Source organism: Microcaecilia unicolor, chromosome 9 (assembly GCF_901765095.1).
Source record: "Microcaecilia unicolor chromosome 9, aMicUni1.1, whole genome shotgun sequence".
Classification (NCBI taxonomy): Eukaryota; Metazoa; Chordata; class Amphibia; order Gymnophiona; family Siphonopidae; genus Microcaecilia; species Microcaecilia unicolor.
The window spans coordinates 93,673,945-94,750,142 of NC_044039.1; the positions used below are offsets into that span (position 1 = coordinate 93,673,945).

A 1,076,198-nucleotide genomic window follows, 5' to 3' on the forward strand; every position below is an offset into this window, starting at 1 on the left:
GAGAGAGCCCAGCAAAAGCCAGAGGCCAGCCACTGGCAGGAGCCGCCTGCTGCTGGAACTACTGAGTTTATTTTGGTAAACAAAAAGGTGAGGTGGCAGTGGCCATGCCGGGAGGTGAGTACGGCACACACTGCATGCATCTCTATCAGTGCTGCTGCATCATCTCCTGAATCTGGTCTTCACTGCACCCCTCTCCCAATGCAGTCTCAATCTAATGTACTGATGCCATACTCATACTATAAGACTTCAAACCCTGTGGTAGCCAAAGATTAAGCACCTAAGCACTTTGCCAACTGCCTAGCTACCTGGATGCAAGGCAGAATGAGGAGAGCAGTGAAGACCAGGTGATGTGGCAAAACTGCTATAGATCAGTGTAGTGTGCACTGTGTTCACCTCCTCCCCACCACACTTACACTTTAAAAAATCTGTCATATGCCCCAAAGGAAGGGGAAAAGGCAGGGAGTGTTTTATCAAGTGGAATGTATTAACTGTCTTTATGATGAAAGCATTCCCTAATCCAGTACCCTCTCTGCAGACCCATCTTGGAGACCCAGGCTTCCTCTGTTGCACCCCCACCCTTCCCAGCAGACCCATCCTGGACATCTCTTCAGGCTCCCCTCCACTGTATCCCCCACTCTCCATGCAGATTCACCTTGGACACCTCCCCTTTCCTGCACCCCTGACAACCTCCCTGCAGATCCACCTCAGACTCTGTGCCTTCAAACACTTTATTGGGTGTATCTTCAAGGAGGTGGACATTTCCAAATGCATTCTTTTCATCTATTGAAAAATACCTTGTTCTTCAAACATGCAGCTCTTTCCCTATCTATTTCCCCCCTTTCAGCTTTGAGCTTGGGTAGAAGGACACAGACAGTAGTAAACCACACTCCCCCAAATGCTGACAAGGGCCACCTCAGAAATCTCCAGGGGCCCCCACTAGCCCCTGGACCTTGCATTAAAGAACACTACACTATAAAGTTACTTCCACTTTAAAAATTATTTCAGAAAAACTAGGCACTGATATTTCCATCTGCTATTTGGGATGCACAATTTTTCAAGATTAAACTGCACACATATACATGAATTTTCACAAGTGTAAAACCCTTCCCAATTCCACTCTCAGGAATCTCTCCTCAAATAGCAACTCAGTGTACAGGTATCATAGACTGTACACATGGAAGCTTATCTGCATAATGGGCAGGAAACTTTTATAACAGGCCACTTCCTGCAGCTAAAGCAATGTTTTACCTACACAAATAGATATATGTTACCCTCTCTACGGTCTGAGCCTGAAGGGAGTGTTTGAAGCGTAATGGAAGAAAGTATTTCAGAGAGGTGGGGTAGATACATGCAATATCTTTACCAAGGAGCAACAATCAACAGAATCAAGATAGCACAGGATAAGCACTGAGAAACCTTCATGGGAAATGAGGGTAGGTTTTGAAGTCTGCCAAACCAGATAGGTTTTACAGTTGTGGAGCTTTACTTAAAAAAAAAAATGACCTATCCCTTTTCTCTCGGGGGCAATGTCTGCAAATGGGTTAATTTTGTGTCTCAAAAATCAAAAAAATACTGAAGAGCAAAAACAAAATGAAACCAGTACTGCTCTTCACAGGTTTCAATTATCCTCTGAAGCAAAACACAGCGGAAAACGACTCCAATTCAGAGAAAACAGCAGTGGGTTTTTTTCTCTGAATTGGAGTTGTTTATTGCTGCAGTTTGTTTAAGAGGATAATTGAAACCTGTGATATAAGAGCCATCCAAGGGGGAAGACCATCAATGTAGGCGCCCCTGGCTATTGAGATTTCCTTTCTTAAATACATTCTTTATAGATAATCTTTAGGATTACTGTTATGTTCTAGGGCAAACTAAGTAGTATTGGTTTTATTTTTGTGTCTACCATGACAGCAACGAACTGTGTATGGAAAGTACTGTGGCTTTGCATATGTAGAAATAAGGTTCAGCAAACAAGTTGTAGGGCAATACCTTTTACTGGACTCTGCTGTTCTCATTGACTTGATGAAACATAGCTCTCAAATGTTAGCGACAGATATACTGAGTTAGTCTAATACAAAGATATCAACTACGGCCTGTTTTCATGACTCATTTCTGCCTATGGAAAAATCTTTACTGAAAACAGCCCCTTTACCTGATTTCATAGTCTGCTTCTATTTTTCTCATGCTAGAGTATTGCAATAAATGATTTCCTAATGAAACCCACCCTGAAAGGTGGGTTTTGATGAGAGTAAGGAGAAAGAGAAAATCTGGTTGAAGTACTTTAAAAAAAAAATACAAGCAGGTTTATTCTTTCTAAGATAAACTGTCAGTCTATTTGCTGTAGCAGAGCTGCCTAGGAAGTGCTGAACTTGTTATATTTGTACAGGAGGAGAATGGGTTCCACAGCTTCCTACATGCAAATAGGAGCAAGCAGACAGGTTGATGGGAGTATTTCCACACACTTTTGAGGGGGATTAATTCACTGAAATAAATAACACTTGAGGGGCAGACTATGAATACACACCGTATGGAAAGCGCTAAATCAGAATAAAGTAAATAAAAACCTGCTCCCCATGAGGTTAGGGAAGAGGCAAATTGGTAGCATGATGAGAATTCACTAGTACAGTTTAGACTCTGGAAAGGTTTGACTCATGCTAAATCATCTGTATGGTTTTGGCTAGGAACAAAGGTTGCTCTCTAGTGGGGAACCCATGGAACTGATGCTTATAGAGTTTTGATAAAAACTGGTAAATCTGAATCCTAGCAAGGAAAATACCTTTAGAGGCTTCTCTGAAGGCATGAAAAGCGGAAATCCTTCGGAGCTAGATTCAAGGCTAGAAAGTCTTTCAGAGCAGCTCAGGGTAGAAGAAGGAACAGCCCTTGGGAGCAGACACAGCAAAAGAAAAGAGCCTGTGAAGGCTTAGAGCTGTAAAAGCAGAGGTAGCCCTCTATTGGGATTCCTGGGACTGGTGGTTGCAGAACCCTGTTGAGGCTGGTACTCTAAGCCCTAGCAGTGAGAAATCCCAGAGGCTTCTCTTGAAGAGAAGACCAGCGAGGGTGAAGGCCTCCAGGGTGCAAAATCCCAGAGGCTTCTCTTGAAGAGAAGACCAGCAAGGGTGAAGGCCTCCAGGATGCAATCAACACTAGGGGCCCATTGAGGATGAAAGCCCCTGGGGTGCAATCAGCACAAGGGGCCTGATAAAGGTAAAGGCCTCCAGGGTGCAATCAGCATCAGGGACTCGACAAGGGTGAAGGTCCTCGGAGTGCAATCGGCACTTTGGGCCCAGAGAGGGATGACGGCAAATCCTCAGAACACTGGGAGGTTCCAGGAAGCAACAGCCAGGCCAGGCACAACAGGCCTAGGAGTGCAGACCAGCAGCCACCCACCCATGAAGCCTTCAGCAAGAGGGGTGAGACCTGAGGGTGGACTTGCAAGAAAGGAAAGGAGGGACCTACGCCATACCTATACACTGACTTGACTAAGCAGCAGGCAAGCGCTCACAGCTACTACCTTGGCAAGCAAGACTGACAGGGTCTGAGAAGTGTGTGAAGGAGTGTCACTGATTCTGAATACCTACCTGAGTCAAAGGCTAACCGTTAATACTAGAATGTTTTTGGTTTAGGAGGTTAAGTGCCAAGACTATTTGTGTTTGTATATGTTAGTTGTATATATATATATATATATATATATATATATATATATATATATATATGTGTGTGTGTGTGTGTGTGTGTAAATAGTTAAATAAAACCTGTTTAATTAGCCAGCCCTGTTCGCAGCAATTCTTTTCTCTTTTTTGGATTTTTCCTAGAAGGGGAGAAGAGGGTAATCCCACCTGCTAACGCTTTTCTACCCTAGATGGAGGCACCGAGCACCACAGTGAATAAGGAACCAACAGAGACTGGGAGGCTCCAGCCAGGTCATACCCCGATTCCAGGTGCACCCAGTAAAGGGGCGTTACATATATAAAGGTACCTAAAGCAATAAGAAACTTGCATTACAAATAAAGTAATCTCTGCCATAGAAGCCAGCTCTGAACAAACTCCTTGAGGGAGAGGTTTTTTTGGGAGGGGGGGGGGTGTTTTACCACCCCCAATAATTTTGAAAAATTGTCTCCTCTGGCCTCTACATGACTACAGAAAAACAGTTTGAAGACTGGGTGTAGAATAAAAATGAGACTCACGGAGCAACAATAGAAAACAGGAAAAGTGTTACATTGTATTCCTGACATATGAACTCCCCTACTGGAAGTCAATTTCTAAAAATAACACGACAGCAGAAGACCATGTTTGCTTTCTTTGGCGTAGACCCAGTCTTCACTGAGAATACCTCAGAACTGTTGGTTGTTCTACTCACTAACACAAACCTACTAGAATTTGTATAATCGTTTTTTCTTCTTCTGTAGTGTTCAGCGTTTCACCATAAATTCCATGGTTTATGATGTCACAAAGTATGCCCAGTCACTCTTCTCTCGTCCATACTGAAACAAACGCAAAGAACAGAGTTCAGGAATTAATGCTAAAAGGGTGAGAGCAGTATTAAAAAAACAAATATAAAGGCTTCTGTGAACTTCTTGAACAGCAAAATTGAAAAATCACTGGAGATATTTTGTATACTGCTGTTTCTTCATGTTGCAAACAAAATATCCAAGTCAATTTGGTAGCTGTGCCTCATAATCATTATTATTGAGCATGACTTTTGCACACCTCTGAATTTTATAAAATGCAGTCTCTTTAGTTTCAGAATTCTGGCTGCAAGGGAAAAAAAGTGACAAAGATATTTTAAATTTAATTTTTAACATTTATTATTGGTAGTTTCACTTGGTAATCTGTAACCCAGGAGCAGCTCAAATAAACTGTTGCCTGAGACAAAGTATAAGTTGAACCACTACTGCCCCCCTCCCCCCACCTTAGGGCCCTGTTTACTAAGATGCATTAGCATTTTTAACATGCCTACGATTAACACGCGCGCTAAACATGTAGGCACCTATGGGGATACTGTAGGCGCATACACAGTTAATGCACATACATAGTTAATGCGCATTAAAAATGCTAACACGCCTATAACGCAGCTTAGTAAACAGGGCTCTTAGTATTTTAATGCGCCTACAATTAGCGCATGCATTAACCGTGTAGGCGCCTATAGGGATATTGTAGGTGCATACATGGTTAACGCGCATTAAAGATGCTAAGGCGCCTATAATGTGGCTTAGTAAACAGGGCTTTCAGTTCCCAAAATGGGACGATGTCTCGGATCTCTAATAAATGGGCAGGATCCCTTCACTGAAAACATAGGTCAGCTGGCTGTTCCAAGAAAAGAGTAATATATTCCCAGCCTATATAATTTTTTTAAAAAAGCCTTTTGCAAAGCTGTTTAAATGCAGCAAAAGTGGTAGCAGTTTAATTATGTAGCCTTTGATCTAATACAAAATATACCAACTCTTGACACTGCACATTGGACCACTATGGTATTAACAGTAAATATACAGTATATTCTGCAAAAACAAAAGAGATGCAAGGTGCACACACACCAAGGAGCAAAAGAAAAACGTGAGAAGCACAACCAAGTTTAGAATACCAAAAATAAAAATTTTAGCAAATTTTATTCAGGTGTTATAAACTAGGTTGTGGATCTTTCTTCTTTTTTTCTGAATATACATTCTGCATTCAAACGTATCTCTTCCTCAGCAATAGGTGTGGAAAAGAACTAGGCCATTTCCCATAGAACTCAAGACATCAAAAAATCTGTTTCTGTGCAAGGAGCAAGATGGCGATTTGAGCTGACATGGACTTGCGAGCTCTCGACTCGTGGATCCTCTGCTGCTCAGCTAGTGCTCAACTAATATAGGGAAGTGGAAGGGGAAGTCTTGTACCTTTCCTGCCAGGGTCAGACCTTCAATTTTGGGGGCAATGGACCACTGAAGTCTTTTTGATGGCCAGGTCTAGAAGATGTGCTCCTGAGGTGGTGCACAGCGACGACAGCCTTGCACAAAGCGAGAGCGATCTGTTCACATTTTTCCTGGAGCAGTTCAAGAATTCCCGTATATCAGGGGGTGAGAGATCCGTGGTGGAGCTCAGACCTCTGTGCAAGTGGGAAACTCTGTTACACTCGATCTGACTGGTATGCCTTCCCACCCCCCACCCCCATCCTCCGGTTAAATGATCTCTTCCTCTTACTGCACCTGCTAGTTTTTCAGGTGCTGGGGAAGGAGTGTTGGAAGAAACTGCTATGATGGCTCATAGCATTTCAGAGATTACCCCAGTGAGTCAAGAAGGTGTGTTTCATGATCTTGGATAATGATGGACTCTCAGGCAACCTTGGAAGATGTATGGAATACCCTAGTGAGAGTGGAATAGAATATGTCGTCTCAATCAGATAAAGTTGTTGAGTCTTCTAATTTGCTCCACCATCAGGTTAATGTCCATAAAGAGGCTTTGGGGAAGCATGGAACATGACTTAGCCGTGAGGACCAGCAATCAGCTGAGCTTAGGGCACATGGAGGGGCATAATTGAACGGGAACGACCATCTCTAAGGGCACCCATCTCTAAGGACGTCCCGGGGAAGGGGCGGGGAAACCGCTGTTATCGAAACAAGATGGGTGTCCATCTTTCATTTCGATAATATGGTCAGAGACGCCCAAATCTCAACATTTAGGTCGACCTTAGAGATGGGCGTCCTTAGAGATGGTTGTCCCCGGTTTTCGACAATAATAGAAACCCAGGATGCCCATCTCAAAAATGACCAAATCCAAGGCATTTGGTCGTGGGAGAAGCCAGCATTCGTAGTGCACTGGTCAGGCACCCTAGGGGGCACTGAGGTGGACTTCACAAATTGCTCCCTGGTGCATAGCTCCCTTACCTTCGGTGCTGAGCCTCCCAAACCCCACTCCCCACAACTGTACACCACTACCATAGCCCTAAGTGGTGAAGGGGAGCACCTACATGTGGGTATAGTGGGTTTCTGGTGGGTTTTTTAAGGGCTCACATTTACCAGCACAAGTGTAACAGGTAGGGGGGGATGGGCCTGGGTCTGCCTGCCTGAAGTGCACTGCACCGACTAAACTGCTCCAGGGACCTGCATACTGCTGTCATGGAGCTGGGTATGACATTTGAGGCTGGCATAAAAAAAAATTTAAACTTTTATTTTAGGGTGGGAGGGGGTTGGTGACCACTGGGGGAGTAAGGGGGAGGTCATCCCCGATTTCCTCCGGTGGTCATCTGGTCAGTTTGGGCACATTTTTGAGGCTTGGTCGTGAAAAAAACTTGACCAAGTTGACTAAATGCTCATCAGGAACGCCCTTCTTTTTTCCATTATCGGCCGAGGACGCCCATCTCTTAAGCACGCCCCAGTCCCGCCTTCGCTACGGTGCCGACACGCCCCCGTGAACTTTGGTCGTCCCCGCAACGGACTGTAGTTCAGGATGCCCAAAATCGGCTTTTGATTATGCCAATTTGGGCGACCCTGAGAGAAGGACGCCCATCTCCCGATTTGTGTCGGAAGATGGGCGCCCTTCTCTTTTGAAAATGCCCCTGTTAGGTGTCCTTTTACTAAGCAGCAGTAGGGCTAATGCACAGGTAGTACACGCCAAATTGGCACTACCGTCAGCGTAGTGCGGGTAATTCTGAAGTTGGTGTGTGCTGTTTCCCTTGGAAGAAAACATTTTTCTACTTTCTACGGTGGGGGGCGTTCCCGGCGGTAATCAGCAGCGTGGTCACATTGGCGTGTGCTGCATGATTACCGCACGAGTAGCGCATGAGCTAGGTGAATGGGTGGCAGTAAGGGCTCAGGTAGTAAATAGTCATGTGCTACTTTTAATTTTACTGCACAGCCATTTACTGCCCCCATAAAAATGAAGTCTTTTTTCCCAGCTGCAGTAAAAAAAATGGCCCAGCTCTTGCCAAAAACACATGCCCACACTACTGCAGCCCACTTTTTACTGCAGCTTAACAAAAGGACCCCATTGTTTTGTCCTTATATAGGAATTGGAAGCTATAAGCTATAAAATCGAAATGTTGTAAAATAATAGCCACCTGTTTAATTTGTGGCTGTTAAACTTTCCCAAATCTCCTTTAATGCCAGCTATTGAAATGGTAGAGGTTTCATTTGAAGTCCTTTAAGTTCCTAAAGATCCTCTAGGAATCAACCTATTATATTAACTCCAGAGGTCAATTAGATAATGAAGGCTAAGCTGCTGAGTTATATTTGGAAACCTCAGACCAGACTAATTTGGGTGACTTTAACGATTGCCTTTTTCCTGGATCTGGACAAGATCTGGTTACTGATACTGTATTTTTGGTACAAAACTTCAAAACTTTCATAGGTCAAGTGTTACTTTTTCCTTATTCTGCTAGGGCTACACAGGTGAAGAATAAATCCTTTTTGGTCAAACATTCCCAGGTGTGGCCTCTTGGTGCAACTTTTTTCTTACAGTTTCTCTGTGGATGCCATGCATTTGAAGGTAGCAATTATATTTTCTTTGACCAAGAATAGTTACACATTAGTCAGTGTTAGAACAGTTCCAGTAACTGTGTCTATACCAGTCCTTTCAAATTGTTAGATGCTCACCTGTTCATTTTCTTCAAAAATTGCTCACTTTTTCCTATAATTTTCCTCTTTCCCTCCTTGAGGGTCTCCTATCCATTGGGTTTACCTTCTTTTTTTCCCTCTCCCTCCCCACTTGTAGGAGATATATTAAGTTTGCTGTTACTTTACCTTGTAATTGGAAGGGTTTTTTTAACACATTTTATTAATTTAATTATTCAAATAACAAATCATGCAACACAATTTGTATTGAAAAGTTGAATAAAGTGGTGTGGTAGCCATGTTAGTCAACTTTTAAAAGTAATAAATAGAAATAAATCAAAACATAGAAAAAAATAAGATACCTTTTTTTTTGACTAATTTAATACATTTTTGATTAGCTTTCGTAGGTAACCTTTCTCCTTCAGATCGGAAATAAGCAAATATTCACAAATATCAGAATATATACTGCCAAAGCAGTTGGAGCGATTTTCGCTGGCACTGTCTATATAATGCTATTGAAAATCAGTAGCCAGCAGGTTTGTATGTTTGCCATCCTCCAGGGAAGTTATCAATGTGGACTACCATTAAATGGCGTTATTTTAACATTAACTCATGTTGTTTTAGCACAGGGCTTTTTTATGCAGTGAGACCTAGTTATTAATAACTGGGGTTAATAGTCAAATAACCCTTTAAAATTTTATATTAATATGAAACTGGACTGAACCATTACTTTATGGTTTCTCTTCCCTACATGGCAACCTGGGCGTTTTGTAACATTACCTCCTGTTCTGGGTCTGGGTGGATTTTATGCTCATCTGTTTCTTTGTCACTGTGTGTGGCAGAAAGAACTATTTCTATAAACCAGTTTCTTGAGGTATCATCTCTTTATCATGATGTATCTTTATTAGATCAACACTATATCTTTTTGTTTCTGTTCAATGGAGTATGTAAAAATCAATATTATATTCATCTAGAAATCCATACCTTATCTGAACTAGGCAGTGGCGTGCCAAGGGGGTGCGGTGGGAGGAGTCCGCCCCGGGTGCACGCCGCTGGGGGGGTGCTGCGCGCCTGTCTGCTCTGCTCGTTCCGTGCTCCCTCTGCCCCGGAACAGGTTACTTCCTGTTCCGGGGCAGAGGGAGCATGGAACGAGCGAAGCCGACAGGCGTGCGGCACCCCCCCCCCCCCCCCCCCAGCAGGTAAAAATGCACCCGGGGGGGGGGGTGTCCTTTCGCCGGGGGTGGGGGGTTGCGCTGCACCCGGGGGGAGGGCGCATCGGCGATCCACCCTGGGTGTCAGCCACCCTAGGAACACCACTGGAACTAGGAAGTTTGGATAAGCAGAGTCAAACTGAAACAGGTTCAGATCAGATCAGTGCAAGTTATTTGCAGCACAAGTTCATTCTCTAAACACAACACATTGTCTTCACAGAGAATGATATTTGCTTTTCAGTGACTATAAACCACATATGCTGACATTTGAGAAAGGTTTTGACAAAAGATTCTGCATATATAAAATGTAAATCAGATTTAGGCTTGCATTTATGCTCATTAGTATAGCTATTTATGAATCACTTACCACCATTATTGATGTTAGATTAATAAACCTGTAGATAGCAATTGCTGAATAAGTGATTTATCAGTTATCATGCACCAAAATGTTAGCAACAGAGCCTTACCTGGATATCACTTAGCTGCTTCAAAATCTGACTTGTTAATTTAGGTCCATTTTCCATAGTTGGTATATGCAAATTCTTTATAATATTATAAAGAGAAAAAAATACAAGCACATTATTAAGGGAAGGCTGAATACAAATGCCTTAAAAACACTAAGAAATCAGTTTTCAAAGGGAACTAGCTGGCTAAGTAAAGCCTTTGAAAATCTTTCAATCCAAGAGGCTAAATTTAGTCTACTACATCTCAATAAGTGGCTAAATATAACCTCTTTAAAATCTGGGCTGACCTGAAAGTGGCCATCCCTAGATTTGGACGTCCATAGACATAGACGTTTCTGACTTTCGGTGATTTTCGAAACCAAAGCCGTCCATGTCAAAAACGGCCAAATGCAAGCCATTTGGTCGTGGGAGGAGCCAGCATTCGTAGTGCACTGGTCCCCCTCACATGCCAGGATACCAACCGGGCACCCTAGGGGGCACTGCAGTGGACTAACCGATGCACTAACTGAACGGAAAAATCCCTTCCCTTACCGATCCCTTAGCGATTCATAAAGGAACGGGCATGCATGAAGGAAATCGCATGCAAATGAGCTGCTCACTGTTAGCTCATTTGCATACGATTTCCTTCCTAAGGAGGGGAAGCCAGTGCAGAGCAGCCAAGCATTAAGCGTGGCTGCTCTGCGCATGCCAAAAACGGCTTCATACATGCAGCCAAGCTGCGTGTATAATAGCTGTCTACAACCTTAAATAAATTGCCATCTACAACCTTAGAAAAATACAAGTCCAGGTGAAAACGTCCAAGTGCTCATCAGGGACGTCTTTTTTTTTTAGAGTATGGGTGAAGGACGTCCTTCGCTATGCCTCCGTTCCTGCAATGGCAGTTGAGGATGTCCTTCGCTATGCCTTCATCCCTGCAACGGCAGTTGAGGAAGTCCAAAATATGATGTTTCTGTGGGAAGGATGTCCATGCCTGGATGCTTTTATGAGAAGGACGTCTATGCCTGCTATACCTCTGACATCCTCTTTATTTATTTGGATTTTGGATCACAAGTAGCAGCAGTGGAATTTGAACCGGCCACCTCTGGATTGCAAGACCAGTGCTCTAACTACTAGGCCACTCCTCTCCTTTGAAATTTGGCTGGCCCTGTGGGGGGGGGGGGGGGGGAGGCAGCTCAGGACATCCAAAATGTTTGAAAGAAGAACGCCCACACCTTCGCTATGCCTCCGCTGACACACACATACCTCCCCCTCCCAGGGACCTGCATACTGCTGAGATGGACCTGAGTATGACATTTCAGGCTGGCAAAAAAAGTTTTTAAAGTTGTTTTTTTCAGGGTGGGAGGGGGTTAGTCACCACTGGGGGAGTCAGGGGAGGTCATCCCCAATTCCCTCCGGTGGTCATCTGGTCAGTTCGCACACCTTTTTGAGGCTTGGTCATGAAACAAAATTGACCAAGTCGACCAAATGCTCGTCAGGGATGCCCTTCTTTTTTCCATTATCGGCCAAGGACGCCCATCTCTTAAGCACGCCCTCATCCCACCTTCGGTACCCTGCCAACACGCCCCCGGGAACTTTGGTCATCTCCGTGACAGAAAGCAGTTGAGGACGCCCAAAATCGTCTTTCGATTATGCCGATTTGGACGACCCTGAGAGAAGGATGCCCACCTCCCGATTTGTGTCGGAAGATGGGCGCCCTTCTCTTTCCAAAATGCCCCTGATTGTCATATGCTTCTATTGGCCAGGCTGCACTGGTTACATGTTGAAGTTTGTGCTTATTTTAAAGTTTGGTATTAGGTTTTTTGCTCTTTGCATAGTGAAGCACTGCAATATCTGTCTCAGAAATTGATTACTTATATGACAAATCACTCCCTTCAGTTGTGTCAGAAAGTGATTTTGGTGGTCCCAACCATGTACTGCATTAAGAACACATGTTAGGGTGCATGTTTTTTCAGTTATTTTGGAATAATAATAATAATAGCAGAACTTATTACCTGCTCAAGCCTTCCATTTCAGAGTGGTTAACAAAGCAGGATACTGGTTATTACCAGGAAGTATAATGAAACTTAAATACAAAGAATATTTCCATAAATCTTAATTAAACAATTGTATTACACATGATTTAAAACATACTTCCTAAATTAATATGTTTTGATATTTTGGCAGAATTCCGTATAAGAACCAGAAGGTCTAATTATAATTGAAATGTCTTTTTCTAATCTCGCAGCTTGAAAAGCCAGCAAATACTCAAAGATTTGCAGCCTTTTAATATCTTTAGGAGATGGAAAAGAAAAAAATTTTTTATACCCTTTCCTAAAATTTCTTGGTGCTTATCACCAATGTAAAATTATAACAAAAATATGAAGTAACTAGATCATATAAAACCTTATAAAGAAAGCATAACAACTTGAATAAAATTCTTGCACCATCCAGCAGCCAGTGCAACTTAATATAATACTGAGATAGCCTAAATTAAACAAAGTGCCCTGTTTTGAATAGTTTGAAGACTTTTGAGTAATTGTTTTGAACATCCCAAATATACAACATTACAATAGTCCAATTGACTCAAAATAATTCATTGCCTCTGGAGCTCAGTTTGATGTCTTATTATGGCCACTTCCGTACAGCTCTTAAGACCTAGTGGTATTCATGATAATCTGTTATATTAAATGTATATTATTTTATTATTTATTTTATTTTTGTTACGTTTGTACCCCGCACATTCCCACTCATGGCAGGCTCAATACGGCTTACATGGGGCAATGGAGGGTTAACCAGTTTATTTTCGAAAGTGATAGCCGACCATCTTCCGACACAAATCGGGAGATGGCCGGCCATCTCCTAAAACCGGCCAAATCAGTATAATCGAAAGCTGATTTTTGGACACACTCGCCAACATTCCGTCATGGAGGCGGCTAAACTTCAAGGGGGCGTGTCGGCAGGGTAGTGAAGGTGGGATGTGGGCATGCTTACGAGATGGCCGGCTTCAGCTGATAATGGAAAAAAGAAAACCGGCGATGACGAGCATTTGGCCGGTTTTACTTGGTCTATTTATTTTCACGACCAAGTCTCAAAAAGATGCCCAAACTGACCAGATGACCACCGGAAGGAATTGGGGATGACCTCCCCATACTCCTCCAGTGGTCACCAACCCCCTCCCACCCAAAAAAAAACTTTAAAACATTTCCTTCCTATGAGGGGAAGCCAGTCGGCCAGCTCGTAAAAAAAAAAAAGGATCTTGCTGATCAGTTATGTTATGACTTACTTGTTCTGGAGTGCTGTATTTTGTGATACTGTTTTGAGAAATGTTCAAGAAAGATTTCATACAAATTAAAAAAGTCCCTACCGTTCATTTTCCTTTGATGGCCGTCCCTGACATGCACTTCCCTTAATAGCCGTCTTTCTCTCCGAAAGTGCACTTCTCTTAATGGCCGGCTTTCTCCCCAAACAGGGAAATCAAAACAGTTTTTGCTCACAGTTTTTTTTAATAGTAACAGTGGGATTTGAACCAGCCACCTCTGCATTACAAGAGCCATGATGTAACCACTTGGCCACAGCTCCACTTACTTGGCTATCCCTCCCTTTTGATTATACCCCTTCAAGTCTCTCGCTGTCTGTGAGTGGCTGAGAGAGACCTGGAGGGGTATAATCAAAAGGGAGGGACACCCAAGTAAGTAGAGCTGTGGCCAAGTGGTTACATCACTGGTCTTGTAATGCAGAGGTGGCTGGTTCAAATCCCACTGTTACTACAAAAAAAGCAGTGTGCAAAAACTTTTGATTTCCCTGTTCAGGGAGAAAGACGGCCATTAAGAGAAGTGCACTTTCGGAGAGAAAGATGGCCATCAAGAGAAAGACGGCTATTAAGGGAAGTGCACGTCAGGGACTTTTTTCATTTGTATGAAGTCTTTCTTGAACATTTCTCAAAACAGTATCACAAAATACAGCACTCCTGAACAAGTAAGTCATAACATAACTGATCAGCAAGATCTAAACATCCAGAAGTACCAGTGCACTACGAATGCTGGCCCCTCCCACGGCCAAATGCCTTGGATTTGGCCGGGTTTGAGATGGCCGGTTCCAGTTTCCATTATCGCTGAAAAACAAAGTCAGCCATCTCAAACCCGGTGATCTGTGGCATTTGGCCGGCCCCAACCGTATTATCGAAACAAAAGTTGGCCGGCCATCTTTTTCGATAATACCGTTCCGGGCAGCTGTTGTGGCACCGCCAAAATAGATCGCCGGTGATCAATTTCACCAGCACCAGTTGATTATGCCCCTCATTGTGACTTGCCCAGAGTCACAAGGAGCTGCCTGTGCCTGAAGTGGGGGAATCAAACTCAGTTCCTCAGGACCAAAGTCCACCACCCTAACCACTAGGCCACTCCTCCACTCATGACAATTTTGTTACTCTGAACGTGTATATCTCTACAGGGTGAGGGGTGAGGCAAAAAAAAGTAACCCCCTACAGTTATTTGCTGTTATCTCAGCAACCGCTTAGAATTTCAAAGTTAAATTTTAAAGCTTTATTTGTCGTGCCTATTTACATTTCTGTGCCAAGTGGAATGAGATTATCTTTAAACACGGCGAAGTTACAAATCTTTTTGAGTGACCACCCAGCGATTTTCGCACATTCAAAAATGTTATTTTCCACCATTGTTTTTTCAGGCAGGCTGAAACCAATGATAGATAACCCCACTGAGGTTTGTTGAAAAGTCTATGACTTCTCTTGCGGTAGTTGAGGCTTCTGTTTGTTTAAATTGTAAAATAGTCCTTAGCCAAGTGTCTTCTTTAACAGTTCTTTGAGCAAAGTTAAATTAGCTAAGTAGAGTGATTACTAATTTGCTCTCCAAAATATATTATTTCTGCTTCAACGTGCACTGTAAAATTACCATTACTTGGAAAAAATGGAGTACCAGCTTACTGTTAATGATGTCAAAGTGATATAGACTTTTGTCTGGGGAGCAATGTTGGAGGCTTATCACAAGCTCCGCCCAAAACCACAAACAATTGCCGAACACAAGGAAGCACTGCAGATGATTTGGAATAGCATGCCACAGGGACCGAGCGACAAGGTTGTTCAGAACTTCCCAAAGTGACTAAAGGCCTGTATTAAAGCTGGTGATAGACACTTTAAGCACTCAGAGTGACTGTGCAATTCTGACAGATTATTAATTGCATAGTTTGAATGATGTTATTTTACTGTGTTTTAGCTCAAACATTTTTAATGTGTAAAAATTGCTAGGTAGTAACACTAAAATGTCAGTAACATCAACCTAGCTTAAGATAATTAAGAGGGGCATTTTCGATATGACGTCTAAATCCGATTCCAGTAGTGAAAATGGCCATTTTCAAACCAAAAAAATGTCCAACTTTTTGTTTCAAAAATGGCCATTTCCTAGATGAGTTTGTGCTCAGTGCATCTATCTTTTAGGACCATTTTTAAAAAAGAAAAATGGAAAAACACACAAAAATAAGCCATTTGAGGTGTATGGGGGGCCACACAGACATTCCAACAAAGCAATGGGGCAACCTAGAGGGCACTACGGTGGACTTCATAAAAGGTCCCAGGTACACATTTCACCATTATCCCCTTATATTGTATGGTGAGCCCTCCAAAACCTACCAAAAACCTACTGTACATCACTACAATAGCCCTTATGGCTGCAGGTGTCACCTATATGTAGGTACAGTAGGTTTTTGGTGAGTTTTGGAGGGCTCACAGGTTCCATCACAAGTGTAACAATTAGAGTGGGATATGGGCCTTCGTCCCATTCTCTACAGTGCACTGCACCGACCACTAGGCTACTCCAGGAACCTGCTTGCTGCTCTAACAGGACTGTCTATAACATCTGAAGGCCGGTATGTATTGTTCCTTTGACATCTTTGAGGGGTGGGGGGGGGGGGGCAGTGACCACTGGGGGAATTAGAGGGGTCATGGCTTAATCCCTCCAGTGGTCATATGTGTCATTTAGGGCACCTTTTATGACTTAGTCATGATTAAAACACGTCTAGATCAAACCATCTAACTTTTAGCCCTGGATGATTTTGCTTTGTTCCATTATGGCAGAAAAACGTCCAAGTTTTGGGAATGCCCAAATCATGCTCACAAGATGCCCCCTTGTGATTTGCATGCACTGCAAAGAAAAATGTCTCAATCTGAGTTTTGAAAATCGCGATTTGGACTTTTGCTTTTGTTAAAAATTAGCCCCTAAATGTTGTTTAATAGTAACATGTAAGCATGATGACTAAATTAGTATGTAAACTTTCTCGTTGAAATTCAAAGCATTTGCTGAGAAAACAGCAAAGAACTCTAGGGGGTTGTTTTTTTTTTTTTACTCACCCTGTACATATATATGTAACTTATATTATGACATAGGTTAATAATATGTTAGTGCTGACAGTTCTTTGGAACTTTTGAGATAGCTGGAATTTAATTTGTACACCACTTGCAGGCGATATATAAGAACATTTAATAAATGAATACTAAGCCGCGGTAAAAAGTGGCCTGTGGTAGTATGAGTGCGTCTTTTGGGCACGTGCTGGGCCATTTTTTTACCGCGTCTAGAAAAAAAAGATCCTTTTTTTAAGGGGCCAAAAAATGGATGTGCGTTAAAACTGAAACCTGCATGCATTCATTTTTGGCCTGAGATCTTACCTCCGCCCACTGACCTAGCAATAAGGTCTCACGTGCTACCCGCACGGTAAGCGTACAGTGCACCCCAACTGCTGTTAACCGCCAGGTAGGCAGCCCACAGGATCTAGTGCGCACCAAATTCGGAATTACCTCCTGGCTCATGCACTAGCTGAATGGTAGTGCCAATTTGGCACACACTGTACGTGAGTAGGCTCTTAAGCAGCTTAGTAAAAGGGCCCCTAAATTTTAGAAAGCCACTATTTACATGTATAAACGCTGCAGCACAAATACTATAACGAGAAGCATATTGTAGGATGGTCAGAAAAGTATGTGTGTATTTCCAATTTTACAGTGGCAACCCAGATACAGTTTGAAAAATATGGATGTTGAAATTTATATCTGCTCCAAGGCAGGCGTACATATCAGCTAACTGCTCATTTGGACCTGGGGATTTGCATCAGTGATTGAGTGGCAATTATACTTACCTCTCTAGTGTTTCAACCTCCCTGAAAATTTCACTTTAAGAGTTATTTCACTTGACTGCTTAATTGACTGATATTGGATGTTCAGGTTTTAAATGTTGACATTTAGACATGTAGGTTGCAAAATTTAGGTTTTTATGTAGGTTGCATTTCTACTTATCATGGGATGATTTTTGTACTGTTTTACATCATCTTGTGTTGTCTTCACTTTATTATTATCACTCCTTGTTTCGGGGGCTCCCTGTCACTTCTACAAATGAACTTCAAAGAATATCAAATGCTGTGGGCTGTCTCCTGATAGGCGCAAAGTTAAAACAACATATTACACCTATTCTACTTGAATTGCATTGGTTACCAATTTTTGCAAGAGTAAAATCTAAGGTACTTTTGTTTAAACTCATTAAATTAGCTTCATCTTTGCTATTAATAATCCCCTTTAAATAATATTGTCCAGGTAGAGTGCTGCAATCTCAAGGGCATAGATTACTAAATATTTATAGATAGTTCATACTTTGTGTTTATTTCTATATTTTGCTTATTACTCCTCAGAAGTCTTAACTTAGATGTATGATGAGTGGTAGAAGGAAATGCTGTGTATCAAACAATCTTCAAAGTTTCCTTGTACCACTCATCATACATCTAAATTAAGACACCTAAGGCAGGCATTCTACGCCGAAACACGATCCCATGTCAAATCTGCAAGGTATATTTATTAGAATAAACACTGTGTGGGAAGAACTCTTGAGTCCCTCATGTTTTTTGGAAGTGCCATTCTTTTACCCTTCTCCACGAGACTGTTCCTGAACAATGTAAGGACCACAGTGGAATCAGCTTACTTCTGATCTTAGACATTGTCAGATGTTTTGGGTTTGTGTAAGAGTCATGGTTATTTAAAAATACTTTTGTCTGATTGACATAAACAATAAACAATACCTTAGTGGACAGAATGTGATGCTAGAGGATTTGTTGTATGTATGTTTGTAAGAGCAGACTGTTAAAATTGTTTGTCCTTATTTGCTGGTGTTTTATTGTCAATAGCTTAGACCTTTTGCTATTTGCGGAATACAAATATTTTAATAAATGAAAAGGATAAAATCTGAGCTCCCCTTGCTCATTATTTATATTTGAACCACAGAGGCTGCCACAGAAGAAAACTATTTAATAAGCAAAGAGAAGCATAAGAAATAAAAATATATAATGCAGTCATCTACTTCTACTATGTTATGTTATGTTACTATAAATATATTCCCTTACCTCATCCATATAGAGTATTTTAGAAACCGGGCAAACAATACAGGCGGTTCCAGAACCAAACATCTCCTTCACTCGCTTTTCTTTCAAGCCAGCAAGCAGATCACTCATGGTGAGATAACGTTCTGACACTTTAAACTCCCCCTGCCCAGACACAAACAAACAGAGAAACATGACAATAAGTTTCCTTAAAGTTGGCTAAAGTTGGTTAAAAAATGAGTGATGGTATACACATCAGTCCCTAGTGTTCTTATATTTTAACTACTTTGAATAATTTTCTCTCAGCAAATTTGAAAAACTTGTGAGTTATTCCTATTCTATATTTTTGTTAATTTCTATGTTAAATAACTCTGGCCCCAGTACAAATTTTTCATTTATTATTTATGTAAAAAATCCTATGCGTCGCCTACAACTAAGCAGCTCACAATAAAATCATAAATAACAAGATTGTCATACATCAATCCAAAAACTAAAAAATCATCCCCATGCTTTCTCAAAGAGTTGTGTCTATGGGGTGTTTCAATAATCATTTCCCTCTTCCAGGAAAATTGGAGGCACATTTTCAAAGCACTAGATTAAAAAGTTATGTGGAGGGGCATAATCGAAAGGGGCGCCCAAGTTTTCCTGAGGACGTCCTCGCAGGACGTCCCTGCAAAGGGGCGGGGAAACCTGTACTATCGAAACAAGATGGGTGTCCATCTTTTGTTTCGATAATACGGTTGGGGACGCCCAAATCTTGAAATTTAGGTCGTCCCTAGAGATGGTCGTCCCTAGACTTGGTCGTTTCTGATTTTCGGCGATAAAGGAAACTGAGGACACCCATCTCAGAAACGACCAAATCGAAGGCATTTGGTCATGGGAGGAGCCAGCATTTATAGTGTACTGGTCCCCCTGACATGCCAGGACACCAAACGGGCACCCTAGGGGGCACTACAGTGGACTTCACAAATTGTTCCCAGGTGCATAGTTCCCTCTTGTGTGCTGAGCCCCCCCCCCCCCCCCCCCACAAAACCCACTTCTCACAACTGTACACCACTACCATAGCCCTTATGGGTGAAGTGGGGCACCTAGATGTGGGTACAGTGGGTTTCAGGTGGGTTTTGAAGGACTCACATTTACTACCACAAATGTAACAGGTGTGGGGGGGATGGGCCTGGGTCCACCTGCCTGAACTGCACTGCACCCACTAAAACTGCTCCAGGTACCTGCATACTGCTGTCATGGAGCTGGGTTTGATATTTGAGGCTGGCATAGAGGCTGACAAAAAATATTTAAAACACATTTTTTTTTGAGGGTGGGAGGGGGTTAGTTGCCACTGGGGGAGTAAGGGGAGGTCATCTGGTCAGTTCGGACACCTTTTTGTGGCTTGGTCGTAAGCAAAAAAGGACCAGGTAAAGTCGTCCAAGTGTTCGTCAGGGACGCCCTTTTTTTTCCATTATGGGTAGAGGACGCCCATGTATTAGGCACACCCAAGTCCCGCCTTCGCTACACCTCTGACAAGCCCCCGGGAACTTTGGTCGTCCCTGCAACGGAAAGCAATTGGGAACGCCCAAAATCGGCTTTCGATTATACCGATTTGGGCGACCCTGTGAGAAGGACACCCATCTTCCGATTTGTATCGAAAGATGGGCGTCCTTCTCTTTCGAAAATAAGCCTGATAGTAACCTATGGAACTTTGTAAGTCTAAGTGCTTTGAAAATGAGCCCCTGTGTTATTTAATCCTACTACCCATTCTCTGTCCACAAAAGAATGCTTATCTGCTATTCCACAACTTTTTAATTTCCTGAGGAGTTTCTCATAAATAGGCTCATTTAATTCATGATGGCCTTGATTCACCCAGATAGACTCCTGAATATATTTTCTCCTGGAAATTCTTCAAAGCAAATAAAATGCACATACGTATTTAGATGAACATGTATGAATGAGCATATTTCTGAGTGGGGTATGCCCCAAGTATCATTTTCCAGACTATCTTTGGTTTGTGTCAAATATCTGGCTGCTATCTCCTCTTGTGACAGTTGGTATTTGGCACAGCTTGAATATTTCTCACTATTCAGCCTCCAAAAGCCATAAAGATATCAGATAAATCAAGCCCATTCTATTTACTTTGGCAAGAAAAGAATCAGTGCACAAGAAAGGTCAATTACAGGGCATTATTAAGACACAGAGAATGGCTTTATCTTCCTCTTGTTTCATATGACTTACGTAATTATTACCAAATAAGTCAAATGCTTACCCACTTACGAGCCAGATCTAAGATACTCTGCCTTGTTATCCCAGGGAGGATTAGACCATCCAGTGGAGGAGTGGTCAGTTCCTCTTCTGCAAAACATAAACCAGGTTATAGCAAAAGTGGAGCAGAAACTTGTGATTTTAATACAACTATTGAAATCCCATGCTACTGTGACAAAATCATACCTGAAAGAAGAACTAAAATAATGTTAAATACTATTGGCCTGATATTCAGCTGGTGGCGTTCAGCATTTTCCTGACTGCTGCCGGCGTTATATCCAGAAATTCAATGCCAGGCCATGTGCAAGCTTCGGCATTCAATTTTCAGGTTTACGGAGCCGGTGAAACCATAGCCGGTTATATTCTGCACTTAACCAGCTATGGTGAACTGCATAAGGATAGGACTGACATTTATGTAGTCCTATTTATGCAGTTACCTTGGCCAGTTAAGAGCCGAATATCAGCTCTTAACTAGCCAATTTCTGACTGTGCCCCAAAACAACACCCAAATAACCAGTTTTGAGATGGGTGCCAGCCAGACATTTTCAGCGGCACTAACCAGTTAAGTGCTGCTGAATATGACCAGTTAGCCCCGAACAAGCAATATAACCAGCCAGAAGCTGTTTCAACCCCTAATTTGGCAAACTACAGGAATGAATGATTAAAATAATATATTGCAGGACTTCCAGTGACACCATCTGGATGATGGCAGTGTTCACCAGAAGCTCCGTTCAGGCCCTCTGTTTTCAAGGTGCTATTTTTGCCTGTATGAGCTGCCTCACCACTTGAGTGCTAGAGAAATCTACCTTCATATGAAGTCTTACCAGTGGATGAGGCCATTTTGTAGTGCTCAGAGACCGCACGGGTACTGACTCTGCCAGACAGTGCTCTGCTCACCAAGCGTGATTTGCAGCAAATGTTGCAGGAACTCAAAACTGTGCTGTAAGCCGATTCTGCAACCCGTATGGGAGACCTAAAGGCTCTGATTCAGGACCTTCGTGACAGCCTAGAAGAGTAGAGGAAGTGGAGCAGCATGTGGAAGAACACGCTAAGTGATTACAAACTTCGCAGGTGACAACCTCCATGGAGCAAATATCCATTTTGTAGGATAAAATAGAAGATTTAGAGAACAGGGCTTGCAAGACCAGTTCTGCTTCTCTGACCTCCTGAAACCAAAGGGTGAAGAGGACTGCTGCACTTTAGTGAAGGCTATTAGCTTCCAAATATTGATGGGTGCATCGCATTTTCTGAACCTCTCTCTCTCTCCAAAGCTACAGAAATTAAGGTAGACAGAGCACACTCTGTGCTGGGCACCCCTAAAAATAATAAACCTCATGGAGCGGATGTTAGCCTTTATCAAGACCTCTCTGGTTCCACCCTCCAAAAGTGTCGGGAATTTCGCCCTGTCAGCCAGATTTTGCAACAAGATTAGATATCGTGGATTTTCCATTTGGCTTCGCCTACTCTGTCTAGGGGAGAGAGTATAGGGTGCATACTGTACAGGAAGCATAAGATTGTTTATGCAAACTAAGGCTCTGCAAAGAGGTGGACGTCCCCTCCGTGGGCTATAACCTTTTGCCCGGCCACTCCTAGTTGGTGGCAGAAGTGTTCCCGCAATAACTGTTTGAAGAGCCAGTCCTTGAACTGACCAGGCACTCCACGGTCCTCTCAGTAATTATCCTAGGTTCTGTATTACTATGTTTCTAAATTGTTCTTTTTACTTGCTGAATTAAAAAGAGATTCCTCTGCGTAAATGGTACTATATAAAGAGGAAGCCTGAAATATTTACTTTATCTTGTTATGAATATGGGGGATGTAGGCAGTGGTGTGCTGAAGCCGGCTCGCACCGGCTCGCAAGAGCCGCTTGTTAAATTTTGACAGCTCTTGCGAGCCGGTTGTTGTTGGGGGCGAGCCGGCTCCATTGTGGGAGGTAAGCATGGCAGGAGGGCGCCATCACAGGCCATGCTTACCTCCCCTGCCGCTCCGAAGCATGTCCAAAGATGTCCTTCGCTCCCACCCTCCCCTCCTGCTCCCCTCCGTCTTTTTTTAATTACCTCCATCGAAGCGCACGCCATTTAAAGCCCTGCTGCGTGCTGGCCATCTCCAGGCTTCCCCTGCTTGATTCGGATGATGTTCGTGCCTTAGTCCCACCTTCGCGAAAAAAGGAATTGACGTCAGAATGAAGGTGAATCAAGCAGGGGAAGCCTGGAGACGGCCAGCACGCAGCAGGACTTTAAATGGCGCGTGCTTCGACGGAGGTAATTAAAAAAAGACTGAGGGGAGCGAGAGGGGAGGGTGGGAGCGAAGGACATCTTTGGACATGCTTTGGAGCGGCAGGGGAGGGAGGAGAATCGCTGGGTGGGTAGAGGGGGGCAGGGGAGAGACTTGCTGGGCATGGGTGGGTAGAGGGGGGCAGGGGAGAGACTTGCTGGGCATGGGTGCATAGAGGGGGGCAGAGGAGAGACCTGCTGGGCATGGGTGGGTAGAGGGGGGCAGGAGAGAGGCTTGCTGGGCATGGGTGGGTAGAGGGGGGCAGGGGAGAGACTTGCTGAGCATGGGTGGGTAGAGGGGGGCAGGGGAGAGACTTGCTGGGCATGGGTGCGTAGAGGGGGGCAGGTAGACCTGCTGGGCATGGGTGGGTAGAGGGGGGCAGGGGAGACTTGCTGGGCATGGGTGCATAGAGGGGGGCAGGGGAGAGACTTGCTGAGCATGGGTGGGTAGAGGGGGGCAGGGGAGAGAAGAGAATTGCTGGGTATGGATGGATAGAGAGAGGCAGGGGAGAGAGGAGAGTTTCAGGACATGGATGGAGGGGAGAGCAAGAGAAATTCTGGACATGGATGGAGGGGAGGGAAGGGAGAGAGAAGAAATGCTGGACATGGAGGGAAGATAGAGGAAGGAGATTAGATGAGGGAAAAGGAAGTGAGGAGAGAAACTGCACATGGATGGAGAAAATAGGCAGAAGTTGGATCCACTGTACAGTCAAGTCTGCAGAGGACCAGAAATGAAGAAGAAAGGAGGAAAGAAAAGAAATAAATGGAAAGGAAGCCCTGGAAACGGAGTCAAGGGAACAGATAGAGAGCAGCAGGATCAGATATTGGACCAGCATGATCAGAGAAACAAAGTCACCAGACAACAAAGGTAGAAAAATTTTTTTTTATTTTCATTATAGTGTTTGGAATATGTCCACTTTGAGAATCAGGTGCTGAACATTAAAAGTTTATATTTATTTACTTATTTATGGCATTTTATCCCATATTAAACATGAATTAGGTTGGAACCTGGAATAATTACATTTTTTTTTCCTGGAGAGAGTAATGTGTTGGCCGCCCCCCCCCCCCTCCCCCGGGGTATAGCCAGCTCTGCAATTGTTTTTGGGGGGGGGCGCAGTGGTGGACGGGGGGGGGGCGCAGAGGTGGATGGGGGGGCACCGAGGTGGATGGGGGGGGCGCCGAGATGGACCGGGGGGGTGCCGAGGTGGACCATGGAGAGAGCCTGTTGTTAAAAATTTACCAGCACACCACTGGATGTAGGGGATGGGGGAAGGGGAGGGAGAAGGCAGGAGAAAGGTGACTATGGGACAGGTGTATGGAATAAGTGCATGTGCTGTTCGCTGTGTGCTTTATATGATGTCTGTATTGTGAAGAGCTCTCTCCTCTTATTTCATTTTGAACTATGTTGACTTAAGAGCTTTGGTTCTACTCCCATTTTCCTCATGATGACACTGAATATTGTGACCTGGAATGTTGGCATTAATTCCCCAATTAAGAGGAAGAAGATTTTGCCAAATGTATGCCACCAGGAAGCGGGAGTGGCACTACTGCAGGAGGCTCATCTGTCTGTTTTGAAGCATCAAAAGTTGAAGAGGGAGTGGGTGGGTCAGTGTTTTTCTTCCATTGCTCTGATCACCTGTAGGGAGGGAATTCTGATTAATAAGGCAATTCCCTTTTAAGAACATCATTGTTATTGTGAAGACTAGGGAAGATGGGTGATTTTACATTGTTCCTTATATGGGACAGAGGACGCGAGAGTGGGAAGCGGAAGACTCAGCAGACAATGGGATCGGCAATGAAACAATGCTTTATTGTGAACAAAAGTCCTGGAGCTGAGTAAAGCACTCTTTCATCAAAGACTTCACATGGCCATGTTTCGGCCAGTGCCTGCCTCAGGAGTTTTACAATAACATGAAAATTTGATAGCTACCAAAAAAAGCAAACAAGAGGTCTTTTTAAAAAAAACCTTTGATGAAGACCTTTCATAAACGCAAGTTAGAAACCAAAAAGCTAATATAATACTCTTTTCTGCAACAGTACAGCACTGCTAAAAGTAAAAATTGCATACAAATAACTCACTGCGATGCACTCCTCACAGGTCCAAAACGGACCGGTTCACTATGCACAGGCTTCCACCTTGATTAAGACTTTTCAAACAGGTTTTGAAGAATCAGATTTTGATGATGCTTGGTCTCTCCTAGCAGTGACTAAAGGACTTTTGCAACATCATTATGCTGCCCTGTTAATACCTCAAGGCCTCCATCCTCTCTATGAGGTGGTAGCTCCCTAGATCACTGATTTTGGTTACCAGGACATTAACAAATTCTTGCAGAGCTTAGTGGAAAGCATTCAGCTTCAAGAACTCCACTACAAGTTCCTCTTGCAAATATATATCCACCCATCCTGAGCTCAGAAAATGGGATTTCCCACAGATGGATCCTGCGTGAAATGTGATCATACACCAGAGGCTTCCTATAAGCACTGTATTTGGGATTGCACATCCATTCACCACTTTTGGCAGGTGATTTCTATTTGGGAAAGTTGTAGCAGTGTTCTTGGCAGGCCACGCCCCAGATCTGTTTACTGGATAAGTGACCATGATCTGAGAAGGGATCAGAGTGTCGGGTTTTTTTCTAAATTCATCATTAGTCACCAAGCGCTGCATCCTAATTCAGTGAAATCATTCTGAAGCCCCAGCATTGGCCCAGTGGAGCAGTCACATGCACGAGCTATTAAGGATGGAGAGACTTTCTTTAGACACACGTAGTCACTTGTTTAAGCGGAGATTTCTTAAACTTTGGACTCCTTTTTTGAACACTCTTACTGTGTGGGTTCATTCAGTGGTGCTGAATAATTTGGAAGTTTAAGTTTCAGATGAGTTCCAAGGGGCCTGTTTTAGTCCAGTTCATCTATCTAACCTGTCCTAGTTGTGAGGGGAGGGGGGACATGGTTTATTAGAATGAGAGCCTGTTCATGTTTTTTTTTTTTTTTTTATAGTTTGCCATTCACAAATCCAAGAAATCATTCTTGTTCAAATAGTGTAAATTAAAGAAAATTAAACAAGACAAGTGAAAACATTCTAACCCTCATACTAAAATCCACTCAAGTCCTCATTAAGGGATTCAAAGATTAACAATAGATGGAAGACAAAAAGGAAAAAATTATATAAACAAGAATTTGCAGTTAACTAGGAGCTGATATTATATATTACTCCACAGCTCTTTTTGAAGATACAAAGGTTGTTAAATGTGTTGGCTCCGTAAACACATACTTAACTGAATTATATTTCACTACACATTTGCAAGGGAAACGAAGAAAAAAGGTTCCCCGAAGTTGCAAAACCTGTGGTCTCCATTATAAGAAATTGCTGTCTTTTCCGTTGAGTTTCTTTGGAAACATCCGGGTATAAGGAAATTTTAAACCCTAAAAAGGGTTTTTCTTTTTTCTGAAAGAACAGCCGAAAGAGCCATTGCTTATAAGGAAGCAATGCCATGGAGGCTAACAAAGTAGCTGTCATGGCTTGTTCAGACTCCGAGGTCTCCAAAAAAGCTGAAAGGTCCAAATTGTTTGATTGTAGTTGCTGATTTGATTTTTTCTCTTTCATTGGAATATAGTAGACTTGTGTGAATGGAGGCATATGTTCATCTGAAATCTCCAGTATTTCTTTTAAGTATCTTTTTAACATGTCTATAGGTTTTATCATAGGAATTTTGGGGAAATTCACAAATCTGAGGTTAAATCTTTTCATATAGTTATCATAGATTTCAGTTTTGTTTCTCAGATTTTATGTATCTTTAATAATCATTGCCTGAACAGACTGAGAATTCTCCAACGTTTTTTCAAAAACTTCCTACTTATTGCCCAAAGTTTTTATTTCTGATTCACATTTTACCATTCTCACTTCAAGCTTTTCAACTTTAGTATTAATATCTTTACATTGCTGCAAAAAGTTTTCCCCAGTTTTGAAACCAGGTCCCATAATGAATCAAGGGTTACCTCTCGTGGGTTTGCTAATAATTCCTGGGGGACCTCCAAAATCTGCTCCGGAGCTTCTGCACGGCTTGCATCTTGCTGTTCCACAACCTCATTACCGACTCCTGAGGCTCTCCTTCCTGAGGAGTCTAACAACCCCTCCTCCTCCCTCGTGTTTCGCTGTTGAGGAACTTCGCTAGCCGCTGATAGCACACCACCTGGGACCTGCTCAGAGACGCCTGCAAGGGGGGAGCTTGACCACAGCGGTTGCGGAGGTGGAGGTCTTCGGTTGGGACTTAGACTTGTTTCAAGCCCGGGAGAAGTGCTTCCTTCCATCATCGCCACTTCCCCTATGGTCCTTCGCTCAACCGTCTGTTCAGTTCCTTGGGTCCTCAGATAACGGTCAATAGGACCTGAAGGTAAGGAGGGGGTTCACGGGGAAGTTCGGGCTGTCGATTTCCCCCTTCATTTAGGCATAATTATAGAACGTGGACGAGAGGTTCCCTCAGCGTTAACTGCAAGCGGCCATCTTGGAACCAGAGCCTGTTCATGTTTAATTACCTCAGACAGAGGTATTTTTTAGAATGTACTTGCATTTCCCTGCAGCTTTCTTTGGTTGAAAACTTTATTAAAGATATTTTCAAATAATATATTGTACAAATCATGTTTATAGCATCAGTCAACCAGACACTGAAACTAGTTCTGTACCTGTTACATGTATGTGAAAAGTTCTCTCCTGCGTATACATGACATCACATCAGAAAAATGAGCAAAAAACATAGCATGACAGAGCTTCAAGAATAGCAATTGTCAGCACAAATATTTTTCAGAAATATTTTCATTTGCATATGCAACATCTGCTGAAAATCAAAGAAAAAATGTATACTGTTGAATAAATGCTGCACACTGCCTTCAGTGAATTGCTTCCAAAAGGTAATAAATAAATCTTAGCTAGAAAATAAATAAATAAATAAATAAATAAATAAATAATCAGAGTACACTCATGAAAAAGGCTGCTTGATTACTGCATAAGTGTCCCCTAGTCTTTGTGCTTTTTGAAAGAGTAAAAAAAAATTGATTTATGTTTACCCATTCTACAATTCTGACTTGGACAGTCCTTTAAAAATGCCCCTCCACATGTCTTTATAAAATAAGCTAAAAATAGATATCTTCCTACCCTAATAATCTTGGGCCCTGTTATAAAATTAACTCCATGCTGTCTAGATTGTGAGCCCATTAGGAACATTACAAAGTACCTGTAACAGAAATTGTAAACCATGTGGAGGGGCATAATCGAAAGGGACACCCAAGTTTTGCTGAGGACGTCCTCGCAAAACGTCCCTGCAAAGGGGCGGGGAAACCCATATTATCAAAACAAGATGGGCATCCATCTTTCGTTTGGATAATACGGTCGGGGACGCCCAAATCTTGACATTTAGGTCGTCCTTAGAGATGGTCGTCCCTAGACTTGTTCATTTCTGATTTTCGGCGATGGGAAACCAAGAATGCCCATCACAGAAACGACCAAATCCAAGCCCTTTGGTCATGGGAGGAGCCAGCATTTATAGTGCACTAGTTCCCCTCACAAGCCAGGACACCAACCGGGCACCCTAGGGGGCACTGCAGTGGACTTCATAAATTGCTCCCAGATACATAGCTCCCTTACCTTGTGTGCTGAGCCCCCCAACACCCCCCCCCCAAACCAACTACACACAACTGTACACCACTACCATAGCCCTTAGGGATGAAGGGGGCACCTAGATGTGGGTACAGTGGGTTTCTGGTGGGTTTTGGAGGGCTCACATTTACTAGCACAAGTGTAACAGGTGGGGGGGATGGACCTGGGTCCGCCTGCCTGAACTGCACTGCACCCACTAAAACTGCTCCAGGTACCTGCATACTGCTGTCATGGAGCTGGGTATGACATTTGAGGCTGGCATAGAGGCTGGCAAAAAAAATTTAACTTTTTTTTAGGGTGGGAGGGGGTTGGTGGCCACTGGGGGAGTAAGGGGAGGTCATCCCCATCATCTGGTCAGTGTGGACACCTTTTTGAGGCTTGGTTGTGAAATAAATGGACCAAGTGAAAAAAATGCTCGTCAGGGACACCCTTCTTTTTTCCATTATCGGCTGAGGACGTCCATCTCTTAAGCAAGCCCTAGTCCCACCTTCGCTTCGCCTCCAACATGCCCCCAGGAACTTTGGTCGTCCTTGTGACGGACTGCAGTTGGGGATGCCCAAAATCGGCTTTCCGTTATGCCGATTTGGGCGACCCTGAGAGAAGGATGCCCATCTCCCGATTTGTGTCAAAAGATGGGTGTCCTTCTCTGGCTGGTTCAGTTTATAGCAGCCAAAGTTAGGATTGCTACTTAGGTGGTCCAGTTTGGCTGCTAAACTTAGCTGGCGAAGCACTGAATATTCATGGCTAGCCAGTTAGCTGCTGTGCGCTAAGTGCTAATACTCAGCTCATAGCTGATTAAATGATATTTAACTGCCATGAGCTGTTCCTGGATGGTTGGTTAAATAGCCCTGAATATCAGGAAGGGTGATATATGTTATGACTTGGCATAACTGTTGGAGCATAATTTTAGGGGCACCAATGTCAACTCATGCTTGTATTCTGTAATGGAATCTTGGCAAGCAGATGTCATTATAGAATCACGACTTGCCTCCGGCGATCGGGAGATTTCAGCTTCCCCCGGTCTGGATACTACTCTGAGCCCTGCCACGCGCACTCCACCTCCTCAGCCGATTGGAGCTAGCTCCTTCCTACTGGAACCGACAGGGTCGCCCCAAGTGGGAATTAAGGACTCAGAAGAACGTCGGTTGGAGACTGTTTACAACAATGGAAGGAGTGGAGGGCAGTTTGCCCGAAGAATCGCCACGGATTGAGAGGAGAGGAGCTGAGGGGCAAGGTGGGATTTTTGGACAGTCTTCTGCAAGGTATGAATTCCTAAAGAGTTGGTAGTTAAACCAAAGGAGGCAACACTCGACGCATTGTGGGACTTAGTGTCCACCTTGGGACAAACATTTATTAAACAGATCAATGTTATTGCACCGAGAGTAAATTCATTGGAAACTGGCTTACAAGAAAAATAGGAAGAAGTTAAGGTTTTGGATGACAAAATAGATAAGATGGATCAAAGAATTGTAAAACTGGAAACATTACAACCAACGATGGTAAAAGACTTGATGAATCTCAAGCAGAGAATGGAAGTGTTTGATAATTATACAAAAAGCCATAACCTGAGATTTGTTAATTTTCCTAGAGTACCAAATATAGTTCCTCTTGAGATGTTAAAACGTTATTTACATGAAGTTTTGAATATACTGGATCAGAATCTGCCACTATTTTCTCAAGTTTATTATATTCCAGGGAAGGACTTGAATCCAGTAACTGAACAACCTATAGATGTTTCTCTTTTGCTTGAATCTTCCGACACGGAATTGGCAACAACCGCCACTTTAGTGGTGACAGTTGCACTATTGCCTGACAAAAATTAGATCTTCCGTTTGTTTTTCCGAAATAAAGATAAACCTTTTTTAGGTTTTAATATACTGCTTTTTCCTGATGCCTCTAAGGAGACTAGACAACGGAGGAAACAATTCTTGCTCCTTAAGCCTGAAGTGTTGCACCTGGGGGGTACCTTTTTTTTAAGATACCCCTGCAAGTGCATAGTAAGGCTTTGAGGGGAAGAAATATGTATTTACAGAACCTGCCCATGTCTCAGCGCTTGTAAACTCAGCGAAAATGGAAAAGCGTTAAAGGACTAGATGTTAAATCCACCTAACAGAGAATGCTTTATCCTGAGTCTTCTTTTCCTTTTTTTTTCTCCCTGAGTTTCCAAATTCTTGGATCTCAATTTATGGACTTGAGTGTCATTTTTCCTGTGTTTTGATATTATTAGTATATGTAATTTCTTAGTTAACTGATGCTTTTCAACACAAGATGTTTCTTGTATAAATATGTCTAAATGAATAAAGAAAAAAAAAAAAAAAGAATCACGACTAAGCACACAGCATTGGGACACATAAATCTTGGTGCCAATTTATAGAATTGAAGGTATACTTTGAAAATGTACTTCTTCAAAACTTTGAGAATTGGAGAAAAACCATAGGTAAAAAGTACTCACAGCTTTTGCAGCAATGAAGGTGGTTAGGGGTATGGAGGGGGAAGTTTGTACCAGGGGCGTAGCCAGACAACAGATTTTGGGTGGGCCTAGGTAAGAAGTGGGTGGGCACCAAATGTTCTCCCCCCACCACCACCTCCAAAAACATATATCTCAGCTGGCAGGAAAATGCTTCTTTCCACCTTGGCAGTCTGCAGCAGGCATGCGCTGAAAACTGAGTATGCGCAGGTGCCAGTATTGTGGAGAGTAGAGTTTTGTTACTATCAGGGGAAAGTCTTCAGCTGACAGAGCTTGGGATCTCCACCAGCTACCGCTAAACATGTACTACTGTTGGGTGGGCCTGAGCCCTAAGTGGTTTGTACATCTTGGAGTTTGGCTGTGTTGGTGGATGGGGGGGGGGGGCGTTGGGGGAAGCGGAGAGGGGATTTAACATAAACCTTATATAAAGTGAGGTTAGACTATACTGATTGCTATGTTATAAGTACCCTGTGTTTCTTAGATCTGTGTGGTCATAAGAGATATGTTTGCTGATTCCTAGCATTGTAATATTCATGCTACTCTTGTTTCAATAAAAGACCTTGTGAAATTAAAAAAAAAAAAAAGATTACTCCTAAGCATACATTATGCCATCATAGGAATCTATAACTCTCCATTATGCCATAAATGAAAAGTAAAGCACTCTGCATTATACTCACAGCTATGATCCAGATTTAGCTACATTACAGGCTATAGTCAGTAGCAAATTTAAAACAAAGCAAATGGCTAGCAACAGCGATCAGATATCGCAGAATGGAGAGAGACTGGATAACTGGCCTGCCCAGCTGTTTTGAACATGGCCATGAGGGCTCATACCCTAATCCTGAGTCCCCACATAGGGTTGCAGGGAGGATGGGATAGAAGGAGGGGTGTGCATGCTAGGGAAAGCACAAGAGCAGGTGTGGGCAGAAGGCATAGGATGAGGGTCAGGATTAAATCCAAACCATTGCCTGGCCAGCATTGAACTGGAATGAGGAAAGATAAGGGGCAGGGCCCATGGAACAGAGCATGCACAGCCATTAGGAGACCATATCTTTGTGCCAGATTCTCCCACTAGCTGCAACGCATGGTTGTTCGCAGCTGGCTGCATTGTTTTGGGGTTGTTCAAAAATTGTACATGTTGTAGCAAAGAGGGTGGTGGCCCAAGCCAATTGGTAGGAAGAAGAACAGGGGGTGGAGTGAAAATCCACCAAGGATGCTGTTTGGTGTTATATTGATAACAGCATTGGTTGAAGATATCTGGAGCCCCAAGGGGTTTGTGTGGGGGTTCTGATAATGGGTGAAGGTCTATTTCAAGCAGCAGAGATCCAGATGAAGAAAAGTGTAACTACACTGTTAAAGCTATGGTGGCGGATATAAGATGTTATGACGGTTTGTTGTGGAGAGGAGGTAGCAAGCAGGGCAGGAGAATAAACCTTCTCCTTGCCTCTTTATTTAGACACAAATGAAGTAACAAACAATGGAAACAAGAATATTTTATGCCAGATGGAGCAGGAGCCTCCACAACCGCGTCTTAACCTGACACCATTTTCTTGAATAGCCCTTTAAAAAGACAGTGGGTCTAAACTGAAGCCTTCTGACTTTGCATTACTGCAGCCAGCATCATGCAATATGCCAACCCACAAAAATGCGAAAATTAAAAAAACCTGCTGTGGAATCCAGTAACCACAGATTAGTAAATTAGCACATAAATGTACTATTTCACTGTGAATCAAAACAGAGGTCTAAGTGTTAAGCAACTTACCCAAGGTCACAAGGGGACTAATTTAATAAAGTCATTTTTGCACACATATGACACATTTAAAATGGCACTTATAAAATTATACTCTAAAATAAATCAGAGCTCAAGAGGGAAGCTATTTCCAAAAGTCAACAACCCCTTTTATTGCAGATACTGTCTAAGTACATTCAATATGGAACTAGAAACAGTCTCACAACTTAACAAACAATGCAGTTTATCAAAAACGGAGGAAATTTATTTCCGATCTGACGAAGAAGGGCAACCTTCGAAAGCTAATCAAGAAATGTATTAAGTTATGTCCAATAAAAAAGGTATCATCTTATTTTCTTTTCCATGTTTTATTTTGTTTGATTTCTATTGATAGCTCCATATTGAATGTACTTAGAATGTGCACACTCACATGCAATTCTGGAGTAGGTACATTTGCAAATGGAGTTTGGGCACAGCATAGGAGAGTCACTATTTACATGCGGCATTTCTAAAATATGAACATTCACACATATTATAAGTGTGTATATTTACATGAGTTTCTGAGGTAATCTAAACGTGCATGGCTTCATTATAGCTGCGATTTCTGCAGGTTTTCAGGGGCAATTTTATAAGGATAAGTGAAGGCTCATTTTACATATAGCACTGAGATGGGAATTCAGATGTTCAGAGTGGAATGAGCTCAGTTCCAGCAATGTTTTACAAAAGGCTCTGCCAAACACAGAGCTTTCTGTAAAATACATGTAACTCATGCAAGACTGCAAGTGTATTTGCTGGCACACAAATATACATGTGAGAAAAAAATGCAGCATAAACCTATTTGCATGTGTACAAGTGCCTAATGTAAGTGCTACCAATTATGTACCAAGGCCCACAATTTTCATTTTGCTTCATTTTTGAGGCAGGAATAAACAATGGGGGGGGGGGGGGGGTTTAAAAAATTAATCGCTTAGTCGCTTGTGTAAAGCCCGGGCCAAAATGAGCACTTTCTAAAAATGTGTGTGTGCCTTTGAGCTGATGTAAAACCCAACACGGAAATTTGTTTCCATTAAAGTGAATTCCCTTTGTTACCTAAAGCATTCACATGTAGATCTGTGTATCATCTAAGACATGCCCAACCATACCCCCAAATCATTTACACGTGTATGCAAGCTACATGAGTAAGCCATTTACGTGTGGTAATGCTTCTGAAATAAACTCCCAGAACATCTATGTGGCTTTATAATATAGAGGCCTGCTTGACCTTCCCATCTAAGCAACCGGTTACAAAATTACTCTCAAGAAGTGTCAGTGGGATGTGAGCCCCATCCTGGTTCTACCCCTGCTGCACTAAGCACTACTTCTCCATTCCACAAGTCTGCTCCTTAATGGGCACTTAAAATGGTGCTAAAACCTTTAGGAGCATAATTACTAAACTGTGGTAACATTTTACAGATATTAACATACAGTCGCTGTAAAACCACTTCTGTATTGACATTAGGGGCAAACTCAGCATCTTGTCATACATTTAACACAGAGAAAAGTTCCTTACTGTACATTAATCCCCTAATTCTATAAAAGTCGCCAAAAACTATGCACACAATTTAATTGACTATTGAGCTAATTGGCTTTTTAACAAGCAATTATTGGCACTAATTATGTTAAGGCAGGGCACCTAACTCCCATAGAGTGTATCTCAAAATTGGGCATAACTATGAGAAGGGGCAGGGGCATTCTGAAAATCTGCACTCATAGTTATATTATAGAATATTGGGTAAGTGCACCTAACTTGGGCACCAGCATTTACACAGGTTTCACCAGGTGTCATCCTGAGTTAGGCACAAGATCCACACTTAAGCACTATTCTATAAAGGGTGCACGTCCTTTACAGAACAGCGGTTAGAACTGATTTTTTCCTGATGCTTAATTTTGAACACCTTTTCTAGAATCTGGTCCTAACTACGTTGCAGATAACATGATGCAGATAGCTACACCTATTGAGGTGGTACTAACTGTATTACATGATAAAAGAATTTTCAGCTCCAGCAGTATCTTTTTCATTTCTTGTCTCCATTGTCAGATGCGTCCCAACATAGGTACCAGGTATCTCATCTGTTTGGGCTCAGATCACAATCAAGCCAAAAGCATGCACTGCAGAAGAATATCTCCAGAAGGTCAAAAGTACTGCCTCAAGTGTATTTGTAACTGTTATAAGGCAAAAACTATCAATTATAATGTTCTATTACGTATTGTGTAGTCATTGCAAGTAGTATACCATGCCATACTTTGTATTGTTGCTTGAATATTTTTACTGCTGTAATTGTCTATTGCTCATGTTTGATCTATTCTTACTGTACATCGCCTTGAGTGAATTCCTTCAAAAAGGCGGTAAATAAATCCTAATAATAATAATGATCTGCCACATTAACAGGCTATAACACACAGTATCTTTCTCTATGTTAACTTTAATGTGGTTCCTACCCATTCTCCATCCATCCTATTGTTCGTTAGCTGTTAACACTGAAATTACCATGTGTTAACTTCTAAGATATCACATTGTTAGCACAGCGCCCACTTTAACAGCACACATTAATTGCTGCATTAACAGTTAACTCAGTCTACTAAACAGTGAGCACTCAGAGGTTGCCTCAAATGCCATTTATACAAGTAAATGGCCACCTAGCAAGGAGAATTGACTGCAAAAATAGAGGGGGGTTTATAGGGGGAGGTAATAATGCAATTATGAATTTTTAATTCTATGCCTGTTATTTTAAGGTAAACATGCCTGCAGAAAGGGTCACTCTAAATTTCTACATGTGCTTTTTACTTAGACAGTTTTCAAGGCAAGTATATACTCATACTTTATCTTTAAATACTGTTGCAAGTTCCATGGACTTCACAACTTTGCAATTTGCTTTAAAAAGTACCCACCAAATATTTTAGCATGTGTTAAACCAAATGACATAAAATCATCAACAGTGAACTATTTGTCTCCTGAGACCTACACATCCTGACAATTCCAATTTTTTTCCTGCGTCCAGTGAAACTAGGCAGCTAGCCACTCCGGGGAAAAATTTTCACCCCATTCCCGCCCTCCCTCCACAGTAAAGATATCTTTGAATATTGGCCTTTTATTTACATAAAAGAAAGTTTGTGAAGTGCTGTGTACACAATAAGTACTAAACAATGAATGCATTTGAGTTTACAACCTCTGGAACAATTTTTCACAAACGCCACCACGTTGACTTCCTAAAAGCTGCCAGCACAGCTCCTACTGCTTCTATGGCTTCATTGAACATGTACTGTCTAATTCTTTGTGCACTGGCTCCTTACACATCTGCTGACTGTGAGCTTGAGTCATATGGCGCATGTACTCTTGTATTAATCTCACAATAAAGAAAACCATATTTAGTAGCACAGAAACAGCAGCAGTTGGGCATGATACCAGCAGGCAAAGGGTTAGACAGCAGCAGTTGGTGAAGCCCTAACAGTAAAAGGAGAAGTAGGAACATGGCGGAAGCACAGTAAAGGAACGGTGACAACTGTAACGGGGAAAGCCCAATATACTTTCCTCTCCATTCACTCTTCCTGATGTACTCCCCACTCTTTCTCTAATGCATTCGCCTATCCCAACCCCCTGGCTGAAAGGAGAAGAGTAGCACAGCAGTGGGAATGGAGAATGTTCAATGGATGGCCAAGAGCAAGAAGGGTCTGGGACTAATGAGTATTATCGGGGGAGGGACTGGGGTGTGAGTGGCACATCATAAGAGGTTGGGATAGATGAATGATTGTGTTGGAGGAGGGAGGTTGGTGAGTACATTGGAAAGAAACTAGGGCAATCGGGGAGTCCAGAGGGATAACAGTGGGTGAGTGCATTGGAAAGGAACTTGAAAACTGGAAAAAGAAACCCCTGCTTTGGAAAGAACAAGCCAGCTTTCAATTTAGAAAATAATAGCTGAGATTAAATACTAGACGTTGTTTTACCTCCATTTTCATTCACCCAATATAAGAAAAGATTCATGGTTCCAACTTCAGTGATTTGATGATCATCACCATTCAGCCACAAAACTTGTTGACACCCTGCATCTACAGCTTCATATTGTGCAAAAATTGATGGGCCATAATTCCTTTCAGAAATGAAAAAAAGAAAATGTTTACTGTCATTGCTGTACCATGCTGCTAGATTAATCAGCTCTCCCCCTCTCTCTCTACACGATCAAGGGACCATCACACTAACAGTTACTCTTATCACTTTGCCAATAAGATCAACCTTTTCTTTACTAAGACCACATTATGAGCAAGTAAAAAGACATTTAGGTGAAAATGAACATTTCATCTATACTTACACATGGAAATTATAGCAGCAGTTACTATTTTTTTTTACAGAACATCATATGGTGATCTTTAATGGAGACTGTAGAGCACCTCAGACAAAGCTGTGTATCTGCTGATGACTTTTAAAATTCCTTTGGAAGTTCTTAAATATTATAGTTATGTTATATAGGTTCTCATGAAGCCTTACAAATATGGCTTTTTGTGAATGCAATTCGAACTTATTATGGTTATGGTAACTGTAATTGTAATAATGCTATGTTATGTAAACCCTTTTAAATTGCAATAATTGTTATATTTATTGTAAATCACTTTGAAACTATTTTGTACTAAATATCAAGTACAGTAAAGTTTCAATTATCTGATCTAAGCGGGATTGACCCGTTGAAAGATAAATGAATTGTTGGATAATACGGAAAACAATGGCAATCTCTCAAACAATGAAGAAACAAAAGGCAGTAAAAGTAGGGTTCCACCTCACAGTGGTGGTAAAAGTAGAGTCCAGGTTCAGAAAACGAAAAGAGAAGTCAAAGCAGAAACAAGAGCGGTAAAAGTAGGGTCCCGGCTCACAACAGTGGTAAAAGTAGGGTCCCAGGTTCAGAAAACAGAAAGAGAAGCTGTGTGATATCACCAGGGGTTGGTTAGATATGCCAGATGGTCGGATCAGTGAAGGTTGGATAATCGAGATCGTACTGTAAATAAATTAAATCATGAAACTAGAGGACAAAAACAATAATTTGATGTGAACAGAACCACAAGATTCAGAGCTTCATCTTATCAGTGTGACTTCTGTTGCTTATTTTATTATGAATCATCAGATTCTATAACAAGAATAAGCAACTCCAATCCTCAAGAGCCACATACAAGCGTGGGGTCAAAATTCAAAGCGAGTCATGGGTTTGCTGGCAGATGAACACATACCCCCTAACTCTATACACTTGTCTGCACAATTTTATGCTTACCACACAAAGCTGTGTATGCAAGTTACAGAACAGTGTCAGTTATATGTGTAACTTAATTTAATAATTAACCAATTGGCTATAATTGGTGCTGATTGGCACTAATTAATAGCTACACCTTTAACTGCTCTTAGTCAAGATTCTAGAAATTAAGCACACAAAATCCATACAGTGCAACTGTACAGGGGGCATGAACCTAGGAAGCAAAGGCTAACCAAAAACTTTTTTTCAGTTTGGGCCAAAATCAAGACTACTACTACAAGACTGCCACAGAAACTGTCTGAAAGCTTTCAGATGAAACCAAAACTGCAGCCGAAATTCATCACCTGGTTTCGGGTGAAGCCGAAACCAAAACCAAAATTAAAAACTCAAGTTTGGTTGTATGATTGTTGCTTTTTAACATATTTATAAATGATCTAGAGATAGGAGTAACTAGTGAGGTAATTAAATTTTCTAACAACACAAACCAGCTTATAATCGAAAAAGAAAAATGCCTATATTTCGACCCAAATCGGGAGATGGGCGTTTTTCTTGCAAAGGCGCCCAAAATCGGTATAAGCGAAAGCCGATTTGGGCGTTTCCAACTGCACTCCGTCGCGGAAACGAATAAAGTTGATGGGGGCGTGTCAGAGGCGTGGTGGAAGCGGGACTGGGGCGTGGTTATCAGCTGAGGAGAGATGGGCGTCTTTAGCTGATAATCAAAAAAAAAAGGTGTTTTGACCACGATTTTGGATCACTTTTTTTGGACCTTTTTTTCTCACGAACAAGTCCCAATAAAGTGCCCCAACTGCCCAGATGACCACTGGAGGGAATCGGGGATCACCTCCCCGCATAGGCGGTCGGTGGCCCAACTGTTTGGGGAGGCTAAAGGGGGCGGGGTTAGGGGTGGAGCTATGGGTGGAGCTTAAATCCATAATTGTCTGATAACACACAGAAAAAATAAATAAATAAAAATAAGTCACAATACCTTTTATTAAATATAGATATTAGATATGTATCATATGTCAAAGAATAAAGTGGTTGCTCAAAGCATATACTAACCACAATCGCTCAACTGCAAAACACTATGCACAACTTTGTGCAAAAACACACTCAGAACCTTACTGTACCATAAATATTACACTGGGCAGAACCTAATACATCAATATACCACCCATAAGGAAAATGCAGACCGTCAACAACATGAAACAAGGGATCATAATATCACAATTCTCATGCAGAGCCACAAAACATCCTAATTCATGTATAATGTGAGATAAAATGCCATACATAAGTAAATAAATATAAACTTTTAATGTTGAGCACCTGATTCTCAAAGTGGACATACTCCAAACACTATAATGAAAATAAAATGATTTTTTTCTACCTTTGTTGTCTGGTGACTGTTTTTCTGATCATGCTGGCCCAGTATCTGATTTCTGTCTGGCTCTAAAGCAAAAGTCACCAGAAGGGTGGTCCATTCCGTTATAACTTCTAAAGAGCTTTCCAGGAATTCAGTCAGATTTAATTCAGGTTGAGGATGCACAGATGTAAATCTCGAAAATCCCATTATATATTGGGCTTTGACTATGGGCGGGAAACTCTCAGCCGGAATTCCCAATATTTCACAAAAATATTTTTCAACATTTCCAATGCAGGAATCAGCGGTGATTTAGGAAAATGTAAAAATCTCAGATTATACCTTCTTCCACGATTATCTAAATATTCAAGCTTACAAACTTGAATATCTCTCTCCCTGATGAATTTTGAGGCACAGCTCTGTAATTGTTTAATTTTGCCTTCTAATGAGTCAGTTTTATTTACTTGAAAATCAATTTTTCCAGACAGAGTTTGATAAGGTTGTTCTATCTCCAAGACCTCTCCCCTAAAGGAGTTAGATACCTGAAGAAGGGAAGACTTCAAACCTTGAATTGCGTCCCACAAGGACTCCATGGTCACCACAGCTGGTTTCTTCAATCCTCCATTACCACAAGAAACAGCTCCCTGGTTAAGAGAGGATGAGGACTGAATAGCCTGCATATCCTCCAGTGATGAAGTCCAAGGGGACAAGGTAGTGACGGGTCCTCCTCTTACAGCAGGGGAAACCAACTCCACTTCGGGCGCTTCACCATGCTGCATCTCCGTTGTCACGAATCTGCTGTGCTGGAGGGAGGACTAAGTGAAACTCCCTCTATGCTGCAGTCCACCAGAGAAACTGCAGAACCAATTGAAGCGGGTGCCGGCTCTCCCAGCGTTTGAATGCTGAATCTCTCTAGAGTGGTCTGACAGGAGGTAGGGTTTTCTCCAGGGCTCAAGGAGGAAAAAGCCCTGGTTTTCTTTTTTCTTTTCCCCATGTCTAGCACAGGGAAAGACTCCAAAAAGTCTGGCACAATCGCGGAGATTCAGGAGCTCAGAAAATGCCTATCTGCTCCAAACGCCATCTTGGATCCCTATTCTTTCCCAAAATACTAGGACTAGGGGTCACGCAATGAAGCTACAAAGTAGTAAATTTAAAATGAATCGGAGAAAATATTTCTTCACTCAACGTGTAATTAAACTCTGAAATTCGTTGCCAAAGAATGTAGTGAAAACAGTTATCTTAGCGGGGTTTAAAAAGGGTTTGGATAGTTTCCTAAAAGAAAAGTCCATAAGCCATTATTAAAATGGACTTGGGAGAAATCCAGTGCTTATTTCTAGGATAAGCAGCATAAAACATATTATACTGTTTTGGGATCTTGCTAGGTACTTGTGACCTGGATTGGCCACTGTTAGAAACAGGATGCTGGGCTTGGTGGACCTTCAGTCTGTCCCAATATGGCAATACTTATGTGCTTAATGTGAACCAGTGAAGGCTGCTGGGGATTGCCAGAGCTTTGCAGTCTGCTTCCCTCTGCTAAAACCGCAGTATCCATGCCAGAATATAATAATTTAAATAATGAAACACTGTATTTTACCTCCAAGTAAAATAGCCGCCACACACATGGACTGCAGTTAATGAAAACTGAAAATAAAAGTCAGAGTGCTTTTATAGAGGCTGACTTTGCACCCCACCAGGGGCATAGCTAGGTGGGGCCACGGGGGCATGGGTCCCCGCAGATTTAGCCCTGGCCCCTCCTGCTTTCAACCCCTGTGCCGCCGACCCTCCCCTTCCACATTCGACCCCCCCCCCCCCCCCCCCCGCTGCCACCAACCCTCCCCTGCCGCCAGCCGAAGTCTTCTTCAGCGCTGGTCTCCAGCGCATTGATGATCTGGAACGTGCAGGACGTCAGGAGGACTCACAGAAACAGAATCCAGATCAGCGAACGCGCTGGACACAGAGACCGGCGCTGAAGGTGACCGGCTGGCAGGTGTTTGGGACCCCTGCCAGCAAAGGTACCTGACGGTGGCGGGGGAGGATTGGCGGCAGTAGGAGGGGGGGTTGAAAGGCACGGGGGAGGGTCGTCGTCGCCAGGGGGGGGGGCTAAAATGTGCCCCCTTCACCCGAAGTCTGGCTATGCCCCTGCACCACACTCAGAGTGACAGTTGATGTCATAACTCCAAAGAGAGGCTAACTGAGGACATTATCATCCCGAATTTATAGATTTAAACTCCTGCTAAAATGTTGTATCAAAAGCCTTTATTTGGAGCACTATTTAACATATAAACTATTATGGAAGATCATAACTGCTTGTTTGCAATCATAGTACAAAAAAAAAATACAAATAGTAGCCTCCCCCCCCCCCCCCCCCCCGGACTACCTTACAATCCCTGGTGGTTTTAAAATGTAGTTAGGGCAGGAGTAATGCCCCAGTCATGGCCGTCTTTATCGGAGCAGAGCTGGAATGGAAAGGAATAACTGGGGATTGCTCCTGCCCCAATTATAACCCTAGACCACAAGTTGGGGGAAGGTGCTCGTGGGGAGCAACTCCTGTTTGGAGGAAAGGAAGGGAGACAAACAGGACAAAGCACAAATTATCTGCTTCCACTGAAAACACATGCTCATTTCTGGCCAAAACCAAAAATATGGCTGAAAATTAAAATAATCCCAATATTGACTGGATAAATGCTACATTAGGAAACACTAGGGAGGTAAAATTCTTAGATGTGATGAATAGCTGCTTCTTGGAGCAACTGGTCCAACAACCGACAACAGGGGGAGCTATTTTTGATCTAGTCCTCAGTGGAATGCAGGGCATGTTACGAGAAGTAACAGAGTTGGATCTGCTGGGAACAGTGATTATAACGATCAAATCTGAGCTGATATCTGGATTGAAGTCACTAAAGAAATCTATTGTAGCAGCATTTAATTTTTTAAAGGGCAACTATGACAAAATGAGGAAATGGTTAAAAAGAAGCTAAAAAGCTCAGCCAACAAAGGTTGAGACTTTAAATCAGGTGTAGATGTTCATTAAAAATACCATTATGGAAACCCAGACCAGATGTATTCCACGTATTAACAAAGGTGGAAAGAAGGGCAAATGACAGCCAGCATGGTTAAAAGGTGAAGTGGAAAAGAGCCTCCTTCAAAAATGAAAAAAGGTTACAGCTGAAGAAAATAAGAAGTAACATAAGCGCGGTCAAGCTATATACAAAGCACTGATCATGAAGGATAAAAGAGAATATGAAGAAAAACTAGCCACAGAGACAATAACTCACAGTAACACCTTTTGCAGATACATCAGAAGCAGAAAACCTGTGAGGGAATTTTTGGAACCATTAGATCATGAAGAAGCAAAAGGGGCACTCATGGAGAAAAAGACCATAGAGGAAAGATTCAATTAATCTTTATAGAAGAAGATGTAATAGATCTACCTGTACCAGAAATGGTATAGGTAGATCTATTACATTCAATGAGTCTTTATGGAAGAAGATGTAACAGATCTACCTCAAGGGCAATGATGCGGAGGAACAAAGAAATCTCAGAGAACCTGGAAAATGTACTGAGCTAAAAAGACAAGTTAAAGAGTGATAAATCTCCTGAACCTGATGGTATACACCCAAAATATACTGAGCTAAATATACAAGTTAAAGAGTGATAAATCTCCTGGACCGGATGGTATACACCCCAGGGTACTGAAAGGGAAGGGAAGTGACGAGGTGAGCCTGCCTGCTGCTTTTACTGCCGGTTTGCCGCAACTTCGGGTAAATTAAAGATTTCAAAGCAGGGAGCACGGGTGCACGAATGGAAGGGAGCGGGCAGGTGAGCCGGACCTCACAAAAAAGGTGCCAGTATGCCGAACCAGCGTGTACCGGCACAAAAAAAAGTACTGCATATTTATAAATGATCTGGAAAACGGAGCCAGAAGTGAGGTGATTAAATTCACAGATGACACAAAACTAAGTTGTAAAAATGCTTGCGGATTGTGAAAAATTGCAGGAAGACCTTAGGAAACTTGAAGACTGATCATCCAAATGGCAGATGAAATTTAATATGGACAAATGCAAAGTGATGTATATTGGAAAGAATAATCCAAATCATAGTTACCTGATGCTGGGGTACACTTAGGAGTCAGCACTCAAGAAAAAGATCTAGGTGTCATTCTATAGAATACGCTGAATCTTCTGCCCATTGTGCAGCCACAATCAAAAAAAGCCAACAGGATGCTAAGAATTATTAGGAAAGGGATGCAAAATAAGACGAAAAATATTATAGTGCTTCTGTATCGCTCCATGGTGCGACCTCACTTTGAGTATTGCATTCAATTCTGGTTACCATATCTTAAAAAAGATATAGCAGAATTAGAAAAGGTTCAAAGAAGGGCAACCAAAATGATAAAGAGAATGGAATCCTACCATATGAGGAAAGGCTAAAGAGGTTAGGGCTCTTCAGCTTTGAAAAAAGACAACTGAGGGGGGATATGATTCAGATCTAAAAAATCCTGAGTGATGTAGAACAGGTAAAAGTGAATTGATTTTTCACTGTTTCAAAAAGTACAAAGACTAGGGGATACACAATGAACTTACATGGAAATACTTTTAAAACAAATAAGTGGAAATATTATTTCACACAAAGAATAGTTAAGCTCTGGAACTCGCTGCCAGAAGATAAGCTCTTCCGAGCAGGGACCGTCCTTAATTGTTAATTTGTACAGCGCTGCGTAACCCTAGTAGCGCTCTAGAAATGTTAAGTAGTAGTAGTAGTAGTAGTGGTAATGTGGTTAACGTATCTGGGTTTAATAAATGGTTTGGACAAGTTCCTGGATGAATAGTTCATAATCCACTATTGAGACAGACATGGGGGAAGCCACTGCTTGCCCTGGGTTTGGCAGCATGGAATGTTGCTTCTATTTGGGTTTCTGCCAGGTACTTGTGACCTGGATTGGCCACTGCTGGAAGCAGGATACTAGTCTACATAGACCATTGGTCTGACCCAGTATGACAATTCTTATGTTATGTTCTTATATTGTGGGGACTGTATTCTTTTATTTGTTTGTTAACTGCTACAAATTCTTTTGGAGAGCAAGCGGTATACAAAACAATCATAGAATAGACTCTGGCTCCAGAGGCAGAGCTCAAAAGAATGTCTGAAAGACAAGGCCATCACATAGGTCAGCAACTTGGAAAACACTCTGTTTTGGGTAATTCCCCAAATAACTTAAATGTGCAGAACAGTGTTTTATATGCTCAATTGTAAACACCTTAAAGTAGGCATTAGGATAACATAGCACCTAATTTTTAAATGACATATGCTGCGTGTTCCAAGGAACAGAGAATGAGCGGAGTGGGGGTGTGGTTGACACTTATCCACAAGTACTGATACCTGCTGGCACATACACACACAAAGTTCCTCCTCCTTCAAGCAAATGTAAGTTTGTGTGGCAGTTTTATGCAGGGTCAACCCCACCACCAAGCGGATTAAGTGTCTGCTTAGGGTTGCACAAATTTGGGGGCAGAACTGCCATGGCAGTCAACAGTAACCCTTACACAAAATGAGAGCAGCTGGCACAAGGCTTTGAGCAGAAGCAAGTGTTTAAGGCCTGCTGCACCAGGCAAGGGGCAGAGTACCAACAGGCCTTGAGCATGTACCTCTGCTTAAGGCCCTAGGTTGGACACTCTCACTTTGCTTACAGGCTTTAATTATGCAGTGCAGTGGCATGCTTGATAATTAGGATGTTAGGGAAGGGGAGACGCTATACCCTGAGGGTGGGGGGAGTAGGTAAAGGAAGGAAAGATGCTGGTTATCTAAAGTGGAGTTAGGCAGTGGAAGAAGATATGCTGGACTACAGAGGGGTTTGGAAGAGGAGATGCTAGACGTTCAGTGGGCTAGGGAAGGGGAGAGGTTGAACAAAGAGGGGAAATGCAGGACAGAAGGGGAGATGCTAAACATCTTGGAGAAGGCATATGGAAGGGAAGGGGAAATGCTGGACACAAAGGGGGTAGGGAAGAGAAGGGAAGGGAGAGGAAGGTAAGATGATGGACATGGTGGGCGGAAATGGCCTTTAGCTGCCTTGGGGGAGTGCACTACTGAAGGGTCATCTAAAACATTGGGCTGACCTTGGGTTTTGGCAGTTTATTAAATAGGTATAATATGTGCACATGTATGCCTTCAAATCTAGGCAGCTCATTATAAAATTATTCTCTGAGTTAGCAAATCTGCATTAGGAACTCAATGCATGAGACTGTCCGCCTTCCCTTTAACATACGGGCATGTAACAAAGGCAGGAAAAAAGTATCACTTACGCTCCCATTTTGAAGTCACCAGTTCCTCCTCTCCATGCTCTTACAAATTTTGGATTAGCCCAAAGTGAGACTGGATTAAAGGTGCCACTTGAAAAATAAGGGCCCACAGGGCTTAAAATTACATAAAGTAAGGCTTTGGATGGCTTCTTTACTCCAAGAGATGGCTGTATACAAAGCAAAAACAAAAGCAATGTTATTAGTTTACTAGTAATTAACCTCGAGCTTTTAAACACAGATGGGAAGAGCAATTTCCAAAAGATACTTACCAAGGTAAATGGGCAATTTAAAATTTGGCTACTCTGTGGGCTTGTAAAAGTACGCATGTACTTTTACCTGCACTAGCAAAAAAAAAAAACATTTCCTGGGCAGAGTGGAGGTTAGGTAGAGATTTCCCAAATCAAGGGGTCCTTTTACTAAGGAGCACTAATGAATTTAGCGCACACTAATGCTTAGTGTACACAAAATGCCACAAACCTGCTTAAGCGGGTTTTTAGGTGTCATATACTGAATCTATCCCTATATGTGGAAGGCAGTCTGGCTGTGCAGTAAACAGGCTTCAGTATATTTTGGTTTAAGAAATATAGAGTTCTTTTTAAAAAAATTTGATTTTTGTTATATTTGTACCCCACGCTTTCCCACTCATGGCAGGCTCAATGCGGCTTACATATTGTATACAGGTACTTATTTGTACCTGGGGCAATGGAGGGTTAAGTGTCTTGCCCAGAGTCACAAGGAGCTGCCTGTGCCTGAATTGGGAATTGAACTCAGTTCCTCAGGACCAAAGTCCACCACCCTAACCACTAGGCCACTCCTCCAAATTCCATACTTGGTCCGGCTGTTCTATGAAGGCTCAGTGTTCAGCATGCTATCACAATGCTATTATAGGATTGACACTCAGCACACAACACTGGCATGCCTAACTGGAGGCACCCTGTTATAGAATTGCCTCCATTAAGTACAAAATCTCAGCAGTAAAGTAGGGAGTGCTCCAGGCATTTTTTGGAAGACAGTTAAGCCACTTATTTTAAGTTTATTTAAAATATACAAAACGTATAGCCCACTTCTTTTTGTTACACAGCAGATAATTAACACACTAAATTATACTCACCCAACCCCTCATCTTATTTAACAGTCCATATCCAATCCCCTCATCCCCTTACCTTAAAAATTAGTCTTATGTAGGTTAATGATCACTACCATGTGTGAATGGCGCACAAAGCAGTTAACTACACAATTATCATGGTAAATATAAATTTGTATCTGTGTAACCAGGAACATGCAAGCCCCTGAGTGCAATAACGCAGAAGATGGTCCCTAAGTTGGGCACTAACCAATCCCCAAACATCCCATTATCAAATCTCTTCATCTCCTAACCTGCCTCCCAAATCTCCATCCTTCAGAACCCTCCTGGCATTCAAAGTTCCAACCCCTGCCTCCCAAATCTCCCCCTATGGATTACTGGTGGGGGCAGTTGGCAGCAATGAGCCCCAGTCACTCCTGCTCCATTGATCAACAGACTCAAAATGATGCTGCTCAATCCCTAATAGTAGTCTGGTGGTACTATCACTAGGAGTTAAGCTACCAACATCCTTATTTTGCAGCTTGACCTTAGTGACACCATTTTGAACCCAGTGACCAATGGGACCAGAGTGACTGTGGATGGCTTCTATCTTCTCTACCACTTCCCCACTAGTGACAAGGGAAACCTCCAGTAAGTATAAGGGAGGTTCTGGAGAGTGAAGGGATGGAATTTTAATTGCAGAGGGGATTCTTAGGGGGATACAAGTTCTGAGTGCTGGGGAGGTGTTGGGGTGGAAGGTCCAAGTGCAGCTACCAGTTCCTTTAAAGAGGTTCCCTGGAAGCATCAGATCACATGTTAGTGGCCTGATGGTCCTGAGGAGGAAACATAAGGCCAGCTAAAACCTGGCGTCATTTTCCCACAAAGAACACAATTTGTGAAGTTCAACCCAGGCTGGATTATGCTATTTTAATAATAATGGGGAGCATCTCATTAATATTTAGTTCATGCTGTGGTAAACTAACATGCATTCAAGGCAAATAATGATACAATTTAAATGGCAAAAACTGTGCATTATTCCCTTAACTACCCCTCTTAAAACTTTTCACATTTCTATTTTTTCTATTTCAGACAAATATATTTTTATACATTTTCAACTGTAGTGAAAAAGCATATAAAAGGCATTTGGGTCTTTGGGAGATATGATTAATATGTAATATCCACTAGCCATTGTCAAGATATGTGATACTAGCATTTAGCTACATTGACATGTATTGTGTATATATATGAATGCCCTGGTTCTGGTGGTCTAAATAATGGATGTATGTTGATCATGTTCGTTTTGAGAAGATTTATATTTCTGGTGATTTTTCTATTAAATAATATGTGTAATTTAACCATCAGATGGACAGTAGTTCAGCATAACAAAAATAGCTTGATTTGTAACCTTTTCACACAACAGACAAATGATTGATTGATTTAACCACTTTCCGCTCTTAACTATGACTCTGCATACTAATCAATGCTTCACCCCCCCCCCCCCCCCTCTCTCTCGGGCGTGACATGGGTGGTATTACGTGATGAAGATTTATTGCTGATAACGGAGAGCAAAAAAATGTCCTGGGGACAGAAGGAAAAATGCCAGAATTAGACCTGCTCTAAAAGCATCTAGGGTAAAGTTAAACCTGTCTTTAGATCCATCTGTCATTTTGCCAATTTGAGAGTGGAAAGGTGAAAGTGGTCAGTTGTAAGAAAAAGTAGAGAGCTGCTGAGTGTTTTATTACCTTTGTGTGTTTACCCCAGTCTGAACCTTCAGATTTTCTGCCTTGTCTCCTCTGTGTCTCACCTCCTCAACTCCTTGCCCACACCTGCTAGCCACCCCCATCCCCCCATCTACATCTATCCTTTTATCTGTATCCTGCTCGCTTCCCTCACCAAATCCTCACTGTTCCCAAATCTCTACACCTCCCACTCTACATCCCTACCTGCTTGTCCTCTATCTCTGTCCACTCCCAGTTTGTCACTGTGCTCTGCGCTGCGGCTGGTGGTGTAAGACCAAGTGCTTAGTGCTACAGCTATGTATTTCTGGATTGTTTGTTGGTGGTGAGAAAGTGAATGTTTTGGGCAGCTGGTGTGTGTCTCATGACTGTGTGCAGAAGGTGGAGGTGTGCATGATAGTGTTTCTGGAGTCAGCGGGTTGCACCTGTTATAGTGGAACACCTGCACAGCAATTATGGATGCAGTGACTGCTTTGGTGGCTCACGCCTTGCTGGAGGTGGATGAGCATTTGGAGGGGAGGCCCAGGAGGAGATATCCCTATCATGTGAGCAATCAGCATGTTACATTTGTTAGCCCTACTTAGAATTCCATGATTCTTTTTTACTCAAAAATCAAAAATACTGAAGAGCAAAAATATAATATGAAACCGATACTGCTTAATTTGCCCTCAACATTAACCGAGGAAATTACCTATAAATCACTTATTAAAGAAAGGAAACCTCAACTGCCAGGGACGCCTACAAAGAAGGTCTTCCCTTAAGCGGCTTTTATCACGGGTTTCATCAATCCTCTGAAACAAGCCACAATAGAAAACAACTCCAACTAGAAGAAAAAAAAACTACTGTAGCCAAAAAACAGGAGAATTTTAACAAAAAACACACTAGGATAATATTCCACAAGATTAATGTCATATCAAAATGCTGAAAAAATACAAATGCTACATGTGCACAGAAGAAAATACTACTTTGCTTATCCACCCGGGTGGTCACTGTAACGCATGAATTTCTGCAAAAGTATCCATCCAGGTTAACACCAAAAGTAGATCAACTGTAGCACAGTCAGCCCACAATAAGTATGTGCTAACACTTAATGCAGTTTAATAAAAAGGGCCCCTATATGTCCTTACGTCCTTTACAAATTAGCCTCTGCAAAAGCTCCCGCACAAAGCCAGGGCCGCCAAGGGGGGAGAGGCATAATTCCCTGGGCCTCCAAGAGGGACCCGGTGCTGGGGTCTCTTTCTCTCTCCTGCTCCTGATGGGAGTCGGGTGATCGTGTCCCAACAGGAGCAGGAAAGAGAAAACTCCGGGGCCAGGCCACCCTTGGAAGCTGGGGAGGACCTAGAGGAAAAGACACAACAGGCTGCTTTTCACAGTCTGCCGCTTTACCTTCCTCTGTGGCTGCTTTTCCCCTCAGGCTGCACATGTGCGACCTGAGAGAAAAAGCAGCCGCAGGGGAAGGCCACACAGCAGAAGGAAGAAGAACAGCACTAGAGGGACAAACTCTTCTGCTGGCGGGGCTTTGGGATCTCCGCCAGCCAAGGTACTTAGGGCGGGCAGCAGCAGCGATCGGGCAGGGTGGGGCAGCGGTGGCAACGATGATCCTGGGGGGGGCCACCATGATGATGATCCTTGGGGGGGGCACCAGTGACCTTGCCTCGGCTCAGTCTCTCAGTAGCCCTGCACAAAGCTATATCTGCTCCAAAACAGGAGTAATTTGACCACCTAAGTTTGTGAGGATGCATGCGTATCTCAAGTTCACCCAACTCTGCCCAGAGAATACCTACTTATATACCATGTAACAGTACACACTATGAATCTGTAGCACATACTTTTATATGTATATATTCCCATGCAATTATATAAGCATTGATCTCTGTGTGTAAAATTATCACCTTAATAATGAAGGGTGATGAAAAACTGGAACAAAGTCTACAAATAGCATGATGCAAGACAAAAGGTTCACTCACCTCCATCCCAATGAAAGTGGGGCGGATATACAGACTGGCAGATGTAGAATAAGGCACCCACTCCTTCTCCAGTTCCACCAGCTTATGAATACATAGTAGAAATTCCTCTTTGTCGAAAGCCTTAAGAAAAAGGAAAAACGAGCAAAATTACAAAATTCTGAGAATGCTCTATCAGAGGAGGTAGAAGTGATTCTTTCAATTCCAATGGCTTTCAAATCATCCAGAACTTCCAAGTTGTGCTGTTTTGTTTTTTAATATTCTTCAAAGTTCACACTTGCGTGTACATGTTCATTAATATAGTTTGATAGCCGAGAAATGTTAGCATGTATGTTAACCAGTGGTGTGCTGGTAAATTTTTAACAGGCTCTCTCCCTGGTCCACCTCTGCGCCCCCCCCCCCCCCCCCCCTCAAATTGTAGAGCTGGCTATACCCAGGGAGAGAGCTGGGGGGGGGGGGTTCATGCATTACTCTCTACGGGAATTTTTTTTAATGCTCCCAGGTTCCAATCTAATTCATGTTTAATGTGGGATAAAATGACATAAATAAGTAAATAAATAGATAGATAGAAACTCTGAACGTTGAGAACCTGATTCCCATAACATGATGTCTGATTTAGAAGTCCATTACCAGGAGAAAAAGAAATCTCTGCACCAGTAACAGGGTTAAATCGCATAAATAAGTAACTAAATAAATAAATAGATAGATAGAAACTCTGAATGTTGAGCACCTGATCCTTATAATATGACATCTGTTTTAATGGCCCTTTACCAGAAGAAAAAAGATCTCTGCACAAATATAATACATGCTAGGGTGTCCCTATAACCAGCCCCTCTAAATGATATTACTATACTTCCTCTGACCTCTGTGTACATCTGTATGCTGCAAAAGCTGCCATGCTTAAAAATATAAGCCAGATTGAATTGAAATGCTACCAACAATAAAGAACGACAACATGGATGCAGCACCCGATTCTTATAACATAATATCTGTTTTAGTGGCCCTTTACCAAGAGAAAAAAATCTCTACACAAATATAACACATGCAAGAGGGTGTCCCTATAACCAGCCCCTCCAAATGATACACTGAGTACGATTTATAAGAAACTACTACTACCTCTATGTACATCCGTATGCTGCACAAGCTGGCATGTTTGAAAATATAAGTGAGATTAAATTAAAATGCTACCAACAATAAAGAACGACAATGTAGATGCAGCAGCTCATAAGCTTGTTTGATTTTGTTTTGGTTTTAACGGCGAAGACTGCTGCGCGGGAAAGGGAAACAGACTAACCTAAATAGCTTCAACTTTTTTTTTTACTTCATGCTGTCTCTGTCCTCATCCAAACCCAGCATCATCTCCCTCTCGCTCCTCTGCAAGTCCTACCTCTCTCAGCTTCCATTCCCTCTCTGGCCATTCTTCAAACCTTACTCTTCCAGCAGTTCTAATGGTAACACGCTGCTTGGTCAACCTGGAGCCTTGTCTCTGTCAAGTACTGCCCCACTGATGCAACTTCCTGCTTAAGCGTGGATGGGATCTGGCAGAGAAAAGGCTCCAGGTTGGTCAGGCAGTGGTGAAGGGAGGATGATGAACCTAAGGGATGACATGATGAGGTAGGAAGCTGAGATATGCTGGGGGTTCATGGGCGGGTGGGGGCTGGGGGAGGAGGGAGAGAGGAGGAGAAAAAAAACCCCAGATGTTTGTGTGCTCGCTGTCTGACTCCATCAACAATCGGCTCACAAAAATCAGTAAAATTGAACAACCGGCTCATGCGAGCCAGTGCGAGCCAGCTCCAGCACACCACTGATGTTAACCCTATTTAGCTTGCACTCAAAATAACATCAAGGCCATCTTCCCAAATCAGCGTTTGTAGCCGATTTGTGCATGCAACTTAATTGCTTAATAAGCCAATTAGTGCTAATAGTTGACTTTTTAACAAGCAATTATTGGTGCTAATTGAAATCAATTAGGTAAAATTTAGGTGCGTACATCCTATGTCCCAGAAAAAGAGATGCGGCGATGGGAGGGTCATGGGCAGTTCCGGGCACAGCATGAGCATGGATTCATTACATGTACAATTGGGGCAATGCTCCTAAATTTAGGTACCGGCATTTGTACCATGTTTTCATTGGTGCAAATGGACACACCTAGATTTAGGCACAAATTCTGCGCATAAGTGGTATTCTATAAACCATGCCTAACTTAAAGCGTGGCTTATAGAATAGCACTTTTTTCAGCACCGATTTTTTTAGGCGCCATATATAGAATTCACCCTCTTATGTACATTAAACCAGATAAAGAAGACATCAGCACACACCTATACATAAATAAGGGCCAAATGTGTTTAGCATTCTTCCAACTCAAGCAAACTTTCACGGTACATCTGGCCTTTTCTCTGGATAATTCTGAGGATAAAACTTAACTGGGTTGCATAAAACTATTTAAACTAGAATAGAATAAGACTTTTATTCTGCATCATGTTTGTTTGTACAGCAAGTCATAATCTCCATTAGTAGACACTCAGGGCCCGATGCACAAAAGTCCCCGGAAAGAACCATTCACTATTTCCACCACAGTAAAATTTATTGTGGTGGAAATAGCAAGTGATTCTCAAAACAAATTGCATGCAAATGAGCTGCATGGACTTCTGTGGATACCGTGGATGTGCGCCACAATATAGATGCTGCAGCTTTTCTTTGTTCCACAACTTCCTCACAATACTGTTACATGCAGGACACGTACACAAACACACACATGCAAACACAGCAGACTGCTCCTTCGTGAAGCTATAGTCATGCCATGGCTGCTCCAGACCTCCCGTAAAACATTTTTGGTAAAGGTAAGCGGGCCTTTCTGTGCATCGCTCAGAAATGGCTGTGCATCCCTCAGAATGCACATTTACATCTTAATTAGCTCATTGTAATATCTTAGCATATGATTAACGCTGGCTGCTACGGTGAAAGGAAAAGGGCTTACAGAACCCCTTTGTGTATTACTTGCTGTGTATGCTAAACTAGCTACAACTGGTCAAAATCACAAGTTGCTACCCCAGTAAGTTTGTGCATTGAGGCCCTAGCAACAAATGCACAGGCAAATTAATTATAATACCAACATATAAATCCAGCGTTGGACGTTTTGAAAACGTCCAGAAATCAAGTAGTGAAAATGACTATTTTCAAACCAGAAAAATGTCTACCTTTTTTCTTTAAACATGGCCATTTTTCTAGACGGTGTTGTGCTTAGTGCATCTATCTTTTTGGACCATTTTCAAAACAAAAATATCCAAGTGAAAAACACAAAAAATCAAGCCATTGGGAGGTAGGAGATGCCAGCTTTTCTAGTAGACTGGCCATACAGGCATCCCAACAGAGAAGTGGGGCACCCTAGGGGAACCAATGGACTTCACATAAAAGGTCCCAGGTACACATCTCACCATTATCTCCTTTTATTTTATGGTAAGCCCTTCAAAACCCATGAAAAACCTACTGTACCCAACTATACACCACTACAATAGCCCTTATGGCTGCAGGAGTCACCTATATGTGGGTACAGTAGATTTTGGGGGGGCTGAAACTTTCCATCACGTGTAATAGTTAGAGTGGATTATAGCCTCGGTCACCTTCTCTACAGTGCACTGCACCGACCACTAGGCTATTCCAGGGACCTACTTGCTGCTCTAATCAGACTAGCCATAACATCTGAAGCTGTCATAGAGGCTGGTATGTACTGTTTCATTTACATCTTTGCGAGGTGGGAAGGGGGCAGTGACCACTGAAGGAGTAAGGGGGTGTCATTCCTTTATTCCCTCCAGTGGTCATCTGGTCGGGCACTTTTTTGTGATTTATTCATTTTTGTTTTGTTCTATTATGGCAGAAAAACGTGCAAGTGTTAGGAATGCCCAGATCCCACCCTTAACGCCCCCTTCTGATTTGAAAACACCTTTGATGGACTTCACAGAAAAATGTCTAAAAATTGGTTTTGAAAACACCAAATTGAACTTTTTGTGACAAAAAAAGTCAAAATGCTGATTTATGCAACGTTTTGGACATTTTTCTCTTTTGAAAATGAGCCCCTTAGTTGCCTATGTAACTTTGTAAGTCTATGCACTTTGAATAAGCCTCCAGACCTCATAAAATGAATAACTTAAAACATCAAGACAAGAGCATAAAATCAAATCAACAACATAAAACATGAAGTCAATGAGGTACAAAGGAGGTGAAAGACTGAGCTTAATTATCTGGTGGTGGCAGCAGTGCTATGGTACATGTGGCAGGAGGTGTGTAGAAACAGAAGATAATGGAGTACCCCTAAACCACACGCTTGCAAAGCTATATGTCCAACAATAGTGCACACATTAGAGGTATAACTAGAAGGGCTTCAGGGAGCCTTCAAGAGACTAGGATCCTAGAAGGCCCTTCCTGATGGTTTTTCAATAAAATTCTACCAGGCTTTTCAAGAACCACTTGCAACCAGCCCATCTGAGTTTTATCAGGAATTATTAAAATCTGGAGAAGTCATAGGATCCTTTGTTGAAGTTTCCATAATGGTGCTAGAACAACCTAGGACAGATCCCAATATATGCACTTGATCGGTATAGATGCAAAAATCTTGCTAAGGTGTTAGCACGTTGGCTACAAAACTTTTTTTTAGGTAAATTAATCCATAAGGACCAGACTGGTTTTATGGCAGGTAGGAATCCTACAAATCAGCCATGAACTTAAAAGCGCTTTGGGAGTGGCCAAGGGAGTGTCTGCTTTAAGAGCAAAATAAGTCTGAGATTGAAGGTGCTTTTAAGTTCATGGCTGATTAAAAGTTGGTAAAGAAGATTGAATTCAGTTTGCTGTATGAATAATTGGCAAAAGGAAGTTATTGGATATCAGTACGCTACTTCAGCCTTCCCAATATTTTACCCACTACAGAATCAGCAATTAGAGATACTTGGGAGCAAGGAAAGACAGTGGTTTGTTTGGCCCCTCCAAACAAAAATGTGTTCTGCTGCTTCTGAACACGAGGAACCCAACAAGGCTGTCTCTGGTCACCCTTACAGTTCAATCTGGCATTGCAAACCATTGGCCATTGCTATTAGGACAGATAACGAATCAGAGGGTTTCTCTGGGTTTTATAGAACAGAAACTGTCTCCATATGCAGATGACATTTTAATAACTACTATTAATTCCATCCCAATACTATTGGAGGACTTGACCATTTTTTCTATAAAATAGTAGGGACATACCAGGAACTTACAGATCAGTAAGCCTGAAGTCACTGCCAGGCAAAAGAATAAAATTATGGAACACATAAATAAACATGGTTTAATGGGACAGAGCCAGCATGGATTCAGCCAAGGGATGTCTTGCCTCACCAATTTGCTTCGTATCTTTGAAGGCGTGAATAAACATGTCGATAAAGTTGAGCTGGTTGATGTAGTGTAACTAGATTTTAAGAATTCTTTTAACAAAGTTCCTCATGAGAGACTCCTGAGAAAATTAAAGACCCATAGGATAGGTGGCAATGTTCTGTTGTGGATTAGGAATTGGTTATTGGACAGAAAACAGAGGGTAGGGTTAAATGGCCGTTTCTCTCAATGGAGAAGGGTGAAAAGTGGAGTGTCCCAGAGATCTGTACTGGGATTGGGACCATGCTATTTAACATGTATGAATGATCTAGAAATCGGAACAAGTGAGGTGATTAAATTTGCAGATGACACAAAACTATTCAAGGTTGTAAAAACACATACAGACTGTGAAAAATTGCAGGAAGACCTTAGGATATTGGAAGACTGGGCGACCAAATGGCAGATGAAATTTAATGTGGACAAATGCAAAGTGATGCACATTGGGAATGTCAGGTTCTCAGGTTCAGAGCCCGCGGGGAGCAAACGTGAGCCCTTGGGCTGCTGACGAGGAGCGACAGCAGCAGGCAAAACCCACCAACCAACACTGGGCTAGCACATCGGCACAGGCAAGGACTGCAGGTGCCGTCCAGCGAGCCGGAACACACGGACTGGAACCCCCTGGACTGGAGGACACCGGACTGGTCCACATTGGACTGGAACACACCGGGCTGGGACACACTGGACCGGAATACACTGGACTGGAGTACACCAAACTGGTCCGCACTGCTTCACCTGCACTTAGCCACTGTCCCCCAGGAGTTGAGCCCCTGGGTTCAAATGGCTGGCAGGACTTACCGGATACAGGACAACACAGGGGCTGGGATACTAGAACAAGCTTGACAGTACCAGGACCAGGAATGAGACTAGGACTGAGGGACCACCTCAGACCCTGGAATACCACGCAAGCTTGCACAAACCAGGAACACAGGGCCAAGACAAGACGTAAGTGCTCCCAAGCACCAAAAGGAAAGGCAGGGAAACCCAGCAACTCAGAAGTGTTCCTAAGCCAGGGCCATGCCTAGGGTCTCTGGCGCCCCCCTGCAGACCATCAGTTGCCCTCCCCCCTGTGAAAATGATTTTGCCGGGCCAGCAACTTTTGTTTCTTTGTCTTGTACTTTATGATACTTTTGTTAACTTCATTGCATGCTATGATTTTTGGTTTTGCAACTCCGATTCTTTGGGAGAAGAGCAGGAGATTAAAAAAAAAAAGTTCAAACAGTAATAATCAGAACAGAAAAGGTTTTTGATGCCTCTGACAGGCCAGCTGAGTTCTGTAAAGTCTTGCACGTCAGTCCCCCGCCCCCCCTTTTCTCCCCCTAATTGTTTGCAAATTATTGCAGGCTCACGGTGGCCAAGGGGTCAGAGCAGAGGCAGAGTCTCTCTGAGATCACACAACGCTCCGGTCTCGGCGCCGAAATAAACAGAATCTCCTGAAAGGTCATTTCGTAAGACTCTCTCACTCCAACTGCCAACAGAAACTCCGATCATTTCTCAGCTAGTGAACAAATTTTCTTTTAAATTTACCTCCGTGGCAGCGCAGCGTCAGTGAAGGAGGCGGTGCTCCCAGTCCCGACGTCTCTAGCCTTCCCTTCGCTCAGTGTCCCGCCTTCTTCTGACGTCATATGCCGCCTCCTTCATTGATGCTGCGCTGCCACAGAGGTAAATTTAAAAGGAAAAAAAAGGAAATGGATCTTGGTGGGGAGAAGAGGGCGGGCAGTTGGGACATGGGAGCAGGAGGGCGAGGTAAGCATGGTGCGGTGGTGCCCCCCAGAGGACGGCGCCCCCCTGCGGTGCTTACCCCGCTTACCGTGTTGGCACGGCCCTGTCCTAAGCAGTCCACTAACAGAAGTACTCCTAAGCACTAAACTAACAGGGGTGCTCCTAGGCACCAAACTAACAAAAGCATTCCTAAGCACCAAACTAACAGAAGTGCTCCTAAGTACTATACTAACAGAAGTACTCCTAAGCACTAAACTAACAGGGGTGTTCCTAAGCACCAAGCTACAGCTGTGCTCCACAGCACTAAACTAACAAAGGGGAAGCAGGTGAGCCACAAGGAGAAAGTAGGGAAGCTAAACACATAAACTAACAAAGATGCTCCTAAGCACCAAGCTACAGCAGTGCTCCACAGCACTAAACTAACAACAATGCTCCTAAGCACCAAGCTACAGCAGTGCTCCACAGCACTAAACTAACAAAAGTGCTCCTAAGCACTCCACTAACAGCAATGCTCCTAAGCACTAAATTAATCAGGAGTGCTCCTAAGCACTCCACTAACAGAAGTGCTTCTAACAGCACCAAAACCAGAAGTACTTCTAACAGTACCAAAAGGGAAAGCAGGGGAGCCACAAGGAAAAAGCAGGGAAGCTAAACACATAAGTCAAAAGTGCACACTGCATCAACACTAACCTGGACCTAAAGCAAAACGTTGCAAAGGCAAAAGCAGCAAGTTCCCAGGTGGCTAATAAGCTCCTCACAGCTGAGCTCAGCTGCAGCAATCACAAGGCAACTACGGGTGAGGCTAGCTGCCAAACTTCCACCCAAGACTGGAAGGCTAAAATATCTGGACCGGAATAAAAAGAGTCTGGAAAGTCTATGGCAGCCACCGTTTCTGGCCACCAGAGGGCGAGAGGAGCATAACCCAAGGGAAAAAAAAGTCAAATAATCCAAATCATAAGATCCATCTTGGGGGTCAGCACCCAAGAAAAAGAGGTGTCAGTGTAGAAAATACGCTGAAATCTTCTGCCCATTGTGTGGCGGCAGCCAAAAAGCAAACTGGATACCGGCAACTATTAAGAAAGGGATGGTAAATAAGACCTGGATTACTATAATGCCTCTGTATCACTCCATGGTGCAACCTCACCTTGAATATTGTGTTTAGCTCTAGTCGCCATATCTCAAAAAAGATATAGCAGAATTAGAAAAAGTTCAAAGAATTGTAGCCAAACTGACAAAGGGAAAAGAACTCCTCTCATATGAGGAAAGAAAGGCTACAGAGGTTAGGGCTCTTCAGCTTGGAAAAGAGACAGCTGAGGGGACATATGCTTGAGGTCTACAAAGTACTAAGTAGTGTAGAAAATAGAAGTGAATCAATTTTTCACTCTTTCAAAAAGTACAAAGACTAGGGGGACACTCAATGAAGTTACATGGAAATACTTTTAAAACAATAAGTGGAAATATTTTTCACTCAAATAGTTAAGCTCTGGAACTAGTTGCCAGAGAATGTGGTAACAGCGGTTAGCATACCTGGGTTTAAAAAAGGTTTGGACAAATTCCTGGAGGAAAAGTCCATAGTCTGCTATTGAGACAGATATGGGAAAGTCACTGCCTGTCCTGGAATTGGTAGCATGGAATGTTAATATTATTTGGGTTTCTGCCAAGTACTTGTGACCTGCATTGGCCACTATTGGAAACAGGATACTGGGTAGATGGACCATTGGTATGAACCAGTATGGCTATTCTTATATTCTTACATTATCTGGCTATAAAGTGAACTGGAACAAAATGGAGGTATTGTCACTCAGGACCAAGGTATTCGGTTTTATTTTTATGCAGAAGACATCTTACAGGCTCCAGATGTTGCCCTCCTCCAGCACTGTTTGAATTTGATTGCAACTTGGCTTCAGAGTCATTTTCTGAATTGCACCAAGTCAACTGCATGTTGGCTAACAGGCAGTCCAGAACACCCCTCTTTGAATCTTCATTTATTTGACTCAAATATAACACCAATTACTTCATTTAGATGTCTAAGTGTGATTATTGATTCTGAGTTATCTTTTGCCCAACATATGTCAAGTGTGGTTAAGGCGAGTTTTTTTGACATTAAGACAATTGCCTGCTGCTCATTATTATTTCTCTTTTGATACTTTACATGTGTTGCTCCATGCTTTATTATAAGATAATTATTGTAATGTTATTTATGCAGTATTCCCAAATTAGAGGCTCAAATGCCTACAGAAATTACAAAATTCCGCTGCATGTTTTTTTGTTTCGTGGGAGCCCCTTTGATTGGGTGAGCGCTTTGCTAGCCTGTTTATATTAGTTGCCGATAATATATTGCTATCAATTTAAAATTTTTGTTAACTTATTGTGCTTGGCTATTTCTCCTCGCTTGTTATCCTTTATCAGCCTTCACATACATTACGTCTTCTGCATGAAAATCGTATTGTACTTCCCTCTCCAGCTCTTGCATGGCTGGATACTACCAGATACAGTCCCTTCTTTTTTTGGCTCCATTGTTAAAGAACTGGTTACCAAAGAATTTTTGTGCTGAAGAATCCTTGTTTAGATTCAAGGCATTACTGAAGGCCCATTATTTTCAGCTGGCATTTGTACATAAGTACATAAGTAATGCCACACTGGGGAAAGACCAAGGGTCCATCGAGCCCAGCATCCTGTCCATGACAGCGGCCAATCCAGGCCAAGGGCACCTGGCGAGCTTCCCAAACGTACAAACATTCTATACATGTTATTCCTGGAATTGCGGATTTTTCCCAAGTCCATTTAGTAGTGGTTTATGGACTTGTCCTTTAGGAAACCGTCTAACCCCTTTTTAAACTCTGCCAAGCTAACCGCCTTCACCACGTTCTCCGGCAACGAATTCCTGAGTTTAATTATGCGTTAGGTGAAGAAACATTTTCTCCAATTTGTTTTAAATTTACTACACTGTAGTTTCATTGCATGCCCCATAGTCCTAGTATTTTTGGAAAGCGTGAACAGACGCTTCACATCCACCTGTTCCACTCCACTCATTATTTTATATACCTCTATCATGCCTCCCCTCAGCTGTCTCTTCTCCAAGCTGAAAAGCCCTAGCCTCCTTAGTCTTTCTTCATAGGGAAGTCGTCCCATCCCTGCTATTATTTTAGTTGCCCTTCGCTACACCTTTTCCAATTCTACTATATCTTTCTTGAGATGCGGCGACCAGAATTGAACACAATATTCAAGGTGCGGTCGAACCATGGAGCAAAACAACGGCATTATAACATACTCACACCTGTCTTCCGTACCTTTCCTAATAATACCCAACATTCTATTCGCTTTCCTAGCCGCAGCAGCACACTGAGCAGAAGGTTTCAGTGTATTAACGACGACAACACCCAGATCCCTTTCTTGGTCCGTAACTCCTAACGTGGAACCTTGCATGCATCACCTTGCACTTGCTCACATTAAACGTCATCTGCCATTTAGCCGCCCAGTCTCCCAGTCTCGTAAGGTCCTTCTGTAATTTTTCACAATCCTGTCGCGAGTTCACGACTTTGAATAACTTGGTGCCATCAGCAAATTTAATTACATCGCTAGTTACTCCCATCTCTAAATCATTTATAAATATATTAAAAAGCAGCGGTCCTAACACAGACCCCTGAGGAACCCCACTAACTACCCTTCTCCATTGTGAATACTGCCCATTTAACCCCACTCTCTGTTTCCTATCCTTCAACCAGTTTTTAATCCACAATAGGACTTTTCCTCCTATCCCATGACCCTCCAATTTCCTCTGTAGCCTTTCATGAGGTACCTTGTCAAACGCCTTTTGAAAATCCAGATACACAATATCAACCGGCTCCCCTTTGTCCACATATTTGTTTACTCCTTCAAAGAATTGAAGTAAATTGGTCAGGCAAGATTTCCCCACACAAAAGCCGTGCTGACTCGGTCTCAGTAATCCATGTCCTCGGATGTGCTCTGTAATTTTGTTTTTAATAATAGCCTCTACCATTTTCCCCAGCACCGACGTCAGACTCACCAGTCTATAATTTCCCGGATCTCCCCTGGAACCTTTTTTTAAAAATGGGCGTTACATTGGCCAATGATCCATCTAGCCCTGTATCCTGTTTCCAACAGTGGCCAAGCCAGGTCACATGTACCTGGCAGAAACCCAAATTGTGGCAACATTCCATGCTACCAATCCCAGGGCAAGCAGTTGTTTCCCCATGCCTGTATGGCTTGTATGGTCTGAGTCCCGCATATAGCAATCCAGTTTAGGATGGGCTGGAGAGAGCTTTGACGGAAATTCCAATAATTTGGAACGTGAGGACAGTGCCGGGCAGACATTTACGGTCTTTGTTCCACAAATGACAAGATGGATTTGGATAGGTTGGAGCAGGCTTTGACAGCAACTCCAGTAGTTGGAACATAAGGACAGAGCCGGGCAGACTTCTATGATCTATGTCTCAGAAACACTAAAGAAAGACCATGATCAAGTCTATATCACATTCACTGTTGATTTAAATCTGTTGGGCAGACTGGATGGACCATTCAGGTCTTCATCTGCCATCACTTACTATGTTACTATGAGGGGCATTTTTGAAAGGGACGTCCAAGTTGCGATTTGGACGTCCTTGCAAAACGGCGAAACAAGATGGACGTCCATTTTTCATTTTGAAACTACCATCAGAGATGTCCAAAGCCTTAAATTTGGCCATCCCTAGATTTGGACATCCCTGGACATGGACGTTTCTGACTTTCGGCGATTTTCAAAACCAAAGACGTCCATGTCAAAACCGGCCAAATGCAAGCCATTTGGTCATGGGAGGAGCCGGCATTTGTAATGCACTGGTCCCCCTGACATGCCAGGACACCAACCGGGCACCCTAGGGGGCACTGCAGTGGACTTCATAAAATGCTCCCAGGTACTTAGCTCCCTTACCTTGTGTACTGAGCCCCCCAACTCCCCCCCCCCAAAACCCACTACCCACAACTGTACACCACTACCATAGTCCTTATGGGTGAAGGGGGGCACCTAGATGTGGGTGCAGTGGGTTTGTGGTGGGTTTTGGAGAGCTCGCTGTTTCCTACACAAACTTAACAGGTGTGGGGGGGGGGGGGTTCGGTCCGCCTGTCTGAAGTGCACTGCACCCACTAAAACTGCTCCAGGGACCTGCATGTGCTGTCATGGACCTGAGTATGACATCTGAGGCTGTCATAGAGGCTGGCACGACATATTTTTAAAGATGTTTTTGAGGATGGGAGGGGGTTAGTGACCACTGGGGGATTAACGGGAGGTCATCCCCGATTCCTTCCGGTGGTCATCTGGTCATTTCAGGCAACATTTTGTGCCTTAGTCATAATAAAAACACATCTGGGTGAAAATGTCCAAGTGTTCATCAGGGACGTCCTTGTTTTTTTCGATTATGGGTCAAGGACGTCCAATTGTTAGGCACGCCCAAGTCCCGCCTTCGCTATGCCTCTGATACGCCCCCTTGAACTTTGGCTGTCCTTGCAACGGACTGCAGTTGGAGACGTCCAAAATCGGGTTTCGATTATATCGATTTGGACGTCCCTGGGAGAAGCACATCCATCTTCCGATTTATGTCGAAAGATGGATGTCCTTCTCTTTCGAAAATGAGCCCATATGTTAACTAGTAGGCAGTCTGTCTGTGATCGCACAGCATCACTGCTGTGATCAGTCATCAAAAACTTTCTTAAGCAAAAAGGTTTTGAGTGCTGCCCTGAATTTCAGAAAAGACGTTCAGTTCACAAGTCCAACGGTATAGAGTTCCAGAGAAGGAGCGCTACACAAAAGAATGCACATTCATGAATAGAGTCAAGATTAGCAGTGTGAACAGGAGGGACATAGAGTTGTCAGTCATGTAATGAATGGAGGACTCTTGGGGGGAGTGTGTTGAATGATAAGTAATGCCAGATAAGAGGGCGATCCTGTGTAGTGTGCTTTATGGGCAATGGTGAGAATTTTATACTTGGCGTGAAATTGGAGGGTAACAAATGCTGTTGCTTCAGAAGTGAGGTGACATGATCATGCCTTTGAGTGAAACATAAGGTTCTCACTGCCATATTCTGAAGTTGATGGAGAAAATTAATGGAAAGCTGTCACGCTCACCACCATGCCCAGACCCCGCTCGGCTCACCTCGTGGCTCTCGGGTGGGCCGGTCCGCCACTGGTCAAGCTGAGGTCAGGAATGTCAAGTCCACACCAGGAAGGGGCTCCACCAGGCAGTCAACACTGCACTACACAAGTGGGCTTGCAGACAGCTGATGCACCAGATGACGCCATGGCTGGCATCTTGAAGACCAGCGTCCCTCCATCCAAGAGATGCCTTCGTTTCTCTCATCTGTGAAGAAACTCCTGTCAGGCCCAGCCCAGCTTTTGCCATGCTAGCTCAGCATCAGCCAAGCCTGCTTACCTTCAGCTACGCCAGCCCACCTTCTGCCAAGCCTGCTCAGCTTCAGCTAAGCCAGCCCAGCATTATCCAAGCCAGCTCAACTTTAGCTAAGCCAGTCCAGCTTCTGTCAAGCAAGCTCAGCATCAGCCAAGCCTGCTCAGCTCCAGCCACACCAGCTCAGCTCCAGCCAAGCCAACTCAGCTCCAGCTAAGCCAGCTCAGCTCCAGCCACACATCAGTCAAGCTTGCCCAGCTTCAGCCAAACTGCCCAGTTTTGGCCATGACAGCTCCACCTCCAGCCTTCCCAGATTGCCTCCAGTGGGTTGGTGACTCATTTGCCGCCATCTGGGACCTGGCCCATGGTCCAAGGTCTCACCACCAAGTTAGTAACAGAAGCCTGGTGTAGATAGTGTTACAATAATCAAACCGAGGGGGAATCAGTCCATAAAGTAAAGTCTTATGAAAAGCTACATCCAGAGAGTCACGAACCCAGCGACACTGTCTTAGTGCCCAGAAACATTTCTTTACCTTTGAAGATATCTGACTGACAGACCAGGAGAGGCTCTTAGCCATTTATATCACTTGTGCAGGACTATCTGGGTATATTCAGCAGCACTTAACCATACAGTGCCATTGAATATACCCCCTAACCACTTATGACAAAACCGGCCACTTTGTAGGTAGTCCAGGGGTAGAGTTAGGGCAAAGCAGAAACTTAGCTGGTTAGTAACCACATAAAGTTAGGACAGCAAAACAGCTGCCCTAACTTTATGTGGCAAGTTAACTGGATACAACTCTGAATATTGACTGGTGCCAGTTAACTTCTGGGTTGGCAGATATTCAGTGCTGAGGGCTGTGCATGCCCTGGCATTGAATATCCAGGGTTAAGCCAGACCATGGCTAGAAGTAGCTTGTAAGCCAGTCACAACCATGGGCTGAATACTGGGTCCTATGTTTTCAGGTCATGCAGGCTAAATATAGTTTATAGTACTATTATTACAGTGATATGAAAAAGTCCCCCCCCTCACACACCCTTAGTTTCTCCTATTATTGAATACTAGTAAAAAAAGGCCCGTTTCTGACACAAATGAAACGGGCGCTAGCAAGGTTTTCCTCGGAGTGTGTATGTTTGAGAGAGTGTATATGAGAGTGACTGTGTGTGAGAGAGAGAATGAATGTGCGAGTGTGTGTGTGTGAGAGAGAGAGAGAGTGAGTCTGGGTGCGAGTGTGTCTGTGAGAGAGAAAGTGTGTGTGAGAGAATGAGAATGTGTGCAAGTGCGTATGTGAGACACAGAGTGTGTTTCACACAGATACAGTGTGTGCGAGAGAGAGAGAGTGTGTGTGTGAGACACAGACTCTCTGTGAGACTGAGTGTATGAGACCAAGAGAGTGTGTGAGTGACCACGTGACACATAGAGAGTCAATGTGATACAGTGTGAGACATAGAGTGTGTGAGAGACAGTGTGTGACTGTGAGAGAGTGTGTGTGAGAGAGAGAGAGTGTGTGTGTGACAGAGATACCTCCCCCCCTCTCTGGTGTCAGGCCCCCCCCCTCTCTCTCTGGTGTCTGAGCGTTACTGTGCAAGACGCTGAGCTCTGGCTGTGCTTCAAGGAACTGACCAATCCTATTTAATAGAATGCACCTCCAACATTCTGAAGCCGAAAAACCTCGTGTGGTTGGTCACTTCTGCTTGTGACGAACCCGGAAGTATGTGATGTCAATTCAGGAGATGGATACAGAGAGCAGGAATGCCTCAGCCATGCAGTCAGCTTCAGAATGTTGGAGGTGCGTTTTATTATATAGGATACATCTCACTGAATAGATTCTGAGCTTTAAACTTAGGTACAAAACTTTGATTGTGAGCCCACTAGGGACAAATTATCTGCATATAATATATGTAAACCACTTTGGTTGTACCCACAGAAAGGTGGTATATCAAATTCATGACCCCTTTTAAATAAAATGAAATATTAGACAAAGGAAACCTGAGTAAACACATAACAATCTGTATAGTAATAAAAGCTGTTTTTGCCCCCCACCTCCCTACTCCCCTCTATTGACTGAATCTCTGTACTTACAGTACTATATTCTAAAGTGAAGTTACACAAAATGAAAAGACCTGATGTAATGAGCTCTCTCCACTTCCATCTATACCTCAGGGTTGTATACTTAACATTTTGTTTACATTTTCCCATTATGCACAGTTCCTTTCCCAAGGCAATCTGATGCAGTACTCCCTCATGCTTCTCAGCACACTCTAGTACTTCACACAACACTGAACACTCAGGACCACCTCTCAACCTCGCCGTGCCTTCTCCATAGGCACATAATTTTTTCCATTTATCCCATATCACAAGCATTTCACAGTTCCTGTTTATAAACTTCCCTCTCTTTTTCCCCCACGAGATGCAGGATATGAATGTCATCTATGGTTTCTCCTTCCTGCAGCTTATCCAAGGACATCTTCAAAAAAGATATAACAGAGGCCATGTCCACTGGCTATAATTAAGCTCTTACTTGTCGTGTTAAAAATTCCGAGAGTTTGGAAAAAATCCAGGTGGTGCATTAAGTCTGGTGCAGAGAGACTCAGACAGTGCTTGCCTACTGCATCTTCTATTGCTGACAGGTATCAGGTCTCAGCTTGTTGGTGCCAGGGAAAGTACTGTGAGTGCTCCAGCATGATTGTGGAGTTGTTTGGCTATAAGCTTTTGACATTTATTTGAATGTTACTACTTTTGTCCTAAATACAGAGAGGGCCGCTTCAAGGCATTGCATTTAGTCCCTCTTAATATTGATTCTTTTATTTTCCTGGAACAACCTCTGCCCACAGTAGTTGTGGATCACAGGGCCTCTTGGACTGATTTGATCTGATTTATTAATTTATATATTGCTTTACACAACTAATGAAGCATACTTATCAATGTGGGCTACTGTTATAACATGTTATTTTATCATTAACTTGTGCCATTTTACCACAGGACCCATTTTATGCAACGAGGCCTACTTACTAATAACTGGGGTTAACAGTATAACAACACATCCTAACAGTAGCCTATGATGATAACTTCCCCATAAAGCTGTTCAGTATATAATAACTAGTAGAACAATGCCTTTATCCTCCAAATCAGTGAATACAGGGTTCCTGCAATGTAGATGGAGGTCAATCTCTCTTCTTCCCTTCCTTCGCTGGACATTGGGGCTGATATAGGGGCCCTTTTACAAAGCAGCAGTAAGCCCAACGCGGGCTTACCATGCGCTAATCTGGAGCTACCACCGGCCCAACACAGGCACCAGCGGTAGTTCCAGTCCCCAGTGTCTGCCATTTCCCACACTAGGGAAAATAGGTCCCTATTTTTTAGAGCAGCAGTTAGCTGGTGGTAACCACAAAAATGTCCAAATCAGTATTTTTGAAACCTATTTTTCAGACATTTTTCTATGCTGTTCTTCTGCAGTGCATCCAAATCTCAAAGGGGTGTGTTAGGGGCGTGTTAAGGGTGGGATGTGAGTGTTCCAGGACTAAAACTAAGACGTTTTGAGCTAGACCTGTTTTTATAACGAATAAGGCACAAAAAGGTGCCCTAAATGATCAGATGACCACAGGAGGTGGACCCCCCAATACCCCCCGGTAGTCACTGACCCCCTCCCACCACCCAAAGATGTGAATAAAAATATGACTTACCAGCCTCTATGACAGCCTCAGATGTGAAAGTCAGGTCTATTAGAGAAGAACGCAGGTCCCTGAAGTAATGTAGTGGTTGATGCAGTACATAGTGGGGGACCCAGGTCCCTATCTCCTTCTACCTGTCACACTTGTGGTGGAAACTTTGACCCCTCCCTAAGTCACCAAAACCCTACTGTACCGACATATAGGTGCCCTCTTCACCCAAATGGGCTACTGTAGTGGTATACAGTGGGGGGCAGAGGGTTTTGGAGGGCTCAGGGGACAAGATAAGGGATCAAAGGTGAGATGTGTTACCTGGGAGCATTTTATGAAATGCACAGGGTGCCCCATTGCTCTTCTGGGATGTCTGCAGGACCAGTCTACTAAAAGTGCTGGCTCCTCCTACATCCCAATAACATGAATCTCTACGTTTTGCACGTAGCATTTTTTTTTTTTTTTTTGAAAATGGACCAAAAAACAAAATGTCCAAAGCAGAAAACCTTGTTCAAAACAGCATTTTCATTAAAAAAAAAAAAGATGTTTTTCTTTTTCGAAAATGACCTTCTTTCCTATTTGGATTTTGGACGATTTAGCAAAACTTCCAAAGTCGGACTTAGACATCATAAAGAAAATGCCCCTCCACATCAACTGGCTCAACTTTATCCACAGGTTTATTAACACCTTTAAAAACATCTGATAGATTGATAAGGTCAAACTTCCCTTTGCTAAATCCACATTGACTGTACCCCATTAAGCCATGTATATCCATGTGGCTAGTAATTTATTTATTTTAGAATAGCTTCTATTATTTAGTCTGGCATCAACTTCAGGCTCATCGGTCTATAGTTTCCGTCTAAAAATGAATATCATATTTATCATTCTCAGGTACTCTGATTTTAATAAAAGTTCATAGATTGCTAGTAATGGGTCATATTTGAGATCTATAAGGGAGTGGATAGCATCTGAGCCTGGTGATTTGCTACTCTTTAGTTTGTCAGCTGGTTTCATTAAATCTTCTGGTTTCACATTGATTTGCTTAAGTTTCTCTTCAACAAAGACCTAAGCCTAGTATTTATTGAAATCATTTATGAATTTTAATAAATTGATGTTATTTGTAAAGCACCTGCACTCCGCCCTGTTTACAAGCTGCTTGCAAGTATTTCCCTCATTCTTCCCACCCAGTCACCCTTTTACCTTAATATCAACTGTCCCTGCCCTATCCTCACATGCTTCAGTCAAATTCCCTTCATACCCATACATAACCCTGTTGCTCTCCATCCACTCACAAGCCCCATTCTACTACTACTACTACTACTACTACTACTACTACTACTACCAGGGGTGTAGCCAAACTTCGACAGGAGGGGGGGGGGCAGACCCAAGATGGGGGGGCACATTTTGGCCTGCCCATTACCACTTCTGTCCCCCACCACCGCTATCACCGCTCCCCCCCCCCCCCCCCCCCCCCACTGGTACTGCGAATGTACCTTGGCTGGCAGGGATCGTCAACCCCCTCCAGCTAAAGCATTTCTCCCACGCTGGTCTCACATTGCCTGTCAGCTGTTCTGTTTTCAGTCACTGTGCACGCTTGTTTTAATGGGGTAATAGAGGGTTAAGTGACTTGCACAAGGTCACAAGGAGCTGCAGTGGGAATCGAACCCAGGTTGCATTAACCATTAGGCTACTCCTCCACTCATTCTAGCACATTCTTGAAATAAATGGACACCCATAAATGAAAAGATAAACAGTTAATAACTGGCACTTATCCTTTCATTCAACAAGTGAAAAAAGGACAATGGGAAGGAAATATCAGAATCCAAGAGTGACAAAGGGAAGCACAATCAGTAATTAATGACAATTTGTCCACCAGTTCTCCTCTCCTGACTTAGAAAAAGACCACTTCTTTTCCTAAATCCAAAGCTCCAGTTCCCACATCATTCAAAAGCGCACAGCAGTATGAAACAAACTTAAATATGTTGCAAGAAGGGAAGAGAACTATTTTGTATTGCATAACATAAATATTTGTGAAATGCAAAGTAGGAATGATAACATTTTAAACATTTACTAAGTATACCTCAATGCAGGTTACTTAACACATTATACCACTATATACATTGCTCGTTAATGCATACTCAACAGTAATGTTCACATATTAATCCAAACAATACACAAGATATTGGCACATCATTACTTAAACATTGCCCTATTAACACACAAGATAAAAAAAAACACACTGATATTTTAAGGACCATTACTGACACTGTTGCAATCACCAATTGGCTTCTAAAGTCAATCTCACTAGTGTTGACAGAACTGTGCGATAGAATTGTTACCATATTTACTGCTGATTTCTTGTTTACTTAAGGAGGTGGGTGATGATTTTAGGAGGTGTGTGCCTGTGATGAGTTCAAACTGTCCTGGAACATATTGTTGTGTTACTTATTTACTTATACTGTGATACTGATTATCTCACACATTTAACTTGAACTATTTAAAACAAAAATATTTCACCTTATTTTCTACCATGTTTATGTGATAACATTTATTTGCTTTAAGGGTTTTAATTTTATTAATGATTATACAGGAACACTTTCTAGAAGTAAACGAAAGGTCTACATTACTTTGCATTTATGGCAGCTGGAAGAAGGATTTTTAGTCAAGAGAATTACTTTAAAATTATTGGTTTAAATCACTGATTCTGGCCCCGTGCCCTACAGTCACACCAGATTTTCAGAGGGAGTGTGCAGTAAAGTGATGCTGAAAATCCAGGGACAACCTGCTCAGTGTGATTAAAGTAGGCAGGAGCCTCTCCTGAACATGTAAACCAAACTGAATATCGATCCCTTAGGCACTCAACCCTAGTAAATTTTCAGAGAGGCCAAATTAGAAGCACAACTCTCAGGAGCATAAATTTTCTGAATATTAGGCCCATGAAGGGCAATTCTATAACTCAGTCCGGTCCTTCGATGTCTGCATCGACATCGGTACCGGGGTCGGCGACAGCATCGACATCGAGGGAGGCATCGACATCAGGAGCAGAGGTAATGGCTGCTGAGAGACCAAGTTGTGCTGGGAGCAGTGAGGCATCAAGTAGGTCTCCACCTGTCTCGAGGCCTCCTGCTATGCAGGCTCCCCGGGACCGACTCGTCGGATCCGACCCTGAGGAGATGTAAGGATTCCACGTCGTCCTCGTTAGTACCGAGGAGTCTTGATGATGGACATCGAGCGAAGGCGAAGAAGCACTGTCACCGATCTCCTTCTACACATGGTGCCGGGAGCTCCAGGGCGTTGAGGGATTCCGTACCCGAAACGTGTTGGCGCCGAGAGGACTGCTTCTCTATGCAGGAGGTGCCGATGTGGCGGTCTCCTAGCAGCCCAGTACCTGCTCCTGAACCTGGGCAGATTCTGCCACCGGCTGTTCCACCGACCCCGCAGCCTTCTCCGATGGCGGCTCTCGACGAGTGCATCCAGGCCCTGCTTCCAGAGCTTCTGGAAGGACTGCTGCGTTGGTCTGCTTCAGTGTCGGGAGTGCTTGCACCTTCCGTACCATCTGCTGCAGCAGGATCTGGCCCGTCACCTGTGAAGAGGTCCCGGTTAAGCTGCACCGGTGTTGGCTGCCACCCAGGTTGACTCCCCTTAAACGTCTGTGGAGGATGCTTCACTGCAGTCCCTGCGGTCGTTGGCCTCTTGACATCGCCATCGAGGACGTCAATCCTCGGTGTCGAGGCAGGCTCAGTCTCTGAGTTTCCTGAGAGAGGTATTTACCCGATACTGAGGAGGAGCGTTTGGGGGAGTCTGAGGGAGATCTCAGATACTTTTCTTCTGATGAGTCATATAGGATTCCCTCTGAACCTTCCTCTCCACCTGAAAGGTGGCTATCTCCTCCGGAGAGTCTGTCCTTTAGTTGTTTTGTTCAGGAAATGGCTTCGGCTATTCCATTCCCTGTGGAGGTTGAGGATGAGCCCAGGGCTGAGATGCTCGAGGTCCTGGACTATCCTTCTCCACCTAAGGAGGCTGTGACGGCTCCTCTACATAAGGTACTGAAGGGAAGTCCTTATGTGAAACTGGTTGTTCCCTCTGTCTAGCCCCGTGATCCCGAAGAAAACTGATTCCCAGTATCAGATCCACTGTGAACCTGGATTGATGAGGTCTCAGTTACCCCACAATTCCATGTGGTGGACTCCACCCTCAAAGAGCCAAGAGTACTAGAGACTATGCCTCGGCGCCCCAGGATTCTTTTGGGAGGAAGATGGATTCCCAGCATCGGATCCACGGTGAATCTGGATTAATGAGGTCTTAGTTACCCCACAATTCCATCCTCAGTTACCCCACAATTCCATGGTGGTGGACTTCGCCCTCAAAAGAACCAAGAGTACTAGAGACTATGCCTCGGCGCCCCAGGATTCTTTTGGGAGGAAGACGTGTCAGGCCGTTTTGCTCGCCGCCCGAATCCAGTCTTACCAGAATTTTCAATCTATTTGATTCAAGCCTCTCATTAATATACAATGCTACCCCTCCAACAATTCGATCCACCCTATCACTACAATATAATTTGTACCCCGGTATGACAGTTAACCACTGCTTATCCTTCTTCCACCAGGTCTCAGAGATACCTATTATATCTAATTTTTCATTTAGTGCAATATATCCTAACTCTCCCAGTGTGGGCTAGTGTGGGCAGACATATACGGTCTGTGCTGGGGCTGGTGGTTGGGAGGGGGGACTAGTGTTGGGCAGACTTATACGGTCTGTGCCGGGGCTGGTGGTTGGGCGGCGGGGATAGTGCTGGGCAGACTTATACGGTCTGTGCCAGAGCCGGTGGTGGGTGGCAGGGATAGTGCTGGGCAGACTTATACGGTCTGTGCCAGAGCTGGTGGTGGGAGGCGGGGTTGGTGGTTGGGAGGCGGGGATAGGGCTGGCCAGACTTATACAGTCTGTGCACTGAAGAGGACAGTACAAATAAAAAAAGTAGCACATATGAATTTATCTTCTTGGGCAGACTGGATGGACCATGCAGGTCTTTTTCTGCCGTCATCTACTATGTTACTATGTGGTTATGCGTACCTTGCACATTTACATGGTGCCTTAGTTTACCGCCTTTTTGGTTCACTTTTGCTGACACACTTTCTGTCTCCCTTCAGGCCTGCTCTGACCCACTTTCTGAAGATATGTAGAGAGGGGTTAGGAGCCTGCTGTTGTTATCTGTGCCTTACTAGATCATGGCCAGCTATAACAGTCTGCCTTGCTATCCAGTATGTAATAAAGCTAAGCACTGTATTTAATTCTCCTGAGTGTCTGACTGAGTCAATTGCTCATATCGGAGGAGATACAAAAGAACTGTGAGCCGGTGCCCAGCGGCTTACATCATCTTTTCATTTACATGCATTCTTCGTGCCCAAGTGTTGGCACCTTTTTATAGCATTACTCTCTTAGAAAGGAATTCTGTAGCTGGGTGCCCAGTAGGATCCTATTCTATAAAGGAATGTAGGCATCTAATTTTATTTATAGAATACTAGATTAACAGGGTAGATACTTGTGTATGTGCTTAGATGCAAGCACTTATGCCAACCACAGAGCTTGAGTAAGAGTGTGCATTTGTGTTTCAGAGATACTCATGTTAACCTATAGTATTCTACGAGCTGCTTGCATAATTCTGCAATCTGCCTACACTCCTCCCTCCAGACCCTGCCTGTGTGTAAAACACGTGCTATTGAAGATACACGTGTAGTTCCAGAATAACACTTAGGCAGAATACTGGCATATATGCACATATGGGTGCACATACTTGTATTCTAAAGATTTACATATGCTTCCCTGGCCTTAGACAAATACAGAAGGATGTCTGGCTGAGTGCTTGAAGAATGAGTGTTGGCTACAGGGTGTTTGAGTGTGACTGAGTATGGAGAATAACACTAACAAAAGGTAACAAGGAATATGCAAGTGTTACTCACTTGTCTGTGTACAATATACAGCGGTTATGTTTTTATACCTTCTTTATCTCATAGGAAGGGTACATCAGAACTTTTAGCTGACCAGTTTACTTGTAATTTGTTAGTTTGAATACACTTACATTTTTTCTAAGTCATTTTACAGATGTGAAGGGGTAAATAGGAGACACGCTCATATACCGCCCATGCTCCGCCCACAAATATTCTCCCCTTGCAGTTACGTGCTAGAGAACTTCCACGTTCTCTTACAGAATAGCACTTAGCACGCTTGTGTGCATGTGTCAATTAAGGCACCGTGTAAATGTGGAAGGTGCGCAAAACCACATGCACCTAGTTATAAAATTGCCCTTCACGGGCCTAATATTCAGAAGATTTATGCTCCTAAATTGGACAGCTGTGCTGGTCCTGGTGCAATGTATGTACCTGTTTTACTGTTTGTACACTTTGCAAGCCTTGTTACCACATAAACATAATTGCGGGGAGAAAAAAACCCATTTATGAGCCTAAGTACATAAGAACAGCCATACTAGGTCAGACCAATGGTCCATCTAGCCCAGTAACTGCTGGGTTCATGCTGCTGATTGTTTCCATGTGTGTGTTTGTAAAATGACTGCTCCCACTGTGCACTGCCACCAAATATGTTGCAGAGTCTTTTGTAAAATGGCATCAGAACTGAGCAACCTCGATGTCTCAATCCCAATCCCACATTCTCTGTAAAATGGGCCTTTACATATCCTAAATTAGTGGTTCAACTGTTTCAGATTTTAAAAATCCTAAGAAGTCAGTGATACTAAAGACTAGACAAGTGCTTTGGAATATCGACTTCTTGTTTAACTTTATACCACATATCAGCCTCTGTTCACTTGGGGCCTCTTTCACCAAGCTGCGACAAAGGGGGGCCTGCGCTGGCATTGGCACATGTTTTTGACAAGCGCCGAGACCCCCTTTTACTGCAGCAGGTAAAAGGTAGGTCTTTCTTTTTTTCAGGAAATAACCATTAAGCAAATGAAGCACTTGCCATACAGCCGTTTCGGGGAGAGCCCTTACTGTCACCCATAGAGGTGGCAGTAAGGGACTCCCACGCTTACCTGGTGGTAACTGGGCAGCCCGCAGCACTGCCTGATTACCACCGGGCACAACCCGGCGCTACTAAAATAAATTTTTTTTGTAGCACCGGATATGACGCGTGCTGGAGGTGGGAACTACCGCTGGGCTGCTGCAGTAGCTCAGCAGTACTTCCTTTTTAGCGAGTGGTAAGCTTGCTTTGGGCTTACCACCATTTTGTAAAAGGGCCCTTGATAATTCAATGAAACACAATTTGACCAGGGCTGCCTAAACCTTTGCTCACACACCTCTATGTGAGTGCATCAGGATTACTAGATCTCCTCAATTTATTTGCCACTTTAGACACAACTGTGATATTTTATTGTATAGATTTGAAAGTTGGTGTCATCGGAGTGACTTTAAACTGGTTTTGTTCCTGTTTTGCAGAAAGATCTTACAGGGAAGACCTAGGGAGTAAGTAGCATGGAAGCTTGCTACTTTTTGGGATTCTGCCAGGTACTCGTGATATGGCTAGGCCAATGTTCAAAGAAGGATGCTGGGCTAGATGGACCTTTGGTCTGACCCAAAATGGCAATTCTTACACAGAGGAACAGAATCAACAAACGGTAGCTCATGGACTATCTCAAGTCTCCTTGTTGTGATGTTAAGCCATATATTTACACCAATGGCATCTTGTTCCATTTAAGCAGGATTACTGTCTGCCCTTGTAAGAGCTGAATGATGGTTGTCAGATCTTAAAATCTTGGCTAGCTTCAAATAGGTAGCTGCTTAATATAGATAAAAACAGAAAATTTGTAGGTGGCTTGTAACTGTGCACGCTGATCTTTCAAAGTAGATCATTCAGGGACATGTGATTTCAGACCTGGGCTCATGTTGATTTTTTTTTTTTTACCTTAGATATATAGGTTTCTGTTTTCTGTAGGAAGACTTTGGTAAAACTGAAGCTAGTATGCTAGTAAATGGCCTTCCTGAAACCCCAAGACTTTCAAACCACCATACATGTAGTGGTCAACATTCCATTAGACTATTATAATTCAATTTATCTAAGACTTCCAAAGAAACCATGGGTAGGCTTCAGAGAATCCAAAATCTAGCAGCAAAAATGGTTACTAGACGTGTAAGATGAGAGACGGTTTCTCTGCTTCTAGTCTCACTGCCTTCGTTGCTGATAGAGAAATTTATTAGATTTAAAGTTTTGCATTTAGTTTTCTGTTTCATGTCATTGGACCAATATAGCTTGGGGATAAAATGAGAAAGTATAGCTGTACAAGAGCCTTACACTCCAGTCAGGCATTTGGTTTTCTGGAGCCCAGGAGTTCCATCTGATTAGAAATAAGGCTAAGGGGTCGATATTCAAAGCGATTTAACCGTCCAGAAACAGATCCTGGCTGGTTAAATCGTCTGTTCGGGGCTAATCATTAATGTTCAGCAGCACTTAACTGTTACTGCCACTGAAAATAATCATTTAGCGCACTTTCAGCACTTCACAAGCCAAGTTGACCGCACAAATAGGAACACATAAAAGTCAGTCCTATCTATATGTGGTAGTGCATAACTGGTTAAGTACTGAATATCACACTTTACCTGCTATGCATTAGCTGGCATCACCAACCCAGAATTTCAATGATGGTGCCCAGACAGGGCCCAACACTGAATTTCCGAATTTAACGCTGGCGGTGGTCAGCAAGACACTGATTGCTGCAGGCTAGATATTGGGCCTAGAGTCTTTTTCTGGGGTATTCCCAGTCTTGCAGAATGATCCTCCTATGGAACTAATGTCCTAATCTGCACATCTTTATTTTTATTACAGACCTGGCTGTTTGATTGCTTTGTTCACAGTGGAAGTGATGGCATTTTGGAGTTAGTAAGGGTGATAGATACTCAATTTATTTTTTTTGCAGTATTTTCAAGTACTACATTGTATAGTTGCTTTTTCATTTTGTATAACTGATTTATGTTGTTTGTTATGATCAATGACTATAATCTGCCTTGTATGGTCTTGTGGAATAGAAGTGTTTCTAATTCGTTTAATCTTTGCAGCTCATACAGTGCTGCACCTTTGATGACATTTGGACATAATGGAGTCAACACAGGCTGCACATACTGCAGCAGGATATGTTTATCCACTTCTACCCTAGCTGAGACAATACTTGACCATCTCTCTGACCTCATATACAACTTTCTTTAAATTAGTCACCTTACTTTCTAACTCTTCTTACTCTCTTATCTATACGTTCCATCTTTGCTTATACCCTTCACTGTCAAAAACGTTCTATTATGTATTGTGTTAACATTGTAAGTAGTATACTATGCTATACTTTGTATTATTTGAATATTTATACTGCTGTAATTGTCGATTGCTCGTGTTTGATCTATTCTTACTGTACACCACTTTGAGTGAATTCCTTCAAAAAGGTGGTAAATAAATAAATAAATAAATAATGTTCCAGCCCCAAGCTCTTGTAGTAGATGTCATGGAAGTCCATGATGGATATTTTACATCCACATTTGCACCACTTGGACCCACAGTGGGGATGTCTTTCAGAACAGCTGGCTGGAGAATGAACTCATTTTTTTTTTTTTTTAAATGAGGGCAGGAAGGAAACCTTTTTTTTTTATAAGGAGAAGAAAGTGGCCTATTGGGATAATGCACTTTACAAAGAAACAAAGAAAGATAAACAAAAGAATTAACAGGAGTCAGGATGCAAACATCATTGTGCAGTAGCATGGACAAAAATTTAAAAAAAAAACTGCTAGGCTCAACAAGACAGTGGCTACATGGAAAGTCCTGCAGAGACTTGGAAAATTTTTCTCAAGTCTTCTGAATTAGAAGAGTACTTCCGCACTGTTGAATGATATCACTCACAAGCATGACTGATTCTCATCCTGCTTGCCAGTAGAGGAATCGACTTTAAGAATGCTTATCTTAAGGTAAACATGCTTATCTTATAGTAAACATGCTATCAACATACAGGCAAAGTCGCTCTTTTTGTACTGCGCAACATCCTGTCCATGTTGAGTCTTGGTCGAAACAAACGGATTTTACCATCCACTCCCCGATAAGCCTTCAGTCCTTCAAATAACTACAAAATAAAACAAACAAGAAAAATACTAGAAATTAGTTCTATGATGATGCGCCACATGTCAGTTACAAGTGTAGAATCAGCTTAGCAGAGCCCCTACAGAATCATCCTGGAGTGCTTCCAGCAAAGTTTTGCTTTAAATTTATCTAATGAGTTAACATTTGTGTCTGCCTTAGAACAAGGATTCCCAATCTGTTGGTTGTATAGACTCCTTCTCAACCTCCAAAATGTTTAGGGACATCCAATTCATCCCCAAATCTGTCCCCATTAGCCTCTCTCTCTCTTCCCCCCCCCCCCCCCCAGTCAGTCCCCATCAGTGTCTCTCTCCTACAACTTCACCCAATAGTGTCTGTTCCCCCTCCTCAATAACCAAACCGCCCTCTCTCTCTCTCTCTCTCTTTCTGTCCGACTCTCTATCTCTCTCTTCCCTTGTCTCTCAGCCTGGCTTCACTAATTTTTCTCTCTATGCTCTACCTGGTTCTACCACTCTCTTCCCTTTCCTTATGCTCTCTTCCTCAACTCCACCACTCTATTTCTGCCCTCCTCTACCAAATCAACCTCTCTTTTCTCTTTCTCGAGCCATCCCCACCTTCCCCCCTCTCTCTCTCTCAATCTCTCTCTCTTTCCCCTCACCTATTACTCCTGCAGTGCTCTTTTGGACTTCCATGTTGCTGCCAGCCCACTGCTAGTGCAGTTCCTGCCATTTCTATTTTGCAACAATACCGCCAGTGCTGCTCTCATCCCTACAGGCCCTGCTTCGGCAGGAAGTTGCAGCCTCATGCAGAGACCATTTTTCCTTGTCCTACATTCCAGAATTTGTGAGGACAAGGGTCAATGGATCACAGAGTGGGAACTACTGCTTTAGAGGACAGCTGGTTGAAGAGTAGAATTTGCTGCTTTTTACCTCCAAGAGTCTTCTTAGAGAATCATAAGATACAGTTTTTACTTATTTTATTGAACAAGATATATATATATATATATATATATATATATATATATATATATATATATATATATATATATATATATATATATAATTTATTTATTTTTTAAATAAGAAAAATGAATGATCCTAAACAATGCACAATATAACCAACTTCACATCTTAACAAAGAACTGTTGTCTGGGTGATTTCTGCTTCTTCACTTCATCAGTGCAACAGATGGCATAAGCAAAAGTGGTTGCACTAAGTCGAAACTTGGCTTATGCAGATAACCAGTTTTCCACAGAAACATGAAACTGTGGTGACCAAGTTTGTGGGTACTCTAAGGTGGCTGTCGTCTTGATGTAATCTCTCATGATGGTGATTTTCATTAAGTCTCTTGGTGGCAGCTGTTTGGATGGAGAGACCTTAGGGATGGCCTTAGCATCAATAGCCTAAAGGTATGGCCAAGGCCAGATTAGAACAGGGGGTGGGCGACCATGATCCTTGAGGGCCACAACCCTGTCAGGTTTTCAAGATTTCCACAATGAATATGCATGAAATCTATCTGCATAAAAGAAGCAGTACTTATAAATAAATCTAATGCATATTCATTGTGGAAATCTTGATTTTATTTCACTGCATGGAATCAAAGTTTTTATTTTCTTATCAACTTCCCAAATAAAAGTCTTCAAATCTATGCATACAGTGGGATAAAATCAACTGTGAATCAGACTTCCAGAACCAATTTAAACTGCTCAAAACACAGCAGCCAGGCTTATATTCGGAAAAACAAGATTCGAAAGCACTAAACCCCTACGAGAAAAACTGCACTGGCTCCAAATCAAAGAATGTACTGCATTCAAAATCTGCACCCTGGTTTATAAAATCATCTACGGCAATGCCCCGGGATACATGACAGACCTCACAGACCTACCAGCCAGAAACACAACAAGATCAACATGAGCATACCTAAATCTCCACCACCCAAGCTGCAAAGTACTAAAATACAAATCAACCTATGCATCCAGCTTCTCCTACATAAGCACACAACTATGGAACGCACTACCATACACCGTGAAAACAACATATGACCACCTAAACTTCCGGAAACTCCTAAAAAACTGACCTGTTCAAAAAGGCATACCCCAACAATCCAACTTAAATGCTTTAACCCTGCAACACAATGAAATAAAAGCTCGTACTGGACATAACTCTTCCTTCTTATGATTCCCAATGTGTCTGTCACACATGAACTTTACTCTACCATAACCTCACCCTGTATTTGTTCATACCGGTACTGGCGATCGCCTCTATGGTACTATGTAAGCCACATTGAGCCTGCAAATAGGTGGGAAAATGTGGGATACAAATGCAACAAATAAATAAATACATTTACAAAAAGGTGCTCCAATTCAGGGATTAAGCTCTCAACTGGAAGTTGCCCTCTTAATCCCCAGGTGGTTGTTGTTCACCACTTCCCCCTACCCCCCGCCCCACTCCCGAATGTGAAAATACCAGGGGATACCAGGATCTATGACAGCTTCAGGAACTATGGACATTCATATTGTAAAATGGCCACAGAGACATACATGAGGATGAAGGAAAAGCCTAATAGTTAGAGCAGTGGGCTAAGAGCCTGGCAACCCTAGTTCAAATCCCACTGCAGCTTCTTGTAATATTTTTTTTATTTAATTGTGAGCCCTCCAGGGACAGAAAACTACCTACTGTACCAGAATGTTTTGAAACCCACAAGCCTGAAGGTTATTGAAGTGGTGTGCGTTCAAGGTACAGTAGGTGTTTTTTGTCCCTGGAGGGCTCACAATTTTAAAAAATCACAAGTTGCACCGTGATTTGAATTGGGGTTCCCCTGGATCTCAGCCTACTGCTCTAACCATAAGAAGCAACATAAGCAGAAAGCCTATGAGGAAATCCATGGGACTGAGAGATTGAATTAATTCTTTGCTTCAGTCTTTACGGAAGAAGACATAAGAGATCTACCTGTACCGGAAATGGTTTTCAAGGGTGACAATGTGGAGGAACTGACAGAAATCTCGGTGAACCTGGAAGATGTTCTGAGCCAAATTGACAAGTTAAACAGTGATAAATCACCTGGACTGGATGGCATACACCACAGGGTACTGAACAAACTCAAACATGAATTGCTAATCTGTTGTTAAAATCATCCGTAGTACCTGAAGATTAGAGGGTGGCCAATGTAATGCCAATTTTTAAAAAGGGCTCCAGGGGTGATCCGGGAAATTACAGACTGATAAGCCTGACTTCAGCGCTGGGGAAAATAGTGGAAACTATTATAAAGAATTAAATTACAGAACACATAGACAAACATGGTTTATTTGGTCAGAGTATGGGTTCAGCCAAGGGAAGTCTTGTCTCAATTTGCTTCATTTTTTGGAAGGCATAAATAAACATGTGAATAAAGGTGAGACAGTTGATGTAGCGTATCTAGATTTTCAAAAAGCTTTTGACAAAGTTCCTCATGAGAGACTCCTGAGAACATTAAAAATTCATGGGATAGCAGTCAATGTCCTTCTGTCAATTAGGAACTGGTAATTAGACAGAAAACAGAGGGTAGGGTTAAATGGCCATTTTCTCAATGGAGGATGTATAGTGGACTGCTGCAGGGATCTGTACTGGAACCGGTGCTATTTAACATATTTAGAAATGATCTGGAAAACGGAACGAGTGAGGTGATTAAATTTGCAGATGATACAAAACTATTCAAAGTCGTCAAAACACACATGGATTTTTAAAAATTGCAGGAAGACCTTGGGAAACTGGAATACTGGGCATTCAATGGCCTATACCTATTCAGTTCAAGAATAAGACCAATCAATCCAGGTGCTACAAATAATTACAACAAACTGATAATGTAAACTAAACATTAGATAAACTCACCTTGCAGAATAAGAAAGCTTTTAAATGTTTTCTAAATTGAAGATGAGTACAAGATCTCAGAAACAACAGAAGCTGGTTCTATATCTTAGCTAACCAATATTAATAGACAATGTAAGATGTTTGATTGATTTAAAATGTTTATACATTGGAAATCTCAGTTGAACAAGAATATGAGTATTATATCTGGAAGAAGACCTGTGTAGCAAGGATACTAACGTCAGCACGTAATCAGGTATTTCCCCAGTGAGAATTTTAAAGTTTCCAACTTTATTTAGAATTTCCTATCCCGCCCTCTAGGAAAACCGTCAGGGCAGCTTACAATATAACAATGTTAAAACAGAGAGAGAAACAAAAACGGACAGAAGACAGGGATAGGAGGGAGGAACTACAACATTACAATAGAAAAGGAGTGAGTAAAACAGAAGGGAAATACCTAATTTAAACTGAATTCTCTCAGCAACTGGTAACCAATGTAGTTTGGGGTAATAAGATTAAAGTGACTCGAATCAAGATAATCCAAAAATAAGTCTAACAGCAGAGTTTTGTACCAACTATAAACAATGAATGAGTGATTTAGAATAGCTAATGTAAGACTGCAATAATCCAGTCTAGGAAAAATTAAAGACTGGGCAAATGCTAAGTGATGCACATTGGGAAGAATTACCTGAATCATAGTTATCTGATGCTAGGTTCCTCTTTAGGAGTCAGCACTCAAGAAAAAGATCTAGATGTCACGTCACTGTAGATAGTACACTGAAATCTTCTGCCCAGTGTGCAGCGGTGGCCAAAAAAGCAAACAGGATGCTTGGAATTATTAGGAAAGGGATGCAAAATAAGTCCAAGAATATTATAATGCCTCTGTATCATTCAACGCAATGCTATACCAGCCCCCTGCTGAATAAAAGCCACATAACACCGAACAGATGCAGTTGTACACTTCTCCATTCCATATCCCTCCTCCCAAACCCTTCCTCATCACCATACCACCCCCCCATAACATCTCAAAAACTAAGTAGCCCTAAGATCACATTCCTCACATCAAGTAACCACGCAAACCTGATCACATCCCTCATATTAATTAACTCCTCAATCATATCGCTCACATCAAGTAACCCTCCAATCACATCCTTGACAATTAGCCCTGCCCCCAAACACATGACGTTAATTAGACTAATAAACAGAACAAAAATTTTTGCTCATTAGTTCTTGAGAACTAGGACAAAAAAAATACTTTTTTCATAATGAAAATTGCATAAGTATAAACAATTGACCCAAATAAAAGAACTATAATTAATCATTTCCATTAACAAAAATGTCTTAAAGTGGAACAAAAATTATAAGTGATGTAGACAATGCTTTCCATCCCTCCTACCTGTGCTGGCACATTCTTAGCGGTAGTTGCAGAGATCCCAAGACCTGCCAGCTGAAGATGTTGGAAACACTGCTCTTCAGCTCTGCAGTTTGCTGTATCTCCTTGTGTCTCCAGGCAACCATGAATGTTCAGTTTTCAGCGCATGTACAAAAACCCTAATCCCGACCTCTGCCGACACCCATACCTGCTTGGTTCTTGCATACATGCTGAAAACTGAACATGCGGTTGCCAGAGTCAGCAATCTTAGGGAGATACAGCAGACCACAGACAATGAAGAGCAGTGCTTTCAGTGTCATCCTCAGCTGGCAGGGCCTGCACCGCTGTTGAGTGTGTACCGTACCTCAACCCTGAGTGTGTGGGCCACAGCTCACTCAGGCCCACCTATGGCTACGTCACTGCAAGCAGCTGAACTGAAGAGCTAAAGAAGAAGATTCTCGGCCCATCAGGGCCCACATATGGCACTGGCTAAGCCACCCACTACAATCTGTGGAGCTGAAGGACAATGTTTTTTTTCTGTACCATTTGGATATGTAATTGCTGGCGTGGCTTAAGAAAAGCCCCGGCCCACCCGGGCCCACACATGGAGACACCAGTCATACCACCCACTGCAATCTGCCTAGCTGAAGTACCCAGATCACAACAGGCAAGTTCTTTCCAAATATGCAGAAAAGCCAGCCAAGAAGACAACCTGTCAATAATTATTTAAGAAACCTGCCAAACATACTGTAAACTCCAAATCGGCTATAACTATAACCAGGTTTCTGGCAACAAAGTCTGTGTGGTTTGTTGTGCATTTACTGGAAAATCCGTTTTTAAAATGCTCAGCTAAAGAGCAGCAGTTTCAGTGCCATTGGGAGTCTGTCCAAGTTATTTGCTAGATGTAGGAGGGAAAGTGGCATGTGGGAAATTTTTCGAATACTGCAAAAATACAAAGAAAAGCAGGAGCCTAATCAGGCTTACAAGTGACAGCAAGTGTGAAATTGAATGTAACGTGCTCATAGCGGGAAAAAATCCATCCAATCCTATAAAACATATAGAGCATTTTCATAAAACAAGCTGAAATCTTACAATCGCAAAAGTCAGCAAGGAAAAAATCTTATGCTGGACAATTCAATGACCAGTGACCAAAAGAATCCAGTAAGCCAGGATCCTACCATTTCCAAATCAATGAATCTCAAAGTACGGTCTCTCTCATATAGGCAGTAATTTGACCAGTATCATGTACACATGAAATCAGTTTTGGATATGATTATTGCTACCAGCAGTCCAATGATGACTGATTCACCTTGTAATGGTATCAGTTTATTACTGAAATATGTAGCATGTTTGCTGGATTATATATACACCAATATATTTGTGTATCTTTTGAAGATATATGTTTGTGGAGCTTTTGGAGAATAGTTTCATTTCAAGCCTCTCTCTCTCCATTCCTTTTTAACTACACACACTTAACAAACACAAAAGAGCTTCCTCTGCCCTCCCACCTAACAAAAGATGGACTAAGGTGGACACCTGAATAAAACAAAGGACTCAGAGGAAGCATAAACAGGACATTTGCTTGTCAAAGGTATACCTGCCCCTCCCATCAGCTTCCAGACATGTGCAGAAAGGAAGGACTTGTAATGTGTATCTGCCCCAGAGACTGAACAGGACATCAAAAGACATTTGCCAGCAAAATCCAGACTGTAAGTCTCGTGATATCATACCAGGACTCAGGGGTCGTGTGCAGACATGAGACTACATTAACCATAATGCCTTGCAAAATATCCAAGACATGCACACACCATGCTTCTCTGCTAACATTATAAAAGGCCTGGAAACAGCCCCGCTCGCTCTCTTGGGACCTGCCTCCTCTTGGGACCTGCCTCCTCTTGGAACCTGCCTCTCTTGGGACCTGCCTCCTCTGGAACCCTGCCTCTCTTGGAAACTGCTGCTCTCTTTGGGGTCCGCTGATGCCTTGCTCCTAAAACATGTGCTTACCTAATGCTGTTCATACTGTGTAACAAGGACTTGTAAGTAACATAACTTTTGATCTAGACCTGCTACTTTGTTCTATTTTTATGCACAGATTACCTGTAAAGATTCCTCTTAAAACCTACCTCTCGTGTGCAATTGTATATTAAATCAATCTTTTTGAAGCTAAAAATATGGTCTCTTTGTGTTCTGAATATATATATACTTAATATATTTAATTTATTGCAATTATCACCTTTGGTGATTGGTGGAGAAATTAATATCCTAAAACTTATAAATACAGCGCTTGCTCTTAAATTATAAACAGTAGCGAGTTGCTCTCGAGCTATTTTCCCCCAAAATAAATCATTTCTTCCAACATATTAATTGCTGGAGAAGTGGGTAGAATTTCTTGTAACAACCTGAATTCAGAAAGATGCTTAAAACCTTGAATCCCAAATTCAAACCTTGTGGCAGTGCCAAAGCCCTGAAAATGATGCAAAAAAAGCAGAGCATCCTTAGCAGAGAAACTGAAGGAAATGAACACTAGGAGCAGAAATGTCACAATGGGGTGAATTCTATATATGGTGCTGAAAACAATCGGCGCCGAAAACAGCAATATTCTATAAGCCTCGTTTAAAGTTAAGCACAGTTTATAGAATAGAACTTACACTTGAGAATCGCACCTAACTTCAAGCACAGCCATTTGCACCAACTGAAACGTGGTGCATATCCCCCGTATTCTATAAAAACTTGTGTAAAATGTTAGGAACACCCCGGTTCTGCCCATGACCCTCCCATTTCCACTCCCCTTTTTTTACTAGCATGTAACATTTAGACGTGTGCATAAATTCCAATTAAATCTAATTAGTGCCAATAACTGCTTGTTAAAAAGCCAATTCTTGGTGCTAATTAACTTATTAAATTAAACTGCGTGTGCAAATTGGGCATGTGCCATGATGGATGACACCCCGGGTGTCAGCTCCCCTAGGAACACCACTTGGTATATCAGCTTGCTTCTTTGACCCAGGAACCTTAAGACTTATACATCCAATCCTCAACCTTAACAAATTACATCATCCACATACCGGGATGCAATAGCACAATGCCTAGACAAAAAGTCTGATAGAGTGGGATACCAAGCCTAACAAAGTAATGTTAACTGTTACTGATAATGGCACAAATATAGTCAAAGTAATTTGTGTACTTTGAAACAGCTATAATGAGAAAACAAACCATAGTAATGTGGAAAATGGTAGATCACCCATTGCTACTTCAGATAGCGATGAATCAGATGAAGATGAAGAACATAACGTTGATCCTGATATCGGTGACTCAGATGAAAATTCATAAGAGAATGGGGATGATTCGAAATCGACTTTAGAATTTAATATTCTTCGTAACACGATGTATCCATGAATGCCTTGTATGATATCCTGATAAAGGCACACAAGATAGTTAATAACTTCAGAAAATGTTCTATGGCTACAGAGAGACTCCGTAATAAGCAGGGCTTTTTTTGAGGGGGTACTTGGTGGTACTGAGTACAAGCACTTTTTCTACTGTCTGCTAAAATTGACCCATGGAGCCCAAGTTTTAATGAAAGAGCTCAGGTTCTACACACCAATTCTGTCTTGTCATAGATTCTGTGACTGGTTGCAGGGGGCCTGGCTATTGTGGGGTGGGTCCCTTAGTGATCACTCCACCCCTGAAGGGTGGCCTAGCATTTGAGTACCAACACCTTTTTTTGCTAGAAAAAAAATGCACTGGTAATAAGTGTGATAAAGGAATTGTGAATGACTATCCTTCTCAGTGGAACAGCACCTATGACATGTCAAGATGCCTTCTTCAGCTGAAAGGAGATATTACTGAGGTTCTTGGATTGAATATTGATTAAATGCTACAGTCTGAGTGGACAAAGGTGGAGGAACTTTGCAGTTTGTTGCAATCATTTGCTGAACATACAGACACATTGCAAAGCGATTCATGCTCCCTGTCTTATATTATTCTTTCTATACTCAATTTGTATTGTCACGTAGATAAGCCAAATGTATCAACAACTGATTTTCCTCAATTTTGACACCCAGCAGTGCCTTCACTGACAATAACAATACTTTCAGAGGCCCTTTGACAAAGGCGCACCAAAAAGTAGCCTGCGGTAGTGTGGGGGGCTTGTATTGGACACGCGCTGGACCATTTCTCCACCACATCTGGAAAAAAGAGGGTTTCTTTTGGTCTGGGAAATGGATGTGTTGCAAAATGAAAACCAGAGCGCGTCTATTTACGGCCTAAGCCCTTAATGCCACTCATTGACTTAGCAGTAAGGGCTCATGCATTACACGCATGGTAACTGTCCAGCACGTGCCAACTGCCGATTACCGCCAGGAGTGCCCCATGGTAGGAAATAGAAAATAATTTTCTACCGCGGGTTTTCGGCACACGCCAAACTCAGAATTACCGCCAGGAACACATGCTAGCCTGGCGGTAATGCCAATTTGATGCATGTTGCACACACATAGGCCCTTACATGCCTTTGTAAAAAGGCTCTTCAGTCATCTTCCAGTTGCTGCATGCCTTCTCGATCCTTCAGTTATTCTGCTACTTCCAGAAATGAGTTCTCTACCTGCAGTTGTCAATTCATAACTGATTGGGCAGCACATGAAAAAATCTTGAATAAAGCCTTCATAGAAACTGAGCCATCTGTTGCAGGACAGAGTTCAAATATCAACACCCCCAGCAGAATTCTGGTAGGCCTGGAAAAAACTTACATTGCTGAGAAGCTGAAAGTGACAGAAGTAAGACATCCTGCTAAGTTCAAGAAACTGATGAAGTGCAAATAAACAAATACATTGAGGAAGTTAAACTTCTACAAATACGCAGAATGTATTTCAGTTCTGACAGGAGAGAAGTGCAGTCTATGACATTACTTCCTCTGGCTCTAGATATTCTGTCAGCATCAGCATCACAAGACTATGTAGAAAGGATCTTTTCTCTGTGTGGAATAATGAATGCTGGACAAAGAACTTGACTTGAAAGTAGCTTGGAAGTGAGAGTATTTCTAAAACTAAATGTTAAACTCGAACAGATATTCTTTTCTCTGTTTGTGCTATTGGTTAACGTGAAGGACTGCATGTATAGGTTTTAAGATTTCTGGAAATGAGAGTATTTCTAAAACTAAATGCTTAACTCAAACAGTTATAGTAGACGTTGTTTGTGCTATTGGTTTGATTTACACTGAAAAAATGCATTAGGTTATGTGCATGTGATATTCTGAGGGTTGTTCTTGATATTCTAGAAATTGTGTGTTTTGCTCACAATTAAAAAAAAAACAAGAACTGAAATTATTTGTCATGAGTTTGTGAACTGAATAAGAACTAGGGAAGATGACTAAATAAAAACTAAAATTAACATTGTTGGCAGAACTAGAATAAAATAAGAATTAAAATTACATATTTTGTACATTCATAAAAACTAGAAATAAATTATTTTTCCAAACTAAAATATCCCCACATGAAACTTCCCCAATTCCATTCCTGACCACAGGAACCACCCTCCCCTGGTCCCATTCCAATAAAAGGACAGCCCCAGATCCCTTATCCAACTACAAGCTCCACCCCTCACATACTCCCCCCCCCCCCCCCCACCCCTTCCCCTGGACTCACTCAGGGCTTCAGGGGTCCCAGGCAGCACCAATCATCCTCTGGTAAGCCCAGACACTACAAAGTGATTTTCAAATACAAACATCCTCTTAAAATGAAGGATAGAGTATGTACTGATTGTTCTTTGAATTTGTGTGTCTGTCAGGTCCTATTGTTTTGCTTGGACTACAACTGCTTTTTGCTGCACCCAAGAAGCTGCTGCCCTAGGCAGCTGCTTAGTTTTGCCTAACGTTTGAGACAGCCCTGGACCCAGGATGTTCCTCTTGCATTGTATGTTAATGTTTGATCCTTTATCCATTGTTTTGTGTATTGCTACACAATTACCACCCAAAATCTATAAACTTGGACGTCCAACTTTACACTTACCATGCACTGACCTTAGTTGCTGTTCTAGAAGCTGTGCACTCATTTCTGTTGCAGGCAGCTTCTAGGAGGGCATGGCCATGGGAGAGGCATGGGCAAGTCAGGGGCATGCCTATGAGTTACATATGCAGGTTGTAGAATACTAGGGATTACATATCTGTTAACTGCTAGACACAACACTTGCACCAGCCTTTGGCATGGCATAAGAGCTCCTGCGTAAAGTTAGGCATGAAACTGTACCCTTAACACTAGTACTCTATAACAGCAGTATTTTGTAAACCACTGAGAACTTAATTGTGAATTAATGGTATATAAACATTTTTAAATATCCAGATAAAATAAGTTTCAACTGTGATGTTATGGAGCATGGTTAAACCTAGCTTGACAATGAATTATTCATTAATATCTTTCAGCTTAAATGAATTATTTATTAATATCTTTCAGTTTATGACCATTTTAACCTCTATGACATATCATAATGCTTTATTAGCCTCTAATATTTAATAAATGGAAATCACCAGATTTCCAAGCAGCTGCTATGCTTACTTCTACAGCATAATGGAGAGCCGAAGCTGCTGGGTGTAGCGAGAGGTTCTGAAGAGGCTTGATCTGTGGCTTTTCCCATCCATTTTCTGTAGACCATTCTATTGTCAGCATGTGGTCAGTGAAGATAGTTCCAAACACCAGGTTGTTGGGGTCAGGTTTTTCCTTCAAAGTGGTCGCTAAGTTAACAGTTAAATCTGCAGCCTGGAATAAAACAGAGTAGAAGTATGGTTTCAGGTTAAGAGAAAACCACGTATGATTTTTACAAATAGGATGTAGGATTTGAATTTGCAATTCCAAATAAAGGACCATCACACAGCCACAGGAGGAACTGAAGTGGATAATCAACAGTACCAAGCAATTTGTAGTTCATTGTTCATCTTTATTTGATGTATCACCCTCGCCCATGAAATTGATTCATCTAGGCAGTTGACAATAAAACTAAATAAAAGGAGAATAGGGTACGAAAGACACAGGGAGGCTGTATAAGGAGGCCTAGGTTACCAAGTTAAATTAATTAATAATATATAAGAACTAAAATTATGCCTAAGACACAAAAACATGGGAACGGGAAACCATAAATAAACACAAGACATGCCGTTTATAAGGGAGTAGGAAATTATAAAGAAAGAGAGGGGTAACAAGAATAATAAACCGGATGCATAATTGTCAAGTTTTAAAAGGGATGCAGCAGGAAACTGGTAACCAGTGTTTGGTCAACAGCTGTGTAATCCTATCAAATTTCTTGGTGTTATGAAGTAGTTTGACTGATGTATTTTGTAGCATCCTATTCCTGGGAGAATTCAAATGACAAATTTGGCAATCAAAATGGCACACGGCAAGATTCAGTATGTTTTATTTGTCCATATTACTCAGTGTAGCAGGAACTTCTGACGTGTCTCCTCTCGGTTTATAAAGAGCAACATTCTGGTTTCTCTTCCACTATGTTGAAACCAGCTTGCCATGTGATGTAATGGAAACAAATCAAAGTGTCTCAATGTCACTTATATCAAAGCTTTATTTAAATGTATAAATTCTAAGATTTTAAACAAATATTATGGGGTCTTTTTACTAAGTTGCGCTAACAGATATAGTGCATGGCAATGATTAGCATATGCTAAATGATAAGACGTCCATAGGAATATAATTGGTGTCTTATCATTTAGCGCACACTAATCATTAGCGTAAACTAAATCCATTAGGACACCTTAGTAAAAGGACCCCTATATTTTAATTTTATTCTTTATTTTTTTTTATTTAATTTTATAATTTTTTTACTTTCTTTTTATTTTTGTGAGGGAAAGCATCAGATGTTGAAGAACTTTTTATCTTTGGCTATTAGGCCTTTCACGGGACGTCCCATCACAACCTACACACTCTTTCTACCCAGCACTTGCTTTCCAACACATTTATAAATAAATTCACTGATGACTGATATCTCCAATCCTATATACTACAATCTAATAAATAACGTGACAAAAAACCCCGCAATTTTCTAAAAGAAGCAGCACTTAGCTTTATCGTTGAACAGCTGTCAAATTTGATTTCTTCCCAATGCTCACATAAATGCACCCTAAAGGAAAGCTTCCTACGGGTTAGCCCAACAATAACTTCCACCATCCATTTCTGGCATCAAAGGGGTCAGCAAAAATGATGCCTAACTGAACAAGAAGGGATGAAAACAAATTTGACAGTTATTCAATGATAAAGCTAGGTGCTACTTCTTTTAGGAGATCACTTTTTGTTTTTTGTCAGTTGGTTATTAGATTCTAGTATATAGGATTAGAGATATCAAAGTCATCAGTGATTTAAATGTGTGTGGAAGCAAGTGATAGGTAGAAAGAGTTTGTAGGCTGAAGGCTTGTGATGGGATGTCCCATGAGAGGCCTAATAACCAAAGATAGAAAGCACTTCAACATCTGATGCTTTCTTTCACAAAATTTTTTTAAAAAGTAAAAAAAAAATTATATATATATATATATATATAATTAAAAATAAAGAATAAAATAAAATACATTTGTTAAAATTCTTAGAATTTATAAATTTAAATGAAGCTTTGATATAAGTGACATTGAGACACTTTGATTTGTTTTGGTTTAAGCAGTCTTCTTGGTTTGAGGTTATTATGCGAGACTGATTTTATTTACATGTTTCTCTGCTGTTGGTATGTGATGAAGCAGTCACTGGGCAGGAAGAGCCCCCCTCTCCAAAATGGAGGCAACTATTAAACAAAAAAAGCCTTGTATGCAGGAGCACATATCTTCCTTCCACCAATGAGCTCAGGGAAGTAGGAGAGGCTATTACTGCCTAAAGCTGGAACTCAGCACAACCTAGGTGCTGTATCAAATGTGACCTACTCAGCCATTTCAACAAAGATAGCAGTTCACCCACAAGCCAGCTAGACTTGATCCATCTTATGCTAAGCGACAACAGAGTTGCTGGTGGTACCAAGGGAAAAGTTGACCATCTAACCCAACTTGTGAAAAGAGGAAATCTGATTTAGGACTTGAGAAGGCCCTGCTATCCAAGTACATCCTTAATCTACACCTATGAGGATTCAGTCTTGTGGTGAAAAGGGATCTGTTTTCTAAGTGTATCCTACAACTCCCACTCAAGAAGTATTGCTTTAATTATTTTTGTCTACTATTTTACTTACTTACACTCCTGGAGAAGAAAGCAAGTAAATCCCCTATTATATCTACACTTTCTATCCCTCAATACTTAGAGAGAAACTAAAGAAATTCTGGTATTTTAGGGGTCCTTTTACAAAGGCATGCTGAAAAATGGGTTGCGGTAGTGTAGGCATGGGTTTTGGGAACACACCAATCCATTTTTTCGTGTGCCTGTAAAAAGGCCTTTTTTTTGCTAAAAATGGACATGCGGCAAAATCAAAATTGCCGCGCTTCCATTTTGAGTGTGAGATCTTAATGCCAGCCATTGGCTTAGCGATAAAAAATCCGGGCGGTGATGACCTACGCGTGTCAAATGCCACTTGGCGCATGTCCATTACACACATCCGAAAATAAAAAACATTTTTCAGATGCGCGTATTGGACGCACGCCAAAAATGAAATTACCGCAAGAGCCATATGGTGGGTGGTAACTCCATTTTGGCATGCATTGGGCACATGTAGACACTTACGTGGTTTAGTAAAAAGGGCCCCTAAGTGTCCAGAGCACTGCTGTACTGAAGATGTCTAAACTACTACCCCAAGTCTCTGAAGGTAAGGTGCAACTTCTTCAGAGAAAGTTGCAGCATTGTGGATAAGGAGAAGGAAGGTAATCAACTAGGGACCAGAACACAAAGCAGAATAAAGAAGAAGAGTGTCAAGCCCAAGGAATTTTGACTTACAGCTTATACCTTTATTTTTGTATTACATTTGCATTCTTTGAAGGACTGTAAATATATATTTTGGAAGATCACCTAACAAAGGTGTTTTATTTAAAATACCCTCTTCTGCTCTTTTTGTTGTTTGTCTCCAGTTTAGGCCTTGAGCTCTGTCTCCCTCTATCAACAGGACCCTCTTGTTAGTGCACTGGTTTGCTGTTTTTTTCCTATTGACTCCTTGTTTAAAGCACCACTTACTCTATGAATCTGTTTTGTATAGAACCTCCAGAGCTATGCTCACCCAGTATTGAGAGGCTGGCTATTATCAACATAATCACTGGGCCCAATATTCAATATTCAAAAAAAGCCGAGCTCCTATATTTATGCTCCTAAATTTGTGCCCTATTTTCAGCCAAAATTTAGGAGCACAAGTTTTCAGTTGAAAATTTATTTTATTTATTTATTACATTTGTGTTATGTTCATTACGTGCTTTAGTTTTCTTGTGTAGCCAAGATCAGGCATTTAAGTTGGATCGGAAGGATATGCCTTTTTAAACAGGGTGGGTTTTAGTATTTTCCGGAAGTTTAGGTGGTCGTACGTCGTTTTCAAGGCTTTTGGTAGCGCGTTCCACAATTATGTGCTTATGTAGGAAAAGATGGATGCATAGGTAGATTTGTATTTAAGTCCCTTACAGCTTGGGTAGTGTAGATTTAGATATGTTCGTGTTAAATCGGATGTGTTTCTGGTTGGTAAGTCGATTAAGTCTGTCATGTATACAGGTGCTTCACCGTAGATAATTTTGTGAACCATGGTGCAGATTTTGAAGGCAATGCGTTCTTTGATTGGGAGCCAGTGTAGTTTTTTGCGGAGGGGTTTTGCACTTTCAAATCGCGTTTTTCCAAATATAAGCCTAGCTGCCATGTTTTGAGCGGTCTGAAGTTTCTTTAAGGTTTGTTTTTTGCATCCTGCATAGATTCCATTGCAGTAATCTAGGTGGCTTATTACCATTGATTGTATCAGGTTGTGAAATGTTTCCCTCGGGAAGAATTGTTTCACGCGTTTGAGTTTCCACATTGAGTTACGGTCCATTATAACACTGAGGATTTTCAGGCTGTCTGAGGTAGGGAGGGTGTAATCTGGGGTGTCGATACTTGTGGGGTTGTCCGTGCTATGTTGGGATGAGAGGATAAGACAATGTGTTTTTCTTTATTGAGTTTTAGTTGAAATGCATTTGCCCATGAGTCCATGATGTTCAAGCTTAGCTTGATTTCGTTGGTGATTTCTGTCAGTTTGGTTTTGTAAGGAATGTATATTGTGACATCGTCTGTGTAAATGAAAGGGTTAAGGCCTTAGTTGGATAAGGACTTGGCTAGTGGGGTCATCATTAAGTTGAAGAGGGTTGGTGATAGCGGTGATCCTTGTGGTACTCCACAGTCTACTTTCCAGGGTGATGATATGTAGTTTGATTTTACTTGATAAGTTCTTGTGGTTAGGAAACCCTTGATCCAGCTGAGTATGTTTCCACTGATCCCAAACTTGTCTAGTAGTCTTATTAATATATTGTGATTTACCATGTCGAATGCGCTCGACATGTCAAATTGGAGGAGGAGGATGTTTTTGCCTATTGCAATTTCTTGTTTGAATTTGGCTAGGAGAGTGAGTAGTACTGTTTCGGTGCTATGGAGGGGGCGAAATCCTGACTGTGATTCGTGTAATATTGAGAATTTGCTTATATAATCTGTAAGCTGTTTGGTTACCATGCTTTCCATCAGTTTGACTACCAACGGGATAGATGCTACTGGTCGGTAGTTAGTAATTTCATTTGGTTTTTTTCTTGGTATCTTTTAGTATCGGGGTGAGTAGGATATTGCCAATTTACTTGGGGAAGAGACCTTGTTGGAGCATGTAATTTAGGTGGGATGTGAGGTCTGCTATGAAGCGATCAGGGGCGGATGTCAGTAGGTAGCTGGGACAGGTATCTAGTTTGCAATGAGAGTTGAAAAACTTGCTGATCGCCTGGGTGACTGTTTCGACAGTCAGGAGGGCAAAGTTTGACCAGGTTCAGTCAGCCGGGTATTCACCAGAAGTTGGGTCCAACTCATTAAATAAATTAAGGATGTTTTTGATGTTAGTGTTGTCTTGAGGTAATCAGTCCCTATTTTGGTTTTATAGTATGATCTTTTAGTCCATCTTATTGCGTATTTGTATTTTCTTTGTATTTGTTTCCAAGCATTGTGTATATGATCATCGTTTGTTTTTCTACATGCTCGTTCGAGTTTCCTGTATTGTGTTTTAAATTTTTTTCAGTTCTTCGCTGAACCATGGTATCGAGTTGTGCTTGTGCGAGGATCTTGTTCGTAAGGGTGCTATTTCATCGAATATTCTTTTGCATCTTTTGTCCCAATCTATGAGGTAGTGTATAGAGTCCGTTTGTGCTGACTATTCATTATTGTACATCAGTTGCCAAAATGTTTTCGTGTCTACTTGATCTCTTGTGCTGTAGGATGTGTGTTCTTGTATTCGTTGTAGACCTTTCTTCCGCCAGTGTAGGGATAAGTTTAGTTTGTAGTGATCGGTCCGGGGTGTTTCTGTCCATTTAATATCTGTTATTGTTAGGTTCTGGTCTGCTGAAAGTTTGTGTGAGATGAGATCGAGTGTGTGCCCTTTGACGTGGGTCGCTTGCATTTGTGGTCAGTTGATCACAAAAGTGGAGGAATTCCTTACGTTCTCGTACGCTAATAGAGTTTGTGTCTTCTAAGTGAAGGTTGATGTCTCCTAATACTAGTATATTGGAGTTGGTTACACATGTGTTTGAAATGAAGTCCATTAAGCTTAACTGGCCTTCGTTCCAATTAACTGGGGGTCTGTAAAACAAGACACAATTCAAACGGTCACGTAGGGTCTTGTTGTGGATTCTGATTGAGGCAATTTCAAGTTGAGGTGTTATGGACTCGGCAGTGGTTTCGGTGGTGAAGTGGGATTGATAGATTAGAGCTATGCCACCACCTCTCTTTTCCTTTCTGGTCCAGTGCGTGATTTTATATCCTGGTGGGCACAGGTCTAGAATTATGGGGTCCTTTTGGTCATGGATCCAGGTTTCAGTGATGAAGAGTAGGTCGAGGTTTTCTGACATGATCCAGTCTGTTAGTATTTCTGTTTTATTTACAGCGGATCTGGCGTTGATGTAGCCCACTTGGATTGTTTGGAATGGGTCTTCTGTGTTTGATGTTGTGTGGACTTTTATTAGTTGTTGTGTCTTTGTTAAGGTGAGTTTGTTAGGACCCTTCTTTCCTTTCTGTTGTGATTGTCTGCATGTTGGTGTTCTTTGTTTGTTTAAGATGTTGTCAGTTTGATGAGGTGTAGTGTATCTAATCAATCTTTGATGATTGTGTAGTATTGGTATAATGTTGCTTTCTGATAATGGGGTGGTTAATGTTAAGTGGATCGATGTTAAGGAGTAGACTGTTAGGAGTAGTTTTAAGGTATTCATATTGGTTTCTACTCACTGTAAGCTACTAATAAGACCATGTTCTGGTGACTGGGTGCGTGATAAGTCTTAGGATGAATATTAAGATGAACTTGGGAAAGTTCACTGCTTATTCCTGGGATAATCAGCATAAAATCTGTTTTACTCCCTTGAGATGTAGCCAGGAATTCGTGACCTTGGATTGGCCACCTGGATTGATATCTACCCAGAAAGTTCTCCTGTATGCATCCTGATCAGCAACCTGATCAACTCAAGCATGGTCATTTGGCTCACTTTCGTCCACAATTTGATTCATCCTGCACCAATCTGCCTTTTCACAAAACTTTACCCCTCTGGTTTTAGTCAGATACTGTGCAGGAGGCTTTAGCTTTAAGGCACGCTTCTTCTGCCGAGAAAGCCCCCGTCTCCCTCACATGCTATCCAGTCCTACCCTGGTTCTCTGCTGTCGGGTCTCCCCTGACTCCTCAGCTGCGAAGTCCCAGTCTCCTGGAGTCCCACTTCGGCAATCAGTAGACACTCGCAGTCTCCCCACTCTCCGCTGAGACTACCTCACCAAACAGGCACAGGCAAACCGCTCGCAGTTCCTCTCCCACCCGTGGACGTGGGCACTTATAACTTACACCTGCTATTCATTTGCCTAGATTTATGAAACTATTGCTGAAAATCAGTGCTAAACTCCTAACTTTTTACACTGTCTTAAATCTAAGTAAAAATGTATGCACTCAACCCTAGTAAATTTTTAAAGATGCTAATTTATATGTATATCTTTCAGAAGCATTAATCTTTTGAATATCGGGCCCATTGTATACAAAGTTATGCACTCAGCCCTAGCAAATGTTTAAATTTTAAAGAAGTCAATTAAGCATAATTATCAAAGTTAGAAGCATAATCTTTTGAATATTGGACCCGCTATCTTTGAGTAATAATTAAAGATGCAATACAGAAAAAAAATTATTGCTCAAAGACAGAGAGGGCCTGAATTTCAGCCAGAATGGCCATATTTATGTTCATCCAACCAATCATTCAATGGCAATTATAACCGCAGGACTTTTGAAACCTAACAGTCTCTCAGTGATATTCCCACAGAAAAATAATTGTATGATTTAAATCTGCAAACATCAGCGATAACACTCGCAGCTTAAAGTTCTAGTAGCCAGCGAGTGTTACCACTGAGGTTTGAAAATTTAAATCATACAGAGGGTCTTTTATGTAGGCTCGCTGGCGTTTTTAGCGCTCATTAAAAATAGGCGTGCGCTAAACGCTAAAGACGCCCATAGGAATACATTGGCATCTTTAGCGTTTAGCGCACACCTATTTTTAACACACACTAAAAACGCCAGCACCTATGTAAAAGACCCCCACAATTATTTTTCCATGGGAAAATCACTGAAAGATTGCTTAAAGATAAGCATCAGCTGTATTATACTTTTAAGCAGAATTGTTGAATTTGGTACTTTAGAAGCCCTAGCCACACTTTACACATGGAAATGCAGCCATTTACACATATAAATTGAAATCCCAGATCTCAAAAGTGGGAGCCATTGTAATCAATTCAAAACAAGCTCAACACTTATTCATCGGTCTTATATAATCATTTCTTCAACATGTTTTTAATAATTTTTTATTTTTGTGGGTTTTACTTTAATTTAAAATTAAAGCTTTACTAAGGTGCACTGAAAAATGGCCTGCGGTAGTGTAGGCGTGTGTTTGAGGTGCACACAGAATCATTTTTCAGCACACCTGTAAAAAAGGCCTTTTTTAAATTTTTGCCAAAAATGGATGTGTGGCAAAATTAAAATTGTCACACGCGCATTTTGAGTCTAAGACCTTACTGCCAGCCATTGACCTAGTGGTAAAGTCTCACGCAGTAACCGAGTGGTAATGACCTACGTGCGTCAAATGGCACTTGGTGCACGTCCGATGCCCCTAGCAGAAAATAACAATTTTTTTGGCCGTGTGTATCTCACACATGCCAAAAATGAAATTACAGCAAGAGCCATGTGGTAGCCATGCAGTAACTCCATTTTGACGCACATTGGGCGCGCATAGACGCTTATGCGACTTAGTAAAAGGGCCCCTTAACTTGTACAGAGGGACCCACAACCAACATGAGTCATGTTTCGCCGACAGTCATGTTTTGCCTTTCCTGTGCAGAATTCTGTGCAGTCTGCTTTTGCAGTGCAGAGCGGCACAGTCACTTTCCAGCTGCCTCTGTTCCTCCCTGCACACTCACTGCTCCAAAGCAGCAAGAGGAGCTGCACAGCCACAGGTTGGACTGCTTGCTCCTCTGCCACCTTAGTCCCCAGTGGGTCCTTTAAGCTGCATGGCTGAACGGAGGCCCGAGAGGCTCAAAGGAACAGTCAGGCCCAGGATGTTAGAGAAGCAGGAAGCAGCCTGATGTATGGCTCTGCAGGTCCTCCTCTTGCTAAGCTGGAGTGGTGAGTGCGCAGGGAGAGAGGAAAGGAGGTGGAGGGGTGTCTGGAAAATATGAACATGGAGTAGGGGGAGTTGGAAAAAAGATGGATGGTGTGGGGGGGGGGGCTAGAAAAAGGTGGATGCGAGGTGTGTGTATGCCATGGGAATGAGGTGGAGGTAAGCATGAAGGTGCATGGGAAACTGTGGTGGTGGTGGAGGTGGGAGGTATTTCATGGCTGCAGAAGATGGCAGCCCTTATAATGGGGAAATTCTGAACAAAAAAATTACAAATAAGGTGTGCAAAAGTTTGCATCTTTTTTCACAGAATCCCCCCTCCCCAGGAGTAATCTATATAGGGCAGGGGGGGTAGAAATGTCTATAAAGTATTGTAATGCATATATGAATTCTACTGTAGTAACTGAATGTGTAATTCATCACTGTTTTAAATGCATTATGATAACATTTATCTGTACAACTACCAGTACTGTACTTTTATCCCACAATGTACAACACATGCTTCTTCAAAATTCAGAGCACTGAAGCAAAAAAAAAAATTCTTGGGGATGTAAGATGATTTTTCTTTTAAGGTCAGCATTAACAGCTTACTGTGAATGAGTTGGCAGTCACGTGGTTTCTGTCATTCTCTTCACAAGCAGCTCCATTTGTGTATTCAGTTTTAGAGCCCTGTGGGAGAAAACATGAGGGATACTTGGTTATACAGGATGCTGATTTTTAGTACCTGCTTAAGAAATATGTTTCATAGAAACAAATATATTATTTATTATTATTGTTTATTTAGATTTTGCTCACACCTTTTTCAGTAGTAGCTCAAGGTGAGTTGCATTCAGGTACACAAGTTATTTCTCTGTCCCAGGAGGGCTCACAATCTAAGTCTGTACCTAAGACAATGGAGGGTTAAGTGACTTCCCAAGATCACAAGGAGCAGCAGTGGGATTTGAACCACAAGACCAGTGCGCTAACCACTAGGCCACTCCTCCACTCCATAGAGTTACAAATGATATATGGTTAGAAAATTATAGCAGATAAAGGCCATACAGCCCACCCAGTCTGCCCACCCATACCATCTACTATCTCTTCCTATCCCTAAGAAATCTTATGCACTTGCCCCATGCTTTCATGAATTCAGATACAGCATCTGTTTGTGTAAGACCTAGTAACTCCTTATAAAATATGGCAAGTTTTGGAAATAGAATTGAAGGTGGCTCATCTCTACAGGAAGTGATCTACATAATATTTTAGAAGTAATCGAAATGATTTGTAGTAGTAGTAGTAGTAAAGTCAATAAAGCAAGTTGGAGCAAAGGACTTGTGTGGAAGAAAGAATCAGCATGTTGCATGTTGTTAGCCTGCTCTCAGGAGAGAGGAGGTGGGGTGGACTGACTATTGGGGCAATAGGGCACTGCCCAAGGGCCAACACCAGTAGGGGGTCCACTCTCCCCTAGCTTCAATCTAATTTCATCACTTTTGATAGGTGGGTAGGGCTCGCCTGGGGTCCAGATCTCTGTCAGTTCACCCCTGAGGGGAGAGGAGATTATTTTCTACTCCAGAACATGACATTTCAACTTGTTTCGTGATATAAGCAAAGTTGGTGTTATTTTATTGAGTAAACATTTGTATCCAGGCAGATAAGAGGAGAATCAGTCCAAGGAGTTACTCAGTTGCAGGTATTTCAAGGAGCCTGTGAAAGCAGCAAAGATCCCACAGTTGCTCATAAAGAGGTCTTGGAGTTTAACAGAAAACTTTAGGGGGTTTTGTAAGTGACTCTGAATTCTGGTACTTTTGATTGAGAAAGAATAGACTTTTATCAACCATTGCCACTTTTACAAGAGCAAACTTTTCTATTATTGGAACTACTTGAGTGCAGACTTTTGTATTAGGCTGCGCGTTTGGTCATGCTAGTCTCTAAACATCTTACAAAATATTACAGGAATTAGAGAAAAAAGTCTTTTATTCTTACTCGCCCAATAGCACAGAATCAGATATCAGTTGCAAGTTGTAACAAACTTACAAAATCTCTAACATCAATACCTCTGGTAATTATAAGTATTCACACTAATTATATAAAGAAGAGAAAAAGGAGGAAGGAAAGTTTATTCCTCATACAAAGGTCACAGAACAGAGAGAAAGAAGAGAAATAAAGGAAGGAAGGAAGAAAGAATGAATGAAAGAACAATTCTAAGCTATAAAGAATTAGTTTCTATGACGGGGGGAGAGCACCCCCTTCAGGAAAAAATAGGCCATGGGACAGATCTGAAACTCTCTTTCCAAGCATGGCTAGTTTTTCAGAGTTTCTTTGTCTGCAGCATGGTTTTATAGGCTATGGTGAGCATCCACCTAACCGCTACCCTGGACCAATCACAAGTGCTGCATATGTGCTGGAGACTTGTAATTGAGTCTTTCATATGTGCTGGAGGCTTGCAGTTGGTGTACTTGCCATACCTCTTCTCAGTAAATTAAATTTGTAACAAGTTATACCAGGTAGCTGAGTTGCCCTAGCAATGGGAGGCACCATCAGAGTTTGTGACTGATAGTAAAGAAAGATGGGGGATGGGAAATAGTGCAGCATACCTGAAGTAGTACATTATAGCTAAAACTTATAGATAAGACACTTATTTGAGTTCCTGTGCTATTGATCTCACTGGGGCAAGGAGCAGGTTTCTCCCTCCATCTGAAGCTCCTCCCAGGACTACACCAAGACAACTGCAGTGCCTAAAGGTGTGCAAGCCACCTCTAAGGGAAGATCCTGAAAAAGGAGTACACTTAGAAAAACATTCTAGAAAATGAAATAAAATATGCTCCAATGCCTCAAGGACACATGCACTTTTATAGTATCCAAATTGTGACACAAACAAGGTAATTAGGGATTATGCTTATATACATAAAACTGTGATTATTCAATCAGAACAGCTAAGCAAAATATGGATTGTTCCTTTACAAACATACAGGGCAATTTTTATATCTTCCCACTTTTGGTAAAAAGTTGCCATTTTACCCACGGAAATGGGTTCCTTGAAAACTGCCTATTCTCAGTTTGGGTAAAACTATGTGCCCTGTTTCACAATATGAATAATTTTCTCACATTGTTTAGAGGCAAGGGCAAGTCATGGGATGAAACAGCATACAAAGTTTTGCATTTTCAAAATTACACATGTGTTCCTTCAGCAAAGTACACAGAAAAAGCAGCTACAATTGTCTACAAGTATTTTTCCCTGAGGTAATTTTCAAAGGTTCCCATGCATAGGAGCCAACTTTTCAAAATGACTGGGAAACTACCCCTCCCCTGGACACACTCATGTAATTTGCTCAATGGTGGGCAGAGCCAGCTCCTATGGCCCCATGCTATCAACTCTTGAGGCCAATGTAAAAATGTGCAGAGAATTTTCAGCAAAAGTAGCAATTTTCCACTCATATGCTTTCTATCAGGACACATATGTAACTAAGCCTGGTTAAAAAAAAAAAAAAACTTTACACACAGAAGTTTCCAATGGACTACTTAGTAAAAAAAACAACTACTACATGTCAATGAGGTATAATTGCCTTAAAGGCATTTTGGGGGAGAATTGTATAAATGGCACTCAGAATTTGGCACTGCAAAAAATCATCTCTAACTGTGATTCTAAAAAGGGTGTGCACCCACTACAGAATCATGCTTATCGCCAATTCCCATGCCTGACTTTTGATGCTAGACTTACATCTGTTAAAACCTAGTATAAATGCTAATGCTATTGAAAACCAGAAGGCAGTCAGATTGAAAAACAGTCAAACCTCAAAAAAAAATCTAAAATTACAGTTTCATTATAGTCATCATATAGCTGGATGGGAGAAAAAGACCTGAGAAGACTCCAGTGGAGGAGTAGCCTAGTGGTTAGTGCAGCAGATTTTGATCCTGGGGAACTGGATTTGATTCCCACTACAGCTCCTTGTGACTCTGGGCAAGTCACTTAACCCTCCATTGCCCCAAGTACAAAATAAGTACCTGTATATATGTAAACCACTTTGAATGTAGTTGCAAAATACCACAGAAAGGCAGTATATCAAGTCCCATTTCCCTTTCCCTGTAAAGAGATTAACACTGAAATGTCTCAGTTTATTTCACTGGTCATTTAAAAAAAAAAAAGCTCCCAGAGCCATTTTTGTGTAATCTTTCATGTGCATCTAATACCTGCACACATATTATGTTCACTTTGTGTTTCTACTAATGTGCTTTTAAACTTTCATTCCAATTCCAAACTTCTAATTCCAGTTCCAAACTTTTCTGAATATTCAAATATGTAAACAGTGCTGGCTACAAAGACTGTTTCCAATTCAAAACTTTTCTAATTATATAATCGATACATATCAACATTCTGATAAGTCTGGAAAAAAAAGGCATCTCACCCGTGTTAAAACAAAGTAAAATCGAGTACCCCGTTCAGGTGATGTTCTCCCCCAACTCGCATCACCTTCTACTAGATGGCAAAGAAGGGACATATGACAGACTTGGGAGTGTCAGATTCAAGGTACTGGGTGCTCTGACAGGCTGAAAAATGGTGGCAGAGCTAGCGTTCAGCAGGGGGGCAAGTTAACCTAACACTGAGGAGGCATCCCAACAGGTAATGCAAATGCATGACAATTTAAAACAATGGGCTATAGAAATTAAAGCTGAGTTGGGATCATTGAAGTCCAAAGCCAAGATGTGGGTGGAGATCCTCCGGACAAAGATTTGTGTTTTAGGCAGGTGAATTAGTGAGACAGAAGGCCAGCTGGAGAAGCATGAAGAGACAATGGGGGAGCTACATAAGACTACAAAAGAAACCCTATGTGCTCAGTGTAAATTGTGAGAGGAAGCGAATGACATCAGTTTCAGGGGGATCTCAGAAAACAAAGAAAACTGCTGTGAAGTTAATTCATGGGGCAAAGTTTGACAGAGTTACTCCTTCCCTACATAGGGTTCACAGCACCTGTAATGTCTCCACTCTTCTTCAGGTCAGGTTACCCTCAACTCTTGGCTTTTGGCTAACATTCTCTTTAAGGGAACATGGCAGACTTCCAGCGGCTGCATACCCTTCAAATCTGGCTATGCAGACTGCTGCACCTTACAGACCTGGCAGGAGTGCAGGAAGCCTATTCAGACTGCTGCTGACCTCTATGTACTGTTTGTGCCAAAATGGTAAGCATTTTCATAGATCACTTGCCAGCACAGCCTGAGTGCTGATTATAATATCCTTGGGCAGTCATATCCTAGTACTCCTAGGTAGGACTTAAATGTGCTTCCCGATAGTTTAGTTTTGCTTATGCTCTATCCCATATTTTAGGAACAGCACCACCAATCTGTAAAGCATGACAGAAACTGCCCTGACTGTATTAATCAGAGTACTATTAAACATAAAAGCTGAAAATTTCTTATTGAAAGATGCAAAATTTTAAAGATTCTGGTGCAGATTTTCCCCAGGAGTGCAGTAACAGTGCACCGAAGCTGAGCTTCTGGTTTTCGGTGATTTGACTTTAGAAATCCCTGGGGTCTGAATTGTAGGCAGTGCTATCTTCTCACAGCTGGTAAAGCTTGTGATAAACAGTTGTGTTCATGGTTGTTGCTACAAACAAACAGTGTTGTGCTAGTTACTAGTTACTTCTCAGCTTAAAATAATCAGTTACAGTAATTAAATTACTCATTTAGGAAAGTAACTGATTACCGATTACAGTTTTCTGCTTAAAGTACAGAAGTACATAAGTATTGCCATCCTGGGCCAGACCAAAGGTTCATCAAGCCCAGCATCCTGTTTCCAGGTCACAAGTACCTGGCAAGATCCTAAAACAGTACAATACATTTTATGTTGCTTATTCTAGAAATAAGCAGTGAATTTTTCCTAAGTCCATTTTAATAATTGTCTATGGACTTTTCCTTTAGGAAGCCATACAAACATATTTTACATCCCGCTAAGATAACAGCTTTTACTACATTCTCTAGCAACGAATTCCAGAGTTTAATTACATGTTGTGTGAAGAAATGGTTTCTCTGATTCATTTTACATTTCTAGCTTCATTGCATGCCCCCTAGTCCTAGTATTTTTGGAAAGAGTAAACAAGCGATTCATGTCTATCCATTCCACTCATTATTTTATTGACCTCTTATCATATTTCCCCTCAGCCATCTTTTCTCCAATCTGAAGAGCCCTAGCCACTTTAGCCTTTCCTCATAGGGAAGCTGTCCCATCCCCTTTATCGTTTTTGTTATCCTTCTCTGTACCTTTTCTAATTCCACTATATCTTTTTTGAGATGCGGTGACCAGAATTGAACACAATATTCAAGCTGTGGTCGCACCATGGAGCAATACAAAGGTATTATAACATCTTCATTTTTATTTTCCATTCCTTTCTAATAATGCCTAACATTCTATTTGCTTTCTTAGCCGCCACTGCACAGTGAGCAGAGGGTTTCAACTTATCATCAACAATGACGCCTAGATCCCTTTTCCAGTCGGTGAATCCTAATGTAGAATCTTGCATTACATAACTATAATTCGGGTTCCTCTTTCCCACATGCATCACTTTGTACTTGTTCACATTAAACCTCATCTGTCATTTAGATGCCCAGTCTCGTAATGTCCTCTTGCAATTTTTCACAATCCTCTTTCGATTTAACAACTTTGAATAACTTTGTGTTGTCAGCAAATTTAAGTACCTCACTAGTTATTCTCATCTCTAGATCATTTAAAAATGTTAAAAAGCAGCGGTCCCTGCCGATGCTCAGAACTGCTGCAGTAAGCCAACAGTGCAGAAACCATCCCACCAGAACAGTGCTGAAACCTAGCTCACCAATGCTCAAAGGAAATGATATTCAAATTATATGCACGCTATAAAAGTGAAAGCAAGGGAAGGATGTGCTTGGCACATGTGAGGAAGAGTTTTACAGTAAGCTCAGCTCCTGTGTGCATGCGCCTTGCGAACCCAAAAATGAAGCACACATTAAATATATACACATTGGAATCTGTTTTCTGTTCTTTTAAATATAAGCATTTTTTTTTTAACTTGGAACGCTTATATTTAAATGCAGTAAACAGGCACTAATGTGTGCTTTTACTTTTGGGTTGGCTCTGACTCACACACATTCCTCTCACTACCAGCACTTAGGGGCTTGCATGGACTTCCTTCTGCTCCAAATTATATAAAGACCAGCAGATTTTAAAGAAAGAATCAGGAGAAATCCTCTTTTCAAACTCTCTAATGCATGATCTAAGCTGGCATTACTTTTTTTCTGCAGTAAGATGGCTTTGTTTTGTGCACTGTTCCCTAATTTTTTTTTCTGTGGCCTTTATCTTATCTCATTTTTTACAGCAACTTACTTTTGTGATCTACAGTCCCCAACTCCTTTAGCAGTATATCGCAGTCACCTATATTGGGTTATACACACTACATAGTGGCTTGGTGTGAATATCTGTACCATTCACCATTACGTTTTGGGTTCATTTTCAAAAGAAAAAAATGTCCAATTGGCTGTCTGCCCTATGATGTCAGCTGGGAGAGGGTGGAGAAACAAGCAGACAGCCAATCCGCTTGTGGAAAGCCCTTATGATGTCAGCTGGGGGGGGGGGGGCTTTTAGCAAGGAGAAGATTCCCAAGCAAAATAATCAGGGGCAACAAGTAAGCTGCAGGAGGAATGTGGAACCAGCATCAGAGCAATTTGCTATTGAAAAAAAACAAAATCTCATCCTTGCTGAACCCTCCCTTCCCCCACCGGCTTGTTTCTCCACCACTCTAAGCTGTGCTCTGCTCTTGGACAAGTTTTTCTATTGAAAAATGCAAACAGAGTGATTCTCACAGAAGTCCCCTCACACAACTGCTCCGGACCGCATGGAAAATTTTGCACGTTAATGATAGGCACTCTTTTCTGAGCATTGCTCAGAATGCTCATTTTAATACTAATCATCTCGTTGTAATACATTTGCATAGGATTATCATTGCCTGCTACCACGATTGGAAAGATGAACGCAGAACCCCTTTGCGCATTACTCTTTATAACATACACTAAACTGGGTAGAACCAGTCAAAATTGAACACTCCTTGCATAGTAAGCTTTGTGCATTGTCCCCTCAGTCTCTAGTTTCTGCTTTCCTCTGTCTTCTCTTAAATCTCCAGGGCCTCAAGTCCATCTGATACTTCTTTCCCCCATATCTTCCTCACTTGCTCTCCTAAACCCATCTCAGACATTGATCGTTACCTTTCGGTTTGCTTCTGTTTAATTATTTTCTCTCGCTATCCACTAAGATTTCACTCCTCCTCCTTATCATCTGTTCCTCAATCGCACTATTTTTACTACATCTACCTACAGCTTTTCATTTCTTTCCCTCATCCTAGCCACCATTCCCCATATTTCTAATTTCACTCTTCCCCTCCCCCCATGTCTAGCATCTCTCTTTCTTTCCAGTCCCTTCCATGTAGCAATTTCCCTCTCTTGCTCTCTTTTCCTCTGTCCAGTGTTTCCCCCCACTCACCCTATCCCCTGTGCCCAGAATTTCTCTCCTCTCCTCCCCATCCCTTCCCTGCTTTCAGCAACTCCCTCCCTTTCTCTCTCTATTCCTTCCCTTTGTTCAGGATCTCTCCCCCCCCCCCCCCCAAGCCCAGCATCTCTCTCTCTCTCCTCCCTGTGTCCAGCATCTCCCTCTTTTCTGTCCAGCATCTCCCCCTTTTTCTCTCCCCTTCTCTCCTTATCTCATCCCTTTATCCAGCATCTGCCTTCCATCATCCCTTTTGTCTCTGAATTCCCACTTCCGGTATCTGCACTCTCTTTCCCTATCCTTTCCCATGTCCAGCATCTCTAGTCCATTCTTATGCCCTCATGTCCAGCATTTCCCCTCTATCTCTCTGTTTCTTTCCATGGCTAGTATCTCTGCTCTCTCTCCCTATATATCCCCCTGTCTCCACATGCTCTCTTATGTCCAAAATCTCTCCTCTGTTTCTCTATGTGCTTCTGTCACCTTTGCCCCTGTGTTCAACATCTTCCTATGCCCCCCTGTCCAGCATCTCCATTCCATCTTCATTTGCCTCCCTTCCATCTCCCTAAATCCTCCTATGCTCAGAATTTCCCCTCTATCTCCCAGTTCTCATCTCTCTTTCCTAATGTTTTTAAATAGTCCAATAAAAAGGTATCACATACAGCTTGATTGCTGACCCTTATTTCTACACATTCAAGTGGATTAACATGACAATTACCATTCTCTGCTCTAAACAGGAAGATAAACAAGAAACTAACAAATTATACAGCTGGGGGAGGGGGAACCGAAGAAGGAAAAGACCTTATGAATTAGAAAAAAAGGCTTAAATAGATGTTCCTACTTAAGGAAGAAAAATGCATCTGTCTGTATGCCAGAAGGAATGCAATTAAAGAAAGGAAAGCTACTCCAAAAAATTCTTTACAGGTACAAAAAGGAAAAAAAGAAAGAATGGGACTCAACCAGGTGAGGATTCAATGTGGGGAGGGGCGGAATCCTTTGAAAAGCGGGAGAGAACTTTATACAGAAGAGATCAAAGAAAAAGGTTAAAGAAGTAAAATGGCTCTTCTTTAGAAGGAGGGAGCGAGAGAGAGAGAACAAGGCGTGGAGGAACATCATTCTTCTACCAGAAAATAGGGGGACTGCTTCCCCAAATTAACATTAAAGGGGAAAAAAAAGGTAAACTCGGTCAGAAACAGAATGTTATGGGCAGCAGGATACAGAATTCTCCTGAGACAAACGCTAATGCAGCAAAGCAAAGTAGAACCATAAATAAATATTTAAATTATGAGGAGGCGGGAGGTAACAGGCCAGCAGAAAACAACCCCCCACCCCCCCTCCCCGGCCAATAAACCTTTGTCTCCATCGAATAACCGCAAGGGAGCAGGGGCAGGAAATCGCCCCAAAATATTACAGGGAAATTGCCACTTCCACAAGCATGCCAGGTAGAGCTGTACCCCTTCACCATCCATCACGACTCCGACCTGAAAAGCTGCAATATCTCCATGGCTTTGATCAGTTGCTTTAATGATCTCCTTTAGTGGCGTCTTTTATTACGATCAACGGAAGTCACAAGCCTCCCGAGAGACGCCTAACATCGAATCCGGGAAGAAGAGGGAAACCATTGTACCTTACAATGGAAGGCTGCTCCTGGATCTGCCTTCTGGCTTGCCATGATGAAAGCGTAGGTACTGTTTCTGCTTCAGATCCACACGAGATTGCTGGTTGTTAGTGGCTGGGGCAGGCTGCAAAAATGGTAGCCACAAGGTTACACAACAAAAACACGTCCGTCATGGAATCTGTCACAATAATTTTCCGTCTTTAGACTGCATTGTGTTGGAAATATCCACGTGTTTCTCCTCCTCTGTCACTTATAACAGGAGAGGCGGGTGTTCTTTTAACCTAGCAACTGCACGTGTCCATTTCTATACAGAATTAAAAGAATAAGCTGCGACATAAATATATATTACACCAATATAGTACTATTTTTTTTTTATTGTGAATATTTTAAACATATAAACTGGGACTTAATAGAGTAGGGCAGTGCTATTCTTAAGTGTATGACCAGACCAGCTAAATTTAAATAGAAGTGTCATTCGGAAACAAATTATACATTTCAAGTCCAGTCCAGCCCCACTACGCACTGTATATTATGATATAGACAGTTTGCAAGCGTTATAATAAAATATTACTTTTACACGTTTACTTTCATATTAGGGAATGGGAACAGCAAAACGTCTCAACTGGCTACTAATTACTTCACTAAAATGCTGGAAGAAAGATCCTAAGTGAACTCAAGAAAAATATCGATCCACAGAAACAACGATATTATCTGGTAAAAAGAACGCAGTCAAATTAATAAAAACTATTATTAATGCATCATTAAAAAAAAAAAAAGCACTGGATGACTGCTGATGGGGGGGGAGGGGAGGGGAGGAGGAGGCTGCAATATCAGAAGATGCATTTCATGCAGAAGGAAAATGCAGCATTAAGGAGTTGCAGGAAATGGGTTTGCACCAGAGAACAGCCAGCCTTGCTGACTCTGTCTCCAAAATTGCTGCCCTCAAGCATGACAGAACCAGCACTGATGGGCAGATGATCAGAAGCAAATGCAGGCGCTAGGGGCTGTTAGCGCCATACTAGCGCCTGCGTTTGCTACTGCCCCATGATCAGCGCCCCCGAGCAAGTGAAACAACAAGCTTGCAGGCTCTGAACGCATTTAGCATGCAAATGCATGCAAAACAGGGTTGTTAGCGCAAGTAGCATGCAAATACATGCTAAACCTATTCATTCCCAATGATCAGTGACCAGTGCGCCAAAGATGCACTGGGCAGGGCTGGACGCTGCCCTTATGGTCTGAAGCTCCACCCAGTGCATCTCAGGATGCACTGGGCAGGGCTGGGCGCTGCCATTTTGCAGGCAGCGCCGATGGAAGAGGAGGGAGGCCACCACAGACAGTTCAAATGTGGGCAATCAACTTTGGTTACTCACAAGGAATATGCATCAGAAACTCATGTAAATTGGTTCCTAGACTCATTCAGTCTTAAGCAATCACAAAAAAAAAAAAGCAGTTCATCACCAGCTTCCAGACTCCCTAAAGCTACCCTCCATCTCTCATGTGTCTTTATTGTAACCCATCTTGTCTGATGCTTTTGGCAGGCAAAGGGTTCTTCAGATCCCATTCTGGTGGATGGGAAGCCAGAATTTGAGGTGACGGAGATTTTGAGGTTCAGAGTATTCCACCAGAATGCAATACCTAGTGCACTGGAAAAATTTCAGTCTGAAAACAAGGTTCTGGATTGGTTCATATCAAATGTAAGACTAGAAGCCTTATTTTTTTTCCTTTTGTTTTAAAATAATATCAACATAAACACACGCTCAAACCTAAAAGCTACTTATAAATTAGTGGTCGTCAGATTCATCATCACACATGAGAAAACCCTCCTTTATGTCAATATGCTGTTTTTAAAAGGCATAATAAATGTACTCACTGTTTCTCCATATTATTAAACAATCCAAAAATAGAGCAACAAAAAAAAAAATCTTATCGTTCTCCAAGGCAGTGCTATGTTTTGCAGTTTCTGCTTACTCAGAGATTATCAAATTAGTTGCTCTCTTCATAAATAATTTAAAATGACAGAATCAAAGTTAATGCAATTACACATCACAGTTTATTGTGATTTCTGAAAACTTTTAATGTCAAGTCAAACAAAACAAGAATAGGCCTCTACGTCGAAACAACAGGGGAACAAAAGAGGAGTAGAAGATGACACGAATGACAATCAGCCTCGGAGACGTTATCAAATACTTTATTGAGAAAGCACCAGTAGAAACTGACCTGACAGGGGCCGTGTTTCGGTGGACACAGCCACCTGCATCAGGGGTCAGAAATTTGAAGTGTGTAAGTGGAAAGAATGGACAAATAATTGATGCACAATCCACTGGGTGTCAAAACAATCAAGGCAAAAACCTTTGTCAAAATAGATGGAGCAGTTGCCATCAGCAGTTGACAAACAAACGAGTGAGATAAAAAAGATATATCAGAATTAAAAAAGATTCAAAGAAGGGTGACCAAAATGATTAAGGGGATAGACGTCCTCTCATATGAGGAAAGGCTTAAGAGGTTAGGATTCTGATGGGGGATATGATAGAGGTCTCCAAAATACTGAGTGGTACAAAACAGGTAAAAATATACAATCAATTTTTTACTCTTTCAAAAAATATAAAGACTAAAGGACATTCAAAGAAGTTACATATTACTACCTTTAAAAAGAACAAGAGGAAATATATATTTTTTTAATACAACGAATAGTTAAGCTCCAGAACTCATTGCTAGAGGATATAGTATCAGCGGACAGTGTATCTGGGTTTTAAAAAAGTTTGGACAAATTCCTGCAGGAAAAAAGTCCATAATCTGCTGTTGAGACAGACAGGGAAAGCCACTGCGTGTCCCTGGGATCAGTAGCAGGAATCTTTCTACTATTTAGGATTGTCAGGTATTTGTGAGCTGAATTGGCCACTGCTGGAAGCAGGATACTGGGCTAGATGGACCATTGGTCTGGCCCAGTATGGAAATGCCTTTTATACTTTGCATTGTTATTTATTTATTTATTTATTTATAGCATTTATACCCCGCTCGATAGCAGGTTCAGTGCAGCTTACAATGTATGCATACAAAATATAGCAGAGATAACACAATGTATGGGTACAATAGTATCCTAGAGGTAACATAATGAATGGGTACAAAGTAGGACATGGATAACACAATTGTATAGAGAAGGGTAAGAGGGAGAGATGTGAGGGGAAGGAATGAGTTATGGTAGTGTTAGTGGTGTGGATTAGTTGGGTCATTTGGGTAGGCTTGTTTGAAGAGGTATGTTTTCAGCAGCTTTCGGAATGGTAGATGTTCGTTGGTTGTTCGGATGTATCTTGGTATGGCATTCCAGATTTGGCTGCCTATTACGAAGAAGTTGGATGCGTAGTAAATTTTGTATTTGAGACCTTTGCAGTTAGGAAGGTGAAGATTGAGATATGTATGAGAAGATTTGGACCCGTTCCTGGCTGGCAGGTCGATTAGATTGTTCAAGTAACTTGGACATTCTCCGTAAAGGATCTTGTGGATCAGTATGTGGACTTTGAAGTTTATTCAGTGGAGTTTTTCATGGTTTGTTCAACTGACGTATATCTGTAATTTGTACTAATGGATCCATTTAATAAAACAAATTTCATATTTAAAAATTAGCCTCAAAAAATGTGCAACAACTGTGTGTACATTCACTTACTTACATACACACCTGCTTGGAAGTTGGTATAAATGTATATTCAAATGCATGTGTGTACTTCATGACTGCACCTGTGCTCTATCCAAATTCCTTCCTCATACATGCCTAGCCTCAGATTCTATAAAAGTAGGTGTGAACATTCTTCATGACTGCTTAACAGTATCTGCATGTAGCCACTGATGTAATTTTGTGAATGCCCTTTTCCTTGGGTAAAACAGAATTTATATGCAGAAAAAAGTTTATAAAATGGCATTTTGGTAGCCTTCCTCTAGACCAACTCCATACTGTTTATATATTCCTGAATGTGCAGTCTCCAGAATTGTACACAGTACTGTAAATGAGGTCTCACCAGAGACATACACCAGCATTATCATCTCCTTGTTCCTCTTGGTCATTCATCTCCCTATAGACCCAAACACCATTCTAGCTTTTGCTGGTGTCTTTTCTGTTTGGCCACCTTAAGATTATCACATATAATCACTCCCAAGTGCTGCTCCTCTTTCATGCGCAGAAGTACTTCACCCCTATAATGTACTGCTCCTTTGGGTTTTTGTTGCTCAAATGCATGACCCTCCATTTTTTAGCATTAAATCTTAGCTGCCAAATTCTGGCACATTCTTCAAGCTTTGCTAGGTGCCTCCTCATGTTATCCACACCATCAAGGGGTGTCTACCCTATTGCAGATTTTGGTATCATTAGCAAATAGGCAAATCTTACCAGACAGCTGTTCCACAATATTGCTTTCAGAAATGTTAAAAACAATTGGACCAAAAACTGATCCTTCCACAGAAGTCTTGCAAGGTCACTGCTTGAACTCTCGGCAGCCATTTTGAATCAGCGCCGAGAGCAGGAGAGGTCCACAGCCACACTGGGCAGGAATTATGGGGTTCATTCCTGCCCTGAAGACACCACTAGACCACCAGGGCACTACAATAAGGTACTGGAGGGGAGGGGAATGGAGGGGTAGTGAATGGAGTCATGTGGATGGAGGGAAGCTGGAAAATTGGGGAGGGGATATACATGGGGGAGAAGAGGGAATCTGGCTTTCTTTTGAGGGAATCTGGCTTTCTTTTTGGGGGGTCAAAGTAACAGGGGGCGAGGTCATGTGTGAAAGGGAACAGGTCATGGTATGAAAGGAGCAGGGCAGAAGTACAACAGGGGGCATGTCTCCTCTTTTTCCTTACGGCAAATATGGTAACCCTACCTGGACCTCTCTAACCTCAATCTGGCCCTATCATTTATACTTTCTGGTTCCAACTCCATCCTTCCCAGCTCACTTCCTCCCACGGCAGGACTAGTGTTCTTAAGGTGGCTCAGGCAATCTGAGGGACTATTTTTAAGGGTGAGGGGCAGTGTTCTATAAATCTCCTCACAATGGGATATGTGTTGTCTCAGAAAGTTTGCACCAGGCCCACTTTCTTTTTTATTACTATTGTAACAGAAAAATAAAGGCAAGATGTTTTTCTTTTGATCTATAAATATACTATTGTAAGTAAAAAAAGGTAGTTGGTGCTGATTTCGGCTCTGTATTATTCAAACAACTTCTGAATTTGACTCCTGCAACACCAGTTCCATTAAGACTTGTTTGGAATTCATTTTGAGGCAAATGTACCAAGTAGACTGTGTGTGTCTTGCAGCACTAAGAAAACAGTAATATCAGCAGCAATAGGATTAAGCAGTGTTGCACACCCATTGAAAAAATGATCGGTGCTATACATCTAAAGCTAGCCCAGTTCAGTGAATTTGAGCTCACTGGTTTGCTTCACCACCTTTTGCAATTAATCAGCAAGGCATTTTACAAAATGAATAAAAGAGTAAACACATACACCAATAGCCGATCGGAGTTAAAAAGAAATAACCTGGTGATGCAGAAAACACACAAGCGGTGCCACTGTGATAATGAAGAGAGAGAGAAATTACAACAGAAAGGGGGCTCAAACAGCAGAGAATTTACAAGCTGCAGCCTCCCATGACCCTGTGGCCTGACCTCCCCTGGACATTTATCTCATCATACATGTTAGCTATTCAACATATCCAGATTGTCCACAAGCCTGGGAAACAAGCCAGATCTTAAGGCTACTTTTGAACTTGGCATGCTTTCCAACATTAAGCTCAAATGATAAGAGCGTTCCACAAGGAAAGGGTTAGGAAGCTGAAGGAAATATGCCAAGTCATCAAGGATCCTTCAATAGGCACAGAATGGGAAAAGAGCTCTAGTGAATCAGAATCCTTGATGTTAATGTTCCAATATTTAATTCAAAATTTTCAATAAATGAATATTTATTTAGTTAGAGAATTCTTTAATATACATGAGTTAGGCAGTTAGTATGCAGTAACAGCCAACACGCAAACCTGGTATACGCTTTTGCAGTATTTTAGCAATTACTATGTGCAAAACTGTGCATTAATAGCATTTTTTTGCTAAAGGGTGTAACTAGTAGGGATGTGCGGGGTTATGAGTATAGAGAGATTGCAACACTTACCACATGGTTAGCTCTGAACCAGCTACCTGCTCCTAAATAGGAGGCAGCAAGTGGTTCCACATTAACTGCTACCTCAATACCACACGCTAAAGGAATTTTAACAAGGTACCCGTATTGAAAAATGCAAGGAATGTCCCCAATAGTTACTGCATTAGTTTTGTGGTTACAGAAAACCCATTGTAGCTCAAATAGGCACTGTCCCCCTGATATCCAAAGCTATTTAACCAGCCAGGAACAGTTCCTGGCTGATTAACTAGGGTTTAAGGGGCTGATAGTCAGGCTGTGGGAGGCAGCCCTGCTAACTCCTGCGGTTGACGGTGAGCCTGGATATTCAATTCCGGCCCATTTCTGGTGACCAGCATTCAATATCTGGTTTATTTTGGGCTGCTATAAACTTAGCCACTGAGTCCATATTCTGTGCTGGCTGGCTAAGTTCATAGCAGCCCAATTTGGCCGCGAAACTTAGCTGGCCAGCATCTGAATATTTGCGGCTAGCTGGCTATATCATGCAATTTAGCCAGTTAGCTGTTATGCACTGCCTGCAAATATTCAGAAGAAAATAGCTGACTATCCCCCACTGAATATTCGTAGCTAGTCAGTTAAGTGCTACTTAACTGGCCAGCAACCCATTCCTGGCCGGTTAAATAACACTATCAGAGGGTTAAGCACCTAACTGCAGATATTCAGCAGGAGATAACCGGTTATCTCCCGCTGAATATCCCAGTTAGTGGCTAGCCATTACACAGCTATATCATGTGACAAAGCCAGTTAGATACGGATATTCAGCGCCGAATCGGCTATGTTGAGTGGTCAAAATAGGCCGCTTAAATAGCAGGCCTATCCTTAACCACTAAAAAGTTAACCGGTCAGCGCTGAATATCGGCATACCCAGTTAACTTTATAGCAGGCAAAATAAATCCGGATATTCAATGCCGGTCGCTGGACACAGTGCGGCACTGAATATCCGGGTTTAACGCCGGCGACGGACAGCAAACACGCTGCCCACCCCAGCTGAATATCAGGCCCTGTGTATTTACAGAACCAACAGAACATCCATGATGCACTAGCACAGAGATTCCTGGTTATGATGACATAAGGGAAAAGCAAAAGATTAACGTGTTCATAGCACAGCAGCAGGCATGGCATTAGACAGACTAAACAGGCCTTGAGGTCCTTATCTGCCTTTATTTTCTCTGTTTCTGTGTTATTATATTGGCATTTTTTTCCCAAAGCAAATTAATAGTCTTAAGGTTTTATCAATCCTGTTACGTATTTTTTCCTCAAAAGATCATAGCTTTATAGTGAAAAGAATCTGAGACAACTTTTCTTTTAAAAAGTTAGTCAGTGTTATTATCATTTCATTTTGTTTTATACAAGTGTTTGCTTTTATCAGCTGATGATTAGCTAACTTGAAAAAGTTTACATAATAAAATTGAGTTTTGATTAAAAAAAAACATAAACAGCCTTGCCTGATATCCTTGAAAAATTGCATTGAACAGTATCAACTGGTAGATTGCAATAAACTGGTCAATCATGGAGCTTCTGACAGTCACTCTCAATCCATTTTGAGTCACAGGAGTGGTTGCTCTGTCATAATCCACTCACATGACCTTTCCTCTTCCAGAGCACCATCACAGGGCATGACTGAAAATGGCTAAATTAACTTATTCCACAAGCACAGCTGCTGTGAAATTCAGGAATGCACATGGCTGGAGTTGTTCCCAGAGCTGCTGGCAAAGGAACCAGTGCTCATCTGTGCTGTAGGAGGACCCCATCCTTCCCCTGGCAAAGCAGCACCTCCTAGCACCACCACTCTCCCAATGGAGTGTGCTGAGCTGTGTCAGAGGACCCCAACCCCACTGAAAGGAACAGTGCTTAGCCATACCACAGCCAATGGAAGGAGAGAGAATTTGCATAAAGATGGGGAGGAGGCAGACAGAGAGAGAGAGAGATAAGGGAATGCTGAGAGGCACTGCTGGTTATGTGAAAAAGGAATTAGAGAATGTTAAATAGATGCAAAGGCCTGTCATGTCCAGCCCCTTCTGACAGGAAGTTTGCATCGGAAGGGTGGGACATAGCAGTGCATGCTGTGCACTCAGTTTTTAAGATCTGCAGAGTTGCAGCACTGGAAAAGGGGAGAAGGGGAAAAGGCCTAAGCAACTCTGACAAGGCTAAGCTAAGGGAATTGGTGGGACAGTTGCTGCATATACATAGGTGGTTGGTGATCCAGCTGTTTGGGAAACTTAAGGTGGGGAGGGATTGGGTGTGGCACAGCAATAAAGGGAAAGTGGAGTTACTTTTGAGCACAGTAAAGAAGGACCCGTTTCACTGTGTCTCTGGTGCAGATGCACCAGCAGCCTTCCACCTGTTTGAATCTCTTCATAAAGGTGGTTAATAAATCCCAATAAATAAATAGTACCTCTGTTACTGATGATATTATGTATACTGGATACTCTCCAGGGAATTATGTGTCAAAATGACACAATATATTTAATGGAATAGTATTTGCAGAATTGTGGAAAAAATTTGGCCTGTCTCCAGAGGAAACATCTCCGCACATTTTTTTTTTTTTTAAATACCACTGCTAGTTCCAGGAACCAGCAGCAGTAGTGAAGGTGGTAGCGGAAGACAGGAGAGAAAGGTTGTGGTTGGGGCTGGAGATGCCTTTTATACCAAGCATCTAAGTGGATGCAGCAGGGGTACAAATACGGAAGGCAAGTGGAGATGCTGAACTATGGTGGGGGTAGGGAAGAACTGAAGCTGAACACGAGGGAGAATGGCCTTGAGCTGCTCCTGAGGGGTGCAGGGGGTACAGAGCTGAAGGTTCATCTAGGTACCCTTGAGCCAACCATGCCAGACAGTCCTTCAAAACTAGATTAAGGAGCACTGCTTTGGACCAGTGCTTCTTAACCCTCTCCTGGAGACACACCGAGCCAGTTTGTATTACCACAGTGAATATGCATGACACAGATTTGCATACAATGGGTCTCCAGGAAAGAGCCTAATGCTTTCTCTGGCCCATAAGTCAGAATGCCGAATCCTGCCTCTTGGGTATCAGAAGACCTCAGTGATGAAAGAAATGCTGCCCTGCTAATTGACAGAGGACCCACAAGAGTCCAGAGCAGTGTTTCACAAGCTAGTCTTGGAATATTTTCTAGTCAGTATGATTTTCAGGATATCCTCAATGAGTACACATGAGCAAGATATGCATACAATGGAGGCAGTTCATGCAAATTTGTACCTCGTATATTCATTGTGGATACCCTGAAAACCAAACAAACACATTGAGAACCACTGGGCTAGGCAACGCTCCACGACCAGTTTGTAAACAATGACCCCAACTTCTGGAGGCACACCTAGCTGTTCAGCTTTTCGGGATTACCCAAATAATATGCATAAAATGAATCTACATACATCTGGCAGGGCCAACCCAACCATTAGGCATGATTCAGCAGTCACCTAGGGCAACAGCTTGTTTGGGGAGGGGAGGGGGAAAAGCAGGTGTAATCAAACCAAAACAATGGGTTCTGACAACCAGACAAAGTAAAAGAAAAGAGGGGTACTTTTATCAGTAGGAAAGGCTGGTGTGGGAACGATCATGATTGCTGGGAGGCCTAAGGGGCCTGAATTGGTGGAGCACAAGGCTGAAGGTTATTCTAAGACACCTACCCTTGCACTAGCCCTGTCAACTGGTCTCCAGTATACGAAGATTTATCTCAGGCATATCCATTACAGTAATCCTGAAAACCTGACAAGGATAGGTCTCATAACCAGTTACACAGCAGACCTTTAATTTGGGAGGGGGCCTGAGCCTAAAGTGGGAGGGGCACAAAAGTTTACCCCATCCTCCTGCTCTCTGTTCTTGCCCTGTTTTCTGTGCTCCTACCCTGAGCTCCAATTACCTGAGCTGGGGGGAGGGCAGCCTGGCAATATGTTGACACTTTCCATGGTGCGCTGCTGCACTGGGCCCTTCCCCCACCACATATGCCCGGTTTTCACAAACACTAAGCATGTGCGGAGGGAGAGGCCATGGAAAATGCCACAACTGCCAGGCCACTGGCGGAGTACCTATTCCACTAGGCTTGGGAACCCCTACGAACCAGAGTAGCAGACAGTGCCACAATTTTGGGGTGGCCTGAACCCAAAGTGGGGGGAGGGGCCCAGACTCCCCCTGTGGCTACACCACTGTAATCAGAACACAGACCTGGCTGATTGAAAAGAGTCTGCCAACCATTTCCCTCTTCAATTGTTGTCGTCTAACAAATTCACCGTCTCTGTGTTTTCAAGTGCATACTGGTATGGTACCTGCTGTATACTCCAGTCTTATTTTCTGTTTGCTCTTTGTCCCAACTCTTCAAGTGCATGTGCTCTGTGGTGTTTGTTTCCTTCTGTGCTGTGGGCATGGTCCCATTGTTTGCAATAGAAAAGCATGTGTAGTGTGTCATTGTGTTTATTTCCATCTTTCCTAGCTACATTTTCTATCTTCCCTATTTTGAACAGTCTGTCCTTATTTTTAACTATCTATCTTACCAGACATTTTTGTTAGCCCCCTCCATTCTGAGCTTTATTCCCAACTTCTCTTTTGCCCTGACTCAGAAGAGCATGCCCCCAGCTTCTGCAAAACGCTGGTATCTTGCATGTCGTGTATACCATCTGCATGTATTCATGCATTCATTGGAGTAAAGAACATGCCTCCTACTGGAGATTTAATTAGTTGCAATACGTTCTTTGCCACCTTGCAGCTACTGATTTCAGTATTGCCTGGGAGAAAGCTTAAGGGCTCTGTTTACTAAGTTGCGCTAGCGTTTTTAGCGCATGCACAAAATTAGCACGTGCTGTGTAGGCACCCATAGGAATATTGTGGACACCTACGCAGTTAGCGAGCGCTAATGGTTAGCCCGTGCTAAAAGCACTAACGCGCCTCTAGCGCAGCTTAGTCAGCAGGGCCCTGAGTGTCTTTTTTGATGTTTTGCCTCCAAACAGGTAGAACGCTACCTTCTTACCCTCTCGATAAGTAATACACCACCAATAACAAACAAAAGGTTACTTTTATGACAGCAGATATTAGTGAAAATGCAGAATTTGGTTGCCACTTGTAAAAAGGAGACCGAGTCCCCTGTCAGTGAAAAAGACATAAAATATCTCCATAAATAGAATTAATTTAAAACATACATATACACGGAATTCAAAGTAAATACACCCTCACCCATCCCAAATGCGTCAGTGGCTATGAATTCAACATACACTTGATCTTTGGGAGGAAGGATGTTCAAAGAACAATGACAAAAGTCTCCTTCGCCCTATTTTGAACACAAGCTTAATAAATGCTATGCCAAAGAAACCATGTAAGTGGAGAAAAATGAGTTTTCAACACAAAGAATCCCAAATTATAGTTCTTCCCCCACCAGTAAGTCCTGGAAGATGAGCAGATTGACTATGAGATAAAGTACCACCATGGTCACCCAACTACAACATAAGTAAAGAGGCAGCCACCAGACACATTTCTAAATTGTTTTAAATCTGCAACAGGTGAAAATGGACAGTAAGTAAAAAGTCCGGAAATTACTAGAATCTTCATATACAGAGTGCCTAGGATGTTACCTATATCAAAACCCATACGTTTGGAGACCTCACTACTATTAAATATTTATATGGCACTACAAAGTATATTCAGCACTGTATACGTTCATAGAACAGAAAGTCCCAGCTCAGTGCAACTTACATTCTAGTTGATAGATAGACAGTAAGGAGCAGTCATTGTTACCAATGTTTACAGACTGTGATTATGTATGTACATCTGTAACCTGTTCTGGGCATTATCAGTAGAGCGGGTTAAATATAGGAACAACTAACTAAATAAATAAATAATCTTCTGTGTTGCCCCTCCCCACCCCAGTTTACTACATTATCAATAAGAGGAAGCTGAGGCCTCCAAATAATGTCCCCATCTCACCTCTGACACAAGAATCAGCTCAAAGTCATAGCAAGAGAAATCCCAATGCCATTCTGCTCGGTCTCTCCTCAAGTCAACCTTAAAAACAGTACTGACTTTCCCCCTCCAACCTCCCCATGTGACCAGACCTATCCCCCCCCCCCCCCCCCCATCCAGTGTGACCATGTCTCTCTTTCCCTATATACCATCCTATCTCCTCAGCATCCCTTTTTGTTCCCTCCTAACACCTTGTAGCCCTCTCTCCAGCCTTTCCTTCTGTCCTGCATGACTAGGTCCCCCTCTCTTCCTCTACTTGCTATGTCACCCCCCCTTTTTTTTGCTTTCCATCTATTCAGCACCCCCCCCCCCCCCATTGGAGCTGACTCTGTGGGTGCTTGAGCACCCCCAATATTGAGAAAATTCCTTGTATGTGTCCAGGGAGGGGTCATTTCCATTGGGCTTAGCACCCCCAATAATTTTGAAAAGTTGACTCCTATGCCCCCCCCCCTGTCTACCAGACATTCTCACCCTATTCTGCTCAGCATCCCTCTCTACCTTCAACTCCCATTGTCTAGCAGGCCACAAATCCCATGCAGTCTAATGTAACCAAAACCATCTCATCTCCAGCCAGTACTAGCTTCCTGGCAGCCAGATCAGGCAGCATTTCCTCTAGCAGCCAGTGCTCTAGGAGTCATTTTCTTCCATTCATTAGCTGTACTTTGTGACACACCTCTCCTCTGAACTTGCAGCAACAAGCAGGCAACTGTTTCCAAACATCTGGAGGGCAAAACAACCTACACCAGGCATGCAGAACACCACAAACACACTGCAAGGAGGCAGTAAGAGCTTGTCTCTCTTTCTCTCTCCTTTTGGTGGGTCTGCTCACTCCAACTGAGAATATTGAAGTGCTACAAGCAACCTCTCAGGCCAGGTGTCTACCTGGTCTAGTGGAAAATCCAGTTCTGATTGCTATTACATAAATTAATCTGAATAGTTAGAAAAATACACAGGCACTTTTCAGGAATTGTCTCCAGTTCAATAGCAGGTACTGAAAACAAAAAGCAGCCACCTGCCGTTAGCTTTATAAAACACCACTTAAGTGTCATTCTTGGTACCATCTACAGCAGCATCCACTCCCGTAAATCATCTTGTGCACCAAAATTAATACCATTCTTCACGTTAATCACAGAATACCAAATTTAAGAGTCTGAGGAATGAAGGTAGGAGGCAACAGTGTATCTCCAAGAAGCTTGAAAGATCAGCACTGTTTCCACATTGTTTAGATCCAAACCTCTGCCACAAAGTCAGTAAACTGATCTGGCTGCGAGTGTGACGTGTGTATTCTTTGTCCTGAAGGAACTGAGAAGGAAGCAATTGAGCTGTGCTTAAACTACAGTGTTTAAAAAGCAAAAGTTTAACTACGTAGGTGGCTAGGAAATCAACTGCTGTTTCCGTTTCCCAGAGCACCGCTAGTCTCTGAATTATTATACTTATTTTTCCATATTTCCTACATAAAATGCTTTTGCATGCATAATAAGACACTTTCCACTAGGCTGTATTTTTGTGCTGAAAGTTGTCCATGCTGGTTACACGCCGCCGCCGAGTACCCTTTAAAAACAAACTCTCATTCTGCAAATTGTATTTTAATAATGGAAGTGACCACATAAGCACCAACACGCAGCAACCAGTTGCATGCCTTCCTTTTTCCTGTACTTGTAGTTAACTAGAAGGGCTTCTTCCTCTGCAGTCAGTTGAAAAAAAAGCCCAAAATAAAACCAGATGAGGGCTACAAACTGCCAAACCGCAGGGCTAAGGTAGGTCAATAAAAAAAATCAGACACAAAGTGCAAAGCAACACAGAAACAGCTTTCCGTTTTGGGAGACTCAATCAGCCACTTTTCCCATATGGTTCATTAAGGCACACGTACAAGTCAGAAACGTTTTGAATAATTACCTTCATAACTGCAACAAAAACCTATATCCCGTTTCACTGCTGAATCTCTCGAACTGAAGTTCAGCAGTTAAGAGCTTTGAGCTGATATCTTCTGATTTATCCAGGCAATGGTACACGCTTGAGAACTTAATGCAGAGCCAAAAAATTCAGAGCCCAACTAGTTGTGGACACGTTGCAGCCTCCTTCGAGTTTCTGTATGTGCGTCTTCCTCATATAGGATTATGTACCGCCTCTGCTAATCTGATTGCATCAGGAGGGGGTTGTACTTCCGAAATACCAGTTTTATAACACGAAGCAGAGAGAAGAAAAAGAAGAGCTCACGGGTTATCCAAATACTAAAAGCAACTGATGTTTTGAAAGCAAAGCTTGCATTTCTATTTATCTATTTGGAAATAAAACAGGATCAGGAAGCAATTACAATTTAAAGGCACTCCTACACTTCCCCATACAAATAAAACCCTCGAGTGAGCAGCTGGTATGCCAAATGTTGGCACGAGTGTTTTCATAGTTTAGGCTTGAGCGTTCTTCAAGGCTATAAATAGTGATTCAAGTGCAGCATCAACTTCATCTCTGCTCTGCAGGGTGCCACATTAAGCCTGGGTGAGCATGAGTCCTGGAGTCTGGTACCTGATTCTGGTTGGCTCATTCTCTGTCAAGTCACTTTCACAGATCGGACGGAATGAGAAGGATGGGAAAGGAGCAGCAGCCATCAAGCTGGAGTACGATGGAGTTTCTAGGACTGGAGAATATATATGGGGTGACTGCATATATTATTCGGGGTTTGGGGATGGAGAAGTGTGTAGGATCATGTATATGGCTGGGGGCTCTGGGATGGAGGAGAGTATATATGGGTCGGTTTCTATGCACGGTCAGGGGTTTTAGGACTGGGGAGACGTGTTTGGTGGGATCCGTGTATGGTTGGGGAACTCTACGGCTGAAGGATATGTGTAGGAAAGGGTTAATAGTTATGGATTATCCCCCTTGTGCATGCAATTTAATAGAATAATAAGACAATTAGTGCAAGGAATTTTTGGCACTAATTAGATTTAATTGGGACCTACTTGCTTAAAGTTAGGCATGAGATACGCGCCTAAAATTTAGGTGCAGTCCAAAAAAGGGGGCACAGAAATGGGAGGGTCATGGGCATTTTGGGGCAGAATGGGGGCATGATTTTGAGTTATGCATGTAATTACAGAATATGGGTGTTCTGCATGTAAATTTAGGTGTGGGCATTTGCACTATGTTTCCTTTGGTACAAATGGCTGTTCCTAAATTTACATGTGACCTCTCCTCTTAAGCGACCTCTCCACTTAAACGTTTATTCTATAAACTGTGCCAAACTTTAGTCACAGCTTTAAGAATAAATGCTTAAGCAGAGATGCTGCACGTAAATTTAGGCGAGGCGATTTGCATCAACAAAAACATAGTGCAAATGCCCGCACTGACTTCCTCTCTCCTGTGGCGCACATTGAATGCCATGGCCCTCTCTGCATTGGCTCTGGAGGTGTCGGAGGTTAAGGAGGTCAGGCAGAGAAAGGAGAATCATGGGGGGAAGTGTAAGAACTCAGCAGTAGAGTGCTCAATGTGCACGGTTCCCTCGGGGAGGAGGTCGGCTTTGCCATCAGAAGCTGGTGTGGCTGGAGGAGTTCATTTGATCCTGTGGCACTACCTAGTTCCAGTTTCCTTGATGTCACCATTGCGGGTGTGTCCCCCCCCCCCCCACCCGTGGGGGTGGATGTTAGTAGTGCTGCCCTGCCGGCCAGGACTGCTGTAGATGAAAGATCAGATACATGGAGCTGCATGTTCCATTAGAGTTTCCCTGAGCAGAGTGCAGGGGATTGGGATGCACTCCCTGCAAGGCTTTAGGGATGGTTGCCAGAAGATCCTTGGAGTCTTGGGTGGGGGCGTGCTTGACGGAAGTAGAGAGTGGGATTCCCCTCACAGCCAGACACTGTCTGATCTCCAGGGCACAGCTTTGGTGGGTACAAGGGGTGAAGGATATCCTAGTGTAGATTGCCTGAGGCATCTGGTCTGGTTACTGCTGGTCTCTCTTTGGTCTCTTTACAGGGTCAGCAATCTGAGGACACAGCTGTGGATGTAGAGAATTCAAGACCATCTACGAGTACGGCTCAGTGGCGTAGCCAAGGGTGGGCCCGGGTGGGCTCAGACCCACCCAGTAGCTGCACACCTATGATGTGGCTGGCAGGGATCCCCAAGCCCCACCAGCCAAGAACTCCCAACAACTGCCCCTCCTGCATACCTTGTAAATAGCAGATCTTCACCTACAGCAAGCAGCGACTGATACGTACTGTTCGCACCAACCCCACTGCCTTCCCTCTGATGTATTCCCGCCTATGCGGAAACAGGAAGTTGCATCAGAAGGAAGGCTGTGGGACCAACATGAGCTGTGTGTATTAGTTGCTGCTCGCTGCCGGTGAAAATCTGCTACTTAAAAGGTATGCGGGAAGGGGGGGGGATGTTTGAGAGACCATATGGCATGCAGGCGAGAGAGGGAGAGACAAAATCACTTGTGGGACAGGGTAGAGTTCTTCTGCCCACCCATCTTTGGCCCAGGCCCACCCAAAATTGGGTGTCTGGCTACACCCCTGGTATGGCTTCCAATGCACCTGCACTAGCGGCCTTAGTAGGCCCATTGCCAGCCTATATGAGAAGCCATGTGGCTGTGGCTGACCCATGACAGCAGAAGACTCCAGCACCACTTTCTACAGAGTCTCAGATGGCAGCAGTTAATAAGGATACTGCTTCTTCGGGAGCAGGAACAACTTGTGGTGGCACGCTGGTAATGATGTTATTATGGATCACAAGAATGTGGGAACGTTGAGAAAGATGAAAAACAGGAAGAGCAGGCACCATAGGGTTTCTTTCTCTTCCTCTTCCTGTTCATCCACTCCTTCTGTTGATGGGTCTTCTGCTCCCAAGACGGCTCAGGAGAAAGAGTTGGGAGGGGATAGTGAGGCACCTGCAGTAGCGGCTCTCTCGGAAAAGATACCATGCACGCTGCATAGAAAGGTCAGGAAGCGGACCTGCATTGATATTTTTAAGCTCATGGAGAATAGAATTAAGCCAAAGGACAAGAAGAAGTTGAAGCAAGAGGGTGCTGCAGATGAGTCTAAGAAGGTTCCTAGGAATATATTAAATTGGTTTGTTCATTCTTATGATTGGTCAGTCTATGGGGTACTAAGGCACCCCAACCAGTATGGGCTGTTATTAGCTTATGCTGATACGATTTTGGATGCCTTCCAGCGCTTCAGGGGTTAGGCCTGGCTGAATTATGATGAAGCCTTCCGGGACAAAATGGTGGAAAATCTCCATATGTCTTGGAACACACAGGGCATTAACCTTTGGTTGACCCATATGGCTCCTAGGCCTACTTTGAAAGCAGCGAGCATGACCGGAAAAGGGGGAACATCGGGGAAGGGAGCCAGGTGGCCCTTTCACATTGCTCCCACTACAAGTGGAGGGTCAGACGTTTGCTGGAGGTTTAATAAATCCTCACGTCCCTTTCCAGACTGCAGATTCCAGCTCACCTGCCCTCAGTGTGGCCAACACCATTCAATAGTTGTGCCCCAAGAAGGTGCCAAGTGGCACAGTGCCATTGGGAAATAAGGCAGCATTTGATAGAGCCTCTACTCCTGTGAGGCTTAAGAACATGAAAACTTGGTAGTCTTTGTATTTGGATACTGAGGTGACTGTGCAACTGAAAAAGAGTTTTCAGGAGGGCTTTATCATTCCTTATTAGGGCGAAGTCCAGACGACAGGTTGTATTAATTCACCTTCCACCAAGAAATTCAGGGATGCAGTCCATAGGAAGTTACATTAGGAGGTCAATTTGGGGAGGATAGCGGGACATTTTCAGCATCGTCCTTTTTCAGCATTTGTATTGTCTTCTTTGGCAGTGATACCCAAGAAAGAGCCAGGTAAATTTTGCTTAATTCATAACCTATTTTATCCTCCTGGAACATTAGTTAATGATGGCATTACAAAAGAACTTTGCACGGTACAGTACACTTACTTTGATTGTGAGCTGCGCCTGGTGCTTAGGTACAGTAGGGATGCACTCATAGCCAAAGTAGATACAGAATCAGTTTTTCATTTACTGCCTGTACATCCAAACAGCTTTTGGTTACTCAGTTTGAAGAGGGGTTTTAGTTTGTTAAGTGTTTGCCTATGGGTTGTGCCATATCATGTCCTTATTTTGAGTTGTTCAGCACCTTTCTTCATTGGGTAATGACTCAGTAGTTGAACAATGATTCTTTTGTGCATTATTTGGATGACTTCCTCTTCATTGGTCCACTGGAGAGTAGTGCATGTAGCAACCTTTTGGACACCTTCATGGATGTTGCTCAGTTATTTGGCGTTCCATTGGCGGCAGAAAAGATGAGGGCCTGACTTTAGTGCTGACATTTTTGGGTATTGAAATAGATTCTGTGGACATGGTGATGAGGCTGCCCAAGGAGAAGGTGGTTTAGCTTGTGGATGTGGTCACTCAAGTGTTGCAAGCCAAAAATAAATCTACCTTGAGTTCCATCCTGTCTTTAATAGGTAGTTTAAACTTTATTTGCAGAGTAATAGTCATGGGTAGAGTCTTTTCTAGGTGGTTGTAGATCCTGATGGCCAGAGTGCAGCAATCTCATCATTTTCTTAGGTTGTCTGTGAGTGTGTGATCAGATATCCATATGTGGTTGAGCTTCCCACAGGTCTTTAACAGGACGTTGCCAATACAGGGGAAGGAAACATCTAATGTTGATCTTGAGCTGGGGGGTAGGCTTTGGAATCTATTATCAGGGTTCATGTTGCATGGCGGTGTGGCCTGAGGATTGGGTTCACAATGGTCTTATGAAAAATATCACATTCCGTGAGCTTTTTCCTTTTTTGGTATCCTGCAAAATGCGGTTTACAGATTGAGGGACAGAGATGTTTTATTTTGATGTGACTAGGGGGTAGTGGAAATGGTCAATAAGCAAGCAGCTAGATGCCTATGGGTGAACGCTCTGGTACGGATGTTGGTGTAGTGCTGTTTACAACTGAACAGTTTTCTGTGTGCTAGCCATGTGCCTGATGTTGTTAATTAAATAGTTGATTCTCTGTCTCGCTTTCAATTCAACCGGTTCCAGTCCTTCTCACCTGACACAGAGACAGACAGGATGTCCATGCCAAATCACCTATGGGAGTTGGGCCAGATGCAGTCTGGTTGATGCTAAGAAGTTCAGTAATGCCTGCTACATGGACAGTTTACATGGCTGAGTTTTCGAAAGTGAGGGCTTTCCTGCAGTGCATGGGTTTGAACCAGCGACCTGTACCTGATGACAGGGTGGCCGAGTTCATCGTGTATGCAAAGGCCTTTGGGTACTCGAAAAGAGTTGTTTTATACACCAGTTGGCTGGCTTTATGTTTTTCTGTCAAGCTTTCCGGTGGGGAGGCCTGGCTGTGGCTGTCACAGTTGTGGCCGTGCCTTTATGTTCAGACCTACTGTTTCTCTGTATCTAGCTCTGTGATCTCTCCAGTCTGCCTTTTTTCGTGTTGTTGTTCTTCCTGTTAGCCAAGCCTCGCTTTGGTCTCTCTGCTTCTGCTTCATTTCCTACTTGTGACATCAACAGCCTACTCCTTTATAAGGACCCAGGGAGCTTTCCTGTGTTGCCTTTGCAACAGGTCTATTTTCCTTTTTCTTATTGTACTGTTGTTTGATTCTGAGGGAACTGGTCTTCTTGTTATGCTGTGTCTTTGGGCACAGCCCTGAACCCTCTTTTGTTTCTCTGTGTGTGTTGTTCTGCTTTAAACCTGTATGGATTACTAGCCTGTTAACTTTCTTCCAAGCTGTTCTGTTTTTATGTGTGGTTCTGGTTTCAACCTACATAGATTCCTTCCTTGTTATCTAGGCTCTCCAGCATAAGCCTGTTCTGTTTCCTTGTGTGGTTTCCCTTGTTAACTTTCACTGTTCTGAGAGCTGGTTGTTGCCAGCCCAGCTGTTTTCCCTGATTACCTTGCTCTTGTGCAGCTGGGTGTACTCTGTCTCTGCCTGCCTTTTCTTTCCTGGCTAAGTTCTGGTAAGAACATTGTTTGTTTTTCCATTTGTTTGCTTTAAACCTTTGACTGCAGTGTAAGCCCTACTTCTTGCTGATTTGTGTTTTAGAAGCAGCCTTTCCCTTTAGCCTGCTTTAAATCTTTGTCTGCTGTGTCTGTCTCCTGATTCTTGTGAGCTTTGCTCCTTATCTGATTTGTGTCTGTAAAAGCAGCTTTCCCTGTTTGCTTACTTTTCTCTTTGTCTCTAGTGTCTGTTATTTGACTCTGTGGCACAACCTTGTGTATTCCTATAAGCATCTTCCCTTTACCCTTGTGTGTTGTGTGGCCAGCCTTGTGTATTCTTGTGAGTGGATTCCCCTGACCCTTGAGTGCTGAGTGGCACAGCCTTGTGTATTTCTATAGGTGACTTCCCTTTATCCTTGAGTGCTATATGGTACAGCCTAGAGTGTTCCTATGAGTGGCTTCCATTTTCCCTTGAGTGTTGTGTGGCACAGCCTAGTGTATTCCTATGAGTGGCTTCCCCTTTCCCTGAATGCTGTATGGTACAGCCTAGAGTGTATTCCTATAGTTGGCTTCCCTTTTCCCTTGAGTGCTGTGTAGCACAGCCTAGTGTATTCCTACGAGTGGCTTCCCTTTTCCCTGAGTGCTGTATGGCACAGCCTAGAGTGTATTCCTATAGTGGATCCCATTTTCCCTTGACTGCTGTGTGGCATAGCCTAGTGTAGTCCTGTGAGTGGCTTCCCTTTTCCCTGAGTGCTGTATGGTACAGCCTAGAGTGCATTGCTATAGTTGGCTTCCCTTTTCCCTTGAGTGCTGTGTAGCACAGCCTAGTGTATTCCTACGAGTGGCTTCCCTTTTCCTTGAGTGCTGTATGGCACAGCCTAGAGTGTATTCCTATAGTGGATCCCATTTTCCCTTGACTGCTGTGTGGCATAGCCTAGTGTAGTCCTGTGAGTGGCTTCCCTTTTCCCTGAGTGCTGTATGGTACAGCCTAGAGTGTATTCCTATAGTGGATCCCCTTTTCCCTTGAGTGCTGTGTGGCACAGCCTAGTATATTCCTATGAGTGGCTTCCCTTTTTCCCTGAGTGCTGTATGGTTCAATCTAGAGTGTATTCCTTTAGTTGGCTCCCCTTTACCCTTGAGTGCTGCGTGGCCAGCCTTGTGTATTCCTTTGAGTGGTTTCCCTTTTCCCTGAGTGCTGTATGGTACAGCCTAGAGTGTATTCCTATAGTTGGTTCCCCTTTACCCTTGAGTGCTGCGTGGCCAGCCTTGTGTATTCCTATGAGTGGCTTCCCATATCCTTGAGTTCTGTATGGCATTGCCATGAGTGTTCTTTGTGTGGCCTTGTCTTGAGAGTTCCCTGTGTGATTTCTCTTTGAGTCCTCTCTGTGAGGTTTCTGTTTTGAGTTTGAGTGGGTTGCTCTTCCTGTTAGCTGTGACTACTAGTGCAGCCTTGAGCGGTCTCTCTGTGTGGCACGAGTAGGCCGTTCTTCCATTTAGCTGTGTCTACTAGCATAGTCCTATGCGTCCTCTCTCTTTGAGTGGGTGGTTCTTCTGTTTTCTGTGACTACTAGCTCAGCCTTGAGCTGTCTTTCTGTGTGGCATGAGTGGACAGCTCTTCCGTTTAGCTGGGACTACTAGCTCAGCCTTGAGCTACCTCTCGGTGTGATTTCTGTTTGACTTGGTTAGGATTATAGCTGTGGATCTAGCTGACCTGAGTGTCCTCTCTGTTTGGTTCTGTTTGTGCTTGAGTGGGTGGTTCTTCTGTTTAGCTGGGACTACTAGCCCAGCCCTGAGCTACCTCTCTGTGAGATATCTGTTTGACCTGGTTAGGACTGCCTTCCCTTGTGGTTTTCTTATCTTTTACTTGTGGTTTCTACCATGTGAGTCTAAGTGGGGTTGTCTTTTCCCCTTCAGTTTCTTTGTGCCTGTGTGTGTAGGGTCTTTTGACCCCTTGTTTGTGGCTCTGTTTAGTGCAGTTTGTGTGCGCTGCTTGATTAGTACTTGCTCAAGAGATTTCATTCTGTTTCTTTCCCCTTCCCTCTGGTAAGATTTGGTTCCAGTTCGGCCGTGAGGCCCGTAAGCTTGGACTCTGTACGATTGGGTTCTGAATTGGCCGTGAGGCCCACATGAGTGGTCTATCTACATTTTCTGGTGGTGCCTGTTGCTTTTCTTGAGTGTGTTGTCTATTTGCCATCTCTGGTATCCTGTTTCTATTCAGTGCCTGGTTCGCCTCTGCTCTGCGTCTCCCCAGAGGACTTATCTGCTGCAGCCCAAGGGCTCACCATCCCAGGTTCCGTGACAATGGCTTTTCTAGTACACAAGATGTGGGTTGGGAGAGGCAAGTGCCGATCCTTCCAGACCATAGATACCCAATCACTCATGCGAGATTAAGGCTCCTTATGTGTGCTGTCCCAGATGTGGTTTATTCAGAGTATGAGGCTTTACTATTTAGGGACACCTTCTTATTAGCCTTCTTCGGGGCTTTGAGGATTGGCGAGCTTGTCGCTGGGTCTAAGGAAGCTGCAGATAATGGTGGGCTGCTCTTAGAACAGGTGCGTGTGGGAGTGAGGTGTTACAGTTGCACATTTCCCAATCCAAGACAGATCAAAGTGGTTGAGGACATTTTCTATTGCTGAGAAGGACAGAGGGATTTACTTGTCTGGTGTGGCAAGGTGCTGCATATTTTTGAGTATGAACGAACCTTGGCCTTTGCTGCTGATCCATGTAGATGGCTCAGTTTTGACCCAATATCAGTTTACTGCAGTGATGCACAAAGTGCTGGCATCCATAGAGGAGGACCCATTTCAGTTTGCGACACGTTGCTTTCATACTAGTCCAGCCACAAGCACCTCTGCAGCAGGATTAGGGGACTACACGATAAAGCATCTGGGGATGTGGTTGACATCAGCTTTCAAGGGATACATTCTCCTTATGGATCACTCCTGCAGGCTGCTGCGCTGATTATTCAGAATATGCTTTAGGCATACTGCAGCCTTAGGATAGGCTATTCTGGGATGGAAAGGAGAGAGTGTATGGATTGGGAAGAGTGTTGGTGGAGAGGTTGGTGCTCAGGTGGTGTGGGAGGTTCAGATGATTGAAAGGCAGTTGGAAATAGGATCATGGTTGTGATGATGAGGCTTCCGCTCCCACTCTCCAGTAGGCCTCACTGGCCTGTGGCCTCTGAACAGGACTCCAAACAGTCTCTTCCCAGCATCCCGAGCAATCCAACCTCAAGCTCCTGGGCCCCTTTCTCACTCAGGGTGAGCTGGTTCTCAGTATGCAAATTGTATGCAGATTAGTATGTTATCCTTTAACGCTCAGGGTGACCTGGTTCTCCAGAGGCAAAAATTAAACAGGTCTTACCAACAGCATATTCAGGCAATTCTTTATTCCAGCCCCTGGGCACAGTTCTTCTAGCTTAAATACTTTATACTTTCACATATCTTCACACTGAGCCTCCCCACACAGATGGGCTCAGCACTAATCTCAATACTTTGGGGACTTCTAGTCCCAGGCTTTGCAGCCTGCTTCTCAGTACTGGGACACACAGCCCTACTTCTTCTTTGGACACCCAGTCCTTCCTTCCTTGGACACCCAGTCCTTTCTTTGAACACACAGTTCCTCTAAGTACTGAGGCTACACAGTCCAACACTAATGCTTTAGGGACTTCTTACCCCAGCCTGTTTTTCTTCCTTGAGCACACAGTCCACCACAAGTCCCTAGGGTTTAGCCAGTTCTTTCCAGGGGGATTCTCTTTCTTCAGCTACCAGCTCTCTTCCTTTCCTTTCACATCTCAGGTGGGGTATAAAGTGGTTAATTAGCTCCACAGGACCCAGCCCATAACCTCCTACACCTGTGGACCTCTCAGGGCTCTCCCCGGTCCTAGTGACCTCCATCTATTCTCCTAGCGCCCTCTAGTGGCCTACCCCGGACGACATTTTTAAGGGAACAGCGCCATCTAGTGGCCTGCCCCGGCTAGGACAGCCTCTTATTTATCACATGGTGCATGTGTTTACATTTCACTCCTACTCTTTTCACAGAGTCTGCTCCTCCTGCATGGTTGGATGGCCAGTCTCAGCTGGATCTTTATCTTCTATTCTGTATCTCTACCTGGTCAGTGTACTCTCTTGACTTGTTCCTTTCTTCCAGATGCAGCTGAATGTGTTTGTCTGGTATCATAGGCGCCCCGTATAAGAGGCTTGGGGAGGCTAAGTCCCCCCAGCCCAATAGTAGACTTCCCTTGGCTGCTGCTGCCCTCACAAATGCAGCGCTTTTGCCAGGCAGGCAGCTCTCCCTCCTTCTTTCCCGCTCTAGGCTCCCCGACCGGCACAGCCCCCCCCCCCCCCCCCCCCCCGCATTTTAACCTTTTACTTTCTGTTGCAGCGACGCCGACATCAATGAAGAAAAAGGCACAACAGGCTCGTCTCCGGCTCCAGCTTCTCCCTTCACACAGTGTCCCGCCCTCGCGATGATGCATTTTCTGTTTCCGCGAGGGCGGGACACTGTGTGAAGGGAGAAGCTGGAGCCGGAGACGAACCTGTTGTGCCTTTTTCTTCATTGACGTCGGCGTCGCTGCAACAGAAAGTAAAAGGTTAGCAAGCGGGGGGGGGGGGGGGGGGGGACAGAGAGGAGATTCTCAATCTTTTCTATATGTGCCACAGAGATAGCAGGTAAAGTTAATAATGCCTGTAAAGCTGACCGAAGTGAACATAAAGGGAGCATACATATCTACGTGAAAAGATAGCTAATTTCTTGGAATGGAATGGGTTATAAGAACTTAAAAGGTAAAGTTGAACATGTAAAAAATACCCAGTATTTCACTTGCAACCAATGGAAATCCATAAGAGTAGGAGTTATATGTTCATCTCTCCTACTCCTTATATTACTTATTTCACTTCATTCTGGGCTAATTACAATGGCTTCAGAAATGAGTTGGGTAAGCCAATAGTATCAGGTTGCAATAGTCAGCGTGTGGTAAAACAAGTGACTGCACTACCATCCTAAAATCTGAAGGATCCAAGTAATAACTATTTCCTTAGTAAATTAAACTTAAAAAGCACAGCTTGGAGAATCTTGCTCCCTTACAGTCTAAAAGACAAGTTGGAGCTCATTGTGAACACTATCCACCCTAAAAGAGTGTTTTGTGGCTCTACATGAGAATTGTGATATTATGATCCCTTGTTTCATATTGTTTACGGTCTGCATTTTCCATATGGGTGGTATATTGGTGTATTAGGGTCTGCCCAGTGTAATATTTATGGTACAGTAAGATTCTGAGTGTGTTTTTGCCCAAAGTTGTGCATAGTGTTTTGCAGTTGAGTAATTGTGGTTAGTATATGCTTTGAGCAACCACTTTATTCTTTGACAATTGATACATATCTAATATCTAAATGTAATACAAGGTATTAATTGTGACTATTTTATTTTTACTTATTTTTTTCTGTGTGTTGTCAGACAATTATGGAGGTAAGCTCCGCCCCTGGCCCCACCATTAACCCCGCCCCCTTTAGCCTCCCCAAACAGTTGGGCCACCGACCGCCTATGTCTGGTATGGATTATTGGTCACTCATTTATACACTGGGCGAGCCACAGAGCTGTTTGTCGCCCAGGTGGACTTCACTTAGGTATGATGCATCTGGGAGCAGGATATCCTGGTTGAGGGTGCGGGGCATGTTCTAGTTTCAGCTGCTCCCACTGCTGTACAATCTGCACTCCAGACCTAGATACCGAAGGTTGTTGATTGTTCACTTGGGTGGCAATGATGTAGACACATGCACAGAAAAATTACTTATTGACACCATGAAAGATAACCCGAGACTGGTATTGCCCTGACCATGCACAGGGCCGGTCCAACCCAGTAAGCGAGGAAAGCATGGCAGGAGGGCGCCGACCTCTGGAGGGCGCCGCCACGCCATGTTGACCCTCGCCGCTTACCTCAGCTCCTGGACCCCGACATCAGCCCTGCCTTTGGTTTCCTGCTCCGGTACCCGCGCCGCCCTAGGGCATTTAAATGTTATATTTAAATTTACCTCCGACGTCGCAGCAGCTGCGCAGCATCAGTGAAAGCGCTGCTGCCCGACGTCTCTAGCTTTCCCTTCACTCGTTCGTTCCCTTCTCAGTGTCCCACCCTCGCAAGGAAGTGAAGTCAGAAGAAGGCGGGACACTGAGGGAACGAGCAAAGGGAAGGCTGGGAGACGTCAGCAGCAGCGCTTTCACTGACGCTGCGCAGCTGCTGCGACGTCGGAGGTAAATTTAAACACAAGATTTAAACCAGATAAGAGGGCGGGCAGGTGAACATGGGAGTGGGAAGGCAGGGGAGAGAGGAGCATTGATCGATGGACATGGATGGGAGGGCAGGGCCCAGGGAGACAGGAGAAATTGCTGGACATGGAGGGGAGGGGAGGGAGGAGAATTGCTGGATATGGATGGATGGAGGAGGGAAGGGGAGAGAGGAGCATCGATGGACAAAGATGGACATGGATTGGAGGGCAGGGCCCAGGGAGACAGGAGAAATTGCTAGACATGGAGGGGAGGGAGGAGAATTGCTGGATATGGATGGATGGAGTCGGGAAGGGGAGAGAGGAGCATTGATGGACAAGGATGGACATGGATGGGAGGGCAGGGCCCAGGGAGAGATGAGAAATTGCTGGACATGGAAGGGAGGGCAGGGGAGAAAGAAGAATTGCTGGATATGGATGGATGGATGGAGGGGGGCAGCCGGGGAGAGAATTGCTGGATATGGATGGATAGATGGATGGAGGGCAGGGGAGTTGCTGGACATGGGTGGATGGAGGGGAGGGCAGGGAGAGAATTGTTGGACATAGATGGAGGGGAGGGAAGGGAAGACAGGTGTAATATTTTCAATGATGCCATGGCTAGTAAAAGGGGTGTGACTACTGTAGGGGTGGAGCCATAGTGAGCCCGCCCCTGGAAGGGTAGGGGTGCTGACTAATAGGCTGCAGGAGGGCGCCAGAAACCCTAGGACCGGCCCTGACCATGCATGTGGTTTGGTCAGACAGAATCCCTAGGACTCAGTGCCTTCCCAATCAAACATGGATGCAGGCCTTGTTCAAGATTAGCAGGCAGATAGGGCTGTGGTTGGTGGCCAGGGGGTACCTGCTTCAGCATGATTGGGTGGATACTGCCTGTTTGGGTTTTTTTTTTTTTTTTTGAGAGATAGGGTACATCTCTCTGATATTGGTTTTGATCTGTTTCTTAATGATTTTCAAGCATTCATTAACCATTTATTTATACATTTGCGTCTTAGGCTGCAGCTTTGCTTGGTAAACCTGGGGGGGGGGGGGGGGGAGGTAGTTAGGTTCTCAAACTGGCCCTGTGGTGGACACCCAAGCTATAGGACTATAGCTCACTGGGTGATGAGCTATAAATTTAAGCCTCTAACATCTGGATGGCAGGAAGATCAGGTGACCCAGATAAAAGGGGCATGGTCGGAGGTTCATGCCTTATCCTGAGGCCTTAGCTGTCATGGTGAGGCGGTGAAGAAAAAGAAACTTTATTTGATTTCTTTATAGTAGCTCAGGTGAAGACTTTTATGTTATTGTTATTGATTATCATTGTTATCTCAAGTAGAGGAGTTTGGTAGCCGTGTTAGTCCACTCTTAAGGTTATCAATAGAAATCAAACAAAATAAAACATGGAAAAGAAAATAAGATGATACCTTTTTTATTGGACATAACTTAATACATTTCTTGATTAGCTTTCGAAGGTTTCCGATCTGACGAAGAAGGGCAACCTTCGAAAGCTAATCAATAAATGTATTAAGTTATGTCCAATAAAAAAGGTATCATCTTATTTTCTTTTCCATGTTTTATTTTGTTTGATTTCTATTGATAACATTGTTATCTCTAAATAAACAAAGCTGTGGGCTAATTACTTCCAGTTGGTGTCATGGTTAATTTGTTGTAATGTTATTTCTTAGGAAGTTAAGAATTGTGGTAGCATGATAAGATGGATGGGGAGGGGGCATGAAGCATGTGGGTGGGGAGTGGGGGGGGGGGGAAGAGGGGGAATTGGGGGGGGGGCACAGAGGGAGAACAGTTCCAGATCAAAAAGTTAACCAAGACACTGTACAGAACATAGAGCTGAAGGAACTATGAAGAGCTAAAAACTTCAAGTACTGTCAGTTCATTTTTTCTAGCGAAAAAGGTGCTGGTACTCAAATGCCAAGCCACCCTTCAGGAGTGGGGTGATCACTGAGGGACCCACCCCACAATAGCCATGCCCCCTGCAACCAGTCACAGAATCTATGACAAAGCAAAATTGTTGTGCAAAGCCCTTCCCCTTATTCCGGAGCTTTTTGACCGTCTGCAGGGAGCGTCTATATTTACCAAGCTGAATCTCTGAGGCGCCTACAATCTGGTCCAAATCTGCCATGGGGACAAATTGAAGACTGCTTTTAATACTCATGAAGGACATTTTGAATATCTAGTTATGCCGTTCGGCAGTGGTGTGCTGGTAAATTTTTAACAACAGGCTCTCTCCCTGGTCCACCTCGGCGCCCCCCCCCCCGACCACCTTGGCGCACCCCCCCCATCCACCTCTGCGCCCCCCCCCCCGTCCACCACTGCGCCCCCCCCACAAAAAAAATTGCAGAGCTGGCTATACCTGGGGGGGGGGGGGGGGGCGGCCAACACATTACTCTCTCCAGGAAAAAAAAATTAAATGATCCCAGGTTCCAATCTAATTCATGTTTAATATGGGATAAAATGCCATAAATAAGTAAATAAACATAAACTTTTAATGTTCAGCACTGATTCTCAAAGTGGACATATTCCAAACACTATAATGAAAATAAAATTATTTTTTTTTCTACCTTTGTTGTCTGGTGACTTTGTTTCTCTGATCATGCTGGTCCAGTATCTGATTCTGCTGCTCTCTATCTGTTTCCTTGACTCCGTTTCCAGGGCTTCCTTTCCATTTATTTCTTTTCTTTCCTCCTTTCTTCTTCATTTCTGGTCCTCCGCATACTTGACTGTACAGTGGATCCAGCTTCTGCCTATTTTCTCCATCCATGTACAGTTTCTCTTCTCACTTCCTTTTCCCTCATCTAATCTCCTTCCTCTATCTTCCCTCCATGTCCAGCATTTCTTCTCTCTACCTTCCCTCCCCTCCATCCATGTCCAGAATTTCTCTTGCTCTCCCCTCCATCAATGTCCTGAAACTCTCCTCTCTCCCCTGCCCCTCTCTATCCATCCATACCCAGCAATTCTCTTCTCTCCCCTGCCCCCTCTGCCCATCCATGCCCAGCAATTCTCTCCCCTGCCCCCCTCTGCCCATCCATGCCCAGCAATTCTCTCCCCTGTCCCCCTCTACCCATCCATGCCCAGCAATTCTCTCCCCTGCCTCCCTCTGCCCATCCATGCCCAGCAGTTCTCTCCCCTGTCCCCCTCTACCCATCCATGCCCAGCAATTCTCTCCCCTGCCTCCCTCTGCCCATCCATGCCCAGCAATTCTCTCCCCTGCCCATCCATGCCCAGCAGTTCTCTCCCCTGCCTCTCTCTGCCCATCCATGCCCAGCAATTCTCTCCCTTGCCTCCCTCTGCCCATCCATGTCCAGCAATTCTCTCCCCTGCTCCTCTCTGCCCATCCATGTCCAGCAATTCTCTCCCCTGCCCCCTCTGCCCATCCATGTCCAGCAATTCTCTCCCCTGCCTCCCTCTGCCCATCCATGCCCAGCAATTCTCTCCCCTGCCCATCCATGCCCAGCAATTCTCTCCCCTGCCCCCCTCTGCCCATCCATGCCCAGCAGTTCTCCTCCCTCCCCTGCCCTCCCGCTCCCATCCAGGTCTAGCGATGTCCTTTGCCCCCCACCCTCCCCAGCAATTCTCTCCCTCCCGCTCCCATCCATGTGTAGCGATGTCCTTCGCCCCCCCATCCTCCCCTGCCGCTCCCATCTGTCAGTTTCAATTACCTGCTTCGAAGCGCCGCATTATCTAAGGCCTGCCTGCTGCCCGTCTCCAGCTGCCTTCCCTGCTTGCTTCTCAGGAGTTCGGTTCGCGCCCTTAGTCCCGCTGCGGGAAAAGGAAATGACGTCAGAATGACGTCAGAAGGCGGGACTAAGGGCGCGAACCGAACTCCTGAGAAGCAAGCAGGGAAGGCAGCTGGAGACAGGCAGCAGGGCTTTAAATAAGGCGGCGCTTCGAGGCAGGTAATTGAAACTGATGGATGGGAGCGGCAGGGGAGGATGGGGGGCAAAGGACATCACTAGACATGGATGGGAGTGGGAGGGGAGGTAAGCATGGCGCCCTCCTGCCATGCTTATCTTGTGCAATGGAGCCAGCTCGCCCCGTACAACAACCGGCTCGCAAGAGCTGTCAAAATTTAACAAGCGGCTCTTGCGAGCCGGCTCCAGCACACCACTGCCGTTCGGCCTCTGGAATGCTCCAGCGGTTTTTCAGGAATTCATAAACGTCATTTTTCAAGATCTTCTGTACTCCTCAGTAATAGTTTACCTGGATGATATTCAGTTTTTTTCTGCTTCTGTTCAGGATCACCCTCGTCATGTACGCACGGTTCTCCAGCGCCTCTGGGACTACTGTCTCTTCACCAAACTAGAGAAGTGCTCATTTCATCAACGGTCTATTCCATTTTGGGGATATATTGTCTCTTCTGAGGGCTTCCAAATGGACCCCACCAAACTCAGAGCTATACAGGATTGGCCCATGCCCCAGGGTCTCCGGGTCTTGCAACGTTTTTGGGGGTTTGCTAACTACTATCGACAATTCATCCACCAATACTCCCTCATCACTGCCTCTCTTACCGCACTGACCAGGAAGAGTGCTGATGTGAAGAACTGGACACCGGAGGCCCAAGAGGCCTTTGCCACCTTAAAGCAAGCCTTTCTGTCTGCCCCTGTTCTTTGGAGTCTGGATATCAAAAGACCATTCATCTTAGAAGTGGATGCATCTTCTCTGGGGTCTGGGGCCATTCTGTCTCAAACCTCAGACTCTGACAGCGTCACCCCTGTTTCTTTTTTTCCAAAACATTTTCTTCAGCAGAGCATAACTATACTATTGGGGACTGGGAATTGTTAGCCCTTAAATTGGCTCTCCAAGAATGGTGATATCTCCTGGAAGGGGCTTTACATCCCATCACAGTGATCACCGACCACAAGAATCTTCTATACCTCCAGGATGCTAAGAGACTAAACCCGCGATAGACACGTTGGTCTCTTTTCTTTGTCTGCTTTAACTTCCGCCTGGTATTCCGACCTGCTGAAAAGAATATTCAGGCTGATGACCTATCCAGAGCTTTCAACCCTTCTGAAGAACCCAAAGAGTGTTACCCCATGCTCAATCCTGCCTGCATTGCCTCCACGACCTTGGTCTCGCCCAAATCCACGAGAACTTCCATGCCACCTCAATCCAGGAAGAAGGTCCTCAAATGGGGACACTCCTCCACTTTTGCTGGTCACCCTGGTTTCCGTAAGACTTTTCATTTAATATCTCAGTATTATTGGTGGCTCGCATGGCTCAAGATATCTTACATTTTGTTTCTACTTGTCCCACTTGTGCCCGGATCAAGTTCCTTCCTGGTAAGCCATGGGGACTCCTGTAGCCTTTACCAGTTCCACAACTCCCATAGCAGGAAATATCAATGGATTTTGTCCCCATGAAGGCCCTTCCTGCTGCTGCCACCTTTGCCACGGCCTTTATCCAACACATTTTCCGCTTACATGGTCTCCCTCTGCAGATCATTAGTGATCGGGGCTCTCAATTCACTTCAAGGTTCTGGAGAGCCCTGTGCTCTACCTTTAAGATTACCACTCACTTCTAGTCTGCCTACCACCCACAGACCAATGGCCTCATGGAACGAGTCAATCAAACTCTCAAGGCCTTCCTTCGGATGTACTCAAATAGTCAACAGGATGACTGGTCCGCATTGCTCCCCTGGGCAGAATTCGCCTATAACAACAGGTTTCATACTGCCTCTCATACCTTGCCATTTTTTACAGTGTATGGACGGCATCCTCATCTGCCGCTTCCAATCCCTCAGACACAAGCCTCGCCCCTGCTCCACCGGACTCTCACTGACATTCAGGCTATCTGGTCCAAGGTCCAGCAACATCTCCAGTGAGCCTCAGCTAAGTACAAGCTCTTTGCGGATAGGAAAAGACGAACCTGGACAGAAGGTCTGGCTCAGCACCAAATATTTGAGGCTTCGCCTACCCTCTTTCAAATTCGCTCCCTGATTTATAGGGCCATTTCCAGTACAATCTCGGGTGGGTGGTCACTTATCGTCTCCAGTTACCAGCTAACCTCAAGGTTCACAACGCCTTCCATGTAGCCCTGCTTAAACAATTTTTAACTTCCAGATGGCATCCGGAACCCAAGAAGATCATTGTTCCTGATTCCGAGCCTGACCCTGAATTTGAGGTAGAGGAGATTCTAGACTCCAAGCATCAGAGAGGATGACTATTTTATCTGCTATCCTGGAAACATTTTGGCCCAGAGGACAATTCCTGGAAGCCCGCTGCTAACGTCCACGCTGCTAAACTGATTCATGATTTCCATTACCACTACCCACTAAAACCTGGACCTAGGCAGAGGGGGGTCCTTAAGGAGGGGGTACTGTCATGTCCCCTACCTCAATGCAAGCGGCGTCTTCGGGCTGCGCGGGGTCCCATCGACACACACACTTGACTGGCACTGCCTGAGCCATGTGTGTGTAGTCCTTCTCTGGTTTTGTTCAGAGAGCAGTGATTGCAGGCTTCTTAATTGCATTGCTTCCATGCACCTGTTTCTGCTCTCTCTCTCTCTCTCTCTCTGCCTGGCTTCCAGGATCCTTGATTGCTTTGCTTCCACCCATCTGGGTCTGCTCTCCCTCTGCCTGGCTTCCCTTGCTTCTCTCCTATTGGTCTTCCGGTTGCTCCTTCCCCTGCTCTTGTCCTATGGCTGTGCCCCTTCTCCCTGCTGGTCCCTGCTGATGTCAGACGCCAGCACTTTATCAGCTAAGCTCTCCCTGGACTCAATGCTTCGGCTTCTACTTTGATAGGCGTTACTTGCTCAGTAGTGTGCTTATCCTCTACTTTGTTCTTCGTTGCTGACTTTGCCTGTACCTGGATTACTCTTGTGCCTGCTGCCTGCCTACTGACTCTGCCTGTACCTGGATTACTCTCGTGTCTGCTGCCTGCCTACTGACTCTGCCTGTACCTGGATTACTCTCTTGACCTACTGCCTGCCTACTGACTCTGCCTGCACCTGGATCACTCTCTTGCCTGCTGCCTGTCTGGCTGTCATGTTCATCACCCCACTTCCTGCTCCATCTCGTAAGCCTGCAGGCTGCCCGCACCTAGGGGCTCAACCTCTGGGGAACAGCGGTCAGTGCAGGTGAAACCCGGGGTTGTCCGGCCGCCAAGCAGAACCTGGTCCGAGTACCGGGCTCAGCAGCACTCTACTTGGTACAAGAACTCACAAGTCTGACACTTAGGAAGACCTGCATAAACAATATTACAATAATCAAAGTCGGGAACCTACAAAAGCATGGAACAAAGTATGTAGGGCATCAAAATCTAGGATGCCTTTAACCTTTGAAAGGCGAAAAATCTCTTCTTCACTACTGAGGAAATATGGGCAGAGAAGTTGAGGTTAGAATCTAGGATTACTCAATGATATTTGAATTGTGAAACCGGTTCGATCGGTGTACCAGATAAAGTATTTATTTATTTATTTATTTATTTAGTTACTACATTTATATCCCACCTTTATCCAGGGTGGGTAACAATATCCACATACATAGTCTTGAACAAATAACAATCGACAAATATATTAGCAGCATCCATGTACATAGTCTTGAAAATATAACAGTCGCTAGGTATATTAAGCTAAAACGAGGTCATTAACCTGGTCTTAGCATACAACAAACAAACAAAGGCAAAGAGAGAGAAAAGAAAAAGGCTTTGACAAACAGATGCGTTTTTAGCAGCCACTTGAATTCCAAGCCTGCACTTACTATCTAAGCAATTGCATAAAGTTAAGCAAAACAGCTGCCCTAACTTGTGCTGAGTTAATCGGGCACCAGTCTGAATTGCCCCCACGGGGGACCGCACGAGGCAGCAGACGGCGCTCGGGGAGCCGGTGTGGGTCCGCGAACGGCACCGCTGTCACCCTCGGAGCAGGGAGAGGCATCCGAACCTCTCCCCACAGGGGACCGCACGAGGCTCGTGGAACAGCGACCGCACGCCCGACTCTGCCTCCTCACCCACCCGTCCACCCAGAGCAGGGAGAGATGATCGAGCCTCTCCCATGCAGGACCGCACGGGCTGTGTGGAAGCGGTCATGTGCCCGGCTCTGCCTCCTCGCCCACCCGCCCGCCGGTTCCTCAGACGACAGCAGGAAAGGGGAGAACTGTCCGGTGGAGCTGACCCAGGAGCATGGGAGTTATGGAGGCATGAGGGAACTGCCAAGGCCGCTGAGGGCTCAGTCGACAGCACTGGGACCAGAGTGCAGCAGCAGCGACAAGAAGAGAAGGGGCAATGCGGCGGAGGACCCGGAGACAGGCTCCGAGGGGCTCAGAGCAAAGCAGTAGCGGCAGCCTGAGGCTGCTGCCCCCCTCTGGTGTCTACCTCTAATATAGACACAGCTCCCAGGGTTGCGGAGTCTCAGCGCCCTGGGCAACGTGTCCAATCACCAGACCGTGGATAAAGTGCCTATTATATTTCAAGATATTGAGACTTTACAACTGACAAGGCTTGAAAGGCCTGACAGTAAAAACCAAAGTAAAAACTGAATAATTGCTAGTGAACTGAAGACACCTTCAGCAGGATGGGCATGCCTGAGAAGGAGCCTTTTGCACTGCATTTGATCAACCGGAGAAGGCAGGCTTGTGAGGAGAGCAGATTGGGGCAACACGGTCTTAATAGAAACCACAAGAAATATATACCATAATCAATACCCTCAAACTGCTCCTAATAATCTACTCCCTAACACTGATCCACTTAACACTAACCACCCTACTTTCAGAAAACAACATCATACCCATACTAAACAATTGTCTTGTCTGAAGAGAAGGTGAGCCCTTAGGTCCCGCAAGGCCCCGAAGGACCTCAGAGGACAGCCGTGCAACCCCAAGCCTTCACCCGCGGCGACCGCCGTTCACCAAGGGTTGAGCCCCCAGCTGCAGGCGGTCAACGGGACTTCCGGAACCGCGGGGTTGACGAACTGACCCAATACTGGAACCAGGAGCCAGGAGGGCAGGAGAAACACCGGCGACAGGTCAGGGCAGGCAGCTCACAGCGTAGTCAAAACAGGCAATAGGTCAGGGCAGGCAGCTCACAGCGTAGTCGAAAACAGGCAATAGGTCAGGGCAGGCAGCTAGCAGAGAAGTCCAAAACAATGCAAAGGTCAAGACCAGGAGAGCAAGGAAAACAGACTGAGAACTGGAACACACAGAGACAAGCCTCGGGAAACAGAACCTGAAGCAATGTTCTATTCCGGACCTGCTCCTAAAATACAGTCCGTAATCAACCACCCAGCCCCAGCTGACATGGCCGGCCAATCAGAACCTGGTAACTGACAGAATCCTTCTGATTGGCTGTGTCCGAGCTCCCAGGCGGGACTACATCGCCGGCCTCCCAATCTAACTCCTCTGAGGCGGAGCTTCGGGTACCCGCGCCCGAAAGTGAAGGAGACGCCGGCCATCGCATCTCGGCACCATTCTCCTTAATGGCGCGAGGATGGCCATCATAGCCGGCGATCGAGAGCCCGGCAGCCGCAATCGCCGGCCTACGGCCTCGGCCCCGGAATGGGCGGCTATCGCCGTGGCCTCAAGATGGCCGGCCTTCGCCGCGGTGGGCACTGGCTCCCGCTTCCAGCGGAGGAGCAGCCGGAGGGAGCGACGGATGTGACAGTTCACTTCATTCCCCTGCCAGGGCTTCCATCAGCAGCACAGTTAGCCCAGCAGTTCATCCAGCACATTTTCCGGCTCCATGGGCTGCCAGTCAGGATCATCAGTGACCGAGGAGCCCAGTTCACTTCCCGATTCTGGAGAGCCCTGTGTTCCGCCCTGGGGGTTGTTACCCATTTCTCCTCTGCCTACCATCCTCAGACCAACGGGATGGTTGAGAAGATTAACCAGACGTTGAAGGGGTTCTTGCGGGCTTTCGTCAACGGGCGGCAAGATAACTGGGCATCCCTTCTCCCGTGGGCCGAGTTCGCCTATAACCACAGTGAACACTCCGCTTCTGGGCAATCTCCATTCTTCATGGTATATGGACAGCATCCGCGGCTGCCTCCGCCCATTCCCTCTGACTCCTCTACGCCCATGGTTACTCAAACTCTTGCTGACCTGCGGGAAGTCTGGAACATGGCCCGAGAGCAACTTCAGAAAGCAGCCGCCAGGTATAAGTCATTTGCAGACCGGCACCGGCGCCCCGCCCCGGTTTTGCAGCCGGGGCAAAAGGTATGGCTGAGTACCAAATACCTGAGGCTCCGGGTGCCCTCTTGGAGGCTGGGGCCACGGTACATCGGGCCCTTTGTGATCCAGTCTCGGATCGGAGCAGTGACATACCGCCTGCGGCTACCTAGAACTCTACGGATCCATAACGCCTTCCATGTCTCTCTATTGAAGGTCTTTCGGGGGTCTAAGTGGCACCCTCAGAGTAAGGAGTCAGTTGTTCCAGAGGCTGACCCCGATCGCGAGTACGAGGTCGAAGAAATCATAGACTCCAAGAGGCGCCGGGGAAAGCTGCTGTACCTGATTGTCAGCTGGGGCTGGGTGGTTGATTACGGACTATATTTTAGGAGCAGGTCTGGAATAGAACATTGCTTCAGGTTCTGTTTCCCAAGGCTTGTCTCCGTGTGTTCCAGTTCTCAGTCTGTTTTCCTTGCTCTCCTGGTCTTGACCTTTGCATTGTTTTGGACTTCTCTGCTAGCTGCCTGCCCTGACCTATTGCCTGTTTTCGACTACGCTGTGAGCTGCCTGCCCTGACTTATTGCCTGTTTCGACTATGCTGTGAGCTGCCTGCCCTGACCTGTCGCTGGTGTTTCTCCTGCCCTCCTGGCTCCTGGTTCCAGTATTGGGTCAGTTCGTCAACCCCGCGGGAAACAGATCATGAAGCAATGTTCTATTCCAGACCTGCTCCTAAAATACAGTCCGTAATCAACCACCCAGCCCCAGCTGACATGGCCGGCCAATCAGAACCTGGTAACTGACAGAATCCTTCTGATTGGCTGTGTCCGAGCTCCCAGGCGGGACTACATCGCCGGCCTCCCAATCTAACTCCTCTGAGGCGGAGCTTCGGGTACCCGCGCCCGAAAGTGAAGGAGACGCCGGCCATCGCATCTCGGCACCATTCTCCTTAATGGCGCGAGGACGGCCATCATAGCCGGCGATCGAGAGCCCAGAAGCCGCAATCGCCGGCCTACGGCCTCGGCCCCGGAATGGGCGGCTATCGCCGCGGCCTCAAGATGGCCGGCCTTCGCCGCAGTGGGCACCGGCTCCCGCTTCCAGCAGAGGAGCAGCCGGAGGGAGCGACGGACGTGACAACAATCATCATAGATTGATCAAATACACCACACCTCACCAAACTGTTAACAACCTAAACAAAGGAAGGACACTTACTTGCAAACAACCACAACACAAGGGAAAGAAGGGCCCAAACAAACTCACCTCAACAAAGAAACAACAACTAACAAAAGTCCACTTAACACCAAATACAGAAGACCCATTCCAAACAATCCAAGTGGGCTACGTCAACGCCAGATCCGCTGTAAATAAAACAGCAATACTAATAGACTGGATCATGTCAGAAAACCTCGACCTACTCTTCTCACTGAAACTTGGATCCATGACCAAAAGGACCCTATAATCCTAGACTTGTGCCCTCCAGGATACAAAATCACACACTGGACCAGAAAAGAGAGGCGGAGGCATAGCACTAATCTATCTGTCCCACTTTACCACTGAAACCACTGCCGAGTCCATAACACCTCAACTTGAAATTGCCTCAATCAGAATCCACAACAAAACCCTATGCAATCATGTGAATTGTGTCTTGTTTTACAGACCTCCAGGTAATTGGAACGAAGGTCAGACCAACTTCATGGACTTAATTTCAAACACTTGTGTAACCAACTCCAATATACCAGTATTAGGAGACATTAACCTCCACCTAGAAGACCCAAACTCTACCAACGCATGAGAATGCAAGGAATTCCTCCACTCATGGGATCTTAAATGTTCACACAAGCAAGCAACCCATGTCAAAGGGCACACACTTGACCTCATCTCACACAATCTGTCCACAGACCAGAACCTAATAATAACAGAAATTAAATGGACAGAAACACCTTGGACCGACCACTACAAACTAAACCTATCCCTAAAATGGCAGAAAAACGGTTCACACCATATACAAGAACACACAACCTACAGCACAAGAGGCAAAGTAGACTCAGAAACATTCTGGCAACAGATATACAAAAACGAATGGATAGCACAAACGGACTCTATAAACCACCTCTCAGAATGGGATAAAAGATGCAGAAACATGCTGGACAAAATAGCACCCTTATGAAGAAGAACCTCATGTAGGCATAACTCGGTACCGTGGTTCAACGAAGAACTGAAAAAAATAAAAACACAATCCAGGAAACTCAAACGAGCTTGGAAAAAAATAAAAGACGAACACACACTCAACGCATGGAAACAAATACAAAGAAAATACAAATACGCAATAAGACAGACCAAAAGGTCATACTATAAAACTAAAATAGTGCCAAATTACAAAGACACGAAGAAATTATACAAACTCGTGAACAAACTACTAGACATCACCTTGGTCACCACAACCAATACAGACACCCCATCTGCAGACAACCTTGCTAAATACTTCAATGAAAAACATTGCAAATCTATGTAACTATCACACTAGTGAGGAAAAGTGAGCCCTTGGGCCACTGCCGAGGAGCGGCAGCAGCAGGCAAATCACCCAATCAGGAGGCAAGGCAGACCACAGAGAGACGGGCACAGGCCGGACTGGAGCAGTTGGACTGGAACAGAAGCACTAAGCAGAAGCAGGAGAATAGTCCATGAATGAAACAGAGTCTTGGGCAGACAGCAGACAGTAGAATAAACCAGGAAACAAGCAGAGTCTTGGGCAGGCAGCAGACCGTAGAATACACCAGGAAACCAGCAGGGTCAAAGACAGGCAAAGCAAGCTTTCAGGGCAGGAACTGCAACAGACCAACAAGGACAAGAACACAACTGAAGACCTCTGTTGCCAAGGCAAAACCTGAAAGTTCCCAGGTGCTTAATAAAGGCAACATAAAAGGGAGTTCACAAGGTAAGGGTGCTGCTAAGTTCCAAAAATCCCAAGACAGTCTGGAAGGCTGGAAGATCCGGACCGGACCGACATGGCTTCTGGAACAAGGGAAACAGCAAGCAGACAGTCCCTTGCAGCCACCAGGTCTAACCACCAGGTGGCAAGATGCATGAGAGCATGAAACATCGACACAATCGTGACAGTAACACGCTACCTCAGGACAACACCGATATTGAAAATTTCATCACTGACTTGGACCCAACCCCTGGTGAATACCCAGTGGACCGAACCTGGTCAAACTTCGCTCTCCTCACCGTGGAAACAGTCACCCAGGCGATTAATAGGTTCTCCAACTCTCACTGTAAATTGGATACCTGCCCCAGCTACCTAATAAAATCCACCCCTCACTACTTCATAGCAGACCTTACATCCCACTTAAACTACATGCTTCAACAAGGTCTTTTCCCTACGGAAAATGGCAACATCCTACTCACCCCAATACCAAAAGATCCCAAGAAAAAATCAAACAAAATCACTAACTACCGCCCTGTAGCATCAATCCCACTGGTGGTTTTGATGCTTTTGACTCGTAACCACTTGCCTCCACCTACCCTCCTCTCCTCCTTCCTGTACACATTAATTGATTTGATTTGCTTACTTTATTTTTTGTCTATTAGATTGTAAGCTCTTTGAGCAGGGACTGCTTTCTTCTATGTTTGTGCAGCGCTGCGTATGCCTTGTAGTGCTATAGAAATGCTAAATAGTAGTAGTAGTAGTGGTTAAACTGATGGAAAGCATGGTAACCAAACAACTTACTGATTATATAAACAATTTCACAATATTACATGAATCACAATCAGGATTTCGCCCCCTCCATAGCACTTAAACAGTACTAATTACCCTCCTAGCCAAATTCAAGCAGGAAATAGCAACAGGCAAAAGCATACTTCTCCTCCAATTTGACATGTCCAGTGCGTTCGACATGGTAAACCATAAAATACTACTAAGACTCCTAGATTACTTCGTGATTGGCGGACATATACTTAGTTGGATCAAGGGTTTCCTAACCACTAGAACATATCAAGTGAAATCAAGCTCAAACATATCACCACCGTGGAAAGCAGAATGCGGAGTACTTCAAAGATCACCACTATCAACCAAGGCCTTAACCCTTTCATCTATGCAGACGGTGTCACAGTATACATTCCTTACAAACGTGATCTGACAGAAATCACCAATGAAATCAAACTCGAATATCATGGACTCATGGGCAAACACATTTCAACTAAAACTCAACACAGAAAAAACACATTGTCTCATCCTCTTATCCCAATACAATATGAACAAACCCACAAACATAAACACCCCAGATTATACCCTCCCTATCTCAGACTGCCTGAAAATTCTCAGTGTTACAATCGACCGCAACCTCACACTAGAGAACCAAGTGAAATGTACAACAAAGAAAATGTTCCACTCAATGTGGAAACTCAAACGCGTGAAACCATTCTTCCCGAGGGAAACATTTCTCAACTTGATACAATCAATGGTACTAAGCCATGTAGACTACTGTAACGGAATTTATGCGGGATGCAAAGAACAAATTATAAAGAAACTTCATACCTCTCAAAACGCGACAGCCAGGCTTATATTTGGAAAAACGCGATTCGAAAGCGCCAAACCCCTCCGAGAAAAACTGCACTGGCTCCCAATCAAAGAACGTATTGCTTTCAAAATCTGCACCCTGGTTCATAAAATTATCTACGGCGAAACCCCGCGATACATGACAGACCTCATAAACCTACCAACCAGAAACACAACAGAATGAACATGAACATACCTAAATCTCCACTACCCAAGCTGCAAAGGACTCAAATACAAATCAACCTATGCATCCAGCTTTTCCTACATAAGCACACAACTATGGAACGCATTACCAAAAACCGTGAAAACAACTTATGATCACCTAAACTTCCAGAAATCATTAAAAACTAACCTGTTCAAAAAGGCATACCCTACTGACCTAACTTAAATGCCTGTACCCTGCAACAAAATGAAACCAAAGCTCGTAATGGACATATAATAACTCTTCCTCTCTACGATTCCCTAATATGTCTGTACACATGAACCTTATTCTACCACAACATTACTGTATTTGTTCATACTGGAATTGGCCTTTATGGTACTATGTAAGCCACATTGAGCCTGCAAATAGGTGGGAAAATGTGGGATACAAATGTAACAAACAAATAAATAAATAAATAAATAAATGTCTTCACACGATCTCAGGTATCCAGGTAGAGCATTCCACAAGAATGAATAGAGAAGGCTTGCAGTCTTGTCTCTACGTAATGATACAATTTAGCGGAAGGTAAACAGAGCTGATGGGACGTCTCAGATCTTAGTGCTCGTTTTGGCTTGTATGAGTGTAGGGTATTTCAAAATTAGGCTGGAGCATTCCCAAATATATGTTGATGAGTCAGAACAGGGGTCTTGAATTGATTTCTGTATGTCACAGGGAGCCAGCGTAATTTTTTTAAAGTTGGAGTAATGTGTTCGGATCTTGAGATTCCAGTGATTAGTCATGCAGCTACGTTTTGGATGACCTGCAGAGCTTGGGTATGGGATGATGATATCCCAGAAATAGGGAGTTGCAATAATCAACCTTTGTCAATGGAGAAGGGTAGATAGTGGTGTTCCCCAGGGGTCTGTGCTGAGACTGTTGCTTTTTAACATATTTATAAATGTTCTAGAGATGGGAATAACTAGTGAGGTAATTAAATTTGCTGATGACACAAAGTTATTCAAATTTGTTAAACTGGAAGAGGATTGTGAAAAATTACAAGAGGCCCTTACAACACTGGGAGACTACCATCTAAATGGCAGATGATGTTTAATGTGAGCAAGTGCAAAGTGATGCATGTGGGAAAGAGGAACCCAAATTATAGCTAAGCAATGCAAGGTTCCACATTAGGAGTCACCAACCAGGAAAGGGATCTAGGCATCGTTGTTGATGATATGTTGAAACCCTCTGCTCAGTGGGCGGCAGTGGCTAAAAAAGCAAATAGAATCTTAGGTATTATTAGCAAAAGGAATGGAAAACAAAAATGAGGATGTTAAAATGCCTCTGTATCGCTCCATGGTGCGACTGCACCTCAAATATTGTGTTCAATTCTGGTCACCGCATCTCAAAAAAGACATAGTAGAATTAGAAAAAGTACAGAGAAGGGCGACCAAAATGATAAAGGGGATGGGAAGACTTCTCTATGCGGAAAGGCTAAAGCGGCTAGTGCTCTTCAGCTTGGAGAAAAGATATGATAGCAGTGGCGTAGCCAGACAGCCAATTTTGGATGGGCCTGAGCCCAAAGTGGGTGGGCACAATATTTTCTCTGCCCTGCTGCAAAATATAAATACATTAGCTAATAAGGATCCTCAAGCTCTATCAGCTAAAGACTTTCTGTCAAGGTGGCCAGAACTCCCTTTTACCAAACTTGGCAGGCAGCAGCAACTTCAGTAAGCCACTGATGCCAGCACCCTATGCGTGCTTAGCTGTCGGTGACTCAAGCATGCTGTCACCGACTGCAGAGCTTGGTAGAAGGAAGTTCTGGCTGTCTTTGGAGGAAGTCCTCAGCTGGGGAGGCTTGGGATCCCTACCAGCTATACAGCAAGGGTCAGAACTGGTGTTAGACATGCTAGGGCCCCCTCCCTGATCCCCTCTCCTCCCTGCCTGCCCTCCGATTTCCCAACCTGCTTTTACTGTCACACCAACAGACCCTCACCAAATTCAGAACAAGGGATCACGTATCAGAAATAAAAATATTTAGACAAAAATTGAACTCGGAACCCCAAAAAGTTAAACTTAGCATGTACTTCAACACTGGAGAAATAAAAACAGAAATGCATTTCCTTTCTCCTGAATACGATACAAACACATTTGCTATGTAGATTTCCCAAAGCCAACATATTCCATTTAAAACATTCAAAATACATTGCTTTTTTCTACCTTTGTGGACTGGACATTGTATTTTTCCATCATGTTGGTTGCAGTTTCTTTTCTGCTTTCCTGCCTGTCGTTTTCTAATTCTCTTTCGAGCGGCTGCTGTCCATTTGTCTTCTTTTACCTTCACTACACCTGCTTCTGACATATTGACTTCTTATTTTTAGCTCTTTCCTCTCTTTTTTCTTCTTTCTGCCTTGCTGTCAACTCAAATTTCACCCTCTCACTGTTCTCTTCCTTTTTAGTTTACAGCTACCTATCAGATTTTCATCTTTTTCTCTCACCCACTAGCTTTTCCATTTCCCCATCTCACTCCTTCCTCAGCCCTCCATTCCCTTTCATTACCATATTTCTATCCTCTGTAATCACTATCTTTTTCTTTATTTCCTTGCCACCCTCTTCCTCTCCCTCCTGGCCTCTCCCACATGGTTCTGCCATCTTCCTTCCCTCCACCCTTCTAGCCCAGCATCTGCTCCCTCTTTCTCCCCACCCCACTCTTGCAGCCTTACATCTCTCTGCCCCTTCTCTCTTCCCTCCTGCCCTCTCCCTCATGTTCCAACATTTCTCCCTCTCTCTTCCCTCACTCCCACTGTCCGGCACCTCTCTATCACCCTTCTGCTCCTGAATCCAACATCTCCTCCTTTCTCCCCTCTCCAGCTCCTGTGTTTCTCTCTCCCTCTCATTCACCGTTAGGTCCAATATATCTCCCTCTCTCCCACTTTCTACCATTTCTCCCTCTCTTGTGCCATGGGTCCAACACTTCTCTTCCCCCTCCCCCCATGTAGCATTTTCTCTCTTCCTCCCTTCCACTGCCATGCCCAACATTTCTGCCTCTCCCCCTCCCTTGTGCCCCATCCAACATCTCTCGCTTCCCCCTACATCTCTTCCTGCCCTCCACCATCATGTCCAATTTTTCACCATCTATCTTCTCCTCCTCACCACCCCCTGTCCAAGTCCAACATTTCTCCTTCCCCACTACCCCCCTATGTCCAACATTTCTCCCTCTCTTGTCCCTCTCCCCTCCCAATGCAAGATTTTTTCCTTTCTTACCCCTCTCTACCCTATGTCCCACAATTCTCTCTCTCTCTCTCTTGCCCCTCTCCACCTCATGCCCCCCCCCCATGCAGCATCTATCTTCAATTTCAACCGCAGCGGAGGGAGCAGGCTGAGGTCCGATCCTGCTTCTGCCTCCCTCTCTCCCACAGCACTTCTCAGATGCTGCCTACCTACCGCCGCCACGATCCTGCATCTACTTCCCGTCTCAGCAGCAGCGGAGCAGCGGTAGCGATTCATGCTGCCTCCTGCTTCATTCTAACCCGGAAGCGTCTCCTCTGCCGCGTCCTGCCCCAGCAGAAACAGGAAGTTGTAATAATGGGGGCGGGACACGGCAGAGGAGACGCTTCCGGGTTAGAACAAAGCAGGAGGCAGCATGAATTGCTACCGCTGCTCCGCTGCTGCAGTGCTGAGACGGGAGGAAGATGCTAGATCGTGGCAGCGGTAGGTAGGCAGCGTCTGAGAAGCGCTGTGGGAGAGAGGGAGGCAGAGGCGGGATCGGACCTCAGCCTGCTCCCTCTGCTGCGGTTGAAATTGAAGTTCTCCACTGCTGGGTGGGCCTGAACCCAAACTGGGTGGGCCTAGGCCCACCCAGGCCCACCCGTGGCTACGCCCCTGTATGATAGAGGACTATAAAAGTAATGAATGGAGTGGAACAGGTAGATGTGAATCGATTGTTTACTCTTTCCAAAAATATTAGGACTAGAGTGCACACATTGAAGCTACAAAATAGTAAATTTAAAATGAATCGGAGAAAAAATTTCTTCACTTGTGTAATTAAACTCTGGAACTCGTTGCCAGAGAATATAGCAAAAGCAGTTAGCTTAGCGGGGTTCAAAAAAAGGTTTGGATGGTTTCCTAAAGGAAAAGTCCAAATACCATTATTAAAATAGAACCCTTGGGGAAAATCCACTGCTTATTTCTAGGATAAGCAGCATAAAATATATTGTACTTTTTCGGTGTCTTGCTAGGTACTTGTGACCTGGATTGGCCACTGTTGGAAATAGGATGCTGGACTTGATAGACCTTTGGTCTGTCCCAGTATGGCAATACTTAAGTACTTAGTATTATGCTCTGTACAATCGTCCAGAAATCATATGGTTTTACCATATCTTTCAGCTTGCTCAACACGTGCAATTGAAAGAAGGAGGCAGAAATCACATGGTCTATATGTTTTTGAATTGTTAGATTGGTATCTAGAAGACACCTAAACTATAGATAAAGGGATTTACAGTCAGTTTTTCATCCTGATATTCAAACATTGCTGGTAGGGATGAGTCCAGAATTTTACCTATATACATTATTTCCGTCTTTTCAACATTTAATGACATTTTGGCCTGTCCCATCCACTCAATAATTTGGCAAACACATTCTTTAGTTTTATGGATACAATATGTCAGCGTTTCCCAAACTGTGCACTGAGGCACCCCAGTGCACCACAGCAAACTCACAGGGTGCTGTGTGGCAGATGGGAGGATCACAGCTAAGCACTGGGACATCACTTAATTTCAACATTCAACAAAGTTAAGTTCCAGGAAACCTACATACATCAAGCCTGGGGCAAGCTACTGATCATAGCTCAGCTGTGATTGGTCATGGAGCCTGTCTGGCTTCTAAAAGGGTGATCCTGATTGGGAAGCAAGGAGTGAGGCTCTTTGTTTCCAAATCAGGATCACCCTTTTAGGAGCCAGACAGGCTCCGTGACCAATCTCAGTTGAGCTGTCATATGTGGCAGGAAAATAGTGGTCTTCTGTCGGTGAGAGAGATTTTGTACGCAGCTAGCAGAGAGAAAGAGATAAGTACATAAGTACATAAGTAATGCCATACTGGGAAAAGACCAAGGGTCCATCGAGCCCAGCATCTTGTCCACGACAGCGGCCAATCCAGGCCAAGGGCACCTGGCAAGCTTCCCAAACGTACAAACATTCTATACATGTTATTCCTGGGAATTAATCATGACCCTGTAAGAACAGCAAGTTAAAAAATTACAAAACCAAGGGGAAGCTTCTGGGTTAGCAACAGGCACCATGTGGGAATTGCTGTTGCTGCCGTGGACCCGTTCAAGCAGAGGAAGAATTGTGGGTGAGGTGGGGGAGGGAGGAAAGGAGAGATGCTGCAGGAGGAATGATGGGCGTAAGTGTTGGACATGAGTTGGATGGGGAGAAAGGGGTGAAATCTTGTATATGGGGGTCTAGGGGAGGGGGAGATACGCATCTACCTTTCCCTATATCAGCGCACGATTGTGGAATGGTTTACCCAAATCAGTTAAAACTACTTCTGAACAACCGGCTTTCAGAATATCACTGAAGACCACCTTATTTAGAAAAGCTTAAGCTACAGTCCCGCATTGCATTAGTGACTCCTGAACTGTTACTGTTATGCATTGACATGTATTGAATTCTTCTGCACCTTTCTCTTTTCTTAGTTCTGTCATTACTCACCAACTACTTCACCCTTAATGTATCTGATTGTTTGTTACTAGATTGATGTAAGCCTTTTTACACTGATGTAAGCCTTTTTAAACTAATGTAAGACACATTGAGCCTGCCCATGGGTGGGAAAGTGTGGGATATAAATACTATAAATAAATACTGCATGGAAAGGGGAAAGGGGCCAGAGAGGAAGAAATGTTGGACACAGGGATGGAGGGAAGGGAGAGATGGTGCATGGGGGAGAGAGGGAGAAATATTAGACATGATGTGTAGTGGGGGGAGATAGAGACCTGTGTGACCGGGTGGAGGGGTGAGTGGAGACCTGTGTTGCCAGGGGGGTGCTGCAAAAAAATTATTGGACACTAAGGGTGTCATGAACTGAAAAAGTTTGGGAACCACTGCGATATGTGTAAATCTTGGAAAATATCTCATAGGGATGCCATAAGTTAGACAGTACTGCCAAGAGTGCTGAACCTTGTGGTACACCATGTGTGATTGGAAAGCTAGTGGAAACGGTGCCTAGTAATTTAACATGGAACCTTCTTCTCTGTAAGTATGAGAGAAACCAGGGTAGGACTTGCCCACCGATACCAAAGTCTGACAGCTTGCTGAGCAGGAGTTGATGGTCAATAGTGTCAAATGCTGATGCAATATCAAGTGTGATAATGCAGAAATTGGTATTCTGGTCCATTCCAATCCTTAATTCATCCAGCACTGATAGCAGCAAAAGTTCCACACTATGGTACAGTCTAAAGCCATATTGAAAGTCATTTAACACAATTTTCTCAATAATTTTGCTAGGAACGGTATAACTGAAATTGGTCTGTAGTTATTCATTATACTTCCATCAAGTGATGACTTTTTTAGTAATGGTTTAACAGGATCTTTTGCACAGGTAGTGATATTCATCCCTGTAGGGTTGTTGTTTTTTTTTGTTAAAGTAAGACATGGAAAGAAAGATTGAAAGCTGATGATGGTGCAACAGTGGCCTTACAGTTAGAGCAGTGCTCTCTGAGCTCAGCATCTTGGCTTTGATTCCCAGTGCAGGGACCTTCACCAAGTTTCCTCACCCACTATTGCCTCAGGTAGGGGAACCTAAACTCTGAGGCCACCATGGACAGAGAAAGTACCTGTTACCACATTGTGAGTGTTCTCTGCCTTGAACATGGTGGCTCTGTGCCTGATACCAGAATGAGGGCAAAGGAAGTTAACATGTCATCTCAGGTGAGTGCGCACCTCAGCATGAACTATTTGGATTTTTGCCAGGTACTTGTGACCTGGATTGGTCAATGCTAGAAGCAGGATACTGGGCTAGATGGACCATTGGTCTGAACCAGTATAGCTATTCTTATGTAATTAATATTGTTCAGTGTGGGGTTTAATGAAATCTCAGGTAACTTGCCAGTGAAGGGTATTTAGTTGGGGTAATATCAAATTAGAAGACTGAAGGGCAGCAATCTTGTCCACATAAAGGTAAGGAAGGCTGATAGCTACAACTAGAGCAGTATCAATGATAAAGCATGTATGGATATGAAACTGGGAGATATCCTTAAGACTCATGTAGACAGACAGGGCAACCAGGCCTGAGTGGACTAAATGGTTCTTGTGTATATGCTGACATATACTGTATTACTAAATTATTTTTAAATTCTTGGAGTATTCAGTAAATAATATACCTGTCTGTATTTTTCATACAGCTTCAGAGAATGCAATAGAATATCAGTTGAACACTTACAGTGGAGGCAACAAAGTAACCTTTCTCTATGGCAATTTTCCTACAGAGAATTCCATGCTAAATTTTGCAGTTCAATTTTGTCTTTGCTATTACATGAAGAACCTTCAGGATAAGCAGCATTCTTTATTCTTAGGGTGCGAGAGAAGGGGTAGTAGTCATTGTGGCCAAGTTGGAGCTACAATTTATCTGTACAAGTTCCAGAGATCTTACTATATACCATTAATTATTCTTACGGTAATGTTAATTATTGTTTCAATATCTGTAAGTACAATTAGGTTTCAGAACGTGCTCCCCATGACGTTTCAATGTTGTATAGTCTGGATTAAAGACCCTGTCCCTGGCTCCTTTTTCATCCAATTTCGGGTAAGCGAGTACACAAAGGTAATAGTGTGGGAGGAGCTGTCTTTGCCACTTTTATAGCACGCGCTGAGGCGCACGCGCTCTATTCTTCCGGAAGTGACTGTTTCCTGCTTTGACCGCAGATTGCAGAGGTTGGTTTCTTCTTTACGCTGGTTGCTTAAAGTTACCGCCCTTGCGGCTCTTTTCGCTGCTGGTGACTTCTCTAACGTCCTTTGTTACTGTGTTCTTTGTCTCTCTCTGTTTTCTCTGCGAAGTCCTTTCCGACTCATCCTTTGCCTTTAAAAAAAAATCGTTATTGCCTGTTTTATTCCTTCCTTCCTTCTTTCTACTCCTCTTCCGTCTTTCATTATAGGTGGCAGCTGTGCCGGTGCTGTGGGCTCTTGAGCACCTCCAATCCTGCACGAACTTCTTCGCAGTGTCTAGGGAGGGGGTTACTCGGGTTGTATTTAGCAGGCCCAATGGCTTGAAAAACGTGACCGTTATGCATTCTTTAGCTTGCCCTTATTTTTCGTTCGCCCTTGAACCTCTTTTACTGTTGCTACATTCCTAAAATTTCCTGGTTTCTGGCCATGCTCGCTCATACAGACACACAGGGTGGTTACCCCACAGGACAGGTTTTTCAGGGGTTGTATTAATCTGGAAGGATCTGAATGTTGTTACTTTGTAAATTAAACAACATAAAATGTTTATTTGTTTTGTTAATTCGTTGTAATTGTTTAACTCCTATGTTTTAAAAGTTCAGTCACAGGGAAGCCCAGGGCTGGCCATTCCAGAGAATAAGAATGAGACTGAAGGTCCCAAGTGAGGTTTTTCTTGTAGTGCATTCAGGGTATACATTTGGAAAAATCTGTTTCTGTATTCCATTTGCAAATATCCCCTGCATTTCTCTTCTCTTCTACCACCTCTGCAGTGTAGCATCTCCACCTTCAGTCTTCACCCCCCCCCCCCAATCTAGTATCACCTTTCCCTTCTTCCATCACCATAGTCTCTTCACTCCCTTCAGTCCTCCTCCTTGCCCAGTATTTTTCCTCTCCCTGCAGTCCCAATCTCTCCTCGTAGCCCAGCATCTTCCTGACCTCCCTGGTGATCTAGGTAGGTGAAAGATGATTTCTTCCTGCCCTCCTTCCCCCACCCCATAGTCCCTGTATTTTTAACATAGGTGCCAATGCCAGCTTTGTGGGTGCATGAGCACCCTCAGTATTGAACAAAGTTTCTTGTGATCAGGGCGCAAGCATTTGTCTAGTACTCCCAATCATTTTGAAAAGTTGGCTGCTATGATTTTCAGTGGCAGAACATCTTCCTTCTCCCCTCTTCTCAGATTGCTGCTTCAGTTCAGCATTTTCCTGTCCCCCTGTTTTCCATATAATAGTTCAACATTTCCCCATGTTCCATCCCCAGTAGGCTTCCAGTATTGCTATTGGTGGTACCCAGAACTCTAACAAGGGAGGTTAAAATAGAATGAAGCATTGAATCTTTCAGTCAAGTCATGCTGGAGGCCTATTGTGCCCCCCACCCACTCTGATGGCAGACTACTTATTATGGAGTTGGCAGGGACATGGCAGGTCTACAGCATGACCTAGGATGAAAGGTCCTGCACTTTCTTTTCCATCTTTGCTCCTTTGCTGCTGCTGAAATGCTTGCATGTGAACTAGAGAACAGGGTCAGACATGTGCGACTTGGTATGTCAGCAGCGATATTAAGTGTGCGGAACTATTTTCAATCTCCAAATTCTGAGGATGCCAAGTCAATCTTTATGCAGTCACCTGATTAATGGAATTTTTGCTGAATGCTTAGCCCTTCTTTCTAGTCTCCACCTCCATTTTTGTTGCTTTAGTGATGGGGGCTGGCAACCCTATTAGCCCCATTGGTCTCCAGCTTAGTTTCTTTGGCTAATGGTGATTTCGCTGTGTTCTGTTTTTCTTCTGTTAAGTTACCTGAATGTCTGGAGCCTGTGCCACTATTAGTCACTGGTCTGCCAGTTCTTTGCTTGGTACTTGGTACACGTGGTACTTGGAGAAGCAGTAGAGGCTTTCAACCTGGCTGTCCTAGCTGGCTCTTTGAATGGCAGGTCCTAGGGAGCCCCATAGTTTTCCATCCCTGCTCTGGTGGCTGTCCTCCAACAGTAGCACTTGAGTATTGCCATCCCCAGTGTTTTGGTGGTGGTCCTTTATTTTTCCTTTTGGCAGGGCTTGTGGAGACCTGCAAACGCCACTGGCCTTGGTGCTGTCTTCCTACTCAGCTCTGTGTGAGAGGAGAGCCCACTATCGGCTTGTGATCTTCAGTTGTGAGTCTCGTGTATAATACATGAGACTTGGTATGTGTATTCCTTTATTTTTTAATTACATATTGTAAACCACTTTATGTGGCATATCAAATTGAAACCTTCTTTTCCTCCTTTTGGCTTTCCTATTTCTACACCCTTTTCCAATTTTTTTAATTCTTTCCTCTGCTATATAATTGGTGGTATTCAGCTCAAATAAGCCCTCCTCTGTTCTTACTCACTATTCTCAAAATTATTTTAACTTTTGAGAAGACAAAGTTAAAATAGAATAGATATCTCTATCTACGTTCTCCAAAAAATGTTAAAATCATGTGTTAGTGGTTGTAGTTGAAAACACTAGAATGCATGACTGTAACTATTTGCAGTGTAACATTATGGTGCAAGTAGCACACTTTAGATTTTAACCAGTATGCAACCAGAGACTAACAAATCTGTCTCTTCTCTTTAGATTAGTCTAGCTACTTGAAAAGGTAGCAACAATGGCTTCTGAAAATGGAGCCGTTATCAAACGTCATAACCCAGTGGACAGTATCTGCCGAAAAATCAAGACTATACAGATGAGGGACCAGGAATCCAATCCTACCTTACAGATTCCAAAATTTCAATCTAGAAGTTATGATAGCCCACAGACAAGCATTAAGAAGAATTTAGAAGTGGCATTAAAGAACAGGACTGTTAAAGTTTCAGAAAAGAGTTCAGCAACACTTTTCAGTCCTGACAGTGTCTCTTCTCAACATGCACAATACTTATCTCCCAGCTTAAAGTGGAATGCTGATCCTCATTTGATACACAGTCCATCAGTGACTTTAAATAAAGGAAGAGCTGGAAATCAGTGGCCTTTATGTCACGCTCAGAGCTGCTCCACACCACTTGGAAGGAGAAAAGGCCTGCATTCTACTTTCCCACAGACTTTGGTCTCCAGTGTTGAGTTTAAAAACCTTATCTGTGAGGATCATAATAAATCGGCAAGTCACAATTCTGGTTCCTATGTACTGGATCAGAAATTTGAACAGGATGCTCTCCCATCACCTGTTGAAAGAAGATTGTCCCTAAACAGAAAGGGAAGAGGTAATGCCCTGCTACTCTAATAGATATGCTTGGTTAAGATGGTACTGCTCAAATTTTTGACACCATTTTAATGACTTAAATTCATATGACTTCCCATAATACATAGCAGGTCTTCACATAAGAACATGAGTAGCCATACTGGGTCAGACCAATGGTTCATCTAGCCCAGTATCCTGTTTTCCAGACGGTGGCCAAGCCAGGTCACAGGTACCTTCTCACAAGTTCACTCCTTCTCCCCAAACTTGTCTAAATGTGGAAAGCTATAGCAGTGGCAACAGTCAGCACTGACCTGTGAGTGTACAGTCAGACCCCAGTACTCTGTATGAATCTCCAATCTAATAGGATGCCTACCCAGGAGGGGCCAGGGCCTGTTAATGTTCACTAGTTCACAGGCCTTTTGCTGACTGCCAGTACTGAGGAAAAGTCACAGTGGAAGCTCAAAGATAGGGATTGTGATATTGGGTTATAAATAATTTGAGTTTTTGATCAGTTTGGGAACCACTGGCTAATAATGAAAATTTGAGCAATGATTTGAAGATGGTCTCTGGGTCAGAGCAACCAACATAGCAGGATTCAAGAGGATCAGATGAGTTCTGGAGGAAAAGTCCATAAAGGGTTTAGCCAGGTAGACTTGCTTAGCTCTCTGTTTTAAAAGTTCAGTCACAAGGAAGCCAAGGGAGGTCCATTCCAGAGAATGAGATGTACTGTTCCAATAAATGAGACTCAAGGTCATGGAGTGAGGTTTTTATTGTAGTGCATTCAGGGTATACATTTGGAAAGATCTGTTTGTGTATTCTTTTGCAAGTATCTCCACCATTTCTTCTGCTGCCATTGTTCATTTGTGGAAATGGCCTATGGGAAATCTACTTTTTGGGATCTGCTGAGTACGTGAGACTTCACTGGCTGCTGTTGGAGATAGACAAAAGTCCATCAAGCTCAGTGCCCTGAGTCAGCGTGGCTTCATATATTAACCCTTTAGATGAAATTGGGAACCTATATAATATAGAGGATGTTAATGCTGTGCCACTTGGTGTTGCTGTAGGGAACTGAGTGGGGCCATCTCTATGCATGACATGGTCCAGTAATGCCATCTCCATGGCTGACTGTTGTCAAAGTAGTAGGATTAAAGTTGTTAAACACTCATCCTTCTCTGAATATTTTTCTCTTATCTCCTAGCCCTGTTTTACATAGTTTCTATTTTGATTAATGGCACAAAACTAAATTTAAAATAGTTGTGTAACATTCTACAACATAATAAAAAGCCTAAGATGGCTTATCAAAATATGTTTTGTGGTGCAAGAGTCAGCAATCTCCCGAACCTAAGTTTGGTTGCCCTATTCTAAAGGGTTAAATATTAACAGGTTGAAAGACTTTTTATCCTCCATTGTTCCACTGTTGTGGGTATAGTATGGTTAGTTTAGTCTCCTCCATGCTAAAAACAATGTACAGTAGATAGATCTGTAGTTCTATTTCATTGTTTTGAGCAAAGCCTCTATCTTTTGTGCAAGAAAAGATTATACTGTTTGGTGATTAGTTTCATGGTATATTGGGTACCTGTGAAATGAAAATCATGAGTCAGAGGCAAGTGTTGAGAATCTACAGGGAAACCAATAAAAGAAAGGACATAGGCTGATATTCAATGCTGGACCATTTCCGGTGACAGGCATTGAATAACCGGTTTACTTTTGGCCAGTTTGATTTTGACTGGTGAAGTCAATATTCAGCACTGGCCAGTTAAAGTCAAACCAACCAGTTAAGCGGTGATGTGCTGAAAATCAGAATATAGCTGGTAATATCAGCTGATATAACTGGATATCCGCTAGCCGCTAACCAGCAATATTCAGCATGTCCTTTCTGAATATCAGCGTATAGTTGGCTATGTGACATGTAACTGGCCAGGGGCCAATCCTGGCCAGTTAAATGTCTTTGAATATCGGGAGGATAGTGCTTTTCCGTGTATCTTGAGTATCTGCTGCATACCTTCATGATACTTTATTGCAGTATTGCTTGAGACTTCATAGTTTTGCATAGTTTTCTTCAATGATATTTAGTTTTTGTAACAAAACTGATTCCATAATCCATGAAGAAGCACACACTTGATATATTTTTTTTTTCAAGTTCTACATGGCAGGGAATATCCTGTGCTCTTTAAGTAGGCTAGCGCTCCATCCTTGTAATGTTTTTCTGGCCCCATGCCTTAACATTATCCAATCTAATTACTGTCTGCCTTTTTGTTATGCTGATGGCAGAGAATGTAGTAAAGGCAGTTAGCTTAGCGGTGTTTAAAAAAGGTTTGGACGGCTTCCTAAAGGAAAAGTCCATAGACCATTATTAAAATGGGCTTGGGGAAAATCCACTGCTTATTTCTGGGATAAGCAGCATAAAATGTGTTGTACTTTTTTTGGGATCTTGCCAGGTATTTGTGACCTGTATTGGCCACTTGGCCACTGTTGGAAACAGAATGCTGGGCTTGATGGGCCTTTGGTCTGTTCCAGTATGGCACTACTTATGTGCAATACTGTTCTGGTAGGTTGTAATTGGGGGTTGTGGCACTGGGAAGGAAATGGTTTGATTTACTGATTGATATCGCTTGCAGAACAATGTTATGCACACATTCCCCCTCCCCCCCCCCCCCCCCCCCCCCCCCCCGATTATTCAAAACTATTTAACCAGCCAAGAATGGCTACTGGCCAGTTAAATAGCATTTCAGTGCCTAACCACAGATATGTTCCATTTATGCTACCATGAATGTATGCACCTTAATGCAATACTATTTGTACTTCTGTTACCCGAAAACGGCAACCGCCATTACGGCAAGTGTAAGCCACATTGAGCCTGCAAATTGGTGGGAAAATGTGGGATACAGATGCTACAAATAATCCGTTACCTCCTGCTGAATATTTTATCTCCTGCTTAATATCCTGGTTAGCAGCTATATTGTGCGACATGGCCAGTTAGGCACATATATATTATTATTATTATTATTATTATTTATTGCATTTGTACCCCACATTATCCCATCTTTTTGCAGGCTCAATGTGGCTTACAGAGTGTTATAATGATAGTCATTACATGATCTTAAATACAGTCGATAATAGGCTGAAGGTAGATGAGGATTTAGATGGAAAGGTGTTAGGTAAGGTCGAGTGAGAAGTGTTTTTTGAAGCACTTGGGTGGTATAAGGAGTAATTTGTTTCGTTAAGGATGTCTTTTGTAGGCCTTGTTGAAGAGATGTGTCTTCAAAGATTTGCGAAAGCTGGTTAAGTTGTCCATGGTTTTTAGGGCCATGGGTAGTGCGTTCCATATCTGTGTGCTCTTGTACGCAAAGGTAGTCGTAAATGTCTTTTTGTATTTAATTCCTTTACAGCTGGGGAAGTTCAAATGGAGGAATTTGCGGGCTGATCTTTTGGCGTTTCTGGGCGGTAGGTCCACTAAGTTTAACATGTAGAGTGGGGCATCTGCATGAATGATTTTGTGTACGGTCGTGCAGATCTTGAACTCAATTTGTTCCTTGAGTGGGAGCCAGTGCAGTTTCTCTCTTAGGGGCTTCGCATTTTCGTATTTAGTTTTTCCAAAAATGAGTCGGGCTGCGGTGTTCTGGGCTGTTTGGAGTTTTTTTAATGGTCTGTTCTTTACAGCCTGCGTACAGGGCGTTGCAGTAGTCCAAATGACTTATCACTAGTGACTGTGCTAGGGTGCGGAAGATGTTTCTTGGGAAAAAAGGTTTTATTCTTAGTTTCCACATAGAGTAGAACATTTTTTTTCGTTGTATTCTTCACGTGGGTATCAAGTGTGAGGTTTCGATCAATAGTGACTCCAAGAATTTTCAGGTTTTCTGAAATGGGAAGTGTGCAGTATGGTGTGGTTATGGTGGGGTAGTTGTCTAGTTCTCACTTCCCAATATAATACAAACATCGAGCTTTTTTCTGCATTAAGTTTTAACTGGAATGAATCCGCCCAGGAGAGCATGATTTGGAGGCTCTGGTTGATCTCGTTGGTTATTTCATTTAAGTCACTTTTGAATGGGATGTGGATTGTGACATCATCAGCATATATGTAGGGGTTAAGGTTTTGATTGGCTAGGAGTTTGGCTAGTGGTATCATCATTAGTTTGAAAATAGTTGGTGAAAGGGGGGTTCCTTGAGGGACTCCACATTCCGGTATCCAAGGTGGTGATCTATCGGTGTTCGTTGTTACTTGGTAGGATCTGGTGGTGAGGAATCCTTCGAACTATTTAAGAACTGGGCCTCCGATTCCGAAGTATTCTAATAGGTGTAGTAATATTCCATGGTCCACCATGTCGAAGGCACTAGACATGTCGAATTGTAGTATGAGTGTGTTTTTGCCGGTTGCAATTGTTTTCTTGAATGAATTCATAGCAGACACTAGTACAGTTTCAGTGCTATGATTTGATCGAAATCCTGATCGAGACTCATGTAGAATTGAGTGTTTGGTCAGGTATTCCGTGAGTTGTTTCATCACACTGCCTTCCATCAGTTTTGTTATGAGCGGGATTGAGGCAACTGGTCGGTAGTTGGTTAGGTCCATTGTGCTTTTCTTGGCATCTTTTGGCATTGGAGTGAGTAGGATATTTCCTTTTTCCGAGGGGAAGAGACCATTTAGGAGTCTGTGGTTTACTTGGTTCGTGAGGTCTTTTTTGAATTTTTTGGGTGCGGCTCTTATTAGGCTGGTAGGGCAAATGTCAAGTTTGCATTGAGATTTGGCATATTTTCTAAGCCAGTGTATGAGTTCCTCTACTGAAATCAGGTCAAAATTGGTCCACGATCAATCGGCTGGGTATTCTTCCGATTTTGGGCCTAAGCATTCAAGGATGCTTGTGTACTCCATGGTATTGCTTGGTATCATGCGTCGGAGCTTTATGATTTTTTTCATTGAAATAGTTCGCTAGGTTGGTTGCTGATGGGGTGTCTATGCTATTCAATGTGACCTGTGTGGTATTTAGGAGATTGTTTAGAAGTGAAGAGAGTTTGTGCGTGTCCTTGTAATTTGGTCCTATTATAGTTTTGTAGTACATTCTTTTGGTTTGTCTGATTTTGTATTTTCTTTGTAGTTGTTTCCATTCTTTGAGTGTTTGTGTTTTTTTTTTGTTTTGTTTTGTTTTTTTGCTCCATGCTCTCTCTATTCTTCTGACCTGTGTTTTTAGTTCTTTCAGTTCTTCGTTAAACCATGGGATTGAGCTTATCCTGTGTGAGGTTCTGGTTTGGAGCGGTGCTATCTTGTCTAGAACTGTCCTGCATCTGTTGTCCCATTCTTGTAAAAAATGGGGTGAGTCTGTAGTTGTCCATTCGTCGGTGTATATTTGTTGCCAAAATGTTAGAGGGTCTATTTTACCTCTTGTAGTATAGGTTTTTTTTTTTTCTTGCTTTTGTTGTCTCTTGTTTTCCAGAGGAGGGAAGTGTTTGCCTTGTAGTGGTCCGACCATAGTGTGACTGTCCATTTTGTGTCTTTGATTGTGAGGTTCGCTTCTGATGAAAATTTGTGAGTTATGATGTCTAGTGTGTGTCCTTTCTTGTGGGTGGGTTGCATGTTGGGCCAGTGGATTTCCCATAGTTGGAGGTATACAGCTTCAAACCGGCGATGTTGAGTGGTTAAAATAGGCCACTTAAATAGCAGGCCATCTCTGACCACTAAAATGTTAACCGGTTAGTGCTAAACATCAGCATACCCATTAACCTTTTAGCGGCCAAAATAAACACAGATATTCAATGCCGGTAGCTGGAAACCGCCTGACATTGAATATCCAGATTTAATGCTGATGGCAGGCAACAAATGCGCTGCTAGCTGCTGGCTGCGCTGCTGGCTGGCTATCAGGCCCTATGTTTACTGACTTCCATATTGGAATGGGGTCCTGTGAAATCTTCATGGGTTCTCTGTTTTGCAATTTTCATTTCAGCACTTAAACCAAAGAGGTAATGAAACACCTCGCCTGTTAGCAAAGATGGGTTGAGGAGGTGGATAGGTAGGGAAAATGGAACAAGATGACTGAGAAGTTAAATGAGGGTCAGAGCTCTGCTTGCCCCCTACACACACTGTTTCCACTCCAGAGAAGGTAGGTAACTAATGATTAGTGTTTCTACTTTGAAAATAACTTGCCTAATTCACACACACATTCTTTAACCAGTGATATTTCTGGGTTCTTGCAGGGATGAGATGTGTGTTCGAAAATAAAACTGAGATGACAGAAGTGAGCTTGATCTGTGAGGAAGACTTGCTGAACAGCATTTTTCATGCATGTGACATCCAACGTAGGGGTATGTCTCTAATCAATTGTTTGTGTGCATTTTTCTAACTTTAACAACTTAACACTGATGAAACGGGCGCTAGCCAGGTTTTCCTTGTAGTGTGTATGTTTGAGAGAGTGTGTGTGTGAGAGTGACTGTGCGATTGTGTGTCAGAGAGATTGAGACTGGGTGCTTGTGCATCTGTGAATGAGTGAGTATGTGTGTTTCAGAATGACTGTGTGAGAGTGCGTATGTTGGACACAGTGTGTGTGAGAGAGTGTTCACACGGATACAGTGTGTGTGACAGAGAGAGAGAGTGTGGTTCCCCCCCATCTCCCTGCCCCCTCTCCCTTTCCCCCTTCCACCCCTGTCTGAGTTCCAGAAACCCCTCCCACTTCTTTCCATCTGAGTTTGTGGACACTGCCACCTCTTCCCATCTGTCCTCTCCCTTTGCCAGTCCGCCTCTCCCCCCGTTTGTGTGGAAGGCTGCGTTTTGATTTTGTGTGTGTGGGGGGGTGGGGGTTGAAGTGGTATGCGACTTGTTTGAGGTGCTGGAGATGTCGGGACTGTGGGTAGTTTTTTCTTGGAGGGCGTTTTGTAAGGATGCTGCTCATACCGGGAGCTGGAGCATGGGCCTTAAAATTGTAATCTCCTTCCAGCGATGTTCGTCGTCTTTGTGCTGTTCGGAAAGTGACCGCTTGTGCTGCTCATTCTTCTCCCTTGTCCCCATGCAGTTTTTCGTGATCTGTTTCGCGAAGCGTTTGACGTCAGGTTGCGTTGCGTAGCAGCGGTTTGGCGATTCGTTGACTGTTAGTGCTCCGCCCTCGACGTCATCACGTTTGATGCGAGGGCCGCGCAAACACTCATGGGCAAACTTCGATCTACACCACCACGGATTTAGAACGTTGGGACTTTTGTAGGCTTCATTAGAACGTTGGAGGTGTGTTTTATATAGAGAGAGAGTCTGTTGTTGGGCAGGTTAGCCCAGTTAGGTTTGAAGGGTCAAGTTTTTAATTAGTTTGCATCCTTTCTTACCGAGTGTAAGTGCTTTGTGCAGAAGACAGGTGCCCAATTTTCTATGTACCCTAGTGTGTGTGGGGTTCGTCAGGAGTCTTCGTTATCCCCAGTACTCTTTCAATTTAGTTTTGGCCCCTTTAGTATGACAGAATCAGGAGTTTTCAGAAGGGATATGTTTGTATGCTGATGATATTTTAGCGGTGGGCTACTCTTCGCCATATAATGTGGACCTTTTTTCCTTGAATAATTGTTTAAAGACTGGCTGGTTGCAGCAGCATAAATTGATCCTGAATGTGGAAAAGACTGGAGCGTGCTGGCTTATGGGGCACCTTTCAAGACCAGATGTTTTGCCAAAGTATTTGGAGGGAAAAGTTCAGCTGTGTGAGGACTTCCATTATTTGGGAGTCATTTTGTACTCAGAATTGCACTTTGTGGCAGGTGTCTCAGGTTCTTCATTCAGGTTTTGGCACTTTGCAGATGTTGTGGACAGTGAAGCCTTACTTTGATCAGGCATCCAAAATGTTTTTTGCATGCCCCAGATTATGTCAATGTGGTTTATGTGGGAATGGCACATTACCTCTTAAACAGGTTAAGGACTTTACAAAATGCAGCCATTAGGTTGTTGGGGGATCATGTTACCCCTTTGTATGTTCGTTTTCATTGGCTTCCAGTGGAATATAGGCCCTTAAAATCTTGTACCAGAGCATTCCTGAATATTTAGTATCTACAGTCTGTCCTTATGTTCCTGGCCGGTCATTATAGTCAACCTTGGTACAGTTATTGACTTCGCCAGAAGCAGGTCGGGTTCACCTGCAGGTGACTCGACGGTGCTTTTTTTTTTTTTTTTAGTTTAACAGTCTCCATTTTTATGGAACAGGCTTCCTCAGGATCTGAGGGAGGAGGTGTATTTTAAGCAAAAATTGAAGTCCTGTTTTTTCCAGAAAGCATTTTGGGGGATAGTTAGCTGACCAGGGTGGCTATCATCTCAGATCTGCAGGAATGTGATGTGTTTGTGGGATTGTTCTTGGAAGAATGTTTAGGTCTTTCCTATTTTTTTTGGCATTCCTTTGTGATTTTTATGGACATTTTATTGTGAACCACTCTGACTATTTTAGAGGGTGGTATATCAAAGGAATGAAACTGTTAAACTATTCAATAAATGTTTGTTGTAGTGTGGAAATATGATTGGTCTTTTGCCATTCTTGTTTTCTGGTGCCCATAGGAGCCAGCTTTTTAAAAATGATTGTAGGTGCTATGTATAAAACATTGCCCCTCACTAGATCCATTGAAGGAGTTTGCTCAATATTGGGGATGCTCAAGCACCCACCCTATGGTAGCACCAGAAGTTGAGGTTGGTCACGTGGTTTTAAGCCTCAAGAGAAACCATGAGATCAATCCAAACTTTGGCACCGTGCAGCTCAAGAGTATTATTAGATGAGTCAGCAGAGAAGCCTGCAGTAAAAATTGGTTTCACTGAGCTGCTGTGGGCTAGAAAAGGGACTTGGCAAGCCAGGTTCTGGCCCTTGTATGTTGGTCAAGACTCATGTGTGATGTTAAGGTAGACGGTTAAATCTGACTAGGCGTTTGGGGGAATTAATAGGAACTTGAGTGCAGAGTCATTTTATCTCTCTGGGTGTCTTAAGAGTACTGTCTGGAGATCACATATAATAGATGTTGACAGGGTAAAGGTTATTCAGTGGAGAGCTACCACAGTGGTAACTAGCTTGTACTATGAACTCTGTGTAGACTGAAAGAGCTAAAGATGTCCTGTCTAGAAAGGAAAGGTAGCATTCAATATTTGTATATTTGGTAGGGTTAGCTTTTTTTTTTTTGTTTTGTTTTGTTCCATAGACTGAGGCACAAAGGGTCAGGATACAAGACTAATGAAGCTTGGATGGAATGCAAATGAATACTTAGAGGATGTTGGACACCTAAAACAGAGTATGGGTGAGGGGTAATTGAATAGTGGCAGAATTCAGCCATTTATGTGCTAGACAACGGGTTTGTAGTGACAAGAGAAATGAGTAAGATCTCTGGTACAGTAGGCAGGAGTAAAAGGACAGACAGATGGATGAAATGCAGATGTTTCTTGTTTCTAGTGCTTTTATCATCATTTGTGATTTTCATGCTTCTTAATGTTTGTATTGCTGAGCTGTGTATGGGATCTGACCTTGACCATTCTGGGTATCAGTACTGCTACAAGTGGGGTGTGTGTCTGAGAATAAGATGTGTTGGAAAAATGGAGATAATAGCTAGCGTACCCTGACTTAGTAATAGTAATCATTATTGTAGTGGGGTATATAAAACAAACCTGTTAGTATGAAATGTGACTAAGGTGACTTTTTTTTAAAAAGAAACAATGCAACTGAATGGAAAAGATTTGCTTAAGCCAATATTGGTTTTTCTCTAAGGCAATTCCCAGTGGGAAAACTTGCTGGCCATATTTTAAGAACCACTTGCTTATAACAATATTGCTTAAAACTTGTTATAAAGGTTTTTTTCTAGATAGGTTTGACTTCAGTAAGCCTGTGAAAATGGTTTCCAGAGGATGCTTCCTAACTATTTGGGATCAGATTTGTTTTAAGCCAATATGGGTTTTTTTCTAAGGCAATTCCCAGTAGGTAAAAACTTCTAAGATGTGAGAATTGCAGTAAATTGTGTATTCAAGTACGAGACTGATAGCTTATCCACAAGAACGCTAGTCAAAAGTGCAATTGCCATTTTATTTGTACATTTGTGTAAGGATGTGGTGAGCTGCCTAACTAAATATTCTTTTTATTAGGTAAAGTGTCTGTTTCAAAGGTAATGGATTATTTGCGATATACCACTAGCCGTGGAACCGAAGATAGTGGCCTTGATGAGCTGTGCAATATGCTGGATCCTGAAAAAAAGGATATCTCGATGGATCTGGACACCTACCATGCTATCATGAAAGAATGGATAGAAGACTGCAGAAATAAAGGGTAACAAATTCCTTTGTTTTTAATGACTTACTAATATTCAGAACACATAAATGAAGGAAAATACATTCTATAAATTGAATTTGCTTCCTCAGACACTTCGCTGGAAAGCTGCACAGCAGCAATTCGAATTACATAAAATATAAGCACCATGCTGGGTCATATCAATAACAGAAGCTTACAAATAAGGCTAGCCAAAAAGTGTTGTTTAGTTTTACTTTTTACAGTGCATTAAAAATGGGACCAAAGATGGAGAGCCATAAACTACCCAAATCTCTGATCTGTGTGTAATTAAGTGATAATGATTATTGGAGTTAACAAGCATTTAATTGGCAGTAATTATGTGTGGATCTGCCATATTCTATAACATGCGCACCTAAATTTCATAGCATGCAACTCCAAAAAGGGCATGGCCATAGACATTCCCACAAATTAGGCATGATGTTATACCAGTATTTGCATGCCTAACTACAATTGGTTGGATGCCAGCATTTATACCAGCTTTTGAGAGGTGAAAGCCTTAATTCAGGATTCCTTTGGTACTGAATTGGAAGTTTGAGGACTATATATTAAGATGTGTTGCCTGTGATTGGTATGTTTTGCTGAAAGAGCATATGTCAATAAGTACTTGTTTTCTCATGTTTTGGTTATAAACTGCCTATAATGTTTGTTAGTGCGGTATGGAAACTAAAATAAATGCTCACACCCAAGTTAGGCGCAAAATGTGCACTAAGCTTAGCGTGGATCATCCCAGTGCCTAACTTTGGGCAGCATTTATTGAATCTAAGTCCAAAGTTCATAGCCTAAAATTTAAGGGGTATTTTTTTTTCAGTGTTCGAGGTTTTATCTCCCCAAAATAGAGGAATCAAACTGATAATTACAGAAAGAAATAGAAATACCTTAGATGTTGATCTTGGTGGTGATATATAACTTTAAGAAAAGGGATTAATAAAAATGCTTAACTAAGCCATTATCTCACTTCTAATTAACCCATTTATAAATATACAAAAAACAAAGCATAGTGACTGCACTCTTTTTTTTTGTTTGTTTGTTTTTGTTTTTGTTTTTTGTTCCTGACTTACCAAAAATGCTTCCAAATGGGCAGGATCCAGAAACACACAATCCTTACCCTTAAACTTAAATCAATTCCTAGGATACTTTAAGAAGAAACTCATTCCCAAAGTTAATGCACTAGTTCTGAGTTATAAGAGAAGCCTGATCTATAGGAGGAACATTAAGGAACACACAAACTCTTTGACCAGAGAATAACTGTGCTCATGTAATGAAAAAAATTTTTGAAATATTGTTCCTATCAGATGATAAAGCAAAAGTAATAATAATAAGACTTTATTTCTAACCTGCTGTATCTGAGTCATTCTAAGTGGGGAACAAAATTATATACACAGTAAAATAAGGCAGACACAAATTGGGAAACTGAGCATAAGGACTGGCAAGTTAGATCAAAGCATTGAGGCAGGCCAGAAATTTGACAAGATGCTTACTCTGCCATAAATCATGAAGTATTGCTTCATTAGAAGCAAGAAGCATCTGAGGGAATTTGAGGACAAGGCCATAGCAGATGAACTAAATCTTTCCTTCAGCTTTTACTAAGATATCCACATGCTTATAAATTAGGTGACCATGTAGTATCCTTATGTGACAGTCTCCAGGAAAAGGTGACTAAAGTAGTGGATCCAAAATGTTAAGTGGCCAATTTTTTTCATGCCATAGGTCCATAAGTAGTCTGAAAGTGTTACACGTTTGAACTCCTGTAATTTCATATTTTTTTCACATAAAAAGATGGGGTTTGGACTGTTGTATTACAAATTGTTTGCTCTAATACAGTGATTTTCAACCTTTATCATCTTGCGGCACACAAGGCACAAAAATTGATAGAGGATGGAACTCCTCTCGTATGAGGAAAGGGTAAAGAGGTTAGGGCTCTTCAACTTTGAAAAGATATGATTGAGGTTACAAAATCCTGAGTGGTGTAGAATGAGTAGAAGTAAATTGATTTTTGTTACTTGTTCCAAAAGTATTGAGACTAGGGGACACTCGAAGTTGCATAAGTTGAAATATTTTTTCATTCAACAAATAGTTAAGCTCTCGAACTCTTTGTGGGAGGATGTGGTAACAGTAGTTAGTGTATCTGTTTTTTAAAAAAAGGTTTAGACAAATTCCTGGAGGAAAAGCCCATAGCCCTGCTATTGAGACAGACATGGGAAGCAACTGCTTGCCCTGGGATTTGTAGTATGGAATGTTGCCATGATTTGGGTTTCTGCCAGGTACTTGTGACCTGGCTTGGCCACTTTTCGGAAAACAAGATACTGGGCTAGATGGACCATTGGTCTGACACAGTATGGCTACTCTTATGTTCTTAAATCATTTTTACTGCCTTTGTAGACTGGTGATTCTATTATCTCAGTCATCTTGTTCCCAGTCTTTGGTTCTGCTTTCCTCTCTCTGTACTCTTAACTGTTTCCAGGGCCTCCTTTCCAGTTGATATTTTTCTCACCTCCTGCCCTGATCTTCGATGTTCGGCTTTCTTCAGTTTCTCTGTCTCCCCTCTTCCCTTCCCCATATGTGCAACATTTCACTCATTTTCTCGGTGGTATTCTCCTCTCCTCCCCAACCCCATTTCCCTCCTGTGAGTCCAATCTCTTCCTTCCTTCCTCCTCCCAACCTTCAGACCTCTCTGCCACATTTCTACAAAGTTTGCAGTTGCTGGTAGCTATTAGAACAGGCCTTCCTCTGTCCATTTGGAGCTTTCCCTCTGCGGCATCCCTCTCATACATCAAAAGGAAGAACTCCAGGGCTGGCCTGTTCAAATAGCTGCTAGCAACTGCAGAGTTAGTAGAATTGTGGCAGAGAGGAGAGTGACCTGAGGGGTGGGAGGAGGAAGATAGTGACATGTGACACCTATGACCTGGAGAGGATTCTCGCAGCACACCTGGGGAGCAGCCACACCACACCAGTTGAAAACTCTTTTCTAACAGAAATCATTAAAACACTTTTTGTTTCTGGTGACTTTAGTCACCTTTTTGTCTGCAAAAAAAAATAGCAGCAGCCTTGTGTATTCTTTGAACTAATACATTTCAGCTTAATGAAATATTTAATGAATCATATCTGCTATACATTGCACTGTGCCAAGTTTTGAATATATTGTATATCTCAGAATATCTTTAATGTTCAACATATCATTAGTGCCTTGTAATTCTTTACTGTTATACATTTCTTTTCACATTCTGCTGTTTGTCCCAAAGACCACAGGGAAAAAAGACTTGATCATCCTACTCTGAGGTTTGGCTTGAATGTACCCTTAAGACGGCATTCAGCTACTCTGGGCCACACCTGTTGAATACACTGCCACCTTGTCATGTGCAGACATGTTACCTGACATATACATTGTATACAAGCCTCTGAGCATGCTTATTGTATCCATTAAGGCTAGTAGGATGAAGTTTAAATAAAAATGGCGTTAAGCAGGTCTTGGTGAACTGATTTCTTTGATTGAGGAAGGTGATATTTCCAACCCAGTGGAAATTGAAAATATGTAGGGTAATGGTATTTACGCCATCCTTGAAGGTTGTAAGCTTAGCGTTTTCAGGATGTCCCACAAATGAATATGTATGAGATTTGCATGCCTAATACTGTCTCGGCAATATTTATTACCTCTTCTAATTAATTGACTGGGTTCACAATCTAAATAACTGGTAACTCTGTAAATCACTCTTACAAACATCCACTTTAAACACACTATCAACAATATACTAATCTTTACTGATTACAGAAATACCATTACAAATTTCTACTGCTAAATGCTTGTAAGTGCTGCACCTTAGAATTTCCCACCATCACTTATTCCTTTAACACAGCATCCCTTTTACTGTTGCTCACAGCCCGACATCATATGGCTACTTAGTAAATGGAATGGTTTCTCAACACTTAAATGTCTTTTAAATTATTTAACTTGTTTAAACTGCTCTCGGATGTCTTCTGAGTTGAATTCCATGCACTCAGTTTGTTCTGTTCAAACAATCCGAGTTGCATAAAATCTTCCATCCAAACCAAGATGGCATCCAGTTGGAGAATCCAAAGCAAACACTGTTCACTTGCTCCTCGGTTTCCTTTTTAAAAGGACATGTGTGTCTGAGCTTTGGCCAGGGTTTTACCCTGCTGCGATCCTCTACCAGCATCTGCTGAGTTGCAGCATGAGAAAGGAAGTTGTGACAAAACTTGGATGAGGCTTAGGCAGGCATATATTCATTACGGATATACTGAAAAGCTGAGCCATTGGCAGCCCTTAGTGGGTGTGGATAGTAAGGGGTCAAATGGTGTGGGATTAAATTCGGCATTGTGAAGCCACATTGGACTCATTTTCAAACAATTGAGTTGTGGTTGCAGAGAATAAGCTGTCTCTAAGGCCCAGTACATTTCTATAGAAGCAACAGCATAGAAACTTTGCTACAGTGAAACGTAGCAAAGGCAGTTTTGAAAGAGGCATTTCTTACTCCTTTCCCTCTGTTACACACTACTATGTTCATATGCATGCACGATGGGTGGAAACAATTCAGAAGCTATGCTCTGCATGTTTTCCCCCACGTGTTTTTATATATGTTCGTGTATATGTACAGATACAAAAACTAGTAAAGGAACAATACAATCTTCAGTTATATATATATAAGTGCAACTAAAAATCCTTTGAGCACAGCATAATCCTGAAAACTAAATAGACAAGTAAAATACCCACCTATTCTAAACACTAACAGAGCGTACCACCCAATTAGCAATAACTCAGTTGTCCATAACTGATAAACTCCACCATAGATAGAACAACTAGGAAGAAGCACCGTTCGTTCATGCAAAAGTAGATCCAGCAAGTGAAGAAATCAAACTGGTGTCTTTAACAAGTGCTCACATTCCATATACTAACAATAATCCAGTGTATATTGTACCAATGTCTTGGAAAATGCCATAATCTCAAAGGACCAAGGGCTAGCCGCCACAAAAAATGTATAAAAATTCAGAGTCCACACTCTGCACAGTCTTTTGTTGTCATCAGGAGTGAGACTCTCTGAAAATAAACATACCCAAGTAAAAAAACATGTAAAGGTAACCAGCCCTCCAAAAGAACATACTAAAGAATATAAATCCTATAACAAGCATCACAAAATCAGAAAACAGCTACTCACAAATAATTTGGCAGCACTAGAGCAGATACCCCACACTCCTACCAAAGTGGAGCATCATCAGCAAGACGAAAATGCATGCTTACGCAATATAGCACCCCCCCCCCCCCCCCACAAACACACACAACAAAAACATTATATAACACCATCTGCACCTTATTCCTGAAACCCAAAAACTATCAAAAATGCCTGAAAAATATCTCGTAGTATATCAACAGCTTGATCAGACTCTCAATTCAAACCAAAAGGGTATTCAGTGTTTCACTGAAAAACAAACACTGTTCTTTATTCTTCAAAACTAGCAGAAGAAAGGAGGTGTTGATGCCCCTCTGCAGGTTGTTGGTGAGGCTCCACTTGGAATATTGTGTTCAGTTTTAGAGGCTGTATCTTGCTAAAGATGTAAAAAGACTGGAAGTGGTGCAAAGAAAAGCTACAAAAATGGTATGGAATTTGTGTTGCAAACTGTACGAGGAGACTTGTCAACCTGAACATGTATACCTTGGAGGAAAGGAGAAACAGTGGTGACTTGATAACAGATGTTCAAATATATGAAAGGTATTAATCTGCAAACTTTTTCCAGAGATGGGAAGGCGGTAGAACTAGAGGACATAAATTGAGGTTGAAGGGGGGCAGACTCAGGCGTAATGTCGGTAAGTATTGTTTCACGGAGAGGGTGGTGGATACATGGAAAGCCCTCCTGCGGGAGGTGGTGGAGATGAAAGCAGTAATGGAATTCAAACATGCATGGGATGAACACAAAGGAAATCTGTTTAGAAGGAATGGATTCACAGAATCTTAGCAGAGATTTGAGTGTTGACGCTGGTAATTGGGAAGCAAAACCAGTGCTGGCCAGACTTCTACAGAAAGTTCCCTGATTGTGATTGAATAGATATACATGGGCTGAAGTGTAAATTTTAAGGGGCTTAGACATTAGCTTTATAACGTTTTAGTACAAGAACAGTGATGTCCAGACTTCTACGGTCTGTGCCCTGAAAACGGCAAGGACAAATCAAACTAGAATATACATATAAAGTATTGCGTTCCATGTAAAATGAGTTTGTCTTGTTGGGCAGACTGGATAGACTGTACAGGTCTTTATCTGCTGCCATTTATTTTGTTACTATATCAACTGTAGAGCAATAAAGTAGTTGGGATAAAAACATTAACAGTAGTTGCATTCATTGTAGTTGTGGTATTTTTACTTTTTTACTCAAAGTATTAGGCAATAACCTTTTTACTTAAGTAAACTTTAATGTATTCACTGTACTTTTTATTTTTACTTGAGTATTAAAATATACATTTATTTTTACTTAAGTACTTTGAACAACACTGCTACTGACCAAGTAAAGTGGTAGGTCACCTCACCTCTGACAAGCCTCCCTTATCTGTGTTATTTTGTTTGTACATCTGGTTCCTATCCACACTGAGGTAAATCCCCAGTTACTTAAGATCCCTTTCCACCCATCTTAGAGGGAAGTCTGTTTTAGTGAGTGATGCACAAGGTTTCATGACTGCTAGTGCCTATGACTTATAAGTTAATGCCAAAGACCTGAAAGAGCCAAATTGTTGTATCATGTCAATAAGGTAGACTTGCTCTCTAACATTATGTATAAAAGGCATGTCTGCAAACATGCTAATTTTACATTCCTAGCCACCGACCTTAAGACCTGACTGGTCCGGCGAGGATCTAATTTTCAATACTGAGGGGCTCTAAGGATAAGATCATAGAGAGAAAGATGCAGTTTTGCTCTCTGCTCTTTATCAGCAGCTGGGCTGTGGGTGCCCAATATAATGTAAATATCCATTCCTGAAATGGACCAGTAATCCCATACTGCTTTATCACCCAAAAAGGATATTCTGTGTCTAATCTAGGCTGACCTGGATATCATCTGCTCATGTCTTACCAAAAGGCTTTGGACCAGGTGTGGGGCCACCCTTCTGAACATCTTTTTTTAACACTGTAGTTATTTTCACAATGTGATTAAGAAGTGATATTGGTGGCATTGCTCTCTAAGGAGAGGAATACCTATCTGTAGATTTTTCACACATGGCCGCCAGTGTGGTTTCTATATGGTGCCCATAAGATTTTGTAAAACTCTATACCTATCCCATCAGACCATGGAGATTTGGCTAGCTTGAGGTTCCCTAAGTTTTGCTGGATCTCCTTCACTGTAATGGGGGTGTTTAAGGATTGGAACTGGTCTTCTGTAACCTGAGGAAGCTGGATATCCTGAAAAAAAATCTCTATCCAATATGTCATAGGGGCTTTTATTATAAAGCTGTGTATAAAATTGAACAAATTGGTCCATGATGTGTCCTTTCATATAGACCTTTTGTCCCTCCCCCTTTATTTTCATGAGATGATATAGTTTCCATGTGGGGCATTCTAGATTGTCTAATAATTTCTCTGCCTTATTCCCCAGCAGTGTAGTTATACTTATTATAAACATGGATGTGAATCATGACTCTTGTTCAGAATATCTGTTTGCTTCCTGAGTTCTAAATAACAATTTCTGTCATTAGCAGTATACCCTGTTGTATATGATATCGTCTGCAGGTGCAAAGTTTGAGTGCTGCCATCTCAGTGTCCTGCTGTTTGCGCTTCTTTGTTGTGGAAGCGATGATCTTGGCCCTCAGAACAACCTTGGCAGCCTCCCAATAGGTATTATTTACCTCTCTCTTGTGTTGTCGTATATTGTGTGTTCCTTCCAAGCCTCTTCCAAATAGAGTTTAAAGGATTTGTCCAAATATAGATTAGGGTTCCTCTTCCACACCCTGTCCAAGGAATCTTTCTGCCAGTGTACACTGACAGTGACCGCTGAGTGATCTGTAAACACATCTAAAATGTCAGTCTTTGTAATGCAGCTAATAACTTTCTCTGGCATCAGGATGTAATCTATATATGAAAAACTATCATGAGCCTTGGAATGGAAGATGAAGTCCAACTTGTCAGGATTAATGGCCCTTCACATATCTGAGTTCCAGTTCCCTCATAAAGAAATAAACACCTTTTCTATCTTTGTCCCTCTTGGACTTCCTAGGTGGTTTACAATCGCTCAGACAAACCAACCTCTGGTTTAGAAAACTGCAAAGCACAGGATTTTAGTACCGTTAAAGTACTTTGCAGTTTTCTAAACCAGAGGTTAGTTTGATATTTTGATATCTACTACTACTACTATTTAACATTTCTAAAGCGCTACCAGGGTTGCGCAGCGCTGTACAATTAACAAAGAAGGACAGTTCCTGCTCAAAGGAGCTTACAATCTAAAGGACAAAAAGTGCAGTCAATCAAGATTGAGGCAGTCTAGATTTCCTGGATAGAGGTACAATGGTTAGGTGCCGAAAGCAACATTGAAGAGGTGGGCTTTGAGCAAGGATTTGAAGATGGGTAGGGAGGGAGTTTGGCGTATGGGCTCGGAGTTTATTCCAAGCATAGGGTGAGGCGAGGCAGAAAGGGCGAAGTTGGCGGTGGTGGAGAAGGGTACTGAGAGGAGGGATTTGTCCTGTGAACGGAGGTTACGGGTAGGAGCGTAAGGGGAGATGAGGGTAGAGAGGTAGTGAGGGGCTGCAGATTGAGTGCATTTGTAGGTTAGTAGGAGAAGCTTGAACTGTATGCGGTACCTGATCGGAAGCCAGTGAAGTGACTTGAGGAGAGGGGTGATATGAACATATTGGTCTAGGCGGAAGATAAGATGCACAGCAGAGTTCTGAACGGATTGAAGGGGGGATAGATGGTTAAGTGGGAGGCCAGTGAGGAGTAGGTTGCAGTAGTCAAGGCAAGAGGTAATGAGAGAGTGGATGAGAGTTCGGGTGGTGTGCTCAGAGAGGAAAGGGCGAATTTTGCTGATGTTATAGAGAAAGAAGTGACAGGTCTTGGCTGTCTGCTGGATATGGGCAGAGAAGGAGAGGGAGGAGTCGAAGATGACTCCGAGGTTGCGGGCAGATGAGACGGGGAGGATGATGGTGTTATCGTCTGAAATAGAGAGTGGAGGGAGAGGAGAAGTAGGTTTGGGTGGAAAGACAATGAGCTCGGTCTTGGCCATGTTCAGTTTCAGGTGGCTGTTGGACATCCAGGCAGCAATGTCGGATAAGCAGGCCGATACTTTGGCCTGGGTTTCCGCAGTGATGTCAGGTGTGGAGAGAGAAAGCTGGGTGTCGTCAGCATAAAGATGATATTGGAAACCATGAGATGAGATCAGTGAGCCCAGGGAAGAGGTGTAGATTGAAAAAAGAAGGGGTCCAAGGACAGATCCCTGAGGAACTCCAACAGAGAGTGGAATGGGGGTGGAGGAAGATCCATGAGAATGGACTCTGAAGGTACGGTGGGAGAGATAAGAGGAGAACCAGGAGAGGACAGAGCCTCTTGTCCTTGTATAATCGTTTAGGAACACATTTGATGTTAAAATCCCCCCCCCCCCCTCCCTGCTATAAGGGAGTATTCAGAAAGGCTAACTAGCACCTTTGAGAGAAATTTGTAAACAGAGGCATATAGATTATGTAGCAGGGATAGTTAGTTTGGAAACAAATTTTAGTTCTAGTTTTTATTCATGTGCAAAACACATGTAATTTTAATTCTTGTTTTATTCTAGTTCTGTCAGCAGTGTTAATTTTAGCTTTTATTCAGTCTTTTTGCAAAGATTTTAGGTTTTTTCTCAATTTTTTTTATTGTAAATTTGTAATTGCCAACTTACACAAAGTAAACAACCTTCCCACTCTAGCCCATGCAGGGGCAAACATAGTAACATAGTAGATGACGGCAGAAAAAGACCTGCATGGTCCATCCAGTCTGCCCAACAAGATACTCATGTGTATACCTTACCTCCCTGATGGCGAACCTATGACACGCGTGTCAGTACTGACACGCGTAGCCATTTTCGATGACACGCGGCCGCATGTGGCCGCATACAGAGAAGCAGCGGCGTTCCTTGCTGACACCCGGGCGGATCGCCGATGCGCCCCCCCAAGGTGCAGCGCGACCTCCCCCCCCCCCGGTGCATGTTTACCCGTGTGCGCTCCTATTGGCTCCCTCTGAGTCCTCCGCTCGTTCCCTCCCTGCTGCTCCCTCTGCCCCGGCTCCTGCACGGCCGTTTGACCTCACTTCCGGCCGGCGGAGCAGAGAGCAGTGGAATGCCGTGGGGGACGCATCTCTGAGGGCCCTGTGATCGCCATTACCAGCAACCACATAACCACAGCAACCATCATCCAATCTACTGTTCTGGGGTGTCGTGGATTTCTAATTGACCATCATTACTGAGATAGGTGAGGGGGAGGCTGGGAGAGGCAAGGGCATGTGCTATGGGTGCCGTTTCCCGCCATTAGAAATAGCGGCAGCCATCTTAATTTACATAAGGTGGTCAGTTAGGCTAGTTAACCCCTAATTGCCTGCAGGGCTAACAGGCTATCTATAATTCTATCTTCTGTCACTGCCCCCCTGATGGAGAACCCAAAAAATAAAAAAACAAGGTTAAGTAAAGGAAGTGGTAGTAGCAGTTGCCGACCCTTTCAAGAGACATGGACCGAGATGTATGGCATTATAGAAAAAAATGGCAGATCATTTTGCGTTCTATGTACTGAAACGGTAGTAAGCAGAACGTGGAATATAAATAGACATTTTGAAACTAATCATTCCCAGCTCCTGAAAAAAAGTGAGGATGAAAGGAAGGAATACATTTCCAGGCAGCTACACTTTTATAAGAGCCAATCTAATTCCATCCTTACATTTGTAAAAGGTTCTACAAATTTAACATCTGCAAGTTTGAGCATTGCTCACTCCATAGCTCAGCATGGAAAAGCACTCAGTGAGGGAGGATTTATTAAAGAAACTCTCCTAAGATGTGCACCAGTTCTATTTCACGATATGCAGAATAAAGATGCAATTATTAAGAGAATATCTGAGTTACCAGGAAATTTGGAGTGCCTGGATCCGATTACCAGACACTTTTAGCACCCTGAAAAATATAGCAATGGCTTTACTCACAATTTTTCCCTCTACGTACTTTTGTGAAACCTTATTCTCAGTGTTAAATAATATCAAAACCAACAAAAGAAACAGATTGAAAGATGAAGTTAGTAGCGCATGCTTGGGCTTGAAGTGTACAAAATACCAACCTTCAATTGAAGATTTAGCCAATGAAATTCAGCAACAAAAAAGTCACTAATAGGCAGATTAGTTAAAGAATTCCCCCTCCCCCTCACTTATCTTAGTTCACGGCACCCCACACAAGTTAAATAATACCAAGACCAACAAAAGAAACCGATTGACAGATGAACAAAGAAGTCACTAAGCAGGTAAGTTAAATAATTAGTTTTTGGTTTATTAAATACAGTTATATATTACAATTATACATTTTTGTTATTTAAACAATAAGTATCGTGAAATTATGGTTTTTTTTTATCGAAGTGACACACCACCCGAGTTATGCTCGGTTTTTTGGCGAATTTTGACACACCAAGCTCAAAAGATTGCCCATCACTGCCTTACCTTGATTTGTACTTGCCTTTTTCAGGGCACAGACCGTACAAGTCTGCCCAGCAGTATTTCCCACCTCCCAACCACCAGTCCCGCCTCCCATCACCGGCTCTGGCACGGACCTTATAAGTCTGCCCTCCACTACCCTCGCCTCCCAACCACCAACCTCTCTTCCCCCACCTGCTCCGCCACCCAATTTCGGCTAAGCTTCTGAGGATCCATTCCTGCTGCACAGGATTCCTTTATGCACATCCCACGCATGTTTGAATTCCGTTACCGTTTTCATCTCCACCACCTCCCGCAGGAGGGCATTCCAAGCATCCACCACCCTCTCCGTGAAGAAATACTTCCTGACATCTTTTTTGGTCAGCCCCCCCTTCAATCTCATTTCATGTCCTCTCGTTCTACCGCCTTCCCATCTCCGGAAAAGATTTTTTTGCGGATTAATACCTTTCAAGTATCTGAACGTTTGTATCATATCACCCCTGTTCCTCCTTTCCTCCAGGGTATACATGTTCAGGTCAGCAAGTGTCTGCTCATACGTCTTGGAACGCAAATCCCATACCATTCTCGTAGCTTTTCTTTGCACCGCTTCCATTTTTTTTAACATCCTTCAAGGTACGGCCTCCAAAACTGAACACAATACTCCAGGTGGGGCCTCACCAACGACTTGTACAGGGGCATCAACACTTCCTTTCTTCTGCTGATCACACCTCTCTCTATACAGCCTAGCAACCTTCTCGCTACGGCCACTGCCTTGTCACACTGTTTTCGTCGCTTTCAGATCCTTGGATACTATCACCCCAAGATCCCTCTCCCCCTCAGTACCTATCAGTCTCTCACTGCCTAACACATACGTCTCTCGTGGGTTTCTACTCCCTAAATGCATCACTTTGCATTTCTTCGCATTGAATTTTAATTGCCAAACCTTAGACCATTCTTCTAGCTTCCTCAGATCCCTTTTTATGCTTTCCACTCCCTCCCGGGTGTCCACTCTGTTGCAAATCTTAGTATCATCTGCAAATAGGCAAACTTTACCTTCTAACCCTTCGGCAATGTCACTCACAAATATATTGAACAGAATCGGCCCCAGCACCGATCCCTGAGGCACTCCGCTACTCACCTTTCCCTCCGAGTGAACTCCATTTACCACCACCATCTGTCGTCTGTCCGTCAACCAGTTCCTAATCCAGTTCACCACTTCGGGACCTATCTTCAGCCCATCTAGTTTATTTAAGAGCCTCCTGTGAGGAACTGTGTCAAAAGCTTTGCTAAAATCTAAGTAGATTACGTCTATAGCACGTCGATGATTCAATTCTCCAGTTACCCAATCAAAGAATTCAATGAGATTCGTTTGGCACGATTTCCCTCTGGTAAAACCATGTTGTCTCGGATCTTGCAGCTTGTTGGCTTCTAGGAAATTCACTATCCTTTCCTTCAGCATGGCTTCCATTACTTTTCCAATAACCGAAGTGAGGCTTACCGGCGTGTAGTTTCCAGCTTCTTCCCTATCCCCACTTTTGTAAAGAGGTTCCACCTCCGCCATTCTCCAGTCCCTCGGAACCTCTCCCGTCTCCAAGGATTTATTAAACAAATCTTTAATTACTGAATTAGTACATCATGTGCATACTTATCTATATAAACTCCTCTGCATTAATCTTATTTACAGTGGTCCTGGTAGCATTATCCTTTACCCAAATAAACTTTGCGTTATGTATTGCCCCTCCCCCAACCCCCCATCAACATCCAGCCCTTTCATATCTTGGGCATGTCCCATGATTCTTTGGGACAGTCTCCCTCCCCCCGCCCCTCCTCCTATCCCCTCCGAGCCCACATTTCTCCTCTGAATCCCCGCCGTCCTAAATGCGTGTTAAACGCTGTTGGAATCGAGCCCACCCCCCTTTGTTGCAGATGCCCTTCCCTGCGATATGCCGTAAGGTGTTCCATTTGTATTAATTGACCCAGTTTGCATTTACAATTGCCCAATGTTGGGGGGGGGGGGGGGATCTCTTCCAATGTTGTGCTATGAGGCACTTGGCTGGTGCCAGCCCACACAGCATCAGTTTGCTCTTCACCCAAGAATCCCTCGCATTATGTAAGCGCAAAATGCACACTGAGGGATTGCACAATAAAGATGTTTCAATTTGCTTTCATAACAGCCTGCCAGAAGGGGACCACTCTAGGGCAGATCCACCATATATGCAGAAATGAACCCAGTTGTGATTTACACCTCCAGCATAAATCTGATGTACCAGGGTACATCCGCTTCAGTCTCTCAGGTGTGTAATACCATCTGGTAAGGACCTTATATGCATTTTCCTGCATCAATACACATATTGAAGCTTTTTGAACCTCCCCACAAATTGTTTCCCAATCTTGATCAGAAAATTGACAGTTTAGATCTGCTTCCCACGCCCCCTGAAAGCGAAATGGTCTAGGATCCCATCCCCTAAAAAATTTATATATCACTGATATGGGTCTGGGCACCCTCCTCAACAATATCCATAGATATTTCAGACTTTCCATCTCTTGAGGGTTTTCCCCCCTCCAACCTGAGGCTCCTACAAAATGCTGAATTTGTAAGTAGGAAAAAATATCCACCCCCCCCTCCCGGGCAGGCCATACATGGAGCACAGCGTATCAAAGCTCTTCACCTCCCCCCCCTCCCCCCCCCCCCCCCCGCAGAACATCTCAAACTCAATATACCTACTTGTTCCCACCACACAAATATGGTATTTTGGCTCCCATCGCAAAGGTGCAAGTGTGGACATCCTATCAGTCTGTCCCCATCTCCTTCGCACTTCTCCCCACAACCCCATCAGATGCCTTACAAATGGATTTTGTATCCTGGACAATACCGATCCCACTCCTTCAGGAGTCCACAAGTAAGAACTCATTGGTCGGTGAGGGCAATACGATTGCTCCACCTGATTAGCTGGCTTAGTTTTCCCCCTCTCCCAATCCATAATCATCTGAAGTTGAGCAGCAAAATAGTACCATTCAATATTAGGCACCGCCCTACCTCCCAGCTCAGGAGCTCCCCACAATACCCATACTGCCAAATGGGGGTGTCTGCCCTCTCAAATAAACTGCGATAGCCCTGCAATTGTTTGTCCGTCTTGGAACCGCCACTGGCAATGATCAGTCTAGGCAACACATTCATCTTCACTACTGCCATGTGCCCCCACTAGGAAAGCCACAGTCCCTTCCATCGGGATAGCTCCCCCCGAATTTGATCTATGATCTTCCCATAGTTTTGACTATACACTCTTCCCAGGTCCCTGGGGATCTGGATCCCCAAGTACCGAATGCTGTTCTTAGCCCATTTAAAAGCGAACATTGCTCTCAATCTACTTTCCTCCATGTGGGTTAAGGAAATCCCCAACTGCTCACTTTTGTCCATATTGACCCTTAAACCAGCATATCTTTCAAACTCCCGAAGGAGCCTTAATACCATAGGTAGCGTCTGCTTGGGATCTACCACATAAAGCAGCACATCGTCCGCAAACAGAGCGATGTGATGTTCAATCCCCCCCCCCCCCCCCCCCCCAAACCATGATACCCTGAATCTCTGGATGGTGACGTATCAGTTCTGCTAAAGGTTCTATGTTCAATGCAAATATGAGGGGCGACAAGGGACATCCCTGCCTAGTTCCTCTACTAATTGGGAAAAAAGATGTATATCCCCTATTAATATTAAGGCATGCTTTTGGAGCCTCATATAGGGCTGCTAACAAAGTGCTAAATTTCTCCCCAAGGCCCATATGGTTCATCACCTCCCGCAAGAACCCCCAACTGACCCGATCAAAAGCCTTTTCTGTGTCTGTGGCCAACAAAGCTGTACTAGTCCAGGACCTTTGCGCCTCCCTTATTAAATGGAGAGTGTGCCTTATGTTATCCCCTACCTGTCTGTTTGAGATAAACCCAGGTTGGTCAATATGAATCAACTTTCCCCAAGCTCCTCCACAAAGCACTTGTAAACCCTTGCCGAGTATCCGTCTAACCCTGGTGCCTTACCATTTGAAAGCCTTATCACCCCTTTCACCTCCCCTAATCTAATAGGTTCCCCAAGCTGAGCTCTTTCAGATTCATTCAGTCGTTTTAATGGAACATGATCCAAATAGTGAGCTATATCTACAGCTGATTCGCCCTCAGGAGCACTGTATAAATTTTGGTAGTATTTTTCAAAGAGCATTTTGCGATATCTGAGTCAGCATAGTGCCATCCTCCCCTACCATCCCTCATCTTTTGAATATGAGATCTCACTCTCTTAGCCCGTAGATAACGGCCCAACATGGCACTTGATTTATTGGCAAACTCAAAATATTGTTGCTAGAGCTTAGTTCTCATAAAATCAACTTCCACCATCTGCAATTGTGCTATTTCTCCTCTCACTTTTTTAAGATCATCCCATATCTGTGGTGTAGGGTTTCGTTTATGTAGTCCTTATCTCAGCCGCCTCCACCATATGCCAGCTATTGCGATGGACCCATAATCCATCTACATGAGTATATGACTGTGCTGCATGGGAGTAAAAAGTGAATTCCACTGCACTCCATGTAACAGCCTCCAACAATCTACCACTTCCACTGCCCGCAAAAATTGTAGCAATGCTTTACAACCAGGGCTGCTATGGTGCCCCCTCACCCCCGGTGGAATGGTCTAGGCGTACATCGAGGGTGACATTAAAGTCACCACCCACCACCACCTGTCCCCCAATAAATCCATGGAGCTCCCCTAACAAAGTTTGGAAAAATTCCTTCTGCCCTGTATTCGGAGCATATAAATTGATCAGTGTAAGTTTCTTGCCCAGCAGTACTCCTCTTAGAGCCACACATCTTCCACTTGAATCCCGAAACTCCTGTTGAATTACAAACCCACAACTCTGCTTTAGCAAAATAGCCACTCCCCCCATCCGCTTAGCTCCCCCTCCCTGATGAACCACTGCTTCCCAGAAAGGCCTATGTTGTAACATATGGGCATCTCGCCGTCTTAAGTGCGTTTTATTGCAAAAATGTCACATCCCACATGTCTAATCAACTCTTTGAATACCCTACTACGCTTTCCCTGATTATTGAGGCCGTTGACATTCCAAGTTCCCACCAAAAGTGATTCTCCCATGCCCTAAGTTACTCCCAGTAGTAGACCCCAGTCCCCACCCCTTCCCTTCCCCACCCTTGTGCAACTCACTCTTCCGGAGGCTTGAACTCTCCCAAACCAATTCCCGAAATCCTCCCTCCATATAATCCTCCCCTGCTGCTTCTCCCCCCCCCCCTCCCCACATCTCCACCACTCTTACCATACAATCTTCCAGTCCTCCCAATCCGAGTTTGTGCATACATTACCCATAATCCCCATAATAGTTCCAATCCCACTAACTACACTCCCCCCAGAGTCTCGCCCCCTCCCCCCTGTCCGCTTCTAGTCCGCATAGTAGAGCTATTCTCTGGGAGCGTCTTATCTGCACAATGTCCTCAGTGAACTAAAAGATCGCCAGATAGTCCTCAATAATCGGATTTCCTCAGGATGGATGTTTATATGACTTCTTCCCGTGATCCACTACTTGCTGCCATGCTGAATCCGCTCTGGGTATCATGAAGGCCACCGGTGGCCTCCATCTGTTCAGGAATCCCAATACATCCCAATGAGGTCAATGCTGACCATGCTTCATCCGGGGTCTTCACTTTGCGTGATTTCCCTTCCACCGTTAGCAACACCGCAAATGGAAAGAGCCACCTATAATGGATCCCTTTTGATCTCATAAACTCCGCAACTTCTCGAAAAGATCTGCGTTTTTGTAATGTAATCCATACCAAGTTCTGGTTCACTCCAGTCTTACAATTTTTCCAGAGGATCTCCTTCTGCTGCCTTGTTTTAGTTAAAATCCTCTCTTTGGTGGGGTAATCTGCAAAACACACCACAATGTCTCTCGGGGCCTGCAGCTTGATGTGTTCTTTGGATGCCCAATTCCGGCTGTTGGATCTCACCCTCTGGGTACAATATATGCAAGCACAACTCGCGTATTACTGCCTCACAGTTGCAAAAGATGTCCATTTCCGGAATCCCTTTAAATCTCAGATTGCATCGCCGAGACCTACTTTCCAGGTCTTCCACCTGCCCTTTAAGCTGCTGTATTTCTGCAGTGTCCGTGGTCACAGTTTTGTAAAAGTTTCCTATATCAGTTTTAAGAGTACCAATTCCGTCTTCCACCTCGCTTATACAAGTCCTCAGTTCTCCAATTTCGGCTTTAATATCTTTAGTGTGTCTTGCACATCCTTCCGTACCCCCGCCAGATCCACTTTCAGGTCCTGGAACCAGCCCATCACATCTGACTTGGTTATCTTGCCAGTTCCCTCTGCACCTTCATTACCATGTTCTTCAGAGTCAGAGGGAATCGACGCCATCTCTTGCCCCACAGGATCCAGTTTCGATTTCTCACTCTGCTCCGCCATATGTCGGGATCTTTCCAAACTTTTTTCTTTGGCAGCATGACTCTGGGACCTCTTCCCCCACCACTCTGACCACTGCGATCTTGGCAAAGTCTCAGGAATTGCTTTAATTTCTATTAGCCCCAGCGGAGCCACTCTATTAAGCTGCCATCCTGGTCAGTGATGTCACTTCCTCCAAGGTTTTAGTTCTTATTCAGTTCACAAACTCATGATGGTTTCAGTTCTTGCATATCAAGAACAACCCTCAGATTATCATATGCACATGACTTTGTGGTTTTCGGTGTGAAGCCAAACCAGTAGCCAGTGCTTTTTTTTTTTTGTGCTGGTATGCGCCGGTATGGTGTACCGGCACCTTTTTTCCTAGGTTCACCTACCCGCCCTTAGCTCCCCAGCCCTGCTTTCCATTCCTGCCACCCGTGATGCCCCTTTTAAGCCCCCGTCGAGTTCCAGTGCCCCAGCCCCACCTGCCCACCCTTAACTTCCCGAAAGCCACCCCGCGACGTGTTTAAATCTTTCATTTTTTTTACGTGAAGTCGCAGTGCCGGCGTTAGTGAGAGGACCAGGCTCGCCTCCTCCTGCCTTCCCTTCGTTCCCTCTGTGTCCCGCCTTCCTGTCGTGTAGTTTCCTGTTTCCGCAAGGGCGGGACACTGAGAGGGAACGAAGGGAAGGCAGGAGGAGGCGAGCCTGGTCCTCTCACTAACGCCAGCACTGCGACATTACGTTAAGAAAAAAGGTTTAAACGCGTCACGGGGGGGGGGGGGGCTGTCGGGAAGCTAAGGGCAGGCAGGTAGGGCTGGGTGGCTGGAACTCGACGGGGGCTTAAAAGGGGGGGCAGGTGGAGGCCTGGGGCGAGCTACTGGACATGGAGTGGAGGATAAGGGGCAAATGAGAATCGCTGAACATGCAGGGGAGAGAGGAGAAATCGCTAGACAGATGGGACGGGAGGGCAGAGGAGACTCGCTGGACATGGAGGGGAGGGCAGGGGGAGAGAAGAGAGGAGAAACCACTGGACATAGATGACATGGAGAGCAAGGGAGAGAGGAGAATCGCTGGGCAGAGGAGAATCTGGACATGGATGGGAAGAGAGGGCAGGGGGGAGAGCAGAGTTTCTGGACATAGATGGAGGGAAGGGCAGGAGAAATGCTGGTCATGGCTGGAGTGGAGGGAAGACAGGAAGGAGATGCACATGGATTTAGGGGAGAGAGTTGAAATGCTGGACATGGAGGGGAGGGAAGAGAGAAGTGAGATGAACATGGATGGAAGGGAGGAGAGGAAAAATGCTGGATGTGATGGAGAGAAGAAGGCGATGCATATTGACAAGGTGAGGGAAAGGGAAAAGAGGAGAAAATCTGCACATGGATGATAGGCAAAAGCTGGATCCACTCTATACCTCCTCCAGTCAAGTCCGCAGAGGACCCAGCTTTTACCTATGGATGTAGGGCAAGACATGAAGGAGGAAAGTAAAGAAATAAATGGAAAGGAAGCCCTGCAAACAGAGTTAAGGAATTAGTTAAAGAGCCTCAGAATCAGAAACTGGGACCAACATGTTCAGAAAAACAGTCACCAGACAACAAAGGTAGAAAAAATAATTTTATTTTCATTTTAGTGTTTGGAAGATGTCCAATTTGAGAATTTACATCTGCTGTGTTATTTTGCACTGGGTATACCAGAGCTGTAACAGCTTATAGGAATTATTTATAATGAAAAAAAATCTCATGTTATTTTTTGCTCCTATACTGGTATAGTATTTTTAATGATACTGCTTATATGCGCTACGGCTGATATAAGGGGTGTGGCTAATGTGGGTGTGGCTACCATAGGGGGCAGAGCCATAGATGGTGGCCCTACCCATAATGACTACTGGTACCTTTTTTCCCTACAAAAAAAGCACTGCCAGTAGCACAAATGATGACCACTAATACTGTTCGAGTTTAGCAGTTAGTTTCAGAAATACTCACTGCCAGGAACCTTAAAACCTATACATGCAGTCCTTTAACAAAATAGAACATGGCTTAGTGCTTTTTCTGTGAGAAATCAAACAGCACAAGCAGAGAAGAATATCAATGTCCACTATAACTGTTCGAGTGTAACATTTAGTTTTAGAAATACTGTAATTTCTAAGCTACTTTCAAGTCTGTTTCTTTGTCCTGCAGTCATTGTTCCATACAGAGAAAAGATCTTTCTACATAGTCTTGTGATGCTGGTGCTGACAGAAGATCTAGAGCCATAGGAAGCAGTGTCATAGACTGCACTTCTGTCATGCCAAAATTGAAAAGTATACTGCGGTATTTATAGAAATCTAACTTCCACGATGTATTTGTTTGCACTTCAGTAGTTTCTTCAACTTGAGTAGCACTTTTTACTTCTGTCACTTTCAACTTCTCGGCAATGTTGAACTCTGTCCTGCAACTGATGGCTCACTTTTCTATGAAAGCCTTATTGAAGATTTTTTTTCTTGTGTTGCCCAATCAATTATGAACTGTTTGGCAGCTGCAAGTAGAGGAGTAATTTCTGGAAGTAACAGAACAGCCGCAACTGGAAGATAGTTATTGTCGGTGAAGGCACTGCTGGTGCTGGGTGTGAAACTGAAGAAAATCGGTTGTTTTTCTTGTGTAAATTTCTCCTTCACGCTGCTTGGTACATTTGACTTTTCTGTGTGACATTACAAATTGAGTAGAGAAGGGCAGGGGGAGCATGAATCTCTTTGCAGTATGTCTGTTCAGCAAATGGTTGCAGCAAAGGCAAAATTCCTTCAACTTTGTCCATTCAGTATGTAGCATGGAATCAATATTCAACCCAGAAAGAACTTCATATCTCAAGAAATCATCTTGTTGTGTCATAGGTGCTGTTCCACTGAGTAGGACAGTCATTTACATTTCCTTTAACCACAGTTATTATGGAGTCTGTCTATAGCCCCAGTAATTTTCAGAAGTTAATTATGTTGTTCACCTTCATTTTGTGCACCTTAATTATCAATTATCTTGTGCAGCTATATCAACATAGCTGTTTCAATATAGATTCTTAATGTGCCATACAAGGCATCCACGAATATGTTGGTGTATTTTCAAAGCACTTAGATTTACAAAGTTCCATATGTTACTACATAACTTTGTAAGTCTAAATGCTTTGAAAATATGCCTCATTGTGTTACTCTTTGTATTTCGAATCATCCCCATTCTCTTCTGAATTTTCATCTGATTCACTGATATCAGGATCAACATTATCTTTTTCATCTTCATTTGATTCATTGCTGTCTGAATTAGCAGTGGGTGATCTGCCATTTTCTACATTACTATAGTTTTTTTTTAATTATATCTGTTTCAAACTGCTTTAATTATATTTGCATTGTCATTGGTAACAACTTTGCCAGGCTTGATATCCAGCTCTATCAGACTTTTGTCTAGGCATTGTGCTGTTGCATCCCCAGTATGTGGATGATGTAGTTTCTTAAGGTTAAGGATTGCATGTACATGTCTTAAGGTTCCTGGGTCAAAGAAGCAAGTTGATATACCAAGAAATGAACAAGAGGCCTTTTTAGTGCCATCAAGGCATATTGTGACCTTTATTCTCCTAACAATCATTTCCTTCAGTTTCTCTGCTGATGCTATGCTTTGTTGCATCATATTCAGGACTTTGGCACTGGCACAAGGTTTGAATTTGGAATCCAAGATTTTAAGCATGTTTCTGAATTCAGGTGAATTGTCATTGGACTGCTGGTTGTAATTGTATCCAAAACTGATTTCATGTGTACACTATACTGGTCGGATTGCTGCCTATGAGAGAGACCATGCTTTGAGATTTATGAATTCAAAAATGGTAGGATTCTGGCTTACTGGATTATTTTGGTTACTGGTCATTGAATCGTCTATTTTAAGATTTTTTTTTTCTTGCTGACTCCCATGATTGTAAGATTTCAGCTTCTATTCTATGGAAATGATCTAAATCTTTTCTGAGACTGGTTGGGTTTTTTTTTTTTTTTTTACTGCTGTGAGCACATTGCATTCACTCTTGTTGTCACTTGTAAGCCTGATTAGGCACCTGCTTTTCTTCATATTTTCACAGTATTTGAAAAATTCTCACATGCCACTTTTCCCTCTTATGTCCAGCAAGTAACTTGGACAGACTCATTCAGGGCTCCTTTTACCAAGCGGCAGTAAGCTCAACGTGGGCTTACCGCTTGCTATACAGGAAGTACCGCCGGGCTACAGCAGCAGCTTGGTGGTACTTCCCACCCCTAGCGCGCCGTCATTTCCAGCGTTACAAAAATGTATTTATTTTTGTAGTACCGGTGTTTACCCGATGGTAATTAAGCAGTGCCGCTCGCTGCCCAGTTACTGCAGGGTTAATGCAGGAGCCCTTACTGCCAACTCAATGGGTGGCGGTAAGGACTCCCCCCCCCCCCCCCCCCCGAAATGGCCTCATGGCAAGTGCTTTACTTGTCGCACAGCCATTTCCTGCAGGAAGGCGAGACTTCCCTTTAACCAGCTGTTTTAAAAGGGGACCTCTGCGCTTGTGTAAAACGCGTGCTGACCCCCTTTAGGCGCAGCTTTATTCTTCCAATGGCGCTGAAATTGTTGTGCTGTGGCTGTACATTTTAGGTTTGTTTTTTTTTTTTTTTAGTACATGCACAACAAACCCACAGACTTTTTTTATTTTTGCCAGAAGTTGAGGTTATAGTTGTAGCTGATTTGGAGTTTAAAATATGTTTGGCAGGTTTCTTAAATAATTGACAGTCTTCCTGGCTGGCTTTTCTGCATACTTGGAAAGAACTTGCCTGTTATTGCAGATTTGCAGTGGGGTAGCATGACTGGCTGGGGATCTTCTTAAGCTGTGTAAGCAATACCACACCCAAATGGCACAGAGAAGCTCTTCAGCTCATCTGATTGCAGTGGCATAGCCACAGGTGGGCCTAAGTGGGCTGGGGCCCATGCCAGGGGTGTAGCCAGACTTCGGTAGGAGGGGGGGTCCAGAGCCCGAGGTGAGGGGCACATTATACCCCTCCCCTGCCATTGCCGACTCACCGCTGCCATCGCCACCACCACCATCAACAACTTTGAACCCCCCGCCAATGACCCTGCCAAGAGTCTCCCCCCCCCCCCCGCTGCCAAGCCTTCCTAGCCATCACCTACCTTTGCTGGCCCGCCAACCGAGGTCCTCTTCTTCTGGCACAAGGCTTTGTTCTGTTTCTGTGCGTCTGACCCGCCAACCGAGGTCCTCTTCTTCTGGCGCAAGGCTTTGTTCTGTTTCTGAGAGTCTGACCCACCAACTGAGGTCCTCTTCTTCTGGCGCAAGGCTTTGTTCTGTTTTTGCGAGTCTGAGTTCGTGCAGGACGTCAGACTCACAGAAACAGAACGAAGCCTTGCGCTGGAAGAAGACCTCGGCTGGCGGGGGTTGGGGTCCCCCGCTAGCAAAGGTAGCCAGGGGTGGCAGGGGAGGGTTGGGGTCGAGAGGGTCATCGGCAGGGGGGTCCATGGACAAATCTATAGGGTCCTAGGCCCCCTGTGGGCCCCACATAGCTACGCCACTGGCCCACGCACTCAGATTTGAAGTATAGTACATACTCAACAGCAGTATGGGCGCATTCTTTGTTCAGCTCAGCTGTACTAGCTAGCAGGGATCCCAGTCCCTGCCAACTGAGGATAACATTGAAAACGCTGCTCTTCACTGTTTTCAGTCTGCTGTCTCCCTGAGACCGCCTACATCAGCATCCACACATGTTCAGTTTTCAGTGCATGTGCAAACGCCAAGCAGGTACAGGTGTCAGCAGAGGTCACGGTTTTTGCTCATGTGCTGAAAACTGAACGTGTGGTTGCCAGCGTCAGTGGTCTGAGGTGGACACAGTAGACTGCAGTGTTTCCAGGAGCATCGTCAGGTGGCAGGGCTTGGGATCCTTACCAGCTACCTCTGAGTGCGCCAGCACATGTAGGAGGGATGGAAAGCACAGTCAACATCACTTAGAATTTTCGTTACACTTTAAGAAATTTTCGTTATCAAACTATTGTGGTTCTTATTCTATTTGGTTCAAATGTATTCTTAACCAAATTGTTATGAAAAAAATTGTTATTTTAAAGAACTAATCAAAAACTTGTTCTGCTTATTATTCTCGTTAAATGAAAATATTTGTTAGTGTCACCTTGCAACCTTATAGCTCGCCCACTAAGAGTGATACCTCTCCCCTGGGGTCTTGTGTCAATTTGTGAGTTGTAAATGCCACTTTATGGGATGTTATTTATTGGGATTTATTAACTGCCTTTATGAAGAGATTCACTCAAGGCGGTGTAGAACCGGTACAGTTTCTAATAAAACTTACAATTAGAATCACTACCCCTCATTGTTTGGACTTGTAAGAGGAGTAGACCACGTCCCCTACCCAGTCTCTATATAGATGTTTGTGTTCACTAGTGATCATGTGTGTTTCCTGCAGGAAAGCTATGTCAATTTTTTTTTCTCTCAAGGTAGCTCAGTAACTTTGTTTTACTGGGCAGTATAATCCCGCCACATTTAAGCATTAGGAATTTCAGCTGAGTCATAGTCTTCCCTACCCTCAGCATGCAAACCTTGCGGTATCACATTCCACTCAGCAGGTCCTCATGAGGCCTCCCAGGGTGAACCAGTCCCACCCAAACTCCCCTCCCAGCACCCCCCGTCCTGTTGGCTCAGCCGTGCAACCCCAATGCTCATAGATGAAATATAACATGCATAACCAATTTAAAAAAAACATACATTTCCTTCAAAATCAGTCACCGTCTCATACTAACCTCCTCCCTTCCAATAAATATTGCACCCTCTCCCAACCACATAAACATCTTTGTTTTCTCTAGTTGGCTCCCCCTGCCCAAGATGTATACCCAACCCATTCCCACATATATCTAGAGCATGTGACATAAGGTGGTAATGTCAAAACAAACCAGAATAGCTGACTACAGATTATGAACTATGGTAAGACACCGTATGTCTCACCTGTTAAATGGTACCTGTTTATGCCACACCGGCATATAGCCCGCAACTATAGACATGGTCAAGTTCAGGTACTAACTTTAAGAAAGTGCACATAAGGGCATATTAAAACCTGCAATTTCCTCTGCTTCAAAAGATGAGTTGGGGGGGGGGGGGGACAAAACAATAAAGCAATCTGTCAGCTCCTCTCTCCTTGTGCAGTTGATTTCATTGCCAGCTTCCCAGTCTGGCACAAAGCTTATACCCTGGTTATATAGGTCAGCACAATATGGGGCCACAGCCCTTCAGCTATTTGCAACTTGTCATCAAATCATTGAAGAGCATTATTTTAGTGCCTTTGTAGTCCAAGGCACACTTTTTCCTGTAATATAGCATGATTTTTTTAAAGCATAATTCAGAATTCTAGCAATTACGGTCCTGGGGCTCACATTCTCCTAGTGCCAGGACCTGGCATGGTACACCCTTTCAACTTTGACACACGCAGGCCAGGCCCATTGCTTCAGGTATCTACATTTCAGTAATAGAGCACAACTGTGCATCTCTAATATTTTCAGGTAGACCGATGATTGTGATGTTTCTTCGCTCTGTTCTGATTCTCCAAATGGGCGGTAAGGGTTTTGCACTGTTCCTCCAGCACTTGAATTTGCGCTGCCGTGGTGTTTGTCCTCCTGTGATTTTTCTGCCTGTCATTCCATGCATTCCTTTATTTCATCAATGTAGGCGTATTTTGGATAACTTGTCCTAAATTGCAGAGATGTTGGGTAAGCTCTTATGACTTTTTTTTTTTCTGTAGTGTGAAGGTTGGCGAGATCAATATCACTGCCATCTTAGGTGATTCCTCAGGCTGCTTGTCACAGGGAGGCCATGGAGATTTTATGGGCATAATTTAAGAAGCCCCCCCCCCCCCCCCCACTTACACTGGGAAAAATTCTTTTCCAGCCATGTCCAGGGGCCATGAGCAAAAACTCTCTGGTCTGTGATGACTCAGTGGTTGGTTTGTGGGGGTTGTTTATTAGTTTTTAGTAGGCTGGGAGCAGAGGTGATGCAGAGCTACAGCTCATTGTGCCATCCTGTGACCTGCAGGGAGGAGGAAGAGAGAAAGGGAGAGACTGGTGTTGGGAAGAAAAATCTTAACCTGTAGACCATGTGAGGTCAGAGGTTTTGTATTTTGCACCCTGGGCCAGAGCCTTACCTGATCAGTGGTTAAGCTGGCCCTGACTGCTGCATGCATTTTGGAAATTTTGTGGTCTGAGACATATTAGAAACTTTTGGTCTCAATGCAAAGCAATGTGTGAAATAGCACATCACATCTGTACAGTAAAACGTGGTGATGGTAGCATATGGTAGAGATCTTTTGCTGCACAGGGGGACAGGGAGGCTTGTAAAGATCAAGGGTTAAGCATTGCAAACCTGCTCTGCTATGGATCTAAGGCTGAGATTCACTTTTCAGCAGGTCGATGATGCTAATTAAAAGCAACAGTGGAGCAGCTCAGCAAGAAGTAAATGTCCTTGATCCAGTTAAAGCCCAGGCCATCCTGTTATGCGAAGTTGGTAGACACATACCCTGAGCAACTTACAATTGTAGCTGGAAAATATTTCCCCCATGAATTCAGGGATAGACTTATCCGGTCATGATCTGTTTTAATTTTTGAATATTAATTTTTTTGTGTTAAAAGTGTAACCCATGGTTAATTTTTTTTAATACCTTGGGGGGAGGGCTTCCTTTGGGTATAGGAGGGTGTACTATAGTGGCATTGGGGGGGTTTGCTGTGGTTTGTGAGGCAGGGTTTAAAGCTTGGGCAGGGTTAAACATTTAAGAATGGAGATGCTCAGAAGTGCTAAAAATGTGCTGTGACAGTTTGTAAAAATTTATATTTCAATCATTTTTATTGAACCATATGAAAGAAACTTGTTAGATCATGTAAATATCATTTTACATTGTGAAATCTAACAGCCCACCCTCCCCAACTTATCCTCCCCCCACTTTTATTATAAAAGAGGCAGTGCTTATTCTATCTCAGCAAAAAGTCTATTAAATATTGAGCAGTCTACTCCGTGCAGTGGGAGTTAGTGTATTCCAAAATGAGCTCCAACATTTCTGAAATTGATCTCCTGCGGAAATCTTGAATTTCCAAGCGTTCCAGTCTCAGCAGGAGGATCATGCGGGAGTGTCATTGTTGAACTGAAGGCTTTTTGTAGGTCAGCCATTCAGATAAGATGACCTGTTTTGCAATTAATGTTGCTTTCAGCACAAAAGCTGCAAACCCCGATGGGGGGGGGGGGGGGGTAATTTCAGTAAAAAAAAGGGTTGAGCTCTGAATAGGGGTCAAACCATTTGTAACTTTCCTTAGGTGCTGACCTGTCTGTACCTGAAGCAAACTCCTCCAAAGTAAAGCAAATTCTGACCTTTTAAATTCCAAACTTCTCAACTTTCTTGGCTATAGGTGAGATACCTGATATTCTCTTTAATTTAATGCTTATTGCTTAATTAATTTTGCCCTGTGAAACCTCTTATTTTCTTTCTTTCTCTTCCTGCCAAGCTCTGATAGAGAGGCTGCATTGCATTGTATTGAGGCTCTAAAGTGCATTTTACATTGTTGAAACTGGTATAATTATTGGGAATATCTGGATTTATATTACAACAAGGAAAGTTTTTTTATATTCTAGGGCAATTTTGAAAGTTAAATCATTTGAAAATTATTTGACCAGATTGTACCAATTCTGGTTCCATCCAGAGAATTGCCTTGATAACAGCATTTAGCTGACCCATTGGGACTTATAATCCCACCCACCCCAGGGTTTTCCACTCATTTATAGACAAACCAAACCTCATTAACTTTACTCAATCATACACAGGCAGTCTTACAGACTGTTAACCCCAACTAAGTACACCTGTTCATACCCATTTCAACCAATCAGAATGACTTTTATTCTCTGCAATAATTGTGGTACTTTAGTTTCAAGGCCAATCATCTGGAGACTTAAAGCTTGCCTTATCTGTCTTCAGCTATCTAGTTTTAAACAAGAGCTCAGTAAAGTAATGCAAGAATTGGATACAATTAAAGCAGCTTCTAGGACTGCACAGAAAAATAGCTTCTCACCACTCCCTCAAAGAATAAAACCACATAAGAACAGATGGTTCACAGTAGGCTCAGGCAGACTTCATCATGTGACACACAAGCATCCGCCCGCACAAGTGTTGCCACTAAAGAATTCTTTTGCTCCATTACAGTACTGTAATGCTCCTGAAAATAGAACTGAGGCAGAGGAAAAAGCAATAGAGTTGGAACAAAAAGACATGAAGGTACCCAAAGTGAAAAGACACCCCCAAATCACTAATGTTGAAACACATACCAAGAAATATAGATGGAAAGCGATGGCCACAAATGCTCGTAGTCTAAGCAATAAAGTTCATGACCTTCAAGCCCTGATGTTGGAGGCAGACTTAGATGTTGTTGCAATCACAGAGACATGGTTCAACGGTTCCCACGAATGGGATGCAAGCATACCAGGCTATAATCTATTTAGGAAGGATAGAGAGGGTCTTAAAGGTGGAGGAGTAGCTCTGTATGTGAGGAATGATATCATGGCAACTGAAATGACAGGGACCTGGGGAAAAGAAGAAGCGATATGGATCACCTTAAAAAGAGAGGATAGAACCTCTGTCCACGTGGGTGTTGTCTACAGACCCCCGACACAATTAGAGGAACTAGATAATGATCTGATCGCAGATATTCAAAAATTAGGAAAGAAAAAAGAGGTTCTGTTGATGGGAGATTTCAATTTGCTGGATGTAGATTGGAAGGTTCCGTCTGCCAAATCGGAAAGAAGTAGAGAGATCGTGGATGCTTTCCAAAGTGCTCTGCTCAGACAGATGGTGACGGAACCCACGAGGGAGGGAGCGATGCTGGATCTGGTGCTCACAAATGGGGATAGTGTGTCAAATGTCCGAGTGGGTGCACACCTGGGAAGCAGTGACCATCAAACGGTTTGGTTTGATATAACGGCTGAAGTGGAGGGCGGCCACTCTAAACTCAAAGTCCTGGATTTCAAGCGTGCTGACTTTAGTAAAATGGGGGAATACCAGAGGAAGGAGATGATGGGCTGGGAGGATGAACATGAAGTGGAAGGGCAGTGGTCTGGGCTGAAAGAAGTAATAAATAGGGCCACAGACCTTTATGTAAGGAGAGTAAATAAAAGCAAGAGAAAAAGGAAACCGATATGGTTCTCCAAGCAAGTGGCTGAGAAAATAAAGGCTAAAGAGTTAGCATTCCAGAAATATAGAAAATCTCAAGAAGAGTAACACGGGGAGGAATACCAGATGAAACTGAAAAAAGCCAAGAGAGAGGTACGTCTGGCGAAGGCGCAAGCGGAAGAACAAATGGCTAGAAATGTAAGGAGGGGCAACAAAAATTTCTTCAGGTATATTAGTGAAAGAAGAATAACTAAAAAGGGAATTGTGAGACTAAAAGATACAGCGAACCACTATGTAGATAATGATGAAGAAAAAGCCAATTTGCTAAATAGATACTTTTGTTCTGTTTTCACTGAAGAAAATCCTGGAGAAGGACCGCGAGGGAATGGCAAAAGTACACCTGAGAATGGAATGGATATAGCACCGTTCACGGACGAGAGTGTGTATCAACAACTTGGAAAGCTAAAGGTGGACAAAGCCATAGGACCGGACGGGATCCACCCCAGAATATTGAGGGAGCTCAGAGAGGTTCTGGCGGGTCCTCTTAAAGATTTGTTTAATAAATCCTTGGAGACGGGAGAGGTTCCGAGGGACTGGAGAACGGCAGAGGTGGTACCTCTTCACAAAAGTGGTGATAGGGAAGAAGCTGGAAACTACAGGCCGGTAAGCCTCACTTCGGTTATTGGAAAAGTAATGGAAGCCATGCTGAAGGAAAGGATAGTGAATTTCCTAGAAGTCAACAAGTTGCAAGATCCAAGACAACATGGTTTTACCAGAGGGAAATCGTGCCAAACGAATCTCAATGAATTCTTTGATTGGGTAACTGGAGAATTGAATCATCGACGTGCTATAGACGTAATCTACTTAGATTTTAGCAAAGCTTTTGACACAGTTCCCCACAGGAGGCTCTTAAATAAACTAGATGGGCTGGTCCCGAAGTGATGAACTGGATTAGGAACTGGTTGACGGACAGACGACAGAGGGTGGTGGTAAATGGAGTTCGCTCGGAGGAGGGAAAGGTGAGTAGCGGAGTGCCTCAGGGATCGGTGCTGGGGCCGATTCTGTTCAATATATTTGTGAGTGACATTGCCGAAGGGTTAGAAGGTAAAGTTTGCCTATTTGCGGATGATACTAAGATTTGCAACAGAGTGGACACCCGGGAGGGAGTGGAAAGCATGAAAAGGGATCTGAGGAAGCTAGAAGAATGGTCTTAAGTTTTGGCAATTAAAATTCAATGCGAAGAAATGCAAAGTGATGCATTTAGGGAGTAGAAACCCACGAGAGACTTGTGTTAGGCGGTGAGAGTCTGATAGGTATTGAGAGGGAGAGGGATCTTGGGCTGATAGTATCTGAGGATCTGAAGGCGACGAAAGTGTGACAAGGCAGTGGCTGTAGCGAGAAGGCTGTATAGAGAGAGGTGTGATCAGCAGAAGAAAGGAAGTGTTGATGCCGCTGTACAAGTCGTTGGTGAGGCCCCACCTGGAGTATTGTGTTCAGTTTTGGAGGCCGTACCTTGCGAAGGATGTTAAAAAAAAAAATGGAAGCGGTGCAAAGAAAAACTACGAGAATGGTATGGGATTTGCGTTCCAAGACGTATGAGCAAAGACTTGCCTACCTGAACATGTATACCCTGGAGGAAAGGAGGAACAGGGGTGATATGATACAGATGTTCAAATACTTGAAAGGTATTAATCTGCAAAAAAATCTTTTCCGGAGATGGGAAGGCGGTAGAACGAGAGGACATGAAATGAGATTGAAGGGGGGCAGACTCAAAAAAGATGTCGAAGTATTTTTTCACGGAGAGGGTGGTGGATGCTTGGAATGCCCTCCCGCGGGAGGTGGTGGAGATGAAAACGGTAACGGAATTCAAACATGCGTGGGATATGCATAAAGGAATTCTGTGCAGTAGGAATGGATCCTCAGAAGCTTAGCCAAAATTGGGTGGCAGAGCAGGTGGGGGAAGAGAGGTTGGTGGTTGGGAGGCGAGGATAGTGGAGGGCAGACTTATACGGTCTGTGCCAGAGCCGGTGATGGGAGGCGGGACTGGTGGTTGGGAGGCGGGAAATACTGCTGGGCAGACTTGTACGGTCTGTGCCCTGAAAAAGGCAGGTACAAATCAAGGTAAGGTATACACATATGAGTTTATCTTGTTGGGCAGACTGGATGGACCATGCAGGTCTTTTTCTGCCATCATCTACTAAGTAAACCAAACAGAAGTGCTGAGTCATAATGCCATCCCACCTGCCACATTCTGGAAACCTGCAATAAAACTGTCTTCCAAAAACATGTAATGACAGAACGCTTCCAGAACATGTGTCCCAATGTTGCACTATCTGTTCCACATTTCAAACAGGATCCTCACAGGGAGAGACCCATATGAAAGGCCCAACATACAAGCGTAATGCAAATTTATATTGAAGTTACCAATGTGCCACCGAAGATGACAATTTGCGGATATTTTAGTATATGTCTTTTAAATTGCACCACATTTAAAACATTTAAGGTAACCTGAAGGTCCTTCTGCCACATCAGAAGTAGGCCTTTATAATCCAGTTCTGGAATAGTGTCTTGAATATGCCTGTGGTGGAGTGAAAGTGGCACCTTTTGCTGTGCTTCCAGAGAAAATGCCATTGCAAGGTGCTCTTGTACGTCCTCTGCTAGCGCTTCTCACGGTAAAGTTTGCACATAATGGTTCAATTGGGCGTAACTAAACGCATTTTTCTGCTCAAGATCAAATTCCTTTTGGAGATCAAATGATTTAGGTTTCCCTTTCCAGGGTCACCACATGAAGTAAGTAAGTGATTCCGCATCTTTGCCACTGACGAAACATGGGATAAATTTGACCTGGAGCAAAGGCTGGGTTGTTAGACAGAGATGAGAGGTTTCACCCTGGAAGAAAAACGATGCAGACTGCATACCCATCTCCATATGGCTTTGGCGGTAGACATTATGGAAGATATCTTTAAAGTCTTTGGAACAAGGCCCCCCGCCATGTGTAGAAGGTTACTGAAGTGGATGGTAGGCGATAATTGGAGGTCTAAAATAGTATTGAAATAATCCTGTGTGGTTTGAAAGCAATCATTGATATGTCTCATGCCACTTGCTATGGTTATATGGCGCATGCTGATTAGTCCCAAACCTTCATACTCCATAGGAATATGCATGGTAGTGAGAGGAAGTCGTGCCCTCCTCCCTTTCCATAGAAAATTGCGAAACATTGTATTCAACTTTCTCTCATCAGACAATTTCAAAAATAACGGTAACTGTTGAAAGACATACAACCATTTAGGAACAATAATCATGTTATACAGTGCTACACGACCCAACAAGGATATGGGAAAGGCTTTCCAAGACCTGAACCTTTTCTTAGTTTCATTCAATAACCCCTGTACATTTAGTGGGTATAATTGAGATAGATCGGCAGGAATTTGTATCCCTAAATATTTAAGTGAATCATGCAACCACTTAAGGGGAAAATTTGTTCGCCAGAACCCCTGAACTTCAGGTAAGGGAGAAAGTACTTGTGACTTACCTAAATTTAATAAAAAGCCCGCATATCTCCCAAATTGCCGCAGGCATACAAGTAGATTTTTAAGTGAATTAGCGGGGTCTGTTAGCACCACCAACAAATCATCTGCGTATGCTAAGGTTTTAATTTGATGACCTGAGAGAGATACCCCCCTCACACCCTCCAACAAAGAAAGCTTCCTTAGCAATGGCTCCAGTGATATTATAAATAGCAACGGGAAGAGGGGGCACTCCTGTCTAGTACCTCTTGAAATAGAGAGTTTTTTTTCTTTAAGACCATTAATCAGCAGACAAGCTGCATCTGTGGGTTTCTTGTATATAGATGTTTGTATACACCTCCACAACTCCATCTTCCATCCTTCACATACAAAAAGATCCATCATTTACAGCCAAGTCACAAGATACCACCATATCTGCTCTGACCCAGGGGACAGAGACAGACACCTTAAAAGCCTGACTGCATCCTTCAAACAGAGAGGCTACAACCCCAAAATAATCTCCAAGAATATTGCCTCCTCCCTCAAAACACCCAGGGAGAATCTGCTACAGTACAAGGAGAAAACATCCACAGACAGAATCCCCCTTGTAGTGACATACAATCCAGAGCTGGAAAAACTGAGGAAAATCATAAGAGATCTACAACCTATACTCCAGAAGGATGAATTACTGAAAGAGATATTCCCATCCCCACCAGTACTGGCCTTCCGACAGCCACCCAACTTAAAACACAAGCTAATCAGAAGTAAACTTCCATCACAGACTGAAAAGGAACAGAAGGGCACACTTCCCTGTAATTTATCCAGTTGCAAACTATGCCAAAATATTTCACAGGACCCCACAGTCATCTGCAAAGGAAAGATATTCAACATAAAGGAATCTTTCACTTGCTCATCTTCCAATGTGGTATATATCATTCAGTGTAAAAAATGTAACGAAGGATGCTATATTGGAGAAACAGGCCAGATGCTTAAGACAAGATTCAATTTACATAGACATCACATGAACAATACTGGTGCCAGTAGGGCTCCCACCCCTGTTGGTCAGCATTTTACAGGAACAGGACACTGTACCAGTGACTTCACAGTGAGAATCCTGAAAGGTAACTTTAAAACCATACAAGAACGTAAGACCTTTGAAGTCAGAATGATTGAATATTTTAACACCCAACAGAAAGGACTTAACAAGGATCTGGGGTTCCTAGCCCATTATAAACCATAAAGCTGTATTTCTCTGTTGATCACCCCACCCCTCACCTATCCACACCCATCCTGTTAGAATATCAATGATATGCTTTGATGTCCCCATGCATACCTCCTACCCACCCCCATCCTCCCACCCTGTCAGACTGTCATAGTAATGCTTGAATGTTTTCACTTATACACTGTCAGCTAGCACATTTGCTTGTTTCCGATCTGACGAAGAAGGGCAACCTTCAAAAGCTAATCAAGAAATGTATTAAGTTATGTCCAATAAAAAAGGTATCATCTTATTTTCTTTTAGGATATCTGTTAAATCCGTTCTCTCAAACAGTCATTTTTATGCATAACATTACCACCACACAGTTTTTGGTAAAGTAACAATCTTAATTATTGTAAGTTTTCATTCTATTTTTTATGATTGGAATAAATCTTGAGTACTCATCTCGCTAGGCAATTAATCACCTTATTCTCATATTTGAAGAGTTTTTTTTTTTTTAACTTTGTATTTGTAGATATTTTTCAAAATATGACAAATCAAGTAATCACAAGAACAGCAAAAAGGCACAATAGGCGATTGTCTCTAGGTCAAGATTACTTCTTATGAGAGCTCTTTGCTAGTTATAATGGGGTGGGGGGGGCAAGGTGCAGCCACCACATCAGATACCCTCTTAGCTATAAAGGTTGTCAAGCATGCTGCATCACATTTTTCAGAGCAAATTTTTTATATAGTTATTGTGCATAACTAATGTGTTTAGACTATTGCAGTTGAGCAAATTGCTCTTACCCTGCATCATTTTGTTTGCCAGCAGTAACCTACCTTGCTTTAACTTGTCTCTCTATTTTTTTTCTGACAGTATAGAAAATTATTACCACTTGTAATAGTGCTTTTACTGTTTTTCTCAGAACTGCTTGGGAATCAGTATGGACCTGTTTAAACTGCAAGTACTCCTCCCAGTTACTAAGCTTATGCTTTTAAGTTTCAGCCGGTCTCTATTCAAAGTGATTTAAGCAAATGGGAGCGGCTCCAGCCACCAATACTCGGCGGCACTTAACTGGGCATTGTTGTTGATTATTCTATCCAGCCATTTCTAAAATGGGCAGGAGAGACATGTTCTGGAGGCAAAGTCATGGAGGAGCCAGCAGCTATGCAGGTGTTTGCAATATTCACTGCCGGTGCCCACATAGCTAAGTGATGAAATAGGGCCGCATAAATAGCAGTTCTAACTTTGGCATCTTAGTTAAGTTTGGTGTTGGTACTGAATATCAGCCGGCACCCACATAACTTTAGGGTAGAGCCCAAAGATGTGCTTCCCTCTCTCCCGAGCCTACTGTATCATCCCTGGTGGTCCAGTGGATTAGCCTGGGCAGTAGCAATCTCTACTCACTCCTGCCCCTAGTGGCTCCATTTAGAAAATGGCCACCATGAACTCTAGCAGTCGTCTCACTGTACTACCGCTAGAGGTCAGGCATCCAGGGATGATATGATAGGCGGGGGAGGGGGGACTACAGGTGTGGGGGGTTCCGGGGAGGGAAGGAAGATTGATGGTGGGATATGGAAGTAATTTCACCAGGGCCGGTCTTAGGCAGAGGTGATCGAGGCGGCCGCATAGGGCCCCGCGCCTAAGGGGGCCCCGCACGGTGCGCCTCAACTTTACCTCACTCGTGCCTCCACTCCGACCTCCACCACTGCTCGCCTCGGACGACTGTCCGCATAATCATCATCCCACTTCCGCTCCCGCCACCACCAGCGCGGCGCCCACCCCCGGCTTGGGCCTGCTGAGCCCGCCGTCAGCTCCCGAGTCCCCGGACCCCAGCGACTAACTTTGCAGCGATGCCAGCCCAGGCAGCGACGGCCCCACCCCCGACAGCGACGACAGACAGTTGCAGTGCGACGGCTCACTTCCAGGCTCCAGCTTCCCGCTCAATGTCCCGCCTTCTGATGTATTTTCTGTTTCCGGACCGCAAGGGTGGGAGTCACTGAGCGGGAAAAGCTGGAGCCTGGTCCGAGGTGGTGAGCTGAGCCATCGTCACTGCTGACGCCTACATCAAAATCAATCGGATTCCATTAAGACAGGCAGGCAGCAAGCCAGGTATGATTGATAACTTTTTTTTTTTTTTTCTAGGAAGAACCTTTTTAAATTAAAGTACTGTCTGTCTGTCTCTGTCTGTGGTGGTTTGAGAAATGTTTCAGCTGCCTGTATGTCCACCATTTTGTCAAAGGTTTTTTGCCTGTGGGACCCACCCTTGCTTCCAGTGAGCCACAGTAGTCCCCTTCTTCCCCTTTCAGTCCCTGCCCACCTTTACCCATAGATATCCTTTTAATCATCTTTTACCTCCCTTCTTCAATGCACCTTAATTTTATTAATTCTTCCTTCTGAGCCTTATTCATCCTCCTGTAAGTGGTCCCATATGCCTCATCCTTTCCCAGGGTTCACCCCAAGTCTCACCCGTACTCCACACTACACCTCAGTCACCCTCCACCCACCCAGTATCATTCATTCTCTCACTAGTGCTGCCACACATCCCCATCCATCTTCTTCCCTTAGTGCTCTCCCACTCCAGATCCTGTTATCCTTTCCCAATATTTATGTCCAAGCCTCTCATCTCCCCAGTAGCCTGTATTACAGCCTTAGAGGCATATTTTCAAAGCACTTAGCCTTCCAAAGTTCCATAGGTTTCTATGGAACTTTGGAAGGCTAAGTGCTTTGAAAATATGCCTCTTAGTCATCCTTGCTGCAGTGCTCCCTTAACTTCATTCATCCTTCCGCTCTCACTCATCCTGCCTTCAAAGTGAATAGAAAAACTAAATGCTCAGACAACAAAGGTAGAAAAAAGTATTTTATTCAGAATGTATTAATTGGAATATGTCAGCTTTTGGAAATGCACATCTGTGATATTTTGCATGTAAGTTTCAATTTTTCTAGTATTGCTGCATGCTGAGTCTGACTTCTTGAGGTAACTTTCCAGTTCAGTATTTTGCCTTCATATCTGTTGTCATGTGTTTTTCATGTGTGACCAAGGTGCAGTATCCTGCTAGCGTGTAGTATTTGCAGCCCTTTTTTTTTTTTTTTTTTCACAAGGTAGTGTATTGGTGTTTTAGAGCCTGGTGTAATTACAGTTCTGTCTTTCCACGCATAAGGTTGTAGCTCGTCCTGTCCTTGGAATTAGTGCTGTTATGGTTTGGTAAGGTTATGAGTGTGTTTTTGCATAAGTTTGTGTATAGTGTTTTGCAGTGGAGAGATTGTGTGTCCGCACCTCTGACCCGCTGGGGTTATGAGAATTGGAACTACTAATTGTAGTGGACTTGAACTGAATAATTTCGGGGGGGGGGGGGGTTCATGATAGCATTGTGCTTATTATTTCAATCAGTTTTTCTGTACAAGTTGTAGCTTCATTTGTCTTTATTTGAAATTTCATAAATAAAAATTTTTCTAAAAATTGAATAATCTTATCAATGGGGTGGAGCTGGGGCGGGGCTAGGGTAGGGGCAGGGCTAGGATGGGGCCCCACCAAATTGGTCTGCACAGGGCCCCGCACTTGCTAAGACCGGCCCTGAATTTCACAGATCCACTTAATTCAGGTACTGGCTGATATTCAGTTGGGACCCACATAAGTTTGGGCAGCCAGCAGCAGTCTTGGTAGACCTGGATAGTTGATACTGATACAGAGACACAGATCTCAATATTGAATTCCAGGCCAACTTAGCCGGAAACTATCAGTTTAAATAAAATGCTGACTGCAGCTGGCTAAATATTTGACAGGGCAGATCTTTATCCAAGTCTGTTGGCAAAGGTCTCTTCCGCATGAATTTTAATTGCCAAACCTTAGACCATTCTTCTAGCTTCTGCATATTATTTTTCATGTTTTCCAGTCTCTCCGGGGTGTCCACTCTGTTACAAATTTTGGTATCATCCGCAAACTAAATGTCTATTTCCTAATTATATTTCCACCATTCATGATGTATTGTAAGCCTGCAAAAAAGTGGGAAAATGTGGGATACAAATGCAATAAATAAATAAATGCCTAGTCTTGCATCTCAAACCTGTTTGTGGTGCAGGTTGCTGAAAAATGGAACTGAAGGAGCATGCTCCACTGCTGTGCCAAAGAATGAGCTGAGGGCTGAGATAAGGTACTGATTCTATGAGAGAGAAAGTAGGAGACAAATACTGTGGTGGGGAAGCAATGGTATAGGCAGGGGAAGATGGAATGAGGGGCAGAGAGATGGATGCTAGGGTAAGGAGAAAAGGCAGAATAAATGAATATTGGAAAAATGGATGGGTGGATGTTGTGGAAGGGGCGGAGGTATGGAGAAAAGTCAGGGGTAATACATGCTGGGGAAAGGGAAAATACAGAGAGGTAAATACTGAGGATATGGGGATGCAGGAGAGCACACTTGGAGGTACAAGCATTGGGAGATGAGAAGGCAATACTAAGATTGTCTGTCTTGTATTGGAGGTGTAAGTAGGGACTCAATGATTAGTTAAGGAGGAAGAATGGATTGTAGGGACTAACACAACAGGGTGAAAATGGGTAAGGGATATAAATGGCGCTGACTCAGTGCAGAAAGATGGGGAGGGAAGATGGTTTGAAGGACCCTGTGGGGATTGGGGAATAGTTGGTAGGCAGTTGAAAAGGACAGAGCGCTATGGAGAGGGTAAGAAAAAAAGGGGATGGGCCTTTTGAAGGTATTTGTGTGGGGGGGGGGGCCTGGATGGAGGGGGTAAGACACAAAGGAGTTAGAAGTGGAGTGGGACTGAGTGACAGGGAAGGAGCTGGGGATGAGTACAAAAGGTGGGCATAGTGGATTAAAAAGTAGGCAAAAGATGGGAAATGAAATGAGGAAAGGTTGGGAAGTAAGAGTAGGGAATAGAAAACTGGTAAGCTTTTTTTTTTTTTTTTTTTTTTAGGTGAAAGGGTAAGGAGGGAGACTGAAACCTAACTTTAGGTAGACAAAGACTAATGAGACAAATGGAGATAAAAGGCGAAAGGATCTATGTAGGGGAGAAAATGTACAGTAAGGGAAACAGAAAACGTAAATCAGATCCTAGAAAAGAACAAGAGGAAATCACCAAGAGAAAGTGGTGGTAGAGACCTGGAATAACTTGAGGAAAAGTGCATGCTCTGCTGCTCAGCGGCATGTTTTCACATGGTTGAGATGTAAGTGACTGGACAGAACAGTTAACGCTGGCAGAGTGACTGAGTGAACATGGAGGTTATCGCTAGCAATGGTGGCTGAGTATATGTATGTTTGTTTTTATATGTATTGTCTCAGTGCTAATGATTATGTATGTTCCTGTGTTGTACACCACCTAGGGCGATTGGCTAGAGAGGTTTATAAATATTTTGAATATAAGTGCATGCTTTTGAGTGTACTGGGAAATGTGGGCTGAATTGAAGGTGTGTTTGAGAGTGCAGCAAGTGTGTGGGGGGAGAGGATGGAGTTTGAGTGTAGGAGGAAGCCACCCCCTGCTCTACCCTTTTCCACCTGGTTTTTAGCAGCCAGCAGAGTCTGTCCACCTAGGACTACAATGTGTGCTCTTGACCATTTGTTTGGTAGACGTAGACCAGGTCCCTGCCTGCCTCACAGACAGATGATCAAAAACCCCACACTGTTCCGAACAGTACTGTAAAATTAGTATCTGAACAGCATAGGAAATAAAGTCCCAATGATCATAGCTAATAGCTTGCAAATTTTAGGTGTGCTATTAACTCTGTTGGGGTACTTCTGCAGGAGGATTGCGCCTGTGCATACGCTCAAGGCAGAATCCTACAGAAGTTGTTTGACAGATCCGGGCTGTCAAAAAAAAAAACAAAGGGATTGCACAGATCTGGGCTGTCACATAGTTTAAAACATTACACATGACCAAGGACTAGAACCTTGGAACTCGGACTTTGCTTACAGCTCTTCTGGATAGGTAAATTTTTCTTCACCCAACGCGTAATTAAACTCTGGGATTCGTTGCCGGAGAACGTGCTGAAGGCGGTTAGCTTGGCAGAGTTTAAAAAGGGGTTAGAGGTTTCCTAAAGGACAAGTCCATAAACCGCTACTAAATGGACTTGGGGAAAAATCCACAATTCCGGGAATAACATGTATAGAATGTTTGTACGTTTGGGAAGCTTGCCAGGTGCCCTTGGCCTGGATTGGCCACTGTCGTGGACAGGATGCTGGGCTCGTTGGACCCTTGGTCTTTTCCCAGTGTGGCATTACTTATGTACTTATGTATCTGCTTATATTATAATAGAGAGAGCCTACATGGAGAATATGTAGTTTAACACTTGTTCTGTTCATTTTTAAGCTTATATTTTAAGTAGGTAAGGAAGGAACTAGAAGGGGCCGACAGAAGAAAACAATGGGATGCAGCTAACTACAGAATGTTAGGAATTTAGAAAAAATAATAAACCATAGCTGTACCTGGCAGGAACAAGATAAGAGGGGAAAGATTGTTCTGGAACATGGGATAGATGAAGACTAGGTGAGAAATGATAGGTGAAAAGGATAGGCAGATGAGAGGGCAGAGATAAGATAAGACCTATAAAAATAAGGGAACACCTTAGATCAGTGATGGGCAACCTTTTGAGCTTGGTGTGTCAAAATTCGCCAAAAAACCGAGCATAACTCGGGTGGTGTGTCACTTCGATAAAAAAAAACCATAATTTCACGATACTTATAGTTTAAATAACAAAAATGTATAATTGTAATATATAACTGTATTTAATAAACCAAAAACTAATTATTTAACTTACCTGCTTAGTGACTTCTTTGTTCATCTGTCAATCGGTTTCTTTTGTTGGTCTTGGTATTATTTAACTTGTGTGGGGTGCCGTGAACTAAGATAAGTGAGGGGGAGGGGGAATTCTTTAACTAATCTGCCTATTAGTGACTTTTTTGTTGCTGAATTTCATTGGCTAAATCTTCAATTGAAGGTTGGTATTTTGTACACTTCAAGCCCAAGCATGCGCTACTAACTTCATCTTTCAATCTGTTTCTTTTGTTGGTTTTGATATTATTTAACACTGAGAATAAGGTTTCACAAAAGTACGTAGAGGGAAAAATTGTGAGTAAAGCCATTGCTATATTTTTCAGGGTGCTAAAAGTGTCTGGTAATCGGATCCAGGCACTCCAAATTTCCTAGTAACTCAGATATTCTCTTAATAATTGCATCTTTATTCTGCATATCGTGAAATAGAACTGGTGCACATCTTAGGAGAGTTTCTTTAATAAATCCTCCCTCACTGAGTGCTTTTCCATGCTGAGCTATGGAGTGAGCAATGCTCAAACTTGCAGATGTTAAATTTGTAGAACCTTTTACAAATGTAAGGATGGAATTAGATTGGCTCTTATAAAAGTGTAGCTGCCTGGAAATGTATTCCTTCCTTTCATCCTCACTTTTTTTCAGGAGCTGGGAATGATTAGTTTCAAAATGTCTATTTATATTCCACGTTCTGCTTACTACCGTTTCAGTACATAGAACGCAAAATGATCTGCCATTTTTTTTCTATAATGCCATACATCTCGGTCCATGTCTCTTGAAAGGGTCGGCAACTGCTACTACCACTTCCTTTACTTAACCTTGTTTTTTTATTTTTTGGGTTCTCCATCAGGGGGGCAGTGACAGAAGATAGAATTATAGATAGCCTGTTAGCCCTGCAGGCAATTAGGGGTTAACTAGCCTAACTGACCACCTTATGTAAATTAAGATGGCTGCCGCTATTTCTAATGGCGGGAAACGGCACCCATAGCACATGCCCTTGCCTCTCCCAGCCTCCCCCTCACCTATCTCAGTAATGATGGTCAATTAGAAATCCACGACACCCCAGAACAGTAGATTGGATGATGGTTGCTGTGGTTATGTGGTTGCTGGTAATGGCGATCACAGGGCCCTCAGAGATGCGTCCCCCACGGCATTCCACTGCTCTCTGCTCCGCCGGCCGGAAGTGAGGTCAAACGGCCGTGCAGGAGCCGGGGCAGAGGGAGCAGCAGGGAGGGAACGAGCGGAGGACTCGGAGGGAGCCAATAGGAGCGCACACGGGTAAACATGCACCGGGGGGGGGGGGGGGGAGGTCGCGCTGCCCCTTGGGGGGGGGCGCATCGGCGATCCGCCCGGGTGTCAGCAAGGAACGCCGCTGCTTCTCTGTATGCGGCCACATGCGGCCGCGTGTCATCGAAAATGGCTACGCGTGTCAGTACTGACACGCGTGTCATAGGTTCACCATCAGGGCCTTAGATGGTTGGGGGGGTGGAGAGTCTGGTGGATAGTTGAGGAGTCAGGTGTCTGCTAGCTAGCCCCACTTCAAATCTTTTCTTTTTTAGCAGTTGTGTACGCTCTGCTTTTTCTTTGTTTATAGACTACTGTTTGACGTAAGAAAAATAAAGAGAAATTTGCTGAATAGACAATGGTTGTATGAGAATCATTTGGTAAGCCTTCAGCCATCTTAGAGGTGGTATGGAGTGGTCAAACCTCACCAGTGAGTGTACGCTAGAACTGTGGTCCGGCGGTACAGCACCCCTGCACACAAGAGGCTGGAGGTCTGGTGGACCTTCACCCCCCTCACCCAGACACAAGGAGCTGGGGGTGCTGAGGCCCCCCTGTGCAAAAGTTTCCCTGGCGGCCCAGTGGGCACCACCCCAACTGCTCTGGTGGTCTAGTGTCCCCTAAAGCCCTGGTGGCTTAGTGTCCCTCCCCCAACCCTCTTCCCATACCTTTTTGAAGCAGGAGGAGGGAGTAGCACTCCTTCCTCCTGTGAGCGCTGCCTTCAAAATGGTGTTGCCCTGCCCATTGCATCCTGGAATGCACTGGGCGATGCTTCAGTACCATATATTCATGAGAGATTTTCATGCAGTGGAGGCAGTACATGCAGATCTCTTTCATGAATATTCATTATGAATATCCTGAAAACCTGACTGGTTGGGGTGTCTCCAGGACCAGGTTTGGAAATCACTGACCTAACCTATTAGATAACAGAGAAGTGCACAGAAGACCAAAGGCTGAGTGCATGGTTTTCTAATGTTAGGACTTTTGTGTTAAAGTCAAAAGAGTAAAAGGTTTGTTTAGTGGTCAAGGTTAGTGAGGATTTCATGTTTGTCTTTACTGTGTGAGCATACAGGACTCATGTTTTTTTCTGGTTTCCTTGAAGAGGATGAGCTAAGAGAGGTGTGCTGGACAGTTGAGAGAAATGTATAGCATGTTAATGCAAAAAACATGCCAACACATGCCTGTGTTTGTGCATGCAGAAACTCCTTTGCCGATACAATTGTTTTCAATACCAACACTACCACATAGAGTTGCAATTATTTGAACTGTCCTAAACACAAAAGAAATTGCAAACCATATAAAACACCTCCATTCATCTCTTAGTTGAAAAACAAAATTGACAGCATTTTCTTTGTACATTCTTTGCATGGTTACCAACAGAGGTGAAGGCTTTGTTTAAACTTTATCACATTATCTTTAAGGTAATTTATGATGTATTGCCATCTTGGATGTATAATTTGATCTATTTTCCATCTGTTCGTGAGACATTCTTGACGTAATAAGTTGATATGTTTCTCTAACCCCAAGGGGAAGAAATCTAAAACTTTTTGCCACTTTTGCATATCAGGCGGCATTGGATTAAGACCTTAAGGTCTTAAAGTCTACTTTCTTTTATTTTTTTTTTTGAAAATATATACTCAATTAAAGAATCAATAGATAAAATTCTGATTTCAAATTAGTTGTCCTTTGTAATTTCCTAGGTTGATTACCTAGCTTCTTTCAATGCCATCTGTTTAGAACTATGATTGTATTAGTAGAATGTAAGAAACAGTGTAATTTTTATACATCTGCACATGCCTAACGTGATACCACTATTTCTAATAAAAAGATCAAAGCAGTTTATATTGTAAAATTTGTATGTTCAGAATAGCATTGCAGCACATGCTCAGATCTATGCACATGCAACTCATGCCGATAGGTTTGTCTCTTCTGCATACCAGTTATACCTGCTGGTGCAGAACTGTGCACTTGTGTTCTGTGTGCATTTTTTGTACGCAACTTATTTGTTTTCTTACTGCATTGAGCAAAATTTGAATAACTTGAATTAGAAAGTTGTACACTGCTTTAAGGCAAGGTTATTGCATTGGTTCCTCAACTTGCTGATTTTTGTGTGTTCAGGGCTTCCTAGGAGGTAATGTTTTCCAAATGAGTTAACTTTTGCTTTCTGTGACAGGAATGAACCTCATCCCTTTCAGACTATGCTGGAGATTCTGTCTTTCAGGTCACTGCTAATAAGACATAAGAATCGCCATGCTGGGACAGACCAAGAGTCCATCGAGCCCAGCACCCTGTCTCTGACAGCAGCCAAAAGAACAAGCATTTCGTCCCGCCCTTCCCAGAAATAGTGGGTTATTCCTATGTCCTTTCAATAACATTCTATGTCCTTTTCCTCCAGGAAGCTGTCTAACCTTTTTTTAAACTCCGCTTGTCAACACCTGCATTATTCCAAATCAAGCTGTTTCATGGTGTTTGAAAGCTAATATGTAAGAGCAACAGGTTTGGATATTCTTCTTTAATGAGGTTGGTGGCACCCAATACAATGGGGATGAATCTATTTTTATACAGCATGCTGGTCTTTGATTTGCATTTGTTATTTGATTGTAGTATTGATTTGGTCACTTGGTGCAAACTATTCTATTATTAGTGCTGCTGTTGTACTTTTTCTCCTTTACTACAGTGTCTGTGGTTTTTTTTTTTTTTAATTATTTTTTTTATCAAGCTTAGTCATTGAGGTAGCAGTGCCCTAAGTAATCAGCTTTATTCTGTTAGGTTCATGATCCCATAGCCTTTCTGGCACAGTGTGCTACCCTGTTACATCTTTTTGTGTAGTTTTCTGACATATGTCACAACTGAGCAACCAGTTCAGTGCTACAAAATCTGCAGGGGTGTGTGTTCTATACTGGCTATAGAGTATCTTCATAGCCGCCTATCCTGTACTGCAGTTATCAGCCTCACATTTTAGTATAAATTCACCTCGCCTTGGAATTCAGAATCACTGTCGCCTGCTAAACAGCTTCATGGGGAGCAGCAACACAAAGCAGATGCCACTCCTATGTAGGGATGAGCAAATGGAGCCATATTCTTATGCATTGCCTTTACACTGCTGAATTAGTTGCCTCTCCTATCTTGAAAGGCTTCATTAATGCAATCAAATCTTCCCAGTTGAAGATACAGGCAATAACCTGCTTTCCTATTCTTTTGTTACTTCAGGTCATTCCATAGCTTTGTTTTGCCTCTTTCCAAATGCTTTTGGATGCTGGGGAGCCATTCTGTTTATCAGCTGTGTTCTACAGGGTTCTTGTAGAAGTTTCTCAAGGCTTCCATTTAGCTGTATCTGGTGGTGCTTTCACTATACTAATGATCTTCTCCAGTTCCCTGTAGAACTCTTCGTTCTCTTGTCCTTTACACAAAACAAGAGGACACAACACCCCTACGTATGATATAGCAAAACCAGAAAAAGTAGGGATGGATGAAAAGCCTTCCAATAACAATCCAGAGGTGAAACTTAGTGGATAGAATGTAAACTTTATTGGTAGTAACAACCATGTCTGGACTCCACGTGCATCGGTATATGGAGACTCAACACGGACCCGTGTTTTGGCGTACTGCACCTGCATCAGGAGTTGTGTGATCTTACAAGAGGCCTACTTTGCCAATAAACATCAGAGGAGATGCCAAGAAACTGCCAACTTGCAACACAGAAAAATGTGAAAGCATATGGTAAGAGCCTTACAACATAGCACTTCTATGCAAAACAGTGTTTCTCGGCATCTCTTCTGATGTTTATTGGCAAAGTAGGACACCTGATGCAGGTGTAGTTCACCGAAACATGGGTCTGTTGAGTCTCTTTACTGATGCATGTGGTGTCCAGAACAGGTAACCACTGAACTTGGGACAGATAATCTTCTTTCCCAACTTTCAACTAACTCAAATTTTGTCTTCCTCCTTGCCCCTCAAATGGGGATGCACCAATTTCTTCCCTGTTCTACTTCAATTTTGTTCACATCCCAAGATGGTAATTTCTACCATCTTTAGATGGGAGAGACGCTTATTTCAGCAGGCTTATCTTTTCTTACTGCATACCTTTAGGTATTGAGGCTGGTGTGAACACTAACCTTTGCTCTGGACTGACACTTCTGTGTTCCTATATTCTTAGTTTCTTATACTATCTCTTATCTTATCGCTTTTTGATTAAGGTGTTTCTTTCTCTGTTTTTGTATACCTCCTTGCTATTTAATAAGGAAAAGTGGTATATTAAGTTTCAATAAATCATACTGGTACACCCATGACCTTGCTCTCCGGCGGACATTTGTATTTATCTGGGGTGGGGGGGGGATTGATACTTTTTGTTTTTAAGCTGTATATTGTTGCATTCTATGTTTTATTCTATTGGCTTACCATTAAATCAATAAGATGTTTATTAAAAAAAAATAAAAGGCAAAATGATGTACCCTTAATGCCAGTTGCCAGACAGAATTTTTTAAATCGTCACTTGCACATAAAACCCTTCAGGTGAAAATGTGAAATCTGAAAATATTGGAACTTATTTCATATTTTCTGCATTAATGGCAAGTTAAGCATCTGAACATAGAAGCATTATGTGGTGGCAAATAAGGATTGTATGTCCCACCTAGTTCCAATTTAATTTGTTGTGTTTTTGGCATAAAACCCAGTTCCACTTTTGACCTTTGTAACTATGGATCTTATGCGTTTCAGGATTCTTGACTTATTGCTGTTCTGAGATCACTCATATTCCTGAAAAAGGTTTAAATTTTCTTCTTTTTTTTTTTTTTAATTTACCAAGATACAAACCTTACAATAGCTAAGACATGGTAGTCGGTCCTATACCCTTTCCCATCCTTGCTAAGATAATAAAATCAATATCCACAGTTTTTCATAAACACGTCTAATAGTTAATCTGTCTTGTTTATGAATCAAAATAAAGGTAAGTAGTTACTATTAAGGTAAAAACAGTCTTCTTTCAAGGCCCAACATAAGGATTACACATCTTCTGAACTTACCATAGCCACCCTTAATTGCCATAAGCTTACAAAAGTGTTCCATAATCCAATTATGAAATTTGATCATATTTAGGTCACTTTGCTTCCAACCCTTGGAAATATTACATTTGGTAGTTACTAAGCACATTCTTATCCAGTTTAGATAGCCTACACATCTTGGGATCCCTCTCATCCAAGCCCCCAGATATTTATTGAAATTGGTACATTTTCCCCAGAATTGTTTTTCACCTCTGCACAAGTCCATAACACATGAAACATAGACCCCATTTGCTCAAATTTTCTTCAGCAAATTTTTGAGACAAAGGATGCATTTTATTCAGCCAGTCTGTTAGTTTGAAATCTTTGAGATGTTCTCAAGTTCAGCAATACTTCCTTTCTGTAGGAGTGGGGGGGGGAAATAGTCTCTTTCCCATTCCAGGTTATGCTTTGATTTGCTTCCAGATATATTCATCAACAGGGGAGGGAAGGAATTTTGGATTTAGCTCACCTCTTTCAGTAGTAGCTCGGTGAGTAAAATTTACTTACAGGAGGTACTTTGCTATTACTGAAGTGCTTAAAACATAAATTTGTGCCTGAGGTAATGGAGGGTTCTCAGTCCACTGTCTATATTTTTTGATACTACCTCTTCATTGCTCCCATGCCTTCAGTTCCAAATTTAGAAACTTCTTCTTATGCATCTTTTCTCTCGGCAATAATAGCACTATTGCAAATAGTTATACCAATCTGACTGTTAATTTCATGGTGCATCCTTTACCTTTTGTTTCATTGGATAATATCTTAAAATAGGGTAGTTTTGCGTAAACCACAAAGGAATGAACCTCAATCCTAATCAGGGTATGTTGGAGATCTTCATCTCACATTTACTGTTGGAGTTCATAAAGTGTAATACACCAGCACAGTTCAGACCAGTTTTTTTTTTTTTTTTTGCTTTTGTTGTCTTGTTCAGATTATACTTGATCTTTCTCCACACATAGAGAATAGTGGCTGGCACCAACAATTTCTTGGTGTGTTTTTTTTTTTTTGTGTGCATTTTCTTTACTCAGATGCCTTTGAACTTATCAATGAGATTGAAGTTACAATTACAATTTCCAAAGTTTAGTTGTAATATTGGTGTGTGATTGGTGGAGCAAAGTTAGTGGTTTCTAGTGGATGATATGTTAGTTTGTTTTCCTCTGTACATGCCTTTAGACATCAGCATGTCATACCAGTGATATGCAAGTTTCCAGTTCTGTGCTATAAAATCTGGAGCACATTTTATTTTCCTGTGAACCACCATGTGAAGTCATCTGTCCTGCGCTACAATTCTCAGTCTTTCGCCCTTAAGCTCTCTTCTTATCAAGGGTTAATTTCTGGGCGAAAGACTCGTAATGAAGTTCTGACTCTTTAAAATCCAGAGTCAGTAGAAAGGTTGGCACCTTTCAGAAAGGTGAGGGGGGGGGACCCCTTTTGCCCTGCCCCTAACAAATAACAGCAGAGAGGACAACAGTGCAGTCTTCAGTGCCTGCAGGCCACATTGAGGGATGGGGGACTACAGGAGGTGGCACTCTTCAGCCCCCATTGAGTCACAGTCCTCTAATACACCTTGCTCCCCCAATATAGGATTAAAGCCAAACAGATTTCTGCATACACAGCCCCCCCCCCCCCCCCCCTCCAGCAATGGATGCAGAGCCAGGATATTTCCCTATAATTCACCATACATAAAAATCAGAAATTTCTTTGTCACCTCAGTAAGAGCAAAATGAGCTTCTCAGTACTGGCATATTGTGAAAATAATACAAAATTCTACAAAGTCATCTGGGACCTAGAGCAAATAAACCATGACAGCAGCACTAACTTCTAAGCAAGGACCCTATTTGCAAAAAGGTGGTACCTAAATATTAGTGGGCTTTACAACATCAGTACACCTGTTGGGAAAGCTGAACAATCTAAAAAACCAAATACAGAAAAGTGACCACAAACTAGAAATAAAAATATGTAGACAGAAATTTAAAATGAAATCCCAGGAAGCCATGTCCTGCATGTAGTACAACAGCAGAGAGACAGAAATAGCTGCATTTCTTCCCCACTGTTCTGTGCAAAATAGCAAATGGGGACAGCATTAGCTTAAGCAGGGCAGTTGTCCTTGGGGCCCCAAGCCTGCCAGAAGCTGAAAAAGGCACAGCCTGGTAGTGGGTCTTAGGGTCCTCTCCCAGTTTTCTGCAATGGGCTCCAACTATGTCTAACACCAGCTCTGGCAGGTGCTAAAATTTGACACATGCTAATCATTAAGAAGAAAATACAATTTTGTTCTACCTTTGGTCATTTTGTTTCTGATTGTTTTGCCCTGGTTTCTGATCTTTGCTTTCCTCTTATCCTGTCAAGGCCTCCTTTCTATTTGACATTTCTTCTCTCCATACCTATCATGCATCATCTTGGTGCCCCTATCCTTCCTTCACATACATCATTTCACTCTGCATCTTTCTCTGTCCAGCATCAGCCTTCGGTGTCCCTATATTTCCTCCTCCGTCCTGCATATGTCTCTCTTGCCTCTTCCTTCTCTGTTCCACCACCCCTAGTCCTCTCCTTTTCCACCAGTACTCTCCCTCTCCTCAAACTACCTGTATTCCTTGATGGCTGCAAATGAAAAGGAATGGGCTGTGGAGCCTCGTGCTCAGGCACTGGTTCCAACCTCTCAGTGGCCAGAAGTACACATCAGAGCTGGTGGGGACTGTCAAGTTCTGTGGGCCATTTCCTTTCATTTGAGCACTGATACTTGCGGCATCCAAGGAAAACAGGAGGTTTGAGGATAGGGGAGGGGTAACCAACTCAATGCTGATTGTGTGAGGCAAGGGCCCTTGACAGTATGACCACTGGCTGCTGCTGAGTCATCCTGCTGCTGCAGCCTGCAGCTGTGTGCCTTGTGCATTCCATCTACAACCAGGCTGGCAATACAAAAAATGGCGAGTTGGCAACTAGGCAGCCTGCAGAGAAGAGGGGAGGAATTGAGCTTAGAGCAGATTGCAATGAGGACGTAGAGCAAAGACATATAAGGATTGAATTGAAACTTGTGAACAGAAAAGCCAATCTATGCCAGGACTGAGGACAAGTTTCAACCTTAAAGGCTTCAACTCTAGCCTTCATTGGCTTTTCTGTTCACAAGTTTAAAATTTGGGCCAATTCCAACCCCTTTGTGTATCTGTTACTCCAGACTTAGATTTCTGGCAGAACAGCCAGAGCAGCATTCACCACCTGCCTCTTGGGCTGAAGAAATAAAGCATAATGGTCGTGTAAATCTGTTTTGGCTCCTCCCTCCCCCAGGGATGTCGAGCAGAATCACCTGTGGGCATGGATCATTTCTGGCCACCTAGGGTCTGGAGGAAGCAGAATGGAGCCAAGAGTATTGGAGCTGTTCATGCTAAGACAGGAGCAGCCGTATGGCCTTGATGTTTGTACAACCTTCCTGCACAATTGAGATTGTGAAGGATAGGCATCCGCACCTCTTCAGCTTTGTTCCCTATTAGACCCACTGCCTGTTTCTACTACTTTGGGTTGGTTTTATGGCCCTTTTGCTTATGCTGGCTTCAGTCTCCTCACCTCTGCTTGTAGTGGTCACACTTGGGGAGGGAAAGAATGAGTGAAAGAATTGGAGGGGACAGATCAGTGGATGAGGGACAAGGGGGTGTGAACTTAAGGTATTGAAGGGACTGTGGATTGTCTGGGGGATAGGGAAAGTAAGGGGGTTTTAAAGGTGCTATAGGGATTGGAAGAACTGAGGTGTGAGGGTCATGAGTGAGTTGATTAGAGATGGATAGGGGGAAGTGCATTGAGGAAAAAAGAGTGGGAGCATATGGTAAATAGGCCATTTTTAATTCTAGGATCTCCTCTACCCATTTGTGGAGGTGGTTCAACTACTTTGCCCATTTTCCAAGGCAGAGAAGAGTCGGTTCATTCCCGCCTTACTGGCTGAGATGGAAAAATGGTAGAGTAAAACTTCCATGGAGAGGGCATTGACAAGGGGGAAAGGAGTGATTGAAGACCACTAGGAACTGAGGTTTTAGACTTGAGGGCTCTAGGATCATTGGATAATTCATGGAATGAGGACTTTGCATTGAAGATCAGGATCGTGAGGGCAGAGACTAGATGAGCTCTCATTTTCTACCCTTCTGCTTACACCACAGATAACCCATCTCCACCTTGTATGAGTCTTCGCTCCTCCCCAGCCATTCTTTGCCTGCCAGTTCTTTGAAGATAATGAGAGCAATGAGCACTTGGATGCATGTAGTGTGATAGTTTACACCCAATCCTGGCCTTCCCCTTCCTACATCTTATTTCTACTTTTGTCTACAAACTAAGCCATGCTACTCCTTGCCCACTTCTGTATCGGGTTCTGCTCTACCTGTGGTTTCTGAAGTAATTGTATTTCATGCTGTACTTGCTTTATCAACAGACAAATTTTATCCAGTCCTAGAAGACTGGACTTTGTTATAATCATTATAATTTAGGGGACCATCAGACAGGAGAGCTGTATCACTGTATTGCTATAGATAATGATAAAAATTATGGGGACCAAGGATTAAATATTTTAAAACAAGTTTTAAAATTCTAAATCTGATACATATCCAAGAGAGCTTGTAGTAATCCTAAATTTGTCCAAGTTTTGATCAAGACACATCAGACACAATCGCCCCTAGGTACTGCTTTCATACACAGAAGCATTTCACCCCATATACAGTTGTTTTGTTTTTTTTCATATTACTTGCTGGTTATGGAGAGGGGGATGGTGGTCTTCCGTCCAGTTCACCAGACTACAATTCCAAAGCTGTAGAAAAACATTAACCAGATCATTGGCAATTTTAAAAACTGTGACACGTTTTCAGAATAGCCACTCTAGCAATTTGTTTCCATTGTTTTTAGTTAGTTTAACTCCTTTTTTTTTTTTTTTTTTTAAATCACACATGGTCTGTGGAGCTGTGTGCGTAGGGTTACCGTATGTCTGGATTTCCCCAGACACGTCCTCTTTTTGAGGGCGCCGTCGGGAGTCCGGGCGGGTTTCTGCATTTCCTGGATTTGTCCGGGTTTCTCTCTTCAGGTCATCACATGACATATCCTCCTGACTTCTCTGACCTATGAGTATGCATGCACGTGGCATGGGCCGACGCAGGCAGGCTTCAGGCAGCGTCTGTTCGTGTGCCAGCCAGCGCCTGCCTGCGATCAGCTGATGTGGTGATCCTCCTGCACGCAGGTGCAGCGATTTTTTTTACTGTTACTGCAGCCTGCCGCCTTCTCCACCTGCAGCCACCGCCATTACCCCGAGTTGATGACGAGGCTGCAGCATCTGGCCTGTGCTTGACGTGTGCCAGCGGCCAGCCAGCCTTGCCCTTATCCGCCGCTGTAACCTGAGATAAGAATAACTAGATCGATGACCTTTAAAACTCGGAGGGGAGGGACCCTGGAACTTGAAGGGAGGGGGGGCTGGAACTCGGAGGGAGGGAGGGCCTGACCACCAGGGCAGTAGTAAGGGGAGGGGGGTGACGGGGAGGGGGAGTGATGGGGCAGGGGAAATGTGACAGGGCAGAACGAGGGTGTGAAAGAGGGCGGGGCATGTGCCCTCCTTTTTGGGGGACAAAATATGGTAACCCTTTGTGTGCGTTTCCCGTTCCAATACTATGTAATGTTGTGGTCTACTAGGGATAGTACTGACAATCATACGGCCCTCTGTGAGGGTCACGTCAAGGCTCATAATGTCAGTCATGGCTGCATTGGTAGCCCACTTGAGGTCAGCTTCCATTAAGACTTGCAAGCCTGCAACGTGGTCTTCATTCCACACACAAACTTCCCACTACTGTTTGGATCAGGACACTTGACGTGACAGTTGTTTCAGACAGTTCTGCAGAATTTGACCGGTGTATAGAATCCAACTCCACCCTCCTAGGCCCTGTTTTATTCTGTTCCAGGCTGCAACTTCACTAGTATGTATATAGTTTCAGGTTGATTCAAGTTTTGGTCTGGACATTCTGAGATACAATTATCCTAGCTTTCCTATTTCGGTGAGCCTGGTAGCTAGGATTCCACATATGAGAGCAGAAAGGTCTACTTGTCCTCAGAGAAAGCAGCTGGAGTTATCTGAGGACAGCAGGCTGATTATTCTCACATACCCTCTCACCTCCCCTAGGAGTTGTATTTAATTTGGGATTTTTGCTTTTTCACCTGGCTGGAGGACCCGTGCTCCTGCATCAGGCAGGAAGGCACCAGCACATGCACAGTGGGACGCTGCTAGAAAGTTCTACACTGTAAGCTAGTCAGCGTCTGCACCAGGCTCTGTCGGGATGATGTCACCCACATGTGAGAATAGGAAGGCCTGCTGTCATAGAACACCAGCTACAGATAAGTATCTTTGCCTTTTCCCAGTCCAAGTGGATTAAAGAACAAAACCAATTTTTCAGGTAGTCTCTTGTACCAAGTAAGTACCTTTGCATTACAATTCCATCCCCCTTTTTGTAAGGAGAACTCAAAATTATACTGTTTTTAGGAAACTTTTAAAAACGTTTCTTTTTAAGAAATATTTAAGATAACAGTGCTCTGTTTGGTCTATGGGTTAGATTTGATATAATTTGACTTTGATTATATCTTGAATTTGTTTTGTTTCACAGGGTTTGCCTGTTTTCTTTCTTATCCACATCGAACCCTTACAGATAATAGTGGCATATAAGAATTTAATGCAATATAATTTGGGGCAGAATTTGCTGGAATGGTGAGATAAGGGAAGGGACTTCCACAGTGTTTTTGTTTGGGGTTCTCCCCCCCCCCCCCCCCCCCCATAAAGTTCTGGAGAATTTTTTTTGGGAGAGACTTATCGGAAGATACTGACTTGAAGTTTCTGATTCCAAAAACAGATGTTCATTTTCCTTCTGCATGACATTGGTCAGTTGCAGTTCATTTTTGTGTGGGCATATGGCCTGACATCAGTCTTGATATTTACATTATATACAGTAGAAGTCCAAAAATCAGACTACTCGGGGATTGGGTCAGTCCAGATTTTTGATTTTTCTGGATTCTCAAGCAGCCCTGCCACATCGCTCTCCCTCCCTTCCCACATGATCTGGCTTCTCCCCCTCTCCCACTCCTGGCCATGCCCACTTGCTGTCTCTAACCTGAAGTCTTTCTAGTGCCAGCAGCACTCACTTGCTGCCTCCAGCATGCAGCAGGCCTTCCCCTCTGACCTGTACTGCCCCTTTTAAATCAACTTCCTGTCGTCTGTTTCCCAGGTTGTGTCTAGTGGTCTAGTGGTTTAGTGGTAGTTGCAGCTCACTACACAAACTTGGGAGTCCTTGCTTCCCTAGCTGGATGATTGGCTGGTGAAGAGCACATTGAAGGATGGTGCTCAGGAGGCCATGCAGGGAACTATTCGGGTGCTGGCGCTACTAGGGTTAATTTTAAACGACCCCAAGTCCCATCTCCTTCCGGTCCAGCAATTGGAGTTCATTGGAGCCCCATGAGCCTTTCTCCTTGTGCTGAGAGAGGGCACACTAGTCACAATCTCCACTTGGGTTTGAACCTGCCAGCAGGTCTCAGCTTGGCAGATGTTGAGGTTACTGGGCCACATGGTGTCCACAGTGCATGTGTCACCCATGGCACATCTTCACATGAGAGCTGCCCAATGGACCCTAGCTCCCCAGTGGTTCCAGGCCTTGGGGAACCTAACTGATGTCATCTGGGTGTTGCTAGAGTTGGTTTAATCCCTCTTCTGTTGGATGTTTTGATCCAATTTGACTGTGGGACTACCCTTTCAAATTCTTCAGCCTCAGAAGGTGCTGATGATGGATACATCCAGCCTGGGGTGGGGAGCTCGTTTAGATGGGCTTCACATGCAAAGTACTTGGTCAGCTCAGGAATCAGATCTTCATACCAATCTTCTGGAGCTACATACAATCTGGAATTCTCTAAGGGCTTTCAGAGATTGGCTGGTCAACCAAATTGTGCTCATTCAAATGGACAATCAGGTTGCAATGCAATACACCAACAGACAGGGGACTACCAGATCATGCCCTCCTGTCAGAAGACCTTCCAGATATGGCTGTTCAGAATTGGATTGGGCTCAAGGCCACCTACCTGTTGGGCAAATCCAACACCCTAGCCAACAGACTGAGCAGGGTCATGCAATCGCACGAGTAGTCATTCAGTATGGGCATTGCCCATGAGATCTGAGTGTGGGGCACCCCCGCAGTGGATCTCCTTGCCACTCCTCCATACAATCACAAAGTCCCTCAGTACTGTTACAGGGTCAGGGCACATGACAGACTAGCATCAGATGCCTTCACCTTTCTCCTCCACTGGGAGTGCAGTCTTCTGTATGCGTATCCTCCCATCCTCTCATGGGAAAGACTTGATTGAAGCTCAACCAAGACTGTGGGACCATGATCCTGATCGCCCCTTATTGGCCCAGGCAGATTTGGGTTCCCTTTTCTTCTGAAATTGTCCTCTGAAAAACCCTGGAGACTGGATTGTTTTTCTGACCCTCATAATTCTGAACGAGGGATCTCTTCTGCACCACATCCTCCAGACCCTGGGATGTTGCAACCTAAGAATTTGCTTCCTTTCACCTTCCTGAGGGTGTATCTTGGTTTCCAGGAATAATTCCACTAAGAGGTGTTATTCTTCCAAATGGAGGAGGTTTGCCATCTGATGTCAGGGCAAGGCCCTAGGTTCTCTTGTCCTACACAGATCCTGCTTGAGTACCTTCTACATCTCAGTCTGGTCTTGAAACCAACTCTGTAAGGATTCACTTCAGTGCAGTTAGTGCTTATGTAGAGGGTAAGCCCATTTCTGGATAGCCTGTAGTTGTTTTTCATGAGAAGTTTGCTGTTATCAAAGCTCCCTGTCAAACCTCCATCTGTGCAATGGGACCTAAGTGTCATCACCCAGTTGATGAAAGCTCCTTTTGAGCCACTAGATTCCTGTCAATGGAAGTACTTTACCTGGAGGGTCTTGTTTTTGTTACCTGTTACTTCATCTCACAGGGTTAGTGAGCTTCAGACTGTAGTGGAGAATCCACATTACACAAAGTTTCATCTTAACAGAGTAGTTCTCTGCATGCACCTTAAAATTCCTACCTAAGATTGTGTCAGAGTTCCAACATTTTCTTAAACCTCCATTTCCATCCCGGTGAAAGCACACTGTACACTTTGGATTGCAAGTGAGCATTGGCCTTTTACTTGGAGCTGACTAGGCCCTACAGGCAGTCCACCCAGCTTTTTTTTCTTCTTCTTTCGATCCCAACATGATGAGGGTCGCCATCATGAAATGCATGATCTCTAATTGGTTGGCAGATTGCATTTCTTTCACTTACGCCCAGGCTGGTTTGACCCCTTGAGGCATGTCGAGGCTCACAATGTCAGATTCATGGTGGCGTCAGCCCACTTGAGGTAAGACTCCTTTTTATAGAGATCTGTAAGGCTGCAACATGGTCATCGGTCCACACATTCACATGTCACTATTCCCTTGAGCAAGATACCCAAAGTGATAGTCAGTTTGGACAGTCAGTTCTGGGGTCTAGAATCCATCTCCAGCCTCCTAGTCCCGTTTTTTTCTGTTCCAATTTGCACACTATATGTAGTTTCAGGTTAATCTATATTGAACTCACCGTTGCAAGTTCCAATTGACCTACTGTTTTCGGTGAGCCTGGTAGCTAGGGATTTCCATATGTGAGAAGGATATGGCCTGCTTGTTCTCGGAGAAAGAGAAGATATTTACCTTTAGCAGGTATTCTCTGAGGGCAGCAGGCCATTCATTGTTGCATTCCCTCCCACCTCCTCTTGAAGTTGTTTTAAATGCTTCTGTACTGTACTGCTGGTCTTGTGCTCTCACGGTGGATGGGAAGGCACTTGGCGCATGTGCAGTGGGACTGCTAGCACATGCTCTTAGTTTTATTCATGCTATTAAAACTCTCCGCACCGGGTGACATAACATCACCCACATGTGAGAATGAATGGTCTACTGTCCTCTGAGAATACCTGTTACAGGTAAGTATCTTTGCTATTGGACTGGATATATTTTTTACTAACTCTCAGAGGCTGAAACCTTAAGTCTAGATTATATCTAGTCTAGCTAGTCAAAAGATGTATTAAATTAGTCCAATAAAAGGTATTGCCTTATTTTCCATTTTTTAACATTTTTATTAATTTTTAATTTTGTCTGTGGAAATCTAAATATCAAAAACTGATATCTGCTATCTTTTTATTTTGCACAGTATGGGGGACATGCATCACGATTTCTCTTTTTCTGATGTTGCACTGTATGCAGAGTCTGTCTTTCTGGGGGTTGTTTAATTTTTGGTTCTCATAATTCCATTTTTAGGTTGCGATTACTTGATGAGGGTCTTTGTATTCTGTGTGTATTAAAAAGTCATTGAATATATGTATAGGATTGATCAGTACTTACCCAGCTTGTTTAGTTTTCCCAGTAGGTGTATTGATATTTTAGTGCACACTTCAGTGTTTACATTGCTACCTTTTCCTAGGTAGGCCCTTGTGTGACTCCGGAAAGTGGAAAGTAGTGCTATTGTGGTATGATAGCATTGCCTTATAGGTCTTGAGTGACTCTTGTAGGACTTTGTATTGATTCACAATATGACTGGTACTGGGTTTTGGGTTTAGCTTGCACCTTTCTCAGTAGCAGCTCAAGGTTAGATAGCATTCAGATATATTGGTACAATTTATGCACAGTACAATTTATGCACAGTACAAAAAATTAACCCATGGTGTGTTCTAAGTGAAGATAGGATTTTACAAAGAGTTATTAGAAGTTGATTTAAATATTGTTAGCTATATTTTTGTGGAGTCTGAAGTGCTGGGCAGAATTTAAAAAAAAAAAATCCTTTGCTGATAAACTTGTCTATTTAAAGAACACATGGGAGGAAGACTGGCAAGGAGAGAGCATCAGTGGTATTATCTTGGGGCTAGACCTAGGGTAGAGCTGGGGGTGGGGTTAGGGGTGGAGCTTAGACACCCCCAAACAAAAAGCCGTTCCGCTGCCCCTGCTGTAGGGCATTACTTCTCGTTTTAGCCTAGTCTATTCTCTTCAAATAATGTTTGTATACTTTGAAATAAATGTATGTGTACTATTATCCTCCAATATGCTTTCATTCTGTGATGCACTTATATCATGGCATGGGTGTGTTTGCCCATGAGCAGATACAATGCAATGTATTTTGTCTCCTAGATGTGAAAGGACAGCCAGAGAGGAAACAGTTGATGCAGAAGATTCCATGTTCAAATTGCATGAGAGTATGATAGCAGGTAAGAAGTTTTTCTTTATTAAGCAGTATTTTTGTTTTTGTTTGTCAAATTTAAAATCTAATTCATTTTGGCAGCACGGAGGGCCTCTGGCATGAATGTGACATCTGGAAGCTTGGAAGCTCTTGGAGGAGATATGTCTAAAGGGGATTTGTAAGTACATATTATGGTACCTTTTATGTTAGTGAGCCAAAGAAAAATCTGCCTTTGGGCTATAATATGTATAAATTAAAATTTCCTTCCATTTTGGTGGAGACACCTACAGTTAACCTCACTAGTGGAAAATCCTTCCTAACTCTGGAAAGTTCTGAGTTTTAGAAAATGCCACCTTCTACATCCGAATTCCATTAGGTGCCTCTATACTACCAAATTTGTTAGTCTAACTTGTTAGCATTTTATTGTCTGCAGTAAAATAGGATACACCCACTGTTGTACTCTTCATCATACATGGAATTTTATCCATAAACATTTCACGTTACACTTGGTTTCTTTCAGGACTTTGTTCTCCCATTTGACACTGTGTTCCTTAATGCACACCACCTGTCCCTCCAATTGATCAACCTTATTTTGATATAAATTATATGCTGGTATTAGTGCATCAATTATCTTTCCATCAGGCATATGAGATGTCTTTTGTCAGCATCTTCATTTAGTGCCATATGTTCTAACTCTAATCTTATTTTTAAATTTCTGGCACTTGCATGCAGACACTATAAACTGTATTTGCAACCTGTCTAGCAGTTAATAGGGGTAATTGGATCATTTGCTCTTTTTTTAATGCATCTGCACTACTTCAGCCTTTACATCATCTCTGTGGGGTATTATATAATTTGGCCCCTTTACTAGTATCTTTACCATGCATTACTGAGCAATTGTCAGCTTCTGATGTGATCTAGTTTAAAAGCTGCGCTCTCTCCTTGCCAGCAGTTGGAGTCCATCCTTTCCGTATAGGTCCCACTTCCCGTAAATGTTACCCAGTTCTAATAAATCTACAGTACTCTTCCCTGTACCATCTCATCTGTGCATTGAAACTTTGGAACTCTGCCTGCTTCTAGGGTCTGAATTTCAACTTTAACTTCTCTAGGACCTCCCTTGTGCTTCTTCTGTCTTCTGTACCCACATTTACCATGACAGGTGGCTCATCCCATGCCTGTCTGTGATAGATCCACCATCTTCAAATCAAGTTTTTAATATCCTCAAAATAAGCAACACCTTACTTTAAATGTCAGAAATGTACAACCTTAATTTGATGCTTCTCAACTCTGTCTTGGAGGCAGACCTAGACAGTTGGATTTTCAGGATTCCCACAGTGAATATGTATGACGGTTTTGCATACAAAGGTCACCTGAATTTGCATATTTTTTGTGCATATTCATTACAGCAATCCTGAAAACTCAACTGGCTAGGTGTGCCTCCAGAAGAGGGTTGAGAAGCACTGCCTTAATTGTCAAGGAGTTCACTAAAACTCTGTATTTGGCTATTGCTTTGCATGGGGTGGCTGTGGGGGTTAATGCATAAGGTGTATCTTTCATAAAACATTTTCCTAAACCTGTTAGAATCTTTTTGTTTTGTTTTTACAAAATGCCATTAGTACTGAAAGTACTGCATATCGGTGTACAATTAAAAAAAAAAAGACATGGTTAAAGCGAGAGGAATAGAATAAAGAGGGAGCAGACAAAAATAGAGAGGAAAGACGTCAAGAATTGAAGAGTAAGTAAAGCAGATATAGAGTAAAGTGGGAGGAGAGGGGCTGGGAAAGACTTAGTGGGCAGAAAGGGACAGTGGAGCCAGGAGGTTGGGGAGAGAATTAAGGGGGAGGGAGGAAGTAGGATAGAGTGGTGGTGAGGCACCCCTGAAGGCCATGATGCATTTTGAGAGAGATCATTGGAAGGTCTGTTAGAAAAAGCTAAGTTTTGTTCTTCTTAAATCCTGCAGCAAGGACTCTAAGATGTGGAAAGGCAGGGAATCCACAGGAGTAGGCCCAGGTAGGAAAAAGTGAGTCAAGGCATAAGTGATATGGGGAAGGAGGAAAAGAAGGGCAGCCTGGGAGGAGCAAAGCATAGAGCCAGGCACAAAAGGGGTCAGTGAAGCAATGTAAGGAAGGATTCAAGTGACTAATACTTTATGGACCAACATTAGAATCTTGAGTTTTATACAATGTTTTCTCTCAATTTAGGGAAACCTCAGATTTGATTACCTGTGTTGCTGACCTTCAGTTCAACAATCAAAAATTGCAGGAGCAGTACTGTAAACTCAAGATGGCTATGGAAAACATGGAGGAAGTCAACAACAGGCTAATGGAAGAAAATGAAGAGTTGCATAACCAAGCTAAAAGGTTTAGTTGAGTCTAGATTACTTTTTTTTGTATTCTGTTGAACCTTAAATCTTTCCTTCTACATTCCAGACATGATTGGAATCCTTAAGCCCAATTCCTGTGCTTTTTTTAAACTTTGTTGAGCATTTTCAGGTACACACCAAGCAATAGAACATGCTAATTTAAGATCAAATCAAGAACAATTAGTTGAACAGTCTCCAAGCAACAAGAATATATAACAGAAAAATAAGCCAGTGCTTAGCCTGATCACAGGTCTGAATGCATTCAACATGAATGTGCAGCCTCCTTGTATTCCATAAACAATGATAACTTATTTATAGTAGAATATATTTCTAGGGGGCTTCCCCTGTCACTTGGTCTTTCCATGTCATATATGGGTCCCAAATCTTATGAAACAAGGGTACATCATCTCTTCGCATCAGTTAGCTGGGACATCAAATGTAGTCAATTATTTGCTATGACCCAACTCTAGTGATGGCATGGAAACAAGACCCCACCTCCCACCAATATTATTTGCCATCTTATGAATTTCAGGCGCATACTCTTTTAAGTAAATAACATTCCATATCATCATGCTGATCAATCCATAGACTGGTGGGTTGTGTCCATCTACCAGCAATCCTTTTGCCTCCCTATATGTGGTCATGTGCTGCCGGAAACTCCTCAGTATGTCGATATCCAAGCTCCATCCGCAGGACTCTGGGGTCGAGCTGGACAAAATCGTGACCGATCTCGGCACGTCTAAGGGCAAGAGGTTACCAGAGGTCAGGGCTCGGGCCAGTGCTCGCCCCGGTATCTCCAGAGGACGGTTTCAGGAAGCCCGTCGGTACCGCCCGGGCAAGTCGGGCTCCTCTGTCCCCTCTTCCTTCAAAAGGAACTTCTCCCCCAAGCAGCATTCCTTTCGCAGAGACCGCCGTCCCGGAGGTGCGCCCTCCGGTCCTCCCCCAGGGTCTCGTACCCAATGACGGGGCCCTGGTCCATGGCCCAGTGCAGATTGGAGGACGCCTGTTCTCGTTTCTGGGCGAGTGGACCAGGGTAACTTCAGATGCTTGGGTTCTGGAAGTCATCAGAGACGGCTACAAGTTAGAGTTCTGCCGACCCTTAAGAGACGGGTTTGTACTCTCTCCCTGCAAGTCTCCGGTCAAAGCTGTGGCAGTGCAGCAGACCTTGGACAACCTGATACGCCTGGGTGCGGTCGTTCCGGTGCCAGAAAATCAGATTGGCAAGGGACGTTACTCCATTTACTTTGTGGTACCAAAGAAAGGAGATTCTGTCCGGCCTATCCTCGACCTCAAGGGGTCAATCGGGCCTTGAAAGTGCGGCACTTTCGCTTGGAGACTCTCCACTCTGTTATAGCGGCAGTGAAGGCAGGGGAGTTCTTGGCTTCCTTGGACTTCAAGGAAGCGTACCTGCATATTGCCATCTGGCCTCCTCATCAACGCTTTCTGCGTTTTGCAGTCCTGGGCCGACACTTCCAGTTCAGAGCCCTCCCTTTCGGGTTGGCTACTGCTCCGCGGACCTTCTCCAAAGTAATGGGGGTCATCGCGGCCTTCCTGCGAAAGGAAGGAGTACAAGTCCATCCTTATCTGGACGACTGGTTGATCTGAGCCCCCTCTTATGCAGAGTGCGACAAAGCTGTGGACCGGGTGATTGCTCTTTTGAGCTCCCTGGGGTGGATCATCAACTGGGAGAAGAGCCAGCTGCGCCCGACTCAGTCCCTGGAGTATCTGGGAGTTCGATTCGACACCCAAGTGGGCAGAGTGTTCCTGCCGGACAATCGGATTGTCAAACTTCAGGCTCAGGTGGACCAGTTCCTAGTAGCCTCTCCTCTTCGGGCTTGGGACTATGTGCAGCTGTTGGGCTCTATGACGGCCACGATGGAAGTAGTGCCCTGGGCCAGGGCTCATATGAGACCACTACAACACTCTCTGCTGCAGCGCTGGACTCCGGTGTCGGAGGATTATGCTGTGCGCCTTCCCTTGGACCCAGCAGTGCGCAAGGCGCTGAGCTGGTGGCTGCAGACAGACAAGTTGTCTGCAGGAATGCCTCTGGAGTGGATTGTCGTCACGACGGACGCCTCTTTGTCGGGCTGGGGAGCCCACTGCTTGGGAAGGACAGCGCAGGGGCTCTGGTCTCCTGCAGAGGCAAAGTGGTCTATCAACCTCCTGGAACTCAGAGCCATTCGGTTGGCGCTTTTGGAGTTCATCCAGGTACTGGCGTTGAAGCCAGTACGGGTCCTGTCAGACAATGCCACGGCTGTGGCCTATGTCAACCGCCAGGGAGGTACCAAGAGCGCCCCTCTAGCCAAGGAGGCCAAAAATCTATGCCAGTGGGCGGAAGCTCCCGGAGAGTGGCAGCTATCTGCTCAGGCGTTCTTGGACATCACGAAGCGCTGGGGCCAGCCGAGCCTAGATCTGATGGCGTCATTGGCCAATTGCCAAGTGCCGCGCTTTTTCAGCAGAGGACGGGACCCTCGATCCCTGGGAGTATATGCTCTTCTCCAACAGTGGTCGACACAGGAGCTTCTCTATGTGTTCCCGCCCTGGCCCATGTTGGGCAGGGTGCTAGACCGGGTGGCAAAGCATCCGGGCCAGATAATCCTGGTGGGTCCGGACTGGCCCAGACATCCCTGGTTTGCGGACTTAATCAGGCTCTCAGTGGACGATCCTCTGCGGCTGCCAGTGGAGCAGGGCCTGTTGCATCAGGGTCCCGTGGTGATGGAGGATCCCTCCCCCTTTGGTCTTACGGCCTGGCTATTGAGCGGCAGCGTCTGAGAAAGAAGGGCTTCTCAGACAAGGTCATCGCCACTATGCTGAGAGCGAGGAAGCGCTCTACTTCTACTGCTTACGCCAGGTTTTGGCGTACCTTTCCAGCGTGGTGTGAAGCAGGCTCACTTTCTCCCTTCACTGCTCCAATTTCTTCAGTGTTGGCGTTCCTGCAAGAAGGTCTGGAGAAAGGCCTGTCGCTCAGTTCCCTTAAAGTCCAGGTAGCGGCTCTGGCTTGCTTCAGGGGCCGCCTGAAGGGTGCTTCCCTGGCTTCGCAGCCAGATGTGGTGTGCTTTCTCAAGGGAGTTAATCACCTGCGCCCTCCTCTGCACTCTGGTGCCTGCGTGGAATCTCAACCTGGTGCTAAGAGCATAAGTACATAAGTACATAAGTAGTGCCATACTGGGAAAGACCAAAGGTCCATCTAGCCCAGCATCCTGTCACCGACAGTGGCCAATCCAGGTCAAGGGCACCTGGCACGCTCCCCAAACGTAAAAACATTCCAGACAAGTTATACCTAAAAATGCGGAATTTTTCCAAGTCCATTTAATAGCGGTCTATGGACTTGTCCTTTAGGAATCTATCTAACCCCTTTTTAAACTCCGTCAAGCTAACCGCCCGTACCACGTTCTCCGGCAACGAATTCCAGTCTAATTACACGTTGGGTGAAGAAAAATTTTCTCCGATTCGTTTTAAATTTACCACACTGTAGCTTCAACTCATGCCCTCTAGTCCTAGTATTTTTGGATAGCGTGAACAGTCGCTTCACATCCACCCGATCCATTCCACTCATTATTTTATACACTTCTATCATATCTCCCCTCAGCCGTCTCTTCTCCAAGCTGAAAAGCCCTAGCCTTCTCAGCCTCTCTTCATAGGAAAGTCGTCCCATCCCCACTATCATTTTCGTCGCCCTTCGCTGTACCTTTTCCAATTCTACTATATCTTTTTTGAGATACGGAGACCAGTACTGAACACAATACTCCAGGTGCGGTCGCACCATGGAGCGATACAACGGCATTATAACATCCGCACACCTGGACTCCATACCCTTCCTAATAACACCCAACATTCTATTCGCTTTCCTAGCCGCAGCAGCACACTGAGCAGAAGGTTTCAGCGTATCATCGACGACGACACCCAGATCCCTTTCTTGATCCGTAACTCCTAACGCGGAACCTTGCAAGACGTAGCTATAATTCGGGTTCCTCTTACCCACATGCATCACTTTGCACTTGTCAACATTGAACTTCATCTGCCACTTGCACGCCCATTCTCCCAGTCTCGCAAGGTCCTCCTGTAATCGTTCACATTCCTCCTGCGACTTGACGACCCTGAATAATTTTGTGTCATCGGCGAATTTAATTACCTCACTAGTTATTCCCATCTCTAGGTCATTTATAAATACATTAAAAAGCAACGGACCCAGCACAGACCCCTGCGGGACCCCACTAACTACCCTCCTCCACTGAGAATACTGGCCACGCAATCCTACTCTCTGCTTCCTATCTTTCAACCAGTTCTTAATCCATAATAATACCCTACCTCCGATTCCATGACTCTGCAATTTCTTCAGGAGTCTTTCGTGCGGCACTTTGTCAAACGCCTTCTGAAAATCCAGATATACAATATCAACCGGCTCCCCATTGTCCACATGTTTGCTTACCCCCTCAAAAAAATGCATTAGATTGGTGAGGCAAGACTTCCCTTCACTAAATCCGTGCTGACTTTGTCTCATCAGTCCATGTTTTTGTATATGCTCTGCAATTTTATTCTTAATAATAGCCTCCACCATCTTGCCCGGCACCGACGTCAGACTCACCGGTCTATAATTTCCCGGATCTCCTCTGGAACCCTTCTTAAAAATCGGAGTAACATTGGCTACCCTCCAGTCTTCCGGTACTACACTCGATTTTAGGGACAGATTGCATATTTCTAACAGTAGCTCCGCAAGTTCATTTTTTAGTTCTATTAATACTCTGGGATGAATACCATCAGGTCCCGGTGATTTACTACTCTTCAGCTTGCTGAACTGACCCATTACATCCTCCAAGGTTACAGAGAATTTGTTTAGTTTCTCCGACTCCCCCGCTTCAAATATTCTTTCCGGCACCGGTGTCCCCCCCAAATCCTCCTCGGTGAAGACCGAAGCAAAGAATTCATTTAATTTCTCCGCTACGGCTTTGTCCTCCTTGATCGCCCCTTTAACACCATTTTCGTCCAGCGGCCCAACCGACTCTTTGGCCGGTTTCCTGCTTTTAATGTATCTAAAAAAATTTTTACTATGTATTTTTGCTTCCAACGCTAATTTCTTCTCAAAGTCCTTTTTTGCCCTCCTTATCTCCGCTTTGCATTTGGCTTGGCATTCCTTATGATCTATCCTGTTACTTTCAGTTGGTTCTCTTCTCCACTTTCTGAAGGATTGTTTTTTGGCTCTAATGATTTCCTTTATCTTACTGTTTAGCCACGCCGGCTGACGTTTAGTCTTTTTTCCCTTTTTTCTAATACGTGGAATATATTTGTCCTGAACCTCCAGGATGGTGTTTTTAAACAGCATCCACGCCTGATGCAAGTTTTTTACTCTGCGAGCTGCTCCTTTCAGTCTTTTTTTTTCACCATTTTTCTCATTTTGTCGTAATCACCTTTTCTATAGTTAAACGCTAGCGTACTTGATTTCCTAGTTTCACTTCCTTCAATGCCAATATCAAAACCGATCATATTATGATCACTGTTATCAAGCGGCCCTCGTATCGTTACCCCCTGCACTAGATCATGAGCACCACTAAGGACTAAGTCTAGTATTTTTCCTTCTCTTGTCGGCTCCTGAACTAGCTGTTCCATGAAGCTGTCCTTGATTTCATCAAGAAATCCTATGTCCCTTGCGTGTACAGATGTTACATTAACCCAGTCTATATGCGGGTAATTGAAATCCCCCATTATTATTGTGTTGCCCAGTTTGTTTGCGTCCCTGATTTCCTTTAACATTTCCGCATCCGTCTGTCCGTCCTGGCCAGGCGGACGGTAGTACACTCCTATCACTATCCTTTTCCCCTTTGCACATGGAATTTCAATCCACAGTGATTCCAAGGAGTGTTTTGTTTCCTGCAGAAGCCGCCTTTTGAACCCTTGTCAAGGGCATCTCTGAAAGACCTGATGTTGAAAGCAGTCTTTTTGGTGGCTATCACTTCAGCCAGAAGAGTTTCCGAGCTCCAGGCACTCTCATGTCGAGAGCCCTTTCTGCAGTTCACTGAGGCAAGAGTGCTTATTCGCACAGTGCCTTCCTTCCTGCCCAAGATTTTCTCGCTTCCATGTGAATCAGCATCTCTGTCTCCCTTCCTTTCGTAGGGAGGACTACCCAGAGGAATACTCTGCTCTCAAATATCTGGATGTGAGACGAGTCATCATCAGATACTTGGAAGTGACCAATGATTTCCGGAAGTCGGATCATCTGTTTGTCCTGTTTGCAGGTCCTTGTAAGGGTCTGCAGGCTGCTAAGCCTACAGTGGCAAGATGGGTCAAGGAAGCCATCGCAGCGGCTTATGTGGCCGCGGGGAAGGTGCCGCCTATCCAGCTGAAGGCTCACTCCACTAGAGCTCAGGCGGCCTCGATGGCAGAGGCCGGGGTCCGTCTCCTTGGAAGAGATTTGCAAGGCGGCAACTTGGGCATCGGCCCATACCTTCTCCAGGCATTACCGCTTGACTGTGGCTGCTCGGGCGGAGGCCCGGTTTGGAGCTTCAGTGTTGCGGTCAGGGATTTCTATGTCCCGCCCTGGGTGAGTACTGCTTCGGTACATCCCACCAGTCTATGGATTGATCAGCATGATGATATGGAAGGTAAAATTATGTATCATACCTGATAATTTTCTTTCCATTAATCATAGCTGATCAATCCATAGCCCCTCCCAGATATCTGTATTGTTTATATTCTGGTTGCATTTCAGGTTCAAGTTTAGTCTTCAGTTCCTGTTCAGGAGGACTTCGTGTTCAAGTTTTTCAATGGATTCTTCAAGAGTTGAGACGAATTTGTGTTACAGTGAGCTGCTGCATTCCTCTCCCCTCCGTTTTACGGGGCTGGATTGAGACTTAAATTCTGCCGGCGCTCCCTCCCGCTTCGTGCGGCAGTAGGGCAGCTTTGTACCCCTCCCGCTTCGGCGGTGTTAGGGTCAGTCAGCTCCTCCCGCGGTTGCGGTTGCAGGATAAGCCAGATCCCCCCGCATCGGCGGGGTGGTGTCCCTCCACCGCTCCGCGGGGATGAGCTGGACGGATTCCCCTCCCCCACTTGTGTGGGGATGAGCTGGGTTAATTCCCCTCCCCCGTTTCGGCGGTGGTGAGCTGGGCAGAGTGTCCCTTTGTGGGTGTAATTCTCTAAGTGCTGAGTCCTGCGGATGGAGCTTGGATATCGACATACTGAGGAGTTTCCGGCAGCACATGACCACATATAGGGAGGCAAAAGGATTGCTCTCTATCTCCACCTGCTGGTAGATGGACACAACCCACCAGTCTATGGATTGATCAGCTATGATTAATGGAAAGAAAATTATCAGGTATGATACATAATTTTACCTTCTGTGTTTTTATCAAACATTTGTAATTTGATGCATCATAGTACTTCAGCCCAGAAATCCTGCACTTTTTGGGCCGGTCCCTAAATATGAGAAAAATCATCCCACACTACACAATTCACTACCACTTCCATATATTCGGTAAAGTTACACAAGGGTGTAACCATCTGTAAAGTAGTATAGCAGTTTTCTACAAGGTTGCTAGCTATTTGAGATCTTTAAGTGCTGGAATATCTTTTTATAGGTCTTTGTCTCCTATCTTCTTCCCAGTGCTCCTTTCCATACCTGGTGCTATGCTTATGGGTCTCCAAAGGACAACTTAGTTCTTATTGATCGATGGAATCATGATTTGAGAGTGGAGAGGATAGCTAAAGTCTCTTGCTCCAGATTAGGATTATCCCAAGTCAGGTGCATGGTGCTACTTTGAGAGTTTAGAGTGATTTACAAGGTATACTTTTCTCAAAACCAAGCTTATCGGACCTGATGTGTGATCTCTCCCCTTTAACCTAGGTGTAATGTTATGGACAACACATGGACACATTCGTTTTGGTCTTGTAGTGGGATTCCAGCCTTTTGGGTGGGGGTGGTGAGTTACATGGATTGTCCGCTTAGTCAGCCTGTAAATATCTCTGGTGGGTTGGTTGCTGGGTAATATGGATGCATTCGGATTGGGAGAGAGGGGAGCAAATCTGTGTTGAGTACTGTATAGCAGGGAAAAAAAAATGTATCTTGCAAACATGGATGTAGGACACAGCACAGGCGTTGGAGAAAGTTTTCACTCCCTTTTGCTTTTAGACACCTGAGACACAGGACTCGCCTTAAGTATCAAAAGATCTTTCTGTTCATCTGGGACCCCTACTTAGTCTGTCTTCCAGAGCACAAAACTGTATCCTGAAAAATTTTGGGGTGGGGGGCGGTTTCTATTAGGTTATCAACAGGAAGGAAAAGGTGGATACAGGAGGGAGGAGGGCTGGTGGGGGTGGAATTCACTTAGAGTTAAGAGAATCATGTTATGGTGTGGAGGGTCATAAGAGCAAATATAGTCCATGCTGCTCCTTTTCTTGAAGGAGGGATGAAAAAGTATGTTTTTGTTTTTTTGGGGGGGGAGGAGGGGGAATGGTAAAAACAAAACTGGTGAGGCTGCTTATGCATTGATCGTCTTCATAGTTGGTGATAGCATTGTTGCCATTACTTATTGAACAGAGTGTAATGTTTTGTCTTTGAATTTTGCTTATTCAACAATAAAATTGTTTAAGTAAAGGCAAGAGGAATTAATGCTGGATCTTGAGGAGATTAACCTTCAATTATGCCAAATTAAACATGTGAGCAGGATAGCAAAGCAAGTGGAATGCTAGTAAATTGGGGGGGAAAGAGTTCAGCATAATAGGTTAAATATCCAGGAACAAAGTATGAACAAAAATTAGGGATACTTTCATGGAGTACTAAGAACTATAGACCAGTCAAAAGTAGAGGTGGAATCCAACAAGTGAAGCCCAGTAGACCTAAAGTTGAAAATGCAGCACAAGCCACAGCAGCATGCACCCATCTTACTTTGCTTACTAGAATAGTATTGTAGCTCCATATTTTTTATAACAGGTGTTATCTAAATGATAGTGATGGTTGGCAAGTCATGAACATTTCTTAAAATGACAATGTGGGCAATTCATTTATTTTTTTTATGGATGGAAGCATTGCCTCATTGACAACAAGTTGTCCTTAGAGTTCTGTATATATTGCTTATTGGACAATACAGAGACTCATACTTATATTTTAAAGTACAGGAAAAGCAGTGTTGACAAGCTTTAGTATTGTGACATCAGTCATAGATTCTTTTTATATGTTTAAAAGATCATCTTTACACATTATGAAAAAAGGCAGATGGACTGTGATTGGAAATAGCTGGCCTCCATAGTGACTGCCAATATTGTCAGTGGACAAATTACCTCATTGACAATATTTTGCTTTTTAAGTATGGGTGCAAATGAGACTGTTTTAATGTGATATTGTATGAGTCTTTAGTGCTTGGAATTTTGGCTCCAGTTTTGTTATGGACAGTAATTTTATCATATATTGCTTTATTATATATAACTGATCATCTAGAGCAAGATGTATACAATTAATCTAAAAGAAGGATGTTGATAGTATTTTTAAACAAGCAGGTTTCAGTAACTGTCAATGAAAAACACGGGACCACGGCTTTAAAATGGCAGTGCTCACAGTAAAAACACTTTTTTTTTTCCAGTTTAACTTGACAGTTTTTGGTACTCATCCATGGTGCAAGAGATTTTTGTGCTTCACTTATCTGATTAAACTTACAATTAAACCTGAGGTTGTTTTTCTTTACCTAGTGCTCAACAGGCCATTGCTAGAGCAAAGTCATTGAAGGATGAACTGGAAGAAATGAAAACCAACCTGAACCTCTCTGAAGAAAAGAGTGCAAAGATTTTGGCTCAGAACAAACAACTGGTAGTCTGTCTGAAATGTTCATATTGTAAATTAGCATATTGCATAAAAAAGTAGATACACCATTTAAGTTCTGATGAAGGCAATTTTTAGACAAATGATTAAACATTAATGTTTAAATTGCATCTTCCAAGCTTTTATAATTAGCTCCACATAGTGCTCGGGCAGGCCAAAAATCTGCACATGTATTCTCCATTTTACATAAGGAATAAATCTGTTTAAAAAAAAATTCCCATAAAGTTTTGCATTGGCTTGGAGGTATGAACAAATTTTAAAAAGCTTGTTTTGGCTGTAGCTTGACATGAAGAATAAAGGGATTAACTCTCCTTTCTTAGCGCCTGCAGCAGATGAATCCAGAAACTGGTGGGTTATGTTCGTCTACCAGCAGGTGGAGATAGAGATAAACAAGACTGAAGGCAATGATACCAGATGGCCAGCCCCTGCATCAGTTAGTATATCTCTATCTCCAGCAGGTAGTGGACGGCTTCTCTCCAGCTCCTGTTTTCAAGGTCCCTGAGGGTGCTCCTGGGCCAGGTGGCCAGTTGAGCAAGGGGGTGTTTGCCAAGGGTGCCAACTTTGGAGGCATACTTGGTCGCCGGGTCCCTGCCTCACTCCACTTTTTCCTCCTCCCAGGCTGAATTTGGGTTAGGTTGCTCAGACTCCCTTCCTCCTCACAAAAAGAGAGAAAAAAAATCACAGAGAATTTTAAAAAAAGGGTGCATTCAGTGTGCAGTTTTCAGTCTGAGCTCTGCCTTGTTCCTGCTCAGCTCTCTGCTGGGAGGTCCCGCTGCTTCGGAGGTCGGTGGCTGGGGTAAGTGCTGGCTCCTGTAATCTCTCTCCCTGTGCGGTCTGACTTCAGGGAATGGCAACGGAGACTGTAAAACGTTGTTCTCAATGTGGGAAACTGCATTCTGCAGCCGGTTTGTGCAGCGCAGAGTGCGATGAGGCTAGCAGAGGGAGACGGATCTCTTGCCTCTGGCGCATTTTCCTGTGCTGAACCACATGGTGTGCACGCCATTTTCTTTCTGGCGCCGCTAAGGCAGCTTCTGTTGTGGTTTCGATTCTGGCTTCTTCCCATCTTGACAGTGAAGTAGTGGGGGGGGGGGGGGGGGGGGGGGTCTGGGGGGACTGCTGGGCCTGACAGGCTTGGGAGACTTTTGTTTTCTCCCGAGTTTGTCCTCCCTATGCACCAGGCCTATGTCCTTAAGCGGGCTGTCCTTCACGCGAGTCCGGCTCCAAAGCTTGGGGCCCCGGTGGGGATCAGGGTCTGCCTGCCTCTTCTGGGGATGATCCCACACTCAAAAGGAGGCAGATGGCCTCGCTGTCTGAGGAGGGGTCTTTGGTCCCTGTGATGGCTGCCCCGTCTCTGGTGGCTCCTTCTGAAGGGTGCTGCTCCATGAAGAGATGGATGACCCCTTTGCGGTATGGCTTTTTCACAAGGAGGAACTGCCATCTGTTATTTCTCAAGCCTTAGAGGCTGTGAATATTGTGGACCTGGAGGTCACCACGTTTTAGGCGATTAATCCTACGATGACTAGTACCTGGTGCTCGTTGAGGGTGTTCCTGGTTCATGAGGCTATTCGGGAACTCATTTCTGCACAGTGGGCAGATCCGGATGATGGCCTTAAGGTAGCCAAAGCCATGGCGTAGCTTTATTCTGTGGGTGCAGATCGAGGGGAGCAGTTCTCTCTCTCCCCAAGGTAGACGCCCTGGTGACAACAGTCACCAAGAAGACTACGCTACCTGTAGAAGGTGGAGTAGTGTTGGACATGCAGGACCGGCATCTGGAGGCTTCCCTGAAGCGCTCATTTGAGGTGGCTGCTCTGACTCTGGCTCTTCAAGCCTCCGTTTGTAGCTCTTATGCTGCTAGAGCTTGTCGTAGCTGGCTTCATTCATAAATACGTAAGTATTGGGACAGACCAAAGGTCCATCAAGCCCAGCATTCTGTTTCCAACAGTGACCAATCCAGTTCACAAGTACCTGGCAAGATCCCAAAACAGTACAGTACTGGAGATCAACCAGCAGGAAACTGATCTGTCTGGGGCTCCTGGGTTCTCTAAGATGGACGTGGGCCTCGCCTATCTGTCGGTTGCCTTATATGATTTGATCCGAGCTTCGGCCAAGCTTGAAGGCAGTGGCGGTTTCCTCTCAGTGGCTCTTGTGGCTCTGTCATTGGTTGGCAGACATGGCTTCTAAGCAGCCCCTGAGCAAATTGCTGTTTCTGGGTAAATTACTGTTTCGGGAGGACCTGGAGAAGATTGTGAAGGACTTGGGGGATTAGTCACAGCGCCTCCTTGAGGATAAACACAAGCCCGGTCTATGGCAGGGGTCTTCGAGGTCTTTGTTTTGCGAGGTGCACCAGTATCGTCCGGGATGGTCTTCGGTGCCTTTTCAGTGCTCTCATTTTCAGCAGCGCTCTTCCTTACAAAATGACAAATGGGCGTCATGAGCAGCGCCTCAACCTCCCAATGATGGGTCACAGGCCCACTCTGTGGTGGAGCAGATAGGGGGTCAGCTGACCCTTTTCTACCCGGAGTGGGTCAAGATCACTTCGGACCAGTGGGTTCTCGATGTGGTGCGGGAAGGTTACAAGCTCAAATTTGACCCTCATGTCGCAGATTATTTTCTGGAATCCCACTGTGCCATGTGCTGAAAGCGGGCGGCAGTAGTGGCCACTTTGTAAGACCTCCTATAGTTGGGGGCCATTATTCCCGTGCCCAGCTCGAGGTTCACACGGGTCGCTATTCCATCAGTTTCGTGGTTCCCAAGAAGGGGGGATGCCTTTCGGCCCATTCTCAATCTCAGAAGGATGAACCAGTTTCTGAGGGTTCGGCACTTCAGCATGGAGACCTTGTGATCCTTCATTGCGGCGGTTCAGCCTGGCGAGTTCTTGATTGCTCTCGATCTCTGGGAGGCATACTTGCATATCCCAATTTGGCAGCCTCACCAGAGATTCCTCTGGTTTGTGATCCTGGGTCGTCACTTCCAGTTTCGGGCTCTCCTCTTTGATCTGGCCACTGCTCCATGCACCTTCTCCAAAGTCATGGTGTTTGTGGCGGCTTTTCTGCATCCCTGCTTCCCTATCACGATGACTGGCTGATCTGAGTGGCTTCAGTGCAGAGAGTCATGTGGCCACTGAAAACGTTATAGCCCTCCTACAATCTTTAGGCTGGGTGATCAACAGAGCCAAGGGTTGACGTCTGTCGACTCAGACCTTGGAATATCTGGGAGTTAGCTTTGAGACAAGGCAGGGGAAGGTTTTCTTGCTGGATGGTCGGCAAATCAAGTTGATGTCGCAAGTGCGCACTCTGCTTTGGATGCCCAGTCCCTGCATCTGGGTTTATGTTGAGGATCTGGGCTCCATGGTGGCCACCCTGGAAGTGGTGCTGTGGGTGAGGGCGCACATGCGTCCCCTACAACACTCCCTGTTTATCAGATGGTCGCCGACTTCACTGGACTATCGGCAGCATCTTCCCTGGTTGGACAGTGCCAGGAGCAGCTTGGCGTGGTGGCTTCTTCCTCCCAATTTGCAGAGGCATGCCATTGGCCTCTCCACAATGGGTGGTCATAGTTATGGATGCCAGTCTCTCAGGGTGGGGGGAGTCTATTGTCTCATTCGGGTTGCACAAGGGAATTGGACTTCGCTCGAGGCAGCTTGGCCCATCAATCATTTGGAATCGAGAGCAGTGGTAAACACCTTGACGAGTCTTGTCGGACAACACTATGGCAGTGGCCTATATCAGTCTTCATGGGGACACCCACAGTTTGCCTCTGGTGACCGAGGCACTCCATCTTCTGGATTGGGCGAAGGCTCATGCTCTTTGCCTGTCGGCAGTGCATATTGCAGGGCAGAGCAACACCCAGGTGAATTTTCTCAGACTTTTCTGGACGCGGCAGAGTGGGAGTTGTCCTCGGATGTGTTCCTCCTAATTTGTCAATATTGGGAGACGTCAGAGGTAGACCTTATGGCTACGTAGGAGAATGCCAAGGTACCCATATTCTTCAGCCAAAAAGGCAGCCCGGGTTTGCAAGCTTGGATGTCCTGTGTTAGCTGTGGCCAGAGTTGGTGCTTCTCTACTGTTTCCCCCTTGGCCTCTGATAGGAAGAATCCTGCACCGAATCAGTCTTCACAGGGGACCTGTTGTGTTGGTGGTTCGGGATAGGGCCCAGCAGCCATGGTATGTGGACCTGATTCGGCTGCTCGAGGGCCTGCCATTGTGGCTGTCAGTACATAAGCATCGTCATGCTGGGACAGACCAAGGATCCCTTGAGCCCAGCACCCTGTCACTGACAGCGGCCAAAAGAACAAGCAATTTGTCCCGCCCATCCTAGAAATACTGTATTATTCCCTCGTCCATTGTCATTCTATGGCTTTTTCTTCCAGGAAGCCGTCCAACCCTTTTTTGAAGTCCGTTAAGTTAACCGCTTTAACCACCTTTTTCTGGCAGCAAATTCCAGAGTTTAACTATGGGTTGAGTGAAGAAACTTTTCCTCCGATTTGTTTTAAATTTACCACACTGCAGCTTCATCGCATGCCCTCTTGTCCTAGTATTTTTGGAAAGTGTAAACAGACGCTCCACATCGACCCGTTCCATTCCACTCATCTTATAGACCTCTATCATATCTCCCCTCAGCCGCCTTTTCTCCAAGCTGAAGAGCCCCAGTTTCAGCCTGTCCTGATAGGGAAGTCGTCCCATCCCCTGTATCATTGTCGCCCTTCTCTGCACCTTTTCCAATTCCACTATGTCTTTTTTGAGGTGCGGCGACCAGAATTGAACACAATACTCGAGGTGCGGTCGCACCGTGGAGTGATACAACGGCAGAATAATATCCTTATTTTTGTTTTCAATCCCTTTCCTAATGATACCCAACATTCTATTTGCTTTCCTAGCCACAGCAGCACATTGAGCAGAAGTTTTCAAAGTATCATCAACGACGACACTTAGATCCCTTTCTTGGTCCATGACTCCCAACACTGAACCTTGCATGACATAGTTCATAGTTTGGGTTCCTTTTTCCCACTTGCATCACTTTGCACTTGTTCACATTAAACGTCATCTGCCATTTAGATGCCCAGTCTCCCAGTCTCGTAAGGTCCTCTTGTAGTTTTTCACAATCTTCCCGCGATTTGACTACTTTGAATAACTTTGTGTCATCGGCAAATTTTACCTCACTAGTTACCCCCATCTCTAGGTCATTTATGAATGTTAAAAAGCAGAGGTCCCAGCACCAATCCCTGAGGGACCCCGCTAACTACCCTTCTCCATTGCGAATATTGACCTTTTAATCCTACTCTGTTTCCTATCTTTCAACCAGTTTCTAATCCACAGCAAGACACTATCTTAGTCTGCCGTTTTTTGTCTACCTTTAAAAAAAAAAAAGAGAGAAAAACCTGTGGCCTTCATGCTTGGAAGCACTTATGTTTGTAAAATGACTCCGGATCTCCTCCATCAGGGTCCAGTCCAGATGGAAGATCCCTCCCGCTTTGGTCTTATGGCTTGGCTCTTGAGAAGAACCGCTTGAGGAAGAAGGGTTACTCGGAAGCAGTTATAGCCACATTGCTGCAGGCTCAAAAGCGGTCTACTTCCTGGCTTATGCTCGGGTATGGAGGACCTTTTCGGAGTGGTGCGTTCAGCACGCCAGGTCTCCCTTTAAAGCATGTTGACCTTCCTGCAGGATGGACTTCAGAAAGGGTTGGCCTATAATTCTCTTCGGGTTCAGGTAACTGCGCTCGCATGTTAAAGAGGACATGTGTCTGGTGGAGAGTGCTCCTCTGGTATCGGCGGGTTTCGAACGATTTTCACTGATCAGATCAACTTTTCGTGCTCCTTTCTGCAGCGCATAAGGGTGAGGCCACCTCCAAGGCAACCATTGCTCATTGGATTAAGGAGACCATTGGGTCGGCATACATTTTACATGGGGAGACCCCACCTGTGGTGCTGCGTGCTCATTCCACATGGGTGCAGGCAACTTTGTGAGTGGAAACTTCGATTCCGCCATTGGAAGAAATTATTGGGCGGCTACTTGGGCTTCCCAGCATACGTTTTCGAAGCATTACAGGATGGGTGTGACCGCACGGGACGATGCACAATTTGGGGTGGAAATGTTGGCTTCCCACTCTACTTGGGGTATGCTTTGGTACATCCCACCAGTTCCTGGATTCATCTGCAGGCGCTAAAGAAGGTAAAATTATATCTTACCTAATAATGTTTTTTCTTTTAGCCGCAGCAGATGAATCCAGGATACCTCCCTGTTGGCCAACACCTGCTTTTTTTTTTTCTTCTGCGTGGCCTCAAGGCCTTTCTTTCCCTCTTTCTCTAGAGCAGATTCAGACAGAGAGAGGGTGCAATCTACAGACAAGAGTTCGGTAGGAATGGAGCTTCCTTTTGTTTGGATTCTGTTTTTTTGTTGTAAGGAAAGCTTCTGAGTTCTGGTTACTTCGTTGTGTTTTCCAATTATTTTCCACTTCTTGCGAATGGCATATACTAACTGATGCAGGGGCTGGCTGGCTGGTATCATTGCCTTCAGTCTTGTTAATTTCTATCTCCACCTGCTGGTAGACGAATATAACCCACCAGTTCCTGGATTCATGTGCTGTGGCTAAAGGAAAGAAAATTATCAGGTAAGACATAATTTTGTCTGTCTGCCGTTTTTGTCTACCTTTTAAAAAGAAAAGAGAGAAAAACCTATGGCCTTCTTGCTTGGAAGCACTTATGTTTGTAAAATGAGTCAATTACATGTTGAAGTTGTAGAAATTGCTGCTTCCTCATTCAATTCCCAACATTTATACACAGCATCTTTCCTTTTTGTGCATGTGTAAATCTGTAAAATAGCTCCCACTCTATGTGCTGGCAAATAAAAAAAAAAAAAGCACTCTTGCATATGTTTATACATATTTTACAAAAGGCTCTGCATTTAGCAGTGTCTCTTCTACACTGTATCTAAAATAAGTCTGTGTTTAGCATTATAGTATAAATATAGCAGTATGCATCCTTGAACAGAACATAGCTCATGAACATAAGGCACACCATACCAGGTCAGTTCAAAGATCCGGTGAGCCCAGCATACCCAGCATCTGCTGGGTACTTCTTAATGACTTGACTGTTGCTAAAGTATGCCCCCTTCATTCAACTGAAACAGCGCTTGCTAAAGTCTCCAATGACTTGTTTCTGGCCAGATCCAAAGGTCTCTATTCTATTCTCATCCTTTTCGATCTATCTGCTGCTTTTGACACTGTTGATCACAGCCTACTCCTTGATACACTGTCCTCACTTGGATTTCAGGGCTCTGTTCTTTCCTGGTTTTCTTCTTATCTCTCCCAACATACTTTTAGTGTATACTGTGGTGGATACTCTTCCACTTCTATCCCACTGTCAGTTGGTGTACCTCAGGGATCTGTCCTGGGACCTCTTCTTTTCTCCATCTATACTTCTTCACTTGGTACTCTGATCTCATCCCATGGTTTTCAGTACCATCTTTACGCTGATGACTCCCAGATCTTTCTCTCCACCCCAGAAATCTCAGTAGGAATCCAGGCCAAAGTATCAGCCTGCATGTCTGACATTGCCGCCTGGATGTCTCAGCGTCATCTGAAACTAAACATGACCAAGACTGAGCTTCTTATCTTTCCCCCTAAACCAACCTCTCCTCTTTCCCCATTCTCTATTTCTGTGGATAACGCTCTCATCCTTCCTGTCTCGTCAGCTCTTAACCTTGGGGTCATCTTCGACTCCTCCCCTCTGCACATATTCAGCAGACTGCTAAAACCTGTTTCTTTCTCTGTAGTATCACCAAAATTCTCCCTTTCCTTTCTGAGCACACTACCAGAACCCTTATCCACACTCTTATCACCTCTCACTTAGACTATTGCAACTTGCTTCTCACAGGTCTCCCACTTAGCCATCTCTCTCCTCTTCAATCTGTTCAAAATTCTGCTGCACGACTAATATTCCACTAGTGTTGCTATGCTCATCTTGGCCCTCTCCTCAAGTCACTTCACTGGCTCCAGAATAAACTTATTTCTACACTCCTTATCCGTTTCTGCATACAGTTCAAACTCCTCTTAGTGACCTATAAGTGCATTCACTCTGCAGCTCCTCAGTACCTCTCCACTCATCTCTCCCTATTCTCCTCCCCGGGAACTCCATTCACTGGGTAAATCCCTCTTATCTGCATCTTTCTCCTCCACCGCTAACTCCAGACTCCGTTCCTTTTATCTTGCTGCACCATATGCCTGGAATAGACTTCCTGAGCCAGTACGTCAAGCTCCATCTCTGGCTGTGTTCAAATCTAAGCTAAAAGCCCACCTTTTTGATGCTGCTTTTAACTCCTAACCCTTATTCACTTGTTCAGAACCCTTATTTTATCATTCTCATTTTAATATTCCCTTATCTCTTGTTTGTCGTGTTTCTGTCCTAATTAGATTGTAAGCTCTGTTGAGCAGGGACTTTCTCTTCATGTTCAAGTGTACAGCCCTGTGTATGTCTAGTAGCGCTTTAGAAATGATAATTAGTAGTAGTGATGGGTTTTTAATATTGAAGATCAAATCTGACATTCTTTAAGCCCTTTTATTTTATTGGATTTAGTTTAACTACCAAGCCTTTTTCTAGATTCTATATACCACCTTACTATATAGTGAATCATTGCCAGGGCTTACTATGGAGATTATCAGATAGCATTCAGGATGCAAACGAACCACTGTATCCACACCAGATGACGACAGTATTTAAGAGAAATGAATGCACACACCATATAAAATAAACCATAGCACCATAAAAAGGTAGTTAAAACCCAACAAGGGCATGTTTTGGCTGTTACCTACATCAGAGCAAATATACATCTCATTGAAAATCTTATTCTAAAAATAAAGAACACAAAAAGTGAGGACGAGTTGAGGAGGAAATCCACAAAAACCTTTATTAGTGATAAAATGACGACCCGACATGGCCGTGTTTCAGCATCAAAGCTTGCATCAGCGGTCAAACAAATCTTTTTAAGTTGTCACTCAATAAAAGACCAAGGGAAATGTGGCTGTAGGACTTCCTTAAAACACAAGAATTAAGCAGTCAACTGTGAAGCGCCTCAACGGCAATACACATAAATGACGTCAGTAGTAGTAATTTTGATTTTTATATAGTTTGTGGTTAAGCTGACCTTGGCAGGCTTTGTATCAATTGGAGTGGTTGATGTAAAGGTACAGGAAATTAATAGTTCATTCATTCACTTATGTTAAATTGAAGACATACTGTCTAGATATGAATTGATTTAGTTTAGTTTCTATTTTTTGAATAAAATTTTAGATAGGATGTATATTTGCATTTGATGCAGGTAGCAACTGAAAAATCCATGTTGGATTTTAGTCACTCATGATCCTTCGGTTCATGTTTTAGATGTATTTATTAAATTCAATTATCAAACATTTTGTTTTGCCTATATGTATGAGTTCTTTTGCATCCTCCTAGGTCTATGGTGTGACCACATTTGAATACTCACTTAAACCATCCTAGCTCAAAAGAGTGGAAGTACAAAAATATGTAGAAAAAAGGGCAACAAAAAAAAATAAAGGGGATGTATCCAGCTCCTTTATGAATGCTCTTCAGGTTAAAGTGAAGACAGTATGAGAAGTTTATTGAGCAGAGGCGGAACCAATAAATACAAACTTTGTCCTTTGAAATTGTACCAAGACTAGGGGACACTATAAAAACAGGTAGATTACTTGCTCTGATTTGTTTGTCTACTCAAATAAACCACTGATATGCTGGTAAAGGATGTGGGCAAGGGAGCTGATTTAAACAGTTCATTTACAGACCTTCAGGTATTTGTTGAATCAGACAGACATGGGTAAAGCAATTGCTTTATCTCTGGCAGTGAACCAGGAATAATATTACTACTTACTACTTATCATTTCTATAGCGCTACTAGATGTACGCAGTGCTGTACACTTGGACATGAAGAGACAGTCCCTGCTCGACAGAGCTTACAATCTAATTAGGACAGACAAACAGGACAAATAAGAGAAGGGAAATACTGATGTGGATCAAGAATAACTTGAGATGAAAGAAAGTCAAGGCAACGGCGGTGAACAAGCACGTTCAAGTATCTTGGATAGGAAAGGGAGGAGGGAGATGGGGCGATAGTTGGAAGGACAGGTAGGATCCAATGAAGGTTTTTTAAGGAGTGGTGTGACTACAGCATGTTTGAAGGCATCAGGAACAGTCGCAGTGGACAGTGAATGATTGAGGATATGGCAGATAAAAGGGGTGACAGTAGGAGAGATAGCGTTAAGTAGATGGGTGGGAATAGGATCAGAGGAACAGGTAGTTTTGAGGAGGAAATAAGATGTGTAGTTTCCTCTTCAGTGATTTCAGAAAAGGAGGCAGGGGTTGGAGGGTTGAGAGAATGGACTAAGGGAAGGAGAGGTGGAGGTGACCTGGTTGAGAATTCAAGTTTAATCTTGTGAACCTTGTCATGAAAGAAGTCAGCCATAGTCTGGGGGGGAAGTGAACGGGGGGTTGGAGGTGAAGGCATTTTGAGGAGAGAGTTCAGTGTGGCAAAGAGATGTCGATGGTTTGAGCCAAGAGAATGTCAACTGGATGTAATAGTCCTGTTTGGCAAGTAAAAGAGCAGACTGGAAGGAGGTCAGCAAGAATTTGAAATGTATGAAGTCAGCATGGGCACGGGATTTGAGCCAAAGGCGTTCGGCAGAGCGGGCACAGGAAAGTAGGTTGCAGATTCTAGAGGTCAGCCAAGGCTGGGGTTTGGTACATTTTACAGAATGGGGAATGGGTGGAGCGAGAGTATCCAGAGCAGAGGAGAGAATAGTATTATAGGAAGAGACAGCCTCATTGACAGATTTGGATAACATAGTGGTAGAGAATAGATTTGAAACACTGGAGGACAGAGTAGAAGGGTCAATAGCCTGAAGATTCCTAAATGTATTGGTTAAGATTGGATGGGATTGGGGAGGAGGGTGTTTTACGTGTGAAAGTTATCAGATGATGGTCAGAGAGTGGAAGAGTTGAGACACAGAAACTGGAGAGTGAGCAGTTTGAGAAGAGGATAAGCTCAAGACCGTGGCCATTCTGGTGAGTGGGGGCAGTGGAGTACAGTTGAAGATTGAAAGAGGATGTTAAAGCAAGAAATTGAGAAGCATAAGAGTCAGAGGGATCATTAGCATGAATGTTAAAATCCCCAAGAATGAGGGAAGGAGATGAAGGTTCAAGAAAGAAGGAAAGCCAGGCATCAAAGTCAGTGAGAAAGGAAGAAAGGGACTTAGGGGGTCGATAAATGACTGCTACTCGGAGAGGCAGAGGAGCAAATAGACGGATGGAGTGGACTTCGAAGGAAGAAAAACAATGAGACTGAGGTGGAAGAAGAGGTTGAAATCTACAAGAGGGCCAACTGGGTGAAGAATATGGGAGAAAAGATAACCTCCATGGCATAGGGCCGCGACTGAAGCAGAGTCTTCAGGGTAAAGCCAAGTTTCAGTTAGGGCAAGCAGATGGAGAGTATGAGAGATAAAGAGGTCATGGATGTAGGATGTAGGAAAGTTTGTTACAGATAGAGCAGGCATTCCACAGAGCGCAAGAGAAAGGCAGGGAAGAAGGGGGGAGGAGAGGAACAGAAATTAGATTGGAGATATCACGGTGTGACCTGCACAAATAGGATGAGAGCTGATGTGGAGGACCAGGATTGGGATTAATGTCCCCAGCAGGAGAAGGAGCAGGTATAATTTTTGTTTTTTTACAGTATTACTTCAAAACAGTTTATGCAAAGTGTTCAATTTGAATAATAGAAGAAAAATGTTTGTGGACTTTAAACAGAGACAAACCCCTTAATTTTTGTACACACAGGAAAAAGATAATCTTTTATATATTCACAAGATCGCATCCCTTCAAGAAGAGGTAAGTGAAACACACAAATATTTTTTCTAAATATATTTAAGATATTAGGGTGCAGGAATGAATGCACACATTTTTCCAACTCTTACTGTCTTTTTTTTATTTTTAATGTATTATTATTATTCCATAATTATGAACATCCCTCTTGATTAAGTGATAGAGAAACCTAACATAGTTACTGTTCACCTTTGCAGGCCCTACTGAGAGTCACAATCAAGTACATTTTGTTTATAACTTCAGCACTTTATTTTACTGCATTAAATTTTACAGCTGATTATATATTCCATTGTACACTGACTAAATACCAGTTTTGCTTGTAGTACAGGCAAATATATAGAGTATCTTTATTTTAATGCATTGTGCAGAACTCTAAAGGGAATCTTTGTGTTTTTCTCAGGTTTTGGAGTGTGTAGATGAGTATTTAGTGGATTTGCCTAACATTTATGTGTATATTAAACAATGGTATGCATATTCACACCCATACATAAGTGGGGTTAACCTAGGATTATAGGGCAGAGCATGCTTGGTTGTGAAGATAAATCAGAAGAAATGCAATGTAGTGGACCCAGATGGAAACAACACCTCTTGTTTCCATCTATGCCCACTACACTGCATTTCTTCTGTGGTTTGGTTTGTTCCTACTTTCCTGTGGTTCATTTGGAGTTTTTTGCCTTGTATATATAAAGCTTATCTATACTTGTCTAGTTGACAGGTCAAAAGAAAAACATTCTGACACCAAAATAGTTTATTTTACTGAGTTAACTTATTTTTATCTTGAAACCAGCTCTGTTTACCTACTAGTAATTTTTCTCTACATGCTTGTGTAGCTTTTCAGTTGATTTAGTGTAGTGGTCCCCACTATTAAGCAGGGGCCACTTTAAATCTAGAGGGACTGGTATAGGTTTGCATTGGATGGGTCTCTCAGATGTTGCAGCTGACCACAGTGAGAGGGATTTCTTCTCCAATGCCTTTTTCCCTCTGTGGGAAGTGAATTTATATTCTGTAGTTTCATCGGGATGTTGCTACCATTAAATTTGAGCTCAAGCCAACGTTTTGCTTTCTGAAAGGTATTGAAAACAGATATCTATTGAAGAATAGTTTTGGAAATTCTAAGCAGTTACATAGAAACATGTCTCTCTCTCTCGCTTTTTTTTTTTTTTTTTTTTTTTTTTTTTATGACCTTGGGATTGACATTATGAAATTAACCATAGACCTGATGTAACGCAGTAGACAGGGTCCAAAGTTTTACACCGCATTGAGTCCACATTATATCGGGTCTGTTATCTGCACTGGCACCCGCACCCCAGTTCAGTAAAAGGCTGCACGTTTCATTGATAATTCAAATGGAATTTTATTAAACAATGTATCCACGTATCAAAAGTGAATTTAGTCACAACACAGAAAACATAGGCTAAAAATTAACATTCTGCTTTAGTAAATGAGTCCAGAGTCAACTGTTTAGTTGCCTCTTGTTTCTTCCGTTTTGCAATTTCAGTAATTGATATCAAATGATGAAGAATATAAATCATGTCCACATTTTCTGATTGCAGCCATTGAACAGTATTCATGGCTGCTAAAGCCAATGTAAGTTTTGATGGTGGAGGTGGAGAGTCATGTTCACTGCTGTCCTGAGATTGGTTTTCAGTTTGTGCTTGATGAGTGAAAGCAATCACTGCAATTGTTTGGTCATTTAGATGATCATATGTAGGGCACTCATCAATATGAATCCATTTCATTGTGTCCTCAATACCACATTATGCGAACAGCTCTTGAAATAGTTTCTGCCTTATCTTCAGAGTCCTTCTGAATTCCCTGTTTCAGGCACAAACACTTCATGTAACCCACTCTCTCAGTACTTTTCAATTGTAGATGGGGTTATTACATCCCATGCCTTTCCTGCTAGATCAAAAACACTGGCAAGTTATTTTTTTCATACATTCAGTGATGGTTATTTCCTCATCACGGATCAGTTTTATTAAATTTTTTCAATAATGCATTTTGAATGTTGAAATGACAACTTGTTCCAGGGAGCTATCACATGCTTGCTTTAGCCTTTTTCATTGGAGACCCTCATCAATGTCAAAATCACTTGTAGCTTGCTGAAAGTTTTCTTTGTCATTGATCCATCCCTGTAGATGCCCATATGTTTGCACTGCTTGCATTTTTCCTGATTTTAAAAGATCTAAAGCTTTGTAGCCTTTCTTATACTGAGAGTGCTTTCTTTTTTCTGTTTTTTTAGAAATTTCCATGTTAGCTAGTGCTGCCTTGCGTCAATTTAAAGAACTAGTTCTTCAAATTGATGCAAGGCAGCACTAGCTAACATGGAAATTAAAAAAAAAAAAGAAAAGCATACTTAAGTACATAAGTATTGCCATACTGGGAGAGACCAAAGGTCCATCGAGCCCAGCATCCTGTTTCCAACAGTGGCCAATCCAGGTCAGAAATACCTGGCAAGATCCCAAAAATGTACAAACATTTTATACTGCTTATCCCAGAAATAGTGGATTTTCCCCAGTCCATTTAATAACGGTCTATGGACTTTTCCTTTAGGAAGCCGTCCTAACCTTTTTAAAACTCCGCTAAGCTAACCGCCTTTACCACATTCTCTGGCAACGAATTCCAGAGTTTAATTACACGTTGAGTGAAGAAACATTTTCTCCAATTCATTTTAAATTTACTACATTGTAGCTTCATCGCATGCCCCCTAGTCCTAGAATTTTTGGAAAGCGTGAACAGACGCTTCACATCTACCCATTCAACTCCACTCATTATTTTATAGACACCTATCATATCTCCCCTCAGCCGCCTTTTCTCCAAGCTGAAGAGCCCTAGCCGCTTTAGCCTTTTCTCATAGGGAAGTCGTCCCATCCCCTTTATCATTTTCGTTGCCCTTCTCTGCACCTTTTCTAACTCCACTATATCTTTTTTGAGATGTGGCGACCAGAATTGAACACAATATTCGAGGTGCGGTCGCACCATGGAGCAATACAAAAGAATTATAACATCCTCATTTTTGTTTTCCATTCCTTTCCTAATACCTAACATTCTATTTGCTTTCTTAGCCGCAGCAGCACACTGAGCAGAAGGTTTCAATGTATCCTCAACGACGACACCTAGATCCCTTTCTTGGTCCGGGACTCCTAATGTGGAACCTTGCATGACGTAGCTATTATTTGGGTTCCTCTTTCCCACATGCATCACTTTGCACTTGCTCACATTAAACATCATCTGCCATTTAGACTCCCAGTCTCGTAAGGTCCTTTTGTAATTTTTCACAATCCTCCCGCGATTTAATGACTTTGAAAAACTTTGTGTCATCAGCAAATTTTATTACCTCACTAGTTACGCCCATCTCTAGGTCATTTATAAATATGTTAAAAAGCAGCGGTCGCAGCACAGACCCCTGTGGAACCCCACTAACTACCCTTCTCTGTTGAGAATACTGACCATTTAACCCTACTCTTTGTTTTCTATCTTTTAACCAGTTTTTAATCCACAATAGAACACTACCTCCTATCCCATGACTCTCCAATTTCCTCTGGCGTTTTCATGAGGTACTTTGTCAAACGCCGCCTGAAAATCCAAATACACGATATCAACCGACTCACCTTTATCCACATATTTGTTCACCCCTTCAAAGAAATGTAGTAGATTGGTGAGGCAAGATTTCCCTTCACTAAATCCATGTTGACTTTGTCTCATTAATCCATGCTTTTGAATATGCTCTGTAATTTTGTTCTTAATAATAGTCTCTACCATTTTGCCCGGCACCAACGTCAGACTCACTGGTCTATAATTTCCCGGATCGCCTCTGGAACCTTTTTTAAAAATCGGCGTTACATTGGGCCACCCTCCAATCTTCCGGTACCTCGCTCGATTTTAAGGATAAATTGCATATTTCTAACAATAGCTCCACAAGCTCATTTTTCAGTTCTATCAGTACTCTGGGATGAATACCATCCGGTCCAGGAGATTTGCTACTCTTCAGTTTGTAGAACTACCCCATTAAATCCTCCAGGTTTACAGAGAATTCATTATGTTTCTCCGACTCGTCAGCTTCGAATACCATTTCTGGCACCGGTATCCCACCCAAATCTTCCTCGGTGAAGACCGAAGCAAAGAATTCATTTGGAACTTAATTAGCTTGCACCAGAAAAATATGGGTTCCAATCTCTGATGCGTTGTAACCAATCACACGTTATATCGAACCGCATTATAGCAAGTCTATGGTGTAATTTGATTTTAGAATACTTTTTTCCCGGTCCCATTGTGAATATCTATGAATTTGTGTTTTATGAAGCCTGTTGGATCTCTTTCCTTGTGATTTAATCTGTGGCTACCATTATTTTCTTGAGGGATTGCTGATTTACTTACTTCCCCACCCCCTCCCCCCAGTATATATAATTGTAATGGAAGGATGTTTTTCTTGGCATAATCAGAAGTAGGATTACTGTGATCTATACTCCAAGGAATGTTTTTCAGTAGGATACATTCTAACCAAATAGTTACCTACCTAAAGAAAAGTTAGAGAGAAATCTAACTCTGAGCGAAGATCTTTCATCAAATGACTGGAATGTAAAATAATTCTAGTGTTAAATGACTGAGGTCAAGTATGCTGTCCTCAGCGTGGGTGATAGGCAAATTTTGCCCTATCCTCTGTGACAAGTTCAGTCCTCAAGTGCTGAGCTAAATTCTAAAACATGCTTGACCTTCTGACAGGCTCTGTTGAGCACGTGTGGTATGTGTAGTTTATATAGGCCCCCCAAGTTATTTTCTATATTGTCTAGTAATTGGTTGATTTCTGTAATGAATGTGATGTGCTTAGAAGGAATCTCCTCCCTTCGAAGCAGCCTCCCTTAGTTCAGTTGAGTAGAGGAACAGTTTGGTAGTTGGAGAATTAAGTTACAAATAGGGGAAGCCAGGGTTCAAATACCAATGTTTCCATTGGTACTCTGACTTTGGACAAGTCACTTCACCCTCAATAGCCGAATAACTCAACCTGAACTTGCAATTCACCGTCATCTTAGATTTGGAAAAGGTAAGTAACTTAATCTATACAATAAGTTTTCTTTTAGCTTTTTTTTGGAACAGGGTTCTAGTATGATTTTCCAGTCTGGACTCTATTCTTACCTTGAATTACCACAGCTTGAGTGGCAATCAGCTGGGTTAACTGTTCGCTTCAGCTACCTTCCTTCCCTTCATAGTAATCTGTGGGTAGAACTCTGCTGTAACTTTAAATTCTATCTGGATGGGGTTGGCATCCTTTAATGCTCTTGCTTTTAAGTTTTCAAAGGTACAAATGCTGAAGCTTCAAGGCAGCCAAAAGTTGTAGTGAGGTCATCAGTCTAGCTTATGCCCTTCATTGGTAGTACAGATGTTAATGCTGCAGTATCCAGTCTCCTTCTGAACTGCTTCAGCTACAAACTTAGGGGCTGATGCACAAAGCTTACTGTGCTAGGAATGTCTGATTTTTGACTGGTTCTATCCAGTATAGCTTGTATGTTATTTAGCAAGTAATGCACAAAGAGGTTCTGCATTCATCTTCTGATTGAGGAAGCAGGCAATGAAAGTCCTATGCAAATGTATTACAGCAAGCTGATTAGTACTAAAATAAGCATTCTGAGCTATGCACTACCATTTCGGAGCGATGCACAGAAAGGAGCGCCTACCTTTAATGTGCAAAATGTTCTGTGAGGTCTGGAGCTGTCATGGTAAGATGAAAGGGGAGGAGGCAGGCTAGAGGGACTAGAGGAGAAGGATGAACAATGGGATGAGATTTTAAGAGAAGTATGATGCAAAGTAGGAATCAGAAAGATTAGGAGGAATAAGATTCTTAGGACCAGTGGAAGAGCACCCTGTGTCCCATGCATTGCCACATATCCTTTATGGTGTAAATCAGTGTTCGTTGAAAGGCTCTGAGGCTGTGGCATCTTCCATTGCTCCTGTGCAGTTCCTGATTCTTCCCCCAACTACAAGCTCCTCCATCTTTAAAGGCTTGCTGCTGCTACTTCTAGAAGGTTTTCTGTGTTCCTTCAAAGCTGGTTGACTTACTGAGTTTGACCCATAGTGTCCAAGCTACCATGCTGCTCTCAAGACTATGAACAATTTCAAGCCACACAGAGAACAAACTCAGGTGTTCAGTGCTAGAAGAAAATAGAGCCATTCAAGAGGAAGTACTGATGGCAGGCCTTCGGATAAAGTGAGTGGAGATTAACAAACTGAGGGCAGAATTGGCTTGGGGATAGGTTGTTGGCAGTTGACTGTGGGAGATGCTGTAGTTTGGCTAGGATGAGGTAGAGAAGAGTGTGTAGAGAGGAGCTGGGGAGTTTGGGGGAGATGAGCAGAGTGAGAATGGAGGTCTGGAGATCAAATGTTTTAGTTACGCTTAAACGTTTAGTTAAACATGTTAGAGTGCACATGAACAGCTGGGCTTGCTGCATCATTGGAGGAGTTGGGTGCGGACTGCTTTGTCCAGTGATGTTCCTGTTTCTCACATGTTTTACCAAAATGATCCCTGTGTGACAAAGGTTATCAAATGAAATGAAAAATATTTAAATCACTAATAATGCTGAATATTTTCCATATTGACAAAGCTTCATATTTTAACATAGTATTATGATAGTTTCTGTAAAGCTATCAGCTTCAGGTTCTGTGAATTTGACCAATATTAAAATTACATTAGGATGCTGTATTTGAGCTTTCAAGGCCATATAGTTGTCTCTGTATACAATCTATAGAGCTTTTAATGGGCTTGAAAGCTTATATGTGGACAAGCTTGTAAATTACAGCCTGCAAAGAATCTAATGTACATAATTATATGAAAATAGGTATTAGGATGCAGCTTTTTCTTATGTCTTATACAATTTAATGCACTTTACCAGATAGATACATTTGCTTGTTACAGCTAAATTTGAATTAGCAAATTGGCCATAAGCCAAGATGTTCTGATGAACAGTAAAAGTATTTGTAAAAAAAATAAATAAAACCTTTTTTTTTTTTTTTTTAAACAGTGTTTAGAAAGATCTTACTAAAGTGGCACCATTCAGTTACCCTGGAGTTGTAACATTTGAAACTTTAATAATAAAAGTAATATCTGCTTTAGGAAGACCCTTGGTCTTCAAGTTGCCTGGAAGTGGAGCTGGAAAGAATAGCCTCTGAAAGATTTAGTGGAAATCCATGAGGTGTAAGTGCTACCATCTAGGGGTGGGGGTGGGGGGATAAATTGTAGAAAAAGTGTCAAGGGTGTGTTAACTCAACCATTCATGTGTCTTGGAACCCCACTGACCTAGATAGTTGTGGAAGCTATCCAAAAATATAAATTTCCAGAGAAGAAACATCTGTAGATACAAAGACTATAAACAAAAATTCCTTATGTAAATCGACTTTGTCAAAAATATTTGTTGTTCAAAACTTTAATACCATGTCTGGAGATACTAGCATATATTCAAATGAGGTTGAAGACCACCAGTTAAATAGGTACATAAGCCTTTTGGAAGTATTGCCAGCAAAGGTTATTGCACCATAAGGTAGCTAACAAAAACATGCCACCACTGATGCTTAGAACAACTTTATAACATCGGTCTACCTCCTCCCCCCATATGTGAGAAATGCTGATCAAACTCAACTTAGTGTCCAAAAATACTGTGACAGTTCTCCAAAATTTGAAGAAGTAATTCAATAGTATGATCATAAATTATAAGAGTGAAACCGCTGACACTTAGCTCCTGTACAGCCTTATGGATTTTGGTTGCATGTATCTTCTGAGTAGTTGGAAGTATTGTGGCAATTGACTGAGCATGATTCAGGTTCCTGAAGCAGAGTTTGAAATGGGGAGCCTTGTCAAACCTTCGCCTTTGATCAAAGCTGCATGTGCTTTACTGGAGTTATGCATTACCAGAGTTGAGCTACATGTCAGCATTTATAGAATTTTTGTTTGTAGATTATAGTCCTGATTTCTTTTAGCTTTACCTAATGTGTGATCCCTGTCTGAAGAACAGATACTACTTTGGCGTCATTCATGCATACTCCATGCTCCCTCTTACCATATTCAAATCCAGTCTGAAGATGAAATCATTTTTAAAACTTTAGGAAGCCATGTATGACATGACTTATTTCTTGCCTACAGTCTGCTTCCTTAGACACTTTGGCCTCACTCCGTACAGTTGCCACCTTCTTTAAATTAAAGGCCTTGTCTTGTCTGTCTGTCTTGTTCCTTTAGATTGTAAAATTAAAGGCCTTGTCTTGTCTGTCTGTCTTGTTCCTTTAGATTGTAAAATTAAAGGCCTTGTCTTGTCTGTCTGTCTTGTTCCTTTAGATTGTAAAATTAAAGGCCTTGTCTTGTCTGTCTGTCTTGTTCCTTTAGATTGTAAGCTTAAAGGCCTTGTCTTGTCTGTCTGTCTTGTTCCTTTAGATTGTAAGCTTAAAGGCCTTGTCTTGTCTGTCTGTCTTGTTCCTTTAGATTGTAAGCTTAAAGGCCTTGTCTTGTCTGTCTGTCTTGTTCCTTTAGATTGTAAGCTTAAAGGCCTTGTCTTGTCTGTCTGTCTTGTTCCTTTAGATTGTAGCTTAAAGGCCTTGTCTTGTCTGTCTGTCTTGTTCCTTTAGATTGTAAGCTTAAAGGCCTTGTCTTGTCTGTCTGTCTTGTTCCTTTAGATTGTAAGCTTAAAGGCCTTGTCTTGTCTGTCTGTCTTGTTCCTTTAGATTGTAAGCTTAAAGGCCTTGTCTTGTCTGTCTGTCTTGTTCCTTTAGATTGTAAGCTTAAAGAAGCTGGTCTATTTGTGTTTGTGAAACAGTGCATAGAGCTGGTAGTTACATATCTGCTAGTATTAACATTTTTTGTGGAATTTGCCTTCAAATGCCTGTTTTTTTTATTAAAATGTTTACTTTTTTTTTATTTGATCAGACTATTAAGGGTGCCCTAGACTTAGATGGTCTTAGAGAGAAAACAGAAGAATTATTCAGAAATAATGCTGAATTACAGGTATGTCTTTTGAAGATTCATTTTGTGTGTGACTTGTAATTTTTTTTTTTGTCATGGATATGGCACATAGTACCTTAAGTAATTCTTTGCTTAGGAGTAGCTTTTTTAGACTCCTGGCTTAGTCAGAAGTAGCCTCTTATGTTAGTGCCATAAACCTTTTTTCTCTCTCTTCCCCCCCCCCCCCCCCCTTCCAAAGAACATACCATGTTTCCAGCCATTTTCTCTACTATTTAAAGTAAAGATGAGCAAGGGGTAGATGATGAGTTGCAGCAGCTGCAGGGACAACACACAATCTTACTCTTCCACCAATCTATGTTGCAAAAGGGAGAGAAGCCAGACACTAGATAATGGAGCAGCAGTGTCCCCAATCTGTTGTCTTTAGTTGTCTTCAATGTAATACACCTGGGCTTCCTCCATAATCCTGAAATGGTAGATCCTAAATGTGGCCACCAGGTGTCACTACTATATGACGGGAACACTCTTCTCTCAAGGATTGTGTATGCTGCTTCTGTAGCCGGCCTATCTTGCTTTCCTATCCAGTGCAGCTGGCATAAATTGCATCAGATTGAGAACATTGCTGCTTCATTATCTTGTGTCTGGCTTCTCTCCCATTTGCAACATAGATTGGTGGAATAGTAAGATTGGGTGTTGTCCCTGTAGCTGCTGCTCCTTATCTTCTACCCCCTGCTCAATTTTACTTTAAATAGTAGAGAAAATGGCTGGAAACATGGTATGTTCATAGCATCTTCAGGGCCCAACTTGATGTAATTGGGAAGGTAGAGATGAGAAGGGAATAAAGCTAAGAGTTTAATGAAGATGGAAGGTTGAGATATTAAAGGGATGATGAAGGAAAAAATGAGGTAAGAAGCAGATAGCGTGGATGGAAGGATAAGGAAAAAAATAGTGTCAATGGGAAAGGCATTCAGGGGAAAATTATTGGCATGAGGAGGATGGTGAAAGGTAAATAGTGAATGACACATGAAGATGGCCGCGGTAAGAAACAGACTGTGTTAGATTTAGGAGAGAGTGAAAGGAGTCCATATTTTTCAGTCACGCAGTATGGTGTGAGTTTGTGAACTATATTGCAATACAGGGAGATTGAAAAATTATACAGATAAGCAGATGGTGGCATATACCAAAATAGAGGAAGCCTAAGTGAGGAAGATAAAATTGGAGAAGGTAGAATATAGCTTGAAAAGAAAAAGATAAAGGAATAAAGATGCTACCTGAAGCCAGATAGGCAAGAAGAATGGAGTTTTGTTGTTGTTTTTATAGATGAACTATTTAAAATTGGCTTGGGTCACGGCTGGTTTTATGAAGTGGAGTTAGATGAAATTGAAAGGAATAAAGCTATATCATGACACTGAAATGAGGATGGGAGACGATGATTCTGTTGGTGGCAGTGGCTGGAATATGGGGCCTGAGGGCTTGGAGGATAGAGAGATATGAGACAAAGGGCACAATGGAAGATTACAGTTGTGTGCAACAGTTTATTCACCTCTGATCAAATTATATGTCAATCCATAAGTGCTGAGAAACTGATGTGATAACAGTTATGACATCCTGTAATTTTTAATGCAAAATTAGTGTACCAGCAGCCATGCAACCTTTTGTGGCAGATTTATTTATAACTCTTGATATACTGCATATTAGCCATGACAGAGGCAACATAGTGGTTTACAATTTAAAAAGCTCAAAGGGGAGAGGAGAAAGAGAATAGGAAAAAGATAATTGAAAAGAGAGTGAGTGGTATGGAGCTAGGCAAGGCTAGAGGGAGAGAACTTCTGAGAAAAGGTGAGTCAAGCTTTTTTGTTTTGAATGAGGGTGAGGGTTGGTTGGTTTCTAATATGAAGCAGAATATCATTCCAGAGTTTGGGGCCAATATATCTGAAAGCAGAGTTCCTTGAGGTTTTCAGGTGCAGAACTGAGGGTGGAGGGGGAGAGTAAGTTAGGTTCTGGCCAACAGAGTGGAGACAGCAGAGGGGGGTTGTAGGGAATGAAGAGGGAACTGAGGTAGGAGGGGGAAGTTGGAAGAAGGGATTTGTAAACAAGCAAGAGAAGTCTGTATTTGATAAGAGCAGTTACCAGGAAGTCAATGTTTGTATCTGAAGAGACGGGTGACATGATCAAAACGGCTGTCACTGTGTAAAATTCTAACAATGGAGGACTGAATGAGTTGAAGACATTTGAAGAGGTAGAGGGAGACCTGAGTAAAGTGAATTACAGGAATCTAGGTGGGATATAAGGGCAAGAATAAAGGGATTCAGATCTGAAGAGGAGATAAGTAGGCAGCATGTAGGTGATGAAGGGTGAAGAATGAGGAGCAAATAACTGAATCTGTAGTTGAAGGTGAGCTGTGAATTGGACAACACCTAGAATTTTGACAGTCTTTATACTGGAGGGTGTGATCGTCAATGGATTGGGGGGGGGGGTGAAGATAATGGATTCACATTTAGTAAAATTGAGAGAGAGGACAATTCACGTAACATAAGAATAGCCATACTGGGACAGACCAATGGTCCATCTAGCCCAGTATCCTGTTTCCAACAGTGGGCAAGCCAGGTCACAAGTACCTTGCAGAAACCCAAATGGTGGCAACATTCCATGCTACCAATCCTAGGGCAAGCAGTAGCTTCCCCATGTTTATCTCTATTTCAGACTATGGACTTTTCCTTCCGGATCTTGTTCAAACCTTTTTTTAAACCCAGATATGCTAACCACGGTTAATACATTATTATTTGTATAGCGCTACCAGACGCACGCAGCGCTGAACACCTGACATAATACATCCTCCAGCAAAGAGTTCCAGAGCTTAACTATTCGTTGAGTGTAAATATATTTCCTCCTATCTTTTAAATCTATTTCCATAGGAGAGGCAGTTATTAAGACATGAGATGGCTGAGGGATCAGAAGTTTAAGAAATAGAAAGTCTAAATAAAATACTGAATCTAAATGCAAAATTATACAAAATACAAACTTGATTACTTAATCAAAAAATTATTACATTTTGACAAAATTCTTTTATTTATTTATTGCATTTGTATCCCACATTTTCCCACCTATTTGCGGGTTCAGTGTGGCTTACAATACATTGTGAATGGTGGAAATATAGTTTGTTACAACTTGGTTATGGATTACATTGTGAGGAGTTATGCGAAAACAAGTCAAAGTATCGTTAAGGGAATAGAACAATGGAGAAGAACAATAGAACAGTGGAAGGAAATAACGGGAAACTGACAGGGTAGCTGAACAATAGTAGGAGAACATTCAGTATAACCTTTTTTTGTGATTAGAGGTATAAATGTGGTGGAATTACGGGGGATGGGAAATTCAGAAGGAGTGTATTGTTGTATCACTAACAGTGTGTGTGGACTTCATGTGTTTTCATCCTTGCAGTAAATCTTATCAAAGAGATGAGTTTTCAATGATTTGCGGAAGTTGGTTAGTTCGTAGATCGCTTTCAGGTTGTGTGGCAGCGCATTCCAGAATTGCGTGCTCGTATAAGAAAAGGCTGATGCGTGCAACGTTTTGTATTTTATGCCTTTGCAATTAGGGAAGTGAAGGTTGAGGAAAGTTCGGGATGATCTTTTAGCGTTTCTGGGTGGTAGGTCTATTAAGTCAGACATGTAAGCTGGGGCTTCACCGTGAATGATTTTGTGGACTAATGTGCATACTTTAAAAGTAATGCGTTCCTTGAGTGGGAGCCAGTGTAGCTTTTCTCGTAAGGGTTTGGCACTTTCGTATTTTGGTTTTCCGAAGATGAGTCTGGCTGCTGTGTTCTGGGCTGTTTGAAGTTTCCTCAGTATTTGCTCTTTACAACCTGCTTATAGTGAGTTGCAGTAATCCAGATGGCTGAGTACGAGGGATTGCACTAGGCTGCGAAAGACGGATCTTGGGAAGAATGGTCTTATTCTTTTCAGTTTCCACATGCAGTAGAACATTTTTTTGGTTGTGTTGTTTGCATGAGTTTCAAGTGTTAAGTGGCGGTCAATAGTGACTCCAAGGATTTTTAGAGTTTCTGAGATTGGAAGGTTTAGCTTTGGTGTGTTTATAGCGGTAAATTCATTTGTGTTGTACTGGGAGGTGAGTATCAGGCATTGAGTTTTTTCTGCGTTCAGTTTCAATCGAAATGAATCTGCCCAGGAGTTCATGATGTGTAGACTTTGGTTGATTTCATTGGTGATTTCTTTAATGTCTTGTTTGAAGGGGATGTATATTGTTACATCATCAGCGTATATATACGGGTTGAGGTTATGGTTTGATAGAAGTTTTGCCAAGGGGATCATCATTAGGTTGAAAATAGTTGGTGAGAGGGGTGATCCTTGCGGTACTCCACATTCAGGTGTCCATGTAGCAGACGTGGTTGAATTTGATGTGACTTGATATGAGCGCAGGGTTAGGAACCCCTTGAACCAGTTTAGGACATTTCCTCCGATTCCAAAATATTCAAGTATGCATAATAGGATTCCGTGGTCGACCATATCGAAGGCACTAGACATGTCAAATTGTAGGAGAAGTATGTTGCCGGTTGCAATCATTTGTTTAAATTTAGTCATTAGGGTAATTAATACTGTTTCTGTGCTGTGATTCGACCGGAATCCTGATTGGGCATCATGCAGTATTGAGAACTTGTTTAGATAGTTTGTAAGTTGTTTTGTTACCATCCCTTCAGTTATTTTGGTTATTAGTGGTATAGATGCTACTGGTCTGTAATTGGTTATTTCACTTGCGTTTTTCTTTGTATCTTTAGGTATTGGGGTGAGTAGAATTTTTCCTTTTTCCTTTGGGAAAAGTCCGTTTTGTAGCATGAAGTTTGTGGTTCGTTAGGTCTAGTATGAATTGTTGAGGAGCTGATTTCATGAGGTTGTTTGGACATATATCTAGTTTGCAGTGGGATTTAGCAAATCTTTTGAGTGTTTCATAGATGAGGTCTTCTGATAGTAATTCGAAATCGGTCCAGGTTCTGTCTGGGTATATTCCGTCTTCTGGGTCTAGACAGTCTAGAAGTGTGGCATATTCAATATGGCTGGCGGGTATTTTAAGTCGTAATTGTATAATTTTCTCCTTGAAGTATTTCGCAAGGTTGTCAACACCTGGTATGTCTTTGCTGTTGGTTGTAACTGGTGTGGTGTCTAACAATTTATTCACGAGGTAGAAGAGTTTGTGTGTGTCTTTGTAGTTTGGTCCTATCATTGTTTTGTAATGTAGTCTTTTAGTCTGTTTTATGGTATATTTGTATTTCCTCCGAAGTAGTTTCCAGGCATTTAGTGTTTGTTCATCTTTCTTTTTGTTCCATGCGCGTTCTAGTTTCCTGACTTGTGTGTTAAGTTTTTTCAGCTCTTCGGTGAATCATGGATTTGATTTCTTCCTATGTGATGTTCTGGTTTGGATTGGGGCGATTTTATCTAATGTTATTGTGCATATATCGTCCCATTCTTGGAGAAATTGGATGGTGTCAGCATTTGTTGACCATTCGTTCTGGTAGATCTGTTGCCAGAATATTGTGGGGTCTATTTTTCCTCTCGTGGTGTATGTTGTTCGCTCAAGTTTGTTGATTGCGTTTGTGTGTTTTTCGCCAGTAGAGGGAGACATATGCTTTATGGTGGTCTGACCATAGTGTAGGTGTCCATCTTGTGTCAGTTAGTAGGATAGTTGAGTCTGGGTCGAATTTGTGTGTAATGATGTTAAGTGTGTGTCCTTTTGTGTGTGTTGGTTGAGTGTTAGGTGCGTGTAGGTCCCAGAGTTTTAAGAATTCTTTGCATTCTCGTGTGCCTGTTGAGGTATCGTCTTCAAGGTGTAGGTTGATGTCTCCTACTATAAGGATGTTTGAGGCAGAGACACATGTGTTCGAGATGAAGCCCACCTCTTTAACATTGCTTTTGACTCGTAACCACTCGCCTCCACCTACCCTCCTCTCTTCCTTCCCGTTCACATTAATTGATTTGATTTGCTTACTTTATTTATTTTTTGTCTATTAGATTGTAAGCTCTTTGAGCAGGGACTATCTTTCTTGTATGTTTGTGCAGCGCTGCGTACGCCTTGTAGCGCTATAGAAATGCTAAATACTAGTAGTAGTAGTATGAAGTCCATGAGTTGTGTTTGAGAGTTTTGCCATTTTCCTGGTGGTCTGTAGAATAGGATTGCGTTGAGGTGTCCTAGTAGGTTTGGATGATTGATTCTTGTCGAGGCAATTTCAAATTGTGACGAGGTGGATTCACCCGTGGTTGTGATAGTGAACTCGGGCTTGTAGATTACGGCTATTCTGCCCCCTCTTGTTCCATTTCTTGTCCAGTGGGTGATTTTGTATTCTGGTGGGTATGTCTCTAGGATGGCAGGGTCTGTTGGGCTGTGGAACCAGGTTTCTGTGATGACTAGAAGGTCTAAATTCTGTGGTAATCCAGTCTAGTATATTGAAAGGTGCACACTAAAATATTCCCTCCAATCAAATATCAAAATCTGATTAGTCCATCATAAAGTGCTGTTAGAAAATATCCTTGTAATGTTAATGATACTACAGATTGTATCCTCTTGTTACTATGTAAGCCGCATTGAGCCTGCAATGAGCGGGAAAGCGCGGGTTACAAATGTAATAAATAAAATAAATAAATCTTTTTCTTCAGAAGTTCTCTCCCAGATTTGAGTATGCAGAAAACGCTTTGTTCTTCTCAATTATTCAAAATAGTAAAAACCATAGTCCACTTGCCATGGAATCAAATTTGTTTTTCCAACTCTTAACTGTTTTTTTTTGTCTTTTTTTGAGGGATCAGAAGTAACACAGAATTTGAATATCTTCTGCGTGACAGAACGGTGTACATGAATAATCATGAGAAGAGGGGCTAGGAAAATACTGAAAAGGGTAGGGGTGAGGATAGAACCCTGAGAGAGACCAGAGTGAAATGGAAGGGGAGAAGTTGAGGTGCCACTGAAAATGACCTGATAGGTGCGGTTGGTGAGAGAGCTGGAAAACCATGAAAGAACGGTGCCAGCAATAACAATAGACTGGAGGCAATGAAGTAAGAGTGGTCAACCAGATCAAAGGCAGAGGAAAGGCAAGTGAGATGACTACAAGTGGGGATAGCGATCAAGGGCAGTACAGATGCATTCATGTAGAGCGAGATAGAGGTTTTCCGGATTGTGATTAGACCTAAACCCAAATTGAAGTGGATGGAGAATGTTGCTCTGCTTGATGTGTTGGGATAATTAGGAGAGTACAAGATTTTTTGAGAATCTTAGAGCAAAAAGGAAGATTGGGCAGAAGCTGGTATCAAGGTTTACTTAAGTAGAGACTGGACAAGGACGTGCTTCCAAGGAGGGGGAAGAAAAGGCTGCTACAGCAAGCTAGCTGAATCTATTGTCCTAATCCTGGCTCTAGCCAATCCAGTTTTTAGATGAATAGCCCAGTTCCTTCTTCCTCTCCACCTCCATTTTCTGTTCCCCCATTCTTTTACCCTATCCTTAGGCTCTTCCTCTCCCCACCATACACAGTTCCACTCCCCCGTACTCAGTTCCACTCCTGCTCTTCATATAAGTACATAAGTATTGCCATTCTGGGACAGACCGAAGGTCCATCAAGCCCAGTATCCTGTTTTCAACAGTGGCCAATCCAGGTCACAAGTATCGTTTATTCATTTACTAGACTGTCACTTATTACAAGGTAAATCAGAATGGATTACAATATAAAATAACATTAAAATAATATTAAAACAGTAGAAAACACACTCTGAAATCCATTGGTGATAGGAAAGCACTACAAAAAGACAACATATATGCAGATTTCATAAAACTATAAAACTATAACTATAAAAACATTAGTAAAAACACAAAGCTAAAAGGTTTTTTTTGTTTATTTAGGTTTTCCATTATTTCTGTTTTAAATGTTTGTTTCAACTGACTCTTGAAAAAGATGTTTGGTTTTTTTTGGACTCAAGAGGCGGAAAAAAAAAATTCCTGGATAAGAAGCAGGAATCTGAACATTGGGGCTGTTTTCCAATTACGATTCCCCTGTAAATGTGTTTGATATTCAAGGAGAAGAAATATGTATTTTTTTGAACCTGAACATTTACGCTCATTCCTTGATATGAAGAAACTCCAGGGTTAAATCCAAATATAGAGTTCCGTTAACTAAGGGGAACCACTGCTTGTTTCTTTAAACTTTAATGTTTTGTAGCATCAACTTTCTTTGGTATAATACCATCTTGAATCCATCTTAATTGTGGACTATCGTAACCAGCTTAGAAGAATTTGTTTGTATAGTTTAGTTTCTTAATTTAAAGTGTTTCTTAAAACTGGTGTATCTTTTCAAAGAATTATCTTTGTATTACTTAAAATGATAAATATTAAAATGAAAAAGATATGTTTTTAAAGCTTTGCGAAAATGAGTGTAAGAATCTTCAAGCCTAAGTTCTTTAGGAAGACAATTCCAAAGAGATGGAGCTAGGAAGAAAAATGCCGGTTCGTGTTGATTCCCATCTAGCTTTGGGTAGAGAAGGAATTACAAGTCTATTATCTGTCAACGACTGAAGTGTCCGAGTTGGTGTATCCCAAAACAGCACAATACATTTTATGCTGCTTATCCCAGAAATAAGCAGTGGGTTTTCCCAAGTCCATTTTAATAATGGCTTATGGACTTTTCTTTTAGGAAGCCATCCAAACTTTTTTAAAACCCTGCTAAGCTAACTGCTTTTACCACATTCTATGGCAACGAATTCTAGGGTTTAATTACCAGAGAATGTGGTAAAAGCAGTTAGCAGGGTTTTTAAAAATGTTTGGATGGCTTCCTAAAAGAAAAGTCCCCTGAAGACTGATCCCCATCATACATTATGGTTTCTCTCATTATTCACCCTCCCCAGACTCTACCTCACTTGTCTTCTCTCACCTCATATTGATCTTCAGCTTTCTTGCTGATGTTCATTGACCAGACATTGCCATGTTAGGTAGATATTTCCTGCATCATGAGTCCCCAATTATTAAATAGCATTTTATGTGATATTGTCAACAGAAATTAGGCTGGAAACACAGTGAAATATTTAAGAAATGCTTAAAAACATTCAGTTTCAGTAGTATTTAAATGATTAAGGGCCTCATTTTTGACACAGAAAAATGTCAAAGCAGTGTTTTTGCCAAAACATCCAAATTGCTATTTTCGAAACCCATATTGAAGATGGTTTTTCTATCTGAATCATAAGCGGGGGGGGGGGGGGGTGTCGAGGGCATGTTGGGTTGGGATTTGGGCGTTCCCAAAACTTGGACACTTTTGGGAAAAAAGCAATAACGTCCAGGGCTAAAAGATGTTTTGGTATAGACCTATTTCAATCACGACTAAGTCGCAAAAAAGTGCTCCAAATGACCACTGGAGGGATTAAGACATGACTACCTCCTTCCAACTCAGTGGTCACTGACCCCCCTCCTACCCCCCAGGGATATGAAAGAAACAGTACATACCAGCCTCTGACAGATATGGTCCGTCCTATTCGAGCAGCAAGCAGGTACCTGGAGTAGCCTAGTGGTTGGTGCAGTGCACTGTAGATGAGGGAAACCAGGCCTATATGCCATTCTATTACACTTATGGAAAGTGTGAGCCATCCAAAACTCACTATAAACCTACTGTACTCACATATAGGTGACACCTGCAGGCATAAGGGCTATTGTGGACCACCACAATAGCCCTTATGCCTACAGTAGGGTTTTGGTTGGTTTACCATACAATATATGGGGCTAACAGAAGTGTACCCAGGACTTTTTATGTGAAGTCCAGTGCAGTGCCCCCTAGGGTGCTCTGCTGGGATGTGTCTAGCCAGTTTACTAATAATGTTGGTCCCCATACATCCCACTGGCTTGTTTTGTGTGATTTTTCCCTTGGAATTATTTTTTCTGAAAATGATTCTAAAAGATAGATACACTGAGCACCAAAACATTTAGCAATGGCTATTTTCAAAACAAAAAAAAATATTTTTATGGTTCAAAAATCACGATGGGGTCTTTATACTAAGGTGCACTGAAAATGGCTTGCGGTAGTGTAGGTGCAGGTTTTGGGCATTCACCATTCCATTTTTCAGTGTGCCTGTAAAAAAAAAAAAAAAAAAAAAAAGCTTTAAAATTTTTTTGCCGAAAATGGACGTGCGGCAAAATCAAAATTGCAATGCGTCCATTTTGGGTCTGCGATCTTACTGCTAGGTCAATGGCTGACAGTAAAGTCTCACGTGGTAACCGGATGGTAATGACCTATATGTGTCAAATGCCACTTGATGTGCGTCAGAAAATAAAAATTAATTTTTTGGGCTGTGCGTATTGGACGTGCAGCAAAAATAAAATTACCACAAGAGCCATGTGGTAGCCGTGCGATATCTCTGTTTTGGCACGCGTTGGGTGTGCGTAGACCCTTACATTGCTTAGTAAAAGGGCGCCCTATGTTCGCCACTTGATTTATGGACATTTTTAGCAAAACATCCAAAATCAGATTTAGACACCATATCGAAAATGCCCCTTAATTCTTTTTAAAATTATTTATGTATAACATTTTAATTACATTGAAGTATATACTTGAAGAGAAAAGTAAAATACAGACTCCAAATTTTTTCCAAATTACAAATTCAGGCAATTGTCCATCATATTTACTCAAGTCCTCAAAACCGGATTCAAAATGTTACACAATGGAATTTTAAGTTAACAGAAAATTAATTAAAGAAAATGGTAATACTGACTTCACCTGCCCGATTTTTATTTTAAATTATCAAGAGTCAGATTTATACCCCTCCAATTTACTTGTTTTTTGTAGTTAAGAAAGTTTCAGCTGGACAGGTTCAAAGAATACATACTTTATCGATTGGTATTTAACTACACATTTGCAAGGAAACCTTAAAAAAAGGTGACCCCTAATTGAAGAACACCTGGCTTCATTAAAAGAAATTGTTGCCGTCGTCTTTGTGTCTCCTTTGAAACGTCAGGAAAATTTTGAATTTTTTGTCCCAGAAATACTTTGAGGGGCATAATCGAACAGAAACGCCTATCTCCATGGGCGTTAATCTCCGAGAACGGGTCCGTGAAGGGGCGGAGTGAACCGTATGTTCCAAAAAAAAATAGACGCCCATGGTTTATTCGCCAAGGTGTGAGCTGGGCGTTTTTGCTTTTCACCGATTAATGGAAAATGAAATCGCCCAGCTCAAAAACGAATACATCCAAGGCATTTGTTCGTGGGAGGGGCCAGGATTCATAGTGCACTGGTCCCCCTCACATGCCAGGACACCAACCGGGCACCCTAGGGGGCACTTTTACAAAAACAAAAAAAAAGGTAAAAGAGCTCCCAGGTGCACAGCACCCTTCCCTTGGGTGTTGAGCCCCCCAAATCCCCCTCAAAACCCACTGCCCACAAGTCTACACCAGTACTATAGCCCTAAGCGGTGAAGGGGGGCACCTACATGTGGGTACAGGGGGTTTGGGGGGGTTGGACGACTAGTAGCATTAAGCAGCATAATTGTAACAGGTAGGGGGGGATGGGCCTGGGTCCACCTGCCTGACGTCCACTGCACCCCCTAACAACTGCTCCAGGGACCTGCATACTGCTGCTTGGGAGGAGGGTATGACATTTGAGGGTGAAAGTAAAAAGTTGTGAAACATCATTTGTTGTGGTGGGAGGGGGTTAGTGACCACTGGGGGAGTCAGGGGAGGTCATCCCCGACTCCTTCTGGGGGTCATCTGGTCATTTAGGGCACTTTTTGGGGCCTTATTCGTCAAAAAACAGGGTCCAGGAAAAGTGCCCTAAATTCTAGCTACAAACGCATCCATTATCGGCGAAGGGCGCCCATCTCTGTTCGGGTGATAACCACGCCCCAGTTCCGCCTTCACCACGCCTCCGACACTCCCCCGTCAACTTTGTCCGCATCCGCAACGGAGTGCAGTTGAAAGCGTCCAAAGTTCGGCTTTCGATTATGCCGCTTTATTTGTTTTTGTGAGAAGAACGCCCATCTCCCGATTTAGGTCGGAACTTGGGCGTTATTCTCGTTCGATTATAAGCTGGTTTCTCTTCTTAAAAAATAATTTCATTATCCAATGTTTATCTTGAGCCAAAGCTACAGTTGCTATTAATATCGATGGAGTAATCTGTTCATTATCTGATGATTCAAGTATTGCTGAGACATTCAAATTTTGATTCTTGCTCTCTTTGCTTTTTCAAAGACAAATAATACATTTGAGAAAATGGAGGAATAGCCTCTTCAGGAACCCCCCCCCCCCCCCCCCCAAAAAAAAAAAATATATTTCTTTCAGGTATTTCCTCAGCATCTCCCTCGGGGTTTTAGTACATTGTTTTGGAAAGTTCAAAAAACACAAATTAAATTATTACCGCTAGCTGAATTCTCAAGAAATTCTATTTTTCTCCTTAAGGCTGTTAAATCTTTTATCACAGTCTCTTGAGTATTTTGTAATTTTGTAATCTTCATACTCTTTTATTTTGTTGTTTTAACGTCTCTAAAATCCACTTCTCTATTTCTCTGCTTCATATCAGCAAAATCCTGAGTTAATTTTTGTATTTGAGGACATATTGCCTTCCTTAAGTCCACAATAAGTGTCCACAAATTATCCAGGGTAACTTCATTTGGTTTAACAAGTAACGTAGAAAATTGTGTAGGTTTTACCTCTGTCTCTCCCATCAGTGATGACTGTTCCAAACTTCCACCTTCTTTTTCCTTCGGCTCTCCACAATTTGCAAAAAGCTCCTTCTGGGATATCTGTTCTCCAACTGCCCAGTTCCCTCTGGTAGTTTGTAATGCCTCCTGTCTCTCTTCATCCGTACCAGTCTTGGGAAATGGAGTACAGGGTGTCAACAGTGGAGTACTACTATAGCTGAAGGTTGTGGAGGAGGGACTCTTGTGTCAGGGCTGAGCGAAAGCTCTAGCCCTAGAGACGCACCAGGATCTCCATTAATCCCAGGGTGAGTCAACGGGCTTCTCTCCGACAACTCTGGAGCCTCTTTGAAAATAGGACTGAATTTCTGCGGAAAGCGTTTGCCTCTGGGGGGTCGTGGAGGCTTAACGGCCCCTTCGGCATTTCGAAAAAAAAGGAAAAACTCAGAGAGGTACAGGCAAGTCAGGTGTCTGCCGCAGCCATCTTAAATCCCTTGTTTTCGCCCCTCTAAATTTTTAACTAAGTAGTTATGTATACTTCTGGCTACGTATGTTCCCAGTTTCTAACTTCAGCTGTATGACTATATTGCGATCTGCATTGAACCTTACAGGTAAATGTGGAATATAAATGGAGCTCTAATGTAATACAAAATTATATGTAAAATGAAATACGTTTAGAAATGACATGTAAAAATAAAACATATGCAAATATAAATCTATACATAATCAAAACACTCAATTATGCTTATAAAATGAGCCCTCTCAAATGCAGAGTAAAAGATACACAAAATATCTTCCATATCAAAAAGAAAACCACAGGTTTAGAACAAAATTTGTGTGAAAGCTGAGTAAATGAAATATTTGTATCAGTTATAACAGAAGAAAACATTACTTTTACAAAATATATAGAGTAAAAAATTTTATACCGGTAAGAGACACCCAGAAAAAAAAAGGTAAAAAGCATTTATAATTACAAGGTATTGGAGAAGCAGGGTTGTACAACTCCAACATAGTAGGGTGTCAAAATCTGTATTTTGGTTCTAAGCTAAAAAAAAAAAAAAAGGCCTTGAAAAATAAAGGATTAACTTACAAAACTATGGAAGTGTATTAATATACTAAAGATAAGTAAATGAAGCTCTTGAATTAAAATGAGTCAGCCAGTGGGGAAATGAACAAAAAACACTTGACACATGCCACATTGAACAAATAAGGCAAAAATATATACATTGTGGGAACACTAGGAAAATGTGGAAAAGTATGAAAACGTATAACTTTCACATGATTATCATGAATCACTGAAAGTGAAAATATCATAAGTGGCACACTCACTACTTATGCACAGTTATCACTAGCGAATAACTCAATGGATTCTCACATTGTGGCCATCTTTGGCTGCAGTTGAACAACCAAACAGCTATAGTAATGCTGTTAATCCTTCCCACCCCTGTCTCCAGACCAGCCTCTCACCCCTTATGCCCATTAACTATCGTTAGCTAGTCAGTACAACTTAGGTGCCATGTAAATCGAAACATGAACAGTGTACCACTATCCATATAACTGGTTCAGCCTGTAGTGACCTACTCATGGCAGTGTCACACATGAGCAGACATCACATTTTCCCTTTACTTTTAGCTTCTCCCACTCAAGCTAATAACCTCCTGGAGTTTGCTTTTAGGGTCTTTTCACCACCTCCCCAGATTACCAGCCAAACCCAATTTGGAGAGACAAAAGACCCAAGGCCACGTAATTGAGAAAGCACTCAAATTCTTTTATTAGTAACTTACCAAATACAGGTACAATTGGTAATTGCTTTGGGGAGAACAGTTGCTATACAAAAGTATGTTACCTAGATCTCCCCAGAAGTAGGAAATCATTTTTATACCTTCATTATGCCAACACATTATTCATAAGAAATACAACAATAATCACACTTATTGGCTATGATAATATTGTGGTTAGCACTTGTTGGATATATTATAATTGGTTAGTACTCAGGCTAATAATAATCCTTACCTAGAAATGCTAATAATAATGCTGGTTCTTCTAAGAATACAAAGTCACCTTCCTCTGGACTTATCTGGCTCTGCAACTGCAGAACATCTGTAACCACCATGTTGCTGCATTATGTTAATCTATCTTTCCACCTACGCATGTTCCTCATTCTGGCTTGTACCAAGGTGTCTCAACAGATCTTGTGCCTTGGTACTGTACTGAAGGTCAAGCCAGTGTCACACTAACCTTGGGCCTGTCATTTTAAAGGAGGATTTGAGCCCTTAACCAAAGTACTGTCAATGGTTCATAATACACAAGTTCAGCCCCCTTGTTCTGCCAGATGACATAATGCTTATTACCTCCCCTGCACTCCTCTCTAACCTAGTACTCAACGGTGGCTGTTGTACCACCATAAACAGATTTCAACAAATCATGTACAGTTCTTAAAAAAAAAATACATATCCTATCCTGACAAACCCTGTCTGGACAATAAAACCCAGACAATCAGAAGTTAACTCGTGGGCCAGCACCATACCAACAGAATGCCACCACAAATCGTGAAATATCTGCATTAACCCTGCGGCGAAGGCACTCCAAGCATCCTTCCAAACCAGCTTAGGTTTTATCTAGGACCATACCAATCGAACGGAAGAAAATAGGCTGCTAAGAAAACTCCTTCATTTTGTCTAATTAAATGAAAACCTTTTTACCTTATAGAAATCATCTCTCCCCCCCCTTCCGCACCCCCCAACTATGGACCAAAATTAATTGAGGAGAGAAAAAACACTTCAGCTTCAGTGATGTTGAAGGCACCTGGTTCCAGAGCATTGCATTAAGTATCGGAATTTGCTGGCTGGGGCTCTGTGGGACTCATGCAGTCCCAGCCAGTGAATTCTGATGCCCAGTGTCTCAAGGACAAGATTAAGGCCCCAATGGCACTCTGCAGCATGGGTTTGGCCCAAAATAGGAAAGAATGCCCATGTATTCATATGCACACCTCTGCAGATAAAGATCAAGGAATGAAAACTGCAAATACAGATTTAAATTGTTCCCTATATGTACTACATAACCCAAATATCCGAGGATGAATGTCTCTGCTAAAGAATAAGTCGACAAGCTGCTCTGTAATGCATTAAAAAAATTTATTCAAATTTGAAAGGAGTGCAGCAAACCGATAATAGATGAAGGGACAATCATCCTCATGCAGAGACACCCCCCCCCCCCCCCAAAACCTTCCCTGCATATAAGTGAAGTAGAGGAATAGTCTAATGAGAGCCAGAGGAGCCCAGTTCAAATCCCCCTGCTGCTGCTCCTTGTGACTTTTGGCAAGTTACTTAACCCTCCATTGCCTCATATTCAACCTTAAATTGTGAGCCCTGCAGGGACAAAACTACCTGATTGTATTCCACTTCAATAGTTTTCGGGGTTGCAGGCAGTATATAAGGAACTAAATAAATAAAGCCTGGGTCAAGCATACCAGACAAGCTTGTCCTATGACAAAGAGTGATGCAACCTAATCCAGCACTTATCCAACTAATCAGTCTTGGAGCATCTAATATACAAGTGCATCTCCCGCCACCCTAGCATCACATCAGTCAACAAAGTATTGTATTGTGTTCAGTTTTGGAGGCCGTATCTTTGCTAAAGATGTAAAAAGACTGGAAGTGGTGCAAAGAAAAGCTACAAAAACGGTATGGGATTTACGTTGCAAACTCTACGAGGAGAGACTTGCCAACCTGAACATGTATACCTTGGAGGAAAGGAGAAACGGGTGACATGATACAGATGTTCAAATATTTGAAAGGTATTCGCAAACAAACCTTTTCCGGAGAAGGGAAGGCAGTAGAACTAGAGGACATGAATTGAGGTTGAAGGGGGGGGCAGACTCAGGAGTAATGTCAGGAAGTATTTTTTCACTGAGAGGGTGGTGGATATGTGGAATGCCCTCCCGTGGGAGGTGGTGGAGATGAAAATGGTAATGGAATTCAAACATGCGTGGGATAAACACAAAGGAATCTTGTTTAGAAGGAATGGATCCACGGAATCTTAGCAGAGATTGGGTGGTGGCGACACCAGTAATTGGGAAGCAAAACCACTGCTGGGCAGACTTCTATGGTCTACACTCTGATCGTGACTGAATAGATAGGGATGGGCTTCAGTGTAAATTTTAAGAGGCTTAGACGTTAGCTTCAGAACTTTTTTAGTACAAGAAAAGTGCTGGGCAGACTTATAAGGTCTGTTCCCGGAGAATGGCAAAGGACAAATCAAACTCTGGTATACATATAAAGCAGGGACGTAGCCATGGGCAGGCCTGGACAGGCCCGGGCCCACCCAACATCCCCTTGCCCGGGGTTTAAACCTTTTTTTTACGACTGTCGAAGCGGCCGTGTCATTGAAAGCCCTGCCCATCAAGCCTTCCCTTTGTGAGTTCGTTCCCTCAGAGTCCCACCCTTGCGGAAAGAGGAAATGACGTCAGAAGGCGGGACTCTGAGGGAACGAACTCACGAAGGGAAGGCTTGATGGGCAGGGCTTTCAATGATGCAGCCGCTTCGACGGAGGTAAAAAAGATTTAAACCACGCATGGCAGGAAGAGAAAGGGGGGGATGTTTGGGAGAGAAGAGGGCGGGCAGGTGGATATGAATGGGAGGGGAGGATGGGGGCGAAGGAGAATCGCTGGACATGGATGGGAGCGGGGGGGGGTAGGGGAGAGAGGAGAATTGCTGGGTATGGATGGATGGAGGGGGCAGGGGAGAGAAGAGAATTGCTGGGTGTTGATGGAGGGCAGGGGAGAGGAGAGTTGTTGGACATGGGTGGATGGAGGGAAGGGCAGTGAGAGAGGAGAATTGGACATGGATGGTGGAGAGGGAAGGGTATGACAGGAAGGATATGCATATGGATGGAGGGGAAGGGAGAGAGAAGAAATGCTGGACATGGAAGGAGGGGAAAGAAGAGAGGAAGTGAGATGAACATGAATGGAGGGGAGAGAGGAGAAATGCTGGACATGGAGGGGGGAGAGGAAAAATGCCGGACATGGATGGAGGAGAGGGAAGGGAGAGAAGAAATGCTGGACTTGGATGGAGGGGAGGGAAGAGAGAGGAAGGAGATGAGGGAAAAGGAAGAGAGGAGAAAAACTGCTCATGGATGGAGAAAATAGGCAGAAGCTGGATCCACTAGACAGTCAAGTCTGCGGAGGACCCAGCTTTTACTTACGGATGTAGGGCAAGAAATGAAGAAGAAAAAAGGAATGGAAAGGAAGCCCTGGAAATGGAGTTAAGAGGACAGATAACAGCAGAATCAGATACTGGGCCAGCATGATCAGAAAAACAGTCACCAGTCAAAGGTAGAAAAAAATCATTTTATTTTCATTATAGTGTTTGGAATATGTCCACTTTGAGAATCAGGTGCTCAACGTTAAAAGTTTATATTTAGTTAGTTATTTATGGCATTTTATCCCACATTAAACATGAATTAGATTGGAACCTGGGATCATTTAATTTTTTTTCTGGAGAGAGTAATGCATTGCCCCCCCAGGCTTTCTCCCCGGCTATAGCCAGCTCTGCAATTTTGAGGGGAGGTGCAGAGGTGGACGGCGGGGGCTGTTGTTAAACATTTACCAGCACGCCACTGTCCAGTGCCCACCCATCCAACCTGTTGGCCCGCTCAAAAATTGCCTTCTGGCTACGCCACTGATATAAAGTATCACATAACATGTAAAAAAAAAAAAAAAAAGCCAAAGCTCCCAGTTTTCAAGGATGCCACCAGTTTGCTCACCCACAAAGCCTGGAAATCAATTGTGAATGCCATTTGAGTAAATTTGGACAAGCAAATGTCCACAAAAGCCCTCAAGAGTGCTGCTAAGCCCTTATTCATAATTAGCAATCTCACAATCTGAACACAGGGCTGTGTACTGCAGGCATAGCCACATATCAGTTTTCTCACTAAGAATGAGGTGGTAGGATTAGTGAAACCACAACTTTTCATATAAATGCAACACCTGCCAAAGACTCAGTCGCCATCCCATGAAACCAGCCTACCACTTTGGCAAACTAAATAATCTACATATTACTCTTCAAATGGAAGGTACACACCATGGCACTTGGCACACACTATTTAGCATGTGCAAAAGGGGGGCATCTAAGACAGCACCCTTACCCCCTCTGTTTACAAAGACATGCGGCAATGCTGATAGCCCATTCAAAGTGAATCAGCTGTGTCTGCATTACCGTACCGGCAGCTGCTAGCGCAGCTTTATAAACAGGGGGGTTAGGATGTTTCTTTTTTAATTATATGTTTACTTCACATTTCAATAATAGCGAGCATTTCTGATTTTACTTTTATCACTAATTGTGTTATAATGTGGGAAGAAAAGACCTCAGAAGCTCAGCCTGTGGAGTCTGTATTTCACCACTGTGGCTGGGCGAACCTCCTCATAGGATACAAGACTCTACAGGCTAAGCTTCTGAGGTCTTTTCCTCCCACATTTATAACACAATTAGTGATAAAAGTAAAATCAGAAATGCTCGCTATTATTGAAATGTGAAGTACTTATATAAGCTAGGCAGCCACATTAATTTTCAGCTATACTTTTAATTTTATGTTTAACAATTTGATTTTGTAATCAAAATTGTGGAGCCTACATGAACAGGGGGACAATATTGATAATCTGCTATAGGAACAGCAATACTTTTAATACTATTATGCCAGCAAATCTTGGTATTTAGATTGACATTTTTGTAATTCTCCAGGTAGCCATCCTATTTTTTTTCCTGGTCTCCTCTTCTGCATATCTTCTATTCCATACACCTTTTTAATTTTTCCCTTCTCCTCCCCCCATATGCATTTTGTGTGAGTATTTAACATTTTTAAGTTAACATTTGCTTCTGTAACAGGTACTCTTATTGTACCAGATTTTTTCCATAAACATTTCCCATGGAAATCACAGCAATTCGTTTTGATTGACACTACTGAATAAATTACCTTGGTTGAATTTTACAATTGTGCTTTATTTTAAACACTGAACTGCATCTGTTGTATTTTCAATATTGTGGAATGTATTTACATTGACTCACATTTCCATTAGATTGTGCTAAAGGATATGCATATCTCAGTCTTGTGGATATTTACAAGGAACACTTCGGAAAATAATTGATATAACCATTGCCCATGGAAGTCACTGCAATTCTGTTTGGCAGTTTTGAATAAAAATCACTGGTATTTTTTATGATCAAAAATGATTTTACCTTGGACTTTTGAACTTGTCAGGTTTTAATGCAAAGGTAAGTTTTTACTTTGTATTTTAAGATCTTGAGCAGAGATGGGAAAACCATATATTTTGTGAGCATGCACAATGTCCATGCGTACACTGTTTTTTGGCATACTAATATGAACAATTTACTGGTAAGAAGTTTTTTTGTGTGTGTTTTTAAATGTCTCACATCCTAGTCTTACGATTTTAACATGATTTTCACATTCATTTAGAAAATCACATATTGTGATAACAGTAGTTTCACTCTTGCACAGCATTCTTTACTGTTCCTGACAGAATGAATAAGTGCAAGGTTGAGTTTTCATACTACATGGTAACATTTGTTTATATCCATTTTAGAATGTGGGGGTCCCTGATGAATCTTTGCACCTTGTTTTGTTCTCACACAAATCACAGCCAGGTGATGCGAACAAATTCTTCACAAAATGTAGAGATGCTGCTCTTTGCAGTTGTGCAGAATTCTCCCCCCTCCCCCCCCCCCCCCAAAAAAAAAAAAACATTCATTATTGCAAGGTGGTGATTTTAGACACAAAGCTGAAACTTTTTACAATTGTTTTTCCCTTCAGATGCAGTTGCAAGAGTATGAGAACCTGTTGGCCAGCAAAGATACAGACCTTCATAAGGTAAAAGGGTTTTGTTTTTTTAGCCTTCCAAGGAAGTTTAAAAAAAAAGTCTGAATTGTGAAGGGCATCCTGTGTTTAAAAGCAAATGAAAAGTAGTGTTGACCAATTAATGGAGAAATACAGGTTTGACAAGTTCCTTAAACCTTTGGTCTGATGTTTTTCTGTTCAAATTGTGATAAACTGGAAAAGTCTCTGTTAATGCAGTACGCATGGTGATTTGGTTTGGGGGCCAATATATGTAGAAATAACTAACTAGAAGCTTTCTTCAAGGGCACACCACAGATCCTACACGGGACAGTTTGAGCATAAACAGTAAAGCTGAGAGATGAGAAAATCACATTTCTTTGGCATTGTAATGAGGTTAATTTCTTTTGGTATTTGTAAAATTAACCCATTTGGACACACTACTCCACTTTTTTTGCAAGTCTCTGTAGTACAGAGGAAGGACTCACTCCGTTAAATCAGACTACAAAATCTGATTCTGGAACCTTCTAGGGTTGTCAGTATTTTATGGAATGATCCACTATTACCTACGTTTGGAAAAATCCAATTTCTAACATCCTGTCTCGCTGCATTCACTATCAATATGTCATTCTTATAAGAGATAGGATTGCTTGTTTTTTTACACACCCAAGGGTCAGTGCCCATGAAACAGTGTACCTATAGAAATCTAATTGGGAGACTCTGATAATGTAATTAATGCAAATAGAACACAGTGGGCTAGAAGGAAGGATTGGAAGGACAGTCTGTAAGTTAGATTGGCTGCATGCTTTTGAAATATACGTCTGGGATTTTCTTCCTCCGTTTCATTTTGTATAACTTCAGGAAGGGGAAATCCATTGTGAAAATTGCACTTTTTTTCTTGTGCTAATGGTCCGTAAATTTGCTACTTGAGGGAAAATGTTCATTGTGTTTAATTTTTTTGGTTGCACAGTTTGTGATATTTCTTTTCCAGTTCCTAAATTTAGAACAAACTCATGCTTAGAAGTAAAAGAAGTCTCTGAAAATATTGCAAGTAAACCGACTTGACGTTTTTGCTACTTTTTCAGTCTTGATCCTTTATACCTAATCTGTTGTAGATGAAACTAGACAAAATGCTGTGATACAGAAGGCAGGGAGATATTGGGCAGATATATACTTTGAGAATGAAAGGGTGGTAATGTAATTGATTTGAAAGTAAAGGTTAAATGGCATATTTAATAAATGGTATATAAACATAAATTTGACTAGTACCTGAATATTTAATCCACTCTGGGGCTCATTTTCAAAGTACTTAGACTTACAAAATTCCATAGGTTACTATGGAACTTTGTAAGTCTAAGTGCTTTGAAAATATGCCTCACTGTCACCTCCATCTTAGCTATGTATTTTCTCTTTTCTGGAATTGGTGATCACCATTACAGAACAATGTAAGCCACAATGAGCCTGCAAATAGGTGGGAAAATGTGGGATATAAATGCTACAAATAAATAAATTATAGTGCTGCTCTGTGATGCAAATATATCACATTTAGCTGCCTTAGTTTATACATAGAGCTGAAGGGGGTTTCCATTTTCTTTCAAGCAAGGTAACCTTGAGCACACAACTGAGTGGTGGCACCTTTCTCAAACGCAGAGGTTGGCTTAGCTACTCAGTGTCTTTCTATTCTGTCAGATGATTGTGAAAACAAACTCTCTCCCATAATCAAGAGGTTTTTCACCTCTGCATATCTGAGCTTTTTATCATTTTTTCTTAAAAAAAAAATTTTAAATCTGAAGATGACCCAGATGAAGTCCATGTGCTGGCATTGTTAGTGTGGGAGAAAGATCCAGAACTTTACCACCCCGCTCCCAGAAGCCTAACTAAGGGACACAGTAAAAGTGCAGTAAACTTTTGCACTTAGTTCATTTACACTGCATTTACCACACAGGGCACACACTTACTCCACAGGCACAACATTATATGCGTTGGGAGAAAGTTCAGGTATGTCTTATGCTATCTTCTAAAACTTGTAATGTGGTGCCAGGCCAAAGAAAATCAGGAAGAAAGCATCTAGTAGCACCCCCAGCTCTGACCTCCCCACCCCCTCCATCAGGTCAAGTATGCATATATAATATCACATCATACCATATGCTATGAATTTATCTTGTTGGGCAGGTCTTTATCTGCCTCTGTTACTGTCTAATCTCCTTTCAAAACAATGACCTCCAGATCCAATTCCCACTTCAAAGGCCGCAACTTTTGAAAAAAGTAATCCAGCTTCCTAGGAATTACCCAAGGGCCGTCTTCATGTTGTAGTATTTCAAGATGAGGGTAGTGCCCCTTCGTTCCTGACCTGAAGCTGACCTTGAGTTCACAGTGGTGGCAAGGACACCTAGCGGTAATCTCATACTGCTACTAGGGATCATTCAATATAAGGAGCATCCTTGAGGAGGCAGTAAGTGTAGCTCACTATTGGAGATTATGATTGCATGTGGCACCGACTCATTTGCTAGCTGCCACAACCAGCCAAGCCTATGTTCATCCTCCATCATGTGTTTGACACACCTTTACCTGTATTAAGCAGCTAGCATGGGTTTTTCACATTGCTGGTTGTTTAACACTAACACATAACAGGTTTTGCTGCCAAGTTCTTGTGGCCTGGATTGGCCACTGTTGGAAGCAAGATACTGGGCTAGATGGACCATTGGTCTGACCCAGTATGGCTATTCTTATTTTATGTTCTTAGCTTGATTTGTCCTTGCCATTTTCAGGGCACAGACCATAGTCTGTCCGATACTAGCCGCCTTCTCCAACTACTGAAGCAGTCATCGAAGCCTGCTCCAGCACATCCAAGTCTCTCCTTCATGATTTTAGTAGTCTGCCTGTTACTGGCCTTGTTTTCCAGCTACTGAAGCTGAATCTGTCCAGCCATGATTAGAGCACAGACTGTAGAAGTCTGCCCAGCGCTGGCTTTGTTTCTCAATTACTAGTGTCCCCATGTAATCACCACTAAGCTTGTTTGGGTCCGTGCCTTCCATACAGGATCCTTTGTGTTTCACACATTTTTGAATTCTATTACTGTTTTCATCACCACCACCTCCTGCGGTGGTGCATTCATGCATCTACCAGGACCCTCTCTGTGAAAAATTACTTCCTGATAATGGAGTGTCCCCCCCCCATACACACACACCAGCAATCTCAATTCATGTCCTCTAATTCCACCACCTTCCCTCTTCTGGGTTTAAATCTTCAGGTCATCAAGTCTCTCCTTATATGTCTTGTGGTGCAATCCCCTTGCCATTTTCGTTGTACAGGGACATCAACACCTCCTTTCTTTTGCCGGTTATAGTCCTCTCTGTGTAGCCTAACGTTCTTCTGGCCAAGGCCACTGCTTTGTCGCATTATTTCGGCACCTCAACATCCTCAGTCATCATCACCCCAAGGTCCCTCTCCTGAGCTATGCTTATCAAACTCTCTCCTATCTGGTAACATCGTTCCATTTCTGCACCCCAAATACATCACTCTGCACTTCTTGGTGTTAAAATTGAACTGCCATACCGGTCGATTGTTACTCCGAGGATTTTCAGACTGTCTGCAATAGGAAGGGTGTGGCCTGGGATGTTAATATTTGTGGGTTTGTATGTGTTATATTGGGTTGAGATTGTGAGACAATGTGTTTTTTCTGTGTTGAGTTTTAGTTGGAATGCGTTTGCCCATGAGTCCATGATGTTCAAGCTGAGCTTGATTTTATTGGAGATTTATGCCAGGTTGTGTTTGTAGGGGATATATATTGTGACATCATCTGCATATATAAATGGGTTGAGTCCTTGACTGGCTAAGGACTTGGCTAGTGGGGTCGTCATGAGGTTGAAAAGGATTGGTGATAGTGGTGATCCTTGTGGTACTCCACAGTCTGGTTGCCAAGGTGATATGTTTGTACTATCTTTCACTATAGGTTCTAGTGGTTAGGAAGCCCTTGATCCATTTGAGTATGTTTTCGCTGATTCCAAAGTAGTCAAGGAGTCTTAGTAATATATTACGATTGACCACGTTGAATGCACGGGACATGTCAAATTGTAGTAGAAGTATGCTTTTACCTATTGCTATTTCCTGCTTGAATTTAGTTAAGAAGGTAAGTGTTTCGGTGCTGTGTAAGGGACAGAATCCTGATTGTGATTTGTGTAGTATTGTGAATTTGTCTAAGTAGTCACTAATTTGTTTGGTTACCAAGCCTTCATAAAGGCAGTTAATAAATTACAATAAATAAATATAAAATATGATTGCTCATGAGAATTAACTGACTGATTTTGATGCATGAACACCAAGATACAGTTAAACATCATTCAGTGCTCCAGAATGACAAGCGTAGAAGGGTAAATTCCCCTTCAGAGAGTGGCGCACACCACTCCACCCCCCCCCCCCCCCCCCCCCCCCCCCGTGGTCGTGCTGTGGGGATTCTGAGGGTTCTGGTAGGCTTTCGTGGTCTGAAGAGCCAGAGGAAGGTGCTGGATTGCCACTGGATCCAGATGATCCCACCGCGGCTAGGATTTTCCACCGCGAGGAGCTGCCAGTGCTTATTTCTGACGCCTTGCAGGCCCTCTCTATTGAAGATCCTGCACTTGGTGAGGCCTCCTCTGGTAATCCGAGGATGGCAAGTACTAAGAAGCCTGCTCGAGCCTTTCCTTTGCATGACTCCATCCAAGAGCTTATTTCGGCACAATGGGCTGACCCTGAGGGGCCTTTGAAAGTTGCCAGGGCAATGGGGCACTTATACCCTCTTAGTGAGGAGCACTTGGCATTCTTGGTTGTGCCTAAAGTAGATGCCCTAGTCACGGTTGTGACGAAGAAGACTACCCTCCCAGTAGAGGGAGGGGTCGCCCTGAAGGACATGCAGGACCGACGGCTGGAATCAGCAATGAAACGGTCCTTTGAAATTTCAGGCCTAACCTTACGGGCGTCGGTGTGCAGTTGTTATGCTGCTCGAGCCTGCCTCGATTGGTTGCAACAGGCAGTGGAACAGCCTGGGGATTGAGCAGAGCCCCTTGTGGAGGTGGCACCGCGGATGGAGTTGGCCTTGTCATTTTTGGCTGACGCCCTTTATGATGTCTGTGGCGGTGGCCGCTCGCCGCCTTCTATGGCTACGGCATTGGGTGGCTGACATGGCCTCTAAGCAAAGGTTGGTGAAGCTGCCCTTCCAAGGCCTTCTCCTATTTCATGAGGAGTTGGAGAAAATTGTCAAGGGCCTGGGGGATGCCAAACCCCAGCAGTTACCCGAGGATAGGCCGCGGCCTTCTTCCAATGGTCAGGCAACCGCCCTCCTCTTCCAGACCTCGCTTCCATGAAGCTAGAAGGTAACGCCCGTGGCGTTCTGCTGGGTTTACTTTGCGTGCCCGTTTTCAGCAGAGGAACTCCTTTCGCTCGGACAAAAGCTCCGCAGCAGCCGGTTCAAGGCCTGGAGTTCATGGGCGACCCTCTCAATGATGGTGCGCTGGCCCACTCCTCGATTCCTGCAGTTGGAGGATGTCTTTCCCTTTTTCTCGAGGAGTGGGTCAAGATTACCTCAGATCAGTGGGTTTTGGACCTGATCAGAGACGGCTACAGATTGGAATTAACTGCCCCGGTAAGAGACGTGTTTTTGGAGTCCCGATGCGGCACTGCCGTCAAACGGGTGGCAGTAGGGGAGACCTTGCAAGACTTGTTGCACCTGGGAGCGGTGATCCCCGTGCCTCCCGCCGAACGCGGCTAGGGTCGTTACTCCATTTATTTTGTGGTGCCGCGAGAAGGCAGGTCTTTTCATCCCATTCTTGACTTAAAGAAAGTCAACGAGTCACTCAAAGTATGGCATTTCCACATGGAAACCCTGTGATCCGTCATGGCGACGGTACAGCCAGGAGAGTTTCTCACGTCTCTGGACCTGAAAGAAGCTTACTTGCACATCCCTATTTGGCCCCCACACCAACGGTTTCTCCGGTTTGCGGTGTTGGGAAAACACTTTCAGTTTCGGGCCTTGCCTTTTGGCCTCGCCACAGCTCCCTGAACCTTTTCCAAGGTAATGGTGGTAGTAGCTGCCTTTCTCAGGCGAGAGGGTATCCGGGTTCACCCGTGCCTCGACGACTGGCTCAGAGCGGACTCTGCAGAAGAGTCGTCATGTAACAGCCAGAGTGGTCTCAGTAGTGCAATCTCTGGGCTGGGTCGTCAATATACCCAAAAGTCACCTGACCCCCTCTCAATCTCTAGAGTATTTGGGGGTTCAGTTCGACACAGCCTTGGGGTTGTTTTTTTTTACCCGAGCAAAGGAGGTGCAAGCTTCAGACCCAGGTCCGTCTGCTCCTGAGGGTGCCTCGCCCGCGAGCTTGGGAGATTGTCCAGCTCTTGGAGTCGATGACGGCCACCCTAGAAGTGGTGGTGCCTTGGGCAAGAGCGCACATGAGACCGCTGCAGTGTTTCCTGCTACAACGTTGGTCTCCCATTTCCCAGGATTATCAGTGCAGACTCAGTTGGCTCCCTGCGGCCCAACTCAGCATGGAGTGGTGGCTCTCAGACATCAAACTGCGGTGAGGAATGTCGTTAGCACTCCCCGACTGGTGCCTGGTGGTTACCGATGCCAGCCTGAAGGGCTGGGGCGCTCATTGCCAGGAGAGGCATGCCCAGGGTCTGTGGACAATCGAAGAATCGAAGTGGTCCATCAATCACTTGGAGTTAAAAACAATTTTCCAGGTGTTGCTTGCCTTTCAATCGACCTTGGAGGGATTGGCTGTCAGAGTGCTGTTGGACAATATGACGTCAGTGGCCTACATAAATTGTCAAGGTGGAACGCAGTGCAGAGCACTGCCTGTGCAGGCCGCTCAGATTTGCCACTGGGCCGAGCTGCATCTACAGTTCCTGTCAGCAGCTCATATTGCAGGTCAGAGCAACGTGCAAGCCGATTATCTAAGCAGACACCACATCGTCCCGGCGGAGTGGGAGTTGGCAGACAGTGTTCCTTCATCTTTGTGCCAAATGGGGAACACCCATAGAGGATCTGATGGTGTCAAGCTCAAATGCCAAAGTCCCGTGCTTTTACAGCAGATGGAGAGATCCTCGCTTGGCGGGGTTGGATGCCTTGGCTCAATCCTGGCCTCTGGGCCTCCTATATGTGTTCCCGCCTTGGCCCTTGATAGAGCGAGTATTCCTGTGAATTCGGCTGCACCAGGGAGTGGTGATTCTCATTGCCCCGGATTGGCCCAGGCGGCTCTGGTATGCGGACCTCCGGCAGATGCTGGTGGAGGCTTCTCTTCCTTTGCCTCTGGTACCGAACCTGTTGACGTAGGGCCCGGTTACCATGGAGGATCCCTGCCGCTTTGGCCTTACGGCATGGCTATTGAGAGGGCGCAATTGAGAGACAAGGGCTATTCTAACAAGGTCATTTTCACTCTCTTGCAGGCCTGCAATCAGTCCACTTCCGTTGCGTATGCCCGGATTTGGCGCCAGTTTGAGGCTTGGTGTGTTCCAAAGGCGATCACACCCATGCGGGCTTCTCTCTCGCCGATTCTTGACTTTTTGCAGGATGGTGTACAAAAAGGCTTGGCCTATAATTCCCTGCGGGTGCAAGTGGCAGCATTGGCATGCTTTCGAGGGAAGGTCGCTGGCCTCTCCTTAGCTGCGCATCCAGACATTGCACGGTTTCTTAGAGGGGTGCTTCGGCTTCGTCCTCCCGTGCGGACACCTTGTCCAGCTTGGAACCTGGGGCTAGTATTGAAGGCTCTGCATGGTTCGCCCTTCGAGCCGCTGTGGCGGGCTTCGGAGAAGGATAAGACTTTAAAGGCCATCACATCGACGAGATGGGTGTCTGAGCTCCAGGCGCTGTCCTGTCGAGACCCATTTCTGCAATTTTCGGAGTCTGGAGTAACTGTACATACTGTGCCTTCCTTCCTGCCTAAGGTGGTTTCAGCATTTCACCTAAACCAGCGTATTTTTCTGCTCTCCTTTACTAGGGAGGAGTTTCCAGAATCCTTTGGGCAGTTGCACCTTCTGGATGTGCACAGGGTTCTGTTGCAGTATCTGCAGATGTCAAATGCTTTCAGGACCTCTGATCATCTTTTTGTATTGTTGTCAGGTCCTCGCAGTGGGTCTCCAGCGTCTAAAGCCAATATAGCCCGTTGGCTTAAGGAAGCCATTTTTTCTGCATATCTGCTATCTGGCCGGCCTCCGCCTGACGCCTTTAAGGCACATTCCACAAGAGCGATTTCCTCCTCTTGGGCTGAAATGGGAGCACTTGTTCCCGCCTTATCTAGGGATTGCTTTGATACATCCCATTCGTAATGGATTCATCTGCTGCTGATGACAAGGATGGGAAAATTAGGTTCTTACCTTGGTAATTTTCTTTCCTTTAGTCACAGCAAATGAATCCATGATCCCTCCCTGATTGACTCTGTTTTGTGTTCAGTTTTTCCTGCAGACATGTTCCCTCATTGGGAGAAGTTGGAAAACAGTCTTCAGGATTTCTGTTCTACTACAGGAGGTTGAGTTCGTCCCTCCTTTGAGTTACTGCCCCTGTTCTGGGGTCTTCGTTCGCTCTGAGGAAAGTTCATGTTGTTCTACTTTGTGGTGTAACACTGCTTTGGAATCTTCAAATACTGAGAGGCAGATGGAGCTAGCCGTCCAGGAGGCACTATGGTTTTCAGTGTTCTCTATCTCCCCCTGCTGGTAGGTGGACACAACCCATTCGTAATGGATTCATCTGCTGTGACTAAAGGAAAGAAAATTACCAAGGTACGAACCTAATTTTCCCTTCTGGTTTATCCTACTATTAAATCTGAGATTCAAGGCTTTATTTTCCTATTCCTTTTTGTTTTTGGCAGTTCACTTATGGAATAATTTTCCTTCAGAATTACGTTTGACATGTTGCTGTTCTTTTTGTAATGCTCTGAAAACTTCTCTGTAGAGTTTAGTAAGGCTTGATATTAGTTTATCTATTGGGTATGATGTTTTGGGTTGTTGTTTTTATTTGTTTTGTAATTCCTGATGATTATATCCGTTTTCTTTTTTATTGTATCTCGCCTTGAATCTCAAATTGAGGGAGTTGGCAGGTGACAAGTCTGTTATAACACATTAGATTGTCTTCGATCCTTATACTCAACCTTCCTTTTGCATCCAGATCTTGCACTGCTAGCCATGACAGTTTGGAAATTCAGCAGTATTTAATGTTCACCTTAGGTCTCCCAGTGTCTGTCCAGAATTATTTAAAAACCCTCTGTATGCATACCTGTATATTTAAGTGGAAGAGAGTCCCTATTTGGTGTTGAACAACTAAGTCATGACACCATTTAGTGACTTCAGAATACTATACTGTACTGCCTGTCCCATCTATTGACTGGACCTTCAAATATTCTCTTACAGTACATGAGCATGCACCCAGCCTACTGTGTCCCCTTCAATAATAGTGGTCTGGCTTTACAATGTCTGATCTTTTTCTTGAAACCAAAAATAAATTGGGAAGTAGAAAACCTACAAAGAACTCCAGGAGAAAAGAATAGGGATGGACCAGTGGGCTTCAACCAAGAATCCAATGCATCCGAAAGTCAGAAATATGGATAAAAATCTAAAAATGTGTATACATGCAGAGGTCAAATACAGTGTAATAAAATTGACACAGGACCGTGTTTCGGCATAAAAATGCATGCCTCAGAAATTGTTTCTATAAGTATACAAAAAGACATGACATACGAAATGACAGTTGTGAAACACCACATAAAACTTAAAAGCATGAAAAACTCCATGTCTCATGGCTGTAAAATAGCAGTGTGTAAAAGATTCACTACAAAAAAAATCTAAAGTTACTATACAGTGTCTACATATGTGAATATGTATAAAGATATACACACACTGCACATATTTAAAAAAATCAAGGAATATAAATGTACTCTAAATTTCAATACTTACAACACAATTATAAATGATCCAATTAAGATTGAAAATATGTATTGTGTTAGGTTATCGTTTATTAGGTTTAATGTACAGCTTAAATTGCAGTATACATGACTGCAAAGTAAAAAGCAACAGGGAATGATACAGGCACAGACTGTTAAACAGGTCAATGATTAGAAAAAACCAGTACATAAATTAGTTAACAAATGTAAGATACATGTAATGTGTAAAGAATATTGAATACAATATTCTTTATTGGAGGGCAGACTTATACAGTCTATGCCAGAGCCAGTGATGGGAGGCGGGACTGGTGGTTGGGAGGCGGGAAATACTGCTGGGCAGACTTGTACGGTCTGTGCCCTGAAAAAGGCAGGTACTAATCAAGGTAAGGTATACACATATGAGTTTATCTTGTTGGGCAGACTGGATGGACCATGCAGGTCTTTTTCTGCCGTCATCTATGTTACTATGTAACATGAACCATAGTTTAAAAAAAATGCAAATTTGATCAGTGGTGAAATAGAAACAATGATTAGACAATGATACTGTATCTGCACACTTAATTTTTCATAAAAGCAAAATGAAGTACTTCATAAATTAAATGATCTTTTCTTGGTTTGTGTAAGGCTGGTTCAGGTCATCGTTATAGAAACCTCATGTGTTGTAGGACCTTAATCTTGTTAACTTTAATGAAGCTGCTTTTTGAGCATAGCAGTCTTTTCACTCCTTGTGATTCTGCGAAAGTCACTTAACCCTCCAATGCCCCACATACAAAAAAAACCACAAACTTAGATTGTGAGCCCACTAGAGACAGAGTATCTGCGTATAATGTGTACAGCGCTGCTTTTGTCTAGTAGCGCTATAAAAATGGTTAGTAGTAGTAGGAAAGAGAAGGGAAAGGGGATGGAATTTAATATACTTGCCTTTCTGTGGTTACAGTCAAAGCAGTTTACATATTATATACAGGTACTTAGATTGCAAGGAGCTGAAGTGAGATTTCAGTTGTGCTCTCTGGTTCTTAACCTACTGCTTTTTACCATTGGGCAGCTACTCCACTATTGGAAAAAGTCAAAACCTCCACATAAAAACTAAACACTAGCAAAATAACTTATATTGGTCACATACAGAATCCAAACCAGCTCTCACCTAATACAGAATAAGGCACCACAAATTAGAAATGCAAGCAGACAAAAACTGAAATGAAAACAGTAAAGTCAGTCTGCATACAGTCAAGCTATTGAGCATTGGAACCTATACCAAGCACAATGCAAAGATATAAGAAATGCCCATTTTAAAAGGTGACATTATGTTCAGTAAAAAGGGGGTGGGGTGGTAAACAAGGTATAAAATGATGAATCTCCAATTTTTTAGATGGAAGAACAAATCCATTGAAGTGGAAAATGTTTGAAATATGTTACTAACATTACAGAACTTTCTTCATGACCTGGATTCTGTAATTAAATAAGCTAAATTCAGTTTTGCTCAGTGGACATATTGCATTACATGCATTTTATTTCTAAAGTAGAAAGCTCATCTAAAGTGACAATGTGTAGTACATACAACAGTCTTTATAGGAGAAATAAAAAGATGCAAATCTAGAAACTGCATTCTACAGAAAGCAAGTGTGAGAGGGCACATCTATAACCATGTGATTATATGTAGGTGCCTATTCTATAAAGGAAAGTAGGCATTTCCTTGTCATCAAGCAGATGAAGCCATTACATATGGGTTGTGTCCATCAACCAGCAGGGGGAGATAGAGAGCACTCAACTTTTCTCAGTGCCTCATGGCCAGCTAGCTCCACTGCCTCTTCAGTATTCTCTATCTCCCCAAGCAGGGTGGCTGCAGCTTCTTTGAGCTCCATCAAAATCTGCCTGGGGGTGGCTCCTGGCTTGCCAGTTGTTAGCCAGGGTGTTAGAGGCTATAGCAGCTTCACTTTGAAGGCACATAGGTCAGCCCTTTCCCTGCCTTACCCATGCCCTCGTGGATGTGGACATATTAGCTTGCTTTTCCCTGTCCTTTCCCACTCAGTGGATGCAGGCACATTGGTTCACCTTTCCCTGCCTTTCCCACTTATCTGAGCCTCCGGAGTGTTTTTATTTACCTCTTTTGCCTCTGCTTTCCGCACAGCGTTAAAAAAAAAAACTAATTAAAGTCGCGTCAAGCTTTAGCGAAGCGATCTTGGAAAAGAGGTTTTTTTCTTGAGATTCTTCTGCAGGACCAGAGCTATGATACTCGGTCCAGTGAGGTAAGAGTGTTTTCTGACTCCTCCGGGGTGGGCCAGCGATCGGGACTTTTTTGGCGCGAACCGCCATTTTTGAATTTTACCGCTGTTTTCGGCGATGGCTGCGGAGACTGTAAAGCGCTGTTCTAAATGTGGCAAGCGCAAATCAGCAGCGGGGCTCTGTAATTCATGCTGTACAGACGGTAGAGCCAGCCCGAGCATGACGAGCGGCAATCTTTCGCGCTCTGAGCTGGCAGCGGATGCCATTTTGGATTTTCCACATGGCGCGGCCTCCGTTGCGACGGAGAGCCCTGAATCTGGGGGGGTCCTCTGAGTGAGGCTAATAATAGAGCTGATAGCCCTGGGCAGTATCCAGGCGGTCAGGGAGCGGTTTTCTCCCCTGATTTTGTTTTAATGCTGCATAGGGCATACATGCCTAAAAGAGGTCTTCCACAGGGATCTTCGGACCCTCTGCCTGCCCCCCCCCCCCCCCCCCCCCCCCGGTGGATCCTGGCCTTTTGGAGTTGGCTTTGCCTGTTTCTTATCCTCCTGATAAACGCAGAAGGGCTAATTCCCCTTCTGAGTGTGGGCCCCCCCCCCCCCCCCCCCCCCCTGTGGTCGGGCTATGAGGATTCAGGGGTCTGGCAGAATTTCTTGGGCTGAGGAGCCAGAGTCGGGTGCAGAATTGCCACAGGAGCTTGATGATCCGTCTGCGGTGAGGATTTTCCACCGCGAGGAGCTGCCAGCGCTTATTTCAGATGCCTTACAAGCCCTCTCGATTGAAGATCCTGGGAGTGGCACAGCCTCCTCGGTTAATCCAAGGATTGCTAGTACCAGAAAGCCTGCTCGAGCCTTTCCTTTGCATGACTCCATCCAAGAGCTTATTTCGGCTCAATGGGCTGACCCCGAGGGACCTTTGAAGGTTGCCAGGGCTATGGGGCAATTATACCCTCTGAGTGAGGAACATTTGGCTCGCTTTGCAATGCCTAAAGTGGATGCCCTGGTCACGGCTGTGACAAAGAGAACTACCCTCCCTGTTGAAGGAGGTGTTGCCCTGAAGGATATTCAAGACTGCAGGCTTGATTCAGCTCTGAAGCGGTCCTTTGATTTGGCAGGTCTCACTGTTCGGGCATCTGCATGCAGTTGTTATGCTGCTAGAGCCTGCCTGGCTTGCTTACAGCAGGCAGTGGAACAGCCCGGTGATGGAGCGGAGACCTTATCTGAAGTGGCTCCGCGGATGGAGTCGGCCTTGTCCTTTTTGGCTGACGCCCTTTATGATATGGTCAGAGCTTCGGCTAAGCAAATGGCTGTAGCAGTGGCGGCTCGCTGCACTCTTTGGCTACGACATTGGGCAGCGGACATGGCTTCTAAGCAAAGGTTGGTGAAGTTGCCCTTTCAAGGCCTTCTTCTGTTTGGTGAGGAGCTGGAAAACACTGTTAAAGGCCTGGGGGATTCCAAACCTCAGCGCTTGCCCGAAGATAGGCCGAAGCCTTCCTCTAAGGGTCAGGCGGTCCGCTTCTCTTACAGACCTCGCTTCCGTGAAGCTAGAAGGTACCGCCCAGGACGTGCTGCTGGGTTCACTTCGCGTGCCCGCTTTCAGCAGAGAAACTCCTTTCGCTCGGACAAACGTTCCGCAGCTGCTGGCTCAAGGCCTGGAGTTCAGGGGCGACCCTCTCAATGATGATGCACCGGCCCTCTCCTCGTTTCCTGTCATCGGAGGAAGACTTTCCCTCTTTTTCGAGGAGTGGGCCAAAATCTCCGCAGATCAGTGGGTCTTGAACCTGATCAGAGACTGATACCGAATAGAATTCGATGCCCCGGTGAGAGATGTGTTTGTGGAGTCCCGATGCGGTTTTGCTGCCAAACGGGCGGTGGTAGAGGAGACTGGGGCTGTGACCCCAGTGCCTCCCACCGAACAAGGTCTAGGCCGCTACTCCATTTACTTTGTGGTGCCACGAAAAGGTGGGTCTTTTTGCCCGATCCTGGACTTAAAAGAGCTAAACAAGTCCTTAAGAGTGCGGCATTTTCACATGGAAACCCTGCGCTCCGTCATTGCGGCGGTACAGCCAGGAGAGTTTCTCACGTCTCTGGACCTGAAAGAAGCTTACTTGCACATAGCAATTTGGCTCGCGCACCAGAAGTTTCTGCGGTTTACGTTGTTGGGAAAACATTTCCAGTTTCAGGCCTTGCCTTTTGGCCTCGCCGCAGCTCCCCGAACCTTCTCCAAGGTAATGGTGGTAGTAGCTGCCTTTCTCAGGCGAGAGGGTATCCGGGTTCACCTGTACATAGACGACTGGCTCATCAGAGCAGACTCAGAAAAAGAGAGTCATCTAGCTACAGCCAGAATGGTTTCAGTCCTTCAATCTCTGGGCTGGGTCGTCAATATGGCCAAAAGTTACCTGACCCCCTCACAATCTCTAGAATATTTGGGGGCCAGGTTCGACACAGACTCGGGCTATGTGTTTCTTCCCGAACAAAGGCGGTGCAAGCTTCAGAATAAGTTCCTTCTGCTCCTGAGGATGCCCCACCCTTGAGCTTGGGACATTGTCCAGCTGTTGGGATCGATGACGGCCACCTTTGAAGTGGTGCCATGGGCGAGAGCGCACCTGAGACTTCTACAGTATTCTCTACTTCAACGATGGTCTCCAGTATCTCAGAATTATCAGTGCAGACTTTCTTGGCTCCCTGCGGCCTGCCTCAGTATGGAGTGGTGGCTCTCGGATAGCATGTTGCGGCGGGGAATGCCGCTGGCGCTCCCCGATGGGTGTCTAGTGGTGACAGATGCCAGCCTGAAGGGCTGGGGCGCACATTGCCAGGGGAAGCATGCCCAGGGTCTGTGGATGCCCGACGAGTCTGAGTGGTCTATCAACCGCCTGGAGTTGAAAGTGGTGTTTCTGGCTCTTCTGGCCTTTCAAGTGACCCTGGAAGGATTGGCTGTCCGAGTGATGTTGGACAACACGACAGCAGTGGCCTACATAAATCGACAAGGCGGCACTCAGTGTAGAGCTCTAGCCGCGCAGGCCGAACTAATTTGCCTCTGGGCCGAGCTGCATCTACAGTCCCTGTCAGCAGCTCACATTGCAGGTCAGAGCAACGTGCAAGCCGACTATCTAAGCAGGCATCAGATTGATCCAGCGGAGTGGGAACTAGCAGACGATGTATTCCTGCAGATATGTGCCAAATGGGGCAAGCCAGTGATGGATCTTATGGCGACCAGTTCCAATGCCAAAGTCCCGTGCTTCTTCAGCAGACGGAGGGATCCTCGCGATGCCGGGTTGGATGCCTTGGCTCAACGCTGGCCCCTGGGCTTGCTGTATGTCTTCCCTCCGTGGCCCTTGATAGGGCGAGTGCTCCTGCGGATTCAGCTGCATCCAGGAGAAGAGGTGCTCATCGCCCCGGATTGGCCCAGGAGGCCTTGGTATGCGGACCTCCGACAGATGCTGTTGGAGGATCCCTTTCCATTACCTCTGGTTCCGCACCTGTTGTCACAGGGTCCGGTGGCCATGGAGGACGCCTGCCGCTTTGGTCTTTAGGCATGGCGATTGAGGGCGCGCAATTGAGAGATAAAGGCTACTCAAATAAGGTAATTTCCACTCTCCTGCAGGCCCTTAAGCGCTCCACTTCCGTGGCTTATGCCAGGATTTGGCGCCAGTTTGAAGTCTGGTGTGTTTCAAGAGCGCTTTCTCCGTTGCAGGCTCCTGTCTTGCCGATTCTGGACTTTTTGCAGGATGGTGAACACAAAGGCTTGGCCTATAATTCCCTGCGGGTGCAAGTGGCAGCATTGGCCTCCCTGCGTGGCAAGGTTGTAGGCGTGTCCTTAGCTGCTCATCCAGATGTGGCACGGTTTCTTAGAGGGGTGCTTCGGCTCCGTCCTCCCGTGCGGGCACCTTGTCCAGCTTGGAACCTGGGGTTAGTATTGAAGGCCCTTCAGGGGGCTCCCTTTGAACCGCTTCGGCGCGCTTCAGAGAAAGATTTGACACTGAAGGCCGTCTTTTTAGTGGCCATTACCTCGGCGAGACGGGTGTCAGAGCTCCCAGTGCTGTCCTGTAGAGACCCTTTTCTGCAATTCTCAGAGTCAGGGGTCACGGTTCGGACCGTGCCTTCCTTCATGCCTAAGGTGGTTTCAGCGTTTCACCTAAACCAGCCTGTTTTTCTTCCCTCCTTTGTTGAGGAGGCGTTTCCAGGTTCATTTGGGCAGTTGCACCTTTTGGATGTGCGCCGGACTCTGTTGCAGTATTTGCGAATTACATATTCTTTCAGGACCTCTGATCATCTCTTTGTGCTGTTTGCAGGTCCTCGCAGAGGGTCTTCAGCGTCTAAAGCCTCTATTGCCCATTGGCTCAAAGAAGCTATCTTTTCAGCATATCTGCTGTCTGGCCGGGCTCCGCCTGAAGCTTTTAAGGCACATTCCACAAGAGCGATTTCCTCTTCCTGGGCGGAAACTGGAGCACTATCTCTTCATGAGATTTGCAGTGCTGCAACATGGGCTTCTAAGCTCTCTTTCGCCTGACATTACAGGCTGGATGTGGCTGCCAGGAGGGATGCGCGTTTTGGAGCACAAGTGCTAGTGCGTGGTGTGGCTTGTTCCCAACCTATTTAGGGATTGCTTTTACATCCCATACATAATGGCTTCATCTGCTTGATGACAAGGAAGGGAAAATTAGGTTCTTACCTTGGTAATTTTCTTTCCTTTAGTCATAGCAGATGAAGCCATGAGCCCTCCCTGTATGATTGTCTGTATTGCAGTGATTCTGATTTTAGGTGCTGTTGTTTCCTGAAGTTATATTCCTTCCTTGGGGAGTCGGAAAACAGTCTTCAGGATTCTTGTTACAGTTATAGGAGGATGAGTTCATTCCCTCCAGTTCATGTTTTGGGAGGATGAGTTTATTCCCTCCAGGAAGATGCAAGTATTCCCTCCATTTATACAACGTGGAGGACGAGTTTATTCCCTCCAGGAGGATGAGTTCATTCCCTCCATTTTTGAGTTCATGCCCTTGTTAAGGGGCCATCGTTCGCTATGAGGAAAGTTCATGTTATTCCCATTGCGGTTTGCCATACTGCTTTGGAAGCTTCAAATACTGAAGAGGCAGTGGAGCTAGCTTAGGGTTACCATATGGCTCCAGAAAAAGGAGGACAGATTGAGCCAGCCGGGTTTTACTTCCATTGCTTTCCATTGAAAGCAATGGAAGTAAAACCCGGCTGGCTCAATTACTTCCATTGAAAGTAATGGAAGTAAAACCCGGCTGGCTCAATCCGTCCTCCTTTTTCTGGAGCCATATGGTAACCCTAAGCTAGCTGGCCATGAGGCACTGAGAAAAGTTGAGTGCTCTCTATCTCCCCCTGCTGGTTGATGGACACAACCCATACGTAATGGCTTCATCTTCTATGACTAAAGGAAAGAAAATTATCATGGTAAGAACCTAATTTTCCCATTTTTTTTTTACTAGCAGAACTGGGTATTTAATTGCATATGCCCTAAAGTGCAGGCACTTCTCCCAGCTACAAATGCTGAAGACATCGGTGTATCCATTCAAGGGGTGTGTTGTGTACATAACCTCTGACAGTCCCTCCCACCACATCTCTGCCTTCCGAGTCCCACAAAGCTCTTGCAGTTCCATCCCCACCCCTCCATTCCTTAAAATCACCCCCAGTCTGCCTGGCACTCCTAGACTGCCTGTGGCCTGCACTGGGGCTTTCTCTCTGGACCTTCCTGCCCCTTCTGAGGCAACTTCCTGTTTTTTGAAGGGTGAGATGGTTCAGAGAAAGCCCTGGTTCAGGCTGCTGGGGCTGCCTGGGCATAGACTGGAGATGATTTTAAGGTAAGGGGGGGGGGAGAGCAGCAGGAAGGAGATGCGGCGTGAGACACCCCGTGTTCAAGATTCCCAGCTACACCACTGGCTGGAGATACACACGTGACTTATAGTATTATTTAAGTTACACGCATACGAATCCTGCCTAGACTCGGCATATGTGTATGCCCAGCTGCCAAATATGTGGGGTATAAGAGATGCACTTAGGCCGATTGGCATTTATGCATGTATGTGTGCAAATGTATGTTTATGCTGTTATTCTAATCAATTACATATATATTTGGTGACTAAATGTTAGTGCCTTCATTCTAGAATTACCCCCATAATGCTGAACCTTTATCAGGGAAGGGGGGGGGGATGATCTTGCAAATAAACTAAAAACATCTGCCTTTCTAATTTAATTTCAGATAGTTGTTCCTGTTTTTCACGTAGTATATTCATTTTACTTCCTTGCTCAGCAGCAAATGGTATTAAACTTTCTTTGATTTCTCTTTTGCAGAAGCAATTACATATTGAAGAACTAAAATCTTCATTGGTAGAATACACCTCAATAACCGAGGTAAAAATTGAGCTGGGAAATATGCTGTATATTGAACATGTATTGCATGAGAAGTTACTTTTTTTTTTTTTTAATGATTCATAGACTTTGCGGACAGAAAAGGCTAAATTGACGAGCAGCATTCAACAAATGCAGCAGGAGTTAATTTCGTAAGTGCTGGTCATTTGTGAGTGTCAGTACAAGTCAATTCCAAGTATAGCTTGAATTATTCATCTTTTGTTCTCCCTCCCTTCACCTTATCCTAGTGATGATTTTAGATCTTCAGCAGCATATAAGTATAAACACAACATCATGGAACAGATGAATTGTCTGCTCAGTGAACTTGAATTTGCACAACAGTCTCCAGAGGTATGATACTGTGTTTAGATGCTAGACAGAGTTATCAAAGTTCTCATCATCTTTAATATTTGACGTTCCAAATAGTTAACCAGCAAACCGGATTCATAGTTTCTGACACCTCAGAAAATAAAGGAACTACATTAATTCATTACTCTGATAACTTTGTATGTTTTGATACTGGTATACAAAAGAGCTCATGGGAATTTAGTTGAATTTGATATGCAGCCTATATAAGCCATATCAAGGTGGTTTACAAAACAATTCAGATTTTAAATTGACACAAATCCAATCAGGAAGGTGCTGAAGAGACAGTGTCTTTGTCCTCACGACCCAAACAGGTAGAAGGTAGATTGAGGAGTTGCAGGTTGTGTGTGAGGGGGAGGGGGTCAGTGGCTCCGGAAGACTATCAGTCCTAAGTACCCACTTCATTCTACAAGGCTAATTCTGAAATTCAAATGAGAAGAACTTGGTTGTTAGATCAGTTTTAAAACTCTGATCAGGAAGGTTCCAACCTCAGATATAGGGTCATTGCATTCCAGAGAGGCAGCCAGAAACAAGGCCAAAGCCATTCTGACACCCTAGGCAAACCTTCAGCTATGCCCCCTCCCCCGCTACTAAGGGGTGGCTCTAGGCAGTCCCCTACCAGAACCCTCCCATTCCTTTCCCTACCCCCCTCTCAAAAGATGTCCACTAATCTCTCCTTCCCTACCTTCCTCCTCCCCCCCCCCCCCCCCCCTCCACAAAAAAATGAAAAAAGGTGTTCAATGTTTTTCCTTACCTTAACCCTTCACGGGTGGCACTAGCAAGCAGTCAGCATGGTTTTATGGTTTACTAGTATTTACTATACCACCTTTTAGTTTATAAACAGCTTTATTGTATCATAAAATAAGTATCAAAAAGAACACTGTAAATAGGGCAGGGTAGTGCGGAAGGAAAATAGACAATAGGAATATAGTGAAACTAAGTTGGCTTCAAAGTTTTTGTTTTGTTTTTTTTACTTTCTGCTTCTGCTGCAGGCCCTGCATTGCCAGTGTTGAGTTTTGTAGACTAGCTGACTGCCATCCCCAAATTATGCCACCCTTCGTCTCTAGTGATTGAGCAGGCAGAGTTGATGCCAGCCCAACTTTATATGACGGTTGGACCATGAGAAGATTTATCTTGTGAGGATCCGTATATGTGTAGGGGAATGAGAAGGCCTCCTAAAAATGTTGGTGCACATTGATCACACATTATTATGTTGTAACCAGAATTTTAAAACAAGAATGAAAGGTGCTCAAAAGCCAGTTCCAAAGGAGTGACATGGTCAGCTCTCCTGGCATGGTACAGAATCTAGACTTTTATTTTGAATTACCAGGACATGTCTGCTCAGTAGTCAAAGCACCTAGGAAGAGAAGTGACTGAGCAATTAAAATGGAAGTGTACACCGAGATAAAGAAATGTACACAGACACCAAAAAGATAGTCAACATAGAAAAAAAAACACATACAGATAAAGAAAAAAACACATAAGATAAAGGAGAACATAGAGTAAATACAACTTACTTGATCCATTGTCCTATAGGGACTGGACATCTGAATGATAGAACCCGTGAGACTAAAAGGTGAAAAAATTAAGGAATCTAATTTTTAATTGAGTTTGCTCAAAATTTGGTCAAGCTAAAAGTAAATATTTAATTGTGCTAGATATTTACCTGAAGCTGTTTTTGGAATATTGAACTTCTGGTTGCCATAGTATTGAAGCACTGTAAATGAAGATGTGCATGTGTTAGTGACATCTGTCATTTTGGCAATAAATTGTTAATTAAACATCTATTTATCAGTTCTATAATATTAATGTTAAATTCTCTGAGTGGTGTTGAGCTGATTGGGAAATCCTTATGATAGCTACTGTGACTAAAGTAACATCAGTCATCTTCAGTATAATACCTTGCTCTACCACCAAAGGGTTTACATTAACATTCAGGGTTATATGGGAAAAGCACCTTAAGTATCTGCAGGATAGGCTGAGAAGACATGTAGCAGGGTAATGCTCAAGACTGAGTAAGGATTTCCTCTTGAAAGTCTCAGCTATTCAGGAGGTGAAGGAAGAAAGTGGCAGTAGTAGAATGTTTTCAGTAATGGTACCAGTTTATTGGCAGATTCAAAGTGGTTTAGAAAGGTAGTTAAAACATGGTTATTCCTTGGTGTTTTAATAGCACAGCAATCTTGGCAGAAAAGAAGATATTAAATTCAGTCAGGGAGAATGTCATATACAGTTTGGGCCGTTTATCCTGTGTCAGAAAAATTCCTTAGGTCTATTAAGGGCCTCAGCAATCTTCTCCTGAAAATAGAGGTTTCTAACTGTATTTATATGGCGTTCTTATATTAATTTCAGTTTATAGGAATTGCAAGAGTCACTATCATTAGATTTCCTCCACTGCCTTTCCATTATACTATGGAGGGTTCTGAGCTTGTGAACGACAGATCACATTTATTATAAGGGCATTTTTATTAAGTGTAGCATAAGGAGATATTTCAGAGGGGAACCAGTTATCCACAGGTAATGAGGATTTTTACTGGCCAATTAAGGAATCTGACTTGAGCTTGGTATAAAATCTTTTTGTATAATTAGATATGGCTGCTCTAAGGGGCACCCAAAGGGCCCTGCCCCTTTTTGTGCCCCTTTGGCAGCATATCTGGTGGCATGCTACAAGTTCTCACTGTTTTGTAGCTAGTGTTCAAATCCCAATGTTATAGCCAGTACAGAGCTCACTGCCTGGTAGTTAAAATTATGGGCTTCAAATTATAATATGTAAAACCTTGCACAATTCATTTAGGTGAGTTAGTTGAGTCATTACTAACGGAGACCAGGAAATAGCATGCAGTTCTGTGGCACTACTGGACTCTTAGAAATGTGGATGTGGTGCTTGGCTTTGGTACTGTTGTCATTGGGTTCAGAGTTCTGTCCAGAAGAATGACCAAAGGTGAATTGTTTGCACTAAAAATGGACAGCCAGTTAATGGTTACAGTAAGATGGACATTTTTCAGTCTGAACTGATGTAGTTAAAAGGGTTACCACAAATGGTAGGGAGAGGATTACAGTTGAGCATGGGAAACTACTGGTCCATAATAGCTCAGTTTAATTGGGTTAACTGCACTCACTCATGGCTGAAACACTGGTTTAAGGGTCTACAAGCATTGTTTCAGAGGATGCATGATCTACATCAGTGTTTTTCCCAAGTCTGGTCCTGGTGTACCTCTTGTCAGTCAGGTTTTCAAGCTATCCAATTGAATATGCATGAACTTGATTTGCATACACTGCCTCCATTATATGTAAATCCTTCATGCATAGGGTTTTTTTAATGCTACATCAGCTATGCTGAGTGAAGTATATTTTGGATGAGGCAACCTAGCATTCATTGGCTCCGTGCATTTCTAATATCATGATTAGACTATAATATAACTTGTGCAGGTCTACCCAGGGGCCAAATTAAGCAGCTGCAAATGCTTCAGAATGCTTCTGTTCGGTCATTGGACAGTGTGAGAATTTCTTTTCAGTATATATATTCTGCTTAGACCTAAGTGGTTTACAGTTTCATTTTACAGGTACTGGGTCTGTCCCTAGTAGGCCCACAATCTCATTGTACTATTGTTGTACCTGGGGCAATGGAGGTTTAAGTGACTTGCCCAGGGTCACATGGAGCTTCAGAGGGAATTGAACCTGGTTCCCTAGGATCTCAACCCACTGCTGACCATCGGGCAGCAGCGGGAGTCAAACCCAGTTCCCCAAGTTCGCATCCTTCTGCACTAACCATTAGGTCACTCCTCCACTCCAGAATTACTCCTTTGTATGTATCATTGGCTTCCTGTCCACTATCGCATACAGCTTTCAAATCACTAGTTTTGGCACATAAAGCTTTTTATGCTCACACCTGTTTATTTGGCTTACTTGATCATTCTGTTTATCCCAGGAAGGAGTCTGAGATCTGGTTGCACTATGATACTCCCTTTGGATCAGAGGGCACATTTGGAGGCGGCAAGTACAGTGTTTTGGCCGATTCCCAGTTATAAAACAGACTTCCAGCTATATTGTGAGCGAGAGCCTCCTTATCAAAAATTCAAAAGGCAATTTAAAGCCCAATTTTTGTTCAAGCTTTTGAGTCTATGGGGGTTGAAATATGTTGGACCAGTATCTATCTGTATTGTAGGTACTTGATGATATTACTCTAAGATTTTTAATTGTATTTGTCTCGATTGTTGTATGAGTGGGTTTTAATCTTTCCTACTTTATTGTAGTTCTGTTACTTTTTTTTTTTTTTTTTTTTTTGTAAACCTCCACACCCTGGAAATCCTGGCAGTTTATACTTTGGTGCAATTCACTCATTTTTCCAGATGTTTATGTTTGTTGGAGAATTTTCTAAAGTCTTTGCATGGTAAAATGCTAGACAAAATTAATATGGTGCATGCTGACCTGACAGCATGAGGGGGCCGGGTTGAGGGCAAGCAGAAGAGCTCCGTCTTTCAAACCCATACAGAGACTTTGGATGCTAAGTTAGAGGAAGCTATATATAAGATCCTCAACTTAGAAAACAGAGGCAGGCATAGTTCAATTCATTTCTTGTATACCGCTAATATCCCCTTTCCAGGGTTCAGTGTGGTTTACATTCTAGGTGAGACAAGAGCAGATAGTGTAAGTGTGAGGTATAAGAAACATTACAGACCATTGGTGTGTAATACATGAGACTAAAAACGTTAAAGGCAAGGTTAATGGAAGTAGAAGTCATGATGGATTATTATGAAGCAGTTTATGGGAAGAGAAAGACTTTGTCTCTTCCTGAAGTTGAGGTAGCTGTTTTCTGTTCTGGTGGGAGTAGGTAGAAAGTTCCATATTTTGACTTCAAATACAGGGAATAGAGAGCTGAAAATCTTCTGATTTTGAATTGTCTTTTGAAATGGCACTGGTGGCATTAGTTGTTTTTAGTCTATTAGACTGGACCAGATATAGTGATGCGCTTAGCAGTTCAGAGGTGACACTGTAAGATTTGAAAAACTAAGCAAGCATCTTTGAACTTGAGTCTTTCTGCTATGGGAAGCTAATGCAGTTCAGAGGAGTCCCAAAAGTAGGCAATCAAGAGGACATAATAGTTTAAAAAATTTGTGTTCTCAGCTTTGAGGTCTGACTCTGAACATGGTGAGATTCCTTTGGGATGAACTTATAATGCATTGGGCCTACTGATCAGTGAGAGAGAGAGTGTCCACGTTGCACACTTTGTGGTAAAAAGCTTACTTTTGAAAAATCATGAGACTACACAGCTCCAATGTAGTGACTCCTTGGTGCAGGTATTCAAGACATTTGAAATCCACTGTGTAGGAAAGGAAAGCCCTAAAATCTACACTGGATATCCTTGAGAGAGAGAATTCCATACTGCTGGGTGATTCCTTTTTCACCATATTTTACACAATTTTACGCAAATAGGCTCTTCCAGGGGCGTAGCCACGGGCGGGCCCGGGTGGGCCTGGGCCCACCCAAGTTCGGGTCAGGCCCACCCAGCAGCAAAGTTCCTGAGTGGTGGCGATTCCAGTCGCAGCGATTCCCACATGCTGCCTGCCAGTGCCGGCTGCCGCTCAATCTCCTCGTGCTACTAAGCGCTAACCCGGAAGTCTCTCCTCTGCAGAAGAGACTTCCGGGTTAGCGCTTAGTAGCGAGAGGAGATTGTTGAGCGGCAGCCGGCAGGCAGCGTGTGGGAATCGCTGCGACCGGAATCGCCGTCTGGAACTTTGCTGCTGGGCGGGCCTGCAAGGAGGGTGAGATGCTGCAGCTGCACGAGGGAGGGAGGCAGATGTCACATGGGGGAGGGAAGACGGGGGGGCACAGCAGCTGCACAGGGGGAAGGGAAGATGGAAAGAAAGATGCTGCACAGGGGGGAGGGAAGATGGAAAGATGAGGCTTGGTTTGTGGGTGAGGGAGATGCAGCAAAGGGGTGGAGGGGTGAGGAAGGGAGAAGTCTTGGCTGTGTATGAGGTGGAGGGGAGGGACACAGGCTGCATACAGAGGGGATAGGTGGGGAGGGGGAGAAATGGTAGGCATAGGAGTGGAGAGGAGGGAGAAATGGTGGGTATAGTGGAGGGAGGGAGGGCGGAGCAGAGAAAATTTTGTGCCCACCCACTTTGGGCTCAGGCCCACCCAAAACTGGCTGTCTGGCTACGCCACTGAGTTACACTAGCAGAAAAGCCTGGCAATGGCTTGGATCTAATGACTTCTTACTGCCCTCTGCAGTGGTGCCAGTGGTAAGAGTCAAACTGCAACAATGGCAGCTGGTGAAATCTAATAGCAGAAAAACACACAGTGCTTTTGCCAGACCAACAGATGGCATTAAATTGAAGTCAGACTTCAGAGAAAATAATCATTTCCAACTTTACTTGAAAGATTTTACTCAAAGAAAAGACAAGCAACTACAGGAACAATTCACAATCTAAGCTCAGTGAGGAGAGAGCATGAGGTGATCTACCTGGTCAAATGTAATGAAAAGATCTGAAGAAACCACAAGGGCAACCCTCTTATTTTCAAGGAAGCTAGGAACTTTGCTATGCAGGGCCATCAGAGTGGTCTGTGCTGTAGCACAGTCTAAATCCTGACTAATGGTGTAAGACATGTATTTCTCAATTTTTGAACTTGACTGATAAATCTTTGAGCTATCTTTGAGAGGTAACAGATTAGTGATGTAGAATTGAGGAATCGTGATTTTTTTTTTGTTTTGTTTTCAGTACATGCCAGATTGCCTGCTTCCCTAGGTCAGGAATGCATCCTAAGCTCAGATTTTATTTAAAGGTGCTTGGTATACTGCCTAAAGGTGGTTTACAATACAAATATATGAAAGGTGAAAGGAAATACAGTAATACAAAGAAAATGGCTTTGAACTTCAGTTTCCTTAATCATTTAGTTAATGCATGAACATGTGGCCAAAAGTGTTTCTCTTAAATGTTATAAATGCACCAAAGATTTTGTCCTAACTAAGAAAACAAGTGAAACTTAAACTTGGAAGAGCTGGCATATGTGGTATCGCATTATACCTTATACTATGAGTTTATCTTATTGGGCAGACTGGATGGACTGTACAAGCCTTTATTCAAGGACAAGCAGACAATTATTCTCTCAGATGGGTCAACGATCTGCATCTGCCCAGGAACCGGCATTATGCATAGCAAAATGAAAAAGTTTTGCTGGAGCCTTCTGGCACGCATGCAGCACTTTTCATTCGCAAAGTGCCTTCTCGCCCGTTGCGTGACCACACTCAGTTCTTCTTTTTCCACGTGAGGCGTGGCAGTTTTGTCTGCGGCTCCTCATTTTGCCAGGGAAGAGCATTTTAGTGCCTCCGTTTTTATTATTTTTCAGTTTTTCAAAGCAAACAAAACATACTTTTATTTTCTAACTTATTTTTCTCTTGCGTCTGTTTCCTTTTCTTTTAGCTGCGGCCGTCTTTAGGCCAGCTCGTCCAGGTCTCCCCTTCTTTTTGTGCCTTTTTTTTTTTCCACCATCGTGTTGTATTTTATTATTTTTTTATTTTGCTACGGCAGCCTTCCCTTCTATGTCATCGAAGACTCCCAGCGGCTTCAAACGTTGTACTCGGTGCAACCGGACCATCTCGGGCACAGATACCCATTTGTGGTGTATCCAGTGCCTTGGACCTGACCATAGCCCAGCTCATTGTGTCCTTTGTATGAAGAAAAGGACTCAATTGGCTCGAGAAGCCCAGAGAGAGAAATGTTTTGGGGGCTCGGTCCGGTCCTTTGACGTGTGCATCGGCATCGAGATAGATGTCCGCATTGAGGAAGCATCGACGTCTGGAATGGAGGTAGGCATGGCTGCTGAGAGGCCACAAAATGCTGGGAGTAGCGAGGCATTGAGTGGGTCTCCACCTGCCTCGAGGTCTTCTACTATGCAGGCCCCTGGGGACTGTCAATCGTCGGACCGGACCCTGAGGCGATGTAGGGATTCGACGTCGCCCTCTGCACCAAGGAGTCTCGGTGAGGTGCATCGAGCGAAGGCTAAGAAGCACAGACACTGTTCTCCCTCGACACATGGTGCCAGGAGCTCCGCGGAAACAGGAAGTTACATCAGATGAGGGCGGGGACACCGGGAGGGAAGGCCTGAAGGGAGGCGATCTGCCACTACGCTTTCACACGGAGGTGAGTGCTGATCTGAATGCGGGGGCTCAGTGGCAGAGGGAGGGGGGGCTGTCGACGGAGCCGCGGGCGGGTGAGACTGGGGACTGCGGCACCGGACCCCCTTGGAGGCCCGAGCCTAGGGAATTTTGTCCCCCCTGCCCCCCTCTCGGCGGCCCTGGATCTCAGCGTCTTTCTTACCCAGCTGATGATAGTTCCTTTTGAGCCACTGAATTCCTGCCGTCTGAAGTACTTGACCTGGAAGGTCATTGTCTTGGTGGCTGTTACTTCAGCTCGTAGGGTCAGTGAATTTCAGGCCCTAGTAGTAGATGCACCTTATACTAGATTTCATTACAACAGAATAGTCCTCCGCACGTACCCTAAGTTCCTGCCAAAGGTGGTGTCTGAGTTCCACCTGAACCAGTCTATTGTCTTGCCAACATTCTTTTCCAATCCTCATGCCCACCCTGGTGAAAGCAGCTTGCACACCTTAGACTGCAAGAGAGCATTGGCCTTTTACATGAAGAGGATGAAGCCCTTCAGACAGTTCGCCCAATTGTTTTTCTTTTGATCCCAACAGTAGGGGAGTCGCCATCGGGAAAACGCACCATTTCCAATTGGCTAGCAGATTTCATTTCCTTCACTTATTCCCAAGCTAGGCTGACTCTGGAGGGCCATGTCACGGCTCATAATGTCAGAGCCATGGCTGCATTGGTGGCTCACTTAGCCTCCATTGAAGCTATTTGTAAAGCTGCAACGTGGTCTTCAGTCCAAACATTCATATCGCACTACTGCCTTGAGCAGGATACCTGATGCAACAGTCGGTTTGGGCAGTGGGTGCTGCAGAATATGTTTGGGGTATAGAATCCAACTCCACCCGCCTAGGTCCGTTTATTCTGTTCCAGGCTACACTGTCAGCTAGTTTGTATATAGTTTCAGGTTAATCTGTTTTGGGTGAGCCTGGATGCTAGGGATACCCCATCTGTGAGAATAATTCATCCTGCTTGTCCTTGGAGAAAGTGAAGATACTTGTTTCAGGTATTCTCCGAGGACAGCAGGCTGATTATTCTAGCAAAACCGCCCACCTCCCCTTTGAGTTGTTTTTTTCCTTTCTTTTATGCTTTTGGATTTAACTGAGGAGTGTGGTCGCTCGACGGTTGGGAAGGCACTTTGCGCATGCGTGGTGCGGCACTACACATACACCAGAAGGCTCCAGCAAAACCTTTTCATTTTGCTGTGCATAATGTTGGTTGCCGGGCCGATGCAGATCGTCGAGCCTGCTGTCCTCGGAGAATACCTGCTACAGGTAAGTATCGTCGCTTTATCTTCTGTTGTGTTGCTGTGTAAATGTTTCTACTGCCTTTTAAAAATGTTGTGAAAAGTCTGGTTTCTTTAGCAATGTATAGGAATTTTATATAGTCTGAATAATTGATACATTTCATACAACTATTGTATATTTTTCAGCTAATTTTTATAGCCCAGTCTCTTCTGTCTGTCCATTTAGGTCAATGGGAGTGGATGGATGTACAGTTTTGGTCACACAACCCTTGACGAAACATTAGATCGGGAGGTGCTCTTATTGATGCAGGGACCTGGACCACAACAAGTAGAAGAGTTAAAAACTTCTATCCAAATATTGGTATGATGTGGTAGATCGTAAATAAAGATCAACAAGTTTAAATCTTTTTTTTTTTTTTGTAAGGATATGAAAGCAAAGCCTTGATCTCTTATACAGAGGGGTTGGGAACTTTTCTTAAAGGCCACACACTATAGGTTTTCAGGCTATTGCTGATGGATCTGGATGAGAATATTTATATGCACACTGTTTCAGTACACAAATGTGCCTTGTGCAAATTAGGGCTATTCTGAAAACCTAACCAGTTTATGGCCCTCAAGGAATGAAATTGCTTACAAAACAGCCTGTGTCATCCATTACCAAAATGGAGGACAGCCAGCGTGAACAGCGCAGGCAGAGGAATCCTTGTGTCCTCCCTGTGGTTCCACCCTAATCCTTTTAGGGTAAAACTTCAACAGCAAGCATTACCTTTGTGTAGGGTTACCATGTTCCCTCTTTTAAGAGGACGTGCCCTCTTTTAAAAGAGGACGCGCCCTCTTTTTGTACTTCAGATATGTCCTCCAGGAGCTTTAATTTTTAGGGAAATGTTCTCTTTCTTTTTATATGGCTATGACCAACACACCTATCCATATAATGAGAGAAACCATCTGTGGCATATTAGTCAGTAGGGGTACTAAAGAGAGAGAGAGACATTGCTGATCCCCTTTCTGTTCCCTTGTTGGTTGAATCTGTCAAAGGAATTTTGTTTGTGCAGCACAACTTTAAGCATATGTCATGCAAAGACTTTCACATGTGTCTCAGAAACCAGACAATGTTGTTGAGGGATATGTGCTGTTATAAGTACTCTTGGGCTCAGACTCTGTCAAACTCAGATCCTGAGGTTTTTGAAACTAGATTGTCTACTGCTGTACTGTAAGTCGGTGTTTGATGTGTGTTCATGAACTGACGGCTAGGATTAAATATTTCTTTAACAAAGGTTGCAACCATTTTTATTCTGTCTTTCTTTTTTTTTTTTGGCCCCCGCAAATATGGTAACCCTATCTTTGTGGAATTGATGTTTTATGTTCTTTACCAGTTGTGCTGCTTTCATCCGCTTCCCCCTACAGGTGCTTTGCCTCTTATGTTCTGCAAGCCCTATCCTCCTGTAATTCTCCAGTCCTTGCTAGTTGGTAATGCTACATATTCACATCCTATCCTCTCCACCTCTGCCTCTTTGATACCGTATGACCTGTGCCCTCGCCATGACTTTCTGCCTCTTTGATACCGTATGACCTGTGCCCTCTCCATTTAACTGCTGCCCCAATGATCCTGCTTCACTCTCCTCCATCCACTCTCTATCCACTTTTGTCACACCTTCACCATACTCTGCTTGCTTACACCCTGATTTTCCGCTTCAAAGCTGTCAAGTTTCCCAGTTCCAGGAGGGAAACTTTGGCCAGTCCTTGTTTTAAACTTATAATCCAAAGCAGTGTGGTATTTGCAATGGTGTACCAAAGGTGGGGTAGTAGGGTCGGTCGGTTCACATCAGATGCCAGAAATTAGTGGGTGCAAGTGTCGTACCTTCCCCACCCCTGCTGATGCTGTGGCGTCTCTATACCAGCAGTGGCAAAACAATCTAAACCCTATCGGAGGGCCACCCTGTATATATGTGCAGACGCTGGTCCAGCCCCCTTCATCAGATCCAGCAGCTGCGTGTATACGCAGTGCAGCCCTGTGATAAGGTTTGGCTTGTTTTGCCGCTACTGGTCTAGAGAAAGAGGAGCGGTGGAAGTGTCAGAGGGGTAAGACAGAAAGAGGAGGGAGGATAGCGATGAAAGGGGCTAGGAAAGAGAAGGCATATGATAGAAGGAAGGGGTGGGAGGACAGACTGGGGAAGTGGAATAGTGCTGGGGCGAGGGAAAGAGATGGAAAACTGCAGGTAAACACAGTAACAAGCGAAATTGAAGACAAGATAGTAAGACAAATCTGGGACACAAGCAGAAAAATGAATAAATCTGAAAGGAAAGAAAAAAAAAATGATAAATGGACAGGAAATCTTAGCAAGAGTTAAGAGAAAATGAGGAAAGTAAAAATCAGAGACTGGGACCAACACAATTAGAAAAGGTAAATGGCCTTACAAAGGTAGAAACAATTTTAGTTTTAGTCTTGCATAAAGTGTGGTAGTTGTGTTGTTAAAGGTTAATAAATATAAATATAAATAGTGATATTTTATTTGACTAATTTTTAATATATTTTTGACTAGCTTTAGGAGATTGAAAAATCCTCCTTCAGGTTATGACAGGATACCATGACAGCAATATACTACCCTGACCTGAGGAGGAGGTTTTGGCCTTTGAAAGCTAACTGAAAAATATATTTACTCATATAAAATTTTCTTATTTTCTATTTTTTGTTTTATTGGTATTTGTAAGTTTGTAGTATAGTGATTGGAATGGCAGTTTTTGGAATTTACATCTGCTGTTTTTATATTTTGCACCATACAGAGAGACATGCATCACTGTTTCTCCTTCTCTGGTATTGCACTGTATGCAGTCTGGGTTCTTGGGGATTTGGTTTATTTTTTTCTCTGTGTATTTCTATTTTTTGTTTGTGCTTACTTAGTCTTATTCTATACTGGGTGAGGGTCTGCCTGTGTTCTGTGTTTGTGAAAGAGACATGGTTCTCTGTTAGCATTGATTGTACGGATTGATCTATACTAAAGGCCAACCGAGATCGGTTTTGGTTACTGTGCTGAAACTGGCCCAAAGTCACTTTTCTATCTGGTTTCGGCCAAAAAGGTATGGCCATGGTTTCAGTTTCAGTCGAAACTGTGTGTGTTTGGTGCATTCTGAAAATGTGTGTTGTCCTGTTTTTCCATCCCTCCCCTCTGAAGAGCAGTTGCCTCTCCCCCTGCCCCACCTGTAGGTGTCTTCCTTGTGTCTATCTTACAATCTCTAGCAGTCTAGGGGTGTAGTCAAGGAAGGAGTGATCCCCAGTCACTTTTGCCTATGCTGGCTCTGCTCTCAAAATGGCTGCCATGATCTCTAGTGCTGCAATAGGTTGCCGTATCTCAAAAAATATATAGCGGAATTAGAAAAGGTTCAAAGATGAGCAACCAAAATGACAAAGGGGATGGAACGTCTCTCATATGATGAAAGGCTAAAGAGGTTAGGACTCTTCAGCTTGGAGAAGAGACAGGATTTTGTGGACCTCAATTATATCTTCCCTCAGCTGAGTGATGTAGAATGGGTAAAAGTGAGTCAACTTTTCATTACTTCAAAAAGTGCAAAGACAGGGAACACTCAATGAAATTACATGGAAATACTTTTAAAAACAAACGGGAGGAAATATTTTTTAACTCAATGAATAGTTTAGCTCTGGAACTTGTTGATGGAGAATATAGTAATAGTGGTTAACGTATGTGGGTCTAAAAAAAGGTTTAGACAAATTCCTGGAGGAAAAATTCATAATCTGCTATTGAGAGAGACATGAGGAAAGCATGCTTGCCATGAGATTGGTAGCATGGAATGTTGCTACTATTTGGGTTTCAGCCAGGTACTTGTGACCTGGATTTTGCTACTGTTGGAAGCAGGATAGTGGGTTAGATGGACCGTTGGTCTGACCCAGTATAGATGCTATTATGTTCTTAGCCATTTTTAGAGTAGAGCTGATATGTAAGAGCAACTGGGGATCCCTCCTTCCCTTAATAATATACTACTAGACTACCATGGATTGTGCGGTAGTCTTTGCATTCTTTTTTTTTTTCTTTTAATGTAATGCAATTATGATTGCAATTGCAATATGGTAAATAGAGTGCTCTAAATATGTTTTTGATATAAAAGTTTAGCAGAAATTTAAATGTGGAAATTTAGGATGATGAACACCTTGGGAATTAACTTCTTTGCAGTGGTGTCTCTAGATGGAAATATTTGAGGTGGCACCAGGAGGGCAAGCTAGGTATGGGGGAGCAAGTCAAAGTGGCATTTTTGCACATCATACTTTTCTCTTCTCCCCCCCCCCCTTTTTTTTTTAATTAGCATGATAATTGATAACACCATTCAACAAATCCTTCTGTATGTGAGTGTTCTGTATTATCTATAAGATTGGTTGGACCCTGAAAGTCCAGTTCTATAATCACAAACTTCATATTCCCCAACAATGGAGTTATCCTTCTTAGAACATACCATTCAAAAAATATTCAAATTGTGATTATCATTTCATGAACAGCACACGCTCCTTCCACTGCCAGACTCTTTGTTTACAGCAGGCAAGTTTTAGTTTGTGTGGTGATTATAGGATAAGGGCACCACTAGTCCTTTGCATTTTTTGGGGGTTACAAGGGCCGCCTTTGGCAGCCCTTGCCCCAGAGCTTGCTTTCAAACAGGCCATTTTGCAAAATAACACACAACCCTGCAAAAAGACACACAAATAAAACCACTTATACAGGAAAAACTTACCAAACCATAACAGCTCTGACCCACCTATGCAAAGGAAGTGTTATAAATATTAGACTGGACCCTAGAGCTCCAGTAAATCTGCTACTGGGAAACTGGAAAAAGATGGACTGTTACACAATCCTATACAGGCACTACATTTTAGCAGAATTGTTCACCTCAGTCAGACATGCAGACAGGGACTTTACCCTCACCTGATACAAAATAGGGGACCATAAAAAACACAGACAAAAACTGAAATTGAAACCCCCAAGTAAGTCACTTTATAAGTAGTGAAAATACTTGTAAAAGAAACAGAAATGCATTTTCTCCTGTATTGCTAAATACAAAAATAGAAAAGATGTACATTTCCCAAAAGCAGACTCATATAAAAAGTAATAAATAAAAAAAATATATTTTTTTCTTTGTACTTTTCTAATTGTGTTGGTCCCAGTGTGTTCCGCTATTTGTGTCAGTTTTCTAAATTTTTTCTAGGTTTACCTTGTCATTTCTTCTCTACATCTGTGTGGTGCTGATCTATCTTTCTTTTTTTTTTTTTCATTTTTCTCTTCTCTGCCTCTATCTACCCATATGATTTTTTACCCTTCATTCTCCCTTTCTCTAACCCTCTAGTACTTAGTTGCCTTCTTTTCACCTCTCAACTCCCTCTCACCGTCTCTCCAGCAATTCCATTGCCCCCTTTTTCTCCTTCCCCAGTCTGCTAACCCTCCCTCTATCTTTCACCCACTCTCTAGTCTCCCATTTCCATCCTCTGTAGTCAACCTCTCAGCCCTCATCTACCCATCACTGCCTCTCATCAGCCTCAGCTCCATCCCTGTCTCTTCTTCCTTTGCTTATCTCCAAGCCATTCTATCTCTCTCATCTTCTATACAGCAGCACACAACAGCCTTTTTTGCTTTGGTTTAGTTGGTGTGATCTTGATCCCTCTTCTCTCTGGTTTCTCTTACCTTCTACCCCCATCTCCGTTGCCTCTTTTTGAGAACACTAACTCCATTTGTACTGTCACTCAACCCATATCTCCTTCCTCTCTCATACTCTTCCTCAACACCCCATCCTGGCCTGTGTCACACACACAGAGCCCCTGTTAAAATACAGGATGAGCAACCACAAGCTAAAACTACTAATGTAGACAAACAGTAAACTACAAATTGATATGCCAGACTCTGCATGTAGTGCAGCACCAAATAGAAAAAATGCATTTCCTCCTGTACAGTGCAGGTGTAAATTCTCGCCCCTTCCATTCATGTGCAGCTTGTCCTCCTCTCCTCGCTGTTTGTTGTGTTAGGATAAGAGGAATAATTTTTGGCCAGATGTTCTAATTGATTTTCTCCATTTGGTATCATTAGAAAAGATTTGCCCACCCATTTTTATCAGGTAGAATGACAGGAAATAGGAACTGCGAAGAAATTGAGATTTGGCATGGAATGTATTATTGATTTTCTTTACTGTAAAACACCCTTACAAATTTTTCTCATTTTCTTTTTTTCCATTTTTCTCATGTTCTCTTCTGGTTCTAGACACTTAATTCCGTTCCCAGTTTTATTCTATGCAGACTATTTTTATTTTATGAAACATTGTTTTTTGACCAGTAAAGTGTGCAGATAACTGCATTTACCTAAAGTCACAGCAATCACATGAGGTAATACAAGATTGTATTGTAGTGGTCTCATTGCAGGGGCAATTAAAGCAAGGATAGTTTGCTATTGCCCATTGGGTTTTTTTTTTTGTTGTTTTGTTTTTTGAAACAAAAAAACAAACAAACCTCAGCTTTCTTGTTGAATTGAGTTTTGCTTGCTTTTATAGCACCAGTATACGTAGCATCCGAAGCACAGACTTGGTGTTCTATTGTATTTTACAGCAAGAAGATGCCTCTGGTATCGCAGACCTTTTAGTTTCTTCCTTTCAGCAGACGGCCGAGTCAGAAATTAACCAGATTCTTGAGGTAAGCTAATTGTTCAGTCTCTAGTGCTACACAGTTGCTTTCTTTAGTTAGTATATGTGTGAAGTTCATGTATAGATTTTCTAATTGAACTGTTAGTAGTATCTGGTAAAAATATATTGCAATTGTCTTAACTCATTAATATCTCATGATTAACAGGTTTGTATGTGCTATTAACTATTGTTTTAAGAAGTTTTAAAAATGCTAACAATTTGTACGTCATAATCAGAGGGTTGCTACCCATTTTAAGGAAAAGAAAATATAAAATAGCCAGTAGGAAGCCAGTATTGCCCTTTTCTAGAACTTTAACAGAATTTACAGTCCCACTGCATCCTCTTCTGACCTATTCCACAACAGCGTTATGGCTTGGCTTAGCCAGGCCAAAGTGCTTGCCCAAAGACCTGGCTAATGTCCTTTATGTCCAGTGGGCAGAGTGCCTGCACATGTGTCTCAAGCTGCCTTCCAGGTGTGTCCAAAGTAAGTAAATAAGCATTGAGTCATCTTTGGATAAATAGCTTCCTGTGATGTGAATGCAATCTGCCTGTCACCATTTTGTATTTGTATTTATTAACAGTTAATCTGTCCTTATCCAGGGCGGAGTACAATAAAACATTCACAATTAAACACACAAATACTACATCAACAGAAATACTACAAAAGGCAGAGTCAAGCAAAGCAGTCCAACTGAGACAAGATATGAACAAAGGCAGGTCTCATGCTGCAGGTGTAAAATAGGCTAAGTGTAAAAGGTGTTTTTTTTTTTTTTTAAGCTGCCAAGCATAAAAGGTGCTCTTTGAGCTGCTGCTTAAACAACATTCCCGTGCTGATGCTGTGGTCAAACTGTCCCTGTTTGGAAGGGATGTTCTATATACTAGTTTATTGAGATCTGCAGCTTCCAAAAAAAAATTTTCAGCACCTTGGTGAACAATTTGCAAAAGAGGTCAGCTGTTCTCAAATTCGAATAGAAAGTAGCTAACCTTTAGGCCACAAAGCAAGGTTCTTACTGTGATTCAGAGCTGGATAGCCAATAAAGTTGTTGAAATGGTATAGGACCATTCTCATCCTTTTAGTACACTAATACTACATATTTCTACCCTAGAATTGTTACCCTAAACTAGAATCTGAGGGAAAGCAACATCGCTCAGGTCAGGTGAGCATAGGTCGGAGTGAGATCTCTGAAGGATATCAAAACAGTGAAGTTAGAGCACCCAATAGATTGCAACAAAGGCAAAAGTAAATCAGGGATGTTTAAGGGGAGGGCAGAGTAAAGACTGCAAATTATTCCTGCCATCTGCTAAGTAACTTGTAGATACAAGCACTCTTTCAAACATCTGTATGCAAATGCTAGAATCCTAAAAAAAAAAATAAGAAGGGAGAATTGATCTATTGTTTATAGATTTTCAAAAAGATTTTTGACCAAGTCCCTCATGAGACTCCTGAGAAAATGAAAATGTCATAGGATAGAGGCAATGTGCTGTTGTGGATTGGGAATTGGTTAAGGTAGAAAACAGAACCAGTGGTTCTCAACCTTTTTTCAGTTGGGACACACCTGATGAGCAATGCTCGCATACATGACCCTTGTGGACCTTTGGTCCGATACAGTATGTCAGTTCTTATGTATTAGTGTTTTTGTAAATGCAGAGCATGTTTACACTTCTCCCCCCAACAGGTGCAAATTGTAACTAGCACATTTTCTTCATAGAAGTTACCATCCCAATACTAAAAAAAAAAAAAATTCTGATTCTCAGGTCATCTCCGTAATAGGAAAATAATTCTCTCCACATTCAAGCACATTGTGAAATAACGTAAAACCTGAAAAAATCCTAATTCAGCACACATGTAGTAAATCTATCATAGAACAGTAACACTGATTACTATGATTTGAAGGAGAACCCTACTTAAGAACAGGCAGCACTACAGAGCCATAGAACACCAATACACTTACTACTAGTAAAACAGATCAAGTGGGACTTTTCTGTTTTTCTTACTGTCTTCTGCTCTCTTTTCAGTGGGTTTGGTCCATATGTCCTTTCTCTTTCTACCTATCTTTTTCTATTTCCTCTTTCTCTCTCTTTTTTTTTTTTTTTTTTTGTCTCCCCCCTCAAATTTCACCTTCACTCTTCAGTCCTCCTATATTTCACTATTGCCTCCTTTCACCCCATATTTCTCTCTTGTCTTGCTCCTTTCCTGGCCTTCTATTCCCTTCTCTTTGAACCACTCCCCATCCTCCTCTCATTTCCTTGAGAACCTCCATGGTCTGTCCCACATGGTTCCATCATGCCAAGTCTCTCATCCCTCTTCCTTCTTACACCTTTGTAGCCCCAGCAAACCCTATGGTCCAGCAGTCTCTTCTCTCCCCCTCCCCCCAATAAAGTGTGCAGCTTTAGTGTTCAGCAGGGCAGCAGCTCAGGAGACCCAACCTGATGCCAGTAGACACAACTACATAAATCCAAATTCTGTGCACCTTCCCAGGTTGTGTGGTTTACCGCCTATACAATATAGGAAGGAGCATGGCATCAGGGTTTGTGTAGCTACATTACCTGTGGTTCAGCATTTTTCATTTTATCACTCTTCCCCTCTGCCAGAACCCTCCCCCAATGTTCTGCCATTTTCCTCCTCGCTCCCTGGATCCCTCACTCATAGTCTGGCACCTCCCCACATGGATCAAGCACATGTTTCTCCCTTCCCCCCCCCCCCCCCCCCAATGAGTCCAGGACCTCTCAATCTTTTTCTGTAAATCCCCTCGAGTTCAGCAACACTTCTTCCCTCAGCCCCCCCTGAGGGTTCAGCAACACACTCTCATCTTTCCTTAGTCCCCCGTGGGTCCAGCAACACGCCCTCAGCTTTCCTCAACTCCCCTTTTCTCCCTCTGTCCATCAAACCTGCATTGTCTGTTAGCCCCTGCAACTTTAATAGGCTGCTAGGGCTGGAACCAGATCTTCCCTCTGCTGCGTCCTGCCCCTCTAACACAATTTCCTGTGTGTGGTTGGGCATAGTCAAGATCGGGAGGCGGGGCTGGTGGTTGGGAGGCGGGGATAGTGCGGGGCAGACTTATACGGTCTATGCCAGAGCCGGTAGTGGGAAGCGGGACTGGTGGTTGGGAGGCAGGGATAGTGCTGGGCAGACTTATACGGTCTGTGCCAGAGCCGGTGGTGGGAGACAGAGATAGTGGTGGGCAGATTTTCTGGTCTCTGCCAGAGCTGGTGGTGGGAGGCGGGGCTGGTGGTTGGGAGGCGGGGATAGTGCTAGGCAGACTTATGTGGTCTGTGCCAGAGCCGGTGGTGGGAAGCGGGACTGGTGGTTGGGAGGCAGGGATAGTGCTGGACAGACTTATATGGTCTGTGGGAGGCAGGGATAGTGCTGGGCAGACTTTTACGGTCTGTGCCAGAGCCGGTGGTGGGAGGCGGGGCTGGTGGTTGGGAGGTGGGGATAGTGCTGGGCAGACTTATACGGTCTGTGCCGGGGCTGGTGGTTGGGAGGTGGGGATAGTGCTGGGCAGACTTATACAGTCTGTGCCCTGAAGAGCACAGGTACAAATCAAAGTAAGGTATACACAAAAAGTAGCACATACTTGTTGGGCAGACTGGATGGACCGTGCAGGTCTTTTTCTGCCGTCATCATCTACTATGTATTAATGCTGTAGGGAGCCGGCAGGCAACACAGGTTTGACGGACCTGGTGGAGTTTGAGAGAGGAAGAAGAGGAAAAATGGAAAGTAGCACTGGACTTGAGGGTTTGAAGGAAGAAGAAAAAGAGCAGTATAGTCTGTGTGGTGTGTGAAGGGAGAAAGCATGCCAAATGGTGTAAAAATACAACCCCCCCCCCCCCCCCCCTCATTTCCCGAGCACCCTGGAGGTATCACATGCTGCTTTAGTTAGCAACTTAGAAGTGGGAAGTAGCTTGACTGGCATTTTCGACTCACACTGGCACCACAATGCCAGAGGAATTACATCTGCAAATATGATGAGGCCCTGCTGTGGGTCTTGAAATGGATACTCCAGCACCCATAAGCTCTCCAAACACCAAAGTTTTCCAATTTTGTAATAGCTACTCTTCTACAGTCAACACAATAAAAGTGAATTGTTGATAATCACCTTACAATATCATTCCTAGCATGGGGCTCAACCCTTACTACATCCTTAAAATAGGTGCACCATCCAGTTATGGTCAGCATCATGGTCCTTCATATTTGCTAGCAATGAGGTTATCAGGCTGCCTTCACCTTTCTAGGCTTTAGTTTGGGCAGTGCATCCCATTTATTCTAGGTACATCTCTAGGGGGTACAGATATTTGGCAGTTCATCATGTTCTCATATGCAGTGGTTGAGCATGTGGTCAGCTGGGATGTCCTTTGCTGTTTTGGATCGCCCATGTGACAAGGAAATGGAACTCGTTCATGGCGCTCTGAATGTTGGCCCCTCTATCTGATACCCGGTGTAGACTACCCAGTACATTATGATTCCAGAGGTGTTCCTGGCCTAACTGTTTGGCATATTTCAGCCATCAATTAGTGAACAAGTATGTAGTTTTCATATTATTGGGTTGTTGGCAACTTAGGTAACACAATATAACATGCCATGTTAGGGAAGCATAATTATAATGCAGACGCTTTTATTTCCTTTTATTTGTTTATTTTATTTCCAGACATTTGATATACCGCAAATTGAACCTATACAGGCAACTAAGTGGTCCCAGAATCTCCCCGTGATCTGGCACCATCAGCTGCATCTACCCTTTTCCATGCAAGCTTAAGTATGGTAATTCAGAGAGACTCAGTTCTGATTTGGAGTTCCATTGCTGCTCAGGACGGTGTTGTCATATGAATGTTAAGGAGGGACAAAAGTTGCTTAAGTGATATAAAACCAGCTGAATATCAGCGGTCTTTTAAAAGTTGTAGAGAGTTGGTCTTGGGGCCTCCCTGTCTTTCAAACCCCAAAATGCCTAATTACTAAATGCTTCAGGGGCTGGTCCCATATGTTTTTGCACAGGTAACCTGACAGGTCCCCTTTCATTCAGTTGGCCTTGTGGTACATTGGAGAGGCAGTCTAACAGATACCCCCCCCCCCCCCCCATGCTTTCTATAGTGGACACTACCCTCCCACTTTGTCCAGCTAGTAAGAGTCCTCTGAATCCAAGTACTACAGCAGCTAACTAGGAAGTCATGTTTGACAAGTCAAATGGAATGTCAGAGGTCCATACTGTTCCCTCTTAAGTACTCTTCCATACTCCGGGTCCATATGAGGTGTTTCCAAGCAGGTGAAATAGTTGTATATATGTGTATATATATCTACAAATATATATAGCATACCCATATACCTGTTTGACATATGGGAGCCTTTGGCGATTAGCATGGCTACTGTTGCTTAGTCATAAGTTCCTTCCAGGGATCATCAGTGACTAAACTCCAATAGGTATAAATACAGTTGCACGACAGCTAGGTTGCACCTTCCTACTATATTAAATAGAAATCAAACAAAATAAAACATGGAAAAGAAAATAAGATGATACCTTTTTTTTTTTATTGGACATAACTTAATACATTTCTTGATTAGCTTTCGAAGGTTGCCCTTCTTCGTCAGATCGGACGAAGAAGGGCAACCTTCAAAAGCTAATCAAGAAATGTATTAAGTTATGTCCAATAAAAAAGGTAACATCTTATTTTCTTTTCCATGTTTTATTTTGTTTGATTTCTATTGATAACCTTTAAGAGTAGACTAACACGGCTACCACACCTCTCTACTATATTAAATAAATACTTAGTGTTATGGCTATAAGGCAAAAATGTTGGATTATTTGTAGTAAATAATTAGCAGATTTTAGTACACACAGCTTCAGCTTTAGAAATGTTAATTTCTTTCTTCATCTCTCTCTCATTCACCCCTGAATAATTCACTGCTGAGTCACTTTAAAGTTGAAGTAACAAAACATCTGTTTACTCACAGTTTGCAGTTAGATTATAATCAGACAGGCTTATATATACATATTACTATACATTTGTATTATCAGCTCCTTCCATGTGCTTAGATGGTAATGGATGCTCACACCACCATAGATCCTCTCAGGTTAGGAGAGATCATGAGCTCCATGTGCTCCATGTGCTGCATCTGCTGCATCTGCTGCATCTAACCCCCACAGGAAGTTACATAGCTGTGTGACCTCTCTAAGTAATTCACATCAGAGGTCACAGAGTAATCACAGAGAAATAATAGGTGACAGGCAATGCATGTAAAATACAATTACATTCCAACAAACCCCTTGTCATGCAATTATTTATTCATACAAAGTCCAAGCTTTATACGCAGATTCACAAAATGTTCTCTGGGTAACGGTTTGGTCATGATGTCAGCTGTCATCTCACTGGTGTGACAATAGTGTAGACTGATGACCCCTTCTTTCGCCAACTCTCGCACGTTGTGGTATTTCGTTGCGATGTGCTTGGTGCGTGACTGAACCTTGTCATTCTGTGACAGTCGGATGCAGCTCTGATTATCTTCCATTATCTGGATTGGTCTCTGTTCAGCTATTCCGAAATCCAGCAAAAGTTTTTCAATCCACATCAGTTCTCTGCACGCTTCCGATACGGCCACGTATTCAGCTTCTGTAGAAGACAAACTCACAATACTTTGTTTATGACTGGCCCATGAAATTTGTACATTTCCATACATAAACACATATCCACTTGTGGATTTATAATTAGAATGATCCCCTGCCCAATCTGAATCACAGTAACATATTAGTTTTGGATTACTATTGGCTGAAATCTTTAATTTACAATCAATGGTACCCTTTAAATACCTTACCATCCTTTTAACTGCAGTCCAATCTGATTTGGTAGGTGAGCTGACCCTTCTGCTCAAAATTCCTACTGCATTTGCTATATCAGCCCTGTATGTGGTAGCTAGATATAAAAGCTTACCTATGGCTGATCTATATTGGATGTTATCTGGTAAAGGTTCTCTTACTGTTTCATCCTTCAGAAAATCAGTGATCATGGGAGTGCTTACAACTTGGGCATCTTGCATACCTAAACTTTCAATAAGCTCATTTATTTTCTGCTTCTGGCTTAGAAGATAAGAACCATCATTTTGTTTCTCAATTTCTATACCAAGATAGTATGACACATTACCAAGTTCTTTTATCTCAACATTGAGGTTTAAATATTTTACAATGTCCTTGTACTCTTGCTCACTTTCGCTTGCAATGAGCAGATCATCAACAAAAGCTAAAATGTATGCATATTGTCCATTTGTGCACCTAGTGTACAAGCATTTATCTGCTTCACCTTGCTTAAATCCTAAATTTGTCAATATTTCATGCAATTTTTCATTCCAACATTTTGCACTTTGCTTTAATCCATAAAGACCTTTGTTTAATTTACACACTAGCTGTCTTTGTTTTGTATTTATGAAACCTGTTGGTTGTTCCATGTACAAGTCTTCAGTTATATCTCCGTGAAGAAACGCTGTTTTCACATCAATGTGTTTGACTTGCATGCCTTTTGAGACTGCAATGCTCAGAAGTGTTCTGATTGTCGTGTGTTTCACTACAGGTGCAAACACTTCATCAAAATCTTCTCCATATTTTTGAAGATATCCCTTTGCCACTAATCTGGCTTTATACCTTTCCACTTTTCCTTGTGCATTCCTTTTTAACTTGAATACCCATTTGCATCCTATAGCTTTCTTGCCAGGAGGTAATTTTGTAAGAATCCAAGTATTATTTTTATCCAATGCATCAATTTCTTCTTGTGCAGCTTTATGCCATTCAGCAGCTTCTTCTGCTGGCATTTTCTCAATCTCATCCCATGTTAAGGGCTCTTGAGCTTCTGCTGACTTTGTTAAGTAAGACAGTCTTGGGGGTGGAACACCTTTGTTTTCCCTGGATGAGCGTCTGACAACAGGTTGGTCTGACCTTTCCGCATCCTCTAAATCTGAGAGTCCTTCTCCAATTGATTCCCCTTCTCCAACTGTACTGTCTTCTTCAATGATCCTTTCTGTGTCTGCTTCCTCTGCCTGTTCCTCGTTAGATACAGGTGAGTTGCTTTCAGACATCTGCCTTGGTATGGCATTTATATACACTGGCATGTCTATTATTGTTCTAGTTTCATATTCTGGATGATAAGGCTCATCTGGGATAATCCAGCCTTTATCAACCCTTTTGTTTTCATCAAAATATGTAACATGTCTTATGCCAACAATGCCAGTTTTCAGATTCAAAATTCTATATCCTTTGTGTCCTGGAGCATAGCCAACTAAAATGCCCCTTTCTGTTGTGGAATCCAGCTTATGCCTTCTTTGCTTTGGTACATGAGCATATGCTGTACTTCCAAATGTTCTTATGTGTGACAGGTTTGGCTTCCTACCATGCCATGTCTCATGTGGTGTGCGCTCAGCGCCTTTAGTTGGCATTCTGTTTTGTAGGTACACTGCTGTGAGAATGGCTTCCCCCCATAGTCTTTTAGGGAGATTGCTATCTGACAGCATACATCTGGTCATTTCCACAAGTGACCTAAATTTTCTCTCTGCAACAGAATTTTGCTCTGGTGTATAAGCTACTGTTGTGATATGTTGAATGCCTTCTTGTTCTATAAATGTGCGCATGCTTTGTGAAGTGAACTCACCACCATTGTCGGTCTGAAGAACCTTTGGTTTTCTTTCAAATTTATTGCTCACCATGGCTACGTATTTCTTCAGCATGTCTGTGACTTGACTTTTCTCTTTCAGCAAATAGGCCACACAATATCTAGAGAAATCATCCAAGAATATTAGCACAAATCTGTTATTTCCCAATGATGGGATATTAAACGGTCCACATAAGTCACTGTGTATTAAGTCCAGCACTTTATTACTCCTATTTCCTGTGTATGCAGGAAATGAGGGTCTCACACCTTTTTGAGTAACACAGTCTATGCATTTCTCCATTTTACCAGCATCCTTCCTTACTTGCGCCATATGTGAGGCTTCACCTGAAATGCTCAGTTTATAAACATCATTATGCATAAAAGCTTCAGCATACACTTCATCATTTTTAGAGATTGTGCACTTACTGTTTTCAAAATGAATCGCAAATCCCTTCTTATCTAATGTAGATACACTAAGCATATTGCAAACTGCTTGGGGAATATACAAGACATCACTTACAGGAATTTCTTTAACTTCATTAGACACTTTGCATTTTAAGAATCCAATACCTTTTGCTTGGATCTTAGCAGTCCCTGCGTTTGCAGTTTTAAGAATACCTTCCTCTGGACACATTTCCTGAAAGAAATCTTTACAATTGGTTAAATGGCATGTGCTCCCTGAATCCAAAATCCAAGTACTTTCATTTGAATTATTATTTACCATAGTCAAAGATTTTTCTGCCATTAGAAAGCCCTTGTGTTTATCTTTGTCCTTCATACATTTCCTGGTTTGAAAATTCTTTAGTTCCATTGGCTTAGGTGAGCTAGAGGGAGTGTTTTGTGTTTCCTTACACCATTTAGATACATGTCCCTCCTTTCCACATGAGTAGCAAATCAGCTTGCCCTTGGGTGGAGTTTTCCCATAGCTCCGCCTTCCTCTGTTCTTTGCCAAGAAATTTGTTTCATTTCTCTCTGACTTGCTTTGAGAACACATCTCCTCAGAATCATTTATTATGCATTCCTGCCTTAGTTTTGATGTTGCCTGTTCAAAAGATTGCCCTTCAATGGCCTCATTTACAGACCTAAAAACATCAAACTTCTTTGATAGTGAGGTAAAAAGAAATGCTCTTTTCAATGCATCACACATGGGAATTCCAGAAAGTTCTAGCTTTTGAAATGAAGACATAAGATGCATAATGTGATCATTACATTTACTTTTATCCCTTAATTTGGTTTCATTCAACTCTGCCAACCAAATTGGTTGCTGCTTTGCATATGTAGTTGCATACATAGTTCTCAGTTTATATAAAATGTCCTTTGGTGTATCTTTTCCCTCCACTAATATGGCTTGTTTCTCTGAGAGAGCTTCCAAAAGCATGCACTTCACATAATAGTTTGCATTGTCCCATTCAGCCATATTTTCAGCTGTTCTGTCTTGGTCTAAGCATATATTTAATCCTTTTGCTCGAAGGAGACATATGAATCTTAGTTCCCATTGCTGATAATTAAACTCAGTTAATTTAGGCACCTTGAGAGAATAGAAAAATGGTGAATTTCTTCCCTCAGCCATTTTCTTAGCCTTCTGTCTGCTGTGTGGGGGGAGAGAGAGACAGACTGAATCTTTCCTTTAAAACTTAAGAGAAAAATGTGGCCTTTTTTTCTGCCTGGTAATATTTCTCTTCTTTTTCAATTCCTGGACCCTGGGCCCATAACCCTTTTGTTGGATTATTTGTAGTAAATAATTAGCAGATTTTAGTACACACAGCTTCAGCTTTAGAAATGTTAATTTCTTTCTTCATCTCTCTCTCATTCACCCCTGAATAATTCACTGCTGAGTCACTTTAAAGTTGAAGTAACAAAACATCTGTTTACTCACAGTTTGCAGTTAGATTATAATCAGACAGGCTTATATATACATATTACTATACATTTGTATTATCAGCTCCTTCCATGTGCTTAGATGGTAATGGATGCTCACACCACCATAGATCCTCTCAGGTTAGGAGAGATCATGAGCTCCATGTGCTCCATGTGCTGCATCTGCTGCATCTAACCCCCACAGGAAGTTACATAGCTGTGTGACCTCTCTAAGTAATTCACATCAGAGGTCACAGAGTAATCACAGAGAAATAATAGGTGACAGGCAATGCATGTAAAATACAATTACATTCCAACAAAAAAGTGTAATCGGAATCTGATTTAGCCCTTTGGTATCATCTGTACCTGCTGTACTGGTGAATCTCTTCATAAAGGCAGTTGATGATAAATTTAAAAAAAAATCAGTTTTATCTGGTATTTTATTTATTTGCTAAATTTCTGTACTGCTTAAAAACTAGGCAGTTTCAAAATATAAAGCATAAAATCCAAACAACCAAACATTAAAATTAAAAGACAGCATAAAAAGTGCAAAAATCTCTTAGATATATCACAGACAATAGAAACACTGTTCTTACTGCATCAACTTTCCTCACATAAAAGCTTCTACAAATGAGTATTTCATTATACTGGCTCATAGACGCAGTTGTTCCTCAAATGCATTCCTCATCAGTGCTTAGCTACCGAAAAGGCAGTGGTTCTTGTAACATATCATACTGTAGAAATCTCATCTAAAGGTAGGTGCATTGCAGCTTCTGACCTTAGACATCTATTGGGTTGTTATACAGTGAAACAGTCTTTCAAATACTTTGGGGCAGACACATAAACAGCTTGATGAACAAAACAGAGAACGTTGAACTGTATGGTGCATTATGCGTCACCCTTGACATACCAGCAGCCAACCTAGCAGCAGCATTTTGTACTAGCTGCAGTGCCTGCATCCTGGTCTTAACCATACTCTGAATTATCCCATGAAAATCATATAGTGGCAACATAGGTCTCATCCTGTATAACAAATGGAGCTGTGCAAAACATATCTGCATGACACTTACCACCTGATTTTTCATGGTAAGTCCTGAATGCAGATAAACGCCTAATAATTTCACCACTTTTTGAACTGATAAAAACATCATGCAAAACTTCAGGCCAAAATTCCTCCATGGTTCTCCCCAGAATCATCATTTTGGATTTTGCTATATTCAATGTCCAACTATTCTCATTCATCCATACATTTATCCTATCCATGTATAGCTGCAGCTGAGCTTCTAACCAACCCCTCCAAGAAATAACAGGAATGAAGAACTGCACAATGTCTGGATAAAGGCGATAGTCAATTCCTAGACTCTGAAATTCTGCACCCAAAGATGACGTACACATTAAATAACAGGGCTGAATGGGCTGACCCTTGATGTACCCATTTCCTTCACAACAAGGTTGACAGAGGGCAGCAGACGATGTTCAAACTAACACCTTTATTAAACATCCAGGACTCGACATGAGTTGTGTTTTGGCCCATGAGGGCCTTCCTCAGGAGTCTTTGTTTTCCAAGTTTGTGCTCCATAGTGTTCAAGCGCTCTACAAGGCTAATTGGAAGAAAATAGCAAGATATTGAACATTACTTCCATCACATTGGACTTGGCATTACATCGGCATACATCCGACCAAAGACTCCTGAGAAGAAGCAGCACTGTTACTGCAGCAGTAAGGAGCAGAGAGAAGGTGCTGCAGAGGAGAGGGGGTTGCTGTTGTGCTGGGAGAGGTAAGAAGAGGTGCTGGCTAGTGGGGGAGGAATGATGCCATTAACGCATTAAAAAAATTAAATGTGCGTTATGCATGTAATGCATTAATCGTATTATTAATGTATTAAATATACAGCCCTAATAAAGACATTAATAAGCATAGGTCAATACAGGCATAAAACTAGCTATAATCAATTGAATAAATAACTAAAGGACAATTTAAAACATAAATATAAATAAATAATCAATAGGGAGATGTACCAGAAAAAAATTAAAATTCAAACCTCATAGAAACACCAATAAGTCTGTGTCCAGAATGTGTCCATGTGGTATCAGGGTTTTAAACTTGGAAATGAGACATTCAGTCTTGAGCAGCAAAGTATCGGTGTCACCTTCCTTCCATGATGGTCTTGGGATGGAAAACACAAAGAATGATATTACCCAAAATTATGTACTTGGGTGATGTGCTCCACTTGAAGTTTTTCCTTTAGCTGTTTCTTGATGACACTTTTGTGTATGCTTTTATTGAATGCTCTTTGTTTTTCCAATATATAATATTCCACAGGAGCAGATAGCCATGCAAACTACACCCTCAGTTTTGCAGTTTGAAAAATATTTGATTTCATATTTCTCTCCTGTGCAAGGGTGGACAAAACTCCTGCTCCTCAGATTGACACTACAGATAGAACTACTGCACTGGAAGTGCTCAGTGGTAGTTTCCTTCCATTCTCAGTTATTCATAGTAAAACAGAAGGCATAAGCTGAGAAGACCTGCTGAGGGAGGAAACGTCCATAAACTGTTAAGGTAGACCTGGGGGAAAGCTGCTTTCTCTGATGTTAGTATAGTAACATAGTAAGTGGCAGATAAAAATGGTAAGTGGCAGATAAAAATGGTCCAAAGTATCATGAAATCTTGGTACAAGTGATGTGGACTGGTCACTGTTGGAAACAGTATACTAGGCTAGATGAACACAACAGTTCTTATGTTCCCTGCTGGTTTTCAAGAAGCACAGCTCAGCTCTTGATCTTAGAATGTGACATTAGCTCAGTTACCCTTCATGGCCCAGAATAATGCAATTTAAATGGCACATTGGAATAGTTAAATCCCAAACCAGTTGTGTAGCAGAACATCAATGTGTCCTTTGTCCTCACAGAGGAATATTCTGGAGTCCTTTTCTTAATCTGGCCTGCTGTAATGCAGAATCATGGAGGATAGGCTAGCCTGCCATTTATTGGACAGAGCATGTCTCCATTTCTTTTGGAGTGCAGAATAGCTCTGCATCCAAGGTCCAGGTGACATCTTGTGCCCTCCGCAAGATTCTAGGGAATGAGTAGAAAATGCAGGAGCCTAATAGGGGGCTCAGATGCAGCCTGATGGGCAGCCTGGCGGTCATAAAATTCACAGCGTATACCGCTATCTCCAAGAAAGCTAGGCTTGAACCCAGATATCGCTGAGACAGGGAAGTTTGGAGGGGAGAATGGGAACGCTGAAGGAGCAGCCAAGAGTGGTTTTTCACAATGAGGTGAGTGGTAACCATAAAGGTGCATCCTACTTCTACCCTGAAGTCCAGAGCGGAGGGTATCAGAGACTGGACCCATCCTTCCCTCCAATGCATACCAAACACTGGTCCAAAGTGTTGATGTTTTGTAATCTGGGTTTTAGCTTTAGTCTTGGAGAGTATCATTTCTTATTCTAGATTTATACCTAGACGGTATACCTGGAAAGATCTTGGATTTTTTGGCAGTCTAGCAAAGGACCCCTTGAGTGAGCAGTAACGGTGTACAAAGCTGGGAAGTTGTTTTTTGCCTTTCATATCTATCTTGCAGAGGCAGGTAAAGGAATTTGAAGATCCCACAAAGGATCAAGAAGAGAAGGCAGGAGATAGCCAAGAGAGATGCTTCATGTTGGAGGAGTTGAACTGATTTTTCTGAATGATATTGACTTAATTTTTATTTGCTTTTATCCCATTTGTACTGTATCTACTTTAGGTGATCTCAAATGAACGTGCCATTTTCTACAGTAACTTTGGAGTCAGCTTGGATTTTTGTGTTTATGCACGTTATTCATTAAAACTTAGGCTGAAAGACTTTCCTCTGAAATTTTCACAGATACAACCTGGTTATTAAATACTGAGATGTCTCCTAAAAGGCTAGGCTATTGAATGGGCACAGGAATGTTTCCCAAACTACTAAATCTTTATAGCCCTGTTGACTTGGATATAATGTCTCTTCTAAAATTAGAATGCTGCATTAAAATAGAAGACTTAGAAAAGATAAAGAAGGGTGACCATAATGATCATTTAATGCAGCATCTCTTTAGAGATGTAGCAACTAGAATTACACACAATACTTAAGGTGGGGTAACACCATGGAACAATACAGAGTTATTATTTTTGTTTTATTCTCTATTCCTTTCCTAATAATTCCTAACTCAGCATTGCTTTTTTGGCCACCACCACACACTGAGCAGAAGATTTCAATGTATCATCCATGAAGTTACCTAGATCATTTTCCTGGGTGTTTTCTTTTAATGTGGAGCCTAAAGTGTAGCCATAATTTGGGTTATTTTCAATATGCATCAATTTGCATTTACCTACAATAAATGTGCGATTTTGGATGCCCAGTTTTTCAGTTTCATAAGGTCCCCCTGCAATTTAGTAAATTTGAATAATTTTGTTGCCATTTCCAAATTTCAAGGAGCTATTGTTACTGGTTTGTTTTGTATGACACCCGGGAGGGAGTGGAAAACATGAAAAAGGATCTGAGGAAGCTAGAAGAATGGTCTAAGGTTTGGCAATTAAAATTCAATGCGAAGAAAAGCAAAGTGATGCACTTAGGGAATAGAAACCCTCGGGAGATGTATGTGTTAGGCGAGGAGAAACTGATAGGTACGGACGGGGAGAGGGATCTTGGGGTGATAGTATCTGAGGATCTGAAGGCGACGAAACAGTGTGACAAGGCGGTGGCCGTAGCTAGAAGGTTGTTAGGCTGTATAGAGAGAGGTGTGACCAGCAGAAGAAAGGAGGTGTTGATGCCCCTGTATAAGTCGTTGGTGAGGCCCCACCTAGAGTATTGTGTTCAGTTTTGGAGGCCGTACCTTGCGAAGGATGTAAAAAGAATTGAAGCGGTGCAAAGAAAAGCTACGAGAATGGTAAGGGATTTGCGTTACAAGACGTATGAGGAGAGACTTGATGACCTGAACATGTATACTCTGGAAGAAAGGAGAAACGGGTGATATGATACAGACGTTCAAATATTTGAAAAGTAATAATCTGCAAACGAACCTTTTCCGGAGGTACGAAGGCGATAGAACGAGAGGACATGAAATGAGATTGAAGGGAGGCAGACTCAAGAAAAATGTCAGGAAGTATTTTTTCACGGAGAGAGTAGTGGATACTTGGAATGCCCTCCCGCGGGAGGTGGTGGAAATGAAAACGGTAACGGAATTCAAACACGCGTGGGATAAACATAAAGGAATCCTGTTCAGAAGGAATGGATCCTAAGGAGCTTAGCCGAGATTGGGTGGCAGAGCCGGTGGTGGGAGGCAGGGATAGCGCTGGGCAGACTTATACGGTCTGTGCCAGAGCCGGAGGTGGGGCAGACTTATACGGTCTGTGCCCTGAAGAGGACAGGTACAAATCAAAGTAGGGTATACACAAAAAGTAGCACATATGAGTTTGTCTTGTTGGGCAGACTGGATGGACCATGCAGGTCTTTTTCTGCCATCATTTACTATGTTACTATGTTACTTATATTGGAGCATCTTCAGTTGCCCCACAGTGAGTAGAATTTCTACAGTAATCCAGTGTCAGAGTAAGTTGCATGATCCATGTTGTGAATCACTAGACTTGGCTGACTATCAAGAAACTAAAAAAAAAAAAAAAGATAAACAATATTGTGCTGAATAGATTCATCAGAATGAATGCTGAAGGCTTGATTTTGGTGTCATTTAAAGTATGATATAATTAGTTTGTGCAATAAGGCAGATGCTGTTTTTACAAATACTTGACTCAGTTCTCTGGCCATAGGCTCTTTCACTTCTGTCATGCTGCACAATATGGCTGTGTCATTTGGTCAGACCTGTTGCCTTAGCCCAAGCAGCTGAGATGGTAGATTGGCCACTAACAAACAGGCAGGCCGAATTCCTATTACATTACACTACAAATAGTTTACATCAGGGGCAGGAGCATTATGAACGTAGAGGAAGGTTTTAGTAGTATACATAAATATAATTCAGAGTAGCTGTAAATTTCAAAACAAAAATCAGTGTACAGAAAGCTTAAGCATTTTGATGTAGGAGCTTTAAAGTTGATCATGAACAGTTTTTTGTATATGCTCATGATGGCTGTGTTACATTTAAGGCTTTTCAGGTATAAAAACTTAGATTTTGAGCCCTCTAGGGACAGAGAAAGTACCTGCATATAATGTGTACAGCGCTGTGTAAATCTAGTAGCGTTATAGAAAAGATTAGTAGTAGTACTATCCTCTTTTGCTTAACATGACCCTCATATGAGCATATACAAACACTTTTTTCAATTAAAAAAACCATTTGATTTAATTTACCAAATTTATATTTTTGTATGCTATTGCTGTTTGGGGTTTTTGGCATAGACTTCTCCTTCGAATTGTCTTTTTGATTTCCTTCTCCAGTATTTCTTTGTAAATCATAGTATACATAGATATGTTGTGCTCTGCTCATGACATAATTTGTGCATACTTGTTTCAAAACCATCAGACAGACAGGAGTGAAAGAACAAACAAACAGCTTCACATTAAGTGAAGGAATGGGGTACATGGCCCCAAAAGACAGCAAAGACCAAGCTCTGACTTGAATTCCACCCAGGAGACTGCTTCAGGGAGAATAATTCATAGATGGCAATGGCCACAACTTATATACTCATTTAAACATTTTATAGCATCAAGCAACAGAAGTCCCTTGCTAGTGGCTTTTTAATGACTACTTTCTCTAATAAGTATTTGCACAACAATGCAGGAGTAAGAAAACAAGAAGACAACCAGTCTACTATATCCAACATGGAACAAAAAGAAGCAGACCTGAAGAAAGTCTTTTATTGGTTGTTCAAAGCACCTAGGACACAAAAACAAGTGCCCAACATGGCCATGTTATGCCAGAAAGTATAGGCTATGTCAGGAGCAATGAAAACCAGCTGGTGTAAAGCTATAAACTTCACCAATGCTGACTACAGATGTCTCTTCCTGGGTCTGTTTATAGTTTTACACCAGCTGGTTTTCATTGCCCCTGAATCAGCCTGTACTTCTGGCGAAACATGGCCATCTTGGACACTTATGAGTCCTGGGAGATTTGAACAACCAATAAGACTCTTTCTTCAAAAGGTCTGCTTCCTCTTTTTTTTGTTCCACTTTGCTCAATAATGTACAGTGCTAAAATTAGGTTGGGAGACAAGCTTGAGGTGACAGGGCAATTTACTGGGACTATTTTTAGCACAGCACTGGAGTTTTATCAGTTTGTTGTAGACTGCTGTAAATTGAGACCATTTTCCAACAATAAAGCCAATGAAAAGTGAGTTCTTCAGATTCAGTGGACTTTCAGTGTTGGTTATACTATGTCTAGGCTTCACAATAAAATTCTCAACAGCAATAAATTGGAGTGTTGTGTGATTAAAAACAGTGTGGTGGTGGTGGTGTGCATATCCATTTGACAGAATGGACTTTTCTACCATTGTTAGATGATCCTGAAGAAACATGATCTGGAGAAGCCTTAAAATAAAAAGGATGGTATATATTTTTTTCTTAAACAGATTTATGGTGGGGAGCTAATAGCATGTATTAAGTTAGCCCAATAAAAATGTATCGCTTTTATAATTTTTTTACATTTATTAACCTTTGTTTCTATGATTTGGTTAAAACAGATTATCAGGAGAGAACTGAAAGAGAAGAGGGATTATTGGATTGAGAAACTTGGGCTTCTGGAAAAGCAGTGTGCCTCCTTGGGTCAAGAGTTTATCAAAATGGCAGGCAATCTTCGCAGAACAAGAACGGAGCAATTTTATATGAAGAAAGAACTCTCTTCCAGGTACCTGTTCACAAAAGCTTTCTGAGAGTCCTCAGTTTAAAAACATGTTTCAATAATGTTTAAAATGTCACCTAATGAAATCCACGGGGTTTTGTAACACGCGGACCACTGAACCCTGATGCAGGTCTACAAAACAACGGCCATTGTTGGTCGTGGCCGACGTGCATAAAGAACCCGCAAGTTAAACCACACCAGACAAAGCTAAGTATATTCTGGTGTGAGTTTTGTCATTTAAGAGAAGTTGGTCTAACTATTTAAATTATGCAAAGTAAAGTGCTTTAACATACAATACTGTTTAGACACAACTGAGGTTTTTAGGCCAATGATGATGAAGTCCAGCCCCTGAAGCTAAGTTAAGCTAGGGGCTTCTCGAGGCCTTTCCTCTTAAATTCAGACATACTCATGCTTTATTATTGGGATCTCTCCACTATCTATATTTTAGAATCTGTAGCCACAGTGTTACTCAAAGTAGGTGAAAGAAACCTGGCATATAACCAGCTAGTCTCTTTAACCATTCTTATTTCTTTTAAAACTTAGGTTTTTTTTCTAAAGATTAGTGCATGGTATCTGCCTAGGACCCATTTTATTCCTGTGGGCCCTGCTGCAGATATGTGCTAATCTTCCTACTTTTTTGATGCTGCTTTTAACTTCTAACCCTTACTTGTTCAGTACCCATATTTTATCATTCCCACCTTTAGTAATTCCCTTATCTGTTATTTGTTCTGTCTGTCCTAATTAGATTGTAAGCTCTGTTGAGCAGGGACTCTCATGTTCAAGTGTACAGCGCTGCATACTTCTAGTAGCGCTATAGAAACAAGTAGTAAGTAGTAAACAACCCTCTTAGTATAGAGACAAGTAAATGTGCTCCCTTTTTCAGGTACACATCCCTCCAAAATCTTCAACCAGCTAGTCTGTTTAAGCTTTCTACATGGGTGCATTGAATTGACTCTCTTAAAACTTTCAGCATTTGAAGGTTTGTCATCAAATCAGAATAAAAAAATATACAAAATGTCAGAATGATATTTGGAAATTTGTTAGGGAGGGCTCTGTCCCTAATGATTTGGAGTTCCTAAGATGTCCAGGCAGTCAGCCCTAAAGAGGACAGTGACTTGTGATTGACTCCTTGTTTTGTGTGTCAGATAAAACTAATTTCTGTAAAGAAACCAAGACTGACCAGGTGAGTTACATAAGTGGTACATCAAATGTAATTGAATCGGAAATGTGGGAGGACTGAGTCAGGGTGGTCTACTTGAAATAGCAGTTAATGCCTCTCCATAAACTCTCCCCCTGTTCTTTGTTGCAACATTGATGATCCTTGTATCTATCTGTTCACCAAGAGTGCTCATCTGCAATACCTACAGTGATACCTATGATGACTTCCATCCCGTTCCAAGTTATACATCATGTCTCGGAGAGAGGGGAATAATTCTGTTGCTGGTGCTGCGTAACATGTCCAAATACTGTGATCAGTCGTCTTCATGTACCTGAGAGCATTGGATGGTCCAAGCAGATGTTTAGTGGTTGAAATACAGAAATGTTTGACATAGCAACCTGCGGGGTTGGGACCACTAGGGAAAGGAGGGAGGAAGGGTATTGAGGGACCCCCCTAACCTTTGTCCTTTTGCATATCAAGCAGCAGGTAGCAAAAAAAAAAAAAAAGCAAAACAAAGTATCAGAGTGTAAGAAACAAGCTTCTAACATATTGGATCCCATATGGTGATCTTTTAAGCATTCCTATAGTCACAGTTTAAACCCATGAAGTCTCTGCAAACAAAAATTATTCATCCATTTGTGTATTTGATTATAAAAATATCTAGCTTTCTTTGTTTACAATTGATGGGTCTATCAGCTTTTGAGGAACTGTTATGTAGATGGAAGAAAATTTCTCACAAAGAATGACGATTTCTAATGTGAGAAGCGGTTTGTGGTTTAGTCCTGCTCTTTCTACTTCCCTTTCTTCTGTTCTCTAGGTTGCATGAAGTAGAAACACTCAAAATATTGCAACAAGAAGCTGTAGAAAAGGCAGATACCCTTGAATGCCAACTTCAACAAGCTACCAGACAGCTGGAGGATGCTTACAAACAGGTACATACTAATGTCTGCAGCTGCTTGTTTTCAGGCTGTTATGCTTGGTTAGCTCCGCTGTATTAAAATCACATGACAGAGAAGCTCTGTGGTTTAAACATCAAATTTGAGTTAGCTTATTGTATATATCGGAAGAGGAAAAGGGAGCCTTTGAAGGTGTTGATGTCGTTTTGCTGAGGCTATACGATATAAGAGATTTTTTGTCAAGTTCATAAGGTGGTGGTTTTCAAGAAATAGCCTAATGGTTACTATTGTAAGCTCTTTGAGCAGGGACTGTCTTTCTTTTGTGTTTGTACAGCGCTGCGTACACTTTGTAGCGCTCTAGAAATGTTAAATAGTAGTAGTAGTAGTAGTACTATACTGAGCTGGGATCCTGGGGAACTGGATTTGATTTCCACTGCAGCTCTTTGTGACCCTGTGGTTGGTGCATTACCAAGCAGTAGGTTGGATTGACAACTGTTGTGTTTATTTGTTGACTGTTTAGTTTTCCTTCAGTTGTCAAACTGTCTTGTGTATTTGTACTTTACTTTCTGTCTTTACAATTGGCAGTCTTACTATATTGTTTTTAACTGGTTTGTAAACAGCTGTGATCCACTAATTGGAAATTGCAGTATATCAAGTATTTTAATAAACATAAACAAGTAGGTCCAGTTTCCAAAATACCCCAAATTAATATGTATGAAAGATTTGCATGCATTCTACCTCCATTTTTATGCAAACCTGTTGGCATGTTCATTACAAGGTATCCCAAAAGAACAACCTGTGTATGTCCTCGGTCTGTCAGTGAATATTGCTAGTAGAATGTGAGCGTGCCAAAGCACATCTATCACTTTTTATGGTAGTAATGTTTACACTGCCATTGTCTGAATGTGTACAGTAAAGTAAACGCTTAATATTTATGGATCCTGATCCAAAGTACATATGCTCAGGTGAGCGAGCAGGATGGTGTGCTGTGCTCTGCACAGAAAGCAGCAGAATCTCTGCAAGGCAAGTTAGAGGAAGTGATTACCGAACAGCAAAACCTCCAAGCTTTGAATACCAGCTTATCGAATACTTGCCAGGCACTTCAGCAAAAAGTGAAAGAACAGAGTAAGTAGTCAATATTTTTCATTTTATGCATGTACAGCACTAATTTTCTTGGATTATCATTCCATTAAACAAAGTCTAAATAAGAATGAAATTACATTTTACTTAAATATTGATCTTACCTGAAACATTATTTTTTTTTAGTACTCTATTCATTCTCCCACTTTTCATTTCTTTCTGTGTCCCTTTGCTGCTGTTTCATTGCATATCAGAAAGTTAAACTTTATGTAGTGCTGTAGAGAGAAAACATAAATATAGACCATTTTAGAGCTATATATTTAAATTCAAGGGTTGACTGTAAGCATAATGTCCCCTTAAGATTGCATATTAGGAGTTGCCACTTGATTGAATAAAATAGTTCAAGTTCAGACTTTTTTGGGTTCTTTTTTTGCATGGGTTCCACTGTGGTTTGAAAAGTAATCCTTGCACAATAAGACAGACTAAGTAACAGCCAAAAATCATGAGGAAAGTATGGGGTAAAGTTACATTCCATATTAAGAGCAAATGGAAGTGATGGCCTTTTTTTTTTCTTCTTTTAGGCAAATTACTGTGTTGCAAACCAGAAACATGGTGCACTGCACCTACGTTTTTAAAAAATACACGTTCTAGAGGACAATGTTAAATCTACCCACATAAAACAGATTAGCATGCCTAGGCTGACCTGTCTGAACTTGCCTTTAATCCAGCCCAGGGTATATGTGGACTTCTACAAATGCATGCATTTAAGTCTTACTACAAAGTGCTTTTAGTGGATAGGAAGGTTTGCAAAATGTACATTATTTCTACTTTATAGATTTCAATTACCCAGTTAGTTGCTTCTAGAGCATGAACTTGAATACCAGTTTTCATAGCACTTACTCGCCTGAGGAATTTCTTTGAATATTAGCACTCAGTTTTACAATTATGTAAGTTATATTAAAGTTGCCTCCAGGTAGGATTGTCATTGTTTTTAGACGGTGGTGCTATAGAATGAAATTTTTTGTTGAGAACCTGTCAGTACAAATTTACTTGATGTAGAATAAAACCAGTAAAACAGAATATAAATTGGAGAACAGAAATGACCAAAACGAGGTGCACTATTAAGGAAGAATGCTTGTTTTTGTCCTTGTGGCTAGATCGTTTTTTTTGGGGTTTTTTTTTTTTTAGGGTATTCTATTATTCTTTCAGCAGATATGTTATGCTAAAATCCAGGAAATTCAAACCTGTTGGTGTGTATTTTAAGTAATGGAATTTTTAGTTCTTAAATATTGGGGATAAATTATCCAGTTTTAATTTATTTTTTTTAACTGTAAACATTAGAGTTTATCCCATCTAAATCTTTTTTTCCATATTAGAAAGGATCTAATGATCTTCAGGTTGTTGGCAGCAGTTAAGTGTACTTTGCAATCCTAAGCCCCTATAGTGCTATGTTGTTTTGAATATTGTGGTGTCTGTCTACCAATATGATGACCTCGATGCAAATGGATTTCCCAGGTTCTGAGGTTGGTTGCTTCTGTATCTGCAAAATCTCGGGCAAGAGAGATGTTAAGTGTACGGTTGAGGTGACTCTGTCTTTTCCTATTATACAGACACATGGTAATATTCCTGGAATACAACTAATTTAGGAACCTGATGGACTCTATTACTCCTTCCCCTCTTTTCCCTCGTCCCTTGTAATTACTATCCTTCCTATTCACCTTACTATAGTTCATTTGCATGTTTACCGGATTGGTGATTTCCTTTACGGACTACTGTTAGCCACATTGAGCCTGCCAACGGGTGGGAAAATGTGGGGTATAAATGTTATAAATAATGAAAATAATCCCCGTCCCCACTAATTTAAACATTGAAATAAGTGACACATAGCTTGAAGAAAAAATCTATTTAACCACCAAGAAAAATACTAATTATATAACTCACCATTTCCTAAATTGCATGTGAGTGGAGGAGTGGCCTAGTGGTTAGGGTGGTGGACTTTGGTACTGGGGAACTGAGTTCGATTCCCACTTCAGGCACAGGCAGCTCCTTGTGACTCTGCAAGTCACTTAACCCTCCATTGCCCCAGGTACAAATAAGTACCTGTATATAATATGTAAGCTGCATTGAGCCTGCCATGAGTGGGAAAGCGCGGGGTACAAATGTAACAAAAAAATAAAAAAATTAGTCCAGCTGTTTCAGGCTTCATCTATGTTCTTTGACTGTGGTCCAGCAAGTGTGACTGTCCTTTGAGATAAGGTACTGGTTGCTAGCAGCTTAAAAGATACTTTGCAAGCTGACTTAGTTTAGGCCAAAACCATGTCCTTGCTTTGCCAATATGACACATTATGACAAGTTCAAAAGTTTAAGTAGTTTTTCTAAATCAGTGTGTTGATGTTTTCAAGATATTACCACTTTAACGCTCCCCATCCCTGTGGTAAAACTGATCATTACTGTTACCACAGGAAAACTGCAAATAGTCACCAACTCAGATAGAGTTATTGTGATAGAATTATTCTGATTACCATGGTATTACCACTTCCCCATTTCCATGTCACATTCTTTCCTATATAAGTTAATTCCTAATTATACTTGAAGATTGGGCCTCTTTTTGAGTTTATCCCATCTGATATATTGTGGACTTATAGTGACCTCTGCAATTCTTGTTTGTACCATAAGTAACAATACAAATTTAAAAAGATGACCTGAAAATATCTGACTAGTGAGCTAATTAAAACTGCTTCTCCATTCTTTTCTTCCAGCTCATCGCATTTCGTACCACTTCCACCATCTGTGGTGCATAACATTTTTGAAATTGGGTGCAATTTTTGTGTATAACTTTTTTTTTTAAAAAGCTTTGCACTGCTTATGTGAATTAAGTTTAATGTATTGTAAGCTATTTGCTCAAGTTTTATAGTTTGAGAACATTGCCTCCAGAAGTTTAGACTAATATTTCATCTGTTAGAAATTAATTGGTTCAATGTAAAATAAATTTCCTTTTTGTTTATCTGACCTTAGCTGCTGGGTTCAGATGTTAATTAGTACACAGATTATGTAACAATTACATTTTTGCTTTGTTTTGTCTTTATTTCTCAAGTTTTTTTTTTTTTGTTTTTTTTGTTTTTAACTTTTGACTTATATAGTCTCAATAACCTTTGCTCAGTTTGTTGTACTGTTCTTCAGTCCTGTCCAAACTTCGTGAGTCTTCTCATGGTCACTTTTTTTGTAAATGATTTGCATTGTCACATTTTTTCACTTGCTTCCATTAGCTGTACTTCTATATGCATGTACCTACATTGGAAAAAATACACATGAGATCAAAACTGTATACGTCCTTAAAGAAAACCCTGTGAAGAATATTAAGGTTTTTTTGTATGTATGTATCTGTGTGTGTGTGTAGTTCACATTTCTTGCTTTTTGCCTAATGGTTTTGGGGAAAATTATGCATAAACTGGATAAGTGGAATAGAAGTGCTTTTAAATAGATAAAATGTTAGTATAGAAGCTTACACTCTCTACTGTATAATATCACTTTGTATAAATGTTATTGAACATGTTTAATTATATAAGCCATTTTTCCTACTATCTGCCTTGAACTCCAGGGCTTTTGGTAGCACTATTGTAAGTCTGATATTCATAATATGACCAGCTGGGTGCAAGGTAACTTTTGTGGCTACTTTTAGAAGTTCAAAATAACTTTGTTTACCCATTACCAATAATTTCAGCTTTCTATACAATAAGAACAGAAATCAAGATGTTAATTTATGTTGGTATCTTTCAATATGTTAATTTATGTTATCTTCCATAGCCACTATCCAGTCACTGAGAGAGAAATTGTCTGAAGGGCATCTTTGTGGATTGTGTAAGGTATGAAATTTATATTATAAATTGATGGCGGGAACTGGAAGTTCATGTGTGCAAAATGTAATTATGGTTTTATAGCTCTATTAGATACGTATGAGAATTTATCATGAAATAAGCGTAGGAGGTTGCGGGAGTTTTCCCCACTTGTTTTCTCGAAAAACATATGCACGGAGATCATTTGTTGTAGTTGTATTTGTTGTGGAAGTGTAATTGTATATGTTTGTGTACTGGTATTTGAATAAAAAGATGTAAAAAAATTCACTAAACCTAGTTTATGAAACCTGTGAAACCCAACCAATTTATATGTGGTCTGGCAGTTTTAGGAAGGCTTAAATTGGTAGAGTGAGGAATCTCAAGAAATAGGTTCCTTTGGTGAATGTTTACAGGTAGTTGATAACTTACAGAGTAGTTGACATTTTGTCAAGATATCCAGATACAGAAACCCTCCACAGAAGAGGTGCTTAGTGTCAGAACTCGAGGTGCATAACCCAGTTGGGTTTTCAGGATTTCCCCAATGAATATGCATGAGATCAATATGCATACCATGGAAGCAGTGCATGCATATGGATCTCGTGCATAATCATGGAGAAATCCTGAAAACCCAACTGGGTTTGCAGACTGCGAGGACAGACATTGAACACCCCTGGTCTACAGCTTTGAAAAGGACCACTGTTTGAAGACTACTGGTTTCTGAGGCTGCAGAACATACTTTGGATGAAGAAGAAGTTAGTGCATTACAGTCTTTATTATGTGACCTTCGCTAATCCGACCATCCGGCATATTCGACAAACACCCGGTGATGATGTCCCATTGCTGTTAAGTGCACAGGTTCTCTTCCTGTTTTCTGACTTTACACACTGCTGGTTAGTGTTAATAAACAATACTGTATTTTATATACACTATGCCTGTTCTGTATGTATAAAGTATGTTTTCTGCGCATTTTTTAGGTGGGCTGGAGCTGTGAGGGGTGGTTGTGGTAGGGGGGGAAGAAAATCACCAGCACTTCAGAACTGTGCCACCAGGTAGCTAGAACCAGAGTGCACACCTAATGATTTGCAGGACGAGTTGATTTGTGACAAGGCCAAGCACGCTTACTGTGGTGGCTGGGCTAGGAGAGCACAAGGATATATAAGAGAGAGAAATCCATGGGTAGCTGTGAATGAAGGTGTCATTCTGCTGCTGAAAAGGCTGGTGCAAGGGTATTGGGCAAGAACCTTCATCCATATGCACCTGTGCCCCCCTCCCCCTCCTAACTCGGTAAACTTTTAGGCCTTCTCAAAACATTATGCTTTTAAAGATTAAACGTTTGTGGTGGGTGAGTGTGTGTGTGTGTATCACCGACAAATGAGGGCAATTTTCAGTAATCATTTATCAAGGTAAATGGGTATTTGAAAACTGACCACCATTCCTTGAGTTTGTGTAAATGCCTGTTAATGTTACTAGCATGACAAGCTATCTAGGCTTTCATAAAGTATTGAAAACCCGGATTATTGATTCTAATTTCTGAGATTTTTGTTCTGTCTGATATAGCTTTATTGTAATAATTTGTATATTTAAGGGAGTTATGTTAGTATTAAGATTTTATGTTTAAGTTTTTTGGTTTTTGTTCACTGTTTTAACACTTCGGTATTTAATCAGTATATCAAGTTAATAAATCTAAATCTATTGTTTTGCATCGATTTCAACAGCTTTATGCTGCCCCCTTCCCTCAACTGATGCTGCTGCACTAGGTAACCTACTTGTCTTGCCTAATGGTTGGGAAGCACTGGTTCCATCTGAATCAGAAACCCAAATGGCTGGACAAAATGAGTACAGCCTAGGTATGTTTCTAGTTGGAGTTGGAAATGGCACACTTTGAGTGGGAGAGAAGATTTTTATTGATTGAACTGATTTTAGCATCTGAGTTTTATGGTAGCAATTTGTGCTGAATATTCTGTTGTGTATATATATTTTTTGAATACATGTATCATGATGGCTTTATTCTTAGCAATCTAGAACAAAATTTAAAGTAGACTCATGCCAAACTAAATGTTTTGCATATTTATATAACTACATATTTCTATATATTTGGCTATTTAATAACCACTAAAACCCATCTAAATCACCTTGGGCTTTGCAATAAAAATAGTTGGTGTTACATAAATATTTGCATAGTTTCCTTTCTTCATCTCTAAGATACTAGGATGTATTCCTTTGTTTTAAAGAAGCTATATTACCTTGCCCTTTGACCAAACAATCAAATACATTTGAATGCGGATTTTCTATTCTAAAAATCAGCCCTGTCTGCGTTTGGAAACTTAGAGCTAAGTGCTGCTTTAGAATTTAAGAAATGTAAATGTTAAAACAAAGGTGTACACATGGACACTTGCAAGCAGAAAGGTTTAATATTCAATTCAAATCAATTCTTGTATACCGCTAATATCCTCTTTCCAGGGTTCAGTTCAGTTCACTTTCTAGGTGAGACAAAAGCAGATAGTGTTAGTGTGAGGTATAAGAAAATTAGATATCATTGATGTAATGTATGAGACTAAAACTATTGGTGGTAACTAGAAGGTAGAAGTCATAATGGATTATTATAAAGCAGTCTTTGGGAAGAGTGGTTTTTTAGCCTCTTCATGAAGATAAAGTAGCTGTTTTCTGTTCTGATGGCAATAGGTAGAGTGATCCATATTTTAACTCCAAGTACAGGGAATAAATAGCTGTAAATCTTCTGATATTGTGTTATCTTTTGAATTGGTGACACTAGCATCAGTTGTTCTTTCAGTCTGTTAGACTGGACCAGACGTAGCGAAGTGGTCTTAACAGTTCAGAGGTGAAAACCGGTAGGATTTGAAAAAATAAATGAGCAGCTTTGAACCTGAGTCTTTCTGCAATGAGAAGCCAGTGCAGTTTGTTGTGGAGTGGTCCCAGTGGACTGGAGAAGGGCGGGTGTGGTTCCTTTGTACAAGAGTGGAAGTAAGGAGGAGTTAGGGAATTACAGACCTGTCAGTCTGACCTCGGTGGTGAGTAAGCTAATGGAAACGCTTCTAAAGAAGAGGATTGTCACATTTCTTGAACTACATGGAATGCAGGACCCGAGGCAGCATGGCTTCACTAGTGGCAGGTCATGTCAGATGAATCTGACTGTTTTCTTGGACTGGGTGACCAAACAGTTGAATGTGGGAGGGGTGCTTGATGTGGTATACTTGGATTTCAGCAAAGCCTTTGATACGGTTATCACAGACTGATAAATTGAGTGCCCTCGGTGTGGGACCTAGAGTAACTGATTGGGTAAAAAATTGGTTGAATGGTAGGAGACAGAGGGTGGTGGCAAATGGAGCTTGCTCTGAAGAAAAGGATGTCATTAGTGGAGTACCGCAGGGATCGGTCCTAGGGCCGGCTCTTTTTAACGTCTTTGTGAGCGATATTGCAGAAGGGCTGTCTGGTAAGGTTTGTCTCTTTGCGGATGATACTAAACTCTGCAACAGGGTGGACACCCTGGAGGGTGTGAATGACATGAGGAAGGACCTAGCGAAGCTAGAGGAATGGACCGATATTTGGCAACTAAGGTTTAATCCCAAAAAATGCAGGGTCATGCATTGGGTCACAAAAATCCGAGGGAACGGTACAGTATACGGGGTGTAGTACTTCAGTGTGCGAAGGAAGAGCGGGACTTGGGGGTGATTGTGTTGGACGACCTTAAAGCTTTCAAACAGGTAGAAAAAGTGATGGCCAAAGCCAGAAGGATGCTTGGGTGCATAAAGAGAGGCATGACCAGCAGGAAAAAGGAGGTGATAGTGCCTTTGTATAAGTCTCTGGTGAGGCCTCATTTGGAGTACTGCGTGCAGTTCTGGAGACCGCACCTATGGAAAGATATAAACAGGATGGAGTCGGTCCAGAGGGCGGCTACGAAATTAGTAAGCAGTCTTGAATGCAAAAATTATAGGGACAGGCTTATGAACCTCAACATGTATATGCTGGAATAGAGGAGGGAGAGAGGGGACATGATAGAGACGTGCTTGTTATTAATAAAAAGATTACTCACAAAAAAAATATCTCAAGGGCATTTATGTACAGGAAGAGAGCCTTTTCAAATGGAGAGCTCTGGAATGAGGGGGCATATGACAAAGATAAGAGGGAATAGGCTTAGGAGTAACCTAAGGAAGTATTTCACAGAAAGGGTGATGGAGGCGTGGAATGGCCTCCCGGTGGAGGTGGTGGAGTCGAGGACTGTTCCAGAATTTAAAAAGGTATGGGATAAGCATGTGGGATCACTTAGGAACAGGAAGAATTAGGGGTTACAGAGGATGGGCAGACTGGATGGGTCATATGGCCTTTATCTGCTGTCATGTTTCTATGTTGAGATGAGCTGAAACACTGGTATATCTATTTAATCTGTATATTTGTTTTACAGCTGTATTCTGCATGATTTGCAACTTTTTCTGATATTGACACTTCAATCTAAGGAAAAAGTATGGAATAATTCCTGTGTGTTTCCCTGCATAAAAGTTGCTAAGTGAAACAACACTTTACACCACATCTACTTTGTAGTTATCTCTACTTAATAGGCAAAAATGAGAGGATGATAACTTTTATTCTTTCTCTGCTCATATCTTGAGTTTATCATCCAGTGTTAAAGGAAGCTTACAGTGCTATGTTACAGGCAATTCATTCTTCACCTGGCAGAGTCCAAAGTGGTATGACCATTATAATTTAAAAACATACAGAAACGGTGACATTAACCCACCAATAATGGCTTCATTAATAGATCCATACATGGATCAAATGAAGATAATGTGTCTAATGAAAGTCACATAGCAACATAGAACTTAATATACTTGTCTCATTTCTTCAGTTAACCGGCCGTTGTTGTTTCCTGTATAAACAATCTTTAGCCACACCATGTTATCCTAGTGTATACATGCACTATTGAAAGATGCCTTCATCTTTTGTTTAAATTGTATAATTAAGGAGTCAGTTTGCTTTAGCAAGGTTGAAAAGACAGTTTCAAGTAACAAGGCTGTTTGTCTCTTGCTTTTCTTTTTGCAAATCCTATTACCCTGAAAACCAGGCCTGATTGTGGCCCTCAAGGATGGGAGTCTAGAATCTGTGCACTAGTCACCTATTTTAATGCTGAGCCTTATCTTTAATCCTCCAGCAATTTAAGACGTCAAATTATAATTATAGTATTATCAAGATACTGAAGCTACAGATGACATATTAACAATGGCATTTTAGGCAGGATGTCTAAATACCAAAATAAACTTTCAACTAGAGATGTGGGGCCTAGCCAGAGTATTTCTGGAAATGAGATGTGAACATCTAGGAGTGGTTCAGAATCTCTCCATACTGGTCTCAGGAAATGGACTTACAACAGAAAAACACTCATGCCATTAAAAATAACCATGTGCATATATGTCATCCATACAGAAAAATGTGAAAACACTAGATAGGTTCTAGAGGTCTTGGAGAGGCACATTTAACATTTGGCCCTGGGCCAGGATGGGTGGAAGTATTTCTAGTGAGCCAGTGGACAACTGGGATTTGAGGCTCCTTCTGGGGGTCGTGTCTTTGAAACAAAGTAAGTGGCTTCTTTAACAGCAATACCACCACTTCATGAAATGGTTCTGGGATATGAAAAGAATCCAGACTATATGTGTGTTACACACTTTTTAGGCAAAATTTCATTAACATGAAATTAATTTACATTTTAGAAACTCGTATTAGTGTGACATTTATATACAGCATTTTGTTTAATGAAATATATGTGAACGTTTACACATATATTCCATTGTGTTTAATGGAATATATATGAAAGTTTACTACTGTGAAGAGCAGTTTGAAGTCATTTCACAAGTGTGCTTAATGTGAAAAGTAGAAAATGCTGACTGCTTGACATGTGAAAAAAATTTTTTTTTTTTTTTTTTCCATTAAGCACATGTCTGCAAAGTGACTTTGCACTTCAGTACAAGAAAGAAGGGAAGAATAGTCACTGTCCACTGGGTGTTTTGTTGAACTTAAGTTCTGTTGCTTTAAACAATTTTGATTTTTCATGGGTTCCCTTTTTTTTTTTTTTTTTAGGGAGCAGCGTCTCCAAATGAGTTAATTATTGTGCATGCCTTGACAGTTATGAATATCTCTCAAGTCAGGTTATATTGGGGTATGATCTCTAATTTACAGTGCATACAAGGAGACCTAAGAAAATTTCTGAGGTAGTAGAGCTATGAAAGGAAGAATGGGGAAAAACATTCCAAAAGCAAGGATAGGAAGACAAAACAAGCTTTCAACATTTACTGTAATCAGTTATTTCTGCCAAAAGAGATGTTGGTGTACTGACTGAAAATGTGCCCCTGTTTTTGCACCCACCATATTCACTGTTGTCTTTATTTTGAATCTAAACTAAACTCCATAAATATTTATAAACTAAAATATGCCGGTTGTCAACTTCTATTTTCTTAGGGATTAATTGAAACATAGTCTGACCAGGTGTATCTCAGCTTTTATGCCCAACTGTGTGTTCTTGAATTGCAACAGTTCATGAATTTAACATTTTAATCTTGTTTCATCAGCATTCATATTACCTTACAACTCTTCACACTCTTACATAAGAACATAAGAATAGCCTTAGTGGATCAGACCAGTGGTCCATCTAGCCTAGTATAATGCTTCCAACAGTGGCAAATCAAGGTCACAAGCACCTGGCAGAAACCCAAATAGTAGCAACATTCCATGCTACCAATCCAGTTCAAGCAGTGGCTTCCCCATGTCCCAACTCAACAGCAGAACATAGACTTTTCCTCCAGGAACATGTCTAAATCTTCTTTTTTTTTTTTAACCCAGATATGCTAATTCTGGTATTTCCATGAAACTTCATTGAGTATCCTCTAATCTTGGCTCTTTTTTTTTTTTTTTGAAAGAGTAAAAAAATCGATTCACTTTTACCTGTTCTACACCACTCAGGATTTTCTAGACTTCAATCATATCTCCCTTCAGCCACCTTTTCCAAGCTGAAGAGCCCTAACCTCTTTACCCTTTCCTCATATGAGAAGAGTTCCAGCCCCTTTGTCCTTTTGGTTGCTCTTCTTTGAACTTTTTTCTAATTCTGCTATATCTTTTTTTTTTTTTTTTTTTTTTTTACATATGGTGACCAAAATTGAACACAGTACTCAAGGTGAGGTCACACCATAGAGGCATTATAGTATTCTTATTTTCTATTCCTTCCCTAATAATTCCTAGCATCCTGTTTGCTTTTTTGGCCACCATCACACACTGGGCAGAAGATTTCAGCATATTGTCTACAATGACACCTAGTTTGTACTTGGGTGCTGACTCCCAAGGTAGACCCTAGCCAGATAATTATGATTTAGATGATTCTTCCCAAAGTGTGCATCACTTTTTCATTTGTCCATATTAAATTTTATCTGCCATTTGGATGCCCAGTCTTCCAATTTCCTAAGATATTCCTGCAGTTTTTCACAGTCTGCATGTGTTTCAACAACTTTGAAATTTGCAGATGAGACAAAACTATGCAATCACTTCACTTGTCATTCCAATTTCCAGATCATTTATAAATATGTTAAATAGCATCAGTCCCAGTACAGATCCCTGTGGTACTTCACTATTGGGAAAATGGCCATTTAACCCTACCCTCTGTTTTCTGCTCAATAACCCAATTCATAATCCACAACAGAACATTGCCTCCTATTTCATGACTCTTTAATTTTCTCAGGAGTCCCTCTTGAGGAACTTTATCAAAAGCTTTCTGAAAATCTACTACTATTGAAATGCTCATGTTCGCACTGCCTCCTAAACCTCTGTCCAGAATTCTTACTCCAAACCACCCAAACAGAAATGATTAAATGGCTAACAAACTGTCTTAACGGTGTATTAGACTCCAGCTCCCCTCAGACATGGGTAAAATCGCTCTTACACCGCTATTAAAAGGTTCAGGGTTAGACAAGTCTCGACAGTAAACTACTGCCCTGTGGCTAGCATACCACTCTTTACAAAAATGCTTCAATAATACATTAGTAAGCAGTTCTCCAAATATCTAGACACACTCTCTACACTTCACCAATCCCAATTCGGATTCAGATCCATACACAGCACTGAAACCCTGCTGTTGTACTAACACCTATGCAAGGACGACCAAGTGCTACTACTTCAGTTCAATATTTCAGCCGCGTTCGATTCAATGGATTCAATACTACTAGAGCATCTGAACTAGATTGGAATAACCGGTTCAGTCCTCAAATGGTTCAACAAATTCCTCACAAACAGAAGCTATTCAGTGAAACAAAACAAAAACCTAGCCAAATACTGGACTCAAATGTGGTGTTCACCAAGGGTCCCCGCTCTCTCCTATCCTATTGAACTTCTTTATGGCCTCCATTAGCTCTCTAACCTGGGTGAAGGGGAACTATTACACTCGTATGCTGATGACATCATGCTCCTCCTACCTCTGACAACCTCACACCTGGACCCAACCCAATCAGCAACAATCAGGATGAATACCATTCAGACCTGGGCCCTGAAAAACTGAAACTAAACACCCAGAAAACAAGATTCTAGGGTTCTGGAACCCAGGAGCTGAGATTCAAACTTCTATTACACTACCAAACACCACCACCTTCCCAATTGAATCAGAAAACAGAGTGCTCAGAGTCATCCTTGATTCCTCCCAAACATTCACACCCCATATCAACCAACTATGGAAAAAAACACTGTTTGAAATGAGACAACTCCATCTAATCAGGTCACTCTTCGATCAAAAAGCCTAGCCTTTGCCCTACTAGTACAAATGCTTATTCTACCACACCTGAACTACTGCAATGACCTATTTCTTGGCATTAAGAGCAAATATTTAAAAAAGTTACAGATCATACAGTACAGAGCAGCACGACTAATCTTCAAACTAAACAGATACACCAGCACCTCACCTTACCTTATGAAACTACACTGGTTACCAACAGCTGAAAGAACTAAGTTTAAAGCTGCCTGCCCTAATCATCCAGATTCTTCAAGGCGCAATCTCCGCACTGATAAACATTTCATTGATTTGCATCGTTCACTTCAACAGAGTAAAAGAACAATTGATCTTAGCCCCACTATGCCACAAAGGAATCTAATTTCAGACTCTCTTTAATTCGCTCTTCTCTGTAGGAGGGACCGCACTATGGAACTCGTTCCCTCTGGCTATCAGACTAGAGGACAGCTACCTCAGCTTCTGAAAGAAGCTTAAAAGCTGCTTCTTCCCAAAGACTGCTATATAATAATACTCGCCGATCTTTGACTCCTACACAAATTTTTGAAACATGAACACAGACCATAACCACACAGCATATCACTTACAGCATTACATGTAACCGATTAGAACGTATCACCGAATGTCCTAATTATATAATTGTAAATGTCTTGCTATTAACAATGTAAACTGCACTGAACCCTAAACAGGGGGATATTAGCAGTATGCAAGACCTAAATTAATTTAAATTAAGAACTGCTCTATCTCACTTTTTCTTTCTGCTGTGTAAAATGTACAGTTCAAAATACATTAAAATAGCTAATCCAGAGAGAAAGATTGGCTGTAACTGCTTACAGCTTTCTGGACTATTTCCTCTTCTTTTTGAATTTTGGATGGGGAGAAGGAGAAAGGTAATTGCAGGACTGCTGGTGGAATGGCTTTTTTGATCCATGATGCAATGGGTTGATACAGTGATGAAGTTTCCAGCTTCTGACTCGTTCGTCCCTCAAGCCTTCTAATGACCTACAAGGAGTGATTTTATGGTTTAAGGGAAGGAACTGGCAGAAACACACTTGGAGTTGCTGAGTAACTGGAGGGTTGGGGAAGCCTCCCCTGGAAATTTGAAGAATCAAACAGTACAGGAGTGGTTCTTTTGAAGGCGTTGGCTACCCTTGATGTGATGATCCAAGTCAGTGAAAGACTGCCGACCCAGATGGTGGCCCCAGTGCAAATAGTTTTCATTACCAGGTGGTTTGTTGACTAAACAGTTTATCACTTCAGGTAGAGAAAAATATCATATTGGTGTACACCAATATGAGTGCTGTGTTCAATTCTGGTCGCCACATCTCAAGAAAGATATAGTAGAATTGGAAAAGGTACAGCGAAGGGCAACTAAAATGATAGCAGGGATGGGACGACTTCCCTAAGAAGCAAGACTAAGGAGGCTAGGGCTTTTCAGCTTGGAGAAGAGACGGCTGAGGGGGAGACATGATAGCGGTATATAAAATATTGAGTGGAGTGGAACAGGTGGATGTGAAGCGTCTGTTCATGCTTTCCAAAAATACTAGGACTAGGGGGGGCATGCGATGAAACTACAGTGTAATAAATTTAAAACAAATTGGAGAAAAGTTTTCTTCACCCAACGCGTAATTAAACTCTGGAATTCGTTGCCGGAGAACGTGGTGAAGGCGGTTAGCTTAGCAGAGTTTAAAAAGGGGTTAGACGGTTTCCTAAAGGACAAGTCCATAAACCACTACTAAATGGACTTGGGAAAAATCCACAATTCCAGGAATAACTTGTATAGAATGTTTGTATGTTTGGGAAGCTCGCCAGGTGCCCTTGGCCTGGATTGGCCGCTGTCGTGGACAGTATGCTGGGCTCGATGGACTCTTGGTCTTTTCCCAGTGTGGCATTACTTATGTACTTATGGTTGATATTTGAAGGGTGATTTGTAGAACTTAGATTGTGCTCTAGAGGTTGGTCTACTCTCACATTTGACATTGTCTGTCTCCTCTTCAGTTTTTGTTCAGTTTATAGTCACAGCATGCTTTTAAGACGTCCCAGGAGGAATATTTGTGTTTTGTCTGCAACAGGTGCAGCAGTTAAGATTCAGTTCCTCAGGTCACAGTAGAATGGCCTCTGTTTAGTGTTTGCAGACAGTGCCAACAAAACGTTTCTCTAAGATCTGTTGTGCTTGCTAACCGGCTATCTCAGAGGCTGCAAATACAGCAACTTGGTCCTGCCCATGATGCTGATATTTCCAGGCGTGAGATGCTTACCTTTCAGTATATCTTAATTTGATCTGCTTTTGTGGCATGTGCTGTGGCGTGCGATATAGGTGCATGTTGTGCTCCTTTATGCGCTCCTATGGGTGCTGACTTCAGGTATGTTACTTAGACATTATCTGCTTTGCTCTCTTGATTCTCATGCTGGCTTTGCCTTTCCCATTGCAGTAATCTGGGGCAATGCCCCTTTCTGTCTAAACTGCAACATCTATCTCCTCTGGTTAATACATGTTTCCAGTCTCTTCCTTTACTTTTGTATCTTCAGATCTTCCTCTATTTCTATTTGCTGGCTTTTTAAATACACACTTACTATGCCACAAATCCCAATTTATTTATGATTTCTATTGGTATTCAAACTGGATTTTCTTTGCCTCACAGATACTTGGTTCATAGATTCTTATCTTTCATATAGAACAATTGTCTCCCTGATATTAAATTTCTCTATTCTCACCACCCATGTAAGCATGGAGTTGACTTATCTATTCTTTTCTTTTTCCTTGATTTCTCTGTCTTGCACCGATACTCCTCCCGTACTAGTGAGGCAATGGCTATGACCCTATACATCTTCCTCTCATTACTCTCCTCATGATCTGCTTACTCCCACCCATTTCTCACATGTCTCTGCAATCATTTTAAGATGTTCTTCTGCCTTATCTTGTTGAACCATCCCCTCTTCTTATATTGGGTGACTTCAGCATTCATATCTTTAACCATTCTGATGTCCTTACCTGTGATTTCCTCTCCTCCTGACACTGCCTTGACCCAGTATGCATCTTCTTGAACACATGATGCAGGTCAGATCTTGGACCTTATTACATCATCAGTTTGTACCTCACTCAGTCTCTCATTCTCGTATTCCTTAGATCACTTGCTTCTTACTTTTTTCTATCTGCTTGCATCACCCTTAACTCAAACCATCTGTTCTGCCTATAAATTAGTCTGGAGGTTGAAGGACCTCGCACCTGAATGTTTTGTCTCATTTGGATTATACATCACTCACCTTGGAAACCCAATCTTCTCTATGGAATTCCACCTTATCTTTAGCCCTAGAGGAAACTGTTCTATTGCTTCCTGTTTGATCTTATTCTTAGATCTACTCTTGGTATCATCCAGGCCTCTCTTTTGAAGCACCAACTGTGCCATCCTGAGTGTAAATGGCGCAAGTCTAAGCTTCGATCAGTTGTTGCTTTTTAGAATAACACAGTTTGACAGTAGAAATCTGCTGTTCTCTTAGCTTTTTGCTTCAATGAGACCATCATTCACATTTATATATTCATCAGGTTACTGGCTGCTCTTGTCATGTCTTGGTACAATCTGATCTGGATACAAGTTCTTTCACTCAATCTTTCATCAAGAAAGCCACAAACAAACATATAAAATTTTATTCTGCCTCTTTCCCCTGCAGTTGGGGTGGTGTTCTGTATCAAACAGGATTACCACTTTCACCATTAAAATATCTTCTCAGGCTAATGTCGTTAAGATCATTTTAGTGGAAATTCTTTTATAGCTCCTGCTGACCCAGTTCCTTCTTATTTCCTGAAACAAATTAGTCCTTTAATACTTTATATTCACACCATGATCATTACCATTCTTTCTTCCTGATATTTTCCCCTTTGATGAAAAACAACCACTGTCCCCTCTTTAAAGGCCTTCAGATCTCTCCAGATTCTTAAATTACTGCCTTGTTTCTCAACTTCCTTCCTATCTAATACCACTGAGAAAATTGTAGAACACATCACTCCTTGAAGAAACTAATGCTTAACATCCATGCTAGACTCTCTTTCGTGCACAGTATAGTACCAAACACTTTTCTTGTCACACTTTGATTTCATTCATCAGTCTCTTGACAAGGGCAGACAGAGTGTTCTCATGTCATTGACCTCATTGCCACCTTTGATTTAATTGATCATAGTATCTTCACTTGTATGGAATCTGTAGGAATTACTGACATGGTTTTATTCTGGTTAAGATCTTATTTTTCTGGTAGAATCTATTTCTAAACCATACTCCTCGTCTTTTTTTTTTTTTTTTTTTTTTGTAGAGTACCCCAAAGAATTGTTCTTGACCCTATTATGTTTTCCTTTCCCCATTTGCACTTACCTTGCAATCCCTTGGCATTACCTTTTGTGCCTATGTCCAATTGAAGTACTACAAACAGAACCAAGACTCTACGCTTGCTACTAAAACGCATTAATCAATAATATAAACCCACACATATAAGCACCAGTGTGTGTAAATTTTCAAAATATTTTGCTTTAACAAATTCTTTTTAATTTTTTGATTTTTTTTTTTTTAACATTTTTTAAGAGTGCCCTCAGCAGCAACCACTATTTTTAGGCAATACTGTTTTATTGTCAAGTGGCATATTATCACCTCTTTCATCGGGCTACTCTCATATATTTTTGAAAGTGCTATAATACGTGTGCCAGTGTGCAAAGTGCTACTCAAATAGCTAAAATAAAAAATACAAAAATGAAAAACAAAAACTTTATCTGAACAATATTGCTTGACGACTATCACTTCGAAGTGATATTGACTATTAGGTATTAGTAGTGACACATCACATTCTTCATTCTGAAATCCCACAATTTTTGTTCAGATCTCTTATCCCTTATTTACCAGCATGCTCCTTGCAGTCCTCTAATCGGCACATACATATTGTACCTACCTATAGATTCACTCACTGTGCCATATCCACCTATTATTCTGTTGTAGCTCCCACTCACTGGAATTTAGTACCCCATGATCTCTGAAATTAACTCTTAAAAATTTCAAGGCAACTTTGAAAATATACTTTACAGCCACCTAAGCTGGATTAAATGACTCCCTGTTAGTCACTTGCCTACATTTGTAGGCCCTGGGATGTACATTAGCTATGTCTTGTCTTTTTCCCCTCTTTTTTTATTTTTCGCCTCTTGTAGGGTTAATTATGCTCCCCCTTCCTTGTTATGCTGAATTGTAACCAAGTTCCCTTTTGTGTTTTCCCATTCATTTCTCCTTCTCTGTTTTCTTATATTCCCTTTTTTAAATTGTTGTAAACCGCTTAGATGGATTTGATATGTGGTATATTTAATACTGAACCTGAAACTTAGGATGTATTTGATTCATCTATCATGGCGTCTTTGACAGAGAAGCTTATAGGTTGGTGTGGCTCAAAGCTTTGGGTCTATTTAAAGATGTCCTTGAGAATCCAGTCAAGTGTCCTTTCTCTAGAAACAAAGCACTAGAATAACTGTGCTGCTTTAGAAAAACAAACACACTCCATTCTAATGATATAGTGTGTAGGGGTAAGTTATTCAGTGTCAATTCTAAATACCTTGCTGAGCAGGTTATCTGCTATCATTTGTAACATTACCTGTTTGGGGAGAAGGTGAGAAGATTTTATTTTTTATTTATTTTGGATTTTGCTAACACCTTTTAAGTAGAGGTGTTAGATCTAATCAAGGACCACTGTTTAACTCTGCAAACACCTGTTGACAGTAACAATAGAACAGGTGTCTTTATAAGATGTACAACTTCCTAGTACAGAAAACATTATTACTATCCTAGATTATAGGTATTCACAATATTTATGCCCTTTACAAGAGCAGCAGATGCAAAGACTCGGGCAGAAAATGCAAGTGAAGCTTCAGCGTCTTGACCATTGAAATCAAGTTTGGAATTAATGACCAGGCCCACTCATCTACTACCTAGCAACATATGCAGTCTTTTTGTTGGAAGAAAGCTGCAAGTTTTCAGCAGTCGACACATTACCATACATAAATGGGTCCTGAAACTTTAGACATAGTTTCAACAACACTGATTGGATTTACCCAATATTTATAAAGAGCTGAAATTCTAAAGTGAATATATTGTCTTATATCCCATAGTGTCTGTACATTTATGCAGAACAACACTATATCATTAGAATGGAGGAAAAGACCTCATAAGTCTGAACATGGCAGCAAATATCTTATTTCAATGCCAGCATTCGACAGACTCCAGTGATATCATTGGTCCAAAAACCTCCGTGGATTTTCACACTGTGGTTCAATTTTTTAATGCTAATGTACCTTTTCTCAAATATTCTGTGATTCACAACAAAGTACTAAAGGCACTTTGCTCAATATTTATCCAACGGAGCACTCCGTTTCACTCGTTCCAGAGCTTCCTCAGGGACTAAGTACTTCTGTAGCCTGCAACCAAAATAGTTGTGTAATCACTCAGTACAAAACAAATAAATACATCATCACACCGTGAAAAGTTTCACTCACTCATCTTCATTACTGCGTTCCTTGCAAAGATGGCATACGGTAGCTTGAACAGCGCTGACCGGAAGTGGAACTGGTCTGCTGTAGTTAATGTTCAATCATTTTTGTGTGCAAACATCTAGTACTTTTCCCAACATACAATTGTTGACAAGTACCTTGTAAAATGTAAACAACAAAGTCTGTCGAATGCTGGCATTGAAATAAGATATTTGCTGTCGTGCTCAGACTTAGGAGGTCTGTTCCTCCATTCTAATGATATAGTGTTGTTCTGCATAAATTTACAGACACTACGGGATATAAGACAATACACTCACTTTAGAAGTTCAGCTCTTTACACATCCTGAAAATTTAGATCAGGGATACTAATTACAATTCCCTTGCCTTCCTCCTGGTAGTTCCCTACAGATTTTACACATGAAACAATCAGTTTGAGATCTGAGGGAACGTCTTTCATCTGCAAAGCAAATGCAGTGTAATATACACCACTTTTAGAAATGTCAGCTTCTGTACCAAATACTTTCTCATTTCCAATAAGTCAGGAGGTCTTGCAATAACCATCCCTCTAGCTAGCCTCCTGAGTCAAGAACTCTGCAATGCCAAAATAATCTTGTCAAAACTCAAGTTCTTCCCTTCTCATATAGGCTATTACTCTAATTTATGTCTCAGGAAAACTCCAGCCCTTTACATAGAAGCTCTGCCTCTAAATTACCGCACAGGTGAGCTGCTGCCTTTCGCTATCTCAGCCCTTGTGCTGGTCTCACTCTAGTTGTCATCCTTCCTCCTTTGCCAGTCACAGGAGCTACAGTTTCCAGCATTCCTGTGAATAAACCTCATCTTTAAACTTTCAGCTGCTCTGGAGCTCCCTCTAGCATCTGTGGGACCAAAACACCATAGTGCATGGTCTAACACACCAGACTGTGACCAATACTAAATATTTAATATATGAATACATTTTTGAAGAGAGATTAGATGAATCATATAGGAAGCATTTTCCACTCCTGAAAAAGAATGACTGGCTCTGCTATGTGCAGGTAAAGGACGCATCTACTCAGTTATCCTTTGTACAGATGATTCCATTGGTTCATTGTAGTCCCCAGACATTATTAATACCGGATCCTCACATTGTTTCTTAGCAGCTCCAAATGTGTTCAAATGCCACAATCAGGGGATCTATCTTCCCTTGGGTGAATGGTAAGTTTTCTCATTGTAGGCCATTTAATTGGTATGCCAGCTTACAATTGCTCATTAGAATTCCCAGACTTAGTAATCAGTTACAAAAAGTTAATAGTAATGCAATTCCATCATATCTAGTTTTATAGGGACCCATTTGGAGATCACTGCCCAAGTGTTTCTTCAGAGTAGAAAGCAGCACGGGAATGGGGATAGCGGGAATCCCACAGGGATCCCCTCCAGGTCCTTGGGGATGGATCCAGGTCCTACAGGGTTCCTGCAGGACTGTACGTCAAACCAATCTTTCTTTCCCTCCCCTGAGCTGCAGGGTGTCCTCCCCACACATACCTCAAGGCACCCACAGAAGTCTTGCGAGGCCACCGCTTGAAGTCTCAGTAGCCATTTTAAAAAAGCAGCTGCAGCGAGACAAGGAGCAGCAGCAGTGGGTAGGAAAGAGTGGGGATCTTTCCTGCACCGAAGAAGCCACCACCAGGGTTCCTTGAAGTATGTGTGGGAAGGGCTCCCAGAGTTGGAGGGGAGGTAGATGGATGTTGGTCATTCATTGGGGGCTGTAAAAAGGTAGATGTGGGAGTGCAAAGAGGAGGGAAAAAAGTTGGTAAGGGGCAAGGAGGTTAGATTAAGAACAGAGATGGTACAAGGCTATCTAGCCCATTATAAGGGTTGAAGCCAGTAGGCAGAGACTGCCGCCACACTGAATCACACAAAATGATAGCAAATGCTATTGACGACAATAACAGAAGATTATTAGAAATAATGGACTGTTTATGCATGATCCATCTGTAAAAAGTCAAAAGCTGTTTCAGTTGGCTAGGTAGTGCCTTAAAAGGTGGAGGACAAAACATTTTTTTTTTTACTTGACAGCTTTTTAATTTATTTGAAAGCTTCCCATATGTAGATATTCAGTTTTTATTTCATGATATTTATATCACTAAAACAGCTTCAAAAATTATTGTAGCTGGTAGAAACAGCACTAATAAAGGCTGTATTTTGCACTCGTTTTTCTGCACTGTTATATAGAATTCATGGCCAAATTTCAGTGAGGATATCCTGTTTACTGATGGGTTCTTCTTAACTGTTGTAATCTGCCTAGGGAAGCCTAGTGCTATAAAGATTGGAAGTAAAATTACTCTCCTTTCATTGGGGCACATGGGAATCACATCTGTACCACATCTCTTTTGTACAAATGGATTATTCTGTTTTGAGTATGTTTCAGGGACAAGTGGTTTTCATAAGTCGAAATAATAAAAAATAAATATTTTCTTTTTATGCAGATCTCTTGGGGGGGGGGGGGGCAAGGTGACTGTGGTATGGTAGGGGCTGGGCAGGCCAGGGGCGGGTTAGATTCTCTATTGGGATGGGTGGGGACATGTTAGATTTCTGCATCAGAGTCTTGAAGTTGACAATGGTTTGCATAATAAGTTACTGTTGGGTCATATGGCAGCTTCAATACAATGAAAACCAATCAGTTTCATCAGCCTATTCAATCAAATGTCTTTTTCTAAGGATTCCATTTGAGAAACTGTAGCATTGGTTGATTTCTATGATGTCTCTTCCAGTCGGGGTTCAGGTGAGCTCATATGTAGTGGCAGAACACCTATACTTTTTTTTTTTTTTTTTTTTTTTTATACCCCGCGCTTTCCCACTCATGGCAGGCTCAATGCGGCTTAGGTACTTATTTGTACCTGGGGCAATGGAGGGTTAAGTGACTTGCCCAGAGTCACAAGGAGCTGCCTGTGCCTGCAGTGGGAATCGAACCCAGTTTCCCAGGACCAAAGTCCAACACTAACCATTAGGCCACTCCTCCACTCCACACATAGTCCTAAAATTAAACAATATTTCAGTGTTTTCAAAACCTTCCATGTGAGCAAATTATTTTTGCTCAGTCATCGAAATTGCCACCTACTACAAGTGTGTGTGCACGTGGGGGGAGCAGAAAGATTATAGAATTGGGCAATTTCATGGAAGATGTCCCCCATTGTTACATACCTGCTTGGTGAACAGAACTACCTAGCAGACAAACTCAATTGATGCCTAAACTTCAAGAATGGTTAAAAAAATTGCAAGCAAGTTGCATGTACATTAACTAAAATTCTAATAGAAACACAGGTTTTTACATATCTAGCTATGTCTATGAGGCTATATATGGGACCGGGAAGGCTGTTATGGCCAAAAGATTGTTCTTCAAAGTATGGAAAAAGGACCCAAATGAAGAAAATAAGAAGCAACATAAACACTGGCAAGTCAGATATAAAGCATTAATAAAGAAGGCTAAAAATGAATATGAAGAGAAACTTGCTGCAGAGGCTAAAACTCACAGTAACAACTTTTTCAGGTACATCAGAAGCTTGAAAGTCTACAAGGGAATCCGTGGGACAGTTATATCATTAAGGAGCAAAAGGGGCACTTGGGGAGACAAGGTCATAGAGGAGAAACTGAATGAATTCTTTGCTTCTGTCTTTACGGAAGAAGATGTAAGAGATCTGCTTGTACCGGAAATGGTTTTCAAGGGTGATGATGCAGAGGAACTAAAAGAAATCTCTGTGAACCTGGAAGATGTTACTGAGCCAAATTGACAAATTAAAAAGTAGTAAATCACCTGGACTGGATTATATGCATCCAAGGGTATTCAAAGAACTCAAGGATTGAATTGCTGTTAGTAATATGTAACCTGTCGTTAAAATCATTCGTAGTACCTGAAGATTGGAGGGTGGCCAATGTGATGCTGATTTTTAAAAAGGGTTCTAGGGGTGATCTGGGAAATTACAGACCGGTAAGACTGACGTCGGTGCCAGGTAAAATAGTGGAAACTATTATAAAGAATGAAATTATGGAACACATTGTCCCTTTGGGACAGAGTCAGCATGGGTTCAGCCAAGGGAAATCTTGCTTCACCAATTTGCTTCACTTCTTTGAAGGCATGAATAAACATGTGGATAAAGGTGAGCCGGTTGATAGTGTATCTAGATTTTCAGAAAGCTTTTGATAAATTTCCTCATGAGAGACTCCTGAGAAAATTAAAGAGTCATGGGATAGGAGGCAAGGTTCTGGTGTGGATTAGGAATTGGTTATTGGACAGAAAACAGAGGGTAGGGGTTAAATGGTCTCAATGGAGGAGGGTGGAGTGCCTTAGGGATCTGTATTGGGACTGGTAGTATTTAACATATTTATAAATGATATGGAAATCGGCAGCCAAAAGAGCAAACAGGATGCTAGGAATTATTAGGAAAGGGACGGTGAATAAGTCTGAAAATACTATAATGCCTCTTTATCGCGCCATAGTGCAACATCACCTTGCGTGTTGCGTTCAGTTCTGGTCACCGTATCTCAAAAAAGATATAGCGGAATTAGGTTCAAAGAAGATCGACCAAAATGATAAAGGGGATGGAACTTCTCTTGTATGAGGACAGGCTAAAGAGGTTAGGGCTCTTCAGCTTGGAAAAGAGACCGAGGAAGTTACATGGAAATACTTTTAAAACAAATAGGAGGAAATTTATTTCACTCAACAAATAGTTAAGCTCTGGAACTCTTTTCCAGAGGATGCGCTAACAGCAGTTAGCGTATCTAGCTTTAAAAAAAGGTTTGGTCAACTTCCTTGAGCAAAAGTCCATAGTCTGCTATTGAGACAGACATGGGGAAGCAACTGCTTGCCCTGGGATTTGTAGCATGAAATGTTGCCATGATTTGGGTTTCTGCCAATGCCTAATGGTGACACCCTTGGCCAAACTACTATCGAATCGGAACCTAAACCCATATATATACGCTGATGATGTAATGATCTTCATCCCATTCAAACAAGATCTAAGGGAAATCTCCAATGAAATCAAACAAAGCCTACATATCATGAATTCCTGGGTAGATGCATTTCAGCTGAAACTTAATGCAGAGAAAACCCAATGCCTGGTACTCACCTTGCAATACAACAAGAATAAATTTACCACCATCAACACACCTAAACTAAATCTACCAGTTTCGGACACCCTAAAAATTCTTGGAGTCACCATTGATCGACACCTAACACTTGAGAATCATGCGAAAAACATAACTAAAAAGATGTTTCATTCAATATGGAAACTAAAAAGAGTTAGACCATTTTTTCCAAGGACTGTCTTCCGCAATCTGGTACAATCATTGGTACTCAGTCATCTGGACTATTGTAACTCACTCTACGCTGGCTGCAAAGAACAAATACTTAAACTCCAGACAGCCCAGAACATGGCAGCCAGACTAATATTCGGCACATCAAAATATGAAAGCGTGAAACCCCTAATAGAAAAACTACACTGGCTCCCACTAAAAGAACGCATCACGTTCAAACTTTGCACCCTAGTCCATAAAATCATCCATGGTAACGCCCCAGCCTACATGTCAGACCTAATAGAACTACCACCCAGGAACGCAAAAAAATCTTAACACACATTCCTTAATCTTCATCCTCCCAAGTGTAAAGGTCTGAAATACAAATTAATGCACGCATCTACCTTTTCCTATACGAGCACGCATCTCTGGAACGCGTTGCCACGTAACCCGAAAACGGTCTATGAATTGACCAATTTCCGTAAACTATTGAAAACCTATCTCTTCGACAAGATATATCACAAAGATCAATATGTGTAACTGTATAATCTTTAAAACATCCAGAACTGTCTTATGTCTTTCGCTTTATCACTATCATGTATTTCACCACCATGTAACACAAAACCCTCTGTAAAACCAAATGTATATTCTCTTCTATTTCCAGTATCCATGATGAATTGTAAGCCACATTGAGCCTGCAAAGAGGTGGGATAATGTGGGATACAAATGCTATAAATAAAATAAATAAACTGCTTGCCCTGGGATTTGTAGCATGAAATGTTGCCATGATTTGGGTTTCTGCCAGGTACTTGTGACCTGGCTTGGCCATCGTTTAGAAACGGGATACTGGGCTAGATGGACCATTGGTCTGACTCAGTATGGTTGCTGTTCTTATGTCTTTATGTTAAATCATTTTTATTGCCAATAAAAGAGAAACACATTGTTACAGAAATGCAGTAACCACAACCTGCTTTGTATTAACATCCCCCAACCAACCCCTTTTCCTCCCCCTATTCCCTCCTCCCACTTACCCTCCCCCCTCCCCTACCCATTCATACATAATCTACAGGGTACCACTAATAATTCAAAAGTCTACTCCTAGCTGTCGGGGTCAACGTGTTGAGAAAGAGGCTCCATACATCTTGAAACTGTAATCCAGCTTTGGAATTAAAATCCACTATTCCCTGTCTTTCCAATCTCACTAGTGTTATCATGCGCATCCTCCACTGAGACTGCGTGGGGCATCGCCGAGACAGCCATCCAGCCATGATCACTTGTTTGGCAACTATGATGGCCTTCTGGACAAAGATTGTAAATCCTGCTGGGACTGGATAGATGAGCCTCGGGTGTCCCAGCAATAACCCAGGGTCATATTTCCACTTTGCTGACCAAAGGTCGGAGGAATATTGGATCAGAATTGTCCAGAATCGCACTACACCCCTGCAAATCCAGAGCATACAGTGGGGGAAATAAGTATTTGATCCCTTGCTGATTTTGTAAGTTTGCCCACTGACAAAGACATGAGCAGCCCATAATTGAAGGGTAGGTTATTGGTAACAGTGAGAGATAGCACATCACAAATTAAATCCGGAAAATCACATTGTGGAAAGTATATGAATTTATTTGCATTCTGCAGAGGGAAATAAGTATTTGATCCCCCACCAACCAGTAAGAGATCTGGCCCCTACAGACCAGGTAGATGCTCCAAATCAACTCGTTACCTGCATGACAGACAGCTGTCAGCAATGGTCACCTGTATGAAAGACACCTGTCCACAGACTCAGTGAATCAGTCAGACTCTAACCTCTACAAAATGGCCAAGAGCAAGGAGCTGTCTAAGGATGTCAGGGACAAGATCATACACCTGCACAAGGCTGGAATGGGCTACAAAACCATCAGTAAGACGCTGGGCGAGAAGGAGACAACTGTTGGTGCCATAGTAAGAAAATGGAAGAAGTACAAAATGACTGTCAATCGACAAAGATCTGGGGCTCCACGCAAAATCTCACCTCGTGGAGTATCCTTGATCATGAGGAAGGTTAGAAATCAGCCTACAACTACAAGGGGGGAACTTGTCAATGATCTCAAGGCAGCTGGGACCACTGTCACCACGAAAACCATTGGTAACACATTACGACATAACGGATTGCAATCCTGCAGTGCCCGCAAGGTCCCCCTGCTCCGGAAGGCACATGTGACGGCCCGTCTGAAGTTTGCCAGTGAACACCTGGATGATGCCGAGAGTGATTGGGAGAAGGTGCTGTGGTCAGATGAGACAAAAATTGAGCTCTTTGGCATGAACTCAACTCGCCGTGTTTGGAGGAAGAGAAATGCTGCCTATGACCCAAAGAACACCGTCCCCACTGTCAAGCATGGAGGTGGAAATGTTATGTTTTGGGGGTGTTTCTCTGCTAAGGGCACAGGACTACTTCACCGCATCAATGGGAGAATGGATGGGGCCATGTACCGTACAATTCTGAGTGACAACCTCCTTCCCTCCGCCAGGGCCTTAAAAATGGGTCGTGGCTGGGTCTTCCAGCACGACAATGACCCAAAACATACAGCCAAGGCAACAAAGGAATGGCTCAGGAAGAAGCACATTAGAGTCATGGAGTGGCCTAGCCAGTCACCAGACCTTAATCCCATTGAAAACTTATGGAGGGAGCTGAAGCTGCGAGTTGCCAAGCGACAGCCCAGAACTCTTAATGATTTAGAGATGATCTGCAAAGAGGAGTGGACCAAAATTCCTCCTGACATGTGTGCAAACCTCATCATCAACTACAGAAGACGTCTGACCGCTGTGCTTGCCAACAAGGGTTTTGCCACCAAGTATTAGGTCTTGTTTGCCAGAGGGATTAAATACTTATTTCCCTCTGCAGAATGCAAATAAATTCATATACTTTCCACAATGTGATTTTCCGGATTTAATTTGTGATGTGCTATCTCTCACTGTTACCAATAACCTACCCTTCAATTATGGGCTGCTCATGTCTTTGTCAGTGGGCAAACTTACAAAATCAGCAAGGGATCAAATACTTATTTCCCCCACTGTATGTCCCAGTGTGGCTCCGACCTCCCCACATTTGGGGCACTCCCCCCATGGAGAGCCCCATTTGGAAGGCTTTTCTTGGGGATATGTATAGATGGAGTGCCACTTTATATTGCAGTTCCCAGTGCATAGTCATGGTGGATTGTTTCCGTATCTTCAACAAATGCTCTTTAATCTGAGATACCGTCAAGTCCATCGGTATATCGTTTTGCCACATGGCCAGTAGTTTGTTATAATCTAATTCTTCTGCTGTATCTCTAATATGTCTGTGATGAAATTTGAGTGGAACCCTTTGTTGTGCTGTGAGGGAGAAGGCTGAAGTTAGCTCCTCTTGAACGTCCTCTGCTAAATCCTCCCAAGGCAAAGACTGCACATAGTGTCTCAGCTGGAGATAGTGAAATTCATCCGAAGAGCGTAAAGCATATTCCTTCTGCAGTTCCGAAAAAGATTTAAGTTTTCCTTCGGAGGTAATAACGTGCAATAAATATCGCATCCCATTGCGCCCCCATCTCTGGAATGTTGGATATAACAAGCCAGCTTTAAAGGCTGGGTTTCCACATATTGGTAGGTATGGGGTGGTTTTTGCTGAGAAGTTGTGGAGTTTACAGATCCATTTCCACACCAATCTCGCTGTCCTCATTATTCCAGTAGTTTTCAAGATATAGGTTATCTGGGGTCCCGTTACATGCAGGTAGCTACTAAAATGGATTTCAGGATGCAGCTGTAGTTCGAGTGCTGTATTTGTAAAATCCTGGGTTCCTCTGAACCAATCATTCACATGACGCATGCCACTAGCCACTGTCATAAATTTGATGTTCAAGAGTCCCAGGCCGCCATATTCTGCCGGGATGCACAACACAGAATAAGGGAGGCGTGGCTTTTTCCCTTTCCATATAAAGGCTTGCACCATTTTTATCAACTGCCGTTCGTCAGTCCTTTTTAAAAAGAGTGGAAGAGTCTGAAATGTGTATAGCCATCTAGGAACTATGACCATATTAACCAGAGCGATACGTCCCATTAGGGAAAGTGGTAACGTCCTCCAGGCCAGCAGCTGTTTTTTAGTATCTCGCAAGAGCCGCAACACATTATGTTCATAAAGTTTGGACAAGTCCATGGGGATAAAGACTCCCAGATAATTCAGAGAAGTCTGCGCCCACTGTAGGGGAAAAGTCCCAGGCCATGTTGCACGTATTTCCGAGAACACCGGGAGGGCCATAGATTTATGTAGATTCAATTGGAAGCCAGAGAGGTTCCCATCTTGTTCAATAATCTTTAGTAGCCTACCTAGAGTTCTGGAGGGCTCCCTTATCACCACCAGTAGATCGTCTGCATAGGCCAAAATGTTTATGGTATGACCCGCTAAAGTAACCCCTTGAAGGTCTGGAGCTGCGAGGACCATTCTTATCGTTCTTATGTCTTTATAAATGACTTTGATTTATCTTGCCCAAAGTATGCTTGCTTCTCTATATGAAAATTTGCAATAAAATAGACATTTTGGGGAAGAGTGGTTACAGAAAATGTAAGAATATTACAAATTTTGAAAGATTGTAAAAGGTGAAACAAAATAATCAAAATGATTTGGGATGCTGATTTCAAAGGGACAAATACTTTTTTAAAAGTGAAAATCCCTTAACACATATCAAGCAGTAGACAACTGCGGTTGTCTCCTAGGGTGACGTAAGGGTTGAGTAATAGACATAAACCATGTCATTTATTTTTCTATACTAATCGGTGCAAGAGAATTTGTGCTTGAGTAAATATTTTCAAATCATATTTGTTTAGATAATGGCACTTGAAATTTTAGAGATGATCAAAAACAAAAGCTGATCAGTATGACTCCAAAAGTGTATATCTGCTGCTTCATGTATGAAAAAGAGTTGCATAAAATGGAGGCAGTGTATGCAAATTAGTTCATGCATATTAATTTTGGATATCCTGAAAACCTGACTGGCAAGGGGTATTTCAGAACTGGACTTTGGAAACACTGGTTTACATCATCAAGGACCAAAACAGTGCCTGAAGTCAGAGGGACTTCTGCCTTTCTTGAATACTTCAGTCTTAGAATGAGTAATTTTATTTCTCGTCGTCTATAAACTGATGATCTCAAGGTCCTTATTTACCACTCTTGAAACTAAGATATAGTAACATAGTAGATGACGGCAGAAAAAGACCTGCACGGTCCATCCAGTCTGCCCAACAAGATAACTCATATGTGCTACATTTTGTGTATACCCTACTTTGATTTGTACCTGTGCTCTTCAGGGCACAGACCGTATAAGTCTGCCCAGCACGATCCCCGCCTCCCAACCACCGGCTCTGGCACAGACCGTATAAGTCTGCCCAGCACTATCCCCGCCTCCCAACCACCAGCCCCGCCTCCCGATCTTGACTAAGCTCCTGAGGATCCATTCCTTCTGCACAGGATTCCTTTATGCTTATCCCACGCATGTTTGAATTCCGTTACCGTTTTCATTTCCACCACCTCCCGCGGGAGGGCATTCCAAGCAGATAAGGAATTGAACATCTGCTTAAATAGAAGGAAATACAGAATTTACTTTTTTCTTATTAGCTAGAAGTATCTTAGGCTGAGGGGACAAAAAGGACCTTGAGGGACTTTGGTTTTTCTTATATTTTAAACTACATTCAAAACTGTTAATACTGCAGCTTAATATGACTTACCACAGGATGTGCTCAGGCGTTCTGCGATTAATTTTCAAATCTGTGCATACAAACTGCATGCTAAAAATATTTTTATCATGTGGGGGGGGGGGGGGGATATGTCTGGGGCAGAGAGTGGGCGTTTCTGTGCTAACCTGCATCTACAGTACTGTATGGTAACTGATTAGCACAGGAGTAGCATGTGATCCCATACCACGTACAGGTATTGGTAATTACTCGCATGCTAATATTTTTAATGGCCGCATGCTAATGGCAAAAGAAGTGCATTGTTGTTCAAAAAATAGGAAAAATTGGCTATTTTCTGGCAGCAGTAAAAAAGGCCTTAATGTGTGGAAAAGACCTGTGTAAGGGTGCACTAAGGCTACTTTTTACCACAGCTTAGTAAAAGGACCCCTAAAATTTCCTTTTGATTCCCCTACTTTGACCTCAGATTTAATGAGTTAAGACACGTTGCTTAACAGGGATAAGAAAATTCACTCTAAGGAAAGACACGTGATTAGGATTCTTCAAAGTCAATTATGTTTAATATCTTTGAGTGATATTACAGAAGAATCAGGAAAAGGTTTTTCAGATGCTGAGATCTGCATATAGGGGCCTTTTTACTAATATATGCTGCAAAATAGGCTTAGTACATCCTAACTCAAGACTTTCCTGTGCATTATCCTGTTTATAGCTCATCTTTAATATGGTGTTTTCAAATTTTTTTTTATTTGGAAGTCTTTCGCTAATATATTTAGGTCTGGGAAAAGGAGGATGCTGTACGTCCTTATAATGAAGATGATGGAATACATAGAGGTAGATGAGACTGTCCTGAAAAAGGAGAAATATGGCAGGTGGTCACCCTGCAATTGATGGGTGAATCCTTTTAGAATAAGTGGGCAGACTGGATGGGCCATATTTATCTGCTGTTACTGACTATGCTACTTTGCCACTGCAGTGTTATTTCACAACATTCTTGCCATCCTAAGTTTCTCTTTCTTGTAATTACAACTTCACACTCACTTTGCCACATCTCTTACATATTCAGCGCACTTAATGTATGTCTACAACCATATACTCGCATCAAAACTTCTTGTCTCATACAGTATATATCCTATTGGACTGTGGGGTATGGCATTTAATAGTAGCATACTGCATTAGTAAGCAGAACTTGGTGATTAGCTAATACACATCACAACCTCTCCTCCCTATGTATTTCACTTATACTATTCTCTCACCATATGTTTACATCATCACTCATTTTCTGTGGCTTATAGATGCCAAAGTACTTTATAATTCCACCAAATAAGTAAGCCCCCCCCCCCCCCCCCCCCAATAACTTTAAACCAATTGTTTTTGTTTTTAGACACACTGGAAGTTTTCTGCCCATGTGTTAAGGTGGCACTTTCTGCGCTGGCACTACAGATAATAGAGATATGTGATACTGCATATTGGAGGCTAAAAAGGGTTAAGGATTTTAGAATGAAGCTAATATATTAGAATGCACAGTGGGAGAATATAAAACTAGACTGAAATCCTGTTTGTTTTTTTTCTCTTCCCTTATCTTTATAAAATGGGTTCAAAAACTAGTTGCACACTCCAGTCAGAATCAAAAAAATGCCTTTTTTTCTGTTTTTCTGCAGCGCTCTAATTGAATAACAGATTGGGTGAAATATTTTATGGGAGAAATATTTGTTGATTTGATCACTTATATTTGTGAACCTCAGTGCCACTCAGCATCGTGGCACTCAATGCCATCCACTTCAAGAAAAGTGGATTTCCTGGTTGTCTTTCAGTTCCAAATTGGCAGGGTGGCACTTTCCTTTGACCTCCACTCTTTGTGCCTTAGCTCAACTATTCTGCCACGCTGCCATCGCTAATTTGACCATTAGTTTCATGCCATCTGTCTTCAGCGTAGTATGTGTATTCCACCTAGCAGCACTAATATCTTGACTACCAGATCTTTAAATTTAGATATACATATCTGACCATGGTAGCCCGAAAAAACTATTTGGATAAGGGATGTGATCTAGTTTTCTTAAGATAACCTAGGGTGGCCTGGCTAATTGTTTTTAGTTTTTAACGTTTATGAAAGTTGTGAATAATCTGCAAGAAATATTTCTAAATCTCAAATTTAGTTGAATCATGCCCAGTTTCTGCAATTCTGCCTTGTACTGTATGAATTCTGGTTTAAACTCTAGTTTGGAGAGAGCTCTTTCCAGCCTTGCATATAACAGGTTATTTAACGTATGAATGTGCATTAATTTTGCCACTAGCATGTGGCCATTAAAAATATTAGTGCCACGATGTGTTCAGAACATTACAAAGCCTTAATTCTTTTAATATTTGTCAGAAATTCAGACTCAATGCAACAGTTAAAATATCTAGTTAAGTTTTATTTGGGTTTTTTTGAACATGGCTGTAAACCTTTATGTATATTCTGTTTTACCAGAAATGCTGCTATAAAAGATTTCTGATTAAAGATCATTGTTGGCATAGAAGACATTGGACATCTAAAGCTCCATGTTGGTATACTCGTTTACTAGGTAAGCAGAGAGTTATATATTCTGAGGCACCTCTTCTGTAAAACTTGGAAATAGCATCAGACAGATGCTATCCCAGTAAACTATGGAATAGAAGGCTATTAAAAACTCTATTCCAGATTACTTGCTGGACTGCATTTTAGGTCAGACACACAAAGTAGTTTACAGATAAAACTATAAAAAGAAAAAGTGAAAAAAGAGCAACCAGGCTGAGCTCAACCTCATACAGCCAGATCACTTGCTTTTCAGAAGAGCCAAGCCTCCAGTTTGGTCTTAAACTTGAAGATTCATTTTTCTGAATGCAGTTCAAATGACAATGCATTTCAAAGAGCATGTGCCAAATAGGCAAAAACTGAGTGAGTACAGTCTGGATAAATGCAAAATGAAAGAAAGATTGTGAGATGGGTTTGAGAAGACAGACCATAAGTCTCTAAATTGCACATATGGAATGAGATGGGTAGGTAAATTTAAGCTGATTAGTGAAAAGAGCATAGTGAGTTAGAATTTTAAATGTAACCTGATAACTCACTGGGAGCAAATGGAGGGCCATTTATAAAGGAATCACATACTCAGATTTCTGTGCACCAGAGATTATCTGTAATCTTATGAGAGGAAGCCAATCTGTGAAATGACTAGTGCATATATTAATATTCAAATCATGAAAATTGAGTAGTCCTTTAATAGAACAGGTTTCTACACAGGGCAAAAAGGTAACCACAGAGAAAATGTGGGTGCAGAAATCCAAGATAAGTCAGATGTTGGTAGAGAGTTGGGATCGTTCTGGATATAGGGGATCAAGGAAGAAGAAAATGAATGCTTAGATATCCAAATGGCTTCATATTAGATTGCAAAGAGATAAGTGAAGCCAGCTGAAGGTTGTTTTCATATAGTGCCAGCATCTGTAATGGACTAAAACCAAAAGGTTAAGGGGGTCTTTTACAAAGCCACACTCAATGTGGCAAGTGAAAGGAAGCCCATTCAATTCCTGTGGGCTTTCTCTCATTTGCTGCGCAGGAATTGCTAGTGCGGCTTTGTAAAAGAAGCCCTAAATTAAAGAAACAAGGACTGTAAAACCAGTTAAAATATTGGGCCAAGGAGCCTTGTAGAACACCACAGGACAAAGAGTGTTCCTTAGACAGCAATCCATTAAATGACACAATGAAGGAATAATGAGAGAAAAGTTCAGTCACCCCAATACCTAGCTCTTGCAACTGAAACAAAAGGCAGATGAAAGCTCTAACATGTGTAAGAGTATTTAGCTTGAATCAAGCCCATGACAGATATTAGCCCTAATAAGAGATTTGGTGCTGTGATCCTGATGGAGTCTGGACTTTTGTGCAAAGAAACATATTGGAAAAAAAAGAATCAAATTAGAAAAAGTCTTTTAGCTACTTCAGAAATAGAAAATAAAGGTTGAAAATCTGAAGCAGTAAATAAAATTTAAAGGATTTCTTCAAGATAGGAAATATAACAGCTTGTGTCTGAGAGAAAGGAACTTGGCTAGAAGAAAGGCTAATAGCTGTGGAGAAAATCAAAGGAAGGTGTTTCCGGTCCTCTTAAAGCTTAAATATCCAGTCAGTATAAACCCTGCATTTCAACATCCACATGAAGAGACGGAGAGGTGGGGGCAATTCTGTAAATTGGCCTCTCATTTTAGGCACCACAAAGAGGCGTGCATGGTGCTAAATCTATAACTACTTGGAGGAGTGCCTAAACAGATGCAGAAAATTAGGCACACCAACTTACACCAGCAATTGATACAAGTGCTACAATCAACGTGCACAACTGACATGCCAGTGCTCCATCCATGATAATGCCACCTTTCAGCTGGGCTCTGTGCAAATTAGACATACTGTTTATAGAATAGTGCCTAGCACTTGCAGGCATAACTGCCAATTATTGATGTTAGTCAAGCACATAAGTACCAGTATGGTGCGCTATTGTGATGTGTATTCAGGCATCAGGGTGTCTTTTTGAATTTCAGCTGTTTAATTGCAAGAATAATATAGGCAATTCATCTATAGTGCATAGCTGAAATGAGAAGCTTGCTGCCTCAGAGCCTTGGAACCAGTAATCATTGATGCAGAGAAGTGAAAGTGACATTCTGAAGTTTATTGCAAAGGTAGAGATATTTGGTAGAAGAATTGAAGTAGTTGAGAAGCAAGATACTGCGTTTGTTCGAATAGGTGGAAAGAAGGTTTGCCTTTAATGGGGGGAGAGCACCATGCTCTTCAGAAAAGGTGGAGAATCTGTCTTGCAGAGTGAGGAAGGGACCAAAAGAAGCATCTACAAGGTTAGAGGGCAGGAAAGGGGACTAATAGTTTAGAGCCTGAGATTAGGTCACTCAGGGTCACCAAGGGTAGCTTTTGAGTAGCAGAAGAGGGACATCTGCATCTGCAAGGGGCTGACCTATCAAAGCATAGATTGTAAAGACAATCAGGAAATGACTGTGAGGTGAAGAAAGATCAGAGATTTTTTAGTTTTAATATTGTTTGTTTAACACACAGGGTGATAGACAACAATATATGTAACAAGCAAAAATCTTACACAGGAAACCCAATTCAGTATGGTAACAAGTATGCCAATGAGCCTTCATCGTTTTATCAAAAACTAATGCATCATCTTCTAAACACCTCCCGCTTTGAATGTAGTTGCAAAAACCTCAGAAAGGTGGTGTATCAAGTCCAATTTCCCTTCCCCTCTCACCTGAAAGGAAGCAAATAGGTAGCAGGGAAAATAAAATAATGCATAAGAGTTCCTAATTGGCGATGACAGCCTAAAACACACAGCATATTCTTAACAATTCAACAATAGAAATAAACAGCCCCTCCCTCCAACTCCCACCCACCCATCCCTTACCTATCCTTCTATCCATCCATGTGCCAAACCACACCATTGGGAGATTGTACTCTTGTGCCTTCTGATAGTATAATCATATCCAGATTCTTACAACAAGTTGTTCAAAGCAAAACTTGATCAGGACTTTTTCAGGGGATACTGGGGGGTTCTGAGTACTGGCACCTTTTTAATTACATGCTAAAATTGACCCATTTTCCCTAAGTATTAATGAAAGAACCCAGGCTCGGCACACCAATACTGCCTTTTCATAGATTCTGTGGTTGGTTGCAGGGGGCCTGGCTATTGTGGCGTGTATTCTTTATTGATCACCTCATCCCTGAAGGATTTTACTCCTCTTCCCCCTTCTCTTACCCTCTAGGCCTTGAACATTTCCTTTTCACCTTTCATCTACCTACTGGCTTTTCTCATGTCTCCCTCTTTAGCATTTCCATTCCCCCATCTTTCTTTCCTTCTTCTTTCACTCATTATAGTCCATCTCCATCCTGTGTGTACTTATCCTCGGCCTTCATCCCCCCTCCACAGCCTCTCATGCCTTCGCCAGTCCCAGCTCAATCCCTGTTTCTACTTCCTTCTCTTGCTTCTAGGCTGTTCTTGTATCTCTTACCCTCTATCCCATCTCCTATTGCTTCTTTTCACCATCTCTTTAACCCCATTTCCACCTTCACTTCAACCCCTTTGTCTTGTACCCCTCCACAATACTGCATCCCTTTTTTTCCAATGACTTTTCATTCTCTCTAGTCTTTTAGGTTGTTCACACTCTCAGCCTCTCCCCCACAGTTCATTTCCTTCCTCTTACCCCTATTTCATATCCTCACTCCCAACCCATCAACATACCAATTCTCATACATACCAATTGCTAGATCCTCACTAGCCCCTTGAACTTCTCACTTAGTCTCACCCATCTATAATTCCATTCTCTGCCCCCCCAATACTCTAGTCAATGCACTCTATTCAACTTCCATCCACCATCCATCTGCTCTTTCCATACCCCCAGTCTCCCAGTCCTATCCTTAGCTCAACACCAAGATGTTAGACTGGCTTGGGCTGTGGTTCTGGTGGCAATAGTGAGTCTTATGACTGGCCCTTCTTTGTAGATGGGCCAGGCAATGCGATTTCAAGCTATATGAGGTTGGAGAATAGAGGATGTATGAGGAAGTACCTAACAGTGTAGTGGATATCTGGAATTAACCTCTTGATAATAGTAGCTAGGTCTATGGCAGATTTCAGGCATGCTTTGGACAGTTAAGTGTGAAGAAGGTAAATTACTGAAGATAAAGTTGGGTCTGCAGAGACAAAAGGCAATGGCATTAGATCTTTATTTACTGATGTTAACTTTCTCATCTCAGTCCGAGCAGTCTCTTGCTGTTATGAATTTTAAATGTGTAAATGTCTAAATTTATGAAATCTACAAATTTAACTGAATTTTAATGCTTGCAAATATTTATTCATGTAGATGACTGATGCTGTCTATATTCCTTGTTTTATACTTGATCTTTCACCTCTTTTTTTTTTTTTTTTTTTTAATAAACTCTGGTTAGCATTAGTTGACCAATATTGTCTTTTGTGTGTGCTGATTTGGAAGCGTTATTTGCTGCTTGATGGATAATTTTGTTTCTATCTGGTCTCTATAGTATTTCTTTTATTTTACTCTTAAAAACAAGCACTTTAAATTGGAATATAAATTTTGGAAAAATATACTGTAGTTGCAAAGCGGGAAAGTTTTTTTTTTTTGTTTTGTTTTCAGTGGTCTTACTACTTTCATTTCTACAGATGCATTAACTTTGGAAGGCCTACATTCGGATACAAGATTGCACACTATTTGTACATGTGTAGAAGCCAGTGCTTGGTACAAGTTTGAAACAGAAGATCTGAGGAAGGAATGTGTGTCAGATAATGTGCTTCTGAACACTCACACGTAAGGCTGTGAACTAGTAACTATGTGAATTTCACATTTTATGTAGGCATTTTGGGAAGGATCATTTCAACAAATAAAAGGGTCTTTTTACTAAAGTTTGGAATGTACTAACAGACATTAGCACTCACTAAGTGCTGCATGGCCCATATGTATAAGATAGGACGTGCAGCATTTAGCACACACTAAGCTTTAGTAAAAGGCCTCCATAATGTTTCCAAAACACTGCACCTGTTTATTTTTATTGCATGTAAATAGTAATAGCCAATGGTAAATAACCAGAAGTTGGCATTTAATCCATCATGGATTTATCTTTGAAATGCTCTAGCAATGCTATGTGACTATAAGCTTGAACAGATATCTTGGGTGCAGTAACTGAACAATGAGTACTTCCGCTTTTGTCCAAGTTATATATATATATATATTTATCCACACTAACTGAATCAAGATAGTTCACAGTGGTGGGAATCTACAAGAGTCATCAGACTTCAACCTGACACATGTTGAGAATGTTGTCATGTGACTTGAACAGTTTAGATTCTAAAAGCAAATTATCACATGAACAAAAGTCCCAGTGCAATCTATCCATGGATTTGGTGCTTTTGTGCCACAAAGCACTCTGAGGTTGACTTACTAGCTGTCATATGTTAATATGATTTGAATTACTCTTTCAAATTTCTTTTTGCCAAATTTTAGCAAAGTTCCTTCAGTTTTGTCTGATAAGTTTGTACTCAAGGGCTGTACAGACAGTCCTTAGTCAGTTCAGGAAAAAAAGAGATCAATTTCCTAGAACTTTAGACTGTCATGAACATTAAAGCAGGGCTTATAAATCTGTCCTGGTGAACCCCCACAGCCTGTTTTTCAGGATATGGGCAAATATGTATACAAATTCCTCTCGTGCATATTTGTTGTGTATATCTCAAATAAACTGACTGCATGTGGAGTCACAAACACAGGGTTGAGACACCTGATATAGAAGCTGTCAGATGAGGTGAATAAATGGAGTGACTTCTGTATTTTACAATCATAGTACTTAGCTGTGTCTATAAGCCTTACATCAGTGGGCATTACATATCTGAATATTAGATGTGAAAGCAGGGATACTTTCTTCTTTCTGCTCATACCCCTCCCCACCCATTCACATTCTTATACACCTTCCTTTCTATACTGTGGTATAGCTTTTCTTTTCTTTTCTTTTTTTTTTTGCCTTGAAGTGAAGCTTGCTTTAAAAGAAATTCTTAGATGAGCGAGTTATTCACAAGTTATATGCTCAGATAAATTATAATTATAAATCACCTTATGTCTTAATATGTGTGCCACACAATAGATAGTATTTCAATCATAAAGAATACAAAAGTAAGGGGAATTCATTTTATAACAAATGACAAATATCATTCTTTTGTGTTGACAGGTGCCATTTGTTCTCTGGTATACAAAGTGATGTGGATCTACCTTGTGTCAAAATGGAAACTGTATTCTCAAAGGTTAGTGCTCGGTGTAGAGAGCAATTTTTCTTTTTTAAAAATATATTTTATTGATACAGTGCAAATATAACAAAAAAACACATATTAGCAGTATAACAACAAGAATCAAATTCCCCTCCCACAATCCTCCCTCCACCCAGGACAACAGTGGTGTGTACATGCCAGATCCAAAAACCAGTAATGTATAACAAAGATGCTGAGCCCTACGGAGAGGAGGACTTACATAGCATCTTCCACTTTTCATAAATTTGCCAAATATCATAAAATTTGGTTAGTCTTCTATGCCGGAGAACTGCGAGCTTAGATAGTTGAAAAATACAGTCCAACGTCTGCAGCACTCGAAACAAAGGAGGTAGGCCAGTTTGTTTCCAAGCCTGGCAATAGCCAGTTTACTAGCTGTAAAGAACAATATAGCCAGTTTATGATGAGGGACTGTGACTGTGGTTGGCTTATGATGTAGTAAACAGTGGTCTGCGTGCAGTGGATAGATGCCCCCCCCCCCCCCCCCCCCCCCAAGATTTTCTGCAAAATGTCCATTACCAAGGCCTAGTAAGCTTTTGCGATAAGGCAGGTCCACCACACATAAAGGAAGTTTTCCCCTACTGGGGTATAATACCAGCGGTAGAAAATCTTAAAGCCATTGTCAACCAAATTGCTGGCAAAAGACACTTTAAATGGATATTGAAATGACTTTTCTCATTGTTCCCCAGTAAAAGATTTACCTAGATCTTGCTCCCATTTAATAGTATAATACTGTAGCAGGGTTGTGTGCAATAGAAGAGCCGAGTATAAACGAGTAATACTTCCCTTAGATCCCCCTCCATGAAAGGCCTGTTCTAAGGTTTCCTTTAAACTAAGTTCCCCACATGCTTTTATGCTGAATATAATCCGTAATTTATCCGTAATGAGTTGTTCCTTGGGTGTAAACCATATTCTTCCTACAAGATCTGCAAAAGGGACATATTCCCCCTGCTCCTATATCTGTCCCAGGGTGCGCAAGCCATTGCAAGCTCAACATTTATAAACCAAGTCACAAAGCCCTGGACCAACAGAAGGAGCATATTGTATAGGTGTAGATAAATGATACTCTCTATCTGGAAAAAACTGCCCTCGCACCTTGTGCCATGTTAATAATAGAAAACTAGGGACCAGGAGAGTTATCTGGGCTAGGTGAAGAAGGTCCTTTAGGAGCCAAGGAACTGCCCACAAAGGAGTAGAGCCAATCCAATGCTGATCCCAGTCTTTCCATTTTTTTCATATTGCCCTGCATCCAATCAGCCAAAATATACAACTGTGCTGCTTTAAAAATCTCAAAATGAGACACTCCCATACCCCCCCTTACGTTTGGGCTTATAGAGCATAGATCTCCGCACCCTAGGTTGATGCTTCTTCCAAATATAAGCAAAGATTCTCCGATTCAAATGGTGGAAAAAACATTGCAGTATAGGAAGAGGGAGCGCCATAAATCAGCTTGGGCAGGATCTGCCCCATACAAGTGATAGTGAAGCCCTCCCAGCGATCTAGTTCAGTCAACAGCTGAGTAAGCTTAGCCGGGAAATTAGCTTGATATAACCCTTTTAACTGAGCTGTCACACAAACCCCCAAGTACTTAATATGCTTCCTAGCCCATTGAATGGGGACTCTCTGCTGAATTTGGATGGTCCTAGGTATCTCCAAACTAAGATTCAAAATCTCCGAATTTGTCATGTTAAACTTTAAAGTCGGATACCTCCCCATACCAAGTCAACATCTGACATACTCAAAACAGCGAGTTCTCAGGCTCGGTCAATGTCAATAAGACATCATTAGCAAAAAGCATAATTTTATGCTTATGTTGCCTCCCCCCCCCCCCCAGGAACTCCCCGAATACCAGGCATGGCTTGCACCATCTGTACCAGGGTTTCTATAGAAATTGCAAACAAAAGGGGCGACACTGCACAACCCTGTTGTGTACCCCAGTGTAGCTCAAAGGGTTCAGCGTAGCAACCATTAATTCTTAAATTCACCAAGGGAGATATATAAAGCAAATGAACCCAGGTCATAAAGCTGCCCCCAAACCTTATCTTCTGGAGCACCAAGAACAAAAAAGGCTAGTGGACCCGATTAAATGCTTTTTCTGCATCAATAGATAAGAGAATAGCAGGAATTTGATGTTCATGAACCCAGTGAATTATGTGCAGTAAATAGCGAAGATTACGAAAGGTTTGCCTACCAAAAATAAAACCAGCTTGATCCACTTGAATCAGCCTGGGCATCACTTAGTGTAGTCTGCGGGCCATTATTTTAGTCAAAATGTTATAATCGGTGTCCAGAAGCAGACCCACACTGAGCCATATCTTTCCTTGGTTTTAATAACACTGTTATCGCTGCTAGTCACAATGAAAAGGGAAGCTCGTGTGCCCCATCAAGTGCCTGAAAAACCCTAAGCAGTATTGGCACTAGATATGCGCTATATACTTTATAGACTTTGTTGGCGAAACTCCAATCCTGTGACCTTATTAGGTCATAAATCCTTAATAACATTAGCAAAATCCGCCCTTTCCTCTCTGAGCACACCACCTGAACTCTCATCAACTCTCTCGTTACCTCTCGCCTTGACTACTGCAACCTACTCCTCATTGGTCTCCCACTTAGCCACCTATCCCCCCTTCAGTCCGTTCAGAACTCTGCTGCACGTCTTATCTTCCGCCTGAACCGATACACTCACATCACCCCTCTCCTCAAGTCACTTCATTGGCTTCCGATCAGGTACCGCATTCAATTCAAGCTTCTGCTACTAACCTACAAATGTACTCGATCTGCAGCCCCTCCTTACCTCTCAGCCCTCATCTCCCCTTACGTTCCTACCCGTAACCTCCGCTCTCAAGACAAATCCCTCCTTTTAGTACCCTTCTCCACCACCGCCAACTCCAGGCTCTGCCCTTTCTGTCTCGCCTCACCCCACGCGTGGAACAAACTCCCCGAGCCCATACGTCAGGCCCCCTCCCTCCCCATCTTCAAATCTCTGCTTAAAGCCCACCTCTTCAATGTCACCTTCAGCACCTAACCTCTACACCTCTACCCAGGAAATCTAGACTGCCCAACTTGACATTTCGTCCTTTAGATTGTAAGCTCATTTGAGCAGGGACCGTCCTTCTTTGTTTATTTTGTACAGTGCTGCGTAACCCTAGTAGCACTCTAGAAATGTTAAGTAGTAGTAGTAATAACCCAGACCACTTTCTTTACATCTGTTGGTTTAGATAATTGCTCAGCCTCCTTCACTAACAAAGTGGGAAGAGAAATAGATGCCAAAAAAGCCTCAATTTCTGAGTCTAATGGATGATGCTCAGGGGTATATAAAGTTTCATAAAATTGCAGAAAGCGTGCATGTATCTCCTCCGTAGTAGTCACTATTACTGTTGCCCCATTCTCCTCTAGGATAGAAAAAATGTGTAGAGAGCAATTTCAAGGCAAAACATGGAAGAACACTGCAAATACCTCATTGCCTGTTGAAACAGCAGTACTTTACCTTTGTTTAATCTTTTGTTTCTAACCTTTGATGTTCCTCTAAATTCACCCTTGGTTCATCACTCCTAATTGGCCTAGTCCCTCTATTGACCCCTTGAAGCCTCTCTGCAAATAGGGTCCTTGGGGCTGGTGAAACACATCAAAACACTATTTCTAGATCATAGAAAAGTTAGTGTTTTTTATTCTACCTCAATATGCCAAGATTAATTTTAGTGCCCTGTGGCAAAGGTATCAAAGCACTTTGCCTTACATGTTTCTGCTGGAGCCATATGTGACTTTTCTCCCTCTTGTTGTTAATGAATGTTTCTAGACTGAGCCAGTTTGTCCACTTCTAGTCTTAGATGCAAATTGGAATCATGTTTGTTCAGTCTGTCTTCCCTGGTCAATTAATTGGACAGAGTATGAGTCATACAGCAACTGGCAACCTTATAATTACAAGAAAAATTGTGTCCCTGAGTCCTTCACATTCTATTTCTCAAAACCATAAAGTGGAATTGGACCAGTGGTTAGAGCAATGGGCTGCAAACCAGGGAAACAAGGGCTCAAAATCCCATGTTTACCACTGACATCTTGTGACTTTGGGCAAAGTCATATTGCTTCAGATATCCTCTTATATTGTAAGTTCTTTTGGACAGGGATTTATTCTAGAGCTGTGTATCTCATCAGAAAATACAATACGAACTAGAAATAAAGCAGTTAAGCGCCAAAGTAGATGTATCACACCTGGAATAAAATATGGTAAAGCAAAATTCAGCTTGAGAGGCTGGTAAAACATCTACAGTTTTCCTCTCAGTTAATGGCTAAATGCTATAGTTGTACTTTGGGATGGGCTTGGGGAGGATGTGCCCCCTAACTATTATGGGTGCTAATGCTGAGTTGGTCTTCCTTCCCTCACTACCCCAGAGTAAAGGACCACACCACATCTATGGTTGATGCCTATGACATAGAAAACATAGAAAAAACGTAGGCAGATAAAGACCATATGGCCTATCCCATCTGCGCACCCATTCCTAATAAAAATGCTAGAATTCAACCCTTCATAGATCTTTTTACTTTGTTAGGCCAACAGCATGCACTTTATGCTTCTGGATGGTTGCAGAACTGTCCCTAGAAGCACAGGATAGCCAGTTTTGTTGCTTGACTTATACAGCGTACATTGAGACTGAAATATATAAAACGCATTCACTTGCAACAGCAGAGAAATTGTAGGAACTGTGTGTTTCATTCCAAATCCCAACATTTTACTATGTGGGCAAAGAGATGAGATGAAGATGGCAAAGGTCTATATCTGGTCTCTGTGTAAACGTTAGATATGTCAGTGTAAAGATCCAGAGAATGGATAAATCAGGTAATTAGCTGGAAACAGATTTTGGATAGTTATTCCAGAAGCAAATGCACGTTAATATTAATTAGAAAAATGCAATACAGTCAATTTGCCAGTCAGATGTTGAAAACTAGATGCTACAGGAAGAAACCTCCAAATGCCTAGGAGAAGGTTTTTTTAAATAAAGATGCTTTCCTGGAAGACCGACTAGCATCAGGAAAGGACACCCCAGATACCTTTACAATACCATAAAAGTGAGGTAATAGCCAGTTAATTGAGCTACAGAGGTGGTAAAAACAAAAGGAAGGTGAACTGTGCCATCAAGGAATGACAAAAGTACAAAAAACTTGGGCAATGAGAGAGTGTGAACCACAGCAGACATCAGTGAGGATAGAAAGACTAAACCCAGAATCCGGTATAAGATCCATTCTTGTACATTGTCTGAAATAACCCCAGTTGTATGCTTGTGACAATAGAGTAACCTTTTAAAATTGATTCGGGATCAGATGTAACAGTTTGAAGGGGACAACATAAGGAACTTAGCCAATGCCATCCATTTCATAGCACAGAGGCAACACTTGAATAGCCATTGGGGGGGGGGGGGGGGGGGGGGTCAGTTCAACTGTTTGACCTTGATGGGACAGTACTCTGTGTATTCAGTACAGTGTGCACAGTTCCAATTACACTGCTTGCCATAGTGCAGAAATAATTGAAAAGGATGCAGTGAAACTGAAATAGAGAGTTGCAGAATCTACAGAATTTATGTATATTTTAACTGCTTTTTTGAATAATTACCCATTTACCACAGGAAAAAGCCAGGTTCTTCTTTTTCAGTTGTAGTGCCCCAGTTGTGGAACTGCCTTCCCATGGAGATCTGACAGGCATGTAATCTGTTGTCTTTTCAAGAAAAAAAGTAATGGATCTGCCATCTCTGCTGCTGTTAGCTGAAGCTACTAGAGGCACTGTTTAGTGTGTGGACTATTTGCCATTATGATTGTGGAACTCATACGCTTTGCTATGCTATAACACCATTCTGACCCCTGATGCAGGCAGTTGCTGAAACATGGACCGTGTTGTCTTTGAATAAATTTGCTGCCTCCATACTCCAGCTTCGCCTTGTTTCATCTGTGACCCTCCAGACTATTTTTGCTCCTTCTTGAAGAGTGCAAATTTTTAAACTGCTTATATATATATAAAAAAAGAAAAAAAAACCCCAAAAGATCAAAACTACCACTAGTTGACTGGATGAGTAAGGAATGCAATTGGGATATAGGTCACACTGTTCTAAGGCTTTCTTTCCTTCCAGGTACCTGGAAACCCTCAGTCACTTCCCCTTGCTGTACAAAGCTCCTCTGGTAATGGACTCTGCTTTATGGTTCTTAACTCCTCTTGGATCTTAGTTTCTATGTTCACCCTTGGTTTAAACTTGTAGCTTGGTTAAACTTAGCCAGCTTGTGAGATGGCAGCAATCTTTGCAGGTGACCTAGCTGGCTATCTAAGATGCTGAGTCCCCACATGTGCTCTGCCAATCTCTTGTGCTTCCCTGGACGCCTTTAGAATAAAGATGGCCCTGGGCTCTTAAGTTCAGAACTATTCATACCACCTCTAAAGCAGAAGGGGGAGGGCACTCCCCTGCACACTGGGATGACAGGCAAGTCTGTGTTCCATTACCTCATGCTGCAAGAATGTCCATTTAGGAGCCAAGGACTCCAGACTTTTCTCTTTTGTGGACATAGAGGATACATTGTAGTGAAATGAATTGATGACAAATACATATGGCTACTTAAGTTTATAGTAGTAGCCAACTAATAGCAAGTACCCAGACAATCCCAACATCCCTTCTCCTTTTGGTAAAATGGCTAAATCACATAGATCTGGAACACTTTAATTTGGAATGCAACTAGGTGCAAGGCTGTGGATTTAACAGCATTTTTGTAAACTGGAGAAAGCTTTCAAATACTACAATGAGGTCACTCCATAAAATAAAGGCAGGTAGATTGCAAACAGATCATTGTCTTTTTTTCTTTTTTTTTTTTTTGCAGTGTATAATTAGATTGTGTAATTTGTTGAAGGAGTACTTGCTATTAGTTGGACGACTTTTAAAAAGGGTTCTGGGGTGATCCGGAAAATTACAGACCTGTAATCCTGACGTCAGTGCTGGGCAGAATAGTAGAAACTATTATAAAGAATAAAATTACAGAACACATAGATAAACATGTTTTAATGGGACAGAGTCACCAATTTGCTTTGTTTTTTGAAGGTATGAATAAAGGTGAGCTGATTGATGTAGTGCAACTAGATTTTCAGAAAGCTTCTGACAAACTTCCTCATGAGAGACACCTGAGAAAATGAGTCCTGGGATAAGAGGCAATGCTGTGTTGTGGATTAGGAATTGGTTATTGGACAAAAAACAGAGGGTAGGGTTAAAATGGCCATGGGGAACTCAGACAAATTTCCATACCGGACAAGCAGATTTATATGCGCTGGTAACGAGCTCTGAGGTCTTGCTAGCACTACCAATAGGTCATCTGCAAATGCCAGGCCCTTGATTTGAGTATCCGAGATCTGCACCCCTGCAATTTGTTGGTCACTATTGAGCACTCGAGGAAGTGGTTTCAATGAGGGAATGAATAACGGTGACAACGAGCACCCCTGCCTCATACCCCAACAAACAGGAAAGGCGGATGATCGCTCCCCATTCACCAATAGTTGGGCAATAGAATCTCTGTATAATGTGTGAATAGCCTGATAGAACCAGCCCTGAATCCCAAAACAAACCAGCACCTCAAATAGATAGGTCCACTTGACTTTATCAAAGGCTTTTTCAGTATCTAAACTCATTATTAAAGCTGGCAAGCCCTGCTGGCAGCAGTGAGTCATTGCCAAAAAAACTAAACTTTGTGAATGTTGTGGACTGATTGCCTGGTTCATACAAACCCCACTTGAGCGTCTGTTATCCATATTGGTAGTAATGCACTTAGATGAGCAACCAGGATTTTTGTAGAGTTTTATGTCAATGTTCAGTAGTGAAATAGGTCTATATGAGTTAGCCCTATCCTTTGGCTCCTTTGGTTTAGAGATCAGGGTTATCAAGGCGGAATTAGAGTAAGGTGAGAAGGTGTCCTCCTCAACTACCTGCGTAAAATAAGGAACCGAGTCCTATCAGTTTTAACTGGAGACCCTTGTAGAACCCACCTGAAAATCCATCAGGGCCTTGGGCTGAATAAAGTTTTAGCGATTTAATAGCCTGTTGGAGCTCCTTGGTCTGAAAAGGCCTGTAAAGTCCAATAGACCTTTCCCGTGTAGGGAAGGGAGAGAGGCCTCTGTCAAAAAGTCATTAAGAGCTTCTGGAGAAATGCCCTCCCCATCCCCCCCCCCCCCAAAAAAAATACAAAGAAGTAAAGGTGTCCTGGAAGATCCATAATATATGAGCATGACCTCCCCCCCCCCCCCCCCCCCCCAAGTTTTTACTAATCATGCTAGGAGCTTCCCTGATGCCAAAGTTGTAGAAGTGACATTTCCTGTACAGAAGTGAGTGATTTGTGTGTTCATGAGGGATGGGAGACTGAATAAATGCTCTTTTAGACCTCGCTAGTTGACTTTCCAGTTGCATAATACTAGTAGCTAGGCGGGTATTAAGAGCACTGACAAAAGCAATTACCTCTCCTTTCATGATTGCTTTCGTTGTGTCCCAGAATAAACAAGGCTAATCTGCATGTTGCCTGTTAAATATCTTGACGAAAAATAGGAGCAATTCTTATTAAGGAAGTCTTGGTGATGTGACAAATAGGTGGGGAACCTCCAGTTTTGGGTGGGTTGATAGGTAGCCGTGGATGCCAGGTCTGACATGCCCCCAGAACCCAAGGCCGTTGACACAAGTTGGAAAAGTGCTTGATAGTAGGACATAATCTAACCTTGGCAGTGTATCATGGGACCTCGAAATGTGGGTATAGTTGTGATTTCCTGGGTGAAGAAGACACCAGGGATCCATGATCTCTAGGTCCGTTAGGTTTGCAACACCCCTTCCCCTGGGTGCAGGGTCTGCCCACCTCAAGGGCCAGGAGCATGATCCTGAGAACTATCTAAAATTAAGTCTGTCTCCCACTACTATTAAGTTCTTCTGCGAATAGGGGAACAATATATGCAACAGTGAAGGGTAGAAATGGACATTGTAGGAGTAGGGCCGAACAGCACTAGCAAATGCACCAAGTGTCCCTGCACCCACAGCCTAATTATCAAATAACGACCTAAGTCATTTTAAAGACCAGCTCTGCTCAATAACTTAATGATTTTCTAAGTAGTATGACAGATCCTTGTAGCACTCTACTATTCACATTCCTCCACTGAGAGAATTATCCTTATATCCCTGCGCTTTTCTATCTTTTAACCAGTTCCCAATGCACAACAGAACATTTTATTTATTTACTTATTTATAACGCTTATACCCCGCGCTTTCCCATTTGTTAGCAGGGTCAGTGCAGCTTACGTAGTATATCAAATTTACAAAATAACATAGAATGGATATAGCTGTAATAAAGTGAATAAAGAGGTGGTCAATTAGATGTGGGTGAGTAGGATGGGTAAGGGAGGAGGATGGTAAAGGTAGGGGAGTGGGAGGAGGGTGTGCATTGGGAAAAGCATGTTGTTTAGTAATTGAGTGTATAGAGAGGTGTATCCCATGGCTTTTTAGTTGTCTCAGGAGCATCTCATGAGGGACTTTGTCAAAAGCTTTCTGAAAATCTAGATATCAACCAGCTCCCCTTTATGCTATTTATTTTTTGAATTAAATAAACAATGTCCCAAACATTTATGTCATACGCAGGATATATCAACATACCAGTTGATACCCGGGGGAAATCAGATCAGCTGCTTCTCACAACCATATGAACATTCTTGTTCTTTCGCACAGGCGAAATGGTGTGGAGCAAATCCTCATATATTCCCCTTATTTCTTTTATAGTAAATCTTATCTTATCTTGTTCCTTAATTCTCCAAAGCTGTGCAAATATGCATAAAGCCTTATATTCATAATTCTTCTTTCATAATTATTCTTTTCAAACATTTACTTATCTGTAAGGCAGCAATCTAAAAGCAACAGGGAACCCCCGCCGACATGGCCAAGTTTCGCATAAAGCTTTATCAAGGAAGAGGCTCTCTGTAACAGAAACCATGTAAATAGTATTATTTGCACATAACCCGAATCACCATCTATTTTCTTACATTCAATATCAATAAAATAACATCATTACCTTTGCATCCTGCTTGTAACCCTGTCTACCAGAAAATGGCCGCGGCGTTTCAGCGCGAACCCAGCTTATAAATGAGCTACAGCTGATCGAAAAGCAAGCTATATGATTGGATATTCACCCCCAACCAAGCAGCCAATGAAATTGCCTCCCATACGATTACATCATAGACCACCAATCAATTTCTGAATTAAGCCCGTCAATTCAGAAATTGATTGGTGGTCTATGATGTAATCGTATGGGAGGCAATTTCATTGGCTGCTTGGTTGGGGGTGAATATCCAATCATATAGCTTGCTTTTCGATCAGCTGTAGCTCATTTATAAGCTGGGTTCGCGCTGAAACGCCGCGGCCATTTTCTGGTAGACAGGGTTACAAGCAGGATGCAAAGGTAATGATGTTATTTTATTGATATTGAATGTAAGAAAATAGATGGTGATTCGGGTTATGTGCAAATAATACTATTTACATGGTTTCTGTTACAGAGAGCCTCTTCCTTGATAAAGCTTTATGCGAAACTTGGCCATGTCGGCGGGGGTTCCCTGTTGCTTTTAGATTGCTGCCTTACAGATAAGTAAATGTTTGAAAAGAATAATTATGAAAGAAGAATTATGAATATAAGGCTTTATGCATATTTGCACAGCTTTGGAGAATTAAGGAACAAGATAAGATAAGATTTACTATAAAAGAAATAAGGGGAATATATGAGGATTTGCTCCACACCATTTCGCCTGTGCGAAAGAACAAGAATGTTCATATGGTTGTGAGAAGCAGCTGATCTGATTTCCCCCGGGTATCAACTGGTATGTTGATATATCCTGCGTATGACATAAATGTTTGGGACATTGTTTATTTAATGTGAATTTGAGTCCCCACAGTGTGCGATTTGGGTGTTACTTTACGTTAGAGATTTATTTTTTGAAGGCATGAACAAATTTAATTTATTTATTGAGATTTATTAACCGCCTTTATGAAGAGATTCACCCAAGGTGGTGTACAGAAGGTACAGTTTTTTTTAAATTCTTTATTTGCATTTCCAATTTTATCAAAATAAAACCATAGCATAAATAATATAACCAGAAAGGAGATCATTTTTTTTATTATTATTATTCTTTATTAATTTCAAATTATACACCAAGTATTACACTGGTAAAGAAAAGGTACATGTGTCCATAATTCTTAAAAGAAATATTCAAAGAAATAATGAATCCTAAGTACACACTAGTCCTCAAAATTAGATCCAAGATTTACAATAACCGGAGAATATAGTAACAATTTTAAAGAAAACAAAAACCGGTCAGGGTTTTTTTTCTTTTTTCTATTCAAGCTTGTTCTTTTCACTTCAAAGATCTTTTAGCAGTTATAAATTCACTAAGTTGTACAGATTCAGAAAAAACATATTTGACCGATCGATAGCAGACAATGCACTTACAAGGATAATGTAAGAAAAATGTTGCACCTAGCTGGAGAACTCCTGGTTTTAATAATAAAAACTGTCTGTCTTTTTTGAGTCTCCTTAGAGACATCAGGAAATCTACATATCTTAAAGCCCATAAATTCTTCTTCTCTATTTTTAAAGTATTTCTTCATAACCATAATTTTATCAATAGGAATAGCTAAGGTTACTAACAATGTAGCCGAGGCTACTAAGTCCTCTGTTGGTGTCTCCAAAATCACTGATACGTCAAGTGGTTCCTCTTGTTGTTGTTTAGAGGGCTCAGATTTCGATTGTGGTAAATAATAAACTTGACTCATAGGTGGAAAATTTTCATCTGTGAATCCTAAAATTTCTTTCATATATCTGGCTAACATTTCTCTTGGAGGAATAGTTACAGCTCTCTGAAAATTCAAAAGTCTTAAATTGTTTACTCTTTGAGTTTTCCAGATTTTCGATTTTTTTCCTCATATTAGTAAAGTCTCTTATCATATTAATTTATACCTCCTGCGTTTTTTCCACTTGTTGTACCGAGGTCTTAGATTTTCCCATTAACTCTTTATTTTCTCTTTCTATTGATTCAACATTTTTTTCTAAGTTTTTTACTCGTGACTCAAAGTCCAATATTTGTGGGCACAGTACTTTCCCTAAATTAGCAATCAAGCCCCATAAACTTTCCAGGGTAATCTCCGCTGGTTTATCTTGAAGGAAAATCAAAGTACCTTGTCTTTGTGTCTCCTCGGCCAATGTCTTCTCTGCTTCTGTATTAGCAATAACCGCCAATCTTCCTCCTGCAAGCTGAACACTATTTTCCAGTCTTGAACGAGGGCTCTCAAGTCCTTCCGCCCCTCGACTCTCCGTCGGTAGGTCATTTCCCCCCAGAAGCTCCGCCGTTAGCCCAATTCCTGGGTACTTTGGAGATGACGCCAAGACCGGAGAGAGAACAGCCTGGGGTTGCGGAGGAGGTGCTCGTTGATCGGGGCTAAGGGTGACATGCACAGACGGCGTCTCAGTTCCTCCGTTTGTCCTGGACGCTGCCAGCGTGCTGTCCTCCAACCTTCCAAAAACCTCCGGTCTCTGCAGATATGCATCAAGAGGGCCGATCTGTGAGGAGGTAAGTCGACCTGGGGGAACAGTGGCTGTTGACCTGCCTCTACGCTTCGGCATTTCGCAAGAAAAAAATCAGAGCATGGAGACCTACGACTGGTTCAGGCAGCCATCTTGCTTCTTGCGACCGGGGTGAGAGAGTCTCAGAATGGAGACCAGATATTACAAAACGTATCACCTCTCTTGGAGGCCGTGTCCATAATTCCTTTCTTTTCCAAGGCACAACAGTGGATCATTGCCGATCTCCAATGGGATATCGTTGGGCATTCTGTAGCCAGCCACAGCTGTAAGATAACACGCTTTGCGATCAAGCAGGTTCAGTTTTAACATAAAACGTTTTGTTAACAGCGTAACAATAGTAAAATAACTAAGAATAAACATGAATACAATAAATTAGGTAGACCTGAAAACAGCAAATTGAAACATAATAATAGATCTACTGTGAAACAGTATCAAAAATATACACATTTAATAGTACTGGAATTCAAATACCAGAGATATAATACAATGTTAGCATAGCAATGATACATCTAATATGCATGCATTAGAGCATTCAACTGACATAGATATGATGCTAAATAGTTTCTACAATGTGGCTTACCATATAGCTGAGGAACCAAGAAAAGGTATATGATGGGAAGGTGATCTGTGGTACACTCAGTTGGGATAATTGGTGAATCAAGCTTTCCTTTCAGATGAATCCATCTTGACTCTGTCCCTTTAAATCATGTTTATGAATTTAGTAATTTTGTTCATTATAATATTTTCCAGTATTTTACCCGGTACGGACATCAGGCTTACCAGTCTGTACTTTCTTGGATCAGCTGTAGAGTGGAGAGAAAGTGATTGCACTAAATTTTCATCAAAAATTAAAAGAAAAATTTCACAAATAGAATTGATTTGAAGACAGCATAAAATTGGACATGGTTGAGTTGCTACATATGATAATCAATGAGGATTTGCTGTTGGGCAAAAAACACCAAAATGCTGCATAGGAGGAAGAAATGTAGATACTGCATCCAACCTACATCAGTTAAAGATCTTTACTTTGAAGCAGGTTTGCAGGTTCTCATTGATGATGGTCCCAATCAACAATGTAGCTTTAATGCATACTGAAGAGTGAATCACATGCTCAGCAGTTATAAGGAGCTGTTGAGGGACTAGAAAACTTCAAAAAGTATCTTTCTATGTTATCTTTTAAACAAGAGGGGGGACACATCACAAGCTTATCTAGATGATAACAGAAGATCCATGGAACGAGAATCTGAGCTGCTACCTCTAAAATATAAATAACCAAAACCATTTTTTTTGCGTGCAAAGGAGTGCATCTTCAGGTTTTGAATGGAAATCACTGGAAAAAATTGTGGAATGGTAACAAACATTTCATTTTGTATTGAACAAGCAAAATAATTCCCTTTTTATGGGTTTATTCCATTCCTATTGAGAAATTTTGCAACTTTTGAAAACTGCTTTTCTGTATAGACATGCAGGAAAAATGCAGGCACACTTCTGGTGATGTCTGATGTTGACAGGGGGTCCAGAGTTCTTCTCCAGCTTGAAAATTATTTTTTTTTAACTAGCACATTTGTAGACATTCCCATGTCCTGGCCAACAGCCCAGCAGGTTTCAATCTACTTTATTCACTAGCCAGTTCAGATGCAGCCCTCCTCACTCCAGTTACAGAGCAAACTTAAGTAACATCCCTAGAGAACTGCAGTGTTCTATCACACGTTCTTATTTATTTATTTTTTTCAAATTTGGGTTTTTCAGCCGTCTGCAAAAAAAATTCAGCTTTTGCTGTTTCTTCCCTTTCATGCTCACTTCTGATTCGGACAGGGACACCAACAGCTGTGGGTTTGAGTCTTTGGGAGTAGTTTCTCTTGTGACCAGCAGCGTCATATAGAGCTCGGCTTTCCTAGCAGTGGGACCATAGCTCCACATCTACTACACCTCAGTCGATCATATCAACTTTCCAAGGCATGGCAAAATTGGTTGTTTTGTCTTCAGAAAAAACAGTACAAAACTTTCTTCTCAGAAGACCCTCCCCCCCCCCCCCCCCTTTCTGTGCACTTCAAAGATAGTACATTTGCTGCCTAAAAGAAGCAGGACTAAAAAGCTCACCACAGTGTCTTTTCATCCTGAGGTGGTAGAGGCACAGCACCACTTATCTACTTCTCAGACTGACATTCTCGAAAACAGGCATAGAGATTGATCAGGCTCCACAATGTCTATTCTGTATCCTCAGCCTTCAGCTATGCAGACAAGCTACTGGACCAGTCTGCTGTTGTGCAGGACACAACCAGCCTTCAGGGACAGACTGCTACTATCCCACCCCAGAATTTTCCATTCAACCACAAGTCCATTCACTTACATGCAGTAATGGATCAGCCCCCTGCCCCATAATGATTCTCTTCCCCCCCCATCTCAAAATCCTCAGGATTGGTCTGGTTCCTTTTTTAAGTTTATCCTGCTTCCACAGCTGAGACACTGTGCCAGTAGAAAATACTTCCCACAGCTGCACGTGTCTCCAGTGTGGCTGAAGCTGCCACATCAGATGAGTAGGCAGACAAGTATTCATACCCAAAGTTTTTACAAAGGTTCTATGCAGCTTGCTCTTCCATCCAAAGATATAGTCACTTTTGCCAATACATCAAATTTTCAGATCTTCACCTTTCTCAGGTCATCCCAGTCTCCAGACATCTTGAATTAAAGTTTAACATTCTCTCAGCTCCAGGCCTTGAAAAGATCCAGTTATATCATTTGGTCATATTGGAAGCAGTATTAATCTAAATCTTGTCATGATTGTGGCCGTGACCCCTCTCAGACTTACCTTCTCTGGAGGCCAGCTTCTGTTTCGGTTTCATCTGTCTGTGTTGATAGAGCTGGCTCTGTGTGTGTGGGCTGGCTGCTCCCAGCATGAGTCTAATTGCTTTACTATACTGCAGCTGTGTGTGCTACCGGAGCTAGCTCTGCCTCTGTGTGCTAGTTGGTTCCAGCGTGGCTCTAATTGCTCTGCTATACTGCACCTGGGTGTATTGAGCTTCTCTGGTTCAGTTGCTCTGTGTTTCAGTATGCTGGCTGCTGGTGTCTGCAGGGCAGAGCCTTGATAAGGAAGTGGTGTTCTTCAGGACCTTTGCAACGTTTGCATTTGCGCTTGCTATAGGGCCAGGTCAGTGTTAGTGCAGTGTGCACTTTTGACTGTTATGTTTAGCTTTCCTGCTTTTCCCTGGTGATTCCCCTGCTTTTCCCTCTTGGTGCTTTGGAAGCACTGCTGTGTGTAAGGGCTTTAGAAGCTCTGTTGTGTTTGGTGCTTTGGAAGCACTGCTGTGTGTAAGGGCTTTAGAAGCTCTGTTGTGTTTGGTGCTTTGGAAGCACTGCTGTGTTTAGTGCTCTGGAAGCACTGCTGTGTTTGGTGCTTTGGAAGCACTTCTGACTTCTGTGTTTAGCTTCCCTGTTTTTTCCCTTGTGGCTCCCCTGTCTTCCCTTTTAGTGCTAGATGCTCTGCTGGTAGTTTGGTGCTTGAGCACCATAGTTAGTTTAGGGTTGTAGAGCTGTTGTGCTTGGTGCTTAGGAGCACCTGTGCTAGTTTGTGTGTTTAGGTTCCCTGCTTTCTCCTTGTGGCTTCCCTGCATTCCCTTGTAGTGCTTGGTAGCACTTCTGTTTGTGTAGTGCTTAGTAGCACTGCTGTTGGTTCACTGTTAGGAGCCTTCTGTTGGTTTATTGTTAGGAGCACTTCTGTTAGTTTACTGTTAGGAACACTTCTGTTGGTTTAGGGTTTCGGAGCACTTCTGTTGCAATCTTGTTCGAGTATCCTGGTCCCTGTATTATCCGGTATCCGGTAAGTCCTGCCGGCCACTCAAACCCAAGGGCTCAACCCTTGGGGGGCAGTGGCTAGGAGCAGGCGAAGCTGTACGGACCAGTCCAGTGTGTTCCGGTCCGGTGTGGACCAGTCTGGTGTCCTCCAGCCCAGGGGATTCCAATCCATGTGTTCCGGCTCACTGGGCGGTGCCTGCAGTCCTTGCCGGTGCCGGTGTGCTTGCCCAGTGTTGGTTGGTGGGTTTTGCCTGCTGCTGTCGCTCCTCGTGTGCTCCAAGGGCTCACGTTTGCTCCAGAGCCCGGCCCCGCGGGCTCTGAACCTGAGAACCTGACACTTCTAGACCAAATTCCCTCAAGTCACTTCACTGGCTTTTGATCAGGTACCGCATACAGTTCAAGCTTCTCCTACTAACCTACAAATGCACTCGATCAGCAGCCCCTCCCTACCTCTCTACCCTCATCTCCCCTTACGTTCCTACCTATAACCTCCGCTCTCAAGACAAATCCCTCCTTTCAGTACCCTTCTTCACCACCGCCAATTCCAGGCTCCGCCCTTTCTGCCTTGCCTCACCCCATGCTTGGAACAAACTCCCTGAGCCTATACACCAGGCCCCCTCCCTGCCCATCTTCAAATCCTTGCTCAAAGCCCACCTCTTCAATGTCGCCTTCGGCACCTAACCACTATACCTCTAGTCAGGAAATCTAGGCTGCCCCAACTTGACATTTCATCCTTTAGATTGTAAGATCCTTTGAGCAGGGACTGTCCTTCTTTGTTAAACTGTACAGCGCTGCGTAACCCTAGTAGCGCTCTAGAAATGTTTAGTAGTAGTAAAGGACTTCAAATTTGTAGAAATCCATTTGTAAAATTTTTCTATGAGGAGAAGCAGGACAGCATATCACATGCAGGTGATGCCATTCAATGGAGCCCATGCAGACCAGCTTCCCAGCTTCTCATCTTCCATTTGCTGCTCAGCAGGCACAATTATACAATCTTCAAGAATAGGCAAATTCAGTTTATTTTATGCTTACAATACCACAACTCTAGCTGCAGCATTTGTGGTAATAGCTCACCGTTTAGCTTGGCACTGCAGATATGTCCAACCTCAGTTGTAGAGCCTGCCACCTTCACCTTACCATTCAAGGTCTCTAGAATCATCAGGAGCGTGCTTTACTTACTAAAATATTAGAACACAAAATGGTGTATAATGTTCTGAGGGCCTTCAAATCTTTTATTGCAGAGAACCAAGTAGCTGTGTTCTAGATAGCCAGTAACACCATGCCAAGAGATTCAAAGAATTTGGTACCTTGAATGTCACATCATGCCACAATTACAAGCAGTTTGCCTACCAGGTCTGGAAAATGAATTAGCTGATTCTGTGATCATCTCAAACCACATGAGTGGTCCCTGGTTTTAAATAGTCGTTTGACAGTTATTCCACCTGTGGGTTCAATTCCCACTTTGGCTTCCTGTAAATCTGCGCAAGTCACTGAGCCTTCTTGAGCCCACTAGGGATAGAATTAATATCTGAGATGTAAACCACTTTAGTTGTACCCCAGAAAGGCAATATATCAAATGCCTGACCTTTACCTTGAAGTGGAGGAGTAGCCTAATGGTTAGTACAGTGGGCTAAGAACCTGGGGAACTAGGTTGAATTCCCACTGCAGCTACTTTTGACCTTGGACAAGACACCTAATCCTCCATTGCCCCACATAGAAAACCTAGAATGTGAGTACACTAGGGATATAATATATGTAAATTGATTGATTTGGTTGTGCCACAGAAAGGCAGAATATCAAATCAATGACCACTTTGGTGCTATACAAATCCCAATGCTCTGCTCCTTCCTGGGTTGTGTAGGCAGCAAACTGCACACCCAATCTAGGAAGGAGCATGGCATCAGGATTTGTGTAGTTGCATCTCTGCCGCTTTTCCCTCCATTCCCTTCAGTCCAGCATCTTATTCAGTTTCTCCCTCACCCCATGCTCTGACATTCCCCTCCCCTTTCCAGTTCTTCAGCCATAGCCTGACATCTCTCCTCTTCCCTTTCCCCTGTAGTTCCACATCTTCCTCCCCTTCCCTACCCCCACAAGTCCATTTCCTCTCCCTTGTCAAACCTGAGTTCTTTTCCAACAATGGTAGTGATAACCCACTACCTTGGCCAAATGGGAGCATTTCCTCTGCCACACCTCACCCATGCATAAACAGGAAGCTATATCAGAAGCAGGATGTGGCAGAGGAAAGGCTCTGGGCCTGCCTAGACATCGTATTGTCAGATTTGATGGACTGGAGGTGGTGGGGGGGGAACACAGAAAAGGATCTACAGCAGGAGGGAAAAGAAGAAACATGCTGTAAACTTCACAAAAGAAAAAGCTGCTCTGTTTGTGTGCTGACGCCATGACGAAACAGTGCGACAAGGCGGTGGCCATAGCGAGAAGATTGCTAGGCTGTATAGGGAGAGGTGTGACCAGCAGAAGAAAGGAGGTTTTAATGCCCCTGTATAAGATGTTGGTGAGGCCCCACCTGGAGTATTGTGTTCAGTTTTGGAGGCCGTACCTTGCGAAGGATGTCAAAAAAATGGAAGCGGTGCAAAGAAAAGCTACGAGAATGGTATGGGATTTGCGTTCCAAGATGTATGAAGAGAGACTTGCTGACCTGAACATGTATACCCTGGAGGAAAGGAGGAACAGGGGTGATATGATACAGACGTTTAAATATTTGAAAGGTATTAATCCGCAAACGAATCTTTTCCGGAGATGGGAAGGTGGTAGAACGAGAGGACATGAAATGAGATTGAAGGGGGGCAGACTCAGGAAAGATGTCAGGAAGTATTTTTTCATGGAGAGGGTGGTGGATGCTTGGAATACCCTCCCGCGGGAGGTGGTGGAGATGAAAACGGTAACGGAATTCAAACATGCGTGGGATATGCATAAAGGAATCCTGTGCAGAAGGAATGGATCCTCAGAAGCTTAGCTAAAATTGGGTGGCGGAGCAGGTGGGGGGAAGAGGGGTTGGTGGTTCGGAGGCGAGAATAGAGGAGGGCAGACTTATATGGTCTGTGCCAGAGCCGGTGATGGGAGGCGGGAAAAACTGCTGGGCAGACTTATACGGTCTGTGCCCTGAGAAAAACAGGTACAAATCAAGGTAAGGTATACACATGAGTTTATATTGGGCAGACTGGATGGACCATGCAGGTCTTTTTCTGCCGTCATCTACTATGTTACACCTGGGTGCTCATGAGATGCTGTCATGATATCAGTTGAGAACTACTGTTCTAGAGCAATATCGGTTCAAGAAATCTGCAATGCAGCCACTTGTGTTTCTACACATACTTTTTCAAACCTTTATTTTTTGGACTAGTCCACAGCATGAGACATTGCTTTCAGCCTCTGTTTTATGAAACCTAATTGCACATTGACACTTTTTCTCTACCACAAATCCAGTAGTTCTGCGGACCATCTTCCGATAAGTAGACCCTTAGCTCTGGATTCTTCAGGAAGTGCCATGCTTGTTTATGGAACAAAGTTGTTTACCTATGACAGAGGTTCTCCATAGACTGTAGGGAAATGCAGCCCCACTTTCCCTTCTTCCTGTCTCCCAAAAGGGAATTAGAGAAAAAATCATTTGAAAGACAGGGAAGATTTCATCGGTTAGGGTTACACTTCTTTCCATTATTATTAGGACATCTGAAACCAGATAAGACTGCCAGGCAGGATGCAGTAATGTGTTGTAGATGCACTAGTTAAAGAAAACCCTTCAAGTTGGAGGAAGGCTCCAGGCACCTTGGCTGTGTCAGACAGGGGCGTAGCCAGACAACAGATTTTGGTTGGGCCTAGGCAAGAAGTGGGTGGGTACCACGTGTTCTCCCCTCCACCCCCCATCACCACCAAAAAATATCTCAGCAGGTGGGGAAAATGTCTTTCCACCTTGGCAGTCTGCAGCAGGCATGCGCAGATGCCGGTATCGTGAAGAGTAGTGTTTTCGTTACCATCAGGGGAAAGACTTCAGCTGGCAGAGCTTGGGATTCCCCACCAGCTACCGCTAAACGTGTGCTACTGTTGGGTGGGCCTGAGCCCTAAGTGAGTGGGCCCTGGCCCACCCAGGCCCACCTGTGGCTACGCCACTGGTGTCAAATGTCATTGAGAAGCATGACTGCATTCCCTTGCTTCTCTATGGAGATACCCTATTTACAGGTAAGGAACTTTGTTTTACCTACCCTTCAGTATACTATGCCAATTGTTGAAAATGTTTGCCCATGCCTCCAAAATACAAGATTATTAATATGGAGAAATATAAGAGACTAGAGGAATTGATATCTTGAAGAAAATAGATATTGCTGTCTCACCCTAGTACTTCTCTTAGGGGTCCTTATACCAAGGTGCAGTAAGTGCATACTAGAGCTTACTGTAGCTTGAAAAGGTTTACCATGGGATGTGCTGAGGTGTCTTGTGGTAATTTTGCTCTGTGTGTGCACACCATGCGCTAATTTTTTTTGTTTGTTTTTTTTATGGGGGTGCATGTCTGGGGGTAGAGAGTAGGTGTTTCTATGCTAATCAGCATGTCAGTAGTTCCAACACATTAACTGATTAGTATGTGATTAGCATGCGAGTCCTTATCGCCTAGGTGGCATGTAAGGGCTTATGCGCTAATCTTTTTGAATGGCCTCACGCCAATGACAACATTAGCATGTGCCATTAATGCTGTAAATTGAAATTGACCGCTTTCTGGCTGCAGGAAGAAGTGGCCTTAGCACACAGGAAAGGACCCGTAAGGAAACACTAAGGCAATTTTTCCTTGCACTTTTGTAAAAGGACCCCTTAACCCTTAGTTAATTTTAGGCACACTGGAAGGCCCCAAGGGCAATGTATGTTAAACAAAACTTGCACGGCTGCTCCTATTTTTTTTATCTTCCGTATTAAGTACTACAGTCTCTAATGCTTTGATAATTTCCTCTCATTTGTTCTAGAAGTAACCTTGTTTTAAAATGTATTCAGAGAGATAGTGGCCTGCATTGTGTGAAAAATAACAATTTAGTACAGTTTCAACAGTGGCGTAGCTAGGGTAGTTGACACCTGGGGCCGGTCATTTTTTAACACCCCCCCCCCCCCCCCCCCAATCCAGTACTTGGCATACCGAGAATACAAAACACTCAGGACCTATAGAGCAATTCTACCATACCATAAGCAGTAATTTGTACGAGTCACACAAGGAAAAGGAAAGCATCTTAAACACTACAGTGAGTACTAGAACATCAATTCACCTATGTAAAACGAAAACTGACAGATTAGTACAGATTGTCGATCCTGCACAGTCAATGCCAACCGAAAGCCATGTCTTTTTCACAAACACAGATACACCCTAATCCACTATAGAATAAGTAATCATAAACTTTCTATTTAGACAAAAATTAAACTGAACCCCCAAGATGCCAGACTCTGCATACAATGCAACACCACAGAAACAGAAAATGTCCCCTAGTATTGTGCAAAATATAAAGACAGCAGATGTAAATTTGAAAAAAAAACTAAGTACCAATCACCACTTTGCAAATTAACAAATAGAAATAAAACAAATACAGAAAATAAAATACCATTTTATTGGACTAATACATTTAGCTTCCAGAGGCCAAAATCTCATTCCTCAGGTCAATACAGTATAGTGCTGTTACAGTATCCTATCCTGACCTGAGGAAGGGGGTTTTGTTCTCTGAAAGTTGTCAAAATGTATTAAAATTAGTCCAATAAAAAGATTACCTTATTTACATGTTCTATTTATAAACATTTATTAACACAGCTACAATACTATATCCTAAAGCAAAAAAGAAATAAAAATATATATATTATTTACAGTTTGTTGTCTGTTTCTGCTTTCCTCGTCTTCTTTTCACTGTCTTCCTTCCATCCAGCATATGTCTTTGCTCTCTCTCTGCCATCCAGTGTCTGCCCTCTCTAATGTCCCTTCCATCCACTGTCTGCCCTTTCTCTCCCTTCCATCCACATCTGCCCTCTATTTCTGACCCTTCCATCTGCCCTCTTTCTCTCTCCCCCTTCCACCCACCATCTGCCCCTTCAATCCATTTGCCCTCTCCCTCTCCCATCCATCCAGGGTCTGTCCCCTCTCTCTCTGCCCCCTCTTTTCAGCCCCCAGTTCCAGCCCCCTTATTCCACCTGCCCCTAGTTCCAGCCCCAGCCCACATCTCCCACCTGCCCCCCTTTTCAGCCCCACTATCCCACCAGTCCCCAGCCCTTTTCTCCCATTAGTCCCAAGATTCAGCCTCCAGCCACTTCTCCCTGTCCCCTTTAAAGCCCCCAGTCCCCACAGTTTCAGCCCCTGCCCCTTTTCAGCCCCCAGTTCCAGTACTAGCCCCCTTATCCGAACTATCCTCCTTTTCAGCCCCCTTTGTCCAACACATGCCTTGCATCCCCCCTTTTCAGCCCCAGACCCATTCTCCCACCTGCCCCAGGCATGGACCCATTTTCCCTCTTGCCCCCTTGTCAGACCCCAGTTCCAGCTTCAGACCCCTTCTCCCCTCTGAGCACCCATCTGAGCTCCCCCTCTCCCATCTGAGCCCCCCCCCCCCGGCCTGGTCCTGTACCCCCTCCATCAAGGGCTGACAGAGCCCTCTTCTGCCGCTACCCTGCCTTTTTTTTTTTTTTTTTTTTAATCCATGCAGCAACGCAGGCAGCGCCTTGCGTCTGCCCTGTGTGTGCTCTGAAAGTGAAAATCGCCTTGCTGGCGTCGGGCCTTCCCTCACTGTGTCCTGCCCTCGAGGAAATAGGAAGTTACCTCCAGAAGAGGGCGGGACACAGCAAGGGAAGGCCCGACGCCAGCGAGGCGATTTTCACTTTCACAGCACATGCAGGGCAGACGTGAGGCGTTGCATGGATTTTTTTTTTTTAAAAGGCAGGATTTAAAAAAAAAAAAAAAAAAAAAAAGGCAGGGTGGTGGCAGAAGACGAGAGCTGTCGGCTCTCGACGGAGCACCCCCCACCTGGTGGCACCCAGGGCGGACCACCGCCCTTGCTACGCCACTGAGTTTCAAACCAAAAACTGCTAAATACATTTGCAACCCTATATGTTCTGCTGGCTTTTTATGCTTTTTTTTCTTTTTTTTTATGTAAAGTAGAGCTTAAAACAGGAAGCTAAAGCAATACTGTTTTCCTTTGTTTCAAGATCATGATTCTGCATTTTTTTGTAAATTAACTTCTCCATTTTGACGTACCACCTGTAAGTAAGAGACCCTTGTACTTGGTTGTGTTTGGGGGTTGTTTTTTTGTGGGTGATTTTTACTGCATAGTAGTAGCATTAATCTCTCTTTGAATCAGATGCAGACTTTGTTCAGGAAGTATACGTGCTTGTATGGGAGTATGCAAGCATGGAAATTTGAATGGCTGGGGTAAAATTTGAATGTCCTTTAACAGGAAAATATTTCTGTAGTGTTCATGTGCTTGACCTAATATTCTTGCTTTGGATTTTTCTGCAAGTAACAGTGAGTACAGTAAGGTTTTTTTCTTATTTCACTGGCATTGTTCTGGGGATAACTGTATATATATATATATATATATATATAATGTGTGTGTGTGTATGTATTGGAACTGTTCTGCAGCCAGTTGCTAGGCAGGGTAACAAAGCATAGCTCTTGGGCTATTCTTGACTAGGTCTCATGTTTTATAGGGCTAATATTGAGAAGCCTCCCCACCCCCCCCCCCCCCCCCCCCCCCAGTAAATCTGTGCAATATTATACTTTTTAAAGACAAGTGTAAGGGGTGAGCAACATAGACAAAATTGTGCAAACTTTTCCAATTCCATTCACTTATGCATAGACCTAATCAACATTGCATTCCTGCTCCTTTTTACTTTGATCATGATCATCATACCCCCAGAGTTTAACCAATTATGAATGCTTTTACAGCATCAGTTTCTTCTTTTCATGACACCTGTTTTCTTCCCTCATTTTATTCAGTGCACATTTTGAATAAGGAAGATTGCAATTGAATTTATTTCTGGTGTATGTTAATTTCAAGCATCATTTGAAGTAAAAGAAGATCAAACAATTTGTAGATGAGATTTTTTTTTTTTTTTTAGTGATTGTAGCCTAATGGTTAGTGCAGTGGCCTGAGACCCAGGGGAACTGGGTTCAATTCTCACTGCAGCTACTTGTGACTCTGGGCAAGTCACTTAACCCTCCATTGCACCAGGTTCAGAATAAATACCTGTATATGATATGTAAACTGCTTTGATTCTAACTGCTTAGAACCAGGGAAACTTGAGTTCAGTTCCCACTGCAGCTCCTTGTGATTCTGGACAAGTCACATAACCCTCCATTACCCCAGGTACAAAATAAATACCTGTATATAATATGTAGACCACTTTTATTATAACCACAGGAAAGCGGTATATCAAATCTCATCCCCTTTCCCTTTAAAATTCCTTTGGCTTGAATAACAAAGGAACTTGAGATTTTTTATCAAAATGTTGTAAGCCTGCATGTCAGTTGGTATTTAATGTTGAGTCAGTTTGATGCATTTGAGTGAATACTGTAAATAAGGTCTCGAAAAGGGTTTGAAATATAAAATAAAAAGAGTATAGTCTTCAGGGCATAACAAATTTTTAATAAAAAGCTATCTTTTTTGTTTTAAAGTAATTTATTTTTGACTGTTGATATCTGAGGTTTGTTAGGAACTCAGAGGTTTCTATAACCTGAAAACAGCAAAATGAAATGGAAAGTTTGATTTGCAAATGTCATTCAAAGGAGATAGGCATGAATAGTCTAAATTTGCATGAGGTATAATTTAGCAGCGGATGCGATCCATTGATTGTGTGTTGGAGAGTAGAATGGGACAAAGTACAATTTGTATGTTGTACACACACACACACAGGCTAAAGCAGTATATTGCTGATAGAGAACAGGTTGTCGATGCTAAATATTAACTGCTCTTCTCATCTGGTCGTGTCACTATAGATGCTGGTGCTTTTTTTCTGTATGACTTCCATTTTCAACTCCTTTTAGCCTACTAGTTCTGTCTCCCTATTTTACACTAATCATAGCACTGAGAAAACACAAATCTCAAAATGTTCTCTGCATGAGCAGGAGAACTCTTCGTATTGTACAGCTTTTTTTAATAGCAGGGCCACTGATTTCTACGATTGTCATGGAGTGACACAGTTCAGAAAAGTTTGAAACTTATTTAAGTTTTGTTAGTTTTCTCCCTTTTGTGTGTGTTGTATGCAGAAATTATAGTTGTGTTCTGTTTTTAGTTGTTTGTTGTATTCAGCTTATTTTTAGGTGGAATAGAAATGTTTAAATATATAAATAAAGAAGCATGATAGGCATTGTCAGGCAATAAGGGTAAAGGCAGGAATAGCATGTTTGTTTTCTTGGATGCCACTTGTTCCTGTTAAGGAAAGAGAGCAAGCAATGCCCATAGCCTCTTTGAAGGCTGTCCTCCCCCTTCCAAGTAAGTCTCTTCAGGTCCCAGCAGCATTGACTGTATCCTCTTATGTGTGTCTGGAGAGAAGGACTCTGTACTTGAAATACCATCACTGGTGTCTCCAGTTTCCACCACTGAGGAGAGCCTAGTTTCTTTGCATTTCATTACTTCAACGTGGGGCAGTGAGGGACCCCTTTAAAATGACATTGAAGAGGAAATAACCTTTCAGAACAGGAATTTTTTTAAAAAATTACATTATTTTTATTCCACATGATCTTCGATCCTTGACAGAACAGGTTTTGAAATCCTCAGCTCTAGCAGTGTGGAGATATTCTGTAGGTAATGCACAGCCTGCAGATTTCTGAGGTGTTTGTTGACCCTGCACAATGGAGGAAGGTTCAGTCTGCTGCGAAAGTGGCCAAATGTGGAGCTGTTGCAGTGATCTATGTAGATTGTTCTTGAGGTCAAACTGTTCAGAAACAGTGAATACATCTGCCTCTGAAAGTGTTGAAGTTCTTTCAAGTCATTTTAGTAAGGATTTCGTAAGTGCTAAGTTTTTTTGAGGCTCCAGGCATGCACTCCAGAAAACCCATACTCCTCAGGCTCAAGAAGCCAGTTTGGTTTCAAAAGGTGAAGTAGTAACTAAGGTGGCTGAAGATACTGCATCTGGCATGATATTCTATTATATTGCAGCCCATGCGCAGGGACTCTGTAACAAACAGCACTCCAGCACGCTTCAAAAAAAAAAAAACAGTGGCAGAAAAAAACCTCAGTTCAGCCACCCAGCCAACAGAAGTTATAAGACGTGAGCCCACCCGACCATCATAGGAAAAAAAAACTCCACTATATAGCGTTCAGGAATGTTAGAGAAACAAAATCCTGTGTCATGGCCACTGTACAGCGACACCGGATCTTTTGTTTCTCTAACATTACCCCTGACGCAGCTTCAGCGAAACGGGGAATCCCTTTTGGGTACAGTAGATTCATGGACATGCCAATGGACTTCTGATAGAATAACAAGAAGATGAATGATGAGTATTAATCTAAAAATATATCAAACCTTTACCATATGATTGTTGGATAGTGTTTTCCTTTGACTGGTCTCCTGCGTTTGTGGCTCTGATATATTTGGACTGATTATTCCTGCACGCTATATAGTGGAGTTTTCCTATGATGGTTGGCCGGGCTCACGCCTTATAACTTCTGTTGGCTGGGTGGCTGAACTGAGGTTTTTTTCCCTCCACTGTTTTTTTGAAATGTGCTGGTTACAGAGTCCCTGCACATGGGCTGCAATATAATAGTTTGATACTGATTTTCTATGCTTGGGTGAACTTTTGTCATGATACTGATCCTGTCAACCCACCAGCCCGAGTTGATGTGTCAAGCTGACTGCTGCATGTTTGGATCCGGTTTGAGAGTGGAATCATTTGTATGATGTGAATGCTCTGAATGTGAGTCCTGAGAAGCAATGGTTCTTAGACCAGCATCTGATTGATATTGACAGTTTAGATATCCGCGAAGTTCTTGATTCTTAGGGTTAAGTTACCAGCCCAAGGTACTTAGGGCATCTTTTACTAAGGCACACTCACGTGTTTAGCTCACGCTATAATTGGGCACGCTAAACGTTAGAGATTCCAATACATTCCTATGGGTAACATTTAGCGCGCACCCAATTTTAGTGCTTGCTAAAAACGTGAGCACACTTTAGTAAAAGGGGGTCTATGACAGAGCAGGGCTCAACCCCAGGTACATAGACTGAGACAAGAGCCAGGAACTGCATTTTACAGATAGTCCTGAGCTTGGAATTTGCATAAGATAGGAGCTGGAGCTCATGTTTTCATTCAGGCCTGAAGCTAAAGTTAGTATGCTTGAAAAGCTGAAGGGGTACTAGTCAAAGTTGGAACAGGAGGGATTGAAAAAAAGTTTAGAAAGTGGTGAAACTTGGCAGACAAGGTTCTGGATGTAGGGAGTTTGAAAGCAAGAGGGAAAATTAGTCTGCGAATGTTTTCTGCAAGTAGTTTCCTGCCAACTAACCACCCTCTTTAACTGAGTCTTAGTGTGGCATTAAGGCTGTTTAGAACAGTCTTTTCCACGAAGTCAGCTTTCATCACGTTATTCCCAGATCTAGATTTGATTCCCACCTCCCACCAAAATGAATACTGCTGATTTGTCTTTTCTTCTTTGATTGGAGACATAGACCTGATATTAGGTGACTGCTGTGATTCCTTTTCCACAGTGATGTACCATGAGATCTCCAGAGATCAGAGCTCAAAAGAGTAGGGGTGGATTTTTTTTGGTCCACCCCTACTCTTTTGCACTTGATTTGGTCTACATGTGGGGGTTTTCTTACCCTGAACTGTTAGTCGCTGTTTTGACGTATCCAGAGAATAGTTAAATTTGACAAGGGAGTTAGAATGCTAAACCCTTATTCTATAGGATTTGCCATTAGATGGTACAATGGTTAATTACCTTGATAAATTCAATCCTTCATTAGGGTAATTTTCTTACTAAGTTCAATTTTCTCATTTTCCTTAAGGGGTGGACATAAGATGTGAATAATATATCAATTATGTACCAAATGCTAATTTACTATATTTGGGAAAAATTGAGTTAGCAGTTGCTAGAACAACTAGATTTCATCAATTTATTGGATTTCTGTTAATCTGGATTTAGAAGAATACATAGGACGCATGGCCATTTCAACACAAATGGAGAAATTAAGACCTTTTTCTCAATGGCGACAAGAAGGGAATCCTGATGCAGGAAGATTTGTCAGTATTGTATGTTCTGATCAGAATCTTGCTTAGCAGACTGAACTAGGTGTTTCAGGGGTTGTTTGGAATCGGTTTCTAGATTTTCTTTTTATTCATTTTTATGCAGTCAGAGATGCAAATAAATTTTAGTTCCCTGCCATGTAAATGGAGATTACCACAGGGTTTCCCCTCATCTCCTGTTTTATTTTTAATACATTTGGTTTGGTTCTTGTATATCATCTGCATAAATGAAATAACTCCTAATTTGTTCTTATCCCAATGAAGCATTTGCTAGAACAGACTTCATTTTATTGAGCATTTCTATGTTCAGTTCAATTTGGGTGGGTAATGTCAATAAGCCCGACCTGCATCCCAATGTAGAAGGAATTTCAGTTCAGGTCACTATCTCTATTAAAAGCTTAAGGTGCTCATTGTAGATACACACGTTTCTTTGGAAAATATTCATAATTTTAAGGTTATTGCCCCTTTTTGGCTGAAGAAAGTTTGGGTAGGTCACGTAGGTGGTTCTTTACCAATTTGCACCATTGTACTGTGGCCTATTTAGGTCTGATATGCGCTGGGAAGTTGTCTAGTAGCTCTTAGAATTAATACTGAATGTGGAGGGGCAATTTTCAATATGACATCTAATTCCAAATTGAAAAGTTTTGCTGAAAAAGTCTGTCTAGCTCACAACCATAATTGAACCAGAAAAAGTCTAAATTTCTTGTTCGATCATGGCTTTGAGTTAGATGTTTTCATACTCAACATGTCCATCTGTAAGTAGCACTTTTTTTGGTGGGGGGGGGGGGGGGGTTCCAGAGAAAAATGTAGAAATACAAACCATAGGGAAGCCAGTCTGGCAGCATTCATAGTAAACTGGTCACGCAGACATCCCAGCAGTTCAGAGGGGTAGTCTAGTGGCCAATGCAGTGGACTTCACATAAAGGGACCCAGGTACAAATTGCACCTAAACACCTTCATATTGTATGGGGCACCCTCCAGGAACAGAGAAAACCTACTGTAGGCCTTCCTTAGGAATGGCTATAATATCTGGAGCTGTCATAGAGCCCAGTATCTACTGTCACATCTTTGGGGGGAGTAGGTTGGGAAGTCAATGATCACTGGGGGATTAAGGGAGGGTCATGCCTTAATCCCTCCAGTGGTCAGCTGGTCAGGTACGGCACCTTTTTATGACTTAGTCATGATGGAAAACATACTACTTTTTGTCCTGGACCTTTTTCCTGTTCCTTTTTCACAGAAAAATGTCTAGATTTTACGCCCAAGTCCTGCCTCAAACATGCCCCCATGCTATTTGGATTCAGTCTGTGAATAGTGTCCCAATTATACCTTTTTGAAAATTGCAATTTAGATGTTTTGGTGGAGAAAATGCCCTTCTGTTGCTTTTGTGCCACTTTTTCTCTTTGGAATACGAGTGCCATAGATAGGAAGTGTTTTGCTATGCAGACTTGGCTCCAGAACCAGTAGGCAGCCATGAGAGTATAGGGGGAGATCCAAAGTATGGGCATGAATGTGGATGCAGTGCAAGAACTCGGTAAGGCCCTTGACATGTGATGATTAGAATAATTAGTATCTCTTGCTAAGCATGAATTATTCTAAACATTTGAACTTTAATTTTCTGAAATTTGTGGGAGTCCCTCGAGCTGGTATGTTAAAAGAAATATTTGTTGGAAGTTTTGGGTATATCACTGAGACCACTCTCTCTACCGGGGTTTTTTCCAAATAAGTGTAGAGGATCTGATGGAGGTGCTTTGATCAGATAGAACTTAACATCTAGAATTTGACTAAATGTTCTGCTGTGCTTAGAATTAATACAAAATACTTAGGGGTCCTTTTACTAAGGTGCACAGGATTTAGGATATGATAAATGAGCATCTTAGCATTTAGCCCAGGCTAATTGTTAGCACACACCAAATCTGTTAGCACACTTGGAGGGGCATTTTCGAACAGGGACACCCATCTCTAAGGGCGCCCATCTCTGAGGATGTCCCCGCGAAGGGGCGGGGTATCCCGTATTATCGAAACAAGATGGGCGTCCATCATTCGTTTTGATAATACGGTCGGGGATGCCCAAATCTCAGAATGTAGGTCGACCTAAGAGATGGTCGACCTAAATGTTGAGATGGTCAACCTTAGAGATGGACGACCTCAGTTTTCGCTGATAATGGAAACCGACGACGCCCATCTCAAAAACGACCAAATACAAGCCCTTTGGTCATGGGAGGAGCCAGCATTCGTAGTGCACTGGTCCCCCTCACATGCCAGGACACCAACCGGGCACCCTAGGGGGCACTTTTTACAAAAACAAAAAAAAGGTTTAAAAGAGCTCCCAGGTGCACAGCACCCTTCCCTTGGGTGTGAGCCCCCCAAATCCCCCTCAAAACCCACTGCCCACAAGTCTACACCATTACTATAGCCCTAAGGGGTGAAGGGGGGCACCTACATGTGGGTACAGTGGGTTTGGGGGGGTTGGACGACTAAGCATTAAGCAGCACAATTGTAACAGGTAGGGGGGGGGATGGGCCTGGGTCCCACCTGCCTGACGTCCACTGCACCCCCTAACAACTGCTCCAGGGACCTGCATACTGCTGCTTGGGAGGAGGGTATGACATTTGAGGGTGAAAATAAAAAGTTGTGAAACATCATTTTTTGTGGTGGGAGGGGGTTAGTGACCACTGGGGGGAGTCAGGGGAGGTCATCCCCGACTCCCTCTGGGGGTCATCTGGTCATTTAGGGCACTTTTTGGGGCCTTATTCGTGAAAAAACAGGGTCCAGGAAAAGTGCCCTAAATTCTAGCTACAAACGCATCCATTATCGGCGAAAGGCGCCCATCTCTGTTCGGGTGATAACCACGCCCCAGTTCCGCCTTCACCACGCCTCCGACACGCCCCCGTCCACTTTGTCCGCATCCGCGACGGAGTGCAGTTGAAAGCGTCCAAAGTTCGGCTTTTGATTATACCGCTTTATTTGTTTTTGTGAGAAAGACGCCCATCTCCCGATTTAGGTCGGAACTTGGGCGTTTTTCTCGTTCGATTATAAGCTGGTTAGTAAAAGGACCTTTTAGTATTTTGGGTGTTAATAAGAGATGAGACACGAGCCACCCTCCTGGTTACATTTCCATTAGAACCAGGCAAAATATGGACATTGAGGCTGCATTTTCATAATAGAAGTTGTTTTGGGGTCATAAGATGTATTTCCTGAGTTTGCCCTATTACACAAGGTAATAGGAAGTAATTTATTTTAATACACCAGGAGTTTCTTGGGCCTGCTTTTTTTTTTTTTAATTCCCCCTGTAAATATTAGCTTAAATAATTAAATTTTTATGGCCCTAAAAGTTAAGCAGTTCCTAAATGCAATATTATCTCCTTGCTGTCTCTAGGTGAGGCATTTAGGCATGCTTTGATTGAAAGAAGTCTGTTTTTTGTAGTTTTTCTTATCACATATATACCATATTTCAAAAAAGAACAGAACACCTTTTATTTTTCTCTGTAACAAAATAAATATGGTTGAGGGTATAATAATAAAACTTGGCTCACATAGAGACCTAAGATAGAGCTATAAATCAATCATGCAACAAATATGTAGTGTGGTTGTTTGCAAAAGTGAAAAAGGTTTCCTCTTTTTGGAAACAGTGTACTAGATGTATCCTTAGCCTTGTTTCCTAATTTGTATCCCCCAGTTGTATAGTGAGCTTATAGAGCAGATATTCAGCACTTCCCCTCCCCTGCTCCCCCTCCCTCGCACCTCTTTATTAGTGAATGAGTGAAGCTGGTATGTTTTATATCCTTGGCTGTTAAATGGATATAGCTTGCTTATATTTATATTTATTTTTTAAAGTCTGGCAGTGAATACATTAAGTTTTTCATGATGAGGAAAATTTACCTTGGACGTATTATTTTTTTGTGAATACAGTTTAGATAAGATTTTTTCTTAATCATGCATTATGCTAAGTATGGTTTGAACTGCAAAAGTGACCACATTTGGCATTTTGGAAAATAAAGGCCCATCTATTTGTGCCTTATGCAGGGTAACAGTTGCTCTAATCATGAGGTTCCCAACTTCTTGATAGATTCTATTGGAATTCTATTTCAAGTTATATTTTATATTCTATTTCAGTCAGTCTTCCACTTTGTTCACTTTTTCAAACTCTCAAACTGGTGGACAGATTGAGGGATGAAAAAAGCAGTGTCGTCTTGTTCTCTGCACATAAATGTCTCACCCTCCCACCTAACCCTTAGAATTCCACTCCCATGCCCCCTTCCAATTTGCCAGCAAAAACAACTTCATTTTTCAACCATCAGGATGGGTATTGTGAAGCTGCTGCAGCAGTGTGACTCAAGGGTTTTAGTTCCCCTGGGGTGCTTTTCTATTTCCTGTAGGGAGTGCTGTGCTGTCAGTAGTTGCCACCAGTATTTTCATAACTGGGATCATCTTTAGGAACCCTTGTAACAGAAAAGCATAGTTTAATCTTTGAGAACAATTCAGCAAAAATCCTTTAACATGGTAACAGTAAATGACGGCAGATAAAGACCTGTACGGTCCATCCAGTCTGCCCAACAAGATAAACTCATTTTACATGATATGCAATACTTTAGATGTATACTCAAGTTTGATTTGTCCTTGCCATTCTCAGGGCACAGACCGTAGAAGTCTGCCCAGCACTCTTCTTGTACTAAAAGTTCTGAAGCTAACGTTGAACCCCTTAAAATTTACACTCATGCCATCCCTATCTATTCGGTCATGATCAGGACTTAGACCGTAGAAGTCTGCCCAGCACCAGTTTTGCTTCCCAGTTATCAGCGTTGCCACCCAATCTCCGCTAAGATTCTGTGGATCCATTCCTTCTAAACAGGATTCCTATGTGTTTATCCCACACATGTTTGAATTCCATTCCATTTGAAGTTCTACTGTGGAGGGAATTTTCATACTCCCTGAAAGTCTGTTTTCAAAGGGAAATGCCTCACTGGGTTTTCCTTCAGAAGTCAAGGCTGTACCATTTTTGTTGACTCCTGCACCAAAAAAAACGGATGCTTCTGGACTTTCTCAGCCCTAGTCTTACTCCACGTGCTCTATGGAGGTTGGACTGATCCTCATTCACTCCTGCCTCACCTGTTCCAAATGATTCCAGGTGACATTTTTCTTTAAATACATAAAAAAATAAGATAGACCATACAAAAAAGGCCCTTTCCCTGTACCACATGTTGCATGTTTTCCCCATAGGGAAGAGTACATAAAGCTGTATACAGAATATGGGAGAGAGGCAACTTTGCCATGCAAAACATATGCCTGTTGGAACAGATTTCAACAGGGTTTTTTCCCCCCTCATAGGTAACCCATAGAATCGCCTTTGAACATGGCTCAGAAAAGGTGTGATCCTTTGAGTAATTTATGGTCATGGTATAGTAAAGCCCATTTGAAAATGCAGCTGGTGTGCAGTATGGGTATGTTTTGCACATTGCACCCACATGGAAGCAAATGCAAAGTACATGTGAGGATATGAAAATGAAATCTCCATTTATGCTTTCATTCCACTGACTAACCCCATCCCTTTATTCATATGGGCAAAAGCATACACACAGCTTTTACGTGCATAAGAGCGAGGTGGATTTCAAAATCCATTTTTATGCTAGTGAATACAAGATTGCTAGTGCAAAAACCTTTATGTACGAACACCCCCCCCCCCTTCTGTTTTTTTTTTTTTTGATAAAAGATGTTTAAGAAAAGAGATTCTCAGCAGCTCAAATGTTCTCGTATGTATCCATGGTGGAAATTTGTTAGAGATATAGCACTTCTCCCTAGTCTCTAGAGCAGGCTCATCAAACTTGTTTCAGCAGTGGGCTGCATGATTCTTTCCCTTTTTATAACATGATTTCTACTCCACAAAATGTATGGATCTCTTCTGAAATTGACTTCATATCCACTAAATGGTTCCATAACCCTTCAAGATCATGTGTACTAATTAGTTTGTGGTTTTTTTTCTCTGTTTTTTGCCTCCAATGCAGTCTTCTTTTCAAGGTCTCTGTTTGCCTTATCAGCGCTTTCAATTTGACTTGCCATTCCTTATGCTGTTTCCTATTACTTTCAGTCGGATCCTTCTTCCATTTTCTGAAGAATTTTCTTTTAGCTCTAATAGCTTCCTTCACCTCACTTTTTAACCATGCTGGCTGTTGTTTGCCCTTCCTTCCTCCTTTTTTAATACATGGTATATAACTGGTCTGGGCTTCCAGGATGGTGTTTTTGAACAGCATCCATTCCTTATGTAAATGTTTAACTTTTGCTGCTTCTCCTCTGTCATTTTTTTTTACCTAAGTTTGTCATACTCTCCTTTCTGAAAGTTAAATGCCTGATGTATTGGATTTCCTGTGTGTACTTACTCAAGAGCTGATTATATCATGATCACTGTTATCAAGCAGCCCCAGCACTATTACCTCCTGTACTAGATCATGCGCTATACTAAAGACTATGTCTAGAATTTCACCCCACCCCCCTTGTTGGTTCCTTAACCAGCTGCTCTATTAAACAGTCAATAATTTCATCAAGGAATTTTAGCTTCCAAGCATTCACAGATATTACATTTACGCAGTCAATATAGGGAGACTAACAAACTGGGCAACACGATAATAATGCCTGACTTAAATTACCCTAATATTGACTGAGTAAATCATCAGTCTGTTCATCCTGGCCAGGTGGACGGTAGTACACTCCTATCACTATCCTTTTCCCCTTTACACATGGAATTTCTATCCATAGGGATTCTAAGATGAGTTTTGTGTCCTGCAGAAATTTTAGTCTACTTGGTTCAAGGCTCTCATATAATGGTACCCCTCCTCCAATTCAATCCACCCTATCACCATGATATAATTTGTACCCTGATATGACAGTGTACCACTGATTATCTTCCTTCCACCAGGTCTCAGAGATGCCCATTAGATCTATCTATTCAATTAGTATATACAGGTACTTATTAGAATATATTGCACTATGTAAACCTCTTTGAATGTAGTTGCAAAAACCACAGAAAGGTGGTATGTCAAGTCCCATTCCCTTTCTAACTCTCCCATCATATTTCTTAGTCTTCTGGCATTTGCATATAAACATTTCAAGCAATGTTTGTTCATATTCACAACTTGCTCAGCAGTTGACAGTGTTAATTTGCAATCTTGAAAATCTATGTGCTCTTTATTTAAAGACACCTGATCTACTATGGTCTCAGTCGCAACCTCGCTGTTGGGATGTCCTACCTTCCCTGTTTTGGTGATATCTTTTAAAGATACCTTGTTCCGAACCAGTCACTTTTGAGTGATTGTCGGCCTTCCTTCAATTTCTAGTTTAAAACCTGTTCTACCGTCTTTCGGAGCAGGCTCCTCCCCCCCTTCCCAGTTTTTCTCTTCTTTGGCTGCTACATGCTCTCAGCTTTTGTGTGGGAATCCTTACCAATGGCTCTTTACTTTCTTTGTCTTTTGAGACCTTTGGAACCCTGCCAAGTATGGTGATCCCATCCAGCCATGCCTCAGTCCTTTTACCTGTGCATGCATGGATAGTTACATGTGTTTTAACTTATGTTGTTTTCTGTTGCCAGCAGTTTTACTTGTGTAAACAGTTAATACATAGATGAAAAGGAACACAGACGGGCCATTGTCAGGGGAGAGGAAAATGGGAGCTGTGGGTGAGCTTTGTAGGGGGAAAAGAATAGGAGATTATCCCAGGGAGAAAAGACTGAATGTGTAGCAGGGGATAATTAGAAGGTGGACCCCCATTATATTTATACATGTATATTTTTCGTTCCTTTAAACTTATTCCCTCTTCCCCTTCTATTCTTCCCCCTCCAACTTTTCAGATTTTTGATTTGTCCCTTCCCTTAAAACTCCTCCAGGTTCCAATTCTTTCACCCTTACCCATCTGTCTCCCTCTGTACCTATGTCTCCTTTCTAACACACATACTCCACCCCTATTCTGACATGCATACACTGTCCCCACATACCCACTCACTCATGCTGCCTTCACTCTAACTTATCCCTATCCCCTCTCTACCTATTGATCACTGATTTCTGCATTCTCTTGCTTTTCCTCATGTCATTGATCCCCCCCTCACCTCCTGAGATGCCAGTTATTCTTTCTCCTAAACCCTCCCACCCATCTCGAGACTGATCTGTTCTCTTAGGACAATCCCCAACACAAAACCCTTCTCACTCATGGAACCCCTCATACTGACCATCTTTCTTTCCCATTCCGTTCCTTATAACTCATTCTTCCCTTGTTGGTACCCTTTCTTTTATGAGCTGATTCTTTTTGTTTGGACAACTACAGTTCTGTTAAATGTTTCCTTGCTTGCTGAACTCTTTGGGCCATTGTCACAGTGCCAGATACCTCTTGACCTGCCCTTCCTCTCAAATCCATTCTGATCACCTAAATTCCCTCATCACTTGATTTCTCCAAAGCACTTGAGTGTGCTAAGTCCTCACCTTCTTTCAGGAACACTCCCACTGTGTCAAGTCCCCCCATCATTCCAACGTACATGGGTGCCAACTATCAAATACCAAAGATACATCAAAAACTCAGTTATGAATTTGATTAAGTGAAACTATATGCTAGTCCTATCCACTGTTACATCACCAATCAACTAATGCAAAGTGATTCATATTGGGAAGAATAATCCGAATCAGTTATCTGATGCTAGGGTCCACTTCAGGAGTCAAGAAAAAGTCATAGATGTCATTGAAGATAATACGCCAAAATTTTCTTCCCAGTATGTGGCGGCAGCAGCCAAAGAAAACCAAACAGGATGCTAGGAATTATTAGGAAAGGGATGCAAAATAAGACCAAAAATATTATAATTCCTCTATTGCTTCATGGTGCTACCTCACCTTGAGTATTGTATTCAGTTCTGGTCGCTGTATCTCAAAAAAGATATAGTGGAATTAGAAATGGTTCAAAGAAGAGCGACCAAAATGATAACGGGGATGGAACTGCTCTCATATGAGGAAAGGCAAAAGAGGTTAGGGCTCTTCATCTTGGAAAATAGATGGCTGATGGGAGATATGATTGTGGTCTACAATTTTTTACTCATTCAAAAAGTACAAAGATGGGACATGCAATGGTAATACCTTTAAAACAAATAGGAGGAAATATTTTTTTCATTCAAAGAATAGTTAAACTCTGAAAGTTGTTGAGAGCTTAGAAATAGCCTCTTTAGGTCTTTCAGAGGGTGTCTCCCGAGTCTTGCTTGCTTCCAGGAAAGATTCCACGAAAAAGTGTTACTCTTTCAAATGGAGGAGGTTTGCCGTCTGGTGTGACAGCAAGGCTCTAGATCCTTTTTCTTGTCCTACAAGGACCCTGCTTGAATACCTTCTCAAGACCAACTCTGTAAGAGTTCACCTTAGTATCATCTCTATGCTGATGACACCCAACTGTCTCTCCACACCAGACATCACCGCGGAGACCCAGGCAAAGGTATCGGCCTGCTTATCCGACATTGCTGCCTGGATGTCCAACCGCCACCTGAAACTGAACATGTCCAAGACCGAGCTTATCGTCTTTCCACCAAAACCCACTTCTCCTCTTCCTCCACTTTCTATCTGTTGATAACACCCTCATCCTCCCCGTCTCATCTGCCCGCAACCTCGGAGTCATCTTTGACTCCTCTCTCTCCTTCTCTGCACATATCCAGCAGATAGCCAAGACCTGTCGCTTCTTCCTCTTTAACATCAGTAAAATTCGCCCTTTCCTCTCTGAACACACCACCCGAACTCTCGCCCACGCTCTCATTACCTCTCGCCTTGACTACTGCAACTTACTCCTCACCGGCCTCCCACTTAGCCATCTATCTCCCCTTCAATCTGTTCAGAACTCTGCTGCACGTCTCATATTCCGCCAGAACCGATATACTCATATCACCCCTCTCCTCAAGTCACTTCACTGGCTTCCGATCAGATACCGCATTCAATTCAAGCTTCTCCTTCTTACCTACAAATGCACTCAGTCTGCTGCCCCTCACTATCTTTCTACCCTCATCTCCTCTTACGTTCCCGCCCGTAACCTCCGTTCACAGGATAAATCCCTCCTCTCAGTACCCTTCTCCACCACCGCCAACTCCAGGCTCCGCTCATTCTGCCTCGCCTCACCCTATGCTTGGAACAACTTTCCTGAACCCTTACGCCAAGCCCCCTCCCTGCCCGTCTTCAAGTCTTTGCTTAAAGCCCACCTCTTCAATGCTGCGTTTGGCACCTAACCCTTACTGTTCAGTGAATCCAGACTGCCCCAATTTGACTGCCCCTATCGGACCGACCGTTCACTTATCTATTAGATTGTAAGCTCTTTGAGCAGGGACTGTCTCTCTTTGTTAAATTGTACAGCGCTGCGTAACCCTACTAGCGCTCTAGAAATGTTAAGTAGTAGTAGTAGTAGTTGCCGGAGGGTATGGTAATGGCGGTTAGTGTATCTGGGTTTAATAAAGGTTTGGACAAGTTCCTTAAGGAAAGTCCATAGTCTGAGATGGGTTTCTGCTAGGTACTTGTGACCTGGACTGCTGGAAGCAGGATACTGGGCTAGATGGGACCATTGGTCTGACCCAGGATGGTTAGTATGTTCTTAAGTAGCCATCTAGTAAATGATCCCCTTTAATGTTTCCTAATTCCAAGTGTATATAAGAGAGATGTTGAATTTTAAATGCTTATTCCAAGTGATCCGCTTAATAAGTTGACAAAAGTTTATTGCATAATAGGAAAGAGATGGCACCCCAGACAGAAGGGAGATGTTTGTTCCAAATAGATGGTGGTGGTAGTGATGACAATAAGAAGGAAATTGGTTTCTTTAGTATGTGGGACTCTGAAAGAGAGTGGCTTAAAGTGTTGCACCAGAAAATCCTTTTAACTTGTTTTCTTTTTTTCAAGGAAAGCATCGAGGAGCAGCCTTCTGAGGTTGAACTTGAACCAAGGTATAAGTGTTGTATATCCATATAAATGTTTTAAATCTTTTCATATTGATTTGGCAATATTTGTAATTTGTAATTTTTATTTTGTGTTAGTGGCAATATAACACAACGTGGAGTACACAGCACATCTGTACCTATTTCTTCTGGTAAGAAAATTGAAAATACCAAACCATACCACTTGTTTCACAGAAATATACAGTCTTTAACTTGAAAATCAACATTTCAAGTCCTTAAGTCAATTTAATGAGAAAAGGAATGTCATCTGACTGGTGGCCTGTTTATTAAAGTTGTGATTTGCACTTGATTATGTTTTGAAAGTAGTTGTTTAAGTCTCTGCCGGATATCATCTGCCTGTGTTCTAGATATTCATGCAGGGAAATGTTTAGAGATATAAAGGTGACACTTCCTTAGATTACAATGATGGGCTTTTACTCCTTTCAATTTAACTGTATATATTGTTGCTTCCTGTGGGCAAGCATATGCCAAGGGAGGGTAAAATTAAATGATGGGCATTTAAAGGAAAATTCAAAATATCAAATCAACAGGAAATGTGTAGAATATATTGTCACCATTACTCTGCCAGTATCAAACTATTTCTTTTACAATTTTTTGTCTTAACTATTGGTAAAAGCTGAATATCAGCCACTGTTTAAAAAAAAAAGTGACTAAAGGGAAAACATTGCAATAACTCAAGTTGGAAATTTGAGTCACAGGATGATAGCTTACCAGTATCTTCCACTTTACCTGCAGTCCTGCTGGACTTCACCCATATCAATATACACTTTCCATTCATCTTTTGGTTTCCTTGGACTTGAACAAAGATTTGCATACCAATGAGGCAGTGCATGCAAATTAATCTCATCTATATTGTGAATAACTGAAAGCAAGACTAGCTAGGGTTCCCCCAGGACAGATTTGGGCATTGCTGGTCTAGGGGGTTGAAGACGGGGACAACCTCCAGTCACTCCTGCCCCCTGCTAGTGCTGGGTTCATATTCGTGCCCCTGAAACCTAGTGATAGTCTTATGGTACTACTGCTAGGAATCAGGCTTCTATATAAAGTGCTTATTGGTCTTATATGGCAGCCTGATTTTTAGCAGTAGTACCACAAGACTACCACTAGAGACAGAGGTGCCATTCTAAACCCAGTGCAGGCAAGGGCAAGAGTAACTGAGGATCGCACCTGTCTTGGACACCCTAAACCACCATGATTAACTTGAGGTGGGTCCTGCTATCTCCGAGGCCTAACTCAAGCTATCCTTACCTTTGAGCTGGCATTGTTTCCTGTAATAGCGCAGCTTGCAAATTTCAATACTGGCTGTGTTCAATTTATATAATCATTTGGTTTGTTACATGGAATTGCTGATCTGCTGTTAATAATATGTAACATGCCATTAAAATCATCCGTATTACCTGAAGATTGGAGGGTGGCTAATGTGACGCTGATTTGTAAAAAGGGTTCCAGGGGAGATCTGCAAAATTACAGACCGTTAAGCCTGACCTCAGTGCCGAGCAAAATAGTAGAAACTATTATAAAAAAATAAAATTACAGAACACACAGACAAACATGGTTTAATGGGACAGAGTCAGCATGGGTTCAGCCAAGGGAAGTCTTGCCTCACCAATTTGCTTCATTTCTTTGAAGGCATGAATAAACATGTGGATAAAGGTGAGCCAGTTGATGTAGTATATCTAGATTTTCAGAAAGCTTTTGATAAAGTTCCTCATGAGAGACTCCTGAGAAAATTAGAGTCATGGGATAGGAGGCAAGGTTCTGGTATGGATTAGGAATTGGTTATTGGTCAGAAAACAGAGGGTAGGGTTAAATGGTCATTCCTCTCAATGGAGGAGGGTGAACAGTGGAGTGCCGCAGGGATCTGTACTGGGACCTGTGCTATTTAACATATTTATAAATGATATGGATATCGGAACAACAAGCGAGGTGATTAAATTTGCAGATGACACAAAACTATTCAAGGTTGTGAAAACACGTGCAAACTGAAATATTGCTGAAAGACCTTAAGAAATTGGAAGACTGGGCATCCAAACGGGAGATGAAATTTAATGTGGACAAATGCAAGATGATGCACATTGGAAAGAATAATCCAAATCATAGATACCTGATGCTAGGGTCCACCTGTGGGTCAGCACTCAGGAAAAAGATCTTAGTGTCATTGTAGATTATATTCTGAAATCTGCTCAGTGTGCGGCAGCCAAAAAAAGCAAACAGGATGCTAGGCATTAGGAAAGGGATGGTGAATAAGATTGAAAATACTATAAAGCTTCTCTCGCTCCATGGTGCGACCACCTCTTGAGTATTGTGTTCAGTTCTGGTCGCCGTATCTCAAAAAAGATATAGCAGAATTAGAAAAGGTTCAAAGAAGAGCGACCAAAATAACAGGGATGGAACTCTTCTTGAATGAAGAAAAGCTAAAGAGGTTAGGGCTCAGAGAGAGATGAGGGGAGATAATGGTTGAGGTCTACAAAATTCTGAGTGGTATAGAACGATTAGAAGTAAATGAATTTTTACTCATTTCAAAAGTACAAGGACTAGGGGACACTCAGTTACATGGAAATTACTTTTAAAACAGGAGGAAACATTTTTTCACTCTATGAATAGTTAAGCTCTGGAACTCTGCCGGAGGATGTGGTAACAGCGGTTAGCGTATCTGGGTTTAAAAAACGTTTGGACAAGTTCCTGGAGGAAAAATCCGTAGTCTGCTATTGAGACAGACATGGGGACGCAACTGCTTGCCCTGGGATTTGTAGCATGAAATGTTGCCACGATTTGGGTTTCTGCCAGGTACTTGTGACCTGGCTTGGCCACTGTTTGGAAAACAGGATACTGGGCTAGATGGACCATTGGTATGACCCAGTATGGCTACTCTTATGTTCTTATGTACATGCATTTGCATGCTTTGGATATAGTTTACAGTTAGATTTTATTCTTATAGTCTGCAATAACCACCTAGTTCTACGCAGATTACAGAAACAAGAAGTCCAGACAATTTCCAGAGAATTACAATTTACAATAAGTTCCGTACAACAATTAACATAAGAGAAATTTCTTTAAAATGTTTTTAAATTCCTAAACTGACCATAATGAGTTAAAATTCTTAGCTGTACTGGCAAGTATTCCATACTTGAGCTTCTAAAAATGAAGATAGCAGAGAATACAAGCTGAGTGTTCTGAACTTTGATGTTACAGACCTTTTAGAAGCTTCTGGAGATTTTGTGACTGGGACTGCAACTTTGTTTCCTTATTTGCACTGGATAAAGACTCAGTGATGCCTTTGCATTTTTGTTTCCAAAATGCAGTATTTCTTGGATTTAAGATTAGAATTTTTCCAGATGTGTGTGAAAAAAGTTTTTAAAAAAACCCCAGGAGCGTAGGAAGCAGTTTCTTGCTATGAAGCAGGAAATCCTGGCTCTTGGGCTCAAATTAAGATTTCCATGCTGATTAAACTGTGTAAGGCTTTGTATGTATTTTATGATCGTTGCAAACTTTCATTCAGAGCAAGAAATCGGTTATAGACGGGATCACTGTGAAAGTGTGAGTTTATGGAGTAATATACTTATTGTGGGTTGGGATTTTCAGTGTCCATCTTTTTAGGATGATATTTTTCTTATTGAGAGTTTTATGTATCTTTTCTAATCTTGGATTCCACTTAGTTGTGGTCTGCAATTTTCATTCTTAATGGTTTTGTTCTATTTGTCATATTACTTGCTGGAATGGTTCTTCAGTATGAAAATTTCTATTCAAGATTATTTTCTTGATGTATATTTGAAAACCAAATACATTTAAAGCATTACAAAAATCCAAAATATAGAGTGAAACATCATATAAAATATAGATTGTCACATAAAGTTTAAATTTAATATGGGCCTTCAGTGGTAACCACTGTAAGTCTATTAATAAAGGAGAAACTCGCTTGCTGACATGTGCCAAAAATTATTAATCTAGCAACAACATTCTGTATCGTCTTGAATGTTTTTTAAGAAGAAATTTCAGGCAACCTATATAAATAATGTTACAGTAATCAAGTTACCCTAGAATTAAACTTTGGACCACCAATTTAAAAGTTGATGTGTCGGCATATTTCTAATTTTCCACAATTTCTTCATAAAGAAGGTTTTCTTAAAGCATTAATGTGCGACTCTGGACATAGAGGTAGACGTAATTCCTAGTATCTTTAGACTTGTTTCAAATTTAAAACTAGAATTACTCAATTTCAGAATGTTGTCATTACAGACATCTGAAGTTTGTCCAATCAGTAAACATTTAGTTTTCTCATTGTTTAGCTTTGTGAGACCTAATCCAATTCTCCAGTAAGTCAATACAATCTGCTACATGTTTAGATACTACTTCTGTAGACTGTAAAACTGGTAGTAATACCATGATATTGTCGGCGTAACTAAATGATTTAAAACCAGCCTGATTCAAATAAAAGCCCAAGGAACTCATTAAGATGTTAAATAATGAAGGGGATAAAGGTGACCCTTGCGGGACACCACAATTTGCTTTCCAGCAATCGGATACCTTATACCTAACACTATATATTGAGGTAGCCCACAGTACCTTAAATCTAATGTGTCTTACAGTAAAACACACAATTTTGCTGTGCGATATTCCCTTAACATGCATTGTAACTACCCCTGAAGAGGATGATTTACCACAGGAGTCACCAACCTGTGGTATCAGTACTGCAGGTAGCTGACTACCATTGATCAAAATAACACTGCTTGCGAGCCACCTTGCAAGTGGTATTACTTGCCTGGGAGCATCAGACTGCATGTTAAAGGAGCTGGCACATAAAATCTAAGCAGTACCAGCAATGCCCTTATATGGAAATATTACTCCTAGCCATAGTACTGCAAGATTACAGGTAGGGGTATCTGATACCATTTTGGAAAAAAGCACAGGTTTACAGTTTTGGCTGTTGGGGGGAGGGAGCTTTAGTTGGGGGGGTTATGGATTGGGGGGAGCCCAAGAGGGGCTTTCAGCCTTGGGGGAATGTGCTCTGCCACTTTAACGTCTGGTGTGGGAACATCGGGCTGCAAACTGCAGTATAGTATTTGTATAGTAATGAGCTGCTTTACGTGCATTTGCTTGTTTTACATCTCATTGCTCTGTAATGTGAGGTGACGAAATTTATTGCCGTTTTAAGAGCATTAGGGGTTAGTGTCCTAATGCAGCTTGATAACTTCCCCCCCCCCCCCGGTCTCATTTCTTGAAGCTTTGTTCCCAACTCCTAGCCAGTCAGTTTTTCAATCTATATGCAGTGAATGTGAGATGGATGTCTATACAATGAGAGTCATGGATACAAATTTCTCATGCATATTCATTGCAGATAGACTTACAGCCAGTGTCCCAGGACAGGTTTGATCCGTTGATATATACCATGCACAATTTTGGTAATATATTTTTTTCTCTGGACCTACCTCTAACTTGTCTGTATGCATTTGGATGTACAGCTTGTAAAACAGGGCACTGTTTTAGGGAAGGAAAAGGGATGGGATTTGATATACCACCTTTCTGGGTTAAATATTATACTTATTTTGTGCCTGGGGTTAATGAAGGGTTAAGTGACTTGCCCAGCGACACAAGAAGCTGTAGTGGGAATTGAACTCTGTTCCCCTAGTTCTCAGGTCACTGCATTAACCACTGTTACTCCACTCACCACATCTTATCATGCTGTTCTGTTACTGAGCCAATAGAAAATTGTCATCTTTTTTTTTTTAATCATTTATTTATAATTTTTCATTTTACAAGGGTCACTTGCAAACAGTAATACAGAGATGACTGCACATTAATACAAGATAAGAAGAAAACAATCCCAACTAGATATATGGATTATATACAATCTTTCTCTTTCTTAGACCACAAAGTGAAGAAAAATAGGGAGAGTGGGATAAGACAAGGAGATCAATTAAACAGAAAAAAGAAAACATGGTATTAACCTGATTATCCCCAGATATTACTCATCTAATTCATTATTCTACATTGATCATCTGGTTGGCTTCTTCAAGACCAAATACGGTGTATAGTCAATTCATTTCATTGAAAACATACTTATTGTCCAGATTTTAGTTAGAAATAATACATCTGATTACATTCTCTCTCTTTTAAAAACCAGAAATTATTTAACAATACATATACTTAAGTCTCTAATTCAAATCCCACTGATTAAAGCAATCCCAGTTTTCACAGGCTTCACTCCTTTCGAAGTAATAATTAAGGAAGTATTTCTGAGGAAAACTTTAGGAGTGTACTCTGAAGGTACGATGGGAGAGATAAGAGGAGAACCAGGAGAGGACAGAGCCCTGGAACCCAAAAGAGGACAGTGTGTCAAGAAGTAAGTTGTGATTGACAGTGTCAAAAGCGGCGGATAGGTCGAGGAGAATGAGGATGGAGTAATGACCTTTGGATTTGGCGAGGAACAGGTCATTACAGACTTTGGATAATGCCGTTTCTGTCGAGTGAAGTGGGCGAAAGCCAGATTGAAGCGGATCGAGGATGGTATGAGAGACGAGAAAATCAATGCAACAGCTGTGAATGGCACATTCAAGTATTTTGGAGAGGAAGGGTAGGAGGGAGATGGGGCGGTAGTTGGAGGGACAAGTAGGGTCAAGTGAAGGTTTTTTGAGGAGCGGTGTGACAGCATGCTTGAAGGTGTCAGGGACAGTTGCGGTGGAGAGAGAGAGGTTGAGGATATGACAGATGGTGGGGGTGATAGTGGGAGAGATGGTGGTAAGTAAGTTGGTGGGGATGGGGTCTGAGGAGCAGGTGGTGCATTTTGAGGAGGAGAGAAGATGGGCGGTTTCCTCTTCGGTGATATCAGGAAAAGAGGAGAAGGAGGCCTGGGTTGGTTGGTTGAGGGAGTGGGAGATAGGATGAAGGGGAGGAGAAGGTTTAGCGGTGAATTCGAGGTTGATCTTCTGGACCTTGTCGCGGAAGTAGTCAGCCAGTGATTGAGGAGAGAGTGAAGGGGGGGTGGGAGCGGAGGGCACTTTGAGGAGGGAGTTGAGGGTGGCGAAGAGATGACGAGGGTTAGAGCTGAGGGAATTAGTCAAATGAGTGTAGTAGTCCTGTTTGGCGAGGAATAGGGAGGACTGGAAGCAGGATAGCATGAATTTGTAGTGAATGAAGTCAGTATGGGTGCGAGATTTCCTCCATAGGCGTTCAGCCGATCGGGAGCAGGAGCGTAGGTAACGGGTGCAAGGGTTAAGCCAGGGCTGGGGATTAGTGCGCCTAGTGGGACGGGAAACAGACGGTGCAAGAGTGTCAAGGGCGGATGAGAAAGTGGCATTGTAATTGGAGACAGCCTTGTCGACGGACTCAGAACATGTGATGGACGGGAGGAGATCAGAGATACTAGCGGATAAGGTGGGGGGGTCAACTGCCTGGAGATTCCTGGAGGTAGTAGTTAGGGTTGGGCGGGACTGAGGGGGAGGATGATGAAGTGTGAATGTGATCAGGTGATGGTCAGAAATGGGAAGAGCGGAGACGCAGAGATTAGAGGGCGAGCAGATAGAAGAGAGGACGAGATCAAGACAGTGACCAGATTTGTGAGTAGGGGTGGTGGAGCTCAGTTGGGGGTTGAAGGAGGAGGTTAGGGTGAGGAATTGAGAAGCGTATGAGTCAGATGGGTTATCAGTGTATATGTTGGTCACCAAGAATGAGGGATGGGGATGAGGGTTCGAGAAAAACGGAGAGCCAGGCATCGAAGTCAGTAAGGAAGGAAGGGAGGGACTTATCAGGGGGGCGGTAGATGACTGCGACACGGAGTGGCAGCGGGTAGAATAGACGGATGGAATGGACTTCAAAGGATGAGAAGCAGTGAGACTGTGGTAGGATGAGGGGCTGAAAACTGCAGGAGGGCGAAAGTAGTAGGCCAACGCCGCCACCGCGGCTAGCTGTGCGGGGCGAATGGGAGAAAAGGTAGCCTCCGTGGCAAAGGGCTGCGACTGAGGCAGAGTTGTCGGGGGTGAGCCAGGTTTCGGTTAGAGCGAGCAGATGGAGGGAACGGGAGATGAAGAGATCATGGGTGAAGGTAAGTTTGTTGCCGATTGAGTGGGCATTCCACAGGGCACACGAGAAGGGAGGGAGGAAGGGGGGAGGAGGGGAATGGAGATGAGATTGGAGATATCGCGGGAATGTTTGCATGGATGATATGAGGACATGTGTGGTGGACCTGGGTTGGGATTGATGTCTCCCGCGGATAGCAGGAGAAGGAGCAAGAGAGAGCGGAGAAGGGTGGGGGAGGTGGGGCGACGAAGGTGCCGAAGGCGGGATGCGCTGAGGAGGAATGAGGAAGGGTTCATGGCAGGAAGGAGGTGCTGGAGGTTGAGAGCTAGGAAGGAGGAGGAGGACAGTAGGGATGGTGAGGTGGTGGGGGATAGGGGTAGGTAGGGTATAGCAGTAGTGGGCAGGACGGTGGGGGGGATGGGTAGTGAGTTTATGTGGTAGACAGCGGAGGGAGGGGAAGAGATTAGGGAGGGATAGGGTGAGGAATAGAATGTGAAAGGGGGCCATGGGTAGTGAGAGAGGTAGGGAGTGGGTGAGCAGGCAGGTTGGATAAGCTGGTGGGGTGGAGCAAGCTGATGCAGATGGACTGAAAGCTTGATCAGGCGGGGTGGAGCAAGCTGATGCAGATGGACTGAAAGCTTGATCAGGCGGGCTGGAGCAAGCTGATGCAGATGGACTGAAAGCTTGATCAGGCGGGCTGGAGCAAGCTGGTGCAGATGGACTGGATCGAGCAGGGAAAGCTGGATCAGGCTGACTGGAGCAAGCAGGTTTAGGCGGGGAGGAGCAAGCTGGTGCAGATGGACTGGGAACTGGATCAGGCGGGCTGGAGCAAGCTGGTGCAGGAGGACTGGATCAAGCAGGGAAGCTGGAGCAGGCTGACTGGAGGAAGCAGGTTTAGGTGGGCTGGAGCAGCAGGAGCAGATGGCTGGAGCAAGCTGCATTAGGCGGGCTGGAACGGCAGGAGCAGGTGGCTGGAACAGGCAGGAAGAGCTGGATCAGATGGACTGGGACGAGCATGAAGAGCTGGATCCGACGGAGGCTGGGGCAGATGGACTAGCCGGAAGAGCTGGATATGACGAAGGCTGGAGCAGATGGACTAGGACGAGCAGGAGGATCTGGATCAGGCGGTCTGGAAAAAGCAGGAAGAGTGGATCCGACGGAGGCTGGAGCAGATGGACTGGGACGAGCAGGAAGAGCTGGATCCGACGGAGGCTGGAGGAGATGGACTGGGACGAGCAGGGGGAGCTGGATCAGGCGGGCTGGAACGGCTGGAGAAGCTGGAACGAGCAGGGGGAAGCTGGATTAGGCGGGCTGGAACAGCTGGAGCAGGTGGCTGGAACAAGCAGGAAGAAGCTGGATTAGGCAGGGTGGAACAGCTGGAGCAGGTGGCTGGAACAAGCAGGAAGAAGCTGGATCCGACGGACTGGAACAGGGTAGTTCAAATGGACTTGAACGAGCAGGGAGAAGCTGGGTCAGATGGAGTGGAACAAGCTGGACAAGCTGGATCAGGCGGGCTGGACCAAGCTGGAGTAAGCAGGAAGAAGCTGGATCTGATGGACTGGAACAGGGTGGTGGAGATGGACTGGAACGAGCAGGACGTTGGAGCAGGCGGACTGGAACAAGCAGGAAGAAGCTGGAACGTGCGGAGTGGATGGAACAGGAGGTAGAAACTGGGTCAGGTGTCCTGGAGCAAGCTGAGCAGATGGTCCGGATTCGGCAGATGGATCGGAGCAGTCAGGGAAAAGCTGGGTCAGCAAAGTGGAGCGAGCTGGAGCAGGCAGATGGAGCAGAAGGAACAGAGCAGGCAGGCAGATGGCCACTGCAGACGCTGGATTGGCGGATTCGGCAGATGGATCAGAGCAGGCAGGGAAAGCTGGGTCAGCAAAGTGGAGCGAGCTGGAGCAGGCAGATGGAGCGGAAGGAATAGAGCAGGCAGGCAGATGGCCACTGCAGACGCTGGATCGGCGGGATGGAACGGGCCGGGGCTGGTGGACTCTCCCGTCGGCGCTGCGACTTCCTTTCCAGATGGTCGGTCCTCGTCCCGTGGTCAGCACTGCAGTACGCGCCCAGGCCGTTCCGGCCGGGGAGTGCGGCAGCAGTGCACAGGACCACAGTCGACCAGCGCGGCAGACTACGGCCCGCACGACCTCTCTGCGCAGGAAACCCGAGCACTCCAGGCTCCCCCGGACTGCACGGGCCGGGGCAGAGAGACTGTGGGAGCCCTGAGCGGCCGGGCGATAGTGGGGGCAGGACGCAGCCACGCGGCAGGCAGGCCACAGTTGACCCGTACCGGCCAGCCGCACAGGAGACCAACGACGCAGATCGCCACCTCAGATCCTCCGAAAGCTCCACGATGTTCTTCCTCCTTCCTGCCTTCTCTCGGAACAGCCGTTGCGGAGCTTCCTACCTGGCGGCCATTTTGAAGCTACCCATCGGAGCTGCGATCCCAGCCGGAGGGGAAACTGTTTCAGCGACGGTCCACCTGGCACCTGGGACGCTACCAGAGCTCGTGCTGCGACACCGAGGATAGCGATGGGTTCAGAAGACCCACCTGTCGGAGAGGGGGTCGCGGTTCGGCAGGTCGCGGTTCGGCAAACCGCTAGCTCAGCTTCTTTGTCCGGCGGTTTGTGGTTGCGAGGTCGGCTGGGCTGCCTGGAGGCCACAAAGTCGGCTGGCCCGCTTGGTGGTTGCCAATCCCTGGCTGGTAATCGCCAGGCCTCCTCTTAGATCTCCTGGTCGGTCACTACCTCCCGTGATCTGTTCTATCTATTTAATGCTGACTTTGTTGTTAGATATCGGCCATGGGTTACGGAGCTCCTTGACTCCGTGACCCTTAAGTAGCGGCCATCTTTGACCATCTTACCACTCTCCCAGTTTGGGACACACTGTCTGGTTTCTCCTCAGAGGCCTGTCTGATATGGGTAACCCTTCAGCATAGCCCTCTGAGTCATTGAATCACGGAAGCCCCTCCACCACTACAAGGTGGTGTCCCTTCGGAGGGGGAAAATGATCATCTAATGTATCGGTATCTTACCTACTTGAATATCAGGAGAGCAATGGAAGGGTCAGAGAGACTGTCATAGACAACATTTTAAACTGTTCTCACAAAATTGCTATAATGTAAGCATACTGGAGAGAGAGTGACCTGTGTTTCCATAATCACAGGATATGATTTCTAGGATTATTCTACCAAAATAACATGTCACCACAGAGTATGCGGAGGTGTGATGCAACCTGGTGGAAAAAGATTTTTCACCCTCTTCTATCCAGGTTTGTTGCTAATTGTGTGCAGTGGGAAAATGCATACATTTAACAGTCCGTGAGAAGATGGCAACTTCAGATGGTTATGTAGATACAGCTGCTGCTTAAGCCTTGGTGCTAGGGAAAGATAGAAGCTACAGTTACAAGAGACATACCTAAACATCAGATACTTGCCTATTGTAGGTTGGGGGGAGGAAGGGAGTGTGAAAAGTTTAGGTTGTTTAATTGTAAAAAATTGATATCAATTTTTGATATGCCAGTCAATGTGCAACTATGTAATTATACTTTGGACTGTATACTATATTGACTGATTTTGTGATGATTTGCCATTGTGGTAGATTTAAATAAATCGCTTATAGATGTAATATACTTCCTTCTGTTTGCATTCTGCAATTCAGAAAGCAAAATAGATTTTCACTGGTCTACACAGCATACTTGTATTTTCATGTTGAAAGAAATATTAGGAAAATATGAGGAATAAGAAATCAAAAAGTGTTGATGGCTTAAGTCTTCATACCCTTTAACAGGACAGACCCAAATTAGCTCAATGTCTAAAAATTGCCTTAGTGTGAGACCCATTCAGAATTTTTAAATTGATCCCAAATGTGTCTAGTCAGATGAACTGTTGCATACTCCTGGGTTGAAAACATCAAGCTGTTTTATTTTGTATAACATGAATTTGTATCAAATCATCCCAAACAGCTGCCAGAATAACTACTGTACAGGATACAGAATTCAAACATACAAATTTGGGGAAGGCTATAGGAAATTTTGTTTTGGTATCACTTGGGACACACTCTGGAGGTCCATCAGTGTAAAATGGAAAGAGTTTGGTGCTACTAAGGCACTGCCTCAGGCTGATCTTCCAAATTAAGTAGCTATGAGTTAAGAAAAATGCTGAGGATGGTCACCATGAGGCCTGCAATTGTTTTAAAATCTACAGAGGTCTCTAACTAAACCAGGGCAAAAGTAGACTTCAGTTTCAAGGTGCTCCACAAACGTGCCCTATGTGGGATGGTGACAAGAAAGGACATCACTACTGAAAGAAATCATGTGTGGGGTAACAGGGCACCTATGTGAGAATTCCAAAAGGGCAACTACCATACAGTTATTATAAGATAAGCAATATAGGTTCTTATGTGCCTCTTTAAAATAGGTTCCCAGAACCAGTCTTAATAGCAAGCAAATGCCCAAACACATTTACACCTGTTCTGAAAAAGATGTAGAGGGGTGTGTGTGTGTACCCACATATGCTATATAATATGCTTGTACACCACACCTTTCTCTGCTCTGTCTAAGCTAGGTGCCCAGGATTGCTTATGTATAAATTGTGTAAAAATATGTGTGCTCTTTATGTGCCTACTTTTTACATGCGTATGTGGTTGTGCAATTTTATACAAGTCCTGTTAAGCCTGTTTTACATGCAATACATGTATTTAAAAGCAGGGTCAGATCAAGGGATAGCAACACCCTGAGCCAATATGCTTTAGCGGCACTCCCCCCCCCCCCCCCCCCCCCCCCCCCATCGCATCGCTTTCAGCGCCTCCTTCTTCCTCCTTCCTGGGGGTTTGGCATCTCTCCACCCAGTCCAGTTTCTCTTTCCCCCTCCTCTGTTCCCCTCCCTGCGAGTCTGGGCATTGCTCCTTCACCTCTCTCCCCCAAACTCTTGTAAAGTTTATTGGTCACCAGCAGCAGCGCATGACAGGCTGCCTTTGGCCATCCCCTGGTTCTTCTCTGTGCCATGCTGTGCCCACAGAGCACATGCGAACAACATAAACTTTGCAGGACCACAGGGGAGTGAGAGATGCGGGAGCAGTGCCAGAAACCGCAGCAGGGGGGAAGAGAAAAAGGGGCGAGATTGGGGTGGGAGGTAGAGAAAAGGGTTAACCTATAGACTAGGCAAGGTCAGAGGCTGGGTATTTTGGCACCCTTAATCGCTGGTGCTCTGGGCCAGAGCCTTACCTGGTAAAAGTGGTTAAATCAGGCTATGATTAAAAGCAGCATAAAATTGCACCTAATTAGGGGAATACTACACATGTGACATGTTTTTGTGGTTTGGGTCCAAAATGGAACTTTTTGGTTTCATTGCTAAGCATAAAACAACACCACATCTCCCTTCTGTCATATCCCTACAGTAGCTTGGTGGCATCATTTGCAGAAGTAGGAACAGGGATGCTTGTGAAGGTTGAGGGAAACATTTAAGAAGTTCTGCCACATCAAGGAGGAAATATTGTGCCAGTCTTCCATAGAACTGAGACTACGGAAAAGATTCTTCCTTTCAGCAGAACAGTGATCTGAAGTCAAAATAATAGCAATTGAGTGGGTCAGCTCTTGAGGCCCAGTAAAGTCCAGACCTGAATTGAACAAAATCTGTGATAAGACTTGAAGGCTGCATTCCAAAAGGGAAACCCTAGCCAGCCTGGAAAAGCTTGAGGTATTCTGCCAGGAAGAATAGGATAAACTGCACCATCCTGCTCTTCAAAATTGGTACACTTATCTTAAGTGACTCGAGGGTGGTGGTGCTGCAAAAGGGGCTTCCACCAAATAGTCAAGGGTTGTGAAGACGCATGCAATGAAAATCTTTTGGTTTCTCATTCTTAAAACCTTTCTATAATTGTTCTTTCACTTTTAAAGTATAGTCTGTTATGTATCATAGATGCTCACCTATAGGTTGCATCCTTACTTCCCCCTTAATCATGGTATCCATTTACTGACTCATGTATCGGTCGCCCCTTCCCTTCCTTTCCTACCCATGCTGGTTCCAACATCTCTCTCTCTCTCCCAGGGTTGCACCTTGTCCTGCAGCAGCTGCAAACCAAGCACCTCTGCCCTTGGTCATCATACCCAGTACTGCACAGCAGTTTCAGAGCCAGCACGGAGCGTTCCTTTATAGGCTCGCATTTGGGCGTGTTGCACGTCCTACTTGGCAGAGGATAGGACCAGGCATCAGTGTGTTGAACTAGTAAATTTAATGTAGCAGAACATAGGTAACAATATTGAGCCTTTTCTATTACTTTATCTTCTACAGATACTAGTCTAGTTCATGAAATTGACCATCTCAGCACCATCCTGGACAAGCAGACTCTACCTTGGAATATTTTGAAACCAGACTTGGTAAGGTTGCTACCAGAATTAAAGCAGCAGATATGTGTTTCATCTTTGCAGAGTTCAAAGTGTCCCAAAGATTTAGCAAAACAAATTTTCCTATACCCTTCCTCAAATGTCATTTCACAGTAAAAATGTTTTGCAGCATTTTTCTTCTGCCTGTCACAAATGCTGTGCACAGTTGGTTTAAAAAAAAAGTGCACTGAATGTGCTTTGGAGTTTCTCTGTAGAATTCAGGTGTTGTGACCATTTTTCCTCTCTCCCCATAAAATATCCATTTCCATATCATCATGCTGATCAATCCATAGACTGGTGGGTTGTGTCCATCTACCAGCAGGTGGCGATAGAGAGCAATCCTTTTGCCTCCCTATATGTGGTCATGTGCTGCCGGAAACTCCTCAGTATGTTCTCTATCTCAGCAGGTGGTGGTCACACACAACAGCAGCTCTGGCTAGGTCTCCAAGCCTAATTTTTAGGTTTTGTTGAGTACCTGGGGTTGAGGGTTCTTCTTCAGCAAGTGCAAACCTGGTGGTGCCAGGTCCCTCCTTTTCTCCCCCCTCCCGCTGGCTCCGTTTAAAAAAAAAAAAAAAAAAATTTGGACATCCTTAAGGGCGTTTATTTCAACGTTTATTTTAACGTTTATTGCAGCTGCTCACTGGGACACCAGTTCGTTACAGCTCGGAGCGAGAAGCAAGTAATTTTACCTTTTTATAGCGGGCAGGGGGTTCCCCGTTCGGTCTCCACGTGGCTTATGGCGTCGGAGGGCGAGGGCGCGAGGATTCGCTCCCCGGACCGCGTGGGTGCGTCTAGCGGGGATGTGGGGATTTCAAAACCTGAATCGCCTTTGTTAGGCATCAGTTTGGAGTCCGGTCAGTGTCCGGTCAGTGTCCGGTTCCTCCTCCGGTACGGTGGTTTTTCCCGCCATAAGCGCCCATCCCCCGCTGCTCGCCCTCTCCATGTTGGCCGACCACTCTGCTCGGACGGCTTCTTCTTGGGCCGCCCTCGAGCTGGGAGACGTTAATACTATGGTTGCCCTTGATTCGGGCGACGGTAAAGTGCCGTTCTTCCCGTGCGGCTCCTTCTCGGAGTTTCGCGCCGGATGCCATTTTGGATGCGCAGCACGTTTCTCCCCCGCTCTTGCGAGAGCGGGTTGAGGGTGCGGCTAGGGCCGTGGCCCAAGCTGCAGAAGTGAACAGTTCGGGGGGGATTCTCCCCTGAGTTCATTTTGCTGCTGCATCAGGCTTTTCTTATGCAAAACGCTGCCCCTGCCCCCCTGTCAGATAAAGGGGTTGAGGCCTCCGGAAGCAAACGCCCTCGGGTGGATTTCCAGGCCCTAGAGGACTCTGTCTCCTCTGATGTAGATGAGGGCAGCGTATCTGAGTTCTCCCAACGGTCCTTTGGGGATTCTTTGGAGGAGACGGATTCCCGCTCGGATGGAGCGGATGACCCCTCTGCAGCACGGATCTTTCGCTCAGCGGATTTGCCCAACCTGTTAGTGCAAGCCATGAGCATTTTGAAGATTTCCTCTCTGGAGGACGTCTCTCCCTCAGCCTCTGTTGGCTCCGCCATTATGCTGGGGACGAAGCACCCGCCTAGAACCTTCCACGTGCATGAAGCCATGCGCACCTTGATTTCAGCTCAATGGGATGTCCCAGAAGCGAGCCTCAAAGTGGCTAGGGCTATGTCCCGCCTCTATCCTCTGCCTGAAGGTGAACGGGAGGCCTTTCTTTGGCCTACCATGGATTCTTTAATCACTGCGGTGACTAAGAAAACGGCGTTGCCGGTGGAAGGTGGCATGGCCCTAAAGGACGCCCAAGACAGAAGATTGGAGGCAGCCTTAAGGTCGTCCTTCGAGGCGGCTGCTTTAAGTTTGCAGGCCTCAGTTTGCGGCTCCTATGTGGCCAGGGCGTGCCTGACGATTGTGCAGCGGGCTTCCCCCTCGGATCCTTCCTTGGGGGCTGATTGGCCGGCCCTGGAATCGGGCTTGGCTTATTTGGCAGACTTGCTGTATGATGTCTTGAGAGCCTCAGCTAAAGGTATGGCTCAGACAGTCTCTGCGCGGCGGTGGCTTTGGCTGAAGCATTGGTCTGCGGACCACGCCTCTAAGTCTCGCCTGGCTAAGTTGCCTTTTAAAGGCAAGCTGCTTTTTGGGGTCGAGCTGGACAAAATTGTGACCGATCTCGGCACGTCTAAGGGCAAGAGGTTACCAGAGGTCAGGGCTCGGGCCAGTGGTGCTCGCCCCGGGTCCTCCAAAGGACGGTTTCAGGAAGCCCGTCAGTATCGCCCGGGCAAGTCGGGCTCCTCTGCCCCCTCTTCCTTCAAGAGGAACTTCTCCCCCAAGCAGCATTCCTTTCGCAGAGACCGCCGTCCCGGAGGTGCTTCCTCCGGTCCTCCCCAGGGTCTCGTACCCAATGACGGGGCCCTGGTCCATGGCCCAGTACAGATTGGAGGACGCCTGTCCTCGTTTCTGGGCGAGTGGACCAGGGTAACTTCAGACGCTTGGGTCCTGGAAGTCATAAGAGACGGTTACAAGCTAGAGTTCTGCCGACCCTTAAGAGACGGGTTTGTACTCTCTCCCTGCAAGTCTCCGGTCAAAGCTGTGGCAGTGCAGCAGACTTTGGACAATCTGATCCGCCTGGGTGCGGTCGTTCCGGTGCCAGAAGATCAGCTTGGCAAGGGACGTTACTCCATTTACTTTGTGGTACCAAAGAAAGGAGGTTCTCTACGGCCTATCCTCAACCTTAAAGGGGTCAATTGGGCCTTGAAATTTCGGCACTTCCGAATGGAGACTCTCCGCTCTGTTATAGCGGCAGTGAAGGCAGGGGAGTTCCTGGCATCCTTGGACATCAAGGAAGCTTACCTGCATATTCCCATCTGGCCTCCTCATCAACGCTTTCTGCGTTTTGCAGTCCTGGGCCGACACTTCCAGTTCAGAGCCCTCCCGTTCGGGTTGGCTACTGCTCCGCGGACCTTCTCCAAAGTAATGGTGGTCATCGCGGCCTTCCTTCGAAAAGAAGGAGTACAAGTCCATCCTTATCTGGACGACTGGTTGATCCGAGCCCCCTCTTATGCAGAGTGCGGCAGAGCTGTAGACCGGGTGATTGCTCTTCTGAGCTCCCTGGGGTGGATCATCAACTGGGAGAAAAGCCAGCTGCGCCCGACTCAGTCCCTGGGATATCTGGGAGTTCATTTCGACACCCAAGTGGGCAGAGTGTTCCTGCCGGACAATCGAATTGTCAAGCTTCAGGCTCAGGTGGACCAGTTCCTAGTAGCCTCTCCTCTTCGGGCTTGGGACTATGTGCAGCTGTTGGGCTCTGACGGCCACGATGGAAGTAGTGCCCTGGGCCAGGGCTCATATGAGACCACGACAACTCTCTCTGCTGCAGCGCTGGACTCCAGTGTCGGAGGATTACGCTGTGCGCCTTCCCTTGGACCTAGTGGTGCGCAAGGCGCTGAGCTGGTGGCTGAGGACAGACAAGTTGTCCGCAGGGATGCCTCTTTTGACCCCGGAGTGGGTTGTTGTCACGACAGACACCTCTTTGACGGGCTGGGGAGCCCATTGCTTGGGAAGGACAGCGCAGGGGCTCTGGTCTCCTGCAGAGGCAAAGTGGTCTATCAACCTCCTGGAACTCAGAGCCATTCGGTTGGCGCTTTTGGAGTTTCTCCCGGTACTGGTGTTGAAGCCAGTACGGGTCCTGTCGGACAATGCCACGGCTGTGGCCTATGTCAATCGCCAGGGAGGTACCAAGAGCGCCCCTCTAGCCAAGGAGGCCATGAATCTATGCCAGTGGGCGGAAGCGAACCTGGAACAGCTGTCGGCGGCCCACATTGCTGGAGTCATGAATGTCCAGGCGGACTTTCTTCGTCGCCATACCTTGGATCCCGGAGAGTGGCAGCTATCGGCTCAGGCGTTCTTGGACATCACGAAGCGCTGGGGCCAGCCGAGCCTAGATCTGATGGCGTCATCGGCCAATTGCCAAGTGCCGTGCTTTTTCAGCAGAGGACGGGACCCTCGATCTCTGGGAGTAGATGCTCTTCTCCAACAGTGGCCGACACAGGAGCCTCTATATGTGTTCCCGCCATGGCCCATGTTGGGCAGGATGCTAGTCCGGGTGGCAAGCATCCGGGCCGGGTAATCCTGGTGGGTCCGGACTGGCCCAGACGTCCCTGGTATGCGGACTTGATCAGGCTCTCAGTGGACGGACCTCTGCGACTGCCAGCGGAGCAGGGCCTGTTGCATCAGGGTCCCGTGGTGATGGAGGATCCCTCCCACTTTGGTCTTACGGCGTGGCTATTGAGCGGCAGCGTCTGAGGAAGAAAGGCTTCTCAGACAAGGTCATCGCCACTATGCTGAGAGCGAGGGAAGCGCTCTACTTCAACTGCTTACACCAGGGTTTGGCGTACCTTTGCATCGTGGTGTGAGGCAGGCTCACTTTCTCCCTTCACTGCTCCAATTTCTTCAGTGTTGGCGTTCCTGCAAGAAGGTCTGGAGAAAGGCCTGTCGCTCAGTTCCCTTAAAGTCCAGGTAGCGGCTCTGGCTTGCTTCAGGGGCCGCCTGAAGGGTGCTTCCCTGGCTTTGCAGCCAGATGTGGTGCGCTTTCTCAAGGGAGTTAATCATCTGCGCCCTCCTCTGCACTCAGTGGTACCTGCATGGAATCTCAATCTGGTGCTAAGAGCCTTGCAGAAGCCGCCATTTGAACCCTTGTCGAGGGCATCTCTGAAAGACCTGACGTTGAAAGCAGTCTTTTTGGTGGCTATCACTTCAGCCAGAAGAGTTTCCGAGCTCCAGGCGCTATCATGTCGAGAGCCCTTTCTGCAGTTCACTGAGGCAGGAGTGTCTATTCGCACAGTGCCTTCCTTCCTTCCTGCCCAAGATTGTTTCTCGCTTCCATGTGAATCAGCAGCTCTGTCTCCCATCCTTTCATAGGGAGGACTACCCAGAGGAGTACTCTGCTCTCAAATATCTAGATGTGAGACGAGTCATCATCAGATACTTGGAAGTGACCAATGATTTCCGGAAGTTGGATCATCTGTTTGTCCTGTTTGCAGGTCCTCGTAAGGGTCTGCAGGCTGCTAAGCCTACAGTGGCAAGATGGGTCAAGGAAGCCATTGCAGCGGCTTTTGTGGCCGCGGGGAAGGTGCCGCCTATCCGGCTGAAGGCTTGCTCCACTAGAGCTCAGGCGGCCTCGATGGCGGAGGCCGGGTCCGTCTCCTTGGAAGAGATTTGCAAGGCGGCAACTTGGGCATCGGCTCATACCTTCTCCAGGCATTACAGCTTGACTGTGGCTGCTCGGGCGGAGGCCCGGTTTGGAGCTTCAGTGTTGCGGTCAGGGATTTCTATGTCCCGCCCTGGGTGAGTACTGCTTCGGTACATCCCACCAGTCTATGGATTGATCAGCATGATGATATGGAAGGTAAAATTATGTATCATACCTGATAATTTTCTTTCCATTAATCATAGCTGATCAATCCATAGCCCCTCCCAGATATCTGTATTGTTTATATTCTGGTTTCATTTCAGGTTCAAGTTTAGTCTTCAGTTCCTGTTCAGGAGGACTTTGTGTTCAAGTTTTTTCAATTGGATTCTTCAGGAGTTGAGACGATTTTGTGTTACAGTGAGCTGCTGCATTCCTCTCCCCTCCATTTTACAGGGCTTGATTGAGACCTAAATTCTGCCGGCACTCCCTCCCGCTTCGTGCGGCTGTAGGGCAGCTTTGTACCCCTCCCGCTTCGGCGGTGGTAGGGTCAGTCAGCTCTTCCCGTGGTTGCGGTTGCAGGATAAGCCAGATCCCCCCGCATCGGCGGGTGTGGTGTCCCTCCCCCGCTCCGCGGGGATGAGCTGGACGGATTCCCCTCCCCCACTTGTGTGGGGATGAGCTGGGTTAATTCCTCTCCCCCGTTTCGGCGGTGGTGAGCTGGGCAGAGTGTCCGTTTGTGGGTGTAATTCTCTAAGTGCTGAGTCCTGCGGATGGAGCTTTCATATCGACATACTGAGGAGTTTCCGGCAGCACATGACCACATATAGGGAGGCAAAAGGATTGCTCTCTATCTCCACCTGCTGGTAGATGGACACAACCCACCAGTCTATGGATTGATCAGCTATGATTAATGGAAAGAAAATTATCAGGTATGATACATAATTTTACCTTCTATTGACACAACTTTAGAAGAAAAAGCTTCATTGCAGGTGTCCATAAATGTTCATTTACTAAACTAAATATATTTTTCATAATTTTTCATTAAACCTGGACTGAAACATTTTAGTTGAAACTGAAAGGGGGTACAAGAGGGGCATGGGGTGATCTTTTTTGGGTTTTTTAAAAAATGGGTCACTATAGTTCTGTGCTGTGTTAAATCGCTATAAATCTCAATATTATTACTACTATCGCATTTGAGTTAGTAATATTGGTGTGTCGTGTATTTTATGTAATCTGCTTTTGGGCCATTTGAGGAAAAGATAGATAATGAATTTTATATGCTACACTTAAGATTGCTGCTTATAGGTTAACCTTTGATAAGAGTTGGGAGAGGTCAAGCTCAACTCTGTGAAGGTTTAAAATACAAACTAACACACGTGACCAGCTTCTACATGAGTACGCAGATGTGGATTGCACTACCAACCCACCTGAAAACGATCAACGAACTAAATAGCTTCCGCAAAGCGCTGAAAACCTATCTCTTTATCAAGGCCTACCACGAGAACCCATTACTAATTAGAACACAACACTTAAACTCCGTTATTTAGAATATATCACTCTACAACTGCCTGATCAGATCCTCTTGTATTCTTTTATCTCTTTGTAACACCAACTGTATTCTTTTCCCTGCTATGGCGATGCCATAACAGAGTTAGTAAGCCACAAAATAGGTGGGAAAATGTGGGATACAAGTGCAATAAATAAATAAATAGCACCATAGTTTCACTTCAGCCACCTGCACCTTTTATAACACTGCAGAACTTCTGCCCATTCTTCTCCTCCCCTGACCTGACACCTGCTGGTAACTCACATATAAAGGATTTATCACATTTATATTCCGAATTGTCCATACGATTAAAGGTTTCATGAATGCTGTTACTGACTCAGACAGGGAACACACAAACAGCATGAAACTTTAGCTTATGCTTTTGCACATTCTTGGTACCACAAGGCCAAGGTCTTCTGAGTCAGAGTTGCAGTAGGCAATTTACAAAACAAAAGTGTAGCAGTACAGTGCAGAGGAAGCAAGGGGATATCAGGAAGGGGGGGAGAGTCAAAGCTGGAGACAGAAGGGCATGTCAGGGGAGAGGGGGTTTAGAAGGGGAAGGTTCAAAAGCCAGAGAGAGAACGTGAGTCTTGAGGAGAGCTTTGAGGGAAGAGTTCCAGAGCTTAGGACCGAGGTAGCTAAAGGCAGTGTCACTAGCGAGATGTAAAGCAAAGGGAGAGGGAATACACAACAAATTGAAGAATGTAGAAGACTGGTTAGGGCATAAGGTATTGGAAACTGATGCAGCTAGGTGGGGGCAGAGGGAAGGACTACCTTTGCAAGCATAAGTTTAAAGTGAATTGGAGAGGAGACAGGCAACCAATGGTCACGTAGGAGGAGGGAGGTGATGTGATCAAAATGTTGTGCTCGTTGAATACGTTTGACAGCTGTAGATTGGAATAATTGAAGGCTTTTGAGGGAATAAAGAGGGCTGCAAAATAAAAAGAATTGCATTAGTCAATCTGGGAGATGACCAAACAGGAGCAGAATTTGGAGAGACACTGGAGAAAGAAAAGGGTGAACAGCATGGATACGATGGAGAAGGAAGAAGGCAGAGCTGATAACAGAATCAATCTGGGTTTTAAACATTACGTTTAGAGTTAAAGATGATGGGGATAACTAGTGAGGTAATTAAATTTGCTGACAACACAAAGCTTAATCAAAGCTATTAAATTGCTAGAGGATTGTGAGAAATTACAAGAGGATCTTACGAGACTGGGAGACTGGGCATCTAAATGGCAGATGATGTTTAATATGAGCAAGTGCAAAGTGGTGCATGTGGGAAAGAGGAACCCAAATTATAGCTACGTCATGCAAGGTTCCACATTAGGAGTCATCAACCAAGAAAGGGATCTAGGTGTCTGTCGTTGTTGATACGTTGAAACCCTCTGCTGAGTGTACTGCGGCGGTTAAGAAAGCAAATAGAATGTTAGGTGGTATTAGGAAAGGAATGGAAAACAAAAATGAGGACATTATGTCTTTGTATCGCTCCATGGTGGGACCGCACTTCGAATATTGTACTCAATTTTGGTCACTGAATCTCAAAAAGATATAGTAGAATTAGAAAAGGAACAGAGAAGGGAGACAACTTCCCTATGAGGAAAGGCTAAAGTGGCTAGGGCTTTTCAGCTTGGAGAAAAGCTGAAGGGAGATATGATAAAATAATGAGTGGAGTGGAACGGGTAGACGTGACTCATTTACTCTTTACAAAAATTCTAGGACTAGGGGGCATGCAATGAAGCTGCAAATTTAAAACAAATTGGAGAACATTTTTCTTCACTCAATGTGTAATTAAACTCTGGCATTCGTTGCCAGAGAATGTAGTAAAGACAGTTAGCTTAGCGGGGTTTAAAAAAGGTTTGGACAGCTTCCTAAAGGAAAAGTCCATAGACCATTATTAAAATGGACTTGGGGAAAATCCACTGCTTATTTCTGGGATAAGCAGAGTAAAATGTATTGAGATTTTTGGGATCTTGCCAGGTATTTGTGACCTGGATTGGCCATTGTTGGAAACAGGATGCTGGGCTTGATAGACCTATCGTCTGTCCCAGTGTGGCAATACTTATATACTTATGCTGAGAATCCTAACAGAGTCAGAGAAACTAAGAGGGTGATCATTGGTAATGGGTGCTGGGGGAATGGAAGAGTATGGGTTGGGAAAAATAATGGATTCATGTTTGGATTGGTTAAGGAAAAGACTGTTCCATTACGTCCTAAGGATTAGCCCAGATAAAAAGGTTGTGACCATCTGCCAGCGGGTGGAGATAGAGAACTCTGAATTGTGCCTCATAAGCTCCTGTGCTTAGCAGCCAAGCCAGTATTCTCTTATCTCCAGCAGGTGGGATAGCAGCTCCTGAGCGCTGTGGTGAGTTCTGTGTGGCCTTTTGTCCTGCTGCGGGTTCAGTTGAGTTTGGGGTTGAGAATATCCTGTGCCTCGGGTGTCAAGCTAGTGGTCTAGGTTTCTCCCTGCACCCCTGTTGCCACATAAAAGCTATAGAATAAAAGCAACTACATACGTGGAACTTACATTGTAAAAATGCAGCTGCATCCAAATATTTCAGTGGTGTATACAGCAGTGAACCAGAATGAACACCACAGCGTAACAGAGATGTCTGAAAAAATAAACAGGAGCTGCAAGAGCGTGTCAAAGAAATACCCAGATAATGCAAGGGTGTACTAACGTGACATCACCATAATGATTGATAAGTGTAAGTCTTATACTACTATGGCATGCACAGGTGCGCTAACTTAATGTCACCATATTGAATATTAACCACAAATAATCTACTAGGTTGGTGTGCAATGAAAGAAATCATAGAAATAGAAGTGGTGATAAAATATCACCAAAAACATTAAAAAAACTATTAAAATTGCTAATTTCTAAATCAAGTATCCCAAAATAATGGAGCAGTATTCAACTAAGTGCTAATACAATGCTTAAGCTGTGGAACATTAAGACCCCTTTTAATGACTTATATTTCACGTGAGAAAAAGCTTTGTGGAGAAAGACCTCAGCAGTCATTAGCTTTGCAATTTTGCTTTTGGCTGTCTTTCAATAAGTATAACCCAAATAACTCGAATCAATCATTGGCCAAAAATCTCCAAAGCTATAGATTTCGTACTATAAACAAGTTGTTTTATATTATTCATTGCTTCTTCATTCTTGTTGGTACTCAAAAAAATATATAATTACAACAGGAGCAAAAGAAAACGCTTGCCTTTTCTTATCTGGATCCTGATGGGGACCCCTTTCACCCTTGGCATCATCAGGGGATCATAATATGCTGCAGTCAAAAACATATAATATGTGCATGTATTCATTTGATGGCAGAGAACTGATGGTTATTTCAACGAGAGAACTAATTAATGCCTCACATTTTTGGAGGGAGGTAGGCTTTGTTATCTCAGTTATCTTCAGACGGGTGTTCATCAGATGTAAGGTTTCAGACTTGGGGCACTACTGTTAAGAAGGTATTGGATATGACTGCCCCTGTGAGATTAAAACTGGCTAAGGAAGGTCGAGAACCTAGCTGAATTGAAACATAAATGTAGTCAATTGGAGAGACGATAGCTTAATTTACGGGGGGGGGGGGGGTGAAGAATAATTTAGCTCTGAAAGCGTATATTTATCTCTATAAAGAGCAGATGAAATCCAGAATATATGAAATCAGCCTAAGGAAAGTTCTGTTCAGAATGTATTTATAAAAGTGTGAATTTTAGTAAAGAACCTTTTCAGTTGGTTCATTCTTTTACACAGGCACCATTGTCTACTCGTTTTAATACACACTCAGCCCAGAATTTTGCAGATTTTTCACTCTAAAATAAAGAAGATTTTAACTACTATACCATAGGTAGAACCCTGGCCCACTATTACTTCCCTTGAAACAGCTGTTTCTTTGAACAATATACCTGTTAATCATTTGTGGACTGCTTTTAGATTACTAGATAGAGATTGTTATGAATATTTATTTATTTATTTATTGCATTTGTAACCCACATTTTCCCACCTTTTTGCAGGCTCAATGTGGCTTACAATGTATCGTTGGTGGTAATGGATTAGAACATAATCACTTGTTACATAGAGATTTTGAGTAACATGGTAGAAGTTTAAAACAAGCAGATATTATAAAAATAGGTCTGTGTAAAGGTAAAGGAGATGCATGCATTTATATTTCTTCTATGTGGTATGCCTTATTGAAAAGATGGGTCTTCAGTGATATTCGGAAGTTTGTTAGTTCGTAGGTGTTTCTCAGGTTGTGCGGCACTGCGTTCCATAGCTTGGTACTCAGGTAGGTAAAGTTTGCTGCATGCGTAAGTTTGTATTTTAGACCTTTGCAGCTTGCGAAATGAAGATTAAGGAATGTGCAGGCTGATCTTTTGGCATTCCTAGTCGGTAAGTCTATCAGGTCTGACATATAGGCTGGGGCATCTCCATGGATGATTTTATGAACTAGAGTACAAATCTTGAACGTGATGCGTTCTTTGAGTGGGAGCCAGTGTAACTTTTCTCGTAGTGGTTTAGCACTTTCATATTTTGCTATTCCGAATATAAGTCTGGCTGCAGTGTTCTGGGCTGTCTGAAGTTTCTTGATTGCCTGCTCTTTACATCCAGCGTAGAGTGCATTACAGTAGTCTAGGTGACTGAGCACCATTGATTGTACCAGGTTACGGAAGACTGTCATTGGGAAGAAATGTTTCTCTTTTTAATTTCCACATTGAGTGGAACATCTTTTTAGTTGTGTTTTTCGTATGACTCTCAAGTGTTAGATGACGATCAATAGTCACTCCAAGAATTTTTAGGGTGTCCGAGATAAGGAGTGTCAGATTTGGTGTGTTTATGGTGGTGAATTTGCTCCTATTGTGTTGAGAGGTAAGTATTAAGCATTGGGTTTTTTCTGCATTGTTTCAGCTTGAATGCATCCGCCCATGAGTGCATGATATAAAGACTTTGGTTAATGTCGCTGGAGATTTCCTGTAAATCTTGTTTGAGTGAGATGTAGATCGTTACGTCGTCTGCGTAAATGTATGGGTTGAGGTGTTGGTTGGATAGTAGTTTAGCCAAGGGTATCATCATTAAGTTGAATAGAGTCGGCGAGAGGGGGGATCCCTGTGGAACTCTGCATTCAGGTGTCCATGTGGCAGATGTAGTCGAGTTAGATGTCACTTGGTAAGATCTTGTGGTTAGGAATCCCTTGAACCAATTAAGAACGTTGCCTCCAATTCCGAAGTATTCAAGGAGATGTAGTAGAATACTGTGATCTACCATATCGAAAGCGCTGGACGTGTCAAATTGTAGAAGTAGTATGTTTTTGCCAGTTGTGATCAGTTGTCTAAATTTGGACATGAGTAACTAGTACTGTGGTTAGAACGAAATCCTGATTGGGAATCATGGAGTATTGAGAACTTATTTAAATAGTCGGTAAGTTGTTTGGTTACCATTCCCTCCGTTAGTTTGGTTATTAGGGGAATTGATTCTACTGGTCTGTAGTTAGTTCAGTAGCATTTTTCTTTGCGTCTTTGGGTATGGGGGTGAGTAGAATATTTCCTTTCTCCTTTGGGAAGAGACCATTTTGTAGCATATAGTTCAGTAGCATTTTTCTTTGCGTCTTTGGGTATGGGGGTGAGTAGAATATTTCCTTTCTCCTTTGGGAAGAGACCATTTTGTAGCATATAGTTCAGATGTTCCGTGAGGTCTGTTATAAATTGTTGAGGGGCCGATGTTATAAGGTTGTTAGGACATATCTCTAATTTACAGTGAGATTTAGCAAATCTTTTAAGCGTTTGGGAGATGATGCTTCTGATAGTGTCTCGAATTCGTCCAGGTTCTGTCCGCTGGGTATACACCAGGGTCTGGGTCTAGACAGTCAAGGATTGTAGCGTAGTCGGTGGTGCTGCTAGGTATCTGAAGTTGTAGTTTTACGATTTTCTCATTGAAGTATTTCACAAGGCTGTCTGCTGTTGGTGCATCTGTACGGTTGGAAGTGACCGGTGTGGTGTCTAGTAGTTTGTTCACTAGTTGGAAGAGTTTGTGTGTCCTTGTAATTTGGTCCAATTATGGTTTTGTAATATGATTTTTTAGTTTGTCTTATGGTGCATTTGTATTTTCTATGTAGCTGTTTCCAGGCCTCCTGTGTGGAGTCATTTTTCTGTTTGTTCCATGCTCGTTCTAGCCTTCTAACTTGTGTTTTAAGTTTTTTCAGGTCTTCGTTGAACCATGGTAGTGAGTTCTTTCTATGTGAGGTTCTGGTTTGAATTGGAGCTATGTCGTCTAGCATGTATTTGCATCTATTGTCCCATTCTTGGAGGAATTGGCGTGTGTCAGTCTTTATAGTCCATTCACTATCGTAGATCTGTTGCCAGAATGTTGCTGGATCTATTCTTCCTCTTGTGGTGTAGGTTTTTCGTATTTGTTTATTGGATGAATCTTTCATTCGCCATTGGAGGAAGAGTATTGCTTTGTAGTGGTCGGACCACGGTGCAGGAATAGGTTTGCTAAGGGACAATGTATCATGGATCCTTGTGCGACTTTTTAAGATCTTTGCCAGATCAGGTTGATCTTTGGCTTATGGGTCTGGTGAACTCCCTTTTGGAAGGAGGGACTTAGTTAGAAGAAACAGGAGCCATCACCCTTAGACCTTTGTTAAAGGGAGATAAATTAGATCCTACAGACTGCAGTAATTATCGTCCAGTTGCAAACATTTCTGCTTTGACAAAAGTGGCAGGGGCGTACCCATGGGCGGGCCCAGGTGGGCCTGGGCCCACCCAATTTGGGGTCAGGCCCGCCCAGCAGCAGAGCGATTCCGGTGGCTCCCTTCCCCCGTGGTGTGCAGCAACTTTCACGGTTCACCCCATCTTCCCTCACCCTCCTTGCAGGCCCGCCCAGCAGCGATTCCGGACGCAGACTCAGCTTCGGCTCGCAGAGATTCCCACACGCTGCCTGCCCGCTGCCGCTCAACAATCTCCTTGCAGCTCCTAAGCGGTAGCGCGAACCCTGAAGCCAGAGACTTCTGGGTTCGCGCTGCCGCTTAGGAGCTGCAAGGAGATTGAGCGGCAGCGGGCAGGCAGCGTGTGCGAGCCGAAGCTGAGCCTGCGACCGGAATCGCTGCTGGGCGGGCTAAGGGGGAAGCAAACGGCTCGTCGCCATCATCAGACTGAGACTCTAGCTAAAATATAGCTGCACTGCAGGCAACAGCAAAAGTGTGAGTCAAACTGCAAGCAGGGAGTCCATGCTTGCAGAATTAACAAGAAGAGAGCCCAGAATAGAAGATGTGAGCAATATGGCCACAGGGAGTATAGGCTCTGCCTGTTGATCAAGAGGAGAGACTGGGAGCGCTGTCTAAAGGAAGAAAGGGAAGAGGGGATAACTGAAATCTCACCAAACACTCAAACCCTCCCTCTAGCAATGTTGAATCACTACTCTCCCCATATTCACTCACACTGTCCAGTACATTCAGCTTTTCCTATACTCACCCAATCCCCTGTCATTCAATCCTATCCATTAGCTCACTCATCTCTCTGTCACTTATAACTCCCATCCATTCACTCAGTCTTCTTGCCACTTTTAGCCCACCCATCCACTCATAATCCCCCATTCACTTACTCAGCCACCCTCTGCAAATCAGATCCCTAGTGTCTACTGACTCACTTGTCATCTCTCCATTAATTTACTCATTCACTCCCAGTATGCGCACTCACTCGGCCCTCTTAGTTTTTAAAAACATTTTTGCTTTGTTTAGCTCTTTTTCTTTTTGTAGCGGCTACTGCTGCTCAACAGGAGAAGCAGCAGTGGCCAAGAAATGAAGATTGGAGGGAGGACTCGGGAGAGAAGGAGGGCAGATGGAGCAGGAGGTAAAGAGAGTGAGGTGAAAAGGAGGGGAGATGGAGAAGGGCTGGAGACAGAGAAAAACTACTGGTGATAAGGATGGGGAGAAAGGGGGGATACTGGCTGAGATCAGAAAGAGGGAAGACGAAGGAAGGGTAGGGAGAGAAACAGAAGAGACATTGAAGGATGTGGAGAAAAAAAGGGGAAATGATGAATGTAAAAGGGTAGAGAGAGAGACACTGGATAGAATCGGGAGAGGGGGTAGATGGATGGAAGGATGGGGAGAGAAAGAGGGAAAACAGATGGAAGGATGGGGAGAGAAAGAGGGAAAACGGAAGGATAGGGAGAGAAAGACACTGGATGGAAGGATGGGGAGAGAAAGAGGGGAGATGGATGAAAGGATGCAGAGAGAAAGGGAAGAGACTGGAAGGATGTGGAGAGACAAGGGACACTGAACAGAAAAGGATAGAGAGCTAGAGAGACACTGGATAGAAGGAGGGGGGAGAGAGAGACATTAGATGGAAGGATCAGGAGAGAGGGAGATGGGTGGAAGGCTGGGAAGACACTGGATGGAAGGGTAGGGAGAAAGAAAGAAAGAGGAGACACTGGATGGAAGGATGCAGAAAGAAAGAGGGGAGACACTGGAAGGATGGGGAGAGAAAGAGGGGAGCTGCTGAATGGAAAAGGGGAGTAGTGAAAGACTGGAGAATAAGAGGAAGGGGCATGGGGAGAACAAGGGTGAGACAAAGATGAAAAGCCATAGGTAGATGAAGTAAAAAGAAGGAAATTAAAGAATGGATAGTAAGAATGAATTAAATCTGAACAGAGAGAGAGGCAGAAAAATATTGAAGAAAGCAAAGAAAAAGGAGAGAAAAATGACAAGTGGCCAGGAAACCCCGGCAGAGGAGTTAAGCGAAAATGAAGGAAAGCAGAATCTAGAGACTGGGAACAACACAATGAGAAAAAGTAAATGGCCATTCAACAAAGGTAAAATAATTTTATTTTTAATTTAGGATAAAGTAATATGGTACCTGTGTTAATAAAGTTTCAGAGACCAATACTTCCTTCCTCAGGTCAGGAGAGGATACCATAATAGCATTATACTGACCTGAGGCAGGAGGTTTTGGCCTCTGAAAGCTCATTGAAAAGGATGTTAGGCTATTAAATTTATTTTTTGAAACCTGATGCACTGAAAAGCAGCACTTTACCCTTGTGTGACAAATGCATCTGATTAGCGTGACTAACGTTTGCTGGGGGAGGGGGGTAGAGAGAAAAATTTGTGCCCACCCACTTTAGGTTCAGGCCCATCCAAAATTGGCAGTCTGGCTACGCCACTGGGCAGAGGCTATGGTCATTTTTCAGTTGCAGGAATATTTGCACTGTTTTGAATTTAGACCCTTTTCAGTCAAGCTTTCGTCCATTATATAGTACGGAAATGGTCATTTTAGCCCTGTTGTCCTCGCTTCGGGGTTACCTGGACGGAATGGTGGAGGTGCTTACTGATGTAATTAGATTTAGATTTATCAGAACCATTTGATTTAGTAAATCATGATGTACTTGTGTAAAATATAAGGTTTGAGTATGGGTGAAATGGTTTAAGAGCTTTTTGGGACAGAGGTCTATATACAAGTCTGGTGAAAAGAAGGATTTTCAGATTCATGGCATATGTGGCCCAGGGTTTCCTCCAGGGGCCCCTTTTTATTCTCCATTCTTTTTAATTTATATGAGTGATTTAGGTTCTTTGCCGCATAGGTAGAATATTGCATTTTTTTCCTACACAGATAAAATTGTATTGATATTTCCTATTTTGTCAGATTTTAACACTGAAATTGATGAATGATATTTTCTTAGGAATACTTATCTGGATGTTTTAACATTTTTTTTTTTTTTTTTTAATTAACCCAGATAAGACTTACGAATTTATCCAAAAAGGGCAGCTCTGATGCAAGATGTAGATTGTCTGATTTTTATAATGTTGATATTTATTAAATGGGAAATGAAACTGTTGAGAGTATATTTAGATTCTAATTTGACTGTGGGAATGCATGCGAATTATTTGGTCCAAAAGGTTATGTTTAAGTTGAAATTTCTGTATAAGTTAAAGTATTTTTTGTAGTCATTTCCAGCTTATTCAAGCTAGTGTTCTTACTGTTATTCTTACAACTCTTGATTATTGTAATATCTGTTAGGTCTATCAGTTAAACAACTGCAATGAAGTGTTACAAAATGTATCTGCTAAACTGATTTTCAGAGGAAGTAGATTTGATCATACAACTTCATTTCTACAGGAATTACATTGGTTGCCCATTTGAACTTGGATTGAGTTCAGACTTGAATTTTGTTTTTAAAAATTTGTATGGATTGAGTCTGGTCTATTTGGCAGGTTTAAGATTTAAAAACCATCTTGATGTTTTACGTTCTGGAGAATTATTGCTGGCACCTCCATCGTTACTACTTGTTGACTAAGCAGCACCAAAAAGAGTTTCTGTGAAGTTTATTTTATGATGGTTGTAACCTGGTTTGAACTTCAAGGAGTCCAACAATATAAAACATAGCTAGGCTTTACTCACAATAAATGTTTTTCATTCTGGACTTGAATCCTCTAAAAGTGAAAGTGCCCAGCAAAATGCATTATACTGGTTGGAAGACAGCCAAAAGCAAATTGCAAAGCTAATGGCTGCTGAGGTCTTTTCATCCACAAAGAATTTTTTCATGTGGAATAAAATAAGTCATGGAGAAGGGTCTTAATTTTCCACAGTTTCTAGCACTTTAATTTCTAAATCGAAAAAATGGCAATATGTAATGAAAAAATGCTTGATTTTTACATGTATGCCAGCTTCCGCGTTCTGATGGCATTGGTGTTTCCACTGTCATCATTTGTCCCAACATCATAGGAAGGTGTAGAGCAGTATTTCTTCATAGTGCTGTGCCAGAAAACAATTAAAAAAAAAACACAAAAAACTTATTTTACCTCACAAGATTTAAATATAAACAAAACAAAGAAATCAGAGAAATACTGATCAGTGTCCATATTAAGTCCTCCAGGGAAAAGGTCTCAAATTTGGTAATGTTTAGATTTTTACTGCAGTTTTGGTGAATGTATTATGTATACCGCTTGGGTAGGTGCTCTTATTTCACCTTTTACACTTAGTATTGATATATCTTATATTGGCACTAGTGATAACTAACTAATATAGATGTATTATTTTGAAAAAAAAGATTCATCTTTTACATTTTACAAGTTCTTTTGGTTTGGCCAAAAAGTTTTTTCAATGATTTTATGTATGTTTTGGTACTATTTTTTAATGTTAGGTATCATTTTTATCAGTTTATGATGTACACTAGTATGTTTTTTTTATTTATTGGTCATTTTGAGTCCCTGATGCAGCCTGTGTGTGGGCACAACACAGCCTGTGTCAGGCTTCTTTTGTGTTTTACTTGCTCTAGTGAATAAACCTCTGGAGAAAAGCCTGTCTGATCTGCTGGGGTTTTTTTGCCGCAGTTATTGGCCTATACCTAATCTGTAAATGGTAGCTAAAATTTGAAAGGATGGTTCATGATCAGTTAGCTAGTTTTGTGGATAAGAGTAATGTGTTCTATCCTAAGCAGTCTGTCTTTTAGGAAAGGTATAGAACAGAGCAGTCTTTCCAAGTATGATGATAGACATTTGGAAGTAGCTAGATGCAGAGACTTGTATACCTTGGAGATAATTCTGTATAGATTGCCCAAAAGTAAAGTTCGGATGCTACCCACTAAGCACTTATTCTATAATGGTAATCATGTGCACAGTTGTCATGAAATACTAGCTTAGGTCCACAGTTATAGACTACCCTTAGATGCAAACACAGCCTTCTCAATGATTGGTGTAAATGCTCTCGCCTAACTGATAGCAAGTTAAGCGCATAACTGCCAGTATTTTAGAACCCATGCACATAAGTGCTAGGCATGCGCCTTCCACGTCCTCACCTCCTTGCAATTGTGTGGTGGATTTTGTAATCACAATTTAGTGAATAGTAGCTAGTGGTAGTTGTGTGTAACTGCTTTTTAGTTCTGATTAGCACCACTTAAGCCCAATTATAATCAATTGGCTGGTAATGCCTATTAGCAGCTAATTAACATGTGCACAATAGACACTATTCTTTAATTTGCACGGTCAACTGGGCACTCAGGTTTATAGATTTAGAGGGTATGTGTTTTAGGATTAACAGCTGCTTTTGATCTTGTTGATCACATTACTTTCTTGAGAGATTGTGGTCTGTTGGTTCCAATAATTTCTTACAAGAAGACCTTTTCAGGGTTTATTCTGGTAATTTGTGCACTTGTAAGGATCTATCTTGGTGGGATTTCATAAAGCTTTGACTTGAGCCCATTGCGTAATATTTATATGGCTCATCTGGCTCCTCTTGTCAGTTTGGTACAAAGTTATAGGGTAAATAGATGTATATGTATGAACCTATCCTATACTCCTGGATTCCATAAGAGACCGGCTGGAACTACATTGGTTGTGAAGAATGTGGTTTCTATTTTGGGTGTCCTTATCAATAACTAGTTAATTGTTAAAGCATTGTTTCAGCTATGGTTCAGAGGGATATCCACACTCTGAACATTATTCAATCCATTCATCCATGCTTGAACAAGGTTTTGATTTGAGTTAGTCTTTTTGTTTACTTAGCTGAATTACATTAGGGAATTTGAAGCATTTGCCAGCTGTTGCAAAGTACTGCAGTTTAGCTTTTGCAGTGAGTTAAGAAGTTGTCATGTGACACCATGGCAGAGGCATGAACACTTGCTGCCCATAATAGCTGAAACAAGATTTACTTATTCATGACTTTTAAAGTTTACTGTATTGGATTACATGCTTATTTGGCTTCAATAGTGGTGGTTTACCACCTGTTGTGAAGATTGAGATCTTCTCAAGAGCATTTGCTGGTCATACCATTTCCATCAAGGGGTTAAATTACAGCAGTGTTTCTCAACCCAGTCCTGGAAGCAAACCCAGTCAGTTGGGTTTTCAGGATATGCAGACCAAATTTGCATGGCAGATTTCTATGCACTGCCTCTGTGCTATGGAAATCTCCCTCGTGTATATTTATTATGGATATCCTGAAAACCTAACTGGATGAGTGTGCCCTGAGTACTGGTTGAGAACAACTGGACTAGAATAAGCTTTGTAGAGCAGGGACTGTCTCATCTTGTTCAAGTGTACAGCGCTGCGTACGTCTAGTAGCGCTATAGAAATAAGTAGTAGTAGTAATATACCAGGTATAAATCCTTTTTATATATAGCTCCAGAGCTTTTGAATTCCTTCCATAGAATTTGAGGATAGAAAACTGGGATTTTATGTATGGATTTGTCAGCTGAGGTGGGTCCTATCCAGGTAGCAATCCCTGAGGCAGGCGCTTTGGAGCCGAAACACGGACCGTGTCAGGTCCTTGATATTGATATGAATATTCTGAATAAACTGGTTTTTGATATTATCTCCCTATTGGTTTGCGCATTTGTCAGCCTTTTCTTTATATATAAATAACACCTGTTCTCTTTAGTTAAACAGAGTATAAATTACTTTTCCAAAAGAGGAAATCTATCATAAATACTGGTCAGTTTCAGACCTTCTTTAACCTCTTATCTATAGGCCTTTCTTTGTCAATATAGATAGAGGTCTGACAATGACTTCTATTTGTACTTATTGGCCTTCTACAGTCAGTGAAATCTGCTACTTAAGACAATTTCTTATATTTTTAAGATATACAGTGGTGGAAATAAGTATTTGATCCCTTGCTGATTTTGTAAGTTTGCCCACTGACAAAGACATGAGCAGCCCATAATTGAAGGGTAGGTTATTGGTAACAGTGAGAGATAGCACATCACAAATTAAATCCGGAAAATCACATTGTGGAAAGTATATGAATTTATTTGCATTCTGCAGAGGGAAATAAGTATTTAATCCCTCTGGCAAACAAGACCTAATACTTGGTGGCAAAACCCTTGTTGGCAAGCACAGCGGTCAGACGTCTTCTGTAGTTGATGATGAGGTTTGCACACATGTCAGGAGGAATTTTGGTCCACTCCTCTTTGCAGATCATCTCTAAATCATTAAGAGTTCTGGGCTGTCGCTTGGCAACTCGCAGCTTCAGCTCCCTCCATAAGTTTTCAATGGGATTAAGGTCTGGTGACTGGCTAGGCCACTCCATGACCCTAATGTGCTTCTTCCTGAGCCACTCCTTTGTTGCCTTGGCTGTATGTTTTGGGTCATTGTCGTGCTGGAAGACCCAGCCACGACCCATTTTTAAGGCCCTGGCGGAGGGAAGGAGGTTGTCACTCAGAATTGTACGGTACATGGCCCCATCCATTCTCCCATTGATGCGGTGAAGTAGTCCTGTGCCCTTAGCAGAGAAACACCCCCAAAACATAACATTTCCACCTCCATGCTTGACAGTGGGGACGGTGTTCTTTGGGTCATAGGCAGCATTTCTCTTCCTCCAAACACGGCGAGTTGAGTTCATGCCAAAGAGCTCAATTTTTGTCTCATCTGACCACAGCACCTTCTCCCAATCACTCTCGGCATCATCCAGGTGTTCACTGGCAAACTTCAGACGGGCCGTCACATGTGCCTTCCGGAGCAGGGGGACCTTGCGGGCACTGCAGGATTGCAATCCGTTATGTCGTAATGTGTTACCAATGGTTTTCGTGGTGACAGTGGTCCCAGCTGCCTTGAGATCATTGACAAGTTCCCCCCTTGTAGTTGTAGGCTGATTTCTAACCTTCCTCATGATCAAGGATACCCCACGAGGTGAGATTTTGCGTGGAGCCCCAGATCTTTGTCGATTGACAGTCATTTTGTACTTCTTCCATTTTCTTACTATGGCACCAACAGTTGTCTCCTTCTCGCCCAGCGTCTTACTGATGGTTTTGTAGCCCATTCCAGTCTTGTGCAGGTGTATGATCTTGTCCCTGACATCCTTAGACAGCTCCTTGCTCTTGGCCATTTTGTAGAGGTTAGAGTCTGACTGATTCACTGAGTCTGTGGACAGGTGTCTTTCATACAGGTGACCATTGCCGACAGCTGTCTGTCATGCAGGTAACGAGTTGATTTGGAGCATCTACCTGGTCTGTAGGGGCCAGATCTCTTACTGGTTGGTGGGGGATCAAATACTTATTTCCCTCTGCAGAATGCAAATAAATTCATATACTTTCCACAATGTGATTTTCCGGATTTAATTTGTGATGTGCTATCTCTCACTGTTACCAATAACCTACCCTTCAATTATGGGCTGCTCATGTCTTTGTCAGTGGGCAAACTTACAAAATCAGCAAGGGATCAAATACTTATTTCCACCACTGTAAATGTTAACGCTAGCTTTTCCAGTTCCACAGTACCAAGTGCAGCATACGAAAAACTTACACATAAATGCATGGCTATCGTAATTCTAGTTTGCCTAGTTTATCATTAGATACCAGCTTGTCATTAATAAATGATGAATTATGCAGTAGATGTAAATGTAATTTAATTTTTTAAAAGGAAAGCAAAGAAATGAAAGCTGGTAGTGAACAGACTCCTGGAGAATTCACTAAAAGTCCATATAAAAGCTCAGAAGGTAAGATAAATACTTAAACTTTAACTACAGTGGTTCTCAAATCCTTCCACCAGTTCTCTTCCACTGATCACATTTCATTGCTTATGAGTGGACCTCAGGAAGACCCTGCCCTGTGCAAGGGAGGTCTACAAGATATTGGCAAACTAAAACATTTTATACTGTCTTCCTCTTGCCTGTGTCTTAAGTATAATGTTTGGCAGAGTTTTCCTCATTTTGCTGTGACTGCTCTTGACCTGCCAACTGTAGGCACAGATTTGAAGTTGTCCAAATGATTTTTCCTCTGTCCCTGCAGGAGGCTACATCGTGGCATGTGCCACCTGTGTTCATGGGCATTCATCGGTGTTAACTGCTGTTGTCATGAGGAAGCTGCTGCATTGATTTCTGATATCTTGCCAATGTGCGACTGTACAGAAGTTGTCTTCTGTTTGGCTGACCACAGCTCTTAAGATAACTTACACTATTCCAGCAAGGATATGCTATCCATCAAGGCTTCCCAAACTTTGGGTTGTGACTCCGAAATGGGATCATGACCTGGGCAGACTGGAAAAATCATCAGCCCATACCTCCCAACCAGCCCATGTTTATAATTTATTATTGCATTTGTACCCACATTTTCCATCGTAGTGGTAGGTTCAATGTGGCTTACAGTTTACATGTTCAAAAGAACAGTTTATATTCTCAAAAGAACAGTTTACATGTTCCAGGGGGAAAACAGGTTACATGTTTTGTGCAGTGCAAATGTGCCAGGTTCAAGTTTGGTTCAAGTTCAGATCAGTTGAAGATTCGTGGTTATAGGGGTGTTGTCCTACTAGTTGCGTGGTTAATGAGGTCATCGGAGTGGAAGTTTATTTTGTAAAAGTGGGCTTTCAGGTGTTTTCTGAATTGTAGGTTGTTGATTGTGTTTTAAGTCTCTCGGAAGGGAGTTCCAGATTTGGTGTGGTTTTTGCCATATATTTTATTTATTTATTTATTTATTTGTTGCATTTCTATCCCACCTTATCCCACCTCTTTGCAGGCTCAAAGTGGCTTACAATACATCATGAGTAGTGGAAGAGTGTTAGTAATATAAACATTTAGTATTGCATGATTTTGGTTAGTATGATGATAAAAACAAGGTAGTAGTATAAAGCAGATTTTAAGAAACAGTTCTAAAATTAAATAAGCGAGTTGTGTAGTGTTGGGTTGGTCTTTTTGGTATGCTCTTTCAAAGAGATGGGTCTTCAGTAATATGCGGAAGTTCGTTCTTTCATAGATCGATTTCAAGTTGCGCGGCAATGCGTTCCATAACTGTGTGCTCAAGTAGGTGAAGTTTGACGCGTGCATTGATTTGTATTTCATTCTTTTACAACTGGGGAAGTGCAGATCGAGGAATGTGCGGGATGATCTTCTGGCGTTCCTAGGTGATAAGTCTATTAGGTCAGACATATAAGCTGGTGCGTCTCCATGGATAATTTTGCGAACTAGTGAACATATTTTGAACGTGATTTGTTCCTTAAGTGGAAGCCAGTGTAATCTTTCTCGTAAGGGCTTGGCACTTTCAAATTTTGGTTTGCCAAATATGAGTCTAGCTGCCGTGTTCTGGGCTGTCTGGAGTTTCTTGATTATTTGTTCTTTGCGGCTGGCATATAGTGCGTTGCAATAGTCTAGATGACTAAGCACTAATGATTGTACTAAGTTATGGAAAACACTTTTTGGGAAGAAAGGTCTTATTCTTTTTAGTTTCCACATTGAGTGGAACATCTTTTTGGTTGTGTTTCTCGCATGGTTCTCTAGTGTTAGGTGTCGATCAATGGTGACTCCAAGAATTTTTAGGGTTTTTGAAATAGGAAGGTTTAGAGTTGGTGTGTTGATGGCGGTGTATTCTTTCTTGTTGTGTTGGGAGGTTAGTATTAGGCATTGGGTCTTTCCTGCATTGAGTTTCAGCCGAAATGCGTCCGCCCATGAATGCATGATTTTGAGGCGTTGGTTGATGTCATTAGAAATTTCTTTTAGGTCTTGTTTGAATGGGATGTAGATCGTTACGTCATCCGCATAGATGTATGGATTGAGGTTTTGATTTGATAGTAATTTTGCCAGGGGTATCATCATTAAGTTGAATGGAGTCGGCGAGAGGGGGGACCCTTGTGGTACTCCGCATTCAGGTACCCAAGCGGCTGAAGTAGTCGAGTTAGATGTTACTTGGTATGACCTTGCGGTTAGGAATCCCTTGAACCACTGGAGGACGTTGCCTCCGATTCCGAAGTAATCAAGGATATGTAGTAAGATTTCCGTGGTCTACCATGTCGAAAGCGCTTGACATGTCAAATTGTAGAAGTAGTATGTTCTTACCAGATGTAATCGATTGTTTGAATTTAGACTTGAGGGCTACTACTACTATTTAACATTTCTAGAGCGCTACAAAGTGTACGCAGCGCTGTACAAACACAGAAGAAAGACAGTCCCTGCTCAAAGAGCTTACAATCTAATAGACAAAAAGTAAAGCATTAAAATTTAAAATATTTAAGCAGTCAAGCACAAGAGAACAGTCACAGAAGGACTGTTTCGGTACTGTGGTTAGACCTAAACCCTGATTGGGAATCGTGGAGTATAGAAAATTTATCTAGATAGTTTGTAAGTTGCGGAGTCACTAGCCCTTCGGTTAATTTGGTTATTAAGGGAATAGATGTTACCGGTCTATAGTTAGTTAGTTCATTAGCGCTCTTCTTTATGTCTTTGGGTATGGGGGTGAGTAAGATGTTTCCTTTTTCCTTCGGGAAGAATCCATTTTGTAGCATATAGTTCAGGTGTTTCGTTATGTCGTTTATGAATTGTTGACGGGCAGATGTCATCAGGTTGTTTGGGCATAGGTCTAGATTGCAATGGGATTTGGCAAATCTTTTGAGCGTTTGGGATATATGAGTCTTGCTGCTGTGTTTTGCACAGTTTGTAGTTTCTTTAATGTTCTTTACATCCTGCATAAATTCCATTGCAGTAATCTGCATGGGCGAGGATTGTGATTTGGATGAGAGTGCGAAAATCATTCTGTGGGAGAATTTCTTATTCGAGTTTCCACATCATGTGGAACATTTTCTTTGTAGTATTGGCATCCTGTTTGTCGAATGATATTTTTTGATCTATGGTGATGCCTAGGATCTTCAGGTGGTCTGCTATAGGAAAAGTTGTGCCGATAATATTGATGGATGGGAAGCGTTCAGTTTTATATGGTGATGTGAGTATTAGGCATTGTGTTTTTTTCCCTCTGCAGTTTGTTTGACAGTTGATAGCCAGGCTTCCAAGGTGTTTATGCTGTCTATGATTTTGTTGGCAATTTCAGATGTATATATTTTTGAAAGGGATGAAGATAGATATATCGTTGGTGTATATGAGGGGGTTGAAGCCTTTGTTAGATAGTAATTGTTCAAGAGGGGCCATCGTTAGGTTGAAGAGTATTGGTGAGAGTGGAGAGCCCTGGGGGGCGCCATTCTGCTTTCCATGGATTGGAGATTGAAGAATTTGATTTCACTTGATAGAATCTGGTGGTCAGAAATCCTCTGAACCATTCAAGCACCTTTCCCCCTATTCCTTTTTTATCGAAGATTCTTTGTAGGGTAGTGTGGTTGACCATGTCGAATGCACTGGACATACTGAACTGAAGTAGAAGGATGTTTTTCCCGGTTTAAATTTCTTGTTGGAATTTGGCTGATAGTGTGATTAGTATTGTTCCTGTGCTGTGATGGGGCCTAAAACCTGATTGTATGTAGTATTGAAAATTTATTGAGGTAGTCAGTTGGTTGGCAACTATTCCTTCCATTATTTTGGTCAGCAGGGGTATGGCTGCTATTGGTCTGCACTTACTGGTATCTTTTAATGTTTTTTGTTTTTTTTTTGTGTCCTTCAGAATTGGTGTGAGTAGTATGTTGCCTTTTTCACTTGGGAATCTGCCTTCTTGCAACATGAAGTTTAGGTGGGAGGTGAGTTGATCCATGAAGCTTATAGGAGGGATTTTCATTATGTAGTTGGGACATGCATCAAGGGTGCAGTGTGTGGTTGAGAATTTTATCGCTTATGTAACTGTTTCATTGGTGAGTTTTGTGAAGGTCGCCCAAGTCCTGTCTGCTGGTGTTTCCTCTGGTGTGTGGTCAAGTACGTCTAGATTTTCAAGGTTGGTATTAGCTTGTGGTAGACTTTCTTAAGTTGAGGATTTTCTCCTCGAAGTATCTGGCCAGTTCTTGTGCTGATGAGGGATTGTCATTTCCAGGTAGGGGTTTGCTATTTAGTAGGGTGTTTACAAGTTTATAACATTTCTTTGTGTCTTTGTAATCTGGACCTACCTATTCTTTGTAGAATTTTTTCTTGGCCTCTCTAATTTTGTTCTTGTATTTTCTTTTTGCTTCTTTCCATGCTCTAATGGTGAATCATTTTGGGGTTTTTTTTCCAAATCTGTTCATGTTTTCTGCATTGGACATTTAGCTCTTTCAGGTCTTCGTTGTACCATGGGATGACTTTTCGTTTTTGTATGGTTTGGGGATTTTATGGGGGCTATTGAGTCTAGTATGGTGGTGCATCTGTTGTCCCATTCTGTTATGGAATCTGTGGTGACCATTGATCATCATATATGGAGGACCAGAGTTTGGTTGTATCAACCTTTCTTCATGATTTATATAGGGTTTTTGGTTGTGTTGTGCAGATCCCTTGTTCCAGTAGAGGGTCATGTTCAGCTTGAAGTTATCAAACCAGGGAGTTTCTGTCCATTTCTGATTTTGTATTTTAAAATCCTAGTTTGTTGAGAGTCTGTATGCCATCAGGTCTTGTGCTTGGCCTTTGACATGTGTTGTGGATATTGCTGGTCTTTGGAAGCCCCAGAGGTGGAGGAATTCCATACAGTGTTTGGTGCATTTGATATTCTGATCCTCCAAGTGTAGGTTAATGTCTCCTATTATCAGAATGTTGGGGTTAGTTATACTGGCATTTGATATGAAGTCCATAAAGTTGATTTGGGCTGTTTTCCAGTTTCCTGGAGGCCTGTAGAATAGGATGCATGTTGGTTGTGTAGGGTTTTGTCACATATTTTAACCGAGGCAATTTCTAGTTTTGGTGTAATGGATTCTACTGTGAAAAAGGATCTGTAGATGAGTAGAATGCAACCTCTTTTCCAAGTTCTGGTCCAATGTATAAATTTATATCCTGGGGAACATAGGTCTGGTATTATGAAGTCACCTTTGTCATGTATCCAAGTTTCATTTAGGAAGACTAGTCCTTGGTCATCTTCCAAAGTCCAGTCTTTGATTCGGTTTTGTTTACCACTGATCTGGTGTTAATATATCCCACAGGTATTGGCACTACTTTGGGGATTTTCATTAGTTGATGGTTGTTGGGATTTTGGGTTTGGTTCCTTTCAGTGTCGGTTTTTGTGGTTGGGTAGTTTTGGTGTGTGTCTTGTTGTCCGGTTACATAAGTAATGCCACACTGGGAAAAGACCAAGGGTCCATCGAGCCCAGCATCCTGTCCACGACAGCGGCCAATGCAGGCCAAGGGCACCTGGCAAGCTTCCCAAACGTACAAACATTCTATACATGTTAGTCCCGGAATTGTGGATTTTTCCCAAGTCCATTTAGTAGCGGTTTATGGACTTGTCCTTTAAGAAACCATCTAACCCCTTTTTTAAACTCTGCCAAGCTAACCGCCTTCACCACGTTCTCCGGCAATGAATTCCAGTTGTTTGGATGCATCTTTTCGTTTGAGTGTGGTCTGTCTTGTGGGAGTTCAGCATTGATAAAACAGTGATTCAGGATGTGAAGTGTTGGTATTATGTTGTTGTTTTGTGTAAATGTTTCTGTGGTGGATAGTAGAGTTAGGATAAGTATGCTTATTAGAGTTTTTATGATATGCATTTTGTGTTTGTCATTGTTGGAAGGGAGCTGGATTATCCTGGTCCTGGTGATAAGGAGGGATTTGCAGTAGTTGTATGGTCTTGTGTGCCTCTGGGTTTGTTATGAGGATTAGAGGGCTCTTTTTTTTTGGGGGGGGGGGGTCATGGGAGGAGTTATACAATTATTAGACTTAGCTTAGTGTTTTCCATTTGGGTTGCATAGTTGTCTTCTGGGGTGGGCAGTTTCATCAAATTTCTCCGTGATTTGGGTGCCATCATCCCTTGTTTGTTTCACCCCATCACGTAGATTTGGGTTAAGGGGGGGCTGTCTACTGAGAGGTTCCCATTGATGGTCTCTCACCTGGATTGGGTTTACCAGTATAGTCTCTTATTCTGCTGTGGGATTCTCTCTGGTCCTAGGGTTGTCCGAGCACCGCTCAGCTGTTCAGCTGTGTGGTGTTTCAAGTGCTGTGGTGTTCTGTACCGCCATGGTTAAGGGGGGGAGGGTGCACTTCCCAGGCAGCGATCGCGCCTGCAGGCTGCTAGGTGCCTTTGCCAGAACCTTGCCTTCTATCCCATGACTCTTTAATTTTCTCAGGAGTTTCTCATGAGGAGCTTTATCAAAAGCTTTCTGAAAATTTAGATACACTACATCAACAGGCTCACTTTTATCCACATGTTTGTTCATGCTGTCAAAGAAATGCAGCAAATTGGTGAGGCAAGACTTCCCTTGGCTGAACCCATGTTGACTCTGTCCCATTAAACCATGTTTGTCTATGTGTTGTGTAATTTTATTTTTTATAATACTTTCCACTATTTTGCCTGGCACCAATGTCAGGCTTATCACCCCTAGAACCCTTTCTAAAAATCAGCGTCACATTGGCCACTCTCCAATCTTCAGGTACTACGGACAATTTTAACGACAGGTTACGTATTACTAACAGATCAGTAATTTCATGCTTGAGTTCTTTGAGTACCCTTGGATGTATACCATCCAGTCCAGGTTATTTGTCAATTTGGCTCAGAACATCTTCCAGGTTCACCGAGATTCTTTCAGTTCCTCCGCATCATCACCCTTGAAAACCATTTCTGGTTTCTCTTACATCTTCTTTCATAAAGACAGAAGCAAAGAATTCTTTCAGTTTCTTCACTATGGCCTTGTCCTCTCTGAATGCCCCTGTTTCTCCTTTGTGATCTAACGGTCCCACAAATTCCCTTGCAGGCTCTGTATCTGAAAAAGTTGTTACCATGAGTTTTAGCCTCTGCGGCAAGTTTCTCTTCTTATTCTCTTTTAGCCTTCTTTATTAATGCTTTGCATCTGACTTGCCAGTGCTTATGTTGCTTCTTGCCATCCATAATTCCCATCTACTGACTACCTTACCACCACCAGTTGCTGCTCATTGCACCGAACAGACATACTTACAATTTTCTTATCTTCTCTTTAAAGGTGATGTAATTTCATTCTTTTACATGGCATTCTAATTGTATTATTTTAAACCATCATGAAGGTACACCATTGGTAGTATACTAAAATTAAATACATTTGGAATATTCTTTTTTCCCTCATCCCCTTTGAGGGCAGAATCCCCATCTTCTGCTCCTGCAAAAGCTATCCCCGTCTTCTACTCTACCCCACTCTCAATGTCAACATCAGTGTCGCCTATACCAATACCCTCCCCTTCCAAGGTCAGGAACTAATAATGGTTACTGATGTTGGCCTTGGGGTTGGAGGAAGGGGAAGTAGAGAGGGATAATTCCTCTCCTGCTCTCCCCCTCCAAGGCCAGCATCAGTATAACTTTACTCATGATTCCAACCCCCCCCCCCCCCTTCTCAGCAGCTGCAATATGTAGTGGCTGCAAGAGCACAAGCATTGGCTCAGCACCAGTGCTTTACCTTTGGCCGTGATGGCAATGTTTTCAAGGTGCGGCCCTCACTATCAGCAGATACCTTTGTGACAGTAGGCAAAGGTGATGGACGGCAAAATAGGCAATGGGTTATGAAGGGTGTGGTGAGCTTTGGTGGCATCAGCAACAGCAAATGTGGCAGTTTTGGGTGCAATGAGCAGCAACTGGTGGTGGTAAGGTAGTCAGTAGATGGGAATTATGGATGGCAAGAAGCAACATAAGCACTGGCAAGTCAGATGCAAAGCACTCACTTTTCTTCACCATTAAAAATCCTGAGTGCTTATTTCATACTGAATTTCACTTTTTTGCTTCTATCAGATGACGTTCCGGTATACTCACTACCCATTCAGTGAAACTTTCTGATGTTAGATCTACTTCATTGGAGTGTAATAGTATGGCGTCTTGTTCTAGAGCATCCTTTGTCCAGAAAAAATGTATTGCAGATTGTAGCTTTACTTCTTTTTGAGTGAAGTTGCTGGATGTTTTGTTTTGGTGGACTATTTTTAATGAACAATTGTGATTTTAATTCTTAGGGTATTCTACTTGTTCTGCCCCTCTGCAAAGCTCCAGAAAGGTCAAATTTGACACAAAGGATATGTAAGCAACTTTTTTTTTGTTTCTTCAAATAGTAAGCCTTATGTACACTCCCCCCCCCCCCCCCCCCCCAGAAATCTTATATAAAATGCCTTTATTTTTTCTGTAGGGGATCCACCAGTGAGAAGGAAACAGAGGTGAGTGGGACATACTCATTGTATAGTGTAATTCTGACACAGTTTATAGCTGCTGATTGCTCTGAAATACTTTTACCTTTTATTTTTAAGCATTGACATATTTAAAGTTCTTAAGTGATATCAAGCTTGCCAGTGGGGAAAAATATATCAGGTTTTTTTTTTTGTTTGAACTAGTAATTTTAGTAATTGGTTGTAGAAAACTGGAATCTTACTACATTATGGTACTAACTGCTTTTAAGGAAGAGTATTGAGAATAGACAAAGCCTTCATAGGTGAGTGAACATTGGTTTCTTGGGAAATTTGGTGACTAAAAGCTTGGGAGTGAATAGATTGCAGGTTCAGTGATAAATTCTATTTTCTTTCATTTAAAACCAAAAGAAATCTAGTCAGCTTGTTTAAAGGGCTTAAAATAAAATACCCTAGGTTTCTTGTGTGTATTTCCCCCATCACCCACCCCAGGCACGTTCTTTTATAATCTGTTATCCCAACTAAGAGGGCAAGAGAATGTTCACAACAGGGTATTCTCGTCAGCATGTGATTAACCCTTAGCAATAGATGAATTCTAGTCCTAGTCCATTGAAAAGCAAATGTCAAATATACCTAATCTTCAGTGACCTTATCATTGGTTTAAGTATTAGTCTAAGCAAAGAGCTCCTGACTCTGAGAGCAAGTCTGATCTCTAGAGACTGGAGTAGTAGATTTGGAGAGGCTGAGATAGATAAGGATATCGAGGAGACCCTCAGGGTGTAGTAGATCAGTGCCACCTTGAAAGCAGTTTCTCCAAATGAGCTTTGTGCATGCCATGACAGGGATGCACCTCACTCCTAAGCCATAATACATGAAGTATGATACAGGTAACAAATTTACTGTTGACACTCACCATAAAACTTGCTTGTGCCAAAAGAGAGCTTCCCTCTGGAGTTTGTAAGTTGTAACAAGTATAAGGAACCTATCCAGGTATGCTTGAAAATCCTTTTTGATCAAACCTACGGCATCCAAAGCAAAGTATTTCTGTATTTTTCTGCCACTTTTTTTTCCTTTTGTCTTAGACTGCATTTCTTGATATTGAGGATCTTTTCTCTCCACGCAATTCAGAGTAATCGATTGGGATTCATGCTTCTATGATTAATGCTGTTCTAGTTTTTTTGTTTTTTCTTTTACCACTATGTCCATTTTTATGCATCTTGTTTTTTATTGGTCGAGATGGGGGATATCCCAGATATCATATAACTTCTTCGTTTTCCACAATTCTTAGGCTCATGATACCAATACTTTTCCAGTACAGTGATATAATATTTAGTTCCCAACAAATAAGACATGCCACATGGTTGTGCCTTTCCATATAAAAATTTTCTGCCATCAGGTACCTTGCAGCCATCTAGGAGATGAGTAACCATTTCTAGCTTTCTGAGGAAGACAGTTATCTACAAGAGACCTTCAGAGACGTAAAGCAATAAGAATCGTTCGGCACACCCTAGGATGGCTGATGCGCACTGCTGTCCCCCTCTCCAAGCTCTGAGGGGACAGCAGAGATAACGAAAGTTAAGGCAGCCCTGGAACACACTGTAGGAAAGCAGCTTCAGCTCATTATAGAAAAATTGGATACAATGAAAGCAGTTTACCGACTTCGGCAAAGATTTACAGGTGGTACATGCCCGAGTTGGAGTGCTGGAGGATGTAGTCCACATGTTGGAACATGACAAACTGCAGGTGACAGGGAAGATTTGCAACCTGGAAGACAAGCTGGATGAACTCGAAAACTGATCGCACCATGGAATGATACAAAGGCATTATAACAACCCTCATTTTTGTTTTCCATTCCTTTTCTAATAATTCCTAACATTGTTTGCTTTCGTAGATGCTGCTGTCAATCAAATGTTATCACAAAAGGCTTGGGGATCATCCAGATAGGTGTGGTTTTATAAATGTGAGATGAGCATTGATATTACTCTTCGATAGTTTCTGCCTTGCTACTCTCCTATGAATACTTTTTTTGCTCAGTCTTATAGAATGCTGAACAGTGACGATTATGGAGGCTAGAAGGGGGCCTGTAGTTCTGCTCTTTTGGGATTTTTTTTTTAATTACTTCTGTGATAGTCACTGCATCCTTAGAGTAATTTTGGCAGGCTGGGAAGATGCACCACTGTTCCATGACATCCCCATTTGGAGATAATGGCTCTCAACATGCAGTCCCAGAGCTTTAGAAATAGTTTTGTAACCCTTTTTTTCTCATCTCTTCTAGAATTTTCTTTGTGTGGCATAGCATTTTTGTAGAAACTGTGGTGACTATATCTCACGTGATAAGGTTCAGTAGTGAGGTTAGGTTCAACAGGGCAGGCTGCAGTCAAACCTGACTGTGTCCAATCAAATCAGTCTAATTATCAATTAAGTTTGGTCAGTTGATTAAAGGGGGAGTTACTTTTTCACATGGGTGTTGGATAACTTTGTTCCTTAAATAAATGAAGTAATTTAAAATGGTGTTATATTTACTCTGGTTCCCTTCATTTCGTTTAAAGATCTGAAACTATTCAGTATGACACACAATGCAATAATAGGGGAAATAAATACTTTTTCATATCACTATTTTGCAACTGGTATGCAAATGCTTGTATAAGTTAAGATCAATTAGTGCTTTGACAAAGTCCTTCACACTCTGATTCATGCTACTGATTTTAGCAACTTAGATTACTTCAGCACTTTGATTCAGGGAATTTGGGCCAAGAATATGAAAAAGTTACAACTACTTCAAAACATAGTTAATTCCAGTGTCAAGAAATGTGATTACATGTTCCTTCTTTTAATATCAGAGCATTGGTTTCCAATCTCCACAAAAGTTTTCAGAAGCATTTACATATAAAATGTGTTCTAGGCACCCTTTTTCTCATCTCCCTATAGAAGGTCAAAATTTGTTGATTCCTCCATTCAGACAAATCCAACTAGACACCATCAGGAACTCCATTTTTACTAACCACCAAGTGTTGTATAGTATCTAAGTAAAACTAACTAGTTACTGTACTTAAGTATTGTCACTTGTAAAGAAATCAGGAAACATTTGTTACTTTTACTTTCACAGAAGTAATAATTTCACCAGTTTTTACTACTTATATCTGATGATTGCAGTACAACAGAAGCGAGACACTAATGATGATTTCTCGGTAAACCAAATGAAGCAGCAAAAACTGGAGCAGGAGTGGGGGAGTAGCCTAGTGGTTAGTGCAGTGGGCTTTGATCCTGGGAAACTGAGTTCAATTCCCATTGCAGTTCCTTGTGACTCTGGGCAAGTCACTTAACCCTCCATTGTCCCTGGTACAAAATATGTACCTGAATATATGTAAACCGCTTTGAATGTAGTTGCAAAAACCTCAGAAAGGCAGTATATTAAGTTCCATTTCCCTTTCCCCTTCCCTAATGCAAAGCTCATTACACACGTAGTGGATCATCACATCTTAAATTTTGCTGTTCAAGAAATACAGCCTATGAGAACAGTGGAGTTGTCTGTGTTTGAACTGGTTACTGGTCTGCAGCCAAACAGAACAGTGATAAGTTGTCACTTTGAAGTGGAGATGAAGCTACAGCTGGTTGTAGCTCTTGGTGAGCAGACATGTCTGTAGAACAACAGACTTCTGTTTGTTCCATGGAAATATTTTAATTGGTGTGATTGTCCACTGGATTGGTCTTTAGAGAGGAAGTCTCCTTATCTGGCCTGAAAATTGAAGGGGTTGCACACGTTTGACATTCTTGCATCAGTTCTCAGAAATTCGTACGGACTTTGCCATCTGATGAAAATTTGTTTTAAGAACAGACGATTTCAACTTTATGAAAGCCTTCTCTGTAATTGAATATCATGACTATGACAACAAAGATGAAGATGGAAGTTTAGACAGCACGATTTCTAATGTGGATAACAGTGATGAAGATAAATTGTTCTTTGTTGTAAAGAAATCAAGTTTTTCAGACAGTCCCTTGATCAATACCTGCAGACCCAATCAGAAGAGAGCAGTAGCATTGCAACCTGGTCTGATTGGCAGAAACCTTTTATCAGTCTTAACAATCTACTTCCTGCCAGTGCAGTTGTTGAGCTCCTTTTTAGCTATGCTGGTCTAATAACTCACGAGAACAGCCACATGAATTAATCTTTTGCATAATTTAGTTTTACTGAAAGCAATGTGGTTAGAACTGTAGAGCAATAAAGTTGTTGGGATAAAAACATTAACTGTGGCTGCATTCCTTCTAGTCATAGTACTTTTATTTTACTCAAAGTATTAAGTAATAACTTTACTTTCACTTAAGTACAATTTTAAATTTGTTCTCCACTGTGCTTTTACTTAACATGCATTTATTTTTACTTTTACTTAAGTACTTTGACATAGTATTTTGAATAACACTGCTAGATGAAATACCATTGGGCATAGCTTGAGTGGAGCATAGCTAGAGTTGGGATGTTCATCTTTTATAAAATACAAAGCATAGCGTGCACTCACAAATTTACACCTGCCTCAGAACAGGTATAATTGAAACATGGCACAGGAAATCTGTCTATATTATTATACTTTATGGTATATTAAGAGCTGTTCACAAGTGGTGAATAGAACATGGCCTATAGGAAACTGCATTCCTCAGGCTTCAGTAACATGGAAGACCATTTTTTATGCAGTTATACCTAATTCTTAATTCTAGATCTCAGAGGTTAGCACAAACCTCTTTAAAGTAGTTAAAGAATGTGTTATGCTAAACATATTTTATGTACTGCATGCTCTTCTCTTACCAATGGCAGGCAGAGTTTCTTCGATTGTCACTGAGTTTCACATGTGACCTTTTCACCTTGGAGAAGAGACTTCAACTTGAACAAAGGTCTCGAGATTTGGCTGAGGAGAACTTGAAAAAGGAAATATCAAATTGTTTAAAGTTGCTGGAGGTGAGCATATTCGTTGTTGTGGGGGAAGAGACTGCTTCAAAGCAGTAATTTGTTAGTACAAATAGTACTGCACATGTCAATTTGTCCCATGAGTTATGATTGCTTCCCATGTTGAAGAAATATTAAATATTAATATAAGGTAATTTATAGTGAAACTGATGATTTCTATTGAACTGTGGAACCTATTCAATTAAATTCACACTAAAATATTTAGGATAGCTTGCCATTAAATGTAATGAGCCTGCCAAAGTTATGCAAAGGTTTTCACATTGGCACATCAAATGTTTCCTACACAGTAGTTGTATACATAGTAACTTCCTAACCTAACCTAGAAAAAACATGCTCCTACTATTTTAAATCCCCTGTGTCCAGTAGTCCTAATTGAACAAATCAATTCCTTCCTTACCACGGCAGCAAGCAGCCCCTTGCAGGTCATTTCGATTTTCCTAATTTTAGCAACAATATACCATATCTGGAGTATCTCCTTTGTCCCAACTGAGAGAAATCCACACATTCCTCAGACATTTCCCTTAATCCTCTGTCTCCCCACCCCAAGTCCACTGAAGCCCCAGTGTCCTAATAAGTGGTGAAGCATCTTAACAGCTCTATCATGTGATAATGGTGAACCATCTGTACTGATACTCTTTGGTGAAGAGTGCTGTGGACAAAAAACTTTTGCCTTCCCTTACTTCTGTGAACTCCTTTGACTCACGCTGACAAACGCTATGCGTTGGCCAGTGCAGGGCCTTGAGTATGTGCAGATGCTCAAGGCCCTGCACCGGCCCAGCACATAGCTTTTGTCAGCATCTGCTGAAGGAGGAAGGTGCTGCTGCCATCAGGCCCAAGAACAGCTTGAAGCCTCTCTTCTCTTGGCTGCCCGGATCCCCACTGCCCCAGAGTGTTCTACCGTGAGCCCTTCCAGGTTCGCAGCAGGACCTGCAGCTCTGCCTCAGCTGTCCCAATCTTCCCTGGCAGCTCTCTGCTACCTGCAACAAACAGCCAGTCTTTCTATAGACCCAGGGCCCTGAAGAACACCCCAGCTGCCCCAGGATAAACAATCAGCACATGGAAAGAGCTACGGTAACTACAGGGGGTTAGGGGGGGAGGTGGAGGAAGGAAAATGTGAATAACTGTGGGGAAGGGATGTGGAGGAAGAAATGCCCATCAGGTTGGAAGGAGGGAGTTAACTCAGATATAAACTGAGGGTTTTACATTCAAGTGTATGCTAAGTTCCCCCCCCCCCCCCTTTCTTTGGGGGGGGATTATTATCATGGTTTGTATTCAAGTATATACAGTAATCAGTCTGCAATAGGAGAAATGGTAGGAGGCCAGGAATAATTACCAAACCATACAGCTTCTAACTTATCAGAATGTAATTAAAAATGGTGATCACAGAGCCATTTGGCAATACCTAAGACAATCATTCAGTGGAGAGAGAGAGTCATTAAACATGCTGCTTTAGTTTGATTTTAAATCCTATTTGACCAATAGATTCTATTCAGTTCAGTGGCAAAACATGCTCACAGCCTTTTTCCTTCACCTGGAATCCCACAGGCGTCTGTTTAGGCCCTCATTCTTTTTAATATTTTTATTGTGCCTCTTCTCAGTTCAAACATTAGGACTCCATAGATGTCCTATATGCTGCTGATATTCAGATTCTTTTATAAATCCTTTGATCTCAGTTGAGATGTTTGTCGTTAATGATAAAATCTGCATTGTTGCCCGATGGTTACATTCAAAAAGGTGTATTTGGAAAACTCTAGAACTCTCCTTTTTACCAGAACCACAACAGACCTTTTAGTCACATAGCAGATTCTGTTGTTCCATTGGTAGATAGTGTTAAAAGATCTAGGGGTCATGTGTGATGGCAGACCTCACCTTTCAGCAGGATATAGCAGTGAGGCAAATCATAAAATGTAGACAAGTCTAATGCAGAATGAAGGAGATGCTTTACTGGACTCGATATTTTGAATGCTACATTCCAAGATTACATTGAAACCATGACATTAGGGGAGTCTGGAACTAGGACTTCAAGGGGGGCCCGTGGCAAGCAAGGAGTCACTGATACGGGCTGTGGCTGGTGTGTTATTTCAGTCAGGGCCGGGTACACAACAGCACATTGAGAGTTAAAGTTTGAAATTTAAGTGATAGTCTGTTGGTTAGTTGGAAGTTGATTAAAGAAAGGTATTACCACAAGTTAGCAGCTACCTGAGAGAAAAGAACATTTGGACAGTGTCTTCTGGCTTAGACAGTTGGGAGGCCTTGGACTTCGACACAGTGTAGAGTGGTGTAGACCCATCCTTTAGGATAGGTTAAAAGTCAACGTGTGCTCAGAGTGACAGCATGTGAAGCAGAGAGAGGGTGCTTGGATGGCAATATCTGTGAAATGCTGAGAGATTACAGATAAGGAAGGTATTAGGAAATATTGCAAGTTATGACATTTTTATATGTTCAAATGAAGCATTGTAATTTGCATTCCTGGCTACAGCCTTATTAAATTCTACATTCTTTTGAAAACAGACTCCTGTGTGGTGGTATAATTAGAGCTAGAGACAAGTGAGTTCCAAGTGCCCAATTTGAGGTGTGTTCTCAGGAGTGAAAGGACATACCCTGTCTTTAAAAAGCTTTTTGTTTAACCAAGCTGTTTCTCAGCAATTGTTTCTGCCAGAAATGCAGCCCACACCCTCCCTCCTTCCCTCTAAAACAAAATTACTGGTTTTACAATCATTTCCTCTTTCCTCTCCCTATGCAGCTTGTCAGCCAGCAAACTCTTGTACAGAGAGCAGCAGATCACCTACTTTTAACTCTCCTCTCCCTTCTATTAAATCAAGCTGGTTTTAAACTGTCAGTCTGTTCTGCATGGGGTTAGACAGGCTGACACATATGCCCCCTCCCTAACCCTAACCACCACCCCCTTTCTGTGGCCAGGCCAAAAGAAAAAAAAAAGCTTTTATAGAGATCAGAGCCTCGTGCAGTGGTGTTTGTATAGCCAGCCTGCTTTTCATTTTAACAACCTCTCAGATTCCCCCCTCCCTAGTTCCCACTTTCAGTGGGCAATTTAGAAAAAGCAGAGCTGTGTGTTTAGTTTTTAAGAGAGAAAACCCAGAACTGTACACTTTACACTGCTTTTAGATTTTGCAGAAGTTTCTTAGGAGAATTCTAAAAGGCTTCTGTTTAAACAAATGCTGACCCCTCCCGACTGTTGTTCCAGACATGTCTGGACTCATTTCACATTTTACACACTGACAGCTCGAGGGGGGGGGGGGGAGTTGGTAAAGTCCAAAAGTCGTGTACATAGAGAGATACTGCACCCAGCTAACCAGTTGCCTCCTCCCCTCTCCCCTTACATGTCCTGCCAAGGACTTTTTTTTAACAATAATGCACACTGCTTTTATGACGCTGTGCCAGTGTTGACATGTGTATCACCCTATGATGTCAGGTACAAAACAAACCTAAGCAAAATTTACTTCAGTCTGGAGTCTGCTTGTAAAAATGATGAGCTTGAAAAAGCCTTTAGAAAATATATGCACCACATATATTTAAACATTATATCATCCAGAACATTTTTTGTCAAGGCAGAACAAGCCACAACAGCACCTTAAATACCAAATATAGGGTGGTGTTTAAGAATCTGAGAGAGAAGCTGCAGATAATCCTTCTCACCAGACGAATTAACTCAAGCAAGACACACTTCTTCTTGAGTCCTTTCAAGACACTGTCATAGTAATGCTTGAATGTTTTCACTTATATACACTGTCAGCTAGCACATTTGCTTATTTCCGATTTGACGAAGAAGGGCAACCTTCGAAAGCTAATCAAGAAATGTATTAAGTTATGTCCAATAAAAAAGGTATCATCTTATTTTCTTTTCCATGTTTTATTTTGTTTGATTTCTATTGATAACCTTAAGAGTGGACTAACACAGCTACCACACTCCTCTACTTAAGACACTGTCAGAAAACCATGTAGTTATTTAATCATGGATTTGAATGTGTTGATGCCTGAGGCATACAGATTGAGGATGCACATCTTTCCCCCTGCTTTTGATAGCCATATATGATGAGAAAATAGAGCGTCCATAAAAAGTGATGAACCCTTCTTTTTCCACATACTGCGGTTTGGTTATGAACAAGATCATTGTATAATTTTGGATAGTATAGAGAGAACTCAAAGATGGGCTTTCAATTTTTTAAAGTTAAATACCATCAAAACTGAATTCTTGTATTTTGTTACCTCGGTTTCAATTAGTCCTAAGCCTATAAAATTAAAATCAGGTGAGGAACTTCCTTTTGATGTTTCTTCATGGGTTTTAGGGATTATTTTGGAATCTGACCTGACTGGAAAATCAGGTTAATTTGAGCACGAAGGTTGTTTTTTTAATAAATTACATCAGTTAAAAACTTTGAGGTCTTCATTTTTCCAGGAGCATTTTTGGGTCTTAGTACAGGCATCGATCTTGACCCAATTTGATTATTGTAGTGCTCTATACACTGAATTACAGCATATATTTCTATATAAACTCCAACTTCTTCAGAACACAGCTGCAAAATGAATTTATAAATGTAAAAAATTTAATTGGACATCTCCTTTATTGTGTAAACTACATTGGTTACCTGGTGGAGTTTGAGGTGGCATGTCGGGTGTATAAAATTATTACGGGAAGTTGTTCATTATCTCTTACTGAATTAACTTCTGCAAGACTTAGTTCTCATTTAATTCTTTACTTAAACTGTGATTTCCATTGGTTAATCACCCATGTTAGCCAAATCCCAACTGATTACTGCTAAAACACCCAAGTTCTTGGGTTTGTTTCTTACACTAATAAAAGCAAATAATACTTAGAAGTGAAATAAAAAGAAAAGTTTATTCTGGAAACAAATAAATAGTAGCTGAAGCAGAGGCTAATGCAAGTCTGAAATACAGAAAAGAAATGATTAGAGAGACCCCCCCTTGTCTCCAAGCCAGTTCACTGCCTTGAGAACAAGGAAGCCCCTGTACATTTCTCTCATTTGTATACAATTTGATTTAAAACATGTTATACAATAATCCAGAAACTACCATCTTAGCACATCCCACTAACCAATCTACTTTCCTAATCCAACACATCTGACTTCTCTCCTATCAATTATCAGTTTATACCCTAATTTCTAGAATAGCAATTATGCCACCCCATCTGACTCTGAATCACAGTCATGCTATCTTCATCCACCTACTAGAAACTTCTCTCCCACTATACCTTCTGTCACATATTCTATGCCCACCTCCTCATTTTATTTTTTGTAGCACATATCCAAACTATATATACCAGCTGACCTTGTGGTTGAGCTAGCAGACTGTTCCCAATGTTCCCTTTTCACCATCCAGATACAATGTGGTTTCAAACTGTATGAAACAGGAAATCTTGACTCAGCTTTAATGGATATTTGGATTTATATTAAGCTATCTTAATTACATTGAACCATTCTGTATGCATGTACTTATCTTCTAAAAGCTTGTATCAAAGTTCACAATCAATAAATTCTTAAGCTGTCTTGTACAGTATCATGCCCTAGACATCTTGCCCTGGTCAGCAAAAATACAGAAAAAATAGATTTTTTTTTTCCATTCTCGTGACGCACCCTCTCCCCCAAGATTTTGTATAACCGTCTCCCACCCACACACATCTGTCTCAGTAAAAGCATCCACTTCCCCTTCTCCCATTGCTTGCCCAATAAATCACACTAAATGCATAAACATGTTTTGGGGTCCAGTCTCATTAGTAGGCATGTGGGATCAAATGACTGTCCTTGCACAAGGCCATGCCGCAGCCTGATCTAGTTAGCAAGGATTGAAAACAACACACAAAATTAGGGAGGGTTGAAATAAATCTTACAGGTAATCCTTGTTTCATTATCCAGAGGGGTGCTCTGAACATACAAACATTAGGGGTCCTGAGCTCCCCCCCCCCCCCCCCAATGATGTCCTTGAAAAGGGCAGGGTTTGCAGCAAGGATATGGAAGAGGTGGGCATTTGGGCAGGGCTATGACATAACATCTGGAGATGTCATCAAAATAGGTGGTGGGTGTGGCTTGGCTGGATCCTCAATTCTGATTGGTTGAGAACCCAGAATTGGGCACGGCACCTATAGAAATCAGTTTGACAAATGATCTGTAAGTTATACTACTCACATTCTAGAGGGATGCCTGGATAGCTTGGGGATTTGGGTCCTCAAAGTGGAAGGGACATTTGACTGTGAGGGGTGACAGGGTGTTGATTTTCTATGGATGGGCTGCCCACACAGGGGAGGAGTGTGAGAAATGAGGATGGAGGTAGCCTGTGGTGCTGTGATTGGATATACACAGCTCATTCGTTTCAGATTACTTAACACAAAGGATTTTGGGCTTTTGTGTGCCCCATGTCTAATTACCAGGTCCTGTCTGGTATTACCTAATGACTGTTCCATAATGTATTACAAAATATCTTGTAGAGTGAACATGGCACAGTGTTCAGCAAGATCTTGCAAAGCTCTAATTTGTTTAAATGTGCTTTAATTTATGTGTGTGAGGTCAGTAGTTGGAGCTGAGGTCTGTCTCTCACCTGCTCCAGTGTGCTGGGACAGGTTCCCGATAGGAGCAGGAGAGAGACAGATCCTGGGGCCCAGTACCGGGCCCCCTTGGAGGCTGGGCCCGGGGGATTTTGCTCCTGCTGTCCCTCGCCTCTCGGCGGCCCTCTTACTGTTCGTAGTAAGGCCTTCTTGCTTATGCTATTTGTAGCCTGCAGAAGAGAGTCTTTGCATACAAAAATATGGCATATGCTCCTATATGTTTGCTGTGTGACCCATGGTAAAGAATTTTGACCTGTAAAGTAGTACAGTAGTGTGTTTTCCTAGGTTTTTCTATTGTTTTTTACATCTCTTTAATTCATGTTCATAGACCAAGGATCTGATCAGATCATTTAAAATTTGGCTTCGTTTGCTGAAGTAAGCTGTGAAAACTGTAAGACTGTTATTCTGCATACTGTTTTAGATTCTTTAATTTGTAATTTTTCAATTTTAAAAATTGTATTCGTGATTAATTGCATGGTTAAAGATATGTTTATTTTTTTCCCAATGCAGTTTCTTATGACTCTGGGTAATGGGAGATTGTGACTTGCTCGGAGTCATAAGGAGCTACAATGTGAAACAAAAATAAATAACATACCTTTAATCGCGTGATTAATTGCGATTAAAATTTTTATTGAAATACAGCCTTATTTAAAATTCGCATGAGCCTCCCACTGAGAGAAACCATTAAAGCACAAAACCAAATGTAAACCTAAAATGGATCACATGTTAATCAGAGGAAGACAAGACAAAATGAATAGCAGACGAAGGTTAAATCTACTGTATTGGAAGGGAAGAGATCAATCTGTTGAAATGCAGGAGAATAGAGCAATGTAGGGCAGAGCGAAGAACGAGGTTCTGCTGGGGGTTGAGGGAGAAGGATGTTCAGAGTGACACAAGAACAGAAATGCGGCAGAAGCATAAGAAGGTATAACGCAGGTAACTACTTATCACCACTACACAGGTTTGTTGTGCTGCTGGAGTCAAGTTGTGTGAGTGCCAAACTTCAGTCTTACTGATATTCTGCTTTAAATGGCCCTGTAATTCAAACCACCTTGTGTGCTTTTCTGTATGCTCTTTTTCCCCTAGTCCTTAACCTCTATATGTGAAGAAGAGCATCAGTCACAAGAGATCATTAAGAAGCTGGAAAAAAGTTTGGAGTTCCTAGATCATCACACAGCCAGAGTTGCCAGGAGGGCAGAAATGCTTGGAGCTATTCATCAGGTAGCAATCATGTAATGACCAAGCAACACTGAAAGGATTATGTTTAAATATATTTATATTTAAAATTACATACGAGTTAGCTCCATCATATATGTGACATTAAATTTTCTTCCTCTAATAAAACATTGCACACTAGGGATTCATTGCTCCTTCTCTCTTCATCTGTGAATGGCCCCTTTCTATCCACTCACGGCCAGTGCTCCGCTCACCCAGCATTCCCAAAATAAATTCCAAATCCTAGACCTCCGAAAGCATTAGAACAGTTCCAGATCCCAACAGGACAACGAAGGAGATTACCACATACAAGCCCCATTAAATTATCTCAAGAAGGTTCTTCATAAAACAGCAAATCCTCTTTAACTGAAACTGGCATACATATAAAATGATGATTCTTATGAACACCAAGCTAAATGCCTAGTAAATGCACGTTCCATAGGGACAACATGACATGCAAAATTGAACAGCTCGAAAAAAGATTGCACACACTGCAGAATGACTTTTTTGACCAGATATGCCTCATCAATGGCCTGAAGCAATTTGTTCACCTTATCTTTAATCAGTTGAGACTCCATTCGAAACAAATCCAACTCTGTACCTGAAAAGGTGAGCACTGAAGCTGGGCCTTCAGATTTTTCTGCAGCCAAAGGTACTCTTAAAATTTGTCCTACGCTTTGAAAAGTTTCAACTAGATGTACACATTTCAGAGAATCTGCTGTCCCCATGAATAAAAAAATCATCCAAATGAATGACCTTATCACTGCCTGCCACCATCTTGACTACCTACCTCAAAAACCATAGAGAAGGCTTCAAACAAGCACATGTGACTGTACAGCCCATGAGCATACACCAGTCAAAATAAAACTGGTTCTCAAATTGAAACCCAATAAATAAGTTATCTGGATGAATTAGGTAGCAGTCAAAAGTCCACTTCTATGTCTCCTTTTGCCATTAAAGCCCCAGGTCCCTGAGCTTGTATTAATTGCATAGCCTGATCAAATGAAGCATACTGACCTATACAAAACTCCTAGTCAAAGTATTTAACCCCACGGTCCAAAGAATAGGGCAAGTTGTGTATGAGCTAAAAGAAAAGCAACAAGAAAAAAAGCACAAAGGGGCCTCCAAAACTGGAATAATAGTACAGTCTTTAATGGAATGGACCCGACATAGGCTGTGTTTCGGTGCAGAAAAGCGCCTGCCTTGGGTCAAACCAGTATTCTTTTTTAGTGGAAAATAAATATCCCAAATTGTCCTTCTAATAACATGTCTGAATCGGCAGCAGATTGTACCAGATGCATCCAGGCACAATTGTGGTTTCCAACAACCCACTAGTATTAACTCCCTTAGTCCCAGATTCTGAAGATGACAATGTCTAAGGAATCTGAAGAATCAGACTCCTGTGCCTATAACAGATTAGGCTCCCTACTGCAACAAGTCTGTTTTTTTCCTATTGCACCTCAAACTTTTAAGAAATTTCTTCTTTAATTTCTTCCGCGAAGGCTCTATACCCCCTCTCTCCTTATCCCTAGCCCTTACACCAGCACTACCTACTAACTCTCTAAATAATTCACCAATCACCCCTTCCCCTTCTGACTCACTGATTAACAGGTCAGCTGACTCTTCTCCACCTGAAGGCCCAGGAACTGCTTCCAGCTACAATGAATGACCCGCATGGTGATACCGAGCCTTAGAATCCCCAAAATGAACCCTACCCTCCCGTCCTTCTTTACTCCACTTACCTCCAACCCTATTACCTTTCCAACTCTCCCCTTCTCTCTGTGAAACCCCATAGCGCCCAGTCTGTTCCTGGCCCAGTGCACTTGGCTGAGACACCCTGTTACCAGCTGTCTTCTGTGATTGAGCAATACTTTTACTTGCCCCTTTGTGCTGACCCACACCCTTTACTGCCTTTGTTCCCCTCTTTTCTAGGAGCTATACCCACTCCCCTTCCCGGTTGCTCTTACAAACTCACCACCATTCCCAATTACCACCCTGCTGTGTCCCATAAACACCTGCCCCACCCCACAGAAATCCTCCACTGACTGCCACCTCACTAGAACTTAAACTGGCTCCCTTTAGGTCCCTGCGGCACTGCTAAACCTCATCTGTGACATAGTTCCTCACCACTGCGAGAGCTGCCACATAGTATAGATCTGCCACAGACTAGCGACGCATTTACACTGGACTGCCCAAAACCACTACTCAGACTACCATGGAGCCAGGACTAACACTCCTAAGCACCCTGAGCCTGAATCATCCAACAACAGCAGATAAAAGCAGCATGAGAAAGGAAAGCTCTGAACGCACTCCTCAACACCCAGCTCCACAAAACTTTCTCGCTCAAGCAGATCCTGACTGAATTTCACTCCTTATAGCTGATTAGAGCTAAGCAACACTAAGCAACTCCAATCAGCTTCTGCCCCGCTCTGTCACCAGCTGCTCTCCCCACTCCTGTAATCCAATTTCCTAAAACCCATCCTATGATGTTTCCTAGCACCCCCTCCTCCCCCGTCTTGCCGCTCTCCCCTTCCTTTAACCCTCCTCTCCTTATCTTAGATGCTCAGCCATGTTATGGTGCCCCTTCTCTGTTTATCAAAAATGAGGAGAGGGACTTGATAATTATTGCAAACAGTTTAAATTTATTGTTTTATCATATGTATACCAATCCAAAAGGAAAATATCTCCTAAACTGCAGGTAAAGCCTCTCCAGGCAAAGCTCTAATGGTAAATTATTCCATAATTGAGGCCAAACAATGGAAAAAACACAAGACCAAGTAGTAATTTTACACACATGCTTTCAAAGCATGCACAAGTTCAAACCCTTCCTGCTTCTGGGAGCACCTCTGGGAGAACTGTATAGAACAGTGTTACAACAAGGTGTGTGAAGCGCTCTCTGACATATGCAATAAAAGTAGGTGCTAGAAAAACATAACATCTTTTATGTGATTATATGTAAACATTCATGGAGGGGGGCAGAGAATGGGCAAAGCAGAGGGAACAGAATTAGACCTTTATGTGTGTATCTTATATATGCATAAGCACAGATTCTTAGTCTATTCTTCCTTGGGGAGTGGATGTGACTGGCAGCTTTCAAGGATGCAGTTCATTTATTTAAGTGTATTTATTACCTTTTATGAAACAGGAGCAATAAATGTGCTTATATGCCTTCACAACCTAGGCGCCCAGTTATAAAATTACCCTCACAATGTATGTGTATATTTTGCATTTTTGAGGGGAGGAGAATCTCCTCTTATTTTTATGCCATTTAGCATTTTTATGAAAATGCTTTTTATGACTGAGCTTCAGCTGTGTAAGAATTCGTATCTGTTCCCTTGCATAGGAGAGTCGTGTGAGCAAAGCTGTAGAAGTGATGATTCAGCATGTAGAAAACTTAAAACGAATGTATGTAAAAGAACATGCAGAACTTGAGGAGCTCAAAAAGATACTTCAGCAAAATGAGCGGTCTTTTGGTTCTTTGGGAGAAAGAGGTAATCAAAATAGTTGGCATCGGGTGTTTTTATTTTCTTTGTACCAGTCTCTGTACTCTTCTGTTTCACTGTCATCGGTGCTGCAGAAATCAGAAAGATAATAAATATAAAATTTGTAACAGCTTTGAAAAATTCTGCCATGCCACTTTATGTATTTCATTATATTGCCTAAACATGTATTATACTGAATTCTAAGGGATAAGTTGTCCATCTCCTTAACAAATGATTTATATCTATATCGGGAAAAAATGTAGCTTAACTCAGCCATGTTTTCCACAAGTCAGTAGTGGAGAATTTCATAATCCATAATTTAATGCAAGATATCATTTTGCATTGACTAATTGTGCTGGTTCTGGATTGTTGAACTTGAAAAGATTAAACAGTCACAATATAGATATGCAGAGACCAGTGGTGGCTGTTGGAACTTCTTCCAATTGAAGATTACAGAACCAATATAATAAACTTAAAATATATCTTGTGTTGCAATAGTTTATAAATTTGCCCCATTCTATCATAAAATAAAGCTTCTGTTAATTTCTGTAAACTCTTTTAATTTTACATTCCCATTTTTTACACGTGAGAATCAAGCTATCCACTAAGTTGTACATTGGCTTTGTTATAGCCCACAGCAAAACCAAAGGTACAACTAGTATCTTTTAAAGAATGACAACCCAGACATATATGCCGTTGGATACACAAATGTGTGGCGGCCTGGCACAGCCGGGGGGGGGGGGGGGGGGGCTGGGGGAGGTTAGGAAAGCAGGGGGAAGCAAGTTAGATCAGGCATAGGAAGGGCATGGGGGCGTAATAAGGAGTAGGGTTGGGGGTGGAGTCATGTGACATAAAGGAAGTCCTGGAGGCAGGGAAAAGGTGAGGGCCACTGGAGGCAGTAGGAGCAGTGTTTGCCAAGGCACAACAAGCACCATTTTCTTTGCTTGCTGCTCAAGCAGCTCACCCACCCCACTCGCCCCATGTTAGGGAGGATAGGGTCTTGTTGCAGCATTCGGCAGGTGGTGGGTCCTAGCCTGATAGTTATGTGAGACTAAACCCAAGTCAAATGTGAAGTGGTTTTGCTCCATGCTAGCAGTGGCATGGATGATGTATAAGATCATCAGCAGTCCCCCCTCTTGTACAAACGTGGGTTAGTGCAAGAGTAACAGATGATCAGCGGTGCCTACCTCAGACTTTGATGGAATGGGGAGGCCAAAGGCTTCAAAGAGAGTCAACAGTAGGGAAAGGGAGGATGCTTTATGGCAATCCCCCGATCAAAGCTGTGGTGTCTGTGGTATATGCCCAAGGCAGAGCTGAGAATCTACTTCATGCATAAGGTGAAATAGAGGGAGCTGTGTGACTCACAAAGCTAGATGCCTCACCCAAAATGGCGCTAGATAGAAGATTGAGGCTGGTATTTAATTGCTTTTTACTGTAAATTATATCCATCTATGTAATTGGCTCACTATTGTGAATGTCTTTGCATATGCAAGTTGTAGAATGCTGTAGCCATAACAAATTCCAGCATTTTCACATACCCCTTTTCTCAGTTTGCTATATTGAAATGATAATTCATTTTCACAGTAACTTCATTTGTGCATATTAAATTTTTAGCTGAAGCGATTTTATTTTACTTAGGGAGAAGTTATCAAAGTGGGCTACTATTAAGACATGACTGTTAATCCAGTTATCAGTAGCTAGGTCTTATTGCATAAAATAGGACCTATGCTAAAATATTTATTGGGATTTATTAACTGCCTTTATGAAGAGATTCACCCAAGGCAGTGTACAACAGGTACAGTTTAACATAAAACTTACAATGTTGTCAACAGTAATAGTAAAAATGAACAAATATAAACATAAATACAATAAATAAGGTAACCTTGCAGCAAATTAAAACCAAATAGGACTACCATGAAACAGTATCAAAAATATACACGTTTAACAGCACTGAAATTCAAATCAGAGATTTATTTTAATTATGACATTTCTACACCACATTTTCCCACACAATTTCAAGTTTAATATGGCTAACAAGCTATGAGACATTACAAATATTAAATAAAATCCATAATCCCACATAAATCAAAGTAAAGAATCATAAATACAGATATAATGGAAGGGGTGGGGAACTAGGCACCAGCATTAAGAGAAATTTGAATGGGCTGTGTCAGCATTACCACACTGTCAGCCATTAGCACAGCTTTGTAAAAGGAGGGGCAAGTAATCTTTCTGAGACCTATTGTATTTCGGCAAGGAATTCTCACATATGATAATGATGCAAGCATATTACTAATGAAACATCTACTAAGAACATAAGACTAGCCAGGGGGATCCAAGATGGCAGCAGACGCTGACTTGCTGTGATTACTGGCTCCCTACTTCTACAGTTGTCTTCTGTGTTTCTTTTTTCCTACTCATTTCAATACCTAAGAGACAGGGACGAGTGCGGATTCCCCCTCCTACCTGAACGCTATCTCTGGTTGCTCTGGGACAACGGACCATCATAAGTACATAAGTAATGCCACACTGGGAAAAGACCAAGGGTCAATCGAGTCCAGCATCCTGTCCATCAAACAGTGTATATCACAGCCTCTCAGCTGGTATCAGGCGTACCCGCTGTGGCAGGCGGGATGGAGACCACCGTGCTACTGGGCAGTGACATGTCGCTGAGCCTGATTTCTCCATCACTGCCACATGGGGATAGTGTGTCAAATGTCCGAGTGGCTGCACACCTGGGAAACAGTGACCATCAAACGGTTTGTTTTGATATAACGGCTCATGTGGATGGCAGCCACTCTAAACTCAAAGTCCTGGATTTCAAGCGAGCTGACTTTAACAAAATGGAAGAATACCTAAGGAAGGAGCTGAGGGGCTGGGAGGACATACGAGAAGTGGAAGGACAGTGGTCCAGGCTAAAAGAAGTAATAAACAGGGCCACAGACCTTTATGTAAGGAGGGTAAATAAAAGCAAGAGAAAAAGGAAACCGATATGGTTTTCAAAGCAAGTGGCTGAGAAAATAAAGGCTAAAGAGTTAGCGTTCCAGAAATACAAAAAATCTCAAGTAGAGGAACACGGGGAGGAATACCGGATGAAACTGAAAGAAGCCAAGAGAGAGGTACGTCTGGCGAAGGCGCAAGCGGAAGAACAAATGGCTAGAAATGTACGGAGGGGAGACAAAAACTTCTTCAGGTATATTAGTGAAAGGAGAAAGACTAAAAAGGGGATTGTAAGACTAAAAGATACAGCAAAACGCTATGTAGAAAATGATGAAGAAAAAGCCAATTTGCTAAATAGATACTTTTGTTCTGTTTTTACTGAAGAAAATCCTGGGGAAGGACCGAGAGGGACTGGCAATAGTACACCTGAAAATGAACTGGATAAAGCACCGTTCACGGAAGAGAGTGTATATGAACAACTTGGAAAGCTAAATGTGGACAAAGCCATGGGGCCGGACAGGATCCACCCCAGAATACTGAGGGAACTCAGAGAGGTTCTGGCGGGTCCTCTTAAAGATTTGTTTAATAAATCCTTGGAGACGGGAGAGGTTCCGAGGGATTGGAGAACGGCGGAGGTGGTCCCTCTTCACAAAAGTGGGGATAGGGAAGAAGCTGGAAACTACAGGCCGGTAAGCCTCACTTCGGTTATTGGAAAAGTAATGGAAGCCATGCTGAAGGAAAGGATAGTGAATTTCCTGGAAGCCAATAAGTTGCAAGATCCAAGACAACATGGTTTCACCAAAGGGAAGTCGTGCCAAACGAATCTCATTGAATTCTTTGACTGGGTGACGGGAGAATTAAATCAAGGACGGGCTATGGACGTCATCTACTTAGATTTCAGCAAGGCTTTTGACACGGTTCCCCACAGGAGGCTCTTGAATAAACTAGAAGGGCTGAAGATAGGACCCGAAGTGGTAAACTGGATTAGGAACTGGTTGACGGGCAGACGCCAGAGGGTGGTGGTAAATGGAGTTCGCTCGGAGGAGGGAAAGGTGAGTAGTGGAGTGCCTCAGGGATCGGTGCTGGGGCCCATTCTGTTCAATATATTTGTGAGTGACATTGCCGAAGAGTTACAAGGTAAAGTTTGCCTTTTTGCGGATGACACCAAGATTTGCAACAGAGTGGACACCCCGGAGGGAGTGGAAAACATGAAAAAAGATCTGAAGAAGCTGGAAAAATGGTCTAACGTTTGGCAATTAAAATTCAATGCGAAGAAATGCAAAGTGATGCACTTAGGGAGTAGAAATCCAAGGGAGGCGTATGTGTTAGGTGGGGAGAGCCTGATAGACACGGACGGGGAGAGGGATCTTGGGGTGATAGTATCTGAGGACCTGAAGGCGATGAAACAGTGCGACAAGGCGGTGGCCGTAGCGAGAAGGTTGCTAGGCTGTATAGAGAGAGGTGTGACCAGCAGAAAAAAGGAGGTTTTAATGCCCCTGTATAAGACGTTGGTGAGGCCCCACCTGGAGTATTGTGTTCAGTTTTGGAGGCCGTACCTTGCGAAGGATGTTAAAAAAATGGAAGCGGTGCAAAGAAAAGCTACGAGGATGGTATGGGAGTTGCGTTCCAAGACGTATGAAGAGAGGCTTGCTGACCTGAACATGTATACTCTGGAGGAAAGGAGGAACAGGGGTGATATGATACAGACGTTCAAATATTTGAAAGGTATTAATCCGCAAACGAATCTTTTCCGGAGATGGGAAGGCGGTAGAACGAGAGGACATGAAATGAGATTGAAGGGGGGCAGACTCAGGAAAGATGTCAGGAAGTATTTCTTCACGGAGAGGGTGGTGAACGCTTGGAATGCCCTCCCGCGGGAGGTGGTGGAGATGAAAACGGTAACGGAATTCAAGCATGCGTGGGATAGGCATAAAGGAATCCTGTGCAGAAGGAATGGATCCACAGAAGCTTAACTGAAATTGGGTGGCAGGGGGAAGAGGGGTTGGTGGTTGAGAGGCTAGGATGGGGGAGGGCAGACTTTTTATACGGGGTCTGTGCCGGAGCCGGTGATGGGAGGAGGGACTGGTGGTTGGGAGATGGGAAATACTGCTGCACAGATTTATACGGCTGTGCCCTGGAAAAGACAGGTACAAATCAGGGTAAGGTATACACATATGAGTTTATCGTGGGCAGACTAGATGGACCGTGCAGGTCTTTTTCTGCCGTCATCTACTATGTTACTATGTTACTATGCTCTGCAGAGTCTGGGAGACGAGCAGGTGGGTCCTGGTATGGTGACCTCAGCTCTGGAGGAGACTACCACTGTTCCAGGAGGAGAGATAGCAACGGAGTCCTTGGGAGGTGGAGAATCCATGGATTCTCCAGCCTTGAGAAGGAGTGTTATGGAGGCTGAACTGCAGTCTTTGACCATCCCCCTCCTGGTTAACCCTTTAATCATTACCATTGAGGAGTTATGGAAGGCAGTGGATTCCATGCACAAACTTTATAGAATGTTTGCAGAATTTGCTTCTCAGTCGTTGACAAAAGCACAGCTGGTTGAATCTGAAACCAACACCCTTGAAGAAAACTTTTTTTTTTTCGATGGACCAGAAGGTTCAAGCTATTATTAAAGGTACACAATATTCTCTGGTGGTGAACAAAATGGCTATACACCATAGATGGGAACTTATGGAAAATAAAGCTAGGACACTAAACTTGCGTTTATTGAATTTTCCATGAGTTTTTTTCCTATGCTCCTAGGGAGGTCTTCCATAAATATTTAAAGTGGAAGGATGTTTTCAAATTTCTAGGTGAGACTGCCTCCTTTGAATAATATTTACTAAATTGTGCCTCTTTGAAAAGAACAAGGGAGAACTTTACAGAATGAAGCTGCATCGCTTGGTTTCAGGCCTGTTAGAAACGTCTGGAGAATTTGTGACTGGAGCAGCAATTTTGTTGGTGCCATTTATTTTTGCTCAGGATAAAGATTCAGTTATGCGTTTACATTTTCTCATTTTCAAAATGTGGATTTTCTAGGACATAGTCAGAGTTTTTTTCCTGATGTCTGTGTAACAATCTCAACTGCAAAACATCTTACAGAGTAAGAAATCTGGCATGGGGTAAACACCATACAGATGTGAGATATAGAAAAGTTGATTAGTATTTTTGGCTGAGTTCAGCAATCTTTTATGTTAATTTCCTTAGTAATCTGTTGTACTCTAGGATTCCCCCATATCAAGGTCTGTAATTTCTTTGTCTTGTATACCGATTGGTAATTACAACTTTACTATATTAGGTTTGCTTAGTATTGGAACAATTCTATTCAAGTTGTTAGCTTGATGTATAATAATATTTAATAAACATTTAAAGATTTTTTTTTAAATAGCCATACTGTGTCAGACCAGTGGTCCATCTTGCCCAGTATCCTGTTTCCAACAGTGGCCAATCTGTCCCCTATGTCCATCTCATTAACAGACTATGAACTTTTCCTCCAGGAACTTGACCAGACCTTTTTTTTTTTTTTTTGAAGCACCTATAACACGAGCTACTGGTAAAATAACATGTCTTAACAGTAGCCCACATTGATAACTATGCTTCTTAGTCCATTATTAATTCTACAGTATAGCAAAATGTTTCAATAATTGCTGCAATTTTTTCTTTTGCAGATGAATCACAAAATAAGTTTCCCAGTTCTCTCAGCTCAAAGGTACTCCACAAATTATAGTTAAATATTACTTGCTATAGAAATGTAACTGTGCATGTGTTATCTTGGAGTACTTTGTTTACCTTTGTAATAATTTGATAGTGGCACTCATGGGTAAAATCTAGAAGGTTCTGTTTTTAAGCTTTAACATCTTTGGCAGCCCTGTAGCTCTGCTGGCAGGAGTCCTGGTTTCTGGAGTGATCATTCTAGCTATTGCTAAAAAGCAAAAGGATGTACACAGTGCAAACTTTTTTGGTTGGTTTCAGTTCATGTGGGCTTTTATCTCAATTTTTGAATTTTTTTTCAGTTCTTTTGACCTGTTCAGTTTCATAAATCTACATCCATTAAAATGTTTTTTCTATGTACACTAATTGACTTTACATATAATTCATAGGATAACATGCATTAAATCTATTTAGTGCATACAGAATTTTTCTAAGGAGCACTACTCGAATCTGCACTGAATGCATATCTGTAGAAAACAGTGCAAATAACGTTTTGGGAGGTTGATAGAGATGGTTACTCTTACAAAACAAACTAGTTAGTGATGTATCTTAACTCGTACTTTTTTTTTCTTGTTTCCAGTGTCATCTAGTAGAGATGCCAGTTTCAGCTTCTGGGGGAGAGAAAGTTGAATTACCTGACAAAATATTTTTGCCTCCTCCTAGGAAAGCCATTTTTTAGGGAACAGGTTATTAAAATACTGGGCAGCCATTGGAATTGGGATAACCAGAAAAGGCTGATGGTGGAGAGAAGTTGGATTGTAAACACTGGTACACAAATGCATACTTTCATTTTCAATACTATTGTAAACTAGGAAAACAAAGTAGCAAAACAGTTGTATTCTAAGATACAAACAAGATGGTTGTGGAATGATTATTGGAACATCTGAACAATGTGACTCTTAGCCAGCACAGCTGAGACATGCTGTAAAGGTTAAAGGCAAAAGAATGCTAACACAGAGTAATGTTACAACTAGTTTTTATTACTGTACATTAATAGTAGACTTTTTTTTATAATCACCAAACCCTGTAAATACATACATTCTTTTTTAGTACATTATATACTGCACATTTTTATAAAACAGAATCCTTTCTATGTGATTGCATCTAACCTGTAGCGTTGTGCTTTAATAGCCATACAGGTTAAGATCTTCTGTGACAAAATAATATAGAGGGGCATAGTTATCCATGTGGGTTACCATTAAGACATGTTATTTTATCACTAGCTCATGCTATTTTAGCACAGTTTCCATTTTATACAATGGGACCTGATTACTAATAATTGGGGTTAACAGTAAAATAACCCATCATAATGGTAGCCCACATTGATAACCCCCCTCCCCCGAGTGATATAACTTCAGTATGACTTACCAAGTGTAAGTTTAATAGCAAGTTATTGGCGCTCTTTGTTTTGAAGATCTAGTGTATCCTCCCACATGTATTTCTGTTTTTAGCCTTCTTCACTCCGTAGAGTGAGCATTTCTTCATCCCCCAAGAACACAGGAAATTCTGGGTCTGACTTGCCACTGGTAAGCTTATGTTTCTTAAAATTTTGGGGGCTTGATTCAGCCAAATTTGATTTCTATTTTTAGTTGAAAGATTTATCAACTTTGTATTACATTAAGTTTGTTTTTAATAAAGAACCCTGCAAAAGTCATGTAACCCTCTTATGCAACTTTAGGACAGCCCCAGCACTGAGTGTCATAGTACATGAGCGGCCTTGATATCCTTTTTTTTTTTTTAAGGGAAACATCTGGAATCTATGAAAGAACATATAGTATATGCAAACTAGTGTTGGCACAGAAGATGGACTTAAAGGCACCAGCTTTTATCCATATGCCAACTTTGTAAACATTTGTCAAACCAGTTTTTAAACCAGTTGTATTCACTTCAGTCCTTGAGAGCTGCCAACAGATTTCAGGATATTACAAATCTTTCTCATGCAATATACTGAGAAGGTGGTAGGCATGCAAATCCTATCATATGCATATTCATTAAGGATATGCTGAACCTGAGTCATTCATTGGCAACACCTTAGGACTGGATGTGAATACTAAGTAGCCTAATGCTTGTGGAAGAGTAGCCTAATGGTTAAGTGAAGTGGGCTTTGATCCTGGCAACTTGGTTTTGATTCTCACTGCAGCTCCTTGTGACCTTGAGCAAGTCACTTAACCCTCCATTGCCCCTGGTACAAAAAACAGATTGTGAGCCCTCTAGGGACAAAGTACCTGCATATGTGCACAGTGCTATATGCTATAGAAATGATTAGTAGTAAAACTATATGACCTGTTGTCATGAATTAATAAGAGAAACAAAAATATTACAACAAAAGTAAGACTCTTAAAAATCAAATATTTAATTGTCAACCTATTGTAGTTTTATAACTGTCCACTCTGGGCTTCTGCTTCATCTTCCATTACAATGAAACAATAAGTAATAAATATATGATCAACTGGAAGTATATAATGCTACAGCTTTATTAATGGTATTGCAGGAAAATTCAACATCTATACCTGAACACTCCTATCTACACATAAACTCCCATACTTTAAAATATTTAAAGTAGGATGTATGTGCATGATAGTTACTTTCATACTCATTGGCTTGTCTTGCACAGGTAAATTGGCAGCCTTTCTAGGAGGTGCTTTAGGGGTCCAGGTGCTGCCAGGTAGTCCAACTTGTAGTAAGACTGCTAGCCATCTGGGCCACATCAGAAGGCCTCAACAGCATGCTACCACACTGGAACAAGCCTGTCCAGATGGTAACAGACTCTATTTATATTTGGCAAGTTCTCTATCAATGCCAATAAAATGTAACTACCATCTGTGGATTACTGGCAGTGGCATACAGTGAAAGGGAGGATTAAATAAATGTGCCAAAGAGGGGCTCAAAGGCACCAACATAGCACCTCCCATGCTCACAAAACAATGAGAGGAGCTTGGCAGTCCTAACGCCATATCTCCCACTTCTGTAAGAACACAAAAGGTCTTGGTGGGCCCAACCTAACATCTCTCACACTAATGAAAAACATGAGGTACTTGGTGGCAGAGATAGTAGGACTTGGTGACCCCAACAAAACACCACCTGTATCACTTCCCAATAATCCCCTCTTCCTCCTGTAAAACTGTACCCATTAGCTTGTTCCTCTGTCTCTTATCCCTTTCACTTTCCCTTACTCTTTTCTCCCATTCCTTTGTCCTTACTCCCCTGCCCTTTTCCTGCTGCTTACTTCCTCTTCCCCATTCTTACTTCCACTACCTTCTATTCCCCTCCAGTTACCATACTCTCTTCCTATCCTAACTCTGACCCACACTCTCCACTATCCTTATCCCTTTACTCTTTCCTCCTTGTGCTATGAACTTCCTTCACTCTGCCTGCCATCCCTCCTTCCTCTGTTTACCACATACCCCCTCTTTCCTTCCATTCTGTTTTAGCCCTAACCCCATCCCTCTCCTGCTCTTCCACCATACACCCATCTGTACCACTTTTTGCCCCACTCTTTCTCTTACTGTTCCATGACCCAGCTCTGCCCTATTGCCCCCTCCCTTTTCTCTCTTTAGCCTCTTGGTCCATAAACTCCCCTGTCTCTCTTTGTACCTGACCAGTCCCAAAAAATGCATTGGACCTACCAGGTGCATTCTCCCCAAGTGAACATCCCCTTGCATGTCCATGCTATGCAACTTGTGCACTCGCATATGGAATACTGCTTGTGTGCACATAGCACTTGTGTGAGAATATGACATTCACATGTATAAGCATTAGTATTCTACTATCTTAGCATGCAAATTGCACTTACATTTAGGCACTTTAGAAGTAGGGGCCAGATGAATGTTGAAATGGGTCAACACTGATCTGAGAAACCCCAAAATCCAGACCCACTGTTGTTTCCAAAGCACTGCCTGCCTCCAACCCTCCCAAAAATGATTTAAACTAGCTTACTCTTTCTAGCCCTATCTCTTAAGGTTTTTGGGATCTGCCTGTTTATTTCTAAGAGACTCAGATTCACCTTTGCTGGAGACGGGATGTAGTGCTTGATGGGCTCTTGGTCTGATCCAGCATAGCATGTGATATTAAGTGCATGTACTTAACTCTCACTTTGCTTAAGTACTGAGACTCTTCATTATAGGAAGTTTGAGCAATTTAACCAAAAGATTTTCAGCTACTTCCCAACAAACTCATTGTACAGTTTTTGAGGAGAGGACAGAAAATGGACTCCAAGATCACACCAGAGGGCCCCACATGTTCAAGGAGAAAACAAATTTACTTGCCTGTAACTGGTGGTCTCTGTGGAAAGTGTCATACCCTCCCACCCCCTTTGAAATTGAAATTGTAAGCCGCATTGAACCTGCTTTGTGTGGGAAAGCGTGGGGTACAAATGTAATAATAACAGTTAAATAGAAGAAAAATAGAAAAGCCTCCTTAGACCACAGTATATAGGGGAGATTGCTATGTTTGAGAGCACCATCTAATTGGATAGCAGACTGAAATTATAAACCTTGACATACCCTTCTGAAGTCAAAAATGCTTTGGATATAGGTTAAGGATATTCAGAGTTGCAGTTGAGTGACCCCATTTCATGTCAACTTATGTAGAACAAATATACTTAGCTGTGATGTGGAGTTCAGTTTCCAAATTCACATTTCCCTATTTGCCTAACTGCCCACTTGACAGCAGGTCTGGGCAGTATAGTTTTTGGAGTCTTACATAAGGGTTGCCATACTGGGACAGACCGAAGGTCCATCAAGACCAAAATCCTGTTTCTAGCAGTGGCCAATCCAGTTTACAAGTATCTGGCAAGATCCCAAAACTGTACAATACATTTTATGCCTCTTATTCTAGAAATAAGCAGTGGATTTTCCCCAAGTCCATCGTAATAATGACTTATGGACTTTTCTTTTAGAAAGCTATCCAAACCTTTTTTAAACCCCACTAAGCTAACTGCTTTTTCCACATTCTCTGTCAATGAATTTCAGAGTTTAATTACAAGTTGAGTGAAGAAATATTTTCTCTGATTTGTTTTAAATTTACTACTTTGTAGCTTCATTGTGTGACCCCTAGTCCTGGTATTTTTTATAAAGTGTAAACAAGCAATTCACGTCTACCCTTTCCACTCCACTCTTTATTTTATAGACCTTTATCTTATCTCCCCTCAGCCGTCTGTTCTCCAAGCTGAACAGCCTTATCAGCTTTAGCCTTTCATCATAGGGAAGTTGTCCCATCCCCTTTATCATTTTCGTTGCCCTTCTCTGTACCTTTTCTAATTGCACTATATCTTTTTTAGATGTGGTAACCAGAACTGCGCACAGTATTCGAGGTGCGGTCGCACCATGGAGCGATACAAAGGCATTATAACATCCTCATTTTTGTTTTCCATTCCTTTCCTAATAATACCTAACATATTTGCTTTCTTAGCTGCTGCCTCCGCACACCGAGCAGAGGGTTTCAGTGTATCAACGATGACACCTACATCCCTTTCCTGGTCGGTGACTCCTAATGTGGAACCTTGCATCACGTAACTGTAGTTCGGGTTCCTCATTCCCACATGCATCACTTCACACTTGCTCACATTAAACGTCATCTGCCATTTGGATGCCCAGTCCCCCAGTCTCATAAGGTCATCTTGTAATTTTTCACAATTGTACTGTTTGGAGATTCCCATTATCAGAGGCATTAACTTAGAAATACAGTTCAAGGGTTCCAACGTAGTGAAATGCTACCAGATGTACTGACCAAATACTGAAAGTGATCCGAGAAGAGAGCAAGGCTTCAAATACTGATGTTGTAATTCACCTGGGGACAAATGACCTGGCCAACAATAGCAAGTTTACAGCACAGAGAACATTCCAGAAGTTTGGGGAGGGACTGAAATCTTTGGTTTGGACTGCGGCTTTTTCTGAAGTAATTCCTACATGGGGAAGGGAGAGGAAAGACTACATAAAACTGTGAAATTCAGTAAGTGGCTTGACGCTTGGTGTAAAGAAGAAGGTTTTAGATACATAGGAGCATGGGGTAATACAGAGAAAAATAACAGGCTGTACTGTAATGATGGGCTACATCTTTCTGTGACAGGGGAAAAGGATCCTTGGGGACAAATTCAGAGGGTATGTATCTAGACATTTAAACTAGAGAGTGGGGGTGACAAAAGGAAACAATGGAATTCAGAAAGCCTCTCCCAGAATAAACATGATGGCAAAGGGAAAGGTCATCTAAATATAGAAAACCACCTAAACTCACAAAGCACATGGAAATCAATGAGCACAAATGCTTGTAGTCTTAGTAAAAATCTTCAAGATTTGTAAGCCCTGATGTTTGAAGAAAACTTGGCTATTACAGAGACGTGGTTCAATGACTCCCATGAATGGGATGTGAATATATCGGGCTATAATCTTTTTAGGAAGGACAGAGAGGGCCGAAGAGGTGGAGGAGTGGCACTGTATATGAGAGACAATATCAGAGTGGCTAAAATGTAGGAAACCTGGGGAAAGGAAGAAGCTTTATGGATCGTCCTGGAAAGAGAAAGTGGAACTTGTATCCACACGGGGATTATCTACAGACCTCCGGCACAAACGGAGAAGCTAGACAAGGATCTGGTAGAAGATATTCAAAAGATTGGTATGAAAGGGGAGGTGCTACTGTTGGGAGATTTCAACTTGTCTGATGTGGACTGATATGTCCTGTCTGCGGAATTGGAAAGAAGTAGGAGATTGTGGATGCCTGTCAAAGTGCCTTGCTCAGACAAATGGTGACGGAACACATGAGGGGGAAGGGTAGATGCTGGATATAGTGCTCACGAATGAAGTGTTTCTAATATCCGGGTGGATGCCCATCTATGTAATAGTGATCATCACACGATATGGTTTGATATAAGAGCAAAGGCAGAGTTGGGATGCACAAAACTCAAAGTACTGGGTTTTAGATGTACTGATTTTGATAAAATGGGGGAATACCTGAAGAAGGTGCTGCTGGCATGGGAAAGTGTAGGAGAAGTGGAAAAATCAGTGGTCCAAGCTAAAGGCTGTTATAAATATGGCAACTGATCTTTACGCAAGGAAAGTAAACAAAAACCAAGAGATTCAGGAAGCCTATATGGTTCTCCAAACAAGTAGCTGAAAAAATAAGAGCAAAAGAGGCTTTCTTCAAGAAATACAAAAGAATGCAACGAGAGGATCACGGAAAAGATTATTGGATTAAACTCAAAGAAATAAAGAGGGAAATACAGCTAGTGAAAGCACAAGTGGAAGAAACACAATGGCTAAAGATGTGAACAGAGGTGACAAGACCTTTTTCAGATATATTGGAGAAAGGAGGAAAGATAGGAATGTAATTGCAAGACTGAAATATAATGAGAATGGCTGGCTATATGGAGAGTTGTAAGGAAAAAGTGAACGTGCTAAACAATTCTCTTCGGAGTTCAAGGAGCAAAATCCTGGAGAAGGACCAAAGTTGGCTGCCGAGGAATATCTGGGAATGGAGTGAATATTATGCTGTTTACGGAAGCAAAAAAGCTTATAAATAGTTTGAGAATCTGAAGGTGGACAAAGCTATGGGGCTGGATGGAATACATCCCAGGATACAGAGGAAACTCAGGTCTATTTAATAGAGCTTTAGAGATGGGAGATGTTCCGTGGGATTGAAGATGAGCGGATGTGGTCCCTCTTCACAAAAGTGGAGGCAAGGAAGAAGTGGGAAACTACAGACTGGTAAGTCTCACGTCAGTGGTAGGAAAATAATGGAGTCTCTGCTGAAAGAAAGGATAGTTAACTTTCTAGAATCAAACAGGTTACAGGATCCGAGGCAACATGACTTTACCAAAGGAAAATCCTGCCTAGTGAATCTTATTGACTTCTTTGACTACGTGACCAAAGAACTGGATGAAGGATGTGCGCTAGATGTAATCTACTTGTATTTCAGCAAAGCCTTTGATACGGTCCCCCACAGAAGACTAGTGAATAAACTGAGAGGGCTGAATTTAGGACCAAAAGTGGTGAACTGGATAGGAACTGGTTGACCAACAAGTGGCAGAGGGTAGGAGTAAACGGAAACCGCTTGGAGAAAAGGAAGATGAGCAGTGGAGTTCCTCAGGGTTCGGTGCTTGGGCCGATTCTGTTTAATATATTTGTGAGAGATATTGCTGAAGGGTTGGAAGGAAAGATTTGCCTTTTTGCGGATGACACGAAGATAGTCAATACCCTGGAGGGAGTAGAAACAATGAAGAGATCTCCAAACGTTAGAAGAATGGTCGAAGGTCTGGCAATTGTGTGCTGCATTTTACATACACTATACATTTTTGTGAGCATACAAATATGTTAGTGCACCAGGAATGTGAGCTAATTTATGATATTCATTTGGAATTAGTTGTACTCACAAATGTCAGTCATCCTTGAATACCTTAAGCTTGAATACCTTGAGCTACTACTAAAAAGGTGTGAGCAAAGTGTAAAATAAATAATTGGAATGCACTTAATGCTAGTTTCAGGGTTTAAAAGAAAGATTTGCCTGAATCCACAAAATAATTTTCTGCCTTGTCAGATGGTAGGATTTTTTTCCTTTGAAAATAGCCCTTAGTGAATGAATTCCATACATGTAACTGTCGTAGACTGTCTTGTCCACAAAGAAAGTAAGATTGCTTACCTGTAAGAGATGTTTGACGTGTAATTAGACTCTGGAATTCGTTGCCGGAGAACGTGGTACGGGCGGTTAGCTTGACGGAGTTTAAAAAGGGGTTAGATAGATTCCTAAAGGACAAGTCCATAGACCGCTATTAAATGGACTTGGAAAAATTCCGCATTTTTAGGTATAACTTGTCTGGAATGTTTTTACGTTTGGGGAGCGTGCCAGGTGCCCTTGACCTGGATTGGCCACTGTCGGTGACAGGATGCTGGGCTAGATGGACCTTTGGTCTTTCCCAGTATGGCACTACTTATGTACTTATGTACTTATGTACTAATAACACAAGCCTTCACCTCATCTGAAGTTCTAACATTAGCTTATCTACAAAACTGGGTGCCATGTGCTCATTGAGGCTGCCTATATTTTGGCAAATAAGGTCATACCAATTAGTCTATGGACCCACTTGATTAAGGCCCAGCCACCCCCTGAGTGGAGTCCTGGGCTGTTTTTCCAGAGGACGTTTGTCAAGCAGCGACATGGTCCTCTCCATTGAGTAGTGAAGCATTATAAATTGGATCTGTGGGCTAGAGGTGACCAACTTTGGCAGGGCGGTTGTGCAAGAGCGCCTTGCCTTCCTCCCATCCAGATATATGAGCTTTGGTACATCCCTACTGGTGTGGACTGGTCTAGTCTGATGATAAGGATGGTGAAATTTTATTCTTGCCTATTAATTTTATTTCCTTGAGTCCTGCTAGAGCAGCTAGACCAATCCACCATCCCTCCCGGAAGACTAGGCTTTGGGAATACCCATTTTAGGAGGGCTTTCGGGCTTATTTTCAAAGCACTTAGCCTCCCAAAGTTCCATAGAAACCTATGGAACTTAGCCTCCCAAAGTGCTTTGAAAATATGCCTCTTTGTGACCCCAATCTATTTCTCTTGGAGCTCCTGTGCAGCTTTAGTTTAGTTATTTGATTCTGTTTTGGGGGGAGGTTTCAGAGGGCCTATGGGGTGATTATTTTGCACTTTGATTATATACTAACTACCTCCATCTTTTGATGGGGTATATAACCCACTGGTGTGGACTGGTCTGCAGGATTCAAGCAAAGAAAAATTAACAGGCAAGAATAAATTTCACCTTATCCAAAATTCATGGAATAGATTTACTACTACTACTTAACATTTATAGAGCGCTACTAGGGTTACGCAGCACTGTACAGTTTAACAGAAAGGACAGTCCCTGCTCAAAGGAGCTTACAATCTAAAGGATGAAATGTCAAGTTGAGGCAGTCTAGATTTCTTGAATAGAGGTATAGTGGTTAGGTGCCAAAGCCGACCTTGAAGAGGTGGGCTTTGAGCAAGGATTTGAAGATGGTCAGGGAGGGGGCCTGGCGAATGAGCTCAGGGAGTTTATTCCAAGCATGGGGTGAGGCGAGGCAGAAAGGGCGGAGCCTGGAGTTGGCGGTGGTGGAGAAGGGTACTGAAAGGAGGGATTTGTCTTGAAAGCAGAGGTTACGGGTAGGAACTTAAGGGGAGATGAGGGTAGAGAGGTTGGGAGGGGCTGCAGATCGAGTGCATTTGTAGGTTAGTAGGAGAAGCTTGAACTGTATGCGGTACCTGATTGGAAGCCAGTGAAGTGATTTGAGGAGAGGGGTGGTGTGAGTATATCGGTCCAGGCGGAAGATAAGATGTGCAGCAGAGTTCTGAACGGACTGAAGGGGGGATAGATGGCAAAGTGGGAGGCCAGTGAGGAAGGAGTAGGTTGCAGTAGTCAAGACGAGAGGTAATGAGAGTGCGGGTGGTGTGTTCAGAGAGGAAAGGGCGAATTTTGCTAATGTTGTAGAGGAAGAAGCGACAGGTCTTGGCTGTCTGCTGGATATGCGCAGAGGAGAGGGAGGAGTCGAAGATGACTCCGAGCTTGCGGGCAGATGAGACTGGGACGATGAGGGTGTTATCTACTGAGATAGAGAGTGGAGGGAGAGGAGAAGTGGGTTTGGGTGGGAAGACAATAAGCTCAGTCTTGGCCATGTTCAGTTTCAGGTGGCGGTTGGACATCCAGGCAGCAATGTCGGATAAGCAGGTCAAATGTCGGATACTTTGACCTGGGTTTCTGCAGTGATGTCTGGTGTGGAGAGATAAGCTGAGTGTCATCAGCATAAAGATGATATTGGAAACCATGAGATGAGATCAGGGAGCCCAGGGAAGAAGTGAAACTTCATTGCTTCATCAGCACTTTGAGCAAGTATTCCTGTGTGAGACTTGTACAGTATTTGGGCCTGAGCTTTCCTAGAGATGAATAAAAGGGTGATTGAGTGATTCTCTCCTTGTCAGCTACATGAGCTGAATTAGCATATTTATTGTGGGTCCCCTCTTCCTGTGTAGGTGAACTAGGTTTTTCTTAGCCTATACTAAATAGTTTTAATAGAAAATATTAGCCAAGTATTGCCATTTACTAGTTGATATTCTTTATATTTCTACTATTTACCTAAAGATATGAGCTGAATCGCATCTATTGTATTTATCAGTGATTTGTATCTTTACAAATTGTTTTGTATTTCTATTTTAAAGGCTCAGTTACCTGAAGGCACAGGAATTGAAGAAAATGATGATAAACTCAACAGGAGGTCAAATAGCTGGTAATAATGCACATTTTTAGCCCACCTTCTAGTGTTCTTACTAGAAAAGGTTTTTTTTTTTTTTTAAGGTATTTTTTTCTCAATGGGATTGGGGAAGGGAATACATTTCAGGGTCCTACTGGTTTTAAGCTTATGGGGCAGATAAGAGTACCTGTGGACAAACGCACACACCCTCATCTAATTACTTTCTTGGTATTCTATTATTTTCTATTCTATTTTATTGGAATCTTATATACTGCCCATTTTCCATAAAGGAGTCATAACGATGTACAATAAGGAATGAAGCTCTTCATATAGAGCGAAGTGACATCTCGAGGAATGATAATAATAAGAAATCAGTTACACGGATGGTCTGAAACTGTTGACATAATACCTAACTATTTGTCAAACAGATAAGTCTTCAAGACCTTCCTGAAGGAGAGAAGTAGGAGGATATGTGCATTGGATCTGGTGGAACCTATTCCATAGTCTCGTCCCTGCAAAGGAAAAGGAATTCTTGATAATGGTTTTGAAGCGAATTCACTTCAGTGATGGAAAACCTGATTTCAGTGTTCTCAAAAAACCCAAAGTTCTGCTAGGGGATGGCACAAACAGTTCGCTCAACCCCTCTGAATTTGATCCGAAAATAGATTTGAAAATTAAGCAATGTACCTTGAAATTTATACGCTTGACGAGTTGGCAACCAGTGGAGATCACGCATTGATGATGACAGGCTGTCGAAGCAACCCAGTCCGCAAACCATCCGAATAGCAGTATTTTGCATCAGGTGTAGATGGGTGAGCAGTTTGCTTGAGATCTGAAGGTATAATGAATTGCAATAGTCTAATTGTGGTAGCAAAACTGCCTAGGCTACAATCCTAAAGTCCTCCTTTTGAAATAGCAATCTGGATGCTCTTAGTTGTCTGAGTTTATTAAAATAAAATCTTTGCTAGTGACATTAATTTGTTTATCAAGTCTCAGACCTGAATCTAGAAGTATGCCAAGTATCCTCGAATGATCTTCTATTTTTTAGGATTTCTCAGGTGTTCAGTGTTATCGACATTGCTGGAAGTGAACTGACCTCGCCAAATCAGAGTATTTTCATTTTTTGCTTCTTTAGTTTCATGAAATATTTTGTAGCCCAACCATCGATGACAGAAATGTGGTGCCTAATGGATAAAGTGTCCTCAAATTTTCCAGTACCAGGCATAAAAGGGAGAATATCATCTGCGTATGATAATAAATATCTATGTGGTATTTAGAAAACTGCAAAAATATATTCATTGTTTCATGACCTAAAAGCAAATCAGTAGTAGTATAAATATTTCCCAGAAAGAGAATTACAAAATGCTACATTATAATTAGTAGAATGTATGTTTTAACTTCAGTTTTAAATTTTCTGTAGGAAGCTTTTATATAAATATATAATGGAAGAGTATTCCACAGTGTGGGAGCTAAAAGCTGTAGTACAAGATGTACCTAGCTGTATGTGAGAAAGTGATGGAACTATCAGGAGATTCCTCTGAGAAGATCTAAGCAAGCAGGAATACATGGGATAAGAACAGACTGCAAATATACAGGGATCCCAGTGTAGTGTGCCTGATGGGCTAAAGTCAAAATGTTATATTTAATACTAGTGATTGGGAGCCAATGCTGTTCCTGCAATAGACATAGGAGCCAACTTTTCAAAATTATTGGGGGTGCTAAGCCCAATGGAAATAATCCCTCCCTGGACACATACAAGGCATTTTCTCAATATTGGTGGGGGGGGGGGGGGGGGTGCTCAAGCACCCACAGCACTCAGAGTCTGCTCCTATGACAATAGAAGATCATATCTTGAGGCACTGCATAATATCCAAATGGCCTTGTTCTGAATAACTTTATGCTGTTTAAGGATATAATGGAACTCTAGCCAATAAAGAATTATATTAGTCCAAAAGATTAATAAATAGGGTGTTTCATTTATTATAGGAATAAGGAGAAAAAAATTTAAAAACAATCTCCAAAAGATAGGCTTTTAGCCTGAATTTGAATAGGACCAGAGACTGAGCATGACATACTGACTCAGGAGTTCTATTCCTGTCATACGGAACTACAAGATAGAAGAAACAGCATATGGAGTTGGCAGTGAAAGAAAAAGACACAGATAAGAATGACTTACCTGTTTAGACTGAAAGAGATAATTGTGAGAAACCTATGAGTAGCAGGTTGCATTTAAGTTAGAGGTGATGAGACACTGAATAAGGGTTTTAGTAGCATGTTCAGAAAGGGAATGGATGAATTTTGGTGGTGATAGAATGAAATGACAGGTTTTAGCAGTCTGTTGGATATATGCAGGGAGGAGTCAGATAATCACAAAGTTACAAACTGAAGAGACAGGGATGACAATGTTATCCGTAAAAGTAGAGAATGGGAGAGGTGGGTTTAGAGGGGGGAAGATGAAAAGCTCTGTCTTGGACATGTTCAGTTTCAGATGGTGGAACATCCAGATAGTAATGTCATACAAGCAGGCTGAGACTTGGGCCTCAATTCCTAAAGCATAAAAATGGCTCTGAAAAACACAGGTCATCAGTGTATAGAGAGAAGTCCCAAGACAGAGCCCTCAGGTATACCTGTTGATAGTGGGATAACGATGGAAGAGGATCCACCAAGAGCACACACTGAAAGTGTGATTGGAGATTCAAAGGAGGACAGAGTCGAGGCAAAAAATCCAAGAGAGGATACTGTATCAAGGAGTAGGTGGTGATTAATGGTGGTAAAAGCAGCAGATAGATCAAGAAGGATGAGGACTGGGTAAAGGCCCTTGATTCTTGCCAGGAATAGGTCACTGGTGATTTTGAAAGGAACATTAAAAGTAAGAGGTAAAAGAAGGCTGGCTGGTTATCAAAAGTAGTAGCTAAAAAGGTAAGGAAAAAAGTTAGCCTTCATAAACAGCAAGAGATTGCGGAAAATGGAAGACAGGCAACAATATCTGGAAAAGCTAAGAAGCTGGTAAAGTAGTCAGGAAAGCAAATCTGATAATGATAAAAGTGACATTGTGAGGCTCAAAGGTGAAGGAGACGCATATGTAGAAGCTGTAAGGATAAGGCAGAATTGCTTAAATATTTCTGTTCACAGTTGATGGGCCGGGAGAAGAACCACAGAAGACCAACACAAATAGGAATGGAGATGTGATAGACCCTGAATGATTTTCAGAGAATTTTGTTCTTGAGTAGTTAGCTAAATTAAAGATGGACAGATTGATGGTGCAGGAGGGCATACATCTAAGGGTACTGAAGGAACTTAGGGAGGTTTTGGTGGTTCCGCTGGGTGATCTTTTCAATGCTGTTCTAGAGTTAGGAGTGGTCCCAAAAGACTGGTGAAGGGCAAATGTGGCCCCTCTCTACAAAAGCGGTAGTAAGGAGGCGGTTGAGAACTAGAGAGTTAGATCAAGGGAGGATACTAAATGTATTTAGATTTTAGCAAAGGCTTTGACACTGTTCCACTTAGAAGACAAAACAAACAAACTGACTGCGCTTGGTATGGGCCCTAAGGGCCAGATGTACTAAACTTAACGAGTCATGAGCAAGCAGTAAACCGTGGCATGCACTAAAGGCTTCTCTGAGCCATTTCCCGATCACGGTAGCAGCTAACGAAAACGGAATGCAGATGATCCAAAGGCTATTGCAAGGCTATTATGATGAGATGCACTACAGTTTTCCGATCCCCTTACCGTGAAAAAACTAACGGGCAGTCTACACTTCTCGTTGGGGCAAATTGGAAGAAAACAAATGTCGTTAGGGACGTCCTTTTTGGACGTCCTTCACTTGGGGGGGAAAAAAACCCACACCAAAGACGTTCTTTTTGGACGTCCTTCACTTAATAAAAACATGTGGCACCCGAAAGGAAGATGCCGCACCACTCACCCCCTCCACAGCCTGCTGCAGGAAGGCTCCGATGCGGCTCGATCCTAGCAGGAGAGTGCAGTTGAGGACGTCCATCCAAAAAGACGTCCTTTTTGGACGTCCTTCCCCCCCCCCACCCCCCACACTTCAATAATAAAAACGTCCTTTTTGGTCGTCAGCTGAGAGACCTGGAAGTCTTTTCACCCTTCTATTGAGCACCTTTTCGAGCATCAGGTAGGTCTCTTGAACTGTCAGGTCCTTAAACAACAACCTTATTTGAGTTTCTTTTGTTAAATGAGCTGAGGGTGGAGGCGGTACTTTTTCTGCCTCTCTATTTGGACGTCTTTCGATTATGCCCCTCCTCCAGGTCTCTCTCAGCCAATCAGAGCGTTTAGCTGACACCAGTGACAGCTAAGCGCGCTGTGATTGGCTGAGAGAGACCTGGAGGAGGGGCCAGGGCCGCCGAGAGACAACGCTGGGCCCGGGACAAACCATCTTAAGGGCCCCCCCCCCGTGCACCACATATAAGGCAAAAGTCAACATTTTGATAATATTTATTTAACTTAATATATTGCAGTAATTATACAGAATACTTAAATAAACTGTGGTTGTATTCTAGTGGAGGAATGCTTTGCGAGCTTTTTTGTTGGCAAATGTTTCTATGACAGTGTCAAAGTTCATGCGTCTTCCTAATTCAGCCTCAATGGCAAGCAATCCTAAACTACTGAGTCTCTGCTGCCCCATTGTTGATCGAAGCACACTTTTTACTCTTTTGAAGGTGCTGAATGATCGTTCAGCTTGAGCCACAGATACTGGTAGAGTACAAAATATGCGTAAAGCAATACAGACATTAGGAAACAGTGAGGACAGATTCAAACACTTTAATTTGTTCAATAGTTCAAGTGGCTCCATTGGGTCATTTTCAATATTGGCTGCGTGAATTGCTTTTAAGTGTTTTATTTCTTCAGACAATGCTGAAGAAGAAACATCAATGCTGTATTTGGTGCCAAAGGTTCTAACCTTTTCTTCTATTTCTTCATCAGGTAAAAGGAGATACATCCAAAGGAAGCTGAATGTTTCATGAAGTTTCACACACGCTTCATATCGCACTGTTACATTTGCAATAACACAATCAATCAAAACATAAAACACATTTTTTTTGAACCATTCTTCACGATCACTTTTCATTTACCTCTGACATACTTGATTGATGTGGTTCATCGGCCATTCTTTTTCTTTTCCTAATTCTAATTTGTGGAAATTTCGTGTTGAAACCTACATTTCCAGCAACCAGTTTGCTTTCTTTCAAAATTGCATTCCAATTTTCTCTAATAACTTTCAAGTTTGATACTAACTTCTGAATGTTTTTTATTTCAGTTTCTAATGAACATATCTTTGCTTGCAACACTTTGTTGTAGTAATCTATTTGCGTCAAAATCTTAAGCCAGAGAGAGCACATAAGGACACATTGAAATGATTTCAGATATGTCTGCAGTCCATCAATTTCAAATACTGTCTCAGGTCTAAGGTTTAGATTTTCCATTTCTTCAAGTGCATTCAAAATACCTGGCAGATGTGCAGCTATAGGACGTATGCTTTCAACCCTTGCAGACTAACAGGTGTCCGACATTCTGTGTAATGAACCAGTGATATTTTTCATAAGTATTTCCCATCTTTGAGGACTTGAGGCAAATAGGGCATATAACTTTTCAACAACTCCAAAAAATGTTACAACCTGAATACTACTTTCTGCTGCATGGACTCCACACAAATTTAGACTGTGGCAAGCACAAGGTGAAAACTCAGCCAACTGATTTATTCTTAATATGTGAGCTTTAGCACCATTGTAAGCTCCACTCATGTTGCTACCGTTGTCGTACCCCTGACCCCGACACTCAGAAATTGGAATCTTGTGTTTGCTGAGAACTTCAATGATTAGATTGGCAATGTCTTCACCTGTCTTTTTATTGCAGTTTACAAACTCAAGAAATCTCTCTTCAATCTCATATAATCCAGTTTCCTCCTTCAAAAAAACATATCTTAAGATGAAACTAGTTTGTTCTATGTGAGCAGAATCAGGAGTGGCATCAACAATGATAGAATAATATTTTGCTGAATATCTTTCCATTAAAATTGTTTTTCTAACTTGATCAGCACAGCACTCGATAAACTCATTCTGTATGTCAGCTGATAGATAGTGAACTTGCAACCGAGAATGAGCTTCTTGTTGTGATTCTCTCACTTTCTTGAGATGATGCTCAAAAGAGAATCATAGCGACTTAACAACTCCAGAATGCCAAGAGAATTTCCATTATTTGGATCTCCAATTACATTACTGTCTCCTCTAAATGCTAGACCTCTCTCTGCTAAGAAAAATGTAACATCAAGAAGTCTCCGGAGTATGTTTCCACAAATACGCTTTACTTTCTATACCTTTCTGCAAATGATGCTCAATGTTTCGACTAGTTTTCAGACCAGATTCAAGCGTGCGCCACATGACATAGCATTTTTTGCGTTCTGAACTTTCCTGATGTTCTGGAACTTTCTCGTATAGCTTTCTCCATTTCAGGTTTTGTTGGAAGCCAGAAACTGATGACAATATGGGACGAATATTTTGACAGAGAGTTGAGAAAAGACGACAAGGAAAACAGTACAATGCCTGTTTTGCTGTACTCCACACTAACCAGTCCCTCGGTACAATTTCCCCATTTTGGAGCTTAATTTCGAGGATTGATGTTGGGAATTCACAAATATGGGGGTGAGGCTGAGGACCTCTCTCTACTGCTTCTTCTATTTCCTGTTGTGTGAGACTTTCTTTTGTAAGAGTTCCTACATCAAACGTATTGGTATCAATGCTTATATTCAGTGAAGTAGCAGATTGAGCTTGTCCTTCATCAGCCGGACTTTGCAACTCACTTTCAAATGACACTTCAGCCTCTGTTTCTTCTCTTACTGGTGCTGTTGTTGATGTACTTGGCATGGGAGAATTGTCTTGAACCTTCTGTATTGAAAATCCTAAGCTCTGAAGCGACTGCTGGCCCTTTTTAGCTTTTTCATCACGTTTTTTCTTCTCTTGACGTTTTTCAAATCCTGATTTATGATGATAACTCATGTTGATGATATTACCTTTTGGCAAAAAGTGAGATAGAAATAGAAGGCAGTAGATTGAAAGTTGTGCATAGTTTAACTTTTTTTCCCATTCAATACCCTAGCGTAATGTGTCCGCGTACACGAACGAACTAGATCCAGCAAGCTTTCCTATTTTTATTCATATCACCACCAAATCATAGCAACTTAACAATTCCAGAAATGTCTCCTAAAATCTGCACCCTTCTCCTCCACTGCTAACTCCAGACTCCGTTCTTTTTATCTTGCTGCACCATATGCCTGGAATAGACTTCCTGAGCCGGTATGTCAAGCTCCATCTCTGGCCGTCTTCAAATCTAAGCTAAAAGTCCACCTTTTTGATGCTGTTTTTAACTCCAAACCCTTATTCACTTGTTCAGAACCCTTATTTTATCATCCTCACTTTAATATTCCCTTATCTCTTGTTTGTCCTGTTTGGCTGTCCTAATTAGATTGTAAGCCAATGAGGAATTTGGTGCGTAGATCAATTCCCAAAAACTAAGTATTGGACAGTTAACTGAGGCTAAATTTGAGAAACCTATAATAGACATATAATGGTATTGTGGCAACTCTGAAAAGTTGTAAAGTGTGGGAGAAAAAATATCGGTTAATACTTTTCTTCTCCAGGTCAGACTGACATACAGACAACACACAGAGAGACACATGCACATATAAACATACATACATGTGTAAGAGAAGGTGCATATGTGTGCACTGCACACACACATATGTTGTAAAGAATTCCATTTTTCATTGCTTCCCAAGTTCCCATGCCATGCTTTCCTTTCCCTTCTTAATTCTATCCCCATCCACCCTGTTGTCTTCTCAGCTTCATTGTGAGACAGAGTATGCCTGCCTGTTCACATATAAAATATTCAAGAAAAAAGAAAAATAATGGGAGAAAACTCTTAAACTTGCAGATTGGTGAAAACTGTCCAGAAATGTCTTATTATGTCACCTAGTCCTTGCTGTATACATTTTGTGGTGCTAATTGATTAGCATCCTAAAAGGCCTGCATTTATAAAGAATTAAACAACAATTTTATTACCTGGTCCAGTCAGTGGCACGTGCCTGACAACTCCGCTGGGCTGGCTTGGTGTTGGCTGCTCTTCTGCCTCCTCCTCAGTCAGTCCAGACTCAGTCAGTGGCAGTGCACAAGTCTGCACACTCAAATAATCCCCCGACCTGTCCCTGGGCCTCCAAAACTGTGCTTGGTCTGGTCTCCCACAAATTATTGAGTCCAGGGGGAGTCCAGTTCCAAATTTAGCCCGCCACACCTGAGCGATGATGACCCGCCCCCACGACGCCAACGTGACCCAGCCGGAAGGAGCAGCATTCAGCAGCCAGCAGGCAAGCACTAACCCCGCCCACCCCGCAGCACTGCATAGGCAGCCTGGCGCCACACACCACCCATGCGGCACGCACCGCACGTACGAAGGAGCAGAGCAGCGAATCGCGAGGCTGCTGCCGGCTGCGAGCACGGAGGGAGCTGGAGGAAGGGAAAAAAAACCCATCATTACAGCGAATGTCGTCGTCGCGCCCCGCCCCCCCCCCCCCCCCCCCCGGCGGCCCTGACTGTGTAATTTAGTGTCTCTTAGCGAGAGTGCGAGTCTGCGCCGCTGCGCGAGCAGGGAGGGAGCTGGAGGAAGCCTCAGGAAGGGAAAAAAACATCATAGCGGTCGTCGCCGCCGGGCCCCCCTTTCAGGCCGGGCCCGGGGAATTTTGTCCCCCCTGTCCCCCCCTCTCGGCGGCCCTGGGAGGGGCATCGGACATGCTGTGGACAGGAGAGAGATCGTTTCCCCGATCCCCGGCTTGCAGATGCGGGATGCGGCAGAGAAGTTGTGCATCGGCAGAGACGTCCTTCTCGGTACCCTGCAACTTGCTGCTGGAGGTAGAGTGAAGGGGGCTTGTGATCATTTACAAACACACACGCACATCTCTTCCCCCCTCCCCCTCCTTCATTGTTCTGCCTGGAGAGCCAGGGGTGAGTTCAGGGCCACATGTGCTCCTGTCATCATTCACATTTCTGCTCCAAGTGCAATCCGGAGTGGCAGCTCTCCATCTCGGACGCACGCGGACAGGCTCCTACCTCCAGCTAGGCTCAGGGGCATCCTCAGCCACCTCTGTGCAGCAGATGCTCGTCGGAGACGTCCTTTTTTTTTTTTTTTTAAGTGAATGACGTCCATAAAGGACGTGCTTGGAATGCGCAGAGCAGCCAGCATAACGCTTGGCTGCTCTGCGCATGCTCGACTGGCTGACTGTTTAACGATGGAATATAGAATGCAAGTGAGCTACAATGAGCAGCTCATTTGCATTCCTTTTTCTTGATGCATGCCCGTTCCTTACCGATTCACTAAGGGAATCGGTAAGGGAAGGGCTCTAACGATTTTTTAGTGCATCTCCCCCTAAGTGACCTGGGGGAGATGCACTAAAAAATCATTAGAGCCCTTCCCTTACCGATTCCCTGCATGCGCAGAGCAGCCAAGCGTTATGCTGGCTGCTCTGCGCATGCCAAGGATGTTCTTCACTTAAAAAAAAAAAAAAAAGGAAGTCTCCAATGAGCATCTGCTGCACAGAGGCGATGGAGGAGGCCCCAAGCCTAGCTGGAGGCAGGAGCCTGGGCGCGTGCATCCGAGATGGAGAGCTGCCACTCCGGATTGCACTTGGAGCAGAAATGTGAATGATGACAGGAGCACATGTGGCCCTGAACCCAGCCCTGGCTCTCCAGGCAGAACAATGAAGGAGGGGGAGGGGGGAAGAGATGTGCGTGTGTGTTTGTAAATGATCACAAGCCCCCTTCACTCTACATCCAGCAGCAAGTTGCAGGGTACCGAGAAGGACGTCTCTGCCGATGCACAACTTCTCTGCCGCATCCTGCATCTGCAAGCCGGGGATCGGGGAAACGATCTCTCTCCTGTCCGCAGCACGTCCAATGCCCCTCCTCCAGGGGTCTCTCAGCCAATCACAGCGCGTTTAGCTGTCACTGGTGTCAGCTAAACGCGCTGTGATTGGCTGAGAGAGACCTGGAGGAGGGGCATAATCGAAAGATGTCCAAATAGAGAGTCAGAAAAAGTACCGCCTCCACCCTCAGCTCATTTAATAAAAGAAACTCAAATAAGGTTGTTGTTTAAGGACCTACCTGATGCTCGGAAAGGTGCTCAATAAAAGGGTGAAAAGACTTTCAGGTCTCTCAGCTGACGTCCAAAAAGGCCATTTTTATTATTGCGGGGGGGGGGGGGGGGGAAGGATGTCCAAAAAGGACGTCTTTTTGGATGGACGTCCTCAACTGCACTCTCCTGCTAGGATCGAGCCGCATCGGAGCCTTCCTGCAGCAGGCTGTGGAGGGGGTGAGTGGCGCGGCATCTTCCTTTCGGGTGGCACAGGTTTTTATTAAGTGAAGGACGTCCAAGAAGAATGTCTTTGGTGTGGGTTTTTTTTTCCAGGTTGAAGGATGTCCAAAAAGGACATCCCTGACGACATTTTGTTTTCTTCCGATTTGCCCCAATGAGAGGTGTAGACCTCCCGTTAGTTTTTTCACGGTAAGGGGATCGGAAACCTGTAGTGCATCTCATTATAATAGCCTTGCAATAGCCTTTGGATCATCTGTATTCCGTTTTCGTTAGCTGCTACCATGATCGGAAAATGGCTCAGAGAAACCTTTAGTGCATGCCACGGTTTACTGCTTCCTTGTTAATGGCTTGTTAAGTTTAGTGCATCTGGTTGAGTGGAAGGTAACAGAGGGTAGTGATAAATGAAGCTCACTTTGAGAAAAAAGGATGTTACCAGTGGTGTGCTGCAAGGTTCGATTCTTGGGCCAGTTATCATTTTTATAAGTGATATTGCTGAAGAAATGTCTGGTGAGGTTTGCTTCTTTGTGGGTAATTCCAAAATCTACAATAGATAAACATCCCTGACAGTGAGGATAACATGAGGAGGGACCTAGCAAAGCTTGAAGAGTGGTCCAGAATTTAGCAGCTAATATTTAATGCTAAAAAATGCAGGGTCATGTATTTGGGCTACAAAAACCGAAGGGAGCAGTACAATTTAGAGGATGAACAACTTTTGTGCATGAAAGATGAGCAGGATTTGGTTGTGATCATATATAATTATCTTAAGGTGACCAAACAGGTAGGAAAATTTATGGTGAAAGCTAGAAGGATGTTTGGGTGCGTAGGGAGAGGATCGGCAAGCAGGAAAAAAGGTGATAATTTAAGACTCTGGTAGTCTGGTGAGACCTCATCTCTCTCTATAGTAATTGGTCAATCTGCATCCTTGGATGGCTGGCTGGGTTTGTAACTGTATGCTAATGAGGTTATGTCAACTTGCCTCCAGCGTTCCCTTCCCTCTGTGTCCCGCCCTCGTGTAAAGACGAAATGACATCAGAGGAGGGCGGGACACTGAGAGGGAAGGCTGGAGGCGACACGAGCCGAGCCTGACGCCGCTGCGACCTCAGGTATGGAATGGAGAGGAGGATCGCTGCACATGGATGGGATGGGAGGGCAGGGGAGGGGAGAATCGCTGGACATGGAGGGGAGGGGAGAATCGCTGGACAGGGAGGGGAGGGCAGGGGAGAATCGCAGGGAGGGGAGGGCAGGGGAGAGATGAGAAAACACCTTCTTAGGGCCCGTTCATTTGTTCCAAAACGGGTGTTTTTGCTTGTTTAGAATATTGTGTGCAATTCTGGAGACAGCATTTTGAAAAAAAATATAAACAAAATGGAGTTGGTCCAGAGGGCGGCTACTAAAATGGTCAGTGGTGGTTGTCATAAAGAGTATGGGACAGGCTTAAACATCTCAATATATATACTTTGGTAGAAAGGCGGGAGAGGGGGAAGTATGAAAGAGACATTTAAATATTCCCATGGCATAAATACACAGGATGCAATTATCTTTCAATTGAAAGGAAGCTCTGGGATGAGAGGATATAGGATGGAGGTGAAAGGAGACAGACCCAAGAGTAACCTGAAGAAATACTTCTTTGTTGGAACTCCCAGTGGAAGTGATGGCTTTTCTGTGCCTCTTCTGTTCTTGGATTTGCTGTCCATGGGTACATTCTTATTCTACACTTCTGAGAGAGTTGCTCAATTTTGTTTGGCTGTGATCATGGGGTCACAACCACAAAAATTTGATAAGCACTTCTCTAGTGCAAGCTCCAGAGTTTTTTTTTACCTTGTGCTTAGTGCTTGCCTGCAGCTGCCTCTTTTCTATCTGCTTTTAGGGGACTGTTGGCCACTCTTCCTGGCCTATCCTTCCTAGTTGCCCTGGGAAGTAGATCTACCCTATTGCCTGCAATACTGTGTCAAACAGTTCTCTGCTTGGATTCCCTCCTTTGCCTCTTCTCTGAGTGATAGTGAATATACCCCATCACACTGTGATATTGCAGGACCTAGTGTTAGAAATATTCCCCTTCTCCATTGACTATTTCATAATACTTAATAGATTTAATTTTGTTTTGCTGGCAGGCGATTGATGGGGTCAAAGCAAAATGAAAAACGTCCATCACTACAAAGATTGAATAGTACACGTGTCTGGGCAGAGCATGAAGAGGCACAGTCAATAAAAGAGTAAGTATATAGACAGTTTTTGTATCTATTGTTGTATTAAACCAGTGTTTCCTTAGTCTGGTCCTTGAGTACCCCTTGCTAGTCAGGGTTTCAGGATATCCACAATGAATGTGCATGAAAGATTTCCATATAATGGAGGCAGTGTATGCAAATCAATTAATGCATATTCATTTTGGATATCCTGAAAACCTGACTGACTGGCAAAGGGGTACACCAGGACTGGACTTGGGGAAACACTGTATTAAGCTAGTAATTTAATGAAAATAGTGTGGTAGCCACTAAAATGTTTCTATAGATCTATAAACAGTCTTACAGAAAATTAGGTCTTCGTTCCAGAGGATTACTATCTAAGTTGACAGAAGTTTGTTTTTCCTTGCTGAATTTAGTGTTTGAGAGCTGATGGATTAACAGCAGTGGAGAAAGTATCTCCCTAAGTTCTTTGAGCTGCCTAACCCACCCCCCCCCCCCCCCTTTCACACACACACTCTCTCTCTCAGACCTATTTGTAGAAATCGGTGGTGTAGCCATGGAGGCTCAGGCAGTGGCGATCCTAGGTCGGCTGCCACCTGGGGCGGATCGCCGCTTCACACCCCCCACCCCCCACCCTGGGTGCAGCGGCGTCCCCCCCCCCCCCCCAGGGTGCAGTACGACCCCCCCCCCCCCCCGGGGTGCATTCTTAGTTGCTGGGACAACCGTGCAGCTGTCGGCTCCACTGGCTCCCTGCTCCCTCTGCCCCGAAACGGGAAGTAACCTGTTCCGGGGCAGAGGGAGCAGGGAACCAGCGGAGCCGACAGGCGCGCAGCTGCTCTCTGCACCCTCCAGCAGTGTGCATCCAGGGCGGACCGCCCCCACCCCCCTGCCCTTGGTACGCCACTAGGCTCAGGACCTCTCCAACATTGTGCCAGAGCCCAGCTCGTGCTGCCTGAGTAGCAGGAAGTTGTCAGGTTGCTCTAGCAGCTGATAAACCAGCACTTTCCACACTAGCTCAGTTCATGTATTTGAACTGAGTATATGTGGAAGTGCTGGCTTCAGAGGCTGGAGCAGCCTGCCTGCTTCCCCACTTCATGGATAGTACCTGCAGGGCTCTGGTGGCAAAACTTTGACTGGCAGGGCTTGAGCAACTGTGCCAGCAAAGTTATGATTGTGGGGGGGGGGGGGGGGGGGTAGGGGGGGGGACTGTGAGGAAATACTTGGTTCCCCCTATTCCACCCCATCAATCTCTGACTACACCCCTGGTAGGAATACTTTTGTTTTGTTTGTCTTGGTCCTTGGTTTCTCTGCTACAGCTGACAGGGTGTCAAGATGCCCATGCTGTTTGTAATGCTGACTTTAATGATATGCATACCTGCTGAGACTAAATGGTGCAGTAGCCATGTTAGTCCACTTTTAAAGGTATGAATAGAAACAAAACAAAGAAAATAGATACCTTCTGTATTAGACTAACTTAATGCCAAAAACTCCTTTTATTTACTCCTCTGAATGGCAGCTTACAGATATGGTAATGTGTTTTGGCTATGAAAGACTTAAGTGTATGTGAAGGTTTTATTGCCATTCTGTGAATGGGGGGAGGGGAGAAGATTAGTAAATGGGGTTTAGTACTCAGTTAAACCAAAGTCAGGGGAAAGGTAGCACAGACAGAAAGGTTGCAGTTAGCACAATGCCTGCTCACAATTTGGGAACTTTGAACTCCATTTCATTTATCCTTTTGAATTCATCCCTCTCCCAACCATCATTATTCATTCTTATTTAATTTACAACACACTATCCCAGTGATGGCGAACCTTTCAGAGACTGAGTGCACAAACAGCAACCCAAAATCTAATTTATTGCAAAGTGCTGGTACTCATTATGGGCGGGGGTCACCACATATGACTCCACCCCTATGATAGCCACACCCCTTATACCAGCCATGGTGCATATAAACAGACATCATTGAAAATATTATACTAGTATAGGAGAAAAAAAATGACATTTTTTTTCATTATAAATCATTTCTGTAAGCTGTTACAGCTCTAGTATACCCAGTGCAAAATAAGACAGCAGATGTAAATTCTCAAATTGGACATATTCCAAACACTAAAATGAAAATAAAATGATTTTTTCTACCTTTGTTGTCTGGTGATTTTGTTTTTCTATCCATATTGGTCCTAGTCTCTGATTCTGCTGCACTCTATCTGTTCTCTTAACTCCGTTTCCAGGGCTTCCTTTCCATTTATTTTTTTACTTTCCTCCTTTCTTCTTCATTTCTTGCCCTCCATCCATGTCCAGCAACCCTCCTCTCCCCTCCAGCCACCCTCCTCTCCCCCCTGCCCTCCTACCGAGCACCAGGCCTCCCTCCCTTCCACCAAGCATCAGGCCTCCCTCGCACCTAGCATCAGGCCTCCCTCCCACCCAGCAGCATCCAGCATCAGGCCTCCCTCCTAGCACCCAGCATCAGGCCTCCCTCCCTCCGTGCACCAGGCCGCCCGCCCTCCCAGCACCAGGGCCCCCCCTCCTCCTCTGAAATTTAAAAGGCGTACCTCGGGGTTAAGGTGGCAGCGAAAAGTGTGTTCTTTGCTCGGTGCGCCTTCGGCCTTCCGTTCTGTCTCTCAAGCTCTGGTCCCGTCTATGAGGGCGGGACCAGAGATTGAGAGACAGAAGGGAAGGCTGAAGGCGCGCCGAGCAAAGAACAAGCTTTTCGCTGCCACTGCCGCCTTAACCCTGAGGTACGCCTTTTCAGTTTCGGAGGGGGGGCCCTGGTGCTGGGAGGGCAGGAGGGCGGCCTGGTGCTTGCTTGGAAGAGGGAGGAAGGGCGGGCGGCCTGGTGCTTGGTGGGAGGGAGAGTGGGCGGACCAGCGACAGCGCGCGTGCCAAAGGAGAGGGCTCTGCGTGCCCTCTCTGGCACGCATGCCATAGGTTCGCCATCACTGCACTATCCCAATTTACACACTCTTCCCACTTCGTCCTCTACCACCTTCCTCTCTTACCCATCTTACCCACTTTTATTGTTCACCTCTTTATTTACTATATTTAGCTGTTTTATCCTTTTTGTGTTTTCTTGTAAACCCAGGGCCTTTATTTTATGGGGTACTTGGGGGTACTGAGTACCGGCACCTTTTCCATTGTCTGCTAAAATTGACCCATGGACCCCAAGTTTTAAAGAAAGAGCTCAGGCTCTACACACCAATTCTGCCTTGTTATAGATTCTGTGACTGGTTGCAGGGGGCCTGGCTATTGTGGGGTGGGACCCTCAGTGATTACCCCACCCCTGAAGGGTGGCCTGGAATTTGAGTACCGGCACCTCTTTTGCTAGAAAAAACGAACTGTGTAAACCTATTATATATTATGTAAGCCGCATTGAGCCTGCTAATAAGTGGGAAAGCGCGGGGTATAAATGTTACAATACAATACAATATAACTTGAATGTAGGTCTGAGGTGGTGTAGAAGGGTTAGTTCCTTTTTCAGCAGTTGCATCTATGAGGAATTTAATGCATGTTTTCTTTTTGCTGCAATCCTCCCCCCCCCCCCCCCCCAACACCACCCAAAGAAAGTCTCTGGTGGTCTAATGCAATGGTGCTCAGCCCAGTTCTTGGGGAACTCCCAAACATTCAGGTTTTCAGAATAGTCATAATGAATATGCATGATATACATTTGCATGCATTGCTTCCTTGGTATTGTGGATTTGCATGTATAATAACTTTCTAAAATCTGGTTTTATATGTGTATGTGGCTTACACATGTAAATGTCAGTATTGACATGTGCAAATATCAAAATAACCACCAAAGTCTCTATCTATTCTGTATTATGCTAAGAATCCAAATGTCTGATGTTATAGTTGGCCAATGAATTATGTAAAACCTTGGCCTTCCCCCTACACCCCCCTCCCCGGACAGGATTATAAACTATATTTCTATAGAAAATCTTATATATTAAAGATGTGCATTCATTTCTGTGTATTTAGTTACCTTACCAGAGGAGTAGCCTAGTGGTTAGTGCAGTGGACTTTGATCCTGGGGAACTGAGTTTGATTCCCACTGCAGCTCCTTGTGACTCTGGGCAAGTCACTTAACCCTCCATTGCCCCTGGTACAAAATAAGTACCTGAATATGTGTAAACTGCTTTGAATGTAGTTGCAAAAACCTCAAAGGTGGTATATCAAGTCCCATTTCCCTTTCCCTTATTGTCTGTAGACCAGTCCAAACACTTGGGTTTGTGCTGTCCTGCCAACAGATAGAGATTGAGAACTACAGAGCTTTGATGTCATCACTTAAGAACCCTGCCTGTGCAACCTGTGGTGGTTGGGTAGACCTTTATTTCCTTTTCCTTGGTCAGTCATCTCAAACAAACAAGTAATTTGGGGTACAACACCTATAGGTTCCAGGCCCATCCTCCTCCTCTCTGACCAACCCTTTTGTTAAGGGGTTAGGGTTTGGGGGTTTTTTGGTGCCTTGGTCCTTTTCTTTCAGGGAAACCTTGAGTTCCCAGACTGAATTGCTGCTCAGTAAATAGTTTGACATTTATCAGTGCTTCTTTGGAATCTATTACTGGTGGGTGTCATATAGACAAATAGCACAGCAGGTTCAAAAGAGGTTTGAACAAGTTCCTAGAGGAAGAGTCCATTAATTAGCTAGGTAGACTAGGAATTGAGTTTGAGATCTACTTTTTTGGCATCTGATACTTGACCTAGATTGGCCACTTGTCAGATGGATGCTGAACTTGATCTGACTTGGTATGGATTTCTTATGGATTTTTTCTTTTTATCTGACCCACAGCCACAAATAGTGCAATGGGATGATCTGCACAACAGTGAATTCCAGAAACTCCTGCACTTGTTCAGTAGAGCTTTCTTGAAATCTCTTAAGCTTTAGTTCTGCTCTGACCCATTTTCCTTTGCTAATTTAACTTGGTATTTTTATTCTGCTCAACCCTCATGAAGGCATATAGAGAGGCTCTGAATCCTTTTACCATTCTGCCACACCAGATGGCAAACTTCTTTCACTTAAACTTACAAGACCACCTTATAAAGTCTCTCCCAGAAGCCAGAAAGCTCTGTGATGATAGGCAGATTCAGGGTAGCCAAGGTCATCTTCAACATCCAGGCTATGAGAGAGGGACCTGATATCAGGATGCAATGTTATCTCTCAAACTTGTGTGTTTAAAGTTGGAGACTTTCCCAGTGTGATGGGTCTCCTTATAGATAATGCTTGGAGAGGAAATCGGATCTACTTTGACATGTAGGGGCCTATGAAAAGCATGGTCCCCAATCCTGTTTGAGTTACAGGAGAATCTCCTCTATGAGCAAAATTAGAAGATACATATACAGAAGAAAAGCCCAACAATCTAGGAGGAAGGCATTTGAAGCTAGCTTGCTGTGAGTCCCTATCCTAGAACACAGTTGAGGTACTTTTATGAGAGACAAAGAAATCCACTGTGGGTGTGCCCTACATTTGAAAAATTATTTTTGCTATACTGAATCCAAAGACTGCTTATGGGTTGCGGTACATAGCTCAGCTTGTCTGCCAGGACATTCATCTCCCTACTAGTCGAGTTGCTGAGGTTCATCCCATGAGCAATGGTTTAGTTCATAAGGTAAGACCCTATTGCTCCCTGTTTGTTAATGAGGTTTATGGTTACTTGGTTATCCATATGGACCAGGATTATTTTGTTTGCCACTCTTTGTAATCCTTTAGTGTTCATATAGATATTTTCTCTGAAGTTAAGGGCTAAAGCTTTTCCTGAGAGTAGACCAAAGGATCTGAAAGAAGCTATCTACATGGACTCCCCAGCTTAGTTTCGACACATCTGTGATGAGGACAATTTGTACAGAAGGAATTTGAAAAGGGAGATTCTTTGCCAGACTGGATTGATCATCTCCACAGACTACATCTCATATTCTGGGTGACCTGAATCCTTTACTTTACATTGAACTTCTAGACTGCTTGTTCCACTAGGTTCAAAGCAATTTACAAACTTAAAGAGATAAACCAAGACAAAAATAACAGCCAAATAAATAATTAACAAACAAATCTTTTAAAAAGAGAGGTAGTCTTGAGATATTTTCAGAAAGGGGCATAACTGTGCAAATTATCTAGCCTTATTGCTAGATCTTTCCAAAGTCTTGGGGCTTGAAAAACCAACAGTTGCTCAAACAGACTAAATCATCTAATCCCCTTAGGAGAAGGGAATGAAAAAGCATAAGAGGTTATTAGATTTTCTACACCTATTATAAGTCATAAACTCTACATTTGATATTAAATAGCTTGGGTAATTCCCTGTTAACATTTTAAACAGTATACAAGCAAATTTAAATAAAATCCTCACCTCTATTGGCAACCAGTGTAATTCTATGTAAAACTGAGAAATACGATCATGTTTATGCAGTGAAAATGTTCTCTCAGCTGTTGTGGGTGTCTCATTGTTGAGGCCGTGTGACTCAGCAGCCTCCATATGCCCCATGTTGATGTCTGCTAACTCTCCACAGTCTTTGAAACCATGGACACCATGGCTTACGGCCTTTGCATCTGCAGCAATTTCATTATGGAATGCACTTCTGACCAACTCCGACTTTGTGGCAGCTTGACACAATTTAAGAAATCCTTGAAGACTCGCTTATTTGTGACAGCATATTTTTGAGGCAGTTATAGTAGTTATGTAATGAAGAGATCAATTATTTTTCTAGTTTTGTATGTTAAGTCTGTAATTTCTTTGTTCTTTCGATGGCATTTTAACTGTGTATGTTCATAACTGGAAACCACCTAGTTTATAGGTGATCTATAAAATTTTTTAAAATTAAATAAAATTTGTATGAAATGGTATCAATCATTTCTCTGATAAAATCTGTGAAGGAGATGTCCTCTGGGCAAGATTTTTTCTTCCACTTTGTGTGGAGAAAAGGGGTGTTAGGGCAAGCCAATGGAGCAGTGCTCTTCAGATTTAAAATCAGAATTCCAGGAGTGTGCTGATGAGACCAAGGAAGCAATGCTAATGGAAACATCTAGGTCTGTGCCTGGCTAGCCCCCAGTACCTCAGTGGAGCTAGCTCTGGATCAAGCAGGAGTAGCCTCCAGCATATGACTGTGCCTTGGAGGTTTCCTCCTCTCCACTGGAGGTGGACACCAGTATAGTTGACATTTACTCTGATGTAATTTGAGGTATTGGCATCAATGAACTGCTTTCAGGAAGAGCATGGGTCTTGGATCTGCTGCAGAATCCTGTGCATTGATGTTGATGATGAAGCCAAGACATTGTGTGGAGCCACGATTCATTGACTTCCTGTTAAATTCTTCCTCAGACTGCCAATGCCATCATCGGGAGAGCATAAGGACTCGCAAGCTACATGCAGCAGGCCAAGAGGATTTGCAAAACTTGCCAAAGAGGCAAACTAGTTTCAGCCATGCTCCAACAGTGGCCACCCTGGGTCACAAGTACACAGCAGAACCCAAAAGTAGATTTGTTTCTCATTTCATTTCGAGGGTAAGCAATTGACTTGGAAAGCCATCTTTAGATCAGGTCTTTCAGAAACAGATGCTGGAGCTTGCTCATGCACTTTGTGAAAGAAAAAACTCTTTCTATAGGCCGGTTCCTTTTTTGACACAAAGGTTCTTGGTTCATTCATTGGGGATGTCATATTTGGATTATTATAAATCTCTCCTATATGGTTTACCTCAGTACCAGATAAGAAGATGTCAACTGGTACAGAATACTGCTGTGAAATTAATTTACGGGGCTAAGAAATTTGATAGGTTCACTCTGCTACTAATGTCTGAACATTGGCTACCAATTTCCTCTAGAATAGCTTTTGAAGTTATGATTTTGTTTAATCAGATTCAACATAATAGTTTTCCTTCCTTCTTATGCTGCATTTTCTTACTTCTTATACCCCTATTCGTACTCTTCATTCTGCTTTCCTGGATTGACCACTGTTGGAAACAGGATGCTGGGCTTGATGGACCTTCGGTCTGTCTCAGTATCGCCATACCTATGTGCTTATGTACTTATGTTTGTTATGTCCACTTTTTATAGATTCATTCACATACCAAAGAAGTGTCTAGTTTTAGTGTTGTTGAACCTACACTTTGGAATTTGCTTCCTCTTACTAAACTGAACTTCATTTATTAATTTCAAGGCAATGTTGAAATTTCCATTATTTTACTCTTGCTTTTCCTTCTACCTCAATATAATTGAGTTCCTTTTGTTGATACCTGAGAGTTGCCTACCTTCAGCAACTTCATTCCACTTTTTCTTAGTTATGTCTTTTACTTCCCTTCATAGTAATATAATGAATTTCTGTTGGTTTTATGATTTGATAAGTTACTTGATATAATTTATTATAACCCAGGTGTTCCTGTATCTCCATTTTCTTCCCCAATTTTTTGATGTAATTTTTGTAAACCACTTAGACACATTTTATTTGTGGTGTATCAAATAAAGGTGAATTGTGAAAAAAACAATGATTTATATTCCATCTTTGTGAGGGAGTCTATAGGACGTTACTATTTCCCCTTAGTGACACTCCCTTACAGTGTCAGAGCCACCTTAAAACTCGGTCCCACCTAGGGAGGAAAGTGACACGGGAAGGGCAGAGCTAGGAAGGTGTGGTCCAGGAAGTATAAAAGCTCAGGGCACAACTAGGTTGAGGAAGCCCAGAGAGAAGCAGCAACAACCCATTGCATATGCCTCCACCATATGTGTGAACTGCACAACCACAACAGGTAGGTCAATTTCAACTTGGGACCTTGCAGACTTCTATCTTTGACCTGGCAGGATGCAGGCCAGCCTATGTTATTTGCTAAAGATTGTACTGCTAACTCTGTGGACCCAGACCGGGGTCAAGTGGAGCGTGGTGCTAAGAGACAGTAGTGCATGGCTTGTCCCTATAGGAACAGGCCAAAAGCGGGCATTAGTATATCTAAGGATTAGGTTATGTTACTTTTCTTCCATACCTGTGAACCAAACATGACCCTCTTAGCACCTTTTAAATAAAATATTTTTCTGTTCATCTTAACCCACTGTGGGGCTTCACTTTATCTGGGCTCTAGTCCTACCCTTGTTCACATTTACCACATTTTGATTTAGTATTTGAAAGATCATACCAAGTGACATCCAATTCGACTACCTCAGCCACATGGATACCTGAATGCAGAGTCCCACAGGGATCCCCCCTTTCGCCGACCCTATTCAACCTGATGATGATACCCTTAACCAAACTATTAGCAAATCAAAACCTTAACCCATACATTTACGCAGACGACGTAACGATCTACATCCCATTTAAACATGATTTAAAGGAAATTTCCAATGAGATCAACCAAAGCCTCCAAACCATGCATTCATGGGCGGATGCATTTCGGCTAAAACTTAATGCAGAAAAATCCCAATGCCTAGTACTCACCTCTCAACATAACAAGAATGAATTCACCGCCATCAACACACCAAATCTGAACCTTCCAATCTCAGAATCCCTGAAAATTCTTGGAGTCACCATCGACCGACACCTAACCCTCAACAGCCACACGAAAAACACAACCAAGAAGATGTTCCACTCAATGTGGAAACTAAAAAGAGTAAGACCTTTTTTCCCAAGGAATGTTTTCCGTAACCTGGTACAATCAATGGTGCTCAGTCACCTAGATTACTGTAACGCACTCTACACTGGCTGCAAAGAACAAATAATCAAGAAACTTCAGACAGCCCAGAACACTGCAGCGAGACTCATATTCGGTAAAGCAAAATATGAAAGTGCTGGACCCTTACGAGAAAAACTACACTGGCTCCCAATTAAAGAACGCATCACGTTCAAAATATGCTCCTTAGTCCACAAAATCATTCACGGAGATGCACCAGCCTACATGTCAGACCTGATAGACTTACCACCCAGGAATGCCAAAAGATCATCCCACACATTCCTCAATCTACACTACCCAAACTGCAAAGGTCTAAAATACAAACTAATGTACGCATCAAACTTTACCTACTTGAGCACACAGCTATTGAACGCATTGCCGCGCAACCTAAAAACGATTCACGAACTAATGAACTTCCGCAAACTGCTGAAGACCCATCTCTTTAACAAGGCATACCGCAAAGATCAACCAATGTAACACACACAATTCCTCCTCATATACTCAAAACTGTCTTATAATATCTGCTTGTCATGCTAGTATCTTGCTTATCATAATCATATTGCTTGTTATACTATCTTGCTTTTCATTATATTGCCCAAGATTCCTCTGTAACACTAAATGTTTATTTCCTAATGTCTTCCATTTTCAAGATGTATTGTAAGCTACATTGAGCCTGCAAAAAGATGGGAAAATGTGGGATACAAATGCAATAAATAATGATTAAACTGTTCAGCCTCACTCATGATTTTATAACCTTCTGTCATAGCCCATCTGTTGTCACTTTTCCAAGCTGTAAAATCTTAACTGTTTAGCCTATTTACATAAGAGGTGTTCATATCATTTTCAATTTTTGTTGCCTTTCTCTGAATCTTTTCTGGTTTCACAGTATCTTTTTGAGATGGAATGACCAGAATTGCATATAGTACTCAAAGTACAATCGTATATCAGATGTAAGAAGTCTGCAAAGGAGGTAGATGGGCCACTATGACCAGGGAGTAAAAAGAATGCTGAGAGAGGAAGAGGAAATAGCACAACCCCCCCCCCCCCCCGATGAATAATTAGCTTCCATCTTTACTGAAGCAGATGCTGAGGGAGGGGCAGGAGAGGACACTTGCACTAGAGTTGCTGTTTGAAAATGGTGATCAAAGAACTGAAACAAATCACTGTGAATTGAAAGCTATATTACAGCAAAGTGCCAAGCTTAATAGCTTTGGACCAGATGGAATTCACCTCCAGACCTCAAACATGAAATTGCAGACATGCTACTCATTAAAATCTTAGACACTATCCCAGCATCTACATACTACTTAGCAGTTGTCACCAGTTCCCCCCAAAAACCTTATAGAAATCTTTAACACATTTTAAAATTTTTGTTGTGGCTCTTCAGAAGCTTGATTAGCTGAATGCATATAACCTTTTTCAATTGCATGTGCTGCCTTTTCGTCATTTGATCCAATTTTTCAAGAGTTACATGTATAATATATTACTTAGCCTTCAAAATGTCTGTCTTGGAGCCTCGGGATTGACATTTGAAAGCTAAGTAGCATAGTATGCATACAACTCTTGAAAAATTTGATGAAATTACGAAAAAGCAATGTATGCTTTTGAAAAACATTGCATTCAGCTAGTCAAGCTTCTGAGGATCCACAGCAAAAATTTTAAAATGTGTTAACCGGAAGGTTCGGGGGGAGATCTACAAAAACTATAAACCAGTGTGAGCCTAAAAAAAAGTTGAATGTATGAATAAACAGGTGGTAACATCTTGTTATAGATAGCAACATCCTATATAATAATTCTCACCTCCAACAGGATGTGCTTGGGACCGTGCCTGCCGGAAGTGGTCTGCTAGGCAGCCACACACTGACCTCAGTGACATCAGTGACAGACAATTTGGCAAAGCAAAACAATCTGAGTGCTGGCCATTAGGACACAGGGTTGATAGGAGAGTTTTAAAAGACTGAAGGAATCGAAAGTGTTAAATGGGGGGAGGGGGGGAGTTCTGAACGACTGAAAGACATGCAAATTTGGGACAGGAAAACAATCTCAATGCTGGCCATTAGCACATAGGGTACATAGGAGAGTTTTAAAAGACTGAAGGAACCAAAAGTGTTAAATGGGGGAGGTGGGGGAGTTCTGAACGACTGAAAGACATGCAAATTTGGGACAGGAAAACAATCTCAATGCTGGCCATTAGCACATAGAGTACATAGGAGAGTTTTAAAAGACTGAAGGAACCAAAAGTGTTCAGGGGTGGGGGGCAAGTTCTGAATGAATGAAAGAAATGAAAATTTACGAGAGGAACACAATCTGAATGCCGGGCATTTGTACACAGGGTAGATAGGACACTATTTTTAAAAAATGAAGGATGTAAAAGTATTACATCTTGGGGGAAGGGTGAGGAGGAAAGCGGTGGGGTATCCGGATACTGAGCGTTAGTGCCACGGGGGTACTTAGACTTTTGAAAGCCTTAAGGAACCCAAAGTGTGGGAAGGAGGAGGAAAAGGAGGGGAGGGATCAGGGTGAGGGGCATTAGGAACAGGGGAGGGGGCCCTGTCACACACTCATTCTCACACACACACTGTCACACAGACAGTCTCACTTTGTCACACACCCGCACATTCACTCTGGCTCTCTCTCTCAAACATACACACTCCCAGGAAAACCTTGCTAGCGCCCGTTTCATTCGTTCCAGAAACGGGCCTTTTTTTTCTAGTTTATTTCATAAAACTTGATATACCACTGTGGTTTACAAAATAGAAAATCTACTTTACAAAGCGAAATTAAAAAACGATCGTTACACAAATGTACAGTAAAAACAGTTTTTTTGGGTTTTTTTTAATCATGAGGAGGGAAAGGTCAAGGAAAACATGTTTTCAGGTCTAATTTAAAGGTCAGAAGAGAGGGTTGATTACTGATACAGGAAGGGAGGTTATTATTCTACAGTTTAGGACCAAGATAGCTGAAAGCAGTGTCACTGGCGGTTGTTAAACTGATCTGTGTAGGGGGGCGGGAGAGTAAGAAGGTTGTAGTCTGCTGAGCAAAGATAGAAAATTGAATAGGCTTAAATGTTAGCTTTCCAAATGGGGATAGGTAAATAGTGGAGTGAGAAAGGATAGGACTCTAGAACTGAGCAGTTGGTGTAGATGGACAGACCATATTTTTTTTTCTGTGTTGATTATGAAAATGTATACAAACATTGTTTGCAGCCGAAGGCTTCTTTGTCAGATATGTTTTCTACTTAGATATAGCTCTAAAATCATTGGATTTTACCTCATTCACTAGTCAGTAACACTTTAAGCCAACTGGCTAAAGATACCTTTGTAAAAATTGTTCATTTTAGAATAAATCATAATTTTATCTAGGTGAAAACAGAATTTTCATAAAGATTTTCACTTTTAAATCTTTCATTGCAGTTATTTATTATGGAGGCCAACATATTACTGTCAATCATAGTACTGATATTTTTGTTTTACCAGAAATATGTAAAGTTGTTTAATATTTAGTTTCAAATAAGATGTTTATGCTAATGAGAGCATGTATTTGCAGATGTGAACATAGCTCAGAATTACCTGATCCAGAAATAAAGGAAGAAAAAGCAAGGAAATTAAGTCTTGCAGGAAAGCATGCACCAAACATAAAAGTTTACTCTGTGTAAGTTCTATTTTTTCAAGACTGAAGAATAGGCTTTAGTATTTCGATAGTCTAAAGTATCTGTCTCACACAATGTCAGTTAAAAAAAATAAACCTGTTTAATGTTGTTTAACAGATTTACCCCTTCAATGCTGATGGTGGTTTTAGGATTTTTAGTTTAGTGTACAAGTAGAGATGTGAATTTTACAATGAAACTTACAAACAATTTTAGGGAAACAATATATCAGTTTTTCAACATAAGCATTAATTCAGTGGAATATCTTTAGCAATTTATCTTGTCAAATATATACCTATGATGGTAACAAAAACATCTTAAAATATTTTTTAATTTAAATTTGTTTTGATCTACCTACAATTCTAGGCAGATGAGAAAGTGAACATTACACAATTAATGTAACATATTAAAAACAAGCTGTTAACAAACAAGTGTATCAGCCATTTGCCAACAGAAAAGCTCAACAAAGGGGTGCACAACGGGTTTCCAACAGGGTGAGAAAAGAGGTACTCCAATTGCTATGCAGAATCCATTAGAGAGAAACATAACAGAGTGAATGGACCCAACCTGCGCATGAACGGCATTTTTTGCGTTTAATGGCTACATGGTGTCCTTCTGAATGCTTCTCAGTGTCCATTGTTGTTACTACAGAGGTGTCTTTCAATATTACATCCAAACACTGCACTCGTCAGACTCTGACCCCTGAGACAGGCACTTTGTACCGACACATGGATCTGTGTTGGGTCCATTCACTCTGTTATGTTTTCTCTCTGGTGTATTCTACACAGCAGTTGGAGAGATGCTGGTTTGACATATTGGATTTTTTATGCCTAGTGGTGGACATTGTAATGTTTGTTTTGATTAAAAAACTTTTGACCTTTACCTCTAGTACCTCTTTTCTTGTCCTGTTCGAAACCTTTCAGTTGGCTTTATGTAGGATGGTTGGCTTCTTCCGCTTTTTGTCTGATTCAGCTATTTGCTAACCAGTATATCAATGTCATACTTAAATTCCACTGTTCATAATACATACTAATGCAAGAGGATTATTGGTAAGGTAAAGAATTTTCAACCACCATTTTAGGCTCAGAAAATACAACTTGTGGTATAACATGCAACTGTACAAATTCTACACTAAAGGGTAAAGGCTTGATGCAGGATAAGAACCATATTTTTTTCTGAGAACAATTTCAACACAACTTCTGTTTTATTTACATACAATTGTGGCTTGTAAATATAGGTGAAACCTTGGCTTTCTAAACTGTTTTTGCAATAAGCCTTCTGCAGTAGGTGCAAATTATTGATGCCTTGTTAACCAATTTGCATGTGCAAGTGCCCTGGGTACCCAAATGTGGGTGACCTATATAGAATCCAGGGGATAGTGTCATATATATGTGAGACGCATCTCTCACATATGAGTAACTCCTGTGTCCCATACCTCTGATAGTAATGGTTTAAAAAATATATTTAACATGACTTCTTGCCCTGGTATAGGCGCTGCTATGGGGCGGCAAGTGTCATGCCAAAAATAAGTGGTGCACCACCCAAAACTTAATGTATTCTGGTAGCCACAGTGCCAAATGTTACTACTACTAATCATTTCCATAGTGCTACTAGACATACACAGCGCTGTACACATTATATGCAGGTACTTTCTCTGGACATGTAGAGGAGGTTAGAGAAAAAATGGAAAGAAGACCCAAAGAAAAAAAAATTAAGACTGACACAGAGAAAGTGGAAAAGAGGGACTGGGAACAACCCAATTAGAGAGAGAAGATTTCCAGATAACAGAGGAAGAAATTTTTCTATTTTTCAGGATTGGACTTGTCGGCTAAGCATATTATGCATCACTTCTGGTTTTGGATGATGCAAAGTAAAGGAGAAATACTTTCTCCTTTCCCAGCATTTCGCTTCTCAATGTAGCTTTCTGGGGGATTTCTTTTTTTTTTAACCTGCCTGTTTCTAATTTGAGGTCTCTTATTCTGTATTAGGTGAGACTCCTGGAGAGAAAAAAGGAGAAACTGAGAGAAATCCCACATAGTCGGCAGACAAAAGTGGGAAAAGTGGAGAAAGCCTGAGAAAGATCAGAGACATGGGATATTCATTAATAAAAAAACCCCACTTTATTGTTGATTATATGTAGAAACATGCAGGGCCTGACATGGCACCGTGTTTCAGCACTAAGTGCCTGCCTCAGGGGTCTGTGGGACATGAAACAAATAAAATGAAATATAAGGTAATATGAATTCTCAGAGGACAAGTAGGCTTCTATATTCTCACAAGTGGTGACACTGATCCGTATAACCCGGTCTGACTTTTGCCATAGTAAAAAAAAAAAGAGAGCTTTGTGGAGCACATGCCGCGCTCCACCGCATATGCGCAAGTGCCTTCCCGCCCGTCATGCGAACACTGTTTCAGTGAGGAGAAGGTGCTTATTTTTGTCCCCTCTCCACTCGTCCGGTCTTTTTGAGAGCTGTTAGTGCATTTTTTTTTTTTTATGCTTCTCTTATGGCTCTTTTTCTTGGGCCTTACAAACCCGTCCTTTATTTTTCCTTAGTTTTATTTTGCCCGGGTTTGTTTTTTTTATTTTCTGTTGTCACGTCATTGGGCTGTTTGTAGGCCCTGACTTCGGTCAGGTCTTTCCCTTTCTTTTTCTCCGTGCCTTTTTCAGGCACCATCGCATCATTTAACATAGCTGATGAAGTTTTTCCGTCTATGCCCACGAAGATTTCCAGTGGCTTCAAGCGCTGTACCCGGTGCAGTCAAACTATCTTGGGAAAGGACACCAAGGGACACCCATTCTTGGTGTCTGCAGTGTCTTGGGTGCAACCGTGGCCCTGCAGGTTTCCTGAGATGCTCAACGAGAGAGGATTTTTGGAACCAAGTCCGGTTCCTCGGCATTGAAGTCAAGCATCACTTCAGTATCGAGAGCATCGGTAAGCCTGGCTGCTTCTAGACCCTTAGACACTGGGAGCAGTGAGGTGTCGAGTGGGTCTCCACCTGTCTCGAGGTCTCCTGCTGTGCAGGCTCCTCAGGACCTGAGGCAACATTGATGTCTTCATCGGCACAGAGGAGTTTTGGTGACATGCTTGGGGTGAAGGGCAAGAAGCATTATCATTGGTCACCCTCGACACATGGTGCTGAGAAATCCAGGGCGTCGAAGGATTTGGCACACAAGAAGCTTTGGCGCTGGGAGGATCGCTCTCCCTCCATACAGGAGGTGCCAATGTGCCTGTCTCCAAGCAGCCAAGATCCTGCTCCTGTGTTGACCCCAATGGTTCTGCAGCATGTGCATCTACCAGCACCCCAGCTTTTCCTTGTCAGCCCTCGATGAACACATCTGGCCTTGCTTCCAGAGCTGCTAGATGGCCTCATGCAGCGGTGTGCAACAATATTGTGGATGCTTGCGCCTGCCATACCTCCCGTTGTGGCCCTGCCTGGCCTTCAGCCTGCGGTGTGGATTCTGGCGCCACTTGCAGCCCCAGTGTCGACTGGCACCCAAGCCAGTACCCCCTCGATGTCGGTGGAGGAACCTTTGCCGGTGTCAAGACAGGAGCTGACTTGTCAACGCTGCTCTCGAGGGCACAGTTCCTCAGCATCGAGGCAGGTTCGGTCTCAGTGATCCCTTTAGGGAGATACTGACAACATCAAGGAGGAGCGCTCATGGGATTCAGAGGAGGATCCCAGATACTTCTCAGATGAGTCTTATGGGAATCCCTCTGAACCCTTCCCTCCACCTGAAAGGAGACGGTCTCTGCCGGAGATCATTTCATTTCCATCTTTTTTGTCAGGGTATGGCTGATGTCATTCTATTTCCTTTGGAAGTGGAGGATGAGCCCAAGGCCAAGATGCTCCCCTTTCCACGAGGTACTCAAGGAAGTCCTCTTCAGGAACTGGGAGTCCCCTCTGTCAGTCCCTGTCATGCCTAAGAAGATTAACACCCAGTATCAGCTCCATGGTGAACCATGATGGTGGAGTCGGCTCTCAAAAGAGCCAGGAGTACTAGGGACTATGCCTCAGCGCCCCTAGACAGAGAAGCTAAAACCCTGAATTCTTTTAGGAGGAAGATGTATCAGGCTTCAATGCTCATTTCTCGTATAGAATGCTGCCAGCTCTTCGTGAGCGACTACTTGTGAAACTCAGTACGACAGCTATCAGACTTTGTGGCTGCACTCCAAAGCAGGCCGAGCCTTTTCGCCAGTTGGTCAAGCAGCAGAAGGCGTGTCAAAAGTTCTTGGCCAGGGAGACAACATTTTTGATGTGGCATCCAGGATCTCTGCTCAAAGTATAGCAATGCGCAGACTCTCATGGCTGCAGTTGGTGGATGCTCCTTGCCAGAGGGATAATCTTTTTGGAGAGAAAGTTGAGGAGGTCGCTGACCAAATCAACAAGCATACTGATACAATCTCTTCTGTCTCCCACTGGGCACCTTCTACACCTACCTCCTCGGCTAGGAGGGTTTTTGGGCAAGCTAAGGAGCGGTTTCTACTACTATTCTAGGCATAGGTACACTTCTTCGACTCGTCAGCCTACTCAGGCTGAGCCCTCCAGCGTGCTTGTTCATGTCAACAGCGTGTACCTAAGGCCCCTGCTGCTCCCCAGTCAAAGCAAGGGACGAGCTTTTGACTGGCTCCAGTAGAGCATAGCGCAATAAAAGTGTCTGTCCCGGATGACTTGCTGGTCAAAGGGAGGCTAAAATTTTTTCACCTAAGGTGGCCTATTATAACCTCCAACCGGTGGGTTCTTCAATTAGTCTCAGATACGCCCTCAATTGACATGTCAACCTTCCAAATTGTCTGCTGAGAGCTCATTCATTCAGCTCTCAGCACAGGCAGGTACTTGCAGAGGAACTCTCCGCCCTTCTGAAGGCCCATGCAGTTGAACCCGTTCCACCAGGGGAGAAGGGCAAGGATTCTATTCAAGGTACTTCCTTGTGCAGAAGAAGACAGTGAATGCATCCCATTCTAGACCTAAGGGCCCTGAACAAATTTCTAGTCCAAGAAACGTTCAGGATGGTTTCTCTGGGCACCCTTCTCCCAATGATTCAGAAAAATAGTTGTTTGTGTTCTCTGGACTTAAAGGATACATTTACTCGTATTCTTATACTTCCAGCGCACCGGAAGTATCTTCGATTTAGGCTGGGAACACATCAACTTCAGTGTTGCGTGTTGCATTTTGGCCTCGTGTCAGCTCCCAGGGTTTTCACCAAGTGTCTAACGGTAGTTGCAGCATTGCTATGCAGAATAAGAGTCCATGTGTTCCCCTATCTCGACGATTTGCTGGTGAAGAGCACCTCAGAGGACGGTGCTCAGGAGTCCATGCGGATGACTATTCGGGTGCTCGAGCTACTAGGGTTCGCTTTAAACTACCCTAAGTCCCATCTCCACCCTGTTCAGCGATTGGAGTTCATAGGAGCCCTGCTCGACACACAGAGGGCTCAAGCTTACCTCCCGGAGACGAGAGCAGACAATCTTACCTTGCTGGTGTCCAAGGTTCATGTCTCTCAGCAGGTCACAGCTTGGCAGATGTTGAGATTGCTGGGCCACATGGCTTCCATATTGTATGTTACACCCATGACACGTCTTTACATGAAATCAGCTCAATGGACCCTGGCTTCTCAGTGGTATCAAGCCACAGGGAGTCTAGAAGATGTCATTCAAGTGTCCCCAGAGCTTGTACGCTCTCGTCAATGGTGGACAGTTCGATCCAGTTTGACTCTAGGACTTCCATTCCAAATTCCTCAGAAACAAAAAGTGCTGACTATCTTTCCCGGGATGGGGAGCTCATGTCAATCGGGTTACAATGTATTACACCAACAAGCGGGGGGCACCGGATAATGCCCTCTGTGTCAGGAGGCCGTCCAGATGTGGCACTGGGCTCGCAAACATGGCATGTTTCTTCAAGCCACTTTTCCAGCAGGCGCAAACAATACCCTGACCGACAGGCTGAGCAGGATAATGCAACCGCACAAGTAGTTTCTCAATATGGGCATAGCTCGCAAGATCTTCCAAGCGTGGGGCTCCCCCTTGGTAGATCTTCATGGCCACTCAGATCAACTACAAGGTCCCTCAGTTCTGTTCCAGGTTTCAGGCCCACGGCACACTAGGGTCAGATGCCTGCCTTCCTCCTCAGTTGGGGAACAGGTCTTTTGTATGCATATCCTCCGATTCCTCTAGTGGAAAAAACTTTGTTGAAACTCAAGCATTACCGCAGAACCATGATTCTGATCACGCCATACTGGCTGCGGCAGATATGGTTCCCTCTCTGAAGAACCATGGAGATTGGAGTGTTTTCTGACCCTCATCACACAGAACGAGGGGTCACTTCTACATCCCAACCTCCAGTCTCTGTCATAGCTTGGATGTTGAGAGCCTAGAATTCACTTCCTTGGGTCTTTCGGAGGGTGTCTCCTGGGTCTTGCTGGCTTCCAGGAAAGATTCCACTAAGAGTTGTTACTCTTTTTAAATGGATGAGGTTTGCCATCTGGTGTGAGAGCAAGGCCCTAGATCTTCTTACTTGCCCTACACACACCCTGCTTGAATACCTTCTACACTTGTCAGAGTCTGGTCTGAAGTCCAACTCCGTTAGGGTTCACCTTAGTGCAATTAGTGCTTATCAACCTGTAGAAGGTAAGCCCATATCTGGACAGCCTTTAATTGTTTGCTTTATGAAAGGTTTGCTTTTGTTAGAGACCCCTGTCAAACCTCCACTAGTGTCATGGGATCTCAGCTGATGAAAGCTTCTTGTGAGCCACTGAATTCCTGCCATCTGACATACTTGACCTGGAAGGTCATTTTCTTGATGGCTGTTACTTCAGTTCATAGGATCAGTGAGCTTCAGGCCTTAGTAGTGGATGCACCTTATACTAAGTTTCATCACAACAGAGTAGTCCTCCGCACACACCCTAAGTTCCTGCGAAAGGTGGTGTTGGAATTCCATCTGAACCAGTCTATTGTCTTGCCAACATTCTTTTCCCAACCTGATGCCCATCCTGGCAAAAGCAGCTTGCACACCTTGGATTCCAAGAGAGCATTAGCCTACTACATGGAGCGGACAAGGCCCCACAGACAGTCTGCCCAGCTTTTTGTTTCTTTTGATCCCAACAGGATGGGGGTCGCCATCGGGAAATGCACCATTTCTGTTTGGCTTGCAGATTGCATTTCCTTCACTTATGCCCAGTCAGGGCTGGCCCTAGAGGGTCATGTCAGGGCTCATAATGTCGGAGTCATGGCTGCGTCGGTAGCTCACTTGAGGTCAGCCTCCATTGAAGAAATTTGCAAAGCTGCAACATAGTCTTCAGTCCACACATTCACATCACACTACTGTCTTGATAAATAAGTAAATAAGTAATGACATGCCAAAATAATTTCACTTTGGATTTTATACCACTAAGTTTTTTTTTCTCTTGTACAGTTAGATGAGACTGCTTCACTATATATGACGTTTCTGCATTACAGCAGCATGTGCAGTACGTACAGCTGTCATTTCTTATCTCTTTATCCATCATCTCTTCACATAATCTTCCGGTTCACAGCATGTTTTAGTCACTTCTATACACTTTATTTCATCACAGAATGCATCTCTCATTATTAGCAGCGGTTCTATCCGATGGTGATCACACCGCTCCTTCCCCCCCACCCCCCCCAATATTTTTGTAGTTTAGTTTCCACCTTTAGCAACTGTCTAATCGGACAGCGATTACAGAGTCTTTGTTTCTTTTTTGGTCCTCTTTTTCTTGTATTTCATCGTTACATTTCACGTTCTTTGCATACATTTCTGTAACGTGCACAGTGTCCATACACCCTTATAGGTTGTTATCTCAATATTTACACAAATAGGTATTCAAGTAATCACTGCATTTTGACGCAATACTTTACTCTTTCTAGTTTTTACAGTACCTTGCTGATTTTGCATTTTTTTTCCACGTACTCCTAGACCAGTCTTACGTTCATTTAAGGACACCTTCAAATGTCAGACTCGTTCTTTTGGATACAACACTTTATGGTAAGTTTTTATTATATTAAATATATTCCCAACATCATTTTAGCCTTTGGATGGTTCTTTCTTAAAGATGAACATTTACCATTGGTCCATAAGTATAATCATGTACCTTTGCAAACCCGTTGAAATGCGCTAAATAATTTGTTTCACCATATCTTTTTCATTTTATAATCATCATTCTTTCTTTCTCTCTCATGTATGAAGTCATTCACACCTTTACATCTGCTACAGTACCTTCAGACATCAACACCTGGTCTCATAAATATTCATTTATACATGTCCCTTTTAATATATTTTAAAAAAATTTTAACAACGTTTTTCTTAAAATCTTTATCTTTTTAAGAAGGTTTTAAAATATTTAAATTTTATTTATATAAATGCATATACTCTTTAACGTATAAATTGTCCATCAAACATAACTATGTTCACCTTGAATTATTTTGTGCAATACTATGTTTTGGAAGAGCAATATGTAATTGTTTATATGCACAATTACCAATATGTTTGTATTTCATATTACCTTATATTTCATTTTATTTGTTTCATGTCCCACAGACTCTTGAGGCAGGCACTTAGTGCCAAAACACGGTGCTGTGTTGAGCCTTAGCATGTTTGTACATGTATCAGCAATAAAGTATTTTTTTTATTAATGAATATCCCATGTCCCTTCTCCATTTCCCACTTTTGTCTGCTGATTAGGTGAGAGTACTTCCATTTTGTGTGAAGCATTCAGCTAGTGTGTAGGTCCTGTGCAGGGATCTGTAGTACTTGACTGGTTCAAACGTTTTTTGAGAAGTAGATCTTAGTGTGAAAAGGAGATAAATGAGTTGGAATCAGAGTTGTAGTGTGCTGCAAGGCTTACCACTTTCTCCGTTATCTACTATAATAAAACTCACCCTCAACGTTCTGAAGACAACGTTCTGAAGTCACTCAGTCACTCCCTGAAGGGTTCGTTACTTCATGGTGGTGAAGCCACCTCACTGACCATGTCTGCCCCGCCCTCGCGTCAAACGTCACGACGTTGAGGGCGGAAAGCTAACAGAAAACTGAAAGAAGGGATCGCACCCAGGCAGGGGGAGGAGTAGGGAAACAAGCGGAGCGTGTTTCCCTACTCCTCCCCCTGCCTAGGAAATGCTGGCTACCAACCTCCCGACCCACCCGCGGACAAACTGCAGGGAAAATCACTTCCAAAGCTCAGGAGTCTCAATGAAGCCCCGCCCACAGAATGTTCCAGGTCCACAACCCACCCCTGCGCTGCACCCCCCCCCCCCCCCCACAAAACACCCACAAAAGCTCTGGAGATCAAAAGAAGCCCCGCCCACAGAATGCTGGAGGTGCAACACCCGCCCCCCGCGCCGCCCCCCCCCCCCCCACGCCACCCACCCTCGCGTTGTTTTGCTAGCGGGGGACCCGAAACCCCGCCAGCACAAGTCCTGACTTCTGACTACGGCGTGATCTTCGGCATTGCTAGCCTCTGCAGGCAGGGCTTCTGTGTGTCTGACGTCCTGCACGTGCAGGACGTCAGACGCAAATAACCCCGCCCTGCAGAGGCTAGCAATGCCGAAGAACACGCTGGAGTCAGCAGACAACACAGGACTTCTGCTGGCGGGATTTTGGGTCCCCCGCCAGCAAAACAACGCAATGGTGGGTGGGTTGGCGGCGGAGGGGGGTGCGTCGCGCGGAGGGGGCGGTGACGGCACTCATCAAACACAACCTCAAAAACTGGCAGCGCTTCCTTCCCTCTTCTTCAAAGCACAATCCCCAACCCAACTGAACTCTACAGCACACACACTCACTCACTAAGATCTGACAGTGCTTGCTAAACCACCCCTCCACAGACACACTCACTCTCTCATCTGGCAGCGGTTCCTGACTCCCCCCCCCCCCCCACACACACACTCACTGTCATTTGGCCACACTTCCTGACCCCCCCCCCCCCACCACCACCACACACACACTCATCTGGCAGTGCTTCCTGAACCCCCCACACCCCTCTTCTTCCAAGCTGAACCCCCAACACCCCCCACACCCCCCAACCCACACACACACACACTCTCATCTGGCAGCGCTTCCTGAACCCCCCTACCCCCCCCCCCCCCACACACACACACACACTCATTCTCTCTCATCTGGCAGCACTTCCTGAAATCCCATACACACACACACACTCACTCTCTCTCTCATCTGGCAGCACTTCCTGAACCCCCTGCCCCCCCCCACACACACACTGTCATCTGGCATTGCTTCCTGAACCTCCCCCCCCCACACACACACACACACTCTCACTCTCTCCCCCTCCTCCAGCACACCAATTGCTTGGGTGCAGTGGCGGCAATCTCAGACACCAGAGAGAGAAGGGGGGGCCTGACACCAGAGAGGGAGGGAGGTATCTCTGTCACACACACTCTCTCTCACAATGTCTTTGTCTCTCATTCTCACACACACACTCTCACAGACACACTCACACCCAGACTCTCTCACACACACACACAGTCACTCGCACTTTCACTCTCTCTCACACACACACACAGTCACTCGCACTTTCACACTCTCTCTCACACACACACACAGTCACTCGCACTTTCACACTCTCTCTCACACACACACACAGTCACTCGCACTTTCACACTCTCTCTCACACACACACACAGTCACTCGCACTTTCACACTCTCTCTCACACACACACAGTCACTCGCACTTTCACACTCTCTCTCACACACACACACACACACAGTCACTCGCACTTTCACACTCTCTCACACACACACACAGTCACTCGCACTTTCACACTCTCTCTCACACACACACACAGTCACTCGCACTTTCACACTCTCTCTCACACACACACACACACAGTCACTCGCACTTTCACACTCTCTCTCACACACACACACACACAGTCACTCGCACTTTCACACTCTCTCTCACACACACACACAGTCACTCGCACTTTCACTCTCTCTCTCACAGTCACTCGCACTTTCACTCTCTCTCTCACACAGTCACTCGCACTTTCACTCTCTCTCTCACACAGTCACTCGCACTTTCACTCTCTCTCTCACACACTGAGGAAAACCTTGCTAGCGCCCGTTTCATTTGTGTCAGAAACGGGCCTTTTTTGCTAGTTGTTTAATATTTATTTAAGATCACTTGGTAGCCTTTTGTTAAATACTGGAGCTTATATATTGTCCTGTGCTGATATTGTTCTTTTATGCCCCACCTTAGAAAGATTTGAGAATAATCAATAATTATATTTTACTTATAAATGGGCTACTGATCATTTTTTGCAGCTAAATGAATAGACAACTAAAAATTCTGTGGTTGGGGGATATAGAAAAAATTCCAGCTAGGTCACTGACACTAACTTCTGGTGAGAAGTTAGAAATTGAAGATAATTCTAGAGTGTTGGGATAATATTGGATTCCAAATTATCATATGATAAACAGGTTAATGTTTTAAGAAATTTTTTTTATCCTAACACCCCTGTTTACTAAGCCACGCGCCAATGCCAACACAGCCCATTCAAAGTGAATGGTCTTTGTCATCATTAGTGCAGCACCAGCCACTAGTGCAACTTTGTAAACAGGGTGATAAGACAATTATGGGCAATAAGGTCTTCGTTATTGCGCGCAGATTTTAGGGTTTTGGTTCAGGCAATTCTTTTGCCTCAACTTAATTACGGTAATTCTTTATACTGTCAGATTTCTAGTAAACTATATAATTGCTTACCATTATTGCAGAATACCACTGTTAAGTTAATATTTGGATTGGGACATTTTGATAGTTCATTGGCTAAAGGTGCATCGGTGAATAAGATTTAAAATTGTCTGCCTGGTGTTTAAATCAATTTTTGGTCTGAATTCAGGAGGACTTGTAAAATTGCTTGAGATCCCTTCTTCAGGTAGTGCTTCTACCGAACTTGACATTTACATTATCCAACTCTAAAAGATGTTTTGCTAAGATTAATTTTTAAGGGCTCTTTTCCTTTTCAGGGGACTTTGGAATAACTTACCTAAGGGTTTGCTATCTTTTACACTTTTTAGAAAGGTTTTAAAAACTTTTTTATTTGACAAATAAGTTGAGAATTGGATGTTTTAGACAGTAGATGTTAGGTTGTGCTAAATAATCTTGTAATTTCCTTTTATGGAAAATTCTCCTCTTTTTGTAAACTACTATGACTCCTATTTGGAAAAATGAGCAGTATATAAAACCAATATAGAATAGAATAGCTGTTTGATGTCTTCTATTTCTATTTCCACAGGAAGAGGTGTTCTCCATGGACAAGTAGGCTATTATTTTGTGACCTCTGAAAGTTAATCATGCCCTATATACCAGTACTAAGTAGTCTAGCTATGGCCAATACCTGACACATGATCTCCTTTTAGTGAGAGAAAGGCACATACAAATACAGAAACAAAGGGGAAAAGGGAATGGAATTAAAATAAATAAATAAATGGCTAAGGTAAAGAAAGTATTTAAACAATTAAATATAAGCAGTTCTTTAAACAGTACACTAAAAAACAAAAGAACTTTAATTTATTTTCTATATTTTCCTTACGGGCCCTAACAGTTTACAGAACTAGTGTAATATGAAACAAACAGTATCAGATAAATATCAAACATTAACACCTCCTTTTCTTTTCTTTACCAGGCTTAAGGGCCCTTTTACAAAGGCGCGTTAGGCTCTACACGCATGCAGTGGGCATCCAAATGAGACTACCGCCAGGCTACCATGCCCCCCAGCGGTAATTTCAGATTTGGCGCATGCCCATAATGTCTGGATGATTCATTTATTTCCTCCCATGTATGTTGTGTCCAGAGGTAATCGGCAGTTGGTGTGCGTCGACTGGTTACTGCGCATGTAGCACGTGAGCCCTTACCGCTAGATCAGTGTGTGGCATTAAGGGCTCAGGCCGGTTTTAGACACGCCTTTTTTTTGCAGACACGGTAAAAACTGGCCCGGCACATGCCCAAAACAGGCGCCTACACTGCCGCAGGCCACTTTTTACTGTGGCTTAGTAAAAGGACCCCTTGGTGTCTTAACTACCTCTGTAAGTATCTGATTCTTTGACTTTTCGTTTACCAGGTGCAACAGTTCAAGAGGAAACTTTCAGTTAAGTCTGTCTCCTCCTGCTTGTGTCTGTACTGTTTTTTTTTTCCCTTCTGAGTCTGGGTTTTTGTTTTCTCATCACTCTTCTGCCTTCGCCATTCTTTACGCTGAAGCTCGGGCCTTGTGTTTTCTTTCCTCCGATGCACCTATAACCCTGTCTTTACAAAATTAACTGGAGGAAAAACTCTCATTTTGGGTTAAAGTTAGGGATCAATCACTTGAGTTCTTAACTATTTAAGGGGAAAAAAAAAAGATAATTCAAGTATCTGCTAGAACCTCCCACAGAACTTCCCCATTCAGTGCAAATTCTTTTATAATAATCTTATGATCAATCCTCTGACAGATTGTGACAAAACAAAGAAACTGTCCCTAAATTACTTTTCTCTTGTTTCATCCAGGGCTGGCACAGTTTTTCTCTTAGCCAGAACAGGGGTACCCCTCTGAAAATCCAGTCCCACTAATTTGACTGCAACTATTTAACTTTGTCAGAAGTATTCCTTTAAGGTGCACTACTTCACTTCAATCCTCTGTCTGGACCACATCTTACTTTAGTCCTTTTCAAATAATACTGTCACTTGCTGAACAACTACCAGCAATGTTTTTACATTCACATTGGTGACATTTAAAATTTCCCTTGTTGTGGGAGTCACTTCACACAACAGTTGGTCCTTAGCAAGCACTGACTGACCTTCAGCCCTGCCAACATCAAGTATTTGACACATCTGAGGATTTTTCTAGTACCTGAATAAATTTCTTATCAATAAACTTTTCCTTTATAGAAGTACAATTTTCCCACACTACTCCGGCACAGCCCCCCACACAGTAACCCTTCCCTCTCCATTTCCTAGAGCATTAAATGCCATGGGCTCTACAATCAGGGGCGTAGCCACAGGCAGGCCTGGACGGGCCCAGCCACTTTCCCTCCAGGCCCGCCCATCCAACATCCTGCTGCTGTCGCTGCCTTTTCTCCCGCGGCGAAGCAGCGTTGCCTGCCTGCCTTTTAAAATAATTCGTCTACCCAGGCTCCGCTGCATTTACTTCTTCGCCCGTCGCAAAGCGCTGCCGTACGCACAGGCAGCTCTGCTCCCCTTTGCCGCGTCCATCTGGCCCTATGTATCCACTACAGGAAGTGGATCAGAGAGGGCCGGATGGACGCGGCAAAGGGGAGCGGAGCTGCCTGTGCGAACGGCAGCACTTTGCGACGGGCGAAGAAGTAAATGCAGCGGAGCCTGGGGAGACAAATTATTTTAAAAGGCAGGCACGCAGGCAACACTGCTGAATGCTGCTTCCCGCCAAGCTGGTGACTGGCGCAGGGATGAGACTTCTCAAGCCTTGGGGGCCTCCAGAAGATTCTCAGCTGGCAGGGCCCGGAGATCCCCGCCAGCCCAGGTATTTATCTTTATGGGAGGGGGATGGACAGAGAGGAAATATGTGGGTCATGCCCACCCAGTCCACCTAAAAATTGAGAGGTCTGGCTACACTACTGTCTACAATTAAACTAACACTATCTCAATCAGACTTCTCTTACCAGAACCAAAATTTCTTAAAATGAACTTGTCTGATCAAACACAGACCCAGATGCACAAAACCAGCCAGCAATGTGGTTTTTAAACTGGTTCTAGGCCAGTTTAGCTAGCAAGTACAGTGAGACATGCACAAAAGCTTTCTCCAAACTCTCTTCCTATCACGGTAGCAGCTAACGGAAACGTGCAAAGCTATTATAATGAGCTAATTATACAAATGTGCATGCAAAGCGATGTACAGTCATTTTCCGACCCAATGCACAGAGGCAACCCCTACCTTTACCGTTGAAAATTTAATGTGAGGTCTGGAGTTGTCTGTCCTGACAGTTCTTGCAAGTACTGCCAAATCGATCCACACTGCCCCCGGAAAAGGAGAGAAATGGTTCAGAAAAAAAGCTTCTACTTTGCTTCTCTCTCCCCAAATCAGCAGTGTGGAGAAAATAAAACAAACACCTTTGTTGCCATTTATAAATGCGGAGTCCCTAGCTTTTTGGCTGTAGTGTCTGTCCTTTCATACAGCCACTATGAGACAAAATCCTTTTCTCTGTTTTCTTTCCCTGTGGATTGCATTGCTCCAGGCTCTTAAGAGGCAGAGCAGTTAAGCATGTGAAGAGTGCCAGCCAAAAGTTACAAACAGAGAAAAGGAAGCTAAAATCTGGCTGGAGGGCTCCAAATGTGTTTGTGCTATCTTGCACCTCTATCAGGAATCTCTCTTGCAAACACATCCATTAACATTAGTGGCTGCAGTGGCCAGAAGCTGTGCAATCACTCCCCCCACCCCCCTTCTGTGGAGGCCCATCTGGGGAACGAAAGATCCGAGCTGCAAATCTTTATGCAACTGGACATTGGGAAGAAGAGCAAAGGATCCCCCTTGCCCCCCCCCCCCCCCGAAAGACTACCTCTACTGCTTTCATACATGCAGCTTGGGCTTGGCTGCGTGTACAACAGCCATCTGTGGCATGTACAGACCAGCCACGCTTAGCAATGGGCTGCTCTGCACATGCTCTGCTGGCTGACTGGCTTCCTCCATATCGCATTCAAATGAGCCTGTTACAAAATCAACGAGGGATTCCTACTGGGGACCATTGTGCATCTGGGCCACAGAACACACCAGCATACACCCTTCTCACGCAGTGTTACCCACCCAACTGCCCAGCACAACAGTTTAGAAGTTTGCCCTAGAGTTCCTCACAATATGAACTACTGCTGCTGCTCCTCCTCCCTATACGCTCACATACGTGAAATTCCCCAAGCAAAATCCTAACTAAATAAAATAATAAAACCCCTCCCCTCTTACCTTGCCAGTGTCCTCCTTTTCATCCCTTTCCTATTTCTTCCCATGTACCAGGCTCATCTTCCGACAGCTGTGCCCATAAGCTGGCAGCTGCTCACCCATGCATAGCCTCCAAATCTCTCCTGCCTGGCTCTAAAAGCCTTCAGGGAAACCTCTCTGGCCATTTCCAACTTTGTTCTCCTTCTGCACAGCCATGAATCAGGCCAGTCCTGCTCAGGCCCTATCTAAGACACACTCTGCTCATGTGTAAAGAAACCACACATGCCCAGTACACCCCAAACCAGGCCCAATACAGCCCAGCCTTTACTGCTCCCCAACGCATCATATGCATGTGTGGAAACTATGCATTCACCAAGCCACAGCCCCAGATTCTCCAGCTCCCCTCTGCCGCTTTCAGCCATGCCTAATACAGCTCTGCTTCTCCACTCCCCCCCCCCCCCCCAACATACTGCCCAAACCACCATCAAAATCAACTTAGTTGGATCACTTAGAAGACATTGAGTGTAATGAAACTGGAAAAGAAAGTCGAATGTTTAATTATTCTTTGCCTGTAGATAATGAAAGTCAGTTGTCCCCTGAAAAAACATCTTGCTTGAAATGGTATATTGTTGAGATTAAATATGCAAATAATCCTGTATCATTCTTAACTAACGAAGATTTGAAATTAAGTTAAGAGTGAAGAAAAAAAGTGTAAGTAAAATTGGAGTGAAGGAGGTTGATTCTATTCGGGAAGTTGGATTGGGTGTGTTGTGGTTGGGTGGGTGATGATTGTGAGAGAGGGTTGGAGGGACAGCTGAAAAAAAAGTTTTACAAGCTTTTTTTTTTATTTTTTTAATGCATTTGTTAAAACAAAAAAATTACCTGGGAGCATTGAGGGTTGGGGTCTAGAAGTAGAGGCAGGCTGGTGCTGTGAGCAGGGAGAGTCATGCCATACAGATGCTGGTGGTTTGGGCTACTGGGCATGTAGTGTTTCCTCGCGCAAACGCAGAGAGAAAGGAAACGTCCGATCAGACCAACAGCCCTGGGTGACGGAGGAAAGGTAGGGGGAGACTGGGAGGGACCTAGCACCACAAGCTGCAAACAGCCACTCAACCCCTGTCTGTGCTAAACTAGGCCCAAAGGACACCAGTAGCCAGATCAAACCAGAGCTGCACAGAGATGCCCCTTCACCTGCTAGATAGAGAGAATACAGAGGTTCAGTTGGCTGCACAGGTCCACATATAGCAAATCTCGGGGGTTCTCTCTATCTCCACCTGCTGGTAGAAGGACATAACCCACAAGTCTCTGGGTTGATCTGTGGGACGCCATGGAAATTTGATGTTTTTTCCCACAGACAGTGTGTGAAATTTTCAAATTTCCCATCTAAATGGTAACTAGGCATTTACTTGTGCATTGGCGGTTGGTGACTCAGGTGTTTGGGGAGGCTAAAGTGGGGTGGGGCTAGGATCAGGGTATGGGGCAGTATGGGGTGTAGTGGAACAGAGCAAGTTAAAATCCTATTGGAAAACGAAATAAGCTTGATTAGTACAGATCAATCCTACACATATGTTTGCTAACAGAATACCAGCCTTTTTCACACTTGAACATAAGTAGCCTAGTGTTTAGTGCAGTGGACTGAGAACCTGGGGAACCGGGTTCGAGTCCCACTGCAGCTTCTTGTGACTCTGGGCAAGTCTCCATTGCCCCAGGTACAATATTTGGATTGTGAGCCTACTAGGAACAAAAGGTACCTGTATATAATAAATGTAAATCACTTTGTACCACAGACAGGGTATATCAAATTCCATAATCTTTACCCTCAGACCCTCAAGTATAGAATAAGTAACCACAAACCAAAAACAGAAATATGTAGACAAAAATTAAACTGAACCCCCAAGAAACCACAACTCTGCATGCAGTGCACACCAGAGAAATAGAAACAGTGATGCATGTCTCTCTTTTTGGTGTAAAATATAAAGGGCTGTTTTTACTAAGCTGCGGTAAGCACTCGCTCATGCTTACCATAGGTAAAAAAAAAAAAAAAAAGGCTTACCACAGGATGCACTGAGGCATCCTGTGGTAAAATTCCAATATGCACAAATTTAAAAAAACTGACACATTCCAATCGCCACATTAAAAATTAACAAAATGAAAATGGAAAATAAGGTGATATCTTTTTATTGGGATAACTTATATTTTTCGACCAGCTTTCGGAGGCCAAAACCTCCTTCCTTAAGTCAGGACAAGCATACTACAACAGCAGTATATACTGCCCAGACCTGAAGAAGGAGGTTTTGGCCTCTGAAAGCTAATAAAAAAATGCATTTAGTCCAAAATAATAAAATAGGGGGCATCTTATCAATTTTTTTCTTTTATATTTATTAACTTTGAAAGTGGACTAACACAGCTACCACATTACTTCATCTTAAATTAAAATTATTTTTCTGCCTTTGCTGTCTGGCCATTTAATTTTTCTAATTGTGTTGGCCCCAATCTCTGGTTACTACTTTCCTGTCTTAACTTCTTTTTCCAAGGGTTTCCTGTCCATTTGCCTTTTTCTCTCCTATATTGTTTGCCTCTTCCACTGCATCCAGCTCCAACATTGATCTATTCCTTTCAGCTTTCTTCAGTTTCTTTTCTGCCTATCCATTCAGATTCCATTCATATTATCCAGTCTTCAGTCTCTTTTTACTTACCTACCTACAGCTTTTTCTCAGTCTTCCTCAATTTGGCCCTTCCATTTTTCTAATTATTTTCTAGTCTTTCACTCCTCTCTCTCCCCTGCCATCCAGCATCTTCTTTCTCTCTCTGCCCTGCCTCCCTGTCTCTGTACCACCTGCCACCCAGCATCTTCTTTCTCCCTCCATCATCATCCAGCATCCCCTCTTGTGTTTCTCCTCCCTTCCATCTGCATTAACCCATCTCTTCCCCTCCTTCGCAGTAGTCCCCCCCCCCCCCCCCCCCCCATTGTCAGAGATGCTGGTTAAAATCAAGAAGCCAAGAAGATCTAGGTGTATGGGGGCCTTTGACCTCATCATACAAGGAGCAGATAAGATTGTGTAAAAAGACATTTTTGGGGTATAAAATTAATACTAGTAAAAATTCTACTAGAGAATTGTTTCAATTAATTTACAGACCTACTCTCCAACCAATATTCCACAGCAACTTACAGCTCGAGTTTGCCAACACATTTCAGAGGAAGATTATTAATATTTTGAAGAAGCTGCCTCCAATGAAATGTAAAATTGAGGATGAAATTATGGTGGGAGAGGATGTAATAAGTAGAATTCCAGCTGATTGAATATGGTCTACATTTCAGCAAATAGACGAAGTGATTACAATTCAAAAAAGAATGTTTGAAAAAGGACTTTGTATTTTAGATCCATGTAATGCTGATTTATTGATCTATTTATTGATCTATACCAGGAAGTTGTCACTAAGGGCTTCTTTTACAAAGCCACGCTAGCTATTCCAGCACTGCAAATGAGATGAAGCCCATGGGAATTGAATGGTTTTTTATTCTCATTTGCTGCACTGAGAATTGGTAGTGTGGTTTTGTAAAAGAAGCCATAAGTTAACACATATGATTGATTCCTTTTTGGATCAGGGATTTTTTCATGAGGATATGGGTAGGATTGTATTGCAACCTTTGAATAAGGGAGAAACACTGGATATTACATATTATTATAATTATCGCTCAGTAGTAAATCTTCCAAGTTTGACCAAAATGATTGAAGCAGTAGTAACAATACAATTTCAGGACTATCTAAATTCTTATAATATTTTGGACCCACAACAACATGGTTTCAAGCCTTTAGATAGTACTGAAAGAGTAATGGCTGTGCTCCTGTCAAAGATACGAGACTATTTAGATCAAGGATCAAGATGCACTGAAAAATAGCCTGCGCTGATGTAGACACGTGTATTGGACACACGCAGGTCCATTTTTTAGCGCACCTGCAAAACCCTTTTTATTTTTTAGCTGAAAATGGACATGCAGCAAAATAAAAATTGGTACGCATCCATTTTTGGCCTGAAACCTTACCGCCACCCACTGACTTAGCGGTAAAGTCTCATGCGTTAACCGGGCAGTAATTGTCAGCGTGCATACACTGCCAATTACCACCCGGTTAGCCCCATGCACCGGAAATTTTCCAGTGCATGTAAATAAATGAAATTAACGCCCGGGCCATGCGATAGCCAGGTGGTTGTTACAAATTGGTGCACGTGTAGGCGCCTAAGTGGCTTAGTAAAAGGGCCCCTGAAGTTCTTGTAATGCAGCAGTATTTATCTGCAGCTTTTGATTGTCAAGTTCTTTTAGGTAAACGAGAGGGAGTAGGTATTGAAGGTACTCTTCTAAAATGGTTTGAAAACTTTCTGGGGATAAGATCTATCCAGGTATATTGGCAAGGAGTCTTTTCAGATACTTGGAATATGAAACCAGGAATACCACAGGGTTCACCCCTATCCCCAATTTTATTCAATCTGTATATAAGTGGAATGGGTGCTTCTTTACAAAATAGGAAGATTTTATTTTTCCTATGCGGATAACGTGCAACTGTTTCCTGTGCAATCAGATTTAAGGATTACCTTACAGTTAATGGATATTATTGTTCAGAGATTTATGATTGGATGTCATGTCACTTTCTTAAAATCAATCCTGCTAAAACAAATAATCTTGTATGTTCAATCTAAAGATGATGTATTGAAGACTGTGATGTTGAAAGGTGTCGAGGTTATTGTAAAAAAAAAAAAGATTAAATTGTTATGTATATGGTTGGATACTAGGTTGGCTATTGATAGTCATATAAATCATTTGAGTCGGAAAGCATTTTTTAAATTGAAAGTTTTGAGACAATTGAAGTAGGTTTTGGATAACGAGATGCAAGTAGCTATTCAGGCCACAATATTATCTTCGTTGGACAATTGTAATGTTTGTCGGGACTACCTGTGAAACAAATTGAGATTACAAGTTCATAGGCGTCTGACCTTCCCCTGGCTGCTGCCCCCCAAACGCAAGGCTGGCGCAGCGCTGCAGCCAGGCAGCTCTCAGATGGTCCCTCCTTCCTTCCCACCCTCAGCTCCCCAACCGGCAACCCTCCTCCTCTCCGTTCCTCCCCCCCCCCCGCATGTGTTTAACCCTTTTACTTTCAGTGGCAGCAACGTCATTGAAGAAAACACAGCGGGCTCGCCTCCAGCTTCTCCCTTCCCTCACACAGTGTCCCGCCTTCTGCGATGATATATTTCCGTGAGGGAAGGGAGAAGCTGGAAGCGAGCCCGCAGTGCTTTCTTCTTCACTGATGTCGCTGCCACTGAAAGTAAAAGGGTTAAACGCGCGCGGGGAGGGGGGAGAGGAAGGCTGTCGGGGAGCTGAGGGAGGGCAGGGAGAATCGCTGGACATGCAGGGGGAGAGAGAAGAGATTGCTGGACAGGAGGGCAGGGGAGAGAGGAGAATTGCTGGACATGGATGGAGGGGGCAGGGGAGAGAGCAAATTTGCTGGAGATGAATGGAGGAGAGGGCAGGGAAGAATGGAGAGTTGCTGGACATGGATGGATGGAGGGGAGGGCAGGGGGTAGAGGAGAATTGCTGGACATGGATAGATGGAGGGGGAGGGCAGGGGGTAGAGGGGATTTGCTGGACATGGATGGAGGGAGCAGGGGAGAAAGCAAATTTGCTGGATATAGATGGATGAGAGGGTAGGGGAGAATGGAGAGTTGCTGGACATGGTTGGATGGAGGGGAGGGCAGATGAGAGGAGAATTGCTGGACATGGATGGATGAATGGGGGCAGGGGAGAGAGGAAATTTGCTGGATATGGGTGGATGGAGGAGAGGGCAGAGGAGAATGGAGAGTTCCTGGACATGGATGGAGGGGAGGGCAGGGGAGAGGAGAATTGCTTGACATGGATGGAGGGGCAGGGGAGACAGCAAATTTGCTGGATATGGATGGATGGAGGTGAGGGCAGGGGAGAATAGAGAGTTGCTGGACATCGATGGAGGTGAGGGAAGTCAGGAAGGAGATGCACATGGATGGAGGGGAGGGAAGAGAGGAGAAATGCTGGACATGGATGGAGTGGAGAGCAGGGAACGGAGGAGAAATGTTGGACAAGGATGGAGGGAAGGAAAAACAAAGGAAGGAGATGCACATGGTTGGAGAGGAAGGGAGTGAGGAGAAATGCTGGATATGTATGGAGGGGAAATTGCTGAATTTAAGGGCTGGATCAGAACACTTTGAGGGCAGATGCTGAAACTGGAGAAAGGATAGGGACAGGGCTACAAATGGTAGGATGCATAAGGACACAGGAGGATGGTGGACATGGTGAGAGAAAAAATATCAAATGGAAAGAAGACACTGCATAAAGCAGAAGACACTGGGACCAAAGCGAATAGAAAAACTAAATGATCAGACAACAAAGGTAGAAAAAAGTATTTTATTCAGAATTTATTAACTAGAATATGTCAGATTTTGGAAATGTGCATCTGTAATATTTTGCATGTAAGTTTCAATTTTTCTAGTATTGCTGCCTGCTGAGTCTGGCTTCTTCAGGTAACTTTCCATTTCAGCATTTTGCCTTCATATCTGTTGTCATGTGTTTTTCATGTGTAATCAAGGTGCAGTATTCTGCTAACGTGTAGTATTTGCAGCCCGTTTTGTTTTTTGTTTCACTAGGTTGTGTACTGGTGTTTTAGAGCCTGGTGTAATTACAGTGCTGCCTTTTCACGCATAAGGTTGTAGCTCGTCCTGTCCTTGGAATTAGTGCTGTTATGGTTTGGTAAGGTTATGAGTGTGTTTTTGCACAAGCTTGTGTATAGTGTTTTGCAGTGGAGAGATTGTGTGTTGGCCTTACTGAGGTGGCACCAAAACATCAGAAAGGGTGTAGAGCCTAAATCCATGACACACTACCTCTTGAAGGATCTACATATGGTCGTTAATAAAAGGAGCTCATTGTGAACACTGTCCACCCTCAAGGGGTTTTTTGTAGCTCTACATGAGAATTGTGATATGATCCCTTGTTTATATTGGTGACGGTCTGTATTTTCCATGTGGGTGGTATATTGGTGTATTAGAGTCTGCCCAGTGTAATATTTATGGTACAGTAAGGTTCTGAGTGTGTTTTGCAGTTGAGTGATTGTGGTTAGTATGTTTTGAGCAACCACTTTATTCTTTGACATATGGTACATATCTAATATCTAAATGTAATTAAAGTTATTAATTATGCCTATTTTATTTTTTACTTATTTTTTTTCTGTGTGTTGTCAGACAATTATGGATGTAAGCTCTGCCCCTGACCCCTTTAGCCTCCCCAAACAGTTGGGCCACCGACCACCTATGTACAAGTTGTTCAAAATGTAGTAGCAAAATTGATCCTAGAGGGATCAAAATTTGATCATGCTAACCATTGTTATGTGACTTACATTGGCTCCCAGTTTGTGCCAGAATTGAGTTTAAAGTATTATTTATATTTAAGATATTGTATGGGTTATGTCCCACTTATTTTTAATGCAGTCACTACAATTTTCAAGTGAACTATTTCTTGAATATTCAACTCATTCATCTTGCAGATTAGTGATAACTAGAAATAGAACTTTATTTGGTAAAGCTCCAGATATAAGGAATAATCTACCACTGGAGATTAGATACAGTTTTGATGTGATATAAAAATATCTTTAATTGAATTTATAGAATAGAATTTATTTGATGACTTAGAGGGTATGATATCATTTTAAAATGTATTGTGCATTTTATTTTTATAATTTGTTATCATCTATTGTAACCTGCTTAGAATCATTAGGTTAAGCAAAATATAAATGCTTGATGATGATTATTTTAAAAACAGGGTAAGACTGGATGGGCTGGGGAAGTCATGGTTGGGACTGGGAAGCTTAACCCCCTCCCCAAGCCTCTTATACAGAGTGATGCCCAAAGATTGTTTTGGGAGGTATTAAGTGCACCCACAATATGGGCATGCAGTTACTGTGCCCACAATGACGTAATAAAAAAAGAGAACCCAGATCAGAAGATTTAGAGGGGTATTTTTGATATGACCTCTAAATCTAATTTTGGGTATTTTGTGAAAAAATCCAGTAGCGAACATGGCCATTTTCAAACCAGAAAAACATCCAACTTTTTGTTTCAAAAATGGCTATTTGCTAGATGTTTTTGTGCTCAGTGCATCTATCTTTTAGGACCATTTTAGAAAAAAAAAAAAAGTCCAAGGGAAAAATACACAAAAAACCCCCAAGCCATTGGGATGTTTGAAGGGGGGGGGGGGGCAGTATTCTTAGTAGACTTGCCACACAGACATCTCAGCAGAGAGGTGGGGCACCCCAGGAGGCACTTCACATAAAAGGTCCCAGGTATATATCTCACTTACCTGTGTGGTGGGCCCTCCAAAACAGACCAAAAACCTACTGTACCTAACTAGAACAGCCCTTATACCTGCAGGTGTCACCTATATGTACATACAGTAGGTTTGTGGTGAATTTCAGAGTGCTCACACTTTCCACCACAAGTGTACCAGTTAGTGGAATATGGGCCTGGTTCCCCTTCTCTACCATCCACTGCACCGACTACTAGGCTACTCCAGGGACCTGTTTGCTACTCTAATAGGACTGGCCATAACATCTGGAGCTGTTATAGAGGCTGGTATGTACTGTTTCTTAACATCTTTGGGGGGTGAGAGGGGGGTCAGTCACCACGGGCGGAGTAAAGGGGGGAGGAGAGGTCATGCCTTAATCCCTCCAGTGGCCATCTTATCATTTAGGGCACCTTTTTGTAACTTAAGTGTGATTGAAGCAGGTCTAGGCTAAAACATCTAACATTTAGCCCTGAACATTTTTGTTTTGTTCCATTATGGCAGAACAACATCCAGGTTTTGGGAATGCCCAAATCTTGCCCCCTTGTGATTTCGACTCACTGCGGAGCAAAACGTTCTTTATATCGCAGCTGATGACAGTGTCCTTTAATGTATGTATTGTATGGTAACTGCAGGTCACATGCTGACTACATCCCCAAAATTTAATACATAAGCTTTGCACTTAACTGCACATTAATTTTTGCTCCTACCATGCAGTAAGGGCAAAAATGTACCATCTGTTTAACAAACAGACCCCCTTAGGCACAGCTAGTATTAGGAAGTAGCAAAATGTCATTACTTTTGTTTTTCAGTAATTACAGTAGCAATAGAATCCATTCAGACCCAGATAAAATAGTTTCCCACGTGGCCTTTTAAATGAAAGCTTTGTACTGCACAGCCAGAAATTTTCAAGACTATAGACAAATTTCAATTATTTTGCAATATATTTTAGTATAAGATGACATAACACAAATCATTGAGCAAAGGCTGCTGAGGTGGAAAATCTAGGTTTTAAATGGAGAGCATTATATTATGGATGAAAGAAAATTGAAGTGGATGTGAAAAAGGCAGGTAAACAATGATAACTAAAAGACACAACATATGAACTGTGTTTAACCCGTGTAAGAATTAAACTGCCATGAATTCTACGTAACAGAGATGTGACTTATAAGCAATTGTTTATTAAATGGGCTACAGTATACAGTTGTTTCAACTACCCTGGTTTTTTTCTTCCTTTCTATAGGTTCAACAAATTATCGTTATGGGCATCTGGTTTCAAGACTTCTTTTTTCAAGATCAATGCCACTCTCTGGGTTTCTCTCTTGCTTGTACTACTACTTGCTGCTTTTATAAGCTTCCTTACAGGATTGTCTTTCCAGAAGCATGTAGATGCTGCTCCTGTGGGAACTGGAGATGCATGGACTTCACTACAACAGTTGCTGTGGCCTTATGCTGGACTTAGGCACAATGGACAGCCACCAGTGTAAAACAAATTTTGCCAGTTGTGATTGACTTGGATTTTATTTTTTAATTGAAGCTATCATGAAATAAGACATACTAATACAGAGTGCATTTAATATAAGTTTAATGTATTAAAAAGAAAAAAAGATATTTGACAATTTTAAAGCCTTTTTAACTGTAATTACCTAGTGTTTCTCTTTGTGGGGTTTGTTTTTCCCTGTGAGCAAGGGAGGAAGTGGTATTCAAACATTTGATAACTTTTGATCTTAACTTTCAATTTTTTTTTCTTCACTTAAAGTGCCAATGGTATATTGATGTTGCAAAGTAATTGAAAATAAAGGTAGTTCTTATTAAATGTAGCAAATATATACTTGACAAAACCTAGGTGGTGAATTAGGAGACTGAGCATGAAAAGTAACACAGTAACATGCTGTGATTAAGAGTATGTTAACACTTTTGTAGATTCTAGCAGTTGATAAACACAGTCGATAAATTTATAATGGGATATTTTTATGTCTTCAACTGTTGTGTCATTAGTGTGGGCTTTAACTGCATGGAAGAGCGATGAATGAAATTCACAGTTTTCAGGGATATTATCTGAGAATATTTCACTTGACTCAGTAATCTTCAGTCTCTGCGCTCTACAACCATTAAACATGTACAGTAGCCAGATGTCATCTTTGTATTCTGTCTTGGAAAATTCTTTGACCTATAGTGGAAGAGGTTAGAAAGAAGTATTTAAAATCACTGTACCCTAAATTTAGCAGCTGTGTTCAGTAGATAATTGTGTTCTTTTTATACAAGTGCTAACATGAAATTATTGAAAATGTGCCTTACTTTGAATCAAAATGGTTTATTGTATAGTACTGCTATAGGTTAGTTCATTTAAACTGCTGATAGTGTTTAAATAAAATTTGATGGAATTTCATAAAGGCTAATCAAAATTTATCAGAAGTTTACATGTTTTCTGAAAACACATACAGAAAACCCAGTATTCTATTTCATTCATTTGTTTAAAATTACAGTTCAGTCTCGATTATCCAACCTTCGCTGATCTGACCATCCAGCATATCTGAGAGACCCCCAGTTACTTCATGCAGTTTCTCTTTGTTTTCTGAACCCAGGACCCTACTTTTACCACAAAACAGCACCATTGTGAACCAGGACCCTGCTTTCTCTGCCTTTGTTTCTGCATTGTTTGAGGAGTTACCATTGTTTTCCTTATTAACTGACTTTTCATTTATCTAGCAACAGGTTGGTCTCATTTAACTTGGATAATCGAAACTTTACTGTACTGCTAATTCCAGTAAAAAGATAAGTTTGAGTCCAGAAGCTCCAACTTAAATCCAAAAGACATTCTCAGCATTGAAAATTGGATGGAAGCTCAAGAATTTTTTCAAAATGTTAATAGCAAGGTTTCAAATTGTGACCTCAGGCAAGTTACTTTACCCTCTGTTGCCTCAGGAACAAACCTAGGGCTGACCAGTTATATTGCATAAATTGGGAATCGTTAAATAACATATGCTAATGTGTATTTTTTCTAGAAAAATCTCTATACCTTTCTAGCACAAAGCATATAGTAGTGAATATTTAGTAAATTCAACCATTACAATACAAGCTTCTGAGGATAACATATGCCATCAGACCCAGTATGTCACAGTAGTTACCACTGCCTTATGCTTAGTCCAGAAGTAGTAGCTCCCGTAAGTAGAAGAGTTCATTCTGAGTACACTTGTAGTTGCAGGTGTCTCTTCTAGACACAGCATGAGGCAGGTGTTTGGAACTTAACGGAACACATAGCCTTATGCAAATTAATGCTACAGACAGTCCCAGCTCATCTTCTGCCTTCTGTGTGTTTTTGGGGGGGGGGGGGGGGGGGGGGGGGGTAGAGGAGGAATCCACAAGCATCGAGAAAAAAAAAGGGAGGGACCAGGAGCACATACAGGGTGAGGAGCTGAAGTGAACACCAGGCTGAATAAAGCAGGGGCCCAGAGGTGAGCTACTGTAAAACATGGTGAAGGTAATGGTTAACCCATAAATGCAACTTGTTTTTCATCCTCCAGCACCAGAGGAGTGGAGGGAAATACAGGGGTAATATAAGAGAGAAAAAAAAAACCCAGCAGTAGCTGTGTGCATGATGTTTATATATAGATTTACATGTGTAGTTATAAAATACATATTTAAAATTGCACTTGAATAAAGCTGATAATGGGGACTGCTACAGCACCTGCTGTCAAACAGGACATTACTTAACTTCAAATATTACTGGCATACAGCTGTAATGTGCTGGATGCATATTTCAATGATCTGTCTCCTTTTATTTTCAAATCTGGAAAAGACGGGGGGGGGGGGGGGGGGATTTTTGGGGCTTCCTTAGTTTTTAATGACCGTATGAATCCTCTGTAGGTGCAGTACCTGCTTATAAGATTGGTGTGCCAAATGTTGATTAATGTAGATGCACCTTGGGATTGAAGAAGTTGTAAACTACTGCTCTCGATACCTAGATTGAAGCCACCTTTCTGAAACTCATCTTACAAGACAATGAGGTCTTTAGAAATGTAGTATCCAAGGAGAGGAAGTGACGTCAGCACACAAGACGGCAGCCTAGTCTTCTAGCTCCCGCTCCCAACACCCGAAAATAAGTTTTTACTGCAAACAGGCATAGTAGCCAGGGTCTGAAGTGATTTGTGAATCCCCTGTCACTTAGCAGACATGAGCAAAGCACTATCAGCACGGAAGAAGGAGCCTGAGAGGCAGGAGGACGGCGGACACTGCCGGACGGGCAAAAGACGTGACTTGCAAGAGTGGGCGTCCCCGTCTGACTCGGATTCCGCACTGTCTTTGGCAGAGACACGGCGGGCGCCTCCGAAAACAAAAGGCTTCTCCGGAGAACTGACGACCTACCTGTGCAGCATACAGGAGGAAATTAAAGCCTCCAAGGAGAAGATTCTGGAGCACATGGAGCAATTTTTGAGCACTGAACTCCGAGAGCTGGGAGGCAGGGTGGAGGAAGCAGAGCTGAAGCTGGACGAGCACACAGAGTCCCTGGCAGCACATGAAAAAAAGTTACAAGTGCTGGAGAAAAAGAATGCCGATTTGGAATACAAATTGGACAACCTAGAAAACAGGGGTTGCAGGAACAATCTTAGGTTTCGAGGGGCCCCTGAAGGGGGCGAGACCGAAGATGTATCAAAAATAGTGCAGACCATGTGCGCCACTTTTGCTGGGCCCGGAGATGGGAGAAGAAGCAATAGCACTGGATAGAGCACATTGAGCGCTGGGGCCGCGAAAAGAACAACAGGTGCGGGACATAATAATGCGGTTCCATAAATATGAAGATAAAGAGCGGATCCTAGCACGGGCCCGGAAGACAAAAGACCTGGAGTTCGGAGGGACCAAGGTTCTGGTGTATCAGGACCTATCACAGTACACCCTACAGCAGAGGCACCAGATGAAGCCAGCTCTGGAAGTTTTGATAAAAGAACAAACCAGTACAGATGGGGATTCCCATTCTCACTGAATTTTGTCTTGAAGGGCACTAAGTACAGAGTGCAAACATTGTCGGAGATCTGGGAAGTCCTGCACGAGGTGGGGCTGGTGACATTGAGTGTTCCGCCGGGGACGGTGGCACTACAGCCAAGCTACAAAGATTGCAGCGTGCTCCAGAGTCCTCTAAGCGGAATAAGTCGAAAAGATGAGCGTGGCAGACGTGAGTGGATATGGTGAGGGAATTCCAGCAGACTTTACGAGTCTGGTCGAACCAAGCAGTGGATGGACTAGAGGCACTTGAACATTGTTCCTTAGGGGCTTACAGTTGGTATTTATTTTTCTCTGTTTTTTTTATTGGCTTTTGGGTTGTGAGTCAGCAAGGTTAAGTACAGCTATACACACGCCTTCCTTTTGGCGGTTGTGGAATGGACCAGTGGGGAAGTTGAGGAAAGAGGCCTGAAGGCCATTTGCACAAAGCATGTGAAGAGCACTGGCCTAGAATGTGTGAGAGAATGTGGAGTGAATGTGAGGAATATAAATAAGTAGGCATGGATTCGATAGAGGTGAAGGGGGGGCGGGGTGCCGCGGGTGTGGTGGATTACTTCCTTCAATCCCACTTAGAGGGTAAGGCCTCTGATTGGTGTTAGTGTCAAGGGTAGGGGGGTAGGATAAGGCAGGTTCTGGGGAGGAGGGGGGGCGGGTTGGTTACAGGGCAGGATTAGGGATGAGGGGCTCTCACTGTGACGCAGGTATGTCTGGTTTAACTACTAAGAATTGGGTACAGATTTAAAAATATCGTACAATGTTAAGGGCCTGAATATGCCTCAAAAGAGGCAGAAGTTCTTACAACAGCTAAAGCCGCATGTGGTTCTCTTGCAGGAGACGCACCTTCGCCGCAGGCATGAACAACTACTCTCCCACTCAAGCTACCCACAAGCATATTTTGCCTCATCCAGTGAGGGTTCCAAGAAAAGTGGGGTGGCAGTACTGATTCATTCAGCGGTGCCAGCCTATGTAGTGAGTGTGAAGAGGGAACCGGGTGGGGTTTTTTTGTTTTTGCACATCCAAATTAATCAAATAGACCTTACGCTGGCATCTGTATATGCTCCAAACAATGGCCAAGTGTCATTTTATACAAAGGTGAAAAATTCACTGGCTGCCTTTGCCCAAGGCTTGCTGATATTGGGGGTGATTTTAATTTTGTGATCCCTGCTTTAGATCACTCCAGTAGGGGTAACATAGGGAGTAACAGGGAGTCCCTGGCTTTAGGATCATTGGCATATTCACTGGGTACACTGGACCTGTGGAGGTTGACACATGCAAGGGATAGAGACTATATATACTATTCCCCAGTACATGACACCTACTCACGCATTGATTATAAATTCCTTGATATAGCGCTGGTGGAGAGGGGCCCGAAGGCAGGGGTGGGGAGTATTACAATCTCGGATCATGCGCCAATCTGGATATTAATGCCCTTTATCAGTGCGGAAACTAAGGAGAAGAAATGGATGTTAAATGCGGGAGTGTTGCAGGAGAGGGAGGTAGTGGAGGGCTATAGGAAAGTTTTAAAGGAATATCTTGAATTCAATTTAGATTCTGGGCCACCTCTCAACATGGTCTGGGACGCCATGAAGGTGGTTTCCAAGGGGTATTTTCTGCAAATAGCGAGTAAATGAGTGCGCATACGTAGCACATAGCAAAATGCATGGAGAAAATCCGGCTTTTGGAGAAGCAGCATAAGGCCAATGGGTCATCTCGGACTCTGCTGGAACTCCGAGAGCAGAGAATGCAACTTTGACTCCATTTATTCAGAACATCTTAGCATGATACAGGCGAGATACAGGGCCGGTTCCAATGAGTTTGCAAACAAGGCGGGACATCTTCTGGCTTTGCGGTTACGCCAGTGAAAAATAGATCGCGTGGTTACACAGGTACGGGATGGTGGAGGGAGGAGTATTGCGTACATCTGAGCTCATACGTAGGTGTTTTCGGGAGTATTACCAAACTCTCTACGCCCAGGAGATTTAACCCTACCCCGGAAGCCATAGGAGATTATTTGGCGGAGAGTGACCTCGCTTCACTGACTCTCCAACAACAGACCCTTTTGGAAAAACCAGTTACACCAGTAGAGATACAAGAGGCCATTAGCAAACTACCCTCCCATAAGTCACCGGGGATGGATGGGTTGCCCAATGAGTTTTATAAGAAATTTGCAACTGAATTGGCTCCACTTCTTGCAGATACGTTTAATCAAGTGGGCACCGGGAGTCCTTGCCAATGTCCATGAGAGAGGCCTGGATAGCGGTTCTGCTAAACCAGATAAAAATCACACAGAATGCAGCTCCTACAGGCCCATCTCCGTTTTGAATTCGGATGTTACAATATTAGCAAAAGTATTGGCAAACCGCTTAGCGCCATTTCTTCAGGTGCTTATACATCCAGACCAAGTGGGTTTTGTGTCCTGTCGAAAGGCCATGGATAACATAAGACGGGCAGTGGACCTTATGCATTTAGCTGGGAAAGGCCAGAGGCCTCTGTCTTCTTAGCTTGAATGCGGAAAAAGCTTTTGACAGGGTCCACTGGCCCTTTATGTACAAGGTCTTGGAAAGTGTTGGACTCGGACCACAGTTCAGGGGTTGGATAAGGGCACTTTATGCTACTCCTAGGGCGTGTGTGCGGGTTAACGGTAGCAATTCAGAGCTGTTTACATTGTACAGGGGTTCTCGCCAGGGTTGTCCTCTGTCACCCCTATTGTTTACCATGGTAATGGAGCCCTTCGCCTCTAGGGAGCGAATGAATCCGGGTATTACGGGCATAAATATTGCAAGTAGAAAACATAAATTGGCTCTGTTTGCAGATGACGTTTTGCTGTTTGTGACTCGGCCTGAGACTACAATTCCCACTCTCAAGAGTTATTGAAGAGTACTCGATAGTCTCTGGATTCAAAATAAACATGACGAAGTCTGAGGCTCTGAATGTGTCTCTTCCACTAGAGCTGGAGGAATCCTTGAGGTCCTCGTTCTCATTTCGCTGGGCGTTAATCTAACTTCAAATTTAGAAGATCTTTTTTCAGCTAATTATAAGGGGTTGGCTAGAGTTCTTGCAGAGGATCTGGAGAGGTGGGGGGATCTGGCAGTATCATGGTTTGGTAGAATAGCGATTGTAAAGATGAACATTCTGCCCCGCCTGTTATCTGTTTCAAGTATTACCGGTAATGATGACTAGGCGATTCCTTGCAGGTTTGCAGGACCGTATTGTGCGTTTCATCTGGGCGGGTAAACATCCAAGGCTGTCACATTCCCTTCTATACCAAGAGCGGAAAAGAGAAGGGTTGGGAGTCCAATTTACTCTGGTACTATAGAGCAGCCCAAGGGAAAGCAGCAGTAGAGTGGTACCAGGACTACCAGGATAGACAATGGGTGCATGTGGAACAACACTCTGGGTTCGACGCCGCTGGGCGCACTCATCTGGCTCCCAAAAATACATAGAGCGCTGGGGGAGGGCATGTGTCCATCGATAGGGGTCACCCTCCATTATTGGGATAGCCTCTTTCCTAACAGAAGTTGCGTTTTAACTAGATTGGCGCCTATAGCGTACAATCCTCTGTTCTTACCAGGAACAGTGAGAGGGGTATTTACTAGGTGGTATGGGGAAGGTTTGAGAACATGGGGGCAAATGTTTGCAGATAAACAGCTGGCATGCTCTGCCTTAACAGAGGGATACCCAGAGGCGGGGAAGGATGACTTCGCATACCGACAGTTGTCACATTTTCTCCAGACAGCAGCGGTACAAGAGGTTATACGAAGCACACCATCTCTAGAGGCTTGATTAGCCGCTTATATAAATGTTGATGTGAGCAGAATCCACTCTACATCCTTCATAGGAGGGGCTGGCAGAAGGACTTGGGTAGAGTTCTGGGGGATGTGGAGTGGGAGAGGATAGAAAGGGCGGCGACGAAGGTGTTGTCCCATGTACCCTTTAAAGAGAACGTGGTGAAGGTGCTGTTCAGGTGGTACCTCACTCCTGACCGGCTCCAACGCATATATCCATCAGCCTCAAGCCTATGTTGGAGGGGATGTGGTAAAAGGGGTACAATGCATGTGTAGTGGAGCTGTGTGAAAGTCAGAGCGTTTTGGAGAGCAGTTCATAGCCGACTGCAAAGTTGGATGGGATGTACAGTCACTTGGGTGCCTGAAACCTTCTTCTTCTCTGTGCATCCAAAGGGTACCAAGCTAATGCAGCAGATCTTGTTGCAGCACGCTGAGGGGGCAGCTAGAATGGTTATAGCTGCTTGCTGGAAGAAGGAGGGGGTGCCCCCGGTGGGGAGATGGATCAAAAAACTAAAATATGTATGTGAAATGGAGAGGCTCTTGGCAGAACGTAGATAACAACTGAATAAATGGTATAATACATGGAAACCCTTCATTCTTAGTACAGCGAGAGAGCAGTGAGGGTTGTGAGAGTGATGTATGGTTGGCTGGGTTGGACGTTTTGCTTCTGGAAGGGGACATTTATATCGGTTGAGGGAAGGTGGAGGAACAAGTTAACCATCAGTAAAAAAAATTAAAAAAATTGAAGTAGCTCATAGATCTCTATCTGTAACTTGATAAAGTAGAACAAAAGTGTTTAAGTTGATGAAGTATGTCTGTATGAGTCAAACTCAGATTGATTATCTGTAATGTTTCCTGAGTTTATTGTTCCGTTATCGAGGTAAATAAAGACTTCATTTAAACAAAAAAAGAAATGTAGTATCCAAGACCTTTCTGTAATTTAATGGCAGTGCTAGTGTTTTTTTTTTAATTTATTTATTTATAATTTTTTAATATATACATCTTATCAAAGAAGCATGGAAACAATTGCAATAATCAAAATTGGAGAAATTTTTTTTTACATTCTTGAGATAAACTAGTTATCTCATTAAAAGAAATAATATAGTCTAATATCGACCTCAATATTGGAAATACCTAAATAGATCCAAGATACAAAATACAATTTAACCATAGGAAATAATATTAATCAGACGGTTACAGTCCCCGAAAACATTCTCTATCTATCATCCAGTGTCCATATGGGACCTTAAACTTTAACAATAACATTCTCAGCCTCCTTAGAGCATAAAAAGTCCTCGAGTTGTTTTGGTTCGGTAAATTGATAACTATTCTGTTGATATATAAAGCAGCAAATACAAGGAAATTTAAGGGTAAACGTTGCCCCTAGATTTAATGTTCTTTGATGTAGAGCCAAAAAGGCCCTACATCTAGCTTGAGTCTCTCTTGCGAGATCCAGAAAAATCCTAACTTTAGAGCCAAAAAACATCGAGTCTAAATGTTTGAAGAATAACTTCAATACCATCTCCCTATCTATTTCAAGAGCAAAGGTTACCACTGCTGTTGTCCTTTGGGTAACTATTTCTAATGAAGACTCCAGGAAAGATGTCAGGTTCAGTCCTCCATCCACAACAGCCTGGTCACCTCCAGGTTTAGATGGTGTTAAAGTCTGGAGATAGGTTACCCTTGTTATGGGTGGGAGAGATTCGCCAGGCATCCCTAGAACTTCCTGCATATATCTTTTAACCATTTCAGTTGCGGAAAGAATAGGAGATCTGGGGAAGTTGACAAAACGCAAATTAAGTCGTCTTTGTTGATTTTCAAGGTATTCCATTTTCTTTTTAACAAAGTTACTATCCTTAATCGTGGCTTTATTCAAGTTCTCCAGTTTCAAAATTTTATCTTCAAGTAGTTTAGTTTCGGACAACTGTCGGGCATTAATCTGTTCCTGAATCAATAGGGCTTTCGACAAAGTTTTTATTTCACCTGCACTCTTCAATAAAACCGACTGCAGCGAAGAATGCATTGAAAAAGTTAGGTCCCATAGTGCTTCTATAGTCACTACGGCAGGTTTCACCATTTCAATATTAAACTCAGGAAGAGGTGAGTTAGAAATCAATTTTAAGCCGTCTCTCATTGGCAAAGGAAAGTTTTTTAAGTTTTGTCCTACCAGTTCTTCTTCCTCTCCCATGTGCTCGGTTGGGCTCCCTTCTTCAAGGGTCCTCTCCATTTCAGGCATGGGACCCCGCGAATCACAAACCGCTCGCACGCTTACTGGTTGGGGTGGTGCCGCATGGAGGTCGGAGCTCAGGGAAGCCCCGTCTGCACTGCTGACCGAGTTGTTGGAAGCTGGTCGGATAGCAGGAGAAGATGTCGAACGGGGTCCCAGAGACACTCCGAAGCTTTCCAGCGTCGTCTGCCTCGAGAGGGGGGGGAACCAGTGGGGGTAACAGGAGCCTCCCTCACCTTTCCCCTCCGCTTCCCCATTATGTGGGAAATTCGGACTCCTCTTTCGGTCCCACGAAGGTAAGTTTCAGAGCGCGTCTGAGGCAGCGTCTTAGATCAGCACCATCTTGGATGTCGCAATCGCTAATGTTTTTTTAGAACTATTTGTGAACCATCAGCTCAAACAGATATTGCTATTGTGTTTTGGGATTTTTGATAACTATGTTTAAGAAGTTTTTTTAGCAGTTGCATAATTCCTCCTTTCATAGATGGCTGACATATTGTCATGCTATGATTTATGAATACCTTTTTAAAGTGTTTTGACCTAAGATCTCAAATCAAATTACATAGTGGGCAAATGTGGTGGTCTAACATCTAAACTCAAATACAGGATATCCAAAATGCTTAGGACATATATCAGTTGGTCAGCCACTACTACTACTACTATTTAGCATTTCTATAGCACTACAAAGTGTACGCAGCGCTGCACAAACATAGAAGAAAGACAGTCCCTGCTCAGCTTACAATCTAATAGACAAAAAATAAAGTAATCAATTAATGTGTACAGGAAGGAGGAGAGGAGGGTAGGTGGAGGCGAGTGGTTACAAGTGGTTACGAGTCAAAAGCAATGTTAAAGAGGTGGGATTTCAGTCTAGATTTAAAGGTGGCCAAGGATGGGGCAAGACGTAGGGGCTCAGGAAGTTTATTCCAGGCGTAGGGTGCAGCGAGACAGAAGGCGCCCATTGTTTTAGATTGCAGCTCTCCACTGGCGGCATTCTAATTATTTCTTAAATCCTTTGTTTGCCTCCCTTGTATTAAAAACTCACTGTATTCTGTAGATCTCACTAAGGGGCCCTTTTTCAAAGATGCGGTAGGGGTACTGTGTGAGTAATGCATGGCAAAACAGCACTACCACGTGGCATACCGTGGCTCCCTGCGGTAGTTCTGTGTTTGCCACGCAGCATTTCTGTACCGGAAAATATTTTTCTATCTTCGTGTGGAGGGCATAGAGTAGGCATGCCTGGTGGTAATTGGTCATCGGCATATGCTGTCCAATATTGCCAGGTTGGTGTGTGAGTCCTTACCGCCTACTAAATAGGAGGCAGTAAGGGCTCAGGCCTTGGCGCATGGCAATTTTCACGCACCACCCTACCACAGACCACTTTTTTTGCCGCAGCTTTATAAAAGGACCCCTTAATCTGTATCTGCAGAAATTTATGGTCCTAATTATTTTTGAGTGGCATTATTGTAGTGCCATCATACCTCTGCATAAAAATGCAGAGGCTGTCATATTTTCTTGACTAGACTGAATCTGCTGTGAACTTCATTGAATTTATACTCCCATGCTCTTAAGAATTAATTTTTTAATCTATATTCTTGGATTTTTTTGTATATTGCATAAAGAATTATTTTTCATTACAAGGGAGAGTTTTTAACTGAGAATTGCTATGGGGGCAAAGATGGCCAATCTTTGTGCGGTCTTTTTGGACTTACAGCTTTCCTTAATACGTCGCTTTCCTTAATATCTTTCAAAACTGGCTTAATGCTGGCAGCTAATTTTTTTCAATCACTTTTAGTTCCACCAATCCTGTTCTTAACATACAAGTTTGAAATTCAAAAGTTTCCACATGCAATTAATTTATTTAAATACAACTATCGCTGGCAATAATTCTTAACTACAAGTTTCTACTTTGCTTCACCTGCATGGGCCAAACCATCACCCATGCAACCCTCTCCCCCCCCCCCCCCCCCCCCAAAAAAAAAAAAAAAAAAACCTACACACACAAATAAACTTTTGAAATATTAAAAATAAGTCTTTCAAAAAAGAAAATCACATGTATGTCTAAGTACACTAAAGTGAAATCAATTAGAACAATTACTAGAATTACCCATGAAAACTCAGAGCTTATCCAGCAAATCTACTGCACCAAAGCAACACTAACTACCCAGATAGGGATGAATTTTGGGTACTAGCAAAAACAGCAATGTAAGATTTACTACACCAGTACTCCACATATTGAGAAAACACAACAAGATGGGTTACAATAGATCTTTATAACAGCGACATGGTAGCAAACTACTTCATCTCAGCTACACCCATAACATATAGGTAGCCTCCCAAAATAGCTATGTTAGAAACTACAAGAAATGAGACTGCAAGCGGTACAACAGTAGGAAAACTGCAACCATTCCACAATTGAAAATGGACAACATAAAAATAGGTCATCATGATAAAATCAAGTACTGTAAAAATATAACAGTAAAACCATACAAACGATTTTAAACTGATGGACAGACTTACAAAAATATTTAAAAACTCTTGGGGGGGATTTTTTACTTTTACTTTTATATTCAAAGTAGCAGACATCTAATAGCATAATGATTTAAACTAAAGCGCCTTAGTGTACTAAATGTAAAAGTGCACTTTGGTGTTTTGGGGGAGTTTTGCTATTTTTCAACAAATTTCAGGCATGTTTGTGCTCTTTTAAACAAAACTTATGAACATTTCTCAGGGTCATTACCTTCAAAACTACATTTTCATACCCAGATTCTGCATTCCATTTGCTCCAGCTGAAACAATAACAGGGTGAAAGGAGAGCCATCTGCTCATATGCTGCTTTTTCTACCTGGTTATTCTAAAGTGGAAGGAAGGCATACATATTAAATCAATTGCTTAAAAAAAAGCCTTTGAAAAGAAATATTAACAAAAGTATACAATGTATTTCTTAGGTTTAAAATTAATTCCATACATCAGTGAAATGTATGTTCATGCAATCTCCTATCAGGGATTAGTTGAGGGATACAGTCCCTGTTCAGTCATGGGGGGGAGAAAGCCCAGCCCAAAGGGGTTTGAGAGAGGAGAAAACAGCCTTTGGGATTTAACACTGCCTCCATGGACTGGAGAAACTGTATATATGTAAATAGCCCAGGAAGAAACATGCCCTGTAAATATCCCTAAGAAAAGTGTTCCTTGCGGAATGGCAGAAGCCTGAAGTAAGAGCTATAGAAGAGTTTATACAATTGACTGTGGTAAGAATAAGTGGTTAGTCTGCCTCTTGCGGAAGTTCTACTGGCAGGGATGGTAGGCCAAACTGGATGTCCTTCAAAAATCCCCTCTAATACTACCTTGCTTGGGTCTCCCTGTGAAGTATATAGGTACTCATAATAGCCTCTAAAAGTGTTTGGATACAGTCTTCAGTGAGGAATATACTCCATTCCACTTCCTGACTTCTGTATTAACAATTAACAACACTCTTGCCTCTAAAGGGAAGCTAACCAAAACAGAAGACTGAGAGAAAGCCCTTCTGGCAAAGGAAATACTCTTCAGATTTGTTTTTCTCTTTTATAATAATGCTAAAATTTATTAGAGTATAAGGAAAATAAAATCTCTCTCTCTCCTTTGGAAGCTAACAAAACCTGACTGCCACAAGTTGTGCTTGTCAGATTACTGAAGCCTAATTTTGTCCAATCACCTAATGCCTTATATTTTCTCTCTTTATCTGGTAGTCTTCAACTCTGACCTCTAAGGTCATCTTCACATAATTCTATTTCTTTGGCATTTTTCTCAAATATTCATCATTTGCCCTTTGTAACATCCTTCCCTCGAATACTTATCACTCATACTTGTCCTTCACTGAAAATGTCTCTGTGTTAATTCAGAGTCTGTTTGAAACAAACAAACAGACACTTGTTAAAGTTTATGGTCCATTACTAGGGTTAAGCAAGCCTGTCTACGGTCTGTGAGAAGACCAAGAAACACAAGCTTTGCCTTACTAGATCATAAATATAGGGTATACATTATATATACAAAGCTGTTGGATGTGGAGAGAGAAGAAATGCCAAATAGACAAGGATACTCTGGCAATAGTTAAGAGAGTGGAAAGCAGAAACCAGAGACTGACCAATGTGATTAGAAAAATAAACTAAGCAGATGACAAAGACAGAAGGAATTTTATTTTCTATTTCTTGATTAGAATGTCATTTCTTTGGAAAGTACAAGTCCCAGAACTGGTTTAAGACATGTCTGAGGCCTGTTAAGAAAACTTCACGTACTGGCTTTCAATCTCTTGCACAGCAGTGGTAAATCTCCAGCTTTGGGATAGGCTACCCTTGGCGTCTCTATAATTGATGCATTTAGGTAAAATGATTTTGCTATTATATTAAGTACCTGGTGTTGCATCTCTGGATTACAAGTTTGATTTCTGAGCAGGCAAAACGGTCTGGTAGATTAATCAACTTTTATTTTGATATGTTGCAAGGATAATTTGGTTATAAAAATATTTTTGAATATGAAGTCAGCCATAACATATGTCTCAAAAGTTTTATTTGTTTTATTTTTTTTTTCTCAGGAGTACATGTTTTGTTATTAATGTATAAATATTTAACTACGGCTTTCATTATACTTCACACGTGAATTGGATGTTTGTATTTTTAACTTTGGAATGTATGAATGTAGGATCCTATGAACAGAAGACTGACCATGCTTAAACTACTGATGTCATACATGCCTTGAAACAGCTTAGAAGAGTGAAACTCTGGCCACAGTCGGTGTGATTGACCTTCCTTGCACGGTTGTCTTCTCAAGCGGTTTAAAATCTCAAGCTAAGTGTTTGCTTTTTCACTTTTCTTTATATCCAATATTCTTATGGAGTTTTTAGAAAGAAAATAATTGGGATAAGGGTGTTTTATGCCAATGAAGAAAGTGGACCAAGATATTTTCCTCCTCACCCCAGGAACTATAATATTGGATGGGGGCTGGGCACAGAGGCTTTTTCCCTTTCTCTTTAAGAAGACCTTGCACTCCATAGGAATTTAGTATTTTTTTGAAGTACTTTGCAGTGTATTACAAGAGAGATTATTTAGTTGTGTTTGAGATACTCCCTTGTCCTCTTAGTTATCTATAAATATTCAAGCACTGACAGAGTTGGTCTTAAGACCTGACTATCAGAGACATGGAAAGTATTCAAGCAGTTTTTGTGTAGAACAGGAACAAGGATCTAGGGCTTTGCCCTCACATCAGATGGCAAACCTCTTCCATTAAAAATTGTAAGACCACCTAGTGGAAACCCTTCTGGAAGCCAACAGTACCTAAAACATACTGTAAGTTGAGCTCAAGGAAGCCACCATTATTCCCTTGAGGCCTACGGGCTGAAGGTCAGGATGTAGTAAGGGATCCTTGATCCTAGATAATCAGTGGTGGAGAACATTTCAGCCTCCATGTTACTGGACGGAAAGTGTCAAAAGAAGAGGAAACCATATTTGTTTCAGTCAATAGGAGTTAATCAGAATCGCAGTTCCTGATTCCTGCTTGAGTTTCAGAAGTGCTCTCACTATGAGACACACTAGAAGATTTGTGAATAGAAGGTCCTCCACCAAAAGATGAGGAAGGCATCTGAGGCTAGTGTGCCATGTGATTCTGAAGCAGAACTCAAGACATTTTGTTATACTGAGTGGCAAAAAGATTTAGCGGGGAGGGGGTGCTCCACTCTTGAAAAATCTTCTGGGCTACTCATCCAGAAACCACTTGTGGGGCTGCAGAGACTGACTGACTCAACTTATCTACCACACAAGGCATCAAGACCACTGGTGTCCTCCAGGTGCCCCCAATGTGAGGGCTGCTCATCCTCTGGTGTATCAGAGGTGATACAATAGCCTCAATAGTGCCGAGAAATAGCTCTCAATGCACTTCAGGTAACAAGATGATTTGGCCAACTGTGATGCTCCCGCTTTTGTTGACAGCAGCTCATTCAGAATTTCAAGGACTGTGGGAGGCGATGACAGAGATTGGGGCATGGGTTGAGGTACAGGTGACAAAGGACTATTGGGGGAGAAGCATAACGATCTCCTGATTCATTCCTCATTCTCTTTCTACTTTAATATGTATCACCTCTTCTACTTGTGAGGTTACCCTATTGGATCGTGTTTCATCTCTATCAGTAAAGGGCCTTTTAGATTATAATTCCTATTGGTATTGTACAGCTTGGCTTTTACAAAATTATATATTGCTCCACATTTGTAATCTTCCTCATCGCGTTTAAATTTGTTTTTTGTTTCTTTAATCTCTCCCTTAAATGTATTCACCTTTGTATCTGTCTTTTAGTATTGTATCGAAACTGGGATCTTCTTAAGTTCTCTAATTTCATATCCTTTATTTCTTTTAAGCTTTTACTTTTATTTTTAGATGTTTCTATGATTAGTATCATCAAATCTAAACTACACTTGTAAAAATTTGCCTACCATGACAATGGGCCAGCCTCATCTGTGCTAAAAACGAATTCATGATGCTTCTCATGACCAACGATTCTGCTCTTTGACATCTGTGAACACAGAATATGAGAAGGATCGTGATCCAATCCCAGGCACCAGAAATGAGTATCCGTTATAGATATGGTCCTGTTGTACAGGAAACATTTCTTAAAGCTACTAGGAATAGCTGCAGTAAACGCAAATGACTCGATGATGGAAGATAACTGAATGGGTGCCCGAGGCTTACTGAGTTTACAAAAAATGAAAGGAAACTGAGGAATTTGTTTATTTTTTTTTTGGTCATTTCTAAGGCAGCAACCAGGAAAAAAGAAACTGCACAACAGCAACAGGACTGATTTAATGAAAAAAAACCTACACAATATGGCAGAAAAAGGCTCAATATGGTCACCAGATACAAGCGGAGGGGGAGCTCCAGAAAGTGCAACTGTTGAGCTCTGCAGAAAACTGTTGACTGGCTCAATCCCATGCCATAGTGGCAGGCAGGAAAATGAGCACACGCACAATAGAACTCCCTCAAACATTTTACTGAAGATGGAAAGCTGTGCCCATGTGGAGCTCTTTCAGATGACATCACCCACAAGTGTGGATAACAGTATCCTGCTTATCCTTGGAGAAACATTTCTATTGAGGCCAGGTATTTATTTTACAAAAAATATTTCAATGTTTTGCTCTTAACAAAGTGAAGATGTTCTGCAAATCAAGGCAATTGTTTCCTGCTCCCTAATTTCTCACCTTTTTGATTATACTGACAAATTTGTCTGAATCTTCTGCAGGAAAGAGATTCAGTCCTGCTTTTTTAAGCGCAGTTTTCAAAGTAATAGGCGTCATCCAGTTTTTCAGTATATGGGAGACAGAACCATATCCTTCAGCAGACAGGCAATTCAGTCGACACTGATTATCCTATTACACAGCAAAAAAAAGTTATAACATACAAACAGTTTAATGTGGCTATGCCATAAGTGTTTTTATAAACAACTCTGAAACATTCAAATTGTAACAAAAAAAATCTGAATTTTAGTTACTATCTATAAACAGTGCTATAGTCTTCTCCAGTAGTTTTGAGAGAAATTCTGGATAAAGGTTAGAAATTTAAGATTCTATTTTGCTTGTGGTATAATTCCAGCTGAAAGGAAGCAAGCAATAATTTGCAAATGAAAGAGCCCAAGCTAGATCCTACAGTTGCATCTAATTACAAACCATATTGTTTCTAAAGTAGCTGAAAAGCTCTCAACTGACCATTTTTCTAGTCAGGATTAATGCCTTGCACCCTAAGCAGGCTGGATACTGTACCCATTACTCTACTGACCCCACACTGATTGCCTTGTTAGACTTTGTTCTAATCTTGATAAAGGGAAGTTTAAGCCCAAGAGCCATATCTCGCAGGGTGAGTTAACTTTGGGCTGGTAGTTTCCACCTTGCAGCCCAGGTTGCGAAAGGAGAAGGATTTCAAAGAGGGGGAGGGACAGCTGGGAGAGGGAGATGGGGGCTTCAGGAAGGGGACAGTTGACAATTTGAAACTGCTTCTGACCGAAGCTCCCACCAGGGGTTGGATGCAGAGAGTGAAGAGGAGGTTAGCGAGGGGTTTAAAAGAGGACCGCATCTCACTCTTCACTCTGCTCCTTGGAGGCAGCTTAGTATTAGTCAGTGTAGTGAGCATGGCCTCCAGTGACTCACTGCATGGAGCTTCTGCAGATGATATTGCTGAGGGAGCTCATGTTGCTGGTGGGTGACTTGTTTGATGACGACTTATAGCAGCTTGGTGCGGGAATTCCCCCCCCCCCCCCTTTCCCCTATGGCAGTCAAAAGCAGCGGCACTGTTCACTCTGGCCTTGGAGGCCCCTGAGGCCTGGGAGGGATGGTGAGGCAAGACAGATGGATCCAGAGGGGAGAAGGGAAAGGCCTGAGTAACTGCTTGGGAGTGCGTGGTAGGCAGGACTTGCCCAGGGGGACAGGCCCAGTGGTGGAAGAGGCTGGTGTATCCATCACAGTCAGCTTTGCGGTTGCTAGTTCCCCAGGGGTAGTGTGTTGGGAGTTGGGCTTGGTTCCTCTTGCGGGGCCTTCCGTTGGCGCTGAGACTGCTGGGATGGGTGGTGTGCAGCCATGGTGTTTCCTCTCTCAGGGGCAGCAGAGTGGGGCATCAGGATCATCCAGAGATGGTGGTGGGCAGCGGTTTGGTCCCTGCACTGCGGGACCAGGTAGTGGTACAGGGCAGTTGTGGGTGGGGCAACAACAGGCTGGGACAGTGCTGCAAGGGTCTGGTGCATTGATGGGTTTGTTGGGGCAACAAACCTTGGATGTGCAGCCTGGTTTGGGGTACGGCGGAATGATTGGGTCGGGGGTGGGACAGCACTGCTTGGGGCAGGGGAGTGGAGCTCTATTGGGTTTTTATGGTTCAGCAAAGGTTTGGCATGTAGCAGGGCTTGAGGTTTCAACAGGGCATGGGGATGCAGCAGTGTTTGGGGCTTCAGCAGGGGCTGGAAATGCAGTTGGGATTTGGCATGTGACCAGGACTCGATTTGCAGCAGGGGCTTACTGTGCAGCTGGGACTGGGAAGGCTACTGCAGTTGGGAAGGCAGCAGGGGTTATCCTTTGGCTGGGATGGGGTTGTCCTTGAATGCGGGCTGCTAATTTATTAGGGGTCCATGCATAGGTTTGGTTATATATATAAAAAAAGAATATATATATATATTTTTTCTCTTCATCTACCCTAAAACAATTTTAGCATGTGCTTGCATAATTATTTTATTCTCTGAAATCCTTTCAGCAATGAGCAAAAATACAGTGATGTGAAAGTTTTTGCCCCCTCATGCTTTCCGCTATTGTATATGTCACAATCTGATCTTTAAACAAAATGTGATGTTAAAATAAAGGCAACCTCAGTAAACACATCAGTTTTTAAATTATTACATAATTTATTTAAGAAACACAGTTATCCAACAGCCACATCATCCATGTGAAAAAGGAACTGCCCCTTAGTTTCTCAATGAACAAATTGACCAGATTTAATAATTCGGTTCAGCTGATTAAACACAGCCAGGCTTGCTAGCCGGCCAACCTTGTTGCATCAAAACCTCACTATATATTGAACCTTAGCATGAGCGTAAAGTAGTTACCTCACAGTTTCTACATGAATGCTATGCCACAATCAAAGGAAATTACAGAAGAGATGAGGGAAAAAAAGGTGTTGGAATATATGTACCTCATGACCTGGAAAACATGCCATTAAAGGAGGGGAACTTGATTTCTGCACTGTACCAGAAATATTTTAAGGTGAATGTTCAGATGTCCATTTGTAAGCTGAAGCAAGTCACATGATTCAAAATACAAAAGTAAATCTGTATTTGAATGGCTGAGGAGAAACAAAATTCAAGTTTTGGATTGGCCTAGTCAAAGTCATGTCTCGAACCCAATAGAGGTACTGTGGACGACTTGATACTAGTAGTTCATACATGAAAACTTATGAATCTAGTCGGATTAAAGCAGCTCTGCAATGAATATGCAAAAATTATGAACTAGCACTGTGAAAGACGGATACCAAATTCTAGGAAGCATTTGGTTGCAATTTTTGCTGAGGAAAGGCTAAAAAGGCTAGGGCTTGTCAGCTTGGAGAAGAGACAGGAGAAGGGAGATACGATAGAAGTTTATAAAATAGTGAGTGGAGTGGAATGAGTAGACATGAATCGCTTGTGTATTCTTTCCAAAAATACTAAGTCTAGGGGACACATTATAAAGCTATTAAGTAGTAAATTTAAAACAAATTGGAGAAAATATAACATAACATATACAGTGGGGGAAATAAGTATTTGATCCCTTGCTGATTTTGTAAGTTTGCCCACTGACAAAGACATGAGCAGCCCATAATTGAAGGGTAGGTTATTGGTAACAGTGAGAGATAGCACATCACAAATTAAATCCGGAAAATCACATTGTGGAAAGTATATGAATTTATTTGCATTCTGCAGAGGGAAATAAGTATTTGATCCCTCTGGCAAACAAGACCTAATACTTGGTGGCAAAACCCTTGTTGGCAAGCACAGCGGTCAGACGTCTTCTGTAGTTGATGATGAGGTTTGCACACATGTCAGGAGGAATTTTGGTCCACTCCTCTTTGCAGATCATCTCTAAATCATTAAGAGTTCTGGGCTGTCGCTTGGCAACTCGCAGCTTCAGCTCTCTCCATAAGTTTTCAATGGGATTAAGGTCTGGTGACTGGCTAGGCCACTCCATGACCCTAATGTGCTTCTTCCTGAGCCACTCCTTTATTGCCTTGGCTGTATGTTTTGGGTCATTGTCGTGCTGGAAGACCCAGCCACGACCCATTTTTAAGGCCCTGGCGGAGGGAAGGAGGTTGTCACTCAGAATTGTACGGTACATGGCCCCATCCATTCTCCCATTGATGCGGTGAAGTAGTCCTGTGCCCTTAGCAGAGAAACACCCCCAAAACATAACATTTCCACCTCCATGCTTGACAGTGGGGACGGTGTTCTTTGGGTCATAGGCAGCATTTCTCTTCCTCCAAACACGGCGAGTTGAGTTCATGCCAAAGAGCTCAATTTTTGTCTCATCTGACCACAGCACCTTCTCCCAATCACTCTCGGCATCATCCAGGTGTTCACTGGCAAACTTCAGACGGGCCGTCACATGTGCCTTCCGGAGCAGGGGGACCTTGCGGGCACTGCAGGATTGCAATCCGTTATGTCGTAATGTGTTACCAATGGTTTTCGTGGTGACAGTGGTCCCAGCTGCCTTGAGATCATTGACAAGTTCCCCCCTTGTAGTTGTAGGCTGATTTCTAACCTTCCTCATGATCAAGGATACCCCACGAGGTGAGATTTTGCGTGGAGCCCCAGATCTTTGTCGATTGACAGTCATTTTGTACTTCTTCCATTTTCTTACTATGGCACCAACAGTTGTCTCCTTCTCGCCCAGCGTCTTACTGATGGTTTTGTAGCCCATTCCAGCCTTGTGCAGGTGTATGATCTTGTCCCTGACATCCTTAGACAGCTCCTTGCTCTTGGCCATTTTGTAGAGGTTAGAGTCTGACTGATTCACTGAGTCTGTGGACAGGTGTCTTTCATACAGGTGACCATTGCCGACAGCTGTCTGTCATGCAGGTAACGAGTTGATTTGGAGCATCTACCTGGTCTGTAGGGGCCAGATCTCTTACTGGTTGGTGGGGGATCAAATACTTATTTCCCTCTGCAGAATGCAAATAAATTCATATACTTTCCACAATGTGATTTTCCGGATTTAATTTGTGATGTGCTATCTCTCACTGTTACCAATAACCTACCCTTCAATTATGGGCTGCTCATGTCTTTGTCAGTGGGCAAACTTACAAAATCAGCAAGGGATCAAATACTTATTTCCCCCACTGTAATTAAGCTCTGGAATTCATTGCCAAAGAATGTAGTAAAAGCAGTTAGCTTAACAGGGTTTTAAAAAGGTTTGGCTCATTTCCTTAAAGTCCATAAGCCATTATTAAGATGGACTTGGAAAAATCCACTGCGTGTTTCTAGATAAGCAGCATAAAATGTGTTTTACTCTTTTGGGCGGAGTGGCCACTGTTGGAAACAGGATACTGGACTTTATGGATCTTCAGTCTATCCCAGTATAGCAATGCTTGTGTTCCTTAAATGATGTAATCATTTAAAAACTGTTATGTGTTTACTGAGGTTCTCTCTATCTAATATTACATTTGATTAAAGATCAGAAACAAATGCAGTAATAGAAGAAGGCAGGAGGAAAGAAAAAAGGTTTTTCACATCACTATTATTTCTTTTGTTGACTTTGATTTTTCAAATATCTTTATTGTATTTCTGTTCAAGTACAGCAGTAGCATTTCACCATAACATCCTTATCTTTCATCCGCTCCTGAGCCATTATAGAAAAACATAACTGCAAAACCCTTAACCTAGCAGTTCCCAAACAGTCCTGATTTTTAGGATATCCACAATGAATATTCATGAGAGAGATTTGCATGCAGTGGAGACATACCCATTATCTTTGGTATGCAGCAGTGGTATCACTGAAAGGAGCAAAGAATGCTCAGACCCAACCCTCCTAACCCCCAAATGAAATGCAAGCAGAATATACACCTGTCAGTCCTGAGATAAAAACAGGAAAACAGTACTATTACCCTCCCCACACACACCGTACAGGGCTCCCACACTTTGTGGACGGTGTGTAGATGATTGCGTCATAAAGCAGTCAGCTTAGACATGTGGTAAACATAATCCAACCTCACTTGCAGCTGCATCTGAGTAGCATACGAACTTGATTCCTGGTTACTGCCAGAGCAATTCTTGAGGCTGTTGTAACATGAGAAGCCAATTTATAAAATTTACCAGGCAGCTCTGGGGGTTTTCAACAATCCACATTCCATCAAAGGCAGCAAAGGGGAGTCCTAGGATTGGCATTAATAAATCAAATACCACTGTCTGATAACTTCATGCCAGGGGGCATGTCCACCAGACATGGAGAATGTCCCCTGTCCGCCTGCACTAAGCAGAAGTGGTAGTATAAATAGTATGTAAGTGAACTGGGGTAAGGTACCACATATACAGCATTTTATACCCATTTTCCACCATATAGATAGCCACTGATAACTTCAATAATTGTTTAAATGTACGCTCCCATTCCTGAGTGCAATACCTCTTCCCAAAAGCAGTCTCCCAAATAGGCAAATATTTAAGAGGGGTGGGGGCACTTGATGACTCAGAGCCTGTTAGAAGCGGGAGATACACCCCCTACCACTGATACCATTTATAGTCCATTTCAGGGGTGTTTCCACCTAGTGGCAGTCTGGAAGGGCCCTCATCTGAAAAAAAAAATTGGTAAGTTGGCAAACTGAAAAGCATCATTTTGGATTAGCCCATACTCTTCCAAAAAGGGCAACAACTCCCCTTCCTCCACTAGGTTCCCTAATTGCATCAATCTCTTGGTTACCCAACCACAGTATTTAGGATCACTATCCCCCGGTGGGAATCTCTCTGCCACTGCAATAGGGTTGCCTTGGAAGTATGCTCACCCTGGAAAAAAGTTAAGGTACTTACCTGTAGCAGGTGTTCTCTGAGGACAGCAGGCTTTATATTCTCACAAGTGGATGACGCCGACCCGCGTCGCACAGTCCAGAATTTATAAAAGTATAAATAGCTTTGTGGAGCATGAGACACCGAGGGGGGTGCCCCATGCTCAGAAGATCTTGTTGGCTATTCTCATACTCTAGAGACCACTCGTGTGGTTGCATTATCCTGCTCAGTCTGCCAGGGTATTGTTTTTGCCCACCAGATAAGTGGCTCAAAGGAACATACCATGTTGACAAGCCCAATGCCACATCCGGAAGGCCTCCTAACACAGACGGTGTGATCCAATGCCCCCCTCCTGCTTCTTGACATAATAATTTCAACCTGATTGTCTGTTTAGATGAGTACAGTTTAATGAGATAGCCGATCTCTGAAAGCCTTTAGATCGCCAGAAGCTCCAGGAGGTTGGTCTGAAGATTTGTTTCCTGGATGGACCAAATAACTCTGGTGTGAAGCCCATCTACATGAGCTCTCCATCCTAGGAAAGATGCATCCGTTGTCAGCATTTTCTGTGGCTGAGGAATTTGGAATGGAAGTTTGAATCAAACTGGATCAAAAGGTCCATTACTGAAGAGAGCATACAAGCTCTGGGGACACTCGGATGACATCTTCCAGGCTCCCCATGGCTTGATACCACTGAGAAGCCTGGGTCAATTGAGCTGATCTCATGCGAAGACGTGTCATAGGTGTAACATTACACTGTGGAAGCCATGTGGCCCAATAATCTCAACATCTGCTAAGCTGTGACCTGCTGTGAGGATTGAACCCTGGAAGCGAGTGCATGAACCCTGGAAGCGTCTCATGAACATTCCTCTTCAGTGTCGGACAAAACCTCCTGATGGGAGGGTCGAGACTGAACCTGCCTCGACATGGAGGCACCATGTTCATGAGAATGGCATCGAGAAGTCTGTTCTCGACTTGACTCCTGCACAGCTTCTTTCACTCACAGCGAGGAAGTGCTGGCTTGGGTGGCAGTTGACACAGGAGCCGTATGCGGCATTGGTGTTGGAGGCCACACCACAGGCTGACAAGCCACAATGGAAGGCAGCGTAGGCACAAGCACCCTCAATGCCAATGCACACTGTTGCATGAGGCCATCCAGCAGTTCAGGGAGCAAGGTGCTGATGCGATCATTGAAGGTCAACACCGGGAAAAGCTGGGTGTCTGTTCAGGAGCAGATTGCAGAACCACTGGTGTCAATGTGGGAGCAGGGTCTTGGCTGCTGGGAGACTGGCTCATTGGCACCTTCTGTATGGAGGGGGAGCGGTCCTCCCAGCGTTGACACTTCTTGGGTGCTGAACCCTTCAACACACTGGCGCTCTCAGCACCATGTGTTGAGGGTGACTGATGACGATGCTTTTTAGCCTTCACTCAAAGCATGTCACCAAGGCTCCTCGATGCCGAGGACAACGAATCCACACATTGCCTTGGGGTTGTGTCTGACGATGGACAGTCCCAGGGGCCCTGCACAGCAGGAGGCCTCGAGGCAGGAGAAGTCCCACTTGATGCTTCACTGCTCCCAGTGTCTAAGGGCCTAGCAGCAGCCATGCTTACCAACATGACATTGATGCCAACATCGATGAACTGGACTTGGCTCAAAAAATCTTCTCACATTGAACCTGTCTTGAAATCTGGGTCCTCTTCCTCATGCGAAGACAGCGATCACAGTTAGTGGGGCTATGGTCGGACCCAAGACACTGTAGACACTAAGAATGGGTGCCTTTCCCAGAGACTGCTCGATTGCACCATGTACTGCGCTTAAAGCCACTGGGAACCTTCGTGGACATAGAAGGAAAAACTTCCTTGACTAAATTAAATGAAGCGATGATGCCTGAAAAGGGGCAAGGCATGATAAAAAAGAAAAGTTCCCAGCCGATGTGAAGGCCTAAAAGCAGCCTGATGACGACAAAATGAGTAAAGGAAACTTAACCCGGAGCAAATAAACTAAAAATTTAAGGGAAAACAAAGAAAGGATGTTCCACAACAGGAACATCATAATGGGAGAAAAAAATAGAAGAAAATAGCTGAAAGGCACCACAAAAGCTTTTTAGGACCAAGCGATGCGAGACGGTAAAAAAAAACAAACAAAAAAAACCTCACCGCGGTAGAACTGAGGAGATTGTGGTCTCATGGTGGGCGGGAAAACACCTGTGCATGCGCAGTGGAGCGTGTCTTGCACTCCACAAAGCTCAGTTTATACTTCTATAAATTCCTAGCTGCACTTTTAAAAGAATACAGCACCCATGTCTATCCTTAATCATCTCCCAAACCTCGGGTCAAGGGAATGTGCAACACTATTCCCATGCCATGTCTTTTGTTATTAGAGTGACTAGAGGCTAAAAAGAAATATGATATTTATGGTGCAGCAAATGCTCATGTGCAGTTTTTACAGTAAAGAAATCAAACGATATCCAGCTAATAAAACACTGATAGCCTCATACACACAAACAGTTGCATTTTGAGCAAACTAACATTCAACCCATCTCAACCCCCAACTCTACACCTTTCTTCTACATTATATGGGACCCATCTAAAACAGGTCGCTTGGGGAGTGCAGCCCCTGAGTTCCTACCATGACTGGAACAATAAGAAAGAAGGTAACTGGTGTGCAGGTTAGAGTAGCCAAAATGTAATCATGGAGTCTCCTCCAGAACAAATATATTCCACAGGAAGCCCAAAATAAGGCAAAGATTGGCTTGACAAAAAGTCAAGGAGCCAGTGGTTAATGAATCAAGGCAAAGAAACATGATCGAGGTGTCGTCTCAGTCTCTCCTGGTGGCGTATCAGAATTGCGCTGAAGATGCCAAGATTTGGGATCCTCCCACTGCCAGCACTATATCGGTGATCCCGAATGAGCCACACCATGCTATGCTCCCAATCCGCCATGGGTTGCCATAACATTGCTGCCATTAATATCTCAACGGCTTCTTGAGGTGTTGTAACTATATGAAGGCGATTCTGATAGGCAAATGAAAGCCCAAAAGGGAAGTGCTAATGGTAGCAAATGATACACTTGGTAACCTTTTGGAATTCCTGCCTTTCGCATAGAGTAATGGCCGACATTATCAGTGAAAAGTTCCACCTTAGAATTATCCCAGGTATTCTGGTTCACCTGTCTCGCTGCACATAAAATACGCTCCTTTATCGGGAATCTCAAAAAGCCACAATATCCCTGGATGATCTGATTGCTTAGGTCCGAGTACTCTGTGCACACACTTAAAGTCAATAGAAAGCAATTCAGCAGTGGGCTTTGTGGCTAGCATAAGTTGCCAACAGAGTGCATGAGCACTTCTACCAACTGATTCCCCCATGGCTTCAGGAACACCAAGTAAATTATTACGGTGGGCCCTATTTTCCATGCCCTCTAGCTTACCTAGCAGGTCTTCCTGCTTAGCTTCCAGGGCTGCACAGCTATTTTGTAATGCCAGTATGTCTCTGTCATGATCAATGACATGTTCCTCAGTCATTAATCTTGTGGCCTGTGTCTTCTACCAATTTCTGCAGGCCTTCCACATCCTTGTGGAGTTTTTGCTGCACAGTAACCATAGTTGCCTTTAAGTCCTCAATCCAAGTGCACATCTCTGCCCAACTTGCAGATCTGGTGTCCCGCTCCATCTCCGACCTGTCTCTGCACTCAGCTGATTCACTCTCAGGCTCCTCAGACAGAGTTGCCCTTTTGTCTAAGGCTGAAGCACCCGATGCCACCAGCTGAAAGCCATATGCCTTCGAATATGGTTTGCTATCCTACCTGCCATCATAAAAATGCAAAATGATGCTGGTGGAGTTCATCAGTGGTCAAGTAACTGACAACCACCACGCTAATTATAGCAAAAAAAAAAAACCAGATAGGGCATGGAGGAGCTCAACGGCTAAGCAGCCGTCTCTCAGGTGACATCACTTCCTCCTCCTTCGGATTCTCTATCTTATGCCTTTTCTCAAACTAGCCCAGTAGAATTTTAATTGGTAGAGTACTAAACAGGTACCTATATCTGGGTCTGGTAGCACGGACCAATGACCAGGATTGGAATTCAGAAATACAGCCACACACAATGGTTGCAAGTAAAACAGGAGCTTTATTAAAAGTTCAAAATTAGGATTTTTCATATCTGTTCTCTCCACAGGCTTGACACTTTAATCAAATGATCACTTGGAACTTCACTAGCGTTCCTGTGGGCCCTGTCCCTGACAGGCTCCATATTCCAGTATACACCACTTTTCTCTTTTACATTAGGGTTCCTGAAACCTGTCCTTGACATGGCTCCCACAGGTTCAAGACACAGAAACGTATTCTACCTCACTGAAGTCTCTGCTTCTGGAAAACACAGCGTAGCGATATAGACACAGAAGAACACAATGTTCACAAACTTGAAACCATAAGGAACACAGCGAAGATGACACAAAGATATAGTCTTTTGGACAACTGGCACACCTTAGACACACTTCCATGTTTTAAAGGTAAAAAAGATCAATCATAGTACACGTGAGGAATAGAAATCTGAAAGAATGGTTGTACCTCCCACATTACCTAGTTTACCTATCGCACAAGGGCCCTATATAGGCCACACTATATGTGGTAAATGTACAATTTGTACACACGCTTAAGTCATGAACAAATTTGTACATCCTGACAAGTCTGAGAAACTGAATGAAATCTCTATAAACCTAGATGATGTAATGGGGCAATTTGACAAACTGAAGAGTAGCAAATCTGGACTGGATGGTATTCATCCCAGAGTACTGATAGAATTGAAAAATGAACTTGCGGAACTATTGTTAGTAATATGTAATTTATCTTTAAAATCAAGCATGGTACCAAAAGATTGGAGGGTGGCCAATGTAACGCTGATTTTTAAAAAAGGTTTCAGAGGAGATCCGGGAAATTATAGACCGGTGAGACTGATGTTGGTGCTAGGCAAAATGGTAGAGACTATTATAAAGAACAAAATTACAGAGCATATTCAAAAGCATGGATTAATGAGACAAAGCCAACATGGATTTAGTGAAGGGAAATCTTGCCTCACCAATCTATTACATTTCTTTGAAGGGGTGAACAAACGTGGATAAAGGTGAGCTAGTTGATATTGTATATCTAGATTTTTAAAAGGCGTTTGACAGAGTACCATATAAAAGACTGCAGAGGAAATTGGAGAGTCATGGGATAGGAGGCAGTGTCCTACTGTGGATTAAAAACTGGTTAAAAGATAGAAAACAGAGAGTAGGGTTAAATGGTGAGTATTCTCAATGGAGAAGGGTAGATAGTGGGGTTCCGCAGGGGTCTGTGCTGGGACTGCTGCTTTTTAACATATTTATAAATGATCTAGAGATGGGAATAACTAGTAAGGTAATTAAATTTGCTGATGAGACAAAGTTATTCAAAATTGTTAAATCGCAAGAGGATTGTGAAAAAATTACAAGAGGACCTTACGAGACTGGAAGATGATGTTTAATGTGAGCAAGTGCAAAGTGATGCATATGGGAAAGAGGAACCCAAAATATAGCTATGTAATGCAAGGTTTCATGTTAGGAGTCACTGACCAAGAAATGTATCAAGGCGGCATCGTTGATGATACACTGAAATCCTCTGCTCAGTGTGCTGCGGCGGTTAAGAAAGCAAATAGAATGTTCAGTATTATTAGGAAAGGAATGGAAAACAAAAATGAGGACATTATAATGCCTTTGTATAGGTCCATGGTGCGACCGTGCCTCGAATAGTGTGTTCAATTCTGGTCACCGCATCTCAAAAAAGATATAGTGTAATTAGAAAAGGAAAATAAGAAGCGGCATAAGGAATGTCAAGGCAGATGCAAAGCGCTGATAAGAAAGGCAAGGTGAAATTAGGCCTTACCTGCTAATTTTCTTTCCTGTAGATCCTCCAGACTGTTCAAGACGCTTGGGTTATGCACTCCTACCAGCAGAGGGAGACTGAGAACACTAAAACTTCTTATACAAGTAGCCTGTGCAGACCTACTAACCAGTAAAACAGTAACAAAGCAGAGGAACAAAACACCTCCACCTAAACAAAACCACTGAATCCATACTCAGATCTCCTCCCCTTAAGACAGGGGAATTCAACTGCAGATGGGCACAAACGGTACCAAAAACTGCCCTTAGTAAAACTCCAGGACTCAAATCACAGGAGCTACTAGAAATATCAGCAACTGAAGTCTAAAGAAAATGTCATACTGAACTGTCCAATACACTGGGTGGGCTCTTGAACGGTCTGGAGGATCTAGAGGAAAGAAAATTAGCAGGTAAGGCCTAATTTCACCTTCCTCAGCAATCCTCCAGACCGTTCAAGACGCTTGGGATGTACCAAAGCAATAAACACATCTCAGGGTGGGACCTGCGAAGCCCAGAGGACAGGACTGCAGCTCCAATACTGGCATCCTCCCTTGCCTGTAAATCCACTCTGTAATGTTTAACAAAAGAATGCAGGGAGGACCACACCGCCGCTCTACAAATGTCCACCGGTGGAACAAAACTACTCTCTGCCCAAGAAGCCGCCATCCCCCTAGTGGAATGTGCCTTGAGCCCCACCTGCACCGTACGGCCATGCAATATGTAAGCCAAAGAGATGGTATCCTTCAACCACCGAGATATAGATGCCTTAGAAGCAGCCGCTCCCTTCTTGAGCCCCCCATGAAGGACAAATAACCTGTCCGAAGACCTGAATTCCTCCGACCTGTGCAAGTAAACCTTCAACACTCTGTGCACATCCAATTTCGCCAAACAACGCTGAGAAGCATTCCCCGTCCGGTCACCCAAGACCGGCAAAGAAATCACCTGATTGACATGAAAGGAGGATACCACCTTAGGCAAAAACGAAGGGACTGGACGCAGTGAAACCTTTTCCTTAGAAAACCACAGAAACGGAGGCCTACATGAAAGAGCCTGAAGTTCCCAAATCCTGCGAGCTGACGATATAGCTACCAAAAAGACCACCTTCATAGTAAGGTCTTTTATCGAACAAGACTCCAAGGGCTCAAAAGGAGAACCCGCCAAAGAGTCAAGAGGAACTACCGGCCGCTGAGCAGGACGAAGCAACTTCACCCCCCTCAAAAAACGGACCACATCCGGGGAAGACGCAACCGACCTGCCCTGCACCTTACCCCGAAAACACGCCAAAGCAGCCAGCTGCACCTTCAAAGATGAGAATGAAAGGCCCTTCTCAAAACCATCCTGCAAGAAATCTAAAATGCACGACACAGAAGCTGTCGAAGGGACACACGCCTGGTCCCCACACCAATCTTCAAATATGCGCCACACATGCACATAGGCCAAACAAGTCGAACATGTGAGAGACTGCAGCATTGTCTGAAGCACCTGAGGAGAAACCCTTTCCTTCTTAACCATTCCCTCTCGAGGGCCACACCGTAAGAGAGAACTGAGCCGGATCCGGCATGACAATTGGACCCTGACACAACAGCACCGAGCCCCCCAGCCGCAGAGGCTCGCCTTCTAACAGGTGCATCAGATCCCCGAACCACGGCCGACGCGGCCAATTCAGAGCCACCAACAACACCGGACCCGCATGACATTCCACCCTCTGTAGGACTCGACCTATCAAGGGCCATGGGGAAACACGTACAGCAACACCCGTTGAGGACACGGAAGGACCAGCACATCGATCCCTTCCGCTCATGGATCCCAACGCCGCCTGAAATACCGAGGAACCTAAGCATTCTGTGCCGACGCCTTGAGATCCACTACTGGCATTCCCCACTTTAGAACTATCTGGTCGAACACCGACCGGTACAGAGACCATTCTCCGGGGTCCAACATGTGTCTGCTTAGAAAATCCGCGTTCACGTTGTCCACCCCGACCATGTGCGCCGCCGAAATCTGCACTAGATGCCTTTCCACCCAACTCATGAGCAGAGCCGTCTCAATTGCCAACCATGGACTCTTTGTACTGCCCTGCCGGTTGACATACGCTACTGCTGTCGCATTGTCGGACCACACTTTAGCGAAATGCCAACAGAGCTAGCCGAATCGCCCTTGTCTCCAACCGGCTACTGGCATCCGTTACCAGAATCACCCACTGAGGAGGTTCCAACGGCATGCCTTTTTTCAGATGGGACGAGCACAGTCACCACTGGAGACTGCGCTGAGGAGCCCCCCTCAATTGCAACCGCAACTCCAAACTGTGTATCTGGGGAGACCACCAGGACAACAGAGCCGACTGAAGCTGATGCATATGCGCCCTGGCCCATGGTACTACCTCTATCGTCGCTGCCATGAGGCCCAGAACCCAAAGGTACATTTGAACCGTTGGACTCTGAACGGACATTAACTGCCGGACCTGCTGCTGAACAGAGGCGATCCGAGAATCCGGCAGAAAAACACGACCCACTGCCATGTCGAACCGCACTCCCAAATACTCCAGACTCTGCGATGGGATCAACTGACTTTTGACTACATTCACTACCCATCCGAGCAATTCCAGAAACGCGACCACCTGAGCTGTCGCCGCAACACTGTGAGCCCGAGACTTCACCCAGATCAACCAGTCGTCCAGATACAGATGCACCAGTATTCCCTGCCTCCGCAAAGCCGCTGCTACCACCACCATTATCTTGGAGAAGGTGCGTGGAGCCGTTGCCAGATCAAAAGGCAGAGCACAGAACTGAAAGTGCCTCCCTAAAACAGCAAAACGAAGGAAACGCTGATGGGCCTCTCGAATCGGCACGTGCAGATACGCTTCTGTGAGATCCAGTGATGTGAGAAATTCTCCCTGACGAACAGCCACTATGACTGAGCACAGAGTCTACATGCGGAAGGATGGCAGCTTGAGTGCCCCATTGACCCTCTTGAGATCTAAAATGGGTCGAAACTGGTCCTCCTCCTTCGGCACCACAAAGTAAATGGAATAACAACCCATTCCCTGCTTGTGCTGAGGAACGGGTACCACAGCTCCCAACTGGATTAAGCGGCCCAGAGTCTCCTGAATAGCCTTTAACTTGACTTGAGAATGACAAGGAGCGGGAAGAAATAGATCCGGCAGCGGGTGCTCGAACTCGAGCGCATAACTGTCGCGAACGATCTCCAGCACCCACTGATCTGAAGTAATTTGGATCCACCCCTGATAAAACAGACGAAGTCGCGCCCCGACCTTCACCAGAGGCTAGACCCGCACACCTTCATAAGGAGGACTTATTACCATTTCCAGCACCTCCGGAGAAGCCCCGACCTCCTCTACGACCCCCTAGAAAGGACTGTGTCCGCTGGAAAAAACGGCTTTTAGGAGATACAAATCTGCCCGGCCTGTACCGCCTCGCGTCCTTAAACCGACCTCTAGCCGAACCCCCTCGACCAGTCGACTTAGGCCGTAACTACGGCAACCGTGAGACCTTGGTATCCCCAAGACCACTCATCAGTTTATCCAAGTCCTCTCCAAACAACATAGAACCTTTGAAAGGTAGCGAACACAACTTTGCTTTAGAGGCCACATCTGCCACCCAGCCCCTAAGCCAAAGAGCCCTGCGAGCCGTCACCGCCAGAGCCATATTCTTAGCCGAAGCTCTTAGCAAATCATAAAGGGTGTCCACCAAAAACGAAGACCCCATCTCCAATTTGGCCAGCTCCTGAACCAAACCAGTCCTATCTAACGCAGGCTCATCCAAGAGCTTCTCCGCCCAACGGAAACAAGCTCTGGCTACCAAGCCCCCACACACAGAGGCTTGCAAGGCCAAAGCCAACAAATCAAAGCTGTGCTTCAGAAAGGACTATCCTGAGGATCCCGTAAGGCTGTACCGCCATCTACCGGAATGCACTTAGGGAGTAGAAATCCACGGGAGACGTATGTGTTAGGCTGGGAGAGTCTGATAGGTACAGACGGGGAGAGGGATCTTGAGGTGATAGTATCTGAGGACCTGAAGACGAAACAGTGTGACAAGGTGGTGGCCGTAGCTAGAAGATTGCTAGGCTGTATAGAGAGAGGTGTGACCAGCAGAAGAAAAGAGGTTTTAATGCCCCTGTAAAGACGTTGGTGAGGCCTCACCTGGAGTATTGTGTTCAATTTTGGAGGCCGTATCTTGCGAAAGATGTTAAAAAAATGGAAGCAGTGCAAAGAAAAGCTACGAGAATGGTATGGGATTTGCATTGCAAGACGTATGAGGAGAGACTTGTTGACCTGAACATGTACAGTGGTGGAAATAAGTATTTGATCCCTTGCTGATTTTGTAAGTTTGCCCACTGACAAAGACATGAGCAGCCCATAATTGAAGGGTAGGTTATTGGTAACAGTGAGAGATAGCACATCACAAATTAAATCCGGAAAATCACATTGTGGAAAGTATATGAATTTATTTGCATTCTGCAGAGAGAAATAAGTATTTGATCCCCCACCAACCAGTAAGAGATCTGGCCCCTACAGACCAGGTAGATGCTCCAAATCAACTCGTTACCTGCATGACAGACAGCTGTCGGCAATGGTCACCTGTATGAAAGACACCTGTCCACAGACTCAGTGAATCAGTCAGACTCTAACCTCTACAAAATGGCCAAGAGCAAGGAGCTGTCTAAGGATGTCAGGGACAAGATCATACACCTGCACAAGGCTGGAATGGGCTACAAAACCATCAGTAAGACGCTGGGCGAGAAGGAGACAACTGTTGGTGCCATAGTAAGAAAATGGAAGAAGTACAAAATGACTGTCAATCGACAAAGATCTGGGGCTCCACGCAAAATCTCACCTCGTGGGGTATCCTTGATCATGAGGAAGGTTAGAAATCAGCCTACAACTACAAGGGGGGAACTTGTCAATGATCTCAAGGCAGCTGGGACCACTGTCACCACGAAAACCATTGGTAACACATTACGACATAACGGATTGCAATCCTGCAGTGCCCGCAAGGTCCCCCTGCTCCGGAAGGCACATGTGACGGCCCGTCTGAAGTTTGCCAGTGAACACCTGGATGATGCCGAGAGTGATTGGGAGAAGGTGCTGTGGTCAGATGAGACAAAAATTGAGCTCTTTGGCATGAACTCAACTCGCCGTGTTTGGAGGAAGAGAAATGCTGCCTATGACCCAAAGAACACCGTCCCCACTGTCAAGCATGGAGGTGGAAATGTTATGTTTTGGGGGTGTTTCTCTGCTAAGGGCACAGGACTACTTCACCGCATCAATGGGAGAATGGATGGGGCCATGTACCGTACAATTCTGAGTGACAACCTCCTTCCCTCCGCCAGGGCCTTAAAAATGGGTCGTGGCTGGGTCTTCCAGCACGACAATGACCCAAATCATACAGCCAAGGCAACAAAGGAGTGGCTCAGGAAGAAGCACATTAGGGTCATGGAGTGGCCTAGCCAGTCACCAGACCTTAATCCCATTGAAAACTTATGGAGGGAGCTGAAGCTGCGAGTTGCCAAGCGACAGCCCAGAACTCTTAATGATTTAGAGATGATCTGCAAAGAGGAGTGGACCAAAATTCCTCCTGACATGTGTGCAAACCTCATCATCAACTACAGAAGACGTCTGACCGCTGTGCTTGCCAACAAGGGTTTTGCCACCAAGTATTAGGTCTTGTTTGCCAGAGGGATTAAATACTTATTTCCCTCTGCAGAATGCAAATAAAGTCATATACTTTCCACAATGTGATTTTCCGGATTTAATTTGTGATGTGCTATCTCTCACTGTTACCAATAACCTACCCTTCAATTATGGGCTGCTCATGTCTTTGTCAGTGGGCAAACTTACAAAATCAGCAAGGGATCAAATACTTATTTCCACCACTGTATACCCTGGAGGAAAGGAGAAACAGGGGTGGTATGATACAGACGTTCAAATATTTGAATGGTATTAATCCACAAACGAACCTTTTCCGGAGATCGGAAGGCGGTAGAACCAGAGGGCATGAAATGAGATTGAAGGGGGGCAGACTCAAGAAAAATGTCAGGAAGTATTTTTTCACGGAGAATGGTGGATGCTTGGAATGCCCTCCCGTGGGAGGTGGTGGAGAGGAAAACGGTAACGGAATTCAAACATGCGTGGGATAAACATAAAGGAATCCTGCTCAGAAGGAAGGGATCCCCAGAAGCTTAGCCGGTGGTGGAAGGCAGGGCTGGTGGTTGGGAGGTGGGGATAGTGCTGGGCAGACTTATACGGTCTGTGCCAGAGCCGGTGTTGGGAGGTGGGGCTGGTGGTTGGGAGGCGGGGATAGTGCTGGGCAGACTTATACGGTCTGTGCCCTGAAAAGGACAGGTACAAGGTAAGGTATACACAAAAAATGGCACATGTGAGTTTATCTTGTTGGGCAGACTGGATGGACCGTGCAGGTCTTTTTCTGCCGTAATCTACTATGTTACTATGTTAGTAACCGCCGTAACCACCGCACCCACAGTAGGTGGTTTCAGCAGGGCCAAATCTTCCGGAGGCAAGGGATACAGCCGCACCATAGCCCTAGACACCTTACAAGCAGCCTCCGGCACAGACCATTCCTGAAAAACCATGTCTAATGTCTGAATTCAGGGGAAAGGAACGGGAGGCTCTCTGGATCCCCTTAACCAAGGGATCTACCTGGGGTCCCTCCGCAGAGGGAGTGGCCGCCGGAGCAAACTTCAGAGTAGAGATCACCTGATCAATGAGCTCTAACAACTCCTCCTTATGAAAAATGCGAACCACTGAAGAATCTTCCCCAGGCCTTAGCTCATCCTGATCCTCAGACTCATCTAAGAGATCCTCCTCTCCTGGGTCACTCCAAACCTCCGACCCAGGCAGAGAAAGTATCTCCATAGGCTCTGAAATATCCACCCATGGGCTCTTAACTCCCACTGAGCTAGCAGCCTCCAGGGAACAAACAGCCTGAGAGGGGCCAGCTCTCCAGGCATTATACAGAGACCAAACAAATTCAGGAGGGAAACCAGACCCCCCCCCCCAATGCTGCTGAAGCCCCAACGGCTCCGTCAAGGCTGACCCAGGACACGCAGCCAAAATGGCCGCATTTCCCGCCAAAACCAGCCCCGCCGTTGCCAGCCCGGAATTTGCGGTCAAATCGCCGCCCAACGCCTCCGCCGACTCAGAGGAAAGCATGAGGGGCAAGAGCGCTGACAACGTAGGCTCGCCACAAAATTTACATTGGTCACCTTTCACTTCAACGCCGCGCTTCGTGCAAAACCGACACCTCGCCAGCTTAGACATGGCCGCGAACACAATAAAAACAAACAGTTGCTTTGTGCTCTGACAGACTAATAGGCAAAACCGCCTAAGGCAAGAACGCCCTTGAAGACGTTTTATCTCAGGACTGCCACAAGAACGGCCAAAATAGCCACCTTTTAAAAACTTTTTTTTTTTAAACCTCGTTGCTGATGCCTAAATGCCTCAAGGGTACAGAACGAGGTCTGTAGCCGAGGTCAAGCAGTCCTCCAGAGGAAGAACACAGGGGGAGGGACCCGGCCACCCGGGTGTGACACCCCATAGGGAATAAGAAGCACCTTAGGACTTACACCCTGTAATAGAGATCCAAGTGTGGGTTCTCTAACATTTACAACCCAACCTAGAAACCCCAAACGGGCCTACCAGACTGAGTACACTGCACAGGCTGCACACATCTACCCTCTGCTGAGACTGAGAAAATACTGGTTAGTAGAAGGTCTGCACAGGCTACTTGTATAAGAAGTTTGTGTTCTCAGTCTCCCTCTGCTGGTAGGAGTGCATAACCCAAGCGTCTTGAACGGTCTGTAGGATTGCTGAGGAAAGCGGGATTTTGAAAGAAAGATAGCGTTAGAGGTGAAATCTGATAGTAAAATTTTTTTTAGATACATTAAACGCAGGAAACCAGCAAAAGAATTGGTTTGCCCACTGGATGACCAGGGTGTAAAAGGGGTGATCAAGGAAGACAAAGAAATAGCAGAAAAACTAAATGAGTTCTTTACTTCGGTCTTCACCGAGGAAGATTTGGGTGGGATACCGGTGCAGGACAGGGTATTCGTAGCTGAAGAGTCGGGAAATCTTATTGAAATATCTGGAAATCTGGAAGACGTAATAGAGTAGTTCTGCAAACTGAAGAGTAGCAAATCTCCTGGACCGGATGGTATTTACCCTAGGGTACTGATAGAACTAAAAAATGAGCTGGCAGAGCTACTGTTATTGATTTGTAATTTATCCTTAAAATCGAGCATGGTACTGGAAGATTGGAGGGTGGCCAATGAAATGCCGATATTTAAAAAAGGTTCCAGAGGAGACCCGGGAAATTATAGACCGGTGAGTCTGACGTCGGTGTCGGGCAAAATGGTAAAGACTATAATCAAGAACAAAATTACAGAGCATGTTCAAAAGCATGGACTAATGGGACAAAGTCAACATGGATTTAGTAAAGGGAAGTCTTGCCTCACCAATCTGCTGCATTTCTTTGAAGGGGTAAACAAACATGTGGACAAAGGTGAGCTGGTTGATATTGTGTATCTAGATTTTCAGAAGGCGTTTGATAAGGTCCCTCATGAAAGACTACAGAGGAAATTAGAGGGACATGGGATCGGAGGTAGTGTCTTACTGTAGATTAAAAACTGGTTGAAAGAAAACAGAGAGTAGGACTAAAAGGTCAATATTCGCAATGGAGAACGGTAGTTAGCAGGGTCCCTCAGGGATCGGTGCTGAGTCCTCTGCTTTTTAACATATTCATAAATGACCTAGAGATAGGGGTAACTAGTAAGGTAATCAAATTTGCCGATGACACAAAGTTATTCAAAGTAGTCAAATCGCGGGAAGATTGTGAAAAACTACAAGAGGACCTTACGAGACTGGGAGACTGGGTGTCTAAATGGCAGATGACGTTTAATGTGAACAAGTGCAAAGTGATGCATGTGGGAAAGAGGAAACCAAACTATAACGATGTCATGCAAGGTTCAGTGTTGGGAGTCACGGACCAAGAAAGGGATCTAGGTGTCGTCGTTGATGATGATACATTGAAACCTTCTGCTCAATGTGCTGCTGCAGCTAGGAAAGCAAATAGAATGTTGGGTATCATTAGGAAAGGGATTGAAAACAAAAATAAGGATATTATTCTGCCGTTGTACCGCTCCATGGTGCGACCGCATCTCGAGTATTGTGTTCAATTCTGGTTGCCGCACCTCAAAAAAGACATATTATATTTTCAAAGCACTTAGCCTTCCAAAGTTCCTTAGAAACCTATGGAACTTTGGAAGGGAACTTTGGAAGGCTAAGTGCTTTGAAAATATGCCTCTTATAGTGGAATTGGAAAAGGTGCAGAGAAGGGCGACAAAGTTGATACAGGGGATGGGACGGGTTCCCTATCAGGATAGGCTGAAGAGGCTGGGGCTCTTCAGCTTGGAGAAAAGGCAGCTGAGGGGAGATATGATAGAGGTCTATAAGATAATGAGTGGAATGGAACGGGTCGATGTGGAGCGTCTGTTTACGCTTTCCAAAAATATTAGGACAAGGGGGCATGTGATGAAGCTGCAGTGTGGTAAATTTAAAACGAATCGGAGGAAATTTTTCTTCACTCAATGCGTAGTTAAACTCTGGAATTCGCTGACGGAAAAGGTGGTTAAGGCTGTTAACTTAGCGGACTTCAAAAAAGGGTTGGCCGGCTTCCTGGAGGAAAAAGCCATAGAATGTTATTGAAAGGACGAGGGAATACAGTATTTCTAGGATGGGCAGGACAAATTGCTTGTTCTTTTTGCTGCTGTCGGTGACAGGGTGCTGGGCTCGATGGACCTTTGGTCTGTCCCAGCATGGCGATGCTTATGTACTTATGTACAGAGAAGGGCAAAGAAAATGATAAAGGGAATGGGACGAGTTCCCTATGAGGAAAGGCTGAAGTGGCTAGGGTTCTTCACCTTGGAGAAAAGAAGGATGAGGAGAGATATAATAGAGGTCTATAAAATAATAAGTGGAGTGCAACAGTAGATGTGAATCGTTTGTTTACTCTTTCCAAAAATACTAGGACTAGGGGGCATGCGATGAAGCTACAAAGTAAAAAAATTAAAACTAATTTGAGAAAGTTCGTCTTTACTCAACGTGTAATTAAACTCTGGAACTTGTTGCCAGATAATGTGGTAAAGGTGGTTAGCTTATTGGCGTTTAAAAAAGGTTTGGACTGCTTCCTAAAGGAAAAGTCCATAGACCACTATTAAAATGACTTGGGGAAAATCCACTGCTTATTTCTGGGATAAGCAGCATAAAATATATTGAACTTTTTTGGGTTCTTGCCAGGTATTTGTGACCTGGAATGGCCACTGTTGGAAACAGGATGCTGGGCTTGATGGACCTTTGGTCTGCCCCATTGTGGCAATACTTATGTAGCCCTGATGTAGGACCTTATACTCAGTCCCCACTTGGGCCTTCTCCGCCAGCAGTCCTTCCATATGCTGTTGGAGCCACTTGCCACCATTTCTGGAACATTGCCACTGCAGCATCCCGCAGCATTCTCTCTTTTGCCATCAGCTTGTGACAAGTTCATCCATCATACTCTCATTAATCCCCTGTTGGCTTTTTCCACTGTTCTTGCCTTGATAGTAATATCATGAACTGTACACTGCAGATCAGATGGGTAGAGTAAGTAATATTTCACTTTTTCCACCCTTAAGTACTAGTTAATCTCCTGGAACTCTCTTCTTTTTTGCAACAAGATCCTCGAGCGATCAGATTATTGGTCTATCGGACAGTTCTGTCATCTGATTTGGCCTAGCTTTCTCACTGCTTGAAAAATAACCTCCTTTGCCCTGTATTCGTGAAACAAGGCAATCATCTCTGGTCTTACTTACCACTGTAGTCCCAGAGCCTTGTGTGCTCTGTCTGCAAGTTCAAACTGGTCCTCTTGATATTTGCTGCTGCCACCAGCATCATTTTGCAGATTTGCAGTACTGGGGCTTTATAATCATATTTCTCATCCCTCTCTGGAACCTCTCACAGTCTCAGATTACTACACTGAGCCCAGTTCTCTACTCAACACTGTCCGATAACTCACTTTGAGCTTTTTCCACCTCATGCAGCTGCCCCTGGAGGCCATTCAAAGTATCATCATGCTCCTCTGTTCATTTTTTAAGTTCTTCCACACTCTGACCTACTCCACAATTTCAGAACACAACTCTTGAGTACTGTCTACAGCTCTCTCTTGATCTCAAGGAAACTCTGTTGCATTTCACCCGACATGGAAGTGAATCCTTACTAGCAAGGCCCATACCTCCCTCCACCTGCTCGGGATCGTCTCTCACAGCATATGCATCTCTTCCAGCTACAAGAGGCCTATTTTCAAAGCACTTAGACTTACAAAGTTCCATAGGTTACTAACTGCTTTGAAAAGGAGCCCCTTAGTCTCACAGCCTTCATAGCATATGCATCTCTTCCGGCTACTTTGAGTCAGAGCCTTCCAGCCCAGGGTTCTCTAACCACTACCACCCACTTCATTTGAGATCAGAATTTATTTACTAATTCACCACTGGTAGGGAGGGGATGCATAGGCTATCCAGAGGCCAGCTGTTAAGTTACCATGCAGAAGGGTGATGTCACCAAAAGTTCATGTTAAAAATATTTATAGACCTGGTACAATGTATCCAAAATGTATTTGGTATTAGCTATAGCAAAGGTTTGGGTTTAGTATGCATAGTTACAGTATATTTACCTTAATTTCTAATTGGAAATCAGTAAAAGCTGAAGTGATGGTAAACATAGCTGCATTCATTCCCTCTGGTCTTAGCTCCCATGAGAGGTAAGGCATATTAATATGAGCATTCTGAAATAGTGTAAATGTATAGAAAGAATTCATCTTGAATGAAATCTTTTTATCTTCAATGTAGTAAGTTTTGTTGGTTATGTAATCTGTCCTCCAATTTTTACCTTAGGAGAAAAATATAAGAGTGGGATATTAAAATCATACACATTTATTTTAGAGGTCCTTTACTTAGAACAAGCAATACAATATTTTGTAAAACAAATACTTATGAGATAAGATTGCTTTTCTTTAGTTAATTCTAGGTGCTCTTGTACTAAAACTTTGCACACACTAACAGAATTAGTATGCACTAAATGCTACGTGTCAGGCTATGGGCTCCCACAACTCAGGCTAAATAATACACTATTTGTTTATTTACTGCTCAAATTCTTACATAGATCTGCTCAGTATATGTCGGGTTACTGGTCTTGAGTTTATTTTGAGTTTTATTTCCTTCACATAGTTTAATTTCATTGTTTTGATAGGATAAAAGCAACTTTTTGTCTCCCTGCACTCTACAAACAAGCAACCTCTCTTTCCTTGTGATTGAGCTGGATCTACAACAACAATAAAAGAAAAAGCCTCCCGTGACCTGCATCTGCAACAATTGGATCATCAAAAAATATCAGGATTCAGGAAACGCATAATGATGAAACCATAACTGCAATTCCGTGAATTGACATTCATATCTTTAACCTATATTATCACTACATTTCCAATATCTTGCTGAAGCTCTCCCTCAATTAAACTCCCAAATAATCTCACAGAAGTGAAATACAGTCTTTAAATCGGTGTCTCTCATGAACAGAAGTACCTCCTAGATATCAGATAATGGACTTTAAAACGATTTTACCTTGTTTCAAGGTAAAAAAAACAACAACATATAACTAGAATAAACAGTTGTACTGAATGAAATATGAAAGTGCAAAACCCTTACGAGAGAAACTACACTGGCTCCCACTCAAGGAACGCATTACTTTTAAAGTATGCACATTAGTCCACAAAATCATTCACGGTGAAGCCCCTGCATACATTTCTGATTTAATAGACCTGCCACCCAGAAACGCTAAAAGGTCATCCCGAACTTTCCTCAACCTCCACTTCCCTAACTGCAAGGGCTTGAAATACAAAGCGCTGCACGCGTCAACCTTTTCTTACATGAGCACGCAGTTCTGGAACACACTGCCGCGCAACCTGAAAACGATCTACGAACAAACCACCTTCCGCAAATTATTGAAGACACATCTTTTTGCTAAAATCTACGGAAAGAACCAAAACACATAAAGTCCACACTCACTGTTCAGTAATGCATCAATACATCCACTTCTGAATCCTTATCCCCTGAAATCTCACCACACTCATACCTTTACCCACAGAGGAATGTATACCATATGTTTTCTTGTTATTATATATTGCCCTTTAGTTTCCCTTGTTTCCTTCCAATGTTTCACTGTTCTTTTCCATTGCTATATTCCTTAACGACATTTGATTTGTCTCGTATAACTCTTCAAAATGTAATCCATAACCGAATGCTAACAAATTGTAATTCCATCATTCATAATGTATTGTAAGCCACACTGAGCCCGTAAAAAGGTGGGAAAATGTGGGATACAAATGCAATAAATAAATAAATAAATGACTATATGTCTGTCAGAGAATCTCAGCTTTCCTACTTCAAAGGGACTCGGACCCTCATCGAGCACTGTCTGCAAAATTAATACACCCCAAAACAAACTGGCTTTTTGATATATGAATAGCTAGAAAGTTCCATAACTTTAATACAAAAATCTGCTTTGGCCTAATAAATCAAAGATCTTCATAAACCCCAATAATCTGGAGAAGAAGATATAACAGTCTCAAAGAAAGCAATGTTTCTGACTTAAATAAGACTGTTTAAGTGCATTTACAAAAAGAGCTAAACAATAAAATGAAGCAAAACTCTGAGATGAATAAAGATATGTAAATGTATCTATCAAGATTTACGTTTTGAAAAATGTTCATTCATGTCTTCAAGAATTTGACCAAAATTTGGAACACCCTTGAAATTGTTTATTGAATGTATCGATATGGTACAATCATAAATTTGGTGGATGCATGGAATGGCCTCCCAGTGGAAGTCATGGAGACAAGAACTGTGTCAGAAATTAAGAAAGCATGGGACAGGCATGTGGGATCTCTTAGGAAAAGGAGGCGTTAAGGGTTACTGAGGATGAGCAGACTGGATGGGCCATTTGGCCCTTATCTGCTGTCATGTTTCTCTGTTTCTAATTTAAAATCAACACACCTTTTTTTTGGGGGGGGGGGGAGCCCATGGGCCAACAAAGACATTTGGACATTGGAAGAAGTATATGATGTAGCAACTAAAGACATTCTCTAGTGGTTAGGGTGGTGGACTTTGGTCCTGAGGAACTGAGTTCGATTCCCGGCACAGGCAGCTCCTTGAGACTCTGGGCAAGTCACTTAACCCTCCATTGCCTGCCACATTGAGCCTGCCATGAGTGGGAAAGCACAGGGTACAAATGTAACAAAAATAAATAAATAAAATAAAATACCTCCTTACAATCTCGCTTTTTGCTTACATCTAAACAATTTTTTAATTGGTTACAATTATGTCGTTTAAAACAAAATTGAAAGTGTCCAATATATTTAAAAACCAATCCTCATCTATAATTACTCTGGCAGCATCTCTACTATCTACAGGTCATGTAGTCTCATCAATTTACAAAATCCTACTTTTACACCACTACAAACCTAACCACACACTATGGCCTCCATCACAATCCCAACAAAACCCTTAAACCGCTTTTCTCAGCCAATATGTTTCAATCAATGATCTTCCTCTACCACAGAGCTGTATGAACACATAGAAAACGTCATGCCACTGGTTTACTTCCCACGAATCTTTGTTGACACTGCAACACATGTACTGGAATTCTACTACACGTGATTTATGAATGTTCAATTTTGCAACCCTACTGGACTGCAATTTGGAAGATCAGTAATATCTTCAACATTAGCCATCCTCTTTCATCATCTATTATTGTTGTTAAATCTTGTGTTTCATAAACATCTATGTGGTGACTAAATTGTGGTAACGTCTGTTTTCCCAAATTCAATTTACAAATTTTTTTATTCTTATTTTTTTTTTTAACTTTTTAATTGTTTCATTTTTTGGAAGAAAAAAGCCTCTGTGTGTCCTCCCTCATTAATATGTTTTCTTATAACTTGCTGGACGTCAACTCTTCACTGGCTAAAAACCTCCATTTTTATGTGTGTCAGGTGTTCAGCGCTGCGTGAGTCTGGTAGCATTATACAAATGTTAATAATAATAATAATATTTTAACTTTATCTTTCTTTCATAATTTTGTCTTATAGCATATAACACCTATCTTTATTTCACCATCCAACGTGTTATATGCTATAAGACAAACTATTACCAAAAGTTTGAATTATAAGTGTATTTAGAAAAAGAGCTAAACCGTAAATTGAAGCAACACTGAGATGAATAAAGATATCTAAATGTATCTATCAAGATTTAAGTTTTGTGGAGGTTTAAAACACGCAATGTGGTAGCTTTACTCCTAGCTGCATTCCAAGAAGTGCTTAAGGTCAATTATTCTCCTTTGTCTCACAAATACCTGTCCTACTCAGTTCACCTCCCCCCTCCCCTCTCCATTACCTGCAATAATCCTCCCCCTCCACTACCTGCAGTAATTCCAAGCTGGCAATTTGAAAAAGAGAACTGTCTGCATTTGTAACCTTCCTCCAAACAGTAAACTAAGGAACTTGTCAAATCTATGAACAATGACAGATACAATGTGGCCTGTCGCCCGCTCTAAAATCTCCCTTCACAGCTGCACGACTCACTATGGAAGAATGGCAGCTTGAAAAAGAAATCCTACCTAATAACAGAGAGGCAAACACTCTTTTTCATGGTCTCTGTGTCCTGCTCCGATTGACCTTGGAGGCCCTAGATACAATAGATCGGATTCCTGTTACAAGTTTTTTGAAGCATGTTCTGTCTCAGTCTTTATAAAACACAATTTGCACCATTGTGCATTAGGAAGAAACCGTAAACTAAAGTCAAGCTTACTAAGCAACTTGGGTAGACCACTGGTGGCTCCAGCAATTAACTCCTAATTACCACCACTGTACCACAAGTCCCAAAATATATCCCATTATGGCCAATATTAGATCATGTACATAAGTACATAAGTAGTGCCATACTGGGAAAGACCAAAGGTCCATCTAGCCCAGCATCCTGTCACCGACAGTGGCCAATCCAGGTCAAGGGCACCTGGCACGCTCCCCAAACGTAAAAACATTCCAGACAAGTTATACCTAAAAATGCGGAATTTTTCCAAGTCCATTTAATAGCGGTCATGGTTTTTCTACTGCATGATACTATGGATGATAACGCAGTTACAAGCCACCTCAATCAATGAATGGAACAAAATCCTCATACTTATCACAGCAAGATGTTGTTTCCCCCCTTCCCCCCCCCCCAACTGGAAAGACCAAATTATAAAAAACAAAACAAAGTAGAGATCAATACCCTACCTAATACCAAAAGATAAGCACAGATAACAATCACAATGGCCACAACATCAAAAAAGATAGAATGCACAGATATTTATTTATAGACTGTTAAGTACTCCAACATCAACATTGATACATATGTACTTATTCCTATAGGTTATATAAATGCAAGATCAGTGGTTAATAAGTCAAACATAATTAGAGACTGGATTGAAACCAGGCAATTAGGTATACTATTCATAACAGAAACATGTCTGCAAATGCGAGACGACCCAGTACTGCTTGACTTATGCCCATTGGGTTATAAAATAACACAACAGAACTAAAAAGAAAGGAGGGTCACCTTAATTTATAAATTCTTCTTTACAGTAGAAACCATAGCTGAACATATATTCCCTACGATTGAAATCATGGCATGCAAAATCACAAACTCAACATTAATTGATCAGTCATGCAGTATATTTTTCTACTGTCAGAATGTCACCCAGTTGCTAACAAATCTAAATCCCTCATCCCTGTACTATCGTCTCAACCACGCATTGAGACTTCAGAGCTCTGCCTGCCTTTTGGGTCCTGTGTGTGGAATGGAGAGCATCTCTGAAAATGATAACCTGGAGGATCTGGATTTCAGTTTTCTATCTAAGAGCCTAAATTTGGCTTCCAGAACCTCACTCCCAGGGATTGGTAGCATGGAATGTTGCTGCTAATTGGGTTTCTGCCAGATACTTGTGGCCTGGCTTGGCCACTGTTTGGAAAACAGGATACTGGGAAAGATAGACCATTGGTCTGACCCAGTATAGCTGTTCTTATGTTCCTTTAAATATGAATGGAATACTTTTCTATTGATTTTTTAAAAACATTTACTCAATCAGTGAAATTAATATCAGAAAAAGCTAAGGGCCTCTTATCAAGCCGCGCTAGTGGTCCCTGGTGTGGCAGTGCCAACAAAGCCCATTCTCTGGGCTTTGTCAGCATTGCCACGCGGGAACTGTTAGCACGGCTTGATAAGAAAAGACCCTAAATCAGTACTACAAATTACTTGTGAAAATGGATTACGATTACTGTACCTTTAGGATCCCATCTTGCAACCTGGGGTTCCTCAAAAAATATCACATCCTCAGGAAGTTTAAAAGATACTCCAACAAGTGGAAATGTAATAATTTCACCCTCCTTTTCATATCTAGGTGTGGTTGTTTGTAATGTTTCCATAGGATATGGAAATGTTTGTAATCCACCTTCAAGCAACTGAAAATAATTACAACAGCTTGTATATAAAAAAATTTTTGAAAAAATCCTAGGAAAATTAAAATGTTAACATTTTTCATCTTTAAACATTCTAAATCACTTTTGAGTACAAACGAACTTGTACTAGAAGAATAACATGTTTTTAAAATAATTTTATGACAAAATGGTTAAAATATCCCTATGATGAAATAGGATGCTCTTAAAATGAAATTATACTATTTAATTTGTTATTTCTGAAAGCTGTTTACAATGTTTCTTTAGGGGGAGATATTTACATTACTGGCAATTGTATAAGCTGGCACCTAAATTTGGACACCAACAGGGTGCCTAGTTTATAGGGTAGTAGTGCTTATGCCTGTGATTAGCGCCACTAATTGGAAGTTATGCATATTAGTGCTAGGCGTGCAACTGTCGGGGGCAAACACATGGGTGGAGCATGGGCCTGTCATGGGTGGGTTGCAACTGATGTGCACAACTTATAGAATATTATCAGTTATCAGCCATCGACCTTTCATAAGTAGGCGCACCTAACGTTTAGCATACCAATGTGGCTTTTCACTAATATTATATAAAGGGTTAGACGCACCCTTAAGCCATTATAGAACTGGTGCTAAGCATGCCCCATTCAGAAGATTTGAAGAGCAGCAACATGATCTTCAATCCACACATTCACATCTGACTTTTGTTTCGAGTAAGATTCCTGATACAATAGTTGGTTTGGTCAATCAGTCCTACAGAATTTATTTGGGGTCTAGAATGCAATTCCACTCCCCCTAGGCCCATTTTGTTTCTGTATGAGGATGTTCAAAAACATGTATTAAGTTAAAAAAAAAAAATAACAAAAAGTGAAAGTTCTAGGCCTTAGCCTGTTGTGGAATGTAAATTTATTTCCTTTTTCTTTGGAACAGCCTGGTACCTAGGGATTCCCATCTATGTGAATATGTTCTGCTTGTCCTCAGAGAACGCAAAGTTATTCACCTGTAGCAAGTGTTCTCCAAAGACAGAAGGTCACACATCCCAGCCACTTCCCCTAGTTGTATTCCATTAGCTTTCTAATAGACAGCCTGGTCCCATGCGGCAACAGTGGGGGAGAAGGTGTGTTGCATATGCAGTGGTGTTTCCAAAAGCTGCTGGAAAAGAAGCTGGGGAGCTTTCCCATGCCGGGCTCCATCAGACGCCATCACCTATTTCTGTGAGTATGTCCTGCTGTCCTCAAACAGCTGCTACAGGTGAGAAACTTCGCTTTCTCTGCACTTATGTGCACAAAGGGGCATGTACCCATTAGTACCTAGTTATAGAATCACCCTTTTATTTCATTAGTAATTTTTGGTTTGTCTGATAAACTTACCAATGGGTCTATAAATAAGGACAACTTCTAAGTCCTGCCTCGACTTATGATAGGGCAAAAAAGTTATTTCCCCTTCTGTGCGTATATTCTTGAATGATACCTAACATTTAATTATTAGGATTTATTTACCGGTTTTTTGAAGGAATTCACTCAAGGCGGTGTACAGTAAGAATAAATCAAACATAAGCAATAAACAATCACAGCAGTAAAAATATTCAAATAGCAATACAAAATATGGCATAGTATACTAGTTACTTGGATATAACAAAAGAGAGGGAACATTTGGATACAGAAAGTGAAAGTGCCTTGGTGCTTTGTAGCTTTTACTACATGAGACGTGGGGGAATAATATATTGTAGAGGAATATATTCGAGTTATTCCCCAAGTTTTCCACGTCATCACTGTGACCCCTGACGCAGGTGCTAGTCACCGAAACACGGCCCGTGTAGGGTCTTTTTGTCAAGGCTCATTCATTAAAGAACTGTGTTCCATTTTTAAAGGCCCGTGGTGCTGTTTTTTTTGTTTGGACTATAGTATACTAGTTACAATGTCAACACAATACAGCGGCTAGCCGGTTAAGCACTATTTAACCAGTCAGCAGCCGTTCTGGCTGGTTAAATAGCACTGAATATTAGGAAGTTTGTCTTTTGAACCACAAATAAACTGATTATTGAGAAAAACATTCTTTAAGCTGAGCCTGAGACCATTATGACTAGTGCGTCCTTATTTTGATCAAAAAGGTTTTTGCTTTGTTGGTACAATTACTAATTCTACCTCACCTTGATTATTGTAACATCTTGATCCAGAACACTTCTGCCAGATTAATATTCAAACTTAGAAAGTTTGAAAGTATTTCCTTTCACATAGCTAATTTGCACTGGCTTCCTGTTCAAGGAAGAATTTTACTTAAATCGGCTTGTCTGATGTTTCAGGTCCTTCGTGGAGTTGCCTCGGAATGTTGATAAATGTGAATGTTTGCACCATTAACTTGGTTTTTGGCTTAATTGCATAGTTTTTATTCTTCATTCTCTTCCTTTTGAAGGTGTGTGGTTTTTAAGATAGCAAGTACTATGTTATCATCTATGGTAATTCCTTTTTTGAACTCTTTTCCGTCTGGTATTAGAACTGAAACGAATGAATATGTTTTTTGAAGAAAACTGAAAAGTTATTTGTTTGGTAGATTTTGATTTTTTTTTTTTTAAATACTGTGTGGCTTTTTTGAAAATGTTATTTTAATGTAACTGTTCTTAATTTATAAACTGCATTGGACCCTAATTCAGGGGATATAGCGATTAATAATAACCCTATTAATATTGAGGTAAATTTTTTTAAATAAAATGCAACATTGTTTCGATGTTTGATCTGAAAGGGTTGAAATACAAGCTACAACAGCAGGGTTGCACCCCTACACCCCTTCCCGTGCACTCCGCTCCATGGATAAATCCTTCTTATCTGTTCCCTTCTCCACTACTGCCAACTCCAGACTTCGCGCCTTCTGTCTCGCTGCACCCTACGCCTGGAATAAACTTCTTGAGCCCCTACGTCTTGCCCCATCCTTGGCCACCTTTAAATCTAGACTGAAAGCCCACCTCTTTAACATTGCTTTTGACTCGTAACCACTTGCCACCACCTACCCTCCTTCCTGCACACATTAATTGATTTGATTACTTTATTTTTTATCTATTAGATTGTAAGCTCTTTGAGCAGGGATTATCTTTCTTCTATGTTTGTGTAGCGCTGTGTATGCCTTATAGCGCTATAGAAATGCTAAATAGTAGTAGTAGGAGAGGGAAAGAGCAAGTGGCTGTATCAGATGAGGATTCAGCAGGAGCGCAGCGAGTGGCTGTGTTGGAGTGGAGACGGAGGGAGGGACAGTGGGGAAAAAAAGGGAGTGGGAGTGTCAAGATGAGGACTGAGAGGGAAGAAGAATGGGGAAGTGAGTGATTGGCTGTGTCAGAGTAAGGGCTGACCCATGAGCATCAACCATTCTAGGTAAACCTTCAGCCATGTGCCTCAAGACTTTATTCTCCATTTTCCCTGTAGTCCGGCATCTACATTTCATTTCCCTACGCCACCCAACCCAATGCCCAGCCTCCCATCTCCTCTTCCCCTGTGTCTACATCTCCCCTTCCTCTCCCCTCCCCTGGTAGCCAGCCTCCCATGTAGCATTTTTCCTCTTTTGTGCCTTTCATTGTACAACACTTTACAATTAGAAAAGTGGTGTATAAATAAACTTTGGTGCTTATTTTCAAAGTACGCAGACTTACAAAGTTACACAGAGGGACATTTTCGATATGATGTCCAAGTCCGATGTTGGACATTTTCAATATGATGTCTAAGTCCGCCGTTGGACATTTTGCAAAAAATCCGAATAGGAAAGAAGGTCATTTCAAAAAAGAAGGTGTACCTTTTTTTTTTTTTTTTTTTTTGAGAATACTGTTTCGAACAAGGTTTTGTGATTTGGACATTTTGGTTTTTTGGTCCATTTTCAAAAAAACACAAAAAACGGCCAAGTGCAAAATGCACAAAATCAAGTCATTGGGATGTAGGAGGAGCCAGTTTTTTTTTAGTAGACTGGTCCCCCAGACATCCAAGGAAAGCAATAGGGCACCCTAGGGAACACTGTAGTGGACTTCACAAAATGCTCCCAGGTACACTCATTACCGTTACTCCCTTGTCTTGTCTGCTGATCCCCCAAAACCCGCTATCCCTAACTGTACACCACTACCGTAGCCCTTACAGATGAAGGGGGCACCTATATGTGGATACAGTGGGTTTTTAGTAAGTTTTAGAGGGTTTACAGTTTCCATCACAAGTGTTCAGCGCTGAGTGCGTCTGGTAGCGCTATACAAATGCTAATAATAATAGGTAAGGGGAGTTATGGACCTGGGTCCACTTGTCCGCAGTACACTGCACCCACCACTTGACTGCATGCTGATCTAATGGACCCGAGTTTAACATCTGAGGCTAGCAAGTAATGTTTTAAATCACATTTTTGGGAGATGGGAGGGGGTTAGTGACCACTGGGGGAGTAAGGAGAGGTCATACCTGATTCCCTCCGCACCCTTTTGTGCCTTATTCATTATGAAAACAAGTCTAGCTCAAAACATCTTAGCTTTAGTCCTGGATGGTTTTGTTTTGTTCCATTATGGCTAAAAAATGTCCAAGTGTTAGGAACGTCCAGATCTCACCCTTAACACGCCCCTTGTGATTTGAAGGTGCTTCTGACGGACTTCATAGAAGAACGTCTAAAGATTGATTTTGAAAATACCAATTTGGATGTTTTTGTGAGAAAAACATCCACATGCAGATTTATGCCACTTTTGGGAAGTTTTTCTCTTTTGAAAATGAGCTTCATACTAACCTACTGTATGTAACTTTGTAAGTCTATGTGCTTTGAAAATAAGCCTCTAAATGAAATTATTCATTTATATAGATTTAGCTTCTGCCTTTCATTGCCTTTCATAGCCGCATTGAGCCTGCCATGAGTGGGAAAGCGCGGGGTACAAATGTAAGAAAAAAAAATGTAACCAATCCTCCAATTAGTTGTGCTGGTGGAGATGGGGGTACACACAATAATTTCTTTGGTGTCTGTGGCTAAATGCTAGTCTGCAACAGCCTCTCTCCAATAGTTCAAGGGTACATGGTGAGTGGGTTAACAGTTCTGCACAGGCACAAGTGACCCACATGTTAAAACACAACCAGAGATAGAGATTAGGGATCTGCATCCAACAAGATTTGGATGAGACTTAAATTGAGCAAGAAATTTGTCACAAGCTGGAGTTCTCTAAACTAACTGAAGATTTTTGCCTCTGCAAAATAAGGAAGATCCACCACTGTACCCCTAAATGATTTGTTCAAATTCCTGATATTTTATACTTTAAAGAAAGGATTTATGGCTTATTAATCTGATATAGTGCCCTAAAAATAGAATTATCTAGGCAGTATACAATTAAATAATTTAGTAATCAAGTAGGGGAATGAAGGCAAGAGGCAAAGGAAGCCTAGGTTACAGGAGTAAATGATATAAATACTCTGATGTAATGAATTTAATAATAGTTTATATTCAAGATAAGACACAGAAAGAGGGGAAGGAGGTGAAAAGACAATCAGACAAGACACAGAGTAGAAAGTGAAGTTTAGAATGCTGCCACCAGCGTACAAACAAACAGGATGAAAAGAGGAGACGAGGAAAGTGGACTGGCCAAAGGGGAAACCCCCCACTATGTGAGATGATTAAGATCATAATACTGTACTTAGGTAGAAATGCCAAAGAAAAGTAATATGTCTTCAGAGCTTTTTAAACGTCACATAAGATTGCTCTTTCTGAATGCAGGTTGGAAGGTGATTCCATGGTGGGTCCTGCTATACTGAACAACTAACAACTATGCCAAGTCACACCATATCTATTGATGAGTGGAAATAAGCAGGAGGTTTTGTTGAGCTTTACGAAGAGTACAGAATGGTTTATATGGTATAAGACAAGATTAAATAAGAATAATAGTAAACTAGAATAAGAAACTTGATCAGCCAATATAAGAATTTTGAAAGGGAAGTGATAGCTGATAGGGAACCAATGTTCCTCTACAAGAAGAGGGGTGACCCTGTCATTTTTTGGTACCATAAAGCAGTTTCACTGAAGTATTCTGTACTAGCTAAAGGCACCTAATTTGAGAGTTTGGCAACCCAGGTACAAGGAAATGCAATAGTCAAGGCACAATATTACTACGGAGTGAATCAGAAGATGGAACACAGAGCAATTGATGTATGGCACATAATTGCTTTGGGGTATAAAATGATTTTTTATACAGTTTGACATATGTTTATGGAATTTAAATTGGCTGTCAAGAGTAATTCCCAGAACCTTGACATGAAAACCCTGGACCAAAAGTGAGACTGCTGCATCTTTGAGTTGTGTTCCATGAAAAAAGGATGCCCTCAATCTTTACAGGAGACCATTATCAGCAAACCAAGTGGCAACAGTATTAAGTTTTGCAGAAAGTGATGAGAATAATTCAGGTGATATGGAATCAACCACAGCCAGGAGCTGAATTTAAACTACATACATAAACAAGAAAAGACCTAAAGACTGAACAAGTGAAGCCAAGAAAATATTTAAATAGTAATGGACCAAGAGAATCCTAGAGAACCCAAGGGGGTAGTTGGTGAGGTGAAGAAAACACATTACTTTAGTGAACTTTAAATGATCTATCCACTAAGAATAAGCACAGCAAGTCTAGGGCTTCACCTGTAATTTGATACTGTTCTGGTTTGTCTATTTCCTGAATAGTAGTAGTAATGTATTGTGTGTGGTGGTAGAGGTGGGTTGGTGGAGGGGGGAAGCAGGAGGGAAGAGGGGATCGGGGTACCCCCCTCCTTAATTTCTGCCCTTGGCCCCAGCGTGTCAAACATCAGCCTTGCCAGAAGTCAACAATAATAAATCATATTCTGCTACTGTTTACAATGCACATGTGTAGAAAGCTGAATATTTTATTTAGTCATTCATTCATTCAGACTTGCTATACTGCCTTTGCTAACATATAGCTCCAAGCAGTGTAAAAAGTTAAAAATAAAACATATAACAGAAGTGGCTCTACAATTTATATAGGAAAGAACAAAAGTAAAGACAGACGAGACAACAAACCAATAGAAATGTGGATTTATACACAGTAAGACATTGAAACACTCTGTTCAAGTTGTGGGAAAGGCTTGTCAAAAAATCAGGATTTAAGTAGAGGTTTGAAATTTTGTAGGGATGATTCTGCTCTGATAGTGAAGGGCAGAGAATTCCACCAAAGGGCTGGTGCTACAAAATAGAACGTTCAATGTCTTGTAGATTCTAAAATAGCTTGTTTCAGGTTAGGAAGAACAAGGGGGTGGTCATTAAGCAAGCAAAGGAAGAGGACTGGACAGAAGGGGATAGTGAGGGATGAGAGGTAGAGAGGGACACAAATACAAAGGGCCTTAAAAGTAAGCATAAAAACTTTGAAAGTGACCCGTTGTTCTATCAGAAGCCAGTACTGCGATTTAAGAAGAGGAGAAATGTGGTCAGATCAATGAGCGTTACAGAGAAGCCTCATAGCGTTAATTTTACACAGCCTTAGTAGACAATATTACAATAATATAGTTTCTCTATGAAATTCTCCATAAGGTATTATTCAACCTACTTGCAGGATGGACCATTCCTTTAGTTGTTTTCTCTGAGGCGGGAGCTTCAGCAGATCAAAATAGTATACTCCACCTAATGGTGTGAACTGCCGTAAATCGACTACATCATCGTCAATGACCTCTTCTTGTTCACTTTGTAATGGCAGTGAATGGAGAGAAACTAAACAACAAAAGATAACTAAATTAGTATAAAGAAACAACATCATTTGAATGCAGAAAGGAAAACATGTCTTGCGTATTTATACAATGTTGTGTATTTAATCCATTTATCAAACAGAACACCCAAACACAGAAAATGACAGTAGAGACTATAGGGCCTACCCAGTCTGTGTTCAACACCAACTACTACTGTAAGCTCTACAATACTTTTCTTTCCCTCAGAGATCCACTACACTTGTTCCATGCGTTCTTGAATTAAAATACCATCCACATGATGACACTGGCAGTATAGGATGCCTCTACTTGAGTTCCTCTAGCTGAAAAATGTACTTGTATTTTTTTCTTCATTTTCCTGCTGAAACATGGTGAAAAGGCACAGAAAAACTGAGTGCATCCTATGGAATCCCTCCATTGAATCAGCCAACTATAACGTAGTTGGTTGGAGCATTGAGATCAGTGGCAGTCGGGAATGGACCTTGCTGTCAGGCTAGGCAAGAGAGTTCCTGCCCAACTTGAGTTAGTGCTGCCTCCTCCACGGAAGCAGTCTCCTTCATTGGCGGGGACACAAGTGATTGCTTCAGTGAGCAAAGGAATGGATGTTTTTTCCCACTGCAAAACTGTTAGAGACTTTGCCGGTACTTGAAACAACTATTGTTGTTGAGACCTCCCGTCATAACATGGAGACCATATGGTTGGCATTAGTTTCTTTTTTTTTTTTTTAATTCAAGACATTTTATTGGATTTTCAAACATATCAGAAAATATAAAAATATGGTTCTCAACTGATATATTAATAACAGTATTCTATTAGTTTAATAGACTTTAGAATACATATTGCATGAAAGATGATATATGATTAATTGAACTACAATATAATCATACAATTCAAATATTTGTACATAAAGGTGACTTTAGAGTACATGATAAATATAAGGAATAAAGAAAAGTAACAAAATAAGAAAGAGAAGAAAAAGTGTTGTATATATAAGTAAAAGAACAGAAAGATGAAAGAATTAAGTAATTACGCGGTTGCAAAAATGTGGGTACACATTGTTCAAAAAGAATACTGAGAAGAAAGGTAAAGTTTGATAGGTTTCCATATTTTATCTACATGTGTAGAGAATGGTGATTTATGAGCCAGAGAAACTTCAATTTGTGAATTTGTAATACTAAATGCCGCCAGAAGTGAATAACATGTATAGAATGTTTGTACGTTTGGGAAGCTTGCCAGGTGCCCTTGGCCTGGATTGGCCGCTGTCGTGGACAGGATGCTGGGCTCGATGGACCCTTGGTCTTTTCCCAGTATGGCATTACTTATGTACTTATGTAAGTTGTGAATTATCTTTCCAGTTAGAAAGGACTGCTTTGATGGCAATTGCTATCAATATGTCATATAATTTAGCATAATGATAGTCAAGAGGGTTATTAAGCATTAAGGAAATAAAAAGAATATTACTTGGGGAGAAGGGATCCTTTGTTCTGAGGGTTGGGAAAGGATCCAACCTGAACGATTCCTTGGATGACTACTCTAGGAGTAGAGGAACCAAAATTTGTAAAGGCCAGTAAAGAGCAACTAGAATCATGACGAAGTTTGAGAAGCATTTTCCTGATTAGAGTCATAGTAACATAGTAGATGACGGCAGAAAAAGACCTGCATGGTCCATCCAGTCTGCCCAAGACAAACTCATATGTGTATACCTTACCTTGAATTTGTACCTGTACTTTTCAGGGCACAGACCATATAAGTCTGCCCAGCAGTATTTCCCGCCTCCCAACCACCAGTCCCGCCTCCCATCATCGGCTCTGGTACAGACCGTATAAGTCTGCCCTCCCCAATCCTAGCCTACCAACCACCAACCCCTCTTCCCCTCACCTGCTCCGCCACCCAATTTCAGCTAAACTTCTGAGGATCCATTCCTTATGCACAGGATTCCTTTATGCATAGCCCACGCAGTGGGAGAAAAGTGTAAAGAACCTTCCCCCAGTGAAATAGAAAGGCATCTCGGGCTATGCGGTTGGGAGCATACAGCCTAGAACAGAATTAAGGAAGTTTGTTGTTCTGAGGAGAAGCAAACAGGTCTATCTCTGATGGTACTGAGATTCATGGGGTTGAAGTACTCTGCTGCGCTTATCTGCCAGGTCATTCTGCTTTCCAGCTAAGTAAACAGCTCTGAGGAAGATGTTTTGGGAAGCCACCCATATCCATATCTGGATTGCTTGCTGACAGAGGAGGTAAGATCCCGTTCCTCCCATTTGGTCAGATAATACATCGCCACCTGATTTGTCTGTGCATACTAGTAATACCTGGTTGAGAATTCGATCTGTGCTACTAGAGGGCTATGAGCAATAAAGTGAGAAAAGATACTGATGGATAAAACGAAAGTGCATGAGTGGAGACCCACTCGATGCCTTGCTACTCCCAGCGTGCCGTGGCCTCTCAGCAGCCATGCCTACCTCCACTCCCGACGTCTATGCGTCCCTCGATGCTGACGTCGACCTCGATGGCAAAGTTGATGCCGAAGGACCAGACTGAGCTTCTCGAGCCAGTTGAGTTCTTTCTTCATACGAAGACAAAGGACACAACAAGCCGGGCTATGGTTGGGCCCAAGACACTGGATACATCATGAATGGGCATCTGTGCCTGAGATGGTCCGGTTGCACAGAGTACAGCATTTGAAGCCGCTGGAAGTCTTCGATGACATGGAAGGGAAGACTGCACTAGCAAAATCAAAAAACACAACGGTGCCGAAAAAAGGACACAAAAGAAGGGAGAACCGGCCAAGCAGGCCTAAGGACGGCCGCAGCTAAAAGAAAGAAAACTTAAACACGGGTCAAAAAGAAACTAAGGAAAAATAAGAGAGAAACCTGGGGTTTTTTTTTTTACAAAGTGAAAGAATCAAAAGAAGCAAGAGGAAGGTGAAAAAGCCGTACACAGGCACAAAAAAGGCTCCTCCTGGGTGAAAGAGGCGCAACAGCGGAACCTGCCACTCCTAATGCAGAAAAAGAAGAACTGAGGAGCGTGGTTACGCAACAGATGAGAAAGCACTCCGCGCATGCGTGGTGCGGCGCTGCATGCGCACCAGAAGGCTCTAGCAAAACTTTTTCATTTTGCTATGCATTATGCCGATTCCCGGGCTGACGTGGATCGTCAACACATCTGTGAGAATAATGCAGCCTGCTTGTCTTTGGAGAATAGCAGAGAATGCTAATCAACTGTTGATTATGTCAGAGCAGGTTGAAAGTCATCTTAGACACAGTGTCACTGCAGTTTTGGAGGATAAGATATCCCAATTCCATTCAACTTTGCAAGAGATGAGTCTTTGTTGCTGCAGGTGACAGAAACTGAAGATAATCGGCAAAGAGTCATGACTCGTGACTCATAAAATGGCGGTGAAGCCCCCTGAAGATCAGATCAGGCAAAACGCACTACTCACAGACTACATTGATGATCAAGAAAACCACAGCAGAAGAAATAATCTGACTGATCAGTCTCCCATAGTCTGAATTGACGTCCGTGAACTGCCAGCAGCTCTGAGACTGGACCGGAAGCACAGCGGAATTAAGGTCAAGCATGTGCGCAAATTGGGCCTGCAACAAGATAGGGTGGGGAAACCTCAGCCTGTGATTGTCCAAATACAATTTTGCTAATAAAACTGCCCTAATGAGGGACCTACAGAAGTTCCAAAACTTTGGAGTTTGGGATGCAAAAGGACTTTTCTGCCGAATTGGCTGCTCACTACTGAAAGCTAACACCATATTGCTCCCAGCTCATTAAACAAGGGATAAATTTCTCCCTATAATGCCAGTGTTGACATAGCTGTTTAGCTTGTTTAAGTTTGTTTGCAACCTGACCATGACTGGGAATAAACAGAACCCAGGGCTCTTAGATATAAACACTAAGTAGAGTAGATGGCTGGATATTCATCAGTGTGGATTGCAAATGTACTTCCCCAAAGGAACATAGGTGGGAAGGGATTTGGGGGGGGGGGGGGGGGAGGGTTGTAGGGATGAGTTTGGAGAGTATGGCTGCTGAAGTGTTTTTTTGGGGGGATATACATGGGTTAGAACAGTGTATCTCAAGTCAGTGCTGGAGTAACCCCTTGCCAGTCAGGTTTTCAGGATATCTGCAATGAATATGCATGGATAAGTTGGGGATGATGTACTCTGGGAAGCTGGGAAGTCTTCCTTTGGGTGGATTATTAATTATATATAAGCTCAAGGCAGAAGATGTGAGATAATGAATTAGCTCTCACAGTAATTGGCATTGGTTAAGCACAGGCATATAGCTACCCTCTCGGCCACAGAGAAGGCTTTCTTGATTTGACTTAAATGTCATGTGAATGATTTGCTAACACAATCAGCCACAGCAGACCTTTTCATGTACATATACAAACTTCATAAATGGGGGCATAAAGTAGATAGATTGTTGGCAAATTTGATGCACTCTAGCAGAGGGAGAAAGTATTACTAAATTAAAAACCAGTGTGGGGTGAAAAGAACAGTGAGAAATTTTGCAGGCATATGTGGGCTTTTAGAAATACCTTTACATTAGTGAAGCATATGATGTAACTGCAAAATCAAGGTCTCTAACTCCCTAAACGTTTGGAGGAGGAGGAGGCTAGGTTCTTGAAGGCCCCACTCAAAGTAGAAGAAATACATTTTGACAATTAGCACCAGAATTGGCCAGGGCCCTGGGGCCGGATGGCTTTGATAGTGAATTCTGATGGAGGATCTGGTAGCTGAACCCCCATATCACATGCTCCAAGAAGTCTTGGCATATTATTAGAATGGAGACCATTTAATTGTTCTCCCATTTAAGATCTCTAGAGGGAAAAGACAGGGATGCCTATTATCTTCCATGTTTTTTATTCTTACTTTAGAGCCCTTAGCGGTTATGTTGTGGGTGGATCCCCAAATAACTGAGCTAATTATGGGAGATCATGAACATTGATTGCACTTATTTGCTCATGACATGCTCTTGTTTTTGAGTCACCTGGAGTATGATATGGAGCCTATTACATGCTTGATAAGACAATTTTATTGTTAGCCACATTGAGCCCAAACTTGTTTGGGATAATATACGGCATTTGTGTGATAAATGTAAGAATTTACCTCTATCTTTGTTTGGGCAGATTTCATTATTCTAAATGGTAGCTTTGCCCAAATTGTTGTACCCTCTTCAGATGGTCCTGTTTTGGGTACTGAACAAAGATGAAAGGATGTATCACTGCATAATTCAGCGACTTTTTTGGCAAGGGAGAAATACTAGGCTTAGTTATTACACATTAATGCACAGGAAAGAGAAGGGTGAGGTGGGTCTTCATGACCTGTGCTGATATAACATTGTTGAAGGAGAAAAGTGGGAATGGAAACCAGGCTATCCAAAAAAACAGGACTAAGGAAGTTCTGAAATGAAGCAGTATTTATTGAAAATCAAAATGACTCATTTTGATTTTCAATAAATACTGCTTCACTTAAGAACCTCCTTGGTCCTGTTTTTTTGGATAGCCTGGTTTCCATTCCTACTTTTCTCCTTCATTTGTCCCCTAAGGTTCCCCCTTTTCTTTGCATTAACTGGTAACCTGCAGTTTAGTCTGGACTGGGGACTCCAAATTAAAATGGTGAGCTGAGCAGGGTTGCCAAATGGCGTGGGACCTCTGGCTACTAATGGGGGGAGACAGATGATATTGGAAAACTTTAAGGTAACAAGATGCTAATAGAGTCGATGGCATGAAGGAAGATGAAGATTTTCACACGATTCTCCCAAAATTTTAATAGGCTGTCCATTTGGTACCAGGATGGTATGGTTACCAAAGGGGTGAAGCATTTAGAAAGGCTGGCACAGGCATGGGCTTGTGCTTTTGGTTGTTGAATTTACTGTGGATAGAATTCAACAAATATGGAAAAAAGGTTATAAGCACGGTTCCCTCTAAGCTGAGCAGGAGTCCTCCAACTGCATTGCTGTCAGGGGCGGGTAGTGCTTCAAAATCATGTTTTCAATCACTAGGGACAGGCAGGTTCCCTGGAGTCTTGCAGGACTTGACTGCCCCTCACTATTGAGAATGTGACAGTGAAACAGCACCCCCAACTGGTGGGACTGTAAGTGGAGGACTCCCACTCAGCTTAGAGGGAACAGTAGTTATAAGCTGCTTTCCAGTGCAGGGTTACAAGAGACTTTGTTTAAGCTAACTCAGAGTATACATTACAAGGTATCGCGGGTACCATATATGAAGTTGTGAGATACTGACCTTTGTCTATGGGATAAGATCCATAGAGGCACCCAGATCCATATTTTTTTGGGAATGTCCCCATTTGAGGCAATTATGGACCATTGTGGGGAAGGTTTGCCATGCATATATAGCTTATTAATGTTGGGATATGGATAGAGAAGAAGATGTAGCTGTTAGACCATCTCAGGCAGAGAAGAAATTGGTTACACACAGAGGTGTATTTTCAAAGCACTTAGCCTTACAAAAGTTATGTGGAGGGGCATTTTCGATATGACGTCTAAGTCTGAATTTGGACATTTTTACAAAAAACGTCCAAATTCAGAACAGGAAAGTAGGTCATTTTTCAACCAAAAAATATCCTGTCTATATTTCCCTTTTGAAAATACTGTTTGGAAAAACGTTTTGTGATTTGGACGTTTTATTTTTTGGACCATTAAAAAAAAAAAAAAAGCGTCCAAATCCAAAACGTCCAAAATACAGGAGGAGTGGCTTAATGGTTAGTGAAGTGGGCTTTGATCCTGGCAACACGGGTTCGATTCCCACTGCGGCTTCTATGTGACCTTGAGCAAGTCAAGTGCACAATGGGTGTTTTTGTATATGATGTCTAAGTCTGAATTTGGATGTTTTTGTAAAACGTCTAAAATCAAAACAGGAAAGAAGGTCATTGTCTACAAAAAAAAAAAGTCTCTTTTCCTTTTAAAAATGCTGCTTGGAAGAATGTTTTGTGATTTTGGACGTTTTATGTTTTGGTCCATTGTCAAACAAAAAAACGTCCAAATGCAAAATGTCCAAAATACACAAGAAAATCCACAATAGAGTGAAACCATTCACATGTTGTAAGTGTGGTAAAAGCTTTGGTTGTAATGTAAATCTCAAAGTGCATCAAAGAGTCCACACAGGACAGAAACCATTGCATGTATACAGTGTGGTAAAAGCTTTGGTCAGAAGGTAAACCTCACAGTGCACCAGAGAATACACTCAGGAGTGAAATCATTTACCTGTCTTCAGTGTGGTAAAAGTTTTGGTTTGAAAGAAAGCATCACAGCATCAAAGATGCCACACAGGGATGAAACCATTTACATGCACTGAGGAGGTAAACGCTTCAGTTGCATTGGGACAGATAATTAGGGAATGTACACTCTTGCTATGAAGTATGGAAAAATAGCACTCTGTTATTTAGATATATGTAATGAGACCGCCCTTTTATCTATAGGTCTGAATTCAAAGCCCAAATCTACTGATAAACAATAGACACAAGGCTCAGATGTTCTAAAAAAAAAAAATAAAATAGAAAGTTTGGCATCAAGATAGAATAGTGGAAAAGTGACATCCCAGGAAAGCAATAGGGCATCCTTGGGGATACTGCAGTGGACTTTATAAAATGCTCCCAGGTACACACCTGATCATTGCTTCCTTACCTTGTCTGCTGAGCCCCCCCCCCTCCCCCCCAAAAAAAAAAAACCCACTACCCCCAAGTGTACACCACTACCATAGCCCTTACAGGTGAAGGGAGCACCAATATGCGGGTACAGTTGGTTTCTGGAGGGCTCACAGTTTCCTCCACAAGTGCAGGGGTGTAGCCAGACAACCAATTTTGGGTGGGCCTGGGCCCAAGATGGGTGGGCAGAAGAACCCCGCCCCGTCCCACAGGTGATTTGGTCTCTCCTTCTCTCACCTCCATGCCATATGGTCTCTCAAACAACCCCCCCTCTCCTACTTACCTTTTAAATAACAGATTTTCACCAGCAGCGAGCAGCAACTAATACACACTGCTCATGTTGGCCCCACAGCCTTTCCACTGATGCAACTTCCTGTTTCCGCATAGGCGGGAATACGTCAGAGGGAAGGCTGTGGGGCCACTGCGAGCAGTATGTATCAGTTGCTGCTCGCTGCAGGCGAAGATCTGCTATTTACAAGGTATGCAGGAGGGACAGATGTTGGGAGTTTCCAGGTGGTGGGGCTTGGGAATCCCTGCCAGCCACATCATAGGTGTGCTGCTACTGGGTGGGCCTGAGCTCAAAGTGGGTGAGCCTGGGCCCACCCTTGGCTATGCCACTGCACAAGTGTAACAAGTAGGGGGAGTTAGAAGCCTGGGTCCACCTTTCTCCAGTGCACTGCACCACTACTAGTCTACTCCAGGGATCTGCATGCAATTCTAATGTATCTATCATCTGAGGCTGGTATAGAGGCTGGCAAGTAATATTTTTACTTACATTTTTTTGGGGTGGGAGGGGGATAAAGGAGAGGTGATCCCTGATTCCCTCCAGTGGTCATCTGATCATTTGGGGCACATTTTTGTTTGGAATGGAGGAGTAGCCTAGTGGTTAGTGCAGTGGATTTGATCCTGGGGTAGCGGGTTCAATTCCCACTGCAGCTATTTGTTATAAAAACAGGTCTAGCTGAAAAAGTCTAAGTTTTAGTCCTGGATGTTTTTGTTTTGTTCCACTATGGCTGAAAAGCATCTAAGTCTTAGGAACGCCCAAGTCTCACCTTGAACATGCCCCTGGCACAACCCCTTGAGATTTAGATGCACTTCTGACGGACTTCAGAGAAAAACGTCTAAAAAGAGGTTTCAAAAATACTGACTTGGACGTTTTTGTGAAAAAAACATCCAAATGCAGACTTATGTTACTTTTTGGATGTTTTTCTCTTTTGAAAACGAGATTGATAGTAACCTATGGAACTTTGTAAGTCTTTGAAAATGAGCCCAGTAGTCTACTATTAAAGCGTTTTTACAATTAGAATATGTGTCTTTGCTATTAGAACTTAGGGTTTCTCAGTTAGTTTGCAAACTAAAGAATATGCAATATAAACAACTCTGGGAATCTTTTTTTACAGCAGTGGAAGGGCAAGCAGCAAGAGAATGATAGGAAGGGCGAGTTGGGGTATTGAAATCTCTAGCACACTTTGTTCCAGTCCCTACAGATAAGCAAAATGGGAACTAAACATGAGCGGAGGTGGGATCTTGGGAGTGTGAATGCTGGGATGTATGGGCGTGTATGTGATATGGATAAGGGGAAAGAAAGCAGGGAAGTAAAATACTCTGGAACTATGTTACGGGATGGGGATTTCAAACTAGTATTATACAGTGTTGACAGCCATTTATTTATTTATATTTTTTTGTTACATTTGTACCCTGCGCTTTCCTACTCATGGCAGGCTCAATGCGGCTTACATGGGGCAATGGAGGGTTAAGTGACTTGCCCAGAGTCACAAGGAGCTGCCTGTGCTGGAAATCGAACTCAGTTCCTCAGGACCAAAGTCCACCACCCTAACCACTAGGCCACTCCTCCACTCCGATCATGACTGGGAATAAAAAGAACCAAGGGCTCTTAGATATAAATATTTTGGGAACTGTTTCCACAATATTTTGTGCAACACTAAGTAGAGTAGATGGCTGGATATTCATCAGTGTGGATTGCAAATGTACTTCCCCAAAGGAACATAGGTGGGAAGGGACGATTTTGGAGAGTATGGCTGCTGAAGCGGTTTTTGGGGGGGATATACATGGGTTAAAACAGTGTATCTCAAGTCAGAGCTGGAGTAACCCCTTGCCAGTCAGGTTTTCAGGATATCTGCAATGAATATGCATGAAAGAGATTTGTATTCAGAGGAGGCAGTGTAAGCAAATCAATCTCATGCATATTCACTGTGGATATCCTGAAAATCTGACTGTCAAGGGGGTACTCCAGGACTGACTTGGGAAACACTGAGTTAAAATAACCAGTAAACAGATTTCCCATGGAATGAGAGTACACCAATGGGTAGATAAGATTTGTAGTTTAATTGCTTTACTATATACAAGTACTGCCTTGGTTTTGATTTTTCATTCATGAATGCTCTTACGTTTTTTTCTTTTTGTTGTATCGGCTTCTAAGAGTTAATTTTGTCGTCTTTTTTTTTTACCTTGACTAGAGAATAAAAAAGAATTTTAAAACAAAAGTTACACTGGAGCCATGACCTGACCAGACCATTGGCTGATCTTCTCACACCAAGGATCAATGATTAGAAACTTAAATAACTAGGGGGCTGGTGGCCATGAGGATTACTTGCTAACCTCCCTGCCTGATGCAAAGATGGTGGACCTTTTGTGCTATCTAGATAGGATTTTAGACAGAATAGGCAAGAAGCCAGCTGTCTTGGTAACCAATGACATAGGAAAGTGCAGGGGGGAGGCTCTGGAACAGAGAGAGAGAGAGAGAAAAGCATTTAAACTAGAACCTAGGGGGAAGTTGATAGTTGATCAGGAGTGTATGGTTTGGAGTAAAGTATTTTCAATAGATACTGGCAAAATGTTCAAGTCAGGATATCCTGATAGAGAGGTTATGATGAAAGATGAAGTAGCACAGGAGTATTTCAATAAAGAAATCAGTTTATCCTGCATGCTTTCTCTCTCTAGCAATTCCCCATCTGAAATCATTATTCTCTTGCTGGTCTTATTGGGCAACCCAAAAAAGAAAGGAAGACCAAATCTCCACAAAATAGTCCAAGAAAACCAGTCAGTCTCCCATTTTACCTGGTTAACTACATATGTACCAGGTGGAATTGTTTAATAGTGTCCTCTTGATCTCATAAGAACTACCTGCAAATTCTTCTGGATGTATTTCAGACTTTGTTTGTTGTAGTCCTTCATTTACAGCTTCTCTCGCAATTGAGTTGAAGCTTATAGCGCTCTAAGAAATAAAGATCAACAAAGTATAAAATATAATTATGGTTATCCCAGAAGATTCCAGTTGTTAGAATACATAACTAATATATCACATTCTCTTCATAAAGTATGAATATTCTATGTCAATGTTACAATTATTACACTAAAGTAGACTGATCATGCAGATTCAATATTATTTTTATTTTATTTTTTGTTACATTTGTACCCTGTGCTTTCCCACATGGCAGGCTCAATGCAGCTTACATATTATATACAGGTACTTATTGGTACCTGGGGCAACGGAGGGTTAAGTGACTTGCCCAGAGTCACAAGGAGCTGCCTGTGCCTGAAGTGGGACTCAAACTCAGTTCCTCAGGACCAGAGTCCACCACCCTAACCACTAGGCCACTCCTCCACTTATTGGCACTCCTTGTAGCTCTTTATAGACTTCTTACTATAAAAAGGGTAAGGGACCAGCTTAGTGGTAGTACTGTGTACTGCTGTGTGGCAGAGCTGGTTTTGATTCAAAAGCCCAGCTTTTGTTCCGTGGGCATGCTGATCAGCTGGCAGTGTTGTATAGTAACTAAGTAAATGTAATTAGTTACTGTACTTAAGAAAACATTTTGTTACTTTTACCTGTAAAGAAGTACAGGATAACATTTGTTACATTTACTGAAATAATAATTGTGTCAATGTTTACTACTTTTACTCAGTTACATCTGATGCTTGCAGTTACAAGTAAAAATGGAAAGGAGATGTAAATGACAATTCCTCAGTAAATTGCAAAACTGGGAACAGGATCTTGCTATTGCAAACCTTGTCACGCAAACTATGTATCATCTCATCTTAAATTTTACTGTTCAATGAGTATAACCTATAAGAACAATGGAGTTGCATGTGTTTGTTTGGTTATTAGAATCCAGACAAACAGAACAGTGATGACTTGGGTCACTTTAAAGTGGAGAGGAAGCTGAAGCTGGTAGCAATTCTTGGTGAATAGACATATGTCTTGACCACAACAGACATCCCATGGGAAATTTTACATAAGGATAACTGTCCACTGGCCTTAAGACTGAAGGGTTCCTAAACATTTGATGTTCTTGCATCAAATCTCAAAAATATTCAAACAAGAGTTTGCCATCAGATTAATTATTAGAACAACAGCAGACAATGATTCCAACTTTGTGAAAGCCTTCTGTGTAATTGAACAGCATGACGATGATAATGAAGATAAAGATGCAAGTGATGAAATAGACAGTGCTACTGCTAATGCTGATGTTAATGACAATAATGATGATAAAGTATTTTTTGCTATATGAAAGTCAAGTGTTTCAGAGATTCCCTTGATCATAAGAGTGGAGGAGTGGCCTAGTGGTTAGGGTGGTGGACTTTGGTCCTGAGGAACTGAGTTCAATTCCTGGCACAGGCAGCTCCTTGTGACTCTGGGCAAGTCACTTAACCCTCCATTGCCTGCCGCATTGAGCCTGCCATGAGTGGGAAAGCGCAGGGTACAAATGTAAAAAAAAAAATAAGTATTTTTTGCTATATGAAAGTCAAGTGTTTCAGAGATTCCCTTGATCATAACCTGAAGACTCAGTCAGAAGACATGTAATACTGCAACCCTGCTTGATTTAAAGGAACTTTATCAGACTGATCAATTCACTTTCTGCTAGTGCAGTTGTTGAACCTTTTTAGCTGTGCTGGATTAATAACTCACAAGCACACTCGTATGAGTGACAGTCATTTTCAAAAATTTAGTTTTACTAAAAGCAAAGTGGATTGAATTGTAGAGTGGGATAAAAACATTAACAAGAGTTGCACTCACTGTAGTTACTTTTACTTTTTACTAGAAAATATTATATTAGGCAATAACTTTTACTTCAAAAACTTTACATATGTGTTCTTCACTGTACTTTTTACTTAAGTATTAAAATATGTTTATTTTTACTTTTACCTAAATACTTTGACCAACACCATCAGCTGCCATTCCCAACCCCTGGGTGGAGAGTCTCTAATGTTGCAGAGACTCACTATACAGGCATACTGAATTTCAGAAGGAGCAAAAGTCTGGCCTCTCACCACTGCAATGGCGTCGTGCACACATCAGCGAATAGGGGCAGCCCGAACATTAGGCCACCTGAGGTGGGGGGCCTCGGGCAGCACTCTTGAGGGATGGCATCTGGAGGGGCTGCGTCACGGTGACTTTCCAAACCCGGAAGTGACAGCGATTCCCATATGCTGCCCTGCCACCGCCGGTACCTGCCTCTTCTCTTTACTGCAGCCACCTGATGTAACTTTCTGTTTTGCTCAGGCAGCCTCAGTAAAGGGAAGAGGCTGGTACTGGCAGCGGCAGGGTAGCGTATGGGAATTGCAGCTGCTGCTGCCAGGTTTGGAAAGTCACCGTGACCAGGTAAAACAACTGGGGGGGGGGGGGGCGGCATCTTGCTTTGGGCTGGCCCTGTTAGTGCTTAATGCAGTTAGTAAAAGGGCCCCTTAATGTGTGAATTAGTATATGCGGTTACTGCAGGAGAACATAAAAACACAAGTGTTGCCATAATGGGACAGACCAAAGGTCCACCAAGCCCAGCATCATATTTCCAAGAGTGGCCAATCCAGGTTACAAGTACCTGGCAAGATCCCAAAACAGTACATTTTATGCTGCTTATCCTAGAAATAAGCAGTGGATTTTCCCCAAGTCCATCTTAATAATGGTTTATGGACTTTTCTTTTAGGAAGTTATCCAAACCTTTTTTAAACCCCACTAAGCTAACTGCTTTTACCACATTCTCTGGTAACGAATTCCAGAGTTTAATTACACGTTGAGTGAAGAAATATTTTCTCCAATTTGTTTTACATTTACTGCTTTGTAGCTTCATTGCATACCCCCTAGTCCTAGTATTTTTGGAAAGAGTAAACAAGCAATTCACGTCTACCCATTCTACTCCACTCATTATTTTATAGACATCTATCATATCTCCCCTCAGCCATCTTTTCTCCAAGCTGAAGAGCCCTAGCAGCTTTAGCATTTCCTCATAGGGAAGTCATTCCATCCCTTTTATCATTTTCATCACCCTTCTCTGTATCTTTTCTAATTCCACTATATCTTTCTTGAGATGCAGTGACCAGAACTGAACACAGTATTTGAGGTGCGGTCTCATCATAGAACGATACAAAGGCATTATAACATCCTCATTTTTGTTTTCCATTCCTTTCTTAATAATACCTAATATTCTATTTGCTTTCTTAGCACCTGCTGTACATTGAGCAGAGAGTTTCAACGTATCATCAATGATGACACCTAGATCCCTTTACTGGTCAGTGATTCCTAATGTGGAACCTAGCATCACGTAGCTATACTTCGGGTTCCTCTTTCCACATGTATCATTTTGCAATTGCTTACATTAGACATCATTGCCATTTGGATGCCCAGTTTCCCAGTCTCGTAAGGTCCTCTTCTAATTTTTCACAATCTTCTTGTGAATTAACAACTTTAATAACATTATGTTGCCAACAAATTCAATTATCTCACTAGTTACTCCCCTATTTATAAATGTTAAAAAGCAGCAGTCCCAGCACACACCCCTGAGGAACCCCACTCTCTACCCATCTCCATTGAAAATACTGACCATTTAACCCTACTCTCTTTCTTTCTTTTAACAATAGATCACTACCTCCTATCTCATGACTCTCCAATTTCCTCTGGAGTCTTTCATGAGGTACTTTCTCAAATGCCTTTTGAAAATCAAGGTACACAATATCAACAGGCACACCTTTATCCACATGTTTGTTTACTCCTTCAAAGACATGCAGTAGATTGGTGAGGCAAGATTTCCCTTCACTAAATCCATGTTGGCTTTGTCTCATTACTCCATGGTTTTGAATATGGTCTGTAATTTTGTTGTTTATAATAGTCTCTACCATTTTGTCCAGCACTGACATCAGACTCACCAGTCTATAATTTCCCAGATCACCTCTTTTTTTTTTTTTTTAAATCGGCGTTACATTAGCCACCCTCCAATCTTCCAGAAACCATGCTTGATTTTAAAGATAAATTATATCTATCTATATGAAACGCACCTCCAACATTCTAATGAAGCCTCACTTTCCCAATATTCTAAAGTGAGGTGGCTAAGACCGCTTTTTGCTCCATGAGTGTCTGCCCTGCCCACATGTCAAACGTTATGACGTCGGGGGCGGAGCAATGACACAACCAATCGCATGAGGCAGCCTCAGTGATTGAAAACAAAAAAAAAAAAACCTGCTGACACGAAGGGCAGGGACAGCTGGAGAAGGTCGCCCACCAAGCCACACCCCCTCCCTAACGACTCACTCACTGAGGCATGATGAGTGATAGAAAAAAAAAACCCAGCTGAAGCAAATGGAACGGACAGCAGCACAGCCAAGAGAAACAACGTAAAACAAACTCTGTCTCACAGCACGATTCCAGTTCCCCCCCTTCACACACCCTATACCCCTCCCCCTGTCAATCTCTAAAGAGGACAGTGAGGAGAAACAAGGAAGGTCGCCCACCAAGCCACACCCCCTCCCCCATAACGACTCAATCACTCAGACAGGATGAATGACAGAAAAAAAAAACCATCAAGTAAACGGAAGGCAGAGGACCACAGCCAGCACAAACAAAGAAGGTAAGGCTGAAAAAAAAAATCTGTCTCAAAAAGCAATACAACAATGCAGCCTCACAGTTTCAAAACCCTGCCCCCACCTCTGATACTCTCCTCTGATACTGGCACACACACCAACACAGAAATACACTGCAGCCTCACAATTAGCAAAGCCTGCCCCTACCTTCCACCATCAACCCTCTCACTCACATACACACTGATGAACATCCCAGTTCCACCCTTCCCAACCCCCAACTTGCTGTAAAAAAAAAAAAATGACAATCATCTGACTTGGCTCAGAATTAGCCCAAACACATGAGGTGAGCCAAAACCAGATCCCAGTTCACACCCTGCCACCATCAACCCTCTCACACACATACACACTGATGCACGATCCCAGTTCCCCCCCATCACACCACCCCACCCCCCTACAACCCCCCCACCCCTTCCCCTGTCAATCTCTAAACAGAAGAACTGCTAAGCTGCTTTAAAAAAAAACATGGACACACATCTCACTTCCCTCACAATGAGCCCCGACACCAGTGGCGTTCCTAGGGGCGCTGACACCCGGGGTGGATCGCCGATGCACCCCGCCCCCCCCCCCGGGTGCAGTGCGACCCCCCCCCCCCGGCAAAAGGACCCCCCCCCCCCCGGCGAACACCCCCCCCCCCCCCCCCGGGTGCACGCCTCTGGGGGGGGGGGGATGCTGCAGGCCGGTCAACTTCGTTGGTTTCCATTCTCCCTCTGCCCCGGAACAGGAAGTAACCTGTTCCGAGGCAGACAGAGCATGGAAACCAACGTAGCTGACCAGCGCGTGGCACCCCCCAGCGGCATGCACCCGGGGTGGACCGCCCCCAACGCTACCCCCTTGGTACGCCACTGCCAGACACATGAGGTCAGCCAAAACCAGATCCCTTCGCCCCCCAAACCCCCTACAACCCCCCCACGCCCCCCTCCCTCTGTCAATCTCACACACACAGGACATGGATACAACATGGCCACTCCCACTTCCCCCCTTTGCCTCCCAGCCACCTACAAACCCCAGCCCCCCTCCCCCTGTCAATCTCACACACACACACACACACACACACACACGACATGGATACAACATCGCCACTCACTCAACGCTAAACAACCTCCAACCAGGATCCCAGTTAACACCCCTCCCCCACCCCAAACTCACACACACACACTGATGCAGGACATAGATACATGGGCACTCACACTCTATGTATTCCACACTCAATCACTGACACCCCACTCCCCAGCAATGGTAACCCTCCACCCCTCAGTTTCTCACACACACTCATTGCATCTCTCCTCAAAACTTAAAAAAAAAAACTACCAGCACTCTTACAAACAGCCCACACAACACAACAACGCTGACCAAACTCTAAACCGCCTGCCACCCACTCCCACTAAAGCAGCATCAACCCTGTCACACTCTGTATCACTCTCTCTGTCAAACACACACACTCATACATTCACTCACTCCCTATCACACAGTCACTCTCACACACACTCTATCAAACATACACACTCAGAGGAAAACCTTGCTAGCGCCCGTTTCATTACAGTCAGAAACGGGCCTTTTTTACTAGTATTACTAATAATAGTTCTGCAAGTTCATTTTTAAATTCTATGTGTATTCTGGGTTGAATATGATCCAGTCCAGGTGATTTGCTATTCTTCACTTTGTCATATTGATCCATTACATCTTCCAGGTTTACAGAGATTTCTCTGACTCGTCAGATTTGAATACCATTTCTGGCACCTCCTAAATCTTTCTCGGTGAAGACCGAAGCAAAGAATTCATTTAATCTCTCCGTTTTGGCTTTGTCTTTTCTGAATGCCTCTTTTACCCCTCAAACATGTGGAGGGGCATAATCAAACAGGGCGTCCTCGCAGGACGGCCCCGTAAAGGGGCAGGGCAACCCGTATTATCGAAACAAGAAGTGCATCCATATTTCGTTTCGATAATACAGTCAGTGACGCCCAAATCATAAAATTTAGGTCGTCCTTAGGTCATTTTTGAGATGGTCGTCCCGGTTTTTGGCGATAATGGAAACCGAGGACGCCCATCTCTAAAACAACCAAATCCAAGCCATTTGGTCATGGGAGGAGCCAGCATTCGTAGTGCACTGGTCCCCCTGACATGCCAGGACACCAACCAGGCATCCTAAGGGGCACTGCAGTGGACTTCAAAAAAAAGGTCCTAGGTGCATAGCTCCCTTACTTTGGGTGCTGAGCCCCCCAACCCCCCCCTAAAACCCACAACTGTAAACCACTATCATAGCCCTTAGGGATGTGGGTACAGTGGGTTTGTGGTGGGTTTTGGAGGGCTCACATTTACCACCACAAGTGTAACAGGTGTGGGGGGGGGGGGGTGGGCCTGGGTCCGCCTGTCTGAAGTACACTACATCCACTAAAACTGCTCCAGGTACCTGCATACTGCTGCGATGGACCTGAGTATGGCATTTGAGGCAAAAAAGTATTTTTAAAGATTTTTTGGGAGGGTGGGAGGGGGTTAGTGACCACTGGGGGAGTAAGGGGAGGTGATCCCCAATTCCCTCTGGTGGTCATCTGGTCAGTTCGGGCACCTTTTTGAGGCTTGGTCATGAAAAAAAATGGACCAAGTAAAGTCGCCCAAGTGTTCGTCAGGGACGCCCTTCTTTTTTCCATTATCGGCCGAGGACGCCCATCTCCTAAGCATGCCCAGTCCCGCCTTTGCTACACTGCTGACATGCTCCCGTGAACTTTGGTCGTTCCCGCGACGGAAAGCAGTTGAGGGCGCCCAAAATCGCTTTTGATTATGCCGATTTGGATGACCTTGCGAGAAGGACACCCATCTCCCAATTTGTGTCAGAAGATGGGGGCCCTTCTCTTTCGAAAATTCACCTGCTAGCAGTCTTATTCTTTTGGTGGCTTCTTGCTTCTAATATACCTAAAAAAGTTTTTACTATATGTTTTTGCCTCCAATGCAATCTTTTTTTTTCAAATTCTCTCTTTGCCTTTTTTAACAGCTTTTTGCATTTGACTTGCTATTCCTTATACTGTTTCTTATTATTTTCAGTCAGATCCTTCTTCCATTTTATGAAAGATTTTCTTTTAGCTCCAATAGCTTCCTTCACTTCACTTTTTAACCGTGCTGGCTGTCGTTTGGCCTTCCTTCCTCCTTTGTTAATACATGGAATAAAACTGGTCTGGGCTTCCAGGATGGTATTTTTGAACAGCATTCACGCCTGATGTAAATTTTTGACCTTCTCAGCTGCTCCTGTTTTTTTCAATGTTCTTCTCATTTTATCATAGTCTCTTTTTGAAAGTTAAATGCTAATGTATTGGATTTCCTGTGTATGCTTACTCCAGAGCTGATATCAAATCTGATCATATTATGATCACTGTTATCAAGCGGTCCCAGCACCATTACCTCCTGTACCAGATCACTCACTCCACTAAGGACTAGGTCTAGAATTTTTCCTCCTCTTGCTGGCTCCTGTACCAGCTGCTCCATAAAGCAGTCCTTGATTTCATCAAGGAATTTTACCTCCGTAGCATGTCCTGATGTTATATTTACCCAGTTCATATTGGTGTAATTGAAATCACCAATTATTATTGTGTTCCCCAGTTTGTAAGCCTCCCTAATTTCTGAAAACATTTCTACATCTGTCTGTTCATCCTGGCTAGGTACACGGTAGTACACTCCTATCACTATCCTTTTCCCCTTTACACATGGAATTTCAATTCATAGGGATTCCAAGATGTGTGTTGTGTTCTGCATAATTTTTATTTGATTCAAGGCCTTCCTTAACATACAGTGCTACCTGTAGTGCTAAATCCCTACATAAGGCACTACAGTTCAGCACTAGCCTGCAATATGAACCTGACTTTAAAGACCTGACCATTTTCAGACTCAATGCAGAGGCTTTGTACTGTGTAAAGCCCTCAAAGTGCATAAGGAGCGATCCAGTCTGATAAAAGCAAAATAACTTGGACAATAACAACTTTTTGTTGTTATATTATCAGCACATGACATCACTACAGGGACTTCAGGTCCTCATGTCCCAGACCACCTGGCACTAAGAAAGATATAAAGACTTCTTCTTTGAAGGTGGTATCAGCTTAGCTGGCACACAAGATGTTATCTCTTGAAACCTCAGTAACAGCCATCTCTGAGCCCTGCCACCTGATGAAGGATCGTTAATCTGTGGCATCACTGCCTGAGACTTCCCGGCTGAGGAGTACACCTGATGCCTGTGTTCCTGATCCTGACTCATCATCATGTACCCATGTTCCTGATCTACTATCACCTGTGCCTGTGTTGCTTCCAGATCCAGTGTTCATGAGTGATACCATCTGTCAGGTCTGAACTGTTATCTTCTTAGTACCTATGAGTGCCTGGGGTTGATAGGTATCCTAATTTTTGGATTAGGTGAGAGTGCGCTATCTTGGCTACACCCAGACCCTTTCCTGCCTAGCTTTGATAGAGGATAGGCTTTTCAAACTGCATTGTGGTTATAAAGTTGCATTTTACATTGATGAAACTGCTATAATTTATTGGAATATTTAGATCTATTTACAAAAGGAAAGTTATAGTCCAGGGGAATTTGAAAGTTTAATCTTGATCTGAAAATTCCTTGATCAGACTCTACCATTCTGATCATACCTAGAGAACTCTCATTGATACAGCACTTAGCTGACTCACTGGGACTTATAGGCCACAAACCTTTATGTAAGGAAAGTAAATAAATAAAAAAACACAAAAAACTTCAACACCATAACCACGCCATACTGTTCCCTTCCGGTCTCACAAAACCTGAAAATTCTTGGAGTTACCATTGATCGAAACCTCACTCTCGACACCCACGTGAAAAACACGACCAAAAAGATGTTCTTCACCATGTGGAAACTTAAAAGAGTAAAACCTTTCTTCCCGAGATACATCTTCCGTACCCTGGTACAGTCAATGCTAATAAGTCATCTGGATTACTGCAATGCACTGTACGCCGGGTGCAAAGAACAGACAATCAAAAAACTCCAAACTGCCCAGAATACAGCCGCCAGACTCATATTTGGAAAACCTAAATATGAAAGTGCAAAACCACTAAGAGAGAAACTTCACTGCCTTCCACTGAAGGAACGCACTGCGTTCAAGATCTGCACAATTGTACACAAAATCATTCATGCAGATGCCCCAATCTCCATGCTAAACCTCGTGGACATACCGCCCAGAAACGTCACAAGATCATCTCGCAAATTTCTTAACCTGCACTACCCCAGCTGCAAAGGACTGAAGTACAAACTGATGCATGCCACTACCTTCTCGTACATGAGCACGCAGTTATGGAATGCATTACCCACAGACTTGAAAGCAATCAACGAAACAACTATCTTTCGAAAATTGCTGAAAACATTCCTCTTCAACAAGGCCTACAATGAGCACCCACAACCTCATTAACTCACCTCACCAACCCTCTCAACTATGAAAGCTTACCTTATACAGCTATCCAATTCACTCCCTCCCTTCTTCCCTTCTTGATCGCTACACACTATTAACTGTATCTGATATCCTGATATGACAATGTCAACAAATCTATGTAAGCCACATTGAGCCTGCAAATAGGTGGGGAAATGTGGGATACAAATGCAATAAAATAAATAAATAAATGCAAGAGAAAAAGGAAACCGATATGGTTCTCCAAACAAGTGGCTGAGAAAATAAAGGCTAAAGAGTTGGCGTTCCAGAAATACAGAAAAACTCAAGAAGAGGAACACGGGGAAGAATACCGGATGAAACTGAAAGAAGCCAAGAGAGAGATACGTCTGGCGAAAGCGCAAGCGGAAGAACAAATAGCTAGAAATGTAAGGGAGGGGTGACAAAAATTTCTTCAGGTATATTAGTGAAAGGAGAATGACTAAAAAGGGAATTGTGAGACTACAAGATACTGCAAACCGCTATGTAGATAATGATGAAGAAAAAGCAAATTTGCTAAATAGATACTTTTGTTCTGTTTTCACAGAAAAAAATCCTGGAGAAGGACAGCGATGGACTGGCAAAAGTACAAATGAGAATGGAGTGGATATAGCACCATTCACGGAAGACAGTGTGTACGAACAACTTGAAAATCTAAAGGTGGACAAAGCCATGGGATCGGACGGGATCCACCCCAGGATATTGAGAGAGCTCAGAGAGGTTCTGGCGGGTCCTCTTAAAGATTTGTTTAATAAATCCTTGCAGACGGGATAGGTTCCGAGGGATTGGAGAACGGCGGATGTGGTCCCTCTTCACAAAAGTGGTGATAGGGAAGAAGTTGGAAACTACAGGCTGGTAAGCCTCACTTCGGTTATTGGAAAAGTAATGGAAGCGATGCTGAAGGAAAGGATAGTGAATTTCCTGGAAACCAATAAGTTGCAAGATCCGAGACAACATGGTTTTACCAAAGGGAAATTGTGCCAAACGAATCTCATTGAGTTCTTTGATTGGGTGACAGGAGAACTGAATCAGGGACGAGCTACAGACATAATCTACTTAGATTTCAGCAAAGCTTTTGACATGGTTCCCCACAGGAGGCTCTTAAATAAGCTGGATGGGCTGAAGATAGGACCCGAAGTGGTGAACTGGATTAGGAACTGGTTGACAGACAAACGCCAGAAGGTGGTGGTTAATGGAATTCGCTCGGATGAGGGAAAGGTGAGTAGTGGAGTGCCTCAAGGATCGGTGCTGGGGCCGATTCTGTTCAATATATTTGTGAGTGACATTGCCGAAGGATTAGAAGGTAAAGTTTTCCTATTTACGGATGATACTAAGATCTGTAACAGAGTGGACACCCGAGAGGGAGTGGAAAACATGAAAAAGGATCTGAGGAAGCTAGAGGAATGGTCTAAGGTTTGGCAATTAAACTTCAATGCGAAGAAATGCAAAGTGATGCACTTATGGAGTAGAAATCCATGGGAGATGTATGTGTTAGGCGGTGAGAGTCTGATAGGTACGGATGGGGAGAGGGATCTTGGGGTGATAGTATCTAAGGATCTGAAGGCGATGAAACAGTGTGACCAGGCAGTGGCCATAGCTAGAAGGTTCCTAGGTTGTATAGAGAGAGGTGTGACCAGCAGAAGAAAGGAGGTGTTGATGCCCCTGTATAAGTCGTTGGTGAGGCCCCACCTGGAGTATTGTGTTCAGTTTTGGAGGCTGTATCTTGCCAAGGATGTAAAAAGAATTGAAGCGGTGCAAAGAAAACCTACGAGAATGGTATGGGATTTGTGTTACTAGACGTATGAGGAGAGACTTGCTGACCTGAACATGTATACCCTGGAAGAAAGGCGAAACAGGGGTTATATGATACAGACGTTCAAATATTTGAAAGGTATTAATCCGCAAACGAACCTTTTCCATAGATGGGAAGGCGGTAGAACTAGAGGACATGAAATGAGATTGAAGGGGGGCAGACTCAAAAAAAATGTCAGGAAGTAATTTTTCAAGGAGAGAGTGGTGGATGCTTGGAATGCCCTCCCGCGGGAGGTGGTGGAGATGAAAACGGTAACAGAATTCAAACATGCGTGGGATAAACATAAAGGAATCCTGTTCAGAAGGAATGGATCCTCAGGAGCTTAGCCGAGATTGGGTGGCAGAGCCGGTGGGAGGAGGCAGGGCTAGTGGTTGGGAGGCGGGGCTAGTGCTGGGCAGACTGCTTTGGTCTGTGCCCTGAAAAAAACAGATACAAATCAAGGTAAGGTATACACAAAAAGTAGCACATATGAGTTAACTTGTTGGGCAGACTGGATGGACCATGTAGGTCTTTTTCTGCTGTCATCTACTATGTTACCATGTTACTATCATTTTTGGTTAGCATTATTTATTGTCCTCTGATTACATCTATTATTAGTTGCTGCCAAGAGTCTGGTGCAGTAAACAACTTACCTTTTTGTAATAACATCTAAGCCTTGTGGCTTACTCTCAGTATAAAGTATAAGTATATGTGTGCATAATAATTTTGGACTGTGAATTAGGATCACAAGAGAGAGATTGTTGAAAGATTGGTTTGTCTATTTTTCCTGAGTGCTATAAGATAAACTATTCCTCTCACTCATTGCCAACCCCCTTATGGATCTGGTAAAAACATTCTTAGCCCCGACATTCTGGAGGTTCTACTAAGATACACATGCCAAAATTACATTTTGAATGTTCCATGAAACATAGAGGCATATTTTCAAAGCACTTAGACTATGCGTAGTTATATGCATAATCATAGAGAATGCAAATAATAGATTAACAAGCATTATTGAGTGTTAATTGGAATTTATGTGCATTCATTGCAATATATTTATTTATTTTATTTATTTATTATTACATTTGTACCCCACGCTTTCCCACTCAAAGCAGGTTCAATGTGGCTTACATAGTAATAGGGATTACAGGATATTGAGAAAGAAAATAAAAGTTAAGTGTAGCAGAATAACAAAAGTGATAGGTAGATAGAGAAGGATAGGGATAAAGGGAGTGGAAGAGGTGTGAGCAAGGGAAGAAGAGGCGGGAGGGGAATGGGTTACAGGATAAGCATAGGGAATTGCATTGGCAAACTTTTGCAGGGGCTTCCAGATGCATAGAAACCAAGCTTTATTCCCCTTTTTTCAATTACATTTGCCTCATATCTGGACAGTAGGCAAAGGTTGTTCCACAGATATAAATATTTAACAGGGTCAACTTATATATGCGCATAAATATCTGTGAGCAGCATTTTATAGAATACTAGTATAAAAGGCCCGTTTTGGTAGGCAATGAAACGGGCGCTAGCAAGGTAATCTCCCCATGCACGTCCTTCCTGTCTCCCCTGCCCCCCCTGCAGCCAACCATCTGGTCTCAGGACCCCCTCCCACCAACCCTCCTCTGCCACTGCAGCCATGCATGTGCAGCAGCCCTCCTCTCTCCCCTGCTCCCCCTGCAGCCACCCATGTCCAGCGACTCTCCTCTCCCCCTGCCCCCTCTGTAGCCACCCATGTCCAGCAACCCTCCTCTCCCCCTGCAGCTACCCATGTTCAGCGACCCTCCTCTCCCCTGCCCCCTGCAGCCACCCATGTCCAACGACCCTCCTCTCCTTTCCCCTTGCCCCCCCTGTAGCCACCCATGTCCAGCGACTCGCCTCTCCCCCTGGCCCCCTTGCAGCCACCCATGTCCAGCAACCCTCCTCTCCCCTGCCCCCCTGCAGCATCCCTTCTGTCTCCCCTGCCCTCCCCTGCAGCCACCCATCTGGTCTCAGGACCCTCTCCCCACCTCCCTCTTCCCTGCCACCCCCCTGCAGCCATCCATGTCCAGCGACCCTCCTCTCCCCCTGCAGCCACCCATGTCCAGCAACCCTCCCCTCCCCCCTCGGTGCATCACCCAAACCCCCTCCCCCCCCCCCCCAGCGCATCATCCAAGCCCCTACCCTCCCTCGGGCACATCACCCCCTCGCCACCCGCAGCCGCCAATACTAACGCTGTCCGGCCGCTGTTGCTCAACAGGAGACGCAGCAGCGGCCGGTACAAAAAGAAAAAAGCCAAAAAAAGATTTTAAACCTGAAACACGGCTCCCTAGACAGCCATCTGGCATTGGCTGTCATCTCTGCAGCCGCTCCTCCTCTCCCCTCTGACGTCGCTGCGCTCCTCCGGGGTCTTCCTGTAGGGGCAGTGACGTGGAGGGGAGAGGAGGAGCAGCTGCAGTGATGACAGCCAATGCCAGATGGCTGTCTACGGAGCCGCGTTTCAGGTTAAAAATCTTTTTTTGGCCTTTTCCTTTTTGTACCGGCCGCTGCTGCTCCACAGGAGAAGCAGTAGCCGCCGGACAGCGTTAGTATTGGCGGCTGCGGGTGGCGAGGGAGTTGATGTGCCCGAGACGGGGGGTAGGGGCTTTGGTGAAGCGTCGAGGGGGGTAGGGGCTTGGGGGAGGAGTTCCTTTGCGTTGGAATCAGCTGTCGGTGACATCACTGACGTCAGTGCATTCTAAACTGCCTAGCAGACCACTCCGAGGGAGCCACGGTCCCAGGCACATTAGAACGTTGGAGGTGAGAATTATTACATAGGATGACCAGGTTCTAATGCACATATTTCAAAAGTGGTGTTCTGTGTGTTCCAGAATAGGTGTGGTGTCGGCGTTCCCTTGATTTCTGTGCATAGTTATAGAATTTATTGTTCTCCATGATAATGTATGTGCATAAATTTACAACTAGGTTTTTTTAGCGTAAATATCCGCATTGGGTTTTTGCAGTGCCTATCTAGAATGTAAATATGATTTACTTGTAACATTTTACATTTACATGTAAAATGTTACAAGTAAATCATATTTACTTCACCAATTTCCACTTCTCTAATACTAACCTGCTAAGCACACATACCTTTTAAAGTCTCCTAACACATACACATTTGTGTTATTTGCTGGCAAATACACAGGGGACAGCTGCCAGGTAACTAATAAGCTCACAAGCTGTCTCTGCACTGTGGAGTCATAGCTAAAACACTGATTTCACTGAGTAGGGTTCAGGTCCTCTGATTTTCCAACCTGCCATTACTAATACACCTACTGACCCTCACCAAATATATAACAAGGGATCATAAATTAGAAATACAAATATTTACAGCAAGTAAACAAAAATGCATATCCTTTTCTACAGAGCACAATACAAAGACATTAGCTATGCTTATTTCCCACAGCTATCCTCTTCCATTTAAAATTCGTAATAATACTTTTTTCTACCTTTATTGTCTGGGCATTTTATTATTCTGTTATGCTTGATCCTGTTTTTGTTTTTTCTTTCTTGTCTGTCATCTGTGGTTGCTGTCCATTTGACTTTTCTCCTCTCTCCTGTCAATTCCCTGACTATGCCTGCCTCTGATATTGATGTTTCCTTTTTAGCTCTTTCCTCTCTCTTAATTTATTTTCTTCCTGTCAGTTCAAATTTCACTCTCTCACCTTCTCCTAGTCTTTACTTTTCTGCTACCTATAAAATCTCCATCTGCTCTCACCTGTCCCATTCCTCATCTCACTCCTTCCTCAGCTCTCCATTCCCATTACCATATTTCTACCCTCTGTAAATACTATCCTCGCATTTCCTTGCCAGCCCCATCCTCCCCTTCCTGGCTTCTCCTACATTGTTCCTCCCTCCACCCTTCTGCCCTCTCCCCCATTGGTTCAGCATTTGTATCTCTCATCCCTCACTCCCACTGTCTAGCATCTCTCCCACTGTCTAGCATCTCTCCCTTCTACTATTGACCCAACTTCTGTCTTAATGGCCTCTCCAGCTCCTGTGTATCCCTCCTTCTTGCCCCCTCTTGCCCCCTCCCGGGCAGCAATTCTCCCTCCCTCTCTGCCCCCCCCCCTGCAGCATATCTTCTTTATTCCTTCTCTCACCTCACTCACCCTGCAACTCTCCTTGCTTCAGCGCATCCCCGGCAGTCATTCTTATATACTGTGTGCTGCTAACTCCAAAACTTCCCCTTTATTACATCCCACTGAGGCAGAGAAAGAGGAAGGTGCAAGAGAGTAGAGGCTTCCAGATTAGTGGCAGACAGCGTATAGAAATTGCTACTGCTGCTGGGGACCTGCTGAAGGAAGAAGAGTTGTGGGGTTGGTGAGGTGAGTGAAGGAAGGAATGAAGAAAATTTGTTGCATGGGCCCCATTAGAGGACAGCAGCTGTCCAGCCTGTTCTGATGGCGCTGTCTAGATGCACCCACTGCTGGCTGTGCCTGAGCCCGAACTGGGTGGATGCATACACACTATGAAAATAACCTGAGCCTATCATATTACAGTATAATGCATATAATCACCAACTGTTTTAAACATGCTATGTACCAATATATTTGATTTCTATTCCTCACATAATTTAAAAGCATGAGATATCCCTGACTCAGGTATTATTTGACTAAACCATTTGAAAGGGTGCAATTGCCATAGTATTCTTTGAGATATGCTGCCTTGATAGTTCAAAGGAAAAAAAAAGCTGTATTTATGTGGTTCTTAATATCTCTGAAGTTAAGTGACAGCCCATGCCAGTCATATGGAAGATTAGAGGTGTTTATTGCCTCTCACCTCTGTGAGACTGTGTTGTAGTTCTGTAACTGCAATTAAGTTAACTAGTCAAATATATTGAGGAATTGATGCAGTAACTTTTTGTATTCTATCAAAAGAATTGAAAAAAACAATAAGCTTAGGAAAAACATCATCCTGTGTATAAGCACGTATCTCAGTATTGCCGGTATTAATTTTAACCTGATATTTATTAAGTGATAACATTCCTTAAATTAAAATGTACTTCTCTAACATTACAAATACTTCCTAAGCAAAGATTTACAACTGATCTTGTTGTCCATAAGTCATTCCAAGCATAAGGTCAAATTCCTTAAGACTAAAAGTAAAATGTAATAAATAATTCTCTGCTGTCTTTTCTTACAGGGATCACAGAAAAGAATATCATTTGTACCCAGCAAAGAGAAATTGTAATTAAATTGGTAGCATTTACCTTTGTATGTGTCTTGTTTCAAGCAGGTTTGGGAGAAGAAATGGCTGAACTGAACTTGGAAGATTAGAAAGGGGGGGAGGGAAGAGAGAAAAGAATTTCCCTCCATGATGCTATGCATTGTCCATCTCTAAAGATTTGCATGTTTGCTTATTTAGAGGAACTAATATTGTTGTTTTTCTTTTTACATTAGTACCAACATCTAATTGTACATAAGCAAAGAAAACCTTATTTTTCCCCATTTTTAAAATCCAGTTAAATCTGGGGAATATATATTTCTCTACAGATAACTCCAAAGTACAAAAAAAAAAGAGAGACAGACAGAAAAAGTGACTACGTTTTTTCCTGGTTCACCCATGTCCTACAGACCTCTTATCTCATTTGTAAGCAATCAACATTCCACAGGGGATGTCGTGTCTTGAAGTTAACTGAGATCAGATGTTTGCATGCAAAGTTTTCTTCCCTAATGCTAGAAATGAATTTGTGATTTTGTGGTCCACGTTATTTTTTGCACTGTGCACACAATTTTCAAACTTTATTTGCCTCAATTTTGGATTTGGTTTTACCAGTCATGACAATGTTTAAGTTTAGAACTATGGTGCACAATTTACAATTTGAATTTAAACCTATTAAAATATTTGAAATTTAAAATAAATGCAAACTTAAATTCTAAATTACAATTTCAAATTATATGCATGCATGTTCTATTTGGGGTAAAACAGATGTTGTTTGAAATATAAATAATTCTGTATGTAGAGATCTTCTAAAAAGAAAGGAGACTACAACTGATTTCTTTCTATCTAAAGTGTATATACCAATTGGTTATAACAGGTAGTGAGATACTTAGATATGCTCACACTTGTTTATTAGGAGATTACACAGATTCACTCATGACATACATATACACACACACCTACCTAGGATAGTTACAGTTAGTTTCTGAATGAGAGTTTTAATTAGTATTAAGGTAAGTACACATATATGTAGCCAGCATTAAATATAAGATTTAGTTTACTCACCTGTCACACCTTCACATTATTTGGTTTAACATTCTCAGTTAAATACTGTTTCCTCTTTTTTGTTTGTTAAATGCACTGACAAACTACAGAAGCAAGAAATGAAGCAACTTCACTTTTGCAGCTGTCAGCTTTTTCTCCGCTGCCAAGGTAAGGAAGTAAAGTAATGTGTGTGTGTGTGTGGGGGGGGGGGGGGGTATAGGCATAGCACTGACAGGCCATCTAACACTGGAAACTTTTGATGTAGAATGTTTGCACAGGCCTGGCAGGGTCAAATGGCTTTTGTGTTTTTATATAGTATTTTCACCAAAGTCACTATATCTTGTCTGGCTTCGTTGTGCGACAGGGCTGAGTGGCTTGTGGTTCTTTAGCCTGTTCTTTCCATGGGTCACTCTGCCTTCCCTCTATACCTCTGTATATCACCTATTTGTCACGTCATGTTTGTACAAACAATATTCCCTTGCAGAGGGGCCACTTACCATACATTAATATTTGCTATTAAAGCAGGGTAAATGTAAAAACTTACAGCACTTTAGTAAGAAGACCCTTTAGAATGAATGATAGAGGGAAAAGGGGGGACATGAGAGCAATATTTATATATTTTGTGGGTTTCAACAACGTAAAAGAAGGAATTTTCTATTCAATAAGTGAAAGAACAATGTATCAAGATATGAAGTTACAGGTAAGAATGCTCAAAGGAAACCAAAGATGAGAGAATACTTTCAGAGGTGATAGCCTGGAATAGCTACCAACAGAGAGAGTAGCAACCAAAACCATGACAAAAGTAAATACAGATGGGGGGACAAAGAAATAACACTAATAACGGAAAGTGAGTAAAAATCTGAGTGTGGGTTTAGTTTTAGAATCCCATGTGCTCAATCACCTGGATCATTAAAGGAGCATAAATGAAACTGAGAAACCTTGTGATTTGATTTGAGTGGCAAGAAGATCCAAGTACGGGGTGCCCCATGCTTGGAAGATTTTGCGGGCTATGCCCATATTTAGAGACCACTCGTGAGGTTACACTGAAACCTTCTGCTCAGTGTGCTGCTGCGGCTCGGAAAGCGAATAGAATGTTGGGTATTATTAGGAAAGGTATGGAAAACAAGTGTGAGGATGTTATAATGCCGTTGTATTGCTCCATGGTGCGACCGCACCTTGAGTATTGTGTTCAATTCTGGTCGCTGCATCTCAAGAAAGATATCGTGCAATTGGAAAAGGTGCAGCGAAGGGCGACTAAAATGATAGTGGGGATGGGACGACTTCCCTATGAAGAAAGACTAAGGAGGCTAGGGCTTTTCAGCTTGGAGAAGAGACGGCTGAGGGGAGACATGATAGAGGTATATAAAATAATGAGTGGAGTGGAACAGGTGGATGTGAAGCGTCTGTTCATGCTTTCCAAAAATACTAGGACTAGGGGGCATGCGATGAAACTACAGTGTAGTAAATTTAAAACAAATAGGAGAAAAATTTTCTTCACCCAACGCGTAATTAAACTCTGGAATTCGTTGCCGGGAATAACATGTATGGAATGTTTGTACGTTTGGGAAGCTTGCCAGGTGCCCTTGGCCTGGATTGGCCGCTGTCGTGGACAGGATGCTAGGCTCGATGGACCCTTGATCTTTTCCCAGTGTGGCATTACTTATGTACTTATGTTCAGCATGTTGGCCAGGGTATTGTTTGTGCCCACCAGATAAGTGGCTCGAAGGAACATGCCATGTTGGCGAGCCCAATGCCATATCTGGATGGCCTCCTGACACAAAGGGCGTGATCCGGTCCCCCCCCCCACTTGTTGGTGAAATACATTGCAACCTGATTGTTTGGATGAGAACAATTTGGTGAGATAGCTCATCTCTGAAAGCCTTTAGAGCATTCCAGATCGTCAGAAGCTCCAGGAGACTGATCTGAAGATTCATTTCCTGGGCGGACCAAGCACCTTGAGTGTGAAGCCAATCCACATGAGTTCCCCATCCCAGGAGAGATACATCCATTGGCAGCATTTTATGTGGATGAGGAATTTGGAATGGAAGTCCCAGAGTCAAATTGGATCAATTGTCCACCACTGAAGAGAGCGTACAAGCTCTGGGGACACTTGTGTGACATCTTTTAGACTCCCCGTAGCTTGACACCACTGACAAGCCACGGTCCACTGAGCTGATCTCATGTAAAGATGTGTAATGGGTGTAACATACATTGTGGAAGCCATGTGGCCCAACAACCTCAACATCTGCTGAGAGGTACGAACCTTAGACACAAGTGAGACAAAATTGTCCGCTCACGTTATGGTCAGGCCCAAGACACTGCAGACACGAAGAATGGGTGTCCTTTCTCAGTATAGTCCGATTGCACCGGGTACAGCACTTGAAGTGCTTGTCGGCTAAATTAAACGACTCAATGGTGCCTAAATAAAGGGCAAGGCATGGAAAAAAAAGGGAAAGACCTGACTGAAATCAGGGCCTAAAAACATCTCAGTGACAATGGAAAAATAAGAAAACTTAAACCCATGCAAAATAAAACTAAGGAAAATAAAAGACAGGTTTGAAAAAGGCCCAAATAAAGGAGCAGCAAGAGAAAAAAATAGAAAAATAGTCGAAAAACATTAAAACAGCTCTCAAAAAACAGATGAGTGAGGAGAGGACAATAAAAGCATCTTCTCCTCACGCGGAAGTACATAGAACCACTTTGGAAAAATAGTCATCCTAATTAGATTAATTCTTCCACTAAGCGATAAATGTAATGGTTTCCACATCTCCAAGTGGCATCTAGTAAACTGAGCTCCAGAATATTGTGCTGATATAAATTTAGGGGGTCAGCTGAAAGTTGAATACCAAAGTAGAGGTCTGCACGGGAACGGGGTTTGCGGGAATCCCGCGGAATCCGCGGGAATCCCGCGGGTTTCCCCCCCTGGTCAGCGGGAGTGCCGCGGGAACGGAACCATTGTCAGCGGGAGTGCCGCGGGGACGGAACAAAACTTGCAGGATTCCCGCGGGGATCGAGGCCGACCAAAAATTGCAGACGGCAAAAAAAAAAAAAACGACAAAAAATCGAGGCCAGCCAAAAAAAAAAAAGCGGGATTCCCGTGGGGACACATCGCACACATACCTTTCGCATCAATCATCAACAATCCTGCAGGTTTCCTTTTCCGATGCTCCGTAATTTCTAACCCGGCAACAACTTTTCTTCCTGCTCTGCTGCGTCATGCCCAAGGAGGTTGGATCATCTGCCATACCAACCAATACTGTGCTTAGGGAGGCTTCCAATAAAAAGAGACTACTCGGAATTCTGGGATTTGTGGTTTCTGGGTCAGTGTACATTGTGCACAGTGCAAGGCAATGGACTGCAATCCCAGTGTCCTCCAAGAAGGGCTCGTTGTAACTCTTCCATTCATGCTCAGTAGGAGCATGTGAAAATAAAGAGCTCCTTCCTTGTTTCCTGTTAATGTGTTTGTGGAAATGGTAGGTGCTATTAATATTACTGTTTGGAGATGTGGGGTTTTTTTTTTTTTTTTACAACTGTTGAGATTTATTTTGCGAGTATTAGTATTTTCACTTCCACCTTATTTCAAAGCATCTGCTTAGGAAATACAGTGCCTAGAAAAAAAAAAAGTTATTTTTAGCAGTGGATGAACCCTGTAACCCTGTAACTTGTACTTAATCCTGACCCGCTTTTTATGTTTATCAGCTTCTGCAAATCATCACACAGACACTGTTCAGATTTTGTGACCTGAATAGGCAGCTTTGTTTTGGCTCCTTAGTTTACATGTCCTTGTGGAGTGGCACATACGTAAATTAGGTCGGGTACCTAATGTGATTTTAATGTAGGTGTATAAAAGGGTAATGACTACATTTCACTTTTTTTGTTGTTATTAATAACCCCCCACCCCATTTACAAAGCAGCACTAGCTGCTGCTAGTGCTGTAATGCCAGCCCAGCCCATTTTGAATGGGCTGTCGGCATTGCCACACAGCTTTGTAAGCGGGGGGGGGGGGGGGGGGGGGGAAGGAAATGCTGTCTGTGATTTTATGTGATGTTTTGCTGGATGGTCTCCCTAATACCGCCAGTTTTGCAGTTTGCTTGCTGTGCTTCTCAAGTATAGTACGAATAATTATACCTTTGTGCTACCCTGATGTCCTATGTGTACTATATTGTATATGATGGAAACGTTGGGACTGTGATCAAGTTTAAGCAAAGAGACAATTTACACAGCAGTTATAAAACTTTGAGAAAGAAACAGAATTTAAAAAAATAGTTTCTTAGCTAGTCATAATTCAGAATCTGCTGTATAGACTAATTAACATTCAGAAATACATACTTCCTTTTTTTATGGGGACGGGCGGGAATGGAGAAGATCACTCACGGGGACGGGCGGGGACGGAGGAGATTACTCACGGGGACGGGTGGGGATGGGTTAGATTCTGGCGGGGATGAGCGGGGACGGGTTTGATTCCAGCGGGGACGGGCGGGGATGGGTTGCATTTCTGTCCCCGTGCAACTCTCTATACCAAAGTATCTAAAGTGGCCTGTCACCCAATGAAGAGAAAATGAAGAGGAAACATAATCCCCCTCAAGCTGCCACCAGCAGTAGTGGGCAGGGCCTCTCATTTGTGTTTATTTAAATCCTGAAATGTCACCAAATCCTTTCATACTTTCCAGAAGGATCGGGAGGGAGCGCATAGCACAGGTAAGAACTCAACCATAAGACAAATACATAGGCTAGTTTATAACAAAACATATTTTCAAAAACACCTCAATCAGACACCAGTGCCAAGCTTGCTCCATTTGAGCTCAAGACCTTCTACAGATATTCTGAAGAGTTGTGAATGATTAGTAGCACTATATAAATGAAAATAATTATTTTGCAAAAAACCAGAGAACCTAAAATACTGTATCTGAAAACCAAAGAAACAAATTATTTTGCTCTCAACATCCAGGCTTTGAGAGCCACAGACTGGAAACTGGGATGAAACAATGTTCTTTGGTTCTGTAATATCAGCGATAGAAAATTCTCCAGACTGACAAAATGTACTACTTTAAGGGGGAGAGGTGATTTGATACTAAACCCCTCTCCCATGGATTACAAATGACAAGCTCAAACATAATATATAATATAAGCTGGGCCACCCCTCTTCAGTGCTTTCCAGTATATACAAGCAACACTATCTTATACGGTCTGTACCAGAGCTGGTGGTGGGAGGCGTGGTTGGGAGGTGGGGATACATATACGGTCTGTACCCTGAAGAGGACAGGTACAAATCAAGGTAGGGTATACACAAAAAGTAATACATATGAGTTTATCTTGTTGGGCAAACTGGATGGACCGTGCAGGTCTTTTTCTGCCGTCATCTACTATGTATGTTACTATGAGGCATATTTTCAAAGCACTTTGGGAGGCTAAGTTCCATAGGTTTCTATGGAACTTTGGAAGGCTAAGTGCTTTGAAAATGAGCCTCTATGTATCTTAAGCTTGTATATTACAGACAACAAGTAATCAGTGTATGCTCCTCAGGTTAGAAATAATTGGGTAGATATTCAAAGTGATTAAGGAGCCAGGAGCCTCTCCTGGAGTACTTGAGTAGTTTAAAATGAACCCTAGTAGCTCGAGCATCTGAACGGTCATCCGTATGGACCCCTGAGAAACCATCCTCTGAGGTGCTCTTCACCAGCCAATCGTTGAGATACGGGAACACATGTACTCCTAGTCTGCGTAGCAATGCAGCGACTATTTATTTATTTATTATATTTGTATCCCGCACTTTCCCACTAAAAGCAGGCTCAATGCGGCTTACATAGTAATAGGTAACACAGAATTTTGTTATGTAAAGTAGGAAATTAAGTATAACATAATAAAAGGATGGATGGGTAGTAATAGGATGGGTAGGTAGGTAGAGACAGGTGATAGAGAGAGGAGGGTAAGGTGGGAGATAGAGTCTGGGTCAATGTCGTTTTTCTTCAGTATATGTAAAGTAGATGGGTTCATGAGATTAATCTGGGTCTTTTGGGTAGGCTACTGCTAGACACTTGGTGAAGACCCTGGGAGCTGAAGCGAGACCAAAAGGCAACACGCGATACTAAAGTGATGTGTTCTCAGCCGAAATCGAAGATACTTCCAGTGGGTTGGAAGTATCAGGATGTGAGTATATGCATCCTATAAGTCCAGAAATCATAGCAAATCATTTTTCTGAATCATTGGAAGAAGGGTGCACAGGGAAACCATCTTGAACTTTTCTCGGACTAGAAATTTGTTCAGGGTCCTTAGGTCTAGGATGGGACACACCCTCCCTGTTTTCTTCTGCACAAGGAAGTACCTGGAATAAAATCCCTGCCCTGCTCTTCTTCCCCGGTGGAACAGGTTTGACCGCATGGGCCTTTAGAAGAGCGGAGGGTTCCTCTGCAAGTACCTGCCTGTGCTGAGAGCTGAATGAGTGAACTCTCGGTGGGCAATCTGGAGGTTTGAGATACCAATCGAGGGTGTATCCGAGACAGACTATTTGAAGAACCCACCGGTCAGAAATTATAAAAGGCCACCTTCGGTGAAATATTTTAGCCTCCCCCTGACTGGCAAGTTGTCCGGGACGGACACTTTTTTACTGCGGCTATGCTCCCTTGTGCAGGGCTATCTAGGAATAGTCAGTGGCACTTAATCAGACAGTGTCACTGAATATCCCCTCTAATGGCCCATGCAGAAACCATCTAGTTTGAGGGCAGTCTGGGGGAGGAGGTAGGGCAGAGTGGAAGCTCTGCCAGTTAATGGCAATTTTCAGTACTTACGAGGAAGGTGAGACTACACAGCAGCTATTTAAAGGAGACAGCCACAATGGGCAGGAATGAGTGAGCATCACTCCTGCCCATCAAACTTAACTGGGCCAGGACAAGTCAAAGTCGGCCGAGGAGGGTCTAAAGGGTATGCCCGTTCAGCTTTTCTTACCCAGGGAAGCGGAATGGAAGGATGGCGGTAGGGGTATTGAAAGGGGCGGTGTTTCTCTGCTTCTGAGGGGTGGGAGGGAGGGAAGATTGGGGAGCAGAGGGCACTATTCAGCCAAGGCCCACATAAGCATCTTATGTGAGTCGCAGCTATATATCAGCTGGGCTTGCAAAATCTCCAGCAGCTAGCACCTGAAGAATTAGCCCTGAATATTCAATGCCAGTGCCCAGATATGGCCCGGCCTTGAATATCTGGGGTTAATTCTGCCAGCAGAAATCAGCATTACAAAAAAAAAAAAAAAAGCTGATTGCCCCCGGCTGAATATAGACTGGTACATGTTTTCTAAAGCCAAAGTTAATGAGCATGCATCCATAGCATTCTTACATACATTTTTATTGTAAATAATATGGGAGATTTACTCAAGTATTTGAGAACATATGCTCATAAATGACAATAATCCAGCTATGTGCTATTCTGTAAGCATGCTCTGCAGTTGGGCATTCACATGGGTGGAGTGTAGGTAGAGTGCATATTTTTGCATCTAGGATTAGATTATATATATCAAACCTAAAAAAAATTGCAGCTGAAAAAAAATATGCCTAGGCGTATTCTATCAAGTAAGCCTAAATTTTGGTGCACTTTATAGAATATGCCTAAATTTCAGTGCAGTTTATAGAATATGCCGTGTGCTCATCCACATGACTAAATTGAATTGCTGGCAGTTATGCCAAGCAAAACACTCATGGCCATGGGCCGCATCTGAAACTAAACATGACCAAGACTGAGCTTCTTATCTTTCTCCCTAAACCAACCTCTCCTCCTCCCCCATTCTCTATTTCTGTGGATAACACTCTCATCCTTCCTGTCTCATCAGCTCGTAACCTTGGGGTCATCTCCGACTCCTCCCTCTCCTTCTCTGCACATATTCAACAAACTGCTAAAACCTATCATTTCTTTCTCTATAATATCAGCAAAATTCGCCCTTTCCTTTCTGAGCACACTACCAGAACCCTCATCCAAGCTCTTATCACCTCTCGCTTAGACTATTGCAACTTGCTTCTCACAGGTCTCCCACTTAGCCATCTCTCTCCTCTTCAATCTGTTCAAAATTCTGCTGCATGACTAATATTCCGCCAGGGTCGTTATGCTCATATTAGCCCTCTCCTCAAGTCACTTCACTGGCTTCCTATCCGTTTCCGTATACAGTTCAAACTCCTCTTATTGACTTATAAGTGCATTCACTCTGCAGCTCCTCAGTACCTCTACACTCTCATCTCTCCCTACATTCCTCCCCGGGAACTCTGTCACTGGGTAAATCTCTCTTATCTGCACCCTTCTCCTCCACCACTAACTCCAGACTCCGTTCCTTTTATCTTGCTGCACCATAAGCCTGGAATAGACTTCCTGAGCCAGTACTCAAGCTCCCTCTCTGGCCGTCTTCAAATCTAAGCTAAAAGCCCACCTTTTTGATGCTGCTTTTAACTCCTAACCCTTGTTCACTTGTTCAAAACCTTTATTTTATCATCCTCACTTTAATATTCCCTTCTCTTGTTTGTCCTGTTTGTCTGTCCTAATTAGATTGTAAGCTCTGTCGAGCAGGGACTGTCTCTTCATGTTCTAGTGTACAGCGCTGCGTACGTCTAGTAGCGCTATAGAAATAAGTAGTAGTAGTAGTAGTTGTAGTAGTAGAATTTACATGCATCACATTACAGAATACGCTTACATGCATCATGCTACAGAAAACGTTACAGAATACGTAAATTCTAATTAATGCCAATTAGTGTCAAGTGTCAATTGCTGACACTGGCTGGTTAACTTAAGTTGCACGCGCAAATTTAGAATATGATCAGATTTGTATGCGATACTTGAGTCATGTTGAATAGAATCCGGGGGATAACTCATAGAATACTTATGTGCATATGTTCTGAATGTAGGCGTGAGCATTTGCACTAGCTCTATGGCTGCCTATTTCTGCTACATTTGATTTTTAAATATTATGTTTAGTCTGTAAGGCTCTTTTTATGAATTTGCCTATCTTTCTGATGTGCTGGTAAAACAAGAAAATATTACTTATTATAACTTCCCTCACTTCATCTTGTTAAACTGTACTCCACAAGGAAAAGGAGCTTTTTGCTTTATGAGACCATCCTTGTGGAACATATTGCCTCTAACATCAGTAACATGACTAGCTACATCGGATCTTCGAGACCTGTTTTTGTTAGGTTTTGGAATTGTTGCTAATAACAAATACTGTATCCCTGATCTTCCTGTTTGAAGAAGTAGTGTATTTTGAAATGTTTTATTGTGTATTGTGAATTTTTTTTTGTATACCGTTTTAACACATTTGTACTAAGCGGTATATCAAATTAATAAACCCAATTCACCTAAACACATATGTGCATACATACCCGGTTATGCTAGTGTTCTAGAAAAGAAAACAGGCACCTTTCTTCTGTAGAATAGACTCTAAATGGCCACTTTGTAGGAACCCAAAACTAAGTACCCTTTTATACAATTGCCCTCACAGAGTATAATTATTCACATGGGGCTGACTGCTGCAGGCTTTTTTATACCTGAATATTTAGGGGCCGATATTCAGACCACGGGAGTTAGCTGGGCCTACACACGTGGTTGGCGCTGAGCCTGGATATTCAATGCCAGGCTGTTTCCGGTGACTGGCATTGGTTTATTTTTGGCTGGTCTGAAGATAATCAGCTAAGAAGAAATTCAGACTTGGCCGGTTATCTTCAAACCGCCCAAAGATATTACATGTATTCATGCGGCCAAATATATCCGCTACAGTGCGGCTAATAATCAGTGGATAGCCGGTTATATCATAAAGCAGCAGTCAGCACTTATCCGGGTACCAGCAATATTCAGACTGGTACCCGAATAACTCGACTTGATAGTTACCTTAGCGGACTGAATAGTACCACTAACCGGCAACTTTCGGCTCTGCTTTTGCTCCGCACCCAGACCACCTTGGCACTAGCTGGAGCAGTCCATGGTAATTTTCAGTGGCATTATCTGGCCAGACATTTAGCAGGGCTCAGGTGGGTGGAAGCAGAGGTGAACACAAGCCACACAATGAAAAGTAAAATAGGGCTTAGTCCACTGCTTGTTTCACACAGCTTTATTTGTCCCTAATAGAGGCCAAATATTAACTTTGACAGTAGACAGCACTTAATGATTGTTTGTAATCTAGTCACTTCTAGCTTGTCAAACCAGCCAGGTGTTAATCGACTGCTTTGTTTGGGAAACTTGTAAAGAAACAGTAACAACAATTAACATCTATTTTTCTACCTTTCTGCTCTCTGATTGAACTTCTTCATCATGTGTTGGAATGTTCTCCACTCCAGTATTATTTTCCATCTCTGGTGGTTTCATTTCTTCTCCACTACTCTCTTCCAGTATATTTATTGAATGCCTAGTTTCTTCTATTTCTTTTTTCACCTGCAGACTAAAAGTGGAGCTTTGTGGGGAAAGATGGTCATAACTAGTATGCAAGATGCGAATGGCAATGTTACTCAATGCCAGTGGCTTTGGAAGTTCAAATCCAATTTCTTCTAGAAATTCATAACCTTTAAACCTGTTCAATATGATTTAGAGAAAGAAAAGAATTTCATTTATAGTTAGTACAAAGTATTTTTACATCACATATTAAAACTTGTGTATAAATAAATCCTCATATTGGAGTCACAACACATGAATTTCAGAAGTTGATTCTATGAGAGTACACCTACATCTAGGCACCCTCTCGCTCATATTCTATAAAAGAAAGTAGGTGACTACTTTCCTTTATATAATATTAATGTAATACAGCATGCACTTAGGCACGAGTACTTATGGCTGGCATAAATGTGTAGGCCTGTGTTCTAGAGATATGCACATAACTTGTAACATTCTATAAGTTACACATGGGCAGACTGTGAGTGGGACACACACACTGCAACCTACAGGCTGTTGGAGATATGCGTGTAATGACAAAATAGTACTTAGGTGCACTTTTGGCAAGTATGCATGTATGTACACACATATGCATATACTCCGGCTGATATTCAGTGCTATTTAACTGACCAGGAATGGCTCCTGGCCGGTTAAGAGCTAATATTCAGTGAGAGATAGCTAGTTATCTCTGTTGAATATTAGTGCTTAGAGCATAGCAACTATCCAGTTCTATTATGCAATACAACTGGCTAGCTGTGAACATTCAGCACTTTGCCGGTTAAGTTTAGCAGCCAAATTGGACCATCTAAATAACAGTCCTATCTTTGACCACTATAAACTTAACCAGCCAGCGTGGTATATTAACTTGGCCGGTTAAGATTAAGCTGGCCAAAAAAACCTGGATATTCAGCGCTGGTCACCGTAAATGGCCCGGCACTGAATATATCGGCTAAGCACCGATCACGGCACTTAGACGGCCTGCCTCCTGCAAGCTAAATATCATCTAGACTGTACTGTACATAAGTATTGCCATACTGGGAAGGACCAAAGGTCCATCGAGCCCAGCATCCTGTTTCCAACAGTGGCCAATCCAGGTCACAAATACCCGGCAAGATCCCAAAATGTACAAAACATTTTATACTGCTTATCCCAGAAATAGTGGATTTTGCCCAAGTACATTTAATAACGGTCTATGGACTTTTCCTTTAGGAAGCTGTCCAAACCTTTTTAAAACTCTGCTAAGCTAACCGCCTTTACCACATTCTCTGGCAACCTAGATCCCTTTCTTGGTCCGTGACACCTAACGTGGAACATTGCATGACGTAGCTATAATTCAGGTTCCTCTTTCCCACATGCACTATTTTATTCTGTATCTCCAGAAGGGTCATATAAGATAATATCAGAAGCTTGTCCAAACGGTGGAGAAAAAAGACTTCAGACACCATGAGATTTTTTTTTTAATTTATTTATTTGTTACATTTGTATCCCACATTTTCTCACCTTTTTGCAGGCTCAATGTGGCTTACATATAACCGTTAACGGCGTTAGCCGATTCCGGTCTGAACAAATACATGGTATGAATGAATACAAAGTGACATTATGGTAGAATGAGGTACATGTATGGTAGGTACAGTTGGGGAGAACTTAGAGGGGGAAAGGGGGAAGAAGAGTCAGGTAATGTCCGTTGCGGTCTTTGGTTACATTGTGTCGCAAGTGACCAGGTATATTTATGTTGGGTCGGTGGGGTATGCTCTTCTGAACAGGTCTGTCTTTAGTGTTTTCTGAAAATTTAGGTGGTCAAGTGTAGTTTTTACAGCTTTTGGCAATGCATTCCATAGTTGTGTGCTAAGGTAGGAAAAGCTGGATGCATAGGTGGATTTCTATTTGAGTCCTGTGCTGCTTGGGTAGTGAAGGTTTAGGTATGATCGTGTAGATTTTGTGGTATTTCTGGTTGGCAGGTCGATGAGGTCTGTCATGTATCCCGGTGCCTCACCATAAATATTTTTATGAACAGTCATGCAAATTTTGAAACTGATACGTTCTTTGATTGGTAGCCAATGCAATTTTTCTCTGAGTGGTTTGGCGCTGTCAAAACGTGTTTTTCCAAATATAAGCCTGGCTGCTGTATTTTGGGCGGTTTGAAGTTTCTTTATGATTTGATCCTTGCATCCTGCATAGATTCCATTATAGTAATCTGCGTGGCTTAGTACCATTGACTGTACCAGGTTACGAAATATTTCCCTCGGGAAGAATGGTTTTACGCATTTGAGTTTCCACATTGAGAAAAACATTTTCTTTATGGTGGATTTCGCTTGGGTCTCTAGTGATAGGTTACGGTCGATTGTTACTCTGAGAATTTTCAGGCTGTCTGAGATAGGGAGGGTGTATCCTGGGGTGTTAATGTTTGTGGGTTTGTATGTATTGTATTGGGATGAGATGAGATGATGAGACAGTGTGTTTTTTCTGTATTGAGTTTTAGTTAGAATGCATTTGCCCATGAGTTCATGATGTTTAAGCTTAGCTTGATTTCATTGGTGATTTCCACCAGATCATGTTTCTATGGGATGTAACGTCATCAGTGTAGATAAATGGGTTAAGGCCTTGGGTAGATAAGGTCTTGGCTAGTGGAGTCATCATGAGGTTGAAAAAGATCGGTGATAGTAGTGATCCTTGTGGTACTCTGCAGCCTGGTTTCCACGGTGACGATATGTTTGTTTTTGATTTCACTTGATATGTTCTTGTGGTTAGAAAACCCTTAATCCAATTGAGGGTGCCACCACTGATTCCGAAGTATTCTAGGAGTCTTAGCAATATGTTATGGTTAACCATGTCGAACACACTTGACATGTCAAATTGGAGGAGGAGAATGCTCTTGCCTATTGTTATTTCCTGCTTGAATTTGGTTAGGAGAGTGAGTAGTACTGTTTCGGTGCTTTGTAGGGGTCGAAATCCTGATTGTGACTCATGTAGTACAGTGAATTTGTTTATGTAGTCACTGAGTTGTTTGGTCATCAGTCCTTCCATTAGTTTGAGTACTAATGGGATAGATGCTACTGGGCGGTAGTTGGTAATGTCATTTTGAGTTTTTTTTCTTGGTGTCTTTTGGTATTGGGGTGAGCAGGATGTTGCCTTTTTCTTTAGGGTACATACCCTGTTGAAGCATGAAGTTTAAGTGGAATTGTGAGATCTGTTATGAAGCGGTGGGGGGAAGATTGTATTAGGTAGCTGGGGCAGGTGTCCAGTTGACAGTGGCTGTTGGAGTATTGTTTAATTGCCTGGGTAACTGTGTCGGCACTGAGGAGAGCAAGATTTGACCATAGTCGGTCCGCAGGGTATTCACCAGGGGTTGGGTCTAGACCATTAATGAAGTTTTCTATGTCCATGTTGTTCTGAGGTAGGGTTTTGCGTAGGTTTACGATTTTTTCATTCAAATATTTAGCAAGGTTGTCTGCAGATGGGATGTCAGTGTTGGCTGTGGTGACCGGCGTTTGCATGTGTGGCCATGTAAGGTCACATAGATGAAGGAAGTCCTTGCAATCTCGTGCGTTGGTAGAGTTTGGGTCTACAAGGTGAAGATTAATGTCTCCTAATACTAGTGTATTGGAGTTAGATACACCTATATTTGAAACAAAGTCCATGAAGTCCCCCTGGCTTTCGTTCCAGTTACATGGTGGTCTGTAGAACAGGACGCAATTTAGGTGGTCAAGCAGGGTTTTATGGTGGATTCTGATTGAGGCTACTTCGAGGTGGATTGTTATAGATTCCGCAGTGGTTTCAATTGTGAGGTGAGATCGGTATATGAGTGCTATGCCCCCTCCTCGTTTCTCTTTTCTGGTCCAGTGGGTGATTTTGTAACCTGGAAAACATAGGTTTAAGATGATAGGGTCCTTCTGATCATGGATCCAGGTTTCAGTGATAGAGTAGATCAAGTTTCGCTGACATGATCCAGTCTGTTGTTATTGTTGTTTTGTTTACTACGGATCTGGCGTTGACATAGCCTATTTGAATTTTTTGGTGTGGGTCTTCTATGTTCGGTGTGATGTGGGCTTTTGTTAGGTGTCGTTTCTTGGTTTGGATGGATTTTTTATGACCTTTCTTTTCATTTTGTTGAGGTTGTATGCTTGTTGGTTCTTTTCCTTTGATTTAGGTTATGTCGGCTTGGTGTGATGTGGTGTGTCTGGTCAGTGTTCGGTTATTGATTAGTATGGGTATATTGTTGATTTCAGCGAGTGGGGTGGTCATTGTTAGGTGGATCAGGGATAAGGAGTAGATTGTAAGGAGCAGTTTGGTGGTGTTCATTATGGTATCATTTCAATAGTTTTTAGAAGAAGATTGTAGCTGTATTCAATGTTAGAGATTATTCTCCTGGACCCTCGTTGATATCGTGTATCTGGATTTTCAGAAGGCGTTTGACAAAGTACCTCATGAAAGACTCCAGAGGAAATTGGAGAGTCATGGGATAGGAGGTAGTGTTCTATTGTGGATTAAAAACTGGCTAAAAGATAGAAAACAGAGAGCAGGGTTAAATGGTCAGTATTCTCAATGGAGAAGGGTAGTCAGTGGGGTTCCCCAGGGGTCTGTGCTGGGACCGCTGCTTTTTAACATATTTATAAATGACCTAGAGATGGGAGTAACTAGTGAGGTAATTAAATTTGCTGATGACACAAACTTCTTCAAAGTTGTTAAATCGCGGGAGAATTGTGAAAAATTACAAGAGGACCTTACGAGACTGGCAGATGATGTTTAATGTGAGCAAGTGCAAAGTAATGCATGTGAGAAAGAGGAACCCAAATTATAGCTACGTCATGCAAGGTTCACGGACCAAGAACATAGTAACATAGTAGATGACGGCAGAAAAAGACCTGCACGGTCCATCCAGTCTGCCCAACAAGACAACTCATGTGTGCTACTTTTGTGTATACCCTACTTTGATTTGTACCTGTGCTCTTCAGGGCACAGACCGTATAAGTCTGCCCAGCACTAGCCCCGCCTCCCAACCACTGGCTCTGGCATAGACCGTATGTCTGCCCCGCACTAGCCCCGCCTCCCACCACCGGCTCTGGCACAGACCGTATAAGTCTGCCCCGCACTATCCCCGCCTCCCAACCTCCAGCCCCACCTCCCACTACCGGCTCTGCTATCCAATAGGCAAGCAGAGGGATCTAGGTGTCGTCGTTGATGATACGTTGAAACCTTCTGCTCAGTGTGCTGCTGCGGCGGCTAAGAATGCAAACAGAATGTTAGGTATTATTAGGAAAGGAATGGAAAACAAAAATGAGGATGTTATAATGCCTTTGTATTGCTCCATGGTGCGACCGCACCTCGAATATTGTGTTCAATTCTGGTCGCCGCATCTCAAAAAAGATATAGTGGAATTAGAAAAGGTGCAGAGAAGAGCGATGAAAATGATAAAGGGGATGGGACAACTTCCCTATGAGGAAAGGCTAAAGCGGCTAGGGCTCTTCAGCTTGGAGAAAAGGCGGCTGAAAGGAAATATGATACAGGTCTATAAAATAATGAGTGGAGTTTTTTTTTTTTTTTTGTTACATTTGTACCCCGCACTTTCCCACTCATGGCAGGCTCAATGCGGCTTACATGGGGCAATGGAAGGTTAAGTGACTTGCCCAGAGTCACAAGGAGCTGCCTGTGCCTGAAGAGTTGAACGGGTAGATGTGAAGCGTCTGTTCACGCTTTCCAAAATACCAGGACTAGGGGGCATGCGATGAAGCTACAATGTAGTAAATTTAAAACAAATCAGAGAAAATTTTTCTTCACTCAACGTGTAATTAAACTCTGGAATTCTTTACCAGAGAATGTGGTAAGTGCGGTTAGCTTAGCGGAGTTTTAAAAAGGTTTGGACGGCTTCCTAAAGGAAAAGTCCATAGACCGTTATTAAATGGACTTGGGGAAAATCCACTGTTTCTGGGATAAGCAGTATAAAATGTTTTGTACTTTTTGGGGATCTTGCCAGGTATTTGTGATCTGGACTGGCCACTGTTCGAAACAGGACCTGGGCTTGATGGACCTTTGGTCTTTCCCAGTATGGCAATACTTAAGTACTTATTTACGTAGCAGTCTTGTTCTCCTTAAAAGTTGTGAGGCCTCCATCGTGCGATGCTAACGTTATGTCACAGGGCGTGCAGGATCTAGCGTTCTCGGGATAATTAAAGTTTAATGACACAATGTGTGCTTCTTTGTTTTGTCGGCTGGTGCTGCTTACAGTATGCAGCGATCACTAGTTTTAACCCAGCGCTGCGGTTCTTTATTCTCCTCTTACCTGACGAATCTTGAAGGGAGTTTAATAGACTGGAATGGAAGTGAACCTATCTAGTTCGTTGTAAGCAAGGAAGCCATTTGGTTAATCTATGTTTCCAGTGCCCCTTGCAGCCGTCATTAGCGTTTACTCAAAGCACAGCAGTAAACCTATGAGCTTGCGAAACTTGAAGGAGGTATAATAGATTGGAGTGGAAGTGGATTGGAGTGGAAGTGTACGTATACACAGGAAATCTAATACATTAAGCATTTAACTTTCAAAAAGGAGACTATGATAAAATGAGGAGAATGATAGAAGAGCAGCTGTAAAAATTTATATCAGGCATGGATGTTATTGAAAAATACCATCCTGGAAGCCCAGACCAGATATACTCCACATATTAAAAAAAAGTGGAAGGCAGCCAGCATGGTTAAAAAGTGAGGTGAAGGAAGCTATTCAAGCTAAAGCTTAGTAAAAGGGGCCCCATATGAGCAAAGGTAATTAAGGCAAAAAGAGAGAGAAGATAACTGCTGTGTGTCACCCACTTCCACTGAATATGTTTTGCATACCCACAAGATCAACCCCACACACACCATTGAACACACAGGACAGATGCTTTTAACATATTTATAAATGATCTAGAGATTGGAATAACTAGTGAGGTAATCAAGTTTGCTGATGACACAAAGTTATTCAAAGATGGTAAATCACAAGAGGATTGTGAAAAATTGTGAGAGAACCATACGAGACTGAAAGATTGGGCATCCAAATGGCACGTGACAAATAAATGTGAGCAAGTGAAAAGTGATGCATGTAGGAAAGAGAAACCCAACCAATAGCTACATGATGCAAGGTTCCACATTAAGAGTTACCGCCCAGGACAATGATCTAAGTGTCATCATTGAAACCCTCTGCTCAGTGTGCAGCAGCGGCTAAGAAAATAAATAAAATGGTAGGAATTATTAGGAAAGGAACAGAAAACAAAAATGAGAATATTATAATGCCTTTGTATAGTTCCGTGGTGCAACCACACCTCAAATACCGTGTGCAATTCTGGTCACTGCATCTCAAAAAAGATATAGTGCAATTTAAAAAGGTACAGAGAAGGGCAACAATAATAAAGGAGATGGGGCGACTTCCCTATGCAGAAAGGTTAAAGAAGCTAGGGCTCCTCAGCTTAGAGAAGACATGGCTGAGGGGAAATACGATAGAGGTTTATAAAATACTGAGTGGAGTAGAAGGGAAGACATGAATCATCTGTTTACCCTTGCCAAAAATATAAGGACTAGGGGGCATACAATAAAGCTACTAAGAAGTAAATTTAAAACAAATCTGAGACACTATTTCTTCACTCAATGTATAATTAAACTCTGGAATTTGTTGCCAGAGAATGTGGTACAAGCAGTTAGCTTAGCAGGATTTTTAAAAGGTTTGGATAATTTCCTACAAGAAAAAGCCACACACCATTATTAAGATGGACTTGGGAAAATCCACTGCTTATTTCTAGGATAAGTAGCATAAAATCTGTTTCACTCTTTTGGGATCTTGCCAGGTACTTGTGGCCTGAACTGGCCACTGTTGGATACAGGATACTGGGCTTGATGGGCCTTCGGTCTGTCCCAGTATGGCAATGTTCATGCTCTATTTTTTATGATTCCAATGTCTAAGCTTCCCTCCCAGGGGCACTGAGGAGTGAGCCTTGGAGTTATGGCTCTTTTGAGTATGGATTCAATCAGTTGGAATGGTGACAATGCTTCTGCTTCTCAAATCTGAGAGCTTTTATACATACAGCCAACCTTCCCCTTTCCCTTTTCTTAATGGGATAAATAGGTTTTCCACATTCTCATCTGATCCTCTTTCAGAGTTCTGGGAATAGGCACTGTGACTGCCTCTTCAGTGGGTCCAGGAACTGGAGGATACCAGTGCTTCTATTCTGGGCTCCTCCTCCATCTGTAACTTAAATGGGATGGCTTGTGCCATTTCCCTCACAAATGAATAAATACGAGCTCTTCAGAAGGGGACTTACACCTCTAGTGCGTTGGGAAGGGATTTAGAAAAGACCTTAGGACAGCTCCTCTGGCTCTTCTTCAGACTCCAAAGAGCACTCCGAGTCAGACTCAAAAAATACTCCATAGAACATGTTTGAATCTTTGCCTCCTTGGCTGGGGACGTCAAGACACCATAGATTCCTGAAGCATCAGCAAAGCTTCATTCCCTTATACACCAGAAATCATTATTTGAGGCGTCATCTTTAGGCAGTGCTTGAGAATTGGCTGGAGCACTTCTGGTCTTGATATTGATGATGTTGGAAGCCACAGCAAGCAAAAAAGCACACCACTCTCTCCTCAAACTTCTTCATGAGCTGGTCATTGAAGGCTGCCACTGAGAAATATGTGGGCATCATAGCTGGAGTGGCCACATCCTCCTGAATCACTTGGGGAGTATCAGAACTAGGTCTAGGGTACATGGATGCTGTGGAGGACACTGATGATCTCGGTAAATCAGTACCATGCTTCAATGAGGGATAAGACAAAGGCAACGCAGCCACCATCCCATGACTATCAGTGTAAAGGAAGAGAAATGCCAAAGTTGAGGATTAATCTTTCCTCCTTTCTGGGGGGGGGGGGGGGGGGGGGGGGAATTGGATGATAACTACTCCTAGAGGCCTCTATCAATGCTCGATGCCGAGGGTGACCGAAATACCTTAATAACAATGCACCCCCAGCTTCCGTACCTATTGAAACTGATGCTTCTGATGCCGACATCGATGGACCAGTTTTATCTGTTGCTGTTCTCTACCATAAACCCTCTCTTTGACATCTGGAAACATAGAAGATAATAAGAGGAATCATAGTTGGGTCCCATGCATTAAGGCACCAATTATGAACATCCGTAATGGATATGGCCCTATTGCACCAGGAATATCTTTTGAAGCTGCTGGGGTCTTCTTTTGGGATATATCATCACAGCAAAATCAAACAACCTGATGTTGAAAAACTCCAACATAGGTACTCGAGTACTAATGAGGTTGGTATTACACAAACCAGAAAAAGAAAAGAAAAGAAACGTAATACTGACCAGCAAAATCAAACTAATCCCCGTGTTTACTAAGCCGTGTGGCATAGTAAACAGTGGGGTAAGGAAACTATTGGGAAGCAAAACACAACAGAACTTATGCAAAGAAAAATGAATTTTGGCAAAATAAAATAAAATTAAAAGCTGAGGCAATTGCAATGAAAAATATGTTTAATTGGCTCTGTAGAAAACTACAGAATTACAAAGTCCTGTGGGACAGTGGCACACATGCATGGTTCAGCAAACTCAAAAGCTTTGTATTAATGACTTGAGAAAGTTCCATGCAAGGTTCCATCAAATGTCACCCATATGTGAGGATTTCCCTATCCTGCTTAAGCTCAAAGAATCAAAAATACTTGTAATTATAATATTTGAAAAACCTGAAGCAAATTGTGAAAACTAATGAATACTACATTCTTCAGTTTAGGAACAACCCCCCCCCCCCCCCCCCCCCCAAAATGCTGTATTTTTTATCTTTTCAAAAGCTACTTGAAATTTGTGACTTTTTATGGGGCCCTTTTACAAAACAGAGGTAAGCACTAATGCCTGCTTACCACACATGTTTATGTACTGTTAATCTGGTCGTGAGCTCGTGAGCCCAGACCGAGGCTTAGTATAGGTTCTTGGCCTAGGGTAGACCAAACAGGCACTACGCACAACCCCAACCACCAAGCCCCGCACACACAGGTCAAACAATTAGCACCACCAGAAAATGGGAGATAGAGCATTCAGGCAGGCTACATGGCCGATCCGGAACCCACTTGTACAGAATCCAAGTGTGCAGGTCTCATGGCTGAACCGAAACCCACTCGTACACTGGGAAGGGAGAAGAACAACGAGGGGTCCTCAAAGGGACCGAAGCACCAGCAACACACACAGCACTAGCTAGGGACGCAAGGGAAAAGGGACCGACAGAGGTTACAATAGGAAACACAAGGATATGCCACAGGGCAGTCAAGGATAAAGGAAGCCACACAAGGGAACACTCTAGGCTGTACCATACAGCACACAAGGGAAAGGGGAAGCCACCTAAGCAAACACAATGCTGACCTCACAACATACAGGGATAAAGGGAACTGCTAAAGGGATACACAAGGCTGTGCCACACAGCACTCAAAGGCAAAGGGAATCCACACACAAGAATGCACAAGGCTGCCCTCACAATATACAAGGGAAAAAGGGAACTGCTTATAGGGATACACAAGGCTGTGCCACACAGCACTCAAAGATAAGAGAAAGGTAAGCAAACTAAGGACGTTGCCTAAACACACACAGAACAGAAAAGGAGCAGCACTCACCAGAAACAGAAGAGACACAGCAAAGAAAGAATTTAAGCAGGCTAAAGGAAAATACTGCTTTTAAAAAACACTAACCTGCCAGGAGCACGGCTACACTGCAGTCAAAGGGTTAAGGCAAACAAAGGGGAAGAAAGAAACCCCCGGGACGATACAAAGGGTCAGAAGGCTGCCCACAAAGGCAGGACAACAAGGCAATACTTAAGCACAGCACGAAGGGTTAACACAGAGGAAAGGGAAACTAAAACAAACAAACTGGAACAATACGAGGGACAAGCTTACCACAAAGCACAATACCAGCCAAGCAGAGAATAGACCCAGGTGCAGTGTAGAGAGACAATCAAGCCCAAGCTGGGAACACCCAGCACTCTCACAGAAGCTACGAGGAGAGAAAGCAAATCTCTAACGTAACACAGAGTGCACAAACGGAGAGGGAGGAAAGCAGGCTTCAGATGACAGCAGTCAAACGCTAAAGCAAAGGTTGCAGGGAAAGGTAGGCTTAAGTAGATCAGGCTTCTGACGTCTGCAGCATCAGACATCAGCTCAGCCCCTGACAAGCCAATCAGGCGCGAGTCCCAAACATTCCCCAGCCTATCTAGCAGAATCATAACATGGAAAATTAGCACATACTGTTGCACTCTTTAATGACAGAACTCCCACTATTTAGAATCACCAAAATCACTGATGGAAGCAGGAGTTACATATACTAAACTTTCTTTGAAAGGAGGAAAAGACCGCAGACGCTCGGCTTTCTAACAGTATTCTTAGTGACTGAAATAGCTGTGCATATGTACTCACAGGTCTAAAAACCTCCTCTAATTTTTTTTTTTGCAATTTGTTTAATTATATGATTCATAATTTTAATTTTTAATACATTGTGCTAGTAGTTTCTAACTCAAAAGTGAAAACATGAACACACTTACCTGCAGCATAGGGATCAGTGTTTGCTTGATTGGGTTGCTCAATAGTGCACCTGTTTCACGGTACGCTTCTTCAGGAGCAAAAACGATCAGTTTTGCCTTTTTGATCCTGATACAGTGTCTTCACAAGTTTTGCCTCTATGCAACTCCTGCTTCCCTCAGTAATTTTCGAAATTAGCACACAGCCATTAAGAGGAAAACAGAAATTGTAGCCATTGTATTGCCATGATAAAAGTGGCCTCAGAGCGTAAATAGCACAAGCCACTTTTTAGCGCTGCTTAGTACAAAGGCCCCTATAGTATTTATTCTATTCATCTTCCCTCTCCTCACTATCTATAACTCTTTTCTATAATCTCATTTTATAAAATAGTATCATAAATGGCATTTAACCATTTTAGTTTTTCCCTTAAATACCTTTGCACTCAACTACAGTGTTAACTGCTGTAGAAATATTTAAGGACTAAAAGATGTTGGAATGTATTGTATTTTACATGCATTGCCTGTCACCTATTATTTCTCTGTGATTACTCTGTGACCTCTGATGTGAATTACTTAGAGAGGTCACACAGCTATGCAACTTCCTGTGGGGGTTAGATGCAGCACATGGAGCACATGGAGCTCATGATCTCTCCTAACCTGAGAGGATCTATGGTGGTGTGAGCATCCATTACCATCTAAGCACATGGAAGGAGCTGATAATACAAATGTATAGTAATATGTATATATAAGCCTGTCTGATTATAATCTAACTGCAACTGTGAGTAAACAGATGTTTTGTTACTTCAACTTTAAAGTGACTCAGCAGTGAATTATTCAGGGGTGAATGAGAGAGAGATGAAGAAAGAAATTAACATTTCTAAAGCTGAAGCTGTGTGTACTAAAATCTGCTAATTATTTACTACAAATAATCCAACAAAAGGGTTATGGGCCCAGGAATTGAAAAAGAAGAGAAATATTACCAGGCAGAAAAAAAGGCCACATTTTTCTCTTAAGTTTTAAAGGAAAGATTCAGTCTGTCTCTCTCTCCCCCCACACAGCAGACAGAAGGCTAAGAAAATGGCTGAGGGAAGAAATTCACCATTTTTCTATTCTCTCAAGGTGCCTAAATTAACTGAGTTTAATTATCGGCAGTGGGAACTAAGATTCATATGTCTCCTTCGAGCAAAAAGATTAGATATATGCTTAGACCAAGACAGAACAGCTGAAAATATGGCTGAATGGGACAATGCAAACTATTATGTGAAGTGCATGCTTTTGGAAGCTCTCTCAGAGAAACAAGCCATATTAGTGGAGGGAAAAGATACACCAAAGGACATTTTATATAAACTGAGAACTATGTATGCAACTACATATGCAAAGCAGCAACCAATTTGGCTGGCAGTGTTGAATGAAACCAAATTAAGGGATAAAAGTAAATGTAATGATCACATTATGCATCTTATGTCTTCATTTCAAAAGTTAGAACTTTCAGGAATTCCCATGTGTGATGCATTGAAAAGAGCATTTCTTTTTACCTCACTATCAAAGAAGTTGATGTTTTTAGGTCTGTAAATGAGGCCATTGAAGGGCAATCTTTTGAACAGACAACATCAAAACTAAGGCAGGAATGCATAATAAATGATTCTGAGGAGATGTGTTCTCAAAGTCAGTCAGAGAGAAATGAAACAAATTTCTTGGCAAAGAACAGAGGAAGGCGGAGCTATGGGAAAACTCCACCCAAGGGCAAGCTGATTTGCTACTCATGTGGAAAGGAGGGACATGTATCTAAATGGTGTAAGGAAACACAAAACACTCCCTCTAGCTCACCTAAGCCAATGGAACTAAAGAATTTCAAACCAGGAAATGTATGAAGGACAAAGATAAACACAAGGGCTTTCTAATGGCAGAAAAATCTTTGACTATGGTAAATAATAATTCAAATGAAAGTACTTGGATTTTGGATTCAGGGAGCACATGCCATTTAACCAATTGTAAGAATTTCTTTCAGGAAATGTGTCCAGAGGAAGGTATTCTTAAAACTGCAAACGCAGGGACTGCTAAGATCCAAGCAAAAGGTATTGGATTCTTAAAATGCAAAGTGTCTAATGAAGTTAAAGAAATTCCTGTAAGTGATGTCTTGTATATTCCCCAAGCAGTTTGCAATATGCTTAGTGTATCTACATTAGATAAGAAGGGATTTGTGATTCATTTTGAAAACAGTAAGTGCACAATCTCTAAAAATGATGAAGTGTATGCTGAAGCTTTTATGCATAATGATGTTTATAAGCTGAACATTTCAGGTGAAGCCTCACATCTGGCGCAAGTAAGGAAGAATGATGGTAAATGTAGTCTGGAAATCTGGCACCGCCGCCTGGGACATCGTGATTCTAAGGTGATCCAGGATCTTTACAGTAAGCAACTGGCCACCGGCATTCAGATAAGTGCAGATGCTGGTAAAATGGAGAAATGCATAGACTGTGTTACTCAAAAAGGTGTGAGACCCTCATTTCCTGCATACACAGGAAATAGGAGTAATAAAGTGCTGGACTTAATACACAGTGACTTATGTGGACCGTTTAATATCCCATCATTGGGAAATAACAGATTTGTGCTAATATTCTTGGATGATTTCTCTAGATACTGTGTGGCCTATTTGCTGAAAGAGAAAAGTCAAGTCACAGACATGCTGAAGAAATACGTAGCCATGGTGAGCAATAAATTTGAAAGAAAACCAAAGGTTCTTCAGACCGACAATGGTGGTGAGTTCACTTCACAAAGCATGCGCACATTTCTAGAACAAGAAGGCATCCAGCATATCACAACAGTAGCTTATACACCAGAACAAAATTCTGTTGCAGAGAGAAAATTTAGGTCACTTGTGGAAATGACCAGATGTATGCTGTCAGATAGCAATCTCCCTAAAAGACTATGGGGGGAAGCCATTCTCACAGCAGTGTACCTACAAAACAGAATGCCAACTAAAGGCGCTGAGCGCACACCACATGAGACATGGCATGGTAGGAAGCCAAACCTGTCACACATAAGAACATTTGGAAGTACAGCATATGCTCATGTACCAAAGCAAAGAAGGCATAAGCTGGATTCCACAACAGAAAGGGGCATTTTAGTTGGCTATACTCCAGGACACAAAGGATATAGAATTTTGAATCTGAAAACTGGCATTGTTGGCATAAGACATGTTACATATTTTGATGAAAACAAAAGGGTTGATAAAGGCTGGATTATCCCAGATGAGCCTTATCATCCAGAATATGAAACTAGAACCATAATAGACATGCCAGTGTATATAAATGCCATACCAAGGCAGATGTCTGAAAGCAACTCATCTGTATCTAACGAGGAACAGGCAGAGGAAGCAGACACAGAAAGGATCATTGAAGAAGACAGTACAGTTGGAGAAGGGGAATCAATTGGAGAAGGACTCTCAGATTTAGAGGATGCAGAAAGGTCGGACCAACCTGTTGTCAGACGCTCATCCAGGGAAAACAAAGGTGTTCCACCCCCAAGACTGTCTTACCTAACAAAGTCAGCAGAAGCTCAAGAGCCCTTAACATGGGATGAGATTGAGAAAATGCCAGCAGAAGAAGCTGCTGAATGGCATAAAGCTGCACAAGAAGAAATTGATGCATTGGATAAAAATAATACTTGGATTCTTACAAAATTACCTCCTGGCAAGAAAGCTATAGGATGCAAATGGGTATTCAAGTTAAAAAGGAATGCACAAGGAAAAGTGGAAAGGTATAAAGCCAGATTAGTGGCAAAGGGATATCTTCAAAAATATGGAGAAGATTTTGATGAAGTGTTTGCACCTGTAGTGAAACACACGACAATTAGAACACTTCTGAGCATTGCAGTCTCAAAAGGCATGCAAGTCAACCACGTTGATGTGAAAACAGCATTTCTTCACGGAGATATAACTGAAGACTTGTACATGGAACAACCAACAGGTTTCATAAATACAAAACAAAGACAGCTAGTGTGTAAATTAAACAAAGGTCTTTATGGATTAAAGCAAAGTGCAAAATGTTGGAATGACAAATTGCATGAAATATTGACAAATTTAGGATTTAAACAAGGTGAAGCAGATAAATGCTTGTACACTAGGTGCACAAATGGACAATATGCATACATTTTAGCTTTTGTTGATGATCTGCTCATTGCAAGCAAAAGTGAGCAAGAGTACAAGGACATTGTAAAGTGTTTAAACCTGAATGTTGAGATAAAAGAACTGGGTAATGTGTCATACTATCTTGGTATAGAAATTGAGAAACAAAATGATGGTTCTTATCTTCTAAGCCAGAAGCAGAAAATAAATGAGCTTATTGAAAGTTTAGGTATGCAAGATGCCCAAGTTGTAAGCACTCCCATGATCACTGATTTTCTGAAGGATGAAACAGTAAGAGAACCTTTACCAGATAACATCCAATATAGATCAGCCATAGGTAAGCTTTTATATCTAGCTACCACATACAGGGCTGATATAGCAAATGCAGTAGGAATTTTGAGCAGAAGGGTCAGCTCACCTACCAAATCAGATTGGACTGCAGTTAAAAGGATGGTAAGGTATTTAAAGGGTACCATTGATTGTAAATTAAAGATTTCAGCCAATAGTAATCCAAAACTAATATGTTACTGTGATTCAGATTGGGCAGGGGATCATTCTAATTATAAATCCACAAGTGGATATGTGTTTATGTATGGAAATGTACAAATTTCATGGGCCAGTCATAAACAAAGTATTGTGAGTTTGTCTTCTACAGAAGCTGAATATGTGGCCGTATCGGAAGCGTGCAGAGAACTGATGTGGATTGAAAAACTTTTGCTGGATTTCGGAATAGCTGAAAAGAGACCAATCCAGATAATGGAAGATAATCAGAGCTGCATCCGACTGTCACAGAATGACAAGGTTCAGTCACGCACCAAGCACATCGCAACGAAATACCACAACGTGCGAGAGTTGGCGAAAGAAGGGGTCATCAGTCTACACTATTGTCACACCAGTGAGATGACAGCTGACATCATGACCAAACCGTTACCCAGAGAACATTTTGTGAATCTGCGTATAAAGCTTGGACTTTGTAAGAATAAATAATTGCATGACAGTTATGCATGAGAAGGGGTTTGTTGGAATGTATTGTATTTTACATGCATTGCCTGTCACCTATTATTTCTCTGTGATTACTCTGTGACCTCTGATGTGAATTACTTAGAGAGGTCACACAGCTATGCAACTTCCTGTGGGGGTTAGATGCAGCACATGGAGCACATGGAGCTCATGATCTCTCCTAACCTGAGAGGATCTATGGTGGTGTGAGCATCCATTACCATCTAAGCACATGGAAGGAGCTGATAATACAAATGTATAGTAATATGTATATATAAGCCTGTCTGATTATAATCTAACTGCAAACTGTGAGTAAACAGATGTTTTGTTACTTCAACTTTAAAGTGACTCAGCAGTGAATTATTCAGGGGTGAATGAGAGAGAGATGAAGAAAGAAATTAACATTTCTAAAGCTGAAGCTGTGTGTACTAAAATCTGCTAATTATTTACTACAAATAATCCAACAAAAGATGATGCTGTAACTTGAAGAAATCATGTAATTACTGTTTGTTCTGTTAAATGTGCACTTTTTAGCTTAGTTCAGTTGCATTGTAGCCTTCAATCAGTCCAAGAAAAAATTAACAAGAGCAATAAAATTCAGCTTGATCTAGAGCGCAGTGTGTCTACTGTTGACCTGTTTCTGATGCACCTGATGATGCCACATAACCAAAATAACAATTTCTGAGAAACATATTGCATTTCTTGACATTTCACAGTATTTTGCCATGACTCTGGGGAGAAAAAAAACATACCTTGGATTCTTGTTGAGGTTAGCCCAAACATAAAGGGTGACATTTCTATCCTTAATCACTGTCTGCATATTTCCAGTGTCAATATCTGCTAAAACACTGGCTTGCTGCAGAAAAATGCATATGATTAGAAATAAATGTAGTGTTTATAAAATGCTTCACACATGAGACACTGCTACTGTCTTCCATTAGGATTCCACTGTCTTCTTTTGTGAACTTGTTTCTTGATACTACTACTAAACATTTCTAGAGCGCTACTAGGGTTACGCAGCGCTGTACAGTTTAACAAAAGGACTTTCCATCACAGTTCAATTTAATTACTTTAACACTGTCACAAAACACTTAGCCACACACCTGGTATTACCCTACAGCCACTTAGAGGGTCTATCCCCATCACAGCTGAAGTCAGCCTGCACCTGCTGCTTGAGCTCTACACTAGCACCCTCCTCCCACCAAGTGCGTCACAACCACCTCTGGGTGAGTCTCCCACTCTCAAATTATCTCCAGTGATTTCTAGGTTACTGGGGCCACACTCCCAGTGGTCCCACAGTTCCCAGAGAGCACTCACAGACCCAACACACAAACCACCAGTATTCTTTATCAGTCCAAATCAAAAGAAAAAAAGCAGATCAAAAAAGACAAAAAAATAGAACAGGAGGGTAACAGAAGAAGTGGTTTATTACAAGTTACCCGACGTGGCCATGTTTCGCCCTCAGGCTGTGTCAGGGGTAAAAAAAACTACAAAATAAAAATACATAATGAATAAAACATAAACATCACATTGTATATTTGATAATAAAACATATCTAAAAACACTATCACATCATATAAAATAAAAACAGATCAAATCTAAAAACATAATACAATAAAATATAATATCAAATCAATATTAGTTAAAAACATTCAGATTAAATATGCATGCAATAAAATAAAGCGAATGCTACATACCTGTAGAAGGTACTCTCCGAGGACAGCAGGCTGATTGTTCTCACAAATGGGTGACGTCCACGGCAGCCCCTCCGATCGGAGATCTTCCTAGCAACAGCGTTTGCTAGTCCTCGCGTGCGCCCGCGATGCGCGCATGCGCGGCCGTCTTCCCGCCCGAAATCGCTCATGTTCGCTAGTCCCGTACCAAGCAAAAACAAGACAAGGGAAGACACAACTCCAAAGGGGAGGCGGGTGGGTAGGTGAGAACGATCAGCCTGCTGTCCTCGGAGAATACCTTCTACAGGTATGTAGCATTCGCTTTCTCCGAGGACAAGCAGGCTGCTTGTTCTCACAAATGGGGTATCCCTAGCACCCAGGCTCACTCAAAACAACAAACGTGGTCAATTGGGCCTCGCAACGGCGAGGACATAACTGAGATTGACCTAAACTTTTCCAACTAACTGAGAGTGCAGCCTGGAACAGAATAAAAATGGGCCTAGGGGGGTGGAGTTGGATTCTAAACCCCAAACAGATTCTGCAGCACCGACTGCCCGAACCGACTGTCGCGTCGGGAATCCTGCTGAAGGCAGTAGTGAGATGTGAATGTGTGGACAGATGACCACGTCACAGCCTTGCAAATCTCTTCAATAGTGGCTGACTTCAAGTGGGCCACTGACGCCGCCATGGCTCTAACACTATGAGCCGTGACATGACCCTCAAGAGTCAGCCCAGCCTGGGCGTAAGTGAAGGAAATGCAATCTGCTAGCCAATTGGATATGGTGCGTTTCCCCACAGCACTCCCCTCCTGTTGGGATCAAAAGAAACAAAAAGTTGGGCGGACTGTCTGTGTGGGCTTGTCCGCTCCAGATAGAAGGCCAATGCTCGCTTGCAGTCCAATGTGTGCAGTTGACGTTCAGCAGGGCGGGTATGAGGACGGGGAAAGAATGTTGGCAAGACAATTGACTGGTTCAGATGGAACTCCGACACCACCTTCGGCAAGAACTTAGGGTGAGTGCAGAGGACTACCCTGTTATGATGGAATTTGGTATAAGGAGCATGAGCCACCAAGGCTTGAAGCTCACTGACCCTGCGAGCTGAAGTAACTGCCACCAAGAAAATGACCTTCCAGGTCAAGTACTTCAGATGACAGGAATCCAGTGGTTCAAAAGGAGGTTTCATCAGCTGGGTGAGAACGACATTGAGATCCCATGACACTGTAGGAGGTTTGAGTGGGGGCTTTGACAAAAGCAAACCTCTCATGAAGCGAACTACTAAAGGCTGTCCAGAGATCGGCTTACCTTCCACATGGTAATGGTATGCACTAATCGCACTAAGATGAACCCTTACAGAGTTGGTTTTAAGACCAGACTCAGATAAATGTAGAAGGTATTCAAGCAGGGTCTGTGTAGCACAAGAGCGAGGATCTAGGGCCTTGCCATCACACCACACAGCAAACCGTCGCCAGAGGAAGAAGTAACTCCTCTTGGTAGAATCTTTCCTGGAAGCAAGCAAGACACGGGAGACACCCTCTGACAGACCCAAGGAGGCGAAGTCTACGCTCTCAACATCCAGGCCGTGAGGGCCAGAGACCGGAGGTTGGGATGGAGAAGCGCCCCCTCGTTCTGCGTGATGAGGGTTGGAAAGCAGTCCAATCTCCACGGTTCTTCAGAAGACAATTCCAGAAGAAGAGGGAACCAGATCTGACGAGGCCAAAAAGAAGCAATCAAAATCATGGTTCCCCTGTCTTGCTTGAGTTTCAGCAAAGTCCTCCATATCAGAGGAATGGGAGGATACGCGTACAGGAGGCCTTCCCCCCAAAACAGAAGGAAAGCATCCGATGCCAGTCTGCCGAGGGCCTGCAGCCTGGAACAGAACTGAGGGACCTTGTGATTGGTCTGAGTGGCAAAGAGATCCACCAAGGGAGAGCCCCACACTTGGAAGATCTCGCGAACCACTCTGGCATTGAGCGACCACTCGTGCGGTTGCATGATCCTGCTCAATCTGTCGGCCAGACTGTTGTTTACGCCTGCCAGATACATGGCCTGGAGCCACATGCCGAACCGGCGTGCCCAATGCCACATGCAGACGGCTTCCCGACACGGGGCGAGATCCGGTGCCCCCCTGCTTGTTGATGTAATACATCGCAACCTGGTTGTCTGTCTGAATTTGGATAATTTGATGGTACAGCCAATCCCTGAAAGCCTTCAGAGCGTTCCAGACCGCTCGCAACTCCAGGAGGTTGATCTGTAGATCTTGTTCCTGGATGGACCAATTCCCCTGGGTGTGGAGCCCATCGACATGCGCTCCCCACCCCAGGAGTGACGCGTCCGTGGTCAGCACCTTTTGTGGCTGAGGAATCTGGAAGGGACGTCCCAGGGTCAAATTGGATCGAATTGTCCACCAATGGAGGGAGAGGAGAAACCTCGTGGACAAGCGGACCACGTCCTCTAAGCCCCCCGCAGCCTGGCACCACTGAGAGGCTAGGGTCCATTGAGCTGATCTCATAAAATGGCGGGCCATGGGAGTCACGTGAACCGTGGAGGCCATGTGGCCGAGCAATCTCAACATCTGCCAAGCTGTGATCTGCTGAGATGCCCGCACCGAGGAGACAAGGGCCAGCAGATTGTCGGCCCTGGTCTCTGGAAGGTAGGCACGGGCCGTCTGAGAATCCAGCAGAGCTCCTTTGAATTCGAGTTTCTGAACTGGAAGAAGATGGGACTTTGGATAATTTATCGCAAACCCTAGCAGCTCCAGGAGTCGAATAGTCACCTGCATGGACTGCTGAGCTCCTGCCTCGGAGGTGTTCTTTACCAGCCAATCGGCGAGGTATGGGAACACATGCACTCCCAGCCTGCGTAGAGAAGCCGCTACTACGGCCAGGCATTTGGTGAACACTCTGGGCGCGGAGGCGAGCCCAAAGGGTAGCACACAGTACTGAAAATGCCGTGTTCCCAGACGAAATCGAAGATACTGCCTGTGAGCTGGCAGAATCAGGATGTGCGTATAGGCATCCTTTAAGTCCAGAGAGCATAGCGAATCGTCCTGTTGAATCATGGGAAGAAGGGTGCCCAGGGAAAGCATCCTGAACTTTTCTCGGACCAGATATTTGTTCAGGGCCCTTAGGTCTAGGATGGGACGCATCCCCCCTGTTTTCTTTTCCACAAGGAAGTACCTGGAATAGAATCCCAGCCCTTCTTGCTCCGTTGGCACGGGCTCGACCGCATTGGCGCTGAGAAGGGCGGAGAGTTCCTCTGCAAGTACCTGCCTGTGCTGGAAGCTGAAGGACTGAGCTCCCGGTGGGCAATTTGGAGGTTTGGAGGCCAAATTGAGAGAGTATCCTAGCCAGACTATTTTGAGAACCCACTGATCGGAGGTTACAAGAGGTCACCTTTGGTGAAAACATTTTAACCTCCCTCCGACCGGGAGGTCGTCCGGCACAGAGACTGGGACGTCGGCTATACTCTGGAGGAGCCAGTCAAAAGCCTGCCCCTGACTTTTGCTGGGGAGCCGCAGGGGCCTGAGGCGCGCGCTGCTGACGAGAGCAAGCGCGCTGGGGCTTAGCCTGAGCAGCAGGCTGGCGAGAAGGAGGATTGTACCTACGCTTGCCAGAAGAATAGGGGACCGTCCTCCTTCCACCGTAAAAACGTCTACCTGAAGAGGTAGATGCTGAAGGCGGCCGGCGGGAGAACTTGTCGAAAGCGGTATCCCGCTGGTGGAGCTGTTCAACCACCTGTTCGACCTTGTCCCCAAAAACATTGTCCCCCCCAGCAAGGGGCATCCGCAATCCGCTGCTGGATTCGATTTTCCAGGTCAGAGGCGCGCAGCCATGAGAGCCTGCGCATCACCACACCCTGCGCAGCGGCCCTGGATGCAACATCAAAAGAGTCAAAGACCCCCCTGGCCAGGAATTTCCTACACGCCTTCAGCTGCCTGACCACCTGCTGAAAGGGCTTGGCCTGCTCAGAAGGGAGCTTGTCCACCAAGTCCGCCAACTGCCGCACATTGTTCCACATGTGTATGCTTGTGTAGAGCTGGTAGGACTGGATTTTGGCGATGAGCATTGCAGAATGGTAGGCCTTCCTCCCAAAGGAGTCCAAGGTTCTAGAGTCTTTGCCCGGGGGCGCCGAAGCATACTCTCTAGAACTCTTGGCCTTCTTGAGGGCCAGATCCACCACACCAGAGTCGTATGGCAACTGAGTCCGCATCAACTCCGGGTCCCCATGGATCCGATATTGAGATTCGATCTTCTTGGGGATGTGGGGTGTAGTTAAGGGTTTCGCTCAGTTCGCCAGCAATGTCTTTTGAAGACATGATGCATGGGTACTGTGGACGATTCCTTAGGTGGCGAAGGATAGTCCAAGAGCTCCAGCATCTCAGCTTTCGGCTCATCCTCCGTGACCACAGGAAAGGGAATTGCCGTAGACATTTCCCGGACAAAGGCCGCGAAAGAGAGACTCCCCGGAGGAGAAAGCTGTCTTTCAGGCAAGGGAGTAGGATCAGAAGGATGACCGTCAGACTCCTCGTCAGAGAAATATCCGATGCCTTCCTCTGCTTCCCACGAGGCCTCCTCATCAGTGTCGGACACCAGCTGGTGGACTTTGGTCCGAAGCTGCACCCGCCTCGACTCCGTGGAAACACGGCCACGGTGGGAGCGTCGAGAAGAGGACTCCCGTAGCGGAGACGATGGAGCTCCCTCCATCGACGTCATCGGGGAGCTCTCCTGGGAGGCGGCCGGCACCGCAAGCGGTACCGGGGCGGGCACCCTCAACACAGACGAGGGCCCAGCCGTCGCCTCACTCGACGGCACCGGCGGCGCAAGCACCCCCGGTACCGGAGGAGAAGGGCGAAACAGCTCCTCCAGGATCCCCGGAAGGACAGCCCTGAGGCTCTCGTTCAGAGAGGCTGTGGAGAAAGGTGGTGGGGCCGGTATCGGCGATGAGCTGCGAATCTGTTCCGGGGATGGAGGCGGTACCGGGCTGTCCTCAGGGGAACGCATCGACACCTCCTGAATGGAGGGCGAGCGGTCCTCCCGATGTCGACACTTGGGTGCCGACGGTACCGGCGACCCAGAGCTCTCGGTACCACTCTTGGAGGGTGACCGATGCCGGTGCTTCTTTGCCTTAGCATGACGCACGGCCTCGGTACCCCCCGGTACCGAAGAGGAAGATGTCGAATCCAAACGTTTCCTCGGGTCCGGGTCCGAAGAGGGTCGATCCCGGGGGGGCTGTACCGCGGGAGCCCTCGAGACAGGCGAAGACCTGCTCATGGGCTCACCGCCACCAGCAAGGGGAATGGACAGTCCTCACCTGCACTCCAGAAATCGAAGAACCCTCCAACGACATCCTCACGAGGAACGATCCTGGCCTCGCAGCTGCAGCAGACGATGACTTCGATACCGAAGGCCTCGATGTCGATGCCGATGAACACGGTACCGAAGTCGATGATGGGCGTGGTACCGAAGGCTCCGATGCCGAGGACCGCGGAACGGAGGATGTCGACGCGCCGGATGAAGTCACGAACAAACTGTTCCACTGGGCTAATCTCGTCTCCTGAGTTCTCCTCTTCAAAAGAAGACACAGATTACAGGCCTGGGGACGGTGCCCAGCCCCCAGACACTGAAGGCAAGAAGCGTGCCTATCAGTGAGAGAGATTATCCGGCCGCACTGGGTGTACGGTTTGAAGCCGCTGGAAGGATTCGATGACATGGGCGGAAAAATCACGCCGGCAAAATCGAAATCCGCGATGGTGAAAAAAGGCACCAAAAACTCACTAAAAAGCGAACGGGCGGCGAAAAAAGCCGCACTCGACCACGAAAGAAAATTACGGGCCAACACTAGAAATAAAGGTAAAATTTAAAAGAGAAAAAAAACCGCGAATTGCGAGGGATCTCCTAGGGGCGCAGAGCGACCGAAAAAACAGCCGTTCTGAGCCGCAGAAAAAAGGAGACTAGCGAACACGAGCGATTTCGGGCGGGAAGACGGCTGCACATGCGTGAGGACTAGCAAACACTGTTGCTAGGAAGATCTCCGATCGGAGGGGCTGCCATGGACGTCACCCATTTGTGAGAACAAGCAGCCTGCTTGTCCTCGGAGAATAATTTTAATACAAGACATGATATCAACAAAAAATAATAATAACACTAAATGTATATCAACAGAACTGCATAGGACAGATAGGTGGAGATATACAACACTAAAATAACTGAATGACTGTACATACTAAATATCACCTACCTAATAGGGGTAAAAAGCAAAGTGAACCCCTAAAAGTATTCATACAACCACCTAAAAAATACAAAATAAAATAAATAAATAAAATGCTTGGCCTCAATTGCCGTCTTTTACGCACATTCAATAATCTAAAATATTGAAATTAATATTCACTTTGTTAAAAAGTAAGAATCGGTGGGTTTCCATGTTCTAATAGATAGCAACTCAAATCAATAGAAATCAATACAAAGTACCCAAAAACATCCCACTCAGCACAACTGGCATGTAATGCAGTGCTTTTTACTGATACTTGAATAGGTAGATATACAATCATCTGTTTCAATCATAACTGTGGCAACATCCCAAACCCCCTTTAAGTATTAAAGCTAACAACACTAAGCTAATCAGATTACACAAACTTCAATCAAACAGACATGGAGCATCAAGCAACTGGCTTAGAAAAAAATAACTGACTTAGAATTTGCACTGACAAAACATATTTAAAGCAAGCCAAGCTGTTTAAACAGTACAAACCACCATCTAAATTCCATATGGAGTATCTTATATCCTACCTTACATAAGTGCTTCCCAAGCTTACTCAGCAAACTTCACAATGCTATGTTGACTGGCAGCATTATAACAAACACTCTGATTGGTCCTTTAAATATCCCCTTTGAGAGTTCAAAGGTCAAAGAGAATTCTAGAACAAGAACCCACTAATCCAAATAAAAGTGTATATTAAATACTATGGACATCTCAAAAACAGATAAGTAAAAATAAAAATGGAAAAAAAAAAACTTTTAAGAAACAGGGATAATTAAAAAAAAAAATTCTGTCATGTGACATTTCCAGGCAAAGGATGTGGAACAAGCATTGGATACATGTAGTAACATATACTGACCACCAGGTGGCTGATTTAAACAAACATTGGATTGAGCAGTACATAATGGCAATCTACTGGTAGTACTATAAAAACACTGAGAGATCAGTTTCTTGATTCAACCCAAAAGGTTTAACAGTCTTAAATCTATTAATCAAACGTTGTTCAGCTTGCAATAGCAATTTGTTCACATCTCCACCTCTCCAATTTGAATATATTCTTAAGAGAACTAAAAATCTCGGAGAATTGAACCGTGGACGTGCTATAGACGTAATCTACTTAGATTTCAGCAAGGCTTTTGACACGGTTCCCCACAGGAGGCTCTTAAATAAACTGGATGGGCTGAAGATAGGACCCAAAGTGGTGAACTGGATTAGGAACTGGTTGACGGACAGGCGCCAGAGGGTGGTGGTGAATGGAGTTCGCTCGGAGGAGGGAAAGGTGAGTAGTGGAGTGCCTCAGGGATCGGTGCTGGGGCCGATTCTGTTCAATATATTTGTGAGTGACATTGCCGAAGGGTTAGAAGGTAAAGTTTGCCTATTTGCGGATGATACTAAGATTTATAACACAGTGGACACCCCGGAGGGAGTGGAAAACATGAAAAAGGATCTGAAAAAGCTAGAAGAATGGTCTAAGGTTTGGCAATTAAAATTCAATGCGAAGAAATGCAAAGTGATGAACTTAGGGAGTAGAAATCCAAGAGAGGCGTATGTGTTAGGCGGTGAGAGTCTGCTAGGTACGGATGGGGAGAGGGATCTTGGGGTGATAGTATCTGAGGATCTGAAGGCGATGAAACAGTCTGACAAGGCGGTGGCCGTAGCTAGAAGGTTACTAGGCTGTATAGAGAGAGGTGTGACCAGCAGAAGAAAAGAGGTGTTGATGCCCCTGTACAAGTCGTTGGTGAGGCCCCACCTGGAGTATTGTGTTCAGTTTTGGAGGCCGTATCTTGCTAAGGATGTAAAAAGAATTGAAGCGGTGCAAAGAAAAGCTACGAGGATGGTATGGGATTTGCGTTACAAGACGTATGAGGAGAGACTTGCGGACCTGAACATGTATACCCTGGAGGAAAGGAGGAACAGGGGTGATATGATACAGACGTTCAAATATTTGAAAGGTATTAATCCGCAAACGAACCTTTTCCGGAGATGGGCAGGCGGTAGAACGAGAGGGCATGAAATGAGATTGAAGGGGGGCAGACTCAAGAAGAATGTCAGGAAGTATTTTTTCACGGAGAGGGTGGTGGATGCTTGGAATGCCCTCCCGCGGGAGGTGGTGGAGATGAAAACGGTAACGGAATTCAAACATGCGTGGGATAAACAAAGGAATCCTGTGCAGAAGAAAGGGATACTCAGGAGCTTAGCCTAGAATGGGTGGCAGAGCTGGTGGTTGGGAGGCGGGGCTAGTGTGGGCAGACATATACGGTCTGTGCTGGGGCTGGTGGTTGGGAGGCGGGACTAGGGTTACCATTTTGTGTCCTCTGAAAAAGAGGACACATGTCACGCCCCCCTACCCCGCCCCCGCCTCATGCCCCGCCCCCTTCAGGTCCGGGTTCCGCCCCTATTCCCCCCCCCCGTCACATAGTCCCCTCCCCCCCATCACATACCCCCCCCTCACTTACTGTCTAGCCCTGGTGGTCTAGTAGCGTCTTCTCTTCGGGGCAGGAAAGAGCCCCCTCTTTCCTGCCCAGAGCGCTGCCTGCCCTTGCCTGCTGCATCCTCCTCGGTATGGCTGGGGATTCAAAATGGCCACCGAGAGTTGAAGCGGCCTCGCGAGAGTTCAACTCTCGGCAGCCATTTTGAATCCCCAGCCAGACCGAGAAGGATGATAGACAGGGGAGGCAGCGCTCCGGGCAGGAAAGAGGGGGCTCTTTCCTGCCCCGAAGACGTCACTAGACCACCAGGGAACATGGTAAGGAAGGGGAGGGGAGGGGACGGGACGGGAGACCACACGCCGATCGCCCGCCCACACGCCCACCGCACGCACGCGCCTGCCCGCACCCGCGCCCACGTTTGTCCAGAAATCCGGACAAACGTGGGCGGGGGCAAAATCCGCCGGACGCCCCGGACATGCCCTCAAAAAGAGGACATGTCCGGGGAAATCCGGACGTATGGTAACCCTAGGCGGGACTAGTGCTGGGCAGACTTATACGGTCTGTGCCGGGGCTGGTGGTTGGGCGGCGGGGATAGTGCTGGGCAGACTTATACGGTCTGTGCCAGAGCCGGTGGTGGGTGGCAGGGATAGTGCTGGGTAGACTTATACGGTCTGTGCCAGAGCTGGTGGTTGGGAGGCGGGGTTGGTGGTTGGGAGGCGGGGATAGGGCTGGCCAGACTTATACGGTCTGTGCACTGAAGAGGACAGTACAAATAAAAAAAAGTAGCACATATGAATTTATCTTCTTGGGCAGACTGGATGGACCATGCAGGTCTTTTTCTGCCGTCATCTACTATGTTACTATGGTTAAAGTCATGTTTAAATTTACACATGTGTGCCACTAAAGGTTTATCTAATACCTCTCTTTTTATTGCGCTTTTATGTTCTAAGATGCGCTTATTAAATGCTCTTATAGTTTTACCAATGTAAATAAGCCCACATGGGCAAATTGCTGCATATATTACTTGTGAAGTCTTACAATTTGAGTACTGTTTTAACTGATATTTTTCTCCTGTAAGAGAAAATGACTTATGCTTTAAAGATTTGTTTGAAGATTTTAATTTGCAATTAGAACGATTCAAGAAAGATGTGAAAAGCATGAAATATGATAAATATAAGAGAGATGAAACAGATTATAAGTATAATAATATGTACCCATGGTATCGGAGAGATAATAGGAATAGAAACATAAATTATGCTGATAAATTTGATAAACAGAATAACACTTTGCAGAAGAGTCCTGTCATTGAACAATTTAAGCATGGGTAATGACCCCTTACTCTATCTTCCTTATAAAGTGGGACTGGTAATGCTGATGGTGACAAAAAATCCTTCAAATTCTTATTTCTTTTGTATGCTATCATCAGTTCTTTATTTGCAAAAAATGGAATGTTCTGGATCAATGGCTAATGAGATCTTAATATTTTAATGATATCAGAAGATTGATAATCATAATATAAAGTGCAAATAACCTTTTGGTCATCATGTTTCTTTTCCTTATTCTGCAAAAGGTCTTTTCTATGTACCTGTTTTGCTCTTACTATACATATTTCAATATATTTTACAGGATAGCCTCTTTGCGTAACTCTATAAGCCATTTCTCCTATTTGCCCTTTACAATCACGATCCTCTGAACATAATTTTTTTACTCTTAAAAATTGGCTGTAAGGAAGATTACACTTTAAGGCATGACTATGACAGCTATCAAAATGTAGGAATTTGTTCTTATCAGTAGGTTTTCTATATAGTGAAGTAATAAATCTACCAGATTCTAACTGAATTTTAATATCTAAAAATGACATTTCCTTTCTACTGTAATTAATCTGAAATTTCAAATTGCTATGTCTTGTATTAAGCCATTTGAAAAAAATCCATCAACCGTGATTCACTACCAGCCCAGACCACAAAAATATCATCAATGTATCTTCGCCAAAGCATAATATTCTCTGTGAAATTATTATTCTGCAAGAATTTCTCTTCAAGACATGCCATGAACAGATTAGCTAATGAAGGTGCTACCGTTGCACCCATGGCGGTACCTTTTATATGTTTGTAAAAAGTACCTTCAAAAAAGAAATAGTTTTCTTTCAATGCTATAGTGATAAGTTCCATGATAAACTCAGTAGGTATCATTCTAAACACACACCTATTTGATAATGCTTTCCTAATCACATCTAGAGCTTCATCCTGGGGGATATTAGTGTAGAGAGACTCCACATCAAATGTAACAAGAATGATATCTTTATTTTTAATTTTTAGATGTTCTAATATGTTAATGATGTGTGCTGAGTCTCTAATATATGAGGGAATAGATGGAACGAGAGGTCTTAAAAATACATCAGTAAATTTGGAAAGTGGTTCCAAAAGAGAGCCTATGCCTGACACAATAGGTTCCACTGGAGGGTTAATCAAGGATTTGTGAATCTTTGGGAGTATATACATGGTTGGGATGTGTGGATGTTCTACTCTAAGAAAAATACCTTCTTTGGTTGTCAGAAAACCAGCTTCAAGCCCAATATCAACAAGAGATTACTGGTTGGATCTTTAGATAAAGGTAAATAAAAATTTTTGTCTTTTAATTGTCTCTTAATTTCTTCAATGTATTGATCTTTATCTAATAGCACAACTGCACCCCCTTTGTCTGCCTGTTGAATCACAATACTGTTATCTTTCTTCAATGTCTCAATTGCTTTCTTCTCATTTTTAGAGATATTAAAGAATGGATGTTTATTCTTATTTTCCAAAATCTCAATGTCCCTAATAACCATTTGTTCAAAAGCTTGTATCATGGGATTGATTTGGATGGGAGGCATCCAAACACTATTTTTCATAATTACAGATTCATTCTTTTCGTATACATGTTTATCCGAAAAAAAATCCATAATTCTTAATTTCCTAGTTAATTTAAATAAATTGATGCGTGTGTTGAATGCATTATATTGTGCTGTTGGAACAAAAGACAGCCCTTTATTGAGAATTGAACGCTCATGTTGATTTAATTCCCTTTTAGATAAACTGATAATATTGTCATGTAATGAAGCTGTGTACCTAACATTTTTTTATTTCCAATAATCTATTTGTCTCATTTGTTGATTCATAGTTTGTCTGTTTGCAAATTGTCTGTTCACTGAATTGCCTCGACCTCTCCCTCGTCCCCTTCCCATATAATAAAGTAACCTCCCTCTTTGTTCTTTCGGTGGTACTGATGAATCTGTTGTTGAACCCTTTTTTCCAAATTTTCCCTTGCTGAAAAACCTGCTCTGAAAGGTTAGGTCTAGGAGGTGAGGTGTATAAGGGTGCTGATGGATCAAATACTTCCTCATTATCACTTCTTATTCTTTTGGATTTACGTTCAATGACAGGACTCTTCTCCAAAGTGTTATTCTGTTTATCAAATTTATCAGCATAATTTATGTTTCTATTCCTAAATTGTCTATTCCTATTATCTCTCCAATGCCATGGGTACACATTATTATACTTATAATCTGTTTTATCTCTCTTATATTTATCATATTTCATGCTTTTCACATCTTTCTTGAATCCTTCTAATTGCAAATTAAAATCTTCAAACAGATCTTTAAAGCATAAGTCATTTTCTCTTACAGGAGAAAAATATCAGTTAAAACATTACTCAAATTGTAAGACTTCACAAGTAATATATGCAGCAATTTGCCCATGCAGGCTTATTTACATTGGTAAAACTATAAGAGCATTTAATAAGCGCATCTTAGAACATAAAAGCGCAATAAAAAGAGAGGTATTAGATAAACCTTTAGTGGCACACATGTGTGAATTTAAACATGACTTTAACCAGTTAAGATTTTTAGTTCTCTTAAGAATATATTCAAATTGGAGAGGTGGATATGTGAACAAATTGCTATTGCAAGCTGAACAACGTTTGATTTATAGATTTAAGACTGTTAAACCTTTTGGGTTGAATCAAGAAACTGATCTCTCTCAGTGTTTTTATAGTACTACCAGCAGATTGCCATTATGTACTGCTCAATCCAATGTTTGTTTAAATCAGCCACCTGGTGGTCAGTATATGTTACTACATGTATCCAATGCCTGTTCCACATCCTTTGCCTGGAAATGTCACATGACAGAATTTTTTTTTTAATTATCCTTGTTTCTTAAAGTTTTTTTTTGTTTTTTCTATTTTTATTTTTACTTATCTGTTTTTGAGATGTCCATAGTATTTAAAATACACTTTTATTTGGATTAGTGGGTTCTTGTTCTAGAATTCTCTTTGACCTTTGAACTCTCAAAGGGGATATTTAAAGGACCAATCAGAGTGTTTGTTATAATGCTGCCAGTCAACATAACATTGTGAAGTTTGCTGAGTAAGCTTGGGAAGCACTTATGTAAGGTAGGATATAAGATACTCCATATGGAATTTAGATGGTGGTGTGTACTGTTTAAACAGCTTGGCTTGCTTTAAATATGTTTTGTCAGTGCAAATTCTAAGTCCATTATTTTTTCTAAGCCAGTTGCTTGATGCTCCATGTCTGTTTGATTGAAGTTTGTGTAATCTGATTAGCTTAGTATTGTTAGCTTTAATACTTAAAGGGGGTTTGGGATGTTGCCACAGTTATGATTGAAACAGATGATTGTATATCTACCTATTCAAGTATCAGTAAAGAGCACTGCATTACATGCCAGTTGTGCTGAGTGGGATTGCTAAATTCTTTCTAATGATAAAATCATTAGGGTTTATGTATGGATATCCACCCATTCAAATAGCAGCATAAAGCACTGGATTGCCTGTGAGTTTGGCTGAGCGCCTCTGAATCAGTATTGCTACATCCACTGCAAAGTTTTTTTTAATGACACAAGTATCAGGGTAAGCACGTTTGGTGCGTTGCAACAGCACAATTTCAATTGATGTTTGTACATTCAAACTACAGTAATGAGTGCTGGATTGCCTGTGAGTTGTAATCAGTTTTTTTCATGGCCACTGTGGAGTTCTTTTTAATGATATCATCATCAGGATATATGTGATTGTCACAGAACAGTATGATGTTTTTAGGTACTTTGTATTGATTTCTATTGATTTGAGTTGCTATCTATTAGAACATGGAAACCCACTGATTCTTACTTTTTAACAAAGTGAATATTAATTTAAATATTTTAGATCATTGAATGTGCGTAAAAGACGGCAATTGAGGCCAAGCATTGTGAGATTTTATTTATTTATTTTATTTTGCATTTTTTAGGTGGTTGTATGACTACTTTTAGGGGTTCACTTTGCTATTTACCCCTATTAGGTAGGTGATATTTAGTATGTACAGTCATTCAGTTATTTTAGTGTTGTATATCTCCACCTATCTGTCCTATGTAGTTCTGTTGATATACATTTAGTGTTGATATTATTTTTTTTGTTGATATCATGTCTTGTATTAAAATTATTATTTTATTGCATGCATATTTAATCTGAATGTTTTTAACTGATATTGATTTGATATTATATTTTATTGTATTATGTTTTTAGATTTGATCTGTTTTTATTTTATATGATGTGATAGTGTTTTTAGATATGTTTTATTATCAAACTAGTAAAAAAGGCCTGTTTCTGACACATATGAAACGGGCGCTTGCAAGGTTTTCCTCATAATGTGTATGTTTTGGAGAGTGTATGTGAGAGTGACTGTGTGTGATAGAGAGAGTGAAAGTGTGAGTGTGTGTGTGAGAGAGAGAGTGAGTATGGGTGTGAGCGTGTCTGTGAGAGAGTGTGTGTGTGAGAATGAGAGTGTGTGCAATTGCGTATGGGAGACACAGTGTGATAGAGAGAGAGAGAGTGTGTTTCACACAGATACAGTGTGTGCGTGAATGAGAGTGTGTGTGAGGCACAGATTGTCTGTGAGACTGAGTGTATGAGACCAAGCGAGTATGTAAGTGACTGTGTGACACATAGAGAGTGAATGTGATACAATGTGAGACATAGAGTGTATGAGAGTGAGAGACAGAAACACATAGTCTGTGAGAGAGAGAGTGTGTGTGTGTGTGACAGAGATACCTCCCTCCCTCCCTCTCTCTCTCTCTCTGGTGTCAGGCCCCCCTCTTTCTCTGGTGTCTGAGATTGCTGCCACTGCACCTAAGCAATTGGTGTGCTGGAGGAGAGGAAGAGAGAGAGAGAGTGTGTGTGTGGGGTGGGGGGGATGTGTTGGAGGGGTTCAGCTTGGAAGAAGAGGGGTGTGGGGGATTGTGGATGCGCTGCCAGATGAAAGTAAGTGAGTATGTGTGTGTGTGTGTGGGGGGGGGGGGGTTCAGGAAGCAATGGCAGATGACAGAGTGAGGGAGTGTGTGTGTGTGTGGGGGGGGGGGCAGGGGGTACAGGAAGCGCTGCCAGATGAGAGAGTGAGTGTGTATGGGGTTTCATGAAGCGCTCCCATCCTTGAACCCCCTCCCCACCTCAGTCCCCTTCTCTCATTCAAGAACCCCCTCCCCAGTCTCTCCCATCCAAAAACCCCAGTCCCCTCCCCACCCGTTCCCTTCTCCAATCCGAGAACCCCCTCCCCAGTCTCTCCCATCCAAAAACCCCAGTGCCCTTCCCACCCGTCCCCTTCAAGCATCCAAGAACCCCCTCCCCACCTCAGTCTCCTTCTCCCATTCAAGAACCCCCTCCCCAGTCTCTCCCATCCAAAAACCCCAGTCCCCTCCCCACTCGTCCTCTTCAAGTATCCAAGAACCCCCTCCCCACCTCAGTCCCCTTCTCCCATTCAAGAATCCCAGTCCTCTCCCCATCCGTCCCCTTCTCCCATCCGAGAACCCCCTCCCCAGTCTCTCCCATCCAAGAACCCCAGTCCCCTCCCCACCCGTCCCCTTCAACTATCCAAGAACCCCCTCCCCACCCCCTTCTGCTTCTCCCATCCATGAACCCCTCCCACCTCAGTCTCCTTCCCATTTGAGAACCCCCTCCCCCCACCTGAGAGCCCCACACCCTTCTCCCATCTGAGTCCCTCCCCACCTACCAGCTCCATTCTCCTGCCGCCCAGGCCCACCACCCTCACTGCCTTAAAAAAAAAAACCCAATTTGAAGCACTGGAGTAACAGGCAGCAGCGCCTCGCGTCTGCCCTTCTACTAAAAATCTCTTCCACGACGTCATTGGGCCTTCCCACATTGAGTCCCACCCGCCCTCGCGGTAATTGGAAGTTACCTGAGAGGAGGGCGGGACTCAATGTGGGAAGGCCCAATGACGTCGTCGAAGAGATTTTTAGTAGAAGGGCAGACGCGAGGCGCTGCTGCCTGTTATTCCAGCGCTTCAAATTGGGTTTTAAAGGCAGGACAGCGCCGGGAGCGGACTCGCAGCACCCCCCACCCGCTGACATCTGGGGCGGAGCGCCCCCACCACGTCGCCGTCGCGCGTTGCTGAACTTGGGAGGGAGGGAGAGTGGTGCTCGGGCGGTCGGGGCGGGGCTACCTGAGGCGCGCGGCGCGGTTGGTAGCCAGCGTTTCCTTGGCAGGGGGAGGAGTAGGGAAACACGCGGAGCGTGTTTCCCTACTCCTCCCCCTTCCTTGATGCGGTCCCTGCTTTCATTCTTCTGTTGGTTTTCCGCCCTCGACGTCATGACGTTTGACGCGAGGGCGGGGCAGCAAGTCGTTCAGTGGCTTCACCACCACGAACTTACGAACCGTTCTGGGAGTCTGAGTGACTTCAGAACGTTGTCCTCAGAACGTTGAGGGTGCCTTTTATTATATTAGATATACAATGTGATGTTTGTTTTATTCATTATGTATTTTCATTTTGTAGTTTTTTTACCCCTGACCTAGCCTGAGGGCGAAACGTGGCTACGTCGAGTAACTTGTAATAAACCACTTCTTCTGTTACCCTCGTTTTATTTTTTTGCTTTTTTGATCTTTTTTTTTCTTTTGATTTGCTATTTCTGTGGCAGATCTTTGCCTTTTTTTGTTTCTGTCGTCTTTATCAGTCCAGACAGGCAGTCAACAAACTGAAAATTATTATCTTAAAAATATTGAACAATGAACATAAAAAGTGCAATCAGCAAATAACATGTAACTGAAACATGAAACAATTATAACACTATCTAAACATTTGTTTGCTTTCTAAAAAGTGCTTGGGAAGATCAGGACATATAATTCACTGAGCCTCAGCAAAGAGATCCTACTCTTTTCTTCCTGGCAAAGACTAGAGCAAAAGCCAGTACTCCTGGGTAATTTCAAGGTTCAGTTCAATCAGAGCCCAGAACAAAAACATTTGAAAATAGCTGGTTATATCACTGTAGGCACGTCCTATTTTCTATGTACTAAGACACGGTAAAAAGTGGCTTGCAGTAGTGCAGGCACATGTTTTGGGCGCACGCTGGACCACTTTTTACCGCATCTGCAAAAAAGGGCTTTTTAAAAATGGGACAGGAAAAGGGCACGTGGTAAAACTGAAACCAGCACACTCCTAAAACCGGCCTGAGTCCTTAACACCACCCATCGATCTAGCAGTAAGGGCGCACGTGCTACATGCGTGGTGACCGGTTGGCGCGTACTGACTACCGAATACCACAGGAAATGCCGTGCATGGAGGAAATAAATAAATCATCCAAGTGTTACAAGCCAGGGGGTGCGGTAGTCAGGCAGTAGTCTCATTTTGGCGCACGCTGCATGCACATAAAACCTAACGCACCTTTGTAAAAGGGTCCTAAAAGAAGGAATGGTTATTCCTCTGTAACAGTTTTAAACATAAACATGTGCGCCACCTGCTGGCCAAACTAGAGAAATATACTTCAAGAAATAATTAATGCAAGTGACAGGCTTAAAAACACACAGTTTCGTCACAAACACCTATTCCTAAAGACCCAAAACAGGATGTAAATTCCTCTTCTAATTATTGACTGACAGCAAGTATTCCATTTTTTGGTAGGAGTGTAGAAGCTGTTGTAGCTGCTAAATTTGGAGTGTTTTGATCTCCTGGAAGCCGCACTGACCTGTGATATAATTGTGGAATATAAGAATATTTTTTATTTATATATATATTTTTTTTTTTTTTTGTAAAAAATTGCTCAAGCTACCATCTTGTCTCATCTGGATTATTTTAACATCTTACATTTAGGCCTTCCTAAAAATACCTTTGGCTAGACATCAAATGCTTCAAAAAAATAGCAGCAAAACTTATTTTCCTTTAAGAAAATCTGATAGTGTTACTCCTTTATTGAAACAACTGCACTGGCTCCCAGTCATAGTCAGAACATAATTTAAGGTTCTTTGTATTTCTCATAAAATCTTGTATATTTCAGGGTTGGGTTACTCATCTTATTTGAAGTTGAGAACTTCTTTTCCTTTGATTCAATCAGCGCATATTAATAATGTGGGGTTACCTGAAATTACTGATTTTAGATTGAAAACAATATGTAATAGATCACTTAAGGGAAAGGCATCAGAATGGTTTACTGTAGTATTGTGCTCAGAGCAAAATTACTCGAGATTTTATAAAATTTTGAAAACTTGGCTATTTGCCAAATATTTAGGAGGGTCTTTCTGATTTACTATCAGTTTGAAATTGTATGTAAAATGATTGTTTTATTGAGCTAATGATATAGGCACTATAAAAGTATTTATTGTATTGTACTCTGTGCTTTGTATTACTTTTCTCAGTAAAATAATTTAAACTATAGGAATTACAACAGTTGGATTAAAAACACTCTCAGAAAAGTAAGAACATATCAAACATATAAACGGCAAGTGACCGTACTCACTTGCAAATGCGCAGTACAGACTTCCCTCTCTGTCCCGCCCTCGCGTCAAGACATCATGATGTCAGAGTGCGGAACAGAGAGGGAAACGGAGTAGTTGAATTGTCGGACGCCGCCGCTGGCCGCCTGGAAAGGAACAGCGCGTGAAAACAACCTCCACCCTCCCCTCCATCCCCGCCGCTGCTCCTGCCCCCCTCCATATCGGGCCCCTTGCACTGACCTGACAGCGTCTCTCACTTCCGTGTGGAAGCGCTGCAGGCAGCAGCAGAGCGATCTGCTGCTGCCTGTAGCGCTTTCACGCGGAGGTGAGGCGCTGTCAGGTCAGTGCAGGGGGCCCGGCACGGAGGAGGGAGGGAGGGAGCGGAGGCAACGAGGGTAGCTGGACATGGGGAGAGGGCAGGGGGGAGAGGCCATGGTTGCTGGACTTGGGGTGAGAGCAGGGCACAGAGGAGGGTTGCTGGACATGGAGGGAGGGGGGAGGCCAAGGGAAAGAGGAGGGTCGCTGGATATGGGGGGGGGGGGGGGTGAGGCCAGGGGAGAGAGGAGGGCTGCAATACTCGCCCGTTTTTACGGGCTTAACGGCTAGAAACTTCTATAACACAACAAGGGGCATTTTCAATATAACGTCTAAGACCAACTTTGGACATTTTGCTAAAAACATCCATTATTCAAGTGGGGAATATATATAACCATTTTCAAAACAGAAAAACATCTTATCTTTTTTTTTCCAAAAATGGCTATTTTCTAGATGTTTTGTGCTTTGTGCATCTATCTGTTTGGTCCATTTTTCAAAATAAACCCATCCATGTGAAAAACACACAAAATCAAGCCATTAGGATAAGTAATGCCACACTGGGAAAAGACCAAGGGTCCATCGAGCCCAGCATCCTGTCCACAACAGCAGCCAATCCAGGCCAAGGGCACCTGGCAAGCTTCCCAAATGTACAAACATTCTATACATGTTATTCCCGGAATTGTGGATTTTTCCAAAGTCCATTTAGTAATGGTTTATGGACTTGTCCTTTAGGAAACCGTCTAACCCATTTTAAAACTCTGCCAAGCTAACCACCTTCACCATGTTCTCCGGCAACGAATTCCAGAGTTTAATTATGCGTTGGGTGAAGAAACATTTTCTCCGATTTGTTTTAAATTACTACACTGTAGTTCATCGCATGCCCCCTAGTCCTAGTATTTTTAGAAAGCGTGAACAGACGCTTCACATCCACCTGTTCCACTCCACTCATTATTTTATATACCTCTAACATGTCTCCCCTCAGCCGTCTCTTCTCCAAGCTGAAAAGCCCTAGCCTCCTTAGTCTTTCTTCTTAGGGAAGTCGTCACATCCCCGCTATCATTTTAGTCGCCCTTCGCTGCACCTTTTCCAATTCTACTATATCTTTCTTGAGATGCGGCGACCAGAATTGAACACAATAAAAGGTGCGGTCGCACCATGGAGCGATACAACAGCATTATAACATCCTCACAACTGTTTTCCATACCTTTCCAAATAATACCCAACATTCTATTCGCTTTCCTAGCCACAGCAGCACACTGAGCAGAAGGTTTCAGTGTATTATCGACGACGACACCCAGATCCCTTTCTTGGTCCGTAACTCCTAACGTGGAACCTTGCATGACTTAGCTATAATTCGGGTTCTTTTTCCACATGCATCACCTTGCACTTGCTCACATTAAACGACATCTGCCATTTAGCCGCCCAGTCTCGTAGTCTCGTAAGGCCCTTCTGTAATTTTTCACAATCTTGTCGCGAGTTAACGACTTTGAATAACTTTGTGTCATCAGCAAATTTAATTACCTCGCTAGTTACTCCCATCTCTAAATCATTTATAAATATATAAAAAGCAGCAGTCCTAGCACAGACCCCTGAGGAACCCCACTAACTACCCTTCCCCATTGTGAATACTGCCCATTTAACCCCACTCTCTGTTTCCTATCCTTCAACCAGTTTTTTAATCCACAATAGGACATTTCCTCCTATCCCATGACCCTCCAATTTCCTCTGTAGCCTTTCATGAGGTACCTTGTCAACGCCTTTTGAAATCCAGATACACAATATCAACCAGCTCCCCTTTGTCCACGTTTGTTTACTCCTTCAAAGAATGAAAGACTTCAGGTAAATGCTCCCAGTTACACATCTCATCGTTGCTCCCTTATTTGCTGAGCACCCCAAAACCCACTATCCCCAATTGTACACCACTACAATAACCCTTGGGGGCAACTATATGTGGGTACAGTGGGTGAGTTTTGGAGGGCTCATAGTTTCCACCACAAGTGTAACAGGTAGGGGAAGGTATGGGCCTGGGTGCACCTGTCTACAGTGCACTGCACCCACCACTAGACTATTCCAGGCTACATCTGAGGCTGGTAAGTAATGTTTTAAATCCCATTTTGTGGGGTGGGAGGGGGTTAGTGGCCACTGGAGGAGTAAGGGCAGGTCATCCCTGATTCCTTCCAGTAGTCATCTGGTCATTTAGGGCACTTTTTGTGGCTTATTCGTAATTAATACAGGTGTAGACCAAAACATCCAACTTATAGCCCTGGATGTTTTTGTTTTGTTCTATTATGACAGAAAAACATCCAAGTGTTAGAACACCCAGATTCTGTCTTTAGTACGCCCCTGACACACACCCTTGTGATTTGAATAAATTTCCTATGGATGTCATAGAAAAACATCTAAAAATTAGTTTTGAAAATACCAATTTGGATGTTTTTGTGAGAAAAACATCCAAATGCAGATTTATACTACTTTTTGGACGTCTTTCTCGTTTGAAAATGAGCCCCTATGTAACATTGGTAGGCTTTTAAGGAGATAACTTTATTAATGGCTTCTTATAAATTACCAACTAGTATAAAAGTACTATGACATGATGGCACATACTTTGCCGGTAGGTGGATACATGAGTGGAATTTGGGCAGGCTGCAGGCACAGCTTGCAAGTATGTACATAGATTAACATATTTTATAATCTATGTATGTACTTAAAAATTGTAGGAACAGATACTTACACCTGCTCCTGTATCCAAGATGGCCCCTTTGCCTTTTAGCACTGCTAGGAGACAGAGGTGCCATCTCGGATACTGGCACTGCTACCCAGGAACATTGACTAACCTAATCTATACCTGGTGTAAGTCTGGGCTCGAGGGGAAGGGAGGCCTGCAGCTGTTTCATCTGGGTCGAGATTCTCTCTAGAGAGAATTGACACTGAATGGGGATGTTGGGACAGGGATTGGCACATGGGAAGGGATCATCAGGTGACAGTCGGGGTCACTATAAATGCCTATGTTGCTATTTCACAACATAGATGTTCATGTGCTATGAAATGGACATTTTTCTAAAAAGGACGTTTCTGGATACATTTCAACATATATTTCGAACAAGCTCTATGTCAGCACATCCTGTTTTAAAAGTGGAACTTCAGATGTCCTGACCGTGACATCGGATTTGAACGTCCTTTCCACAATACCCCTTTTTATTTCCTAATTGTTTTTCCAGTTATACAGTTGTGAACATGAGTACATGATCGTATAAACTACTCCTTCAGAATTACAATCTTTATTACCTTTTAGATTATACGTTATAGGCAGCAATCAATGCCAAAACACAGACACTGCCGAAACATGTACACATGATTTCAACATTTACTATATTACCCAGAAACTTACATTTGAAATGATATATGAGGTGAAAGGTTAGAACAAACTAAGTAATCTTACATTTTTCCTGCACTGAAAAATAAATTTAAGTCAGTCATGGAAATTTTGATGAATTTGCAATACCTTCCAATATTTCTGAGTGATCCTCCTAATCTGAGGATACAGTAACACATACACACACATGCATTTAGATGGACCTGTAAGAGCCAGTGTTTCCCAAATCTTGTCCTGGAGGCATTCCAGCCAGTCAGGTTTTCAGGATACCCACAATGAATATTCATGAGAGAGATTTGCATGCACTGACAAGTGCCGCACGAAAGACTCCTGAAGAAATTGCAGAGTCATGGAATCGGAGGTAGGGTATATTATGGATTAAGAACTGGTTGAAAGATAGGATTGCGTGGCCAGTATTCTCAGTGGAGGAGGGTAGTTAGTGGGGTCCCGCAGGGGTCTGTGCTGGGTCCGTTGCTTTTAATGTATTTATAAATGACCTAGAGATGGGAATAACTAGTGAGGTAATTAAATTCGCCGATGACACAAAATTATTCAGGGTCGTCAAGTCGCAGGAGGAATGTGAACGATACAAGAGGACCTTGCGAGACTGGGAGAATGGGCGTGCAAGTGGCAGATGAAGTTCAATGTTGACAAGTGCAAAGTTGATGCATGGGGGGTAAGAGGAACCCGAATTATAGCTACGTCTTGCAAGGTTCCGCGTTAGGAGTTACGGATCAAGAAAGGGATCTGGGTGTCGTCGTCGATGATACGCTGAAACCTTCTGCTCAGTGTGCTGCTGCGGCTAGGAAAGCGAATAGAATGTTGGGTGTTATTAGGAAGGGTATGGAGTCCAGGTGTGCGGATGTTATAATGCCGTTGTATCGCTCCATGGTGCGACCGCACCTGGAGTATTGTGTTCAGTACTGGTCTCCGTATCTCAAAAAAGATATAGTAGAATTGGAAAAGGTACAGCGAAGGGCGGACGAAATGATAGTGGGGATGGGACGACTTTCCTACGAAGAGAGGCTGAGAAGGCTAGGGCTTTTCAGCTTGGAGAAGAGACGGCTGAGGGGAGATATGATAGAAGTGTATAAAATAATGAGTGGAATGGATCGGGTGGATGTGAAGCGACTGTTCACGCTATCCAAAAATACTAGGACTAGAGGGCATGAGTTGAAGCTACAGGTGGTAAATTTAAAACGAATCGGAGAAAATTTTCTTCACCCAACGTGTAATTAGACTCTGGAATTCGTTGCCGGAGAACGTGGTACGGGCGGTTAGCTTGACGGAGTTTAAAAAGGGGTTAGATAGATTCCTAAAGGACAAGTCCTAGACCGCTATTAAATGGACTTGGAAAAAATTCCGCATTTTTAGGTATAACTTGTCTGGAATGTTTTTACGTTTGGGGAGCGTGCCAGGTGCCCTTGACCTGGATTGGCCACTGTCGGTGACAGGATGCTGGGCTAGATGGACCTTTGGTCTTTCCCACTATGGCACTACTTATGTACTTATGTAAGTAGATCTATCTCATGAACATTCATTGTGGATATACTGAAAACCTGACTAGCTGGGTGCCTCCAGGACCACGTTTGGTAACCACTGTAGAGTCTAGATCTGTGTCAGATACAGGGCCTGTCATGCCAGGATAGGGCTTAGTGAGGAGAGATACAGGACCCTGAGTTCCTAGTTTAGGGATCAACAGAATAAAAAGTGTTTTACCTTTAAAGGTCATCTACTATATGTTACAAAGCTGTTATATTTACAAATCAAGGTAAGGTATACACAAGAAGTAGCACATAGAACATAGTAGATGACGGCAGAAAAGACCTGCACGGTCCATCCAGTCTGCCCAACAAGATAACTCATATTTGCTGCTTTTTGTGTATACCTTACTTTGATTTGTACCTATGCTCTTCAGGGCACAGACCGTATAAGACTGCCCCGCACTATCCCCGCCTCCCAACCACCAGCCCCACCTCCAACCACCGACTCTGGCACAGGCACAGACCGTATAAGTCTGCCCAGCACTATCCTCGCCTCCCCAGCCCTGCCTCCCAACCCCGGCTCTGGCACAGACCGTACAAGTCTGTCCAGCACTATCCCCGTCTCCCAACCACCAGCCCGCTTCCCACCAACGGCTCTGGCACAGACCATATAAGTCTGCCCAGCCCTATCCCCGCCTCCCAACCACCAGCCCCGCCTCCCGATCTTGACTAAGCTCCTGAGGAATCCATTCCTTCGGCACAGGATTCCGAAGGAATGGATCCTCGGGAGCTAGTCAAGATCGGGAGGCTGGGGCTGGTGGTTGGGAGGCGGGGATAGGGCTGGGCAGACTTATACGGTCTGTGTCAGAGCCGGTGGTTTATCTTGTTGGGCAGACTAGATGGACCGTGCAGGTCTTTTTCTGCCGTCATCTACTATATGTTATGTTACAACCACAGGTCCCATAAGCCTTAGGGTGAGCAGCACCATGATAGACAGGGATGGATCTGTAGGAACAGCTGAGCCCAGGAGCTGGATAATGATGGAAAGGAATACTAGCACCCCTGTTGTTAATGATCCAGCATGTGTGTGATTTTTTTTTTTTTATTTGCCTTGTATGGTCTTGATTTGTATGTAATAAGTCTTTCCTATTATTTTTATCTTGTTTTTACATTTTTAGATTATTGTGAACCGCTTGGATCCTATTGCCGGCCTGGCGGGATATTACATTTTAATAAACATTAGGACCAATAACGAATTCTCCTAAAAGTGGGTGCGTATATGGAATCCTGAAGCCCAGAAGCTTGGAGAGGGCATTCTGGGAAAAAGGCAGGATTCAGGAAGGGTCATTGCCCTCAGAAGGGAAGTTTGTTGGGTCCTGATTGATAGAAAGAAGCAAGCCAGCTGGCAGGCACCAGGCTAATAGGATGGGAGGGGCTGAATGTCCTATCAGCCTTTAAAACCCTTGTCCTAAAAGCAATTGGGCAAAAGGGGTGGCCTGGGAGAGGAGGAAGAGCCCACAGCCCAGGAACCTGGTGAGAGTTTGACCGGGCAAGCTCTGAAATCCCAGAACAGCGAGGACTACTAAAAGAGGGCCAAAGATTGACTGCGGAGAACAAGAAAGAAAATGCAACAAAGATGAAAAACCCTTTTTGGATTTACAAATATTTTAAAATGATGGGCAATTACACATAACCATCATTAGGAAACCAACAGACTGCAATAGTTTATTATATTATCAAAGTTTTTATCCAAAATCTGTGTGTGACAACATCCTGGTAAAACCATTTCTAGTCTGAAATGCATATGTTCATCTTCACATAAATTTGTTAATCAAACTAAAGGGATAAAGAAAACAATTTTTGGATAAAGGATATCCAATCTCAGTAATAAAATGAGCATATAAAAGGGTACAGTATGTGAACAGAGACTGGGTACTAACTCCACAGACTTGTACAAGTCCACTTAAATATGTGTGTACGTTACTGTATTCCATGGAAACTTTTATGGTCAAAAAGATCCTTTGTAAATATTGGAAGGTATTATAAGTTCATCAGATTTTCATGCTTTACCTAAATTTGCTTTTTAGTGTAGGAAAATTTTAAAAGACTATTTGGTGAGCTCTAGCCTTTACTTCAAGAAAGAAAAATGAGGCAAAGAAGCATCTAAAGACTAACGATTATAGAAATATAAGAAATGCCAGCAATTAAAGACCAAAATAGTCCATCCAGTCTGCCAGCTGAAATCCGTCCACTTTAGGTAGATAGGATAATGAACAGCTAAGCAAAATGGGGGGAGGGTTACATATGGGAGTATTTATCCTTTCTGACAGCACCCTCCATACTGTAGGAATTGTAGAGCATTGTACTTGACAGAAGATAGAGTTGGAAAAATAAATCAAGAAAAACTGAGAGAGCCATGTGGGAATACCTTTTCACTCAATAGATTCTTTGAACTGCAGAAAGGAATTGACTAGATCTTATTGCTGGCTGTTTGACATTCTAACTATTAAATTTTAGACTCCCTATTAAGTTAACATTGTTATGCCTTGAAGCCGGTGCAAGCCGAAATGTGGCCACATCGGGCAGGTGACTTTTGTATCAACAAGTGAACTAGACATTAGTAAAGACTTTTTACCATACTGCTTTGTTTTATTGATTTTTTTTTTTACAACTCTATCTTCTGACTATGTGTTTGTTTGTTGACTTTTTTGCCTCTCTTTGATTTTTTGAGCTTTCAACTTGCCATGAATGGGTAACTGGTTAGGCCATATGGTCTTTATCTGCTGTTATTTTCTCTGTTTCTGTTATAGTAGTTGCTTCCACTGCTGCTGCAAGCAGGCCAGTTCAGGGCTTGATGTCTTCAGCTTTGCTTCTTACAAGATTTATACTTAAGTTAAACACTAAGACAGCACTTACCAATCATCTATGTATTTAGAGGCCAGGTCACAACTCCAAACACGACAGTTGCAACCCACAGTTTGGGAAGCCCTGCACTAAAGCCTCTTTCCATGTCTCTAGCAAGTTTTGCAATAATCCTTATGGCCACCAAAATTAGTGACCGCTTAGGAAAGAAATCCTGCCTTCTCATGTTCATTGAAGTTTGGGTTTTCAGACATGGTTCTCAATGCACGTCATCCCAGCCTTCTTAGAAGGCTGATGCTGCTGTTTGTGCTACAATAGTATTTGACTTATTTTAGAAGGGAGATATGTTTCATTTAGGTGGCACTTTTTAAAACCAGCACATTACTTGCTCCAAGCAAACTTTCACAAGCAACTCTCTGTGGCAGAGGGTCCCAAACTGTGGGTTGGGACCCCAAAAGTGTGGACACACAACCAATGTTTGGGATCATGATCTGGGTGGACTCTCCATAGGTGCATCATTATTCTGCATTTCTGATGGGTCACATAATTTTATTTGGACCAAATCATAAGGTATGGCCATAAAAAGACTGACAAGCACTGTCCTGTTGAGTTTTCTTTAGAAATTGTCAGGTGGGATCCACAGATACTTCCATACCTGTGGATTTTGCATGTTAAAGTGCAAAGTCAGTACAATAAAGCCCATGCAGAATTTCAAAATGAAACTCCCACCTATCTGCTGGCTTTGACATCTGGTTCCATTCCATTTGTATAACAGATACTTTACCCACAGAGGAAAAGAACAATGGTTTTACCCTCCTCATTTGCAATATTCTGTCTGTCTTATAATGTACCTATATATTATTCTATAACAGCTTGCCCTTCACAAAATTATACAAAATAATAATAAAAAATGGAATCACTTACTTTAAGAAGATGATCTGTTCCTTCATTGCATTTGTTCCCGAGTAAAGCCTGCAAGTCTAGAATTGTTCCTTTGTATTGTATAACTTCATTTTCAGAAAGAACATGAGAAGGAGTATCCAACAATAAGAATTCCAGTTCCTGTATTAGCTGTTGGACAATATTCAATTTCTGTATTAAGTCATAATTCACTTCCTAAGAGTACTCTTAAAAAAAAACAGCATGTGTACTTGAACCCTTGTGATTTTAAATCTAGATAAAGGAAATCCTGAAAATACTAGACAGCCAGCAAAATTATTATTAGGACTACACATTGATTACATTTTTTAATGGCACAAGTAATTGCATAAAATGGCCCACTCACATTTCCACCTGTACAGTGCAAAATATAGATGTATATTCTCAAAACTGACATATTTCAGTTACTAAACTGAAAATAAAATCATTTTTCTTACATTTGTTGTAAAGTGATTTTACTTTTCTGTTCATCTGTTCCCTCCCTCTAGTTCTGCTCCTCTGTCTGTGCTCTGAACTCTGTTTTTGAGTCTCCTCTCTACATACTATTTCTTTCCTCTCCTACTCTGTTCTCAGTAGTGTATCTTACCGGCATTTGTCAAACTGATTTTTGACAGGTTATACACCCACTTCTGGGTTCTCAGCCAATCAGAAGCAAGGACACACCCAAACCATGCCCACTTCTGTCCAAACCCCACACCCTTTGATGTCATCACCGGGTGTGACATCATAGCCCTACCCAAGCCCCGTGCTTTTGCATAACCACATCCTTTGCCCTGCCTTATTTGTATAGCCCTGGCCACTTTGTACAACCCCCACCCATTTGGATAACCCCATCCCAAGCCCAGCCCCTGGAAGTGCTGACATAGCCACACCCCTTTTCAAAGATGGCGACTACTACTAGACATATCACATCACTTCCTGTTTCCACTACTAGCTGCCATCTTGGATGAGGTCAAGTGATGGGATGTGACATCAAACGCCCCCTCAGCCATGGAGGAATGTGTGCAGATTAACCTTTTTTCTCACAGGAAAGAAAATAGGCATTTGTTTTCTTTTTCATTCAGAAGGATACCATGTGCTTATTTTAAGCTGAATCGAATTAGGTCCATCTGTTTTTAAGAAGGACAGCCTGAATGCTGAATGACAGCCATTTTAGGCTTTAAAACAAAAGGCTCAACTCCAGACCCTCCTCCTCCTGCTCTTTGCTTTAAAGGGCACATAGACAAAAGAATTAGTGTTAATGCGATGTGCTGTGCCCCTCCTCTCGCATAGGGTTACCATATGGCTCCAGAAAAAAGCAAAACCCGGACTAGATCAATGTGTCCTCCTTTTTCTGGAGCCATATGGTAACCCTACTCCTGCAGCCCTTCTGCTTTTTGTGCCTGAAGAGCTGTTTGTTTGAAGACATGTCAAAGAAAAAAAGGCATTTTTTAACCAATGCAGGGAAAAAGGAAAATTACATTTTTTAGGCTTTAAAGACCACATAGACAAAAGAACTAGTGTTGAATTTTAAAACAGATACAGAGCAATGTGCTCTTTCCTGTGTAAGAATTCACATTCACCAAAGCTGCTGTGTGCAGACAGTCCCTGAAGAGCTGCTTGCTTTTTGAGATCAATCAGTATGCAATCCCCTCCCTTTTCTGAATGTAGGATCAGAGCCTGGCAATATGTATCCTGTTGTTAAGTTGCTGGCATGGAGTGCATTTTGCACAATTGAGATAAGTAATTGCCTCATCTGTAGTTTTATTTGTTGTTTCTAATAGCTTTTTTCTTATGAACAACGGCTGCCACTGTATCTTTTCTTACTATTAAGGATAAAATGTGTCGCATTTTGATATGTTAAAGTCTGCCACGTTTTATATTCCTCCTTGATACATTTGTTATTTCTCTCTTTTTAGGAAGGTACAGAGTTTTTCCCCCTCTCTTTTCTATAAATGTGGATTAGCGACAGATTGGCTTAACACATACATTTATTACCAAGTTACTTTTGCACAGCACAGATTGAATGTCTTCATTCTGAACTTCTCTCCACAAACTGATAAAAGTATTTATTTCATGAAGTACAGTTGGATCAGGACTCCCATCGCATTTCATATAACGTTCCCACTAGAAAGAAAATAAGTTCAATAAATGCAAAAGTTTCAAGTGTACCTTTTTCCAAGATCAAAATCCAGTACAGTAAGCAGAATATTACTTAGCCTAAAAAGTGTACAAATACAAGTGTACGTTAAGCATGTACATATACATATTGTATAAAATATGTGTATATTGTAACTCTGCTTCCACTCTGCCCAATCATGCCCCCAGGAGCAGATCACTTAAAAGTAGGTGCACACTTTCTATATGTAAACGTTTTACTCACATATACAGTTGTACAATTTTATAAAAGCCCTTCTCTGTGTATAAAACACGCTTTACGTACAGAAAAAGCTTATAAGACTATGCTCTTGATATTTAGGTATAAGTGCATGCATACATCCTGTATGGATTTATATTTACTAACAGCAAGAAGAGACATTCCCAGGGGTGAGACTAGTGCAGGGTTTTCACTTTTATACATACTTTAGAAAATTCAAGTATAAACAAGTAAATTAAGCTACAAATTTGTGCACCCCAGAAAGTACATTTAAATATAAACAGGACCATGTTTATGAAAGCTTACTGCACGTTAGCAGATATTAGTGCACTCTAAATGACTCAAAGCTCATTTTATTCCTATGGGCCATGCAGCACTTTAGCATGCTAATAACTGTTAGTACATGCTGAGCTTCAGTAAGCATAGCCCACAGTTTTCTTGGGGTAATTTTCAAAACAGAAGTATACAAGCATTTTTGTTTTGAAAATTCAGCAAAGATTGCAACTACAGAAGTATGCACAGCCTTTTTACCCATACACACACACTTAATGTTGATAATCTATAAAAGCACTTTCTAAAAACAACTTTACCTTTGCTTGTGCTCTCAGCTCACTTTTCCATTCCTCAGCAACAGCAAATTTATTTTTCAACAGTAAATCAAGCTCTGTCAGTTCTTCTTCTCTATGTTCTAGTTCCTGTTACAATTAAATTTAAAACCATTTAATTTTACTTTAATTCATGTAATATCTAACAGCACAACATCAATAAAAAAAACTACTTTGGCATTTGTTGAAAAGACATTCACCAAAATACAAAATAATGAAAGACAAACGCATCTCAAATTAAAACATGACCAATTCAGATGTCAATAAAGAATATCCTAGCAAGATCATCTTGGAATTAGATGGAAAATCGAATTCACAACAGCCATCCAAAAGAAAAAGGATGGTAAGCAAACACAACAAAAAATATTTAGCAAATTGCTAGCAGATATATTAAAACTTTATTCAAGGAGAATAAAGTTTTACAGAGAGTTCGGATGCTCATTTTCAAAGTTACATGTAATTTTGTGAGCCTGATATTCAAACCGCAGAAGGTAGTCGAGCTGCCTCCCGCAGTCAGCGCTGAGAGCAGATATTCCATGGCAGGCCATTTCCAGTGACCGGCATTGAATATCTGGTTTATCTTTGGCTGCTAAGAACATAGCCAGCCATGTTGACATTCAGCACTGGCTGGCTAAGTTCATAGCAGCCAACAATAGATCTGCTATGGACGTGGCCAGATTTGGCCGCAAAACTTAGTTGGCAATGTGCTGAAAATTGGCAGATAGCCGGTTACATCACACGATATAACAGGCTATCTGCTAAGCGCTAACCAGCAATATTTAGGGGAGATAGCCAGCTATCTCCTACTGAATATCACAGGATAGCCAGCTAAGTACCATTTAACCGGCCAGGTGTCATTCCTGGCCAGTTAAATGGTTTTGAATGTCAGCCGGTGTAAGTCTATGTGTTTGAAAGTGAGCACCATAGCCTCCTAGAAGAGGACACTGATGAACTGCCTGGTCTCCTTCATAAAATTTATGAGTGGTAATCTTTGGGCCTGCAGGAATAATTTTCAAGAGGAAATTTCCCATGCAAAAATACCACAAGACTAATGGTAACCTTTCCAATTGTTTGATAGCAGTGCAAAATCGTTACAATAAGCATATTTTATGACATTGATAGTTTTCCCCATAATGAGGGATAACGATTTTCAGCTACCAGTTTTACTCCGGTAACTGCTTATTAATTGTCTTCTAAGTGCTCAAGGTCAAAAAAATACACAGCTCATACCCTAATTAAACATTTATATAGAAATTTCTAATGTAACTGAGCCCCAACTGCTGCAGCTTTATCTTACAATCCTGAAGCTTCTTCTGTTTTATCTGACTTGCCCTGCTCACATCTGAGAATGCTCTAATCTTCTGACCCCCCCCCCCCCCCCACAAAAAAAAATTAGAACCTTTCTCTGCCCATCTCCAAAATAAATACCATCAAAGTCTTTCTGGACACAATCTATCTGAAAATGTGTATGTTTTAACAATAAAATAAACTTCATATGAGCAATCAAATCACCAAAAATCTCAGTTCTAAAAAGAACTCTTGTATATCTGATCAATCAATATTCTGGATCAAATGAGAATCTAAAAATGACAGAAAAAGTTTCTTAACAATCTTAATATTACTGATTTAATAAATATGTGGTAGCATGCTACAATTTACCCCAACTTCTGTAAGATATAAAACATTTTTCTCAATTATCTATCGCTCATGCTCTTAAAATACAATAATTGTATAGAACATTCAATCTGCTACCTACTTCTCTTTAAAAAAAAATGCATACATTACTATTCTCAATCCATTTAGAAACAGGTTATGCCTATATAATGTTTCCCAAGGAGGTTGCAACATTACCCGCCTGATCTGCATGCTATGAATGCTAAAAGAGAGCACACCTCAAATAGCTGATTCAAACAAGCTCAAGTCCCAATTAAATATATATATAACTGTCAACCGTTAAAAAAGAACATAGCTAATAAATGTAAATGACTATTGTACCACCAAAGGTCATACCCGTGAAACAGTTCTAGTTTAATTGAACATCATTTCAGCATTGTTTTTCAAAAATTAGAACCTCTACAAAATCAATCAAATCTAAGGGCCCTGTTTACCAAAGCGCACTAGTGTTTTTAATGTGCGCTAAAAATTAGTGCACGCTAATGCTTGAGACAGCCATATATTCCTATGGGTGTCTTTAGCATTACCGTGTGCTAAAAACACTAGCGCACCTATAGCGCAGCTTAGTAAACAGGGCTCTAAAATTGGTAAAAAAAAAAAAGACATTGTGTTGAATATAATCATAAATTTGAAGGTTTGTATTGTGTGGTAATAGATTGAAGACAACAGACTTTGAGTTGCGGGACATTTGTAAGAAACTAACGGGCCCTTTTACTAAGCTGATGAAAAAAGTGGCCTGCGTTAGTTTTACCACAGGAAATTGGTGCACACTGGGCCATTTTTTATCACGGCAGGAAAAAGGTCTTTTTTTTTTTAATGGGCTAGTAAACGGTTGTGCGCTAATATTAAAATTAGTGCGAGGCTATTTTCTGCTTGAGCCCTTAACGCCATCTATTTAGAAGATGGTAAGGGCTCATGTGCTACTTTGTGGTAATCAGGCACCACGCTGCAATGTGCCTGTGCTGCCAAATACTGCCGGGAAGACCCCCCATGGTAGAAAATAGAAAATTATTTCTACCATGGAAAGCTGTGTGCGCCAACTTCGGAACTACCGCCTGGCGCCCGCACTACCCCAGCAGTAGCGTCAATTTGGTGTGTGCAACCTGCGCAGTAGCCCTACCACGGCTTAGCAAAAGGGCCCCTAAGGGCCTCTTTTACCAAACAGTATGGTAATGCCGATAAAGCCCAGTCAAAATGAATGGGCTTTGACAGCTTTGCTGCACCTGTAATCGCTAGCGCGGTTTGGTAAGAGACCCTAAGACAAAGGGTGCAGTGTTGGATTTATCGCTTAGACACAGTAGCACCCAGAGTTTAAATCAAAGAATTGAATGGAATGCTTTTGTCTGATTTTATGTGAGATCTTCTGACATCAGCTTGTTGGAAGTGACTTAATGTAGACAGCATTCTTTATAGCAGCAGGCGTAATTGTTTCTGATGTAAGTTCACAATTGGTGAAATCCTCTGATGCCTATGGCAAAAGGGTCCCTGTTGTAGTAAAAAAAAAAAAAAAAAACTAATTCCCACTTTGACTCCCACTTTGACTCCCAAGTTCTAACAGTGTGATTTATAATTGCAGTACACTGTGAATGTAGATCATCATATTGGAGTATTCAGAGAAATTATATATCAACCATAGAGACTACATGATAGATGAGTAAAACTTTTTTGTAATAAACAACTACTATTTTGGTTTTGAAATGAGCGTCTTTTCAGTGTTTAAGCTAGCTGTTGAATTAATCTGAAGATTAAATAAAGGGGGTTTTGTTTTGTTTTTTTAACCTATGAGTATACTTAGGACAGCTTATGTACACTGAATAGTGTGAGTGCTGTCACTTAAGTCTGAGGGGTTTTTTCTCATTTTTTTGATACATTTTGAAAGTGTTATCATTATCTTTACTAGACTTGGATCAGTTAGGTATCAATGTGATTTATACTTGATGACAGCAAAATATTTGGACTTCTCTTAATTGAAATCTCCCATTATTATTGGGTTAGTAAACTTGTTAATGTTCTAGAAATTTCTTCCCACATTTTCTATGCTGTACCCAGATATATACCAATACCTACACTAGGAAAAACTTTGTTGAAACTCAGGCCCAGAGCACAAAGGTCCCGTTAAGAATCTGTTTAAGAATCTGTCTGTATTTTCAAATCAGTAAAAATTATCGATTTGGAAATACAGAGGGATTCACAAAGAGAATCGTATGCAAATGAGTTGCTCATTGCTTTTGCGACCCAGCTTGTTTGCATGCAACATGGGGGAAGCCAGTCGGTGAGCTGAGCATGCGCAGAACAATCGCTATGTGTGGCTGCTGTGCGCATGCTATAGACAGCTCTCAAAAGCAGTAGATGTAGGCCTTTGGGGGGGGGGGGGATGGAGCAGCATGTAGGCAACGGCGGGTGGGACAGTGCTGGCTAATGTGCAGTCACTGGCGACTGACAAGCAGAACTGTGCTAGGGCTCCTTGCCTCCCCGTTGCTAGGAAAAAATGGGAAAAGTATAGAATATGCTGTCTGCTGCTCTGGGCTGTCATTTTCTGAGAGAAATCAGCATCAGGGCTTGGTTCCACCCCAGCTGTTCCTGCTGCTTCCTTCTATTAGCCTGCTGACATCCTGGAACTCCCTATCTCCCTGAAGATGGACTCTCATCGGCTGGCTGCTGTCCCAACAACTCTTCCCTGAAAGGCTTCCCAGATGACATCATTCAAGTTGTAAGCTGACTGGCTCTGAACTTCCTCCAGTAGTGAGTGGGCGGGACATCGCAGGCTGACACTGTCCAATTGGTTTAGCCTCTCTCTGTTGTGCTTCTAGCATGGGGGATGCTGTTTTGGTAAGTCACCATTACTTTTATGCTTTATATTTCGGCACTGCAATATTTCTTTTACAGCCATTGGTGAAGTTTGCACTATTTGTAATTGCAATACTGCCCCCCCCCCCCCCCCCATTTCTTGCCAGTAAAATGTCAATTGAAAGAAGAATGGCACGGCTTTCATACATGCAAGGAATCTGTGTGTAAGCCGGTGTACTTTCTTTTTTGTGCTCCATCTTCTCTGCCTACTTGCGACAATGAAGAACGACAGCTTCAGACCTCCCGTTAAAATTTCAATGGTAAAGGTAGGGACTGCTTTTGTGCATGGGGTCGAAAATGGCTGTGCATTGCCTTGCATACACACTGTAATAGTAATTAGCGTATTATAATAGCTTTGATTCCGTTTTTTCGTTAGCTGCTACCGTGACAGGAAAATGGCTTGGAGAACCCTTTTTTGCATGTCTCATTTTACTACTTGCTCGCTAAACCGGCTAGTAATAGTTTAAAAACCACATTCCTGGCTCGTTAGGTTTAGTACATCTGGCTCTCAAGCAAGATCGCGCTGTACTGGCCACGGCAGATATGGTTCCCTCTTCTTCAGGAATTATCCTCCAAAGAACCGTGGAGATTGGAGTGTTTTCCGACCCTCATCACACAGAATGAGGGGTTGCTTCTATATCCCAAATTCTAGTCTCCGTCTCTCACAGCTTGGATATTGAGAACCTAGAATTTGCTTCCTTGGGTCTTTTGGAGGGTGTCTCCCGAGTTTTGCTGGCTTCCAGGAAAGATTCCACTAAGACGTGTGTCTCTTTTAAATGGAAGAGGTTTGCAATCTGGTGTGAGAGCAAGGCCCTAGATCCCCTTACTTGCCCTACACAGACCCTGATTGAATACCTTCTACACTTATCAGAATCTGGTCTCAAGACCAAAAGGGTTCACCTTAGTACAATTAGTGTTTATTATCAAAGTGTAGAAGGTAAGCCCATCTCTGAACAGCCTTTAGTTGTTCACTTCATGAGAGGTTTGTTTTTGTCAAAGCCCCCTATCAAACCTCCACCAATGTCATGGGATCTCAACGTCATTCTTACCCAGCTGATGAAAGCTCTTTTTGAGACACTGAATTCCTGCCATCTGAAGTACTTGACCTGGAAGGTCATTTTCTTGGTGGCTGTTACTTCAGCTCGTAGAGTCAGTGAGCTTCAGGCCTTAGTAGTGGATGCACCTTATACTAAGTTTCATCACAACAGACTAATCCTCTGCACACACCCTAAGTTCCTGCCGAAGGTGGTGTTGAAATTCCATCTGAACCAGTCGATTGTTTTGCCAACATTCTTTTGCCGACCTCATGCCCATCCTGGTGAAAGCAGCTTGCACACCCTGGATTTCAAGAGAGCATTTGCCAACTACATGGAGTGGACAAGGCACCACAGACAATCCGCCCAGCTGTTTGTTTCTTTTGATCCCAACAGGATGGAAGTTGCCATTGGGAAACGCACTATTTCAATTTGGCTGGCAGATTGCACTTCCTTCACTTATGCCCAAGCTGGGCTGGCCCTAGGGTCATGTGATGGCTCACAACGTGAGAGACATGGCTACGTCAGTAGCCCACTTAAGGTCAGCCTCCATTGAAGAAAATTGGAAGGCTGCGAAGTGGTCTTCAGTCCACACATTCATACCACACTACTGCCTTGAGAAGGATACCCAAAACGACAGTTGGTTCAGGCAGACAATGTTGCAGAATCTGTTTGGGGTCTAGAATCCAACTCCACCCTCCTAGGCCCATTTTATTCTGTTCCAGGCTGCACTCTCATTCAGATTCTATATAGTTTCAGGTTAATCTGTGTTATGTCCTTGCCGTTGCGAGGCCCAATTGACCAATATTTGTTTATTTTAGTGAGCCTTGATGCTAGGGATTCCTCACTTATAAGGATAAAAGCCTTCTTGTCCTTGGAGAAAGCGAAGATATTTACTGAGGACAGCAGGCTTCATATTCTCACAATCCCTTCCACCTCCCCTTGGAGTTGTCTCCTTTATTATTTTCACTTTATTTTTTGCTTTAGTATTAAACTGAGGAGACCATGTTCACACAACAAAAGGGAAGGCACTCGCGCATGCGTGGTGGAGCATGGCTCGCACTCCACAAAGCTCTCTCTTTAGCTTTGGCAAAATGCTGGACTGGGGGACACAGACTTAAGAATATGAAGCCTGCTGTCCTTGAAGAATACCTGCTACAGGTAAATATCTTCCCTTTATCAGAATACAATTATTCAGTACTATGTGGCTTACATAAGTAATAGGCAGTACAGACAATACAGTACAGACAGGGCAAGACTCATAGAAGGTTGCAAGTGACGTAACCACATCACACCATTTTTGCACAAACTTCATTGGCTACCAGTACAACACAGGGCTAAATTTAAAACTCTGTCTGATCTTCAAGGCCCTGAAAGGACATGGACCCAAGTGAAGAATAGGATGATCCCCCACACATCGCCAAGGACTCTAAGGTCCTCCCAAAGACTTTCACTAGCCACACCCTCTCCAAAAGACATTACACGATGTGATACCCGCAAGCAAACCTTCTCCGGAGTAGCCCCCATACTCTGGAATGCACTGCCTGAAAGGTTCCACTTAACACAAGACTATCTCTACTTCAGGAAGAAGGTGAAAGCTTGGCTCTTCAACCAGGCCTTTAATGGAAGAAGTAACTAACTTGTTAGTCTCACTCACACACACAAGGAGTGACTCGGGCTGCACATACTGCAGCAGTACATGTTTATCCACTCCTACTCTAGCCGAGATAATATTTAACCATCTCTCTGACCTCATGTGCAACTTTCTTTAAATCAGTCACCTTACTTTCTAACTCTTTCTACTTTCTTACCCATCTATACGTTACAGCTTTGCCTTACCCTTCACTATCAATTATGTTCTATTACGTATTGTATTGGCATTGTAAGTAGTATACCATGCCATATTTTGTATTGTTATTTGAGTATTTTGACTGCTGTAATTGCCTATTGCTCATGTTTGATCTATTCTTATTGTACACTGCCTCGACTGAATTCCTTCAAAAAGGTGGTAAATAAATCCTAATAAATAAATAAATGTTATGAAAACTGTAATAATTAAAAGTACATTCTTGAAAAGGCAGCAGCAGGAAGAAAGATCTTAGTTGTAACATAGTAACATAGTAGATGACGGCAGAAAAAGACCTGCATGGTCCATCCAGTCTGCCCAACAAGATAAACTCATATCTGCTACTTTTTGTGTATACCTTACCTTGATTTGTACCTGTCCTTTTCAGGGCACAGACCGTGTAAGTCTGCCCAGCACTATCCCTGCCTCCCAACCACCAGCCCCACCTCCCACCACCGGCTCTGGCACTGACCATATAAGTCTGCCCAGCACCATCCCCGCCTCCCGCCACCGGCTCTGCCACCCAATCTCGGCTAACCTCCTTAGGATCTATTCCTTCTGAACAGGATTCCTTTATGTTTATCCCACCATGCTTGAATTCTGTTACCATTTTCATTTCCACCACCTCCCGCGGGAGGGCATTCCAAGCATCCACTACTCTCTCCGTGAAAAAATACTTCCTGACATTTTTCTTGAGTCTGCCCCCCTTCAATCTCATTTCATGTCCTCTCATTCTACCTTCTTCGCATCTCCGGAAAAGGTTCGTTTGCGGATTAATACTTTTCAAATATTTGAACTTCTGCATCATATCACCCCTGTTTCTCCTTTCTTCCAGAGTATACATGTTCAGGTCATCAAGTCTCTCCTCATACGTCTTGTAACGCAAATCCCTTACCATTCTCGTAGCTTTTCTTTGCACCGCTTCAATTCTTTTTACATCCTTCGCAAGGTACGGCCTCCAAAACTGAACACAATACTGTAGGTGGGGCCTCACCAACGACTTATACAGGGGCATCAACACCCCCTTTATTCTGCTTGTCACACCTCTCTCTATACAGCCTAACAACCTTCTAGCTATGGCCACAGCCTTGTCACACTGTTTCGTCGCCTTCAGATCCTCAGATACTATCACCCCAAGATCCCTCTCCCCGTCCGTTCCTATCAGACTCTCCCCGCCTAACACATACGTCTCCGGAGGATTTCTATTCCCTAAGTGCATCACTTTGCATTTCTTTGCGTTGAATTTTAATTGCCAAACCTTAGACCATTCTTCTAGCTTCCTCAGGATCATCCGCAAATAGGCAAACTTTACCTTCTAACCCTTCGGCAATGTCACTCACAAACATATTGAACAGAATCGGTCCCAGCACCGATCCTTGAGGCACACCACTACTCACCTTTCCCTCCTCCGAGCGAATTCCATTCACCACCACCCTCTGTCGTCTGTCCGTCAACCAGTTCCTAATCCAGTTCACCACTTTCAACAAGTTCAACAACTTCTCAAAAGTTTTGATCAGTAGTTCAGAGCCTTATAATTTTATTTATTTATTTATTAGGATTTATGTACTGCCTTTTATTCAGTTTAATGAAGATACATACCTGTAGCAGGTATTCTCTGAGGACAGCAGGCTGATTGTTCTCACGACTGGGTCGGCATCCACGGTGGCCCAGGAACGGAAATCTTCCATAGCAACAAAGGTTTGCTAGAGCCTTCAAGCATGACCGATCTTTCCGTCTGTCGCGCGAGAGCCCTGATCAGTTCGATAACAAAGCAATACAAAGGAGAAAAACAACTCCAAAGGGGAGGTGTGCGGGTATGTGAGAACAATCAGCCTGCTGTCCTCGGAGAATACCTGCTACAGGTATGTATCTTCATTTTCTCAGAGGACAAGCAGGCTGCTTGTTCTCACGACTGGGGTATCCCTAGCCCCCAGGCTCACTCAAAACAACAAAGAAAGGTCAATTGGTCCTCGCAACGGCGAGGACATAACAAGGATTTTTTTTTTGTTACATTTGTACCCCGCGCTTTCCCACTCATGGCAGGCTCAATGCGGCTTACATGGGGCAATGGGAGGGTTAAGTGACTTGCCCAGAGTCACAAGGAGCTGCCTGTGCCTGAACTGGGAATCGAACTTAGTTCCTCAGTTCCCCAGGACCAAAGTCCACCACCCTAACCACTAGGCCACTCCTCCTACGAACTAGAACATCTAACTGAGAGTGCAGCCTGGAACAGAATAAAAATGGGCCTAGGGGGGTGGAGTTGGATTCTAAACCCCTAACAGATTCTGCAGCACCGACTGCCCAAACCGACTGTCGCATCTGGTATCCTGTTGAAGGCAGTAGTGAGATGTGAATGTGTGGATTGATGACCATGTCGCAGCCTTGCAAATCTCTTCTATAGTGGCTGACTTCAAGTGAGCTACCGATGCCGCCATGGCTCTAACACTATGAGCCGTGACATGACCCTCAAGATTCAGCCCAGCTTGGAAGGAAATGCAATCTGCTAGCCAATTGGAAATGGTGCGTTTCCCGACTGCGACTCCCCTTCTGTTGGGATCAAAAGAAACAAACATTTGGGTGGACTGTCTGCTCCATGTAAAAGGCCAGTGCTCTCTTGCAGTCCAAGGTGTGCAACTGACATTCAGCAGGGCGGGTATGAGGACGGGGAAAGAATGTTGGCAAGACAATTGACTGGTTCAGATGGAACTCAGACACCACCTTCGGCAAGAACTTAGGGTGAGTGCGGAGGACTACTCTGTTATGATGAAACTTGAGATAAGGAGCATGCACTACCAGGGCTTGAAGCTCACTGACCCTACGAGCTGAAGTAACAGCCACCAAGAAAATGACCTTCCAGATCAAATACTTCAGATGGCAGGAATTCAGTGGCTCAAACGGAGGCTTCATCAGCTGGGTGAGAACGACATTGAGATCCCATGACACTGGTGGAGGTTTGACGGGGGGCTTTGACAAATGCAAACCTCTCATGAAGCAAACAACTAAAGGCTGTGCAGAGATCGGCTAACTTTCCACACGACAATGAAAAGCACCAATTGCGCTAAGGTGAACTCTTACTGAGTTGGTCTTGAGACCAGACTCTGACAAGTGTAGAAGGTATTCAAGCAAGGTCTGTGTAGGACAAGAGCGAGGATCTAGGGCCTTGCTCTCACACCATATGGCAAACCTCCTCCATCTGAAAAAGTAACACTTCTTGGAATCTTTCCTGGAACATAGTAACATAGTAAATGACGGCAGAAAAAGACCTGCATGGTCTATCCAGTCTGCCCTACAAGATAAACTCATATGTGCTACTTTTTGTGTATACCTCACCTTGATTTGTACCTGTCCTTTCCAGGGCACAGACCGTGTAAGTCTGCCCAGCATTATCCCCGCCTCCCGCCACCGGCTCTGCCACCCAATCTCGGCTAAGCTCCTTAGGATCCATTCCTTCCGAACAGGATTCCTTTATGTTTATTCCACGCGTGTTTGAATTCTGTTACCGTTTTCATTTCCACCACCTCCCGCAGGAGGGCATTCCAAGCATCCACTACTCTCTCCGTGAAAAAATACTTCCTGACATTTTTCTTGAGTCTGCCCCCCTTCAATCTCATTTCATGTCCTCTCGTTCTACCACCTTCGTACCTCCGGAAAAGGTTCATTTGCAGATTAATACTTTTCATGTGCCAGAGCCGGTGATGGGAGGCGGGACTGGTGGTTGGGAGGCGGGAAATACTGCTGGGCAGACTTGTACGGTCTGTGCCCTGAAAAAGGCAGGTACAAATCAAGGTAAGGTATACACATATGAGTTTATCTTGTTGGGCAGACTGGATGGACCATGCAGGTCTTTTTCTGCCGTCATCTACTATGTTACTATGTTTTCAAATATTTGAACGTCTGTATCATATCACCCCTGTTTCTCCTTTCTTCCAGAGTATACATGTTCAGGTCATCAAGTCTCTCCTCATACGTCTTGTAACGCAAATCCCTTACCATTCTCGTAGCTTTTCTTTGCACCGCTTCAATTCTTTTTACATCCTTCGCAAGGTACGGCTTCCAAAACTGAACATAATACTGTAGGTGGGGCCTCACCGACTTATACAGGGGCATCAACACCTCCTTTCTTCTGCTGGTCACACCTCTCTCTAACAACCTTCTAGCTACGGCCACGACCTTGTCACACTGTTTCGTCGCCTTCAGATCCTCAGATACTATCACCCTCAGAGACTCCCTCAGAGAGACCCAAGGAAGCGAATTCTACATTCTCAACATCCAGGTCGTGAGAGCCAGAGACTGAAGGTTGGGATGCAGAAGCGCCCCCTCGTTCTGAGTGATGAGGGTTGGAAAACACTCCAATCTCCATGGTTCTTCGGAGGACAACTCCAGAAGAAGAGGAAAGCAAATCTGACGCGGCCAGAAAGGAGCAATCAGAATCATGGTTCCGCAGTCTTGCTTGAGTTTCAGCAAAGACTTCCCTACTAGAGGTATGGGAGGATACACATTCAGAAGGCCTGTTCCCCAATGTAGGAGAAAGGCATCTGACGCTAGTCTGTCGTGGGCCTGAAGCCTGGAACAGAACTGAGGGACCTTGTGATTGATCTGAGTGGCAAAAAGATCCACTGAGGGGGTGCCCCACTCTTGGAAGATCTTGCATACAACGCCCATGTTGAGCGACCACTCGTGAGGTTGCATTATCCTGCTCAATCTGTCGGCCAGACTGTTGTTTACGCTTGCTAGATATGTGGCTTGAAGAACCATGCCGTGACGGCAAGCCCAAAGCCACATAAGAACGGCTTCCCGACACAGGGGGCGAGATCTGTGCCCCCCTACTTGTTGATGTAATACATCGCAACCTGATTGTCCGAATTTGGATGATTTGATAGGACAGCCGATCTCTGAAAGCCCTTAGAGCATTCCAGAGCGCTCGCAACTCCAGGAGATTGATCTGAAGACCTTTTTCCTGGAGTGACCAAAGTCCTTGAGCGTGAAGCCCATCGACATGGGCTCCCCACCCCAGGAGGGATGCATCCGTTGTCAGCACTTTTTGTGGCTGAGGAATTTGAAAAGGACGTCCCAAGGTCAAATTGGATCGAACTGTCCATCATTGAAGGGAACTGTGAAAAGCGGTGGAGAGCTGGATTGCATCCTCTAGATTCCATGAAGCTTGATACCACTGGGAAGCTAGGGTCCATTGAGCTGATCTCATGTGAAGACGGGCCATGGATGTCACATGAACTGTGGAGGCCATATGGCCTAGAAGTCTCAACATCTGCCGAGCTGGGATCTGCTGAGACGCTCTGGCCATAGAAACTAGAGACATAAGATTGTCTGCTCTCGCCTCGGGAATATAGACATGAGCCGTCTGTGAGTCCAGCAGAGCTCCTATGAATTCTAGTTTTTGAACTGGAAGAAGATGGGACTTTGGGTAATTTATAATAAACCCAAGTAGCTCCAGCAGTTGTATAGTCATCTGCATGGACTGTAGACCCCTGCCTCTGAGGTGTTCTTCACCAGCCAATCGTCGAGATAAGGGAAGACATGCACTCCCAGTCTGAGTAGCGACGCTGCAACTACTGCCAGGCATTTTGTAAAGACCCTGGGCGCAGACGCCAGACCAAAGGGCAGCACACAATACTGGAAGTGCTGCGTTCCCAGACGGAATCGAAGATATTTCCTGTGAGCTGGAAGTATCGGTATGTGAGTATAAGCATCCTTTAAGTCCAGAGAGCATAGCCAATTGTTCTCCTGAATCATGGGAAGAAGGGTGCCCAGGGAAAGCATCCTGAACTTCTCTCGGACCAGAAATTTGTTCATGGCCCTTAGGTCTAGGATGGGACGCATCCCCCTTGTTTTCTTTTGCACAAGGAAGTACCTGGAATAGAATCCCAAACCTTCTTGCCCTGGTGGAACGGGCTCGACCGCATTGGCGCTGAGAAGGGCGGAGAGTTCTTCTGCAAGTACCTGCCTGTGCTGGAAGCTGAAGGACTGAGCTCCTGGTGGGCAAGTTGGAGGTGTGGAGTTCAAATTGAGAGAGTATCCTAGCCGGACTATTTGAAGAACCCACCAATCGGAGGTTATGAGAGGCCACCTTTGGTGAAAAACTTTTAACCTCCCTTCAATCGGCAGATCGTCCGGCACGGACACTTTTATGGCGGCTATGCTCAACTGGAGCCAGTCAAAAGCCCGTCCCTTGCTTTTGCTGGGGAGCCACTGAGGCCTGCTTTGCAGCACGCTGTTGACGTGAACGAGCGCGCTGGGGCTGAGTGTCACATTCACTAAACAGGAACTGGGTTTGTGAGCCCTTGGGCCACTGCCGAGGAGCAGCAGTGGCAGGCAAAACCACCCCACACCAGAAGCAAGGCAGAACAGACGTACCGGTAAATCCAGGCTAGGTCTCTGGCAGTCAGCCAGCAAGCAGAAGACAGGTCCAGGCAAAGGTTCAAAAGGCAGGCGGCAAGCAAAACAAAGTCCAGGTCCAGGCAAAGGTTCAAAAGGCAGGCAGCAAGCAAAAGAATAGTCCAGTAACACTCCGGGTCTAGGCAGGCGGCAAGCAGAAGAATATTCCAGTGACACTCTGGGTCTAGGCAGGCGACAAGCAGAAGAATAGTCCAGTAACAGGCAGGGTTCTAAAGGCAAGAAACCAGCAAACGCAGAATCAGGATCAGACAAAGTCTCTCAGGCAGAAGTGCACCAGCACCCACGTACCAGGGCCCAAGACGCAATGCAAAGGCAACTGACTGCAGTCTCTAGGTGATTAATAAAGCCCATCCACACCCGAGGTGCAGCTGCAGCAACTCTGAGTAACTATGGAGGCTGTTCCCACAGGAGATCTCTAAGGACCAAATAAAGGCTTCCTTCCTGTCCTCGTTACTCCAAGATATGATCTATCCAAGATGGCTGTACCCCTTGAGCTATCCAAGATGGCTACAACTCTTGAGCCATCCAAGATGGCTGCCGCCATTGATCCAACCCAGATGACGGCGGCCAGAGTCAGGAAACCGAAACAAATCTTCCCAAACACAGAACTACTCCAGAAAGGATAGGCAGAAGCCAGCTCAGAAGCGGACCCCCAGACATCAGGTAGAGGCTGTGAGGGGTCACGACCACAGACGTGACACTGAGCCTGAGAAGGCGGTGGAGAAGGCGGATTGTACCTAAGCCTATTATAGGCATAGGGAGCATTCCTCCTTCCACGGAAACATCATCTACCAGTTGAGGTAGAAGCAGAAGGCGCCTGGCGGGAGAGATTGTCCATAGCGGTTTCCCGCTGTGTGATCTGTTCGACTACCTGCTCGACTTTCTCGCCAAAAATGTTATCCCCTGAGAAGGGACATCCGCAATCCGCTGCTGGACTCGATTGTCCAGGTCAGAGGCACGAAGCCATGAGAGTCTGCGCATCACTATACCCTGGGCAGCGGTTCTGGAGGCAACATCAAAAGAATCGCAAGCACCCTTGGACAGGAATTTTTGACACACCTTCTGCTGCCTGGCCACCTCCTGAAAAGGCCTGGCCAGTTCCGGAGGGAGCTTGGTCGACAGTTGCTTCACGTGTTCCTCAAATGAATGCTTGTGGAGAGCTGGTAGGATTGAATTTTGGCCATGAGTATAGAGGACTGATAGGCCTTTCTCCCAAAAGAGTCCAGGGTTCTAGATTCCCTCCCCGGGGGCGCCGAGGCAAAATCCCTAGAACTCTTGGCTCTCTTGAGAGCGGAATCCACAACCATAGAGTCGTGAGGTAACTGTGACTTCATCAACTCAGGTTCTCCGTGAATCCGATATTGGGACTCAGCTTTCTTGGGAATGGTGGGATTACTTAAGGGTTTCATCCAGTTCCGCATAAGAGTCTCCTTGAGCACATTATGCAAAGAAACTGTGGATGACTCCTTAGGTGGCGAAGGATAGTCAAGGACCTTGAGCATCTCAGTCCTGGGCTCATCCTCAGAGACCACTGGGAAGGGAATAGCCACAGACATTTCCCGGACAAATGAAGAGAAAGAAAGACTCTCCGGGGGAGAAAGCTTTCTTTCTGGTGAAGGTGTAGGATCAGAGGGAAGACCACAAGATTCTTCAGAAGAGAAATATCTGGGATCCTCCTCTTCATCCCACGAGGCATCCTCTTCGGTGTCGGACAAGAGTTCCCTGACTGCAGTCCGAAACTGGGTCCGCCTCGATGGCGATGTCAAGAAGTCAACTCCAGTGCCGGCAGCGATGAAGCTCCCTCCAGCGATGCCGATGGGGAGTCGACCTGGGTGGCAGCCGAGGCCGATGCCGCAGGCAGCACCGGCGTCGGAGACCTCACCACAGGCAGAGAGCCAGCTGCCTCTTCCATCGACAGTACGGAGGGCGCAAGCACCCCCAGTACCAGAGCAGACTGATGCAGAAGCCCTTCCAGGAGACCTGGAAGAATGGCTCGGATGCACTCGTCCAGAGTCGCTGACGAGAAAGGCTGCGGGGTCGGTGCAGGAGTCAATGTCAGAACCCGTGGAGGTTGAGGAGGCGGTAACAGGCTGTCAGGAGACCGACGCAACGACACCTCTTGAATGGAGGGTGAGCAGTCCTCCCGGCATCGACACTTCACGGGTGCCGAATCCTTCAACGCCCCAGAGCTCCCGGTACTGTGTCTGTAGGGAGACCGATGACGATGCTTCTTAGCCTTCGCTCGATGCACGTCATCGATACTCCTCGGTATCGACGAGGAGGATGTGGAATCCACACGCCTCCTCGGGGTCGGTCCCGGTGGACCTGTCCAGCAGGAGTCTTCGAGACAAGGTGGAGACCCACTCGACAGCTCACTGCTCCCAGCGTGTGATGGTCCCCAGACAGCCATTACCTGCGCTCCCGATGTCGATGCCATCCCTGGTGCCGACATCGACGACGCTGACCTCGGTACCGCTGTCGACATTGAGGAACCGGACGAAGCTCCGAAAAGTCGGTCCCAAAGAGCTTGTCTCGACGCCTGTGTCCGCTTTTTCAAGCTAAGACACAATTTACATGCGTCTGGGCAATGGTCGGGCCCAAGGCACTGAAGACACCACGCGTAGGGGTCGGTACCTGAGATCGTCCGGTTGCACCGAGTACACTTCTTGAAGCCACTGGGAGTCCTTGATGACATGGACGGAAAAATAGCGGTGGCGAAGTCAAAATGCGCGATTGTGCCAATAAAAAAGGCACAAAAATAAGAAGCGCGTACGCAGAAACGAAAGAAAACTTAAGGGACCAAAACTAAGAAATAAAGGATTTTTTTAAAAAAACTGTACATACCGGTAAAAGAAACTAAAAAGAGAAAAAAATTGAGGAAAAAACCGAAGGCTCTTTCACTGGGCTGTGGAGGGAGACCGACAAGCAGACATTCTATACTGTGGAAAAAGAAAGAACTGATCGGGGCTCTCGCACGATGGGCGGGAAGATGGCTGCACATGCACGGTGTGCGCGCCTAGCAAACTTTTGTTGCTATGGAAGATTTCCGTTCCTGGGCCGCCGTGGACGCCGACCCAGTCGTGAGAACAAGCAGCCTGCTTGTCCTCGGAGAAAGTGTGTTTATCACATGAAAAGAATCATTTGTTTGCGCACACACACACACATACATATCTATTTATCTTTACAAATCTTGGTAAAGGGGCACTTTACCAAGCTGCGGGAAAAAGGGCCCTGCGCTGGCAGCGGGAGCCATTTCTCCTGTGTGCCAGGGCCCTTTTTACTGCAGTGGGTAAAAAAGCCCCCCAGCACACATGGCCATATGGTAAGAGAACTCTTACCAAATGGCCATGCAACAGGCAGACCTTACTGCCACCCACTGAGGTGGCGATAAGTGCTCCTGCTCTAACCCGTCAGTATGCAGTGATGCCCAATTACCACCGGGTTACTGCTGTGTAAGCCATTTCCGGGGGGGAGGGGGGGTTCTTTTTCCCCTGGAAATGGTGCACGCTGGGGGCAGAACTACCGCTGGCGGCCACGTTGAATATAAGGGAATATGAAAGATGGGATGGACTACAAACACAAAAAGGCAGAATCTATAGACTACTTCTATGTAAAGTAATTCATCAATGCTGTAGAGGCATAAATTGAAGCTCTCAGGCAGGGACGGCCCTATAATTAGACCGACTGAGGTGGTACTTTACAATGAGCGGCATCACAGTTTCCTGCCACTGAAAAGCCCCACAAATGAGTGGCAACAGAAAGCACGAGCAAGATGCAACACATGCTGTAAATACAGCACTTCGTTGCTGCTCCTACTCTCCAGCTACAGAAATCATTGCCACTGATGCCACCATGATCTGAAACCTGTTTGCTGCCCTCCTGCCTGCTGTATAAACTCACATCTCCCTGGCTGCCTCAGAGTGTCCTGCAAAGGAACAGCAGTCTTTTTCATCACAGCCATGACCAGGTTATCCATATTGGGGTACCTCCAGTACCTGTCCACCTCTGCGGGGGCCAAAAAATATAACCAGTACAGAACCTTGGACCCTCTATTAGCCCCACCAGCATCATGAAAAAGGGCTTTATGAAGTGGAAAATATTTCAGGGGCCCCACCAAACCCTCCAAAACGGGGTCATCTTCAGATGGGTCAGCAGCCTGGGCTTTGTTGAGATCAAGGGCCTCCAACAAATAATCAATCAGACGGGAAAGCTCTTCCTGATGAAAAAGATAAATGATGGGGCATGTTCCTCCTTCTCTTCATTTGGCCCCCAAGCGAAGGGCCCCCAACAGGGACTACTGTGGATTTGTGTAAGGGTCTAGACCCTGCCTATAACAGCAATACAAAGACTGATAGCATCCTTCTGAATTTGATACTTCTAACATTGCTTCAATGCAGTGTGATCTTTCATCCAGTTTGGCACAGCAAAAGAGAACTGCTCAGTGAAGCAACCATCTAGCTTATGCATCACTGCACTACTTGTGCTCACTGTTGGGCATCATGCACTTATTACAGGGACATCTGGTTTGGAATATTCCAGACATTCTGGTGCCTGGGTTGAGGGACTTTCCTGGTGTCATGAAACGCCTAGCCACCCGCCTAGGGTTACCCTGCAGTCACTTAGAGAGTCTATCCCCAGCACAGCTCAGGTCAGGCTGCTCCTGCCACTTGTATTCTATACTAGCACTCTCCTCCCACCAACTGAGTCATAACAGCCTCTGGGCAAGTCTCCCGCTCTCAAATTATCCCCAGTGATTTCTAGGTTACTGGGGTCACACTCCCAGTGGTCCCACAGTTCCCAGAAAGGATTCACAGACAGGCAGAGTCAACAAACTAAACAGGTTTATTGTCACACTTGAACAATGAACAAAAAAAGAATGTGCAGTCAGCAAACAATAACAGAAAACTGAAATATGGATCGATTTATAACACTAACTAAACATTTGCTTGCTTCCTAAGAAGTACCTGGGGAGATCAGGGCATATAACTGTTTTTTTTTTTTAACAGAGTTTCAGCAAAAAGCTAGGTTCTCTCTCTCTTCTCCTGGGCTGAAACTGAAGGCAAAATCAGCGCACTCTAAAGGAAATGAGCTCCTGGGCCAATCAGAGCCCAGTCAACAAGATTTAAAAGTATACGGCTGCTTGCTTCCTGCTTGTGTTGAAGAAAAAGAACAGTTCCCTGTAACAGCTTCACAGTAGAGAGTTGCACGGAGACAGAAATCTTACCCATCCCCGCCCATCCCTGCTGGAATCTTACCCGTCCCCACCCATACCCGCTGGAATCTTACCTATCCCCATCCATCCCCACAAAAATGTAACCCATCCCAACCCGTCCCCGCAAGAATTTAACCCATCCCTACCCATCCCCGTAAGAATTTAATGGTACATAAAAGAAAATTCCAGACAGCTCCCTCAGTCTCTCTCTGGATTTGAGACACAGCACTATAGGCAAGGAAGGAATGGAAGTTGAAACTTGGAACACTCTGGTGTGCACATGTAAGATTTGTCTCTGATTTACTGGCACTGTGTGCTGAGAGGTCACCATATACACGCACCAGTAGGTCAGGTGACATCCGATGCTCATGCCTGTATCAGAGCTGAGGTCTGCGCATCAGCCCAGGAGCAAAGAGGATTAATTGTAACATAGTAAGTGACAGCAAATAAAGCCCTGAACGGTCCAGCCAGTCTGCCCAATAGTCACACTCATTATCAATTCATGATTAAATCAACAAGTGTGATATTATATACTTGATTATGGTCTTTCTTTCGTGTTTCTGGAACATAGACCATAGAAGTCTATCTGGCCCTATCCCTATGTTCCAACTGCTGGAGTTGTCGTTGAAGCCCACTCCAGTCTATTCGTCTTCTCATTTGTGGGACACAGACCATACAAATCTGTCCAGCACTGTCCTTATGTTCCAGCCACTGACGTTGCTGTCTAAGCCCTTTCCAGCCCATCCTAAACCAGAATGCCATATATTAGGCACAGACCATACAAGTCTGCCTGGTATCGGCCCTAGATAATCACAGCCAGAGTTGCCATCTAAGCGTCACTTCACACATCCACACACATGCAGCCATTTAAGGTTAGGTTTTTTTATAACTTCCATTTTCTAATTAGAGATCCTCTGTGTTCATCCCACGCCTTTTTGAATTCCATCATCATTTGTGTCTCTACCACCTCCTTAATGGAAGACTTTCCACATTTGTGCTGTTAAAGCAAGGAGGAGAAAGAGGAGGAGGAGGAGACAGCACTCAAAGAACTTGGTACTCGGTAGATGAAAGGCTGGTGCAGGTGCAGCTTACACTTACACGGGAACCCCACAGAACTGCTTCCACCCCGTGGGAACCCCACAGGAACTGCTTCCATCCCCGCGGGAACCCCGCAAAACTGCTGCCGTCCCCGCGGAAACCCCGTAGAACTGCTTCCGTCCCTGCGGGAATCCTGCGGGTTCCGCGGGATTCCCGCGAACCCCGTTCCCGTGCAGCTCTCTACAGCAAAGAAACACCACTTGCTGGCCAAATAGGAGAAATACACTTCAGGGCATACTCAAGGCAGGAAAATATCCAATACATTTTACAGGCTTAAAAGACCTGATTCTTCACACCTGGAATCCAAGACCTGCACCTTCAGTGATGTAAAATGTCCACAATGAAGCGCTCTCCAAAGACCAGCTGGGGGCTGCTGCTGGTTTTCCCATCAGACCTGAATTGCCATTGTGTCAGCTGTCTACCAGCCATATACGCTGCACACCTCTACTTTGCCTAAACATCAGAGCCTTTCTGTGTGCCTGCTCATCTGCTGACCAGCATATGCAACTGCTGCCTATGCATGAAGAGAATTTTCCCAAATCAGGTTGTATATCAGCTCTGTTATTGCTGGAGATTAATATCTAGGTGGCTTATGTCAAGGCCAATAGGGTTATATAAAAGTTCTGAGAAGCGTTCTCTTCCCTAGCGTGCAAAGAACTTTCTTTGTTTTCATCCGTGTTACTTAGAGCTTGTACTTTTCTCTCACTTACTAATTACCTCCATTTATATTTGGTTACTTTATTCGCTTGTAAATAAAAGCATTTATTTTTCTAATCTCTGGGCCTGGTGTCATCTGCTTGTCAGTTCCAAGAGCAATAGAATTTGGATTAATATAATTTGTGAGTCAAGGTTTTAGAAAATCCTGATAACAGCTACCATTACACAATTTGCTTACCCCACTCATAGTACATACAAAAGGCACTACACTATAGCTAGCTCTGCCTACATATGGCAATTGGGAGGCTCGACCAAACTGTGAGCACTCTTGAAAATGTTGCTAAGCAAAGGGGAAATGAACAAAATAATTGATAAAAATACTACAAGATGATACCCAACTATTCTAAGGACAGTGGTATTCTATATTTATAAGTAAGTGATATCCTACTAATCAGATTTATTAGGTTTTCTTTTTTTTGTACACCACCCTTTGAATAATAATTAATCTGATTTTAATATGGCTTACTATATTAATATGTAGCTGTGATGGAAAATATTTAACATGACCAATCATATTGCACAAAAGATACAGAAGGGGGAAGGTGAAAATGAAAACAACAAGATTATACCAGAGATCATAACATAAAGTAAAGATTAAGAGGTCTTTTATGAAGCTGTGGCAAAAGGGGGTCTTCGCTGGCATCGGCGCATGTTTTTGACGCGTAACGAGGCCCTCTTTTACTGCAGCGGGTAAAAGGCAGGTGTTTGGGTTTTTTTTTCAAAAAATGACTGTGCGGCAAGTAAAGCACTTGCCGCGTGGCCATGCCACTCATCGAGGTGGTGATAAGGGCTCCCGCACTAACCCAGTGGTAACTGGGCAGCATGTGGCACTGCCCAATTACTGCAGGGTACATACCAGCGCTACAAAAATTGAAATATTTTTGCAGCACCAGAACTGGTGCGCGCTGGAGGGAACTACTGCCAGGCTGCTGCGGTAGCCCGGAGGTACTTCCCTTTTAGCAAGCAGTAAACCTGGGTTGGGCTTACCGCCGCTTTGTAAAAGGGCCCCAAAATGAGCGGGGAGGGGAGGCCTACAAAAGGATAATGCAACATTTCTGCAGAAATTCACATAGGAAGCTTCTATGCAGGTTTCTGTAGTTCTCAACAACTTACTGAATAACTATACTAACTTTTGCCTCAAGTCGTTCTCGTTCCTCTTTTTCAAGTCGCTCCTTTTCAAGTTTTTCAGCTTCTATTTGTTCAGCTTTTAGACGAGCTTCCTCTGAAGAAATAAATAATATCTACCATAATATGTTTAGAAAGACATACAAAATACATTTAAAAACATGTGAAATATAGCATAATTTCAACTGAAAAATAACTAGTCGTTCACATAATTGTAAAATAAGGTCATAGAAATAATTTGTAATGTTATATGTGATATAATAATAATGTAAGAAGAATGCAACCAACTTTAATAAAAAATTCCATTTATGCTTTTTTTAATATCTAAAGAGTTAAATGATTTTGGAAACCCAATCAAACAGCAATAAAGTCAATATCCTTAGAAAGTCTTAAAAAGAAGGACTGTCACTTTATTTAGAGACTGACTAAAACAGCAATCCACTCACACAGCGCTGTGCTTTCATCCAACAGCTCAGTACAGGTCAGAAATTGAAGTTCTGAACCAAAAGGTTTACTTAAACTTGGATGATGTAGGCAAATATAGGACAACTTCTCGGCATTAACTATATACAACCAGTAGTATAAAGAGAAATTAGGCCTTACCTGATAATTTTCTTTCCTTTAGTCCAAAGCTTTCCAAAAAGGGTCATGAAATCTGCAATTGGAGTCATGACCTGGGTGGGAGTCTAATACAATGTCACTGTCCTGCACTGCCTGGGAGAGGGGGGCAGGTCACACACTTTCTACAGCCATATGATTTGGATTCTTGGCTGCAGAAAGATTGGTGAGCACTATTTTGGTCCCTCCAGACTAGTCTACATGCATGGGCTTGCCTTCTCCTAAGAGCAGATGGAGACTAAAAACCATAAACTAGTGACATCACTATTTAAGTATTCTGTGCAGTCCCCTAATTAGTCAGCATTTAGATAAAGCAGAAAAAAGACATAGTATATTCCTCAAGGAAAATTTCAGGAACAAGAGAACAGCTTAAATTGAGCCAACAGTCTTACTAAACCAAAGCCACACCACCAGGTGCAGAGCACAAGCCTCACAGCACTATTGAATAAAACACATAATTTCTCAAATGCCCAGCTATGAACCATGGCAACCTAGGGTGAGTTCTGGACTGCTCTTGAAGGACTAGAGAAAAGAAAATGACCACATATGACCTAATATTTTTTTCCTTAGCATCCCTCCAAACCAGTCCAGATGCGTGGGAAGTGCCAAACCACAGACAGGAACAAAAAAGAAGGGGGCAGACCAATGTAGTTCCAAAGTAAGTGGTTTATTGGCTAAAAAAATGACTCGACACAGAACTGTGTTTTGGCACCACATGTGCCTGCCTCAGGAGTCAATTGTACAGTCTCTATAACACAAATATATATATATATATATATATATATATATATATATATATATATATATATATATATATATATATACAGTAAATAACACTAAAAATCTCAAAAAGTAAGTAAAGCAGTTATAAAATAGCTACAAATATTTTAAAATGTGAACACGAATGGAAAATAGGCATAGCTCACTATATACCGTATTTTTCGGACTATAAGACGCACCGGACCATAAGACGCACCTAGGTTTTAGAGGAGGGAAATAGGAAAAAAAAATTTTCCTCTTTCCCTCCTCTAAAACCTAGGTGCTCCGGTGCGTCTTGTCCGGGTTTTGGACCTCCGTCCCGTACTTACAGGATTCCATGTTCCCTGGTGGTCTAGTGACGTCGGGGCAGGAAAGAGCCCCCTCTTTCCTGCCCATCGCGCTGCTCTCCGTGCTTCTCAATGCTTTCTGACGGTCTCGGCGAGATTCAAAATGGCCGCCGAGATTCTCGGCGGCCATTTTGAATCTCGCCGAGACCGTCAGAAAGCATTGAGAAGCACGGAGAGCAGCGCGATGGGCAGGAAAGAGGGGGCTCTTTCCTGCCCCGACGTCACTAGACCACCAGGGAACATGGAATCCTGTAAGTACGGAACGGAGGTCCAAAAACGCTACCTTCGGACTATAAGACGCACCCCCCATTTTCCTCCCAAATTTTGGGGGAAAAAAGTGCGTCTTATAGTCCGAAAAATACGGTATATAAACGGAAAAACATAATAACAAAAAATGTCTAACAATTACAAACAAATTAAAAACTATAACTGAAAAAGCATTTAGAATATAAATAAAAATAATGTGGTCAATAAATATAGAAAATATAATCACTCTCACATATAAAATATAACACAAAATAAATTAATATATAGATAATTGATAGATTAAAGCAAATAAAATAACTCATAAAATCTAAATAAATGATAAAGTTATCTAAAGAAACATCCACATATTGATAATCCTATATAATAATTTGCACCTCCAACGTTCTACGTCTGGATGCCTGGGTTCGTAACACACTTTCCATTGGTCCGCCCTCGCGATGTCAGAGGGCGGATCAGTGAAAGGGAAGGAAAGCCAGCACCAGCCAGCCACAGAACATTGGAGGTGAGTAGAGAATCGCGGGAGAATCGCCCCTCTCCCTCCCCCCCTGTCCTCCCTCCAAGTTCCCGTCCCCCCTCCCCTCTCTATCTCTACCTGCTGGTAGAAGGACACAACCCACAAGTCTCTGGATTGATCTGTGGGATGCCATGGAACCAATGGTTTGTTTAAGAACATGACAGAGTGAGTCCTGGGTGGCAGGAGGACCCGGGAGGAGCTCAGAGAATATATAAGGGAAGCCCTGGGGAAAGAATCCCGTCTCTGGTTCTGCCTCTAAATAAAGTAACCAACTCTGGGTGTGGGAGTTTGGTGTTGCTGTTGGTTCCCCTGCCAGACAACCCATTGTAAGAGAAGGGGAAGTCCTGTAGAACTGCAACCAGTGGATAGATTACCTGGACAGTAAGCTGTTATACTGCATCAACCAATTGAGAAGTCCAAACTCGGCGGATTGGGGAGTCCGACCATAGCCGGGGCTCGGGTGGGATTGAAGTCTACCCTGGTTGACAGCAAGACCTTCAAGGTGACAGCCCAAAGGGAGTATGCAGTTACTGGAAGCCTGGCCCAGATGGTACTGAAGTACACTGGGAGCGTGAAATCTGCTCTGGGTTCTGACAGAGCTGCAGGACAGGCATGAGGGTTAAGCATGAGTATTAGACCAGATATGTACTATTGTTTACAATCATCTGGAGCGCAATACAAATTACAATTGACTGTAAGAAGATCAATACAGTTGAAATCATCAGTTAAGAGTTAATAAATGGTCCAGTTCTTTTAATCCTCTGAGTGTCGTGTAGTTCCTGAGTGGATGAGCTGACGAGACCAGAGTGAATAATAAAAACCCGCAGTGCCTCTCAAGCCCCTTCTAATACCAGGATAGCAGGACCAGGTTACACTAGAACAAATTTTGATTTTTGCCCTTCCCCCCCAACCACCTAGTAGCCTGATATAAGGAGAGGGCAACCAGTGATGCAGCAATTCAGCCATTTCTAACCTGCTTTTCCCATTCCTGGCATCTCTCCTGCTTATGTGGTTTCCAGCTCGGATCAGATTTTTGAACTGTACAGTGCTTTGTGTAGATTTCTGTCGTGCACAGTGTAGTTCAAATAGCTGAGAACCAAGTGGGAGAGGCACCAGGGCCAGCAAGAGCTGGTTAGGCAACCACTCTGCTTGTCAAGCCAACCATGCTCTCCTGCTTTTGAACTAGGCCACAGTGTATAAAGTGGAGAGCCTGAGAGATGGAAGGAAATGACACGATGACACCTTTGAGTCTTTGGTAAATATGTTAAAGAATTGGGATCAGGCCCGTTGAGGCCCCAACCAAAATTTTTGATTACTAAATCACTGATCAAACTTCCATTCCCCCCAGGAAGGTTCCAATAAAAATACAAAGCAGGACATCATACCTTTAAATATTAAATTTTAAATGAATATTGTAACTCTGGTGTCACTTCAATAAAAGCAACACAACTTCCCTCAACTATCAGGCACATTATGAAGCAATACAAAAGCTTGCCAAAAATACACTCAAAACTTAAAACAAACCTGCCATATCATAACAATACTGACAAGATTCAAAGAACAACCACCTTACTTCTGAAAGCCAGCCCTGCAAATATAACATTTACCCCTAAAACCACCTACTGGGAAAACAGAACAAGCTGGGATGCTACATTTCCCTGCACAGAACCTAAAATGGCACATTATTTCTTCTTTGTTACACATGCAGAACACAGACTGATCCTCTTCTAATACAGAATAAGAGACCATATATTACAAATAGAAACATGAATAAAAAAAAGTGAAATGGAAATTTGAAACACTAAAAAGGCAGACTCTGCATTCAAGCAACACTGAAGAAGAAATATATTTTTCTATACTGAGCACAATAGTCTACAAAAATATACAAACTGCTCCTTCCAAAAGCTGATAAATTCCTTTGTACTCTGCATACTTAATTTTTCTAATTGCATTGGTCCCACTCTCTTTTCCACATTCCTGTTGTTGATCATCTCCTAAGTCCTTTTCCAGACTTTCATTCAATTTCTTTTCTTTCCTCCCTTTCTTCCCTATGTCTGTCTAATACAGATCTTTCCCATTAGTCTCTGACCTGTAACAACTTCTACAGTACTTAAGAGTTCACCCTCTTCCTCCTTTCTCACTTTTCAGTCCTCTTCATCTCTCATCTACATAACAGTTTTCCACTCCACTCTCATTTTGTCTCCAGCTTTCCCAATTTCCACTCGGTCTCCCTCCTTTCCAACACTCTTGTGCCCCTCATTCTCTCACCCCGTAATCCCCCATTTACTCATCTCCTCCCCAATCCTCATAAGTACATAAGTGTTGCCGAAGGTCCATCAAGCCCAATATTCTGTTTCCAAACAGTGGCCAATTCAGGTCACAATTACCTAGCAAGATCCCAAAATGGTACAATACATTTTATGATGCTTATCCTAAAAATAAGCAGTGGATTTTCCCCAAGTCCATTTTAATAATGGCTTATGGACTTTTTTTTTTAGGAAGATATCAAAACCTTTTATAAACCCCACTAAGCTAACTGCTTTTACCACATTCTCTGGCAAAGAATTCCAGAGTTTAATTACACGTTGAGTGAAGAAATATTTTCTCCGATTCATTTTAAATTTACTAGTTTGTAGCTTCATTGCGTGCCCCCTAGTCCTAGTATTTTTGGAAAGAGTAAACAATCGATTCACGTCTACCCATTCCATTCCACTCATTATTTTATTGACCTCCATCATATCTCCCCTCAGCTGTCTCTTCTCCAAGCTGTAGATCCCTAGCCGCTTCAGCCTTTCCTTATAGGGAAATCGTCTCATCCCCTTTATCATGTATAGGCAGGCCGTGGATGAGGCAAACGTTGCACCCATGGCGACCCCTTGTTTTTGCTGATAAAACTGGTCTTGGAATTGAAAAAAGTTCTTGGTTAGGGCTATTTTGGCAATCTTGACTAGAAATGTAGTAGGTATTTGGTGTGGTCTGGGGTGTAGTTCTAGACTTGTTTCTATGATCTGCAAACAACTTTGTTGTGGTAATGACGTGTAGGGGTCACCATGGGTGCAATGTTTGCCCCATCCATGGCCTGCCTATACATGATTCAGTTTGAAAAAACGTGGATATCATCAAATCAATGGACTTCATACATTTACAGACGGTACAGATACATCGATGATGTCTTCATGCTTTGGAAAGGGGATTGTCAACAACTTCAAACGTTCTTCATTTGGTTAAACAACAGAGATCCCAACATTCAATTCACATTAACAGAGGACCAATTGCAAATCAATTTCTTGGATGTTTTAATTAAACAAGAGACACAGAGCTTTTCCACGGAGGTTTATACCAAACCCACCCTCTTGCATTACTCTAGTAATCACCCTAAAGCTACCAAGCAAAGCTTACCCTTTTCACAATTGCAACGATTTCGGAGAATTTGCAGTCAAACCCATACTTTTAAAAACCAAGCAAAATTGCTGATTAACAAATTCAAAAATAGAGGGTACCCTCATCACACATTGCAGACAGCTTATACTCAAGCAAAATACAATCATCGTAATACTCTCCTCCATCCCAGCACCAAAGGTTCAGAAGAACCTACTACACAAACATGCGTAATGAAATATTCCCATGGCATATCCCAAGCCACTCGAATTACCAAACGTCATTGAAGAGTAATTCAAATGCATCCAGCATTTCAAGATCACCATCTAAGGATAGCATACACTCGAGGTAAAAACTTCAGAGAAATGCTGCAAAGTCAACCTACCTTCTCACCCCAGCAAGACAATGGAGGTCACAAAACATGTGGAGCATGCAAGTATTGTTCTCAAATGTTAACCATCAATACTTTCACTAACCTTATAGACAACAAAACATATTCACTTAAAAATTCCACGAACTGCACTAGTACCCAAGTGGTGTATGGTGTATGTATTGATATATAAATATAAGATGTTATACGTAGGCAAAACCACTAGGGCACTAAAACAACACCTCAGTGAACACAAACACAACATCACGCACAAGAGATTAGAGGCTCCACTAGTAGCACATAGTATAACTGCCCATCATGTATTCAATGATTATCAATGCTTCACCATAGATCAGGTTCAGCAGTCATTGCGTGGAGGAGATCGAGACCGGAAACTAATCCAAACAGAACGATGGATATATAAATTACAGTCCACTATTCCAAAAGGTCGAAATAACAAAATCGAATGGAAAATTTTTCTATAAGTAATAACAATCCTTTTCGATTCCAATCAAGTAAGTAGGCTGACTCTCATTAGGTATGTTGATTATCAATCATTCAATTCTCAGCCCCTATAGGGAGTACATAGTGGCGTCCTTTTAAAAGTCAGCCACCATTTTAGATTCCTCCCCTGTCACAAATGAACGAACTTTGGACAAAACGGATAAGCTGTGAGCTTCCAAAAATGAACGAACTTTGGACAAAACGGGTAAGCTGTGAGCTTCCATACACTGTCAAAATCATGCGGTTTAGAATCACGAAGCGCTGATGAGTCCACTTATAACCAAAAATTTTTCCCTGTCTTTTAGGGCTACTTCCAATTGGCTAGCGGTTCACCTCCTGACGAAGCTATTGAGAAATGGAGGCTCTCTGTAGAGCAAACCACAGAGTGAAAGCCATAGTACAGATAAGTGCCCATTTTTCATAGCGTTCTCTCATATAATCACAATAAGTAGAAGTGTGGATTAGCAAAGATAAAATAATAGCTACCGATAGTTATTGCACTATCACAGGGAACAAATAATTAGAGGTTTTTCTGATTAACGAGGAACCTCGCCCGACAGATAAAGTGTAACCATACACAAAAAAGCTGAGCAACTGAAGTCTTTTCCTCCAATATTATACCATAACATAAAGGACTCCATACTTGCAATCATTAATATCAGAAGTGCATATATCTAGAGCAGTTTCAGACAGATGGTTCTGAAATCTAGTCTGGCCCACTAGAAAAAAGTTCAGCATGATAAGAACAAATGCAGAAAATAAAAGATAGGAATCTATAATTCTATTTGGCTTTGCCATCTCAATTTAGCAATCTAGTGATAACATATTTGTACAGATGTAATGAGTTATTTGGATTTGGAATTTCTATTTATGAATTTGTTAGGCTAATCAATAATAATTTTTGTGGTGAAGAGTGCCATCTAGTGCTCACAGAAAAGACAGCCATCTAAAATTTCAAAGACATATTATACTATGGCCTGAATCCGTGATCTTTTTTTTTCCAATTGAATGTTTTATTAAAGATTCTACTGTCTCATACAAACAATAAACATAAACTGTTTTCGCATACAAAAGCTAATACACTTATCCGTCTAATATCCCCCCCCCCCCCATTGGTATCATGGTGGTGTCGACAATTGAACTTTCGACTGTTCATAAGGTTGCCTATTAAATAGCACCCAGCGGCCCCTTCTCATTGCTGTAAGTTTCGACATATGGTAAAGAAAGTCCACTTTATGCAATATAGGTTGCATAGGAGGTAGAGTCTGTTGTTTCCAGGCACAAGCCAAAGTCAACTTTGCAGCAGTAAAAAATTGAATAGCTAGTTTATGATGGGAAACACTGACTGCTGGAGGTTTAAAATGTAGCAGGCAGTATTTAATTTTGCAAGGATATTGTTGTTGAAAGAGTCGTCGAACTAGCTGAATCACTTGCATCCAATAAGACTGGGCCACTGGGCACAGCCACCATATATCTATATCCCCTCGCCCAACTTTCCGGGAGAGGGGTAATTTGTAAAGCAGCTTCCCATCAATCAGTATAATACAGTTGGGGGTTAGTATAAAACAATAGAGCTAGAAATATACAAGATACACTGCCTTTACCCCCTCTACTCCGCAGGGCATATTCTAATGCTGTTCCAGTTAAGCCCAATTCCTCCCTTGCCCGTCTACTGATGAAATCTCGCAGATGCCTATAGTGAAAAAGATCTCTCTCATCCAGCCCAAATTCCTCTTGCAAATCTTCAAAGTTAACTATCAACCCATTAGCCCAAAATTGTCCCAGATTATACAGCCCAGCTGAAGCCCATCTTTTATAAACCGGGTCAGTGGAGCTGGAGGGGAATCCCGAGGCCCAGTGAAGGGCTGTCTGCAAGTAATATTTACAGTCTGGAAAAACTTTTTTACAAATTCAGTACCAGGTAGAGAGCAAATTGCCGACCCCCACCTGCACCATCCAAATTACGGCCAACCGATCACTCCCCGGTAGCCATAAGACATCCCCCAGAGAACGGGTACCCAGCCAGGCTCTTTCCCAATGAAGCCATTTTTTGGAGGTAAAGGGAGTCCAGTCTGCTAATATTTTCAATTGTGCCGCTTGATAATAAAGATAGAAATTAGGGACTCCCGTTTCCCACCCCCCTCCAGAGGATGTCTGAAACATCATAGCTTGCCGCACTGGTGGTGGGTGTTTCTGCCAAATATAGGCAAACAATTCTCGATTAAGTTGTGCAAAAAAAAGCTGCACAGTATTGGGATCGGGAGAGAGCTAAGAATAGGAACAGTAGCTTAGGAAGAAGCATCATTTTTATTGCATGAATACGCCCCATTCATGATACAGTTAGCCCTTCCCATCTGTCCAATTCTGCAAAAAGCTCTGAAATCTTCTTAGGGTAATTAGCTAGGAATAAGCCCTACACAGTGTGGGTTATGTGGATCCCCAAATATTTAATAGATTTGGATGCCCATACAAACAGAAAGACCATTTTCAACTGAGTCATTTCTTGGTAGGGAACTGTAAGATTGAGTATTTCCGATTTAGTAATATTGATCTTAATCCCTGTTAAGTTACCATATTGCGTGTCAGTTTCCAGAGCTTGTTTTAGAGAGGACTCCAGGGAGGAGAGAGTCAAAAGTACATCATCTGCAAAAAGCATGATTTTATATTCCCTAAGTCCCCTAACCAGTCCTCTAATCATAGGATTCCCACTAATCAAGCAGGCAAGTGGTCCAATGGACAGAGCGAAAAGCAATGGGAAGACTGCACACCCCCGTCAGGTGTCCCTATGGAGCTCTAAGGGCCTGGTATATGTGCCATTTATTTTTAAAGATGCTAATGGATTCTTATAAAGTAACTGAAGACATACCAAATACCGCCCCCCTATCCCCATATGCCTCAGCACTGCAAACAAAAATGACCAATTCATCCGATCGAATGCTTTTTCAGCATCAATCGAGAGTAATAATGCTGGTGCCCAGTCATCTTTCGTCTGTTGGAGCAGGTGCAGCAAACATCGAATATTATCATGAGTCTGGCAGCCCACAATAAATCCCACCTGGTCCTCATGTATCAAACGAGGTAGGACTAGCTGAAGTCTGTGAGCTAGTATTTTCGTAAAAATGTTATAGTCGGTATTTAAGAGGGAGATTGGCCTATAAGAACTACAATATTGAGGATCTTTCCCCGGTTTTAGCAGCAGTGTGACAGCCGCCAACCTCCAAGAGTAAGGCAACTTTTATGCTATATCAAATGAAGCAAATGCTCTCAACAGGATGGGAGCTAGTCATTTAGCAAAAAGTTTATAAAACTTATTGGAAGGCTGGTCGGGCAAGATGGTGTCCGGATAGGAAGTGTGTGAGAGAGCTCCTCAGACTCACCTAATTCTCGCCGGTATTACCTAAAAACAATTTTCAATGCCAAAGAGGAGGGGTAGACAGAGGGAGGGGGTTTGTTACATTTGTACCCTGCGCTTTCCCACTCATGGCAGGCTCAATGCGGCTTACATATTGTATACAGGTACTTATTTGTACCTGGGGCAATGGAGGGTTAAGTGACTTGCCCAGAGTCACAAGGAGCTGCCTGTGCCTGAAGTGGGAATCAAACTCAGTTCCTCAGTTCCCCAGGACCAAAGTCCACCACCCTAACCACTAGGCCACTCCTCCAGTCTCCCTGCTCCCTCAGCGAGACTGGAGCTGGGCCCGATGGATCGTTTCACCATCCGAGGAGAGTTAGCTGGGCAAAATGCTTTGTTGCAGGGAGGAGCGGCGGAAGGTGTACCACCCTCCCCGCTAGAAGGGGACACCACGCTGAGCCCAGAGGAGCGGAGTCCTCCGGCGATGCCGGCAACGCAGCCACTCGGACGCCCCAGATCACTCAGACCTGAGAAGGAGATGATCGGTCTGGGAGCAGGGGCAGACAAAGGCAGTCGATTGCCGATTGTAGCAGTGCAGGGAGGCACTGCGGGAAACACCATTGGAGATTTGGTAGTTGGAACCAAGGAGGTGAAAGCTGTGAGTAATGGAGGAGTCCAGGAACAGACTCAGTTCTCAGCAAAGGTTTTGACGATGAAGAAACCAAATAGAATTACCCTTGAAAATATTTGGGATGCCTTGGTGAGTCTTGAAAACTCTTTTACACAGAAAATTACTTCCATATTAACAGTTACTCAATCGCTTCCTGCAAAGTGGCAGAATTGGAACACAAATGATACAAACTTATTCCTTTGAAAAAGAAATTAAGAGTGAAACTAACAAAATTAAGGAAAGCCAAGCAGCAATGATTAAAGAAAATATATTACTTCAAAGGAAAATAGAAAATTTAGAAAACCAACAAAGGATGAAAACTTTAAGGTTTATAAACTTTCCTAAATTACCTGCAGTGGCTCCTCTGATAACTTTTAAAAGGTATCTTTCAGAAGTGCTAAAAATTTCAGAACAACTTTACCCACCTGTCTGTAAAATATATTATTTAGCACCATATGTTAAGAAACCAATGGAACAAATATTACCAAACACAGAAATTCCATTTGAGGAATTGAATTTAAATCTTTCACAGACTATAGAGGATGATTTATTAGGAGTATAACCTGCCACTTTAATTGTGGACTTTGTCCTTCAGCCTGATCGCGATTGGATCTTAAAGTCTTTCTTCAAATATCGACAGGAAGATTTTCTGAATTGTAAAGTTAAAATTTTTCCTGACATTTCAAGACAAACATAAAAGAGGTGACAGGCCTTTTTGAAACTTTGTTGCCGTGTGCTTCAATTGGGTGGAACCTTTTGGCTCAATTTTCCATGTAAATGTGTTGTTAAGTTTCAATCTGTTAAATATGTTTTGTTTTTTTAAGTGAACACTTGTTATCCTTCTTGGACTCTAGACAGGACTCGACTATACTTCCCTCCCTGACAACTCCTATTATATCCACTCCATAAAGAATAATACTCGGAATACTTCCTATTCATTTCTTTAAACTATCAGTAGATAATCCTTGAATTGTACCTTGCCCTAATTGTGGACTTTAGTAATATGACGTATACAATTATTACCTAAAAAGTAGTGATGATACTTCTTTCTGTACAAGTTTTCTTGTAAAAAAAATGGAAATTATAAATAAATGATAATTAAAAAAAAAACTTGTTGGAAAAGTCATCTGGGCCAGGGGCTTTATTGTGAGGAAGATCCGAGATGGCCCTTTCAACGTTCTCTAGAGTTATAGGTGTAGATAAGTGCCCTGTCTCTCCCTGCAATAGCTGAGGAAGATTGACTTCATTGAGGTAGTTATCAATCGCTACCTGAGGGGGTGCCAACTCCAATGCATAGAGCCCTGTATAAAAATCATAGAATGCCTTCTGAAGTTGCTCTGGTAAAGTGCAATGTACTCCCGAGGCACTCTTGATATTAAAAATATGATTACGCTGGGCTCGTTTTTTTAGCTTAAAGGCTAATAACCGACTGGCCTTATCACCAGATTCAAAATGTTCCTACTGCACCCGCTGCAATTGGGCAGAGAGCTCAACCATCTGGACCTCATTGAGCTGCACCCTAAGTTTATGTAAGGTGCCAGCCCTCTTGGAGTCAGAGGGATCAGCCTTATGTAATTTTTCCAGCTATGTTATTTGTTCTCTAATGGTCTGCTCCTGAGCGGACCGGGTTCCATTAAGATAAGCCTTCAACACTACAATGCGTCCGCAAAGAACCACCTTTAATCCCTCCCAAAGGACGAGTGGCGCTATATCTCCAAGATCATTAAATTCTAAGTATTCCATAATATATTTTTCCAGAGTGGATATATTCTGTGGATCTTGTAATATAGCCTCATTCAGGCGAAAATATCTGGGGCCCTTAGGTATGGCCATGGCCCCAAGAGTCAAAACCACCAGAGAGTGATCCAACCATGTTCGAGTTTCAATGGTTACTGCTTGTAATATTCTCGCTACGGATCCATCTCCCAGCCAGAGATCTATCCTAGAAAAGGCATTATATTTAGGGGAATAGTAAGTATGGTCCCACGCCAAAGATCTACCAACCCCCAATGTGCCAGAAAGCTTTTAAAAAGAGTTCTATCCCGCTTAGCATAATGCACCATTCCTGCTGAATTATCCAACAAAGGGTCTATCGTGAGATTAAAGTCACCCCCCACCACTAACTGCCCCTCACCATAACGCTGTAATACCTTCTCCAGGTCCGGTAGAAAAGCCTCTTGATCCTCTTTTAGGTGCATAAATCGATAACAGAGTGTAAGGGGCATTGTGTAGAGCGAATGCTACATACCTGTAGAAGGTATTCTCCGAGGACAGCAGGCTGATTGTTCTCACTGATAGGGTGACGTCCACGGCAGCCCCTCCAATCGGAACTTCACTAGCAAAGGCCTTTGCTAGTCCTCGCGCGCCCATGCGCACCGCGCATGCGCGGCCGTCTTCCCGCCCGAACCGGCTCGTGTTCGTCAGTCCCATATGTAGCAAGACAAAGCAAGGGAAGACACAACTCCAAAGGGGAGGCGGGCGGGTTGTGAGAACAATCAGCCTGCTGTCCTCGGAGAATACCTTCTACAGGTATGTAGCATTCGCTTTCTCCGAGGACAAGCAGGCTGCTTGTTCTCACTGATGGGGTATCCCTAGCCCCCAGGCTCACTCAAAACAACAACCATGGTCAATTGGGCCTCGCAACGGCGAGGACATAACTGAGATTGACCTAAAAAATTTACCAACTAACTGAGAGTGCAGCCTGGAACAGAACAAACAGGGCCCTCGGGGGGTGGAGTTGGATCCTAAAGCCCAAACAGGTTGTGAAGCACTGACTGCCCGAACCGACTGTCGCGTCGGGAATCCTTCTGCAGGCAGTAATGAGATGTGAATGTGTGGACAGATGACCACGTCGCAGCTTTGCAAATCTCTTCAATAGTGGCTGACTTCAAGTGGGCTACCGACGCAGCCATGGCTCTAACATTATGAGCCGTGACATGACCCTCAAGAACCATCCCAGCCTGGGCGTAAGTGAAGGAAATGCAATCTGCTAGCCAATTGGATATGGTGCGTTTCCCCACAGCCACTCCCCTTCTGTTGGGATCAAAAGAAACAAACAATTGGGCGGACTGTCTGTTGGGCTGTGTCCGCTCCAGATAGAAGGCCAATGCTCTCTTGCAGTCCAATGTGTGCAGCTGACGTTCAGCAGGGCAGGAATGAGGACGGGGAAAGAATGTTGGCAAGACAATTGACTGGTTCAGATGGAACTCCGACACAACCTTTGGCAAGAACTTAGGGTGAGTGTGGAGGACTACTCTGTTATGATGAAATTTGGTGTAAGGGGCCTGGGCTACCAGGGCCTGAAGCTCACTGACTCTACGAGCTGAAGTAACTGCCACCAAGAAAATGACCTTCCAGGTCAAGTACTTCAGATGGCAGGAATTCAGTGGCTCAAAAGGAGGTTTCTTTTTTTTAAATTCTTTATTTATCTTTTTAAAGTTAATACAAAGAAACATTCTTTGAACACATACATCCATTTTAGATACATGAAAATTAAGGAAATATTTCTACAGAAAAAAAAAACTTTTCCAAATTGGATTTATAGTCCTCAAAAAGAATGGATTCAAGATGGTTATAACCAAAGGAAGTTGGTATAATAAGAAATAATATATAACAAAAATCAAACAGTGGTTCCCTTTAATACATTTACGGGACTCTTATTGGATTTAGGTCTAGTCACTCTTCTTATCAAGGAATGATCTCAATTGTTCAGGTTCGAAAAATATATATTTCTTCTCCTTAAATATCAAAATACATTTACAAGGAAAACGTAATTGGAAAACAGCCCCTAAGCTAACAGATTCCTGTTTCATATCTAAGAATTTCTTCCGCCTCTGTTGGGTCCAACGGGCAATATCTGGAAACACTGAGACTTTGCTTCCTTTAAATACCAGGTGAACATTTTTAAAATAAAGTCTCATCAGAGATTCTTTATCTTGTAAAAAGACAAACGTTACGATTAAGGTTGCCTTAGTCTCAGTGTTATCTATAGACTGTTCAAGAAGGTTTGTTAGGTCCAAGGATTCTTGTAAATTAGCTTGTTTAGGAATATCTTGTTGCGAAGGAGCTTTTGTTTCCAAATAATAAATTTTTTGTAATGGGGGCAATGATTGTTCAGGATAATTATATACCTCCTTTAGAAATTTGGCAAACATATCCTTGGGGGCTACAAATTTGGATTTTGGAAAGTTTAATAGCCTTAGATTCAGGTTCCTTGTTTGATTTTCCATATTTTCTATTTTCCTGTGGATTAATATTCGATCACCTGAAATTTGAGCTTGTTGTTGAAATACTTTTCCAATTTGTACTTCCAAGTCTGCTTGCCTTGCCTTTAATCCCTCAGTCTGATTTTTCAAAGAGTTTATCTGTGAGGCATTATTCAAGGAGACAGTAACAAACGAGGTACAGACCTTGTGAAGAGATTCTAACGCCATCCAAATCGACTCCAGGGATACTTCTTGGAGTCTCACCAGAGGTTGAATCACTAAAGCGCGGGAAATAGCTTCCTGCTCAGCTGTTATCGGCGATTCTACACTGGTTACCCGAATTGCTGTTCCTGGTAATCTCTGGATTCCCGGCGCCAGCCCCTGGTTCGCGTCGGGCGTCGCTGCTTTCTCCGGAGCGCGCCACTCCTTAGAAACCACCTCACTATCGGGTTTCGGCACTGCAGTTCCGGGTGCACACGGCGGCGTCGGGGTCAAGGGTCCCAGCGGACTGAGCGATAATTCGCTCTCCTGAGCGGGGCTCTTCCTTTCCCCGCTAGCGGAAACGTCCGCATTTGGAGTTGAAACCAGAAATGTAGCCATAGACTGCTGTCCCGGTAAGGGAGGGATCGGCTTCGGGAGGGGTAGTCCCCTTGGCTTTCCTTTCCTTTTCGGCATTAATTCAACGAAGGTAGGCTTAAGGCAAAAAAAATTTTCGGGAGCGTCTATGTCACACGTCCTGCTTGGACGCCATCTTGAATGGAAAAAAAAGTCAAAAGGAGGTTTCATCAGCTGGGTGAGAACGACATTGAGATCCCATGACACTGTAGGAGGCTTGACAGGGGGCTTTGACAAAAGCAAACCTCTAATGAAGCGAACAACTAAAGGCTGTCCTGAGATCGGCTTACCTTCCACACGGTAATGGTATGCATTGATTGCACTAAGGTGAACCCTTACAGAGTTGGTCTTGAGACCAGACTCAGACAGGTGCAGAAGGTATTCAAGCAGGGTCTGTGTAGGACAAGAGCGAGGATCTAGGGCCTTGCTGTCACACCAGACGGCAAACCTCCTCCACAGAAAGAAGTAACTCCTCTTAGTGGAATCTTTCCTGGAAGCAAGCAAGATGCGGGAGACACCCTCCGACAGACCCAAAGAGGCAAAGTCTACGCTCTCAACATCCAGGCCGTGAGAGCCAGGGACCGGAGGCTGGGATGCAGAAGTGCCCCTTCGTTCTGTGTGATGAGGGTCGGAAAACACTCCAATCTCCACGGTTCTTCGGAGGACAACTCCAGAAGAAGAGGGAACCAGATCTGACGCGGCCAAAAAGGAGCAATCAGAATCATGGTGCCTCGGTCTTGCTTGAGTTTCAACAAAGTCTTCCCCACCAGAGGTATGGGAGGATAAGCATACAGCAGACCCTTCCCCCAGTCCAGGAGGAAGGCATCCGATGCCAGTCTGCCGTGGGCCTGAAGCCTGGAACAGAACTGAGGGACCTTGTGGTTGGCTCGAGATGCGAAGAGATCTACCAAGGGGGTGCCCCACACCTGGAAGATCTGCCGCACTACACGGGAATTGAGCGACCACTCGTGAGGTTGCATAATCCTGCTCAACCTGTCGGCCAGACTGTTGTTTACGCCTGCCAGATATGTGGCTTGGAGCACCATGCCGTGACGGCGAGCCCAGAGCCATATGCTGACGGCTTCCTGACACAGGGGGCGAGATCCGGTGCCCCCCTGCTTGTTGACATAATACATGGCAACCTGGTTGTCTGTCTGAATTTGGATAATTTGGTGGGACAGCCGATCTCTGAAAGCCTTCAGAGCGTTCCAGATCGCTCGTAACTCCAGAAGATTGATCTGCAGATCGCGTTCCTGGAGGGACCAGCTTCCTTGGGTGTGAAGCCCATCGACATGAGCTCCCCATCCCAGGAGAGACGCATCCGTGGTCAGCACTTTTTGTGGCTGAGGAATTTGGAAAGGACGTCCCAGAGTCAAATTGGACCAAATCGTCCACCAATACAGGGATTTGAGAAAACTCATGGACAGGTGGATCACGTCTTCTAGATCCCCAGCAGCCTGAAACCACTGGGAAGCTAGGGTCCATTGAGCAGATCTCATGTGAAGGTGGGCCATGGGAGTCACATGGACTGTGGAGGCCATGTGGCCCAGCAATCTCAACATCTGCCGAGCTGTGATCTGCTGTGACGCTCGCACCCGCGAGACGAGGGACAACAAGTTGTTGGCTCTCGCCTCTGGGAGATAGGCGCGAGCCGTCCGAGAATCCAGCAGAGCTCCTATGAATTCGAGTTTCTGCACTGGGAGAAGATGGGACTTTGGATAATTTATCACAAACCCCAGTAGCTCCAGGAGGCGAATAGTCATCTGCATGGACTGCAGGGCTCCTGCCTCGGATGTGTTCTTCACCAGCCAATCGTCGAGATATGGGAACACGTGCACCCCCAGCCTGCGAAGTGCCGCTGCCACTACAGCCAAGCACTTTGTGAACACTCTGGGCGCAGAGGCGAGCCCAAAGGGTAGCACACAGTACTGGAAGTGATGTGTGCCCAGCTGAAATCGCAGATACTGTCTGTGAGCTGGCAGTATCGGGATGTGAGTGTAGGCGTCCTTCAAGTCCAGAGAGCATAGCCAATCGTTTTCCTGAATCATGGGAAGAAGGGTGCCCAGGGAAAGCATCCTGAACTTTTCTTTGACCAGATGTTTGTTCAGGGCCCTTAGGTCTAGGATGGGACGCATCCCCCCTGTTTTCTTTTCCACAAGGAAGTACCTGGAATAGAATCCCAGCCCTTCTTGCCCGGATGGCACGGGCTCGACCGCATTGGCGCTGAGAAGGGCGGAGAGTTCCTCTGCAAGTACCTGCTTGTGCTGGAAGCTGTAAGACTGAGCTCCCGGTGGACAATTTGGAGGTTTTGAGGCCAAATTGAGGGTGTATCCTTGCCGGACTATTTGGAGAACCCACTGATCGGAGGTTATGAGAGGCCACCTTTGGTGAAAAGCTTTCAACCTCCCTCCGACTGGCAGGTCGCCCGGCACTGACACTTGGATGGCGGCTATGCTCTGCTGGAGCCAGTCAAAAGCTCGTCCCTTGCTTTTGCTGGGGAGCCGAGGGGCCTTGCTGAGGCGCACGCTGCTGACGAGAGCGCGCGCTGGGGCTTAGCCTGGGCCGCAGGCTGTCGAGGAGGATTGTACCTACGCTTACCAGAAGAGTAGGGAGCAGTCTTCCTTCCCCCGAAAAATCTTCTACCTGTAGAGGTAGAGGCTGAAGGCTGCCGGCGGGAGAACTTGTCGAATGCGGTGTCCCGCTGGTGGAGCTGCTCTACCACCTGCTCGACTTTTTCTCCAAAAATGTTATCCGCACGGCAAGCTGCTGGATTCTATTCTCCAGGTCGGAGGCACGCAGCCATGAGAGTCTGCGCATCACCACTCCTTGAGCAGCGGCCCTGGACGCAACATCAAAGGTGTCATACACCCCTCTGGCCAGGAATTTTCTGCACGCCTTCAGCTGCCTGACCACCTCCTGAAATGGCTTGGCTTGCTCAGGGGGGAGCGCATCCACCAAGCCCGCCAACTGCCGCACATTGTTCCGCATGTGTATGCTCGTGTAGAGCTGGTAAGACTGAATTTTGGCCACGAGCATAGAAGAATGGTAGGCCTTCCTCCCAAAGGAGTCCAAGGTTCTAGAGTCCTTGCCCGGGGGCACCGAAGCATGCTCCCTAGAACTCTTGGCCTTCTTTAGGGCCAAATCCACAACTCCAGAGTCGTGAGGCAACTGAGTGCGCATCAGCTCTGGGTCCCCATGGATCCGGTACTGGGACTCGATCTTCTTGGGAATGTGGGGGTTAGTTAGAGGCTTGGTCCAGTTCGCCAGCAATGTCTTTTTTAGGACATGATGCATGGGTACTGTGGACGCTTCCTTAGGTGGAGAAGGATAGTCCAGGAGCTCAAACATTTCAGCCCTGGGCTCGTCCTCCACAACCACCGGGAAGGGGATGGCCGTAGACATCTCCCGGACAAAGGAAGCGAAAGACAGACTCTCGGGAGGAGAAAGCTGTCTTTCAGGAGAGGGAGTGGGATCGGAAGGAAGACCCTCAGACTCCTCGTCAGAGAAATATCTGATGTCTCCTTCGTCTTCCCATGAGGCCTCACCCTCGGTGTCAGACACAAGTTCACGGACCTGTGTCTGCAACCGTGCCTGACTCGACTCCGTGGAGCCACGTCCACGATGAGAGCGTCGAGAGGTAGACTCTCTCGCCCGCATCGGCGAAGCTCCCTCCGCTGATGTAGTCGGGGAGCCTTCCTGGGAGGCGACCGCAGTCGGTGCCGCACGCGGTACCGATGCGGAAGGCCTCACCTCGGGCATGGGACCAGCCGGCGCCTCGCTCGACGGTACCGGAGGCGCAAGCACCCCCGGTACCGGAGGGGTAGGGCGCAACAGCTCCCCCAGGATCTCTGGGAGAAAGGCCCGGAGGCTCTCGTGCAGAGCGGCTGTGGAGAAAGACATCGATGTCGATGCAGGAGTCGATGTCAAAACCTGTTCCGGGCTTGGAGGCTGTTCCGGGCTGTCCAGAGTGGAGCGCATCGACACCTCCTGAACAGAGGGTGAGCGGTCCTCTCGGTGCCAATGCCTACTGGGTGCCGACTCCCTCGGCGACCCAGAGCTCTCGGTGCCGACACGGGAAGGAGACCGGTGACGATGCTTCTTCGATTTCTTGGAGCGAAGCATGTCACCGGAGCTTCCCGGCACCGACGAGGAGGACGTCGAATCCAGTCGTCGCTTCCTCGGGGCCGAGGCCGAAGGAGGTCGGTCTCGGGGGGCTGTACCATGGGAGCCCTCAGGGCAGGAGGAGACCCACCCGAAGGCTCACCGCCACCAGCAGGGGAATGGACAGCCCTCACCTGCGCTCCAGACGAAGCACCACCGTCCGACGACATCAGCAAAAGAGGAGGTCTCGATGTCACCGACGCCGACGCAGCCCTCCGATGTCGCCCCGATGCAGAGGGTCGATGCCTCGATACACTCGATGCAGTCAGGGGCAAAGATGAAGGTCCGGGCGCTGACGACGTCGATGCACTGGATCCTTCCGGTGCCGATGCCGACGAAGAGCCCGAGAACAAAACGTTCCACTGGGCCAATCTCGCTACCTGAGTCCGCTTTTGTAAAAGGGAACACAGACTACAGGCCTGCGGGCGGTGCCCAGCCCCTAAGCACTGAAGACACGACGCGTGCCTATCAGTGAGCGAGATGACCTAGGCGCACTGGGTGCACTTCTTGAAGCCGCTGGGAGACTTCGATGTCATGGGCGGAAAAATCACACCGGCGAGATCAAAAGTCGAAATGGCGGAAAAGGCACCACAAAAACAAGGGGAAGAAAACTTCGACCCGAGGCCTAAAAGCGGCCTACCCCGACGACGAAAGAAAACTTACCGGGGCGAAAAACTGGAAATATGGGAAGGAAAAAGACCGGAGAGTCTCCTTCCACACAGGGTTTTTTTTGTTTTTTTTTTTACACGAAGTAAGAACGACGCGCGAGGTCGACTTTCCGGGGCGCGACACGGCGAAAACACGACCGTACCGAGCGCGGACAAAAGAAGACTGACGAACACGAGCCGGTTCGGGCGGGAAGACGGCCGCGCATGCGCGGTGCGCATGGGCGCGCGAGGACTAGCAAAGGCCTTTGCTAGTGAAGTTCCGATTGGAGGGGCTGCCGTGGACGTCACCCATCAGTGAGAACAAGCAGCCTGCTTGTCCTCGGAGAAAGATGCTATAACTAACAGATATCTGCCCTCCTTATCAGGGATGACCCGGTGTATTTGCCAAGGGAGGGTAGAAGATAAAGCTATAAGAACCCCTTTCGTTTTCTGATTAGCAGAGTTAGAGGCAAACAAGACAGTGGGGAACCGTCTATGACTAACCAACTTTTCATGCTGCTGCTTTAAATGGGTCTCTTGAATAAATACTATATCCGCCCGCAGGCGTAGCATTTCTTTCTTTTTTTTAAATTATTTTATTTACGTGTTTTACAATCTTTACACGATAAACATGCAATGGAAATACATTGAAAAGATTGAGTTCAACTTAATAAAGTAACATGTCAAGGTAATATTTACGTCAATTTTTCAATTCCTTAGACCACAATAATGTGAGGGGTGTGATTAAATAGACTAGGAGATCAAAATAAGAGTATTCTAGAACAACAACAGTAAATGGCCTGGCCTGTGTTTCCCATTAAATTCTCTTAATAATCAGTTGACCTTCTCTTGCTCCTTTGGTTTAAATGGATAGCTTTTTCATTTCTAAGAATGTTTTAAGATGAGCCAGTTCGAAAAAAACATATTTATTGCCCATTTATTTTACTAGACACTTGCAAGGATATGCTAGAAGGTATGTTGCGCCCAAAGCCCTTGTCTCCTCTCTAAGAGCCAAAAATTGTTTCCTTCTATCTTGTGTTGTTTTAGTAACATCTGGAAAAATCCAAATTCTTTGACCACAAAATGTTTTTAAACAGCATTTCTTTAAACATTAATTTACGCTTCATAGGAGAGTTAAGGCCGCGAACATTGAGAGTAACACAATTAAACACAGTCATAGAGCCCATATCAGCCACCACCAGATACCATTTAGAAACCCCCAAACCCTCCATCCCCCCTCCCAAAAAAAACAAACAACCATGACATGTTAGTACTCCAAATCGTGACATGCCTGCAGAAGAAGGAAGTGAGTCTCCCAGCCATCTGCGACTCAGGACTAGTTGAAAACCTCAACAGGATCCACCTAATTGTCGCTGGCTTTCCAAAATGTCTAGAAGATCAAAGTTTCTGAAACCGAAGATCTCAGCCTGGCCTAGGTGATGGTAATAGCTGTTTCCCAGAGACTTGTCTCCTAAGGCGGCCCTTTCCTTGGGATACTCATTGCCACTTTGGTCTGTCCAGCTTCTTGTTACTTGGCTGATGAGATTTTGCAGAAGGTTCAGACAAATTATGTGTAGGTAGAAATTCCTGCGCGTCTTCTAGCGAGCCAACCCTGCGTTGTTGGTCCTCTTTATAAAACACTAGGGCAAAAGGGTGCTGCCACTTGCACTGAATCCCCTCCTCCCGTAAATGATGGGTTAAAGGACACAGTTCACTCCGCTGTTTGAGGGTGGTAGTTGAAAGATCATGATAAATCTCTATCAGATAGCTGTCCCACACCAAGGGGCTAGCCGCCCTCGCTTTCTGCAACACTTCCTCTTTCAGTTTAAATTAATGCAAAACATACTATAATGTGCTTAGGAGTATTTGGTCTTCTCGTCCCCAAAGCTCGACACGCTCACTCAACACGAATGGAGAAAGGGGTCCGAGGATTGGCAGGATCTGAGAGCAAGTGAGCCGCAAGATGCTGGGTGAAGGATTCGCAATCTGCACACTCGGGAAGCTCTGGTAGCCCACAAACCCATATGTTGGGACTGAGGCTCCGATTCTCCAGCTCCTCCACCTTATCTAGTAAGTACCGGGTTTCTCATTTTTGGTCCTGTAGTTGTTGTTCTAACACACTTACAGTCTCTGCATGCTCCTCCAGGCCTAATTCCATTTCAACCACATGGTTACCTAGTTCCGCTATTTCACCATGGAGATCTGCTCCCAGCGACGCCAGGTCCCAATGAACTGCCTTTAAATCTGTTCTAATCTCCTGAAGCCAGGCACATATTGTAGTCCATAAATATGCTGCTGAGAGGGCTCCCCACCATTGTCGGCGGACAAAGATTTATCTGGCAGTAACTGCTGTTTCTCCGCTGCCCGGTCGCCATGTTCCTCGGGGTGCCCAGTCAAAGTCACCGCCTTCTGCTGAAAGGCATAAGCTTGTAAATCGACCGCTTTAGATCGCGAGGTAGTCAAGCAATACCCCGTGCCTTCTAATCGGAAATGCACAGCGTGCTGTTGTAATGTTGAAGAAAGCTGTTGAAAAAGCTGATATTTGGCAGAGGTCTGGGAGCTCCAATTTCAAGCTGCCATTCGGGTCGGTGATGTCACTTCCTCCCTAAATCGATGATCTTTACTATTTTTCAAGCAAGGGCACAATGACAAAACAATTTAAATGTGAGAGCCAGAACCATTTCCAGACATAGCAGCCAGTGCCCCCCTCCAATGAGGCGGCCAAGCCCATCCACTCAGGCACAATCAAAGCTATTTGTGTAACTAAAAGGAAGACTGCTCACCCATACTTTCTCTCTCCCACTCAGCCCATCTACCCTACATACTCTTACACCCAGCTATTCTATCTCACACATTCCCTTCCCTCAATACACACTCTCCTGCAACCCTATCCCACTCTCGTAGCTTGCTCACCTCTCCTACAAGTCAGCCTCTACCATCCTGTCTCCAGTTTTAACCCTTCCAAGCTAGCTCATCTTTCAGTTTGTTAAACACCCCTCATCTTCTATGGAGGCTTGCTGCCCGTGCCCCTCCAAAGGAACTGTTCTGTTTCCTGGTGCCTGAATTCCTTTCACTATTTTCAATATCTTGAAAGATTAGCATGCGAGATCAAGAACTCTATTAATCAAACTTGCTGAGAACCTTGCAAAGGCACAAGGAAACAGAACTGTTAAGAAAATAAGATTTGCCATTCTGAATTAGACCCAGAGTCCATCAAGCCCAGTATCCTGTTTTGAACAGTGACCAGTACAGGCCACAAGAACCTGGGAGGATCCCAAAAGGTAGATAAAATTCCATACTGCTTATCCCAGGGATAAGCAATAGATTTCCACGTCTATTTTAATAATGGTTTATGGGCTTTTCCTCCAGGAACTTGTCCAAACCTCTTTTAAACCCAGCTACACTGAGCTTTTACCACACACGCTAGCATCGAATTCTAGAACTTAATTATGTATTGAGTGCAAAAATATTTTCTTTGATTTGTCTTAAATATATTCTTTAATAATTTCCGTGCATACCCCTAGTACTTTTTTGCACAGTTATTCTGACGTTAGCACCAGTTGCAAGCCTCCAGAGAAGCTGGGGAAGTGTCTATAGGGAGATGTCCTTAGAGTTGATGCGAGCTGCCCCTTGTTCCCTAGTCTTAAAATGAAAAACACTGATTTCAACACTGTGATTATCATATTTGATAGACAAAGAGTATAATACCTTTTTCTCTCAGTCTTTGATCCTCTTCTTCTTTTAGTAGTCTCAACCGCTCAGCTTTACTAAGTTTCCCTTTTTTCTTAGGACCGCCTTTTGATGACTTAATATAAGAAACAACAAAAACATATACTATAATCTATTCAAGGTATTTTAGCATATTTTATCTGTATATTCTTTCAAATGAAATTAGACATGGGGGCAATATTCAAAGAATTTCCATGGGAAACAAAATATTTACCTGTAGAAAACACTTTAAAAATTACTCCCCCTCTCACCCTGACAGTGCAGGTAAAAGTACAAAGGATGCTCATTCAAATCCATATTTTCATTTGTATGAATAAAGAGACTGGTCAAGAGAGTCAAAAGTGTACATGTAAATTACATTTTGAAATTTCCGTGTCTACTTTAACAATTGTGTTTATGCATGTGTGTGAAATGGGCCCATTTTCAAAAGAAAAACACTGTGATGAATACCATACCATAAGGAATGCCATAAAGAGTCACTGGACAAACGTAACACTTAAAAAACTTCTTAATTTTCAGAATTCTCCCTATTTCCTTACAAGTTTTCCTTTTTTTTTTTTTACTATTTTTCTTGTTTTCTTTTTTGCAGTAATTGTCTTTGGCAGCTCTAGGCTTTCTTACTTCCCTGAAGCTTAATCTGTAACAGAGATCAAGAGGGGTAATTATCAAGCAGCATTAGAGCTTTAAGTCGCCTTAATGCGACTTAAAGGGCCCTAAAGTTACACAGTACTGAGATGCAAAACTACAATGTTTTACATTTCATTATTATGCAGATACTATAACACAACTTGCTGTGATACATGGCAAGTTGCATTAGGGCCCTGAAATCATGATAAAATAACCCTAGCTTTTTGCTGGGATTATTTCACTACCCGGGAACATTGGGCTACAAAGCTGCAGCCCGATGCTCCCAGGCCAGCAAACCATGGTCCCTCCCAGCTGAAGCCCCCCCCCCCCCCCCCCCCCCCAGATGGGCACAGGTTACCTTTCAATAGATTGATGGTCTATGGGCAGGAGCAAGACCCAATTGCTTCTGTCCAGTCTGGTGCCATCAGGAAAATGGCGCCCCTATTAGTAGTCTTGCAGTAGTACTACGAGGCTACAATGAGAGGTCAGAGCATCCATTTTGAAAATACTACCGCTAGGGGCAGGCGCAAACGGGGTTTGGTCCTGCCCACATCACCCCCCCCCCCCCCCCCCCCCCCCCCCCCACACACACACACACACTCGACCATCAGGGATTAAAGATAGGCCGGTGGGGTTGAGGGGTTACTAATGTCATGGGCTGGGAAGGACAGGAAAGGAAAGGAGGGGGCTGCTTTGGGGGTGGGAAGTGGCTTGGAAGAGCTCTAAAATGGTGTTCAATAGCTATGTGGGTCCCAGCCAATATTACATAAGTATATAAGTAATGCCATACCGTGAAAAGACCAAAGGTCCATCGAGCCCAGCATCCTGTCCCTGACAGCGGCCAATCTAGGTCAAGGGCACCTGGCAAGCTACCTAAACGTACAAACGTTTTATACAAGTTATTCCCGAAATTGTGAATTTTTCCCAAGTCCATTTAATAGCGGTCTATGGACTTGTCCTTTAGGAAACCGTCTAACCCCTTTTTTTTTTTTGTTACATTTGTACCCCGTGCTTTCCCACTCATGGCAGGCTCAATGCGGCTTACATATTGTATACAGGTACTTATTTGTACCTGGGGCAATGCAGGGTTATGTGACTTGCCCAGAGTCACAAGGAGCTGCCTGTGCCTGAAGTGGGAATCGAACACAGTTCCTCAGTTCCCCAGGACCAAAGTCCACCACCCTAACCCTAAACTCTGACAAGCTAACTGCCTTCACTATGTTCTCCGGCAACGAATTCCAGAGTTTAATTACGCATTGGGTGAAGAAAATTTTTCTCCTATTTGTTTTAAATTTACTACACTGTAGTTTCATCGCATGCCCCCGAGTCCTAGTATTTTTGGAAAGCATGAACAGACGCTTCACATCCATCTGTTCCACTCCACTCATTATTTTATATACCTCTAACATGTCTCCCCTCAGCCGTCTCTTCTCCAAGCTGAAAAGCCCTAGCCTCCTTAGTCTTTCTTCATAGGGAAGTCATCCCATCCCCGCTCTCATTTTCGTCGCCCTTCGCTGCACCTTTTTCAGTTCTACTATATCTTTCTTGAGATGCAGCAACCAGAATTGAACACAATACTCAAGGTGCAGTGGCACCATGGAGCGATACAACCACATTATAATATCCTCACACCTGTTCTCCATATCTTTCCTAATAATACCCAACATTCTATTCACTTTCCTAGCTGCAGCAGCACACTGAGCAGAAGGTTTCAGTGTATTATCAACGACGACACCCAGATCCCTTTCTTGGTCCGTAACTCCTAACGTGGAACCTTGCATGACGTAGTTATAATTCAGGTTCTTTTTTTCCACATGCATCACCTTGCACTTGTTCACATTAAACGTCATCTGCCATTTAGCTGCCCAGTCTCCCAGTCTCGTAAGGTCCTTCTGTAATTTTTCATAATCCTGTCGCGAGTTAACGACTTTGAATAACTTTGTGTCATCAGCAAATTTAATTACCTCGCTGGTTACTCCCATCTCTAAATCATTTATAAATATATTAAAAAACAGCGGTCCTAGCACTGACCCCTGAGGAACCCCACTAACTACCCTTCTCCATTGTGAATACTGCCCATTTAACCCCACTCTTTGTTTTCTATCCTTCAACCAGTTTTTAATCCACAATAGGACATTTCCTCCTATCCCATGACCCTCCAATTTCCTCTGTAGCCTTTCATGAGGTACCTTATCAAACGCCTTTTGAAAATCCAGATACACAATATCAACCGGCTCCCCTTTGTCCATGTTTGTTTACTCCATCAAAGAATTGTAGTAAATTGGTCAGGCAAGATTTCCCCACACTAAAGCCGTGCTGACTTGGTCTCAGTAATCCATGTCCTTGGATGTGCTCTGTAATTTTGTTTTTAATAATAACCTCTACCATTTTCCCCGGCACCGACGTCAGACTCACCAGTCTATAATTTCCCAGATCTCCCCTGAAACCTTTTTTAAAAATCGGCGTTACATTGGCCACCCTCCAATCTTCCGGTACCATGCCCAATTTTAAGGATAAATTGCATATCACTAACAGTAGCTCCGCAAGCTCATTTTTCAGTTCAATCAGTACTCTAGGATGTATACCATCCGGTCCAGGAGATTTGCTACTCTTCAGTTTGCTGAACTGCCCCATTACGTCCTCCAGGTTTACTGTGAATTCAGTAAGTTTCTCTGACTCGTCCGCTTGAAATAACATTTCCTTTACCAGTATCCCACCCAAATCTTCCTCGGTGAAGACTGAAGCAAAGAATTCATTCAATCTCTCCGCTACGTCTTTGTCATCCTTGATCGCCCCTTTTACCCCTCGGTCATCCAGCGGCCCAACCGATTCTCTTGTCAGCTTCCTGCTTTTAATATACCGAAAAAAATTTTTACTATGCTTTTTTGCCTCTAATGCTATCTTTTTTTCATAATCCCTCTTGACTTTCTTTATCTGTGCCTTGCATTTGCTTTGACACTCCTTATGTTGCTTCTTGTTATTTTCAGACGGTTCCTTCTTCCATTTTCTGAAGGCATTTCTTTTAGCCCTAATAGCTTCCTTCACCTCACTTTTCAACCACGCCGGCTGTCTTTTGGACTTCCATCTTTCTTTTGTAATTCGCGGAATATGTTTGGCCTGGGCCTCTAGGATGGTACTTTTGAACAGCATCCACGCCTGTTGTACAGTTTTTACCCTCTCAATTGCCCCTCTAAGTTTTTTTTTTTACCGTTCTTCTCATTCTATCATAGTCTCCTTTTTTAAAGTTAAACGCTAACGTATGACTTCCTATGCACTGAAAGAAATTAAAATTGAATTTGGAATTGTTACTAACAAGGTAGAAAGTCACGAAGATTTGTTAGTTTCTCATGGGGAGCAGTTGGAGAGACATGCTAAACAAATTGAGCTGTCTCTGTTGAAAGAAAGATCTTTGATAGCCCAGAAGCTGGAAAGTGTGGACAACCAATCGAGAAAAAACAACCTGAGATTTTTGAATTTCCCTAGGTCTATGATTATATCTCCTATTGAAATGGTGCTTAAATACTTCTGAGAGATACTTCTTATCCTCTTACAGAATATGCCACCGCTTGTGAGAACTCAGTACTTGACACTTGGGGAGAAAACCTGGAAGTTCTACTCCAGTTGAAGTGAAGGGGGATCCTCCAGCTGAGGTAGATTTAACAGCATTTTTGGTGAGTTTGCTGGAGGTATAACAGCTAGAACAACTCTCCTTGTGACATTCACTTTGGAACATGATAGAGACTATGTTTTGAAACTATATTTCTGTCAGATTAATGAATAGTTTTTTGGGATCAACTATTCATATATTTCCTGATCTCAAGCAATACTAAAGCGCAGGAAAGAGTTCTTAGCCCTTCGGCCGAGGATCCTAGCTTTGGGAGCCTCATTTATTTTGAAATTTCCAGTGAAATGTATTTTCTATCAGGGAAAAAATTACCTGTTTTTTTGAACCCAAGCAGCTGGTTGAATTTATTGCGGCCAGGGAAGAAATTGGTGTTATAGTTATCCCTAGGACCTAGGACAGTGCCAGGAGAATGACGAGTTCAGACTATAGCCTTTTGTAACTCAAATCTGCTCCTTTGATGATATATTATATTTTCCTAATTTTTTTTTACCTTTCTTCTCTCCTGAAATCAAAAAAGAAAGGCTTTGAGATGTTTGTGAAAGATCAGGTAGTTGCTCATATTCTTAAGGCTTTAGGGAGCCCATTCCAATTTTTTTATGCTTAGGTATGTGAAACATGATGAGTAAACTGAAAAGTATCTCAATCCCTTGCAATTGAGGAAATGAAGTGTTAGTTTCTTGATTCTATGATGATGTTGCGTAGTGGTAGGTTTATTAGGTATGCCATAGAGCCAGGAGCAAGACCAAAGATGATTCTGTAGGCTAAGGTACAGAGCTTGAAGGCTTTGAGTAGTGGGGTAGCTCTTTCGTAGCGGGAGTTTCTATGAATTAGTCGTGCAGCTGTGTTTTGCATCGTCTCTAATTTTCTCAGGACATAGTCTATGCATCAAGCATAGATTCCGTTGCAGTAGTCTAGGTATGCTAAGGTCAGTGTTTGTACTAACATGCTGAAGATGTTTCTTGGGAAGTAGCTTTTGATGCGCCATAGTTTCCATATTGTGCGGAACATTCTCATTGTAACAATCGTTGTCTGTATTTTGAAGGACAGGTTTCGGTCTAGTATGATCCCTAGGACTTTCAGGTTGTCTGCTATCAGGTGGTTGAACCCATCCAGACTGATGTTGGGGGAAATGTCCATGCAGTATGTGGATGTAAGAATCAAGAAGGAAAAATTAGGGCTTACCTGATAATTTTCTTTCCTTTAGTCGCAGGAGATGAATCCAGGCACTAGTGGGTTGTATCCATCTACCAGCAGGTGGAGATAGAGAACACTGAAAGAAGGCAGTGACCCAGAGAGCCCAGGTCCTTCCCTCTTTAGTATATCACACATTCCAAAGCAGAGAAAAGCACACAGAATCCAAACTGTACTCACAACAAAACACTCACTTGAAACACAGTGAATCAACTCAAATGATTGAAAACATGGAACTCTTCTGTTACTTTAGCTCCTGAACCAAATATACACAGCATGAAACCAGGGAGGGACCCTGGATTCATCTGCTGCGACTAAAAGAAAGAAAATTATCAGGTAAGCCCTAATTTTTCCTTCCTTAGCCTCAGCAGCAGATGAATCCAGGAACTGGTAGGATGTACCCAAGCAATCCCTAAACTGGGTGGGAAGCCACAGCTCTTCAAGAGAGAGGGCTGCCAGCCCAAAACTAGCATCGTTATGGGCTGCCACATCAAGCATATAATGCTTCACAAACGAGAGGCGAGAAGCCCAAGTAGCCGCCCGGCAGATTTCCAGGACAGAAAAAAAAGTAGTTTCTGCCCAGGAAGAGGCCTGCACCCGTGTGGAATGTGCCTTCAAAACTTCTGGGGGAGACTTTCCAGCCAGAATATAAGCAGAGACAATCGCTTCCCTAAGTCAGCATGCAATGGTGGCCTTGGATGCCGGAAAACCTCTCTGTGGTCCCGCCAAAAGAACAAAAAGGTGATCTGAACACCGAAACTCGTTCGACATCTGCAAATACTGCAACAGTACGCGCCCAACATCCAAACAACGCAGTTGCCAGAAAGATTCCGGGCAATCCTCCATCCGGAATGAAGGAAGAAACAGAGGCTGGTTGATATGAAACGCCAAAACCACCTTAGGCAGGATCGTAGGAACCGTCCAGATGGTAACTCCAGACTCCGAAAATTGCAAAAAAGGATCCCGACATGAGAAAGCCTGAAGATCGGACATTCTACGCGCAGGTGCCATGGCTACCAAAAACACCATCTTGAGAGTAAGATCTTTAGGAAAGGATTGCTGAATAGGTTCAAACGGCGCCACTTGAGAGGCCCGCAGTACCAGCCCCAAACTCCAGGAAGGGCATGGACTACGCAACGGAGGTGCAACCCCCCCTCAAAAAAAACGGCCCACATCTGGATGAGCTGTCAACGACGAATCTGCTACATGTCCCCGAAAACACGCTAGCGCTGCCACTTGAACCCGCAGGGAATTGTAAGCGACACCAATCCCTCCTGCAAGAAGGCCAACTTTTGGGACACGGTCGCCTGAAAGGCTGATCAAAAATGGACTGTGCACCACGCTTCAAAAGTCCGCAACACTTGAGAATAAGCCGTAGTTGTAGATTGCTTGCGAGCGCGCAGCAAAGTTGCAATGACTTCATCAGAATATCCCTTCTTCCTCAATTTTTCCCTTTCAAGAGCTAGGCCGTAAGACCAAAGTGGAAAGAATCCTCCATAACTACCGGACCTTGATGCAGGGGGTTTGGCAGCGGAGGAAGATGGAAAGGAGACTCTACTAGCATCTGTATCAAATCCACATATCATGGATGTCGTGGCCAGTCCGGCGCTATCAAAATCACCCGACCTGGGTGGTGTCGAATTTGATGAAGAACCCATCCGATCAAGGGCCACAGAGGAAACACATAGAGAAGCGGGGACAACAGCCACTGTTGTGCTAGGGCGTCCAACCCTGCGGAGCCGGGCTCCCTTCGTCTGCTGAAGAACTGTTCCACCTTGGCATTCTTGCTGGATGCCATGAGGTCGATCCAAGGCAAATCTGCTGAAACAATTCTGTCGCCAGTTCCCATTCCGCTGAATCGAGAGAATGGCAACTGAGAAAATCGGCCTGTACATTGCTTACCCCGGCAATGTGTGCCACCAACACGAACAGAAGATGTTACTCTGCCCAAGACAGAATGGCTGCTGCCTCTGCGGCCAAGTGTTGGTTTTGAGTGCCACCTTGATGGTTGATGTAGGCCACCGCTGTCGTGTTGAATGACAGCATTCGCACTGCGTGCCCCTCCAGAATTGCGTGGAACACTAGAAAGGCTAGCCGAACGGCCCTCAACTCCAAACGGTTGATGGGCCAACTCGACTCTAGCACTGTCCAAAGTCCATGAGCACAGTGGTGCAGGCAGTGCGCCCCCATCCTGAAAGACTGGCATCGGTGGTCACCAGAATCCATTGTGGGGTAGCAAGCGGCATCCCCCACCGCAGATTGGCTTCGGAGAGCCACCAAGACATGCTGTTCGTGACCTGTGGCTTCCAAGAAAGACGTCGCTGATATTCCTGAGACATCGGAGACCACCGACTGAGCAGGGCATGCTGCACGGGCCTCATGTGAAATCTCGCCCATGGCACCACTTCCACAGTTGCTGCCATCAAATCAAGCAACTGAACATAATCCCAAGCCCGGGGGCGAGGTAGCCTAAGCAAATGAAGAATGTGAGACTGCAACTTGAACCGCCTGTCGTCGGGACGGAAAACGTAGCCCAGCGCTGTGTTGAATTGCACTCCCAAATAGTCTAGTGACTGAGAGGGGATCAGCCGACTCTTGGTAAAATTGACAACCCAACCGAGGGCCTGAAGAACCTCGATAACCCGGGCTGTGGCCAACCGGCTCACCTGCTCGGAATCCACCTGGATTAGCCAATCGTCCTGGTACGGATGGACTCTGATTCCCTGTTTCCAAAGAAACGCAGCCACCACCACCTTCGAAAAGGTGCGCGGTGCAGTGGCCAGCACAAACGGCAGAACCTGAAATTGAAAATGCTGTCCTAGAATTGCGAAGCGTAGGAATTGGTGATGAGGCCAAATTGGAATATGCAAATATGCCTCTTTGAGATCCAGCGAAATAAGAAACTCTCCCGGTTGCACCGCCGCAATCACTGAACGCAGAGTTTCCATGTAGAAATGCCTCACTCTCAAGCACTCGTTTACTTTGCGCAAGTCAAGCACTGGTCTGAAAGACCCTCCTTTCCGAGGCACCACAAAATAAATGGAGTAACGGCCTTTACCCCGCTCGGCCTGGGAAACGGGCACAATCGCTCCCAATTGCAGCAGGGATGCCAACATTTCACACACCGCTGCCCATTTTGCGGTTGAAGCGCAATGGGATTCCAGAAAGACGTCTCCAACTGGAGGCGCAAACTCCAACTTCGAGAACCCACTGGTCCATGGTGATTTTAGCCCAATCTTCGAAAAAGAGGGACAAGCGTCCCCCTATGCTTGGAACTGAATAGTGGACCGGTACACCATCATTGTGGAGCCCGTCCTGGGCCTCCATGCTTCTGGGCAGCGAATGCGGATCTTTTGTCTGAATGAAAGGAAGAGCGCTGCTGAAACTTGGAGCGCTGAAAGGAACCCGAAGAACGTCCAGGTCTGTATCGATGTGTGTCACAAAACCTAGGTTTCGAAGAGGAACCCTTGAAAGTTGCCCATGCTTGATCCTCAGGCAGCAGCTCAGATTTGGAATCCCCCAAATCTCACACCAGCTTCTCCAAATCTTCACCAAATAACAGCTTTCCCTGAAAGGGTAACTTGGTAAGGCGTTGTTTAGAAGCCATATCAGCTGACCAATGACGCAGCCATAGCAAACGTTGCGCTGTCACCGCCAACGCTATCTGTTTGGCGGAGGCCCTCACCAAATCATATAGGGCATCAGCCAAGAAAGCCAGCCCTGACTCCATGCGAGGCGCTATATCTGCCAGAGCATCCGCGGAATCCAAACTGGATTGCACCGCCTACTGCAGCCAAGCCAGGGAAGCTCTGGCTGCATACGAACTGCAAATAGAAGCTTGCAGGGTGAGGGCTGAAACTTCAAAGGAACGCTTTAAAGAAGCTTCTAACCGACGATCCTGCATATCCTTCAATGCCACCTCTCCCCCTTCCACAGGGAGGGTGGTCTTCTTAGTGACAGCCGTCGTGAGTGCATCTACCCGCGGAAAGGTAAGTAGAGAAAGATGAGGCTCCCCCACTGGGTAAAGCGAGGACATAGCCCGAGAAACTTTCAGGGCCCCATCCGGCTCCGTCCACTGTGCTGTAATGAGGTCCTGAATAGCCTCATGAACAGGAAAAGTCCTGGAAGGCTTTCTAGTGCTGACCATCTTAACATTAACCGACGCAGCCGCTACCCCCTCAGGGTCTTCAATATTCAGAGCCTGTAAGGCGTCCGAAATAAGCGAGGAAATCTCTTCCCTATGAAAAATCCACACCGCAGATTTGTCGTCCTGCTCATCCTGCAGAATTTCTCCCTCTTCCAGGTCCTCCACCCCCGACGGTCTGGAAGAACCTTCCGCGCCCCCACCAAGGGACTGAGAAGGAGGAGAACGCACTCTAATAGAGTCTGTCACCGAAACAGAATGGACTCACATACGCTTGAGTGCAGGAGCATCTCCCGTAAGGGAGGATAAAACTTCATCCTCAGAAGCAAGAACATCATGGGCTGCTGGAATAGCAGACTGCAGTGGCAGTTGACCAGCCACTGGAGAGGCCTGTCTCATTAAAAATGCCTCGTGCATCAATAAAATGAATTCAGGGGAAAAAAGCATTCCCCTGCTCCCCCACATCAGAAACAGTGGCAGCTACAGCCCCTCGAGGGTCCCTGGGCACAAAACCCCCTCAGTTACAGAGACCGCCATCCTCTCGACGGGCTCTGCCTGAGGAACCGCATGGTTGGTCTGCTCCGGCTCATCCAAGATGGCGCCTGCGCCGACAGCAGGCGCACGGGAAAATTCAGCCTCGGCAGTCGCCGCCGCACCTGGGGCCCCCAAGCCTTCCAGGCAGGCCAAAATGCAAACTCCCGCCACATTGCGCCGCTTGCCACAGCATGAGCAGCGCTTAACGGTCTCCACCACCATCACCCTGTCGGAACGGCGCTAGCACTGAAGGGAAAGAGATCGCACGACTCACCCCACTGCCAGAATGCACACAACAGACCTCCCAGGAGGAACCACACGGCAGGTCAGTGCCCCAACACCCGGTCCAAGGAGTTCGGGTCTGGCAACGTGCTGCGTCCTTTTTTTTTTTTTTTTTGCTTTGAGGAAGGTCTGGTCACACAGCAAGGACAGCACAGACAGGCAGCAGAGGAGAAAGAACACAAGGGTAAGGCAGGGACTTGCAATAAGGTATGTCTTTAAAGTGGGCACTACAAGCCAAGCTCAGCTGGGCAGACCAGGAGCCTACTTCTTCTCAACAGAATCCACGAGCTGTGAAGATCTGTCTAACACCTGCTGGAGACAAAGATAAACTAAAGAGGGAAGTAACTGGGCTCTCTGGGTCACTGCCTTCTTTCAGTGTTCTCTATCTCCAACTGCTGGTAGACGGATACAACCCACCAGTTCCTGGATTCATCTGCAGCTGAGGCTAAGGAATTGTGTTTTCTCTTTGTTTAGTTTTAATTTGGATGTGACTGCTGTGATAAGGCTCCCCTCCCAGCTAGGAGAAGAAGGCAGGAAAGGCAGGAAATTAAAACACTTGTATCTTTTCCCAAGCAGAGCAGGGAAAGAGACAAGACTGGGTGAAAACCTGCAGTGGAGGGAAAGAGAAGGAAGGACAAAACAGCGAAGATGACTAACAAAAATGAAAAAAGGAGAAAGGAAAAAGAAAATAAATATAAAAATTTATAAAAATAATAAAAATAAATTATTTTTATTTTTATAATTTTTATATATATTTTTCTTTTTCCTTTCTCCTTTTTTCATTTTTGTTAGTCATCTTCGCTGTTTTGTCCTTTTTTCATTTTTGTTAGTCATCTTCACTGTTTTGTCCTTTGTTGTTTTTTTGCGAAGACTGGTTTCTTCTGGGTTTTTTTTTGTTTGCATCATGTGGAGGGAAAGGGAACAGGCTGACAGCCTTCCCAAAGCATATTTGAAAGGGAGGGACATTCCCTAGAGACACACCAGGAAAGGTTCCCTACCCGGTACCCATGTCTCAGACCTGATTATAATAAGGATAGGCTGGGAGTGGGGGAGGTCCTAGAACAAGGGAATGAAGATGCTGTAGCTGGACAGGAGGAGAGCAGGGGGAAGTAGCTGACTCAGAGATGCCATGTGAGACAGACACTGAACAGATGGAAGTATGTTTACCTAAATCCTCAGGAACCTTAACACAGAGTTAGAGGTGTGTTTGTCCTATTCCCCTAGTTTTCCCTCGTGGGAGGAACCAGTGTGGTACTGTAACTTGACTGGTGAGAGGGTGACTAGAGGGAAAGGGAAGGGGGAAGCAAGGACAGAAGGAGAAAATCCAGGTTTAAGGAGGAATGAAAGGAATAGTCTTCAAGAACCACTTTGTTTAGGTGAAAGCTAAGTGTAAGAGGCTGAGAAAAATAAGGGAAGGATTCCTAACTTAAACACACTCCCTGCCCCCAAGAGGGGCAAGAGCTGTTTATACTGTTTAGCCTCTCAGGGAGTGATAAAGTACTCTGAAGGGAAGGGCTAGGGCCAAAGGAGGGGAGAAGGAAAAGCATTACAGGAGATAACAGAAGCTGCACCTCTGACTGAGGGCAGCAGGACTATGACAAGCCTCCTGTGAATAAAGCAGAAGGAGCCTTCTCATACCCAGAGGGAAAGAATTAAACTAGGTAGGAAAAAAGTCTTGTGTTTATTTACTTTTCTGATGGCTTTGAGTCTTAACTGCCTGGTTATTTGAACTGAAAACATCCTGGGGAAGGAAGCCAAGGGCCCATAAAGAAAGAGCTGGCTATTTGAAATTTTTTGTTCTTGTTGTTGTTGCCTAATAGAAGCTGATGGGACTTTAGGCAAGAACTTTAATCCCTTGGATATTACCGGGGCTAAGGACATTTACCTATCACATTAAGCCTAAGGTTTCTTTTGATGAGCCATTTTACCAGAGCAGAGGAACTGGGGACTGTATATCCGGTACTTTGTGTAAAGTACATTGGATAAAAGAATACTGGCTCTAACCCAAAAGATTTTATTCTCTTAAAGTTATATCTTGGATTGTTTTGAATAATCCAACCAGGAACTGGACTAAAGAAAAAGGAAGGCTGGAAAGTATAGGCCCCTCCACTCCTGGTCTGGTGTCACGTCTCATTACGGAAAAGTGACATCCACGGTTCTATGACGTAAATAGAGCCAGCATAAGAACTGCAACACCAAGGGTGCCAAAGGAGGACGAGAGGAATATGACACTGCAAAGAATTCTAGTATGTCCACCCCTTGTGGTGGCGATTTCTATTGTGTCTTAATGAAATGGTATATAGATTGATATGTCCTCTGCGTAGATTAATGAATTGAAGCCATTATTTGCTAGAGTGTTGGCTAGTGGTAGCATTATTATATTGAAAAGTATGGGCGATATTGGTGATCCTTGTGGGACCCCACATTCTGCTATCCATGGGAGGAAGAGACTGTTGCCCATCTTGGCTTGGTAGGATCTGGATGTTAGGAAACCTTTGAACCATTTTAGCACCTCACCTCCTATGCCTATTTTGTCCATTAGTCTTAACATAAACAGGTGATCGACCATATCAAAGGCACATGACATGTTGAATTGAAGGAGCAGCATTTTTTTTGCCTTTGCTGATATCTTTTTTGAAGTTTGCTAGTATAATGTTATAAGTACTGTTTCTGTACTGTACTGTGGTCTAAATCCCGATTGGGAGTCATGGAGTATGGAGAATTTGTTGAGGTAGTCCATGAGCTGCCTGGCTACCAGTCTATGTATTTTGTAATGTTATGAGTACTGTTTCTGTACTGTACTATGGTCTAAATCCCGATTGGGAGTCATAGAGTATGGAGAAATTGTAGAGGAAATCCATGAGCTGCCTGGCTACATGATCTATGTATTCTGTATTTATGTTTAGATATTATTCTATGCCCCCCGATGCAAGTGTAAACCATAATGTGGCCATGTAAGGCTTACTTGAAGAAAAATGACTGTTACCATACTGAACTGGATTGTGTTTTGAAATCCAACTGCCTTCTACACTTCTACAACTTGTTGTTGGATTCTGCCTCTATTTTTTGGTCCAAAGGAGAAGACAGACATCAGATTCAGAGGATGTAAACTGACAGCATAGTTGGTGAGATCAGAATGGCAGGTCATCTGGGTCACGTATAAGCAATATTAAAAACAGGAAGCAAAGTCAGTGAACACTTATCAATATGAGGGTTCTTCTTTCTAAATGATTATTGAGGTTATTATTATTATTTATTTTGCTTTGGCAATATTCTCTGGGATTATTGTGTCTCGTATCGTTGCAATCCTGTGCAGAGTTTGTTTTTTATTTGCCTTTTTTTTTAAAACAAATGAGCATCAACATGTAACACTTACCAAGCATATGAAACGTTCAGTTCGCCACCAGGTTTCATCAAGCCACACAAGTTCGGTCATTTACCCAAAGAAAAATATATAAAATTAAAATAATAATAATAATAATAATAAAATCCCATCAGGCAATCTGTTCCCAAATGACTATTATCTCCGCACACCCAAATACCCACTCCTACTACACTACACTTTTACATGCACATCAAGATAGGAAAAGATGTGTTGGAAGTTTAGCAATCAACACGGTTCTCTAATATCAAAGGGAAGGAGAAGAAGGGCAAACTTCAAAAGCTAATCAAGAAATATATTAAGTTATGTCCAATAAAAAAGGTATCATCTTATTTTCCATGTTTTATTTTGTTTGATTTCTATTGATAACCTTTAAGAGTGGACTAACACGGCTACCACACCTCTCTACTTAAAAGGGAAGGAGTAAATAGTAGCCGAAATCACAATGCCAATAGTCTGTACTCCTTATTTGAATACAAAGCCAAAAACCCCAGTGCTAAAAAAAAAAAACCCAAAACAAAACAAAAAACACTATTATGGTAAATTGTACTTGCAACGTTTCACCAAGCAGCATGCTGAAATCCGGGGGAAGGGTTTGAACGTCAAACAGCAGCGGGAGCAGCAGCAATAAAACTAGTTTTCCTTCCCCCAGCTATTACCAAGCGTTTAATAAATAATCACAACAAATGTGCTATCGGTTTGCAGTCACATTATATCTTATCAATCAGACTACATAGCACCAAATGCACCATTTTCAGAATTAAGAAATGAAATCAACCTTCAAACATTGTCGCCCTACGGATGAACAAACAGAAACAGAAGTTCCTAGTTGCATTTGTTGACTGTTACCCTCGACAACAATATTCTATGCCCCTCCCATAAACCAGGCGCGGTCTTGAATACTAACATAATCTAGCCTGCAGAGTAAGGTATGCGCGTATTTAGCTAGGCGAAGGAGAGAATTTTGAAGTAGTACGATTTATCCAGCTGAAAACTTAGTTTTAGACAGGTAAAGATCATGGGCTTCTTCAACTTCAACGTCCTTATGAATGTAATCTGAGCCTATGAATAAGTTGATCTTTATAAAAGAAACTGTCTCCAACTTTACAAGCCTTCAGGAACTATACCTATTCTTAAATTACTGTTTCCCATGTCACGTTGCAAGAATCCAACGATGTTCCACACGCTCTGAACATATAGGACTTCTGCTTTATCACCTGCGGATTCGTTTCTCGAGTTGGGCTTCAAATTTGTTCCGGTTTACAGCCAGTACTCATAAATCGACTTTAACGTCATGTAGTTTCATCACTAATGTTTATTATTTTCCTCAAAACAGATTCAACTGAAACAGTACATATTGCCTTCCCTATTTTATCTGAGATGACGGTTGTAGCTTCTTCTCTTGTTACTTGAAACCCATAGCTGCTGTTCCCTACTTCTAGGAGTAAGATACCTTTTGCCAATACTAGATGCGAATTTACATGCCAGAACTGTATGATAGTTATGATTCCTAATGTATCCATTGAAATTATTGGTACAGGTCCTACTGTATGTATGGCATCATAAGGTGGCAGTAGTCCCCCCCTCCAAAAAAAAGTCTTTTCATTCTTTTCCCACCCCAGGTCCTTTGTATATGCTCCAAGGTGAGTTGGCCTGGATCTGCAGCAGCAAATTTAATCCTACTTGTGAGCTGCCCACCACAGAAGTGAATGTACAGGAAGTGCCTCCAACAGGCCCTGCAGTGACAGCCTCACTTGGCTGCCATCAGTCCAAGCCCCCCCCCCCCCCCCCCTCCCCTCACCTCAGTTCTCACTGCTGCTGCTACCTCACACATGCAACAGTGGTAATAAAGCAGAGAAACACTGTGGAACCTTTCATCTTGTGTGACTGCTAAAGGCTTTGCCAGTCCTGCCCTCTCTACTGCACACTTCTTGTTTCTGAGGGAGCAGAACCAGAAAAGCCTTTAGCAGCCAACATAAGATGTAGCAGGTAGTAGAAAGGTGCAATGCTAGATCAGGGCCAAGGGAGGAAAGTAGAGATGCTGGAGGGGAGAAAGAAATGGGATATGCTTGTTCTGGAGGTGGAAAGTAGGATGGTGAATACGGGGGACTAGTATGATATAGACCCCGACTGAACCTAGGATCTTCGGTTTCTGCAGAAACCTAATCTCCCCCGAAATTGGCCACTCAGTATCAGCAGAAACCAAAATTGTAAACAACCCCCCCCCCCCCCACTACCACTACACTAACCAAAAAAGCCCTCTCCCCAGTGACAGCCACCCTCCCCCTCGCAATCACTATCGGGCCCTCTCCCTCCCTGGTGGTCTAGTAGCCTCTTCATGTGCAGGAACAACCCCACTTGTTCCTGCCCTGTGCTGTTGCTCCAATGCAATAACTGCTGAGACCTATCATGGGAGGTTTCAGCAGCCATTTTGTGATTGGAACACGCACAAGCAGAACTCGTTCGTGCCTGTGCTGGTTTCAATCGCCAAATTGACAAAAAGACTCCCACTGCAATCTCGGCACCCATTGATTCTTTATATTTTGCAGAGTACAAGGAGAAATGCCTCACTGTCTCCAATTCTCTAGTTCTTTTCTGAGGAGTGCTGAGATAAGATGACATTTCTCTGGGTAAGTGAACATTATTTTGCTCTGGGCTAAAATAGAAATTGTAGGCTTAATAATAAAATCAGTTTGATTAAAAAAAAGCAGCAAACTTTATTTATTTAGTTTAAATTGTGTAAAACCTTTTCCCTATAGTTTTAAACTTGAACGTTCAGTCGTTGGTTGAAACTAAATGGTCACAGTCTACAACATTAACATATAACCTCTAGCAGGAACAGCAGGGTCTAATTCAGTATTCTTTCCCATTCCCCTCCCCCCCCCCACCCCATCGGCACAGAGCTTAACTATTCATTGAGTGAAAAAAATATTTCTTCCTATTTGTTTTAAAAGTATTTCCATATAACTTACATAAGTACATAAGTACTGCCACACTGGGAAAAAAACAAGGGTCCATCGAGCCCAGCATCCTGTCCACGACAGCGGCCAATCCAGGCCAAGGGCACCTGGCAAGCTTCCCAAATGTACAAACATTCTATGCGTTATTCCCGGAATTGTGGATTTTTCCCAAGTCCATTTAGTAGCGGTTTATGGACTTGTCCTTTAGGAAACCGTCTAACCCCCTTTTAAACTCTGCCAAGCTAACCGCCTTCACCACGTTCTCTGGCAACGAATTCCAGAGTTTAATTAAGCATTGGATGAAGAAACATTTTCTCTGATTTGTTTTAAATTTACTACACTGTAGTTTCATCGCATGCTCCCTAGTCCTAGTATTTTTGAAAAGTGTGAACAGACGCTTCACATCCACCTGTTCCACTCCACTCATTATTTTAAATACCTCTATCATGTCTCCCCTCAGCCGTCTCTTCTCCAAGCTGAAAAGCCCTAGCCTCCTTAGTCTTTCTTCATAGGAAAGTCGTCCCATTCCCGCTATCATTTTAGTCGCCCTTCGCTGCACCTTTTCCAATTCTACTATATCTTTCTTGAGATGCAGCGACCAGAATTGAACACAATACTCAAGGTTCGGTCGCACCATGGAGCGATATAACGGCATTACAACATCCTCACACCTGTTTTCCATACCTTTCCTAATAATACCCAACATTCTATTCACTTTCCAAGCCGCAGCAGCACACTGAGCAGAAGGTTTCAGTGTATTATCGACGACGACACCCAGATCCCTTTCTTGGTCCGTAACTCCTAACGTGGAACCTTGCATGAAGTAGCTATAATTCGGGTCCTTTTTTCCCAAATGCATCACCTTGCACTTGCTCACATTAAACGTCATCTGCCATTTAGCTACCCAGTCTCCCAGTCTCGTAAGGTCCTTCTGTAAATTTTCACAATCCTGTCGCAAGTTAACAACTTTGAATAACTGTGTGTCATCAGCAAATTTAATTATCTCGCTAGTTACTCCCATCTCTAAATCATTTATAAATATAAACTTCATTGAGTGTTCCCTAGTCTTTGTACTTAAAAGAGTAAAAAAAAAAATCGATTCACTTTTACCCATTCTACACCACTCAGGATTTTGTAGACTTCAATCATATCTCCCCTCAGCGGTCTCTTTTCCAAGCTGAAGAGCCCAAACCTCATATGAGAAGAGTTCCATCCTGTTTATCATTTTGGTCTTAACGATATTTGCCGCATCTAAAGTTGTCCTTTTACATAGTAAATGTCGGCAGATAAAGACCTGCATGGTCCATCCAGTTTGCCCAACAAGATGACCAGACATGAGCTGCACAGATTCCACTTCGTCATGATTTAACACTGGTTTACGTCATCTCTGTCTCTCCCTGCTAATTTTGGAGCACAGACCATAGAAATCTGCCTGGCACCTGTCCTACTTCCCAACCATTGGAGTTTCTGTCAAAGCCCACTTCAGCCTTGGATCCACAATTGGATCTTACGTCTGCCTTTGATACCATTGATCACTCCCTTCTTTTGTACTGTTTTCAAGAAACAGGTCTGACAGGTACAGTACTCAACTGGTTCTGCTCATACTTCTCCAATCGGACTTTTCATGTCTATTATAACACTATTCTCTCTCAATCACTCCCATTTTCCTATGGGGTTCTGCAAGGTTCTGTATTTGCACCCTGTTTATTTAATATTTTTATCTCCCTTTGCTACTTTTGTCAACAATTGGGTTAATCTCCTTATATATATGCCAATGATATTCATCTTCTGATAGCCCATGATCTTTGGGAAACAACTTTTCAAGAATCTGAATCTGATGATTTGAACCAATTGAGCATCTGGTTCAGCTGTAACAAACTCTCTCTGAATCCTCATTAGGCTATCTAGTTTTCAGGTTCTGACACCCCTCACTCGTACAGTCCTTGCCTTGATGGAATACCCCTACACTTTATGGATCCTATTTGCTCACTTGGTGTGATCCTGAAGGAAAAATTAATTCTTACCTGATAATTTTCTTTCCATTAGACCCAACAGATCAATCTGTCTACCAGCAGGTGGAGATAGAGAGAACCTCCGAGGTTTGCTATATGTGGACCTGTGCAGCCAGCTGAACCTCAGTATGAACGATACCAAAGCAGTGGAATGGAAACAATAGAAAACTCTCCTGACATTGTCAGACCAATTGCCCAACATACTTCCACCACTTCTATATTTATTTATTTTATTTTTTAATCAAATGAAGGAACATTCAGAACAATGGAACCCGAAAAAAACTAACCAACCGCAACAAAACTGCAGACAGTAAACCCATGGGGGGCCTCTGGATTGATCTTTTGGGACTAATGGAAAGAAAATTATCAGGTAAGAATTCATTTTTCCTTCCATGGCGTCCCACAGATCAATCCAGAGACTTGTGGGATGTACCCAAGCAGTCCTCAAGTAGGGCGGGACACCCCCAACCCGGCAGAAATCACCGACAAGCCAAACACCTCATCTTGATGAGCTGCCACATCCACCCGATAATGCCAAGTGAATGTATGGACCGAAGCCCATGTAGCTGCCTTGCAGATATCTTCCAGAGAAATCAAACGGGACTCTGCATAGGAGGAAGCTTGAGCTCGCGTAGAATGAGCCCAAACTTTCAAAGGGGCTTGCTTGCCCAATGCCACGTATGCCGAAGAGAGAGCCTCCCAAAACCAACGGGCTATGGTGTCATTGGATGCCATATGACCCTTCTTACTGCCTCCAAAAAGGACAAAGAGATGGTCAGAAATACAAAATTCATTTGTCACCTCCAAATACCCGAGAAAAGCCTGTCTCACGTTAAGGCAGCAAAGAGCCCGGAATTGCTCAGGGTAATCTTCCCGGTGGAAGGCCGGCAAATGCAGGGACTGCCCCAAGTGGAAACAAGAAACTACCTTGGGCAAAAATGAAGGAACTGTCCTAATCGATACCCCCGCCTCCGTAAAAACGCAGGAACAAATCTGAAATTCTCAGAGCGGAAGTAATGGGTACTAGGAAAATCGCCTTCAAGGTGAGCTCCTTAATCGTAATCCCCAATAACGGTTTCAAAGGAGAATGCTGAATTGCTTTGAGAACTAGATTAAGGTTCCAGGATGGCAGAACTGGCACGTGAGTGAGGAGGGTGGAAACGATTTACGCCCCTCAAGAAATGAACCACATCCGGGTGGGAGGCGATGGACGCCCCCTGAAGCCAGCCTCTAAAACATGCCAGAGCTGCCACCTGCACCTTAAGAGAACTCAACGAGAGTGATTTTTGTACAGCCTCCTGAAGAAATGTGAGGATAACCGATACTGAAGCCGAAGACGCTAACAATCCCAAACTCGCACACCACAAAATTGAAGGTACGCCACACCCTAGCAGTACACCTCCTTCACCAAGGCATGCATCCAGAAAAGTGACCTGAAAATTATCTCAGGCATGTAGGCTGAGTTGGCAGGAAAGACTGATGCTTTGGCCTAGTCACTCTGAATAAACACTGCAGAGTTCTTTTATCCTGAGATGAGAAAATAACTTCCCATCCACTTATTTAAACCCCTCTAAGGGGATGGAACAAAACAGCGATAAGTTTCCAGAGATCATGCAGCGTTGGCCTGGCAGCATGCCTGGTCACACAGATGGCATGCAAAGACTTGCAGTACCTTCCAGCCAGCTACAGCCTGGAACCTCCGGTGAGCTCACCTCTCCCATCCTTGGCCCCCTGCGGCAGGGCAATGCTGTACACCTTACCAAGTGATCACCTATGAGTGACAACTGGGGGCCGTGGAACTGCACTCTGCGCTTGACTAGGTCTGTTCCATGGATCTGAGAACCTAGGAGCCAGCCATTAGACTTGACCAAGCTGTATAACACCTGCCTGCACTGCTGGGAGCTAGGCCAGGTGCCAGCAGCACCAGCCTGAACAACCTACTGTGGAACTGGGAAAGGAGTTAAAAACTTATGTCTTTAAAAGAAATGCAAGAAATTGTCTTAAGTGAGCTATTGACAAATTACTGGCTCAGCTGACCTAGGAGGCGGCCAGTAAGTAGTAGAGAACTGCAGACCTCTATCTATACTGACAAAGAAAGGCTTTCAGATAAGAGAGGTTAAAAGGAGGACTGACCAGTATTTGTGATAGATGTATACTTTTAGCACATTCTGTAGGAAAACAGGTAATAAATGTTAGTCTATTATTATTAAAGACAGTTGAGAAATGCTATTAATCGGTTTTTCCATTGACCTATGTCCTTATATTTTTTACTTTTAGCATACTTGTTTAGATTAACTTCATCCTTCTAAAAAGTATGTTATGCTGATGCTATGGAATTCTGTATAAATTCATCAATTACCTCATATGTGCTTAAGGATATAAATGTAAGCACTAGACTGTCATTCTTCAGGGAGACTTGGAAGGAGAGAGCCGTCTCTCCATGTCTTCCTTCTTTATTGCAATAAAATATATGCTCTAACAAAGAAACCAGTTTTACTGATCCTGTGTGGGACAATGTATTTTATTTTCTATAATTTTATATACCGTATTTTTCGGACTATAAGACGCACTTTTTTCCCCCAAAATTTGGGAGGAAAATGGGGGGTGCGTCTTATAGTCCGAAGGTAGCGTTTTTGGACCTCCATCCCGTACTTACACGATTCCATGTTCCCTGGTGGTCTAGTGACGTCGGGGCAGGAAAGAGCCCCCTCTTTCCTGCCCATCGCGCTGCTCTCCGTGCTCCTCAATGCTTTCTGACGGTCTCGGCGATATTCAAAATGGCCGCCGAGATTCTTGGCGGCCATTTTGAATCTCGCCGAGACCGTCAGAAAGCATTGAGGAGCACGGAGAGCAGCGCGAAGGGCAGGAAAGAGGGGGCTCTTTCCGGCCCCGACGTCACTAGACCACCAGGGAACATGGAATCGTGTAAGTACGGGACGGAGGTCCAAAACTCGGACAAGACGCACCGGAGCACCTAGGTTTTAGAGGAGGGAAAAAGGAAAAAATTTTTTTCCTATTTCCCTCCTCTAAAACCTAGGTGCGTCTTATGGTCCGGTGCGTCTTATAGTCCGAAAAATACGGTACCTTTTACACTACCATCTGCAGGAGCTACCGAAATACTAGAGCTTTCCACTGAACACAGACCCTTTGCACTGGTGATGTCATGCCACTAGGAAACATCAGTTTCTCTATCTCCATCTGCTGGTAGGCAGGGATAACAACTCCAATAGTTCAGGATGGTACAGCCATAACGATCAGGAAGCCTCTGTATTGCTCCATGGTGCAAAAGCACCTTGTACAATTCTGGCCACTGCAACTCAAAGAAAGACATAGCTGAACTAGAAAAGGTACAGAGAACATGACCAAAATGATTAAGGGGATGGAACAACTTCCTTATGAGGAAAGCCTAAAGAAGTCAGGGCTCTTCAGCTTAGAGACAAGATGGTGGAGTGGAGATATGCAGTTATTATTTAGATTTTGCTCACACTTTTTTTCACTTATGGCCCAGGGCATCTTCAATTAAGGGCACCAAAATACCCAGCCTCTGACCTCTACAAGTTAAGCCTTTTCTCCCCACCCCTGGTCCACTCTCTCTCCTTCTCTTTTCCCTCCCCCGTCCCCATGAATCCAGCACTGCTCCTTCACCTCTCTCACTCCCCGATGGTCCTGTAAAGTTTACGTCGGTCCTGCCTTGTTTGACGCAATTTCCTGTGGGCAGGTCATGGAAGAGGGAAGACCCGGGGGCTGGCCGAAGGCAGCTTGTCATGCTGCTGCTTCTGCTGCCGCTGGCAACCTACATAAACTATACAGGACCGAGGGGGAGTGAGAGTGGTGAGGGGGTAGTGCCGGACCCGCAGGGGACAGAGATGAAGGAGAGACTGGACTGGGGGGAGACAGATGCCGGCCCAAGGGAGGAAGAGATGCCAAACCCATGGGGAGGGGCGTCGCCAATGCAAGTTGGCTCAGGGCACCACTATCCCTTGAGCCGACCCTGGAGATGTTAGCTTAGTTGTTAAAACACTGGGCTGACACCCAGAGAACCCTAGTTCAAATTTCACTGCGGCCCACTGCAGCTTCTTGTGATCTTGATGCCTACTTGTTCCTGCCTCTGGCACCACTATCTTGGAAAATGGTGGTGCCCAGCCCCCATGCATCCTGTGATGCACCAGGTATTGTCAGGCTGCCATTTAAGGGAATTTCACCCTTATTTGGAAGTCTTGGCTCAACTACCAAATAAGGGGAAAAAATCCCTTATATGTGAGACTGACTTCATGCAGTGCATCCCAGGCCATTTTTCAAGATGGCAGTGCTGGAAGGAGAAAGCAAGTTCATGACTCTTTTAAGGTACGTGTTGGGAGGTGAACTAGATATCAGGGACATTTCTTTTAAGTAAGCTGGGGGAGGGTATCCAGTCCATTTGGGTCAGCAGGGGGAGACTGGGGATGATACAGACCCCAGGGGTGGGGGGCACTCTACACTACTTCAGACCTGGCAGTAGGTTTCTCACGTAATGCCCCATGGAAGACACCAGCAGACAGCTGCTGGCTAATTTTAATAGGCTCTTTATCGTACATTTTAGTATGCTGTTCGCTGATGTCTACAACAGGAGTTAACTTCAGCACAGAAATCCTTTTCACATACAGCAGCCATCAACAAGCAGGTAACTGCTCATTAACCATGTAGTGCAGCCCACAGTAGCCTTCTGCATTGGTCTCTTAGACTGTAAACACTTTGGAGACAGGGAAATATCTTCGGTACATAAATGTAACTCATTCTGAGTTACTACTGTAAATGCTGTGGCTAAATAAATATGTGGGATCATATGTCACCATGCTAGCGAGCAGGTGCTGAAACGTGGTGCTACTGCACCTCTTCCTATTTTCTACCCCTCCTCGTGTTACATCTGCTTTTTTTTTTTTAACACTAGCTTTTTCTTTTAGTTAAGGCAGAGAAACACTGGTCTTTACCATCTTGGGGTGGTCTTGATGGCAGCAAAACCCCCCTCCGAGAGACAAGGATCCCAAAGGCAAGATGGCGGATAGTCAGGCCCTACTGAGTCCCTCAGTATGCTCCACATGGACAGCCAAAATCACCACAGAAATCACAGTGGCGGTGGAAGCCGCTTTGGATAAAAAGCTGCAGGCAATTTATGATCAGGCTGAAATGGTACATGAACGACTGGATAGTTTTGGGATTGATCTTGACCAACTACAGCAAAGGGTTAGTGATGTGGAGGATACCATGGCAGTAGCACATCGGCAGTGAATGGCCAGAAAGCTGACCTGCATAAAAGACTGGCAGACCTTGAAAGCAAAATAGATGACCTGGAGAATCGTTCCCGAAGGAACAACTTACACTTAATTAAGCTGCCAAAGACTCTTAAGGACCTTGAACTGATGAGTTTGGTGCAGTCTTTACAGCTTGACTTGCATTTGGGCCCACTGAGAATGGAGCGGGCACATCAGGTGGGACCCCTATGCCCACTGGCTAATCGGCCTCGTGCTATTATTCTAAAGGTTCTTAACTATGGCCACAAGCAGGCCATATTGCTTGCTACCTGAGCAGGTCTTTCCCTGTGCTATGAAGGCAAGAAGATTTTATATTTTCAGGACTACTCGTCTCAGGTGGCTATGGCCAGAAAGCACCTACAAGTGCTACTTTATATGACAAGAAAATTAAGTTTCTGTTATACCCAGTGAAACATAAAGTGCATTATGAGGATGCTGAAAAGTTCTTCAAGGACATGAGACTGGCAAAGGAGTTCCTCAATTCTCTCAATATTAGCTCTACCAGCGCTATATCCTGAATCTGGGAGGTCTGTGGGCTCTTTTGGACCTCATCCTTGATACTGTGGATAACTGAAATTTATTACATTTACTGTTGCTTGTACTTGGAGATGGAGTGGTCCTTTGTTTCCTATGAAGAAGGGGTTGGGTATCATCTGACTCATTTGACTGTTTATAACTGAAGCCATACAGTAAGTGCCTTTTCACACTCCAACTTCATCTGTTTCTAACACTCTTTGCCTGTGCCATGTGAGGATGCAGGGAATATTTGATGACTGAGTTCAGCTTTGCATTTCTTTCACTCTCAGATACCAGCATTTTTGGCCCTATACAATCAGTGACCGAGGGATCAGCTACAGCCATTTTCAAGACTGTAACAAGTGGTGGACTTAGGGCCATGTTGTTCTTCACCTGTTTGCCTTTCAGCTTGTGTTTGTGACTCTGGATGAAAGTTACTGTTTCTATTTTGCTTGTTTGTATTTAACAGCACTTGTTTTGTGTGCTGTGCACGATTGGTGCCATGTTTGGGGATGGGAGTTGGAAATGACAATCCCTTACGGCTCATATGTTACTTTTATTGGCCCACCATGCCAGATGTTTGAGGGATTCCACAGTTCTTGAGGCTCTGCTCCTCTCATGGTGGATGAGCAGTCTTGGTATGCATATACCATGCATCAAACAAGTCGTCTCCTTTAAAGGGGGTTATATATATATATATATATATATATAGGTAGTACTATTGTATTGGAGGGGTTTTCTGCTTAATCTGTACTTTGCATCTTGCTCTTAGCGAGGTGCCAAGACGTAATGGGTTTGATTAGTGACCCCTTTAGGGAGGTGATTTGGGGGGGGGGGGTAGATACTTTAGGAGGTAGGGGATTGGGAGGACTCTGGGAAGGGGGGGGGGGGTTGCTTTCAAGCAGTGGTTGAAATGGAATTTAAGGGTTTTTTGTGGCAGGCCTGGTGAAAAGGCTGGGGTTTCACATTTCTTGATGCCCAGTTTTTTAGTTCTAGTGGTGGGGTTTCTTTTATGTGGTTCATTGGTTTTCCTTTCTTTACCGTCTGCTTCTGTTGTGCTTTATGGGGATGGGTGCAGGCTGGGACACCTATACCCCCTTCCTTCTCTGTGGTTATCTGTTACTGCCCCCAATGATTGGTAGAGATAATGGTTAAAATAATAACATGGAATGTCGGTGACATTACCTCACCAATCAAACCAAGCAAGATTTTGCTGGTTCTGAATTGGCACAAAGCTCAAGTGACATTGTTGCAGGAAACCCATTTAAATTATCTACAGCATAGAAAGCTGTACTGTTGGTGGGTGGGTGATTACATAGAGGGGGCTACCAGCTGCTTTTAACTCCTAACCCTTACTCAATTGTTCATGTTTTATCATTCCCAACATAGTAATTCCCTTATCCCTTATTTGTCCTGTTTGTCTGTCCTAATTAGATAGTAAGCTCTGTTGAGCAGGGACTGTCTCTTCATGTCCAGTGTACAACGCTGTGTATGTCAAGTAGTGCTACAGAAATTATCAATAGTAGTAGTACTAGTACTCAGAATAGGAAGGCAGGGCCCATCATCTTATTTCTAAAGGGTTTACTTGTGGAGAAACGCTACATCATAACCCATGTTACTTTGAATCGACAGTCTGTGGTGTTGGTTAATGTGTATGCACCTAATTAATATGACAAACATTTTTTCAAAACCCTTAGAGGGCACATGCAAACTTTTGCTGCTATCTCTGTAGTTGTGGGTGGAGATTTCAATACCATTTTTGACTATTTGTTGGACAGCTCTAACCAATCTCTGGTTGTGCCGGTAGACTATTCTAAAGGGACTTCTTTATTGTGTACCTCTTGGAGACCTTTTCATTCTCAAGTCTCAGACCTAAGGGTTTTTCTTTGGTATTTCCCTAGAGACTTATATCATATTGTCATGTTTCATGATTATTTACTTGGTAAGTGGAAAGAATATGCTGTCAATAATACGGACCACTATATTTCTGACCTGGTTCTGTTCTGGGCAGCTGCCACAACCAATCTGGGGGGGGGGGGAGGAGGAATGGACATTATATCTTACTCATCACATAAGAAATGAGTCAGGGAGGCTGAGCTGCTCCACTTAGAGACACAGGGGGACTGTCAGATTTTCAGACACTATCCTACTGGCTGTAACAAAGCCTGTTTATTGGTGTCCCATCAATGTTAAATCACCTGATTCAAACCAGAACTCAGAGATCCATGCTGTATTATTACACACAGAAATATCTCAGGGCTGTGCCACACAGCCTAAATGGAAGAGCTAACAGGAAAAGCAATTCAAACAGGAACCACACACAGAAACAGCTCAGAGCTGTGCCCGGAGGCACAGTTAGCAGGAAGAGCAGTTCACACAGATTCACACAACACTTCAGCAAGTAAAGGGCAAAGAGACCTATTGCAAAGGCAACGCATGAAAGCTCCAAGGTCCTTTATAAAGGAGTTTGCTGATGATGTCACAACTAGGAATGAGGCTTGGCTGTAGGAACACCAGCATGAGGCTTGGATGTAAGAACACCGACAGCAGGAGCAGCCATGCAGGTAAAAGGCAGTCTGGAGACATCACAGAGCCAAATTACTGGAAAAAAAATCTGGACATGGTGGGGCACAGCCACTGCCATGACACCAGTCATCAATAAAAATGTTTTAAAAGTAAATTAAAGATATGATAGAAGTCTATAAAGTAATGTGTAGTGGAATGGGTAGATGTGAATTGCTCGTTTATTCTTTCCAAAAGAACAAGGACTAGGGCGCACGTAATAAAGTTACTAAGCAGTATATTTCTTCACTCTCTGGAATTCATTGCCAATGTGGTAAAAGCTGTTAGTAGCAGGGTTTAAAAAAAAAAGGTTTGGAGGATTCCATAAGCTGTTACTAAGGTGGACTTGGGGAAAATCTACTGCTTATTACTGGGATAAGCAGCGTGAAATCTATTCTTTTGGGATCCTGCTAGGTACTTGTGACATGGATTGGCTACTGTTGGAAACAGGTTACTGGGCTTAATGGACCTTCAGTCTGTCCCAGTATGGCAGTGCTTAGGTACTTATGATTTTACATTCATGTCCATAAACTAGAAGGATGGTTAACATCTGGATATTGAAAATTTAAAAACTTATTTGAGCCAATCCTGCCTGTTTCAAGGGTGACCACCAATAGAAACTGTATGTAGGATCCAGCCAAAGGAAAGGCTGTAGGGAAAAGAGCACTGCAAGGCGCCTCTACTCAAGGGAGGCAATGAATCCTGTGCTACAGAATGAGGTTGTTGCATACAGTAGGAGATGAAGAGAAATGAAGCCACCTTGAAAATGGGAAATAGCAGTTCTAACAGCTGCAGAATTACAAACATCAATTACAGGGCAAATGAGCACCTTTTGGTGGGAGAGGCCAAACAAATCCATCTGTGGTCCCACCTCTAAGCTTTCTAGTTGCTAATGCTGTGTTGGTCAAAATATTGGTGGCCCACCTCATTCTGTTGCTTATGATTCACAGCAAAATATCAATTAATTGCACTTTTCAAACAGTCCTCCCTTCTCCCGATCTCAGAGAACCAAGACAGATATAAATACATTCACACATACTATCATAGTAAGTGATGGCAGATAAAGACCTGGATGGTCCATCCTGTCTGCCCAACTGTCACATTCATTGATTTAAATCAACAATGAACTATCATGTCTACTTGTGCACAGATACACATATGCAAGCATTCATGCAAGCAAGCAAAAACATACTTGCACTGAAACACAAACACATGTGCATACACACAAACATGCACAGGCATACCAGACCACAAATACAAGCAGAGGGGTTAGAAAGAATTCCATAAGCCACATTTCATCAACTTGTTTGCTGCTACAGACGCTGGAACTGCTTCTCCCTTAGAAATGCATTAGCTATGTTATTCTATTGGGGGGGGGGGGGTCTTATTTCTCTGAAACCCACAATCCAATTTTTTTTTGTTACATTTGTACCCCGTGCTTTCCCACTCATGGCAGGCTCAATGCGGCTTACATGGGGCAATGGAGAGTTGAGTGACTTGCCCAGAGTCACAAGGAGCTGCCTGTGCTGGGAATCAAACTCAGGTCCTCAGTTCCCCAGGGCCAAAGTCCACTACCCTAACCACTAGGCCACTCCTCCACTCCATTTGGTCCATTCTCAAACTGATTGTCTCTTTTTACCACTTTCCCCTTCATGCCAACTTTCATTCCATTATGTTACATTTTCACAGTTATTTTGCCTCCAGACAGACAAACATTCTTGACTACATTCATATAAAAAAAAAAAATACAAAAAAAAAAGAGAGAGCATTTATTTGCTTCCTCAGGTTTTATTGGTTCAATAGGCTATCCCCAAGGGCATATCCTCAATATGTGCTCTGGGACAGCTTAATGATTAGGCAAACTAGACAGGCGCCTAGCACAGCAGCTTCTTGGAGGCGGGGAAAGAGCATCTGCTGCTGTCAAAGTAAAACAATAGGTCCCGACAGCCACACAAACTGAAAAAAAACATCAGCAATTTTCAAATAGCCCAGTAACCTAGGTGAACAGTTATTGAAAACAGCCCTCAGTATATTATTGGGAACATGAAATTATAGTCATAGAAAATGAAAATGCAAAAAAATATTGTAAGATTTTAGAATCCAAACTGACAGATTCCAATATGCCTGATATAACAGCGACAGAACAGAAATACATATGGTTTATTGAGAAGTGTCAATATCAGGTAATAGTAGAGTTGGAGAAAAAGAATTAAAAAAAAAAAAAAAAAGATCAAGGAGTACTAGGATTTTGAAAGTGAACTTGGAAGAACCTGGAAAAAAAAGAAATCAATGGTGGTATCAATAATAATTGGGCCTTTAGGAGCCATACCATGGAATTTTATTAAACAGAGAACTTCAAATTCCTTAACCGTACCAGCTATGAAAATTATTTATTCAGAACTGTATATATTCTACAATAATACCTCTATAATTCTTAAATCCTTGGGTAGGACTTCAATTTTTGGAGTATACAACCAGTTAAAAGACTGTGATGACTTTTCAAGCATTGATGATATATCAAAGCATATATTATGTATGCATTTTTACAGCATTCTTCAGGCAGGGCTGGTAATCATGATTGTTGAAAGTATTAGGCATGGATGGAAGGCAGCCAGGAAGAAAGGTACATGCTGAAGGTTTGCCTAGAAAACTGCTCTTCAATACAAGGTCTGCAGGGTAATTGCAGCCGTCGGAGACCTCTTTGGCTGCCCCACTGTCATTTTTTTTGGGGGGGGCGGGGTTCTTTGTAGCTGGATGAAAGTCACAGGACTTGCTCTTGGCTTGAAAACTTCACAGATCAGGCTGGCCAGGTCCCTCCTCTAGTTCACCTATTAAAAAAAAAAAAAAAAAAAAAAAAAAAAAAAAGACAGCGCAGGCACAGCCTTCTTTATTGGTAGGAGCACATGGAGTTGGAGAAGCACTGGAAAACAAGTCCAGGCTGGAACTGTGCTGGCTTGATTCTCTACTGCTGCCAAATTGCATGTGGCCAGCAAAGTGCCTTCTTGCTAAAGGTCCATGCGCTTCCCTGCTGCCTTTCAAGTTTTTTGTCAAGGAGGCGGACCAAGGCCTCATCAATTCTCCCTTTTAACTTTGGTTTGGGTTGGATTTCAGAAACAAACCTCTCCGGTATCATGTAAGCCACATTTCGCCTACAAATAGGTGGGAAAATGTGGGGTACAAATGTAACAAATAAATAAATATTAGACCCTCTCCTTCAAGGTATTCAGTCCCTGCATATGTGCCTGTTCCCCTGTCTCCACAACATACACCAGGCTGCACCTATGCCCTCTTTCTGCCCCTGCAACCAGCACCAATATAATTTCCTCTCTCTACCTACCCACCCCCCCACCCCACCCCAACCAGTCCCTATAAACTTATGAGTCTTTGTAAGTGATTAATGCAAGCCATCATCAGACAGCCCAGGGGTCACCTCTCTGCCATCTTCAGCATACTCTGAGGGCAACATCCTGTTGCCACACAGGCAGGACTAGTGAAGAGAAGGTTTCAGGGCTGACTAATGGCAGACTGCATTAATTGCCAAAAAAAGATTGGGGGAGGGGGTGGAGAGAAGAAACTGCCAGACTCACAGAAAGAGAAATGCTGGACCCGCGAGAAGGTGTTTGAACTACAAGCAGTGCAGACATGCAGTGGAGGTTGGATTTCCAGACTACAGGAGGGAGGGGTGTTAGAGGATGGGGATAAAGTGAGAGATGCAGGTCTGGGGGCAGGATGAGGGGAAAGAGTGAGAGATGTTAGCTCAGGAGAGGGAAGTTTCTGCAGTGTTTTAAGTGCTCATTTTTAAAATTCTGCATGACTTGTTCTGTGTAGAAACTCCTCAGTTCCTTTGCCCTGGCCACCCTGACTCACTCGTTCTCAGTCACCTGGATTACTGTAATGCTCTCTATATAGGCCTTACAGAGTCTAGGATCTCTGCTGTTTACAGTTTATTCAAAATACAGCCATAAAAATAATTACCAGTCACAGGAAAATTTGACTGTTACCCCACTCCTCAAATCTGCCCTCTGCCTACCCCTATCTCACTGTATAACCTTTAATGTACTGCTCTTATTCTACAAAAACCGAGCCTCTGGCGAACCACTATTTCTCTTGGAATCCTTGACTCCCTATTGTCCCTCCAGATCGCTTAGGTCATCACAACTGAATCTTCTCATTGTTCCTTCTTTCACACTCTGTCACGCTACCATTCGGTGCTCTATTTTTTCAGTCCAGGGTCCAAAACTGTAGAATAATCTGCCTCATCAGTTCCTATGCTCCTCCCTCCAGCAATTGAAATCGGAGGTAAAGGCTGTTCTTTTCTCTGAGGTCTATGGCTAACCTCAGTCTCACTTGGGGTTTCACTGTCAAACAGCCTGAACTACACATTCCTTTCTTCTTGTGCTTCCCCCCCCTTTCATTCCCTCCTCCTCTTCTTCTGCTCTTTCCCATCTCCCCTCCGCTTACGTGTATGTCCATTCTCCCTCCCTCTTTATATTTGATTGTAAGCCACCTAGATATTAATTTGATGGGTGGGATTATTATTATTATTAGTTACATTTGTATCCCACATTTTCCCACCTTTTTGCAGGCTCAATGTGGCTTACATATTATATAAGCCCTGAATAAAATTAGAAACTTGAGCGATGCTGGCGGTGGGGGTGGGGGGGGGGGGGGATAAGGGAGAAAGAGTGAGAGATGCTGGCTGGCAGGGGCAGAATATAGGGAAGAGAGAGTAAGGCTAGCACAGGCAGGGGGCAGGATACGGGAGAGTTACATAATAAGTAACGGAAGATAAAGACCTGAATGGCCCATCCAGTCTGCCCAACAATCACATTCATTCTCAATTCTAGATTAAATCAACAATGAACTTGATATTATATGCTTCAGCATGGTCTTTCTTTTTTGTTTCTGGGACATAAACCATAGCAGTCCGTCTGGCTCTGTCCTTGTGTTCTAACTACTGCAGTTGTCGTCAAATCCTATCCAAATTCATCTTGTCATTTGCAGGACACAGACCATAAAAGTCTGCCCGGCTCTGTCCTCACATTCCAAATTACTCGAGTTTCCATCAAAACTTTCTCCAGCCCATCCTAAACCAGACTGTTATATACGGCACATTGCTATATGCAGCACTCGGACCATACAAGCCAGCCCAGCACTGGCCTTAGTTGATACAGCCAGAGTTGCCATCTAAGCACCACTTAATATGCAAACACATATGCAACCTTTAAGTTTTCTTTCTTTTTATATCGTTCATTTTATAATTAAAGATCGTGTGTACATCTCACACCATTTTGAATGCCACCATTTTTTTCTCCACCCCCCCCCCCCCCCCCGGGGCATCAACCACCTTTCCCGTTAAAAAGAATTTTCTGGCATTACTCCGAAGTCTACCATCCTGCAACCTCAATCATGTCCTCTAGTTTTACCATTTTCCCATATCTGGAAAATATCTGTTTCTATATTAATACCTTTCAAGTATTTAAAAGTCTGCGTCATATCACCCCTCTCTCCTAGGGTATACATATTCAGGTCTTCAAGTCTCTTCTCATATGTCTTTTGGCGCAATCCCCATATCATTTTTTTTGCCTTCTTCTGAACCGCTTCAAGTCTTCTTACATTATTTAGCAAAATATGTCCTCCAAAACTGAATGGAATACTCCAGGTGGGGCCCCACTAACGACTTGTACAGAGGCATCAACACCTCCTTTCTTCTGCTGGTTACACCTCTCTCTATACAACTCAGCATCCTTCTGGCTACAGCCACCACCTTCAGATGCTCAGATACTATAACCCAAAGATTCCTCTCCATGCCTGTACATATCAGCCTCTCACTGCCTAAAACATACATCTCTCGTGGATTTCTACTCCCTAAGTGCACCATTCTGTACTTCTTTGCATTGAATTTTAATTGCCAAACATTAGACCATTCTTCTAACTTTTGCAGATCTTTTTTCAATGATTTCCACTCCCTCCAGGGTATCCACTCTGTAACAAAAGCGAATGCTACATACCTGTAGAAGGTATTCTCCGAGGACAGCAGGCTGATTGTTCTCGGCAGCCCCTCCAATGTCCGCGGCAGCCCCTCCAATCGGAATCTTCACTAGCAAAAGCCTTTGCTAGCCCTCGCGCGCCGATACGCACCGCGCATGCGCGGCCATCTTCCCGCCCGAACCAGCTCGTGCCGGCCAGTCTCATATGTAGCAAGACAAAGAGAAGGGAAGACACAACTCCAAAGGGGAGGCGGGCGGGTTTGTGAGAACAATCAGCCTGCTGTCCTCGGAGAATACCTTCTACAGGTATGTAGCATTCGCTTTCTCCGAGGACAAGCAGGCTGCTTGTTCTCACTGATGGGGTATCCCTAGCCCCCAGGCTCACTCAAAACAACAACCATGGTCAATTGGGCCTCGCAACGGCGAGGACATAACTGAGATTGACCTAAAAAATTTACCAACTAACTGAGAGTGCAGCCTGGAACAGAACAAACAGGGCCCTCGGGGGGTGGAGTTGGATCCTAAAGCCCAAACAGGTTCTGAAGAACTGACTGCCCGAACCGACTGTCGCGTCGGGTATCCTGCTGCAGGCAGTAATGAGATGTGAATGTGTGGACAGATGACCACGTCGCAGCTTTGCAAATTTCTTCAATGGTAGCTGACTTCAAGTGGGCTACCGACGCTGCCATGGCTCTAACATTATGAGCCGTGACATGACCCTCAAGAGCCAGCCCAGCCTGGGCGTAAGTGAAGGAAATGCAATCTGCTAGCCAATTGGATATGGTGCGTTTTCCTACAGCCACTCCCCTCCTGTTGGGATCAAAAGAAACAAACAATTGGGCGGACTGTCTGTTGGGCTGTGTCCGCTCCAAACAGAAGGCCAATGCTCTTTTGCAGTCCAATGTGTGCAGCAGGGCAGGAATGAGGACGGGGAAAGAATGTTGGCAAGACAATTGACTGGTTCAGATGGAACTCCGACACAACCTTTGGCAAGAACTTAGGGTGAGTGCGGAGGACTACTCTGTTATGATGAAATTTGGTGTAAGGGGCCTGGGCTACCAAGGCCTGAAGCTCACTGACTCTACGAGCTGCAGTAACTGCCACCAAGAAAATGACCTTCCAGGTCAAGTACTTCAGATGGCAGGAATTCAGTGGCTCAAAAGGAGGTTTCATCAGCTGGGTGAGAACAACATTGAGATCCCATGACACTGTAGGAGGCTTGACAGGGGGCTTTGACAAAAGCAAACCTCTCATGAAGCGAACAACTAAAGGCTGTCCCGAGATCGGCTTACCTTCCACACGGTAATGGTATGCACTGATTGCAGTAAGGTGAACCCTTACAGAGTTGGTCTTGAGACCGGACTCAGACAAGTGCAGAAGGTATTCAAGCAGGGTCTGTGTAGGACAAGAGCGAGGATCTAGGGCCTTGCTGTCACACCAGACGGCAAACCTCCTCCACAGAAAGAAGTAACTCCTCTTAGTGGAATCTTTCCCGGAAGCAAGCAAGATGCGGGAGACACCCTCCGACAGACCCAAAGAGGCAAAGTCTACGCTCTCAACATCCAGGCCGTGAGAGCCAGGGACCGGAGGCTGGGATGCAGAAGTGCCCCTTCGTCCTGTGTGATGAGGGTCGGAAAACACTCCAATCTCCACGGTTCTTCGGAGGACAACTCCAGAAGAAGAGGGAACCAGATCTGACGCGGCCAAAAAGGAGCAATCAGAATCATGGTGCCTCGGTCTTGCTTGAGTTTCAACAAAGTCTTCCCCACCAGAGGTATGGGAGGATAAGCATACAGCAGACCCTCCCCCCAGTCCAGGAGGAAGGCATCCGATGCTAGTCTGCCGTGGGCCTGAAGCCTGGAACAGAACTGAGGGACCTTGTGGTTGGCTCGAGATGCAAAGAGATCCACCAAGGGGGTGCCCCACACCTGGAAGATCTGTCGCACTACACGAGAATTGAGCGACCACTCGTGAGGTTGCATAATCCTGCTCAACCTGTCGGCCAGACTGTTGTTTACGCCTGCCAGATATGTGGCTTGGAGCACCATGCCGTGCCGGCGAGCCCAGAGCCACATGCTGACGGCTTCCTGACACAGGGGGCGAGATCCGGTGCCCCCCTGCTTGTTGACGTAATACATGGCAACCTGGTTGTCTGTCTGAATTTGGATAATTTTGTGGGACAGCCGATCTCTGAAAGCCTTCAGAGCGTTCCAGATCGCTCGCAACTCCAGAAGATTGATCTGCAGATTGCGTTCCTGGAGGGACCAGCTTCCTTGGGTGTGAAGCCCATCGACATGAGCTCCCCATCCCAGGAGAGACGCATCCGTTGTCAGCACTTTTTGTGGCTGAGGAATTTGGAAAGGACGTCCCAGAGTCAAATTGGACCAAATCGTCCACCAATACAGGGATTTGAGAAAACTCGTGGACAGGTGGATCACGTCTTCTAGATCCCCAGCAGCCTGAAACCACTGGGAAGCTAGGGTCCATTGAGCAGATCTCATGTGAAGGCGGGCCATGGGAGTCACATGAACTGTGGAGGCCATGTGGCCCAGCAATCTCAACATCTGCCGAGCTGTGATCTGCTGGGACGCTCGCACCCGCGAGACGAGGGACAACAAATTGTTGGCTCTCGTCTCTGGGAGATAGGCGCGAGCCGTCCGAGAGTCCAGCAGAGCTCCTATGAATTCGAGTCTCTGCACTGGGAGAAGGTGGGACTTTGGATAATTTATCACAAACCCCAGTAGCTCCAGGAGGCGAATAGTCATCTGCATGAACTGCAGGGCTCCTGCCTCGGATGTGTTCTTCACCAGCCAATCGTCGAGATATGGGAACACGTGCACCCCCAGCCTGCGAAGTGCCGTTGCTACCACAGCCAAGCACTTTGTGAACACCCTGGGCGCAGAGGCGAGCCCAAAGGGTAGCACACAGTACTGGAAGTGACGTGTGCCCAGCTGAAATCGCAGATACTGTCTGTGAGCTGGCAGTATCGGGATGTGCGTGTATGCGTCCTTTAAGTCCAGAGAGCATAGCCAATCGTTTTCCTGAATCATGGGAAGGAGGGTGCCCAGGGAAAGCATCCTGAACTTTTCTTTTACGAGGTATTTGTTCAGGGCCCTTAGGTCTAGGATGGGACGCATCCCCCCTGTTTTCTTTTCCACAAGGAAGTACCTGGAATAGAATCCCAGCCCTTCCTGCCCGGATGGCACGGGCTCGACCGCATTGGCGCTGAGAAGGGCGGAGAGTTCCTCTGCAAGTACCTGCTTGTGCTGGAAGCTGTAAGACTGAGCTCCCGGTGGACAATTTGGAGGTATGGAGGCCAAATTGAGGGTGTATCCTTGCCGGACTATTTGAAGAACCCACTGATCGGAGGTTATGAGAGGCCACCTTTGGTGAAAAGCTTTCAACCTCCCTCCGACTGGTAGGTCGCCCGGCACTGAGACTTGGATGTCGGCTATGCTCTGCTGGAGCCAGTCAAAAGCTCGTCCCTTGCTTTTGCTGGGGAGCCGAGGGGCCTTGCTGAGGCGCACGCTGCTGACGAGAGCGCGCGCGCTGGGGCTTAGCCTGGGCCACAGGCTGTCGAGAAGGAGGATTGTACCTACGCTTGCCAGAAGAGTAGGGAACAGTCTTCCTTCCCCCGAAAAATCTTCTACCTGTAGAGGTAGATGCTGAAGGCTGCCGGCGGGAGAACTTGTCGAATGCGGTATCCCGCTGGTGGAGCTGCTCTACCACCTGTTCGACCTTCTCTCCAAAAATGTTATCCGCACGGCAAGGCGAGTCCGCAATCCGCTGCTGGAGTCTGTTCTCCAGGTCGGAGGCACGCAGCCATGAGAGCCTGCGCATCACCACACCTTGAGCAGCGGCCCTGGACGCAACATCATAAGTACATAAGTACATAAGTACATAAGTACATAAGTAGTGCCATACTGGGAAAGACCAAAGGTCCATCTAGCCCAGCATCCTGTCACCGACAGTGGCCAATCCAGGTCAAGGGCACCTGGCACGCTCCCCAAACGTAAAAACATTCCAGACAAGTTGTACCTAAAAATGAGGAATTTTTCCAGTCCATTTAATAGCGGTCTATGGACTTGTCCTTTAGGAATCTATCTAACCCCTTTTTAAACTCCGTCAAGCTAACCGCCCGTACCACGTTCTCCGGCAATGAATTCCAGAGTCTAATTACACGTTGGGTGAAGAAAAATTTTCTCCGATTCGTTTTAAATTTACCACACTGTAGCTTCAACTCATGCCCTCTAGTCCTAGTATTTTTGGATAGCGTGAACAGTCGCTTCACATCCACCCGATCCATTCCACTCATTATTTTATACACTTCTATCATATCTCCCCTCAGCCGTCTCTTCTCCAAGCTGAAAAGCCCTAGCCTTCTCAGCCTCTCTTCATAGGAAAGTCGTCCCATCCCCACTATCATTTTCGTCGCCCTTCGCTGTACCTTTTCCAATTCTACTATATCTTTTTTGAGATACGGAGACCAGTACTGAACACAATACTCCAGGTGCGGTCGCACCATGGAGCGATACAACGGCATTATAACATCCGCACACCTGGACTCCATACCCTTCTTAATAACACCCAACATTCTATTCGCTTTCCTAGCCGCAGCAGCACACTGAGCAGAAGGTTTCAGCGTATCATCGACGACGACACCCAGATCCCTTTCTTGATCCGTAACTCCTAACGCGGAACCTTGCAAGACGTAGCTATAATTCGGGTTCCTCTTACCCACATGCATCACTTTGCACTTGTCAACATTGAACTTCATCTGCCACTTGCACGCCCATTCTCCCAGTCTCGCAAGGTCCTCCTGTAATCGTTCACATTCCTCCTGCGACTTGACGACCCTGAATAATTTTGTGTCATCGGCGAATTTAATTACCTCACTAGTTATTCCCATCTCTAGGTCATTTATAAATACATTAAAAAGCAACGGACCCAGCACAGACCCCTGCGGGACCCCACTAACTACCCTCCTCCACTGAGAATACTGGCCACGCAATCCTACTCTCTGCTTCCTATCTTTCAACCAGTTCTTAATCCATAATAATACCCTACCTCCGATTCCATGACTCTGCAATTTCTTCAGGAGTCTTTCGTGCGGCACTTTGTCAAACGCCTTCTGAAAATCCAGATATACAATATCAACCGGCTCCCCATTGTCCACATGTTTGCTTACCCCCTCAAAAAAATGCATTAGATTGGTGAGGCAAGACTTCCCTTCACTAAATCCGTGCTGACTTTGTCTCATCAGTCCATGTTTTTGTATATGCTCTGCAATTTTATTCTTAATAATAGCCTCCACCATCTTGCCCGGCACCGACGTCAGACTCCTCTGGCCAGGAATTTTCTGCACGCCTTCAGCTGCCTGACCACCTCCTGAAATGGCTTGGCTTGCTCAGGGGGGAGCGCATCCACCAAGCCCGCCAACTGCCGCACATTGTTCCGCATATGTATGCTCGTGTAGAGCTGGTAGGACTGAATTTTGGCCACGAGCATAGAAGAATGGTAGGCCTTCCTCCCAAAGGAGTCTAAGGTTCTAGAGTCTTTGCCCGGGGGCGCCGAAGCATGCTCCCTAGAACTCTTAGCCTTCTTTAGGGCCAAATCCACAACTCCAGAGTCATGAGGCAACTGGGTGCGCATCAGCTCTGGGTCCCCATGGATCCGGTACTGGGACTCGATCTTCTTGGGAATGTGGGGATTAGTTAGAGGTTTTGTCCAGTTCGCCAGCAATGTCTTTTTCAGGACATGGTGCATGGGTACTGTGGACGCTTCCTTAGGTGGAGAAGGATAGTCCAGGAGCTCAAACATTTCAGCCCTGGGCTCGTCCTCCACAACCACCGGGAAGGGGATGGCCGTAGACATCTCCCGGACAAAGGAAGCGAAAGACAGACTCTCAGGAGGAGAAAGCTGCCTTTCAGGAGAGGGAGTGGGATCAGAAGGAAGACCCTCAGACTCCTCGTCAGAGAAATACCTGATGTCTTCTTCGTCTTCCCACGAGGCCTCACCCTCGGTGTCAGACACAAGTTCACGAACCTGTGTCTGCAACCGCGCCCGGCTCGACTCCGTGGAGCCACGTCCACGATGGGGGCGTCGAGAGGTAGACTCCCTCGCCCGCATCGGCGAAGCTCCCTCCGCCGACGTAGTCGGGGAGCCTTTCTGGGAGGCGACCGCAGTCGGTACCGCACGCGGCACCGACGCCGGAGACCTCACCCCGGGCGATGGACCAGCCGGCGCCACGCTCGACGGTACCGGTGGCGCAAGCACCGCCGGTACCGGAGGGGTAGGGCGCAACAGCTCTCCCAGAATCTCTGGGAGAACGGCCCGGAGGCTCTCGTTCAGAGCGGCTGCAGAAAAAGGCATGGAAGTCGATGCAGGCGTCGACGTCAGAACCCGTTCCGGGCGTGGAGGCTGTTCCGGGCTGTCCAGAGTGGAGCGCATCGACACCTCTTGGACAGAGGGTGAGCGGTCCTCTCGGTGCCTATGCCTGCTGGGTGCCGACTCCCTCGGCGACCCAGAGCTCTCGGTGCCGACACGGGAAGGGGACCGGTGTCGATGCTTCTTAGATTTTTTGCGAAGCACGTCACCGGCGCTTCCCGGCACCGACGAGGACGTAGAATCCAGCCGTCTCTTCCTCGGGGCCGAGACCGAAGAGGGTCGATCTCGGGGGGGCTGTACCGCAGGAGCCCTCGGGGTAGGGGGAGACCCACCCGAAGGCTCACCGCCACCAGCAGGGGAATGGACAGCCCTCACCTGCACTCCAGACGAAGCACCACCGTCCGACGACATCAGCAGACGAGGTCCCGGTACCACCGACGTCGATACAGTCGTCCGATGTCTCAGCGCCGATGCAGAGGGTCGATGCCTCGATGCACTGGCGGCCGAGGATGAAGGTCTGGACGCTGAAGACGTCGATGCACTCGATACCCCCGGTGCCGATGCCGACGAAGAGCCCGAGAACAAAAAGTTCCACTGGGCTAACCTCGCTACCTGAGTCCGCTTCTGTAAAAGGGAACACAGACTACAGGCCTGAGGGCGGTGCCCGGCCCCCAGACACCGAAGACACGAAGCGTGCCTGTCAGTGAGCGAGATTACCCGGGCGCACTGGGTGCACTTCTTGAAGCTGCTGGAAGGCTTCGATGTCATGGGCGGAAAAATCACGCCGGCGAAGTCAAAAGTCGAAATGGCGGAATTTGGCACCAGAAAATTTGAGGAAGGAAATTTCGACCGGGGCCTAAGTAAGGCCTACCCCGACGACGAAAGAAAACTTACCGGGGCGAAAAAAAACTCGAACTAGAGGAAGGGAAAAACCACAAGAGGTCTTTCCAAACAATTTTTAGAGTTTCTACAGAAACGAGTCGAAAACGACGCGCGAGGTCGACTTTTCGGGGCACGAACGGCAAAGCACAACCGTACCGAGCGCGGAGAAAAGAAGACTGGCCGGCACGAGCCGGTTCGGGCGGGAAGACGGCCGCGCATGCGCGGTGCGCATCGGCGCGCGAGGGCTAGCAAAGGCTTTTGCTAGTGAAGATTCCGATTGGAGGGGCTGCCGCGGACGTCACCCATCAGTGAGAACAAGCAGCCTGCTTGTCCTCGGAGAAATCTTGGTACCATCCACAAAGAGGTAAACTACCTTCTAACCCTTCAGCAATGTTGCTCACAAATATATTGAACAGAATCAGCCCCAGCACTGATCCTTGAGACACTCCACTACTCACCATTAACTAGTTCCTAATCCAGTTCACCACTTTGGGTTCTAACTTCAGCCTGTCAAGTTTATTCAGAAGCCTCCTATGAGGAACTGTTATCAAAGGCTTTGCTGAAATCTAAATAGATTACATCTAGCGCTTGTCCTCGATCCAATTCTCTGGTCACCCAGGCAAAGAATTAAATCAGATTTGTTTGGCACGATTTACCCTTGATAAAACCATGTTTGTCTTGGATCTTGTAACCTATCGGATTCCTGGATTCCAGGAAATTCACTATCCTTTCCTTCAGAATCGCTTCCTTTACTTTTCCAATAACCAAAGTAAGGCTTACCGACCTGTAGTTTCCAGCTTCTTTTCTGTCACTTTTGTGAAGAAAGACTACATATGCTCTTCTCCAATCCCACGGAACCTCCCCCATCTCCAAGGATTTATTAAACAAATCTCTAAGAAGACCCGCCAGAACCTCTCTGAGCTCCCTCAATATCCTGGGATGGATCCCGTCCGGTCCCATGGCTTTGTCCATCTTTAAATTTTCAAGTTGTTCATAAACACTTTCTTCCATAAATGGTGCTATATCCACTCCATTCTCATAGGTATCTTTACCAGGCAATCGTGGCCCTTCGCCAGGATTTTCTTCCGTGAACACAATGGGAAAATTAGGTTCTTAACTTGGTAATTTTCTTTCCTTTAGTCATAGCAGATGAAGCCATTACGTATGTGTTGTGTCCATCAACCAGCAGGGGGAGATAGAGAGCACTCAACTTTTCACAGTGCCTCATGGCCAGCCAGCTCCACTGCCTCTTCAGTATTTGAAGCTTCCAAAGCAGTATGGCAAACCGCAATGGGAATAACATGAACTTTCCTCACAGCGAACGATGGCCCCTTAACAAGGGCATGAACTCAAAAGGAGGGAATGAACACATCCTCCTGGAAGGAATAAACTCGTCCTCCTTATTGTATAACTGGAGGGGATACACGCAACCTCCTGGAGGGAATAAACTCATCCTCCCAAAACATAAACTGGAGGGAATGGACTCATCCTCCTATAAGTGAACATGAATCCTGAAGACTGTTTTCCAACTTTCTCCCAAGGAAGGAACTTCAGGAAACAAGATCAGAACCTGAAACAGATTCACAGCATACAGACAATCATACAGGGAGGGCTCATGGCTTCATCTGCTATGACTAAAGGAAAGAAAATTACCAAGGTAAGAACCTAATTTTCCCTTCCTTGTCATCAAGCAGATGAAGCCATTACGTATGGGATGTAACAAAGCAATAACTTTGAATATTTTAAATGGAATATGTTAACTTTGGGAAATGTGCATAGCGGATGTCTTTTTATTGTGTTAAGTAAAAAGGAAATGCGCTTTTGTTTTGATTTGGGGTTTTTTTCTCCAGTGTTGCAGTACATGCTGAGGTTCCCAGTTCAATTTTGTCTATATTTTATTTCTAATTTGAGGGTCTGTCAGTGTGACTTTAGTGGCAGATGAGGAGATTGGAGAGGAGAGGGAATTGGGGGAGGGGCTTTATTTTCTGCCCTGGTCACCGGCATGGCTAACGGCAGCCCTGACCCTTGCTGTAGCTAGTGGGGATTCCCAAGCCCTAATAGCTGGGGTCTCTTCTGAAGCTGGCCAGAGATGCCTTCTACTGAGCTTGGCAGATGGGAGCAGCATCCTGGAGCCACTGACAACTAAGAATGTATGGGGTGCTGGCATCAGTGGCTCAAGGAGTTGTTGCTGGCTACTGGGCTTGGTGGAGAGGAGTTCTGGCCATCTTTACTGGAGGCCTTCAGCTGACAGAGATTGGGGATCCTCACCTGCTAAAGGATTTATATTTTGAATTGGGAAGTGCTGGGGAAGAGAGAAAATTTTGTGCCCACCCACTTTGTGCTCAGGCCCACCCAAAATTGGCTGTCTGGCTACGCCACTGGATGGGAGCTGCCACTCTCTTTCTACTTGGCATTCCTGCAGAGTTCCTTCCCTCCACTTATCCTTGAAGTTCTCCACATCTCTGTTTTATTCTGCTTGTGACAGATCCCAACCCTTATTTTGTTTTGAATAGGCACTGTAGTATTGTCTTGCCACACCAAAGAGATTGCTTCAGTATTTTAGAACCTCCCTGACAAGCATATCCATTTCATTTGAGGAAAAATAACCCTTTCGGGACATAACCTGCTGCTTAGGAGCCAATTTGAAGTTCCTTATAGCACAAGTACCAGAGATTTAAAATAGCAATTGGTATGTGTATATATGCATCGGAAAAACATTGAAATGGGAGGGATGGGCGCATTGATAATCTACACATGTTTGTTTCCAGAATTACCGGTAGCTGTAAACTGATAAAGACCCAAACTCTGTGTGTTTCCATTTTACCATTGACATATAAATGTCCAAATAAGATACACATGATTAAAATTAATTTCATATTAACCTTGGACATTTTGACTCCATTCTTTCTGTGTTTAGAAACTAGAGAGTCAATATTCAAAGTGATTTTTTACCAGCCAGAAACAGCTCCTGTCCGGGGCTAACCACTAATTTTCAGCTGCACTTAACTGATTGGTGCTGAACTGAAAACCGGCTGTTTTGGGGGCAGAGTGGGTTATTCAGCAACATACCAGAAAGTGGATCCAAGGATGTACTACTACTACTACTACTTATCATTTCTATAGCGCTACTAGACATACGCAGTGCTGTACACTTCAACATGAAGAGACAGTCCCTGCTTGACAGAGCTTACAATCTAATTAGGACAGACAAAAAGGACAAACAAGAGATAAGGGAATATTACAGTGAGGATGATAAAATAAGGGTTCTGAACAAGTGAATAAGGGTTAGGAGTTAAAAGCAGCATCAAAAAGGTGGGCTTTTTAGTTTAGATTTGAAGATGGCCAGAGATGGAGCTTGACGTACCGGCTCAGGAAGTCTATTCCAGGCATATGGTGCAGCAAGATAAAAGGAATGGAGTCTGGAGTTAGCGGTGGAGGAGAAGGATGCAGACATAGGCGGTTGGTGGCCCAACTGTTTGGGGAGGCTAAAGGAGGTGGGGTTAGGGTGGGGCCAGGGGCGGAGCTTACATCCATACTTGTCTGACAACACACAGTAAAAAAAATAAGTAAAAATAAAATAGTCACAATTAATACCTTTTATTAAATTTAGATATTAGATATGTATCGAATGTCAAAGAATAAAGTGGCTGCTCAAAGCATATACTAACCATAATCGCTCAACTGCAAAACACTATTCACAACTTTGTGCAAAAACACACTCAGAACCTTACTATACCATAAATATTCACTGGGCAGACCCTAATACACCATATACCACCCAAACGGACAACATCACAGACCGAAGACCGTCAACAATATGAAACCTGTAATCATGATCCGATGATCCTGCGGCTTAGCCTCCCCAAGCCTCTTATACCGGGCGCCTATGGATGCAGATAAGAGAGATTTACCCAGTGAACGGAGTTCCCGGGGAGGAATGTAGGGAGAGATGAGAGTGGAGAGGTACTGAGGAACTGCAGAGTGAATGCACTTATAAGTCAATAAGAGGAGTTTGAACTGTATGCGGAAATGGATAGGAAGCCAGTGAAGTGACTTGAGGAGAGGGCTAATATGAGCATAATGACACTAGCGGAATATTAGTTGTGCAGCAGAATTTTGAACAGATTGAAGAGGAGAGAGATGGCTAAGTGAAAGACCTGTGAGAAGCAAGTTGCAATAGTCTAAGCGAGAGGTGATAAGAGTGTGGATGAGGGTTCTGGTAGTGTGCTCAGAAAGGAAAGGGCGAATTTTGGTGATATTATAGAGAAAGAAACGACAGGTTTTAGCAGTCTGCTGAATATGTGCAGAGAAGGAGAGGGAGGAGTCGAAGATGACCCCAAGGTTACAAGCTGATGAAACAGGAAGGATTGTAACTAGTCCCCCCCCCCCCCCCAGACAGGGTTATTTCCCAGAGATGTGGTCTCAGGACAGCGATGTTATAGTCGTGGCTGCTGTCAGAAAACACACTCAGGATTAGGGGACTAGTGCAGGATACTATCCTCGTCTTCCGCCCTCAAAGGACGGAAGAGGAATTAAAACTAAAGTTCAGGATTTTTCTGATAAAGGAGAACAAACTTAGTTTCCCATGTTGTTTTAAACAGTTTTAATTTAATAACTTAAGCATTTAAAACGAACATAAACTCAACTCTCTTGTACAGTTAATCAAACTTTGCTTAAAACTCTATAACCAAACATATAATACTTTTTTTTATTATTAAAATAACTTTTTATCTTCCTACAGATAAATCAAACATCTACTTCAGCGCACTGTCAGATAAGTGTCTCTTTCTTTAACCTTTTCCTTGGGAGATGTAAATGTTATTGTGTATCATTCACGTGAGTATAGTTTGACAAGAATTTGATTCTTTGCTTTTCTCTCTTTTCAGGTTTTCAGCCAATTTTCTTTGCCATGGACTTTGGGTAAGTATATCTTTTTTTATTTTCTTTCATGTATTTCTGTGTATATTTCTTGTTCAGTGTATACAGTTACTTAGCTGTAGAAGTTTTCTTTCTTTCTCTTCCCGGCCTTGCTTCGTTGGAGCTCGTGAGTTGTCCGGTTTTCTTCACTTTTTCTATGGTCTTCCTCCTTCACCTCTCTCTTAATTAAAATAATTGGAAGGAAAACCTTACTCTTCCTACTTTCTTTTTTAATAATCTTTACAGGGAGTGCTGTCAACAGCGGAACTGTGGGCTCTATTTAAGTAAAATCAATATAAATAAATGGCCCTTACTTTCCAGCGCCTATGCTATTGATTTCTCTTCCCTACTCTTAACCAGTGCGTTTGGTCTCTCTCTCAGTGGTGCAGCAGTTTCAACATTCCACCAGCAGCACAGCTCTGAACATTCCACTCACTGTTCTCACCCTACATACACATTTTTTTTTAATTCTTTTCCCCTTACAATGTATAATTTTCCCCAAAAATGTATTAAACCTACTCAACCCCCCTACTTAACCTCCCTACTTAACCTCTCTCTACATTCATTAAATTTTAACTAAGCTCTTACACATACCTTTCACACACTAACCCCACCAAACACATAAATTGCAGCAAAAACACTTCCCTCTTAAAACAGACACTTCTCCTAGTTCTTCCCCACCTTCAATTATCCCAACTACCTTTAAAATTATTTTTCCTTTCTTTTTCCACTCAAATTACTCCTCTCTCACTCACACACAACCAGTGCAGTGCTTCCTCTCCCTCTGAGACCCAAACTCACTCTCTCTCTCTCTCTCTGACACACACACTCCATCTCTCACACACACTCTCTCAAACATACACACTCCGAGGAAAACCTTGCTAGCGCCCGTTTCATGTGTGTCAAAATCGTGCCTTTTTTTGCTAGTTTTTTTCTGATTGCTGAGACGGTGGTCGTTAGGTTTCCATGGAGAGAAAATGTCATGGCTATCACTAAGGATAGCACAAAGAGCATAGATTTGGAATTCCAGCTTCATGGCACAAAACAGTTCACCGCCCCTCCTCCCCCCAACAAAAACACATCATGTACACAAGCTCAGCAGCCAGACCAAAACACAAACACCCTGACCTACTAATCCCCCATTTACCAACAACAAATGAGGCAGTGGGCAAAGAAAGTGTTAACTCTGAGAAATGATATTAAAAGCTTGAAGTTAGAATTCTAACTTTTTACTTTGCAACTAAAGTGAAGGTATGCCAGATGGTTCAGATTATATTGAACTCTAGCGTTTGCCGGGCTGGGTTAGAAAGGTCAGAGAGAGGAATTTCTTTCACCCTGGTGAATGATGAAAGCTAGCTCAACAGCTGTATATTATTAGGCATACTGAATAGTTTTGTAAGCAGGCAGTTTGTTTAGGATTAAATAGAAAAATGCTTAGATAGAAAATACTATTTAGAGAGAGAGAGGCAATAGATTAGTATTTACAAGTTTTTGATATTTAGAATATGTCTTATAAGAAATACTGATTCTGTGTAGTTAAATGTAGAATACCTTTTTAAATCTAATGTTACTCTCTGCTGTATTTTCTAAGCAAGGACTGCAGTGAAGAGGCCAACATGTGGTTTGACTTAGCCATAGTTCTGGCTGGTTCAATGTATAAGCTGATAGGTGAAAGAGGTCAGGACTAGTCAGCTCTCTTCTCCTTGATTAATTATAGGTAAAATGTAGAAATGGTCTTGAAAGTGATAACCTGATATGTATGCTATTAAGTAAGATTGACTTTTGACCTCTTTAATGAATGCCAGAGTTTAGTTAGCAGTTAGTATGAACCAGACTAGGAATATGAGAAATCAATCATAATAACATGTAAGAGTTCTGGAGACCAAATGTCTGGTGTAAGGGGCCCCAGGTCACAGGTCAGTTTGAGGAATACCAAACCTATGTAACTGATATTTTTAAAGTAATGATTGGTTGAGGCAAAGTGACCAATCTATTCCTTAACCAATTGGAGAGTAAGGGGGCTGGGCTAGGCTAGGCTGGATAGAACTGTATTTAAGTAGGAGCAGAAGCAGTTTACGTCAGAAGGAGCTCAGAAGAGAGAGAAGGACAGAAGGAACAGACAGAAGAAGGAGCTCAGAAGAGAGAGAAGGACAGAAGGAACAGACAGAAGAAGGAGAAGACAGCATAAGAAGAGAAGCAGCTGAGACAAAGACACAGAGAGCTGAGAGAAAGACACAAAGAGAAGAAGAGACTTAATGCTGATGTCTTGCTTTGTTTGCTGGCAAATAAAGAAGATTTTTCTCTCATACTGGTGTGTGCTGTCTGACTCCTGAAGCATCACAAATTCATGCATCCATTCCTGCAACAATTCTTGGTGGCAGCGGTGGGATGAATCCTGCATTAATCCCAGCCCCCGAAAAGACTGGAGAACATTCGCCGGGTATGTATTCTGTATTCTGTATTGTAATTCTAGCTAGAAAATTGTAAATCAGCCCCTCAAACAAATTGAGGAAGGAGAGCCTGATCAACTCTCAGCGAAGGCCCTAGTACCTTCTAATCTAGAGGAGATTAGAAGCGAAAACGCTTGAGCTTATCTGTATCTGAGAAATCTGAAATTGTTGGGTGGGATTTTCTGTATGGAATGTGTGATGCGTGAATGATTATTGAGTGCGGACTTCTTATAGCTGCATTTCCAATTAACGCGAGTTCAATTGGTCAGCAACGGAAGGAAGCGATTGCTGTCTGTCTACCTAGTGTCTCGAGAGTGCAGACCCCTTACTGCACTTTCAAAAAAATTCCCTCCCTTTTTTGTGTGTTGTAACTGTAAGCATTATGGGTGGGACATCATCTAGACAAATTGCTACCCCCCTAGACTGTATGCTTAAGAACTTCAAAAAAGGATTTTTAATTAATGACTATGGACAGACTTTAAGCTCAAGTACTCTAAGAACCTTGTGTGAAGTTGAGTGGCCACCTATGGGAGTGGGGTGGCCCCCTAGTGGCAGCTTAGATATTGAAGTAATCCGGAAGGTCTACAGCATAGTTGTAGGAGAACCAGAATATTCTGAACAACTCCCTTATATAGATTCCTGGGACAGCCTTGTGACTGACCCTCCCTCGTGGTTGAAAACTTATATGGGATCCCCAGTAAAATTCATGTTAGGCCGTGTTCAAAGAAAGATTAGAAAATCTAAACTAGAAGAGGGAAAGAGCCCCAGGAAGCCTACCACCCAATCGGTGGCTTCCGCCCCTACCCTGTCCGAGAAACCCATACTCTCTGATGACCCCTCAGACCTTGAGCCACCACCTTATGGCCCATTGTTGGGGTTCCGTGCCACCCCCAGAGATCCACGCCGCCCAGCCCAAGCTTCTCCAGCACAGGCTTCTCCGGATAGTTCTTCCCCTCCTGTGCAAAACCTGCCACACCCTAGGTTGGACTTTTCACCCAGTCTCTACCCTTCTGTGCCACATCCTCTCCTGTTAACTTCTGAAGACCCGTTTTGGGTTCCACTCCCTGACTCCTCAACTCCCGACAGCCCAGCCTCTCCTTCTAATACCCCTACCCACTCATCAGGGGCCCGGCATCCCTTTCAATGGACTGACTCACCTGTGACCACCTCTCAGTCTATGAGTACCCCTCCCCATCCCTCAGGGGTTCAACATACCTCCACTGAATGGGTTAGACCTGCTGCAATCACCTTTGAGCATGATAGGAGGGTAGCTCCTAGCTCTACCTCAGGTTCCATTCCCACCTCCTCGAGAGTTCTGCCCCTCCGCCAGGTAACTACCACTCGACCGGATCCTAATAATCAGGGTCAGGTTATACAGGCACAGGCCTATCAGTATGTACCCTTCACAACCACCGATCTCCTGAATTGGAAGACGCATTACCCCTCTTATACTGAAAAGCCTCAGGCAGTGGTGGACCTAGTGGCTAGCATTATGGCCACCCATAACCCAACCTGGACTGATTGTCAACAACTTCTCCTGACCCTCTTCACAACTGAGGAGAGGCGGAAGATTTTGCAAAATGCTGAGGCCATCACGCGAGAGCGTGTCCCCGGGGGGACACAGGACCCAGAGGGATGGGTTAGAGCTCGGTTTCCTCGCGCAGCTCCAGATTGGGATCCAAATGATGGGCAGCACTATGAACTGTTGTCTGGCTATTGCCGGGACTTACTGGAAGGTATGAGGAAAGGCATAAAGAGGCCCATTAATCTGGCAAAGGTCTCTGAAATTCTCCAAGGGGCAACTGAATCCCCTGGGGCCTTTCTAGAGCGACTAATTGAAGCCTACAGAACATACACCCCATTTGACCCTGAAGCCCAAGAAAACCAGAGAATGGTGAATAGTGCATTGGTGGCCCAGAGTATGCCAGATATCCGGAAGAAGTTGCAGCGTCAGGAGGGATTCGCAGGGATGAATACCACCCAGCTAATTGAGATCGCAACCAAGGTTTTCATTAATAGAGATCAGGAGGTGCGCCGAGAGGCTGACCGGAAGATGCAGAAGAAGGCCGACCTTTTAGCGGCAGCCATTACTAATTCCACCCTTAACCGAGGTCGACCTCTAGCTAATGGGAAGCCAAAGTGGGACCCCGGACCACCAGCCAGGCCCCGAGATTCCTTCAATCAATCCCGGCCAAGGGGGGAGAATCCCAGACCAAGATTGGAGAGGGATCAGTGTGCCTATTGTAAGGAAAGAGGGCACTGGAAAGATGAATGCCCCCAGAGGCGCCAGGGACTGAGAAGGGGACCAGGAGATCGAGGAAGCCGAGGCCGAGTTCGAGAGGGAAGATATGAGCCTCCTGAATCTGACATCATCGGGATAGCCGAGATGGCAGAATGGGACGAATAGGACAGACCGGGTTCCTACAAACTGGGCTCCCAGGAACCTATGGTCAAGTTAACTATAGGGAGCCGCTCAATTCCATTCATGATTGATACAGGAGCTGAACATTCTGTTGTGACGGAGCGATTAGCGCCTGTGTCTGGAAAAACTGTCCGAGTGGTGGGAGCCACGGGGGTGCAGAACCGGAGGCCCTTCCTGACAACCCGTAGATGCCAATTAGGCTCACACATAGTCACTCATGAATTCTTGTATATGCCAGACTGTCCAATCCCTTTGTTAGGTCGAGACCTGCTGTCCAAGCTTAGGGCCCAAATTTCTTTTGACTCTGATGGCCAGACTTCAGTCTCCTTTCGGCCCCCAACATCCAGCCCTAAGGGTATATTGAGTTTCTGTTGCCCTCTTGAAGAAGAATGGCGGCTGCATCAGTCACATAGCCAAGTTGACCTACCCCTGGCAGACAGCTTTCAGGTCAGTGGGGTATGGGCAGAAGATAATCCCCCAGGGTTGGCCCGAAATATTCCTCCTGTACATGTAGATTTACTTCCAAATGCCCGGCCAATCCATCTTCGCCAATACCCAATTCCCAGAAAGGCTCTGGAAGGGATTCAAGCACATTTGAATCGTCTGTTATCCTATGGAATTATTCGTCCTTGCCAGTCTCCATGGAATACGCCACTATTGCCAGTTCAGAAGCCAGGGACTGAGGACTACCGGCCAGTCCAAGACTTACGAGTGGTCAACAAATCCACTATCTCATTACACCCTGTAGTGCCTAATCCATATGTCCTGCTAGGATTGATACCTTCTGGAGCTACCCATTTCACGACACTAGACCTAAAAGATGCCTTCTTTTGTATTCGGGTGGCCCCCGCTAGTCAACTGCTTTTTGCCTTTCAATGGGAAAACCCAGTAACAGGAAGGAAGCTTCAGTATACATGGACCCGCCTGCCACAGGGGTTCAAGAATTCCCCCACTATTTTTGGGACAGCCCTAGGACAAGACCTTAAGACTTTTAAATCTGAGCCTTCCAGGCGAGTTTTACTCCAGTATGTAGATGACCTCCTGATTGCAGCAGTGACCCAGGAAGAGTGTTTTGAGGCTACCAGAGAATTGCTGGAGCTACTCTTGGATGCAGGCTATAAGGTCTCACGCTCAAAGGCCCAACTTTGTCAGTCAGAAGTGAAGTATCTGGGCTTTTGTATTTCCCAGGGAAGTCGGAGACTGGATGCTAGTAGGAAGCAAGCGGTAGCTGCAATTCCCCAACCCAAGTCCAGAAGAGAAGTTAGGGAATTCCTGGGAGCAGCCGGATTCTGCAGAATTTGGATTCCAAATTTTGCATTGATGGCGAAACCCCTTTACCAAGCCACAAAGGGGGGTGAAAAGGAACCATTTGAATGGGGACCTACTGCTCAACAATCCTTCATTGCCATAAAGAAAGCCCTACTCCAAGCCCCTGCGTTAGGCCTTCCTGATGTGGAGAAACCTTTCTCATTGTATGTCCACGAGCGACAGGGGGTTGCTCTGGGTGTGCTGACCCAGATGATGGGATCCTGGCAGAGGCCTGTTGCATACCTGTCTAAACAGCTGGATGGAGTGGCTAAAGGATGGCCAGCCTGCATGAGGGCCATTGCAGCAACAGCCTTACTGGTCCAGGAAGCTGATAAGTTGACCTTGGGGCAAGAACTGGTTGTTAAAGTCCCCCATGCAGTTCTCACCCTCATGGAGTATAAGGGCAACCACTGGTTTACAAATAACCGTATGGTTAAGTACCAAGCCAGCTTGTGTGAGAATCCACGGATACACCTGGAAACAGTGGCTACATTCAATCCTGCTACTCTTTTGCCAGCATCTGAGGGACCACCGGATCATGACTGTATCCAAACCATGGATGAAGTGTACTCCAGTCGACCAGATCTTAAAGATGTTCCGTGGAGGGACCCAGATGTAATTTATTTTACAGATGGAAGCAGTTATGTGGAGAACTCCAAGCGACTGGCAGGCTATGCTGTGGTGACAGAAGACAAGGTGATAGAAGCAAGAGCCCTGCCCCAAGGAACTTCAGCCCAGAAAGCAGAACTTGTGGCCCTCATACGAGCTCTGGAGCTAGCAGCAGGACTGGTGACTAACATTTATACTGATTCTAAGTATGCCTTCACAACCCTACATGCTCATGGAGCTTTGTATAAGGAAAAGGGACTCATAAATGCTGCAGGCCAACCTGTTAAGTATGGACCTGAAATACTTCAGCTGCTAGAGGCTGTGTGGGCCCCTAAGAAGGTAGCTGTTATTCACTGCAGGGGACACCAAAGGGTAGATACTCCAGTGGCCCGAGGGAATCGCCATGCTGATCGGGTGGCCAAGGAAGCTGCTCGAGGACCCCCAGCAAGTACTGTGACTCCCCTGTTCCAAATTCGATTGCAAGAATGGACACCTATGTATACCCAAACGGAAGAGAAATGGGCTCAAGAAGAAGGTGCAGTAAGGAGACCTGATGGCTGGTTACATCTCCCTGATACCAGAGTTCTGGTGCCACGCCACCTAGCTTGGCCTGTAGTGTCTCAAGCTCATGACCTATCACACTTAGGGAAAACAGCACTAGCCCGTCTACTCAATCGAGTAGTGGTGCTGGAAGGATTGGATAGTCTGGTTGCCACTGCCTCTGCCCGATGTACTTTCTGTGCCCAGAATAATGCTCGTCAGGGACCCCGTATTCCACCAGGAGTTCAGTCTAGAGGACTAACACCCTTTGAGTCCCTAGTTATAGACTTCACAGAAATGCCCAGGAGCGGTAGGCTCCGATATCTTTTGGTCATGGTCTGTACCTTTTCTGGGTGGGTGGAAGCATATCCTACAGTCACTGAGAAAGCCACAGAAGTAGCTCGAGCCCTCCTTAGGGATGTCATCCCCAGGTATGGACTGCCCCTTGCCATAGGTTCAGATAATGGTCCCGCCTTTGTTGAAGCTACACTTCAGGCCCTGTCCCGCGCATTGCGCATTACCTGGAAATTGCATTGTGCCTATCGTCCCCAGAGTTCAGGGCAGGTTGAGCGAGCAAACAGAACCTTGAAAAATAGCCTAGCAAAGATTTGTCAGGAAACCCAACTGAAATGGCCACAGGCATTGCCACTAGCCCTCTTTCGCCTCCGATGCACCCCAACTAAAGGAACAGCCCTCTCTCCCTTTGAAATTGTGTATGGGAAGCCCCCAGCCATTTTACAGGGAATTAAGGGAGACATAGGGATTTTAGGGTCTGCCCAGGTGCAGGAGCAGGTAGCCCTCCTGGGTAAGATAATTTCTGAGCTTCAGTCTTATGTGAGAGAAATAAACCCTGTCCCCTTCCAGGCTCAGGTATATTCCTTCCTGCCAGGGGATAGAGTTTGGGTGAAAGATTGGAAGCTCCAGCCTTTGGGGCCCCGGTGGAAAGGACCTTTTACTGTTTTGCTTTCTACCCCTGCAGCTGTGAAGGTCGCAGGGATTACTCCATGGGTCCATTGGTCTCGAATTAAGTCTGCTGACCAGACTGAGCCCAGCACGGATCAGACGGAGCCTAGACAGTGGAGAGCAGAAAGTGATCCAGCGGAGCCATTGAAGTTGCGCTTGACCCGAACCAAAGAATCTACTAGCTGAAAAGAAGGGTCAACTGCATACTGCAGGAGCGGCTGAACTTCGGCTTCACACTGAGACTCTTTCTGTCCAGATTCTGGCTTTCTTGGAATTTGAGAGCTTGATCCTTGTCAGTTGAGGGTCTATCCCAACTGGTATAAGAACTCAAAGACTGAGAACACTATATTAGAGTAATCTGTGATTAGCACAGACTGTTGAAATATTATTGCCTAATTAGTTTGCTGTATTTGTTTTAGATTAGGAAGAAAGAAAATGTTAGTAGTTTGGATGCTTTTGTTGTTTTCTACTCCTTGCCTCCTTGTTCCTAATACCCCAACTCGCTCCAACCTTTGGTTACACTCTGTCCAGGAACTAATTAGCCAGGCAAAGATTACTTCCCCTTGTATTGTGTGTTCCCGATTTTCTCCTTATACTACAGATGTCCCAGCTGTACCTGTCCCTGTGCAACTCCCAGCTCTTATACCTCCCTACTTTTCGAGTTCAGGCCCTTGGAGCCAGGATTATACTTGGTGGTCCTTTTATAATGCTACTTCCCCCTCTGAATCTTCTCTAAGGCCAGTTTTTACGTCTCCCTATCCAGCCTCTGGAGTGTTTTGTTTAACAAGAAGCATCTCAACTGTTCTTCCCATTCCCTGTAATTATACTAATGTTCTCCCAGAAAAAGGAGAATCTGTGTGGGTAGTTTCTCCAGGTACTCCTATGTGCCCTGCTACCATACCTGTAGATTATGACCCAGGTGATTATCTGGCTCCTAAGCGTACCACTGAGAAGACTATAGTGTCCAAGCTTATTTTCTACTTTCATAAGTCCCCGGCGTATGAAGAGTTACTAACAAATGAGCAGCCTGTCACAATTGGGGATTGGCGCCTATGGTGTGCAAAGTCTCCATTTCGTCTTCGTTCCCCCTGGGATAGGGGCTCGCATTATGGGCACCCTAAGTACCCTGTCCAGCCTGAGCCAACATTTATTGGGAACTTTCCTCACCCTCTCTTGGTCATTACTGGCTCTGTGATAATGTCCTCCACATGATTCTTCCCCCTGCATATAATTTTTGTGTATTGGTAACCTTGAATTATTTTCCTAAAGTTATTCCTCTTAAGCCACTATCCCCGCACCGCTCTAAGCGAGAGGCTTTGTCCTTACCCTCCTCCGTTGCCACAGAGGATGAGGCGATTGAATTAGCCCTCCAGTATATTAATTCTACTTATCCTCTGACTAAAAAGAGACTTGTAGCCCTTTCTGCCACGGCCTGGATTCCAATTGGAGGCCCGGTAGCGGGTATTACTGAACTAGGTATGGCTACCCGGAGACTTCAATCCCTACTCCATGTTTTAGTTCATGAGCTGAACGTGGTAGTCAATGCATTGCAGGATCAAATTAATGAATTAAGTATAGTTTCTCGGTATAACCGTATGGGTCTTGACTATCTCTTTGCAGCTCAGGGTGGCCTCTGCACAGTGCTAAATTCTTCAGAGTGCTGTACTATTGTCATAAATAGGACGCATGTAGTTAGGCATGCCATGGATAAAGTCCTACAGTTGGCTAGCCTTAATGTGGAGGATTACCGAGGAGGATTAGACCTTACCTCCTGGTGGTGGTCATTGACCTCCTGGATACGCCCCTTGTTCATTTCCCTAATAGTCTTAGTTTTAGCAGGATTGTTGTTTTGTTTCTTGGCCTCATGTGCTTCGGCAGTATGCCGTCGGACCTTAACAAGTAGGGTAATGGTGATTCACAAGTCTATTCCTAATTAGGATCACTATAATCTCCAGAGTTTGAGTTGTGAGACTTATCTCTGCATAAGCTGATTTTAGTCTCAAAGGGGGGAATGAGGCAGTGGGCAAAGAAAGTGTTAACTCTGAGAAATGATATTAAAAGCTTGAAGTTAGAATTCTAACTTTTTACTTTGCAACTAAAGTGAAGGTATGCCAGATGGTTCAGATTATATTGAACTCTAGCGTTTGCCGGGCTGGGTTAGAAAGGTCAGAGAGAGGAATTTCTTTCACCCTGGTGAATGATGAAAGCTAGCTCAACAGCTGTATATTATTAGGCATACTGAATAGTTTTGTAAGCAGGCAGTTTGTTTAGGATTAAATAGAAAAATGCTTAGATAGAAAATACTATTTAGAGAGAGAGAGGCAATAGATTAGTATTTACAAGTTTTTGATATTTAGAATATGTCTTATAAGAAATACTGATTCTGTGTAGTTAAATGTAGAATACCTTTTTAAATCTAATGTTACTCTCTGCTGTATTTTCTAAGCAAGGACTGCAGTGAAGAGGCCAACATGTGGTTTGACTTAGCCATAGTTCTGGCTGGTTCAATGTATAAGCTGATAGGTGAAAGAGGTCAGGACTAGTCAGCTCTCTTCTCCTTGATTAATTATAGGTAAAATGTAGAAATGGTCTTGAAAGTGATAACCTGATATGTATGCTATTAAGTAAGATTGACTTTTGACCTCTTTAATGAATGCCAGAGTTTAGTTAGCAGTTAGTATGAACCAGACTAGGAATATGAGAAATCAATCATAATAACATGTAAGAGTTCTGGAGACCAAATGTCTGGTGTAAGGGGCCCCAGGTCACAGGTCAGTTTGAGGAATACCAAACCTATGTAACTGATATTTTTAAAGTAATGATTGGTTGAGGCAAAGTGACCAATCTATTCCTTAACCAATTGGAGAGTAAGGGGGCTGGGCTAGGCTAGGCTGGATAGAACTGTATTTAAGTAGGAGCAGAAGCAGTTTAGGTCAGAAGGAGCTCAGAAGAGAGAGAAGGACAGAAGGAACAGACAGAAGAAGGAGCTCAGAAGAGAGAGAAGGACAGAAGGAACAGACAGAAGAAGGAGAAGACAGCATAAGAAGAGAAGCAGCTGAGACAAAGACACAGAGAGCTGAGAGAAAGACACAAAGAGAAGAAGAGACTTAATGCTGATGTCTTGCTTTGTTTGCTGGCAAATAAAGAAGATTTTTCTCTCATACTGGTGTGTGCTGTCTGACTCCTGAAGCATCACAAATTCATGCATCCATTCCTGCAACACAAATACATACCCCTCAATTCCCAGTACAAACTACTACTACTTATCTCTATAGCGCTACGCACACAGCGCTGTACACTCGAACATGAAAAGACAGTCTCTGCTCGACAGAGCTTACAGTCTAATTCTGAAGAGAAACCAGAGATTATAAACCCCACACCAACACATTTTCCCCAACTGTAAGACTTCCCTCCACCTCAAAGAGTAATCCCTCACTCACCAACCCCTCTCCATCTCAAAATTCCTTAGTCACAAAGCCCCCAACCAAAGAACTCCCACAAACTCAATTCTCAGCCACTGCCCACCACCTACTACCAAAGTCACCCACATTTGACAATCTTCACGCTCTCACATACCAAGTACCCCGCTTTACATGCAGTCAACGACCAGAATCCCATCTCTTCATCCTCTCTCTCTCTCTCTCTCTCTTCTCAGTCCAATGTGTACTGTTCCCCCCAATCCTTTCGGTCCGAAATCCAGTACAATTCCCCCCCATATCATCACCATCATCTCCTCAAACTTTTCCTCATCCTACCTTCTTCTTACTCATGCTTGAGATTGGCCGCCGCCGTTTTACTTCTCCAACGCCCCGCCCCCTTTGACACAACTCTCCTCCCTCTGAAATTCTGCCGTAAAAACAGGAAATGCGTCAAAGTGGGCGGAGTCAGGACGCTGCTGGAGAAGAAAAAAAAAGTTGCGGGCGACTGTGAGCTCTCAATCTCATCTCAATGACAACTTGGAAGGTTGGATAATGGGTCGGGGGAGGTTGAGGAGGGAGAGAGGGATTGGGGCTGGCGGTACTTTGGGTTAGAGAGAGCGAGATGCCAACCAGCGATGAAGCGTGTGAGCTATTGTGTGCTTGCTTCTGTCGATTGGCCTCTGACCATCGATACCTCGGGGACGGCTTCTTTCGACCTCATCCAGGATCGGGTTGGGGTGCTCGGCGTTTGAGAGTGCCATACATGGCAGTCAAATGTGTGTGACTGTGAATTGGTTGGTACTTGGTAGCTGTCTTTATGTATCTGTGTCACTCAAATGCTTGTGTATTATTGGCTGTTGGAGAGTCATCACAGCTCAGCACAGTGGGAATGGAAATACTTCGCTCTTACATAGCACTTCTGATACCTCAAACCATAAAAATGTTGAAACTAATATTCTCCGGATTTCAGATTTTCCAGAAAAAATAAGCTTTAAAGTGTTACATAATATGTATTGTAATTGTAGAATACAGCTGAAGTATTTACTTAGCATCATGATGAAGAATTTGTAATATTTCAGTTAAACTGCTGCATTTGGTCCAAATTAAAACTGTGCCTTTCTAACGTAAGAACCTGTGATTGTTTTTTAGGTTCTAAATAAACATGTAAATGCAGCAAAGGTGGTCACTGTCAGTGGTGTATGGAAATGGCTCATCCTCTGAGAGGAGAAGTCGTAAAACTTTATAAAAATGTAAGTTCATTTAAAGCCATATGAATTTCTCTAAATCGCTGTGTAAAGATCCATAAAATTCAACGCGCTGAATTGATTAAAGTGTAAGGGATCCCTTCATAAGGAAAGATTTTTGGTATGGAATAAGAAAACATTTGGTTCTTGCTGTAACATTTTCAAAAAATAATTGGCAAATGATATCTATACTACACAACTTGTACCAATTCTGCCAACATAAAAACGCCCTCAGAAATGGTGGATGTAATTCAGAAACCATGAGCTTGATTCATCCTTATTTTTGTCCCAAAAATGGTGCAACAAATATTTAATTAAGCAAATAGGACACACAACCATTGTGTGTTGTGAAATACATTCATTTCCGTAGTTTTGTATGCCTGCAATCTTCAAGCCAAGTACCCCCTACGTAAAACAAATGTCAACCATATATGCCTGAGCTCTGATCAGCTCTGGCAAATGTATATTCCGAAAATGGACATATTCTAATCACACAATAGACAATAAAATTATTTTTTCAAGCTTTGCTGTCTGATCATTTTATTTTACTAGTCATATTAATTCAAGTATCTGGTTTGGGCTTTCTTCTGTCACCTCTTAAACTCTTGGCAGGGTCTCCTATCCATTTGGCATTTCAGTAGCCTAGTGGTTAGTGCAGCGGAATTTGATCCTGGGGAACTGGGTTAGATTCTCACTGCAGCTACTTGTGACTCTGGACAAGTCACTTAACCCTCCATTGCCCCAGGTATAAATAAGTACCTGTATATACTATGTAAACTGCTTTGAATGTAGTTGCAAAAAGACACAGAAAGGTAGTATATCAAGTCCCATTCCCTTTCTTGGTCCAGGTCGTCGAAGTAGCCCAGTAGTTTGTGTAGTGCACTATAAACCCAGTGAACCAGGTTCAAACCTCACTTCAGCTCTTCTTCTGTAGCATGTAATGTTGTTACTATTTGGGTTTCTGATGGGTACTTGTGACCTGGATTGGCCACTGTTGGAAACAGGATACTAAGCTAGATGGACCATTGGTCTGACCCAGTATGGCTATTCTTGTGTTCTCTCTTCATGTCCATCATCCATATCACTTTTGTGTTCCTATCTTTCCCTGTGTTCAACATCATCCTCGTTCCCAGTTTCTGCCCTCTCTGTTTGTTGCTTTCTGAGTTCAGCTTGATTTGATGCATCACCCTTTATCAAGGCTGTCATATCCCCTACCTCAACGCAAGCGGCGTCCTCTGGCTGTGCGGGGGTCTCGTTGACACGCACACTTGACTGGCAGTCCCTGAGCCATGTGTGTGTAGTCCTCTCTGGGTTTGTTCAGAGAGCGGTGGTTGCAGGCTCCTTAATTGCTTTGCCTCTCTCTCTCTCTCTCTCTCTCTCTCTCTCTGCTGTCAGACGCCAGCACTTTATCAGCTGAGCTGTCCCTGGACTCCATGCTTCGGCTTCTACTTTGGTAGGTGTTTCTAACTCTGTAGTCTGCTTCTTATCTGCTGGTCCCTTGTTGCTGACTTTGCCTGTACCTGGATTACCCTTCTGGCTGCCGCCTGCCTACTGACTTTCGCCTGTACCTGGATTACCCTTCTGGCTGCCGCCTGCCTACTGACTTTCACCTGTACCTGGATTACCCTTCTGGCTGCCGCCTGCCTACTGACTTTCACCTGTACCTGGATTACCCTTCTGGCTGCCGCCTGCCTACTGACTTTCGCCTGTACCTGGATTACCCTTCTGGCTGCCGCCTGCCTACTGACTTTCGCCTGTACCTGGATTACCCTTCTGGCTGCCACCTGCCTACTGACTTTCGCCTGTACCTGGATTACTCGCTTGCCTGCCTACTGACTTTCGCCTGTACCTGGATTACTCTCTTGCCTGCCGCCTGCCCGGCCGATACATTCATCACCCCGCTTCCAGCTCCGTCCCGTAAGTCCTGCAGACCACCCGCACCTAAGGGCTCAACCTCTGGGGAACAGCGCTCAACGCAGGTGAAACCTGGGGTTGTCCAGGTGCCAAGCAGAACCTGGTCCGAGTACCGGGCTCAGCAGCGCTGTACTTGGTACAAGAACTCACAAGTCTGACAAAGGCAATGTACATAGTAACAATTAAAATAAAACATAGCAGAAAGTTATGTAAGAAGAAAGGGAGGGATTACAGTTCATAAAAAGAGAAGATGTTCCAAGATAAAGAAAAAAGCTGTATTCATCACTGAAGACATCGGTAACTATACAGCCTGAGGACCATAGTAAGGGAGGAAAGGGAGTATTATGTATGGGGGAAAACTACTTTGAAGAGATGACTTTTCAGAAACTGTTTGTGAAGTACTGTTACACAATACCAAGCTTGACTGTCAATTAAACCAGAGTATAGAACATGACTGAGAAGACTCAGAACTCTTGATCCAAAATCTTCTTTAATGCAAATCAAATAAAAGAAAAATGACTCACAGTTCTGAACTGTTGAACAAGAGTTTCTGCCCAGCAGATTGGAGTCGCTGTCGCTGTCCTCTCTCTCTCTCTCTGCAGAGATAAGCAGGGAGCTTTCAGCACTGGCTGAAAATTGGATGCTGTAAATACTTTGCCAAAAGATTTTGATCTAAGGAGGGTAGAAATTGAGTATTAATGTAGAGTATTAAATAAGATATAAAGAGAGGTTGATCTGATATGTGAATTTTATGCACTAATATTAGGATTTTTTAGATAATGGAACACTGGCTGCCAAATGAATTCTGTATTATCAGTAAAGCAGTAACATGATCAAACTTCCTTAAGCTTTACTGCAATATTTTGCATGAGTTAAAATCGTCAGAGTTCCTTTGGACATAATCCTTTGAACAGAACATTGCAATAATCCAAATGGGTGATCATGAGGGCATGAGTAATTAAGTATCTGCAGTGCTCTAGGTTCAAAATACAACTGATAAAACAAATCTCTTTGCAGTCTATGGAAGCATTTTGTGACAACTGAAGAAATGTGAGGACAAAAAGTCAATTCAGAGTCAAATATAGCTCCTAAGATTTTAGTAGAACTGATAATCAGGATTTTGATATTTGAGATGGTAATGGTCTGAAGTGGCTGATCACCACAGTTTCTGGAAAATGATTTTTTTTTTGTTTGTTGATATTAAGTTGTAGGTTGTGACCTATTCGTAACCATGTTGAGATTATGCTTAATTTACTGTCAAGGGCTGCAAAAGCTTTAGTATCTTCCAGGTGAGAGGTCATAAAAATTTGAATGCCATCTGTGTATATAAGGGCTGAGTTCTAAAGATTTGCATGATGGCAACTAGTGGGGCCAGAAATATGTTGGAAAGTTTGTCAACAGAGAGCCTTGTGGCACCCCTCAAGTAAGACAACATTTTTCTGACAATCTCTTTCCAGAGGATCGACTATGACTGACATGAGATATGAGTGGAACAATTGTAGAGCTGTGCCAGTGATACCGATACTGAGCAATCTGTCTAGGAGTACCTGGTAATCATTAAGGTCAAATGCAGCAGAAAGATCTAGACTTAAGAGTGATTTTGTCGTGAGCTAATGCGATCTGATTAGGTGGTTATTATACCAATAAGGGCTATCTCACTGTTATAGTTCTTACTTGGATGCAAAACATGGGTATCCTCAATGAATGATGGTCTAAGGATACTCAGTAACCTTTGAAGTAAAAGGCAGATTCAAAATTGGATGATAGTTAAAGATATTGGAGCTGCTAAGGTTATGATATTTCACTTGTGGCTGAACTGTTGTTTTCCAGAGGAGAGAGACTAACCTGTCCACGTGGCTCCTGGATGCCATAGCGTAAATTAAGGGGTTTAGGAGATCACTGAATCTAGTAAGTAATGATGATGATGTTTTGATTGCTTGTGTGGCATGTAAAAATGAAGAAAGAGTGGGGATATTAAAGGCTGCCATTGTAATTCTGAGGGTTGCTGCCTGTTCCTGAACTATATTTAAGAGTTTTAGGAGGGTGACATGAAGGGAAGGATAATGCTGTGATCACAGTTAACACCATCTTCCTCATAGTTTTAGTTGTAAAAATAAATAAGAAGCTAACTGAGATGCTGATAAGAGCATCTGAATCATTTATTTGCTTAATATACTGCCTCTAATTTAAATAAATCGAGGTGGTTCACAAATTTATAAAATAATCATCATAAAAGGATAGGAACTCCATAAATTGACAGGATAGAATAGCCACACTAAAGAAAAATTCAAACAGCAGAAGGCCAACCTTACACCATTCTCTCAAGTCTTCATATGTACATACAGTTCAATGCACAACTATTCTTAGCTCAAAGGCCAATCCCACCCATCACGAGAGCCGACAGATAGGTTGTTAGTCATCAAATGTCAACTGAAAGAAGTCTTTAAGGATGTGCGGAAAAGAGGATAAGATTTTTCCAGATGGAGGTGGTGTGGGAGTGAATTCCACAAAGCAGGAGCCAGGAAATAGAAAGCAGTGGATCTGGTTGACTCCCATCTTGCTTTGGACTGGTGTGGCAAGACTAGTGTATTATCGGGGAGGGTACGTGCGAGCGTGTATGGGTTAATAAGAGAGCCTAGATTTGAAGGTAAGGAAGTATAGAGAACCTTGTGTGCAGAATGAGAACCTTAAATTTGACTCTATATTCGATTGGAAGCCAATGTAGGTGTTTAAGAAGTGGTGTAGCATGGCTGGAACGCCTTGCGTGACTAGATAATACTTGCAAGGTATTTTGGAGAGTCTGGAGATGTTTAAGATTAGATTTGGTGATGCCTGCATAGATTATGTTACAGTAATCATAGCGGGAGTATATAAGCATAGCTAAGAGAGAAGAGTGCATCAAAATCAACAGTGTTACTGATTGATTGTAAGCACTAGAAAACGTAGAAACCTGTTTTTAGAACCAATGAGATTTGTGGAGTGAAAAAGAGAGCAGAGTCAATAATTATTCCCAGATATTTAAAGGAAATGACAGTGGCAATTGGTCTGTTGAACAGAAAAGACTGGATCAACAAAGGAGTCCAAAGCCCTGTAATCCAGCTGGCCACCGTTTTCTCTGGATTCAGCACAAGCTGGTGTTCTTTGAGCCATAGCGCAGCATCCCGCAAACAATTTTGGAAAGGTTGCAGGTTCAACATAGCTGGATCTGTGTAATAAACCAGGAGAAAATCAGCAGCATAAGAATAAGCACTAATGCCAAATTTTGGGTCTGGATAAACAGAGCTAAGACTAACGAATAGATTGAAAAGGGAGGGGGATAGGACAGATCCTTAGAGTACTCCACACGATAAGGTGTGAGAAGAGGAACTGGATGTTGTTAACATTAACCTAAAAGAGCAATGTTCCAGAAAGGAAGTGAACATTTGTGGACTACTCCCGATATACCCAAAGATAAGAGACACTGAAGAAGAGGATTGTGATTAATCAAGTCAAAGGCGACAGTAAGATCTAAAGATACTACGGAAGCAATTTTCCTACATTCCAAGTGAGAGTGGAGTTCACACAGAACTGCTGTGATAACTGTTTCGGTATTATGACCTGATCCGACGTGGATGGTAGGGCATTTATCCAGTGTACCTGAATGTATCGCACCTTGAGCTACTACTAAAAAAGATGTGAGCAAAATCCAAATTTAAAAAAAATCCACATTTATGGCTTTGATTAAAGGATTGAAATTTCTGGAATACCACAAACTCCAAGATTTTGACAGAAATGGGAGATTTGATACTGGACGGTAGTGACTGGGTTGCATTGGAACTAAATTTGCTTTTTTCAAGATTGGTTTAATAAGAGCTCCTTTAAGAGACAAAGGAACTGTGCCAGTGGAAAGGCTGTTCTCATCCATGGCATAGAGAAATGGTAGTAGTCCTAAAGTAGGCAGTTTCAACCAATCCGTTTCACCATCCGTTCAGCTCTCCTTTGTGTGTGTGTGTACCCCTCTCTCACCATCCGTTCAGCTCTCCTTTGTGTGTGTATGTGTGTGCCTCTCTCTCACCATCCGTTCAGCTCTCCTTTGTGTGTGTGTGTGTACCCCTCTCTCACCATCCGTGCAGCTCTCCTGTGTGTGCCTCTCTCACCATCTGTGCAGCTCTCCTGTGTGTGCCTCTCTCCTGTCTGTGCCTCTCTCACCATCCGTGCAGCTCTTCTGTGTGTGTGTGCCTCTCTCACCATCCGTGCAGCTCTTCTGTGTGTGTGCGCCTCTCTCTCACCATCTGTGCAGCTCGCCTGTGTGCGCGCCTCTCTCTCACCATCCGTGCAGCTCTCCTGTGTGTGCGCGTCTCTCTCTCACCATCCGTGCAGCTCTCCTGTGTGTGCGCGCCTCTCTCTCACCATCCGTGCAGCTCTCCTGTGTGTGCGCGCCTCTCTCTCACCATCCGTGCAGCTCTCCTGTGTGTGCGTGCTGTCTCTCACCATCCGTGCAGCTCTCCTGTGTGTGTGTGTCTCTCTCTCACCATCCGTGCAGCTCTCCTGTGTGTGCGTGCCTCTCTCTCACCATCCGTACAGCTCTCGTGTGTGTGTCCCTCTCTCACCTTCTGTGCAGCTCTCGTGTGTGTGCCTCTCTTACCATCCGTGCAGCTCTCCTGTGTGTGTGCGTGTGTGTGTGTGTGTGTGTGTGTGTGTGTGCGCCTCTCTCACCATCTGTGCAGCTCTCCTGTGTGTGTGTGTGTGCACCTCTCTCTCATCATCCATGCAGCTCTCCTTTGTGTGTGTGCCTCTCTCTCACCATCTGTGCAGCTCTCCTGTGTGTGTGTGCCTCTCTCTCACCATCTGTGCAGCTCTCCTGTGTGTGTGTGCCTCTCTCTCACCATCTGTGCAGCTCTCCTGTGTGTGGGTGTGCCTCTCTCTCACCATCTGTGCAGCTCTCCTGTGTGTGTGTGCCTCTCTCTCACCATCTGTGCAGCTCTCCTGTGTGTGGGTGTGCCTCTCTCTCACCATCTGTGCAGCTCTCCTGTGTGTGGGTGTGCGCATGCCTCTCTCACCATCCGTGCAGCTCTCCTGTGTATGTATGTGTGTGTGCGCGTGTGCCTCTCACCATCTGTGCAGCTCTCCTGTGTGTGTGTGTGTGCGTGCCTCTCACCATCCGTGCAGCTCTCCTGTGTGTGTGTGTGAACGTGCCTCTCTCACCATCTGTGTAGCTCTCCTGTCTGTGTGTGTGTGAACGTGCCTCTCTCTCACCATCCGTGCAGCTCTCCTGTCTGTGTGTGTCTGTGCGTGCCTCTCTCTCTCTCACCATCCGTGCAGCTCTCATGTCTGTGTGTGTGTGTGCGCCTCACTCACCGGCCATGCAGCTCTCCTGTGTGTGTTTCTCCCCCCAGTCTTGCAGCTCTCCTCTGTGTGTGTGTCTTTCTCCCCTCCCCCACAGTCGTGCAGCTCTTCTCCGTGTGTGTCTCTCTCCCCTTGCCAGTCGTGCAGTTCTCCTGTGTGTGTGTCTCTTCCCCCCCCCCCCCGCAGTCGTGCAGCTGTCCTCTGTTTGTCTCTCTCCCTCCCCCCACAGTCGTGCAGCTCTCCTCTGTTTGTGTCTCTCTCTCCCCCACAGTCGTGCAGCTCTCATCTGTGTGTCTCTCTCTCCCCCCCAGCCATGCAGCTCTCCTCTGTGTGTGTGTGTGTCTCTCTCCCCCCCCTAGCCATGCAGCTCTCCTGTGTGTGTGTGTCTCTTCCCCCCAGCCATGCAGCTCTCTTGTGTATGTGTCTCTCTTCCCCCCCCCAGCCGTGCAGCTCTCCTGTGTGTGTGTGTCTCTCCCCCCCCCCCCCGTCATGCAGCTCTCCTCTGTGTGTGTCGCTCCCCCCAGCCGTTCAGCTCTCCTCTGTGTGTGTGTCTCTCTCTCCACCCAGCCGTGCAGCTCTCCTCTGTGTGTCTCTCCCCCAAGCCGTGCAGCTGTCCTGTGTGTGTGTATGTGTCTGTCTCCCCCCAGTCATGCAGCTCTCCTCTGTGTGTGTGTCTCTCTCTTCCCCCATCGTGCAGCTCTCCTGTGTGTGTGTGTGTGTGTCTCTGTCTCCCCCCCCCCCCAGCCGTGCAGCTCTCCTCTGTGTGTGTGTGTGTCTCTCTCCCCCCCCCCAGTCATGCAGCTCTCCTCTTTGTGTGTCTCCCCCCCCCCCCGCCGTGCAGCTCTCCTGTGTGTCTCTTCCCCCCAGCCGTGCAGCTCTCCTCTGTGTGTATGTGTGTGTCTCTCTCCCCCAGCCATGCAGCTCTCCTCTGTGTGTGTGTGTGTGTGTCTCTCTCTCCCCCCAGCTGTGCAGCTCTCTTCTGTGTGTGTCTCCCCAGCCGTGCAGCTCTCCTCTGCATGTATGTGTGTCTCTCTCTCTTTCCCCAGCCGTGCAGCCTCTCTGCATGTTTGTGTCTTTCTCTCTCTTTCCCCAGGCATGCAGCATCTCCTCCCTGCATGTTTGTGTATCTCGCTCTCTTTTTCCCGTCATGCAGCATCTCCTCTCTGCATGTTTGTCTATCTCTCTTTCCCCAGTCATGCAGCATCTCCTCTCTGCATGTTTGTCTATCTCTCTTTCCCCAGTGATGCAGGATCTCCTCTCTGCATGTCTCTCTCTCTCTCTCTCATTACGTAGCTATAGTTCGGGTTCCTCTTTCCCACATGCATCACTTTGCACTTGCTCACATTAAATGGCATCTGCCATTTAGACGCACAGTCTCCCAGTCTCGTAAGGTCCTCTTGTAATTTTTCACAGTCCTCTCGCAATATAACAACTTTGAATAACTTTGTGTCGTCAGCAAATGTAATTACCTCACTAGTTACTCCCATCTCTAAATCATTTATCACAGCAGTCCCAGCACAGACCCCTTGAGGAACCCCACTATCTACGCTTTCCATTGAGAATACTGACCACTCTCTGTTTTCCATCCGTTAACCAGATTTTAATCCACAATAGGACACTACCTCCTATCCCATGACTCCATAATTTCCTCTGGAGTCTTTCATGAGGTACTTTGTCAAATGCCTTTTGAAGATCCAGATACACAGTATCAACCGGCTCGCCTTTATCTACGTTTGTTCACCCCTTCAAAGAAATGTAGTAGATTGGTGAGGCAGGATTTCCCTTCACTCAGTCCATGTTGGCTTTGTCTCATTAATCCATGCTTTTGAATATGCTGTGTAATTTTCTTTATAATAGTCTCTACCATTTTGCCTGGCACCGACATCAGGCTCACCGGTCTATAATTTCCCGGATCCCCTCTGGAATCTTTTAAAAATATCGGCGTAACATGGGCTACCCTCCAGTCTTCTGGTACCACGCTCTATTTTAAAGATACTTTACATATTACTAACAATAGTTCCGCCATTTCATTTTTCAATTCTATCATCCGGTCCAGGAGATTTGCTACTCTTCAATTTGAGCACCCTCCTGCGATGTGCTCTTGACTAGTTAATCATCCAGGTAGAAAACACATGCACTCCCAGTCTGCTTAGCAACGCTGTGACTACTACAAGACATTTGTTGAAGACCTTGGGTACTGAAAGTGGTGCTTCCGTACTAGAGATCTGAGGTGCTTCCAATGACCAGGAAGTATCTGGATATGAGTATATGCAGCCTTTGTCCAGAGAGCATAGCCAATCATTGTTCTGGAACATGGGGAGAAGGGTGCCCAGAGAAACCAACCTGAACTTCTCTTTCATCAAATCTTTGTTCAGAGACCTTAGGTCTAGGATGAGGCAAAATCCTCCCATTTTCTTGGTGACAAGGAAGTATCTGGAATAGAATCCCTGCTCGACTGCAAGGGCCTGGAGAAGAGCAGAGTTCCTCTGCAAGTACCTGCTCATGCCAAGCGATGAGAAGAGACTCTTGTGGTGGGCAGTTTGGAGGTTTTGCCAATTGAGAGTCTATCCTGCATGGACAATTTGGAGTACCCACCGGTCGGAGGTTGGTAAAAATTCATCCTTCCCCGTACTGGTAGATCATCCAGAATGGATACTTTGCGGCTGTGCTCTCCTGGAGCCAGTCAAAATCTCACCCCCACATTTGCCTGGGGAGCAGATTATGACTTTTGTGGAAGGAGCTGATGCTGGGGACTGGCAGAAAAAGTAAACCTATGCCTTTGAAAGCCGCCAGAAAACCTCCAAATAGAGGAGGAGGCTGCTGGGCAGGGACGTAGCTACAGGTGTTAGCTCAAGACCAGTTTGTCCTCCAATCACTGCCAGTCTTCTAGGTGCCAGTTCACCAGTTAGACTGCAGTGGGAGGGCACAGCTTTTTAGTTCTGCCGTGACTCAGCCACATGCATTTAGACAGCTGGAAGCAAAAACAGCAGCTCTCCTGCTGCCTGTGGTAACCTGCCAATTTTTTTTTTTTTTTTAGTGCGGGTGCAGGTCGGGAATGGTCATGCTCGGGGTGCCTGCCTTGCCCCCCTGTGCCCCTGCTGTGCGCATGGGGAAAATCTGCCACCAATGCCACGGCTCAGTTGGCTGGGTCTCCTCCACTGTGCCAGGCTGGCCACAGTAGCTAGACCCTCACCTCGCCCCTCACTTGATCAGTTGAGCAGTCCCCCACGGCCCCAAACAGGCACAGGAACCAGCACATTGCAGTGCTTTGAGTCAGCACCTGCCACTACATGCATACAAATTTGGGAAAACTCAAGCCCAGTTGCTCAGGTAAAATGAATATTTTTTAATATGTACAGTGTAATGCTGGTGGTGGGCTCTTCACTGCCAACGGGAAAAAAATTATATTTAATCATTAAATATACCTTTTTCCTTTACCTCCCTAGGCAGTGAAGAGCCCACCCCTACCCAGAAACCCACCAACAATACATTTTAATGTTGGTGGGTTTCTGGGTGAGGGGGTGGGCTCAGTGTCCAATTTAAAATTAAAGGCTGCATATTTTTTCATGTTGGTGGGGTTTTGGATGAGGATGGTCTCTAAAGTACCCAGGTTAAAATGTTTAAAAACAAAAGTTTTATATTTAATGTAAGTGGGTTTCTGGGTGGGAGTGGGCTGTGCAGTGCCCAGGACATTAACAATCAAAAGATTTTATGTTTAATGCTGGTGTGCTTCGGGAAGGGGGGAGAGATTGGGAAGGGCAGGGGAAGAACAGGGCTGATGCTAGGCTACAGGGAGGGGTAGGAGGTAGGGTAGTGTAAAGCTGATGCCTAGCTACAGGATGGATGGTGGGGAAGGGAAGGGATGATGCTGGGCTACAAGGATCGATGTTGTACCTCAATTAGATCCGAACATGAATTGCATCAAAGGGAAGGCATGGAGCCAGCGCAAGCAAGGGGAATGAGTTGCTGCTCGCTGCTGGCAAAGACGTGGGGGGAGGGAGAGATGACAGGCAGTGGTGAGAGCAGGATACAGGGTTATCATGCCCACCCACTGTGGGCTCAGCCACCCAAAATTGGGTGTCTGGCTATGCCCCTGCCGCCGGGAAAGGGACTGGATAGTATCAGTGTATTTGTTTTGATGAGGTCAGCAGTCTCCTCCACATTTTCTCTGAAAAGACTGTCTCCCCCGGAAAGGTACGTCCACTAGCCTCTCCTGAATGGCAGACCTGAACCGCAGACTCAAGGTCAGAGAGACACAGCCATGAGTGTCTGCTCATCCCCACACCTAAATCGGAGCTTCTGGACATAATGTCAATATATATATATATATATATATATATATATATATATATATATATATATACACACACACACACACACACCCCTGGCCAAATAGTTGACACTCCTTCTGCCTCTTGGCCAGCTGGCGAAGCTCAGCAGCTGTCTTTTGTGGGAGAGTGTCTGCAAAGTCTAGTATACGGCAGACCAGAGACTGCAAGTAAATGCTCGTGTAGAGCTGGTAGACCTGGATGCGGGAGACTAGCATCAAGGCCTGATAAACGTTCCTCCTCAAGGAATCTAGGGTCCAATCCTCTCTGTCTGGGGGTGCTGAGGCTTGAGCCCTGGAACTCCTATCTCTTTTGAGGGCGGATTCAACCACCAAGGAGTTGTGTGGCAACTGGGCCTTCTGGATCCAATACATTGAATCCACTTTCTTTGGTGCTACCTGCACAGAGAGAAGGGCTCCCAGTTCTTCATCTGTGCGTCATGAAGAATCTTAGCAGAACTGTCAAAGCATCTCCGAGTGGAGAATCAAACTCCAGGACCTGAATTAACTTGGCCCTAGGTTCATCTTCCATTTCTAACGTAAACAGAATGGCTCTGCCATTTCCTTAACAAATGGGTAAAAGAGGTGGACTTAGATCCATCACCACCTGATAAGAGAAGGAAGTCTCCACCTGAGAGTATGCTATAAGACCCCTACTCTCAGAGATAGTCTTGCGGCTCATCCTTAGACTCTCATGACCGGTCCATGATAACAAAAAAAGTCTTTATAGGACTGCTAAGACTACCCCTGTCTCAGCTGGCTGGAGGTATGTCCAGGCTTCAGGGTCAGGTGCCAAAGTGCCTGCTCACATCTCAACCATGAGGGAGCTAACTCCCTCAATATCAAGGGTGTAGTGTAGAGGGAGGCACCAACAGCAATGCCTCTCGAGGCATAGGGGTTGGGGACCGCTGCACAGCGGTGTCATGGACCTCGAGGTTCGAGTGGTTGAGTGCTGCAGTGGACACGTGCCCTCGATGCCTGAGCACTTGGGAGCTATAGCAATCCTGCCACCTCTTCTCTCCGTATGGCCCGGAACCGGTCATCGAGGACAGGCATCAATAAGACTGGAGCTGGTGCAGAGACAGCCTGCTGAGATGACAGTGCCATAATCGGCAGCGGGGTCCCGGCTGCATGGGGGCTGCAGCGACAGCACCAGAATTACAGAGGGGGAAGCAGTCCTCTTAGCGACGCTTCTCAAGTGCTAGCGATGCCGATGCCCCAGAGCTCCGTGCATTGAAGGGGACCGATGCCAATGCTTCTTGGCCTCGGTGTCCCTCGGTGCCAACAAGGGCGACGTCGAATCTACTCGTGTCCTCAGTGTTGGGTTAGTACATAAGTACATAAGTAGTGCCATACTGGGAAAGACCAAAGGTCCATCTAGCCCAGCATCCTGTCACCGACAGTGGCCAATCCAGGTCAAGGGCACCTGGCACGCTCCCCAAACGTAAAAACATTCCAGACAAGTTATATGCAAATCAGTCCTGGGGCTTGCTACCGGTGCCTGATATCGAGGGAGGTGAAGACCTCCTCGATTCTGATGAACCCCCAGTGTCAGACGAAGCCATTGAAGCCATCGAGGTCGATGCTTCCGATGCCAGTGTCGATAGACCAGACTTTGAGGATCCAAAAAATTTCCTCTGGCGGGCCTGTTTTGTATTCTTTTCTGTATTTGTAAGGAAAGAACACAGATGGGTCATGGTCAGGCCTCAAGCACTCCCACACATTAATTGTGTGGATCAGTACAAGATATCACCCAATTATACTGGGTGCATCTTTTGAAGCTATTGAGTGTCTTCTGAGGTATGTCAAAATGCACCGCAGCCAAATCAAAAGGCTCAATGATGAGGCCAAAAAGGGGCTTACCTCAAATTGAGCTTGGTGCTCTGGCCTAGGAGGGCACCTGGAGACGCAAAAAACAAAACTTTAAAATACTGAAAATACTAAGAAAATAAAAGAGGAAAAAAAATTAAACTTTTAAGGGGGAAAATAGCAAAAATTAGCCAAAAAGAACCCTGCATAGGAAGGCAGAAAAACTCAAAGGAGAAGCGCTGAGGCGAGACAAAACGTGACCTAGCACTGTGGAAAAAAGACTGAGGGTCGTACACTCGCACGTTGGATGGGAAGGCACTTGCGCATGCACTGCCAAGGGCCAAGTTACAGAGCAACAGGGTAGCATCCCACACTGGGCTCCGTCAGGATGTCACCCAGATGTAAGGATACCACTGTTGTGCACATTTTCAAAGCTTATGTTTCACTTCTCTAAATATTAATTATGTAAAAAAAATTTGTATCTTTGTTGTCTGACCATTTTGTTTTTCTACTTGGGATGGTCCTGGTCTCTTTTTACTACATCCTCTTATTGAGTACTGATAGAACTGAAAAATGAGCTTGCGGAGCTACTGCTAGTGATATTCAATTTATCCTTAAAATCGAGCGTGGTACCGGAAGATTGGAGGGTGGCCAATGTAACGCCGATTTTTAAAAAAGGTTCCAGGGGAGATCCGGGAAATTATAGACCGGTGAGTCTGACGTCGGTGCAGGGGAAAATGGTAGAGGTTATTATTAAAAACAAAATTACAGAGCACATCCAAGGACATGGCTTACTGAGACCAAGTCAGCATGGCTTTTGTGTGGGGAAATCTTGCCTGACCAATTTACTTCAATTCTTTGAAGGAGTAAACAAACATGTGGACAAAGGGGAGCCGGTTGATATTGTGTATCTGGATTTTCAAAAGGCATTTGACAAGGTACCTCATGAAAGGCTACAGAGGAAATTAGAGGGTCATGGGATAGGAGGAGAGGAAATGTCCTATTGTGGATTAAAAACTGGTTGAAGGATAGGAAACAGAGAGTGGGATTAAATGGGCAATATTCACAACAGAGAAGGGTAGTTAGTGGGGTTCCTCAGGGGTCTGTGCTAGGACCGCTGCTTTTTAATATATTTATAAATGATTTAGAGATGGGAGTAACTAGCGAGGTAATTAATTTTGCTGATGACACAAAGTTATTCAAAGTCGTTAACTCGCGACAGGTTTGTGAAAAATTACAGAAGGACCTTACAAGACTGGGAGACTGGGCGGCTAAATGGCAGATGACGTTTAATGTGAGCAAGTGCAAGGTGATGCATGTGGGAAAAAAGAACCCAAATTATAGCTACGTTAAATAGTTACGGACCAAGAAAGGGATCTGGGCGTCATCATCAATAATACACTGAAACCTTTCTGCTCAGTGTGCTGCTGCGGCTAGGAAAGCGAATAGAATGTTGGGTATTATTAGGAAAGGTATGGAAAACAGGTGTGAGGATGTCATAATGCCGTTATATCGCTCCATGGTGCGACCGAACCTTGAGTATTGTGTTCAATTCTGGTCGCCGTATCTCAAGAAAGATATAGCAGAATTGGAAAAGGTGCAGCGAAGGGCGACTAAAATGATAGCGGGGATGGGACGACTTCCCTATGAAGAAAGACTAAGAAGGCTAGGGCTTTTCAGCTTGGAGAAGAGACGGCTGAGGAGAGACATGATAGAGGTATATAAAATAATGAGTGGAGTGGAACAGGTGGATGTGAAGCGTCTGTTCACGCTTTCCAAAAATACTAGTACTAGGGGGCATGCGATGAAACTACAGTGTAGTAAATTTAAAACAAATCGGAGAAACTTTTTCTTCACCCAACGCATAATTAAACTCTGGAATTCGTTGCCAGAGAGCGTGGTGAAGGCAGTTAGCTTGACAGAGTTTAAAAAGGGGTTAGATGGTTTCCTAAAGGACAAGTCCATAAACCACTACTAAATGGACTTGGGAAAAATCCACAATTCCAGGAATAACATGTATAGAATGTTTGTACGTTTGGGAAGCTTGCCTGGTGCCCTTGGCCTGGATTGGCCGCTGTCGTGGACAGGTTGCTAGGCTCGATGGACCCTTTGTCTTTTTCCAGTGTGGCATTACTTATGTACGTATGGTTTTCTCCTAAGTCCTTTCCCAGGATCTAATTTCCATTTTCTGCTTTTCATTCTCTTTCCTTCAACAGTTTACCATTTTTTTAAATTTCCTGCACTTACCTCCCTAGTTCTCCCATTCTCACCTATGTTTTTTATTCTGTCTCCTATCTCCTATTTCCTTTTACCCAATTTCTAGTCTTGCATTTCCACTCTGTATTCATTTCTTCCTTAGTTTATTAGTCTGTGCCTCTTATCCTTACCAATCCCAGCTCCTTCCCTGTCATTTATCCCCTCTCTATCTCCAATCCCTTTATGTATTATCCCTGTATTTATCTTCTCTGTTTCCACGTTCTCACCTCCCCCTTCCATTGTCTCTCACCCTCTTCATAACCCCCTCTTTCCCCATAATCCTTTGTGTATTCCTCTTCTCCCTTTCTCTAGCATCCATCCACCTGCCTCCTTCTCCAGTATTTATTTACACCGGATTACATGTTGCTCTTAATAACTATTCCCCTACACAATATAACCTCTGGTTCTAGGGACTACCTTAGACTTCATCTTCCAGATTGCAAGAGAGTGCCTTATGTCAGTTCACTCTGCAGACTTTAGATACCAAGGGGCTAACTGGTGGAACTCACTGCCATTGGCAATCAGCCTGATTACTTGGTATTTTGCAAAGACTGAAAGCTTTCCTCTTTGAGAAGTTTCTACCCATTGATAGATTGTAACTGACCATCAATGGTTTATTATTTAGTTCTTATTTGCATCTTATTTGTGCCACTCTGCACTTATTTGATATTTTGTTTACTGTCATTTTATTTCTCTGAGGACAAGCAGTCTTCTATATTCTCACAAATTGGTATTTTGTTCTGCTTCTCTTGTGGCTGTTTTTCTTGGGCTTTACAAACCCGTCCTTTATTTTTTCTTTAGTTTTATTTTGTCGGGTTTTAGTTTTCTTCTTCTCTTTGCCTTGCCCTTTTTCAGGCACCATCAATTAAGTTGTTTTTTCCGTCCATGTCCACGACTATTCCCAGTGGTATATCCAGTGCAATCGGACTATCTCGGGAAAGGATACCCATTCTTAGTGTCTGCAGTGTCTTAGGCCCGACCATAGCCCTGTAGGTTCCTTGAGAGGCTCAACGAGACAGGATTTTTGAGCCAAGTCCGGTTCCCCAGTGTCGACATTGGAATCAACATCTATATTGAGGTCTCTTGCTGTGCAGGCCCCTCGGGACCATCCATCTTTGAAACTGACCTTGAGGCAGCGATGTCGTCCTCATCATCACCGAGGAGCCTTGGTGACATGCATCAGGCGAAGGCCAAGAAGCATCGTCGTCAATCATCTTCGATACATGGTGCTGGGAGCTCTGAGGCGTCAAAGGATTTGCTGGGAGAATCGCTTTCCCTCCTTATAGGAAGTGCCAATGTGCCTGTCTCCATGCAGCCGAGATCCTGTTCCCCCGTTGATCCCAGCGTTTCTGCAACCTGCACCTCTACCGGCACCCCAGCTTTTCCCGGTGTCAGCCCTTGGTGAGCACATCCGGGTCTTGCTTCCACAGCTGCTCGATGGCCTCATGCAGCAGTGTGCATTGGTATCACGGGTGCTTGCGCCTGCCATATCTCCCGTTGCAGCCTTCCTAGCCCTAAGCCCTGCTATGTGGCCTCCAACACCAGCGCCTCTTGCGGCCATGGTGTTGACTGCCACCCAAGCCGGTATCCTCTTCCTTTGTATATACCCTTGCTTCTTCCCATCCCCCACAGAGTATCTGTCCTCCTCTTCCTTTTCTCCGCCCCAATCCTTTTATCCCATCTGCCCCTTGTTAAACCCCATCCCCCTTTGCTTGTTTGTGCTGGTACGTCAAGCTCCATCTCTGGCCGTCTTCAAATCTAAGCTAAAAGCTCACCTTTTTGATGCTGCTTTTAAACTCCTAACCCTTATTCACTTGTTCAGAACCCTTATTTCATCATCCTCACTTTAATATTCCCTTCTCTTGTTTGTCCTGTTTGTCTGTCCTAATTAGATTGTAAGCTCTGTCAAGCAGGGACTGTCTCTTCATGTTCAAGTGTACGTCTAGTAGCGCTATAGAAATAAGTAGTAGTAGTAGTTGTGCCTTAGATCTCTTCTCCCACCCCATTCCCAACCCCAATCTGACATCTGAGCCCCCCTTTCTCCTTGCCCCTTCTTGCATATGCGCCCAGCATTTGTCATCTTTGGACTCAAGGTGAACTCGCAGGGTATCAAGAGGCAAGCTTGTCTGGCAGAATGAGTACTGTATTGAGTGTTATTTCCTTTAACGCTCAAGGTTTCCAGCTGCACAGGCTCTTTATTCTCCAGGGTCATTTTCACAACTTTAAGATGGGTATTCATACTGACATCTACACCTGTGATTTGTTCTGTGGACCTGTGTTACATTCTTCAGTTCAACAGTCTGTCTCATGGCTCATTGTCATTAGAAATCTGACAAGCTTCAGGCTGGGGGGGGGGGGTCCAAAATTTCTGTCACTCCCACCATCTGCTAGCATCAGCCCTCTTTTATAATCCCCAGCTACCTTCTCCTAGTCCCTAAATGAATACTATTTCTGAGTCCCAGCATCAGCATCCTTCTCGCACTTGTCCTCCTTTTCAACACTTGGCTCCGACTCCAATTCTCTCTCACCTTACCTGTCTTTCAGCCCTCAGCTCCCTTTCTCACCTTGCTCCTCTTTCAGCCCCCAGATCCTTCAACCACCTGCCCCCTTTTTCAGCCCCCATCTCCTTCTCTAACCCAACCCCCTTTTCAGCCCTCTTTACCCACCTGCCCCCCCCCCCCCCCAGCTCCAGTCACAGCTTCCTTCTCCCACCTGGCTTCCCCTTTTCTGCCCCTATCCGCAGCCTCCTTCCACACCTGATTCCTTCAACCTCCAGCCCCACCCCACCTCACCCATCCCCCCTTTTCAGCTCTAGCTCCCTTCTCAGCCCCCAGCTCGCTTCAAACCATCCTTCCTCCTTTTCAGTTAAATATTAACTACTTCCTGTTTCAATAAGAAGTACTTAATCTCACTAAAGCAGTGCCAATGGCCAGATGCAATGGGAGGCAGGCAGGCAGATTGGAGGCAGCAAGATGCTCCCATGGCTCTGCAGCCAATTTCTAAATGCAGGGTTGGTGCGAGAACGGGGCTGGAACTTGGGGGGGGGGGGGGGAGCAACTGCTAAGGACAGTTTTGGTTGAGCACAGCACACACGCCTATGCCAGTGCTTCTGTGATGTACAGTTAGTGCAACAGGTAAGCAGAGGCAGCTTTTGGTGCCCCCTGAACATAGCGCCCTCCTGCCATGCTTACCATGTTGTGCTGCTCCTGTTTTGTTGCCAGACAGACTGGGCAAGCATATGTCCAGCTGCTAATAATAGGCATAGTGCATTTAATTTTAAGTTTTATATTAAAATGATTTTGTTTTTACATGGCCTTATGAACAATTAACTTTCTGCAAGTAGGTTTTTGTTGAATCTGCTAATAAGTATCCTGTTCTAAGTTTTTTACAAATTTGTATTTATTTTCTACAGCTTCTTTATCTGGGTAGGGAATATCCAAAAGGTGCAGACTACTTTAGAGAGAAACTGAAGAAGGCCTTCATGAAGAACAGGGATGTTAAAGATCCTGAAAAGATCAAGGAACTAATAGAACGAGGTGAATTTGTTATAAAAGAACTTGAGGCTTTATACTTTCTTAAAAAGTATAGAGCTATGAAGCAGCGTTACTATGAGGATGATAAGGATAGATAATTACAGTATATTGAAATACATCTAAGAAAAGAAATGTGGACTTGAACTCTGATTGTGAAGTTTACTGTACATATTCTAATCATTACATCAACAAATTAGGTTGGTACTGAACTTGGAATCAATATTGTTTGATGGAAAGCCACCTATAACATTAGAATGTATTCACTGATTAAAAAAAATCATTTTGTAATTTTTTCTGCCAATAATTACAACCTGCAAATTTGTTTTAAACTGTGCAATTGATTATATGTACAAATATATATGCTTTCTATTCACCTAGACTCTTGTTTTACTTGACTAGTAGATGAGCTGCTATGCACATCGTTAACATCTTCATACACAAGAGATGTGACTAGATACTGTATTCCTACAAAATAATTCCTCTATAAAATGATATACTACACACAGCTATAAGTGGGAGCTAAGGAAGAATACTGATGTGAGGTAAAACTTCTTGTGGGCAATAGGCATGATCATGAGATAAGTACTAGTGTTACCAAAATCATACTGGCTTTATGGAGATGGCTTAAAAAATCTGCTGGAATGCCCGTCTGCCTCAGGGGTCAAATACAACAGTACTGTGAAAACATAAAAAGATATATAAATAAAAAATCAACATAAATCACAAATCATGTGTATGATACATTAAAAAGTATAAATACAGTTAAAGTTTAATACAATAAAGCGAATGCTACATACCTGTAGAAGGTATTCTCCGAGGACAGCAGGCTGATTGTTCTCACTGATGGGTGACGTCTGCGGCAGCCCCTCCAATCGGAATCTTCACTAGCAAAAGCCTTTGCTAGCCCTCGCGCGCCGATGCGCATGCGCGGCCGTCTTCCCGCCCGAAACCGGCTTGAGCCGGCCAGTCTCATATGTAGCAAGACAAAGACAAGGGAAGACACAACTCCAAAGGGGAGGCGGGCGGGTTTGTGAGAACAATCAGCCTGCTGTCCTCGGAGAATACCTTCTACAGGTATGTAGCATTCGCTTTCTCCGAGGACAAGCAGGCTGCTTGTTCTCACTGATGGGGTATCCCTAGCCCCCAGGCTCACTCAAAACAACAACCATGGTCAATTGGGCCTCGCAACGGCGAGGACATAACTGAGATTGACCTAAAAAATTTACCAACTAACTGAGAGTGCAGCCTGGAACAGAACAAACAGGGCCCTCGGGGGGTGGAGTTGGATCCTAAAGCCCAAACAGGTTCTGAAGAACTGACTGCCCGAACCGACTGTCGTGTCGGGTATCCTGCTGCAGGCAGTAATGAGATGTGAATGTGTGGACAGATGACCACGTCGCAGCTTTGCAAATTTCTTCAATAGAGGCTGACTTCAAGTGGGCTACCGACGCAGCCATGGCTCTAACATTATGAGCCGTGACATGACCCTCAAGAGCCAGCCCCGCCTGGGCGTAAGTGAAGGAAATGCAATCTGCTAGCCAATTGGATATGGTGCGTTTCCCCACAGCCACTCCCCTCCTATTGGGATCAAAAGAAACAAACAATTGGGCGGACTGTCTGTTGGGCTGTGTCCGCTCCAGATAGAAGGCCAATGCTCTCTTGCAGTCCAATGTGTGCAGCTGACGTTCAGCAGGGCAGGAATGAGGACGGGGAAAGAATGTTGGCAAGACAATTGACTGGTTCAGATGGAACTCCGACACAACCTTTGGCAGGAACTTAGGGTGAGTGCGGAGGACTACTCTGTTATGATGAAATTTGGTGTAAGGAGCCTGGGCTACCAGGGCCTGAAGCTCACTGACCCTACGAGCTGAAGTAACTGCCACCAAGAAAATGACCTTCCAGGTCAAGTACTTCAGATGGCATGAATTCAGTGGCTCAAAAGGAGGTTTCATCAGCTGGGTGAGAACGACATTGAGATCCCATGACACTGTAGGAGGCTTGACAGGGGGCTTTGACAAAAGCAAACCTCTCATGAAGCGAACAACTAAAGGCTGTCCTGAGATCGGCTTACCTTCCACATGGTAATGGTATGCACTGATTGCACTAAGGTGAACTCTTACAGAGTTGGTCTTGAGACCAGACTCAGACAAGTGCAGAAGGTATTCAAGCAGGGTCTGTGTAGGACAAGAGCGAGGATCTAGGGCCTTGCTGTCACACCAGACGGCAAACCTCCTCCACAGAAAGAAGTAACTCCTCTTAGTGGAATCTTTCCTGGAAGCAAGCAAGATGCGGGAGACACCCTCTGACAGGGCCAAAGAGGCAAAGTCTACGCTCTCAACATCCAGGCTGTGAGAGCCAGGGACCGGAGGCTGGGATGCAGAAGCGCCCCTTCGTCCTGCGTAATGAGGGTCGGAAAACACTCCAATCTCCAGGGTTCTTCGGAGGACAACTCCAGAAGAAGAGGGAACCAGATCTGACGCGGCCAAAAGGAGCAATCAGAATCATGGTGCCTCGGTCTTGCTTGAGTTTCAACAAAGTCTTCCCCACCAGAGGAATGGGAGGATAAGCATACAGCAGACCCTCCCCCCAATCCAGGAGGAAGGCATCCGATGCCAGTCTGCCGTGGGCCTGAAGCCTGGAACAGAACTGAGGGACTTTGTGGTTTGCTCGAGATGCGAAAAGATCCACCAAGGGGGTGCCCCACGCTTGGAAGATCTGGCGCACCACTCGGGAGTTGAGCGACCACTCGTGAGGTTGCATAATCCTGCTCAGTCTGTCGGCCAGACTGTTGTTTACGCCTGCCAGATATGTGGCTTGGAGCACCATGCCGTGCCGGCGAGCCCAGAGCCACATGCTGACGGCTTCCTGACACAGGGGGCGAGATCCGGTGCCCCCCTGCTTGTTGACGTAGTACATGGCAACCTGGTTGTCTGTCTGAATTTGGATAATTTGGTGGGACAGCCGATCTCTGAAAGCCTTCAGAGCGTTCCAGATCGCTCGTAACTCCAGAAGATTGATCTGTAGATCGCGTTCCTGGAGGGACCAGCTTCCTTGGGTGTGAAGCCCATCGACATGAGCTCCCCATCCCAGGAGAGACGCATCCGTGGTCAGCACTTTTTGTGGCTGAGGAATTTGGAAAGGACGTCCCAGAGTCAAATTGGACCAAATCGTCCACCAATACAGGGATTCGAGAAAACTCGTGGACAGGTGGATCACGTCTTCTAGATCCCCAGCAGCCTGAAACCACTGGGAAGCTAGGGTCCATTGAGCAGATCTCATGTAAAGGCGGGCCATGGGAGTCACATGAACTGTGGAGGCCATGTGGCCCAGCAATCTCAACATCTGCCGAGCTGTGATCTGCTGTGACGCTCGCACCCGCGAGACGAGGGACAACAAGTTGTTGGCTCTCGCCTCTGGGAGATAGGCGCGAGCCGTCCGAGAATCCAGCAGAGCTCCTATGAATTCGAGTCTCTGCGCCGGGAGAAGATGGGACTTTGGGTAATTTATCACAAACCCCAGTAGCTCCAGGAGGCGAATAGTCATCTGCATGGACTGCAGGGCTCCTGCCTCGGACGTGTTCTTCACCAGCCAATCGTTGAGATATGGGAACACGTGCACCCCCAGCCTGCGAAGTGCTGCCGCTACTACAGCCAAGCACTTTGTGAACACCCTGGGCGCAGAGGCGAGCCCAAAGGGTAGCACACAATACTGGAAGTGACGTGTGCCCAGCTGAAATCGCAGATACTGTCTGTGAGCTGGCAGTATCGGGATGTGTGTGTAGGCATCCTTCAAGTCCAGAGAGCATAGCCAATCGTTTTCCTGAATCATGGGAAGTAGGGTGCCCAGGGAAAGCATCCTGAACTTTTCTTTGACCAGATATTTGTTCAGGGCCCTTAGGTCTAGGATGGGACGCATCCCCCCTGTTTTCTTTTCCACAAGGAAGTACCTGGAATAGAATCCCAGCCCTTCTTGCCCGGATGGCACGGGCTCGACCGCATTGGCGCTGAGAAGGGCGGAGAGTTCCTCTGCAAGTACCTGCTTGTGCTGGAAGCTGTAAGACTGAGCTCCCGGTGGACAATTTGGAGGTTTGGAGGCCAAATTGAGGGTGTATCCTTGCCGGACTATTTGGAGAACCCACTGATCGGAGGTTATGAGAGGCCACCTTTGGTGAAAAGCTTTCAACCTCCCTCCGACTGGCAGGTCGCCCGGCACTGACACTTGGATGTCAGCTATGCTCTGCTGGAGCCAGTCAAAAGCTCGCCCCTTGCTTTTGCTGGGGAGCCGAGGGGCCTTGCTGAGTCGCATGCTGCTGACGAGAGCGAGCGCACTGGGGCTTAGCCTGGGCCGCAGGCTGTCGAGAAGGAGGATTGTACCTACGCTTGCCAGAAGAGTAGGGAACAGTCTTCCTTCCCCCGAAAAATCTTCTACCTGTAGAGGTAGAGGCTGAAGGCTGCCGGCGGGAGAACTTGTCGAATGCGGTGTCCCGCTGGTGGAGCTGCTCTACCACCTGTTCGACTTTCTCTCCAAAAATGTTGTCCGCACGGCAAGGCGAGTCCGCAATCCGCTGCTGGATTCTATTCTCCAGGTCGGAGGCACGCAGCCATGAGAGCCTGCGCATCACCACACCTTGAGCAGCGGCCCTGGACGCAACATCAAAGGTGTCATACACCCCTCTGGCCAGGAATTTTCTGCACGCCTTCAGCTGCCTGACCACCTCCTGAAACGGCTTGGCTTGCTCAGGGGGGAGCGCATCAACCAAGCCCGCCAACTGCCGCACATTGTTCCGCATGTGTATGCTCGTGTAGAGCTGGTAAGACTGAATTTTGGCCACGAGCATAGAAGAATGGTAGGCCTTCCTCCCAAAGGAGTCCAAGGTTCTAGAGTCCTTGCCCGGGGGCGCCGAAGCATGCTCCCTAGAACTCTTGGCCTTCTTTAGGGCCAGATCCACAACTCCAGAATCATGAGGCAACTGAGTGCGCATCAGATCTGGGTCCCCATGGATCCGGTACTGGGACTCGATCTTCTTGGGGATGTGGGGATTAGTTAAAGGCTTGGTCCAGTTCGCCAGCAATGTCTTTTTTAGGACATGATGCATGGGTACTGTGGACGCTTCCTTAGGTGGAGAAGGATAGTCCAGGAGCTCAAACATTTCAGCCCTGGGCTCGTCCTCCACAACCACCGGGAAGGGGATGGCCGTAGACATCTCCCGGACAAAGGAAGCGAAAGACAGACTCTCAGGAGGAGAAAGCTGCCTTTCAGGAGAGGGAGTGGGATCGGAAGGAAGACCCTCAGACTCCTCGTCAGAGAAATATCTGGGGTCTTCTTCCTCTTCCCACGAGGCCTCACCCTCGGTGTCAGACACAAGTTCACGAACCTGTGTCTGCAACCGTGCCCGACTCGACTCCGTGGAGCCACGTCCACGATGGGGGCGTCGAGAGGTAGACTCCCTCGCCCGCATCGGCGAAGCTCCCTCCACCGACGTAGTCGGGGAGCCTTCCTGGGAGGCGACGGCAGCCGGCACCGCACACGGCACCGACGCCGGGGACCTCACCTCGGGCGATGGGCCAGCCGGCGCCACGCTCGACGGTACCCGTGGCGCAAGCACCGCCGGTACCGGAGGGGTAGGGCGCAACAGCTCTCCCAGAATCTCTGGGAGGACGGCCCGGAGGCTCTCGTTCAGAGCGGCTGCAGAGAAAGGCATGGAGGTCGATGCAGGCGTCGACGTCAGAACCTGTTCCGGGCGTGGAGGCTGTTCCGGGCTGTCCAGAGCGGAGCGCATCGACACCTCCTGAACAGAGGGTGAGCGGTCCTCTCGGCGTCGATGCCTGCTGGGTGCCGACTCCTTCGGCGACCCAGAGCTCTCGGTACCGACACGGGAAGGGGACCAGTGACGATGCTTCTTCGACTTCTTGGGACGAAGCATGTCACCGGAGCTTCCCGGTACCGACGAGGAGGACGTAGAATCCAGCCGTCGCTTCCTCGGGGCCGAGACCGAAGAGGGTCGGTCTCGGGGGGGCTGTACCGCAGGAGCCCTCAGGGTAGGGGGAGACCCACCCGAAGGCTCACCGCCACCAGCAGGGGAATGGACAGCCCTCACCTGCACTCCAGACGAAGCACCACCGTCCGACGACATCAGCAGACGAGGTCCCGGTACCACCGACGTCGATGCAGCTATCCGATGTCTCGGCGCCGATGCAGAGGGCCGATGCCTCGATGCACTGGCCGCCGAGGTTGAAGGTCTGGACGCTGAAGACGTCGATGCACTCGCTACCCCCGGTGCCGATGCCGACGAAGAGCCCGAGAACAAAACGTTCCACTGGGCTAACCTCGCTACCTGAGTCCGCCTTTGCAAAAGGGAACACAGACTACAGGCCTGAGGGCGGTGCCCAGCCCCCAGACACTGAAGACACGACGCGTGCCTGTCAGTGAGCGAGATTACCCGGGCGCACTTCTTGAAGCCGCTGGAAGGCTTCGATGTCATGGGCGGAAAAATCACGCCGGCGAAATCGAAAGACGAAATGGCGAAATTTGGCACAGAAAAAATAGGAAATTTCGACCGGGGCCTAAGTAAGGCCTACCCCGACGACGAAAGAAAACTTAACGGGGCGAAAAAACTCGAAGTAGAGGAAGGAAAAAACCGAAAGTGGCTAATCCAAAGGATTTCTGGATTTCTCACAGAAAATGTCGAAAAACGACGCGCGAGGTCGACTTTCCGGGGCACGAACGGTAAAACAAACCGTACCGAGCGCGGAGAAAAGAAGACTGGCCGGCTCAAGCCGGTTTCGGGCGGGAAGACGGCCGCGCATGCGCGGTGCGCATCGGCGCGCGAGGGCTAGCAAAGGCTTTTGCTAGTGAAGATTCCGATTGGAGGGGCTGCCGCGGACGTCACCCATCAGTGAGAACAAGCAGCCTGCTTGTCCTCGGAGAATAAAACTTTATTTATAACCCACTATCTCTTTAAAAGTCTAAGTGGGGAAAAAGCCACATACAACAAACTATACAAAAAGTGCTATATTACTCTTACAATAAAACATACAGCAAATTAAATTTACATGGTATTAAAATATCATACATCAAAGGAACCAAAACCCTGAAGAAATAAAATATAAAATAAAAATCACAAACTTAACTTGAGACATTAACTGTATATTCTAAAAGTGATAACATATAGCATATATTTAAAAATGCAATGTATATAAGAAAGCCATACAATATTGTATAGAATGGACTGCACATCAAATAAAAATGAGTAAACTGAGTAACAGAATCCTGTTTAAAAAAGTAAACAAATATTGGATGAACATGTAGGATAAACAAATATAATGGGAACTAGGGTTTCACCAGACAAGAGTCCTAAAGGACATAGTAAAGTTGTCAAGGATATGCTACACAAATAAGCTCACCTTCAAGCTCATTTTCAAAGCACTTAGCCTCCCAAAGTTCCATAGAAACCTATGGAACTTAGCCTCCCAAAGTGCTTTGAAAATATGCCTCCTTGTAGCCAGACGATGTTACAAACAGTGCCTTGATAAAAGTGCTCTGAGTATGAGTAGAGTTAAGGATAAGCAAACTGTGAAATAAAGGGGACAGAATACCATGTTGTATGAATATCCACCTCTGAACTGTCATGAAATTGACTAAACCTACAGAATGTATTGTAACAGTTGTATAGGATATGAAAACTGAATCTGCCATACAACAGTATGAATTATACATAGGCGATTGAAGTGCATAGCAGAAGCTAGTCTCCAGCTAAATAAGACTATTAAGTGAAGAGAACTAGTATATGCTTCTGTAGAAGCTTACATAAGTGCCATAGGGTATGTCCACTATACGGTGAAAAAGAAAACACTAAAAGGCTGGTTACTTAAAAACGGACTGGGAATAACCGGTTATAAAAATAACTGGTTATAAAGGATAGCCAGTAAACTATAACAGAAACCCTTATCAAAACTCTTGAAATTTAAGAAAAAAATCTCATTGATTCATAATATACAGGTGTTTTTTTTTTTTTTTAACAATAAAAAATATATAAATAATTATTTGTTGTGCTCAGTTTTTTTTGGTGTATTGCCGTGAACTAAAAGTCCAAGTTATGCAGGAACACCACATTTACATCATAGCACATCCTACCTCCATCCTGATCAAAGTATTAAAATAATGAACAATTTCCAGAAGCTGATGTAAAACACTAATATTCAAGGAGAAGAGGATATTATATAACAGCTACTTAGCTTGGGTAGGAATTGTGCAAGTCCAAAGGCCTTCTTCCTGCAAAGTTCTTATTCACCACAATACTTTTTTTCAAAAATCACTCCGTGGTCCTATGTTGATCCTATGTTTTGCATGGAGTGATTTTTATTTGATGTGCAGTCCATTCTATACAATATTGTATGGCTTTTATATATATATTTTTTAGTTGAAATATGTTTATTGTAGTCACCAAATAAACAGATTACAAACTGCAAAAACATTATCACAATCAATGTAACCAATATATATTTTAAAATGTTATCACATTTAGAATGTACAGTTCTCAATTATCAATCATGTTAGTTTGTGATCATTTTTTTATTGTATTATTGTATTTATACTTTTAATGTATCACACACATGATTTGTGATTTATTATGTTTTTCTATTTGTATTATATATCTTTTTGTTTTCACAGTACTGTTGTATTTGAACCCTGAGGCAGGCGGGCATTCCTGCCGAAACACGGCCCCATGTTAGGTCTTTGCTGGTGCCTTAATAAAGAGCACTTTTGACGATACTCCCCATGTGGAAGTCATGTGTTATCCTCTTCTTAACTGGTTTGTTTGGACTATCCTCAAACTTACCCCGCTTGGCAGCACTGACAGCAGGAACCCTCCCCGGATGAGCCGAGCACCACGCTCCCCACAGCCAAACACCTAGTCAGAAGTAGCTTGGGTCAGGCTGCAGCATCTCACCAGAGAGAGGAAGAGAGCCTCAGAAATGCTGGTTTTTTTTTTTTTTTTTTTTTTTTTAACTGTGAGGAAAGTTGGAAGCAGACAGCAAACAGACCAGAAGATGGGAGATAAGGAGTAAGGCAGGGACCTGGAACCCAAGTATGCCCTCAAAGTGGGCACCACTAGCCTCACATCCCCTGCTCAACTGGCCAAAGCGCAGTAGCCTCCCAAAGACACAAATCCAGGAGCTGGAAGGAATCCGTCCACCACCTGCTGGAGATAGAGATATACATCCAGGGTCACTGCCTTCTTTCAGTGTTCTCTATCTCCACCTGCTGCTAGGTGGATACAACCCATCAGTTCCTGGATTCATCTGCTGTTGATAAGGAATGGTTGATTGTTACTTTATCAGTGGTGTAGTGAGGGGCAGGGCTTTATCCAGTTGCTTCACTTGTGAAATCACTCCTTGGTTAAAAAAAAAAAAAAAAATTATTCAACTCATCACTTTTTGCAATTAAAAAAAATGGAGACAGCATGCAGCACCTGGTTCATAGAACAACTCACCTGCATCTCTGTGCATGCGAACATGTTTGAATCTATATTACCTATAGTAACGTAACATAGTAGATGACAGCAGAAAAAGACCTGCACGGTCCATCCAGTCTGCCCAACAAGATAACTCACATGTGCTTCATTTTGTGTATACCTTACCTTGATTTGTACCCATCTTTTGATATGGAGAGGAAAGACAGGTTGAATAGAGTGGTTCCCAAACAGTGTGCTGGTTTGAAAAGAATAATAGAATGAAACCAGGGCTGATGGGCCTGACTGTCTTTAATCATTAGATATCACTCATTCTCAAAGGGTGCATTTTATATTTAAACTACAGGTTGCCACTATAGTAAGGCAAGAGGTAGTGCCATGCTTTACCACAAGGAGGCTATAGCAATCACTAAGTAAACTATATGATTAAAGCACAGATGTGATAGTAGAATTTGCAAGTAAGACAAATGGGGAAAGCCTGTGGAGTACAGCTCATGGATTGCCTCTGCACATATATATATTTCTCCGACATGGAGGGGGAGAGTGGGGCAAGGTGGTTTCAATAGAGTGCTGTTTACTAAGGTGTGCTAGCGTTTTTAGTATATGCTAATGCTAGAGGCACCCATAGGAATATATAGGTGTCTCTAGCATTAGCATGCGCTAAAAACGCTAGTGCACCTACAGCACGGCTTAGTAAACAGGGCCCTTAGTTTGGAAAGAATAATAAAATGAAATCAAGTATGTTAACATATCAATCCATTAAGCAGCACCATCAGCAGATTCCAAAGCATAGATTTTACAGTTTAACCACAGGGTGTCACAAGCCCATGACAACAGCTATTGCTGTACCTCTGAGCTAGGAGTGTGGGTAATGTGCAGTATAAGTATGCAACACATCAGCAGGAGAGGGGGGGGGGGGTGATGCCCAACAAGACCAAAACAAAATTAGCCAATGTAAGTGCCAGGTTTTTTTTTTACTACTACTGGCCACTCCTAAGTTGCTCCCTGTTCCTCCCTCCTGCAATATGTCAACAGAGGAACCCCATATAGCCAGAACTGTGATCCTTTCCTCACCTTGTTGCCTAAGCAGGTCCTTGGCTGCGGTTTCAGCAGTAACAGGACGATGTGTGGGACCATTTCCCTGCACACTGCACTGTCAGCACTTATTGTTTACTTGAAACTGCCCCTCAGCTATTCTAAATGATGCATCTTTGGAATTCAGCTGCCAACTTTATGGTTGGCTAGAAGCAGTACTATCCTTAGGCATATTTCCACCTGATCTAGGAGAGGTAACTATCACGCCCGTTGTGAAGAGCAATAACAAACGTAGTGAGCGTCCATCAAAGTCTAGACCTGTTTTGTCTATCTCAATTTTTCCTAAACTAATAGAGGATAAAGGTGGCTCACTAACAGGGGCATAATCGAAAGAGAAGGACGCCAGGACGCCCATCTTCCGACACAAATCGGGAGATGGGCGTCCTCTCAGGGTCGCCCAAATCGGCATAATCGAAAGCCAATTTTGGGCGTCCTCAACTGCTTTCTGTCACGGGGACGACCAAAGTTCACAGGGGCGTCAGCAGTGTACCGAAGGCAGGACGGGGGCGTGCTTAAGAGATGGGTGTCCTCGGACGATAATGGAAAAAAGAAGGGCGTCCCTGACAAACACTTGGCCGACTTTACTTGGTCCAATTTATTTCACGACCAAGCCTTGAAAAGGTGCCCAAACTGACCAGATGACCACTGGAGGGAATCGGGGATGACCTCCCCTTACTCCCCCAGTGGTCACCAACTCCCTCCCACCCAAAAAAAAAAAATGTCATACCCAGCTCCATCACAGCAGTATGCAGGTCCCTGGAGCAGTTTTTAGTGGGTGCCGTGCACTTCAGGCAGGCGGACCCAGGCCCACCCCCCCCCACACCTGTTACACTTGTGGTGGTAAATGTGAGACCTCCGAAACCCACTGTACCCACATGTAGGTGCCCCCTTCATCCCTAAGGGCTAGGGTAGTGGTGTAAAGTTGTGGGGAGTGGGTTTTGGGGGCTCAGTACCAAAGGTAAGGGAGCTATGCAGCTAGGAGCAATTTGTGAAGTCCACTGCAGTGCCCCCTAGGGTGCCCGGTTGGTGGCCTGGCATGTGAGGGGGAACAGTACACTACTAATGCTGGCTCCTCCCACAACTAAATGCCTTGGATTTGGTCTTTTTTTGAGATGGGCGTCCTCGGTTTCCTTTATCGGCGAAAACAGAGGTCACCCATCTCTAAGGTTGACCATCTCTTAGGTCGACCTAAATGCTGAGATTTGGGCATCCCCAACCGTATTATCGAAATGAAAGATGGACGTCCATCTTGTTTTGATAATACGTGTTGCCCCACCCCTTCGCCAGCACATCCTTAGAGATGGACGTCCCTGTTCGATTATGCCCCTCCACATTAACAGAATATCTGGATTGTCATAATGTGTTATACACGTCTCAATCAGGTTTTAGATCATATTTCAGCACAGAAATGGTAGTGGGCTGTTTGATGGATAATATTCGCTTATTTATTGAGTGTAAAAAGGCACTGATTTTACAATGTGATCTATCTTGGGACTTGGACTTAGTGAACCATGATGTTCTTTTGCAAATTCTGGTAAATATTGGGATATCAGATCATGTATACAATTGGTTTCAGGGTTTGTTTGTTTTTTTAACTGCTTTCAGACAGGGTTATCCCTGCTCTTATTTAATGTATACATGCACTTCTTAGGCTATGAACTGGAAAAGGGGCTTTAGCTTATAGCTATGCTGATGATATAATAGTTGGTATCCATGTTCCATCCTCAGTCTTTTTAAAAAGTGCTATGATTCATAAATACTAGAGAATGCTGTATATCTCTCTATATAAAACGCACCTCCAACGTTCTATGAAGCCTCTTTTAGCCAAAAGTGAAGGGGGTGAGATCGCATTGTGTCTGCCCCGCCCACGCGTCAAACGTGATGACGTCGAGGGCGGAGCAATGACACTCAACCAATCGCATCGCTCGGCAGCGAAGCGTCAGGGAAGGAGGCGGCGCTCTCGACGTCTAGCCTTCCCTTCGCTGTGTTCCGCCTTCTTCTGACGTCAAGGATGACGTCAAAAGAAGGCGGAACACAGCGAAGGGAAACCTAGACGTCGGGAGCGCCGCCTCCTTCCCTGACGCTTCGCTGCCGGAACCGCCACGGAGGTACATTTTAAAAGAAGGAAAAAAAAAAAAAAACGATGCATGGATGCGAAGGGGGGGAGAAGAAGAGGGCGGGCCAGGCTGGGACATGGGAGAGAGAGGAGCATGGATGCGAGGGGGGGGGGGGTCATGGAAGGGAGAGAGGGGACTTGCTGGAAAAGGATGAATGGAGGCGGCAGGGGACAGAGGAGCATGGATTGCAGGGCAGGCCTCAGGCAGAGAGGGGAAATGCTGGATAGGGATGGAGGGGGCAGGTGACAGAGTAACATGGATGGCCATGGATTGGGACGGCAGGGCTCAGGGAAAGGGGAATTGCTGGATAGGGATGAATGGAGGGGACAGATGGGCATGGATGGATATGGATTGCAGGGCAGGACTCAGGCAGAGAGGGGAAATGCTGGAAAGGGATGAATGGAGGGGGCAGGGGACAGAGTAACATGGATGGCCATGGATTGGGAGGGCAGGGCTCAGGGAAAGGGGAATTGCTGGATAGGGATGAATGAAGGGGACAGATGGCCATGGATGGATATGGATTGCAGGACAGGCCTCAGGCAGAGAGGGGAAATGCTGGAAAGGGATGAATGCAGGGGGCAGGGGACAGAGGAGCATGGATTGCAGGGCAGGCCTCAGGCAGAGAGGGCAAATGCTGGATAGGGATGAATGGAGGGGGCAGGTGACAGAGTAACATGGATGGCCATGGATTGGGACGGCAGGGCTCAGGGAAAGGGGAATTGCTGGATAGGGATGAATGGAGGGGACAGATGGGCATGGATGGATATGGACTGCAGGGCAGGCCTCAGGCAAAGAGGGGAAATGCTGGAAAGGGATGAATGGAGGGGGCAGGGGACAGAGGAGCATGGATGGCCACACACACACTCTCTATCACACTGTGTCTCACATACACACTTGCACACACTCTCATTCTCACACTCACACCCAGACTCACTCTCTCTCACACACTCACACTTTCACTCTGACTCTCAAACAGTCACTCTCACATACACTCTCCCAAACATACACACTCCGAGGAAAACCTTGCTAGCGCCCGTTTCATTTGTCTCTGAAACGGGCCTTTTTTACTAGTATGTACATAAATAAAACACAAAGGTACCATTATTATTAACAACACTCTTGCTATTGTGTCTAGCATTATAATCAAAAAGAGTATCAATTTTCTTCTGCTATAAAAATTTTTTCGATATACTCTTGGATTCAGTTCTTTCATTACAACCACAAGTGATGATGATGGTTCAAAGAGCATTTGTACTTATGTGTAAACATTGCTGTATCTGCAAATATTTTGAGGAACAGTAATTTTGTCCAATTGTGCAGACTTTGCTGTTAAGTCTCTTGGACTACTGTAATGTTATATATCTGAGATGCCCACTTCACTTGATGAAAAAATTACAAACAATTCAGAATACAGCTTTATGCTTTATTTATTCATTGAAAAAGTCAGTATTTCATTGTTTTATGTTAAAACTCACTGGCTTCCTATGCCAGCACAAATTCTGTTGAAATTTTTTTGTTCATTGGCACCATTTTAGTTAGTTGAACATTTTGTTTTTGCAGCTCCTATTAGATAATCTAAGAATATCAGTCCACTTGCCAGGGTAAGAAACAACTCCAGCAATTGCATATACTGCTCTCCCTTTTCAGGCTGCAAAATTAGACTAGGAAATTTCTGCTTTGTTAGTAACTATTACTAAGGATTTTAGGCATCAGATTAAGAGATATTTGTTTCGGGAATTTCTACTGGTCAAGAATGAGATCTGGTTTATGAAATATTGTACTAGACTTGTATGTTGTATTTTTTATCATAATGTGTTATTTTAAGTGATTTATAATTCCTGCTGTGTAGGTTTTTTCCACTGCTACCTGTGTAAACTGCAAGGCTTACTGCAAAATACAAAATAAATTATGTTATGTCATGCCCTACCCCCCTCTGATGTAACCTCCTGCATTGGCAGGGTGTGGCTGGCAGAAATGGCAGCAGCACATTCAGGGAAAGGATCCTATGCATCTTCATATTGTTTCTGCCACAGCAGCTGCAACTGCAGACCTGAAAAGCAGCAAACTGAGCCAGGGGCGAGAGAGAGAAATGGGATGATACTGGATAGGAGGGGGGGAGACAGATTGAGAGAGGAGATGATTGGGGGGGGGGGGGGGGGGGGAAGATAGCATCACAATATATGGTATGAGCAAACTAAACAGAAAAAAAAAAAGTAAGAGGCCATTCGAGTACTAACAAGAATTTTAAATGGGATCAGAATGGCTCCTGGAAGTCACCAACCCTCTGCAGCCAGCACCAGCCACTAACCCTATCAAGTACTGCAAGCCATTATGAAGGACTCCCCCCTCCAAAAAAAAAAAAACACTCTGTCCATGTGGCCTGGCACTCACCTATGGAGATCCCCCAGGCCTACTTCCACACCTCTGTTCCATGTGTGACTTATTTTTCCAATAAGCTTTGTTCCCTCTGACCATTAGAGGGATAAATTGGCCCATTGCAGGGGAGCCCAGCTAGGTGGGATGGAGGGGGAAGATAGGGGACCACACACCCCTCCCATTGGCTAGGCCCCTCAGTACTCAGGGCCCTATCCCAGATGCTTCACCAAGCTAAAGCCCATGGGCTATGGAGAAACAAAACATTGCCACACTTGCTTGGGATAAGGTCTGTGGCCTGAACCGCAGGAGCAAGGCCCAATGACTCGACCACAAGGATGCAGGTCATAGACTGTATCCTAGGGAGTCAGGCCTACCAAGGAAACTGCTGCACCAAACCTACCATCTGTTGGCGGCACAGAAATACTGAAGAATTCTAGGCTGCACTGGCCCTTACATCGTTGACATCACTGGAATAGTTCAGTATCTCTACCTTCATCTACTGGTAGGAAGGAGTCACAACTCATTAGTCTTCACTGGTCTAGAGGGATAATAAGAAAACATGGATTTAATAAAGTTCTTGGTTACACCAAGATCTACTTGATGCCCAAAAACTGTAAATCATTTTCCATTAAGGAGTAAAACAAAGTTGTAGGTGTTCTCCAAGGTCATCAGGCCAAGTATTCTCACAGTTGTCAACATCATCCAAAGAGCCCAGTGCGGATGCTGACTAGTGATATTAACAGAACTTTTTAGCAATGCCCCACCACGCATATGCTGGTGCCTTCCCGCCCAACGTGCAAGTGCAGGTTCCTCAGTCATTTCAAAATGCTAAAGAATACTTGGCCTGCTGTCCTCGGAGACACCTGCTAGAGTAATCGTATTCTCACAGCTGGGAATCCCTAGCTACCAGGCTCGCCAAAAACAACAGTGGTAGGATAATAGGGACTTGAAATGTCGAGGCCTTGAAGTTAATCAATCTGAAAACTATATACATTCTAGTTGTGAAGGTGCAGCCTGGAACAGAACAAAACTGGGCCTACAAGGGTGGAGTTGGTTTCTAGACACTGAACAAATTTTACAGGACTGCTTGCCTGAACCGGCTGTCACATCAGGTATTCTGCTCAAGGCAGTAACAAGATATGAATGTGTGGACAGACAACCGCATTGCAGCTTTGCAAATCTCCTCTATGGAGGCTGACCTCAAGTGGGCTTCTGAAGTAGCCGTGGCTCTGACATTATAAGCCTTGACATGATCCTCTAGATTACACTCAGCCTGGGCATAATTAAAGGAGATGCAAGCTGCTAGCCTGTTGGAAATCGTGCATTTGCTGCTGGCTACCCCATCCTGTTTGGGTCAAAAGAAATAAAAAGCTGGATGGACTGTATGGGCTTTGGTCCACTCCAGATAGAAGGCCAAGTCTCACTTGCAATCCAAAGTATACAGTACACTCTTGCCAAGAGGAGCATGTAATTTTGGGAAAAATGTTGGCAGAACGAATGACTAAGATGGAATTCTGACACTACGTTAGGAAGGAACTTAGGGTGCACGCGGAGAAGTACTCTATTGTGGTGAAACTTAGTATATGGTGGATCTGATACTAGGGCCACCAGATATGCAATTTTCCAGGCCAAATACTTCAGATGACAGGAATCAAGCGGCTCAAAAGGAGCTTTCCTCAGTTGGATAAGGACATTGAGATCCAATAACACGGTTGGAGATTTGATAGGGGGCTTTGCAATAACAAACCTCACAAGATGTGAACAATTAAAGGCTGTACAAAGATGGGTTTACCTCCTACACAGTCAAATGTTAATTGCACTGAGATGAACCTTTACAGAGGTGATTTCCAGACCAGACTTGGAGAGATGCAGAAAGTCTTCAAGCAGTTTTTGTGTAGGACAAGTGAAGGGATCTAAGGCCCTGCCCTCACAAAACCTCCTACTTAATGAGTAATATCTCTTGTGGAGTCTTTCCTAGAAGCCAGCAAGATACAGGAGACACCCCTCTGGCAGAATTTGAAACCTTAGATTTGCCAGAGGGTATCTAATGCTTTCAACTTCCAAGACGTGAGGGGCCAGGGATTGAAGGTCAAGGTGTAGAAGTGGCCTGTGTGATGAGTGTTGGAAACAGTCCAATCTCCATGGATCTTCAGAGGCTAACTCTAGAAAAAGAAGGAACCAGATCTGCTTCTGCCACTTAGACACGATTAGGATCATAGCGCCCTGGTCCTGCTTGAATTTCAGCAAAGTCTTCTCTATGAGCGGTATGGGAGGATACACGTACAGAAGGCCCTCTCCTCAATGTAGGAGGAAGGCATCTGACGCTAGTCTTCCATATGATCTGAGCCTGGAGCAGAACTTGGAGGACCTTGTTATTGAGATGAATGGGAAAAAGATCCACTGAGGGGGTGGCCACTCTCAGATGATTTTGCGGGCTTATACCCATATTAAAAGACCACTCATGCAGTTGCAAAAAACTGTTCAGTCTGCCAGGGAGCGATGTGGCTCAGAGGGCCGTCTCGTGAAGGAGGGCCCACTGCCACATTCCCACTGCTTCCTCACACAAGGGGTAGGCTGCACTGCCCCCTGTTTGTTTACATAAAACATTACAACCTGGTTGTCCGTTTGGATGAGAATAATTTGGTTTTGCAGCCGATCTCCGAAAGCCTTTAGCGCATTCCAAATGGCCCTGAACTTGACGAGATTGATATGGAGATCAGTTTCCTGAGTCAAGTGCCCTGGGTATGGAGCCCAATCACATGAGCTTTGCTCCTCCATCTTAGGTTGGATGCATCCATTGTCAGCGCCTTTTGAGGTGGTGGAATTTGGAATGGTAGTCCCACAGTAATTTATTCAAACTGTCCACCAGGGGAAGACATGTGTCAACTCTGGAGGAATTTGGTTGACATCTCCTAGACTCCCAGCCTCCTGAGACCACTGGGAAGCTAGGGTCAACTGGGCTTCTTTCAAGTGGAGATGTGCCATGGGAGTGTTAAAGCCATCAATCTCACACTTGCTGAGCTGTGACCTGCTTGCTGCTTCGGACTTGCGAGGTTAGCGTTGATAAGGTCTTGGCTGTCACTATCTAGCAGGGTTCCTATGTATTCCAATCACTGGACTGGAAGAGGGTGGGACGGGGTAGTTTATGATGAACCCTAGTAACTCCAAAACCCAAATAGTTAGGCGCATTGATTCTGTTGCCCCCCTCCTGTGATGTGCTCTTGACCAACCAATCATCCAGATAGGGGAGACATGTACACTCCCAGCCTGCGTAGCTATGCCGCTAATATCACTAGACATTTGATGAATATCCTGGGAGCTGACATAAGGCCAAATGGCAGTGCGTAATACTGATCGTGGTGCTTCCCCATTCAAAATCGGAGATACTTCCTGTGGCTGGGAAGTATAGAAATGTGGGTATAGACATCCTTTAATTCCAGGGAGCATACCCAATCGTTTTCCCGAATCATGGAGAGAAGGGTGGCCAGGGAAAGCATCTTGAACTTTTCTTTGTCCAGGAATTTGTTCAGGTCCCTTACATCTAGGATGGGATGAAATGCACCTATTTTCTTGGGCACACAGAAATACCTGGAATAGAATCCCTTCCCTTCTTCCTCTGGTGGCACAGGTTTGATGGACTTGGCCTAGAGAAGGGTAGAGATTTCCTCTACAAGTACCTGCTTGTGCTGAGAGCTGAGTGATAACACTCTCTGTGGACAATTTGGTGGTCTTTGATTCCTTGGGTTTTAGTAGAATTCAAAGCGCTCTGACTCGTATTAAGGGCCCTCAATTAGACTTGTGTGTCTAAGTTGTTATCTTCATTTGCTGTTTCTGATATCTCTTGAGGTGCATTAATCTGGTCTGATCATTTTCATTTTACTTTGAATTGGAAAGAAAAATGTAAACCATTCAAGAGGAAACATGTGAAAATTAAATTGGTCAAGAGGGAAGATAGATCCTGTAACTTTTTGGCAGAAAGCAGATATTGAATTAAATAAGATTGGTGATCTGGGTAGTTACCCTTCCACTACTAGAATGAATTAAAGAAATATAATATGAGATTGCACCATTAAAATTAAGAAGGTATCGAGGCAAAAAGAGAGAGAGAAGTGGTATTCAATAGATTTATTGAAAGAAAGGAGGAATTGCAGAAGCTGCTGGGCAGGTAAGGCGGCAGGAACCTACACCTTTAAGACTAGGAAGGTTTGCCATTTAGGCCCACTCAAAATCCTCCGTGAGGAAGAGGATGCAGCTGGAGGGTGTTGAGACAGAATTTGGATGATGTCTGGAAATCGGAATGATGAATGAGGTGTTTAAATTTGCAGATGACACAAAACTATTCAAGGTTTTAAAACACGAGTACTGTTAAAAATTTCAGGAAGACCTTCGGAAATTGGAAGACTGGGCATCCAAATGGCAGATGAAATTTAATGTAGACAAATGCAAAGTGATGCACATTGGAAAGAATAATATGAATCATAATTACTTGATGCTAGGCACCTTGGGGGTCAACACTCAAGAAAAAGATCTAGGTGTTGTAGCCAATACACTGAAATCGTCTGCCCAGTGTGCGGTGATGGCCAAAAAAGCAAACAGGATACTAAGAATTATTAGGAAAGGGATGGTAAATAAGACCAAGAATACTATAATGCCTCTGTATCGAGTGTAACCTAACTGAGTATTGCTTTCAGTTCTGGTCACCTATCTCAAAAAAAGATATAATGGAATTAGAAAAGGTTAAAAGAAGAGCGACCAAAGTGATAAAAGGGGATGGAACTCCTCTCATATGAGGAAAGGCTAAAGAGGTTAGGGCTCTTCTGCTTGGAATAGAGATAGCTGAGGGGAAATATGATTAAGGTCTACAAAATCCTGAGTGGTGTGGAACGAGAAGTGGTGAATCGATTTTTTTTACTCTTTCAAAAAGTACAAAGACTAGGATACACTCAATGAAGTTACACAAAACACTTTGAAAAATAAATATTTCCTCCTGTTTGTTTAAACTCAATGAATAGTTAAGCTCTGAAACTCTTTGCTGGAGGATGTTGCAACAGCAGTTAGCATATTTGGGTTTGGACAAGTTCCTAGAGAAAGTCCATAGTCCTGCCTGCCCTGGGATTGGTAGCATGAAATGTTGCTACTATTTGGTTTTCTGCCAGGTACTTGTGACCTGGATTGGCTACGGTTGGAAACAGGATACTGGGCTAGATGGACGGTCTGACCCAATATGGCTATTCTTATGTTCTTCTTTATGAGGTCAGTAACCTCTTCCACTATATCTCCAAACAAGCTATCACCTCAGCAAGGAATGTCCACCAACCTCTCCTGCACAGCTGGTTCCAGGTCAGAGACATGCAGCCATGAGACTCTGCATCCCCATACCCATGGGTGGAGAGTCTAGACGCTATGTCAAGAGAGTCACAGGCACTCCTGGGCAGATATTTTCTGTATTCCAGCTGCTTACTAGCCAACTGGTGAAGCTCTTTGGCCTCCTCCTGTGGGGGACTATCCACAAGACTTAGTGTACTGCGGACTATAAACTAAGTAGAGGCTCATGTAGAACTGGTAGGACTAGATGTGGGCAACGAGTCTAGTGTCCTGGCCTCCCTACCTGAGGACGCCAAGGCATGAGTCCTGGAACTCCTAGCTCAGTTGAGAGCAGATTTGACCACCAGAGAATAGTGTGGTAGTTGAGCCCTCTCGAATTTGGGATCCTTTTGGATACAGTACTGCATATCCACCTTCTTAGGTGCAACCTGCACTGAGAGGGGAAATTCTCAGTTCTTCATCAGTGCATGGTACATTGACCCCTTCCTTGAGGGGGGGGGGGGGGAGAAGAGAGAGAGACTCGTAGTACAGGACAATCAACAGTTCCGCCCTGGGCTCTTCATCTATTTCCAAATTAAATGGGATGGCAGAACCATCACCCTGATAAAACCGGTGAGAGACCCTCAGGTGGAGATTTATATCTCTCAAGGTGGTGAGGGATCAGAAGATATTTCATAAGACTCTTCCTCCAAGATGTGGGTTCTGCTCTGAATCCCATTAGCGGTGGTACTAAATGAATCTGTGCCTGCCTCACCCTGAAGAGCATTGAGGTACAGCCCTGTGACTCCAAGGTCAAGAGTGGTACTGTATGCATCGAGGTCAACACCCTGTGAGGTGTCGGCATCGAGGATCTCTGTATCAGCATGGAAGGAGCTTCAGGCAGCATCTGCACCAGCTCCTCCTTGAGCATGGCTCAGAACCGCTCATGGAAAGCAGGCATCAGCAAGGGCCGGGAGCCAGAAGAGAGGCAGCCTGAGAAGGTGTGTGTGTCAGACTGGTAACGGGGATCTGGCTGCTGGGAAACTTGTGCACTGGCAACTCTTCCAAGAAAGGGGAGCGCTCCTCTCGGTGCCTGTGCATCTTGGGTGGACGCAGATTCCCCGGCGCTACCGGCACTGTGTGTCAAGGAGGTCTAAGGCTTGGGCTTCCCCTGATGCACAGCACTGCGGTCCTTCAGTGCCGAGATGATATCAAACCCCTATGTGCTCTGTGTCCGGTCCAATGCTGACAGGTCCCAGGGCCTACTCTCAGCACCCGATGTTGAGGGAGATGGAGGCCTCCTCGATCCCAATGCACTCCCAGTGGATGCTGAAGTCTTGGCAGCCATCAAGATCGATGCTTCCATTGCCAATGTCAGTGTCAGTGTATGGCCTTCAAGGAGCCAAAAAGCTTCTCCTGTTAAACTCAATACTCCCTCTGGGTCCTCAGCTGCATTTGCAAGCAGAGAGTACAATAGTTAGGCTCATGATCAGGTCCAAGGCACCTGATGCACCAGTTATGTGGGTCCGTCATAGAAATCATCCGATTACACTAGGCGCATCTTTTGAAGCAGAAAAATGGGCAGTGTTCAAATTGAGTTCAGGACTCTGGCCTAAAAGGACCTATGCAATACGTGAAAAATAAAGGAAACTTTAAAGGCCGAAAAAGTACAAGAAATTCAAAGGAATAACATGTATAGAATGTTTGTATGTTTGGAAAGCTTGCCAGGTGCCCTTGGCCTGGATTGGCCGCTGTCCTGGACAGGATGCTGGGCTCGATGGACCCTTGGTCTTTTCCCAGTGTGGCATTAATTATGTACTTATGAAAGAAAAAAAAAATTATCCGAGGGCATCTGACAACCCACACAGGAAGGCACAATAGAAAAAGTATGCCCTTGAGAAGAACACGAAAATGCATCTTCCCTGCTCCATGGAAAAATGAAGACTGAGGGACCCGCAGAGAGAAGGCACTAGCGCATACCCGGGATGCTGCTAGAAAGGTTTGTGTTACTATTGCTAGTCCACGTCCACACCGGGCTCCTTCAGATGATGTCACCCAGCTGTGGTAATATGAAGGCCTGCTTTTCCTTGGAGGAAACTGATTATGCTGCACTGTTAATTTCTTAACCAGGTAAAGCTTGTGTGACAAGTCCATGCATACACAATAGATGAAAAACTAAGAATGCCTCAGTCCCCTACTGACATGGAACTTTATAGTAACATTCTACAGAATGTGTATACGCCAACATACCTAAACCTAGAAGGTCACTTAATATAAAGAAAGAAAATGAGAAATACAGAGCGTCACATTAACTATTTTCTTTTATTTTAGTACAATAAATAGGAGCAGTACAATTCATGACAAAAATGGGACAAATTTCAAATCACCACACAACATACTCCTAAAAAACATTAAAAAGTTAACTGACAGTGGTCTATATATAAAGTCAGGTATGATGACCAACATTCCTAGGTCAGCAAAACCAAATGTAGGAGAACTATGATCATCTCTTTCAAAAACAAAAATAAAAAAGCACAATGTATCAAATGTACATTTTTTCAATTTACACTTTACAAAAACAGATAAAATACATTCCAGGTAAACATGTTACATTAAGAAATAGTTCTAGTTAAGATGCTGGCACTTGAAAGAAAACAAAAGGTTTTTAACAGTGGAATTAACTGTAATCTAATTTTAATGTAATCTGTGTAGCTTTAGATATTCATTCTATAAACCTGCAAGCCCTACTTGGAGCTTAGCGAGCAAGTTGCATGCCAATGTTACAGAATAAGGTCAGTTGCGCATATTAACCACCAATTATTGGCTATAATTTGTGTTAATTGCCTGTATTCTATAAAATGTGAACGCAAAATCTAACACTGCAAGGGGAGCTTGGACCAGGGAAGGGCCTGCCCAGGACTCACAAGCACATGTTATATACAATACTAGCAATTACGAGCCTAACTGCTTACAGTTAGGCGCATGCATTTACACCAGCCATTTGGCTAGCATACGTGCTTGCACCTAAAACTGGATGCGCAATTGCTGTTATAAAATTTGCGCTTATCATACAGAATCCCAGCGCCTAACTTTAGGCAAGCCCCAAAACATCTGGCTCACTTTAACGGTACTCAGATTATAGGCTGTCAATTTTTTTTATTATTCAAAAACATATTTGTTAGGTAATATAGGAAGTCTCTATTTTCCAGAAGTCCTACAGAAATAAATATTTGGAATCATTTAGACCACATCTTCTCATGCTCCAAAAAAGTAAGATATTTGGGCTCATCTAGAAACTGTGTCCCACAAGTTTACTCATATGCATTGTTCTGTGAAATTTGGAGGTGTGAAGAACTGAAGTGTACAGAGGCTAGTACACTGCACTTTTGTTCACTGTGGGACGTTTCACCTTAATTAACCAATCTGAGTAGTGGTTAAGGTTTGTTATGTAGAAGAAACTTCTACATACCAAATTCCCCCCCCCCCCCCCCCAAAAAAAAAAAAAAATATATACTATTAAAAATTACTATTATTATTGACAGGTGTTACTTCAAGATTCTGTAAAAACTGGATGATCCCGGTTTTTAAAATGACATCAATCAGGATCCGTTTTAGCAAAATGAAGCTGTCAGTGTTTTCTTTCAACCTTCCACGCCACTGATGAGTCATAATTTTGTTTCAAATGAAGCTAAAAAATGTTGTACTAATGTATTTTCAAAGGTCATACTAAATGTTTAAAACATTTTCACAAACTATGTAAGAGGTCTCATTTTTTCCAGACACAGTGTATGTAGTTGCTAAATCAAGGTTGGATAATTATTACCATAACTTGCTCTCTCCTCTACATGGGTCTCCCCATGCTATCAAAAGAATAGCAATTTCCAGCCTGTTCTGGGGGACAAAGCCAGTTGGGTTTTCAGGATATCCACAATGAATATGTACAGTAAATTCCGGTTAACTGGGATACATCGAGACCACAGTACTTTGTCCCGATTAAGTGGCTGCCCCCCAAAAAACAAACTTACCAAGAATCACAAAGGGATACAGAGGGAATCAAATACGGTTCACGCCCACTCCAGTTACATTACTCTGTGGGGTGGAAGTTAAAGATCACATAGAAGGAAGTGACACTACTAGGAAGTGGTTGTAAAAAGGGAACGCCAGGTGGCTCTGCCCTCTATGCACATCATCTTGTCAGCTGACTGCACAGAGATGGATGCAGGGAGTAACGTCAAGATCGTGGAAGAATACTGGTGACAGCACGAGCTCCTTGTCTGATTTGGGAGTAGGGCATTGTAAATGGTATGGGGATGAGGGAGGGGAGGACAGAAAAATTTGAATTGGCCTGGAGAATTACAGACTAGAGAGTACAAATGCGGATGCTACTGGCCCAATCAAATAAGCAAAACTTTTCCACCTTAAAAATATGCTTTTGTGTTTGTTCTCCCAGAATTGGACCAAATAAGTGCTGCCCCAATTAACCAGTGTCCCAATTAACTGGAATCTACTGTATTTGATAAAACTGCATACGGTGGAGGTAAATGTATATTCTTTGTGGATATCCTGAAAACACAATGGCTGTGGGGTTCCTAGAACAGTTTTGGGAATCCCTGGAAAGAAGTTTAAACAGACCACTCAAAAGGAAAAATTTTAAAAGTGGAATTCCCCCTCCCTCCTGCCCCCCCCTCCCTCCTGCCCCCCCCCCCCCCCCCCCAAAAGGTCCTACAAGACTCCACTGTTGTCTTTGGGTAGTTTATCCATAAATTTGAGAAAAAAGTGACAACTAAAAAAAACTCTTTCATGGGAAATCTCTACCACCATGTTAAGACTAAACACATCAGTCGATACTAATCAGCAGTACAGAGAAATAGCATCACTGGAATAAGCAAAATGCATTTATGTACAGCACTTGGGGAAGTGGGAAGAGGTAAAAAGCCACAATCCCCCAGATTCTATATACTGTGACTTGAGTTGCGCGTGCAAATCAAGTTGTATTCTGATTGGCTTATAATTAGTTTGTGCTAATGAGTGCCAATAATTGCCACTTAACAAGCAATTGACACCAACTGGCATGTAAATTCTAATGTGCACAGCCAAAAGAAGGGCATGGAATGGGCAGTTTGTGGGCATTTCTAAAAATTGTGCGCGCGGTTATAGAATACACCTGCTCCACGCCTGTTAATCACCAGTATTTACGCTGTTTTACTTGGCATAACTTCCCGTGACTAGATTTAGTCTCACAGGCAGGCCCAAGGTGTATTCTATAAACCACACCTAACTTTAGGCATAGTTTACAGACTACGCCTAGGTGGGTTTTTTTGTTTGTTTGTTTTTTTACAGCGTCATATATAGAATCTAGTCCAATATGACAAGCAGATGAAATGGCACACCTCAGGAATAAAGAGAACATTTTGTAACATATGAGGAAGAAGGAACCAGAACTGTCTTTTCCTCTTCTTTCCTGTATATAATATGTAAACCTCTTTGATTATAACTACAGAAAGGCAGTACATCAAATCCCATCCCTTTTCCCTTTGCTTTCTCTATTACTGACTTCCAATTTTTCTGCCCTTTCTGCTCACATCACCTTTTGCATCTTGCACTCTCCTTCTTTCATTTGCCATCTTAGCCCTCTAAAATCAAGCAGCATTTTTTCAGATATGCTTCCTTTCTATTTTCACAGCAATACATACATTTTTGTTCAATTGTTTTAACCCTTGGCTCCTAGTCGTATAGGGCTTTTCCTCTGCCCAATAAATTTCTGAGGTATTAAATTCCATTTTTAAACCACAGTTGGGTTTTTTTTTTAATTGAAATGTTGTCCAAATAATACAAAGGTCCCCATGGGCAAACATATGCCAAAGCAACAAAATATATCAAAGAAGATAGTGTACAAAACTCAAAACATCTGGCAATGTAAAGTCTATTTGTAGCCTATATCTACCTCTCATATTAAAGAGTTTGGCTTAAATAAATGAGTCCCTAGGAATAATCCAAGAAATCCCACCCAAGGTACAGGATTGACAGCCTAGCAAAGAATAAAATCAATAAAACAGTAGAAACCACCCCCCCCCCCCCAAAAAAAAAAAAAAAAAAAATTCTCAGTGCAATGAACATGGGACATATTCCGCAAAATATGTTTCAAACCCCTTTTCCACTCATCTATCCCACTTTACCCTTGCCCATTTCAAATCAAAGTCTAGCCAGGAACCCCTAAGCTGACTGGCGATATCTTCAAAAGTTTGGAGGCCTTCTGCTGTTATCTTCCAAGCTTGAATGGTAGTTCCCATCTCCCACTGCCCAACAGTTACCATCTCGGTAGCTAGTACCAATAGATCCGTTATCCCTTGATCTTTCCCACTGTCCCTCCAATTCACCCCCCTCCCCCAGAAGGCATAGGCCCATGTCCCCGACAAATCCTCCCCTGTCCAGAATTTAATTTTCTTCCAGACAGCTTTCCAATATTCATTTACCACAGAACATTCCCACCATCTATAGTCTAAGGTGCTCTCTGCCTCCATACTTCCAGCATTTCCCATCCTTGCCATCTCCTGCTCTCTCTTCTTTCGCCAGTCCAATAAATCCTATGTACAATATTAATCTATAGTTGTCTATAATTTGTAATTGAAGAGCTGTGGTGGTGGTGGTGGTGGTGGTAGTAGTAAATATTGTCCTCTATGGCAAATTCTTCTCCCACCCAATGTTGCCAGCTACCCATGTGGGGAGGCTCCTGTGGTAAGCAAAGGCTATTTAGAACCCTGTAAATTATGGCGAGTAGGCCCTTCAATGACCGATTTAAATAGAACCACTTCCAATCAAGTGACCTCTCGATGCAAATTCTTCTTTGTATCAGCCCCAATTTAAAAATCTCTAAGTTGGAAGAACTGAAAAAAGGAGATTTTTTTTTCTACCCAAGAGGTCTAGTAATTGCTTATGTGTCTTTTGTCTTACATAAAGAGATACTTATAGAAGATACACTTTCATTATTGTAAGTTCCCCTGCAACTCCCTGAAATAGGATCCAATGTTTAAGCAAGGGAAGCGGAAATATGACTCACAATAATCCCTGAGTTTTGGTAACTAATCCCCAGTGAAATTTCAAGGGAGTCAAGATGATGTGACCTTTGTCAGACATAAGCCTATAGGGGTCCTCTTTCCAATCTGTGAGAGACTCAAAATTGAACATGTAGTCAATCTTGCTCTTTCCAGGCACCAATTGATCTTCCCCTATATTGTTCTTGCAATTCCCTCAGTGTTGCTGCTTGATAATATTGATAGAAGTTTGGAAGTCTCAACCCCACTCTGACTTAGGTTGTTGAAGGCGGGCCAAGTTAATCTTCGACTATCTACCTTTCAAATAAATTCTCTACACATCCACTCCCATTGTCAAAACAATTTAATTTCTTTTTGACTTCCAGATTACATACAGTACATTCAAAGTCGTTAAATCATGGGAGGATTGTGAAAAATTACAAGAGGACCTTACGAGACTGGTAGACTGCACTTGCTCACATTAAACATCATCTGCCATTTAGACGCCCAAAGTGATGCATGTGGGAAAGAGGAACCTGAATTATAGTTATGTCATGCAAGGTTCCATGTTAGGAGTCACGGACCAAGAAAGGGATCTAGGTGTCGTCGTAGATGATACATTGAAACCTTCTGCTCAGTGTGCTGCTGCAGCTAAGAAAGCAAATAGAATGTTAGATATTATTAGGAAAGGAATGGAAAACAAAAACGAGGATGTTATAATGCCTTTGTATTACTCCATGGTGCGACTGCACCTCGAATATTGTGTTCAATTCTGGTCGCCGTATCTCAAAAAAGATGTGGAGGGGCATAATCGAATGCGAACGCCCATCTCCATGGGCGTCTATGTCCGAAAATGGGTATGTGAACAGGCGGGACAGCCCATATTATTGAAAAAGATGGGCATCCATCTTTCATTTCGAAAATACGGTTTGGACGGACCAAATGCCATGGATTTGGTCCCTTCTGAGATGGGCGTTTTTTTTTTTTTTTTGCGATAATGGAAACTAAAAATGCCCAGCTCAGAAACGTCCCAATCCAAGCCATTTGGTCGTGGGAGGGACAAATGTACAACACTACCATAGCTCTTAGGGGTGAAGGGGTCAACTACATGTGGGTACAGTGGGTTTTAGAGGCCTCCCATTTACCACCACAAGTGTTACGGGTAGGGGGATGGGCCTGGGTCTGCCTGCCTGAAGTGCACTGCAGTACCCACTAAAAGTGCTCCAGGAACAGGACTTGTTGCTGGTGTATAACCTTGGCACAGCAGTTGACACCTGAAGACTAATCTCTCTGAAAACGTCCTTTATTTGAATAAGCACCTTTACTCACAGTTAACTGCAGATCAGAGGTTGTGCCCCACTGGCAACGAGTCTCGCTGGTACTGAGATTAGCAGTAGGTCTGAGCTAGCAGAATGGTGTACAATGCCCTCTTTCAGCAACATTCAAGGTAAGAACTAAGTGCTGTAACGTGGCTAACATAGTAACATAGTAGATGACGGCAGAAAAAGACCTGCACGGTCCATCTAGTCTGCCCACATGAAAGGGATCTAAAAGTGTCTTACACAAATGGCCACTACCTCCTGGACTACCAGAAACAAAACAGGGCACACTCTGACCCAGTACGCAGAGGGAAAAGCACCATGGGAGTAGAGCCTACCAACTACCAATATCGTGAGCATTTAACACAAGCTAGTGGAATCACGGAGCCCAATACCCTACACCCATCACAATGCATTGCTGATGTGACTCTGCAGTGCCCTTAACAGAAAAGGTGTCACACTCACCCGAGACCCACATCAGAACCAGGGAAAGGCTGTCAGAGGATAGAACACATGCTGCTGTCATGGAGGTGGGTATGGCATTTGAGGCTGGCATACAGGCTGGGGAAAAAAAGTTTGTAAAGTGGATTTTTTTTTGGTGGGAGGGGGTTAGTGACCACTGGGGGAGTCAGGGGAGGTCATCTGGTCAGTTGGGGCACTTTTTTGGGACTTGGACCTGAAACAAAAGGGTCCAAATAAAGCGGACAAAATTCTCGTCAAATACGCCCTTGTTTCGATTATCAGCTAAAGACGCTCATCTCTTGGCCGATAACCACGCCCCAGTCCCGCCTTCACCACGCCTCCGACAAACCCCCAAGATCTTTGTTCGTATCCATGACAGACTGCAGTTGAAGACGCCAAAAATCGGGTTTAGATTATACTGATTTGGGCACCCATGGGAAATGGACGCCCATCTCCCAATTTGGGTCGAAATATGGGCGTCTTTCTCTTTCGAAAATAAGCTGGATAGTGGAATTAGAAAAGGTGCAGAGAAGGGCGACAAAAATGATAAAGGGGATGGGACAACTTCCATATACGTAAAGGCTAAAGCGGCTAGGGCTCTTCAGCTTGGAGAAAAGGCGGCTGAAGGGAGATATGATAGAGGTCTATAAAATAATGAGTGGAGTTGAACGGGTAGATGTGAAGCGTCTGTTCACGCTTTCCAAAAATACTAGGACTAGGGGACATGCGATGAAGCTACAATGTAGTAAATTTAAAATGAATCGGAGAAAATGTTTCTTCACTCAACGTGCAATTAAACTCTGGAATTCGTTGCCAGAGAATGTGGTAAAGGCAGTTAGCTTAGTGGAGTTTAAAAAAGGTTTGGACGACTTCCTAAAGGAAAAGTCCATAGACCGTTATTAAATGGACTTGGGGAAAATCCACTATTTCTGGGATAAGCAGTATAAAATGTTTTGTACTTTTTTGGGATCTTGCCAGGTATTTGTGATCTGGATTGGCCACTGTTGGAAACAGGATGCTGGGCTTGATGGACCTTTGGTCTTTCCCAGTATGGCAATACGTATGTACAAAACTGCACTTTCACAGTTTCAATGTACCCTCAGTTTTTTCTCATCTAAAAATAAAACTTTAAACCTTTCTATCTTGTCTATCACAGTTTGACCGATACTAATGATCCTCTCTATTATGTATACTAAAGAAAAGTAGTGAAAGACATGTTAACTCAAGAGTTCAATTGAGAATCCTCATGTTGGAGACCCACTTAAAGTAATTTTGTAATATTCTGATGATGAATTAAAACTGACAATTTTAGTCAATCTTGTAATCACAGTGACAACAAGTCACATGTGTTGCCATGTTCAAAATGAAAACAGCACAAACTGTATAAAGCCCTATTCCTGTATATGCAATCTATAAGACCCAGCATTATTTCTTGCTAGTCATTCCTGCTGGAGATGTTTTATCTTTAACAGGTGTTCTCCAAAAACATCAGATTACATGAGGTTGTATGGTCCTGATACATGGGATTCCACATCTATATGTTACCTTTCAGGAAAAAAAAAAGGGGGGGGGGGATCAATATTCTCCAAGCATAGCAATCTCAGAATGCTTCCCATTCCGTATGCAGGCCGGAAGAGGCAGCCGGAGCTCTGGAGCTCCAAAGATTCAATGCATAGATGAGACAATGATATAAGGAAAATGGATTTAGATTGGTTAGGAACTGACTGATTAAATGTTTCGCCTATTGTCCAAGGTAGATTACAAAAGTAAACGTAATCACAAAAAAAAAACAATTTTGTAAAAAGAGCATATACAACAGATTAAAACAAACCTTTTACAAGTAAAAACAACAGTTTCAGCCCCAATATCCTGCAATGAACCACCATACCTCTGTATAAATCATAACCAAGCCCTAGCAAATTCACCCCCCTCCCCTCCCATTAAAAGCTGAACAGAAGAGATGACCTTTCAGTCGATTTTTAAATTTTACTTCATCTGACTTGGTCCTAAGTATAGCTGGGAACTGAGTCCACATTCTCAACCCTTCAACAGAGAAGGCTCTAGCCCTCTTCTCAAAATGCACATTGCGCCTTGACAGAACAGATAAAGAAGCATTCTTTGAGCACAGAAGTTTGTTCGGCCTATAAAACTCAGTACTTCAGTATGGAGCACACAATGCAAATAGGCAACATTCTGGGGAAGGGGAAGCCTACTCAAAAAAGATGGGTTCTACCCTAACCAAGGTGGAACCAGGCTACTGGCACTAATGTTTAAAAAGGAGGTAGAGCAGCTTTTAAACTAGAACCTAGGGAAGAGCAGACAGTTGTTCAGGAATGCATGGTTTGCAGTAAGATGCCTTTGAAGGATACCAATAGGTAAGTTGAGGCATCTCAACAGAGAGGTTGTAATAATGGCAGAAGTATGCCAGGTGCCTTTAAAAGAAGAGCAGTCAGAGTAAAGACTGCAAAATAAATCTGTCAAATGCTAAACATGCTGAAGCTACAAACAAGAAACATTTTACACAGGTCTGTATACAAATGCTAGAAGCCTAAACAATACAAAGTTAAGAGTATATAGCACTAAATGAAGAGGTAGGTTTCACAGGTATTTCAGAGACCTATTGGAACCAACCAATGGGACACCGATACCAGCGCACAAATAGATCACAAGGGTCGGGTAGATCAAATTGGAAGATTGGTATTATGTTGAAGAGGGAATTGAGTCAAAAAGAATAAAAATTCTACAATGTGGAATCCTTATGGATAGAAATCCCATGTCAAAGGAAAGAGAACAGTGTGTTTTATTTTTCCAGATGCAGTCACTTTTACCTGACAGTTTCCCCCACCATATTGTTTTCTCCTTCACTCCTGTTTATATTGTTGTTCTATCCTAGTTCCTTCTTTTTCATGTTAGTAATGCTAATTCCACGATGAAATAAACGGCTGCTTCGTGGAGCTGCTGGTTCAGAAATAAGCTATTTTAGATTAGTCGTTAGTGTAATCCAGGACTTGGTTCTAGAGTAACAGTGTTGGGTCTACTTGGCAATAGTGACCAGCTTGTCCCTCCATTAGGCCATCCCTTAACAATACTCCAGTTATTCTGGTGACCCACTAAGTATTTAGGAATTTATCTTGATCAAAAAACTATTAGAAAGAACAAAATTAATAAACACAAAGAAACAGTTTGAGACAAAGAGGGGCATAATCGAAAGGGGCGCCCAAGTTTTCCTGAGGACTTCCTCGCAGGACGTCCTGGCGAAGGGGCGGGGAAACCTGTATTATCAAACAAGATGGGCGTCCATCTTTTATTTCGATAATACGGCCGGGGACACCCAAATTGTGAAATTTAGGTCGACCTTAGAGATGGTCATCCCCAATTTTTGGTGATAATGAAAACTGAGGACGCCCATCTCAGAAACAACCAAATCCAAGCCATCTGGTCATGGGAGGAGCCAGAATTCGTAGTGCACTGGTCACCCTCACATGCCAGGACACCAACCGGGCACCCTAGGGGGCACTACAGTGGACTTTAGAAATTGCTCACAAGTCCCTTACCTTGTGTGCTGAGCCCCCCAACCCCCCCCCCCCAAAACCCACTCCCCACAACTGTACACCACTACCATAACCCTAAGAGGTGAAGGGGCACCTACATGTGGGTACAGTGGGTTTCTGGTGGGTTTTGAAGGGCTCACATTTACCACCACAAGTGTAACAGGTGGGGGGGGGGGGGAGATGAGCCTGGGTCTGCCTGCCTGAAGTGCACTGCACCCACTAAAACTGCTCCAGGGACCTGCATACTGCTGTCATGGAGCTGGGTATGACATTTGAGGCTTGCAAAAAATATTTAAAATGTTTTTCTTTAGGGTGGGAGGGGGTTGGTGACCACTTGGGGAGTAAGTGGAGGTCATCCCCGATTCCCTCTGGTGGTCATCTGGCCAGTTCGAGCAACTTTTTGAAGCTTGATCGTAACAAAAAAATGGACCAAATAAAATTGCCCAAGTGCTTGTCAGGGACACCCTTCTTTTTTCCATTATCGATCGAGGACGCCCATGTGTTAGGCACGCCCCAGTCCTGCCTTCACTACACTTCCAACACCCCACCGTGAACTTTGGTCATCCCCACGACGGAAAGCAGTTGAGGACGCCCAAAATCGGCTTTCGATTATGTCGATTTGGGCGACCCTGGGAGGACGCCCATCTCCCGATTTGCATCGAAAGATGGGCGCCCTTCTCTTTCAAAAATAAGCCTGATAGTCAACATGGATTTAGCCAAGAGAAGTCTTGCCTAACCAAGCTGCTACATATTTTGAAAGTGTGGATAAAGGTGAGGCAGTTAATATAATGTATCTGATTTTCAGAAAGCTTTTGATAAAGTCCCTCATGAGAGATTCCTGATGTATTAAAGCCATGGAATAGGTGCAGTGGCAGCCCTACCATTAGGCCAACTGAGGCAGGGGCCTCAAGCGGCACTCTTTATGGAGCGGCATCTCCCCTCTTCCTTCCTCAAGCCTACCTTCTTTTTTGTTTTTCAAAACTCATTGGCAGCGATTCCCATACGCTGCCCCGCTGCTGGTACCAGCTTATTTTCTGTACTGCGGTCCCATCTCTCTGAAGTAACTTCCTGTTTCCTCAGAGGCGGGCCGTGAAACAGAGAAGCTGGTGCCGGTGGTAGGGCAGCATATGGGAGTCGCTGCCGCCACCGCATTTTGAAAACAACAACAAAAAAGATAAGCTCGGGGGGGGGGGGGGGGTTGAGGAAGGAAGGGTGGGGAGATCCTAGACTGCAGACAGGTGGGGAGGAGGTAGGGAGAGTGTGTGGAATGATGTTGGACTTAGGGTGGGGTGGGGGCAACATCTCATCCCTGCCTCAGGCAGCAGATTGCCTTGGCCCGCCCCTGGAAACGAGGTAGTGTTCTGTTCTGGGAACTGATTTAAAAAGATAGAAAACAGAAACTAGAGTTAAATGGACAATTCTCTCAATCACGTGAATAGTGGAGTGCCACAGGATCTGTACTGGGACCAGTGCTAACACTGCTGGACATGAGAACAATGTATGAGGTCATTAAATTATGCAGCTGACAAAATTATTCAAAATTGTTAAATTGCATGTGGACAGTAAAGAAATTGCAGGACTTTCCAAAAAGGGGGTGAAAGTACTCATATGAGGAAAGGCTACAGAGGTTATGGCTTGTCACACCTTGGAGATGAGAAGGCTAATGGGAGATACAATAGAGGTCTACAAAATCCTGAATGAGTGGAAAGGGTAAATGCAAATCGACTGTATACTAAAAAGTACAAAGACTAGGGAACACACCATGTGGTTACATAGTAATACATTTAAAACAAAAATTTTCACCCAACACATAGTTAAGCTCTGGGAAAATTTGGTGAAAGTGGTTAGCATAGCTGTGTTTGAAAAGATTTGGACAACTGTGGAGGTATACTCTATAAACTGTTAAGGTAGACCCGAGGAAAAACAATAGCAAAGCACCTTGCTGCTTCTTGGGATTCTGTCAGGTACTTGTGCTCTGGATTGGCCATGGTTAAGAACAGGATACAGGGCTAGATGGACATTTGGTCTGACCTAGTATGGCAATTCTTATATTCTTATGAAAAAAACAGGGAACTGGGGGAAAAAAAAAAGGTGTGTGTCTTTATTAGGGCTGTACTGAATATTCATATTTGATTTGGCCCCGAATACATTATTCATATTTTGTCAAATAGTGATTTAAATTCAAATATGAATAATCTGGGGCTATATTATGCTAAATTCTACTGAAATAAACACTTGATCTCTGATTTCATGTTGCTTCTTTTATTATTTGTTATCTTAAAGCTCAATGCCCATTATTCATATTCGGCTGAATAATATTTTTCATTATTCATATTTGGCCAAATACTAAAATATGCTATTCAGTACAGCTTTAGTCTTTATTAGTATTCTGAAGGCAACTTGGATTATAGACTTCAAACAGATTCCTTATGACAGACTAATATTGCATTAGGCATCTCTAGTATTTATTAGGATTTATTTACCGCCTTTTTAAAGATGGTATACAGCAAGAATAAGTCAAACATAAGAAATAGACAAAGCAGTAAAAACATTCAAACAATAATACAAATTATGGCATAGAATGCTACATTACAATGTCAACACAATACGAAATAAAACATTTTCATAGACAACCTAGAGTATAAGCAAAGATGGCACATATAGATAGATAACAGAGTAAAATGAGTACGAAAATAAGGAGATTAATTTAAAGAAAGTTGCAAATGAGGTCAAAAAGGTGCTTGAACATTATCTTAGCGGTAGGAGTATGATGTGATGTTTGGACAGAAGCCCATGTTGTAGTTTTATAAATCTCTTCCATGGAGACTGATCTGAGGTAGATCACAATGACTGACATTGTGAGCCTTGACATGGTTTTTGAGGGTCATGCTTGCCTGGGCATATACAAGAGTGCTCCAATTTGCTATCCATTATTTGGATGGGAGGAGAATTCATCAAGCAGAGTTAGGGCCTTCACAAAAAGTGTTAAGAAAGTTAATGTGGGCTAAATGCTAAGAAGCCCATAGGAATAAAACAGGCTTCTTAGCATCTTCGTGGCTCAGATAGCATCTTGTAAGCTGTGAGTGGCCCAATTCCACTGGTTATGAGAAGTACACTGGGCATCCCTCATACTGAGATATTCCATGACAGTGATACATGACATACTTTTGATGCTATAAAGGCCCAACAACTTCAACATGGCTTAATCCAATGTCTGTAAACTTCCTTTTACAAAAAAAAAAAAAAATTTGTTGTGGTTGTTTAAGAAAGGATTTCACCTGACTTGTGTCAAGCAGAATTCTGTGAATTCCAAGAGCTAATGGGGCTAGGGAATGTGGAGTAATTGATGATGAAACCCTAATGGCTCCAATACCCAGACTGCTGTGTTCATAGATTGTGTCAACTCTTCCACCCCCCCCCCAAAAAAAAAAAAAAAAAAAAAGAAAGATGTGATCTATCATCCAATAGGGAAATGTGTGCACCCCTAGTTAGCATAGATGTGCCATTACCATAGTTACGTATTTGGTGATACTCAGAGCAAATGCTAAACAAAAGGGTAGTACGCAATCATGAAAGTGGTGGTTCCTTACTATAAATCTGATACACACCCTTGAAATCCAGGGAGCATAGCCAGTTCCCTTTTTTTGGAAGAAAAGCCATCCTGAACTTTTTTTTATAAAGAATTAGTTCAAGGTTCTTGAGTGTAGAATAGGATGAAGTCCATTTTCTTTGGGACGAGGAAATGCTTGTGTACTCTTTCCCCAGATTAAATGGATTTGATCACTCTGGTCTATAAGAGAGAAGTTTCCTCTTAAGTATGTCCTTGGTGGATGCCAATAGGCATTGTTTATAATTCCTTATTATTTTTTGAGCCCATGTGTTCAAGATTTTACTGAGTCTATAATTTATATAAGTCCTCAACATCACCCTAACAGGAAAATTCTCTGGAATGGTTACAGAGATACTGGCTATGTCCAACTGGATGCACTCAAAGCCTTATCCAAGGTTCAAATGGAGAGCTCACAGTAGCTTTGTGGCTTTTCTCCCTGGTGCAAAGCAAGGAGCCTACTGACTATGAGAACAAAGATGGCAGAGGAGACACTCCTCAGAAGAGATTGTGTTTCACTTAAGATACCTCCTTATAGATGTGAAGGGCAGTTTGGAAGTGGTTATAGAGATGGTATGATTTGGCCCCTCTTTTCTTTGACTTTATCTACCTCACAGGCCACACTGGTTAGTTATTCCACATTGCACCAAATACATGAGCCAATTCCTACTGCAGAATTTCTTTCCAAAATCATCATAGGTAAATTTGGCCACATATTTTATACATGTACTCCTTGTTTACTACGGATTTAAAGTCATCAAATTTGTCCTGAAGAACATCTGATAGACCTTTTACCACAGAGGAGTACTCATCCTCTTGGATTTGATAACATATTTGCTCTTTGTCTATACAATAAGAAGGAAGACAGTCTTTTTTGAATGTGAACAGTCAACCTTTCCAAGAAAGGGGGGGGTGGGGTGTCAAATTATTAGATACATCCAGTATTTCTGCTCCAGGCTCCTCCTGCTTCTACTATGGAAACTAAATAGCCTCATCCATTTCCTCTTTTCCTGTGGAGGAAGGGGATTCAAAGGGAGCTTGGTCTACCCTTGTTGATCAAAACAGCCTTCTGAACCATAAAGCAATTACAGGACTGTGAAAATCCCAGTCACAGAGATACTGTTGGGGATGTCTAAGAACAGAGGACTGGCTAGGGGTCTCTAAGCTTCAATTGTTATCTAGATTGAGCTTTATCTTCTGCTACACACTGGATAGTGACATCAGAAAGGCCAGTGCAGAGACCCTTTAAGGAAGCACTTATCAATCTTTGAGTTTGTGACCCTGTGATCATGGCCAAATAAAATTGTGTGATGCCCTCCAGAGGTACAGAATAATAATGCACCTATGGGGAGCCTATCCAGGTTCTGACCCCAAACGTAGGTTTTGTGATCCATTTGGGGTTTGAGAAGCTGTATTTTAAAGCCATGCCTTCAGTTCTATGCCTCTAGGCATTACTGAGGCATCTTGCACTGGCATCTGTGTAGTCAAGGCTAGTACCACGAATCAACTGATGGAGTTTCAACACTTATCTTCCTGTCCAACTCCTCAAAGGACTGCCAATGCCAAGACTGAAAGGCCTGTGTTGCTTTCCTGCGCTACTTAAGGTGTACAAGTGGCTGGATCTAGGACTGTAAGACTAACACTCCATTCATTGCTGCTGAGAATACTCCTCTCTGTAGGAGTACTTTGTGGCAGAATGGTGGCCACCAAGATATCCCTGATCCTGGTATTCTGTGCTGATGGGATCTAATGCTTATGCTTCACTTTCATTTGACAAGTGACACAGCCGGGAATGTTATGCTCAGGCTTGAGGCACATGCAAACACTATGTTTATCATTATACACCGTGCTGCTGCACCATCAATGATGCTTAAAGCGTCTCAGGGGTCTCCTGTTATGGGGATTTTGAGCAAAAGTTAGTCACATTACGTGTCAAACCACTCAGTAACATAAAATAACTGATGCCTTTTATGTACCAGGATGGTGTAAATTGCAGCTGTGGCAAAAATCAAGACATCTCAAGAATAAAACATAAAACTAAAAATCCTACCAAGAGCTTTCTCAAGAGAAAACAGAGAACCAAGGAGACAATCATGGAATGAGATTTAAAAACAAAGAAGAAAAGTTGCCTAACGTGATATCACTGTATACAAGCAAAAGGAAATGCCCTTTGGGCCTCCTGGAAAAAAATCATCCTGGAGTGGTCCAACATGTTGCAAATGTAGTAACAACAAGAAATATACAGTTTACCACTCTGGAAAGCTCTAAGCTTTAAAAGCTTGTTAACAAGTTTTTCCATCCTGGACTCTATTGGCGACACCACCTATGTGTTAGCACTGTGTAACCTGCTTGTCCACAGAAAGCTAAATCTTCACTTTTCTCTCATATTGGAGCATGATGTAGTACATTAAGAGGCTCATTTTCAAAGCACATAGACTTACAAAGTTACATATGTTACTATTGAATGTTGTAAGTCTATGTGCTTTGAAAATGAGCACCTAAATACATTTAATATTTGAACTTTCTGCTTCAAGAAATGATACCTAGTACCACCAGTTCAAGTTTGGAAATATAGTCTTTAAAAATAATAAAACATCCACTTATTTCTTTCAAATGTATTCCAAATAAATAATTACTTACCATCTACATTCTCTTATCACTTTAAAGCAGACAACTTTCTATTTTGAGTGCAAGAACCCAGATTATAATCACACTAAAACCATTGTGTACTTCCCCCCCCCCCTCAACCCCTTACTGTCAAGAGAAATTGCCACATAAAACAAAGCAAATTAAGACAGACTCATGCAGAAAAACATTTTCTAATCAATCAGTATTAGGACTTTACTATACCACCCTCATCTTGTCATTTCTGCTCAAACATATTTAAATGTAAACCTAAGTAAAACCTTTCCTATTTAAATAAAAATTAAAAGCATATAGGCCTTTAGCTCCTGTAGATTTAAAAAGTAAATCCTGCTCAAATATTTGTGATAACAGAGATAGCAAGGGAGCATCCTTTACAAATATTTCCTTTTTAGATACTGGGGCCTTTGCATTTGAAGGTGCACTTGAAATAAAGGCTAACAAATAAAAAATACAAAAAATAATATATGACCAACTTAATACATATTGAATTTTTTTAAAGACCCCAGAAAACTGATTAATATATTACAGTCAGTTCAATAAAGATGAATCAACTTATATTCTTTTTCTTTTGTGTTTAATAACCTTTATAGAAATAAAGCGTGCAAAGCAAATAATGTGGGAATTAGTGTCCTAAAGGTGGCTTAATAGTGCATGCTAAGTCAACATTACCGTCTTAACAGGATGGGGAAGAAAGTGGGTGGTGACTGCAGTTTACAGTTAATGTGGGAGAGCTACTGCCACCTGAATAGAGCTAGCTCACTTTATCAAAATTACCAGCAAATACAATCAAAGAGCACTGAAGACATTTCTTCTATGGGAAGATGCTGGGAAAGCCCCAATAGTTTTAACACAGAAGTTTTATAGTTACTGCCAAGTTAATTGTCAACATTAACTGCAAAACCTTATTACATAATGCGCTAGTTGTAAATACTATGACAGTGGACCTCCGAGACTCATATGAAAGGTTGTGGTCCAGAAAAAAAAAAATCAGTATTCAAGTGACTGTTTAGAGTAATACATATTTGTTACAGTCACCATTAAGTTTGGAAGTTGCAATCACATCTCATGCATAAGTTCTGCATGTTCAGCGAAACTCAGTTTATATGATTTTAGCTACAACACATTCTATTAACTCTCAAGAACAGCACCTGCAAGACTGCAAAATTACAGATGGTATGAATTCATTAAGTGTGTAGATGCTGCTGAGTGAAGCCAGAAGAGCACTGCATCCCTATCCATTCCTTCCATGGGCTGCTTACTTGAAAAAGGAAGAGATAAAAGGAGCAAGTCACAGTGCGAGGGTGCGAATCAGGTTTACTTTTAATTTGAGGATTGCTGTAGTGCACTGAGTGAATAAATTGATAAATATATTTCAAAAATATTCAAAATGTAGGTTACCTTGCCATTGTTCTATTTCCTCATGTTAAATGTTCAAACAAAATAATTGCTAAAGAGGTAAAAAAAAAAAAAAGCCAAAGCTGCTTTGTTTCGATTCTGCTTTAAAGTCCAAAAATAGGTGGCAACAAATAAAAGTATGAAGACCAACATCATCTAATTTAGTAAGTTACACAATATTTATTAGGATGACATATCAAATGTTGTTCTTAGCTAAACAGAATTGAGATACTGGACTGTCAATGATGCATCTACATGTGTATACGCCTCAAGATGATCTACTGAATCTGCCAATTTGGGGCACGTTTGTGTACAGCATCCTTCTTAAGACAAATTCCTACTGACTTCTTCAATTATGATACAGTGTTAGAATATCCTTACAGATATTAAGGATTGTATTATGACATATTCCCACTTCATTCACTGGAAAGCTCAACTGTCAATGGAGAGTGGCTATGTTGGGAAAATACTTAAGCATTTAACTGGTTGTCTCTAGTGCCATTATGGAACAGAAAAACATGCTGTCTTAGATGTGCCTTCCATTGTCACATGATCTTTGATATCAGTTTTCTGCAGGGTAAAAATGCAAGATTTAAGGAGTAAAAGTGAAAAAGTACAGTGAAAGTTGTGAATGTTACTCGTTTACATTCATCAAGAAATATTTAATAGACTACATACATGCAAACAGAATTTATGTGAAGGTTATAAATATTTGTGGTCCCAGGGTATTGAAGTCAGACCAACACAGACATTTGATCTGAAATTTTTTTTACCAACCAATCCTTTTGCCAGACCAATTAAGACAGAAAAGAAGTGATTTCACAAATATATCTCCAGAAGTTCAAATAAATCCAGAAATCTGTCAAATTAACAGCCAGGCATGCACCAAAAAACCCAAGAGAACTCCCAGGCAATTACATTTGTTTTCACAGGCATTGCTAGTTCACAAAATCAACAGTCAAGGAATACTGGCACTTAAAAGCAATGTTCCCTTTAAGAGGAGCAGCTATGTATGTGGTGCTCCTGTGCTAACAGGTTGCTGCCATCACTGCAATGACAAACCCAATGTGCTAAAAAGCCACTTAACTTTGCAGCACGGCTACATGATGCTTTGAACAGCCACACAGTTTGGAGGGAACACTACTTAAAACCAATACATTTCTGCTGTCTGTAGAAGCATTCGGATAAAAATGCTTTTTCTGTTTTATAGGAACTCTTAAGTAATGCTAAAACAAATGCTAATAATTTAGTGTAGTGTACAAAAAGTAGAACTTTTACCAATACATGTATTGCAGATAGGGGAAAACTGTATTCACATAATTATACACTTTGCCTTCGATTTCTTTTTCTTCTTTTTACCATCTTTGCTCATCTTTTCTTTATGTTTTCGAATTTCTCGAACTAATGTGTAAAAGGCATCCTCAACTCCCTGTAAAGAAACAAGTACAAATTACAAAAGATTACTTTATGGCATTTTTACCTATTTTTCTTCTATTACTCATTTTACAGAATGGCAAGGAATAACTTAAAACTCCAATTTGCACAGCAGTTTGAATCATTTCAGCATTTATTCAGCGTTTTAGGAAGCATAACTACGCAATGACATTTTAAATATTTCTTTTACAATCAATTTTAAAAGTGTGTGTCTTATTCCATCATCATTGGCAAATGGACAATCTTGCTGGAATAGTTGTCCTCTACTACTACTATTTAGCATTTCTATAGCGCTACAAGGCGTACGCAGCGCTGCACAAACATAGAAGAGCTTACAATCTAATAGACAAAAAAAATAAATAAATAAAGTAAAGTAAGCAAATCAAATCAATTAATGTGAACGGGAAGGAAGAGAGGAGGGTAGGTGGAAGCGAGTGGTTACGAGTCGAAAGCAATGTTAAAGAGGTGGGCTTTCAGTCTAGAGTTAAAGGTGGCCAAGGATGGGGCAAGACGTAGGGGCTCAGGAAGTTTAACAGCCTGTCCCTGCAAGTGTGGTGCTCTCAGATGACTGGTTTGTTACGTGTAGAACAAATGGCAATCTGAGATATTTCTTCTCCATCTGGATTACAATTTCAGGCTTGCTGGTCCCCTTTTTGGAATACAATGTCTCCAATGGTGCGAAGTCATTTACTCAATTTATGAACATTCATGCTTAGCTATGAATAAGGAATGGGCAGGATGGGAGAGATTGGGAAGGGGGGTATGACATAAGTATTTTCTGTATTCTACTTGTTTCGTGTTGAGACTGTTGTCCAAACTATGAAAGACAAAGTAGCCTAATGAATGGCCCAAGAACCAGGGGAGAACCCAGTTCAAATCCCACTGCAGTTCCTTATGATATTGGGCAACACATTTAATTAACCCTCCATTGCCTCAGGTACAGATAGACTGTGAATGTGAACCCTCTGGCAACAGAGAAATACCTACTGTACCTGAATGTATACCACTTTGACAGCTTTCTGGCTTACAGGCAGTACATAAAAAATTAAAAGTGGTATGATGACTTCATTAAAGCTAATACTTTATACTGGCTCACAAGTTGGTGCAGTTAACAGTTACAGAGAATGTTTCCATCTATATATCCAGCAAAACTTTGTGTTGACATAAAATAGACTATTGGCACTGCATCAACATATATGTTTGAAACTCCAAATGAGGCATATGCATTTCATAGTAAGTATGGGGCACTTTTACAAAAGCGCAGGAGGGCTAATGCTTGGGTAGCGCATGCGCCTGGCAATAATTCCAATTTTGGCACCGAATCCTGCGGTAGAAAATAATTTTCTATTTTCTAACGCAGCGGACGTTCCTGGTGATAACTGGCAGCACGCCCACCATTGGTGCGCACTGTATGGTTACGACATGGTAACTCGTGGCGGTAAGGGCTCAGGCCGTAAATAGGCACGCGCTAGTTCTAATATTAGTGCAGGCCCATTAAAAAAAAAAAGCCTTTTTTCCACAACCACGGTAAAAAAATGGCTCAGAGTGCACCTAAATGATGTGCCCACACTACCGCAGGCCACGTTATACCATGGCTTTGTAAAAGGACCCCAATGTAAGCTGCATGTTACAAAACCTTAATGTAATGTGCATCTTGATCTTCTACATCCGGGTTTTTCAAGTCCGGTCCTGGAGTACTCCTTGCCGGTCAGGTTTTCATAATATCCACAATGAATATGCATGAAAGAGATTTGCAAATAATGGAGGCACTGCATGCAAATCAAGTTCATGCATATTCATTGTGGATACCCTGAAAACCTGACTGGCAAGGGGTACTCCAGCACTGAACTTGGGAAACACTGTTCTACATCAAGAAAGGCATCATAGAACACTGGAGATGGGATACTGCAGGATTTGATAAGATCTGCCCTAACAGTGATGCCTTCTTGGGTTGGATAAAATTAAGTATTTTAATAAACAGAGGGGTGTGTTTCTTCAAACATTAGTTCACAATATGTGTTCTGTATACGGCGAGTTATACTGATGGTCTTCCCTATACAGAATACATATTGTGAATGTATTGTGTTTACTTATTAAAGTACTGTGTGAGTTAATTCTTAATTTGTTTCAGTTTATTATTCCTCTTACACAGGTTTCACTGTTTTGAAGTATTTGAGTTGGGTGACATCAATTAAAGTTCTCTCTACTACAGTACTAGACAGAGGATCACAGAAAGGTAAAATGTCATTTACACGTAGATAGGTATAAACATGTAAGCAGCAATTTTAGAAAAGCTACTACTACTACTACTACTACTACTATTTAGCATTTCTATAGCGCTACAAGGCATACGCAGCGCTGCACAAACATAGAAGAAAGACAGTCCCTGCTCAAAGAGCTTACAATCTAATAGACAAAAAATAAATAAAGTAAGCAAATCAAATCAATTAATGTGAACGGGAAGGAAGAGGAGGGTAGGTGGAGGCGAGTGGTTACAAGTGGTTACGAGTCAAAAGCAATGTTAAAGAGGTGGGCTTTCAGTCTAGATTTAAAGGTGGCCAAGGATGGGGCAAGACGTAGGGGCTCAGGAAGTTTATTCCAGGCATAGGGTGCAGCGAGAAAGAAGGCGCGAAGTCTGGAGTTGGCAGTAGTGGAGAAGGGAACAGATAAGAAGGATTTATCCATGGAGCGGAGTGCACGGGAAGGGGTGTAGGGAAGGACGAGTGTGGAGAGATACTGGGGAGCAGCAGAGTGAGTACATTTATAGGTTAGTAGAAGAAGTTTGAACAGGATGCGAAAACGGATAGGGAGCCAGTGAAGGGTCTTGAGGAGAGGGGTAGTATGAGTAAAGCGACCCTGGCGGAAGATGAGATGGGCAGCAGAGTTTTGAACCGACTGGAGAGGGGAGAGGTGACTAAGTGGGAGGCCAGCAAGAAGCAGATTGCAGTAGTCTAAATGAGAGGTGACAAGGGTGTGGATGAGGGTTTTGGTAGAGTGCTCGGAAAGAAAGGGGCGGATTTTACGGATGTTGTAAAGAAAGAAACGACAGGTCTTGGCGGTCTGCTGGATATGAGCAGAGAAGGAGAGAGAAGAGTCAAAGATGACCCCAAGGTTTCGAGCTGAGGAGACAGGGAGAATGAGAGAGCCATCAACAGAAATAGAAAACGGGGTGAGCGGGGAGGTGGGTTTGGGGGGGAAAAATGAGAAGCTCGGTTTTGGTCATATTTAATTTCAGGTGGCGTTGAGACATCCAGGCAGCAATGTCAGACAAGCACGCTGAAACTTTGGTTTGGATGCAAGGTGAGATATCAGGGGTAGAAAGGTAGATTTGGGAATCATCAGCATAGAGATGGTAGGAAAAGCCATGGGATGAGATTAATGAACCAAGGGAAGAAGTGTAGATAGAAAAGAGGAGGGGACCAAGAACAGAACCCTGAGGTATGCCGACAGGCAGAGGGATAGAAGTAGAAGAGGATCCACCAGAGTGAACATTGAAGGTGCTGAGAGAGAGGTAGGAAGAGAACCAGGAAAGGACAGAGCCCTGGAATCCAAGTGAGGACAGGGTATCGAGAAGTATGCTGTGATCGACAGTGTCAAAAGCAGCGGAAAGATCAAGAAGAATGAGGATGGAATATTGACCTCTGGATTTAGCCAGTAATAGGTCATTGGAGACTTTAGTAAGCGCAGTTTCAGTTGAGTGGAGAGGGCGAAAACCAGATTGTAATGGGTCAAGAATAGCATGTGAGGAGAGAAAATCAAGGCAGCGGCGGTGAACAGCACGCTCAAGTAATTTGGAGAGAAAAAGGAGGGAGATGGGTCGGAAATTAGAGGGACAAGTAGGGTCAAGTGAAGGCTTCTTAAGGAGAGGTGTGACCACAGCATGTTTAAAGGCAGCAGGGACAGTCGCAGTGGAAAGTGAGAGGTTGAGAATGTGACAGATAAAAGGAATAAGAGCAGGAGAGATGGCATTAAGAAGGTGGGTGGGAATGGGATCAGAGGAACAGGTGGTACATTTTGAGGAAGAAAGGAGAAGTGTAGTTTCCTCAATAGTAACTTCAGGAAAGGAGGAAAGGGAATGAGGGGAAGGCAAGAGAGGGGAACGGACTAGTGGAGGGAGAGGTGGTGAGGTAGAGAAAGCAAGGTTTATCTTTTGAACCTTGTTGTGAAAGAATTCAGCAAGGGTCTGAGGAGATAATGAAGGGGGAGTTGGGGGAGGGGGCACCTTGAGGAGAGAGTTCAATGTGGTGAAGAGAAGTCGAGGATTAGAGCCAAGAGAGTTGGTCAGTTGGATATAATAATCCTGTTTGGCACGTAAAAGAGCAGATTGGAAGGAGGTCAGCATGAACTTAAAGTGTAAGAAATCAGCAAGGGCCCGAGATTTCTGCCAGAGGCGTTCGGCGGAGCGGGTACAGGAACGTAGGTAGCGGATATTAGAAGTCAGCCAAGGTTGGGGTTTTGTACGCCTTACAGGGCAGGTCATCAAAGGTGCAAGAGTGTCTAAGGCAGAGGATAAGAGTATTGTTGTAAGAAGAAACAGCCTCGTTGACAGATGTGGATGGTGCCACAGTAGAGAGGAGGTTTGAAACATGGGAGGATAGAGATGAAGGGTCAATATCGTGAAGATTCCTAGATAAATTAGATAGGATAGGACGGGACTGGGAGGGAGGAGATTTAAGTGTGAAAGTTATAAGATGGTGATCAGAGGAGGGATGATCAGAGGCAAGGAAACTAGAAGGTGAACAGTTGGAGGAGAAGATGAGATCAAGACAGTGACCATTTTGATGAGTGGGGGAGGTGGAGCATAGTTGGAGATTAAAGGACGACGTTAAAGCGAGTAACTTGGAAATATAAGAGTTGGAAGGATCATTAGCAGGAATATTAAAGTCACCAAGGATGAGAGAGGGGGAGGAAGGATCATGGAAGAAGGCAAGCCAGGCGTCAAAGTCACTGAGAAAGGATGAAAGGGACTTATCAGGGGGACGATAAATGACCGCTATTCGAAGAGACAGAGGAGAGAAAAGGCGGATAGAGTGGACTTCAAAGGAGGAAAAACAGTGAGATTGAGGTGGAAGAAGGGGTTGAAATCTGGAGGAGGGAGAGAGAAGTAGTCCAACACCGCCCCCACGGCCAGCAGGGCGAGGAGTATGTGAAAATAGATAACCGCCATGGCACAGGGCTGCGACTGAAGCAGAGTCATCAGGGCAGAGCCAGGTTTCTGTTATGGCGAGCAGATGGAGGTGACGCGAGATAAAGAGGTCCTAGATATAGGGGAGTTTGTTACAGATAGAGCGGGCATTCCATAGGGCGCAAGAGAAGGGCAGAGAAGAGGAGGGGAGTAGAGGAATAGAGATGAGGTTAGAGAGGTCACGGTGAGATCTGTAGAGTTTGGATAATAGTTGGTGAGGAGGGCCAGGATTGGGATTGATGTCACCAGCTGAGAGTAAGAGAAGGAGTAAAAGAGAGCGGAGGAGAGTAGGAGAGGTGTGGCCACGAAGGCGTCGAAGGCGAGAGGTATTTAGGTGGAATGGGGAAGGCAAAATGGAGGGAAGAAAGAGACGGAGATTAAAAGCCAAGAGGGAGGAAGAGGGTAGGAGAGAAGGTGAGGTGATGAAGTCAATGGATGGGAAGTGAGTTCCTGTAGCGGGGAGAGGTAGGGGGTGAGGGAAAAGATTAGGAAGGGACAGAGCTAGGAAGAGAATGTGAATAGGGGCCATAAACAATTAAGGTACTTTAGCAACTGGAAAAAGATTAGATACAAAGAGAAAAATGCCCCACGCGCGGCACCTAGAGCGAAGGCCCGGAGTGGATCGGGGTGGACCTGGGCGTCACCCCGGAGAAGGCTGTAAGGATATGCAGATGAGCTGCAAGTCCTCCACAGCACCTGAAAGGCAGCCGGTGGTAGTGGTGGGCACCTCTCAGCTGAGGAAAGGCTTACCAGGGGTTAGGCCGAAGCCAGCATTCCTCCCCCTGAGGGTCGCCTGATCCTAGCCAAAAAGCACCTGGAAACTCTGTGCACTTGGAGAGAAGGCCCTGGGAAGATCGGGGTGGAACTGGAGTCACCCCGGATACAGCTGTGAGGAAATGCAGAAGGGCTGCAAGTCCTCCACAGCATCTTGTGGGAGCGCTGGGCACCTAGAGCGGAGGCCCTGAGTGGATCGGGGTGGACCTGGGTGTCACCCCGGAGAAGGCTGTAAGGATATGCAGATGAGCTGCAAGTCCTCCACAGCACCTGAAAGGCAGCCGGTGGTAGAGGTGGGCACCTCTCAGCTGAGGAAAGGCTTACCAGGGGTTAGGCCGAAGCCAGCATTCCTCCCCCTGTCGCCTGATCCTGATACTTGTGTGTGTACAATGCTCGTAGTCTACATAAAAAGATGTGTTGAAGACTAGAGTTCTGCTGCTATTACAGAGACATGGTTCAATGATTCCAGTGAATGGTATGCAACCATACCGGGCTATAATCTTTTAGGAAGGATAGGGAGGGCCAAAGAGGTGGAGGAGTGGCACTTTATGTGAAAAATAGTATCAGAGAAGCTAAAATGCATGGAACCTGGGGAAAGGAAGCACCTATATGGATCGTTCTGAAAAGAAAAGACAGAACCTGTATCCACACGAGTTATCTATAGACCTCCAGCACAAATGGAGAAGCTGGACAAGGATCTGATAAGATATCCATAAACTTGAAATGAAAGGGGAGGTGCTGTTTCTCGGAGATTTCAACTTGCCTGATGTGGATTGGAATGTCCCATTGGCAGACTCGGAAAGAAGCAGAGAGATTGTAGCTGCCTGTCAAAGTGCCTCTCTCAGACAAATGGTGACGGAACCCACAAGGGAAGGGTCGACACTGCATCTAGTGCTCACAAATGGAGGAAATGTTTCCACCTAGGTAATAGTGATAAATCACATGATATGGTTTGATAAAAGAGCAAAAGCAGAGTGCAGATGCACAAAACTCAAAACAGTAGATTTCAGACATTCTGATTTTGGTAAAATGGGGGAATACCTAAAGAAGGAGCTGATGACATTGGTAGGCATAGGAGAAGTGGAAGCGCAGTGGTCTAGACTCAAAGCTGCTATAAACATGGCAACAGATCTTTAAACAAGGAAAATAAGAAAAGACCCAAACAACAAGAGAAACAGGAAGCGTATATGGTTCTCCAAACAACTGGCCAAAAACATAAGGGCAAAAGAGGGTTCATTCAAGAAATACGAAGCAAATGTTCCTTTCCATGAGGTCCCTTAAGCGTATCAAGCAGTACCTACCATTTGCCCTATTCAGGACACTAATCCATTCCCTTGTCTTAAGCCATTTCGACTACTGCAATGGGTGTGTAAGGAGCACACCCTTAAGAAACTCCAGACAGCGCAGAACACGGCGGCGAGGCTGCTATTTGGCAAATCTCGATTTGAGGGAGCAACGCACTTTCGTGAGAAGCTCCACTGGCTCCCGATCAAAGAACGGATTGAATTCAAAGTCTGTGCTCTTATCCACAAGATTGTATACGGGGACGCTCCAGCCTATATGTTCAGCCTGATAGACCTCCCACCCAGAAATTCCGAGAAGATGTCCCGCACCTATCTCAATCTCCACTTTCCTAACTGCAGGAACTTAAGATACAAGCTGCTCTTTGCCTCTTCTTTTTGCTTCCAGTGTCCCCGTTATTGGAATGCTCTGCCATCAACGTTAAAAGAAACAACAGATCACAGACTGTTCAAGAAATCCCTAAAGACCTACCTATTTGATCGATCATTCTCCTCAGCTGCTTGATCTTCTGCATCCCCGCCTTCCTTTCCCCTGCTGTTTCCCTCTCTTCCCCTCCTCTACTTTATTCTCTGCTTTGCACTAGTACTATTATGCTGTATTTTTCATCAAACGTTGTAAGCCACATAGAGCCTGCCTTGGTGGGATTATGCGGGATATAAATGCTCACAATAAATAAATAAAATACAGAAGAACGCAACAAGAAGATCATGGAAAAGATTACCAGATTAAACTCAAAGAAGCAAAGGGGGCAATGCAGCTAGCAAAAGCAAAGGTGGAAGAAAAAATAGCTAAAGATGTGAAGAGAGGTGACAAAACCTTTTTCATATATAAATGGGGAAAGGAGAAAACCTAGGAATGGAATTGTAAGATAAAGATGCTGAGAATGATTATGTGAAGAGTGATGAGGATAAAGTGTAAGTGCTGAACAACTACTTCTCTTCGGCGTTCCCAGAAGAAAGGATTTATTTAATAGAACTTCACAGAAGATGGATATGAAAATAGTAATGGAATTCAAAAATGCATGGGATAAACACAAAGGAATAGAAGACATAGAACCAAAGAAGCTTAGCAGTGATTAGATGCAACACCAGTAACTGGGAAGCAAAGCCAGTGCTGGGCAGACTTCTATGGTCTGTGCCCTGATCATGGTGGACAGATTTGGATGGGCTGGAGTGGGGCTTCGAAGACAACTTCAGAACAAGGCCAGTGCCAGGCAGATTTCTACAGGCAAATCAAGATCAAGTATACACATGTAGTATCACATCATACCTTATGTTATTTATCTTGTTGGGTAGACTGGATTTATTTATTTATTTACATTTGTACCCCGCGCTTTCCCACTCATGGCAGGCTCAATGCGGCTTACATGGGGCAATGGAGGGTTAAGTGACTTGCCCAGAGTCACAAGGAGCTGCCTGTGCCTGAAGTGGGAATCGAACTCAGTTCCCCAGGACCAAAGTCCACCACCCTAACCACTAGGCCACTCCTCCACTATGTGGAATGTATAGGTCTTTATCTTCTGTCATCTATTATGTTACTATATTACCCATGGCATGCACAGATTTGAAAGGGGTATGGTTCTGTGTGGATCTTAAAATTATATGGGTATTTCCTATTTTGCAATGGAAAAACCATGTACAAAAAATGTCTGCGTCAGCATTTATACCTGCTCCAAGACATGTAAGCTGTCAGCTAAACCCCTTGTTTTGACATGGGGTTTTGAGGAATAAGGAATACATTATTGGCCAAGTATAATGAACTGGAAATGAACTATGATAAACACATCTACTTCTTGGGATCCAGAATGTACTTATGACCAGGACTGGTCAGTGTCAGAGACAGAATTCTTTTTGGTGGTGAGAAACCAACTCAAAAGCACAAAATATTCAGTATAACCTAATTCATAACTATACCCTTTGCAATATAATGTAAGCCATATTGAGCCTGCAAATGGGTGGGAAAATGTGGGGTACAAATGTAGCAAATAAATAAATACATAAATAAATTTGTATTTTTTTTTTTTTTTTTTTTTTTTACAAGTGGCCATGCCAACTTCTGGTTTTGTGAGCAAACTTTGAGGACCTGCTTTAGCCACAGCCCTCCTGCCCACGTTTCACTCACACCCCACCCCTCTGGATGTCACCAGAAGTTGTCATCAACCACAACCCCTAACCCTACACTTTTTCCAAGACTGCAGTCAATAGAAGTGAGAGAAGTGATATCATCAAATCCAAGACGGCAGATACCTGTAGCCCCTTCAGTGGAAGTGTCATCATCAACATGGCTGCCATCACAAACCCATGAAGACTGGTCAAGTGGCAGAAAGTGACATTGACTGTCTCAATGCATGGTGTGAATAAGTTGCATATATGCTGATTATTATTTTTTATTTTAATCTCTCTGTGCCTGCTGCCCTTTAGTTGAAACCTACAGCCCTTAACTCCCTCTGGCTCTCTGTCTTCTCTGGATGCTGGGTTAAGTACATAAGTATTGCCATACTGGGAAAGACCAAAGGTCCATCAAGCCCAGCATCCTGTTTCCAACAGTGGCCAATCCAGGTCATAAATACCTGGCAAAATCTCCAAAAAATACAAAACATTTTATACTGCTTACCCCAGAAATAGTGGATTTTCCCCAAGTCCATTTAATAATGGTCTATGGACTTTTCCTTTAGGAAGCCGTCCAAACCTTTTTTAAACTCTGCTAAGCTAACCGCCTTTACCACATTCTCTGGCAATGAATTCCAGAGTTTAATTACACGTTGAGTGAAGAAACATTTTCTCCGATTCGTTTTAAATTTACTACATTGTAGCTTCATCTTATGCCCCCTAGTCCTAGTATTTTTGGAAAGCGTAAACAGACGCTTCACATTACCCGTTCAACTCCACTCATTATTTTATAGACCTCTATCATATCTCCCCCTCAGCCGCCTTTTCTCCAAGCTGAAGAGCCCTAGCTGCTTCAGCCTTTCCTCATAGGGAAGTTGTCCCATCCCCTTTATCATTTTTGTCGCCCTTCTCTGCACCATTTCTAATTCCACTAGTTGCGGTGACCAGAATTGAACACAATATTCGAGGTGCGGTCGCACCATGGAGCAATACAAAGGCATTATAACATCCTCATTTTTGTTTTCCATTCCTTTCCTAATAATACCTAGCATTCTATTTGTTTTCTTAGCCGCAGCAGCACACTGAGCAGAAGGTTTCAACGTATCAACGACGACACCTAGATCCCTTTCTTGGTCCGTGACTCCTAACGTGGAACCTTGCATTAAATAGCTATAATTCAGGTTCCTCTTTCCCACATGCATCACTTTGCACTTGCTCACATTAAACGTCATCTGCCATTTAGACGCCCAGTCTCCCAGTCTCATAAGGTCCTCTAGTAATTTTTCACACTCCTCCCCCAATTTAATGACTTTGAATAACTTTGTATCATCAGCAAATTTAATTACCTCACTAGTTACTCCCATCTCTAGGTCATTTATAAATATGTTAAAAAGCAGCGGGTCCCAGCACAGACCCCTGGGGAACCCCACTAACTACCCTTCTCCATTGAGAATACTGACCATTTAACCCTACTCTCTGTTTTCTATCTTTTAACCAGTTTTTAATCCACAATAGAACACTACCTCCTATCCCATGACTCTCCAATTTCCTCTGGAGTCTTTCATGAGGTACTTTGTCAAACGCCTTCTGGAAATCCAGATACACAATATCAACCGGCTTACCTTTAACCACATGTTTGTTCACCCCTTCAAAGAAATGTAGTAGATTGGTGAGGCAAGATTTCCCTTCACTAAATCCATGTTGACTTTGTCTCATTAATCCCTGCTTTGAATATGCTCTGTAATTTTGTTCTTAACAGTCGCTACCATTTGCCCTGCACCGACGTCAGACTCACCTGTCTATAATTTTCCGGATCTCCTCTGGATCCTTTTTTAAAATCGGCGTTACATTGGCCACCCTCCATCTTCCGGTACCACACTCGATTTTAAGGATAAATTACATATTTCTAACAATAGCTCCACAAGCTCATTTTTCAGTTCTATCAGTACTCTGGGATGAATACATCCAGTCCAGGAGATTTGCTATTCTTCAATTTGTAGAACTGCCCCATTACATCCTCCAGGTTTACAGAGAATTCATTATGTTCTCCGACTCATCAGCTTCGAATACCAATTCCGGCACTGGTAATCCCACCCAAATCTTCCTCAGTGAAGAACGAAGCAAAGAATTCATTTAATCTCTCCGCCACAGCTTTGTCTTCCCTGATTGCCCCTTTTACTCCTCAGTCATCTAGCGGTCCAACTGATTCTTTTGCCGGCTTCCTGCTTTTAATATACCTAAAAAAAATTTTTACTATGTGTTTTTGCTCCAATGCAATCTGTTTTTCGAAGTCCCTCTTAGCTTTCCTTAACAGCGCTTGCATATGACTTGACATTCCTTATGCCGTTTCTTATTATTTTCAGTCGGTTCCTTCTTCCACTTTCTGAAGGATTTTCTTTTAGCTCTAATAGCTTCCTTCACCTCACTATTTAACCACGCCGGCTGTCGTTTGGTCTTCCGTCCTCCTTTTTAATAAGCGGAATATATTTGGCCTGGGCTCCAGGATGGTGTTTTGAACAGAATCCACACCTGATGTAAATTTTTGACCCTCATAGGTCACTCCTCTAAGTTTTTTCACCATTTTTCCTCATTTTATCATAGTCCCTCCTTTTTTAAAGTTAAAACCTAACATATTTGATTTCCTATGTATACTTACTTCAAAGCTAATATCAAATCTGATCATAGTATGATCACTGTTATCATGCGGCCCCAGCACCATTACCTCCCGCACCAGATCATGTGCTCCCTAAGGACTAGGTCTAGAATTTTCCTTCTCTCGTTGGTTCCTGTACCAGCTGTTCCATAAAGATGTCCTTCATTTCATTGAGGATTTTACCTCCCTAGCATGTCCCAATGTTACATTTACTCAGTCCAATATCAGGGTAATTGAAAATCACCCATTATTATTCTGTTTGTCCAGTTTGTTTGCGTCTTTAATTTCCTTTAACATTCTGCATCTATCTGTTCATCCTGGCCAGGCAGACGGTAGTACACTCCCTATCATTATCCTTTTCACCTTTACACATGGAATTTCAATCCACAGTGATTCCAAGAAGTGTTTTGTTTCCTGCAGAATTTTCAATCTATTTGATTCAAGGCTCTCGTTAATATACAATGCTACCCATCCACCAATTCGATCCACCGTATCACTACGATATAATTTGTACCCCGGTATGACAGTGTCCCACTGGTTATCTTCCTTCCACCAGGTCTCAGAGATGCCTATTATATCTAATTTTTCATTTAGTGCAGTATATTCTTAACTCTCCCATCTTATTTCTTAGGCTCCTGGCATTCGCATATAGACATTTCAAACTTGTGTTTATTACTCCTATTTACATCATGCTTAGTACTTGACAGTACTAATTTGCAATCTTTGTCTGATTTTATTTAGGGACACCTGGAGGGCATAATCGAAAGAGGCGCCGGCGAAATAGTTGGCCGCCATCTCCAGCGCCGCAGGCAGGCGGAGCCAACCGTATTTCGAAAAAGATGGCTGGCCATCTTTTTCTTCGCTAATACGGTTGGGCCTGGCCAAATGTCAGAGTTCGCCGTGGTTGAGATGACCGGCCTCATTTTTCGCCCATAATGGAAAAAATGCCGACGATCTCAAACCCAGCGAAATCCAGGGCATTTGGTCGTGGGAGGAGCCAGCATTTGTAATGCACTGGTCCCCCTGACATGCCAGGTGCATACAGGTGGGGGGGATGGGCCTGCGTCCACCTGTCTGAAGTGCACTGCACCCACTACAAACTGCTCCAGAGACTTGCATACTGCTGTCAGGGAGCTAGGGTATGACATTTCAGGCTGGCAAAAAAATTTTTTGGGGTGGGAGGGGTTGGTGACCACTGGGGGAGTAAGGGGAGGTCATCCCTGATTCCCTCCGTGGTCATTTGGTCAGTTGGTGCCCCTTTTTGAAGCCTGGTCGTGAAAAAATAGGGACCAAGTAAAGCCGCAAAATGCTCGTCAAGCCTGGCTTTTTTCTTCCAGTATCAGGCGCAGCCGGCCATCTCATGAGCACGCCCCCGTCCTACCTCCGTCCCGCCTTCACTACCCTGCCGACACGCCCCCTTGATGTTTCGCCGGCTCCACGACGGAAAGGCAGTTGAACCCAGCCAAAATCGGCTTCAATTATACTGATTTGGCCGGGTTCAGGAGATCGCCGGCCATCTCCCCGATTTGTGTCGGAAGATCGCCGGCGATCCCTTTCAAAAATAGCCTCTGATCTACTACGGTCTCTTTTGCAACCTCACTATCAGGATACCCTATCTTCCCTGTGTTTGGTGATATCTTTGAAAGATACCTTATCCCGAACCATGCGCTTTTGAGCGACTGTCGGCCTTCCCCCCATTTCTAGTTTAAAAGCTGCTCTATCTCCTTTTTAAATGCCGATGCCAGCAGCCTGGTCCCACCTGGTTAAGGTGGAGCCCCCCTGTCCCCAGAATGTTGCCCAGTTCCTAACAAATCTAAAACCCTCCTCCCTGCACCATCGTCTCATCCACGCATTTAAGAACATTAGAAGCAGGTCTGTCGAATCCACAATCAGTGAATTGGGATCGGCAGAGGAGAAAGCTGAGCAGTCAAGTCTATACAATATAGACTTGATGGTGGACATAATAGCCATAAAAAAAGCAATTTTGGACATAAGAGGCAGGATTGATTTACACTGTGAGTCACGAATCAGGACTTGGAGAAAGGACCATCTTTGAATGAGCCCAGCACAAGGGATTAATTATTGGACTGTGATTTAAAGCACAGGGACAATTGAATAAATACATTTATGTTAAAAGATGGTATCTCAGATGTAATAAAAAAAAAAAAAGACATTTAGGTATAAATCAGAACAGAACTTCCTGTTAGTAATCGTGTCTGTACAGTATGTAAATGCATTTTATGTTTTGTTTAGAAGAGTGTCTGATTAGAGTGAATGCAGTAGGATAAAACAAGAGGTGGAATATCGGGTGATAACTATTATATATAACTTAAATACGTGTTAAGATAAATAAAGAAAAACATTATTTACATATACTAAGTGGTTATGTAGTAAATATACAATAGAGAGTGACCAAATTGAGCATATAGTGCCTAGAGTTATAGGTAAAGTAAATAATTAGAAGATAGACATAAGAAAACACTACTAAAGTAAGACCCTAGATCGAGCTATATATCCAAAATGCCATCAGATTGCACATTACCACTGGAGATATTTTTAACATCTAGAAATGCCCTTAAAATGTTGAGGTTCCCAAGAAACGTATTTCATTCCTAAATAACAAATTAAACATTTACAGGGGGATATGACAAAAGAAACGAAGCACCTAATGCTCGACTGTTCACATTGCTAGAAATAACTTTCTCCTATCCTGAGTAGACTCAGCTATATCAGGATAGATCCAAATCTTCTGTCTACAGAACAAAGCCTGTGAATTTTGAAAATATATCGCAAAACAGCGTTTAAATCTTGTTGGAAAAACAAAAGATACCAGCAATGTCTCACGATCAGTCACCTCAGAAAGAGAAGACTCCAAGATAGACAAATCATGTCCACGCTTTTTTTTTCTGTAGCAAGATCCACTTCAAGGACCAATGCTTTTGAAATGTTTTTTGAATGTTAGATAAATTATTTTTACACTTTTTGATGCTTAAAATTGGACATAAAAAGCTAAGAATTAAAAACGAAGAGAGGTTTTTCAGACTGATGAAAGAAATTGGAGTCTTAAAGGCTGCATATAAAATAAGTCACAACTGACCACAATGACAATAGTATTGTTTGCTGTACACTACTGAGGTATTTTCCTCTTGTTAGTTAAGCTGTGCCAAGGTGTTCTTTTGTGTTGTATCTTAGTTGAATGCATGCCATCCCATTATTCAACTGGCACTGCTATTACTATCAATTGACCATTAATTTTTTTGGATGTGACCTGTTTCAATAGACAATGATGGGCTCCATACTACAGTATTTACCAAGCCCTTGGACAGGTACACACTTCTTCACTTTCAGAGTATGTATCCAAGAATACTTGAAGATTAGCATTTCATCTTCTCAAGTTCTACATTACAGACAGATTGTGACACTACTGGGGATATTGTTTTGATGTCCTCTAGTTTGGACATTAAGTTATTGAACAGAGGATATCCAAGAATTTAGTGAAACAAGTACAGAAAAGAGTTTTATATTATCATAGCAAATTATAATAATCTCCCAACTATAAAGATTGATGGATGTAATGCCTTTTGTGCTTATTGTAATGCCAAAAGTTTGCAACTAGCAGTTTCAACTCTACTACACTGGGGGCCAGATGCATCAACCAAACGTAAAAAAATCTAAAACGTAAAAGTCCCTAATGAAATTTTAAAAAACGAAGAAGACACCAAAAAAAACAAGTCGCACATGTTCGGTGCGGTATTTTAAAGTACAATGCATTGAAGATTAGTTAAACTGGTCAGCCCCTAAAGCATGCGCAGAGCAGCCAAGCGTTATGCTGGCTGCTCTGCGCATGCCACAAACGTCAAAAACCACAAAAAACAAAACACATGGCTCCCCACTTCCCCCTGCATCAAACAAAAATCAAAAAAGGATCGGGAGGGGGCAAAAGCGCTCGTCATGAGCGTCCTGTATGGACGGCCTTGCCCCCACCGCCCGAGGTCCCCACTGCTCCCCACTTCCCCCTTGCATCAAAAATCTAAATTTTAGCAGCCCCAACCCCCTCTCCCTTCCTCTCTACTTTCTCCCACAGCTCCGCCTCCCACCATCCTCCGCCCCCGTGCCCCTGTGGTCATCACCGCCACTCCCCCCCCCCTCCGCCTTACCATCAGATGGGGGCGGGCCCAGGTCCGGAAAGGCAGAGATGTCCTGAAGACTGGCGGCGATCAGATTTTCTTCTTGCCCGTGCAGCGCCTTCACACAGAGGTGAGAGGCGCTGCGCGGGCCCGGTAAGACTGAGGGGGGCGCAGCGGTGACAACCTCAGGGGGGCGGGGCTGTGGGAGAAAGTAGAGAGAAAGGAAGAGAGGAAGGGAGGGGGGTCGGGGCTGCTAAAATTTAGGTTTTTGATGCAGGGGGAAGTGGGGAGCAGCGGCGACCTCAGGTTGGGGGCACGGGGCGGAGGATGGCGGGAGGCGGAGCTGTGGGAGAAAAGGAGAAAGGGGGGAGGGTGGCCGGGGCTGATAAAGTTTTACAAGTTTTGTGCTTTTTTAATGCAGGGGGAGCGGGGAGCAGCGGTGACCTCGGGCGGGGGGGGGGGGGGGCAAGGACAGCTCATAAAGGGTGTTCCTGACTAGCGTTTTTGCCCCCTCCCTCGATTTTTTTTTTTTTTATACAGTTTGGAAGCCGGGCAGCCCTAACGAGAGGTACGACCTCTAATTAGCTTTCCGGAGTTTTCCTGCGTTAGGTGCAAGTGGAAAACTTAGTGCACCTCTTCCAATAGGGTTTTCTAAACAATTTGCTCATCTGCATTTCCGTTTTCGTTAGCTGCTGTCGTCTTCGGGAAAAAGGGCCTTTAATGCATTCACGGTTTAAAACTTGTTCGTTAAAGGGTTATTAAAGTTTAGTGCATCTAGCCTGGGTTCTGATTACCAATACTGCTTTGGGCTAGTTTGGGTTATAGCCTTCATTTGTACTTGGTGTTCAACCATCTACTATAATAAAAGCACCTCTAACGTTCTGAAGCTCCGTGGCTTCACTCAAGGGTTCGTGGGTTTGTAAAGGTGTAGACATCTCTCTCTACCCATGTCTCTCTGCCCTGCCCTCGCGTCTAAATGTGATGACGTCGAGGGCAGGTAATCAGACGCCAAGTCAACGAACCCTTCAGTGAAGCCACCGGAGTCAGCTTCAGAACGTTGCAGGTGCTTTTATTTATAGTAGAGATGTGTTCAAAGTTTGGCAAAGGTATGAGGAACTTATTGCTGGGTGGCTAGAAGGGGGGCAGGGGAGAGAGGAGAATCGCTGCATGGCTAGAGGGGGCAGGGGAGAGAGGACAATCACACACATACTCTCTCTCTCATAGACACACTCGCACCCAGTCTCACTCTCTGTCACACACACACTCGCACGGTGCTGCCAACCACGCAGAGGGGGGGAGAGGAAGGGAGGCCTGAGACCACAGGGGGGGAGGGGGTCCTGAGACCACGGGGGGGAGGGGGTCCTGAGACCACAGAGGGGGAGGGGGTCCTGAGACCACAGAGGGAGGGGGAGGTATCTCTGTCACACACACACTCTCTCACACACACTCTCTTTCTCTCTCTCACACTATCTCACACTGTATCACACTCACTCTCTGTGTGTCACACAGTCAGTCTCACACACTAAGTCTCATACACTCTCTCGGTCTAACACAGTCTGTGTATCGCACACATACTCTCTCACACACAGTGTATCTGTGTGAAGCACACTCTCTCACAGTCACTGTATCTCACATACGCACTCGCACACACACTCATTCTCACACACACACTCTCTGACTCACAGACATTCGCACATTCACTCTCTCTCTGTCACACACACTCTCTGAAACACACACTCCCAGGAAAACCTTGCTAGCGCCCATTTCATTGTGTCAGAAACGGGCCTTATTTACTAGACATTTTATAAATCTCACTTAGAAGGTAAGAATTGGTGGGGTTTTTTCCATAATTACACGTTGGATTTTGCATTCCTGCCTGAAAAATGTGTCACCTCATAATATTCCTATTTGTATAATTTTTGGTATAATCAAACTTTTGTTTAACTTGACTGTAACAGAGAAATCAGATCCATTAAAATTTGATGCTAAGTACAGTAAAAACAAATCTAGTGCAACAAAATGAAAATAAGGCATTTATACAATATCTACTTATAAGATATATTATTTTCTTGGTGTCTTTGGCTTGATTTGCTTCACGTTTTTGCTTGCGTGTGGCAGCATGGTATGTGGGAAAAGAGCTTACCCCATAGACATATGCACAGATCATAATTCTGTACAAAGAAAAGATACCAATAAGAGCAATTGCACAGAGCTGAAAGTTGCTCATTCAGCTGTCAGACAAAATGAAGAGCTGAACAGTGTTCAGTCTCTGGCACGCTCAGGTCAACCATGAGAAACGGATGTACAAATGGACAATAGTATAGCATAGCAAAAACTCATATTCTGTATATACCTCAAAGTAGTTCAGGGGGGTCCTTTTACTAAGATGTGCTGAAAAATGGCCTGTGGTAGTGTTTTGGGCACGCGCAGATCCATTTCTCAGTGACGCCTGCAAAAAAAATGCCTTTTTTAAAAATTTTTGCCGCAAAACAAAAATTGGGTGTGAGTCCATTTTGGGTCTGAAACCTTACCGCCACTGACTTAGCAGTAAGGTCTCATGCATTAACTGGGCAGTAATGACCTACCATGCATCAAATGCCACTTGGCACGCGTCCAGAAAATAAAAAATATTTTTCAGACACGCATATCGGACGAGCACCAAAAATGAAATTACCGCAAGAGCCACGAAGTAGCCTAGCGGTAACTCCAAACTGGCGTGCGTTGGGTGCACATAGACGCTTACACGACTTAGTAAAAGGGTCCCTCAATGCGGACCACAAAGTTTAGAAAACTGAAACATTCAGGAATTATAATGAAATGTGATCTGGATATAATAAACAATATGAGGTTATTAAATAAGTATGGTAAAGCCTATTCAGAGATTAGAAGACTTTTTAAACAAAAAAAAAGTTTTAATTGTTGCCTGAAAAATTTATAATCAGGAATATACTGTATCTAATCTGAATAGGAAGTTCTCTCCACAATTTTGTAGCTTGATATACAAATGATGAATTTATTAATTGTTCAGACTTCTTACCCCTTATATTAGGAAAACTAAAATAATGAAAAATCTGCAAAAATTAGCATTCTGAGAAAAACAAAATAGATTATACATGTATAAGGTGCCAAAACCATGTTGAACTCTATAGAGAACAATAAAATTTAAACAAAACTCACTTTCAAATGGCAGCCAATGTAACAAATTAAATATGGTGATACACAATCTGTAATAGCTGGGGAAAAGATCAGTATTACCCCCACATTCTGAATTGTTCTTAGTTTTTTCAAGATAAGTTTAGGGCAGGCAATAAAAAATCAGATTGCAATAATCAATTTGGGATAACAAAACACTTTGGACCAAAAATTGAAAGAATGCTCTCTGAAATACTTATGTATCCAATGTAATTTTCTCAATAGTACAAAGGGTTTTTTGATAAGCAAATTAGTGTAAGCATTGAGTGATAAAATATCAACAAAAAGAACCCCCTAGAATTCTAATTTCTGAAACAAATTTGTATTCCTTATTCTGACTTCTAATAAAGTTATTCTGCAAAGGATTAAATTTGTTACATACTAAAAGAAAATTTGGTCTTGCTTATGTTCAATTTTAAGAGTTCAAATCAAGGAAAATCCAATAAACAAACACTTGGAAACAATCCAATAAATATAAACACTTGGAAACAGATCAAGTAAGCAAATACATAAGTGTATCAGGAGGAAAATCTCAAGAAGCACCTTCTCACACAAAACACATGGGTAGAAGGGCTAGGGCTTCTTCATCATCGGAAAAAACCTCCTGGGAATGTTGGCTTCAAAACAGTTTAAATTTACTGCACCGTTGAGCTTTTTTTTTTTTAGGTGTTGAAAAAAATAGAGAAGGTACTTAGCTTGACTTAGCTCGACTGCAACAACCTTAAACTTCTCTAAGGCTCCTCCGTAACAGTTACGGAGGAGCCTTAGAGAAGTTTAAGGTTGTTGCAGTCGAGCTAAGTCAGTCGAGCTTAAGTCAAGCTAAGTACCTTCTCTATTTCTTCACACCTAAAAAAAAAAGCTCACAGTGCAGTAAATTTAAACTGTTTTGAAGCCAACATTCCCAGGAGGTTTTTCCGATGATGAAGAAGCCCTAGCCCTTCTACCCGTGTGTTTTGTGGGAGAAGGTGCTTCTTGAGGTTTTCCTCCTGATACACTTATGTATTTGCTTACTTGATGATCTGTTTCCAAGTGTTTATATTTATTCAATTTTAAGAGTTTCTGTATCCACCCTTCTACTATATTTGCACTAGTATACTAGATTGTACTTGTTTCAAGAGAAGATGAAATAGGGATGAGAATGGTAATGTCATCTGCATAAATAAAACACTACAAATCAGCCTGTTCCAACAAAAACCAAGAGAAGACAAAAATAAATAAAATAAAATAAAATAGGAGAAAATAGAGATTCCTGGGGTACTCCATAAGTGTTGGAGTGGAGGAGAGGCCTAGTGGTTAGGGGTGGTGGACTTTGGTCCCTGGGGAACTGAGGAACTGAGTTTGATTCCCACTTCAGGCACAGGCAGCTCCTTGTGACTCTGGGCAAGTCACTTAACCCTCCAATGCCTCATGTAAGCCGCATTGAGCCTGCCATGAGTGGGAAAGCGCGGGGTACAAATGTACAAAAAAAAAAAAACTCAATGAAAACTCATTTATTTCATTCATTCTAACTCTATAAGATCTAGCTAGAAAACCATTAAAAGTAAAACCCTACCATGAATTCTTAAGCTTTCCAACAATTGTAATAGAATAATACAATCGACTAGATCAAAGGCACCATGAGGTCAAACTGCATTATTAAAGTTGACTTGCAAAGTTGACTTGCCTTCATTATTCAAGGTTCTAATTTATATCCAGAGGGCACCTACCACCGTTTTGGTGCTATGTACAGCCCAAAATCCTGACTGAGGACTATGTAATATATCACACTGATCCAAAAAATGACCCAACTGAGAGGCTATAATACCTTCCATGATTTTTAAATTTAAAAAAGGGGAATTGAAGCACTAGGTCTGTAGTTAGTAATAAGCGAACTAGACTCTGGTATTTTTTTTTACAATTGAGGTAGAATTATTTCTTGCCTAGGTAAATGGAAATAGTCCTGTTAGCAAAAAAGTATGTATCCATTCAAATAAAACAATTTTAAACCAACAGGCGCAGTTTTCATAAGATAACAGGCCAAACATCCAAAATATGACGATTTCACATATTTGTTAAACTAATTAAGAAAGTCTGACTTCTGAGAATTTAGACCAAGATCTGTTTGTATTGATGTCTCCAACTGAATAAAAAAGTTCAAATTTTAAAATAAACCTCTCTCTAATGTTGGATAGTTTATCCTGAAAATAATTAGCCAGTTGTTGAGATGTAGGTAGAACATTAAAGGAAACAATATTATATTAAGTGTTTTTTTTTTGTTTACATCAATACTTATCTCCTATTAGAGTAAAAAGTCTTCCTTGTATTACTCACCTAGCTTTATATTATGCTACCTTTTATACCACTGTATCTTAACCCAAGGATCGCAAGTTTTTCTCCACCGTCTCAGCAACTTCGAGAGGATTGCTTCAACAACAGAAGTTTGAAGTATCCCAAGCATTACTGCTTTTAGTTTTTGTTTTGTTTTTTTATTCTCGGTGCTATTTATTAAAAGCTCCTCCACAAATGTATTCCAATTATTCATAAAATTAACCGGATCCAAATTTGGATCTTGAACATTACAGTTGTCCTAACATTGGGAGCCTTCTAATTTCTTTCTAATAGAACATATTTTCCTTTGGACTGGGATATGCGTACTCGCCTTTGGCCATAAAGGCATTATGACCAAAGAGTGAGTAAGCATATCCCAGTCACAAATACAAGCAGTGGACAGCTGAATGAGTGCGAATTATGTTTTCAGATGAAAGCACTTTCAACTCAGTTTTACAGCTTCTGTATACATGCAAGGAGACCTTTAAATAAGATATATAACCCGAGGTATGTTATACCAACAGTAAAACAAGCACCAAAGGTTATGGTTTGCGATGGCAGTTATGAGGATCTGATCGAGCAAGGCTGTGGATTATATAACCTATTTCCAACAGGATGGTGCACCATGCATGGAAAAAACAACTGGTTAAGGCATAGCTCGTTCATGAACAGTTACAACTGACAGAACCCTGACAAGGGAAGAACCCAGTTTTGAACATTATTGAAAACGCATGGTCTGTGATGAAGCAGAAGTGGCTATACAACAATTCAACATCTGAAGCAGACCTTATAAACTGGACTCAAGGCTGTGTGGGACTCAGGCGATAACTCCAGAATTCTGAAGAAAACTGGCCAATGCCAGAACACAAGGACAGTTAATAATAAAAGACTTCACTGTAAATACTGATATCTAGCAAAAAATGTCTGCAATGACTTTATATGCTAAATATAACATGCAAATCTGTAGCTTTAAAATCAAATTTGTTTCATGTGTGTATGTTGTTAAATATCAGTCAAATCATGAAAATGGTAGTGGGTTAAAACCTTTTGGCCATGGCAGAGTTCACAGAGGATGAACTACTGAAAGAGGTATTCCCATCCCATCCTCACCAGTGCTAGCCTTCCGACAGCCACTCAACTTAAACTAATGAAAAGCAAGCTTCCGATAGAAACTCAAAAAGAAGAGAGTGGCACATATCCTTGCAATATATCTGGCTGCAAACTGTACCATTCACAGATCCCACAGTCATTCAAAAGGAAAAACATTCAACATTACGGAATCCTTCACATGCTCATCTTTAAATATGATATACATCATTCATGTAAAAGTGTGAAGAAGGGTGCTATACTGGAGAAACAAACCAGATGCTAAAGATGAGATTTAATCTACACAGACATCATATCAAAAATGTCAAAATGCCAACCAGGATGTCACCTCTGTGGGGCAGCATTTTACAAACCAGAACATTGCATCAATGATTTTATGGTGAAAATACTAAAAAGGCAACTTTAAGACAATCCAGGAACATAAGTTTGAAGTCAAAATGATTAAATATTTTGACACCCACCAGACAAGACTTAAAGATATGGGCTTTCTAGCCCATTATAAACCATAAACTTGCACTGCTTTGTCACCCTCTTATCTACCATCCATCTCGTCCCTGTCCCTCTCACCTAACCCACCCCCACCATCTTTCCTGTGAGACGTTGAAATGCTTTTGTGTTTCACTTATATATACTGATATTTGCCCAACATTTGCTTATTTCTAATCTGAAGGGTTACCTTCGAAAGCTAATCAAAAAATGTATTAAGTTAGTCCAATAAAAGGTATCTTATTTTCTTTTCTATGTTTTGTTTTATTTCTATTTATTACCTTTAAAAGTGAACTAACAGTTACCTCATCACTTTACAGAAGCATCTGAAACTGTGGCCAAATATATTAGAAAGTTTTGGCACATACTGGAGGTGCAGGAGTGCTTCTGTTCGTTGAAACCATTGTAGGCATAAAGCAGGAACACCAATCTTGGTGTGCTTTGTCGCTCAGATGTATTTAGAAATATTGGACAAACATCCAGGCTGTTTAAAACCCGGATGATTAAGCACCATCACTGTTATTTCCCACGGTAAAACAGAGGTGTCATTAGTTCGTCATTGTATTGACCACCATACACACATCTCCTAATTGACTTGCAATAGTTTATTTATTTAATTTACACGCCTTTTTGAAGGAATTCACATCAAGGCGGGGTGTACAGTAAGAATGCTCAAGCATGAGCAATAGACAATTACAGCAGTAAAAATATTATCTGCATATCCAGTATATTTCTAGAGGCAGAAATATTTGGAAACTTTACACCAAAAAAGAGGACAACATTGGATATGTTTACTTAAATACAGTTGAGCCCTATGGGCCTGAATGGCAAACCTTTTTGAAACAGCTGGCTGGTGCAGATTTTTTGTGTTTTGGGGATGTGGGTCCCTTTAATTCTTAGTCCATTTGTCACTGGTCCAATCATGTGGTGGTATCTGAACCTTGAGTCAGTGCATTTTTTTTCTAGTGGACAAGTGTCCACTGATAAAGAGAGGCACTCTGGAGGAGGAAAACAACTGAAAGCCGTGAATGCTGAAAGATTTCAAAGTGGGGATCTTTCCTTGTAATGCTGAGTGCTATCTAAACCACTACAGAAGTAAGGTAAATACTGTCTGATAGCTGCATAATCAGTGACAATGATTTATATTGAAGTTGCTGCTCCCTTTGTGATATACTGGAAAAAGCCTGTCGTCGAACAAGGGGCCTTTGTAAGGTTTAAGCACATTTATTGCTGCAAAAACTATTTTCAGATAAGTGCATTTCACATTATTTCAACAACGTGCTACTGGAAAAAAAAAATCACAGAAGTTGAAGGAACACCAAAGTCCCTATGTAGAAAGCACTGTCAAACAAAGTGTGGGAAACGGGATCAGGCTCTTCTCAAACAGACAAGGGACTCTCAATGTATGGTGAAGAACTTTGATAGTGACTTGACATGGTACCATGTTTTGGCACATGCATGCCTGTTCAGGAGTCTGTACAAATAATCACAAAATGTATTATATATACATTACAATGTAAAAAAAAACTATAAAAAAAAGTGAATAAAAACATTAAATAAAACATTAAAAAGTGGTGTGGAATTAATCAATGTAGGATCAGAGACAATGATCGTGAAATCAAAAACGTTAAGTGATGTGAATTATATTGTAAATTCAAGTGATGAGTATAATATTGTTATGATGCTAAACAGCAAACAATACAAAATAAATAAAATGTAGGGTAAACAGTATTTGGCAGAAGCAATAAAGAAATAAAACCAGTATCTGATAGTAAAGCATCAAAGTGAAAGACAAAAAAGAGAAAGTTGTACAAACCTTGACAAAAAAGTGGTATATCTTTAAAATATGATTAACAGGTCTGAAAAAGTAAAGAGTAAAAGAATGTGAAATTTATGTCAGCAAGCTTATATAGAATAAAAAAATATCCATGCAATAAAAAAAGAATGGACTAACGTGTTAAAAATTTATTTTAAAAAAATATCACTTGAAATGTATGTTAAAACAGGGTATATGGAATGGGTGTGGATGAAGTTTTAAAACACAGCTGTAAGCACAAATCATGCTAGAAGTATGCTAATTAGGACTTAGGAAACGAGTACAGAAAGATACAGAAGGTTAGAAACTATGGACGTTACAAGTGTAGTAAATGCTATGGGATGCTTGTAGTAGTCCTACAGAATCATGTATTTCTGGAAAAGTACACTTTCCTTGCATTATCTTATTATAAGCATTCAACTGAATGTGTTTAAAAAATGAGTTTGCAAGAAGTATTGTTTGTTTGGATCCGAAAGTTAAATTGGTGAAGATGATCTGTGCAGAAAAATAACTGCTAATGTGTACAGTGAAGTTATAACATGTGCCATGTGAAATGAATAAACATACATTTTATCAGTGGTGGCAACAAGTGACAAATATTGAAACTACTATATATAATGCATTAGGTGGATAAACATTTTCGACCCAAAACAGTGTGAAATTAAGGAGTGTGCGGAACATAGAATGAAAAACTGAAACTCATGCTAGGTAAACAAAAAGGTTTGTGTACTAGCACAGAAGATCTTTTCCAGTAGTGACACAAAGAAATATATGCAAAAGTGGATATGCAATACAAAGATATGTGTTAAGACCAATGGATTATTGCTATTTAAATGACCGCTACTGACCATGGAGTGAAATTTTGTAGACAGTGGCAATGTAGATACAACACCAATATATTGTTGGGTAGGGTTGCTTTTTTTAAACATACTGGTTAAATCAGATAAGCTGAGTATCATGTGGTGATTCTACATGGAGTTTTCTTCTGGCAAAGGGTTTCCTCTCCATGATTTCTGACTTTGGTATTGTTTGCACTTAGAACATTAGTAAGAATTATTAATTTTGTTGAAAAATTTGTTTGGGATAAAAACCAGTATCCGACGATTAGTGGTGGCTTTTAAGGTTGGTATGCTCATGATTTAACAATGAAACTGAGGATTTTGGCTTCCCTCTATTATTTAAAAGTGAGCTCGCCACTCTTACTCAACTTAAGGTATATTGTGTGAATTGAATCAAATCGGTTTGCGTAAATTTGATCTGTAACACTGCGAGACCCATCTTCACTATTCCCTCGACGGTGCTGGCATGCTGTGTGAGGCCTAGTATTGTCATGTTGCAACAAAATTTCCTTCTTTTGGTTTTTTCCATTGTTCTTCAGTTCTCAGGGTTGCAATATAATGCTTTGAGTGATCCTCCGATTGTCCTTTTAAGAGTTATCGGCAGGCAACCTTTCTCATGTAAGACTTGGGTCGTCCACTTCGTTTCTGATCACACAAAAAAAAATCAGCCCTTCCTGGCCCAGTGGACGCACAGTACTCACACTGACAGTCCACATGTGGCAGTGAATTCAATTGGAGGGACTCCTTCAAGAGTCAGAAATTCTATCATGGAACATGGCTGAAATCATACTGGTAAGTGTTCACGCTTGCTTTCATTCACAAGCAATAGCAAAACAGCCTCTTCAGACAGACACTTCTCACTAACTCACATGAAGGAAGAGATTTCACAGAAAACGTGAATGTGTGTAGAGCATCAGTGCTGCCGTCTGATGAATTACGGAGGCATTTTTCATTTAACCCTTGTATCCTTGGCACTGTATATAGAAATAACTGGGGCAGACTAGATGGACTGGTTTGTCCTTCTAAATTGTTTACTATGTTTCAATATAAGTAAAGCCTAATAGTAAAAAGTAACCCCCTCCTCCCCACCACACATTTTTTCTTGCAATTTCCTTCCAGTGTATGTTGCCTATCAGGGCAACAAATTACGTTTCAGGATCCATTATATGTTGATGTATTTTTGCAGAGTACAGTCCAGGATAAGGGAAGTGATTTGATGGGCTATGTTGGGGAAACACCTGTTGTAGAGGAGCTATAAGTTGGTTAAGGTTAACCCTTGTAGAGTTTGTATGTCCATAGTCAGGTTCTAAGTATCATCTCCCCCTAGTAACTACAGACTATGTCTTAAATATTTCAGATAATTACTGATATTTCCTTTGGACTGTGTGCATTTTCTTTCATTGTCTTTAAAGGTCAACTTTGCGAAAGAAAAAAAAAAAAAAAACCATTATAAAATTAAAGTACAGTCTCCCTATAATGTAGGGATCAGGTGTGAATCACTCAGCATCATGCAAGGCAGGCTCTTGTCCTCCTGTACTACAGAGGACAGGAAGGGAGGGGCAGAAACTTTTCTTGTTCTTCCCCTCATGTCTATAGCTAGCAGGACTACAGAACAATAAGAGAAGGGCAAATGGGAAGAGAGTAGAGAGTGGGGTTTCACCAGAGGCTGTGCTGGGACTGCTGCTTTTACATTTAATAATGATCTAGAGATGGAATAACTAGTGAGGATAATTAAAATTTGCTGATGACACAAGTTATTCAAAGTATTAAATTGCAAGAGGATTGTGAAAAACTGCAAGAGGACCTTACAAGACTGGGAGTCCAAATAGCAGATGACATTTAATGTGAGCACCCACAAAAAGATCTAGGTGCCATCGCTGATATATTGAAAACCCCTGCTCAGTGTGCAGTGGCGGCCTAAACAATGCAATAGATTGTTAGGAACTATAAGGAAAGGAAAGCAAAACTTGAGTAATGTTATAATGCCTTTGTATCCGCTCCATGGTGCAACCACACCTCGAATATTTGTGTAATTCTGGTCGCCGCATCTGAAAAAAAGATATAGCGGAATTTAAAAGGTACAGAGAAGGGTGATAAAAATGGTAAAGGGGATGGGACAGGTTGGAGAAGAGATGGTTGAGGGGAGATATACTAGAGGTCTATAAAATACTGAGTGAAATCGAACGGGTAGACGTGAATCACTTGTTAGTCTTTTCAAAACTACAAGAACTAGGGGGGACACGCAATGAAGCTACAATGTAGTAAATTTAAAACAAACCGTAGAAAATATTTCTCACTAAATATGTAATTAAACTCGGGAATTCGCTTGGTAAAAGCAGTTAGCTTAGAAAGGTTTGGATAATTTCCTTAAAGTCCACAAGCCATTATTAAGATGGACTTGAGGAAAATCCACTGTTTATGTCTAGGAAAAAAGCAGCTTAAATTTTGTTTTACTGTTTTGGGATTTTGCCAGGTACTTATGACCTAGATTGGCCACTGTTGGAAACAGGATACTGGGCCTGATGTCCCAAGCATGACAACGCTTATATTCTTAAGGCTAGAGACAAAGAACAGCAGAAGAGAGTTAAGTCAGCTATCTGCTCCAGGTCCTCTCCATCCCACTGCACTGCTGCCTGTAAAAAGGGTCTTATCTGTTCTGCTATTTGGAGGGGAAGGCGACGGGGACTACGATTCAGCTAACAGAGGAGTGGATGTTGTCACCAGGATTTCTGGACAGGCCGTACTGAACTAGAGCAAGCAAAAGAGGATGAAGGGATAAAAGTGCAAATAGAAACATTAGAAGAGGCAAGATATGTGAATGCTTAGAGAAGCAATGTTGCTAGTGGGGATGGATACTTGGGGGGAGTGGTGTGAAAAAGGGAAATATTGTCATAATTAAGGAGGAGACAACCAAAGGAGAAAAGGACAGCACAAAAGGTGAATGCTGTTCTCCTTTTCTGTTTCCCTGATGGCAAAGCACAATAGCTGCTGCCACTTTATTGCCTCCCCAAGGTCCATGGTACCATGGTGTTCGGCAATAGATGTTGAGGATTAGTGCTAGGGCTGAAGTCCATTCCCTTTTCACTTATAATTTCATCATGCAATCCTCAATCAGCACTGGCATCTTTGGTGGGCTTTGGGATGGAGGAGAGGCAAAGAATGTTATTATAGAGTGATAAGTAAAGCAAGAGCAAATTTGTGATTATACTAGCTGTAATGCTCTCCTACAAGTGTATGAGTACGCGGTAGTAGCAAAAATGTACAACGGAACATTACAATGTGAGGCAGTCATGTGCAGTGATATGTAATGGATTTATGTCGTCATCACACTTCCTATAAATCTCTCCAATACCTGGCCAGTGAAAACAAATGATCCTTTTAGCACAACTGATTCAAAGTCCAGTCTTTCTCTTTCTTGTTACAGAAGAAACAACTGAAATTATCATTGTGAAGTCCTCCTCCCCCTTTATAGTCCAGGGTTCAATGAACCACCATGCAAATTGGCATTTCAATGGATCCAAAGTCTCCAGAGCTAGGATGTTTACACTGATCAACACTGCCCAACCACTGAGACGGATGTCTTCTCCAAGCACTACATCCCATGTATCATCTATGAGTTCAGTGATTATCAACCAATGTGTAGGCACACTGGTGTGTCACCAAACATTTGCACAGTCCAGCAAGTCTGTGCTTTCCTTAAGAGCCATGTGTGCCTGCAATGCTGGGGGAAAGAGCAGAGTGCTAGGAAGCCAGTTAGTTGAATTCACCATGATGGTATATATTTCTGCTCCCCAACACCCAATAATCCCTGCTGCTGCCAGCCCCACCCCCAGCAATCACTACTTCATCCTGCACCTACCTGCTCTGCCACCAAGATCACTATAGCCACCAGCCTAGACGAGAAATGCTGAATTCTGCACACTCCTGTGTAACCACACAGCGCTGTTAGTAACATAGTTTGAGCAGCTCATTTGAACGGTTTTGTGTTATTTCACCAATTGTCCAGAAGTGGAGGGATTTTGTGTTGCTGGTCTGCATGCCATCACATTACTCCTGTCACTGGGCTGGATGTGGAATCTAAGCTTCCCGAACCCAGCTTCAGAGTAGTAGGGATACACATGTTCATGTCATGTCATATGATGTTCATATTAGTGCACACTGAATAAACAGTTGATAGTGTTGGCTGTGTGAGAGAGATTGGGGGGGGGGGGGCTTGACTGCTTCTGGTACAGTGCGACACTGGAAGCCTGGTAATAAGGCAGGGTAGTTGGAGTGAGGAAGGGTTGCCACTGCTTCACTGGCTCAAGTGATGAATGCGACCTCGCCCTATTTCCTTTGTCACAGGAGAACAGTGGCTAAGGGGAGGGGGAGAGAGAGAAAGGTTGCTACTAACTGGGCCTGAGGAATGGGGGGGGGGGGGAGAAAATAGGCTACTGGGCCAGCAAGGTGGGGTACATGGATAAAAGGTTCACTTTTGGTCAGACCTGATGACAAAAATTTATACATACTCACTCTCTAGTAACTGCCAGTCTATTCATTCACTGTGGATAAACTGGCAAAAATTTGCATACACTGGGTCTCAAGGGTATGCCATACATCCGTAGTATAAATCAAACATAGGGTAGCAATACGCATAACAAGCCCTTATCTGTAACTCTTACAATTAAAAGTAAAGGTTAAATAATATCATCTCTCTATATAAAACGCACCTCCAACGTTCGAATGAAGCCTCACTTACCCAACGTTCCAAAAGTGAAGGGGGTGAGATCGCTTTGTGTCTGCCCCGCCCACGCGTCAAACTTGACGTCAAGGGTGGAGCGTCAGGGAAGGAGGCGGCGCTCCTGACGTCTCTAGCCTTCCCTTCGCTGTGTTCCGCCTTCTTCTGACGTCAAGGATGACGTCAGAAGAAGGCGGAACACAGCGAAGGGAAGGCTAGACGTCGGGAGCGCCGCCTCCTTCCCTGACGCTGCCGGAACCGCCACGGAGGTAAATTTAAAAAGAAAAAAAAAAAAAACAAAAAGAGATGTTGGGGGGAGAGAAGAGGGTGGGCAGTAAAGTTGAACAATGGGAGCGGGAGGGCAGGGGAGAAACGACAGCATGGATGCGAAGGGGGGGGGGGGGGGGGGGAAGAGGCCGGGCCAGGCTGGGACATGGGAGAGAGAGGAGACATGGATGCGAGGGGGGGGGTACATGGAAGGAGAGAGGGGGGAATTGCTGGAAAAGGATGAATGGGAGGGGGCAGGGGACAGAGGAGCATGGATGGGCAGGGATTGGGAGGGCAGGGCTCAGGGAGAGAGGGGGAATTGCTGGAAAGGGATGAATGGAGGGGGCAGGGCTCAGGGAGAGAGGGGAATTGCTGGAAAGGGATGAATGGAGGGGGCAGGGGACAGAGGAGCATGGATGGGCATGGATTGGGAGGGCACAGCTCAGGGAGAGAGGGGAATTGCTGATAGGGATGAATGGAGGGGGACAGATGGGCATGGATGGATGTGATTGCAGGGCAGAGCTCAGGAGAGAGGGGGAATTGCTGGATAGGGATGAATGGAGGGGGCAGGGGACAGAGGAGCATGGATGGGCATGGATTGGGAGGGCAGGGCTCAGGGAGAGAGGGGAATTGCGGAAAAGGATGAAGGGAGGGGGCAGGGGACAGATGGCCATGGATTGGGAGGGCAGGGCTCACACTCTCTCTCATATACAATGTCTTTCTGACTCACACTCTCAACACACTCTGTCTCACACTGTATCACATTCACTCTCTATGTGCCACACAGTCACTCACACACTCGCTTGGTCTCATACACTCACTCTCACAGAGAATCTGTGTCTCACACACAGTCTCTCTCTCGCACACACACACAGACACACACTCTCTCTCACACTGTGTCTCACATACACACACTCTCATTCTCACACACACACACTCTCACACCCAGACTCACTCTCTCTCACACACACACACACACACTCACACTTTCACTCTGTCTCTCACACAGTCACTCTCACATACACTCTCCCAAACATACACACTCCGAGGAAAACCTTGCTAGCGCCCGTTTCATTTGTGTCAGAAACGGGCCTTTTTTACTAGTAAATTAATAAAAACTTAAATTTTAAGAATCCGAAACTAAAGCTCAATAAAGACAAAACTAAATTCATGGTCCTTACCAACCTATTGACCAAAACTAACACAGCCGTTTCACAATTGACAACACTTCACTTGCCACTGACAATAATCTCACAAACTCTCAGGATAATTATAGAAAAGCTTAACTTTTGACACTCTAGTTTCCTCAGTAATCACAAACTCTTTCAGGTCTCTTTGGAAACTAAAATGATCAACCCTATTTCTCAATCCAAGAAACATTTAGACTATGGTACGAATTACTAACATTATCCCACTTTGATTATTGTAATGCCATATTGCTGGCTGTAAAAAGTTACCTGTGAAAAACTCAAACAGCTCAAATACTGCAGCCAGTTCTATACAAAATCTCTCGTTTTTGAAAGTGCCTCCCCTTTATCCAATTCAAATTACAACTGGCTTCCCATCAATGCGAGAACACTTTAAAATTGTGTTACCTTTATCTTTACCAAACCTAAATGGCACAGCTCCAGACTATATGGTACGATTAATAAACTTATCTCAAAGAAACACTAAATATGAGGCAAGAAACTATCTCAGACTATACCTCCCAAATTGCAAAAAAAAGTGATCTACAAAACTGTCCACTCTACAGACTTCACTTACAAGGAACCAAATGGTGGAAATCCTTACCACCCACAATACGAAATATACAGGAATATACTAGATTCCACAAAATCCTCAAATCGTTCCTATTCAAACAAGCCTTCACAAAGAACAACCATATCTCAAACTAATTATTACCTGAATTGGTTATTACTCTGTTTACCATTAACTTTCTCTTTGCCTCATGTACAATTTCTCATTCATAATAGATTTTCTAAATGTTAAACATCCATAGTTATCCCAGTATTTTTGATATTGTAAAATTGAATTCTTACAACAAATTTACTTTCTTATGCAATATTTTTTGTTATGTATCCTAAACTGTTTGTTGTAAGCCGCAATGAACTCAACTTGTTTGGCTAATGTGGGATATAAATTAAGTACATGAGTATTCCCACACTGGGACAGACCAAAGGTCCATCAAGCCCAGCATCCTGTTTCCAACAGTGGCCAATCCAGGTCACAAATACCCAGAAAACTCAATACATTTTATGCTGCTTATCCCAGAAATAAGCAGTAGATTTTCCCCAAGTCAATTTAATAATGGTCTATGGGCTTTTCCTTTAGGAAGCTAACCAGACACTTTAAAACTCCGCTAAGCTAACTGCCTTTACCACATTCTCTGGCAACAAATTCCAGAATTTAACTACACGTTGAGTGAAGAAAAATTTTCTCCAATTCGTATTAAATTTATTACTTTGTAGCTTCATCACATGCCCCCTAGTCCTACTATTCTTGGAAAGAGTAAACAAACGATTCATGTCTACCCATTCCACTCCACTCATTACTTTATAGACCTCTTATCATATCTCCCCTCAGTCATCTCTTCTCCAAGCTGAAGAGCCATAGATGTGTCAGCCTAGCCTTTCCTCATAGGGAAGTTATCCCATCCCCCTTTATCATTTTCGTCGCCCTTCTCTATACCTTTTCTAATTCCACTATATCTTTTTTGAGATGTGGCGACCAGAATTGAACACAATATTCGAGGTGTAAGCACCATAGACCATTACAAAGGCTTTATAACATCCTCACTTTTATTTTCCATTCCTTTCCTAATAATACCTAACATTCTATTTGCTTTCTTAGCCGCAGCAGCACACTGAGCAGAGGATTTCAACGTATCAACAAAGACGCCTAGATCCCTTTCTTGGTCGGTGATTCTTAACGTGGAACCTTGCATTACATAGCTATAGTTCGGGTTCCTCTTTCCCACATGCATCACTTTGTAATAGATTGGCGAGGCGAGATTCCCCTTCACTAAATCCATGTTGGCTTTTTTTTTTGTTACACTTGTACCCCACGCTTTCCCACTCATGGCAGGCTCAATGCGGCTTACATGGGGCAATGGAGGATTAAGTGACTTGCCCAGAGTCACAAGGAGCTGCCTGTGCCTGAAGTGGGAATCGAACTCAGTTCCCCAGGACCAAAGTCCACCACACTAACCACTAGGCACTCCTCCACTCATTAATTCATTGTCTCATTAATCCATGTTTTTGAATATGCTCTGTAATTTTGTTCTTTATAATAGTCTCTACCATTTTGCCCGGCACCGACGTCAGGCTCACTTGTCTATAATTTCCCAGATCTCCTCAAACCTTTTTTAAATATCGGCATTACACTGGCTACCCTCCAATCGTCCGGTATCACGCTCAATTTTAAAGATAAATTACATATTACTAACAGTTCCACCAGTTCATTTTTCAATTCTATCAGTACTCCAGGATGAATACCATCCGGTCCAGGAGATTTGCTGCTCTTCAATTTGTCAAATTGCCCCATTACATCCTCTAGGTTTATAGAAATTTCATTCAGTTTCTCCGACTTGTCAGCTTCGAATACCATTTCTGGTACCAGTCTCTCCCCCAAATATTCCTCGGTGAAGACAGACGCAAAGAATTCATCTCTCCGCTATGGCTTTATCTTCCTTTATTGCCCCTTTTACCCCTCAGTCATCTAGCAGGTCCAACCGATTCTTTTGCCGGCTTCTTGCTTTTAATATACCTAAAAAAAAAAAAAAAAAATTAACTATGTGTTTTGCCTCCAACGCAATCTTTTTTTCAAAGTCCCTCTTTGCCTCCTTAGAGCTATTGCTATGTGTTTTCTTAATATTTTCAGTCAGTTCCTTCTTCCATTTTTTGAAGGATTTTATTTTTGCTCTAGTAGCTTCCTTCATCTCATCGTTTTTAACCATGCGGCTGTCGTTTGGCTTTCCTCCCCCTTTAATACACGGAATATATTTGGCCTGGGCTTCCAGAATGGTATTTTTGAACAAACATCCATGCCTGATGTAACGTTTGACTCTCACAGACGCTCCTGTAAGTTTTTTTTCACGTTCTTCTCATTTTATCATAGTCTCCTTTTTGAAAGTTAACCACTTAACGTATTGGATTTCTTGCGTATACTTACTCCAAAGCAATATCAAATCTGATCATACTATGATCACTGTTATCATGCAGCCCCATCACTATTACCTCCTTCCACCAGATCATGTGATCCACTAAGGACTAGTCTAGAAGTTTTCTTCTCTTGTCTGCTCTGTACCAGCTGCTCCATAAAGCAATCCTTGATTCGTCAAGGAATTTTACCTCCCTAGCACATCCTGATATTACCTTTACTCAGTAATTGAAAATCACCCATTATTATCGTGTTGCCCAGTTTGTTAGCCTCCCCTAATTTCCGATCACATTTCTACATCCTGTATGATCATCCTGGCGGGTGGACGGTATTACACTCCTATCACCTCATCTATCCCCTTTACACATGGAATTTCAATCCACAGAGATCCAAGATGTGTTTCGTTTCCTGTAGAATTTTCACTCTATTTTGATTCAAAGCTCTCCTTAACATACAATGCTACCCCCCTCCACCAATTCGATCCACCCTATCACTACAATATAATTTGTACCCCGGTATGACAGTGTCCCACAGGTTATCCTCCCACCAGGTCTCAGAGATTCCTATTATATCTAATTTTTCATTTAGTGCGATATATTCTAACTCTCCCATCTTTCTTAGGCTTCTGGCATTCGCATATAGACATTTCAAACTGTGTTTGTTGTTCCTATTTACATCATGCTCAGTACTTGACAGTATTAAATTACAATCTAATTTGTAAGCTCTGTCAAGCAGGGACTGTCTCTTCATGTTCAAGTATACAGTGCTGCGTACGTCTAGTAGCGCTATAGAAATAAGTAGTACAGTAGTAGTTTTCCGATTTTTATCTTTATTTAAGGACACCTGATCTACTACGGTCTCTTTTGCAACCTCATAAAATAATTAAATTACAATCCAGGAACAACCCAGGAACCATCCAATAGCATTCCAAAAACAAGCACTGGAAAGGAAAGGCTCTGGTAGAGGAGGCGTTAAATAAAATGTCAAATCTTTACAAAACAACTTCTTCAGTAATTTCTTTCCTCTTGCTAACAAAGTTAAATCATTCCACTCACAAGACAGCCCCCAGCGCATGCACAACCTGAATGAGTTCAAGTAGCCCCTTGAGCCCAAGTTCAAATATCACCACAGATTAAAAAATAATAATACCCATCATCAAGATGATTAACTCCGCTTCATTCAGCAGGCAGCTTCACACAGCACAAGGCTGAGAACTGTCCTCTACTTGTTTCTCCACTCAACACATGACTGTTTCGCATTGCTGTATCAGCAGAGAATTTTGAAACAGCAGAACTAGTGTGGAAACTCTACACCAGCCCCCAGGGCAGGTGTAGATTTTGTTTGGTTTAATTTATAACATTATTTAGGGGATGGGACTTGATATACCACCTTTCTGTGGGTTACAATCAAAGCGTTTTACATACTATATACAGGTGCTTAGTTTGTACCTGGGGCAATGGAATGGTTATGTGACTTGCTCAGTCACCAAGGAGCTGCAGTGGAAATTAAACCCAGTTCCCCAGGTTCTCAAGCCGCTGCAATAACCATTAGGTTTACTCCTCCTTACTTTTTGATTGTTAGTACATCCACAGTGAAGTGTGTGTGAAGGCAAACTAGCAGACACTGGAGAACAAGTGTTTATAAGTTTCTGAGTGCAAACTACTTTTGAACACTCTGAAAACACAGTTCTCTTTGCAGAACCATTGCCACCACACTGGAACCACTGGATGATTTCAACCACTATATAGCCAAATTAGCTTGCCTGTTAGAGAACTTACATTACTCCAAAACATCTCTTAACCAAAGTACCTATAAAAGCAAAAATTCCATCTTAATGTTGATAGGTTAAAATTTTCCTTCATATACTGGTTTCTGTAATAATGAATTATCTTGGGAAATGTGGTAAACTGAAGAATTAAGATGCACACAAATATACCCTCTTCAGAATCATTCTTTTGCTTTAACACTATGCAGAGCTGTAGTTTTTTTCTTTTTGACAATGTAAACTGATTCTTGTAGCAAGGCTGACTAAACACTCTACAGAGCCCTGAACAGTATAAACGGCCACTGTAATTCAGGACTAGAGTATCATGGCTGCAGGTTGCAATGAAAACACAAGGAAGGCAATGCAAAACAGTAAAATATGACTATGAATCAAGAGCTAGAAACTGATTTTTAAGGGGCGAGAAGTCAGCATTATAAATCCTGTAATATTCAACTCTTCACAGACTACAAATGAGGAAAAGTTGTTTCATGTCCCATGGCTAGCTGGTTTTCATTTTTTTCCTGAAAGTTAAACTTAGAGTTTACAAACAAAAAACAACTTACCCTGTTTACATTACAATGCATTTTTTTATTTTCACACAGCCAGGGGTCTTTTCTTCTTTGCTGATTTTTTTCATCTGTATTGTCGAATTTCTCTCACCAATGTATAAAAAGCATCCTCCACTCTCTGCATTGTAAAACACAACTCCTGTAAATCCTATTTCATTAGTACAATGTGACTGTAATGGGACTCAGCTTGTGAAAAACCAGAATCAAAATTAAGCTTGTTTTGTTTGTTTAGAGAAAGTAGGTGTATGGGTCAACAGGATTTCCAAAACAAATTTGCAATTCATCTTCGGTTTGCAAGGTAGGATCAAAATGACCACTTCACTAATTTCACATGGACATTCAAAGTAGCCATAACTAGCTGAATAGTGAAGTATAATCAAGTTTTGTGTTTAAAATTGTATATTCCTTACTGATATCACAAAGCAAATTTTACCCAATTATAATTTCTCATCTTAAGCGGGACAATCTAAAAGTTGAATTAATAGTGAAATAAAATTAATTTTATTTACGAGGTCATCTTGTACTTTAATTTTTTCCATATATTTTAAAAGGTATTTTATTTTTCAGCTTGAATATAAAACTTATATTTGGGAAAATTTCTTTTATTTACTTGGGTATTTAAGCTGATCTTTAGAATAAGCCCAGGGCAGGTTACAATAAAATATAACATAAATATGGTTAAAATTATGTATCATACCTGATAATTTTCTTTCCATTAATCATAGCTGATCAATCCATAGACTGGTGGGTTGCTGTCCATCTACCAGCAGGTGGAGATAGAGAGCAATTCCTTTTGCCTCCCTATATGTGGTCATGTGCTGCCGGAAACTCCTCAGTATGTCGATATCCAAGCTCCATCCGCAGGACTCTCAGCACTTAGAGAATTACACCCACGAAGGGACACGCTGCCCAGCTCACCACGCCCGAAACGGGGGAGGGGAAATTAACCCAGCTCATCCCCACACAAGTGGGGGAGGGGAATCCATCCAGCTCATCCCCGCGGATGCGGGGGAGGACACCACACCCGCCGATGCGGGGGGATCTGGCTTATCCTGCAACCGCAACCACGGGAGGAGCTGACTGACCCTTAACACCGCGAAGGTAGGAGGGGTACAAAACTGCCCTACTGCCGCACGAAGCAGGAGGGAGATCCGGCAGAATTAAGTCTCAATCCAGCCCCGTAAACGGAGGGGAGAGGAATGCAGCAGCTCACTGTAACACAACATTCGTCCTAACTCTTGAGAATTCATTGAAAAACTGACCACGAAGTCCTCCTGAACAGGAACTGAAGACTAAACTTGAACCTGAAATGCAACAGAATATAAAACAGTACAGATATCTGGGAGGGGCTATGGATTGATCAGCTATGATTAATGGAAAGAAATTATCAGGATGATACATAATTTACCCTTCCATATCATATGCTGATCAATCCATAGGACTGGTGGGATGTACCCGAAGCAGTACTCACCCAGGGCGGGACATAGACAATCCCTGACCGCAACACTGAAGCTCCAAACCGGGCCTCCGCTCCGAGCAGCCACAGTCAAGCGTAATGCCGGAGAAGGTATGGGCCGAAGCCAAGTTGCAGCCTTGCAAATCTCTTCCAAGGAGACGGACCCGGCCTCTGCCATCGAGGCCGCCTGAGCTCTAGTGGAGTGAGCCTTTCAGCTGGATAGGCCTGGCACCCTTCCCCGCGGCCATATACAGCAGCATTTGCAATGGCTTCCTGACCCATCTTGCCCACTGTAGGCTTAGCAGCCTGCAGACCCTTACGAGGACCTGCAAACAGGACAAACAGATGATCCGATTTCCGGAATCATTGGTCACTTCCAAGTATATGATGATGACACGTCTCACATCCAGATATTGAGCGAGCAGAGTATTCCTCTGGGTATAGTCCTCCATACGAAAGGAGGGACGACAGAGCTGCTGATTCACATGGAAGCGAGAAACAATCTTGGGCAGGAAGGGAAGGCACTGTGCGAATAGTCACTCCTGCCTCAGTGAACTGCAGAAAGGCTCTCTACACGGGAGAGCGCCTGGAGCTCGGAAACTCTTCTGGCTGAGTGATAGCCACCAAAAGACTGCTTTCAACGTCAGGTCTTTCAGAGATGCCCCGACAAGGGTTCAAAAGGCGGGCTTCTGCAAGCTCTTAGCACCAGGTTGAGATTCCACGAGGCACCACTGAGTGCAGAGGAGGTCGCAGGTGATTAACTCCCTTGAGAAAGCGCACCACATCTGGCTGCGAAGCCAGGGAAACACCCTTCAGGCGGCCCCTGAAGCAAGTCAGAAGCCGCTACCTGAACTTTAAGGGAACTGAGCGACAGGCCTTTCTCCAGACCTTCTTGCAGGAAGCCACCACTGAAGAAATTGGAGCAGTGAAGGGAGGAAAGTGAGCCTGCTTCACACCACGCTGCAAAGATACGCCAAACCCCCTGGCGTAAGCAGTAGAAGTAGAGCGCTTCCGCTTCCCTCGCTCTCAGCATAGTGGCAATGACCTTGTCTGAGAAGCCCTTCTTTCTCAGACGCTGCCGCTCAATAGCAGGCCGTAAGACCAAAGGGGGAGGGATCCTCCATCACCACGGGACCCTGGATGTAAACAGGCCCTGCTCCACTGGCAGCCGCAGCAGGATCGTCCACTGAGAGCCTGATCAAGTCCGACATACCATGGACCGTCTGGGCAGTCGGCACCCCACCAGGATTATCCGGCCCGGATGCTTGCCACCGGTCTAGCACCCGCCCAACATGGGCCAGGGCGGGAACACAGAGAAGCTCTTGTGTCGGCCACTGTTGGAGAAGAGCATCTACTCCCAGGGATCGAGGGTCCCGTCCCTGCTGAAAAAGCGCGGCACTTGGCAATTGGCCGATGACGCCATCAGATCTAGGCTCGGCTGGCCCCAGCGCTTCGTGATGTCCAAGAACGACTGAGCAGATAGCTGCTACTCTCCGGGCTCCAAGGTATGGCGAACTGAGGAAGTCCGCCTTGACATTCATGACTTCCGGCAATGTGGGCCGCTGACAGCTGTTCCAGGTTCGCTTCCGCCCACTGGCATAGATTCATGGCCTCCTTGGCTAGAGGGGCGCTCTTGGTACCTCCCTGGCGGTTGACATAGGCCACAGCCGTGGCATTGTCCGACAGGACCCGTACTGTGCATCAACGGCCAGTACCGGGGATGAACTCCAAAAGCGCCAACCGAATGGCTCTGAGTTCCAGGAGGTTGATAGACCACTTTGCCTCTGCAGGAGACCAGAGCCCCTGCGCTGTCCTTCCCAAGCAGTGGGCTCCCCAGCCCGACAAAGAAGCGTCCGTCGTGACGACAATCCACTCCGGGGTCACCAGAGGCATTACTGCAGACAACTTGTCTGTCTGCAGCCACCAGCTCAGCGCCTTGCGCACTGCTGGGTCCAAGGGAAGGCGCACAGCATAATCCTCCGACATCGGAGTCCAGCGCTGCAGCAGAGAGTGTTGTAGTGGTCTCATATGAGCCCTGGCCCAGGGCACTACTTCCATCGTGGCCGTCATAGAGCCCAACAGCTGCACATAGTCCCAAGCCCGAAGAGGAGAGGCTACTAGGAACTGGTCCACCTGAGCCTGAAGCTTGACAATCCGATTGTCTGGCAGGAACACTCTGCCCACTTGGGTGTCGAATCGAACTCCCAGATACTCCAGGGACTGAGTCGGGCGCAGCTGGCTCTTCTTCCAGTTGATGATCCACCCCAGGGAGCTCAAAGAGCAACCACCCGGTCCACAGCTTGCCGCACTCTGCATAAGAGGGGGCTCGGATCAACCAGTCGTCCAGATAAGGATGGACTTGTACTCCTTCCTCCTCAGGAAGGCCGCGATGACCACCATTACTTTGGAGAAGGTCCCGCGGAGCAGTAGCCAACCCGAAAGGGAGGGCTCTGAACTGGAAGTGTCGGCCCAGGACTGCAAAACGCAGGAAAGCGTTGATGAGGAGGCCAGATGGGAATATGCAGGTACGCTTCCTTGATGTCCAAGGAAGCCAAGAACTCTCCTGCCTTCACTGCCGCTATAACAGAGCGGAGAGTCTCCATGCGAAAGTGCCGCACTTTCAAGGCCCGATATGACCCCTTTGAGGTCGAGGATAGGCCGGACAGAACCTCCTTCTTTGGTTACCACAAAGTAAATGGAGTAACGTCCCTTGCAGTCTGATTTTCTGGCACCGGAACGACCGCACCCCAGGCGGATCAGGTGTCCAAGGTCTGCTGCACTGCCACAGCTTTGACCGGGAGACTTGCAGGGAGAGAGTACAAACCCGTCTCTTAAGGGTCGGCACGAACTCTAACTTGTAGCCGTCTCTGATGACTTCCAGCACCCCAGCGGTCTGAAGGTTACTTTGGTCCACTCGCCCAGAACGAGGACAGGCGTCCTCCAATCTGCACTGGGCCATGGACCAGGACCCTGTCATTGGGTACGAGACCCTGGGGGAGGACCGGAGGGCGTACCTCCGGGACGGCGGTCTCTGCGAAAGGAATGCTGCTTGGGGAGAAGTTCCTTTTGAAGGAAGAGGGGGCAGAGGAGCCCGACTTGCCGGGCGGTTACCGACGGGCTTCTTGAAACCGTCCTCTGGAAGATACCGGGGCGAGAGCACTGGCTCCGAGCCCTGACCTCTGGTAACCTCTTGCCCTTAGACGTGCCGAGATCGGTCACGATTTTATCCAGCTCGACCCAACACAGCAGCTTGCCTTTAAAAGGCAACTTAGCCAGGCGGGACTTAGAGGCGTGGTCCGCAGACCAATGTTTCAGCCAAAGCCAGCGCCGCACAGAGACTGTCTGAGCCATGCCTTTAGCCGAGGCTCTCAAGACATCATACAGTAAGTCTGCCAAATAAGCCAAGCCCAATTCCAGGGCCGGCCAGTCAGCCCTCAAGGAAGGATCCGAGGGGGAAGCCCGCTGCACCATCGTCAGGCACGCCCTGGCCACATAGGAGCCGCAAAACTGAGGCCTGCAAACTTAAGGCAGCCGCCTCGAAGGACGACCTTAAAGCCGCCTTCCAATCTTCTGTCTTGGGCGTCCTTTAGGGCCGTGCCACCTTCCACAGCAACGCCGTCTTCTTAGTCACCGCAGTGATTAAAGACTCCACGGTAGGCCAAAGAAAGGCCTCACGTTCACTTTCAAGCAAAGGATAGAGGCGGGACATAGCCCTAGCCACTTTGAGGCTCGCTTCCGGGACATCCCATTGAGCCGAAATTAAGGTGTGCATGGCATCATGCACGTGGAAGGTTCTAGGCGGGCGCTTCGTCCCCAGCGTAATGGCAGAGCCAACAGGGGCTGAGGGAGAGACGTCCTCTGGCGAGGAAATCTTCAAAATGCTCATGGCCTGCAGTAACAGGTTGGGCAAATCCTCTGAGCGAAAGATCCGCGCTGCAGAGGGGTCATCTGCTCCATCCGAGCGGAAATCCGTCTCCTCCAAGGAATCCCCAAAGGACCGTTGGGAGAACTCAGATACGCTGCCCTCATCTACATCAGAGGAAACAGCGTCCTCTAAGGCCTGGGAATCCACCCAAGGGCGTTTACTTCCGGGGGCCTCAACCCCGTTAGCGGACAAGGGAGAAGGGGCAGCGTTTTGCATAAGGAAGGCCTGATGCAGCAGCAAAATAAACTCGGGGGAGAAACCCCCCAGACTGTGTATTTCAGCAGCCTGGGCCACAGCCCTAGACGCACCCTCAACCGGCGCTCGCAAGAGCGGGGGAGCAACATGCTGTGCATCCAAGATGGCGTCCGGCGCGACACTCCGCGAAGGAGCCGCGCGGGAAAAACGGCGCTTAACTTTAGCCGCTTTTTTGCCGTCGCCCAAATCAAGGGTGGCCATAACATGAACGTCTCCCAGCTCAAGGGCGGCCCAAGAAGAAGCCGTCCGAGCAGAGTGGCCGGCCAAGATGGCGGAGGCGAGCAGCGGGGGATGGGCGTTTATGGCGGGAAAAACCGCCGCGCTGGAGGAAGACCCGGGACACTGACCGGCCTCCAAACTGACACCCAACAAGGGCGAATCAGACTTTAAAACCCCCGCATCCCCGCTAGAAGCGCACACGCGGTCCGGGGAGCGATTCTTCGCGCCCTCGCCCTCCGACGCCATAGGCCACGTGGAGATCAATCAGGGAACGCCCTGCCCGCTATAAAAAGGTAAAAATTACCTGCTTCTCGCTCCAAGCTGTAACGACCTGGTGTCCCAGTGAGTAGCTGCAATAAACGTTTAAATAAACGTCGAAATAAACGCCCTTAAGGACGTCCAAAATTTTTTTTTTTTTTTTTTTAACTGAGCCAGCGGGAGGGGGGAGAAAAGGAGGGACCTGGCACCACCAGGTTTGCACTTGCTCAAGAAGAGCCCTCAACCCCAGGCACTCAACAAAACCTAAAAATTAGGCTTGGAGGCCTAGCCAGAGCTGCTGCTGTGTGTGACCACCACCTGCTGAGATAGAGAACATACTGAGGAGTTTCCGGCAGCACATGACCACATATAGGGAGGCAAAAGGATTGCTCTCTATCTCCACCTGCTGGTAGATGGACACAACCCACCAGTCTATGGATTGATCAGCATGATGATATGGAATGGAGTTTTATTGTTGTCAGTATATCAGCACCTAAAAACCCTCAGGAATCCCAAACCAACATTCCCTCAATAAGGAGTCATTTTACAAAGGCACGCTAGTGTTTTTAGCGCATGCTAGATTCTTATGGGCATCTCTATCATTTAGCATGTGCTAATCATTACTACAAACTAAAAACGCTAGTGCACCTTTGTAAAGGACCCCTAAATGCCTGTAAAAGATTATAGGCTCCTTTTACTAAGCCACGGTAGTGATTCCCACGTGGCAAGTGCAATGAAGTCCATAGAAAATGAATGGGGTTCACTACCGCGGCTTACAAAAAGGAGCCCAATGTCTTCAGTGGTTTCCTGAATTTTAATAAACCCTGTGTGACATGCAATTCACACAGAATAAAGTTCCATGGGGCAGAACACCAAATGACAACATGAGTTTCATGAGTATCAGACCATCCACATTTAAAAGAACCTAGGTCCTGGACACATTGCAGTGAAATTAATTTGATATTATGCACAATCCATTATATTACCAAGGGGCAACACCTGCCTCATTTACCTTGCCTTCCTGCCTCACAAAGTTTTACCTAACTAGCATGTAGCGTCTTCAATTCAACCTAAATATCTGAGGTTGGGAACAAGTCTGCAAGGTGGTTCTGAAAGAGGATGTCACTCAGAATTCCTCTTTAATTTCAGGGTGTGGGAAGAAACAGGTAAAGAGCCCTATCTATCTCTAAACCAGGGAATAATAGAATAGAATGTCAAATATCCTTTCAAAATTCACACCTATATATGCTAGTTTGCATAATGGCAGTAGGCAGGGGCGTAGCCAGATGTGGTATTTTGGGTGGGCCTGAGCCTGCATCTTCCAACTCAAATACCTGAGATGGCGGGGATCCCCAAGCCCCAGCAACTGGAACACTCCCATCCTACTCTATGTGCTGCTGCCATGACACACTATCAGGCTTATTTTCGAAAGAGAAGGGCGCACATCTTTCGACACAAATCGAGAGATGGGCGTCCTTCTCTCAGGGTCGCCCAAATCAGCATAATCGAAAGCCGATTTTGGGTGTACTCAACTCGTCGCGGGGATGATCACAAAGTTCACGGGGGCGTGTCGGAAGCGTAGCAAAGGCGGGACTGGGGCGTGCCTAACACATGGGGCGTCCTCGACCGATAATGGAAAAAAGAACAGCATCTCTGGCGAGCACTTGGGGCGACTTTACTTGGTCCATTTTTTTTTTACGACCAAGCCTCAAAAAGGTGCCTGAACTGACCAGATGACCACCAGAGAGAATTGGGGATGACCTCCCTTTACTTTCCCAGTGCTCACCAACCCCCTCCCGCCCTAAAAAAATAAATAAATAAATAAAGACTTTAAATATTTTTTGCCAGCCTCAAATGTCATACCCAGCTCCATGACAGAAGTATGCAGGTCCCTGGAGCAGTTTTAGTGGGTGAAGGCACTTCAGGCAGGCAGACCCATCCCCCCACCTGTTACATTTGTGCTGATAATGTGAGTTCTTCAAAACCCAACAGAAACCCACTGTACCCACATGTAGGTGCCCCCCTTCACCCCTTAGGGTACAAGTGTTGTACAGTTGTGGGCAGTGGGTTTTTTTTTTTTTGGGGGGGGGGGGTTGGGGGGTCAGCACACAAGGTTAAGGGAGCTATGCACCTAGGAGCAATTTGTGAAGTCCACTGCAGTGCCTCCTAGGGTGCCCGGTTGGTGTCCTGGCAAGTCAGGGGGACCAGTGCACTACGAATGCTGGCTCCTCCCACAACCAAAGGGCTTGGATTTGGTCGTTTCTGAGATGGGCATCCTCGGTTTCCATTATCGCCGAAAAATCGGGGACAACCATCTCTAAGGACGACCTAAATTTCGCGATTTGGGCGTCCCCGATCGTATAATTGAAATGAAAGATGGACGCCCATCTTGTTTCGATAATACGGGTTTCCCCACTCCTTCGCCGGGCGTCCTGCGAGGACATCCTGAGGAAAACTTGGGTGCCCCTTTCGATTATGCCCCTCTATGTCTCCCCCCCCCACCCCCCCCATGTAGAATAACTGTCTCTCTCAGGGACACGTTTCAAAAATTTATAACTGAAGATTTGGAGATTCTGCTGGATAATACGCTTTTGTACAAGGAGGTAGCTTACTTTCCTAATATGCTGAATTATCCCCAAGCTTCATCTGAAAGGAATTATCAAATTACATCTGAGATTGGTAATTTGTCTGTATAACTCCAGGCACATCCCCAGCTCAGCTCCCCCCGGGGCTCACACTTTCGCCTGGGACTGGGGTCACACAAACGATAATTCTGCACAAACACAGTTCCCACTAGCTGGATCACTCGAATTGGGCGCAGGCCGGGGCTGGAATAAATCCAAGTAGGCCAAGGGTACTTTTTCTCTGGACACTCTCAAAGATTAGTCGTCAGTTTCAGTGTTGAGGAACTTCAACATGCTTTACTAACTTGAAAAAAAACCCCAAAACAGTTTATAACTTGTCAACTTGGTCTGTACAATTCAGGGTGTTTTTCTTAGATGGTCAGCACAGTGCTAAATAGTCTCTACATGATATCAGGACATTCAAATTCACAGTTCAGTTCTATGTTAAATCTGCTCTATTTGCAAACCAGAACAGAATACTTCTCTTTAGTTACACTCTATCACATCCCGGAATAGGGGTCATTCATGCGTGCAATGAAAGTCCTGCCAGAAGCGAGGCCCACTCCCACTTCTCCTACCTGGGGTGTACTGTCCCTCAAGCACTCCTTGCTCCCAGGTCGGGAACTCCCTGCAGACACCTGCTGTTGTGTAGCAGAGCCTTCCAATCACCACACACTGCAAACTTCTCCTGTTTTGGTACCCAGGACTTCCCCCTCCGTGCTATGAGTCTTGGTAGGGGTGGGCTACCAAAGACCAGAATTTTCTCCATGCAATACCTTTTATTACATCTTGGCCCTGCCCCCATGGGCTGACCTTCACTCTGATTCTCTCACCAGGCTGTCAATACAAGCTCTGTCTCATTAGTGACCCCCAGAAAATCCTCCCTGCTCCAGCCTTTTGCCACCGCCCATTTTCAAGGTGGGGGGGGGGGGGGGGGTCACATCTGTATTGTTGGAGACTTGGACTCTGTTAGTATTGCCATCTACTGGTGCCATTTCAACTGACTAGGACTGGACACAAAAAATGTAATTTTGCCACAGGAAGAAATTATGTTATGGGTTCTTCGTAACCACTCGCCTCCACTTACCCTCCTCTCTTCCTTCCGTTCACATTAATTGATTTGATTACTTTATTTATTTTTTGTCTATTAGATTGTAAGCTCTTTGAGCAGGGCCTGTCTTTTCTCTATGTTTGTGCAGCGCTGCGTATGCTTTGTAGCGCTATAGAAATGCTAAATAGTAGTAGTAGTTCTTCCTAATGTATCAAAAATAACGAAAGCATAAGCAAATTCTATTCTTGCATCCAGGCGTGCAGCAGTTTGGAGGAACTGATTTTCCACTAAACTACCTGAAAAGGTTATAATCAAGTACCATTTAACAGAAGTTAATTTTCTGTGTACCTTTACAACTATTTGAGACCCCCTTTTACTAAGGCCATGCTCACATTTTTAGCGCACACTAAAACGTGAGCGTGCCTTAGTAAAAGACCCCCTAAATTTATAGTGGGTAGAAGACTGGCAATGGGGCTCTCTGAATTGGTCCCTTGAGTGCCTCTGACTGTAAAGAATTCTGAGCCTAATCATTTAGCTCTGGCAACCTGCTCTGTTCCTCCCCCCCCCCCCCCCCCCCCCCCCATTTCTCCCAGTGAACTTATAACTCTTCTCCTTTTGTGGACTTTAGGAAATGCTGCCCTATAATGATGATTGGATAGTTTCCTTTTTAATGTGTTTTTTTTTTTTTTTTTTTAAATAATGAAATAACCTTTCTGTTCAGCATGTTACTTGGTTTAGTTTTTGAAAATTTCATAATAATAAAAAGAAAACATGAGCTAGGCATGTCTCCCCTAATTTAAGTTTTTTGCTCCCAAATAAGCTATTTGAGAATCTGAAAAACAGGAGACACTGGGGCTCACATTTCAAAGCACTAGACTTACAAAGTTACGTGGAGGGGCATTTTCAAAATGACGTCAAAATCCACTTTGAATGTTTTGCTGAAAATGTCTAAAAATCGACCATTTTCAAAACCAGAAAAATGTCTTTTTCTTTGAAAATGGCCATTTCCTAGATGAGTTGTGCTTAGTACATCTAGCTTTTGGACCATTTTCAAAACAAACAAAAGTCCAAGTGAAAAAAAACACACAAAAGCAAGACACTGGGACATAGGAGGAGCCAGCTTTCCTAACAGACTGGCCATAGAGCAATAGGGCACCCTAGGGGGCACTGCAATGGACTTCACATAAAAGGTACTAGGCACACATCTCACCATTACCCCTTTATATTATACAGTTAGCCCTTCAAAATCCACGAAAATCCCTACTGTAACCAGGTGTCATATGTGGATACAGTAGGTTTTGGGAGGGGGAGTGGTTGGGGGGCTGACACTTTCCAACCAGGGACGTATCTGCGTGGGACCAGGGGGTCTGGGCCCCCGTAGATTTGGCCCTGGACCCCACTGCACCCGCCCCTCTCCACCCCCTTCCCGCTACCCCCTATCTTGCTGGTGGGGAACCCCAACCCCCAACAGCCGAGGTCCTCCCTTCCGTTGCAGCAAAGCTTCCTGTTCTGAGTCTGACGTCCTGCACGTACAGACTGAAACTGAAGGAAGCTTTGCTATAACGGAAGAGAGGACCTCGGCTGGTGGGGGTTGGGGTCCCCCGCCAGCAAAGATAGGGGGCAGCGGGAAGGGGGGTGGAGAGGGGCGGGTGCAAGGGGGTCCAGGGCCAAATCTACGGGGGGCCCAGACCCGGAGGGAGTGCATCAACCAAGCTAGACAGTTGCCTCACCGAGCGTTCAGCAAGTGGATGCTCGTGAAGAGCTGCATGTTTGGATTTTGGCAGCGAGCGCAGCGGCCTGATACGCCATCCTCCCAAAAGAGTCCAAGGTTCTAGATTCTCTGCCTGGGGGTGCCGAGGCACAGTCCCCTAATACTCTTGGCTCTTTTGAGAGCGGAGTCCACCTCCATGGAATTGTGAGGTAGGTAAGACCTCATCAATCCAGGCTCCCCGTGGAATCCAATACTGGGATTCAGTCTTTTCGAGATCACAGGATTAGACGGAGGACCAGTTTGGCATAAGGACTTCCTTCAGAACATTATGCAAAGGAGCCGTTGCAGCCTCTCTAGGCGGAGAAGGATAATCCAGGACCTTGAGCATCTCAGCCCTGGGCTCAACCTCCACAGGGAACGGAATAGCTGCAGCCATTTCCCGGACAAAGGAGGTGAAGGATAGACTCTCTGGTGGAGAAAGTCTCCTTTCTAGTGGAGGGGAAGGTTCAGAAGGAATCCCATAGGACTCGTCAGAAGAAAAGTACCTGGGACTCTCCAAGAATGCTCATCTTCAATATTGGACAAAACATCCCTCAGAGCAGTCCGAAACTGAGCCTGCCTCGATGCCGAGGAACAACGTCCTTGATGATGGTGCCGAGAAGTCGACGCCCGCCTGGACTCCGGTGAAGCTTCCTCCACCGACGTCGAAGGGGAGTCGACCTGAGTAGCATGCGGCACCGAGGTCTGGGACCTCACCACAGGCGAAGGGCCTGTTGCCGCTGCATGCAGACGGTACAGAAGGCACAAGCACCCGACACCGAAGCAGACTGGCGCAGCAACCCTTCCAGAAGCTCTGGAAGCAGGGCCCTGATGCGCTCGTCGAGAGCCGCTGTTGGACAAGGCTGCGGGGTCAGTAAAGGAGCCCGGCAGCAGAATCTGTTGAGGCTCGGGAGCAGGTACCGGGCTGCTAGACCGATGCATCTGCACCTCCTGAATAGAGGGACAGTGAGCCTCTTGGTGCCGATGCTTCTCGGGTGCCGAATCCCTTGATGCCCCGTAGCTCCCAGCACCGTGTGTCAAAGAGAACGATGACGGTGCTTCTTCGCCTTTGCTAGATGCCCGTCATCGAGACTCCTCAGTACCGATGAGGAAGACGTGGAATCCTCATGTCTCCTCGGGGGCCGGGTCCGATGAAGGTCGGTCCCCGGGGGGCCTGCATAACAGGAGGCCTCGAGACAGGTGGAGACCCACTCGATGCCTCACTGCTCCCAGCACGAGTTGGTCGTTCCACAGCCATTACCTTTGCTCCCGACGTCAACACGTCCCTCTATATCGATGCCGCCGACCTCGATACTGTTGGTGGAGCCACGTATAAAGACCTAGACTATGCAGTTCCAGTGTTGCTAAATATCTAAGAAGTAGTCTATAGACAATAAGAAGTGAAGGTTTCTTTTTCTTTCTGTAGATTACAATTCATATTGAGCAGGCCAGGTGGCAAGCAAGTGCCTCTCACCCCTCCTCACCTTCCTCTGGGCAGGCAATTGAAAGGCAATGAGCCCCTGCCATTTGCTGTTTACATGAGTGTGTTTATTAGCCTTTGAGAGATTTTTAGGATGCAGATCAAAGGAAGTTCCAGGTGAAGGGGGGCAGGACTGACAGAGGAGAGGAGAGAGAAATCCTGTATTCAGGATGGGATAAGAAAATGCTATTGCAGGGGGGGTTGTGGGAACGGAACCTGAATCCTTTGAAGTAAAGATTGCTTTATGGAGGATGTGCTGAGGGTGTAACTTTTTAAGGAAATGCAATATATTTTTATGTACCTTTGGACAATTGTAAGAAACAAATGACATATCCTGCATGACGTATGATGTGTTCCTGAGAACCAGTTCTGTGTATTCAAGCCTATATAACTGCCTGGCTTGGAACAAGAGGGGTCAATGAAAATCTTCCTCAGTCTATCTCAATAGATTAAGGAATATACGACCAATTCCATGGCTCCCTTTTTTATGTTCCCTCACTTCCCTGCTTCTTATGTGATACTCTTAACTTTCTATTATGTCTTATTTTTCATACTCTTGGGTAAGAATAAACTGTGGTAAATGTGAGAAGCTTCTCTTGTTTATGGTTGTGTTTGGTACTTCACCCAGCCAGGGGTTCTAAGATATCAGTTGAGGAATTTGTCTGGGAAGGTGTCGGGTTGCTGGTTCTGAGATCCAACACCTAGTGGCCCAAACAGTACCGATATCCATGTCGGACCGGACCGAGCCCCAAAAAGCTTCTCTCGTTGGGCTTCTTGAGATGCTTGGGTCCGTTTCTTCATGCGTCGGGTTGCTAGTTCTGAGATCCAACACCTAGTGGCCCAAACAGTACCGATATCCATGTCGGACCGGACCGAGCCCCAAAAAGCTTCTCTCGTTGGCTTCTTGAGATGCTTGGGTCCGTTTCTTCATGCAAAGACACAGACTGCAAGCGGCTGGGCTATGGTCGGGCCCAAGGCACTGGATACACCAAGCGTGGGTATCGGTACCTGAGATGGTCCGTTGCACCAAGTACGTTTGAAGCTGCTGGGTGTCTTTGATGACATGGAAGGAAAAACGGCTTCGGCGAAATTAAACGATGCGATCGTGCCAAAAAAGTAAATGGCACAAAAGGGGAAAAACCTGGCCACGTCGAAATAAAGAAAACTCAGAAAGTGCCAAAAAAACTAAGAGAAAAATACCGGGTTTAAAAAAAAAAAAAACGAACAACAAAATAAGAAAGAAAAAATATATAAAGGAATCGTCAAGATTCTCTTTCCTGGGCCAGCGAAGCGAACAGCGAAAAACCTCTTCACCTCACCGCTGACAAAAAAACTGATCGGGAATGATCAAGCGACGGGCGGGAAGTCATCCACGCATGCACAGTGTGTGCGCTAGAAGGCTCTGGCAAAACATTTTTAATTTTACTGTAGAAAAATTTGCCGTTTCCTGGGCCGCCGTAGACGCCGACCCACGTGAGAACAAGCCGCCTGCTTGTCCTAGGAGAAAATGCACTACACCGACCACTAGGCTATTCCAGCAACCTGCCTGTTGCTCTAATAGGACCGGCTATAACTACTACTACTTAACATTTCTAGAGCGCTACTAGGGTTACGCAGCACTATACAGTTTAACAAAGAAGGACAGTACCTGCTCAAAGGAGCTTACAATCTAAAGAATGAAATGTCAAGTTGGGGCAGTCTAGATTTCCTGAATAGAGGTATAGTGGTTAGGTGCCGAAGGCGACATTGAAGAGGTGGGCTTTGAGCGAGGATTTGAAGATGGGCAGGGAAGGGGCCTGGCATATGGGCCTCAGGGAGTTTATTCCAAGCATGGGTGAGGCGAGACAGAAAGGGCGGAGCCTGGAGTTGGCGGTAGTGGAGAAGCTGTCAGAGGCTGGTATGTACCTTCATTTAAATCTTTGCGGGTTGGTCAGTGACCACTGAAGGAGTAAGGGAGTGTCATTCCTTTATTCCTGCAGTGGTCATCTGGTCATTTAGGGCAATTTTTTATGGCTTATTCATTAATAAAACAGGTCTAGACCAAAACATCCAACTTATTGCCCTGGATGTTTCTGTTTTCTTCCATTGCGGCAGAAAAATGTCCATGTGTTAGGAACGCCCAGACTCAGTCTGCCCTTAACACGCCCACTTATGACTGGAATGCACTTCTGGCGGACTTCATAGAAAAATGTCAAAAAATTGGTTTTGAAAATACCAAGTCTGTAAAACAATTATAAAGAAAGAAAGAAAAAAGAAAGAAAATACCAAGTCTGACATTTTTTGTGAGAAAAAACATCCAAATGCAGATTTATTGTCACTTTTTGGACGTTTTTCTCTTTGGAAAATGCGCCTCATAATAACCTATGGAACTTTGCAAGTGCTTTCAAAATGAGCCTCACTGTGTACCTGCCCAAATGCAAACCAAATGATGATCTGTTAATATCGCTCATCTGAAAACAGTATAATGTAACAGAATAGTGCAAGAAAATAAAGCAAAGCTCATATTTTTGTGTGCCCATACACCTACAATTTTATTCTCAGGACAAAATGAGTAAAATGTAGTTTCATAAACTAATTCACAGGTGTGATGACACATATACTAAGTATGGTCGTTTTTCTACAATACAAATTGATGGGTTTTTTTTTCCCCATTTGGATGATTCAGACTTTAGATTGTCAAGTTAATTTTAATCAATGTTCTATCACCAGTAACAGGTTACAAAGGAGATGAGATTTTGTTTTACCAATAGATAGAAAAGGGAGAACTATTACCACCACCTCAAAGGACCAGCAATAGAACTAGTTACTAAATAGCTATGCCCAAAAAGACAATACAATCAAAAAGAAAGCAAATGATTTTAAAGAGCCAGTCCATTATGTAACATGTGTTTCATATATTTCTGTGTAGTTTTATATTATGCTTATTAAGTTCAACCAAATTTAACACACTGGTGATTGCCATATATAGAATTAGACCAATATTGAAAGAGAGAGAAGACTGGAGGGAAGGGGCATTAATGACTGGGAAATCTGTCAAACCACAGGCAAGAGGGGTTTGATGACGGAGAGCAAAATAAAAAAAAAACCCCACTATAGAACTGAAAACATTTTATCTACAGAGAAAGAAAAAAATTAAATAAACCAACCCTATCCAAAGGCACATTGCTGCCTGAGAAGTTGGAGAGAAAATACCTGCTGAAAATAGGACTCAGACCTCAACCTCAACTGAAATAAAAAAAAATGATGAACTAAGGCATGCTAAGTGGACACAGGGATCTTCATGGCTTCATTATAATGCTCTGAAAAGAGTTCCATGTTGGGCAAATTAACACACAACACCATCTACATAAATAGGTGAACTACTTGTCTTTAGACATTTCTACCTCAACCCTCAATAGCAAGGCATGAAATATATATATTAGTCTTTTGGGTTTTTTTTTTTTGTTTGGGGGGGGGGGGGGAATTATATTCAGGTACAGGAAGTATTTCCCTATCTCCAGGGAACTTATGTTTGTACCTGAGGCAATGAAGATTTAAATGACTTGCTGAGGACCAAAAAAAAAAAAAAAAAAAAAAAAGAAAGAGGGTGTCGGTGGAAATTAAACCCTGCTTAACCACATCTGATCTGAATACCTGATTAAATATCTAGAAAACAAACGGCTCAATCTCCGATATGCTGCAGAAATATATTTTGCACAACAAAATTCAGGGCAACCAGTTTTGTTTAGGCAGTACATTTAACAAACTTATATGAAGAGTACATGCATGGAATGTTTACTCTGTCATAATTTCTTTGAAAAATATGCCTGAAACTGGTCTCCTTGATTGTGTATGTACAGTGAAATAGTAAAAGAGCTGGCAAGTTAACTGAAGAATGCTCAAAGTTTCTATATTTTTTTTATGTAAAAGAACTGAGGTCCTCATTGGTTTAGCACAGGATAGTACTTCTCAACCCTCTCCTAGGGGCACACCTAGCTAGCCTGGTTTTAAGGATCACCACAATGAATATACAAAAAAAATAAGTCTGCAAATACTGGAGACCTATTGTATGAAAATTCCCTTCATGCATATTCATTCAGGCGATGGTAGAAAATAGACAGACTAGAAAAAATAAAAAAAGGGGAAATTTATAAAGTTCATACTGTAACGAGGTCACCCTTCCAGGTGAGGCCGAGGCTGTTCCTGCTTAGCTTCAACAGACTCATCCCGACCGGATAAACCAGCCCAACACTTGACCGGGACCTGCTCCTTCCTGTTCTATGTCTCCCTCTGTTAGTCAGCACCCTTCATGCTCGCTCATCATACGATCCCATGGACTCCAGCACACTCAAGATTCTTAGAAAAACACTAGGCTTTATTGTTCAAGCTCTTTCATCACAGCATTAGTCTTCATTTGATCACCTCTTTCATCTAGAGGATTCAGCTTAACATTTACATATTTCCTCAACACAGTTCAGTTCTATTTCCAGACAGCAACTGCTGGTCTTGCTCAGAAATATATCATAACCCTCATCAGCACTATCTACTATAAACAGTTTCTGGGTTAATTGCTTCCACCAGTTTCTTCCCCACTGGCTCACTTTGGCTTCCCCCATCCTCCACAATCTAGGTAATACAGAAGCCTCCAAAGCTTTTAACTTTCCTCCTTGAGTTTGAGCAAAACCAGACACCTCCATACACTCTCCCCCTTCTTCTTCTCCTACTTCCTCTTTATTGCATTCCATGTCCTCCTCCACCCTGAGCTCCCCCAGCTGATGCTCATTCCCTGAATCAGAACTCATTTCCCAATCATTCATTCCTCCCTCCGCTTCCTGGGAGTCCTGCCGGAACTGCAGTGACTTCTGGGGAGGTTAGTTCATTCCCTGAACTAGTGGTTTCTGGGGGAGATTAGTTCAGGGAAGTTCTTTCCCTGAACTAAAGACTCCACCAGCATTTTGGCCACCAGAGGGCGACCTGCTTGTCTAGAAGGGATGACAGAGGAAGGATGCTGACTTTTAAAGGAACAGCTCCCCCCTTGCTCTTGCCCTAGCACTGCAAAGTGCTCACAATACTAATGCTTAATACGCTGAAGAGGATGCGGACAGAGAAATAATAAATAAAATTTTTTGAATGTAAATATATTAAATCTTTGTAGAATAAAGAGATAGTGGTTTCCACTGGGAAGATGGTTTCTCAGCTACTGCAAGCAGCTTGAGGAAAAGCAACATTACTGAAATGCTGCCAATGATTCAGTTTAAACCCCTGAAGCAATGGAATATTACCACGAAATGCTGGCCAACACTGGATGGACTGACATGAGGTATTGAAAACAGCTAAGTTCTCTAGTTCAGAAAATTAGTTAAAAAGAGCTTTCAATATATTGCCACATAGCATGAAGACTGGAATTTATTTACATTTAGAGATTTAATGAAGGTTTTTTTTATATCAATGATTGTATGAGTAAGCACTATTTTCTACCTTTGTTGTCTGGGAATTTCATTTTTTCCAAGCATGTTGGTCTGATTTTCTCTTTTCTGCTCTCTTTCCAGTAGGCGCTGTCCATTTGTCCTTTCACCACTTTCCTCCTGTCTTCTTCCATTCTCTCATTTCATCCAGCCCCTGTCATTTCCTCTCTCTCTCTTTTCTCTCTGCCCATGCAAAATTTCACCCTCTCACTTGTCAGTCCCCCACATATTCCACTTACCTATAAGTTTTCCATCTCCTCATCTTACCCGCTAGTTTTATTTCTTCCCTAATCTCTTTTCTTCTTTTTCACCCACTCTGTAGTTATTCGCCTCCTCTCACTCGTATCCTTTAGAACCTCTGTTGTATCTCCCATGTTTCCACCATGCTAAGCATCTTTCCTCCCTCTCCCTTCCCACATTCTTTTAGCCAAGCATCTCCCTTGTTCTCTCTCCCTTCCACTCCACCCCTATGGACCATCAAGTCCCTGTCCCCTGTCCCTTCTCCTCCACCTCTAGGTCTTGCACCGCCCCTTCCCCTCCCGCCCAATGGGGTAGGAACTTCATGTCCCCTCTTCTCCACTTCCTCCCTTCCAAAAAAAGTGCAGCCTCAATGTTCAGCAGGGCAGCAGCTTGGAGGGAGAGTGGCTGCAGAAAACTCAGCCTGGCGGCAGAAGACACAGCTACACAAATCCCATTGCTGTGCTCCTTCCTGGGTTGTGTAAGTGGAAAATCACAACAGAAGTGAAAGCCTGCTAAATGTAGTCCCAGGATACATGACAGACCTCATAGATCTACCAAAAAGAAACAGACTCAGATCAGCACGATCATACATAAACCGACATTACCCAAACTACAAAGGGCTAAAACACAACACAACTTATGCATCTAGTTTCTCCTACATAAGCGCACAACTATGGAATGGACTCCCATATGCAGTGAAAACAATACATGACCACCTAAACTTCAGGAAATCATTAAAAACCCACCTCTTCAAAAAAGCTTATCCCACCGATCCAACATAAATCCCCACACCCAGCAACACAACAATCAATGATCTTACTGGACAACTTACTATCCTCTTTCCCCTCGACCCCATGGCGCCTGATTCACTTCTACCTCATTTGACCACAGCACAATCTTGTATTTGTTATCAACCAAAATGGCAAATGCCTTTACGGTTCTTTGTAAGCCACACAGCCTGCAAATAGGTGGGAAAATGTGGAGTATAAATGTAACAAATAAATAAAATTTTTTTGAATTTTAAAGTGTTGTTTACTTTAGTAAAATGGGGGAATACCTAAGGAGGGAGCTGATGGGCTGGGAGGACGTACGAGAAGTGGAAGGACAGTGGTCCAGGCTGAAAGAAGCTATAAATAGGGCCACAAACCTTTATGTAAGGAAAGTAAATAAAAGCAAGAGAAAAAGGAAACCGCTATGGTTCTCCAAGCAAGTGGCTGAGAAAATAAAGGCTAAAGAGTTCGCGTTCCAGAAATACAAAAAAACTCAAGACAAGGAACACGAGGAGGAATACCGGAGGAAACTGAAAGAAGCCAAGAGAGAGGTACGTCTGGCGAAAGCGCAAGCGGAAGAACAAATGGCTAGAAAGGTAAGGAGGGGTGACAAAAATTTCTTCAGGTATATTAGTGAAAGGAGAATGACTAAAAAGGGAATTGTGAGACTAAAAGATACTGCAAACCGCTATGTAGATAATGATGAAGAAAAGGCAAATTTGCTAAATAGATACTTTCGTTCTGTTTTTACTGAAGAAAATCCGGGAGAAGGACCACGATGGACTGGCAAAAGTTCATTTGAGAATGGAGTGGATATAGCACCGTTCACGGAAGAGAGTGTGTATCAACAACTAGAAAAACTAAAGGTGGACAAAGCCATGGGACCGGATGGGATCCACCCCAGGATATTGAGGGAGCTCAGAGAGGTTCTGGCGGGTCCTCTTAAAGATTTGTTTAATAAATCCTTAGAAATGGGAGAGGTTCCGAGGGATTGGAGAACGGCGGAGGTGGTCCCTCTTCACAAAAGTGGTGATAGGGAAGAAGCTGGAAACTACAGGCCGGTAAGCCTCACTTCGATTATTGGAAAAGTAATGGAAGCGATGCTGAAGGAAAGGATAGTGAATTTCCTGGAAGAAAATAAGTTGCAAGATCCGAGACAACATGGTTTTACCAAAGGGAAATCGTGCCAAACGAATCTCATTGAATTCTTTGATTGGGTGACCAGAGAATTGAAGCGTGGACGTGCTTGAGACGTAATTTACTTAGATTTCAGCAAGGCTTTTGACACGGTTCCCCACAGGAGGCTCTTAAATAAACTGGATGGGCTGAAGATAGGACCCAAAGTGGTGAACTGGATTAGGAACTGGTTGACGGACAAGCGCCAGAGGGTGGTGGTGAATGGAGTTCGCTCGGAGGAGGGAAAGGTGAGTAGTGGAGTGCCTCAGGGGTGCTGAGGCCGATTCTGTTCAATATATTTGTGAGCGACATTGCCGAAGGGTTAGAAGGTAAAGTTTGCCTATTTGCGGATGATACTAAGATTTGTAACAAAGTGGACACCCCGGAGGGAGTGGAAAACATGAAAAATGATCTGAAAAAGCTAGAAGAATGGTCTAAGGTTTGGCAATTAAAATTCAATGCGAAGAAATGCAAAGTGATGAACTTAGGGAGTAGAAATCCAAGAGAGGCGTATGTGTTAGGCGGTGAGAGTCTGCTAGGTACGGATGGGGAGAGGGATCTTGGGGTGATAGTATCTGAGGATCTGAAGGCGATGAAACAGGGTGACAAGGCGGTGGCCGTAGCTAGAAGGTTACTAGGCTGTATAGAGAGAGGTGTGATCAGCAGAAGAAAAGAGGTGTTGATGCCCCTGTACAAGTCGTTGGTGAGGCCCCACCTGGAGTATTGTGTTCAGTTTTGGAGGCCGTATCTTGCTAAGGATGTAAAAAGAATTGAAGCGGTGCAAAAAAAAGCTACGAGGATGGTATGGGATTTGCGTTACAAGACGTATGAGGAGAGACTTGCGGACCTGAACATGTATACCCTGGAGGAAAGGAGGAACAGGGGTGATATGATACAGACATTCAAATATTGAAAGGTATTAATCCGCAAACGAACCTTTTCCGGAGATGGGAAGGCGGTAGAACGAGAGGGCATGAAATGAGATTGAAGGGGGGCAGACTCAAGAAGAATGTCAGGAAGTATTTTTTCACGGAGAGGGTGGTGGATGCTTGGAATGCCCTCCCGCGGGAGGTGGTGGAGATGAAAACGGTAACTGAATAAACATAAAGGAATCCTGTGCAGAAGGAAGGGATCCTCAGGAGCTTAGCCTAGAATGGGTGGCAGAGCTGGTGGTTGGGAGGCGGGGCTAGTGTAGGCAGACATATACGGTCTGAGCCGGGGCTGGTGGTTGGGAGGCGGGACTAGTGCTGGGCAGACTTATACGGTCTGTGCCGGGGCTGGTGGTTGGGAGGCGGGGATAGTGCTGGGCAGACTTATACAGTCTGTGCCAGAGCTGGTGGTTGGGAGGCGGGGATAGGGCTGGCCAGACTTATACGGTCTGTGCACTGAAGAGGACAGTACACATAAAAAAAGTAGCACATATGAATTTATCTTCTTGGGCAGACTGGATGGACCGTGCAGGTCTTTTTCTGCCGTCATCTACAATGTTACTATGTGATTATTCATTGCCATGTTAGTAGTACTCCTGTTTTTTCTATGGTATTATTCTTGGAGTGGCCCTTCTTTCCCCTTTGCTAAATGGTTTCAGAGCTTTCTTCAAGTCCATCCATATGAGGTAAAGGTAGAAGGTAATCTTTCTTAATTTTGGTTTTCTAAATTTGGTGTCCCCTGTGATCTTCAATATTTTATGGAGTACTCTTACTTCGGTGGTATTGGATAAGAGTGAGTATCTATATTCTTATGTGGACAATATATTTATCCTTCAGGAGAAGAATTCAGATACATGTGATAGAAATACAAGTAGTGATGTTCGAGAGACTAAGATTCAATCATGGGCTGATAGATTCCGGTTGAAGCTTAATTCTTTTAAGACCAGTCCCCTATGGTTTGGAACACTAATTTCATCTTTTCCTTCTTCTGTTTCACTCAAGGGAAATATTTCTCTTCCTTCTGAAGGAACCTCAAAAGTTCTGGGAGTTATTTTGGACTCTTTTTACCTTTCATCCTCAAGTAAATAATGTTGTATCAAAGTGTTTTTTCAAATTGAGGAAATTAAGATCTGTGCGGGCATTTTGCAATTCTGACTCAATATATCATCTTATCTGGACTACTGTAATTCATTGTATGCATTCATTGGAGTCAAGAATATTTCATGGATGTGTCAGCTGTACCCATGATTAAGCTAAGTGCTTTTGGATCGCTTTGATATAGTGACCATAGTTGGTGAAGTTATATTATTTAGTTAGTATTTGGGAGAAGGATAAATGATTACAATGTGGTGATTTTGATTGTGATTTGTGACAGGATGTCCCATGAGAGACCTTATAGCCCTGATTTGATTCCACAATAATTTCCCAATATCCTTCTCTCGTGGGTTTATTAAGTTCCTTTTTGCCACTACTTTCTCTGTGTTATTCATTGTATACTGCCATTTCATTGGGCCTGCAAAAAAGATTGCAGTTAGTCCAGAACATGACTGCCCGCATGATCTTTCAGAAATCTAGATTAGATCATGTTTCACCGTTTCTAAGAGAGCTATAGTGCCTTCTAGTTAACAGAAGAAGATTAGAGTAGACTTTAAAATTTCATTGTGTTTAAAATTTTTCAGGAGGATATTCTTGAGGCTTTTTAGTCCATTGCGTCTTTTCCCAATGGTAAGCTACCTGGAAGACTGTCAAGAATTTTTAAACTTGTTTCCCTCCTTTAAAGAGGTGTTCGATTGAAGAGAATGCTGGAGTATTCGTTTTCTTATAAGGCAGCTTCAACTTGAAATATTCTTCCTAAGGTTATTAGATTTACTGATTCATATATATTTAGAAAATGTTTCAAGACTTTCTGTTTTGCTGATACTTGAATGTTTTGAGTTCTCTCTAGTTCTTTAGGTATTGTATCCTGTAGTCTTTTTAAGGGTAGATGTGATATATAAGACTAATGAATAGAATAGAGCAGAATAGAATGTATTTTCATGATTTTGTAAACAATTGCTTGGCTCTTATCAGTTTGCTGTTTCTACTGCCCCCAACCTCCTCCTCATTCCCAGTGCCTTGGGAGGGCACAACTCATCACTCACCTCGGGCAACTGATTGCATTGAGCTGCCTATTGGAAAGAATTCCAGAAGCTATGCTCTGCATGTTTTCTCCACTGGTTACAAAAATTTTAAACCAACACACTCTTAATCTCCCTCATCACCCCAGTAGTCACACTCCCCATCCAGTCTTTTTGTTTACCTCCCTATCCCTAGGTGTTTCCCCATTCTTGATCCCCCATTTCAAATTTCTCTCTCATTACCCTCTAATCCCCATCAGTACAGCATAAGTACATAAGTAATTGCCACACTGGGAAAAGACCAAAGGTCCATCGAGCCCAGCATCCTGACAGCGGCCAATCCAGGCCAAGGGCACCTGGCGAGCTTCCCAAACGTACAAACATTCTATACATGTTATCCCTGGAATTGTGGATTTTTCCCAAGTCCATTTAGTAGTGGTTTATGGACTTGTCCTTTAGGAAACTGTCTAACCCCTTTTTAAACTCTGCTAGGCTAACCGCCTTCACCACGTTCTCCGGCAACGAATTCCAGAGTTTAATTACGCGTTGTGTGAAGAAATTTTCTCAGATTTGTTTTAAATTTACAGCACTGTAGTTTCATCGTATGCCCCCTAGTCCTAGTATTTTTGGAAAGCATGGACACTTCACATCCACCTGTTCCACTCCACTCAATATTTTATATACCTCTATCATGTCTCCCTTCAGCTGTCTCTTCTCCAAGCTGAAAAGCCCTAGCCTCCTTAGTCTTTCTTCATAGGGAAGTCGTCCCATCCCCGCTATCATTTTAGTCGCCCTTCGCTGCACCTTTTCCAATTCTACTATATCTTTCTTGAGATGCGGCGACCAGAATTGAACACAATACTCAAGTGCGGTCGCACTATGGAGCGATACAACAGCATTATAACATCCTCACACCTGTTTTCCATACCTTTCCTAATGATACCCAACATTCTATTCGCTTTCCTAGCCGCAGCAGCACACTGAGCAGAAGGTTTCAGTGTATTATCGACGACGACACCCAGATCCCTTTTTTGGTCTGTAACTCCTAACCAGGCACCACTAAAAAAATAAATAAATTATAAAAAAAAAACATACATGAGCTTTCTCATAATAAAGAATCATATCTGCTTATCCAGGTTTTCAGTTCCAATATAGTTTTTTTACCTCCCTCACCTACCATTACTAGGTTGGTTAATGAATCCATTCTCTTTTCTACAAATTACTCCTTGTATTACTTCCAGTTTCTTATCTTCTAACCTAGGAACTCTGAGTACTTGCTGGAGATTTCTGAGTCTAAGATCCAATCTCTGGGAGAGTTTTCAGTGGTTAAACTGGAACATAAGAGTATTTGCTCTACACAAGCATCAAGAGAAATACATAATGCAGTTCAGCCTCTCAGACCAAGAAATGCAGGGGGTAGCGAACATGAGATAAAGAGGGGGAAAAAAATTGGCTAAGGTGAGGGAGAGAACAGATGTTGAAGGGTATAGACAGTTACCAGGTTTAGAAACCAAACTGTCTGGAAAGCCCCAGGAATTCTTTTCTAAAACCAAAGAAGAAATAGCTGAGGCCCATGATAACGTCAAAATAATGTTAGTTCTACCTATGTGCAGGTAACTGAGCAAAACAGAGAATCACAAAGATCCACCAAGAATTCAAGTGCAAGGTTATCAAACTGATGGCTTCAAGTGCAGTTTCTCTGTCGTATTACCACAAGGCTCTTAGTTATGATCCATACAATGTAGAACTCCTGTGCTAGTCTTGCTTTCTCGGATCTCAGGAGTCCAAGATTATTAGACCAGCATAGGAGTTCCTGCCCTTCTGGGATCGAGCTTAGTAAGCACCCTGCAATGAAAAGTAGTAGGCTTTAAAAAAGAAAATCCCATAAGATACAGCAGTTGGAGCAGAGGAGAAACGGACAAGTGCTAATTTTATGCCATCTGGCTTTGATAATAGCAGCTGTGTGATGTCACTGGAGTGCTCAAGGAAGGAGGATTTTCATAGGTTTTAAATTGTAACCAGAAACCTCTAACTCCTTATCAAAGGAGTCTGGATTTTTCTGGTTATAACCAAATATTGGAAGTCCTGCTAACAAGGTGTTGCTTGACATTTTGTGTCAAAAGTATTCTGTTAATACCATTCAACTACAAGGATCTCAATGAAACAGCAATTATAAATAGAATAAATTGAAAACTAGTTTGTCATGCTGAGTCAGACTGAGGTCCATAGAGTCCATCTGAGAGTAGCCAGCCCAGGTTACAATATCTGGCTGATCCCCAAAAGTAGAATTTGTATAGCACATTTCCTGTTCTCCAGGAATTTGTCCAAATCTCTTTTGAGCCCTGCTACATCAGTTGCTTTGGCCATAATCTCTAGCAACAGATTCTACAATTCAATTGGGTGCTATGTGAAAAAAACCAAAAACTTTCTACGATTTGTTTCAAATCTGTTTCTTGTTCGTTTCAAGGAAAGTCTTCCGAAGATTAAAAAAAAAGAAAAAAAAAATTACAACTCCAAGAACTTCTACCACATTTCCTTTTTGTCATCTATTTTCCAAGCTGTAGAGGCCCTTTATTTTTTTCTGTAGTTTGCCATTTATAATAAAACCTGATTAAATGTCCTTTACCACTTTTCCAACAGTTCTAAAAAGTAGTCACTTTAAGCAATTTCATTTATTTAAGCTTAATTATGCACCTGGTTATAAACTGCAAGGTAAATGAAAGCAGGGGTGTAGCCAAGTGACCGATTTCCGGTAGGCCTGAACCCAAGGTGGGTGGGCATGGACTTAATCCCCCTCTCCTGCCTCTCTTTACTCTCTGCCCCTTTCCCTCCACCCAAAATATTAAAAGTACCTGAGCTGGGGGAGGATCCTCAAACCTGCCAGCTGAATATTTCCTCCTCCTCCTCCTCCTCATGCAGATAGCACTCTTCCAAATGACAGCACTTACCTTATGCTGACACCGGCAGACCTCACCAGGAGCATTAGCCACAGGTGGGCCTAGGACCATCGAGTTTGGGCTCAGGCCCACCCAGCAGTGGAGCACCCTTAACAGCGCTGGCAGTGAAGCACCTTTATCTGCACGGCAGAGGAGGGAGCAGACTGAGCTCCCATGTTCCTGCATCTGCCTCCCTCTCTCTCTCAGTGGCAGCGATTCCCACATGCTGCCTACCACCGCTAACCCAGAAGCGTCTCCTCTTCTGTGTCCCACCCACTTTGTTGCAACTTCCTGTTTCTGAGGGCAGGACGTGGCAGTGGAGACAATTCTGAATTAGCAGCGGTAGGCAGCATGTGGAAACTGCTACCGCTGTGAGAGAGCGAGGCAGATGCAGGATCTTAGGAGCTCAGCCTGCTTCCTCCATTACTGGCGGTGCTGCCCCACTGAAGTGAGAGGGAGAGTTGAGGGGAAGGAGGTCTCCTGAAACAGAGATGCTGCATTGGGGGGGGGGGGGGGGGAGGGCAAGAGAGAATTGTGGAACACAGGGTGGAGAGGGGTAAGAAAGGAAAAATAATCTTGTATATGGTGGGGGAGGGGAGAGGAACGAGAGATGGTGAAATGTTGGACGACAGGAAGAGATGATGTAGGGGGGGGAAGCGGGAGGGAAAGAGGCAGAAATGTTGGACATGGCAGTGGGAAGAAGATGCTGGGAATGGTGGAACCATGTAGGAGAGGCCAGGAGAGGGAGGAAGGGAGTGGCAAGGAAATAGTGATTACAGAGAACAGAAAAATAATAATGAAATGGAACGGAGGGCTGGGGAAGAAGCAAGATGGGGAATGGAAACGCTAGTGGGTAAGAGAAGAAGACGGAAATCTGATAGGTAGCTGTAAACTAAAAAGGAGGAGAACAGTGAGGCTGAAATTTGAGGTGACAGTGAGGAAGAAAGAAGAAAAAAAATACGAGAGGAAAGAGCTAAAAAAAAAAAAAAAAAAAAAATCAATATGTCAGAAGCAGTTGTAGTAAGGGTAAAAAAGACAAATGGACAGCAGCCACTTGAAAGAGAATTAGAAGAAGACAGACAGAAAAGCAGAAGAGAAACTGCAAACATGATGGAAAAATACAATATCCAGACCACAAAGGTAGAAAACAGCAGTTTCTTTCAGTATTGTAATATTAAGATCCAGCAAGAATATTTCAGGACAAATTCGGTCACTGCTCTCATTTGGCACTAAATCTACTGTGCAACCTTGTTAAATTAACCAGCCATGGATTTGGTTGTATCTCAAGAGATATTAATGATCCACATGTATCACTGTACCTTCTATTTGTATGTTTGAAGCGTTACAACAACTCAGTCAAGTAGCAGAACTCCTGAAGTAGTGAAAAGCTTCTTGGATGAAAATCAGGATGACTTCATCAGAGCAAACCCAAATTAGCTTTGGTTCTAAAAACTGCCTTACACTATCAAGACAAGGTCTCATCAAGCTGCCCTTCCAAGTCAGTAACCATTGGTTAATTCTGTGTACAGACACCTCTGACTGTGACAGAGACTGAGGAAAATGCTGACTAACAGTCAAGATTATGCCACAGAGAGCCTGTATTGTGGGGTGGCAAGAAGGAAGCCACATGTACCAGACAGTGTTTACAAAGAAACATTTAGGGAATACAATATGTATATATAGGAGACAGTTCTGTGGAGTAATGAAACCAAAAACAAAACTTTTTGGTCTCAGTGCTAAGCAATGTGTGGTGTAAAACACAGCTACAAAATGCTGCTAATACCATCCCTACAGTAAAGCAAAGATTTATGTTGCAGGGATGCTTTGCTGCAGAGTAGGGGTTAGGGAGCCTTGTGAAGAGAGGGAAAAGTGGATTGTGCAAAATAAGAGGTAAATCCTGGAGGAAACCCTGTTCTGGTTTACCACAGACTGGAGAGAAGATTCACCTTTTCAGCAAAACAAGAATCCAAAGCGCAGGGTGAAATTAACTGGACCACATGAGAACATACAGGGGTTCTTTTACAGAGTGGCGGTAAGCCCAACATGGGCTTACCGTTCGCTCGTCCGGGGTTTACCGCCGGCCCTACGCGGCCGCTGGCGGTTGTTCCTCCGCAAACAAGTACCATTTCTGGTAGAAAAAGAAAACCTCAGGATATGGCTTACACAGCAGTAACCCGGCAGTGATCGGGATCATCACACACTGCCTGGTTACCACCGGGTTAGCGCAGGAGTTCTCTTACCACATGGCCATGTATGTCTGGGGTCTTTGTACCCACTGCGCTAAAAAGGGCCCCGGCATTTGGGGGGAAAAGGCCCCCCACCACTAGCACGGGGCCCTTTTCCCTGCATCTTGGTAAAAGAACCCCTCAGTTTCTTGCTGCTGAGCTAAAGCCTTGACCTGAGTCAAATACAAAATCTGTACAAACACGAAGACTACAGCCTGCAGATGATTTCAGAGGACCCAACTCTCCAGTATTGCAGCTAGTCTAATAATAGGCACAAACTGTGCCATCCTACTTTGCAAGGTTGTTAGACAATTATTGTAAATGATTCATGGCTATTATTGATGCAAAAGGGACTTTTACCAAGTACCGAGTCAACAGGTATGAAGACTTAAGAAACCCTGGCTTAGGAGCAAGGTTCATTAATGCCATGGTATGCATAAAGCTAACCCAATTGGAAGCACTGCTTTCACTGCCTTTAGAGATATACATTAAGTTTTCTACATAGCTAGATAAAACTGTAGCTTGTCATAGCAGCCCTCGAGCCATCCTTCTGCAGTATTTTCATTATATGTTTAACCTACTGAGCTGAAGGTGGCAATATTTAGGAAATATTTTGGACAATACTTAGGGACATGTGACAGAAAGCAAACATCTTAAACCCTCATTCAAATCCATTATAGTGAACGAAAGAAAGAGAAATATATTTTTTTCATAAAACTACAATCACTGTCTACAAATTCAAGTCAGGTGGCCACCTAATTGATCTTGCCCTCTTATTCATATACATTTAACTTAGACACTATTATAGTATCTGTATTGATGCTTGGCATAGCTCTTTAAAGTCTCCAGGAGGAAATGTTGCAAACCAAATACCCAAATGCAGGTCAAAAGCAAATCAAAATCACCAACAGTTGATTTTTTAGGAATTAGAGAGATAGGATTAAACAGATTTTGAAAGAATGTTAAAAAAAATAAGTTGCTTGAAATCAGACAGGTATAAATGTTTCAGAGATCAAGTACATTTATTATGTTTTGAAATAACTGCATTTGACATTTTTAATGTAAATTACTATTGCATTTAATACTTTTAATATACATTTCTACTATATTTACCAGATCACTAAAAAACCATCCTGGTAATGTAAACACATTTTGCCACAAAAATACTTACATAAAACACAAGAATTAATTCTATAACAAACTAAGTTTGGCAGCATGTATGCAAGTAAATGCTGGTATTCTAGTCAATTGTACGTATGTGAATACATATGCGTATAAATGAATCTGGCTATGTGCTATTCTTTTAAGCACATGCATCTCTTTGATAATAAGTACTTTGCAGGTGGATGTTCACATCGGCAGAGTCTGGGTACAAAATGAATGTAGTGTGTACCTACGCACAACTTAAAAAATACTATGTTACATATGTAATCTCCCAAACCTAGAAACAGGCTGGTCTAAGCCCGCATACCTAAATACAATCCCATATTTAGCAAATTATGTAGGATTCTATAAGGAAAAATATCAACACTCAGGTGCCATGAATGGAGTCTGGGAGGAGCACACAATTAGGCATATAAATTATAGAATACTGTAATTTGTGTGGGGGTTTAACAATCTATGTGCAAACACTAGTTTATGGCAGTTGTTAAGTGGCTGCACCTAAAATATACATGTGTATTTGCCCTGCTATGCAAGCACTCTTTGGTGGTTAAAAATAGGAGGCCCTTTATAGAATTTAATTAAACCTTTTAGAGAGCAATTCTATAACAGGATGCCTAATAAACATGTTAGAATAGGCTTGAAATAAGCACAACTATTAAGAAAAAAAAAAAAAAAAAAAAAAGACACCTACAAGTGGTTGAAAAACATGTTTACATTTAAAGCGTAAGCACTTATACCAACACTATATCCAAAAGAGTGTATATGTGCGATTTATAGTGATCATAAATTTATGATCAAACATCCACATCTAGGTGTATGCTAGAATGTACATAAATTATATTATATAAATTACATGTGTATCTTGCACCCTGCTCATGCTCCGCCCAAACTCTGCCAACAGCTAAAGTGCACTAGAACACACACAAGTAGCACTAGACTACCACCATGCCACCTACAACTAAGTGGCTCCTACTGAATTATCCCTTACAGGAAAATTCAATTAAAAATCTGACTAGATTTAGAAGTGGAGGTTGAGCCTTATTTTTGGCCTATTTTATAAAGACACATTGGCACCTGTGTATCTTGATAGAGTACTAGCACAAATCCTGCAAAAATTGAAAGTGCAAACATTTATACCTTTTTATATAAATATTAATGCATAAAATAGAAACGTATTTTACAAAATATGCATGTAAATAACCACCAATACTATGCCTAAACTCTTCTCTTAAATCCAGCTATTCTGAAGTCACACACAAACATGCCTAAATTGTATTGTGCATACCTTTCTGTTTGCTATAATTTTAAGGCCTTTTACATGGAAGAAATATTTATAAATTACCTCCTTAAGGCTAAAATGCAATTTCAGGAGTCTTCAGATATACAAATTCTGTTTCTCAGAAGAAAATATTGTAATTTTCAACACTGGACAATGTTTCTTATATTGAGTGTTTACAACTGTTCTAGTATGCTATAAAGTTGCTTGTATATGAGCATCTATTTTCCTTAAAATCTTTTCTATCAAAACAGAGATGCTTACTTATGACATTCTACACAGATCAAATGTTCTCAACCCAAGGGCTGACGCACAAGCCTCACTGTAGAACCAGCTCAGCATGCAACTTCTCCTGCTAAAGAGACCAAAAATATCATGGCATGCTGTAAACTAAAAATGTGGCCGTAATCCACACGTCACCCTTCCTGTCAGTGCTTGAGTGGTGATTAATTTTTATTTATTTATTTTTTTGCCCATGACTTGTTTTTCTTTAAATTTCATCCTACCAGTCAGTGCCTGAGCCATTCTGCATCAGCCCCTCCCCAAACTGATGCATTGACATGCCTCCCCCCCCCCCCCGACCTAGTATCCAGTGGTACCCACCCTGCCTGACCACGTAGGGAAAGTTATTTTTAGTGTCTAATACAATCCCCCCCACTCCCAGAGGTGTACCTTGAGAGATAGTAGGAGCAATGCTCACTGTTTGAAAATGACAGCACCTGACCCCACACAGTGCATCCTGGAATGCAACGAGGTTAGATTGAGGAGACGGTATGAGGCTATCTAGCCCATTATATGGGTTGAAGGTAGTAGGCGGAGCTTGCTGGCAGTAACTGGAGTCAAAGGTTCACCCAAAACAATAGCAAAGATTATTAGAAATAAAGGACTGCCTATGCCTGGGCCATCTGTAAAAAAAAAAGTCTAAAGCTGTTCCAGTTGGATAGGCAGTGCCTTAAAAGGTGGAGGACAAAAGATTTTTCTTTTAACTTGACAGCTTTTTAATTTATTTGAAAGCTTCCCATACGTAGGTATAAATATCATGAAATAAAAATCGAATATCACTGCAACAGCTCCAAAAATTATTGTAGCTGGTGGAAACAGCAGTTATAAACTCTGTATTCCGTGCTCATTTGTCTGCGGCACATGGAATCACATCTTCATCTCATCTCTTTTGTAGCCAAAAGGGTACTGCAGTGACGACACTGAATGCAATTCCCTGGTCAGGGGACTGTGCATGTGGTCCCAACATCAAAACAAGTTTGTCTTCCAGGTCATTTTATATAACTGGTATGTATAAGACCACTAGTTGGATGCGGTGAATGGATGGCTCATTTCCAAATACTGATGAGGAACTGGTTCCACCTTGTTTGACCAGGTAAGATACAGCAGCTTGGTTGTCCTTCTGAAACAGCACTTATGTTCCCTAGACAAGCTAGGAGAATATAGCGAGACAAAATTACAAGCCTCCTAAACTTTTACTTTTCTTGTCCTGCAGTGGGTCCTTTGGGGGGGGGGGGGAAACCTATTATCCCATTTCCCTCCCCCAGACTTGTGCCATAACACCCAATGAGGTGGAGGCTGTGCTAAAGCTAGGGGTAAAGGAGCTAGAAAATCTCTCGTATCCCTGCTGGGGCAAGAACTATGTCCCAAGTCCAGGAGATACTGGCCCAAGAACTTAACCCCAAGGATGTAGGCTGCAAAATAAACCCAAGAGGAGAGGGTGCTAGGGAAATAGGGAAAGGGTTAGGCCTACTTTACCCAAGCCCTAATGCATCAGCTGGAGGTACAGAAACACTGAAGGATTCCAGCTCTTATACCAGTGATGTCAATGGAACCCGTTCAGTTTTGTTTTTTTAACATAGAATTTGAATTATACTTAAAGTAATAATAGTTCAGTATCTGCTAGTAAGAAAGGGGTCACAATCCAATGGTTGGACTGGCATAACAGGATGATCAGGAATATCTTTTGTAGGAAGAACAAAAAAAAAAAGGTTGTTCTGGAAGGGGCAGTGACTGTAACCAGGACTGGAGTTGAAAACACCGAAGGCTGGGCAGCTGTGCATGGGAGGATTGAGGCTTAACAGCGGAGCAAGAGGAGTATGAAAAAGATCCTGTGCTGAATCTATCAACAGACAGATAATCAGCACTGTGCAAACACACTGAATGCATAGACAGTGATAGAACCATGTTAGTTAGTGTCCCGATGCCATATTTTTGGTTGTACTAGAAACTGATACACAAGATTGTGCTTGGGGGATATCCCATCAACTTCAGTGCCAATGTGCTTTTGCTTCTTATGCATTTCTGAAGTTTGTCAAAGACACCTTCACCCCAGCATTGTGAAAGCACAAAGATTATGCTTTGGGCCCAGGAATCCTTAAGGAGTTCTGCACCACTTTTATAGACTCCCTGGCACTAGTCCTTTCACTGACCCGAGTGCCTTGTGGCTGAACTCTAAGTCACTGCACAGTTAAAGCTGATGGAACTTTGAGAATTTGTAAGGTTATCAAGGATGCATAAAATGGCTAATTTTTGGAGTAATATACTAACACAATGAAAAAGGAGGAGGAATGGTTGTTTTTTAAACAACCACGAGAATGCTTTCAGCAAAGGAACCCTCCAGATACCAATCTAAGAATCCCATGTACAACACTATTATGTTTGTTGTCATAGCCATTACCAAGGCTTCATTGCCTTAAAGAGGCACAGGCACTAGTTTCATATGGTAGCATGGATTTTAGTGCCTGACTGCAGGACTTCACAAAGTGTGGCACACACAAATCATGAAGTTTATGTAATCAGCCCCGTTTCCTCACAGGCTTGGTACTTCTAAAAGTTTCTTCAAGCACAGTCACAGTTTCAGTAGCCTGTCCTTGACATGACTAAACACTTCAAATACTATGAATATCACGAAGAGGTAATCTCCCTAATCAATTGAAATTCATCTAGAAAATAAGGAGATATCGCAAAACAAGCATCAAAATATCTGACTGAAGGAAACATCACTGAGATAATCAGGATGTTCTACAGAGGAAAGGCCTCGAGAAGCCCCCAGCGCACTACAAGCTTCGGGGGCTGGGCTTCTTAATCATCGGCCAGAAAACCTCTGTGGATATGTCTATTTTTTAATAAACCGCTTAGTGCATTTAAGTTCACACCAGATATTACTTAGCTTTATCAGGTGTTTAAACTTGTGGGTCCTTCTTACACTCCAACCATGAGGGGATATTTTGATGCTTGTTTTGCGATAGCTCCTTATTTTCTAGATAAACACTTCAAATATGCAATAACCTTCTCTAACAATCACAGCTTCAATAGCCTGTCCCTAGATATGGCTTCACAGCTTTCACAATCAAGAGATAATTGGCCTACCTTGGCAGTTTTCAGTTACCTCTCACACAATCCCTGGAGGCATAGACTTGAGGCTTCCTACAATGGGTGCAAGTGGCTGAGTGAAGGCCTTTCTTCCTTGGAACTCCCTTCAGGTACTGCAGCCAAGCCAGACCACTCTATGACAATCCTCACTGGGGGCCTCCTTGATCTGTTCTGCCAGAGGACTTAACTTCCTGCTCTGAGCCCCATCCACCTGGCCACACAGGCTAGAATACCGATTGTTAAGGTTTCTCCACTTCAGTGAGGGAGTGCTCCTAAGGCAACCCTGCCTTGTATCGCCCACTCCCTCACATTCCAAAAGTCTACTACTTATTGGTAACTGTTGGATTTGGATGACTGAACATAGGAACGGTTGTTGCAACTGCAGAGTATCATGGAAAAGTAGCAAGAAGCAAAACGTAAGTGTAAACCAATTAAACATTTAAACTCGGGTGTATTTCGTTTTAGCACTTTAGTGTATGATTCTTGATTTAAGGTCACTGATAGCAGGTGAATTTCTTCATGTAATTCAGATTAATGCTGTTTAGTACCTATATCTGCACACTCCTACAGTTATGGCTCAGGCTATTTTACTCTATATGTCATTTTTTGTGCTACTTGTTATTCTGCAATAAAAATTTTAAAACAAAAGAAAATGTGCAAAAGAAGCCCTTGGGTAAGCAGTAGATTTTTCCACTTCATAATGGTTACAAAGTTTATTTATGTGGTCCTTTCTGACTAGTGGAGACATAAACGTACAATGCCTAGATTCAGCTTCATTACGTCAAAGTCCAAGCAAATTAAAACAAACACTCGAATCTCACTACCCATTATTAGATCTTTCCCCAACACTATAGGCAGGAGTGGAACCCTGACTTTGGTTGGGACATGGCAGAGGGACCAGAAGAAAATAAAATTCCTTAAAAAGAAAGCAAGAACACCAGGTAAGATACAGAGGTTAAAACCTTTTGTATAAATGGAAGAGTTGTTTCACATTTTGTTCAGCAAAGCGAAATAAAAAAAAAAAATCCCACAAAAAATAAAAACAAAATGCTGATGAGACTGCTGTTTGCAGAAAAGGCTGCATTTACCCCAGTGATGTGTGATGTTATCATCTACTTGCGTGCCTGACGATTCCTGCTAGTCAATAAAATGCTACATATGAACCTTGTTTTGTAATAAGAAGGCAGCCATCCATAAATTATGTGCCTAGTGGCTTACAATACTAGTGCTGTTCTATACCTTTTAAATTGCACACTCTTTTCACATGTGTGGTCTTCAGTACTTGGTTCTTCTGAATCATTGTCCACACTTACAGTATGCAATCTGAAGACTCCTGAAAGGCCTTTTTCAAGTTCTAATTAGAGCTAAATAAGGAAGGATTAAGAAACAGATTTAGAAAGTCAGTGTAAAATGGAAAATCGCACCCCTTCTCACTCGAACTTTATAAACATCCCTTTTAGTCAGTTATGATGATTTAACAATTCCAAGAATAATTATTGCTTGAAAGTGATGTGGTCAATTCCACTATCCTGTATCCCCACCTTGTTACTTGGTTTATTTTTACTCTTACTTACTTGTCTAGTCTTGGCTGATGTTTCAATAAAAGGAATTCCATAACTTCTTGCTAAGTCTTGGGCTTGTTTGGTATCTACTGTTCTGGATGGCAAATCACATTTGTTTCCTACTAAAACCATAGGAACATCTTCAGAATCTTTAACTCGCTTTATCTGTTCTCTATAAAAAAATAAAAAATACAGTTAATCTTAATATTTACAGCATTTTTTCATACTAAGCCATTGAAATACATATACACACACACACACAAATACACGTATCTTACCTGCTAATTTTCTTTCCTTTAGTCCTACTAGACCAGGCCAGAACCTGTGGGTGCTGTGTCCATTGACCAGCAGATGGAGACAGAGAAATCATATAGCTCCATGTGATTTGCCCTTTAAGTGCACCATGCAGGCACAGATGCACTGTTTTGTCAGAGGAAATACTGAATGCCATTCTCTTTAGGTTTTCATAGATAATGTAGCTAAACTAACACATACTTCCAGTAACAATTATTCAAGATGGACAAAGACTTTATCAATCAAATATAAAATCTTCTCTATCAAATTCAGCATGTGTACTTAATCTAACACATCTACAGTGGAGTATGCCTACCACTAATAAGCAAATAAGAGGTGGAGACTTTTTCCTCTCAGTTAGATGTGGATGTGTGATTAATTGCACATGCTGGATTTATGTTAGAGAAGAGTTTATATTTGATTAAACTAACATACGACATCATCACTGAAGTTCAACCTGTTGGCTTAAGGTAATACAATTCTTGAGCTGTTTGCCTTTATTATAAAAGGTACAGTTATCCGGCTGGAGGTAATGTAGAGAAGCTAGCATATTACATTGTACAATTGAAGGAGACAAAACTGCTGAGTGAAGATTATGTAGTAAACTAGGAAAGTAGCAATAGTTGATTGCCAACAGTCAAATTGATGGAAAAAGTGAACCAAGAAAAAATTGGAAAAAATTAATGTATGGAAAAAGAAACAACACACAACAGAAGAATAGCTGAACAACAAGACATATTAGTTTGGGCTTCTGGACTGGTCTGGTAGGTCTAAAGGAAATAAAATTAGCAGGTAAGATCATTTTCCTTCTTTGACATGCTTACCAGACCAGTCCAGAACCTGTGGGATGTAGCAAAGCAGCCCTGAATATGGGATGGATCCTAAAATCCTATGAAAAAATATAAACATATATGGTTCTGAAAACTAAGAGCAAACATTACCCTAGAAAGGTAGATAGAATGACCTTGAACATATTAGGAGCTAAGAAGAGCGTGGTCAACCTCTGTGAAAAATGTACTACTTACAGCCTACTAGACAAAGCAGAATTTTCTAACAATGGAAATCAGGAAATTTCCCTAAAGAAAACATGCAGAAAATGCAACAAAATAAAAAAAACAGAAGGAACGTTTCAAGAAAATGAGGCAGACAGAAGTCCCAAAGGAAAAGTGCATAGATGAGACAATCTGTCTTCTGAACGAAAGAAGGGGCCTGAAAAGAGAGGACGAAAACAGGGTCAATAATGACATTAGAATCAGTAAAGAAAACTACATCATCATGCTCCTTATGGATAAGAAATTCTGAGAAATATAAAGAAATGGAAAACTATGATCTCAGAATAAGAACCACCACCATAAAGCACATTTTCTGCCAAAGTGAGGTGCATAACACGTGCAGACGGAAGCAAACAGAAGCTTGGGGAAAAAAAAAAGTAAAAAATTGAAGTAGAAAGGAGCTACCTGATAAAGAATGCAGGAAGACAAAAGGATTTGAAATATGAATGGAAGAGGATGAAAGAAATCCAGTATGGTGAATTAAAACCCCATCAAAGAAAGAAAAAAAAATAACCAAGATTAGAGTGAAAGGGCTCTTATACTAAAATCTAGGAAATCAGTGTCCAAGAGTAAACTGTAAACAAGAGTACCACTACAAGAATGGAAACCCACTGTTTCTAAAACAAAGTAGAAGCTTGACCAAGCAGCAATCAAAAAGAAACCAGTAAGGTACCAACCCAGGAAGGAAAGAAGGAAGATACCCTCATATAGAAGATGAGGATGAATAAGTGCTCTTAGAATCCAATGCTGTACATTTGGAATCTGCTGACAAGTGAAGAAATAAATGAAACAGCTTCAGTGTCACAAAATACAAAGTTAAATTGACAGGGAAGAAAAATCCATTGCTGATGCAAAAATCAAACTACCCAGATATATCACATACTATTATCTTATTCATAATTATATATTCTTTTCTCATAACCTCACATGCCTTTCTCTTTTTTTCTCTGTGTACACACTAAGGCATCCTCTACTTAAGGTGTATGTCCTGTAAATGAAACAAGGTCTCCTGAAAAGTACCAAGAGATACAGTCAGAGTGAATGATTCTTCCCAAATAAACAGCTCTGACATCCACAACCTCAAAAATGAGATGAAGGAAGTTAAGATGATAACCAGATTAGTAGTGGGAGCTGTCCAGTGGCAGACACATGGCAGACCCAGAAGTTATCCAAGCAAGGAAGCCACTTGCATGTCAGACTGAATAAAAACCACCTATCTTAACCATAAAGCAGGCAGAGAAGCAGCAGCCGAGGTTCCCCTTCTCTCTACATTTTTGTTCCCCAGTATCTGAAAGGAGAATGGCAAAATATTATCAACATTATCAACTGGATTAACAACTTCATCACTAACAGATCCTATCAAGTCAAAGGAGCTACAAATCTATCATCCCCATGGTCATCAGAATGTGGAGTACCACAGGGATCTCCACTCTCCCTGATACGTTTCAACCTTATGATGATCCCCTGCGCCAGAATACTAACCAAACATGGTCTAAATCCTTTCATTTACGCCGATGACGTCACCATATATATCCCCTTAAAATTCAATCTATCTGAAATCCACGAAAAAATACTGCCATTACCACTCTATCCTCCTGGGCTAATGCTTTTAAAATGAAATTAAATAAAGAAAAAAAACGCAGTGCCTGGTTCTCTCTTTCCAATACTTCCCTTATGTCCCGACTACTCTCAACACCCCTGATGTCAAACTCCTCATATCTGACAACTTAAAGATACTGGGAGTAACGATAGACAGCCATTTATCTTTTGATAACCACGCTAAGCTCACCATGAAGAACATGTTTAATATGATGTGGATATTGAAACGAGTGAAGCCTTATCTCCCACTCAACACTTTCCGGAACCTGATACAGTCTACTGTTATTACCCACGCCGACTACTGCAACAGTGTCTTTTTAGGATGCAAAACCCAAAAACTGAAGAGACTCCAAACTGCCCAGAACACGGCTGCCAGAATTATTTTTGGCAAATCAAAATTCAAAAGTGCATCACCTCTTCGAGCAAAGCTTCACTGGCTCCCCATCAAAGAAAGAATAAATTCTAAGATCAACACAATGACCCACAAGATTATCCACGGCGAATCCCCTGGCTACATGAATGAATTGATCGACCTCCCTGCTAGAAACAGATCTATTTCTTCACGAACTTATCTTAATTCCTCTACAATTGGAAAGGTGTAGGTTAAGTACAAGACCTACTACGCATCCAGTTTCTCCTTTTTGGGCAGCCAGCTTTGGAACGCTATACCCAGACCAATCCGATTAATAAACAACTTCTTGCCCTTTAGAAAAATGCTGAAAGCTCATCTCTTTAAGCAAGCCTACCCAAATGCCCCAACCTAATCTCGCCAACTTCCACCCCCAATTCTGTTCTGACAAATACCAACCTCCCATCCTTCTCTTTCCATCTCTCCTTAATTTTATCCCTCCTTACCCTTTCTCCCAAATTACACTATCCTTTCCTGTCTACCCTCTTTTATCCTAGTCATATTTTATCTAGCTCAACTTATCATACACTACTAAGCCCAACTTTACATTGTTTTACTACTGTTTTATTAAAATTCTATTAACTTTGTATTTCAAATTACTATGTAAGCCGCATTGAGCCTGCATTATGTGGGAAAGCACAGGGTAGAAATGTAATTAAAAAAAAAAAAAAAGAATAGGAGAAACAATGACTGTTGTCAAGCAAGCTGGGGATTAAATACAGGCACCCTGCAATCCAGAGTGCTGAATTAGAAATAAGTATAACACATATACAGAAGAAAAAAAAAACAATGTTGCCTTAAGGAACAAAATAGATCCTGGAAGCAGATAAGTGGGCCAGCACTCCACCAGGGAAAAGTTGATGCCACTTATGGTATTCATAACCTGGCTAGGCAAATTGTCAATGGCACAAACTGAAAACAGGAAACCAAACTGAAGAATATGGGCAAAACCCAAATTTGAGGTATGTGGAAAAATGAAAACTAAAAAGATATGTTATCATGAGAACAGAACAAGGTCACTAGAAGTAAGAAGAACTCCAAAGTGAAGGAACCATCGAACAGGATTGAGAGAATGAGGCATATAAGAAATCCTCACATGGTGACCAAGCTTTGACTGATAAGGACAAAAATGAGTTCATAGCCAACTAGTAAAAACAACTGCAGCAGTGGGAAAGTAAGGCCAGTACCAGATGTCTACCATTTGTGTCCTGTATAGGGCAAGACAGATCAGGATAAGCAGAAGGGTGCTCATATGGCAATTCTAGCAGTACGGAGGTAAGGTCACAGCCTGACAGACTTCTATAGTGTGAGCTCCAACAATGGTAAAGATGCATCAGGAACAAATATGTGTATTTTATACCTTGCTTATATCATATGCTACAAGTGTGGGTGCTGTGTCTCTTAATGTGGAAGAGGAAGGCATCTTAAAAGTGGAAGAGAGTAAAATGGTAGTTAAGCCTACTAGGCTTAGTAGGCTTAAAATCCAGCACCTGCTAATTATTACATTACATAAAGATCTTATATGCCGCAACTACCTGATGGGGTTCAGTGTGGCTCACAAAAAGGAGGAATAGGCAGACCATGTGAACTGATAAAACAAGTATAAAATAGGAGACCATCCCCTTTACCAGTACGGACATAAAACAGACTTCAGTTACACAAACTATTTGATTTCTCTGTCTTCATCTGTTTGACGGGCACAACACCCGTAGGTTCTGGGCTGGTCTGGTAAGAGTGCTATAGTTACAGAGAGAAAAATAAATATATATTTAGGTTTAACAAGTAGCTTTAAACAGAGCAGCACTGATTACTTAGGACAGCCAATGTCTGTGTACTGTAACAAATTATGGCATTATGGAGCATAGTTATGAATGTGGGCTACCATTACGATGTGTTATTTTACCACTAACTTATTCTATTTTACCATTTTATGCAATGAGGCCTAGTTACTAACAACTGGGGTGAACAGCGAGATAATATATCTTAACAGTAGCTCACGCTGATAACTATGTGGCTCTTATGCTATACTGTATTAGGTGCTAACATGTGCCTAATGCAGCTTAAAATGGCATACCATAGGACATGCTCAGGCATCCAGTGGTAACTGCAAATGTGCTAATTATATGCAATAGATTAGATAGAATTTTTTTTTGAAGGGGGTATGTTGGGGCAGAGTGGCCATTCCTGCGTTAATCAGTTAGAGCAGCTACATTACCATACCCTAACTGGTTAGCATTAATATATATATATATATATATACAGTGGGGGAAATAAGTATTTGATCCCTTGCTGATTTTGTAAGTTTGCCCACTGACAAAGACATGAGCAGCCCATAATTGAAGGGTAGGTTATTGGTAACAGTGAGAGATAGCACATCACAAATTAAATCCGGAAAAATCACATTGTGGAAAGTATATGAATTTATTTGCATTCTGCAGAGGGAAATAAGTATTTAATCCCTCTGGCAAACAAGACCTAATACTTGGTGGCAAAACCCTTGTTGGCAAGCACAGCGGTCAGACGTCTTCTGTAGTTGATGATGAGGTTTGCACACATGTCAGGAGGAATTTTGGTCCACTCCTCTTTGCAGATCATCTCTAAATCATTAAGAGTTCTGGGCTGTCGCTTGGCAACTCGCATCTTCAGCTCCCTCCATAAGTTTTCAATGGGATTAAGGTCTGGTGACTGGCTAGGCCACTCCATGACCCTAATGTGCTTCTTCCTGATCCACTCCTTTGTTGCCTTGGCTGTATGTTTTGGGTCATTGTCGTGCTGGAAGACCCAGCCACGACCCATTTTTAAGGCCCTGGCGGAGGGAAGGAGGTTGTCACTCAGAATTGTACGGTACATGGCCCCATCCATTCTCCCATTGATGCGGTGAAGTAGTCCTGTGCCCTTAGCAGAGAAACACCCCCAAAACATAACATTTCCACCTCCATGCTTGACAGTGGGGATGGTGTTCTTTGGGTCATAGGCAGCACTTCTCTTCCTCCAAACACGGCGAGTTGAGTTCATGCCAAAGAGCTCAATTTTTGTCTCATCTGACCACAGCACCTTCTCCCAATCACTCTCGGCATCATCCAGGTGTTCACTGGCAAACTTCAGACGGGCCGTCACATGTGCCTTCCGGAGCAGGGGGACCTTGCGGGCACTGCAGGATTGCAATCCGTTATGTCGTAATGTGTTACCAATGGTTTTCGTGGTGACAGTGGTCCCAGCTGCCTTGAGATCATTGACAAGTTCCCCCCTTGTAGTTGTAGGCTGATTTCTAACCTTCCTCATGATCAAGGATACCCCACGAGGTGAGATTTTGCGTGGAGCCCCAGATCTTTGTCGATTGACAGTCATTTTGTACTTCTTCCATTTTCTTACTATGGCACCAACAGTTGTCTCCTTCTCGCCCAGCGTCTTACTGATGGTTTGTAGCCCATTCCAGCCTTGTGCAGGTGTATGATCTTGTCCCTGACATCCTTAGACAGCTCCTTGCTCTTGGCCATTTTGTAGAGGTTAGAGTCTGACTGATTCACTGAGTCTGTGGACAGGTGTCTTTCATACAGGTGACCATTGCCGACAGCTGTCTGTCATGCAGGTAACGAGTTGATTTGGAGCATCTACCTGGTCTGTAGGGGCCAGATCTCTTACTGGTTGGTAGGGGATCAAATACTTATTTCCCTCTGCAGAATGCAAATAAATTCATATACTTTCCACAATGTGATTTTCCGGATTTAATTTGTGATGTGCTATCTCTCACTGTTACCAATAACCTACCCTTCAATTATGGGCTGCTCATGTCTTTGTCAGTGGGCAAACTTACAAAATCAGCAAGGGATCAAATACTTATTTCCCCCACTGTATATATATATATATATATATATATATATATATATATATATATATATATATATATATATATATATATATATATATATATATATTTATTTATTTATTTTTATATAACTACAGTAAAAATGGTCTTAGCGCAGGAAAAACCTGTGTAAGGGTGCTAAGGTCAAGTTTAAGCACACCTTAGTAAAAGTGACCCTATGCCCCTTTGTATATTTTCAAATACATGTATTAAAAGCACATCATCAACTTGTGTCTCAGTGTTGAGCAGTATAACCTGGTTTATGTACACTACTAAAAAGCGCCCTTGAAGAAATGAAGTGTAATGTGGTATAACATGCCTGATCTCTAAAAATAAGTTGTGGAGCCTAAAAAAGCAGGCTGAGTGCTAGTTCTGTCCCCAATACTAATCTCCATTTTGTATAAGCATAGTTTAAAAATTGCTCAGCATAACAAAGCTCTAAGTTAAAGATATGAAGCTGAAATTTTCCTTTTATATATGGTTAATATCAGAGCTGGCCTAACTAAGGCTTCAGGGCCTACTCTATCTCAGCTAAAGACCTCTGGGACAGCAGCTCAGACATCTCCACCCCCCCCCCCCCCCCCCCCCCCCACTCTCCTAGTCTGATCCCTGGGAATGTCAGTGAAATACAAGATGTCTCCTAACACCTGTGCTTCCCAGCAATAAAACAAAACAAAACTATTGCTCAGGGAAAACAATAGCAATAAACCATTGTATCCATAAACTGTGCCTTCACAGGAATTCACACTTCCTTGGTGAATCAGGAGACATAGGATCAAAGCAAACCAAATTATATCACAGGCCAGGTACGTGGAAAACAAGTCAGTTATTTAAACCCAGAAAGGGACAAAGAGGCAGATACCAGACCACATCCACAACTCCCCTCTCATCTGCATCCATTGCACACACATCCTCCTGCTCAACACAGACATTCATTCACTGACAGGCAGACCCTGAGATACACCAAAGCAGTGCTATATTATCTACCTGCCCTAAGTGCTGTAAGCCTATTTCTAGATAAAATACCTTTTGCTAAACCACACTTGTGTGTTGTATTATTGTACTACACCACCAGAAATTTCAGCAGGAATTCAAGCCCAAGTATCAGCCTGCTTGTCTGACATCGCTGCCTGAATTTCTCACCGACATCTGAAACTAAATATGACCAAGACTGAGCTTATCTTTTACCCTGAACCCACCTCTCCTCTTCCCCCATTCTCTATATCTCTATGGATAACTGTCATCCTCCCTGTCTCATCAGCTTGTAAATTTGGGGTCATCTTTGACTCCGCTTTCTTCTCTGCACACATCCAACAGACTGCTAAAACCTGTAATTTCTCTCTCTATAATATTCAGTGCTTCTTTTGTAGGAAGAAAGGTACTGGTATCCATTATGGGCGGGGGTCACCATCTATGGCTCCGCCCCATGGTAGCCACACCCACAGTAGCCACACCCCTTATACCAGCCATGGCGCTTATAAACAGGTATCATTGAAAATACTATACCAGTATAAGAGAAAAAATTGTTTTCATTATAAATCATTTCTGTAAGTAGTTACAGCTCCAGTATACCCAGTGCAAAATAAGACAGATATAAATTCTCAAATTGGACATATTCCAAATACTAAAATTAAAATAAAATGATTTTTCTACCTTTGTTGTCTGGTGACTGTTTTTCTAATCATGTTGGTTCCAGTCTCTGATTCTGCTGCTATCTGTTCCCTTAACTCCGTTTCCAGGGCTTCCTTTCCATTTATTTCTTTACTGTCCTCCTTTCTTCATTTCTTGCTCTACATCCATAGGTAAAAGCTGGGTCCTCCGCAGACTTGACTGGAGGATGGATGGACCGTACAGGTGTTTTTCTGCTGTCACCTACTATGTTACTATATCCAGCAATTCTCCTCTCTCCCCTGCCCTCCCCTCCCATCCATGTCCAGCAATTCTCCTTTGCCCCCTATCCTCCCCTCCCATCCCATCCATGTCCAGTGACTTGCCCCAGCCACCAACTGCCCCCGAGTTCCAATTACAACTCCAGCCCCACCTGCTCACCCTCAGCAGCAGTGAAGGCAGAAGCAGGCTCGCCTCCTCACTTCCCTTCCCTCAGTGTCCCACCCTCACGGAAAGGAAATTAGGAAGGCAGGACTCAGAGGGAAGGGAAGGCTGGAGGTGAGCCTGCCTGTTGCTTTCACCGCCGCTACAACTTCAGGTAAAATAAAAGATTAATGCAGGGCGGCACGAACGGAAAGTCATGTAGCTAAGGACGGGCAGGTCAGAAAAAAAGGGAGGGATTGAGGCAGGGATGAAGGAAATTACTTGTGGCGGGGATGGGTTAGATTTCTGTCCCTGTGCAACTCTCTAGATGAAAAGCACTGATAAAGAACGCTAAAAGAATATGAAGAGAAACTTACCACAGAAGCAAACTCACAGTAAACTTTTTAAGGTATATCAGAAGCAGAAAGCCTGTGAATTGAGACCATTAAATCATCAAGGAGCAAAAGGGGCACTCAGGGAAGACAAAACTATAGAGAAGAGACTGAATGAATTCTGTGATTCGGTCTTTACTGAAGATGATACAAGATCTACTTGTACCAGAAATTATTTTTAAGGGCGACAAATGTGGAGGAACTGAAAAATCTCTGAACCTGGAAGACATACTGAGCCAAATCGACAAATTAAAGAGTAGTAACTCGCCAGGACAGCATACCACAAGGTACTGAAAAAAAACTCAAAATTGCTGATCTGCAACTTGTCATTAAAATCATCTGCAGTACCTAAAGACTGGAGGATGACCAAAGTAATGACAATTTTTTTAAAGGGTTACAGAAGTGATCTGCAAGCTTACCGACTTCAGCGCCAGGCAAAATAGTGGAAACTATTACACAGAATAAAATTACTGAACACAAACATGATTTAATGGGACAGAGTCAGCACGGATTCAGCCAAGAGAAACCAAGCCTCAATTTGCTTCATTTGTTTGAAGGCATGCATAAACATGCGGATAAAGTGAGCCAGTTGATGTAGTGTATCTAGATTTTCAGAAAGCTTTTGTCAGTCCCTTAGGAGAGACTCCTAAGAAGATTAGCATGCCATGGAATAGGAAGCAATGTTCTATTGTGGCTTAGGAACTGGTTAATGGATAGAGAACAGAGAGTAGGGCTAAATTGCCATTTTTCTCCGTGGAGGAGGGTGAATAGTGATCTATACTGGAACCAGTGGTATTTAGCATACTTATATATGATTTGGAAATCTCAACAAGTGAGGTGATTAAATTTGCAGATGACAAAACTTTTCAAAGTTGTGAAAACACATGCGGATTGGAAAACCTTAGGAAATTGGAAGACTGGGCATCCAAATGGCAGATGAAATTTAATGTGGACAAATGCAAAAAGTGACACACATTGGGAAGAACAATCCAAATCGTAGTTACCTGATGCTAAGATCCAGTCCACCTTAAGTCAGCATCCAAGAAAAAGATCTAGGTGTCATCATAGACAATATGTTGAAATCTTCTGCCCAGTGTGCAGTGGTGGCGAAAAAAGCAAAACAGGATGCTGGGAATTAGGAAAAAGGATGGAAAATAAGACACAGAATATTATAAGGCCTCTGTATCACTCCATGGTGCAACCTCACTTGAGTATTGCCTGCAATTCAAGATACAGCAGAATTAGAAAAGGTTCAAAGAAGGGAAATCAACATGATAAAGGAGCTGGAATGTCTTTCATGTGAGGAAAGGTTAAAGAAGTTAGAGCTCTTCGCTTGGAAAAGAGAAGGCTAAGGGGGGATGTGACAGAGGTCTACAAATCCTTAGTGGTGTAGAATGGGTAAATGTGAATCAAATTTTCAAAACATACTAAGACTAGGGGACACTCAATGAAGTTACATGGTAACTTTTAAAATGAACAGGAGGAAACATTTTTTTCATTTAATGAATAGCTAAGCTCTGGAACTGATTGCTAGAGGCTGTGGTTACAGCAGTTAGCACATCTGGGTTTAAAAAAGGTTCAGACAAGGTTTCTGGAGAAGTCCATAGTCTGTATTTTGAGAGAGACATGGGGAAAAGCCACTGCATGTCCTGGGATCAGCAGCATGGAATCTTGCTACTATTTGGTATTCTGTTAGGTACTTGTCATCTGGACTGGTCACTGTTGGAAGCAAGATACTGTGCTAGATGGGCCACTGGTCTGACCTAGTATGGCTATTCTTATGTTTTTATACCTGGTTCATTAATCCAAGAGAGATCGATGTCAATTCAGACTTACACATATCACCACTGATTTTGTAGTCTATACTATTATATGTCCTTGCCCAATGGTTTACACTGGGTAAACCAGTCAACAATTTAAATAAGGATGAATGAACATAAAAGTTGTTTAAAGTGAAAGAATAGAGGAGCCTATTGTTCAACACTGAACAGATAATAACCACCTACTACTACTACTAAACATTTCTAGAGCGCTACTAGGGTTACGCAGCGCTGTACAGTTTAACAAAGAAGGACAGTCCCTGCTTGAAGGAGCTTACAATCTAAAGGACGAAATGTCAAGTTGGGGCAGTCAAGATTTCCTGAATAGAGGTGTAGTGGTTAGGTGTCAAAGGCGACATTGAAGAAGTGGGCTTTGAGCAAGGATTTGAAGATGGGCAGGGAGGGGGCCTGGCGTATGGGCTCAGGGAGTTTATTCCAAGCATGGGGTGAGGCGAGGCAGAAAGGGCGGAGCCTGGAGTTGGCAATGGTGGAGAAGGGTACTGAGAGGAGAGATTTGTCTTGAGAGTGGAGGTTACTGATTTAGAGAGCTGTACTATGACTCACATTCCCGCCTTCAGCTGAGGGGGAGATCGTAAAGTAGCCCTGTTACATCACAACAGTGGATATCTGAATAGGGGGCACCGAAGCACCTAATGGTTTGAACCAAAAAACAGAATGGCAACATTTTTATAAGTTATTCAGAAAAATGGCCACTTTGAGAAAATGGTAAAAGGTGGTAATGTTTAAAGATGTTTCCTAATGAAAGTAGAATGACGTATATAATGGAAACATCTTTTAATGAAGGCTTTTTTTTTTTTTTTTTTTTTAAAGACCTGCAGCCATCTTTGAGAGCCAAGCAAGCATGGCACTAACTAGATGCTCTGAGAAGTAAGTTTTCTTTCAACACTATTTAATTTTTGATTTTATAAGGTAAATCACACTGTTTTGGATTATAGTTGGTCCTTTTTCACTGATGCAGCTTTTCAAGTAAAAATACTGGCTACCTTTGGTGGGACCATTAATCCAAAGTAAAGTGAACTCTTGTTTCACTTAGGGCTTCTTCTATTAAACAGTGCTAGTAATTCCTGCACAGCAAATGAGAGGAAGCCCATTCAATTCCTATGGGCTTCCACTCATTTGCTGCATTAGGAATCACTAACATGGTTTAGTAAAAAAGAGGCCCTTAATGTTTTGAAAATTTGTGCACATGGAAGGTTTTTGATCAGTGAGGTAATTGTCCCGATAAGTCACTGAGGGGCACTTTTACTAAGCAGCAGTAGGGCTTAACGTGTGTCAAATCTGCACTACCATCGGAGTAGTGTGGGTGCCAGGTGGAAATTCCAGTCAGTTTCCCGCAGTAGAAAATAATCTATTTTCTACCGCAGGGGGCATTCCCAGTGGTAATTGGCAGCATGGTCATACTGGCGCTCACTACATGATTACCATGTGAATAGAATGTGCGCCCTTACTGCTAGGCCAATGGGTGGCGGTAAGTGCTCGGGCAGTAAATAGCTGCATGTTACTCTTAATTTTAATACATGACCATTTATTGCCCCATTAAAAAAGCCTTTTTCCCAGCTGCAGTAAAAAAATTGGCCCAGCATGTGCCAATTTCATGCATCCACATTACCGCAGCCCACTTTTTACCGTAGCTTAGTAAAAGGGCCCCTGAATCACAAAAACTGGGACTCTGAGGTCTTTTCCTTCCTATATTAATAATAATTATTATATCTAAAACATTACACTAACATTGTATTATGTTGAAAGGGTTCAGTGGGAATTTGCTTTGTTAGGATTAATAATTTGATATTCTACTTCTCCTACAATTTTGAAGAACATTCCCATTCCAGCCCATATAAAGATTGAGGTAAGAAAACCATACACGGTGTTAAAGGAAAAAAAAAAGCGTAAAAATGGCATAAGAATGTTACTGATAACAGAAATGTCAGCGCCAAATGATTACTCTATACATTATATGTAAAAGGTATAAGAGCTTTAAAGTACAATGACCAAGAAAATGTAGCAAAAAGATACAGAAATATTTCATATTGCACTGAGTGCCACAGGCCTGATTTAAAGCAGTTTCCAAGCACATATTGATAAGTTGCCTATACATATTACATCTTTAAGAATCCAGCAGGCATGATGCATAGATTATGGGGAGCATTAATACTAAATTTGAGTGTGACCATATTTAATATAACTTGGGGCTTAGGAGTGAGGTTCATTACTGTCATGGTATGTGCAAAACAAATCCATCTGAACAGAATGCCCCAGGAATCCAGACCACCTTAACAAAAAGGGCAAAAACAGAAAGTAATGCCAACAACCAACAATGATTTTAGTGGCAACAAGTCAGTCATTTTTTGCATTTTGTTTTAAATAAAGGGAACATAGAACTTAAATTAAAAAAAAAAATAAAGGAGGGGCTGCTTCCTGGAGAGTTCGGCATTCCTGAGAAGCACACACTTATTTGAAGCACTGTAAACTGCACTTTTTTTTTAATGCATATATTTTCAAATTTTTGTGTTTGATTTGATTCATAGATTCTAGACTGCTCTTACCTGTGTATCCCTCTTTATTCCTTACTAAAATATCTGTTGACTTTGCTTCTATCTATTCTATACAGGAGAAGGAAAAAAACCCACTTCCTTTCCTCTCACTAGCAAAGCTACTTGCTCCTATAATTTGCTGCATTTCTGTCCTCCTGCTGACTTTATAGGAAAAACCGAGACTTATCTTCAATAAACCCTCTACTGGACAATCCTGCTCACTGATATCCATTAACATAGTACACCTTTTTACAAAATATTAACATGACTTTCATTCACTAATATTTGTTGTGCCTTAGTCCTAAGGCAAACAATCTGGAACCTTTGAGCTTGCCCCATCTGTCTCCAACTATCAGCTATGAAAGATGAAATGAACTCACTCAAGGAATTAGTTACAATTAAAGAAGAATCCAGGAGTACCCAATTACCAGCCAATTTACCACCACCAAAGCCACAGAGAATAAAGCCACAAAATAATATATGGCTCACAGTGTGCTCAGGTAAATTATGACCCGTGTCAGAGGTATTCACCCTCCCAACCTTTGCCCCTGTATAATTCCTTTGCTACACTGGAGCACTGGGATGCTGTGGTGGAACCAGAGACAAAGAATTTAACTCAATCCAAAGGACATTCCCAAAACAAAGGCAAAATTAGCTCAAAGCAGAAAATTCTTACTGCTAGGAGACTATTATAAGAGGCATTAACCTAGGAACATAATTCAAGGGTCCCAACCCAGTGAAAATGCCTTCCAGGATCCTCCACTACCAGAAGTACCAACCACACATTCAGTGTGGCCAGAGAAGAGAGTAAGGATTCTAATACTAATATTAACATCCACCTGGGGACAAATGACCTGACTAACAATAGCATTCATGGAGCTTAGAACATTCCAGAAGCTTGGAGAGGGGACTCAATTCTTTGGTTTGGACTGTAGCTCTTTCAGACATTATTCCTACATGTGGAAAGCGGAAAAACTTCAGCTTAGCTGCCCAGCTGCTGTCCTGATACTGTTAATAGATTTCAGCCGCCTGCAACTCTCCCCGCTGAGAAGTTGAAAGGAGAGCCCTGGGCTGGCACAGCCAGAGACCTTGCTGAAGAAGACGTGCACTACGTCTTACCGGTAAGACTATAAGAAGCAGTTTGTCCGATAATGAAAGGTTTTGGAGCTGGGCCCGAGGGGGAGGACGAGTGAATGGTTTGGAGGGCGAAGAGGAGCATTGCCTCCACAAACACTGCTGCACACACTGCCTGATTCTCTCTCCCCTGCGCGTTCCAGTATCATTCTGATCTCTCTCCTCCTTCTTCCCTGTTCAACTTTGTCGTTTCTTGTCCTCCCTGCATCTGCTGCCTCCCCCTCCCCCAGTCTTCCAGACTTCGCAGGCAGTGATTAGGACAGGATGCGGGCATCAAGGCAAGGAGGTTTAATAGACAGGAATGGAAGTAAGCCTATCTAGTCCACACACACTGTAAGCAAGGAAGCCAGTTAGTTAAGTTAATCTCTGTTTCTACTCCGTGCAGTCATCATCCATTATACTCAAAACAGGGCAAGCAAACCTATGACCTGCTGTGAGGAGGTTTAATAGACAGGAGTGGAAGTGAGCCTATGTAGTCCACTGTAAGCAAGGAAGCCAATTTGCTTAATATCTGTTTCCACTCCCCTGCGCAGCCATCATTGCCATTCACGCAAAACAAAGAAAGTAAACCTATGAGCTGCTGCAAGGAGGTTTAATAGACAGGAGCAGAAGTGATCCTATCTAGTCCACTGTAAGCAAGGAAACCAATTTGCTCAATCTCTGTTTCCACTCCCCTGTGCAGCCGTCATCCAGTACACTCAAAATAAACCAAGCAAATCTTTTTGTTTTTTTAATGTTGGTCCATCTGTAACAAGTCTAAAGCTGTTTTAGATAGATAGGCAGTGCCTTAAAAGGTGGAGGACAAATGATTTTTTTTTTTTACTTATTGGACAGCTTTTTAATTTTATTTGAAAGCTTCCCATATGTAGATATAATAAATATCATTCTAAACCTGAGGGATCAAACCCAGAAAAACTAAAGCAAAAAAGCTGGGTTTGAAGAATTATTTTTTACATAATATATAGTTTTTTGTTTTTGCCAAGTCCCGCCACCCAAATAGACTTCTGCTACTCCCTGCTGCTTGTTTCCTGCTCAGAGCAGCATGCCGGGACTTCTTGTGCATGCTCTGAGAATGTGTAAAAAGTCCTGGCATGCTGCTTAGAGCCAGAAACAAGCAGTGGGGAGCAACGGCAGTCCATTTATTAGGTTGCAGGGCTCAGCATCCCTGCCAGCAAATGAATGCCTAGCATGCCTGCACGGGGGAGGGAGAGAAGTGTGTTGCCCCCCCCCCCCCAACACCCAAATTGCAGGGCTGGCTATGCCCTGAGAGAGAGCCTGTTAAAAAATTACCAGCACACCACTGGGTACAGCCCTGGTCAAGACTCTGGGGAAGCTTCCTCTCCCAATTTCGATAGCAATATTGCATGGGTTGATGGGTATCAAAGACCACTCCACAGGCAAGGTAGGAGCCTCAGGAAGAAGCTAGGGCTGAGCCGCAGCAGGTACAAGTGCCCTCGATGCCCGAGCAATGTGCAGCTGTAGCATCTGTGCCAGCTCCTCCCTGAGCATGGCTCAATACCACTCACTGAATTTAGACAAATCAGCAAAGGCTAAGGAGCCGGGACAGTGACAGCCTGCAAAGGAACTGGTGCTGAACTAGAAGTGGGAACCTTGCTGTCCGGAGACTGGCGCACCAGTACTTCCACCAAGGAGGGGGAGCACTCCTCTCAGTGCCAGCTCTTTTGGCATGCTGGAGATAGTAATGCCAATGCCCCAGTGTTGGCTTCTGGTGCTGATGTCGATGGATCGGCCTTCAAGGAGCCAGAAATTCTCTCCTGCTGCACCTGATGTGCCCTCTGTCCTAAACTGCATTTTTAAAAAAGAGAGAACAAGAGAGTTAGGCTTATGGTTAGGCCCAAGGCACCTGATGCACCAAGTGTGTGGGTCCTTCACTGAAATCACCCAACTATATTGAACGTATTGCTTGAAGTCACTGGAGGTCTTCTTGGACACCGCAAAAAGTATTGCAGCTAAATTAAACTGCTCAAGTTTGAACTATAAAAAGGGGTTGAGTACAAATCGAGGTCGGTACTTGGGCCTAAGCAGGCCTATTAAGCCACGAAAAAGAAAAAAATGTGATGGGCCAAAAACACTAAACTAAAAAGGGGAAAAAGAAATGAGAAAATAATGAAGAAAATGAGGAAAAAACTCGCACAGGAAGACACTATAAAGGCAGAGAGAGAGAAAAAAAAAAAAGCACCGAAGGGAGTCCGCGAAGACATATCCTCCCTGCTCTGCAGAATAACAAAGACCAAGGGACCCATGCTCATGTGTCAGTCGGTAAGTTACCACGCATACACAGTGGGATGCTGCTAGAATTTTCTTGAAACATCTATCCACATGTGAGAATTCAACTAGGCCTGCCTGTCCTCAGAGAAATTCAAAACTAGCCACTTTGAATTTTACATCTCTCCCCTGTGGTTAAAAGGCACAACCAGCCCCACAGACCTGAAATCGGGCCCATTTACAGCAACGTAAACAAAAAGACCACTAAAATATTCTATATAAATATATATATGCACAGTATTCTGTTTGACACACAAGATTTGTTTCTCGTATATCTGGTACTAATTAGCAGAGAAACTAACCTCTCCTGTTCTAGTAAAATTACAGTTATTGGAATATTAGCTGTTTTTCAAAATAAAAACACATACAGAAAAATGAAGAGTTCATATCTATGATTTCTTGACAAAGCAGATCACCCACATTTTGCGGGATCTGTGCCTCATCAGAAAGCAGCAGCTGTACTGTATACTCAAGGATTGCACAGCCTCTTATTTATTATATTTTTTCTTTATATCGGGACAGTTTTTGTTACTGTTGCAAGTAATCTATCACAGATAAAATAAAATGAACATATTTTAATGAAACTCTGAATGCTGCTTTCTAAGAGAAGGCTATTACATAATGGATGATTTATATTTTGAAACAATGAGACATACCCAAGACCATCTCAAATCTTATTTTGGTCTAACAGTTCCCCCTATTCTTTTGGGCTTCCAGCTCAAACAAAAGGTAAAATTATGTATAATCATACCTGATAATTTTCTTTCCATTAATCATAGCTGATCAATCCATAGACTGGTGGGTTGTGTCCATCTACCAGCAGGTGGAGATAGAGAGCAAACTTTTGCCTCCCTATATGTGGTCATGTGCTGCCGGAAACTCCTCAGTATGTCGATATCAAAGCTCCATCCGCAGGACTCAGCACTTAGAGAATTACACCCACGAAGGGACACTCTGCCCAGCTCACCACCGCCGAAACGGGGGAGGGGAATTAACCCAGCTCATCCCCACACAAGTGGGGGAGGGGAATCCGTCCAGCTCATCCCCGCGGAGCGGGGGAGGGACACCACACCCGCCGATGCGGGGGGATCTGGCTTATCCTGCAACCGCAACCGCGGGAGGAGCTGACTGACCCGAACACCGCCGAAGCGGGAGGGGTACAAAACTGCCCTACAGCCGCACGAAGCGGGAGGGAGTGCCGGCAGAATTATAAGTCTCAATCCAGCCCCGTAAAACGGAGGGGAGAGGAATGCAGCAGCTCACTGTAACACAAACTCGTCTTAACTCTTGAAGAATCCAAGTGAAAAAACTTGAACACGAAGTCTTTCTGAAGTAACTGAAGAGTAAACTTGAACCTGAAATGCAACCAGAATAAAACAATACAGATATCTGGGAGGGGCTATGGATTGATCAGCTATGATTAATGGAAAGAAAATTATCAGGTATGATTATACATAATTTTACCTTCCATATCATCAAGCTGATCAATCCATAGACTGGTGGGATGTACCGAAGCAGTACTCACCCAGGGCGGGACCTAGAAATCCCTGACCGCAACACTGAAGCTCCAAACCGGGCCTCCGCCCGAGCAGCCACAGTCAAGCGGTAATGCTTGGAGAATGTATGGGCCGAAGCCCAAGTTGCCGCCTTGCATATCTCTTCCAAGGAGACGGAACCGGCCTCTGCCATCGAGGCCGCCTGAGCTCTTGTGGAGTGAGCCTTCAGCTGGATAGGCGGCACCTTCCCTGCGGCCACATAAGCCGCTGCAATGGCTTCCTTGACCCATCTTGCCACTGTAGGCTTAGCAGCCTGCAGACCCCTACGAGGACCTGCAAACAGGACAAACAGATGATCCGATTTCCGGAAATCATTGGTCACTTCCAAGTATCTGATGATGACTCGTCTCACATCCAGATATTTAAGAGCAGAGTACTCCTCTGGGTAGTCCTCCCTACGAAAGGAAGGGAGACAGAGCTGCTGATTCACATGGAAGCGAGAAACAATCTTGGGCAGAAAGGAAGGCACTGTGCGAATAGTCACTCCTGCCTCAGTGAACTGCAGAAAAGGCTCTCGACATGAGAGCGCCTGGAGCTCGGAAACTCTTTTGGCTGAAGTGATAGCCACCAAAAAGACTGCTTTCAACGTCAGGTCTTTCAGAGATGCCCTCGACAAGGGTTCGAACGGCGGCTTCTGCAATGCTCTTAGCACCAGGTTGAGATTCCACGCAGGCACCACTGAGTGCAGAGGAGGGCGCAGGTGATTAACTCCCTTGAGAAAGCGCACCACATCTGGCTGGGAAGCCAGGGAAGCACCCTTCAGGCGGCCCCTGAAGCAAGCCAGAGCCGCTACCTGGACCTTAAGGGAACTGAGCGACAGGCCTTTGTCCAGACCTTCTTGCAGGAACGCCAACACTGAAGAAATTGGAGCAGTGAAGGGAGAAAGTGAGCCTGCTTCACACCACGCTGCAAAGATACGCCAAACCCTGGCGTAAGCAGTAGAAGTAGAGCGTTTCCTCGCTCTCAGCATAGTGGCGATGACCTTGTCTGAGAAGCCCTTCTTCCTCAGACGCTGCCGCTCAATAGCCAGGCCGTAAGACCAAAGGGGGAGGGATCCTCCATCACCACGGGACCCTGATGTAACAGGCCCTGCTCCACTGGCAGCCGCAGAGGATCGTCGATTGAGAGCCTGATCAAGTCCGCATACCAGGGACGTCTGGGCCAATCCGGACCCACCAGGATTATCCTGCCGGGATGTCTTGCCACCCGGTCTAGGACCCTGCCCAACATGGGCCAGGGTGGGAACACATAGAGAAGCTCTTGTGTCGGCCATTGTTGGAGAAGAGCATCTACTCCCAGGGATCGAGGGTCCCGTCCTCTGCTGAAGAAGCGCGGCACCTGGCAATTGGCCGATGACGCCATCAGATCTAGGCTCGGCTGGCCCCAGCGCTTCGTGATGTCCAAGAACGCCTGAGCAGATAGCTGCCACTCTCCGGGCTCCAAGGTATGGCGACTGAGAAAGTCCGCCTTGACATTCATGACTCCGGCAATGTGGGCCGCTGACAGCTGTTCCAGGTTCGCTTCCGCCCACTGGCATAGACTCATAGCCTCCTTGGCTAGAGGGGCGCTCTTGGTACCTCCCTGGCGGTTGACATAGGCCACAGCCGTGGCATTGTCCGACAGTACCCGTACAGGCTTCAGCACCAGTACCGGGATGAACTCCAAAAGCGCCAACCGAATGGCTCTGAGTTCCAGGAGGTTGATAGACCACTTCGCCTCTGCAGGAGACCAGAGCCCCTGCGCTGTCCTTCCCAAGCAGTGGGCTCCCCAGCCCGACAATGAGGCGTCCGTCGTGACGACAATCCACTCTGGGGTCACCAGAGGCATTCCTGCAGACAACTTGTCTGCCTGCATCCACCAGCTCAGCGCCTTGCGCACTGCTGGATCCAAGGGAAGACGCACCGCATAATCCTCCGACATCGGAGTCCAGCGCTGCAGCAGAGAGTGTTGTAGTGGTCTCATATGAGCCCTGGCCCAGGGCACTACTTCCATCGTGGCCGTCATAGAGCCCAACAGCTGCACATAGTCCCAAGCCCGAAGAGGAGAGGCTACCAGGAACTGGTCCACCTGAGCCTGAAGCTTGACAATCCGATTGTCTGGCAGGAACACTCTGCCCACTTGGGTGTCGAATCGAACTCCCAGATACTCCAGGGACTGAGTCGGGCGCAGCTGGCTCTTCTCCCAGTTGATGATCCATCCCAGGGAGCTCAAAAGAGCAACTACCCGGTCCACAGCTTTGCCGCACTCTGCATAAGAGGGGGCTCGGATCAACCAGTCGTCCAGATAAGGATGGACTTGTACTCCTTCCTTTCGCAGGAAGGCCGCTATGACCACCATTACTTTGGAAAAGGTCCGCGGAGCAGTAGCCAACCCGAACGGGAGGGCTCTGAACTGGAAGTGTCGGCCCAGGACTGCAAAACGCAGAAAGCGTTGATGAGGAGGCCAGATGGGAATATGCAGGTACGCTTCCTTGATGTCCAAGGAAGCCAGGTACTCCCCTGCCTTCACTGCCGCTATAACAGAGCGGAGAGTCTCCATGCGAAAGTGCCGCACTTTCAAGGCCCGATTGACCCCTTTGAGGTCGAGGATAGGCCGGACAGAACCTCCTTTCTTTGGTACCACAAAGTAAATGGAGTAACGCCCCTTGCCAAGCTGACTTTCTGGCACCGGAACGACCGCACCCAGGCGGATCAGATTGTCCAAAGTCTGCTGCACTGCCACAGCTTTGACCGGAGACTTGCAGGGAGAGAGTACAAACCCGTCTCTTAAGGGTCGGCAGAACTCTAGCTTGTAGCCGTCTCTGATGACTTCCAGCACCCAAGCGTCTGAAGTTATTGTGGTCCACTCGCCCAGAAACGAGGACAGCCGTCCTCCAATCTGCACTGGGGCGTGGACCAAGACCCCGTCATTGGGTACGAGACCCTGGGGGAGGACCGGAGGGAGCACCTCCGGGACGGCGGTCTCTGCGAAAGGAACGCTGCTTGGGGGAGAATGCCTCTTAAAGGAAGAGGGGGCAGAAGAACCCGACCTGCCCGGGCGGTACCGACGGGCTTCCTGAAACCGTCCTCTGGAGGTACCGGGACGAGCACTAGCCCGAGCCCTGACCTCTGGTAACTTCTTGCCCTTAGACGTGCCGAGATCGGTCACGATTTTGTCCAGCTCGACCCCAAAGAGCAGCTTGCCTTTAAAAGGCAACCTAGCCAGGCGGGATTTAGAGGCGTGGTCAGCAGACCAATGTTTCAGCCAAAGCCACCGCCGCGCAGAGACTGTCTGAGCCATGCCTTTAGCTGAGGCTCTCAAGACATCATACAGCAAGTCTGCCAAATAGGCTAAGCCCGATTCCAGGGCTGGCCAATCATCCCTCAAGGAATGATCCGAGGGGAAAGCCCGCTGCACCATAGTCAGGCACGCCCTGGCCACATAGGAGCCGCAAACTGAGGCCTGCAAACTTAAAGCAGCCGCCTCAAAGGACGACCTTAAGGCCGCCTCCAATCTCCTGTCTTGGGCGTCCTTTAGGGCCGTGCCACCTTCCACCGGCAATGCCGTTTTCTTAGTCACCGCAGTGATTAAAGAATCCACGGTAGGCCACAGATAGGCCTCACGTTCACTCACAGCCAAAGGATAGAGGCGGGACATAGCCCTAGCCACTTTAAGGCTCGCTTCTGGGACATCCCATTGAGCCGAAATTAAGGTGTGCATGGCATCATGCACGTGGAAGGTTCTAGGCGGGCGCTTCGTCCCCAGCATAATGGCAGAGCCAACAGGGGCTGAGGGAGAGAACGTCCTCCGGAGAGGAAATCTTCAAAGTGTCCTTGGCCTGTAACAACAGGTTGGGCAAATCCTCTGGGCGAAAAAGCCGCGCTGCAGAGGGGTCATCCGCTCCATCCGAGCGGGGATCCGTCTCCTCCAAGGAATCCGCAAAGGACCGTTGGGAGACCTCAGACACGCTGCCCTCATCTACATCGGAGGAGACAAATTCCTCCAAGGCCTGGGAATCAACCCGAGGGCGTTTACCTCTGGGAACCTCAACCTCTTTACCAGACGAGGGAGCGGGGGCAGCGTTGTGCATGAGGAAGGCCTGATGCAGCAGCAAAACAAACTCGGGGGAGAAACCCCCCAGACTGTGCACTTCCGCAGCCTGGGCAACAGCCCTAGGCGCACTCTCAACCGGCGCTCGCAACAGCGGGGGAGAGGCCTGCTGCGCATCCAAAATGGCGTCCGGCGCGAAACTCCGCGAAGGAGCCGCGCGGGAAGAACGGCTCTTAACTTTAGCCGCTTCTGTGCCGTCGCCCAAATTAAGGGCGTTCATGGCATTAATGTCTCCAACCTCAAGGGCGGCCCAAGAAGAAGCCGTCCGAGCCGCGTGGCCGGCCAAAATGGTGGAGGCGAGGAGCGGGGGATGGGCGTTTATGGCGGGAAAAACCGCCACGCCGGAGGAAGGACCGGGACATTCATCGGTCACGAAACTGCCACCCAACAAGGGCGAATCAGGCTTTAAGACCCCCGCATCCCCTCTAGAAGCGCTCAAGCGACCCGGGGAGCGACCCTTTGCGCCCTCGCCCTCCGACGCCATGTGCCACGAGGAGAAGAATCGGGGAACCCCCGCCCGCTATAAAAAGGTAAAAATTACCTGCTGTCCGCTCCGAGTTGTAACGACCTGGTGTCCCAGTGAGTAGCTGCAATAGACGCTTAAATAAACGTCGAAATAAACGCCTTTAAAGACGTTTAAAATTTTTTTTTTTTTTTTTTTTTTTTTTTTTCAACGGAGCCAGCGGGAGGGGGGAGAAAAGGAGGGACCTGGCACCACCAGGTTTGCACTTGCTCAAAAGAGCCCTCAACCCCAGGCACTCAACAAAACCTAAAAATTAGGCTTGGAGGCCTAGCCAGAGCTGCTGCTGCTGTGTGTGACCACCACCTGCTGAGATAGAGAACATACTGAGGAGTTTCCGGCAGCACATGACCACATATAGGGAGGCAAAAGTTTGCTCTCTATCTCCACCTGCTGGTAGATGGACACAACCCACCAGTCTATGGATTGATCAGCTTGATGATATGGAATCAGTTTACATTAGGCTATGGTACCACAACTAAATTCACAACTACATGAAGCCTCAGCCCCACAACTCACTTAGATCAATTACTACAATGTCAGTTCTCAGTTAGGAGATCATACACCATGGCTCCTTTTGAATACAGCAACCATAGGCTTATTAGGCCTTAAACTCAACAACTAAGATAAAGTCACTGCAAAATCCAGGGTAAAGAACACTGCCTTTGCACCATTCCCAGTCAATCCAAAGAGTAAAATCCTTGCATCAAAATCAAACTCTCACTCTCCACACAGCATTGCACATGATTTGCCACTAAACTACTAGCCTGACTTCACTGAAATTATTTTATGTCTGTGCCACCATACATGTTGCGCTGCATGTATATTAAAAAACAAAAAAAGTATTAAAAAATGTTTTACAGTAGTTATGGATTTGGAAGTTGCAAAATAGTCTCAAATATAGTATAGTTAGGCACAAAGTTTTGTTTTTTTTACAAAGTCATTTTTATCCTGAAAGGTCTGCAGTAAATGCAAGGACAAACCTTTCTTCCTCTTAAATGTATGCATACTTAGTATATTCAAAAGGGTCGGTCTGTGTCAAGTGGGTCCCAAAGTAAATAGTGCAGAATTTCAGGAAAAGAAGCCTTCCAATTGCGGTACTGTAGTCCACAGACAAAAAGCAATATAGCAAATACAGAAAACAATGCAACAGAAATGCCAAGTTCGTCATCTTATTGTACTTGAACAACAGTATGCAATGGCTTGTAATTTAACAACCCAGGCAACTTTCTCTGCTGAATAAGATTATAGTCTTTCAACTCTCACTTTTAAATTTGTTTCTGAACATGAACCTAAAGTAGGCTGGAAAATCTGTATAATACAATCCAAGACAAAATTTGGATTCACTTTCTTCAGCAGTATAAGACTTCAGGTACATCTATTGGCCAACTACTTGACTCTAAGATTTGTCACTGTAATGTTAAGAAAAAAAACATTTCTTGTGTGCTTATTTATTCATGATATACTCAGTTGAAAATAGGCAAAAAAGTTGTGTAAAATTTTGCCCTATTTTCAAATGAAAGTCTCAGCAGGTGTCAGACCAGATTTTGTTTTCTCTTTATAACCATTGAAAATAATATTTTTACTGCCAGAATCTAATTTTTTCAATCCGAGACCAAGGAGTTTTATATCCCAAAATTAGTACTGAAATCCATGATGTCTGTGTATGTACGCAACATTTTGCAATGGGCAACAATCACTGTCAAACAGAAGAAAGACGGGATGCCAAATTTTTCATTCCTGCTGCAAACATGTAGGATGAATTGGCTCAGCTGAACAAAAATGCCAGCCCGTATGGAGTCAGATGCTAGTTAGTGCCTTGAAGTTGGTGTGAATCACGCAAGCAATGTTGGTCACTGAAGATGCTCATCACTCTTAGAACACAGAGTTCCGATGAGACATACTCTAAATATGACACTTGAATTGTCTTTTCTGCTTCTTTATATCTCAACAGAATAAATTATTAACAATGCTGTTGTGTACAATCAGTATTGTTCCCTTGCTTTGATGTTATTATAGCCTTTCCCCCCGCACATTCATGACTTTAGCGATGGAACTGCTGCATAGCACAAAAAATTAAGAACTTCATGAACTTGTGCCACCATAAAGGTTTTTGGTCTCGATGCAGACTAAAATTTCTTTGGCACCGACCATGGAAAATTACCATGTTGTGGAATAGGTGACACTACAGAACGGTTGCTTGCACGTGCCTGTCTTCAACAGCCTTCAGAAAACCAAATACTCACACCAATAGATCTGTTTAAGTTTTGTGATTAGAATGTAAGAGAAATCTATTTCTTTGTATCATGAGAGGAAAAAGCAAGACCAGCTCAGGAAGAAAGATTCAATAAAGGGCAAGCTGCAGCTGGCACCAGAGAAAATCATCAGTTCAAATCACTTGATGAAAACAAAAAAAAGTGTGTTAGTTTCAAATGATATATTTGTGGCCAAATATTTTCCACCAAACAGCCAAGGCATTTATTCCAAAAACTGTAGTGAACCAATCTTCAAACTTGGCCAGTATATTGCTTGAGTATATGATAATCATTGGTAGGCTGGAAATGTGTGTGAAATTTCAATGGAAGAATGTGATGCTTTAATCAGTTTCATGCATGCATTCATATGGGGTTGTGCAGTTCTAGCACTGGCCAAGCCAAAGAGATATACGTTAGGTTCCTAAACAGCACATCATTGGAACCCTCTTCTGCCCCTACAGCAAATACACTTGGAAAACAATACAGCCCAACAGACACCACTCTGACTACTCTGAACAAAATATTCAAGACAATCTATAAAAAGGCTGCTAGGTGGGGACTTCCGGCGGAGCCGAGCGGGAAGATGGCCGCTCGATAGAGGGCTCCGCGACGCCGCGCGAGAGATCTCCTCCTCTCCCCGCCGGCTGGGGCTCGCCCACGACAGACACAGATACATAAAGACCCGGAGAGCACGGAGACACGCACGGGTTCCAGTAGAAGTGCCCCGCGGTGTCGGAGCTGAAGTTTAATCGCACCGCATGCGCTCTGATACAAGATGGCGGCCGGAAGAATCACAGAGCGGGCGGAGAAGTGAGCGGCGACGCTGAAAAACAGCGACTGGCGGCTTGGTGAGGAAGGAACCCAGAGATAAGGAAGATCGATCAATGTAGGGGAGCCCGAGAGACATTTCTTACCTACTGCTCCTTCCCCCCGATTTAATGAGGGCGTCAGCCTGGTCCCGCAAAATGCCCATTGCCAGAAAGGGAAACAAGCCAAGCCTAGTGCTATAGCGCTGAAATGGCACAACAGTGACTCGGGTAAATTAAAGAACTTGCTGTAACAGCCACTCGGAATTGCACAGATAATCCAACTACGTATAAAGGTGAAAAGGGAAAAAAAAAAAAAAACTGTGCTCAGTTTGATTATACAATAAATGCTGGACAAAGAATCAAATCAAAGAGTGGGTCACCCTGTTCGTAATATTCAAACTGTCCAGGAAGGCGGAGTAGCAGTGAAAGAAAAAGTGCTAGCTACATAGTACAGGTGCACAAAGTACACCACAGAGCGAAACACAGACTGCATGGAGCAATACCTGAAGCCTAAGTCTGCTGGCACAACCCGAAGCGGCACCAAATACGACAAAGGGAAGCATACGCCTTCACCCACAGGAGCACATATGGCTGAAGGTAAACTTGATAAACTTGGGGACTTTTCTGAAAAGCAACTGGCCCAAATCACTATGGCAGTGAGCGCTGCACTTAACCCCAGATTTGACCTGTTAGAGCGTCAAATGAGCAATATGGAAGCTAATATGTCAGATACAGTGAAGAGGCTGGGAGAAGCGGAAAACAGAATATCTGTTTTGGAAGATACCAGAGCACAGAGCACCCAAGATGTAGCCCGGATGATAGAACAACTTAAGGCGCAGCAAGACAAGATCGAAGATATGGAGAACAGAGCAAGAAGATGTAACCTGCGCATTGTGGGCCTGCCAGAGGCAATCCCAGAGAAAACATTGGGGCACGTTTTGGAGCAATGGCTCAAAAAAGAACTGGCTCTGTCTGATAGTTACGGCGAACTGTGTATTGAAAGGGCTCACAGGCTAGGACGGTGGCAGCAAGGACAGCAAAGACCCAGATTGGTGATAATCAAGGTCCACAACTACTTGCATAAAGAAGAAATCATGAGGGGCTTCCGCTTAAGAAGAGACACTCTGAACTATGATGGAAACCAGATAAGAATATTTCAAGATTACTCTGCTGGAGTGCAAGAACAAAGACGCAGATTTCACCCGATCTGCGCGACATTAGTCAACAGGAAAGCAAGATTTTTGCTTCTTTACCCAGCTGTTTTAAAGATCCAGCATGAAAACAAGTGGCGCTCCTTCCAGTCAGTGCAAGCAGCCCAACAGTTTATAGACACTGAATTGAAGGCGCCTGACGATGCGCCAACTTGACTGTGAGAGCAGGAAATTCCTGTTGGTGAACCGCGTAATCTTTGCAAGTATGAGGGAAACTATGATGATGTGATTCACTAAGGTTGTATGAGATACTTGTTGGTGTTACACAGTTCAATTGTTAATATGATATCTGTTTGCCCGATAAGCCTAATAATGGAGGAAGTTTACATACTCAAGGGCCATTTCAGAACTGATCTAATCTTGAAAAGGGGGGGAATTGATGCCAGTACGGAGGGGAGGGATTGAGGGGAGAGGGGAAACCTCAGAGCGGCAATGTGACACCTGGAAGTAGAGAAATAATGGTAAGGGTTGGAAGGGAGGGGGGCCTAGGTAAGGGGGGGAGGGGGGGACAGAGACCCAGGAAGTCTCAGTGTTTCAAGAGGGGAGGGTGCTTCAGAGCTAAAAGAATTGGGTTTCACACACGGGCTAAGGGAAAAGAAGGAATATATAGGAATGGTGTGCTTGTGGGGTGCGGAACATATAAGAAGCCTCTGGGGAAGGGCTGGGACCCAGGGGCTAAATTATTAGAGGATAACTATTGGAAAATAGCAAACCCGCATAATTGCACACTGTAAAATAGTCACTTGGAATGTGGGTGGCATTACGTCCCCCATGAAAAGGAAAAAAATTTTGGCACATCTAAAACATCTCAATGCAGACATAGCATGCTTGCAGGAAACAAAGTTGACGGCAGCAGAACATGACAAACTTAAACAGGGGTGGATAGGACAGGTGATACATGCATCCTCAGATGGGCGGAGGGGAGGAGTGGCAATATGTATTCATCGCCGACTGGCCTGTAAGGCAGAGGAGATCTTTCATGATCCTAAAGGAAGATTCCTCTTGGTTAAGCTATGGTTACAAGGGAGGGAGTTATATCTCTTGAATGTTTATGCACCTACCCCACCAGACAGTTCCTTCTTCCCAGAGTTGTTGAGGAGGCTGATACCATTTGAAGATAAACACTTGATTGTAACAGGGGATATGAATATATCCCTAGACCCCAGGATGGATTACTCAGGCGAGGATGGTAAGGGAACGGAAGGCAGGAGGGGATCACTGATGTTAAGTGAGTTTGCTAACTCTCTCTCTGTAGTGGACACATGGCGTAATTTACACCCGGATCAAAGGGACTATACACACAGGTCCAGGGCCCATGGGACATGGGGTAGATTAGACTACATATTTATTTCAGCAACCGTGTTCCATTGTGTACGGGACACGAAAATAGAGGAGGTTTTGATATCTGATCATGCCCCTGTCTGGCTGGAGCTGGAAGCCCCAGGAGGCTATCAGCTGTCAAGACGGTGGAGGTTCCCTGGCCACTTGATAAAGGATAAATCTTTTCAAAAATTCTTAGTGAAAAAGTGGGAAGAGTATGAATTGTTCAATAAAGACCACAAATCGAACCCACAGTTGTTTTGGTGTACGGGAAAGGCGGTGCTGCGGGGGGATCTGATAGCATTTGTAGCAAGTAAACGGAAAAAGAATGCAGCTAGCCTTTTACAGTTGAATAGGCGACTGCGGAATGCCAGGCGGCAGTATATAGGCCGAAGGTCCATGGCCACTAAAGAGGCTTATCTGTCTCTGCAGGCCGCAGTAAACTCCCTATTGCAGGAAAAAGCATTACAGAACAGAACTTTCCAAAAATACAAGTTCCATCGTTTTGGAAACAGAGCAGGGGGTATGCTGGCCCGGTTAGTTCGGAAGCGGGAAGGAAATAGAACAATATCGGCCTTGAAAGAAAAGACAAGTGGCGTTACTAATAACCCAGATAGGATCCTCCAAATATTACAAGAACATTTTAGTGACCTTTATGGGGCCAATCGGCCAGCCATGGAGGGCCATATGAATGACTTTCTCAGTAGGGCAAAAATGCCAAAGCTGGGAGAGTCTGAAATAGCAGGTTTAGAGGCCCCTATTCAACTTAAAGAACTGTCTGACGCAATAAAAGGGCTAAAGTCTTTCTCGGCTCCCGGAATGGATGGGTATTCAGGAGAATTTTATAAAATGCTCATGCCCCAGTTGCTAGGACCATTATTTGAATATCATCAGGCGGTAATTCAAGAGGGCAGGTTCCCCATACATGAAAACACTGCTTCCATATCATTACTGTTGAAGCCGGGGAAATGTGGGGAGGAACCCGAGTCTTATAGGCCTATCTCATTGATTAATGTCGATATTAAACTGCTTGCAAAGATTTTGGCCACACGGCTCAATGTATACCTTCCAAATGTGATTGCACCTACACAAGTGGGATTCATCCCTAAACGGCACTCGGTCACACATATTCGAAGGGTCCTCCTAGCAATGGCAAAGTGCCGGCATGAGGAGACCCCAGGAATACTGGTGAGCCTCGATGCCTCAAAGGCTTTTGACAGGGTCGAATGGACCTTTTTATTTTATGTTTTAGACTGGATTGGAATCCCAGCAGAAATGAAGAGAACCATAAAGGCCCTATATTTCGGTATGAAAGCCCATGTCACAGCAAACGGGGGGATCTCAGAGGGATTTCCAATAAGCAGGGGAACACGTCAGGGCTGCCCTCTCTCCCCACTTTTGTTTGACCTTACACTAGAACCCCTACTACGACATCTAAATTCAGACCCGGGAATTAGGGGGGTGAGATTAGGGGAGCAGGAAGTTCGAGCTTTAGCTTATGCTGACGACGTCCTGCTGGTATTAACTAACCCACAGGAATCCTTCCAGACTGCCTTGGCGTTGATTCAGGAATATGGGCAGTTATCAGGGTTTGGCCTTAACCTCTCAAAATCGTGCGCGATGTCCATGGATAGTGACATAAAATTTAATTGGCAAGGAGAGGCTTTACTGAGATGGGAGACAACCAAAATGAAATATTTAGGAGTGTATATAACCAGAGATGGGGCCTCTCTGTATAGGGAAAACATAGGTCCACTGATAGAGATGACTAAAAATAAGTTGCTTATGTGGAGGGAATTACCACTTACAATATGGGGAAGAATAGCGCTGTTTAATATGATGGTAGCTCCCAAGTGGCTATACGTCTTCCAACAATTACCACTGTTTCTGAAGCGAAAAGATGAAAAGTCCTTACAACGCTTATTGCAAAAGTACCTCTGGCAGGGGAAGAAGCCGAGAATTCCATACTACCTGATGACAAGCCCAAGGGAGGGGGGCGGCATGGGACTTATGAACATTAAGTTCTTGACAATCGCAAGTTCCATGAGGCACATAAATGACTGGTATCGAGGGACATCTGAGTTTTCCATTACACCAGTGGAGACGATGATGTTCCCAAACATACATTTTAGTCACCTGCTCCATACTGGAATGCCAATGCCTAGTGGAGCATTCAAGAGACATCCCCTACTGAGGCCCCTAAGGGAAACATGGAGATGGGTGTGCAGACGTTATCATTTCTCGGCCCGAACGTCCCCCTGGTTGTCCATATGTGATAACCCAGCGTTCCCTCCAGGTCAAGGGGTTAGCATCTTTAATAGGTGGGCAAAAAAGGGGATAGTATACCTGGCACACTTAGTTACGGATCAGGGACAAATTCTCTCATATCTAGAGCTTCAGAATCGATTTAAGATCCCACCGACGCACCACTTTGCATACCGTCAACTGAGTCACTATGTGGCTTCCCTGGAGTGGACTGCTCTCACAGAGGATGTGGTTGAGGTTCTCTCCGAGGAGTTTACTTTAGGAGCGCAACTCTCAATACCATTGAGATTCCATCATCAACAATTGAAAGACACTACTGCAGAGCTAGATTTTAGACAGCTTGCACGAGATTGGTCAGGGGACTTGGGTTGTACTTTTACAGAGGAAGAATGTAGATTATATTTGAAAGCTATGTATAAGCAACGCCTTTCCATACCCCAGAGAGAGAGGTTATATAGATGGCTGTTGAGAACACACATATCTCCTTACAGAGCGCAAAGAGCAGGGTTTAATACTACGGGAACCTGCCCCAAATGTAATCAGGGAGCGGCCTCACTGGGGCATGTTTTGGGGATGCCCATTGGTTGGAAAGTTCTGGAGGCAGATCATAGCGGGAATAGACCAATTATGGAATTGCACTTTCATACACGATCCCCTAATCTTATTTAACCGCTTTAAACTAACCACAGAGGCGACAGAGGGCTTTAAGGCATTTGCCAAGATGGCCATATATTTTGGAATAACCACAATACTACAATTTTGGAGGGCAAAAGAAATACCTCCCTTACAGGCCTGGCGAGCACAAATGGTGCGACAAATGAGAATAGACAGATGTGGGGTATCTGATCTGGAAAGCCCCGCAGGTCTCAAGTTCAAGGCTCAGTGGGAAATGCTTTGGATTACTCTCCCGATTAAGGCACAAGGCCTATTGTTGAACTTCTAAAGCCTAGGCAAGGTCTTATAGGCTTGCCAATAAATAGAGGGGCATTGGATAATGGTAAAGATGGCTCAGTATTTACTGAAAGACGGGCAAGCAATACACAAGGAGAGATGCCAATTCCTCAAATGTTGACTTTCTGTGTGTATTAAACTATAAATGCAGTTGACTTAGTAATGGAGCACAAGGGGGGGGGGGAGGGGGGGGAGGACAGGGCAAGGGAGGGAGGGACAGGGCAGGGAGGTTGGGTAGGGTACTCCTCAAGATTAATATAGTTAAATAACTTGTATATGACAAAGCTGAACAAAAGAGTTTATTCTGGAATAATTTAGCCAGCTGTTTGTTTAATGCTGATTTTGTTCCATTTATAATGTTAGCATGCGATAAGATTTAGGGAGTATTAAGGGTCCTTAGGTGGGAAGGAAGGGGAGAAAATGTAAATACTACACAGTAATATGGAAACTTGTTTCAGCCTGTTGGTTGGCTAATTTATGTATAATTTTATTGTTGACGAAGAAAGGTCTTATTTGTTTGTTACAACCAATAAAAATGATTTAAACATAAAAAGGCTGCTATTGTTTCATTGTTTCTGCCAACTTTGCCGGTATAATTGAGCCATGAATAAATGTTATGCCTCTGCTATGTTTAACACTAGCTGTTAAGCCCGTTAAAAAGGGCGAGATTTTCAGCTACCCTCCTTGCCGCCGCTCCCTCCACTGACCTGACAGCACCTCTCACCTCCATGTGAAAGCACTGCAGGCAGCAGTATATCACTCTGCTGCTGCCTGCAGCGCTTCCACACGGAGATGAGAGGCGCTGTCAGGTCAGTGCAGGGGGCCCAATACGGAGGAGGGCGGGAGATTGTGGAGGTTGGTGCGCGCAATGTTCGTTTCCAGGCGGCAGCGTCCGACAGTGACTCCAACTCCGTTTCCCTCTCTGTTCCGCCTTCTGACATCATCACGTCTTGACGCGAGGGCGGGACAGAGAGGGAAGTCTCTACTGCACATTTGCAGGCGAGTCGGTCACTTGCCATTTATATGTTTGATTGCTGCATTCATTTCAAAATGTTAAGATAGGCCAGACTTTTAAAACAGTTTGTCAAGCAATACTTCTATATTGTACTTGACAGAATATTAGAACTTAAACTGTGCAAATAAATCTTGGTTAGTTTTGATCTGATTTTGAGCCACACATCTTTCTGGTCCAAAAAAAACAAAAACCATGATTCTAGCAGTAAAAAAGATCTTTTCAATAGAATTGGAAAGAAACTAATCTGACAAGACTCCTACTGGGAAATTTGCACCTAACAGAGCAAAATTTTGCATAAATGTTTTTTTGCACATTTTCAGCAAAGTATCTCTCAGTAAATATGCATTCAAAGACAAGTTTTTTAACCATATGTTAGCAACCTTGTTGCCAACAAGTTAGCAAATTATTATTTAATTTGAGATTATCAGGGAGGAATCTTTATTGAATGAGTCTTATGTAAACATGTCATTAAATAACTCAAATTTTGTTATACCAGGAGATCGTATCTGGGAAGAATTTTTCAACATCAAGTTTAATGAGGTAATGGCATTGTGGAAGAGATTTTTTTAAGGTCATTGTGAACTAGGTTGTCATGTTTGTCCTAGTTATGTGCTAAAAACAGCACTCGCGCTCTTCAAAGTATGGATTTTCCCAACTTTGGCAGATTGTTTAAAACATGATCATTCCCAAATGTTATGGGTAAACTAGTTACCTGATTTTGAAGAATTCTTCTTTGGAAATGATCCAGCTACTTATAAATCTATAGCAAAATATTCTATTTTTACTAAAATAATGGAGGGGATTGTAGCTAAGTAATTGGAAGAATATTTGGAAAAACATACCCCTGTTTACTAAGCCGCGCTAGCGGCTGCCGCACAGCAATGCCGACACAGGTGGCATTAGCACATAACAGCCGCCAGTGTGGCTTAGTAAACAGGAGAATAGTAGTTTAATGCAGACTCATTCAGGTTTTAGTACTGAATACTTTTAGGTGCTTTAACAGCTGAAATTTGGACTCCTTTTAAAAGCCATGAAGCAATTTGAACTGTCATCAGCCTTTGATCTTATTGATGATACAGTGCTTTTGAATTTTGCGTTTGGAATTACTGGGACAGTATGGAACTGTTTGAAGCATTTTAAAAACATAGACCTTATAGACTAACAATGGGATCTACAGTTTCAACTATTTGGAGGACAGAATGTGGAATCTTTCAGGGATCTTCTCTCCCCAATTCTAAGTAATATTGCGATGTACACATTGGAAAGATTTTTTTCCCTCGGAGGTTAGTCTGTATTCATATGCAGATGATATTACATTACTTGTTCATTTCTCTGCATCCTTAATGGATAGTGTACCAACAATTAATTTGTGTTTTCAAAAGATGGAATATTTTCAGTTGAGGTTTTATACTGCCAAACTTCAGATTCTTTTTGTATTAAGATTCCAACTGAAAATAAGGATTTTGCATTAGAACCCTTTTTGAGAATTCTAGGAATTATATTAGACCCTCGTTTATTGATATACTACTACTATCACTGCAGACTTTAAGCTTAGGGGCCCTTTTACCAAAACAGCAGTAAAAAGTGGTCTTAGTGCACCCTTACGCAAGTGCTAAGGTCATTTTTACCACTTGGGTAAAATGGTCAATTTTCCTATTTTCCTATTAATGACCACATGCTAGTTTTCTCACTGGCGTGTGGTCATTAGCACGAGCCCCTACTACCACCTTATGTGTAAATGGTAGACACAGGAGCCAACTTTTCAAAATTATTGGGGGTGCTAAGCCCAGTGGAAATAACCCTTCCTTTGACACATACAAAGAATTATCTCAATATTGGGGGTGCTCAAGCACCCACAGAGTCGGCTCCTATGGTGGCAGGGACTCGCATGCTAAACCTGTGCTAATCTGTTAGCAAGCAGCAATGGCCATCCGTTAACTGATTAGTGCAGAACACGCCCACTCTCTGCCCCTAGATCCTAAAAAAGATAAATAATTTTAAAGAATGTGGGTAGTGTGGGCACATCCCCAATCTCAGCGTGCTCCACGGTAAGCCATTTTTTTGCTGCAGTAAACATGTGTTAGTGCTTACCAAAGCTTTATAAAAAGGGCCCCTTAGTGCAGAGAATATTTTTCAAAATATGTCAACTTCATCGTATTAAAAATAATTTTCTGCAAGAGCATCTTCAACTTGTCACAATTGGATTATTATAATTTGCTTTATTTGGGTTGTCCTGATATTTCGATTAAATGGCTACAAACGTTACAAAATGAAGCAGCTAGGTTGATTTTTGAAATAGGTAAACTTAAAACTGTTACTCCTTTATTGACTATTCTGCACTAGCTTCTTATTCAGGCAGGATGTTATTTTAAAATGTGTATTTCTGTTTAACATTTTCAGGGTCAGGCACTGGAATATTTAACTTTGTTTGTAGAATTACCATCACTTAAAAAAAAAAAAAAATCTTTGTGTTCAAATAACTTTGATTCCCCACTACCCATCGGCAAAAACTTAAAACCTAAAATATTTTATGTAACCTCTTTTTCTCATCAAGCCTCAAGTTGTCTGAATGCCCTTCCTCTTAAGACTTAGATCCAAGGTTTGTTATTTGAGATTTAGAAAATTAAAGTATACTTGTTTGAGTAATTATTGTTGCTAAAATTTCTTTTTTTCTGTGTATATATCTTCACTAACTATAGCTAGTCCTCCTGATTGTAATCTGCGCTGAGCTGTTCTTCAGTTTGCAGCAGAATATAAGCATTTCTTATATTATACTAGTAAAAAAGGCCCGTTTCTGGAACAAATGAAACGGGCGCTAGCAAGGTTTTCCTGGGAGTGTGTATGTTTGAGAGAGTGTGTGTGAGAGTGGTGTGAGAGAGAGAGCTAGAGTGAATGTGCAAGTGTGTGACAGAGTGAGACTGTCTGTGTGACAGTGTGCGTGTGTGAGAAACAGTGTGCGGCAGGGCCCCCCTCCCCTGTTCCTTGCACCCCTCACCCCCTTCCCTCCTCCTTCCTCCCATCCTTTTCCTCCTCCTTTCCACACTTTGACTTCTTAAGTCTTTCAAAAGTCTATCTACCCAAGTGGCCTTAACGCCCAGTATCCGGATACCCCACCGCTTTCCTCCTCACCCCTCCCCCAAGATGTAACACTTTCACTTCCTTCATTCTTTTAAAAGTCTCCTATCTACCCTGTGTCCAAATGCCCGGCATTCAGATTGTCTTCGTCTCGTAAATTTTCATTTCTTTCATTCATTCAGAACTCCCCCCCCCCCCCCCCCACCCCGTTGAACACTTTCGGTTCCTTCAGTCTTTTAAAACTCTATCCACCCTGTGTCCTAATGGCCAGCATTCAGATTGTTTTCCTTTCTTTCATTCATTCACAACTCCCCCCCTCCCCCTGTTTAACACTTTCGGTTCCTTCAGTCTTTTAAAGTTGTCTCCTATGTTCCTTCCGTGTCTCCAGGACTCACCTGCTGGTTCCGCTGCACCAGCGCATCGTAGGAGCACAGGCGTAAGACCATCAGGCTCCGGAGCAGCACCCAGGTGTTTTTAACTCTGATAGGCTTCCCGGGGGTCTCAGAAGCGGATGGTGACGTCAGGGGAGAGAGTGGAGGAAGAGGTTCGAGTCGCGTCCTCTGCCCAATGCATGTGCTCCACTTTTGTCGGCCCAACCCACTCCTCCTCGGTCTCCTCAGGATCCTCCGTGGACCGCGACAACTCACGCGCAGCCACCTTCTCTTCTTCACCCCCTCCACCATGCTTCCTCTTCGGCTCCCAGCTACCAGTCACCATGTACTCTCATACGTCACAGAACTGCGACATTGCGCAAAATAGTGATGACGCGTATGTTCAATCTTCCTTGCCTCGTCGTGGGCACGGATTTCGAGGTTCATTCAGAGTCCGAGCATCGGTTTCACCTGCAAGGATTAGTCTGTTTTCGGGATCTTTATTGGCTTCTCCTGCTGCTCTAATCTGGGAGAGGGGACTCGTGGAGTCTTTTTCTGACACCTCATGGTAAGGGAGTAATTGTGCGGAGGGGGACGGTTTTTGGCGGGAAGAGGGGGTTGACAGGGTCACGGAAGGAAGGCAGGGGGAGGAGGAGTAGGGAAACACGCGGTGCGTGCCTGCCTAGCAGACCACCTCCGAGGGAGGCACAGTCCCAGGCACATTAGAACGTTGGAGGTGAGAATTATAGGATTGTGCTGTATTGAGGGAGCTTAGTCCAAACAAACTTTTTCAGACTACAGTGAATCAAATTTAAGATCAATGCTGAAAAGTGAGCCTCAAAAATAAAATATTCATATTCAGCAATAAAAAATTGACCTAAATGGGTGAATTTCAGGTTGCTAAATTATGCTGTTCAAAAGAAAATAAAAGACTGCTAATTTTGCATTATTATTGTGCAGCAATACATAATTGCAAACATTACTTATTTTAGTGACCATAATTGTGCAACTAGAATGAATCTTGTTCTAAAGTTTTGCAGACTGTAGTCTGAAACCTCCAAGAACATATATACAAAGTTTAATCAAAAGTAAAGATGGTCATGTAGAGATGATTTCTAGAATTGGTCCACTTGATACAGACTGACCCAAAAGCTAAACTTTCCTAATTGAACTGATTCCACATAGATTTCATCTTCACAGATTTGCAAGCGGTGTGTACATTGCTACTAAGTTTTGATTTATCTACCCCAAATCATTAAACATTTGGATAGCAAGAAAACAAATTCTTCTGTAAAAACTGTAGTCAGTACCATCATTAATTCAACAGTTCTTATAAAGCCCACCTATAATGGTGAATATCTTCAAATGATTTAGTATTATTTATGGCAAACACGCATAGGAAGCCCTCCCCTGTCCTCATGTACTGGTCCCTCATTGCACTGTACTCTTCTTGACCTGCTGTGTCGAGAATGTCCAAAAGACAGGTCTCTCCATCAATTACTACTTGCTTTCTGTAGGAATCCTGAGAAGGGAGAAAATATTTTTGTTAATATAAAAGATTCAATAGGTTTTCAATGTTTGTGCCTGTAGAACATTTTTAAGTAAACCTAGCATCAGAAACTACTATGCTTCCTGCCAGACAAATCAGTGCAGGCATTAGTACTTTATCAAACTGGAAAACATTGGAGACATCATGATCAAGTCTTTAATGCCAAAAAAAAAAAAATCAATGGAAGTTACTGTTCAATTTCACTAAGAAAAAAAAAGCCACAATAAGCCTGATATAAGTCTACTGTATTCATATAGGACAGTTAACCCATTTAATGGCCTTAGAATAAGGCCTTAGAAACTGAGATCATCTTATACTGGGCTATCAGATTCACAGAAATACTGCAGAAAGCTACAAAGCTGTTTACAATAACCTACCTTTCCAAGCAAATGTCCTGAACAGCAAGATTTTGTTTTGTCTTTTTTAGAAGTGTTGGATATGAAAATACAATGCATAAAAACTGTCAACAACATTTGTCAAGCTAAACTAACTCACTCAGTATGCGAACAATTTAAAAATACCTTACACATCAGGACACTTGTTTGAAGAGGTAAACAATTGAAATTAGCAGCTTAGAACAAAGTTGTACTCTGAAATAAACTATATACCAATACTCCTATATAAAAGCATTGTGGTTTTTTTTTTAAGCCTTTTTCTGATAAAAGATGGGGTGTCATCCCCAATTATCAAGCAAGCAATATTTGATTTTTTTCTCTCTCCTCTTTAAAAAGGAGTCTATATTTACAACCTTACTTGCAGCCCCTTCTTTCACAGTGATTTTTGGAATTGCTGTTGCCCTTTAAAGGTGAAGTTATTTATACTTGTTAATTTATGAGTCCTTCCAGACCAGTGGGTTATGTCACCTTACCAGCAGTTAGGAGAGATTCTAAACTTTCCACTGATATTGATATACGAATTGGCGCAGCCTGGAACTCCTCAATATGCTTCCCCGATAGGTATGTGAAAACAAGCTTGACAGATCCAAGGATGTGAGAAACTTCAGGTTTACTAAGGCTACAAGGTCTGGATGCAGAAGCACAATACCAGAGAGGTAAGGACTCCTTTGAGATTCAAAATTAACCATTCTTTGGCACCAAAAAACAGAGTAGCAACCCTTGCCCTGTTCTAAAGCAGAAACAGGCTTGACTGAAGTTCAGCAGAAGCGGCTAGGGCTCTTCAGCTTGGAGAAAAGGCGGCTGAGGGGAGATATGATAGAGGTCTATAAAATAATGAGTGGAGGGAGTCCAAGATGGCCGCCGATTAGGACGGACGCGTTTTTTCGTCTCTCCCTTTCCTGAAAAAAAATATCGTTGTTATGCCTAAGAGGAGGGGAAGGGCTGCGGCGACTGCCTCCCAGCAGCCGAGAAATGTACCTTCTCTTGGTTCTATCGAACCATTTTTGCAGAGAGCCGCAGGCATGGTTGTTCCGTCAATGGGTGGCCCGCTTGTTCGCACACTAGCTGGAGAAAGTGAAGCGAACACAGGGCTGGAAGTTTCGTTGAGCCCAGACGGCAGAGAACCGCCTCCTCAGCCAATTGGAAGCAGTTCCCCGAAGAGTGCGCACTCAGACGCGAAGACCGGAGGGTCAGGTAGCGGAGAGGAACGGGAGGCTATTCTATCCTCGATGGAAGGTTTGGGAAGTTTGTTAACTCCCACCTTAACTGCTCCCATACAGAGAAGAACCACTGAGGAGACCGTAGGAACAAATGGGAATGTAAGTCCGATACACACTGAGACAGAAGATATATTTCCTTTCAAAAAACCTACTGAAGTAACTTTAGACAATCTTTGGCATCTAATTGTGGAACTTGGTAGGGCTTTATGCCCTCAGACAAAAAAAATGTCAGAAGAAATTGTTTTATTGGATGGGAAATTGAAAGAAGTAGAAATTAAACTTAATACTGTGGCCTCACAAACTGAAAATTTTGAGAAAGAATTACAATATATACAATCTGTGCAAACAACAATTGTTAAAGATTTGGTAAACCAAAGGAGGAAATCGGAGTTTCTTGAAAACAATCTTAAAAATAATAATTTACGTTTTATAAATTTTCCTGCTTAGCCTCTGATTTCCCCACGGGAAATGTTAAGAAATTATTTCAGAGAGGTCTTGGAAATTGGTGAAGATCAACTCCCTCCTATTTCCCAGGTTTTTTATATCCCGGGTAAAAAAGATGAACAACTTCCAAGTAATCAGGCAATAGATGTATCTGCATTGTTAGAAAGATCAGATAATGAAATAATTACAGCTTCAACTTTACTTGCTACTGTGGCGTTGACCTCTGACAAATCATGGATATTAAAGAAATTTTTCCTAAAGAAAGAAAAAACCTTTAGAGGGTTACAAACACGGATTTTCCCGGATTTGTCGAGAGATACGCAGAAGCGTAGGCAAAAGTTTTTGCAGTTGAAACAAGAGACTCTCCAATTAGGAGCAACGTTTTATTTAAAATATCCTTGCAAATGTTTGGTTAATTATCAGAATGTCAAATATGTGTATTTTGACCCTTCCCATTTAAGTTCCTTTTTAACATCTAAGAAAGCTCTGTAAATGAATATATACCTTGTCTGGAATGCTGATGTCTTAGTTTTGGTAACAATTTACTTGAAATGTTTAATTTCTTTTCCTTATATCTCCAGTATTTTGAATACTTGGACTCCCTATTTGTGGACTTTAAAGCATCTAAAAAGGAGATGTTTTCTCTTTTTTTTTTTTTTTTTTCTGAAGAAAATTGTGTTACTTTCCTTTGTAAATTAGTACTCTTTGGATGCTTTTTTCCTTCTCAAGTGGTATTGGCTTGTGATTATTGAAATACTAATAAATATAAATTTAAAAAAAAAAAAAAAAAATAATGAGTGGAGTTGAATGGGTAGATGTGAAGCGTCTGTTTACGCTTTCCAAAAATACAAGGACTAGGGGGCATGTGATGAAGCTACAATGTAGTAAATTTAAAACGAATCGGAGGAAATGTTTCTTCACTCAAAATGTAATTGAACTCTGGAATTCATTGCCAGAGAATGTGGTAAAGGCAGTTAGCTTAGCGGAGTTTTAAAAAGGTTTGGACGGCTTCCTAAAGGAAACATCCATAGACCATTATTAAATGGACTTGGTGAAAATCCAGTCTTTCTGGGATAAGCAGTATAAGATGCAACTTGGAGACGCTACCAAACAAACAATTCTGCAGCCAAAGCCACCTGAGGCCCACCACCACCAAGGCTAGTATGTGAGAACCAAGGAGGTTAGATTAAGACAGGAGATGGCATGAGCCTATCTAGCTCATTATGTGGGCTGAAGCCAGTAGGCGAAGCTTGCCAGCAGTAAGCAGATCTTGCCACCATTTCTTTTGTTACATTTGTACCCCGCACTTTTCCACTCATGGCAGGCTCAGTGCGGCTTACATGGGGCAATGGAGGGTTAAGTGACTTGCCCAGAGTCACAAGGAGCTGCCTGTGCCTGAAGTGGGAATCGAACTCAATTCCTCAGTTCCCCAGGACCAAAGTCCACCACCCTAACCACTAGGCCACTCCTCCATTTTAGTTCACCCAAAACAAAACATAGTAACATAGTAAATGACGGCAGAAAAAGACCTGCATGGTCCATCCAGTCTGCCCAACAAGACAAACTCATATGTGCTACTTTTTGTGTATACCCTACTTTGATTTGTACCTGTTCTCTTCAGGGCACAGACCGTATAAGTCTGTCCAGCACTATCCCTGCCTCCCAACCACCAGCCCCGCCTCCCACCACTGGCTCTGGCACAGACTGTATAAGTCTGCCCAGCACTATCTCGGCTAAGCTCCTTAGGATCCATTCCTTCTGAATAGGATTCCTTTATGTTTATCCCACGCGTGTTTGAATTTTGTTACCATTTTCATTTCCACCACCTCCCACGGGAGGGCATTCCAAGCATCCACTCCTCTCTCCGTGAAAAAATACTTCCTGACATTTTTCTTGAGTCTGCCCCCCTTCAATCTCATTTCATGTCCTCTCGTTCGACCGCCTTCACATCTCCGGAAAAGGTTTGTTCGCGGATTAATACTTTTCAAATATTTGAATGTCTGTGTTTCTCCTTTCTTCCAGAGTATACATGTTCAGGTCAAGTCTCTCCTCATACGTCTTGTAACGCAAATCCCTTACCATTCTCGCAGCTTTTCTTTGCACCGCTTCAATTCTTTTTACATCCTTTGCAAGGTACGGCCTCCAAAACTGAACACAATACTCTAGGTGGGGCCTCACCAACGACTTATACAGGGGCATCAACACCTCCTTTCTTCTGCTGGTCACACCTCTCTCTATACAGCCTAACAACCTTCTAGCTACGGCCACCGCCTTGTCACACTGTTTCGTCGCCTTTTGAAAACAATAGCATACGATTATTAGAAATAAAGGACTGCCTATACACGATCCATCTGTAAAAAGTCTAAAGCTGTTCCAGTTGGATAGGCAGTGCCTTAAAAGGAAGTTTGTTTTTTTTAAACTTGACAGCTTTTTTTATTTATTTGAAAATTTCCCATTATCTAGATATATGTTAGGAAATAAAACTGAATATCACTAAAACAGCTTTAAAAATTATTGTAGAACCAGCACTTATAAAAACTCTGTATTTTGTTCTCATTTTTCTACACTGTTCTATATACAATACAGCAAATTTAAGGGGCCCTTTTACACAGTAGCAGTAGCCCAAAGCGGGCATACCGCTCGCTCTTCCAAGACTACCGTCAGCCTAACATGGCTGCCGGCGGTAGTCCCGCCCTGAGTGCGTGCCATTTCCGGGGAAAAAAATACCCCCCCCCCCCCCCCCGGAAATGGCTTGCGTGGCGATAATTGATGCGGACAGCCTGGTTACCGCCGGGTTAGCACGGGAGCCATTATCGCCACCTCAATGGGTGGCAGTAAGGGGTCCCTGCTGCATGGCCATACGTGTGCATGTGTGCTAGGGGCTTTACCTGCAGCGGTAAAAAGGGCCCTGGCGAGCGGGAAAGAGGGCACCCACCGCTAGCGCAGGGTCCTTTTTCCTGCAGCTTGGTACAAGGACCCCTAAGTGAGGATATCCTGTTTCCAGACAGGTTCATCTTAACTGCTGTAATCTGCCTTGGGAAATGGAAGTAAAATTAAACTCTCCTTTCATTGGGGCACACGTAATCCCATCTTCACTTCATCTGTTTTGTAGAAATTTACGTTTTACATACACAAATGGATTATTCTTTTTTGAGCATGGTTTCAGGGACAAGTCAAAATAATAAATATTTTGTTTCTCATTTGTTTAAACACAACTAAATGGGCTATAAGCTCCTAATGCATTGGTTCTCTTATATTTTGTTCTTGCGATGACTTATACTGTGCCAAAACTGAACACACACTATCTGGTCGACAATAAAAAGGAGCTCACTGTGAGCACTACCCACCCTAATTGTGTTGTGGCTGTATATGAGGAATTGTGATAATGCAAAAACTGGTGTATGGTTTTGCTCCTAGTTACGCATCCAAAAGGTTATATAATCCTTTCAAGAAAGCCAGTTAATCGTTTTAACTTATTAGTGGAACACAACCACAAAGGCATGGTATGATCACATTTTAAATATCATCACATGCCCACAGGTATCCACACATACACATTGCGAGAGTCAACTTCTACAGAGTACATCCAAAACAATTTTTATTTCCTCATTTCCATCTTTCAAAATTCTAGACAGAAGATGTACAAATCAGTAGGACCCAAAGCAGTCCAAAACAAGTAAAGTCAGAAACAAAACAGTTTATACACAATTGTTCAACCACCCTTAGGATTCGCCTTTGGGTTTAAAAAGCATTACCATGTGCATGTAAGGTCTAGATAAATTAAAAACAATCAGTTTAAAGCAAATGCCCATTAATATGTAACACTTGGTAGCAATAACAGTGATGGGATTTTTATTATTTTATTACACAGAAACAGAGTAACATAGAAAAATGACAGCAGATAAGGGCCAAATGGCCCATCCAGTCTGCTTATCCTCAGTAACTCCTAACTCCTCTTCCTAAAAGATCCCACGTGCCTCTCCCAAGCTCTCAAATTCTGACAGTCCTGGTCTCCATGACCTCCACAGGGAGGTCATTCCACGGATCCACCAACCTTTCAGTGAAAGAGTATTTTCTTAGATTCCTCCTAAGCCTATTTCCTACTACTACTACTTATTTCTATAGCACTACTAGATGTACGCAGCGCTGTTCACTTCAACATGAAGAGACAGTCCAGGCTCAACAGAGCTTACAATCTAATCAGGACAAACAGAACAAATAAGAGAGATAAGGCCTGCCCTGCAGAAATGCTAGGATATGCACAACCTGAGCAGAGAAGGAAAGAAGTCCATGCTGAGAACACCAGCCCTCGAACATCCTCCATGGATGTAGAGCATTGCTGAGCCCGAAGGAAGGTAGCAATGACCGATCAGAATAGCCTTTTAGTCTCAACTGAACCCTTTCAATGGACAAGCCATAAAACCAAAGAGGCAAGGATCCTCCATGAGTGCCGGACCTTGCTTCAGTAGGCCGTGTACCTGCGGAAGATGGAGAACATCTCCATCCAGTAGTTGAATCAGGTCCATGTACCACAGCCTCCACAGTCAATCTGGGGCTACGAGAATTATTCGACTCTCGCAATGTGATCCTTTTCAACATACAGCCTACCACGGGCCAAGGAAGGAAGACATACAATAGATGTGTCTCCAGCCAGGGCTGCAGTAGGACATTGATCCCAATTACGCCCCATTTTTTCCAAAGGCTGAAGAATTTGGGCACTTTGGCATTCATTTTTGTAGTCATTAAGTCCACAAGCGGAGAACCTAATCGGTCTGCAAACCCTGGCTGGATAGTTCTCATTCTCCCAACTCCAAAAAGAGTGCCTGCAGAGGAAGTACACCTCCACATTCAAGGACTCAATGATGTGAGCTGTCAACAAGCACAGAAGATCTTTCTCTGCCCAATTCAAGAGGGAGACTGCCTCCACCGCCATCAGATGGCTGTGGGTTCCACCTTGCTTGCTGATATAAGCCACCGAGTTGTTGGACAAACCTCATATTGGGCCTCTACCAGAAAGGAAGTGAAGTCACGTAAGGCATTCTGACTGCCCTGAGTTCCAAGTGATTTATCAACAACCGAGACTCCTGTTCCGTCCAGGTGCCCTGTGCCAGATGGAACTTGCAATGAGCTCTCCAACCTGACCTGCTGGTGTCTGTTGTCACCACCTCCCACTGTGCTATCAGAAAGGGAGCTCAGACAGTCAAATTCCTGGGCAACCACCACCACTGCATACTCCGTCTGGCAACCAGCATCCAAGGAAGATGAAAGTCATACTTCTGTGACACCAGTGGCTAAGAGACTCCCGTAATAGCCACATATGAGCCCTTGCCCATGGCACCACTTCCATCGCTGCTGTCATTAACCCCAGAACCTGGATGTAATCCCAGACACTGGGCTTGCCTTGATTGAGAAGATAAATCTGATTAACCAGCTTCAACCTCCTGCGTTCTGTGAGGAAGGTCCTGTCCCTTGCTGTGTCAAATAGAATGCCCATATAATCCAGCATCTGCTCTTCTCAAAATTAAATCACCCAACCCAATGACTGCAGAGACTGACAACTTTCTCCGTCACCACCACACTATCTAAATAGGGCAATGCATGAATGAGCCAGTTGGTGAGATAAGTGGTGAACTCTGCTTCCCTGGCACCAAAGGAAGGCCACTACCATCATAACCTCGGCAAACATTCTTGGTGCTGTGGAGAGACTGAAAAGCAAAACCCTGAACTGGAAGTGACGGCCTAGCGCTGCAAGACAAAAACCTCTGATGCAGTAGCCACATGGGTATATAAGCAAGTACGCCTCCTTGAGAAATTCTCCTACCTGAACCAAGGTGTGTTTCCATGTGAAAGTGGGGCACACTAAGGCAGTGATTTAGACCTTTGATATCTAAAGACAGAACGAAAGGTGCCTTCTTTCTTTAGGACAATGATGTAGCCAGAGTGAGTATCTACCTTGTTTGGTCTGGGGAACTGGAACAATGGCCAGCAAGGAATCTACAATGGCCTGAACCTCAACCGCTTTGCTTCCCTTTTGACAGGGAGACTTCAAGAAGAGAGGAGCAACCAGGCAGGAATACTACAACTTGTAACCTTCTGTAAGAATATCCAGAACCCACTGGTCTGACGTGGTTTTGGCCCATACCTCATGAAACTCCTGGACGTCCTCCCACTGGAAGAATGGAAGAGGCTTGCATCAATTTTGAAACTCTGGAAGCACTGGGCACTATCTGCCTGAAAGGAGGACTTTCTGTCTGTACAAAAGAAAGCCAGGCATGCCTGAAAGTGGGACTTCCAACCATATTGCTGATGAGGCCGGTACAGTCTGCTTCTTGAAACCAAGATCGAGAGCCACCTGAGGAAGAATGACCAGAGGCTTTCGGCTTATCTTCCGGCAACCACTGTGGCATAGTTTCCCCCAGTTACCTCACCAAGTTACTGAGATCACTTCCAAATTGCCATTTGCCCCGAAAGGGCAGTTTATCAAGACATAATTTTGATGCTGCATACCCTGCCCAATGCCACAACCAGAGTTGCCGACATGCAATAACAGACAAAAAGACATACTGTTGGCCATAACGTGTCATAAACAGCATCCAAGTAGGCCAACCCTGCTTCCAGCTGGGCATTATGGCGCCTGTCTTGTGTTGCCAACTGCTGATGCCACTTCAGGTATGTTCTAGCCATAAAAAAGCTGCACACTGTCGCTTTAAGGCCCAAAGAAGCCACTTCAAAGGCTTGTTTCAGCAATCCTTCTATCTTCATATCCTGTAGGTCATTTAGGACAATGCCCTCTTTCAACAGCAAGGTGGTCTTCTTAGTCACCGCCGTAACATGGGAATCCACCATGGGAAGCTGCAGTTTTTCTCCTCCAGAACCAATGGGTAGACACAAGTCATGGCACTTCCCGCTCTCAAACTCATTCTGCTGTAATCAGGTCTTGAATGTCTGAACACATCAGGAAGGCCTTATGATGACCTCTAAACACCCTCATGATTGACAAAGATGGAACTCCTGACAACGAAGTAGAAGGCTCTTCAATGATAAAACCTTCTCTATATGAAACAACCTTAGTTTGGTCATCCCCTGCCCTCAGGAAGGAGCTCTCCCTAACGGCTCTTTCAATGATGACTCCTCTGAATAGACCGAGGCCACATCAAATAAGGAGGGAGAAGCCGAGAGACCTCCGGGAGTGGACAGACGAGGCTAAACAAGATCTCTTAGGAGCTGGAGGAGCAGCTTGACAACAAACTGAAGAACCTTGCAGCAACTCTGACTGTTCCTGCTTCGGTAAAGAGGCCTGTGTAAGAGCAATATAAATTCCACAGCTGAATGCTCAGTCGGGCCCTGAGGTTGTAAAATGGTGGCTGTACTCTACATATGATCAGACAGAGGATGTTCCTCACTGCCAGTCGGTCCTGACAAAATGGTGCCCGTTCCCGTGCTCTCCTGCATCAAACTGTGCACAGGCCCTTCTGCAGAGCCTGAAGTCCCCGGCATATTCGGATGCTGTGCTAAATCCAAAGACGTGTTGCCGCAGACTGTTTCCCCTCATGTCCTGCAGGACTTCCAGCTTGTACACAATGCAATGCCCCGATGCCAGCCGGTGGGTCCCAAAGCGGAAAAACGGCTCAACTGCCTCTGCAGAGTTGCCATTCACCCTGACTGGCCCAAGCGCAGCACATCACAGTCCAAGCAGTGTGTCAGGAACCCTCCCCTGCACCAAGTAGAACTTGCAGCCCTCCAAGCAGTTCCGAGTCAGACTTACCACTGCCGCCTGCTTCTCTTAAGTACACAGTCTCCACAAACCTTATCCCAGGTGAAAAAGAATCAGGATCAATACTCTGTCCAGGAAACCTCTTTCCTTCTTTATTTTTTTCTTTTTTAAAGGTTGTTGTGCTGGAAAAGAAGAGCTCCACAGGAAACAACGGAGAGGTGAAGGGAGAAAACAAGTAAATTTGCAGGGTATCTCAGACAGGGATCTGAAAACCTCCAGATATGACTCGGCAGACTCAAGCCACCCACAAAGCTCAACTGGGGACCAGCAGCAAATCGCCCAGAACCAGAGGCTGAAAGTGTGTCCATCTATCTACTGGAGATAGAAAATACTAAGGAACTGGACTGGATGCCAATAGAGATATGTCTCAGCTTAGTTTTTAGTTCTCTATCTCCTCCTGCTGATTGATAAGACAACCATCCACATGTTCTGAAATAGTGGGAAGCGGTAATTAATCGCTCCCTACTGTAGCCAAGAGGACCCCTCCACTCCTATAGCGCCCTTAATCAGGGAGAGGACTTTGCACCATGCATCACCTGTTGCACCTCCTTCACCTGACTCCAGCTACAGAAGCTCAGCAGGATTCCTGCTTCCCCGAATGACTGCTATCTGAAACTGCAAGACCAACTCAAACTTCCAACACTGCATGGCTCAAGTTTGCACAAAGCAGGAATCCCACTGAGCTTCTGCAGATAGAGCCAGTAAAGGAGGCTTCTGATGGCCAAGTAAAAGGCACTTGGGGGCAGGGTTCTGGCCTTTGGGCTATAAATTGGACAAACCTGGTCTAAAGCTTCCTTCCATTGGGGGGGGGGGGGGGGTGTTTTCTTTGGAGAGGTGGAAAAAATTCCAAGGAGCCAGGATGTCTGCTGCTAGACTAAGAGGGAGCCTCGGCTGCAACAGGCTGAAGACAGCTGTTACCTCATTGGCGCCAGGTATAACTGAAGGACTGGGATAGCTCCCTTCCAACCCAGAAAAGGCTGTAAAGAGGGCTAGGAAGAGAAAGATTAGAAGAAAAACTACCACCATCCACACACACAAAGGAAAAAAAAAATACAACACCCCCCCCCCCCCCCAACCACAGACGACAGAGGAGAATATATATAAAATTTTTAATCCTCTGTTTGGGTGCATTACGTTATGCCTTTTAGGTGTTTAAATGTTTCTATTATGTCTTCCTATATGGTTGAGTGCCCTTATTGCTAAAGCATTTTTATAATAGTTAACAGCAGAAAAAATTACCCTTGGCCTGTATTTCCAGTTAAACATTTAGCCGTTACTCTTCTGCCTTCACTACTTCCCATCTTCCAAACAAGTATGGATCAGGGTGAATTCCCTGCTCTGTGGAAACATGTGTTTATTAATCACATTTGGAACTCACTGATCCCTACAACTTCCATCCTATTTCTAATTTTCCTTTCTTTGCAAAATTCCTAGAAAATGTAGTTCATCCTCAACTTACATCGATTTTGGACAAATCTATAGCTCTGCATCCTTGCTAAGCAGGATTCAGAACTGGTCAGAGCACAGAAACTCTACTGACAGCTCTCTAGAGTTAAATACAATGTTCCTTGGATCAGCATCACTAAGGGGTCTGTTTACGCAGCAGCGCCAGCAGCTGTCCATGCGCTAGTGCCGACAGCCCATTTATCGGCACTAGCGCATGGACATCCGCTGGCGATACTTAGTAAACCAGAGTGTGTTTCTTTAGATCTTTTGTCTGCTTTTAACTAAGTTGACCACACAATCCTGTTACACCTTTTTGAATCACTAGGACGTTCTGGCTCAGCTCTTGATTGGTTTAAATCCTAATCTTTCCGATCACACTTTTCAAATTTCTCATAAGAACACGTCCTCTTCTGTTTTCACCTCTACCTGTGGTGTTCCCAAAGGATCTATTCTTGCCACCACCCTTTTTAATATTTTCATCTGTTGACAATTATTTACTCAAAAGATTGCAGTCCCTACTGATATGTCAATGATGTTCAGATTATTTTTGCTCTAACTCCTTGTCCACTATGCAACCTGTTAACGATTGCTTATCTTCTCTTTCTTCTTGACTTAAGGAGAAGCAGCTCTTTTTAGATATCTCAAAATGAGCATCTATACACTTTACTAAGCCTCATGTTCTTAACCCCTTCCCCTCCTCTCATCAATCCTAAATCCATCCCCTTCTGCGAACAACTTAAAATACTTGGCGTCTTCAAAAACAAATTGTATTTTTGTCCACAAATTGAAGCAGTTGTCAAATAGTCTTGTTTTGCTCTTCATAGAATCAGATCACTACATGCTACTCTTCCTCTCAATATGACCATTATCTTCTTTTTCTCATCATTTCTCATCTGGATTATTGTAAAGTGCTTTATTCTGGTCTCCCTTTGTCTTCCTTGAAATGGCTACAACTCATTCAATCCACTGCAGTGAAAATACATTATTAAAATCTACTCATTTTGACCATGTTACACCTTTACTAAAGGAAGAACACTGAATTTTACATGAGCCAAGACCGGAAGCCAATGGTATTTAAAAGGTACACAACAGAATATATTTCCAAACTTCTGACCCATTACACATTTCTTGAATTCATCGCAACAAGCACTCCTTTTTCTTTCCCGTTCCTCAGTCCTTTGCTTAGACATTATTCAAGATACCGCTTTTGCCTATGCTGGTCCTTTCCTCTGAAACTCACTTCCCTGCAAACTCCAACTTGAATCTTCTTATTCTAACTTCAAAAAAGCAATAACAACTTGGATTTTACTCAAAGATTTCGTTCCCAACTCTCCACACTCCTTCCTTCTGAACATTTTTTTTCCTTTTCCAAATGTTTATAATTGTTTTTTTATTAGTTTATAATTATGTACACCAACCAGTGGCTTGAGAAAAAAAGAATAAATAAATATATTACAGACAGAACCATTATAAAGAGAAGGGGTATGTGGGTTATTGCCCAATGTGCCAGGCACTTATGTACCTCATGAGAGAGCAAGGCAGGGAAAAAGCATTCCTTGCCACCACTGTAATGGCAGAGATGCTCCTAAACCTTAAGCAGCCAGATCAAAGGGGAATTCCAGTGGGCTAATCACATCAGAGGGGCCCAGAGTGACAAGACTACACAAGTATTGTATTGATCAACTAAAATGAGAGCTTTTGATGTTGCAAGTGAAATAAAACAATGTTACCACTAAAACAGGGCTTAAAAAAAGGTAATTAGTTTTCAAAAGCATGGATAAATGTCCAACTTGAAATGTTGTGAATTCAATTTTTAGACCATAGTCAATTCAACAGTCCATCATATGTGACAAACATCATAACTATAACAGTACATCATATGTTATTTATGCTCTTCAAAAAAAAAAAAAAAAAAAAAACACACCTTACCTCTATTGTAGGATCATATTCATCCACAAAATGATTCTGTATTAGTTGTATTGTCAAAGCGCTCTTGCCTACACCACCAGCTCCAACCACTACAAGTTTATATTCCGTCATATTTGGTAGACCTTGCAACAAAAGAAATTAAGATTAGAAACAAATAGAACGCTGTATTTATTTATCTATCAGGATTCATTACAAGTATATGTTCAATGCTCTCACTACAATGTAATAGTAAACTAACACCTATGTTTACTAAGGTGTGCTATGGGCGCATTAGCGTTTTTAACGCGCGTAAATGGTTTACACACATTAAACGTTAATGCGCCCATAGACATGTATAGGCGCGTTAGTGTTTAACGCGCCTTAAATTTAATGGTGCGTTAGAAGCGCTAGCACACCTTAGTAAACATACCCCTAAAGGGAAAAAAAATACACACCACTTTAATATCTAATTTAAAAAGTCAAGGTGTTTTTGTTTAGATTGTAAGCTCTTTGAGCAGGGACTGTCTCTCTTTGTTAAATTGTACAGCGCTGCGTAACCCTAGTAGCGCTCTAGAAATGTTAAGTAGTGTTAAGTAGTAGTTTACTAGGTGCCCCATCCAAAGCAGAACAAAAATGACAATCATGCTTACAGAAAAAAAAAAAAAAAAAAAAAAAAAATCAATAGACTAAGGTACTAAAAAGAGGTATCTACAAAATGAGAGAAAATTTCAACCCAGCAAAGCTTGAAATATTTTACAATATTCACAATCAGGATAAAAAGGATATGGCATCAAAATTCTTAACATTCACACTAAGAGCTGCTTAGCTTTCAGAACCAAACCTACTCAACATGAAAACTCCTGCGCCATACATAGGAAAAGGCTAGATAATTGTACCAAAACAGCAAAAGGGAAAAAAAAAACAAAAAAAACTTGCTAACAGTTGAAGTCTTAAAAGTCCATATGGTATCCAAAACAAGGCTTAAAAGGCACTATAAGTCGAGAAATTTTATTACATTTGTACCCCACGCTTTCCCGCTCATTGCAGGCTCAATACGGCTTACATAGTAACAAGAGATCAATAGTAACAGAATCAACAAAGGGGGTGATAGGACAAATGAACAAGGAGTAAATGGGATAGAAGAGGTATGAGAAAAAGGATAGGGATAGGTAAGGCAGTGGAGGGTAAGAAGGTTGGTAGGAGGTGTTTCTGAGTCATTGTAGATAGTGGTTATTTGAACCAGTAGATAGATGATTTGCTTATATTTTGCTTATGATTTGCTTATGATTTTGACTTGAAAAGCTCATCAATAAACCAGGGTTGACTTGTCTATGGGTCATTCTCATCAGGGCCTTAGCATTTTCACTACTGCTAGCTTTATGAAGTATGGTAGACAGATTATGGCTGTGCTAAAGTTGCTTAAGAGAAAAATACATCTAGTGCTTTATAAAACCCTGGTACAAGAAGATGTCTTAATGCAGGGTGAGTACAGTGTTCTAACAAGAAGAGATTTGGAGGAGGTGTGCAAATGAGACTGGGGAGTGATGATAATAAAAATAGTAGTACTTGTTTAAAATCTGTAAATGTTGTGGTTGAAAGTTTGTGCTCAGTATGTACGGTGAGAGAAGGGCATGCTTGCAAGGAAGTATGCATGACAATTAGCAGAAGACATTTGATTGGCTGATGGCTCAAGCAGTAGCTTCAAAAAGGAAGTTTAGGTATGGGTGTGTGCGCGAAAACTTATGATTTAGCAGTTTCCTTCTGGCTTTCTCTGTCTGTTCTGACCCTGTTGAAAACTGTGAAGGCCATACCTGCCAAGTCTCCCACTTTGCCATGTCATCTCCCGCACTTCCGCCAAAGCGGGAAAGTCTCCCACTGAGATCCTCTTGAGCAATGGCAGACACAGCAAAAGAAAAATAAGTGTAGGGCCGCAGCAGCCTCCAGACATATGCTGTCAGCTCTGCCCCGGAACGGGAAATTGACATCAGCAGAGGCAGAGTACTGGCAGAGCTGACAGCGTATGCCTGAAGACTGCTGCCGCCCCACGCTTGTTTTTCTTCTTTTGCTGGCACTGCTGCAACATAGGGCCAGAGGAAGAAGGGGGAAAGGGTGTCCAGAGGGAGGCAGGAATAAATGCAGAGGGGAGAAAAAGAAAAAAGAGTGAGGACGCCTGGGGGGGGGGGGGGGGGGGGGAAGAGAAAGAGAGGACGGACATGGAAAAAGGGCAGGGGAGAGACAGGCTGCTGGGGAGAAAGAGAAGACATAGAAAAGGGCAGAAGACAAACTGTGAGAACCTAGCTGGTCAGACGGAGAAATGCTAGACGCTGGAAGGAGGGGAGAAAGAGAGATAGGACATGCTGAATGGAAAAGGGTAGAGAGAGAACTGTCTAGAAGGATGGGGAAAGAAAGAGGGATGACACTGGATGGAAGGGTAGAAGAGAATAAGAGGAAGGGGCAACAAAAGTGAGTAAAAGATGAAAAGCCATAAGTAGATGAAGTAAAAAAAAAAAGGGAAATTAAAGAATGGATAGTAAGAATGAATTAAATCTGGAGAGAAGGAGAAAAATAAAATTGAAGAAAAAAGAAAAAGGAGAGAAAAATTACAAATGAACAAGAAACCCTAGCAAAAGAATTAAGAGAAGACAAAAGAAAAGCAGAATCAAGAGACTGAGACCAAAACAATTAGAAAAAGTAAATGGACAGACAAAGGTACAGAAAATATTAAAGGCTTAAAAAATCCTTTCAAGAGACAAACATTTTGGGGTTACATCTCTAGATCATCTCCAGATATTCTTTATTTACAAGAGACCCATTTGAATGCCAACACTCTCCATGTCTTAAAACATAAAATCTTACATACTAGCAGCTGCTTCTCCTGCTATAAACAAGAAAAAAAACGGCAATGCTATTTTTTATGCCAACTCTCCCAATTCAAAATTATATCTCAAAAGACAGATGAACGGGTTTACATTCATGCTCAGATAAGCGCATCACCTCTTACACTTTGTCATGTTTATGTTCCCAACACCGATGTCCTCTTTTTTTGTGTGGATTTAGTAAATACTTTGGTACAATTTTCTGAAACTCTTATAATTTTAGGGGGTGATTTCAATCTGACTAAATACAGTATTACAGACTTCCCTTTTACCCGTAGCGATAAAAAGGGCTCTGGCACATGTGAAAAACACGAGCCGATGCCAGCGAATGCCCCCTTTTGCCACAGCTTCAATGGCATTTTAACTCCAAATTCATAAATGTGCCAGAATTTCAAGAAACAGTTGGCCATTCAGCATTATAAACGTGAAGATTGATACCTCTCTTCTTGATGGGATGCTTGAAAATGTATGCAAGAGGAACTATAATTAACTTTACTTCCTCTTGGCATAAAAAACAAAATTCAAGACTTGTTGATCTATGGAAACTGTTTATACAAAAACATCATCCTATACATGCATCATAGAACTTTGCAAACTACACCATGAATACAATTCTATCTACAGAAAGTTGGCTCAACAGCTTGTCAGTTTAGGTGCTAGATATTACTCTCAGCAAAATAAAGCAGGGCATCTTTTGGCTAATCACCTGAAAGGGAAAAGACAAAAGTATGTTTATGTTTGAGGGCTTTAATATACCGCCACTTCTAGCAAAAGGTTGCAGTGGTGTACAATAAATATTAAAACAATTACATTAGGAAAGAAACTACAAAGATCGATTTGAAAGAGTCAACGAGGTCACAACAGCAAACATCACACCAAATAAGTAAATCTCTAAACATTCTACCCAATCCAATCTCATTTTAAAAGATGAAGCTATTTTGAGTTAATTTCATACGAAACTGTACTCTTCAGATTTAATCAGCCATTACTCAAGATATTAATTCTTAAGTAAGATAGCGCATCCAAAAATATCAAATGCCAAGGGAAAAAAAAAAAGTTGGAATATCCAGTTTCTACATCTGAAATACAAAAGGATATTAATCATTCCCCCTAAACAAAAGAACCTGGGCCTGATGGCTTTAATACTGAATATTATAAGTGTGTCTCTAATGATCCCACACCACTTTTACATTCACTTTTCTCCAACTTAAAGCTTAAAAAGTCAAAAAGGTACCAGTAGCACAAATCAGTCCTTCCCAAACCGGGTAGGGACCCCTCCCTAGTTATTAACTACAGGCCCATTTTGTTAAATAACCTGGATAGTAACATTTATGCAACCAGACTTGTCAATGCGCTTCCTGCCATCATACACCCTGACTAAAATGGCTGACAGGCTTTATTTGTGAAGTCTTAAACGGTTTGGTTTCAGCCCTATTTTTGCTGACATGGTTTGCAACTTATATTTGAATCCTTCTACTATGACTTTTGTTAAATGACACTCTTGTCTCCTTTCTCCATTCCCAGGGGACAGCCTTGCTTGGTTCCTCTTTCTCCCCTCCTATTCAGTGTAGCCATAGAACCAAAAGCATTAGCTCTCAGAAATGATACTATGAATTTAAAGCCTGCTAAGTTAAATCATCATTATACGCAGATCTTTGATTATACACACAACGATCCCCTCAATCCCATACATACTCTCCATCATTAACTTTCGTTCATATCCAGTTACAAAATTAATTGTGATAAGATGGAATGTCTTCCCCTTCATGAAGATATAGTTATACAAGATTTGAGTCAAATTCAATTTAAAGTGCAACAATCCCACATCAAATATCTAGGAATATTGTTCTGCCATTCAATAGAAGAGACGGTAGACAAAAACATAGAATCCATACTACTTTCTCCTCTAAAATCCTCCATTTCGCATTGGTCATCTCTATTTTTCATCTGGTGGGGTAGACTGGAAAGAATTAAAACATTATCCCTAAAGTCAATTATATTCTAAGTATGCTTCTACTACCCTTTCCAGCCCATTTTTTTTTTTAAACAGGTTGATAAAATTCTTCTAGATTTTTTGTGGAACGACCCCCCCCCCCCCTCCAGCAGACTAACTCCTCAAATGCTATGGCCAGGTTAATTTTCCAGATTTTTGGCCCCGTTTACTAAGCCGCAATGTAGGCACACTAACTTTAGCTTGCGCTGCTAGACACACCCATATATTCCTATGAGTGTCTAGCATTATGCGTGTGCTAAAAATGCTAATGCACCTTAGTAAACAGGGACCTTTATTAACTACCACACGGCTTACATACTTAACCATTGGGGAGGGGGAGGGGGGTCTTTTACTAAGGTGTGCTAGCATTTTTAGACTGTGCTAAAAATCAGCTGGTGCTAAACACTGACACACCCACAGGAATATAATGGTTTTATACTTCATCGATTATACTTCCCCTACCAGGTTAACAGTAGCAGCTTTGTCACCACATATTCCTTTACATATTTTAGCGAATATGTCAACCCCATATCATTTTTCCTTCTTTTCAGTAAAGCTAAGGTACTTACCAGTAGCAGATGTTCTACAAGGACAGCAGGCTTTATATTCTCACAAGTGGGTGACGCTGACCCACGATGTCCAGTTCGGGACTTATAACAAATAGAGTACAGCTTTGTGGAGCACGAGACATACTCCAATGAGCATGCGTGTGCCTGCCCGCCCGCCACGAGAACACAATCTCCACAGTTTAATACTATAGCAAAAACAAAATACAAACAAAGGACACAACTTCAAGGGTAGGTGGGAGGGATTTTAAGAATATAAAGCCTGCTATCCTTGGAGAACACCTCCTAAAGGTAAGTACCTTAGCTTTCTCCAAGAACAAGCAAGCTTATTAATTCTCACAAGTGAGGAATCCCTAGCATCCAGGCTCACCATTTGGTCAACTGGGCCTCACAACAGCAAGGACATAACGCAAATTAACCTGAAACTATATAGAATCTGAATGAGTGCAGCCTGGAAAAGGATAAAATGGGCCTAGGAGGTTGGAGTTGGATTTTAGATTCTGCAACAATGTCTGACCGAACCAACTGTTGCATTGGGTATCCTGCTCAAGGCAGTAGCATGATGTTACTGTGTGGACTGAAGACCATGTCGCAGCCTTGCAAATTTCTTCAAATTGAGACTGACCTCAAGTGGGCTACCGACGCAGCCATAGCTCTATCATTATGAAAAGTGACATGACCCTCTAGGGCCAGCTTGGCCTAGGCATATGTGAAGGAAATGCAGTCTGCCAGCCAATTAGAAATGGTGCGTTTCCCGATGGCGACCTCCCCCCACCCTGTTGGGATAAAAAGAAAAAAAAAAAAAAAAAAGTTGGACGAATTGTCTGTGGGGCCTGGTCCGCTCCATGTAGTAGGCCAATGCCCTCTTGCAATCCAAGGTATGTAAGCTGCTTTCGCCAGGTTGGGCATGAGGTCAGGGAAACAGTGTTGGCAAGACAATCACCTGGTTCAGGTGGAACTGTGACACCACCTTTGGCAGGAACTTAGGGTGCATGTGGAGGACTACTCTGTTGCGATGAAAGTAGTGCTATCTTACCCGTCCCTGCAAAAATTTAACCCGTCCCCACAAGAATTTAACAGTACATAAAATAAAAATTCTGGTTGGCTCTCTCAGTTTCTCTCTGGGTTCGAGTTGCAGCGCTGCAGGCAAGGAAGGAACAGAAGTTGAAACTTGGAACACTCTGGTACGCACATGCAAGACTTGTCTCTGATTCACTGGCACTATGTACCGAGAGGTCACCACATGCACGCAAATAGGTCAGGTGGCATCTGATGCTTGTGCCTCTGTCAGAGCAGAGGTCTGCGCATCAGCCCAGGAGCAGAGAGGATTAATAGTAACATAAAAGTGACAGCAGATAAAAAAACTGAACGGTCCAGTCTGCGCAACAGTCACACTCATTATGAATTCATGATTAAATCAACAATGAACGTGATATTATATACTTGATTATGGTCTTCTTTTGGCGTTTCTGGGACATAGACCATAGAAGTCCGCCCGGCCCTATCCTTTTGTTCCAACTGCTGGAGCTGTCGTTGAAGCCCAGTCCAGCCTGTTTGTCTTATCATTTGCAGAAAACAGACCGTAAAAGTCTGTCCAGCACTGTGTTTCAGCCACTGAAGTTGCTGTCTAAGCCCTTTCCAGCCCACCCTAAACCAGATTGCCATATATGAGACACAGACCATACAAGTCTGCCCGGTATCGGCCCTAGTTCTTCACAGCCGGAGTCACCATTTAAACATCACTCAACACATCCACACATTTAAGTTTTCTACAACTTCCATTTTCTACCACCTCCTTAACTGAGACTTTCCACATCTGTGCTGTTAAAGTAAGGAGGAGGAGGAGATAGTACTCAAAGAACCTGGTACTCGGTACCACAGGAACTGTTTCCGTCCCCATTTGAACCCCGCCACCCGGGAACCCCGCAGGAACTGCTTCCATCCCCACGGGACTCCTACGAGTTCTGCGGGATTCCCACAAACCCCGTTCCCATGCAAGTCTATAGACGAAACTTAGTGTAAGGTGCATCCACCACTAAGGCCTGAAGCTCACCAACTATGAGTTGAAGTAACAACCACCAAGAAAACGACCTTCCAGTTCAAGTACTTCAGACGGCAGGAATTCAGTGGCTCGAAAGGAGCTTTCATCAGCTAGGTGAGAATGGGTTGAGATCCCATGACACTGGTGGAGGTATGATAGGAGGCTTTGACAAGAGCAAACCTCTCATGAAGCAAACAACTAAAGGCTTCTCTTCTATATGTTGATAAGCACTAACTGCACAAAGGTGAACCCTTACAGAGTTGCTCCAGAGACCAGACTGATAGGTGTAGAAGGTATTCAAACAGGGACTGTGTAAGACAACCATGAGGATCTAGGGCCTTGCTCTCACACCAAACAAACCTCCTCCATTTGAAAGAACAGCACCTCTTAGTGGAGTCTTTCCTGAAGGCCAGCAACACCAAGGAGACATCCTCCAAAAAGACCCAAGGAAGTGAATTCTAGGCTCTCAACATTCAAGCTGTGAGAGCTAAAGACTGGAGGTTAGGATGCAGAAGAGACCCCTCATCCTGTGTGCTGAAAGAAAACACTCCAAGCTCCACGATTCTTCAGAGGATAACTCCAGAAGAGGAGGGAACCATATCTGCGGTGGCCAGTATAGCATGATCAGACTCATGGTTCCCTGGTCTTGAGTTTGAACAAAGTTTTCCCCACTAGAGGTATGGGAGGGTACGCATTCAGACCTGTCCCCCAACTGAGGAAGGCATCTGATTCTAGTCTGTCATGGGCATGAAGCCTGGAACAGAACTGAGGGACTTTGTGGTTGATCTGAGTGGCAAAAAGATCCACTGAGGGGGTGCCCTATGCTCAGAAGATCTTGCAAATTATGCCCATATTGAGAGACCACTCGTGTGGTTGCATGCATTATTCTATTCAGTCTGTCGGCCAGGGTATTGTTTTCACCCACCAGATAAGTGGCTCGAATGAACATGCCATGCTGCCAAGCCCAATGCCACACCTGGATAGCCTCCTGTCAGAGGGCATGATCTGGTGCTCCCCTGCCTCTTGGAATAATAAATTGCAACCTGAACGAGTACAATTTGATGAGACAGCTGATCTCTGAAAGCCTTTAGAGCGTTCCAGATTGCCCTGGAGATTGACTTTGGCTGGAGAGCAGCAGGGGCCTTAGGCACACACTGTTGATGGTGACCAAGCGTGCTGGGGCCGAGCCTGAACAGGCTGGCAAGCTGAGGGGTTGTACCTATGCCTCTGATAGTAAGAGGCATTCCTCCTTGGTTTGCCAAAAGTCCTTCTACTAGAGGAGGTAGCTGCAGAAAGCACCCAACGGTAAAGAGAAGAGATTGTATCAGTATGTTTTTTTGATTTGGTCAGCGACTTCCTCAACCTTCTCTTCAAAATGGTTATTCCCCCCCCCCCCCCCCAGCACTGGGCATCTGCCAACCTCTGCTGAACAGAATTTTTCAAGTCAGACACGCAGACATGAGAGTCTGCGCATTGCTACACTGAGCAGATATCCTGGATGCCACATCAAAAGTGCTGTAAGTGCCCCTGGTCAAGAACTTTCAACATGCCTTCTGCTACTTGACCAACTGGCGAAGTGACTCGCTCTGCTCCAGAGGGAGTGTCTCCACAGGTCCAACAACTTGCGCACAGAGTTTAAATGGATACTCATGAAAAGCTGGTATGATTATATTAGGGAGATGAGCACTGAAGCCTGGTACATCTTCCTCAAAAGAATCCAGGGTTCTAGCTTCTCTATCTGGGGGCGCTGAAGCATAGTCCCTGGAACTCCTAGCTCTTTTGAGAGTGGATTCCACCACCATGGACTTGTGAGGCAACTGAGGCTTATCAAAGCCATGTGCACTGTGGATCCGATAATGGGAGTCGATCTTCTTGGGCATGACCAAGGCTGTCAGAGGGGACTCCCAGTTCCTAACGAGGATTTCCTGGAGTACCTCGTGGAGAGGAACAGCCACAGCCTCCCTAGGAGGAGACGTGTAGTCCAGACCTCGAGCATCTTGGCCCTGGGCTAGTCCTCCATTTCCAAAGGAAAGGGAATAAAATCAGCCATTTCCTTAACAAAAGAAGAGAATGAAAGGCTCTCCGAAGAGCCTGTCTCCTTTCATGTGGATGAGAGGGTTCAAAGAGAATTCCATCAGACTCCGAGGAAAAGTACCTTGGATCCTCCTCTGAATCAAATGAGCACTCATCCACCTCTTTGGTGTCAGACAATACCTCCTTATGGGAGTGTCGAGACCAAACCTGTCTCAACGTGGAGGAACCATGGCCTCAAGAACAGCGGCAAGAAGTCGGTTCCAGCCTCGACTCCAGCAAAGCTACCTCCATCGACATTGAGGGAGTGCCAACTTGGGTGGCAGTCAACACTGGAGCCGTATGTGGCTTTAGTGTCAAAGGCCGCACCGCAACAGTAGGTAGGGTAGGCACAAGTACCCTCAATGCCAATACACACAGTTGTATCAGGCCATCCAGCAGCTCAGGAAGCAAGCTCCAGATGCACTAAATAGACATGTTATGAGAATCAGGTGCTCAACATTCATTGTTTCTATTTATGACATTTATACCTCACATTAAGAATGAATTAGGCTGAAACCTGGGAGCATTTTAAATCTTTTTTTTTTCCTGTACCTAGATCAAAAGAAAAAAAAAAAAAAAAAAAAAAAGATGGCATGTGGAACTTGCTCCTTTTGTTTTGTGGAGTGCAGAAGTATACTATAAAAATGCACTTGATATTTTTATTACTATTATTTAAAAGACAGATATTGAATAATGAGGGCAGAGCTACCTTCATGCAGAAGTCCAGAGTCAGTCTAAATGTGCTAACATTGTCCAGTTTAGCACACTACTATACTTATAGCTATGATTTCTGAACATGTGGTATCATTAAAAGGACAAACTTTTAAATGCCCAGTTGAGTATATATGCTAATCTCAACTTTGATAAATGTTTCAGACATATCCATCTATTTGTTCCCATGATATAACTGAATTCTATTATTTTGTCTCACTGTACTTTCAAATGTAAGCCACATTGAACCTGACTTTGCTATGTTTTTAAAAAATTCTTTATCCTCCACCTTTTAAGACACACTGCCTACCTGATTTGATAGTGATGGCACAAGGAAAGCAAGTTTGGTCCAGTGAAGACTAACTCAAAATAACCTGTTCCTTAGCAAGGCCCTAGTATTACCACATTAAAAATGCAACCATACTGTGCCTCTGTGGTTATGTTCCATTAATAAGTTAAACGATTAACTGGATTTGTTGAAAGGATTATATAAACTTAAGATGCACACAAACATACACTTAGTTATTCAATATCACAATTCCTCATGTACAGCCACAAAATAACCTTTTAGGGTGGATAGTGTTCCTTTATTATCGACCAGATAGAGATAAAAGTTTTCGGTTTTGCCAAACTTTTGCCAAAACAGATGAAGATGTGATTCTATTTGCCCCAACGAAAGAAGAGTTTAATTCTACTTCCATTTAATTTCAATATATTCTATCATCTATAAACACCAGGCTTCCCAAGGCAGGTTACAACAGTTAAGATGAACCCATCAGGAAACAGGATATCCTCACTGAAATCTGGCCATCTGTATTGTATAGAAGAACAGTGAAGAAAAATTAGCACAAACTACAGAGTTTATAATTGCTGTTTCTACCAGCTACAATAATTTTTGAAGCTATTTTAGTGATATTCAATTATTTCCTCTCTCCTTCACCTTTTAAGGCACTGCCTATTCAATTGAAACAGCTTTAGACTTGTTACAGATGGACCAACAATAAAGAACGACAACCTGGATGAAGCAGCTCATAGGTTTGCTTGCTTTGTTTTGAGTGTATAGCAATGATGGTTGCACAGGGGGCAGTGTAAACAGAGATTAACCAAATTGGCTTCCTTGCTTACAGTGGACTAGATAGTATATTAAACCTCCTTGATTGGAAGCTACAGCCTGTCCCCTTGTCTGTGCGCCATATCTCTCTGCTGTGGGTGGGGCAGGTTGGTGATAGGATTGGCCTGCAGAAACCAAGGAGGTTTAATAGACAGAAGCTGAAGTGACATCAGAACGCTGAAACCAATTAGGTTAAGTCTAAGTTTCCCCTCCCCAGCGCAGCCGTCATCCCCGTTCACTCAAAACAAAGCAAGCAAACGTAAAAGCTGTTGCATCCACCTTGTCGTTCTTTATTGTTGGTAGTATTTTTATTTAATCTCTTATATTTTCAAACACAGAGGCTTGTGCAGCATACGGATGTACACAGAAGTATAATAATGGAATAACTTTTCATAGGTAGAGTAGTAATTTATTATAAATCTTAATCAGTGGTCAGTTGGAGGGGCTGGTAACAGGGACACACTAGCATGTGTTATATTCATGCAGAGATTTTTTTCTCTCCTGGTAATGGACCACTAAAACAGATATCATGTTATGAGAATCGGGTGCTCAACATTTTCAGAGTTTCTATTTATTTATGACATTCATATCCCACCTTTAACAAGTATTAGGTTGAAACCAGGGAGCATTTGAAAGCTTTTTTTTTTTTCCTGTGCCTAGATTAAAAGAAAAAGATAATTTGTGGGAACTTGCTGCTTCTGTTTTGAAGAATGCAGTGGTATATTATAAAAATGCACTTAATATTGTTTATTACTATTATTTACTACTGGTTGATATACAGCAGAAGTTAACCAAGTCAATTTTATGCTTTGTAATATAATTTTTAATAGCATTTTCTCAGTTATTACCCCAAAACACAAATAAAAATTATAATGTTAATTATAGGACCTTGTCCGTCTCTTATGGTAGTTAGGATAACCTGGTCTTGGAGTTACCCAAGGCAGTCAGGATATTGACAATGAATATTCATGAGAGAGATTTGCATACAGTGGAGGCAGTGCTCGTTATGAAATGCTTTCAGTTCTACTGATCTGTACACCTGTTGTGTTATTTTGGCGGGTGGAAACAGTCAGGTGGGCTTATAGGGAGGGAGGCAAGTACGGGAGGAGAAGGGTTCTTGGGGTATGTTCTCTGTAAACGTTTTTATTGTGCCATTTTGGATAGTTTACTGTTTTTACTTGTTCTGTATGAAGCTTATCAACCAACATGTTTTGCTTTTAATAAATATGATTAAAACATAAAAATAAGTTTTGGATGTTACTGAATTTATTATTCTGTCACTGTATTTTCAGTTTTGGCACAGTATAAGCCATCACAAGAACAAAATATAAGAAAACCAATGGACTGCATTAAGGGGCTTATAGTCCATTTAGTTATGTTTCAACAAATGAAAGATGTTTGACAGAAAATATTTTCATTATTTTGACATATAAACCATTTGTCCCTGAAACATGCTCAAACAGAATAATCCATTTTTGTATCTAAAAAGGTAAATTTCTACAAAACAGATGAAGATGTGATTCCATGTGCTCCAATGAAAGGAGGAAACTGGCAAAAGAATTGGTTTGCCTGCTGGATGACCGGGGTGTAAAAGGGGCGATCAAGGAAGACAAAGAAATAGCAGAAAAACTAAATGAGTTCTTTGCTTCGGTCTTCACCGAAGAAGATTTGGGTGGGATATCGGTGCCGGACAAGGTATTCGTAGCTGAAGAGTCGGAAAAACTTATTGAAATATCTATAAATCTGGACAACGTAATGGAGCAGTTCTGCAAACTGAAGAGTAGCAAATCTCCTGAACCGGATGGTATTCACCCTAGGGTACTTATATTACTAAAAAATGAGCTGGCAGAGCTACTGTTATTGAGTTGTAATTTATCCTTAAAATCAAGCGTGGTACTGGAAGATTGGAGGGTGGCCAATGTAACGCCGATATTTAAAAAAGGTTCCAGAGGAGACCCGGGAAATTATATACCAGTGAGTCTGACGTCGGTGCCGGGCAAAATGGTAGAGACTATAATATAATCAAGAACAAAATTACAGACACGTTCAAAAGCATGGACTAATGGTATAAAGTCAACATGGATTTAGTGAAGGGAAGTCTTGCCTCACCAATCTGCTGAATTTCTTTGAAGGGGTAAACATGTGGACAAAGATGAGCCGGTTGATATTGTGTTATCTAGATTTTCAGAAGGCGTTTGATAAGGTCCCTCACGAAAGACAACGGAGGAAATTAGAGAGACATGGGATCGGAGGTAGTGTCTTACTATGGATTAAAAACTGTTTGAAAGATAGGAAACAGGAGAGTAGGACTAAAAGGTCAATATTCGCAATGGAGAACGGTAGTTAGCGGGGTCCCTCAGGGATCGGTGCTGGGACCTCTGCTTTTTAACATATTCATAAATGACCTAGAGATGGGGGTAACTAGTGAGGTAATCAAATTTGCCGATGACACAAAGTTATTCAAAGTAGTCAAATTGCAGGAAGAACAAGAGGACCTTACGAGACTGGGCATCTAAATGGCAGATGACCTTTAATGTGAACAAGTGCAAAGTGATGCATGTGGGAAAGAGGAATCTAGGTGTCGTCGTTGATACGTTGAAAACCTCTGCTCAATGTGCTGCTGCGGCTAAGAAAGCAAATAGAATGTTGGGTATCATTAGGAAAGGGATGGAAAACAAAAATAAGGATATTATTCTGCCATTGTATCGCTCTATGGTGCGACCGCACCTCGAGTATTGTGTTCCATTCTGGTCGCCGCACCTCAAAAAAAAAAAAAAAAAAAAAAAAAACACAGACATAGTGGAATTGGAAAAGGTGCAGAGAAGGGCGACAATGATACATGGGATGGGACGGCTTCCCTATCAGGATAGGCTGAAGAGGCTGGGGCTCTTCAACTTGGAGAAAAGACAGCTGAGGGGAGATATGATAGAGGTCTATAAGATAATGAGTGGAATGGAACGGGTCGATGCGGAGCGTCTGTTTACACTTTCCAAAAATACTAGGACAAGGGGGCATGTGATCAAGCTGCAGTGTGGTAAATTTAAAACGAAATCGGAGGAAATATTTCTTCACTCACGCGTAGTTAAACTCTGGAATTCGCTGCTGGAAAAGGTGGTTAAGGCGGTTAACTTAGCGGACTTCAAAAAAGGGTTGGACGGCTTCCTGGAGGAAAAAGCCATAGAATGTTATTGAATGGATGAGGGAATACAGTATTTCTAGGATGGGTGGGACAAATTGCTTTTGGCCGCTGTCGGTGACAGGGTGCTGGGCTCGATGGACCCTTGGTCTGTCCCAGCATGGCGATGCTTATGTACTTAGTAGTTAAATGGAAATAGAATTAAACTCGTACTATTAAACATTTCTATAGCGCTACTAGACTTACGCAGCGCTGTAGAAATCAACATGAAAAAGACAGTCCCTGCTCAACAGAGCTTACAATCTAAATTGGACAGACGAACAGACAGCTAGGGGTGGGGAAATTGCAGTAGTAGGGGTGATAAGTGAGGGTGTTGAGTAAGAGAGTCATGGTTAGGAGTCGAAAGCAGTAGCAAAGAGGTGGGCTTTAAGCCTAGACTTGAAGACAGCCAGAGACTGAGCTTGACGTAATTTAATTTCATTTATTCCATCATCTTTATTATAACACCAGGCTTCCCAAAGCAAATTACAACATTTAAGATGAACCCATCAGGAAAAGTAACGCCATAGAAATAAGTAGTAGTAGTAATTTATTTAGTTTTTAGTGTAGAAAAATGAGCACAAAATAGAGTTTAAAATTGCTGTTTCTATCAGCTATAATAATTTAAGCTGTTTTAGTGATATTCAATTTTTATTTCATGATATTTATATCTACATATGGGAAACTTTCAAATAATTTGTATAGCGCTGCGTAACCCTAGTAGCGTTCTAGAAATGTTAAGTAGTAGTAGTAGTAAATTAAAAAGCTGTCCGTTAAAAAAAAAAAAACGTTTGTCCTCCACCTTTTAAGGCACTGCCTATCCAATTGAAACAGCTTTAGACTTGTTACAGATGAACAATAAAAAAACGACAATGTGGATGCAGCAGCTCATAGGTTTGCTTGATTTGTTTTGAGTGAACGGGGATGACGGCTGCGCTGGAAAGGGGAAACAGTCATAATTGGCTTCCTTACTTAAGAGTGGACTAGATAGGCTCACTTCCACTCCTGTTTATTAAACCTCAATGGCAGAAACGCCTCGCCCCTTGTGACGTCAACAAATGCTACAGTTAGACCTCCTTTAGTGGAAGCTATAGCCTGTCCCCTTGGCTGTGAACCGTATCTGCTGTGGGTGGGGCAGGCTGGTGATCGGATGGGCCTTAAGAAACACCGCGCCCCTTGTGACGTCATCAACTGCTACAGTCACAGAGAGTTAGAGACCTACTGCCCAGCCCTGCCCAATCCATCCAGGCCAGGGCGCTGGTAGTAGAAACTAGCATTTTTGTGACCGTCTCCTGCAGAACTCCCCGAAGAGGGAGTGTGCAGTAGGCTAGGCTTCCTGTTCACTCATAAGAAAAGTGTCTCGAAACCGTTGCTGCTCACGTCATGTGTCAGACCTTTCTATTACACTTTAAAACCGCCCTTGTAACCAGTGACCCTGGCCAAAGATCATACCACGTAATCCCACTCCAGTGTGATACGTCTCAACACACAGCCGAATCCTCCCCCAGCTCCAAAAGTCGCCGCCTTCTGGCTCTAAAATGGCGGTGATAAAGGGAAGGGAAATCGAGCCAAGCTAGTCGGTGGTTCTGCGCTGGAGCGCGGATATCATCGATTCCGTCGCCAGTTTATAATTTATGCCGGCCCGCGCGAGTGTTTATAAATTATAACCGAGTAACAGTATACATTATCACCATAAACAACTCACTACGTTAAGAGAAAAACGTTCTTGCCATTACAAATATAAAGAATAAGGGACATCGGGGAATTGCTATACTAGCAATACTGATGAGCCTGATAATTAAGAATATAAAAGCAAAGTCTAGAAAAGTCGGATAATAATGTGAATAATTAAGACTATCAGAGGGTACGAAACATTTGCAGTGCAGTTAATCTCCATGGTAAGAAAAATACTAATTTCTAGTATTCTTTCACCCATGACAACTGACAAAGAATCAAAACGTTAAGCATAAAATCGATAAGGAAGAATGACCTTCCCTGCCTTAAGGCCTCTGTTCCCATTCCAAATTACACTCGTGTTACACATTTCTCAGTCTTCACATACTAAACTGATGACTTCTCTAGCCCTGCCTCCTCATTTATTTAATCCCAAACATCTCTCCCAGATGAACCTCACTCTCCATCCCCCCTTTTTCACCACCTCCAAAAGCATCTTTCTGCTGCCCAGCACCTGCATGGCCTGGCCTGCCCTTCTCTCCAGCCTTGGATCAAGCCCCCCCCCTCCCCATTCCTTTCCTACTATCCCTGCGTTGTCAGATGGCGAACATTTTTCCAGCCCCAAAGTAGCCTAATATTAAATATGAATAATGCAAATGAATATTAAGGTTGATATTGATATTCAACCTAACCATTCTACCTCTATTCAGGGAAACTCTAGACTGCCCCAATTTGATTGTCTGCACATGTTGTCCATTAGATTGTAAGCTCCTTTGAGCAGGGACTGTCCTTTGTTAAACTGTACAGCGCTGCGTAACCCTAGTAGCGTTTTAGAAGTGTTAAGTAGTAGTAATTTGCAGCAGCAGCATAGTCATAATCCTCGCCCACAGCATAATCATAAGCAGCATGTCATAAATTAAACAGAGAGCTAGAAACTCTGAATGTTGAGCACCTGATTCTCATAACAAGATATCTGTTTAAATGGTTCTTTAGCAGGAGAAAAAAAAATCTCTGCACAAATATAGCATATGCTAGGGTGACCCTATAAGCAGTCTCTCCAAATGACACCCTGATTATGATTTATAACAAATTACTACTCTTACTATTAAATATTCCATTATTATACTTCCTCTGTGTACATTTGTATGCTGCACAAGTTGGCATCTTTAAAAATATAAGTGAGATTAAATAAAAATACCACCAACAATAAACCACAAAGTGGATGAAGCAGCTCATAAGTTTGCTTACTTTGTTTTGAGTATATGCAGAACGATGGCTGAGCAGGGGAGGAGAAACAAACCAAATTGGCTTCAACTTTTTGACCTCATCAAACAGGAGATGGGACCAGATAAGGTCAGCCTCCTTGCTCTAGCGCTGGGTGGGTGCCCTCCTTCCCTCCCTGAACATCTAGTGGGGCAGGAAAGATCCCCACTCTTTCCTGCCAGCTGTGCTGCTGCTGCTTGCTCGCACTTTGTCTTTAAAATGGCTGCCAAGAGAGACTTCAAGTGGAAGTCTCGGTCGGCAGCCATTTTAAAGATAAAGCAGGAGGTGGGAGTGAGTAGCAACACAGCGGGCAGGAAAAATAGTGGGGATCTTTCCTGCCTGCCCCACTAGTCCACCAGGAAGTACTGAGGTATGTTCAGGATGGCAACCACCGAGGCCAACACTAGTACTGCGTGGGATCCCCATCCCCAGTGGGGATTGATGCCCCACGATGATGCATTGTTTTGTTGGGCCCCTGTCCGCTCCCCTCCCGGACCCTGACTCACAATTTAAAGTCTCAATCAGATTCTGGCACTGCTGCGCTGCGGGTCCTTCTCCTGATGATCTGCTCTCTGACAGTCAGAGAGCTCTGCAGATCATTAGGAGGGGAGTATGGACCTATTACCAGCAAACACAATGACCATCTCCATAGAGCCAACTCCAAATCCACATGCTGTGGAGTGGGGCAGCACCAAGCTTTTAAAGTGGGCTGATCCCAGCTCCCTTACCATCCTATTGGTCAAATTTGACCATCAAAAGTGAGGAGTCAAGAGTCATACCTAAGACTCTGGACTCCTGATCCACCCTAATAGATTGCCCATTGTCTAGAACAATAAATAGCAGAATATTGGAAAAATCCATACCAAACAATCTTCTTTTTATCCCCATTTAGGGCCCTGTTTACTAACATAGAAACATGACTGCAGATAAAGGCCATATGACCCATCCAGTCTGCCCATCCTCTGTAACCCCTAATTCTTCCTGTTCCTAAGTGATCCCACATGCTTATCCCATGTCTTTTTAAATTCTGGAACAGTCCTCAACTCCACCACCTCCAACGGGAGGCCATTCCACACCTCCACCACCCTTTCTGTGAAATAATACTTCCTTAGGTTACTCCTAAGCCTATTCCCTCTTAACGTTGTCGTATGCCCCCTCATTCCAGAGCTCTCCTTCATTTGAAAAAGGTTCTCTTCCTGCACATAAATGCCCTTGAGATATTTAAACGTTTCTATCATGTCTCCTCTCTTCCAGCGTATACATGTTGAGGGTCATAAGCCTGTCCCTATAATTTTTGCATTCAAGACCGCTTACTAATTTCGTAGCCGCCCTCTGGACCGACTCCATCCTGTTTATATCTTTCCGTAGGTGCGGTCTCCAGAACTGCACGCAGTACTCCAAATGAGGCCTCACCAGAGACTTATACAATGGCACTATCACCTCCTTTTTCCTGCTGGTCATGCCTCTCTTTATGCACCCAAGCATCCTTCTGGCTTTGGCCATCGCTTTTTCTACCCGTTTGAAAGCTTTAAGGTCGTCAGACACAATCACCCCCAAGTCCCGCTCTTCCTTCACACAATGAAACACTACACCCCCTATACTGTACCGTTCCCTCGGGTTTTTGCAACCCAAGTGCATGACCCTGCACTTTTTGGGATTAAACCTTAGTTGCCAAATATCGGTCCATTCCTCTAGCTTCGCTAGGTCCTCCCTCACGTCATTCACACCCTCCAGGGTGTCCACCCTGTTGCAGAGTTTAGTATCATCTGCAAAGAGACTATGAGGCATATTTTCAAAGCACTTAGCCTTCCAAAGTTCCATAGGTTTCTATGGAACTTTGGAAGGCTAAGTGCTTTGAAAATATGCCTAAAACCTTACCAGACAGCCCTTCCGCAATATCGCTCACAAAGAAGTTAAAAAGAGCAGGCCCTAGGACTGATCCCTGCGGTACTCCACTGACAACCTCCTGTTCCTCAGAGCAAGCTCCATTTACCACCACCCTGTCTCCTACCATTCAACCAATTTTTTACCCAGTTACTTTAGGTCCCGCACCGAGGGCACTCAATTTATCAGTTGCCTGTGCGGAACCGTGTCAAAGCCAAATTATAGGTGCGTTAGCATTTTTAACGCGCGTTAACCATATATGCGCATTAACAGTGTACACACCTGCAATATCCCTATAAGTGCCTACACAGTTAGCGTGCACGCTAATTGTAAGTGCGTTAAAAATGTTAACGCGCCTTAGTAAACAGGGCCCTTAATTTTTATTTTAATTTTCTAATTACATTCCCTATGAAAAGCAACAATTTGAAGTCATTACATGCAATAAGGTAAACCCAGGAAGTGGATCAAGTTTGTTGGGTGAACCTTGAGAGAGTTAGTAAGTATTGTCACAAAGCAGCAAGCCTGCCTCTACAGACACCTATGCAGACCATGACTCATCAAATTCTCTTTCCAACCCCTCCGACTTTAAATGCATGTGTGTCTGATAAGGGAGGGGAGTTTGGTGGGTGTGCACTAGGGTTACCATATTTGCGAAGACAAAAAAATAAAATGGGAGAACACAAAAGTGCCCCCCCCCCCCAATGCCACATGGTGCAGAGTCACCTTGCCCTGCCTCCTGCTATACACAGCCACAGACAGGCAGCGGCTGTGCTGTTCATTGTACCTCTCTCTAGGCAGGCATAGGGGGAGGAAACAGCTCAATATGCAGCCGTTCACTCTCTCCTCCTCTTGCAGGGCGATTTCAGCAGGAGAGAAAAGCGAACAGCACAGCTATCAGTTCTGTCTATCCCCACAGTGGGAGGGCTAGGTGCAATTGTTATGAAGGTCTTGCAGTAGAGGAGTGGGTGCAATGGTGGTTTTGTTGCTATAGGAGGAGTGTCAGGGTAGGGGGTGGACAACATGCTGACGCAGAATACAGAGTTGCACAGGGACAGAAATCCAACCCATCCCCACTGGAATCTAACCCATCCCTGTCTGTCCCCGTGGGGAATCTAGCCCAGCCCTGCCGCATGTAATCTCCTCCATCCCAGCTCCTGGCCCGCCAAGCCCTTGCTGTGCCGCAGTCACTTTGCCCCTCCCCCAAGAAAGACAGATTCTAGAAACAATAAAAATACTAGTAAAAAGTAACAAATCATTTCTTCCATACTCTGCTAAGACAGCAGATGTACAGATCAGCACAGGACCCAAAGCAATCCAAATTCCCAAACAAGTCAGAAACAGCACAGTTTATACCTAATTGTTCAACCACCCTTGGGATTAAAAAGCAAAAACCATGTACATGTAAGTAAGGACTGGATACATGAATTAAAGGGAAAATTAGGTTCTTACCTTGGTAATTTTCTTTCCTTTAGTCATAGCAGATGAAGCCATTACGTATGGGTTATGTCCATCAACCAGCAGGGGGAGATAGAGAGCACTCAACTTTTCACAGTGCCTCATGGCCAGCCACCTCCACTGCCTCTTCAGTATGGCAAACCGCAATGGGAACAACATGAACTTTCCTCACAGCGAACGATGGCCCCTTAACAAGGGCATGAACTCAAAAGGAGGGAATGAACACATCCTCCTGGAGGAGATACATGCAACCTCCTGGAGGGAATAAACTCATCCTCCTATAAGTGAACATGAATCCTGAAGACTGTTTTCCAACTTTCTCCCAAGGAAGGAACTTCAGGAAACAAGAACAGAACCTGAAACAATCATACAGGGAGGGCTCATGGCTTCATCTGCTATGACTAAAGGAAAGAAAATTACCAAGGTAAGAACCTAATTTTCCCTTCCTTGTCATCAAGCAGATGAAGCCATTACGTATGGGATGTAACAAAGCAATCCCTATATAAGGTGGGAACAGGTCACACCACGCGCTAGCACTTGTGCTCCAAAACGTGCATCCCTCCTAGCAGCCACATCCAGCCTGTAATGTCGGGCAAAAGAGAGCTTAGAAGCCCATGTTGCTGCACTGCATATCTCTTGACGAGAGAGTGCTCCAGTTTCAGCCCAAGAGGAAGAAATTGCTCTGGTAGAATGCGCCTTAAAGGCTACAGGCGGAGACCGGCCGGCAAGCAGATAAGCTGAAAAGATAGTTTATGAGCCAGTGGGCAATAGTGGCTTTAGACGCTGGAGACCCTCTGCGAGGACCTGATAGCAAAACAAACAGATGATCATAGATCCTGAAAGAGATAGTAACTCGCAGATACTGCAGCAGAGTCCTGCACACATCCAACAGGTGCAACTGCCCAAAAGATTCTGGAAACTCCTCCTTATCAAAGGAGGGCAAAAAAAATAGGCTGGTTTAGGTGAAACGCTGAAACCACCTTAGGCATGAAGGAAGGCACGGACAGAACAGTGACCCCGGACTCTGAGAATTGCAGAAATGGGTCTCTACCGGACAGCGCCTGGAGCTCTGACACCCGTCTCGCCGAAGTAATGGCCACAAGAAAAACGGCCTTTAGTGTCAAATCTTTCTCCGATGCTCGCCGAAGCGGCTCAAAAGGAGAAGCCTGCAGGGCCTTCAAAACTAGCCCCAGGTTCCAAGCTGGACAGGGTGCTCGCACAGAAGGCCGGAGCCGAAGCACCCCACTAAGAAACCGTGCCACATCTGGATGAGCAGCTAAAGACACGCCTTCAACCTTACCACGAAGGGAGGCCAACGCTGCCACTTGCATCCGCAGGGAGTTATAGGCCAAACCCATTTGTACACCATCCTGCAAAAAGTCCAGAATCGGCGAGACAGGAGCCCGCATGGGTGTGATCGCTTTTGAAGCACACCAAGACTCAAACTGGCGCCAAATCCTGGCATAAGCCACGGAAGTGGAACGCTTACGGGCCTGCAGGAGAGTGGAAATGACTGTGAATAGCCTTTGTCCTTCAATTGCGCCCTCTCAATCGCCATGCCATAAGACCAAAGTGGCAGGCGTCCTCCATGGCTACCGGGCCCTGTGACAACAGGTTCGGTACCAGAGGTAAAAGAAGGGGAGCCTCCACTAGCATTACGGAGGTCTGCATACCAAGGCCTCCTGGGCCAATCCGGGGCGATGAGGACCACTTCTCCTGGGTGCAGCCGAATCCGCAGGAGCACGCGCCCAATCAAGGGCCACGGAGGGAACACATATAGTAGGCCCGGAGGCCAGGGCTGACTCAAGGCATCCAACCCTGCCGAGCGAGGATCTCTCCGTCTGCTGAAGAAGCATGGGACTTTGGCATTGGAACTGGTCGCCATAAGATCCATCATGGGCTCGCCCCATTTGGCACATATCTGCAGGAATACTTCGTCTGCTAGTTCCCATTCTGCTTGATCGATCTGATGCCTGCTTAGATAATCGGCTTGCATGTTGCTCTGACCTGCCGACAGAAACTGAAGATGCAGCTCAGCCCAGTGGCAAATCTGTTCGGCCTGCGCGGCCAGTGCTCTGCACTGAGTGCCGCCTTGTCGATTTATGTAGGCCACTGCTGTCGTGTTGTTCGACATCACTCTAACAGCCAATCCTTCCAGGGTCATTTGAAAGGCCAGAAGCACCTGAAACACCGCTTTCAACTCCAGGCGGTTGATGGACTACTCCAACTCCTCGGGTGTCCACAGACCCTGGGCATGCTTCCCCTTGCAATGTGCGCCCCAGCCCTTCAGGCTGGCATCTGTCACTACTAGACACCAATCGGGGAGCGCCAGCGGCATTCCTCGCCGCAGCATGCTGTCCGAGAGCCACCACTCCATGCTGAGTCGGGCAGCAGGAAGCCAAGAAAGTCTGCATTGATAATCCTGAGAAACTGGAGACCATCTTTGAAGTAGGGAATACTGTAGAGGTCTCAGGTGCGCTCTCGCCCAGGGCACCACTTCCAATGTGGCTGTCATCGATCCCAACAGCTGGACAATGTCCCAAGCTCACGGGCAGGGCATCCTCAGGAGCAGACGGACCTGATTCTGAAGCTTGCACTGCCTTAGCTCGGATAGGTATACATAGCCCGAGTCTGTGTCGAACCTGGCCCCCAAATATTCTAGAGATTGCGAGGGGGTCAGGTGACTTTTGGCCATATTGACGACCCAGCCTAGAGATTGAATTACTGAGACCACTCTGGCTTTAGCTTGATAGCTCTCTGTTACAGAGTCTGCTCTGATGTGCCAGTCGTCTAGGTACGGGTGAACCCTGACACCTTCTCGCCTGAGCAAAGCAGCTACTACCACCATTACCTTCGAAAAGGTTCGGGGAGCTGTGGCGAGGCCAAAAGGCAAGGCCCGGAACTGGAAATGTTTTCACAACACCGCAAACCTCAGAAACTTCTGCTGCGGGGGCCAAATTGGTATGTGCAAGTAAGCTTCTTTCAGGTCTAGAGACGTGAGAAACTCTCCTGGCTGTACCGCAGCAATGACGGAGCGCAGGGTTTCCATGTGGAAATGCCGCACTCTCAGGGACTTGTTTAATTCTTTTAAGTCCAGAATAGGGCGAAAAGACCCACCTTTTCGCGGCACCACAAAGTAGATGGAGTATCGGCCGTAGCCGTGTTCGGCGGGAGGTACCGGGGACACGGCCCCTAATTGAATCAGACCTTGCAAAGTCTCCTCTACCGCCGCCCGTTTGGCGGCAGAACCGCATCGGGACTCCACAAACACGTCTCTTACTGGGGCATTGAATTCTATTCTGTAGCCATCTCTGATCAGGTCCAGAACCCACTGATCTGAGGAAATATTGGCCCACTCCTCGGCAAAGAGGGAAAGACGTCCTCCGATGACAGGACTCGAGGAGAGGGCCAGCGCACCATCATTAAGAGGGTCGCCCCTGAACTCCAGGCCTAGAGCCGGTGGCTGTGGAACGCTTGTCGAGCGAAAGTAGCTCCTCTGCTGAAAAACGGGCACGAGAAGTGAACCCAGCAGAACGCCCCGGGCGGTACCTTCTAGCTTCACGAAAGTGAGATCTATAAGAGGAGTGGACCGCTTGGCCCTTGGAGGAAGGCCTCGACCTATCTTCGGGCAAGCGCTGGGGTTTAGGATCTCCCAGGCCTTTAACAAATTTTTTTTTCAACTCCTCACCAAATAGGAGAAAGCCTTGAAAGGGCAACTTCACCAACCTTTGCTTAGAGGCCATGTCCGCTGCCCAATGTCGTAGCCAAATAAGACGGCGAGCCGCCACTGCTACTGCCATTTGTTTAGCTGAAGCTCTGACAATATCATAAAGGGCATCAGCCAAAAAGGACAAGGCCAACTCCAGCCGCGGAGCCACATCTGAGAAGGGCACCGCTCCATTTCCGGACTGTTCCACTGCCTGTTGCAACCACACCAGGCAGGCTCTAGCAGCATAACAACTGCATGCAGACGCCCGAATAGTAAGACCTGCAATTTCAAAGGACCGTTTAAGTGCTGCTTCCAGCCTACGGTCTTGTATATCCTTCAGGGCAACTCCTCCTTCCACAGGGAGGGTAGTTCTCTTTGTCACCGCAGTGACTAGGGCATCTACATTAGGCATTACAAAGCGAGCCAAATGCTCCTCACGCAGAGGGTATAATTGCCCCATAGCCCTGGAAACTTTCAAAGGTCCCTCAGGTTCAGCCCACTGAGCAGAAATAAGCTCTTGGGTGGAGTCATGCAAAGGAAAGGCTCAAGCAGGCTTTTTGGTACTAGCCATCCTAGGATTCACAGAGGAGGCCGTGCCACTGTCAGGCTCTTCAATAGAAAGGACCTGTAGGGCATCTGAAATAAGCACTGGCAGCTCATCACGGTGGAAAATCCTCACCGCGGAGGGATCATCCAGATCCTGTGGTAATTCTGCACCTGACTCTGGCTCCTCAGACCACGAAGGCCTGCCAGAACTCTCCGAATCCTCACAGCCCGACCATGGGGGGGAAAAGGAGGTGCACCACAATCTGAAGGGGAATTAGCCCTTCTACGCTTTTCTTTATGCCAATTATCAGGGAAAATAGCCTCAGCAGGCAGTCCCAAGCCAGAATCCACCGGGGGGGGGGGGGGGGGGGGGAACAATAGAAGGGCCTCAGACGACCCTTGAGAGAGCTGTTTTCAGCATGTATGCTTTATGCAATAACACCACAAAATCAGGGGAGAAAAACTCGCCCTGGGCACCCAGATCCCGTCCGGGGCTAGCCGCTCCCTGAATAGCCTCAATTCGAGGTTCCCCCCGCCCCCCCCCCCCCCCCGGGCTCAGGGCTCTCTGTCTCTACGGAGACCGCGCCATGCGGAGAATTCAAAATGGCGTCCGCTGCCAGCTCTGAGCGGGAAGAATCATCACTCGCCATGCTCGGGCCGGCTCTTACACCTGTACAGCACGATTTAAAGAGCCCCGCTGCTGATTTGCGCTTGCCACACCGAGAACAGCGCTTTACATTCTCTGCAGCCATCGCCGAAAACGGAGGGAAAATTCAAAATGGCGGTTTTGCGCCAAAAACGCCCCGATCGCGGGCCCACCCCGGAGGAGTTAGAAAACACTCTTACCTCACCAGACCGAATATCACAGCTCCGGTCCCATAAAAGATTCAAAGGAAAACCTCTTGTTCCATTTTTTTTTTTTTAACGCTGTGAGGAAAGCAGAGGTAATAAGAACTCTGGAGGCTCAGATGAGTGGGAAAGGCAGGGAAAGGCGAACCAATGTGCCTGCATCCACTGAGTGGGAAAGGACAGGGAAAAGCAAGCTAATATGTCCACATCCACGGGGGCATGGGTAAGGCAGGGAAAGGGCTAACCTATGTGCCTTCAAAGTGAAGCTGCCATAGCCTCTAACACCACGGCTAACAACTGGCAAGCCAGGAGCCACCCCCAGGCAGATTTTTGATGGAGCTCGAAGAAGCTGCAGCCACCCTGCTTGGGGAGATAGAAAATACTGAAGAGACAGTGGAGCTGGCTGGCCATGAGGCACTGTGAAAAGTTGCGTGCTCTCTATCTCCCCCTCCCCCATACGTAATGGCTTCATCTGCTTGATGACAAGGAAACGAAGTTTAAAGAAAATGCCCTTAATATGTAATACTTGATGCAATATTCACATAGCAATCAGCCTGAGGTAACAGATTTATTTTCTGCTGAACATAATTAACTTTGTATAAATGGCAGTTAATAGTGTTCTGAACTAGACAATGCTGGCACATTTAGACTGATGCTGGACAAAACATCTGTATGATGTAAGCCTCTCTCTAATTATTCAATATCTTTCTGTGAAAAAGTAGTAATAAAAAAAGGCAAGTGCATTTTTATAATATACCACTCACAAAACAAAAGGAGCAAGTTCCCACATGTCATCTTTTTCTTTAGGCACAGGAACAAAAAAAAAATTTTTTTTAATGATCCCAGGTTTCAACTTAATTCATGTTTAATGTGGGATGTAAATGTCATGAATAAGTAAATAGATAGAAATTCTGAATGCTGAGCACCTGATTCTCATAACATGTGTTTTAGTGGCCCTTTACCAGGAGAGAAAAAAAAATCTCTGCATGAATATAACACATGCTAGGGTATCCCTATAACCAGCCCCTCAAATCACACACTGATTATGATTTAACAAATTACTATTCTACCTATGAAAAGTTATTCCATCATTATACTTCCTATGTGTACATCTGTGTGCTGCACAAGCTGGCATGTTTGAAAATATAAGGGAGATTAAATAAAAATGCCACCAACAATAAAGAACGTGGATGCAGCAGCTCATAGGTTCACTCGCTTTGTTTTGAGTGTACAGCAATGACAGCAGCGCAAGGAAGGGGAAACAGACTCACCCTTTTAACTTCCCAACTCCATCCAGCCACCTCCCCTCCGACCCTGGGTGCCCTCCCAGAACATAGCTTGAGGCAGACTGGTGCTCTAATGGCTTCTTCGGGGCAGGAAAGATCCCCACTCTTTCCTGCCCGGTACTGCGGTGCTAATCATCTCCTCTGCTGTTTTAAAATGGCTGCCGAGACTACCAGGAGCGGCCTCGCAAGACTTCTCTTGCAAGGCCGCTCCTGGAAGTCTCGGCAGCCATTTTAAAAACAGCAGAGAGGATCAGCGCCACAGCAGCGGGCAGGAAAGAGTAGGGATCTTTCCTGCCCCAAAGATGCCATTAGACCACCAGGGTACTTAGAGATATGTGCCAGGAGGGCACCCTGCACTCGGGGATCCCGCAGGATGTAGGTCCACCCCCACAGGATTCCTGCAGACTCAGATCCATCCCCGCGGGAATCCCACTATCTGTGCTCCCATGCAACTCTCTAACGCAGAAGGATCTAGGATGCGTGTACATTGGGAGCAACAATTTTTTTTTTATTTGGGAAGCACATGAGGCTTTTTCTGACCTTACTCGCAGTGTCAGCAATTGAGGTACCCACTCCTGAAGTCTTCTCTCTGCTGCGTCCTGCCTGCGCGTGAACAAAAAATTATATCACAGGAGGTGGGTGTCACGTCTGTGGCCGTGACCACCCTCAGACTTACCTTGTTCCTGGGGGTCAGCTTCCTAGCTGGCTCCTGTTTCTTCTGTCTGTCCTTTCTGAGCTAGCTCTGGCTCTCTGTGCTGGCTGCATCCAGCAGCATGACACTAATTGCCTCACTATACTGCACCTGTGGGTGTTGCCTGGGTTAGCTCTCTCTCTCTCTCTCTCTCTGTGCTGGCTGCTCCCAGCCTGCCTGTCTCATGTTAGCCTAGGTACCTGGGAGCACTGCTGGATCCTGACTACAGTTGTTCCTGTTGCTGGTTCCAGTTCTGGTTTTCCTGTAAGCCCTACCGGCTGCTCAAACCTGAGGGCTCAACCCTCGGGGAAAGGCAGCTAAGCGTAGGTGAAGCCTTCTCTAGTGTGTTCCGGTCCGGTGCGTTCCAGTCCCGAGTGTTCCAGTGCAGGACTCCAGTCCAGCCTTGTCTCTTCTCTGCTCCGAAGGTGATCTTGCCTGCCACTGCTGCTCCTCGGCCGTGGTCCAAGGACTCACGTACCCAGGGTTCCCGGGGAAGAAGCCTGACAGAATGCCAAGGTCCTCGAGAACACAACAGTGGGACACAGCAGAAAGATGAGTTGAGAAGCCAGTCAGAAGGGTACAACGGGTACCTCAAGTCACTGACACTGCTAGCAACGTAGCTGAGGATTAGAAAACCGCTGGGGGAGGGAGAGGAGGTGAGGAAGAGGAAAATATGCCGACTGCAGGGGGAGGGTGGATGGATTAGCTGATCCCAGAGTGAGTGGACGGGCCTGTGGCTATGCTTCCACTGCAGGGAACGAGTATGATGAGTTTTTTTAAACTCAGTCAGACGGTCACAAATTCCCCCCTCCCCCCCTCCCCAAAGTTGACTAAAAAGAAGACATGTTCAGGGAAACCCGAATGTATGGTAACCCTAGTGTGTGCATACATGTTTGTGTTGGTACGAGAGTGTGTTTTCTGTGTGATCAGAAAAGGAGATGACTGGAAGGTAGTTTTAAAAAGGTGCAATTCCTTAATCTCTTATCTCTCCCCCCATCCCCCGATATTCAGCTGGTGATAGTATTCAATACCAGGCCATATCCGGCGACTGGCATTGAGTATCCTGTTTCAGTTTTGGCTGCAGCAACAACCAGTTAAGTGAATACTCAGTGCTTTCTGGTTAAGCTGATAGTGGTTAAAGATAGGCCGCTTAAAATAGCAGGGCGGCCTCATCTTAACTGCTCAACTTAGCCAGTTTAGTGCTGAATAATTTGCGCTCAGCTGGCTAAGTTGCACAACAAAGACCGTTAATAGCTAGCCGCTAAGCACCAATATTTAGCAGAGAACCTGCTAGCTCACGCTGAATATTTATTTATTACATTTGTATCCCGCGCTTTCCCACTCATCGCAGGCTCAATGCGGCTTACATAGTAACAAGAGAATACAATCTGTAGTATCAGAATCAACAAAGGAGGTATGTGGTAGGACAAATGAACAAGGGGTAAATGGGATAAAAGAGGTATGAGAGAAAGGATAGGGATAGGTAAGGACATAGAGCGATAAAGAAGAGGTAGGGGAAGAGTATTGGTAAGAGGTAATTTCTAAGTCATTGTTGTTAATGATAAGAGGAACCGGAAATGGATGGGTTGCTTATGGTAGGTCAAGTCATTCGGGTAAATCTGTTTGAATAGATGGGTTTTCAATAGTTTCCTAAAGGGAAGGTACTCACTAGTTGATCGAATGTATCTGGGAAGAGCGTTCTAGAGTTGGGATCCCAGGTAGGGGAAGTTAGATGCATGATATGTTTTATACTTTAGTCCTTTGCAATTGGAAAGTTGCAGGTTAAGGTATGTTCGTGAAGATGTTGACCGGTTTCTGGATGGAAGATTTGAAAGACTGACCATGTAACTTGGTGATACTCCATGGATGATCTTGTGGATTAGTGTGATGGGCCTTAAAGTTGACTCGTTCTCTAATGGGGAGCCAATGAAGTTTCATACGGAGAGGTGTTGCACTTTTGAATTTAGGCTTCCCATAAATAAGTCTAGCTGCCGTGTTCTGGGCAGTTTGAAGTTTCTTCATGATTTGGGCCTTACATCCAACAAAGATACTATTACAGTAATCAGCATGGGTGAGTACCGTGGATTGTACCAAATTGCGGAAGGTATTCAAGGGGAGATAAGGTTTCACACGTTTCAACATCCACATCATGTTGAACATTTTCTTGGTGATGGATGTTGCGTGGTCTTCAAGGGATAAGTATTTATCCAATATTAGCGCTTAGCTGGCTAAGTGCTATTTAAACCACCTGGTTAAATAGCACTGAATACCAGGCCCTATGCTTCTAAAGTGAATCAATGTATGTATACTGCAGCTGTTCAAACTGTTTCTCCCATAAAAATGTACTGGGGCATATTTAGGAGGGAGTTCACCCCCCCCCCCCCCCCCCACACACTCCATGAATGAACTTCATTTATACAGGAAAATATTTTTTCCAGATCACTAGTCCTCCATTCCTACTGCCCTCTTATTAATTGGATATCTACCTACAGTCTCTGCAGACAGGATAGATCCTCTCACACACACCCCATCACCTGCAGTTGTTGAGTCAGAGGTTTTAAAAAAAAATGTAGAAGGATGGGTAATATGTCCAGATCTTCTGGACATTAAGGACTGGATTCAGTAAACCGTTACGAAAAATTAGCACTTGGCACGCTTTACACAATAGCGCCTAGCAAGGATTTGTGCACCATATTCCGAGCATGAGGACTTACATCAACTGAAACTTAGTATAAATCCTGGCACGTGCAAGTTGGCCACTGATTCCCCCGTATTCTGTAACGCTGCATGCATCTTTTGTGAACACCCCTGAGTGAACACCACTGACATGCCCAGGCCTGCTCCTTCCATGGCCACACCCCCTTTTAGGTCATGTGAGAGGACCTGGGCGCCTTTTGGTGGCTGTTAGATGCAACATGAGCTGTAGGTGAAAGAGTGCAAGGAAAAAAAAAAAGTATATACATTTTTAAAAGACTTTTCTGTGCATTTTCAGAGGCGGTAACCATTTCCAGGATGTAAAGAAGGGGCAAAGTGACAGGATATATAGCTGATGACGAGTGACCTTGACTGAATGTGGACAAGTTTTTCTACCATTTATGGGTTTGGGGGTTTTTTTGGCATGGTTTCCTTGGCTACACTAGGGGGTTTGGAAAATTTTGAGTGGCTAGAGGATGGTGCTGAAAGGGAAAGGTGTTGGGGGGGGGGGTTGTTTTGTGAAGGTTAGATATTTTCTTCAATATTACTTAAGGTCTGCTATGAGTTTGGAGGGAGGGATTTTGGTGTGGTGTCCCAGGGCCCTTGAATGGAGCTCCTATGCAAGAAGAGGAGAGCACACCACATAAGTATTTCGGGTTTGGCCCTGGAGGCATGGGACCTGCACAGTTCTGCCATGATGGGGCAGAATTCAGGTCTGTGGGATTGTTGGGTATGTAGGCTCAAAAAAAAGAATGGGCATTTGCATGGTGTTCTCTTAACTATGCTATATAGGTCATGATTTGGAGTCATGAAGTGAGAGCACAGGATTTATTTGACTGGCTGGTTTATTTACCCTTTGGCACTTTTGAGGCATACGCTGCCTTTGTTGAATGTTACATATAAGATGGTAAACAGTGTGAACTGTATTTCTCTGGGACAGACTTAAAAATAGTTTTCTGGAATGTGAAAGGCTTAAGAGAATGAGTGCTGCGCTTGGATGCGAATATTTTGCTCATCTATGACAAGCAGGATGAGCACTTACTGTAGCATAAATCTTTCCTGCACAAGTTTCTGGCTGCTAACAGATATGCACCAAGAAAGGGAAGAGTAGGCATGTCAGTGGGCAAAGGAAAGTAAAAGTTATAAAAGAGACAAGGAATGAGCATGGGAAATCTCATTTGGGAAAGAAAGGTGGATGGGGAAACAGGTAGTCTTAATGGGGGGTTTATGCTCCCAATACAGGGCAAGGGGAGTTTTATGATAAATTGGGGAAATTGTTAGGAACTAGGGGGAGCTGGGGGCCTTATAGTGGAAGGGGATTTTAACAGCATTAACTCCTAAATTGGACAGTACATGATGAGGGGGTCTAACTTAGATAGGCATAGAAAGCAATTACTAAGATTGCTCTGGGGTTGGTGGATTCCTGGTGTCAAAGGTGGTAAGGACTGGCAATACACGTTCTACTCGAAGGTCCATCAATCATATTCCTACATAGACTTGGTACTGATAAATAAAACGGTTACTGAGAGAGGCTCTGCTCCCACCTGCTGCATCAGATCACTGGACAGTTTGGGTCGAGGTCTCCATAGGTAAAGGAACCTGCTCCAGAGGTTTCAGGAGGAGTGGCCTTGTGGTTAGGGCACAGGTCTTGACAGCCAGAGATGCCCAGTTCAAATCCCACTGCTGCTCCTTGTAATTTTGGGTAACTCACTTAACCCTCCACTGCCTCAGGTACAAACTTAGATTCTGAGCCCTCCAGGGACAGGGAAACACCCAGTGTACCCGAATATAAAACTCACCTTGAGCTACTACTGAAATAGGTGTGAGCAAAATCCAACTAAACACACATACATAAATAGTCTTTTGGAAATGCCTGTGGTCCGTTGGTGTATAATCCAGGAAATGGGGTAGTATTTTACATCAGAGGATAAGCAGGTGAGTCAGTCTATATTGTGCGTGGGGGGGGGGGGGTGTATGAAAACAGTTATATCTATGGGTGTACATGTGATGAAGGAAAAGGTATGTAGGGAACAGGGACTGAGGGTACAAACTGAGATTTTGCACAAACATATCCAGTCAATGAGAGTGTGCTGTATAAGTGAAGTTCCTGCACTGGTGGGGGGAAAGGAAGAAAAATGAACCACTCCGAAATATTCCCCAGTACATTTCTATGGGAGAGGCAGTTCGAACAGTATACAAAGGTACTTCACTAAAATCTGGATATATTAACTGGGAATACAAACTTTGTAAATGGGTCTCTGCCTCCGTTAAAAGTTCAATCTAATTCTTCCTGAATAATAATGTTGCTTTATTCTGAACCACATATTTGTGTTCACACTAATTAACTGCATTTTTCACTACATCAAAATAAAGTCTTTATGCAAGCAATATATATATATATATATATATATATATATATATATATAAAAAGCAAAACCAACGTTCTATGAAGCCTCCAGCCGGAAGTGTGAAGGGGGCGAGATATCCGGTTTCCCTATGAGTGTCTGCCCCGCCCTCTCTGTAACACAGTCAGTGAAGGAAAACAGCAGAGCACGAAATCAAATCGTTGGCTCTGTAACAGTGAAGGACTCAGAGGGGGGAGGGGAGAGAGGCCAGAGGGCAGGGACACACACACTCCCACATGCACACAGAAGAAAACATTGCTAGCCCCCGTTTCATTTGCATCAGAAACGGGGCTTTTTTACTAGTATATATATATATATATATATATATATATATATATATATATATATATATACATACATACATACACATACACACACAAATATGGAAAGAAAATTCAAGTCATTGCATAGTACAATTGCTCAAGGAGAACACAACAGTGCCAGAATGAACCACCAGAAAACCAATCCTTAATCCTACAGGAAACTGGAGGAACAGCAGCTATGGCAATAAATAGTATATGAGCAGGAACAAGTACCATGAACAGAACCTGACACTAGCTTTTATCTTTATGCTCTTATTTAGTGGTTCCATTCATTTAAACTACTATGCTCTGTATATATGGACAAAGCAGTGTGATTTTAAAGCCTAGTAACAGACATTAATAAAAGTTATAAGCAGTGCTTTTTTTTGTAGAAAAAAAAGGTGCAAGTATTCATTATGGGCGGGGTCACCACATATGACTCCACCCCTATTATAGCCACACCCCTTATACCAGCCATGGCGCAAACAAACAGACATCATTGAAAATATACTAGTATAGGAGAAAAAAAAACATGATTTTTTTTCATTATAAATAATTTCTGTAAGCTGTTACAGCTCCAGTATACCCAGTGCAAAATAAGACAGCAGATGTAAATTCTCAAATTGTGCATATTCCAAACAGTAAAATGAAAATAAAATGATTTTTTTCTACCTTTGTTGTCTGGTGACTTTTTCTATCCATATTGGTCCCAGTCTCTGATTCTGCTGCTCTCTATCCGTTCTCTTAACTCAGTTTCCAGGGCTTCCTTTCCATATTTCTTTACTTTCCTCCTTTCTTCTTCATTTCTTGCCCTACATCCATAAGTAAAAGCTGGGTCCTCCTCCATGGAATTGACTGGAGGAGTTATAACGTGGATCCAGCTTTTGCCTATTTTCTCCATCCATGTGCAGTTTCTCTTCTCTTCCCCTCATCTCCATCCATGTGCATCTTCTTTTTTTTCTTTCCTCCCCTCCATCCATGACCAGTACTTCTCCTCTCTCTTCCCTCCCCTGTATCCATATAAAGCAATAATTCTCTCTCCCCTCTCCTCCATCCAAGTCCAGCATTTCTCCTCTCTCCCGCCAACTCCTCCATCCATCCATGTCCAGCAATTCTCCTCTATCTCCTGCTCTCCTCTCCATCCATTTCCAGCATTTCTCCTCTCTCCCCTCCCCTGTGCATCTCCTTCCTGTCTTCCCTTCCCTCCATCCATGTCCAGCGATTCTCCACTCTCCCCTGCCCTCCATGGCCAGCGATTCTCCTCTCTCCTGCCATCCATGTCCAGCAATTCTCTCTTCCCTGCCTTCCCCTCAAATCCATGTCCATCGATTCGCCTTTCTCCCCTGCCCTCCCTGAGGTGGAGCTTTCTTCTGATCCTTTTCCGTTAGAAGACTTAGGAGACCACACCTGGGCAAATGGATTTCTAGCACAGCACTACATAGCCACTGGCTGTTGCGGTGCAACAGACTACAGAACAATTCTGAATTCCCACTGACAGAGCTTATCCAAGCTGTTGTGAAATCAGCTATTCAGCAAATCAAGGTGTACTCTAGCCAAATTGGCAAAATCAAACACCAAGTAGTGACTGTAAAGCATGAGGTAAACAAAATGGCTCCAATACAAGATACCATTAAAACTACATTACAACATGCAGACAAACTAGACTAGACTAGAGGAAGTGGCCTAGTGGTTAGGGTGGTGGACTTTGGTCCTGGGGAACTGAGTTCAATTCCCACTTCAGGCACAGGCCGCTCCTTGTGACTCTGGGCAAGTCACTTAACCCTCCATTGCCCCATGTAAGCAGCATTGAGCCTGCCATGAGTGGGAAAGTGTGGGGGTACAAATGTAACAAAAAACAAACAAAAAAAAAAAAGATCCTGCAGAAGTAACTGTGCTTTGCTGAGACATCAGAATCAGTGGATGATCATAATTTGATTGTTAGAGAGACTTGGTTGGCTAGATGATGCTCTGAGTCTGGTATGAAATCAAGCAAGCACATCATGTGGGACCAAAGCATGATGATGTAAGCCATCCCCTTGTCATTATTGCAAAATTCCTACATTTTGTACATAAAGGGCCAGATTCTATAAATAGCACCCCCCAAAAAAAAAAAATCAGCACCAAACAAAACTGCACTTAGCACTAGTCAAACCTTGCCTATATTTAAGCACGGTTTATAGAATACACATAGCGGCCATCCCATGACTAAAATTTAGGCGCACCCATTTACGCTAACTAAAACCACATCTTATTTAGGCGCAGATCGGGCCTATTTTGTAATATGCGTAAATTTTTAGAAACGCCCATGACCTGCCCATGTCCCTCCCATGGTCACACCCCCTTTTATGATTTGTGCATTAGAATTTACATGCACCATTTTACAGAATATGCTTAGAAAGTTGCATGCGTAAATTCTAATTAGTGCCAATAATTGTTCGTTAGTGGTCAATTATTGGTGCAGATTAGCTTGTTAAACAATTAAGTTGCATGCAGATTTGCACACACAACTTTAGTCGAAGCTTATAGAATCTGGGGGAAATGGAGATATTGACTTATTACAGAGTTCGGTGATCTCTGCACTACAATGGCAAAGCTGTAACTGTTTCAGGACTACCTCGCTAAGCTCATGTCCAACAGAAGAAAATTCATGCCTACTGGTAGTGTACCGTTTTCCAAACACATTTGCTTCATGCTGCAATATCCCACTTCATTATGGATGCTTCAGGATAGGAAAAGGATGGAATACTAACATGCTATAAAAAAACAAAAAAAAAACTAAAAATTCTTACTGCAGCAGGTAAACTTGACTGAATGCAGCAACCTGATATAGCATGAGCACAGGGCTTGTGGTGTGTGACGATAATGGAGCTCCAATGCAAGCACTACTATCAGTGAGATTATACAATTTGCCAATTCAGTGCTTTCAATTTCTGGTGATTCCTTCTTTGATTTAGTGTTGACAGGATACTGTATTATGTTGCATTTGACATGGGCACTCTAGGGATCTAATCCACTTTCATAACACTGGAAGTAATTCCTATGGTACATCAGAAGGTTCACCTAATTTGTTAAGTAGTGTTGTAGGCTCATCAAGGCTCTGTGTAGGAAAGGGAAATGGGACTTGATATACTACCTTTCTGAGGTTTTTGCAACTACATTCAAAGCAGTTTACATATATTCAGGTACTTATTTTGTACCAGGGGCAATGGAGGGTTAAGTGACTTGCCCAGAGTCACAAGGAGCTGCAGTGGGAATCGAACTCAGATCCCCAGGATCAAAGCCCACTGCACTGCACTAGGCTACCCCTCCGCTGTTTGCAGCCTAGAAACAAATTGCCTGTGTATGCCTTTCCAGAAGCACACAACTAATCTAGGACACCAGACATCAGATGTAGGGTAAGAGGTAATGCATTTAGCGTACCGAATTTCAGTGGTACAACCAAAGCAGTTTACATATTATAAACAGGCACTGTGTGTCCCTAGAAGGCTCACAATCGTAAGTTTTTGTACCTGGGACAATGGAGAGTTAAATTGACTTGCCCAGGGTCACAAGGAGTTGCACTGAGAGTCAAACCCAGTTCTCCAAGTTAGGCTGTTTGTGTGTGTCTGACCTGGAAGCGAGGGTTGAGGCACAGTTTAAATGGAGTATTTCCCAAATATTAGCTGTTACATGTAACTTGGATTTCAAAGACTAGATTTTACCATTTAACCATGGTTGCCTGTTCCCTATGACAACAGGTATTGCCACGCTTCTCGGACGTTAGTTGGCAGTACACATATCAACCAGTAAAACTATACACTTCAGTCATTAGTTGTCACTGCTGATTGCAACCATTAATAAAAGCTACAGAGTTCAGTTACTAGATTTCACAGCAGGTTTTAAAATGGACATTCCAAAAAAACAGACAGGCATTCTAATCAAGAAATAGAAAACTAAAAATAACCAAAGGTAGAAAATAATTTCTAATTATGGTGTTCCGAGTCTGGTTTCTGCTTTCCTCCATTTTCTCTCTCCAATTTATTTTTCTGCCTCTATGTTCAGATTAATTCATCCTTGCAGTAACAAGGAGGGAACTGAAGACTGGATAGTATCTACCAACAGTTTGTCAACTATTTCCCTCTCCTCCTGAAATCCTCTATTAATAAAAGGTCACAAGCTGAGATGTCTTAAAGAATACATATTTAATAAGTTGCAATACATATACATGGCAAATTTTAACTCAGTTGGGTTTTCAAGATTTCCACAATGAATATGCACAAGATTGATTTGCATGTACTGCTTCCATTGTATGTAAAGATCTCATGCATATTCATTGTGGAAATTTTGAAAACCCTACTGGGCTATGGCCCTCGAGGACTGTGACTGCCCACACTCCTGGTCTAGGCATGCCTATAGTAACAATCTCCCAATACAGATTAGAACACATTTGTAACCTGGCACTAGTTATGTAAGAGGGTGACCCCTTGCTGCCTATCTGTGGTAAACCAACTTTTCAAATGGAGCAGACAAAGGTTTTCAGTGCGAGAAGCTGTTAAATATCTGTTACAGGTTGTAGACAAGGAAGGAAAAATAAAACCTTTTCAAGATCTTCAAAATGAATTTGATCTCTCTCCTATCAAGCTACTATGTGACTAGCCTACCCTGAACTTCTTTGACAGAAGATAATGATTCATAGCTAAGTGGGCAATTATGCTTGGAGGCACAGGTCCAGATATGTCTCTGTCTTTCAAAAAGGCCTTCACTGGAGTATTCCCAATTTGGAATAGGCCACCTTAACAGATGCCTGGCAGAGAGAATTGTAATATGCTGTAGCAGGAGACCTTTTAAAATCTGGTTTACAAATTACTAAAGTGATATTTCATAGTGGGTTGTAAGACATTCAATGTAAGATATGCTTGCATACATAAGAACCAACTTTTCAAAATGACTGGGGGTGCTAATCCCAATAGAAATGACCCCTCCCTGGACACAGTCAAAAAGACTTTGCTCAATTTTGGGGGTGCTCAAGCACCCCAGAGCTGGCTCCTATGCTTGCAAAGCACCTCACTGGGAATACTGCACACATAACATTACTAGAGATTGATTAATGTCCAAACTTTAATGTAAAGCAAGCAACACTAGGCCCCATGTTTTGATCATGTGGTTTGGTTCAATAATTTTGGACAGCCTTATCAGCACTGCAGAGGTATACTAGGTGTTATTATAACAGCATGACCTAGTATTTGAGGTGGAGGAGCTAACACAGGTTAGATCCAAAAGGGCTATCAGATTTTTACAAAAAGGCCTTTTTGATTGTTGCCTTGTAGATGTGTATTACTAAGCTAGAAACTCCAGGAGACACCTTCGGTTATCTCAATGGAACATACAGATGACATCTTTGTTAGCCATGGAGTACACAGGGATGCATCCCATGAAAAAATTTCAAAGCAATATGGGAATTTATTTATTGTACTGGCATACCCTCTCTCATAAGGCACATACCTGTTAAATAAAAAAACTTCCGATTATGTAACTGTGGACATAACAGATGGTGGATGTTCCTATGTCAATATGTTTTGGTGGTGGGGGAGATTCAGTGGGAGAGGAGTATTTTGTTAAAAAATTAGATTGGAGTCTGTTCTAATGAAAAAGGATTTTAGGTGTTGTATTGTCACTGCATGTAAGAAACAAACAAAAAAACAAAACCACGCACTTTCTCCAATGTTTCTAATACACTGAAATTTAAGGTAGACCTTGGGAAAGTATGAAATCTTACTACGTTTTGGGATTCTGCCAGTTTTGTGACCTGAATTGGCCACTGTTAGAATACTGGCCTAGATGGACCTTAGGTCTGACCCAGTGGGGTTAATCTTATGTTAAATCTTGCTGCCACGACATGAAGAGAAAACATAACATCTACTGGCTCAAATCAGTGGCCCCCAGGGACCTTTGATCCCTGGTGTGTACTGCCCCCCCCCCCCCCCAACTTCCTTCAGCTCTGAAATAGGGCACCAATGAATTAGGAAAGAGGAGGAGAGTCTGGGACCCTGAAAGGGGAGGGGGAGCCAAGAGAACCTATGACCCCAGTAGTCTTGTATACTTTATATTCCCAGGCCCAATGTGAAGCATACATATCTAAATAACATCCCCACTGCACCCCCGCACGAGGTTCTTCCATAATTTTGAGACCAACTCACTCTTGCTCCTTAAAATAGCATCCCATGGCCCCTCAACTCCATAAAACAAAGCTACTGGAATAGGCTGACAGCAGAGCAGGCTAAAAGGGACAGAATCCTACACAAGCCTACCAGCCTGGGATGGAAAAACTAGGACCCAAGCCAGGAGGAGCAGAAAAAAAAATTATAAATCTAAAATATCTGGTTTTAAGCAACTACTATTGCCATTTAAAAAGGTTAGCTACAGTTATCTGCAGCAGGTCCCATTTTATTCCTATGAGCCCTGCTGCAGATAACTCGATCTAATCTTTAGTAAAAGACCCCCCAAGAAACTAGCGAGTCAGCATCAACACCCACTGGAGAAAGCAAGATTTACTTTTTTTTTCCCCCTCCACAATTTCAGAGATACCACATTACCCAGTTCTAGAAGCGACATTTTAAGCCTGTCCTGGATCTCTGATCACCTAATCCTTGATGGATTATGGGGCCCACAGCACTGATTTTACTGTGTAGAATCAAAGGCTACAAATACATCACTGCTTTAGAATATTAAAGTTCAAAACCAAGACTGGTGAAAGTCTCAATCCTGGAGCTGCACAACCTTGCAGCCCTGACAACTGTGTAGCTAAAACAGCAGATGCAGCAGAATCATAGGATGCTAAAGGACCCGTTTTCAGGGCTGGCTTAAACATTAGGCAAACTAGGAGGTCGCCTGGCCAACAGCTTCTAGGGGAGATGGCCAAGAACAGCTACACAAACTCAAACAGGAGACCACACTTTAACCTGCCGTGTGTGTGGGCAATTTTCAAAGAAATCCATTAACCAGCTGAATAGCTTTTGGAAATTGGTTCATTGTGTATACATGTTATGTGTGGGCATAGAAAACAAGCAACACTGGGGCTGACGGACGCACAAGCACACCAGTAGTGCTCACGAATAAAATTTAATAAGGGCTTGACTCAACACAAGTCATGTTTTGGTTGTATAGTCTGCTTCAGGAGCCTAAACAAGTAAAACACAAATCAAAAAAATAAAGTACAAAGTAATAAATAGCCATGAATACACGAAACAAATCATCTATTAAAAACACTATTATACATAAATAAAATCTTCTAGGGCCCTGTTTACTAAGCAGCGTTATAGGTGCGTTAACATCTAATGTACGTTAACCATAGGCGCCTACACAGTTAGCATGTGTGCTAATTGTAGGCACGTTAAAAATGCCAACATGCCTTAGTAAACAGGGTCCCTAGTAAGTAAAACAAGTTATACATTTCCAAACAAATAATAGAAAGGACAGATAGGGAAGGTCATTAGGAACCAATATAAACAATTCAATAAATTGAGAAATGACACTAAAATGTCTAAAGAGTATTGTAGGATAAAGTAAAATGAACTAAATAGGGTGGACAAAAGCATAAACAAAATGGCATCAAAAAGATACAGGCAGGAATTTGTTCATAACTTTAGAGAAGTGACACAAGTATCAATCAATAAATAAATAAACAAGACATTACAAAAATAGTTGATATGCAATACTGATATACAAAATATGTGTGAAAAGAAAGTGAACTAAACATAATGTAAAAAACAAATGTAAGGGTATTATGCTGAACATACAATGTAATGACACAAAATTACCTAAGCCTTGTGCCTAACAAGAGCAATCGCTGGAGAAGAATACACGAGATATTCAATTATCTAAAAGAAAGGAAGATACAAATGAAAAAAAAACAAAAAACAAAAAAAACAATGTGCCAGGAAACCAGGAAAAACCCCCCAAAGAGGCCCTTTTACCAAGCAATGGTAAAAGGTCGCCTGTGGTGGCTTCGATGCGTGGGATTGCCACGCACCGAAGCCACATTTTACCACTGCTGTGGATAAATACATATTTTTTTTTCGCAGGAGGCAGTAAATGGCTCCGCAGTAATTCAAAAATTATCGTGCAGCCATTTACTACTGGAGCCCTTACCGCCTCCTATTTAGGTGGTAGTGAGGGCTCCAGCAGACATCGAGCAGTGTAGGATATAGCTAGTATCATATAAAGCAGAACATAAACAAACATATGTCTTGAATAGATGTAACTAAGACACATAGGAAATGCACATAGAAATAAAAAGAGATGAGAGACAGAAAGGAAGAAAAGAACCAGAGAACACCAAACTAAGGGGTCCTTTTACAAAGGCGTGCTAGAGTTTTTGGCACACACTAAAAATAGTGCACTAAAGGCTAGAGATGTCCATATATTCTTATGGGCATTTCTAGCATTTAGATCACACTAAAAACGGTACCACACCTTTGTAAAAGATCCCCTAACCACACTATCCCTTTCCAGTCCAGTTTCTAATCACCTTTTTCATGTATACTATAATACGTACTATTTCTCCTGCACTCACACTACTTATGTTTAGGCTCCCTTTTACAAAGCCACGCTAGCGGCTGCCGGTGCGGTAATGCCGACACGGCCCATTCAAAGCGAATGGGCTATGTTGAGACTGACATGTGGCTTTGTAAAGACAGTGTTAGTTTGGTGTTTTTCTCTGGTTCATTTCTTCTCCCCACCCCCTTCTCCCTCTTATCTCTTGCTATTTCTTTCTGCATTTCCTTTTCTTTGTCTTAGTTACATCTAACATGTTTGTTTATGTTCTGTTTCATATCACACCAGCTTTATCTTACACCTATTTTTAATGTGTATTATTTTAATTGTTCTACTATTATAGATTCCTGAGGCAAGCTTGTTGCCGAAACACGGCCCATGTTGGGTCAAGATTTGTCGACACATCCTACTTTAGGTCAAGACTTGTCCGTGCACGTTATACCACTTGGACAATAAAAGCTTATAATTTAAGAAGCATTGGAATTTTTTATATTTGACATTTTAACCTTTTTATGATCGTCAACCTGGGACGTTTTTGTTATTTTCTTCTACCCTTTTCTATTAGCATTTTGTGTCATTTCATTGCATGTGCAGCATAATACCCTTTTTTTTATTTATTTACTTTTTTTAAACACTAGGTGATATTTAGTTTAACTTCTTTATTTTATATTAGGTGATGTCATATAATCAATTATTACATATCAACCATTTTTGTAGTGTCTTGTTTACTTTTTGATATGTATTTGTCACTACTATAAAGTTATGTACAAATTCCTGCCTGTTTTTCTGATGCCATTTTGTTCATGCTTCTGTTCACCCTATATGTTTCTAGTGCGTTTTACTTTAGCCATTTTAAGGTCCTGTTTACTAAGCCACGCTCTAGGTGAGCAAACTTTTTAGCACTATTTTTATAATAAATGGCCATGTGCTATCGCTCACGTGGTAACTTAAAAATGGTTGTGCTCTATTGACACTTACCGCCACCCCTTTTGTAAGCAGTAAGGGCTCACACAGTATACCTGCACTAACCAGGTAGTGTGCAGTAATGTAAATGCTCTAAGTGGTTAGGTCAGTAATACCCACTCTCTGCTTATGACGTGCCGTCCCCCAAAATAAAAATTTCAAAGTTACTGCTGGATACTTAACCACATCCCACAGGACCCAGAAGCCCTTTATTAAGCTGCGGTAAAAAGTGGCCTGTGGTAGTGTGGATGCATTAAATTGGCGTGCGCTGGGCCTTTTTTTTTTCACTGTGGCTAGGAAAAACAAGAGATTTTTTAAAAATGGGGAAATAAATGACTGTGCACTAAAATTAAAAGTAGCATGTACTTCCTGAGCCCTTACCGCCACCCGCTGATCTAGCGGTAAGGGCTCATGTGCTACTTGCACGGTAATCATGCAGTGCATGCCAATTTGGTCTCACTACCAATTAGAGAAGGAAACACCCCCAGCAGTAGAATATTTTCTACCACAGGGAACAGCGTGCGCCAACTTCAGAATTACCACCAGGCGCCCACACTACCCTGGCGGTAGTGCCAATTTGGCGCACATTAGCCCTACTGTTGCTTAGTAAATGGGCCCCTCAATCTTTAGCTACATTAACACAGCATAGTAAAAGGTCCTAATATCTTTACACTGACCTTGCTAGTTTTTGATCAGATAACATCTACTGCACTGAATGCAGTCACAGCCAGTATATCAAGTTACAGATTAGCAAAGGGAATTTTTGTGAAATTTACATTTTTTTGGCCATAATTAAAAACAGAGAAATTCTCAAAAAGAAAAAAAAAAACCTAGAACATAATTAACTGGGGTAAACATTTAAACGAAACAAAAAAAACACGAAAGAAATAGACTTAAAAAAAACTTATGTAATAATATGTAGTTGTTCAAAGGAATTATCTTTGGAAGTTAAATATCAAAATAAACACACCTCGACTAAACGGATGTTGATATAAGAGATAAACGAGACCACAGTTGGGAATGCCTCGTCTGTCTCACTTGCCCAGGTCTTCGGAAGAACCCCTGCCCACACATAGCAATAAGTAGATACTGGTGGGGGAGAAGCCTGGTTGGAGACTGCACACATCAGACGGAAGTTTATGCATTTAAGGCAGCGACAAGTCTCAATTAACTCCAAATCAAGAGGCAGACATCGACTGAAAACACTTACTTGTCGCTGGCCAAATAGAAGCAGATGATTCTACAGCTTGTTTACCGATGCATGATAACCGCCCGTCCTATTGAAACACTTCAACAGCTTACACACTCAAATCCGTCTAGAACGTACACAACCTCCCCTGGGCTCTTTAAATACGTTCTATAAATACTACTGTCGCTCTCTTGCAACGTCACCGTGAACACAGGAGCTGATTCGTTGGTTGTTCATGTCAAGGAGTTAGATTGAGAACGGGAGACCCAAGAAGATGGAAGAAAATAGGCGAGGGGATGACGTCAAAACGTTGAATCCAATTAGGTTAATCTATGTTTCCCCTTCCCAATCCCCGCGCAGCCGCGTCATCTAGTACACTCAAAACAAAGTAAGCAAACCTATGAGCTGCTGCATCCTCGTTGTCGTTCGTTATTTATTGTTGGTAGCGTTTTTATTTGATCTCATATATATTTTCAAACATGCTGGCTTGGGCAGCATAGGGATGTACACAAAGGAAGTATTGGTTTCATCTGTTAGAGTACTCATTTGTTCTACATGTTAATAAATCATTGTGTCATTTGGAGGTGCTGGCTATAGGGACTCACTGTATTTATGCAGAGATGTTCTCACCTGTTTTTCCTGTGCCTACATCAAAAGAAAAAGATGGCATGTGGGAACTTGCTCCTTTTTGTTTTATGGAATGCAGCGGTATATTATAAAAATGCACTTCCATTTCTTTTTTAATTACTGCTGTTTCACAGATATGTATTGAATAATGAGGTAGGGGCTTCCTTCATGCAGAAGTTCTAGCCAGAGGCAGTCTAAATGTGCCAACATTGTCCAGTTCAGCACACTGTTAGCCTCCAAGTTCATAGAAAGTTAATTATATTCAATGGAAAATAAATTTGTTGGCTCAGGCTGCATGCTATGTGAATATTTCATCACTATTTCATTATTGATACCAAATATTACGTACTAAGGGCGTTTGCTGTACACTTTCAGGCTTACTTTCGAAAGCGAAGGGCGCCCATCTTCCGACACAAATCGGGAGATGGGCGTCCTTCTCTCAGAGTTGCCCAAATCAGCATAATCGAAAGCCGATTTTGGGCACCTTCAACTGCTTTCCGTCACGAGGACGACCAAATTTCCCGGGGACGTGTTGGCAGCGTAGCGAAGGCGGGACTGGGGCGTGCTTAACACATGGGCATCCTCGGCCGATAATGGAAAAAGAAGGGCGTCCCTGACCATAGGCGCCCGGTATAAGAGGCTTGGGGAGGCTAAGCCTCCCCAGCCACAAGTGCAGCAAGGGCGGGGCGGTGGGGGCGGACTGCCCTGGGTGCAGCTCATGAGGGGATGCTGCCTTGAACATCTATCTCCCCCCCAACTGGTGCGTGCGGTCCTGCCATCTTTACCCCCCCCCCCCCCCCCGGTGCGGTGCACTGCGGTGTCCCATCCCTTTGTCTCCATCCCTCCCACCCTTCTCTCCCTGCATCCCTTATCCGTTTTTCACCATCCTTTCGCGCATTCACCTGTTTCCTCCGCTCTTTACTGCTCTCCCTCCCCGTCTCCTACTCTCAACTTCGAGGCTTCCGGAAGTTCCGGTAGCAGCAGCAGCAGCAGCAGCAATGATGTAAGCACTGCTTTCAGCCTGCCCCGGAAGCACTCTCTGTACAGCTTCCCGCATAGGCGGGACGCTGTCCCGAGAAGGCTTCCAGGGCAGGCTGAAAATCTTAGTTTCTTACCTGTAACGGTAGTTTTCCGTGGACAAAGGATCTTCTAGCCACACCCCTTGAATATACGCCACGATTACGTGCGTGACCCGGCCATCCAATAGCAACGCTTTAAAAAGAAAGCAAAGAGTTAGCGGATTCCCGCCCATACATATGGTATAAATACCCTTGACAGCTCAGACCAGTCAGTTTAATAATATAGCTACGACAACCAGGGAGGGTAGGGAGGGATGGTGTGGCTAGAAGATCCTTTGTCCACGGAAAACTACCGTTACAGGTAAGAAACTAAGATTTTTCCATGGACAGGATCTTCTAGCCACACCCCTTGAAGACTCCCAAGCCAACACAGGTAACCAAAACATGCAATCATTAACATGAAGTATAAAGTAAATCCCATGTTGGAGATCTGTTACCTGTGATAGGAGGAGGAGGACAGTTGTCGGTTACATAGCCTCCCGCAGTATTGACAGTCCAAACAATGAATCTGCCCGTGAAGCTGCATCCAAACAGTAATGCTTTGAAAACGTATGCAGAGAGGACCAGGTAGCTGCTTTACAGATATCAATAAGAGGTGCTCTATGTAGAAATGCAGTAGAGGCCGCCATTGAACGTAATTTATGAGCAGTAACATGAGGATGTGATGAATGCTGTTTATAACAAAATTTATACACTGAGTCACATATGATGATAAAGTTCGTTTTGATATTGGCTGTTGAGCCTTACTATTGTATGATAAAAAAAGCTGTGAAGGTCTATGACTATTTGATGTACGTTGCAAATAAATGGATAATGCTCTGGTACAATCCAATGTGTGTAACCTACTGTGTTGAACAGATTGATGTGGAGGAGGAAAAAACACTGGTAAAACAATAGATTGATTTATATGAAAAGAAGAAACTACCTTTGGCAGAAACTTCGGATGAGGACGTAGTATCGCTTTATCATGTAATACTTGAGTATAAGGACTGTAATATACCAGTGCATGTAATTCCCCAATTCTTCGAGCTGAAGTCATAGCTATAAGAAACAGGGTTTTCCAAGTAAGATATTGAAGGGTTGTTTCTTGAAGAGGTTCAAAAGGAGGTTCCATAAGTTTTTCTAAAACTAAATTCAAATCCCAAACTACTGGAGGTAATTGAATCGGAGGTTTAAGGTTAAATAACCCTTTCAAAAATCGTTTAGTGATGGGATGTGACATGACAGTGCAACCATCAATTGAATCATGAAAAACAGAAATCGCCGCAACATGTACCTTTACTGAAGATGCAGCTAGTTGTGAATTAGATAAAGAAAGGAAATATTCCAATAAGGAAGAAATTGAACAGGACACTGGGTCAAGTTGATGTGCTGTACACCAATGACAAAATCTTCTCCATTTTGAGGCGTAAACCATTCGAGTCGAGTGCTTCCTGGAAGCCAACAAGACTGCAAGAACTGGTTGAGAAAAAACTAATGATTGATTTGAAGATACCACGCAGTGAGCTGGAGGTGGTTGAGATTTGGGTGTAGAAGTTGACCATTGTTCTGTGAAAGAAGGTCTGGAACTAGAGGCAGAAATTGTGGTGGTCGGATAGTTAACTGGGTTAGCACAGGAAACCACACCTGTCTCGGCCAATACGGCGCTATTAGAATGAGTGATGATTTGTCTTGGAGAACTTTCTGCAACACTCTTGGAATAAGAGGGATTGGAGGGAATGCATAAAACAGAGAATTTGTCCAACGGATAGCAAATGCGTCCTCTGCTATTCTGTTCTTTGCAGGCCACCTTGAACAAAATCTCTGACATTTGTTGTTCTGTGGGGAGGCAAAAAGATCTACTAGAGGCCAGCCCCACATCTGGAACAGATCGTGAATAATTATGGTCTTCAGTGACCATTCGTGAGGTTGAAGACTCCTGCTTAACACATCTGCAATCTGATTCTCCCGACCTGGTAGATAAATTGCTTGAATCACCGAATTGAGGGAGAGAACTAGGTTCCAGAGTGTGACAGCTTCTTGACATAGATGAAGAGAACCCATACCTCCTTGCTTGTTGATGTAAAACATTGCTACTTGATTGTCTATACGAACTTGTATCACTTGGGATCGAAGAAGATGGTGAAAAGTTTGAATAGCTAATCTGACCGCCCTCAATTCTAGAAGATTGATGGAATAACTCTTCTCTTGAGTGGTCCAGCAGCCTTGTGTCGAGAAGTGGTCGATATGCGCTCCCCATCCCACTTTGGATGCGTCTGTGGTAAGAACTTTTGTTGGAAGAGGTGACTGGAAAGGCGCTCCTACCAAGAGATTGTGTTGATGTGTCCACCAAGAGAGCTGACGTTTGATTCGGGAGGATAGAAGAATCCTTGAAGTAAGTGGATCTTGATACTGAATCCACCTGTTCTTTAAATACCACTGTAAAGGTCTCATGTGCAGACGTGCTAGTGGAAGTACTGCAACTGTTGATGCCATATGACCTAACAGAATGAGAAGAACCCGAGCTGTTATGATTTTCAGTGATTGAAGATAGTGAACTAATTGGATAAGCAATTGAGCTCGAAGGAGCGGTAACTTCGCTAGAGACTCGTATGACACCAGATCCGCTCCGATGAAAGTCAATCTTTGTGTTGGGATCAAATGTGATTTTTTGTAATTGATCACTAAACCTAACTTTTCGAGAAGCACAATGGTAGTTTGTAAATCTTGAAGATTCTGCTGAGAAGACTGTGCTACAATCAGCCAATCGTCGAGATATGGGAAAAGGACAATTCCTTGTCGATGTAATTGAGCCACTGGTGCTATGACACACTTCGAGAACACCCTTGGAGCTGATGTTAGACCAAAGGGCAGAACTTTGTACTGGTAATGTTGCCCTTGACAGACAAACCGAAGAAATCGTCTTGAAGAGGGATGAACAGGAATATGTAGGTAAGCATCCTGTAGGTCTATGGCTGAAAACCATGCTCCCTGATTCAATAGAGGGAGAATGACTTGTAACGATGTCATTCGAAATCGTTGTTTTGGGAGAAACTTGTTGAGATGCCGGAGATCTAGTATCGCTCTTTGACCTCCATCTTTTTTGGGAATGAGAAAAAATCGGGAGTAAAAGCCCTTGTTTATGTCGTGAGCAGGTACAATCTCTATAGCATTGAGTTGAAGAAGTCTGCATACTTCTTGACGTAATTGAAACAGTTGAGAACTGGGGACATGGAGATGTGTAGATGATCGAAAAGGTGGGGTTTGTGAAAATACCAGAGAATAACCATGTTGAACAATCTCCAGAATCCACTTGTCTGTTGTTATTGATCTCCAAGCAGGGAAAAAATGTTGAATCCTGCCCCCCACCGGATGTTGGGTCTGGGAAGGGTCAAAAAGATGGTGTAAGCTTTTGCGTCTGATGTGGTTGAATAGGCTTCTGAGAACGCCTTTCTCTAACCGGTCTAGGATGAAAATTGTATCGGTGATACTGAGATTTAAAATGAGAAGTTGACCGTTGAGGAGGAAAAGATTTCCTTTGAAAAAATCTATTCTTAGTATTAAAATAAGGCAAGCGTTTATAGTTTGATTTTGAAGGCTGTTGTTTATCCTGCTCTAACGTATCTAACGTTGTACAGTCCTCTTTAAGACCCTCAATTAACTGTTTTACTTTATCTCCAAACAAAGAATCCCCAAGACAAGGAGCATCAGCTACCTTGTCATGAACATCTTCTCCTAATGCCGACGCTCTTAGCCATGACAAACGTCTGGATGCAATAGAAGTAGCCGCAGTTCTGACCGAAGTGTCAAACTGATCATGAATAGTTCGGATCATTTGTTTAGAACTGTCTTCTAAATTCAGCAGAATTTGCTGAAAAAGTGGCATGTTCTGTTGCTGAATCAATGATTGTAATTTAGATAAGTCTTCCATGATGGTATAAAGGTATTCAATCTGATGGAACATGTGAATCGCAATACGTGCTGACAACATGGAAGACTGAAAAGTTTTCCGTGCTAGAATGTCCATAAATTTCAAATCTTTTGGTGGTGGATGGTTGGTGATATCTTTCTGTAACTTACTTCGTCTCATGGCTGATTTGACTACCAAAGATGCATGAGGAAGTTGCAACTTTTCATGACCCAGAGAATCCTGAACCTTATATTTATTATCTAACGACCTTTGTGTAGGTCTAATTGAATAAGGTGTGGACCAAACTAATTTTTGATGATCTTGAAGCACCTGCGGTATAGGCAAGGCTATTGATTGCTTGACTAAATTTAAATATTTAGTGACAGATCTTTTACCTTCAGAAATCTCCCCTTGAGATGTAAGGGGTATATGCAAAGTAGTCACTAATTTGTGTAAAAATTTTGTATAAGACTCATCTTGAACAGGAAGAGTCTCTTCCTGAGACGTGGAAGGAATAGGTGGAAGCACAGGTAAATCTTGTCCTGTGGTAGTCTTGTGTGAATGATGCGAAGAATCCACTGAAGGAGGTGGTGAATTTACTAATGACTTCACTGACAATTCGTCTTGCACCAAAGGTGAAGGAGAAAAGGCACATAATTGCTGTCTCTGAGGTGAATGAGGTAGAGAAATTGAGTCAGAATGAACTGCAGGCTGCTGTATTTTTTGCTGGTTTTCTAACAACTTCGTTAGCAAATCCACTATTTTCAATTGTGTAGTGGAAGAAGTGGAAGAACGCCCTCTAGAGGAGGCATGAGAAATAGACCGAGTCGATCCCCTGCATCTAACAGAGCGGGAGGGTGATCGAGCCTGCCTTCTGCATCGCTTTTTCTGAGGAGTAGCAGATGAAGAAGAAGAAGAACTGGATTGGACAGTGCTTCTGCCTCGAGGAAAACACTCATATCTTGAGGAATGTCGATGGTGCCGTGCACTAACCTGCCTGGCATCGATCATGGATCCATTGCTCGAAGTCGAGCTGGCTGACCTTTTACGACGTCGAGGGTTGTCATGACGATGTCGAGCATCAGCTGATCTCGAAGATCTATGATGCCAACGTCGATCTCGAGAACTGACCTCGATGTCAGTGACTTCTCTCCTCGAAGTCTGCTGTCCATTTTGTATTGAAACAACCTGATCCCCGGGCACTGAGGCAAGGGGGAGAGCAGGAATGGACGCCTCCTGATCCCCGGGCACTAAGGCAAGGGGGAGAGCAGGGAGAATGGCCACATCCTGAAGCGTTGAAGCTGCTGCTGTTGTGGCCGCCATATGTGGTGAAGCTTTGTCAGAGGAGCTGACCGATCGAGTTTCAGACTGAGACGCTGTTAGATACTGTTGTAATTTAAACGCCCTAATGTCCAAAGATTTCTGAGACATATTTTTACAAGCAAAACAGGACTTGGTATCGTGATGTTCACCTAAACACCTCAAACATCTAAAATGTGTATCTGTGAGAGATAATTTACGGGGGCATGTAGCGCAAGCCTTAAACCCCGTTTTCTTTTGAGACATAACGTGATAAATTTAAATTAATTGACTGACTAACTGAGTAAATAGTAAAAACCGGGTCGCTGTCAATCGCGGAAAAAATAAAACTGACTGGTCTGAGCTGTCAAGGGTATTTATACCATATGTATGGGCGGGAATCCGCTAACTCTTTGCTTTCTTTTTAAAGCGTTGCTATTGGATGGCCGGGTCACGCACGTAATCGTGGCGTATATTCAAGGGGTGTGGCTAGAAGATCCTGTCCATGGAAAAGTAGCACTTACATTGCTGCTGCTGCTGCTACCAGAAGCCTCGAAGATGAAGTTGAAAGACAACGACGTGACAGGAGTGGAGGAGGAGAGCAATACCGCACTAGTCCGGGGAGGGGGGGGGAAGCGATGTCAGCCAGCCAGACCAAAGGGAAAGGAGGGGATGGAGAGAGGAGGATGTGATGCCACATCTAAGGGGACGAGGAAGGAAGGAAAGCAATGGCAGGGCAGGGGAATAGGAAAAGGGGGTGGAGAAAGGAGTGAGAGTGATGGTAGTCTAGATCTAAGGGAAGCAAGAAGGGGAGGGAAGAGAAAGGCGGGATGCATGAGGGAGAGGAGACTGGGAAAAAGCTGGGGAGGGGGAGAACAAGATGCAGTATTATGAAGCAGGGGAGAGAGATACCGGCCCTGGGTTTGGAGTGCAAGAGAGAGGGAGAAGGAAGGAAGGGTGAAGAACATGGGAAGGCATGGGGATACAGAGCAAATGTTGAACATGGGAGAATAGGGACAGAGACACAGAGGGGAGGTTATGGATAGGAGAGAGAGGGAGTAAGATGGAATGACAGTGAACATGGAGAGAAAAAAAGTCAAATAGACAGGAGATAAGCAGAAGATGGATATGGATGGGGAACAGAGTGGAGAGAGAAAGATGGTGAGAAGGGGAGATGCTGGAATGCATCATATAAAAAGGAGAGAGGGAGGGACATGCTGGATAGAAGGGAGAGAAAAGGCAGGCAGTGGATGAAAGGGGCAGAGAAAGTTGGCAGACACTGGATGAAAGGGAGAGAGAAAGAGAGCAGATGTCGGATGGAAGGGAGAGAGTGAAGAGAAGACGAGGAAAGCAGAAACCAGAGACGACAAAGGTAGAAAAACAGATTTATTTATTTGCTTTGGAATAAAGTAGTATTGTGGCTGTGGTGATAAATAGAAAATGAAAATATGGTGAACTTTTTGTTGGACTAATTTTAATACATTTTTTACTAACTTTCAGAGACCAAATCCTCCATCCTTAGGTCAGCAGTATACTGTACTGACCTGAGGAAGGAGGTTTTCGCCTCTGAAAGCTAATTGAAAAATGTATTAGTCCAATAAAATGGTATTATCTTATTTTCTATTTTTTTGTTTTATTTCTATTTGTTAATTTGTAAAGTGGTGTTGCATTGTATTCAGGATCTGGCCTCTTGGGGGTTCAGTTTAATTTTAGTTTGTGGTTACTTATTCTATACTTGGTGAGGATGTATCGATGTTCTATATTTGTGAAAAAGACATGGTTTTCTGTTGGCAGAATAACTTTTACTAATGTCTTGGTTAGTTTTACAATGGGTGTATTCAGTGGTGTGCTGGTAAATTTTTAACAACAGGCTCTCTCCCCGGTCCACCTCGGCGCCCCCCCATCCACCGCTGCGCCCACCCACCCACCTCTGCGCCCCCCCCCCCAAAAAAAAATTTGCAGAGCTGGCCATAGCCAGGGGGAGGGGGCAATGCATTACTCTCTCCAGGAAAAAAAATTAAATGATCCCAGGTTCCAATCTAATTCATGTTTAATATGGGATAAAATGCCATAAATAAGTAAATAAATATAAACTTTTAACGTTCAGCACCTAATTCTCAAAGTGGACATATTCCAAACACTATAATGAAAATAAAATTATTTTTTTCTACCTTTGTTGTCTGGTGACTTTGTTTCTCTGATCATGCTGGTCCAGTATCTGATTCTGCTGCTCTCTATCTGTTCCCTTGACTCCGTTTCCAGGGCTTCCTTTCCATTTATTTCTTTTCTTTCCTCCTTTCTTCTTCATTTGTGATCCTCCGCAGACTTGACTGTCCAGTGGATCTAGCTTCTTCCTATTTTCTCCATCCATGTGCAGTTTCTCTCCTCAATTCCTTTTCCCTCATCTAATCTCCTTCCTCTATCTTCCCTCCATGTCCAGCATTTCTTCTCTCTCCCTTCCCTCCCCTCCATCCATGTCCAGAATTTCTCTTGCTCTCCCCTCCATCCATGTCCTGAAACTCTCCTCTCTCCCCTGCCCCCCTCTCCCCATCCATGCCCAGCAAATCTCTCCCCTGCCCCCTCTCCCCATCCATGCCCAGCAAGTCTCTCCCCTGCCCCCTCTCCCCATCCATGCCCAGTGATTCTCCTGCCTCCCCTGCCCTTCCCTCCCGCTCCCAAACATGTCCAGCAAACATGTCCTTCGCCCCCACCCTCCCCTCCCGCTCCCATCTGTCTTTTTTAATTATCTCCGTCGAAGCCCGCGCTATTTAAAGCCCTGCTGCGTGCAGGCCGTCTCTCCAGGCTTCCCCTGCTTGCTTCGGTGATGTTCGTGCCCTTAGTCCCGCCTTCACGGAAAAAGTAAATGACGTCAGAATGACGTCAGAAGGCGGGACTAAGGGCGTGAATGTCACCGAAGCAAGCAGGGGAAGCCTGGAGAGACGGCCTGCATGCAGCAGTGCTTTAAATAGCGATTTCGACGGAGGTAATTTAATAAGTCAGATGGGAGCGGGAGGGTGGGGGCGAAGGACATCGTTGGACATGCTTCGGAGCGGCAGGGGAGGTAAGCATGGCCTGTGATGGCGCCCTCCTGCCATGCTTACCTCCCCTAATGGAGCCGGCCCGCCCCCAACATCAACCGGTTCGCAAGAGCTGTCAAAATTTAACAAGCGGCTCTTGCGAGCCGGACAGACCCAGCTCCAGCACACCACTGGGTGTATTGATGTTCTAGTGCTCACTGCAGTGTTTAAGATGCTGCCTTTCCTAGGTACACCCTCGTTGTATGACTCGTGGATTATTACTAAAAATAATATTTTCATATAGAGGAGGGGGTGTTAAAAAATGATGGGCCCCGGGTATCAAATATGCTAGGTACACCACTGGCAACCAACCTTCACATAATAAAAAACTGCTGGCTATCTACCCAGCAACAAGCAACAGGGGGATCTGAGAGACCCTGCCTTCTTTGCAGCAGTTTCTCCTGGGTGGTACTTGTAACTTTTCACATTTGGGATGGGACACCCTTCACTCCTCTAGATATTAACCCTGAGCAGATCACTGACACCTATAATGCGAAGTCTAGTCGCCAGATGCTACTTCACTAATGTGACCATTTCGTTTTGGGATTTTTGCATGGATGGAAATAGCAGTGTTTAATAATTGATAACATTTTTGAATAGTATACATTGGTTAGTATATGCTTTGAGCAACCACTTTATTTTTTGACATATGATACATATCTAATATCTATATTTAATAAAAGGTATTAATTGTGACTATTTTATTTTTACTTATTTTTTTTCTGTGTTGTCAGACAATTATGGATGTAAGCCCCACCCCTAACCCCACCCCCTTTAGCCTCCCCAAACAGTTGGGCCACTGACCGCCTATGTCCCTGACGAACACTTGGCCGACTTTACTTGGTCCATTTTTTCTTGCGACCAAGCCTCAAAAAGGTGCCCGAACTGACCAGATGATCACTGGAGGGAATCGGGGATGACCTCCCCTTACTCCCCCAGTGGTCACCAACCCCCTCCCACCCTAAAAAAAAAAAAACTTTAAAAAATTTTTTTGCCAGCCTCAAATGTCATACCCAGCTCCATGACAGCAGTCTGCAGGTCCCTGGAGCAGTTTTAGTGAGTGCAGTGCACTTCAGGCAGGCGGACCCAGGCCCATCCCCCCCCCCCACCTGTTACACTTGTGGTGGTAAATGTGAGCCCTTCAAAACCCACCAGAAACACACTGTACCCACATGTAGGTGCCCCCCTTCACCCCTTAGGGCTATGGTAGTGGTATACACTTTTGGGGAGTGGGTTTTTTGTGGGGGGTTGGGGGGCTCAGCACACAAGGTAAGGGAGCTATGTTCCTGGGAGAAATTTATGAAGTCCACTGCAATGCCCCCTAGGGTGCCCAGTTGCTGTGAGGGGGCATGTGAGGGGGACCAGCGCACTATGAATGCTGGCTCCTCCCATGACCAATGGCTTGCATTTGGTCGTTTCTGAGATGGGCGTCCTCGGTTTCCATTATCGCCGAAAACCGGGGATGACCATCTCTAAGGACGACCATCTCTAAGGTCAACCTAAATGTTGAGATTTGGGCGTCTCCGACCATATTATCGAAACAAAAGATGGATGCGGTAAGTACTGTATGCATACCGCAAGTTAAACACCACTACCACAGGGCGCACTAAGGCATCCCACAGTAGCTTTGGGATAAGCATGTGCTTCCCATGTGCTACAAAATAGATTTTATTTTTTAGCGCTGGGGGTGTGTTCGGGGGAGAGGGGAGAGTAGGTGTGTACTGTGCTAGTCAGTTAGTCAAGCTACAGCACTGTGCACCAACCAATTAGCATGTGGTTAGCACATAAGCCCTTACCACCTAGAAAATAGGTGCTCACATGATAATGGCTATGTGCTATTGAAAAAATTAGTGCATGGCCATTAATGGGAATTATGTAAAACTGGCCATTTTACTGCCTCATTAAAAGAAAGACCCATTCTATGGATAGTGATGATCACTTTTTAGCGCAACTTAGTAAAAGGGCCCCTAAGTTTGTACCAGAGGGAATGGATAAATTTCAGAATTTTGAAAGATTTCAAATTATATAAAAAGGGGCATTTTTGATTTGACATTTAAATCTGATTCTGGATGGTTTGCTGAAAATGTTCAAAAATCAGGTGGCGAACATGGCCATTCTTGAACCAGAAAAACGTCTATCTTTTTATTTAAAAAATGGCCATTTCCTAGACGTTTTGTGCTCAGTGAGGTTTTACTTTTGTGATCATTAAAAAAAAAAAAAAGTCCAAGGGAAAAACGCACAAAAACAAGCTATTGGGACATCTGGGGGGGGGGGGGATGGACAGCATTTTTAGTAGACTGGTCATATAGACATGACAGCAGAGCAGTGGGGCACCATAGGGGGTGCTGCAGTGGACTTCACATAATGGTCCTAGGCACACATCTCACCGATACCCCCATATATTGTATGGTGAGCCCTTCAAAATGCACCAAAAAACCTGTACCCAACTGTACACCACTACAATAGTCCAGGATCATCTCTATGCGGACGACACCCAGCTGTATCTCTCCACACCAGACATCACCGCGGAGACCCAGGCAAAGGTATCGGCCTGCTTAACCGACATTGCTATATGGATGTCCAACCGCCACCTGAAACTGAACATGTCCAAGACTGAGCTCATCGTCTTTCCACCAAAACCCACTTCTCCTCTTCCTCCACTTTCTATCTCAGTGGAAAACACCCTCATCCTCCCCGTCTCATCTGCCCGCAACCTCGGAGTCATCTTTGACTCCTCCCTCTCCTTCTCAGCACACATCAAGCAGATAGCCAAGACCTGTCGCTTCTTCCTCTTCAACATCAGCAAAATTCGCCCTTTCCTCTCTGAACACACCACCCGAACTCTCGTCCACGCTCTCATTACCTCCCGACTTGACTACTGCAACTTACTCCTCACCGGACTCCCACTTAGCCATCTATCCCCCCTTCAATCTGTTCAGAACTCTGCTGCACGTCTTATATTCCGCCAGAACCGATATACTCATATCACCCCTCTTCTCAGGTCACTTCACTGGCTTCCAATCCGATACCGCATTCAGTTCAAGCTCCTCCTTCTTACCTACAAATGTACTCAATCTGCTGCCCCTCACTACCTCTCTACCCTCATCTCCCCTTATGTTCCCACCCGAAACCTCCGTTCACAGGACAAATCACTCCTCTCAGTACCCTTCTCCACCACTGCCAACTCCAGGCTCCGCCCATTCTGCCTCGCCTCACCCTATGCCTGGAACAACCTTCCTGAGCCCCTACGTCAAGCCCCCTCCCTGCCCATCTTCAAGTCTCTGCTTAAAGCCCACTTCTTCAATGCTGCCTTCGGCACCTAACTCTTACCTTCAGGATATCCGGACTGCCCCAAATTGACTGCCCCCATCGTATCGTCTACTCACTTGTCCTTTAGATTGTAAGCTGTTTGAGCAGGGCCTGTCCTTTTATGTTAAATTGTACAGCGCTGCGTAACCCTAGTAGCCTTTAGAAATGTTAAGTAGTAGTAGTAGTAGTTATACCTGCAGGTGCCACCGATATGTGAGTATAGTAGGTTTTTGATGGATTTTGGAGGGCTCACACTTTCCACCACATGTGTATCAGTTAGAGTGGGATATGGGTCTGGGTCCCCTTCTCTACAGTACACTGCACCAACAACTAGGGTACACCAGAGACCTGCTTGCTGCTCTAATAAGACTGGCCATATCATCTGAAGCTGTCATAGAGACTGGTATGTACTGCTTCTTTCACATCTTTTTCTTTTTATGAGGGGGAGGGGATCAGTGACCACTGGGGGAGTAAGGTGGGGGGTCATGCTTTAATCCTTTTCCTCCAGTGGTCATCTGATCATTTAGGGCACTTTTTGTGACTTAGTCATCATTGAAACAGATCTAGACCAAACCATCTATCTTTTAAACCTGGATATTTATACTTTGTTCCATTATAGCAGAAAAATGTCCAAGTTCTGGGAACACCCAAATCCTGTCCCCAACACACCTCCAACATGCCCCCTTGTCAGTTAGATACATTGCAGATGAACTGCATTCAAAAACAGCAATTTGGACGTTTTGGATAAAAAAAATGTCCTTCTGCTACTTTGTGCCGCTTTTTGGCCTTTTATTTATTTCGAAAATGAAGCCACTTTAAAGTTGACAGGGGGTACCCCTACCAGCAAGGCGGTACATTATTAGTTTAAGACCAGAACATGTAGCAGTATCTTGATGGCTTTGCAGTTCATAAGGGATCTTAGAGACTGGATCAGTAAGAGAGCATAGAGAGTTGATTATAGTACTAAGGAAATGTAGAGGACAAAGGAGAGGGAAGGGTCTAGGATAATTCCCAGTAACCACACTGCTGGCTTTATAGGAATTTTGGAGTTAGCTATGAGTGGGTAAAAAGAGGGGATTTGTGATCTCCAAGGAAACTAGATGGTTTTACATTTCTGAGGATTCAATAGGTCATATGACTTGATCCAACCATAGATGTTGTCTAAATGGGTTATATGGAGTTGGATATTTTCAGCAAAGAAGTAGACACTGAGTCCCAGATCCTGAATGAAGGTAGCAAGGGGAGAATAAGAATAAATTGAAAATCACGAGGAAAGAATGGAACCCTGAGGTACCTCATTGAATACTGAATAGACATTAGAAGACTGATCATCCGTGATAACTCTAAAAGTACAGAAAAGAAGAAAGGAATAAAATCACTTCAAAGCAGTCTCTGAAATACCCACCTTTGAAGCAGAAGAGTGTGGATGAACATATCAAACGCCAAACTTAGGTCAAGCTGAATTAAATAGTATGTTTAACCACATCCACATATTCTATTTCTTTCATCTTTTGAGAATTATTTATTGCACTTGTATCCCACATTTTCCCACCTATTTGCAGGCTCAATGTAGCTTACAGAGATCTGTAATGGCATCACCATATCAGGGTACAAAGATACAATTGATGTTACAGAGATATCAAGGATAACAAGGATAGTACGTTAATCTGATCAAGTGATTATAAAAGACAGTCATAGTAAGGGATAAGTGGTGATATGTTGTAATTAGTTAAGGATTCTCGTGATAGGCTTTGGTGAAGAGATAGGTTTTCAGCAATTTGCGAAAGTTAGTGATTTCATTGATTGTTTTCAAATGGTTTGGTATAGCGTTCCACAATTGCGTGCTCATGTAGGAAAAGCTGGACGCATGTGCTAGTTTGTATTTTAGTCCTTTGCAGCTAGGGAAGTGTAGGTTAAGAAAAGTAGGGGCAGATCTTTTGGCATTTCTAGGTGGGAGATCCACGAGGTCAGGCATGTATGACGGGGCGTCTCCGTAAATGATTTTGTGAACAATCATGCAGATCTTGAACACGATACGTTCTTTGATTGGGGGCCAGTGTAATTTCTCTCTTAGGGGTTTTGCACTTTCATATTTTGTTTTTCCAAATATAAGTCTGGCTGCGGTATTTTGAGCAGTTTGCAGTTTCTTGATAATCTGTTCCTTACAGCCAGTGTAAAGTGCATTGCAGTAGTCCAAGTGACTTAGTACCATTGACTGTACCAGGTTTTGAAAGATGGCCCTTGGGAAGAAAGGTTTTACTCTTTTGAGCTTCCACATGGAGTGGAACATTTTCTTAGTTGTATTGTTCACGTGGTTTTCAAGTGTGAGATTTTGATCAATGGTGACCCCAAGAATTTTCAAAGTGTTGGAGACGGAGAGGGAAAAGTTTGGGGTGGTTATGGTGGAGTATTTATTTGTGTTGTGTTGTGAGGTAAGTATAAGGTAAGTATAAGCAAGTTTTTTTTAGTTATTCTTGTTGGTTTTCATTTAAAAGTTTCCAATTAACTTTTACTGGAATTTCTGTCTTCTGCTTTAGAATGGATTTGCACCTGTGCGATGTTGATTTTATTTTCATATTAATCCATCTTCAGCTCAGGATCTACAAAAAGTTGTGTTTCCACTGGACTTGGCAGTTCAGCTATGCTCAGTTTATTAGTTAATTTAATGGGATGAGTACTTACATTCACTACTCGTATGGGTATTACCCCTTGCTTGGCTACTACCAGAACTTTTACTACCATTGACCTATTTGGAAACTTCACTGTACATTGGCAAATTCCATCCATCAGCTGCGCAGACACTGTATAATAATCTTTTTGGAATCAATCAGCTTCATAAATCCCAGACATTCTTGTTTGGTTTCATACGTTTCATAGTCCTATAACTGTGCACAAATTCATTTTATATCTCCAGAGAATGAATCGGGGTAAAATTATTCCAGTTACTAGAATCCATGGCTCTTATTTTAGAAGCTCCATTCAACATATGGATGCTGAAAACTGGAATTCACACATCCATATTGCATGGACATCCAAATCCCAATTTTATAAAGCCAAGATATGGATATCTAAACTTGCAGTATGTCCTTATGGCAAGGGGGCATGGTCTGGGTGTGTTTTAGGCAAGACTAAGGAGGGCCCAAAATATGGACATCCAACTGCAATTTCAGAAAGGGTGGGAACATCTGTGTCCAGAAAGATGGATGCTGTTGTTTAGTCCTGGACATGAGCAGGTCATTCTGCTCCCACGGGGGAGAGGCCCAAGCCAGTGCTTGTCCAGAAAGGAGAGAGACAATAAAGGTAATCTTGACTTGATGCAATGGAAAGCTAGAGGGCTGTAGTTCAAAGTTCATCAAACATTGATTAATAAATCCTCGGCACGCCTTGGGATTCCCCTCAAAGTGCGGTGGTGCTGAGAGTTGAGGCTGAGACACTGGGTAAGTCAGAGGTGGCACCACTGGAGCAGATACTGGAGGCGAGTTTGGACCCAGAGGGCCTGTGTTTTGCATCACTACATGCTGAGCACAGACCCCCTGAAGGTTTCTGTAACCTGCCGAAGTTGAGTCCGTTGCTGGTGGACCTCCTAGGCGAGGTGCTGGAGATGCTGGAGCTGGCCCATGTGGCTGGTCAGGTCCTGAACAGAATCAGAAAGTTACTGGAGCTGGAGGGACAACTGCTGGAACAGCTGCAAAACGGGTGGCTTGCCCAAGCTCATGGCCTTTGCAATCTGTCACGACTACTGGTGAGCCCTTGGGCTGCAGCTGAGTTGATGCTACCTAGCCAACTCGAGGGCTGGCTAGGGCCTGACTGGCAGCAGGCAAGACCCCTGGCCAAGGCTGGACTGAAGACAGGGCTGGAGCTTGTAGACAGGACTGGAGCTGGAAGACAGGACTGGAGCAGGGCTAGAACAAGACATGGGCAGGAACAGGAGACAAACTGGAACAAGGCTGAAACACACACTAGACAACTCTAGGAGAAATGTAGCCTAGAGACAGGAAGGAGGAGTAGCCTACTGCTTAGTGCAGCAGACTTTGATCCTGGGGAACTCAGTTTGATTCCTTGTGACTCTGGGCAAGTCACTTAACCCTCCATTACCCCCCAAGTACAAATAAGTACCTGTATATACTATGTAAACCACTTTGAATGTAGTTGCAAAAACCACAGGAAGGTGGTATATAAAGTCCTATGCCCATTTCCAACTTCCTTAAATACTACCAAACAGGAAGTGATGACATCAGCCAGTGTCCTCTTGCAGAGCTATAAAGGAAGTGCTGCGTTTCCAGGAAGTAAACAGATCCTTCCTGGCATGGAATTCTGCCGGAGACCACAGAGAACAGGTTAGGGGTATGTCAGATCTGTAATGGGACCAGTGCTTTTAAAATGTTTGTAGATGTTCTGGAAATGGAAACATTAAGTGAGACCATCAAATTTGTAGATGACACCAAATTATTCATATTTGTAGATGACACCAAATTATTCAAAGTTGATACATCATGTGTGCACTGTGAAAAATTGCAATAAGACATTTAAGACACTGGGAGACTGGGCATTCACATGGAAACCCAAATTATAGCTACACAATTCTGGGTTCCACATTAGGAATTATCACCCAGCAAAAGGATATGAGCATCATTGTAGACAATACATTAAAATCTTTTGCTCAGTGTGTGGTAGTGGCTAAAAAGAAAACAAAATGTTGTGAATTATTAAGAAAGAAATAGAGACTAAAACAAATATCATATTGCCTTTCTATTGTTCCATGTTGCAGCTACGCTTTGCATATTGTGTGCTCTTCTGGTTGCCTTATCTAAAAAAAGATATGATGGAATTAGAAAATCTATAGAGAAGGGTGACCAAAATGATAAAGGGAATGGAACAACTTTTCTATGAGGAAAGGCTAAAGAAGGTTGAGTTCTTCAGCTTGGAGAACAGATGGCTGAGGGCAGATTTGATAGAAGTCTATAAAACCTGAATGGGTAAACACACAATGATGGTTTACTCTATCAGAAACTACAAAGACTAGGAGACATGCCATTAGGTTACAAAGTTGTAGAATTAAAATAAATAGGAAAACATATTTTTTTAATTCAGTGACTTGTTAAGCTTTGGAACTCAGTGTCAGAAGATGTGGTAAAAGCAATTAGCATAGCTGAGTTCCAAAATACATTTGGAGAAGTTCCTGGAGAAAAAGCCACTGATTATCCCTGTGTGTAAGTAGCATGGAATCTAGCTACATTATGGGACCTGGATTGGCCACTGACCTGGAAACAGGTTACTGGGCTTTATGGCTCTTTGGTCTGAACTAGAATGGTGATTCTTATATTCTTCAAAATAGCACCTAATAAACTCAAATGCTCTTTACTCAGCAGCGTGAGTGGAGCAAGGAAGTATGTGAGATCACTGGATGGATACCATTTTTAAACTCACAAGCAGTAGGACTGGAGAGAAGATAGCTCCCTTCTGCTCCCAACTTAGCATAGAAAACCTCCAAAGAAGTAGGCATGGGGGCAGAAAAAGCAAATGTAGAGGGGCAGATTGGAGTCCTAGGACTCCTTGATCTGGATGCTTCTGTAGGACTGGGAGCAGGCTCAGGCCCAAATTGGTGGCTGGATGTTTTGGAGTACAGAAGGCTAATTTCTGAGGTGTACCATGTGGGCTCATAGCTGCCAGTGGCTAATGCATAACCTTAACTGCATCTCTTTAAATGTAGTTATGTTTTTGTACTATCAAGTGAGCTTACATAAATTGGGGGTAATTCTCAAAAGATTGCCAAAATGTAGGTGCCAAGATGAAGTGTGGTACGTGTGAACTATCATTGGAGAATACTAGTGTAAGTCTGCATTTAAGCGCCTAACTTTAGGCGCAAGCACTTATGCCAGTAAATAGGACTTATGCCTGCTGAAACCTGGTATAAATCCTTGTGCCCAACTGATGGCAGTTGAGTGTGCAAATCCAAGTATTCTATAACATCGCATTTAATACCTGGGAAGGCCCCTGACCAACCAATGCCTCCCTCATGGCCATGCCCCCTTCTGGGTTGCATGCTATGAAATTTAGGGGCACATGTTATAGAATAGGGCGTGGGGCAAATGCCACGTAACTCCTAATTACTGCCAATTAACTCCAATAATGATTAGTGCCTAATTGATTAATTATTTTATGTGTGCATCTGGGCCCAACTATGGGTGATCTATATAGAATCTGGGGGTAAGTGTAATTGCATGAAACACCTGGCTTCTTCTTCCCTAAACACTTATTTATGGAGGAACATTTCCTTCTTTGGAGGGTCCTCAGCCTCACTCTCCATCAAGGTTATATTAATTTTTGCCTGCCATATATGGGTCGCATAGCTTCGGTTCCTCATGTGTTTCTCCTTGTCAAGTGATTTTCTAGCAGTGCGTAACAACATTTGTTATTCACTGGGAAATAAAACTTATGCACTCAATGTACAAGCAGTAGGGAGAAACGAAACTTATGCTCATTACAGCTTGCAGACCAAGATTGCAGACCACGCAGAGGAAGGAATATACATAAGCTACTCATCTACTCTACTTTGTATAAATCTACATTCAGTGCAGCTCATTGGTTATGGTGATTATTATTATTAACAATAATACAAGCATGTATGCTATTGTTAAGCTATATTAACACACGTTAGAAAATAGTTAATATTTATTTTTAAAAATTAGATCCCACTCCATTCACAGTAGATTCTTAAGTTCAAACATATATATGATAAATATATTCTTGATGCATTTAACTTTTAAATTTATACATATGTACATTTGTATCCAAAATTTTAAATGCTTACATAAGAAAAAGCCACTCCATGTGTTCGTACAAAAACTTTAATGAAAAATCTAAACGTGTATTTGTGAACATGCTCTCATGTAGGAGACAGCTACCCGTGACTATTGTTTGTGCCCTGTGCCAAATGTGGACCGCTAACAGCTAGGTAACAATGGGGCACGTTTACCAAGCAGTGTTACATGGCTAGTGCAGGTGTTACCACATATTAAATATTAGAATATATCTGCCAGCATAATAAAAATCCTGCACTAGCTGCTTAATGCCTGAATGATATGGGTGTGATTGGGGTGGAGTGGAGGAGTGATGCTCGTGGGCTAATTGCCGATAGTGCTGCTGCAAATACAGCCACCAATGGTCCCATCTGACCTGACTCCAGGTTCAAAATGGCAGCCACTGAACTCAGAGCCAGTCTGAGCAGGAGCAGAGGGGGAGCACTCTTGCCCAGACCTACTAGCCCACCATGGATGGCTACTAAAGTCCTGGGGGTCTCGATGGGGTTGGGATGGTGAGGGGAGGGTCAGGTAGAGATCAGATGGAGAGGTCTTGAACTTTGGAGGGGGGTTGATTATTAAAGAGGAAGATTGGATTTTGTGGGGGTGAGGAGGTTGCTTGATTATGGGAAAGGAGACTAACTTTGGGGAGGGGTAAAAGGTGGGTTGATTATGAAAGTGGAGGCTTGGACTTTGGGATGATCGAGTGTGTGTATGTGTGTGTGTGGGGGGGGGGGGGGAGAATGATTATAGGAGATGGGGCTTGGACTTTGGGGAGGTCAGGTGCATTTGGGGGGGTCATGATCTTTGGGAGAACACATCAACTAATTCTGCTGCCCTGGCAACGATTCTGAAGTTGCTGGCACTGTGTTGCATGCAGCATCTGATGGGATGTTCTAGTGCTATCAGGCACTGCATGTAATGCAGTGCCTGTGTGGTGAAGGTCTGCAAATTGTGTGATAAATGCAGGGCAGATAAAGGGCATGCCCTTTGAATTTACTACACAAACTTCGCATTTACCATATCTTAACTTGTGCAGTTAAGGTGTGGTAAGTACAAATATTTATTGCACTTTAGTAAACGTGCCCCTTTGTCTTCTACGAGACTTAGCATTAGAAAATAATAAAACGCTAAACAAGTGGGGAAAGCAAGAAGAATATGATCTTGGAAGAGGTCAGGACCCCCCCCCCCCCCCAATCCATATCCCGCTCTGGTCCAGGATTTCCAACTCTCCAGCTCAGACACTCACACAGCAACCAGGTTCCAAAACATAAAGAGCTTTTATTCAACACAAAGAATTAGATTCCATTAGCAAAGTTCAGTCTCCAAAATACAGCACAAGTCCCACTGACATGTGCTTCAGGATTCAAAGGAAAAATAAACCCAAAAGAATTCATGCAAAAACTATACAGGAAGGGTTTCACTTTTCTTCCCCAACCCAGATTGCATTTTAAGTCCATAGCAGTTCATAAGTTTCTCATAACCTTGAACCAGTGTTTCCAGGACACAGCCTAGAGTTGTCCCTTAATGAAACTCTCTCTGACCAGGTTAATTCCCCACCTGATCCCAACTGTAGGCTAGGGCTGCTCAGTAACAGTCTCTGCACCCTTCTCAAGGCTGACCCCAGTGCTTTGTTTGTGCCGGTACGCGCCGGTACGGCGTACCGGCACCTTTTTTGTAGGTCCAACGTTGTACTGGAGCCAGCTCTCCTCCCTCCCTCTCTCCCTCCCCAGAGCTAGCCTACAGGGTCCCTCCGTGTACTCCGTGCTGCCAGACGACCCATCTGCCACCAGACCTGGCCGGCACCTGACTCAGCATTTAAAAACAAAAACCTACAAAGCGGCGGCGCGGTGCCTCGCGTCTGAGAGTAAAAGAAGAAAAATCGCTTTGTCAGCCGGCCTTCCCTCACTGTGTCCCGCCTTCTGATGTAACTTCCGCAAGGGCGGGACACAGTGAGGGAAGGTCGGCCAACAAAGCAATTTTCCTTCTTTTACTCTCAGACGTGAGGCACCGCGCCGCTGCTTCATAGATTTTTTTAAAATGCTGGGTCAGGTGCCGGCCGGGTAGGGTGGCAGAAGAGGGTCGTCTGGCGGCACGGAGCTGGTAGGCAGGTGGGGACTGGGTCGGGGAGGGGGGGCTCAGACGGGAGGGGGGCTCGGATATGGGTGGCTGGAGGGAGGGGGAGCAGGGGAACGAGGAGAGTCGCTGGACATGGGTGGAGGGCAGGGGGGACAGGGGAGGTTGCTGGACATAGGTGGATGGCAGGGGAGGGCAAGGGGGACAGGAGGGTCGCTGGACATGGGTGGATGGAGAGGAGGGGGGTTTCTGGACATAGGTGGATGGCAGGGGAGGGCAGGGGGACAGGAGGGTCACTGGACATGGGTGGATGGAGGGGAGGGGGGTTGCTGGACAAGGGTGGATGGAGGGGAGGACAGAGGAGGGTTGCTGGACATGGATGGATGGAGGAGAGGGAAGGGAGAGAGAAGAAATGCTGGACATGGGTGGATGGTGGAGAGGGCAGGGGGAGAGGAGGGTTGCTGGACATGTGTGGATGGAGAAGAGGGCAGGGGGAAGAGGAGGGTTTCTGGACATGGGTGGATGGAGGGGAGGGCAGGGGGGAGAGGAGGGTTGCTGGACATGCGTGGATGGAGGGGAGGGCAGGGGGCAGAGGAGGGTTGCTTGCTGGACATGGGTGGATGGAGGGGAGGGCAGGGGGGAGAGGAGGGTTGCTGGACATGAGTGGATGGAGGGGATGGCAGGGGAGAGGAGGGCTGCTAGACATGGGTGGATGTAGGAGAGGGAAGGGAGAGAGAAGAAATGCTGGACATGGATGGATGGAGGGGACGGCAGGGGAGAGAGGAGGATTGCTGGACATGGGTGGATGGAGGGGAGGGCAGGGGAGAGGAGGGCTGCTAGACATGGGTGGATGGAGGAGAGAGAAGAAATGCTGGACATGGGTGGCGGCAAGGGAAGAGTGAGGAAGGAGATGAGGTGAGGGGAAAGGAAGAGAGAAGAAAAACTGCACATGGATGTAGAAAATAGGTAGAAGCTGGATGCACTGGACAGTCAAGTCTGCAGAGGACCCAGCTTTTACTTACAGATGTAGGGCAAGAAATTAAGAAGAAAGGCGGAAAGTAAAGAAATAAATGGAAAGGAAGCCCTGGAAACGGAGTTAAGAGGACAGATAGCAGCATAATCGGATACTGAGCCAGCATGATCAGAAAAACAAAGTCACCAGACAACAAAGGTAGAAAAAATCCTTTTATTTTCATTTTAGTGTCTGGAATATGTCCAATTTGAGAATTTACATCTGCTGTCTTATTTTGTACTGGGTATACTGGAGCTGTAACAGCTTACAGAAATGATTTATAATGAAAAAAAAATCACATTATTTTTTTCTCCTATACTAGTATAATATTTTCAATGATGTCTGTTTATATGCGCTATGGCTGGTATAAGGGGTGTGACTAATGTGGGTGTGGCTATAATAGGGGTGGGGTCATATGTGGTGACTCCGCCCACAATGAGTACCGGCACCTTTTTTTCTACAAAAAAAGCACTGGCTGACCCTGACCCCCTCTCTCTTTTCAGGCTGGACAGTAACATTTCCCCAGTGAGGACCGGACACCAGTTCTTTCTCCTAGCCACAGGCTAGGACTGCTCAAGAACAGTCTCTGCACCATTCACATGGCTGAGCCCTTCTCTCTACAGCATTTTCCCCGGTGAGGACCGGACACCAGTTCTTTCCCCTTCTCTCACTAGGCACTGCATTAACGTTAGGGTCCTCTTGCCCTGGGTTAAGTAGCCTGCTTATTCCCTGCAGCAGGTTCTTTGTGAGGAAGGTTCCTCCTGCCCTTGGGCAGGTTGCTCTCCTTCTCTTTCCTCTTCTCTAGTCCTGTCATTCAGATCACAATATCACAGTAGGCTTTTTATCTCCCAGTCTTCCTGAGAGAAATGGCCCCATCCATTTCCAAGCCTCACTTTGGATCCCAGGGTAAATTGCTTACCGAGTCAGGAGCAAAAGCTGGATCTAAGTCCTGGAATGTTCCTAAGGACTGACTCATTTCCATACAGGAAAGTACTACAGGGGTGGAGCACCTCCCTTCTAGAGGTCATGCCAGCTTTTCTCCCAGTCCAGGGGTTCTTTGTCTGTCCTGAGACTTAAGCACTACTGGGAAGGGTTTAGAACCTGGGGAATCTGCCCTCTTGGTAATTATGCTCGCTCCTCTCCTGCGGCAAGCCTTCCAAGGATGCATAGCCAGCTATCCAGGTAAAATTCCTCGCCCTTCTTATATTATTTGCAGGGCAATAAGATATGAAGAGACAACAGGGAGACCAGGAGGGTGTCTCATACATCACAATATATCTATATCTGTGTGTGAAGTATGTGGGGTGTATGTGTGTCTCTGTGTCTGTAACTGGAAAAGAAAAGAAGATGGGAAGTTTGAAAGGAACAATTTTGTAATCACTATCTTTCAGTATACCAAAGTTTTCATGCTGCAACTGCTGAAACTATTTCTCCCTGAGGCAATTAGTGGGGACTTTGTTTCTCTGAAAGTCCTTGTCCAAACTGGCCCATTTTAGAACTTGATATGCCTTTTCACAGTTTTTTCTTCCATACCAAATTTGCTACATTTGAAGAGTTATTTTGCCCCCAACAGTTGGACAGACAAGATATATGGACAAACATTCTCAGCCCCCTTATGCATAATTTCTTTCCAACATTCTGTTGGGTTTGAAAGTATAAAAACATAATTTATTTTTTTTTCATTTTCTTACTATTACTCCTCTATTAATAGTTAGTCATTTAATTTAAAGAGCACCTTCCAGTTGACTGTGTAACTGAATTTGGCACAAAAAAACAATGCTATTGTATTGAAGCATGTGTCTTTCATTGCAGAGGAAGAAAAAGATTCTGATGTTGATATCAAGGATTAGAATTGTTGCTGGTGGTGAGTGAATCCTGGCTTGGAAGCCTGATATTGTTAGAGGAATTAGCAAAATTTGTCTGAAGAGAAGACCCACATGGTGAAGGAGGACCAAAATATATCACGCCTCTTGAATATGTCTGCAAAATAAAATAATACGGTAAGCAGTTTGGATCTGTAACACTGAACAGAAACAAAAAATAAAAGCTGATTGGTTGACATCCAGAAGGCAATTTTAGAACTGGCTGCCCAAGTGGATACGGCCAGAATACAGCTACAGAGTGGTAATTTTTTACTTTCCCTTATAAATTGTTGCATATATGTCTTGTTCCAGAGAAAGTGTAAATAAACATAGTGGCCTGTTTACTTAAGTGGAGTAAAGTTTTGCACTTAGGGGATAATTATAGAATTGGGCACCCTAATGCTGTGTGGTGGTAGTGGTGGGGGGGACAACACTCATTCTATAGTGGAATCTCTGCGCACAGATGCTGTTATAGAATATTGACATATACTTGCATTGATGCCCCTAAAGTTAGGCACACTCACTTCCACCAGGTCAATGGCAGGTGTACATGGGCATGCCTAAATGCAAAACACATCATGTACACAACTTACAGTATCCTGTAAATTAAGCACCCCACTGGGAGACATTCCATGTGTGGCATGCTTTGCCCACATACATGATGAAAAACAGAACGTTTCAGAAAGGAAACTTTATTAAAACTCCCAGGTATCAGACAGCATTTCCCGACATCCCTGTTCCCTCTAAACTAAGTGGGAGTGTTCAACCTACAGTCCTACCAGTGGGAGGTGATGTTTCACTATCACATTTTCAATAGTGAAGGACAGGCAGGACTCCAGAGAAACAGCCTGTCTCTACAGATTGAAAATACAATATTGAAGCACCGCCCCCCACTGGCAGCAATGCAGTTGGAGGACTCCTGTTCAGCTTAGAGGGCACAGTGCCTGATATGGCCGTGGTTCACCAGATAGCTAAGTCAGGGGCAAAAGATACAGTTCCTCAGCCTGGGATCGTTTGAAAAGGTCACTCTAAGATGCCCATTATATTTCTATGTACAACTTATTTAGCGCATGCTAATCATTAGAATGCACTAAATCCATTAAAGTGCCTTAGTAAGGGGACCCCTAACAGACTAAACATTGCTTTCTTCAAAAGCATAGCAGGGTATAACCTCCACACACAGTGGGAGGTACAACCCTAAACAAAGGTATAGGTGGAAATTCAGTAAAGGTTGCCCAAAGATAGGCACCAGGTGAATGCATGCTAAGCATGAATTTTATAACAGTAGTTCAATGTGGAGCTGCTTTTATAGAATACTAACTTAAGTCTGCATTCTGAGTCCTGCCAGTTAGGTGCAATGACGATAGTATTCTATAACCCTCGTGTCTAATTTCCAGGTAAAGCCCTGATCCACCCATGCACCTCCCATGGCCACACCCACTTTGGAATTGAGCATGATGGAAATTAGGTGTGGGGGGGTTACAGAATAGGGTGTAAGGCATTTCTACTCATAACTACTAAATTAACACTTAAGGCCAATTGATCCTTAGCACCAATTAAGAGCAATTAAAACCTATTACGTTATGCACAGAAATGAAAACCATGCTGGGAATTGTGTGCCTGTCCTTGGGCACCATATATAGAGTCTGGGGGATACAGGGCTGTAACTTGAATGGAGCAGCAGGTACAACTCCACCCACCTCACTGGGCAGACTATCTGCTCTCGTTTACAATGGGGGAAATATTCAGCTGGCATATTAAATGCCAGTCAAATAACAAGCTGAATCCTCATAAACTACTGTATATGTAGACTTATATCTATGTATAATGTGATATCTTATTTTCCTTAATTATTTTTATTTTATTTTCAAAAAATGGAGAAAAAAGACCTTATCAGTCCCAGCATGACGATATTTTTATTCAATTTCTCAATCGATTTAATCGTCTGCTTGTTCTAGGACTCCATTATAATCCTTGGTCTTAAAAAACTCCACCTCTCTTTTAATGCTAATAAAGTTGTTCAATTTCAATGTTCAATTTCAATATTGTAATCGTGATTGTTTTCAACAACAAATTCAACACTAATGTTACTTAGCTTTTTACTCTGCCCTAAAAAGCTAAGTAACATTAGTGTTGAATTTGTTGTTGAAAACAATCACGATTACAATATTGAAATTGAACATTGAAATTGAACAACTTTATTAGCATTAAAAGAGAGGTGGAGTTTTTTAAGACCAAGGATTATAATGGAGTCCTAGAACAAGCAGACGATTAAATCGATTGAGAAATTGAATAAAAATATCGTCATGCTGGGACTGATGAGGTCTTTTTTCTCCATTTTTTGAAAATAAAATAAAAATAAAAATAATTAAGGAAAATAAGATATCACATTATACATAGATATAAGTCTACATATAGTTTATGAGGATTCAGCTTGTTATTTGACTATATAGTTTAGTTTTGTTGAAATCGAGTCCAGAGTTTTTTTTATATTAAATGCCAGGCCATGTCCAGGCTTCGGCATTGAGCATCTGGTTTATGTGGTGCTGGCTAACACATAACCAGTTGGTATTCAAAACTTAACCGGCCTTGGGTTACCATATAAAGATAGGACTGTGTTTTATGCAGCGGTGACCCTGGGCGCTGAATATCAGCACTTAACCAGCCAAATGCTGACTCTACCCCAGGAACGCTCTCAAAATAGCCGGCTTTCATTTAGGTCTAACTGCTAATCTTCAGCGGAGATAACCAGTTAAGCGATTTAACTGGTCAGCATCCATTTCCGGCCAGTTAAATCATTCTGAATATCGACCAGTATGTTACTGTGTTATTGCATGGCCATCACCTTTGAAAGAATTATCTTGAGTTTCGCATTCCATTGCAAGTTACATTTCTAAGCCGAAAGAAAATTCAGGCATAACATTATCTGATCTTAAAAGACCTACAGGACAAGTCCATAAAAATGTCTGTTTTAGAAAGGCAACCTGTACATGTGTGTGGCTTTGTAAAACAGGATCCTAGAACTAGCCCTAACAGTGCAGAAATACTCTAGTACAAATATACAGGTTCTCCAAAGGTGTAAATGTGCATATACTCGATAAGGGCAATTCTACAGCTGGGCACTCAAAATTAAATGCCACTTGCATGCATAAATGTACAGAATACCAGTACTTTTGTGGTATAGTATACATATGTGCTTAAATGTCAGCAAATTGACTAAGCATAATTGGGTAAGGGTGCACAAAAGTGGCATCGCCCATAAATGCAAGTGAGCATTCCATAGGCGGAGCATGGGAGGGGTGTGAGGAGTGCTGCTACTTACACATGCAACTTACAGAATATGGTAAGTTACATGCATCCTTGCTGCAGTTTGGTGTGTGGCTGATGCAACTGTGGGTATGTAAGTGTAAGATGATGATGATGATGGGTACTTATAGCCCACCTTTGTCAGAGCGGGTTATGCTACTATTCTATACATAGAATCTGGGCACTCAGATGCTGTTATACAACAGGCTTTCACTGCATGTACTTTTCCCTCTAAGCTGAGTGGGTGCCCTCCACCTATAGTCCTGCCAGTGGGGGGTACTGTTTCCCTCTCATATTTTCAATTGTGAGGTACAGGCAAGCTCTATAGGACTCCAGAAAACCTGCCTGTCCCTAGTTATTGAAAACACAATTTTGAAGCACCATCCCCCAGCGGCAGTAATGCTTAAATGGAACAGTGACTGCATGGCATCGGGGCACCTATGGGGGCAACTCTATACTTCCATTTAGACGTGCCTATGCTGTGCATTCAGTGACACTTCAGATTCTGTTATAGACTACCACAAATCCAAATTGGTGAACCTAAATGTAAGCACAACTATTTACACCAGCTCAATAGAAGGCATAAGTGGGCATGGCCAAGTGCACCATGTAAAACACATACAGGGTCTTTTACTAAGCTGCGGTAGTGTTTTTAGCTCATGGTAGAAATCAGCTGACGGTAAACGCAGAGACACCCACAGGAATATAATGGGTATCTCAGCATTCACCGCCATTTGATTTCTATCGTGAGCTAAAAACGCTACTGCAGATCATTAAAAGACCCCCATAACTTATACATAAGGTGCATATATTGGAGACATGCCCATAGCCTGTCCATATCCCACACATATGTGTACCCCCTTGCTGTTACGCTCTAGGTGACACTTTATAGAATAACCTCTAGTGCACTTATGTGTGTATCTGCAATTTTGGCACCTATGACTTGTGTAAGTTGCATGTAAGAATAGGCACCAAGTTACAGAATTGTCTTTTATAGGATCCATTCAAGAAAAGTCACCTATAATTAGACACCTAAATTGTGTGTACTAAATGTGAATTCTTTAATGGCAAATAAGCACATAATTGCCATTGTAGAATACTAATGTAAATTGGCATTTAAGTGCTAACATTTAGGTGTGATCTCCTATGCCTTGTCAAGAGCAGGTGTGAAGGTGTATGTCTAAATGCAGCACCTTGTGTGAATAACTAATTCGTATTCTATAAGGTGTGAAAGACTTATGTCCCGCCTGTGCCCCTCCCACATGAACGCGCTTGTGTAGTTACGTGCTAGACGATTTACCCATACACATTATAGAATAGGGTAATAACTCACGCACATAACTGAAAATTAGTGCCAATCAGTGTTAGTTAAGGCCAATTATCAATATTCATTGCCAATTATGTGCCAATCAAAAGTCAATAAAGTAATTAAGTTAAACTCTTAAGTAGTACTATTCTATAACTATGTGTGCAATTACTTGTGTAACTGTGCATGCCATTTATAGACTTAGAGGGTAGATATTTCCCACAGTTGATCAAGTGGTGATTCCATGGGTAAAATCAGATCTTTGGGGGATATTATTGAGAAAGAAGGTATTGGTCAGGAGTAAACTGAAAAAAGCATTATTTTAAAAAGGGTGCCCCAAGTTAGCGCTCTATAGAATAGTGCTTAGGGCCCATTCCCATGCCCAAATTTGGATGGTGGTATTTATACCTGCTGAAACCTGGTGTAAATGCTGGTGCCCAACTCTTGGTATTTGGGTGCAGGAATGATGCTATTCTATAACTCCACGTGCAATTTTTTGGAATGCCCCTGCCCCACCCTTAACCATGCCTCTTTTGAGTTGCACGCTAGGGGATTTAGGCACATGGGGTCATAGAATAGTGTACAGGAAGATGCACCAAAAAAGTAATTACTGCCAATTATCCTATATAATAATTTGCACCTCCAACGTGCCATCGCTGTCTGGCTGCCTGGGTTCATAACATCTGATGACGTCAGCCAGCCTCCAGTGTTCCATTCCCCTTCACTGCCCTGCCCTCATGTCAAAACGTAATGACGTCAGACGGCGGAACAGTGAGAGGGAAGGGAACGCTGGAGGCGAGCTGACGTCAGGAGGGATGTTACGAATGGAATGGAAGCCAGCGCCAGCCAGCCAGAGAACGTTCAGGTACAAATCGAGGGGAGGAGAGAATCGCGGGACATCAAGGGGAGAGAGGAAGGGGAGGGCAGGGCAGAGGAGAATTGATGGAGATGGATGGGATGGGAGGACAGTAGAGGAGAGAATCGCGGGACACGGATGGGAGGGCAGGGAAGAGGAGAATCGCTGGACATGGAGGGGAGGGGAGGGAAGGGAAGAATCACTGGACATGGAGGGGAGGGGAGGGCAGGGGAGAGACAAAAAATTGCTTACATGAGAGCCTTTCTAGGGCCCATTTCATTGTTGAGAAAATGGGCTGGGTTCCACTAGTATGGAATAATTGATTGTTAACATCAATTTATTGCTAGTAAATGGCTTATTAGCTAATTAATTTGGGCGCGCACCTTTGATCAAATTTTGGTGCCCAAATGTTGGTGCCATATATAGAATCCAGAGGTAAGGATGCATTTTTGAAATGGAGGTTAATCCATCAATTAAAGACATATCTAGACAAAAAAGTATTGCTTACATTGGTGCAGGTCTTGCTAATAAGTACCCTGGACTAGGGTTGCCAGTTAAGTGTACACGAAAACTCGTCTTTGTGCAAAATACAGTGGCAAGATTATTGTTGGGAGGTAAGAGATAGAAAAGTGCTTGTCCTTTGTTATCAGAGTTGCATTGACTTCTAGAAAAAGAACAGTGTTGTTCAAGTTATTAGTCCTAACTTTCAAAATAAAAACACAATATATTTAAAAGATAGGATATAAAATCATGTTCCAAAGAGACAATTAAGATAATCACAAGGGAATTTATTAGAGATTCCAACAGGGGATGTGTTCTAAAACATGGTGTGGAGAGCAAGAGCTTTTAATATTGCTAGATGTGAAAACTGGAATAAATTACCATTTATTTGAGGAGAGTGCAAAACGTGTCAACATTTCAAAAGGGCTGAAGACTTTCCTATTCCATTGACTTGTTGAGATTGGAAATATGGATAGAGTGTATGGTAACAGGATGCATGCCATTTGATTTTCTTGTTTTATATTTGCCCATTTATCTGTTTTTATTGGGCCTCATATTCAAAGGATTCATGCGCCTGAGAATTATGTTCTTAAATTGACCTCTTTGAAAATTTACTAAGGACAAGTGCCTAAATTTATACTCAAAATTTCACTAAATTCTTAAATGTAGGAACACAAAAAGTGACTAGCAACAGAAGTGAATTTAGGAACAGAGGAAAAAGTTAGGAGCTTTGAACTTATTTTCAACACTAGGCTCATAAATTAGATTCAATCCTAGGCAAATGAATGGCAAGTCTCAATTTATACGTACACAACAAAAGGAAGGAAGAGACAATCTCCACAACAAATGCAAAAAACAACAGACAGTGGAGATAACCAATATATCAAATCAACTTAACAATATTTAGTGCTAACCTCTATCTGGGTACCACACTGAATATCCAGGCACAACACAGCTGCTGTGAATTACCCAGGTAACATCGATAGTTAATGGTGGTACCCAGATAGCTATTCGCTTAACTTAAGACATTTTATTTATTTATTTTTTTATTTATGTTAATTTATATACCGTATCTTATTGCATCTGCAAAACAGAACGGTTTACATATATATAAAAAAATTGGTATATACAAATAAACAGACATAGGAATTCCATTCATGACAGGAAAGCACAACAATCAAGATAAACTACATAATAAATCAATACAAGTTAAAAATCTAATATCCAGTTAAGCTATCCCATTTTTCTTTGTCTTTTTGACCTTATCTCATTATGCTAAGTTCTGTTCTACGTAGCTTATAAAGAGAAAGGTTTTCAGAAGTTTTCGGTAATGGAGATAAGATTTCTCTAATCTGATCTCCTTTGGAAGGCTATTCCAAAGGGAGGGTGACAGGTAGAAAAAAGCCGATCTCCATGTAGATTCCCATCTAGCCTTAGTAAGAGGGGGAATGACTAACCTGTTATCTGTTAGGGATCTGAGAGTTCGCATAGCGGTGTAGGGGATTGTTAAATTCGACAAGTAGCTAGGGTTTAATGTGTGAAAGGCTTTGTGTGTCAGGACAAGAGCCTTAAACTTTATTCTTGCTTCGACCGGGAGCCAGTGCAGATGATGCAATAAAGGTGTTGCTCGATCATCCCTCCGGGCCCTACAGATCATACGTGCTGCTGTATTTTGAATTCTTTGTAATCGCTTTAAGTTTGCTTGAGTAATCCCAGCATATACAATGTTACAGTAGTCTAAACGTGAAGTAATATATGCCGATGTCAGCGTTTTGAGAGAGTCCTTACTTATTGAATTTCTGACTGACCGAAGCCGTCTCAGATGAAAGAAAGATTTTTTCACTACATCGGATACTTGTTCCTCAAAGGTCAATGCGGAATCAATAATGACCCCGAGATATCTAAAAGACTTAACTGTTGGAATATTCTGACCAAATAGCACAGGTACCACAGAGGGATATGTGCCTTGCCCTACTATCCAAGATGTAGTAGTCTTATCCGGGTTCAGTACCAGCTGATGTGTTGTCAACCAGTCTGCTACTTTATCCAAGCATATTTGAATGGGTGTAAGATCTATGTTCGATGGTCTAACATAATGGATAAGCAAAAAATCATCTGCATATGAGTAAAAACTTATACCCATTGTTTGAATGAGGAGCGCCAGGGGACTGATGAATAGGTTGAACAGTAGTGGAGATAAGACCGAGCCCTGAGGAACTCCACATGATAAGTTGTAGGATGTAGAACAGGATTGCTGCTGAACTACTTTAAATGAACTATTCGTTAGGAAGGATATAAACCATTTCATAGTTGTCCCTGAAATACCAATCTCACTCAATCTATCAATGAGTAAGTTGTGATTGATTAGGTCGAAGGCCGCAGACAAATCTAATGAAACTACCAGGGCAATATAACCGAGTTCTAATTTTGCATGGATTTCACTTAATAGTGAAGTCAGAATAGTCTCTGTACTGTGACCTTTCCTGAAACCCGATTGTCTGGGATGTAACAAATTTTTTGAATCTACATAAGTTTGCAACTGTCTAAATACTACTGTCTCTATAACTTTGGATAGAAAAGGAAGATTAGAGACTGGTCTATAGTTAGAAGGTAATAAGGGATCCAATGAGGCTTTCTTTAGACTAGGTTTTACTAGCGCTTCTTTCAAAATAGTGGGAACTATCCCATCAGAAAGGCTCAACATGACAATTGAGTACATAAACTGCTGGACTTCTAGCGAGTGTTTTTTCAACCATGCAGAAGGTATAGGATCCAACGAACTATAAGTAGGAGATAAACCTGCAACCAAGGTATATAATGATTCGGCAGACGGAATTTCAAAATCCTTCCAAGGTACCAATAGTTGTGAACTTGGGGAGTTGTCAGAATGACCGAGCCTTGGTACCCTTGGGAAGAGGGCTCTTAGTTTCTTGATTTTAGAGCTAAAGAACTTTGCTAGAGTTTCAGAGTCAATAGTAGGCGATTCTCTCTTTTCGTTAGTTATTGTTGTCAAACGTTTCATAATTTGAAACAGTTTTTTCTGCGAACTGGCTGCTTCTTTTATCTCTTTTGAGAAGTACGTAGTTTTAGCATCCTTTAATTGTGATAAATAGTATTTTTTACACTGTTTGCACTTTTCTTGTAATTCTGCGGTCTTATGCTTACGCCATTGGCGTTCAGCTCTACGTACCTGTTGTTTACATAATTTTAATCCTGGATGGTACCAAGGTTGGGAACGTTTCATTGTTATATTAATTGTTTTTTCCGGTGCAATATCGTCAAGGGCTGCTGAAAGAACTTGGTTCCATATTTTGATTTGGTCATCTATTGGGTGTGTATCAAAATTTAGTGGGAACTTATTTGCTAAAGAAGGTAAAGATGTCAAATCGATTTTATTTAGACTCCTGGTTTTAATTTGAGCTGGTTCAGCATTATGTAATAACTGTGGTATTAATAAGTAGAATTGAAGAAGGTAATGGTCTGACCAAGATACCGGAGTTAGTACGATTTTTGAACATTTTACTTCATCCAATTTGTGTGTCATTACCAAATCTAATGTATGACCCGCGATATGAGTTGATCCATTCACATGTTGTTTTAGATCAATATCATGTAAAAAATTTGAAAATCTAGCTGAACGCGGGTTCGATTTGTCATCTAGATGAACGTTAAAATCACCTAATATTAAAAGATTTGGGAACCTGATTGCAGCATCTGCAAGTGATTGATAGATGTGGTCCCACCCCACTGCCGTAGTGGACGGAGCACAGTAGTAAAGTAGTACATGAAAAGTAGACCTAGCTGTACTAAATTTTAATAAAAGAAGTTCAGGATAAGAAAGTCTGTGATCTCTGATTTCCTGAACCTTAAAGTCCGATTTAAATATTAGAGCCAACCCCCCACCTCTTCTCCCTACACGTGACGAATAACTGACCGAATAACCTGAGGGTAGACATTGAAAGAGATAAGATTCTTCCCCTGATAAAAGCCATGTCTCTGTAATGGCAAATAAGTCAAGTTGATATAAGTTACAAAGGTCCAAAATATATGTAAACTTGCTCTTAAGAGATCTACATTTAATTAAGGCTACAGATAAAGAAGATAGTGGGAGAGCACTATCTGGAACTATATTATTATTTAAGGTGACTGGCGTTAAATAACGGAAGTTGTTATCCTTACAAAAAGACAAGGTATTCTGATTTGCACGCCAACTCCATTGTACTGGGATATATGCTGTATCCTGCATACCCTCAGGTGCTATTAAAAGCAGTAATTTAGTGTTCCAGAGGCACAGCAAGATGAAGACAAAAAGCTTCATTATTTGTTCCCCTGTCACACACCCCAAGGAGCACACCTAAGGAGCGTACCTGCTCCTCAGGTGCGCTCCTCCGGCGCGCACCCGACGCGCGCGCCGCAGCGGCACGAGCGCCGCTGCTACTCAGTTTAAATAAGATTCAACTTGCTTTTGATTGGAGATAGTGACGTGCAGGTCACGTTACTCCGCCCAGAAAAACGTCAGCTGGTAGGCAGATGGGTAACGCCGATTAAAAGGTGAAAATCTAAACATATAAAATAATACAAAGCAAAATAAAAACACTTTGCCACAGTTTAAACAGCTTTAAAAGCTCACATTCAGTCCAGTTATGCCTGGGTAACTCCCAGCTCCAACTATTGAAAACCAGAAGGCAGTCAGATTGTTATTTGAAGTCTGACTATTGTTCTATCTCAAATTGCAGCTACATTGTTGTTAACATATAGCTGGATGAGAGAAAAAGACCTCGGAAACATTTGGAGAAATTGACATTGAGCTATCTCAGCAGATTAGGCTGAATGTTTCTTTCATTGGCCATAAAAAAAACTCCAAGAGCCATTTTTGTGTAATCTTTGTTGTGCTCTAATACCTGCACACATGCTGTGTTCACTTTGTGTGTTTGTAATAAATGTATTTTTAAACGTTCATTCAAATTCCAAACTTCTAATTTCAGTTCCAAGCTTTTATGCTGGCCATAAAGACTGTTTTTAGTTAAAAACTTTTCTAATTACACAATCAATACTTACTGCAATGAAAATTTTCAAAAGAAAATGAAAATAGTTGATGAAGCCTTAATGCTGGTGGGAGTAATTTTGCAGTATAAAATATTCTGACACCTGTAATTAATAGACTTTCGTTTTTTTCAAGTGGTAATATCCGTTTAAAAACAATGAGCCTGCTGATTGGGCAAGTAACAACAGCATCCTTTTAAAAACCGTGGGCGCCATTTTTACTTTTGCCAGCATAGAGGTTAAGCTTTTGAAGGCACCATATCAGGTAAAACTATTTTTATTCTAAATCAAGACGTTAATATAGTTATAAGTTAAATCAACAAGTCCATATAGCTGCATTTTCCTGACAAGTGTTTTCTGTGACTAGGTTCTAAAAAAGTGCAACGGACGGTTTTGCTCCCGAAGAAGTGTATTGTGAAACAGGCGCACTGTTGAGCGAACTGAATGTGAAAAAGATAGATTCCTATGCTGCAGGTAAGTGTTTTCAAGTTTCTATTTTTGAACTAGTAATCAATAGCAATAATGTATAAATAATCAAAATGACAAAAGAAGTATACATTATATATATAAATATTTAAATAATTAAAGTAGGTTTTTTTTTAGACCTACGAGGATGTTCGCACGGCTGTTTCAGTTACAAAATAAATTTTCAACAAGCTGAGCATCTAAGGTCTTTTCCTCCTTTTCTAAGAAAATTATTAATCAGAGACCATTCTTGCATCTACTACTGAATATTCTAAACAGCAAGAGTTCTGCCTATTGGTGTTCAATAGAAGGGGTATTATTATAGTAATTTTTGTGCAAAAAAGGAGCAATTCTATAACTGAGTGCCACAAGTTAGCCACCTAGATGATGTGTGCCAAGGAGGTTTAATAAGACAGGTGACAGCATGAGCCTATCTGACTCATTATGTCAGCTGAAATTTGCTGGGGGCCATACTGAGTGGCCCAAAACATTTGCAGATGCTATTGAAAAACAATAGCAAACTTATGAGGTTTATATTGTTTTATTAAATCTCCTTGGTTTTGCATTCTTTCTGTTAGGAGGGGATTTGGGGGGGGGGGGGGGGTTGGGGAGTTTTTGAGGGGGTTGTTTTGGGTACACCAATATGGCAGCTGCTGGGGGGGGGGGGGGGAAATGGCTTCAACTTTTTCACATCATACCGTCTCCTGTCTTACTAAACCTCCTTGCAGTGCGCTGAGCAGTAATTCTAGAATGGCCTCTGAATGCCATGATTCCATTATTTATTTATCACATTTATACCCCATATTATCCCAGCAACCTGAGTTCAATGTGGCTAACAATACAGTTAATCAAGGCTAAAGTACACAAAACAAAGTGAATACAACTACATCATACAATAGTACAGAGAATAAAAAACACTACAATGCCTGGATCAGACAGGGAGACAGAAAGGTAAGAGCGATCAACTCAGCCTACACATGAAGATCAGGAACCGCTTCCTGAAATCTGCTAAAGAGAAAGGTCTTTAGCATTTTTTGAAATGTCATGTAATCAAATTGACCATGGACAGATTTAGGTAGGAAGTTCCAACATTTAGCGCCTTGATAAGAACTGACTCATATGCAATTTTCTTATTGCTCGGATAGTGTAACTGTAAACAATTCCTAGCCCCTAGAACAGAATTATGTGGTAGAAGGTCAAGAAGTGGTTGCATATAGTAAGAGGACATACCAAGCAATATCTGATAGATAAGAACACAAAGTCTGAAAGTGACCCTAGCTTTAATTGGGAGCCAATGCAGTTTAGATAACAACGATGCCTTTTCTAAACAAGAAACTTTACAGACAAACCTAGCTGCACTGTTTTGGGAAGTTTGGAGTTTCTTCAGCAATTGTTCCTTACAGCCAGCATAGATTGCTTTGCAGTACTCAAACTGAGACAAAACAAGTGTCTAGACCAGGAGTTTCAAGGCTGAAGCAGAGAAGGATCGTAACCTCCTTAACTGCCAAAGGGTTTTAAAGGACTTGGCCAGAACAGAGGAGACCTGGGGCTCAAAATGTAGGTGCCGATCTACCACCCTCCCCCAGCATTCTCAATAAAGTGTAAGATACCTGGTCAATAGTAAACTCTCTAAAAAGGTGTGATCAAAAGGATTAATGGGAACCAAGAATTTGTTTTTCTCTTTATTTAATTTTAATTTGAAAACAGATGCCCAAGATTTCATCAGATCTAAGCAAGATTTAATCAATAACAGAATATCTTGAAAGTCATGTGCAGAAAAAATGGAAATCATGACATCATCTGCATAGATAAAGGGATGAAACCCATGATCTTCTAAAAGACAGCCTAAAGGTGCCATCATAACATTAAACAAAATAGGAGGCACCCATAATCAGAAGACCAAAGGGAAGATATGGAACCAGCTAATTTCACTTAGTAGGATCTGGCCTTTAGGAAACCATGGACTTCAGAATATCACCACAAATTCCAAAGTGGGCTATCGAATGAAGTAGTAGTAGTAGTAGTATGTGCCTACGTAGGTACGCCCATTTATGCTATGTTGATGGCAGGCATAAAGATACACATCTAGTATATAACTTACAGTATTCTGTAAGTTACACACCTAAATGTTGGTTGTCACCCATGCTCTTCCCCTGTGAATGCCCTCTTGCATTTACATGCTAAGTGAGCTGCAAATGTCAATTATAGAACAGTGCTGAGCATGCACCTGGCACTTCCCTGAATAAATACTAGTATTCTATAAAACAAGCACACAAATGAAGCTCACATTTAGGCGCCAAGCTGTAGAATGATGGGGGATAATACCTTTTACAAAATTGCAAAACAAAAAAGATGTAAAAGACCAAAAATCAAAATCCACAGATCACAAAAGGTCTTATTAAAAAAAAAAAAGGCATGAGGTAACTCTACCTTTGAAATGGAGGAAAAAGACCTCAGAGACCACTCCTGTGAACCAGTAATGTTCACAGTATCAATCATGGTTGCAGGCTCAGTCATGGGTCTTTTACTTCCATTTCAATGGTAGAGTAATCTAATGGCACCTTTTTTTGATAAGACCTTTTGTGATCTTACAAAATAGTCCCATGCATATAAATACACGCAGTGGAAAGATCATGTGTACTTGTACTCGCAATTGGCATAGGCATGTTCTAGAGTGGAGTTTGGGTGAAGTGTGGGCAGAACATGGGCAGAGGCATGATTTATGTACATGCTTTATGGACATTGTACACATGTACATTTACAGCTACCCATGAGTAGGTATAAATATACGTGGGTGTATTTTATATGCAATTTTTGCAGGATTTGGGCTCCTATTTTACAAAGACACATAGAGGTGTATTTTCAAAGCATTTAGACTTACCAAGTTACATAAGTGCTCATTTTCAAAACACTTAGGCTTACAAAGTTCCATAGGTTACTATAGAACTTGGTAAGTCTAAGTGATTTGAAAATGAGCCCCATAGGTTTCCAAGTTTATTTAGAACTAGCTCTACCCGGCCACGCATTGCTGTGGCTCAGTCTGGTTAAATGGAAAAGAAAGAAAAGAGGAAGTGCAGGTTTCTAATATGTTTAATTTCACAATGCTTGTGGGTATACAATATTTTTTGTTGTTCCATTGTGTGTGCAGAGATAGAGATTGTCTGGTTTGCCGACTGTAGAACACGCAACATATAATTGTCCATGTGAGAAGCAATCCATGTATAGATGTAAACGGGTGAATTCTAAAGATTGTCCCTGAGCTTTGTTGATGGTGATTGCAAACGCCAATCAAATTGGGAATTGCAATCTGTTAAATTGAAATGGCATATCTGTTGGAATCATAGGAATGCGAGGAATGAGGACATGTTCACCTTTGAAAGGTACTATCAAGATTGTTGCTTGTACAACATTGCTCATTAATTTTTTTTACTGCAAGCCACATGCGGTTGCAAAGGTTTGGCTGGTTGATATTTCGCAACATGATAATTGGCACGCCGATTTTCAATTGCAGTACGTGCGGTGGCATCCCTGGCAGATCGAGTGAATTGAAAAAGTCTGTTGGATAATTAAGCGCTTCATCTGCTTCCAGAACAGTGTCGACGGACTTGTATGTGAGTGGCTCGCTTTGAATGTTAGACTGAATAATATTGTTCAGTTCGTAGATGTCTTTGTTCTTAGCCGCAAGAATAGCTTGTTCACTCAGCGAATCGTGATTCTTATAATTGGTTTGAATATTGGGAAATACTTTTTCAACCAATTGTTCTTTTGAGGTCAGTAAATTGCAGAAGTTATGAGGCAATGAAATTCGTCCTGAAATTGGGTGGTGGAGCAGTTGGGGGGAAGAGGGGGTGGTGGTTGGGAAGCGAGGATAGGGGAGGGCAGACTTATACGGTCTGTACCAGAGCCGGTGATGGGAGGCGGGACTGGTGGTTGGGAGGCGGGAAATACTGCTGGCAGACTTATATGGTCTGTGCCCTGAAAAGGACAGGTACAAATTCAAGGTAAGGTATACACTTATAGGTTTTTCGTTGGGCAGACTGGATGGACCATGCAGGTCTTTTTCTGCCGTCATCTACTATGTTACTATGTTACTATGAGGTCAGATCAACCGGCAACTTTCCGTTCCCAATTTTCAGCAATTGATGTGAGAATATCTGAGCTGATTGATCGTTTTGCAGCTGGACATGCATATTTGTAGTTAAGGTTAACGTCTTTACTTATTGCCACAAAGCAGAGTATTTTAGGCAAGCATTTATTTCGTCTGCTGGTGTCAATCGAGGAACTACAGGTAATGTTTGCCTGAAATCTCCTGCAAGCAATACAGGGCCGTGCCAAGGGTCTCTGGTGCCCCCCTGCAGACTATCAGTTGGTGCCCCCCCCCCCCGTCTCGCTTCTTCATTAGATGTTTCTCCATTGCTACCTGTCTTTCCTTTAGACTGAAAACTACAGGCCCAGCCAGACCTGACAAAAGGGTCTACCACACCCTTCAATGTCAAGCATATACTAGAAAACTGTAAATTAGCTTACACAGGAAAGCAGTTTTAAAAAATAAACACAATTCCTGCTGTTTCTTAACACTGCTCTCCAGAGAAAGCACTGCCTTTATAAAGAGGCTTTTCAGTGGGACTTAGCCTATTAAAAACTATTAGCATAATTAGGAATGGCCAGCCCTTATAACTGCAGAGACCTAAGCTTTGATTATGCATGTTCCTGTCTTTGTTACAGTGTGTGTGTGTGTGTGGGGGGGGGGGGGGGGGGGGGGGTGTCTCTTCATCTCATTTACACAGTCTGACCTCCCTGGCTCACTGGGAGCCCAGTCTCTTGGAGACTGCTATACATTGCAAAATAAGATAGCAGATGTAAATTCTCAAAGTGGACATATTCCAAACACTAAAATGAAAATAAAACGATTTTTTTCTACCTTTGTTGGCTGGTGACTTTCTTTTTCTGATCATGCTGGCCCAGTATCTGATTCTGTTGCTGGTATCTGTCCTCTTAACTCTTTCCAGGGCTTCCTTTCCACTATATGTATCCCTCATTGATAAGTCTCTGACTCTAAAGTTTAGCAATTTCATTAAAGCAAAATGTATTTTCAAATATCACAAACTCTCCCTATCCAAGCAGAATGTTTTATATAAAAACAAACACACAAAAAAAGCAATCAGATTTTTACTTACCAGCTATTCTACACTATACGTCAGCTAAACTTCCTCTTTGAACCTCAGCCAATTAAATGGATTTTAGCTGTAGATATGATAATTATGTACACATCATTGCAGTCATGCCCTCCTCTCAGTGTACATGCTCAAAAAACAAAAACTTTGAACCACTTACAGATAACAATTACACTATTTATTTTTTATTTCTCCCCAGTCTCACTTGCACACCTGCCTCCAAACCTTTTCTCTTTAATTTGAATGTTGTTCCAGCTCACCCTGAATGAAAATTGTTCACACACCAAAGCCATAAATAGCTGCTGGTTGTACTCTTTGAAGCAGCTTTAGCAGAGCAGCGTGTCTGTCTCAGCACTGCTGGGCTACCTTCACTTCCTGATGTGGGAAGGGCAAGGGAGAGAGGAGAATCACAACTTCAGGTAAAAGATTTTGCAAGTGAGTGGCACCCTCTAGAGGTAGGCACCTCCCCTGCTTAACGTGTCAGCACGGCCCTGAAGCAATATTAATGTGTTCCACGCAAATCTTGCAATGATCGATCAAGAGCCTCTAGCGATATTTTTTGCTGTGCTGTTTCCTTGGCACGTATTTGAGCCATTCTTCGTCTGTTTCGCTCGTTCGCTGATGCCCGTTCTTCCTCAGTTTGATTTGCAATTGTAGGTATATAAAAACACGAGCGTATTCGAATGCAACGTTGTGTCGAAATTTCAAAGCAATCGGGAAGAACTTTCGGAGATTTAAGCCACTCTCAGCCTGTCGCGTTGATTCTGTTGAGAACAAAGCAGATCTGAAGCTGCAGAACGCGATCGCCATGCTCGCAACCGTGCATCGTCAAGTCTGGCTGCACGTCGCTGTGCTGCTTCCTTGGCACGTATTTGAGCCATTCTTTGTGTGTTTCGCTCGTTCACTGATGGCCGTTCTTCCTCAGTTTGATTTGCAATTACTCGTCGCACTGCTTGTGCTCCGTGACTATGACAGCTGTGACATCTATATAATAGTAGGTATAAAAAAACATATGTGTAATTTCAAAGCAATTGGTGAAGAACGTTCGGAGATTTAAGCCACTCTCAGCCTGTCGCGTTGATTCTGTTGAGAACGAAGCAGATCTGAAGCTGCAGAACACGATCGCCATGCTCGCAACCGTGCATCGTCAAGTCTGGCTGCACATCGCTCTGCTGCTTCCTCGGCACATATTTGAGCCATTCTTTTTGTGTTTTGCTCGTTCGCTGATGGCCGTTCTTCCTCCGTTTGATTTGCAATTACTCATCGCACTGCTTGCACTCCGCGAGTACAACAGCGTTTCGGCAGGGTATGGAAGGCAGGATGTGGGCGTGGTTACAAGATGGCCAGCTTCGGCCAATAATGGAAAAAAGAAGGCCGGCTCTAACGAGCAATTTGCTGGCTTCACTTGGTCCATTTATTTTTAGGACCAAGCCTCAAAAAAGTGCCCCCAACTGAGCAGATGACCACTGGAGGGAATCGGGGATGACCTCCCCTTACTCCCCCAGTGGTCACCAAACCCCTCCCACCTATAAGTCTGCCCAGCACTATCCCTGCCTCTCAACCACCAGCCCCGCCTCCCAACCACTGGCTCTGGCACAGACCATATAAGTCTGCCCAGCTCTATACTCGCCTCCCAACCACCAGCCCCGCCTCCCAACCACCGGCTCTGGCACAGACCGTACAAGTCTGCCCAGCACTATCCCCGCCTCCCAACCACCAGTCCCGTTTCCCACCACCGGCTCTGGCACAGGCCGTATAAGTCTTCCCAGCACTATCCCCGCCTCCCTACCACCAGCCCCGTCTCCCAATTTTGACTAAGCTCCTGAGGATCCATTCCTTCGGCACAGGATTCCTTTATGCCTATCCCACGCATGTTTGAATTCCGTTACCGTTTTCATTCCCACCACCTCCCGCGGGAGGGCATTCCAAGCATCCACCACTCTCTCCGTGAAAAAATACTTCCTGACATTTTTCTTGAGTCTGCCCCCCTTCAATCTCATTTTATGTCCTCTCGTTCTACCACCTTCCCATCTCTGGAAAAGGTTCGTTTGCGGATTAATACCTTTCAAATATTTGAACGTCTGTATCATATCACCCCTGTTTCTCCTTTCCTCCAGAGTATGCATGTTTAGCTCAGCAAGTCTCTCCTCATATGTCTTGTAACGCAAATCCCATACCATTCTCGTAGCTTTTCTTTGCACCGCTTCAATTCTTTTTACATCCTTAACAAGATACGGCCTCCAAAACTGAACACAATACTCCAGGTGGGGTCTCACCAACGACTTATACAGGGGCATCAACACCCCCTTTCTTCTGCTAGTCACACCTCTCTCTATACAGCCTAACAACCTTCTAGCTACGGCCACCGCCTTGTCACACTGTTTCGTCGCCTTCAAATCCTCAGATACTATCACCCCAAGATCCCTCTCTCCGCCCGTACCTATCAGACTCTCCCCGCCTAACACATACGTCTCCCGTGGATTTCTATTCCCTAAGTGCATCACTTTGCATTTCTTCGCATTAGGGAGTCAAAACTAATTTATGGAGTCAAAACTAAGTTAGGGAGTCAAAACTAGGAGAAAAAACTAATTTAGGAAGTCAAAACTAATTTAGGGAGTCAAAATGGGTATCAAAACTAATTTAGGGAGTAAAAACTAATTTTAATTGCAAACCTTAGACAATTCTTCTAGCTTCCTCAAATCCTTTTTCATGTTTTCTACTCCCTCCCGGGTGTCCACTCTGTTACAGATCTTAGTATCATCCGCAAATAGGCAAACTTTACCTTCTAACCCTTCGGCAATGTCACTCACAAATATACACGATTGTAACAAGAAGTTTGGCCTCAAAATTTATCAGCGAGATGGGCCGATAAGACCCTGGGAGAGTAGGGCCCTTTCCTGGTTTAGGAAAAACTATGTGCTGCACTGTTTCGAGTGAATGGGGAAGATATGTATATCGCACAATCATGTTAAACATAGCTGTAATGAGTTGGGCAATGTCGGATTGAAGTAATTTGTAAAATTCAGCACTATGCCCATCAGGCCCCGGCGCTTCATGCTGTTCTGTATAGCCCATTTCACCATTTCACCATTTGACAGGGCGATTCAAGGTAGGGTTAAGCTCTCTACGTATGTAGCTAGATCTAAGCCTTCCGAATCATCTGCCATGTACAAGTGCTGATAATAAGCTTTAAAGATAGAATTTATCTCTTTATCCTTAAAAGCCAGGTTTCCTGTAGCATTTCTAAGGGTCAAGACCGTAGGGGAAGAAACCCGAGGATTAACTAACCTAGCCAAGAGTTTACCCGCAGTGTGGCCATGTTTGTAAAGCTGATATTTATAGTAGACCACTGATTTCTTGGCCCTCTGGTGGATGAGTTCATTTAATGCGGTCTGGGTGGCTAGGAGTTGCAGTCGACAGGATCCTGTAGGCATAGCGCCATATCTTTGTAACCTAATTAGTTGGTGTTCTAGGCAAAGAATGGCTTGATCTCTATGCCTTTTCTTGGAACTGCTTGCTATACGCTAATAAGTACCACTTTAGCGGCTTCCCAATATAGAATAAGCTCAGATATGTGTGCGCTATTCAAGAGTTTGTAATCTGCTCATTTGGTACGTAGGTAATCCAGAAAATACAGATCTAATGGGAAACATCAAGATCTATCTTTCCCTACTGGCTCTAGCCCACCCAGCTCCACCCAAATAGGTGCATGGTCAGATATTGCAGTAGCATCTATAACCACCCCGGTCACAGAGGAGAATAAGCCACAGTCCACCAAGATGTAATCGATCCTAGAATGGGTCATGTGAGCCCTTGATTGATGGGTGAAATCCCGGATCCCAGGATGGAGAGTGTGCCAGACATTTATGACATCCAGAGAAGAACATAATAGAGGGATCCCCTTAGTAAGATTCAGGCGTTTCCACTGAGAACCAGAAGTTTTACCTAGAGTGGGATCCGCTACAGTTTTAAAATCTCCTCCCACCAATAGTGCCCTATGAGGTGTAGCATTAAGTAAAGCAATTAAGTGCTGAAAAAAAATATATTTTAGATATTTGGGGCATAAACATTGCATAAGAGCAATGGCGATCTATTCACAATGGCCTGTGCTAGGATGTATCAGCCATTTGGGTCAACCACAAGGGACTGCATTTGGATCTGTACAGATTTATGGAATAGGATAATTATATCTGCTTTTTTTCCCTTGAGCTGGAGCCTCCACAAATGAGCCAACCCACCACGTTGTTAGTTTTTTATGTTCTGCTGCCGATAAGTGAGTTTTCTGAAGCATGGCTATGATAGTGTGTTTTCTATGCAAAGCATATAAGATTTTTTTTTGCATTTAATAGGTGAATTAATGCCCCCTACATTCCAGGAAACAACTTTGAACATCATTAATTAACCCCATGAGTACAAAATATTACCAGCAGAATCCACACACTCAGAAAGTCAGGGTATTGTCCCAGCCTCCAATATCTTGGCCCCTTCCACCCTTGCAAGTGACACCAACAGAACCCCAGAACCCCCCAATCCCCATACCCTCTCCCTACTCAATCCCACAGGTACCCCACCCACCTCCCTCTCCCATACCTTATAGCCAATCATGTAGGCCTGGTCACGAACAACGCCTCATCCATGCCACCCACCACATAACATGTAAATAGTCTTGAAACCACCAAATTACTAACAAAACAAAAAAAATGGGTAGAAGAGCAATTGTCCCCACATTCCTAGGTACTCCATATAGATGTGATTGAAGAACTGTCACTAGCATCTTGCAGTAAGTCCAGTCCGGCCCATCAGAGACCCAGTGCCTGTACAACCTCATCAGGGAAACAGTCGGGGACAAATGAAATACTACCCCATCAAGGGAGAGATTCCAGTCATAGGATATAGATGTCCAAAGAGCAAACAATGGGTAGTATCAAAGTGAATGGGTTGTGTTGGTATGTTGGCATTAGCACACCGGCAGCCACTAGTGTGGGTTTATCTATATAGGTTTTTGTTTTTCTTTCTCCTATTCCCAGTACAATTTCTCTTCTTGATACTGACTTTTCCCAATTTCTTTCTCCATCTGAAACCACTGCGTACCTCAGGACCACATTGCCCACATTTTGCTTTTCATTACCTCACCATCCCTTTTGTCTTCTCCCTTCTTCTCAGCTCTCATTTTCTTCCTTTCATTCAACCATCTCCATTCTGTCTGAGTGCATCTCATTTCCGTCACTGTCATCGTGCTTCTCCTACTCTTCTCTATATTCTCATGCTCCTTCTCCTGTTCTATGCTGTGGATATCAATCCCAATCCTGGTCCTCCAAATCATCTCTCACCTCATTGGTGCAAGTCACACTACAATTCCTGCAATCTTATTTCTTTTGCTCTCCTTTCCCCTTTTTCTCTGCCTTTCTCATGTGTTCTGTGGAATGCCCATTGACCGCTTTGTTTCCAACAAGCTTGCCTTCATCCATGACCTCTTTATCTCTTGTACTCTCCATCTATTTGAACTAACTGAGACTTGGCTTTGTCCTGAAGACTCTGCTTCAGTTGCTGCCCTACATCATTTTCTTCCATACACCTTGCCAGGTTGACCATGGAGGTGGTGTTGGGCTGCTACTCTCACCCTCTTGTAGATTTAAACCTCTTCTTCCACCTCAGTCTCACTGTTTTTCTTCCTTCAAAGTCCACTCCATCTGTGTATTCATTCTTGTACCCAGTGGTGTAGGAAGGGGGGGCGGTGGGGCGGTCCGCACTGGGTGCACGCCGCTGGGGGGGGGGGGGGGGTGTCGGCTCCGCTGGTTCCCTGCTTTCTCTGCCCCAGAACAGGTTACTTCCTGTTCCGGGGCAGAGAGAGCAGGGAACCAGCGGAGCCGACGCAGCTCCCAGCGACGTACACTCAGGGTGGAGGGGCCCTCCCACCCATCCCCTTTCCTATGTCAGACGCAAGAGTGCGCTCCGGGGGGGGGGTGCGCGCCGAGGGGGGGGTGCGCAGTGGCGACCTGCCCCAGGTGTCAGCCGCCCTCATTACGGCACTGCTTGTACCTCTTCAAGTAACAATCATTTTTTGATTCCCTAATAAGTCCATTTCTTCCTTTCTCACTAACCTTGGCTCCTGGCTTTCCCTCATTCTCAAACCTTCACCTCTTTCCCTTATTCTTGGGGATTTTAAAATTCATTTTGGTTTAAAATTACTCATACCACCAAATCAGCGTCCATTTCACAATCTATGTTCTACTTAGCACACAGAGCCCTATGGACTCCTGCTAAACTCGCCAAATTGAACACAATAAAACCAAAAAACAGTGCGAATAAATGCTGGACCTGTGAAAAAGATGTTGGAAATCTTAAACATAACATCTATTCTTGCCCATATATTCAAGAATATTGGAATTCTGTATGGGACACAATATCTTCCACCTTGAATATTCAAGATGTTTTATCATCTAATATAATAAAACGCACCGTGAACGTTCTAATGAGGACAACGTTCTGAAGCCATCTGGGGTTCATGGGGTTCGTGGGGTTCGTGGAGCTCGTGGCGTTCGTGGTGTGAAGCCATCCAGCCGTCTCTGCCCCGCCCTCGCGCCTAAACAAACAAATACGGAAGCGAAGCGTCAGGGAAGGAGGCGGCGCTCCCGACGTCTAGCCTTCCCTTCGCTGTGTTCCGCCTTCAAAACAAGGCGGAACACAGCGAAGGGAAAGTTAGACGTCGGGAGCGCCGCCTCCTTCCCTGACGCTTCGCTGCACGAACCGCCACGGAGGTAAAGTTAAAAAGAATAAAAAAAAAAAAGGGATGCATGGATGCGAAGGGGGGGGGGGGGGGGGGAGAAGGGGGCGGGCCAGGCTGGGACATGGGAGAGAGAGTAGCATGGATGCGAGGGGGGGAGTCATGGAGGGGCGAGAGGGGACTTGCTGGAAAAGGATGAATGGAGGCGGCAGGGGACAGAGGAGCATGGATGGGTATGGATTAGGAGGGCAGGGCACAGGGAGAGAGGGGAATTACTGGAAATGGATGAATGGAGGGGGCAGGGGACAGAGGAGCATGGATGGGCATGGATTGGGAGGGCAGGACTCAGGGAGAGAGGGAAATTGCTGGATAGGGAAAAATGGAGGGGCCAGGTGACAGATGAGCATGGATGGGCATGGATTGGAAGGGCAGGACTCAGGGAGAGGGGAATTGCTGGATAGGGATGAATGGAGGGGACAGATGGGCATGGATGGATATGGATTGCAGAGCAGGCCTCAGGCAGAGAGGGGAAATGCTGGATAGGGAAAAATGGAGGGGCCAGGTGACAGAGGAGCATGGATGGGCATGGATTGGAAGGGCAGGACTCAGGGAGAGGGGAATTGCTGTATAGGGATGAATGGAGGGGACAGATGGGCATGGATGGATATGGATTGCAGAGCAGGCCTCAGGCAGAGAGGGGAAATGCTAGATAGGGAAAAATGGAGGGGCCAGGTGACAGATGAGCATGGATGGGCATGGATTGGAAGGGCAGGACTCAGGGAGAGGGGAATTGCTGGATAGGCAAACTCTTTTTGCCACACTAAACTCACTACTCAAAGTGCCTTCACTTCCAACCTCCCCTCCATCACTTTCTTCCTAGGCTATGGCTGAGTACTTCCATGACAAGGTTCACAAGATTAACCTTGAGTTCTCAACCAAGTCACCTCCACTTCTCCTTCCCCCAGTCCATTCTGTCAACCCTCCTTCCACCCCTGCCACCTTTTCTTCATTTTCTGAAATCACTGAAGAAGAAACTGCACATTTTCTTTCCTTCTCCAAACTGACTACCTGTTCCTCTGATCCTATCCCCACCAATCTGCTCAGCACTCTCTCTCCAACTGTCATCCCTTCTATCAGTCATATCCGCAACCTTTCACTTTCAACTGCAACTTTTCTTGATGCTTCCAAACATGCCATAGTAACACCACTCCTCAAAAAACCTTAATTGGACCCTACCTGCCCTTCCAACTATCACCTCATCTCCCTCTTCCCTTTCTTATCCAAGCTATTTAAACGTGCTGCTCACCGCTGTTGTCTTGACTTTCTTTCATCTCAAACTATTCTTGATCCACTTCAATCTGGCTTTTGCCATCTACATTCAATTGCAACAGTCCTTGCTAAAGTCTCCAATGACCTTTTCCTGGCCAGATCCAAAGGTCTCTATTCTATCCTCATCCTTCTGGATCTATGCTGCTTTTGACACTATTGATCATCACCTACTCCTTGATACTCTGTCCTCAATTGGATTTCAAGGCTCTGTTCTTTCTTGATTGTCTTTTTATCTCTCCCATTGCACTTTTAGTGTATGCTCTGGTAGATCCTCCTATTCCACTGTCAGTTGGTGTACCTCAGGGCTCTGTCTTGGGATCTCTTCTTTAATCTACCTATACTTATTATCTTGGTGCTCTGATATCCTCCTGTGGTTTTCAGTATCACCTTTTATGCTGATGACTGTCAAATCTACCACTCCACACCAGAAATTTCAGCAGGAATCCAGACCCAAGTCTCAGGCTGCCTGTCTGACATTCTCTCATCCTCTCTAAAACTTGTAAATTTGGGCTTATCTTTGACTCCTCTCTCTCTCTTTCTCTGCACATATCCAACAGACTGCTAAAACCCATCATTTCTTTCTCTATAATATCACCATAATTCATCCTTTCCTTTCTGAGCATACTACTAAAACCCTTATCCACACTCTTATCACTTCATGCTTAGACTACTGCAACTTGCTTCTCATAGGTCTCCCACTAAGCCATCTCTCTCCCGTTCAATCTGTTAAAAATTCTGCTGCATGACTTATATTCTGCCAGTGTTGCTATGCTAATATTAGCTCTCTCAAGTCACTTCATTGGCTACCTATCCATTTCCACATACAGTTCAAACTCCTCTTATTGACTTACATGTTTATTCACTCTGCAGCTCCTCAATACCTCTCCACTCTTATCTCTCCCTACTGTTCTTCCCAGGAACTCCATTTATCTGGTAAATCTCTTTTATCTGTACCCTTCTCCTTAACTACCAACCCCAGACTCCGTTCCTTTTATCT

At 43.3% G+C, this 1,076,198-nt stretch overlaps 5 protein-coding genes across 20 annotated transcripts; 2 read left to right on the plus strand and 3 right to left on the minus strand.

Moving 5' to 3' along the window:
* Window positions 1–4,063: 4,063 nt before the first annotated feature.
* BCAT1 (branched chain amino acid transaminase 1) lies at window positions 4,064–123,169 on the minus strand. 2 transcript variants are annotated; one of them, XM_030213861.1, is made up of 11 exons: window positions 122,971–123,169; window positions 99,439–99,516; window positions 89,606–89,806; window positions 77,761–77,871; window positions 50,599–50,718; window positions 45,836–45,999; window positions 36,891–37,033; window positions 20,798–20,883; window positions 18,565–18,705; window positions 10,201–10,275; window positions 4,064–4,478 (listed from the first exon to the last, which is right to left on the minus strand). In XM_030213861.1, the coding sequence occupies exons 1-11, from the start codon at window positions 122,974–122,976 to the stop codon at window positions 4,434–4,436; spliced, it is 1,170 nt and encodes a 389-aa protein (XP_030069721.1). In that variant the 5' UTR covers window positions 122,977–123,169; the 3' UTR covers window positions 4,064–4,433. The 2 variants fall into 2 exon arrangements, with proteins under 2 accessions (XP_030069721.1, XP_030069719.1); XM_030213859.1 differs by lacking the exon at window positions 122,971–123,169 and adding an exon at window positions 108,951–109,054.
* A 34,801-nt stretch (window positions 123,170–157,970) lies between these two features.
* On the plus strand, window positions 157,971–549,005 carry LRMP (lymphoid restricted membrane protein). Of its 6 annotated transcripts, none has more exons than XR_003943302.1 (39): window positions 157,971–158,005; window positions 160,604–161,223; window positions 167,388–167,495; window positions 171,265–171,445; window positions 229,679–229,755; window positions 229,830–229,905; window positions 231,929–232,087; window positions 241,762–241,879; window positions 253,729–253,779; window positions 262,676–262,753; window positions 283,195–283,251; window positions 301,652–301,711; window positions 301,796–301,860; window positions 301,957–302,059; window positions 311,696–311,830; window positions 318,059–318,142; window positions 336,263–336,426; window positions 338,397–338,511; window positions 339,441–339,600; window positions 343,360–343,418; window positions 372,097–372,190; window positions 376,817–376,961; window positions 378,370–378,442; window positions 417,965–418,008; window positions 418,099–418,151; window positions 432,323–432,408; window positions 454,485–454,560; window positions 462,847–462,910; window positions 463,017–463,044; window positions 467,819–467,959; window positions 475,629–475,763; window positions 479,101–479,248; window positions 485,845–485,885; window positions 487,339–487,413; window positions 497,060–497,127; window positions 509,578–509,679; window positions 522,829–522,933; window positions 530,339–530,393; window positions 530,861–530,931. XR_003943302.1 is itself a non-coding variant. In XM_030213974.1 (39 exons), the coding sequence occupies exons 2-39, from the start codon at window positions 160,635–160,637 to the stop codon at window positions 548,674–548,676; spliced, it is 4,230 nt and encodes a 1,409-aa protein (XP_030069834.1). In that variant the 5' UTR covers window positions 157,971–158,005; window positions 160,604–160,634; the 3' UTR covers window positions 548,677–549,005. The 6 variants fall into 6 exon arrangements, 5 of the variants coding, with proteins under 5 accessions (XP_030069834.1, XP_030069835.1, XP_030069836.1 ...); XM_030213974.1 differs by lacking the exon at window positions 530,339–530,393 and adding an exon at window positions 548,433–549,005 and having other exon boundaries at window positions 530,861–530,929; XM_030213975.1 differs by lacking the exons at window positions 530,339–530,393; window positions 530,861–530,931 and adding an exon at window positions 548,433–549,005.
* A 63-nt stretch (window positions 549,006–549,068) lies between these two features.
* On the minus strand, window positions 549,069–794,441 carry CASC1 (cancer susceptibility 1). Of its 6 annotated transcripts, none has more exons than XM_030213982.1 (15): window positions 794,388–794,438; window positions 737,021–737,117; window positions 712,911–713,002; window positions 690,924–691,028; window positions 689,946–690,083; window positions 687,963–688,109; window positions 659,660–659,763; window positions 642,117–642,402; window positions 613,706–613,796; window positions 602,735–602,895; window positions 595,042–595,219; window positions 589,346–589,560; window positions 565,414–565,581; window positions 560,937–561,050; window positions 549,069–549,359 (listed from the first exon to the last, which is right to left on the minus strand). In XM_030213982.1, exons 1-15 carry the CDS (start codon window positions 794,400–794,402, stop codon window positions 549,087–549,089), a joined length of 2,184 nt encoding a protein of 727 aa, XP_030069842.1. In that variant the 5' UTR covers window positions 794,403–794,438; the 3' UTR covers window positions 549,069–549,086. The 6 variants fall into 6 exon arrangements, with proteins under 6 accessions (XP_030069842.1, XP_030069841.1, XP_030069843.1 ...); XM_030213981.1 differs by lacking the exon at window positions 794,388–794,438 and adding an exon at window positions 794,209–794,348; XM_030213983.1 differs by lacking the exon at window positions 794,388–794,438 and adding an exon at window positions 751,605–751,646 and having other exon boundaries at window positions 737,021–737,107.
* A 65-nt stretch (window positions 794,442–794,506) lies between these two features.
* On the plus strand, window positions 794,507–814,833 carry ETFRF1 (electron transfer flavoprotein regulatory factor 1). 3 transcript variants are annotated; one of them, XM_030213986.1, is made up of 3 exons: window positions 794,508–794,595; window positions 795,201–795,301; window positions 814,339–814,833. In XM_030213986.1, exons 2-3 carry the CDS (start codon window positions 795,251–795,253, stop codon window positions 814,555–814,557), a joined length of 270 nt encoding a protein of 89 aa, XP_030069846.1. In that variant the 5' UTR covers window positions 794,508–794,595; window positions 795,201–795,250; the 3' UTR covers window positions 814,558–814,833. The 3 variants fall into 3 exon arrangements, with proteins under 3 accessions (XP_030069848.1, XP_030069846.1, XP_030069847.1); XM_030213987.1 differs by having other exon boundaries at window positions 794,534–794,552; XM_030213988.1 differs by lacking the exon at window positions 795,201–795,301 and having other exon boundaries at window positions 794,507–794,595.
* A 40,158-nt stretch (window positions 814,834–854,991) lies between these two features.
* Window positions 854,992–1,025,601, minus strand: KRAS (KRAS proto-oncogene, GTPase). Of its 3 annotated transcripts, none has more exons than XM_030214516.1 (5): window positions 1,025,489–1,025,601; window positions 981,501–981,622; window positions 968,087–968,265; window positions 929,885–930,044; window positions 854,992–856,263 (listed from the first exon to the last, which is right to left on the minus strand). In XM_030214516.1, exons 2-5 carry the CDS (start codon window positions 981,609–981,611, stop codon window positions 856,147–856,149), a joined length of 567 nt encoding a protein of 188 aa, XP_030070376.1. In that variant the 5' UTR covers window positions 981,612–981,622; window positions 1,025,489–1,025,601; the 3' UTR covers window positions 854,992–856,146. The 3 variants fall into 3 exon arrangements, with proteins under 3 accessions (XP_030070376.1, XP_030070377.1, XP_030070378.1); XM_030214517.1 differs by lacking the exon at window positions 854,992–856,263 and adding an exon at window positions 893,640–893,758; XM_030214518.1 differs by lacking the exon at window positions 854,992–856,263 and adding an exon at window positions 929,579–929,674.
* Window positions 1,025,602–1,076,198: the final 50,597 nt, after the last annotated feature.

Excerpts from the sequence above, each read along its gene's own strand:
- CASC1 (XM_030213979.1), bottom strand. The coding sequence starts at position 750,880 with ATGACCGAACTTGTGTGGCTTGATGAAACCTGGTGGCGAACTGAACGT. Across the intron at positions 713,003-737,020 it reads TCAAAGACTGAGAGAAAAAG|AGGAAGCTCGTCTAAAAGCT; the intron begins GTATTATACTCT and ends TTATTTCTTCAG. Across the intron at positions 565,582-589,345 it reads ATTTCCAATTAGAAATTAAG|GATAATCAGTGTCGACTGAA; the intron begins GTAAATATACTG and ends GCTGTGTAATAG.
- ETFRF1 (XM_030213986.1), top strand. The coding sequence starts at position 795,251 with ATGGAAATGGCTCATCCTCTGAGAGGAGAAGTCGTAAAACTTTATAAA. Across the intron at positions 795,302-814,338 it reads TCGTAAAACTTTATAAAAAT|CTTCTTTATCTGGGTAGGGA; the intron begins GTAAGTTCATTT and ends TATTTTCTACAG.
- LRMP (XM_030213974.1), top strand. The coding sequence starts at position 160,635 with ATGGCTTCTGAAAATGGAGCCGTTATCAAACGTCATAACCCAGTGGAC. Across the intron at positions 418,152-432,322 it reads ATCTGTACCTATTTCTTCTG|ATACTAGTCTAGTTCATGAA; the intron begins GTAAGAAAATTG and ends TATCTTCTACAG. Across the intron at positions 432,409-454,484 it reads ATATTTTGAAACCAGACTTG|GAAAGCAAAGAAATGAAAGC; the intron begins GTAAGGTTGCTA and ends ATTTTTTAAAAG.
- BCAT1 (XM_030213859.1), bottom strand. The coding sequence starts at position 108,995 with ATGGCAAGCCAGAAGGCAGATCCAGGAGCAGCCTTCCATTGTAAG. Across the intron at positions 99,517-108,950 it reads GAGCAGCCTTCCATTGTAAG|GGCTCTAAAACTGAATACAC; the intron begins GTACAATGGTTT and ends TTTCTCCCACAG. Across the intron at positions 37,034-45,835 it reads GGTGACTTCAAAATGGGAGC|GAATTATGGCCCATCAATTT; the intron begins GTAAGTGATACT and ends CATTTCTGAAAG.
- KRAS (XM_030214516.1), bottom strand. The coding sequence starts at position 981,611 with ATGACGGAATATAAACTTGTAGTGGTTGGAGCTGGTGGTGTAGGCAAG. Across the intron at positions 968,266-981,500 it reads AATATGATCCTACAATAGAG|GATTCCTACAGAAAGCAAGT; the intron begins GTAAGGTGTGTT and ends CTCCCTTCTCAG. Across the intron at positions 930,045-968,086 it reads GAAGATATTCACCATTATAG|AGAACAGATAAAGCGAGTTA; the intron begins GTGGGCTTTATA and ends ATTTTTTTATAG.